The 1,153,433-nt window shown below is 45.3% G+C and overlaps 1 protein-coding gene across 1 annotated transcript; it reads right to left on the reverse strand.

Annotated features, from left to right (window-relative positions):
- Positions 1 to 256,342: 256,342 nt before the first annotated feature.
- On the reverse strand, positions 256,343 to 938,373 carry LOC138516660 (proton channel OTOP1-like). Its single transcript, XM_069631959.1, has 7 exons — positions 937,779 to 938,373; positions 832,273 to 832,669; positions 762,015 to 762,151; positions 588,423 to 588,481; positions 299,984 to 300,114; positions 273,310 to 274,247; positions 256,343 to 256,583 (listed from the first exon to the last, which is right to left on the reverse strand). The coding sequence occupies exons 2-7, from the start codon at positions 832,646 to 832,648 to the stop codon at positions 256,413 to 256,415; spliced, it is 1,812 nt and encodes a 603-aa protein (XP_069488060.1). The 5' UTR covers positions 832,649 to 832,669; positions 937,779 to 938,373; the 3' UTR covers positions 256,343 to 256,412.
- Positions 938,374 to 1,153,433: the final 215,060 nt, after the last annotated feature.

Consider the following 1,153,433-nt stretch of genomic DNA (forward strand, 5'->3'; position numbering starts at 1 on the left):
TTACTGGGATGCGCAGGAACTTTCACACGCGATTGGCCCTGTGCAAGCGGGGTATGTGTGTTACTGGGGTGCGCTGGAACTTTCACACGCGAATTTGCTGTCAGAGCGGGTTACGTGTATCCAGTGTGGTGCGTGGGGAGTCCTACACGTGAATTGGCAGTGTGGGTCCTCCCAGGTGTCCTCTCTACCGCCTCCACGGCCCCTGCAGGCAGCCCACACCACAGGGGACTACCCTGCACCTCTGGACATGTCCCGCAGGCAGCCCGTCCACCATGGCCATGCCCCCCAGCCAGGCCACGTGTCACATTGCACTAGTGATCACCAACTCATGTCCCCCTGCACCCACACCCCCCATCAGTGAGGGACACCTGCCAGCAGGCGCCCACACTTCTCCCCCTGCACCCCCAGCTTCCATCAGTGAGGGGCACCTGCCAGCAGCCCCCACTCATGTCCCACACATGTCCCCTTGCACCCCCACCCCTCATCAGTGAGGGGCACCTGCCAGCAGGCCCCCACTCATGTCCCCCTGCATCCCCACCCCCATCAGTGAGGGGCACTTGCCAGCAGGTCCCCACACATGTCCCCCTGCACCCCCACCCCCCATCAGTGAGGAGAACCTGCCAGCAGGCCCCCACTCATGTCCCACACATGTCCCCTTGCACCCCACCCCCCATCAGTGAGGGACACCTGCCAGAAGGCACCCACACTTCTCCCCTGCACCCCCAGCCCCCATCAGTGAGGGGTACCTGCCAGCAGCCCCCACTCATGTCCCACACATGTCCCCTTGCACCCCCACCCCTCATCAGTGAGGGGCACCTGCCAGCAGGCCCCCACTCATGTCCCCCTGCATCCCCACCCCCATCAGTGAGGGGCACTTGCCAGCAGGTCCCCACACATGTCCCCCTGCACCCCCACCCACCATCAGTGAGGAGAACCTGCCAGCAGGCCCCCACTCATGTCCCACACATGTCCCCTTGCACCCCACCCCCCATCAGTGAGGGGCACCTGCCAGCAGGCCCCCAGACATGTCCCCCTGCACCCCCACCCCCCATTAGTGAGGGGCACCTGCCAACAGGCCCCCACTCATGTCCCACACATGTCCCCCTGCAACCCCACCCCCCATCAGTGAGGGGCACCTGCCAGCGGGCCCCCACACATGTCCCCCTGCATCCCCACCCCCCCATCAGCGAGGGGCACCTGCCAGCAGACCCCCACTCATGCCCCCCCCCACATGAAATAAAGATGCACAATCATGGCCCACTTCTACACCAAAATACCACAGCACGCCACCCCATTACTGAGATGCAATGATTTCCCACACTGACATGCCCATCTCAAGACACAAACCAAAAGTCAACTATGTACATCAACACATGCCCATCACACACACACACTTGTTGGCATTTATTGTGTAAACACACATTACACATGCATTAACCCAATGAGCAAATTCCACACAACTAAAATATGAAAATGTATTATGTACAAAAATAAATCAATAAAATGAAAGCATAACAAAATAGCAAGCATGAAATGAAAAGCACGTGCAAAAGAAGAGTAAATGAAAAGTATAACCAATATAAAGAAATCCAAAAGAAAAATAGTGCAAACTCTCCCTCCACCAACGCAAATCTAAAGGAAACGTTAAAAAAAAATCCATTGATCCATGGTGAAATCAAAAGAAAAAGTTCAAAATAATCCATTGTCCAACTATGTACAATCCATTGTCCAAAAGAAAAATCCATTAATCCATGTACAAAATCAAAATCATTCCAACGTCCAAATATGTACAATCAAATTTCCAAGGGTCCATGAGCCCAACGAAACAAATGAAACCTATCTAATAACCTACCTAACAAAAAAACTATTAACAAAAGTGTGGGGCATAGTCCAAAAGCCCCAAAATAAAGAAAAAAAAGGAAACCTAACACTATAAACTATTTACAATGGCGACGGGCAAGTCCTGCGGCTCACTCAGTGATGTTTTCGGCCAGGGCATCATCGAACTCCATGTCTATTTGCTGGAGGCGGGCCTCTGTTCTGGTCCCGAGGTCTCGCAGGGAGGCACTCATGGCCTGTTCCAACTCCCTGCGAGTCGCCTCGAGGCACTCTGCCCGCTTCAATGCCCAATGCATGGAGAACTCCGCCCTGACCATGGTGAGCCGCGCATCTTCGGCCGGCCACCGCTCTGCACCGATACGCTGGCCCAACCGCAGCCACACGGAAGACACATCCATTCCAGGGTTCTCCTGCCCTCTGGCCGATGCCTGCCCCCCTGATGTCGATGGCCCCGAGCCATCATTGCTCCCACCTAGAGCCTGCTCCTGCTGCTGTCCATGTGTCCTGTCCGATGATGCCTGCACATCCTCCATCAGCTGGTCTCCAGTTGTGGTGTCCACCTCTGCTGGACCGCTGACTCCCGACTGCGCCAGGGATGGGATCTCCACCAAGCTGGCTGTCTTGTTCAGGCCAGGTCCACAGGGGGCCCTGGTGGAATCTGGCCCGGAAGACGGCAGGGAGAACGACTGGCGCATAGTCTCCACAGAGGAGGAGAGGTCCACCAGAGTGCGCGTCACATGTAGGAACCCACCAACCAGGGCCCCTCCCATAGTGCCACATTGCGACGCTGCTGTTCGTGATGGCGTGTGTTCTCCACCCAGGAAGAACGCACGTCATCACGAATGTCACGTGTGCGCAACGCGACACCAATCAGGACGGAGCCCATATGTTCATTGGACCCCTCGTCCGCAGGTAGTGGAGAGGCAGAGGACTTGGCACTCTCCCCTACCTGCGGATGGGCCTGGGACGGGGCATCTCTGCTGGTGCATGGTGGTGCAGTCACAGGGTCAAGGACAGGGACATGCGGGGGCCCCTACGTGGTGACCTGTGCTGCCTCCTGACCCTGGCTCTGGACTGCACCACTTGCACCATTGGTACTACACCCACCAGGCGCCATGTGCGTCTCAGTAGCGGGCTCCTCCTCCTCTGTGGAGACCACCAACCTGGATGTCTCTGTACCGTCTTGCGCCATTGCAAGCCCCTGTGGGGGCTCACCCGGCTCTTCCGCCACAGCCGTAGTGGCAGACGCGGCACCAGCCCCCTCGCTCCTGTATTATGGCAAGTCCTGGGAGGGTGGCTGGGCCTTGTGTCGCCGCCCAGTGGAGGCATCCCCGCCGCTTGGCTCCACAGTGCCGTCTACGCCCTCTTCTTCACTTGATGCTGCGTAGAGGGAGACATAGAACACAAACATCAGGGTACAGTACAATATTCGCCTAGATAGGAAGCAATAACACATGAGTGGCAGTGTCTAACGTCACTTCCATCCTGTCCCTCCACAACACATGGGTGAATGCACGCAACACACATGCATGAACAGGCATGGCGCCTGCAATCAACATCAGCATCCATGTACAAGGGCCTCTATTAATCCAAATGTTGCCTTCAAACTCACATGCATCATGGCTCACACTGATCCCATGCACACACATCACCGGAGGGTCATACATCATGCCTTGTACACCACAGACACATTGGATAGACACAGTGCATACAACGGTGACCTCACTGCATGAGTGAATGTGCACATCATCACGGACATGTGTCGGGAATCCATGGCGTATCAAAGTCACAGACAAACTTCTCAGACACACACACATGTGCACCATACATGTACATGACAGCAGCACCCATCACGTACACCCCCACCATGTGCAAGAACAGACACTGGCATGCTTTCATGTGTGCATCTGCCATACAGCTCCCCATGTTGCATTGGAACTCATGCACCAACCATGTGTTTCGCACATTACTGGTCTCACATGCATGAACAAGATGTCCCTGCACACACACATCCATACATGGCCCATGTCACACATACAGGCAAGTATCAGACTACCAGCACACTACAACATGCCCTGTCTCACACAACAATGCTTGGCCACTTACTGCTCAACTCCAGACGGGTCTTCCTCTGAAGGATCTGGGCGTGGAGCGCTGGGCATACGTGTTCCAGGACCCTCATCTGGATGTCACTCATGCTGACCCGGCCCCCCTCTGCGAGGCGATGGGCCGTGTGGAGGGTCCTGGACCTTAAGTCCTCCCAGCGCTTCTTGACATGCTTGATGTCGTGGGTTGCCACCCCCTCCTCGTTGATGGCAACCACTACGTCGTCCCAGATCCTCTCCCGTCCTTCCTTGTTGGCGCGTGATGTTCCAAAGGGGGCATCATACTGCCCCAGGACATGTTCCACCAGGACACCAACTTCCTTCACACTGAAGCTGGTAGCGCTCTGCCTCTCTGGCTGGGGGTCGCCAGTGGTCTCAGATGGTGTTTGCCCCGACATGGCGACCCCCGAGGCAGGCGTGGGTGGGCAACTGGGTCCTGGGGCTGGGCTGTGGAGCGATGGTATGCCAGTCGGGAGTCTTCTGTTCCAGCAGGGGTGGACAGAGCAACTGGAACTCTGGCTGATGTGCAGGCACCAAATACCAGGGCACATGGGCAGCAGGCAGGCAGCAGCAGATGGCAGGTGGGAGCGTGCTTCGGGCTCTGGGGGGCAGTAATTTGGCCTTCTGGGCAGGAGCGTGGTCTTCCGTGTGTTGTTGCGTGGCCAGCTTGATACGGAGTGATTTGGCACCTGAAAATCTTGCACGTCAGTGTGTAATTTGAGGAAAGGCCCTTTGTACGTAAGCGTGTCAGCGCACGTACGCGGTTTCATTGGACCAAAGGCCCTTAGCGCGTAAGCGCTTCTGTGACGCGCGCAGGCGTTTCCCTCATGACATGGGCATAGTGGTTCAGCACGCGTGAAAAAACTCCGCGTCTGCGTGTGAATGCGTGTAATCCGAGGAAAGGGCCCACGTGCGTAAGTGATGTGATGCGCGCAGGCTTTTCCATCAACCGGGGTGCATGTTCATCGTACACGTCCAAAAACTGCACGTCCAAGTGTCAGCTCGTGTTATTGGAGGAAAGGGCCTTAGCGCGTACACACGTAAGTGACGCTGTACATCTGGGCCGCTTTAAAAGGTTAGTGTAGGACCCCATTTCCTTGTACGTGCTTTTCGTGGAGAGCGAGTGGGTGAATTCTGTACTTCTTGTTGGTTCACACGCGATTACTTCACAGCGTTTCAAGTTCGTACTCCCTGTTACCTCTGACAGCGTTCATTTTTTTTGTTGGGCCTGTTTCCTCAAACAGCGTTCACTTCTTCTTTTGTCCTGTCTCCTCAAACAGCGTACAATTCTTCTTTTGGCAGGGGTGTTGCCAAAGCGCACACTCGTGTTTTATTCACGTTCTTTTTCCAGGCAGACGGTGAGTCGCGCACACATTTACCAACTGTGCTTGCCCAGTGTGTCACGTCCCCCTTCAGAGGTCATTGTAGGCTGCGTGTTTCTGGGTGCCACAGCATAGTGCAGGTTCATTTTTCCACGCACGTGGTCTACGAGGGGTTGTGTGCACGTTACTTTTTGTTTTCGGGGTGCCTGTGCGTTGCGTGATCCGTCATCTTCCCCCAGGGGTCACAGACAGCCTTGCTAGAGCACTAGGATACGAATTCCATCTAGTACCCTACTCCGTTCACCCCCAATTGCCCAGGACAATTGTTTACTGCAACTCCCATACGCACAACAACATCAGTGCCATGGTTGGGAGGCGACCAACCGGTAAGGGAGGCAAAGGTGGCTGACCTCCAAAAGGTGGGTGTGGTGGGCACGGTAGGGGACGTGGCCAGGATTTGCAGGGTGCCCCTAGACCCCTATGTGTGGAGGACCAATCAGGGACACCCATGCTACCCGCCCCCATGGTTGAAGGAAACGTGGCTGACACCATCCCAGCTCAGCCCTTGTTGGACCAGCCCATTGTGGCACCTGACCCGGCACAGGATGACTCCCACACTTCCAGGTCAGCAAGTCTAAGCCACGTGTGCCGGTGCAAGTTGGTGTCACCAGGCCATGTGGATCTGGGGCAGCGATGTCATGTGCTGCCCTAAGTAGGCAGAATGGGGAGGCTGCAGGGGCAGCTGCAGCTCTATCCACACCAGCTCTGAGTCTCACAGCCGGGACATTGTCAGTCGCGCCCATCAAACTGACGTTGCCCCTGCCAACATCACACTTCAGCCATTACCTGCTCCAAGACCTATGGTCATTGTGCCTTCGCACACTCCCAGTACCCAGTCCACCTGCGCTTCTGCCCCTACTGACCAGACCGGCGCAAGCCACTCAGGCTCCGCTCCACCTTTGAAAAAGAGGAAGAAGGGTGCTCTAGCACTACAGGCTGAGACCCCAGACTGGCTACACAGTCCAGCACATCAAGGAAGCCTAGCTGTAATGACGCCGAACTTGATGCACTTGTGACCTATGTGTCGGCACATAGCCGTGAAATGGTGGTGACTGCAGGATGCAAGACCACACCTGGTCAACGTAGGGCACAGTGGCAGACCATCGCGGACCGCATAAGTGCCCTTGGATTTGTGAGGCGCACAGCTGATGATTGCTACAAGCGGTGGAATGACCTGAAACGCAGAGCAAAGAACAAGCTGGCCTCAAATCATGCCGCTACTCTGGTGACTGGCGGTGGGTCTCCACTAGAGGACAACAAACTCACTGAATATGAGTCTGTTGCTGGGACCTTCGTCACAGAGGAACCGATCCAAGGCGTGGGAGAGCTACCTGATTACGGCGCATTGTCCGGTGAGTGCCCATGCATGTGTGTGTAATCCATGTGTATGTTGTTTGGGTGACGGGTTCTGATTGAGTGCCAGGTGAGGGTGTGTACTCCTGAGTGTTATGGGTCACCCATGTGCTTCCTCCAATACATTCACGTGCCTTTGATTTGGGTATGACAGTATCCCTTCTGCCCACAGTAGCCAATTAGCTCCACATTACTGCTGTTGCACTTGACCTATCATCTTGCAACAACATTGTCCTGATTTTTTCTGTGTTCATTCAGGCTGATTGTTTAGATTATCCCATTTTCATATGCTTTTTTCATCCCTAATGCCACATATGTGACATGCTTCTGTCATTGTTTACACCCCACATTGTGCCACTTTAGTTACCTGGTTATGTGAATAATTAAACCATTCAGGGCGAGGGAGTATTGGCCTGCTCAAATTTATTTTTAGGGCCTGTTTGCATGTGGAACGTGATAGTTGTTTCCTGTCATGTTGAAGTGACCAACCATTGATGTGTACATCTGCCTACAATCACTGTCTAATTGTACACTGGATGTGTTGCAGTGTGTGGCACATACATATTTTGCAACACTATTCTGCATTAATCTTCTCATCATGTCCATGTGACATGGATGTGTGACAGTACTCATTCACTGACATATCGCTGTAGTTGTTTAATTTACCATGGCTATGCTACATGACATCTGTGTGTTGGCATGTGTCATGTATGTGTATTGGACATGCCACTCACAGGCTGATGTGTGATGCCAGTGCTACAGGACATGCTGCAAATGTGTTGCTTTTCCATCTTGGTGTCCTCATTGTCTGCCTTTTTGACTCCACTTCAAAATCATTGACAGTGCATGCATGCCAGGGTTATAGTCATGTGGTACATGTGTAAACCATGTACAGGATCTCTGTCTTGTCAGGCCTATGTGTGTGCTATGGTGCTAATGCCTGTTTCCATTTGTTGTATATCATATTTTTGCAGGTGACGACGCACTTGATGCTGGTGATGTTCAGGAGATGGTGCAGACCCAGGAGGATTCTCAGCCACGACCAGGCACCAGTGGGGGACGTGGTGTGGTGGTGGGTGAAAACACTTTGGTACTGCAGACCATACTGTCGAGGGGTGCCTCTGGGTGCAGCTCCCCAGACCTCTATTCAGGTGCTGAGTCGGATGATGAGACTTATGTGCTGTCGCAGGTCAGTGTTTCTGGCTGGGATTCTGTTCTGTCCAACCCACCTGCACCAGGGGTAGAACCTTCTATGGGGATGTCAGTGTTGGTAGGTCCGCCTTTGGCGGTTACAGATGCAGAGTCACACTCCACAGCATCTGATCCTGTTCCTGGGCCAGCAGATCAGAGGGGGAATGCAGTCCTGCAGCCTCAGGCAGTGCCGGCACAGCAAGGCGCAGATCGCCTTGCCCCAAACAGGCAATACCGCATGGGAACAATCCATGTATGGTATGGCAACCCAACAGGCAGCATCAGTTGAGATGATGGCTCAAGCAATGGAGAGGGTGCCCACTTCCATTATCACCCCTGAAAGGCAGATGGAGCAACAACATCAGGCAACAGACTCCATTTGCCAATCACACAGGGAAGACATGTTGGTGTCCAACAGGGACCGACAGGCGGCACTGGAGACTCTGCGTGAATCCATATAAATAGAGTCACAGGGCCACAGGGAAGCCCTGAGGGTGGAACTCCATAACCTCAGGCAGAGTCTGCTTGAACTTGAGGCTTCCCGAAATGTTAGGGCAGAACAGCAGCGGGAGCAGCTCACACGTTCGCTCTCAGCTGAGCTGCAGGCAACACGTGAGGAGATCCGGGCATCCCGCGAGGGCATGCGTGCAGAAGTGCAGGCAACCCGTGATGTGCTGCATGGGGATCTCCACACTTTAATCCTCCAGAATCAGGCCTTCCAGACCCGCATGCTTACAGCCATGGAGGACCATACCAGGGCTTTGCGTGGGCTGCCTCCCATAGTGCCACCACCTCCTGATGTAGCAGCAGAGGGTGAAGAGAGCGATAGCAGTTCTCCCACAATGGCATAGCCGTGCAGGCCATGAGCCCATGGAGGTATTTTTTTTTTCCGCAACATCCACGCAGGTGGGTGTTGGTGTGCACCCTGTCCTCGAACCTCCTGGGTGCCCCTCCCTGGCCCCCACATGGCCATTTATTTATTTATTTATTTATTTTTAACAGTGTGTTGCCTTGTGTGGCTCCCGTGGGCATCCACTGTATTGTGGCTGGGCACATGCAGGCTTGTCCTGAGTTTGGGTTAGATGCTTGGGTTTGTGACACACACACCCCTCCTGCTTCCTGTTTCCATGGGCTTGCAAAGGGTGTGACCAAGTGACAGTGACATACACAGTGACATTGTGCTCCCATGAGCTGTGTGGGCAGTCTGTAGTCAATACTGTGTGTACATCCCTAGTGGGTATTGTTGTTATTGTTGTTGTATTGTACACTGCATGGTGTATTGATATGTGCTTGTGCATCCATGTCTTCCTCCTAATTTGCAGGTTCCTTCCTCATGTCTTCACAAGGCCGTCTCCTTTGCAGATGGAGTTCATGTTGTATGCAGTACACTGACACATTTGCGTGGCAGCAACACTCTACAGTTGGAAGGGGTCGATGTGCTGGCTTATTCAGGTTGTAAGATTAACACTACTTTGACTTAGTACTGTCATGTTTTTGCAATGTTTCATGGTGTGTTGCTGTATTTTGTTGGTGGTAAGTATTTGTTCATGTGTGCTGTTTGTTATTGATTACTGGGAGCATATGTCTGTGGGCAGTTTCCATTTGGGACAGTGCACTTTGTGACACTTGTGTCAGGTCTTGTGCATTGCTTTGTTTGCTTTCACATTGCATGACATGCCATGGTCTGTTGGGTGGCGGAGCTGGGGAGGGGTTGGGTGACATGACGCTATTTCCATGTTGTATTTTGCAAGGGGGTAGTCACTCATGCGGCATAAATGTGTGTTTTTTTTGTGACACAGCATTGGTTGTCTTTCGGCAGGTAGGGAGGCACACAATGTAACAATTCCAGGTGACCAATCTCAGGCTGGTATGGTTGTGACAGTTGACTGTCCCTTATGTCATCATCATTGATTGTCAGCTGGTATGTGCCAGGGCTGTGTGCACTCCACAGGGGTGTGATTTTAGGTGAATTAATTGGCCACCAGCTGCGTACGTGCTGCCTCACCACATGCCCTTTCCCCTCCCATGCGCAGCGGCCGTGCTTGTGGTTGGGGATGTGGGGGCACCATCATGTCCACCGGCAGGCCCCGGTGTGTTGCAACGTTGTGCAGGACACATGCTGCCACTATGATCCTGCACACTACTGGGGGCGCGTATAGCAGCTGCCCACCAGAGCGGTCAAGGGAGCGAAAGCATGACTTGAGCACTCCGAATGTGCGCTCCACTATGCCCCGGGTTGCAATATGGGCTGTGTTGTATCTTACCTCGGGTGGTGTGGTGGGGTTCCGAATTGGTGTCATCATGTTTGGTGCTCAGTGGGTAGGCACTGTCTCCTGGGGAGGTGATGGTGGGTATCATTAGTGGGGTTGTGACATTACTCAGTATCTGACATGCATGCATGTGCAGGGGCATTTATACTCACCAAGCAGCCATGTATCGCCATGCCGCCCAGCTTCTAAGTCTCGGTTTAGGGTTGACATTCTGTAAATGAAACTGTCATGGGTGGACCCTGGATAGTTGGCATATACTGAGGTGATGATTCCCTTGGCATCACATACTACCTGCACGTTGATGGAATGCCATTGCTTGCGGTTTCTGTAGTGGGAGGACGTAGAGCCACATGGGTGCAGTCAATGGCACCTAGCACTTTGGGGAAGTGTGCCACCCCGTAAAAATCCTGGATGACAGCCTGCCTTTCTGCAGGTGTTCTGGGCAGGTATATGTGCCTGGGGACTGATGGGCGTGCAGTCATGATGGCCAACACCTGGTGCAGGCAGCGTGCCTGTGTGGCCTGTGAGACCCCCCCCCACTATGGCAGTTGTCCACTGAAATGAACCAGTGGCCAAGAAGTGCAGTACATTGAGCACCTTTTCGAAGGGGCTCAGTGCTTGGGAGCACAGGGTGGGTGATGTGAGGTCATCCTCCCACTCACTCACGAGGTCGAGTATTATGTGAGGTGGAAACCTGTACCTCCCATACACCTGGTCATCAGGCATCCCAAAAAGGCTGGTTCTGGGTGTAAAAATTCTGGGCCTGACTATCCTCCTCCTCCTCCTGCGGTATCCCACGACCACTGCTGCGAGGAACGGTATATTCATCTTGGCGTCTGAGCTTGTTTGTTTTTTGCACGCACTTTTATGCTGCGCGGGTCCACGCACGCCTGCTTCCTGCTGGCATACGTGTTTCCGGATTAGGGTGTCTTTTTTGGCGCACGCATTAGCCCCATTCAATTCTATGAATACGTGTTGTAGGCGCGCGTGTGGGCGTTCCGCGCATTTGCCTCCTGTACTTCCCCCGTGACACCCACATTTTCATGCGTTGTTCCCCATTCCACGTGTTACACCCCGTGTTACGCCTACTTTTGTTGTGTGCGCTTCGCTATGTGTGCTTTCGCTGTGCGCGTAGCGCACGCTGTTCGAAGACGTGTGCGCCAGCATGCGCCACGCAGGATTTTAGCGCATATCCATGGATTTACATCCGCACGGACTTCCATGAATCACTGTGCGCGGGTTTACCTATGATTTTCGCACTTGTGCTGCGATTCGCACGCTTTCGCACGCTTGCGCGGGAATTTTCAGCGCACGTTAATTCCATGAATTGGCCTCTTAATGCTGAGTACTTTGCGTTGTCATTTCGCTGTTACGTAGAGGTTTATGAGGCGTTTTATAGCACTACTAAGGGACTTAGCAATTCAAACTGTATTAATAGTGGGGAAGGGCAGAGGAGGGAGTATGGACATGCTGATATGTTTTGTAGAGTAATAGTAGTCATTTTATTTTAAAGGTTCTTTTTCAATTAAGGTGGCCAATTTGGAACAGTGTTTTGTGTTTGCAGTCATCTGAAAAGGGAACAAGTGTCTTTTTGATTTAATTCATGGTGGTATATTTCTTTTATTTTTAGGAGGTGTACTCACTTTAGTATATATCTTGTCAGGACAAAAAAAAAAGAAAATGATCTGCACACAGGAAAATTCCCAGGGTGCAAATAACTATTATACTTGTACTGATGAGCAGATACAGGCTTTTCTGTTCTGCAGCTTTGAGAGAGTGCCTTGTCTTGCTTGTCTTTAGAAATCCTCGGTTGGATGGCCCTTAAAGTGCATCTCCACCTTTAAGCCTGGGCTTCAAACTTATATTTTATATTGAAAATATAAAGAAAACAATGTCTGAAGGTAATAATTAAGAACATTTTAACTGTGCTTTTTGTAAGATGCCATCAAGAAAAGAACAACAATGAGCTATAAGAAAGGGGCGTCTGCAGGGAAGTAGCATTAAACAGTATAATTAGACACACATCCTGTAGATAATGGACAATTTCTGGTGTTGAGGATAGTTTATGTTGAAGTTGAAATAAGGGATATGCCAATACAAAGTTTTGCTGGAACCGATAATGTTTTTATTGAAAGTAAAACAAAGACAAGCTGGTGAATGTGCTATCAATTTGAAACTGAGGAATAAGGGTTTATATAGGAGAATGTATCACCCCGAGTTTTTACGAATCTTTGGAGAAGCCTGAAACCAAAATCTAGATATGTGGTAAAATGTTTTTTGCAAAAGAAAAAAGTACAAGTAATCAGTAAGAAAGCTTTTGCTATCAAAAGAAAGTTGTTCATATTTGTATTAAATAAACTTAAGAAATTGCTTAAGGTGACTACACCATTCTATACAAATATACAAACAGTTCATGTCCTTACACATGACAACTTTAGTGACATCTTTGGTGGAGAGCGGAAACACACTTCTCAAACTGAAAGATTTTTTAATGAGGAGAGTTACATTCAAGGAAAGAATGTTCCATTGATGAGAGTGGACGTAGCTATGAAGTCCGAAATGGTGTGATTTCTAAAAAAGAAGAAGTGTAATAATACAGAAATGGATACTGTAGATCAGTCAAAAGTTAAATGAAAGAAGGATTGTGAGGATCGGGGGGGGGGTCATTGCAAGTTCGGCGGTATGGTGCCAACAGTGCAAATATTAAAAGACAAAATATAGAAAACATCTGAATACAGCTAGCTACCTAGAGCCAGTCTGATGTGTTTCACTAAAACATTGTTGCAAAAAAGTAAAAGTCCAATACACATGATGGCTACTCTAACCTATCAAACACATATATTGTAGGCGGATCATTTTCGAAACGTCCTAAACCAATTTAATAAGCAACTTAATGAGCAAAAAGCATGTGCTCCAAACTCTCATCTCAGAACAGGTTATCATGCCATGTGCTTTCGGTAGAGGAGTGCCTGCTACCTTTTTTGAAATACTATAACATACTGTTACTACAGCGTCCTTGGAAACCCAGAATGTTTCGTTCTAATACCATTAACATGAATCTACTAGAATGTCATCAGGTGACCCTTTGTTGTATAAAAAAGTCTGCACAATCGTCAGATACAGTACTCTGCTTCAACAAGCAGACGACTGAAACAGATTCTCAAGTGTTCTGTTCAATACTAGAAGGAAGAGACAATACAAAATGAATAAATACCCTATAGGGGGCTCACCGTGAAAGTAATCCATTGTTGCAAAACACAGTCCGGTCAAAGTGTCTTATAAGTAGACTGCAATCTGTGGGGATGACACATGGGAAGTGAATTAGGGAAACCAGTGTTCCTGACTCAAATGTCCATTAGTCATTCAGAATTCGGGACACTCATGTATAAACCCGTCTCACTCTGAGTGAAATTCTACACGTGGGGAATGTTGTATTCAACTACAGTATGGACACCACATGTGTCAATGGTCACAGGTTATTAAAACAGCAATGGCAGATATGGCTGAGTGAAGATGTAATCAAATTCTCATAAACAAACCTGCATGGTTAATTCGCTCCGTTTTCAGCAGTCTAAACATGTAGCAGTCTTACACTACCTTTCCAATGTTAATCTCTTACCAACTGGATTAGCTAATCCCTGTAACAAAATACTCATATGGTGTGCTTACCTAACAGCCTTGCACCTTTATGTATGTACAACGCCACCGCTTGTGCTTATTTTCACGGGCTGAGTCCACCACACGCATGGTGCTGCTTTTTTATTATGCGATCAGCAAAGGTTGTGACTCAAATAGAGACAAGACTGCAGGCGATGAAAGTAACAAACTTTCAATGTTCATGGCCCTTTAATGGAAAAGTGCTCCATGCAAAGTTACCAACAACTGAACTTGCCACATTTCAAGCGTTGCACTCACCTAACTCGATCTCAGCCTGGTATTATTTACGAGCGACGTGAAACCTCACACTGAATGGAACCTGATTGTAACGTTACATGCCGTGTTGGAAACAGTGTTTATATAGGATAGTCACATGGACTGTGTAGAAACGCAGTCCTTTTACTATTTCGCATTCTGAAAAACAATGTGCTGTTACTCGATGCCATCTTAATATTGTGTCTACAAAAAATCATTTAAATACAAACAGATCAAACTGTCCATCAGAAACGGCTGTGTGGAAGCTGAAATAGGGTTTTATAATAATCAAAATATTCTACAATAATAAGTAACGTCCTCCAAACACTTTTAATAGCTACTTGTCAGAAGACCATCTTTGTTAAAAATATTTATATATGACTATGAAAGCCACTTGTTTCTGTCATATGCCTTGTCGCAATGCTGTGCACTACCAAGTCTACACCAAACTGCATGAATAATTAAAGATTCTGCCAGTCCACCATTTTGTTAAGACCAACTTCTGCAGAATTACATAAGAAGATCAACCACTGTTCGTTAGTACATAATCTCTTAGTAGCTAATTCTTCATTATGGGATGTCGAAATTTGCAATAACACCGCCCATTTCAATGTGTCACTCGAATGTTCCATTGAGATAAAATGATTTACAGGGGGGGCTGTAATGACCCTGTTCTTTATGCAACTTCTGTGCTCCGATATTCTTGACTTGATTTTCCTTTCAGCCATACCAATACACAACTTTGCACCTGGCACCATGCCACATAGACCACCATACTCAAGTTGCAATTAGTAATTTGTTGCTGTGTTCAAGGTTTAGCAAGACCTTAATTTATCTCTGATTCTGCTTATGAAGCTGCAATGAATACACATCGCACACCAGGCACGCCCCAACACTTTCAGAAGACCCCACATTTATATAATACTTTTTTGTAGTCAAACACTTCGAAAGACGTCATTCTTTGCCAGAAGATACATTAAATTTGCTCCTCACTTAAACACACATAGAGGGGGCTACAGGGAGCAATCGCCACCCATTAAAATGTGCCAATTCTTCTTAATGATCTTATTAATCTGATTAGAGAGTGAGGTGAGCGTGCTCACAAATACAATTCCTCCACTGTCTTTTGTTTTCTTTTGGTATCCAAGGAGAGCTTCACGATTATTATTAATAGACCTCTTCAGGGCTCTCTCCACAATAGCTTTTTGGTTTTTCCTGGTTCTCAATTTATGACTCAGGAGGTTTGCTTATGACTGGAATGTCTCCTTCAACGAAATATTCCATTTAAGGCGTAGAAATTGCCCAAAGGGGAGATTTTCCCTAGTGAGGCAGGGATGACAACTGTCAAACATTAATAGTGAGTTTAGATCAGTAGGTTTGTGGAATGGTTTGACCAGTAAGATATTTTTTGTCATATTCATCCAAATTGTCACATCCAAAAAAATCACATCAAAACTACTGTGGAATGAAGTAAATTTCAAAAATGTATTCTGATGGTTGATCGGGTCCATATATTCCAAAAAAAGATGTTTCATTACCGTCCCAGTTGATCAGTATATCATCTATATAGAGCCTCCACAGACCTATGTTGGTAAAATAGGGGTTGGATGCGCTATATATTGTCTTCAGTTCAAACGCCTTCACATAGAGATTAGCTGCTGAAGGTGCAACTAATGACCCCATTGCAGTTCCATGGGTTTGATGGTAAAGTTTTCCATTAAAACTGAAATAGTTCTCAGTTAAGGCTAATTACGCACACAATAAAACAACAGTTTGGTGTTGTGCCTTCTGTTATTTTAGATAGCAACACTTCCTTCACCACAGCCAAAGTAGCATCCTGTGGTATGCAGGTATACAGGGGCACAATATCCAAACTGATCGAAAGTTGTGTTGTATGATCAAAAGATGTTTCTTCAATGAAATTAATTACCTCCGTAGTGTACTAGACAAATGAGAACATGTCAGTGACAAATGGTTTAAGATAATGGTCAGCATATTTAGACAATGGTTCGAGTAAAGAGCCTGTCCCAGACACAATCAAATGGCCCAGAGGGTTGATCAATGACTTGTGAATTTTCAGAAGAATGTAACATTTCGGTACTGCTGGATTAATAGAAATTAAGAAATCATGATCCTGTTGGCATGATCCTGACCTTATTCTGGATAAGAGTACAGAGACGTTGAGTAGGATCTACAAAAATGTCTTTATAAAATTAGGTATCCTCCAACTGTCGATTGCATTCATTAATGTACGCTTGTCGATTCAGTATGACGATAGCCCCACCTTTATACGCTTTACGTTGTATCACATCTTGATTGTTAGACAGACTTTTCACTGCACCACATGCTAAATTACTTAGATTTTGAAATGGTTTCTTGGAGTCCAGCTCTTCCAATTGATGTAAATCATTCCAAACCCTTTTAGCAAACACTATGGCTTCCGGAGAATAGCTTGTGGTGGGAGTACTAAACGAGGAACGGTTACGCAAACGCTCTCATTTTGTTGTTGGTCATATTCCTTATGGTAAAAAAACTGTTGTAAATTGATCTTACGCAGCAGTTGCTCAATCTGTACTCGACTTCTGAATTTGTCATAATTCACAGTAGGGACGAAATCCAATCCTTTATTCAACACAGCCACTTCCTTGCAGTTAGGTGTGTAAATTGACAAATTAACTAATAGGTGTGGTGGTTGTGCGTCTGCCTCTGCGCATAATTCCAGTTGTCTGGTGGACTCATTGCTCTACAAAAGACTGCTGTTGTTAAGGCGGAAGAAGGCCCAGACTACCTTGATTACTGGAGGTCATATTACATCTATTCCATGAGTTGCGACCATTACCTCTCTGGTTGCGTCCCGATTCCTAAATCCTCTTGGCCCTCGTTCGTTAGTTGGTAAGACCATCGTTGCTTGAACTACCTGAACTATAAGAGGTATTCCCGAATCTTACCGTTCTTTGTCTGTTGGGCATCCCTTGTTGATTAGTACAAGGATTGTACCCATCTCAGGTGTACCTAAATGCCTTTTCATGTGAAAACTGTAGAAGGTCTTTTTTCATTCTCATAATACGATCTTTGGTACAGAAGACCGTAAATCCCGTACTTTCTTTTGTAATTTCTTCCAATCCTTTTTTATAGGTTTTTAATGGGATGAGTTTTTTTTATATCTTCTTCTATTTTATCGAGGTCACCAGAGATCTTAATTGTTATGTCTTGTGCGGTGTCTATAATAAGAATTACCCTGTCCCGGACGCATTTGTTTGCTATATAACTCCACTGGATTACAAAATCTTTGTTATTCAGGAACAAAGGCGGCTTGTTACGTACCAGTAGGCCCTATATATGAGTGCCTGATCGAATATATTCAATCATAATGGAACAATGCAACTCCGTCTGCATTACCCTTTTTTTAATTGCAATAACTCTTCCCAGTTGCTTAAATTCGAAACCAGGGATCCTTCTCCTTCATCTGGTGTACCTAAATGCTTTTTCATTTGAAAACTGTAGAAGGTCTTTTTTCATTCTCATAATACGATCTTTGGTACAGAAGACCTTAAATCCCGTAATTTCTTTCGTAATTTCTTGCAATTCTTTTTTATAGGTTTTTAATGGGATGAGTTTTTTATATCTTCTTCTATTTTGTAAAGGTCACCAGAGATCTTAATTGTTTTGTCTTGTGCGGTGTCTATAATAAGAATGACCGTGTCCCGGCCATAATGGAACCATGCAACTCTGTCCGCATTACCCTTTTGTCATTGCAATAACTCTTCCCAGTTGCATAAATTCGAAACCAGGGAGCCTTCTCCTTCATCTGGTGTACCTAAATGCCTTTTCATGTGAAAACTGTAGAAGGTCTTTTTTCATTCTCATAATACGATCTTTGGTACAGAAGACCTTAAATCCCGTAATTTATTTTGTAATTTCTTCCAATCCTTTTTTTTTATTTCTTATTCTATTTTGTTGAGGTCACCAGAGATCTTAATTGTTATGTCTTGTGCGGTGTCTATAATAAGAACGCCCCTGTCTCGGCCGCATTTGTTCGCTATATAACTCCACTGGATTACAAAATCTTTGTATTCAGGAACAAAGGTGGCTCGTTATGTACCACTAGGCCCTATAGATGAGTGCCTGATCGAATATATTCAATCATAATGGAACCATACAACGCCGTCCGCATTACCCTTTTTTTAATTGCAATAACTCTTCACAGTTGCTTAAATTCAAAACCAGGGAATCTTCTCCTTCATCTGAAAAAAATGAGGCTCTTGCCAGCAACTCTGATACGTATTTATCATCGTAACTCTTAGCCCTTTCAGTATTCATTTTGAATAACCAATAGAGCAATTTGTTCCCAGTGAGTAGTCAAACTCAATAGCACAGACTGCAGCGTCAAAGGAGTGACAAAAACACACTCCATCTCCACCTGACGTGTATATCTCCCACAGATAACTCTTTAACCTATTTTGTCTTGCGGGTATAAACTGCGCAATCAACCATAATACCAAAGAAAGACACAGAGAAGTTAATGGCTGCAGAGTTCACCCCCAAAATGTTTTTAGTGTGAACTAGAAGACTAAAGAACCCAACTGCCTTTGTACTGTCACTTCTTGACCCGAACAGTTAACACAAATCATTCATCAAATATAAGATGTGTCAACTACATCGAAAAACATATAAGTAGACAATTATTACATTTTATTCTCAAGCTTTTACAAATAGATTAAAACCATATAAAAATATGTAATTGCATTAATATCGCAAAAAAGTGACACGTGCAGTACAATACCAAAAGTGCAAATATTATAAAGACAAAATACAGAATAAATCTGAATGCAGCGAGCTACCTAGAGCCAGTCTGCTGTGCTTCACTAAAACATTGTTGGAAAACAGTAGAAGGCCAAAACAAATGATGACTACTCTAAGCTATCAAATACATATATCTGTAGGCGGATCCTTTTCAAAAAGTCCTAAACCAACTTAATAAGCTACTATAACACACTGTTAGATATTACAGCATCCTTGGCAACCCAACATGTTTCGTTCTGATACCATTAACATGAATCCACTAGAACTTCATCAGGGGACCCAACATTGTAAAAAAAAGTCTGCACAATCTTAAGATACAGTACTTTGCTTCAACAAGCAGACAACTGAAACAGATTCTCAAGTGTTCTGTTCAATACTAGAAAAGACAATACAAAACAAACAGCTCTCATTAGTGCTGTTATTGTTCAAATGCCAACCACTATAAGAAATAAAAATTGCTGAGCCAATTATTCAAATCGATGTTTTGCTATAGAGGAAGTAGAAATTACAATGGAACAAAGTAAAGTTGCGGATGTGAATTGCGATGAAATGGTTAGTAAACTTAATATAGACCAAAAAGAAGTTCACAAAAAAATTAAGGATATATTCTTACATGGTTTACTGCATGACAAGTGTGAATGCTCTTGTGTGCAATACAAACCTGTTTTGTTGTATGTTAGTGGACGCCCAGGAACATGTAAATCTTTTTTAATTAATGCAATGAGAGCTGTGATCCAAAATGTAACAGATTCCTCTTTGTCATGTATTGTAACTGCTCCAACAGGTTTAGTAGCATTTAATGTAGGAGGTGTTACCTTACATCGCCTGTTAAATGTTACCAGTGGAGCATGACAACAAACTAGAATATCTGAAACTTGTATCAAGTGCCGGACAAGTAGGAAACATTCTTAGGAAATATAATGCCTTGATTGTAGATGAAGTAAGTATGGTGTCCAACTTGATGCTAGCTTTCATTCACTTGTGAATGCAAGAGGTTTTGAAGACTGACTACAACATTTTGTTTGAAGATAAACATGTACTTGTTTTTGGAGACTTGTTACAATTAACTCATGTAAAACGAAAACCAGTTTTTTTAATGCTCCAATCGAAGGATGCTGAAAAATGTATAAGAAGTATTGGTCATTCTAGCCTTTGGAATTGTTTTGAATTCCAGGAACCTACCATTAATATGAGGCAATGTGGAGACTTGGGACCTCATCACAAGTTGGGCGGTATAACCGCTGGGTTACCGCCCACGCTAATAGCATTACTGTCAACCGCTAAGTGCTAATTGCGCCCAAAAATGGGAATTTTTCTGGCGTGTTTGGACAGACCCTTAAATGATATGATAGGTTACTTATAACGTGCTTAATACCCAGAGGTTTCTAAGCGTGGATCCTGGATCAAACCTGTGGTGCTCCATGTCATCTTGCTTCCAAGGCAAGCACGTTGCCCCTGAGCTATCATCCCGAGACAAGCTTTACTGCCGCAATTTAAGGGCTACCGCCCAACTGGTGATGAGGCCGTTAGAGTATGCAGCAATGCTTAATCAGATTTGTATAGGTGTTCTTGAGGAAAATGTGAAGGCAGTCTTAAAGGGAAGACTGATTTCCAACATGTTTCATGTAGATTTCAGTCCGTCTGATGTCATGTTGACTCTTAAGGAAAGAAACATTTGTTGTGTTGCTTCGATGTGCACACTTGCAGAGTGTAACAAGTTTAAATCTACAATGTTACTTTCAGAGAAGCACAATATTGTAGAGATAAAATCATGTGATGTTTTAGATGGTCATGTTATGCCTTTAGAGTTAGATAAGAGCAAAGGCTCAATTTGGTCAACTAGAGAATTCAATTTATAAAACTGTAGAGATAAGAGAAAATGCTCAATTTGGTCAACTAGAGAATTCAATTTATAAAACTGTAGGTCTGGAAGGAGTTCTAAAACTGTGCATCAATGCACGAGTAATGTCAAAGTCGAATTTGAATGTAGAAATTGGTTTACTCAATGGAGCAATGGGAAGAGTGATTGCATTTCACAGGTTTCCTCACAGTACAAGTATTGAACATGTTGAAGTTAAGTTTGATTGTGTTGGAGGAACTCACTTGATTTCTTGGAGCTCTGCACGTTTCTGCTTATGCAATGTCTATTCATAAATCACATGGGTTGACGTTAGAAGCAGCACTTATTGACATTGGTCAGACAGTGCTTAAAGAAGGAATGTCACATGTAACCTTGTAACCTTGTCGCGTGTGAAAAATGTAGGTTTATATTTAATAAACTTTGATGAAAGCAAAGTGACAGCTGACAGTTCTTGCATTGAAGAATATAAAAAGTCAGTGAATGCATATTCAAATGAAATCAGTCCTTGTAAGAGTGAAAAACAATTGAATTTAATGTAGTTGGGGAGTCGTTCAACTGTAACATACTGTCATTGCAGCTTTAGTAATGAAACAGCATTTTAATGTTATGGTAATGTAATGTACGTTGTTTCAAATAACACCATTGATGCAAGAAATAGCTTCAACAGCAGAGAAGCAGCTATGTGTTGAACTTTCATTTCTTAAAATGTCTGTAGATGAAAATCCATACAGTTCACATTCGGCAATGTCAATCCGAAATGTAGTAGCTGTTGCAAGTGGAAATTAAAAATGTTCTAAAAATACACATGAGGATAGTCAAGAATTTTCAATGAATGTCTTTGAAATATTAGTGAAAGAAACTGTTAATGTAGTAATGTAGATCAGTATGTTGGAAGCATATGTGTCCAAAATGTAAGAAAGAGTATTCTATTCCAGATCTTAGTGAAATATGTGTGTATCTGCATGTGACGGATCACAAAAGTGTAATCTCTTCTGATCTTGTAACTAAAGCATTCCATGACATGCAATAGATTGACTGTGATTGTAATTTACAATCAAAACTGCAAAATCTAGTTTTTACTAAGTATGTATTGATTATGGTTCAAAGATACAATGTAGATGGAAGGAAAACTAACACAGCAATAATAATTTTTGTAAAGAGCCAAGTTTATGTTAGTAAGAACACATTTAAAACACATGCAATTATTTTTCATGAAGGGGCACCAATTGAATCAGGACACTTCACGACATGGGTGCATACAGAAGTGGACTGACTTGTGTGTAATGCCTCTATAGTCACACACCAAGCTAGATTGCCAAAGGGGTTAAAGAATGCTTACTTAATGTTGTTAGAAGCAAAGTTTTGAAATATATGTGTCATATTCTTTGTGAATATAAATATGAAAAATACAAATTTGAAATAGAAAAATAGCTGTATAAGTGATTTATGTAAAGTAGGACATGGTTTGCTAATAGGAAGTTTTTTTTTTTAAATAGTACAAAATAAATGTATATGTAGTATTGTGAAGACTATATCATTTAGAAGAGAAAATAGCATTCTGCAATCTTCTACTTCGGTTTTATTGTATAAAACACTGTGGGCACCATTACGACCCTGGCGGAAGACCATGGTGCTGTTAGCACCATGGTCCATGCCGGTAAGTTACCGACTCCGCCATGGAGAAAGGGGGAATTATCACCCCATTACAAGGTTGGCGGGGCGGTAATTCCCCCTTCCTCCATGGCCCTTCCCCATTCCCATTTTTGCCCCATAGGGCTCAATGGGAATGGGGAAGGCGCTAAGTATGTTGCCGCAAATTGCGGTACCGTAATTAGCACCAAGGTCCCTTTGCGGGTCCCTACTTTAACGACTGGTCTACACCAGCCGTTAAGGTCGGGTCCCGCAAAGGGACCTCGTAATTAGGCGCTAATAGGTTAACGGTGCCGCAGCCTTTTACGGCGCCGTTAACCCATTAGCGCCTGGGTCGTAATGAGGCCCTGTACATTTTAATTTATACAAGTGTTCCCTATAGGCGCAAGGTTATAAAAATGGTTCCATGTATATTATTTTGGGTGTGAGGGAGTGTAGAAGCTGATGACTGTTTACATATGAAACAAGTAAACAATAGGTTGTAGATACAAAAACATATAGTGCAATTGAAATACAAAATTATAAAAATTTACTGAAAATGTAACTTTGTTAATTGTATAAATATGTTAGAAAAGTCGGACAATCTATTCAATTATTAAACTGTGCACATTGTTTCATTTTACATGGTAGGTTTAAGATAATTGTGGTTATCTTCTATGGTGTGCAGGTGGCCAGAAGAATTTTGAGTGATGTGATTTGTAATGTCATCAGTGTTCTCATACAACATGTAATTAGTGATGTCATCAGTGATGTGATCTGTGATATCATCATTGTAGTCATAGGCTGCGCAACAGGGGGCACAAAGTTAAAGGGGCTTTAGCTGAATTTCAGGGGTTTTGTTGTATTACGTTCTCACCTTAACGGCCCTGCAACTAAAGATTTGTCCTTGAATTTCTAGGGTTTTGTTACAAGGTAATGCTCACCTTAACTTCCCTGCAACTAAAGTTTTTTTTCCTTGAATATATTTATATATATATATATAAGAAGATTGATGCTTTTCCTCACAAGTATAGCCTGAGTGCCGTTGCGCCCAGGATTGGTTTCCAGTCCTTTTCTTTTCTCATATATATATATATATATATATATATATATATATATATATATATATATATATATATATATATATATATATATATATATATATGTATCCACTGATAAAAACCTATGACATTCACTGAAAAAACTTTGTTAATGGGACGTTATGGTTAAGTTTCTCTAACAAAAACCTATACATTGTTAAAGGGACTTTATGGTTACAAGTAAAACCAAAACCTATGAAATTCACCAGTTATGGTAAGCTAAGCAACCAAAACTCGCGCCACCACTGTGCACTGCTAAGACTAACACTGATGACATCACATATTAAATTAATTTCAATAAACAGTCCCTACAAGCGGTTGAGTTTATAATGTTGGAAACAAGATGTTAGTGGTGATTGGGAGAACTATCATGAACTACTTAATGTATTAAAGAATGTACTCATGTAAACAAATCATTATATTCTAGTATTGTTGTTAGAAGAGGACAGTATCACATGACCACGAACGTGGCATGTTGACGTGTTCACAAATGTCTGATGTAATCGCTGACTTTCCGGACAGTGTCACGTGATCACACGTGCGCATGCGGCTACACAAACAGTTTGGAACTGTACTTTCATCTGATCGAGGAGCTTTCAAACTCAACATTTACCACTGCACAGCTCCTAAACCTAGTCTCACTCATTATCCATTAACAATCTCGCACAGAGCACATACTTTTAAGAATATTAACAAAACTGCTATTCATCTTAAAAATTGCATTACCAATTGGCACCCCTTCTCCCAAGAGCCATCACCACCAGCTGGAGGACCATCACAACAAAAAAAGGGCAGTACTTCAAAAGACAATGAAGAGGACCAAAAAGATGAGGTAGAGGAAGTATCTACCTCTACACCCAGAGAGAATCATGGGGGTGGCAGTTCTTTACCACTGTTGGGAATCTACCTAAGGCTAAAGCTACCAAAGTGAAATTCACTGGGTAAAACATTGTACCCAGTTGTGGACTACCTGGACAGTGCTCCTACGGGACCACCTCAATGCGCCACCACACCAAATCCAACCACTGAAATACTCAGAAAGGTTTTTCTTTTCTTAGCAAGTAGTGGGCTGTCTTCCTCCACCTCATCTATTGTCAGGATTAGTCAGGCGAGTACAACGGCAGCGAATATGACAAGGGAAATATGCACTAAATCACACAGTGAATAGCCTCGAATTAAACTACATGCACACAGGAACCAAGACTCATGTATGCTAAAACCCAGGAGTGCAAATATGTGTGACAACAAAACCAATATATGAAAAGGGATGTGGGGTAAGCACCTGACCGCGAGGAAAGTCGGCAAGCGCCTTACCCCCAATTGCTGTTGCAGGTACTGACAGCGCTAAACTCAGGTAGAGGGCAAGCAATGACAGGATCTGTGAACTAACACTCTTGATGGTATTAAATAAGGGAACTAAAAAAACAGTACTCACAAGGACGAGATAAACCTCTTGAATGTCAGCAAGCCCACGAACCCTGTTGATCCAACTGGGACCCAGAAAAGCTATAACAGCAATGGGAGGATAACTAAATACCTAAGTTGGAATAGTGATTACAGAATGGTGAGGAAAACATAGGCATTCACACAGGAGCTAGCTACAACAGCACACCACACCTAATAATCAAATGGGAAATAAATGCAGAAGTGCAATGGAAAACATGGAATGGATCCCAATAGAAAGTAAGGATCAGGAGCAGGGAAAAACGAAATAACCAAGGCAAACTTCCCCCACTCCTCCAAGGAAAAGACAGGAAGCTAATCTAAGAGGAAGGCTAAGGCATAAAGGTTTACAGCAGCAAAGGACAAAGTCAAAGAAATATTGAACACAGACAAACTGGGCTGCATCTAAAAGGGGAAAGCACTGAGAAATTCTGCCTGCAAACAGAGGAAGACCAAAAAGGGAATCTAGGGAGCAGAAATCAATTTAGCACATGAATCCGAAATCCAGGGTGGAGGAACAAGAAACAGGAACTAGGAACTAGGCACATAAGCTAGGAACAAGGAACAAGGGACTAGTCACAACAGGAACACTGCAACGATGACCAGCGCTGGACTGAAGCAAACTGAGGCTTTTAAAGCTGCTTAACGAGCACACCCATCAGGTGTGCCGCCTGCTGCACCTGCAGCCACAGGTGTTGCCTATCCTCCACCCAACCTTGTCCTGCAAGGGAGGAGGTGAAGCAGTGAGCCAGGCATTCTGGGAAGCATAGTCATTTGATCAAAGTAGCATGCTGGCTGCCAAAAACCTGGAATGGATCCGGAAGGGAAGTAACTTGGAAAATAAAGTTTTAGCGCTCCCAATTCATCACAGCACTGTAGCATAAGGTTCGGAGTAAAAATCCAGTAGGTAATAAACCCCAACTCATGCCCCCAAGTGGTGGGAACGGGAGCGAAGGGAGCGAATCTTGACAGTATACCCCCTCCCACGGCCGTCTTCTGGTGCCCGCCACCCGCACGAGACATCTTCTTTCCATGATGGGAGTGCTTTTTCTTTGGAGGTGGCACTGATGGAAATGGTGGCCTGTGGGCAAAGGCAGATGGACTGGAATGCATAGAATCAGGTTGCAGTCTAGAAGAGTCATAGGCAGGTGTCTGGTGAGGAAGATACTCATGGGTCGAAGAAAGGCATGAAGGACTTGCAGGATCTGAAGCTGAGTTGGAAGGCCCAGGAAACTCAGTCACTGGGAGTGGACACTTATACGTCTTTGAGGAGGGAGGCAGGCTAGTGCAACATGCATTGGACAATGGTAGAAGTTCTGTTAGCCTTTCTGCCGAGAGCGGACATGCGGGAGGTGAGGAAATTGCAGGCTTCAGGAAATGTTTATGTTCAGCCATTAGAGAAGGTGGCGGCTGAGGTAGAGGTTCGGATTTTCTTCTGTCATCCATCTGGGAAAAGGCTTGTGGTTGAAAGTGACTAAGGTTTGACTGCACATGTTCTACGCCTTGGAGGCCTGAAAGTCCAATGGGTTGTACGAGGCTGGTACTCCTGGTGACAGTCGTGTAGCCACTTGGTTGCACGTGGGATACAACAGCAAGGACGTTTGGCATACTGATAGGAGTGATAGACGCAGTACTTGGTACTTCAGGCACACTCGGAGAAGGAGCAATAACAGACACATTTTGAACTGCAGCAGTCATTCCCTTCCTTTGGCTACTAGCACCCAACTGGTGCTTCTTGGCGGAATTCTGTTGCACAAGTCCTGTAGGTAATACGCCGGTCTGCACCACCCCCTGTGCACACCCAGGTGAGTGGTTCTGACCCATCACTTGGTCCAGCTTGATGACCCTGAAGCGGGAGCTGGCAAAAGTCTCAAACTCTGATGCTGCATATTTAGGAGGCTCTGATGCTAAAGTGAAGCAGTTGGGGGAATTGTCTTGTGTAAAAGGCAGGCATTCTGATGATTCCCCTGAAGCATAAGAAAGGCAGGCTAGACGTTCATCGGCAGTAAATGGTTGGGATTCAGGAGGAATCGCTGGAGCAGAAGAAAATACAGCAGGATCTGATGGTGTAGACAGGTATACCTCTGATATTGGCAGCGAGGCTAAGCAGGATACAGGCGTCTCATGAACTGAAGGCAAATAATCAGTATACTCCGGGACTGAAGACATGCACTTATGATGGACTACCGGAGGCTCTATGGCTGAAGGATGATCTGTAGGATGAGTCACTGTAGCTGAAGACAGGCAGGCCAGAGGAAACCTTGAGGCTGAAGGCATGCAAGCTGGAGCAATCTCGGTTGCTGAATACAAACATGTCCATGTCTTTGGGACTGGCTCTTGAGTAAATGGCAGACATGGCAGCGGTTCATTGATTGAAGACACGTGTGCCAAAGATGACTGCAGGCCTGTGGATTGGATCATAGAAGAGTCAATGGTTGTAGGAGGACAGACAGAAGTCTCAGAAGTTGACAGACACATTGGTGGCTCAGGAATGGAAGGCACCTTTAGGGCCGTAGACTCCTTGGCACCAGTAACCAAAGACTGAGCTGTACCCTTGCAGTCCCTTTCTTTAGTGGGTGACACAGAGTCTCTTTCTTTGTAGAAGTCAAAATCAACCAGTGGAATCACCATAGTAAAGTCTCTGTTAATCAGGATTTCGTCAATTGTCCATTCCTCTGTTTTAGCTTCTGAAAGAGGCAGATTAACAATCAACAGTTCAGTAATCGCCTGCCGGGTTTTTGGTTCTGTATACTGTGGAATGAGTCCATCAGAACATGAAATCTGTACTGTCTCTGACTGTTCGTAGTGATCAGAATTGGCAGAAGGAAGAGTGAACCCAGAGGTAATTTCGTTTTCCACATCAGCTTGAACATCTACTTCAGTCTCAGCAGCTGTATTAAGAGCAGGGCCTAAGCCTACTGTAGTGACTGATTCTGTGTATGCCACCATTGTGGATTGTGTTTGGAAATCAGAAGCTTGCATGTGTTCTAGCTCAGAATTATGACAAACTGCTACACAGGAAATTTTAGGTAAATGAGTGGCTTGTAAATCTTCAGCTAACTGCAATCCCTGACAAACAGCAGAACAATTGTTAGAAACTGTGCCCAGATTAAGCGCTGTGCTAGAAGAAAGACTTTCACTCCCAATAGATCTAACATATTGACAAATATCATGGTTTACCAAAGTCTCTGCACTCGGGGGCTGAACAGTGTTCACTTCATCAACATCAACGGATAAAGTCTGAGGTGTATTCAGTAAAGAGTGCAAGGTCTTATTCTCCTCTTGTAAAGAAATGAATTCTTGTCTTAACTCCTCAAGCTTAGCTCTTAGCATGCCCTGCATTAACTCTACATCACTATCAGTAGGCACAGGGGGAGGCATAGTGGCATCAGGGCTGGATCCTGCACCAGCAATCTGGATGTGCACCGATTGTACATTGTCCTCTACTGCTTGCAGGTTCTGTGATTTATACTTTCTCTTACCAACTTGGTCTGTGTTTCCCTTAAACAAACTATTGACATTAGACCTCTTGGCATTAGGGACTACAGTATGTACTTGTGCAAAGGAGTATGCTTTAGACTGAGGGTAGAAAACAGAAGTTATGCAAGGAACCCCTCCATTCTTTATGTTTGTACCATGAAACTGTTCAATCTGAGGTGAAGCACAACTGGAATCATGGGGTTCAACAACAGAGGTACTCTTGTATAATAAGTCTAACAGTGTGTTGTTTTCTGCGGCTAAGGCTTGTGCTGACATAGAAACTGGATCAAAATAAAAGACAGAACTAGGATCAGGCAATGTAGGATGTGCCCTCCTGTGGGAAAAATACTTTGCACGTAAATGCCCATTCGTGACAAGGAGTTCATTTAAGTCAGGACTAGTGATTTGATTGTCACAGGTAAATGTAGGGGAAGCTTTCTGTACAAACTTGTTAGAGGCCTTGCTGCCTTTCTTTCTTAAACTTGCCATATTCAATGGGAATTTTGGGCTGGTCATTCTGTCAGGATTAGTCAGGCGAGTACAAAGGCAGCGAATATGGCAAGGGAAATGTGCACTAAATCACACAGTGAATAGCCTCGAATTAAACTACGTGCACACAGGAACCAAGACTCATGTATGCTAAAACCCAGGAGTGCAAATAGAGTGTGACAACAAAACCAATATATGAAAAGGGATGTGGGGTAAGCACCTGACCGCGAGGAAAGTCGGCAAGCGCCTTACCCCCAATTGCTGTTGCAGGTACTGACAGCGCTAAACTCAGGTAGAGGGCAAGCAATGACAGGATCTGTGAACTAACACTCTTGATGGTATTAAATAAGGGAACTAAAAAAACAGTACTCACAAGGACGAGATAAACCTCTTGAATGTCAGCAAGGCCACGAACCCTGTTGATCCAACTGGGACCCAGAAAAGCTATAACAGCAATGGGAGGATAACTAAATACCTAAGTTGGAATAGTGATTAAAGAATGGTGAGGAAAACATAGGCATTCACACAGGAGCTAGCTACAACAGCACACCACACCTAATAATCAAATGGGAAATAAATGCAGAAGTGCAATGGAAAACATGGAATGGATCCCAATAGAAAGTAAGGATCAGGAGCAGGGAAAAACGAAATAACCAAGGCAAACTTCCCCCACTCCTCCAAGGAAAAGACAGGAAGCTAATCTAAGAGGAAGGCTAAGGCATAAAGGTTTACAGCAGCAAAGGACAAAGTCAAAGAAATATAGAACACAGACAAACTGGGCTGCATCTAAAAGGGGAAAGCACTGAGAAATGCTGCCTGCAAACAGAGGAAGACCAAAAAGGGAATCTAGGGAGCAGAAATCAATTTAGCACATGAATCCGAAATACAGGGTGGAGGAACAAGAAACAGGAACTAGGAACTAGGCACATAAGCTAGGAACAAGGAACAAGGGACTATTCACAACAGGAACACTGCAACGATGACCAGCGCTGGACTGAAGCAAACTGAGGCTTTTAAAGCTGCTTAACGAGCACACCCATCAGGTGTGCCGCCTGCTGCACCTGCAGCCACAGGTATTGCCTATCCTCCACCCAACCTTGTCCTGCAAGGGAGGAGGTGAAGCAGTGAGCCAGGCATTCTGGGAAGCATAGTCATTTGATAAAAGTAGCATGCTGGCTGCCAAAAACCTGGAATGGATCTGGAAGGGAAGTAACTTGGAAAATAAGGTTTTAACGCTCCCAATTCATCACAGCACTGTAGCATAAGGTTCGGAGGAAAAATCCAGTAGGTAATAAACCCCAACTCATGCCCCCAAGTGGTGGGAACGGGAGCGAAGGGAGCGAATCGTGACATCTATCTCAACCAATATTGTAATAACACAGCCTACTGCTGTGGGACACACATACCCACCAGCTACCTTGCAAGTGATAAAAGAGGCTGGTGATCCATATCTTTCAAAGACAACAGTAATCTCTTTCAAATACTTTAATGACTACTGGATGGATATACCCCAAACCAGTCAAGAAATGTAAGTCAATGCTTTGTGTCCAAGTTGTTTTTTTTTGGTCCAAATCTGGTCCCACCAGTTTCCGTGCTACAACTGTTCAGAAAATGAACAGTTTGGGGGGCAGGGAGAGGTCTTGATAAACGTTTTGTTTAGAGAATTTCATCCACATCCATCAAGCACGTCAAGGGTTATTAGCAATATAATTTTCAGAAACAATTGCTACTTTTTCATTTCTGAAAATCCTGTGAGCCTCTCTGCTGCAATCCACCATGGGAGAAATCACTATAATTTTGGGAGAAGGGGGCGCTCCCTTCTCCATCAAATTTTTTTTCTTTTTTTTCCCCAAAATATATTTATTGGTTTTAGTACAAACATTGCATCAGGTGTTAGCGAGTGCATAAAGAGCACTGCGAGCAGCGACTTTGAGCTTCAAGATACAAGTAGTAAAACAGCAAAACAAAACAACAGTAATAACAGGTCAGGGGACAGGTCCGGGGGAAGGGCAAACGATTAATTTGGCCCTGGTGGGCTGTGATGGGTTACAAGTGGGCGGGAGGGGATCCATGAAAGTATATTAGGCGCTGGGTCATGAGTGGGTGGCAGCGAATGTCAGATTGTCCGGGGCTTGATGTATTATTCCTGGGTTTAATCACCAACGGGGTCTTGGGCCAGTATGGACCTCTGCTACTGCATTGACCCTTCTGTATTTATTAGGTATTGTCCATCCAGCGCAAAGAGGGGGGTTGACGTGCCAACCCTGGGAAATTCTTGGTGTAGTCCAAAAAGGGAGCCCATGTTAGGGAGAATTTGTCTCTGTTTCCGAATCGGAGGGCAGTTATCTTTTCAGCTGCAATTATGTCCCAACATTTTGCCCACCACATCTGTACTGCTGGGCCCTCTGGGTTTTTCCACAGCCTAGCTATGGAGATTTTCGCGGCCGTCAATAGGTGGGAGCATAACTCTGTGCCCGGAGAGGGGGAATTTGCCCTCCCCGCTTGATCCCAATAAAGCGATGCCCGGGTCCCATGGGATGGAGAGACCTGTGATTTGCTTGATGTGATCCAGCACTGATTTCCAGAATTGGATAGATTTGGGACATGACCAAAACAGGTGGAAGAGTGTGCCTTTGTCTGGGCATCCTCTCCAGCAAGCCGAGGGGATCGAGGGGTTGCATTTATTTAGTGTCTCTGGGGTTCGATACCACCTGAAGCATACCTTGAATGCTCCCTCCTTGTTGGACACGCACTTCGAGCTTCTGTTTGCTCTTGTCCAGATGTGGTTCCACTCCTCCAGCTCGATTGGCCTCCCGATGTCATTTTCCCATTTCAGCATGTATGGTTCTTTGCGGGATGGGTCTGATCTGTCCATGAGCTTGTAGAGGGTGGAGATTCTGCCCTTTGGAGGGGAGCCTGTGAGGGTGAGTTCCAGGGCTGTAAGGGCCCTAGTTCCGAGACGCTTCATCTCTCTGTTCGAAAGCCAGTGGCGGAGCTGGGTGTATCTGAAAATTTCGCTCTCCGGCACGTCGAACTTTGCCTTACAGGCCTCGAAGTCTAGAGGGCTTCCTTCCTCGTAAAAATCATGTATCTTCTCCAGCCCTCCAGCTTTCCATCTCCTGAAGTCACTGGGGATGCAGCCTGGGGTGAATTCTGGGTTTCCCCAGACCGGGGTGAGTGGGCCCGTCGTGCCGCGGACACTCCATAGTCGCGCTGCTCTCCTCCAGCTTTTAACTGTGTTTTCGGTTGCCGACAGAAGACCCATTCCCTTGTTTGCGTTGGGGTCCTTCAGGTGTGGCAATGAGGATATAGGGACTGGGCTCCAGGCCTCCTCCAGCTCCAGCCAGCAGGGCTTGGAGGCGGCGGGGAGCCAGGCGAACGCCGGTGAGAGCTGAGCGGCCAGAGCATATCTTGCAACGTCGGGTGCTCCCAGTCCCCCTGTCTCCCGACCCCGGATCATGATCTATCGCGGGATGCGCGGCTGTTTCCCTTCCCAGATAAAGCTCATGATGTTCTTTTGTAACTTCTGGATCTCTTGCTTCGGGATTGGAGTGGGTATGGCCGCACACTGGTACAGGAGTCTAGGTATGAGGTTCATCTTTACGGCCGTGGTTCTTCCCAACCAGGAGATCTCCTGTTTTTGCCAGCGTGAGAGATCGGAATTGAGCTCTTTCAGGAGTGCCGGGAAGTTGGCTTTGTATAGTCTGCTTAAAGCGGAGGGGAGCTGGACCCCTAGATACGGGAGGTTCTTTCTGGCCCAGGGGATCTGATATTCTCTCTCCAGGTCCGATAGTAGCTGGCTGGGAAGGTTGATGCTTAGAGCTGTGGACTTGGTGAGGTTGACCTTAAACCCCGAGGCTTCCCCGAAGTCTAGTAGTTCTTTCCACAGGGCTTTCATGGAGTCCTCTGGCTTGGTTAAGGTGAGGAGGACGTCGTCGGCGTACAGGGCGGCTTTATATGTTTGGGACTTGACCGCCAGACCCTGGATCCCTGCATTGTGGCAAACCCTGATCGCGAATGGCTCCATGGAGAGGGCGAAAACCAGGGGGGACAGGGGACATCCCTGCCTAGTGCCTCTTGAGATTTTGATCGGGTCGGACTTGGCTCCATTCATTCTGAGGCTGGTGGATGGGTGTTGGTAGTTTGCTAGTGTCCATTTTATGAAGTTTGGGCCGAAGCCAAAGTGTGTAAGTGAGTTTTGCTCCATCAAATATTTTAAAAAACGACTTGATGCAATAACCCTAGACTGCCCCCTGGAAATTGAGTCAATGCTTTGTGCCCTCCACTACACTACAATGTGGCTTACTGTTACAATCTTTTATAACATATGGGGCTTGACCTTCTCTTTATAACTGAGACCTGGCTAAGAGATACTTCTGGTCCGGCTATTGTTCAATCACTCCCAGAAAACTATGCTCTAGTCCATGAGGATCGTGTAGCCCACCACCCTGGTGGTGGCGTGACACTCATCCACAAAAATAACTACAGAGTTCTGAGTCTAGTTCCTAAACATTCTCTAATAATGGAATGTATTTTAACCTGCATTTCTATATCTTCTACCTTGACTCTTACAGTGTTGCTAGTCTACCGACCCCCAGGGCCAGACACTGCATTTTATACTGAACTCCCAGCATTTGTTCTCGAGCTGCTAGTAAAATACCCTGACTTAATCACCATTGGGAACTTTAACCTGCCCATTAATCAGGCGACAGCCAAATCAGTGTCTAATTTTACAGTGCTGATGGCTGACTTAGGCCTCCTTCAGGGCGTCAATTCTCCCACTCACAAAGGTGGCAATATATTGGATATTATTTTCTCCACTCCCGCCTATAATGACATCTCCATTCCTATCCCTTTAATATGGTCAGACCACCTTATGGTACCCTTCTCTATCCCACTCAAGATTCTCCTCCCGACTGCTGTGAAGCCTGATATTTGCAAACGCAGTTGGACTGGCATATCCAAAACTACTTTGATTACCTCACTGAAAATGCATTGCAGCACAGCAGAGATCTGCTCTCTGATTACACTGGAAGCCGCCTTCTACGCTACTGCAGATGCTTTAGCTACGTATACGATGTGTAAACAACACAATCGGCCACCTAAACCTTGGTTCTCACAAGAATTTAGGGAAAGCAAACTTTGCTGCCGGCCAGCAGAAAGAAAGTTGCATGTATGCTACTCCCCTAAACTTAAATCTCTCTTTCGGAGCACTCTCGCTGCTTATCATAGTGATATTGTGAACGCCAAAAGAACCTACTTTGGGCAGACATCAGAAAGGGCCATTAAGACACCTTAAGCCCTATTCGATCTAGTCCAAACCCTTTCTACCCCTAAAATAGGACATACTACTGTCCCGCCTTCACAGGAGCTATGTGACTGCATTTCCACTTTCTTTCTGACTAAGATTACGACTATTCGGGATAACATAAAAATTGAGGCTATGACAGCCACGACTGTCATGGCTCCTGTTAAATTCCAGACTACTGTAGGGCCTTGGTCCACTTTTCCCCTTTTTTTCCAACTCAGATGTTTTATTAGTTATCCAGAAATTGAAATATGCCTCCCCTGCTGATGCCATACCCCTGGCCCTCAGCTGTAAACGTTTCATTCACTACAGGAGTGTTCCTGAGTTCCCTCAAGCACGCCCTATTGATTGCTCTGCTGAAAAAGCCTTCTCTTGACCCAGAAGTGCTGGCCAAGTATCGTCCCATTTCACTCGTGACATTTTTGCTGAAGGTTCTGGAAGCACTGGTATCGCCCCTTCTCTCTGCCTTTCTGGAAATGTCCCAGTTCCTTGACCTGTTTAAGTCTGGTTTTCAACCTGGTAGAGGCACTGAATCTGTTTTGAATTCAGCGATGCATGACCAGATGCATCTGGTGGACCATGGCGGTGTCGGAGCAGTCCTACTATTAAATCTCTCGGCTGCGTTTGACACCCTCGACCACTCTCTCCACATCTCTCGGCTTGCTGAGGCCAGTATCTCGACTGGTTTACAGCTTTCCTGGCAGATCACTCACAATCTGTCTCTCTCTCACCTTTCCGCTCGGCCCCTACACCCCTCTCATGTGGAGTTCCTCAGGGATCAGCACTGTCTCCTATCCTATTCAACATTTATATAAGATATCTCCTGCGCCTCATCGAGGCTCATGGGTTACGGTTCTACTCATACGCCAGTGATACCCAGATTTTGGTCAGTTTGATCTGACAAAATCTGAAACGGCCACCTGGTTAAAAATCTGTCTGGAGGAACTGGGGACATGGATGACACTCAATTGGCTAACGTTGAATGGTAGTAAAACCGAAGTACTAGTTGTAGGGACTTCCACTACTTACCTGTTGTGGACATCAAAGTTTTGGCCCACCTCCCTTGGCCCTCTCCGTACACCCGTTCTGTCAGTCAGGAACCTTGGAGTGCGGTTTTCGGCCACTCTGACCATGGATGAACAGGTCAAAGCAGTGTGTAAATTGGGCCACTTCAAACTTCGGGTCCTCCGGAAGGTTCTTCCTTTCATTCCCACTGCTAATCAAGTCCCGGTGTTTACTGCTCTGGTCCTTAGCATTTTGGACTACTGCAATTCTCTGAATCTGGCTCAGCCCGGCTACCTAAGTAGCCGCCTGCAGTTGCTCCAAAACACTGCCGCAAGAGCCATCATTCACCCGCCATTTGTAACCCATATGACCCCACCATTGAGGCAACTGCACTGGCTCCATGTCGCCCATCGGATCATGTTTAAGTCTATGTACATAGTGCATAGAGTATTTTATGGCGTAGGCGCAGAGTTCCTGCAAGCAAAATTCCACTGCTACCTGTCTACTCATTCTCTCCGATTGCAAGCAGCCCTGCTGATGGCATTGCCTCGATTTAAGTTATCCCGTAAGGGTGGATGTGCCTTTTCGGTTGCTCCCACTAAGGAATGGAACCATCTTCCTCGGCCTCTGCGGGAGACCGTTGACCACATTGCTTTCCGTCGGAAGCTGAAAACTCTGCTTTTTTTTAGTTGAACTGTTGAATATCTTTCCTCACCTCTCCAGCGCCATGATGCCTTCGGGTGGACGTATGCTTAACAAATAGTGATAACATAACACAACATAACATAGCATAACAAAGTTGTTTCGTATCTGGTCAAATTCCTTTCAGTGGTTTTAGCTGTGCGCTCCAGAAATATTTTAAACTAGGTTTTTTTTGTTTTCTTGGTAACTTCTTTATTTTTTGACTGTCCTTTCCCAAAATGTTCAGTCTGAGGGGACCGATAAGTACAATTTGGTTTGCAGAATCTCAGCCAAATCCATCATATGGGTCAAAGGGTATTAGCAATAAAATGTTTGGGTTTCCTATGCTACTTGATACTCAATTTAACTATAGTGCTGTGACTGGCCTCACTTTAATTTATATTGAAATATATCAGTCTTATATGAAGATCGTGTTATGCATGGCTTATATGCTTAAAGCATCTGTGGAATCAAAACAAAGTTTTATGAAAACATGCATCTGCACCACTCATGCAGCTGTGGCACACTGTTTTCTTTAAAAATCATGTATTTCACTTTTTTTATCCAATGCCCACAAAGGGTTTATTAACAATAAAACAGAAATGACTTCCTAAATTCACTTGAGCTACTTCTCTTCCCCCAACTACCATATATTGTGATTACCACATGGTATTATTCCTAACATTTTCAAGCATTTTTTGGGGGGGTCCAGTGCTTAGAAAATTTTAGATCTTTGTTTGTTTGTTTGTTTGTTTGTTTGTTTATTTATTTATATTGCGCACCAGACCCAGGGGTATTCGGGCGCGAACGCAGAAAGACGGTTGTTCAGCTTAGGTTACATGTTACACATAAACAGGGAGTACAGCTACGGTTTCAATGCTGTAGACATGTAGTGTCAAAAAATCATAGAAATATGTACAGTAAATTTGAGATGATCTAAATGATAGTAGGGCAAAGTTAAGCATCATGATCTTTTAGCCATTTGATCAGATTGGATCTGAATTGCTGGTAAGGGAGATCTTCCCTTAGAGCATTTGGAAGGGAGTTCCACAATTGTGCCGCTTTAACAGCGAAGCTACTCCCGCCAGATTTAGTAAGTTTAAATCTGGGTACTAACAAAAGGTTAGAGTTAGATTTTCCTAAGGGGCGAGAGGCTGGTTGTCTCTTGAATCTGTCTATGAGATATTGCGGGGCTGCATGGTTTAGGCATTTGTGTGTAAGGGAGGCTGTTTTGAGGAGGATTTTGTTTTTAGTGGAAAGCCAGTTGGTGGATCTCCTAAGGTCTGATATGTGGGCGTTTTTAGGGAAGTTTAAAGCAGCTCTCAGGTCATTATTTTGCAGTGTCTGAATTTTAGCAGTGATATATTTATTGCTGCCTATGTAGAGGGCGTTGCAGTAATCTAGTTTCGACAGGATTAATGCTCTTGCTAGAATGGCGCAGTTGGTAGGTGAGAGGAAGGGCTTGGCTGCTCTAATTAGCTTGCAGGTATAGGAAGTGGCTGAGGCCATGGAATTCACTTGTTTACCAAAGGTAATCGTGGAGTCTATATAAAAACCGAGGGTTTTAACTACTTTGGCTACAGTAATAATGTTATTGTCAATTATGAAGGAGTCATAGTTGGGGCCCAGTTTTTTGATGTTGGAAGAAGTGCCTAGAATGAGGAGTTCAGTTTTGTCATCATTCAGGCATAGACCGTGGGCAGCCATCCATGCCTGGATGATGAGGTAGACTCTATTCACAAACTCCAAATCCTTGTCATAATCTCCCATCAGCGGGATGAGGATCTTTGTATCGTCTGCATGGTTAGTGTAGGTAATACCAAGACCGTCTAGATCATCGGAAAGGGGCTTTGTGAAAATATTATAGAGGGTGGGAGATACGCAAGATCCTTGGGGTACGCCACAAGTAATGGATGCGGGGTCAGCAGCTGCTAGGGGAGAGAAGACTCACATTGTCCTGTTATCTAAGAAAGACTGGATCCATGCGACTGCTTCCTGGGAGAAGCAGGCTGCCGAGACCAGATGATTGCATAGTATTGCATGGTCTACCAGATCGAATGCGGCAGAGAGGTCAAGGAGTAGAAAGAGTGAAGTTGTGCCTTTATCTCTTAGTGTGTCTATTTGTGCCTTGACGTCTAGGAGTGCCATGCTGTGGTCTGAAGCCGGACTGTCGGACTCCTAGGAGGTGGTTTAGTTCCAGGTGGTGCTGAATTTGTTGGTAGGCAACTTTGTCTAGGATTTTCAATAGGAACGGCACACTGGTTATAGGGCGGTAATTTGTTGGGATGGAGGGGTCCAAAGTTTGTTTTTTGATGAGGGGGAGGACCCAGGAATGTTTCAGGTTGCTGGGTATGGTGCCTGATGCGAAAGAGGCGTTTATAAGTTTGGTAATGAAAGGTGAGAGTTCGCAGGCAGCGTCTTTTATGATTTGGGCTGGGCATGGGTCGCCCTGGCAATTAGAGGGTTTGAGGGTGAGGATGACTTTCTTGACTTCTTTGGTGGAGACTTTGCAAAAGTAGAATGGCGGGGTGTCCAGTGGTTTCAGAGTCGGTAATGGATTTGTGGTAGCCTTGGAGGGGGGCCTATGTTGACAGTGTTTGGGGCAGTTATGGATGCTTTTTGTTATTGATCTTCGCCTGAAGCATGGTTATCTTATTGGCAAGGGCATTTTGTATGCCTGTGCACCAGTTCTTGTCCTTGAGGCAGGAGTCGGGAGCTTGGGTGGGGGATTCTACTTCCTTCAGGATGGCAAATAATTCTTTTGTGTTGGATTTGGCTTGGGTGATACGGGTGTTGTAGGAGGTTTGTTTCGCTAGGATGATTTCTTTTTTGTAGAGGGTGGCTAATTTCTTCAGGTTGTTTTTGTTGGTGTCTGAGGGGTCTGATCTCCAAGTTTTTTCGCTTAAGCGTTTCTTTTGTCTGATGTCTTTCAGTAAGGGTGTGAACCAGGTATTTAGGTGTTGGCGGGGTTTGCTCTTCCTAATTTTCAGTGGTGCGGTAGTGTCCAGAGAGGCAAGCATCACTTTGTTGTATTTTTCTACCATGGAGGCTGGGTCAGACTGATCTGAAATGGAATTTATGGTGGGGAGAATAAGGGGGATAAGAATTTCAGGGGTAATATTTTTTTTGTTTCTAGTAGGTGCAGTGGGGGCTAGGGTGCTGTTGTTCATAGGTGTGGTGGCTTCTAAGGTAAAGGATACCATGTGGTGGTCGGACCAAAGCTGAGGCATTATAGAGGTGATAGTAGTAGGGCAGTCATGCTCAGCCATCCAATCGAGGGTCCTTCCTTTGATATGTGTGGGATCTGTAATCTTTTGGGAGAATCCTAATTCCTCCAGGGTGTTGTTAATTTGTAGGGCATTGGTGTCTCGTGGGTCATTAAATCCAAGGTTGAAGTCGCCTAGGATGAGGCTTTGAGTAGAGTTTTTTAAATTGTCAGATAATAGATTTGTGAGGTCTTCCTCAAAGGAGCCTATGGGGCATGGGGGATGATATATCAGGTGGATGGTGATAGTTTGATTATTGGCAATAGTGAGTTTAGCTGTGAGGGATTCGTAGGAATGGGTTTTATGGGGTGAGGAGAGTCTAAGGGTTAGGTTGTTTTTGACAATTATAGCCAGGCTGCCACCTCTAGAAGTGGAACGATCCATGCGTATAAGAGTGTAGTTGTCTGGGATGGCTAGCATAATGGCTGGTCCTGCTGTGGGATGGAGCCAGGATTCCGTGATGGCCAAGAGATCCAAGTTCTCATTTTGGATTGTGTCCGCTATTTCGGTGGCATGGGCTACCATAGAGCGGGAGTTTAATAAGGCGCCTTTTATTCCAGGTGGGGCGGGTGGGGGAGAGGGCGGTTGGGCTTTATGTTGGCATTTAGGGGAAGGGAAGTCTCTAAAGATTCGACTGTTGAGTTGTAGTCGTTGTTGGCCAGTGTTGACTATATGTAGTGGATTGTTGGTGGTTAGCAGGGTGTGCTTGTTGTGATTAGAGGCAGGTTGGGTGTTGGCTAAAGGGTCATAAATTCTTGGGAGTCTGGCGCATAGTCTAAGGTTTCGCTGTTGGAGGCTGCATGGTTTAATAGCCATGTTGGGTTGCTCCTGGGGTACGTTACCATGAAGTAGCTGATTCTGTGGTTGAACTAGGTTCATGTTGTGAAGGGTGGTCAAATGGAGGATGGTTCTGAGTAGAACTGTGTAGAGTAGTGGTAGATACATAATAGTGGGCTAGTGTAGGTCGGGCAAACTAAGCGCACATTACTGAAACAGGCACGCTAGATGCAGGTTTGCTTGGTGCAGGGAGCAGGCAAGAGTGGGTGGACTAGTGGATAGATACAGGCACTAGCAAGCCAGTTACTAAAATAGGCAGAGGTGAGTGTGATAGCACGTATGTATGCGATTGAGCAAAAGGGGTTCGCCTAGATTCAGAGTTCACGCAACGGTTAAAGATGCTAGTGAAAGCAGGTACAGTTGAGCAAAGGGTTCACCTATGTTTAGAGTTCACGCTAAGCTAGAGGAGGCATATACAAGCAGGGTTCACCTAGATTCAGATTACACACTAGGACTAAAAATGCATGTGAAAACAGGGTTCACCTAGATTCCAAAAATGCATGTGCAAACAGGGTTCACCTAGATTCCAAATTCTAGATAGGGCTAAAATGCATGTGCAAACAAGGTTCACCTAGATTCAAAATTCAAATTAGGGCTAAAATGCATGTGCAAACAGGGTTCACCTAGTTTCAAAATTCAAGATAGGGCTAAAATGCATGTGCAAACAGGGCCCACCTCGATTCAAAATTCAAATTAGGGCTAAAATGCATGTGCAAACAGGGTTCACCTAGATTCAAAATTCAAGATAGGGCTAAAATGCATGTGCAAACAAGGTTCACCTAGATTCAAAATACAAATTAGGGCTAAAATGCATGTGCAAACAGGGTTCACCTAGATTCAAAATTCAAGATAGGGCTAAAATGCTTGTGCAAACAAGGTTCACCTAGATTCAAAATTCAAATTAGGGCTAAAATGCATGTGCAAACAGGGTTCACCTAGATTCAAAATTGAAGATAGGGCTAAAATGCATCTGCAAACAAGGTTCACCTAGATTCAAAATTCAAATTAGGGCTAAAATGCATGTGCAAACAGGGTTCACCTAGATTCAAAATTCAAGATAGGGCTAAAATGCTTGTGCAAACAGGGCCCACCTAGATTTAAAATTCAAATTAGGGCTAAAATGCATGTGCAAACAGGGTTCTCCTAGATTCAAAATTCAAGATAGGGCTAAAATGCATGTGCAAACAAGGGTCACCAGATTCAAAATTCAAGATAGGGCTAAAATGCATGCGCAAACAGGGTTCACCTAGATTCAAAATTCAAGATAGGGCTAAAATGCATGTGCAAACAAGATTCACCTAGATTCAAAATTCAAGATAGGGCTAAAATGCATGCGCAAACAAGGTTCACCTAGATTAAAAAATCAAATTAGGGCTAAAATGCATGTGCAAACAGGGTTCACCTAGGTTCAAAATTCAAGATAGGGCTAAAATGCTTGTGCAAACAAGGTTCACCTAGATTCAAAATTCAAATTAGGGCTAAAATGCATGTGCAAACAGGGTTCACCTAAATTCAAAATTCAAGATAGGGCTAAAATGCATGTGCAAACAAGATTCACCTAGATTCAAAATTCAAGATAGGGCTAAAATGCATGTGCAAACAGGGTTCACCTAGATTCAAATTTCAAGATAGGGCTAAAATGCATGTGCAAACAAGGTTCACCTAGATTCAAAATTCAAATTAGGGCTAAAATGCATGTGCAAACAGGGTTCACCTAGATTCAAAATTCAAGATAGGGCTAAAATGCTTGTGCAAACAGGGCCCACCTAGATTCAAAATTCAAATTAGGGCTAAAATGCATGTGCAAACAGGGTTCTCCTAGATTCAAAATTCAAGATAGGGCTAAAATGCTTGTGCAAACAGGGCCCACCTAGATTCAAAATTCAAATTAGGGCTAAAATGCATGTGCAAACAGGGTTCTCCTAGATTCAAAATTCAAGATAGGGCTAAAATGCATGTGCAAACAAGGGTCACCAGATTCAAAATTCAAGATAGGGCTAACATGCATGTGCAAACAGGGTTCACCTAGATTCAAAATTCAAGATAGGGCTAAAATGCATGTGCAAACAAGGGTCACCAGATTCACAATTCAAGATAGGGCTAAAATGCATGTGCAAACAGGGTTCACCTAGATTCAAAATTCAAGATAGGGCTAAAATGCATGTGCAAACAAGGGTCACCAGATTCAAAATTCAAGATAGGGCTAAAATGCATGCGCAAACAGGGTTCACCTAGATTCAAAATTCAAGATAGGGCTAAAATGCATGTGCAAACAAGATTCACCTAGATTCAAAATTCAAGATAGGGCTAAAATGCATGTGCAAACAAGGTTCACCTAGATTCAAAAATCAAATCTGGGCTAAAATGCATGTGCAAACAGGGTTCACCTAGATTCAAAATTCAAGATAGGGCTAAAATGCTTGTGCAAACAAGGTTCACCTAGATTCAAAATTCAAATTAGGGCTAAAATGCATGTGCAAACAGGGTTCACCTAGATTCAAAATTCAAGATAGGGCTAAAATGCATGTGCAAACAAGATTCACCTAGATTCAAAATTCAAGATAGGGCTAAAATGCATGTGCAAACAGGGTTCACCTAGATTCAAAATTCAAGATAGGGCTAAAATGCTTGTGCAAACAGGGCCCACCTAGATTCAAAATTCAAATTAGGGCTAAAATGCATGTGCAAACAGGGTTCTCCTAGATTCAAAATTCAAGATAGGGCTAAAATGCATGTGCAAACAAGGGTCACCAGATTCAAAATTCAAGATAGGGCTAAAATGCATGTGCAAACAGGGTTCACCTAGATTCAAAATTCAAGATAGGGCTAAAATGCATGTGCAAACAAGATTCACCTAGATTCAAAATTCAAGATAGGGCTAAAATGCATGTGCAAACAAGGTTCACCTAGATTCAAAAATCAAAATAGGGCTAAAATGCATGTGCAAACAAGGTCCACCTAGATTCAAAATTCAAAATAGGGCTAAAATGCATGTGCAAACAGAGGTTCAGAGTCAGAGTTAGCACTAGGTATGGAGGTGCATGTGAATACAAGTACAATAAAGTAGAGGGTTCACCAATGTTTAGGGTTCACACTAAGCTAGAAGCTAGAAGTGGCATATGCAATCAGATATAGTTAAGCAAAGGGAGTCAACTGGGTTCTTAAAATCGCTGTCCAAGCAAAATGACATAGGCGCAGATTGAGATATATTAGGTCACATAGATTCACAAATGTGAATGGCTGAAAGGTGGTGATTGCCAAAGCGGAGGCGAAGGTCACTAGCTCCGAAGTTCCCAGTGAGGCCAGAAAGTGGCATGTACAGGCATCAATTGTTTGATACTGTAGGTAGTTTGCAAATCTTATAGATTAGACAATGATAGTCATATGGGATAGGGTTTCCTGCGGATGGCGGTTAGCACGCGTTAGGCAGTGCGGGCATTAACCTGGAGATAGGCTAAATTGCGGGGGAGTAGCTCGGTAGAAGCATCTCTTCAACAGTAGGAGGGTCGGGAGAGGCGGCGCTTCAGGACTTAAGGCATGTGTAGAACATAGAAGGGTCTAGATAGCGCTGGCTGGGAGAAAGTATGTGTCGCTTACCATATTTAGAGGCAAGTGGTTCCACAGCTCCCCGGGTACGATGGAAGAGGGGCCAAGATGCAGGGGTTCTGGCCTTGGCCTCGGGCCATTATCGGACAGGCTCTGGGCAGGGCAGCCTTGTTAGGCAGCCTTAGTAGGTGGGCCGGCGTTCGCCTGCCGGCATAGGTGAATGGCCACAAGTAGGAGCAGTTGGCCAATCACGATGCATGCAGCTAGGGTAGGAAGCTCTCATTCATTTGCAATTTCCCCAGGCGGCCATCTTAGAGTAGCCTCCACCTCGTGGGGGTTAATGTCAGCGTGGATGTAAAAATGCAATTAAGGCAGTTAAATATCACTGCTGGTGTTGGCGTTACCTCCGCGCAACTTCGGACAAATTCTTGCTTCTGGCCCAATATTTTGATCTACTCGAGGTAGATGGGCTCTGAAATTGTTGTTCTATGGCATAATTCTTCCTCTACAAATTAATGTATTCCACTTTTCTCACCAATCCTCCTAACTTTGAAATCCCTTTCATACCAGATTAACACACATTATAGGTGAATTTAGTTGACAAACATTCTCAAGTGCTCAAGTGTATGCTTCTGCAGTCATATCCAGAGGATGTGAATCATATAGTTTATCCACCTGGGAGTATCCTGAGTTTTCTTAGTAAGAGACAAACTTCCCATAGTTGCAGCCATTTCTATGGTTTATCAAAGCCCAATATTTCTACTAAACTGTCCCATATGGTCTGGTAGGTTGTCTGTCCTTTTTCATTAATCCTGCTGTGCCGACTGAAAGACTTCTATATGTAAGGGTGTAATTTATTACACCCTAGTTTACCTCTCACACTTGACTGGCTGTTATCGATGACGAATGCCTCCAGGTCTTCTCTTCGCAAACATTCCTATAGTGGAGCTGGTATCGGTACTGGGATGGGTTGGACATCAGTGGTTTATATTTATATGAGGACTGCTCACTAACAAGTCATCATTTGACCAGGTTGTTTTCGGAGGAATATTATCCATGGGATTGTCATTTCCCTGCTTCTGATTTCACAGATTCCATAGATCAAGTGATACAGAGGTCAACACCTTTGCAGGATAAAAGAGGTCATCCGTCCCTTGGTCAGACTGATACCTTGGGCTTTCCTCACATTCAGATGTTTTCTGGACATTTTGTAGTGGCTGTCAGAAGGTTTAGGTCTTACTACCCTCGACAAGACATGAAAGCTCTGCCTCTAGAGAATAAAGGACCATACTGAGTCCTGTCCAAGTCTTGTGATGATGTGAGACCCACGTCTGGATCAGTTATGCAGGAAGACTGCTTGCAAGCATCTTCTAAATTCATACCCTTGGATACCCTTCTCTCCTTCTTTGAAGGTGGTGAACCACATTCAAAGTACAAGCAGTGGACGGGGAAGTTTTTAGCAGTAATTCATGAATCCCAGAATGGTTGTTCCTAGCCCTAGTGTTGGATTAACTTTTGAGAGGTCTCATCTCCCGTAACTCCACTTCCGATGTAACATTAAAGTATCTTGGCTGCATTGAGGGATGCTTGGATACTGTATTAATCCTAGATCTCAATATCTAACTAAGCGTTGAAAGAGATCCATTTTAATTGACCATGGGAAATAAAAGTAGTAATTTCTGCACCATGTGTCTGATCCGGAAACCAGATAAACATTTGTATTCACCAGAAAAGCATGACTACCATGCAAACTAAAATTATATATTCAAATGTATGAATTATGCATTTTCATATGTTGTTAATAACTCTGTTATGCATGCCGTAAAAACACATAAATGGATGTCTATGGATTCATAATATTCTTACAAATTTGACTATATCATCCTTATCAATGACAAATGCTCATGCAAGGAATCATTGGAAAAGTGAACATTCTGATCTAATTTGATTACACATTCCTGTGGGAAGGCAAACTCATAACTAATATAATGTCAACGTATGCAAATAAATTCAAGGGATTTGTTGCCCCAAGTGCAAGAAGATGTATACACATTTTTTTAAATCAATTATATCATTCTATTATAAATGCAAAGCAAACCATATGTATCAAGTTACTTTATGGGTCCATATATAATAAACTGTTTACACAATGAAATGTGGTACTTTTGGTTATTTACCCAGTGAGCTTATTTGCTTGTACATTCACAGTTGTTATTGTCCACCCCCCCAAAAATGATTTCCTGTGTTTTAATCTTGATTAACACAGATTTAGTGAAGCTCTGATATGTGTATAATCCATTGTCTATTGTCTGCTCTTAAATCTCTTACATATAGTTCATTCCACATAGGTTTTTGCATACCTCAAATATATTTCCTGGTTGTTTTTTCAGCGGACGGTGTCTGAGGTAAGATTTCACATGTCTTTTAAACCTCACTGTTTATTTTTTGGAACCTGCTGATAAAAACAATGTACTGACTCATCTCTTTATTCCTAGCTACATTTGTGTCTGTCTCCTATAAAAATTGCAATACCATTTGGTATCCTATTATAGATTTAATATTACTCTCTCACCTATTTAGAAGTAGCAGTGCAACACCAGTTTCGAAGACTCAGACTTCCAGTGTTCCCTCTTATTGTTTGTATCAGTATGTTATTGTGATCCATAAAGGAAAGTAAAAGTACACATACCAATCCTAGATATATTTCTTCTGTAAGAATTTCAATCTTACATTTTTCTTGCTATCCAAAAAAATCAATGAAAGTGCCTGTCCTAAATATATGTAGGTTATATTGTAGAATGCTGCGGTATAGTTCCCAGGATGCTTCTGACAACTGTTAGCACTAGACATTATCCTCTCCAACAATTTAAAGAAAGGACTGATTTGTGTAATCTTTGTATCTGCAATATTGGCAGCCATATTATAGAATGAGTGTCTATGCCTAGCTTAGTGCATGGATGGATACCCACACACATTTTCAGAATCCTGATTTTGTATATAGATTTTGTAGTATCATTTCTGTGTGTGTGTTTACTTAGACCATTCTTTATTTTATAATTTGGTTACATATTGAAACGTTCACATAACATATTCATCAGCATTTCATGATTAAAATGTCTTTACAGAATCAGAATAAGAACAATTTGACATACATTCTCATATCTATTAAAACAATCTGTCCCCTCATCATAAAAGATATGGCATTGAAACACCTAATCCATAACACAACTATTAGTTCCTGATTATCACCAAGCAATATAAACAAAATATCATTATTGCAATGGATATTGCTAAAGAGTCACCTTTCATTATTCAAACCCCTAAGCTGTTTGACAACACATAGCTTAATGAATGAACACATCTTCCTAAATAGTTCATTCTCAACTCACACAATGCACTACAATACAAGGTTAAGTGCTTAAGAGTTGTCTTCTTCAGCAAATGGCATTATTTACATGTTCTTTTTTTATCTGGGATACCAATCCTTGCCCCAAAACTTCAAGAGTTAATAAGCAATTGGTCCTGCATTTTAAAAAGAACATGCAACATTTCTTTGAGTGTGATTTAACCAGGTAAGGTAGAGGTTTAACTAAATTCACAGACACCAGGCAATAAACCTCATAAATCTTATACTTTTGTAGCAAATACCAACTAATAATTCTATCAAAATTCTCCATTCTCCTTTTGAATGATAACAGTCTGTCTCAGTAATGATTGCAGCTTCTTTTAAATACTCATCACAGGATGACATAAATTCCAAGACAAACTAATTTTCAATATGTCGGTAAATTTCTGTGAGGGCATTATGTAAAAAGGTTCCCTGATCCATCTTTATTTTGGAATGCAATCAGAGTTTCTTACATTTGTACACATGCCACCAGGAAAACAAAACCATCTCCCAACATATCGCTGTAAGAGGCACTGAGTTCCATAATCCCAGAACTGACCTAGAAACACTTCCATTGCCCCTTTATGGACAGAGGCAGTCATTCTAAGCCATATGTTAATTTAGGAAATTGCTTTCCATTTGTAAAAATGTAAAAGGGATAGAAGAGAAAAATTACAGAGTTTTGTATGAATCCATTTCATTTGAGCCATGATTGCTTGCAGTTTTGCGAACACTCTAGCTTTAAGTTAAATGGTATTGTATTGAGAAAGAATAGCCCAGATAAAGCAGCGTTGAAACTTCTGGGATAACTGTCCCATCAATATACCAATAATGGTTCCTACATTTTCTTTGCTTATTAAATGCAAGAATCCAAGGCTTCTATTGATTAATAGCTAACATGTTTTCCTTGGCGTATTTTCTAACTGTATCTATGGATCTCTGCAGACCTAATTGGTAGTATACTTTTTAAGAGCTGCTGTTGTTTGAATCTTATTTATAATCTAAAATGTGTGTTTTGAAGCAGTACACATTACAGTTGTGCTCTCGCAATTGTCTTTTCTAACGTACCATCATTGCCTATTCCCCAATTAACTTAACATTGCTTCTTCTTTATAGTTCTCTCATTACATTTGAAAGAAATCAATATCTCTCAAGTGTGGCTCTGTGGACATTACTTCCATAATGGTTTATGATTTTGAAAACTCATTAAGGTGTCATATTAACCACCTCATAAGTAAAAGAGCACAGTGTAATGCCGAACATTAGTAACATTTGATAAATCTAGTCTTGCATTCATCATTCACTATTTTACATGTGTTAGGCACATTTTCATAAGAGGGAATCATCTTTGTCTGGTCCATAGATAGTTGCATGGAAGTGAATAGTTTTACTAGCATCCAGTTATCGTGAAATGTTTTTGGGAATATCATTTTTGTGACTTCTTCCATGGGCTCTACCCCTGCTCCCTCTTTGGAAGCCAGGAACCTCTGAGACATCTTTGACTATTCTCTCTCCCCTTCCTCCCTCATACTCAGGACATTGCCAAGAAGTCCCACTTTCAGCTTTTCCTTATGCAAGGAATTCTAACTTTTCTCACTTTCCCCCAGATTCTCAATGTTCCCAGGGCCCTGGTTCTCTCTAGGCTTGACTATTGCAGTAGCCTCCTCTTTAATCTATCTTTGTCCACTGTGCAACACCCCCAGCTAATCCAGAATAGGGCAGCAAGACTTATCCTTGGCCTCAAGCCCAGGAATCGCATCTCTCCTGCCCTACAAAGTCTTCACCGGCTCCTGATCACATCACGGATTAAATTCATAGCCCTCTACATCATCCTCAAGGCTTTCTGGGGCTGGGGACCACTCTACACGCAACTCTTTCTGACCCTCTAGGCACCTGCATTCCACTGGCACCTACCCCTTACGTGTGAAGTGGTTTGGTAAACAGAGAGCAGTTGGTTGATCAGTTTCCTCGGACCTCCCTCTTTACCTCTTCCTTCACTTCGTCTGTCCCCTACTAAAAACACTAAAGCTTAACTGCTGTGCAGAGCCCTTATGCATCCTCGGGCCTTGACTTTCCACATGTTATCATCACAGCTGTTGTCTATCCTCTGCACCTGCTTTAGCTCACCCTCCATGACTGGGGGTTGCAATTACCTGTCTTCATAGCACTTCACCTGCTGCCCTCCATACGCATCACAGCCCCTATCCGATACCCCTCTCCCCTCTGCACTTGTATGTTCTGAACACTCACAGGGCATAGTAGGTTTGTCCTTCCCTCCACTTTGCCTCTTCTTACTTTGTATTTATTTTAACATTGTTACATTGTATTTCATACCGTGTATCCACCCTGTTGCCCTGTGGCTGCTTTGACACAGTATTTGCTTCCTGTATAAGTGCCTAACAAGTGAACAAAAAATTAATAAATAAACACATTATATTTCATTTTTGTTAATTCTTCAGATTCTATATCTTCCATTTTTAAATTAAAATGTTTCATGATATGATATGATATGGCACGTATAATGCTCCTATACACAAGTGTTTCAAGACGTGAAACACTTGTGTATAGGCGCAAGTGTTTTGCACATCTTCTAATGAGATGCTGCATCTTCTAATGAGATGCAAGTTGCTTATATTTCCTTTTTAATCTTCATTGCTCTGAAGTGTTCTTATGGTACTTCCAATGTATATATTTTCTTACATATACATTTAATTGTGTATATTAAAAATGTGTACTACAACTGATAATGTCTCCAACATTCAATACAGTACCACTTTCATCCTCAAAGCGTGCATTATTGTTGTATTCATATGTGCACAATCTGCAGTTGCCACACCTAAAAAGCCTTTCTTTGGCTTACTAAGCTAACTTCTGATTATTGTTCTTTCTGATCTTCTAGGAGTTAACTTGGTGACTATACATTCTGTCTTTGTGTAAACTAATCTTTTTTTAAAAATTTAAGTAACATTGTAGTTTTTCATCTATCTATAACATTTTAATGTTTTTGTAATGAAAATGTATTTTCTTTATTTTTCTTGAATTCATTTTAGCTGTCTTTATCATATTTTGTTTCTACGCTCTTGCTTTAAATCTTTTAATCAGAATTCTACAATGATCTTTATATACTTCACTGCTTCTACAATGTCTTTGTTTGGCTCTTATATATTGTCCCACTTGTATGCTCTTACAGTGTCTCCTTTCTTCATAGCTTGGGGTCATTAGAAGAATATTTGCCTCTTTGAGTTTCCGATATACACTTGTTTCAATTGTATTATTTCTGATTATAATCTTAAGGTTTAGAAAAAAAAATGCATATTTTCTTCCATGTGTGTTTGAGTTCAGACATCCCCAAAATCCAGTAATTATGTTTACTTCCTCCCCATTATCATCTACATACACGATCATTTCACAATGTTGTTAGTATTATTTTTAGGTATCTGTGTTTCTTCAAGAAACCCCATAAACAAGTGTAAATTGTTACCCCATTGCAGCTACTAAAAAATATTATATTATTGAAGGTAAACATGTTCATATTTAGAATGAGGACTAAGATATGTTATAAAATAATTTTTCCAAGACGAACAATGCTGATTTTTTATTGTAGAACATTTCTATTGTTGTCAGTGCAGAATAATGTTTATTTGATTTATAAGTGACTTACCATTGAACGACACCAACTGGTATTTAAGGTTTTGTTTAATCACCATTGGGTTTAGGAATATGTCTATACATTGTGATGTGTGCGCTAATATAGAGCGTATTCTTTAAACTAATGTTCAGGCTGATGGCAGCCAATAAAAGCTTCATAAAATGTAGGCAAAACATAAATAAATGGAGTAATGGACTCATATTTTAATCTGATTATTAAATGAGCAGACTAAGAAGGAAACAGACTATCTCAAAATAAGCATGTATCATTTATTGTTTTTCGGAAAACAGATTAACAAACAGTTAATACTCAGTAAATTGTTTCTATTACCTGGGGGAGTACAACAATACTTGTATGAATATAAACATATGACCCTTTGGTTAGTAATTGATTTCAGGATATTTAAACTACAAATAATGTACATGTTCTTCATTATGTATTTGAAATTATGAATAACTAAGGTGTATTATATGTGTATTTATTATATTGAACACATATGAGTGGAGTGTTGTGAGGGTGAACTTCATTCCCTGAGAATGGTGAGATATGTAATCTCTTCCTTCCCTGCATTCTAAAAAGAAACTGAATTCCAAAACCAAAGCTTTTAAAGCCATTTGCAAACAATTGAAAATCACAAAAGATATGAGATTGCATTGCTGCCCAAGCTATTAACCAATTGTCATGGTAATCGGGCCAAGGACGCAAACATTAAAGGGCCACAAACACAGGGGCCTTTGGCACCAGGCTCATGAATAAAAGAAAGCAAGAACATATTATTTTGGACAAGAATGCTTTTATTTGGGACATAACACCTAATTTTGGGTGGGAACTTCTATCACTAAAGCAGCCCCACGTGTACTCTTGGATGTGGCTGCTGATGCTACAGGGTTGCCTTGCACATGCTGACTCTCTAGGAGTGGCAGTGTGTGGCAGGCAAGCCAGGTCTAGTGGGAGTGCCCACAATCACAGCTATATAAGCTGCTCCAATCCACGAGGCAGATGCTTCGCGTTATTCTGCACTTCCATGCAGCGAAACACTCACCGTCGCCTGGGATTAATTTACCTTTGGAAATCTTGCTTCCTGCTTTCATATTTACCACATGGGGAACCTGCTCTCACCTGTGCGCATCTTTGTTGATCCTGACATTCTTCTTCAAATCTTCCGGAACGCTGACATCTTTATCTTGGCACCGCAGCTCATCTTCAGATCTTCTGGGATGCTGAAATCCTCATCTTAACACCGCAGCATGACTCGCTTTGCACGCGACAGCAGCACCTGCAAATAAAACAAAAGGGAAGGTGAGACATTTAAAAGACATTGGCCCTGATTCATGGATTATTTGTGCCAAAATAAACGGGATTTGTGTGCCATTCTGCCCGCAAATCCCCATTTATTAAACAGGGATTCGCGGTCAGAATGGCGCACGAATCCCGTTAGTTTTGGCGCAATAATCCATGAATTAGGGCAATTCAGTTTAAGGTTGCGCTACCACTGACCCTTGCGCTTTGCCTTAAATCATCACTCACCTGTTGTCAGACATTGCAGTTTCATCCATCTTCCTCCTGGCTGCGCTCCGTGCCTCCACAGCTGCTATTGGCCCGCATTTCCATCTATTAGGAAGAAAGCAGAAGAGAAAACGTTATTCAGGAATTAACAGCAATATTGAGAGCAATAATACCAAGACAGAAAATGAGAAGAGGCAAAGAGAAAACAGAAAGTGAAAGAGACAAGAGGAGAAGCATAGTCGCAGCTGGACTGGACTATTACTTACCAGGGATAAGTGAAGGAACTAGGTCCGATCGATGAGTGCCCCTGCCAGAAGTAGCAGGATGGAGAATTTACCATCCATAATTAACAGGTGAGCCCTATGGGCCGGTACATGCCCACAGAAATCGCACCTTGGGTAGAAGCGTTTGAGAGGTACAAATGCCACCAATCAGTGCACTCACGTTTTCTCATATCCAGGCAGGAGTAGTGTCACCAATTGCCGCCAATCACGGCTTATGCGCAGCGGGAAAGACTTGACGGGGGTCATCCAACTCCTGGGAGGGCTGCAACTGTGCCCCAACGCCTCCGCAGAGACCAGGTGAGCGTAACAGAACGCAAAGACTCTATGACTCTCTACCTGGGCGGTCCTGTCAAGAGAGAACTGATGACTTAGCAAGACAGAGGCTACAGGCACAAGCAGAGCAGATTCCCTTGCCGGGAATAGCCCATTCTTCCATGCCACAACAATCAACACCGGTTCAGGTGGTCCTTCCAGGAGCAGTGCCTCTAGCCCCGCCTGAATGCTTTGCTGGTGATCCAAACAAGTTTGCCATATTCATGAACCAATGTCACCTTCATTTCTTATGCAAACCAGGAGCCTTTCCTAAAGATCAAGCCAAAGTTGCATTCATACTCTCATATCTAGGAGGCAATGCGGTGGACTGGTCAATACCATTGATAACTCAAGATGATCCTTTGGTTCAGAACTTTGGGGATTTTCCGCGTGAGATGGAGAAATTGTTTGCCCGACATATGCAAGGCCAAGCTCTGGACAACAAATTGTTGTGACTCAGACAGGGGAATCAAGATCTATTAACCTACATTGCAAACTTCAATCGTCTCATAGCCCAGACCAACTGGCCAGAAGAAAAGAGAACTACGCTCTTTTATCGAGGGCTATGTGGAGAACTTAAGGATGTGTTGGCTCAAGTTGTGAACCCACCTGAGGGGTGTGCGTACTACATAGACCTGACAGTGCAACTCGATCATAGGTTGCAGAATAGGAAAATGGATCAAGCCAGAACAGAGGGAAGGTCAGTTTATGTGCGACCCCATGAGAGCCAGGCTAAACCACACGAACAGTCGCAACCAATGCACATTGGTGGTTTACGGAGGCCTCTTACCAAGGTGGAAAGAGAGAAAAGAAGGCAGAAACAGCTCTGCTTATATTGTGGTAAAGCAGGTCACTTCCTTCGTGAATGTCCGGTAAAACCACCCAAGAAATAGATGGAGCAACGGACAAAAACGACAAAGAAGTACAGAACTCGGGAAACTCCAATGCTCGGCAAGCGTAGGGGTCCACTTGTTGAGCGATGAAAAGGAATCTGTGCAGATCTCACATCTAGTCCTTCTGGTACTTTTGGTGAATCATAAGCAACCGTCAAAGATACATGCCTTGGAGACACACATTGACAGTGGAGCTGTGGGAAACTACATTGACCAAGATCTGGCTATCTGAATAGGCCTTTCTCTCCAACAAAAGCAGAAATCAGGAAATGTCACTGCAGTGGATGGTTCCCAGCTATCATCCGGCCCAGTGACACAATACACATAGAAAGTCAAGCTTCTGTTGCAGGACGGGCATCAAGAAAACATGACCTTTGATCTCATTGGTGCTCCTCAATTCCAGAGGATATTGGGAATGACTTGGCTGGAGACCCATAATCCTAGGATCGACTGGCGAAAGTGAGTTCTGACCTTTCCTCAAGACTGTGCCGACACCTGTTACAACAAAGACGCCATCAATCTGAAACCAAAGAAAGGAATCGTGCTAGGCCTCAGTGGCTCTTTACGACATGAATACTGGGATTACCAGGATGTCTTAAAAGAGCAAGGCAACGTTTGACCCTACGATTGCCAAATAGACCTCGTACCCAGAGACCAAATTCCTTGTAGCCGAATTTACGCTCTAACAAAGCAGGAAAACCAATATCTTAGAACTTACATGGATCAGTATCTGGAAAACGGTTTTATCCATCCATCCAAATCTCCTGCTTCTTCGCCCCTCTTTTTCGTGCCTAAAAGGAGGGGGAAATAAGAACCTGTATTGACTACAGAGCAATCAATCAGATCACAGTAAAAAACCGATACCCCTTGCCACTTACACCAGAACTCCGGGATCAGGTGAAACACGCTCAGATTTACACAAAGCTGGATTTACAATGGGCCTACCATCGTGTGACGGTCAAAAAAGGAGACGAGTGGAAGACAGCCTTTCACACGAAGTATGGCCTCTTCGAATACCAGGTCATGCCCTTCTTTATGAATGACGTGCTCCATGAACTATTGGACGTTTGCGCATTTGTCTACATAGATGACATTCTCATCTACTCAAATTCCGAGGAAGAACATGTTAGTCATGTCTGGGCAGTCCCAGATAAGCTTTGATACCACCAGTTGTATGCCAAGCTGGAAAAATGTTTCCTCCATGTGACCGAGGTCGAGTTTCTCTGTTTCATGCTCACACTACAAGGCGTACATATGGACACACGAAAGGTGGACTCAATCCACCAATGGCCCTCACCAACATCCATGAAGGGAGTACAAAGCGTGCTCGGATTGGCTAATTTCTATCGTCGATTTATACCCTGGTTCTCACAAAACGTACACCCAATTACTTCCCTGCTGAAAAAGAACAAGAAATTCCATTGGTCAACTGAAGAAGCCTTTCGGAAGCTGAAACTAGCATTTACCACATCACCAGTTCTTCGAAATCCTCGACCAGACCTGCCATACATGGTTGAAACAGATGCTTCAAACGTAGCCATGGTTACAATGGGAGCAGTATTGTCCCAACCCGGACCTGGAAACAGGACAGTTACATCCCGTCGCATTCTGGTCCCACAAGTTTTCAGAGGCTTTTACAACATCCTATCCCATGGCCATCATTCCCAAAGAATGAATCCAAACTAAGATTGCCGCCACCACATGTGTAGATGACTTAAAAATCAGTTTGCAATCCCAGATGAATCAGTCAATGCAGCAGGAATGGCTTTTAAAGGGAGACCGGTACACCATCAAAAACAATCTACCATATTTTCAAGGACGCTTATATATCCAGGACAAGAAACTGCTAAATCAAATCATCACGAACTATCACGATTCATTAGTGGCGGGACATCCAGGAATAGCCAAAACTCAGGCTAAGATAAAGCAAAACTACTGGTGGCCAACTTGTAGAAAAGACATTGCCCAGTTTATTGCAACCTGTGGTGTCTGCGCACAACACAAGTCTCACAAAAAAACCCCTGCTGGCTTACTACATCCCTTGATGGTACCGCCAGCACCTTTGCATACTCTGTCAATGGACTTTATCACAGCTCTTCCTCCCTGCAATGGTTACAACACCATCTTAGTCATTATGGATTTATTCTCCAAAATGGCCCATTTCATTCCTCTGAGGCACTCCCAACTGCATTGACTCTTGCTACTGTGTTTTTAGAACAAATTATCCAGTTGCATGGATCGTGGAACTCAATTTGTCTCCGCCTTTTGGAGAAGGTGTTGTACAATTGCCAAAATTGACCTCAGGTTGTCCACAAGCCATCACCCTCAAACTGATAGGCAGACCGAACAAACTAATCAGACGTTAGAGCAATATTTAAGTTGTATGTTACAGCACTTTGAGGACTCCTGGAAAATATACTGTGGTTAGCTGAGTATGCATACAAGAACTATGTTCACATGAGTACTGGACAAACCCCATTCTATACTGTGCACGGAAGACATCCGCTGACATTAGTGTTTGATCCAGTCGATACTTTGGAAATGCCATTGATGAAAACCTTGCATAAAACCATCACTCAGTCTCTTGAGGAAGCGACTGAACAAGAACTGTTTGCTGACTGACACCGAAAAGAAACTCCTGATTACCAGATTTGGGATAAAGTTTGGTTAGCATCCAGATATATACTGTTGAAAGGACCAAGGCCCTTCCGCCCCAGATATTTGGGTCCCTATACTATCAAAGCAATAATCAATCCTGCCACCATGAAATTGGAGTTACCGTCGCACATGAAGATTCACCCAGTATTTCATGTCTCTCTCCTCAAACAAATGAAACCAAATACACGGATTAGCACTCCACCAGAGCCAGAATTACTAGATGGGGAACCAGAGAATGAAGTTAAATCCATCCTAGACTCCAAGGTGGTTCGCTTCAAATTGTACTACCTTATAGACTGGAAAGGGTACGGACCTCAAGACTGAACATAGGAACCCAGTGAACATGTTCGTGCTCCATGATTAATCAGGCAGTTCCATCGCAATAATCCCACCAAACCAGGACCGGGAGGAGGACCACCCTTGAGAAGGGCCTTTAGGGGGAGTGCTGTCATGTCATCGGGCCAAGGACGCAAACATTGAAGGGCCACATACACAGAGGGCCCGGATGGACACAGTCCTAGTGCCTTCTTTGGCGCCAGGCTCATGAATAAAAGAAAGCAAGAACATTTTATTTGGGAAAAGAGTGATTTTATTTGGGACATAGCACCTCATTTCGTGTGCATGGTGCATTTAACATGGGAACTTCCATCACTAAATTAATCTGAGAAACCCCAACCTTGCTTTGAAGGAAATGACAATTGGTAACAGTTGAAGGATGGGGAAAAAAATGATCCAGTGACAAAGGACTGCCATTTGTTTCCAAAGACTATTTAATAAATAAACTTTAAAGACTTTTATCTCTGCAGCAAAACTTTGTAAAAATGTGGAATTTTTGCAGTGTAAAAGTGATTTTTTGGACTATCTTTTAAGACATGGTAGAATTCACTGACACCTTGGGGACAGAAATGGCAAATTAAGGCAGATTACAAGAAAAGCATCCATGTTACAAATACTAATTTTTGTACATACACCCCTTATGATAATACACACCCATGTAGAAAGTTATAGAATTTTGAGTAATATAAATCCCATTGAAAAGCACGAACAGGAGGGCAAAACAAGGTCTCACAGACTGGAGGATTGGACTGCAATGTGCTGTGCAAAATATGTAAACTGTGTATATAATTTGCAAAGAGATTGCAATTGCATAAATGTATGTTTGTGGCAAAATCAGATTTTAGTTAAAGTAACTGTGGGAAGTTTATGGACATTGTAAAACTCACCTCATAAATCTGACATCATTTTCCTGAAATTCAACTAGGTGAGAGCGAGGCAGAGATTATCATCCTTGTCCAATCCCGTTGTTAGAGGCATGTTTAGTTAAGCCTGCCCCAGTCCTATACTTTGATAATGTCACTAGGCATTATAAATAAGTGTCCCTGACAAGACTCTAGACACTCACACTCTTCCTGATGTTCCAGATTTCAGATCCCAACTACAAGGCAAAAACATTGCTGACCCTACTCCAGGGCCCACTGAAAAACCCAAGCATTGCTGATCCTGCTCCAGCAAGGCCTCAATTCTGAAACCCCACTAAAATCTCCAAATAAACAAAGGGGAAAGCTGTGGTGTTTTTGGGAAGCATCCTGATACCCCTAACTGCATGTATCCTGCCATCCCGCCATCCAGCTGACGTGTAGTATCCAGTGACCATAATTGCCATCCCAGTCCAGTGCCTTTCGATGACCAGAACTGCCCAGCTGTTTGCCAGACGCGCTGCCGTGTAGTGACCAGAACCATTGATGGTCCAAGATCCCAAACTAAAAGTGGACTGTAAGTATCTCCACCCCATCTAAACCCATAGCCTACCTTGTCTTTGTCCTTTTCCCACGTCTAAGTCATCCAATCCTTACCCTGCTAACTTGTTTTCTTGCAACCCTGCCCTTGATATCTAGTGCTAGCGCCATCTCTTTAGTCATTTTGTCTTGGGTAATCCTAAGCCATTAGTCCTATTTCCAGTGATCAGACTGGTTCCGCCAGGGTTGGGTGCTGGGGTGAGAGGGTTGAACTCGTGAATCAACCCTGGAGCTTACTGTTTCCCTCTTTGGTGGCCAAGCCTGAATACTCTAGTGTAAAATAAAACTGTAATTGTCGGAATAGCTTTTTTTTCCTTTATCACTGCGTCATTTTACTAAAAGAGCACCTTTTTATATTTTACATAACTTACCCAATTTACCAGCTAGAGACTTACTTTCACTTCTATATTGTACTGTTTGGTTAATTTCAGGCGGGAATTGCAAAATTGCAAAGTTTCAAAAGTGTCATTATGCTGCAATCTGTTTTAAACCTTTCTCTAATTTTCGAATTGTATGCTCTTGGTAATCGATTCTTTGTGATTGTTGGTGTCTTTGCATTGTTGCTCTAGTGAGGAATTGTATTTGCTTCAAGGTTTTTAACACACATTCATTATTTATTGGTCCATTTCCGAGTTTCATTTCATAACATTGCAAGGGGTTTAAAATGTGTTTTTCTCTTTTATTTCGGGAGGGAAGGTCAGATTTGGATTCCGATTCTTGCCTATTATTCCTGATTACCTGCAGTGTCTTTCTATCCCTTCAGAATTCAATTATTTGGGGGCTAAGGGAACATTGCAGGGGGAAATTCTAACTTGGGTGCTATCTTTCCTAAACCAAAAAGTGCTCATATTCCGCTATGCTGTGTCTACGTTCCGCCAGCAGTTTAAACCTGTGCATTGCTCACATTCTCATTGTAATTATCACCCCATTGGTGATTTCTGCCCCATATTAAAAGTGTATGATTACTTTTGAATTTAAAATAAATAAATAAATATTGTATTTTATCAACCAGCCTGGTTCCTGGTCCATTGTGACCCGGGATATTTGAAAAGGGGGTGTGATATGAGTGGTGTACCATCTCAATATTGTATCGATATAAAAGGATCAGCATTTCAGTCGTGCGCTGCATACTAGGCCGAGACCAAGGTGTGTGTTGTCTTATTGAAATCCCTAACAAATTTGGGGGCTCATGCCGGGGATTGAGTTTGGTTGCCACCTGTGACTGTCTAACACAGCAGACTAACCTACAAGGTACTAATACTTTGTGTGGTAGGAATATTGGGTTACAATGTACAAACGCCTCCCCAAAACAAATACTTTAAGTACCAGGCGTGTTTCTAAAAGTAAAACTAAAATCAATCCCAATATAGACAGAAAAGCAATAGAATACAGTTTACCCTTACATAAATAAATAAATTAATAAAGAAAGAACATGTCCAAAATTACCGTAGTATAAATTAATATGGCTAGGGAGCACCTTCTGCACACGCTATTTGTCAGAGGTGAGTGGCTAGAACAGGATGAAAAAGCCTGGCTACAAGAAATAACATAACAGGTCACTGCTCATGAACCTGGACACGTGGCAGGACAGTGTCCTATTGCACCAAGCTCTGAGTGAATTATATATGACCCCAAAAATGAAAGAGGAGCAAATCAAAATTGCCAGAATCACAGCCTACATGTATCTCCACATGGGAGTGATGCGGGAAAGGCATGAGTAAAACACGACTCTTGTGCAGAATCAAGTTGAACTGTTAAATAAAATCCAGACTGATCTAGATTTAGCAGAACGAAAGTTACAGAAGAGCCAAGACAAGAGTTCAAGGTAGAATCTGGAAATTATATCATAAAATTAAAAGAAGATTTGGCTCGCCAACAGCAAAATAATGCAGATCAAGAGGCCTAATTAGACGCAGTAAGACTAGAGTGTCAGGAAAAGGTTGATTCTCTAGAAGAGAGTCAACAGAAGCTGACTCAACAATTAACCTATAACAGGGTCTGCGCAGAGCAGATAGTTACCCTACAAGACCAGAGAGAGCAATTGAAAGAGGAAAATAATAAGTTAATTTTGAGTGACCTCCACTCTCAAACGGAATTTGAGGAAGAGCGCCAGAAATTCAATACCATCAGGAAACAAAGGTATGACCTGGCTGAACAGAGAGGCATCCTAAGTCAGGAGAGAGATGCCCTGGGTCAGGAAATAAGAAAATTTAAAATAGAGTTACATGGAAGTGAGTTAGCCCTCCAGAAACTAAATGACCTCAAAACAGAATATGGGAATCTACTGGAGCATGCCAGATGGGTAGAAAGTGCTCTGGAAGAGAACACCTAGATCAAAGATGCAAAAACTCAGGAAGTGAGTCTCCTGCAACAGAAATTGTCTCATTATTCCCAAACCATACAGGAAGCGCAGAAAGACAATGAGGCCCTCTGTGAAAAGAATGATGGGCTCCACAAACAAGTGGTCATGCAAGAGCGGTTCATAGAGGCCAGTAAAGCCTTGATAGCTGAGCAAAAGGCTGAGATCTTTGCTTATTATCAAGAATTAGTGGCTGAGAAGGAGAAACTAGCGAGGTTAGAGGAAGAGGGTGCTAGAGTTAATCCTAACTGGAGGCACCCCAAACAGTTAGAGAGGGACAGGGTAACCCCTGATCATAGAATAAGGACCTCTGCACTAAGGGACTCAAACCCATTTAATACTGTGAACACTGTCAACTTTGTGTCTACAAGTTCACATGAGCCAGAAATCATGAGGCCGGCAGAATTCAATAGGTTTAGCCTGATGGAACTGACAGATCAGCACCCCCTAGACATTGATGGACGAGCGTCCCTGTATAGATATTCAAACATTAAGGCTGATGTCTCTGACAAGGAAGTCTCCTATGAGGGGAGGGTCAGGGAATTAGATCCACAGAAATACTACCTTCCAAGGGACCTGTTGGTTCAATTTGATGAAAAACCCAATGAAATGAGGCCCGAAAAGAGGATCCTGAAGACATCTACCCAATTAGGGGAGTGGGGGAATACTCTGCCAACCCTGAGAGCAGGGAGGAGTCAGAAGACTACTCGCCTGTGCCCCACAGGAGTGGAGAAACTAGGCCCCACCATTCTGCAAGCCTCTCTCAAGCTCACAGAATCCGGGAGAGCCTAGATGATCATGAAGGGACCTCAACTAGTAGTGCCTCTGAGTCTGAGGGTGAGTGGACTCGGGTGACTAAGCCAAAGAAGGCAAACAAACTCAAGAGAGTTATGACAAAAGACCACATTAGGCAGATTAAAATGTAAAACGGACCTTCTCCCCTGAGTACTCCCATCTTGAAACACTTTTCCGCCCACAGAAACCCCCAGGAGGCTCACAAAGTGCCCTACAATCTGCAGAGCAGGGAAGATCAGGCCCCACGGGAATTTGTGCAAGAGCTCAAAAGCACCTTTTCACAAAACACTAGGAGGGCGCTCCCGGAGAGCAGGGAGTTTGTAACCACTTACTTTCATGTACTCCACAAGTATACCATGACCCAGCTGGTGAGGGAATTCCATGACAAAAGATCTCTGGACTGGGTCATAGAGCAGGCGACCTGCATTTATGAGGTCCAAAAACCTGCAGAAAATAAAAATCTGCACAAGAACCCCAAACCAGCCAACACCCCAGCTGCTGCTAAGGTGGCGGAGGTCAAGGTTACCCCCATTTTAGACGTAGAGATGGGGGAGCCTAAAAATATACCTGCCCCAAATCAGCAAAATCAAAGACCCAGAAGGCCTTCAGGCCAATTGCAAACAGGTGGCAGTCAGGGAGGTAATCCCACTAATCGGACCTCTAACTCCCCTGATTATATCAGCCCCTGATACAAGGGCAACCGACCAATCCTGGGGTATGTATGGACTTCCCAAGCCCAAAGGGGGATCCAATCTAGTGAGTTCTGCCCTGAGAAAACTTCCCTCCTAACTTCCCCCAGGAGGGCAGTAATTCCACAAATGCTGGGTTAAGTTTCCTCCCCCGATACTCACAAAACCCCAACCTGCAGGAAAACCCTCCTTTCATTTCCCGATTTCAGGAACCCAGACAACCCAATCCGGGAAAGGAGAGGCCGAAGGTGGAGGGTTAGTAAAATTCACAATATCCAGGGTACTACGGTAGAAGGGATAGTTACCATTCCCTTGATCCACCTAGGGTTGACCAGAGACTCCCGTACCAGCCGGAACGGGTCTCCCAACTTGAGCGCCAGGTCCAGAACCTAACCCAGGATCTGGGTTGCATGTTGGGGGCTCAACAGAACCCTCAGATACACACGGCAGCTCAAAACCCCACAAACCAAGGGTCTGGTACCCCAGAACAATGACGGGGCGAGAACCCTGCCAACTCACCAGTTCCAGAGGAGGAGGCACGGTGGAAGGGAGGTGTAAGTCCCTAGAGGAAGCTTCCTTCCTCACTTGTGAAAAGCCCCTGGATACCCAGGAACTGGAACAAAAATATCCTGCCCCCGAGAATCTGCAACTCAAGGAACAGAGGGTGGGTAGAAGAAATAAAGAACTCAAAAAGGCCCATTTTGTTGAGGAAGTTAGTGTCCTCCATTTTGAAGGGGAAGAATCCTTAGAGGATTCTGGGAAAAAGATCTTCTCCTTCAGGGATGGGGGAACTCCTCACAAAGAAAAATGGGTCTCAAGGGATTTAAAAGAAGACTGGGTGTATGTGGGGACTGAGTCAGAATTGGCCATCCTTGAATCCCAGAAGGAGCATTCAGGAAACCCAATAGTAACAGAGGGATCCCAAACCTCACAAAGTATTCTGGTGTTTGCCTCCAAGAAGAGGAGGGGGCAGCCCAGAGTCAGAAAAAGAGGATTCCCAAACTTCCCAAACCAATTCTATTGACTGCCTCCTAGAAAGGGGGGCAGCCCAGAACCAGTTAAAGGGGAGCTCGAAACTCCTCAAATATCAGACTGTAAAATTTTGCTTTCAGATTCCCAAACTCCAACACAGAATTATGCCCAAACTACCCCTGTTTCGGAATCCAACATAAAGAAATTGACCACCCAGCTTGCCCAGAATGCCCATTACCTTTGCCCATTGGAGGAGAAAGAAGGTAGATTCTACGCCTCCGTCCAAGTGCAAGGGCAATGTGCAATTCCAGCACTGGTGGACACTGGATCCCAAGCTACTCTTCTGTCAAAAAGGGCATTTGAACAGCTAAATTCAGGAAGGGGGGAGATACCAGATCCCTCTTACCCCTCTTCCTGGACAACTCCAAAACTTCGATGGGAATGAAATTCCTGTCGAGGGGACTGCAGATATGGAAATAAAAATTGGGTGGCATAAGGTGAAACACCCTGTCATAGTTGTGACTCCCAAGGGCACACCCTGTCTACTGGGGAATGACATCCCGCATAGGTTGTCCCCCCTAATAAACTGTGTGAACAAGGTCATCTGGACTCAGACTAACAGGCCAATAAAATTGAAACAGAGAGTCAACCATGTTAGTTTAAATGGCACATGCCACAGGGTTGAACAAAAACCTGATCATATTGAGTTTCATTTTCAGAACAATCAAATACCTGACATGACAGTAATTGCTATAGGACAACAAACTGGTGATGGGAACTCCTCTCCATTCCTGAAAATCAACCTTCCTTCCAGTCTTAAGTGTCATTTCACACTGGAAGGAAATACTTTGAAATTCTATACCAATTCACAATCTGAAAATCCCAATCCCATAGCCAAAAGTGATGAGAAACCATCTCAAAGTTTAGTTGACATTCAGACAATTAGAGAACAGTTGTTCCTCCCTATTCAGTTAAATGAGGGGAAGAAGTCTGTTCTCTCCTGAGTGTGCGTGAACAATGGTAAGAGCTTCATCAACAAAGCCACGTTCAGGCAGCTCCCAAAAGATCCAGCCATTCCCACATTTAAATTGACCGATAAGTGGGAAATGGGCCTGGAAACTCCCAATTCCAAACATCTGCTGCCTAGCAGGTGTATGCTCAAAATCTCTATAGGGAAAAAAAGCATAGTACATATTTGTTGGGCTGTGCGAGATGTCCCTGCTGCAATCTATTTAGACAGTGACATTCTCAATTGTTTTGCCATTAACTTGGACCTGATACATTACAAAGCCTGGTGCCGATCAGGGGGTAATCCCATGGACTTTGATGATTCAGAAAAAGCATTTCGGGCAGCCCAATTGCTGCCGTATGCAGTTGAAATTCAAATTGGAGAGGAGCTCACCATCCCTGGACAGACCTGACTATTCCCACTTGAATTAAAAATTAAAAGAGGACAGCATTAATTTGGATCTGATAAATTACAAAACCTGGTCCCGACTAGGGGGTAATCCCATAGACTTTGATTATTCAGAAAAAGCATTTTGGTCTGCCCAACTGCTGCTGTATGCAGTTGAAGTTCAAATTGGAGAGGAGGTCACCATCCCAGGATGGACTTGACTCCAGTCCTTCCTAGCAAAATCACACAATGAAAGTCTTCTCCCCCTCAGCATCCGCTGACCCTATACAAACGTCATGCGGCGTACCACAGGGATCCTGCATCTCACCTACTATTTATAACATTTTTACTAAGCCCCTATTCAACAAGTTGGACATATTATGTGTCACCTACACAAATTATGCAGATGACACCCAGATCCTCATTCCCCTTTCGGGCAACTTTCTCAAGGATTCGGCTCTGGTAAACAGGATATACCTCCTAATTCAGGCATGGATGGCATCCCATGGCCTCTGCCTGAATGACGATACAACTGAGATACTGATCCTAGGCTCAGAGATGAACCTAAAAAAACGTAGCCCTAGTTATGCCTCATTCAATATTGACTGCAATTCTATCAAGGTGATGCCTGTATTGAAAACGTTAGGCTTCTACCTTGATTCCACACTAACCTTTAAGAAACAAGTCAACTCACTAGCATCCTCCACCATCTACACCTGTGAGCTTATCTGGGCCTGCAGACCCTTTCTATCTGAAACCAACTGTATTACCGTGGCTAACGTACTTAAAATGTCTCGACTGGATTATTGTAATGCCTTGTACTCAGGTGCTAACAAATATATCACAGATAATATCCAAAGGCTGCAAAACAATACCCTACAAGCCACCCTAAATATCCCCAATAGAGAGCACATTGCTAAATTCAGAAGAAATGCCCATTGGTTAAATATAAAGGATAGAATCCTGCTCAAAACAGCTTCACTCACATCTAAGTGTCTGAACAATATAGCACCACCATATCTTTCAGAAAGAATAATCAGGAGAACCTCTACACAACCAACTAGATCTGCTAATGCCCATCTCCTAGAGATTCCAAGATTCAAGCTAGCCGGTCGAAAAAGCTATATCATGGAATGCACTACCTATAGACATTAGAAATGAACAACCTTATCCTAAATTCAAATGAAACATACTGAACTGGTTACGTACTAAAGACTGCTAACAATCGCCTCACCTCTCTAGCACTGCTCCAGATATCTACCTACCTATCTCTGCCCACATGATTGTATTACACATATGTAACTATTGCACCACGCCCTCAATGTAACCTGCAAGTGGTAGCAAGTTATCATTCTATGCCTGTACCCACTGCATTGGTTGTAACTAAGCTTTAAGTATACTTTTCCTGTTTCCGCCCAGCTACCTAAGGGTTTGGTGCGCATTACCAAATAAATAAACAAACAAACAAACAAACAAACAAACAAACAAACAAACAAACTATTTCCACTTGAATTAAAAATTAAAAGAGTACAAAAACTGAAAAATCCTGATGCATATGTACACCTCGATGCCCATCTCCAACAGCAGGGGTTGGGGTTAAACCCAACACCATTAGTCAATGTAGAACACAATACCATTCCAATATTGATGGATAACAGCGACCTTAGGAGTGTCACTCTGGGCGCAGGCACCATTATTGGAATGGCGGTTGATGACCAACATTTTTCCATGGATCTAGGTTATGAACTGATAGGACCAATCCCCAAAAACTGTTTTGACAGTGATAGTGACAATGACTTACCACCAGACAGGATCTTCACCCGGCAAGGGGGGAATTTCCTGGTGTACTCTTCCTGCCCTTACAGTGAGGAAGAGGTGACCTGTGACACCAAGCAGGAAGAGGTGATCTTCCAGGTCCACAATGACAGCCTCGCCTACCTGAAACCCTCTGTCTAAGTCAACACTCTAACCAGGGACCTCTCCATCCAGCTGGAGGTGGCCGCTGAGATAGCAAAACTGGAAGTCTTTCCAGGCTTCAGGCAAATGGTTGAAGAGCAAGTCAACCTAGCTGATGCCTGTGAGACTCCGGGACAAAAGCAAAAGTTGAAACTGGTTTTCTTATATTTGCAAGATCTCTTTGCGGTGGACTCGTATGACTGTGGTCTGACCGAAATCGATACAACAACAATATCCACAGACCCTGGAATGACTCCAGTGTTTGTGAAGCAATATCGCTTGTCTCTCGCATCCATGGAGTCCCTGACGGAAATCATCAAAAACCTTGAGTCCTGTGGGACAATTGGTCCTGTCCCCAGCACCTTTAATAATCTGGTGCTGGGGATTTTAAAACCGAACGGACAGTGGAGACTATGTGCTGACCTTAGGGAGATAAATAAATGGGTCCACATGTCCCGGGGGCCTCACCCCTACATTGGCCCAGATCCAGGTGTCAAAGGTATACACTGCCATTGACCTGACCAATGAGTACTGGACTGTGCCTGTCAGTAGGGAGGACCAATACAAGCTGGCCTTTACCTTCGGGGGGCAGCAGTACACCTGGACCCGGACTCCCTTCATCAACTCCGGCAACAAATTCAACATCTTCCTACATAAGGCCATGCCTGACTTGGGTGAAATGGATAACGTGGCCTATGTGGATTTTGTCCTGATAAAAAGCTCAACTGTGGAGAAACACATAGCGGAAATTCGTTATGTTCTGACACATTTGCGGGTTGCCGGAGCAAAACTATCCTTCCAAAAGGCACAGTGGTACAGAACCCGTGTCAACTTCTTGGGGCATGAGATAACTCCTGAGGGTCTCTGTCCCCAGGAAAAGAAAGTTGAAGCACTCCTAAAATTAAAAGACCCTGCAACTCTGCGTGAGCTAAGAAATCTCCTTGGACTGACTTATTACAGTAGGAAGTTCATTGAGGATTACGCAGAGGTCACAAGACCCCTGATCCACCTGTTGAAGGGGGGGTCAAGTGGGAGTGGGGTCCGGAAGAAGCTGAGGCAGTAAAGCAACTCAAAAGAAGCCTCTCACAAGCTTTTTGTTTAGCGTACCCTGTCAAAAACAAGGAGTTCTTCTTGGAGACAGTGTTCACGAATACATGCTTGACAGCATTATTATATCTAAAGGATGACAAGGTCAATAAAGTCATCTCCTATGCAAGCAAGATTTTATCCTCTGTGGAAGAAAAATTCAATGATTGTGAGAAGGCACTCCTGCAACAGAGTGGGCATTGAATAATTACCGCCCTTTTGTCCAGGGGGAACACAACATAGTGGAGACTCCACAACATCTTTTGCAATACCTCCAAAGTGACAGAATCTGGGCCTGAAATATGAGTAATTCCAGAATTACTTCCTGGATTCTGTCAATGCAAGGCTTTCCTGTGGAGGTCAGATATGGCCAAAACAAGAAGAGTCCCCTCGCGCAAGTTCTGGCTGACTTGCATGATTGTGCCAGAGAAAACTGTCTTGAGGACGAAAGTCTTAATACCCAGGACAGCATGGAGGCGTACCTGAATTCCCTGCACAAAGTCTTGAAGAAGACAAGTGCGAGGGAAAGCCCACAGTTTATGTGGACGGGTGCTCCAACCATGTTGACAACAACGGGGAAAAGGAACTGGTGGAGGGCGTTGGGAATGCCTGGGTAAATGATTCCCCGCAGCCCTCTGGTGGGTACAAAATCAGTTCCCGTACTAGTCAGGTGGAAGAGTTGGTGGCAGTTCATCAGGCCGTCCTCACTGCCTTCCAATATCAACTCCACGAACTGGTCATAATCACTGATTCAGATTATGTCCGGAACGGGTTTGTGGAGCACCTGGTTAATTGGAAAAACAGAGGCATGCTATGTGCTAACAATAACCCGCTTAAACATGGCAAGCCTATCCAAAATATTGATGATCTGGTCACCTCTAGTGGGATGACCATCCATTGGAAGAAGATCAAGGGTCATTCCAGAATAGAGGGACCAGACAAAACTGGAAATGACCTAGCAGATCTGTTGGCCAAAACCAGAGCCATCCAGGGGGATCTCCTTGAGATCGAGTCCCTGTTGGGGGGAATCCAGGTCACTGCTATCACTAGGTCCCAGACAAATGCTCACAATGAACTCTCAACTGCCCGGTGGAGTAAGGATGCTGATTTAATCATGGCACAAAAAGGGAATCCGATTATTGGTACATTTTATCACCACATTGAGCACCCTGAGAACTTTACCCTGACGGATACCAATTACATTGGGAAAGAGGACCTCAGGGTTTTGATAAAATGTCCAAAAATGTTCCGAATCCAAGACGGTTTGTTAGTGAGGAGATCCATATCTGGCTGTGAATAGAGGGTGGTCCCTACCTCATTCCAAAGCTTGATGCTAAGTCATGCCCATGGTGCGGCCATAGCTGGTCATCAGGGGTTTCCCACTACTTTAGAAATCTTGCGAGAGGTTGCATACTGGTCACACATGGGGCAGGACCTCGACAAATACTTAAAGGGGTTCTTTGTGTGTGCACAATTTTAGCCAACACCACTCACACACCGTGCTCCCCTCCGGAAGAGGGGAATGACACTGCCTTGGTCAGATTTACAAGTAGATTTCATTGGGTCCGTGATACGCTCCTCTAGGGGGAACAGTACATATTAACAGTAACATGCTTGTTTACCAAATGGGTGGAATGTCTCCCGGCCCCAAACTGATCAGCTGCCCTGATGATCAATCACATCTTCTCACTTTTTGGCCTACCCCAAAGGATTGAGTCAGACCGAGGTAGTCACTTCACCAGCAAAGTGATGACAAAGATGTGTGAGATACTTGGGGTAAAAAGGAAACTACATACTGCATAGTGGCTCTCCTCTAGTGGTGGAGTTGAGAGGTACAATAAAACAATTGTGAGCATCCTAAAAGTTAAGGAAGATTCTGGACCAAGTTGGGACTTGCGCTTAGCACTTGTCCTGATGACCATCAGATCTACACCTTCTTCGGCAACAAAGATGTCTCCATTTGAGCTGATGACTGGACGAAGGAGGTTACTACCTCAGCATCTGCTCTATAGAACACAGGAGCGGACACTGATAAACGCCTCCACAACTCATGAGTATGTTGAGAATCTAAGAAAACACCTTCAACATGCTTTTGCATACGCTGAGAGGAATCTAGAAAGATCAGCAGAAGACATGAAGACTCAGTATGATCTAAAAACAACCAAAAAGGAATACCAAGTAGGAGACAGGGTCTACTTGTATAATTTCCAAAGGAACCAGACAAAAGAGTGCAAGTCATTGCCTAGCTGGCGAGGACCTTTTGTAGATAAAATCTCCCCTGTCGCCTACAGAATCTGCATCTCTAAAGGCGAATTAACAGAAGAGAAATGGGTCCATATTAATCAGCTAAAGAGTTGTCACCTTAGACACACTTTGCAACAAATTGAGGAGCCCAGAGAGAATCAAATAGAGGAGACATCTGAAACATGAGACTAAGAAAAACAAGAACCAGAAGGGAACAGATAGGGTTTGGTATAATTATGTAACAGGGAGTATTTTTCTTCAATATCAATTGTTATCATTGAATGCCTGCGTATCCCACTGCTGTCAACCTGATTGGAGGGCAGTTAGTGGGAAATGGTAGTAACCGGTTTGTGTTCTCTTTCATAGTTTTGTACTGGTTGCACCGTCACTACACAGGGGACCTGGAAAGAAGAAACCCAAGGAAATCTGGGGTTGTCGCTCAACACAAGAAAGGAAGATCCAAGAGAAAGCTGGGGGTATCGTTCCACATTGCAACCAGAGGCAGCGAGAGGAGCGTGATGTACCACTCTCGGATGGATGAAGGACTCATACCTGACCGATCCTCCTTTGTCACATTGAGGAATCCCACTTATCCTACTCTCCCTCGATTGGAAGCTCAGAAGAAGTTGGGGGGGATATGTGGGATATATTGATCCACAGCATTTCACCATATCACCAATATGCCTGTCTGCAGAAAACAGTAACAGGGTAATTCGTAGAATTTAGTGCACAAGTGGCGCACGCGGCTGGCACACAGTGTGCGCGTGCGGCAGTCTGCACCAGCCACGTGCGCCAAAACCCATTTCAGCGCACAGCGTATTCATGGATTTCAATATCCATAAGCAGCCGTGGCGCAGAGCGGCGCAGCGACCCTGCAGCAGCGCCAGTTATGCCCCCAACCCCGCCCCCTGTGCCATGACCAGCACACAAATCCAGTACATGGCGCAAGGCCAGTGGACCAGCATACAGCCCCCCAACCACTAAAACGTGTGTAAAACTCCCCACGCACCCCTCAGAATACACGTAACCCGCTTGCGCCAGGTAAATAGCATAGAAAAATCACCCCCCCTGTGGCATGGGCTGCCTGTGGGGCATGCCCAGGGTGGATGGGGTGCCTGCGTGTATTTGGGGGGGTGCGCGTGAAGTATCACACGCAATAGGCCTTGTACGAGTGGGGTACGTGTATGCTGGGGGTGCGCGTGGAGTTTCACATGCGTTTTCACTGCCGCAGGAGGGGTACGTGTATTGTGGTGGTGCGCGGGACGTTTTACACGCGATATGCCTAGTGTGAGCGGGGTATGTGTATTCTGAGGGGTGCGCAGGGATTTTTACATGCGTTTTCACTGCCGCAGGGGGGTTACATGTATTCTGGTGGTGCGCTGTACGTTTTACACGTGATAGGCCTTGTGCGAGCGGGGTACGTGTATTCTGAGGGGTGCATGGGGAGTATTACACACATTTTCCCTGCCGCGGGAGTGGTAAGTGTATTCTGGGGGTGCGCGGTATGTTTTACACGCAAAGGCCTTGTGCGAGCAGGGTACCTGCATTCTGATTGGTGCGCGGGGAGTTTTACACATGTTTTCGCTGCCGTGGGAGGGGTACGTATATTCTCGGGGTGCGCGGGACGTGTTACACGCGATAGGCCTAGTGCGAGCGGCGTATGTGTATTCTGAGTGGTGTGCGGGGAGTTTTACACGTGTTTCCACTGCCGCGGGAGGGGTACATGTATTCTGGGGGTGCGTGGGACATGTTACACGTGATAGGCCTAGAGCGAGCGTGGTACATGTACTTCAGGGGTGCGCGTGAAGTATCACACGTGATAGGCCTAGTGCGAGCGGGGTACGTGTATTCTGAGGGATGTGCAGGAGTTTCACATGCGTTTTCGGTGCCGCGGGAGGGGTAGGTGTATTCTGGGGGTGCGCGGGACATTTTACATGCAATAGGCCTAGTGCGAGCGGGGTACGTGTATTCTGAGGGGTGCGCAGGGAGTTTTACACTAGTTTTCACTGCCGCAGGAGGGGTACGTGTATTCTGGGGGTGTGCGGGATGTGTTACACACGATAGGCCTAGTGCGAGCAGGGTACGTGTATTTCAGGGGTGCGCGTGAAGTATCAAACGCGATAGGCCTAGTGTGAGCGGGGTACGTGTATTCTGAGGGGTGCGCAGGGAGTTTCACACGCGTTTTCGCTGCCGCAGGAGGGGTACATGTATTGTGGGGTGCGCAGGATTTTTTACATGCGGTAGGCCTAGTGTGAGCGGGGTACGTGTATTCTGAGGGGTGCACAGAGAGTTTTACATGCGTTTGTGCTGCCGCGGGAGGCGTACGTGAATTCTCGGGGTGCGCGGGAAGTTTTACACGTGTTTTCGCTGCCGCGGGAGGGGTATGTGTATTCCTGGGGTGCCCCAACGCGAATTGGCAGTGTGTGTCTTCCCAGGTGTGCCCTCTCCCCCCTCCCCAGGCCCTGCAGGCAGCCCACAAAACAGGGGACTACCCTGCACCCCTAGCCATGCCCCGCAGTCAGCCCATCCACCCTGGCCATGCCCCCCAGCCAGCCCACATGTCACCATGCACAAGTGAGCACCGACACATGTCCCCCTCCACCCCCACCCACCCAGCAGTGACAGGCACCTGCCAGCAGGCCCCAACTCATGTCCCCCCACCCACTCACCCACCCAGCAGTGACAGGCACCTGCCAGCAGGCCCCAACTCATGTCCCCCACCCACTCAGCCACCCAGCAGTGACAGGCACCTGTCAGCAGGCCCCGACTCATGTCCCTGCACCCCCACCCACCCACCCAGCAGTAACAGGCACCTGCTAGCAGGCCCTGCTCATGTCCCCCACCCACTCACCCACCCAGCAGTAACAGGCACCTGCCAGCAGGAAACGACTCATGTCCCCCCACCCACTCACCCACCCAGCAGTGACAGGCACCTGCCAGCAGGTCCCGACTCATGTCCCCCCATGCACTCACCCACCCAGCAGTGACAGGCACCTGCCAGCAGGCCCTGTCTCATGTCCCCCCACCCACTCACCCACCCAGCAGTGACAGGCACCTGCCAGCAGGCCTCGACTCATGCCCCTGCACCCCCACCCACCCAGCAGTGACAGGCACCTGCCAGCAGGCCCCGCTCATGTCCCCCCACCCATTCACCCACCCAGCAGTGACAGGCACCTGCCAGCAGCCCTGAATCATGTCCCCCCACCCACTCACCCACCCAGCAGTGAGAGGCACCTGCCAGAAGGCCCTGACCCATGTCCCCCCACCCACTCACCCACCCAGCAGTGACAGGCACCTGCCAGCAGGCACTGACTCATGTCCCCCCACCCACTCACCCACCCAGCAGTGACAGGCACCTGCCAGCAGGCCTCGACTCATGTCCCTGCACCCCCACCCACCCAGCAGTGACAGGCACCTGCCAGCAGGCCCCGACTCATGTCCCCCCACCCACTCACCCACCCAGCAGTGACAGGCACCTGCCAGCAGGCCTCGACTCATGTCCCTGCACCCCCACCCACCCAGCAGTGACAGGCACCTGCCAGCAGGCCCTGACTCATGTCCCCCCACCCACTCACCCACCCAGCAGTGACAGGCACCTGCCAGCATGCCTCGACTCATGTCACTGCACCCCTACCCACCCAGCAGTGACAGGCACCTGCCAGCAGGCCCCGCTCATGTCCCTCCACCCATTCACCCACCCAGCAGTGACAGGCACCTGCCAGCAGCCCTGACTCATGTCCCCCCACCCACTCACCCACCCAGCAGTGAGAGGCACCTGCCAGCAGGCCCTGACTCATGTCCCCCACCCACTCACCCACCCAGCAGTGACAGGCACCTACCAGCAGGCCCCGACTCATATCCCGCCACCCACTCACCCACCAAGCAGTGACAGGCACCTGCCAGCAGGCCCCAACTCATGTCCCCCCAACACGTCATGACGATCCACAATCATGGGCCTCATGGCCACCCAAATCACACCCCACGCCACCCCAGTCCAAACACACAAACAGGTATTACATCCACCCCACATTGAAATCCCCATCACATGATACATCCCAAATGGCAAGTGTGCACATCAACACATTTCCGTCACACACACACACAATGGGTGCATGTGATAGAGAAAACACACATCGTGACATGCATAAAACCAAAGAGAGAATACCACACATTGAAGTATGAAATAAAAAAGTATTAAACACAAAAGCAAGGGAATGAAATGAAACACAGAATAATGGAAATAATGAAGAAAAAGCTGCATGTCCAAAATATAAAATAAAAATGTGTGAAAGCAGAATCCAATTCAATCCAAAAGCACATGGGTCCAAAGTGTCTTTCCGTCAAAACAAATCCAAAGTGAAAAAACAAGACAAAACCATTGATCCATGAAAAAAAAAGAAGTTAAATCCAGTGTTAAACTATATACAAAGTACAAATCCAGGGTCCATGAGCACAACCATTGAAAGGAAACCTACAAAAAACCCTACCTATATACAAAAAGGTGGGGCATTGTCCAAGCGCCCCAAAATAAATAAAAACAGAAAGGAAACCTAACACTAACTAACTATATACAATGGCGGCGGGCAAGTCCTACGGCTCACTCTGTGATGTCCCGGGCCAGGGCATCATCCAACTCCATGTCGATGTCCCGGAGGCGGGCCTCTCCCCTGACCCCGAGGTCTCACAGGGATGCAGTCATGGCCTGTTCCAACTCCCTGCGAGTTGCATCGAGGCACTCAGCACGCCTCAAAACCCTGTGCATGGAGAACTCCGCCCTGACCATGGTGAGCCTTGCCTCTTCCACCCGCCGCCGCTCCGCATGTATCCGCTGGCCCAACCGCTGCCACACGGAAGACACTCCCATTCCAGGGTCCTCCTGCCCTCCGGACGATGCCTGCCACACTGATGTAGATGGGCCAGAGCCATCACCGCTCCCACCTTGAGCCTGCTGCTGCTGTCCATGTGCCCTGCCCGATGATGCCGGTACATCCTCCATCTGCTGGTCTCCAGTTGGTGGGGTGTCCACCCCTGCTGGACCTCCGACTCCCGACTGTGGCAGGGATGTGATCCCCACCAAGCTGGCTGCGTTGGTCGGGCCAGGTCCCCCTGGGGCCCTGGTGGAATCTGGGCCGGATGACGGCAGGGAGAACTACTGGCGCATAGTCTGCACAGAGGAAGAGAGGGCCGTCAAAGTGCTCGACACATGTAGGAACCTTCCGACCAGGGCCCCTCCCAACTGCGCCATGTTGCCACGCAGCTCTTTGTGATGGCGTGCGTGGTCCAACAGGAAGCACGCACGTCATCATGAATGACACACGTGCGCAATGCGACACCAATCAGGACGGACCCCATACGGACATGGGTCTCCTCGTCTGCAGGTAGTGGAGTGCCAGATGATGTGGACCTCCACCCTACCTGTGGATGGGCCTGGGACGGGGCATCCCTGCTGGTGCATGGTGGTGCTGTCACAGGGTCAGGGACAGTGACATGCACAGGCCCCTCCGCAGCGACCTCTGCTGCCTCCTGCCCCTGGCCCTGGACTGCATCACTTGCACCAGTGGAACCACCCCCACCAGGCCCCATGTGTGGCTCAGTGGAGGCCTCCTCCTCCTCTGTGTAGACCACCAACCTGGATGGCTCTGCACCATCTTCTGCCATCACAGGCCCCTGTGGAGGCTCACCCGGCCCTTCCACTGCAGCCGTAGTGGCAGACGCAGCACCAGTCCCCTCACTCCCGGATGATGGTAATTCCTGGGAGGGTGGCTGGGCCTTGCGTCACCGGCCGGTGGAGGCATCCCCGCCACTTTGCTCCACAGCGCCTTCTCCGCCCTCTTCTTCACTTGATGCTGTGTAGAGGGAGACATAGAACACAAGCATCAGGGTACTGTACAATAGTCCCCTTGACAGGAACCAATAGCACATGAGTGGTACTGTCAAACGTCACTTCCATCCTGTCCCTCCACAACACATGGGTCAATGCAGGCAACACACATGCAGAAACAGGCACGGCGCATGCAATCAACATTAGCATCCATGTACAAGGGCCTCTATTGACATAAATGTTGTCTTCAAACTCACATGCATCATGGGTCACACTGATCCCATGCACACACATCACCGGAGGGTCATGCATCTGGCCTCGTACACCACAGACACAGTGGATACAAGGATGACTAGACTGCGTCAGTGAATCAACACATCATCACGGACATGTGTCATGCATCCATGGCGTTTAAAGGTCACACACACGCTACTCAGACACACAGACATGTACACCATACATGTCCATTACAGCAGCACCCATCTCTCACACCCCATCCATGTCCAAGAATAGAGACAGGCATGCCTTCATGTGTGCATTCCGCATGCTGCTCCCCATGTTGCATTGGAACACATGCACCATCCATGTGGTTCACGCATGACTGGTCTCACATGCAGCACCATGATGTCCCTGCACACACACATCCATACATGGCCTATGTCACACATACAAGCAAGTAGCTGACTACCAGCACACTGCAACATGCCCTGTTTCACACAGCAATGCATGGCCACTTACCGCTCAACTCCAGACGGGTCTGCCTCTGAAGGATCTGGACGTGGAGTGCTGGGCTAATGTGTTCCATCTGGATGTTGGTCAGGCTGACCTGGCACCCCTCTGTATCCTCTGCCTTCAAGAGGCACCGGGCCTTGCTGAGGGTCCTGGACCTGAAGTCCTCCCAGCGCTTCCGGACGTGTTTGATGTCGCGGGTTTCCACCCCCTCTGTGTTGATGGCAACCACTTCATCCTCCCAGATCCTCTCCCGTCCTTCCTTGTCGGTGCGCGATGGTGTGAAGAGGGCATCATAATGCCCCAGAACTTACTCCACCAGGATATCAACTTCCTTATCGCTGAAGCTGGTAGCCCTGTGCCTCTCTGGCTGGGGGTCGCCAATGGTCTCGGATGGTGTTTGCCCCGACATGGCAACCCCCGAGGCAGGTGTGGGTGGGCAACTGGGTCCTGGGGCTGGGCTGTGGAGCGATGGTATACCAGTTGGAAGTGTTCTGTTCCAGCAGGGGTGGACACAACAACTGGACCCCTGCAGATGGCTGACGTGCAGGCACCAAATAGCAGGGCACGTGGGCAGCAGGCAGGCAGAAGCAGATGGCAGGTGGGAGCGTGCTCGGGGTTCTGAGGGGCAGGAAAATGGCCTTCTGGGCAGGAGCGTGGTCTTTTGTGTTTTGTCGCGTGGCCAGCTTGATACGGAGTGATTTGGCACGTAAAAAACTGCACGTCAGCAATTCGAGGAAAGGCCCTTAGCACGTAAGTGCATCTGTGACATTACGCACATGGGCGTTTCCCTCGTGACGGGTGCATAGTGATTTAGTACGTGAAATACCAGCACGTCCGCATGTTAATGCATGTTATCCGAGGAAAGGGCCTAAGCACGATAGTGACGTGACATGCGCGGGCGTTTCCGTCCAGTTAAAGGTCAGCAGGGCCAGCATTTCGCTGTACGTGCCTTTCGTGGAGACCGACGTGTGTGTTGCTACTTCGTGTTGTATCGTGCGCCATCACAACTTCACAGCGGATCAAGGACGTATCTCTTATTTTGGCGTGGGTATTGGCTACACGTGTTTTTCATTATCACGCTAGTCTGACGGTGAGTCGCGCACGCTATTTTTCACACTGCAGGTGCACCTGTGTATCGCGTACCCGTTTTCGAGGTCATAGTAGCCTGCATGTCCCACGTGTATGTGTTTTTCATGTCCCTGGGTGCCACCGCGTACTGTGGGCTGTTAATTCCCGCCAAGTGGGCTACCAGGGGTTGCGTGCACGGTTTTACTGCAGTTTTGAGGTGCCTGAGCGTTGCGTGACCCGTCACTTCATCACCGGGGTCACATACAGCCTGGCATGTGCAGGGGTGCTGTTAACATCTTGTATCCCATCCCCTTCACCCCAATTGCCCAGGACAATTGCTGTGTACACCTCCCATTGGCACTACTCCATCTGTGCCGGCACTACTCCATCTGTGCTATGGCGAAAGGTGAGGGGCGCCTCAGCTGGGCATACTCCACATGGTGGGCATGGCCAGGGACGTGGCCGGGGTGACATGGGAGTAGGCGGACTCCAGGGTGTCCAGGGTGGCTGCAGAGGGGTAAGAGACAGGGGTGCAGCAGCTCGGCACGATGTTGTGCCACATGTTGGTGCAGTCATGCCATCACCTCCGGCAGCTCCAGAAGATGTCGTTCATGCATCTGACACTGGATCCCATGTGACCCGGCAGTCCGTTTCATCGACTGCCACGGGCCCAAGGGTAGTGGTAGCTGAAGGTGCAGCTGTGGATACCACCAACCAGGCTCAGGGTCTGCCAGCACAGGCTGCATTGGCACTTGAAGAGTCCATGGCAGTATCCCAGGTCATCAGGAGGCACATCGTAGGTGCACACAGGGCTTCTCTGACCGAGGAACGTGTCCCTGGGGCAGCAATGTCATCTGCTGCCCCGACCAGCCGGGTGTTGGCAAGTGCAGGGGCAGATGGAGCCGCCAACACCCCGGTTGTGAGTCTACCAACCAGGACAGTCCCGGTCAATGACCCTGGCACAGAGGATGTTGCTGCGCAGGGTCCATTCCAGGGCACCCAGCAGCCACTGATGCAAGTCAGGGCCTCACTCCATGTTCCATGTTCCACCTGCCACTCCCTCGGCTCATTCCACCAGCGCCACTGCCCATACTGATCAGGGCGGCATTTGCCAGCCAGGGTCCGGACCAGCATCCAAGAGGAGGAAGGTTGCACCTGCAGTACAGGCTGGGACCCCAGACACAGCTACAGCCTCCGGCACGTTGAGGAAGAAGCCTTTCTGCAATCAGGAACTGGACATCCTCGTGGGCTACGTGCGGGTCCACAACCGTGACATGGTAGTGGGGCCGAATTTTCAAACTACGGCTGCCCATCGTGATACCCACTGGAAGCAAGTTGCGGAACATGTGAGTGCATTCGGCCATGAGATGCGCACGGTGCAAGAGTGCAGAAAGTGTTGGAATGACCTCAAATGCAGCACTAAGGTGAAGCGTGCCTCAAATTACAACATGACTCTGGTGACTGGAGGTGGGCCAGCACCTGAGGAGGAAGACCTCACTCCGCATGAGACACCAGAATTGGTCGAAGGAGTGGGAGAGATGCAGGACTTTGATGCCCAGTCCAGTGAGTGTTGTGTTGTGCATGACTGGCACTACATGTCATGTGTACATGGTTCTCATGTGCAAGTCATGCAATGCTTCACTGATGCATGCCTGCTGTGCAGGATGGTGGACATGTAGAGCAGACAGGGACTGTCCTCATCACCACACTTGGACCCTACTCACATGCTAGTCACCCGAATGCCCCTCCAGTCCATGTTCCAGCTCACTGGCCCTTCTGAATGTAGCCTGGGGTGTCCTTCCTCTCAGCACTGGGACTATGTCATTGCATGACTGACGTGCATGTGTCCTCTGCCTACATGCGGGTACTCCACGTAGGCATGCTCCCTTGCCCCTCCACCCCTCTTGCACCCCAATTTCACCATTGCACTGGTGTGCATCATTTTGCCGTGATGCAATGCCCTGTTCAAGCCTCCTGTGTACATGTAAACTTCCACCAAGCAACCGGCCAGACACATGTAGTGGGGTACATCCTCTGTCCTTCATGCAGGCTGTCTCACTTGGACTGTGCAGATGGCAGATGCTCCGCAGGGCCATGAGTGCCCATTCATGCTCCATGTGCATTCCATGCATGCTCTATGTGTCCTTGACTGGATGATCATTGTAGTACATGTCCAGGGTGACCTACATTTCATGGCATTTCATCAGCATTCCCATGCCCACTCTGGCTCAGTCCTGCGTCCCACACATGTTTAGGGTGTGACAGTCTGTTTGGGGCACATGCCTTACCCTGTTTCAGGCCCACTGACTCTGTCGTCCAACTGGTGTAGTGTCTTCTGCACACATGGGTGTACTACTCATCGTTCATCATGTGTCCTGCTCACTGTCCCATCATCTTCTGCTGTGTTGTCAGTTGACTCAGATGATGCAATTGATGCTAGTCAACACTGTCTGCCAATACACAGGTCTCTGGTCATCCTTTTGATACCATGCAAGCCATCTCTGCATTTCCACTTAGGGGCAGGGGTGGTTTGCTTGTAGCCATGCAACCCATTGCATGCACATTGCACATGATGCCTGAACTTGCCCTTGTACTGCCTTCACATATATTGATGCACATCATGATGCACTTGTTCATGTAGATAGTGGGTGATGCACACATGTATTTCACTGCATCAACCCACTTCTGAGCTGTGTTACACCGTTCTACATGCCTACACACTGATGCCATGACAATGTGACCTTGCATGCATGGCAGGTTCTCAGTTGTGTCTGACATGTATGCTTGATGTGTTGGCTGTCTGTGTGATGTCTATGTGTGTGTGTGTTATGTGCTTCTGACATGTGTACTGATGTTATTTTTCTCCACTTTTCAGATGATGACGCAAGCCAGAGGATGGTGTTGTCATGCCAGGCACAGGGTTGTTATCACAACAGCAACCCGGCACAAGTGGGGGTTGTGGGGTGGTAGACCACGAGAACCCACATGTGTTACAGACCATCTTGTCTATGGCTGGCAATGAGTCCAGCCCAGATGACCACTCTGACGTCCATGTCGAGTTGGATGTGCATCAGGTCCATTTGTCAGGGGTGAGTGATTCTGATGTGGATGCTCCTCTGTCCGCGACATCTGCACTGAGGGGCCAGATGGTGGTGGGACCTCTGCCTGTGGTGGATCGGGACACAGGGTCACCCTCCACACCAGTCACTGATGTGCCTGGGACATCACGTCGACGAGGGAATGTAGTCCTGCAGCCGCAGGAGTTGCCGACCCGACAAGGACAGCCGGTCCTTGGGACCCGCAGGTGTCAAGCCCAGCAACGCAGAGGCTGCGCGCCACAAAAGTTAACTGAGTGGGAGCAAGACATGACTGCCAATTCAGAACGGCAGGGGGCAGCAATGGAAAACATTCCTGTGAGCATGGAGCGTGTGGCCCAATCCGTGCTCCTCACTGCTAGGCAGGTGCTTCTCCAGCAGCGGGCGGCACAGTCCACGGCCCACTTGCTCAGGCTAGGCATGGCGGCCTCAGACAGGGCATGCCAGGCTGAAAGGTTGTCTTTGCAAAAAGCAATTGATGCTCGCGCAGAGGCACACATGGAGGCCCTGAGGGCTGAGTAGGAGCCTCTCAGATCCACACTGGGTGTCCTCTTGATGTCCCAGAGGGTGCGGTAAGAGGAGAGGTTTGAGCAGCTTGAGCGTACCATCTCGGCTGAGCTCCGTGCTTGCCGGGAGGTGCATCAGTTGTCCAGCCAGGCCACACAGGAAGAACTCTGTGTTACACGTGTTACCTTGCAAGAGGAAGCACGTGTATCACGGGAGGTTCTGCATGCTGACCTATGTGTAATCGCCACATAGAACCAGACTCACCCCTCCGGCAGACTTGCAGCCAACGCGGGGCAAGCTGCGCTTAGGTGTGGCTGGGCTCCTGTACCACGTCAACCTTTTGAGGAAGAGGCTGACTCGGACGACTAGATATCTCCCACACAGGTCGGGCTGTGAAGGTGTTGAGCCCATGGAGTTTTTTTTTTTGTCTCAACATCATCGCATGTGGGTGTTGAGGTGCACCCTTAACCACCCACTCCTGGTTGCCTCCCCCCCGGGTCATATGTGGTCATTTTTGATTTTTGATTTTAGTTTAGTTAGTTAATATTGACTATTTGATAGGTATTTTAATTAGGTTATGTAGGTTGTTCATTGTTAGTTTAATTAGTTAATATAGTTTAATATTGTTTGTCTATTGTGCATTCATGTGAAGGTGTGGTGCTTTGTGGCTTTTGAAAGCATCCACTGTCTGTTCCAGCTGGGCCCTTCAAGCTTGTCTCATGTTTGCAGCTTGGGGTCCTGACTCACATAGGCCACTCCTGCTTCCCTTTTCCATGGGCTTGCTAGGATGGTTCGGTGTAACAAACATTTACACAAGGGCTTTGGACTTTCGTCATAACTGTGGCCTGTCTGCTGCTGTACTACTTGTGTTAACACCCTTAGTGGGGATTTGTAGCGTTTTATCCACCCCCATATCTGTAATCAATGTGGGTGAATACGTGATTGACTTCTCCATTAACTGATGTGGATTGTGATGTATGTTATTTTCTTGCCTGTATATGTGCTTGATGCCCTTCATGCTGCAGACAGTTTCCTGCACCTTTGGCCTGTCAAAGTCACACTGATGGTGGGAGGTGTTTGGATGTAGGTCTGTAACCTGGCCCAGTGACAACCCGCATGAATACACACACACAGGGAACGTTTGAGCCTTATTAATATCTTTTATGCTCTTTTTGAAGGAAAATGAGCCTCCACACTACCTTTGCCAGCAGACACATGGATGAGTAATCCTGATGACTGGCCACTTTCGGTGGTGCAGATGTGTGCATGTGTGCGCAAGCAGAAGCACAGGGCTTGTGCTCAGACGTCCGACAAAAGCAGACATGTTTCCAGGAGCTCCAGGTAAGGTGAGCAGAACAAGGGCCCACATCGCAGCCAACCTTCCACCAGGTCACTTGCACATGGGGAGCTTTGCCAGGCATTGTTGGAGAAGTGCACAGTACAGCTGACATGTGTTGAGGGCCAAATGCAAAGTGGCTTTACAAGTTGTCAGGGGCACACACAGGGGCCATCGAACATATCCTCGAGTACCCCCTGCTCCATTGAAGCAGAGTTATTAGGGCAGTAGCGTTCCTAGCCAGAAACTGATACAGCGCACAGGGACACCCTGCGAGGCACAAAACTCGTGTGCAGTGCATATCATTTGCATGTGCAAATTGCCACCTGCACTACCTATTGAAATCCGCGGCTGCCAGTACACAACTTGTACTGAAGTTGTACCTTGCTATACGCCTGTAGCAGCTCACCCAGGGACCATTGTATCATGTGTGATTCTAGACAGATTGGTCTTCCATTTCTCGCACGCCCACATGCGGCTGCCTTACTGCATTGACAGTGTATGAACCATGAGGGGGCCAAGCTAACGTGTGGGTACAAAGCAGCAGACAGGAGTGTTTGTTTGTGGAGGAGTCACTTACGTTGGGGCATGGATGGTGTTGTGTGTGTGTGTGTGTGTGTGTTGTTAACACACATTCAGATGAGTAACTCATGCTGTCTTTGCAGCATTGAACTGCTCCTGTTACCACACCTGAGAGTGTGCAGGCAGGAGGCCAGCACTCACATCAGAGATAAGTCTCTCTTTGGCTTGTTTTTGACTCATTTGGTACAATGTGCATGATGAACATGTTTTCTCAGATTGAGTATGTGTTATTGTGAATATTATTTTGTTGTATTTTGACTACTTTCCCTTGCCAAACCGACTCCCCTCTCCTGCCCCTCTTTCCAGTTATCCTGTATACCAATGCCTGTCCAATGCCTGTCCAAACAACATATCCCTGACCCACCTTCCCCGCCGGGGTCTCAGAGTCCTGTGTAAGTTTGACCTTGCAGGCGCACAGACCACGGAGGGGGTGGTTGGTTTGTGCCACTCCTGCGCCTGGACACCGGAGCAGTGACACTACCCATCAGTTGTTGCATCCTCATTGTATGTTATGTACCGTAAATGATACCCATCCTGTAGGACCATTGTTCAACTGTGCTACCTTGGTTGTTCTATCATTGTGCTTGTACATGTGCTTTGACATTTCCTGCTACTTCAAGTCATCTACTGGAGACTCTTCCTGGGTTTTTTGGTGCCTACAGGCCTTTTCCATGGTTTGTGGGTTTGGCTCCTTGGAGTTCTCTGCTATTTGGTATTTTTACCAGTCAAGGTGGCCTCTGAGGGGGCTGGACCCAATTTACACGCAAGCTGGAACATGGAGACCAAGGGGTAGGGTGACCCTGTAGCCAGGTAGACTTGAAGGAAGAAGGCTACATACCCCAGACACAGGTGTTCAGAAGGTCACGGTGATGTGCAAATGAGGGAGGGCCTTTTGTGGTTGGACAGTTGGCTTGGGCTACAGTGTTTTGCGCACTCTGACATTGTAATTGTCGGGTACTATGTACATGATGTGTTGTGCTGGTCAATGCCTGTTCCTGTGTTGTCTTTACTTTTCAGGTGTCAGGGGATTGGTGTGGTTTGACATGCTGGGGTGTTCACATGGGCAATGTTCAATTGTGATGTGTACAGGACACTGAGGGTCACTTTATTTCACATGCATTTATTGAGTGCATGTCCCTTATGACACACACAGTTGTACAATGATCCACCACACGTAAAACCACCCTTCCATAGGCACAGGTGCACACAGATTGCATTTTCGGGCCCGCTGTGTCCCTGCAGCACATGATCTATTACCATTTGGGTATCCTGTACATGCGTCATTTGGTTATTGATTTTATTTGTCATTTTCATGCTCAAGGTGTATCTGCAACACAATGGTTGCTCAATGTGCTGTGTGCTGAGCAGTGTGTTGCAGGAGACACACACCGCACACAGGTTCGGGAGTAGGGGTTTTGACATGCCCAATGTGCATGTGAACAGGCATTCAGTGTTGTGTTCATGCTACGACTGGTGGAAAGAATTTGTGTCTGACTTTGTATGTGTGGGAGGTTGTTGGTCAATCATTTAATCTGATTCCATGTCAGGCATCATTGTCTCATTCCAGTTTTCATTTATGACATGTCACTTTGTATCTTATTGGTCATGTGTTGGCCTTTTGCTATTGCATGTCATGTCATGGTGTGGCAGACAAGGGTGATGTGGGTTGGGAGGGTTTGGGTGACATACCAGGGATTGTGATGGCCTGTTTTGTGGGGGGGGTGTGATACACACCTTGCATGTGTTCCTTCTGGTCACACAGGATTGGTTATGTTTAAGTAGCTAGGGATGCACACAATGTAGCACTTCCGTGGCAACAGTCTCAGGGTGGTAAGGTTGTGACAGCTGACTGTCTCTTTGTCATCATAGATTGTCACCTGGTATGTGCCAGGCCTGTATGCACTCCACAGAGGTGGGAGTTTAGGTGAAAAATGTGGCCACAAGCTGGGTCCGGGCTGCCTCGCCACGTGCCCTCCCCCTCCCATGGGCAGCACCTGTGCCTGTGGTTGGGGATGTGGGGGCACCACCATGTCCACCGGTATGTCTCGCCATGTTGCAACTTTTTGCAGGACACATGCTGCCACAGTGATCCTGCACACTATTGGCGGTGCATATAGTAGCTGGCCGCTAGAGCGGTCAAGGGAGCGGAAGCGTGACTTGAGCACTCCGAATGTGCGCTCCACTATGCCCCTGGTAGCAATATGGTCAGCGTTGTATCTTACCTGGGGTGGTGCGGTGGGGTTCCGGATTGGCGTCATCATGCGGGTGCTCAGAGGGTAGACACTGTCCCCTGGGGAGATGATAATGGTTGTGATTATTGGGGTTTGTGTATTTGGCTATATGTGACATGAATGCATGTGCACAGGCACTTCTACTCACCTAGGAGCCATGTGTCGCCATGCTGCACATCTTCCAGGGCCTGGCTCAGGGCGGATATTCTGTATATGAAACTGTCATGGATAGAGCCAGGGTAGTTTGCATAGACAGAGGTGATGATTCCCTTTGCATCGCATACGACCTGCATGTTGATGGAATGCCAGTGCTTGCGGTTTAGATAGATGTGCTCAGTGGCACTAGGTGGACGTAGGGCCACATGGGTGCAATCTATGGCACCGAGCACTTTGGGGAAGTGTGCCACTATGTAAAAGTCCTGGACCATGGTCTGCCTTTCTGCGGGTGTTCTGGGCATGTATATGTGCCTGCGGACTGAGGGGCATGCAGTGATGATTACCAACACCTGGTGTAGGCAGGGTGACTGCGTGGCCTGTGAGACTCCCCCACTATGGCAGTTGTCCACTGAAATTACCCAGTGGCCAAAAAATGCAGGTCATTGAACACCTTCTCCAAGGGGCTCAATGCTTGGGAGCACAGGGTGGGTGATGTAAGGTCATCTTCCCACTCCCTGACCAGGTCTAGGATGATACGGGGTGGAAACCTATACCTGCCATAGACCTGGTCATCAGGCATCCCAAAAAGGCTAGTCTGGGAAAAAACAATGTGGGGGGCCCTGGCTATTCTCCTCCTCCTGTGGTGTCCCATGATCAGTGCTGCAACAAATGGGGCATTCATCGTAGCTGGATATACGTGTTTGTTGTTTGCGTGCACTTTTATACTGTGCTTGGGACGCTTCCGCCTGCCTTCATTTGGCGGACGTGTTAATGCCCATGCACCTCTTTTGGCGTGCGCGGGTTTCCCGTATTCGATTCCTTGAATACGTGTTGTTCGCGTGCGTGTGGGCGTTCCGTGTATTTCCCTGCAGTACTTTCCCAGTTATGCCTTCTTTTACACACGTTGTTCCCCATCCCGCATGTTACGCCCCGTGTCCTGCCCCCTTTTTGGTGTGTGCGCCGACATTGTGCGCTTTCCCTGTGCGCGTCACGCACAGCGTTCGGTATGTTGCAATGACGTGCTGGAGGTGGATGCATATTTCGGACACTTTTATTTTCATTTGCTCTACTTCTCTGTCACTTTCTACGGACTTGCTTTTTGGTAGGCATTCTTTGGAGTCTGTTGAAAAAAAAAAAAGGTATGGGTGGGCTGTTCTGCAATGTATGTGTGCTGTGTGCATGAGTGTCTGAGTATGATGGTAAGGATGTATGTGGTGATGTGTGACTGTGCATTGGGCAGCTACAACTAGTTGGGAAGGCTATTTTTGTATTTGTGTGTTACTATACTGGGGTTCAGATGGCAATACAAAGTATGCAGCTGGTGAGGGGAAGCACTAATACTAAATCTAATGGTACAGGGTGAATACACTTGTTTGTTCTACAATACTAGAAATCTAGTGTGTTTGAGTAACAGTTAAAACATTATGGTAGTATTGCACTTATTTTTTTGTATGGAAAGAGTAGATTTATTCTAAATTCTTGTTCGTACTTCAGATGCTGCTGCTTTTCCGAGTGCTTTTTAGAGTGCTCTTCACTGTAATTGTAAAATAAAGAGGTTAGTAAATATGTGTGTTTATAGCACTGTTTATAGCACTGTTGTTAATGTAGACATAGATTTTTCTGTTTTTGCAGTATTAGTGTTTTCTGATAACTGAGCATTGTATGTACATGCACTTTGCTTTCCCTATGCGCATCCTGTATATTTTACTTAGAATCTGTTAGTTGAACATGCTTTACAAATGAGTATAATAGTAAGTGTACAGGTTTCTTAAGGCTTTGTTATTGGATGTTAGGTAGATAGAAGAAATAATCATATGCTTTTTTTGCTATTTTTCCAGGGTAAATGGCAGAAATTGTGCAAAGAAATCATGCAATGTATGCATTTGTGAAGGTGTGGAAAATAAAGCATAAGGATTTGATGTAGAGACAGTGGTGTTGTTTCAGTTGGGAGACTTTCTAATGATATTTTCTATCTGTGTGCTTGAATAAAGATGCATGTACTCATCCTGGCTGTATGTCATTTTATGATACACCTCAAAGCCTTTTTTTTACAATTATACTATTATTTCTCTCATTGTTTAATATGAAATGACACTTTTTTAGATAGTTATGTGGGTAAACAAAAATGTGGAGAGCAGACAGGTTTGCAAGTGGCACTTAATGATAGCATATGGGAGAAATAAAAGTAAGTTTATTTTACAGGTTATACAGGATAAGTGGCAGTTACCTTGTTTTTATGCATTCATACAAGAGCCGTACATGTAATGTGCAGAAAATATTCATACCTGTAGTTCGTGTTCATGCATATGGATGTGGATGAATCTGCAAGTAGAAATCTTGGGGAGTTTTATAGTAGCCAATGAGGCCAATGAGTAGCCAATGAGGAAATGGTGCAGAGAGTGAAGTGAAAAGGGTAGAAGGGCTGCTCCATTTTTACAGCTGTCCACGGACGGGTCGTGCCACATACAGGACTTCTCTACATATCTGGAATGGAAATAGGACTGTAGGGATCAGCCAATCAGGTGTTGAGGATGTGGCTTGTATTGAAAGAGTCTGTGTGTAGTGAAGATGGCAGCGGTGGAGAAAGTCAGGGTGTTGGTGGTTGGAGATATGTTTGTGCATGGTTTGGAGCAGTAGGGTAAATGCAGGAATGTGGCAATCAATTTTGATATTAAAAGAGTGGGGGTGGTGTGGAGCACTGTGCCTGGTTTCAATGTAAAGGCAATTGTACAAGTTTGTGAAGATATGGCCAGGGTGAACAGTCCACCTGTGGTTGTTTTGCACGGTGGTGCTTTGCATTTGGGCTATGTCAGTGCCACTACTTTGTTGAAAGATTTAGAAAACTTGTTTGAGACAGTAATTAAATTACTTCCAAATGCTAAGGTATTTTTTTCAGGTTTGGTACCTAGGGCAATATGGGACAATTGTTCTGTTTTTTGTCCTCAGCAAAATATTGCTAGGTGTGTAATTAACCAGGGCCGGTTTGCTTTTATGCTTAGAGCTGGCATGTTCTTTTGTAATAATGACAACATTGACTCTGCTAATGTTGATTATTCTAAAGAAGATGGTATGTGTTTATCTTTTTTGGGAAATGCTATGCTGTTTTGGAATGTAAGGATTGCTTTGGAGAAGTTAATATGAAGGTTTTTGGAGGAAAATAAGGAAAAAAAACAAACAAATACAAAATAAAAGGTGTTTCTGAAGCATCTTAAAAAAAGGCTCTTTTCATAGCCAACCTCAAAGGGGAAATGGGGCACACTATTAAAATATTCATTACTCACTCTCAGGTTTTTCGATTTGTCTGCGGACACTGCGGTTGTCCGCGGACGGCACATATTACATACAGGGATTTTGGGGTTGAGAGGCATGCAAATGAGACTGAGCAGAGCAAGGGATTGGTCAATAAGGTTTACTGGGTGTGATGTGTAAGGAAAGAGTTTGTCAGAAAGTCTTTTTCCTTAGAGAAAAGCAGATAGCTATGGCTGTGTGTTTCAGAAAACAGATTATTTGGATTTTGGGAGACTCATGGATAAATTGGTTGGAGCTGCATGCAGATCATTGTGGAGTGGCTGCACATCTTGGATTCCCTCATGTGGAAGTGAACTGGCATGGAGTACGTGGAATGAAGTGGTTGGATTTGGTACCTCTTTGTGCTACTTTGGTGACACAGTGTCATCCAGACATTATTATTATCATTCATTGTGGTTTGAACAGTTTAGGACATGTCTCTGGAATCTCTTTGCAATTTACAATGAAAGAAGGACTTGGAAAGATCATGGACATGTTTCCAAATTCCCGAGTAATTTTTTTTCGTATTGCGCAAAGACAATTGTGACTGCGTTCTTCTTCATTTGGTCCACAAATGGAGAAAGTGAGGTGCAATGTCAATAAGGCTGTTTGTGCCTTTCTGAGAGATGTTGTTATGCCCTCTTTTTACAATGAAAATATTAAGTTTTGTAGCACACTCATTTTTCGCAGAGATGGAGCACATCTTGCTTATGCTGACAATCAGATTTTTCGGCAAAATATACAAAATGCATTGGGACCCTTTTTGGAATTATACCACTCCATTTTGCAGTAGGTGTTGACCATGTGTAGTTTTCAAAACACAAAAAAACACCACAAAATGGCTCTTTACAGATCACCACTTCCTCCCAGAGAAAAGTGCAATGGTTCTGATAAGGCAGCACCCCAAAAATGTAAATGTCTGCGGAATGTCCGCAGACTTTTTAAATAATGCACAGGACCCTGCACCATTTGTTTGGCTCTTCTATTTTTAGACTGTGAAAGGTGGCTCTCAAAAGCACTCCGAAGGTTCTCCCCCCTGCAGAGTACTGCGTCGCAGTACATGCACAATGTTGTGACCCTCGAATGGTAAGGATCAACAGCATCATGAATGGCCTGCGAGGCAGCTGGAGTGATGCGCTGTCCCACAGGAATGTCTCTTGTGGTGGCAGGAGCGGAAACAAAGGATGCGGCAGGGGAACTCAACCTACTACGTTTATTGCAAGGTACAACTTTACGAATAGCCCCACAGTGGAATGACTTTAGGTGTCACTTCATTGATGTAGTACCATAGCTATACGAACCAGGCTTGCCATGACTCAGCACCATCTTGCACTGAGTGCAGATCACCTTGTTTGCATATGCTTTTGGCACTCTATCAAGAGTGGTAAATAACCACCACACCCAAGACTCACAATGAGTGCTAGTAGTAGGGACTTCCACTACCTCATCCTCTTCACTCCTGTTCCCCTCTGCAGGCCCTTGGGGATGTGGTGGTGGTGGAGGGGGTGGGAGGTGCTGATGAAGCCGAAGTAGCCATGGTTGCCATCTGGAGAACAGTAGGCAGAAGTCACCAGCAATGCAGGCAATGCAGGTCAGGAGCAATGCTCTGTCAGGTAGCCAGAAGCACAATGAGGATCATCTCTGGGGTGTGGCCTTTTATAAGGGTGCAGGTGCACACTCCGCAGACACCCGTGCTGTTCGCGGACACATCAGACAGCAAGAAAGGGCTCAAAAGTTGCGAAAAGTATGCAGATCGCCAGGGACATTGTTTGGGACATGTGCAATGGTGAACTTTTACTGGAAAATACTTTGGATTGCTAAAATAAACCACTTTTTACACGTTCATGGGCCCGGACGCTGTCCGCGAACAAGGACACACACTCAGCATGGGTGCGGTCACATGATGATGTCGCAGACACGTTCGCAAATGGGACAGCTGTCAGTAGGACAGCAAATGCTCAAAGTTTGTTGTGCGTATGCGTGCGAGTGTTCTACCAACAGTGTTCCTGTCCCCAAACTAATTAAAAGTGCGACACACATGCGGCGGGCAGTTACAGACAGGCGCGATGTTCGTAGGATCCCGGAGTGTGATGCGCATGCACGCAGGTTTTCTACGGACAGTGTTCAAGTCCCTGAATAAAATAAATGTGCGTCAGAACTTTGCGGACAGACGGATGGGATATGTGTTCTATGGACATATTCATTCTGGTTGCGGACATTGCGAACAGGGGGATATTCTTAGGACATCTTAATTTGAATAGTTGCGGAGGATTTAGTGTCCTGAGGACACCCCATTTTTAACTAGCAACAGTGCGAACAGGTATAGTGTCCTTAGGACACCCCCTTTTCGGTTTGTTGTGGACAGACGGACATCTTTTGTGTCCTAAGGACACCCTCATTTTGATTGCAAACAGTACAAACAGTTATAGTGTCCTTAGGACACCCCCATTTTGGTTTATTGCGGACATGCGTATATCTTTTGTGTCCTTAGGACAGCCCCGTTTTGGTTAATTATGGACGTCCCGGACACCCGCTCTGTCCGTGGATACGCTATCTGCCTTCTTAAAAAAAGTAAGACAAAGAGGAATATTCTAACAAGACACTTAAAATTGTATTATTGTATAACAGTTTAAAAATTACGAGAGCGATGGGGAAGCAGAAACTGAAACAAATACAGGGGAATTAGGGGTTTGGACATGATGGATGGTAGGGGAGGAAGGGATGGAAGTCTCATCGTAACGTTTTTCTTGCTGGGGAGGGTTTGGGGATAGTTGGATGAGACATGGAGAGGGGGAACAGGTAAATGTGGGACAATGATATTATTTTTAGTGTCTGTATGGTCTGTTACAAAATAAAATGTGTTAAGTACACATAAAGTAATGGTTAGTAATTGGTTTATATGGAGAAATGTTGTGTCTACCATTAGTATCACTGTCTTCACTCATTTCATCACGTGGGAAATGTTCTTCCAGCCATTCCAAAGTACTGGACATTTCTGTGTAAAAAAAATAAATATTATTTTTAGTGTACCTAATAGAGAAAGTTTATTAATACATAAAATAAATGTAGTGTACTTACAATGACATTTGTGATGTCATCTTTGATGTCCTGGGTGTTAGTCTTAGCAGTGCACAGTGGTGGCGCAAGTTATGGTCGCTTAGCTTACCATAACTTGCGAATTTCAGGAGTTTTCGGTTTTACTTGGAACCATAACGTCCCTTTAACAAAGTTTTTTCACTGAATTACATAGGTTTTTAGTAGCGCAACTTAACCATGACGTCCCTTTAGCAAAGTTTTTTCACTGAATTACATAGGTTTTTAGTAGCGCAACATAACCATAACGTCCCTCTAACAGAGTTTTTTCACTGAATTACATAGATTTTTAGTACCACAACTTAACCATGATGTCCCTTTAACAAAGTTTTTTTACTGAATTTCATAGGTTTTTAGTAGTGTAACTTAACCGTAATGTCCCTTTAAGTTTTTTTACTGAATATATATATATATATATATATATATATATATATATATATATATATATATATATATTAAAAATCCGTATTGTTTTCAGTAAAAATGATTTGTTAAAAATGTTTTTCGTTAATAACTATTCTGTAATATCACTGGATTCCTGTAAAATGCTAATATGAAGAATGGATAAAACATGAACCCAGAGCTTTAAATGGGCAAGGGCCAGCAGGGGCTGAGCCCCGACAGGCTCGGCTCCAAAATCTCGTTTTGAGACAGGGCCCTGCCGGTGCTCACTAATCTCCCATGGCAGCCCCTGCCACCACAAGAAAAGGATTAATTTCCAGAGCCTGAAACTCTCTCTCGTGTGCGAGAGTGTCATGCTTCAGAAAAAAATGCCTTTCATCCATAATGGTGGCGCTGCACCAGTAAGCATCCCTTCAAGCAAGAGTTGCCCGTGGTCCGGCGCCATCATAATACAGAGGAATGTGAGGCCGTTGGAAGCAGAGACCTTATTTTCTAAATCCTGAAGCTATCTCGCATTCGTGGGAGGTTCAGTCTTTCGGAAAAAGGCCTCTGCTTCCAGCGGCCTCACCCTTTCAGCCTTAATAGTGCCTCTGCCACTCCCCAGCTGTCGAGGGGCAGCGCCACCATTAAGGCTGAATAGGCGAGGCACTGTCCCCTGCCAGGCAAACCTATAGAAAATAAATGCAGGGGTTTCAGTAGCCCATTGAACCGGGGCTCGTTGGCGGCGTGGCCTAACGGGCCAGCAGGCGACCCCCGTCGTTAGGCCACGCACCCTTCATGGGCCCCAGCACTTAAGGCACCGCATTAACCTGTTGGCTGCTTTCCTGTTTTCACCTAACACGTCATCCCATTTCACAGACTGCAACGTAGAGCCCTACTGCTCGCCCCTATGCATGAAGGCTTGGTTTCGGATGCACTATAAGTGCCTTAGAAAAAGATGTATACGGTCTTGAAACCTAGCAGACAGAAATATGGATGTGTCTAATAAAGGCACCATCTCTGCAAGCTCCTGTGGTTGTTTTTCCTTTTACCATTGGGCTATCAGGACACAAACACGCTGACACCATTGCATTAGAGAACAGATAGGGAGGAATGGCATATGCTATTAGATGCCCAGGTACTGGCACCATTTCCCACCTGCTGCCATCAATGACCAGCTAATACCACTACGGTTTTGCCTGGCTGGCAAGTGCCTTTTCCATACCTTCACAAAAGCTCCACCTGTTGCCATTGCTAATGCTGGTTTTAAACTATGCTTCATATGTAAGTTTGGCTTTTCTTTTCAAAGTGGTACCTCACAAACTGCTGGCATTCACATCACACCAAGCTGGTCTTGTGTAGGCACAACACACTTTCTGGAGATGTTATCATACGCATACACTACACAGTGACGCAGATACCGATATTATGAAAATGAAACCGGTAAAATGCAAATGTATTAGTGACTGTAAAGACCGCGGTGCTCTTTTTCATCCCCTTGCTTCTGCGGCCATCTCACTTTCCTCGACTTCATCGTGAAAAGTTATCCGGTGCCATCCTGTGGATATTTTTGGTACTACATCTCTACATTATTTTCATTATGTTAGAGAGCCGAAATATGTTCGATGGTGGTGTATGCTATATCTTACTTCTCTGCAACAATCAAATATATATGATTTCAACATACATTATCTCTTCACACGAAAAAAGACAAACTGCATTTTGTGCAGAACTGACAATGGTCGACGCGTATTTTAAAGTAGAGATAAAGCAATGTTGAGAGTGCTCTTTAAAGTATAGTCCATGGGTTGCGGCTCTATTTAACAACACTTCCGTTAAGATAAAGTAGACGGTGACAGGTTAACATCATAATCTTTCTGGCTTGTAGTAGTAGTAAACATGATGCACTCATTCTCCTTTTTCCTAAGTGACATTGATGATAATAATAATAATGCCGATAATAATAATGATAATAATACAGATAATAACTATAGCAGCAATAACAATAATATAAGTAATAGTGCAAAAAACGATATTACACACACAAATAACGTGTTATATTCTACCGTGGTTTTGGTTGTTCATGTTGCTGTGACTGGCAGGTGTTACTCGTATACATTTCAATGATGCACAAAGCAGCGCCATGACGCATCGCGGGAATTGCAGGGGCCAATGAAGATCCCTAGCGTACAGAGATACTTTACCTGCAGGAGACAATAGCTCTGGTTGGCTAGCTGAGGTTGGAGTGAAGAGATAGAGTGCTTAAGGTCCTGAATGTATTTACTAGATAGCATTAAAAGGTTAAGGATAGACATATGATGAAGCAAACAAGAAATTGCCACCACCATCAGGAAACTCAGCCACCAGTTCAGCAGGCTATACGTTGGTGATGCCCCTTTCCTTTTACCTATTTGCCTTACGGCTGTTGATGCTCCATCACCCTGCTAATATAAATAACCATCTGCAGATCCTCTGTGTGGCAGGTGTCCCTAGACTAAAATCACACTGCACGTGTCAACAGGTGTGACCAATCTTAAAACGGGTCCACCTGACTCCGCAGCACTGAGCTATCCTCTCTCCAAGATGGTGGAAGGCTTCTGCTTTAGTCACATTATTAGAGTGTATTTGAAACAATTGTGGCCAGCGGTACTTTACTCTCAAAATGACGGCCTTAGACTGACGTATCCCATACATACGGCTGATATAGATCTCATTGGAATCCAGGGCACTTCCAGCAAAAGCCACACCCATTATATTAAAAAAAAAGGCAGAGGAATGTCTTGACAAGAATCCTACAGGCAAGGAACAAACATTGTCATACTTTGCCAACCGAAACCTGGCCACCCTCTTTGTCATCATTTCTTCATATCAAGGTAAGGACTTCCCCAAAATGTTTGCGGACACTTATGCTTCCATTATACTCTGAAAAAAGAGGTGTTGGTTTCGAAGGGAAACAAGCTTTTCCAGAAATTGGTTTATTGTTAACTGGTTATAGCCATTCCCTAAATAAAAAGAAAACACTATAATCATTTCCTAGGAATTACTTGTAGAATTGCTGTTTGCATTTTGTTATTATCCCTGTGAGGATTTTAAAGAAACTATTGACAGACCTTCAGTCCCTGACCATAGAAAAGACATCATCCCCTCGAGTACACCTTAAGCAAATCTTTGTTTTTCAGAAAAAGTGAACTCATAAGTCCCAGGAAAATAGTACTGTTTCTCACAAAGCCAGGGCCATGAGAACGTGTCACATATGACATGGCTCCTCTTTACACTCAAAGGGGAAGTTCTCGTAGGGATTGTATTGGCCCAATGGATAGGGCATATATCGATCAGAATTAGAGCAGTAAATCAGATCACCCTCCCCTCAAGTTGACATCACTGACACTCCAAAGTGTTGAGAAACCACGCTTGCCCCCTGGTTGGATGGTTGCTGAGAAACACTGCTCATGCCAACGGGACAGCAAATGGGCATACTTTGGTGGGTCGATCGTCCTAGAAGATACTAATCATTGTTCTGTTCATGATGGCTAAATTCCATTTCTGTTTGAAGAACCCATTGATGGGCAGATGATTGCCATGACATATGCACATCTTGATGACGTAACTTTGTAAATTTGAGAAATGGAAAATATATTTACTACCTATTGGCAAAATAAGTAACACATTTCGGTAAGAAATGACTCATTTTAAGAAAATTGTCTGTCTTTCCGTCAATTTCAATATCAATGTGGCACATAGTTTCTCATCGAGCACACATTTGCATAAATAATATTGCAATACCGTCAATTTTGCCTACATGGTTTGTACTTTCCATTTCAGCATTGCAAAATGAAGGTCATCCTTGTTCAACAGGACTTATGAATTTAAACTGGATTTACATCCATTCAGTTTCTTTCAATTGCATCTTATCTTTTCTTTGATGTTACTTGCTACATTTTATCCTTGCAATTTTTACTACGACGGATTCAGGGACAAATTACAAAGCAACTCTGTATTGTGTGCGCAAATTTGCAAGGTGAAGCTAGGTTTCATTTTCAGCTTTAACATAGAATAGCAAAATATTATGTTTCTATTACAATTGTACGCTCTACAGGAAAAAATATGAACACATGTGTACTCTCCAAAATCAAATAATATTTAGTTTTAATGTTACTTTAAATATACACATTCTTAATCAAACCAAGTGTCAGTATTATTATTTTATCAAACAAGACTAAATGCGCATGTGGTGCAGTTCTGGTTTTACATCTGCTCAGCCACTTTTGCAATCCAAATATAGTATTCATTGTTTTCACTGACAAATTAATTTGAATAAAATGTATAAAACAAAACTTTTTTAAAACCCAATTGAAAAAGTGTCCTATACTAACAACTAGAATTCAGTAAGATGTCTACTGTGCTTTGAATAAAATAGTAATGGTTCACAATATACCCCTACCCAGGCATCAGGTTGCATGCAGACACCATCTCTATAGAAAAAGCCAGCATCCAACAGGAGGACAATGCACTTACGTGCTGACACCAAGGCACCAACAGGTGCAGAGTACTGTCTTTCTGCTCTAGCTGTTATGTTATGTTAGTTTATATTGCATTTGTATAGCGCCAACAGCCATTGGTATGGCCTCGAAGCACTGTGCGGTTAAACGACCTTTGGAGGACCGTAGTCCAAGATGTGAAATGTGAAGGAAGGATTTATTAACTGAATCTGTGCATTATTTGCCTGCACAAAATTAGGTAGCAAGTGCCTTGATCCCTTATAGCAGCCCATATATATCAGATGAGAGGATGGATACCATAACAGATTGTCAGGGGAGTGGGGGAGTCAGAACACTGATTATGTGAACAGCTGGACCAAATGTTTTCTTGGGACTCAACTGTATTCTATTGGTGCTGGCAATGTGTCTTTGGTTGAGTGAAGTCGAGCAGTTTTTATTGAAGATGTATGGATGTGGTTGGGCTGTGCCCCAGGCAAGAAAGAGCTATGTTCCATTGTGATGGAGTGCTTCTCTGTCCAGTGAAGGAAGACTGACAAAAAGTGTCATAAGGACTTGCAGAGGTTATCATAAGGCCTGTCTGAGAAGCCTTCCTTGTGGAGCCATGTCCCCCCTTGTTAACACCTAATGTGCCCCTGCATTCCTGTCAAAGTTGGGTAATAGTTTGCCCAGGAGATGCTCTAAATCTGTGAGGATGGTGAATGGAAGAGCCATGTCTGGAGAACATTCCTGAAGGCGAGGTGATACTCAAGCTGTGGGACTCAACGGAGCAACTGCAGGTGTGGAAAAGCCATACAGCAGCAAATTCAATAGTGAGACCCACACCATGGAACCTAAGGGAAGATGATACGTGTATGGCAGTGCAAACAACAACAACATTCAATTCTGAGACCCGAACCCTGGATCCTAGGTGAGGAAAATGCAATTATGGCAGAACAACAACAAAAATTAAAATGTGAGACACACACCTAGGTTGAGATTCAGGGGAGCAATCTAGCTGTGGAAGCCATTCCGGAAATGCAAGTGTGTCAAGCACAGACATTGTCTTTTGGGGGTTTGCATTCTTGATGATAGTTTTGTAGGATGCCAGGTGTAGGGTTTGTGCTCTGGGTGGTGGGGAGGCAGGATGTGAGCAAGGGCCTTTATGCTGTGATTCCTGGCAGTGTTGGCTCATTTGAGTTTGTACCTTTGGGGCTTTACCCCTATGTATTGTGACTCTACCAACCATATAATGGCATTATTGTTGTATATGAGGCTGGACTTGTCATATTATAGCAGGCTACATATTACATACGATGAAAGACACATGCTTCAAACATACAGAGAGACAGACAGACATACAGACATAGGTTTTGTGTGGCATGTTTAGGGGGAGACTGGTCTCTCGAGTAACAGAGTTCATATAAAAAGAGGAAAGATCACCAGACATATGGATAGAGATAAAGACAGATGCATAGAGAGTGATGGATAGATAAAGATGTAGAAATAGATATATGCATTGAGCTAGATGTATGCAGACAAATGGATAGAGGGCTATAGAGTGATGAATAAATGTAACTGATAGATAGCGATCAATCAATGGATTGATATATGTGAAAAGAGATACATAGTTACATTTGCAGGAATCTATGGATAGAGAGCCATAGAGACATGTATATATGTATAAGTGTGTAATCAAGCAACCAGAAGGCCAAGAAACGTGTCACATTTGTGTGTCTCCTGTCTTGTTGCCAGGGTAATGTATATATTCTACATAATAACATTCCACGTTTCTTTATTTTTGAAAATTCTATGTATAAAGGTAAGTGCCAGGGGAATGCAGAGAGTGCAAGGGAATGAAGGTGCACATGCTAAGTGTGAGGACAGGGCTGGATGGACTTAATAGGGGTGCAGGCCCAGCCACGCTAGTGCAGGGGCAGAAGGCCCATAGGGCACGTGTAGGTAAAGAGGGAGGAGGGTCAGGGGAGACTGAAGTGCTGGGGGAGACTGGGTGAGGAAGGCCTGGTCCCTGTATTAATCAGAAGGAGCCAGGCAGCCAATTAATGCAGCAGAAGGGGACTTTTAGCAGGGGAGGGGGAGAGGGAAGGAAGAAGAGTAAAGGCGGTTCTTGAGAAGCTTATGGAACTTGGGGAGATCTGGCTCAATTCTCAGAGGGGTAGGGAGGCCATTTCAAAGGGAGGCTCCAGCAGAGGAGAGAGATCTACCCCCCAATATCTGCTTCGAAAAGTGTCTGATCCGTCCATACATCTTTTGGTTGGTTCTGCTTGTCATTATTTATGATAGCTTTGTCAATGCTTTTTTTAAAGTTCTTGTTCAATGGTGACTTCATTCCACAATACATTTCATATCATGTTCAATATGATCCCAATCCATGTGATTTTATGATTATTATAGGAAACACTTTCAAAATATATTCAAGTAGCACACACTCAATCACACCTACCTTAATTGTGATGTGAGCATGATGTAGAGTTTCTTATTTAGTGTAGTTGTTATGGAGGTTACAGAAGCTTGGTTTTCCATCATATATTGCAGGATACTGTACTAGCCCCCCATGCCTAATGTTTAAAGTTGACCATTGCGTATGTGGTATAAGATTTACATATTTATGTATATATATTTCAATATGGGAAACAGATCTTTGTCAGTTATATAGACATACATTATGAAAACTAAAGAACAAATAAAAGTCACATCTTTCACCTGTGTGACTCTTATGATTCTAATGTTGCAGTGATGTCCTTATCATGTATGTGCATTTTCTCGTTGTCCACCTCCAAAATGAAGAATCACAATTAAAAAAAACAAAAGAAATTGCACCCACATTTTTATTTTTTATTTTATTTATTTTTACCTTTATAGAAGCACACATAGCCCATGGGCATCCAGGCACTGGGTACAGACAAGATGCATTTGGTCAGTCAGTGCAGTATGAGTTAGTTAAACAGGTGTGTCTTGAGCTTGTTTCTTAACAGAGGATAGGAGGGTTAAGTTCGAAGGGAGTGTAGTAGATTGTTACAGAGGTTGGCTGCCACCACTGGGAAGCTGGAACCCCTGGCACATTCATGTCTGAATCTTGGCCTGACCAAGCAGTGGTTATGGGTGGATGTCAGGGGTCTGGTGGGTGTGCATATGATGATTCCTTGAGCTAAGTAGGTAGGGGCATTGTTTGACAGGCAGTGATGAGTAATTGAGTGGATTTTTTATTTGATTATATCCCAGACAAGGAGGCAATGGACAGATCTCCTAGCTTCAGAGATATGGTCGTACTTATTCAGGTGCAAGGCAGCACAGAGAGCATTGTTTTGGATCACTTAGAGCCTGTTTAAGTTTTTTTGTTGAGGTGCCGCAAAGCAAGGAATAGCAATAGTCCAGCTTTGATCCCACAAGAATGCAGAAACAGTGAGTGGATTGTCTGAAGAAGGAAAGGTTTGCTGGCTCAGATTAGCTTCATGGCGTAGGCTGATGTGAAGGTTATGTTGGTAATTTGACAAGACAATATTGAGTGATGCATTGAGGTGGATGCCCAATGTTTTCAACAAGGAGGAGACAGGGATTTTGTGGCCATCGATGTTCAAGAAGAGGAATGTTGGTTCAAGTTTTGCTGGGTGGGATGGTGTACCAACTAGAAGGAGTTCTGTTTTTTCATCATTCAGACAGAGACTGTGTAAGGCCATCCAGGTTTAGATCAGTTCATAAATGCTGTTCACCTTATTGGACTCCTGTGCATGGGCTCCCGAGATGGGGATGAGGATGTGTGTGTCATCTGCCTAGTTTGTGGAAGGGATTCCTAGTGAGTCAAGATGGTAAATAGCAATTTTGTTTAGCTATTGTAGAGGGTGGGGGAAACACAGGAACCTTGCAGGACTCTGTAGGAGTTGGGAGTGGGGTGGGCAGTTGCATCGCCTGCAAAGACTCTGGAGGTTCTGCTGTCAAGGAAGGAGGAAATCCAACTGGCAGCTTCAGAGATGAACCATACAAATGAGGTCAGGTGGTGGCATAGGATCTTAAGGTCGACAAGGCCGAAGGACGCCGATAGGCTAAGGAGCAAGAGGAGGGACAACTTTCCTGCATCATTAGCATCATCCAGTTGATATTTAAGGTCAAGGAAGGCAGTTTCCATTCCATGTCTCGAGCGTAAGTCTGACTGGTGGGGACTGAGAATGTGGTGTGTTTCATGGAATTCTTGAATTTGGGTGTAGTCATCTCTATGATTTGCAGAAAGAGAAAGAAGGGAACTGTGGTTATAGGCCTGTAGTTGGTGTCGATGGTTGGGTCTAGTGAGGGGGGTGATCCAGGACTCTTTTAGATAGAGTGCGACAGTTCCTGAGGCAAAGTAGAAGTTGATGATGGCAGTGATGAGTCGGAGAGGGGGATCTATGCATTCTTTTATCAGGGCAGCTGGGCACATGTCCCCATTGCAACAAGACAGTTTGATACCTTTCATGATGGTGGCCAGGTTGGGCTCGTATATAGGTTTACATTTGAAGAGTTGGGAGTAGGCAGGCATGATGGCCTGGGTGTAGTCGGGCTGATTAACAGCAGAGATAGCTGATTTGGAGTTGATTTTGCCTTGCAGTTGTGTGATTTTACTGATGAGGGCATCCTGGGTTCTATGTTACGCTCGCCTGGTATCCACAGGGACACCACCCAGCCGGGTTACTTGCTGGTATGCTTCACAGCTTTGCCCTGATGTGGTCTGCGGGGAAGGTTCTGCCTGAAAATACAGGAGGACTGTGTTCAAGACTGACCGACTGGGGTAAGTATCCTCCCTCCACACCCGTATTCTTTCAGTCCCTCTGGCGCCCTCGCCTCACCTTGTGGTAGAATTAGGTGTGCTTTCCGTCCTGCCTTCTTTTTAGGGGCGCGTTGTCTTTCATGGGCGAGTGTGGTCCAGTTACTTCACTGACGCCGACCCGTTTGGTATTGTTCAGGTAGGTCTTATTGCTGTTCTTTAGTTTTGTTGCTATCCTGAATGCCTTTCTTTGTTTAAAATGTCTCCTTTTTCTCGCTTAGGTATATGGAGCATTAGTGCAGCTAACTGGCTTGGTTGAGCCCCGCTGGTAAATGATGGCGCATTAAGAGCGCTATGATGCGGTAAGTAAGCGCTATGCGCAGCGCTGCAAAGTCTTGCCTTTGCTAACCTGTGTTTTCCTTCCTTGTAGGTCGCGGTGTTCTTCAGTGCGAGTGGAATGTCCGGAGTGGTGCCAGCCAAGAGGCGACCAGCCAGGTAAGCCTTTTGAGTAGTTCGTAATTTGTAAATGTCTCTACAGCTTTCATTAATGTTGCCTCTATCTTCCTCTTTCAGGTCGTTCTGTCCGGGAGGCGTGCAGATTCAAGGAAGCTGTTCTCAGTAGCTGCAAGTGTTTAAAGATGAAGACTGCAGGTAAGATGCTGCTGCTAATGATGTTCCTTTTGTCTCAATGCAGGTTCTGCTTCTCCGAGGTTCGAAGGAATAGCTGGACACGGTGAGCGTCACGTTGCAAGCTGCAAAGTAACACAAATCATGTTCTGCAGTCAGGGTGTGGTTTATATAGCTCAGGAAAAGTACTACCAGGGAAAGTAGTTCCTGGCCTGCCACACCCAAAACACTAGACCACATAGCTTGGTTCTTAGAGAACCAAGCTATGTGGATGCCTCCATGTTGGCTGACAATACAATAAAGTAGTTCCCAAGCACATTGTTGTTCATGGTGTATGAGCCTGGTGCCATAGGTGCGAGGACTGGCCCCATGAGGGCTTTTGAAGAGGATGCCAGGGGCCCGAGTCCGGACTCCACCTGGCTAATGGGTTTGCCAGAGGGGGTTTTGGGCGACGGTCGTGACATTCTACTACACCAGATGTTATCTTTCTATACGATCATGGGGGGTGTAATGGGAGATTCCAGTTCACGAAGAATGGTGAGCAGTTCTCGGGAGCTTGAGATGGCCTCTGCAATCCTTTTGTTGTAGGAAATTGCTTTGGTCACATGGATGGATTGTTTGTATCTCAAGGACTGCTTGTTTTGCACATAGCACTTGAAGCTTTGCAGTGAACCAGGAGTTATTGTGCCTTGCGTTTTTAATTTTACACTGTTTGAAAGGTGCAAGGTACCTGACAGCATTAGCTAAAATGGAATGATAGTGTCCCACCAGATTGTTGGTGTCAGTGTGAGTGGGTACCTGGGGGTTAAGCAGGGGGAGAAGACAGTTCATGGGTTAGGTTTGCTGGAGCTGCGTGCTAGGGTTGGAGGTAATAGGGTGAGAGTTTTAGTAGGTTTATTTGGGATGGGCACAGAGAAGGTTATTATGTGGTGGTCAGTCCATGGGCATGGTACTTTAGGGTGGATAGAAATATTGCAATTGTATTCCAGTTGCCAGTCTAAGGTATGACCATCTGAGTTGGTCAGGTTGAGGATACGTTGGGTGTAGCCAAGGGCACATTTGGCTTTGGCAAGGGTTTAGGGGTCATTTTTGCCCAGATTAAAGTAAACCAGGATGATGAGTTGAGTGATGGATTTGAGGTTGGCCGAAATTAATTGTGTGAGGTCATCTTCGAAAGTGGCGGAAGATCCTGGGGTTCGGTAGATTAATTGAATATAGATGGTAGAGTTGGGCAAGAAATTGAGTTTGACAGATGGATTTGCAATGCGGGATACAGGTGGTCATGATAGAGCGGAGTGGGATGGAATTTCTTTTAGATAATGGTGATTCCACCTCCCTTGCTAGTGGTCCTTTCTTCTCGGAGGATGGCAAAATGTTGCATTTTAATGATAAATATACTTTGCAATGATTTACCCTAAATATTACAGCAACAAAACATTTCCATTTTCATTTATTTATATAAGTTTAAAAAATAAAATATAAGATAAAATATGTTAAAGAATGTCATAAAAATTCACATTTAATAAGTAAAATAGACTCACATTTATGTAATGGAGATGCATTAAAAAAACATTTTTATCAAATAATTACTGTTGAACTTTTTAAAACGTACATTTTATATGATTGCAGTTTTTGAAAAAATAAACATTGAAATCCATATATGACGGATTATTAAAGACCACACCACTTTAAATCTTGAATTCAACTTTCCAACAATTTCAACTTTTGGAGGATGAACCACATTAGCAATGTACTTTGACATTGACTGACCCCAGAAAACCTAATCTGTTGTCGGTCCGTGCGTATGTATAGCCAGCACAGTCAATGTCAGATCTTTTACAAAGTCAAATTCTGCTCTAATATTTGCTTAGCCACCCATTTCTTTTTTCTTTTTGTAAATGCCATGGTATAGGCCATGGTGTAACAAAGGCCATGGTGTAACGAAGAATGCCAAAATCACTTCCTGTCTTTGCTTGTTCCCTACCAACGTTCTCATTGTGAGCAAGTACAGCCAGCCTTGTTGTAGCTTCCATACCATCTATTCTAAAATTCATCTTTTTAGGCCTGTACTTTAGGTACATATTATGGAAACCCTACAAATTCCGTTAGACCCTGCAAATCTCTGGTAAATATTTTGTCACACACATTCTTTTGTAGGGCTATGTGAGGAGGGTACCCTTGCACCAAACACCTTTTCTTAAATTCATGCTCTTCACTCAAAGGTGTACACTTATAAACATGCTTGTTATCCTCCCTTGAATGTTAGTTAGAACTTTGATGGAGAATTGACCACGACTTTTCATCTATAAACTGGACTGAACCCCAGCAAAGATGGTTGCTGATGTACTATGACCATTTTAACATTTCTTATGACCCCCTCTTTTTACCAGCAGGTGTCATTTTTTGGGATATTAATTTTGCGATGTGCCATACAACAAATTGATGCTTTGTGTGCAGAAACTGCACTCGCATGACCTTTGCTAATCCAAGTGCCTCTCAGTGGCTATAATTTGTGATTGCAATCCCCTTGATTGCAGATGTTCAATGGATTTATTAGTTTAGTTTAGTTTAGTTTAGTTTATTCATTTGTATTGCGCACCAGACCCGAGGGTATGAGGGCGCATGAGCAGCAAGGTGATTCAAAGCTTGGTTACAGGATGCTTATATTTTACATTACATAATTATACTTTACATTACATAATTACAGTGTGACGATGAAGGAACATGTGTACAGTTTGGCAGGAGAGAATGCAGTAGATGTATTTAAAGAATTACAAATATATACAAGTTTAGTATTACAAATTTACAGATTCTCTTAAAGCATGCAACGCGGAGAGCAGCCGTGTGGTGTTAGAGGTGTTAGTGGTTCGTGCTCTTTAACCAATGGATGTAGTTGCGTCTAAAAAGTGAGTAAGGTTGGGGAGTTCTGAGCGATGGTGGCAGGGAGTTCCAGTGTTGGGGTGCTTTCACCTGGAAGCTGTTGCCACCCATTTTAGTGCATTTAAACCTGGGGACGGTGAGCAGATTAGCATTGGAGGTTCTGGTGGGTCTGATGGGGCTGTGTTTGCATATTCTGTCTGCCAGATAGCGTGGGGCAGCATTATTCAGGCATTTGTGGGTGAGCGATGCTACTTTAAGCAGGATTTTGTCTGTTGTGCTGAGCCAGTTATGGGATTTCCTGATATTGGAAATGTGTTCCCTCCTGGGAATATTGAGTGCTGCCCTAAGGGCGTTGTTTTGCAGCGTCTGAATTTTGTTGGTGATTTGTTTGGTGGCTCCTATGTAGAGGGCGTTACAATAGTCCAGTTTGGATAATACCAATGCTCTGGCACGTGTAGTGCAGCTGTGGGTGGAGAGGAAGGGTTTGGCTGCTCTTATGAGCTTACATGTGTAGGCCGTAGAGGATGCCATCGAGCTAACCTGTTTGTGGAAGGTTAGGGAGGAGTCGAGGTATATTCCTAGGGTTTTTACTTCTTTCGAAACCTTGATTAGGTTCCCATCTATGATGAAGTTGGCATAATTGTGGTCGAGTTTGGTTAGGTTGGACGTAGAACCAAGGATGATGAGTTCAGTTTTGTCATCATTCAGGCATAGACTGTGCAAAGCCATCCATGCCTGGATGATGAGATACACCCTGTTCACCAAGGCCAAATCCTGGTTGTAATCTCCCGTCAACGGGATGAGGATCTGTGTATCATCGGCGTAGTTAGTGTAGGTGATACCCAGGCCGTCTAGATCATCAAACAGGGGCTTTGTGAACACGTTGTACAGAGTGGGGGAGACGCACGAGCCCTGTGGGACTCCACATGTAATGGGGATGGGTTCGGCGGCGGCAGAGGAGGAGAAGACTCGCATGGATCTGTTGTTGAGGAATGACTCAATCCAACTGATGGCTTCTTGTGAAAAGTGGGCAGCTGAGTCTAAATGATTACATAGGATTTTATGGTCAACTAGGTCAAACGCCGCAGAGAGGTCTAGCAGGAGTAGTAATGCAGTTTTCCCGTTATCTCTAAGGTCGTCTATTTGGGCTTTCAGATCTATCAGGGCTGTTTCAGTTCCATGTTGGGGTCTGAAGCCGGATTGTCTTATTCCTAGAAGGTGGTTTGTTTCAAGATACTTTTGAATTTGTTGGTATGCTGTCTTGTCTAGTATCTTGAGCAGGAATGGGACGGTGGTAATCGGTCTGTAGTTGGTTGGGATGGACGGGTCAAGGGAGGGTTTTTTGAGGAGAGGGAGGACCCAGGACTCTTTAAGGTTACTGGGGACTGTTCCTGAGGAAAAAGAGGCATTGATGAGTCTGGTGATGAATGGCGAGAGGTCTTGTGCCGCGTCTTTAATGATTTGTGGGGGGCAGAGGTCACCTTTGCAGTTGGAGGGTTTAAGGCCAAGAATTAATTTTTCTACTTCGAGGGAAGAGACTTTGGAAAAGCTGAAGCGAGCAGAGTTAGGTGTGTGGTGTGAGGGTGGAGGGCTCGAGTGGGCGTTGATGGGGTTGGTGAGATTGGTGAGGGAGTCTTTCTTGTTTTTAATTTTTGTTTGAAGTCCAGTGACTTTGTTGTTTAGTGCATTTTGGACACTGGTGCACCATTGTTTGTTTTTAACGCAAGTATCTGGGATTGTTACCGGGGTTTCCAATTCTTTCAGGATAGTAAATAATTCTCTGGAGCTGGAGTTGGATTGGGAGATTCTCAGGTTATAGGATTCTTGTTTGGCCGCTATGATTTCTTTTTTATAGTTGGCCGTTATTTTGTTAAGCAATAGTTTGTTGTGGTCAGTCGGAGATTGTCTCCAGACTTGTTCCAGTTTACTCTTTTCCAATCTAAGGGTTTTAAGATGGCTGGAGAACCATTGGTTGAGGTGCTTTTTTGGTTTGGATTTTCTAAGTTTCAATGGTGCAATGGCGTCTAAGGCTATGTGCATGGTGTTGTTATAGCCTTCTACGAGGTCATAGGGATTAGAGTCTTGGAGTTGGCTTAGTGTAGGAAGAATGAGTGGGATCAGTTTTTCTACTGTGATATTTTTTTTGCTTCTCGTGTGGATGGCTGGGGCTAGTGCCATGTTGGTTGTAGGGCTTGAGGCCTCAAGTGAGAAGGAGAAGAGGTGGTGGTCGGTCCAGGATTGGGGAGTGTTGTTAGTGATCGATACGGCACAGTTATAGTCTGCTATCCAATCAAGGGTTCTCCCTTTGTTATGGGTGGGGCTGGTTACTTTTTGTGTGAAGCCTAGTTCAGACAGGGTGTTGCTGATGAGAGTGGCTTGATTGTCTTTGGGGTCTTTGTAGCCTAAATTGAAGTCTCCTAAGAGAAGGCATTGTGAGGAGTTTTTTAGGTTGTCGGTAAGGATGGCATTGAGGTCTTCCTCGAAAGATCCCGGGGGTCCGGGCGGTCTGTATAGTAAGTGAATGGATATTGTTTGGGAGTTAGCGATGGGTAGTTTGGCTGTAAGTGATTCACATGATGGGTGGTGTGTGGCGGAGTTGAGTCTGATGTTAAGGTGGGTCTTGGCAATGATGGCCAAACCACCGCCTTTAGCTTCAGTTCTGTCCGCTCGGATGATGGTGTAGTCAGTGGGGATGGTTAGCGAAAGGGCTGGGCCTGCGGCTGCATGAAGCCAGGACTCTGTTATGGCTAGGAAGTCTAGTTCTTCAGCTAAAATGAGATCAGCGATGTCCGTGGCATGGGCAATCATGGAGCGTGCGTTGATGAGGGCACCTTTTATAGGTAGGGTTTTGGCTTTGGCAGGGGTGGGGGTGGTAGCTGTGATGAGCGCTCTATTGTTGGTTGTAGTGGAGTTGACGGGTTTAGGTTCGTTTTTTTTTAGCGTAAGGTTAGCGCAGGAGCTGATGGATGTTCGGTGTGTGAGTATGGATTGTGTGGAGTCCCTGGCTCTAGGCTCGTGTATTTTTGGAAGTCTGGATCGTAATCTGGTCAGCCTGTCCGAAAGGCATGGGGGAGCGAGTAGGGTAAGCATGATTGTGGTGCTGGGCTCTGTGAGGGTGGGTGATGCGGTGCCTTGGCTGGTCAAGTTAAGGGGTGAGCTGGGCAGGCATGCGGAATTGGTGATGTGGAGAATGGTTCTCAGTAGTATAGAGTAAAGGCCTGGGAGGAACATTGTGTGAGGGGGGTAAGGTGCAGTGTGTGTCCTGTCTAGGGTCGAAATCTAGCAGTGGACAGTGCGGCCTGCTTGGAGTAGCCGAATACTACCTAATCCATGTAGTGCAATGTTGCAGATTGGCATCTGACTCAGGTACAGGTAAGCAAAGTGGTCATAGTAAGCGTTTGTCAATTAGCACAGCATTAGGTTTAGAATTGCGCCAGTGTACCAATTAACATCTTGGATCAGAGTAGCATGTATTCAGAATAGCGCCTGGAATGGGAATAGCACCTAGGTTCAGAGTAACACTTAGTTCAAGATAACACCTAGAATCAGAATAACCCCTAACTTCAGAATAGCACATAGAGCAGATTAAGCACAACATTGAGTTTAGTGGATATAAAAGTATGTTGAGCGGGGACACATTGGGCTGCAGGTCAACAGATCTAGAGGCAGTTGGTGAGCAGATCAGCAGAACAGAGCAGATGGTCACAATGCGGTTAAAAATGGCAGCTAGAATTGCATAGGGTAGCCGAGCAGCAGTGAGGCACAGTGCAGTTATATGTGACAGGGATGATTAGCGACACAGTAGTCTAAATACGACTGAGCACCTATGTACTGGAAGTGGCAGCAACTTTGGGCACAGATACAGCATGCAATAAGGCCTGAGTGCACGAGAGTGGCAATAAGTAGCTTGTGGTAACAAAGCCTTTTCCAGAGTCTAGGCAGTTCAATTTAAATGCGAAGTGGCGTTTACCGTTCAGGTTGGTCTGGAATCCGGCAGGGGGTCCGGGCAAACGGCGAGGAAGGCTGGGACAGGTGAAGACAGGTATTGGCCTTATTATCCTGGGCCTTGCTGGGAGTGGGCCGGCTTCGCCTACCGGCTGGCGATAGGCTGCTTAAGGTGGCTCAATGGCCAATCGGATGCGAGGACAGTCGGATGTGCTCAGTTAGGCACTGGGGTTCCTTGAGACATGGCGAGCGGCCATCTTGGAAGTGTAAAAACCTTGTGGTGGCTAATGGTGGCAGGGGCAAACACAGCAGCTGTTGGCATCAAGTTTAAAACATGCAGGCTGAGTAGATATTCTTGCAGGTCGGCGGATCACTGGTGCAATTAGCAGCAAGAAAAAACGAATCTCGCACGGAATAATGATTCTTACCCGAATTCGAGGGCAATTCAGGATGGATCCAGGAAAGGGAGACCACTGCTCCTGCAGGGTCCGGGGGAGCTCCTGCTCCTCTGGTGAAGGAGGGGGTCTGCTCCACGGCTGGGAACAATATTTCTCTATGGCAACAGAGGATGTACATTCTGACACTTGCACCAAAACAGAACAGATTATTTTGTGTGTGTCCATGTCCTGGAAGTGGAAAGTGCAGTGTGTGTCGCTCTGTCCATCACCAGCAAGCATGTCCCTTTTGCCTGTGAGAGCATTGTATATGGATTCCAGAATATTCACGGGGAAAAAGAACTGTCACTGATATTTCTAGTATGCAGTTTTAGCAAGGATCTCAAGTCCTACAAATGTCCAGACACTTTATATTGATATTTTACTAAATGTTGAACCACGTTGAGCCACTGAACAACAGAGTCTCAGGAGAATAGCTTAGGGGCAACGCTCTCGCCTTGGAAGCAAGAAAACGCGGAGCAACACAGGTTCGATCCCCGGGTCTGTGCTGAGAAACCTCTGGGTTAAGCGCGTTATAAATGACCAATCATAATCACAATCAGAGCAGAAGAACAAAGTACCTTCCTAGCTGATTTTCCAAGAATGGGTTGTCTGGACCAAAAAAAAGTGTGATGGTCGTGCACACAGCCCCCCTTGAGCTTCCGGTTGGTGCCTTTGACTGTTCATGTAAACTTCACCAATGGCTCCCACAAATCCTCCTTCATATCATACAGTCAAAGGTAATCCTTTGTATAGTCCATAGCAGACAGCTGTCAAATATAACTTATGTTGGTATCCTCAATAGCCAATCGTCCTTCGGTATAGTGGTTTGAAATTCTACGGTGGTGGATAAGTCTTCTGCACTAACCCTGGTGAAGTCAGGGTGATGCATATAGTAGTTGATTCATTCTGAAAATGCCTCTGTGAGTACCAATTTCGGTTGGGTGATATTGTATGTAAATATGTGCTCTGTAAAGCGCTTTGGATTAAGGCACTATATAAATAACACATCATTATCATTATCATTTCAATCTGTGATATTTCAGGATTTTCAGAATGTATTGGGGAAACAGGGAACATTATGTCTTTCTTTGAGTAATTTTTTTTGAAGCCGTGGATTGGCTGAGAAGATTATCAAGGAAGCATCTTCTGTGTTGTCGGGCAGTTCCGGTGGAGGTTGTGTGCTGTAACAATGATCCATGGCTCGCTGTAGATATTCAGTTCAAATTCAGGCCACTGCACATCGGCATCCCGATTCTGAACCTTGGGATGAGCATTTGCAACCTCAAAAATTAGTTGTTCTTAAGTTACATCGTTTTGGCAAGCAACATCCATTGTTAGTGGTGTGTTCAGAGTATTCCTGCTCGTCTTCTTCCTAAACCCCTAATTCCTTTAAAAATAAGAATTATTTCTTTCACACTTACAGATCATATACATATCAACCTTATAGTCTAATACCAATTAAAGAAATATCAAATCATTACTTTTCAAAAAATGCAAAAGCCTGGATCATAGTTACCCTTGTTTACGGAGTGCATTTTTAAACTGTTAATCTTGATGTGCCTAGTTCATGCCCATCTGTTACAGAACATTCACAAAAAGTGTAAACAACCGCACATCTCTTCAGTGGCAAGAAACATAAATACAATTACAACAAGTACCCTATTTCACTTTGAAAAACACTTTATTAACACCAAACATATGATGTATTATAATGTTGATTTTCATTTCTTGCACTTTAGGTCTCCATCAACAGTATATTAATACATGCATAGAACATTTGTGGTATAAAAGATTCCATGTAATCATCTACAATCATATTGTGTGTAATGGAATACTGGCAATGTTCATGAATGACACTACTACATTGATGATAGCATGTATTTATATTTTTTTGACAATGTTATTACTTGCTTACAAATTATCCTTTATGTTATTACTTGTAAACAAAATATCATTAATCACCAATCTTTAATATAATTCAACAAATTATCACATGTCATATCTCATCCGCCTGACCGTTTGCAATAGAAGAAGCGTATGTTGCTGAAGTTCTAGCATCTTCCTGTGTATATACATATGTAAATAGATAATCATTAGCAATTATCAATTTGTTTAAAAGTTGAACTTGACCGTATACATCTATGGCCTAGTCACAAATACATTTAGAATTGAAAAAAAAGAAATTGAAGGGGAAGTGAGCTTAATGTTGATTCCAGAATAGTTATCGATGATGAGGACTGTTATTTTATTCAATTTATATATCAATAGCAAAGGTCAATAAAAAAGATATATTAGTCATACAAAATAGACAATGTAATACACTATACATCAGTTTATCTGCATTTCATTAGGGCTCACCATTTCGATATTTGTGGTGTCTGTCATTTCCTTTGATGTAACGGTCTGGACTACTACCAGTGTTATCTACAAATGACAGACATTGGGGGTTATTACCAGGTGGGCGGTAAGGGATACTGGGCAACGGTAAGGAGATCGGTGCCGGTAATCCCTTACCGCCCTATTCCAAGGTCCCTTGGCGGGGACTGTAAGGAAGGTGTGGTCTGACCACACGTCCCTTACGGGTCCTGCTAAGGGACCAGGGCGCTAATAATGGGCTTGCAAGTCGCGAGCCCGTTATCAGCACCTGTTACGCTCACCTGATATCCACGGGGACGCCTGTATGCCCTGGTTGCTGGATTTCCCCCAGATACACTCAATTCGGGATGATGTCTTCTATGGCAGGTGGGCCTGAAAACACAGGAGGACTGGGCTTAGGTTCAGATTTTGTTTCCTCCCACCAGCCCCTTGGACTCGAGCTGAAGGCCCCCCCTCCTCACCTTGTTATGATGTCTGGCGTGCTCTCTGTCCTGCTTTCTGCGCAGGGGCATGTAGTTTCTACGGGTTGAAGTGACTGAGTTAACTTCACTGATGCCAACCCATTCAAGTGTCTTTAAAGAGGTAAGTTCGATTATAGTAGTCTTTAAGGGCCTTTGCTTTCTTGCAGGCTATTAATGTCTTTCCCTGATTGTTTCCCCCTTAGGTATGCGGAGGTTCGCTGGGTGCGCTGCTTGGGCTCGGCTCCTGCCGGGATTTATGGACGAGGAGTGTATGAAGAAAGGTAGGCTCAGCGCGAAGTGCGACGCGCTAATGTCTTTTTGGGCTAACCTGTATTCTTTATTACTTTTCAGGTTACAATGGTCTTTCAGGGCGTGCAGTGATTTCCAGAGCGGAACCGGCCAAAATATGCCCAGCCAGGTGAGGAGATTTTGGTTACGGCTGAGCTTGCCGTGAGTAACCTGTTTAACGTTGTCCCTTTTTCTCTCCTCCCCAGGTGCTTCATTTGGGTGCGAGCGCGATGTCCTGAAGATGCTGCCAATGGGATGGAAGACCACAAGCAGCTGGGATCGAAGGATGGAAGACTGCAGGTAAGCTGGAACTGCTAACAATGTTCTTTTGTCTCCTCTGCAGGTCCGCGATTCCAGGAACGCCGGGTGCTGGTCTCTGAACACGGTGAGCGTTACGCTGCTGGCTGCAGAATAATGCGAAGCACGTTCTTTAGCTTGGGTGTGGTTTATATAGCCTACCCTGTAAAGTAGTCCAGGTAAAGTAGTCCAGGCTACCACACCCTAAAACACTGCACCGCACAGTCTGGTTCTTAGGGACTAGACTGTGTGGGTGCCTCCATGTTGGCTGCAGGCCTCCATATGAAAAGTAGTCCCTTCAAGTCCCATTTCAAATATGAGCCTGATGCCAAGGGCGCCAGGACTGACTCCAGGAGAGTCTCCGTTGATAATGCAAGGCCCTTGGGGCCCCAAATGAACCCCAAGCCCTAACCCTACCTGGCATGTGACCATGCCAGTGGGGTTCTGGGTCACGAGTTGTGACAGCGTCCTCCCATTCCCATTGAGCCCTATGGGGGCTCAAATGGGAATAGGGAATGGCATGTTCAATGGGGACTTACCGGTTCCGCCAGGGTCGGACTACACCGGTAAGTCCCCATTGAACTACACCGGTGCCGGACTCGTTATTGGTGGCAGTCATGGTGCAAATTGCGCCATGACTACCACCAATCTCAGAATGAGGCCCATTGTAATCATTACATTTGAAAAATAAATTTACAGATACTGCTATTGAAGTTTTTAGAAAGGCTCTCATTGCCGTGAACTTTATGGATATCACAAAAGTAGGTATTTATTCAATGACAAAGTCAAAATGTAAATACATGTGTAAATTGTAACATAATAGAAAAGTTGACAATAGAACATGTATACCAATATTACAAAAAAAAAAAATTATTTTCATCCCATTTCCTATTGGCACCCAATTTCGTGTGATGTGATATTTTTTTCTAACTATACATATACACAAAATTGTATACATAAACATACAATTATCATTTGTGTTCACTACTTATCTGACTCAGTGTGTGTTGAAATACAGTTGGAACATCATCGCTTATGCACCAAGACTATGGAACTTCCTCCCCGTCAGCATCAGACTCACCCCCACACTCCTACAATTCAGAAAAAAACTCAAGACCCACCTCTTCCAGGAGTCTCTCCTTCTTAACACCAAGGCCATCACATCACCCCCATGCCACCTGACTCTCTAGATGCTGCCTGCCCCTCTTCTCCCTCCCACCCTGTACAGCTGAACCCTCCTGAGTGCCGCTCTGTATCCTACCCACCTCTGTATATCTGTTCTGTTACCTCTGCTCTGTTATGCATCTGTACTGTTGTATACCTCTGTAAAGCGCTGCGTTGCTTCTTGAAGCTAGGTCTGTGCTCAACAAATACAATAATAGCAATAATAATAATAATAATAATAATAATTGGGAAGTAATTTGTGAGTGAGTCTTGGGCAAAGCTTTTTAGTGCAATTTGATGGTTCGTAGATATCTTCTGAGAAGTGAAAGCTGCAAACACGGAATCAGGTGCCCCTCACATTCTTCGAGTCATCCTTGGCTCTGTTGTCAATCTTGCATACTGGAAATACACAATCAACCAACCATGTCTGTATGAATGACATATCCTTGGGGAAAATGTGCATAACTGTACCAGGACTATTATCATGGCTGATAATAGGGCACCCAAAAACAATACATTAAGGCATTGTTTTATGATCAGGAATACCTAGTAAAATAAATTAAATATATAAAAATTATTAAAGTATGTCAGTGATTAATTCACCAATACAGAACATGCAAAGACAAAGCTCCTTAGAGGTTGGTAACTGCCATGTAACCTAGTTTGACCCGCCAGGCTAACCACCAACTTATATGTGAATAGTCTGTCACACGAAGAAACGTATTACTGGTACATTCATCATCCATTGTGCCTCCAAAAGAAAAGAGGGATGACAAAACATTAGATATCCAAAAAAGACCACATGGCAGCTGACAAAGTAAGTGTGGTCTGGGTGGGGAGTACAGCAATCACTGTATTCCAAAAGTCCTGCCACACTTCTTACCTACATAACATAGCATACCAAAATTAGCCAGCTAGTAAATATTATTTCTATCACTGCTGTGTACCAAACCTTAGGTGGTTTTATTTTACTGTTGTGTCCCACACGTAGGCGTTCTCCCTCTATCCAGATATCTCAAATCTAGGTGTTTTGCATTTACTGTTGTACCTCCAATTTAGGAGTTCACCCTCTGGCCAGGTGTAGTTTAGCTGTGCGTCACGCTCAGAGTGAAATAGTGAAATGTGAACATAAACCATGCATCACACTTAGATAGAATTGTGAAGTTTAGTATGAGTCACACGTAGAGTGAAATGTCAAGATTGACCATGCGTCACACTTGGATAGAGCTGTGAAGTTTAGCCAGGCACCAAACTTAGAGTGAAATGTGAAGATTAAACATGCGTTAGACTTAGATAGAATTGCGAAGATTAAACCATGCGTCAAAACTAGAGTGAAATGTCAAGATTAACCATGCATCAGACTTAGAATTATGGAGATTAGTCATTTGTCACCACAGATAGGACCCGTGCTCCAGATAAGATTTTGGAAGTGGGAGTATGTTACACCCTGTTTTTTAAAGGTGGGAGTAAAATAATTTTTTAGGGAGTAAAAATGTAAGTCCAGTTCCAGTGGGAGTATTTTATAAGAAACAAAAAATATGTTTTAACTGGAAACTGGAAAACTTTTGGTAATAATAATTTCATTGCACCTGGTTATTTATACACATTAAAATATATATGTTTACTTTGTAGAGGAGCAGCTGAATGGCTCCTCAGGAACAGGAAGTCCCGCCCTCATTCTTCCTATATACTGTAAACCAGAAGTTGCGAGATGCACGACGCCAGTGATGGTGCCTATTCCACGGAGAGCCTTCGAGAAAAGCTATCAATTGAGAAGACCCTATATGATGTACCCTGTAGAGATGACAATGTCTTGGAGGAGATCCCCAAAGGAAAATGAAGATGAGAGAAAGAGAGGCTGGTGACGTCACAGGAAATGAGCGTGATGCACTGAGAAAAGTGGTTGAAGAAGAAGATGCATAGACCTCATAGATTCTGATGATGAAGTAAAGAATCAAGTAAACGGAGTGAAGATTGCACGTGTGAAGAGCACTGCCGAAAATGCAAGTCGTTTTATAACTGTACAGATGCAGCAACGCAAGTAGACTAAGTGATCTTAAAGGCTAGCTATATGCAGTGAATAGACTGCAGGCAGTGCTCCCACTATATAAAATTCTGGACATACGAGGTCACATATTTAGCAAGTTCAAACCCAGAGAGATTGAAGGATTACTAGCTCTGTCTGTGTCAAAGCAGAGAAGTAGCTGAAGATCGCAAACTAAAGAGATGAAGCTGCCTGGCCTGGCTTCAAAAGCTGAAGCAGCCAAGAACTGGTTATCTATTCGTAAAGGCAGTAATTGTGGGAAGCTGAACCAAGGTACAGAGAAAGAACACCATGGTTGCCAAGTTTCTTCATTTAAGACAAATTAATGCTATAATACGGGCTGATTCACGGTCTCCTGTCACGTGAGTCAAGGATGGAAATAGGAGTTGGGCATGCAGACCTGAATTGCGATAAGAATATGCCTATACTCCAGTGTATTCTGATATTATGATATCAAGGACAACTTCAAAGACAATCTGAATGGCAGAAGGCATGAGCAATGAGAGATGTTGGGCTAATTGGGTGAGAAGACAGGGTCATGTCCACACACTGACACCTGGAGTACCATCTTACGGGCTGCTAGTGAGAAAAATGTTCCAGAAGGGTACAAGCATGCCAACAAATTATAGAGGGCCATATAACAATGGGCCTTATAGTTTGAGAGCCAATGACATTCCATGTATCTAGTAACTGTTGAGGATGACTTGCACTAGGGGTGGGCATAATTTGTCCACCTGGCTGTAGAGACCCAATAACAACCCGATCCCTTATAAAAAGTATGCTCAGATGTTCCCTTTAGTCCAACCACAACTCTCCGTAGGTTTTCATAGTTTGCCACATTGTATGACGTCACAAATGACACATTTTTGCTATAAAAGAATTGTTGTTTAAGAAATTCATAGAGAGAATGCTGTGCGACGTCTGTTGATGTCCGTTGTAACTCCCTGTTTTAGACAATTAAAAATAAAACTGTCAGCAGAGACTTTTTGCCAACTTCCTGAGTCAGTCTTATTATTTGGTGTAATAGTTATTCTGCATCCCATCCTGAGTATGACGTGTTACTGACATAAGGAGACCCCCTGGGTTCAATTTCTTCTGCTCAAGCAGTTATAACAGTAGCTTCTTCCTGTGGTACTATGTGCACTACAGGTCCAAACATATCCATAGAGCTGTGTGATTGAAAACAGGGGCACAACGTCCCACGTGTCTGTTACCCATTTTTTGTTGGGAGTATTTTTACTACCCATTTTTATTTTTGGGAGTATTTGCCTATTTTTTGGGAGGAAACATAGCCGATCCACCCCTTATCTGTAGGGCTGGATAGGACAGTGTAGATTAGCTACATAGAAGAATTTAGCGAGTTGCTAAAGCACTAACATTGTGGATCTACATTCTCAAACACACCACCCAAACACTATACACGCCCATTGCGCTAGCCAACCGATATCCAAAAAGACACCCAGGCCAAGCAAAACACACTTACAACAAACACATCCGGACACTGGACTTTACCCTTACAGACACAACAAGCCAGTGCACACAACCTCTAACACCTGCACATCTACACGTAAAACTCATACAGAGCCCATGGCTACAAGTGAGAACTGCCTTTGATAAGGGTGGATGGTGTATAAGGATGAAGTGAGCGGAAGAACCCAAGGCCTCGTGAATGGTCACATTCATATATTTAGTTTCAGTGGTGGTATGTTTATTGATTCCTGTCCAGAGGTACAAGCTGGTACTCATAAGTAATAGTAAGTATACACCAGGACACCGGTCCCCACCACCCAGGGTGGCTCTTTAGCTGTAACTGACACTAGTGCAACCTGTGTCATAAAATGCTTCCCAAAGGTTCCATCCTTGCCAGCCAGGTTCCATGCTTGACATAACAAGAAGGGATCTCACAGACGTGGCCTCATCACAAGTTTTTCGGAGCGCTAAAATGCGGTGGTAACGCTATTACCACTGCATTTACCGCTCCACTGAATCCCCTGTTCTGGCACATTCACCTCCAGCTCTGAGCTGGAGGTGAATGCACTGGCATCAAGGCCATTTTCATCGCTATTAGTGGCGGCCCTCGCCCCCCGCATCTCCATTGGGTCCAATAGTCACTAGCCACAGCACAAAGGTTTCCTATTTTAATGTTTGTAGATGATGCTGCACTTTTATCCTTGACTTCAGTTGGTTAAAAAAAAACAATTGTTAGCATTTGAGTCGTGCTGTGATGCAAACTGGCTATATCAATGTAAAAAAAAGAAATCTATGGTTTTAGGAAAAGTGGAACCAAAGGAAACCACAAACTAAATCTAATACTTAGCCTGTTCAACAAGTCAGTGAATATGACATTTTAGGTGTCAGCTTCACAGAAAATTGCAAATTGTCTTTCCCGGTTGCTAAGGGTGATGTTAACCATACTCAGTATAGGAGAGCTATTGCTAAGTTTACCTGTGATTATAGCAATGTGGCAGGTTGACTCTGCCCAGGTTAGGCAGGCAGCTCTGTACATGGAGCTATTATGGGGAAGAACCAACTGTAATCAAACAATAACCATTGAAATCAAATTTGTGAAAATCTGTTAGGTCTCACCATAAATCCCCCTACCATTCCAGTATTCGTAGAGGTGGATCTTCGCAGAATTGGACTGATCTACAAGTCAAAACCGCTACTATTACATTAGAGTCTGATCTGTCCCAGGCTTAACTAATTACAGATTGGCCCCGGAAGACATTTTATCACAGGAGGGTGGTTGATCTTTACCTTGGCTAAAATACATGGAGGAATCTTTCACTCTGATTGGACATAATGAATGCTGGACTGAATCCCGGTAAATTAACTGAAGTTTTAAACCACTGATCAAGAATGCCCTTATGCAAGATGAAGTACGCTGAATTTCTTTAGACATTGAAAACAATGAGGGCGCAACAAGACAGTGGGAGATGAAGCAAAGCCTTGGTTATGAACGGTACCTGGATGCTGTAATACCCACATTTTCAAGGGTGTTGTACCTCAAGGTATGCTTCGGCATATTATCGCTTGCTGAATTATTACATAAATGGAAGAGCGAATCTTCCAACAAATGTCCCTCCTGAGAGAATGAAATTGAGAATGTGAGGCATTTTCAGACTGATCATGTCGTCCAAACGGGTGGAGGAGTGGCACTCATGTTTAAAAATCTCCTCAACTGCCACATTGTCACTCACTCTAGCCCTGATGATTGTGAAACACTTCTTGTGAAGAAATTAATGCAAGCATTTCCCTGAGTGTTCTGGTTATATACAAACCTCCTAGGGGCAGTTTGAGGAACAGTTTCTCGACCTCCTCAAACTCATCACCAAGGCTGAGACTCTGGTAATTATCCTTGCAGACTTGTACCTATGGGCCGAAGACCCACCTGATAAACAAGCCGTCTCCCTTCTTAAGGCTCTTGACAGTATCAGCTACTCACAATGGATCAATCGCTCCACACATAGTGGAGGACATACATTGGATTGGGCATGTTGTCCCTTTTGGACATCATAGTCTCCCCATGTGCCTGATCTGACCATCATTTAGTTAATGTCCATGTACACCTCCCAGTGCCACCAGACTGTACTCTTTGCATAGATCTGAAAATAAATCCAGATGTTTCAAAAACATTACACCCGCCAAATTCTCTGCAATGGTGGCATCCAGGCTGCAGCCTTTTGATAACTTTATCGACTCATCCTACCTGGTGACACATCTACTGGACACCATTAACCTCGCCATCAAACCTTGGGCTCCTATGAAAGCTAAAAAGATTCTATCTTAGACCCACAAGAATACGTGGTATAATGATGGTGATGGTATCATTTCACTCAAATGGAACAAAAGCTTGCTAGAATGAGAGTATAAACAGAGTGTGAACGATTTTAAAACAGCTATCACTAAAGCCAAGTCAACCTACCTTAACACCAGAATTGTGAATGCTCACTCAAGTTCAAGCAAACTATTAAAAATTCTGTCTGAATTTAAGAATCTACCAGCCTCGAACCAGGTGCTCACCAGAGAATATGTTTGCTGTCAGGCTATTTATTATGAATTTTCTGCCAAAATTCTTGGCCACGGGTAGACTATCTGTGACATGCAAGAGCATTCTGTGCGGCATAGAGGGCCTCATCACGAGTTGGATGGTAACGCCAGTGCTAATAGCGCTGGCGCTATCTGCCCTGCCGCCAAACCCACCGGCGCTATTAGCGCTGGATCACGGGTTTGGCGGAAATGGAAATCCCCATTCCCCATTGAGCCCATTCAGGAATGCCCCATTACCCATTGGGCTCAACGGGGAAATTTCGCGCTCTTACCGCCGGCAGATTTCCTGCCGGCGGTATGAGTGCAAAATTTCAGCGGATTTCCCCCCAGCTAAGAGCTGGGGGAAATCAGCCGAAGCCATGATCGGCGGACCCTTAAATGCGGTGGTAATAGCGCTACTGCCGCATTTAAGGGTTACCGCCAGACTCGTGATGAGGCCCAGAGTGCCTTCTTCCTTAGTCCAGAATAATCTCCACCTCCAGACAAATAACATTACTTTAAACTTTACCCACTGCTCTGAGATGGAAATTCACAAAATTATCCTTGCTTTGAAACCTACATCTTGTCTGGGAGACAGTTGCCCAGTTGATATTCTCATAGGCTCCCTTGAGCTCCATATACCCTGGATTACCAAATTAATCAACCTGTCCTTTAGGGAAGGTATGGTTCCATCTTCCCATAAAGAGGCCTGGATTATGCCACTGCTTAAGAAAATCACTCTAGACCCAGCAATGGCCAATAACTATCAGGCCATCAGAAACATGCCCTTCCTTCTTAATATTCTAGACCAGTTACCCTATTTAAAGCTGCAGGGCCACATCAAAGAACAGAGTATCCTGTGGGCTCGCCAATCGGGCCTTAGAGTTCTGCACACGACTTAAACTGCTATGCTGGATTTTAAATCCACCTTGGCCAGCACAGTGGATTGCAGACATCCAGCCCTCCTGATGTTATTAGAACTCGATGCAGCATCTGGTTGATCACTCCCTGTTGTTCACCAGACTAAGGGACCAGGCATTTTGTTCAGACCAGGCTGCTCAATGGATTTCATCCTTTCTTGGGCTATGCATCGCCAGAGTGTCAGTGGGTGAGGCCAGTTCATCATCCACCACTGAAACCTACGGTGTTTCACAGGGTACTTGCATTGTCCCATACGCTCTTCAACATCTACATCAGGCCTCTGCTTAGTCTTTTGGACCACTTCAGTGTACAGTATACAAACTATGCAGACGACACTCAGGTCATCCTCGAGCTTACCAAAGCTACACTCAGGTCTCCGATGCTATCAATAAGGTGGACAATGTTGTACAGATCTGGATGACTGACAGATCTTTAGCCCTAAATAGAGATAAAACAGAGCTTCTTATTGTAGCCTCTGGCCCGTGACTGAAGGAACTTGATCCAGCCTATAGTAGCTTCAGTATTGCTGGAAATTCCATCAATGTCTCCAAGAGTGTGAAGACATTCAGTGTCTTCCTAGATCCCAAACTCACCATGAAAACCCATGTTGCACACATTCGCTCCTCATGCGGCTACACTACAAAGCTTCTGAATCACATTCAACCTTTCATCTTTGCCAGTAACTGCTTGCTTCTCGCCACTGCATTAGTGAATTCAAGGCTGAATTATTGTAACAGCCTGCTGGCACGTACCTCGAAAAAAATGTACACTCGCTGCAGGTGTCTCCCAAAACTGTGCGGTTCGCACCGTTTATGCTCTGTCAAGGCGGAATGATATTTCGATGCCCTGAAGGGAGCTTATGGCTTCCTATGGGGCATCGCATCACTCATAAGATCCTGACTTTGGGTCTCATCACTGCATTTAAGGGTCTGTCCAATCTCGAGTTGGGCGTCAAGTTTGGAGTTTTACCTCCAGCTTTTTGCTGGAGGTAAAAATCCAGCTTTCCGCCCGTTTCAGCACTATTATTGCTGGTGCTATTACTGCCAGCGGTAATAGCGCCCCCAACCCCATTGGGTCCAGTGGACCCAATGGGGAATGAGAATTTACCGCTGCCCCACTACTCGCGAACCGGCGCTAATAGCGCCAGACCGAGTAGCAGTAATGCTATTTGCGTTGCCGGTTTCCAGTTGGTATTACCACTGGAATATCACCAAGACTCTGTTAGAGCCCTTTGTCCTATAAATGCTGGAATGACACAAGCCCAAAATGCCTTAATTTAAGGATCGGATTAAGGTAAACAAACCAGGACACCAACTGTGCTTCCACAATCCAGATACAAGCTTCTTAGGTTTGGCGGCACAACCTTTGATGTCCTTGCTCTTCTGGCATGGAATGCCCTTCCAGGACCGATAAGTTCAGCAGAAAAACTTGCTCTCTTAAAAAAATGTTCGAGGCATCATCTCTTCGATCTTAAACGTATCTGAACAGTCAGTTCTTGTTCTACTCCCTTACCCCAGCTGTGACTCTTGTACGTTCTATTTCTGTTCTTTGTGTCCTTTATGTTCTTTGTGTGCTCTGAGGCCCATGGGCATTTGGTACTTAATAAAAACGGAATAATAATAATAATAATAATAATAATAATAATAATAATAATAATTATTATTATTTTCTGTTACAAAGGCCCCACTACTTGGAAATCAGGAAAAGGTTGTCAGAGAGTTGTCAGAACCGTTCAACAAGCACTAGCATTGTGTGTAATCTCAAATGATGATCTGGAAATCGGTTATAAACTACCTGACCTGGACATGGAGAAGAAGACTGTGTTGTATTAATTGACATTTACTGCCTGATTCACAGAACGTTTTGCTATGGGATTTCGCTATTATAAAATATGTCTGTGAATCAGGCCTTTAATTTTTGCACACACCTGAAGGGATGATTGCGTTGTATTAACTGCTATTGTTTATTTCCACAAACCTGAGCTTGATGTATTAATGGAATATAGCTTCACCCGGGTCTAAAGTACTTTGGGCCCTTTTAATTGCTAATAACGGTATCTTGCACTTTTTGAGCTTGGTGATTTTAGAAGTCTCATTCTAATGTGTTTATTCTTGACTTTAGGTTATTTTGATAGCAATGTGTGATGCACTTTATTATGATGCTAATATTTTTAATCTTGTGGATAAGTGCATGGTGTTTCACTTGTGTATATATTTGTTATATTACAATGTATTATAGGATTGATTTTTTTGTGATTATGGAATGCTTGTGACATTGCTTTTATGGTCTAAAGACCAAAATAAAGCTTTAGTGAATCAAATTGAATCGTTATCTCTATGGGTTTCTCTCAAACCGGCTAAAGATGTCTGTGACTGTAACACAATGACTTGCTGGATTATAAGGATGAGTATTGGCTACACCACCTGCTCAGCCCTAACACTTCTACAATCCAACAGTGATCCCAATCATAAAGGAAAACCAGCACGTACAACAGATATAATGCCTTGTCCATTTATGTTAACATGGCACAGGGAAGGCAATACTCTCAGAAGAGGTTTGAATGTGATTCAGTAGCATCCCAAACAGCAAAGTGAATACAGTCAAAAAGAAAAAAGAGTTATCCAATCAAGGTTTCAAAGGCCTGGAAGACCCTCTCTTTTATAGGCAAAGGTTCATAGGTGTTTGGAGTAAAGCAAGCATTATTTAAGGGTTCCTATCCCTTTTCGTGAGACAAGTGGTCTTTGTCTGCTTGCATCATATCCAAAGTGCTTTGTGCTAAAGGAAGTGGAGGGGACAGGAAGGAAAAAGCCACACAGAGAGAAACCGGATGCTGGAGTCCCCCTTGATCTATGCTGTCTACATTAACCACAACCACTTTCCTTGTCCAAAGCATCAAAGGCCCATTGGTATGCCTCACCCTGGTGTGAGGCTAGTCCTTGTGTGTAGGGCAGGCGCTTTGCCTCCTGTTTTCCAGGACAGCTGCTGCTGAGGGGCTGCCTTCTTAAGCAGAGGTGACACTTGACCTCACAAAGGATCAGAAGAGAGGCAGTGCCCGCTGGCTCCTGGCCTGCTTGATGCAAAGACAATCTAGGGAGAATACACATAGCCTGATCATAGCTGGGCTGGGCCCACAGGCCTGACATTAGTATGGTACCAATTTGATGTGGCTTTAATAATTATGAGAGTTACTAGCCACCATAGCGGTATGTCTTATATTTAAAGTGTACAACTGCCACCAGGATAGTAATTCTCATAGCTATGTGGTCTGGCAACAGAGGTGCACATCTTAAATGCAGCCCTGCACTAAACTAACTGAAGCTCTCACTACAGCTGTCAAGAGTGCACCTGTGACCTCTGAACCTGTTCTGTGCCACTGTAGAGCAGAAGCTGCATATCACGATACTGATTTAGTAGGGCAAAGGAATATATTATGCTCTTTGCATGGAGTTTGATGGAAGGAGGGCCTGGTCAGTAGGCTACCCTTTCTAAGACAGAATTACCGGGATCATTTTAATATTAGGCAAAATCAAAACAGCTAGGTCTTCTTCTCCCCTGTCAGATGGCAATCCTTCACAGTGACTTTCTACATATGTATGTATTTGGGCATATGTCCTTATGCTTCCTTCACAGAATTAGCTATGACTGTTCCCCTATTCATTTTAGACAGGGTTTCTATGTCAACCTTTGATTATCATCCACTTCGCATCTGTGTAAGCACTTGCCTCTTGGCTTCTTCTCCTTGTCCCACTGAATGTCTGTGTGGTTCCCCATAGCTCACTCTGTCACAGTGCCCTTTTAACGTCAATGAATACACTTTACAGAAGATCTAGATGTATGGACAGTTGAGATGATGGTTGTTATTCTTATCAATAAAAGTACTTTTGGCTAATGCATATCAATGGTGACAGTGTCCCTAATAATTTTGAGTGATGGTTTGTGATCACCGACGGATTGGCATAATGTGATAGAAGGTTTGGTGATGACTGGTGATGCCTGAGTAGGATTAATGGAATTGAGGGAGAGGGTAGGGTGATGGATTATGGTACTTTATGAATCTTGATGGAGTACGAGGAGTGGATTGAGTAAAAGAATCAGGATTCGCCCACCCTCACGTTGATCCCCTTCTACCAATAGTGACAGTGTCCCGAATAATATTGAGTGATGGATTGTGATCCCAGATGGATTGACAGAATCTGATAGGAGGTTTGATGATGAATGGTGATGCCTGAGTGGGATTAATGGCATTGAGAGAGAGGATAGGGCGATGGAGTATGTGACTTTATGAGTCTTGATGGAGTATGGAGAGTGATTGAGTAAAAGCATCTGCTTTGGGTCACCCTCACGTTGATCCCCTTCTGAATATATGGCTGAGTCTCAAGTGATCCAGACATGCATTGATACATTTTTTAGGGAAACTGTGGCACTATGGAAAAGAAGAAGCAAGGGGATCAGACGATTTATCATCCTGCTTCCATCGGCATGTAATCCAAGGGCTATGTGAAAGGGAGAGGATACACTTCCACTACAACACTACTGGCATGCTCCAAGACCCAGTCTCCACAGCAATGGCCAACTGCGGTGGTGAACATGGGTGCCTAGCTTCACGATAAAGAATCAGATGTGACACCAAAGGCTACCATACCAGGCCTGACACCTGCCACCACCACCCAAACTCAAAAAAAGCTACCTGCAACACCTCAGACTGCCATGAGGTTTATGACGAATAACAGTATAGCTTTTCTCTTTTAGAACAATTGCTCCAACAAGGGGGAGTTGCCAAAAGAAGTGAGATACATTGGATACTACAGTTTTCAAAGGGAATCCCAGGTATTACACATCTCAGAACCTGATTATTCTCAGTTTCTCTCTCCATTCACAGGAAGTGGCTGTCTGAGAGACTAACAAGAAAAAATCACAACAAACGTGTAATATGTAAAAAAGGGCTTGATTATTTCAACCTTTAGGCAAGGGGGAAACAAATGGTTCATCTAATCAATCAAGAAGAGACCATAAAAAAATGAAAACTTAACCATTAAAACACGAGCAAGGAAATAGTGTGTAGAAAACCACACATTATTACTATGCGTGTGTATCGCCTTTTTTATTTGTATTTTTTTTAATTCAATTTTATTGTTTTTTATGAATATACATCACAAAATAATTACAAGCAAGGAAAAACAGTACAGAGTTGGAGAATCTTTCAGTTAACATTTAGCTGAAATTTACATTCAATAGAACAACTTTGAATTGCAAGTTTTTCAACGTGACTTTTCCCACCTCCCACCCTCCACCCCCACTGAGTCAAACATTTTGCATAAGAGACATGTGTGAATAAATCTATAGACAGCCGCGGTTTGGCCTTCAGGTATCTCACTTGGTGGGGGGAATCTTTTTTCACTTTTCTTCCTTTCCGTTCGGTTTGCATGTAATACATTGTCCTACAATATACATGTTGATCCACGTTGGGTCATAAAGCGGGATAATCTCCCGTGGGCATTTTCACGTATCACCTTTATACACCTGGCATATGTTTGTTTATGAAGTCCACCCATGTCACCTCGCAACAGAGGGCTCTCCCATGTAGGGATGCTGTTATTTACTCCATGATGCATATATTTTTGATGCTACATTAACCCATTCATTCATACTCGGACAATGCTGGACTTCCATTTCATTGATAATAGGGCACGGGCTGCCAGAAGCAGCTGAGGAGCCAGGCCCCTGATCCTTATCCATTCACCCTCACACCTTTCAAAACCGAACAAAATAAGATAGGGGTCCACAATTCTGTGGACACGTCCAGGTCTTTAATCCAGCCCAACACTTAATTCCAGTAAACCAGAATCTGGGGGCACCCCCACCACATATGCCAATAATCAGCAATTTCGCCACATGTACGCCAGCATCGTGAACTTGATGATTGGAACATTTTAGAGAGCCATGTGGCTCGTACTGCCAACGATGCAGTAATTTAATACTGTGTAGTTTACATTGACTCGATAGGGATGTTTGTGTGGCCGCTCTACAGATCCGCTTCCAGATGGATGATTCAATGTGTTCGCAAAGATCCCTTTCCCATTTATTTCTGAGTGGTTCAGTAGTTCCCTTCCCCCATCTACCAGTTCTTTGTACATGGCGGATATCAAGCCTTTCATCTCTGTCCTAGAGTTCAATAACATTTCAAAGGGGGTTCGGTCTCTCTGTAGTTTATCTTTCCACTCTGTTCTTGTTAGGGAGCCCTTTATCTGCAGGAAATGGAACGAGGATAAGGTGCCTATATTCAGGGTCGCTTCTAACTCCGGGAGTGTAATGAAGGAGTCACTCTTCAATAGTTGGCCCACCCTCTCAAGACCTCTCTATAGTCAATCTTTTTATTGCAATTTGATTTCCATGATTGAAATCTCTCAATGTTGGGGATGTGTTCTCCAATACCTGGGGACCAAAGGTGGCTCAGTGGGGATGGCCATGTGGAGATTTTCAGCATCCTTGCACACTCCCTCCAGATTTCCCATATGGTCCACAATATCGGGTGATGTTTAAATCTTTTTAAGAGCACATTTTTTGGTGCCCACAACCATTCTGAAACAGTCGCTGGGGACAGGTAACGGTTATCCATGGCAATCCATTGGGGTTCTTTGTGATTCCGTAGGTGAGGTATTAGGACCCGTAGTTGAGCTGCTTCATAATATTTCTTAAGGTCTGGGAGACCTACCCCGCCCTTGTATTTTGGTAAAGTCAAGGTATCATATGCTAGTCTCGCTTTTTTCCCCTGCCAGAGGAACCTTACGAAAGCTCTCTTGATTTCATGGAAGAAGGTGCCCAACATCTTTATAAGGAGCATTTGGAAGGGGTACAGGAACCGAGGGAGACAGACCATTTTCATTGCATTAAGTCGTTGAACTAGGATATTGTCAATTTGTCCCACTTAGTAAGGTCTGCATGGAACCTCTGGAGGAGTGGAGGGAAGTTGGCTTCATACAGTTCTTCTATTTTTTCTTGTGATTTGTATACCTAGATATTTTGATTTGGAGTGTTCAATCGTGAGACCCAGTGGGAAGAGTTTAGCCTCATTAATCTCTGCTGAGCCCTGTTAAGGGAACAAGATACATTTTGCTTTATTAATCTTAAAGCCAGAGAGTACGCCATAATAATGGAGGAGGTGAATGGCTCTGGGAGCTATATGAAGCAGTACGTCATCGGCATACATTGCCATCTTGTACTCAATGGCACCCTTCTCTCAACTTTTGAGTCAAGGGCTCCATAGAAAGGGCAACAAGAATAGCAGAGAGAGGGCACCCCTGCCTAGTGCCCCGTCCCAGTTTGAACCATCTTGAATACTGACCGTTGACAAATATGCATGCTTTGGGAGATGTGTACACCGCCTGTATTCCCCTTCTGAACCTTGAGCCTATTCCCACTTTTTGTAGAACAGCCATTAAAAAGCCCCATTCTACCATATGAAAGGCCTTTTCCGCATCAATTGACAGTAGGACCGGGTCGTTAGACATGTTTTGGGATTCGTGGATAAGATGTAGAGTCTTTCTCATTGTGTCAGCCCCTTGGCTCCCGAGTATGAAGCCCACCTGGTCAGAATGGATGAGTTGTGACATGAGCGTCTCTAATCTGGAGGCTAACACCTGAGTATACATTTTGGCGTCTAGGTTGCGCAAGGATATGGGCCGATGCGATCCGTATTTTCTGGGGTCTCTACCATCTTTGGGGATTACAGTAATCAGAGCTTGGACAAAGGAGTCTGGGGACCTTCCTGACTCTAAGATCTCGTTGAAGAGTTCAGCCATGAACAGTACAAGGTGAGCACTGTAGGTTTTAAAAAATCCAGCAGTCTAGCCATCTTCTCCTGGGGATTTTCCTATAGTCAATCTTTTTATTGCAATTTGATTTCCTGTTTGGTTATGGGGGAGTCTAAGAGCTGTGAGTCTGCGCTTGATATCTTTGACATGTTGATCAAGGACATGTAAGTTTCTGTGTTTTGTAGGTTCACGTCTGTCTCCGAGTTGTTGTTTGATAAAAAGAGGCAAAGGCCTCCGGGATGGAGAGCATGATGGTGGCAGGGGCAGGTCCTTCCCCGTCTATTTCCAGCACTTTACGCTCTGCCCTTTGTTCCCGGAGCCTGGCAGCTAACAGAACATCAGCTTTGTCACCCTTTTCATAGAACTTCTGCTTCAGGAGCTGCAGCCTGAACACCGTTTGATCATGCTCGAGGAGCCTAAGTTCCTCGCGCTTCTCTTTCGCCTCATTGATTTTTTCAGGGTCGACTCTGTGATCTCTTCTGACTACTTCATCTAATTGGGAAATCTTCATCCTGAGTCTGTTCTCAATTAGTTTCCTTTCTCTCTTATGAGAACACCTCTCCAAGTCGCCTTTCCCGCTTCCAACACTACTTGTTTGGTGACTTTTCCTGTGTTGTTTAACTTAGAGTATTCGCTGATCTCTGTCTCCATCTCCATCTTAAAGACAGGGTCCTTCCAGAGGGCCTCATTGTATCGCCATTTACCCCCTGTGACTGGTAAGTCCTCCCATTGGGTGTCAGCCACGACCATATCGTGATCCGACCATGTGACCGGGGTGATCTCAGATCGTGTTGTGATGTTGTAGAGGTCTTTGGAAAAGTATATATAGTCAATCCAAGTAAAGGTGTTATGTGGGGTAGAGTAAAAGGTGTAACCCCTTTAATTTTGGTGCTTCTCCCTCCAAGCATTAACCATACCATACACGTCCATTATGTTAGCAAATTCGCTACGCTCCTCCTTGGCTCGATCTGTTACCTATGGGTTTCCCGACCTCCTGTCCATGGTAGGATCTGGCCAAAGGTTAAAGTCCCCTCCTAGAATGATATGCTCTGAGGCCTCAAACATTATTTTGGGAATTGTTTTAGCAAGAAACCGAACGTGCCCTGTATTGGGGAATTATATAGTAGCAATTGTCACATTTGCCTCTCCGATGAGGCCTGTCACCATAAGGGCCCGACCATCAACATCAGACCATGTTTTAGTAACCATGAACACTATATTCTTCCCAATGAGCATCCCCGCACCTCCTCTTTTCAATGGCCCAGAGCACCCGAAACTCTGTACCCATATGCTTCCCAAGGATTTGTCGTTCTTCCCCTTTCACATATTTAGTCTCCTGCAGTAGGAGAATTTCAATCTTTGCCCTGGAAAATTCTCTGGCCACTAGGGATCAATTACTTGGTGAATTAAGACCCTTAACATTTATTGTTCCCACTCTAAGGGAGTCCTTTCCCTTTGAATTAAAACTTTCCACCATTATGTATCATTGGGATAATAAGGCCTATCAGCCACAACCACCTTGTCTTATGTTCATCATCTCACCATTCCCATCCCCTTTTCCCCTCTCCTTCCTCTCACCCACCCTCCTCTTGCCCGGTTGATGGTGTCCGATTGAGCTCAGTGAAAAGTACTGGCCCTTCATCAGACCACCAGTGGGGACTGTTACCTCATGGTCCCTTTCATAAAGAAAACCACATTGTCAATTGAGCCCCCGAAGCTTCCTCCCTCAAGTCACCTTTCTTGCTCATAGGAAAACAAAATCTACTAGGTTAATAACGTGTCCAAACTTTTGTAATAAGAAAATCTTAAGGATACTGAGTTTGACCAGGTTAGTTGTCTCCCTCTGGTGAATTATTGCCTCTTCAATACTTTCTCAAGCCCTTCACCTGCTTTCTCCTGGGGCCTTGGATGTGCCATCTCCTTCCCTCTTGTCTGGGTTCTTCGTGATCACCTTCATCCCCACGAGGTTTGGTTTGGTCAGTTCAGCGGTGCCTGTTTTGATTCCCTTCTCCGATCTCAGGCATATCTTTGTTCCTCCATGTTCAAAGGAGAGAGAGAATAGACCCATCTATATCTTATGTCTTGTTCTTTCAGGCATTTTGTGAGGGGGCTACACATGCACCTTAGGGACAGGGTTAGAGAAGATAGGTCCTGATAAATCACTATCTGTGCACCTCCAAGAGTGATTGCACCCCCACACCTCGCCTTTTCAAGTACCCTAGTCTTGTCCCGATAATGATGAAAATGGGTAAGGACCGATCTTGGGCAACCGGGGGCGCCTCCGGCTCAGTGAATCTGTTTGGTTTTGGGCTCGTCGATGGCATCGTCAGCGACTAGAAGCATTTTTCTGAGGTCACTCTCGGTTTCTCCTTCTTGTTCCGGGATCCCGAAAAAGCGCAGATTGTTCCGTCTTTCCCAGTTTTCCAAATAATACATTTTGAGTTTAAAGTCCTCCTCACGCTGCTCCAGGTCGGCTATCCTGTGTTCAAATTGTGCCTCAAGAGTATCTATTGATGCCTGGCAGTTCTCCACTTCATCAAGCCTTTCTTCAATGTTGTCCAGGCGCTGTGTAATCTTGTCTATCTTCCCGCCTATGTTGGCCCCCATGTTCTTTATTTCGCTAAGGAGGGCAGCGATGTCCCCTTTGGTGCCTACTGAGTCCGTTGCTGAGGCCTCCATGATCAAGGTGTTACTGTACTCAGCAGCAGAAGGGAGGGGAAAGTAGGCAAACTTGGCTAGCTTTGATTTTATGTCCATATAAACGGAGGTAATCTCCTCTCTGTGCCTTTTATTGTGCTGTCTTGTGGCACGGGTTGTCTCACATCTTATGACAAAAAAGTCAGACAGGGGCTGTGAGTTTTCAATCACAAGGGAGCGGTAGGCACACTCTGTTTACTTCCCCTGAAGGGGTTGACGGGAGATCCTCTAGATATTTCCAAAATTCTGGGGTCTGCAGAGGGTTTCCCGTTTCCAACGACAAGAGAGCAGTACAGCTTAGCAGCCGAAGGAGGGCACACGCCCCGATTTCGGGGGTCCAAACCATCGGGGGAGGAGAAGCACCACTCAAATCAAGTGTGGATGGGGAAATTTGTTGCAGTGGGGCCTTGATAGGATGTTGGTGTTAAGGCAGACTAGCCCCAAACAGATACTTATTTCTGTGATGCTGAAACAGTTCCGTCTAATCCACCTGTGACGATGGCCCCTCCTAGGCGGTGACCTCGCAGAGGGGGGGTGGCTCCTCTGTGGGTCGGAGTGTTTGTGCACCGTTCTGTGTCAGACCTCTGTTTGTTTCGTATGACTTGTAGGAAGGACCCCTTCTCTTCAGGGTCAGTGTGGGTATGAGGGTGAGAGAGTGTTGCCGTCGAGTAATTCCAAGATGATTCCAGGAATGTGTTTTTAATGCAAGAGTTCAAACGTGTCATTTGCCTTCCCATTCCGCTACACTCCCTTTCCCTGCTCTTAAATTTGATATACCCGCTCTGAGTAATGATAGTCATGCAGACTTGTATTGCAGTGGGAGGTGTTGTGTGGAGGACCACTGTTCTTGGCGTTCCAACCGGTCCAGGACGAAAGATCTATATGAGTGTGCTTCTGACGCGGCTTTTAATGTATTAGCCCGTAGTCTCTAGTCTCTTTCTTCCTTCACATATGCAGAAAGCCTCGGAGCGTTTTTCAGTGGTAAGGGACAGGGGAGCCGACTTATGAATTTCCCGGGGGGGGGCTCAAATACAGGAAGTGACATCACTGGCCATGACCGAAAATGTGCATATTGTCGCCAACTTGGTGCAACGGCGCGCAGGGGTGGGGTCGCGCGCAGCGCAGAACAGTGGAAACATTGGCTAGCATGTACTGCATATACTAAAGTCAAGAAAGAAGGAGATTTAAGCCTTCAAGTTGCATTCCAGTAAGCTATCACTGCCCCTACTCCACCCCTCTATAATCATCCAGGTTGTAGTAGCCATGTGGGTGCATGAGCTCTGCATGTATGCAGTCTCTTGGAGCATTTGAAAGCAGAACGCTCCTCTCTTGGTTCAGTCTATCCCTCCCCTGTTGCTTTCATCCTCCCTCTTGTGCACCCGCTCTTACCCTTAACCTCAGAGCTATGAGACTGCTCTACCACTGTGCGAGTGCTGTACAACCAACATAACCAGCCTAACATGATATAAACACACTTGATTGGCCACTCCATTCCCGTGCCTCCTGTTACCAACATCATTCACCTTTATACACAGTCTGTCCTGGACTGCCACTCATGGCACAGGCGGCTAGTCGTTTTGACCAGTGTTACTGAATGAATGTTCTCAAGTTGCATCACATTTGACACAAGGCAAGGTGGGTGAACCGGGAACAAGGGTGGAGCCGGGCTGGACGGGGGCACAAACCCTCCTGCCCCCCTGTATTCCACCACTGCATTAATCTCCTGCCCCCCTGTATTCCACCACTGCATTAGTCTCCTGCCCCCTGTATTCCACCACTGCATTAGTCGGCCATTGTGCCTCTGAATTTTCTTGCATGCAATTCAATGAATCTTGTAACAGTTACTTGTCCTTTTATATTTCTACATCAACAATGTTTAAATACGTTAACGCAATACACATCTAATGCAGGTCACCATTGAAGGGCACTTGCTAGTCATGAGGTGACAGCCTAGGTCTGTGCACTTGAGGCTGTACTGAGGACCCCCCCCCTTCCCCCAGCCAAACGCCTGCGCTACTGCCAAAAATAGCGGAATCGGTTGTGCTGCAACGAACGACGCTGCTGCTCCGTCTATGGCCAACGTTTGTGGTGCGTTTGCCTATTTGGACCCTTTCATAGCTCCTCCATCTCTTCGTATTGATCACAATTTGCATATGCGGATTGCCTGCATATTTGTCTCAACGCCTGCAGACGGGAGATGCCTTACGTACAAAGTGTACTCCTTAAGACTACATTCAGAACATGAGGATGCAGAGAAAACCAGCAGAATAGCCTTTTCCCTGATTGTCCCTGCATCCTCGGATTTAAGAATGAGGGAATTTACTCGCAGGTTAACTCTGGGTACAAGCTCAATCCAGGAAGTTAGTCCATCCTTGGAGCTCTCATTTCTGGGGCAGGTAATGTAACTGGTGCACACCAGGGGCGCCGTGTACGGGGGGGTTCGGGGGCCCAAGCCCCCCCCCGCCCGGCAAAATCAACAAACATTCCCGCCCACCCCCTAACCATGGCAACAAAATAAAAAGAAAATCACTTACCTGCGGCTGCCGTTTTCCGAACGTTCTGCTCTCTCTGCTTCTCTGGATGGAAACGTCTGCTAATGCTGCCGCTGCCGCTCCTGCTTTAAACATGGGCGAACCGGAAGCAAAACACAGAAGCTTCCGGTTCGCCCCTAAGCGATCCCCTCCAGGACCATACACCAATAGGAGTCCTAGAGGGGAGGGCTTAATCCGACATTCTCGCGCTTTTACCCGGGCCAGATTGAAGTGCTGCAGTATCGATGGAAAGGGCCATCGATACTGCATCACTTCTCTCCGGCCCGGGGGGGCTCAGCCCCCACTCGATTTTGCCGGGGGGGGGCTCGGGCCCCGGAGCCCCCCGTACTCGGCACCCCTGGTAAGGGATGAGTGAAGCCAGGTGCAGTGTGCATGGAGCAGCCCCTTACAACTTGACCTCTTGCTGGGTTCTGAGCACATGCCACACGTGTCAGGCGTGACCATAGGGCACCTTTGTTGTAAGACCCGCTGGGTTCCGATGTGGGTCGTGTGCCAATTAGGGAAGCCAGACACCTGTAGCAGGTGTGGGCCGCGGGAGGTTCACATGTGTTACATAGTCCGTTCCAGCTCGCTTGCTGGGTCGCTCCCTCTCCGGGTGCTGTTGGTCCCCAAGCACACAGGGCTACTTAGACCGTTTTGGGGCGCTTTGTGACTGGGCAGCCAGCCTAGGAAGCGAGAATGGGGTATTGGTCGTTCCCTGCGTAGCGCTTCGCCATCCTACCTTGTCCTGCTGAGCCCGGATCAGGCGCTGCATGTCCGCAGGTCCGCTGTCCACCTGCGAAGTGGGGTTCGGCAGAGGCACGTCTTGGGGAATCCTCTCACGTGGTGTGTAGAAGGATGTTGGGTCGCCCGTTGTGACTGGGCAGATGGTGTGTGCCTAAATTAGCAACACCTGGGGACCGAAGGCGTTGGTGTGGGCATCATTTACAGGGCAGGCGGGTGTCTCAGTTTCCATGTGAGACCGGGTTCAGTAATAGGCCTCCTGCTAATGACCAAGCCTTTTTTATTAGTTGTCGGAGGGGTATGAGGCCCGCAGCGAGAGGCAGTGGTATGCTGTTGGCGAACGTGCGCCGTTCCGTGGTTCTCTGGTATTTGGGTTTTTTAATCATGCATCGAAAGATTTGATAACACAGCCTTCCAAAAACCCTTTGCACAGCAGCATCACATGAGAGAAGTTTTAATCTGCATCACAGCAATATTATTTAGCAACAATAGATGGAAAATGTCTTTTAATAAATCAAAATGGAATCCACCTCACAGTGAATATTATTTAGCAACATGCATGGATAATTCTCTTTCTTTATTTTACGACCAACAAAAACATCCCATTATTGCAAAACAAATGGACGCAGGAATGTCCCTTCACATGAACATGTTGTTGTTTTTTAAATGAGAACTTTTTTTTACTTTGAACACAAGATAATATAATTGTCAGAAAACACAGACATAAACGTACATATTGTGTAAAACGGGGCGAACGCTGAAACATTTAACTTAATCAATGTTTCAAAATGTTCTTCTTATGTCCTTGGGTAAAAGTTAGCTATTATCCTGCACTTTCGGGAAAGCAGACATTCGTCACAGAATATAAGGCTCCTGATTCTGATTAAAATCGGGATGATTAATATGTTTGCTGACCCATGCTATAAGGGGTATTTATTCTTCTGCAGGGGGGGATCAGCACGTTCATGATGGGGGCACCACCAGCCCAAACTTATCTCGTTCCACACGGTCAAATATGACCTATTCTGAGCCTCAGAATCTATGTGGGAAATGATTTTCAATGTCAAACAGATATAAAAAATAGGCCTAATAGAAAGAATTTAAAACAGAAAAAAAATGATAGTTCCCACGGGGTTGTTTTAAATGTTAAATTAGATCACAGTTCTTGTGCGTATTTAGTGTATAAATATGATCTTAGAAGTATTTTATTTTAGGCTTTGCGTTGTATAAGCTTTTATTAAAACATGAATGGGAACTGATTAAGATGAGAATAATGTACTAGAAATTATATTTGAAAAAGTGGTATTTCAACTAAAACAAAAAAATAAACAAATAAAAATTATATGACCTATTCTGAGCCAAATTAAAACGGGTTCATTTTTGCTGACATGAATACATACATACGCCATTAGTGATGCCTATTTACCAAGCAGAAACATAGCGCCTCTGCACTGTCCCCCAGTGTCTGGAACTCTGGAGCCCTTCAGAACTGTTCAGGAGGTGTGTGACCCAATCCAAACTCTCACCAGCAACCGGTGGATTTGCAATCACCAGAAAGAAAATGTTTTAAAACCTTATCTAAAGTTCTGCCATTCCTGTACATTAATGTCAATCCTATTTGTTAAAAACACCATTTGTTAGGCTACTTCATCCGGGCCACAAATTCATCACATATCACATGACACCCTTTTCTCCTGCTTCCTGCAAGCTTCACCCTGTTAGGACAATGGATCGGGAACGGAGCAATAAAGGTGGGACACTTGCCAGCACTCATCCTTATTTGGAGGCTGGAAAAGTGAATATGTCATTGCTGTCTTCCTCATGTCCAATTGTTTTGTTTTTTCTGTCATGCCTCATCCTTTTTCTAAAATCATAAATCCATTAAGTGGAATGGAGATCCTCTCTTACCACCTGTGTTAAGCTGGAAGTTCATTGGGTGTCCCGTTGAGTATTCTCCTTAGCATCACGTCCTCCATGATTGTGCATGACTCTCGTAGGGTGGGCAACTCCTGCCCTTTTTTCTAGAGCGCCATCCTTGACTCGAATGGTGTGGAAGAGTCATGGTACAAGGCTTCTTCACTAATGGTGGCTCTCATAGGTAGGACCGGGATTGAGCCTCAACTGCGCAGAGGGCATTCTTACTCGTGGGCCGTGCGCGGCCCCCAACTCCTGAGCAGTCGGCGGCTGCTGAGCACCTGATTTGTTCACACTTTTTTGTGTATCACAAAAGCCTGCATGCACATCAATGCTCTTTTTATAAATGTTTCTCAAAACATTCTGTTAATCTACTTGAAGCACTCTTCCCAATCCTGCAACTCCATCACAAACCTATTAGTAATGTTAGTTCCCTAATTCACATCTGCAGTCACATTTAAGTCAGCCCCTTGTATTAATGGATAATGAGCCTGCGGCTACCATGGTTAGTATTTCATATTTGGTTTGAATCAGGTTTCAAACTCAAATGCAAATGGATGTCCTGGTTAATTCCACACAAAGAGGATAAGCACAAGGTGAAAACCTAACCTTTGACATGCCGGTTACCATACCTTATTACTCACAGAATAACTATTCTATGTCCAATTGTAAGGCTGCCAATTGTGGCATTTCTGAAAGTTGATGTTCTATTTTTAGGGAATTGTAATGCCCTAATTGTCAGCTCCTGGAAGTTTGCCTTTTCCAAAGTCAACCTTATATTATGGAGTTTTTTATTGGGGTTACCACCATCTCCCTCTTTGATGTCCTACATTACACTTTCCCTTGATTAACTCCCCTCTTCGTCCCCAGTTACTTTGTGAACCTATAGCTACAGATTTGCGCAGGACATGTTGTACTAGTACTCAGCAAACCTAATATGAAAACTAAATGTGTGTGGCTGGTCAAAATGTTGCCATTACAAGCATTCTATGATGGCATGAAAAGATTGTGTAAATCATTGTTGTTTACTTGATTTTGTTTGGTTACAGTTGTAGACAAGGATGTCCAATTATCGCTTATTTTCCTCAGGACGTTGTTGGTCATTTTGGAGCTTCTTGGCATTTATGCGGCGCCACCATAATACTGCTACTTATTATTGAAGTTCCAAGTACGGACTAGAGACATGCGGTTTGACTTTGCATGCAGATCCAAGTGTGACTATATATAATGCATACATTGATAAATGGGATCAGATTTTTGGACAGATTTGAAGGGCATATAGATCATAGTAAGCACATGAATTACGAAATAGTGACATTGTGGTAGATATTTTGCAGGGACAGCGATTAATGAACCGGGCAGGACTGATGTATGAATGAAGAAGATTAACTTTATTTGTCTTCATAATTTATTATAGTGTCTGTCTCCGAAATTACTGGACTTTGCCCTTCTCTCCTTCATTTCTCATGAATATGCCCAGATGTATTCTTCTTTGTCTTCTAGATGGAGCTGGGGAAACCAGGACAACTAGGCAAATACTGCACATGGTGCATGGTTTTACTCCTACTTCCCTGCATGGTTTTCCTAGTCCTCCACCTTTATGAACACATGTTCCTGTCCTCTTGTGTTTCACAGATTCGCTAGCGTGACAATTTCTGTATATGTACCCCTACACCAGTATACATATTTCACTCTGTCCACTCCCTGCTTGTGCCATGTGCCCCCATTCCTCAAAGGGTTGTGTGTGGTACCCCTTGCTGGTACTTCACGAGGGTTTTGAAGTGTGTGGGGGAACGCAATCTCCTTGTAGGAGTCCATAGTGTTCTGCATTTTAAATGCCCTCACCTTAGTGTCTGATCCCATGGGCAGCCAACAGTGTGTATGTGTTCCTCCCTAGGATTCTCATTTCTCCCTGCTGGAGGTCAATGATGCCCGTGTTTCATCACAGACTGGAGCTGCCTCCAGAATGGCTGCTGGAATATGGGATACATCAACATCACGACTAGGCCCCTCATCTTCAGAAGCAGACGAAGACCCTCTATCTGTGTGATGGGACAAGAGATCCTCGTGATTCCCCCAGGAAGCCTGCTGCCAGTCATCTCATCATCCTTTGAGATATTCAGATGGGGCGTGGCTCCTGCTTACACATTGGACAATACTCATCTAACTCATCCAAATACGTCTGATGGTACTTTTATGCATATATAAGTATTTAGGAGTCATGGACAGATAGCCAAAATATATTAAGATACTTATGAAGAAATTGACTTTAAACATTTCAAATCGCTTTATTAAGGGAAAATACGTTTGGACCCAAGCTTGCTTCAAGACCTGGGTTAAATATAGGTATCATAGAACTTAAAATCCCTCACGTCATTTGGTCAGCCAAAGGCATTTGGAACTAGGATTTTACAGTTAAAGAACACAGCTGAATACATTTAATTCCAGTAAAGGAATACCTGTAATTTTCCTTTAGGGTCCCTTAGAAAGCAAAATGAATTACCCAAATTAGCCCCCGGACCCAATTGCAGAATATGAGTTCGAACATATTATATGTCATAAAGATCAGAGGTCCTTAGGGGATGAAACGCATACCAGCCACTCTCCCGGTCACGCCTCATGCCCTGACCCCCTAACACCACCATCCCCATCATACAGTCTACCACCAGCACTATCACCAATCTCCCCAAGATTGGACCACCCTACACCTGCCCTCGGCAGCAATCTAGTCATCCCTTACAACTTTGCCAATATTGCTAGCCATTCCCTCACGAACACGTTGAGTACAACTTGACCTGTAACGAGCCCCCATGCACATCCCATTTACAGTCACACCCTGGGAAGACTTTCACCTTCCATACCATACGCACCTAAATGCTCTTCTAATTTGAAGCTGCATAACTTCACACTCCAAGGGAGACCAAGTTGTAAAGACAAGCCATGCCTAGCACGGGCAAATGGGTAATCCATTCCACTTACCAGGCAGTCAGTGCGTTTAGTCAGACTTTGGCCTCTCCAGACTACCCAACACATTGGGCCTCATTACGACCCAGGCGTTAAGTTACCGCCTGGGCCGTGACTTTACCACCTGTAAGAGGATTCAATTCAGCACTACAGCTAAGTTAACGCCTAGTCTAGAATACTGAATGAAAACCCTTATTGATATATCTTTAGGTCCAGTTCATGCGTTCTGGATGACTACCCCTGTATAACACCCCTCTCTTGGAATCGCCCTGACCCCACTGAGCCAAGAAGTAGTTCTGTTTTGCAAGTTTAAAAGGTTTATTTGATAATTTAAAATAGATATATATATCACGCTTTATAATAAATTAATAATTGAATAGCACACTTAATCTGATATGATAAAGATCAACAACGGAGAATCTGGCACTAGCACACTTCTTATAATCACTAATGAGTTGACATGAAATGGATAAGGTAGCACACGGGTAAATAGGAACAAAAGTATAATGTGGTAGAGGATGCTTTATGTAAGCTCAGGTGGATGCAATATTCAATGAATGCAGTACAGAAAATACTCAATATGATTTCAACCAAACAATGTAATCACTTTTCTCTGGCAATCCCCTCCCCCCCTTGATGCAAGGCAAGGAAATGGAAGGAAACACACAGTTCTCAGAAATGCAATCAAATGTGATTCAGTTCACCCCGGCAAGCTTAGACTACAGAAGTTTGAAAACACAGGCCCAAATTGCTTTGATATGTGCTGGCAATGAATTGAAAAGTATGCTAAAATACTTTTAATTCCCTTTCAGAGGTTCAGGGTGATTGGTATCTAGTTAATATTAGTCCAGGCTCACACTAGCAATGATGCAGGGATAGTTAGCAGGTTAAACGAATTTCTGGCAATGGAAGGCAAGCAGCAGCAGCTTTACACGTGAAGAAATTTGCAAATCGCGGTAAAATTTGCGGATGCGCCGAGCGCTATTACAGAGGAACCACAAGGACTATCTCTCTCGTCCTGCTGGGTACTCACACTATATTCTTGAATTAAATGGGCCTCATCACGGATCTGGTCAGGGTTTTAAACTGGACTCTGGTCTGGTCTGGCCTCTGCACTTCACAGTGATCTGGGTCAGCTCTCTCTGCTGGTCTGGGTCTCTCTGGGTACAGCACTGCTTTCTCTCTCTGGTCTGGTCTCTAGTTTGGCTTTCTGGAGGTTTGATGGAGGTAAAGTATGGATTTTTCCGGCAGAGCTTCCAGCGGCAGATGGATTTTGAAGGTCCCTATCTGTCCTGTCTGTCTGCTTTTATGTGTTTTTAGAGTGGGGGTGTATGCAGCATCACCAGCCCCTATCCCTCTCCACTTGCCATTGGTCAAGCTTTCATTTCTCACTTGATTGGCGAAGGAGCTGTGAGTTAGAGTGATGTCATCCATTTATGATCTCTTGAAACAACTCCCCTATCATCTGTGCACCCAAATCTATATATGATCAAAATCCATATTTCACAGTTACACAGTTGTTTGAAATTACACATACATGGTGTGGCTGAATTTAGCCATGTCTCTGTCCAAATCTGCTCTTTCTAGGAGCTTGCATTCAAAAATGGCAACTTCTAGCACTTTTTCATGTGCTGAACAACATTGGATCTTCATTAAATTTTATACAACTGTTCCTCACATATCTACCCACATACCAATGCATTTTCGTTTGTCTAGCTGAAACAGGGAGTCTGTAATATTAATAAACAATGGGGTTTTGCCCCAGAACATCACACAAATTGGAGTTTGGGCTTGAATTAAAGGTACATTTTTTAAATTAAAGCTCTCAAAGTTATACATTTCTGTCATTTGATTACAAAGAGTTATCAGTGTTTTTGTAAAATATATATTTTTCTTTCAATTCAGTTCTCAGAGTGTTGGAGTCCTCCAAGACTTGGGTGGGTCAGTCCTCTGGGCAGGCAGGGCTTTGTTGACATTAAACAGTCAAAATCAACATATTCCTTTCAGAGGAAAGGGGCCATTGTGTGGTCTCTGGGAGGCTCCCAGCCAGTCTGCCTTCTATCAATCAAGAGGTCATGTGAGATTCTAACTCCTGGTGTGAAGCTCTGGAGGTGAGAGGGTTTCCCAGGCTTCAGGCCTCTGGGAACAGCATGTGGCTAATTTTTAATTAAAATGCAGCCTTTGAAGTCAGCTAAGTCAAATCCCTTTGTCAGCTACTGCACTCAGTTCTCCTGTCAGAGTTTAGACCGCCAGCGCCCCCTTGAGGATTTTGTTGGTACTGCATGCAATTTTGGGATTTTCTTGGATTAATGCATTCTAAACAGGAATGGTTCTTACATGGTAGTAAATCCTTGCTTAACATTGTTTTGATGGGGCTCCTTACAGTAAAATGGTTATGTGGAACCCCACAAAAGGGTTGAATCTTTAAAGTGGTCCAATGAGTCACGATTTCAGCAACTTTTTGACATCAGTAACAGTGGATTTTGTTAACAAAGACCTTTCTTTACACTGGTGGGTGGCAAGTTAGGTAACCATTTTGGTGTGCGCACAACTGCGCAGCTCTCCTGGATTCTGGGATGAAATGATGGGCGGCGACAGCGCATCCCCATCTTTACGCACTCCAATGATTTATTTTTGTTCTGGGGTAAAATGATGGGCAGCGACAGCTTAATCCCCATATTTACCCCGTCTAATGATTCCACATGGGTCAAAACCCTCCACAAACCCCCCCGCCCGACTGCGCTTTGACTTGAGTCGAGGGGGAGTCGGTTGCAAGGGAGGTTTTGAACCCTGGCGCTGGTATGTCCACATTATCTTCTTCCAATTCTGTAGATGGCACAGTTCAGCATCTTCCTCTCCATCCGGTCAGATCGATCAGTTCTCCTCGCCGGTCCTGATGGGAAGATTGGGCGGTACCCCGGGCCCGTTGCGTCTCTGCTCCCGGTCTCCGGATCGTCCTCCTTGGCCCGTCTCCCGGTTTTCTTTCTCCTAGGACGACAAAGGAAGAGCGGCAATACCTACTCATAGACGTCTTTCCACCACTGTTGAGATAGTGGGGCGGCATATGCATTTCATCATAACGAAACATTACATTCTTATTTTGATAAAAAACAGTATAACTAAGAGACAGTTTCATGCAATCACAATATTTTAGAGACTAGATGTGGTATGTTTTATGATTGGAACAGAATTAGTCTGAGACAGTACCCGCTAGGATTCCAGAGGATTCCTCCAGTTGTTGCAGAGTGTGCCTGGGATGGCAACATTTCAACTGGTTTATGTGGACCCACTTGTCTTCCCCCTCTGCCGAAGGACCTTTGGGGATGTAGATTTTGTAGGCCACAGGGGAGATCTTGTCGATGATCTCAAAGGGTCCTTTCCATGTAGGCAAAAATTTGCGCTGCTTGGCCTGGTTCCTTTGGAAGTTGTATAGATAGACCCGGTCTCCCACCTGATATTCCTTCCTGGAAGTTTTCAGGTCATAATGGGTCTTCATGCTATCAGCTGATCTTTCTAGATTCCGCTGAGCATAAGCAAAAGCATGTTGGAGGTGTTTCCTTAAATTCTCCACATACTCATGAGTAGTGGAGGCATTTATCAGTGTCTGCTCTTGGGTCCTGTAGAGCAAATGCTGAGGAAGCACCATCTTGCGCCCAGTCATCAACTCAAATGGTGACATTTTGGTTGCAGATGAAGGGGTAGATCTGATAGCCATTAGGACCAGAGGTAATCGGATATCCCAACTTGGCCCAGAATCTGCCACAAACTTCTTTAATATGCTCACAATTGTCCGGTTATATCTCTCTACTGCCCCAGAAGAAGCTGGCCGATAAGCAATATGCAACTTCCTTTTGACCCCCAGTATCTCCCACATCTTTGTCATTACTTCACTGGTGAAGTGGCTACCTCTGTCTGACTCAATCCTTTGAGGTAGACCAAAACGGGAAAAGATGTGGTTAATCATCAAAGCAGCTGCAGTTTCTGCCTTGCAATTTGGGGCTGGGAGACATTCCACCCACTTGGTAAACAAGCATGTCACAGTCAACATGTACTTATTCCCCCTAGCCGAGCGAATCACAGGGCCTACAAAGTCGATTTGTAAATCTGACCATGGCAGTGTCATCCCCCTCTTTTGGAGAGGCGCACGGTGCGTGAGGGATGATGGCTGAAATTGTGCACACACAAGACAACCCTTCAAATATTGGTTGAGGTCCTGGCCCATGTGTGGCCAGTATGCAACCTCTCTTAAGATTTCCAATGTTGTGCGAAACCCCCTATGACCGGCGGTGGCCGCATCATGGGCGTGACTTAACATCAGGCTTCGGAATGAGGTAGGAACCACCCACTGATCGTGGCCAGCTTTGGATTTCCTTACCAGCAAACCGTCTTGGATCCGGAACATTTTTGGACATTTCATCAACACTCTTAGGTCCTCTTTCCCAATGTAATCGGTATCCGTCAGGGGAAAGTTCTCAGGGTCCTCAAGGTGCTGGTAAAATTTACCAATAATTGGATCCCCCTTCTGAGCGGTAATCAAATCAGCATCAGGGGTCTCCTTACTCCATTGTGCAATTGAAAGGTCGTTGTGAGCATTTGTCTGGGACCTAGTGATGGCAGTGACCTGGATTTCCCCCAACAGGGACTCAATCTCAATTAGATCCCCTTGGATGGCCCCGGTTTTGGCCAGCTGATCAGCTAAGTCATTTCCAGTTTTGTCTGGTCCCTCTACTTTGGAATGACCCTTGATCTTCTTCCAATAGATGGTCATCCCATTCGATGTGACCAGATCATCAATGTTTTGGATCAACTTCCCATGTTTCAAGGGTTTGTTGTTAGCACATAACATGCCTCTGGTTTTCCAATTAACCAGGTGCTCCACAAACCCGTTCCGTACATAATCCGAATCTGTGATTATGACCAGTTCGTGGAGTTGATGCTGGACAGCAGTGAGGATGGCCTGATGCACAGCCATCAATTCTGCCACCTGACTACTTCGGGGACCAATTTTGTATCCAGCGGAGGGTTCTGGGGACTCATTCACCCATGCATTCCCTACGCCAGCCACCAGTTCTTTCTCCCCGTTGTTGTCAACATGGTAAGAGCATCCATCCACATACACAGTGGGCATTCCCTCACACTTGTCTTCTTCAAAGACTTTGTGTGGGGAATTAAGGTATGCCTCCATGTTGTCCTTGATTTTTAGACTTTCGTCCTCGAGACAGTTTTCTCTGGCACAATCATGCAAGTCAGCCAGACCTTGCGCGAGGGGACTCTTCTTGTTTTGGCCATATCTGACCTCCACAGGAAAGCCTTGCATTGACAGAATCCAGGAAGTAATTCGGGAATTACTCACATTTCCGGCCCGGATTCTGTCACTTTGGAGATATTGCAGAGGCTGGTGTGGAGTCTCCACTATAATGTGTTCCCCCTGGATAAACGGGCGGTAATTCTTCAATGCCCACACCGTCGCCAGGAGTGCCTTCTCACAATCGTTGAATTTTTCCTCCACAGAGGATAAAGTTTTGCTCGCATAGGAGATTACTTTATTGACCTTGTCATGCTTTTGGTATAATACTGCCGTCAAGCACGTATTAGAGAACCCCGTCTCCAGGAAGAACTCCTTGTTTCTGACAGGGTAAGCTAGGCAAGGCGCTTGTGAGAGGCTTCTCTTGAGTTGTTTTACTGCCTCGGCTTGTTCTGGACCCCATTCCCACTTGACCCCCCCCTTCAGGAGATGAATCAGGGGTCTGGTGATCTCTGCGTAGCCCTCAATGAACTTTCTGCTGTAATTAGTCAGTCCAAGGAGGCTCCTTAGTTCCCGCAGAGTTGTGGGGTCTTTCAGTTTCTGAAGTGCTTCCACTTTCTTTTCTTGGGGACAGAGGCCCTGAGGAGTAATCTCATGCCCCAAGAAATTAACACGGGTTCTACACCACTGTGCTTTCTGAAAGGAAAGTTTTGCTCCGGCGGCCCTCAACTGCGTCAGAACATAACGGATCTCCGCTATGTGTTCCTCCACAGATGAACTTTTGATGAGGACATCATCTACATAAGCCAGGTTACCCCTCGCACCCAGGTCGGGCATGGCCTTGTGTAGAAAAATGTTGAATTCATTGCCGGAGTTGAGGTATCCGAAGGGAGTCCGGGTCCATGTGTACTGCTGGCCCCCAAAGGTAAAAGCCAGCTTGTATTGGTCCTCCCTACTGACAGGCACGGTCCAGTATCCATTGGTCAGGTCTATTGCAGTGAATACCTGTGACCCCTGGATCTGGGCCAGCCCTTGGTCAATGTAGGGCAGAGGCCATCGGGAAGTATGGACCCGTTTGTTGAGCTCCCTGAGGTCGGCACAGAGTTTCCACTGGCCGTTTGGCTTCAATATTCCCAGCACCGGATTATTGAAGGTGCTGTGGACTGGACGGATTATTCCCCGGGACTCCAGGTTCTTAATTATTTCAGTAAGGGACTCCATTGATGCGAGAGGCAAGCGATATTGCTTCACAAACACAGGAGTCATGCCAGGGTCCGTGGGGATTGTTGTTGTGTGGATGTCAGTGCGACCACAGTCATATGAGTCTACCGCAAAGAGATCTTGGAAATCCAAGAAAACTTGTTTCAACTTTTGCTTTTGTTCCAGAGTCACACAGGCATCAGCTAGGTTGACTCTCTCTTCCACCATCTGCCTGAAGCCTGGAAAGACTTCTGGTTTGGCTATTTCAGCGGCCTCCTCCAGCTGGGTGGAGAAGTCCCTGGTCAGAGTGCTGATTTGGACTGGAGGCTTCAGGTGGGAAAGGCAGCCCTCATGGACCTGGAAAATCACCTCATCCCTCCTGAAGTCACAAGTCACATCTTCCTCACCATAGGGGCAGGAAGTGTACACCAGGAAGTTCCCCCCATGCCGGGTAAAGATCCTGTCTGGTGTTGTATTGTCATCCCTGTCACTGTCAAAACAGTCCTTAGGGATTGGTCCTAACAGTTCATTTCTAAGATCAATGGAGAAATGTCGGTCATCAACCGCCATTCCAATAATGGTGCCTGCGGCTAGAGTAATACTCCTTAAGTCGCTGTTTTCCACCTCTATTGGAATAGTGTCATGTTCTATGTTGACTAATGGAGTTGGGTTTACCCCCAACCCTTGCTGTTGGAGAGAAGCATTTAGATGTATGTAAGCATCAGGGTTTTTCAACTCTTGTCCCATTTTAACTTTCACTTCCAGGGAGAATTGTCGGGTCCTTTCTGGGATGGTGACTTCCTCTTTAACCTGAATTTCAACTGCATAAGGTAGCAATTGAGCTGACCTAAATGCTTTTTCTGGATCATCAAAGCCCATGGGATTATCCGCTAATCGGGACCAAGCTTTGAAGTTTATTAGGTCCAAACTAATGGCAAAGCGATTGAGAATGTCACTGCCTAAGTAAAAGGCGGCAGGGACGTCTCGCACGACCCAACAATTGTGGACTATGCTCTTGTTGCCAATGGAGATTTTGAGCATACACCTGCTTGGCAGGAGATGTTTGGAATTAGGTGCTTCCAGGTCCATTTCCCATTTGTCTATCAGTTTGAAGGTGGGAATGGCTGGATCTTTTGGGAGTTGGCGAAACATGGCTTCGCTGATGAAGCTCTTACCATTGTTCACGCACACTCGAGCGAGAACAGAGTCCTTCCCATCATTTAACTGAACAGGGATGAACAACTGCTCTCCAATTTGCTGAATATCAGCCAGGCTTTGAGCTGATTTCACATCTTTCTGGACTATAGGAGTGGGAGTTTCAGATTGTGGATTAGTATAGAATTTCAGAGTGTTTCCTTCCAGCGTGGAATACCACTTTAGACTGGAAGGAAGGTTGATTTTCAGAAATAGAGAGGACCCCCCATCACCAGTCTGTTGTCCTACTGCTATTACTGTCACGTCTGGAATCTGGTTGTTCTGGAAGTGAAATTCTACTTGGTCAGATTTTTGTTCAACCATGTGGCAGGTGCCGTTTAAACTAACATGGTTGACACTCTGTTTTAATTTTATTGGTCGGCTAGTCTGGGTCCAGAGGACCTTGTTTACGCAATCTATTAGGGGTGACAACCTTCTCAGGAGGTCATTCCCTAGTAAACAAGGGGTGCCCTCTGGGGTCACTACTATGACCGGGTGTTTCAACTTATATCGCCCAATTTTAATGTCCAAGTCTGCAGTCCCCTCAACGGGGATTTCCTTCCCGTCAAAGTTCTGTAGTTGTCCCGGAAGAGAGGTGAGAGGAATTTGGTAATTCTCTCCCCTTCCTGCATTCAGTTCGTCAAAGGCCCTTCTGGACAGAAGGGTAGCTTGAGATCCAGTGTCCACCAGTGCCGAGATTGTACCCTGCCCCTGTACTTGTACCGGGGCATAATATCTTCCCTCCTTCTCCTCAAGGGGGCACAGGTAATGTACATTTTTGGACAACTGGTGGGCTAATTTTCTGGTTTTGGACATCGCTAGCGAAGAGATTTGGGCAGCATTCTGTGGAGAGCCTTGGGAATCTGAAAGAAAAATCTGGCAACTGGAGATCAGAGCCATTGTGGGTTCCCCTGGCTCCGGTTCTGGGCCGCCCCCCCCTTTTTGGAGGCAGTCACCAGGATGGGTTTGAACCAGGGGATTTTCTTGCGGTTGGTTCTGGGATGAGATGGTGGGCGGCGGTAGCTCAGTCTCCACATCTCCCCAGTCTGGATTTGCATCCCTAGGGACCCATTTTTCTTTGGGAGGAGTTCCCCCCTCTCTGAAGGAGAAGATCCTTTTCCCAGGATCCTCTGAGGATCCCTCTCCCTCAAATTGGAAGATCTGTACCTCCTCCTCAAACTGAGTCTGTTTGGGTCTTTTGTTTCTCCTACCCCCCCTCTGCTCCTTAGGAGGCAGACTTTCAGGGGCAAGAGATTTTGTTTCCGGTTCCTGGGTTTCCAGGGGCTGTTTACAAGTGAGGAAGGAAGCTTCCTCCAAGGCTTTACACCCCCCTTCCCTTTGTGCCTCCTCCCTGGGAACCGGTGAGTTATCGGGGTGCTGCCCCCGTCATTGTTCTGGAGCACCAGGTCCAGAGTTGGGTGCGTTCTGCGCCGGCACGGCCATCTGAGGGTTCTGCTGAGCCCTCAGTATGTGACCCAGATCCCGCGCCATGTTTTGAACCTGGCGCTCTAACTGGGAAACCCGCTCAGGCTGATACGGGGCCCTGTTTTCTCCCCTGGGCTGATCCCGGGAAGGGTAGCTGTCCCTTCTTGGGTAGTACCCCTGGTTGGGAAGATTTGGGTACCCCTCCACCCTTGGCCTCCCCTCTCCCGGATTCAGTGGTCTGGGCTCGGGGAATTGGGGAAAGAAGGATGGATGATTTTGGGGTTGGAAGTCGGGTGGATATCTGGGGAAAAAGTTCTGCCCAGGGTTTGGTAAATTTCTGCCCTCCTGTGGGAAGTTTGGAGGGAAGTTCCCTGGGTTAGGTGCTTGGCTGGATCCCCCCCCTGGGCTGGAGGAGTCCACACATAACCCAGGATGGGTCGATTTCCCTTGTAGCGAGGACTTACATAGTCAGGAGAGCGAGGGACCCCATTTGTGGGGCTGCCTCCCTGGCTCCCTGTCTGTGACTGGCCCGAGGACCTTCTGGGCCTAGCATTATTAGGTGCAGGTAGGTTTTTAGGCCCCCCCATCTCCAAATCCAAAACGGGGGTGACCTTTACCTCTGCCACCTTGGCAGCAGCAGGGGTGCTGTTGGCTTTGGGGTTTTTCTGGGCATTGCTTTTATTTTCTATGGGCTTCTGCACCTCATAGATCCGGGTAGCCTGTTCAATGACCCAGTCTAAAGATCTTTTCTCATGAAAATCCCTCACGAGCTGGGTCATGATATATTTGGGCAAGGCATGGAAAAACGTATTTATAAACTCTCTACTATCTGTGCGCACCCTTCTTGTGGTCTGTGCAAAAGCACGCTTTAACTCCTGCACAAATTCTTGTGGGGCCTGATCCTCCCCACATTGCAAATTGTAGGCTGCCTTGCGAGCCTCTTGAGGATTTCTGTGAACAGAAAAATGTTTCAGGATGGCCGCCTTATAGGTGGACCATCTTAAATGATTTTGGTCCTCCAGCCCCGCAAAGAAACTGGAGTATTCCGGGGAGAAGGTCCACTTTACATATTGAATGCAGCTTTGGCTGTCCTTCAAATGGAAAGTCTCCATCATTTGTTCAAACAACTCTAAGTGCTCCCAAACAGAATACTTAGCGTTCTTATGGTAAGGCGTGATGATGCTCCTGATCGCCTTAATCTGCTTTAAGGGGTCCTTAAGCAAGGCCCTTTTTGCCTTATTGGCCTTTTTGGTTCGGGTAACCCTTGTCCATTCTTCCTCGGACTCAGAGGCACTGCTCCCAGAGGTTCCCGTCTGTTCTTCCAGGTTTTCCCGGATTCTGCGAGCCTGGGAATGGCTGGCAGAATGTGGGGACCTGGTCTCCTGTGTCCTGCGCAGTTCAGAGGAGTCTTCAGATTCCTCCTTGCTGCCAGGATTTGATGGGTACCCCCTCCACTGACCTAACTGGGCAGAGGTTTTCAGGATGCCCTTAATGGGCCTACTCTCCTGGGGTTCCCCATTGAACTGTACTGTACTTGGGTGCCCATACCCGGATGCCCACCCCTCCATTCCTGAGTGGTACTGGCCTATGAGCCCCATACTCTTAGCTGGATAGTAATCTGCCATCCCTGTGGCCCTGTGCTCATGTGCGCCAGGGGACATGGGGGTGGTAGAGTCCAGGGACTGGGGAAGATGAAGGCCCCTGGTGTTAGGGCTCCTGCGGTTATGGTCAGGAGTCTCTCTTTCCCAGCGGACCTCATCTCTATCCGCCCCTGCTCCCTGTTGCAATGCAAGAGCCTGCATTTGTGCTTTCAGTTCCTCTGTTAAGGCCTTACTCGACTCTATCAGTCTCTCCTGCATCGCTACCTGTTGTTGGAGCCTATCATTGTGTTGACAGAGGGCCTCATTTTCCCTCTGTGCTTCCTGGGTGGTCCTGGAGAACTGGGCCAGTCTTTGCTGCAGGAGGGTTACCTCCTGAGCTGTGTCCCTATTGGCCTGCTCCTTTCTTGCTAGAGCATCTTCCACCCTTCTGGTGTGCTCTACCAAGTTCTGGTGTTCTTTTTGGAGGTCACCCAGTCCCTGGCGGGCCAGGTGATTTTCTTCCATTTTTCTTTTTAAATGGCAGACTTCCTGGCCTAAGGCGTCTCTTTCCTGACTAAGAGCCTGCATTTGTGCCGCCAGGTCGTCCCTCTGCCTTTGAAAGGCACCAGCTTTCTGGCGTTCCTGATCAAACTCTGCCTGGGTATCCAGATCTTTCAGAATTAGTTTGTTGCTCTCTACCTTCACTCTATCCAGATGACTTTGCAGGGTGGCTACCTGCTCCGTGCATGCCCTGTTAAAGTCTAATTGTTGCTCCAGCTTTTTCTGGCTCTGCAGTAAGGAGTCCAAACTGTCTTGGTGCTCCTTCTGCAGGGCCAGAAATCTAGTATCCTGTTCTACCTTTTCCTGTTGCAGCACATCCATATCCTTCTTTATTTTAATGATGTGCTGCCTACTATCATCTTCTGACTCCTGGCTCCTCTGCAGCCTCTGCTCAGAAGAGACCAGGTCAGATTGGGCCTTCTCTAACACCGTCTGTTGCCTATTTGCCAGATTTTGGCTTTCAGCACATCTATCCTGCATGTCTCCCATATATAGGTACAGGTATGCTGCTATCCTGGCAATCTTATTGTGTTCCTCTTTGGCTTTAGGAGCCATATATAGTTCGCTCAGGGTCACATGTAATGGACCCTGATCTCTATATATATCTGACACTGTTTCAGTGACCTGTTGTGTGATTGCCTGCAACCACGCATCCTGGCCCTGTTCGGTCCATTCACCTCTCACAAATAGCTTATGCAAGAGGTGCTCTCTGGCCATTTTCATGTCTACTAAGGTCGTCATTCTAGAGATTGGTCTCTGTCCTGACTTACAGAAGTTTGTATTTTATTTTTGCAGAACAGAACTTTTCTTGGAGTGTCCCTTTTGAGGAATGCTTCACAGCGTAATGCAGCGTGGTGATCCGACCGGATGTATGTATCCCGTCAGTTAGCACACTGTATTAAGCTGCACAAGTGGTAAATCTAACCCAACGTCTCGGCTCGAGCCCCCAATTTGTAAGAGGATTCAATTCAGTACTACAGCTAAGTTAACGCCTAGTCTAGAATACTGAATGAAAACCCTTATTGATATATCTTTAGGTCCAGTTCATGCGTTCTGGATGACTACCCCTGTATAACACCCCTCTCTTGGAATCCCCCTGACCCCACTGAGCCAAGAAGTAGTTCTGTTTTGCAAGTTTAAAAGGTTTATTTGATAATTTAAAATAGATATATATATCACGCTTTATAATAAATTAATAATTGAATAGCACACTTAATCTGATATGATAAAGATCAACAACGGAGAATCTGGCACTAGCACACTTCTTATAATCACTAATGAGTTGACATGAAATGGATAAGGTAGCACACGGGTAAATAGGAACAAAAGTATAATGTGGTAGAGGATGCTTTATGTAAGCTCAGGTGGATGCAATATTCAATGAATGCAGTACAGAAAATACTCAATATGATTTCAACCAAACAATGTAATCACTTTTCTCTGGCAATCCCCTCCCCCCCTTGATGCAAGGCAAGGAAATGGAAGGAAACACACAGTTCTCAGAAATGCAATCAAATGTGATTCAGTTCACCCCGGCAAGCTTAGACTACAGAAGTTTGAAAACACAGGCCCAAATTGCTTTGATATGTGCTGGCAATGAATTGAAAAGTATGCTAAAATACTTTTAATTCCCTTTCAGAGGTTCAGGGTGATTGGTATCTAGTTAATATTAGTCCAGGCTCACACTAGCAATGATGCAGGGATAGTTAGCAGGTTAAACGAATTTCTGGCAATGGAAGGCAAGCAGCAGCAGCTTTACACGTGAAGAAATTTGCAAATCGCGGTAAAATTCGCGGATGCGCCGAGCGCTATTACAGAGGAACCACAAGGACTATCTCTCTCGTTTTGGGGTCCTAGGAAAGCCTAGGATCTCAGCTTCCAAATAAAAGTTACTGCAAGTCTCTAGCACAAACGGTTGCGGAGATATGAGCGATTGAATAAAGGTCGTTTTTCAGATTTGAAATTTTAAACGCACACTTTTTCAGCTTTAAAAATGATGGCAGGATAACACAATTGCTAAGCTGCAGTTCTACTTAGGTTAAAAATGGATTGAATTATATTAATTTAAACTAAAAGCTTGGTTCTACACAGTCCTGCTGGGTACTCACACTATATTCTTGAATTAAATGGGCCTCATCACGGATCTGGTCAGGGTTTTAAACTGGACTCTGGTCTGGTCTGGTCTGGCCTCTGCACTTCACAGTGATCTGGGTCAGCTCTCTCTGCTGGTCTGGGTCTCTCTGGGTACAGCACTGCTTTCTCTCTCTGGTCTGGTCTCTAGTTTGGCTTTCTGGAGGTTTGATGGAGGTAAAGTATGGATTTTTCCGCAGAGCTTCCAGCGGCAGATGGATTTTGAAGGTCCCTATCTGTCCTGTCTGTCTGCTTTTATGTGTTTTTAGAGTGGGGTTGTATGCAGCATCACCAGCCCCTATCCCTCTCCACTTGCCATTGGTCAAGCTTTCATTTCTCACTTGATTGGCGAAGGAGCTGTGAGTTAGAGTGATGTCATCCATTTATGATCTCTTGAAACAACTCCCCTATCATCTGTGCACCCAAATCTATATATGATCAAAATCCATATTTCACAGTTACACAGTTGTTTGAAATTACACATACATGGTGTGGCTGAATTTAGCCATGTCTCTGTCCAAATCTGCTCTTTCTAGGAGCTTGCATTCAAAAATGGCAACTTCTAGCACTTTTTCATGTGCTGAACAACATTGGATCTTCATTAAATTTTATACAACTGTTCCTCACATATCTACCCACATACCAATGCATTTTCGTTTGTCTAGCTGAAACAGGGAGTCTGTAATATTAATAAACAATGGGGTTTTGCCCCAGAACATCACACAAATTGGAGTTTGGGCTTGAATTAAAGGTACATTTTTTAAATTAAAGCTCTCAAAGTTATACATTTCTGTCATTTGATTACAAAGAGTTATCAGTGTTTTTGTAAAATATATATTTTTCTTTCAATTCAGTTCTCAGAGTGTTGGAGTCCGCCTCCAAGACTTGGGTGGGTCAGTCCTCTGGGCAGGCAGGGCTTTGTTGACATTAAACAGTCAAAATCAACATATTCCTTTCAGAGGAAAGGGGCCATTGTGTGGTCTCTGGGAGGCTCCCAGCCAGTCTGCCTTCTATCAATCAAGAGGTCATGTGAGATTCTAACTCCTGGTGTGAAGCTCTGGAGGTGAGAGGGTTTCCCAGGCTTCAGGCCTCTGGGAACAGCATGTGGCTAATTTTTAATTAAAATGCAGCCTTTGAAGTCAGCTAAGTCAAATCCCTTTGTCAGCTACTGCACTCAGTTCTCCTGTCAGAGTTTAGACCGCCAGCGCCCCATTGAGGATTTTGTTGGTACTGCATGCAATTTTGGGATTTTCTTGGATTAATGCATTCTAAACAGGAATGGTTCTTACATGGTAGTAAATCCTTGCTTAACATTGTTTTGATGGGGCTCCTTACAGTAAAATGGTTATGTGGAACCCCACAAAAGGGTTGAATCTTTAAAGTGGTCCAATGAGTCACGATTTCAGCAACTTTTTGACATCAGTAACAGTGGATTTTGTTAACAAAGACCTTTCTTTACACTGGTGGGTGGCAAGTTAGGTAACCATTTTGGTGTGCGCACAACTGCGCAGCTCTCCTGGATTCTGGGATGAAATGATGGGCGGCGACAGCGCATCCCCATCTTTACGCACTCCAATGATTTATTTTTGTTCTGGGGTAAAATGATGGGCAGCGACAGCTTAATCCCCATATTTACCCCGTCTAATGATTCCACATGGGTCAAAACCCTCCACACACCATGGCGTAAACTACGTTTACGCCATGGTGGTTGGCGGACTTATCGCCCCATTCCGACCTTGGTGGGGCGGTAAGTCCCCAATCCCCATTTACCCTTCCCCATTCCCATTTTTGCCCCATAGGGCATAATGGGAGTGGGGAAGGCGTTAATTACACCACCGTAAATTACGGTGGCGTAATTAACTCCATGGTCCCTTAGCGCCATGGATTTTAACACCTGCTAAAAGCAGGTGTTAAAAGCTCCATGGGGCTAAGGGACCTCGTAATCAGGCGGTAAGGGTGGGCGCTGTTTACGCTGCCGTAAACCCCTTACCGCCTGGGTCGTAATGAGGCCCATTGCCACATCCCCCAACCTCATGCTAACACCTGCAGCACGAAACTCTTACACCTTCACATGTGTACCAGAATGCACACAACGGCACTGCCTATACCAATGCACCTTAGAAACAAACGACTGAGAGCATGCACCAAGTTTCTAAAGAATAATCCCTCTCCAAACCACTTAGCACAGCCCAACAGCTCTAATGTGCACAATAACTCCACTACCTCCAAAGCAAATCCACTAAGCTCACTAAAGCTGCCCTCTACCTCCAAACAGTAGATGCAATCAAACTGCTCATTATTTCCAAACCAGCTGAAGTCAACACCAGTGACTCCACAAAGGAGATCACCACAAAGCACTGCCATCTTGACAAGTTAGCCTCCCAAGTACCTCACCCCCTGAACAACACCTCCAGCAGTCGACCAACTGCTCCCAAACAGCATACCACTACAAAACCCCCCCCTTAACTGCGCATTCATCATTGCCAGATACATCCAAGCCGACCCGCTATACATCCATGACCTCATCACCTCCAACAACCTGGACCTATGTTAGACAGAAACCTGTGCAGTTCCCTCTGGGACCACTGCAAAAGATTTAAGACTACAGGTGTTTGGCAGTAAACCCACTTGGTAGCAGTCTGTACCACCCAGATTTACCTGGTAGCTGTGGCTGAGCAGTCAGACTTCCCTCAAGAAGAGTTAGGCAGTCTACAGAGCATACATAATAGGTACAGAGGCACAGTAGTACAAGCAAACACTGACCAGAGCTAGGTGTAAAAGTATATAATTATTTATTTAAAAGACACACTCATAAATTACACTAGCACAGAAAAGGTAAGTAAGTCAAAACACAGTCACTATTACTTATATGTACATCCCTAGTTATTTGTTGGACAAGTCTAAGTTAACACCACTTATTTCCAAACAGAGGTGAGCGCTTAACGTTAGATGGCACTCCAACAAGTTAGTTAAAAAGGGAGGGAAAAGGCAAAAGTAATAACATTAGCAAGGCAAAACACTTTTCAGAGATTCACAGTGAGTTTAGAAAGGCAGTCTATTGAGGAGCAAGGAAGTTCGGTTGCCAGGCCCACTCTATGGAAAGCCAAGCGAAATAATGCCCAAGATCACACAATGTCACAAGTCTTTACCGGTGAGTAGAAAAGGTTTTACCAAGTTTAGAAAAGTTTAGTTAGGGTGCCCCAGGCTTACCCAGGGTCGAGAGCTGAGGGCTAAATCTACCCCATACAATCGGTGGCAAGGGAAGCCGGGCTGATCACGGTACCTTTAAAATGGAAAGGATCCTCCAGCGGTGGCAGTTGTTCCTGGTAGTGAGTGCAAGTTGCGGCGTCGTCCAGAGGAGGAGAAGATCTCGTCGTGGGGGAAGGCTGAAGGTCGTTGCACTACCAGGGAAGAAACCAGCCGTGGAGTTTTTCTGGTTAAAAGGATGTTACCCCTCTTTCGCGGTTGAGGTAAAAAGTGGTATCCCGGTTGCCGGGGTGCTTGGCACAGGCAAGGCGGCCAAGAGATGCTTCAGGGCGGCGAAAAGAAGGCAGAAACTGGTTGTCCCCACCAGTCAAGGGAAGAAGACTCTCCGGCAGGGAGATCTCCTCTGTCGTTGGGAAAAGTGGTGAGACGCTTCCGCAGGGCTCCACCGGTGGTGTCGTCTTGGCAGGTCGGCTCGGCTTCTCCCTCTTCGGCTTCTTAGGTCCTGTGGCGACTTCTGAAGAACCAGTCCCAAAAACCCTGCTTTTATGCAGCAAACCCCCATTCATACAGCCTAGCTGTCACTCAAACATGCTAAGTGGTGAGCGGGGTGGCTCACCACTTGGGCCAATCACACCAGAGTGCGACATGAGTTGATAAGGCAACTCAGTCCAGGGTGCCTAAACCCCCTCCCACACCCCCTGTGGTACCCAGACAGAACGGCACCACTTTGGAGGGCTTCTGTGCAGAAGCCCGCCAAAAGTGGAACAAAGGCTCGACTCGGGTTCAGGGTTACTGAAGTGAACCCAGACGCCATTTTGGCAGTGAGTTCTGGCAAAAAATCCCAACAGGTGAATTTATATTAAATAAATAAACCGGCGGTATCCTTAACATTGCACCAAAAAGTGGTGCATTAAAATCAATGGTAAATCCCATTGGGAAATATTCCGGTGGAATATTTCCGTGGTATCCACTGCCACCAGCCAGAAACTCGGCGAGGGGGGACGGGACAGTACCCCCTCGACAACAAACCCAGGGGCAATCTAATTGCCCCTACCAGTACTTCCACAGTATGATGGTTTGTACTGGTTAAGTTCCTAAATTAAGACTAGTAAAGTCAATGGGAACTTTACAGACCCAGGGAGACAGTAGTCAGTCCCAGGGTGTGGAGTCTATGTTTGGGGGTCTCTATGACACCCCTGTGTTACTGCACTGAGGGTGCTGTGTAACACACATTCAAAAACCAATGATAGCCTATGGGGAAAAAAATACCCCATAGCCCATAAGCACATAGCAAGTCACAGAAACACTCTCAAGTCATGCCCAAGAGTGAGGGTAAAAGAGTCTCACTCTTGGCAGGAGAAAAAAATAAACCCCAGAAATCCAGCAAAGCTGCTGGGGGACTCACTAGGTTAGGAAATTCAGCCTAAACAGAGAATTCTCCCTAACACTCGCCCCCCCCCAGACTAAGGGACAGGAGGATTTAATCCACTCCTGGATGAACCTCATACCTCTAGTCAATGACATGCATCCTAGAGAGACCATCAGCATTTTGATGGTGACACCCTGACCTGTGCTCAATGGTGAAATCAAACCCCTGGAGGCAGATTGACCATCTCAATAGTTTTGGATTTTCCCCTTTCATTTGCATTAACCATCTCAAGGGTTGGTGGTCAGTCTGAATGACAAAAGTAGAACCATACAAGTATGGCCTAAACTTCTTCAGTGATCACACAATAGCAACGCATTCTCTTTCTATTGTTGCCCACCTTGTTTCAGGATCCTTCAGTTTTCTACTGATGAAGCAAATGGGGTGTTCCCTACCCTTCTCATCCAGTTGGCTAAGAACTGCACCTATACCTACATTGGAAGCATCAGTTTGTACGATGAAAGTTTGGTGGTAGTCAGGAGCTCGGAGTACTGGAGCTTGGCAAAGAGCTTTCTTCAGGTTTTCAAAGGCCTGATTGCATTCCTCATTCCATTTGACCTTCTTAGGGAATTTTGGACAGGATATCATATTCAGAGGAGAAGCTATGGTCCCATAGTTCTCAATGAAATTCCTGTAATACCCAGTGAGGCCTAAGAAGGCTCTCACCTCGGTCTGAGTAGTCGGTGTTGTCCAATTTTGCACAGCTTCAATCTTGCTGAGCAAAGGCCTTATCTCTCCACCTCCTACCTCATGTCCAAAGTAGACCACTTTACTCTGTCCAATTTGGCATTTGCTCGCCTTTATGGTCTGATTGGCCTGCTCAAGAGCCTGCAAAACATGTCCTAAGTGGTTCACATGGTCCTCCCAGGACTGGCTGAAGACTGCAATGTCATCCAAGTATGCCATGCAGAAGTCCTCCATCCCAGCTAGAACTTGGTTCACCATCCTTTGGAATGTTGCAGGTGCATTTTTTAGTCCAAAAGGCATAACCTTGATTTGGTATAGGCCAACTGGGGTAGAAAAATGCAGTTTTCTCCTTGGCATGGTCTGTCAGGGCTATTTGCCAATAGCCTGACGTAAGGTCCAGTGTGCTGAGGTACTTGGCTGCACCAAGTTTATCCACCAACTCATCTGTCCTTGGCAAAGGGTGGGCATCAGTCTTGGTGACTGCATTAAGAGCTCTATAGTCCACACAGAATCTCAACTCTTTGGATCCTGCCTTTGGTACTAACACCACTGGGCTAGACCATGGACTAGTAGAGGGCTCTATTACCCTGAGATCAAGCATCTTCTTGACCTCACCTTTGATGTGGGTTCTGACATGTTCTGACATTCTGTATCCTCTGCTTTTGACTGGCAGACAGTCACCAGTGAGTATATCATGCTGTCCCCAAGGGGTCAAGCCTGGTGAAAGTGAGAACAGGGGGGCAAACTGATTTAACATAGCTTTGCACTCCTCCTGTTGCTCAGGGGTCAGATCTGAAGAGAGATTAACTCCTTCAACCTTTTTGTCCAAAGGTAAGCCTCTCAGGAGGTCAGGTAGAGCTTCACTCTCCTCCTCCTTTTCTGATGAAGCTAGAAGCAATGCTCCTACTTCTGGTCTAGAGACATAGGCTTTGAGGTGGTTGGTGTGGAAGACTCTGGGAGCTTCCATGGGTTTGCCCAGATCCACCAGATAGTTGACCTCTCCAAGTTATTCCACAAGCATGAAGGGTCCCATCCATTTGTCTTGCAAGGCCCTCTGCCTTGCTGGAAGCATAACTAGAACTAGCTGGTCTTGAGTAAACTCAACCATGTTAGCCTTCTGATCATGCCAATGTTTGATCAGAGCTTGTCCAGCTTTCAAGTTGTCACTTGCTTCTGCCATCATGTGTGACATTCTGCTTCAGAGACCTATCACATAGCCAGTCACTCTGACTGGCTTGGGGGAAGGAGCACTCTCCAACCTCTCCTTAATCAGGGCCAAGGGGCCTCTGACTGGATGGCCATAGAGAAGTTCAAAGGGAGACTAACCTACTCCCTCCTGAGGGACTTCTCTATAAGCAAAGAGAAGGCATGGCAGTAGAAGGTCCCACTTCTTTTTAAGGGGTTCCTCTAAAGGAACTAGAGGAATGCCATCCCTAGTTCCCAAGATGAAGCAGATCATCATGCTCTTCATGGTTCTGTTAAACCTTTCTACCAATCCGTTTGTCTGGGGTGGTATGCGGTTGAGAACTTGTAGGTAACTCTGCAGGTTTTCCACATGGCTTTCATGTAGTGGGACATAAAATTTGACCCCCTGTCAGAGATCACCTCCTTAGGAAACCCAACCCTGGTAAAAATACCAAGGAGGGCCTTAGCTACAGCCGGAGCTGTAACAGTCCTCATAGGAATTGCCTCAGGGTACCTAGTAGCATGGTCTACTACAACAAGGATAAACCTGTTGCCTGAGGAGGTTGGGGGATCAAGGGGACCAGCAATGTCAATCCCTACCCATCCAAATGGGACTCCCAAAACTGGGAGAGGCACTAAAGGTGCCACATTCTTGGAACCAACCTTACCAGAAGTCTGGCAGGTATGGCAGCTCCTGCAATATCTATCTACTTCACCCCCCATCTTTGGCCAATAAAAGTAGAGAGAAAGCCTTTCCTTGGTCTTCTTGAAACTCAAGTGACCAGCAAAAGGAATCTCGTGGGCTAGTTGCAAGAACTGTTGTCTGTTCTCTTGGGGCACTACCAGGCGTTGGTAGGCTCCAGGTTCAGATCCAGTTGGTTCACTGTAGAAGAGGCCATCTTCCCAGTGTAACCTATACTTCCCAGGCTCTTGCCCATCAGCCTGAGAAGCTGCCTGTTGGCGAAGGCCCTCCAGAGTTGGACATTCTCTTTGTCCCTTACGAAAAGCTGACCTGCTGGGTCCACCTTCTGCCAGTAAAGACTGCAGCTCAGGATGGTCAGCCAGGTCCAGGTCTCCAATAAGTTCTGGACCCCCTACTAGCTCTTCTTTAGAGTCTAGTTCAACCAGACAGGGTTGTACCTCCCTCTCAGCCTCAGCTGGAGGTGGAGTTATAGGTGTAACTTTGGACAACCTCGGTGAAGTCCGTGTTGGAAGCACTGGAGTGCTTGCTGTAGGTTTTTTTCTAGGAGTCTTGGGTTGCCCCTTTGCTCCTGATCTGGTAGTTACTGCGGTAAGTTGCTCCAGTGGAAGAGGAGTGATTTCTGTCATCATTTCCTGAGATAAACCTCGCAGGGTTTTCTCCCTTGCAGGTTCTGTGAGCTCCTGTAACCTTTTACTAGGAGGTCTGGGGCTGTGTGACACAACTCCAAGAGCTTTCAGGTCATTACCCAACAGAACCCTTCCCGGTACTTCACATTGTATACTGACAGGTATCTTCACAGCCATATCATTACACTGGATGAGAACTGGTAACTGGGGACACATCTGCACAGGCCCTCCAGCTAACTTGGCGAGGCATTTGGGTGCCTTAGCAACATCCTCTGCCTTGAAAAATGATTCATCCACCACAGTTATGCTGGCCGCAGTGTCCCTGATGGCAGGAGTCTCCTGACCATTCACGTGGACACTGTCCTTATAATACTCTTTAGTATTATCTGGGATAGAATTATAGACATCTAAATTCTGTTGTTCCCACAACCCCAGAGAGACTAAAGAAACACTGGCTGAGACTCCAGTGGGTTCATCAGCCAGTAGTAGAAAGTTTCCACTTGCCATAGGGACTTCCTCCTCTGGAGCGAAGGCTAAGGAGACAAGCTGGACCCCTGAAGGTTTACCCTTACATCTGGGATCTCCTTTCACATGGTCAGTAGCCTTACAAACATAACAGGATCCAAAGGCCCTTTGGAATGGAGGCTTGTTCTGACCTCCTTCTGGTTTGGCACCAGAAGGTATACTACTCTGCTGTGGTTTCCCAGGTGGCTTACCCTTATGGTGTGGTTTGGGGCCCTCTTTGGAATTGGAATTATTAGAATTCTCTTTGGAGTCTTTCTTAGGCTGCCTCCCCTCATCCTTCTTCTGAGTTACCCCAGAATCCTTGTGAGTAGCCCTGTTGGCAACTCACAAGTCAGCAGCCTTAGCTAGCTTTCTAGGGTCTAATTCCCGAGAATCAGCCAAGCGCTGTCTGCGCTCAGGAGAGCAGGCATCACAAATTGACTCCATCATTACAAGATTTCTCATTCCTTCATAAGTGTTCACTTTGTAACCCTTAATCCATCCCTCTAAGTTTTTCAACCCTTCACACACCCAGGTAGCCCAAGGGGTACCATCATGCTTTTTGAGGCTCCTAAACCTCTTAAGATACTGGGAAGGGGTCTTCCCAAACCTAGCTATCAAAGCTAGTTTCACACATTCATACTCTTTCCTATCCTCCTCCCCCAACTCCATTACTGCATCAGTCGCAACAGGGGGAAGCCTAGAGAACAACCAGGTGAGTAACTCATTACCTGTGATGTTCTGGAGCCCATGATTATACTCAAACATAGACAACCAATCCAACACATCCAACTTAGGCTCATACATACCAATCAATTCTTTAGGCATCCGGGGTCTTTTAGGACTGGAACTTCTAGAGGAGCCAGAGAGAGAAGCATTCTCAACAGACAATTTCTTCATTTCTAGCTCATACTTGAGCTCCATTTCTCTTAGCCTTAGTTCTTTGTCAGTTTGAGCATTAAGTTTCTTGTACTCTAATTCAAGTTTCATTTTCTCCAGTTCATAGTACTGAGGACCAAATGTGGGACCTGGCAAAGGCCCAGTAGGTACAGCTGGTAGAGCAGACAGAGGCCTAGAGGGAACATCTACAATAGTTTCATCCTCCTCTTCTGGTTCTGACCCAAGATCATCAATACTTTGTTCAATATCAATATCATTGCTGTTCTCTACATTTGCTGGAGTGGTAGGTTCGTCTGAACCATCATCCAGACTTTGGTTTTCTAACAACCTTTCTATTAGCTCCATTTTCTTTCCTTTAGTCATGAGATTCTTATGCTTACAGAGAAGTCTTAAACAATCAGCAGTTTTTGTAGCAAGGGACTCTTGACTATAACTTTCCATACCAGACAGGTTAGAAAATGACTTTTTCTTTTTGTGCTTAAGCTTTGTGGTTAGTTGCACTAAGGTATCTCAAAAGTACACTAAAGTGTATGCTCAATACAAATCCCACCGCTGTACACCAGTGTTAGACAGAAACCTGTGCAGTTCCCTCTGGGACCACTGCAAAAGATTTAAGACTACAGGTGTTTGGCAGTAAACCCACTTGGTAGCAGTCTGTACCACCCAGGTTTACCTGGTAGCTGTGGCTGAGCAGTCAGACTTCCTTCAAGAAGAGTTAGGCAGTATACAGAGCATACATAATAGATACAGAGGCACAGTAGTACAAGCAAACACTGACCAGAGCTAGGTGTAAAAGTATATAATTATTTATTTAAAAGACACACTCATAAATTACACTAGCACAGAAAAGGTAAGTAAGTCAAAACACAGTCACTATTACTTATATGTACATCCCTAGTTATTTGTTGGACAAGTCTAAGTTAACACCACTTATTTCCAAACAGAGGTGAGCGCTTAACGTTAGATGGCACTCCAACAAGTTAGTTAAAAAGGGAGGGAAAAGGCAAAAGTAATAACATTAGCAAGGCAAAACACTTTTCAGAGATTCACAGTGAGTTTAGAAAGGCAGTCTATTGAGGAGCAAGGAAGTTCGGTTGCTAGGCCCACTCTATGGAAAGCCAGGCGAAAAGATGCCCAAGATCACACAATGTCACAAGTCTTTACCGGTGAGTAGAAAAGGTTTTACCAAGTTTAGAAAAATTTAGTTAGGGTGTCCCAGGCTTACCCAGGGTCGATAGCCGAGGGCTAAATCTACCCCGTACAATCAGTGGCAAGGGAAGCCGGGCTGAACACGGTACCTTTAAAATGGAAAGGATCCTCCAGCGGTGGCAGTTGTTCCTGGTAGTGGGTGCAAGTCGCGGCGTCGTCCAGAGGAGGAGAAGATCTCTTTGTGGAGGAAGGCTGAAGGTCGTTGCACTACCAGGGAAGAAACCAGCCGTGGAGTTTTTCTGATTAAAAAGATGTTACCCCTCTTTCGCGGTTGAGGTAAAAAGTGGTATCCCGGTTGCCGGGGTGCTTGGCACAGGCAAGGCGGCCACGAGATGCTTCAGGGCGGCAAAAAGAAGGCAGAAACTGGTTGTCCCCACCAGTCAAGGGAAGAAGACTCTCCGGCAGGGAGATCTCCTCTGTCGTTGGGAAAAGTGGTGAGACGGTTCCGCAGGGCTCCACCGGTGGTGTCGTCTTGGCAGGTCAGCTCGGCTTCTCCCTCTTCGGCTTCTTAGGTCCTGTGGCGACTTCTGAAGAACCAGTCCCAAAAACCCTGCTTTTATGCAGCAAACCCCCATTCATATAGCCTAGCTGTCACTCAAACATGCTAAGTGGTGAGCGGGGTGGCTCACCACTTGGGCCAATCACACCAGAGTGCGACATGAGTTGATAAGGCAACTCAGTCCAGGGTGCCTAAACCCCCTCCCACACCCCCTGTGGTACCCAGACAGAATGGCACCACTTTGGAGGGCTTCTGTGCAGAAGCCCGCCAAAAGTGGAACAAAGGCTCGACTCGGGTTCAGAGTTACTGAAGTGAACCTAGACGCCATTTTGGCGGCGAGTTCTGGCAAAAAATCCCAACCGGTGAATTTATATTAAATAAATAAACCGGCGGTATCTTTAACATTGCACCAAAAAGTGGTGCATTAAAATCAATGGGAAATCCCATTGGGAAATATTCCGGTGGAATATTTCCATGGTATCCACTGCCACCAGCCATAAACTCGGCGAGGGGGGACGGGACAGTACCCCCTCGACAACAAACCCAGGGGCAATCTAATTGCCCCTACCAGTACTTCCACAGTATGATGGTTTGTACTGGTTAAGTTCCTAAATTAAGACTAGTAAAGTCAATGGGGACTTTACAGACCCAGGGAGACAGTAGTCAGTCCCAGGGTGTGGAGTCTATGTTTGGGGGTCTCTATGACACCCCTGTGTTACTGCACTGAGGGTGCTGTGTAACACACATTCAAAAACCAATGATAGCCTATGGGGAAAAAAATACCCCCATAGCCCATAAGCACATAGCAAGTCACAGAAACACTCTCAAGTCATGCCCAAGAGTGAGGGTAAAAGAGTCTCACTCTTGGCAGGAGAAAAAAATAAACCCCAAAAATCCAGCAAAGCTGCTGGGGGACTCACTAGGTTAGGAAATCCAGCCTAAACAGAGAATTCTCCCTAACAACCTATTAGCTGTCTCAGAAACTTGTCTCCAGACCACCTCAGGCCCAGCATTGTCTGTTGACATGCCCCAATCATTCAACATCCTCAGATGCGACAGACTCAGCTCCAGAGGGGGTAGCGTAGCACTGATAGCCAGAGAAATTCTCCCAATTAGGCAAACCAACACCACTCTGACTGCTAGTTGTGACATACTCTCAGCTAAACTATCCCTCTCCCCTAACACAACCATCACTCTACACATTGTCTACCACCCACCTGGTCCTCTACTCTCTTTCAAATACTTGTTGCACACACTCAACACCAATATCAAACCTACCTCCAAAATTATCCTCCTTGGAGATCTCAATTCCAGCCAACTTGACCCTGAAGACCCTAATGCTACCTCAGTAGCTAACTTTCTCACTGCCCTGAGATTCACACACCACATCATGTCATCCACTGACGCCAAATCCTGCACACTAGATTGGATTGCGTACCTCAATTGCCAAATCATCATCCTCGCCAATCCACTCTGCCCTTGGTCAGACCACCACATTATCTCCTTCACCATCACCACTACACCCCCTGCCGCACAAATCACCCAAACCTTCCCACCTCCATCAGGGGTCAAGTCCTAAAAATTAAATTGGGGGGACTAATCAACAAATGCAATGGAATGTGACATTGCCACAAATCAGCACATCAAGGTGAAATATGCACATTTAATTAAATTGGCTTTGCATAACCACCCAAATTGCACAGGACGAATGGCATTTGCCTTTCATAAAAACAACAATCGCCCAAAATACCCAGAGAGGACTTTTTCTTCTGATAGTGTTTACGAAAACGTTAAAAGATGTGCATGTTTTATACTCCAAGAACTGATACAAATGTTTTCCTTGGGACTTGCAGTACGGAAATGAGAGGTTTTACCTTTAATTGTTTGTTATTTTTCATCAGGTTTTGTAGTGCACGGGTGATTTATCCGGCCTACAAACCTGACGACTGTAGTTCGATCCCTGTGGTCAGCATTAATGCATAAATCCAAAGAGGACATTCAATGTTTCTCATTTTAGCATGCGAGGACTGAGTCCACCCTCTGGAAAAAGTGGCTGGACCTGTCCCCCCGTGTGTTCCCTCGACTTGAGCCCTGCACGTACTATCGCACATAGCAAGTGCTACCTTACCAAAGCATGTACACTGCTCTTGCTCAAACCTCTCTTTTTGGACATGCCACCACTCACAGATCCCAACTTCCTAGCAGACCTATACTCGGAAACCATGCTGCGAGCGGTTAACACTATTTCCCCCCTAGCACCTCGCCAAACGAAGCTGACCACACATCTAAACTCTAGGTTCGCTTCTGACCTTGCTGCCCATTGCACCAATAAGCACACAGCAGAAGCCACATGGAAAAGGTCACCATCAGACACCCACAAACAGCAATTTGTCACCTCTGCCAAGTCCTACAAATGCGCCATTCTACTGGCCAAATCTACCTCTTACAACACCAGGATAACCAATGCTAAATCCAACACACAACAAATCAGCATAAGTACTGCCCAACTATGTTCCCTCCTCAATCAGGCCGCCACTACAGAATCTGACTACCCACCATTCCACTTCAACCCAGTCTCCCAAATAGAGGTTGCTTCCATTGTGAAAGGCTTGAAACCATGCAGATGCAAAGGTGACATCTGCCCAGCAGCTCTGGGCAAGGATTGCACCAACGTCTTGAGCCCCTTCATCACCCCATTCATTAATGCCTCCTTTGCCTCCTGCACAGTCCTCACCTCCATACAGGAAGCCTGGGTACTTCCTCTCCTAAAGAAGCCCACTCGTGACACATCTATCCCCACCAACTATTGTCCTATTACAACAGTCCCCTTCTTTTTCAAAACCTAGACCAAGCTACCTACACTCAAATACAACAGTATCTAGAACTATACCAAACATTAGCCTTGATAAAGACCCAGAGGGGTCGAAAACACGTGTCAGCTGACAAAACAAATAACCATGGAATTAAACATTCAAGCTGAGTATAATAAAACAAAATATCAAGCATATTTAATGATTTTAAGTGCAATGTAAACCGGACAAATACAATTGTTTATAGTTAAAAACAAGGTAGTCATAATCACCACAAACATTTGAACATTAAACATCTATTTCCACTATCTTTAAAGTTGCTTTACAGTGTTCAGTCTACAACATTGGCTGATGAAAAATTAAAGATGTTTGTACCTTACGGACAAAAGAGTCAGATATAGACCAGGAAGAGTTCTTAGAACATTGCAAGCATACCATAAACTCTTCCTAATATGACCTCCAATTGTTCTGTTTAAGATCATTCACATTCGTGGGTAGAATATATTCACAACACCATCCACAATGCAATTCAGATTATGGAGGATTCACGTTTCCCCTGGTTCCGAAAGGTCTTGAAGCATGTTCCTTATAGAGAGCGTGTGGAACAATACAGTACTTGTCATCAACATTTGTTATATAGCCCAACACACAACGCACACTTCAATGCTACACGCATGTATTTATTTTTCCCTTTGTTGATAAGCCTAAAGACAAACTACTATTCCCGTGGTTGACAGTAGTTGCAAACCTTACTTCCCATGTGCACGGTTTTGGTCATGCTCAACATGTTGCATTACCACCGTCCTGCATCACAGGTGCTGAATGCCATCCCTAGTTCCCAAGATGAAGCAGATCACATGGTAGCATTTGGTGTGTACACATGTACTAGTTACATTATCATGATATTGGTGGTATAGAGGCTAAAACACTTAACTTAGATCAAAAAACGACATGCTAGCTGGAATCAAGCATCTGCTTCACTGCCTTTTTAGTGTCCTAAAATGCCGAGTAAAGACCTGCATCTAAAACAAAATACTAACAATAATCATATCAGTTGTTCAAAGTATGTACTTAAACAAAGGGCCTGCCAAATACAGAGTAGCAGTACAGCAAGGCCTGCCACAGAGGAACAGATTCTAACCACGCTACAGACGGGGACCACTGGAGAGTCAGCAATTGTTTTTCGATTTGATATTTTATTTTTGTGAAGCAATCAGTCTCAGGGCTTTTGTAGTCAAGTGGATATTTTGCTGCATGTGCGTTGGATAACTTGAGGTAGGGAGTAAAGTGGCAAGGGTTTAGAAACCCTAGTTGACCATTGCAAAACAGTAGCACATCTTTAGTTTCTACAATGTAAGCACCCAACAGATTTTTTAAACGTTTCACATGTGATTTATTTAGGTCTACACCTCCAATAATTAGCTTGCCGGAGAAATGAAATCTCAGGCTGTGCTAGTGTTTGTGTGTTGGGACTATGAGCCGCAAACTGCACCCAAGCCCAAGGCCGGTTATTCAACAAAATTGTCTGAGCTACTGATTGATTAAAATGTGTGCTACTGGATGAGTGATTGAAATGTGTGTTACTGTTAGTACAAAGTATATCATTTTTTAAAATTATTTTTATTTGTATTTATCAAATGTATTGATTTTACAAAAGAAAGTTTCTGTTTCTGAGTTTGCCTTGCAGAATTTGAAGTGCTTCCATATTTCTGTTGTGTCAGTAGGTCGCTACTCAGCTTTTTTCTTTTCTTTTTTCTGACACAGCAGGTTGGATTTCTGTTTTGAGGCATTCTGCCAGGGCTGCTTCCAGAATCTTTGCTGTTGTGACTGTCCGGCTGTTTTTTTTTCCACTTAGTAGTCGATTCCACCAAGTTTCTTCTTCACGCAGAGAGAATGGGTTGAGGAGAGGGTTTAAATATGCTTTCCTTAGGACTAAAGTTTTCGGGCATTTTGTCAGCAGGTGTCGGACTGATTCAGTTTTGGAAATCTCCTTACAGAGTCTGCAAACAGGGTGTTTGATAGTCGCCTTAGTGCTCGGATTTCGTTAGTTGGAAGTAGATTTAACCTTGCCCTTATGATTGTTTGTCTTAGTCTTTTGTTAGGGAACCTTTTAATGACTAATTCGATGTTGTTTAATTTTTTGCTTTGTCGTGGTAGGTGGGCGAGAAGTTTCTTGCAATCTGACTTGTCTTGTGTTTCTATCCAATCATATTCGTCCATCTTTTTCTTGATTTTCATTGGATTTTGAAATAAGTCCTCCTTGGTGCAGCTGATTTGCTCCAGTTTTTTTTTCCTTACTGCCCAGGCTGATAGCATTTTGCACTCGTCCTTTTGTATTTCTTGATTTATCAGCTTGTATTGTGGCACAGCGTCTGGGATAGGTACTTTTCTGTTTAGTGACATTTCCTTTGAATCTACTTTTGCTTTTAGTGATAGGAGTCCTAGTTCTCTCCTTATTGCCGGAATAGCCATTCATTTTAGAAGTTGCATCACTTCACGCCAGAAGTATCCCACCAACTTTGCCCAGAAGGCTGATGGTATTGTAAGAAAGGCTTTGCTTCCATATCTCAAAGATTGTACCACTTTGGCCTTGTAGAACTTTATCACTGGGATCAATGAAAAGCTCCCAAACCTTCTCTCCAGAGCTCGTGCCTGAGCAGTAAGTTTCTGGGTTTTTTCCCGTAGGTGGCATTGCATTTTTGCCTCGTTACCCGTGCTGTCGATCATCAATCCTAAGCATCTAATATCTTTGTCAACTTTTTGATGTTATCGAGATTCCAACGATGCGTTTCTTTTCTTGCTGTTGCTTTCAAGGATCATAATCTTGTTTTTTTCTATGTTTATCTCAAGGTTGTTTTTCAAGATGTAGCTGTCCTGGTTGTTCAATTGGCGTTGCAACCCTGATCAGGGTTTGATCCAGAAGGATGATATCATCTGCATAGAGAAGCCTTGGAACCATGGTTTCTCCTATTTTCGGTGGTAAAGTTCTGAGCTCCTTGCCTGAGTCTTTATAGTCTCTGAGGAAGGCTGTAAATAAAGCAGGTGCTAGAGGGCACCCTTGCTTTACACCTCTGTGTATTGCGATTTCGTCTGAAAGGGCACTGTTTTGGTTCAGCTTCACTCTCATTGTCGTTTCCGAATGGAGCGCTTTGATGGGTTCTAGGATTTGATTTGGGCAGATCCATGATTCCAAAGTATATCATTTCCATCTTAACCAAAGAGACACTCGATTAGTTTGTGGTTTGTATAGTGGTTAGGATATCCACAGCAGTGTGCATTTGATAGTTAGATAAACACTGCTTGACTTAAATGAGTGATGCTGTTGTATTGAAAATCTGAGGGGGTAAAAGTTATCGCCATGCAGCTGAATTTTAGATTGCTATCATTTGAGGTATTTAGGCTACACATACTTTTGTGGTGTAATTAGCAATGGCTAGCCACATATGAGGCCATGGGGAATTGTCCCTCAAAAACTGGCTTAGGTAATGAATCACTTGAATGTTTGCTGTTGTTTCAAAATAGACTGGTCAAATGCTTCTAGATAACCAAAAGTCCTAGTTTTTCATTTGAAGTACTCTCTCTCCTACGCCCTCCTCTTCTTGCACTTTACTTTCATCACAAAGGATCCTATGTTGTTATTACCACTCCATTTCCCTACTCAATGGTTGTATTTACTGGTTTGATCTGCAATACATCCACCGTTTGCACTCCTTCTCCTCCACTCTATGACAGAGATAACATGCTGGTTGTCACTTTACCAGCTCAGTGATATCATTGAATGGCACCACTATCTCCATGACAAGGGCCTGCACTAGGAGGTGCTGCAGAGGTGCTAGCGAGAAAAATAAACACACAGTATGTTGATCTCAGAGATCCTCTGTGACGAAGTCCTGGCCTCTCCGCCGCTGTATGGGGAAAGGATGCTCTTGATGCAAAGATGCCATGGCGCAGAGCTGGGGGGTTACCACATGTGCTACACTAGAACATCTGGCCCCCTAGGAGATACACAAAGTCTGCTAGAAAGCAGTAGTGTGGATGTGTACTCTAAAAACCCTTTAACACAGGTTTAGTGGTACAGACATATTCTGCATTCTAACCCAGTAAAATGCTATTTACCTCCAGAGGCAGGGCTGCGGTTTACCAAACAAGTTTGCTCACACAGATGCCCCTGCAAGGCAGCATCAAGCATGCAGGTCCTTCAAAGACGCTTGGTGCTCCAATGCATGTTTGAAGCAGAACATATTTTGACAGGGTGGACCTGTTTTTTAAGCCACAGTTCAGATGATGGGCAAACTCCATATTCCCCAGTCAGAGCTATCTGGAGTAAAACATGTATATATCCTGAAATCAGCCAATCCCGCAGCACTAACAACAAATCGTACAGAGATGCAAACCTTAAGGGAAGCCCATTCCAAGGGAAAGGGAGATGGGCGTATATATGGAGGCCCCAGCACTGCAGTGGTATCAGAGCTTGGGGAAACAAGACAAGTTTGATGAAGGCTGGAGAAAAGGGATATAGAGGAGCAGAGGGGTTTGGAGGTGGCAGAGGGAGTAGAGGAGCAGGAGGAGGAAGGATTAAGAGATGGAAGTGATTAGAGGAGCAGCAGGTGGGAGTAGGATCTGATAAGTGGATCATGATTGAAGGTGTAGCGAGTTCGGAGGTGGGAAGGAGAGGTTTTAGGAGGATGGAGAGGAGGTGCTGGAGACCAAAGATAAGGGGCCTCATTCTGGGTTTGGAGCTAACCATGGAGTAATTAGCTCCATGGTTGCTTCTGAAACCGTCCCAAATCCGGCATGGTGAATGGAGTAATTACCGGTCCATTCCAGGGTTGGAGGGACCAGTAATTCCCCATTCACCTTTTGCCCTTCCCCATTCCCATTTCTGCCCCATAGGGCTCAATGGGAATGGGGAAGGAGGTAATTACGGCACCATAAATTACGGTACCGTAATTACCTCCGAGGTACCTTTGCGGGTCCCGTACTTAACTCCTGCTAAAAGCAGGAGGTAAGGAAGGACCCGCAAAGGGAACTCAGAATACAGAGGTAAGGGATTACCGGAATCGGCACCCTTAGCGGTGCCGGTAATCCCTTACCTCCAACCTCGTAATGACCCCCAAGGAGTTGGAAGAGAGAATGCAATGAAGTGTGGAGAGAGAAACTCAGACCCCATGTAAACAGGATGTATGAAAGAGGAAGCATGGGGTATTTGCATGTGCAAGAGCATCAAGGTGGGAAACAACGTGACTAAGGAAGGAACTTATGATGAGTCAATGAATAGAAGAGTGAGAGTGAGTGGCGGACTATAGTTCCAGAGCATCTGGCCTGTACTGAGTCAGGAGTGGAATCCATCATTGTGCCAGTCAGTAAACTATAGAGGACAATTTGATGCATGAGTAGAGGAACGATGATGATAAGAGACCAAAGACTGTGAGTGATGCCGGTGAACAACTCAGAGACACCTTTTCCTTGAGAGACATTTTCATCAGTTATGGAGAAGAGATATTTGAATTCTGCAATTGGCATTATGACACTTGCTCGCCTTTGTTTTAACCACTAATATATATTTGTTTAAACTTGAGAACGTGCAGCATCTTTGTGGATACTACTCGGTTTTGTGACACCTTGCCAAGGAGAAAACACAATACACAGCATTGTTCACCCATATCAAACGCTTCTAATGCCAATAGAACATGTACTACACCCTCACAATTGCAAATGCAATGTACACAACACATAATACTGTACTCCCATATCACAATATTCCAATGCCAATACAATATGAATGAGACTCACACAATTGGGATGAACACAATACACTGTACCTAATTTGAAAGTTGTTTAAGGGCAATGGCGAATTTAACATTTTGAAATTAGGGAAGTAACGTGAAAGTGCCACCACAGTGACTTATCCTTGCCAATAAAGAGGACTATCCTTTCCTTTAAGGGGGTTATCACCCTTTCCCTTCTGAAGTTTTATTTTCCTTTTTTCCTCTTTATGGAATGTTTCTCATGCCCCAGCACAGCTTAGTGCATGAAAGTGAGGCGCTTGTGACACCTGCCTATTGTAGACATTGGTGATCTCCATGCCATTAACAGACAGAGACTTGCCACTGGAGCCAGCAGTAGTGACGGCACTTCCAGATCCATTGTCATGTTAACATGTGCAATATGTGCACACTCCTACTTTTTTTGCTTGAAGAGCCGCCATGCTATGGAAGGCATCGCCTGGATGATGTCAATGCACATTCTGAAGCGAACATATTGCTGTATACTAGGGATGACATGGAGTGCACAGTAGCTTTGATTGCCCGAATACTGATGCTCTGGCCATTCAGTCTTTTTTGAAGGAGGGATGAGAGGAGCTTTTAGTTAGCAAAGAATGTACCCATATTGCTGCTGTTGCCTGTCCAGTGACAGCTGCATAGAGGAGGGGGAGGGTTCACCAAAAAAGACAGCAAGCCAGGACTCCCTCCTCTGGTTGAATTTGCTGTGCACAGCTACAGTGAACCGGATAGCCAGGAAGGTTAGACCCTGCTTGGGTTTTAAGGAGTGCACCTTTTATTTGTCGTTTTGCTCCGCTGCTGTTATCTTCCCGGGGCAGTGCAGGACCCTCCAGTCTTCCTCCTACTTGTGAGTCCGACAGTCACTTCAGGAACCGTGATCCTGCAGGACCTGCCAGGAATGTCTGCCTCAGCTACAGTATTCTTCTGCTCTAAAGGTACTGTGCTAACCCGGTTGTTCATTTTGTCCAGCTGCGGTGAAAGTGTGTGAAATCTTTTGCCAATCCGAGGGCTTATCTCTTTAAAGTAACTTTTCATCCGACCAACTTCGTTCTGAACTCTTGGCAAATACTTAACCGCAAACTACTCTGAACTGTGTGATCCTCTGCAAAGACTTTGGTCCATTGACTTTGGCCCTGGCCTCTTGATTTGATTTCCTCACTATAGTCCCTTTTTCTAAATTGCCCTGTTTACTTACTTGTTGGTGCTGCTCAACTTCTGTCTAACTTTTTCTTTCCCTCCCTTTTAAATAACTGGAGTGCCATTTTGCTCACACTTCATTTTGAGCCTAACTTGTCCAGAAACTATTGGGTGTGGAGTAGTGTATTAGAATTGAGATTTTTCAAATCTTGATAATAGTGAAATGTTTAATAACTGATGTGTAAATAAATGTATATTCTTTTACTCAGAAACCTCGAGTCAGTGTTTGTTTGAACAATAGCAATTGCTGTCCTTTGTGTAACTATTGATACTGCTCACTTTACTCTTGAGATAAGTCTGGCTGCTCAGCCATCACTACCACTTTACTGTGTAGTACAGGCTTGTACCAAAGGTGAACTTGTACTGTCACTTGTAGTCCTAATTGTGTGTGGTGTTCCCAAAGGGTACTGCACATAATTCTGCCTAACAGTTGGTCATACAGGAGGGATAGGCATTGGCAGTGGCTAAAAAAATGAGCTACTTTAGGTCAGCCAGTTCCCCTTGACTAGCAACGCCCTGCCTGACACAGAGATATGGCCTGCACTAGGATGAAGCCATGTCTATGTCCTGGAAGGTTTCAAGAGTTGCGTGTACCATAACATACATCCGTGTGAAAGAAACATTTAGAAGAAGAAAAATAAATGCTCATCTGACAACAGTGAATTACTGTTAAACATGTCATTGTGGTGGCAGAAACTGATGCACAACCACTGGTCAGAGATAGTGGTGCCCATACAAGGGAAAAAAAACATTGCTGATAAGAATTGAACCAGCATTTACTGGTTTGATTAGGTTTTTAGTAAATCAGATGGAATTTACACGTAGTTTTTTGCAAAGCGTGAGGTCTGGAATCACTTAGGAGTTTAGTGAATCCTTTCGAGGCCTATCTTTAAAATATAAACGCCAAATATATGGCAGGCATCATTTTCAACATAAAATGGCTTTTTAGTGAATTGTCCCATTCATTCTTTAAAAAAAAAAACGTATGAAAGCTAGTAAGAGTGAAAATAACCAGCAATTCCCTTAATCCAAGCATTTACTGTCAGATACAAGGTAACCTCTCAAAAGGTCAACTCATTTAATATCAAAAAGCGAGTGCGAGGCAACCCACTCCGCCTCAAACAATCAGTAGAACCTTAAAACACATATATTCCCGTTACAGTACTTTAAACAATGTAATGGACGCAATTGTAACATTTTGTTCAGGATTGTTAATGTCAAACACTACTGGCGGCGACACTTGTACTGCTGAGTAGGACAAGAAACAATCTCAAGGTCACTGCACAATGCTGAAGGGACACGCACTCTTGTGTGTGTTTTTAAACAATATATTGATCAGCTTTCCCCTTGGTTCATAATGCACACTGTTCATCAAATTGACAATGCCTAGAAGAATCTGTATTAATCATAAGATGGAAAGATACCTCTTGCTATAGGGCCATCTTGAAAACATATTCTTAGAACAAATAATGCCATTTATATCATGAGGAAACCAATGTACCATTTTACTGAAAATAATTGCCTGTCTTGAAAATGATCAGTGTTTGTCCCGGCAGGATAATTAGTCAGGGATAGAATGTTTGTCAATATTTAAGCGTATACTATTAATCACCTCTGTCACTTGAGCTTCTCCTTCTCGATGCAGTTTAGCATTGTTTTGAAAAATAGTATGCCAGGGCAGGTCATGTTGAACTTCAGTACCAATGCATGTCCTCCTTATCTCAGGATATAAGGTCCTTCGACAGGTGACTTCCCACCGGGGTGAGTGACGTATAGGCACCCCAGCACCCCGGTAAGCACAGAACCTACCCATGCTGCCTGATTTTATGAAGTTAATACTCTCATTAGTACATAGATATCTGCCACCCGATGCCGCCTGCACTGCTATGTTGATGTGTTTAATCCTGTGGCAGGCATAGAATATGGCACGAAGATGAAACTCTTAGAAATAGAAAAAATGTCACAACACCTAGGAGCACGCTGTGGAAAGGAAGGTGGAGGTCCCAGCTGAGATTTTGGAGGACACTCGCCCACGAAATGGTGGCTGCAGTCGGCATGGCACTGCCAGCCATTGAGGGGTTGGCAGAATCCATAACATTCCAAATTCGGCTCTTGAAGGTGTCCACAAAGGTAATGGCACAGGGAATCCAGCTGCTACCAGGGACAGTGGTGTTAGGCAGACACTGATTCAATCCCAATAGGTGGACGGTGGCGTCCCACATCAACCACATGCAAAAGCACCTGGCTTTAAGCTGGCAGGAAAGCCTGGTAACTCCATCCATGTGGCACAAGCATCACATTGATCCTTATGATCTATCAGAGGATCTACTTTTCAGTTCTTGATGAAGATGCTGGCAAGGTATCTATAGATCCCACAAGGCGTTCAGGTAAGTTACCCACACACTATCACTATTTAGTCTAGATTTAAAACGTAGAAACTCCAGCAGAAACTTCACTAATAGGAACTATTAGGCACTGCACCTTTTATCTACGACAAAGAAGCCTAGAATACCAATGGTTCTTCCCTCCACGATTACCAGTCCATGCTGAACTACTCAGAAATTCTTAGTCGGAACAAATGCACTCTGTCTGTCACATTAAAGTAGACACATCTCTTCCCAACCCCTCATATGCATGCCTATCCCCAGGTAGGTAACACATATCCCTGGAACCAACCATCAAGGAATTTGCTATCCAGGAATGCATGTCAGATTTGATAAACTGCTTCTGGTAAAGGAGCCATATTAACAGCACAGCAGGGAAACCCTTGGCAGTGTTCAGGAATTGTGTAATTGAATTACTGGCTGCATGTTCATTTGTGAGAAGATTTAGCACACACAACCTTGTTTCACCGAAGGGTCATTCCAAACGTTTAAACCTTGACAATTTGCTTCTCTAGTCATTTCTGCAATTTCATTTAGATATATTAGTTACACTACGTTTCAAAGCTTTTACCATCTCGAGTTTTAGGGGCTGATTCATGGAATTATTTGTGCCAAAAAACGGGGATTTGTGCGCTATTCTGCCCGCAAATCCCTGTTTAAAAATGGGGTTTTGAAGGCAGAATGGCGCACAAATCCCAATTTTTCGGCGCAAAATAATTCCATGGATCATCCCCTTAGTGTCTTCAAACAAGTGACATTTAGACAGGAACTGCAGACTGTGTATCTATTTAATATGTGTGCTCGATTTAACAAAATGGAAGCATTTGTGCTTTCTTCAATAACCAAATATTAAAATGTTTCACCTCGCAAAGCCATTCATCTTTCATTAAACCTTTTATTACAAGTGCAATATTGTCATTTCAGTGCTAAGGGTGTATATTTTAGTGCTGAATTAAAGAAAAAGTCCCGGCCACGTTTTGCATACATCCCAAGGCGTCAGCGTCACATCTGGTGTTACAGAAACAGTAGATGCCCTCCCCGAAAGATTATACATATCAGATTGTCGCGCCTCTAAACACGTGTGTATAGGCGCGTTATGAAGGCTATATCATATCATAATGTTTGGTTGAACCTTTTGAGACTCAACATCATTAAACAACACCAGCCGGGCCTCAAGGCACTGCTTTTCCTCACAAAATAATTCTTCCCATGAACAAGCAGCAGAGCACACACAAAAGGTGTCCTGGAGACGGGAGCCCTAGTGGAAATATCTGCACCCCAGTCCCTCCTGGGGAACATACCAAAAAGGGACACAACATGAAGGTATTACTTCAATAGAGCCCGCAGGATGCCAGTCAAGCTAGATGCATTTCTCCTAAACGCCTCAGTACACATTTGTGTGTGTACTTGAGATAGTTTATTAGGCTGCCAATCAGGGTAGGTGGCTGCCAAAAATATAAATTTGTGTGCAGGGTAACCCACCTCCTCTGTATAAATAGGTAAAACCCCACCAGTATAGTGAGTTCAGTGTGCAGAAACCAGCCTGTAAGAACATTGAGAGCTGGGACATCTCTGTGGATCCCTGAACATCGGGACTACTTATGCCTGATGCACAAAATGGCATAACTCTGCCTCTCCATGCTGTTGAATCGTGGCTCATGCCTTTACCTTCCATCTGGCAGCCTTTGCTGGAACATGTGTGCCTGCAGCCTTCTGGTGTTTCTCGGAACTCACCTGTTAAGAAGGAATTTCAGAACCTACTCTGGTGATGGGGTCTGAGAAGTTAACACAATGGACCAAACAGTTTTACACTAAATTCTAACCAAATTCTCAATTGTAGAGTGGTAGAGCAGTAAGGCTTGGTCCCTGGAGGAGGTAGGCTTGATACAAAGTACAATGGAGCTAGAGTGGTAAGTAATAAAGGTTCACTCGAGTGAATACAAAAGTACTCCAATAGGTTGCACTAAGTTAAACACGTATTAACACTCAGTCGGGGTCAATAATACAATATGTTAACATGGTTATAGGTTTGAGGGATCGAAATGCAATAGGGTCGAGTCAAAAGGACTGAAAAAAAACTTCGAAAATATATTTAAAAAAAGGCATTCAACCTTTTTTTTCGGTCCTTTTGACTCGACCCTATTGTATTCGATCCTTTTGTTTTAGATCCTTTGACTGGACGCCATACACATCCCTTGAATTATTTCCAAATCAGCTGACATCATCCCACTTCTTTACCCCCAGCATTCTTCCCCTCACTCTTATCTACCTAATTCAATTCTGTTCAAGCAATCAGCACATACAATCAGGATTGGTATCTCAGGTTTGTGGGTAGTGTTGGGATGCACGTGCAGACCACTCCCCCCCAGACAATTTAGATTGTGAAAAATATATTAAAATATGGAAATGGGTATGGGACTGTGCAAGGATCAGGGGTATGTGTTATGGGTGGGGACAACTGGCGGGAGAGGGACAATATATAGGAGGAAGATAATCAGTAGTGTTACAGTTTAGTTATGAAGGACGTAGTATGCATACACACACAATACTTACCACTGTCATGGGTTTTGACCCATGTTGAATCAATAGACTGGGTAGATGTGGGGATGAGCTGTCGCCGCCCATTATTCTATCCCAGAACAATCTAAATCAATAGACTGGGTGGATGTGGGGATGAGCTATCGCCGCCCACATTCACGCCAGAATAGGAGAACTGCGCAGTTGGCACGAGACCACTCCAAAGATACAACCTTCTTGTGGGGAATTCATTTTCTTAATCCCAAAAATGGTTGCATTACCAGTACTCACCACTATCAGAAAGCCGGCGTTTTAAAACCACCAGACTTTTGTGTAAAACTGAACAAATGAAACAAAACCAGACCAAGGAAAGACTTGCTAAGAGGTGGATACAATGTAAAACTATATTCTGAAATGACTTGAAGAAGTAATTATTTAATGTACATGTAAAAATTGTCAGTTTGATTTGAATGTAGAAAACTGGGAACAAAAAGTGACCTTTAGCTGAAACCTGGCTTAATGAAACTGAATTCTGCCTGACAACTACCCCCGACAGGAGTTGATACTGGATCAACAGTTGTGTTCCCAGGCCTGGCTGCCAGGCCTGGCTGCATCCTGAGATCACATGGCCCTGTTGATTAGATTAGGGGTGGAGCAGCTGGGGACTACAGGGAGTTGAACAAAGGCCTGTCCTGGACTCAGGCAAATTTTATATTGGGGGGCCGTAAAGTGGCTTCCTCTTAGGGGAAACTGGGAGGGGCAGTGCCTCTGCTAGCAGCTGAGCTTGGGGGAAGTGGATAAACCAGTTATTTCACCTTGTGATGTGGGAAGCCACACCCCTTTTTGACCAGGGCATAATTTTAAAAATATAGATGACTCAAAGTGCGGACTTGTCAGAATTATATAAGTAATATCATTATTTTTGTGATTTTTCTGTGAACATTTCGAGATGCGTTAGGACCCTGTGGTGTATTCTGGGGGGTTGCTAGCGGAAAATAGGGTCTCACTCCAAATGTCTGCCTGTTAAAAATCTGACACTTCATCAATTAATGTCCATACTCCTTGCGCACATGTGTGTAAATTTGGGTAAATGTCCGATATTGCAAAACCAGTTAAAAAGCGCAAAATGTTGTCATTTTTTAATGCAAGCCCCCAGGAAGTTCAGAGGCGGGCAAGCATGGACCATAAGGAATATATAATGTGCACATGTAATTTCAACAAATTGTATATCTGGGAAGGATGTATTTGAATCAAATATAGATTTGTGGGCAAACTGACCAGGGTAGGATCCTCTGACCCATAAAACCTACATCACTCTGACTCACATTTCCATCCCCCAATCATGGGAGAGGGGAGAATTGGGCCAATGACAAGTAGAGAGGGGCAGGCTTAGCTAGGCCCAGGCACACACCCATTTTCAAAACACATAAACAGAGACTGCTGGGACAGGTAGAGACATTCAAATCCAGTTGCTGCGGAGTGTTTTGCCGGACCACACAACATCCAGAAGATACCGGTTCCAGACTGACTGCAGCTACATACTCCAGAACCTAGAACTTATACTTTAGAACCTAAATCAGAGGCCTAAAACCACAAGCTGAGTTCTCTGCAGCAGGCCTCAAATCATTGCAAGCTACTCACAGCCGGGCGAGCTGCTTGAATCCCTTGCCAAGAACTTTTGCCAGGACCAGCGCAGAGATCCAGGAGCCGTGCAGAGACCGCTGTATCCGGACAGACCAGACCAGAGATCCAGAGTGACCCAGACCGCTGTGAGCAGAACCAGAGAGCTGTCCCGGATCACTGTGAAGTGCCAAGACCAGAACCGGAGTCCAGTCCAAAACCTGACCAGATCCGTGGCGAGGCCTATTTCAAATTTATATTGTGAGTACCTAGCAGAACTGTGCAGAACCAATCTCTTAGTTAAAATAATCTAATCCAAACTATTTTAACCTAAGTAGAACAGCCTCCTAGAAATCGTGTCATCTGTCATTTGTGAAGCTGCACAACTGTCACCTGTCAATTCTGAAGCTGCAACCTGTCACCTGTCATTTTGAGTTTACTTTAAATCCGAAAAACTACCTTTATTTAATCGTCCGTATCTCTGGAACCGTCTGGGATAGGAACGACATTTAACTTTCCTCTGAAAGCTTAGAATCTCAGCTTTCCAACGAACCTAGAACTGACTACTTATACATGTGCCGTAATCCTTTCCTTGCTAAAAATTTGTTTGCCTCTTAATCACCATCTCTGAATCATTGCTAAAGTGAGCCTGAACTCATCCCAAGTATCTCTCACTCACCCTGAACCTCCTAAAGGGAATTAAAAGCATTTTCAGCATATTTCTCACTTCATTGCCACCACATTCAAAGCACTTGGGCCTGTGTTTTAAAACTCATACCGGTTTTCTCTAAGCTTGCTGGTGGGGGAACTGAATTTCGTATTGTATTTGATTGCATTCCTGAGAACTCTGTGCTCCTCTTTCCATCTACTTCCATGTCTTACATTGCATAGGGGAGGGGGGTGAATTGCCAGAGAAAAAGTGATTATATTATCTTTTGCTAAAATCATCTGAAGTATTTCTGTACTGCATTTTATTCTTCATTGCTTTTCCCTTGAAATCATAAAAGTATTTTTGCGACTTGATCCATCCTATACTAACTCCTCATTGATTATAAAGAAGTGTGCTAGTGTCAGATTACCCATTGTTGATTAACATTATATTTATAAGGGCGATATTGATTATTAATTTATTATCAAAGCGTGGTATCTATATTTTGTCTTATTTCTCAAATAAACCTTTTAAACTTGCAAAACAGAACTACTTCTTGGCTCAGTGGGGTCAGGGGGATTCTAAGAGAGGGGTGTTATATAGGGGTAGTCATCCAGAACTCATGAACTGGACATAAAGATATATCAATAAGGGTTTCCATTCAGTATCCCAGACTAGGCATTGACTTAGCTGTAGTGTTGAATTGAATCTTCTTACACCACCTGAACTAACATTGTGTTTATGAGTAGGCTGAATCCTTGCAGGCCATGTTTTCAATGAGACACACAACAACAAGGCTTTATCCCTCAACACAGCATTTCATCCCGATTCCCAGGCATGGCGAAAGGAACCCGCTCATACCCCCACAACAGTTAGGCCATTGAACTAATTAGGAAGGAATGTGTGCAGCCAAAGTAGTGAAGGGCTTCAGCCTAGCACCAAGGTCATATTCCTGGGAGTGAAGGCAGAGGTCTTGGGAGGCCAAAACATGAACTAAGATTTAAGAATCTAGCGCCCCCCAGAACAATGGCCACTCTATTTGAACTACCAGATGTGCAGGGAAATGGGCTCTATATCCTTCGTGAACTGGATTGATTGGTGGGACACTAGGTTTACTCTTGGGAAGGGGAGCTGGTAAAGGGGAAGTGGAGAACGCCATGATATATGTTGTGTGCCATGGAGGGCAAACAATGATGCCTATACAGTGGGGAGGGCATGATGGTGCCACCAAGGTGTCTGGGATGAGAAATGGGCCGCTATGATCACAAGGACCAGACTGACCTTGAAGTTACCCACTGAGTTCACATTGATAACCAGGTGTTTGTCACGTGACTAAGATTGAAGGTAGGGTGGTGCTAGCCGATGTCAAATAATTGTACGAGGATAATCCCACGTGTGGTGAAAAGGAGTAGGAAGATAACAGAACCAATTGGAGGATGGGCTATATTTAATTATGTCACAGTTTATTATACGGCACGCGCCAGCCAGGGAAATACTTCCCCTACAATGAATGTGGCGCACAATAAAATGCTTTTTATTTTTAGTATACTATGGATTCTTTTTGAGTAGGCCTGCACCAGTCTCACACCCAACCTCCAGCAGCACCACTTGTCGTAATGGACTAGGAACCAGGCCGGTGTGTATTAATAGGATATTTTATTAATGTATTATTCAATGTAAATGAGGGTAATCAAAATACAACAGCCACGAAAATTGTGGCAACACAAATGCAAAATCCTATCTATAGCGACCAGGTTGATATAGACTGTTACACTTGCTTTTTATTTAATGACAAAACAGGAAAACAACAATTCGACACAAAGTGTTAGCACCTACAGTTAAGCACTCCCTCCTGCAACACTAACCCCCAAACATCAATTGGACTTGATTCCTTTGAATGGAAGGCAGTGGCAAGGAGGGGAAATATAGGGGGGAAATTGGTTTTGGGGTGCAGCCCACCACCAGAAGATGGGAATCCAGCAAAGAAAGGTAAAACCTATTTTTGGAGCAAAATGAAAGACTGGGGTTTTTATTATTTCTCACAACTGCTAGGGGACAGAATAGAAGAAAAGCCGTACTGCTTACACTTAAGGGACAGGCACAGTTTTAGAGAATAGTAATCAGTATACCAAAGAAAATAGAAATAGAGTAAGAAAATCCTTTTTTGGGAGAAAGCAAATGCAAAGGGCAAATACAGTGTTAAATGGAAATGTGTTTACTCTGAGGCTTATAATGACAGGTACGCCCTGGGATAGGGGTTTAGCTCACAAAACTAAAATTGGTTTTGATTCAGGATGACAGATGCAAAGAGGAATGATACTGGCAAATGAAAATTTGCTTAGCAGGGCTTAATTTAAACACAGGGACAAATTCAGTTTTCAGCTCACAAGGGTATAGATTCTTTTGTCCAACACTGTAATGACTATAACAATTAACCAAAACACTGGGAAAAATATTGGTAGTTTTGAACTCCACCAATCCCAATCTAGTGAAATTCAATGGGGGAATTAATTGATTAACTTACAAACATACTAAGGATTTACACAGACAAATGAGGGTTTTTTCAATGAGGATATGCTAATATACACAGGCAAACAAAAGATTCATCCATGGTGAGATGACTGAACTACACTGCCAATTGGGGTTTTCAGTGGGGACCTATTGGATGCACTGCTACAAAATGAAGGGCTTATGCAATTTAGTGCTGGGTTTATGGCTACTTACATAGCAAGCCTTTGTTTAAGTTTCAGGAAAGCCAGCTGCTTCTCGGGACACTCTGGGCAGATAGGGCAGGGGGTCTAGTCACTCCACTCTCAAAAATGGTAAAATTCAGCAGCCTTCTCCCATCCTCCTTTTCCTGTCTTCCCCGGTTGTGTGTCTGTCATGAGTCCTAGTAAAGTCCCCCTTATATATCAGAAATTACATCACTAATTTTACTAGGGGAAGTACCCTGCCATAATCCCTGCCTCTAGGATTGGACAGTTACCCCCTCCCTCTCCCCCAGTCAGGATTGGCTTAGGGGTTTTGGAGCAACATCTGTCTTTTCCCATTTATCACCATCTTTTGTTCTCCTTTCAAATTTTTATCAAAAACTAGTTATGTATCATAACATCAAAATTGTACTAGCAACTGCCAGACAAAACATATATTCTGTTTTAGCTGATCATGGGGAATTAGATAAGCCGACCGCGACATCCATACTATGTAGCATGGCCATGTGTCATCACATTTGTGTCATTTTCATAAAATGTAAAGCAGTTATGAATATGTAATTTATCAAGCATATTCCTCATTTCATTATCCACCTTTTCACTAACTCTCAGATATGTCACAGATATGTCACATGTTCAGATCAGCCTGAAACTTAGTGTAACTGGCCATTACAGTTCCCAGAGTCCCAGGTAGATGCATTTTATACTCCCAAAACTGCATGGAAATTACATGAAAAATGGCATAAAATCGAAATCAATCCTCAGTCCGATTGCTGCACAATTTGCCTAAAAATGAATAGTCTTTTATATTAATGATGAGTGTTTATGTCAGCAAATGAGATGGCTGCCTCATCCCCCACAGCCATCTGTTCAGTTGGGTCAGCCTGTGACCCAAGATTTTCATGAGTCTTCTTTGAAGTTAGTGTGGGCTCTTGAAATGGGTGCAACATTGATTCACACTTTTTAGTCATGATTCAGCCACAGATGGGATTCTTTTGCAGTCCCTGCTTTCCAGTCAGTAAGTCTGTAGAATAGGGAATTTGGAAGCCTTCAGCAGCATCATATTTTATTGTGGGGTTATTAGATGGGAGGTGTGACCTCCAGCTGGAGTGGGGCTTTTCATTGTGACATTTTTGCACCCAGCCAGAACAGGTTTTTCCTGATGAAATTGTCTCTTCAAATGTCATTGGGGTTTTGTGGGTGAACATATATACATTGCTTTGGTTAACCGACACACTCTGTTCTGCTTTCCTGACATTTTCCTGTGAGCAGTGATATCTTTTTCCATTGTAGCTTTTTAAAGCCATCTTTATTTTGCAAACACATGTGGAGGCCTTTTTTGTTTCCAAAGTTTAAAAATCCTGTTTTCTATGTCACAGATTTCCTTGATTCCTCCTTCTTTTGTGTATTAAACTGTTGCTTGCCCATTGATAATGATAGGTAGGCCCCTTTGAGTTTACACGAACCATAAAAGAAAAAGCCAAGCCGTTATTGTTGCAATGTTTAACTTCCTGTCATTCATGTGACAGGGAAAGCAAAATCCAGCCCATTTTTGGTTGCAGTGTTTAAATGGCTGTGATTCATGTGAAAGGGACTTCTGCTTGGGGCCTTTAAATGCACCCCACAATTATTAGCATGCATATAGGCGGCAGTCAATGAGCGTGGGGGATTAACACTGTATATCGAGTGCCTCATAAGTGACGTTTAGTGTTTATAATCAGAATTATTTATGGAAGACGGCAGAGAGTGCTTCAGCAGTGGATTCGTAATATCCTGTTGACGTTTTCTTTTGTAATCAAAATAAAAGCTTGTGTCTTTCTCGAAAAAGAGTGCACCCAGCCTTTTTCCCTAGCGGATTGTATTTTCTCAGTCTGATCGTTGGGCATTGCCCCGCATTTCTGTTGACCCCAACTTGATCCCAAAGACGAGGGATTCCTGGCCGCACATCTGGAGAGGCCGCGCCAACCTGTACGACCAGCCCCCCTTGCGCACAACGTTTGAGAGGTTTACAGGAGCCGTATTATCAGAATTCCTGTATATTCTTTGGAGCGGGGCACTGTCCCTGGATTGTGCAGGCTGTTGACGGGACCCCATGATGGAGGACTTCAGGTGAACACGTAGACATAAGTGCACCCCCATTTGAAGAAAGATAAGGGAGGTATGAGGGGGGTGTTTAAGTGTTGGGCAGTGTAAAGGAGAGTGGGTATGTATGGGTGACAAGGAGAATTTGGGTTGACGAAGTAGAGAACCACATGGTGTTGTGTATAGTTTTGTTACAGTTTCTTATATTATGGTTTGTTGAGTAACAGGACCCTTTCCTTAGGTAATAGATGAGAAGACAGCACTGTATAATGGAATAAAAAAGGATATGAATAGAGGCTCTATATATTTAGTGAATCTGGGACCTCTCCGTCCGGTATATAGGGGTGGCATGAGAACAAAAGAGTAGTTGTGGCAGAGGCCCTTAGTGCATGGGATCTCCTCACCCAATAAAGACGGTGTGTTGGAATGAAAAAGTAGAGTTTAATGTGATTTTATTGTTTGTGATGAGGTGAGTACTGGTCGATGTAGGTTTGAATAGCTAGAACCAATTTTTCTGAGCATGCCACTCGTTGTGTAACATTGTCCGCATCTCCAACAATCCTTAACACCTCTTCTATTCTTGCTTTAAAATTAGACCATCTGTCAACAAGTTGTTGAAGATTATGCTTTGTAACTTCCTAAAAGTCTTACATGCTTTTAATTCAAACTAAATGGCATTCATATTGGCCTCCATCAACATTTGAGCGAGAGGAAGAAAGTCACTTTTAGATTCCTTCAGATAAGAGGCTACCAAGGAAGAGGATTCCATGTTCCCAGAGCCTTTTACTGAGCCTTTCAGAGCAGTGATTTCAAACAATACCTCTTGCTCGACTATTAGCAAATCAGGTCTTACTATTGTAGATCAATTAAAAATATATCTTTATTGTTTTCCTTGTCTGCATGTATAGCCAATGTTCCAGGCCAAATTAAAAGAAATTATGGCAACTAATATTCATTCAAAGGATCAGACCTTTATGCCGATTAAATAGAACCTTTCATATCCTATCTGCAGAGCAGATATTACTGTTGTAGTTTTTCAGCTACCATATATATGCCGAACTCCAGACAAGTAACAAAATAAATTGTGGCCACCAATAGTCTTTCACACTGTTACACGCTTATGTCAATTAAAAGTACTTTTTCCCTCTCCCCTCGAGGATAATATATATTTTGACCCATATTGTGAAGAAATCCAGACTCCACCGAGATGACCGCTGCAATGTCTGATGTATAGCCCAGCAGCTGACAGGAGACACAGCAGTGCCTGTCACGGGACTGCCTTTGATATGTCCGATGACCCTGCAATCTCCACAATGGTAGAATTGGAGTCTAAACCCACCGGTTGACACTGCCAGCCACTCTGCAGCCACTTGAGCAGTACAGAAGTCAAAATATCAACAATAATATCTCCATTTGAGGAATTGTCATCTGGCAAGGGTGACAAGACCTGGCTTTTTTTATTTTTAGTGCCTAAAAAGATGTGAGTGATTCCTTCTCCAAATGGTAATTTACTAGCCAGATACCCCTTTGTCCCAACTCCATGACAAAAGTATAGTGCACTTGTGCCCTGCTGCATCAGTAGCCTGATCCACAGCACTCGCTCTGCTTGTGGCACAGAGCAAGTTCAAAGGTCACAAGATGCCCGCTCGACCGCAGTGGTGGCAGCAAAGTCACTACAGCACAGAGGCGGCATTTAAGATATTTCCCTTGTACCCAAACTATAACAAACATGAGTACCCTGTGGTGGTGGCAGGGTTATCTCTACGAATAAGCTATGCTTGAGTTTAGGCACAGTGCATGGCGATACTCATGATTGTCCAGAATGTCCAATGCTGCCACCCGGCAGGACAGAAACCCAGAAGAGGTAACGATGGTGGAACTAGGATAGGCAGGAGAGCTCTGGACAATGGAAGAAGCCTTCCACCAACTTGTTTCTCGCTGTGTCTTGTTCCCTTTCCTGTCACATCCATGTCCCCTGGAGCAAAGCACTTTGGGTGCGAGATTACAAGGGCAAAGTCCACTCCCGCCAGACCAGGCTAGCTTTGCACCAATCACCAGTGGACTTATTCCCTTAAAATGAGTCTCACACCCCTTCAACATAATACCTTCAGTTCCTCAAAGATCCTTTATGCTGAAGAGACTATCTAGGGACTCTCACCTGGACTTCTGCTGTGACTGTTGCACTGTCCAAGGCACTCCACAAGAATTGAAGAAGGAGCCATCCAAGGCAGAAGGAAGTTCTGTCCCCAACCATTCCACTTACTGCTTGAGAGAGCATGCGCAAAGGAATCCTAGGAGGATATGTTTTTGCGGGGCCGGGGCAGGTAGTGGATGGGAATGGCCATAGGAATCAGCATTGCCATAGAAAGTCAATGGGAGGTTTGTTAACCAAAAACACACTCAATCTTTGAGTCTTTCCTCACGCCATCTCCCTCATAGCTCTACTGTAAATCCAAACAAAAAAAATGGTCATCAATAATTGCTAATGGCAGAAGCAGAACTAGCAGTGTGTCCCTAATTGCCTTTAAATCTGTAACAATTTAATACAAACTTCTTTAGCACCTATGTGCAACCCTTACACTGCAAACTCACACCCTTAGGAGGGCTGTGAAATGTACACGAATGTTTTAAATGTGGGTCATGTATCACCCAGATGTCTACATTAATGAAAGAACAAAACAACAACTACATACACTAAATGTGACAGCATTAATGTCATTTGTGCACTGCTTTGTCTGGACATTCTGACCTACAAAGGACTGACTACCAGGAAACATTGCAATTTGTGTATCTACGAAGCGATCATACAAGCTACATTGGCCCAACACTTGGAATCAGCACAACACACCACCAACGATGTCAGGTGTTGTTTATTTGGAAGAATACAGGTCTCCAGACGCAGATGCCTAATGAAGATAAAGCAAATGCTAAATTGCCCAGAGGCAGAGTTTTCCCTCTGAAACTCGACTTGCTCCCATAGTAGGCTTCCTGTCTCCTCTCTGGTAGTGGGGTGCATCAAGAGCCAGGATACCTGCTGTGTAGATTAGTCTAGTGCCAGGCATCATATCCCCAGGAAAGTACTGGGCATCATTTTCTAATGATCACATTCATGTTCTATAGACATAATGCAATGATATAGAATGTATTTTCTGCCCATAAAAGGCTGCTTCTCTCTTCTCAGAAAATTGCCTAGTGGCCTCTGGGAGGAGGATGTGCTGCACTACTGATTTTCTAACTTAACATGCACTAGAAGCCATTGTGTACTGGGTATAATGAATTAATGAATCTTTTATAACATGCTCAATACCGGAGATCAGTCTCTAAGCACGGGACTGGAATTCGGAACCTGTGTTTGTTTGTTGTTTGTTTCTTTATTTATTTCTAATGCGCACCAGAGCCAGGGGTAACAGGGCGCAACAGTAAGAAAATGTGAGGCTTACATAGTTACAAGAAGGGTCACAGTAAGGCAAATATAGTTACAAGTATAGCCACAATAAGACATAAATAATTACAGATAAGGTCACAATAAGGCATAGGATATATATACACTTGTAAAAGTTAAGCAGGTTATATACAGGTAGGACATCAAAGCAAATGATGCAATGTAATAGGGCTGGGTAGGGACAGCCTCTGTGCAGGTAATGCAGGGGAACAATCTAGTGGGCAGTAGAATTGAGAAAGTTGACATAATTACTTCTGAAGTGTAAGTAAGGTTGATCTACTCTGAGCCAGTGAGGCAGGGAGTTCCACAGTTTGGATGCCTTCACTGGAAAGCTATTACCGCCAATCTTAGTGAGTCTGAATCTCTCTACCATAAGCAATTTACGTTGCTGGCTCTCATGGGTCTGATAGACGTTCTTCTATGTAATCTGTCTACAAGGTTGCTAGGGCAGCATTGTTTAGTGCTTTGTGGGTTAGAGAGGCCGTTTTTAGCAGAATTTTATTATGGGTGGATAGCCACTTGTATTGGTGTCTAATTGCAGAGATGTGTTCTCCTTTCTTCATGTCTAGTGCAGCTCTTAAGGCGATATTTTGGAGTGTTTGTAGTCTCTGGATAATGACTTTATTAGCGCCGCTATATAAAGCATTAGAGTAATCTAGCCTAGAGAGTATTAATGCTCTAGCCAGGATCATACAACTGTCCTTAGAGAAGAATGGTTTATCAGCCCTGATAAGCATACAGGTGTAGGCAGTGGTGGAGGCACTTGTTTGTCGAAGGTCATAGTTGTGTCAAGGTAAAAGCCAAGGGTCTTTACCTCCTTGGCTACCCTAATGATGTTTCCATCGATAGTGAATGAAGAATATTCATGGCCTAGTTTCTTCAGGTTAGGGTATGTACACAGAATAATCAACTCTGTCTTATCATCATTCAGGCATAGACCGTGGGTGGCCATCCATGCCTGGATGATGAAATATACTCTATTCACCAATGCTGAGCCCTTATCATAATCCCCAGAAAGTGGGAGGAGAATCTGAGTTTCATCTGCATAGCTAGTGTAGGTGATACCCAGAAGGTCCAGATCATCGAACAAAGGCTTGGTAAATATATTATATAGTGTAGGGGAGACACAAGAGTCCTGGGGTACACCACAGGTGATAGGGACAGGGTCCACTGCTGCCGATGGGGAGAAGACCCTCATAGTTCTATCACTCAGGAATGATTCGATCCATCTGATGGCCTCTGAAGAAAAGTGAGCTGCTGAATCCAAATGACTACAGAGGACCTTATGATCCACACGGTCGAACGCAGCTGAGAGATCTAGCAGTAGGAGGAGGGTTGTTTTGCCATGATCTCTCAACTCATCAACCTGTGTTTGTTTTTAAGTCGATAAGGGCAGTTTCTGTCCCATGTAATGGTCGAAAACCAGAATGTCTTGCTCCCAGGAGCTTATGCAGTTCAAGGTATTTTTGAATCTGGGTGTACGCTACCTTGTCAAGTATTTTGAGTAAAAATGGTACGGTTGTGATGGGACGGTAATTGTAGGAAAAAGTGGGTCTAAGGTTTGCTTCTTTAGGAGTGGCAGTACCCAGGATTGTTTCAGGTTAGCAGGAATAGTGCCAGATGAGAAAGAGGCATTGATCAATTTAGATATGAGAGGTGTGAGATCTCTTGCAGCATCTTTTATAATGTTGCTCTGCGTTGTCCTGCTTGACTACACTTGCTCAATATGCCCTCTTTGCTCCCTGTGAGTCCCCTGCACTTACCCAATTTGTCCATGGTACCCCTCTGAACCCCCTGGTCTGAGGAAGAGATACGACAGAGAGTAAAGGGTATCCAGGAAAGTAGAGGAGGAAGAGCGCAATATAGGATGGCAGAATGGAGAAGTGCAAGATGTAGGACAGGTATCCAATGAGGGGAGTGAAGAGCAGCAAGAAGAGGAGAAAAAGAGAAGGGACAGAAAGAGGAGAAGGGAGTAGGATAAAAGAAGGAAATGCAAATGCAGAGGGGTGTGACAGGAATCTCCAGATTCTCCATCAAATAAAGCAGAATGGAAAGACCTCACAAAACACCTGAAAGTATAATAGGGCTAATAGCAGAAGAGCCAACATGGCTTGCTATCAGATACCCAAAAGAAATTGTGAATCCATGTTTACCAACCCCATTTGTATGACTTTTCATACCGACTATACATATATATGATTGGTAAAAAAGTAACTAAATTAGGAAAAAAGGAAAACAAAGGGTGCAAAAAAAGGAGAAGGGGAGTGGGGGCAGGGAAGTAGTAGAGGTGCAAATGTTTCCCCCATAATGAAAAATGTTGTCAAAATGGAAGTTCTCCCATTTTTCACATTTTTCAGGAGTCACAGAAAAGGGCAATTTACACTCCTGGCATACAGCCGAGTCCAGCGCTGAGAAAGGGAGATCAAGCCTAAGAATCCAGGGCTTAAACAATTGCTAAAGAGATTGACGTGAATTTCTGACTGGTCCAAAGAGCCAAGAAAGATTTGTGGATTTCTAACAACCATAGAGCCTCTGAGCGACTGATTACATTAAAGAAAAGAGGCAGACCTGTTTAAGAAGGAATACAAGGGCCGAGGGCAATGGTTCAAAGAAGTGTCATTAACTTGTACCCCCTTGAGAGCCCTACACCGTGGGCTCAGTTAAACCTCATTCTATGGCTAGTTTTGTACATATTAAACACATGGTATAATTATATCCTTGCTTCTAGTTGTTTGTAGATCACTGGGTTGTGGCATTACCCAATTACCAAAATGTAGTTAGGAAATTGTCAGGATTCTGTCCATCATGAGGCATCTGTCAACATGAGCCAAATCATCCTTCATATCAAACATATATTTCAAAACGAAATTAAATGTATACAAGTGGCAGTATGATCTGATGGTCATGGAGGCACAGGTTGGTGTTCTTTTTCAAATGAGCAGTGCATTCAGTAATGTTGCAAAAGCAAGGCATGTTACGTGTACACCTCTTTTTAACAATACAAACTATTTCTGTGCTCACACAAGGTGGTGGAGTGGCATGGTGTGGAATTGACCTCTCCTCCAGGCTGTACTCCTCCATCTTGTGTGAGACGAGGGTTCCATAGGAATCCATTAATGAAGACCCTCTACACATGAATCTTTGTGTCTATGTTTTTAGAAAGGGAAGAGCAAAATTCTTAAAAATTGAAGAGGGAAGGTGATTTTGCGTAATTTTCCTCTTCAGTTTTACACCACGCTTTGTAAATGTGTAAAATTGCATGCAAGGTGTCCAACAGCATCTAAGTGCAAATGTCTGTGCTCACCTGCATGCGATTGGCAGTTTTCTTAAGATTACCTCCTCCTTATGATTAGGAGTTTCTCTTCCTTATTTTACTGCTTTAATGGGTTCATTACAGTCCCACAATGTCTTTAAAACAGTTTCTTAGCTTCTCTTATTTGTTAAATTTTCTACATGGGCCAGCATATTTGTATCGCTCTTGATCTCTCTGGTTTGTGGGGTGGGGCTGAACATAAAAGGGAAAATTAGATCAGGGATATGACCTTACTGGAATCAATAAATAAAATCAATATCTTCTGGGACTAGGTAGGTAACAGTTCCTTGACCTACTTGGCATTTGAAGAACTCGATAGTGAAGCCAGAATTCTGCATGGAGTTAAGCGCCTGCTTCAGTGGTTGAATTTACCCTATTTTAGCATGGTTTTCTATAAATGTCCCTAAGCCTGTAATGCATAGAGTTGACACCAACGTCGAGAATGCTTTAACCTCCATGTCTCAATTTCAGTAGTTCTTTAGAATCATTACAATTAATCAATTAATCAATGAGTCAAACATATTAACCCCATCAGAGCACGTGAATTGTGGAGACCTGATTCTTCATGTTGCTTCAAGTCATCTATCTAATTTGTCTGTGTGTTTGTGGTGGGATTTGTGTGTTTGTGGATGTGTGGCTTGACGAAGCATTATTCCTTATACAATTCCACGCTGTTTCACCAATCTGCACCAAATGTTGCATAGTTACCTCTTTGGACCCTCCGGACAATACTGGCAACATGACATTTGGATACCCCCCACATTTCCCTGGATTTCAGCAACAGTCAAAATGTGTTGGTGGGTTTGTGGCATAGCAAAGCATTGTTCCTTATACAATTGTACACCGTTTCAGCAATGTACACCAAATTGTGCATAGTTACCTGTTAGGACCCTCCAGACATTACTGGCTAAATGGACACCCCACCCCTTTCCCTAGTTTTCAGCAAAAGGTGTTGGTGTGTTTGTGGCCCCAAAACTGGGGAGGGAAACAACACATTTCTGAGAAGCAAATGGACCTGAGAGGCGAAGGTGAAGGCAGGTAGCATTCCAGAAGTTTACACATTTTTGCTGCATCAGGTGAAATTACGTTTCCAGAGGATCTTTGCAAGATGGCACCTTCCGACAAAGTGGTAAACCATGTTCACCGGGAAGGTAAACAAACATTTTTGTTTATAAACAAGCTTTACAATGCCGTAAACCATGTTCACAAGGAAGGGAAACAAAAATTTTTGGTGTATCAGGTGGAATTCCTTTTCCAGAGGATTTTTGCGAGATGTTGCCTGCCGACGAAGCCGTAAACCATGTTCATCAGGAAGGCAACCAAATATTTTGTTTCTCAACCGCTCCCGACACGAGGAACAAAATTCGACATCAAGAATGCATGGTTTGCAAGATGTTTGCACTGCAATGAACCGCAACAAATGCAGCATGCCAGGGTGAGGTGGAACAGCGACCTAAAGGATCATTCATTTTCAACAATTACTGAGCGTGTTATCATATCTGTCTACAGAACCTGTTCGGAAAAGGGATACTTCGGCTAGTTCAACATAAATCCAAGCTTTTCATTGAGCAAATTCCACACGTTTGACCGTATGCATTTATAAAGTTATGTTTTTGTGCATTCTGAGCTTTTATAGTACATAGAAAAAAGGTTTCAGGAAATACCCCTTATTCAGGTAGAGTGGAACTTGAAGGAAAATAAGAAAATAAAGCTGTTTTAGCCAAGTGAAAAGTGGCTCACAAACATGAAGCAGCTAACTCAGTGGGACTATGTACCATTAGCACCCGGTAGTGTGTGCCGTGGGTCCACACAGCCCGTCAGTCAGCTCGGAAGGTGGGCTACACCGCATGGTATTATTGCATTTCAAACCTCCTCAGAAGTGGGATCTTCTTGTTTTTGTACATGCTTACAGTACATTTGTGAAATGAAAGCTTCTGCCCCCACAGAAAGAGGAAAAGTGTGGTGTCACGATTTTCTGTAATGCATGCATTCTAATGATGATAGTAGAAAAAATCTTAATGTAAACAGAAAGAAAGCACGTGTTTAAACACCCTGCTTAGACTCAGGTTTTACAAACAACATTCATTATCATTTAATACAAAGAGCCTCTGGGTCTTCAGAATGAAAGACCCAGAACATGTATCTTTCCCCTAAGCACTTCTCAGGGTCAAACATAGGAATTTTAGCTGGAATGTGTTCATCACTGCTGTGTGGGAGATAAGCAACACATGACAAAAATCTCTCACAACCAGTGATTTCACATGGCAGACTTATGATCAATGATGAAAATTTGTGTAGGTTTTATTTCCCCAACATAACATAATCCTCAAGGTCAGATTATGCTGTAAACTGACATTGGGCTTCATTACGACCCTGGCGGTAGCCGTGCCCTTATTAAGGGCACGGCTGCCGCCGGTAATGATTTTTTACCGGGTCCCAGAAAAGGGCAATAACCGGGTCATGCTGACCTTGGCGGACCAGGTAATTGCCCTTTTGTGGGACCTGGTAAAAATGTATCCCCATTCCCATTGAGCCCCATAGGGCTCAATGGGAATGGGGAGGATGCTAACAAGGGGCCTGTTAATGACGGGCCCATTGTTAGCATACAGGTCTGCTAGCCGGACCCGCTAAGGACGCCTGGTCTGACCATTCCTCGTAATAGGGCAGCCCGTAATGAACAGTGCCGTTCCGTACTGGCACCATTCATTACCGGACTGCCAGGGTCCTAATGAGGCCCATTGTGTTATACATGTGGTGCGTTGAGACAGCTTTATAAATGTGCCTGACTGCGAATGAGCCAGTCACTATCATTTAATCGCATTAATATAATAATACAATTTAGCATTTATATAGCGCTACAAACCCTCAGGCATCTGAGCGCTGCTTTATTACCTACGATGTGTGGTGCTCTTTTATCAACCTGGGAAGGATGAAAGGCTGAGTTTGGCCCTACCGCAATTCAAACCTGTGTCAGCAGACTCTGCACAGATGTCAAAGTGAGCACTCTACTCGCTGTGCTATCGGACCGGCATTATTGCATGCTAAGGATATGAGGCAGACGCATGCCTTTCTTAGCTGTGCCAAGGAACTATTGTACAAACTTGGGAGAAATTAAATCAGCTTTTACCAGAATGATGGAAAACTTGTGTTAGAGCAAATATGCACACAATGGTTCCCGAGCAGTGATGGGACACGAATTGTCATCTGTTTGAGGTATGTGCCTTTTTTCAAGAGAATATGTTTAATTTTTTGTACGTAATGGTCTGTAAGTATGCACAAAAACAAGGTGATCCCACTTCTGAGGAGACTCGGTTTGCGACCAAATGCTCTAAATGACCCTTTCTGTTGCAAATAAGAGAAGTTCACACGTTGTTAACACATCGTAAAATGTACTCCTTTTTTGGCACCAAATGTTTAATGAATTTAAATAGAAATAGAGGGATATCTTTTTCCCTATTTGAGTGCATCTGGGCTTGCTGTGTAGCAATACACAGCTTTGGATTCTTTCGGTTTGCGACCATACCATGAGGTCTAGCCCATCTTCCGAGCTTGTTGATTTGCTGGATGGACCCATGGCACTCCCTGCAGTGAGCATCCCTGTTGTATGAATGTATTGAGCAGGCTCGGACTGGCATATAGGGCAATACGCTCATGGATGACCTTCTTGGATGACATTAACTCTATCCTAACCAATAACCTTAAAGGTTCCTCACAAGTACTTCTTCTTGGAGATTTAAATATGGGCTTCAATGACCAAGCAGACCAACTGGCCACAAACACAGCTAACACTCTATCAGAACTTGAATTCACCCAAAGAAGTAACACTGCTACCCATGAGAAAGGCAGAATTATTGATTGGGTGGCAGACCACAATTGCCAGGCCAACATCCTTTCCATCTCTCCTTTAGCCTGGATGGACCATCACCTCGTGTCCTTCTTGCTCTCCACCAATAAAACTTCCACCGACTACTGCCCTTAGGGCCCCACCTACACTAACCAGAAATAAAAAGAGTATCACCGCCGATAGGCTCATACCGTTACTTCTACCCTCTCTCAATTCTCTCCATGATAACACTGGCCCGGGGAGTTTGGTTGAAGAATATAATAAAATCATGTCTACTTCCTTGGACCAGACCCCCCGCCAAACTAAGACCAAGCAAGCAGAAAACTCATCTGAACCATTGCTTTACACCCTTCTTTAAAAACTTAAGACAACAAAAAAGAAACTGCGAGGCTACATGGATAAAACATCCCTCTGTAGGTAATAAACTCAAACTTACCAAACTGTCCTCCCTCTATAAAAAAGAAATATGCTTAGCAAAATGAACTTCCTTTGACACACGCATATCCAATGTCAAATATAACATGAAGGAACTATTCACCATTCTTAAAGAAATAGAGACTCCAATAGCACCTCCCGACACCTGCACAAAAGATAAAAAATGGTGTGAGGACATCCAATTTGGCGTAGCCAACAAAATAGCCACGTTACAAAATAAAATCGCAAGCAAAAGAACTGGCCTAAATAACCCCCTTTCCCCCAAAACAACTGATAAGGCTAGTAGAGACGAATCTACGTGTTTCAACTTCACCAAAGTCTGCATCCTTGAAGTGGAAAAAATTATTCTGTCCCTTAAACCATCGAATTGTCAGGGAGACTTATGCCCTGCACAGCTTATCAAGGATGCTGCCCGGGATCTATATCCATTCATCACCAAACTAATTTACGCATCCTTCACCACGGGCATTATTCACAATCACCTTAAACAATCATGGGTACTCCCACTCCTAAAAAACCTACCCTCGACCCTTCCACACCTACCAATTATAGACCTATTACCACTGTGCCTTTCCTCCTAAAAACCTTAGATAAGGTAGCATACATTCAAATTCAAAAACATTTGGAACAACAACATCTGCTAGGAGCTAGACAATCAGGTTTCCGTCCCCAGCACGGTACAGAAACTGCTCTTATCGATTTGAAGACCAAAATTGATGAGATCAAAGACAGCGGGAAATCAGCACCACTTCTCCTCCTAGATCTCTATGCTGCCTTCAATGTAGTTGACCACATCATCCTCTGTAACCATCTAAATACAGCAGCACATTTCTCTGATGAAGCTGTGACCTGGACCCGCTCCTTCTTAAACAGCAGAACAATGAGGGTTTTCTCGCCACTAGCTGCCGCAGACCCCATACCCATTACCTGCGGTGTGCCTCAGGGATCATGTGTCTCACCCACACTCTACAAAATTTTCACCAAGCCCCTCTTCAATGATTTGGATCATCTCGGTATCACCTACACTAACTATGCAGATGATACCTAGATCCTCCTCCCGCTTTCTGGGGATTATGAAGAGGATTTGGCCTTGGTGAACAGAGTGTATATTATCATCCAGACATGAATGGCCACACATGGTCTATGCCTGAATGATGATAAAACTGAACTCATTTTCCTGGGCACTCAGCCTAATTTAAAAAAATTGGGCCCAAATATTCACCATTCATAATTGATGGCAACACCATAAAAGTTGTGCACGAGGTAAAAAAAAGAACTTGGTTTCTACCTTGTCTCTCACCTCTCATTTACCAAACAGGTCAATTCCTTAGCATCCTCCACAGCCTACACATGCAAACTGATACACACTGGCAAGAAATACCTCTCTGATAGCAATTGCATGACCACAGCTAGAGCCTTCATCCTTTCACGCCTGGACTACTGCAATGCCCTCTACCTAGGTTCACCCAAAGCCACCATTAAAAGAATCAAAATTTTACAAAAATAATGCCCTTAGAGCGGCCTTAGGTATGTCCAGAAGAGACAAAAATCTTCTTATCATACCTAGCTTCAAACGCTCCACCATTGGAGGTAACATCTGCCCGGTGAAAGCGTCTAAATTATGGAACTCTCTGCCTCCTAGCCTAAAACTAGACCAAACTTACCATAAGTTTAGAGCCAACACCATTATATGGTTAAAATCCAATAACCAGCACTCCCAAATTTGATTATTTTTATAACAACAATAGCCTGTAACTAACCCTTCTCCAAACTGCTGTGTACATTTCTCATGTGTCTATACTTTTACCCCACTGCACACTTTCCCTGTACTTCTGCCTTCTCTGTATATATTGTTTGTAAATATGACCTTCAATGTATATAACTTTTCATTTTTAATTGTATGGATCTTCGTTATTTCTGTGTAACCAAGCTTCGCATATACTTCTGACTGCTGCGCCCTGCTACCCCTGGGTATGAGGCGCATTATAAATATAAAGTGGGTCACTTTTTGGGCCCATTTCACTCTGCCACTAGAAGTTTTCACCAGTGCTGCTGAATAAATATTCTTTAAAATACACAATTTCCATACAATTGGGACACTTTTTCTTTGGTGCCCGAAACAATTGTATGGCCCAGTCCGACCCTGGTATTGAGTGATTGCAAATGCATCATCATCCGTGCACTCTCAGGGCCTAAATGGTAAAGGAACAAGAAGACTTTGACTAAAAGCCATGCTCTGTTAAAGAAGGAATGTGCACACTGACATCAAAGCCTCGAATGTTGCATGTCCCCGATTTACCAACTGAACACGACCATAGTGACCATCAGTAATGCCGGGCAGTCAATGAGAGGGCATTGCCCTTGCGAATATCTAATTTTGAATTAAAAAAAAAAAGTACAAATATGGCACTTAGTGTCTTTAACAGCTACTGCACAAGTCATTCATATATAAACTCGGAATGTCCTGGGGTCAGATTATCAAAGATGAGCATAAAAGCATGGCAAATGAATGTAGCACCAGTTTATCTGCTTTGTTAATAGAGAATGGTGCCTCAATGTTATCTAAAATGTTTTCACCTGTGGAAAATTGAAGCAGGTATTTATATTTACTATGTGTGTTGCATAAAAGGAAAAGAAATGCAGTGTGTACATTTCTTTGTATATTATGAAGCAGACATAGTACAAAAAGGAGCCTGATTCAAACGTTTTTAGATAAAATGGGTTGTGACCAAATGTGTTTGCTCTTTTTTGAATTATGAAAGCATTTGCTCACTTTTTACTACCAGTGTAAATGTTAGATATTCTGACCCCTGGATGGCAGTACCACATTTCTGATTTACTGACGACACAAGGACACTTCCATTTATCAGGAAAGTGGCAGACAGTTTAGAAATGCTCTCAGTGACACTGTTGCCACGTTCCCCCACAAGGACAGATAATATCAGATTTTGCAGCTAGAAAGAATGATATGTCAGCTTTCCACACTGTTTTTACAAACAGCTCAGAAACAGGCCCTACGTAGGTGAATGTAGAGCAGAGATGACTTCATACATGGGGGGTATCTGAAGCCTGAAGCCGGTAAGATGGCTCAGCTGGTTAAGCGTTTTTTTACTGTGAAGTATGTTTGATCTGCAGGATGAGGGTTCAAATCCCCGCATGGTCAATTCAACTATTCATCCTTCTGAGATTGATAAAGTGACTGCACATTTTGTTTGGGTAATAATGATGTATGTAAATATGTGCTCTGTAAAGTGCGTTGGAACAAAGTGCTATGTAAATACCAAATTATAAAAGGATGAAGCCAATAGAAGAGGGCAGCGGTCTGTGGATTTATTCTAAAGTGTGCACTTAAATTGATGCTGGTATTAATGTTCAAAAAATATATTAAAATATTGGAATGATACATCATGTACTTAATAATGGGCTCATTGGAATTTAGACGCGAGTTGACTTCTAATGAGGTATCCAGATATCAGCCTCGAGCCTACCTGCTCACAGAACTCTTCGTTGACTGTCAATGCCTTTACAACATAACGTAGATGGCGCTATGTTCCATATATGCTGTTGTTAAAAATCTGTCATAGAGATGCTGGCAATGTTGTGTTCAAATGAAATGCCTTTATTATATAAATGCAACTTGAATCCAATCTGAAGACGCTGAAAGTATTATTGCGTCGTTGAGTGGTGTTTTTTGTTTTTTAAACCAATTCAACGAAATAGAGCAGACATCTCCACCTACTGGAATATTTGTGTATATGCTGTTAACGTGCATTGAAACTAAAATAATATTTCAGCTCAGAAGTGATGAAGATTCAAGTTGAAATATGAAATCTGTCGAATCTTTGTTGAAATATAAGTCTATGCTAATAACTTTTATTTTGTGAGATGATGACATTTGTGTAGTTTTGCAAACTTTACAAAAACGGTGTGTCTGGTAATCCTTTCAGAAACTGTGCTGTAATAGAAGAGGTGCAGTTGTAAATCAGTGCCGGGTCAATGAGAAGATTGACTGATCCGAGACATGGGATCCGACAGTATAAACATTATCAAATGGAAAATAGACAGTGTTGCAACGGGATTTCCTTAGCTGTGTCTTTGGCAATCCCCTCCGTGTGTATCATTTATTTGATTAAGTTTTAAGTGTTAGGGTGTCAGAGCAGTTTGCCCCTTGCGTGTTGGGAAAATTATCAGAAGTTTCTTTAATTTTGAATTTCATACAATGCGTCGTTTTTCCATTTATTCTACAGTTAATAATAACTGTAACACGCAGCATTATTGACTCAACAAGTCTCAATTTCAATGGTTCGTTAGATTCACTACAGAGTCCAGCAGAGGGCCTTATTCACAGAGTGTCTTCCTATGGGATCGCACCACTATCAAACGCGTCTGTGAATTAGGCCAAAAGTCTCTCGGACTCAATGTCAAAGAAGTACCACCACCTGCTCCGTGTTGCTATCAAAATTCGATGGCAGAGTTTTCTTGATTGTTACAATGTTTATTCCCTAAACCACATTTACCTCATGCACTCTCTCACTTGTTAACATGGCATTGCCACTTGCAACAATGTTTAATTTTTTTTGCCAATGTCCCTCCTCCCCTAAAGTGTTATGATTGCCACTGTATGCTAACCTTGGAATTGGAATTGAAGCAGATTCTCCCTTGTAGCATTGTTCTTACCACCCTCTCCTGAACAGATATAATCACTTCTATATTGCTAAAGATAACGCTTTACCTTTCATCAGCTTATCTCTCAATAAAGTGTCCCAATTCCTTTTCCTGCCTCTGGTTTCTGCTCCCAACGTCTCTCTTGCTTCTGCCAATTCAGGTACTCATGGTACGCATGGTCTCCACGCCGGTTCCATTTCGCATCTGACCGTGCTCTTATTGCTCTGCTAGCCTAAGATCGACTCATTGGCCTCACCTCCTGTGGTGCAGCTCTCATGCTCAACTCAGCTCTGCTGCTCCACTGGAAGTTCACCTTTGATCTCTCTGTTGGGCTCCTTATATCCTGCTCTGACGTACTCTGCTTTAGATCTTAGGCTAGTGCATCCTTGGTGGCCCAGCGTACACAGTGCATCTTGCCTTTATTCTTTCCCTTTACTCTACAGCTGTGGTTTGTCATTGCCCGTCCCTGCCACAAGGCTGACACCAGTTGTTTTTTCTTGTCCTCACTGCTACCATGGCATATGGCAGCTGACTGGTCCTACAACAAGCCTCGTGCTTCAGCATCATGGTGGTTCCCTGCCAGTAAAGGCCTGGAACTCTACCCAAACTATGCTTACTCCATCTCCCCTCCTCTCACTTACTGTGCCCCTTTTCGGTATGCGTAAAGTTTGTCCCTTGGGAGGGGGAAGGAAAGGCAAACTCATGCAGAAAAGACATTCAGGTCACTTTGTCACACACACACCCTTTATTTTCAGCCCCACAACTTGAGTGGAAACTCAATTAGGCGCTTATACCCACTTCACTAAACCGTAGGTATGTTGAAGGGTCACAAAGCCAAGAAGAAGAATTAAAGATCTAGCCAAGAAGAAGAAATAAGGACAACATCAGCTCTGTTGCTACTGTACTTGCTGATTTCTGCAACCACTCCTTTTCTAGTGGATCTTTGCCCTCCTCCCTCAAGCACTCCCTGACGTGCCTCCTTCTAAAAAAAACCTTCAGCAGACCCCTCTTGCCCAGCCAACTACCAACCTATTTCTGTCACCCCCTTTCAAAGCAAACTCCTGGAGAAGTTGGCAGTCCCTCAATTTAGCTCACACACTGAATTCGTTGGTGGTCTACATGACCATCAATCTGGATTCCGAAAATCCGGAGGCATGAAAACTGCTCTTTTGAGCATGTGTGAAGAATCGCTCACATCTCTGGATTCTAACTTTCCAGCTGTCCTCATCCTACGTGATCTCTCCACTGCCTTTGACACATTCAACCACTCCATCCACATAAAATGGCTCCATGATACCCGGGGTATCTCGGAGCGGGCAGTGGACTGGCTGACCTCCTTCCATAGTGACCATTTGTCCCAGGTTATTCTGGGCACCCTCCCCTCCCCTGTCTCTTTCTCCACCTGTGGTGTTCCCCAGGGCTCCAACCTCTCCCCCTGGCTCTTTAACACTTACCTTGCTCCACTTGCACTCCTCGTTTCCAACTGCTCCCCTAACTACCAATGCTAGGCTGATGACACACAACTCTTCTTCAATCTTCCCGCTGACCCTCTTACTTCTTCCATCATCGCGGACTGCCTTTCTGTCATCTAGTCCTGGTGCACTTCCAACAATCTCGGTCTCAATGTCAGTAAGACTGAAATCCTTCCTATTGGGAGCCCTGATCCAACTTTCTTCTACTCGCTCTGGTCATCCTCTAAGGGCTCTCCCTTCTCCTTCATCTGAAGCCAGCAATCTGGGAGTCATCTTCGACTCCTCTCTCTCGTTCCTCCCTCACATTCAGGACATTTCCAAGAAGTCCCACTTTCAACTCTTCCTTCTCAAATGAATTATCCCTCATCTCATTTTCCCCAGAAGCTCAATTTCACTAGAGATCTGGTTCTTTCTAGGCCAGACTACTGCAATAGCCTTCTCTTGAATCTACCTTCTTCCTCCCTATGACCCCACCAGCTAATTCAGAATAGGGCAGCAAAACTTATCCTTGTCCTCAAGCCTAGGGACAACATCTCTCCTGCCATAAAAATTCTTCACTGGCTCACAGTTGCTGCAAGGATCAATTTGAAATCCCTCTGCATCATCCATAAGGCTGTCTGTGGCCTGGGATCTGCAACTTGCTCTTACTAAATACTCTCCCTCTAGACCTCTGCATTCCTCTGGTATCAACCCCCTGTGTGTCAAGCGTTTCGCTAAACAGAGGGCCGGTGGCCACCCCTATCCTCATCTGGCTCCCTCTTATGGAACACCACCCTCTTCGTCTTGAGCCAGATCTCCTCAAATTCCAAAAGCTCTTCAAGACTGTTCTTTTCTCCTCCTCCTTCCCTTCTTCCCCCATCTACTAATCCCACAGTTGTTGAGTTTGGTGATGTTAGGCAGAAACCTGTGCAGTTCCCTCTGGGACCACTGCAAAAGATTTAAGACTACAGGTGTTTGGCAGTAAACCATCTTGGTAGCAGTCTGTACCACACAGATTCACTTGGTAGCTGTGGCTGAGCAGTCAGACTTCCCTCAAGAAGAGTTAGGCAGTGTACAGAGTATTCACAATAGGTCAAGAGAACACAATGGAACAAGTAAACACTGACCAGGGCTTGGTGTAAAAGAGATATAATTATTTATTTAAAACCACATCTAGAAAAACACACAGGCAAAAATAGTAAGCAATTCATAAACACAGTCAGTAAAAGATATACACTCCCTGAAAAGATTATTAGACAAGTCTTAAGTAAAGCCCCACTTATTTTCAGACAGCGGTGAGCGCTTAACGTAGATGGCACTCTAATAATTTGTTTTAAAAAGGGAGAGAAAAGCAGAGAATAAATTGAAACAGATCCCAACACTTTTTCATGAACACAACAAGAGAGGAAGGCAAAGTAACACCGTGAATTCAGAATCAGTAGGCCGGATCCGCTTTAAGAGGATCAAAAACAAAATGTGTCCAAGGTCACACGGTTGCAGTGCACAAAGTCTTGTAACGGTTCAAAAAGGAGTTGGACCAAAGAAAGGGACTAGTTAGAGGGTCAAGGCGGCCAGCCCAGTCCAGAAGCTTAAGGGGTTATTATTACCTTGTAGCAATCTTTAGAAAGGGAGGCCTGGCGGACACGGTACCTTAAAGTGGTGAGAATACTCCAGCGGGGGCAGTTGTTCCTGGCAGTGGATGCAAGTCAGTGCTTCATACGGGGGAAGAGAAGATCTCGTCAGGGAGGAAGACAGGAGTCCGTTGCATTGCCAGGGAAGAAACCAGCCACAGAGTTTCTCAGGTACAAGGAGCGGTCCGTTGATTCGCGGTCTAGTGGTAAGTGGCTGTCCGGCTGCCGGGGTGCTTGCCATGGGCAATTCGACCACAGACTTGTCTGGGGTGCGAAGAGAAGAAGGTAGACTGGTTGTGCCCACCAGTCAGGAGAAGAAGCCTCTCCAGCCGGGAGATCTTCTCTGTCGTCGGGAAGTGGTGAGTCGGTTCCGCAGGGCTCCACCGGTGGTGTCGTCGTGGTAGGTTGGCTCAGCTTCTCCCTCATTGGATTCTCAGGTCCTGTGGCGACTTCTGAAGTTCCAGCCCCCAAAGCCCTGCTTTTATGCAGCATACCACCATTCAGTCAGCCTAGCTGCCAATCAAACATGCTAAGTGGTTTTCCGGCACTTGGGCCAATCACACAGGAGTGCGATTTGAGTTACCAAGGTAACTCAGTCCAGGGTGCCTAAACCCCCTCCCACAAACCCTGTGGTACCCCGACAGAGTGGCACCACTTTTGGAGGCTTCTCTGGAAAAAGTGGAACAAAGGGCTCGACTTGGGTTGGAGTCAGAGAAGAGAACACAAATGCCATTTTAGAATTGAGTCCTGGCAAAAAATACCAACCAGCAAATTAATATTAATTAAATAAACCGGCGTTAAGTTCAAGGCTATCAGAATTAAATAATTAAAGTTGGTAGCCTCGAACAATGGGAAAATCCCATAGGGAAATATTTGTGGTCGAATATAAAAAGTAGTTTCCACTGCCACCAGCCAAAACTCGATCAGGGGGGACGGAGACTTGCCCCCTCGACTAACAGACCCCGGGGCAATCGAATTGCCCCGACCAGTACGTCCACAATATGATGGTTTGTACTGGTTTCTGTTAATAATTTGGGACTAGTAAAGCCAATGGTGACTTTACATGCCCTGGGAGACAGTAGTCAGAATGGTGGGGGGTCACTATGACACCCCTGTGTTACTGCACTGTGGGTGCTGTGTAATACACATAGTAAAAACACATGAGACCCTATGGAGTAAAGGACCCCATAGCCCATAAAACACATTAACAGTCAAAGGAACACCATAAATCATGTCCAAGAGTGGGAAAAAAAGAGTCTCACTCTTGGCAGGAGAAAAAAAACAAACTGCAGAAATCCAGCAAAGCTGCTGGGGGACTCACTAGGTTAGGAAATTCAGCCTAAAGAGAGAATTCTCCGTAACAGGTGACAAGGGACTTTCTGTGTCCTTGGGGCCCTGGCTTCCCACAACCATTCGCCTTCAGCCTCCGCCGCCCACAGCACTTGCATTGGCACCCACTGACCTATGCCACTGTAGGCCTGCACTTACCTATTTATTTTCAGCTGACAGCTCCCTAGGACTTCCTACAATGGGCACTTACATCGCTGCTCACTCACTCCTTTTTCACCTCTACTCTCTACGCACTTACACACTCTGAATGCTCACAAGGCCTAGTAGGCCTGTCTTATCTTCCTGTGTATTCATAGTTTTCAATCCCTTGTTCCCTTCCAGTTGCCCTGTGGGTGCTTTGAAACACAATTTACTTGTATAAGCGCCTAACAAATGCACAATAAATAAATAAATAAATAAATAAATAAATAAAGATCTAAAAATCCTGGCCATTGTGTCAATTTGTCAGGATAGCCAAACTAGTGGTGTATGATAGGATATCATGTTATCTATCCTACAATAAACACATGATAAGTGTTCTAGTTTGTCAAGGAGTGTTTGCTGTATCACAAGGACAGCCCCTTCAATGGCCTGTCACTGTGCATTGCGAGATAAAGAAAACAATATTTCAATTCCTGTTTGATGAATAGAAATGCTAGTGGGGGCAAAAGTAGTTCATACTGCTGCTATTACACTTTAAATAAAATAGCATGACAGGGTCAGGAAAGAACCTGTGATGACATGTACATTTCCGAGACTTTGTTTTTTGCACATTTTGAAACGTCCCAAATGCACCGTTTGTGGATTTAGGGTGTTCTTTACATTGGCCGAAAAGTGTATTTGAATGTGTTAATCTACAATGTGCTCCATCTGGTGTCGTTTGTGGATTGGGCTGCTCCTGTGTTTTGGCGCATGTGATGAGAATCTGTCCCATAGACATGGCTGCAATTACAGTTGTTACCATGGATTCCTGGTTTTGATTTTCTTTCATTACTAATGTTTGCAAGAATTCAAAGGATTTCGTGACCTGTTCGATTTAATGTATTTTCAAGCACTGTACAACTGTAGGTACAACATGGTTTGTGAATGTCTTTTTTCGACCAGACACATTTCCCAGAAGAAGCACTAGGCACAAAACAATTGTCAGGAAGGATGTTGCTGATGTTGGTCACTTTCATTATGTTATTATACTGATATCACATATTTATTGTGGCAATAAGCCCCGAGACGGCGGGCTACCGGAATTGGCCCGTCGTCGAGGGTTTATTGCCATTAGTACCCTGGCCCGTTAGACCGGGGTACTAATTCCATTTTATTCTGTTCCAAAACGCTGCCACGTTTCGGAATAGAAAAAAATAAGTCAAATAAAATGGCCGCCGGGAAAGGAAAAGCGTAGTCCGTTTTCCCTTTCCATGGCGGCCATCGGGAGCGGACGCGCTGGGATTGCCCCGTTTCAAGCCTACTCATTGGCTAAGGGCCGCCACGCCCCCCGCCTGGACCAAACAAAGACACGTACATGCGTCCATGCCAGGTACTAATGAGGAATATACCATTGAAGATATCTGTGGAAAGTCTTTTTGGTTAAGAATTTGTCATTGAACCTCAAATCTTTTTGCTTGCGCAGACTACAATAGATCAGGTTTTCCACATCCAAACATGTGTAGAAATGGCGGTCTTCTCTTCATAGAGAAAGTGTAGTGGTACCTGTCAATATATCTTCATGATGTCTAAGACGGGAATGCATTTTGAGTGGCTGATGACAGAAAATGTAGAACGGCTCTTTCCCGGCACAGTCTGGCTATGTAGAATAAGGTCCATGATGACAGTGCTCAGCCAAGAGGCAAGCAAAAGGACACCGTCTGACTGACCCCACTGTACGCCAGCGGGTAATGGGGGTGGCATTTGCTGAAAGGAAAGTGGACGGACTGTCATGTCATGGTAGTGACTGCGGACAGTGAGAAGTTGTCCTATGGGCTGGCTTTATGGAAGCATCACACCAAAGACAATTCGGCATCAAGACTGACAAAACACTCTCCTGAGACGATACCACTACTTGCTTTGCGGCACTGCTAAAATGAGGGCAATACCACTTAACAACTGGAGCCTGGGCAGTATTTGCAGCACCTTTGCACACTGTTACAATTGTGCAAATGTTCACCAGCCTCAGCAGGAACCAGCATTCCCTCTGACTAAGCCCCTCAAATGACCAGGCTGCTATCTTTGAAATGGAAGAGCTTTAATAAACTATGTCGCTCACAAGGGGTGGTGCTATTGAATAGTTCAACTGTCACTTTCTCTTTAAACTCTCACTATTCTCCTGCCACTTTCCACACCGGCACCAGCACAAAGAGGATCTGTGCCTTTCCAATAAAACTTCTTATTTTAAATGGCGATTCACATATTAGAATTTCCGTAAATATGTTTAGGCATGATTCACAAAGCTTTGCACTGGAGCAAATCCTGAGATGCCTTTGCGATTCACAACTCTGACCGTCCCCTGCTGCCATTTCCCGACTCTCAAAGCATAAACTAAAGAAAACCTTTAGATGCCTGGAGCATCTTTGCAAATCTTTGTAAATTAGGCAATTTCTTATTTTATTACCGAATGTATCATCCATCCCACCCTACTTCTTACCCACTACAGCCCAAAGAGAGCTACAATACCTCACATATCCCCCCCGATTTTTGGCTGGATTTTCGATTTGGTTCACACATTTTTCGTGCCGAGGGTGGTTTTAATCTTTTTTGTTAACATATTTTTCTAAAAAGGCATAGAAGAAGGTTCAGAAGAAAACAATATGAGTCCTTGCAAAAAACATATTCACAACACTTACCTTTGTTTTTCGAAAGTGTCCTGTAATATTGCTCTGCTCCGTTGTTTATTTGCTCTTTCGCAACTATTTATCAACTGGAACGCTGGAAGAGATTGTCCCCACATTCATAAGTAGTTCATTTGTGATTATTGGCCCTAATACGGGTCCTTTCGTCGCAGGAGTCAAAACTGGAACCATTGAACAATATTCTCAGAAGCTGCTCTTTTGAATACTTGTACGATTTGTCGCAGAGGTTTGATGATTCTTCATTTTTCTCCCCCTTGAATAAGGATAAGACTTTTTGAATAAAAGGGTACACAAGGGTGGCTTATCAGGAACTATTGTCCCAAAACTGAACCAAGGGGTCTGGGCTTCTAAACAGTGCCTTACTTTGGTTCTTGGGTGGTTCAACATCATCAAACCAGGCTTCTAGGCACTATCCCTGCAGGTGAAATCAGGTTCCAAGGGAAGCGCCACATCCAAGCCGAGTATAAGGCCCTGTTTGCCCCCATTTTGGCCAGTGTTTGCCCATTCTGCGGTGGAGAGGGCAGGAGCCCCCGCCAGCTGCCCTGCTGCCCATCTATATGACTCGACGCCTTTGAGACACCAGCCGTGGACTCGCTGACCATCTACTCGACATCTCGATACGCCAGCAGACCAGCGTTCATTCGGTGAGGCAATCCTCACCTCAGCCATGCCTGGGCACTTTTTGATCCCATTTGCATCAAATACCACCTCATAGTGGCACAAATCATCCCGGAACTACACCGCGCTGACTTGCTCATCTCTACAAAATGTCAGGCGCGATGCGCCACCAAAACAAGGCCCTGTTTCGTTTAGTTGCTAAGCAATGACAGTAATATTGGCACTAACATCAGGCAGCAGGCGGAAGAGCCAGCCACGTCCAGTGCCAGTATAAGGCCCTGTTTGCCCCCTGTTCACCACCGGGCGTCACAAGCAAAGCTACTTCATACTGGTTTAGTACAGCGACCCTACTGGAACCCTTACGTTGCCCTCCACTGTTCACCGGGTCTACCTGCAACAGCAAAGTTCACGTGAGTAATATTTGCACTGCACTGGAAGTCTTTTTAAAATCCAGTCCCAATCTGTTGGTGCACCCCGTGTGAGCTAACTCACCGTCAGAGCCTACGAAGCCACTGTTATCTTGCACAGTCCCGACCTACCTGCCCGCTTTATACTCAGACCCAATGTAACAGCCCGTACCGTCTCTTTGATACATGTCTTCTCCCCACTCCGACTCAAACTTATAGTCGCCAGAGGTCTCGCCTACAACATTGCACGGCATGTTCCCTTACATTGACTCTTTTCCATCACCTCGATGTGCCTATGATGTTAGCGATACAACCCACTAATAAAGCACTTTGAATCCCTGATGTTCATGCTGTTCTCGCAATAGCAACCATTAACCATTTTTAAGGTGCTGCACACTACCTATGACTGCATATGATCAATCCATGTGTTTGCATTCGTTTTCCTCTTTACTGTGCTATAGCATCGTGATTCATGAGCATATGCTTAGTCTCTGTCTCTATCAACGTACAGTTAGGCACGCAATATTCATATCTACTGCCCACACGGCAATTTATTGCACATGCCATTGTTAGCCTGTCTGATGGACCTTCACTGCGCTTGTTGACACTGTAGAGCACTATTTTGCAGCTAGCGTAGGTGCTATCACTCGTTCATTAGTACTGTATATGCTCCAAATACGGCCTGCATTCCGTTCCTGCCACTCATTACAACCTCCAGCAATAAGCCCTCTGGCATCAACCATTACACAATACACCCAAAATACAGCATCTCACTGTAGGCCCATCAGACACACACAAATCTCCCCTGCCACACTTGAGCCACTATTCCTTAACCTTACCCACCTCTACTTTGTACTTACGTAATACCAACCATCTTTGCACCATGCCTTCCTCCAATCCATATCTGAACTCACCTGCCTTATGGCTGGAACACTTCGCCACAAAGCCCACACCTAATCAACGAAGCACGCTCCACCTTAGGAACTCCAGACTAGGTTCTAGATTCTGCCATAAAACACAACACTCACACCTCCATACTAATACCAAACTCCACTGTCCAGGGTAATCCTACAGCATTATCTGTGCTTACCCACACCACACCTTCAAACTTTAAAGATGCCCCTATTCTCCTCTAACACTGCTAAAGACACTATGGTCAAAGCGGCCCTAGTGAACGCCAGCTTCCTCTTAGCTCATGCGCTTGACATTGCCGACTTTATTGTCACCCAAGACCTCGACTTCCTTGCCATTACCGAAACGTGGCTACACGCTGCAGCTGGACCTTCCTTGTCCTTGGCCAGCCCAGATAACTATGCCATCATTAGATGCGGCAGGAACTCCAAACACGCTAAAAGTGGTGGTTTTGTCTTTATCTTTAAAAGATCCCTTGAACTCAGGCCCATTCCTAACCAGCAGATTCCTTCAGCTGAATTACTATCTGTTAAATTGCAGATATCACTGTTAGGGAGAATTCTCTGTTTAGGCTGAATTTCCCTACCTAGTGAGTCCCCCAGCAGCTTTGCTGGATTTCTGGGGTTTAATTTTTTTCTCCTGCCAAGAGTGAGACTCTTTTACCCTCACTCTTGGACATGTTGAAGTGTGTTTTCTTGGTTAAACCTTGTGTTGAATGGGCTATGGGGTCTCTTACTCCATAGGGCCTCATGTATTTTTGTGATGTGGGTCACACAGCACCCTCTGTGCCGTGACCCAGGGGTGTCCTAGGGACTCCCCAACATAGACTCCATACCCTGGGACTGACTACTGTCTCCCAGGGCATGTAAAGTCACCAAAGACTTTGCTAGTCTTGAATCCTGAACAGAACCAGTACAAACCATCATATTGTGGACGTACTGGCTGGGGCAATTCGATTGCCCCAGGGTCTGTTAGTCGAGGGGGCACGTCTCCGTCCCCCCTGATCGAGTTTTGGCTGGTGGCAGTGGAAACTACTTTTTATATTCAACCGCGAATATTTCCCTATGGGATTTCCCATTGTTTTAGGCTAACACATTTAATTAATTATTTACGGTAGCCTTAAACATACCGCCGGTTTATATATTTATTTTTATAACTCCGGTTGGGACTTTTTGCCAAAACTTGATTCTAAAATGGCGTTGGTGTTCGCCTCTGTAACTCTGACCCAAAGTGGAGCCCTTTGTTCCACTTTTGGCGGGCTTCTCCACAGAAGCCCTCCAAAGTGGTGCCACTCTGTCTGGGGTACTTAGGAGGGGTGGAGGGGGATTTAGGCACCCTGGACTGAGTTACCTTGGTAACTCAAGTCGCACTCCGTCCTGATTGGCCCAAGTGGTGAGCCGCCCGGCTCACCACTTAGCATGTTTGAGTGACAGCTAGGCTGGGTGAATGGGGGTTTGCTGCATAAAAGCAGGGCTTTGGGGACTGGGACTTCAGAAGTCGCCACAGGACCAAGAATCCGACGAGGGAAGAGCTGAGCCGACCTGCTTCGACGACACCACCCGGTGGAGCCCTGCTGAACCGTCTCACCACTTTTTCCCGACGACCGAGGAGAACTCTTAACGGAGTGGCTCCTTCCCTTGACTGGTGGGGACAACCAGTTTTCGCCTTCTTTCCGTTCTTTGAGGTATCTCGTGGCCGCCTTGCCTGTGCCAAGCACCCCGGCAACCGGAATACCACACTTTACCCCCATACCGCGAAAGTCGGTACCAACCCTTTAACCGGAGGACTCCGCGGCTGGTTTCTTCCCGGGCAGTGCAACGACCCTCTTCTTCTGCTCTTCAGCGAGAACTTCTTCTCCCCTGACCGACGTCGAGCCCTGCTGCCACTGCCTGGAACAACTGCCACCGCTGGAGGATCCTTTCCGCTTAAGGTACTGTGTTCTGCCTGGCTTCCCTTGCTACCGACTGTACGGGGTAGATTTAGTCCCCGGCTTTCGAACCTGGGAGTGCCTGGGACACTTTGGCTAAACTTTCTGAGCCACTCTAACCTCTTTTTGACTCTTTGCAAGACTTTGAATCTCTAACTAACAGTGTGATCTTGGGCACATTTTCGCTCCGGCTACTCTAAGAGTGGGCCCTGCCTAGTGACTTTTGCTCACCTGTGACTTTATTCTTCTTTAAGCCTATTGCAAGTGCTCTGGACCTTAGAGTGGTGTGTCTAACCCATTTCTGCTTTTTCTCTCCCTTTCTTGGAAACTACTAGAGTGTCATCTAACGTTAAGCACTCACCTCTGTTTTAATTAAGTGGTGTTTACTTAGAGTTGTCTAGATAGGAGAAAGGATTGAATCTACTTTCATTATAACTGTGTTGAAGTGCTTTTACTATATTTTTGCTAGAGTGTTTTTAACTTATGTGTATTTTAAATAAATAACTATATACTTTTGAAACCAAGCTCTGGTCAGTGTTTGCTTGTGCTATTGTGTTTTGGTACATATTGTGTATACTTTACATACTGCCTAACTCTTCTTGAGAGAAGTCTGCCTGCTCAGCCACAGCTACCAGGTAAATCTGGGTGGTACAGACTGCTACCAAAGGGGTTTACTGCTCTACCTGTAGTCTTAAATCTTTTGCAGTGTTCCCCAAGGGAACTGCACAGGTTTCTGCCTAACACTGGTGTACAGCGGTGGGATTTGTATTGAGTATACATTTTATTGTGCTTTAGATACCTTAGTGCAACTAACCACAAAGCTTAGCACTGAAAAAGTAAAACCTCTAACATGTCAGTTATAGAAAGCTATAGTCAAGAGTCCCTTGCAGCCAAAACTGCTGATTGTTTAAGAGTGCTCTGTAAACATAAGGATCTCCTGACTAAGGGCAAGAAAATGGAGCTGATTGAAAGATTGTTAGCTAACCAAAGTCTGGGTGATGGTTCAGAGGAACCTACCACTCCAGCAACTGTAGATGACAGTGTTGAAGTTAACATGGAACAAAATGTTGATGTTTCTGAGGAAGAGTCAGAAGAGGAGGGTGAGGCTGTTGTAACTGTCCCCCCTAGGCCTCTGCCTGCTCTACCTGCTGTGCCTACTGGACCTTTACCAGGTCCCACATTTAGTCCTCAGTACTTTGAACTAGAGAAAATGAAGCTAGAATTGGAGTATAAGAAACTGAATGCTCAAACTGACAAAGAACTAAGGCTAAGGGAAATGGAGCTCAAGTATGACTTAGAAATGAAGAAATTATCTGTTGAGAATGTTTCTCTCTCTGGCTCCTCTAGAAGTTCCAGTCCTAAAAGACCCCGGATGCCTAAAGAATTGGTTGGTATGTATGAGCCTAAGTTGGATGTGTTGGATTGGTTGTCTCTGTTTGAATATAATCATGGGCTCCAGAACATCACAGGAAATGACTTACTCACCTGGTTGTTCTCTAGGCTTCCCCCTGTTGCAACTGATGTGGTAATGGAGATGGGGGAGGAGGATAGGAAGGACTATGAATGTGTGAAACTAGCTTTGATAGCTAGGTTTGGGAAGACCCCTTCCCAGTATCTTAAGAGGTTTAGGAGCCTCAAAAAGCATGATGGTACCCCTTGGGCTACCTGGGTGAATGAATGTTTGAAAAACTTAGAGGGATGGATTAAGGGTTACAAGGTGAACACTTATGAAGGTATGAAGAATTTGTTTATGTTGGAGACTATTTATGATGCCTGCTCTCCTGAGCTCAGACAACACTTGGCTGATTCCAGGGAATTAGATTCCCGGAAGCTAGCTAAGGCTGCTGACTTGTGGGTTGCCAACAGGGCCACTCACAAGGATTCTGGGGTAACTCAGAAGAAGGATGGGGAAAAACAGTCTAAGAAGGACTCCAAAGAGAATTCTAATACTACAAATTCCAAAGAGGGCCCCAAACAAAACTATAAGGGTAAGCCACAAGGGAAACCAAATCAGGCTAGTGTACCTTCTGGTCCCAGACCAGAAGGAGGTCAGAACAAGCCTCCATTCCAGCGAGCCTTTGGCTCATGCTTTGTTTGTAAGGCTACTGACCATGTGAAAGGAGATCCCAGATGTAAGGGTAAACCTTCAGGGGTCCAGCTTGCCTCCTTAGCCTTCGCTCCAGAAGAGGAAGTACCCATGGCAAGTGGAAACTTTCTATTACTAGCTGATGAACCCACTGGAGTCTCAGCTAGTGTTTCTTTAGTCTCTCTGGGGTTGTGGGAGCAACAGAATTTAGATGTCTATAACTCTATCCCAGATAATACTAAAGAGTATTATAAGGACAGTGTCCAGGTGAATGGTCAGGAGACTCCTGCCATTAGGGACACTGGAGCCAGCATAACTGTGGTGGATGAATCATTTTTCAAGGCAGAGGATGTTGCTAAGGCACCCAAATGCCTCACCAAGTTAGCTGGTGGGCCTGTGCAGATGTGTCCCCAGTTACCAGTTCTCATCCAATGTAATGATATGGCTGTAAAAATACCTGTCAGTGTACAATGTGAAGTGCCAGGTAGGGTTCTGTTGGGTAATGACCTCAAAGCTCTTGGAGTTGTATCTCATACCCCCAGACCTCCTAGCAAAAGGTTTCAGGAACTCACAAAACCTGCAAGGGAGAAAACCCTGAGAGGGTTATCTCAGGAGATGATGACAGAAATCACTCCTCTACCACTGGAGCAACTTACTGCAGTAACTACCAGATCAGGAGCAAAGGGGCAACCCAAGACTCCTAGGAAAAAGCCAGCAGCAAGCACTCCAGTGCTTCCAACAAGGACTTCCCCTAGGTTGTCCAAAGTTACACCTGTAACTCCACCTCCAGCTGAGGCTGAGAGGGAGGTACAACCCTGTGTGGTTGAGCTAGACTCTGAGGAAGAGCTAGAAGGAGGCCCCAACCTTATTGGAGATTTGGACCCTGAGGACCATCCTGAGCTGCAGTCTTTACTGGCAGAAGGTGGGCCTAGCAGGGCAGCTTTTCGTAAGGGGCAAAGAGAATGTCCAACTCTGGAGGGTCTCCGCCACCAGGCAGCTTCTCAAGCTGATGGGCAAGAGCCTGGGAAGTATAGGTTGCACTGGGAAGATGGCCTCTTCTACAGTGAACCCACTGAGTCTGAACCTGGAGACTACAAACGCCTTGTAGTCCCACAGGAAAACAGACAACAGTTCTTACAACTAGCCCATGAGATACCTTTGGCTGGCCACTTGAGTTTCAAGAAGACCAAGGAAAGGCTCTCACTCTACTTTTATTGGCCAAAGATGGGGGCCGAAGTAGATAGATATTGTAAGAGCTGCCATACCTGCCAGACTTCTGGTAAGGTTGGTTCCAAGAATGTGGCACCTTTAGTGCCTCTCCCAGTTGTGGGAGTCCCATTTGAGAGGGTAGGGATTGACATTGTTGGTCCCCTTGATCCTCCAACCTCCTCAGGCAACAGGTTTATCCTTGTTGTAGTAGACCATGCTACTAGGTACCCGGAGGCCATTCCTATGAGGACTGTTACAGCTCCGGCTGTGGCTAAGGCCCTCCTTGGTATTTTTACCAGGGTTGGGTTTCCTAAGGAGGTAATCTCTGACAGGGGGTCAAACTTTATGTCCCACTACATGAAGGCCATGTGGAAAACCTGTGGAGTTACCTACAAGTTCTCAACCGCCTACCACCCTCAGACAAACGGGTTGGTTGAAAGGTTTAACAGAACCATGAAGAGCATGATAGGTGCTTTGGAAGAACCCCTTAAGAAAAAGTGGGACCTTCTACTGCCATGCCTTCTCTTTGCTTATAGAGAAGTCCCTCAGGAGGGAGTAGGTTATTCTCCCTTTGAGCTTCTCTATGGCCATCCAGTCAGAGGTCCATTGGCCCTGATTAAGGAGGGGTTGGAAGGTGCTCCTCCCCTCAAGCCAGTCAGAGTGACTGACTATGTGATAGGTCTCCGGAGGAGAATGTCACACATGATGGCAGAAGCAAGTGACAACTTGAAAGCTGGTCAAGCCCTGGTCAAACATTGGCACGACCAGAAGGCTAACATGGTTGAGTTTACTCAAGACCAGCTAGTTCTAGTTATGCTCCCAACAAGGCAGAGGGCCTTGCAAGACAAATGGATGGGACCCTTCAAGGTTGTGGGAAAACTTGGAGAGGTCAACTATCTGGTGGATCTGGGCAGACCCAGGGAAGCTCCTAGAGTCTTCCACACCAACCGACTAAAAGCCTACATCTCCAGACCTGATGTAGGAGCCTTGCTCCTAGCTTCAGCTGCAGAGGAGGAAGAGAGTGAATCTCTCCCTGATCTCCTCAGAGGTGTACCTTTAGATGAAAAAGTTGAAGGAGTCAATCTCTCTTCAGACCTGACACCTGAGCAACAAGAGGAGTGCAAATCTATGTTAAATCAGTTTGCCTCCCTGTTCTCACTGTCACCAGGCTTGACCCCTTGGGGCCAGCATGAGATACTCACTGGTGACTGTCTGCCAGTCAAAAGCAGAGGATACAGAATGTCAGAACATATCAGAGCCCACATCAAAGGAGAGGTCAAGAAGATGCTTGATCTCGGGGTAATAGAACCCTCTACTAGTCCATGGTCTAGCCCAGTTGTGTTAGTACCAAAGGCAGGATCCAAAGACTTGAGATTCTGTGTGGACTATAGAGCTCTAAATGCAGTCACCAAGACTGATGCCCACCCTTTGCCCAGGACAGATGAGTTGGTGGATAAACTTGGTGCAGCCAAGTACCTCAGCACATTTGACCTGACGTCAGGCTATTGGCAAATAGCCCTGACAGACCATGCCAAGGAGAAAACTGCATTTTCAACCCCAGTTGGCTTGTACCAGTTTAAGGTCATGCCTTTTGGACTGAAAAATGCACCTGCCACATTCCAAAGGATGGTGAACCAAGTTCTGGCTGGGATGGAAGATTTCTGCATGGCATACTTGGATGACATTGCAGTCTTCAGCCACTCCTGGGAAGAACATGTGAACCACCTAGGACATGTGTTGCAGGCTCTGAAACAGGCCCATTTGACAATCAAAGCCAGTAAGTGCCAGATTGGTCAAAGTAAAGTGGTCTACCTTGGACATGAGGTAGGAGGTGGAGAAATAAGGCCTTTGCCCAGCAAGATTGAAGCTGTGCAAAATTGGACAACACCAACTACTCAAACCCAAGTGAGAGCTTTTCTAGGCCTCACTGGGTATTACAGGAATTTCATTGAGAACTATGGGACCATAGCTTCTCCACTGAATGTAATCTCCTCTCCCAAATTCCCTAAAAAGGTAAAATGGAATGAGGAGTGCAATCAGGCCTTTGAAAAACTGAAGAGAGCTCTTTGCCAGGCTCCAGTATTGAGAGCTCCTGACTACCACCAACCTTTCATTGTACAAACTGATGCTTCCAATGTAGGTATAGGTGCAGTTCTAAGCCAACTGGATGAGAAGGGTAGGGAGCACCCCATTTGCTTCATCAGTAGGAAACTGAAGGATCCTGAGACAAGGTGGGCAACTATCGAAAGAGAATGCTTTGCTATTGTGTGGGCACTGAAGAAGTTTAGGCCATACTTGTATGGTTCTACTTTTGTTATTCAGACTGACCACCAACCCTTGAGATGGTTAATGCAAATGAAAGGGGAAAATCCAAAACTATTGAGATGGTCAATCTGCCTGCAAGGGTTTGATTTCACCATTGAGCACAGGTCAGGGTGTCACCATCAAAATGCTGATGGACTCTCTAGGATGTATATCATCGACTAGAGGTATGAGGTTCATCCAGGAGTGGATTAAATCCTCCTGTCCCTTAGTCTGGGGGGGGCGAGTGTTAGGGAGAATTCTCTGTTTAGGCTGAATTTCCCTACCTAGTGAGTCCCCCAGCAGCTTTGCTGGATTTCTGGGGTTTAATTTTTTTCTCCTGCCAAGAGTGAGACTCTTTTACCCTCACTCTTGGACATGTTGAAGTGTGTTTTCTTGGTTAAACCTTGTGTTGAATGGGCTATGGGGTCTCTTACTCCATAGGGCCTCATGTATTTTTGTGATGTGGGTCACACAGCACCCTCTGTGCCGTGACCCAGGGGTGTCCTAGGGACTCCCCAACATAGACTCCATACCCTGGGACTGACTACTGTCTCCCAGGGCATGTAAAGTCACCAAAGACTTTGCTAGTCTTGAATCCTGAACAGAACCAGTACAAACCATCATATTGTGGACGTACTGGCTGGGGCAATTCGATTGCCCCAGGGTCTGTTAGTCGAGGGGGCACGTCTCCGTCCCCCCTGATCGAGTTTTGGCTGGTGGCAGTGGAAACTACTTTTTATATTCAACCGCGAATATTTCCCTATGGGATTTCCCATTGTTTTAGGCTAACACATTTAATTAATTATTTACGGTAGCCTTAAACATACCGCCGGTTTATATATTTATTTTTATAACTCCGGTTGGGACTTTTTGCCAAAACTTGATTCTAAAATGGCGTTGGTGTTCGCCTCTGTAACTCTGACCCAAAGTGGAGCCCTTTGTTCCACTTTTGGCGGGCTTCTCCACAGAAGCCCTCCAAAGTGGTGCCACTCTGTCTGGGGTACTTAGGAGGGGTGGAGGGGGATTTAGGCACCCTGGACTGAGTTACCTTGGTAACTCAAGTCGCACTCCGTCCTGATTGGCCCAAGTGGTGAGCCGCCCGGCTCACCACTTAGCATGTTTGAGTGACAGCTAGGCTGGGTGAATGGGGGTTTGCTGCATAAAAGCAGGGCTTTGGGGACTGGGACTTCAGAAGTCGCCACAGGACCAAGAATCCGACGAGGGAAGAGCTGAGCCGACCTGCTTCGACGACACCACCCGGTGGAGCCCTGCTGAACCGTCTCACCACTTTTTCCCGACGACCGAGGAGAACTCTTAACGGAGTGGCTCCTTCCCTTGACTGGTGGGGACAACCAGTTTTCGCCTTCTTTCCGTTCTTTGAGGTATCTCGTGGCCGCCTTGCCTGTGCCAAGCACCCCGGCAACCGGAATACCACACTTTACCCCCATACCGCGAAAGTCGGTACCAACCCTTTAACCGGAGGACTCCGCGGCTGGTTTCTTCCCGGGCAGTGCAACGACCCTCTTCTTCTGCTCTTCAGCGAGAACTTCTTCTCCCCTGACCGACGTCGAGCCCTGCTGCCACTGCCTGGAACAACTGCCACCGCTGGAGGATCCTTTCCGCTTAAGGTACTGTGTTCTGCCTGGCTTCCCTTGCTACCGACTGTACGGGGTAGATTTAGTCCCCGGCTTTCGAACCTGGGAGTGCCTGGGACACTTTGGCTAAACTTTCTGAGCCACTCTAACCTCTTTTTGACTCTTTGCAAGACTTTGAATCTCTAACTAACAGTGTGATCTTGGGCACATTTTCGCTCCGGCTACTCTAAGAGTGGGCCCTGCCTAGTGACTTTTGCTCACCTGTGACTTTATTCTTCTTTAAGCCTATTGCAAGTGCTCTGGACCTTAGAGTGGTGTGTCTAACCCATTTCTGCTTTTTCTCTCCCTTTCTTGGAAACTACTAGAGTGTCATCTAACGTTAAGCACTCACCTCTGTTTTAATTAAGTGGTGTTTACTTAGAGTTGTCTAGATAGGAGAAAGGATTGAATCTACTTTCATTATAACTGTGTTGAAGTGCTTTTACTATATTTTTGCTAGAGTGTTTTTAACTTATGTGTATTTTAAATAAATAACTATATACTTTTGAAACCAAGCTCTGGTCAGTGTTTGCTTGTGCTATTGTGTTTTGGTACATATTGTGTATACTTTACATACTGCCTAACTCTTCTTGAGAGAAGTCTGCCTGCTCAGCCACAGCTACCAGGTAAATCTGGGTGGTACAGACTGCTACCAAAGGGGTTTACTGCTCTACCTGTAGTCTTAAATCTTTTGCAGTGTTCCCCAAGGGAACTGCACAGGTTTCTGCCTAACAATCACCTAATCAAATGGCCACAATGCATCTTATCTACCGGGCGCCAGGTCCTATCACCACCTTTTCTGATGACATTACATCCCTCTTTGCAGCCAATACCAAACCTAACTCCCAAATTATACTACTGGGAGACCTCAATCTTGGATTCCAAGACCCAAACGACTCCAAAGCCTCTGATCTTGCCATTACCTTATCAGAACTAAGGTTCACCATCATATTCATGCACCTACCCATATCAAAGGTAGAACTCTTGATTGGCTCTCTGACCTGAATGTAGCATCAACACTTTGTCTATCACACCTTGTATGTGGTCAGATCATCACAAAATTACCTTCTCCATTAAATCCTTCCATCAAAGTCCCAAACAAAATATTGCCCCATGCAGTACCCGAAATAAGAGGATATTACAAAAGAGAAACTGCTCGCCCTTATCCTTCCCCTCCTTAATAATAAACTATCAGCATCCTGCTCTGACCCTACGGTATTGGTAGATGCCTACAAGCAAACCAGCCAAAAAGCACTAAACACCACAGCCCCACTGAAACTGCGGAAACCTAAACCCTGTGCTCATTTTAATTTGTGGTTCATACCACACCTGAGGGACCTATGAAAAGCAAAAAGAAACGCTGAGGCACGCTGGAAAAGTCTTCCTACGGATGTCAATAAAAGCTCCCTGATCTTAGCCTGTTCCAACTACAAAGAAGCGATATTTAGTGCAAAATAAACTCATCCTTCAGGCTGAATCTAACACTAAAGAGCTCTTCAAGATACTAAAGGAACTTGAATCTCCCATAGCCCTGCTTGACAATTGCAACTCAGACACCGCCTGGTGTACTAATATCCAAAAAGCGCTCCTTGATAAAATCTTCACACTCCAAAGTAACATCAACACCAAAAAATGCAGCCTTCTCTCCAACTAGTTACCCAACTTCCTCACCTACAAAATCCCACCTACCACACGCTCCTTCAAACCCTTCTGCTTCTCACCTCTCTTCATCTCTGAAGTGGAAAACATTATCAAAAAACTTAAACCTTTGAATTGTCAAGGTGATTCATGCCCCACCCCATCATCAAGGAAGCTGCCCACGACCTGGCCCCCTTCATGACCACCTTTATCAATGCCTCCTTCAAATCCAGCACTGTCTCTTACAACCTCAAGGATGCGTGGGTTATCTCGCTCATTAAAAAATGTACCTTTAGATCCTAGAAACCCATCTAATTACAGACCTATTACCACAGTACCCTTTTTACTGAAAATCTTGGACCGCGCTGCCTATTTACAAATCCAGGACTACTTAGAATCCACTACACTCATTTGCCTCCAACAATCTGGATTCCGACATAGGCATGGAACAGAAACTGCCTTTATAGACTTAAAATCACAAATCGAAGACCTCAATGATAAGGGTAAGATGGCCCTCCTACTTTTGCTAGACCTATCGGCAGCATTTGATTTGGTCAACCACCAAATTCTCTGCCACCACTTCAAAACTGCGGTTCATTTTTCTGATGATGCTACCTCCTGGATCAGATCCTTTCTGGCTAACAGAACTATGTGGGTCTTCTCCCCTTCCGCATCAGCTGACCCTTCTCCAGTCCAATATGGGGTCTCACACACATTGTATAATGTCTTCACAAAGCCACTCTTTGATATTCTCGACTGTCTGGGTGTCACCTACACTAAATATGCTGATGACACCCAGACACTCATCCCTATCACTGGTGACTACGCGACTGATTCGAAAGCCCTTAACAATGCTTATCTAGTTATCCAGGCTTGGATGGCACATCAGGGCTTTGTTTAAATGATGAAAAACTGAGTTACTCATCCTAGGCTCCCACCCCAGACTCAATAAACTGGACCCGTCCTTCAAATCATTTATCATCGACAGCAATGCAATCAAGGTATCCAATGATACCAAAACGCTAGGGATTTATCTTAAATTCAACCTTATCCCTGAAGAGACAAACCAACGCGGTGGCATCAGCCTCTTCCTATACATGCAAACTTATTACCGCATGCAGGCCCTTCCTCACGGCTGCCAATTGCATTATCTTGGCCAGAACTCGCATCATGGCTAAAATCGACTACTGCAATGCCCTTTATCTAGGGACCAGTCAAAGAAACATTAACAAGCTACAGGTAACGCAGAACAATGCAATAAGGGCGGCTCTCAACATCCCTAGGAAACTCCACATCTCTGACACGAGACACAGCTTACTCTGGCTCCCTGTCTTTCACAGAATATCCCTCAAAACCCTTGCACTCACCCACAAGTGCCAGTCCTATCTGGCTCCTGCTTACCTGCCTAACCGCTTCTCCCCCCACTCCCCTTCCCACCCTCTGAGATCTGCTCAAGCCACCACTTCAAATTGTCAAGGTGATTCATGCCCCACCCCACCATCAAGGAAGCTGCCCACGACCTGGCCCCCTTCATGACCACCTGTATCAATGATTTAAGCTGCAAAAAGCCGGTGGGTCTAGCTTCCCAGTCCTCGCTGCCAACTTATGGAACACACTTCCCAACCCACTCAGAGCTGAACTGTCTTATCACTCTTTCAAGAGTAAAGCCAAAACCTGGCTCTCTGCACAGGACCATGCCCTTACATGCACCTAACTCAACCTCACACTGTGCGCCTATTATCGTCCCCAACTTGTCCATTTGTAATAGGACCTATACCTATAAATTTGCATCACCTTCGGTATCTTAATGTATAACTATATATGTAATCTGTGTATATGCTGCTCACCTACTCTGTAATTAATTCTTGTAACTGTTTAACCCATTAATATCCAGTTGGTACTGTATATTATTCCTGCCTGTGCCCCTGTATACCTGTAAATATTAGTCTGTATATATGGTGACTCTCAACAGCCTGTATTATGTGTCTGTAACTATGTACATATAAGAAATGCACCCAGATGCCTCTGGGCCAGGTGCGCAATACAAATAAACTAAATACAAATACAAATACCACAGGTCCAGTGTAGTTTAGAAGGCTTTGAACATGGTCAAATCAATTTGAGGATGGTTGAAAGAAATAAAACAGAAGTCAAGGCTGCTCTAAGCTACTCCCGGTGCTGTGGGTCCCACTCCAGGGGCTCAAGGACAAGTTGAGTCTGTCTGAATCTTTACTGCCAATACAGGAAGCTTGGGTAGCAATTGTAGAAGTTCCTTCACCTTCAGTGAAGAGTCTGGTACCATTGTAGATGGCTGAGTGCTAGGCCTTGGTCCAATCCGGAACCACCCCTTTGGTCAATGAGGATGTTTAGGGGACAGAAGGGTGAGGACCAAACCTTCCCCCGGCCATGGCCCCTCTAATGAACTAACCAAGGTTCCATGGACCAGCTCTGTCACTTTGTTGGGCCCTGTAGATGGTGGCATTGATTTGCATATTAATCAAAGAGTAACTCAAACAGGCCCACAAGAGGCCTGGCTGCAGAGGCTAACACAGGAGACAGGAAACCCCAAGAACCTTTCATATGCACTGTGTCAATCGATTGACAGTGAACTGTCATGTCTGGGGAAATAGTGCTTACAGAAGTTTTCCCCACAGGGGGGGCCCATTCATAAGGTACGAGTATGTGGTTTGCAGGAGCCCGACAGTCTGGTCTTTCTGCAGCTTCAAGGGAGATCTGCTGCTTTAATCAGGAACCACAGAGACCTCCATTAACTAGTGAGACCCTTAGATCCACAAAAGACAGGAAAATGGGTGGGACTAAGTACTACATGTTTCACCCTTTAACCTTTTATGATGCAGAGCTTTCTTGTTATGGCCTACCACATACATGAGATTGATGATGGGGACCCATGATTGGTTCTCTAAGGTAGGCTTACCCTACACCAATCCCTATCGTCCATTTGGCTTTAAAAGAGGGCTTAGAACCTCTTTTGGCAGATCATCTGAAGGCCTCCCCAGAAGCAGAAGGAAGAACTCATCATTGGAGCCTGGGTGTAGGTACAGTCTGCCTTCTATCTTCTGGCAGTGAGGAGGGCCAGGACCTCCGAGATGGATGCAAGATCACTCAGCTAAACATCTCCCAGGGAAGAGAGGGAGATATGAAATCCTGAGGACCCTCCAGCAGTTCCAGAACTGGTACTCAGCCAGCACAAATCATGCCCTGCTAAGCTCTGCAGCAAGCTACACCTGCCCTTCAATGGCACAGGATATGTTCAAATAATAATGTTTTGCCCCAAAAGGCTGGTGGGATGGAAAACTGTAAGAATAAGTCATACCTGATTTTGGTATGGTTGTGAGGAATTCGACCATCCGCACGGTGGGTGTGCGCTCAGCTGCCCTTTTTCGAAATTTTAAATGGAATTGAATGATGGTAGATCAGCCTCCGTAAAATGTGCGCGGTTAATCCGCATACATCATACTATGCTCTCCGCACAACTTACGCATAGACCTGTGTATTTTAGGTGGACACAGCCTACAGCCCCCTTTTTTATATTTATTTGGGATATGACAGGATCACCCAAATAACTGTAATCATTAAAAAGCTTGGGCTACCCCACCTTCACCAGATGGTAGTAATGATTGATCAAATAGACCACTGTTGTGTAAAATGAAAGGGAGCAAACAGGTTTTACTCCAACCCATGTTGCAACATGATTTGTTCAAGGTAATGAAACGTGTTTAGCAACTTCTCTCTGCCAGCCAAAGAGGGAGTAGAGAAAATAGGGCTTGCTTCAAATTTAGGTAGGACCATGTTGCATAACACCTTGAGCTAAGGTAAGAAAAGTGCACAAAGCTTGAGTTTGAATTGTTTTTGCTCGTTTAGGAACACACATAAGTTACTCCGATGTTCTACTGTGAAAGATGGTACTTTGAGTCAAAGGGCCTCATTACGACCCTGGCGGAAAGTTACCGCCAGGGCCGTGACTTTACCGCCATGGTGCTAACTACGTTAACACCATGGCGGTAAGGGGATTTACCGCCCCATTCCGACCTTGGCGGGGCGGTAAATCCCCAATCCCCATTTACCCTTCCCCATTCCCATTTTTGCCCCATAGGGCATAATGGGAGTGGGGAAGGCGTTAATTACGCCACCGTAAATTACGGTGGCGTAATTAACACCAAGTTCCCTTACCGCCATGGATTTTTACACCCGCTAAAAGCAGGTGTAAAATCCGCCATGGCGGAAAGGGAACTCGTGATTGGCGGTAAGGGGTCGGCGCAGCTAACGATGGCGCTAACCCCTTACCGCCAGGGTCGTAATGAGGCCCAAAGTATGTTCCTTGTTATGTCACATATCAAAAGAACAAAATCAGGCTGCTTCCTTTAGCTACCCTAGTATGTGATGAATGTGGTACTGATTAGAGTACATCTCATTTGCTCCATTCCTCATTACATAAGCAGCGGATCTCATGTGACCTGCATTTGCTCCATTTCTAGCACTGGTGGCAATGTTAAATAATCAGACCCCTAGAGTATTTAATGTGCCTTTACTAGACCTAGCCAGATGATACCCATATCATATGGAGAATTAACAGCAACAGTGATGCCCCTGCAAACAATCTTTGCAACTGATTGGGAGATGGTGGTGCATCTCTACAAGAACAATATATAAACCTCAGTGATGTGAAGACAGCGAAGTTGGTGTTGTGAGGAAGTCAAGATCTTTCAACAGCTGACTTCTGACCTTTGAGTGAGTGCTCTGTTGCCATTCCACTAGACCACAAGAACAGCCTGTGCTCATTCTTGGAAAAACATCTCAATGCATCGGTGCAGTATGTAAGACCTGGTTATAAGTTTTTCCACGCACGGATTAACCAATAGTTACTTCTGCAGTCATTGCATCATGGTAAGACTATGGAAATAGTATTTTATTCTCTCCTCCAAATATCTTAATATCTTGTAAATCATTTTCAGACAATATAGAACTGTATGGGCAGATCACACCTGTTCAAATTAAATGTGTCATTGCCATAAGGATAATAGCGATATTGCCCTCAAAGCATTTTACATCGTCCATAAGTGCATTTATGGAACTGGATTTGGCTGGAGTTTCATATTGAAAAAATGCAAACCTTATATCCCAGTAATTCATCTCAGCTTCCTCTACTTTGTAATCAGGTGGTGGAGCATTTCCATCCCCTCAACCTTATTCATCTTTTTCAGTTTGGGTCCAGAAGGGTGTCGACTTGGGGCTAGCGGACATGATATCACACAACCAGCCCTACAGATAAGAGGCACATCTGGGCTTTGTATGCAGTAAAGCCTTATGAATAGTCAACTTTTCACTTTTGTAGCACTTCGTTGAGAAATCACTGCCTATTTCATCCACTAGATGGCGATAGAGCATTTCTTTAGCACATGCCAACGTGTATAAAGATTGCGATGCTGTCAAGTTTATTGTGATCTCGCAATATGCAGGGAAGGAGTAGGGCCTTGAAACTCAAATCTATTTATATTTACACAACACTGCACAGTACAATTCGTCACACAATCCTTTCATTTACAGCTAATCACACAGTGCTGTAAGTCTTGTCAGAGGCAGGCCAATAGTCAGACAGGCCGGTCAGTCCTCACAAGTCCTTACAAGTGTAAAACAATCCAGGCCATGCAGATGCTAGAAAATCATTAATGGCCATACAAGAGGTTGTTGCTTTGTTGGCCAGGATTGGTCCAGGAGGGTTCTCTTTTGCTACAGCTGAGCAGATAGGAATAACGATTTGCTGCTACCCGTAACGTCAAGCAGCCATCTCCTCACTACATGTTCACGTTCCATGTCATTTCATCGCGGGATGAAATTTCGCTGGGTTTTTTCTTTTCTCTGTGGCAATTTGAATGAAAAAGCTCATCTAATTTGTATTTTTTATTTTGGAGGGGACCCCCCCCCCCTCCAGCCCTCCATTCCCTTTCATTTTTTATCTATTCCCGTCTACCCTCCCAGAGAAAAATCTAATTACATGCCGCAATGAAAGGGTGTCGTACCATGTGCAGCTAGCCATCAGGGCATCGGCATCTCTGCCATACACTGTGAAACATTCAGAGGTGCATCCTGGGACTGACACACGGAGCAGGAACACCAGGATACACGGTAAGTATAAAAAGGAACTTCTTTATCCAGGTTACAGAGATAAGATAAGAAGTTAGGGAGAACAGCATTCTAATTCACCTTTAATTATATACTAGGTGCAGTCAGCCAGGATGTTACACACCTCCCTTCTTTACACCCAGGTGAAACACAATGCTACACACCTCCCTTCTTGCCACAAAGGTGAAACACAACAAACCTTCTCATACCACACCTCACACAACAGAAACATCTAATAACACCACTACAACTCAAATAGCTTATGCCAACAAACCCGAGACACAACACTTCAATCTCAAGCAACAGCAATTTATTAAACACATTTTATCCGACATGCCACTGTTAAATCTCAAACATACTACACACAAGCACTATCTTTCCCTCTAGGGACAACCACACAACCTTTTCAAACAGCACAAATAAGAATGACTCCTTTTACTGGATCTGCCACACCCAGTCTCAAAGCCGCCCCTTTGTGCACCAATCTGTAATCATGCAAAATACCTGACCTCGGCCTTACTGCACAGCCCATTACAAACTAACTCACAACAATGATTCTGTGTCTTGTTCTACTGTTGCAAAGTAACTTACACCAACATTCTGTTTCAAGATCACCCATGGTCTCCACTAAAAGAAGACAAGAAAAGCATGGAAAAGAAACAAACAACACAAAGAGAGCACATGAAACATGGAACAGGGATGTAAGAAAACAGCCCGTCCTCCATCACACAAGCAAGGAGTAATTAGTGAAAATTCCCCTCATTCACATACGATACACACAAACAAGAAGCAATTTCGCATGAAAGATAGGAAAACCAAGTAATGTCTCTTGTTTTGCACACATGCATTCTCCTTTATGCATCATACCACTAGTATTTTCATCAATGTATCTCATTCATATAATCGTCCCTAATTCCTGGGGCGGAAGTATAACTCAGGGGCAACGGATTTAACTTAGAAGCAAGACAACACTGAGTCCCGATCCGGCGCTTAGAAACCACTTGTTGGTATTAAGTGCCTTATGAACAACTAAAATGACTAATCTCAATTTGCTCATAACTTCTCTGTATGGTCTTATTGCTGCTTCAGCAACTTCGACACTTTGTGCACGAAGTAAACATGTCTGCACCCTTAATGACAGAAGTATGACTGTCACTCCTCATATATACACCTGGTGCACCTCATGCTCTCATACAGTACACCGTAAGCGCAACAATCTGCACCATTAGTAACAGCATATTATAGTCATCATCTGAACTGAGTGTGCCAATAACTAACAGCAGAACAATCCGCACCATTAGTAACAGCATATTATAGTCATCATCTGAACTGCGTGTGCCGATAACTAACAGCAGAACAATCCACACCATTAGTAACAGCATATTATAGTCATCATCTGAACTGAGTGTGCCGATAACTAACAGCAGAACAATCCGCACCATTAGTAACAGCATATTATAGTCATCATCTGAAATGAGTGTGCCGATAACTAACAGCAGAACAATCCGCACCATTAGTAACAGCATATTATAGTCATCATCTGAACTGAGTGTGCCGATAACTAACAGCAGAAAAATCTGCACCATTAGTAACTGCATATTATAGTCATCATCTGAACTGAGTGTGCCGATAACTAAGAGCAGAACAATCTGCACCATTAGTAACAGCATATTATAGTCATCATCTGAACTGAGTGTGCTGATAACTAACAGCGGAACAATCTGCACCATTAGTAACAGCATATTATAGTCATCATCTGAACTGAGTGTGCCGGTAACTAACAGCAGAACAATCTGCACCATTAGTAACAGCATATTATAGTCATCATCTGAACTGAGTGTGCCGATAACTAACAGCAGAAGAATCTGCACCATTAGTAACAGCATATTATAGTCATCATCTGAACTGAGTGTGCCGATAACTAACAGCAGAACAATCCGCACCATTAGTAACAGCATATTATAGTCATCATCTGAACTGAGTGTGCCGATAACTAACAGCAGAACAATCCGCACCATTAGTAACAGCATATTATAGTCATCATCTGAACTGCGTGTGCCGATAACTAACAGCAGAACAATCCACACCATTAGTAACAGCATATTATAGTCATCATCTGAACTGAGTGTGCCGATAACTAACAGCAGAACAATCCGCACCATTAGTAACAGCATATTATAGTCATCATCTGAACTGAGTGTGCCGATAACTAACAGCAGAACAATCCGCACCATTAGTAACAGCATATTATAGTCATCATCTGAACTGAGTGTGCCGATAACTAACAGCAGAAAAATCTGCACCATTAGTAACTGCATATTATAGTCATCATCTGAACTGAGTGTGCCGATAACTAAGAGCAGAACAATCTGCACCATTAGTAACAGCATATTATAGTCATCATCTGAACTGAGTGTGCCGATAACTAACAGCGGAACAATCTGCACCATTAGTAACAGCATATTATAGTCATCATCTGAACTGAGTGTGCCGATAACTAACAGCAGAACAATCTGCACCATTAGTAACAGCACATTATAGTCATCATCTGAACTGAGTGTGCCGATAACTAACAGCAGAAGAATCTGCACCATTAGTAACAGCATATTATAGTCATCATCTGAACTGAGTGTGCCGATAACTAACAGCAGAACAATCTGCACCATTAGTAACAGCATATTATAGTCATCATCTGAACTGAGTGTGCCGATACCATTAGTAACAGCATATTATAGTCATCATCTGAACTGAGTGTGCCAATAACTAACAGCAGAACAATCCACACCATTAGTAACAGCATATTATAGTCATCATCTGAACTGAGTGTGCCACTCACTAACAGCAGAAGAATCTGCACCATTAGTAACAGCATATTATAGTCATCATCTGAACTGAGTGTGCCAATAACTAACAGCAGAAGAATCTGCACCATTAGTAACAGCATATTATAGTCATCATCTGAACTGAGCGTGCCACTCACTAACAGCAGAACAATCTGCACCTTAGTGCCAGACTACAATACTCTTACCTTGCACTTATAGAATGTAGTGAACTTTTTACGCAAATAATTAATTCGTATTTTCAGTGGCACTGGAAAGAGCTAAGAATGCTTGGACCCTTACCTTCATCCGCACATGTTCAGCAACTTCGTCTGCACTGTGGATTAGTTCATCTAATCTACAGTAACTTGTTTGCCAATCAGTGGCAATCAGGAACACTTTTCCACATTGTTACACTTAAACCTTTATACTCAAACTCATACAGCTTGACAGTACATTTTACCTCTTGTCATATCCAAATAAAAAAACCTTACAAGCTCATGTGCACTCTCACATACAGTATAGGTGAACCACCTGCATCTACATTTAAAAAGTTAGTTAGGATGGTAGTACCAAGGATGGCAGTGATCAGTTACCTCCCTTAGTACTTAACGTTGCCAAAAAGCAGTGTTGATCAGACACTTCTACCCTTAGGCAACACACGTAGAATTACATCTTACCCTTTTAACATTGCAATTGAAATCCTTCCTCTCTAATCTTGCACATGTAAAGTTGCATTGATTACAACCTACAATTATTTTTTTTACACTTAAAAAGTTATCGTCTTATTATTTTGCCTGTACAACTATCACGTCTAGAGAGTTAGTATGTACTTTCCTGTGGTACAAATGAGGACATGTAAATAATGCACTCACTATACTCATCCATCCATACCATGTTCCTTTGAACTTATCAAACACACCGTAAAGTACCTCATGTAAATCTATGCAACGTTCTTTTGAACGCATTCAAGCTGCAAAGAAAAATTTATTAATTTCAGGTACAATTCCTTTGAACCCATTTAATTAAAATCAAAATCAAAATCCATTTATAAATGCAAGTCTTGTAGAGATATGAATTTTAATCTCCATCATGACCCACCACACTTTACGACTTTTTAAAAGTATCTCATGAGAGCGACACAATCTTTGTGGCGTATATTAAAGTCGCTTGCAAATAAAACGTTATGTTCTCAGCGCTGCTCTATGCCCTGCTGCGACAGCGAAAGCAGATAATAGAACTCCATGTACACTACCTGCCGCCACTGTCCTAAATAAACACAACTCCCTGCTCTTGTTGCAGCGTCTTGAAAAACGCATTTTCATTACAGTGTTAAAACTAAGGCTGCCGCGTTCACTTTACTGCTGACAGCTTGCTTTAACTTTTCATCTGTGTCGCAGCCATTCAAAGTATCTCATTGTTTCTTCAACCTTTCATTCGGGCTGCAGCCAATAAAAGTACCTAATTGTTTCTTCACTGAATGCTCACCACTTCCCTGTGCGTCCTCACGCCCAACAAACGCTTGAAGTAGGATGACAAGTTCTTTTCTTTAAAAACCAGGACATGTCATAGAAAAATAAGTAGGACTAAAGTAAATACAAATAAAACGTTAGTCCTACTTCTATGTTGCTGGCCTGTTAAAGGGGGCGGGGAGGGGGGTGCTCACCAGCACACTCCTCTCATTGGAGGAAAGCGCCTGGGAGGGTAAATGGGAGGAAATGGGTGCGTGAAAAGCATTTCACGTCCCCATTCGCGCAGGAAGAGTTGTGCCGGGACCCGATTTCGGGATTTCGAAATCAGGTCCCAGAAAAACCCAGACAGTGTTCATACAATGAAAAATCTTCTGGGACCCCGGGACGGTGGGGGATTTCCTCGGACTGTCCCGGGAAAACCTGCACGTCTGGTCACCCTACCTTGATGGACCTTTCTTTTGAACACGATGGTCTCTGATGAGACGATGGTCTATGAGGAGACAAACATGGCGCCGGTACCTTCTGCATTCTAGCAAACAGCAAAGCAGGAACTTGGGAAACCACCAACCACGAGACATAGGTGACCTCACTAAACCCTTTTTGGCCCCAAACTAGCTCCAAATAAGCCCCAAAAGGTCCGCTCCAATGACCTCAAGCAGCTATCTACTGCCGGATGAGGCAGATCTTCATGTTACGTGCTTCATTTCTTCTTGAGCACACCGACACACCACCTTCTCAGTACACTCTATTGGCCACAGAGCACCCGTTTTTCCAAACAGCACATATGTTATCTCCACCTCTGGGTTGCTGCCACTGTCTTCAGGAGTCCGGGCAATCTTGTAAACCCTGGCTGTGTTCCAGGACTATTTCTCCATCTGATTATAACGAGGACTCGTTGAAACTTCACACGGCTCTACACTACTCAGCAGCTTCTCCAGTTGTGCCACAATAGAAAATTCACACGGCTCTACACTACTGATTAGCTTCTCCAGTTGTGCCACAATATTCCTGGGTAACAGCTGCTCTCCCCCTCTTCTGGATTCTCTTTAAAGATCAACCCTCTGCCAGTGAAATGTTCAAAGACGCATGGAGCAGGAACACCAGTACACATATAAAAAGAACTTCTTTATTCATGTTGCCAAGAAAAGATAAGAAGTTAGGCAGGAGAGCACAGTTATACGTCTATTCAGTTCCAGCTCCTAACCTGAAGTCCTTTCCAAGGAACTTCACTGAAATCTGGGGCTTCTCAGATTCCACATTCCAATCCACCTGTGCAGTCAGTCAGGATGTTACACACCTACCTTCTTTACATCAAGCAGAAACACAACTCAGGATGTTACACACTGCTCTGCCGGGGCAGAGTCTTGTGGATTCGGCCAGTCTGGCAATGGCTTCCCTGTGCTCTGACAATTTCTCCTTGAACTCTTGCAGAGATCAAAACAGTCCCCCCTCCTTGCTGCAGCAAAATGGTTTACACATCCATCATTTCACTATGGATTATATCAAATGCTTTGTGACAACTAGTATAACACCTCTTTTCTGCTAACTGCAAAAGAACAGAATGATTGCCGTAAAACATGTGCTTTACACTCTTAAATGAAAGTTAAGGTGCCAGTGTAGCACCATTCCACCTCTTCTAAACCTTTTCCCGCAAAACACGTTCAACTATCCCGTGGCTTCAAGTATTCATTCAAGCTGCAGCTCTGAGCTGTTGACTGTTTTTTCTTGTGACAGCACCACCTTGAAATATGTGGTACAGCCAAAATAAGTCAACACTGAGCTCAGACAGAGTCTGAGAAGCTGCAGGAAGTCTTTAAATAACTGTTTGCCACACCTTTGGGGATGGATAGCACACACCATGGGCCTCATTACGAGTTCGGCGGTAGCCATGCCGCTATTGGTGGCATGGCTGCCGCCGAAATCGAGTCCGTGTCCTCGGAATGAGGACTTACCGGGCCATTCCTAGTTCTGAAGGCCCAGTAATTCCTCCCTCCAAGGACCCGGACACAGTCCTTCCCCATTCCCATTTCAGCCCCCATAGGGCTGAATGGGAATGGGAGAGGGAGCAAACAACGGGCCATTACGAGATTGCCCGTTGTTTGCTCCCTCTTCCCCTCGCGGGACCCGCTCTGCACGTCTGGTAAAACCAGACGGCAGAACGGGTCCCGCGAGGGGAACTCGTAATTAGGCGGTACCGGGTTGACGGAACCGGCACCTTTACCGGTGCCGTTAACCCCGTACCGCCCGACTCGTAATGAGGGCCCATGTCTTGGTTTTCCCAATGACAGTGATGTGTAGATGTGTGCTAGTCACCTGGCTGCAGTAGTCACTTTTAGTCTCAGAAAAGGGCGTTTCAATGCACAGATAACTGCACACACAAGTGAACTATCATAGACACAATTTCTCTTGAGCGGATAGGCCCTAATGTTAATATCATTCACGGAATAACCATAGACTTGTTCATACATTTACAGTTTGAGTCACCATATTAATTGTGCATATAACGTATTGCATATTGATTAATGCTTTCTGCCCAGCATTTATGTGAACCCTCATGGTCAATGGATATTTGTCAAAGTGCAGATAGCAGCTGCTGAGGTGCTGGAGGGGTACTGTAAAGGGCTGCAGCGCTTCACTTAAAGGATGTGAGCACTGGAAGCACCAATGTGGCAAAGGACGGAGAGCAGAGCTCAGCGCATTACATATGGAGAGTCCCCTGTCATTGTAATACTAGTCTTGCTTGCACTTTCTTTAGGAAGCAACGTATTTTGAAGGGACTCAGCAACTCCTTTTTAGAGTGAAAATGAGGGTCAGTTTTGAGGCAAAGCACTGAAAAAAGGGAATGTTGCATTAGAAAGTAGGCGAATGCTGGCAATGAGCTCTGAAAAAGAACTGGTTGTAAGGAAGGAACTTTGAAACTGGGCAAAGCAGATGGTCACACTGAAGAATCAAGGGACACAGAAAAGGGAGAATGGGCAGAATGTGAGGCAGAGAGTGGGGCTGGTAGGGCCCTGTAAGAGATGAAAGGGTGGCACTGTGATGAAGGAGTAACATTCAAAGGGGATAGGAAGTGAAGCAATGTGAGCATTGTTCCCGGCCTCCCAGCTGTAATGATGGAACGCAGATATTAATATATGTCCCATATTGAGCTTCATGTTCAAGTGAATTGGACTCAGCCCTGCAGATAAGGGGTGTATCGGCCACTTTCACTCCCTAAAAATAGGCAAATACTCCCCAAAAATAAAAAATGGGGAGTAAAAATACTGCCACCAAAAAATAGAAAATAGACACATAGAGCCATGTGCCCCTGATTTCACTCATGTAGCTCCATGAGTATATGTGGACCAGTAGTTCACGCACTACCACCGGAAAAAAAACGACTATTATAATTGTATCTTTTAATATGCATGAATAACTAGCTGCAAATAAATATTTATTACAAAAAACATATCCGTTTTCCAGTAAAAACATTTTTACACCCATTAGGAAATGGAGATGCCTTTTTACTCCCTAAAAAATAATTTCACTCCTAACTTTAAAAAATATGGAGTCAAATACTCCTACTTCCAATCTTATCTGGAAAACTGCACACAACTCTTGACCACTCATTGGCATCACATCAATTGGCATCACATAATATTTAAACACAATAACAGGACAATTTAAGTTTATTTATTTATTGAAAATGTGTGTCAAAACATATCAAAGACAGTGATTGAGAATAAGCCTAAACATACTGATGAACAACTAGGACATTCACTAGGCATGCTTACCTTTAATAGACTCCATGTGTTTATTTTTATTTATTTTAAATTGAATATAGCACACACCTAGGATGTCAACAAATACATTTAAAATGACATTAACAAGTACATCATCAAATAATTAAAATCACAAAAGTATCAAATAAAAACAGAAAACAAAGTGAAATAAAACAAGAAGGGTCAGCACTAATACACATCAGACTATGGCAATCTGAAGACATGTACTTTAAGTGTCCACCAAAATGTAAACATATCAGGCTAACAGAGAGTGGAAGAAAGCTTCATAATTCCATAGCTGCAGCTGAGATAAAGTGATTTGAAAATATGGAGGAATGGACTAAGAATTTCCAAAAAAGGATATTGCAACTACAGGTAATACATGAACCATGGGGTTCGTCGTTCTGTCTAATAGCCCAATCCCTTCAGGCAAGTTCCTTGAAAATGATCCAGCACATGCTCAAGTGAATTCTAAAGTACAGTGGGACATAGAGAGATTGAAGCAGAACAGGTGTGGTATTCTCAAATTGTTGGGGACCAGTAAAATGAGTGAAGAATTGTTTTTAAATGAGAAAGTGAAGATGAAGGAAGCTCAGACAAACCTGCATTATTGCCACCTAGCCTGGACAAAACCAGGGTTTGTATGGCGGTTAGAAAGCATCAGAAATACAAATATTGTACCTTGTTTTAAAAGATTACGTTAGAAATAACAGAATTCAAAAACAGCAGATATATGAGAATGAAAGTTAAGTGAAACATCAATCATTAATCAATCAATCAATCAATCAATCATCAATCATCAATCATCAAACCATGATATTTAGTGGAATAAAATAAAGTAGAAGAAATGGCAAGAGAAGAAACGAATGTTTTAGGGCTCAATGGTGGATTGAATTATCAACAATGAAGAGTAAAGACACTTTTAGAGGAACTGAGTTCCAAGAAACAGCCATCCAAATATCACTTGCACAGACACAGGGCCTCATTACGACCCTGGAGGTAACCATGGCGCTAGTAGCGCCATGGTTGCCTCCAAAACCTTACCGATTCCGCCATGGTGAATGGAGCAATTACCGCCCCATTCCAAGGTTGGCGGGGGCAGTAATTCCCCATTCACCATGGCCCTTCCCCATAGGGCTCAAAGGGAAAGGGGAAGGCGGTAATAACGGTACCGCAAATTGCGGTAACGTTATTACCTCTAAAGTCCCATTGCGGGTCCCCTCCTTAACGGCTGATTTTACCAGCCGTTAAGGGAGGACCCGCAAAGGGACCTCGTATTAGGGCGGTAATGGATTACCGGTACTGGTGCCCTTACCGGTACCGGTAATCCCTTACCGCCCAGGTCGTAATGAGGCCCACAGTGTCTGCCAATGATGTCAATGGAAGATAGAGTTGGGTGTCTTCAGCAATGTGGTGAATCAAGATCCTGAAGCCTATCACCACATCCACCACTTGGGCGAAATAGATACTACTTAACATCCACCTTACAGGCATAGAACTAGATATGGAGGATGCCATCTGTGTGAATTGAATGCTTCCAGACAAGAAGAATGGAAACCACTCCAAGTTATTTCTTGTTGTTACCCTCCTCATTAATATTCAGACTGGTTAAAATCATTGTTTACAAAGGTTGTCCAACGGGCTTGCTGCTACCCCCAGTTAACCCTAAGAGTTCCCCATTTATATTCCTTCTCCATCAGCTTAATTTCTGACCATTCACATGGTGGCTCCCCTGTTGGACCCATTCTGGGGGTCTGGACCAAGCCCCAAGTGACTGTAATGGGAGCTATTCAAGCACCTAAAACAACACTTGCATAATATTACATGTCCACTGGTTCCAAAATAATGCATATATAGCGTTTAATAACATCAGAGTCGACATACACCCAAGACAGGATAAAGAAAATGTGATTTCACTCTGGGAAATATAAAAAGATTTTAAAAAATAGAATGTAATATACCATGGTATTCGGCGTGCAGCAGTGGGTTAGGGATAAATGGCAATAACTAAATGTGGTCAAGCTAAAATATAATGCTATTATAGTCAATGAGGTATTTATAATGGGAGTCAAGGGGTATAGATAAGGAAGAAAGATTTGTTCCCAGCGAGTTCCGGACCTTCTGGAGTTATTGAAGCGGGCCATCCCCTCTTTCAATACCTTGTTCCCAGTTTGAAGTAATTAACAGGCAATGGATTGTTTATTTTGTCTCCCGTGATGAGAGGAAAGTGACTAAGACAATGAGACATGTTCATTTAATTACCTCCTAGTTTCTTTGTTTCTAGCCATTCATAGGTTGGTTGATTTACAAAGTCCATACTTCTGCCAAGGCTCTGGAAATATATTAGATGTAGGTATAACTGGGGCAATCAGAGAGCTGTGCTGCTTATCAAATATTTTTACTTCTGGGGTCGTTTTTTTTCGTGCTCCCTTAATAAGATGAGCTGCAGCATTGTGGACTGCTTTTAGGGGAGCCACGTGAGCAGCTGGGAGCCCTGTCGGAGAGGATTGCCCCCATCGATGTGCAAGACCACGAGGGCCTGCACTATGGTCTGGAAGTCCTGTGACCGGATGAATGGTTTGATTTTTCGAAGGGTAGAGATTCTGAGCCAGGCTATTTGGGCCTTCTTGACAATGTATTTATGGAAGGACAGGCTGCTGTCAATTGTGAAGCTGAAGGATATTTTCTGAGTCTGAGAGTTGTGGATCAAATCCTTCTAGGTGCATATAATTGAGCCATTGTTGGACAAGTTGTTTTTTAGTGGGCGGACCAATGAGGATGAGTTTCGTCTTCAATGGGTTTAGTTTGAGGTAGACAGCCGGCATTCAGGACTGGATAATGACTTGGTAATTGCTGAGACTAATGATGTCCAGCACGCTATTTACTCTAATGTACAACTGAGTATCGTCTGCGTATATATGGACGGCTACATTGGGACCTTTGAGGAGAGTGCCCAAAGGCTCCATGTATAGGTTAAAAAGGATGAGACCAGTTTTGGGGGTGTCCAAGAATGATTCTTCTGCGAGTGAGGCATTGATGATGCTGAGGAGCACATTGAGCGCTGGGCTCATCAATTGTTTAATGATGTAGGACGGACTTATATCGTCAGAGTAAGAAGTAGGTTTGAGGGAGGCAATCATTTTAGGGAAAGAGAGGAGAGAATTTGGTGCAAATGGGCAGTGTGCACGCTGGGGCTCAGCGGATGCTAATGCTGCAAGAGGTTGATTCGTTGGGGTCTTGAATTTTGTATATTTTTTCAATAAAAAATTTGTTGATTCCATCGCGTTTTTCCAGAGTTGCTGGTGCCTCCGGGTCGGGTGAGAGTTTGTTACAATTCTTTACTACTTAAAATATGGCTTTGCTCCTGTTGAAGGCTGCCACAATTGTGGTGGAGTACGTAACAGCTCTGGCCTCAGTTTTTAGAAACCTACAGTTTGCATAGAGAGATTTGAGGTTGGGGAGGTCTGCCGAGTTATGGTTTTTTGCTACTATTTCTCTAGTGCTCTGATTGAGTGTTTGTTGGAGGTTAGCTCAGTGGTGTACCATGGGGCATGAGGTTTGGTCCTTGGCTGACTGGATTTTAGGGGGGCATGAGTGTCCACTAGCTTCATAGCAGAGTTGCTGAAAATCGTTCACCTGTGGGATGTGATTCTTACTTCTCATGGTGCTGTACTGAAGGTTATATCACATTCTTTGCCTTGTAGACTACTTTCCCTTTAATGAGAACAGTCAATTTCCAAGGTCATCGGGTATTAATGGAAATTGGATTGCTTTATTGCGCATTTAGCTAAATAATAACTTGAGCACATATAAAAATCATTGAAAGAAAAAAAAAATGATATCAATTCACCTCATGCCATTTTTCCCATTCTGCCTTCCATACATGAAACGTAGCCCTGGTGAGAACCAGGGAAGTTGCTTTGTGTAGGATATTCCAAAATGGATCAGTTACGATGGAGTCTATTTTATATGTGAACTTTACATATATCCTCAGATACACTTGTTCTAGGGCGGGACCCATAGTCAAAATATGACGATCCGTTTCAATGTCCCCTTCACAGATTCAACAGTCTTTGATCTCTTGGAATCTTCTGCCAATCACCGCAATATACCAATGTGGGTAGTAGATTAAAATGTAAATAGATTATAAATCTTACCAAGCCAGGATCATGGGGCTTCGTGACATAAAAGGCCACTGAGTCAAGTGTAACAATTTGCGTGGAATATTGTCTATAACATTTCTTCAGTGCAAGCCTATCCATGGTGCATGCTCTATCCCAGGCTCTTGTCTTTATTTGTAGGACTTGTTCTGCATTTGGCAGATCACAAACAAAATCCAATGACATAGCCAGCAAGGTCAGGAGATAATTTACTGAGAGCTCCAATTCTTGAATAAAAATGGTGCTCTTATGGTCTGAGGTACTGGAGGCCAAAATATTACATAATTTGTCAGCGTCTCAAGTCACTGTAGTTAGCCTGAGATAGCGGATAGTACGCTGAACAAGGCAAATAGAAGAACGTGACTGTATGACAATTTCCAACCTTAATGCTTTGATAGGTAGGGATAGCAGCAAATTCATCAAAGAGTGCAATATTTTGGCTTCTAACCCATCAAGCCATTTCATCAGACTCCAGGGGAGTACCTGTAGGCCATAAAGTATAGAAGGAAAAAGATTAGCATGATAAATAGTCAAAAGGCCCTCCAGGTTATTTCCCCCTTTGTGACTGACGTATCGCTTGTTGGCGAGCCATTTCTTCCATGTATTAGTAGTTACATTGGCCTTTATATAAGAGAGCGATCACTTCAACTTCAGGGGTAATCCCAGGTACACGTATCCATCTACAACTTCAAGTGGCTCATTACCCAGATTCCAGTCAAATCTCCTTTTATTTGGTAGAAGGCATCCCATGCACATTACTTTTGTTATGTGCTCCCCTTGTGTGGTATAATGGGAACACTTTTACCGGGTCACACCACAGCCTTTATGCTGCAAGGTTTTGTAAAAACAACAATTTTTCGGCAACCATATTACTGCATACCCTGTGGTATGGACTCCCTGCCTCTTTCAAACTTGAGTCGGACCACCTGAAGTTTCGGAAGCAGCTCAAGACCTTGCTTTTCTCCTTTGCTTTCTCTCTCTCTCTCTCTCTCTCTCTCTCTCTGCCCTGCTGACCTACCTGTCTAGTGCTCTGACTGGTTGCTTGGCTACCCTCTGAATCCCACTGGCTAACAGGCTCCTCCATGATCAGTCTCCCCTGCACTGCCTCTGGGCCTACCCTTCACTTAGGAGCTGTAAGTGTAGCCCTACCATGCCCTGTCTCCTCGCACTTAGCCAGAGCCGCGCTGCCCTGGCTGCCCTTACTCAGAGCAATGCTGCCCATATTGCACTTCCCCTGTCCCTCTCCCTGGCACTCCCCCATCTCCCTTCCCCTTGCACTTTGAGTTGTCGCACTTGAATGATCTGAATAACACAAGACCTAGTGAGATTGTTTGTATTGTCCTCCTTCTGTCTTCCCTTCCCAGTCCTGTTGTAGCTAGAAACACTAGTGTACAGGTGCGTCATAAATGACATGTCATATCTTTTCATATCGTATCTCTATTCTTACACCACTTGTCCTTGTCACAGTATGCAAAACTAATCTAGGTCAGTACCCCAAATATGTCTTCTTTGTCACAGTACCCAATGGCACACCACGGACTTTGCCTCAATGACGAAAAAACTGTGTTGATTATCCTTGGTACTCAAGCTAAACTAAAAAAACTAAATACTGCCTTCAAATCATTTTCTATTGATGGCAACTCCATCCCTGTCTCTAATAATACTAAAACCCTCGGTATCTATCTAGATGCCACATTATCCTTCACCAAACAAACTAATGCAGTAGCGTCCTCAGCAGCCTACACATGTAAACTTAATACTGCATGTAGGCTGTTCATCTCTGTTCCCAACTGCATTACGCTTGCTAGAACGCTAGTCTTGTCCGAAGTAGATTACTGTAATTCCCTCTACCTAGGCACTAGCCGCAAAAATATTCTCAAACTACAAGTAACTCAAAATAACGCCATTAGAGCAGACCTCAACATCCCTAAGAAGTCTCATATCTCTGAGACCAGACGTAACCTACACTGGCTCCCAATAGAGCATAGAATTTCCCTTAAAGTGCTTGCCCTTACCCACAAAGCTAGGGCGAACATCGCACCATCCTACATCTCCAACCAACTTACCCCACACACATCTACAAGACCACTTAGAACAGCTCAAATTAACACTATGGCTATACCAAGATTCAAACTCCATAACTCGGGAGGAGTTAGTTTCCCTGTACAAGCCTCTAAGCTATGGAACACACTACCTGTTCCAATCAGGTCTGTCACCTCATTCAACGTATTTAAACGCAACACCAAACGGCGGCTTCATGACCTGGACACATTGTCAGCTTAACTCCCTAGAGCATGTATTTACTGCTTTACATACTGTAATTATTATTACTATCTATCTCACCCGTGTCCACCGCCGCAATTGTAACATGTTTGCTTACTACTGTACTACCTTGTATATAGTTACTTATAACCACAACGATTTGCAACTGTTGACGACTGCTTGATATTGTAACTGTATTCTCTGTAACATTGTAAAAAACGTACGCTCTCGTTAGCCCCTGGGCCTGGTTGCGCTTTATAAATAAACCAAATACAACTACAAATACAAACAGTAATCCATGCCTTTACCCCAAAACCTGTCTTCCTTATTTCAGTACCCAATAGTCATCCATGCCATTACCCCCACATCCCTTTTCCTCTTCCCAGTACCCCAATAGTAATCCATATCATTACCCCACATCCCTTTTCAATCCTATTATCCTATAGTAAACCATGTCATTGCCCCCACTCCTCTTTTCCGCACCCCAGTACCCAATAGTAATCCATGTCATTACCCAAATATCCCTCTTCCTTGTCCCAGTACCCAATTGTAATTGATGCCATTACCCCACATCACTAAACCTCATCCCAGTACCCAATAGTAATCCATGCAAATGCCCACACATCCCTCTTCCTATTCCCGGTACCCACTAGTAATCCACGGCATTACTCCCACATCCCTCTTCATTGTCCCAGTACCCACTAGTAATCCATGGTATTACCCCATATCCCTCGTCCTTGTCCCAATACCCATTAGTGATCCATGTCATTACCACCACATCTGTCGTTCTTGTGTCAGTGCCCAAAGGTTATCAGTGTCATTGCCAACAAATCCTTCTTCCTCATCCTAGTAACCCAATAGTAATCTAGTAAAGTAAAGACGCTAGGTGTCTACTCCCACCCTTTGTATGATCAGGCAGGTCATCAGTGCCATCACGTCCGCCTCAGCCCCCACTACCAAACTTATCAACGCAGTGAAACCATACCTATCTAACTGTCTATCCATAGCAAGAGCCACCATTGGCGCAAAACTAGACTATAGCAATGCCTTCCTAGCAGGCACATCCACAAAAAACCTTAACCGACTCAAGTCACACAAAACAATTCCCTCAGAGCTGCCCTTAGCCTTCCCAAAAGGAAACACATCTCCCGTGCCAGACAGGAAACTCACTAGCTTCCAGGTCAAGAGCGCATCATTTTTAATATCCTCACTCTCACCTACAAATGTCTTAACCTCACAGCACCTTCATACCTGGCAGAGACTTTAACCAAATCCATCTCAACACGCCCCACCAGGTCTTATTACGCCAAATTGTAAGGTAGTTATTACTTGCTATAGAAAAAAGTGCTACATTTATTTTGCGGTACCGTTATTGGCTCTGATTTCCCTTAACGGGTCCTGTCCATAACGCCTGGTAAAACCAGGAGTTAAAGGAGGGACCCACTAAGGGAACTCTTAGTAGGGTGGTAAGGGATTACCGGCAGTGGTTTCCTTACCGGTTCCCGGTATCCCTTACCGCCCCACTCTGAATGAGGCCCTGTGTCTTTTAGGAGGCCCTCCATGACAGACACGTGAGCTCTTTTGGTCCAATTCATTGGTCTGAAACTTGATTGAATACTGCCCAGGCATCCTTTGCTCTCAAACTAGATTGCAATTATGCTCTGCCAATTTCTTAAGCACCTTGGTGATGCGGGGAAGAGTTGGGGTTTGAAATGCGAGATGCATGGTTGCAGGCAGTCCAGAAATTAAGAATACTGAACATTGAACTGTTACTGAAGCCAAAGGTGGTATATTCTTTCACATGAGTAGGTTTGATGGTAGGAGTGCTTTTGGATGGATTATCTATGACGCTGATGACTAAGAGTGCATTGATGATAAGGACGCATTTAGTGGTAACATGATTAAAGGACTCAAAGGTTTTCTAGGGTAAAGTCATAATGAAAAGATGATTAAATAGAGAGGGAGCAATCATTGAAAATCTGCACCTTCTTTCAGAGAGTGTTTTACCAGAGTATGGTGGAGTACTCGAGGGTGAAAGCATCAAAGGAGATACACTTCCGGCCTGACTTAAGCAGGGGATTATTGGCAGCAGCTCTTGAATTGATGAGACAAATGTGAAGTGTCTGAGGGCAGAGATTTGCAGTTATATAAGGAGTTTCAGGTAGTGGAGGGCATGACAATGTGACCACTGTTGAGTGAGTTCAGGGATCTTACAATACAGGGCGTTTGCTGTTTCCAACTCTCATATCGCAGCCACAGGCATCGAAACACACACCAAGACAACGCTCTCACGCACGTAACAAACAACCTCAACACTGTACTCCCCCTAAATGAATACATCAAACCACTGCACACGATTATACTTACACCCTAACCTGTACACGATTCACACTCCCAACATAAACAGTAGTACACAACGAGGCATCGGTTACAACAAGCTGGGCCACAAAAACTACTTGCACACAAGATAACGCACACAGGGGCCAGTTTCTTCTCGATTTTTACCGATCCTATCATCCTATCCTCACTAACACATCCCACCGTCTTTTCTTGCAGAGCTACATGAGCACCCGAAGACTGCCCTTGGATGGTAGCGATACGTGGTATAAATCAACATAACATAACATATGGTGCTAGCGCTTATTGTGCCTGGCTGGGAAAATCTCTTAGCGTTTGTGAGTTATAGTGAATAGACACAGACAAATGAATGCTAAGAGAAGACAGAGTTAATCCAACATACCACTTGTAGAGATCAAATGCAAGAGAAAAATAGGTTGCTAGCCATGTACACTAGAGAACTTAACTCTGGTCAGTATCCAAGGGACTGGTGTTAAGTGTGCTTCAACTTGTGTATATTGTACATAGGATCTTTTGTAGATAGTTAGGTGGAGCATATTGTGAGTGCCACATCTATCAAGCACAACATTCTTCGAATTTACTGTACGCTTCAAGATATGGTCAAAGGTTTATCAATTTGCCCAGGCAGCCTGAATGTTGTTATTGTATCGGGAGGATAGCTCATGTGCAATGTGCTCACCTTGGAAGCAAGACGACACGGAGCAACACGGGTTCAATCCCCAGGTCCGAGCTTAAAAACCTATGGGTATTAAGCACGTGATAAATAACCTATCATATCATATAATATCATTGTTGCTCGGGTGATGGCATCCCTGCCCAGAATTCCAACAAAGGATATAAAGAACCCAGCCCAAGGAGTTACTGGCAATTGCCAGGGTCATTAGTGCAGAGAGGCCTTTTAACATTGTACTGTTACCTGGCTGGCTTTGCGTCTTCCTGGACCTAACAGATTTGGTGACAAGCTTGATGAACCCAGAGGCCCTCCTGCCTTTAGTTTGGATTGCTGGTCTCGTCTTAAGGCCTGTAATCCCTCCTCCCACAGCCTAGCATGCTTTGTCTGGGTGAGGGCACTGGTTGGAGCATCGACTGTGGGGGCAGCTGTCCCTGCTGCATTGCTGCTGTCGGTCTGTATGAAAGAGCTTTGCCCTGCACTGTCTGTTGCACACCGAACTATGTTGCTTCGCTGCAAGTGTGCTGTGCCATCTTGAGGCCATGCGCATGATGGAGTAATCAGTAAACATGTAGGTAGTGCGAAAAAAGATCAGTGAGCAAGAGCACAAGGTCGGGAAAGGGTCTTCCACAGGATTGTTACAAGCGTGAGCAGATCTGCCCCCGTGCTTCGTGGAACAACCTGATGCGGCTTTCCATCTACGGATCTACGTAGTCGCCGATGCATCCTCAGGCATAAAGGAAAGGACCAACATGCGGGTGGCATCACGCCTGTATTTGTTTACTTTCGGTTTTGCTGGTGATTATCTCTCCACATAGTGATTCCTCGTCCCAGTCCTTACGGTGACTTGGATTTCCATGGATTTTCTTCTATCTTCATCCAAATGGTTATAAATCCGTGAGTAAGGATCACTAGGTTACCTGCTCAATTCCTTCCTGCACCAGGAGAACCAACTGTCAAGTGGAATGCTTGGAAGGACGACATTTGGGATTATGTGCTTTGGCGATTCATGGAACTAGTTACAGTATTGAAGGGCGAAATGCCTTTCTGATACACTCATTGGGTCATAAGGGCAGGCACATTTTTAAAAGTCTTCTGGATCTACAGCCCACAGTATCAGGAGCTGGAGAAGGTGAGAATGTGCTTAACCCATACGAGGTGATACTTAAGAGGATGGATGTGCACTTTGAGAACAGGGTAAGTTTCATTTTGCAGAGATGTTTCTTCTCTACTAGAGACCAGGCATTCGAAGAATCAATAGGAGATTTTGTGACTGCTCTCAGGGAACAGGCGAATAAATGCAATTTTGGAGAGACATACAATGAGAGAATGAGGGACCAGTTTATGCTGACGGTTAAGGAAAACCAAATAAAGGAAGAAATATGGGTGAAAAGGAACCACACTTTAGGGGAGATGTTCAACAAGTCAAAAAGAATTGAACATATGTTGTCATATGTGAAATAGTAAGAGCAGATCAGTTACTGCGTTGAGACTCGAAGACATAAGAAGATTGCTTTTGCAGCAAAAAAAGGTGGGGGTATGAAAAAACAACTGGCTAGGCGTGATGCTCCGGGTGAGAATAAATATTGCACACACAAGAACATTCCCAGTCCAAATGTTGAAAAATGTTATCAGTGTGGGAGCATTTCTCAGCTTTCCAATAATATAGAATGTCCAGGTCCTAAAGGGACATGTGGGAAATGTGACAGAGGAGGACATGTTTCTAGGTACTGCCATCGTTTTAAGCGTAGAGGTGTCAGAGGAATTGCTGATCTGCAAAAGTGTGAGGTGGTAGAAGATTATCACTCAGAAGAAGAAGATGTGGGCAAATGCGGGTCAGTGAGTGAGATGGGTCCTGCAAGATGTGCAGACAGGAAGACTCATGGTGTGATTGTCGTGAATGGTGTTGAAGTGCGTATGTTAATCGACTCGGGTTCAGATTACACTATCATCAACGAGAAGTGTGTCCAAATAAATTAGTCTCATGCCACCAAACATTATGGCAAGTGCCTATAAGGGTTCTCATATTTACATCACAGGGTGTTTTGTGGCCACACTGGAGTGGCGAGATAGACAAACTAAGGCTACAATTTATGTTCAGAAAAGGGAGGGTGCCTACTGGGGTGGTACCAACAATCAGACATGAACATATTGTTGATCCAGGTTTCCTGGAAGCATTTCGATCATAATGAGCAGGAGTGGTGATAAACCTGAGGATAGATTTGGCAAAGATTTCAGTGAATGCCTGGACTGCCGAAAAGGTTATGTACAAAGGATAAGGTTTAAGGAGGGGACGAACACTGTAGTATTGAAACACAGATGTGTACCTTTGACATTGAGGGAGGACGTCTCAAAGGAACTCAAAAGACTGGTATGTGAAGATATAATTCAACCTGTGGTAGCATCAGAGTGGTGTGCCCCTGTGGTCGTTATATTAAAAGGAAGTAGAGCGGTTCTAGTATGTGTACACCTTTGAGCCCTTAACAAATGTGTGGTGGTATACCAATTTCCACCACCACATATTGGGGAATTGCTAGGTGTCACAGCAGGAGCAAGGATATTATCAACACTTGATATTGCCTCAGTTTATCAACAGGTGGCCCTACACCCCGCATTCTTCATTACACATGAGGGACATCTTAGATTTAACAGAATGCTGTTCAGCCTAGGTTCCGCTGTGGCATACCTTTAGAGAGTAATGAACTCTATTTTGGGAGGAATAAAGATAATTGCCTTCTCTCAAGAAGACATTTTGGTCACAAGCACTGATGAGGTGGATCATGATAACAAGCTAAGCATTGTATTTAGGAGGTTGAGAGAAGTGGGCTTAACATTACAAAAAGCCAAATGTAAAGTCAGTGTACGGGAAATAGATTACTTGGGTCACAAACTAACTGGAGAAGGAGTACATTCCAAAGAGAGTTTAGTCAAGGCGATCCAAGGGGTAGAAGCTCCCAAGAATAGAAAAGGTGTACTTTTATTTATTATGTAAAGATTATATAGAATTTCTCTGATTGTTATGGTAACATCAGTTTTCTATTCAAAAAAGGATGTGGTTTTTGAGTGAAAAGGAGTTTGTGAAAATCTAAGAGGGGATTTCAAAGGCACCCACGCTGCCATGTTTTGACACCAACAAGTAAGTGTGTATTATGATGGATGCCAGTGCCACAGGGTTGGGGGCTATATTGCTACAGAGGGGTGGAGGTATTGAGAGGATAGTCTCCTTTGCATCAAGGGTACTGAGAGAAGCATAACCGCACAATTCCATTATTGAGAAAGAGGCATTAGTTGTGCTGTGAGCAATAAACAAATTCAAAGCTTTGACATGGGGCAGGAATTGTGAGGTCTTAAGTGATCACAAATCATTGGTTGCTGCATTCACATCAAAGGGGCTGGATTGCATATCCAGAAGGATTGCAAAATGGGTGACATCTCTGCATGGCCATGAATTTGAGGTAATGTATGTACTGGGCAATTAGAATATCATTGCAGAATATCTTTGCTGATTATCATTGCAGATTAAACATCACTGTGGCAGGAACAGAGGAGGCTGAGTCTTCTCATGAAGTATTTGTGGTAATGAGGGAGCTATATCAAGAGAGGAATGGGAAACAATAAATAGAGCAGATGAAGAATTACAGAAAGTGAGGGACTATGTTGAATCTAACTGGTATGACTGGAATAAGGAAATTGCCCTAGATTTGTTTTATCTTGTCAAAGATAATGTAAGTGTAGAAGGTGGGCTTTTATTCCATGGAGGATGTATTGTCCCACCTTCAGGTGTGAGGAAAGGATTATTGGAAGAAGCATATGGTGGATGTCATGTTATTGTAAGAACCAAGGGACAGTACAGGTCAGACTGCTGTTGGCCAAATTTAGATTATGTGGTGGAGGGCATAGTTAAAAACTGTAGTTAATGTATGGCCTCTGAGAAGTGCTCACGACCCAAGTGCAACCTCAACGGCCCTCTGGTGTTTGCCACTTTACCATGGGAGTTTGTAGCATTGGACATATGGGGGCCAATGACAAGGAAATTTGTAGAGAATCTCCTTTTTGTTCTCATGGATTATACTCGAAGTCGGTTGAGTTCAAGCCAGTGAAAGTAGTAGACACTATGGCTGCAGTAGAGTTCTTGGAGGAAGTGTTTCAACAAGAAGGGATTCTGAGTAAAATGTTGATGGACAAAGGGGATCAGGTTACTTCAAGTATAATAAAGGAATTTCTAAAAACATTGCTATTGAGCATCACAGAACTTTGTTGTTCCACCCATCCACAAGTGGGCTCGTCAAGAGATTGTACAGGACGTTGATGCAGAGCATCACAATAGCTGTGTGAGGGAGCAATGATTGGGCGGAGAACATAAGGAGGATGGTTTATGTGTACAGAATGTCACCACATTCCAACACAGGGCTAATAACCTTTAATGTTTTGAGAACAAGAAAAGTATCTACCTGTGTGTGTACCCTATGGTTGGGAAGGATGACATTTATTACGTGGGATAAAGATGTCTTGGAAAAGTGTGTGATTGGTAATATTTTGAAAATGAAGGTGAGGTATAATTGTGAGAAGAAAGCACGCCTTACCAGGTGGAAGAAGTTGAGTGCATGTGGATTTGTAGGTTCTGTAGTGTGTTAAAATGAGAGAATACATTTAAGGGGCCATTGGGGGTGAGTAGAGTGTTCAGGGATGCTGTTCAACTGGAAGATGGTAAGGAGTGGAACAAGATCATGATTGCCAGAAGGGTTGAAGATGGTAAGGAGAGTGGTACAGGGCATCAGTATGTGACACAGCGAAATCTTGTATTAAGAATATAGGTGTGTTAGGTGTGTTTCAACTTGTGTATGTCTTACATAGGTTTTATATTTTGTATATAGTTAAGTGTAGCATCTTGTCAGTGCAGCATCTTTCAAGCACAGCATCTTTTGAATGTAATGCATACTCCAGATTATAGAAAGATGTTTATCAAGTTGCCCAGGCAGACTGGAATGTTGCAGAGGTTGCTGAGGTGATGAAATCCTTGTCCAGAGTTCCAACTAAGGGTATAAAGGAACCAGTCCATGGAGTTACAAGCAGTTGTCAGGGACGTTACTGCAGGGTGACTTCTTAACATTGCACTTAAATACAATGGCAGAACTGTTAACTGGCTTTGCGTCTTCCTGGACCTAACAACTGTCCTGTCCTGCAGAATTGGCAGAAAATGACCTGAGACCTGGCATACTACAAAAGCACAAGTTGGACCGTCACTCGAATTGTTCAGATAGTGGTTTTGGATAGTAAATTAAGACGCAGAGCAAACAAATTTACATTATAATCTAATGGAAGTAAAGATTTTGGAGGCACCCTTTACCTGCTCCTACCACCCCTCTCCCTTACTCTCTCTTGACTATGTTTCTTATCAACTTCCTTCCCTCTCCTGATACTCCTACTAGCACCTCCCTGGCTCTTCTGCCACTCCCTGTCTCTGCCACCTCTCTGGCCCCTCACTCCTCCTCTCTGGTTACTATCTCACCTTCTGGTACCTACTCTGCTCACTCTTGGAACCCTCTATCACTTCCGCTGGGTGTACCTCAAGCCTGTACCCCACTCCAGAAGATTTTAAAATGTGGCAACCTGCTCCACGTTGCTACTCTCGACTCTCACTTTGCTGTCAAACACTCCTCTGACATCTGCCACCTCCTCTGAGAACTTGACCTGGATGTCCTCACACTCATTGAGACATGGTTCACAGCCAGCTCTGTCACACGTTTTGACACTCTCCTCCCTGATGGCTAAAAGATGCTCTCTGAGCCCATAACCAACTGACCTGTAGGTTGAGTAGCCCTGATATTTCAAGAGTAGGTCCCTGCTTCTGTCATTCCTGCGCAAGCTTACTCCTCCTTTGATTGCCTTGTCTGCAGGCTTTCTATCTCTCTTGGCCTCTCTCTGTCTGTGGCCACCATCTACAGGCTTACTGGCCAGGTTGACCTCTTCCTCTCAGAGTGGGCTGACCTCTCCTCCTCTGTCCTTGCTTCTACATCTCAACTCCTCCTCCTCCTCAGAGACCTCAACATCCACCTGGATGCTTCTAATCCCTCCTCTGGGCTCTTACGCTCTTACGCAACCTCTGTGACACTCTCTCTCTCTTTCCATTCTACCCTCTGGTCCAACACACTCTGCCAGACACACCTTGGATGTTCTCATCTCCACAGACATCCCCCTCTCTAACCCTCTCACCTCTCTTCTCTCTTGGACTGATGCCTTTCTGATTTCCTCTCACCTGTCCCTCAGACAAAACCCGCTGCAGCACTGTCACCTACCTACTCGGTCATACGGCCCATTACACGTGTTTCAGTGGATGCCTTTGCCTCTACTTTCTCTGCTCCTCCTACTCCTACATCTGACTAACACGGTTCACAGCCCTCGCTATACTGCTTATTTCTATTTTATTTATTTATTTAATTTATTGTTTGCTTGTTTGGCGCTTATACAATAAGTATATACTGTTTCAAAGCACCCACAGGGCAGGGAGGGAGCGAGGGTGGGAAATACATTACAACATTACAACACAACATTTAAGAACAAAGGGGGAAGAGGGAGCATGACAAACCTACTAGGCCTTGTGAGTATTGTGAGAACTTTAATATCAAAAGAGGAAACCCGGTAGAAAACTGTACAAACAAGTTGGCAGTGTCTACTCTGTCTAAATCCGGGTGGATCAATAACAAAATATAATAGAAGACAGTCTCTCTGGATTGAAAACAGAGACGTGAGAATATGACATACTAATCCAAATGGAGTTTGGTGCTCAACAGGTTGTCCTAGATGTACTCTGTTGTTCTTGAATTTGTTTTAGCTCAGCATGTACTGCCTATTACGTAATCCTATGTTTTTTTGATACGTTTTGTATTGTGAATTTAATCATGTTTTTTAACCTTTGAGATTTATTTTTAAAAATGATGTTGTAATTTTTTAGATGTGGCTGGTCCCTCCTTACTTATAGATGTTTTGACTCTAGTACCTGTATCGCTAGCTCTGTCTGCTATTATATTTTGAGTATTGTGAGAAACCTGAAGGTGTCTCCTTAGCTAGTCCCCGAAGATCTGTCATCCAGGTGGCCAGGACATGGCCATCGGTATTGGATCCAGTTCCTGGGGTGGACAGTGGGGGAGGATCCCATGGATGGGGGGTCCTCTGGGATTGGGAGTGGGGAACCGATGGCTGAGAGGCAGCATCCCCCTTCTTCCAACACCTTTTCCCCATCCTACCACGTAGGACATTCAAAACCACTGCCCCACCCCCTTTTCCGACACAAACAATTTTGCATGACACACAAGAGAACAGACTAACACCAGAGCTGTTTACCTTACATGTCCCAATACAACGGTCAGGCAAAGTCAGGCAATTGATCAGAAAAACACACACACCTGATGGCCCTTTCCCTTCCCCTCAGGGATAAAAGGTGGAGCAAGAGCATACAGTATGAGGAAGGCAGACCGCACGACAAGACAGCTATCCAGTCCTGCCAGTTCTAAAGGAGGAGAAATGAGGCAAACATCAAGACGCTGGAGAGGAGAGACACATCCTTGCCCTTTTCAGCAAAACCCTGCGTAAACTCAGTAGAAGGAATCATAAGACTGAGGACAAAAGCCCAAGTGTGTTGCAGCAGAAGTCAATCGTACACACAGCATATCGACGCTGATAAACCGAAGCGAGGGAGACTCCTGCTACATCTGAGTAAAACAACAATTACCAAAAGGCCATAGGAGAGCCGCAAGATAGGTCAAACTGGTCATACAGGAGGTCAAGCAAAATCCCCATACAGCTGAAAGCTTTTGACCTAAGAACTATAAAGAAAGCAAGAGAAGTGAATCCCGTAAACATTGAAAGTAAATATGAATGTGAAGTTGACAAGAGTGATGCTGACGAGAAGGGGACAAAGTGCAAAGTCCCAAGAAACACACACCGCAGGTTCGAATCCCAGCAGGGCCAAACTCAGCCTTTCATCCTTCTGAGGTCGATAAATGAGCACCACACACTGTGGGTAATAATAAGCAGCGCTCAGATACCTGAGGGTACGTGGCGCTATATAAATGCAAAATTATTATTATTATATCTTGACTTCTGCTCGAGCTTTACCCCACAATAAGATATTGATATTGTGTGTGTGTCTGTATGTATGGGACTTGCATTACACACATATCTTTGCTACTTTCACCCTCTAAAACTAAGCCCAATCCCCCTTTTCATGTCCTACCACTGCCTCCATGCAGACTGGCTTTTCATGCACAATGTGTTATCGATCCATTCTCACATTCCTGTCCCTCGGCTTTATATCCACAGACTGCCACTCTGTTCTGGCTAATAGATCACACAGCACTCGCCCATGACACTCTTCACTCTGAAGCAACTCTCAAACTCTATGGCCCTACTCTACCACCCTTCAGGGATTCAACATTTGGGCTTTCAGACTGCTGGCACCCTTCCATCTAACCTCCCTACTAGTGCACCAGAAAATCAAAAACATTGACACCATCCATTGCCTTAAAACGGCAATAAAATGATATCACCTTAAAATGAATGGTGCTTCTTTGCAGTCATCCAGAATCACTGCTTCCCTCTGACTCTATAACTAGATCCCACTTTACTGAAGTGTGTCTGGCAGATACACATGCAAAAGCATACAGGTAGTGGCCTAAGAGCAGATCAAACGAATGAGTTGCATTCTATAGGCGCGGAAGTAAGGATCCAGAATGTAGTTTACCTTGTAGTGGCAGTCAATTCTAATTAAACATCCAGCAAAAAAACCTAACTGGAGAGAAAGGGAGAAGAGATCTTGCTTGAAGACACCCAGAAGTAGTAATAATTAGCAATTCTGCAGAGGACTCGGCGTGGATAAGGACAGTACAAGCTGAGCAGTCTCTTCGAATAGTAAGCTGAGAGAGTGGACCATAAGTGATGGATACACTTCTCAGTGGGGTGAATTGACTGCATTTCGTACATTCTTCACCATTCAGTGCATGGGTGCAACAACCATGACTAAAGGTTTTCTGTCTAATAAAGCATCTCGTGTGTGAGGGGGCAAATGTATGGTCTGCAACGTTAGTTCGCCAGATGTTGTGGACTACAACTCCTATCAGCTCTAGTCAGCAAAGCCAATGGTGAGGGTTCATGGGAGATGTTGTTCAAAACATATGTAGAGCGGCATGTCGCAGACCTGTGTAAGTTGCATGTGATTCTATCAAGGCACCACCCAAGTTATGGAAATACAACTTCTGATTCCTTTGCGGTGTTATGTGGGTACGATGGCCAATGCCGACCTTTACTTAAGTGGTGAAGCGGGTCTTTTTGACTCACACGCGAGTGCATTGCAGCCCATGCCCCCTTTGATAAAACAGGTAACGTGTTCTTAACTGCCAGGAAGGGAATGTGGATTACATACCTTTGCCAGACATGGTATTATTAACATGAGTGCCAGGATTCCTCCTCAAACCCACCTGCCCTTCAAATCAAGCAGCATAGCAGAATGGGGAAAACACATTGGGCCTCATTACACGGTAGGCGGTGAGCCATGGCGCTATTAGCGCCATGGCTCATGCCGGTAAAATACCGGCACCACCTTGGCGGAAAGGGGATTTACCGCCCCATTCCAAGGTTGGAGGGGCGGTAAATCCCCTTTCCGCCATTGCCCTTCCCCATTCCCATTTCTGCCCCATAGGGCTCTATGGAAATGGGGAAGGCGCTAATTACGGCACCGCAATTTTGCGGTGCCGTAATTAGCTCTGAGGTCCCTTAGCGGGTTGGATTTTAACGCCTGCAAGAAGCAGGCGTTAAATCCTCCAACCCGCAAAGGGACCTCGTAGTACGGCGGTAAGGGTTAACGGTCACCGTTGCCATTAACGGTGACCGTTAACCCTTACCGCCGTCCGTGTAATGAGGCCCCTTGATTTGCAAATACAAAAGGCCCTGCAGGCAGACATTATCACGCATCCATCCAAAGGAGAATGTGAAATACATGGTAATTGTTCAGTTATAGCGGCAAGTGAAAGTAGAGGTTCCAACCGATTTTTGAGTAATTAATGGCATCCTACAATATCCACCTGTTACTAAGTCAGTCATGCATGTGTTGCATGCATTGCCTTCCAGAATAGAGGGATAGGACATTTTGTATCTTTTGGGGAACAGGATGACAGGCACAATTTAAACAAAAAGGAAAACAGGGTTCAGTGGTGCTCCTCCACACAGCGGCTTTTGTAGTACGTCGTTATTTTGTTGCATTATGCAACAGCAAAGGCTCCTATGTGGGGTAGCTGCATTCCTCTAACACTAACCAATGTGACAAAGTAGAAAGACAAGTTACATTTCATTACAATGTTATGTCTGTGCCATTGTGGTGCCTTTATTTACGACACATGTTCGTACTATTCATAGTGCTTCCTCAATTCAAGGTATAAGTCTACGATAAAGCACCAGTGTGATCAATTGGTCTTCATGAAGAGGGTTCTGAAGTGCAGTTGTGCAGCATGCGTGAAAATCATGACACGAACAAAGGCAACAGAACAACAAAAATCTAGCCGTTTAAGCGACTATTTTACTCTGTGAATTCTCACCAATTTCTCCCCTTATTAGTTTTGGCTATTGGGTGCCGCTAAAGCACCACAAATAAGCTAAAACTATTGCATACAGCTAGAGAGAAATGGCATATGAGGAGGGACAAAAAACTTGTAAATGTTGTTTGGTTCAACCACTTCCTGCCCCTCCCTACCCAAAACAAACCCTCATACGATCTCTTTGAGCTATCTTTTTTTGTGCCTAACCATCCAAATGTGTACTTGAATTGCCTGTCGGTGTTTTTATAAAAGCAGTGTTCTGAGGGTTCATATCTTAATTAACCCTAAACAGCTACTAGTGTAATAGAAATGTCTTAACCAAGTCTGTCTTCAGCCACTCGATTTATACGTAATAATTGTGCCTTCACACAGACGTCCTGTAAAAAAAGAAAAGCATTAGCAAAGCCAGCAGTTTTTGCTTGTGTAGTAATACTCATTTGCCTGCCAATGCTATTATATGCCCAGGTACTCACGCCATTTATGGCAGCACCTGGAAAATGCCTTTCCCACTTTCCCATGCCTAGACAAAAGCTAAAACTGCTGTCATTGCCAATGTCATTGCCAATGCTTGTTTTCCAGTACCGGAGATATGAACTTCACAAAAAAAGTGAAAGTGTGAGAATCAACGAGTGTTATGATTACTACCTTGACTAAGTGAATGTTGCTAACTTTGAAAAGTTATGCATGCCCAGCTTAGCGAGTGAAGCTTTCCTGCTAATACCTGTGAGCATCCTGAAGCTAATAGGTTTGGCGGCCATTTTCTTCCGTCTCAGTGTCTTTCTATTGGGTAATAGTAACACAAGATATTCAGCATTATGAAGTATACACTGTACTAGCATGTGCTATAATACACATATTGTGAAAAATAGCAACAGTAATTAGAAAAGCTTTGAATGGAAAGCACGTATTTCCTCCGTTTCTCATAGTGCACACAATATTACGTCAACAAAACAACGAAACAATTCAATGCTTGCCTGTTCATTTGACACAGGTTACTGTCTAAAGTTATATGGTTATTGCGCTTCACTTATATGAAACATATCTGTAGATCCCTTACTCACATCATATATGTTTTACAAATACATTTGCTAGAAACCTACATTAAATTAGAATCCTATTTGTTTTAATCGTGAAAAGCAACAGTACCATCTTGTCCTTGACTAATCCATGACATAATCAATATGAAAACCTGCAATAAGGAGCATTTAGCATCTCCAACAAACAATCTGGATTCTATAACATGTGCTACTCAGGGGCCAATTTACCATCCACATCATCAATTTATTTTGTAATTGGAAATTGCTTAAAGAAGGAGTTTTGTATATGTTGATTATATTTTTATATACACATCAAAAAGAGAGTAAACCGAATGCATGCGATAGAAAATTGAAAATGGAAGTGCAATATCTATCAGAATGATCCAAGGTCTAAATCCGAAAACTGTTTCTTCTAATCCATTGTCATACTGTGGACGGCATCCAAAGGCTGGCGGTATCCAAAGCTGAAGGGAAATAAGAAATCACATTAGTTAGCACGGACATTGAGTAAGACGCTGTTAGCACAATACGTTACTAAGGGCAATAGGTTGCTATGCAACTTGCTTTACACCATGAAAAATGTCCATCAAGCTGTAAACAGACGATACATAAGCACAACTAGACTGGATACCTTTCCATCAGGCTGTAAACATAAGCACACTTAGACTGGCTACCTTTCCATCAGGCTGTAAACAGAAGATACTAAGCACAACTAGACTGGCTACCTTTCCATCAGGCTGTAAACAGCACATCTAGACTGGCTACCTTTCCATCAGGCTGTAAACAGAAGATACGTAAGCACATCTAGACTGGCTATCTTTCCATCAGGCTGTAAACAGAAGATACGTAAGCACATCTAGACTGGCTACCTTTCCATCAGGCTGTAAACAGAAGATACGTAAGCACATCTAGACTGGCTACCTTTCCATCAGGCTGTAAACAGAAGATACGTAAGCACATCTAGACGGGGCTACCTTTCCATAAAGCTGTGAACAGAAGATACATAAGCACAACTAGACTGGCTACCTTTGGGAAGAGGAATTCATGAATATGTCACTGCTCGTCACTGGCAAATCATTTGATGTTTTTAGTGATCCCCTAAAAAAATACAGCCATTAAATGTAATCTTCTACCTACATGCAAATAATTCTGGGATCTTCTCCTCACTTCCAAGTAACTAGCAATACATGGTGTGTTTGTGCCTCTATCTCACTAGTATTCTGTGCGTCCCCAGCACAGGCAGTAGTAGTGACAAAAAGATCGCATTTCCTATTTCAATGTTCTACTTCTCCGCAACTAATGCAAGGTTTAATGTGCTCCCTCTCACTTAACTAAATCCTATTTTCATGTTCTACCCTCCCTCAACTAAGTACTCAATCCCTTAACGAAGGCCTCTTCCCACAATTTATCCAGAAACCTCCTCTCTCTGCCTCTGCCTACAGGCCTGATCCTGAATTCCAGCCACACATTCTCTGTCTATGTTATTTTAGCCTGTCAACAAACCCTGGATAGAGTATAGGCAAGCGCGGTTCTACTGGAATGCGCACGGTTGAGTTGATCTGAAATGTTGCCAAATAAGGTTTCCCAGTCTTATTGCATATAGAAGACTATACATATCAATGGTGACCATTTAAAAGAATCATGAAGTCTTATTATGACTTCCTTCTGCCTTTTTTTAGCCATCAAACTGTGTAAATTCAGCTAATACCGCACTCGTGTTGTCTCAGCCTTCAATACCCCAAGGGACGTATTCTGGGTCTCGCAGGAAAACAGTAAACCGTCGGCTTCAGATAGTAATATAGAAAAAAGCAAAATCCCAGTGCCACATTTCTTTATGTCTTTCCCTCATAGGCTGCCACAAGGAAAGAAGAAAGGAATTGGCTTCATCTTCTGCCCCTACAATGCAAGTTTCCTTTAGTACTTGATTCATGACACATTATCTCTCTCAACAGCTAAGACATGCAGTGGTTAAAACACTTCTAAACACGCCGTCTTTGAATCCTTAGATCTCGGTCCATCTTTTGCTCAATCACTAAACTCTCAGTTCCGATAAACCAATTTCAAGGCACACACAGCAGCGCATATTACATGTGGTGGAGTGCTGTGGCAAAGTCTTTGCAGCAGTGCAAGTGAAAACTAGGTCCACACACCCTCCACGAGGTGATCTGCTCCCCACTGTTTACTGCCTTTACTGCCCTGGTTACTTTTCGATCCCTTGCCGCCACATTGCCCGCCCTCCCATGTTGTTAGCTCACTTCTCCCTTGTTTGTCTGCTACCCTCACATTATTCTCCCCCTATGATTCTAAAACGCTATTTTGCTTCCTGAAGTGAGGGCCACACTTAATAAATAAAATAAATAAAAATAATAATAATAATATTACTAATAATAAGGATAATAACAATTAGCATTTGCCTTAGACCCCCCCAAAAAGTATTCGTTCAATGCAATTTTGCATCATGTCAATGAGCTAGGACAAGGTCAATATTGCCCTGAGGCAAAAATACATTGACAGAATACTTTTTTACACAAGGGCAATGTTTACTTCAGTGTTAATTGCAATTGCACAGGTTCAGAATCTGCGTGGCCCACGCGAGACAGTGTTTAGACAGGTTAGGGTTAAAGTGTTGGCGCTGCTAGTTTTTGGATGACCTGCTTAGGGAGTGCACATATTATTTGATCACGATCAGCATTGATACTTCCAGGTTATGTATTCACCGGTTATATATGAGAGTCAATGCCCTCATGTGTTTGAAATTCTTTTTATGTGATTGCCCCAACAACATGGCCCAGCAAGTATCCCCATTTTTGATGAATTTGTTAAGATCTCCATCCACCTAATGGCTGTCTTCGGTTTTAGTTTTCTGACAGCACTTACATTATATTATGGTTGAGTGGCCATCCCTGGGACAGGCAGGTCAATCAGGGATTCATAACAATGCACCGATTTCCTTCCCCTGATTTTTGGATATAATATTGCACTGACCGTTTTTGTCTGATTTGACTGTTTTGCATTAATTATGTCTATTCCCTGAATCCACAGGACCTTTTGTGTTTATATCTCAAAAGTAAATCTTGTACTTGGTATCGTACACGGAAACACCCTGTGCACACACTGATTACCCTCCACACCCAATGTTTTTGTTTCAGCGCACCCCCATCCTTCCAGTTTTACCCCTTCCTTTCCATTGCACCCCTACCTCTTGCATACCTGTCCTTCCTCACACATGTGCATCTCCCTATGCTCTATTTCTCTGATTAATGGCTGTTATCTTCTATCTTGCTTTATTGTTCCTAACTCTGGCACACACATCTCCTGTGTTAACTTCTGCCTGACTTCTGTAGGGATACAGGTTCAGATCACTGCGCCTCCCAAATGATTTAGATTTTGAAAACTATATTAAGCTGCAGAGAAAGCTTCCAGGACGGTATAGGGGGAGGGGGAATCTATAGGTGGAAGTAGTTGACGGGGAACACATGTAATTTAGCAGCTTAAGTAGGTGAATACTAAGCATACTTTGCAATAGTGTCATTTATAATACATTGCTTGTGGGTGTCAGTCATACCATGAACTAGGGGTGTAGTCGAGAGCAGGCATGAATCCTCGCAGGGCGTGTTAGGTACACAGAACAACGAGGTCTCATCTTTCGTTTGATTATCACATTACAATCCCCAGGCGCGGCAAGGGACATGCCCACATAATCACATATAATTGTATCAAGTCAGGCCTTTAAACAATTAGGAAGGCACGTTAGAAGCTGAATGGGAGACGGGCTGCAACCTAGTACAAAGGACACGCTGATGGGAGCCAGGCAGAGGTCTCAAGCTGCCAAAACAGCCTGTGATTTAGGACACAATCACCACCCCCCCAAGAATGGTCATTCAATTTGAACTGGCAGATGTACAGGAATAGTGCTTTAAATCCTTCATGAATTTGATGAATTAGTGGTACGCCAGGTCTATCCCCTGGGAGGGACAGCTGATACAGGAAGAGCTGAGAACAACAAGGTACGTGATTTGTGCCAGGGAGAGCAAAGGGCAATGCCAAGTTATAAGATTATGACAGGGAGGCACGATGGGGTGCCTACGTGTCTGGAATGAGAAACAAGTTGCCTAGTTTGCAAGGACAAGACTGACCTCAAAGTTATCTGCTGAGTTAATGTTGATGACCAGATGCATATCACGTGGTTAGAAGTTAAGGTAGGATGTTGCCTTTTTAAGTTAACCAATTAGCAAGCAGCATTCTCATGTAAAGAATTTGTCACCCACGTGTGGAACAGACGGCAGAGAAGACGCCATCACCAATCGGCACAGGGCCATATGTGATTATTAGTATGTGTATTGGTGGTATCCAAAGAGGGTGGGGTATTAATATTGTATAACGAGTGTGTCATCAATGACGGTCTTTGTGTTTATAAGTGGCCTCCATTTTGAGGGGGAGAGAGAGCTACATGGCAGTGGACTTATAATACCATTGTCACCATTGTCCTTTTTGTATACAAAATAAAGCTCTTGCTCTTCTCGATAAAGGGTGCACTAGCTGTTATCCCTAGCGGGTTGTTTTTTCTATGTCTGATTTTCAAGGAGTTACCCTACACTCTCCATGCGGGCACCCACCGAATGCTTTTAAGGCACCTTATTATTTTTTCATTACACACACATATCCAGTTTTGTTCCTGCTACTGAGCATCTTATGTGGATGTTATCAAGGAGAGTGTCTTCAGTTGGTCAATTTAAGATAGTTGACATTAATCATGTAATCTTTCAATGGTTAAGGGCTAGTATGTTATTTCTGAATTCCTATGTGAAATCGCTTTAGGCTCTTCCTACTTCCACAGTTAAGTGGTTAAGCATGAGTTAAGTTTATATAGTTCAATACAACAAAACCCATGAAATTAAGGGAAAGCATGTTACTTGATGTGACCTTAAGGTGACGGTTTAAAGCAACACAACTCTTAAAATCTGACAAGTGTTGGAAGCTAGGCCGCCTTAATCAGGCCCCACCACTGTCCAGCCAATGAAAAACACTGATACCATCACAGATAACATGACAGATTTTATCACTTATGACACTTTTTACATCATCAATAGAAAAACTAGAAACTGGAACACCCTGATGACATTACAGAAGACATCAGATAGTATGTCACAGGAAAATTCCGGTAAGAATGAATATTTTTCTTGTGCATTTTCAAGATGTATGACAAACATATTGTATAGTTGTATGTGTACTGCATGCTAACCAAAATAAATTGGGCCTCATCACGAGTTGGGAGGTATTTCAGGGGATTTACTGCCGGAATACCACCCACTTGGTCTGGCAATATTACCGCTGGATTACAAGTGGCAGTGGCAGTTTAAGTCCTCATAGGACTCAATGCAGTGTTTTCGGTGTAATTACTGTGGCAGTAATTGCACCATGGCAATTGCAGCGAAAAAGGATGGAAAGTCGGCGGATTTACCTCCGGCACATAGCTGAAGGTGTATCCTCCAACTTTATGTCAAACTCATAGTTGGGCAGTGCAGTAATACGACGGTAATGCTATTACTGCCACAATTTTACCACACCACCAACTCGTGATTACGCCCTTTAATATACCTATGGCCCCATTTCGGAAGTAATGTGGTCACTGGAGCTGGCCACAGGCAAGGCCCAGTGGCTCCTATGGGTGACTTTATGGGCAGGATGGCTAGTGTCCATCACCACAGGCCACATCAGTGGCCCACAGACACAGTCTGGGGAAAAAGTGACCACTCGATCTGGCCTCAGGCCTGGCCCAATTGCGAGTTTCTGTGGCTTGGCAGGGAATGGGGCATGGCCGCCCTGGGCAGGCTGGCTAGTGGTCATAGCAATAGGCCATGGCCAGTGGTGCACACATCCACCGAAGGAGTGAAGTGGCAACTGGGTCTGGCCACAGGCCATGCTGAGTGGCTACTTTGCGTGGCTTGGCAGGGCCAAGCATGCCCTTTGGTCCTGACCCATGAAAGCAGGCAACATGCCATGGCTGTTATCCATTTGGTCTAGTTACCATTGATGTCATTGATGATGTAATACGTTATGTCATGTGTTACATCACCTGTAATGTCATTTGTGATCATCAGCCATCATGTGGTTATCAGTGTGTTCATGGGCTTTATTAATTGGGGGTCTCAGAGTTAAGGTGTTGTAGCCTACATCACTCGACAACTATCAAAGATTTTGTTGCATTAAACCACCACAATAACACCACTTTGCTAATGTGTTTTCACTGAATTTCAAGGGATTTGTTGCACAGAACTGTTTCAACTTAACTTTCTTGTAACTAAAGTGTTTTCACTAGATGGCTAGATAGATGGATAGATATATAGTTCAGTGTGAATGCCTAACACTGAAGAGAAGAAGAGCTTCCAAACTCAGGCGCAAGAGCCCATTCTATTGATATTCCAATGTTTTTTGTTAACGAGTTTCTAACCTCATGAAGAAAAATATTCCTTGAAACTATTTTGAAATATTTTCTGGTTTGCAGGCCCTTGTTGTTTCCACAAGCATTCTGTTCAATGTATTTTTTTCTGTAATGTCTGTGTCATTCTCTAAACCTTTTATTATGAAGACAAGACTCTGTGTTCTTTTATTTTATTGGTTCATGCTGGGCCAACTTCCTGGACTTTAACCTTTTTTTCCTTTTTACTGACATCAATGTAGAGTAAAGGACTTCACGAGAGTTCTGGCCAAAATCTTGCAAGATTGAAAACACGATATGTGAAGCGGGCTTCCCACTTCATTACTTTACGAACGCGATGAGTCTGAGAGAAGGAAGGCAGTCCAAGGCTCATCCTGCAGCCTTCTTGCCAAAGACCCACTCCACTACCTTACATGCAGGTGAACCCAGCAGAGACTCAATATATATATTCAATGAAAAATTTTTTTTGAAGGGACGCTATTCTTAAATTGCACTAATAAACACCTATGAAATTCAATGAAAAAACTTGGTTAGCGGGACGTTATGGTTAAGTCGCACTAATAAAAACCTTTTAAATTCACTGAAAAAACTTTGTTAAAGGGACGTTATGGTTGTGTTGGAATAACTTATGAAATTAAAAAAAAAAAAACTTTGTTAAAGGGGTGTTATGGTGTCAAGTAAAATCGAAAAGCCCCAGAAATTCACCAGTTATGGTAAGCTAAACAACCACAACTCACGCCACCACCGTGTGCTGCTAAGACTAACCCCCAGGACATCAAAGATGACATCACAAATGTCATTATGACATCACTGATTACATCACATATCTGGGACACTTGTTTTTGTTTATTGACATATATAGGCTAGGTGTTTTTTTTTTACTGGCAGTCAGAATAATAAAATTGAAAAAGGTGCTATATATCTAGACGTTAGCCTTGTCATATGTTCTTTAATTACTTTCCTTAGGGTTTTGTCTCAGCTCACGGTGCACATACATAGGGAAATGAGCAGGCCTCAAACACACAATTCATTTGTATACATGAAGATAAACTTTAATGTCATTAACATTTTCTGATGATGCAGTTTCTTTCTTCTTTAGTAGTATTTTTTTTTAAACGACCAAAAAGTAGGTCTAAAAAAATGAGTGAAATCTATGTCCGCTGCGCGGACACACTTCCCTGTTCGCTCCGCGGACAGGACACCGATTGATAAATCGGCTTGCGTCATGTCCGCGGACATGCGATGTGTTAGCTGATTGGATGAAGAGTCTGAAGAGTGTGAAGTGCCTCAGATTTTTGGAAAAGCCCGCCATCTTGGATTCGCAGACAGCGGCCGGTGTCTGCGAACATCGCGGTAAAAACATATAAAAAACACAACATTGCATTTGTCAAACCTATCAAATAATTTCTGGGGAGGTGAGGGGTGATGTGGATGGGATGGGATATGGCTGCAAGAAGCAAAAAAAGGTGTTTTTTGCCGCAAAAGTCTGCGAACAGTTGAGATGTTCGCGAACAGTCCTGAAAAGTTTGCGGACACCTCAGCATTACAGGGTTGGTGAAATGCATTTCTTGGAAGGCTTATAACTTTGGCACAACTTAATGGAACTACATGGAATTATGCATGTATATTTCTGAGCCGATTCTGAGTGGTTATGCAAAGTTTGGTGGGATTCTGTCATGAGGGGGCAAAATTAGAGGGGGGTCCCAAAATAATGTAAAGGCTTATGAATGAGGTGCCATTTGACAAATATACACTTAATTTAGGAAACCGATAATACATTTAGATATGAATGTTTTTGCGAAGTTTGGCGGGATTTTGTGAAGAGGGGCAAAATTAGAGGGGTGGATCTCAAAATAATTTAAAGGCTTATAAATGAGGTGCCATTTGATGAATCTACATTTCATTTGGCAAACTGATAATAGATCTAGATATACATGTCTTTGCGAAGTTTGGTGGGATAGACATGATGGGAAAAAACTTTGTTCACGCCTGCAGCCCAAACTGCTGGACGGATTTTCACTAAATTTGCGGCAGGAGCGGTGGCTTGTTCCCGAAAGCGTGCTTTTGTTAATTTGGTGTGCATTTCGTACAGTAGTTTTTTTTTTAAACGACCTAAACATAAGGCAAAAAAATGTGTGATATCTATGTCCAGAAAAATTCACTGACTTTTGCGTGGTCCGCGGACATCGGGACGCAGCCACTGATTGGATGGTGAGAAAACGTGAAATGCATCGGTTTACCTGAAACGCCCGCCATCTTGGATTCACAGACTTTTTGGGAGACTGCGGACAGCGCAGTGAAAAACATATAAAAAAAGCAGCATTGCACTTGTCAAACTCAACAAACAATCTCTGGGGATGTGGGTGGATGAGAATTCTATTGGATATGGCCATAAGCATTCAAAAAACAGGTTGTTTCACCCCCGAAAGTCTGCAAACACTGTGGATGTCCTGGGGCAGTCCTGTGGTGTTCGCGGACACTTCAGATGTCCTAGGACATCTGTACCTAACACATCTGTACCTATTTCTGCATTACAGGGTTGGGGAAAAGCAGTTTTTTTATGGTTTATAACTTTTGCACCACTCAATGAAATTTCATGTAATTTTGCAATTTTATTTTAGAACTAATCCTGAATGGTTTTGCTAAATTCTTTGGATTCTGTCAAGAGGGGGCAAAATTAGAGGGGGAGGGTCCCAAAATATTGTAAAGGCATATACTTGTGGCATCATTTGACGAATCTGCACAACATTTGGCAAAACGATGTTGGATCTAAATATAAATGGTTTTCTAAAGTTTGGTGGGATTTTCTCAAGAGGGGTGAAAATAGAGGGGGGGTCTCAACATTTTTTGATGGCTTGTAACTTTGTTGCTATTTGACGAATGTGGACAAAAGTTTTGAGAAAGATTATAGACCTAACCTTCATTGTTTGTGTAAAGACTGAACGGATATTATCAAGTGGGGGCTAAGTTATATGACTATTGTATGTACATACATTTTGACACTTGTTAAAAAATAAAACATGGACGGATTTCGAGCAAACTCGTGAGGAGCATTGGCTAGGACATTAAAGCATGGTTTTGCAAATGTGCCCGTGTTTTATTTTTTGACAAGTCTAATAATGTAGGTACAAAAAATAGTCATATACCTTTGGTGACTGAGGTATAGCCTGTGGGGGTGGGCAGTAGCCAGATTGTTTGGGTCATGGCATAAGGTTATGACAGAGACAATCTGGCTACTGGCCATGACTGCTAGGGACGAAAAATGGTGTTAAAGTGGCTATGTCTACCTGGGACCGGCTACGTGGTAAAGTTATTCGAAAGTAGGATATGTTTGAAAGCGAAAAAAAGTGTTTGTAGTAATATGTTCATAGGGTTTTGCAGGCTGCCATGGCAAGGGAAGAGGGGCTGTGTACGGAGCCCGACCTTCTCTTTCCATGTTGGCTGTCTTGGAAAAGGATTTTCCTTCCTACAGCGGGACGCCTGTGGCCTGTGGCGTCCCGCTGTTGGAAGAATAATCCTTTCTTCTTACAACGGGAGCACTCCTTATTTATTTATTTATATATTTATTTATCATCTTTGATGTCCTGGGTGTTGGCCTTACCAGTGCACAGTGGTGGCACGAGTTATGGTTGCTTAGCTTGCCATAACTGGCAAATTTCAGGGGTTTTTCGATATTACTTGTAACCATAACGTCCCTTTAACAAAGTTGTTTTCATTGAATGTATATATAACTAATGTACTTTATGCTGAGATTGCACTTAATGGTGTGAAACCAATGCTGTGTGTACCTAGTGATTAAACAAGCACTACCATAACCTCCTGCCTGCGTGTGATCAGACCACGACAATCAGGTTTGTTAAAATACACCATATAGCTGTTTCCTCTTCTTTTTCATAATTTGTAAGCATTTTAATTTTTCACATGTTGTCTCTCTTATCTCGTGAATGTTTTTCTTTCATCTTTCAACTTTGTTCCCCATTTTTGATTTTGGCCATTAGTTGGTGCTAGCCACCTACATGCTGAAAGTATGGACATAGGGATTAAAGATACGAGATGCATGACACGTGAGGAGAGTCAAACAGGGTGCTGGTGTTGTTTGGTAATGTGCCCACCCAGAGGATGCCCATTGCCTTAGCATTGCAATCCCCACCCCTGACCTCCCATCCTAACCACACCCATTGGCATCTCTTTTGCTTCATTTTATGTTCTCAATAATATTGGATGCTGTCCTTTTTGCTCTCAAGATGGTGGATGCTTTAATGTAATGCTGTTTGGCTGCTTTTTGCATAATATTTAAAGGTCATTTGTTGCAGTTTTTGTCCGCTTGTTTTAAGAAATGTGTGCACATGATTGGAAATGTTGACACAGTAGCTAAGCACTTTGCACCTTGCCGTCCACAGAGCATCCTCTGAAAGGGGTGTTGGCAGCCTTTGAAAGAACTGCAATTATAACAGGTCGTTAAAAGGATGCCAGCAGCACAATTACTCATTCACTGTTAGTCCCATTAAGAGGATCTTTATCTGCCAGCTAAGAAGGATGCAAAAGAGAAATGGATAAGCCTCCAACGATTTTATTAAAGAGAAAAAGATATGTCATTACACTCTTAGCTATAGCAGCAACACATTACTTTTTCCAAGCTGGAATGGTTGTAAACTGTGGCCTAAGGTATGTATACAAAGTGACTCTATACAAACCTGTATGGCTCCAATACAAAAAAAACGTTGTTGTAGGTCAGCATAATATTCTATAAATAGATATATATTCAAGGAAAAAACTTTAGTTGCAAGGATGTTAAGGTGAGATCTTAATGCAACAAAACTCTGAAAATGCAGCTAAAGCCACCTTAACCTTGCACCCCCTGCTGCGCAGCCTATGCCCACAGTGATGACATCACAAATCACATCACTGATGACATCACTAATTACATTACAAGAGTAACTGGCATTAAGCATGGCCTTCAGCCATGGTCAGTATGCATGGCCAAATATATTTTAAAACATGAATGGGTAGTAGCAATGGCCTTCAGCTATGGACAGTGGTCACAACCTTCATCCATATGCACTAAAAGGCTACCAACCTTATATGTTGGCATTTACTAGTGAATGCAGCTTTCTACCAGATTGGGCACATGCCATGGATTTTAGCACTATACTGTATATATTTGGTAGCCTCTTTGTACAGATGCCAACATGCCCCAGTCTTACTTTCTTTCCCTCAGGCCATGTTGGGGTAGGATTATTTTCCAACCTTCATTTTTGAGTACTTGACAACGCAGGGCAATGCTCAATTTCTAGGCCAATAAACTCTTAATGAGTGCAATGCCAGAAGCATAATTACACCATTGTTTTAGTCCCATTGGGAGTGCTCTCAGTTGCTTATGTTTAAGAATTTGGCAGTGATGGATGGTACCTTCCACCTGAAAGACCCCTTACAGAATGTTCCCTAGTCAATAGGGGTTCCATCAAGTGTGAAATACCCAAACATGCAATAGAAGAGAAAGCTCCATGTAAAACGTTAGACACAACGTCTTTGACTGACATACAAAAATATGTATTGCTTTGCATTAGTTGACAATGTTCTTAACATCTTGCACAGCACCATGCTGGAGAGGTACCATTAATCCAAGTGGAATAACTAAACGTGTGGTTTTATAAAAAAAAAGATTTTTCGGGCTTGTATTATTTTGTATTCTGGAACTTCTGCTTTATCATTCAGCATGTGGCTAATGAAGCTAAAACAATATTCTTTTGGCTGAACATGTTTCTCTAGGAATGTAAATATTGTAAGGCTGTCTTCATTTGAGATATGTATTTTGTAAGAAAATGATCAGAGGTCTCACGTTTCCTTTGGCCACCTGTGACATCATGCGGTCCTGGTTTTGCCCTATGGATTCTGGGGCTTACAATTCTTTCTAAACGATTTGACATTCAGCTAAAAAAACTAAAAGGCAGAGAATTCCAGGCAAAAACAGGAGTGGGTGGCTTTCTCACGTATGGCTATCTGAAACTTGCGAGCACTCCTTTAGTAGACAGTATTATTTTAGGTCTTGCAATCCGAAATGTAAATATTTGGATCAAATGAAGTTTAGACGGTTTGTGTTCAATTGCCTAAACTGCAGAGTGTTAAAATTCCAGCTTCACTGTTTAAACACATTGTGTGATCCTGGGCATATAATGAAAGCACTTGTTGTAGAGAGGCCGGTTTCAGCAGACATCATTAACTTTTTTGCCATTTTGCTGCCAGTCACCAAAGTGCCCATAGTACTGCCCCACAGGAGAATGAGTGGAACTCTTTGTCAAGCCCTGTTATTCTAATTCGTGTATGGCACACAGTCTACCATGTTCACGTTTAAGGATACACAAGAGGTGCGGTATGGGGCTAATTTAGCAGGACAAATTTGTCTTATTGTGTTGGTGTATCAGTGTTGGGCTAGTGTGCTTTATATGGAACTTTATTGTAGACACGTGTCTTTGGGTTGTGTGTGTTTCATTGTGTAATTTATGCTGTTTTTGAGTAGGTGTCCTTTTTAGAGATGTGTTGTTAATTAGGGTGGGATGTAGAATGATTTGCAGGTGGTTACTAATACCATACCTTGCACAACAGACTACATAATAACAACCATTTTCAATTTGGCATCACAGTTGGTCACATTTATTTGCTTACATCCATGATGATTGTATGCCTTGTTATGTCGTATTGTCTAATGTTAGGCTAAGAGTTGCTAAATCAGGTGACATTGTGCCATGGAAAACATTTAGGTCCTACAGTTTCAAGTTAGTTTCACAGAAGCTCCCTTTTGACTGCCCACTGGCTCCTCAAAGACACTCCAACTATAATACTGCAGTCAGAAGATGCTAGTTCGGTCCCAGTTTTAACTGTACATTGTGGTACTTGTAGTTCAAGATTTATAATGGGGAAATCTGGGACTAGAAGCCCCAGAATGCAAAGTTAAAAAAAGGACTGAACTAGCATCTCCCGAATGGAATGGGTCCGTGCTGGAATGTATAGCACTGCTCAGTCTTACATGGGATTATGGTACAGTCCATCACCAACTTTCAAGTGACAAAGCCAACCACAAACCCACAACGCAAGCTCCAGAGAGATGATGGACCAGTGAAGCAACTCACAAGGGAACCAATGGCCTGACAATTGATGAACGAGATGAGCGAAGGGCCAAAGGACAGTGACCCTCCAAGGGTCAGAAGGGTGAGTGACCGGAGAAAGGTGACTCACAAGGGGGTTAATGATCAGAGGAGTGATGGACCAGAGGAGAAACTCACAAGTGGGCCCATGTCATGCGTGACATCGTGAGCTAGACCAGGACTTTCCCTTTGCATGCTGTTACTTTTAGGTCCATACATATAGTGGGAAGCACAAAATGCCAGCCCAGTATAAGCAACAGTGATAAAGAATGATCCTTGTCACCAGCGCACAGTGAGTCCAAAATAAGCTGAAAAAGTAGCCTCACAAAACGTTCCCATGACAGCACCAATACAGGCGCCATTCTATCAAAAGCAGCTCAAGCATTCCCTAACGATGCAAGTCCTTGGACTTATAATGCTAAAATGTGTGAGTACCTAAGCAAATGTTGGTAATAGCTGACAAATGCACATGTAGTGCATATAAAAAAGTCAATATTATTGACTTTGCATATGCTTAGTAAAATGTAATTTCAATGTATTAATTCTAATTTATTCTACATGGTATTGAATTAGTCTTTTTAAATGTATTTAGTACTAAAGGGCATGGATTTGCTGCCCTCTGGTGGCAGATACTGTATTAGCGCTTGTTTCTTAATTCATTGCACTATATACACGACGTTTTTCCTCAAAACATGTGCATGTGTTCATTAAATCTGATGTCTGACATTTTTTTAATCAGAATGGCATAATTCTCAGCATCCCAAGGATTTAGGGATTGGGCTAAAAATGGTATCTAGCCACACCAGATTTATCAATGTTGCACTTTGGAGGATGCATTTAAAAATAAATATCTATATTCTCTAAGGGGCAGATTCATGGAATTGTTTGCGCAGATAATAGACTACTTGTGCCCGATCGGCACGTGCAACTCTGTTTGTGGATTCTTGGAATCAAATGCGCTCGACTTTTCCTGGACCTGCGTGGATTGTCACACCTGTGCGAGCTGTCGAGGGCCTTTGCAAGAGACTCCGAGCAGTCGGTGGCCGTGGCCTGCACAGAGGGCGGGAAATAAGGCTGAACACCAGAAATGAGGACTAACTTGCAAAGAAGTGGGCATTCCAAGGGACAGCCTGCAGGCAGTCCCTCTCACGCCCACTATTGTGCAGCAAGAGACGTATTCATGGAATCGATCACTTAACGTTTCGGCTGGGAAATACCCATGCAAGTCCTTCATAGGATCCGCCAGCCGACTACTTGCGTGTAGGATTTTCAGCACGCAGGTGGGATTGCATGTCGTATTTCGCGGGGTGTACTCAATCGGCATTCCGGTGAATTTTAGGGGTGCGTGTACGTGTGTTGCGGGGTGCAAGAAGGTTTACGTGGGTTCGGACTCACATTTCCCAAGTTATTGCTGAGTTAGGATTTTGGGGGACCGTGCAAAGATAGCTGACCTGGCAGTTTACTGCTTCGCATGTGGCCGTGTCAGGGACGTACAAGCCAGGACTTGCGAATACAGTTACTTTGCGTGAGCAACCCATGAATACGTGCTGCGCGCAGATTTACTTAATCGCACAGTGGCATTTTCGGCACGCGGCACTTGCGCAATTTCTGTGAAGAATTCCCTGAATCAGCCCCTAAACATCTTCAGGTATGTGCAGTATAGAAGGGTTAATACTTGTTTGGTATCAGTGAGAGATATCTATAAAAGAAGCATGATACAGGACATTGGGAAAACCTAAAGTATGAATACAATTGCAATGAAAAACAAATACATTTTTCTTCATAAACTAGGTAAAGTTGCGGTAGATATAGATATGTAGAAATGCCGTAAGTACATATTAAAACCCATGCACCCATCTACTAGCTATTAGACATTTGGAATATTCACTTTCACCCTAAGCCCTGGTTTAGACTAGTCCTACAAGCAATCTATAGGCTGAATATTACACACAGGGTTGTTCGGTGTGCGTTTTCATCATGTGAAGACTATAGGGATCTGTGTCGGTGCACCCCCACAAGGGACCCTTTATTATTGCAAATGAGATCTGTTTTTGGATGCAGATACATACCGCATACATATGTGCCTGCAGGGTGCCCGATGTATAGTGGTACAATCACCAGCTCTTACCTCGCTGCATCCCAGAGCATCGCCAGTCATTTGGGAATGGGAGTTCTGAGGTCCCTGTGAGATGCTGCTTACAGAGAATACAGAGGGACAGCTGGATCTGAAACCCACGCACAGCACTTGCTACCGGCTGGTAATGAGTTGGACTCGCAATCTATTCAACCTGAATGTGTCATGTCACTCCAAGAACATGTTCCGGTCCTCCAGACAGTCTTGGGGGGCCACTAAAGATTCAACATCCAGCCGCTTTCCAGAGACCGGTACCCTCAATTTACATGGAATTCCTTCATGTCCTTCTAGTGCCATGACACATTCAGGTCATCTGGACTAAAGTCAATATATTGTGCAATCAAATAAATAAATAATGGTATTGTAGCATAAAGCCTACTGGCAATCACTGAGTTTGTTATGAATCCAACTGATTACCAGACAGTTACAACTGCTCTGTGGGAATTTCATGATTGATCCTAAAACAGGTTTCTAAATGAGTTGTCATTTGTTATATAGAGGACAAGAGTACAGGTCATATGTGCTTGAGACATATACATCTGCCCAACTTTCAAACACGATGAGAAGCTCTGGGGTAGCATAGCTCTTAGCAGGACATCTGCTCTGGCCGGATACGTGATATGGCACGCCCGCCCCTATGTATGATGGGAAAAATTCCCTGAGAGGGCCACTCTACAATTATGCCTCAACATTCATAATCAGCAAGCTGTACGTCCCTGGGTACGTTAGGAAAGCTTCTCACATGTCATGCCATGTCCTGCAGTGGCATGCATACGGCTTGCAGGGGCTGTACGCATGACGTAAGATGCACTACAGCTTGCGTTACTTTTTCATACATTCCTTCTGCTTGCAAGAGCGGTCATTAGTGGTGTTATTACTAATCAATTAATAGCAATGAACCGAAAATGCCAGCTGACGCCATGTTTGAAATTAACTCTCAGCTCTGTGAGTTATCCATTCACCTATCATAATAGCAAACACATAATGGCAACCCTGATGCATGGAAAGGACCTAATTCCACAGCCCCTCCAGTACTTCTGATGTCCATGCCCAGTCTATTTCCAATGAGAACCCTCAAAATGAATGACACCCTCCTCACAGAATGGGCTGACATCTTCAAAAGCTCGTTTGCAATTACAGAAGTGATTTGGAATTTCAGGAGAGACGTGGGATTGCAGGAGAGATGTGGGATTACAGGAGAGATGTGGGATTACAGATGTGATTTGGAATTACAGGAGAGACTTGGGATAACAGGAGGGGTCCTCTTCTGAAATGCCGATGTGGGCAATTTTCCAAAAAACAGAATAAAGCACCCTGGCACACGTAGCATAAATAGGGACAATGAGCCCCTGCTTTGGCATTGCCTAGCACACGTTCTACATACATTTGAGGAAGAGTTCCTTCCTACACTTTTAGTACAGTGTGTGGATTTAAAAGGAAACATTGTTTTGCTTGGAGGATATGAACGCTCTTACCGAAATGTTACACAGGAACAAAAACACAGTAATGGTCCTCAGAATTCTTCTTCTCACGCTGAGTGCTTTCAAGTTCGTTGCATTAGTTTGAGGATCACAGGCAGGAGGACCAAAGAAATTATTTTTCTCATTCTTGACATCTGCAAGGACAGCGTTGATGTCTTCATATGGAATCTTGGGAATGCCCATGTCGGGAAGCTTCTCGTTGTCAGCTGTGAAGGGCTCACTATATAACAGCTCAAATGGTGGATCAGGGAAGAAAGGACTCTCACATGGCAAAGTTGACACACGTCCCTCCTTCTGCGTGTCCTCCTCTCTTGCCTTTTCCTCTACATAGTGTATACACTCAATGATAAAGAGGTTCTGAACGTATTTCTCAATGATCACCAGGATGGAGTAAGGCAGGTTATACCACGTGTAGACTGGATGGGAGTCTGCATAGATGATGGCCAGAATGGACCCCCAGGACATAAGCCAAGACCCACATGCAGAGCCAACTAAAAGCTCTACATCCAGTTTCAATGCAGGACTTTTCACATCACTCGGTATTCTGGTTTTGATCCAGGATGCGAGCAGGCCAATGGTTGTAGCCAGACACATTGCCATCAGTAGCGCTGCACAGTACAAATAGTACACGGCAAGCGCTATTTCACTGTTGCGTTTTGATTTTCCAATGAAAAGAAGGTAGAACACTGTTACCGCTATTGTGGCAACCAGGACACATAGCCCCAAAGCGTTGCCTATCGATGTTCCACTTAAATCAATCTTTGATTTCTCATGACGATATCTCATTGTGCTTCCAATATTTTTCCATAAGACATAGAGCATTGCTGATGACATAATATGATATTCGATGTTGAATGGATACAAGTAGTATATCGCTTTGCCAAATGTTCTGCAGACATCTGTGGTACAGTTGCATGCCGGTAAAGAGGTCTCTAAACCAAAAGAAGAAAAGAAAAAAACAGCACTGAATACACTTTGGTACGATTGCAGCAGGCATTCTTATTTCATTAGCAAAATTACATGGAGGACAGGAATCAAAGCAGTCCTTAGATGTTGCCTCAAAGTGTCCTAATTGCAAGCACCTGTGGGCCTAGTTCGTCTGCAGTCAGTTTCTGCTGTAGAATCACCTGCAAAACACCTGAGGGTAAGGTAGTTCCACTGCCTGTCTACTCGGCCCTAGTCAGCCAAGCCCAAGCCCTGACATTTCTCCTCATGAACAAAATCACAGCCTACACGATTGCTGCAGTTTTGTTCCATCAACATAGAAGTTAATAGGAACCTAAAATAAACCCTGAATTTTCTTTTGACTAGTTAAGCCTCTTGCTTTCCGAATTTGACACTCTGAACCTTTAGTTCTTCTTGTTCTTTCAAACAATTTCTAGTCATTATGTTCTGACTTTTTTTGGGAATAACCTTTCATGGATATAAGGAGCATTATTCTCATCATGTTATTGAACGAAAGGATGTATGCATACTGATATGCCCCTTTTTAATCAGAAGAGGCATGCCCACCGCATTATTTTCTCTGAATTCTAGTACATCCATTCTTGGACATCTACCGGCAAATGTACAACTACAGCCACCAGCCTGTCAAGCGAAAATTGCTCTGGCCAACCATGCCCTGCTTGCAATGAGGCATGTTGGCATCTTCTGGTTTTGCAGACGATGGAGACACCTCGTTCCTGTCTGGATTACTTTACCCTCCCAAGGTCCTTGGTGTTAACTCGGCTTTGGTGGCAGTAGAATTGAGAAATGTGATATAGGAATATTAGAACATGCCAGTGTACCACATCAGGCCTCTAACAAGTTCTTGCCTCTTTGCATAGCACTCGGGAATCCCTACAAGTGTGTGTCCATGTGTGTGTGGGTGTGTGTACTCAATATAGATTGGTACACATTATAGTTTTCTATGTTCTTGGTCAGCACTGAATTGCAGGGCTTCTTCCATGTCCCGGTTGTAGATTCTGGCAGTCTGCTCAGCATAAAACAGGTAGAATTCCACCATGTGTACATGGACCGGCATAGATTTGCAATCGCTGCTCAAATACCTAACGTGGCAGCCTTTGCTTCCAAATACAGTCACACAGATTGCTCAAGGTTCCTGCTGGCACAGGAAATCCATGTAAATGAGAGCATTTGCCGTGTTCAGCAAAAGAAGACATTCTGGGCCCAATTCATGGAATTTATAGAGCAGTGCAAAGTGACTTTGCAATGATGCAAAGTGACCTAGCACTGCCGACAAACACCCTGATTCACAGAGTGGTACAAAGTGTATTTTTGCAGTGCAAAGTGACTTTGCACTGACTTTGCACTGGTGCAAAACTTTGCACCCTAAAAATACAATTTGCACTGCTCTGTGAATCAGTGTGTTTGCTGGCAGTGTAAAGTCACTTTGCACCAGTGCAAAGTTATTTTGCACTGTGCTAACAATTCCATGAATCAGGCCCTCTGGGACTAGATGTTTTCTGGTGCAGTGGAAGGTGAGGGCATAGAAAAAGTTACCTTTATATTCACCATTGAAGCACACTTAACATCTCACTATGTTACGGCATATAACCACTGGTAAAGCAACTACTAGGACAGGCTGGAGACTCAGACAAAAGACACCTGTTCAATTCCAACACTCAAGCTATTGAGTACCTGATTATTTTCCACAAAGAAGGCATGTGCGAATAAGTGACATGTCTTTATAGCGAAGTAATTTATAACGAAAACCCACATATCGAATATTTTATCTTGAAAACTTTTATAGGGCGTGCATTTTTTTTGCAGGGGTTCCCCGTCAAAAACCCTGTTTCACACCCCTAAAAACCCATTTAACCATTTACCCGACCCTAAATACATTCACTATAAAGGTTTTCAAGATAAAATATTCGATATATGGGCATTCGATATACAGGATTCGATATAAACACTGTATACCGTGTGAATAATGGAGCCAATGCTCTGCCCTCCAATCAATGGCTGTGCACTAAGAAAGGCGCACCAGGGCATAGTCTAATTAATTTCCTGCAACTCAAAATCAACTGGAGTCCTCAGAATGTATGAGGGCAAATACTAGGTATATTTTGCACAACAGCCATATTATTGTTCATGCTTTTCTCATCTTGGACTTTGCAAATTATATTTCCTTTTCAACCATATAAGGCCAGATAATCGAAATGTTGCTCTTGTGCCAAAACATGAGTTAATAAATGGTTTTAGCACCAAATATGCTGCTGAAAGGACATGGAATGAAGCAAACAGGTTTAGCCACAATCCATATTATCTAAAAATGGTATTATAAGAGCAGACATGATGCATTTTGTTGTATTTACTTTATTTGCTGGCCTACATGAAAAGTAATGTAGTGAACACGTGATGTTATGTTATTCAGAAAACATAGTACAAACAACAGTGTGATTCGTGTTTGCCCTAGTGTAAACACTTTTAGATAATACAGATTGAGACAGACCAGTGCAAATGTTGGATAGTCTAGCCCCTCATTTTAGACACCTATGGCCAACTCACATAAATGTTGCCTTTGCGCAAGAAAAAGTCCACATTAATTTAGGATCGGTATTGCTGCTTGTGTAGTAGAGAATTCAGCAAACAGGTTTCGCTCCTATATGTATCATCTAAAAAAAATAAATCCATTGCGAGAGCAATGAAGCAGTTTCGTTTTTACTTTGTATGCTCCATGGCATACAAATAACTTTAGTGAACACATTTCTTTACATTATACGCAGCAAAGCATCACGCTAAAAATAGCCTGGTGCATTTTTGACGAGGTGTACACGTTTTTAGATCATACGGATTGAGACCAAACCTGTATGCTCGGTTCTGTGCTCGCTATGCAGGTGCTGCTGCTAAGTGTATTTGCTCCATTTCTAGCACTGGTGTTTATGTTGGATAATCCGGCCTGTACTGTTAAAGCAATAAACAGCATGGCTCGTTTAGCAAGTCGCAGCCTAGGGACGTTTTAGAGCTATCCTTGTGTAGACCATGGAGCTTCTGGCTAAATCAAAAAACAGGCCACCTTACAAGAGCTTGCAAGCAAGCCAAGAACATACTATCTCCCCTTTCGGCACTCTACTGATGAGTTTATTCTGCTGCACATGTATTTAACTTGGTAGAGAGCGCGAGTGCTGACGTGTCTTCACATTAGTTCTCTTTGCTTGAGAACCTGATACGTCTCCACACGTGGCAGAGCTAGGCCAGAGACTCGCTGCAAGGCTGCTGTAAAAGTGTTATATATGGTCGTGTGCATCATTTAATGTTATACATTGTAGTTAAACAATTTACTGTTTCAGTTCATCATCATGTTCTGTTTTAAAATGCGTAACTGTTAACTGCCAACATAAACATGTTTGGGTATTGGCTACTGTAGTGGCAAACTGTATTAGTAAACATGGTATGGCATGTGCAACAGTTTGCATGTATATTTGTTGGTATGTTTCCAGGTTAGCATCATAAAAGGCTGTGTGGTTCCAGGGAAACATAGAATCACACAGGTTCTAGGCCAATATGTATATAAGTGGGGATGAGAAGTTCAGTAGAACAGCTGTCAACTGTGCTGGAGGGCCTCTATATAAGAATATATGCGTTTGGAACTTATCTGTTTCCTGTGTATCCTTTAAAGATACTTCAGAATAGCGACAAGCTACTTTGGGGTCCAGTGTCTGATTGCTGATTCTCCGTGCTGCCTTTGCTTCTGCTGTACCATGACTCCTGCATAGTTCACTTTTACTCACTGTCGTGTCCCTGCCAGTAGCATTTTAATTAATCAGCTGCCACAGTCTCTTCCTTCTTTTTGGAAGCTAATTCAGTTATGAGCACCAGAGTCCTTCCAGAAGGAAAGGATCTTGCATATCATTGCAGTCACCAGATAGCTATCTCTACGCTCTCAGACTGATTACCGCAAGGTCGCCGTTGGATGCCCTGGCAGTTACACCTTCCGTATAACTCCAACCTCTATATATAAGTATATAGTGCACTCTTCCGCAAACGCCATCCTCAAACTTATGTTAAGGATTTCAATTAGGCAATACACCCGGGTCTCGCCTAGCAGGCAATGCGCAAATGAAATAGTTATTTATTGTGTCTATAGGTTCAATATTCTGAGTGATATACCACTCATATCACACCCTTCTCAAAATACCCCCCCAGGTCTCTGTAAGAGGATTCAATTCAACACTACAGCTAAGTCAATGCCTAGTCTGGGATACTGAATGGAAACCCTTATTGATATATCTTTATGTCCAGTTCATGCGTTCTGGATGAAAACCCCTATATAACACCCCTCTCTTTGAATAACCCTGACCCCACTGAGCCAAGAAGTAGTTCTGTTTTGCAAGTTAAAAGGTTTATTTGATAATTTAAACAATAGATATATATATCACACTGTAGAATAAATTAATAATTGAATATCACACTTAATCTGATCAGTAATCCATAATGGAAAGTCTGGCACTAGCACACCTCTTTATAATCAATGATGAGTGGTTATAGGATGAATAAGATAGCAACAATACTTTTATGGTTTCAAATGGATGCAAGGTGGAATGAAAATGCAGTACAGAAAATACTCAATATGCGTTCAACAAAACAATGTAATCACTTTTCTCTGGCAATCCCCTCCCCCCTTTATGCAATGCAAGGAAATGGAAGGAAGCACACAGTTCTCAGAAATGCAATCAAATGTAATTCAGTTCACCCCAGCAAGCTTAGATTACAGATCGGAGTTTTAAACACAGGCCCAAAATGCTTTTATATGTGCTGGCAATGAAGTGAAAAATATACTAAAATGCTTTTAATTCCCTCTAGGAGGTTCAGGGTGAGTGAAATCAAGTTAATATTAGTCCAGGCTCACTTTAGCAAGGACCTAGGGTGTAACTAGCAGGTTAAACGAATTTTTGGCAACTGAAAGCAAGAAAACTGCTGTTTTCACACGTTGAGAAATTTGCAAATCGCGGTAAATTCGCGAGTGCGTTTTCCGCGATTGCGGCAAAACTATAGGGGTAGGAATGCGGTTCTAGGTTCGTAGGAAAGCCACGATTCACAGCTTTCAGAGGAAAGTTACTGCAAGTCTCTAAGACAAACGGTCACGGAGATATGAGCGATATGGTAAAGGTCGTTTTTCAGATTTGAAATGTTAAAGTTCAAAAAGACAAGTGACAGCTAGCAACTAGAAAATGAGAGGTGACAGTTAGGAGGCAGTTCTACTTAGATTAAAATAGATTGAATTATATTATTTTAACTAAGAGATTGGTTCTGCACAGTTCTGCTATGTACTCACAATATATTTAGAAATAGAATGGGCCTCGCCACGGATCTGGTCAGGTTTTAGACTGGACTCTGGTCTCTGCACTTCACAGTGATCTGGGTCAGCTCTCTCTGGTTCTGCTAACAGCGGTCTGGTCTGGGTCTGCTCTGCTGGTGGATAGATGGAAGTCTCTATGTTAGCGCTCTGAAGGTTGATGGAGGTAAAGTATGGATTTTCCCGGCAGATCTTCCAGCTGCAAATGGATTTGAAGGTCCCTATCTGTCCTGTCTGTCTGCTTTTATCTGTTTTTAAAATGGGTGTGTGTGCAGCATCACTAGACCCTACCCCTCTCCACTTGCCATTGGCCACTTCATCCGCTTCCACTTGATTGGGGGAATGAAATGAAGTGTCATCATGATGAGGTCTGTTTATGGTACAGAGAACCCACCCCTGTCAACTTACACACAATCTATATTTTGATCCAAAAGGCATATTTGCACAGGTACACATTTGTTTAAAATGACATACACACATCACATATCACAGGAGATATACCCTGTCCAAATCCGCTCTTCCTGGGGGCTTGCATTCAGAAATGGCAATATTTGCACCTTTTTAGTGGTTTTGCAACATCAGATTTTTCTTCCAACTTCATACAGATGTACACAGCCTGTCCATACTTATACCAATGAATTTTCATTTGTCTAACTTAAACACAGTGTCTGTAATATTAACAATTAGCAGGGTTTTGCCCCAGAACATCACACAAACTGGAGTTTGGGCTTGAATTGAAGGTACATTTTTTAAATTAAGGCTCTCAAAGTTATACATTTCTGTCATTTGATTACAAAGAGTTATCAGTGTTTTTGTAAAATATATATTTTTCTTTCAATTCACTTCTCAGAGTGTTGGAGTCCGCCTCCAAGACTTGGGTGGGTCAGTCACATGTGTCCTCTGGCAGGCAGGCCTTTGTTGACAGTAAACAGTCAAAATCAACATATTCCTTTCAGAGGAAAGGGGCCATTGTGTGGTCTCTGGGAAGCTGAGATCAGGAGGCCAGGGAGCCACTTTGCATTTAATTAACAGAACCCTGTGATTTCCTGGCTTCTTGTGTTGAGTTCTGAAGTGTCAAGAGTTCTCAGGACAGGCAACCCCTTTGAACTTTTAATTAAATAAGACCCCTTTCTTTGCACTAGACAGTTTTGCAAGACAGCTCTCCTGTCAGAGTTTAGACCGCTAGCGCCGCCTTGAGGATTTTGTTGGTACTGCATGCAATTTTGGGATCTTTCTTGGATTAATGCATTCTAAACAGGAATGGTTCTTACATGGTCGTAAATCCTTGCTTAACATTGTTTTCATGGGGCTCCTTACAGTAAAATGGTTATGTGGAACCCCACAAAAGGGTTGAATCTTTAAAGTGGTCCAATGAGTCACGATTTCAGCAACTTTTTGACATCAGTAACAGTGGATTTTGTTAACAAAGACCTTTCTTTACACTAGTGGGTGGCAAGTTAGGTAACCATTTTGGTGTGCGCACAACTGCGCAGCTCTCCTGGATTCTGGGATGAAATGATGGGCGGCGACAGCGCATCCCCATCTTTACCCACTCCAATGATTTATTTTTGTTCTGGGGTAAAGTGATGGGCAGCTACAGCTTAATCCCCACATTTACCCCGTCTAATGATTCCACATGGGTCAAAACCCTCCACATCTCAGTGGACCAGGAATCAGGCTGGTTGGTAAAGGTAAATATTTATTTATTTATTTAAAATTCAAATCACACATAAGTTTTCATATATATATATGGGGCAGCAATCACCAATGTGGTGACAAAACAATTCAGAAAGTAAGTAAGGCAATTGAATTCACGTATCGCAATAGAGAATAGAAAACACAGGAAAAAGAGCAGTTTTGACCTGTGAAAAGATAGCGCTTAGGTTAAGGTTTCCCCCTGCAAAGTTCTTAATTCACAAATGAGCAATTCTACATAGATGCAAGTAAGCAGCAGGTATTCAGGAATGTAGAACAGAGTACAGTGTTTGAATATAATCTTCCCCTCCCAAAACGTTTTTGGAACTCTTACAGTTTTTAAAATGACAGTTGAAAATGGCTTTGTGAAACAATGAAAAGTGTGCAAAAATCCTTAAACTGATATCAATTCCTATGGGAGCAACACTAAACAGTTTCTAACAAACATAAGCTACAAGATGAGCAACAGAACACACTTTAAATCAGAATGGAAGTTAATAAACACTTTGAATGGGAAAAGACACGTGTAAAACTTTTGCAAAAATGCAAATTTGCACCTAAATTTCACTATGCAATGTTTATTAAGAATGGAGCAAATATACTGTCTCGCAATGCGGTTTCTGCTTGTGGATTTAGCTACAGGTCTTATCTCTAGCTATAACATTGAAGAAGTTATTGAAGTTTTAATGAGACACATTTTTTAAACTAATCGAACAGAGAAAAACAGACATTCGGTTTTAATTTGACAGATTGGTTTTATTTAACTATATTAATAACTAAGAAAAAGAGAATGCCCCGTGAATCTCCACAGTTACGCAGGCCAATTGTAACCCTTCACATGGCGGATACTCTTAATCCAAATGCCTAATGGCCTATGGTCTAATGAAACAATTGAGAGAAATTCAACACTAACACTAGGGATTACAAAACAGGGTTGCAAGAATGGTTCTGACAATACTAGAGGTTCTTAAGTTAAAGAGAGAATGGGTTATAGATTGGGATAGGAGAAGGCAAATATACTATGTGTCACTAGGATTCCTGTTGATACTTACAGCCCACTGTAAATTCAGATTGGCCCGTCAGGTTCTGGTCATCACGGATTAGGTCTACAGGCAGCAGGGCACCTCTGGCAGAATTGAATCAGCTGGCGGCTCTGGTCAATTGGACTGCACCTCAGGTTGGATTGGATTGGCCCTTCTGGTCTCTGGACACTGTAGTTCAGCGGGATGGCGAGTTTCAGCAGGCAACCATGAATGGTAGCAAGCCAAACTGGATCAGAATTATTTCCCATAAGTTCTTTTGGGATGGTTTCAGGATTTGGATCTAGCTGAAAATAATTCAGCAATTGCTGGGCCTTGGTTTTGCAAAGTAGTCTGGAATCAGCTGCAAGATGAAAAGTTCTGGAACAGGATGAAGGAGTCAGGATCAGAGCATCACACGGAAATCAGGATGTAGTCAGGAATCAGTGTGTGTGTGTGTGGTGAAGCCTTCCTGCTAGCAGTAGAGTGTCAACCTGAAGTCAATCTTTCCCAGGCTGGGCACTGTCAAGTCAGAATTAATGATTTAATTCCTAACTGGGTTTTGACTTTAAGATTCACCTAAATCTTTCATTTAAAATATATAAATGAACACAGTTTATAGGGGATTTTGACATTTACAGAATTAAGCCTTTTACAAACATGCTTTTAAACAGGTGATTTTGCACTTCATCATGGAAAAAGCACATTTAAACGGAATCCTTTACATCAGATTTTCCCCTGTAGCATACACATTTTATTCAGCACCAGTTCTTCTCTTAAGTGCTGAGATTTGTTTGCAGTCTGGAAGTATTCAGCCTTTGCTCAGAGTTCTCTCTGCACAGCTGACATTGTTGCATGTGTTGCCATTTTTAGTCGCATTTTTCCTGTGGAACTGAAAGAAATGCTGCTGCACTGTCTTTTTCATGATATACATTTCTTAACTGCAGTCAGTCAGTAAGGCCCGGCTTCTCTGGCCACACTGGATGATCTGTAATTCTTTTAATTTCAATGGTTCACTGGAAAATGAATGGATCTAGCACCAAAACAGCACTTTGAAGGTTGCAAAGCTGCATTTTAAAAGGCATTTTTGCTTTTTAGTCCAATTATGTGGCCTTGCTTCATATTAAGTGTAACAGCACCCACTGGCATGCTCCTGCACCGAGTTCTGTTTCCCCCCCCACTTTGACTGTGTGTGGCAGGGGTGTGCAGCCTTTTGTAATTGTGACCCACACGCAGTTTTGCAGAGTTTTGCTTGCAGCGGGGTTAGCACATCCACTTTTGGCGGTTTCTTTCCCCATTGGTAAAGGGGTGCATTGGGGCAAATCGGCATGGGTAAAAATATCCCACACTGTTTACCAATGCTACCATGCAATCAATGTAAATCTGTTGTTCATGCTTCAATCATGTGTCAGAGCTTCTCTGAGCATTTTGGTGGATATTGATTTTGGAACTGTGTTGTTTTCCTCCACTGCAGACACAGTGTTCCCTCGACTTGCAGTGCATATAGAGATATCTAAGTGGTTTGCAGATAAACAGCCATGATACTAACACACAGCACTGTCTTTTCAATAACCACAAGTGGTCTCCTAAATTCAGACACATTTCACAATACACAATTGTATTATGTTATTGTTTATACATATCTGATAATATCTCATTAAATCTTTCTTTTTAGTCAAAGAGAAATTATCCCATTGTTGTAAGTATAGGCTTCTACAATGTAATATGTCTGGTTATGGACACTCCTATGAGTGGGAAACTGATATTCACTGGATGATCTATTGTTTGTCAAGAGAAGTATCTACTCAATTCAAAATTTTGAAAATGAAGTGCGAATCATGCATTATCAGCTACCCAGAACTAGAACAGATGTGATGGTTTTAGCTACTCACAGAAACCCAGCCTGAGATTGCAAATATCATAAGCGTTCGAATAGGATTGATTTCCAACTCATATTTCCTTCACCTTTCTTAGGATGCCACTTAATTGCATGCATCACAAGTTACAAATTTAACAGGTTTATGGCCCTGAGTGAAGCAATAATCATTAATTCAGAGAAAGGGTAAATACTTTCTAGGTATTCTCTGTGTCCATGGGCTATAATGCTATTTTTATGTTTTATTTTTTATTTTTTATTTTTATTGGTCCTTTATGGTTTGTACAATTAAAACCTTTTACCAATTTGTTAATGTCCTTCTTACATTTACCATCTCAGACATGTAAAAATGTAAGAGGAATAAAAATCATAGCAAAGCAGTATCTTTCCATGAGAAATCCCTATTGGGAAACCATCAATTTCAGCTGAATTTCATCCAGACTCTCGAAAATTAGTCTCAGGAGCTTTACTAGTGCGATTGTCAGGCTAATTGGGTCACCTCTCAGCAGTTCTAGCCACCATTCAGCATATGTTCTATCGGCATAGTTCTTAGTAAATTCTCCAAGCAGTAAACTTCTTTTCTCTTTTAGCTTTTGGCAGAACATTACACGATATTTCAGGTCTTCTTCCACATCCGGCTCCTCACACCAGCGACAACCTATGCTCTTTTGTTCATTTCCCCATCCTTTTTTTATTGCCCCATTGGGAATAGATTCAGTTGAAAGCGGAGGAACTGATCTCTATAAGACCAGTTAGGAAATTGTTCCAAATATCATGGTAGTGTTTTAAGTTTTCGACTGTCTGCAAAGTGTTTTCCATATCCCTTTAAGAGGTATCTTGGCACTCGTGTGACATCCCAATCAGCTCTATATAGTTTGATCTTTATTTTGTCAGGGTTTCCCATTAAAGTTTCTTCGGATTCATCTAAATCCCAAAGTATGTCTATAGATATCTGTTTCCATTCTTTAACAGTCTCTTCACCTTTCTTGCCCATTGCATTATATATTGTTTTGAACGCTCTTTCATTTGGGTAAATGTAAAGTGCAAGAGATTTCCATATAACAATGCCTTTTAGTGCTGTCAAACCCAGTTCCATCCTCGAGGCTTGTATAGGTGTGCTTAATGGGACCCTCAACACATTCTTCCAGAATGCTCCGTCGATTACAGACCGATTTTCATGTTTAAACTTAAGTACTGCTTCTGCCCCATGCGTCAAAATTGGTACTACTTTTAGTCTGTAAAACTCAATCAGAGGTTTTAATGTGAATCCACAATATTGTTTAAGTAATATTTTGCCTTGATTCGCTAAGTTCTTTGCTTTAGGTTTCAGGGATATAAGGCGATGTTCATCTGTTCATGAAGTGTTTATCACCACACCAAAGTATGTGAACTATTGTACTTGGGGAATCTGACTCCCTTCAAGCTGCCATGTGTTATATAAGGCGATGTTCATCTGTTCATGAAGTGTTTATCACCACACCAAAGTATGTGAACTATTGTACTTGGGGAATCTGACTCCCTTCAAGCTGCCATGTGTTGTTTCTTTTTCTCTTCTTAATAATGTTTTCACCGAAAACCATAATGTGTGATTTCTGGGGGTTAATCTTTAGACCATTAGTGACAGTGGGCCTCATTCCGAGTACGGCGCTAACCAATGGCGCTATTAACGCCTTGGTTGACGCCGTACCCGGACCGGCAGCGCCTTGGTGGATGGCGGAATTACCGCCCCATTCCAAGGTTGGCGGGGCGGTAATTCCCCAATCCCCATTTACCCTTCCCCATTCCCATTCTTGCCCCATAGGGCATAATGGGAGTGGGGAAGGCGTTAATTACGCCACCGTAAATTACGGTGGCGTAATTAACATCAAGGTCCCTTAGCGCCATGGTTTTTAACACCTGCTAAAAGCAGGTGTTAAAACCTCCATGGCGCAAAGGGAACTCGGAGTATGGCGGTAAGGGATTACCGCCACTGCTCTCGTTAGCGGTGGCCGCTATCCCTTACCGCCATACTCGGAATGAGGCCCAGTGTATTTATGAATTGCCTCCAGTTGCCTCTGAAGGCTATCAGGTGTTTGGTCTAATATGACAATTTCATCTGCATAAGTAATCTTGTTATTCTTTTTTTTGGTATTAAAGGCCAGTATGGCTAAAATAACTAAACCTGTTGCACTACAATAATTCAAACATTAATTAATTACAAATATAAATGTGATACATCATTTCATTACATGTATTGGTGTCCTTATATACAAGTAATACACTTTAAATCCATTTCATTTAAATCAATTACAACAAAGAAAGAAACGCTTCTTAGATGTAATATCACATATCGTTTAAATAAGAGGTAGAGAGTTTCTTTAAATTCGCACACCTCATAATCAAAACCAAGATTATGCAAATTCTTGTTTTAATAATTAAAGTCCTAAATCATGAATTGTTTGGATTTTCCCCTTGTTTCGTTATTTCCTTCCATACCTGTGGGGCAGCGATGGTAATGACTAACGATTCCGCTCCACGTCATTCAGCACTGACCATGAGGCTAGTTCTCATTTTTGTGCACCTAACAGCATGAGTGCTGCATACAAACAAATATGGTATTATTCAAACACAGATGATTTTTTTTTAAAAGATAGCTAAATTAGGGAGAAGGAATTCACCTTATGATTTAACATTTACAAAAGTATCGCCAAGAATCAGATGAGGACTCTGAAAGGTTTGTGAACATACAGCAGACCAGAAGCTGAGCAGTGGCGGAGACTCACACACCCAAGCAATGGAGGAATTTGGGACCCAGAAGAACGAGAACACGGGATCACACATGCAGGCATTTGGAAAAGGTGATGTGTGTGACGATGCTATCATGATCCTTGGAAATACAAAGTATTGCTTGCATTCCCGGGAAAGAGCTGGGCCAACACACAGCGATATTCTACTGAGGATGCTAATAAGAAACAGACATTTTCAATAATAATCAGGATCAATTAACCTTTTGGTGCAGAGGCTAATATTACAACAATGCATTAGTTATATCAAGTGGGCAGATATTACATTTCCTAGATATGTTGATAATCACAAGTCTCTGTCTCATATTCAACCACAGGAGTTTTTTCCGTCAAATCCATGGAACGAGTATGGGGGCAACTTTTGCCACCGATCTAGCAAATTTGTACATGGATTATTACGAAAGCATGTCTATATACCATACCAACAATCCATTTAAAGAACATATAGGACAGTGGTATCAGTATATAGATGATGTCTTTATGGCGTGGAAAGGTGACATCGCCATTTTGCAAGATTTTTTAACGTGGCTTAACAACTAGAATGCGTACGTAAAGTTTACCATGGCTTGGGACCTCTCTTCAATTCCTTTTCTCGACCTACCAATTCGTAAATCTAAGAGTGGCCTTTTGTCTACAAGTTTGTTTCGCAAGCCCACCGATAAAAATACCCTCCTTTAATTTAACAGTTTTCATCCGTTGGCATTGCGGGAAAATCTCCCAATAGGACAATTCCTGCATATTAGGAGAAATTGTTCGGACATTTCAGATTATGTGAAAGAAGGAAAAGATCTGAAAGAAAGGCTCAAAATAAGAGGCTATCCAAAAAAAATAGTGCATGCTGCTTTTAAGCGAGTGAGACACTCGAATAGAGGTAGATGTTTACATCCGGAACCTAAGGTACAACAAGAGAAAATTACATGCGTGACAACGTTCAGCCCCATCAGTAATAAACTCAGAAGAAGTATAAAAAAGAACTGGCATATCTTACAAACCCCTGACTTCGAACCCAATACACCATGTTTCGCCTTTAACAGACCAAAGAATGTCAGAGATTTGGTAGTCCACACTTATCCGAAAAAAGAGGTGATACCCGATAAAACTAGTCTGTGGCATCTTCCGCCGGTCATTGGCCATTTTAAATGTGGCAGATGTGTGACTTGTCCATTAACAAGTAATTTAAAATCAATTGACCTTAACGGAAAGGACTGGGTTTTCCGTACTTTTTCTAATTGTGGATCATCATGGGTTATTTACGGAATAAAATGCCCATGTAATTTGATCTATATAGGTTAGACCAAAAGATGCATAAAACAATGCATTTGTGAACACAAATCATGTTTGAAGAATAAGGTAGCCAAAAAACCCCTAGTTGCGCATTATGAACTTAAAAAACATAAGTACACAGATATTTTTTGGTTTGTTTTACAAACCATCCCTGCAACTGAAAGAGGGGGAAATAGAGAAATGCTTCTGAGTTTAAGTGAACAGCGGTGGATTTATTCTCTCAATACAGGCACCATGGGGTTAAACACAGCTGTGGAATGGAACTCCCTTATCATGCTGTTATGAGGTAGTGTATTGATCTGGTGTACCTCCCACAAAGATTAATATAATGGAGTTTTCCTATGTTTCACGTGTGGAGCCTTTAAGCACAACAAATCTTTCTTAGGCTCTATAAAATCAAAATAGTGTGAATTATTATGTGATACCTCTAGTAAACATAACATCAAAGGTTCAATCTCTATATCACATCGTTACAGACAGCATCTGTTCACATGGCGGAATGATGCATGTGAACAAGAACTCTGCCTCTTTAATCAGCGGCTAGCTTGCTCACATGTCTGATCATATGACCGCTGAGTGAGGGTCAAAAAAGCGAAGCAGGCACTTGAGTGCGAGAAACGCAACCTTTTGGATGCTGTTTCCCGTGTTGGCGCAGAGGAGTTTGCATATATGAGGTAAGCCGCTTCTAGATTTGGAATGAGTTAGATGTCCTTCGCGGAGCTCTGGCTGGCGTTGAGATACATTTGTAACCCTTAGTTTCACCACCGGTTGGGAGGGAGACTGGGAGATAACCGCGGTGCTCCTGTAATGAGAAGACTCGCTAAGTCACTTCCAAAAATAGCTGACGTTCCTCGATTTGAAGCAGAGTACTTGATGGCTGCATTTCTTCAATATGTTGCTATGAGCGACTATGTGGCAATGAGTTTGTTTCTCCTTTTAAAGCAGAATATATTAAAAAGCCCTGGTTTTCACAATACTGCAGGCAATCGCTTAAGAGGTTACCCTGAGACGTGATAAGTGTGGCGTTTCGAAGGGCAAGTGAATGCACCATCGGGTTCCCAATTCACAACGTTGGAGAACAAGTCCCGTAACACAGACTCAAGTGAGTGATTGATTACGGACGACTGCACTAATAATGAATAACAAAAAACTTTTTTTTTAAATAAAGATGCTTGTAAATAACCTGTTTTGTGATAACTATAACAGACGGTATAATTTTGTGATAATTTTGTGATCTGGGGGACAGGGACCAAGCATTGATGTCAGTAATATTGCTGCACTGTGGTAATCTGTAAATAATTGAGATTAAGTAACCATTTTTAAAAACAACCATGAACTCGGTTGAAAAAAAAGGAATTTAACGACATGTCGTCAATTGAGTTAAACGATGTAATAAGGAAATCTATTTCCTTATTGGATACAGGGTCCTAATATAGGTTGGGTGCTGTGAATGAACAGGGGTTGGCCTGCGAATACCCGGCTCAAAGAAATAAGAATATAAGAAAATATGACCTGTCACGGCTATGATTGAGCCGGTTTTGGAGCTCATGTCCATCCAGGATGTAAGTTAAGGCTTGGTGGTATATATTGTCTGGTGTGCCCTATTTTATGGGGTATAAACATTATATGCTGTTTAGAAAGATGGTAAACAGAAATCCCATTGTTGATAAAAATGTTTTGGAATGAACTTGTGATTACTAGAAGTATAATGTATGTGATAGAATCTATGTATTTATGTAACTAGAGAACCATTGTCGCTCACAACTGTGTATGTTTGTTTTTAGATTGTGCTAACCTGTTGGGGTATATGAAAGAGGTTTTCCATCTGCTCTAAAAGAAATTGTCTGTCCTGAAGAAGGCCGAAAAATCATTGGGTGTAGAGACACTAGAGATAGTGCCTTAATCTCCAGAAGGGCCGAAACATGTCGACATTTGGCAACCGACTCACTAAATATTGAAGTCATGTATCCTTATACTGCTTAAGTGAATTAAGTCAGTTTATTTATCTAACTAACTAACCCCGTACAGATGATACTGTTTTTAAGAATGGACTAAGCTGATCATGCAGTGATTAATTGTAATTTACATTTGTATGCTCTGTTTTTCTCCCTGTTTTAATTTTTCTAAATTTGTCTTAACAATAAATGTATAATGGACTCATTTATCAATGATGATGTTCAGTGTGTGTTTGAGTATATATAAGCAATGTGGTTTTTCTCGTGTTAATAGCATGTGGCACTCCGCCGTATTTGGCAATTCCAAACCAAAATGTGTTTTTGATATATGTGATTGTTTTTACCGAATGGGAAGGTACTAACTAACACGACATTATATATCACCAGCACAGCCTGTTTTGACAATGAGTGGGGTAGTCAGGAGTCTCATTTCTGAATATTGTATTGAACTGTGTTCTCCCGTTCCGAGACTCTGACCCCCCGTTAACAAAAATTGAGGGAGATTACCTTTTTAGAGGTAACTCATATTCAACCACAGACATATTTATAGTTTTACGCTTTGCATACTGAAGTTAAAAAATGTAAATTTTAAAAATGTCCATGAATTACATCAGTCTCCTAATATCAGGCGAGACTGCATTATAAAGCAGTTGTGCAACACATGCATTGTCCCTCTTCCTCATCCTATTCCTCTAGCCAATGAGCTTAAACCCAACCCAGAGAAAGCAAATCGCTTGAATGGAAACACAAACGAGTTCCTTCCTAATAAGTAGCCCAGCCCCTCCTGCAACTCCTACTGCTTGCTCTGCCTTTATGTGGTAAGTCTGCTTTCCCACTGCCTCTCAGGAAGGCCAGGGCTATGGGAAAATGTAAGTGATTTGGGCAGAGTCCCTAATTTAATCAACAGTGTTTTCTATGATGCCTCCTCATCGGTACAGATGATACCCTGCTGTAATGGGCCCTTCCACTTGTGTAATGCATCTCACAACATTCTTATGGCCGCTCAGTCAGCAGGTCCACCGCATTCAACTTTTTGCAGTTTTTTCTCATGCTATGTCTGCAGTGTGCATTCAGGATTGAAACCCAGACTTTCAAAGAGAACCTGGTACTTGGAATATCCTGGCACTAGTGGATTGTGTGCCTCACAGGGTCGGGACACAGTCAGTATTCGCATCTCAGATGGGACCTCAGATAAAGATTAATCATGGAAAATGTGAGGATAACCAGGTAGGGGACATCAAACACATGATGGGCCTTGTGTCTGGATCTAAAAACCCGACTGTAAGTGTCAGAGAACTCTTAAGATATAACAGGGACTTTTTGGCAACAATGCAACTTAAATTCCCTTTGTCATAGTCCTGACAGCTAGAAAACAGCCAGAAAATTGTTTATGTTTAACTGATTAGAGCATGAACGCCAATGTGTTATGAACCACCTCGCCTGGTCTAAACTGGAAAGCATGGTCGATGAGGCCAACATGTACACCCTGCCATGAGAGTCCTATATTGTTAACTGTGTCTGTGATGAAAGGGCTTCTGCTGTGCAGGAGTAAAAGGATAAGTAGCGGCTAAACTACCTACTCAGCCCTTAAACCTCTGTAAACCAATCATAAAGGTAAACCAGGCAGAGAGATATATACCTCCTTCCACCTTTGTGGTAACCTGGCCCGAGGGAAGGCTATACTCTTATAAGGGGTGTCAATGTGAGACAGCAGCACCCCAAACAGCAATAATATACAAGTTCAAAAATAAAATAATGTCCAATCAAAGTTCTATAATAATATGTATTTTAATTAAATAAAATTCAATTATACAACCTACTATTAAAAACACTATAAAAACTACCCCTGCAAAAGAATACTGAAAATGCACAATAAATATGTGTAGGCACTCTGGATTCTAGGGAGCAAAAAGGAGCCAATTGTAATAATGTTTAACTGAAAGTATATGTTTTTGAAGAAAAATGTGTAGTAGGACCTTAACCAGTCAATAGAGCATTACAATGAACACAGGCTATTAATAGAACATGATTCCAATTCGACAGGGTTTCAAGATGCTGTAAATGCATGTCCAATTGGTTTTGAGTGTGATGAACCATGTTGATTCAAGGTGGTGAGTCTGCATCGAGCAGTGCTCCATGCAGATAGACGGTCTCATGAAGTGAGGCATGTTGATGGATCACCAGGAGTTATTCGACTATCGAATATGATTTGAAATGATGAACACTGCTGGTTTTGGTCAATGAGTGACCCAATGATCCAGAGGTTTGAGTTGAGCGGCATTGTGAGGTCCTGGCAATTGAATATGGTAGTTCGAAGTCTTCTGCATGGGACACTGGAGCTCTTGACAGGTGACAAGGCTCTTCTGGGGAAATGTGGCATTGAACCGGCAGGATGATGCAGCAACAGTGGCGTGAAATATGAAGGTGAGTGCCAAAGCCAGCATGATAGTTCCTGGATGTTAGAAAGATAATTTGAGTGCAGTTCTAGTTGGCTTGAGTGATGAAAACAGGAGACCTGGATTCTTTGGCCCTCTGAAAGTTGTGAATTCCACTGCACGGTGCAATAGGGCAAGGTGTGTTTTCTCTACCTTATAACACCTCTGGTAGAGGGCTTTGGAAAGGACCGGTCTCCCAAGAGAGCCTACATGAATTATTCCTGATGTTCTTGAAGCTCTAAATGTGAATTAAAGAAGGAGTGTGAGGACCCTCTTTTATAGGCAAAAGGCCAAGGTCCAATCTGCATCCGTGAAACTTTTGACCCCTTCCTCCGGAGATGGAGAAACTCTTCCTCAAACCCACTTCTGCTCTCGGACTGCCCTAACTCTTCCCCTTCTATGGACTCAGAATCCAAGGCCCTCTGCTGTGCAAATCCTTAGTGTGATGCAAAATTTTGATATGGAATTGCCTGTTTGAAGCCACACTCCCACGAGATATCATGTGATGAGATACTTCCCCCTACAGGGAGGAGTCACATTCCTCCCAGAGAGTCAACAGAGACAGGCGTCTTGTCTTTTGTCCAATTCACTGAAATGCAATTGGGTACCCGGAACCCACATTTCCTTTCATAGCTGTTCTGAGATCATAGGGTTGACACTAGTATGCTACAAATCAGATATGGCTTTTAATAATAAGTAATTATTATTTATACCATCACCCACCATGGCAAAACCTAGGTATGGCTTGCATTTTCAGAATACCCTGCCACCAGGCAACAGCTTACCAAAATTATGTTTGTTTTGAGATTGAGATATAGACTTAAATGCAACCTCTGCACTGTGGCACTTGACTGTTAAAGCAGTTGCAAAACAGGAAACATGTGACCTCTCAGGCTTCTCTGTCATTGGAGAGCAGGAGCTGCAGATCAGGATACTGATGCAGCAGGGCATAAGAGTACTCTATGCTTTGGGCATGGTGTTAAATGAAAGAGGAACTGGTTAGAAAACCATACTTTCACCATGTAATCATACTAAAAAGCAAAGAACCTGTGGTTTTTACACCCTTGCAACATGGCAATCATTCACAGCTTCCGAATGATTTACCTAATGGCGTCGCCTCTTGGTTAGAGCCATAGTTTCCACCATGTTTAAGGATTCCCGGATAAATGGACTACTCCGTGTCAAATAATAATAATAATTTAGCATTTATATAGCGCCACAAACCCTCAGGCATCTGAGCGCTGCTTATTTCCCACGGTGTGTGGTGCTCATTTATCGACCTCGGAAGGATGAAAGGCTGAGTTTGGCCCTGCCGGGATTCGAACCTGCGTTAGCAGGCTCTGCACGGATGTCAAAACGAGCACTCTACTCGCTGTGCCACTTGACCGGCACAGTAAAAATCGCTGTGCTCAAGCAAGAAAAGTTTGTGTGTAGTAGTAATCAATCTATGGTATTCTTGTGATCATCTAATTGCTTGTGATATCCTTATTGATTACAGGTCTAGGACCCACCCATATTATGCTTGATAGGGGACGGTTTAAAGTCCTTGCCAAGAAAGATGCTCTCTTGGGCTGGGAGAACACACTGTGATTATAGGAATGTGAATGATAGGTCCAAGAATCTCTGTTTTGGGAGACTGGCCGGTGAAGTCTGAAACTTACACAAAGGAAACAACGGAAACGGTGCCCTACATAACATTTCTGAATAATCCTTATGATGCAGAATCTGAAAAATGAGGATTATTAGATGCCCTGGAAACTGTGAAAGGGGCATCCCTATGACGTTCTTCAAAAGGAATTACCTATGCTGCGGAAGAGTTCACAGAGCATCAGGGCACAAGTGAAATGATACACCTGGTCCTTCCCATGGCCCCTTGCGTTTCACAGCCCTTTCTAAGGGAAGGTGAAAAGCCCCACAGGCAGATACTGTACTTAAGAGCAACATTTGCACATATAACTCTTTATCATAAGCCAGAATTGTCGACACCCCAACACAGTCCTGTCTACATAAAGTCATATAATTTATGGATCATGATAATCCTTCAGAATATAACACAAGGTTTCATTCCAGTAAATCCAGTTAGTACACTCTACATTGAACGCCTGAACTACTAAATCAGTTGATTTCTTTCATTTAGATTTTTTGTATTTACAGTGTCAAGAGGCCTGCTTCAAATGCCCTACTGCTCAGGGTGTGATGGAAATGTGTGTACAGTAGGTATTAAAACATGAACCGCTTAGTAGGGAGATCAACATTATTCCAAGGAACCGGCTGAGGCCTAAATTACTGTTACACTGTTAAAAAAAGTTAACGTGTAGTCCAGGAAGTGTAAGTGTAGGGCTGTGAGCATTTCTCGGGGGCAATATGTTTGCAAGACAACTCAGAGCAGCACAGGTTCGAATCATGGTCCCACGCATAGAGACCGGTCTCCGGTATATGAAGGAATTACTAAGAGATGTTTGACAGTCATTCAGTGTATAGTAGATTCTCCTATTTCCCTATACTATCTTCACAATCCCAGATACTGCATTTATTTTGGACAATGCCTGTAATGGATTAGTTTCTGGGTTGGATGGTACCGTTAATCTGGGAGGATGAACTAGTTGGTGAACCCCTACTCTTTAGAGCTGTGCAGGAGACAGCAGCAGTTTCTTTAACATTGCTGCTCACCCCATGCTCCACTCTCCCATTTGTTTGCACCAGAAATAATTATGCCAAGGGAGGCCAGCACGGAATTGAGCTGGGACAGTCCTTTTATCCTTCTTAATTGTGCAGTCAGTGAACTCACAAGGACCTGTAAATTAACAAGAAACAAAAGGGAAGGGTACTGTAGTGTGTATGACTATGCACAAAATGCACATGGTGTTAGACTCACAATACTACTTCACAGTAAAGAGTAGTCTACAGTAAAGTGCATGCACATTCTACTGTATACTGTACTTTGCTCTAAAGCTTATTGCAGCGCTTCCTCATTCTGATGCGTCATTCTCTTATTTTGTGGGTGCGCTTCTCCCCATGTTGTTCTGAATAACAGACCACATGAGCAAAATCCCAACAATGCAAGCTAAATTGCTGGATTTATTAATGGTATAGCATGTTCCAAAATGCTCTTTGAACTTTGCTCTCATGTCTGGGCAGATAATTGTAGGTATTTTGCAGCACAGGAAAATGGAGAGTACAGCAGGGGAAGTGTCACACATGTTGCACTGCTCAAAGAGTAAACATGCAATATTCTTCATAATGGGATCCTTTAAACGGTTAAGATAAGAAGGAGAAAGATAGATCACAATGCCCTCAAAACACTCGAGTTTGTTTCATAGAGTACGATCTTGAGTACAGAATCAACGATCTGTGCATTAATCAGGGCTTCCACGATAGACAGACACCACCTATCTGAAAAGTTGAGAACAGCTTGGAAGAGGCAAAAGGCAGTACTGAACTCTCAAGCCCGCTTTATGAAGTTAACACAAGATTCCATGTCAGTGGCATACAGTATTAAAATAGCATTAGAAGTCAGAGGGAAAGTGGGAAAAGAGGGGAAAATAAAAACAAAAACATACACAGCTCTCATGACTCAGCCCTTTGCCATGTCATGAATTCAAATCTAGCCACAACATATGCTGTGAATAGAAACCAATGCAAGGGTACTGTGCACCTGAAAGACATCATTATATTCCTCTTTTCATGGGGCATGTAGTCCAAAAATAAATCAAATAAGAGAAAAAACTGTAGGATATTCCTACCCTTTCAGGACAGTAGTGAGCATGAGAGCATAGTGTCTCATTTTTAATATCACATTGAGAAAGAAAATAGGTACTGGAAAGGCATTCTATTTCATGAGACTGTGTAGTGAGACTTAATGAGGTAATTGATTACTCAGTGAGTGTTTATGCTTCTGAGAATATTTATTGCTCTTGAATGGACACAGGGGTAATGATAGCTGCATATTCATGTATAACATTTTGCACATTCAGTATGCTATGTGTAGTTACAATACTAGTGGCAATGTTTATTTATAAGTCATTTCTCATAATACACAGAATTACACTATACATGAGAATGTAAGAGCATGCATTGAGTGCATTACTGTTAATCAAGTCAGACACATTTCAGCATGTGCATTATGAGTGGGGCATCTATTTATTGCATATTGTATATGGCACATTTCTTAATTAGAAAAGGATTAGTAGAAGCTTTGCGCAGAGGGCCATCAAAAAATATATATGTGACATTAGTAAATCAGTCATATGCGGATGAGTAAGTGTATCTACCCACTGCAGGGGTTTGCTGTCTATTCTCTCTTCAGATGGATGATGAGAGAAATATGCTTTTCTCTACCATGATTCCTACCACAGCTCCTACTCGGAGGGGCCCGGGGTGGGGTCTGGGACACTCCCCTAGGTGTGGAGGAAGGACTCTTTGAGGTAGGTGGAGGTGATAAGAATCATATCAACAGACACTGGGCCTGATTCACAGAGCATTTTCCTATTGGATTACACCATTATAAAATACTTCTGTGAATTAGGCCCACTGTCTTTTGTACCACCCACCTTCCTGAAACTCCCACGCTTCCTCCCTCAAAATACATACACTCTCTTATGAGCTACTCCAATGGATTCTCTGCTCTTCCACTCAGGTGTTAACTGATATCACATGACTCGTTCACTCACTGCAAAAGTCGGACACTGACTGGTGCACCAACTGCCTCCCTGAATCTCTGCTGCTTCCTCCCTCAAAATGCATGCAGCCATGAATCGTTTATTAGCGCCCCTGAAGGATTATTTGCTCCTTCTCCCAGGTGTCACCCAATGGCAAAGGTCGCATCCACTCACTTCAATAGATGGACACGGACTGTTGTATCACCCACCACACTGAATCTCTGCTGCTTCTTGGCTGAAAAATCACCTGAGCGAGAGTCTTGCAATAGCTGCTCTGGAGGGTTATACGCTCCTCCTCCTGCTGCCAACTGATGCCACATGTCTCGTCTACTCACTGCAAGGGACACACACTGCCTGGTGTACCCCTCGTCCCTCAATCTCTGCTACTTCCCCTCTCAAAAGTCAAAAGAGTCCTACACTAGCTTCCCTCATGCATTCGATTGGTATATATAAATGCAAGTTACTTTCCGAGATTCCCGCCATCTAACTCAAACCAGAGTGTACTTGTGGTCTTTACTCACTTCACATTATGAATGTATGACTCAGAGCTGTGCAAACAAACCTCATTAGAAATCTAGCTATCTTGGTCCACGCCTCGTCCTACCCTTTTTCCTACTGAACCATTCTAGCACCTCTCCAGTGTATTAACCCTTCCCTAAATTCCCTAAGCATACTTCCAGCTAGGAACTCTTGCCTCTCTGAAAGCTGCCTAAGACTGAGAACGATCCCCATTCATCTGTGCCCGGTTAGAGGCAATGTGGTTGAACTATGATGATCTTCTTACAAATAACGTCACTCAACATTTAGATGACTGGTGGTTTTAGAAAATAGGTTTTCTTTCTTTAAGTTGCTTCCCTTAGGCATATTTTCTGAACTACATTCACCGTTGGTCCTTAGGTCCCCACAGAAACTACATTATCCTGCTGAGCACTGCAGGCATAAAAGACTCTGTGCCTGATTTACAAAAGTGCTTTTCAATGGGAAAGCCCAATTGTAAAATACTTTGTAAAAAAGGCTCTCTGTGTTTTCCATGCTTGGTGCTTTTATCTGCATGATTTTTAACTTGTAGGCAGTCTGCACTTTCATTGTGGATTATGAGTATTTTATTATTTCCGCTCTGATTCCGTACTATTTAAGCAATAGAACCCTCACGTCGAGGGCATTACCTGAGACGGTAATGCCCCCGACGTGAGGGTTCTATTGCTATTAGTACCCCGGCCTGCAAAAATTGCGTGACCGAGGAACTAAAAAAATGGCCGCCGCTGTGTTCCCAGCGCATCCGCTCCCAAAAAAGGATCAAAGATAAGGTGAGTGGGGTTGGGAGGGCGGGAGTGGGAGGGGGAGAAAAAAAAAACGTACCTGCATCCCCGGCGGGGGACGAGGGAGCCTCCAGCCGTGTGGCTTCGAGTCTCCACACGGCTGTAGGCTTTCCTCGTCCCCGCCTGGGACGCAGGAACAAGAAGGTAAGTGGGGGGGGGAGGGAAGGTAGGGAGGGAGGGGATTTAGAAAAAGAAAATCCTTACCCGAGTCCCCGGCGGGGGCGAAGGCAGCCTCTCAGCCGCGGGGAGGCTCGGAGCGGGGATGGCCCCGCTTCGAGCCTCCTCATTGGCTGAGGGGCTGCCACGCCCCCCGCTGGGAAAAAAGGCCGTGGAATCCCGATGAAGGGATTCCCGGCCGGGAAGGGACCTGGCGAGAGCCAATCAGAATGGCTCTTGCCTTCTGATTGTCTCTCGCCGGGTTACTAATACATTTTAGCTAACTTCAAGGCACGCTTAATGTTTTTTTTTTACCTTTAGCCACTTGTATGTATATGCGGCACATATATGTATATGCGGCACTAAATGATGTGCCCTGAAACGATTTGTGCGGGTGTGCAAGGAAATCACTGGGTAGCCAGATGAAAGTCTTCCAATGGCAAATTTAGAATAATGGAAATAACATGGATGCGGATCGTTTATCTTCAGTGCATCAAAGCTGTCAGTTGGACACTTTCTCTAACACTACTGAACATGACTAATACCGTTTCTACTTAACTGAAGCACTAAGAGTAACATGTATGTAACTGCGAACTGATGCCTTAGGGTTTGGTGCGCTATATAAATGCAAAAATAAATAAATAAATACATAAACTAGTTCTAGGAGCTATCATTTCAACTTTTTTTTACAGCACTTTAACATTTGTAGTAAATACTGGCACGTTTACTCGTGTTATGCTTAAAAGCATTGTGGGGCGAAATACATCACCTTGTCTTAAGCATGTGTAGGCATAGTAATCAAGGGCAGCTGCACAAGCCATTCCACGGGCCAAGATCTACCTGTGAAACTGATGTCTCGGCTATACTGGGAGTGTCCCATCAGATTTCTCAAAATGGAATGTGTTGATCGATGCTATCACCAGTAGTTAACGTGTCACGGCATTGGGCCTAATTCATAGAAGTGTTTTATAATGGCGCAATTCCATAGGAAAACGTTCTGTAGATCAGGGTGATTGACTTCACCCATTCCTGAATCCGTCAATATATGCATTGGATTTCAGCAGCATCTTCAAGCTATCACAGGGCAGAAATATTCAAAGAGTCGGAAGATTCACAAACATAGATCCTCTAAGTACATCAGTCTCTCAATGTTTAATATTCAAGTCATGCGTTTTTGGTGCTGAACTTACCGAATGTCATGTTTTCGAATCCAAGTGTGGAGAGTCTATCCATGTGCTCCACAAGCTGGTGCTTCGACTCTGTGAATACCTCGCTGGCCCAGAGCAGCAAATTTGTGAATACAGAATGAATTAATCCAAACCTAAAATGAAAAGTGCAATTAGTATGTAGTTGATGAGGGCAGTGTTGTTTGAACTAGGAGTTTGAGATAGGGTTTGGTAAACAGAGGAGTACTGAGGCAGACTGAAGCCAATAATAATAAATACACGATGTCAAGAGAATTAAATGCACACCCATTTGTGTGATCATTGGAAGACAATCTCCATCCACAATACATTTGTATCATTATTGCACCTATCGGGGACATGCAGCAGTGCCACTTTCGCTGCTGTAGAACAAGGAATGATGTCCCAAAATCATGGATGAAGTAGAGGAAGAGCACACAGAGATAGCTATGTGCATGGACACAGTGGCATGCAGTGGACCAAGGGCAAACAGGAGCTTGCGTGCGCAGATACCCAGTGCCATGTACCTGCTCCCATTTGCCAGTCTGCTGGTTCTCCCCGCTAAGATCTAGCCTATAGTCTAAATGATAATACACTCCTCTTACACACCCTTCATGGATATCCCTCCCCTATGAGACTGACAGCACTGTGCCACAAAGGGACGTGTGTTGATACGGTGCGGCGCACCGCCAGGTGGCACATCTGCATCAAAAATCAGTATCAGAATGCTGAGACTGCGGTCATTATTTGGAGATATTGATGTATTCCAAGAAATTGGATTGACTAAAAGGCACTGTCATCATTTCATGCAACATGCCAAATCCTATTGATTTTGAGTAAGGCAATTCAATAACGACGTGCATATTCAATTTACTGTATTAATCGGGTTTAGTTTATTTCATCCTCATTCATTGCCATTAACCATACATCGAAAGCCTAAGCCCAGCCTTAAAATGTGATTCTCCATATTGCTTGATTTTAAGCGAACATGACTTCCAAGCAAATTCCTATAAGGTAATCACATGCAGGAACATGCTCATTGATGAGATCTGCGCGCAACCTGCAGGGAGGTGAAACAATGTGGGCTCCTTACAAGTACCTTCAAAGCTAGAAGAAATAATGGCAATTAAGTAAGTACTGCGAATAACTTTCATTAGTGGGCAAAACTATTGTAGCAAGCACTATGCACAACAAAAAGTGTTTTATTATTATTATTATTGTTGTTATTATTAATATGAATAGTGAAATAATAATAATAATAATAATAATAATAATAATAATAATAATAATAATAATAGATACAGTACCCCCCACCTACATCCTCTTCTTAAACACTTCTCTCTGATGCAAGAGATCTTACATGTATAACCATGATGATGCATTGGGAAGGTGACTATGGACAGGCCCAGAAACAAGGGCATCAGGCCATTGAAATCAGATATGGCCAGCCAAGTATGCCTAACTTGGGAGTTTATAATGCTTCTAACCACATTTACATACAAAACAAACCTGACAAAACAAACAAATTTTAGCCTACAGCTTTTATAGTATGTTGGTTGTACAAACTTCTACTCACTAAGTCACCTAAGATAACTGTTCTCAAATTTGCAAAGACATCCTTATTAAATACTTGTAAGTCTTGCAAATGCTTCACCTCCTCCTTACATGAATATGAGAGGCACCAGGGACCAGTTTGTGAATTCTTCTTACCCCAAGGTGTCAAAATTAAACCAGCTTTTACTTGGTCACAACTAGTCAATACTCAGAAGAATTGCAAGGTTGCAAGAAGCATGAAAATTTAGTAGGGCAACCAGTTTCTGCCACAATAGAAAGTTTCAGCAACTTTACAATTCTGCCCCAAATCTCCTCAAATACCTGATCAATAATGGATGAGGAAAGACCTGTGGATCTTTATATTTCATAACTTCTAAATAAGTGACTGAATCTGTGATATGATCCTTGTATCAGGAGCATTCCAAATGAAGCTTTGATTTCTAGATACAACAATGCAGTATCCATACACAAGGCCAAACTATTTCTGCACCTGTGGGCACACTCCATACACCACCAAATCTTCGGTGTATCGTCAGCTCTCGATTTATTGTCTGAAGATGGCCCAGGCCCTCAATTCCTTATATTTTGGATATTCTTCATGACTGTGTGCCTGCCTAAAGTTGTCTTGTTTATGTTTATTTTGTACATTATAACAACACGAACACAATAACAGTAAAAGCAATTGCAAGATATGAGTCAAACCATCAATACAGCAACTAGAACAATTTACCAGCAGAGATAAATGAGGGAGAAAAAAAAAAGGGTGGCGTGGGGAAAAGGAAGTGAGATAAGGTGAAGGTGAGAGAGGGGGAGAGGGGACAAAGAAGAGACAAGGTAGAGGTAGAGAGGTAAGATGAGGAGGATAAAAGACGGGTGGGGGGAGGGAAGGGCGGGGGAGGATAGAGTATCAGGGAGGGGAGTGGAGAAGAAGAGATTTTAAGGAGACACGAAAGGAGGAATAGGTGGGGATGGAATGGATAGAGAGGGGAAGGGAGTTCTAGTGGAAGGGAGCAAGGAGCTGAAAGGAGTGAAAACGAGAGGAGGCACATGGGGACGGGGAAACAAGGAGAAGGAAGTGATCTGCAGATCTGAGGGAATGGGAGGGAGTGTAGAATGAGATGAGATTGGAGAGATAAGGGGGAGCAAGTTCATGGATTCATATATTCAATATCTTTCTACTGATGGTGATAGCGAGTGGTTTATGGCAGATGGATCTTCTTGTATCTAGTATTTGACTAACATCTTGCTGGAGTTGATTTCTTGGGGTTCATGATAGGCTGTCCTAACCACATGGGTCGCTCCTTTACTTCTTTTGAGTTTTCTGGGAAAAGCTCCTTGTGTGGTTCCAACTTGCACTGGCCAGATTTCATTATGAATGATAGGAAGTCCAGTGGAGGATATGATGAAATGGTGTGTAGCTACCTGCACAGCTTCAGGCTGAGAGGAATTTCAGTTTGCTTAGGTGGAAGCCCCATTTGGTAATCATGTGGACTTGATAATTTGTTAGGTCAAAGCTCTGTTCAAATTATAGATCAACACTCTTTTGCCAACTGGAAATGTTTTAGTGACTAAACAGAGGGTATGCACCAAATGGTTGTCCTGGTAGGGGTCAAGTGGTTTGCTTTAGGAAAATGTCTTTAAACAGACTGACATGACATAAATCAGAGCAACAGAATGGAGAATGAAGATGTATAATATAAAGACTTGTCGAGTGCCCGTTTGCCTTCAGGGGATTATTTGTTTAGATAATGTGTCTATGCGGGTCTAGACAGCTGAGGGGAGAAATCAGGGTCCTAGTTTAATCAAGCATCCACGTACCCCTTTCTCCAAGTCAGATTCAAGTCTTTTCATATGGTGCTTGTTTAACTGCTTTGCAGAGGATATTTTGGAACTGAATGAGCACTATTCCATATGGTATCGAGCATTAATATGTTCACAGTCAGTATGGCCACAGATTATACCATCCTGGCAGAAACAGTCACAGCACTAACTTTGTTATTACAGGCATCTCGAGATTTAGCATGCTTCTGGCTTATGCGTGTACGTTTGCAGATTTTCTCCCTGAGCAAGATATGCCTATCAATCACTCTGCTAATCTCAATGGGCCCATCACTTGCAACCAGCACTATCCCAATTCCAAAGCTCCTTCCATGTGGCAAAAGGTGAAGCCAGCGAAACAGTGATGGATGAGGTTAAATCATGCGCTCACTCTCACGTTCCCACTATGCTGTTTTGTGAACTTTCTACTCTCCCTCTAAAACAATGAAGGGGAAAGGGCTCTGCTCACCAGACAAAAGTGACTCTCAGCAGCAAACTGACTGCCTAGCGATCCTCCTTCGCCACCTATGGATGCCGCAGACTTCAGGTATCAGAAAAGGCACTGGCACCTATGGAAATGCATGGGTCAAACTACAGATGTTAAGTAATGTGAACTAGTTTCAGTATATTTTTCTGTGCTCTTCTGTATGTTTAATGTGAATGAAGTCTTTGCCATTTTCAATTACGCATAACATTGATGATAACACATGTCCTTGCAGGTCTCTAATAAACATGATTTAAGGCTCAGTCGCATCTTCGCACATTCCCCTGTATCATATATTTTGGGGTTAGCGCTATTACTTCTTGGTATTTTTTTTATTATGGTGGTATTTGGTGGTATTTTATAATCCTTGGTAATATGTTGTGGTAACCTTTAATTTTTATAGTGGTGAGACTAATTTCAGCATACTGCCTAATATTATTTTTTTACCAGTGTCACTAACAACAAACAAAATACTGGACTTGATACACACTGGATACATCGCTCATGCCCTCTTATGGTACCTTATGTACAATACCACACTATGCACTTTTGGCTGAGTTCCAACAATTGTAAAGCATGCAATTGAAATACAGCACATTCATCCAACAGCTCAAGGTAGCTACTTTACTTTCATTTAGTTCTTACCACACATCTGTCTCCCTACACATGTCAAATGAAATGGACTGAATGCAGAATACATGTAATGATACTAAGTTACTTTGAGTCTGGGTTTTTGTAATATCGTAAAATAGAAATATGCAAGTTACACAGAATGACACTTATTCCCACATTGTATTTCACAGTGCAATAGCTTTCCACGCTTTATCTGTGCAGAGTTCTTGGCATTGTGAAATTTGGAAAGAGAATACAATTTTTAAAAACACTGTACGACTTTGAGAAAAATAAACACAGGAGTACATGCATGTTAAAAATAGACAGCACCTAAAATGAAGTGTATTACTTAACATAGACTACCTGATCTCATTCCTAACAGCAGCCCCTCACTTAACTTCATATTCACCTAGATTTGTTGGCAGTATTTCTGATTTATTTCAGCATGGAAATCTTTCCCAATCTTTCCGCCTGCCTCGCAGAGGCCAACCCAGATAAAGACAGCTTCAGCATCAGACAGCTTGCCATCATTGCATTCAGTCTGTCTAGCCAGCCCTCTTCTGCCCCTTCGTCTCCAGTGCCCAAAGATGAATGAATGCTAGTCTTTCTCAAAACCATTTTTGACAAAACCCTTTGTCACTCAAGGAAAACACCACCCCTAGAGCAGATCATTCCACTGAAATGGCACGTGATCGCCTTGCTGGAGAGCAAAAGACACATCTTTCTTGTGCTTCCTGCCCTAATACAATGCCCTGTTTTCTGTAGAATTGATCTTCCATTTTTCTAGTTTATCACCCAGAGCAGATTAAGCCTGCAAGTTTAAATTCCCATTTCTAGAGCATCATGCATTTTCCCAATCTGCATTTAGCTTATTTCATCATGGACTAATTTGTACTAAATGCTATTAAGGGATTCAGTTACATGTTAGCTGTGGTTGGATTACATTAGTATGTTAATTTATCTTAGTATATATTAAGTGCAGCTCAGTTCATTGAAATATCTTCCTATAGCAAAGTGCAATTTCAATCATGTACTCTGTGCATTGACATCTATTTAATTCTGCCTGAGACTCGCACTCTTGAGTCAAGTAATGAGTTTCACGCCCTGGCCCCAGTTGCAGTTCAAACCCACGCTAACATATGCGTGCTGAAACAATGAACCTAACTGTTAAAATCCAGAGCCCCTACTCCTACAATCATGCAGGGGCCAGCAGCCTTTGGCTCTCAGATGTTTAGACCACAACTCTCATCAGCCCTGTCCATCAAAGTAAATGCTGAGTGATAATGGGTGTCAAAATTCAAAGCCAAATGTCGCAGACCAAATATATATCATAAGCTAATAATCTAAGAAGAGGATAAGAGACACAGAGCTCACTGATTAAGTGGCCATTTTCTAGGCAGCCAGCAACTCCACCTAAAGATTGCTGTATTGTATGCTGGGTTTTATGTATATGCAAACCTACTTGTGGCACAACAAATCACCCTTACGATAGGGGGATGGATTGGTATGGTTTCAATGTATGACTACAATTACAAAAACAGACTTTTAAAGGTACATTTTAAAGGTCATGGAGAGAAGGAATGAACAGGGTTACAGACATGGGATACAGGTTAGGGAGGTACAAGTGGACCCATTCTTCTGATTTGTTGGTGGATCTACAGCCATGCTACTGCTTATGCTATGTTCCTATGAGTTCACGTGATTTGACCTTTCTAACTGTACTGTGGAGGACCCAGGTCTGTGTCAGAAGATCTCTCATTTACATACTTCTAATACGAGAGAAGAAACCCAACGTGAATTCCCAAGCGAAGAAAACATTAGGCAAATCCTACCACTTTCTTTCACCATGTTCTATGCTAATTCCTTAGACCTTAAAGGCGGCAAGTCATTAAGCTATACCTCCCTCATGTTCCCGCCGCTTTCAACACTAGTGTTTACCTGCTTCATAAGGCATCTATACTTTTTCTGTTTTTCTCTACAGGTTTCCACAATTCCGATTATAATCACTAAATTTGGTTATCAACATATTTAAGTAGTATGGTTCCATGTGTTTTTATCGTGGACACTTTACATGTTGGCATTTTAATTGTATTGTTTTCACTGAATTTATTTTGAATGGGGGGTTTCACACAAACCCAACTCTACTACCTTACCCTGCCACCCATCACCCCAAACCTCTACCACTAACACACAACATATGTATATTTTCCCAAACAATTCTGCAAAAATGGCTGCAGTGAAAAATAGACAATTAAAATGCCAACATGTAAAGGGCCCATGATGAAAACATGATTAGTGCAGTAGTATATCACAATGAAAAAATAAACACCCAACAAAGAAGCACTTTCTATATTGGCGGATGCAGTGTATAAACTAATATGTCCCCAAATGGTATCCTAAAGTAGTAGCTATCAGCCTGAAAGGGCTGGATGGGCAGGCCCCGCGCTTATATTAAATTAAATTAAATTAAATTAGTATATCAGCACATGCCTCAACGGGTGTGCATTTATGCAACAAACACAGCTGGAAACAATGGAAAACACTGCTAGCATTGCCACTCCAGGCAGTCCTTACACCATGAAGACATGCCTCATAGATCAGAATGGGCCACAAAAGCATTGGCACCCAGTGTGGCTGTGTGATTCCTTGTTTGTTGATTTATAATGCGCCGAAGCCCGCAGGCATCAGGGCACACACTGACACAAATGATAACATGTCAAAGACAGGACAATCAATGGAGCAATATCATCAGTACACAGTTTAGTTAAAGAGCTCAGTTTAAAAAAAATGTCCAGACCAACAGTAAATTAGGTTCCTGTCATAGGTTCAATGGCAGCGAGTTCCAGATGGATGCTGCCAACAATGGGAATGATCGACCTTTGCCTGTTGACCGTCTGGTTCTAGGGCAATGGAGCAGGTTCGCATTGTTAGACCAAAGGCCCCTCATGGGCTCGTATCGAACTGGAATTAGTAGGTGGGAGCTTTACAATGCAGACATTCGTGATTTAAAATTGCTATTTTAATCTGTACTCGAACAACCACCTGGAACCAGTGCAAACTCTCTGGGGTGCAGCTTTAGCTATCTGAATGGGATTGTTTTATATCTCTTGGAGTCTGTAATTGTAATTGGTTATTTATAACGTGCTTAATAATGCTTAATACCCAGAGGTTTCTGAGCGCAGACCTGGCAATCGAACCTGTGTTGCTCCACGTTGTCTTGTTTGCAAGACGTGTGCATTGCCCTTGAGCTATCCTCCTGAGACTGCATGTGAAGGCAACCTTTATCTACGCCCACCAGGAGTGTGTTAGAATAGTCGATTCTGGGCAAGATGATCGTATGCGCCAAAGTTGTATTATTTTTCTCTGTGACAAAAGGTTTAACTTGCCTAAGTAGTCTAAGATGGTATTGACATGTTTTGACAAACATAGCTGGTATGAACAGCAGCACCGAAAGAGGATTCCAGGTAAACACAAAGCGTATTTACTTGTTTGAGTGTTGAGATGACACAGTCCTCAATCGTAAAATTAGCACATCTAGGGACCAATTTAGCTCTGGACTGTGTTGAACCAAAAATTAAGATTTACGTCTCAGAGCTAATTAGGCAAAACTAATGGGTGGAGATCCAGTGTTTGATGGTCTCCTAGATATGCATAGATTTAGTAGCATCCATCTCGTAAACACAAGCTCAAGCAGCAGTTGTGTGTCATCTGCGTAACTGGCAAATTCCACAGCCATCTCAGTAAAGAGGTCATAAAGTGGGTTTTATATCAATATTAAATAACACTGGCGAACCCAAAGCACCCTTAGGATCTCCGCACAGGGTATGGGATGAGTCTGAAGTAGCCTCACCCCATTGGATCATAGCCCTCTGGTTATTTAAGAAGCAGCGGGTCCATCGTACCACATTACTTGAACAGTAACCCACAGACGCAAGAGTGTTTAAGAGATGGTCATGATCTAAAAGGTCAAAGGCTGCCAACAGACCTAACAATATCAACAGCCCACTTTTTCTCTTATCCATGATGTCAAGCATGTGCGTCTGTAGGTCTAACAGTGCGCTCTCGGTACTATCGCTGGAGCGTAAGCCCGACTGTCAGATATGCAACTTTGCTATGGAGTCTAAATGTCCTTGCAGTTGGGCAGCTGCAATTGTATCTATTATTTTGAGTAACAAGTATGCGTTAGTGATAGGACTGAGATTTGCTGTTTCTCTAGGGTTAAGCCCTACCTTTTTGTTTATCAACAGGGTGACTGTCATTGCTTTTATGGAGTCGGGAATGCAGCCATAGTTGAAGGAGGCATTAACAGACCTTTCAAAGAAATGTGAGAACATTTTCTTTTTCTCCAACACTTTTGGATGGGATGACATCTCCAAAACAGGAAGTTGGATGCATTTCGTCCAAGGCTCTTTCCATTTCAGCCAGCGTATTAGGCCTAGATGTATAAACCGGTGAGTTGAGGTTTGGCTGTAAATCCTGACTGTGCCATAGTAGATCAGGAGACATGCCACCCACCATGGTGTCAGGAAACGCATCTAGATATTTATTTTTAATGTTTTCCTGTGCTGTGCTATTGTGATTTTATCAGCAAGTGCTTGCTGAGTCTGAGTATATTCTAGGTTAGTTGGCTTAAAAAGCTATGCCTTTGCCTGTGCCCTTGGTTTTTCAATCATCCTTAGTATTTCAAAGAGTTTTGTCGAGTAGTTACCAGCATTATGTATCTGATCATTACATTAATCTCGCTTAGCTTCATAAGTAGATAGCTCATATAACCTTTGATGTTTCCATGCGATTTTAAGAGCTTCTGACTTGTTTTTCTGGCATCTGTGTTCAGACTGTCTCCTTTACTTTTTAAGGCTTCTGAGACTGGGCATAAAACAGGCATTATGCTGGATACCATCCCAGATAGTTTTATTTTTAAGGGAGCACAACAATCCAGCATACAAGTCAAGAGCATTCTGTATGCAAAAGCTAATATGCATGGGGCATGAAGATCTGAGGTGGACCCTAACAATTTATGTACACATTTCCAAATGTCTTGCATGCAGACTGTCTTAAAGTTTCGACTGACAACGCTCTTGATGGGTTTCACATGCTTTTTCGGGTTGTCCTGAAGCACCATTTGAAACTCAACCTAAGAGTGGCTGGACCATCTACCTGGTCTGGTAATGGCAATGTTAATCTCGAGATTTCATGAGGTGACCCAATCCAAGATATATGGATGTAGGTTCACTCAATGTTGTTAAGATTCTGTACCAGTGTTATGGCATCCTTATCGGAAGTGTTACCACGCCAACGATTCATATCCCCTAACACCAGAGTAGCACAGTTAGGTTTGTGTAAAGGTCTTAACAGTTGTGTGATATTTTCATTAAAGTTAGTCATGTCCTCTGGGGGTCGATAAAGAACAATGGGCCTCATTCTAGGTCGGCCGGTCTGGTAAAAAAGGCAGGCATTCTAGGATACCAACTCTTTACTGGACCAGCCGACTACGGCTTTGTCAGTGGGGCATCTGGCTTACCTGCAGTAAGCCAGGTGCCCTACCTGCAAAAGAAACATCATAATGACTGCAAATCAGCTCTTGGAGTCCTATGGGACTGCATGAAGGATTTACACCGTCACTCCGGCACTTGGAAACGTTATCTACATTTGCCAGTATCCTGGTGTCTCTACAGCCAGGATACCAGCAAAGTTAGAAAGAAGCCCAATTACATTAACACAGCTGTTGTGAGAAGGATTGAACTACCCAGAGATGTACCAGATATACCCTCCTTAACATCAATATGGGAAATTTCACTGACAAGTATATGTGGAAAAGATGCTGCCGGACCCTGACAATCGGGCCAAGGTATGTTTGTAAGCAAGTGTGTGGTTGAGGGGAGAGAAGTGCTCAGCGGTCGAAGTGTACGAAAAGAAGTAGTGGAACTATGTTCCCTACTGGCCTGCACCCACTCCCCACAAACCCCATCGCCAGACCCCATTGCTGCGCCCCCTCCCGTGCACAATAAAAAACCCAAAACACATGCGCCTGCTCTTTAAGTAAACGTCCTGTGCAGTGCACTGAAAATGCAAGTTTCAACTTCTCCTACACTTTTATTTTAAAGCAAAACCGTTCTGGAACGTTTTATTTTTAAAATAAAAGTATAGGAACAGTGAAACGTAAATAAAAGAAGTAGAGGAGGACCGCTCCTGACCGCTCCCACCCATTTTGACCACTGGAAGTGCTGAAGGCTAACTCACAGCATGGAGCAGGGCAAAGAACCTCTCTGTACTGTGAGCCAGCGACAGCCTCAGCTAAGGCCAGCTGCTCAGTAGCAGCCGAGAGACTCCACGTAGAGCCAGCGACAGCCTCAGCTAAGGCCAGCTGCTCAGTAGCAGCCGAGAGACTCCACGTAGAGCCAGCGACAGCCTCAGCTAAGGCCAGCTGCTCAGTAGCAGCCGAGAGACTCCACGTAGCAGTGTTCCTCGGCTGTAACTCTGTCAAAGCAGGAGACCTGTCTAATCGTCTAGGGTCTAGAGCCAATTTAGCGTGAAAGTACCTACATAATATGCCCATCCGGGCGCATTGCTGTGCTGCTAAGAGCAGACCGAGTCCTGTGTGGTGTCCCATGGCAGAGTGTGACAAGAAACAGAGAGACTCTTTGACTGTTTACATTGATTGCACATGCATAATCCATTTTATTTTTGTTTCTAGTCCTTACCATAGATTGAGTGATTTGCTTATTTTTCATCGATTAATGTATAAAACATGCGTATAATGACGTTTGCATTATTGTAAATCTGAAGTGTTTTCCTCTTCCCACAAATGTTAATTGCAGCTTATCAATTTAAATATTGTTTTATATTATATTGAGCTATGTAGTTCTGTATTCTGGATTTAATTAGCTAAAATGGCTGTAATTTTCATAAAAGTGCATGGGAACTGCATTCATGGGCCTGCCAATGTTAGCACTTAAGTGCTGTTGGATCTACTGCATGCACTTTTATGCATGTACAAAGCGTTGTATTAACGTGAACAGAAAAACAAGGCTGAATTGCCTTTACTCTACAAGTTTACTCTCTGCTCTTGCAAGAAAAGTAAACACTGCCTGCAAATTACACTTCACAGTCAGCGATTACTAATGGATTCATATGGAAACTTCCTGCTCTTTAGCAGGTGCAAATGCAAAGAGGATTCCATTGGAATTCCTTGGTTTTATGCGTGCATGAAAATCTCATACAAGACGAGGCAGGAAAGCAAAGCTGAGATGTAAACTATCATGCCTCTTCTATGGCTTGGAAATGCACTAAAATGGGCTGGAGTGCAAAATGGAAGCATAAAAGCAAAATACCTCTTGCTTTTAAGCTATCATTTTGCACACCGCATTGTGCAAAACACCTCATAATGTGGCCTAACTGCAATCACTAACTGCGTCACACCTGTGCAAACAATCAGAATCTGGATATCATTGAAATACATATGGAATAAGAAGCTAAAGTGTAGAGGAGCATCTAAATGCCTCTGCCGGAAGTCCCATCCCCACCATGTAAGCATGAAATTGTGCCATGCTTGATGCCAGCAGTTGTGAGCATTCCTCGACGAATATTCGAGAAAAGGTATCCACTAAGAAAACCCTATCTGATGTATCCCTGAAGAGATGACAATCTGAGGGAGGAGCTTCCTGAAGTAATATTAAAATGAATTAAAGAGAAGCTGGTGATGTCAAAAGAGACGAGCTTGATGCACTGAGAAGACTGGCTGAAGAAGAGAATGTATAGATCTTATAGAATTGATGACAAAGTAAAGAATTGAGTAAACTTTAATATGCGAAAAGAAGATTTCACGTGTGAAGAGTACTGCAGAAAATGCAAGTCGTTCAATAACTGTACAGATGCTGTAATGCAAGTAGATCAAGTAATCTGGGATGCTGGCTATGAGTAGTGAATAAACTGCAGTCGAAGCCACCATTATATAGAAACTGGACATCAGTGTCATAACTTCAGTAATCTTAAACCATGAGGAGAAGAGTCGAGAGATGTGTCGCACCAAAGAATTAGCCGAGATCATGGATGAGTCTGGAAGGGCCGGTTGTCCTGGTGTCATGGCTGAAGCAGCCAAGGCTGGTTATCTATTCCTGAAGGCTGTGAACGTGAAATGCTGAATCATCCCTTGTTAAGGTGCAAGGAAAGAACACTGTGGGTGCCAAGTCTTATTTATTTAAGACAATTAAAGACTGCAAAATGGACCAAATCATAGTCTCATGTCACGTGAGCCAAGGATGAAAATAGAAATTGAACATGGAGTTCCAGAATAACGATAGTGCGTGCTTGTACTCTCTTATATTCCAAGAGACAAGGATACTTTACAAGGCCAAGTTCAAAGACAATCTTCATGGTAGAAGGCATGGGTGATAAGAGATGTTGGGCTAATTGGGTGGGGAGGTACAGTCAACTCCACCTCCTGGCACCTGGGGTATGAGCATACATGCTGCTAGTGAGCCGAATGTTCCAGATGCCAACCAATTGTAGAGGGCCATATAATGAAGGGTCTTATACTCTGAGAGCCACTACTATACCGTGTACCTAATAGTGATGAAGAAGGCTTGCACTAGAGGTGGGCATAAGTTGTCCACATGATAGTAGATGTCCAATCATACCCTGCCCCCTGAAAGTATACTTAGATGTTCCCCTTGAGCCTATCACAATCCCCCATAGGTTCTCTTTTTTACAAGGTAGTATGACGTCAAGTATGATTCATTTTTACTATATAAATGTGATTTCTTTGTATGATGCTCCGAGAGCTCATGCAAGGTCCGTTGATGTCCATTGTAACTCCCTGTTTTAGACAATTGATAATAAAACAGAAACCTTTGCCATCATACTGAGTTGGTTCTGTTACTTGGTGTAAGAGTTACTCTGCTTCCCATCCACTGAATGACACGCTACCCAAAGGGCCTTATATTCAAAAGAATAAAATCAAGGTTGCTACAATGAGGACATAAATAACTGCTAAAATAGCACAAGAGAACAAAAGGGGAAGGACACAAATCTGACTTCTATTAAAAGAATTTCAGCCAATTGAGAAGGCAGATTTGCATTTCTTTTTAAAGTATGCCAGCCAATCCAGAAAACTGACGTCTATTGGGATAATTTCAGCCAATGCAAAAAGCTGACTTCTCTGGTATTGAAAATATTTCTGCTAATCCAGCACCCGTCCCCAAAGCTGATCTTTCATTGCACGGCACAAGTTCCTAGAGTTCTGCAGTGGTGTATGCGGCTGAAAGTTCTCAACGCTATAAAGGTTTCATCAAAAGTAAGGATCATGACTGATCCTGTCCATACTATTTTATTTTTTTATATTATTCATTTATTTTATATGTTGGGTTTTTATAATGCCCCTATAGACAATGTGTTTCAAGGTGTAACAATACAAGGAGGGGGAACACGGATGACAAAACAAAAAGGGTCCTAGTAGGTCTTGTGACATTTGGATCGTGCAAGCACTGTACACAGAAGCGCAGGGGAGACGGGTGCGGGAAGTGCCAGAGGGTTAAGCTAGGGCCAGGGGAGGTCAGGTGGTCAGAGCCCAGGGTGATGAGAGTGCAGGTTTAGAAGGTCCATGTGCTAAGTGTGAAGAATGGGGCTGGAAGGGCTCAGGGGGTGTAGACCCAGCCAGGCTGGTGCAGGGGTTTGGAGCCTAGAAAGGCAAGTGCAGGTGGGGTAGGGGATCAGAGAAGACCAAGTGCAGGGTGAGACTGGTCAGGGCGGGCCGGGTTCCCTGTAAGAATGTGAAGGAGTGAAGGAACTAGGGAGCCAGTCAAGAGGCAGAGGGGAAACATTAGCAGGGGCAAGGCAGAGGAAAGCAGGAAGAGAAAAGGAGGGTCTCAAGAAGATTCCGGAACTTAAGGAGATCCAGCTCAAGTCTGAGAGGGGCAGGGAAGCCATTCCATAGGGAGACACCTCCGGTGGAGAGACATCTACCCCTCACTCTCTGCTTGGAGGAGTGGCTGATCTGCAGAGCGTAGGAGCTAGAAGATCAAAGAGCTCTAGCAGGGAGGTATTTAGGGAGAAAGAGTTGGATGTAGAGGGGTCTTAGACCCCAATAAGCCTTGTGGATGATGTAGAGGGTTTTTAACTTGACCCTTGCAGCAACCGTGAGCCAGTGGAGAGAATTTAGGGCTGGAGAGATATGGTCCCTGGGCTTGAGGTGAAGGATGCGTTTTGCAGTCCTATTCTGGATTAGTTGAAGGGGCAATGGGAGGAGTTAGGCAGGTTGAGGAAGAGGCTGTTGAAGTAGTCCAGCCTGGACAGGACCCGAGCTCTGCAGACATTGGCCCTCATTACGACCCTGGCGGAAAGGGGAAAACGATGGCGGAAATGCAATACCGCCATCGAATAGCGCTCGGTGCGACTATGACCCGTCACCGCAAAGTACGAAGCCATTAGCGACACCGTAGTGAACGCCAACGCTAACTGCACTAAGCACGCGCGCGCGCACCATGCCAAACCGCAAACACCACCATGGTGCAACGGTACGCCAATTCCGACCCTAGCGGACATGTACCTAACGCCATCAGGCATGGCGGAATGGACCATTCCGCCATGGCGAGAAGTACGGCATCGCGAATCAACCGTAAACGGCCCCACTGAGTGCCTGTACACCGCTCCCTGCCCACAAAGTACAACTCCCTGTAGGTGCAATGAAGTCACAATGCAACCATTGAAATGTACAAAGCACCCATGCATGCCAACGAACAAAAGAAACACAAGAGGGGCCAATGGGAGCTGCAGGGCACAGATGGCACGAATACAGAAGCCATCCCAATGGACATGACCACTGTTCCCCCCCCCCGAAACGCACGCAAACACAGGCACCTGTGACCAGCAACATTCCGAAAATCACATCATTCCACCAGTCCACCTGGCTGACCGCCATCTGTCACACAAAACCCAATCCCCCGCCCCTGAGCATGACAACATCCAAACTGTCATATAGGCAGCCCCCATCCCTGACCTCACGGGCTCAGTAGGCAAACGCGCCCAGCACAGTACCACGCAACTAAACCCCGAAGCAGGAACCCAATGCAGATCTCCTCACAATACATCGCCCCACATATAGGCACATGCCACATCACTTGCAAAGAAAAACGCTACACGGCCCAAATCAGAATAGAAATTTAATGCACAACAAAATCACCAAGCCCATACAGCCATCAGGCCATGAACTCCAAAACACATTTCACCATTGTGGGCTGCATCCGCAAGAAATGACCAGCCACTACTTGTGTGACGCCCTGTCCCATCATGGTACACAGAGCCACAATCACGTACGAAAAGGCAAAAAGGAAGCGCACACAACCGCAGGGCCGTCCCAATGGGGAGGCACTAGTCCAGCTGAAAGGCCGAAATGTTGCTCCGAGCCACCAGTACTGCGTAAGGGCATGTGGGCCACTGGCGATCGTCCCATAAGATCGTAATGCTGCTCCACCGATTAACACGAAGCAGCAGGTGTCTGGAGTAAAATCCATCTGCAGGAGTGGCATACAGATGGCAGTGGCAAAAGGGGAGGAGATACCTGTCAACCAAAAGAAAAGAACAAGAACAGAATGGCCATCAGAACTACATTCGAACAACTCACTTCAATGAGCACACGAAATCCACAGCCATATGCATGCCAGCCCACTCCAAAGGATCATCAACACCCCAAAGCCACTTGCGACTCATAACCATCTATACCTAGGTGTAAACACCATCACGAACGAGTGTACCTGTGCATGCGTCTGCCAAAACAGAATCCATCAGATGGGAATGTTAACGTGCATGGACACAAGTGTCTGAGGGCGCGTCGAGACAGGGAGGGCTCAACAAGGCCAGATAGACGATGGTCCCACTATGGCAGCCCTGCATCACATAGCGTAGGGGAGGCGGATAGATCCCAAGAAGCCCTGTACATGGCAAACTCTGCACCAAATCACCTGCCCATGCATCCATTCATCATTCCCTCATCCCGGGATCAAAACGCCTGAATAATTACTCACATGACATTAGAAACGTCCATTGAGTCTGTGCGTAATGCAGCCTGCTACATCCACAGTGCCCCAGCCCGTAAATCCAGTGTTGTGAAGTAACATGTATTTGGGAATGGCCGGCCTCATCGCCCACGTAGCTATTGCGCATCCCAAACTATTCATATCAATCATTGCTCCCTCGCCATGGGCCCTGTCTCAAGGACATAGAACAATAGAACGTTATATTTGCAGTCAGACCTGTGGGCATCTCCTCGCCGCTAGCTGGAAACCGAAAGCGCCGCCCTTCGAATTCCTCATTTGCAACATCACGTCGAAAAGGCATCTCTGGCCGTTTGAAATCACTAATTATTCCATCGAGTGCGGCTGTGTGTGAAAATGGCAACTGCCTTCACCCACAAATGGGACGCCCCGCCCGTCGTTGCAACTCGGTACAGTGATGCATGAGGGCCCACCGTTACTCGAGTACTATGTTCCACTGACCCTTCACAAGTCCGTTCGCGACTGCACAGATAGTATGGGAAACAATGGGACCACAGCAGAATGAACATATCAACCAATCTTACACGCCCATCGGGTACAAATACATGATTGCAATAGCAAGATACCATTACCCGAATTGCAGCGTAGTGCGCGGGACGTGCTCGGCCAAAGGGGAGAGCCGTTTGCACAGGTGGAATCAATCACCACAGGTGGAGGCCATACAGCCTGAAAACACATAAATTGCACAGCCAGTCTCCTCCCACAACCACAGCGAAATGCTACCGGCTGGACTCGCGATGTTGGCCCTGGGGGACCTGATAGCACTGCAAGTGCTCCGACTCCAAGAAGAAGACGAACAACAACTACAACCAGCCGCACGGAGGAGACGCAGGAGGAGGAGGAGGCCAAGGCAGGGCCAGCAAGGCCCAGCAGCACAGCCACTACCACCACGCAGGCAGCCCGCAATCCCACGCCTCCGAGCACATCCGTTCAACCTCACTGATGAGCAGATCCACACCCTCTACCGTCTGGACCGGGACACCATAGCCGCCATTGTGGACATGACACAGGCTGACCTAGTCAGCATGATAGATAGCCCAACCGCAATCCCACCCCTACTGAAGGTGGTGTCTGTACTCCACTTCCTGGCCACAGGCACCTACCAGCACACAGTCGGACAGTTGCATGGCATATCACAGCCACTGTTTTCACGGACACTATTCCAAGTGCTCGATGCCCTCCTGCAGCACGCAGACGACTACATCTCCCTACCACGCTCGGAGCAGGAAATTACGAACACAAAAGTGGGATTCCATGCACTTGCCGGCATACCGGGTTGCATTGGTGCCATCGACTGCACCCATGTTGAATTGGTCGTCCCACATGCCATGGAGGCCCAGTACCGCAACCGAAAACAATTTCATTCCCTGAATGTACAAATGGTGTGTGACTCCAACAGGATCATTACGCATTGTTGTGCCCGATTCCCTGGATCAACCCATGATTCCATGGTCTTGAGGAACTCTACCATACCACGCTACATGGAGCGACACGCAGGGAACAGATCCTGGCTACTCGGTGAGTCTCATTGCATGCATGATGATGTGGGGTATGTGATTTGGCAATGTACTGGCAGGAAGGGGGGGGGGTGTGCGTACGTATCAATGGCATTCCACATCCTACGTTTATCGTCCACATACAGGTGATGCTGGATATCCACTGAAGAGATGGCTCCTCACACCAGTCCGGAACCCACGGGACCAGCATGAGGAGGACTACAACCATGCCCACTCACGTACCCGTGTAGTCATAGAACAGGCATTCGGCCTACTGAAGACTCGTTTCCGCTGCCTCAGCAGGTCTGGCGGGGCACTCCTGTACCGCCATGAGAAGGTTGCAAAGATGGTCATGGCATGTGTCATGCTCCACAACATGTGCGTACGTAGAAATGTGCCCATGCCCCCTGACGCTGAACTGCAAGCACCGGATGATGGTCATGATGAGGGTGGGGATGTGGCAGCACCTCAAGGAGTCTGCGAGGCACCGGAGGGCCGTGACATCCGTCAGCATCTCATTGATGTATGCTTCTAGCACTCACGCCTGGGGGCTGATACATGGACACGGGACTCGTGGCACTGCGTGTGTCTGGGACATGCACAATATGGACTGTACGCCTATGATGGCCTAGTACACAAAGATCAATGTCCACACATCTCATTGGGTGATCGTGCACTTTTTATGGCATATGTGATATCATGTTGAACACCCTATCGACCCGCCACCCAAGTGAGCCCAACACACCCCCTCCACCCTCCTACCTCCCACCCGAACACCAGTGTCCAAAGATGCTCATTGTCAGTGGCCTGTCGCTATTGCAAGCCCCCTCTGCAGGTATCAGGGGCACCCCTGCCTGTGGAGCGCAGGTTCCTCCCTGATCTACGTTGGGGGCTGCCCTGGACGGAACTTGCAACGGATGATGTGTCTGCCTGCTCACGTCCATGCATGTCCCTAAGGGTTTGCGAGAGCTCAGTGAGCACACGGCGCACTGCGGCAAGTTCGGCACATACGTCTTTGGACGTCGCATGCAGTTCCCCCCTCAGGCTCTCGGTGCTTCTCTCCATTTGGACTCTCAGGCTCTCGGTGCTACTCTCCATTTGGACTCTCAGGCTCTCGGTGCTACTCTCAATTTGTGCCCTTAGCGTCTCTGTACCTCTCTCCATTTCTGCCCTAAGTGTCTCTGTTGATGTTTCTATGTCTGCCTTGGTGCCCCCACATTCATCGGCATGGTCCTTGAGGAGTGTGGCCATTTGCTGCTGTTGGACGATTAACTTGTCGAGGGACTGTTGCCTCTGCTGGGCCATGCCCATTTGCGGGGGTGTCACAGAGGGGCTGTTGTCCTCATGTTGCCTTGCCACAGGGCTTGGGGGGGATGGCCAGTCGTCGTCTTGTGGCTGCACCTGCGTGGTATCCTCATGTTGTACGGGATGGGACAGACAGGGGGATTGGGACAGGTCATGGATGGATCTGACCTCGACATCCCCGTCTTCTGTGTCCGAGCATGCTGCCATCAATGGGGTGTCACCTATGGTGCTGCTGCCACCAGAGGCAGTGCCTTCTGTGGCATCCATTGGGGGGACCTGTGGTGGTGGTGTTGTGGCCATGCTGGCTGCTGGGGTGCCTGTTGATGTTCCCTCCTCTGTGCTACCACCTGATTTGTGCTGCTGCCGTGTCTTGATGCGTGCAGCTGAGGTGGAGGGTCTCTGGCCGTTGGTCTTGGCCCTCTTTGCAGGTGTGCTGGTAGGGGTGTCCTGTGGCTCGTCGTTTGGATCGGACCCTGTGGTGGAGTAAAGGAGGGCGAGGGTTATTGATGGGTCTGTGGGAATTGGAATGGCATTGTATCACATGCTTTGGGGTGGTACCTGAGGGTGATTTGGGTCGGGGCCTTGGAGGTGCTTTGATTTGTGTGTGGAGTGAGGGTGCAGTTGTTTGGCAGCCTGCAGTTTGGGTGTGCCTGCTGCACGTGTAGTGCGTGTATTAGGGGTTTTTAATTATTTATGTATTAATTGTGGGTTTTAACGTGCGCTATCAGGCCGATGTGTGTGGACGTTATCCTGGACATGTGTTTCTGTTGCACTATGTGGACGCATGGTGCTTCACATGGATGGACTGTGTGGCTTGTTATATCTGGCCCACCTACCTGAATCTTCGGATGTCTGCACTCCTTTCTCCATCCCTCCGACTCCCTCAATGCTCTCCATTCCGATGGTGGAGGCACAGATTTCTTCCCAGGGGGTCAACTTGATGGGTGATTCAGGACCTCCCCCGGTGGCTGTGGCAATGTTGCGGTTGGCAGAGAGTATGCTGCGGACGCGTATCCGCAGGTCGTCCCATCGCTTGCGGCATTGCTGTGGGGTGCGGGGTGCGGTCCCCACCGCACTTACCCGCTGTGCCACCAGAGCCCATATGGCCTTCTTGTTTGCAAGTGCCGTCCTGGTCATTTGCGTGGAGAAGACCACGGCAGCATTCTCCTGGAGGGTCTCTGTTAGCACGGTGAGTTCCTCACGGGAGAAGTGGACCTGCCGCTTGCGGTCGCACGCTTTCTTCGCTGCTTTTCCAGGGTAGTGTTTTTAGTGGTTGTGTGGTTTTAGTGTATTTATAGGTGTACGCCGGGATGTTTCCCGTTCCGGGCCCGTGTTTTAACTTCCGTTTCCGTATATTTCCGGCCACCGTACTTTCCGGGAGGCGCACACTGCGGTGACCGCTAAGAGGGGTGGCGGTATTGCACCTGGGGCCCCGTACGGCGGCGGTGTGGGCCGTTTTGGGGTCTTTTCCGCCATCGCGGACTTTGCACTTCCGCCATGCCGTGGTGCTCGTGCCCGATGGGTCGGAATGGGCCGCACTTTGCTCCTTCGTGCAATGGCGGAAACGCTATTTACGCTGTGGCGCTCCGGTCAGTCGATTTCCGCAAGGGTCGTAATGAGGGCCATTGAGTTTCTAGGGGAAGGCACATTCCTTTAATGAGGTGCAGCTGAAAGTAGACCTTCTTGGCAAGGTCCATGATGTGAGGAGAGAAGGAGAGAGAGGAGGAGAAGATGACACCAAGATTTATTGCCACACAGGAGGGGAGGGGACCAATGGAGGGTGGCCAGAGTGTAGGAGGTGAGGAGGGAGCTGGGGTCCCAATGAGAAGGATTTCAGTCTTACTGGCATTAAGGCAGAGATTGATAGCAGTGCACCATGCCTAAATAACAGACAGTCAGATAGTTAGGGAAGAGAGAGAAAGAGGAGAAGACAAAGGAGGGAAGCTTGAAGGAGAATTATGTATTGTCTGCATAACAGTGGAAGTTAGGAGAGAAGGCAGAGATCAAATGGGCTAGGAAGTCAAGGTAGATGTTGAAAAGCCAAGCCAAGAGAATAAAGCCATAAGGGACACCACAGGTGAAGAGTGAGATGTAGGAGAGAAAGGTTCCCTGTTGAACCTGGGAAGGTTGTTGAGAGAGCAAGGAGATCAGCCAGTCCAGAGCCAGGTCTGTGATGCCAAGGGTATCACTGTTAGGGAGGATTCTCAAACATGTGCTAATTCCCTCTACCTTGGAGACCCTCAGCACCTTTGTTGGATTTTGAGGACTTGGTCTTTTTAACCTGGAGAGAGTGAGACCCTTTTTCCCACTCTCTCATGTATTTTATGTGATGTTATACACTGTTTCTTTTTGGTTATGGGGTCTAACCAACTCCATAGACATCATTGTTTACAATTGTGTCACAAAGCACCTTCAGTGCAGTGACACAGGGAAGTGTCTCAGATTTCCCATGGTTTAAATACCTTCTCTGGGAACAACTACTGTTTCAGAGAACAGTGGAGTGAAATTTACTTCACTTAGTCCTGTACATTTCTAGACCCAGCACACCCTATCTTACAGTAGAGTGCTGGAGGGTTTACTTAGTGTCTCCTATGTCTAGTTACTCATGTAACAGTCAAATGTTACCCTTTCCTCTCAGAATGGCTGGTGGCATTGGTTTTATAATGAACTACCATGAATTACCCCCAACGTGAACTGTTTGTAGCTCCGGTAACGTTAAATCGCAGGAGGCATGTTTTGTTAAAATGGGTCCCGGCCTCCTTTTTTTGCCATTTATTTGTGGAAAGGTCCTGCTTGAGTTTTTCTCTGCGCGCCAAGCCAGGTTTGGTCTCTTTGTTCATTCACCTTTGGCAGGCTTCAGGAGTGAAACCCGCCTCTGGCTCCAGAGTGGCAGGGGTAGGCAGGAAATGAGATAGGTGCACGAAACTCCCTGTGCTTAGTCTCCTAGGAGATCCAAATGCACTATGTGGTGATTGGCTGGCTGACTGTCTGGCAAGGACAGCCACATTGCTGGGTGAATGGCAGCAAGCCTAGAATGAATGGGAGAGAACTGAATGAAAGGCGAGTCTCTTGGCTTGGGAGGCAGAGTCAACCACTGGATGAAGTACCTGAAGAAGAGCTTGAAGAGGATGGCTCCTGCAACTCATAGACCATTGGTTTGGCCGGTGAAGCCCTGATGCAGGTCTGAATGGACAAGTTTGCATCGACAGAGAAGCCCTGCAAAGGACGACTTCTCCCTTTGAGTTGGTAGGACCAATCAACTCCCAAGTAAGCCACCTGGACACCCATCTTGGAGCTGGTTGAATTTCCTCAGAGTTGCTGCAGGCTGTGAGAGGGACACCAGATTGTGTGCGTTGCTTGTAAGCTGGCCTAAAGCTTTTGGAAGATCCTCCAGACTCCCACAAAGCAGGACTGACCAAGCCTGACCCCCCTCAGTTGAGAGCGGGACCTCAGATTTGAGGAAAGTCCACCTTGACAGCCAGGAACCACGCTTTTTGCTAATTGCTGTACCGCTGGGTGCTGAAATGCGAAACAGCCACTGAAAGTAAAGTTTGCCGGTTTCCAGCTTTGATGGTGCCAGTACAGTGCAGGAGTCCCCCGACATCCTCCCTCTTGTCCCCAGGACTGAGGCCAAGGAAAAGTGAGATCTGCAGAGCTGTACAGGAACAGAAGTCTTCAGCTGCATCTTTTTCTTCTTTACTAAGGTACTGTAAAAACTAGCCTAGGAGAACTTACCTCTTACTGTGGAAGAGCTTGTAACTTATGCAATTCACAAGTCTAATTAGCTTGTGGCCCTACATTTGATTATTCTTGTTCTCAAAGACTCCTAAGAACTTGTACAACGACTTTTCCATTTACTTACCTGAAATGATGCATCCTACACAAAGACTTTGGCCTATTGACTTTGGCTTAGCCTATTGAATTGAATGACTCTTCTCTTGCTGTCTGAACATATTTGCCCTGCTTATGACTATTTGTATTTCTAATAACTTTTACCTTTTACTTACTTTTTAAAGAGTATTCTGTATGCCAACAGTAAGGTATTAATGTCCCCAGCACCCTTGTTACTGAAGTCACCTGTGGGTGTAGGTTGTGTCTGTGGGCCATCCCAAAAGGGCTTTGTCTGATCCAGAAACTCAGAGTGTACAGTATTGAAGTATATTTGTGCGTTACTATTCTATTGCTCCCTTCTGAAGAAGGCTTTATAACTGACTGATTAATAAATTATTAATTGTTTATGCAAGAAACCTTGAGGGTAAGTGTTTATTTGAATACCTGTTACTGAATCTTTATGTAACTCGACTACAGCTACCATTTCCCCTCTTGAGATAAGCCTGGCTGCTCAACACACTACCGAAACTGTGTAGTACAAGCTGATACCAAAGGTTAGGTTGCTGATACATGTAGTCATAGTTGTTTGTAGTGTTTACAGAGGGTACTGCATACAAACTTTGCCTAACAATCACATAGCCAATTTAGAAGGGTGGCATGATTGACAATATCAAAGGCAGAGGAAAGGTCAAGAAGGATGAGAACAGAAGGAGAGTTGCAATCGAGATTAGAGAGCAAGTCTTCATGGGTGTTTAGGAGTGCAGTTTCCGTGCCTCTGGCAGCTCTGAAGCCAGAGTCTTGGTAGTGGAGACAACCAACACATTCAGTGTGGTGAATAAGCTTGTAGATGGCCAGGTTCTCCAAGAATTTGCCCATGTAGGGGGTAACGGAGATAGCTTGGTAGTAAGCCAGACAGGAACAGTTGGCAGAAGGCTTTTTGAGGAGTGCACAAGGGAGTGCTTAAGGAGTGGCGGGAAAGATCCAGTGGCAAATTAGTGATTGCAGAAATCAGCCAAGGCAGTAGCAAGGGAGACAATGCTGTTATTGATAGTTCTGGAGACGCAGGGGAACACCTGTTTGGATGAGACTTTCATAGAGCGGACTTGTCTAGAAACCTCATCAGTTGATATGGGAGAGAAAGAGGAGAGTAGAAGGGAAGGGGGCAGGGGAGAGCAAGGGACGCTCAAGGAGAGGTGAGGGAGACGGGTGTGATGTAGAGGAGAGTGAGGACAGGATGTCCTGAGTTTTAATAATGAAATGAGAGGCCAGGGAAGTGCTGAGGGGCAGGGAATGCAGAGGGGAAATGGAGACTGCAGTAAGATAGGCGAATTCCTTGCAGATTTTGAAAAGTTCAGCCGTGTTGTTAGTGGCCCCTGATTTGTGGGCTTGGATTAAGGCAGATGGAATGTCTGTATTGTCAGAGGATGTGCTCGAAGCCTGCCACTTCTACTCAGCTGCTCTGCACTTGTGTTTCAGAGAGGCCAGGTCAAAGTCATACCAGGAGTTGCACTGCCCAGAGTGTCAGAAATGGAGATTTGAAGGTTAGTAAGGGCTGTGTCAGAGTGAGAGTCAGTGGCAGGAGTAGGAGGGGGAGTGAAGTTAGTGGCAAAAAGCAGCAACTGACACATGCTTCATAGGTGGAATGATGGAGAAGGACACTGGCAGTCTGGGTGGGGGCTTACCTGGGGGAACCAGGAGGTCCAGGTGAGAGCACAGGAGAGATTGATCAGACAAGGAGAGAGGAGTAATGAGAAGGTTGGAGATGGGTATGTCTGCAGAGATGAGAGCATCCAAGGTGTGTCCGACTGAGTGCGATGGAACAGAGGGAAGAATGGAAAGGTAAAAAGTGTCACATAGGTTGGGGAAGAGTCCAGAGACCACGTCAGGGCAGTCTATATGAATATTGAAGTCTCTGAGGAGGAGAAGATTGAAAGTGGAGGCCAGGAATAAAGAGGCGAGGTCAACACACACTGAGAAGAAGAGGTAGACCTGGCCCGGGGGCTGGAGATGGTGGCCAGAGTTAGAGAGAGGACAGGAGAGACACCATGCCAGCAGGCAAGGAATTAAAAGAGGAATAGGCCTGAGTGGGTATGATAGTAGCAGGGAGCCACTCAGGGCCACTACGCTTCTGGACAGGTTAGGCCTGGGATTAAAGAGTTTCAAAACGTGTCACAGAGCCGACCATGAACCACATCTCGGTAAGATTGAGGACATCAAGCGTGAGGTCTTCAAGGAGGTGGCAGATGGCAAAGAAGTGTTTGACAGCAGAGCTAGTGTTGAGGGAAGCTAAGTGGAGCAGGTTGCCACTTCTGACGAACTTCCGAGGAGGGGTACTGGAGTGTGGTACAACGAGAAAGAGGATGCTTGTAAAGGTTTGCCTGGAAGAAGCGTTGATATAGCTGTCAGCGATGGAAAGGCCTGGATTGGTGACTGGGTGATCCTTCCTGAACTTTTTCCTTCCAGACGTAGACAGAGGTATAGGATAGGTGATAGAATAGCAGTTAGAGAAGATAGGGGACATTTAGAGCACCACAGAGGGAGAGCGTAGACAGAAGGATGGGGAAGAGAGGGAGAAACTGCAGTGCATGACATCAAACTACACCAACAATCTAGAATCAAGTTTGTCCAGGAAAGTTACATCATACAGCAGAAGAGCAAGACACCTAGAAACATGTTATCTGGGCAGAGGGAAAATCCTAGATAGAGGGATAGAGGGAAAAGCCTAATTTTTAAACAGCAACAGACATTGCAACAACACACATATTTGACTATCCTAGAAAGAGGGGAAAAGTCTAATTTTCAAACACAACAGCAATTGCAACAACAGACTGATTCGGCTTTTCTAGATGGGGGAAAAAAGCCCCAATGGCTAATTATGACAATTCACCTAATGCCAGATATGGATAACTTTTAAGAGATTGACCTGAATTACAATATCGACAGTCCACGTGAACAGTGCATTTAGTAGTATCTTCTAAAATCTAAAAAAAACAGCAATGCTTGAATTACAAAACATTTTCCCTACTTGAGTGTTCCTTTTGTGTACACAAGGCCAGATGCAGGGCATTGTCCAAATGAGGCAGATCTTATACAGCCTCATTCCTGGCCTGCTGTGTCCAGAATTTGCATGCTCCTTTTGCATTGCCTTATATCACTAAGCAGCCTGTGCGCAAGAAACAGTAACCTGGCTGCACTGGCTCCTGTGCGCACCAGGACCTCAAAACTGCTTTTGGCAGCAACAACAGAAAAATGGCTGAACCATTTTGCCTCACACACTTCGGGCAAAATGGAACCAGCGGAAACCCTGGAAAATATGCCAGTGTGTTCTGAAACATATATGAAATCAAGTGAAAAGGAAAGCCTACCATTGCTGCAAAAGCCAAAATCCCCTTCAAAATGAAACCGTTTTCACCCTTTCAAAATGCTGCTTTTATGACAATTTCATCTCTCATTCTGAAACCATAGTGAGTAAAAAGGCCCAGTTAAAACCAACTCTGAGAGAAATCAAAAGCAAGTTCATTTTCACTTGAACGGTCAAGGAGAATTGTATCTATACTTTAAGAGTCCTGCTGAAAGGAAAATGACTAAAGCTGCCAAGCCAGTGGCAATCTGAGGAGCGGCAAACCGAATTAAAGAAAGAAATGATAGCAGTTTTTGACACATGTAGAAAAATTGGCTGTCCTGACTGAAGAGAAAAAATGACCTGTTTAAAACTCAATTGTTAATAAAAGCCTGCTTACTTAGCAATGTAAAGGAGATATGTTAGTGGTGACAATACACACATAGGATGTCTTCTGTCATAGGTTGGTTTAATTCAAGACAAAGTTAGAAATTAAACATTTTAAAACACATAGGCTGCAGCTGCAAGCTCGAAAAAACACCTGTAATTCCAGTTGCCAGCTATGAAACTCCTCCTAGGAAGGGAGATACACCCTAAATCCAGGACACATAGGTGCCAAGTACCAGATTGAAAAACATTGAATAGGATAGGACAATGACAGTTCACATGCTCATCAGACAATCGTCTTTGCTCCAGGCTGGGACAATAGCAGTCTAACCTGTCAAGTGTGAAAGGGCAGTAAAACCTTCAATTAAGAATGGAAACCCTCTTGCCTGGAAGGAATTGACAGCTGCTTGCAGTTGAAGGAAGGAAAAAAGAAACAGGATCAAGTAACAAAGGGACTGCCTTTTGGTGCCAGAAACTATGTTACAAAGAAACTTTAAAGACTCTTATTTCTGTAGCAAGAATTAGCAGAAATGTAAAAGTTGGCAGTGTTAAATCTGGAAGTGGGGGCTGTATTTTGAAACTTGGTAGAATGTATTGACACACTCTGGACAGAAACAGTGATATATGTTGAATGACAAGAAAAATATTAATATTGCAGACCTACAGTTTTGTACATACACCCCTGGGGATCATTTGTGGATAAGATTGTGGAATTTTAGGCCAAATATTTAAAGTCTGATTCAAGGAATTATTTGCGCATAAAATTCAGATTTGCGCGCCATTCTGCCCCAAAATCCCCATACCTCAAAACAGGGATTTTCGGGCAGAATGGCGCGCAAATCTGCGTTTTACGCACAGATAATTCCATGAATCAGGCTGATGATGTTTAAAATTACCAAAATGTGTCAGAAAGGCGAAACAAGGTCTCACAGACTGGAGGTTTGGACTCTGTGCTGCACATCATATATAACCTGTGGGTATAGATTGCCAAGATATTGTAAGTGTAAAACTGTATGTTTTTGGCAAAATTAGATTTTCAGCAATGTAAATGTGGGAGTTTCTGGCCATTGTAAACCTCACCTCATAAACCTGACATCATTCCCTTAGAAATCCAAACAGCAGAGAGCCAGGCAGAGATTATTACCCTTGCCCAATCCCATTGTTAGGGGCGTGTGTAGTAAAACATGACCCTGTCATATACTGTGATGATGTCATCTGGCATTATGAATAAGAGCTCCTGAAAACACACTAGACACACACTGATTCCTGATTCCTACGCCAATGTCCTGTTCCTGTCTGTTCCTGTCTTCATCTTGCATCTATCCATCTAAACTCCAGATCCCAACCACAAGGCTAAGTAATTGCTGATCCTGCTTCAGCTAGGCCTCAATTCTAAAATAATCCCCATAACCAAGGGAAGCGCCGTGGTGTTTTGGGGAAGCATCCTGAATGTACCTGGCTTGCTGCCACTCACTGCATGCTGCTGCTATTCTCCTATGCTGATGCTCTATAGTATCCATTAACCAGAATTGCCAGTCCAGACAAATTATCCTTCGGTATCCCGTCCCAAACCAGCTGATTCTGTCCCGCTGAGTTTTTCCGGCTGTCCTGTGTTAGACGAGATCTGTGTGGTGATCGAGAGCGCTGACTGTCCAAAATCAAAACTAAACGTGGACTGTGAGTATCAATAGGAACCATAGAAAATAATAGTCTATCTTGCCTTTCCTTGTTCTTAGTTCCTATCTCTAAGTCATCATATGCTTATCGTGATAACTGGACTATTGTGAAAATCATTCTTGCTACCCTGCTTTGATTCCTTGCGCTAGCGCCAATATATTTAATAATTTTGTCTTGTGAAATCCTAAGCCCTTAGTCCTCCCTCCACTGATCAGAGTGGGTCTGCCAGGGCGGGTGCGGACGTGCTAGTGAAAAAAACAAAGAAATATCGAGGCTGAGTACCACAAATGAAATACACCAATCACAGGCTGAAAAGATACACGTATCTTTTATTACTGTACACTTTACAAAGAAAAACAGATAGCTAACTGGCCCCAACACCTCACCGTGTGTACCAGACGGCACAGTGAGGAGAATGAGGTACTGGACATCTAAACACTGGCATTTTTATACATTTCCTACAATATTGTCCAGCCTCTCTTCACGTTAATAATTCTTGTCCAGAGTTTGTGCCTAGCTCATATGACAGATTTTACAATATTATGCAAAGGATTACATGAATTTACATTTCCATGAACATACAATGGTGGTATAGGTTCTCGGATCTGTGGTGAGCCTTGTTTCAAGAACCTCTTACAATGTAGTTCAGCTAAAACATACAATCGTTGTTTACTCTTCATTGTTTCACTGTTTATACAAGGATGAGGCTTGTGAGCACAGACAACACTCGAATAGCAGTTCATATGAAGCACAAGGTTTCTTTGCTTTGCTTAAACAGTCAGCTCACAGACAACCTAAACATTAACAGAACTCTAAGGACAGTTAGCTAGTCTTGCAAGACGAAAACACAGACCACCATTTTAGAATATGGAACACAAGTAAAAATCAAAATGGCGGACGAATATTAAAATGGCGGCGAAGTAGAAACTCAAAAATCTGAGCTTTTGCAACACAGTTTTCCATGTAATGTGATTGGGCTTAGGCCAGTATTAAATATAAGGAGGCACTATATAATTACGGTTTAACAAACACTCCTTCTGGCCTAAGCCAATAGCTTACTAAATATATTTGCTTTACTCGTAACTCCACGTTTCAATGTCCGTACATCCTGAATCACATTCATCAGATATATTGATCGCCATTAGATCCTTGACAGTAAAATCCTCCATTACAAATCTTTAGTCATCTTTTTGGGTGCAAGTATTTTCGGCCCTAATGTACCTACATTTTGCACACAACATCCCCCTAACATCGAACATATGGCAGGAAGACATTATATGCAACAACAACAAAACAATAGAATAACAAGGACTATCACGAAAAAACCGAGAAGAGTTTCCATAGTTTCCATCCCCAAGACCGCAAAAAGTCCCAAAACCAACCACTAAGATCCCAATTTCCCTTGGGAACATGTACTTCTGCATATTTTGTATTGCCTTAAATATGGTAGGGGAGGAATCAGGTACGAAAACGCAGCAAGCAGATCCCACTAATTTACATACTCTACGACGCTCAGCCAATATGACATCTAACACCATCCGGTTCTGTAGAGCTACTAATCTAATTGCTTTCTGTTCTGAAGTCATATTGTAGAGAATTTCAGTGGTCCGGTTGATGGTTTTCTCCAATACTCTTACCAATCTCCTAATATCCTCGAAATTCATGATCTGTCCACAAAATGGCACAAAGGATTTTGCTACATCACCCATGACCTGTGAAGGAGTATCACCGTTCTCGTCCCGCCTTGGACGAGCTCTAGAGACCTCAGTGGTGCAAGCTATGAATACCCCTGGTAGCAAGATACTAAAATAACAAGTACCCTGCCAATCTCTAGGTAACCAAGGATAAGCTTCATTACCGCATATGAAATAAACAGGATCACCTACATACAAAGGTCTGTCCTCACTTGTCAAATTCGCAATATTGGTACAACCCTCAAAAGTACCCATTGACTGAGAGCCATTCCTTTGTATGCAGAAGGAAACAGAGTGGGGCTGTGATTAATAGTGTACGAATGAGGTGTGGCATCCCGGTTGCCTACGGAAGCCATCTTGAAAGAAATTAATGATTGGAAATGTCTAGAAAGTCTATCAGAAGGCCTTATAGAAGCAACGTTAGGTTTGCTCGTATTTGCAAAAAGAGAACATCCCAGAGGCATCAGGACTCACCTTTCAAACTCGTTCAAATTAGTCCCATTGAAATTCCCTGAGATGCTATCATTCAAACGACCAAAGAATAGTGCCCTTAGAGAGGCGTAGCATGCAGTAGTTAAAGTCAAAGGATGAATATACCAGCCCAACCCTTTTTCGCCGTGTTGTGGCAAATGCGAACATATCCAGCAATTAGTCCTATTCAGAATTGCATGGGTCGCATTCATAATTAACAAAAGTGTATTGTTGTGGTAACTCTGTCTGTGTTGGGAATCCCTAGGAGATAGAGTGTGCAGATGCACGAGAGGAGAAGACGTAGTAGGAACACTCTCAGTGGGTATCAAAGTTTAAAGTGGATGTACCCCCTCAATATACCAAAACCCTAAAGCAATGATTATTGTTAAACCAATTAACAAATTCAAGAGAAAACACTAAGTCCTCAAGGACCATGAATATTTATGTTCAATGACTTTGTTAGCCCCTCAATCAATCGGTTGCTTCATACGAGTAGGAGTAGCGACAGGCATTGATCTTCAAACGTTTGTTTTGGAGGTTTTCGGCGACTGACTCCTTAAGTTTTTTCTTTGGTGATCTCCTGACCATGTGATGTATCTTGATTGAAGTTAGCTTTGCCGGTCCCAGCCACTTACTTATGTTTCAATGAGAGAGTGGCAAAGGACTAGCTCAACAGTCGTTTCCCATGGGCACAGCCGTGCTGTGCTGTAAGTCTAGTGCCTTGGATGCAGATCATACCTTAAGACTACAGGCACTGCGTGATCTGCGAACAGAGTGTTGTTGCTTCCTGATGGAAGTGATGACACAGAGGAAAGATTTCTCAACGGTACAAAAAGATCCGAAGAAGAATTCAAAGACAAAACAGCCATATCCCCAGGCCTCACTGGCTCAGGAAGTATCTCTGAAACACCCTTGATGTTGATCAAGACAGATTGATCACCAGAAACAGAACAAGTGGTTTCCTCCTTTTCTTGTTCGTCGAGTGGCAAACGAAAAGGTACTTTCTTGGTGTGTGTCGCGTGGAATCAATGTCTCATGCCTGCTACTCGTACAGCAGTTTGTGTGGCCAACAGGAGCTGGACCGCTCCTCTCAAGCGCGGTGTGACACTGGATGCTCTCTCAAACGACTTTCTTAGCACCAAATCCCCAGGTCAAATTCTATTACCTGGCCCCTCGTATTTAACAGTGAGGGCTTCTCACACCTGTTGGTAAATCAAATACAAATTTTGAGTTAACTGGTCACAGTATTCAGCAAGAAGCAAATGCTCCACATCTTTCAATGCTCTGTGTTTCAGCAGATTCCAAATGTTAGCTTGTCTCCCCATTACTATTTCATATGGGGAGAGTCCAGTTCTAGTCTGTGAGGTCATCCGCATAGACAGTAGAGCTGTAGGTAAGGCGTCTGGCCATTTCAAATTACTGCTGGCAAAGACTTTCGCAAGCTTGTTCTTCAAGATACCATTTTGGCGTTCTACAAGTCCAGCACTCTGAGTGTGTCTAGCCAAATGGAACCGTTTATCGATCTGTAAACCCATGCATACTTGCAAGATTACAGCAGCGATAAAATGTGGACATTATCCGACCAGATGATCCTCGGAAACCCAAAACTAGGAAAATATTCCTAAAAGCATGGTTTTCGCCGTTGACATTGCTGTGGCATCTTTCACAGGGAAGGCTTCAACCCACTTGCTAAAGGCACAAATCACTACTAAGACATATTTGTAGTTATAGCAGTGCTCCATCTCGATGAAGTCATAATGAATCACCTCAAAATTCATAAAGGTGGGACCAAATCTACCCCTCGGTGTCATTGTACCCTTCCCCACATTATGCTGTAAGCATACCATACAACTTTGAACAAAACACTCTGCAGTCTTTGAAATATTTACATTTACCCAGAGGGGTTCTAACAATTTACACATTTTCATAGCACATATGTGAGTAGGACCATGAGCCATTGTAACCATGGCGGTGACATATGCATCGGGTAGCATCCATCTTTTCCTTTACTGTCCTCCCAAAAACCTTTCTCATCCAAACTTGTTAAACCCTCAGCCCAGTTTTTAAGTTCTTTTGGCATGGCATCAGCTTGAATATTCTTTATCCAGTCAATCCCTTCATCTACTGTACAGATATTTGTAGTTTCTTTCCTGACATACATTTATGAGTATAAATCAGTAGTGGTCCGTTTAGCTATCCTGTCAGCAAAATCGTTTCCTCTCCCTACATCAACTACTACCTTTTGATGTGCGGCGCACTTCATGATTGCTAGTTGAGTAGGAAGCGCAAGTGCTGAGAGTAGCTGAAATATCAAAGTGCCATGTTGGATTTTTGTTCCGAGTGAGGTCTAGAAACCTTGTTCTGCCCATAGTCTACCGAAGTTGTGAACCACCCCAAAGGCATACTGGCTATCTGTAAATATGTGTAACGCTCACCTGATTCTCGCAGAGGCGCCGGTCTTGACTGGGCGACTACCGTATCTTCAAAGGTGATGTGTAGCACCCGGTTGGCTCTTTGGGCTGGACCTCTGTGCACTGTATGCCTGACGTGTAGAGTAAGATGTCTGCAGATAGAAAATATGGGGTTAATGAACTGGGGTTATTGGGGTGTCCCTATCTCTTTCCTCTTCTCCTCTCCTGTAGACCCCAAAGGTTAACGCTCTCACCTTAGGTAAGTGAATGCCGAGCTCTCCATCTGCCTCGGGGCAGGGTGCTGTAGCCAGTTTCTTCACTGGATAGGTAGCGCAGGCCTCTTGACTTCAGAGGACTGCTGTCCGTCGTTTACTGCACGAACGGTAAGTTTCGAGTCATCCAAATGTCTTTTTAAAGTCTTTAGTATTGATGTCTCTTGTTTTGCAGGTTTCCGGCGATGGCGGATGACGGGCTGAAGTGAGTTGAAGATGGAGCCCGTGTGATGAATAGAAGCGCCTGGAAGCACGTGAGTAAGCGCTTGTTGCCTGCTTCACGATGCACTCTAACTGTCTTTTTATTTTGCAGGTACGAGTTCGGAGCGGCTGCAGGGTGCCGGAATACCCACTGGATTAGATGTGGAAAGGAGTAATGGCACGTGAGTATTAAAGTTCCCCAATGTCTTTAAACGCACCTTGTTTTGTCTTTCAGATGCGGATGCAGCGCCGAAGGCCTCCGGAGCGTGCAAAGAGTTGGTAAGCCTTTGCCTTTCCGATGCCGGAATGCTAACCTGTTCTTTCTTGTCTTTATAGGTGTTGCTGAAGACTGGATTCTGGATGGTAAGCCTTTGCCTTTCAGATGCCGGAATGCTAACCTGTTCTTTCTTGTCTTTATAGGTGTTGCTGAAGACTGGATTCAGGATGGTAAGCCTTTTTCCTTAGGCCCAGGACTGGATGCAGAAGACACGATGAGCGTCCTGCTGCAGAGAGTGCAGAATAACGCAAAGCAAGATTCATCCACTGGGTGTGGTTTAAATAGCCTCCTGTAGTGCTTAGGTGTCTCCTTCCACAGCCACGCCTAAGTAAGAAAAGAGTTCCTGGTAAGAAAAGAGTTCCTGCCTTCCAGAAGAGTTCCAGTGTTCTAAATCTAGGGAGTGGCTCCAGCCCCACCCAACAGGAAAAGTAGTTCCAAACAGAAGAGGATCAGAGGCTCAACTGGCAGGCAAGTAAGCAGCATGGTCTGCTGCAGGTAAGTCCACCCAAGCATTATGAGCCCGGCGATTCCAGCGCTGGGACTGGGCATATTTATGAGCCTGGTGCCACTTGCGCCAGGACTGGGTCCAAAAGGTCCCAATTGGGACTGGTTGGCACTCGGAACCTGGGTTATGGATCTGCTTCCAAGGGAGTTGGGAAAACCCTGACCTTTTGGAAGCAGAGATCATGACAATATGTACTCTAAGCCCTTCGGTAAGTTCACAATCTTGAGTTGATAATCTCTGTGGCCTGGGCAGAGTTATGCGAAATTCTCTTGGTTTCCACATTCGTGCTTAGTGTAGTGATGGCCTAAGCAATAGTAGATGTACCATCCGGAAAGTTTGAAGCAGGAGCCATCACAAAACAGCTCCCCTTGCGGATCATTCAGAGGTGTATCATTTAAATCAATCCTGCCTTTGGTTTCTTGTTCTGTGGTATAGAGGCAGTCATGTGACATTTCGTCAATGCAAGCAATATCTTGCGGAAGAGGTAACAATTCAGCCGTATTCAATACACAACACCTCTTAATTTGGATATGTGGTGCAAATAGGATTAGTTCATATCTCATTAATCGTGCGGAAGTAAGGTGTTGCGTTTGTGTTCTGTTTAGTAGAGTGTCTACAGAGTGGGGTACCATTATGGTTAAAGTGTGACCTAAAACCATATCCTCACTTTGTTTCACAGACGCAGCAGCAGCAGTGACAGTGCTCAGACATATCGGCAAAGCGCATGCAACAGGATCAAGTGCGGAGGAAAAATAACTGCACAGTCTATTCTTCCCCCCATGTTCCTGCGTTAACACAGCCAAAGCACATCCATCACATTCATGCACATACAACACAAAGGCCTTATCATAATTTGGTGTGCCCGAAACTGGTGCTGAACACAGTGAAGTCTTGAGCAGATCAAAAGAATTCTGGTGTTACAAGTTCCACGGTAGTGGCAAAGAAATGCCCTTCTTTGTCAATGCTAACATTGGTTTTATCACTAGTCAAAAGTTTGGGATCCACTGTCTACAGTAAGAAGTCATTACTATCAAGGCTCTAACTTCTTTCTGTGTATTTGGGACAGACATGCTAGAAATGCTTTTAATCCATTCAGGTGTCAATCTTCTTGCCTGCTTCTGTCGACAATACTGAAACTTCTGTAATGACACCTTAAGCCCATGTTCTGCTAGATGAATAAGCAATAACCCAGTACCCTCTTTGCAAGCACTTTCTGAGTCTGCAGCTAAGAGAAGGTTGTCAACGTCCTGCAACAATGTACAAGTGGAAGGCAACTCAAGTGTGTCAAGCTGCTTTTTCAAAGCCCTACTATAAATGCTTGGACTCTCTGTGTACCCTTGTGGTGCATGGGTAAATGTAAACAAGTGTCCCCCTAGGGTGAATGCGAATAAATATTTACTATCCAGGTGTATGGGAATGCTAAAGAAGGCATTCTTAACATCCTCCACACTGAAATGAGTAGCAGAAGCTGGGATCATTGTTAATATCATAGTTACATCAGCGACAATTGGAAATTTTGCCGCAACAACCTTATTGATAGCGCATAAATCGATAATGAAATGAAAAAGAATTGCATTATCCCCTTTCTTCTACACTGGTAAAATCGGGCTATTGCACAAACTTCCTGCAATCTCTTCAATCACTCCACGATGTACAAAATCGGAAACTAGACTCTTCAACACTTGCTCAGCATCAACTGAAATCTTACATTGTGGGATACATGGCAACTTAACTCCTGGTTTCGAAACAATTTTAACAGGCTCAATTTGCAAAACACCAACATCATTGTCGTCAACTGCCTATAAAAACGTTGGAACTTTATTAAATTCAGGCGGCAAAGGTCTAGTAAAAAACTTTGAGATAAAAGATCGCTGGTGTGAAATCGTCAAACGTATTCCATCCGAAGAACAATGAACTACTGCATTTAATTCCTTCAACAGATTCAACCCCAACAAATTCTCTCCACAGTTCGTTGTCAGAAGAAATGGACAGTAACCCGTAAATGGCCCCAGTGAAATCGGTACCGGCAGAGAAACCGGACTAACCACTGGAGTACCAGAAAACCCTACAGAAACTTTATTCTGCCCTGACAGTGGAATGTCTGGAACCCGCAAATGATCAATGGAACACTTCTGTGCTCCTTTATCTATCAAAAATAGATGCTTTCTATTCCCCACCATCAATTCAATCTAGGGAACTCTCGGATTAACGGGAATAGGTGTCGGTTCCAGACCCTGCTTCGGGCTGTCCTAACGACCCAATATATCATCAAAGACAAGATCTTCAGAAAGATAGGCAGTTGAAGGATTATCGAAAATATTTCTGCTATCTGTACTAGGTTGGTGATTATCTTGCGAGAATGAGTGTGGATTTTGAGTGAACTGGCTTCTACCATGACACCATATGTGTTATTCGATCTCTGCTGAAGGATCTGGCATTGTGCTCTCCAATGACCCTCTTTTTCTGCAATAAGCACATTGGTTCACGTGTACAGGACCCAACTGTGCATTACTTTGTGGAACAAACTGACCTCGAATGTATGTATTCCCACCTCTAGTCCCTCTAACTATCTGTTGCAATATTACTTTTTTCAGTTCTCCCTTTTTCTTTTCAATCCCCTCTTTTTAATTATTGACCCTATTTTCATAATATTGAGCCATATGCAATACTTCAGACTGCGATTTAGCTTGCCAAGCAGTCTCAGAAGTCATGATATCCATGCACAAATGTATCCACAAACAATCTTTTCCTTGACTCGGTACTTAAATCTTGTCCACTAAAATCTGAAAATACTTGTTCGGACCGATTAAAAAATTTGGTAGCACCTTCATATTTTCCTTGTGTACAAGCAGTGAGTTTGTCCCAAATAATCCTTCTCTCGGGAACCACAGTTTTTAATTTTGCTACTATTCTGTCTGGCAAAGTCAGTATCACTTATGGTGGTTTCTCACCAGCTCTTCTTTCTCCATCTATCCTCACCAAGTTAACCCATGTGTCACCCAATCCTGCTTGATCATCTACAGTCCTAATTTGTTTCCATAAATCAGCAAGTAGGATCACAGTGAACAACAAGTCTATATCACCCAAAGTGAAAACTGACAAATGCAAGACAGATTCTATTTCTTTGTGAAACCCCGTCTGATTTTTCCTAATGTCCAGAATTGACTGTCTGATAGTGTTCACTTCCGGTCTAGAAAACGGGACGTGAACAAATTGTGATACATAGTGAGCTTCAATATCGATGGCTGCTGCACCTGTTGCGACATTAGTTGGAATCTCATCTTTAGGAACGAATGTCGGAGGAACCTCCCTCATAGGCAATTGAGTAGTAGGTGGCGTTTGTTAAGCAATAAAGCAAGTCAAGCGCTAAAGTGGTAGAAACAGTATCGGGCGCAAAGGCTCTCTTATAAATAATCACCAATTCTGCGGGACAACAAATCTTTTTCTTTATACACTCATTCTGCAGATATTCTACCATTACCTGTAATACTTTCCTCTGCATTTCTGGAGTATACTGACTATACGTATCATATACTTCTATGGGCGATATCGACACATCCGTAATCCATCTAAGCGCATCCCTTGTGCAAATTCGTGTTTCTTCACTCATTCACTTACATGGAGGAAGGAACTGTTTCTGCACATGCAAAGCGTCCAAACTATCACCATCTATTTCATCATCCTGTAACCATTCTAACTCCCTTCTTAACTCAAAAACCCTCTCAACATGCTCTTTTACTTTCTCTGCAGAATCCCTTCAATAGGCTAAAACATTAAAATCCCTAAACCCTTGTGGGACATCTATGTCCGTCAATTTATTCCACATTACAGCCAAATGTATTCCCATCCGTTCAATAAAGACATTCTGTTTGGGAATTCTTACTAGATTAAGAAGTGTAGCTAAAACAGTTGATTTTTCACCTTTCTCTATACATTGTTTTTCCCATGGATACAATTCTCTCTTCTTATCATTAGAAACTGTAATTCGAGTCGCTACTTTTGATTCAGTACTCACCCCTTCATCAGTTACAAGCGGAGCATAACCACTTGGGAAAGAGAGAGTAGATAGATCTGTACAAAAGGTAGTGGAGACACTACCGCTGGTAACAAAGACGGAATTACTGGAACAGTAATAATTGGTAGATGTAGAGGTACAGGTGGAGGAACAACAATAGGAAGAGGAGCAATAACTGGCAGCGGAGGAGCAATGGGAAGAACAGGAACTGCTACAAGAGCAGCTGCGACAGCGGGAAGAGGTAAGAAAACAGGAATAGGTAAATAAGGGGGTGGTACAGTGGTACCAAGCCTATGTTCATTTAAGAGTTTATTAATCAGTTCATCTGAGGAAAGAAAATCTTTAGATGTATATATTTTCTGTATACCAAGTTGAAAAGCCCTATCCATGTTTCTACAGACTCTGACTGTTTTTGCTGATCATATAATAATGATTTTTCTGAATTTTACATATGACGATGTGTATGCTTCTCTTTTCAAATTCTGAATTACATCAAATGCTGCAGGTCTAGCTTTTTTCTTTAACAATATAGTTTCTAAATACTCTATTCGGGCAATCTCAAAGCTACCACTGACTGGCCACTGAAAGTTGGAAGCATGTTTAGTTTGTCTGTGCCAAATATCTTTGAATACTATACTACCAATGCCATACTTACAGTACATAGTACATTCCGGCGACCCCTCCTGTGGTGCTGGACAGCCAAATTCCAAAGATTGTCAATCACTGCGGAATAACACCCTGAAACAGGCAGACCATTTCCCATGCATGTCAGATTACTGGTGTTACCTGGCGTCATCTGTGCTCTCGAGTACAGATCTGCAATCAAATATCAGGATACTTAAAAATCGGGGCACGACTCACCTGATTAGGACTAAGGAAGTCCGATTGGATTACAAAGGACAAAGGACCCGTGCGGTTGGTGATTTTGGCAAATCTGCCTTTCTCGATATTTAGACCCTTGTCAAGATGCCGCCTCGGACTGCGTGCTCACCGTCCAGGGATTGGATTGTGCAGTATTGTTGACGTATCACATCTAATCCAAAAGGGGCCCCCTATGTCTCACCGTCCGATCCTGGTCCGATAGCCGCGTCTTTCCTTCAACGAATAGCAGTTCATATGAAGCACAAAGTTTCTTTGCTTTGCTTAAACAGTCGGCTCGCAGCAACCTAAACTTTAACAGAACTCAAAGGTCGGTTGGTTCGACTTGCAAGACGTAAACACAGACCACCATTTTAATATGGAACACAAGTGAAAATCAAAATGCCGGCAAAGTAGAAATGGAGAATTATAGCTTTTGCAACACGGTTTTCCATGTAACGCGATTGGGTTTAAGCCAATATTAAATATAAGGAGGCACTATATAATTACGGTTTAACACTAGGGTTGATTCCGCTGATCTACCCCGGAGCTTACTGTGTCTCAATCACCTATACTGAATGCCCTAGCGTAGAGTAAAACTGTCCTTGTCAAAATTGATTTCTGTTCCTTTTTCGTTCCTTCATTTTTCTCAAAAACGCACCTCACAACTCTTGCCTAACTCAGTCAATTCAACAGCTAGAGACCTCATTTCACTTTCGTATTATACCTTGGATCCATAGCTACACCCCTACCCAAAAACCGCATCCAGATTTACAATATTTTATCAGTTTTTATTAAAAACCGTTTTGGTAATTTCAGGCGGGATTTGCAAAAGTGTGTAATTTTACAACGTGTCATTTTGGTTATAAACGGTTTTCAATCTTCCATTCAATTTCGAATTGTATGCTGTTGCTCAATCCATTGCTTGTGATTGCTATTATCTTTCCAGTGTTGCTCCAGTAAAGAATTGTTTTTGTTTCAAGAGTTTTAGACACATTCATTATTTATCCATCCATTTCCGAGTGTCATTTTAGCATTGCCAGGGTTTAAATCCGTTTTTATTTCTTGTTTGGGGAGGGAAAGCAGATTTCCATTCTGTTTCTTATTTGTCATTCCTGATTACCTTCTGATTCTGCTCATCCACTTAAAATTGATTATTTGTGGGTGCAGGGAACATTGCAGGGGGACATTCTAACCTCAGTGCTATTTTACCTAAAATCAAAAATGCTCCTAATCCCTGGTATTTTGTAGTTGTGTTAATAGAAGGTTAAACTAAGTGCATTGCTTAAATTCCTTTTGTTCGTATCACACCATTGGTGATTGCTGCCCCTTATTAAAAATTGTATGATTTTTTTAAAATTTTAAAATACATAAATAAATAAATGTATATTTTATCAACAACCAGCTTGGTTCATGGTCCATTGTGACCTGGGGTATTTGAAAAGGGGATGTGATATGAGTGGTGTATTATCTCAATATAGAATCTAATATATCACACATAAGCATTTCAATTACGCGCTGCATACTGGGTGGAGACTAAGGTGTGTCGCCTGATTGAAATCTTTAACAAACTATGCCTCAGAAATAAGTCCAGAAAAATCAATGCTGTAAGGCCTGTCAGATGCCTCACAAGCCCACACAGGCGTGCCGTCGTTCTGCATACACGTGCCCTTTGTTAATAAGGTGGCCTGCATGTAGTAACTGTGGGTCACAGAAATGTGATGTCCAGTTAGATTGTATTGTGCTTGTAGCAGGTTTAAAGTAATGCTGTGATGTATTAAATATGAGTCGGCTGATTGAAGACCAATTGCCAATTAGTGTTAAGTCCTAACATTGTATCTTAATGGTGACAGAGGGTTACCTAGAATTAGTTAGTAAAGGTTTTCAATTTAGCAAGGGTTCTCATTTGTTAATTGATTCCCACAAACGTTTTAAAGTAAATACACTTTGCTAGAATAAGTTAAAGGACCCGATTTGTGGAACTTTTAGTGCGGTGAAAAGTTACTTTGCACTGCCAACCACCACCCTGACACACAGAGAGGTGGAAAGTGTATTTTCCATGAATCGAAGCTTTCTCTTATCCTATGGGGGTAAAAAGTGGTGCAAAGTCACTTTGCACTTCAAAAATCACTTTACACCACTCTCTGAATCAGGGTGTTCGTCAGCAGGGCAAAGTCCTTTAGCACCAGTGCAAAGTCACTTTGTACAGCATTAAAAGTTCCATTAATTGGGACCAAAATGTACAAAGGAAATATAATTTCAAACTGGAAACTGATAAATAATTTTGTTAAAGTACCAAGTAACTGTGTGCCATCACTTATGATGGTTTGCACCATTTACCTTTTCAGCTCACATTCCAATGCTGTGTAGCTCTGATCTGGAGGTGAAATTGCACTGTGGCTTCTAGGTGGGTCTCTGTAGCTGGGAACCCTATAGGGGCCCTTTAAATCAGTAACACGTCATACTCAGGAAGTTGGCAAAAAGTCTCCCTGACTGTTTTAATATCAATTGCCTAAAACAGGAAGTTACATCAGACATCAACAGACGTCACACAGTATTATCTCAACACATTTCATAAAAAATATACTTTTATTGAAAAACTTGTCATATGTGATGTCATACTACGTGGCAAACTAAGAAAACCTATGGGGGTTGTGATTGGCTTGAAGGGAACATCTAAATATACCTTCTTTAAAGGAATATGGTTGTGATTGGGTCTCTACAGTAAGGGGCACAACTTATGCCCACCCCTAGTGCAAAGCATCTTCAATAGTTACTAGACACATGGTACAGCATTGGCTATCAAATTATAAGGCCCTTCATTATGTGGACCTCTACAATTGGTTGGCATGCTTGTACCCTTCTGGAACATTCGGCTCACTAGCAGCATGTAAGCTGGTACCTCAGGTGCAAGTCGGTGGCAGTGACCATGTCTCCCCACCCAATTAGCCCAACATCTTTCATCGCTCATGCCATCAGCCATTCAGATTGTGTTTTGAACTTGTCCTTTCAAAGTATCAGTGCTCCTGAGAATAAAAGGGAGTATAGACACATTCCAATCGCAGTTCAGGTCTGTACGCCCAGCTCCTATTTCCATCCTTGACTCACGTGACAGGAGAATGCATTTAGGCAGCGTTTAATTGTCTTGAATTAATCAACTCGGCACTCATGGTGTTCTTTCTTGCACCTTAACAAGAGCTGGTTCTTGGTTGTTCCATCCTTTGATAACAGGCCAACCAGCTATTTCAGGCCTTTCCTCGATCTTCAGCTGTTTTCTTACTGCGACACAGCTTTGAAATCCTTCTTTCTTCATGGGTCTGAGCTTACTAAATGTGTGACACTGATGTCCAGATTCTATATAATGGCGGCACCGCCTACAGTCTATTCACTACATATAGCTAGCCTTTAAGATCACTTATTTTACTTGCGTTGCTGCATCTGTACAGTTATAAAACGGCTTGCATTTTCGGCAGTGCTCTTCACACGTGCAATCTTCATTCCGCATATGAAAGTTTACTCAATTCTTTACTTCATCATCAGATTCTACAAGGTCTTATGCATCTTCTTCTTTGACGATTCTTCTCAGTGCATCACACTCATTTCTCGTGACATCACTAGCCTCGTTTCCGCTCATCTTCATATTCCTTCGGGATCTCCTCCAAGAGATTGTCATCTCTACAGGGGACATCATATAGGGTCTTCTCAATTGATAGCTTTTCTCAAAGTCTCTCCATGGAATAGGCACCATCACTAGTGTCGTGCATGTCGCGGTGGCCGGTTTCCAACATATAGGAAGAATGGGGGCGGGACTTCCTGCAGAGGCATTTAGCTGCTCCTCTGCAGCTGAAATAGTTGATTGTACTCCATGATGCTGGGAAGAGCATGTACATGCATGTTTTGTCATTTTTGTGTTTGAGGAAAAGCAGTTTATATGATCATTCTGGTATCATAATGCTTCAATAATTTAATGTATTCTGAACGCAGTAACCTAAACTGTCAGTGTTGTGCAGCAAAGTTTAAAACACATAACAATATTGTTAATAAAAGTCGATGTCCACTGATCATATACATTGTGTGAAGGATATTGCTTTTTAAACTCATGTGCACCAGATCAAAGATGGCTGTATATCTTGTGGGTTAAGTGCTCTCCTCTGACATAGTGTAAGCCTGCATTCACGCATTCAACTCCCCAAATGCCAACTCAGCCATTCATGTTTCCGTGGTGAATGAATACAAGTACTATTAAATTGAGTGCTAGTGGCAGCCATTGTTACAACAAAATCCTGCACAAAATCAACAACTCGTCAGATTTTTGGTCCTTTTCCTGCTGCTCATATTACCCTTTGTTTGGCCACACATAATGACTTGCCATTAAAGAAAGGGTCCATTTTAACACTTCATGTATTGGTTTTCGTGACCTGAGTATTAACCTAGTTATCTTTTTTCCTAAAATCGGTCCTAACTGTCCTGTAAGGTGTCATGGTTTCTCCCATCTGGCTTGTCTCTCAAAGCTCAGGTTCCATTGCAGATGTGGTGAGGGGGTGGTCTTTCTCTGTACTGGCTCCTACTTTTTGGAATTCCCATCCTCCCACCATGCACCTGTTCTACGCCCTATCTTGCTTTCCATTGGACACTTAAGATGTGGCCCTTCCCAGCAGCCCTCCATTTCTAGACAGCTATATTGTATCCATCACTCTAAAGCACTCTAAAGCCAAGAAACCACATAGGGCTGATTAATAGAAAACATGCAAAAATCCTGTAAATCTGCTAGCGCCGAAATCGACTTTGCGTGTCCCTGCTCACAAACATTATTTGCACACTTCACGTAGGGCAAAACAAGCCGATGCACAAATAAATTTGATTTGCCAATGGAATGTCCACAACATGCCCCATGGAAAGCAAATCCAGCCATATATTCCTACGTTTGCGCAGTCTTCATACGCAACATCATGCATCCCAGCAATACTTGGGCCCATCCCCCTGTAACCAATGCAGCACCCGGGTGACACTGCATAGGGTCTCCGTAACTCCTAACTGCACCCTGACAATATGTGTACCATTTGCGATCCCTCCTTACTTTTGCGCGTTGCTTCCAATGCAATTGGTACTTTGCGCGTCCTTTGATGTGGGGTTAAGATTGCGAGATTTGTGAGCTTCTTCATCTGACATGACGTGGCATGGTCAGATCCATGAATACGCTTGTGTTTGCTCATTGCTGGGCGTACAATTTCTTTGTTTAGGCCATCCCTCGACACACCAGCGTAAGTCCTTGTTCTTCCTCATGCTGCGTAAAGAATGGGGAATATGTATGTTCCGTACCTTTCTTATGTCCTTGCGTAGGCCCATCCCACACTTTGCGTAGAGTGTCACACAGAGCACCGGACTGCACACAAAGATGTGACAGACCTGTTCAAAGGCCCTGCAAGGTCCTGACACTGTACGCAAAGACAGGTCCATGAATCGATGTAAGGGTGTTTGCGCGCTGAAAGGCGCACAAAGTCACTTTTCATCATGCAATACCTTCTCTGAATGAGGCCTATTGTGGTGTATGTGCACTCAATACATAGAAATAGAAGAATCCATCATGAAGCACTACATGAAAATATGATATCATTATAAGGCGCTGACATGGCACAATATGAATTTCAATGAACAGTATATACAATTCTGTATGTGTGTCTTCTATAAGCAAAACATTCACGCTTTTGCAATTCATTGTAAGTGGTGGTGTTGGTCATAAAAAGGGCGGATTATACCATTTTAAACTGTATTGTGTGTACAGAGCTGAAGACAATCGGACCATGTTACAGGGGCATTGCATCAATGTAGTGCAAAAAACATTCTTTCAAAGTATTTTTTGATTTAGGGCAAAGGACTAGGACTAGGGCAAACTTTGCGCTGGCAAAAAAATGCAATGCAATAATAGAGATATAATAGAAACTTTTCCCCAGTCAACTAAAATTAGCTTTCTTGTTTGATGTTTTCATATGAGCTGTTCTCTGTTCTTGTTTTTTTTTTTGTTTTTGGTTATGTGTTTGTCGCATTTGCGCATGTTTGACCATGGGCATAAGACAACATATTAAAAAGAAACATTAACAAAACATAAGTACTATGTCCCCATGTCCCTACTGCTGGCCTGATTTATAAAAGCAGTTTACAATGGCGCAAACCCATTAAAAAAAACATTTTGTAAATCAGATCCATATTCTTTCAATGCATTTTTGGTAATAACTGGGAAATTTGCCCTGCTCCACAAATGCAGTGAGATAATGGGCCTCATTAGGACCCTGGCGGAGAGGGTTTTACGCCAGCGTAGTGCATGGCGTACCTCTCCGCCATACTACGAGTTCCCGTAGCGCCATGGCGGCCTTTTCCGCCTGGTTTTACCAGGCGGAGAAAACCATGGCGCTACGGGACCTCGTTGTTAATTACGCCACCGTATTTTACGGTGGCGTAATTAACTCCTTCCCCACTCCCATTATACCCTATGGGGCAAAAATGGGAATGGGGAAGGGCAGAATGGGGATTGGGGATTTACCGCTCCGCCGAGGTCGGAATGGGGCGGTAAATCCGCCAACCCCCATGGCGCTATCGGCGGCTTTCCGCCATGCTTCGCGGTGCATTTAGCACCGCGAAATCCGCCTGGGTCCTAATGAGGCCCAATGTGTTTCTTGCACTAGTCCATTTTTTGCCTTAATGCTAATTTCACTTGCACCAGTGCAAATGTTTTGTAATACCACCAATATTTCAGCCAATCTGCACTACTGCAAATTGCCCTAGTCCACTCAACATAATTTTGTACCAGAATAATGTTTGCCTCGTCCCCTTTGCTCTGGTGAAAAACGATGCAAAAGAATATTTTTCTTTCACCAGGCTAATTGCACGTGCAAAGGTGCATAGCTTCTGGAATATCACCCAATTGTGTGTACATTGCCCTGGACATGTATAGAAAAAAGCCCACAAATTGCAGAACTACTTTCAATGTAATCCTGTCATTATCAAATTAAGTCCATGCACGCAACGCTTCCGCTTTAAAGAAACCCTGTTTGAATGCATGAAGGCAGCTGTCCTATGAACGGGCGTGTCTGCAACAATCGTGTTCACTTTGGGAACATGGCATCGGCCATCTTTTACTCCAAGAATTGAGAGGCTCCCATTCTAAGGCGCGATTGTTACCTTTTCATGTGAAAATTCCGGTGCATTCGATTTCTATGGCGTGGTATTGAATACGGGATGCATTGCTTTGTTCAAGGGTGAGCTGTTTATTATTCCGCCTGGGTCACGTGCGCCACGGGCCCTTCCTCAGGTTTCATTTTAATTGCCATTCATGAGTATTATTTTTCAGATGTTTTTCATTTTGTCGGCGATTTTTCATACATTTTTGGGGAGACCTGGAAAGCACTGAGAGGTTTTAATGCATGCAATCTCTTGCATGCTTAGAAACAATAAGCATTACTGCGTCACAGGAGAGCTACACATTCTAAACTGCGGCTGGATTTGCAAAGCAATAGGTGTGAAGCCATCCGAGGATGCTTAATTTGTGTCAGTGGGACATGAGATCAGTGGCATCTATGGGCAGTTTGAAAAGAAGAAAGTGCGTTGACTTTTTTGATATCACAGCAGCCCTATTGGTAGAGGTGCTACGAGTCCAACATGCTAGCCAGAAAAAGTGCACCTACACGCCCACATCCCTTCCTACCGTTCCCCACGGCTCCCTGCCTGACGTAAACATCTAAATATTGACAAAGTGAATCATGCAACTACTATGGCTAGCACTAGTCACAAATCCTGAGTTGATACTTGTTGCATCAAGAGATATTTGATGGCCATCCTGCATAGAGTTGGCCACTGCTCCATTTTGCTGCGCCATTGAATCAAAGGCTTGTTATCTATTTTCCGCTGCACGCAACCTGCTTGATCATTTCACGGCTTTTCATCTTGATATTCTACCCTGCACTTGCGTGATCTGAATGACACTTGGCCTAGTAGGATCGTTGTATCTGTCCTCCATCTGTTCCCCCTTGCTTGCCTCGTTGCGCCGTGAAACACTTGTGTATAGCAGTGCTGCAGATGCCACGTCATATCACATATCATGTCATATGCCCCGTTTGGTGTGCCTCAACACTTAATGCTACTAAGCCTTTTCAAATTAGGTTCCGTGATTTTGAATGAAGCTGTGAAGCTGCTGTTTTATAAAAGGAAGACCGACTTGAACTTGTGTTTTCTTGTGCACTTTGTCTTTCACTACTTCACTACTTGGAGTGTGGTGGCAGTGGTGTGGATGGTGGTCATTTTAATGTGACTCCTGTGCGAGGAGGGGGAAGAAGAGGATATTTCCCAGGATCCTTTCCTGGAATGTTGAATGTGAGAAATCTCCATCCCATGTGCTGCATTTTGGTCCAAGACTATGGCCCTCATTCTGAGTTTGGAGGTAGCCATGGCGCTATTTGCGCCATGGCTGCCTCCAATACCGGGTCTGGCACCGGTCTGGTTGAATGGGGATTTACCAGGTCATTCCAACCCTGGAGGACCCGGTAAGTCCCCATTCAACCAACCATTCCCCATTCCGATTTGAGCCCCCATTGGGCTTAATGGGAATGGGGAAGGCGCTAATAACAGGCCCACGAATAGCCGGCCCGTTATTAGCGTGCTGGTCTGACCACACGTCCTTTACGGTTCCCGCCAAGGGACCTCAGAATTGGGCAGTAAGGGATTACCGGCACCGGTCTCCTTACTGGTGCCCGGTATCCCCTACCGCCCAACTCATAATGACTCCCCATGTCCTCTATTTATTCATTTCACTCCCTGAACGTGGCAACAAAGTGCACAGTCCTACCTTTGACATGGGTTTAAATGTATGGCACAGATAAACTCCTCAGAGGCAACAATATCTTTGTTGATCATGGCGTTGGCTTGTATGTAATTAAAGTAGCACACCACGCTGCAGCCTGCTTCAAAACAGGTTCCCTTCAAATTCAACCACATCTCTTCAACACAGCTCACGCTTCACTGGCTTCTCCTCCCTGCCAGGATCATATTGAAAAATGCATGTCCCAAACGAAACACCATCATACACCACACCTCTGGAGGCTCTTGCGCCTCACGTAGCAAAACTATGAAAAGGTTGGAGTCACAGCTAGAGACTTGCAAGCGGTCCTTCTCCTGCTATGGCCTGATCATCTGGAAATAAATACCGGAAGAGGCTCAAAATGTCCCGACCATCCTCTAGTTCCGCAAAAAATGCTAACAATGTGGCTCTTTCATCAATACCTGCCAGAGGAATAAAAATCCCCCTGTCGCCCTCCTCCAACAGTACTGCGTTACTGTATAAAATGCCAAGCCCATTCATGTTGTAAAGCACTCTGTTGCTCTTGAGCTAGGTTTGTGCTGTAAGCAATATAATAAAATAAAATAAATGTGCTGTTAGGCACTTCCAAAGTTTCAAAATCATTGTCATCTCCTGTTTCTCCCTCATTACACAGTCTTTTAACATTGCTGGCAGCCCGTGTAGTGTATTGAAAAGGTGCTACATGAGAGCCAGTTGCCTAGCAGCCAATGACATACTGATTTACATGTGTGCTGCAACACATACATGTTGATAGCTTTGTACTGTTCAAATAGACATTGAAGCATATACAGCATTGAATTACATCAGGTGGAAACATCCTGCATGTGGCTGAGCTAGGGAAGGTATTGTACACAGGTTCCTTCCACAAATAAGGCTTGCTCACCTGTACATTCGGGACTTGTATCAAGGTTTGCGTATAGCATGTCAGCATGGGTACAGGTGTGGCCAGGTAAGTACATCTCCATCTCACTCCCAACCACCATCCTCAAAATGTTCTCCACTGTCTGGAATCTTCCCTAAAAGAACACTCCAACCTGAAAGGATAGACTCCCACACTGAAAGAATAAATATTATTATGCCATATAAGCTAATTAATATATAACCCTACCCCCCATTTACTTCATTTAGGTTTGATAATGGTATAATCGATCTTGGTGGTCACCTACCATCTTTTCTACTGGTGCACTTTTGGTGCACTTGAGTCAGCCTTACATCCTTTTCTTACTTTCTGATTTGTCCTCCACTACCCAATTGCTTCTTGTTTCACTCCACAAAACAGCCATTTCCCATCCATGCAGAGAACACCAATGTGTGGGGCTTCCTCCTCCTGAGTACCTCAAATGAGACCCACCTCATTGTGGCATGACGAGCCAGCCTGTATTAATACACCATTTTCTCCATAACCTCCGTCAACTTTCGCTTGCATTCACTGCCATCCTCCTAGCCTGCATAAGCATGCAGTTAAACCTCTCTGCTGTCCATTGTTCTATGGGTGATTATATCTGGTTGATAACTTCCATTAGGGTGCCAACCACCTCCATGGCCTCATCCCAGTCTTCCCTACTAACTATTTCTCCACACACCTGAAACACTTATTGCTCTCCCTCATCCAATGTATCTCCTGCTTCTGGCTCTTGACTCACCACTGATGCCCGGGACAAATAATCTGCAATACCATTTGTTTTTCATGACCCATGTTTTACTGAACAGTCATGACCGTGAAATGGGTTCACCGACCTCATAATCCTGTGCAAGATTCCCTCCAGTCCCTTGGTGGCCGTGAAGACTCCCACTACTATAGTGTTGGTCGGTCTTTATGAGAAATGTATGTCCTTAAAGGAACATACAAACGCTGAGCACTTCATTTTCTATCCCATGGTATTTGAATTCCGCCACCCTCAACGTGTGGGATGCAAATGCAACACTCTGTGTAAGCACCTTTTTTTACAGCAGCATCACCCCAAGCTCCATCTCTCCGGCATCTTAAATGACTCACATCTCACAGTCAGTATCAAATTGGGCCAATGCAGGGGCACCTACTATATCTTGTTTTGCATTCTCAAATTTAACATGCACCAAATCAACGAAACTCCACTTGTTTCTTACTAATGTGGCGTATGCTCTTACACCTGTCTGTAAAGTGATTTATACATTTGGAGTAATACGCCACAAGTCACCCCACAAGTCCTAAAAATGACATCACTTCTTCCCGATCCTTGGGTCTGGCCAAATTTAGTATGACAATCACCAATTCCTGTTTAGCTTACTCCAGCCTCACTCAGCCTCACTCAGTGTGTTACTTTATGGATTGTAAGCGATATTCAATCAACACTACAGCTAAGTCAATGACTAGTCTGGGATGCTGAGGAAAACCCTTATTGATGTATTTTTATGTCCAGTTCAGTACTGTGGATGGCAACCCTTGTATAACACCCCCCTCTTAGAATCCCCCTGACCCCACTGAGCCAAGAAGTAGGTTTGTTTTGCAAATTAAAAGGTTTATTTGAAAAATTAAACAATATATATGTGTCACACTTTTATAACAAATTAATATCTGATAGTACACTTAGACACAATGGGTAATGTTACAGTGGTACACTTGATTACTTAGGAGTAGTATAGAGGATGAGGTAGCTGAAATGCTTTATGGTTTCAAGGAAATGCAAGGTGGAATAAATGCAGTACAGAAAATAAACTGATATGGTTTCACAAGAGATAATATGTTCACTTTTCCCCTGGTGGCCATACACCCCCCCTATATGCAATACAAGGAGATGGAAGTAACACACACAGTCTTCAGGAATACAATCAAATACAATACGGAACTCAGTTCCCCCCCAGCAAGCTTAGAGGAAACAGGTAGAAGTTTGAAACACAGGCCCAAAATGCTTTTAAATGTGATGGCAATGGATGGGAAAATGTGCTAACTGATTTTAATTCCCTCTAGAGATTCAGGGTGAGTGAGAGATGCTTGTTGGTATTAGTTCAGGCTCACTTTAGCAATGCTCTATGAGTTATTACAAGGTTGCAAATGGATTTTTAACAAAGGAAAGAATGGAGCTGCTATTTTGACAAGTGGAGAAATTGAGCCAAAATCGCAAATCGCGGTAAATTTCGCGAGTGCGTAAATCGCGATTGCGGAAAAAGTATAGGGAGTAGGAAGTCGGTTCTAGGTTCATTGGAAAACCTAGAATCACAGCTTTTAAATTTCGTTCCTAGCCCAAACGGTTCCAGAGATACGGACGATTTAATAAAGGTAGATTTTCGGATTTAAAGTAAAACTCAAAATGACAGGTGACAGTTTGCAGCTTTAGAACGACAGATGACAGCTTGCAGCTTTAGAATGACAGATGACAAGATTACTAGGAGGCAGTTCTACTTAGGTTAAAATAGTTTAGATTAGATTATTTTAACTAAGAGATTGGTTCTGCACAGTTCTGCTAGGTACTCACAATATAAATTTGAACTAGGCCTCATCACGGCTCTGGTCAACACGTCCGGCGGCGGTTCTGTCTGCTCGGCGGGTCGATCAGGCACCGGTTCTGCTCACAGCGATCTGGATCTCTGGTTCTGCTCACAGCGGTCTGGGTCAGCTCTGCTCTGCTGGTCTAGCCTCTGCTTTCCGGTCCGGATCAAGTGGATTCTGGATGTAACACTGCTTTCTGGGTACTGGCAAAAGTTCTTGGCAAAAGAATTCAGACAGCTCGCCTGGCTGTGGAATAGTTTTCAAATGATTTTAAGGATGCTGAGGCCTGCTGAGAAGAGTTCTCAGTTTGTGCGTTTAGGCCCTTGCTTTAAGTTCTGAAGTAAAGTTCTGGTCTTTGGAGATTGATGGATGTGAAGTCTGGAGTCTCCCGGCAGAGCTTCCTGCAGAAAATGGAATTCAATGTCTCTACCTGTCCCAGCAGTCTCTTTTTATGTGTTTTGGAAGTGGGTGTGTGCGTGGCATAACTGAGCCTGCCCCTCTCTACTTGTCATTGGCCCAATTCTCCCCTCTCCCATGATTGGGGGAAGGAAATGGATTGTCATCATGATGAGGTCTGTTTATGGGTCAGAGGATCCTCTTCTGGTCAATTTGCCCACAAATCTATATTTGATTCAAATACATATTTCCCAGATACACAAGTGGTTGACATTACATGTACCCATTATATATTCCTTATGGTCCATGCTTGTCCGCCTCTGATCTTCCTGAGGGCTTGCATTAAAAAATGACAACATTTTGCGCTTTTTGACTGGTTTACCAATATCGGACATTTACCAAAAGTTACACACATGTGCGCAAGGAGTATGGACATTAATTGATGAAGTGTCAGATTTTTAACATGCAGACATTTGGAGTAAGACCCTATTTTCCGCTAGCAACCCCCCAGCATACACCACAGGGTCCTAACACCTCTTAAAACCTGCACAGAAAAATCACAAGAATAATGATATTACTTATACAGAAGCTTCCCCCATGTGCTTTGGAACCTAAACCATGATATATATTCTTTTTGGGAACACTTGGAGCTCTATGAGCAAATGATGGAGACTTTCCATCTGAAGGACAGCAGTAGCTGCATCCAGTACGTCAAATGGACCATCTCACCAGAATACTCCAGTTTCTTTGCAGGGCTGGAGGATGAAAACCATTCAAGGTGGTCCACATACAGGGCGGCCATCTTGAAAAAAAATTCTGTGCACAGAAATCCTCAAGAGGCTCGTAAGGCAGCCTACAATTTGCAATGTGGGGAGGATCAGGCCCCACAAGAGTTTGTGCAAGAATTAAAGCGTGCTTTTGCGCAGACCACCAGAAGGGTGCGCACGGATAGCAGAGAATTTATCAATACGTTTTTCCATGCCTTACCCAAATACATAATGACCCAGCTCGTGAGAGATTTTCAAAACCTGCCTGCGCCAAATAATTCACAGCCCAGAAGGCCCCCGGGCCAGTCACAGACAGGGAGTCGAGGAGGTAGTCCCACAAAGGGGGTCCCTCGCTCCCCTGATTATGTAAGTCCCCGCTACAAGGGAAACCGACCCATCCTGGGTTATGTGTGGACTCCTCCAGCCCAAGGGGGGGATCCAGCTCGGGTGGCTCCCAGAGGCACTTCTCCTCCCACTTCTCCCAAGAGGAAGCCACTTTACGCCCCCCCCCCAATATAACATTTGCCTGAGTCCAGGACAAGGCTTTGTGCAACCTCCTGTCGGTGCCCCTCCCCTAATCTAATCAGAGAGGTGTCAACTCCTTTTGGTGGGGAAGCAGGATGCAGCTAGGCCTGGGAAGAGTGGCTGAGCAGGTTTCTCCTGTCGGGGGTAGTTGTCAGGCAGAATTCAGCTAAATGTCACTTTAGTTCCCAGTTTAAATCAAACTTACAATTTTTACCTATACATTAAATAATTACTTCCTTCAAGTCATTTCAGAATATAGTTTTACATTGTATGCACCTCTTAGCAAGTCTTTCCTTGGTCTGGTTTGGGTTCCTCTGTTCAGTTTTACACAAAAGTCTGGTGGTTTTAAAACACCGGCTTTCTGATAGTGGTGAGTACCGGTATTGCAACCATTTTTGGGATTAAGAAAATGAATTCCCCACAGTTCTGAGTTGCTTTTTGGCAATCAGCATTGCCATTCCAAATGGTTTCAGGCTACTGTGTGTGTAGCCCAATGGTGGTTTTAGGCAGTGCCCTCCTGATAGGCAGAGGCTGGATATGTTATGCTAAACACCTTTGCCACCTCAGCCAAACATAGCATCTTCCCTATGTTGGTGAGAGGAAACCTGTCCACTGCCACGTTCCAATGAACTGCCCTAAGATGCACATATACTGTAAGATACACCAGGGTCTCTGATACATACGAAGAGCAGGAATAATTACATTAAGAACCCACAATTCTTCGTATTAAAGCTAAATCATTCTCAAAACAAGAACAAAATGAGTAAAATGTATCTATCTAGTCACCCCTTTGGCAATTAGCCTGCTATATTGGAATGAAATGTCCAGCACTTTGAGTCCAGAAAGTGTTATTTATGTATACAGAACCAAAATGACACATAATTAAACAATAAGAATTCATTACACGCACACAAAAACAAAAAATGCCAAAGGAGGTACTCCCTTTTGAATCGATTATCACTAAAGGCATTTCAGACATCCTCTATACTAAACACTATGATAAATTTAATTTAGCAAAAACTGAATATTTGGCACTGCACAAATTGAAATAAGAACTGTCTAGTATCATTAAGACCGAAGAGGTATAGTTATTCAATCTGCATCAGATTATGGTTAGGAAGTATTGAGACAATTAACCAATGGGACACATTATGTAACTCTTCGGAAACACCCGACCCCAGAACTTGCTATTAAGATTTGGAGGATTACTGACCCAGCTTATCAAGATGGAATCTTGAACTCACATGAATATTCATTCTTAAATCCCTAATTTCCGAGTGTGACTGTACTCTACTTGCTACCAAAAATGCAAAAATTACTGGATACGCCACCCGGCCGACACATTGTGGGAACATGCAGTTCATTATTGGAATTGTTTTCAAAATACATAGATTTTTTCATTAGACCATTATGCATGTAAGGTATTTCATATCTCAAAGATTCTGGGGACTTGATCAATCTAGTTGAAAATGTCACATTTGATGATAGTAAAGATTGATTAGTAACCTTGGACATCACATCCCTTTACACAAACAGTCCACAGAATGAGGCCATTTCAGCCAACGCAGCTTGTCTAGATCTGCGTGAGGCCCCACATCAGGTGCCCACTAAGTTCATTATCGATTTGACAATTATTGCTCTGACAGAGATTTTATAAATGTCAAAGGCATCTTCTATAAAATATTCCATGGCACCTCAATGGTTGCCACATTCGCTTCCAGTCTAGCACATTTGTTTGTAGATGACTTTGAAGATACGTATATCTGGTCTGCTGAAAACCCCTTTAGTACGTCGATCAAACTATATTGACGTTACATTGATGACATTCTTATAATTTGGCAGAATGATGAATCTACTCGATCTAATTTTGTGACATGGATACATTCATTACATCCTATACTGAGATTCACAATGACCTTAAGTCATATTGAAATTTCTTTCTTAGGCTTGCTAATATGTTCAGTTAAAGGACATCTCAAAGTGACTCTGTTCCACAAGGATACAGACAGGAATACTACACTACATTACACAAGCCAGCATCCTGTGAATCTTAAAATAAAGGTTCCTTTCATTCAGTTTCTAAGGGTTCAGAGAAATTGTGCCACATTGCATTAATTCTATCATCAAGCTTCCATTATGGAAAAACACTGTTTATAACGTGGGTACACAAAAACACGACTGAATAGATCTATAAAAAAGATTCAATTTCTTCCTAGAGAAAAGCTTCTGGAACAAAACAAAAAAAGTGTCCACTCTATGACTAGGGTGTGTTTCCACTTTCTGCTATGTCAGCAATATGCTATACAATTTAGTATGGCACAATTGCCACATTCTGCAAACATACGATGATGAACTAACAAAACCACTGTTAGCCTTTAAAAAAGGCAAGAATTTAAGATACAAAGACACAAAAAGATACTACTACAGACAAGCGTTCACTTTTGAATCTGCCTCCTGTATAAGGACACCTTAGGTGTGGAACATGTTCGGTTGGTCTATCTGCACTCCAGACTACTAATTTTCAAGCCCAGGCACAGATTTGGCTTTTTACTTCAAGTTACTAATTGCGAAAGGACTAATGTTAATTATGTGATCATTTGTCATTGTGAAAAACACCATGTGGGTAAGACAAAAGGACTGGTCCATGTACGTATACATGATCACAAATCCCTCATACGCAACCAGGTCATCACAGCACCACTACTTTCACATTTTGTGGCACTTGCACATTCTCGAGATGAATTCCAGTGGTGTGCATTGGAGACCGTAGTCATCAACAACAGAGGTGATTCCGTTGATGATTTTGTATCCAGACGTGAGCAAAACTGGATATATCTGAGCAAACATACATTCATGGTCTTAATGACCAGATGGAGTGGAACAGACAGTTATAACATTTCTGAATGATTTGACTGCATTTGTTTTCCCGTAGAGTGCAGTTATTTGGGTGGAGACTTTTATAATCTAAGGTTGAAAATATTTGTAGTTTGTTAATTAAATATCATGTAGATAGCTTCTTATTGGACTCAGGCTGTACATATTTCATAAGACTATCATTAAGATTAACATCACTGCATGCATTACTGCATGCATTACTACGGCATGGAGTTTGCTGAATGAGAATCTGTTTTAGTTATGGTACCCTCCATTTTTACTAATAGAGATCAATTATTCAGTATTTGACATTTTGTTAACATTTCATGTCTAGTAACGTATTTTTCACATCCACGTATTAATATATGGAGCTGGTTCAACTTGCTTGACATGTAGCATGGTCGACCTTTCATTTGTGCAAATTAATGGGGTCCATCAGTATGGTGCACTGTGAAAATGTTTAGCATGCCAATTGCATCTGGTAAAATAATGCATGTATGTTTTCACGTGTTTTTCAGTGGAACACATATTTGCCCGTTTCTAAGTGAATTTGCACTGCTTAAAAGTGCCGCTGCACTGCCGACACAAACGAAATAGTGCAAAGTCCGGGCAAAGTCATTTTGTACTGCAAAAAGGACTATGTGCTGACCTTACCTGGATTTTGGACGGTACCATGAATCAAGTTTTGAGTCGGCAGTGCAAAGTCACTTTTCAGCAGTGCAAATTCACTTTGAACCAAGCAACTATTCCATGAATCAGGCCCTTAGTCACCAATCTGTATTTTAATCATATTTTTCCATTTTACGGCTAGATTCATTGAATTATATTCAGATGGTAGACATCTATGACCAGAGTAGAATTTCCAGCCTTAAATGCCTACTATTTGAGTATGTTTACGATTGTAGTTTGAATGTGCATGTTCGAAAATGGCCACTCCTTTTAAATACGGCCAAGCTTTCAATCCAACCCATCGTTAGTTTCTAGCTAAATAGAGTGACATTACTGCACTCCAGAGATGTGTGGGACAATCTACTGGTCATGTCCATGTTTTTGTTGACATTTTTACTCTTTAGCCAGCAGTCCCATTAATCTTGGGCCAGCATTCTTTAAACTCTATGTTCATTCGCTTTTATTTCAGTGCCCACAGCTCAGTGTTTCCTGCTTGTATGAATTCGAATTTGTCATTTGCACGTATGTATGACCACTCTAAAGATTTCTCCTCTGCATTTGCCTTCAGCCAGAATGCTTTATTAGTAAACTGTAGAAGGGTAATTTAATCCCCTTGTTTTTACAGGACGGCAATATGTTGCCCAAGTAACGTATTTCTGTTACAGTTCTGGCTAATTAAAGATGGTGCTGTGCAGGTACATATAATGATATAAGTAAAAAGTAAAAAAAACTTTGTTAACGGGATGTTATGGTTAAGTTGCTCTACTAAAAACCTGTGAAATTCAGTAAAAAAAACGTTGTTAACGGGACGTTATGGTTCCAAGTAAAACCGAAAAACCCTTGAAATTCGCCAGTTATGGTAGGCTAAGCAACCATAACTCGTGCTACCACTGTGCACTGCTAACACTAACGAGCCCCACGCCAGCTCGGGGGAGTCTTTGAATGGCTCCCCCGAGCTGGCATAGTGGGGGCAGGCACCTCATTGTTGGTCAATGCGTCCGCGGCAGCGGAGCACATTTAGGAACAATCGGGTGCTAATGCGCCCTATTAATAGAATTATCTCCCTAGCCACAGCCCCTGTTAACCAGGGGCGCGCAGGGAGGGGGGGGGCACCAATTCGCCCAGGGCACTGCTGCCCTTAAGGCCGGCCGAGCACATGACCATATATCAGCGCAGAGCACGGTGACATGTCCGAGAATCCATACACACTTAACAATAAGATATATCCCGCAGTGTGGAAGTACATTTTTTTACTGATGTAGGAACTGCCACCTTGAACATTTCCCTTGCACAGCTCCAACACCTATTCGTAGTGAGCCATTAACGATGTAGCACACAGTACATACTTTTAGCAAAAATACTATTTATCTAAAAACGACATGAGCTAAGGCCATCCCTCCTCCCCAAGATACTGCAGCACTGCTGTAACGAAGGAGCATGAGAAACACTGCCCCTACCCTAGAAAGAACACAGGCACAACATTTTCCCCGGTCCCCCTATCCCCTCATATTACTGTTTGGTGCCTCTTTGCTCATTTCCGTCCACAACTTTCTTTCTTAGCTGTCCTTCCAAAATAAAAGCCATACGTAAACAAATTGAATGTTCCTGTAAGAACCACCTTTCACAGTTTAAGAATAGTAAAAAATAAATTGCATACAAAACAAAATCCTTTTCCAACATGGCCACCATAGAAAGGAAAGGCGGTTGTTCCATACATGGATCCTCTTCGCTTTCCATGGCAGCCTGCAAATAGCACAAAGTAAACGCTGTTAACATATTAACACCAGCACGTTTTTCCTCCCTTTCAAATGTATCGTAATGGCAAATAACTTTACCACAAAGCCAGTCCAGGTGGCATGGCCACTGTAATCCTATGTTTTCTCCCTTCTGGTCATGACCAGTAGCCACATTGTGCGGATCATGACCTTATACCATGACCCCGACATTCTGCCCAGTCCCCATGGCTGCAGCCTACCCCTCAGTCAATAAACGTATACCGTGACATTTTTTAACCACATTACGAAACTTGTGTAATACGAAAACACTCCCACATCTCGTCACATAACCAACCCTAGTGATATTCAACACCTTTCTGGATGACGTTCCTCTCTGGCATAGCCAAATGCACCCATAAGCACCTACGTGCCGTGACGCAGAACATGCAAAGGAACACACAGCGACGTAGAACATAGCACGTTACATTTTAAAATAAATAAACTGTTTTTTAAAGGAAAACATTAACAATTTTAGAATTTGTAAAGTACTTTTATTTCACAATAAACTGTCCGAGACCATCAGACTATTCCCATTTTCAAAGTAATAGTAACTTTGTTTGTTCCATCGCCATCAAAAATGTTAATCGTGAGCCACACGTTGATCTTTTCACATACACAAAGTATTCGCTTTCGATAAAGCAAACACTTCAGTCGCACAGTGATTTCCAAGACGTCGGCATGAACTTTGGACTACACCACCATAAAAGATGTTATGTTACTCCTAATGGCTACTCCAGCGTATGGACAAATGGGCCGGCCTGGTCGTCCCACAATATAGTCACGGTTAGACAGCCGGTCACGAGTACATGCATTTGGCATCCAAAGAACCCATCACTTGGCATCTGGAATCCATGGCAATCACAGTACGGCAGAATGTATCTGTTTGGAAATTGTAACACAAAATACGTATCAATACTCAACCTTTAGCAAACAATTGCAAAAAAGACAAGAAGAACGTGGAAAGTGTTGCACAAATCGATAATCGATGTGGTCATACATGACATTTTAAAGAAATAATAGCGTTGCACATGGGTGACCCTAATGATAGCCTACAAACGGTGAGAATCTGCATTCTCCATAACGTTAAAAAAAAATTGACAGCTACACAGAAAGATAGTACCTCGGTTATAATGCCAAAATTACTGTTCTAGTAATAACAAATTAAAACTTGTTCCAGTGTAGAGTCGTCAAAAGTAAATTTACACGCTATTTACCGTCTCCATTGTTTTCGTTATAACCCAGACAGCGAGGTACTTGCAGCAAAGAATCTTCTTCAACCGATATTACATGTCTTTTACAAACGTTTTGTATACATAACCTTATCAAATGGTATTTTTCCCAAACTTGCACTCCCTGCATTCTTACTGAATGTTTCCCTTTCGCTCAAGGTCAAAAAACAATTGACCCTTATGGGTTTCAGTTGGATGTGTGGGCCTACTGAGTTCACAACCACAAAAGCAAAGCAAAGGACCTTCGCTCAGAATGCAAACACATTCTGACTTTTCAACAACATTCCTCAACGCATTCATGAGAAGTGGTACTGCCATACACTTGCAAACCCGCTCTTTCCATCATACACTGCAAGTGGCTCCCTCAGATTTCAAACTGTACAGCGCTATTTACCATATGACTTAGATGACAAGAAAACACCACTTTCTGTCTTCCTGCTCAACATCCCATCCCAGCCTCATTAACCCTCACCTTCCGATACAATATTTCATAAGTTTAACAAGTGCATTGTTGTGTTGTTTTATATGTGTTACCTGCGATGTCTGCGTACACTAAAACACGAATAAAACATGGCGGGCGCAGCGACAGAATCTGACGCACTTCACGCCGTTCAACACCCAATCAGTGAATGCACTACATGTCCGCGAACATGACGCTACAGATTAGCCAATCGGTATCTTGTCCGCGGGGCGAACAGGGAAGTGTGTCCACGGAGTGGACATAGATATCACTAATTTTTGGTCATTTTAAAGAAAAGTACTGCACAGATTGGCACCAAATTTACAAAAGCACGCTTTCGGGACCAAGCTCCTGCTGCAAATTTGGTGAAAATCCATCCAGCCGTTTGGACTGTAGACATGTGCAAACTTTTTCCCCCATTCAGTCTATGGGAAAAAAAGATGTGTTGGGACCCCCCATAACCTTTCCCCCCCTGGACCAAACATCATCAAACTTTGCAAAATTCAGAGTGGCCCATATACTTTTTCTGCAAAGTTTGGTGAGGATTTGTCCAGGGGGAGCGGAGTTATAAGCCACCCAAAAAGGGCTCTTCCTATGGAAACAGCAACTTAACCATAACTGGCCGTGTAACAACATGCTGTTCAGAAATGGCATGTCCTGTTTCGGATTTTGACAGGTTTTTTTGCTACTTTTCAGTGCTCATTATATTGGTCCTGATGAAGACGTGGCCCAACTAGAACTACATCTAACAACATTGGCTGCGTTGTCAGTGGAGTGGGCCAGTGTCATTCTAGAGCAGATTGCTGAATGATTTTGAGTTCCCTTTCCATATGCTCTAGCTCTATACATTTCTTTACTTGAAATTTGAGATTACATCCAACTAGTTGGCCATTTGATCCCATACAGTTGCACCATCCCAGTGATTGCACAGCGGTACGGGTCATTCTTTTCCCTGCTATCAACATTTACATTATTCACTGTCTGCCCTATATATCTTGTGATGCATTTTTGAACTTTATAGAGTGGCATTTATACCATTTTAATTGTTATTAAACCACAATGCCACCTCTGCTGTCTGCAGGTTAAGTGATCTGATATAACCAGAGTGAAAAAGGACTTGCTGAGTGTCACACATCTGGTGTGATATTCACTAATTTGTATGCACTCTTCTGCATGCCAGCAAGCCAAGCAAAATATCACACATGTTTGGACCTGAGAGGAGCTGCAGCTGATTTTACTTTTCTCTGTGTTATTTTGTTGTTGGAAGTCTCTCTTCCCTTTCCATTGAAAGACGATCTTGCCGGCCTGTGAACACTCTATAAGCCCAAAGGAGTGTGGGCAGAGTGTGTTTGGACCTGAGAGGAGCTGCAGCTGATTTTACGTTTGTCTGTGTTATTTTGGTGTTGGAAGTCTCTCTTCCCTTTCCATTGAAAGACTATGTTGCCGGCCTGTGAACACTCTATAAGGTCATAGCCCTACGCGGAGCATGAGCGGAGTGTGGGCAGAGTGTGTTTGGACCTGGAAGGAGCTGCAGCTGATTTGACTTTTGTCTGTGTTATGTTGCTGTTGGAAGTCTCTCTTCCCTTTCCATTGAAAGACGATCTTGCCGGCCTATAAGCCCATAGCCCCACACGGAGTAAGAGTGGAGTTGGGAAGAGTGTGTTTGGCTGTGTTCGGCTGTGAAGAGTTAAGCGCCTTTTCCTCTTGTTAATAGAGATGCCTTTTAAAGCGGCCCCAACAATGAGGCATTATAATTTACGCAAGGGGAAGATGTATGGTAAAAACTCTAGCTATCAGCGAGAGAATAAAGACGCACTTAGTAAATTGGATAAATTGAGTGTGTCTCTTCACACATGAATATGGACCCTGAGCCGCCTCGCTTAGCTAAATCTTCACACTCAATCTCATCTGCCCAAATTACAGACTTTTTTAAAATTGATAATGCATCTTTAAAATATGTTGATACACTAGGTCCTCTACCCTCTGGTAAAGAAACTGTTACCCTGAGCTCAGATTTACCTCCACGGTGTTTGACTGTTCATCCGCCCAACTTAGGTTCAATGGAAATTCCCTCCCCGCGACCTATGCCAGATGTCATTGATGACAATTCATTATTAGAACTTTGTTACCGCTTGTGCGGAACTAATAGGGAAACTGCTGAGGTTGAAGTTGCAATGGCTGAACATATGTGTGATAAATCATTAGCACCTACACTTAATGTCACTGCTGAAAACAATCACCACTCTCCCCGACTGTCTAGCACTCCGTCCCTGTTTCCGTTATCGGGTATCTCAAGCTACCAGCTTCCGCACCAAAATGAACGAGTGGAAATAATTGATATATCCGATGGATGTGCGAAGGAACAGTTAAAACAAAAGTGCAAATGAAAATAACTTTTTCCCTAACATTGGCCTTCTTCACTTTGCTCTTAAAAGCTTAATTAAACTCACGGATCAAACTTATTACCAAACACAAAAAAATTGTTTACTGCTCGAATCTCTAGTGCAGTCAAAAATGGAAGCCGGCCAAGCACTGATAAGAAATTTGATTCAAAAACCCACAGTGGAAATGGCTACCGTACCTGCTCCTACTGCCTTGCCTATACCAAGTATAGAACCTACCAACTCTTACAACACATCAGAGTCCCTTAATATACATCCTCCACGTAAACAAAGAAAACAGCTAGCCAGACTTGGTAAACACAAAGTGATGTTACCAATTGCTGAACACTGTGTTGATGAAACATCGGATAATGATCATTTGCCCTTGAATTCTACTATTGCAATAAAGATGAATAATAAAATTAGAACAAAACGTTTTCGCAAACGTGAAAACAGAAAGAAGAAAGGGCAATTGGTCCAACACAGCACTTTATCCAGCTGGTTAATTTCTGAAGGTCATTCAGAGACAGAGGAACTCAAAGTTAAGAAAGATTATGACTCCAATGACACCTTGACAGATGAAGCTGAGGCATGTGACCACCCTGACACATCAAAGTCAATTATTAGTAATTCTGTGGTGAGGCAGTTGACTAGTCAACAGAAGAACTAAAAATGAATCAAGAGCTACTTAACAAGAGTAGTCATTATTAGCGAGCGGCCAGATAAGTGTACTAAACATCCCCTGAATAGAATGAGCATACTTGAAATATTTACCAAGATCCCTGCCCTTATACTTAAGTCTTGTGACTTTGAATTTGTGCTGCCAGCTAAGTGCCAGTTTGGCACAGCTTCTAGACTTCATTGTATACTTTCTGCAACTGCATCATTTATTCGCACACAGGAGGATTCCATACACTTTCTTGGGTATGAACTGAATATTCCATTTCCTGAAATATTGATGTCCAATTCATGTGTACATTGTAGAACGGCGAACCGAAACAAAAATCTCATACTGGCCCAGTGAAGGACATGGAAAATCAAGCAGGCTGGAAATGGCTAAATAATCAGTTGGGAAAACTTGAAGGTCCTGAAGCATGAGTTTTGGAAGCAATATCATAGAATAAAAGAGACCACGATCATCTATTGAGAACTGGTGGTTCCCTTGGATCATTGGTTAAAATTCCTATATTCCTGCTCCAGGAACTATGGCTCATGTATGATTTTTGTATAGACTCCCACCATATCTTTCAGCATCATGGAAAAAATGGATTTAAAGGGTACCCCTATGGTGGCCTTATAACTGCAGTTTCCCATGATTTCTATGCTAATTAATTTTCTACAGTAACTGGCAATGAATGGGTGCTAGCTGTTGAAGTTAAGGCTAAAATGGGCAGAAATACTTCAAACATGTTATTTGCTAACATTTATGATGCTCCGTCCTCAGCTTGGATGAATACTGTCCACGGCAGCCTTGATGAACTTTTAACCAGTTTGCTGATGATTAGTGGAAATGAGATAGTTATAATTGGGGGCGACCTAAATGCGTATTGTGGGACCTCGACAATGAAGATAACCTTTAATAATATTTCTCAAACTAATGTTATGTATAAAAGCAAGCGCAATGACAGAGGGCGTTCTTGGTCTAATTTCTTCCTAGATTGGGAAATATGGCCATTGAAAGGCAGGACCATAAGTGATACTCCAGGAAAATGTACCTGGTCTAGCGGCAATAAGTCTGCAACATTAGATTATTGGTGTGGTAATATTCCTGCTCTCTCCTGTATCAGCGATTTTGAAGTATGTACCTCTGTCTACAGTGATCATGTCCCTGTTAAACTTAAACGTAATCATTCCACCTCCAGCCTTTCTGACTGTGGTCCTACTAACCTTAGTATATCTAATTCCGGTACTTGTATAAAATAGAATGGTGAATGATTAGAAAGTTAAACAAAAGAATTTGATTGTCGCTTTCTATCAATGACTTACTTAATAGTAATGATATTGAACAAATTATCAACCAATGGACCACAGAACTAGCAGTTGCACCTGGGCTCCCCATTATAGCTAATGAGAAACATTGTCACACTATGTATGACAGAGACCTGGTGTCAGTGAGGCGTCTTCATCACTGTGAATTGCGAGCATTAAGAGGTTACCTAATTGTTGGGATGAATATCTGCCCCGAAAGGAAAAATTAACTAATGCATATAGTGGTTGGTGCAAATGTAACCGTAAAGGTAAACTGAATATGAAATGGCAAACACTGATTAATACCATGTAAAAGGGCAACTTCAGTTCAAATTGTAAACCTGGAAATAAGATTAAGTCGAATGATTTGTCTCAGCCACTTAATGCAATTGGTGAATATATGTGGGCTGATTTCTTGGCTGAGACTATGTTTGATGCTGCTATTCTTGAACCAAGTTTGAATTCTAAGGGACCTTGGCACCTTAAATTTAATAGAAAAGACATTGTGTGCATCATTGTTAAACTTAATAACTCTAGGGCCCCTGGCTCAAACGGCCTTGTTTCCTGTGTAGTAAAAAATGACCCCATCACCTGGTCTAATATTTTAATAGCGCTATATAAAAAGGTATGACAGGAAAAGTCTATCCCTGACTCCTGGTCCAAGTCTATATTGATACCCATGTATAAACCAGGCTCGCGTCAACTACCGATAAATTATCGTATTTTATCGACACTTGACATTACAAGTAAAATCTTTGCCTCAATTGTGCTGCCACAGTTGCAATCTTGGGCTGATGCCAACCAAATTCTCAGAATTTTGGGGCAGTTAGATACCTGTTAGCGTATTCTAACTGTTTATTGCTCTTTTCATTTTAGTGGTATTCATTTATCTGTTTGCTTGTTGCAGAATCTTGGGGCAGTTAGATACATATTGGCGTATTCTAACTGTTTATAGTTTTGAAATTGAAGTTTTGTTAATGTTTATGCACAGATTACCTATTAAATTTTGGTTTTATGAATATTAAATAAGAGTTAACAAGATTTGCTGGTAATCTTTGTTTGAGAGTAATGGTAGTATCATTACATTCAAACCATCCACATTTCTTTGTTATATATGCAGTGTAGTGATCTTGCATTGGTTGTGGTTCCTGCATGGTAGATTATTCCGATTGTTTTGAAGGTTTTCTTACCAAGTGATACTTGACCATGTGTGAATCCTGTCAGCTTGCAGTTGTTTTTGGTACCATCTGCATTGTAACGTAAAAGCATTACTATTACATATTTATTATGTGTCTGTATTTGTATGGTGGAATGATTATCTGAATTGCAGGTGGTACATAATCTGCCATGGTGTGAATTTTGTACAAGTTGCTGAAATTGAATGGATTCACAGTTAGGTATGGATACATACACAAAGCGTTCATTAGGGACTTGTTCCTGTGCCACATGGCTGCAGAGAGTGCATGTTTCCACATGTATGAAATCTGATTTCATTTATAGGTATGTTTTTGTTTCCAGTACTTGTAGTAAGTACATTAGAAATGTTTGTGGATCTTCTTGTGAGATAATAGTGATTTTGACCATTCCAGCATAGAAGTCCAATTCCTGCCTTATTCCAGAAACACTGTGGGGGTAATTCATAGAATTCAGCGCACAAGTGGCGCACGTGGCTGGCGCACAGTGTGCAGTGGGGCAGTCTGCACCAGCTGTGTGCACCAAAATCCATTTCCGCGCACAGCGTATTCATGGATTTTAACATCCATAACCAGCCGTGGCGCAGAGTGGCGCAGCGACCCTGCAGCAGCGCCACTTATGCCCCCAACCCCTCCCCGTGCGCCATGAACAGCGCACAAATCCCGTACATGGCGCACAGGCCAGTGGATCAGCATACAGCCCCCCAACCACAAAAACATCCGTAAAAATCCCTGTGCACCCCTCTGAATACACGTACCCTGTTGCGTGGGAAGTGTTACACGCGATTGGCCCTGTGCGAGTGGGGTACGTGTATTTCAGGGGTGTGCGGGAAGTTTGCGAGCGGGGTACGTGTATTTCGGGGCTGCGCGGGAAGTTTCACACACGATTGGCCCTGTGCGAGCGGGGTACGTGTATTTAGGGGGTGCGTGAGAAGTTTCACACACAATTGGCCTTGTGAGAGCGGGGTACGTGTATTTCGGGGGTGCGCGGGAAGTTTCACACGCGATTGGCTCTGTGCGAGCGGGTACGTGTATTTCGGGGGTGTGCGGGAAGTTTCACACGCGATTGGCTCTGTGCGAGCGGGTACGTGTATTTCAGGGGTGCGCAGGAAGTTTGCGAGCAGGGTACGTGTATTTTGGGGGTGCGTGGGAGGTTTGTGAGTGGGGTACGTGTATTTCAGGGGTGCGTGGGAAGTTTCACACGTGATTGGCCCTGTGCGAGCGGGGTACATGTATTTTGGGGATGCGCGGGAAGTTTTACACGCGATTGGCCCTGTGTGAGCTGGTTACGTGTATTTCGGGGGTGCACGGGAAGTTTGCAAGCAGGGTACGTGTATTTCGGGGGTGCACGGGAAGTTTGCGAGCAGTGTACGTGTATTTCGGGGGTGCATGGGAAGTTTCACACAAGTTTGGCCCTTTGCGAGCGGGGTACGTGTATTTCGGGGGTGCGCGGGAAGTTTCACATGCAATTGGCCCTGTGCGAGCGGGGTACGTGTATTTCAGGGGTGGGCGGGAAGTTTCAAACATGATTGGCCCTGTGCGAGCGGGGTACGTGTATATCAGGGGTGCGCAGTAAGTGTCACACGCGACTGGCCCTGTGCATGTGGGGTATGTGTATTTTGGGGGTGCGCGGGAAGTTTGCGAGTGGGGTATGTGTATTTCAGGGGTGCGTGGGAAGTTTGCGAGCGGGGTACGTGTATTTTGGGGGTGCGTGGGAAGTTTCACATGCGATTGGCCCTGTGCAAGCGGGATACGTGTATTTCGGGGGTGCGCGGGAAGTTCTCCATGCGATTGGCCTTGGACGAGTGGGGTATGTGTATTTCTGGGGTGCGTTGGAAGTTTGCGAGCGGGGTACGTGTATTTCAGGGGTGCGCAGGAAGTTTTACACGCGATTGGCCCTTTGCGAGCGGGGTACATGTATTTCGGGGGTGCACAGGGAGTTTCACATGCAATAGGCCTGGGGCGAGCGGGGTACGTGTATTCCTGGGGTGCGCAGGAACTGTCTCATGTGAATTCACTTGCAGAGCGGTGTATGTGTATCCAGTGGGGTGCACGGGGTGTTACACATGTGAATTGCCAGTGTGGGTCCTCCCAGGTGTGCCCTCGACCCCCACCCACCCAGCATTGAGGTGCACCTGCCAGCAGGCCCCGACTCATGTCCCTCAGCACCCCCCACCCACCCAGCATTGAGGGGCACCTGCCAGCAGGCCCCGACTCATGTCCCTCAGCACCCCCACCTACCCAGCATTGAGGGGCACCTGCTAGCAGGCCCCGACTCATGTCCCTCAGCACCCCCACCCACCTAGCATTGAGAGGCACCTGCCAGCAGGCCCCAACTCATGTCCCTCAGCACCCCCCACCCACCCAGCATTGAGGGGCACCTGCCAGCAGGCCCCGACTCATGTCCCTCAGCACCCCCACCTACCCAGCATTGAGGGGCACCTGCCAGCAGCCCCGACTTATGTCCCTCAGCACCCCCACCCACCCAGCATTGAGGGGCACCTGCCAGCAAGCCCTGACACATGTCTCTCAGCACCCCCACCCACCCAGCATTGAGGGGCACCTGCCAGCAGGCCCCGTCACATGTCCCTCAGCACACCCAACCACCCAGCATTGAGGGGCACCTGGCAGCAGGCCCCGACACATGTCCCTCAGCACCCCCACCCACCCAGCATTGAGGGGCACCTGCCAGGAGGCCCCAACTCATGTCCCCCCCAACACGCCATAAAGATGCACAATCATGGGCCTCATGTGCACCAAAATCCCACAGCACGCCACCCCAGTCTTGACAGGCAATCAAGTCCCCAATCCACCCCACACTGAAATTGCTATTCCATGACACAAACCGAAAGTCAACTATATACATCAAAACATGTTCCTCACACACACACACACTGGGTGCAAGTGATTGTCTAAATCCACTTTTTCACATGCAGTAACCCAGTGAGCGAATAGCACACATGGAAGTAAGAAAAAAAAATGTATTATGAACACAATGAATGAAATGAAATGAAAGCATAAAACATGTTTGAAATGATGACATGAAATGTATGTCCGAAACAGAATAAAAAAACATATGAAGAACCAATCCAAAGTGATGAAAAAAAAAACATGTGTCCAATCTCACGGTCCACCAAATGAAATCCAAAGGAAACGTAAATTGAAAAATCCATTGATCCATCGTGATAAATAAAATAAAATCCTCACATGATCCACTGTTCAGCTATGTACACCGAGTTCATCCAGGGTCTATCAGCCCAACGACAGAAATTAAACCTATCCAAAAAACTACCTAAGAAAAGAACTATATACAAAGGAAAACGAAAATTAAACCTAACACTAAAAACTATATACAATGGCGGCAGGCTAGTCTGACGGCTCACTTTCCGATTTCCCGTGCCAGGGCATCAACAAACTCCTGCTCAATGCCATTGCCCGAGGGTTCGCAGGGACGATGCCATGTTGACCTCCATCTACCTGCGATTTGCCTCGAGGCACTCGGCCCGCCTCAGTGCCCTCCGCATGGAGTTCTCCGCCCTGACCATTGTGAGCCGTGCCTCTTCCGCATCTATGGCCTGGCCCAACCGCTGCCACACTGAAGACACTTCCAATCCTGGGTCCTCCTGCCCTCTGGCCGATGCCTGCCCCTCGGAGGTTGAAGGCCCCGAGCCATCATGGCTCCCACCGTGTTGCTGCTGCTGCTGTGCCTGTGCCCTGGATCTTGCTGCCTGTACGTCCTCCTCCGGCTGGGGTGCAGTTGTTGTGGTGGCCACCCCTGCTGGATGTCCGACTCCCGACTGTGGCAGGCATGCGTCCTCCACCAGGCTGGCCGCTGGGCCAGAGGCAGCTCCACAGAGTACCTAGGTGATACATGGGTGGTAAGATGGCATGGAGGACGACTGGCGCATAGGGGGTTCAGGTGAGGAGGGGGTCGGAATAAGGTCCAGCCTACAGAGAGGTGGGGAATCCAGCCCTGGTGACCCGTCCCAGTAGGTCAACGCGATCAACAAGTCATCCGAGATGACTTACAGTGTCTTCACGAAAACACTGCAGGTCACCTCGCATTCCCCGTTGACACAACGCTATCCCAGCCAGGACAGGCTCAACCCGGTCCCGGATTGTCACGACAGCAGGGAGAGGAAGGCCAGTTGTTGTGCGCTCATCCCCTCCCTGAAAATGGGTCTGGACGTAGGCATCCCTGCTGGTGCGGGATGATGCAGTCACAGGATCGGGGACAGGGTTACACACAAGCACCTCTGTGGCAGCCTGTGCTGCCTCCTGTCCCTGCCCCTGCACTGCACCACAAGCACCAGTGGAATCCCCACCTCCAGACCCTGTGTGTGTCAGACAAGGCGTCACACTCCCCAACGCACATGTCATTATAACTCACACACATGAGCAAATGAACAGGAATATCGCACCAGGCAGCACCATCCATACACATACAACAGCACGAGCAACCGAAGGTGAGCTTGACGTCACATGCAACACGGGGAGTGCATAACACATGCACACACGCCACCAGACTGACATGCATCTGTGTATCTCCACCACTGCAGTGACAATGTCACCATCCATGTCACATCTGGCAATCAGCCTCCTACATGTCAGTGTCACATGCATCACAGTTGCACACTTGTCACATACACACACGTGCACATGTACACAGTGCAGATACATGCAGCAGGAACCTACATCCATGTGTGACACCACAACCATGCCACAGTACATACACATAATTTTCACATGTGTGCACCCACACATGCATTTGCCCATCATGCTTGCCAACACATACACCATTGATGTGTTTCACACATGAGAGGAATCACATGTGGCTGGTTCACGTCCCTGTACATACGCATCCATACATGGCCCTACAAAGACATATGTTGAACCTGCACACTCCTGGCACACCACAACATGCACAGCGTGTAATCAGTAGGCATGCACACTTACTGCTCGACTCCAGACGGGTCTGCCTCTCAAGGACCTGGACGTGGAGCGCTGGGTGTATACGTTCCAGGACCCTCATTTCGATGGTGGTAAGGCGGACCCAGCACCCCTTGCCATCCGCTGGCTTCAAGAGGCGCTGGGCCTTGCTGAGGGTCCTGGACCTGAAGTCCTCCCAGCGCTTCCGGACGTGTTGAATGTCGCGGACTGCCATCACCTCCGCGTTGATGGCAGTCACGATGTCCATCCAGATCCTCTTCCGTCCTTCATTGTCGGCGCACAAACTTCCAAAGAGGGCATCATACTGACCCAGGACATGCTCCACTAGGACACCAACTTCACTCGCAATGAAGCTGGTGGCCCTCTGCCTCTCTGGCTGGGTGTTGCCAGTGGTGCCAGATGGTGTGGACATGGCAACCCCAGAGACAAGTGTGGGTGGGCAACTGGGTCCTGGAGCTGGGCTGTGGAGCGATGGTAACCCAGTCAGGAGTCTTCAGTTCCAGCAGGGGTGGTCACAGCAACTGCACCCCTGGCTGACGTGCAGGCACCAAATAGCAGGGCACGTGGGCGGCAGGCAGCAGCAGATGACGGGTGGGATCGTTCTCGGTGCTCTGGGGGGCAGGAATATGCCCTTCTGGGCAGGAGCGTGGTCTTCCATGTGTTGTTGCGTGGCCAGCTTGATACAGAGTGATTTGGCACCTGAAAAAATTGCATGTCAGCGTGAAATTCGAGGAAAGGCCCTTAGCGCATAACCGCATCTGTGACATTACGCGCGCGGGCGTTTCCAACAACACGGGTGCATTGTGGATCAGCACGTGAAAAAACCACATGTCCGTGTGGGAATGTTTGTAATTCGAGGAAAGGGCCTAAGCGCGTAAGTGACGTGACGCGCGTGGGTGTTTCCCTCTGCACGGGTTAAAGGTGAGCGGGGCCAGCAGTTTGCTGTACGTGCCTTTCGTGGAGACCGACGTGTGTGTTGCTACTTCGTGTTGTTTTGCGCGCCATCACTACTTCACAGCGGATCAAGGAGGTATCTCTTCTTTTGGTGGGAGTATTGGTTACGTGTGTTTTTCATCATCGTGCTAGTCTGACGGCGAGTCGCGTGCTATTTTTCCCACTTCGGGTGCCCCTGTGTATCGCACCCGTTTTCGAGGTCATAGTAGCCTACGTGTCCCACGTGTACGCATTTTTGGTGTTACTGGGTGCCACCGCGTACTGCGGGAGGTTAATTCCACGCACGTAGGCTGCAGGGGTTGCGTGCACGGTTTTACTGGAGTTTTGGGGTGCCTGAGCGTTGCGTGACCCGTCACTACATCACCGGGGTCACATACAGCCTTGCAGGTGCAGGGGTGCTGTTAACATCTTGCATCCCACCCCCTTCTCCCCAATTGCCCAGGACAATTGTGGTGTACTCCTCCCATTGGCGCTCCTCCATCTGTGTCGGCACTACTCCATCTGTGCCATGGTTGGGAGGCCACCAAGGGTGAGGGATGCCTCAGCTGGGTGTCCTCCTTGTGGCGGGGGTTGTCAGGGACGTGGCCGGCGTGACCAGGGAGTAGGGGGACTCCAGGGTATCCAGGGTGGCCGCAGAGGGGGAAGAGGCAGGGGTGCGCCACTTGTGCACGATGCTGTGCCATGTGTCGGCGCAGTCACGCCACCACCCCCTGTGGTTCCGGAAGATGCAGCTTCTGCATCTGGCACTGGCGCTCGTGTAACCCGGCAGTCCATTTCATCGACTGCCACGGGCGCAGGGGTAGTGGTAGCTGCAGGTGCAGCTGTGGACACCACCACCCAGGCTCAGGGTCTGCCAGCGCAGGCTGCGTTGGCACTTGAAGAGTCCTTGGAAGATTTCCAACAGGGCAGGAGGGAAACCGTAGGTGCACGCAGGGCTGCTCTGACTGAGACACGTGTCCCTGGGGCAGTAATGTCATCTGCTGATTCTGCATGTAGCCAGGGGTGACCTTACTCTCAGCCCTGGGACTATGTCATAGCATGACTGACGTGCATGTGTCCTCTGCCTGCATGCGGGTACTCCATGTAGGCATGCTGCCTTGCCCCTCCACCCCCCTTCTGCACCCCAATTCCACCTTTGCACTGGTCTGCTTCAATTTTGCCATTGAGTACTTGCCTGTTCATGCGTCCTGTGTACATGCTAACTTCCACCAGCCAATCTGCCAGACATATGCTGTTGGGTACATCCTTTGTACTTCATGCAGGGTGTCTCACTTGGACTGTGCAGAGGTCAGATGCCCCGCAGGGACATGAGTGCCCATTCATGCTCCATGTGGATTCCGTGCATGCCCCTATGTGTCCCTTCTGGATTATCATTGTAGTACGTGTCCGGGGTGACCAACATTGCATGGCATTTCACCAGCCTTCCCATGGCCACTGTGGCTCTGTCCTGCGTCGCACACATGTTCGGGATGTGACAGTCTGTGTTTGTCACAGGCCTCAGCCTATTTCATGGCCAATAACTCTGTCCAACTGGTGTAGTGTCTTCGTCACACGTGGGTGTACTCCAGAGGTTTCATCATGTGTCCTGCTTACTGTCCCATCATCATCTGCTGTGTTGTCACTTGACTAACATGATGCAATTGATGCTAGTCAACACTGTCTGTCAATACACAGGTCTATGGTCATCCTTTTGATACCATGCAAGGCATCCCTGCATTTGCACTTGGGGAAGGGGTGGTTTGCTTGTAGCCATGCTACCCATTGAATGCACATTGCACGTGATGCCTGAAGTTGACCTTGCACTGCCTTTACATTTTCGGATACACATCATGAAGTACTTGTACATGTAGATAGTGAGTAACGTGCAAATTTGCTGCACTGCATCGACCCACTTCTGAGCGATACAACACCATTCTACATGCCTAATCACAGAAGCAATGTCAAGTTGACCCAGCATGCATGGCAGGTTCTCTTTTGTGTGTGACATGTCTGCTTGATGTGTTTGGTGCCTGTGTGATGTCTATGTGTGTGTGTGTTGTGTGCTTCTAACATGTGTAGTGACCTTTTTTCTCTCTACTTTTCAGATGACGCACTGGCGCTCGTGTAACCCGGCAGTCCATTTCATCGACTGCCACGGGCGCGGGTGTAGTGGTAGCTGCAGGTGCAGCTGTGGACACCACCACCCAGGCTCAGGGTCTGCCAGCGCAGGCTGCGTTGGCACTTGAAGAGTCCTTGGAAGATTTCCAACAGGGCAGGAGGGAAACCGTAGGTGCACGCAGGGCTGCTCTGACTGAGACACGTGTCCCTGGGGCAGTAATGTCATCTGCTGCCCCGACCAGCCAGGTGTTGGCAAGTGCAGGGGCAGATGCAGCCAACAACACCCCGGTTGTGAGTCTTCCAACCAGGACAGTTGCGGTCAATGACCCTGGCACAGCGGATGTTGCTGCACAGGGCCCATTAGAGGGCACCCAGCTGCCACTGACGCAAGTGAGGCCTTTGGTCGTCCCTCCACCTGCCACTCCCTTGGCTCAATCCACCAGTGCCACTGGCCATACTGATCAGGGCGGCATTTGCCAGCCAGGGTCTGCGCCACAATCCAAGGGGAGGAAGGTTGCACCTGCAGCACAGGCTGGGACCCCACACACAGCAACGACCTCCTGCATGTTGAGGAAGAAGCCTTTCTGTAACCAGGAACTGGACTTCCTCATGGACTACGTGGGGGACCACAGCCGTGACATGCTAGTGGGGCCTAATTGTCAGACTACGGCTGCCCACCGTGATACCCACTGGAAGCAAGTTGCGGAACATGTGAGTGCATTCGGCCATGAGGTGCGCACGGGGCAAGAGTGCAAAAAGCGTTGGAATGACCTCAAACGCAGCGCTAAGGCTAAGCGTGCCTCAAATTACAACTTGACTCTGGTGACTGGCAGTGGGCCTGCACCTGAGGAGGAAGACCTCACTCTGCACGAGTCACTCGTTGCAGAGTTCATACCACCTGAATCGGTCGGAGTGGGAGAGATGCCGGACTTTGATGTCCAGTCCAGTGAGTGTTTCTGCGTGTTTGTTGAGGACATGTGTGTTTTACTCGTATGATGTGTTGTCCAGCACTGCCACTACATGTCATGTGTACATGGTTCTGATGTGCAAAGTAATGCAATGCTTCACTGATGCATAGCTGCTCTGCAGGATGGTGGACATGTGGAGCGGACGGGGACTGTCTGCATCACCACTATTGCACCCTACTCACATCAGATGCTGGTCACCAGAATGCCCCTCCGGTCCATGTTCCAGATCACTGGCCCTTCTGCATGTAGCCTGGGGTGACCTTACTCTCAGCCCTGGCACTATGTCATAGCATGACTGACGTGCATGTGTCCTCTGCCTGCATGCGGGTACTCCATGTAGGCATGCTGCCTTGCCCCTCCACCCCCCTTCTGCACCCCAATTCCACCTTTGCACTGGTCTGCTTCAATTTTGCCATTGAGTACTTGCCTGTTCATGCGTCCTGTGTACATGCTAACTTCCACCAGCCAATCTGCCAGACATATGCTGTTGGGTACATCCTTTGTACTTCATGCAGGGTGTCTCACTTGGACTGTGCAGAGGTCAGATGCCCCGCAGGGACATGAGTGCCCATTCATGCTCCATGTGGATTCCGTGCATGCCCCTATGTGTCCCTTCTGGATTATCATTGTAGTACGTGTCCGGGGTGACCTACATTGCATGGCATTTCACCAGCCTTCCCATGGCCACTGTGGCTCTGTCCTGCGTCGCACACATGTTCGGGATGTGACAGTCTGTGTTTGTCACAGGCCTCAGCCTATTTCATGGCCAATAACTCTGTCCAACTGGTGTAGTGTCTTCGTCACACGTGGGTGTACTCCAGAGGTTTCATCATGTGTCTTGCTTACTGTCCCATCATCATCTGCTGTGTTGTCACTTGACTAACATGATGCAATTGATGCTAGTCAACACTGTCTGTCAATACACAGGTCTATGGTCATCCTTTTGATACCATGCAAGGCATCCCTGCATTTGCACTTGGGGAAGGGGTGGTGTGCTTGTAGCCATGCTACCCATTGAATGCACATTGCACGTGATGCCTGAAGTTGACCCTGCACTGCCTTCACATTTTTGGATACACATCATGAAGTACTTGTACATGTAGATAGTGAGTAACGTGCAAATTTGCTGCACTGCATCGACCCACTTCTGAGCGATACAACACCATTCTACATGCCTAATCACAGAAGCAATGTCAAGTTGACCCAGCATGCATGGCAGGTTCTCTTTTGTGTGTGACATGTCTGCTTGATGTGTTTGGTGCCTGTGTGATGTCTATGTGTGTGTGTGTTGTGTGCTTCTAACATGTGTAGTGACCTTTTTTCTCTCTACTTTTCAGATGATGACGCAATGGAGCCAGAGGATGGTGTTGTCATGCCAGGCACAGGGTTGTTATCACTACAGAAACCCGGCACAAGTGGGGGTCGTGGGGTGGTAGGCCATGAAAACCCACATGTGCTACAGCCCATCTTGTCTCTGGCTGGCAATGAGTCCAGCCCTGATGACCACTCTGACGTCCATGTCTAGTTGGATGTGCATCAGGTCAATATGTCAGGGGTGAGTGTTTCTGATGTGGGCACTCCTCTGTCTGCGACACCTTCAATGAGGGGTCAGACAGTGTTGGAACCTCCACCTGTGGTGGATCGGGACGCAGGGTCACCCTCCACACCAGTCACTGATGTGCCTGGGCCATCACGTTCACGGGGGCATGTAGTCGTGCAGCCGTGGGCAGTGCCAACACAACGAGGACACCCGTTCCTTGGGTCCCACAGGTGTCAAGCCCAGCAACGCGGTCGCCGTGCACAACCGCAGTATACTGAGTGGGAGGAAGACATGACTGACAATTCTGAATGCCAGGGGGCAGCATCGCTGTGAGCATGGAGCGTGTGGCCCAATCCATGCTCCCCCCTGCTAGGCAGGTGCTTCTCCAGCAGCAGGCGGCACGGTCCACAGCCCGCTCGCTCAGGCTGGGCATGGCGGCCTCAGACAGGGCATGCCAGGCTGAAATGTTGTCACTGCGTGAAGCAATTGCTGCTCACACAGAGGCACACATGGAGGCCCTGAGGGAGAAGTATGCTTCCCTCAGATCCACTCTGCGTATCCTTCTGATGTCCCAGAGGGAGCGGTAAGAGGAGAGGTTTGCACAGCTTGAGCGTAGCATATCGGCTGAGCTACATGTTTGCCAGGAGGTGCATCAGTTGTCCAGCCAGGCCTTGCAGGAGGAACTCCGTGTTACACGTGATATCTTGCAAGAGGAAGCACACATATCATGTGAGGTTCTGCATGCAGACCTATGTGTCATCGCCGCACAGAACCAGGCTCACCCGTTTGGCAGACTTGCTGCCGACGAGGGGCAAGCTGCGGCTCGGCGTGGTCAGACTCCTGTGACACGTCCTCCCTCCTTTCCAGGAAGAGCCATACTCGGACAACGAGGTATCTCCCACATAGGTCGGGCTGTGCAGGCTTTGAGCCTATGGAGGTTTTTTTTTCCTCAACATCATCGCCTGTGGGATTTGAGCAGCACCCTGTACCTAGCACCTCCTGGCCGCCTCTCCCCACCCCCCGGGTCATATGTGGCCATTTTTGATTTTTCTTTTAGTTTAGTTAGTTAAGTTTCTATTTGATAATTAGTTTAATTAGCTAATGTAGGTTTTTGATAGTTAGTGTAATTAGTTAATATAGTTTAAAATTGCTTGTCTGTTGTGCTTTCATGTGACGGTGTGGTGCTTTGTGGCTTTTGAAAGCATCCACTGTCTGTTCCAGCTGGTCCCTTCAAGCTTGTCTCGTGTATGTGTTTGCAGCTTGGGGTCCTGACTCACATATGCCACTCCTGCTTCCCTTATCCATGGGCTTGCAAGGATGGTTCGGTGTAAGAGCCTATTACACAAGACCTTTGGACTGTCATATCTGTGGCATGTCTGCTGCTGTACTCCTTGTGTTGGCATCCCTATTGGGGATTATAGGGGTGATTTTGACCACTGTTCTTCCTATGCTAGATGGGTGGTTTCATGATTCATGTGTGCATTAATTGCTATACATTGTGTAGTGTGTTTCTTATCTTTATTGTACATGTGCTTCATGCAATTCATGCTGTAGACAGTGGCTGAGACAATTTGGCTGGGAAAGTTGCACTGATGGAGTGATTTCAGATGTACGTCTCTGACATGGTCCACTCATGACATGAGGAGAAACACAAAGGGAAATTTCATGCATTAATCATGTGTTTTCTGCCCTTTCTGCAGGGGGATGAGCCTCCAGACCACCTTTCCCAGCAGATATGGCCCATTGGATGTCTGGAAACTGGCCACGTTCGGTGGTGCAGACATGCACATATGTGTGCAGGCAGAGCCACAGGGATTGCGCTCATACATCATACAGAAGTTGACGTGTTTCAAGGAACTCCAGGCAAGGTGAGCAGCACAAGGGGGCCACACCGCAGCCAACCGTCCACCAGGACTAAGTAGCACCACTGATGGTGAGCTTGGACAGATATTGGTATTCGAGCGCACAGTACAGCTAGGGTTTCTTGTTTTAGGGGTTTCTTTTTTTTTACTTCCGGGGGTGTTTTTCCAGTGTTTTCAAAAAAATTCTGAATCTGTGTTTATCAGTGTTTTCCCATTTGCCCTTTTCAAAAAATCGCGGACAACTGTTTTTCCAGGTGTAAACACAGAAATTTTATTTTATTGCTTCATTGAATGCAAATGTAGGGTAATCTCTCAATGTGAGATGTTCTAAACAATTTCTAGATTGACCGTAAGAGGGAGCATTTCTCTCCCCACACCAGTGAGTGACACTTAGGACCTAATGACATTCTTACAGGCCATGAACAGTAAGGATGTGAAATTAACTATCGTACTCGGTCTGGCGACATTTCAGATAGTGCAAGAGCTAAGATATAGATAAGGAAGGGAGGGGGAGAGTGGGAAGGAAATGGAAACAGACAGGGGACTACCGATTTAGGGCTGGCAACATTTCTGGTAGAGCTGGAGAAAACAAAAGGTGAGGGAGAGTGGTGGAGAAAGGGAAGGGAGGAACAAAACAAGAGACTATCGTACTAGGCCTGACAACATTTCAGATAGTGCTGGAGGGCGGGGGGTATACCCTCACACACCACCTTGTAAGTCTATGCAATACCTGTATCCAAGATGTAACTAGGCATGCTTTGCTCTGTGACCAGCTATGACTACATGACTATATTATCATGACTACCACCATGCAAGTCCTACCCAAAACCTAAGAACGAGCTAAAATCGTTGACTTTGTCAGTACTTGCTTTTTACAGGACTTTTGCTTCGAGGAACAGATGTGGGGGAAAGCCACACTTAAGACATTTTCATTTTACCAGTAAAACATTTACAAACGCAATTAAGCCATTAACTCGCAACAGACTACTAAGTAATAATAGTGGCTTGATGTTACGGTTTGATAGAGAAAGCTCTAAGACATACCAGGATGGTGGGCATTGAGTGGGGAAGGGCAGGTAATGGGTGGTAAGGACAATAGGGTTTAGTTTAGCAGTAGACAGTCAATGGGTGGGGAAATAACCAGGGGGCACCAGAGGCAGTAACAGTCCTGCCCCGTTCTGGTCCTCTGCCACGGCCTTGTTTTTTTATTTATTTGGACAATGTTTTTTGGGTCAACATTGCGGAAATAAATGATTAATCGGGTCCACGGACCCGAAGAACATTGTCCAAATAAATTTAAAAAACAAGGCCGTGGCTGAGGCCTGTAACTGCCGCTGGGCACCAGTGGCAGTAACCGCCCTCCCCACATCCCGCTCCTCTGCTGGTGGGGGAGCTACTCGGGGGCCAAGGGCATGACTTGCCTCTGGCCACGGCACAGTTTATTTATTAATTTGGACAACGTTTGTCGGAACATTGTCCAAATAAAAAAATAAATCAGGCTGTGGCGAAGGCCTGTAACTTAGGGTGACCAGATTTCCAAAAAGAAAACCGGGACAACCACAACATAAAAGAGGGACTACCAGTTTGCAGCCCACCAATGATCACACCACCCCCAACACGTCCCCATAACCACCACCCAATCATATTTCCAGCTCTTCTCCTTTTTATGAACTGTATATGATCTTATTTGTGCAGTTTTGTCTCTGAATCTTGGAATGTTACTTCAAAACAAGCGTTTGCTATAACTCGGTCATATTACATGGCCTGCTGTACAATTATTTCCAAGCCAGTCTCTGTAGCACAGTTAGTAAGTGTTGTGGCGTGCACCTGAAAGGTTGGGGGTTCGAGCCAATCCTCCAACTCCAACATTGTGAAAAATAATTCTAATAATTTTAATTTCCATAGTCACCCAACCATGCAAACCCCCGACGGTAAAATGAAAAAAAACTCCCGGGTCGCGGGATGGAGGGCGATTTCCCTGGGAAAACCAGGACGTCTGGTCACCCTACTGTAACTGCCTCTGGTGCCCCCTTTCAGGGGGCACCAGAGGCAGTAACAGTCCTGCCCCTGTCCTGCTTCTCAGCCACGGCCGTGTTTATTTGGACAACGTTTTTCGGGTCCGTGGACCCGATTAATTTATTTATTTCTGCAGTGATGGTCCCCACCAACATTGCGGAAATAAATAAATTAATCGGGTCCACGGACCCGAAGAACATTGTCCAAATAAATAAAAAAACACGGCCGTGGCAAAGGCCACTGCCTCTGGTGCCCCCTTGGGCACCAGAGACAGTAACAGTCCTGCCCCGTCCTGCTTCTCGGCCACGGCCGTGTTTATTTATTTATTTGGACAACTTTCTTCGGGTCCGTGGACCAGATTAATTTATTTATTTCTGCAATGTTGGTCCCCACCAACATTGCGGAAATAAATAAATTAATCGGGTCCACGGACCCGAAGAACATTGTCCAAATAAATAAAAAAACATGGCCGTGGCGAAGGCCACTGCCTCTGCTGCCCCCTTGCAGGGGGCACCAGAGGCAGTAACAGTCCTGCCCCGTCCGGCTTCTCGGCCACGGCTGTGTTTTTTTATTTATTTGGACACTGTTCTTCGGGTTCGTGGACCAGATTAATTTATTTATTTCTGCAATGTTGGTCCCCACCAACATTGCGGAAATAAGTAAATTAATCGGGTCCACGGACCCGAAGAACATTGTCCAAATAAATAAAAAAACACGGCTGTGGCGAAGGCCTGTAACTGCCTCTGGGCACCAGAGGCAGTAACAGTCCTGCCCCCGTCCTGCTTCTCGGCCACGGCCGTGTTTATTTATTTATTTGGACAACGTTCTTCGCGTCCGTGGACCTGATTAATTTATATATTTCTGCAACGTTGGTCCCCACCAACATTGCAGAAAACATTCATATCCAGGATATGATTTACCGGGGTTTATCGGAGTCCCCCTAGTAATAAATAAATAATAACGGGGAAATAGATATCGGGGAAAATCGATAATCACTGAAAACCGGACTCCCTATGTACAGCTAAGATGCGTTGGTGGAGTAATGGGTAGTTGATGGGAAAGTTGTCAGGGGCACCAGCAGGGGCAGTGGCACATATCCTCTGGTCCAACATGGTCCATAGAGGCAGTTGTATTAGCCATGTAGCGTTCCAAGACAGAGAATGAAGCAGCTTACAGGGACAGACAGCGAGGGACAGACTCGTATGCAGTGCATTTCATTTCCAGGTTTGAATTGCCACATGTACTACTTTATTTAGGTTATGCTGGAACACGACTTGTACTGAAGTCGTACCTTGCTAAATGCTTCTGGATGCTTACCCATGGAACATTGGATGATGTGTGAATCTTGACACATTGGTCTTACATTTGCCACGCACCCACTGGCGCATTACTTACTGCATTGACTGTGTATGAACCATCACCGGGGGAATCTTACGTATGGGTACGAAGCACCACACCAGATAGTTTGTAGAGTATCTTGTTACTTTGGGGCGTGCATGGTGGTGTGTGTGTGTGTTATGGCACACACAGATTAGTGACTCTGGCTCTCTTTGCAGCATTGAACTGCTCATGTTACCGGACCTGAGAGTGCGCAGGCAGGAGGCCAGCACTCACCCCAGAGATAAGTTTCTCTTTGACTTACATTTGAGTAATTTGGTACTATGTGCATGATGTACTCGTTTGGCCTGATTGTGTATGTGTTAATGTGATTATTATGTTTTTGTACATTCCCTACTTTCCCTTGTCAATCCTACTCCCCTCTCCTGCCTCTCATTCTGGTTATCCAGTATACCACCTGTCCCGACTGCATATCCCTGACCCTCCTTCCCCACCAGGGTCTGAGATGCCTGTGTGAGTTTGACCTTGCAGGCACCCAGACCACGGTGGGGGTGGTTGGTTCATGCCACTCCTGCGCCTGTACATGGGAGCTGTGACAGTACACATCATTTCGTGGTGCATCATTCGATATTATGTACCGCACATGGTACACATCCTGTTGTGACATTGTTTTACTGTGCTACCTTGGTTGTCCCATCATTGTGCTAGTACTTGGGCTTTGTGACGTACTTCTACTTCAAGTCATATACTGGAGGCTCTTCTGGTTTGTTTTGCTGCCTGCAGGCTTTTTGCTTGGCTTCTGTGTTGGCCTGCTTTGAGTTCTCTTTCATTTGGTGTTTTTGCAAGTCAAGGTGGCCTCTGAGGGTGCTGGACACTTTTTACACGCAAGGTGGAAAATGGAGACAAAGGGGAAGGATGATCCTGTGGCCAGGTGAACTTCAAGGATGAAGGCTACATACCCCATGTGCAGTTGTTCAGTGGGTCATATGTGAGGGAGGGGTATTTTGTTGTTGGACAGCTGCCTTGCCCCACAGTGTGATGGGCATCCTGACCTTGTAATTGTGGTATCCTATGTACATGATGTATTCTGCTGATCAATGGCTGTTCATGTGGTGTGTTTACCTTTCAGGTGTGAGGGTAGAGTTGTGGTTGGAAATGCTGGGGTGTACACATGGGCAATGTTCACATGTGATGAGGACACTGATGGTTACTTGATTGCACATGCATGTATTGAGTGCATGTCCCTACTGACACACACACTCGCACTGTGATCCACAACATGTACAACCACCCTTCCATGTCCACATGTGCACACAGTTAGCCTTCTGGGGACCACTGTGTCCCTGCAGCACATGATCTATGACCATTTGTGGATCCTGTACATGCGTGATTTGTTTTTTTGTTTAGTTTGTTATTTTCATCTGATGCTCAGGGTGTGCATCACACACAATGACTGGTCACTATGTTGTGTGCTGAGCAGTGTGTTGCAGGAGATGGACACAGCACACATATTATGCAGTGTTTATTTTGACATGCACAATGTGCATGTGAACAGGCATTAATTGTTATGTTCCAACTACAACTGTTGGGATGCATTTGGATATGACTTATTTTGGGTGGGAGGTTGTTGGTCAGTCATTTCATCTGATTCCATGTCAGGCATCATTGTCTGATGTCACTTTATATTTTTCACATGTCAATGTGTACATTATTGGTACTGTGTTGGTGTTTTGCTATTGTGGGGGCACCGCCATGTCCACCGGTACGCCCTGCCGTGTTGCAACATTGTGCAGGACACATGCTACCACAATGATCCTGCACACTACTGGGGGTGCATAGAGTAGCTGCGCACCAGAGCGGTCAGGGGAGCGGAAGCGTGACTTCAGCATTCCGAATGTGCACTCCACTATGGCCCTGGTTGCAATATGGGCCGCGTTGTATCTTACCTGGGGTGGTGTGGTGGGGTTCCGGATTGGCATCATCATGTGGTTGCTCAGAGGGTAGGCACTGTCCCCTGGAGAGGTGATAATGGTTGTGATTATTGGGGTTTGTGTATTTGTCTGTGTGTGACATGCATGCATGTGCACGGGCATTTGTACTCACCTAGGAGCCATGTGTCACCATGCTGCCCAGCTTCCAGGGCCTGGCTCTTGGCGGACATTCTGTATATGAAACTGTCATGGGTGGAGCCAGTGTAGTTTGCATAGACAGAGGTGATGATTCCCTTGGCATCGCATACCACCTGTACATTGATGGAATGCCAGTGCTTGCGGTTTTGGTAGATGTGCTCAGTGGCTCTAGGTGGATGTAGGGCCACATGGGTACATGTCTTTGAAAAGAAGGAAGCGGGCTGTCGAGCGTCCTATCTTTTTAACTTCTGATAGTTTGTCAAAGAGAATAATGACAAACTGAATGTTGTTGTCATGTGGGTTTGTTTGAAAGCCAACAACTGCACCAAGTGCTCCATTAACTACTTCTTGCTCCACGTCAAGGTTAAGTTTAAGCATTACTCTACAGTTTAAAGATAATTGCAATATTGTTTTCCAAACCAACTGTATTGGAGATAGAGTTTTCTAAGATATTTAGTCTTGCTGTGTCTTGTTGGCACATGGGTAGTGTATTGCCATGTACGTCCAGTTTGTCTGTGGAGCTAATTTCAATTATTGGTTGCATTTCTTTTTTTTAGCATTGTTTCAATGAATTTGGAACAGCTTGCAAGAGTTGGCATTAGGACATACAATTAACATGTGTGTGTGCTAATTGTTCCATGACATCAGTGGCATATCAGTTATGCCCATAGAGTGCATGGATGTGCATGGTTTTTAATATTGATTGTGCTTCTTTAGACAGTACACCAACTCTAATACTTTTTAAAATGTTTGCGTATGTGAGGTCTGCAGACTGGCGCATGTTTTCAGTTAATTCTCTGTAGGTTCAGCTTTCACTGGTGTTAATTGAAGAAGATCTTCAAAAACAATAATGTGTTTTCCTCCAAAGAGCTCTTCGTAGTCTGTTTTGAGGACCTCTTGTAATCTGAGGAGAATCAAAGCCAACATTAGATTGGAGCCCATGCTCACCTCATCTATTAGTAGCATTTTCATTTATTTGAAAACTCTGCATAGCTCCATTGCAGCTTCTGTAGATGATTTGTAATAGTCAAATTTGTTTTGGTGTTCTACTGGAAGGAATAGTTATCAGTGTAAATTGACACTGCCTATGTTGTAGGCAGCTAAACCTGTGGGGGCAGTTACAACAGCTGACAGTTTGTGGTTTGTCAATTGTTGGAGGAGCTTGCTGATGATTTTGATTAAGAATGTTTTGCCTGAATCAGCTTGACTACTGACATATAGCAGTATAGGTTTGTAGTCTTGGCAGGAACAGATATTATTATTATGTTATACATCTAGTTCAATTTGTTTTGTTATTTCTTGGAAAATGCTACGCTGCTCATTGTTCAGTTGTGATTTTAGTACAGTGAAGTCTTCCGCAGATTGTTCATACTGACTCATGGTGTTTTCTACTTTAGTCATGGCTAATTCTGCCTCATTTGCTATTAGTGGCTGTCCAAGTAGTTCTTGGCTTCCTAATACAGAAGGTTGACTACGTTGGGAGTGTACTCATCTAGTTGGGCCTGGAGTTCTTCTTCGTGTTGCTGTTCATTGTGCAACATTGTTTTGTATTGTGTAAAGTTAACATCTTCTTCTTTTCTCCATGGTTTAAAAAGTTGTAGCAGAGACATGTAATACTGTTCTTTATGTTGAGGAGTTTTAATGACAATTTGATATGATTTATTAAGCTTTGTTTGGTAAGTTTCACTAAGCTGCCTTCACAATTTGCCACGCTGTATCTACCTTTGTTTTCATCTGGTTTTATATTATTTTTGTATGTGAAGTTTTGGTCTACGTGGTATAGACACATGGTTTCCAAAGTGGTAATCCTGTTTGGGTAGTATGTGTCTAGTAAATTGTTTTTCAAAATGTCTTGGCTGTTGCAATCATTTCTGGCTATTGGTTCTATGTCCTCATATGATTTGAGAACTCTTTTTCTACATTTAGCAGGACCAAGACTTAGCCATACTATATTTTCTGATTTTCCATATAAGGTAGCACTAGTTAAATGGTCTTCAGCTTCATAGCAGCCACATGCTCTATGAGAGAGGATTTTTATGCCTCAGCTGTACAATTGCTGTGACAGTGTTTTGTCAGTTTATATGTCATCCCAGAGGTCTTGAAGCTCTGTTTTTTTCTGATTTGGTTAAGTGGGCTGTGACATATCGCCCAACTGCAGTGGAATTGTCTGCAATGTACTGCACATCTATGTTTGCATTCCAAAGGAAGGCAATGATTGCATTTTAATCATTGATATATTTTGATTCTTCTGTTCTTTTTATGTAACATGTGTTCTTAAGTGATTTACCTTTCACACTATGGCACTATGGGGGTCATTACGGGTATGGCGGTAGGGGCTTAACGGCACCGTTAAGGATGGCAGTGCCGTTAAGACCCTACCACCATATTCTGAGGTCCCTTAGCGGGTCCCAGCAGGAACCGCTGGTCTGACCAGCCGTTCTTTGTGGGACCCGTTAAGGGACCTTGGAGCTAATAAAGGGCCTGTTATTAGCGCCTTCCCCATTCCCATTGAGCCCTGTGGGGGTGCAAATTGGAATGGGGAATGGTTTACTGAATGGGGACTTACCGGGTCCGCATAGGTCAGAATGTCCCGGTATGTCCCCATTCAGTGACACCGGACCCGGGTTTGGAGGCAGCCATGGTGCTAATAATGGCTAATAGCACCATGGCTACCTCCAAACCTGTAATGACCCCCAATGTCTAACTGAAGACATGAAGTTGTTTACTTGACCTGTTGTTGTAACTAGTTTAGGGAAACCAAAGCAGAATTTGGTGTAGTATTTTCCTTTGTTTTTATATTAGTGATTACAATATTTCCCACATTTGTGTCTTTGAAATTGTAAAATATGTGCATGAATATCACTATGTGTTGTTTGTGAAGGAATTTTTGGATGAACTGCAAAACAGTGGCATCACTGTCCTGACCAAATTTAGGAGCATCTTTGATACATAAAAACATGTGGATGTGTGGTGCTCCTCTGGCTTAGTATTCTTTTCTCCAAAAGTTTTGTACTTAACTGACGGGAGGAACAGTTTTATTACAAATAAAGTGTAACATAGCAATGAAGGGATAATGAAAATATCTTGATACATTTACAGGATCTAGAGAGCAGTGTTCTCCTGGTGTTTTTATATCTATGTTTGTTTAGTTTTTGTTTGCTATGCATAGGAAATCGTATAAATCTTCCCATGCATATTCTGCACAACTGAATGTAACAAACCAAGTGGGTGGGCCAAGGTTTGTTATCATACAGCGCACATCTCTGTGGCGTTAGAACCAGTATTCTTTTGTACCACGCATGTTTGCTAAAAGATTTTAATACTTGACTGTAAAACCTCATCTTTTTGTAGTAATTGCATAGCAATGGATGTGCAACTCCGTAGCATAGAGTTGCTATTTCCCTTTCAAAGAGAAGGTGGAATATGTATTCCACAATTTGTCTGAATCTGGGCTCATCAGAATACATTTGCAAAGAGCGATATTCTGATGCTGTTATTTGTGTGGGTTTATCATTGTACCTTCCTCCTATTCTAGTAGGAAAGAGTAGAGCAAAGGCACATGTTTCTATACTTTTTCCCATATGCTGATTGGAGATCCTTTGGCTTGTCGCATTTGGTACGTTTCCAGTGCATCATCTATGGTGTCTTTAGAGTGTAATGGATGAATTGAATAATGGTCTAAAATATTGGATTCTGTAGCATGATCTAGAAGTTGAAATTTACCAGTTTCTGGTGACACTTGAATTATTTCAATGGTTTCTCTCAGGTTGTCTTCAATATTAATTTCTTTGTAGTATTCATTGTTGTCTTTTTGATATTGCATTGCTTGTCTAACTTTATGTAAGTCCACAAGTTGTTACCACATTTGTTTGTCTTTTGTAGGAACACTATTTATTAAGACAATTACAGATTGATCTATTGGACATTGCACTCCCAGAGTGTGTACATTTTTTTTGAGATCTAATGGCAAATAAACTACTTTGCCACGAATGTCTTTCAATAATTGAGAGGGAGGTAATTTTGCTGTTTTTGGTTGAAGGCATGTTATTTCTTGAAAAGGGTGCACTGTTTGAATTGTGATGCTCTCATATAAATGTACTTCTTGCAGGGGTTTTGGTAGTGGGAATAATTCCAAGTTATTTGTGATAGCACATGAAGGTGTTTGGTTGTTGTCAAGTTTTGCAGTGCAGTAATTGCAAAGTATTAAGGGGTCAATAATTTCGTATTTGTTTTCTGCTATGAGGTAGAGAGCTAATTGGAACCTTTTGGAATATTCTTTGTCTTCTATTTTGTATGTTATGTCTACAGTTTTTGTGCTACTTTTATAAAAGTCGTGGGGAAACACACACACACATGGTTTGGTACTTCAGCGGATGTACTTTTAAACTTTAGTGTTTCTTTTTTGTATGAGTGTAATAGAAGATTGCTATTTGTACAGTAGTTGCTAGTTTGTTGTAAAGCTATTGCATTTTGTAAGTGGCTTTCATTTCCAAAATATTTTGTAAAGCTATTGCAATTTGAAAGTGGCTTTCACTTCCAAAATATTTTCTCTGGATGTGCTCTATTTCTTTGAGTAGTTGTTTGTCTGTACCATATAGAAGACTGTTATTTAAATTGGCTAGTGCTAAGGCAGGACTTTTAGCATAGTACAGTTTATGGACCTGATTTCTTATAGTTGAATGATGTGCTGATATCATTTTGATATGATGGAAGGTACTTTTGCAAATAGGTCCTGAAATGCAGGCTAATGAATGTCCTTGTAGTCCTGTGTATGTGCGCACTGGATAGGCATCCATACTTTGTAGTTGTTCCATTTTGAATTTGTCTTTGCTTTTTACATACTGATTGAGAAACTGGCGTAAAGATTTGAAAGATTGGCCATTTGTAGATTGGACGTTTTGGTTCAGTAGAATGGAGAGGTGATACTGAGTATTCTGGGGTATTTTTGTGAGCAGCGTTTCTTGTTCCATAATGGTATTATTAAGTTTTTCATACCCTCGTCCCCTGCTATGTATGGAAATTGGGTTTGTTTGATTTTGTTTGTATGCTTCTTCATTAAAATATGGTCCTGTGCTGGTGGTGTGACTCCATTCACCTCCACAGATGTTTAAGAAGTTGTTTTTGTTGATAATGCATTTATTGAGAAGTCTTTTTTGTAGTTTAGTAGTTAGTTTTGTTAGTGGTTTCATTAGGTTTAAAACTAAAATAAATAACTTCTTTGAGAGCTTCTAGCATGATTTCTCTCCCGTTTTTATAAGGTTCTGAAGGACTCTGTGGCGGAACATTTATTGTAAAACACATTTATTTTTGGTATGGGTTCTTGCTCCCACATCAAGATTTACAGGTGCACTGTTAGCAGTGGTGGTATCACTTTCTATTTCGTTTTACATTTTGAAAGAGGAGGCAAAGATTCTGTACTGGAAGCTTGTTTTGTTTCGCTTAATGACTATATTAGCTGTTTTGTTTGAACTTTTGTACACATTCTGCTAGAGATGGATCCTTATTTTGGACACTTTTATTTTGATTTGCTCTACTTCTGAGTTGCTTTCTACAGAGTTGCTTTTTGGTAGGCATTCTTTGGGGTCTGTTGGCAAAAAAAGAAAGTATGGGTTGGGCAGTTGTGCGGTTTATGTGTGCTTTGTGCATGAGCCTATGAGTATAATGGTAAGGATGTATATGGAGGTGTGTGATGGTGCAATGGGCAGCTATATCAAGTTGGGAAGCCTATTCATGTATTTGTATATTACTATAGTGGGGTTCAGATGACAATACAAAGTATGCAGCTGGTGAGGGGAAGAACTAATACTAAATCTAATGGTATAGGGTTAATACACTTGTTTGTTCCACAATACTAGTATTCTAGTGTGTTTGACCAACAGTTAGAACATTATGGTAGTATTGCACTTACCTTTTTGTATTGAAAGAGTAGGTTTCTTCAAAATTCTCATTCGTACTTCAGATGCTGCTGCTTTTCAGGAGAGTGCTATTCACTGTAATTGTGAAAGAAAGAAGTTCATAAATATGTGTGTTCATAGCACTGTTAATGTAGATATTGTTTTTTTGCAGTTTTAGTGTTTTCTGATAACTGAGCATTGTATGAACATGCATTTTCCTTTCCCTATGTGCAGCTTGTATATTTTACTTAGAATATGTTCGTTGAATATGCTTTATACATGAGTATAATAGTAGGTGTACAGAGCACACTTGGCTTCTTAAGGCTGTGTTATTGGATGTTAAGAGATGTAAGAAATAATCATATGCTTTTATTGCTATTTTAACAGGGTAAATGGCAGGAACTGTACAGAAAAGCATGCAATGTGTGCATTTGTGAAGGTGTGGGAAGAAAAGCAGAAGGATTTGATGTAGAGGCGGTGTTGTTTCAGCTGGGAGCCTTTGTAATGATATTGTCTATCTGTGTGTATGAATAAAGATGCATGTACTCATCCTGGCTGTGTTTCATTTTATAATACACTACAGAGCCTTTTCCACAATTATGGTGTTAGTTCTCTCATCTTTTAATATGAAATGACACTTTTTTAGATAGCTGTGTGTGTAAACAAAAATTTGGAGAGCAGCCAGGTTGCAAGTGACACTTGATCTTAGCAGATGGGAGAAATGACAGTACGTTTATTTTACAGGTTATACAGGGTAAGTGGCAGTTACTCTGTTTACATGCATTCATACAAGCGCTGTACATGTACTGTGCAGAACATATTCATACCTGTAGTTTGTGTTCATGCATGTGGATGTGCATGTATATGCAAGTAGAAATCTTGGGAAGTTGTATAGTATTTGTTGCTGTAGGTCCTTTGCAGTCACAGCTCAAGTGGACTGAGAGTGATCAATAGTACATATAAAGTGCTGATCTGTCATGATGGAGGTAGATGTATAGTTCTTACATGTGATTGGTGGATGGTTGTGTGACTGCTTAACAGTAGCCAATGAGGGAATGGTGCAGAGAGTGAAGTGGAAAGGGTAGAAGGACTTCCCCATTATTACGCGCTACACGGACACCGCAGATATCCGCGGACAGAGCGTGCCACCTTTGGGACTTCTCAACATATCTGGCAAGGAAAGAGGACTGCAGGGATCAGCCAATCAGGTTTTGAGGTTGTGGTTTGTTTTGAAAGAGGCTTTGTGTAGTGAAGATGGCAGAGGTGGAGAAAGTTAGGGTGTTGGTGCTCAGAGATAGGTTTGTTGATAGTTTGGAGCAGTATGCTAAATGTAGGAATGTGGCAAAGAATTTTGATGCAAAAGGAGTGGAGGTGGTGTGGAGTACATGTGGCTGGTTTTGATTTGTAGGCAATGTTGGAAGTTTGTCAGGATATGGCTAGGTTCAATAGTCCAGATGTAGTTGTCCTGCACTGTGGTGCTGTGCATTTGGGCTATGCCAGTGCCCTTACTTTGTTGCAAGATCTGCAAAACTTGGTTGAGGCAGTCATGAAAGTCCTTCCAAATGCCAACGTTATTTTTTCTGCTTTGTTACCTAGGACAGTATGGGACAAAAGTTCTGTTTTTTGTCCTCAACAAATGTTGCTAGATGTTTAATTAACAAAGGAATGTTTGCTTTTATGATTAGAGCTGGGATGTTCTTTTGTAATAATGAATCTGAATCTGGTAATGTTGTTTACTTTAAAGCAGATGGCATTTCTTTATCTTTCATGGTAAATGCCATGCTGTTTTGGAGTATAAGGATTGCTTTGGAAATGCTAATGTAAAGATATATGGAGGGAAATAAGAAAAAAAATACAAAATAAAAGGTGTTTCTGAAGCATCTTCCAAAAAAAAAAAAAAGGCTCTTTTCAGAGCTAACCTCAAAGGGGAAATGGGGTACAGTTTTTAAATGTTCTTTCCCCACTCTCAGATTTACGATGCAACCTTTCTGCTCCATTGATCTTTGAACATATTGGATATACTGTGGGCATCTTGTGAATTGCTGAAGCTGACTCCGCCCATTTTACCCACAATCCTACTAAAAGGGCCGAGCGCATGATTCAGGGAAGGCGCTTTTGAAGTCGCTGATATGGTGCGATCTTTCTCCTCCGTGGATCTTTGAACGTATTGGATATACTGTGGACACCTTGTGAATTGCTGAAGTATGCTACCTGATATAAGGACAAAGCAGACTTCTATTTATATATTATTGGATTGACCAATACGAACATATATTTTAAATATATCACTCCTTTTTGTCTTTTCTTAGGCTGACTCTGCCCACTTTACCCATAATCCTACTAAAAGGGCTGAGCGCACACTTCTGCGCTTCAAGGAAGTCACTGTTACGCTGTTAAGATGATTTAGCTGACAGCGTAAAGCGATCTTCTTTCATCTACCCTGTATTAGATTGTTTTTTATTTTTATTTTTAACATTGGGTTCTTTTGTGCTCTAGAAACAATCTTTGGTGTTAAAGAGCATTTTATTGTCAGCATTTTATTGTCATGGAAAGCTGCTGGATACACCTTAAAAACTGGTTAATGGTGACGTGGGCATCTGTCCAACTTAAAGCTTCACCCCTGAATTCGTCCCCAATTATAGCACTTAAAAGGAACATTTGTGGACAACCGCCAAACCCCTCCGAAAAAAAAGAACTGCTACTGGTGACATTTGTGAGTTTTATCCACAACACATTCATATTGATTCTCTTCCTGATATAAATAGCAGTATTATTGTACCTAACTACACACCTGTAATTAATGATATATGTGATCATAGATCAGTTGTACAAGTATCAAACTTAACTATTTCTGATACACAGATTATGGCGATTGCTTCGAATGCCTTGATTGATGCACCTGTTGTAGATTTCACTATGCAAGGGTCTGGAAATACCAAACAAGCAAGTCCGTCTGTATGCTCTAGTCCATTAAGCGTTAATAGATACCTCCTTCTATGACAATAATGTCTCAGCCATTAGTATATGCCAAAATGATGAAAAAATCATAGAGATACCACCCAGTAATGATGAAAGGGTACAATTTCTACAAAAACTGTAATTTCCAGCTGATACGTTCTCACATGCGGCTGAGATAAGTTTATTTCAATCGGCAAGTTTGTTCAATCATTCCAGCGACACCTTAGCTGAGAGCCCCACATCATTTGCTCGCCCGAAACCGAGAAAAAAACTAGATGTCTGCTCTCATCATTTCTCATCTGTGTTAAAAGACATGTCAAATAAACACAATTCCCTATTGGAAATTACCCTTAAAGCAATGAGTACAACAATCATGACTCTGGTTAAATTATTTGAATCTCTTGATATAAGAATTACGCAACAAACACAGAAAATTGACAAGATTGTTGAATGGATGAATGATTGTGATAAGAAACAAAATGTTAAATTCAAACGAGATAGTGTTGTTGCTGACCAAATTGGACAAAAGGCTCTACCCATCCTTAGCGATGACACACAACCTCCTGAATTAAATACCCAGGTTCATAATTGTCCGTTTCCAGCCATTGAAAAAATTATTGGTCTTCAAAGTCTAATGAGTCCTGTTAAGTCGGGCATGGTATAAAATCTGTTTGACATTCATCTAGAAACGAATGACAAAGACTCTGTCAAAAATGTCATAACCAATAACCTGTCGAAAAAAATGAAGAATCAAAAATTTCGAAACACAATAGTAGTGTGAATGTCAAACAGTTTGTACAAAGCTTGACATCAGTTTAAAACTCAAATTTGAATATAAGGAAAGTCATTTAGAATAAATACAAATATTTAAATAAAAAAGAACATCTGAACAAAAATGCTAACGATTATGCTCCTCTAAATGTGATTATTACGATGATTGAGTCCCCTTCGGCCATAAAAGACAGTGGGCCTCATTCCGAGGTTGGTGATAGTCATGGCGCTATTAGCGCCATGACTAGCACAATTACCGGTACTGTGTCCGCCCTGGTTCAATGGGTACTTACCGGTCTTGTCCGACCTTTGCGGGACCGGTAAGTCCCCATTGAAAATGTCAATCCCCATTCCCATTTGAGCCCCCATAGGGCTAAAACCAGGCGTTAAGGAAGGACCCGCGAAGGGACCTCAGAATAGGGCGCAAAGGGATTACCAGCACCGGTGTCATTACCGGTTCCCGGTATCCCTTTGGCCCGGATCGTAATGACCCCCGGTGAACCTAAAATTAACCAATCTGCTTCTGTTCCTGTAGTAAATTGTAATCCAATCCACATAGGCTGTTTGTATATTGGGAAAAAGCCTACTGAACTGTTAGCAAAAATGCCTTCTGCCATGCAATGTCCAAAAGAGAAAAAATCTATTACTTTAAAAGAGAACAAATCTCTTTTCTCTGATGAAATCCTGAAAGAGGTTCAGGCTGAAATTCAAAGAACATTGGAAGATTACAAACACCTTAAACAGTCAACTTCAACTTCCTGCACTTCGAAGTCTACTTTACCCCTCTATGAGGATGTACAACCGGTGTTAACAATAGTGCTCCCAAGTGAATCGTCTAGACATTCAGATTGTACACCACAATGTGCCTCTCTTATATACCCAAAACCATCAAGAGTGGAGATGTTTCCACATCCTACTAAGGGAGATGATATGAAACACGATATCATAGGAAATACACAGACGAATATTAGAGCTGCAATTCATCATGCAATGGATGAATACTTAAAAAAAAGAGCTTGCTGCTAAAGAGAATGACACAAAGATGGCCAATGTGAGTATGCTTCCAAAAGAATATGCAACACTTTGCCTCTTTATGCACCTGAACAAAAGAAGCTTGTGCAAAAGAAACAACAAATGCCATTCAATAAATTGTCAAGACACATGCTCAACCAAAATAATAACCATCGATTTATATTGAAATGCTGTGCTGCTCCATTGGAGGCATATGATCTGTGTTGAGCTAGTATCCTGGCAATTTTTGAAGATATACCAGACTTGAGTGATATCACTTCTAATGACATTACTCAGGTTGAATTACTAAATGATTCAAATCTCTCTGTGGTCAGACTGTGGCTGAGCTCAAATGTGGTGCATAACATTCTATGGCAAGCCAGAATTTCACTATTTGCACTGGGTTTCATTCTCCCTATTGACCCTACAATTTATGAAAATCAAAATGATTAAGGGGCTGGGTTAACTTCCACATCCCAAATCCAACAGCCCCACATCATTTGCTCGCCCGAAACCGAGAAAAAAACTAGATGTCTGCTCTCATCATTTCTCATCTGTGTTAAAAGACATGTCAAATAAACACAATTCCCTATTGGAAATTACCCTTAAAGCAATGAGTACAACAATCATGACTCTGGTTAAATTATTTGAATCTCTTGATATAAGAATTACGCAACAAACACAGAAAATTGACAAGATTGTTGAATGGATGAATGATTGTGATAAGAAACAAAATGTTAAATTCAAACGAGATAGTGTTGTTGCTGACCAAATTGGACAAAAGGCTCTACCCATCCTTAGCGATGACACACAACCTCCTGAATTAAATACCCAGGTTCATAATTGTCCGTTTCCAGCCATTGAAAAAATTATTGGTCTTCAAAGTTGTCAGGAGGAGTCTAATGAGTCCTGTTAAGTCGGGCATGGTATAAAATCTGTTTGACATTCATCTAGAAACGAATGACAAAGACTCTGTCAAAAATGTCATAACCAATAACCTGTCGAAAAAAATGAAGAATCAAAAATTTCGAAACACAATAGTAGTGTGAATGTCAAACAGTTTGTACAAAGCTTGACATCAGTTTAAAACTCAAATTTGAATATAAGGAAAGTCATTTAGAATAAATACAAATATTTAAATAAAAAAGAACATCTGAACAAAAATGCTAACGATTATGCTCCTCTAAATGTGATTATTACGATGATTGAGTCCCCTTCGGCCATAAAAGACAGTGGGCCTCATTCCGAGGTTGGTGATAGTCATGGCGCTATTAGCGCCATGACTAGCACAATTACCGGTACTGTGTCCGCCCTGGTTCAATGGGTACTTACCGGTCTTGTCCGACCTTTGCGGGACCGGTAAGTCCCCATTGAAAATGTCAATCCCCATTCCCATTTGAGCCCCCATAGGGCTAAAACCAGGCGTTAAGGAAGGACCCGCGAAGGGACCTCAGAATAGGGCGCAAAGGGATTACCGGCACCGGTGTCATTACCGGTTCCCGGTATCCCTTTGGCCCGGATCGTAATGACCCCCGGTGAACCTAAAATTAACCAATCTGCTTCTGTTCCTGTAGTAAATTGTAATCCAATCCACATAGGCTGTTTGTATATTGGGAAAAAGCCTACTGAACTGTTAGCAAAAATGCCTTCTGCCATGCAATGTCCAAAAGAGAAAAAATCTATTACTTTAAAAGAGAACAAATCTCTTTTCTCTGATGAAATCCTGAAAGAGGTTCAGGCTGAAATTCAAAGAACATTGGAAGATTACAAACACCTTAAACAGTCAACTTCAACTTCCTGCACTTCGAAGTCTACTTTACCCCTCTATGAGGATGTACAACCGGTGTTAACAATAGTGCTCCCAAGTGAATCGTCTAGACATTCAGATTGTACACCACAATGTGCCTCTCTTATATACCCAAAACCATCAAGAGTGGAGATGTTTCCACATCCTACTAAGGGAGATGATATGAAACACGATATCATAGGAAATACACAGACGAATATTAGAGCTGCAATTCATCATGCAATGGATGAATACTTAAAAAAAAGAGCTTGCTGCTAAAGAGAATGACACAAAGATGGCCAATGTGAGTATGCTTCCAAAAGAATATGCAACACTTTGCCTCTTTATGCACCTGAACAAAAGAAGCTTGTGCAAAAGAAACAACAAATGCCATTCAATAAATTGTCAAGACACATGCTCAACCAAAATAATAACCATCGATTTATATTGAAATGCTGTGCTGCTCCATTGGAGGCATATGATCTGTGTTGAGCTAGTATCCTGGCAATTTTTGAAGATATACCAGACTTGAGTGATATCACTTCTAATGACATTACTCAGGTTGAATTACTAAATGATTCAAATCTCTCTGTGGTCAGACTGTGGCTGAGCTCAAATGTGGTGCATAACATTCTATGGCAAGCCAGAATTTCACTATTTGCACTGGGTTTCATTCTCCCTATTGACCCTACAATTTATGAAAATCAAAATGATTAAGGGGCTGGGTTAACTTCCACATCCCAAATCCAACAGCCGAAATTATATAATGTTAATGATAAACGTAATTCCAAGACATTATGTCAAAGAAGTCCCCAGACAAATTACAAAGATACAATAAACACACGTTATGCCTCACAACTACCTTTAGAGACTAAAACCATAGAATTTTCAGTCATAAATTGGAATACCTGTGGCCATTGTCATCTGTTGAAAGACTCTTTGCAGTTACTAACATATAACATCATAGCGCTCCAAGAAACCTGGTTCACTACAGCGCCTGTTTGGAACGGATATGAAATTTTTCTGTCCCCCGCAATTAAGGGAACCAAAGGTAGACCAGTATCTGGGCTAATGGTAGCTGTTAGCATTGACTCTGGCTTCAGAATGTTCCCATGGGCCCAACCAAACCCTTTCTTACAAATGGTTAAAATAACTTTTTGTGGTAACATAATGGTCCTAATAAATGTATATCGAAACCCCATGGGATTGGCTGATAACATTTTCTTTTTTTCAGTGAGCTAGATAAATTGCTAAAACTTATACTCCAATCACCTGAGGTTACTAATATCTTCGTTAGTGGGGTTTTGAACCTTAATTGGTTGGCAAAGACATTGAAAAACCAAAACAATGTGTGTGTTAAATGGGAAAAAATTATGAAATCTTGTAATCTACTGATGCTAAATGGTTCGATTAAAAGTGATATCCCGCCCCAGTACACCTGGCAGAGAGGCATGAATACCTCTATTATTGACTGCATGTATGCTGACACTACCACATTTAGTCTAGTGACTAAATTTGAAGTAGTGCATTGCTCCAATAGCGATCATGAAATGCTTACTGAACATTGTTGCTAATTTGGAAGAATTTAAAATCCAAAGCTCAATCTGGAACTTGGAGCAAATGCAGATTTTGGAAGAAGATGTATCATATTTTATCAACGCATCTATTAAATCTAGGGCTCCAGGACCTGACAGACTTAGTAACTTTGACCTTAAACAACATCCCCAGATATGGGCTAAGATCTTGCACACCATTTTCATCCAGGTACTCAAAACTAACGTCATTTCCGATTCCTGGCGAAGATCGGTAATAATACCAATCTTCAAAAAGGGCGATCGTGCCAGTCCATCCAACTATAGGCTGATAGCCCTTTTGGATGTACCAGGCAATATTTTTGCCCGTTTAATAGTGTGAGACCTTAATTAATGGATTATTAACCATTCATACGTAACCCTTGTCAAACCGGATTTCTTGCTGGATTGGGAACCTCAGTCAATTTACTAATCTTGACATCTATCATCAAACACCACCAGGCTAACAATCAAGCATTATATATGGTATTTGTGGACCTACGAGCAGCATTTGACTTAGTCTCACGCAAACTGTTGTTTGACATGAGACAACTGCCCGATCCATATAATTACACTCATTCATGCTCTTCACACCAACACTAGTATTCGAGTGAGATTAAATCTGGAGGGTACCCTATCCTCATCGATTAAAACCTATAGAGGATTACGACAAGGTTGCATTTTAGCTGCAGCATTATTCAGTTATTTTATTGCAGATATGTGCAAAACATTTGGCGAAATTCAATCATACGCCCCAAAGTTAGATCATAAAAAAAACACAGTCTCTTCTTTATGCAGAAGATCCAGTTTTGATATCGAAGACACCTGTCGGGTTACAAAAATTTCATGATGCACTCTCGGACTATTTTGATAAAAATTTACTAACAATTAACTTAGGGAAAACTAAAGTAATGATATGCAATTTGACTACTAAAAACAACTGTAGAAATTTCAAATGGTCAATTCAAGGGAAGCAGCTGGAATGTGTTGAAGAATATACATATCTGGGTGTTGTTATTTCTGGCATTACGAATATAGCGCAAATGACAAACTGGAAGACAAAGTTAAATACAATGATCTCCAAAGCACTTGTAATCCAGGCAAAATTTGGAAAATTTTTCATCATCCCGGCATTAACTTTCTTTAGACAAAAAACAACTCCATTCCTATTATATGGATCAGAAAGCATACCAGTTATATAAGAACTGATATGGGGAAAATTTGAAGCCAAATTTTGTAGACATATCCTTCGTCTCCCAGGTTGTACTCCTATTGCACTTATTCGTAATGAGCTCGGACTGATATCATCGTTAATGCTCGATATTTATGGCAAATAATAAACCTGTTCCGGAAATGCCTTTTAGCATATGATTCAGATATGTTATTAGGGTCCTTATCTCGTTATCTTTTGCAATCCAAAGATGTTTTTGCGGAAAAGTGGCACCATGAAGTAATAAATGCCTTGGATTATGCAGATGCATCAATCGAGGATCTGTTACAAAACCTGATACATGTTAAAACAAAGTTATTCCAATGGGATTGGGTAAGAAACAGATCTAATTGCCTGCGATACCAGGACTTTGATGGAACCGTCTTCATTCACAAGAATATAGTCTCCCTGAATGTTATATGATCGAATCTCCATCGATGCGTCACAGGTCTGACTTCTTGAGAATAAGACTGAATCTATGGCCGACATAAGAAGTTCTAACAAAATGTAACATTATTTTACTGCAAGAAAACTTCTGCCGACTATGTAAAAATGAAGGTCAAGTAGAGTCATTGAGACACATACTGGTAGAATGTCAAGCTTTATGTAAAGAAAGATTACTCTATCTAAAACCTCCTCTAAAAGAACATAGTGATTTTATCACACATACTCTGTGGATGATGATTATGTCTGAGCTGTCTTTACCTTTGAGAATTAGTACCATTTGATTCCTAAGAAATATACCAGTGTTAAATATCCATACAGAAAGGAACTGTTATGATGTATACATTTTTATTTACTTATTTATTTTAAGCAAAGTGTCAATAAGCGCAACAAATTGTATGTATAATTGCTAATGTTAAAGACAAAATATACAAATGAATAGGTCCAATGAAGCTAAGCTCATAGCAAATACTCCCCAAAAAAGTTTAGTCAACCTCTGCATATACAAAGAAGGGATCACTCTTCAGTATAGTATTGTAGAGATAAATCTCACTTTTTTATATATTAACGCTGTGTGAATCAGAGTAAAAATCAACAATTCAGAAAAAGACATCAAAATGGTTTGCTGACACAGAATAACAGAAAACAAAATACATTCAACACACACTATACCAAAACATTTTGGAATAAACTCCAAAATAGTGTGTGTGTAACAAAAACCCAAAGATAATTAGGATTTATCAAGAGATTCACATAATATCGTTTGCATATTCAAAAAGACATTATAAAAACATGTAGAACCATTGTAAAGAACACAAAGATAATTCTGCTTGTGTAATCAGAATAAATCTGCTGTAGGTTAAGGGAGTGGTGAGTCTACACCAGGTGTTTCAGCTGTTTTTCGGTGGGCTAGGTGTGCCTCATCTTTAACATGGCCTTCATCAGGATGGAGTTCTGTGTAGAGTGACGTCTATGCTATGAGTAAATTAATTTCACAGGCACAGTGCTAGAGATGCGTGCGCAGCAAGGGTTCGTCTCTGTATAATCCTCTCAATGGAGGTATCTAAGTCGAAAATAACCAGGTCCAGCGTGGTGTCACAGCGAACAACCGCAGTTTGTACAGCTCTGCAAGTGGCAGAGTGCGCAGCCTCTACGCAGTGATGTACGTGCTGGCCCTCCTCTGCTGCTGAGTCAGACGAGAGCTCGGGGGCCTGGCTACAAAGCGTTAGTAACGTTGTTCGCTGTGACACCACCCTGGACCTGGTTTTTTCGACGTAGATATCTCTTGATAAATCCTAATTATCTTTGGGTTTTTGGACGTATTCATTTGTATATTTTCTCTTTAACTAACCCTCCTGGGTAGAATAGGTTCCATACCAGGAGCCCAACCTATTGTTTCTAATTGCTAATGTTGACATTTCATGTTGGAATGTTCATTTTTCTTATGTTGATTCTTTTTTGTCCCTTAACCTTCTCTTTCCTTTTATGTTATATTGTATATGTATTATAAATAGAAATTGTAAAGTTGACTAGTTTCAGCTAAAACTATTTTAAAAAAAAATGTTCTTTCCCCGCTCTCAGATTTTATGATTTGTCCGCAGACACTGCGGATTTTGTGGTTGAGAGGTATGCAGATGAGACTTAGCAGAGTAAGGGATTGGTCAATAAAGTTTATTGGGTGTGATGTGTAAGGAGAGAGTTTGTCAGAAAGTATGTTTCCTGAGAGGAGAGCACATAGCTATGGCTGTGTGTTTCAGAAAGCAGATTGTTTGGATTTTAGGAGATTTGTGGATAAATTGGTTGGAGGTGCATACAGATCGCTGTGGAGTGGCTGCACATCTTGAATTCCCTCATGTGGAAGTGCACTGGCATGGAGTGCGTGGAATGAAGTGGCTGGATTTGGTACCTCTATGTGCTACTTTGATGACACAGCATCATCTAGATATTATTATTATTATTCATTGTGGAGGAAACAGTTTAGGGCATGTGTCTGGAATCTCTTTGCAATTTGCAATGAAAGAAGGACTTGGGAAAGTCATGGGCATGTATCCAAACTTGAGAGTAATTTTTTCCTGCATTGCACAGAGACAAATGTGGCTGCATTCTTCTTCATTTGGTCCACACATGGAGAAAGCGAGGCGCGATGTCAATAAAGCTGTTTCTGCTTTTTTGAGAGATGTTGGCATGACCTCTTGAGAATGAAAATATTTTGTAGGAAACATATTTTTAGCAGTGATGGAGTACACCTTTTTTGGAATTACAGCAATCCATTTTGCAGTAGGTGTTGACCATTTGAAAACACAAAAAAACACCACAAAAAGGCTCTTTTCAGAGCCACCACTTCCTCCCTGAGAAAAGTGCAATGGTTTTGACAGGGCGGCACTGTACAGATTTTAGATATCCGCGGACTGTCCGCAGACTTCTAAAAATGCACAGAGCCCTGCAGCATTTCATTGACACTTCTATTTTTGAACAGTGTAAGGAGGTTCTGAAAAGAGCCTTTTTTTGTTTTTTGTTCTTTTATATTACACACGGAAAGGAGGGGAAAGTTGGGTAAGGAAGGGACACCAACCACAGGGATTAGAAAGGGCAGGTGTAGAGGAAGATGCAGGGTGGGCCTTATTCAGGTAGTGGGAAGTCCTTCTCATGCTCCTTGACTGCAGTCTCGAAAGCACTTTGAAGGGTCTGCCCCCTGCAGAGTACTGAGTCGCAGTACATATACAATACTTTGACCCTCGAAAGGTAAGGGTCAACAGCATCACGTATGGCCTGTGAGGCAGGTGGAGGGATGCGCTGTCCCACAGGAGTGTCTCTTGTGGTGGCAGGAGCGGAAACGGAGGATGCTGCATGGGAACCCAACCCACTACGTTTATTGCAAAGTACAACCTTACGAATAGCCCCACCGTGGAACGACCTTAGGTGTCGGTTCATTGATTTAGTACAAACCAGACTTGCCACAACTCAGCACCATCTTGCACTGAATGCAGCACACCTTGTTCGCCCAGGCTTTTGGTACTCCATCAAGAGTGGCCACATAACCTCCACACCCAGGATTCACAATGAGTGCTAGTAGTAGGGACTTCCACCGCCTCATCCTCTTCACCCTCTTCATCACTCTACTCTGCATCCTCATGCCTGTTCCACTCTGCAGGCCCTTGGCGATGTGGTGGTGGTGGAGGGGGTGGGGGTGGTGCTGCAGCAGGAACAGCCATTGATGGATGCCATTTTCAAAGTTCCTAGGAACCAGCAAGAACTCAGGACTTGAGGAACAGAAAAGTGCAATCCAGCAGTGTGGAGAAGTGTCTCTCGTGGAAGTCCAAAAACAGGGTGAGGAGCAGCTCTGGGGTGTGGCCTTTTATAGGGGTGCAGGTGCACACTCCATGGTACCCGTGCTGTCTGCGAACACTTCAAACACTAAGAAAGGGCTCAAAAAGTTTCAAAAAGTATGTAGATCCCTAGGGACATTGTCTGGGACATGTGCAAGAGTGAATTTTTACCAGAAAATAACTTGAGTTGCTCAGAAAAGCACGTTTTAAATGTTCAGGGGCCCGGACAGTGTTTGTGAACAAGGACCCACGCCCAGTGTTGGTGCGGTCACATGATGACATCGTAGACACGTTCGCGAATGGGATGGCTGTCCGTAGGACACCAAAAATGCGGGGTCTGTTGAGAGCGTGCGTGCGAGTGTTCTACGGACAGTTTTCCTGTCCCCGTACTAATTAAAAGTGCCACACACATGCGGCGGCCAGTTTTGCACAGGTGCGATGTTCGTAGGACCCAAGAATGTGATACGCATGCGCGCGGATGTCCTATGGACAGTGTTCAGGTCCCTGAACAAATGAAAAGTGCGTCATACATTTGCAGTGCTTCGTGTTCTACGGAAATATTCATTCTGGTTGCGGACAATGCGAATGGGGAGAATGTTCTTAGGACACGTTAATTTGCATAGTTGCAGACATGCAGATGCCTTTAGTGTTCTGCAGACACCCCCATTTTGCCTACGGACAGTGCGAACATGTATAGTGTTCTTAGGACACCCCCATTTTCGTTAATTACGGACAGGCGGACATCTTTTGTCTTCTAAAGACACCTCCATCTTGATTGCGAACATTGCAAACAGGTATAGTGTCCTTAGGACACCCCCATTTTGGTTAATTACGGATATCCGGGACACCCGCGCTGTCCAGGGTCACCCGAACTGCCTTTTTTAAAGAAATAAGCCACAGAGAAATATACTAAAAACACACTTAATATTTTAATATTGTATAAAAGTATAAAAATTACGAAAGAGAGGGGGAAGCAGAAACTGAAACAAATACAGGGGAGTTAGGGGGTTGGACATGATGGATGGTAGGTGATGAAGGAATGGAAGTCTCATCATAACGTTTTTCTTGCTGGGGAGGTTTTGGGGATAGTTGGCTGGGACATGGAGAGGGGGAACAGTGTTAGGCAGGATTATATGCAGTACCCCACACACAATTAAGACTATAAGTGACAGTACTAATTCACCTTTGGTACAAACCTGTACTACACAATAAAGCGGTAGCAATGGCTGAGCAGCCAGACTTATCTCAAGAGCAAGTGAGCAGTATCAAATAGTTACACAAAGGACAGCAATTACTATGATTCAAACAAACATTGTCTCAAGGTTTCTGAGTAAAAGAATATACATGCATTTACACATCAGTTCTAAAACATTTTCTTAAAGTAGAGTAGTTGAAAAATCACACTGTTAATACACCACACCACTCCCAATAGATTTTGGACAAGTTAAGCTCAAAATGAAGTAAGAGTAAAATGGCACTCCAATAATTTAAAAAGGGAGGGAAAGACAAAGTTAGGTAAAAATTGAGCAGTACCAACAGGTAAGTAAGCAGAGCAATCTAGAAAGAGGAACTACAGTGATAGAATCAAAACAAAAGGGCTTAGGGCCGAAGTCAATAGGACAAAAGTATTTCCTCAAGATCACACAGTTCAGGGTAGTTTGCGGATAAGTCTTTGCCAAGATTTCCGATGAAGTTGGTCAGCAGAAAGGTTAGTTGAAAGAGAAGAGAAGGACAAGTCCTCTGATTGGTGAAAGGTTTCACACACCTTCACCGCGGCTGAACAAAACGAACAACGGGATTGGCAAAGTACCTTTAAATGGAGAAGAAGCTGTAGCTGTGGCGGACATTCCTGGCAGGTCCTGCAGGCTCATGGTTCCTGAAGCCACTGTCAGACTGACATGAAGTAAGAAGACTGGAAGGTCCTGCACTGCCCAGGGAAGAAACCAGCAGCAGAGCGAAATGGCAAATAAAAGGTGCGCTCCTTAAAACCCAAGCAGGGTCCAATCTTCCTGGCTATCCGGTTCACTGTAGCTCTTTACAGAAAATTCGACCAGAGGAGGAAGACCTGGCTTGCAGTTTGGGAGAACTGGTTGGTCCCACCAGCTGAAGCGAAGAAGATTCTTGGAAGATATTCTCTTTCATTGGAGTCTGAAGATTCGGACCTGCAGCAGGGCTTCACTGGGCGGTTCAATCGTGGTAGGGGTCCTCTTCTGTCAGCTCCTTTTCGGTTCTCTCATTCCAGTTGTGACTCTGCCTTTCCAGCCCCAGAGCCCTGCTTTTTATGCAGTTTTCCCCTGTTCACACAGCCTGGCTGTCAATCACACAGCAGGGTGGCTGTCCCGCCAGCACAGTCACCTAGTAAATCAAACAGGAGTGCGACTTGGATTATCAAGGGAACCCATGGCAGGGGTCCTAAAACCCCTCCCTTACATCCTGCCTACCGAGACTTTCCCGCGAAAGGACGGTGAACAAAGGAACCAAACCTGGTTTGGCGCGCAGAGAAAAACACGAGAAAGACATTTTCAAAAAGAAATGGTGAATAAACCCAGCCAGAGCCAAATTAAAACAAATATGGTCCCGCAGATTTAAATTCGAGGCAACCAAGATAGCCTAGAACAATACCAAGTTTATTTAAGAGAACTGCGGTAGGAAAAATAGTGTAGTTACCACTGCCACCAGCCAAGACTTGATGAAAAGGGAGCGAAACAATGCTCCAAGAGAAACAGACAAAAAGGGATTAATATTAACCCTTTCCAGTACTCTATGTAAGATAGTTTGTACTGGGTCTGTGGTTTTTATAGAGATTATGGGCCTCATTACAACTTTGGCAGTAGCCATGCCACTATTGGCGGCGTGGCTGCCTCCAAAACCGGGTTCGGGTCCGGGTCCCCTGAATGGGGAATTACCGGGCCATTCAGAGTTTAGAGGGCCCGCTAATTCCTCCCTCAGGCAACCCGGGCTCGGACCTTCCCCATTCCCATTCGATCCCCCATAGGGCTCAATGGGAATGGGTGCAGGGAGCTAACAACGGGCCGATTATGATTGGCCCTTTGTTAGCTCCCTGGTCCCCTCGCGGGACATGGTAAATACACCTGGTTTTACCAGGTGTCCTTACCGGGTCCCGCGAGGGGACCTCGTAATCAGGCGGAATGGGTTTAACGGGTCTGCATCCATTTGCGGCACCCGTTAACCCATTCTGCCAGGGTCGTAATGAGACCCAATGAAAGTTAAAGTTAACTTTACATGTTCTGGGAGACAGTAGTCAGTCCCAGAAAATTGAGTCTGAGTTGGGATGTCTAAAAGACAACCCTGTGTCACTGCACTGAAAGTGCTGTGTAACAAACAGTAAACATATGATGCCTGTGGAGTAGGTGAGGCTCCACACAAGAAAATGTTAAACACACACAGCAAAACACATGTAAGAGTGGGGAAAAAGGTTCACACTCATACCAGGTGAAAAAAATAAATCCTTGAAATCCAGCAAAGCTGCTGAGGGACTCAGTAGGTAAGGGAAATTAGCCATTTTGGAGATTTCTCCCTAACACACATGTACATGTGCGGACAATGATATTCATTTTTTCTTTGTTATTGTCCTCTACAAAGTGTCTTAAAATAATGACATTTTTCATGAACATATCAATTTTTAGTTTCAATCACTGCAGAGGATTTTCTAATGTCTCTCTTGGTATATTATGTTTAGTTTCTGTATGGTCTGTTAAAAAAAAATGTTAAGTACACATAAAGTAATGGTTATTAATTGTCTTATACAGAGAAATGTTGTGTCTACCATTAGTATCACTATCTTCACTCATTTCATACCATGAGAAATGTTCTTCCAGCCATTCCAAAGTACTGGACATTTCTGTTTAAAAAAAAAAATAGTTTTAGTGTACCTAATACAGAAAGTTTATAAATATATCAAATAAATGTAGTGTACTTACTAGTTTCTTGGTAAGTTTTGCTGTTACTGTTGTGAAGGTGTGCTGTTGCTTTTTGCTGTGCAGTTTCTGTGAAGTAATTATGTTGGAGGCATATGTATTTTGTTTTGGTATCATTCTGTTGCATATGCTATTTAAATGGACGGTTGATGTCTGACATGTACAGTTTCCACTTCTTATTTATTATTAGATGTAATGTGTTTATGTGCAGCTTTTTGAAGTTGTTCAGTGTTTCTATTGCATGATACAACAATGTAAGATACCCCCTGAATTTTTTGATATTATTGATGTTGGCCGAGTCCGTCCGCGACATGCGCATAGTCCGCAGACATTAGAACCACTAGCACAGGTAGGGGGTTCAGTATGTTTTATGTTATATGTATATAAACTAAGGGCATCCTAGTAAACATTTATCAAATTTACATTATTTATATATCTATTTTCAGTGAAAAATCGTTGTTACAGGAACATTATGGTTAAGTTGGGCTACTAAAAACCTATGAAATTCTGTAAAAAAACTTTGTTAAAGGGATGTTATGATTAAGTTGCGCTACTAAAAACCTATGAAATTCAGTGAAAAAAACGTTAAAGAGACGTTATGGTTAAGTTATGCTACTAAAAACCTATCATATTTAGTGAAAAAGCGTTGTAGCGCAACTTAACCATAACGTCCCTTTAACATCGTTTTTTTACTGAATGTATATATATATTGCACTCAAAAATGGCAACCAAAAAGCTCTTTTGACTTTATTTTATATTAAGTGCTTCTTTTCTGTGATCCATCGTGCATGAGCTCTCCAAAACCCTTCCTGCACTTACCTCTTTCAGACGAATTGCAGATTCAGGAAGAGAAAATGACAATAGAAGCTGTTTAGATTCCGTACCCTTCAGCACTAATGTAGAGTGCACAGCACAACCTGTATGCAGTATGCAACATTTCTTGACTTAATTGCAATTTTCCCCTGGATGGGACTCCCATGTTGTGGTCATAAGTCATATTCAGACTTGCTTGGGTGCATGTTGGTTAAGGCAGATTTCCTTTTATGTGTAATGTTTCTCCCAGTCGTATACCCCCTACTTTTTGCTTTTGTCTGACCATCCTACCCTGACTTTAACCAGTGGCATCCAGCCTTATGCTGTACTCTGCTAGGCTTTTGATCATTTCGTTAAGGGAAAACTGACATACCCTGAGGACTGTCAGTACTGGGAAACTGTGTTTCCCTTAGTCTTTCACTTTATCATTCTTGGTAACTTTTTATATCAGTGTACAATGTACCTTCCAGTACAATGTGCTGGGTCTCTTTTTCATTTTTAAGGGCCTAGGCAGCCTCAAAGGATTTTTGGTGAATGTACAAGTGTGCCCATGATGGAGCTGGTGGCAGCTGTTACTTTTAAAACATTTTTGATTCTTTTCAATGGTCCTAACTGTGTTTAATGCCCTTGACCCAGGACAGTGGCCAGGACCTAAAATGACCATGCTGCAAAGTCATTTGTTCTGTCCTTTGGCCATTTTGTCCCTTCACCTTCCCCACGTCAAGCAGACCCTGAAAATTCCTTATTTGGTCATGCAAGGTCCTACGCAAACTGAAGCTTTCGTGGGCTTCTGCATGCCTTGTGAGTGTGCGCCCAGGATGTGAGCTACACTGTCTAGTTCCAATACGCATCCTGGGTTCCAGGATGTCTGGTGTGTTGGGATGACTGCGACCACCATGGTCCGTAATTGGTCCACATCTGGGATGGTTGAATGTGAGCAGATGTCCCATTGGATACCCTTCATTTTGACGCCAAACAAATTTTCGATAAGAGAAGCCACCGTACACCCATCCCAGGTCGATCTTCAGAGTTCACACCAAACTTAGTAAAGGAGCCAAGTATCCTGAACTGAAGAAACAGATCTGTGGAACCATGGGTGACTCGCTGGAAGGTTTGGCACCCTGATCCTGCTGTTGTCCCATTGGAGCTCCTTTTTGTCATCGATCATAGAAGGCCAGCAAGGGCGATTTGACCTGTTGGAGTAGTGGGGTGAACTACTCTCGACACCTCCTGCTTAACAAGCCCCTTCAGAAGTATTCCTGTGAACAGTGAACTGACCAGCTCCTATAGGACCCTTGCTTTTGAATCACCGCCATCTCGAGTTTCAACTTGAGACTTCGAAACCAAGCCTACACATCACCTGTGTCACCCCGCTGTGGTGACAAGCTTCGTAAATGCCTTGCTGATGTGTCCCCCTTTGCCTTAAGATAATCTGCAGTGGAACTGGCCCGATACCTTCCCCAGAAGCGGAGGAAAGCCACTGTCCTGCCACGGACTGAGGTCCCAGAATGCGGCCACTGACAGTCAAAGAGACGTACAACTGCTGGACTGGAACATGCGAGCGAACTGGACTTTACTGGTGAAGTTTGGCTCAGACTGTGTTGAGGGTCGGTCAGTACTTGTAACACTTACCGGTGGCCCCTGGTGAATCCATAGACTTTTACTTGTGAGTGTCCCACAAGGGTCACTCACTTTTGATAGGGAAGCCTGTGCTACCATCCTATTCCCGAATCCTGGAAATTGCTCTGCCTCTTTGTGGAGACCCTCTTTGAATAGTGGAACCTTATTCTTCATCCCTCACCCACCTTCCTAGGGACTGGATCCTTGAAGAATTGCCTAAAGTATATTTGCACTGTCTGATCCTCTTCTGTTACAGGTTGCGATCTATACTAGCTTAATATTGCTTTATAATAAGAGTTACTGTATAGATTTTCCCTAGTATTTGCTTGTGTTAGAATTGTTAATGATTACTGTGGTTTCATCTTGTGTTTGACTTAAAAGGCCTTTAATAAATGTATATGTATGTTTGATATATACAACTGACTGAGAGTAATATGTGGTGTTATTTACTGTGTGTGTGCTCATTGTGGACCTTTGATCACCCTCACCCCTCCTGAGACATAGTCTTGACTGCCGCCGATGCTACCTTAATTGGTCTGGCTTGTCCAGAAGGTTACCCTGTACCATGCTCATCCCAGCGCAATCAGCCATTAACCTATTAATCTACAACAGAAAATAAGTCACTCTCCTCACACTGTGAGTTGACAGGAGAACATTTGTAAAGTGACATCATGCATACAGCCTCACAGGAGTGCCCACCACACTCCACCTCCAGGCGCTCACCCAAGTTTTTGATTTTTTGATACATGAAAATGAATAATGGGAGATCAACCTCGGAGGACTGATATGGTCCCGCAGATTTAAATTCGAGGCAACCAAGATAGCCTAGAACAATACCAAGTTTATTTAAGAGAACTGCGGTAGGAAAAATAGTGTAGTTACCACTGCCACCAGCCAAGACTTGATGAAAAGGGAGCGAAACAATGCTCCAAGAGAAACAGACAAAAAGGGATTAATATTAACCCTTTCCAGTACTCTATGTAAGATAGTTTGTACTGGGTCTGTGGTTTTTATAGAGATTATGGGCCTCATTACAACTTTGGCAGTAGCCATGCCACTATTGGCGGCGTGGCTGCCTCCAAAACCGGGTTCGGGTCCGGGTCCCCTGAATGGGGAATTACCGGGCCATTCAGAGTTTAGAGGGCCCGCTAATTCCTCCCTCAGGCAACCCGGCTCGGACCTTCCCCATTCCCATTCGATCCCCCATAGGGCTCAATGGGAATGGGTGCAGGGAGCTAACAACGGGCCGATTATGATTGGCCCTTTGTTAGCTCCCTGGTCCCCTCGCGGGACATGGTAAATACACCTGGTTTTACCAGGTGTCCTTACCGGGTCCCGCGAGGGGACCTCGTAATCAGGCGGAATGGGTTTAACGGGTCTGCATCCATTTGCGGCACCCGTTAACCCATTCTGCCAGGGTCGTAATGAGACCCAATGAAAGTTAAAGTTAACTTTACATGTTCTGGGAGACAGTAGTCAGTCCCAGAAAATTGAGTCTGAGTTGGGATGTCTAAAAGACAACCCTGTGTCACTGCACTGAAAGTGCTGTGTAACAAACAGTAAACATATGATGCCTGTGGAGTAGGTGAGGCTCCACACAAGAAAATGTTAAACACACACAGCAAAACACATGTAAGAGTGGGGAAAAAGGTTCACACTCATACCAGGTGAAAAAAATAAATCCTTGAAATCCAGCAAAGCTGCTGAGGGACTCAGTAGGTAAGGGAAATTAGCCATTTTGGAGATTTCTCCCTAACACACATGTACATGTGCGGACAATGATATTCATTTTTTCTTTGTTATTGTCCTCTACAAAGTGTCTTAAAATAATGACATTTTTCATGAACATATCAATTTTTAGTTTCAATCACTGCAGAGGATTTTCTAATGTCTCTCTTGGTATATTATGTTTAGTTTCTGTATGGTCTGTTAAAAAAAAATGTTAAGTACACATAAAGTAATGGTTATTAATTGTCTTATACAGAGAAATGTTGTGTCTACCATTAGTATCACTATCTTCACTCATTTCATACCATGAGAAATGTTCTTCCAGCCATTCCAAAGTACTGGACATTTCTGTTTAAAAAAAAAAATAGTTTTAGTGTACCTAATACAGAAAGTTTATAAATATATCAAATAAATGTAGTGTACTTACTAGTTTCTTGGTAAGTTTTGCTGTTACTGTTGTGAAGGTGTGCTGTTGCTTTTTGCTGTGCAGTTTCTGTGAAGTAATTATGTTGGAGGCATATGTATTTTGTTTTGGTATCATTCTGTTGCATATGCTATTTAAATGGACGGTTGATGTCTGACATGTACAGTTTCCACTTCTTATTTATTATTAGATGTAATGTGTTTATGTGCAGCTTTTTGAAGTTGTTCAGTGTTTCTATTGCATGATACAACAATGTAAGATACCCCCTGAATTTTTTGATATTATTGATGTTGGCCGAGTCCGTCCGCGACATGCGCATAGTCCGCAGACATTAGAACCACTAGCACAGGTAGGGGGTTCAGTATGTTTTATGTTATATGTATATAAACTAAGGGCATCCTAGTAAACATTTATCAAATTTACATTATTTATATATCTATTTTCAGTGAAAAATCGTTGTTACAGGAACATTATGGTTAAGTTGGGCTACTAAAAACCTATGAAATTCTGTAAAAAAACTTTGTTAAAGGGATGTTATGATTAAGTTGCGCTACTAAAAACCTATGAAATTCAGTGAAAAAAACGTTAAAGAGACGTTATGGTTAAGTTATGCTACTAAAAACCTATCATATTTAGTGAAAAAGCGTTGTAGCGCAACTTAACCATAACGTCCCTTTAACATCGTTTTTTTACTGAATGTATATATATATTGCACTCAAAAATGGCAACCAAAAAGCTCTTTTGACTTTATTTTATATTAAGTGCTTCTTTTCTGTGATCCATCGTGCATGAGCTCTCCAAAACCCTTCCTGCACTTACCTCTTTCAGACGAATTGCAGATTCAGGAAGAGAAAATGACAATAGAAGCTGTTTAGATTCCGTACCCTTCAGCACTAATGTAGAGTGCACAGCACAACCTGTATGCAGTATGCAACATTTCTTGACTTAATTGCAATTTTCCCCTGGATGGGACTCCCATGTTGTGGTCATAAGTCATATTCAGACTTGCTTGGGTGCATGTTGGTTAAGGCAGATTTCCTTTTATGTGTAATGTTTCTCCCAGTCGTATACCCCCTACTTTTTGCTTTTGTCTGACCATCCTACCCTGACTTTAACCAGTGGCATCCAGCCTTATGCTGTACTCTGCTAGGCTTTTGATCATTTCGTTAAGGGAAAACTGACATACCCTGAGGACTGTCAGTACTGGGAAACTGTGTTTCCCTTAGTCTTTCACTTTATCATTCTTGGTAACTTTTTATATCAGTGTACAATGTACCTTCCAGTACAATGTGCTGGGTCTCTTTTTCATTTTTAAGGGCCTAGGCAGCCTCAAAGGATTTTTGGTGAATGTACAAGTGTGCCCATGATGGAGCTGGTGGCAGCTGTTACTTTTAAAACATTTTTGATTCTTTTCAATGGTCCTAACTGTGTTTAATGCCCTTGACCCAGGACAGTGGCCAGGACCTAAAATGACCATGCTGCAAAGTCATTTGTTCTGTCCTTTGGCCATTTTGTCCCTTCACCTTCCCCACGTCAAGCAGACCCTGAAAATTCCTTATTTGGTCATGCAAGGTCCTACGCAAACTGAAGCTTTCGTGGGCTTCTGCATGCCTTGTGAGTGTGCGCCCAGGATGTGAGCTACACTGTCTAGTTCCAATACGCATCCTGGGTTCCAGGATGTCTGGTGTGTTGGGATGACTGCGACCACCATGGTCCGTAATTGGTCCACATCTGGGATGGTTGAATGTGAGCAGATGTCCCATTGGATACCCTTCATTTTGACGCCAAACAAATTTTCGATAAGAGAAGCCACCGTACACCCATCCCAGGTCGATCTTCAGAGTTCACACCAAACTTAGTAAAGGAGCCAAGTATCCTGAACTGAAGAAACAGATCTGTGGAACCATGGGTGACTCGCTGGAAGGTTTGGCACCCTGATCCTGCTGTTGTCCCATTGGAGCTCCTTTTTGTCATCGATCATAGAAGGCCAGCAAGGGCGATTTGACCTGTTGGAGTAGTGGGGTGAACTACTCTCGACACCTCCTGCTTAACAAGCCCCTTCAGAAGTATTCCTGTGAACAGTGAACTGACCAGCTCCTATAGGACCCTTGCTTTTGAATCACCGCCATCTCGAGTTTCAACTTGAGACTTCGAAACCAAGCCTACACATCACCTGTGTCACCCCGCTGTGGTGACAAGCTTCGTAAATGCCTTGCTGATGTGTCCCCCTTTGCCTTAAGATAATCTGCAGTGGAACTGGCCCGATACCTTCCCCAGAAGCGGAGGAAAGCCACTGTCCTGCCACGGACTGAGGTCCCAGAATGCGGCCACTGACAGTCAAAGAGACGTACAACTGCTGGACTGGAACATGCGAGCGAACTGGACTTTACTGGTGAAGTTTGGCTCAGACTGTGTTGAGGGTCGGTCAGTACTTGTAACACTTACCGGTGGCCCCTGGTGAATCCATAGACTTTTACTTGTGAGTGTCCCACAAGGGTCACTCACTTTTGATAGGGAAGCCTGTGCTACCATCCTATTCCCGAATCCTGGAAATTGCTCTGCCTCTTTGTGGAGACCCTCTTTGAATAGTGGAACCTTATTCTTCATCCCTCACCCACCTTCCTAGGGACTGGATCCTTGAAGAATTGCCTAAAGTATATTTGCACTGTCTGATCCTCTTCTGTTACAGGTTGCGATCTATACTAGCTTAATATTGCTTTATAATAAGAGTTACTGTATAGATTTTCCCTAGTATTTGCTTGTGTTAGAATTGTTAATGATTACTGTGGTTTCATCTTGTGTTTGACTTAAAAGGCCTTTAATAAATGTATATGTATGTTTGATATATACAACTGACTGAGAGTAATATGTGGTGTTATTTACTGTGTGTGTGCTCATTGTGGACCTTTGATCACCCTCACCCCTCCTGAGACATAGTCTTGACTGCCGCCGATGCTACCTTAATTGGTCTGGCTTGTCCAGAAGGTTACCCTGTACCATGCTCATCCCAGCGCAATCAGCCATTAACCTATTAATCTACAACAGAAAATAAGTCACTCTCCTCACACTGTGAGTTGACAGGAGAACATTTGTAAAGTGACATCATGCATACAGCCTCACAGGAGTGCCCACCACACTCCACCTCCAGGCGCTCACCCAAGTTTTTGATTTTTTGATACATGAAAATGAATAATGGGAGATCAACCTCGGAGGACTGAGAGAGGCCATTCCGCACAGAGTCCATCTGCTTGCTACACAGACCACATAGTCACATGTATTCTGGGAAGAAACAGCCTACAGATGCTGTCTTACCCTGTCATATTCAGCTGAAATGTGACCGCCCCGGGTACATCAAAGCATCTCAAGAAGGGGGAAAGCACATCTTCCTCCAGCATGGGCAACCTAATTTAAATATCAAAAGCCTCATGGAACTGCTTTCCTTTTGTCTTATCCGGCTGGTGGCAGTGCATACTAACGAGATCATTGAAGTAAGCCTGAAGGAGCTTGGTTGCCAGATAGACAACAGGAAAGGCGGGGCAAACAACCCTTTGGTATGCAATGTGTAAACTTGAAGCTAGTTCCCACCTCTCTGTATGAAAGGCAGTGAATGGCCTGTCTGGGTCCAGCAGTGACTGCAGGTGTCCTTGCTGAGCGGACCCCTTTCATAGGGAAGAAGTATGTGATTTGGGAGAGAAAATAAGTCTGCTCTCTCCACACACTTCAAGGTAAACCCTGCACTTTTCTCAAGAGTCACAGAGGGCTCAGTTAACCAGAGAGACACTTTGATCTGCAACAGACAGGAAGAGCGGTGGTACTTGGGTATGCATTGTCACCGCTTGTCTGTCCTGTTGCAGAGCACTCCAGTCCTGACTTCATGCATAACAGGAGATTGTTGGTGGGGACCCGGGATTGGTCCATTAAGGTAGGCTTAGCCTGCACCAATCAGTGGGGCCCATTTGGCATTAAAAGGGGGCTGAACCCATCACTTAGCAGATCATTCAATGACTTCAACAGGAGTAAGAAGAAGGACTAATTTGGACCCGAGCTGAAGGCAGAGTCTACCTAACATCTTCCACCAGTGAAGGAAAGCAAGGAGTTCCAAGAGGGAAGCAAGATCGCATCAGAAGTATGCTTTGAAGAATGCTGTTTTGCTGTGGGTGCCGTACCTATGCTGTTTGATGGTGAGCCATCAAGAATGAAGGAAATGCAAGAAGCCACCTGAAACTAGGACTTATTATTGTTGGAGAAAGTGAAACGAACACGAGAAACCACACACACTGGGAGGGCTACAAAATACAAGGGCCACAATCATCAGAAGTACCCTTTAAAGTATGCTGTTTTGCTGCGGGTGCAGTCCCTCTGATGTTTCATGGAGCAGCATCAGGAATGATGGAAATGCAAGAGGCTGCCTGAAACTAAGACTTATTATTGTTGGGTGAGACTGTGCTGGAGATACAAGGACTTTAATAAATATTATGGACTGGACTTGAAAAAGGTTTTAACCTTTATTTCATCATCGTATTCATTTTAGAGAAAGTGAAACATACACGGGAAACCAAGCCCACTGAGAGGGCTACTTAATACAGGCGACGCGCAAATCAGTGCGCGCCCATCAGAAGTACGCTTTGAGGTATGCTGTTTGCTGTTCTGCTGGGCGTTGGGTGTTGGGGGAGATATACTTATTAAGTATCAAATGTTAAATATATTGACTATTTGAGCAGCATGTCATAGCGCTATACTGCTGGTCAGAAATGGGTCTCTATTTTAGGAGCTCATCAAGGTTTGTAAAAACAGTAAGTATGTAGCCTAGTTTTGAAATGAATAAAAAACCATGAGCAGCCGTAAAGAAATGTTGGTTGTTCCTCTGGTTTTTACCAAGAGGAGGAAAACACTGGCAAGAGCATTAGCTTCGCCTGTCCCATTATCTCTGGAAACGTAATCTGAGTTGGAGGAAAGAGATTGTGAGGAGGTGGCAGGCGAGTGAAATGAAGCCCTAATGCCAGAAGCCTTAAAGGATCTAGACGGGTGGCTGGGCCCGAGAAGGGGGGGTGTACCCCAGAAGGGAGGGTCCCAGAAAAGAAGGAGGAGTGCCAGGTCACTCCCAATCATTGTATGAAGAAGAGGTTGAGCAAAATGTAGTGGGGGGTTGAAAAGGCTATACAGGCTTAAGAGGAGGAGGGGGAGCCGAGCCCAATGATTACTCATTTTTGGACATCCCGCCTATTTTCTCAAGGAGGAAATTACACTGCAGGCCACGACAGAACATCTGAAAGAGTAGGGAACAGAAGATGTGGAAGAGGAGGAGCCACAGAGCTAATAATTGGGAACCAAGATCTGAACATGATACCAGATACACTCTTGGAAATGAAAACATTGGTAAAGAGTGAATAAAGTTCACATACTGTTTGCTTAAAAGAGATCATTAGTAGTCTCTTGATAAGAGATCAGAGTAGAAATACCAGTGGGATTAGAATAGAAGGTATTGTGATACAGGACCCATTTGTGAAGAAGTAACAAGAAACAGGTACAGAATCAGCGGACGAAGTACGGGATGGGAGTAGGGGTAAGGAAGGGGAAGTGATTGTTGTTCTATCAGATGTACAGATGTTATTATTATTATTATTATTATTATTATTATTATTATTATTATTATTATTATTATTATTATTTTATTTTTTTGATGTTTTAGTTTGGTTACAAACTTTTCCATCAGTGTCTTTAGGATACGATGTGTGAAAAAATTGGAGAAAAGTTAAGAGAAAAGTTAAGAGAAAAGTTAAGAGAAGATAAAAAAAAAAGATTAATCTTGAGGTGTGATTCAGGCGCTTCTTCTATTGAGTTCCAGTATGCTGGAGAGGAACAGAGAGATTGTGTATATATATTTGTTGTTTTTTTTCCACTGAGTATGGCAGCCCATCTTTCTTCTGTATTCATTTGTTGGGCTGAAAGGTCAAAAAAGTTACCAAATTGCTTGCGTTGCGATGCAAGTGACTGACATTCTATGACCAAGTGGAATATGGTTTCCGGTATTGTTTCAGCGTTGCAGAATCGGCAGTAGTTTTGTGATCCGACAATCTGCGTTGTTATTGCAAGATGAGAGTTTGTTGGAAAAATGTTCAGACAGATTCTTAGAAATGTTGATCTGATGGTTTGGTCTGGAAATAATATAAGATACAATGGTGGTTCATGTATTTTTCTGTTGTCTGTATTACATTGAAGGGTCTGTTTGTAGGTATTTTTCATTTCAATGGTTTTTATCCAATCGTTCTGTGGAAGTTTGGTTTTGCCATGTTGTGGGCGCATGATTAGGAGTTCTTCAGATATCTCTTCATTTTCCATTTCTTTAATGATAGCTTTTTTCCATGTTTGTAGCACTGTGTTGTTAAAGGTGTTTGGCTGAGTTTTCAAAATTTTGATTTCAGGAGTTTTCGCGTCAGAGAGGATTTTTCGGTAGATGTCAAGTCTTTTCCAACGTACAATAGATGTAATGGATTGGGTTGCAAGTTCGTATCGTATTCTCGGCATTGGGTACGACTGTGGAAGGTGGAGAATCTTACACCAAAAGGTTGCCTCGAATTTCATCCAGTTTACTTTTTCGGTGGTCATCATTGCTTCTGTTCCGTAACTTATTATAGGAATGTATTTCAGTCTGTAATAGGCGATGATCGGTCTGAATGAAAATTTTCCGTATTTCCTGTGGAGTATGCATCCTTGACGTGCCAGTGTTGGCGACTTTTGTTCTACTTTGTCCAGCCATTGTTCTTCAGTCTTGGATTGGTTAATTAGTATGCCAAGGTATTTGAATGTTGTCACATTTTCTAGTCGGGTTCCACTGATGTTGAATTCTGGTTGATGTGTTGATTTTGGTTGTGGTTTGGTTAAAGTTATTGGCCCTCATTACGAGTTTGGCGGTAACCATGCCGCTATTGGCGGCATGGCTGCTGCCGAAATCCTGTCCGGGTCTGGGTCCTCGGAATGAGGACTTACCGGGCCATTCCAAGTTCGGAAGGCCCGGTAATTCCTCCCTCCAAGGACCCAGACATGGTCCTTCCCTATTCCCATTTCAGCCCCCATAGGGCTGAATGGGAATGGGAGAGGGAGCGAACAACGGGCCATTACGAGATGGCCCGTTGTTTGCTCCCTCTACCCCTCGCGGGACCCGGTAAGCATGCCTGGTTTTCCCAGGCGTGCTTACCGTGTCCCGCGAGGGGAACTCGTAATGCGGCGGTACGGAGTGAACGGCGCCGGCACCTTTTATGGCGCAGTTCACTCCGTACCGCCAGGATCGTAATGAGGGCCATTGTCTTTGTTTTTGAAATGTTGCTTGTTAGCTCATTGTTGTTCATGTGGCTGCTCAGTGATGTCAAGGCGACTTGTAGTCCAGCGGAGGTCATATCAAGCAGGATGATATCATCGGCGTATGCCATAACGGGGACAGGTGTTGAATTTATTTTCGGGGGATTAGTTTGATTAGTGTTCAGGTGTTGTTCGATGTCTGATGTGAACAAATTGAGGATTATTATTATTATTATTATTATTATTATTATTATTATTATTATTATTATTATTATTATTATTATTATTATTATTATTACAAGGATTATTACAAGGAGATGTGATGCTAGATCTGGAAGTGGGAAGCCACTTATATTAGTGACTTCCATCCCCAGCCTAAGTTGCCTAGGCCTCATTACATTAGCCAACATGTGGGGCATGAAAGCATCTGGGAGGTGTAGAAAGAAGGTCGCTCTTCAGAGTCGCATTAGAAGGGGGAGACTGTCAAGGAGAATGTAAACCTAGGAAGGGGGAAATTGAAAAGAAGGATATTCTGATATTGTGCAAACAGGAGGTAGGTTTTGTGGACATGGTGATGGACGAGGGGGAAAGAGTGGTTGAGGAGGCCTATAATGAAGGGACCTGCACTATCCAAATCTGAAGTGAGAAGTTTAGAGAGAAAAATACTGGAAGAGAATAAGAATAAGAATGTAGTTGAACAAAAGGATGTCGTGAAAAATAATTCAGAATGTGTTAACCCAGAAAAGAGTGGGGAGCAAAGGAAAGAAAGGACTGACTTCAAGGGATTACACCTGGGCAGTATGGCATAGGAGAGTTAGATTGTAGGAAGCAAAACCACTACAGAACAGGAGAAGAGAACATGAAAGTGCAAGCAGCAAAGTTATGAAAACCTAAATAGCCAGAGACCCCCAATCTTATTTTGAATTATTTATTGGATGAAGGGGGGCCCGACTCATTGCATAGGATGGGAATACTTGTACTTTTTGATGAGATCCCTGCATTACGCCTGATTACATCTACAGCCATCCAACTGGTTGATTTTATTCACCTTCAATGTTCAATTTTGTAAGGTTTTTCATACATTATAGTGAAAGAAACACTCAGTTTGCAGAAATGTGGGCATGACATAGCAATATTTTAAAATTATATGTACACTCAGCAGGATTCCAGGTGGAGGGAACATTTGGAAAGCGTGGGGAGGGTGAGAGAGAAGGAAGCCGTTTTGAGCTAAGGAGTATCGAGTGGCAAGGGTCCTAATTGGCGATGGTTGGCGTTAACACTAAAAGAGTCGATTGCTCAATTGAAGTCACTAAGCCAGCCACTTTAGAAGAAGAGCCACTTTTAATTTCCTCACCTGGAATACCAGGGGGTATAGTCACCTTCTAAACAACATAAAAGTATGTGAGATGATAAAAGAACATGATATATAGTATTCTTACAAGAAACCCGGGCTATTAATCTTGGATGGCTTTGAGGTTACTAATATTTGTGCTCAGCAGGGGTTGACAGGAAGGTCAAAGGGAGGTGTTGCAGTTGCAATTAAAAAGGGGAGAGAATTACAGAAATTCCATGAATGCAGGATTATGGATAATTTCCTGGGGATTGGGGTAGAGGTAAATGGGGACAATTTGACAACTCAGATACTACTAATTGATGTTTACTGGACATCAGATCTTAATTGGGAAACTGCAAGTGTGAAATTGAGTAAAAGGATTGAGGAGTGGAGCTTAAACCACCTAAGGATGGGGGTTAATCCTTGCATTGGATCTAAACGCTAATTGCAATCTACAAAGGATGGATATTCTGAATTATTTTATGGAGGATCATGGATAGGTGCCGAAACAAAAGAATAAAATAATCCAAGGGGGTGTGTGGTTAACCTTTGCGGAAAGCTGGGGTTAAATACTTTTGCATAATGATTCTCCCACATGGGAGGCAAGGGGCCTAACATATCAAATAGATTATGTATTTTTGTCAACAAATCTGTTTCCCAAGGTACTGGGTCACAAGGTTACATTTGCAGAATTTAGTGAACTCGCGCAAATGAGCATACAGTCGAAATGGATTTTTCAGAAGGTAGAACAAAATGTTAATTTGAGTAAGCTGGTAGTGAATACTAGTGGGAACAGATTGAGATGGACCGCAAAGAACATGAGTCAATTCAACACTTCAATGATGCTAGAATTTAATTCAACCCCTCTTGAAGAAAAAACATCTAAGTACTCTGTCCAGGGTTTTCCCGTATACTTAGTATAAGTGCATTACGGGGTCCAAAAATGAGGGTTCACAAAAGACAGACATGTTTTCAATCTTGAGGTTAAATAAAGGAAAGCCAAACTGCACAGAGAGATCACAGCCATTCAGAGGGTTTGGGGTAATGGTGAAGGAAACGGACAGAAGGTTTGATTATTGAAACAAGGTTGCAAGAACTGGCTTAAGTTTGAACGTGCAAAATGACACCAAATTGATGGAGAAAGAATGCTTGAAAGTATGAATGGAAAGAACGCTAGAGCTTTTTGGGAATTAGTAAACAAATCAGAGGAAAATCCACACATATTGGTAACTAGTGCTCTTTCTGAGGAGGTATGGTTGCCGTATTTTGAGGATATACACAAACTGACCTTCCAGAATTCAAGGAAAAAAAATGATTCCCTCCTACAGTTGGAAATAAGTACCTCAGTCGGTAATATAGCAGCGAAGATTTTGAGAGCCAATCCATCAAGGTCAGGAGGCCAAATAAACTAACTAATACCATTTTGAAACAAAGTGTGGGATTGTGGGCTAAAATTCTTCACATTAAATTTGATAATATCCTTGAATTGCAAGACATACAAGAAACATGGAAAATTTCTTACATGGTGTCTATATTTAAGAAAGGATCTAGATTGCTACCAACTAATTATAGATCTATTGTGATAATGAATGTGGACTCCAAAATCTTTGCTGCTATTGTGTTGGATCATATAGAGGAATGGAGTAGGGAGAACCATATCCTTGATTACAGACAAATTGGGTTTTGAAGGAGTATGGGCACAGACTGCGGAGATTAAAATTGAGTTGTTTGCAGGGACAGGCCTGATCATCAAACAACTCTGCTGTATTTATAGCTTCAATGGACCTTTGTAAGGCTTTTGACACTGTAAATATGAATTTATTGTGGAGGAAGTTGGATCAGTTTGGAATGCCAAAGGGGTTACTGAGCATTATAATGTATCTACACAGAGACTCCAAAATTAAAATAAGATTAAACTCGGAGGGCTTGTTATCCAGGATATGTAGTATATGGCAGGGTTGCATCCTAGGTCCCACATTGTATAATTTGTATGTGGCAGATGTAGGGGTTTCATTGGATAATGAATTGTTGGTTTCCCCACACATGGGTGCATTCAAAATAAACTGGGGGCCCATGCTGATGATTTTATTTTGGTGGATAATACACCTTGAGGTCTGCAAAGATTGATCTCTGCTTTTGGTGAGTACATGAATTCCATAGATCTTGAAATAAACTCTTCCAAAATAGTCATAATGATGGTTGCAAAAGGCCAAGACAAAAAATCATGGAAGTTCCATTGGCATTGTGATGACAGTGGACTGGCTTTAAAAGTTAGCATGCAATATTTGAAGTATCCCATTGGGGCAAGATACAAAAAAGTCTTCTTTAAAAGTTATTTAAAACTGTGAATTACTAGACAAATGCGGCAAACAGATATGAAGTACGGGAAATTTGCGCTTATGCCATGTAGGGAATATCATACATGTAAAGTAGTAACCTGCATATGTTATGGTTTGGAATTCCTAGCAAGAGGAAAGAAGTCTGAAATCAAGGTAATTGAAAGTACATATGGAGGTCTGTGCTTTACTACTTGCCCAAATGTGTTTCAATAAGACACAAGCTGGGTCTACAGTTAATTGCCAGTATTATATCATGGAGTAAAATTGTCATTACTAAGAACATGTGAATCCTCTCCGTAATCGTTTAGAATTGACAAAGGACAGCGGTAGACATTGTAAAAATGGGTTAGAGACGGAATCGCAGTTCCACTTACTACTGCTTTGCCCAGCTTTACTTAGTATGCGGATAAAATGTTTCAAAGGATTCGTAAAAAAGGAATGGATTCAGCAATCACAGTTCTAGTTAACCTTATTACATGGATATTCAATGGGCCTCGTTACGAGTTTGGAGGTAGCCATGCCCTTAATAAGGGCATTGCTGCCCCCAAACTCTGGACTGGTTTCGGGTTCCCTGAATTAGAAATACCGGACCATTCCGACCTTGGAGGGCCCGGTATTTCCCCATTCAAGGAACCTAGACCCAGACCATCTCCATTCCCATTCGAGCCCCCATAGGGCTCAAAGGGAATGGGGAGCATGCAAACAATGGGCACGTTAATAACATGCCCGTTGTTTGCAGCCTGGTCGCCTCGCGGGATCCGTTAAGGATGCCTTGTTTTTCCAGGCATCCTTACCGGGTCCCGCGAGGAGACCTCATAATAGGGCGGTAGGGGGTTAATGGCTCCGGCACCTTTACTGGTGCTGTTAACCCCTTACTGCCCACCTCGTAATAAGGCCCTATGTCACTAAAGTGAAGAGTGTTATCATTCTAAAAAAGTGTTTGCAATATAGATGGAAACCTGAAAATATTAGGATTCAATATTCATTTGTATAGCATAATCTTGAGCTAAAATTGTGATACTTGTGCAAACTAATGATGATGATGTTTTGAATGTAGTAGATGATGGAATGAGAATAACAGGTATAGGAATATTATGGAAATTATTAGAGATTTGGGTTGTTATGTGTATATTTTAAAAATGGTAACGTGAATATGGTGTTTCATTAGTCATTTTAAATGGACTTGTATGATACATTTTGTTTGTCTTTTTTATAAAGGTTTGTATAAAGCAAAAACAAATAATAATAAAAGACATTTAAAAAAGAACTCCAGACAGCACACAGTGTGCCCTGCTAGGTTCTGCTAGCAAGCTTAATAGGTGGGAAGTGCTGGAGAGTCTCTGGACAAAAAGACAAAAGGACAAGGCCATTGCCTGCAAACACTGCCCTGAGCTTTGGACCATCCACCTTGAAAGGATGACACAAGCCCTGTGAAGAAGTTAGGAGGAGTGCCACACAAGCATCAACAAGTGTCCATCTTTAAAGGGCATTTTCAAGACAGTCGAGTCCTTGAACCCCATCCAGCTGCACCGCTGACTGTTGTCATGCGCAGTGAGAAGAGCCGTGCAAGCCGCCTCGACCAGCGTTCCAGATCAGCCAAACTGCAAAAAGACAAAAATTCTTGGCTCTGAGCTGTCGTGCCAGCTGGCAGCCATCCGTCCAGCCTCTTCAGTAGCCATGTGGCAATTACTGCTTTGTATTTTGGCCTTGTGTCTGCTCTTTGGTCTTAAGAACTTTTAAGGAGTATGGGCACGGTGGAGATCCATGCCTAGGTGTGAAAGTCTCACACTTCCAGCCTGCCTTGCCACGTGCTTGGACACTGTGAAATCGGCTTTTCTGTGTATCTTTTTGTATATTTGATTTAATTATACCAGTCCTCCGCCATCTGTGGCTTATCTTGACCTTTCTGAACAGAATCTTCTGTTCTTTTCTCCTTAATTGTATCCAATATCAGCCTTTTCCAGCCAGACAAGACCTCAGCTTCTTGGCATGATCATCCTCAGCTGGGTTTCGTTCTGCCTTGATTCTCGATTTTCTTAATGTGACACACTCCTTTTGAGGCCTTTAGTAACTTTTTGTTCAATTCTGCTCATGTGCGTAGTGGGATTATACTTATACATAAAGTGCATGTGAGGTATACATTTGCACATTTTGGCGCTTGCCACAATCTATTTACTATTAAGCATAAGCAAGCTTCACAATTTCTTTGCTTCTTGCGGTTACTTGCATCTGTACACGTTTAAACTGACTGAATATCTTCATCATGTATGTGGAATGAGTTTCTTCATTTTAACATCAACTTCTTCATCACAGGCTCAAAAACTGTCAATGATCCATGGTTTCCCGTCTCTTGTCAGCATTCTCAAGTCATTATATCTTCTATATGTCCGTCAGTATGATATCTCATGATGTCACCATTCATCTTCCTTGATTATCTTCTTGGCTTCTTCAGATACTCCATTCTGACAACTGTCATTTTGTCTCGACTGTGAATATGGCTTTCTCAATGGATACCTTACTGTCCATGTTTTCTTAGGTGTCGGTACTTCAATAGGTGCTGTTATTCTGATAAGTACAGGGCAGAGTCCATGTGCTGCAATCTGCTGGTTTATTTGTTCATCATATGTCACATATTTTAATGTGAAAGTACCGTGTACTAAGAGGGGGGCAACTGGAGTGGGGGCGATATTTGACACTTCTTCTTCACTCCCCCCTCTGGTTGATTCATCAACCACTCTCGCTTCTTTCTTTGTATCTACTTTTACTTCATCCTAATGATCCAGACATTTTGGTCTGAAGAAATGCTTCTTTGGGGTCCATATGTTTATGACTCCCTTCAAGCATCCTGCTGTTCTTACATGCTCATCATTGTGTCATGTCATCAGTTGACATTTTCCACTTGGGCTGCAATAGATCCATCTTCCCACTTATTTTCTATCATTTCTGGGATACAGAAACTTTGTTCCTTCTGTTTTATAAATGTTGGCCTTCGCAAAGTCTCTTATTTATTTTATTTCTTCATCAGTCAGGTCCTTGGGTTTCCATCCTGATTCAACATCAATCATAATCTTCACCCCTAGGGCTTTCCTTGCAGTCTCATTGTGAGATTATTAGCTTGATCACACAGAATCCAAGTAATATCATCACCAACAGGGCTCCCAAAAACTTGAATGTATCTGCTATCCATTGTGGAACCCATGAAAACACCTCTCCAAACCAACTGTCATCGTCAACTTCATCAATCATCTAATTCTGTTGTTTTGTCAGCATGCCTATGACTTCTGTTAAGGTTCCATTCTCATCATCGTGTGAAGGTGTAAATGTGCAACATGATTCTCCGATTTTTGCACAAACACCTCCATCCATAGCTGTGATCATGTCTAAGACATATCTGTTCTGGACTGTCATCAGTCGGATTGCTCTCAACTTTTCTCTGATTGCATTGAATCCTTTTATGGTCATGTTGATGGTCTGCAGTAACTTCCATCTGGTTATCTGCAAACATTTAGTATTTGGTTCAACCTAAATTCTTGGCATCAGTATTGTCATGAACACCAATGAGGTCAGGCTGAACAACCTATGTTCATATGGGATTGCATCAAAGGCTTCTATCGATTTGGCAGAGAAGTCATTTTCTCTCTTCATTCGGCTTATCAGTTCCATAGATCTCTTCTTTCTCAGGTGAACATTTGTTTTCGGGAAATTGTCAATATTCAGATCACTTTTTGGAATCACCAATGCTGGTACATGGACGTTCACCAATGTACATATACCTCTCAATTCTTTGGCAATCTGATATATGTTTTGGCACCACATGCGCAATAGTGATGCGTGATCACCGCAGTTCCATGCATTATTCCTGTTGCATCGAATATTCGTCCACAGTTCTGATTCTCTCCCATGTTTCTTGTACCATTGTTTCTGAAGCATAGCTTGGAAGTATCCAATGGCACTATCTGCAAGGATCCTCCTCTGTCTTTGACCCATGTTAGTAGTCTTGCAAGCTTAGGCCACAATGGCTTGCATATCATTTGTGCATTTTCAATTGTTTCTTTGTGGTATCCGATGATCATCCATGCTCTGCAGATCACCACTCCTTTCTCCCATCTGCCTGGCGACAATACTGTTACCCAGATTTGCATTTGTCCTCTGTTCTTCCATCTGCGTCTTCTGTAGTTTTTCCTTTGATGCCCAGTTTTTCATTTGCTTCTCTTCTGATCTCTGCTCCTTTTACTCCAGGCGTCTCGTATCGTATCAAAGTATTCTTAGTTTTGCCATTATTTCTCGTTTTTATGTCTTGGATATATTAATGTTCATTTGGATCAGTTGCTTCCATCGCCCATTTGAGTGAAGCATCACTTCCCATAAACTGACCTCTGGTCGTGCACATTGCTATATGTGACAACAGTGTGCTGTCTTAACACTATTTCAACAGCTACGAAGATTTTTGACTTCCCCATGCTATGCGGTAGGAGTGCACAAACGAAACATTCTTCATCTGAAGTTTGCCTTCCAAGTTCCTTCATATGTTGGTACCATATGTTGTTTCCCAAATATGCTGTGCTATCCAGGTAATCATTCAGTTTGTTAATGTCTTCTTGTGTGCTCCTTCTGGCTCTAATTCTTTTGATAGAGCTTCGACAAGTATATCACGTAATAATTCTGCATAGCTTCTTCTTGCTGGAGGATTTTCAGGCATCTTCATCACTGATCTGGTCATTTTCATCTGTGTTATTTCAGTAGGAGAAAGTGCAATAAGTTTCATCTTTTCAACATACAAATCTGGCATGAAAATGTTTCTCTGAATTTCTGCTTGTGTCTTCCCAGGCACTATCCTGATATCATGTCTCACAGGAACAGGTGTGCTTGCAGGTGTCATCTTTGTTTGTTCACTCTCTACAGCCTTTTGACTTTTTAAAAGTTCAGCTTTCTTCTTTTGCCTCTCAACTTCTTTCGGCGTAAAACATCTCATCGTTGTTTGTCCAGGCTTTCCCCATTCTCTGAAATGTGATTCTGAAATCATTGATACTGGGACAGTTGTGGTTTCACTCACTCTCTGTGTAGGTGTAACTTTCATCAATATCTTATTTAATTTGCTTTGCCGACCCTGTCTCCTGCATTTCAACTCATTTGTTAACACAAGCGTTGTATGTTTATTATTGCTTACCACATCCAACACAAGCCCAGTCACTCGATCATTCTTTATATGAACAGGAATGACTATGTAAGGTCTGGGCACATTTGTAGGTCTCATGCTCACATCTTAAGTGAATGCATGGGGGTCTGAACACTTTGTGCACCTATATAAAACGCAGTTCTAATTGTTAATGACAACAGTATGATAATGAATACAATGCAGGTATAAATTATACCCCTTTAGGTGAGTTTACAGCATTTTGTCCTGGGGCAATATGAATGTCTCTCCTCATGGGGGAGAATGATGCTGCTGTTCTGGCTTCCCATATTAATCTTCTAAGGAATCAAAAATTGGTTCTTTAATACATTTTTATCATCATCACTTCTTCTAGACTCTGCTGTCTATGCTTGTAGATCAATAGTGCGGGACCAATTGTCCTCTTGATCCGAATAATAGACTGTCTCTTGTTTTTGGAAACAGTTCTTTTCCCATAAATGAAAGGTCCAAATGAAGCAAAGGTTCTGTAAGTCTTATCCTGCATACTCCAGGTAGACTAGTTCCCACTCAATGCCTCGAATCTGCTTCACTCAAGATGTCATGTAGCTTCCTTGTCAGCATGAATAAAAGTGAAGAGTTTGACAATACCTTTACAATCTGTCCCTCGAATGAAAGTTTCTATACTCTTCTGTGATTTTGATGGTGATCAGAAAGTGCAACCTGTATCATGATACTGTGCAAAAGCATACTCAGATGCGTAGTGTTAGCTGGGTCTCGGATAAACGTAAGGACGTCCACATTGGCATGTCTCCCCACAAGTTCTGGAAAGTCTTCGATTAATTGAAGGAACACTGCATTTGCCAGTCTACGATTCTCTCGAGATAGGGACATTTGTCTTGTCCTCGCTGTATTTCGGAAGTAAAATAAACTGTTCTGTGATCACTGTGAGCAGCCTCTTTATCATCTTTTCGTTCTCAGGATCTTGAAGAAACTCTGTTATGCTTGTGAATCTTCCCACCAACGACGGGTAGGACCTTAATACCAATTTGAAATTGATCAGTATGGCTTTGGTGAGGTCACTATTGCGTTACACCATAAGTAAGTCCAAACAAAGATTCTGTGTCGAAGGACTCAGGATACTGTATTCTTTTCCAGTTTATATATCCTCGATCAAAATTTGGCATAGCTTTTCTTATAAAGGCTTCAGTGTGCCTCAGTCCAAAGTCAACAGCTATTTGTGGCTTATGGACGTAGTTCTCTTTATTTCTCCCTGCAACTAGGATACAGAGAGTGTTCATATTTGCATCCCTTTTCCCTTATTTTGCTCAAAGAAAATGTCCAGAACTAAGCCACAACCTAACACAAAGGTTCCTTGCTTGTCACTTGACTGGTCATGTGTCCTTTTTCCTTGTCATAGATCTCGTCTGCACATGCTGTAGTTCTTCCTTGTTGTCTGTAGTCTCTTCGCGGTGGGGTGCAGGCAGAGGGGTCTCTCCGATATATGGTTTGATATCTCCAAGGAAGATCCAAACTCTTCTTCCCTGTAACTTGACTGCAGATGGTGGAATATCCTCCACTATAAACGGGCCATGGAACCTTGGCTCGTCCCACCTTTTCCTTGTGTGATTCTGAACTAAGACAGTGTCCCCAGGGAATAGTTGTGGTATACGTAATTCTGGAACCTTATCTGTTGCAACATCTCCTTCTGTGTTCTGTACTGCCCTACACCCTTCTTGTTGTCGCTGCAGCTGTCCTGAAATTACAGAAAAACTGGAAGTCATACAGTTCAGGTAGTTTTGCATTTCCAATCCTAACACTTCTCCTGTTGGCTGAGCATCACATCTAGCTCTATTTCGAGGTGTTAAAGGTGTCCGCATCCTTCTGCTTGTCATGATTTCGTCTGGCGTAAGATGGTGATCAGAACCAGGCTGATTTCTGAGTGCATTCAATGCCAGTGGAAGGCAGTGCAACCATTCCGTCTTCAGAGTAAGCTTCAACTTGGCTATCCTTTCTTTTACCAGCCATTGAGCTTCTTGCATATGTCATTCGCTTTCGGATGATATTCTAAAGAAAAATTGTGCTTTAAGACCAAGCATCAAGTTGATCTGTTCAAATACTGCATTAACAAAATGAGGACCGTTATCTGACCTCATCAATTCACACACTCCCCATATGGGAAACACCTCCCTCACCAGGAATTTGGTCGCACAGGTATAGTCTGGGTGTGTACATGGACCTGCTTCTATCCATCTAGAGAGTGGACACAACACAACAATGAAGTACCTGTTCCCGTTACATACTTGAATAATATCAACATAATTGACATGCAAGTGCTGAAAAGGACCATTAGGCCTTGGGATGACTCCCCTGATCACACGCAGTGTATGCCCAGCTGTGAATTTCTGACAGATTATGCAATTTATCATAAAAAATGCAACATGTTCTGACAACAATTGTTGCTGCTAGATTATCTCTTGCTATGTGTGCTAAATAGTGTAACTGCTCCAGTCCTATCTTCAATAAGGCTATAGGCATCACTGGTTTACCAGTGCTGGCTTATCACCACAAAGCCTCGGAGGGGTTTAAAGAACACCCTCTTCGCTTCCAAAGGTTATTTTCTTCCTGCAGTGCCTCTCCTTAACTGAGTTTTTGACATATTGCTATAGCCTTCTGGCTCACTTCCTACAACAATCATTTTCTCATACACATCAGACACTTCCACATTCATCATTATGTTGTCTTTGGTTGCCACAAGTTTGGCTCCAGTTTCTGCTGCTTGATTTCCATGTGAGATAAAATCTGTCCCTTTCGTGTTGGCTGCGCACTTCACGACTGCTATGCCCACTGGGAGTTGTAGTGCCTTGATGAGTCTGTCAAATAAGGCTGCATGCTGCGCTGGCATGCTGTCCGCTCGTAGGTAGCCCCTCCTTTTCCAGCGTGCTAACCCTGCGATTACTGTTGACGTACCATGGGCAGAGTCACTATATACCGTTACTTCCTGGTCTGCGTGATTCTGGAGCGCGAGTATCAGCGCCAATAATTCTGCAGCCTGCGCTGAATGAGAGGGTATACTTGGTCTGATAAGTACTTGAAATTCCACATTTGCATGTGCTTCATTGCAGTGGCACCTGTATATCTCTGTCCATAATTTTGATTGATCCTAGAAGAACCGTCAATGAAGACGATTTCTCCTTCTGCCAATGCATGTTATTTTACTCTGGGGATCTTGTCATAGAATTCTTCATAGTTCACACAGAGAATTGGCTCTCCTTCAGTGACTGGCACTGCTATAAACATAGCTGTGTTCACTATTCTGCATCAAACTATTTTAATCGTTGGGTTTGATATGACCACCTCATAAGCAGAAGCTCTTTGTGATGTCAATGGGCCTTTCGGCTTCTCTAAAATAGCAAATAATGCGCGCTCGACGCCCCCATTACAACGGTTGTAGCTTTCTCTATGGCAAACGTGGCAGCATCCAAACTTTGTTCGCACGAGAAGTGACCTCTCATCACTGGATCTAAAATCTCACTGTGGTATGCCAGGGGCTTGTGCGTTGTCTTCTGTGTGAGGACTGCTGTCATAACAGTGCTACCCACGTGTGAAAACAGGTCGAATTCCTCTAGATAATTGGGAATCCCTAAGACTGGTGCCATGCAAATGGCCTTTTTCAGTTAATCAAACCCTTCCTCCATGGTCTTAGTCCACACAGTTTTTTCTTTCGTTGCCTGTGCTTTCTTTAAGGCTTGCAATAAGGGCCTGGTATAAGAGCTGTAGTCAAAGACCCATGCCCTGACTTAATGACATAATCCTAGAAAACTCTGCATTTGTTTGATCATGTGTGGCTTTGTTGTTTTCGAAATAGCTTCAGCTCTTGCAGGGGTGACCTTTTTCCCTTCATGTGAAATCAACTGGCCTATGTACAACACTTCTTAATATCCTTTTTCAGCAAGTATAATCAATAGCTGAATGGAATTGCGTCTTCACTCTTCCTCTTTTGTGCTGCCAATCAGAATGTCATCCACATATTGCAAGACAACACTCTCTAATGCAATATTGCTTAAATCCATCTGCAGGACCCTATTGAAAATTAAAGGGGACTCACAATCCCTTGAGGCAGTCTTGTACTTTTCAGGCGAACTTGTCTGAACGTAAATGATGTCAAATCTGCTGAATCTTTGTGCAATGGGATTGAGAAAAACACATTCTTCAAGTCAATCACTGTGAAATACCGTGCCTCTACAGTTATGTTACATAGAATTGTAGATGGGTTAGGGACTAGAGGGAACACGGCCTCTACTATCTGGTTTATCGGGCAAAGATCTTGTATTAGCAAGAAACAAAGATTAGGTGAAAACCCAATCATACAGCCGCTCTCTGGAATCCCATACTGGGTTCTATATTAATTGTAATTTCACTATGTATAGTGCCTTCGATCCAATTCTTGAAAAAATACAAAAGTCAAATATATAGTGATTTTTCAATGTTGAAAATTATTTTATAGAAAGAAGTGACTAGTAGCCACCAAAATTGTTCTTCATGAGGAAGAGATTGCCATAAATCACTCTATCTGAAGACTTATTTTTGTGCCAATGCATTTCGGAATATAACAAATTCCTTCATCAGGGCAAGTCTAAAACAATAAACATATAACATTCACATACAATTGTGCCAACCATCCCAAGATTAATATCCAATATAGAATAATTCCCATATTAGAAACAACGTAGGTATATGAACAGTCATCATCCAAATAGTTGAAAAAATATGAAGGTAAACACATACCCGACAATGTAATGAGCCGGATCAGAAGGCAGGTCAAAAGATATAAAATAAGAAACAAATCAGTACAAAGACAAGTAAAGTTGACATATAACAAAATGGAGGGAATCGGGTCCATTACCTGATGTAGGTGAGTAATGGCGAAATCTATGTTTCAGAGGTCCGGCTGCTCCACCGTGTACGGCGAGCAGGTGCTGTGAATGGTGAAGTGAATATATATAAAGGACCTTTCCAAAGTGTAGCTAAACGCTAAATAGAAATAAACAGGCGTTGGGTATGTGTTTACCTTCATATTTTTTCAACTATTTGGATGATGACTGTTGATGACTGTTCATATACCTACGTTGTTTCTAATATGGGAATTATTCTATATTGGATATTAATCTTGGGATGGTTGGCACAATTGTATGTGAATGTTATATGTTTATTGTTTTAGACTTGCCCTGATGAAGGAATTTGTTATATTCCGAAATGCATTGGCACAAAAATAAGTCTTCAGATAGAGTGATTTATGGCAATCTCTTCCTCACGAAGAACAATTTTGGTGGCTACTACTCACTTCTTTCTATAAAATAATTTTCAACATTGAAAAATCACTATATATTTGACTTTTGTATTTTTTCAAGAATTGGATCGAAGGAACTATACATAGTGAAATTACAATTAATATAGAACCCAGTATGGGATTCCAGAGAGCGGCTGTATGATTGGGTTTTCACCTAATCTTTGTTTCTTGCTGTATTTTTTGGGTTTGGGTGTCTCCAGGCCTTTTTCAGCCAGCTCCTGCATAGAGGATCTAACTTCCTAACAAAGACTTATCACACTAAAAACCTTTGATAACGCCAGAAGGACTCGATACCCCTGTGGTGCCCACTCAAATTTGCTTCCTGCAAAGATCTTGTATTAGCCTAGAAGACCACCCCTTTCATTTTTTCATCGAATAAAGCGTATTATTACATGACGATTCTGACGTCACTAAGATGCCCTGATCCATCATGGCAGAAATTGTCTTAAAAATCCCTTCATCTGCCTCCCTAGACATGGAATACTGTCATGCTTTTGGTAAGATTGCTCCTCGTTTCAATGTAATCTTCACTTCTCTGACTCTTTTCAATAAGCCTACGTCATACGGGCCTGTAGTCCATACTGAGAAAGGCCCCTTTGTGTTGTTGTCATCAAAATATTGGGGACGTTTTTGTGGCAGCATCATTCTCTGAGGCACCTCTCTTTTAATCAATTCTATCCAATAAATAAGATTTACCTCAAAAGTCATCTCATCCTCACCTATTCGTTCTTCAAATAGAATGTCTTCAGTGACGTCGGTCAATCTGTAACCTTCCCCAATGGCAATAACTGCACACCATTGTCTGCCTTCATCATCACATCCATCAAGCAAAGCCATTTCACCTCGCACTATGACTTCTTGTATTGCTAGGGGAAATACTTGTCCCTTTTCCTCATGCATAGGTATTCTTGGTCTGAACAGAAACTCATCTAGTGTTTTCATTATTCTGTCTGCAAGGCCTGGTAGCCCTGATATTAATATGCACACTCCATATGCAAATATCTCATGTTCCAATGGAATGGTTCATAGTGATTGCATCGACAGTCAAAGAAGCTACAAACCATACCATTGACAACAAAGCATCTAAAAAAAACATCAAATGCTTTTTTTATGGGGGGTCCCCTCCAACTCCCCTTTTTAATGGTTTAAAACAAATATTTCTAAATTAAATGTTTTTTTCAATGCTTTTTTTTCAATGGTATGGTTTGTCGATGCTTTGTTTTAGATGCAATGACCAGATACTAATGGACTAGCTCTCATGACCATTCATCCTGCATATGCTCTGATCATTTTGCACACGTTTAATTAATGCATTCCTGGAGTTGAACATACTATTCCCTTCTCCGTGAATGAGATTGTCATATTTTATTTTGTCATCAAATCTCGTCCCAATATATTTACAGGAGTCTGGGCCTCATTACGAGGTGGTAGCAAAGTGATACCGGGCACCGTTAAGGACATGGGTGCCGGTAATCCCTTTGCACCCTATTCCGAGGTCCCTTAGCGGGTCCCTTCCTTAATGCCTGGTTTTACCAGGTGTTAGGGACGGGGCCCTTTAAGGGACTTCAGAGCTAATAACGGTACCGCATTAGCGCCTTCCCCCTTCCCATTGAGCCCTATCGGGGCTGAAATGGGAATGTGGAATGGCTTTTTCAAAGGGGACTTATCGGTCCCGCAAAGGTCAGAATAGACTGGTAAGTTCCCATTGAATGAGGGCGGACTCGCTATTAGCACCTTGGTCCATGCCGGTAAAATACTGGCACCGCCTTGGAGGAAAGGGGAATTACCACCTTAATCCAAGGTTGGTGGGCGGTAATTCCTCCTTCCCCCATTGCCCTTCCCCATTCCCATTTTTGCCCCATAGGGCATAATGGGAATGGGGAAGGTGCTAATTACGGCACCGCAAATTGTGGTACCGTAATTAGCTCCCTGGACCCTTTGCGGGTTGGTTTTTAACGCCTGCAAAAAGCAGGCGTTAAATTCTCCAACCCGCAAAGGGACCTCGTAGTAAGGCGGTAAGGGTTTACCGGTACCGGTAAAATACTGGTACCGGTAAACCCTTACCGCCTACCGTGTAATGAGGCCCTAAGTCTCAAGAGGGGTGGGGGTGACTGAAAGACCTCAATGAGCACACAAAGCAAACACACTTACAAATTACTCCGGACAGGTGCTATATTAAAAATATAGACACATTTATTACAAGGCCTTTGTAACAAAGAATCACAATAATAATAAAGTAAACCAATACATCACAATCAACACAATATATGTGCAAGACCAGAGGGGTCTAACAGATTAAAAGGCACAAAATGTGTAGACCACCTAGATGGGGAGGAAAACAGACAGCGCAAGTAATCTTTAGACCCAATTCCACATCAAGAATACACCTAGCTAAGAGGCAGTCCAAGCCGTACGAAGAGAGGAGCCTTATGCTCAATAGTACATGCACGTGCTGGTGCCAATGGACAAAATAGGGTCTCTTAAAGGGTCACTAGCAGCTCAGGAAGGTGGATAAGATCGATGAAGAACGAGTCCCCACTATTCAAGCAGGACCTCCACTTGAGGGCAGAGGCAGGTTGAGAGTGCGGGATGGAGTTGCTATTTCGCAATAGCTGAGGAAAGGAAAGGGGTGCTACGGGGCACCGGTTGGGGTATGGACTACTCCCCGATGCAGGCAGACCCAGACTTCGTCAGTACAGTCCACTTCACTGGCAGGTTCGAATGCGACAATCTGGATGTCTCGACACTGTGGCATTTCAACGGTACAGCGGGGATTCCCAATCGGGACAGGGGCGATTTCTCTGCTCGGGGTGGAGGAATCAGCCCAATTCCACTGCAGCAGGCTTCAGGGTCAAGGGGGTCACAAGTGCAGAGAACTTGCACAGGTCGTTGCCACAGCAGGGCAACACGGTAACCACTTTTACTCTGGTCCGGGCGCACTCGTCTCACTTCAGACCTGGGAATGCCAAGTGTACGAAATTCGGTGTCAAGGTGCCGTGGACACAGAGCAAGCAGAATACCAAGTTTCGAGGCTTCCTCGAAACCGCGGCGGTAACAGAGCAAACATCCCACATAAGCTGGTCAGCCCACTGGTTGGCCCAGGGACACTTCTGAAGAGGCTTACTTGCAAGGTTTGATGAAGGTGCCGAGAATAGTTGGTCCCACTATTCCTATTGGTCGAACGCGGTAAGTGCAGATAACATGGCAAGAAAGGGTTAAAAACATAAGAAATCGATAGCTGCCACCAGTCCGGTCCATGACACATCTGCACAGTTCATAAAAAGTCCATTGAGAGTTTCTAGGGCTTTTGGAATGACTAGAGACCCAAGGGTGCGGTAAAGTAAGTTACATTGCACTCTTGTTACATGTTGCACAAAAGCTGCAACATGAGGAAAAGACTAAGGGAAATGAAGTCTCGCAGTACTGACTGTCTTAAGGGCATGTCAGTTTCCCCATAAGAAGTGAGCGAAAACCCAGAGGAGTGCGGCTGAGGGCTGCGCTTCTCTGGCAAAGGTTAGATCAGGGTGTAAAACAGCAGCAAAAAGTTTGGGGGTTGACACATGGAGGGAAAATTACATTCTATTATGAAAACTTTACTAACATGCACCATCCCTTGACTTCTGCACATACGTGCTAGATGCCCTGTCATCTCACACATCCGACACATTGGCAGTGGTCTGATTATTTGCCCATTTCGCATATTCTGACGTTTTTGAAAGCCTCCCTGATAATTTTGCCATCTCCTTCCTCAGAAGCCTCTTCCTCTCTGGTTGAACCCATTATTGCTTTCATCGAACTGCCTTTGTTTATTGACCTACTGTGTATTTTCGATCCATCTGTGCTAGTCATCATTGCCTCCTCAAGGGCATACTTTCATAATATTTTTGCTGCACTAATTTAGCCTCTTCGCCCTTTCTTACAGCATCCTTTTTACGATTCTTCTCTTGCAGCAACTTGTTATAATGTACAATGGACAGTCGTATTTCTGACCATGGTTTAGCTTCGATTCCTACCAGTTCCTTGAGCTGCTTCTGCACCTGTTCTGGCAGCCCTTGGCATAATATATGGTAAAACATTGGTATAGATTTCCCCCAAGATTCACACGTTTCCAGCACCCATGCATCTTGGAAATGCTGAATATAAAGCAACAGATCATCTCCCTCCTTCATCTTGCGTGTCATTGTAGCTCCCATCTGAGAAGTGTCCGGGTATAGCACTTAAAGCGCTTCCCATGACGCAGTTCTGCAATTGTTAAACAGCACTCCGTTGTGTGCAGTATTAACTGTGGTCACACCAGGGTATGCGAATAACAAGGGGGGTCCTGGGAGACTCTCTGCCAGACGTGAGTACTGGTTAAAAGAGCCTTACCCAGAGTCTTTAGCTCACTATCTTTCACAGAGAAGATATATCCCAAACATATCAGTCTTTGTCCTGCCCAGGGGCAGTCCAGCACCACAATGCTATGCAATTCTCCTCTGAACAAGAGTACCAACAGCAACTCCAGACACGTGTTTCGGTCTGGTTGAACCTCATCAGTAGGGTGTAGCTGTGCCTCTTTAAGAGCAGCGAGCAAGGGGTCCACGTCTGGATTCGCCTGGTAACTTAGGGTGAGACCTTAGGGCCTCATTACACGGTAGGCGGTAACCATGGCGCTATCAGCGCCATGGTTGCTGCCGGTATTTTACCGTGTCCGCCTTGGTGGATGGCGAAATTACCGCCCTACTCCAAGGTGAGCGGGGGCGGTAATTCCCCATTCACCAAGGCACTTCCCCATTCCCATTTTTGCCTCCATAGGGCATAATGGGAATGGGGAAGGCACTAGTTACGGTACCGCAAATTGCGGTACCGTATTTAGCACCAAGGTCCCTTTGCGGCACCCTACTTTAACGGCTGGTAAAACCAGCTGTTAAGGTCGGGTCCCGCAAAGGGAATGCGTAGTAAGGCGGTAAGGGTTTACCGGTACCGGTGCCCTTACTGGTACCGGTAAACCCTTACCGCCTACCGTGTAATGAGGCCCTTAGTCTTTTTTACTCACTGTTTGCATGTTTTTCATCTACGGACACTCAGGATCACTGACTTTGTTACCGCCTCTCTGTGCTGCTCGTCCAATCCGCTACTCGTAGATGTGGGAGGGGTTTTTGGGAGAAAGCAAAGGTCCTGTCACACCTAACCTGCAGGGATTTTAATTAATCTAACCACTTTCTATGGGGAGCTTCTCGATCTATCAGCAGGATGACAAAGGACTTGCGATATTGCTGAGGACCCGAAGTTACTTATGTCGTCGGCCGATGAGTATCTTATCGAATCAAACCATCAATCTCTGCTACCAAGTGAACTGGATGATCTCTCAAACAACCCTTTAAGATGAGTAGTAGTACCCTTGAGATAGATGGGGATTCATACTTATGCATCAAATAACTATGACAACGCAATAGTTTGGCAAAGGGAATCTGTTTAATGAAAAACGGGGAGTACAACAAACATCAGCAACCACTCAATCGCCTCGCTCTCTTCACTTTTAGAAAAAACACAGTATTTATAGCAATAATTCATCATTGCTGACATCATTCTACGTGGCAATTCGTAAAACCTAACATGCAACGTAATTGGTTATGGGAAGGTAACTATAACATAGATACTATATCTGTATGTGGTAACGGGAGAGGGGATTGGATAATCAATGTCAGGTTGGGCAACTAAGCCCTCCCTTCAAAATGGCCACTTTGAACATCATTAAAAATATGATGTCCCATTGGCTCTATTCACTATAGGACCCTAGATTACATGGTCCACTTGGATTGGGTTGGCATCAAGCCTACTCATACATTTCCATCTACGTCCAGCAGCACGCAGAAAGAACATCCAGGTGCAGAGGAGCTTGCCTTCACCCCAGCTCCCCACCAATTATGTTACAATCAATCATCACATCAAGTAGGCATGTGTCAATTACTGCTTTGTATTTTGTCCTTGAGTCTGCTCTGTGGTCTTGAGAACTTTTAAGGAGTATGGGCATGGCCGAGATCCATGCATAGGTGTGAAAGTCTCACTCTTCCAGTTAGCCTTGTCACATGACTGGACACTGTGGAATCGGCTTTTCCCTTTGTCTTGTTGTATATTTGATTTAATTCTGCCAGTCCTGTGAGATCTGTGGCTTATCTTGACCTTTCTGAACAGGATCTTCTGTTCTTTTCTCCTTAATTGTTTTCAATGTCAGCATTTTCCAGCCAGATAATACCTCAGTTTCTTGGCCTGATCATCCTCAGCTGGGTTTCGTTCTGCCTAGATTCTCGATTTTCTTAATGTGACACACTTCTTTTGAGGCCTTTATTAACCTTTTGTTCAATTCTGCTCATATGCTTAGTGGGATTATACTTATACATAAAGTGCTTTTGAGGTAAATATTTGTACATATTGGCACTTGCCGCAATCTATTTACTATTAAGCATAAGCAAGCGTCACAATTTCTTTGCTTCTTGCGGTTACTTGCATCTGTACACGTTTAAACTGACTGAATATCTTCATCATGTATGTGGCATGAGTTTCTTCATTTTAACATCTACTTCTTCATCGCGGGCTCAAAACTGTCATTCATCCATGGTCTCCCGTCTCTTGTCAGAATTCTCAGATCTTATATCTTTTATATGTGCGTCAGTACGATATCTTATGATGTCACCATTCATCTTCCTTCATTATCTTTTTGTCTTCTTCGGATACTCCATTCTGACAACCGTCATTTTGTCTCGACTGTGAATATGGCTTTCTTAATGGAGAACTTATTGTCCATGTTTTCTTAGGTGTCGGTACTTCAATAGGTGCTGTTATTCTGATAGGTTCTGGGCAGAGCCCATGTACTGCTCTCGGCTGGTTTATCTGCTCATCATACGTCACATATTTTGGTGTGAAGGTACCGGGTGCTAAGAGGGGGGGGGAACTGGAGCGGGGGCGATACTTGACACTTCCTCTTCACAACTATAGGGCCTGATTCACAAAAGCGTGCCACAATTCCATAGGAAAACGCTCTGTGAATCATGTCCACCTATCTGTTGTTGTCTCATGAATGGTGTTCATGGCACACTCTACAAATGCTTGCCAAATTGCTGATTGTCGAAAAGGTTTTTGGTGAGTTACAGGCACTACAATTCTGGAATGATATGTGCAGCTGGGTAAGTGCAATTTTGGACAAACCGCTTGGAGAAATTCTTGGAATCCTTCATTGTTCACCAAAGTATAGCGCAAAATATAATGGTAGATGGAAAAATACAATCTTGCTCTTTCTGAAAGACTTTGAAATAAAATGTCTAGATGTATAAGCGCCTTACAAATGCACTATAAATAAATAAATAGATACATTTTATTGATGGCCAACAGATATCCTCACAAGAGGTCACATGTAATCACACTGTGCCTGTGGCAGGCAATGCCTTTCTTGCATTTTCATGGAAAGGCGCTCCATCCTTCCAGCCCCTGCAGTCTCCAGCTCTGATCTGTCAGGCAGAGAAACTAATCTTGCGTGTTCATTCTGGCACGAGGAAGGGATCTGCAGTTTACTTGTTCATGCAGCTCAGAGGCAGTTTATGGAATCTAATAAAGTCCCCAGTCTTTCGCCTCTCGGGATGCCCTCGTCAGTTCTAGAAGAAGACATCTGGTGGAACAGATTACTGTCAGGGGAAAATCCTAAATGGACTAATACAACAGCAAAACCTTTGACTATCGTCCTCGGCAAAATAAGTGCCCATGGAAATGAAAGTATGGCAGGGTCTTTTTAACACATGATCCCCTACCTTTCTCATGAAAACACTTCGGAGTTCAATTCGTCCTTGTAAAAATCACAAGTTGATTATATACAAGTAATTAAAAAATAACAAAAATAATAATAATGAAGTCCCCAGCAGTGTTTCTTCTGCTTTAATTATCACCCTCCTTTCCCCAGGAACGTTATTCAGCATTTAGAATGTTCTCCTATTGTAATCGATTCCTTAAATGTTCTGCTTGTTTGTTTCCAAGAGCTCCAGTTACCCAGCTCATACTTAACCGCAAGGTTGGAAGATGACTGAGGAAAACCACATGATTGTCTATTTGCTCCTTGTGATCATAGCACATTCCTACCATATGTTTCTATTATTCTGAGTAAACAGGATTCCTGTGAGCCCTCCCTCCCACGTTGTGCCTCACTGGGAATGATGTCAGTACTATCAAGCGACTCATTTTGCAATGTTTGCCTCTTACAATACGGCTTAGTTCCAACTCTCCTAACGTCCATTCTTCCCTGTTTGTTCCGTCCAACGCTTGATGTTTCAGCTGGTGCACAGATACTGCTTTTGAATTGCATGTTACGTCCACACTAATTCACCAAATAGAAGAACAAAGATAGTCACTGAAAGGCATTCAAGGGTACAAGTTCTACTGAAACAAGTTGCAAGACTTGGTTTATTTGGGGGCATTGGACTATACCTGACCAACAGAACAGGTAAGTAACTTTTTTCGACTGTTATAAAAAATATTTTAAATGCAACAAAAAATACCAGTATACAATAATAGAACATCCAAGAATGATATGCAGTTTCACCCTTACAAGTTCAGTCTATGTCCCTAAATCTCATATTAAACTAGCTGGATCCAGTACAATGTCATTGGATTAGAAACCTTTGGAATTGTGCTGTGCATTATCTAAAATCCCCCTAATAATTACAGTTTGCATATGTCAGCATGTACAGCATGAGACTTTAATTGTGATCCCTGCCTTACGGTGCTCACACTGTGTTCAATTATATACATACAGCTTTCAATTATCTGTACCGGGCAAGAATTCTTAGTAAATTCCCAACCGGCACACCCCCTATTTGGAGAGAGAACTGCTTTAGGTGCAATCATCTCATTTCTTAACTGTCGGTGCATCTATTTGTAGTGCGGGATTGATCACAAAGTCATTTTTGTTTGATATTGTGTATAGGGGTTTGAAAACAAAAGGAAACGTGCTGCTTCCTTGTCAATCCATCTTAGTTCAGAAACGAGATGCTGATGAGTGAAAACAAGCTCACTAGGGTTGGAGTTCCTGACTTGAGTCTCTACAATTTATCAATGTCTATACTGTATAGCACCAATGTTTATTATTTTTTCAAAACAGGGGGGGTCTGGGAAACTCTCTACCAGCACGAACACAGGCCATTGACTTGTTCTTGGGTGGATGGACCCTGGGAGAGTCTCAACCAAGTCTTTAGCTCACTGTTCATTTCACAGTGAAGAAATGTCCCGCATATCAGTCTTTTTCCTGCCCAGGGGCATTCCAGCACCAAAATGCCAGGCAATTCTCCTCTGAGCAAGAGTACCACAGCAATCCCATACACGTGTTTCAACCTAGTTGGGCATTATCAGTGAGGTGAAGCTGTGCCTCACTAAGAGCAGCGAGCAAGGGGTCCACGACTGGATTCCCCTGGTAACGTAGGGTGAGACCCAAAGTTACTTGGTATGCAAAACAGAGGGGGGATTGGGAAACTATATACTAGCACGTACACAGCTCATTGACATGTTCTTGGGAGGATGGCCCCAGGGAGAGTCTCAACCAAGTCTTTGGCTCACTATTCTTTTGACAGAGAAGAAATGTCCCGCATATCAGACTTTGTCCTGCCCAGGGGCAGTCCAGCACCGAAATGCTAGGCAATTCTCCTTTGAACAAGAGTACCATAGCAACCCCATACACTTGTTTCAACCTAGTTGGGCATCATCAGTGAGGTGAAGCTGTGCCTCACTAAGAGCAGTGAGCAAGGGGACAATGTCTGGATTCCCCTGGTAACTTAGGGCGAGACCCAAAGTTACTTGGTATGCAAAACAGAGAGGGGTCTGGGAAACTCTCTACCAACACAAAAACAGCCCATTGACTTGTTCTTGGGTGGATGGCCCCCGGGAGAGTCTCAACCAAGTCTTTAGTTCACTGGTGTTTTCGCAGAGAAGAAATGCCCCCTCATATCAGTCTTTGTCCTGCCCAGTGGCTGTCCAGCACCAAAATAATAGGCAATTCTCCTCTGAACAAGAGTACCACAGCAACCCCATACACGTGTTTCAGCCTAGTTGGGCATCATCAGTGAGGTGAAGCTGTGCCTCTTTAAGAGCAGCGAGCAAGGGGTCCACGTCTGGATTCGCCTGGTAACTTAGGGTGAGACCCAAAGTTACTTGGTATGCAAAACAGAGGGGGGACTGGGATACTATCTACCAGCATGTACACAGCCCATTGACATGTTCTTGGGTGGATGGCCCCTGGGAGAGTCTCAACCAAGTCTTTAGCTCACTGTTCTTTTCACAGAGAAGAAATGCCCCCGCAGATCAGTCTTTGTCCTGCCCAGGGGCAGTCCAGCACCGAAATGCTAGGCAATTCTCCTCTGAACCAGAGTACTGATCTAGATTTAGCAGAACAAAGATTACAGAAGAGCCGAGAGTTTGAGGCAGAGTCTGGAGATTACATTAAAAAGCTGAAAGAGGATTTGATTCTCCATCAGCAAAATAATGCAGATCAAGAGGCCCAATTAGACGTAGTAAGACTAGAGTGTCAGGAAAAGGCTGACTCTCTAGAAGAGAGTCAACAGAAGCTGACTCAACAATTAACCTATAACAGGGTTTGCGCAGAGCAGATAGTTACCCTATAAAACCAGATAGAGAAATTGAAAGAGGAAAATAATAAGTTAATTGTGAGAGACCTCCAGTCTCAAACAGAATTTGATGAAGAGCGCCAGAAATTCAATATCATCAGGAAACAAAGGGATGACCTGGCTGAACAGAGAGGCACCCTAAATCAGGAGAAAGACGCCCTAGGCCAGGAAATAAGCAAATTAAAAACAGAGTTACAGGGAAGTAACTTAGCCCTCCAGAAACTCAATGAACTCAAAGCAGAGCACGGGAATCTACTGGAGCATGCCAGGTGGGTAGATGGTGCCCTGGAAGTGAACACCCAGACCAAAGATGCACAAACCCAGGAGGTGAGACTCCTTTAACCGGAATTGTCTCATCATTCCCAAACCATACAGGAAGCGCAGAGAGACAAAGAGGCCCTCTGTGAAAAGAATGACGGGCTCCACAAAAAAGTGGCAGCACAAGAGCGGGTCATAGAGGCCAGTAAAGCCTTGATAGCTGAGCAAAAGGCTAAGATCTTAGCTTACTATCAAGAAGTAGGAGCTGAGAAGGAGAAACTAGCAAGATTGGAGAAAAAGGGTGCTAGATTTAATCCTAACTGGGGGGACCCTGAATAGGTAGAGAGGGACAGTGCAACCCCTGATCATAGCATAAGGACCTCCACACTAAGGGACTCAACCCCATTTAATACTGTGAACATTGCCAACTTCATGTCTACCAGTTCACATGAGCCAGAAACGATGGGGCTGGCAGAATTCAATAGGTTTAGCATGATGAAACTAACAGATCAGCGCACCCCCAGAAATAGATGGACGGGCGCCCTGTATAGATATTCAAACATTAAGGCTGATGTCTCTGACAAGGAAGCCTCCTATGAGGGGAGGGTCAGGGAATTAGATCCACAGAAATATTACTTTCCAAGGGACCAGTTGGTCCAGTTTGATGCAAAATCCAATGAAATGAGGCCCAAAAAGAGCATCCTGAAGATCTCTACCTAATTAGGGCAGTGGGGGAATACTCTGTGAACCCTGGTAGTAGGGAGGAGTCAGAAGACTACGCTCCGAGCACCACAGGGAGAGAGAAACTAGGCCCCACTATTCTACGAGCCCCTCTCAAGCTCATAGAATCCGGGAGGGCCTAGATGATCATGAGGGGACCTCAAGTAGTAGCGCCTCTGAGTCTGAAGACGAGTGGACTCGGGTGACTAAGCCAAAAAAGGCAAACAAACTCAGGTGACTTATGACCAAAGACACCATTAGGCAGATTAAGACCCTTAGGAGTGTCATAACCCCATACCATAAAAATGCTAAATATTCTGTTTGGGAACACTTGGAACCCTATGAGCAGATGATAGACACTTTTCATATTAAGGACAACCAGAATTGCATAGAGTATGTAAAATGTATATTCTCCCCTGTGTACTACAGTTTCTTTGCTGGACGGTTGACCAGAACCATTCAAGATGGTCCACCTACAGCACGGCCATCTTGAAACACTTTTCAGCCCACAGAAACTCCCAAGAGGCTCTCAAGGCAGCCTACAATCTGCAGTGCGGGGAAGATCAGGTCCCATGAGAATTTGTGCATGAGCTCAACCGCACTTTTGCACAAACCACTAGGAGGGTCCACACGGATAGCAGGGAGTTTTTAACTACCTTCTTTCATGCACTCCTCAGGTATATTATGACCCAGCTGGTGAGGGACTTCCACGAGAAAAGATCTCTGGACTGGGTCATAGAGCAGGCGACCCGCATTTATGAGGTCCAAAAACCAGCAGAAAATAAAAATCTGAGCAAAAACCCCAAACCAGCCAACATCCCTGCTGCTGCTAAGGTGGCGAAGGTGAAGATTGCCCCCATTTTAGACCTAGAAATGGGGTGGGGGGCTAAAAATATAGCTGCACAAAGTCAGCAAAATCAAAGACCCAGAAGGCCCTGAGGCCAATCACAAACAGGTGGCAGTCAGGGAGGTAATTCCACCAATGTTACCCCTAACTTCCCTTATTATATCAGCCCCTGATACAAGGGCAACAGAACAATCCTGGGGTACGTATGGACTCCCCCAGCCCAAGGGGCGTCCAATCAGGTAAGTACTGCACTGGAAACTTCCCTCCTAACTTCCCCCAGGAGGATAGTAATTCCCCAAATGCTGGGTTAAGTTTCTTCCCCCGATACTCACAAAACCCCAACCTGCAGGGCAACCCTCCTTTCATTCCTCGATTTCAGAAACCCAGACAACCCAATCCAGGAGAGGGGATGCCAAGGGTGGAGGGTTACAAAAATTCACCACATCCAGGGTAGTACGGAAGAAGGGATAGTTACCCTTCCCGTGATTCACCTAGGGTTGACCAGAGACCCCCGTACCAGCCGGAATGGGTGTCCCAACTGGAGTACCAGGTCCAAAACCTTACCCAGGATCTGGGTTGCATGTTGAGGGCTCAACAGAACGCTCAGATAAACATGTCTTCTCAGAACCCCACAAACCAAGGGTCTGATACCCCAGAACAATGATGGGCGAGAACCCTGACAACTCTGGTTCCAGAGGAGGAGGTGTGGTGTTCGAGCTAAAAAACATGGCGCTGGTGCGCAGTGCATTCTGGGGGAACTCAGAGCCATAATGGATATTTATCCATGCCTCAGTGGAAAGCTGCACTTGCTTTGCGAAACAACATGTTTTCAACGTTATTCGCTGATGGGTTTGGAATGCAGGCCTTCTCAGCCAAGGACACGGCGCTGGGAAAGCTAGGATCCGCAGGTGCCGGCTGGTACCTGATAACGAAGTTTGTTTTGGTCTCTGATGCTTGCGCCAAGGTTTTGAGATGAGTTATGGAATTGTTTTCCGGGGCGCTTAGGAGAGGGAAGCGCTCTGCTCCTTGAGGTTACTGTCGGTTGACCCAGCTGGCAATCAACGGTCACCCATCAATGCGCAAGCGCATTTGCCAGAAGGTTCGAGAAGGTGCCACCCCTTGTTGAGGAGGGCATATATGCGGAAGCCCTCAACGGTCAGACGGGACATGCACAAAGACCTCAGTCGGAGGGGGGACGCCCTGGTCCGATATACCTGTGGGCTGTTGTGCTCTTGGCCTGGCTGTTGTCGGGGTCTTTCAGCCGCTTCTGGCGAGATGAGGTTTTGTCAAGTTACGCCCATGGTGATGCATTCCTGCTAATTTCCTATGATTTATCTGATTTATGCTTGTATTGTTTATATGCCTAACTACAAATAAATAGCCGTATAAGTGCTACTTACTCTCTAAGCGTGCGTGTGGTTGTAAGTCATTGCGTTGTCTACCTGCGTTCAAAGTATTGGCTCTGCGGCTGCGCTGGTGATAAATTACTGTCCGTGCACTATTGGCGAGCAATACATGTTTTGGCTCTGCGGCTGTACTGGTGATAAATTACTGTCCGTGCATTTGGAGAGCAATACATCTTTGGCGACGAGGATGGGATGGTTTGTGATGAATTGTTCCAACCATTAAAGAATCCGGTTGAACGCAGATAGGTTTTGCTTACATTGCGAGCGAAAGGTTGTTTTCATTTGGCAGAGAGTGCTGGACGGTGTTAATCTGTTCTGTGTGTGTGTGCGTGTCTGCGCAAGTGACTGCGGTGTGGAAAGAAATATTTATATATATATACAGAGGCTTTGTACATTACTGCAGTGATGAATAGTTTGTTCAAGAAAAAGGGAGTTCTCGCTGGCGGTGAATGTCCCGATGTAATGATTCCAGGGTGGGCGAAAAGCCTATATGATAAGTTGGCTCAGTTATGGGCATGTGGGGCAGGGCTGTGTGAAACATGGGATGGTGAGGTGGGAGACGCTGATCCGTCAGAAGTAATGTCTTGTTTACAACAGATTTCAGTAGAGAGGGGAAAGGAATGTGCCGCGCTAGGCAGGCGGGGTTGGGTTCTCCTGCATGCCTACCGAAAGATGCATCAGAAAAATGTGGAAATGAAGGATAATATTTTGCGATTGGAAAAAGAGTTAGCTGCTGAGAAACAGATTGCATTAATGCAGCAAATTCAGATGAAACTTTTCAAAGACAAAGCTGACAAATATCAGGCTGTGGCTGAAAGGGCAGCAGTCAGAGTAGCCCGATATAAGTATAGGAAAAGACGGGGAGGGGTCAACCAAAGAAAAGTGGCAGCGGTAATCGCTACTGCAGATGTAAATTGGGATCCCGATAAATGGGATGGAGACATCTTTGACTCAACAAGCCCAGAGAGTAGCTCGGCAAATGAGTCAGATTCCCATGCAGAAATTAATCAAAAGGCAGTGGCAGCAAAGCCGATCAGAAGACGCCGTGCTGGGCCCCACCCGCAGGACCCTGGAGGCGGTGTTGTAGATTTAACCACGCTGGAAGATTACACTCAGCAGGAGGTTGGAGAGATCATCACTCGTTTGAGGCAAAAGTCAGGGGAACCTTTATTGACATGGATGGTGAGAATGCTAGACGGGGGAGCTGCAGGGTTGTTCGTAGATGCTGCAGACTCGCCGCGCTTTTTGCCTTTGTCCAGTGATGCTAGTGTACAGGAGGTCCTAAGGGCAGGGCCGCCCCCTGATGAGACTGGCCAGCCTCCACAAATGTCTTTGTTGAATTTAGCAGCCCAAGCATGTAACCGCAAGTACCCCATTACCACAGATTGGCCTAGTGAGGAAACAAAGTGGTATACTTTGAAAGAGGCGATTCAAAAGGTTAGAGAGCATGCTATGAAAGAGGCAATTCATATAGATGCTCCAGGACACATGGGGGCCGTGTCGCTCTCAGTTTCAACTAGAAACATGGTGATCAGAACTGCACCGCCCGCATACAAAAGTGTCATTATGACTTTGCTCGTAGGTATGACGGGCAAACCCACAGATGAAGTAGTGGATGCCATTCGGCAACTGGCAGATTTAGGGGAGTGGGATAAGAGTGACAACAGGCCACGGGAGAGAGAGGGGCGTAGCAAGAGAAGAACTGAAGGCAGGAGGCAAGATAGCAGAGACTCCCGAATGTCCAGAAAAGACATGTTTTTGGCCCTGTTAAAAGATGGTGTGCCACGGGAAGAAATTGATGGCATTGAAACCAGGGTCATGTACGAACTATACAGAAAGAGAGGGCTTGCAGCCAAGGAGCGCTACAAACAGGTTAAGAAACAGGTAGTGACTAAACCAGAGGGGGACACCACCCCTTCTGCCCCTCCTGAGGAAGAACAGGAGGAGGGGTCTATGGGGACACCTTCCCCGTACCAACCGACATATGCTGATTTGAGGAAGGTGGTGAGTGCGATGCTAAAGGCAGAGTCAGGTTACACTCATTCAAAATTTGACTAGGGTTATGGCCAAGCTCCGGCAGCGTCTGCTCGCATAAAGGTGGATAGGCGGCCCCATGTTAATGTCAAGATTTTTTGGGGACCAGGAAATACGCAAGGGGTGCGAGCATTGATAGACACCGGGGCGGAGGCCTCTCTGATTCACGGGAATCCGACACGATTCAAAGGCAGACACTTTACTATTACAGGACTAGGGGGGAAGGAGACCCCCGCAGTACAAACTGAAGTGGAAATGAAAATAGGCAGTTTGGCTAGGCAGAAATACCAAGTGTTGATTGTCCCGATACCTGAGTACATAATTGGCTTTGACATTCTGGAAGGGTTGACTTTAGGACTTGGAGGTAAAACATACCAGTTTGGGGTGAGTGCATTAATTTGTACACCCATTACAGTAGGCAAATTGAAGATGCCCCCAGTATATGTGCCTGTGGCGACCAAGCGGGTAGCAATGAAGCAATACCGCATTCCTGGGGGGCAAAAGGAAATTTCAGACACCATCAAGGAGTATGTAGAGGCGGGGGTGTTACGACCTATCACTACCGCCTGGAATAACCCCCTCTGGCCCATCAAAAAAGGGGATGGGTCTTGGAGGATGACGGTGGATTACCGCGAGTTGAATAAACACACTCCTCCCTTGGTGCCTGCAGTCCCAGATGCCATTACCTTGATTGAAAATGTCCAAAAGTTTGAGGGGACTTGGTATGCAGTGATAGATTTAGCCAATGCATTTTTCTCTGTGCCAATTGCTGAAGAGTGTCAAGAGCAGTTTGCATTTTCTTGGAGCGGGCGTCAGTACACCTTCACAAGGTTACCTATGGGGTACATACATAGCCCGACCATCTGTCACCGGCTGGTGGCAGAGCACTTAGACAAGATACCGTGTAAACCGGACATACAAATCTCTCACTACATTGATGATATCTTGATTCAGGGCAAGGAGGAGTGCAGTGTGCAAAACCAGTTAGAAGTCATTATGGAAGGATTGAAGAAGGAAGGGTGGGAGATTAACCCGAACAAAATTCAAGGCCCAGCTGAGACAGTGACATTTCTAGGAATTCAGTGGCATAATGGGCATCGAGAAATGGTGCCGAAGGCCCGACAGAAAATACTTGAGTTTACCACGCCAATGAATAAAAAGCAAACTCAACAGTTCATAGGGCTGTTTGGGTTCTGGAGACAGCACATTCCCCATTTAGGGCAGATACTGGCCCCCCTTTACAAAGTGACACGAAAGAAATATGAGTTTCAGTGGGGGGAAGAGCAGCAGAAAGCATTTGAGTTGGCAAAAGACACCGTGCAGCAGGTGCTCGATCTATGGCCATTGAAGGAAGGCGAAGTGGAATTGAATGTGTCTGTACAAGACAATTATGCTAACTGGAGTGTGTGGCAGAAACAGGACAGGAAACGTGTGCCATTGGGGTTTTGGAGTCGTAAGTTGCCCGATGCTGGTAACTCATACACTCCATTTGAAAAGCAGCTGCTGGCATGTTACTGGGCCCTGGTTGATACTGAGCAAATGACGGTGGGCCATGATGTATTGATGAGGCCAGAGATACCGATTATGCAATGGGTGTTGAGTTCTCCTAAAACACACAGAATAGGACATGCCCAGGAAGCCAGCATAATTAAATGGAAATGGTACATTCAGGACCGAGCCAAATCAGGAAAGGGTGGGGTTGCAAAGTTACACGAGCAAGTAGCAAACATACCGCCCTCGGATTACATACCACCGGAAGTGTCCGAGAACCACGAGTCTCCCGTGAAATGGGGAGTACCATATGGTGATTTGACCGTAGAGCAGACAGAGCATGCCTGGTTTGCTGATGGCTCAGCCCGATATGTGGGAACAGAGCGATACTGGAAAGCGGTGTCATATAATCCCAAGACAAAAAAGATTTTGACGACGTCAGGGAAAGGGAAGAGCAGTCAGTTTGCAGAGCTTTACGCAGTTTACCAAGCCTTGAAACAAGAGACCCCTGGTCGATGTCATTTGTACACAGATTCATGGTCAGTGGCGAATGGGCTGGCGGTGTGGCTGCCAACCTGGCAAAAGAATGGGTGGAAGATTCATTCGAAAGAGTTGTGGGGAAAAGAATTGTGGCAAGATATTTCAGAAATGTTATCACAAAGTGAAGTCACGGTGTATCATGTGGATGCGCATTGTGCGACAGATTTATTAGAACGTTGGTTTAATTCTGTTGCAGATGAACACACCAAGATTTCATCTGTGGATGCGGAGCCTCAGGAAGACGATTTGGAGGGTTTGGCCAAGTGGGCTCACCAGAAATGTGGGCACCTTGGAGAAAAGGCTACTATCAGGTGGGCACAAGCTCGAGGAATTAGTATTCCTTTAGAGGTAGTGAAAACAGTCATCTTGCAATGTCCGGTGTGCCAACACCAACAGCATAGGCCTATCCCTCAGATTGTTCACGGCACGTTGCGAAGAGGAAAGTTACCAGGTCAAATTTGGCAGATCGATTTTATCGGTCCTCTGCCAATCAGCAAAGGTTGTCAGTATGCATGCACTATTGTGGATACTTACTCTGGATACATGATGGTTTTGCCATGCAAGCGTGCCACACAACTGAATACCATTAAGTTGCTAGATCAGATCACGTTGCATTACGGAGTGCCTTTGCAAATTCAAAGTGACAACGGGTCACACTTCAAAGGCAAATTAATTCAGGACTATTGTCAGGAGAAGAGTATAGAGTGGCTTTACCACGTGCCCTATCACCCGGAAGCGGCAGGGTTAATTGAAAGAATGAATGGGTTGTTGAAGGAACAGCTACGTAAGTCTGGAGATGGCAGTTTGGCAGGTTGGCGTGATCGCGTGTTTGATGCGGTGCAAGTGTTGAATAATAGACCGGTGAACAATCATGAGACTCCATTGTTGCAACTAATGACTCCTGCTTTACAGATTCAACCGAACATAGTTAGAGAGACTCTATTGTACTGGGAGATTACCCCGGGCTCTTTAGCTCCCTATCGGGCGACTCCCGAGTCAGCAGGGGTAGACTTGCATTCTCATGAAGAAATCAGATTAGACCCGAGAGGGATTGTTGTGATTGAAACAGGGATTGGGGTACAAATTCCTCCAGAGCATATGGGATGGATTGCCCCCAGATCTGGACTAGCATTGAAGGGAGTTCAAGTGCTGGGAGGGGTCATTGATGCTGATTACCAAGGCGAGATCAAAGTCATCTTGATGAATAGTGGGGACCAGGTGTTACCGATTCATAAGGGTGATAGAGTGGCTCAGTTAATTATCATTCCTGTTAAGTTGTCCATGATTAAAAAGGGGGAGCCTCCCACAGTGTTAACTACCTGTGGGGATCGTGGTTTTGGCTCTTCAGACAGTATGATACCGGGTGCAAAGGTGTGGGTCGAAAGGCCAAGTGGTCCACCCGTGCCCGCAGATGTTATTGCATCAGGCAAAGACCAGATAGTTTTAGTAATGGAACCTGGTAAAGACAAATGGCAGTATGTGCCCGCAGACAAATGTTACCTAAGGGAGTGATTTTCAACACTGATATCTCTTTTCTGGGTTTGCCTTGTAGATCCTGTGTCTGGCTGGTGTGATTGTGGGACTAAATGGACTCCATTTGGGAGAGTCAAACGGCATGATGCTCCGGATAAAAAATGCCATGTCTGTGCCAACGATCAATGGGAGACCGATGATGAGGAGCAATGATGTCCGAAAGCAACTCGATACCGATGGCAAAAAGCCAGCCAGACCAACGACATGGATTCATGGAAGGCGACAAACACGTCAGGTGCAAGTCCAAACAACATCGATGCCAGCTATGCAAGAGGCGTCTTTAGGACGGCGAAAATATTCCCCGATGATTACCCAAACGGAGAATATGTGGACGTACCTGGCACAACAAGTACTCAACATTACGCACTTTTGCTTAACCGATGTGCCCAATGCTGAAGCTTTACTAACTACGTGTTTAGTTGCAGTGCCGACGCCAGTTCCGGTTCTAAAGCACATTTTTGGCGTCACACACAATGATTCGTTAGTTCAAGATTCCGATATCAGACAATCTTTTTCCGTCTATGAGTACTGCAGGTTTTGCAAGGAAACGGATCGCAAATGGAGAAATTTGACACGTACTATAACCTACAATATAACTCAAGGCGATGTGTGCTACTTTATGACCTGCGATGCTAAAGAAATTGGCAAATGCCAACAGCTAAATTTAACCAAACAGAAAAATCAAACTGTGTTTGAGAAGCGGTTGTGTTCACGAGTTCCAAGCACATGTACCAGTGTGAATAATACTATGTCTTGCAATCATACCGTAATAGCTGCCAGTCATCTAAATCATGTGAAACTTCCAACAGGATGGCTCTTTTCATGTGGTAACATCACATACACTTACATTCCAGCTAACATTTCTGGAGGTCCGTGTGCCTTAACTCGATTAGGACTAATGATGTTTCCTTTACACCCAGCAATATTTCGAAACAAAAGATCAACTTTTGAATCTGTGGGTCTATCCCCCGATTGTGATTCACATGTGCATTTGCTATCAGAAGCTGAAGTTCTAGCATTAACCCTTTCGTTAGTAGGAGTTTGGGGTTTATCTGCTGGGGGGCACAAGTCTTTGATCAAATTAGCATGTTTAGTAGTAAAAGGACTCAATCATACTTCTCAAGCTTTAGAAGAGTTACTCCTTGACAGCAAAGTTATTAGAAAAGCTACTTTGCAAAACAGAGCTGCTGTTGATTACTTATTGCTGAAGCATAATTTAGGCTGTAACGCAGTTGAAGGTATGTGTTGTTTCAATTTAAGTGACCATTCCCGATCCATTGAAAGTCATATTAGAGGTTTGAGGGATCTCATTTCTCAAGTGTCCCAAGAGCAAACTGGGAATTGGTGGGATTGGTTATTTTCATGGATTCCCGATATTGGAGGTACACTGCGTTATGCTTTTGCTTGCATTTGTATTATATTAGCTATCATAATAGCTTGTTGTTGTTGTATTCAATGTATTCCCAACTTGGTTTTAATATTTCGGCGGTTTCAAAGACCGCCTCCTTTGCCACTGGGCTATGGAAGGTAAATATCCAAGGGTGGATTGTGGTGTTCGAGCTAAAAAACATGGCGCTGGTGCGCAGTGCATTCTGGGGGAACTCAGAGCCATAATGGATATTTATCCATGCCTCAGTGGAAAGCTGCACTTGCTTTGCGAAACAACATGTTTTCAACGTTATTCGCTGATGGGTTTGGAATGCAGGCCTTCTCAGCCAAGGACACGGCGCTGGGAAAGCTAGGATCCGCAGGTGCCGGCTGGTACCTGATAACGAAGTTTGTTTTGGTCTGTGATGCTTGCGCCAAGGTTTTGAGATGAGTTATGGAATTGTTTTCCGGGGCGCTTAGGAGAGGGAAGCGCTCTGCTCTTTGAGGTTACTGTCGGTTGACCCAGCTGGCAATCAACGGTCACCCATCAATGCGCAAGCGCATTTGCCAGAAGGTTCGAGAAGGTGCCACCCCTTGTTGAGGAGGGCATATATGCGGAAGCCCTCAACGGTCAGACGGGACATGCACAAAGACCTCAGTCGGAGGGGGGACGCCCTGGTCCGATATACCTGTGGGCTGTTGTGCTCTTGGCCTGGCTGTTGTCGGGGTCTTTCAGTCGCTTCTGGCGAGATGAGGTTTTGTCAAGTTACGCCCATGGTGATGTATTCCTGCTAATTTCCTATGATTTATCTGATTTATGCTTGTATTGTTTATATGCCTAACTACAAATAAATAGCCGTATAAGTGCTACTTACTCTCTAAGCGTGCGTGTGGTTGTAAGTCATTGCGTTGTCTACCTGCGTTCAAAGTATTGGCTCTGCGGCTGCGCTGGTGATAAATTACTGTCCGTGCACTATTGGCGAGCAATACATGTTTTGGCTCTGCGGCTGTACTGGTGATAAATTACTGTCCGTGCATTTGGAGAGCAATACAGGAGGCACAGGGGCAAGGCGGGTGTAAAGCCCTAGAGGAGGCTTCCGTTTTTACTAGTGAAAAGCCCCCGGACACCCAGGAACCGGAACAAAAATCTCTGTGCCCCCGAAAATCTGCAACCCGAGGAGCAAAGGGTGGGTAGGAGAAATAAAGAACTCAAATAGACCCATTTTGCGGATGAAGTTAGTGTCCTCCAATTTGAAGGGGAAGAATCCTTAGTGGATTCTGGGAAAAAGATCTTCTTCTTCAGGGATGGGGGGACTCCTCCCAAAGAAAAATGGGTGCCAAGGGATTTAAATGAAGACTGGGTGAATGTGGGGACTGAGTCAGAATCGTCCATCTTTGGATCCCAGAATGAGCACCCAGGAAAGCCAATAGTAACAGAGGGAAACCCAAACCTCACAAACCAATTCTGTTAACTCCCTCCAAAAAGAGGGGGGCAGCCCAGAATCAGAAAAAGGAGAGCCCGAAACTCCCCAAATATCAAAAGGTCAAATTTTTCTTTCAGATCCCCAAACTTCCACACAGGATTATGCCCACACTACCCCTGTGTTGGATTCAAAAATAAGGAAATTGACCACCCAACTTGCCCAAAGTGCACATTATCTTTGCTCCTGGAGGAGAAGGAGAGTAAATTTTATGCCCCTGTCCAAGTGCATGGGCAATGTGCATTTCCGGAGCTGGTGGACACTGGATCCCAAGCCACTATTCTGTCAAAAAGGGCCTTTGATCAGCTAAATTCAGGAAGGGGGGAGAGATACCAGATCCCTCTCACCCCTCTTCCTGGACAACTCCAAAACTTTGATGGGAATGACATTTCTGCCAAGGGGAATGCGGATTTGGAAATTAAATTGGGCGACATAAGGTGAAACACCCGGTCATAGTCGTGACTCCAGAGGGAACAACCTGTCTACTGGGGAATGACATCCTACGCAGGTTGTCCATCCTAATAGACTGTGTGAACAATGTCCTCTGGACTCAGACTGGCAGGCCAATAAAATTGAAACAGAGTGTCAACCATGTTAGTTTAAATGGCACATGCCACATGGTTGAACAAAAACCTGATCATATTGAGTTTCATTTCCAGAATAATCAAATGCCTGACGTGACAGGAATTGCTGTAGGACAACAAACTGGTGATGGGAACTCCTCTCCATTCCTGAAAATCAACCTTCCTTCCAGTTTCAAGTGGCATTCCACACTGGAAGGGAATACGTTGAAATTCTATGCCAATTCAGAATCTGAAAATCCCTATCCCGTAGCCAAAAGTGATGAGGAACCAGATCAAAGTTTAGCTGACATTCAGAAATTTAGAGATCAGTTATCCATCCCTACTCACTGTTTGCATGTTTTTCATCTACCGACACTCAGGATCACCAACTTTGTTACGGCCTCTCCGTACTGCTCGTCCGATCCGCTACTTGTAGATGTGGGAAGGATTTTTGGGAGAAGCAAAGGTCCCATTGCACCTAACCTACAGGGTTTTCAGTTAATCTAACCACTTTCTACGGGGAGCTTCTCGTTCTATCAGCCGAATGGCAAAGGACTTGTGATATTGCCGAAGACCCAAAGTTACTTATGTCGACGGCCGATGGGTATCTTATCTAATCAAACCATCAATGTCTGCTACCAAGTGAACTGGATGATCTCTCAAACAGCCCTTTAATATGAGTAGCAGAACCCTTGAGATAGATGGGGATGCAGATTCCTACTTATGCATCAAATAACTATGACAACGCAATAGTTTGGCAGAGGGAATCCGTTTACTGACAAGTTCATAAAACGGGGAGTACAACGAACATCAGAAACTGCTCGATCTTCTCGCTCTCTTCACTTTTAGAAAAAACACAGTATTTATAGCAATAATTCATCATTGCTGACATCATTCTACGTGGCATTTCGTAAAAACCTAACATGCAACGTGATTGCTTATAGGAAGGTAACGTTAACATAGGTACTATATCTGTATGTAGTAACGGGGAGAGGGGATTGGATAATCAATGTCAGGTTGGGCAACTAAGCCCTCCCTTCAAAATGGCCACTATGAACGTCATTAAAAGTACGATGTCCCATTGGCTCTACTCACTATAGGACCCTAGATTACATGGTCCACTATTACTGGGTTGGCATCAACCCTACTCATACGTTTCCATCTACGTCTAGCAGCACACAGAAAGAACATCCAGGTGCAGAGGAGCTCGCCTTCACCCCAGCTCCCCACCAATTATGTTACAATCAATCATCACATCAGTAGCCATGTGTCAATTACTGCTTTGTATTTTGGCATTGAGTCTGCTCTGTGGTCTTGAGAACTTTTAAGGAGTATGGTAATGGCAGGGATCCATGCATAGGTGTGAAAGTCTCACTCTTCCCGTCGGCCTTTTCACATGACTGGACAAAGTGAAATCGGCTTTTCTCTGTGTTTTTTTGTATATTTGATTTAATTCTAGCAGTCCTGCGCCATCTGTGGCTTAACAGGAACTTTCTGAACAGGATCTTCTGTTCTTTTCTCCTTAATTGTTTTCAATGTCGGCACTTTCCAGCCAGATAATACTTCAGCTTCTTGGCATGATCATCCTCAGCTGTGTATCATTCTGTCTTGATTCTCGATTTTCTTACTGCGACACACTCCTTTTGAGGCCTTTAGTAAGCTTTTGTTCAATTCTGCTCATGTGCTTAGTGCGATTATACTTATACATAAAGTTCTTTTGAGGTAAATATTTTTACATATTGGCACTTGCCGCAATCTATTTACTAACAAGCATAAGCAAGCATCACAATTTCTTTGCTACTTACGGTTACTTGCATCTGCACACGTTTAAACTGACTGAATATCTTCATCATGTATGTGGCATGAGTTTCTTCATTTTAACATCTACCGCTTCATCGCGGGCTCAAAAATGTCATTCATCCATGGTCTCCCATCTCTTGTCACCATTTTCAGGTCATTATATCTTCTATATGTGCATCAGTACATATCTTATGACATCACCATTCAACTTCCTTCATTATCTTCTTGGCTTCTTCGGTTACTCCATTCTGAAAACCGTAATTTTGTCTCGACTGTGAATATGGCTTTCTCAATGGAGACCTTACTGTCTATGTTTTCTTAGGTGTTGGTGCTTCAATTGGTACTGTTATACTGATAGGTACTGGGCAGAGCCCATGTGCTGCTTTCTGCTGGTTTATCTGTTCATCATACGACACATATTTTCGTGTGAACGTACCGGGTCCTAAGAGGGGGGAACTGTAGCGGGGGCGATACTTGACACTTCCTCTCCACACATATAGGGACCTGATTCACAGAAGCATTTTATAACGCCACAATTTAATAGGAAAACGCTCTGTGAATCATGTCCACCTATCTGTTGTTGTCTCATGAATGGTGTGCATGGCACACTCTACAAATGCTTGCCAAATTGCTGATTGTCGAAAAGGTTTTTGGTGAGTTACAGGCACTACAATTCTGGAAAGATATGTGCAGCTGGATAAGTGCAATTGTGGCGAAACAACTTGGAGAAATTATTGCAATCCTTCATTGTTCACCAAAGAATAGCACAAAATATAATGGCAGATGGAAAAATAAAATCTTGTTCTTTCTAAAAGGCCTTGAAACAAAATATCTAGATGTATAAGCACCTTACAAATGCACTATAAATAAATAAATAAATACATACATTCTATTGATGGCCAACAGATATCCTCACAAGTCACATGTAATCACACTGTGCCTGTGGCAGGCAATGCCTTTCTTGCATTTTCATGGAATGGCGCTCCATCCTTCCAGCCCCTGCACTCTCCAGCTCTGAAATGTCAGACAGAGAAACTAATCTTGCGTGTTCATTCTGGCACGAGGAAGGGATCTGCAGTTTACTTGTTCACGCAGCTCAGAGGCAGTTTATGGAATCTACTAAAGTCCCCAGCAGTGTTTCCTCTGCTTTAATTATCACCCTCCTTTCCCCAGGAACGTTATTCAGCATTTAGAATGTTCTCCTATTGTAATCGATTCCTTAAATGTTCTGCTTGTTTGTTTCCAAGAAGCTCCAGTTACCCAGCTCATACTTAAGCGCAAGGTCGGAAGATGACAAAGGAAAAACACATGATTGTCTGTTTGCTCCTTGTGATCATAGCACATTCCTAAAATATGTTTCTATTATTCTGAGTAAACAGGATTCCTGTGAGCCCTCCCTCCCACGTTGTGACTCACTGGGGATGATGTCAGTAGTAGCAAGCGACTTATGTTGCAATGTTTGCCTCATACAATCCTGCTTAGTTCCAACTCTCATAACTTGTATGCTTCCCTCTTTGTTCCGTCCAACGCTTGATGTTTCAGCCGGTGCTCAGATACTGCTCTTGAATTGCATGTTACGTCCACACTAATTCACCAAATACAAGAACAAAGATAGTCATTGAAAGGCATTCAAGTGTACCAGTTCTACTGAAAACGTTGCAAGGCTTGGTTTATTTGGACATTGGATTATACCTGACCAACAGAACAGGTAAGTAACTTTTTTCGACTGTTAAAGATATTTTAAATACAACAGAAAATACCAGTATACAATAATAGAACATCCAAGAATTATATGCAGTTCCACCCTTACAAAATCTCATATTAAACTAACTGGATCTAGTACGACGTCATTGGATTAAAAACCTAATTGAGCTGTGCATTATCTCAAATTCCCCTAATAATTACAGTTTGCATATGTCAGCATGTACAGCATGAGACTTTAATTGTGATCCCTGCCTTACGGTGTTCACACTGGGTTCAATTATATACATACAGCCTTTAATTATCTGTACCGGGCACGAATTCTTAGTAAATTCCCAAAGGGCACACCCCTGATTTGGAGAGAGAACTGCTTTAGGTGCAATTATCTCATTTCTTAACTGTCGGTGCATCTATTTGTAGTGTGGGATTGATCACAAAGTCATTTTTGTTTGATATTGTGTATAGGGCTTTGAAAACAAAAGGAAACTTGCTGCTTCCTTGTCGATCCATCTTAGTTCAGAAACAAGATGCTGATGAGTGAAAACGAGCTCATTAGGGTTGCAGTTCCTGACTTAAGTCTCTACAATTTATCAATGTCTATACTGTATAGAACCAATGTTTATTATTTTTTTCAAAACAGGGGGAGGGTCTGGGAAACGCTCTACCTGCACAAACACAGCCCATTGACTTGTTCTTGGGTGGATGGACCCTGGGAGAGTCTCAACCAAGTCTTTAGCTCACTGTTCTTTTCACAGTGAAGAAATGTCCCCGCATATCAGTCTTTGTCATGCCCAGGGGCAGTCCAGCACCAAAATGCGAGGCAATTCTCCTCTGAACAAGTGTACCACAGCAAAACCATACACGTGTTTCAACCTAGTTGGGCATTATCAGTGAGGTGAAGCTGTGCCTCTCTAAGAGCAGTGAGCAAAGGGTCCACGTCTGGATTCCCCTGGTAACTTAGGGCGAGACCCAAAGTTACTTGGTATGCAAAACAGGGGGGTCTGGGAAACTCTCTACCAGCACAAACACAGCCCATTGACTTGTTCTTGGGTATATGGCCCCTGGGAGAGTCTCAACCAAGTCTTAAGCTCACTGTTCTTTTCACAGAGAAGAAATGTCCCCTAATTTCAGTCATTGTCCTGCCCAGGGGCAGTCCAGCACTGAAATGCTAGGCAATTCTCCTATGAACAAGAGTACCACAGCAACCCCATACACGTGTTTCAGCCTAGTTGGGCATCATTAGTGAGGTGAAGCTGTGCCTGTCTAAGAGCAGTGAGCAAGGGGTCCACGTCTTGATTCCCTTGGTAACTTAGGGTGAGACCCAAAGTTACATAGTATGAAAAACAGAGGGGGCGCTGGGAAACTCTCTACCAGCACAAACTCAGCCCATTGACTTGTTCTTGGGTGGATGGCCCCTGGGAGAGTCTCAACCAAGTATTTAGCTCAATGTTCTTTTCACAGAGAAGAAATGTCCCTGCATATCAGTCGTTGTCCTGCCCAGGGGCAGTCCAACACCGAAATGCTAGGCAATTCTTCTCTGAACAAGAGTACCACAGCAAGCCCATTATTAAATAAAATCAAATCCAGACTGATGTAGATTTAGCCGAACAAAAATTACAGAAGAGCCGAGGGTTTGGTGTTTACATTAAAAAGCTGAAAGAGGACTGATTCTCCAACAGCAAAATAATGCAGATCAAGAGGCCCAATTAGACGCAGTAAGACTATAGTGTCAGGAAAAGGCTGACTCTCTAGAAGAGAGTCAACAGAAGCTGACTCAACAATTTACCTATAACAGGGTTTGCACAGAGCAGATAGTTACCCTACAAGACCAGATAGAGAAATTGAAAGAGGAAAATAATAAGTTAATTGTGAGAGACCTCCAGTCTCAAACAGAATTTGATGAAGAGAGCCAGAAATTCAATATCATCAGGAAACAAAGGGATGACCTGGCTGAACAGAGAGGCACCCTAAATCAGGAGAAAGACGCCCTAGGCCAGGAAATAAGCAAATTAAAAACAGAGTTACAGGGAAGTAACTTAGCCCTCCAGAAACTCAATGAACTCAAAGCAGAGCACGGGAATCTACTGGAGCATGCCAGGTGGGTAGATGGTGCCCTGGAAGTGAACACCCAGACCAAAGATGCACAAACCCAGGAGGTGAGACTCCTTTAACAGGAATTGTCTCATCATTCCCAAACCATACAGGAAGCGCAGAGAGACAAAGAGGCCCTCTGTGAAAAGAATGACGGGCTCCACAAAAAAGTGGCAGCACAAGAGCGGGTCATAGAGGCCAGTAAAGCCTTGATAGCTGAGCAAAAGGCTAAGATCTTAGCTTACAATCAAGAAGTAGGAGCTGAGAAGGAGAAACTAGCAAAATTAGAGAAAGAGGGTGCTAGATTTAATCCTAACTGGAGGGACCCTGAACAGGTAGAGAGGGACAAGGCAACCCCTGATCATAGCATAAGGATCTCCATACTAAGGGACGCCAACCCATTTAATACTGTGAACACTGCCAACTTCATGTCTACTGGTTCACATGAGCCAGAAACCATGGGGCCGGCAGAATTCAATAGGTTTAGCATGATGGAACTAACAGATCATCGCCCCCTAGAAATTAATGGACGGGCGTCCCTGTATAGATATTCAAACATTAAGGCTGATATCTCTGACAAGGAAGCCTCCTATGAGGGAAGGGCCAGGGAATTAGATCCACAGAAATATTACTTTCCAAGGGACCAGTTGTTCTCAATGAAATGAGGCCCAAAAAGAGCATCTCTCAAGCTCATAGAATCCGGGATGACCTAGATGATCATGAGGGGACCTCAAGTAATAGCACCTCTGAGTCTGGGGATGAGTGGACTTGCGTGAGTAAGCCAAAAAAGGCAAACAAACTCAGGCGAGTTATGACCAAAGACCCCATTAGGCAGATTAAGGCCCTTAGGAGTGTCATAACCCCATACCATAAAAATGCAATTCTGTTTGGGAAAACTTGGAACTCTATGAGCAGATGATGGACACTTTTCATATGAAAGACAACCAGAATTGCATAGAGTATGTAAAATGGACATTCTCCCCTGAGTACTCCAGTTTCTTTGCTGGATGGGAGGATGGGAACCATTCAAGATGGTCCACGTACAGGGCGGCCATCTTGAAACACTTTTCCGCCAACAGAAACTCCCAAGAGGCTCTCAAGGCGGCCTACAATCTGCAGTGCAGGGAAGATCAGGCCCCACGAGAATTTGTGCAGGAACTCAAACGCGCTTTTGCAAAAACCACTAGGAGGGCGCACACGGGTAGCAGGGAGTTTGTAACTACCTTCTTTCATGCAATACCCAAGGATATTATGACCCAGCTGGTGAGGGACTTCCACAAAAAAAAGATCTCTGGACTGGGTCATAGAGCAGTTGACCCGCATTTATGAGGTCCAAAAACCAGCAGAAAATACAAATCTGAATAAAAACCCCAAACCAGCCAACACCCCTGCTGCTGCTAAGGTGGCCGAGTTAAAGGTTGTCCCCATTTTAGACCTAGAAATGGGGGGGCCTAGAAATATACCTGCACAAAGTCAACAAAATCAAAGACCCAGAAGGCCTTGAGGCCAATTACAACAGGTGGCAGTCAGCCAGGTAATCTCACCAATTTGACCCCTAACTGCCCTGATTATACCAATACAAGGGCAATAGAGCAATCCAGTGGTACGTATGGACTCCCCCAGCCCAAGGGGGGGGGGTCCAATCAGGTAACTACTGCCCCAGAAACTTCCCTCCTAACTTCGCCCAGGAGGATAGTAATTCCCCAAATGCTGGGTTAAGTTTCTTCCCCCAGATACTCACAAAACACCAACCTGCCGGACAGCCCTGCTTTCATATCCCGATTTCAGGAACCCAGACAACCCAATCCGGGAGAGGGGATGCCAAAGGTGGAGGGTTACCAAAATTCACCACATACAGGGTACTATGGGAGAACGGATAGTTACCCTTCCCGTGATTCACCTAGGGTAGACTAGAGACCCCTGTACCAGCTAGAATGGGTGTCCAAACTGGAGCGCCAGGTCCAAAACCTTACCCAGGATCTGGGTCGCATGTTGAGGGCTCAACAGAACCCTCAGATAAACATGGCAGCTCAGAACCCCACAAACCAAGGGTCTGGTACCCCAGAATAATGACTGGCGAGAACCCTGACAACTCACCGGTTCCATAGGAGGAGGCACGGGGGCAAGGCTGGTGTAAAGCCCGGTAGGAAGCTTCCTTCATTACTCGTGAAAAGCCCCTGGACACCCAGGAACCGGAACAAAAATCTCATGCCCCTGAAAATCTGCAACCAAAGGAACAGAGGATGTTTAGGAGAAATAAAGAACTCAAATTGACCCATTTTGTGGAGGAAGTTAGTGTCCTCCAATTTGAAGGGAAAAAATCCTTAGTGGATTCTGGGAAAAAGATCTTCTCCTTCAGGGATGGGGGGACTCCTCCCAAAGAAAGATGGGTCCCAAGGGATTTAAATGAAGACTGGGTGGATGTGGGGACTGAGTCAGAATCGTCCATCATTGAACCCCAGAATGAGCACCCAGGAAACCCAGTAGTAACAGAGGGAAACCTGAATCTCACAAACCAATTCTGTTGACTGCCTCCAAAAAGGGGTGGAGGTAGCCCAGAATCAGAAAAAGGGGGATCCTGAACCTCACAACCCAATTCTGTTAACTCCCTCCAAAAAGAGGGGGGCAGCCCAGAATCAGAAAAGGGGGAGCCCGAAACTCCCCAAATATCCAAAGGTCAAATTTTTCTTTCAGATCCCCAAACTCCCACACAGAATTACGCCCAAACTACCCCTGTGTCGGATTCAAAAATAAGGAAATTGACCACCCAACTTGCCCAAAATGCACATTATCTTTGCTCCTGGAGGAGAAGGAGGGTAGATTTTATGCCCCGGTCCAAGTGCATGGGCAATGTGCATTTCCGGCTCTGGTGGACACTGGATCCCAAGCCACTATTCTGTCAAAAAGGGCCTTTGATCAGCTAAATTCAGGAAGGGGGAAGAGATATCAGATCCCTCTCACCCCTCTTCCTGGACAACTCCAAAACTTTGATGGGAATGAAATTTCTGTCAAGGGGAATGCGGATTTGGAAATTAAATTGGGCGACATAAGGTGAAACACCCGGTCATAGTCGTGACTCCAGAGGGAACAACCTGTCTACTGGGGAATGACATCCTACGCAGGTTGTCCCCCCTAATAGACTGTGTGAACAATATCCTCTGGACTCAGACTAGCAGGCCAATAAAATTGAAACAGAGTGTCAACCATGTTAGTTTAAATGGCACATGCCACATGGTTGAACAAAAAACTGATCATATTGAGTTTCATTTCCAGAATAATCAAATACCTGACGTGACAGTAATTGTAGTAGGGCAACAAACTGGTGATGGGAACTCCACTCCATTCCTGAAAATGAACCTTCCTTCCAGTTTCAAGTGTCATTCCACACTGGAAGGGAATACGTTGAAATTCTATACCAATTCACAATCTGAACATCCCAACCCCATAGCCAAAAGTGATGAGAAACCAGCTCAAAGTTTAGCTGACATTCAGAAAATTAGAGAACAGTTATTCATCCTGATTTAGTTAAATGAGGGGAAGGAATCTGTTCTCGCCCGAGTGTGCGTGAACAATGGTAAGAGCTTCATCAGCGAAGCCATGTTCCGACAGCTCCCAAAAGATCTACCCATTCCCACATGTAAATTGATCGATAAGTGGGAAATGGGTCTGTAAACTCCTAATTCCAAACATCTCCTGCCTAGAAGGTGTATGCTCAAAATTTGTATAGGAAACAAAAGCATAGTACATAATTTTTGGGTCTTGCGAGATTTCCCTGCTGCATTCTATTTAGGCAGTGACATTGTAAACCGTTTTGCCATTAATTTGGATCTGATAAATTACAAAGCCTGTTCCCGACTAGTGGGTATTCCCATGGACTTCTGTCAGCCCAATTGCTGACGTGTGCAGTTGAGGTTCAAATTGGAGAGGAGGTCACAATCCCAGGATGGACACGACTATTCCCACTTTAATTAAAAATTAAAAGAGGGTAGAAACTGCAAAATCCAGAACAATATGTACACCTCAATGCCCATCTCCAACAGCAGGGGTTGGGAATAAACCCAATACTATTAGTCAATATAGAGCACAACACTATTCCAATATTGATGGATAACAGCGACCTAAGGAGTATCACCCTGGGAGCAGGCACCATTATTGGAATGGTGGTTGATGACTGACATTTATTCATGGATCTAGGTAATGAACTTTTAGGACCAATCCCCAATGACTGTACTGACAATGATAGTGACAATGAATTACCACTAGACAGGATCTTCACCCGGCAAGGGGGGAATTTCCTTGTGTATTCTTCCTGCCCTTATGGTGAGGAAGAGTTGACCTGTGACATCGGGCAGGATGAGGTGATCTTGCAGGTCCACAATGACAGCCTTGCCTACCTGAAAAACTCTGTCAAGGTCAATACTCCACCCAGTTGGAGGAGGCAGCTGAGATAGAAAAACTACAAGTCTTTCCAGGCTTCAGGCAGATGGTTGAAGAGTGAGTCAATTTAGCTGATGCCTGTGAGACTCCGGAGCAAAAACAAAAGTTGAAACAGGTTTTCTTAGATTTTCACGATCTCTTTGCGGTGGACTTGTATGACTGCGGTCACACGGAAATCCATACAACAAAAATTCCCACGGACCCTGGAACGACTCCAGTGTTTGCGAAGCAATACCGCTTGCCTCTCGCATCCATGGAGTCCATGACGGAACTCATCAAAAACCTTGAGTCCCATGGGATATTTTGTCCAGTCCACAGCACCTTAAATAATCTGGGGATTTTAAAACCGAATGGCCAGTGGAGACTCTGTGCTTACCTAAGGGAGCTGAATAAATGGGTCCACATGTCCCGATGGCCTCTCCCCTACATCGACCAAGGGCTGGCCCAGATCCAGGGGTCAAAGGTATACACTGCCATTGACCTGACCAATTGGTCCTGGACCGTGCCTGTCACTAGGGAGGACCAATACAAGCTGGCCTTTACCTTCGGGGGGCAGCAGTACACGTGGACCCGGACTCCCTTCGGATACATCAACTCCGCCAACAAATTCAACATCTTCTTACATAAGGCCATGCCCGACTTGGGTGAAAGGGGTAGCCTGGCCTAAGTGGATGATGTCCTGATAAAAAGCTCAACTGTAGAGGAACAAATAGCAGAAATCTGTTATGTTCTGACACAGTTGAGGGTTGCCGGAGCAAAACTATCCTTCCAAAAGGCACAGTGGTGCAGAACCCGTGACTCCTGAGGGTCTCTAACCCCAAGAGAAGAAAGTGGAAGCGCTCCTAAAACTTAAAGTCCCCATAACTCTGCATGAGCTAAGAAGCCTACTTGGACTGACTAATTACAGTAGGAAGTTCCTTGAGGGTTATGCAGAGATCACAAGACCCCTGATCCATCTGTTGAAGGGGGGTTCAAGTGGGAGTGGGGTCCAGAACAAGCTGAGGCAGTAAAGCAACTCAAAAGAAGCCTCTCACAAGCACCTTGTCTAGCTTACCCTGTCAAAAACAAGGAGTTCTTCTTGGAGACACACATGGTTGACAGCAGTATTGTATCAAAAGCATGACTAGATCAATAAAGTCATCTCCTATGCAAGCAAGACTTTATCCTCTCTGGAGGAAAATGTCAACGATTGTGAGAAGGCATTCCTGGCAACGGTGTGGGCACTGAAAAATTACCGCCCGTTCATCCAGGGGGAACACATCATAGTGGACACTCCCCACCAGCCTTTGAAATACCTCCAAAGTGACAGAATCCGGACCGGAAATGTGAGTAATTCCAGAATTACTTCATGGATTCTGTCAATGCAAGGCTTTTTTGTGGAGGTCAGATATGGCCAAAACAAGAAGAGTCCCCTCGCGCAAGGTCTGGCTGACTTGCATGATTGTGCCAGAGAAAACTGTCTCGAGGACGAAAGTCTTAAAACCCAGGACAACATGGAGGCGTACCTGAATTCCCTACACAATCTATGAAGAAGACAAGTGCGAAGGAATGCCCACCATTTATGTGGACGGGTGCGCCTACCATGTTGACAACACCAGGAAACAGGAACTGGTGGCCGGCGTTGGGAATGCCTGGGTGAATGAGGCCCCCAAACCCTCCGCTGGGTACATAATCGGTCCCAGTAGTAGTCAGGTGGCGGAGTTGATGGCAGTTCTTCAAGCCATCCTCACTGCCATCCAACACCAACTTCACAAACTGGTCATAATCACTGATTCAGATTATGTCCCGAACAGGTTTGTGGAGCACCTGGTTAATTGGAAAACCAGAGGCATGCTATGTGCTAACAATAAACCGCTGAAACATGGCAAGCTTATAAAAAATATTGATGATCTGATCACCTCTAGTGGGATGACCATCTATTCGAAGAAGATCAAGGGTCATTCCAGAATAGCGGGACCAGACAAAACTGGAAATGACTTACCCGATCAGCTGGCCAAATTCCTGTTGGGGGATATTCCAGGTCACTGCTATCACTAGGTTCCAGACAAATGCTTACAATGAACTCTCTAGTGCCCAATGGAGTAAGGAGACACCAGTTGCTGATTTAATCACGGCACAAAAAGGGGATCTGATTATTGGTAAACACATTGAGGACCCTGTGAACTTTCCCCTGATGGATATTGATTCAGAAAGAGGACCTCAGAGTGTTGATGAAATGTCCAAAAATGTTCTAAATCCAAGACGGTTTGTTCATAAGGAGATCCATATCTGGCTGTGACCAGTGGGTGGTTCCTACCTCATTCCGAAGCCTGATCCTAAGTCACGCCCATGATGCGGCCACAGCTGGTCATCGAGGGTTTCACACTACTTTAGAAATCTTGCTAGAGGTTGCAACTGTCTCGGGAGGATAGCTCAGCGGCAACGTGCTCGCCTTGGAAGCAAGACGACATGGAGCAACACAGGTTCTATCCCTGGGTCTGCGCTTAGAAACCTCTAGGCATTAAGCACGTTATCAATAACCTATCATATCATATCATATTGGCCACACATGGGGCTGGACCTCGACAAATACTTGAAGGGGTGTCTTGTGTGTGCACAATTTCAGCCAACATCACTCCCACATCGATCTCCCCTCCAGAAGAGGGGGATGACACTGCCTTGGTAAGATTTACAAGTAGATTGCATCAGGCCCGTGATTCGCTCCTCTAGGGGAACAAGTACATGTTAACCGTAACATGCTTGTTTACCAAATGGGTGGAATGTCTCCCGGGCCGTCTCCCGGGCCCAAATTGCAAGGCAGAAACAGCAGCTGCCCTGATGATCAATCACATCTTCTCGCTTTTTGACCTACCCCAAAGGATTGAGTCAGACAGAGGTAGTCACTTCACCAGTGAAGTGATGACAATGATGTGGGAGATACTTAGGGTAAAAAGGAAACTTCACATTGCATACCGAAGTCCTCTAGTGGTGGAGTTGAGAGGTACAATAAAACCATTGTGAGCACTCTAAAAAAATGTGTGGCAGAATCTTGGCCAAATTGGGACATCCTATTGCCACTGGTCCTGATAGCCATCAGATCTACACCTTCTTCTGCAACCAAGATGTCTCCACGTGAGCTGATGACGGGACGAAGGATGGTGCTACCTCAGCATCTGCTCTATAGAACAAAAGAGCAGACACTTATCAATGCCTCCACAACTCATGAGTATCTTGAGAATGGAAGAAAACACCTTCAACATGCTTTTGTGTACGCTCAGCAGAATCTTGAAACATCTGCAGAGGGGATGAAGACTCAATATGATCTGAAAACAACCAAATAGGAATACTAAGTACCAACTACTTGTACAATTTCCAGACGAACTAGACCAAATAGTGCATCTTTTTGCCTTGCTGGTGAGGACCTTTTGAAATTGTAGAAAAAATCTCACCTGTCGCCTACAGAATTAGCATCCCCAAATGCAAATTGGCAGAAGAGAAATAGGTCCATATTAATCAGCTAAAGAGTTGTCATGCTAGGCATACTTTGCAACAAATTGAGGAACCAAGAGAGAATGAAATAGAGGAGACATCTGAAACATGAGAATAAGAAAAATAAGAACCAGAAGGGAATGGATAGAGTTTTGGTATAATTATGTAACAGGGAGTATTTTTCTTTATTAGCAATTGTCATTATTGAAACTGCATATCCCACTGCTGTCAAGGACTCATACTTGACTGATCCTGCTTTGTCTCATGAAGAAATCCCACTTGCCCAACTCTCCCTTGACTTGGAAGTTCAGAAGGAGTCGGGGGGATGTGTGGGATATATTGACCCACTCAACAGCATTTCCCCGCATCATCAAGTTGCATTTGTGCAAGAAACAGAAACCTGGCTGTGCTGGCTCCTGTGCGCACCAGAACCTCAAAACTGTGTTTTGACAGCAACTAAAAGATGGCTGCACATTCCTGCCTAGCCCACTTCAGGCAGGATGGAACCAGGGGACACACTGAAGGATCGTGCCAGTGTGTTCTGAAACAGAAATGGAATGAAGTGGAAAGTCAGCACTGCTTTGCTGAAAACCCAAAATTCCCCTTCAAAATGAAACTTTTCACCCTTTAAAAATGCTGCTTGACGCTAATTCCATGTGTTCATTCTGAGACCACTGTAATTAAAAAGGCCCTGCCATGCCCAGGATATTTCACTGTGCTTCACCAAAACCAGGCATAATTCCTGAGTGACAGGCCCAGTCAAACGAACTCTGAGAGAAATCAATAAGCAACTTCACTTGAACTCGCACAGGAACACATGTTTATTTCTTTCCAAAAGTATCCAGGCTCAGCAGTTCAAAGATACTTTAACTCTCTGAGCCAGGTCAGTGTCAATGTATCTATGCTTCAGATAAAATTCCTGCATTCAAGGAAATGACTATAGCTGCAAAGACAGTGTGGGCAGCTGCCAAACCAAATTTAAAGAAAAAAATGCAAGCAGTTTTCAACATGTGCAAAAATGGACTTTGCTGACTGAAAAAAAATATCCTGTTTAAAAATAAATTGTTGAATGAAAGCCTGCTTACTTAGCAATGTAAAGGGGCTTTGTTGCTGGTGAAAATAAATACATGGGCTATTTTCTTTCACAGGTTTGTTTGAAACCCAAAATAAGAATATAAAGAGTTTAAACCACATGGGCTGCCTTTGCAAGCTCTAAAAAAAGAGTTATTCCAGTTGTCAGCCCTTAACCCCACCCTGCCCCCCTGAGGAAGGGAATCACACCATAAACTCTCAGCAGAGACTATCAACCCACTGATAATTACAGGGTGGGACAGAATCTAGTCTACAGAAACCCACTGACAATGGGACTCCCAGGGCAAGGAAGTTGGAAGTGATGAGAAACCCCAACCTTCCCTTGAAGGAAATGACAGTGACAATGGACTGCCTTTTGGTTCCAATGACTATTTTATAAATAAACTTTAAAGACTTTTATCTCTGCAGCAGGAATTAGTAAAAATGTAAATAGTTTGCAGTTTTAAATACAATTTTATGGGCTTTCTTTTAAGACTTAATAGAATTCATTGACACCTTGGGAACAGAGATGGGAGAATATGGCAGATTACGAGAAAAGCATTTATGTTGCCAAGGCAAATGTTTGTACATTCATCCCTTATGATAATCCACACCCATGTATAAAGTTCTAGAATTTTGAGTAATATAAATTTCATTGAAAAGCACAAAAAACTGGTAGAGGGACAAAACCGGGTATCACGGACTGGAGGATTGGACTGCAATATGCTGCAAAAACTATGTATCCTGTGTATATATTTTGCTAAGAGATTGCAATTGAGTAAATGTATGTGTGTGGCAAAATCCAATTTTAGTTATAGTAACTATGGGAGCTATTTGGACATTGTAAAACTCACACCATAAAACTGACATAAATTTCTTGAAATCCAACCAACTGAGAGCGAGGCAGAGACTATCACCCTTGTTCACTCTTGTTGTTAGAGGATGGTTTAGTTAAGCCTGCCCCAGTCATATACTGTGATGATGTCATTAGGCATTATAAATAAGAGTCCCTGACAAGACTCTGTATACACATCCATAAACACTCTTCCTGATTCTCCTACGCAAGCGTTCTGTTCCTGTTCCATCCATCCAGACGCCAGATCCCAACTACAAGGCCAAAGCATTGCTTATCCTACTCCAGGGCCCACTGCAAAACCCAAGCATTGCTGATCCTGCTCCAGCAAGGCCTAAATTCTGAAAAACACTAAATCCCCAATTAACCAAAGTGGAAAGCTGTGGTGTTTTTCGGAAGCATTCTGATCCCACTGCATCCAGAGGTACCTGTGTAATCCAGCTGATCTGTAGTATCCAGTGACCAGAAATGTCAGTCCAGAAGTGCTACCCAGCGACCAGAACTACCCAGCTGTTTGCCAGGTGCCCTGCTTTGTAATGACCAGAACTGTTGACTGTCCAAAATTCAAAAACAAAAAAGTGGACTTTGCGTATCAATTGCCACCCCTCCTAAACCCATAGCCTATCTTGTCTGTGCCCATATCCCACTCTCTAAGTCATCCTATCCTTATCCTGATACCTTGTTCAAACTGTCACAATCATTCTTGCAATCCTGACCTCGATTTCTAGTGTTAGCGCCACGTTTCTCTTCATTTTTGTCTTGCATAGATCTTAAGTCATTAGCTATATTGTTTCTAAATAAATTAATTTCCCCTTAAGAACAGTGGTGCACTGCATGAAAGGTTACAACTGCAGCGTAGCTTTTGAGATTCACGGGTGTCATTCCTCTTTTCTTACCATTAAATCTAGTTTAAGTGAGATATGCCTTTAATTAAAATAAAAAATGTTTAAATTATATCTTTATTGCGTTTCAGTAGCATACATTAACTCCCTCAAAGAACCTTCCACCCTCAACCATCCCTGCCCTCGCCCCTCCCCCTAAGACCCTTCAGGTGACCCATGGCAGTTCACATGCAGTTATTCTCTTTCTTTCAACTATTTACATTTGGGGGTTCCATCCCTCCATCTCCCTTATAACATGTCTAGAATCCTAATGTTGTGAGGACACCTTTGAATCATAAATTCACTCTTCAGGTAAGCGAGACACTGCTCCAATCTGATCGGAAAGCCTCGTGGTTACCTTGTAATTTATGCCCTTCAAATTTTAAAGCTGATTCCTCTTTTCACTACTCTATTTTCCTAAAAACGAACCTTACTCTACCTTCCATATCTTTCTCAATTTCCCAGCTAGAGACCTAATTACACTTTCATATGATACCTGTGATTTATAGCTACACCCCAACCAAAAAACTCTACAAATCAGTGTATTTCACCCATTTTTATTAAAAATCATTTGGTTAATTTCAGGCAGGAATTGCAAAGTTTGCTATGTTTCCAAAGTGTCGTTTTGCTTCAATCTGTGTTAACCATGCCACTCATTTTCGAACTGTATGCTTTTTGATAATCCATTCTTTGTGATTGTTAGTGTATTTGCATTGAGGCTTTAGTAAGGAATTATATTTGCTTCAAGGTTTTTCACACACATTAATGATTTAATTGTCCATTTCCGAGTGTCATTTTATAACATTGCAAGGGATTTAAAATCCGCTTTTTCTCTCTAATTCTGGGAGGGAAGGTCAGATTTGAATTCTGCTTCCTATTTGTCATTCCTGATCACCTGCTGCTTCTGTTTATCCACTTAGAATTGATTATTTGTGGGTTGACACGGGGAAATTCTAACTTAAGTGCTATCTTACCTAAACCAAAAGTGCTCCTATTCTGCTGTACAGTGTACATGTTCCAATAGTAAGTTAAACCCAGTGCATTGCTCACATTAACATTGTAATTATTACCCCATTGGTGATTGCTGCCTCATAATAAAAGTGTATGATTTCTTTTGAATTTTGAAATAAATATTGTATTTTACCAGCCAGCCTGGTTCATGGTCCATTGTGACCTGGGGTATTTGAAATGGGTGTGTGATATGAGGGTTGCACCATCTCAATATTGAATCAATATAAAAGATAAGCATTTCAGTCGTGCTCTGCAGACTAGGCCAAGACCAGGGTGTGTGTCGCCTGATTGAAATCCTTAACAATCCCGTTTAGACTACGGCAATTTATTGTTGCTCGGGGCCTCCAAGCAGTGTTTAGAGAGATGCCAGATCATGCAGAACAACATGGTATGCGCCATCAAAAGAATAAATAAGGGAGATCACGTGTCTGATGGAAGGAGAGCTCTGCACTGGCTCAGGATAGAAGAGAGGATTCTCTTCAAATCGCTGATGCTGGTGCACAGGTGCCTACATGACTCGGCCCGGCCTACCTTAAGAAACAGTTTGTAAGATGCATACCAAACCGGTCTTTGTGGTCAGAAGCCCAGAGCAGGATTCAAGTGCCCACTTTCAATCGAGTCTTGGGAGCGGGCAGAGCCTTCCCGGTACGGGCAACTCAGCATTGGAATAGTCTGCCGGACCTTCCACGCTTGGAACCGAATTACAGAACCTTTAGGAAGCACCTTAAAACCCATTTGTTTAAAAAAAGCCTTCTTTGAATATTCATGATCATGATATAACCCAGATGTCCCTGTCCTAGTTACATGTTTTATGGTAAGCGCCCTGATGCCTGTGGGCTGTCAGCACTATATAAGCATATATAAAATAAAATAATACATTTATAGCAACCAACTAGTGGAGTCCTGCACAGGTTACGTAAGGATAGCAACCCTGATGTCATGTTCTGATAGGTGTTCACACTATACATTGTAACTGTTGTGTAGGTTACAAAGATTTCAGTCCCTATTGTCTTCCAATCTTTGCACCTTTCTGCTGGAACTATCAACACGTTCTAGTGCTAGCTCCACAAACAATTTAACAAAAACATACACATTACACATTTCACAATCAACATATAAACACATTGCATTGGCTTTGAAAGTACTTGTTCAGGGAGACCAGTCGGGAAATTGAAGCTTGATTTAGTGCTCTAACTGCATGGACGCGAACGCTTTCATTAAATACAAATGTTGAGGGACATAATTATAATTCAAATTACATATATTGAGTTATGGTGGAGGTAAGGTGGGCCTACCTAATATATAGATCCAATGATAAGTATTCACCTTTTCCAACAAATACAAAGTTATTTGTTTAATCTCAGTATTGTAGTGACACGATTGCTGAGTGGGGTATACAATGTAGCCAACATGTGTTTCACTTAATCCTATCGTTTTCCAAGGATGTACTTAATCATGAACAACTCATTTACAATAGGAGATTATTCAAAATTCTCATATCAACTAGGTTCAATTGTAAGAAGTTTTTTAAGAAGTTTTATCCAAATCAGTAACCAGTCACAGGCACAAGAGTCATACCTCTCAAAGTTAGATGGTATGCTATCCTACCCATAAAATATTCTAAATTACAAAAATATAGCACACAAATGTACCATAAAAACAACCTGAACTTTTTTCTAATTAAAATTATTAAAACCATTTACAGTTAACTTTAAATGCATGATCCTACACAGTCCCATCCCTCTAAGTTGCATTTTCATCTTTAGTATTCTGCTAATTGTCCTCTACTTCTCATAAGAGTTCATAATTCATCAAATACAAATTAAAAATGTAATACAATATCCTTGCAGTTTCAAATCACATTAATATATCAGTCTCAATGCAATAGCATCTCTCTTCAACAATATCACAACAAAATGAGTTTGTAGCAAGTCTACATGTTATACATGTTAAGCACATTCTACCATTTTAACATTCTATATCACAGAGTGTTCTACACAAATAAATCAGAGATTTGACCATGTTGGGACAACTGAAAATTCAACACACTGTGTGTTACAGGGGGACCTCTCCTATCCTGATATAACTTCCATTATTGGTAATTGATGTACACATCATTTTGACAACATCTGTATTCATTTAAAAGGAAATGATGTCCATTAAGTTGATAGTCTCTGTGATGTGGATAGCACTTTCAGAAATTCTCTCGCACAGCATTTATTTTTTTCAAATCCGTAATGAAGTCTAAGAATCCCATAGCAAATGAAATGTCCTTTTTCGATTGTGAGGATGTGATTTTTCATGTAGTTGTATATCAGCTATTCCAACCTATGAATTTGTGTATGTCTTAATATAGTTACTGTCTGGCTCGCTAAGCACTAGTTTAATTCATTCATGGATGTCATTTAAGTGAATGCTTACTGACTTCAAGACAAGAATGGGTGGTGGAGGATAGGGCTGATGAGAAAGGCCAGATCTTCCCTCTTAGGTCAGGATGCTCCAAGGACCTCCCCGTTGCTCTCTTTGCTCTGCCTGCCTGGTATGTTCAACAATCCCGCCTCCCAGGACATTCAAGAACTCCAGTAGTAGCCCAGTAGTATAGAACTCTCGAAAGCTGGCACCAATAGACAAGCCAGAAAAGTTTTTGGGAAACATGTGAGCCTACAGCACCATGGAGGAGGTGCAAACTCCTTAGGACTCTAGCCTACAAGGAATGAGAGGGCTCCAAACCCCCAAGAGCCACCAACACTGGAGCCAAGGAGGTGATGTAACCCCCCAGGAGTGCTGAGGACTGAAACTTCAATGCCGGGGCATGGTGGTCACATCTAGCAGATAGGACCTCTAGCTGGAGAAACCTGTCATGACTCTTTAGTTGTCTTCCGTAGAAAGTCCCTAACATACTCAGTGAGAAAACTTTGTGTTCATGACATCCTTCTTTGTCTCTGTGGTCTGATTTGTGATTCATGTTATTATGTTTAACAAGACCACCACCTAAATATCACTTTCTAAAATGAACAACTGAACTCAAATCAGGCCTCAAGCATAAATACATTCAAAAAATTAACAGAACATTGGAAGAAGTGTTCAAATGAATGTGTGCTTGTGCATATTTCAAAACAGGCTACATGTGTGCATGTATTTAGCTACAAGCAATTGTATGTTATACAGCATTGACATAACTTGTAAGTGTGGTTTGAATACTATTGTGATATGAATATTATATTTATGACAACTTTGTTATGCCTTGTCATGCATTTTCATGCCTTGCTATGCCAATATATTTTGCTATATGCTGATTCAAGACTATTTGCACCCCTCACCAACCTAGTCATTGAGATATATGCTAACCTACTCACACATAGCACCCTCCAAACAAACATGACACAACAGAACACTACACCACTACAACCAACTTAAATTCAGCCACCTTGGCATATACGAGTTCCCATAAAACATAAATGTCTCTATGATCAAAACACACAGCACCTAGAAACATATCTGTTAGGGAGAATTCTCATAAATGTGCTAATTCCCTTCACCTTAGAGACCATCAGCAACTTTGCTGAATTTTGAGGATTTGGTTTTTTTACCTGGAAAGAGTGCAAGTCCTTTTTCCCCACTCTTTTATGTATTTTGATGTGTGTTTGACACAGGGATGTCTTTTAGACTTCCCAAAGGTTAAATACCTTCTCTGGGATAAACTACTATTTCCCAGAGAATGTAAAGTGAAATTGACTTTACTAGTCTTTCCAATTTCCTAGACCCAGCACACACCATCTTACAATGGAGGGCTGGAGGGGTTACGTAGTTTTCCCTGTGTCTAAATACTCATGTAGCAGTCAAATGCTACCTTTTCCTATTGAAAAGGCTGGTGGCAGTGGTTTTACAACAAACTACCATGATTTTTCCCCGTAGCTAAAAATCACGTGAGCCATGTTTTTCAAGATGGTGCCTTAAGCCCCTTTCTTTAAACAAGTCCCAGTCTTCTTTTTTCGCCATTTCTTTTTGGAAAGGTCCTTCCAGTGTTTGTCTCTACGCGCCAAACCAGGTTTGGTTTCTTTTTTCGTGTGCCTTTGGCGGGCTTTAGGACTGAAGACTGCCTCTGGCATCTGAGTGTCTAGGGTTGGCAGGAAGTGAGGGAGGTGCCCAAAACACCCTGTGCTTAGTCTCCTAGGTGACCCAAATGCACTCTGGCATGATTGGCTGGCTGACTGACCAGCAAGAACAGCCACCCTGCTGGGTGAGTGACAGCTAGGCTGGAATGAAAGGGAAAAAACTGTTTAAAAGGCAAGTCTCTTGGACTGGAAAGCAAAGTTCACCACTGGAACGAAAGCACCGAAGATGAGCAGGAAGAGGACGGCTGCTGCAACTCCTGGACCGCTAGTTTGCCCGGTGAAGCCCTGCTTCAGGTCCGAATTGCCACACTCCATTCGACAGAAAAGCTCCTTCAAGGACGGCTTCTTCCTTTGAGTTGGTGGGACCAATCAACTCATAAGACACCTGGATACCATTGTCAAGGCTGGTTAGGATTAACAAGGGAGAGGGACACCAGTTTGTGTTCTTGAATCTACAGCTACTGGAACTGAAGTGACTCCATCTTGTTTGCTTTCTTCAATGATCCCGTACAGTGCAAGAGTCCCCCAACATCCTACCTCTTGTCCCCCCGACTGAGGCCCAGGAACAGCGAGATCTGCAGAAACAGCCAGGAACCAATGACTTCAGCAGCATTTGTTTCTTCATACAAAGGTACTGTGCCAACCCGATTGAGAGAACGACACTCTCGCGGTGAAAGTTTGTGAAACTTTCCCAATTTACAGGCCTAATCAGCTTGTGACCCAACAAATGATACTTTTTTGCCTAAACTACGTCTGTGAACTTTTGCAAAGACTTTACCGTTTGATACCAGAACTGCTCTTTCCTATCCAGAACACTAGCACATTGACATCACCCTGGCCTATTGACTTGAATTGAACTCCTCTGGTAAAGTGAAACTATTTGCACTGTCTAATAAGTTTATGTCATCTATTCTACTTACTTTTGTCCCTTTTGCTTCTAAGTAACTGAACTGCCATTTTGCTCCTATTTCAGGGGCTCTAAAACCGTCTCAAAATCTTAGAGTTTTGTAGTGAAGTGTATCGGTATATAATATTAAGTTATCTTTTACTAGTGAAATGTTTTCTAAATGATTGTGTAATAAATTAATAAGTGTTTTACAAAGAAACCTTGAGTATAAGAGGCCGATTCATGGAATTAATGTGCGCTGAAAATTCCAGCGCAAGCGTGCAAAACCGTGCGAATCGCAGTGCAAGTGCGAAAATCGCAGTGCAAGTGCGAAAATCGCAGCAAAACCCTCGCACATCGATTCACGGAAGTCCATGCGCGAGTAAAATCTGGGATGTGCGCTGAAAATCTGCATGGCGCACGCCGGCGCACAGGTCATCTAATGGCGTGCGCTACGGCCACAGCGAAAGCGCACATAGCACGGCGCACATAACATAAGTAGGCGTAACACGGGGCGTGACACGCGGAATGGGGAACAACGCGTGAAAATGTGGTCGTCACAGGGGAAGTACAGGAGGCAAGTGCGCGGAACGCCCACACGCTCGCCAACAACATGTATTCATGGAATCGAATAGGGCAAACCAGTGCACGGATGAAGTCGCGCGCAGGCCTAAACACGTCCGCCACACAAAGGCAGGCGGTAGCGTCCCTGCGCATTAAAAAAATGTGCGCCAAAATGTGCGCTAACAAAAAGCACGTATATACAGCTCTGATGATTGTCCCACACTATGGCCCTCTAGGACAAATGAAGGCAAAGGGGTACGCGACAAACACGAACACCCGCTGTGTTAAAAATAGCTTGTGCGTGTATTTCGGGGGTGCGTGGGAAGTTTCACACGCGATTGACCTTGGGCGAGTGGGGTGCGTATAAATCTGGGGTTTGCGGGAAGTTTCACACGTGATAGGCCCTGTGTGAGTGGGGTGCGTGTATTCCTGGTGTTCGCGTAAAGTTTCAAACGCGATTGGCCTGGGTACGTGCAAATCTCGGGTTCGCGGGAACTCTCACACATGATAGGCCCTGTGTGAGTGGGGTGCGTGTATTCCTGGGGTTCGCGTGAAGTTTCACACGCGATTGTCCTGGGTACGTGTAAATCTGGGGTGAGTGGGAAGTTTCACATGCGACAGGCCCTGTGCGAGTGGGGTACGTGAATATCTGGAGTGCAGGGGAGTCCTACACGTGAATTGACAGTGTGGGTCCTCCCAGGTGTTCCCTCTACACCCTCCACAGCCCCTGCAGGCAGCCCACACCACAGGGGACTACCCTGCACCCCTGGTCATGTCCCGCAGGCAGCCCATCCACCATGGGCATGCCCCCCAGGCAAGCCACATGTCATCTTGCACTACTGATCCCCAACGCATGACCCCCTTCACCCCCACCCCCCAGCAGTGCAGGGCACCTGCCAGCAGGCCCCCACTCATGTCCCCTTTCACCCCCACCCCCAGCACTGAGGGGCACCTGCCAGCAGACCCCCACTCATGTCCCCCAGCAAAACCACCCCCCAGCACTGAGGGGAACCTGTCAGCAGGCCCCCACTCATGTCCCCTTGCACACCCCCTCCCGCACTGAGCGGCACCTGCCAGCAGGCCCCCACTCATGTCCCCTTGCACACCCACCCCCCAGCACTGAGGGGCACCTGCCAGCAGGCCCCCACTCATGTCCCACTCATGTCCCCTTGCACCCCCACCCCACAGCAGTGCAGGGCACCTGCTAGCAGGCCCCCACTCATGTTCCCTTGCACCCCCACCCCCCAGTACTGAGGGGCACCTGCCAGCAGGCCCCCACTCATGTCCCCTTCCACCCCCACCCCACAGCAGTGCAGGGCACCTGCCAGCAGGCCCCCACTCATGTCCCTTTGCACCCCCACCCCCCAGCAGTGCAGGGCACCTGTCAGCAGGCCCCCACACATGTCCCCTTGCACACCCACCCCCCAGCACTGAGGGGCACCTGCCAGCAGGCCCCCACTCATGTCCCCTTGCACCCCCACCCACCAGCACTGAGCGGCACCTGCCAGCAGGCCCCCACTCATGTCCCCTTGCACACCCACCCCCCAGCACTGAGGGGCACCTGCCAGCAGGCCACCACTCATGCCCCACTCATGTCCCCTTGCACCCCCACCCCCCAGCAGTGCAGGGCACCTGCCAGCAGGCCCCCACTCATGTCCCTTTGCACCCCTACCCCCCAGCAGTGCAGGGCACCTGCCAGTAGGCCCCCACTCATGTCCCCTTGCACACCCACCCCCCAGCACTGAGGGGCACCTGCCAGCAGGCCCCCACTCATGTCCCCTTGCACCCCCACCCACCAGCAGTGCAGGGCACCTGCCAGCAGGCCCCCACTCATGTCCCCTTGCACACCCACCCCCCAGCACTAAGGGGCACCTGCCAGCAGGCCCCCACTCATGTCCCCTTGCACCCCCACCCCCCAGCAGTGCAGGGCACCTGCCAGCAGGCCCCCATTCATGTCCCCTTGCACCCCCACCCACCAGCACTGAGGGGCACCTGCCAGCAGGCCCCCACTCATGTCCCACTCATGTCCCCTTGCACCCCCGAGCAGTGCAGGGCACCTTCCAGTAGGCCCCCACGCATGTCCCCTTCCACCCCCACCCCACAGCAGTGCAGGGCACCTGCCAGCAGGCCCCCAATCATGTCCCCTTGCACACCCACCCCCCAGCACTGAGGGGCACCTGCCAGCAGGCCCCCACTCATGTCCCCTTGCACCCCCACCCACCAGCAATGCAGGGTACCTGCCAGCAGGCCCCCACTCATGTCCCCTTGCACACCCACCCCCTATCACTGAGGGGCACCTGCCAGCAGGACCCCACTCATGTCCCCTTGCACCCCCACCCCCCAGCACTGAGGGGCACCTGCCAGCAGGACCCCACTCATGTCCCCTTGCACCCCCACCCCCCAGCAGTGCTGGGCACCTGCCAGCAGGCCCCCACTCATGTCCCCTTGCACCCCCACCCCACAGCAGTGCAGGGCACCTGCCAGCAGGCCCCCAATCATGTCCCTTTGCACCCCCACCCCCCAGCAGTGCAGGGCACATGCCAGCAGGCCCCGACTCATGTCCCGTTGCACACCCACCCCCAGCACTGAGGGCACCTACCAGCAGACCCCCACTCATGTCCCATTGCACCCCCACCCACCAGCAGTGCAGGGCACCTGCCAGCAGGCCCCCACTCATGTCCCCTTGCACACCCACCCCCCAGCACTGAGGGGCACCTGCCAGCAGGCCCCCACTCATGTCCCCTTGCACCCCCACCCCCCAGCAGTGAAGGGCACCTGCCAGCAGGCCCCCACTCATGTCCCCTTCCACCCCCACCCCCAGCACTGAGGGGCACCTGCCAGCAGGCCTCACTCATGTCCCACTCATGTCCCCTTGCACCCCCACCCCCCAGCAGTGGAGGGCACCTGCCAGCAGGCCCCCACTCATGTCCTCTTGCACCCCCACCCCGCAGCAGTGCAGGACACCTGCCAGCAGGCCCCCACTCATGTCCCCTTGCACCCCCACCCCCCAGCAGTGCAGGGCACCTGCCAGCAGGCCCCCACTCATGTCCCACTCATGTCCCCTTGCACCCCCACACCCCAGCAGTGCAGGGCACCTGCCAGCAGGCCCCGACTCATGTCCCCTTGCACACCCACCCCCCAGCACTGAGGGGCACCTGCCAGCCGGCCCCCACTCATGTCCCACTCATGTCCCCTTGCATCCCCACCCCCCAGCTGTGCAGGGCACCTGCCAGCAGGCCCCCACTCATGTCCCACTCATGTCCCCTTGCACCCCCACACCCCAGCAGTGCAGGGCACCTGCCAGCAGGCCCCCACTCATGTCCCCTTGCACACCCACCCCCCAGCACTGAGGGGCACCTGCCAGCAGGCCCCACTCATGTCCCACTCATGTCCCCTTGCACCCCCACCCCCCAGCAGTGCAGGGCACCTTCCAGCAGGCACCCACTCATGTCCCACTCATGTCCCCTTGTACCCCCATCCCCCAGCAGTGCAGGGCACCTGCCAGCAGGCCCCCAAGCATGTCCCCTTGCACCCCCACCCCCCAGCACTGAGGGGCACCTGCCAGCAGGACCCCACTCATGTCCCCTTGCACCCCCACCCCCAGCAGTACAGGGCACCTGCTAGCAGGCCCCCACTCATGTCCCCCAGCACCCCCACCCCCCAGCACTGAGGGGCACCTGACAGCAGGCCCCCACTCATGTCCCCTTCCACCCCCACCCCCCAGCACTGAGGGGCACCTGCCAGCAGGCCCCCACTCATGTCCCACTCTTGTCCCCTTGCACCCCCACCTGCCAGCACGTCCCCACTCATGTCCCCTTTCACCCCCACCCCCAGCACTGAGGGGCACCTGCCAGCAGACCCCCACTCATGTCCCCCAGCAAAACCACCACCCAGCACTGAGGGGAACCTGTCAGCAGGCCCCCACTCATGTCCCCTTGCACACCCCCTCCCGCACTGAGCAGCACCTGCCAGCAGGCCCCCACTCATGTCCCCTTGCACACCCACCCCCCAGCACTGAGGGGCACCTGCCAGCAGGCCCCCACTCATGTCCTACTCATGTCCCCTTGCACCCCCACCCCACAGCAGTGCAGGGCACCTGTCAGCAGGCCCCCACACATGTCCCCTTGCACACCCACCCCCCAGCACTGAGGGGCACCTGCCAGCAGGCCCCCACTCATGTCCCCTTGCACCCCCACCCACCAGCACTGAGCGGCACCTGCCAGCAGGCCCCCACTCATGTCCCCTTGCACACCCACCCCCCAGCACTGAGGGGCACCTGCCAGCAGGCCACCACTCATGCCCCACTCATGTCCCCTTGCACCCCCACCCCACAGCAGTGCAGGGCACCTGCTAGCAGGCCCCCACTCATGTTCCCTTGCACCCCCAGCCCCCAGTACTGAGGGGCACCTGCCAGCAGGCCCCCACTCATGTCCCCTTCCACCCCCACCCCACAGCAGTGCAGGGCACCTGCCAGCAGGCCCCACTCATGTCCCTTTGCACCCCCACCCCCCAGCAGTGCAGGGCACCTGCCAGCAGGCCCCCACTCATGTCCCCTTGCACCCCCACCCCACAGCAGTGCTGGGCACCTGCCAGCAGGCCCCCACTCATGTCCTTTTGCACCCCTACCCCCCAGCAGTGCAGGGCACCTGCCAGTAGGCCCCCACTCATGTCCCCTTGCACACCCACCCCCCAGCACTGAGGGGCACCTGCCAGCAGGCCCCCACTCATGTCCCCTTGCACCCCCACCCACCAGCAGTGCAGGGCACCTGCCAGCAGGCCCCCACTCATGTCCCCTTGCACACCCACCCCCCAGCACTAAGGGGCACCTGCCAGCAGGCCCCCACTCATGTCCCCTTGCACCCCCACCCCCCAGCAGTGCAGGGCACCTGCCAGCAGGCCCCCATTCATGTCCCCTTGCACCCCCACCCACCAGCACTGAGGGGCACCTGCCAGCAGGCCCCCACTCATGTCCCACTCATGTCCCCTTGCACCCCCGAGCAGTGCAGGGCACCTTCCACTAGGCCCCCACGCATGTCCCCTTCCACCCCCACCCCACAGCAGTGCAGGGCACCTGCCAGCAGGCCCCAATCATGTCCCCTTGCACACCCACCCCCCAGCACTGAGGGGCACCTGCCAGCAGGCCCCCACTCATGTCCCCTTGCACCCCCACCCACCAGCAGTGCAGGGTACCTGCCAGCAGGCCCCCACTCATGTCCCCTTGCACACCCACCCCCTATCACTGAGGGGCACCTGCCAGCAGGACCCCACTCATGTCCCCTTGCACACCCACCCCCCAGCACTGAGGGGCACCTGCCAGAAGGACCCCACTCATGTCCCACTCATGTCCCCTTGCACCCCCACCCCCCAGCAGTGCTGGGCACCTGCCAGCAGGCCCCCACTCATGTCCCCTTGCACCCCCACCCCACAGCAGTGCAGGGCACCTGCCAGCAGGCCCCCACTCATGTCCCTTTGCACCCCCACCCCCCAGCAGTGCAGGGCACATGCCAGCAGGCCCCCACTCATGTCCCGTTGCACACCCACCCCCAGCACTGAGGGCACCTACCAGCAGACCCCCACTCATGTCCCATTGCACCCCCACCCACCAGCAGTGCAGGGCACCTGCCAGCAGGCCCCCACTCATGTCCCCTTGCACACCCACCCCCCAGCACTGAGGGGCACCTGCCAGCAGGCCCCCACTCATGTCCCACTCATGTCCCCTTGCACCCCCACCCCCCAGCAGTGAAGGGCACCTGCCAGCAGGCCCCCACTCATGTCCCCTTCCACCCCCACCCCCAGCACTGAGGGGCACCTGCCAGCAGGCCTCACTCATGTCCCACTCATGTCCCCTTGCACCCCCACCCCCCAGCAGTGGAGGGCACCTGCCAGCAGGCCCCCACTCATGTCCTCTTGCACCCCCACCCCGCAGCAGTGCAGGACACCTGCCAGCAGGCCCCCACTCATGTCCCCTTGCACCCCCACCCCCCAGCAGTGCAGGGCACCTGCCAGCAGGCCCCCACTCATGTCCCACTCATGTCCCCTTGCACCCCCACACCCCAGCAGTGCAGGGCACCTGCCAGCAGGCCCCGACTCATGTCCCCTTGCACACCCACCCCCCAGCACTGAGGGGCACCTGCCAGCCGGCCCCACTCATGTCCCACTCATGTCCCCTTGCATCCCCACCCCCCAGCTGTGCAGGGCACCTGCCAGCAGGCCCCCACTCATGTCCCACTCATGTCCCCTTGCACCCCCACACCCCAGCAGTGCAGGGCACCTGCCAGCAGGCCCCCACTCATGTCCCCTTGCACACCCACCCCCCAGCACTGAGGGGCACCTGCCAGCAGGCCCCACTCATGTCCCACTCATGTCCCCTTGCACCCCCACCCCCCAGCAGTGCAGGGCACCTTCCAGCAGGCACCCACTCATGTCCCACTCATGTCCCCTTGTACCCCCATCCCCCAGCAGTGCAGGGCACCTGCCAGCAGGCCCCCAAGCATGTCCCCTTGCACCCCCAGCCCCCAGCACTGAGGGGCACCTGCCAGCAGGACCCCACTCATGTCCCCTTGCACCCCCACCCCCAGCAGTACAGGGCACCTGCTAGCAGGCCCCCACTCATGTCCCCCAGCACCCCCACCCCCCAGCACTGAGGGGCACCTGACAGCAGGCCCCCACTCATGTCCCCTTCCACCCCCACCCCCCAGCACTGAGGGGCACCTGCCAGCAGGCCCCCACTCATGTCCAACTCTTGTCCCCTTGCACCCCCACCTGCCAGCACGTCCCTACTTATGTCCCCTTTCACCCCCACCCCCAGCACTGAGGGGCACCTGCCAGCAGACCCCCACTCATGTCCCACTCATGTCCCCTTGCACCCCCACCCCCCAGCAGTGCTGGGCACCTGCCAGCAGGCCCCCACTCATGTCCCCTTGCACCCCCACCCCACAGCAGTGCAGGGCACCTGCCAGCAGGCCCCCACTCATGTCCCTTTGCACCCCCACCCCCCAGCAGGGCAGGGCACATGCCAGCAGGCCCCCACTCATGTCCCGTTGCACACCCACCCCCAGCACTGAGGGCACCTACCAGCAGACCCCCACTCATGTCCCATTGCACCCCCACCCACCAGCAGTGCAGGGCACCTGCCAGCAGGCCCCCACTCATGTCCCCTTGCACACCCACCCCCCAGCACTGAGGGGCACCTGCCAGCAGGCCCCCACTCATGTCCCCTTGCACCCCCACCCCCCAGCAGTGAAGGGCACCTGCCAGCAGGCCCCCACTCATGTCCCCTTCCACCCCCACCCCCAGCACTGAGGGGCACCTGCCAGCAGGCCTCACTCATGTCCCACTCATGTCCCCTTGCACCCCCACCCCCCAGCAGTGGAGGGCACCTGCCAGCAGGCCCCCACTCATGTCCTCTTGCACCCCCACCCCGCAGCAGTGCAGGACACCTGCCAGCAGGCCCCCACTCATGTCCCCTTGCACCCCCACCCCCCAGCAGTGCAGGGCACCTGCCAGCAGGCCCCCACTCATGTCCCACTCATGTCCCCTTGCACCCCCACACCCCAGCAGTGCAGGGCACCTGCCAGCAGGCCCCGACTCATGTCCCCTTGCACACCCACCCCCCAGCACTGAGGGGCACCTGCCAGCCGGCCCCCACTCATGTCCCACTCATGTCCCCTTGCATCCCCACCCCCCAGCTGTGCAGGGCACCTGCCAGCAGGCCCCCACTCATGTCCCACTCATGTCCCCTTGCACCCCCACACCCCAGCAGTGCAGGGCACCTGCCAGCAGGCCCCCACTCATGTCCCCTTGCACACCCACCCCCCAGCACTGAGGGGCACCTGCCAGCAGGCCCCACTCATGTCCCACTCATGTCCCCTTGCACCCCCACCCCCCAGCAGTGCAGGGCACCTTCCAGCAGGCACCCACTCATGTCCCACTCATGTCCCCTTGTACCCCCATCCCCCAGCAGTGCAGGGCACCTGCCAGCAGGCCCCCAAGCATGTCCCCTTGCACCCCCACCCCCCAGCACTGAGGGGCACCTGCCAGCAGGACCCCACTCATGTCCCCTTGCACCCCCACCCCCAGCAGTACAGGGCACCTGCTAGCAGGCCCCCACTCATGTCCCCCAGCACCCCCACCCCCCAGCACTGAGGGGCACCTGACAGCAGGCCCCCACTCATGTCCCCTTCCACCCCCACCCCCCAGCACTGAGGGGCACCTGCCAGCAGGCCCCCACTCATGTCCCACTCTTGTCCCCTTGCACCCCCACCTGCCAGCACGTCCCCACTCATGTCCCCTTTCACCCCCACCCCCAGCACTGAGGGGCACCTGCCAGCAGACCCCCACTCATGTCCCCCAGCAAAACCACCACCCAGCACTGAGGGGAACCTGTCAGCAGGCCCCCACTCATGTCCCCTTGCACACCCCCTCCCGCACTGAGCAGCACCTGCCAGCAGGCCCCCACTCATGTCCCCTTGCACACCCACCCCCCAGCACTGAGGGGCACCTGCCAGCAGGCCCCCACTCATGTCCTACTCATGTCCCCTTGCACCCCCACCCCACAGCAGTGCAGGGCACCTGTCAGCAGGCCCCCACACATGTCCCCTTGCACACCCACCCCCCAGCACTGAGGGGCACCTGCCAGCAGGCCCCCACTCATGTCCCCTTGCACCCCCACCCACCAGCACTGAGCGGCACCTGCCAGCAGGCCCCCACTCATGTCCCCTTGCACACCCACCCCCCAGCACTGAGGGGCACCTGCCAGCAGGCCACCACTCATGCCCCACTCATGTCCCCTTGCACCCCCACCCCACAGCAGTGCAGGGCACCTGCTAGCAGGCCCCCACTCATGTTCCCTTGCACCCCCAGCCCCCAGTACTGAGGGGCACCTGCCAGCAGGCCCCCACTCATGTCCCCTTCCACCCCCACCCCACAGCAGTGCAGGGCACCTGCCAGCAGGCCCCACTCATGTCCCTTTGCACCCCCACCCCCCAGCAGTGCAGGGCACCTGCCAGCAGGCCCCCACTCATGTCCCCTTGCACCCCCACCCCACAGCAGTGCTGGGCACCTGCCAGCAGGCCCCCACTCATGTCCTTTTGCACCCCTACCCCCCAGCAGTGCAGGGCACCTGCCAGTAGGCCCCCACTCATGTCCCCTTGCACACCCACCCCCCAGCACTGAGGGGCACCTGCCAGCAGGCCCCCACTCATGTCCCCTTGCACCCCCACCCACCAGCAGTGCAGGGCACCTGCCAGCAGGCCCCCACTCATGTCCCCTTGCACACCCACCCCCCAGCACTAAGGGGCACCTGCCAGCAGGCCCCCACTCATGTCCCCTTGCACCCCCACCCCCCAGCAGTGCAGGGCACCTGCCAGCAGGCCCCCATTCATGTCCCCTTGCACCCCCACCCACCAGCACTGAGGGGCACCTGCCAGCAGGCCCCCACTCATGTCCCACTCATGTCCCCTTGCACCCCCGAGCAGTGCAGGGCACCTTCCACTAGGCCCCCACGCATGTCCCCTTCCACCCCCACCCCACAGCAGTGCAGGGCACCTGCCAGCAGGCCCCAATCATGTCCCCTTGCACACCCACCCCCCAGCACTGAGGGGCACCTGCCAGCAGGCCCCCACTCATGTCCCCTTGCACCCCCACCCACCAGCAGTGCAGGGTACCTGCCAGCAGGCCCCCACTCATGTCCCCTTGCACACCCACCCCCTATCACTGAGGGGCACCTGCCAGCAGGACCCCACTCATGTCCCCTTGCACACCCACCCCCCAGCACTGAGGGGCACCTGCCAGAAGGACCCCACTCATGTCCCACTCATGTCCCCTTGCACCCCCACCCCCCAGCAGTGCTGGGCACCTGCCAGCAGGCCCCCACTCATGTCCCCTTGCACCCCCACCCCACAGCAGTGCAGGGCACCTGCCAGCAGGCCCCCACTCATGTCCCTTTGCACCCCCACCCCCCAGCAGTGCAGGGCACATGCCAGCAGGCCCCCACTCATGTCCCGTTGCACACCCACCCCCAGCACTGAGGGCACCTACCAGCAGACCCCCACTCATGTCCCATTGCACCCCCACCCACCAGCAGTGCAGGGCACCTGCCAGCAGGCCCCCACTCATGTCCCCTTGCACACCCACCCCCCAGCACTGAGGGGCACCTGCCAGCAGGCCCCCACTCATGTCCCACTCATGTCCCCTTGCACCCCCACCCCCCAGCAGTGAAGGGCACCTGCCAGCAGGCCCCCACTCATGTCCCCTTCCACCCCCACCCCCAGCACTGAGGGGCACCTGCCAGCAGGCCTCACTCATGTCCCACTCATGTCCCCTTGCACCCCCACCCCCCAGCAGTGGAGGGCACCTGCCAGCAGGCCCCCACTCATGTCCTCTTGCACCCCCACCCCGCAGCAGTGCAGGACACCTGCCAGCAGGCCCCCACTCATGTCCCCTTGCACCCCCACCCCCCAGCAGTGCAGGGCACCTGCCAGCAGGCCCCCACTCATGTCCCACTCATGTCCCCTTGCACCCCCACACCCCAGCAGTGCAGGGCACCTGCCAGCAGGCCCCGACTCATGTCCCCTTGCACACCCACCCCCCAGCACTGAGGGGCACCTGCCAGCCGGCCCCACTCATGTCCCACTCATGTCCCCTTGCATCCCCACCCCCCAGCTGTGCAGGGCACCTGCCAGCAGGCCCCCACTCATGTCCCACTCATGTCCCCTTGCACCCCCACACCCCAGCAGTGCAGGGCACCTGCCAGCAGGCCCCCACTCATGTCCCCTTGCACACCCACCCCCCAGCACTGAGGGGCACCTGCCAGCAGGCCCCACTCATGTCCCACTCATGTCCCCTTGCACCCCCACCCCCCAGCAGTGCAGGGCACCTTCCAGCAGGCACCCACTCATGTCCCACTCATGTCCCCTTGTACCCCCATCCCCCAGCAGTGCAGGGCACCTGCCAGCAGGCCCCCAAGCATGTCCCCTTGCACCCCCAGCCCCCAGCACTGAGGGGCACCTGCCAGCAGGACCCCACTCATGTCCCCTTGCACCCCCACCCCCAGCAGTACAGGGCACCTGCTAGCAGGCCCCCACTCATGTCCCCCAGCACCCCCACCCCCCAGCACTGAGGGGCACCTGACAGCAGGCCCCCACTCATGTCCCCTTCCACCCCCACCCCCCAGCACTGAGGGGCACCTGCCAGCAGGCCCCCACTCATGTCCAACTCTTGTCCCCTTGCACCCCCACCTGCCAGCACGTCCCTACTTATGTCCCCTTTCACCCCCACCCCCAGCACTGAGGGGCACCTGCCAGCAGACCCCCACTCATGTCCCACTCATGTCCCCTTGCACCCCCACCCCCCAGCAGTGCTGGGCACCTGCCAGCAGGCCCCCACTCATGTCCCCTTGCACCCCCACCCCACAGCAGTGCAGGGCACCTGCCAGCAGGCCCCCACTCATGTCCCTTTGCACCCCCACCCCCCAGCAGGGCAGGGCACATGCCAGCAGGCCCCCACTCATGTCCTGTTGCACACCCACCCCCAGCACTGAGGGGCACCTACCAGCAGACCCCCACTCATGTCCCATTGCACCCCCACCCACCAGCAGTGCAGGGCACCTGCCAGCAGGCCCCCACTCATGTCCCCTTGCACACCCACCCCCCAGCACTGAGGGGCACCTGCCAGCAGGCCCCCACTCATGTCCCACTCATGTCCCCTTGCACCCCCACCCTCCAGCAGTGCAGGGCACCTGCCAGCAGGCCCCCACTCATGTCCCCTTCCACCCCCACCCCCAGCACTGAGGGGCACCTGCCAGCAGGCCTCACTCATGTCCCACTCATGTCCCCTTGCACCCCCAACCCCCAGCAGTGGAGGGCACCTGCCAGCAGGCCCCCACTCATGTCCCCTTGCACCCCCACCCCCCCCAGCAGTGCAGGGCACCTGCCAGCAGGCCCCCACTCATGTCCCACTCATGTCCCCTTGCACCCCCACGCCCCAGCAGTGCAGGGCACCTGCCAGCAGGCCCCGACTCATGTCCCCTTGCACACCCACCCCCCAGCACTGAGTGGCACCTGCCAGCCGGCCCCCACTCATGTCCCACTCATGTCCCCTTGCATCCCCACCCCCCAGCTGTGCAGGGCACCTGCCAGCAGGCCCACACTCATGTCCCACTCATGTCCCCTTGCACCCCCACACCCCAGCAGTGCAGGGCACCTGCCAGCAGGCCCCCACTCATGTCCCCTTGCACACCCACCCCCCAGCACTGAGGGGCACCTGCCAGCAGGCCCCACTCATGTCCCACTCATGTCCCCTTGCACCCCCACCCCCCAGCAGTGCAGGGCACCTTCCAGCAGGCCCCCACTCATGTCCCACTCATGTCCCCTTGTACCCCCATCCCCCAGCAGTGCAGGGCACCTGCCAGCAGGCCCCCACGCTTGTCCCCTTGCACCCCCACCCCCCAGCACTGAGGGGCACCTGCCAGCAGGACCCCACTCATGTCCCATTGCACCCCCACCCCCCAGCAGTGCAGGGCACCTGCCAGCAGCCCCCCACTCATGTCCCCTTGCACCCCCACCCCCAGCAGTACAGGGCACCTGCTAGCAGGCCCCCACTCATGTCCCCCAGCACCCCCACCCCCCAGCACTGAGGGGCACCTGACAGCAGGCCACCACTCATGTCCCCTTCCACCCCCACCTCCCCAGCACTGAGGGGCACCTGCCAGCAGGCCCCCACTCATGTCCCACTCTTGTCCCCTTGCACCCCCACCTGCCAGCACGTCCCCACTCATGTCCCCTTGCACCCCCACCCCCCAGCAGTGCAGGGCACCTGCCAGCAGGCCCCCACTCATGTCCCACTCATGTCCCCTTGCACCCCCACCCCCCAGCAGTGCAGGGCACCTGTCAGCAGGCCCCCACTCATGTCCCACTCATGTCCCCTTGCACCCCCACCCCCCAGCAGTGCAGAGCACCTGCCAGCAGGCCCCCATTCGTGTCCCCTTGCACACCCACCCCCCAGCACTGAGGGGCACCTGCCAGCAGGCCCCCACTCATGTCCCCTTGCACCCCCACCCCCAGCAGTGCAGGGCACCTGCCAACAGGCCCCCACTCATGTCCCACTCATGTCCCCTTCCACCCCCAACCCCCAGCTGTGCAGGGCACCTGCCAGCAGGCCCCCACTCATGTCCCACTCATGTCCCCTTGCACCTCCACCCCCAGCAGTGCAGGCCCCCACTCGTGTCCCCTTGCACACCCACCCCCCAGCACTGAGGGGCACCTGCCAGCAGGCCCCCACTCATGTCCCACTCATGTCCCCTTGCCCCCCCACCCCCCAGCAGTGCAGGGCACCTGCTAGCAGGCCCCCACTCATGTCCCACTCATGTGCCCTTCCACCCCCACCCCCAGCAGTGCAGGGCACCTGCCAGCAGGCCCCCACTCGAGTCCCCTTGCACACCCACCCCCAGCACTGAGGGGCACCTGCCAGCAGGCGCCCACTGATGTCCCACTCATGTCCCCTTGCACCCCTACCCCCCAGCAGTGCAGGGCACCTGCCAGCAGGCCCCCACTCATGTCCCACTCATGTCCCCTTGGACCCCCACCACCCAGCAGTGCAGGGCACCTGCCAGCAGGCCCCCACTCGTGTCCCCTTGCACCCCCACCCCCATAGCAGTGAAATGGCGATCTCATGACACAAACCAAAAGTCAACTATGTACATCAACACATGTCTGCCACACGAAGGCAGGCGTTAGGGTCCCTGCGCATTAAAAAAATGTGCGCTAACAAAAAGCCTGTATATACAGCTCTGATGAATGTCCCATACTGTGGCCCTCTAGGACAAATGACGTGCAAAGGGGTACGCGACAAACACGGACACCCACTGTGTCAAACATAGCGTGTATTTCGGGGGTGCGCGGGAAGTTTCACACGCGATTGTGCCTGGGCGAGCGGGGTAGGTGTACTTCAGGGGCTCGCGGAAAGTTTTACACATGATTGTGCCTGGGCGAGCGGGGGACGTGTACTTCAGGGGCTCGCGGGAAGTTTTACATGCGATTGGGCCTGGGCGAGCGGGGTACGTGTATTACTGTGGTGGGCGGGGAAGTACAGGAGGCAAATGCGCGGAACGCCCATACGCACGCGCCAAAAAAGATGCACTAATCCGGAAACACGTACGCCAGCAGGAAGCATGCGTACGTGGACCCGTGCAGCATAAAAGTGCGCGCAAACAACAAGCAAGCTCAGATGCCAGGATGAACATACCGTTCCTAGCAGCAGTGGTCGTGGGATATTGCAGGAGGAGGAGGAGGATAGTCAGGCCCAGAATTTTCACACCCAGAACCAGCCTTTTTGTCATGCCTGATGACCAGGTGTATGGGAGGTACGGGTTTCCAACTCACATAATACTCGACCTGGTCAGTGAGTGGGAGGATGACCTCATATCACCCACCCTCTGCTCCCAAGCACTCAGCCCCCTGGAGAAGGTCCTCAATGTACTGCACTTTTTGGCCACTGGATCATTTCAGCGGACAAGTGCCATAGTGGGGGGGGGTGTCACAGGCCACGCAGTCACGCTGCCTACACCAGGTCTTGGCCATCATGACTGCACGCCCATCAGTCCGCAGGCACATATACCTGCCCAGAACACCTGCAGAAAGGCAGGCTGCCGTCCAGGATTTCTACGGGGTGGCACAATTCCCCAAAGTCCTAGGTGCCATTGATTGCACCCATGTGGCTCTACGGTCCCCAGGGCATCAGAGCACATCTATAGAAACCGCAAGCACTGGCATTCCATCAACGTCCAGGTAGTATGTGATGCCAAGGGAATCATCACCTCAGTATATGCCAACAATCCAGGGTCCACCCTCGACAGTTTCATTTACAGAATGTCAACCCTAAACCGGGTCCTAGAAGATGGGTGGCATGGCGATACATGGCTGCTTGGTGAGTATAAATGCCACAGCACATGCATGCATGCCAGATACTGAGTAATGTCACAACCCTACTAATGATACCCATCACCACCTCCCCAGGGGACAGTGCCTACCCTCTGAGCACCCACATGATGACGCCAATTCGGAACCCCACCACACTACCCGAGGTAAGATACAACACAGCCCATATTGCAACCGGGGGCATAGTGGAGCGCACATTCGGAGTGCTCAAGCACGCTTTCGCTCCCTTGACCGTTCTGGTGGGGAGCTGTTATATGCTCCCCCAGTAGTGTGCAGGATCATAGTGGCAGCATGTGTCCTGCACAATGTTGCAACATGCCGGGGCCTGCCGGTGGACATGGTGGTGTCCCCACATCCCCAACCACATGCACGCCCGCTGCGCATGGGAGGGGAAAGGGCATGGGGTGAGGCAGCCCGAACGCAGCTGGTGGCTAATAACTTCACTTAGAATCACACCCCTGTGGAGTGCACACAGCCCTGCCACATACCAGCTGACAATCGATGATGACACAAGGGACAGTCAACTGTCACAACCATACAAGCCTGAGATTGGTCACCTGGAAGTATCACAATGTGTGCATCCCTACCTACAGAAACACCACCAATGCTGTGTCATCAAAAGACACATATGCTGCTAAATGCATTACCCCTTGCAAAATACAACATGAGAACAGTGCCATGTCACCCAACCCCTCCCCAGCACCACCACCCAACACACCATGGCATGTCATGCTATGTGAGAGCAAACAAAGCAATCCCGAAAACCTGACACAAGTGTCACAAAGTACAGTGTCCCTGTACTGGCCACACACAATATGCTCCCAGTAATGTTGAACTAACAACACACATGACCAAATACTTACCAACAATACAATGCAGCTGCACAAGCTCAAACATAACTAAAACATGACAGTACTAAGTTAAATTAGTCGTAGTCTTACAACCTGAATATGCCACCACATCGCCCCCTTCCAACTGTAGTCTTGCAGGCTTCAAAACTTGTCTGTGTACTGCATACAACATGAACTCCATCTCCAAAGTAGACGGCCTTGTGAAGACATGAGGAATGAACCTGCAAATTCAGAGGGAGACATGGAAGCAGAAGCATACATAATTCCAACATGCAGTGTACAATACAACAACAATATACACAAGGAATGTCTACACAGTATTGAATACAGACTGCCCACACAGCTCATGGGAGCCCAACATCACTGTGTACATCACTGTCACTTGGTCACACCCTTTGCAAGCCCATGGAAATGGGAAGCAGGATGGTGTGTGTCTCACGAACCCAATCTTCAAACCCAAACTCAGGACAAGCCTGCATGTGCCCAGCCAGAATACAGTGGATGCCCACGGGAGCCACACAAGGCAACAAACTGTTAAAAAATAATAAAAAATAAAAAATAAAAAAATAAAAAAATAAAAAATGGCCATGTGGGGGCCAGTAGGGGGAGGCCACCCAGGAGGTCCGAGAACAGGGTGCGCACCAACAGCAAAAAAAAAAACACCTCCATGGGCTCATGGCCTGCATGGCTATGCCAATGTGGGAGAACTACTGCTGTCGCTCTCATTACCCTCTGCTGCTGCCACAGGAGGTGGTGGTGCTATGGGAGGCAGCCCACGCAAAGCCCTGGTATGGTCCTCCATGGCAGCAAGCATGCGGGTGTGGAAGGTCTCGTTCTAGAGGATTATAGTGCGGAGATCCCCATGCAGCACCTGATGTGATGCCCGGATCTTCTCCCGAGTTGCCTGCATCTCAGCTGACAGCGAACGTGTGAGCCGCTCCAGCTGCTGTTCTGTCCTCAAGTTAATGGAAGTCTCAAGGTCAACAAGAATCTCCCTGAGGTGATGGAGTTCTACCCTCAGGGCTTCCCTGTGGCCCTGGGACTCTATTGATATCGATTGGCGTAGAGTCTCCAGTGCCGCCCGTCTGTCCCTGTTGGATGCCAACATGTCCACCCTGTGTGATTGGCAAATGGAGTCTGTTGCCTGCTGTAGTTGCTCCATCTGCCTTTCAGGGGGGACAATGGAAGTGGCCACCCTCTCCATTGCTTGAGCCATCATCTCAACTGATGCTGCCTGTTGGGTTGCCATACCGTACATGGATTGTTCCCATGGGGTATTGTCTGGTGGCGTACGACCACCACGTCGGCGGGCACCACACCTGTTTGGGGCAAGACGATCTGCGCCTTGCTGTGCCGGCACTGCCTGAGGCTGCAGGACTGCATTCCCCCTCTGATCTGCTGGCCCAGGAACAGGATCAGATGTTGTGGAGTGTGACCCTGCACCCGTAACCGCCAAAGGCTGACTAACCAACACTGACATCCCCATAGAGGGTTATACCCCTGGTGCAGGTGGGTTGGACAGAACAGAACCCCTCCAGAAACACTTACCGGCGACGCCACATAGGTCTCATCATCCGAATCAACACCTGAATAGAGGTCTGGGGAGGTGCACCCAGAGACACCCCTGGACAGAATCGTCTGCAGCAAGAGTGGGTTCTCACCCACCACCACACCAGGTCCCCCACTGGTGGCCGGTTGTGCCTCAGGTTCCTCCTGGGTCTGCACCATCTCCTCAACCTCAACAGCATCAAGTGCGTCATCCCCTGCAAAAACATGAAAGACAAAAAATGGAAACAGGCATTAGCACCATAGCACACAAATAGGCCTGACAAGCTTCAGAACCAGTACATGATTTGCACATGTCCCACATGACTACAACCCTCCCATGCATGCACTGTCACAGAGTTGGAAGGGGAGGCAAAAGTCTATCACTGATGACACCAAGATGGAAGAGCAACACATCTGCTGCATGCTGGGTAGCACTGCCATCACACATTGGCCTGTGAGTGGCATGTCCTATACACATAAATGACACATGCCAACAGATGGCATGTACCATAGCCATGGTACATTCCACAAGTACATCCATATGTCAGTGAATGAGTACTGTCACCCATCCATGTGAGATGGACATGAAGAGATGAAAAATGCCACATAGTGTGAAAAGATATGCCATGTGCCACACACTGCAACACATCCAGTGTACAAAAATACAGTGATTGCAGGGCCATGTACACATCAATGGTTGTGCACTTCAACATGACAGGAAACAACTAGCATGTTCCACATTCAAACAGGCCCAAAAACATCATGTGATCAGGACAATACTCATTCAGCCTGAATGGTCAAATCATTCAACTACCAAGGTGACACATGTGGGCCAATGTGGGGTTCTTCAATGACAGAAGCATGTCACATATGTCATAATAGGGCTGAGGAATGTGTTGCAAAAGTGGGAGAATTGAAACAATCAGCCTGAAAGAACACTGCAAAATACAAAAAATGTTGTTGCATGATGCCACCTCAAGGGCAACTGCCGTAATGTTGCGCTAAATTACTATTCTGTGGGCAGAAGGGATAGTGTCACACCCAAATTCAAGGCCGCAGAATGTTTTGGATGAAGCACATGGGTGACCCATACTACTCAGTCACACACACCCTCATCTGCCACTCAATCAGAACCCGTCACCCAAACAACATACACATGCATTACACACACACGCATGGGCACTCATCGGACAATGGCCCTCATTACGACCCTGGCGGAAAGTGACTGACCGGACCGCCACAGCGTAAATAGCGTTTCCGCCATTGCACGAAGGAGCAAAGTGCGGCCCATTCCGACCCATCGGGCACGAGCACCACGCCATGGCGGAAGTGCAAAGTCCGCGATGGCGGAAATGACCCCAAAACGGCCCACACCGCCGCCGTACGGCGCCCTAGGTGCAATACCGCCACCCCTCTTAGCGGTCACCGCAGTGTGCGCCTACCGGAAAGTACGGTGACCGGAAATATACGGAAACGGAAGTTAAAACATGGCCCCGGAACGGGAAACATCCCGCCGTACACCTATAAAACCACTAAAACCACACAACCACTAAAATCACTACCCTGAAACACACCCCAACCCGTCATCCACCCTAGCGAAACCAAGAAAAATGGGAAAAGTAGCGAAGAAAGCGTGCGACCGCAAGCGGCAGGTCCACTTCTCCCGTGAGGAACTCACCGTGCTAACAGAGACCCTCCAGGAGAATGCTGCCGTCGTCTTCTCCACGCAAATGACCAGAACGGCACTTGCAAACAAGAAGGCCATATGGGCTCTGGTGGCACAGCGGGTAAGTGCGGTGGGGACCGCACCCCGCACCCCACAGCAATGCCGCAAGCGATGGGACGACCTGCGGATACGCGTCCGCAGCATACTCTCTGCCAACCGCAACATTGCCACAGCCACCGGGGGAGGCCCTGAATCACCCATCAAGTTGACCCCCTGGGAAGAAATCTGTGCCTCCACCATCGGAATGGAGAGCATAGAGGGAGTCGGAGGGATGGAGAAAGGAGTGCAGACATCCGAAGATTCAGGTAGGTGGGCCAAATAAAACAATGCCAAATCCACACAGTCCATCCATGTGAAGTACCATGCGTCCACATAGTGCAACAGAAACACATGTCCAGGAGAACGTCCACACACATCGGCCTGATAGCGCACGTTAAAACCCACAATAAATACATAAATAATTAAAAACCCCTAAAACACGCACTACACGTGCAGCAGGCACACCCTAACTGCAGGCTGCCAAACAACTGCACCCTCACTCCACACACAAATGAAAGCACCTCCAAGGCCCCGACCCAAATCACCCTCAGGTACCACTCCAATGCATGTGATACAATGCCATTCCAATTCCCACAGACCCATCAATAACCCTCGCCCTCCTTTACTCCACCACAGGGTCCGATCCAAACGACGAGCTTCAGGACACCCCTACCAGCACACCTGCAAAGAGGGCCAAGACCAACGGCCAGAGACCCTCCACCTCAGCTGCACGCATCAAGACACGGCAGCAGCACAAATCAGGTGGCAGCACAGAGGAGGGAACATCAACAGGCACCCCAGCAGCCAGCATGCCCACAACACCACCACCACAGGTCCCCCCAATGGATGCCACAGAAGGCACTGCCTCTGGTGGCAGCAGCACCATAGGTGACACCCCATTGATGGCAGCATGCTCGGACACCGAAGACGGGGATGTCGAAGTCAGATCCATCCATGACCTGTCCCAATCCCCCTGTCTGTCCCATCCCGTACAACATGAGGATACCACGCAGGGGCACCCACAAGACGACGACTGGCCATCCCCCACAAGCCCTGTGGCAAGGCAACATGAGGACAACAGCCCCTCTGTGACACCCCCGCAAATGGCCATGGCCCAGCAGAGGCAACAGTCCCTCGACCAGTTAATTGTGCAACAGCAGCAAATGGCCACGCTCCTCAAGGACCATGCCGATGAATGTGGGGGCACTAAGGCAGACATAGAAACATCAACTGAGACACTTAGGGCAGAAATGGAGAGAGGTACAGAGACGCTAAGGGCACAAATGGAGAGTAGCACCGAGAGCCTGAGAGTCCAAATGGAGAGAAGCACCGAGAGCCTGAGGGGGGAACTGCATGCGATGTCCAAAGACGTATGTGCCGAACTTGCCGCAGTGCGCCGTGTGCTCACTGAGCTCTCGCAAACCCTTAGGGACATGCATGGACGTGAGCAGGCAGACACATCATCCGTTGCAAGTTCCGTCCAGGGCAGCCCCCAACGTAGATCTGGGAGGAACCTGCGCTCCACAGGCAGGGGTGCCCCTGATACCCGCAGAGGGGGCTTGCAATAGCGACTGCCCACTGACAATGAGCATCTTTGGACACTGGTGTTCGGGGGGGAGGTAGGAGGGTGGAGGGGGTGTGTTGGGCTCACTTGGGTGGCGGGTCGATAGGGTGTTCAACATGATATCACATATGCCATAAACAGTGCACGATCAACCATTGAGATGTGTGGACATTGATCTTTGTGTACTAGGCCATCATAGGCGTACAGTCCATATTGTGCATGTCCCAGACACACACAGTGCCACGAGTCCCGTGTCCATGTATCAGCCACCAGGCGTGAGTGCTAGAAGCATGCATCAATGAGATGCTGACGAATGTCACGGGCCTCCGGTGCCTCGCAGACTCCATGAGGTGCTGCCACATCCCCACCCTCATCATGACCATCATCAGGTGCTTGCAGTTCTGCGTCAGGGGGCATGGGCACATTTCTACGTACGCACATGTTGTGGAGCATGACACATGCCATGACCATCTTTGCAACCTTCTCATGGCGGTACAGGAGTGCCCCGCCAGACCTGCTGAGGCAGCGGAAACGAGTCTTCAGTAGGCCGAATGCCTGTTCGATGACTACACGGGTACGTGAGTGGGCATGGTTGTAGTCCTCCTCATGCTGGTCCCGTGGGTTCCGGACTGGTGTGAGGAGCCATCTCTTCAGGGGATATCCAGCATCACCTGTATGTGGACGAGAAACGCATGATGTGGAATGCCATTGCTACGTACGCACACCCCCCCCCTTCCTGCCAGGTCATTGCCAAATCACATACCCCACATAATCATGCATGTAATGAGACTCACCGAGTAGCCAGGATCTGTTCCCTGCGTGTCGCTCCATGTAGCGTGGTATTGTAGAGTTCCTCAAGACCATAGAATCATGGGTTGATCCAGGGAATCGGGCACAACAATGTGTAATGATCCTGTTGGAGTCACACACCATTTGTACATTCAGGGAATGAAATTGTTTTCGGTTGCGGTACTGGGCCTCCATGGCATGTGGGACGACCAATTCAACATGGGTGCAGTCGATGGCACCAAAGCAACCCGGTATGCCGGCAAGTGCATGGAATCCCACTTTTGTGTTGGTAATTTCCTGCTCCGAGCGTGGTAGAGAGATGTAGTCGTCTGCGTGCTGCAGGAGGGCATCGAGCACTTGCAATAGTGTCCGTGAGAACAGTGGCTGAGAAATGCCATGCAACTGTCCGACTGTGTGCTGGTAGGTGCCTGTGGCCAGGAAGTGGAGTACAGACACCACCTTCAGTAGGGGTGGGATGGCGGTTGGGCTATCTATCATGCTGACAAGGTCAGCCTGTGTCATGTCCACAATGGCGGCTATGGTGTCCCGGTCCAGACGGTAGAGGGTGTGGATCTGCTCATCAGTGAGGTTGAACGGATGTGCTCGGAGGCGTGGGATTGCGGGCTGCCTGCGTGGTGGTAGTGGCTGTGCTGGCGGCCCTTGCTGGCCCTGCCTTGGCCTCCTCCTCCTCCTGCGTCTCCTCCGTGCGGCCGGTTGTAGTTGGTGTTCGTCTTCTTCTTGGAGTTGGAGTACTTGCAGTGCTATCAGGTCCCCCAGGGCCAACATCGCGAGTCCTGCCGGTAGCATTTCGGTGTGGTTGTGGGAGGAGACTGGCTGTGCAATTTATGTGTTTTCAGGCTGTATGGCCTCCACCTGTGGTGATTAATTCCACCTGTGCAAACTGCTCTCCCCTTTGGCCGGGCACGTCCCGCGCACAACGCTGCAATTCGGGGAATGGCATCTTGCTATTGCAATCATGTATTTGTACCCGATGGCCGTGTAAGATTGGTTGATATGTTCATTCTGCTGTGGTCCCATTGTTTCCCATACTATCTGTGCAGTCGCGAACAGACTTGTGAAGGGTCAGTGGAACGTAGTACTCGAGTAACGGTGGGCCCTCATGCATCACTGTACCGAGTTGCAACGACGGGCGGGGCGTCCCATTTGTGGGTGAAGGCAGTTGCCATTTTCACACACAGCCGCACTCGATGGAATAATTAGTGATTTCAAACGGCCACAGATGCCTTTTCGACGTGATGTTGCAAATGAGGAATTCGAAGGGCGGCGCTTTCGGTTTCCAGCTAGCGGCGAAGAGATGCCCACAGGTCTGACTGCAAATATAACGTTCTATTGTTCAATGTCCTTGAGACAGGGGCCATGGCGAGGAAGCAATGATTGATATGAATAGTTTGGGATGCGCAATAGCTACGTGGGCGATGAGGCCGGCCGTTCCCAAATACATGTTACTTCACGACACTGGAATTACGGGCTGGGGCACTGTGGATTTTGCAGGCTGCATAACGCACAGACTCAATGGATGTTTCTAATGTTATGTGAGTAATTATTCAGGCGTTTTGATCCCGGGATGAGGGAATGATGAATGGATGCATGGGCAGGTGATTTGATACAGAGTTTGCCATGTACAGGGCTTCTTGGGATCTATCCGCCTCCCCTACGCTATGTGATGCAGGGCTGCCATAGTGGGACCATCGTCTATCTGGCCTTGTTGAGCCCTCCCTGTCTCGACGCGCCCTCAGACACTTGTGTCCATGCACGTTAACATTCCCATCTGATGGATTCTGTTTTGACAGACGCATGCACAGGTACACTCGTTTGTGATGGTGTTTGCACCTCGATATAGATGGTTATGAGTCGCAAGTGGTTTTGGGGTGGTGATGATCCTTTGGAGTGGGCTAGCATGCATATGGCTGTGGATTTAGTGTGATCATTGAAGTGAGTTGTTCGAATGTAGTTCTGATGGCCATTCTGTTCTTTTTCTTTTCTTTTGGTTGACAGGTATCTCCTCCCCTTTTGCCACTGCCATCTGTATGCCACTCCTGCAGATGGGTTTTACTCCCGACACCTGCTGCTTCGTGTTAATCAGTGGAGCAGCATTACGATCTTATGGGACGATCGCCAATGGCCCACATGCCCTTACGCAGTACTGGTGGCTCGGAGCAACATTTCGGCCTTTCAGCTGGACTAGTGCCTCCCCATTGGGACGGCCCTGCGGTTCTGTGCGCTTCCATGTTGCCTTTTCGTACGTGAATGTGGCTCTGTGTACCATGAGGGAACAGGGCGTCACACAAGTAGTGGCTGGTCATTTCTTGCGGATGCAGCCCACAATGGTGAAAAGTGTTTTGGAGTTCATGGCCTGATGGCTGTATGGGCTTGGTGATTTTGATGTGCATTAAATTTCTATTCTGATTTGGCCCGTGTAGCGTTTTTCTTTGCAAGTGATGTGGCATATGCCTATTTGGGGGGCGATGTATTGTGAGGAGATCTGCATTGGGTTCCAGCTTCGGAGTTTAGTTGCGTGGTACTGTACTGGGCGCGTTTGCCTACGAAGCCCGTGAGGTCAGGGATGGGGGCTGCCAATATGACAGTTTGAATGTTGTCATGCTCAGGGGCGGGGGATTGGGTTTTGTGTGACAGATGCCGGTCAGCCAGGTGGACTGGTGGAATGATGTGATTCTCGGAATATTGCTGGTCACAGGTGCCTGTGTTTGCGTGCGTTTCTTGGTGGGGGACTGTGGTCATGTCCATTGGGATGGCTTCTGTATTCGTGCCATCTGTGCCCTGCAGCTCCCATTGGCCCCTGTTGTGTTTCTTTTGTTCGTTGGCATGCATGGGTGACTTGTACATTTCAATGGTTGCATTGTGACTTCATTGCACCTACGGGGAGTTGTACTTTGTGGGCAGGGAGCGGTGTACAGGCACTCAGTGGGGCCGTTTACGGTTGATTCGCGATGCCGTACTTCTCACCATGGCGGAATGGTACATTCCGCCATGCTTGATGGCGTTAGGTACATGTCCGCTAGGGTCGGAATTGGCGTACCCTTGCGCCATGGTGGTGTTTGCGGTTTGGCATGGCGCGCGCGCGCGTGCTTGGTGCAGTTAGCGTTGGCGTTCACTACGGTGTCGCTAATGGCTTCGTACTTTGCGGTGACGGGTCATAGTCGCACCGAGCGCTATTCGATGGCGGTATTGCATTTCCGCCATCGTTTTCCGAATTCCGCAAGGGTCGTAATGAGGGCCAATGTGTCATAATCGGGTAGTTCTCTCACACCTTGGATCTGTTCCTCTGTGACGAAGGTCCCAGCAACAGACTCATGTTGTCCTCTTGTGGAGACCCACCGCCAGTCACCAGAGTAGCGGCATTACTTGAGGCGAGCTTGTTCTTTGCTCTGCGTTTCAGGTCGTTCCACCGCTTGTAGCAATCATCAGCTGAGCGCCTCACAAATCCAAGTGCACTTATGTGGTTGGTGATGGTCTGCCAGTGTGCCTTACGTTGACCAGGTGTGGTCTTGGACCCTGTAGTCACCACCATTTCGTGGCTACGTTGCAACACATAGCTCACCAGTGCATCAAGTTCCGAATCATTGAAGCAAGGCTTCCTTGAGGTACCGGAGTGTGTAGCCATACCTGGGGTCTCAGCCTGTCGTGCCAGAGCACCCTTCTTCCTCTTTTTAGAAGGTGGAGCGGAGCCAGAGTGGCTAACACTGCTCTGGTCAGTAGGGGCAGAATCACTGGTGGACTGGGTTGTTGGAGTGTGCGAATGCTAATTGACCATAGGACTTGGTGCAGGCATTGTCTGAAATGTGATGTTGGCAGGGGGAACATCAGTATGATGGACCAGGGCCGGCACTGTCCTGGCTGGGAGAGTCAGAGCTGGGGCGAATGGAGCTGCAGCTGCCCCTGCAGCCTCACCACCCTGCATACTTGGGGCAGCAGATGACATAGCTGCCCATTATCCACGTGGCTTGGTGACAACTTGCACCGCCACACGTGGCTTAGACTTGCTGACCTGGTAGTCAGCCAGGGAGTCATCCTGTGCGAGGTCAGGTGCCACAATGGGCTGGTCCAACAAGGGCTGAGCTGGGATGGTCTCAGCCATGTTTCCCACAACCATGGTGGGGGGTCATGGGTGTCCCTGATTGGTCCTCCACACATGGGGGTATAGGGGCACCCTGCAAATCCCGTCACGTCCCCTACCGCGCCCACCACGTCCACCTTTTGAAGGTCGGCCACCTTTGCCTCCCTTACCGCTTGGTCGCCTCCCAACCATGGCACTGACGTTGTTGTGCGTATGGGAGGAGCAGTAAACTATTGTCCTGGGCTATTGGGGGTCAAAGGGGTAGGGTACTAGATGGAATTCGTACCCTAGTGCTCTAACAAGGCTGTCTGTGACCCCTGGGGGAAGATGACGGGTCACGCAACGCACAGGCAGCCCAAAAACAAAAATAAATGTGCACGCAACCCCTCGTAGACCACGTGCGTGGAAAAATGAAATCGCGTACGTGGGCTGACGCGCTTACGCGCTGAGGGCCTTTCCTCGAATTACACGCTGACGTGCAAGATTTTCACGTGCCAAATCACTCCTTATCAAGCTGGCCACGCGTTCACACACGGAAGACCACGTTCCTGCCCAGAAGGCCGAATTACTGCCCCCCAGAGCCCCGAGCACGCTCCCACCTGCCATCTGCTGCTTCCTGATTGCCTGCTGACCACGTGCCCTGCCATTTGCTGCCTGCACATCAGCCAGGGGTGCTGTTGCTGTGACCACCCCTGCTGGAACCGAAGACTCCTGACTGGGATTCCATCGCTCCACAGCCCAGCCCCAGGACCCAGGACCCAGTTGCCCACCCACTCCTGCCTCTGGGGTTGCCATGTCCAGCATTACACCATCTGGCGGCACTGGCAACCCCCAGCCAGAGAGGCAGAGGGCCACCAGCTTCACTGCCACCGAAGTTGGAGTCCTGGTGGAGCAAGTCCTGGGGCAGTATGATGCCCTCTTCGGAAGGTCGCTCGCCGACAAGGAAGGACGGACCAGGATCTGGATGGACATCGTGACTGCCATCAACACGGAGGGGGTGACAGTCCACGAATTCCATCATGTCAAGAAGCGCTGGGAGGACTTCAGGTCCAGGACCCTCAACAAGGCCCGCAGCCTTTTGAAGGCAGCGGATGCTAAGGGGCACCGGGGCCACCTGTCGGAAGACCAAATGAGGGTCCTGGAACGCGTATGCCCAGCGCTCCACGTCCAGGTCCTTGAGAGGCACACCCGTCTGGAGTCGAGCGGTAAGTGTACATGCATACTGATTGGAAGCTGTGCATGTGGTGGTGTGCCAGTAGTGTGCAGGTTGCACATGTGGTTTTTTAGGGCCATGTATGGATGTGTATGTACAGGGCTGTGAGGATGACACATGCGATTCCTTTCATGTGTGAGACACATGGATGGTGTATTTGTGGGTAAGCATGCAGGCCAAATGCAGATGTGTGAGCACACATATTGAATGACTGTGTATGTCAGTTGTCAAGGTTGTGGTGTCACACATGGATGTTGGTTCCAGCTGCATGTATCTGCACTGTGTACATGTGCATGTATGTGTATCTGACAAGTGTGCAACTGTCATGTAACATGGATGCATGTGAGACTGATATGTAGAAGACTGATTGCCAGATGTGACATGGATGCCGATCTCATCACTGCAACACTTGGTGGAGGTGTACACATGCATGTAAGTGTGGTGGCGTGTGTGCATGTCTAGTGCACTCCCTGTGTCTCATGTGATGTCTGGCTCACCTTTGCCTGCTCATGCTGTTGTATGTGTATGGATGGTGCTGGCTGTTGCGATATGGCTGTGGAATAGCTCATGTGTGTGATTTGAAATCACATGCGTGTTGGGGATTGTGATGCCATGTCTGAAGTTTGACAATGACACTCGTGTGCAACTGTCATGTGTGTATGAGTCCATTGTACAGTGCCCTGATGCCTGTGTCCTATCTCTCCCTGTCTGCAGCGTCGACTGATGAAGAGGGCGGAGAGGGTGCTGTGGAGCACAGCGGCAGGGATCGCACCGCCAGCCGGAGACGCAAGGCCCGGCTCCCCTCCCAGGTTGTCATCTCGTCGGGGAGTGAGGAGTCCGGTGCCGTGTCCCAGGTCGCAGCTGCTGAGGGGAGGTCCAAGAGGCGGAGGTCGGAGTTGGACTCCTCGGCAGCAGAAGGGGCAGCTGAGACCCCACAGGGCCCGACGGAGGAAGATGGCACAGAGTCATCCAGGTTGGGTGGGGGGTTTGGTGGAGGAGGAGGCCGTGCAAGGGACAGAGACGGGGTCTGGAGGTGGGGATTCCACTGGTGCTAGTGGTGCAGTGCAGAGGCAGGGACAGGAGGCAGCACAGGCCGCCGCGGAGGTGCCTCTGTATAATCCTGTCCCCGATCCTGTGACTGCATCATCTTGCACCAGCATGGATACCTATGTCCAGACCCATTTTCAGGCAGGGGATGAGCTTACGACAACTGGCCTTCCTCTGCCTGCGGACGTGGCTATACGGAACCGGGTTGAGCCTGTCCTGGGTGGTGTGGCGTTGCGTCAACGGGCCATGCGAGGCGAAATGCAGTCTTTTCATGGGGAGACTGCATGTCGTCTCGAATGGCTCATTGACCACGTCGACCTACTGGGACAGGTCACCAGGGCCGGATTCCTCCATTTGCTGGGCCTTGTTCCGACCCCCGTCTCAACTGAACCCCCTATGCGCCAGTCGTACTCCGTGCCATCTTCCCACCCATGTGTCACCTGGGTGCCCTGTGGAGCTGCCTCTGACCCTGCGGCCAGGCTGGTGAAGGACACATCCCTGCCACAGTCGGGAGTCGGACGTCCAGCAGGGGTGGCCACCTCAACAACTGCACCCCAGCCGGAGGAGGATGTGCAGGCAGCAAGAGCCAGGGCATGGGCAGAGGCACAGCAGCAGCAGCAACAAGGTGGGAGCCATGATGGCTCGGGGCCTTCGTCATCGGAGGGGCAGGCATCGGCCAGAGGGCAGGAGGACCCAGGATGGGAAGTGTCTTCCGTGTGGCAGCGGTTAGGCCATGCCATAAATGTGGAGCGGCAGCGGGCAGAAGAGGCAATTTCGCAGGGAGTTGGAGGAGAACCTTTTGTCGTCCCTGCGAACCCTCGGGTCATGGAAGAGGACCGCCTCCGGGACATTGAGCAGGAGTTCGATGAGGCCCTGGCCCGGGACATCCAAAAGTGAGCCGTCGGACTAGCCCGCTGCCCTTGTAAATAGTTAGATAGTGTTAGGTTTCCTTTGGTTTTTTCTTTATTTTGGTTGTGCTTGGACAATGCACCACGTTTCTGTATATAGTTTTTCATTAGGTAGTATTTTTGATAGGTTTCATTTCTTCAGTTGGGATCATGGACCCTGGATTGTTCATCTGTATATAGTTCACTATTGGATTCATCTCTTTTTTTTGGATTTCCCCATGGAGCAATGGTTTTCACTTTTGTTTTTCCCTTGGATTTGCTTTGTTGGACTGTGACTTTGGACACCTTTCCTTTGGATCATGATTTCTTGTTTTTCATTATTTTACGGACATGCAGCTTTTCTTTATTTATTCCCATTGTTGGTTGTTTGATTTTAATTCCATTCATGTTGCTTTTAATACATTTTTTTCTTCATACTTCGATGTGTGGTATTATCTCATTGGTTTCATGCATGTCATGATATGGGTTTTCACATTCACTTGCAACCATTGTGTGTGTGTGATGGACATGTGTTAATTTACATACTTGCCATTGGGTTGTATCATGTAATTGCCTTTTCTATGTGGGTGGATGCAATACTTGGTTGGGTCTTTGGGCTGGGGAGGCTGGTCATAAGGGCCATGATTGAGGATCGTCATGACCTGGGTGCAGGGGGACATGAGTGGGGGTATGCTGGCAGGTGCCCCTGACTGCTGGGGGGTGGGGGTGGTGGGGGACATGTGTGGGGGCCTGCAGGCAGGTGCCCCTGACTGCTGGGGGGTTGGGGTGCACAGGGACATGTGTGGGGGCCTGCTGGCAGGTGCCCCTGACTGCTGGGGGGTGGGGGTACAGGGGGACATGTGTGGGACATGTGTGGGGGCCTGATGGCAGGTGCCCCTGACTGCTGGGGGTGGGGGTGCTGGGGGCATGAATGGGGGCCTGCTGGCAGGTGCCCTGCACTGCTGGGGGGGTGGGGGTGCAAGGGGACATGAGTGGGGGCCTGCTGGCAGGTGCCCTGCACTGCTGGGGGGTGGGGGTGCAAGGGGACATGAGTGGGACCTGAGTGGGTGCCTGTTGGCAGGTACCCCTGACTGCTGGGGGGTGGGGGTGCAAGGGGACATGAGTGGGACATGAGTGGGGGCCTGCTGGCAGGTGCCCCTCAGTGCTGGGGGGTGGGGGTGCTGGGAGACATGAGTGGGGGCCTGCTGGCAGGTGCCCTGCACTGCTGGGGGGTGGGGGTGCAAGGGGACATAAGTGGGGGCCTGCTGGCAGGTGCCCCTCACTGCTGGTGGGTGGGGGTGCAGGGGGACATGTGTGGGACATGTGTGGGGGCCTGCTGTCAGGTGCCCCTGACTGCTGGGGGGTGGGGGTGCAAGGGGACATGAGTTGGGGCCTGCTGGCAGGTGCCCCTCACTGCTGGTGGGTGGGGGTGCAGGGGGACATGTGTGGGACATGTGTGGGGGCCTGCTGGCAGGTGCCCCTGACTGCTGGGGGGTGGGGGTGCTGTGGGCATGAATGGGGGCCTGCTGGCAGGTGCCCTGCACTGCTGGGGGGTGGGGGTGCTGGGAGACATGAGTTGGTGATCATATTGCAACGTGACATGTGGCTTGGCTGGGGGGCATGCCCATGGTGGATATGCTGCCTGCGGGACATGACCAGGGATGCGGGGTAGTTCCCTGTGATGTGGGCTGCCTGCAGGGGCCGTGGAGGGGGTAGAGGGGACACCTGGGAGAACCCACACTGCCAATTCACGTGTAGGACTCCCCGCGCACCCCAGAAATATGCGTTCCCCGCTCTGACAGCAAAACCGCATGTGAAACTTCATGCGCAACCCGGTAATACACGTACCCTACTCCAATCGCGTGTGAAACTTCCCGCGCACCCCTGAAATACACGTACCCAGGCCAATCGCGTGTGAAACTTCCCGCGCACCCCTGAAATACACGTACCCAGGCCAATCGCGTTTGAAACTTCCCGCGCAACCCGGAAATACACGTACCCAGGCCAATCGCGTGTGAAACTTCCCAGCACCCTTGAAATACACGTACCAAGCCCAATCGCGTGTGAAACTTCCCGCGCACCCCCGAAATACACGTAACCAGCCCAATCGCGTGTGAAACTTCCTGCGCACCCCTGAAATACACGTACCCAGGCCAATCGCGTGTGAAACTTCCCGCGCACCCCTGAAATACATGTACACAGGCCAATCGCATTTGAAACTTCCCGCGCACCCCTGAAATACACGTACCCAGGCCATTTGCGTGTGAAACTTTCCGCGCACCCCTGAAATACACGTACCCAGCCCAACCGCGTGTGAAACTTCCCGCGCACCCCCATAATACACGTACCCCACTCGCACAGGCCCTTTCGCGTGTGAAACTTCCCACGAACCCCGTAATACACATACCCTGCTGAAATCGCATGTGAAACTTCCCGCGAACCCCAGTAATACACGTACCCCACTAGCACAGGCCCTTTCGCGTGTGAAACTTCACGCGCACCCCAGTAATACACATTCCACGCTTGGCGTTTGCTGTTTGGCAGCCCTGTAAACTGGTCCAGGGTTAGCGCAGCCCTTTGCGCTGAATTAGGAATTTTAATGGCTTTTCCTTGCACAAGGGCGTTCTTGGGGGCGTAACTGGCACTGCTGCAGGGTCGCTGCGCCACTCTGCACCACGGCTGGTTTTGGAGGCTAAAATCCATGAATACGCTGTGCGCAGAAATCGATTTTAGCGCACGCGGCTGGCGCAGACCACTTTTGTGCGAAATTCTATGAATTACCCTGTAAGTGTCTACTTGGACCACTGTGATTGAAAGTCCTCTGCGTAACTACATTTACTGCTCACATTCACTCTTGAGATAGGCCTGGCTGCTCAGCTCGCTACCAAAAACTGTGTGGTACAGACTTATACCAAAGGTTGGCTTTGCTTACACCTGTAGTCCTAATTGGATGTGGTGGTCCCAGAGGGTACTGCATGCAATTCTGCGTAACAATCCACACGCAAAGCTCAGAACTTTTCAATTCTGCCTACATCAGTGCAACAACTAAGCTTTCTTGCATTTTAACCCTCTTACTGGGCTCGACTGGTTTATAGGGCAATAGGGCAATGCCCGAAGTGCCATCCATAATTCTAGGATGGGCCAGATTTTTTCAACAGAATGGACCACTGTTTTGAGAGGGGGACCAGTTTTATAAGCTACTTGACCAATTTTACCCAAAGTTATTAAGCACATATGTTTTCTAATGAATTATTTGCAACATATTTTACCAAAAACACACATCTGGATAGCACTCGAACAGGATAGTAATGAGTCCTGCAGAGTCCTTTGTGTCCTAGAGAGCTGCATTTTCCCCTGGTTGTGAAGGGGTTAACAGGACCTGGAACGCCGTGAAAAGACGTGAGGAGATGGTGCTCAGACTTCAAAAGGACCCGGAAGCACAGAGCGCGCAGAGTCCTGCAGAGTCCTTTGTGTCCTGGAGAGCTGCATTTTCCCCTGGTTGTGAAGGGGTTAACAGGACCTGGAATGCCATGAAACAACGTGAGGAGGTGGTGCTCAGACTTCAAAAGGACCCGGAAGCGCGGAGCGCATGGAGTCCTGCAAAGTCCTTTGTGTCCTTTGTGCTCCGGTGAGCAGAGGTAGCAGCCTGCAGGCATCAAGCGTCTTTTTTGAGGACTCCTGGATTTATTGGGCTTTGCAGAGTTGTTGCAGAGGCGGCGGTGAGGTGCGGCATGGACCGTGTGCTATTAAGGCCCACTATGGTACTGTAAGGTACTGTAAGGTACTGTAAGCAGCCGGTTGTCTCTGTGGGGCTCATATCGCTCATACTACCATACTGAACCAACACAGGGTGGCGGGGGAGTGTGAGTCTCAGGCAGCTCCTTAAGCTGCCGGGCGTTCCACGCCCTCTGTGCTTATTGTGTCCTCTGTCCTCTGTGCTTTATGCTCTGTATCCGCTGTGGAACTGACATTGAGCCCATTATGTGGCGATTTTTGGGGGTTGCGAAGAAGTTTCTTCTCCCTCTCTGCTTGGAGTTTGTAGCCGGGGGGCTGTGAGCTAATTCTCTCCCCCCACCCTCTTAATTCAGTCCCACTCTGTTATATGTTTACTTTCTGGTTTTGCCCAGTTAAAATTATGTGTATTTTGATTTGCACTGTGTTTTTAATTGTTTTATACTGTTTTAAACTGTTTTAAGTGGGGCCATTAGGTTTTTTAGGTGTTTTTATTTAGTTTTTGCTAGTCAAGAGCAAGATTTTGTACATAGTGGATACATATTACATAGAGTTCTACTTTATGCCTTTTGGCCGCTTCCTCTGTTGCCTTTTGCATAAATAGAGTGGCAAAACTTCTACTCTGTATTATATACTGGTATATGTTGTTAGGGAGAATTCTCTGTTTAGGCTGAATTTCCTAACCTAGTGAGTCCCCCAGCAGCTTTGCTGGATTTCTGGAGTTTGTTTTTTCCATCCTGCCAAGAGTGAGACTCTTTTTCTCCCACTCTTGGACATGAATGTGTGTAATTCCTTTGAATGTCGATGTGTTCTATGGGCTATGGGGTCTTTTACTCCATAGGGTCTCATATGTTTTGCTATGTGTGTTACACTGCACCCTCCGAGCCGTAGCACTGGGGCGTCCAAGCGGACCTCCATCATAAACTCCATACCCGGGGACTGACTACTGTCTCCCCGGGCATGTAAAGTCACCATTGGCTTTACTAGACCTAAATTTACTAACAGATCTAGTACCAACCATCCTATTGTGGACGTACTAGTAGGGGTAATTCGATTACTCCTAGGTCTGTTATTTGAGGGGGCACTGTCCCGTCCCCCCTCGTCGAGTTTTGGCTGGTGGCAGTGGAAACTACTTGTTATATTCGACCCCGAATATAACCCTATGGGATTCTTCCCATTGTTGGAGATTGATACTTTTTCTCGTTAATCTGTAACATACCACCGGTTTACTTATCTTAAATAAGTCTATCAGATGGTATTTTCTGCCAGAACTCGGTTTTTAAAATGGCGTCTGTGTTCGTCTCTGTGACTCCTAAACCAAAGGTCGAGCCCTTTGTTCCACTTTTGGCGGGCTTCTGTACAGAGACCCTCCAAAGTGGTGCCATTCTGTCTGGGTTACCACAGGAGTGTGGGAGGGGGTTTAGGCACCCTGGACTGAGTTGCCTTGCCAACTCCAGTCGCACTCTGGTGTGATTGGCCCAAGTGGTGAGCCACCCCGCTCACCACTTAGCGTGTTTTGATTGACAGCTAGGCTGAATGAATGGGGGTTTTCTGCATAAAAGCAGGGCTTTTGGGACTGGATCTTCAGAAGTCGCCACAGGACCTAAGAATCCGACGAGGGTAAAGTTGAGCCGACCTGCAACGACGACACCTCCGGTGGAGCCCTGCTGAACCGACTCACCACTTCCCGACGATAGAGGAGATCTCCCTGCCGGAGAGTCTCTTCCCCTGACTGGTGGGAACAACCAGTCCCCTTTTGCTTTTTCTTCGCTCCAGGACGCAGTGGTCGAATTGCCCGTGCAGAGCACCCCAGCAACCAGATAGCCACTACCCCTGTACCACGACCAAAAGGTGGTGCCTTGTGATGGAGCACTCCGCGGCTGGTCTCTTCCCGGGTGGCGCACCAGACTTCACTTTTCTTCGACGACGAGATCATCTCTACTCTTGGCAAAGACCCGACGTGCATCCACCACCAGGAACAACTGCCCCCGCCGGAGCTGTCTCTCGACAAACAAGGTACCGTGTCCGCCTGGCTTCCCTTTCTGCCGGATAGAGTGAGGTGTCTTAATCCTCGCCTTTCCATTGGGTCACCTCCAAGCTTTCTTTAACTTGCTGTTCTGAACTGGTTCAATCTTTCCATAACAATTTGCGATAAAGACTCGAAACGCATTTCCACTGAGACACTTTTTGGGACATATCGCCTTGCCTCTCTCCGAGTGGGCCTGGCCTCTGAACTTTGTGATCTGCAGTAGACCCTGCCTTACTTGCCTTGCATTTGTTCGTAAAGTATTGGTGCCGAGTTGATTTCATAACCTGCCTTATTTTTCTCTCCCGACCTAACGAATACTAGAGTGCCATCTAGGTTAAAGCATACACCTCTGTCTGCAAATAAGTGATGCCGGTGAACCTAGACTTGTCGAACTATTGTTAGGGGGATTGATCTTTTTCTTCGCATAAGTAATTGTGATTGAGGTTGTTTGCCGTATTAGTGCCAGAGTGTTTTCCATAGATGTGTTGTTATAAATAAATACCTTTATATCTTTACACCGAAGCCTTGTTCCGTGTTTTCTTGTTTTACTGTGTAGATTGCCCTATTTTTTATACTCCACATACTGCCTAACTCTTCTTGAGGGAAGTCTGACTGCTCAGCCACAGCTACCAAGTGAATCTGTGTGGTACAGACTGCTACCAAGTGGGTTTACTGCCAAACACCTGTAGTCCTAAATCTTTTGCAGTGGTCCCAGAGAATTGCACAGGTTTCCGCCTAACATATGTATTGGCGCTTAAAGTCGCACTTTGATACACAATTGTTTTAGGCTTATCAAAACTTGGACCATGGGGAAAAGAAAAGCCGGGGATGAGGATACCCCAGGGGGAGTGGGATGCACAGAAAAATGTTAAAACCTCCAAAGGTGGTAAACCCCCCGTATAACCTCACTTGATTCATACATGGATGTAATGGCTAATAAGATTGTTAGCTGCATGAATGCTGCTGAGCTCGCCTCTGGAGAGGTAGTCCCTCTGTTAGAGGGACAAATTAAAGGTATTACTGGAGATGTTGGTACTGGCCCTTTGCTCTTTGAGTTGAGGACGGGGAATGGGGCAGGGGTCACTGAGGGTCAGGGGATAGTAAGTGGGCAGTTACAGAATCTCGCCCTGCCACCAATGTTGGGTATCGCAAGGGCCAGTAGCCCAATCCATGTGGACCATGACAGTTTGGTCTTGGATTCCTCGTCAACCTGTGAGGGGGATAAAGTGTGGCTGGAATCCTTATTAGATGACAAGCTAAAACCCCTTCAGTCGATTCTGAAATCCCTACGGGGACTGAAGGACAGGGTTCTTAATACTTTAGCAATCATGGATGATTCCATTAGAGCAATCTCCTTGAAACTGTGTGATTTGGCTAAAAACAGGGTGGAAGGGGTGGCTTTCGTTGGGCCTTGTGCTCTGTGTGTGTCTTTAAAGGGTGGACACTCCTCTAGTTGTGACCTAATTGTGGAAGAGCAAAGCATGCAACCATCTGCTGCTATTGCAGTGGATGTGAACAAAGGGTCAACTGTTCAAATTGTGGAGAGTGGGCCCCCACAGGACATTGTAATTGAGAAGACAGCTTTCCCACAAGGGCAAGGGGATCAGTCAATTTTAAATCTTCCTCCAGAAGCGGTTCCGTATGTGGGGATTATTACCGGTTTGCCTGGGTTACCCAAAGGCAGTTTAGAATCAACCCTTTCCCTGATTAATAAGTTATCGCATTGGTTTAATTCTAATTTGATGGGGAAGAAGATAGATCCTGCCATCATCCGCATGGCTAGAAGAGTGGGCTAGGGTGGTACTAGGCCTAAATATTTGCCAGGAGACTGGGTAGTGGTGACCTTTTCTGGCTCTATACTGGCAAATCATCTTCTCAACTCCAACCTAGCACGAGGCCTTAAGCCCAATAGTAACAGACTTATAAGTAAACTCCTCCCTCTGGACTACTTCTATTTGAGGGTCGAGGGGCAGGTGGTATGGGGTAAATACAATGGTAATAGGGTAGGAGGGGGACGGGTGGGGAAAGGTAGTTTTGCAGTCCGTTCGGTATCGAACATTGATTCAGCAGGTGGCTGGAACAGGATCCCCACAAAGAGAGGGCTCACCACTGATAGGGAAAAGGACCCTTTGGCTCCATTGGCCTTGGCTAACCAATTTGAGGTCCTAACCTCTTTTGAGCATCTATATTGACAGTTGGATGCCCTAGGGTGTCAAGAAACTCAGGTGTCTAGTGTGGGAGAGCAGCTGACAGTCCTCACTCGAACCTCACTGTGGAAACTGCATTTTTGTGCCATTTGAACGTTCGTTTGCAGCTGCCATTATCATCACTGTCATCACAGCATTGTGAGCCGTAGGGGGCTCTTGCTGTGCACCGGCCGCTTCCTGGAGGAGGCGGAGCCCACTTGCGCTCACGTGACCAATCACGTGACTTCCTGGTCTACAAAGCGCAGACCCAACCGCCCGAGCGGCGAGTGCTGCTGTCCTGTGGAAACTGCATTTTTGTGGCATTTGAACGTTTGTTTGCAGCTGCCATTATCATCACTGTCATCACAGCATTGCGAGCCGTAGGGGGCTCTTGCTGTGCACTGGCCGCTTCCTGGAGGAAGCAGAGCCCACTTGCGCTCACGTGACCAATTACGTGACTTCCTGGTCTACAAAGCGCAGACCCAACCGCCCGACGGGGAGTGCTGCTGCGCTGTGGAAACTGCATTTTTGTGGCATTTGAACGTTCGTTTGCAGCTGCCATTATCATCACTGTCATCACAGCATTGCGAGCCGTAGGGGGCTCTTGCTGTGCACCGGCCGCTTCCTGGAGGAGGCGGAGCCCACTTGCGCTCATGTGACCAATCACGTGACTTCCTGGTCTACAAAGCGCAGACCCAACCGCCCGAGCGGCGTTAAACCCGACAGGGGTAAAGGCCTTGGGCTGTTGAGCGGCTGTTTGGCGCTAGTGGCGCACAATTCTGGGAGACTGCGGAGGAATCACCTCTTTGATCCCTTCAGAGCGCCTCTTTACTCTGCGAAGTCACGCCCAGCCTTAGCTTGTGTTTACTCATGGATAACACTGCTTGGCAGCAAGTCCAGTCTGGCCAAATCGACCTCTGATTAATCCCTGAGTGTGCCTGCGTTGCTGCTTATCAGCACGGACAATGGAACTGCCGCAAGGCGACTCAGTGGCATCACAACCTGGCATCGGAGCACATACTAGAAATCGTCTACTACAGCTGCGGAGGCAGCACTCCAAACCAGGAAAAACCAAGGTAAGCGATTTATGCATTAATGTTGATGCGTCACCGTTGCACGGAGAAACCTCGCCCGCAAATGCTAATGTTCCCGCAACTATGGAGACAGTCACCTTGCTTCCGGTCAGGTCTGTTAAGCTGACTTGTACCAAAACCGCTACTACAACCTCGCTTGACGAGCCAGTGTCTGGCAAGTTTATTACAGACTCCTTAGATATTGCAGTTACGCCGGAGGCCGCCGTATCTACCCACCAACTTAATATAAACACCTCGTCCCAATCACCTTTGAAGCCAACTACTGAACAAAGCCAAATCTCTGAACTTCTACCAACAGGAGACTCCGAACACTTAACGTGTCCAGAAGCAAATCACTCCCATCTAACTTCAGATGATTTTGTGAGTAATAGCGTGCAGTTGCCTCCACCTACTGTATATCTAGATGCCTCGGAAACATTTTCGTTTGACATCACGGATGCTGACCTGCTGGCAATGCGGTCGCCGTCCATTGGAATGTTCAACTCACTTGCATTACAAACAAGTTCCAATCATTCTGTGCAACAAGGTGACACCAAAACACAGGAAAGATCGAAAGCTCCAAAACTAATTGTTACAACGCTAGACACACATGATGCTAAATTACAGTCGTGCGCTGCAGAATCAAAATCACTGCCCTCCTCATACAATAATGTCGTAAACTTAGGCGCCAGTGTGCAAGATCAAATGAGGCCTCCAGCATTAGATAAAAAGGAGAATCCAGAGTCCACCCAGAGGCCTCCTATGACATCCAACGTATGCACTCCAATAAACGATGACGTTGTCGCACGCGAAGCACGACTGACTGCCCGCCTAAAAGCTGTCTTTAACCTTATGCGCGAACGTCTAAATGACAGCTTCATCAACAAACATGACAAGGGAGGATTATCTGCTTGAAAAGCGAGCACGCGGCTCAAAGCAATAAACCATCCACCAGATAAAGCTGCTACTTTGCATGATCCAGCTGCTACAGTAAGTGTGTTCAACCTTGATTTGCTTGAAGATTCTCAGAAAATGAGTCCCTGCAAATCGAGCACGGAACAGTACAATCCTGATGAAACCGAACCAGGTCATGTCGAACATAACCCGGCTGAAAGAAGATCTTCTCAGGCAAGTGCAAGCTTTTCAGTGGACAATCCCAACACCATGAAAGGGAACATCTCCATTGCAGCAGGGATTCAGATTCATAGTAATGTCTTCGCAGCAACATCAATTGCTCTAATGCCGTTTATGAAACTATATGAGGCATTAAATGACACAGTGCGAGATCAAAACTCGATGTTGTCACTGATGAATCACAAATTGACCTCAATAGAAAAATGCAACAAACACTTAAGCAGTCGCCTAGATTCGGAAGCTGCTGCCACATACCAATGGAACTCCCGTATAAATGAAATAACAAAACGAGAGGCCCATGAAAAAGTAGACCTTGCCGAAGCACTCGTAGAATGTCCAAAGTGGATCAGGCACAATGTTGCTGTACAGCCGCGAGGACTCACGACGACAGTGCCCTGCACTTGCAACCAACATAACTCTGACTTGGCCACGACAACACCACACAATCTTCGAATTCACTATCTTTTGTTACCATTCAATGCAACTGAGTTAAAAGTAGCTGAAGATGAGATCATTGGTACGAAACTCAATAGTGCGATCAATAAAAACATGGAACATGCGACTGCTCTGACTTCTGAGGTAACGATGTCCACTGATGTAAGAACAAGAGTGAGTTCCTCTCCACACACTGACGTTCAAACTAATTCAATGGCAAATATCGAGGTATGCCTCGAACAATCCGGCACATCGTCTAAGGACGAGAAGTCAAGGTCACAGACTGCTCCTCCAATTAGAGAAACAACATCCGAGAAAAAAATCTCCTTTGACATATTTTCTGGCACAGCAAAATCAATAAAACCTAAAGATTCTATAGCAATGTTAAAAGCAAAACAAGTAAAAATTGTGAAAACAACGAAGAAGGGACCAGCATTAAAGCGCCCACGAACAAATGATGCTAAAAAATTCATAATAAATGTGTCCACGCCTCCGCGCATCGAAGTAAAAAAAATACTATCAGTGTCCAATCAGCCGGAACAGCAAATAACCAATAAATAACAAGTAGACAATGATGCAGGTAACTTGAGGAGGCTCCAAAACGCGGGCGAGATGATATTAGTCCATCTGTCGACCTGTCTACAAACAACTCTATCAACTTGTGCGACTTATCCACATATTCAGTTGAGGATGATGAAGAACCTGATGCCGAATCGCATGGAATGGCTGACTTGACAACGAAAGCTGTTGATTGTACAAAACAATCCCCTACTAACAAGTCTGTGCTGAACGCACGTTACCCATTAGGACCAACTAGATCACGGACATTGCGACGTGAAAATGAACAACACGTTTCTAATAAAGACAGGTCAGATTCACGAAGCGGATGCCATGTAGCACCTAAAAACTCTGTCCTGACACTCAACCCCAAATTCACGAACGCACAAATGAAAAATCATAAGAATCAAAACAACCAAGTCAGACCGGTGTAGCATGTCTCTGGGAAAGGAAGGCCGTGCAAACTTGAACTTGAATACATCTTGGAGGATAAAAATGAAGTAAACTTGAACAGAGCTAATGTCATGAGACAGCTGCATAATGTACCTGCACTTCGAAACATCCGATCAGATGACATTGGAATAGTGGAATACAAAACCGAGTCAAGATCCGATTGGGTAATTCTGCATATGCGGTCTAAGACTGTAGCAAGACCACTATTAGATGCAAAAGACGACCTGTTGTTCTTCGGTTTCAATTTAACAGTCTCAGAAGAAGACCATCCTTCTCGCGACCTGATAAATGGAGATTGTTTTAACTCAACATCCAACAATGCCAAAAGAGAAATGTTGAGGAAACAACTCACACAACGGTCAACGCTCTCAAATGAGACAAATAGCCAAAGGAGAAATGCATTGGATGATGCAGAGTCGAGATGCATGTCCCAACTACTGACTTCATGGAATACACGAGGCTTTGTACATTTGTTCCGTGAAGGAAAATCACAGGACACACAAAGCATGTTTATCTGTCTCCAGGAGACTTGGCTCCGGAAGACCCCTTTATGCGACGGCTACACAACTTACTTAAATGCTGCCGGTAAAAACCAAACCGGATGTCCCTTCTCTGGCCTACTATCAATGATAAAAAACTCCTCAGGCTGGGAAGTGATTAAAATTCAAAATCCTAACCTATTCGTACAGGCCATTACTCTGCAATCATCAGCTTATGATCTGCGGGGAAATCTACACAAACAACACCTTCTCCTAATAAAAACGTATTGGAACCCTGCGATGATTTCAGATGCTGAATATCTGGCGTCTGTAACTGTGCAAATAGATGATTGCTATGCCTTATTCGACAAGCCATTTATTTTGATCTGCGGTGACTTAAATTTCAACTGGTTCGACAATACTAAAGAATGTCGTCCAAATGTAACATATCAAATTCCTACGGAAGTTTCTGATTGTGGCACTAAGTGGGCGTATGAATTAACAACACGCAATTGATCAATGATAAATGGATGTACCAGAGGCGATATTCCTGCAGCCGCAACGTGGCACCGAGGAGATATAAAGAAAACATTAGATTATATCTGGGTCTCTGAAAGTTTACATGTCCTTATTTCAGATCTACATGTAAAAAAATCTACAACAAGTAACCACGATGCCCTCATTTTATCATGGCTGACCCCGCACAATATAAGCAATGCAAGTTCCACCGTGCAACTAGATATTAACAACACTCGTCTCCAGATAAATAGTAAGCAGATTGATAAACTGACAATGGAATTTATTCATTCATGCTCCCTCAGGGTACATATAGAATATGTGGCTCTATTAAAACAGTACCCCAGCACAAATAAGAGCACGCCCAGAGACTTTACCCATCCATTTAGCCCGGAGGTACATGAAGCAAAAAAATCATTATCGAAAGATCTGAAAATACTAAGAAAAGCTGGCGGAAACAATCTAATGCTGCTAATAACAAAGAGGCGCCAACGCTATCGAAACTGGCTTAAGTCTTTTAACATCATACGTGACCAAGAACAAGCCGAATTAATGCTCCGCTTACTGATCCAAAAAGATAGCTCAAATATATGGAAAATAATAAATAATGGCCACTTAAATCAAACCAACACCTTAGCGAACAGAGTGAACGCAGCTACTTGGGTGAAACACTACAATGCGGTATTCAACAACAACCACGACGACCCTCTTCCAAATTCTATACCGGAAGAATGTAAATGGGACATCATTGAATCCTCTGCTGAAATCGAAAAAGCAATTAAAAAATTAAAGTCTTCTCATGCTGCAGGCCCTGACGGGATCTCCTATATTATGCTAAAAGCAAATAAGGAAAACTGGGTGAAATTTATCAAAGTCCTATTCGTTCAAATTGCCCAAACATCAAAGATCCCTGACTCATGGACTAATGCGATTGTCGTTCCGGTGTTCAAAAGAGGTAACCGTGACGACCCAGCAAATTATCGGCCCATTGCATTGCTAGATACTATGGGCAAGATATTTGCCACTTTTCTGCAAAGAAAAATCTCGCGATGGGCAGAAAACAAGATGATCCTTAACGTGAGACAAACTGTGTTTACACAAGGAGTTAGCGTGGAACTCAATTTGTTATTATTAAATCTGGTTAAATTAGATGCAATAAAACACAAAAAAAGATTGTTTTTGGCATTCATCGACCTAAAACAAGCTTTTGATAGCATCAATCGGAAGCTCCTGTGGCAGAAAATGAAGAACTGGTGCTGCCCTAATGAGTTACTATCCCCGCTGATGGCACTCCACGCTAATACTAGCATTCGTGTGCGCCTAAACACAGCAGGTGAACTATCAGAGAATATAAAAACTATAAGAGGTGTAAAACAAGGTTGCCCTCTTGCAGCCCTGCTGTTTAAACTCTTTATATCCGACTTACCTGAGGAACTCGCACAAACACAGTGTTTTCCTCCAAAAATAAATGGAACTCATGTAAGCCATGTAATCTGTGCAGATGACATTGTGCTGCTTGACAGCACGGAAATAGGTTTACAAATATTATTGTCAGCCTTACAGATCTATCTAATGGAAAACCACCTAACCATAAATGTGAAAAAATCTCAAGTGATGGCTTTAGGACTTAAAACCAAATCGAAAAAAACGATTTTCAATTGGAAACTAGATAATGAGTCGTTGACCAAAACTGACGCAACTCGATATTTGGGGGTTTCCTTTAATACCTTGATCAGAGAATGGACTTGGACCAATGATGTCCAATGTCGTATGCAAATGTTTGCTTTGCAAGGACGAAAACTGCATACAAACTATGGAAAATTTTCCCTCCAACCATTAATGACCTTCTACCTCCAAAAAGTGATCCCGGTGGTATGCTTTGGCAGTGAATCAGGGTGGAATATCAGTGCAAGTTTTTGGGCTCAATTAGAAGGTTGTTTTTGGCGCAAGGCTCTCCATCTTCCACAATGCGTCTCAATGGTGGCTCTGAGGCATGAACTGGGTCTCGTATCTTTACACACTACCGTACTATGGAAATCTTTAGCACTTCTAAGGAAAATGCAAATATCTCCAGCTTCAAAAGCCTATCTCATTCTAGCAAACAAAAATCATGACACAACTGCCTCACTGATAAATAGTTGGGAGGAGAAATTACTAGCCATTCTGAATGAGGCGGACATAAAAATGTCCTTGGTCATTAAGTTATCACAACTGGCAAAAGAAAAATTCAAACAATGGAAGTGGATCACAAATGCTGGACAACGCACTGCATTAGCTTCGGCAGTAGACTTAGGCTTAAGCTCGCAGAAATTGGATGAACTGCCAAAGTATCTGGCCAAATTTCCTTCTAATTACCATCGGTATCAATTTTTAAGATTACGTCTCAATCTCTACAATACAAAAGAGCGGCTGATGAAAATAAAAGATCCCACGACAAAGAACGACATATGCTGCTTCTGTCAAAAAGAGACTGAATCAACCAAACACCTGATAATCGAATGTCCACAAATCTCTACGCAACGCTCACTACACCTAGAACGATATGCACCGTTAAATGGTAACATGGTTGAATGGTGGAGCCATCTGATTATGGGGACTAATGTACTGCTAACCTGCGGTGTAATTAACTTTATGGATACGATATTACCAGCACCGTCAAAAACATAAGAACCACAATTGGCATAGCCCCAAAATCTGCGAAAACTTAACCCAAGTCTGTACTAATCATAGATGCGAAATGTTGAAGGACTTGGGTTTTGGGGAATTGGAATGGAAATGACAAAACGTTTGTTTTCTTTTACAAAACTAAAAGTCAAATAAAAAATTAAAAAAAAAAGAAATTAAAATGAGGTGGTTCTACTACAGGAAACCTAGGCACTGGATACCCGCTAATTATATGGTTTTATCTCCTTTGGAATTCTGGCTAAGAAAAAACAGAGGGGTAGATGTTTTGGGGGTTTGTGCATTCTGATAAAATCCTCATTAGCTTGTGGAATTAAGGTAATTAACACTGGCATGGATTTTCTGCAGGTGGTTTTCTTATCTACAGTAAAGGGGGAATCGCTTGGCATATTAACTTCTACAACAGTCCACACATTTCAGAGGTGGACAGATTAGTAAAAGTTAAGGAGTTTATAGAAGACCTAGCGTCCAAAGGAAGCCATAAAAACGTACAGTATTTTTGGGGTGGCGACTTTAACCTTAAAATGGGAATGGGAGGGGTTAATGATGCTCTAGATTCCCTGGAGGATCTGTCTGTGAAAATCCTGGTCCCTTGGATGAGAGAGTCTGCTCTAAGGGCCTACAACTGAGTTCATGGCTGATGGAATGGGGTTTACACACTGTCAATGGTCGCCTAGCCCCTGATATTCCAGGCGAGGTGACCTTTAACAACCATCTGGGCTCCTCAACAATTGATTATTTTTGTATTTCTACGCGCTTGTGGGATTATACAGTAAGCTTTGAGGTGATCCCGGATGTGCATAGCGATCATCACCCCATTTGTTTGTCACTTAAGGGCCTGTTGGGGACGTTGGTCTACATGGTTACTGCACCCTGTCCAATGAGAGGAGTGGCCAATGGCTCTAGAAGAATCAAATGGGAGACTATTCAAGAGGAGGTGTTGCACTGCAAATCAATTGAGTCCCTCCTGGTGGACATACTGTGGGATAGCTTACCCTCAAGGGCAATTGTTGATAAATCTGTGGAATTGATGGCTACTCTAACTAAAAAATTCACGATAGCAGTCAAGGCTAAGGGGAGAGCACAGCAGAAGGGGTGGTTTTATGAGGCCTGCAAAGGGGCGAAGAGAGCCCTGTTGCTGATACTTAAGGATCCAACCTCAAGTAGAAGCGCTATTACCCAGGCTAGATCTCTTTACAAGTTAGAGCTAAGGAGAAGAAAACAGGTAGTTGAAGGAGCGGCTTGGGAGGGATTCTTGAATGCTGCCAATAGAAGGGACCAGAAGGCCTTCTGGGAATTTGTGAAGGGTGGTCCGGTTGGGGGTTGTTCTAGTATTGTAGTGGGACTCACGTGGAGGAAGGGGCCTGGTTGTAACATTTTGGTTGTTTGTTTGGGACAGCGAATGCTGAGGGATGAGTAGATTTGGCCGTGTCATGTTTACAATTTGAAGTGGAGGAGGTGAAAAAGGCCATCAACCTTCAAGCCCACAATCGGGCACCTGGCCCGGATATGATTCCTTCAGATCTGTTCCAGGATCCCGTGGATATGTGGGCCCCACTCTTAACGGTGGCGTTCAAGGCCTGTATGCAATCTGGAAAATACCCTCCTTCATGGAAAAGGGCTATCATCTTCCCAATTTTTAAAAAGGGGGATCAGACTAGCCCCTGTGCCTACAGACCAATATCTTTGTTAGATTCATCGTTCAAAATCTTTGGAAGAATCTTGCTGGCATGCATTGAATCTTGGTTAGCGGAACAATCACTCATTTGAGACATCCAGTTTGGTTTCCGCCCTGGAGTTGGCACGATTGAGCAGAGTCTCAATCTATATCTGTTAGTGGCCAACTCAGTATTTTGTAGGGGGGCGGCAGTATGCCTAGCGTTCATGGACCTGAGCACGGCCTTTGATAAGGTGGACAGGGCAAAGCTTTGGGCCGTGCTTGGGTCCCTGGGCTGCCCGGGGGACAATCCAAGGGTGCTGGTGGACATACACACGGACAATGAGTCATGTGTGTGCAGTGGTCTGGGGGGGCGCTGCACGGCTTGCTTCAGGGTTGGGTGTGGTGTGCGGCAGGGCTGTGTGTTGGCCCCTATTTGTTTCTGCCTTAACATCAATGGCCTTTCAATGGATCTCATTAATATTCTGGCTGATTTTTTGGTCTTGGGGGGTCGGGCCTTCCTAGTGCTAGGCTATGCGAAGATACAGTTCTGTTAGCCCAAACCCCGAGAGCTCTACAGTCCCTGATTAATGCATATACAACCTTGATGGGTGAGTTGGGGCTAAAAATCAATATCAAAAAATCGCCAGTGATGGTGTGTGTAAGCAGAAAACGGTCTGCAGCAATGATTTGTGCCCTGGAAGTTATTCCCAGGGTTAAGATTTTCGACTACCTGGGGATATTTTTCTCGAAAGCACTAACGGGTAAGACGCATTTTACGCTTCATGTCAAGCCCCTGAAAGTGATCTCCAAGAGTTATTTTTCTGAAACCTTGGCAGTCACAATATATGGTGCCCCTCTTTGGGGTTTTCAGAGGGCTGACAACATCCAAATCAAGGAGAACACATTTATCAGGAGACTGTTGCGGCTTCCGAACTCCACGGCTTGTATTGCAATCCATAGAGAATTGGGATTGGAGTTTTGGGAGGACCAATGGGCGCAGTCTCTGACCTCATTTTGGGTCCGGTTGTGGTCAAACGAATTTGCCTCCCTCTGTTACTTCATTATTCGGTCTGTGTTGGGAAGGGTCAGGTGGCAAAGAATTCCATGGCTTGACTACATTGCTAGGGCACTTGGGGAGGTCAATCTCAGTGATCTGTTCCTGTCAGCTGCATTAGTAACTAAGGCAGAGGGGATAAGCCACAAATCTGCGTTGAGGGAGGCAGTTGTAAGGAAAGGAATACTTTTAGAGTACAGCAATAAATCTGGCCAATTTCATACCATGATTAGCAGGCCTTCTGTGATCCAAACTTATTTAACCTGGAGCCCCCACTAAAAAGACTGTTGGCTAATAACCAGGGCGTGGTTTGACTATCTCCTTTTACAAGGGTGCCAGCTAATTGGAAAGGGTTCTCGGACTCTGCTAGCTGTCCAGTGTGTGGACACCAGCACGAAGATCTGCCTCACGTATTGTTTTTCTGCACTGGTTATATAGGGATACGTAGATCTACCCTGTTACCGGCCCTAAAGAAGACAGAGATTCACCAGTACAAAGTGGCACTCGCATTTCTCCTGAGTGCTGACTCTGTTTTTTATGGTCTTGGCCCTGCTCTCCTTTTTAAGGAGAGCTCTGTACTTTAGGAAGGGGTTGATGAGGCTCCGGGGAGCCGGTGGCTCATAATGCAATGGAGGACTGAAGGAGGCATTGTGTTTAAAGTGACTTAATCCTTGGATTAGTGGTGTTGCAATATCCATCAATATTACCCTACTGCGCCCTGTTTTAAAGTATGTTTGTTACGGTCTTGCACATGATTTTAAGGAATTGTTTATCCATTGTGAATGTTTTCTTTGGATGTATGTAATGTTGTTTCTGTGTTTGATGGATTTTTTTGCATCCGAATAAACTTATTTGACTGACTGACCGACTAATTATGATGTGTGATTGGGGGCCACTTTTTCATTAGTGCCTGTACATATTTTAGGCCCTAGTCCGACCCTGGCTCTCACCCCATTAACCTAGCCCACCCACTCTCTTTAAATCAGTCAGAGCACCTGGAAACCATGCAAATGGCAAAGGAGGATAGTACTCAGTCTATTCTGAATAGTAATGAATTGTGATGTGCGATTGTGGGCCACTGGAGTATTGTAGGCCCCAGTCTGACCCCAGCTCTCACCCAATTGACCTAGCCTACTCCCTTTTTTTCATATCTGTCAGAGCACCTAGAAATCATGCAAATGACAAAGAAGCGTGGTATAAATCCCATTAACATAACATAACATAACATAACATAACTTAATCACCGGTGTGTCGGCATTGGAAATTCACCTGCTTAAGTGCTCTTTGGTTCCATGTGAAAATGTGCTTCTTATGATCTTTTTGTGAATTAGTTCTGCCCTCCCTCCATCAAATGTACTGTGCTACAGTACAAATGACAGTACAAATACAAATACAAAATAAAAAATGCCAAGCCCAAATGCTGGCACGGTTCCTTATTAAAGTGCTCAGCTATTCTTGAACTAGGTTGGTGCTATACGCAATGAAATAGAAATAAAATAAGGTCTCCCTAATTAAGTTCTTTTAGTCCAGTCCATTTTTCATCATTCTTCATTATCTCCTTATCACCACAAATATCACTCATCTATCTTTGTGGTCCAGGGATGAAAATCGGTTTCTAAACCATCAATCAGCCCCACACCTCTAGTACACCAGAAGGTATCCAAACAGATTAGAAACACAACTAAATTATAAATCTCCTTTTCCAATTTTGGTAACGTGGATGGAACAGCTGGCTCATCTCCGCAAGGTCGTGGATCGTTGGTTAGTTGCAACACAGCGATAATACACTTATTACCCAATAATTAAAGGGTCTGTCTAGTCAAGGTTGTATAAAAATATCTACTTTATTATTATTTCAACAGAGAGTTCTAGCACACTACAAAATACATCCCACACTGTAAAGGAACACAGAGGACAGACAGTTTCACAAAGGAAAGGGATGCACTCTGGATACTGACCGGAGGGTAGTCGATAAAGGAATCAGTCTTAAATGTTCAAGTTTATTTGGTTTCAGCATCTAGGGAGTAAGGGGTCATAAATGTCACTGTGGCCTTTCAGAGAAGGACCAGGGAGACAGAACCACAATGTACCTGGTGCTCGAGATGATCTTAGTGATCAACAGCATCAAGTTAGTTCCAGGATGCTTTGAAACCCCTGCGACAGAGTTCAAGATGGGAGACAGCTGCGGGTATCAGGCAGCAGCCAGTTCGGCAAGCAAAGCTGGCCTACATGGTGGCTTGGGGTCAAGAATCGTTGTCTCTGTGCTGGTTGGCAGATCTGGAACGCTGGTCGAGATGACTCAGACAGCTTTAGTGACTGCAGCATGACAACAGTCAGTAGTGCAGCCGGTCGGGGTTAGAGGGCTTGACTACCTTGGTAATGTCCTTAAAAGATGGACGCTGGTTGATGCTTATTGTGGCACTCCTCCTAGCTTCTTCACAGGACTTGTGTCATACTTTAAGGTGGATAGCCCAAAGCTGAGGAGAGGGTTTGCAGGCAACGGCCTTGTCGTTTGTTCATAGACTCTCTGGCACTTCCCACCTACAAAGTTTGCTAGCAGAATCTAGCAGGACACACTGTGTGCTGGCTGGTTTCCAGTTCTGGAGTTGCTGGATGGGTCCTCTGAGTCCAGTCTCTCCCTCTGTTCCCTGGGAGATGTTTAGGGGAGGGATCTTGCTTCCCTCTTGGAAATCCTGGCTTCCTTCACTGGTGGAAGATGTAAGGTAGACTGCACCTTCAGCCAGGGTCCAATGCTGAGTTCTTTCTTGATTCTTAATATCCTTGTCATTCTACTCTTGGCAATTGTGAAATGCGTACCTCCCATTGGACTATAGCTAGCCTAACACAAATTAAGACAGCGAACCAAGACTCTGTGGTTTCGCTTTTAAGCATGTTCTTCATCCCCCAAGACTGACTAGTACGAGATTCTCATTTTCTGATGATGGTTCAGACTCTACAGTGATACTTCTCTTTCACAATTGCCAAGAGTAGACTGACAAGGATATTAAGAACCATGCAGAAGTAACATTTTTTGCATGGTGTACCACGTATAAACAACAGTCAGGAAGTATACACGAACAGTGCCAGAGTCATCAACTAGAATTGACAAAAGCATAAGGACCGAAGAATAAAGATCCTTCTTTCATCCCTTGTGAAACTGATAGAAATTTATGAAGAGGAGAATTCACCTACTAAAAATCGAACTCTTGAAATATTGGGGAGTCCAAATAGAGTAGTTGTACTCTCTATGGGTATTCATTCCAAACGCTCCTCGTTTCTGCTCGTCTTTGACTCATCTTTTTTACAATTACTAAGTGGGTTGGAAAACGAAGTAATTTCTAAACATCCTATAAGGAGTTGGTATAAATATTACATCTAGATTGTTCCCCCTGTCCTGAAGATGGCTACACTAGCAAAGACAGACAATTTGGTGATTTTGCCTGATCTCGTATTTTGCCTATAGCCGAAACATATGTCGAGCATCACTGCAGCTTGAGTTTCTCAAAAAGCTTTCAATTTGACAGAGTGTTGTCTTTTGAAAAATATTGCTCTGCTCTTTTGAAATGAAATACTTTTTTCATGCAAAATACACTTGTACAAATCTCACGTGTTTTTATACAATTGTGAAAAATGTTTTAAGTTAACATGGTACACTGAGGCTAATAATTTGCTTTAACCTTTCAAAAAGAAGTGTGTCACACGATTGTTACTATAATAAATATAGAGTGTTTTACAAAACGATGTGGTTTATTAAAGTTTGAATTTTATAATTGATTTGGCTACACTTGATATAACTATCCAGAAAATGGGTGTGTCTAAATATTTGTTGTCTTGTCATGGCCATGATATATTTCTCTGTGAAACATAGGGTATTGTTGGATCCTTGTGTGTTATTATGACATTGATCTGTGAAGCTGCACGTTCCTTAAAAATACGAAGTCAAAAGACTGGGTAATTGCCTTTCATGTTTTTTCTTTTTCCATACATCTGACCCTGGAAGGCTTTCCCCTAAAAAACGGGGTCCACCCAATTTTGTATACCTTTCTTTGTGCTACTACAGGCATTTGGGAAGCAGTGGGGAAGCTGGAGGGGCCAGGACAAATTCTGGATGCATCAAAGGCAGCACTACTTTATAAGGATTGCATGCTACCATCATTCATCTGCAATCTGTTATGATGCAATGAGGGAGAGGGCGATGCATGCATGTGTGTGTAGAGAGATGATGATGAGTCTGGGGAGGCTTTTTCCAGCAAAAGGAATGCCCATGTTTGAAGAGAGAGAAGCTTGTGTGTGGGTTATTTGCCTTCTATTTGTGGGGCACCCATGGGGTGTGGGGCCGCATTGAGGCATAATTGGATAAAGTAGCACTCTCACTGCTGCACACAGTCTGCATGTGTCTGAATAAACAAGCAATAATGTCTTAATTTGTATGAAAGTCAATCTGATCGCACAAATCCTTACAGTGTTAATCACACACAATGCATGTCTCCAGGAGATCCAGGAGAGTCTGGTATGAGTCCAAATCTTTTTCTCATAACATGAAGTCCGTGCCACCTTCAGCCAACACGATTTCTATGCCAATTGGACGTTGTTCCAATAATGCAAGGGTAAAGTGTCTGATTGTCAAAGAACCTTTACAATTGAGAACAAAAGCAGTGCAATGCAATACAATTGTACATAATAGTTACAAAGCTTACAATACGTATGCTCTGCCAACATCACTTAGCCCCGGGTATTCATAGTCTTGTGTTCACTGGGAAATTATTGCCCTGCTGGCTTGGATCGTCAGCAGACATCTAGGCACCGGTTCATTAACACTGGCGATCCAACTGGAGGGATTCTGGACAGGTCACAATGCCCTCCTGAAGCAAAAGCTCTGTTCAACCATATATCCTAAATCGCAAGCATCAGCAAAGGATTGTGTTATGTTTAAATTCCAATCCTACCAGGACTGGCACAATGACTGGTCTCTTTGAAAGGTGAGTGGAAACATATATAGGATGGTCCTTGGTGGTTTGACATTTTCACTTCTAGATCTCATTAGAGCATAAGTTCCAGGCAAAAACTCCCCCTGATCTTTGCTTTGTCCAAGGTCCACATTGGTATTAGTCTTTCAAGGACTATAGGATGCGCTTCTTGTCATAGAAGAAGTTTCTCTTCTACAAAGGGGAGAACAATACGGTACATGCCCGTGTCAATTGGGAAACAACGAGGTAAACATCCTCACTCTTCTATTGTTTTTAGGATTTGATTTTGGTCCCAAGTGAAGAAGGCTGCTTTAGTTAGGGATATAATAGAGACAATCTTAATTGGAATTGTATCCCACTGATTAGACTTTTGAGTTCTATAGAGAAAGCACTTTCTTTAAATTAATGGGATAGTTAATTGTTTTATATGGTGCAGGAAGGGAAAAAAACAGGAGACACATTCCCTGCCTACACCCCAATACCCTGAAGCCTCCTCCCCATCCATCAACATCCAACTCACCCCCTCACTCTTACAGTTCAGAAAAAAGCTCCTCCCCATACACCATCCACTCCCCATCATATCTGAGGCTGGGTGATCTAGCCCCACTGCTTCCTCCCCTAGTTACTTGCAGATCCATTGTGACAATTGCCCTCCCTCTCCTTGTTCATCCCCCTATGATTTTAAAGTGCTCTGTTGCTTCCCAAAGTTAGGTTAGTGCTCAATACATACCTTAATAATAATAATAATAATAATAATAATAATAATAATAATAATAATATATCTGAATTCAACAAAAGGCACATTTTCTTTTTTATTTTGCACTTAATGCCTGAGTCTAGCCTCTAAGGACAGAACTTGGTATTGAGCTCATGCTGCTCAACATTATCTTGCTTGCAAGGAAAGCCCATTGCCCTTGAGCTATCCTCCAAGCCACTGATTACTGAAATACTCATGAAATACTCATGAATAAGGTCTTATCATGGTTCTTCTCATAAAGAAATAAAACGTTTGTATCCTTCCCAGTGGCTACAGCTGATGCCACTCATTTTTCTTTACTTTTCCTTACCATGTTTTAAGGGATCAACTTTGCATGGCAGTGGTATTGGAAGCCCTTATGTCCGAGGGTGACTTCTACTTCCTTGTGTGTGCACTCATGTTTCTCTTTTGAGTTATTTATGCTTCATGAATTTCCTGTTCCTGCAAGATGTTCAAAGGGACACTTATTGCTAAAATATTAAGAGGACACTATCAGAGCAGTCAACAACCAGCAACGTCCGAAAGAAAATTAAGAAAGATGCGGGAAGTTGGTGCAACCATTACTGCTCTCTATTACATTTCCTGGCCTTTGAATGTACTTCCACCTAACCATCTGACTTAGCATACTCTGTCTCTGTGCAAGGCTCTCCCCTTAGCGGTAAGGTGTATTTTGTGTTTGTGTGTCCTTTCTCTATGTCCCTTTCATTTTCTGCCACCCTTTATCAGGGGTTTCTGTTGTGGTGTGAACTGTGTCCCACTTGGCTCTCTCCCACCTCCTAGGTCCCATTCATGTATGGTTACTGTTGTGCTGTGAATTGTGTTTATTTGGCTCTCTCCCACCCTCTAGGTCCCCATCCATCTGTGTTACTGTTGTACAGTAAACTGTGCCTAGCTGGGGGTACTGTTTTCTACTGTTGTGTTTTCTACTGTGGTGTGTCACCTGTCTGCTCCACCTGCGTGCTCCATTCTGTGTGACCCCCTCCCCCTTTGCGTATCCTGCACTGTGCAGCACTGGGCTGTGCATCTCTCCATTCTCTCCCTTACTCCCTCCCTCCTCCTACTTTCTGCCTTGCATCCACCTATGGTGCTCTGTTTCTCACATCTTCCCACTTCTTGTCTAACAGTTAAGTAACATAGGATCTCCTATCCTATCCCTTTCACTAAGTCTGGTAGGAAGAAGTGCAAGATGGACATCCTGGTCTAGAACCCAGGCCTCCCTATTGCTGATACCTACATCAGTGCTTCCTCCAGACAGACTCTCACTGACATCCTCATTGTTGTTCCCTCCCCAGACCTATGGACCCCTCATATGGTCTTGGCTCTCTCTCCTATCTTTTCCTCTCTCATTAATGGTGGCACTCGGTGGGATGCCCTCTTGGCCTCCATACACTCCTCCAAGTTCATCATTAATGTCTATTTGAATGGCATTGTCTTGGTCCAGGGCCCTCAGCCCAATCTTCTCCTTTTTGATAGGCTTTACCTGCATCTTATAAAATTCCTTCCTTCTCCTACTACTCCTCCTAGCACCTCTCAGGCTCCTCTGCCACCTCCTTCTTCCTCCACCTCTCTGGCGCCTTCCTCCTCCTCCCTAACTACTACGCCACCTCCTGCTACAACCTCTGCCCACTCTCAGGCCCCTCCACCTCCTCCGCTGGGTGTACCTCTAGGGGGTACCCCACCCCAGAAGTCTTTTAAATATGGCAATTTGCTTCATGTCGCTACTCTAAACTCTCACTCTGCTGTCAAGCACTCCTCTGACATCTGCCACCTCCATGAAGACCTTGACCTGGATGTCCTTGCTCTCACTGAGAGATGGTTCACGGCCAGCTCTATCATGAGTTTTGACACTCTCGTCCCTGATGGCTACAAGGTCCTTACCAACTCAGAACCAACGAACCTGGAGGTGAAGTGCCCTGATCTTTCCAGAGTCAGTCCCTGCTTCTGTCATTCCTACGCAGGCCTACTCCTCCTTTGAATGCCTTGTCAACAGGCTCTCTATCTCTATTGGCATCTCTCTGACTGTGGCCACCATCTATAGGCCACCTGGCCAAGTCATCCTCTTCCCCTCAGAGTGGGCTGACCTCTCCTCTTCTCTCCTTCTCACAACGTATCCTCCTTGGAGACCTCAACATCCAACCTCTGCAACTCTCTTTCTCTTTCCATTCCACACTCTTGGCCGACACACTCTGCCGGTCACACTCTGGATGTTCACATCTCTTCAGATATCACCCTCGCTATCCCTCTCACCACTCCTCTCTTTTGGACTGACCACTTTCTGCTCTACTCTCACATGAAACTCTCTGTCTCTCAGGCTAAGCCTACCCAAGCACTGCCAACTACCTTTTCAGTCATTCCACCAATGAAGTGTGTGTCAGTGGTGGCCTTTGTCACTATTTTCTCTGCTCCTCCTATGCCTGTGGCTGACTCGCACTCTGACACAACCCTCTCTAACCTTCATCTTTCCATCTCCAACACTCTGGATGGAGCTCCTTGCCCCTGTCATGAGAATCCATCTGAAAGCCTACCTCGAAGTGCAACTCTTGGTATGACTCCAACCTCACTGCCCTGAAACGCAAGTGGCTGAGAGGGAGTGGAGGGCTTCGGGCACATCCTCTGACAAACTAAGCTGCCACCCGATCCAAAGTCAATACAAACTTTCTGTCCTGTCCAAGTACAGAGTTCACATCAAAACCCACTTCTCTGCCGCCTCTATCAACATGGCCAAACTCTTTAAAATCGCAATGAGCTGGCCAATACTTCTGCAGTTTCCATCTCTCCTGATCCCTTCTCGGCCCTCTGCACGGCTCTGGCTTCTCACTTCACCACTATAACTCAGGACATCCTGTCCTCTCTCTCCTCTACTTCTCCCTCTACCTCTCTCACCCCCTTTGGCCGCCTCTCCCTCTTCCCCACCTTTCTCCTCTTTTTCTCTAACAATATCTGACGGTGTTTCTAAACAAGTACGATCTATGAAAGTGTCATCCAAATAGGTGCTTTCCTGCTCCTCCAGAACCATCAAGGATCACATTTACACACTCGCTCCAGCCTGGGGCGATTTTTGCAATCACTCTGTCACCACTGGATCCTTCCCCTCTCTCCACAAGCACTCCCTTGTGCACCCCCTCCTTAAAAAGCCTTCTGCCGATCCTACCTGTACAGCAAACTATCGTCCGATCTCTATCACTTATTTCCTCTACAACCTCTTGGAAAAGCTGTCCATCTCCCAGCTTGGACTCCACACTGAATATGTTGGTTATCTCCATGACCATCAGTCTGGCTTCAGAGCTGCCATAGGCTCAGAAACTGCTCTTCTGAACACCTCTGAAGATCTGCTCACTAATCTTGACTCTAACTTCCTTCTGTCCTCATCCCCCTTGACCTTTCCTCTGCTTTTGACATGGTCAATCACGCCATCCTGCTCAAACGACTCTGTGAGAACCTGGATATCATGGATCAGACCTTGGAGTGGTTAACCTCCTTCCTCCTGCACAGACCCTGCCAGGTCCAACTTGGGTCCTTTCTCTCCACCACCCAGGGCTATATCCTCTCACCCTGGCTCTTCAATGTCTGCTTGGCCCTTTGGTCTAACTGATGTCTACTTCTGCTCTAACTTTCAGTGTTATGAGGATGACACTCAGCTCTCTTTCAGGCTCCCCTCAGCCTACTCTTCTCTCTCGCCAATTCCTGACTATCAGTGATTCAGGATTGGTGCACCTCCAATGATCTCTGCCTTAATATCAGTAAGATGAAAATCCTACTCATTGGCACCCCAGTTCCCACTTTCCCTCTCTCACTCTGGCTTCTATCCATGAGCTCTCTTCATGTGCCTTCATGTGAGGCAAATAACATTGGTGTCATCTTCAACTCCACTCCTTCTCTCCACATCACAGACCTTGCCAAGAAGTCCCGCTACCAGCTGCACCTCCTCAGAGGTATTCTTCCTTTTCTCACATTCACCAGAGGCTCACTGTTTCTAAAGTCCTGGTTCTCCCTAGACTGGACTATGGCAAAGCCTCTTTCTCAATCTGTCTTCCTCTACTCTTCTCCCTCTGCAACTAATCCAGAACAGAATTGCAAGACATGTCCTTGTTAAATGAACCCGTTTTACTTTGCCTTGCAGAGAAATTAAATTACATGAGGGAAGCTAAATGGGAAAGGATACTGTAAAATGCCTAGAAACACAACTTTACATTTGGGGAAGAAAAGCTACAAAATTATAGGTATATTTAACTCTCGGTATTTTCTTTTCTTTACAAAAAGTTCTTCAACAGGCTAGCTGAGGCAGGCATTCCTGTTAGACCAGTTTGGCTTAAAGGCCAAATTTCTCACTGCCCCATGATTTTGATACTGCAAGGGCAGGGGTCCTGTTCTATGGACTGTTAGGTGTGATAATTACAGGGTGTCTCAGACTACATGGAAGAGATGCTCCCAAAAAAAAGGAGGAAGCCAACCCATGTGTTTGCCTCAGAAGTGTGAAATTCTCTGCATTCAAATTGAAGGACTTCAAAGGAGAAGCCATGGCAACCTCTGTACATGGTTGACCAGTGAAAGACATTTGGATGGGGGGTTGGAAAGACTGCACGCTTTTGGGAACAAAGCCAGTCCATTTGATTTAAGAGACTTTTTATATTAAGACATGTATTTCAGTAATCTGAAAATGCAGTAATCTGAAATTATCATGCTTTTTAATGTAATTTGTGCACAATTAAAATGAGACTATGTGGGTTATCCTAGCATGTGTGGGACGTTAATGGCATTAAGATGAAATTCTGAGGAAAGCGTATATGACACAGATGTAAAATTTTATGGAAATATGCCCGACATTGATAGACTTGTGTATAGCCATTTGTAGATTTTTAGGGGAAATGTTTTCCATAGAAATGGCGAAATATTGCCAGAAGGACAAAACAGCATCACAAAAACTTGGGATTTGGAATGGCATATACCTTGTAAATTATGGGTTCTGCCCATCTGATTTTCGGGAGGCTAACAATTATAAATATAAAGGTATTGGTTCATAACTGATTTTGGCAAAAGTAACTGTGGTATAACAAAGCACATCATAAAACATACACCCTAAAACTGATGTCACTTCCCTGGGTCCAATCTGCTTACAGGGAGGCGGCGACATCCACAGCCTGATTTATCCTATTTTAGAGGTATGTCCCGGTTATTTCCTCCCACATAGTAAAAATCCTCTGATGTCATCCTGCCCATATAAGGAAGAGGCATGGGGAGATGCAGGAAATTCAAAAATCCAACCTCCAAAATCCAGAGATCCAGACATTCAACATTCACCCTACACAACTCCAGACTCCAGAGCCAGGACAGAGGTAGCCTATCCAGGCAGCACCTCCCATCCAGGGAAAAACTCTTATCCAGGCAGAACATCCTATCCAGGCAGAACCACTATCCAGAATTAAACTGTTATGAAGATGCGACGGAGGCAGGTAAGTTTGAAATATAGGTTTATTAAGATTATAAATAAGAAAAGAAGACCCCACATCTCATGGGCTCCCTTCCCTTCAGCTCTCTCCTCCAACTGACAAACCTCAAACTGTAACAGGGAACCTGCACCAACATTCCATGACATCATAATGCTCTTTCACACTAGTGGTTTCTTGCATTACTCTTTCATATGGGAAGACTCTTCCCCTAAGGAGAAGCAACATAACACATCTTCCCCCTTTTCTTTTTTTTTTTTTTTTTTTTTTTTTATACATCATCAGATCATTTCACATTTCATAAAATTGGTTTAAAACAAACTGCCATGAATGGCTCAGTTACCATCCCCAGGTTCCTTTCCTGGGTATTGCCCTCACATGACTCTCACATGTGGCCTCTCCTCACAGAGGCAACTCTATCTTTATTCCACACTTGCCCACCGGCAACTCGCACTGCCCCTTTCATGACTGCCACCACTCTGACAGGATCCGAATAAAGAGGCTCACTTTTCCTCCTTATCACTACTCTCTTTATCCTGACCCAGTCACCACACTCCACACGTAACTCCTTCTTTCCTCTCCTCAAGTTCTCACGTTTGACCCAATCTGATTTCTTCCTCACTAATGATCTTCTCACTTCGTCCACAACAAGATCGGTCTCCCTACACCTTCCTAGCCATGGCGGACAAGCCATAGAGTATGGCTTCCTTCCCCTCATGAGCTCAAACGGGCATAGACCAGTTGTGGAATGTGGTGCCATCCTCAAAGCCCACATCCTATTCTGTATCAAAGCTACCTTATCTAAACCACATTCCTCTCCCATACGCACACTCTCCATCACACACCTATTCATTCTCTCAACTACACCATTTGACTCGGGATGGTACAATGAATTTCTTTTGTGACCAACTCCACACTTCCTCAAGTAGTTAGAGAATCTTTCTCCAATAAACTGGGACCATTGTCGGTCAATACGGTCTCAGGCAAACCCTCACTTGCAAAAATCTCCTGTAGAACCTTTATCATACACTCACCCGTGATGTCCCTCACTATCTTAAAATCTACCCATCTGGAAAATAGATCCACCACCAAAACAATATACTTACCACAGGCATAACCAAGTTCCACGGGACCAAGTATGTCCATGGCAATATCACACCATATCCTGGACGGAAGACCGACGTCCACTAATGGTTGTTTTCTGGCCACCACTCCCTTTCCACTCTTAACACAAAACTGGCAATTTGCCAAACAATTTTCCACCTCCTTGTCAAAACCCGGCCACCAATAATCTTCTCTTAATACTCCTTTGGTCTTGGTAATCCCTATATGACCGCTATGTGCTAGATCAACCACTTTCTTCCTTAAACCTATCGGGACCACTGCCCTACCCCATCTGAACAAAATATTATCACTAACGGATAATTCATCCTTCACCTCCCAATATGGCTTCATTTCTTCCACCAATTCTACCTTATTGGGCCAAGCTGTAGATTCAACATATGTGATCACCCTCCTTATGATATCATCTCTTTCCACTTCGTCCAACCACTCCTGCTTGGACACAATACCGTCAGTGCTGACAAACACTAACTCCATTTCCTCACTCTCCATACTTCCAGGTCCTGCCACCCTTATTCTTGATAAACTGTCAGCCAAAACATTCTCCCTACCTGGTATGACCTCCATCCTAAAACAATGTGTTTGCATCCTGGTAACCCAGCCTGCCACTCTCCGAGAGACTTTGTCAAGACCTTTATTTTCAAAAATTGCTTTTAAGGGTTTATGATCCATTCATATCACAAACTCCACTCCCCACACAAAATTTCTGAATCGTTCCACAGCCCAAAAACATGCCAGAGCCTCCTTTTCTAATACAGAATATCTTAACTCCGCTCCCTTGAGACCCCTCGAGGCATGGGCGATTACCTCTTCAGAACCATCTTCTTGCTTCTGGGATAACACAGCTCCCAGTCCGCTCTCACTCGCATCTACTGTGATTATGGTTGGCTTCCTCGTGTCAAAGCATCCTAATGGACTGGCCATATCTATTTCTTCCTTTATCCTGTTAAACTCCATGTCACACTGGCTATTCCATACGAAATCGGCACCCTTCTTAAGAATCTTTCTCATCTCCTGTACTTTGTCAGCATAGTTTATCACAAATTTGTGGTAAAATTCCGTCATCCCTAGAAAAGAGCATAGCTCATTCTTGTTTTTCGGTTTCTCAATACTCTTAATAGTATTCACCATGTCTTCCTTGGGCTTAACTACATCCCCGGACACTTCATGCCCTAGATAATCCACTTTCGTCACCGCAAACATACACTTCTCACCTCTCAAAGTAATACCTCTCTCCTCAAATATCCTCAAAACCTTCTGTAGGTTCCTGTCATGTTCTTCCATTGTAACACCACTCACCAACACATCATCCTGAAAACAGAACACTCCCTTAAATCCCTTCAACAAACGATCCATGATCTTCTGAAATACAGATGAAGCAGACGCCAGCCCAAACGGCATCCTCCTAAATTGAAAAACACCTTCATGCGTCACAAAGGCTGTAAGTTTCCTACATGCCTCTACCAATTCGACCTGATGATAAGCTGACGTCATGTCTAACTTAGAGAAATATCTTCCTCCACCCACCATAGTCAATAGTTCACCCATGTTTGGCAGCGGGTGTCTGTCTACCAACACACACTTATTCAATTCGCGCATATCAACACACAACCTTATGTCTCCTGAACTTTTCTTTACAATCACCACTGGGGATACCCATTCAACCCCCCCAGCTCTCTCAATCACACCTGACTCCAATAGCTTCTGTAGTTCCTTTTTCACATTTTCCCTCAAAGCAAGAGGCACCGGCCTGAGTTTCGCCACGACAGGTATACTGCCCCTTTTTAATGTTATTTGGTGTTGAAACCTTCTTATCTTTCCCAACTTCTCATTGAATACTTTCCCAAAATCCGACATATACCTGTTGTGACTCACAGACACTTCGGAGATTTGCAGTACTTGCTCTGGGTGATTGGGATCGAGTCTGATCCCTAAATTCTTTTGTTCTCTCCATCCTAACAAAGATTGCCCCTTCCTATAACATACACTTTGCCATCACAACTGCGTCCCTTAAATTCAAATCTACTCCATACATAACCCAATAAATCAATCCGATCTTGGTTGTACCCTACTGGTTTTATGTCGGGCTCTAACAACTCAGATACTACCCCTTTCATTTCGCACTCAAAGGCAACCCTGGATATTAAAGTTATCTTCGACCCTGAATCAGCCATCATTGATACCTTACGCCCATTCACTGTCACCACAGCATAGGGCCGTTCACAATCATCGGGGTCTCCACCATTAGTAACAACATTAACAGTATTCACGATAACATTTTGTAATGGCAGCACAACTTCATCTTCAGATGATCTCCCATCTTCCTCCTCATTCACATACAGGACTCTCCGTTGGCCTGACTGTCCACATTGATAGTTCTTGCAGCATGATGCTAAATGCCCTCTCCTTTTGCATTTTGAGCACGTACTCTTTCGCCCTGGACAAACAACCGAGGATGCAAAGTGTGTTGCACTGGCACACCGATAACATAGCCTTTTCGTCCTTCCTATCTTCTTTTTTTTTTTTTTCTGCATCGACTCTTCATTCTTCCTCTCTTTGGGATTGCTCCTCCCTGACAATCTGTTCTTTCCTCTCTTTTTATTCCCCTCGGCCACAGACAATACCTCCGGCTTATTCTCTTTGGGCTCCCCTCCTTCAGATTTGGAGAGTTTGGCCACACATGCCAAGGAATGCTCCACACGTTTCGCCAAATCCAATACTTCATCTAAACTTGGCTCATCCTTTAGCCACAATTCCTCTCTTATCTTATTCGACCGACAATGTGTCATGAACTGATCACGAATATGTTCATCGAAATTTCCTTGAAACTTGCATGTAAGAGCCAGATGACGCAACGCAGTCACATAATCCTCAACAGATTCGCTCTGGGCTTGTGTGCGCATCCGGAAATTGTACCTCTCCAAAATCGTGCTCCTCTTTGGATTAAAATGCTCTCACCAATGCGGACTCAAACTCATTTAATTCATCCCCACTTCCGTCATTCGCAAGTTGGGGTAGAGTTTCAAAAATTCTCTGGCCCTCGAAGCCCAAAAAATGCAACAGCAATGCTACCTTCCTCTCGCTGGAATAGGCCGTTCCGCCAGCTGCTTTCATGTAGTGCATAAAACCCTTGCGCCATTGTAGCCAGGCGATCCTCGCCGTGCCTGGGGCAGGCATAAAAATGGGGGGACCAGATATCCCTGGTAAAGCTGCCATGTCCGCTGCCAGCTAAAATGTCTCTTGGCGTGCGCGTGTTCTAATTTCCCAGCACCAGGTACCACTTGGGCTCTGTTGACTTTAGGCACTTTAAATGTCCTTCACAATACTTCCTTGACTGCTCAATAGTCCACGCACCGTCAGGCCCCTTATTACCTTCAGTTCCCCTAAAGGCGTTTCTCCTTAATACCTTTAGTTACCCCCTTGATGCCTTGACATAAAACGGCGTTGTGCGGGAAACTGACACCTTCTTAAAGTTAGGGCTGCCCCTCTATTAAGTAGATTACGGTAATACGCTGTTTACTTCTCCCTCTGTTGAGTGGAATACGGTACTCTCGTTGAGAGTCCGCTCCCCACAGCTTCCATTAAAATGACGGTGCCCGGCAACACCTTGGGCCTACCTAAACAAGTTCGGAAGGGTGACCCCAGAGGAGCGCTGGAATAGCCAAGACACACTTACTTTAGTCACGTTGGCGGAGTGCAGAGCACGCAGACCTGCTCGGTGGCCACTCGACGCTACCAGAGGGCGGAGCGGCCAACACGCAGGCTTCCGCACGGGGCCGCTCAACGCTGCGTGAGAGCGGAGCAGCCCTCCCAGTCCTGCTCTTCATACGCCGGGTAAGCTTCTTCACGGCGGCCCCTGCGCGAGAGGAAGCGCTCGCAGGTCCCGCTAGTGTCCACCGCTTAACACGTCAGCCGGTCATACTGTTTCAAACAGAGCAGCCAGCGAACGGCACAGGTCCTCTTCGCGCTTGTCGTGTGAACAGCGTTCCCCTCCGGAGCCGCACACAGGAACCAAGGATGGGTTGGCCTTAAGGCGCTGCACCGACACATGCAGGGCGATCTTGGAGAGCAAGGGAGACCAGTTCATAGGAGCTTGCTAAATGCAGGACTCGTTGGATCAGGCGTACTTCAGCTGGGGTCTTCTCTTTACCTGCCTTCCATGGCATTTCATCCCATCCTCGTCGCCATTCTTATGAAGATGCGACGGAGGCAGGTAAGTTTGAAATATAGGTTTATTAAGATTATAAATAAGAAAAGAAGACCCCACATCTCATGGGCTCCCTTCCCTTCAGCTCTCTCCTCCAACTGACAAACCTCAAACTATAACAGGGAACCTGCACCAACATTCCATGACATCATAATGCTCTTTCACACTAGTGGTTTCTTGCATTACTCTTTCATATGGGAAGACTCTTCCCCTAAGGAGAAGCAACATAACATAAACCCTACAAAAATCACAATAATTCAGGGAGATAGGGGGAAAGGCTGCTTACCCTTTGAGAGAATCCAGTGACCAGACCTGCCTTTGTCCATCTGATGCACCCCGCTGTCCACTGTGACCAGAACCCGGTTGCCCCACTGTTCCCTTAAAGCAGAGGCTTGCTGCTGCGCAATGACTAGATGTTTGTCCCGCTATCCAGAGATTCGGTTAGGTGGCCAAACTACCCAACTTAAGTGCTTTTTGTAAGTATTACTCTTCCTAGTAACCAAAAAGCTGCAAAGACCGCTCTGTTACCTTGCATTATGTCCAACCCTATAAAAATCCTATAAGTACCCTAGTAACATCTTAAATTGTCAGAATTCTGTGTATATCCTGTCCTTAGAAGAATCTGTGTTAGTCACTATGTATTAGCACAATTCTTTGTAACTCCCTATTACTATTTTAAATAAATAAATACATTTCCTAAATAGAGGTGTGAATAAGTTAACCCTGCAAATTAACCTCATTGTGTATTGTGTCTTTCTTTAAATATATAGCCACTAAAATATAGTTGCAGCAGAATCAATCCATTTTCTAACAAAACCGAGTTTGCCTATGAAAGTGTTTACCGTTTAAAAATCCGATTTTTCCTTCCCTATAAAGAATGCCATACTGTCACCGATCCAGAATCACCCTTTCACTTTATTATCATACCTATTATGTGCCTTGGTACCGGATCAGTAAAACACATTTTTGATTCTGTCTGTTTAGCTCATTTCTGAAGCTGTTCGATTGTTTTAAACCTGTGAAAACCAAGAAATTGCAATGTTGCCACGTGTGAGTCTTGCTACAGGGATTTGTCTTGCCAAAGTCGTTTTTCTCACTTGTATGTATGTTTAGGCCCTTGCCTTGTAGCTTGTAGGTTTTCTTGCTTCTTTAATACAGCCACACCAATTCTTGTCTTATTCAGTCAACCGCACATGTAAAGTAACTATTCAATGAATTCTGAGTGCCATTTTGCTCATTTTTCTACTGGGTACAATCCGATTTTGGCCTCCCATTCAGTGGTGGTAGGTAGGATTTCCAAACCCATTTTTGCCTAGTATACCTGACTCCTTGCTTCTCCTCTCGAAAAAGCTTGGTTAACAGAGGTTTGAGGGAGTGTTGCAGGGGGGATGCATAACAGTGGTACCATTTAAAAGTATTATCAAAAGTGACCCTGCTTTCATTAATTTTTGCCTTGATGTGTCTGATGTTAGAAAGTTAAATTATGTGTATCCTATCATTTTGCTATGTAATTATCACCACACTGGTGATTGCTGCCTTATATTGAATCTGTTTGATTTTCATTTGAATTTAAAAATAAATAAATATTTCATTATTACACACCGGCCTGGTTAATGGTCCATTGCAACACAAAGTGTACGTCAAGGGGGGCGTGAGATGGGTTGGCTACCTTCTCAAAAATAGAATCTGAATGTAATAAACTTAAAAGCCTTTTTATTGTGCGCCTCATCCCTGGCCAGTAGAAAGAGTCCTGGTCTAGAGTGTTCCGTATCTTTAAATCCGTGACACTATCCTCTGAGTCTACTGGTTACCAGGCATCTCCATGATCAGTCCCCTGCCTCCTTGCACTTACACAGAGCTGCGATGCCATGGCCACACTTAGTTGTTTGGGAGAATTCTCTGTTTAGGCTGAATTTCCTAACCTAGTGAATCCCCCAGCAGCTTTACTGGATTTCTGGAGTTTGTTTTTTTCCATCCTGCCAAGAGTGAGACTCTTTTCTCCCACTCTTGGACATGAATGTGGTTAATTCCTTTAAATGTCAATGTGTTTTATGGGCTATGGGGTCTTTTACTCCATAGGGTCTCATATGTTTTGCTATGTGTGTTACACCGCACCCTCCGTGCCGTAAGACCGGGGCGTCCTGGAGGAGCCCCACCATAGACTCCATACCCGGGGAGAGTCTTCTTCCCCTGACTGGTGGGCACAACCAGTCCCTTTGCTTTTTCTTCGCTTCCAGGGTGTAGTGGTCAAATTGCCCGTGCTGAGCACCCCGGCAACCAGATAGCCACTAGCCCATACCGCAACCAAAAGGTGGTGCCTTGTGACGGAGCACTCCGCGGCTGGTCTCTTCCCTGGTGGTGCAACGATCTTCAACTTTCCTTCGACGACGAGATCATCTCTTCTCTTGGCAAAGCCCCGACTTGCATCCACCACCAGGAACAACTGCCCCCGCCGGAGCTGTCTCTCCACATACAAGGTACGGTGTCCGCCTGGCTTCCCTCGTGACCGGTAGCGTGAGGTGTCTTAATCCTCACCTCTCCATTGGGTCGTCTCCAAGCTTTCTTAACTCTCTGTTCTGAACTGGTCCAATCTTTCTATAACAATTTGCGACACAGACTCGAAGTGCATTTCCACTGTGATACTTTTTGGAACATATCGCCTTGCCTCTATACGAGTGGGCCTGGCCTCTGAACTTTGCGATCTACAGTAGACCCTGCCTTACTTGCCTTGCATTTGTTCATAAAAGTGTTGGTACCGAGTTGATTTCATACCCTGCCTTTTCTCTCCCATCCTAACGAATATTAGAGTGCCATCTAGGTTAAAGCATTCACCTCTGTCTGCAAATAAGTGGTGCCGTTGAACCTAGACTTGTCGAACTATTGTTAGGGGGATTGATTTACTTATAGTAATTGTAATTGAAGTTGTTTGCCGTATTAGTGCCAGAGTGTTTTCCATAGATGTGTTGTTATAAATAAATACCTATATATCTTTACACCCAAGATCTGTTCCGTGTTTGCTTGTTTCACTGTGTAAATTGCCCTATTTTGTATACTCCACATACTGCCTAACTTTTCTTGAGAGAGGTCTGACTGCTCAGCCACAGCTACCAGGTGAATCTGTGTGGTACAGACAGCTACCAAGTGGGTTTACTGCCAACACCTGTAAGCCTAAATCTTTTGCAGTGGTCCCAGAGGGAACTGCACAGGTTTTCCGCTTAACACTGGTGTACAGCGGTGGGATTTGTATCGAGTATACAGTTTAGAGTGCTTTTCAACACTTTAGGATAACTAACCACAAAGCTAAGCACTAAAAAGCAACTTTCAAAAACATGTCTACTATGGAAGTTTACAGTCAAGAGTCCTTGTCAGGTGAAAATACTGAGAGTTTGAGAGCTCTCTGTAGACAAGAGAATCTTTCTGTAAGAGGCAAGAAAGTAGAACTGATCGCGAGATTGCTGGAAAACCAAAGTTTGGGTACTGGTTCAGAGGAACCAACTTCCCCAGCAAATGTAGATAACAGTAATGGTGTTGGTCTAAATCAAAGTTCTGATGATAGTGATGAAGAGGCCGAAGAGGAAGGAGAGGCTAATGAAACTGTCTCCCTGGCCCCTCTGTCTGCCTTACCAGCTGTACCTACTGGGCCTATAACAAGTCTCAAACTAAGTCCTCAAGGCCTCGAACTAGAAAAAATGAAAATAGACTTCGAATTCAGAAGGATTACTGCTCAAACTGAACAGAAGCACCAAGAAATGCAACAAATTCTTAGGCTCTGAGAAGGAATTAATTGGTATGTATGAACCGAAGTTGGATGTGTTGGATTGGCTGAGTTTGTTTGAGTACAATCATGGGCTCCAGAACATCACAGGTAACGAGTTGCTTACCTAGTTGTTCTCTAGGCTCCCCCCCTGTTGCAACTGATGTGGTAATGGAGTTGGGGGAGGAGGATAGGAAAGAGTACGAAAGTGTGAAACTAGCTTTGATAGCTAGATTTGGGAAGACCCCTTCCCAGTATCTTAAGAGGTTTAGAACCCTCAAAAAGCATCATGGTACCCCTTGGGCTACCTGGGCGAGTGAAGGGTTGAAAGACTTAGAGGGATGGATTAAGGGTTACAAAGTGAACACTTATGAGGGTATGAAGAATCTTTTTATGTTGCAGTCTATTTATGATGCCTGTTCTCCTGAGCTCAGACAGCACTTGGCTGATTCGAAGGAATTGGATTCTAGGAAGCTAGCTAAGGCTGCTGAATTGTGGGTTGCCAACCGGGCTACTCATAAGGATTCTGGGGCAACTCAGAAAAAGTATGAGGGAAAACAGCCTAAGAAAGACTCAAAAGAGAATTTGAATAACTCAAATTCCAAAGAGGGCCCCAAACAAAACCAGAAGGGTAAGCCACAAGGAAAACTGCAGCCGAATAGTGTGCCTTCTGGTGTCAAACTGGAAGGAGGCCAGAACAAGCCGCCATTCCAGAAAGCATTTAGTAAATGCTTTGTTTGTGGCTCGACTGACCATGTGAAAGGAGATCCCAGATGTAAGGGTAAACCTTCAGGGGTCCAGCTTGTCTCCTTAGCCTTCGCTCCAGAGGAGGAAGTCCAAAAGGCAAGTGGAAACTTTCTACTGCTGGCTGATGAACCCATTGAAGTCTCAGCCAGTGTTTCTTTAGTGTCTCTGGGGTTGTGGGAACAACAGAATTTAGACGTCTATAATTCTATCCCCGATAATACTAAAGAGTATTATAAGGACAGTGTCCAGGTGAATGGTCAGGAGACTCCTGCCATTAGGGACACTGGGGCCAGCATAACTGTGTTGGATAAATCGTTTTTTCAGGCTGAGCATGTTGCTAAGGCACCCAAACGCCTCACCAAGTTAGCTCGAGGGCCTGTGCAGATGCTTCCCCAATTACCAGTTCTCATCCAGTGTAACGACATGACTGTGAAGATACCTGTCAGCATACAGAGTGAGGTACCAGGACGCGTTCTGTTGGGTAATGATTTGAAAACTCTCGGAGTTGTGTCGCATACCCCCAGACCTCCTAGTAAAAGGTTACAGGAGCTAACCTGACCTGCAAGGGAGAGAACCGTGCGAGGGACTCTCCAGGAGATGATGAAGAAAGAAATCACTCCTGCTCCACTGGAATTGTCAGCTGCTGTCTCCAAGAAATCAGAAGCGAAAGGGAAACCTAAGACTTCTATACCGAAACCAGCAGCCAGCATTTCAGTGCAGCCAACAAGGACTTCCCCGCGGTTGTCCCAAGTTACACCCGTAACTCCACCTCCAGCTGAGAGGGAGGTACAACCCTGTGTGGTAGAATTAGACTCTGAAGAAGAGCTAATGGAAGGCCAGGAACTCATTGGAGATCTGGATCCTGTTGACCATCCTGAGCTGCAGTCGTTACTGGCAGAAGGTGGACCCAACAGGGCAGACTTCAGTAAGGGACAGAGGGAATGTCCAACTCTGGAAGGTCTTTGCCACCAGGCAGAAGCTCAGGCTGAAGGGCAAGAGCCTGGGAAATACAGGTTGCACTGGGAAGATGGCCTCTTCTACAGTGAACCGACCGAGTCTGCACCTGGAGACTACAAACGACTTGTAGTACCCCAAGAGAACAGACCACAGTTCTTGCAGTTAGCCCACAAAATTCCTTTGGCTGGTCGCTTGAGTTTCAAGAAGACTAAGGAAAGGCTATCTCTCTACTTTTATTGGCCAAAGATGGGGGCCGAAGTAGAAAAACACTGCAGGAGTTGCCACACCTGCCAGACCTCTGGTAAGTTGGCGCCAAGAATGTGGCACCTTTAGTGCCTCTCCCAGTTGTGGGAGTCCCATTTGAGAGAGTAGGGATTGACATTGTTGGTCCCCTTGATCCTCCAACTTCCTGAGGCAACAGGTTTATACTTGTTGTAGTAGACCATGCTACTAGGTATCCTGAGGCAATTCCTATGAGGACTGTTACAGCTCCGGCTGTGGCTAAGGCCCTCCTTGGTATTTTTACCAGGGTCGGGTTTCCTAAGGAAGTAATCTCTGACAGGGGGTCACACTTTATGTCCCACTACATGAAAGCCATGTGGAAAACCTGTGGAGTTACTTACAAGTTCTCAACAGCTTACCATCCACAAACCAATGGGTTGGTAGAACGGTTCAACCGAACCATGAGAAGCATGATAGGTGCTTTAGAAGAACCCCTTAAACGAAAGTGGGACCTTCTACTGCCATGCCTTCTCTTTGCTTATAGAGAAGTCCCTCAGGAGGGAGTAGGTTATTCTCCCTTCGAGCTCCTCTATGGTCATCCCGTCAGAGGTCCATTGGCCCTGATTAAGGAGGAGTTGGAGAGTGCTCCTTCCCCCAAGCCAGTCAGAGTGACTGACTATGTGATAGGTCTCCGGAGGAGAATGTCGCACATGATGACAGAAGCAAGCGATAACTTGAAAGCTGGAAAAGCATTGGTCAAGCACTGGCATGATCAAAAGGCTAACATGGTTGAGTTCACTCAAGACCAGCTAGTTCTCGTTATGATCCCAACAAGGCAGAGAGCCTTGCAAGACAAATGGATGGGATCCTTCAGAGTTGTGGGTAAACTCAGAGAGGTCAACTATCTGGTGGACTTGGGTAATCCCAAGGAGGCTCCAACAGTCTTCCACACCAACCGACTCAAAGCGTATGTCTCGAGACCTGATGTAGGAGCGTTGCTTCTAGCATCATCAGAGGAATAAGAAGAGAGTGAAGCTCTTCCTGATCTCCTCAGAGGCTTACCTTTAGACGAAAAAAATTGAAAGAGTCAATCTCTCTTCAAATCTGACACCTGAGCAACAAGAAGAGTGCAATTCTATGTTGAATCAGTTTGCCTCTCTGTTCTCACTTTCACCAGGCTTGACCCCTTGGGGCCAGCATGAAATACTCACTGGTGACTGTCTGCCAGTCAAAAGCAGAGGATACCGAATGTCAGAAAACGTACAAACCCACATGAAAGGTGAGGTCAGCAAGATCCTTGATCTCAGGGTAATAAAGCCCTCTACTAGTCCATGGTCTAGCCCAGTTGTGTTAGTACTAAAGGCCGGATCTAAAGAACTTAGATTCTGCATGGATTATAGAGCTCTTAATGCAGTCACCAAGACTGATGCCCACCCTTTGCCAAGAACAGATGAGTTGGTGGATAAACTTGGTGCCGCCAAGTTCCTCAGCACATTTGACTTGACGTCAGGCTATTGGCAAATAGCCCTGACAGACCATGCCAAGGAGAAACTGCATTTTCCACCCCCGTTGGCTTATACCAGTTTAAGGTAATGCCTTTCGGATTGAAAAATGCACCTGCTACATTTCAACGGATGGTAAACCAGGTTCTGAACGGGATAGAGGACTTCTGCATGGCATACTTGGATAACATAGCAGTGTTCAGCAATTCCTGGGAAGAACATGTAACCCACCTAAGAGATGTTTTGCAGGCTCTTGGACGAGCCAATCTGACCATAAAGGCGAGTAAATGCCAAATTGGACAGAGTAAGGTAGTCTATCTTGGACATGAGGTAGGAGGTGGAGAAATAAGGCCTTTGCTCAGTAAGATTGAAGCTGTGCAAAATTGGACAACACCTACTACTCAGACCCAGGTGAGAGCCTTCTTAGGCCTCACTGGGTATTACAGGAATTTCATTGAGAACTATGGGACCATAGCTTCTCCACTGAATGTCATCTCCTCGTCCAAATTTCCTAAAAAGGTTAGATGGAACGAGGAGTACAATCAGGCTTTTGAAAACCTGAAAAAGGCTCTTTGCCAAGCACCAGTACTCAGAGCTCCTGATTACCGCCAAACTTTCATTGTGCAGACAGATGCTTCAAATGTAGGAATAGGTGCCGTACTCAGTCAACTGGATGGGAAAGGTAGGGAGCACCCTGTTTGCTTCATCAGCCGCAAGCTGAAGGATCCTGAAACAAGGTGGGCAATCGAAAGAGAGTGCTTTGCTACTGTGTGGGCTCTGAAGAAGTTTAGGCCATACTTGTACGGTTCTACTTTTTTCATTCAGACTGACCACCAACCCTTGAGATGGTTAATGCAAATGAAAGGGGAAAACCCAAAACTACTGAGATGGTCGATCTGCCTGCAAGGGTTTGATTTTACCATTGAGCACAGGTCAGGATGTCACCACCAAAATGCTGATGGTCTCTCTAGGATGTATGTCATCGACTAGAGGTATGAGATTCATCCAGGAGTGGATTAAATCCTCATGTCCCTTAGTCTGGGGGGGCGAGTGTTAGGGAGAATTCTCTGTGTAGGCTGAATTTCCTAACCTAGTGAGTCCCCCAGCAGCTTTGCTGGATTTCTGGAGTTTGTTTTTTTCCATCCTGCCAAGAGTGAGACTCTTTTCTCCCACTCTTGGACATGAATGTGGTTAATTCCTTTAAATGCCAATGTGTTCTATGGGCTATGGGGACTTTTACTCCATAGGGTCTCATATGTTTTGCCATGTGTGTTACACCACACCCTCCGTGCCGTAACACCGGGGCGTCCTAGAGGACCCACACCATAGAATCCATACCCGGGGACTGACTACTGTCTCCCTGGGCATGTAAAGTCACCATTGGCTTTACTAGACCTAAATTTACTAACAGAACTAGTACAAACCATCCTATTGTGGACGTACTGGTAGGGGTAATTTGATTACCCCTGGGTCTGTTATTCGAGGGGGCTCTGTCCCGTCCCCCCTCGTCGAGTTTTGGCTGGTGGCAGTGGAAACTACTTGTCATATTCGACCCCGAATATAACTCTATGGGATTCATCCCATTGTTGGAGGTTGATACTTTTTCTCGTTAATCTCTAACATACCACCGGTTTATTTGTCTTAAACAAATCTATCGGTTGGTATTTTCTGCCAGAACATCGTTTTTTAAAAATGGTGTCTGTGTTCGTCTCTGTGACTCCTAAACCAAAGGTTGAGCCCTTTGTTCCACTTTTGGCGGGCTTCTGCACAGAAGCCCTCCAAAGTGGTGCCATTCTGTCTGGGTGTCCGCCTGGCTTCCCTCGTGACGGGTAGCGTGAGGTGTCTTAATCCACGCCTCTCCATTGGGTCGTCTCCAAGCTTTCTTAACTTTCTGTTCTGAACTGGTCCAATCTTTCTATAACAATTTGCGACACAGACTCGAAGTGCATTTCCACTGTGATACTTTTTGGAACAAATCGACTTGCCTCTCTCCGAGTGGGCCTGGCCTCTGAACTTTGCGATCTACAGTAGACCCTGCATTACTTGCCTTGCATGTGTTCGTAAAAGTGTTGGTACCGAGTTGATTTCATACCCTGCCTTTTCTCTCCCATCCTAACGAATATTAGAGTGCCAACTAGGTTAAAGCATTCACCTCTGTCTGCAAATAAGTGGTGCCGTTGAACCTAGACTTGTCGAACTATTGTTAGGGGGATTGATTTACTTATAGTAATTGTAATTGAAGTTGTTTGCCGTATTAGTGCCAGAGTGTTTTCCATAGATGTGTTGTTATAAATAAATACCTATATATCTTTACACCCAAGCTCTGTTCTGTGTTTGCTTGTTCTACTGTGTAAATTGCCCTGTTTTGTATACTCCACATACTGCCTAACTTTTCTTGAGAGAGGTCTGACTACTCAGCCACAGCTACCAGGTGAATCTGTGTGGTACAGACAGCTACCAAGTGGGTTTACTGCCAACACCTGTAAGCCTAAATCTTTTGCAGTGGTCCCAGAGGGAACTGCACAGGTTTTCCGCTTAACATTAGTCGGAGCAATACTGCCCTGTGTTCTATGGGCTATGGGGTCTTTTACTCCATAGGGTCTCATATGTTTTGCTATGTGTGTTACACCACACCCTCCGTGCCGTAACACCGGGGCGTCCTAGAGGACCCACACCATAGACTCCATACCCGGGGACTGACTACTGTCTCCCTGGGCATGTAAAGTCACCATTGGCTTTACTAGACCTAGATTTACTAACAGAACTAGTACAAACTAGTGCCACTTGCCTCTCCTGACACTCTCACTCCTCCCTCCCCCCTGGCACTTAACGTTGCAGCATTTATGCGATCTGAATGACACAAGGCCTAGCAAGATTGTTTGTCTTGTCTTCCATCTGTCTTCCCTCACTTGACTTGTCACTCCTAGAAACCCTTGTGTACAGGCGCACTACAAATGACATATCATATATCATATCATATCATGGCCCTTCTGACACATTCGTTAGTTCGTTTTTATGTCCTCATGTATGTGTAGCTATCTAGATTAAACCTTAGCTCACACAGCAGGGCCACTTCAAAAGAAATGCTTACAGCGGCGCAATGATCAGATAGACCCGTTTGCCCACATCCCCTGGAGTGCATTCCCCTACTTGTTCCCCCCCACTTACCTTTACGGTGGCACACTTCTGTGTGTGTCGCCTACTCCCCACTATCCCTGTGGTGTCAGTTCCTCCCACTTACGTGGGCCGGAGCTAACATAGTAGGGTGCTTTTTTTTTTACTCTCTTTTTCTCTGCTTACCAATGTGGGAAGCGGGGAACACCGCCACAACCCCCAACTCCCGTTACTGTACCCAAGTAGAGCAGGGGACACCCCTGATCTGTTTGGGCACAGTAATGTGAGTCAGCAAAAGGAAATGTACCAAAGTCACCGTAACTGCTTACGTGTCGACATTACGCAGTTACTTGATTGACATTTTGGTACATTTTCCTTTTAATGGGTAGTAACTTCAACTTGTAGTAAAACAGTTTTTTCTATTGTATAAATGTATCATATTTCTACACAAGTATATTTATATAGATTGTTTTACTTATTTTAAATATGTACTGCGTGAAAAAAGAATAGGTAAAGCATTAAATTAAGTCATATACGAATTATTGCTCCCGCTCCTACTCTGTGCATCTGTGCTAAAGTCCCTAGAATTAGCCTTCAGCTGCGTTAAGCAGTAGGGCAAACACTTTTCTTTATTTTTTGGCTGCCATTTTGACTTTCAAGCTTTCTCCATCTGGAAGAATCATGAGCCATTGTTTTGGCATTCAAACATGGCATGGCACGACTGCCCAAAGGATACCACTGCTGGGTGTGGGAAGTTGACCCCAAGCAGACCGGTCCATGATGGAATTAGTCAGTATGCATTTGCAGGTCATAGTGTCTTGCCTGATTCTCTCAAGTGTATTAGTCCAGAGATATGGCAAATACTGTCCAACCTTTCTAGTAGTGTTCTGCAGTGACCCACTCAATGGGCACTTGTTGGATTGAAATACAATTATAGTTCCTGCTGCTTCCCCGCCACTTATGAGTACTAGACTACTGACAAGTACTTAAGTGAGCACTTGCTCAACCAAGAATCGATTGGCATTCCACATTTTGATTGAATCTGCTTACTAGACATTTTATTTATAGTGAAACGACCATTGGTGTGTAATGCATGCTTCCCATATTTGGGCAATTGAATTCCACCTAATAACAATGTTTTCATGAAAAATGACTTCAATGGTGAATGCCGTACACAATGGGGTTCATTCATTTTAAAACATATGTTAATTGCATGCCAAGGATCAGCAACGCTTGCACATACGTGTCGCTGGCCCCTTGAAAGCAAGTCGGAGGGCAAAGGGAACTAGCAAACCGAGGCAAAATCCCTTTACTCTTTATTTTCGCATTCCTTTTTGCAAAAAAAGTAAATGTTGACTGCAAACCACGCTCTGCAGAGAGTGTTTACTAGTGGAATCCTATGTAATCCCCCTGCTCATTTGCATGTACTAATGTGGGGTGGATTCCAAAGGAATTCATTTATTTTACGCTTGCTTCAAGGTCTTATGTAGGCTGTTTTGTTCCAAGACAGAGGAGGAAACTTCGCTGTGTGCCCCTTCTCCAACTTGGAAGAGGCCAGCAAAGGTCTGGAGCAGTAAAGCAAGGTGTAAATGCATTACAACTTGCATGTACGCCTTGCTTTACTGCTCGCCCAATGTAAAATGACCCACCCCTGTGCTTCCAGGCGATCTGCCAAATTTATTTCACTGACCTATCATCCTCCTTACCTACAATCTGTGTAAATAGCCATGTCCTTTCAATTACTATTTCTCCATAATATTTTAAGATTACTTTAGCATTTGGGCTGAAGCCCTGCACTTATCGTCTACTAAAGCTTTCTTGGAAAGCATGGCAATTTTCCCTCTTTTAAAGGGGCTCAAAGTCATAGGGCCTAATTACGAGGTTGGAGGCAGCCATGGAGCTATTAGCTCCATGGCTGCCTCCAAAACCCTTCTGACTCCGCCCTGGTGAATGGAGCAATTACCGGTCCATTCCGAGGTCAGAGAGACCGGTAATTCCCCATTCACCAGGGCCATTCCCCATTCCCATTGAGCCCCCATAGGGCTCAATGGGAATGGGGAAGGCGCTAATAACGGAACCGCAAATTGCGGTACCGTTATTAGCTCTAGAGTCCCTTTGCGGGTCCCGTCCTTAATGCCTGCAAAAACCAGGCGTTATGGAGGGACCCGCAAAGGGAACTCATAGTAGGGCAGTAAGGGATTACCGGCACCGGTGCCCTTACCGGTGCGGGTCATCCATTACCTCCCACCTCATAATGAGGCCCATTGCATATTATAATGGTCATGTCCAGATCTACGCCACAGCTCACAGGAGGATGACCTGACGGTGTTCACACCTGTTCTGACTAGATTGCCATATAATTCTACTTTTCGTTCTCTCCCAGATCACCCCCAACAAAACGGCACCTCAGACGGATTGTCCAGTTCAGAAACACCCTTGTGGAACAGAAAACATGTTACTTGTTTTTACAGTCTCCTATGCATGCCAGCTTACAAGGGTCTGGAGGTGCAGTTACGAGCAGTTACGAGCCAGCAGTCATACAGAACTATCACAATTATGTAAGGGCACACAAGCCAATGGGGTCTTTGCTGGCTGCACTACGGCTCTAAGTATCTTCTCCCGTCTATCCATGACACATCGTGAGACCTTGACACAGCCAAGCAAAACATTGCAAAACGGTTTCCAATGGTTTTCATGGCTTTCAAGGACACGATGAATGCGGGACTGAATTACAACCAGTTTAGATAAGTAATTAACTGTTCACCAATGGAATTAAAGTTCTGATCATCCTAAAAAGAGCAATTGTTACTATACTTTTAAAAAAACAAAACACAGGCACAGCCCACAGATTTATCCAATTATCAGCCAATATCGACTCTTCCAAGAGCACCCAGTTTCAATGCAACTCTTCACTTCCTTTTACAGTGGCTAAAAGTGGTATCTCCTGGCACTATCACCATGTTGTCCAATATCTATCTTTAATTTGCTTAGTTTGTTTGACAGCCATTCGTTCAGTAATAAAGAGCTTTTGTTAAAACTGAATGTTTCTTCGGGTACATCTCAAACCAATTTCATGAATTTGCTCTTGAGTATTGATTCCTGGATATCATAGACTCTTAAGTAAATTATCCTAAAGAAGACGTTTCTAGTTCTTGGTGCTCCTGGCTCAACGTACACATCTGAGATTGGGTTTCTGATATTTTATCTGCCTTTTGCTCCCTTTCACCACTTATTGTTGAACTAGTAATATTTGGTCTGAACAGCCCCTGTAACCTGTTCCACACAAAGATAGTTGAGGCAGCAGTGTTTATTTTCTGCCCAGAATGTGGCTATGAAACCCCTTCCCAGAAGTGATTAGAACATTTCATATTCTGGTAAATGGTAAATTCCATCTTTTCCTGTGTATGATGCGAGGTTATTATAATGTAACTGATAATAGCAAGAAGCTACCAGTGGCATATGTGCTCTTCAGGAGGAACCCTTCACATAACATGATGTAGCACATTATATTCTTCTAATTACTTGTGTAAGCAGCAATAAAAAGTATGGCACATCTTAGGTGTTGTTACAAAAGGGAATTTTAACACAAATTGCAGCAAGGTTACGCTGTAAATTATAGTCAAAGTGGGGCCGTTTTTGACCAAAGTTGGCCTATTTCAGTTTGATAGGTCACCTTACTGTGCAGCTGGTAGTTTTGACCAGTTATAATCAACAAATATGACATCATTACGGTCATGCCGGTCCGGTAACAATGGTCCCAGTACGCCTACTGGCACAGTTGTTACCAGACAGGCACACTCCGAGTCTGCAGATGGCTGCCGTGCCGCCCTCCAGGCCTGACCTGGCGGGTGGGACGGCACCCACCCGCAGACTTTCCTGGAAGCACCAGCACCGTTATTAATGGTGCCAGTGTTTCCATCATCCCCATTCTCATTGAGTCCTACTGGACTCAAATGGGAATGGGGATTCAAATTTTTGTCGCCTGACTTCCAGGAACACCAGGGTCGTAATCCCTGGTTGTTTCCATGGAGTCAGGCACCGGAAAAATGCATGAGTCCGGCGGCAGCCTGACGGATTCGTAATAAGGCCCATAGTCTTTACAAGCAGTGCTGGACTGGCATACAGGGAACTCTGGAGATTTCCCATTAGGCCGCTGCACCATATGCCTCTTATATGAAGAATTTTTTATAAAGCATCTAGTATGTGGTCCTCCCTCTAAACAAACATTATATGACACTTTATTTTGTATGTTTGTCTATTTTGTAATCCCTAGTATAGAAGGACAAATGTGCTTTGAAATTCACTATTTGGATCCGTTATTCCAAATATAATTTTATGACATCCTTTCCAGGACCACATTTTACCCAGTCTGCCCCTGTGTGCAACACATTTTACCAAATACTCCCCCTTGGATGTTACTCAAACAGTTGATCACAAAATTAATACATTGTAAGTGTCCCCGTTGACCTACAAGGTGAACATTAGGTGGATGGGTAACTTGGTGGTGACACCAGATGATAGTGCCTGTTTCGCCCTCTTCACTGTATCTCCCCAACTCCCTCCCCTTCCTGCAGGAGGGCAGTGTCATAGGAGGAAAGGGAGGGCCTGAGAGAACCCTCTTTGATCAAGTGTGCAAAACGTCACACAGCCTCTATAGCAGCCAAAGCTTTGTTTGGTTAACCAGGAGCTAGCAGGTGCGACCGGCTCCACAATTCCCCCATCTCAACCAATGTGTCAGCCCATCAGGCAACCCCCTTCCTCTGTTGATTTCCCTGCACGTGAGGTGGAGGGCTTGGGGAGTTGCCTGTTGGGAGTAAAGGGGGTAGTGTGTGTGACGTCGTCAGCCCTCGGCCTGTGCGCGGGGGCTGGCAAAATGTTAGCAGGCCGCGCGGCCTGGTGCGCAGCTCCAGCGGGAGCGAAATGAAGATACACCCACACAGGTTGCTGGTCGGCCCCGGAACTGCCTCCCGAACGCGGGGGCGGGGCTTTTATTTAGGACGCCCTGCGTCACCGCGTAGCGGGACGCAGGGCGGAACTCAACATTCCTCCTTTATTATAAAACAAACGAAAACATCACACTAACTGCCAAACAACGGCAAAGTCCAACATAAGCTTCCAGTCCTCAACACGCAGCCACCCTGCCATGGGGTTCATGGCACCCGTTACCACACATAGTCACTTAGCTTGGCTGGCGGTCTCGTCGTTGTTCTCAGCCGGTATCGCCCTTCGCAGGGGCCACTCCCCCTTGCTTCATGCTCTGGTTCGTTTTCGCTGTTCAGGTCCTCGAGGCCGGGTGCATCCACCGGCTCCCAGGTTCCATCCCCCGCTCCTTTCTCCTCAGGGATGGCCTCCGGCTCTTCTTCGCTGGGAGGAGTGTCCTCGCCTTCCCGATGGCCCTCCTTATCGGTCCATAGGGTACGGGGTATGGCCTTGAACCATGACGCATTTCTAGTCACTTGGCGGCGTCCTCGTGTCACAGTTACCATGGTTCCATGCCGGTTGCTGACGGTCCATGGAAGTTCTTCGTACCTGGTGTCAAGTTTTGACTTGGAGGGGTTTCGTAGCATGATGACCTGGTCACCCACTTGATGATGGGACGGCCTCGCTCTCCGCTTGCCGCTCATGTGTGCGTTAGCATCCCCTTCTCCTTCTTTCTGTGCGTTCCTCGTTGACCGCGTCCGGGGTTCTGCTAGGGTGATGCGGGATCGAAGATCTAATGACGGTGCCGAACATGAGGTCCGCTGGCGGTATGCCGGTTGAGCTGTGGGGCGTGACCCGGTAGTTCCGGAGGAACCGGAAGAGGTCAACCTTCCAGGGGCTGGCGTTAGCCTTGGACACCCTGAGCACCTTGTTGATAGTTCTCATAAACCGTTCTACGTCCCCATTTGCCTGGGGGTGTCTTGGAGTGATGTGATGATATTTAACATTGAGTTCCTGTAGATACTTTTTGAAATCCTCTCCCGTAAACGGTGGCCCATTGTCGCTTTTGATTGAGATGGGTAGCCCGTGAGTTGCGAACATTTTCTCTAGGGCCGGAATGACCACTTCAGCTGCTGTAGATTCAACTACCTCAACTTCCGGGTATCGGGAGTGATCATCGACGGCCACCAACAGGTGGAGGCCCTCCCTTAGCTTGCAAAAGTCAATGCTGATGGCCTCCCAGCGAGAGCGGCCCCGTTCAGCTGATATGATGGGTTCCGGGTCTGGCGGGGCCCCCGTTATCTGACAGGATAGGCACGTGCTAACGAGTGTCTCGACCCGCTCCTCGATCTGGGGAAACCATACCCGGTGCCGAATGCGGGCTTTCGTCCTTACCAGTCCTTGGTGTCCTTCATGCGCTAGGGCCACTATCCTGTCTTGTAGTTTGAGAGGGATTACGATGCGGTTTCCTCGTAGTATTAGTCCACCTTCCGTGATTGACAAGTCTTGTCATACTGTGAATATGCCGGACAAAAACCCTTTTGCGTCCGCTGTTCTGTTGTGCGTGTATCTCATGAAGGTCTTCCAGTCACCGGACAGGATGGCATCTTTCACCAAGTCACAACACGGGTCCTTGTGCGTTTCCGCCTCGATTTCCTCGATGCTCACCGCCTTGGGCCTCATTGCGCGCACCACTTGGCATATGTGTTCCTCCGTCTCTGCAGCTACTTGGATCTCTTGTTGAGTGGCCTCTCGCGGATGCCTGGAGAGAAAGTCCGCCGGGTTTCCGCTGCCCGGTTGGTAGATGAGATCAAAGTCATATTGCTGGAGGTGCAATAACCACTTGGTGATCCGTGCCGGAGGGTGTGCTGATGTTCCCATGAAAATGGGTAGTAGGGGCTTGTGGTCCGTGATCGTCGTGAAATGACGCCCATATAAGTAGAGGTGAAAATGCCGGCACCCCCACAGCACGGCGATGGCCTCCTTTTCGATGTGTGAGTACCTTTGTTCGGTCTCTGTGAGGGCTCTCGATGCATATGCTATCGGTCTCTTCTCCCCTACCTTCGTGACTTGCATTAGGATGGCTCCGAGCCCCACAGGGCTGGCATCCACGAACAGTTCTGTGGGCAGCTCGGTGCTATAGTAGGCCATCTTGGTGTCGGCGGAGAGAGAGTCCTTGATGCTTTCGAACGAGTCCTGGCATTTCTGCCCCCACTCCCACTTGACGTTGGCCTTGGTGAGTTCCCGCAGCGGCTCAGATAGTGTGGCCAGGTTTCGGATGAACCTCCCGCAGTAGGTGGCCATGCCTAAGAAACTGCGCACTTCTGTGGGGGTCATCGGTGGGCTTGCCGCCTGAATGTCTGCGACCTTCTGCGGGTCAGGGGAGATGCCTGTGCTGCCAAACTTGTACCCGAAGAAGGTGATCTCCGACTTGAGGAACTCGCACTTTTCCCGGTGTATTGTGAGCCCAACTTCTTGTAGTCGGCCCAGTAAAGCGTGAAGCCTCTTGATGTGTGTTTCTTTGTCGGGGGCGTGAATCAGAATATCATCGCTCACGTTGAGGACACCAGGGATGCCCCGGAAGACCTCTTGGATGGTTTGCTGGAATACCTCCGCAGCAGACGATATTCCGAAACTTAGGCGCTTGTATCTCCGCAGCCCCAAATGCGTTGAGAACGTTGTAATGTAGCGAGAGTCTCTGTGGAGTTTGAGTTGATGATACCCCGCCTTGAGATCAATCTTTGAGAATATGCTTGATCCTGTGAGGTCAGCCACGATCTCGTCGATTGTTGGGGTTATGTGGCGTTCTCTTTTAATGGCAGTGTTGGGGAGACGCATGTCTATGCAGATCCGCACCTTTCCAGGCTGCTTAGGCTTCCGTGTCACCACCATTGGGGAGACCCACGGTGTGGGCCCTGTGACCTCCTCAATGATGCCCGCTTCTTCCAGTGCCTTGAGTTCCTGCTCCACTTGTTCTCTCATGTGGAATGGCGTTCTTCGGTGCCTGACGGCTTTCGGCTGCACAGTTTCATCAATATGAAGTTTGATGGTTTTGCCTTTTAGACAGCCTATTCCCTCTTGCAAGTCAGGGTATTGGCTCAGCATCTGCTCCACTTCCTTGTCTTCGTTGACATGGCAGATGAATTGGACCACTCCCAAGTCCTCTGCTGCGTCCCCACTCAGGAGGCTCTCAACACCTGCCTTCACGACATAGACCTTGGACCATAGTCTGTTTTTTCCGTGTTCCAGCGTAGTGCGGAACCTGCCAATCACCGGCAGGGGCTTTCGACAGCCGTATGCATACAACAGAGTGTCTGTGCTTTTCAGCTCTGGTGGAGGACTTAGAGTCAGGAAGATGCTTTCGGGCATGACGTTCACCGAAGCGCCTGTGTCGATGGTCATGAGAATGCACTGGTTTTGGATGGTGACCATGCATTTGCGCCTTCGGACGGCTTTTCTTCGAGGTCCTCGGCCTTGGCACAGTGCAGACACCAGGTATACCTTCCTTCCTTTTCTCTCGATGTCCTTGGAGGGGTCCTGCTGCATCGCCGAGACATCATCCCCTTCATCCTCCGTGGAAGAGCTGGCCACTGCGATCCTTCTGGCACTGGCTTGCTTCTTTTTCTTGGTCGCGACCTTCTCCGGCTGGTTTTGCAGGGGCTGTATGGGGGTGTCCGCTGATCGGCATACCTTCGCGTAATGGTCCTTCCGGCCACATGCTCCACATGTGGTGCCTTGAGCAGGACAGTTGCGACGGCCATGTCGTGGGCCACCGCACCAGCCACACTCTGTGGGTCCCGGAATGCGCGGTTGCCACCTGTTTTGGCCATACCCGCCACTGTTGTCGTCTCTCGAGGATTGTTTGTTGGTGATAGGTGCCACCATAGCTGTGTTGAGAGCAGGTTGCAGCCTGTGTAGCGTGGCCTCCATGTTGGCCGCTCTGGTGTGTGCCAGTTCCCTCTGACATCCTAGTTCGAGGATCCGCTGTAGGGGAATACCCCTTTCGCTAAGTATCAGGCGCCTTAATTTTTCCGAATGTATCCCGTTGATGATTTGCCTCCTGATCTCCCTCTCCACGTTCGTGAATTCGCAGGACATGGCCAACTTTCTCAGACGGGTGTGGCACGCATCAAGGGTTTCCTCCGCTGCCTGTAAGGTGGTGCAAAAGAGAAACGTCTCATAGTCTGGGTTTAGTTGAGGGAGAAAATGATCGGTGAGGGCATCTTTCGCGCTTCGGTATCCATCCTGGCCATCATCAACGTTCAGGGAATTGAAGATGCGCAGTACCTCGTCACCCACGCTGAGTAGTAGGTGGGCCTTCAGTTTCCTGGGCGCCGTAACCTCTTTGCACTCCATCGCCATCTCGAACTTCTGAATCCACAGCTGCCATCTGGGTCCGCATGATGATGGATCCGTGAATGGGTCGAACGGCTGGACCAGTGTCGACGAAGTACCTTGCGTGCGAGGTGGAGGTGGCGTCATGGACAGGTTTGCCGCAATTCTGGATGGCGTGGAGGGCCCAGGCGTGGATGTGCCGGCCGCCATGTTGTCGTGGACCTGATCCGTGTTGTCGTGAGTTCATCCAACGGCCACCAACGCCGCGATGCTGGGCCTACCTTGGAGGTGCAGCCGTACCCAGGCGCCGTGTTGCAGATCAGGGCCTGGTGCTCCCGTTACACTGTGATGCTGCCCTCTGGTGTTGGATGTCAGATGCCACCTGGTTCTCCAGTGTCCAGAGGGAAAAGCTGTGGTCTTGGTGGCAGAGAGCATGAATGGAGGAGAGAAAAAAAAAAAATTTTTTTTTTTTTTGGGGTGGGGGTCACGTGTGTGATTGCACCCCCACCGGGTGTCCAAAAATTTCGCCGCGATGGCTGTGTGGCATTAGGGTGCCTTCAAAGCACCGAGCCTGTCGTGGAGTTCCTCTCGCCTCGTCGCCATTGTTACGTCGTCAGCCCTCGGCCTGTACGCGGGGGCTGGCAGAATGTTAGCAGGCCGCGCGGCCTGGTGCGCAGCTCCAGCGGGAGCGAAATGAAGATACACCCACACAGGTTGCTGGTCGGCCCCGGAACTGCCTCCCGAACGCGGGGGCGGGGCTTTCATTTAGGACGCCCTGCGTCACCGCGTAGCGGGACGCAGGGCGGAACTCAACAGTGTGAAGGCAGAGGCATTTTTTATGGGTTACAACGAATTAGAAACATTAGAGCGAAGGTAAGAACTTGTATGGAAGCAGCAGTGGGCTGGACAAATCCATTTTGGACAGTGGGCCAGGCACAAAGCTTCAGCTTCAATTTACGGCCCCAGTTTTAAAGTAGACAGCTACCACGATTATTCATCGAGGCCAGTTGCTTGTACTAGGTGACGCCACTAAGCTTTGGACATTTCAAATACAGGCAGAGCAATCAATTGCCTCCTTATCCAAAGTGGTGCTTCCCTGGTGCGAGTCAGGCCTCAAGGCATACGAGCAGCCAATTGTCACCAAATAAAATAAAAACCGTGTCCCACGGAGCTCCGATTTTGGCATGTTCACTGCACTCTGTAGTCTGTTAGTATGGCAAAGAGGTGCCCAACAGTATGCAGCTATGTTCTGGACCTATTTGGTTTTCTACCTTGTTCTGTAACTGGCAATTCTTGTACTTTTGTACAGGTTTCATTCAGCAAGGGGGCAGTGCGCTAACCACAGAAGTGCCAAATTTATTAGCGTGGTTGCAATTTTAGGCAAAGAACAGCATGTATGAAACCCAGTATCAATATCAAAGGATTAGATGGGTTCAGCAATCGAAATAGCGATTACCATGTAAGATTAAGGTTGTGGCCTAAAATGGAGCACTGCGCTTGATGCTCTGTGACATGAGCAGGGATGACCAATTAGCAAGCACCATCCAAACTATGTGTTGTATTCCAGCAGGTTCGGGATTCACATCCAGCGCCCACTGATTGGGTGGCGGGCAGCACTGAGGAATAACAAAACCCAGGTACCTCGCAAATAGAGTAGGAATTGGTTAAAATGTATGCCAGTCTGTGTCCACCTAAAAAGGTTGCCTATTTGCCACAACATGGGGCAACGCCTGCCAGGATCTCGATTAGTAAAGGTGCATGGAGCCATGCAAATGTATTTTCCCAACTAGAATCAGAGCGAGGTCAGCCTAATCTAGGAAACGCCAGAAGGAAGAAGAACGAAATCTCAATAGGTTAGTAAATGTGCACTGAACTTCCAGTGCACAAAATGAACAAAGCCAGGGACTGCAGTAGGGACGTCTGCCATAGACTTAGGTTCGGAGTCTAGAAGCACTGTTATCAATTGGGTCTCCAGCAGTAACTGTGTGCATTCAGTACAATCGATTGCAGTCAACTAGCTTTTCAGGCAATGGGGAACTACATCTTTTATTTGGTACTTTTAGGAAGGACTGTTTTTTTAAGGATTTAGGGAAGTCTACAGAACACTTTTGGCTGGTGGATGTTGCACACTAAAGCCGATTGGTTGGCATTGCCAACCACATACTTTTATATCGTATGATTTAACAGCATTGATCAACTTTTTGCTGCGGGATTGCACCATTCAACAGTGAGAAAGGAAGTTGGCCGGTAGGCGAACACAAGGATAATAGTAGTTTTATCCGTTCAAAGGGTCGACTCCAGTTTACCACAACCGGGCAGATTGGCCATGGGCTAACATATAAGAGCAAACCAGGAGAAGAGTGTTAATGGTAGCATTCTACTACTGGGTGGTGGTTCACGAGGTGCCGAGTATACCTGTTGGCTGCCATAGCGTGAATGCCCTACGCTGGCATGTTTGAGGGATCAGGGTCATTTTGCAGAACAATATAGAGGGGAACAGATAAACAAACAAATCATTTGTGTCAGTCCCTCAAGGGGATTAGAACAAACAAAGGAAAACTCAAGTTCTGAAAGCCCCATTGACTGTCACTTTTTTACAGGTCCCAGCACAATGACAGGATGGCCGGCACAGACGGAACCCACCAACCCGTTTTGGACAGATTTCGCAGCCCTAGTGCAGGGAAAGGAGTGGGCGGCAAGAATGATGGTGTCACCTTTCACACAAAGCAGCCCCTTCTCTAGATCATGAACTTACAGCAAGGCCAGAGGACACGCCCGCAGCAGCAAGGCCAGCCCCAACAAAAGAACAGCAAACAGCAGGAAAAGACCAGCCAGAGGCAAGGGCCGGCAGTGGCAATAAGAAGTTAAAATGTAGCACGAGGTCACCAACACACCAACACTAACTCACTCGCTCCCTATACGGAACCTGCAATGACATCAGTGCCAACAGCACATTCATTTATCCAAGGGGCACCACCCAATTTAAGTATTAATGGCCAGGCAGAGAAGGAGCCCACGGCTGGCTCTATTCTTCAAGAAGCCCCAACCAATGTCACTGCTAGTGCACTTGCTGGGCACGGCGTCACGGTTGGGTCCATCAGTTCTCAGCTTGGTGAGTTAATGAGCGTATTATTGAGTGCAATAACCAGACTATCCAAGTTGGCTGGGGACAAGGACCTCAGTCGGAGCAGGCAGAACGGGTCAGTGGATGGACCGAAATACAGCAAAGTGGCACCTAAGGACCTGTTCCCTTTCGTAGCTTGGGGAGGACAAACAGAGGCACACACAAGTGAGGAAAACAAAATGGTTGAGTCACAAACTGGATCACTTGGGAACTCGCAAATTGACTCTCAAGGAAATCAATGCTATCATGGCAAAAACCACTAGTAGCAAATGAGAGAATCTGGAAAAGGGAATGTATTGATATTTTTTGTTTGTTAGTACATGGCAGAGTGGGGGTTGAGACACAACAACGATGTCTGCAAAGGAGGAGGTAAGGAAGGCAGAAGAGTTAGTCCAGAGCAAAACATTGATAACTGGTTGGAGGCTTTTGCAAGCCTCTCAACCATTATAAAAGAAAAACACCCAGAGCATGGACAAGCATCGGTTTAGTACAGGGAAACCATACACTAGGAATTGAAACGAAACGGGGGAATGGGCTCATTAGCTTACGACCAAGAGTTTAAGCAAAAGATGGAGTTCCACTCTTACATATCATGGGATCAGAGATATTGTGAGTCATGGGACCTCATTACAAGGTTGGCGGTAAGGCAAAAACGATGCCGGTATGGTAATACCGGCATCGGTTACCGCTCCGGTGTATTCTGACCCGACAACTCGGTATTAGCAGCACCCTAAATAACGGCACCGCTAATAGCGGCATGGGCGCGTCCACGCGCCCCTTTGGGGAGCAAATACTGGCATGCCGGTAATAGGGGGACATCCCAACCCACGCGGACATGCAAATACCGGCATCGTGAAGCCGGTAATCACAGGCTGTACGATGCCGGCCATACAGGCATCGCGGACCACCCGCAAACAGCAATCAGGAAACAAGCCAACTGCCACAGGTACACACAATCCCTACAGGTGGAGGCAATGGAGGCTGGGCCAGTATAAAATGAGCACACCCAACACCACACCCCTTCCAACACCAAAATGCCACTACTAGCTGTTGCAATCATGGCGCTGGAGGACATGCCAGTACTGCTACAACTACAGCAACAACACCAACTACAACAACAACTACAGCAGCAACAACAGTCAGCACAGAGGAGACGCAGGAGGAGAAGGAGGGTGAGACAGGCCCAGCAAATACCACCAGGGCAGCCAGCAGTGCCTCGTAGGCAGCCACCAATCCCTCGCACCAGACCCAGCCCATTCAACCTAACCCCTGAGCAGATCCACACCCTGTACCGGTTGGACCGGGACACCATCACCACCATAGTGGACATGATACACAACGACATAGGCAGCCTCATAGAAATATGGACTGCCATCCCCCCGCTACTAAAGGTGGTGTCCGTGCTCCACTTCCTGGCCACAGGCACATATCAACACACAGTGGGGCAGCTGTATGGCATTTCCCAACCACTTTTTTCACGCATGTTGAACCAAGTGCTGGATGCCCTCCTGAAGCACGCAAGCACCCACATATCCCTACCATAGACTGGCCAGGAGATAGCCGACACCAAAGTAGGCTTCCATGCACTGGCACGACGCATGCCCAATTGTGTTGGTGCCCTGGACTGCACCCATGTTGAATTGGTAGTCCCACATGCCACCGAGGGGGTGTACCTCAATCGCAAGCAATACCACTCCATCAATGTGCAGATGGCATGTGACTCCAGCAAGATCATCACACATTGCTGCGCCCGATATCCCAGATCAACACATGATGCCATGGTACTGCGCAACTCCACCCTACCCTGTCACATGGAGCTACATGCTGGACCACATGACTGGCTGCTTGGTGAGTTGCACAACTGGGCCATGTCAGTGCTCTGGGGTACTGATGTGAAGGGATGCATTCTCCACCTGGTTGAGAAAGGGGTGGGGGGTTGCATACCCCACCTTGGGTGGCAATTGTCGGTGATTGGAGAATGCATGCAGAGCTAAACACTCCAGACCTGAACCTCACAAATGGAACATGACACATTACTGGCACAAATTAAACAAATAATGCATATTGATGACAACAAGTAAGAGGTATAACCAGGCGGCCACCATGGTGATGGCAAGCAATGCATGACTGTACAGGGTGGCAACTGGGCCAATGTGGCTAGTGTGACCATGCATAGAACTAACTGCTTGAATGGGAGGCTAAACATTGTCGTACTACCTCAGTACAACCACCTCAGCATGCATGATTACACTCTGCATCATCTTTATATGCCATCCAGACTAACACACCTCATAACAGTTAAGAATGCATCTAGGTGACAATTTTGCATACGTACAGGGACATGTGCATGTCCACACTAAATTGCCGCCGCCATGACTGTACTTCCTGAAGGTGCCATCTCAGAGTGACACACACCTATTTGTATTTGCTTGCAGGTAACAGAGGATATCCCTTGAGGCCGTGGCAACTTATCCCTGTGCGGAACCCGCAGAACAGCCATGAAGAGGAGTACATTCGTGTGCACACCCGCACCCGTGTTGTGATAGAGCAGACCTTTGGCCTGTTGAAGGCGCGTTTCCGCTGCCTAAGCAGGTCTGGTGGGGCACTCCTATATAGGCCTGAGAAGGTGGCAAAGATCACCATGGCTTGTGTCATGCTGCACAACATGTGCGTCCGGAGAAATGTACCACTGCCACCTGATATTGACATGCATGCCCCGGGTGAGGATGATGAGGATGGAGAAGGAGGTGAAGTAGCCCCCCTGCTAGTACATGATGCATGGGATGGCCCTGCAGTATGCCAAGCACAGATTCACGAATACTCCTGACCCACAGGGACTATGAAAGACATGTGTCAGTCAGGCACTGGGCCAATGTGGACATGCACACAGGGAATGTTGGGAGTTGGGCACTGAACACCGTAACACATTAAATGGATGCACACAAAAATAACAATGTCCAGCCATGGATTTTTCTTATCACAATGTGTGTATTATTCACAACAGCAAAAATGTGCCCACTCCCCCCTCCCTAACCCCACCAACAAACTCCAAAACCCCCCTGACAAACTCCAAAACCCCCCAACAAACTCCAAACCCTCCCGACAAACTCCAAACCCCCCAACCAACACCAATAACCCCAATAGACTCCACAAGATGCACCCCTTCACCCCCAACCTTGTGGCCCACTCTCATTGTCCGCCCACACTACTTCCAGGACTTCTTCCTGTCTGGAGGTGGCATTTCAGTGTGCCTTGCACTCCTATGTGTCTGGCGCACTGGGCTGGTGGGGACAGATGAAGCTGGCGTGGAGGTAGTAGGTGAGTCGCTGGCAGGTTCCACACCTCCTGCAAGCCATGGCCGCTGCATATGGAGCAGCATTGAAGTCAGCACCTGTGTCACCGCCCCAGGCAGTCCCTCATTAGCCGAGCCGATGCATTAACAGCGGCTGTGTTGGCTGCGATGGCCTCCGTGGTCCCGCAATTGCTGTGGCAATACCCCACCTGATTTCCTCCCCGTCCGCTATGTACTGGCGGAGTAGGTCTAACATGGCCTCCTGTCGGGCCTCCACCGTCGACAATCGTGTCTCCAGGGTTTTGGAGGGGGCTGGAGTGGTGAGTTGTGCAGTCACGTGGATGGCATTTTTGGGACTGTACTCATCAGAGGTGGGTAGGTCACAGTCACGGAGGCAGGGATCAGCTTCACTGCAGGTGGGTGACTGCAGGTGTTGGGGCGAGGGGGTGGGCACGGGGCTCGGGGTGGCCGGGCATGTCACCTCGGTGTCTCCCCCAGGCTCTACACTGGCATCAAGTTCTTCCCCAGTGGAGGCGGGTGCTTCCAGGGACTCCCCTTCGACAGGTGTGGGTGTGGCCTGCTGGGTCAGTAGTGTGTCAGGCACACTGGCAGCAGGTGTTGCTGGCTGTGTCCCAGCTTGCACAGGCACACTGGCAGTGGCTGTGGCGTGCTTGCCTCCAGCAGAGGTGGTGGTGGTGGTGGCAGCCCTCTTCTTAGGGTGTGAGGTGGATGCCCTCGCGGTGGTCTCCTGGATTGCTTCTTCCTCATCGGTGCCTGTGGGGTAGAAGAGATGCAGGGCATCAGTGATGGTGTGACATGGCAGAGGCATTCATGTCTTACAGGTGTGTCACGCAGGGTATTCAGAGGGGGCATGTTAGCATTCACTGCATGGCAGGTGGCATGCCGTTGATATGGGGTTTGTGTGTTGGGTTGCATGGGCACGGTCCTGGTATGTTGCCAATGTGTAGGTTATGGGCTTGGCACTCAGCAAGCATTTCTGTGTGGCAGGGTTTGGGCCGCAAACTTGACTTGGATATGTTGATGTGGGTGTAGGGACATGCATTGCCTTGCCTAGTCTCACATCCATGTCACTAGTGCTAAGTCATGTTTTGCCCTACAGGGATGTGTAAGGTCACTCACCTCTTTCTGTGGATGATGCCGCACCCATCTCCATCTCTCCGAATCCCTCTATTGACTCAGGATCAATAAAAGTGCTGCGAGTCTCCTCCCAGGGCATCAGCATGGCAGGTGAATGTGGACCCCCGCCTGTCTCCATGGCCGCCCTCCTGTTGCTCGATAGGATGTTTCGTACCCTCAAGCGGAGGTCGTCCACCTCTTGCGGCACTCACGCACGGTGCGTGGGGTGGTCCCCACAGCCGACACCTTCCGGGCAACCTCCTGCCAGATTTCCTTTCTCCTCATCTGGGCTTCTCGCTTCATATCATTGCTTTTCATTATGGCTGCATGTGCAGCCAGAGTGTCAGCAAGCATATTGAGCTCAGCGTCTGAAAAACGCTTCTTCCGCTGCCGGGTGGTCGTCTTCCGGGTGGCCTTGGACATCTTCAGGGTTTTCCAACACTGCACGACACGAAAAAGACTGGTGGTTAGGGAGGATGGCAATGGATTGTGTATTTAAAGATGGCCGTCGGCCCATTTCCCGTTCCTGCACGATGACGTAATTTCCAGGTCCGGTTATGCGAACCCGGTATTAGGATGGTGGTATTACTGGGCCGGTATTTAGGGGGTTGTTTTGAGGCGGTGAAGGTATCAGCGGGTCCCCTGATGCCGCTATCGGGGGGGTTGGAGGGCCTTTAGCGTCATGCCGGTATTACCATTACCGGCATGGGGGTTCGCGCGTGCTCGCACACTCGTAATCACCTGCTATTAGCGGGTTCATATGAGCACGGAACTGCTCTTACCGGCATGCCGGTAATGAACCTGTTTTTACCGGGCTACTCGTAATGAGGCCCATGGTGTGAATTCATCGGAGGAGCAAGGAACAACCTACCTGTTACACTTCCCAGCTACACCAACAAGCCCGAGTGGAGATACCCACAATGGGGGACAGAACGGTTTTGTTGGTTCCAGAAGGAAAAGCCGCAGCCCTTTTTTTGAGTGACAAAGCGAGGGCAGGGGCCTCACTGCCTGCATACCCACAACAACTGTGTGTCGCTTTCTACAAAGAGGAAGCATGCTCCTGGGGACACTCATGCAAGTTAAGTCATGTTTGTTCCATATGCGGCACAGGGCATTCAGCAACATTGTGCACCAAAGGGCAAATCAAGGGAAAACCCAGTGGGTCAGTGCCTAAACAGCCATTTAGAGCAAACACTCTGCAAAGGCCCAAAGCTATCAAACAGAAATACAATGATTTAGCGAACTCACTGCAAAGGACCTTCACCAATAAACATGCATGCATTGATTCATTGGCCAAATAAGCACCCCAAGGTTAAGGAAAGTGATTTGTTGGTTCAAGGTTTTAGGGATGGCTTTAGAATCCCCATACAAAGGGCCGCAACACAAAGAAATGCTAGAAACTTGAAGTCAGCAATAGAATTGGCCACAGTTGTATCTGAAAAAATGTAGAAAGAAAGATGTAGTGAACTGATATTCACGTGCTTAAATTGGCTGATATTTAAATATCACTTGTTACTCTTATGAAATCATTTGTTCAATTGCTTTTTATGTTGGATTTACCTTTTGTTCTCCTTCCATCTTCACGAGCTAGATCCAAGTTCCATTGAGCTTGTGAGGATGGAATATTTACGACGGCAGTTTGTTTATTGTTGAAGATGGTGGGCCAGTTACGATTAAACTCACCGGAAGATCTTTCTCCGTTGTACCGCCTCTTCTTTTACAAAAGGCTACGGGAAAGCATGTGTGGCCCTTACAAGTCGCCGCCACTCGACTACTTCATTATATCACCCCCGGGAGTGGTACCTAAAAAGGAACAAGGGAAATATAGGCTGATACATGACCTTTCTTACCCTAAAGGACACTTGCTGGTTATGTGAGGGCCACTGTTCAGTGTCATACACCTCTTTTGAGGAAGCAGAAGAGCTAGTAAGAAATTAAGGGTAGGATGGACTCATTGCGAAAGGAGACATTGAATCAGCATTCAGGGTCCTGCCGGTCCACCCCGAAGGCTTCCATTTGGTTGGGTTACAGTTTGATGGTGACATCAGTTATGACAGATGTATGCCGATGGTTTGTTCAGAATGATGCTCATACGTTGAAACAATTCATTGTTTCTTGGAGTGGGGGGTACGAGAGATCGAACTGGTGGACGACAAGATCCATTATTTGGACTATTTCCTTTTTGTGTGAGGAAAGGACATTGATAAATGTCAAACTGGCTTGGCTGCTTTCGTGTCAATGGCAGCTTCACTTGGTGTACCTCTTGCCCCTGACAAGACCCAAGGTCCCGTCCAAAATCTTGACATTTCTGGGCATCGAAATTGACATTTTGCAGGGTATTTGTAGGCTACCACCCTACAAAGTTGAGGCATTCGCCCAAGATATTCGGTTTGTCCTAGATAAAGAAAAGGCCACACTGAGGGCCACCCTGGGCCTCATTACGACCCTGGCGGTAAGGGGTTTACGCCAGCGTTAGCTGCGCCGACCCCTTACCGCCAATTACGAGGTCCCTTAGCGCCATGGCGCTTTTAACACCTGCTTTTAGCAGGTGTTAAAATCCATGGCGCTAAGGGACCATGGAGTTAATTACGCCACCGTAATTTACGGTGGCGTAATTAACGCCTTCCCCACTCCCATTATGCCCTATGGGGCAAAAATGGAAATGGGGAAGGGTAAATGGGGATTGGGGACTTACCGCCCCGCCAACCTCGGAATGGGGCGGTAAGTCCGCCAACCACCATGGCGTAAACGTAGTTTACGCCATGGTGGTAAAGTCACGGCCCAGGCGGTAACTTACCGCCTGGGTCGTAATGGGACTCTTAGGTGAACTCAACTTTGCAGCTCGCATCATACCCGCAGGTTGGGTGTTCGTCAGGAGATTGGCAAAGGCTACAGCTGGCACAACAGAGAAACATCACTGTATCCATTACATGGCAGGGCTTAAAGAGAACTTGCAATCGTGGCTGAATTTCCTCACTAGGTTTAATGGGACTTTGCTGTGGCAATCGCCACGGATCACCCACAGAGAAGTGCAACTTTTCATGGATGCTGCCAGACAGGGGCGTTGCTAGGAGGGGGCTTAGGGGGCTATAGCCCCTGAATCTCAGGAGCTACAGCCAAAAGACTAGCTGGCCCCCAGTCCCAACAGTTCCAACATCAGCTTAGCCCCGGGTCTTTTCCAGATCTAGCAACTCCCCTGCTGCCAGAGGCACAGGTTTTGGAGTTATCCTTGAACCTGCATGCTGTACTGCACCATGGCCCAACTCATGTCAGAGACAGGATCACTTACCGAACATGATGTTCCCGGAACTGTTTCCTGTCCTAGTGGCTTTACACCTATGGCCCAAGACTTTCAACAACAGGAAGGTGTTATTTTGGTCCAGAAACATGTCTGTCATGCAGGCCATCAACTCCCAATCTGCAAGTTGTCACACAACGCTAGGTTTCCTAAGGGAGCTAGTGACAGTTTTTTTGTATGAAAATGTGATGATTAGAGCAAGACACATTGCTGGTGTCAAAAATTTGGCAGCTAATGGTCTTTCTCATTTTCAGGTGACAAGGTTTTTTACCTCAAGCATACCCGGTGATGACTCCTTTGCGGAACAAGCTGTGGAACTTGGTGCAGTGGACCCAAGGATCTGAGCATTAGCAGAGCTATCACTTGCCCTGGTAACTTGCCATGGTACATTTTGGGAAGTTACACTCTCGCCAGGGGCGGCTACTGTCTTAAATATGGGTGAGCAGGGCAAATCCAAATCATGGACGTTGGCTCGCATAGATGCAGTTGCCTTCTGCACAAAATTGTAAGGAGGTGTTGACGACACAATGGACTTTCTCATCAGGGCAGCATTGAAAGGCTTGGCCAGGGTGGAACCGCAGCAAAGGGATCACAGGGCCCAATAGATTTTTGCACATTGAAGTTGCTATTGGACAGACTACAGGCTATTTGCAGCTCACTGTTCGAGACTTTGCCGTTTGCCAAAGCCTTCCACACTGCCTTTTTTGGAGATTTAAGGGTCAGTGAGCTGTGCGCCAAATCTAAGGGGATGATAGCCAGAGAGCACTCATGTGGAGGGATGTAAGCGTTAGTGGCAACCATGCGAGCATTACTGTCAGGTGCTCCAAGAATGGCCAGGAGGGGAAACGGAAAACGTTGCAGATAGCTCCACCGAGTGACAGCCAATATTGCCAGGGGTTGAAGTTAGTTCCATGCATGCAGATCAGGACTACAGGAGCTGGCTACTTCTTCACTCACATAGACATGCAACCCCTCACACTCTTCCAATTTCAGAAGGTACTCAATTTGGCCTTATCAGCAGCTGGGTTACAGACAAAGGAATACACATCACATTCATTTAGAATAGGGGTTGCTATGATAGCCTCCACCGGTGGGTTATCTGCACAGAACATACAGAGAATTGGCCGACTGAGCTCTGTTAGATACACAACATTCTGTTGTACGCCACAACATTATCCGCAACCCTGCAACACTATGACCATGGATGGGTTTCCATTGGGTATCATCACACCTATATAACTTTGAACATTCTAGAGTAAATAGCCAGATGTTTCGAGATAACATACATCTGTGTGTAATTGCAGTTAATTCTTTCTCGGTATGGTATTCACCACAGTCGAGAAATTGGCAGTGTGCAATGATGGTATTAAACAGATATGTGGCAGAAATGGTGGTTGTCCTTTTCATTTCTCCTCAGAAAACATGCACATCTGGGTGATTGGACACTCTTACATTGTTATAGGGGCACAGAAAACTGATAAGGGAGCCGGGGGAAAATCTCTCGGTTTAAAGTGATCTGACATCACATGGGCTGGATCATTCGGCATGAAATGGGATTCACTGTTGTGCACTGTTGAGAAAAGGTTATTGTGGGATCCTGCCCCACCTCCAAGTACTCGCAGTCCATCTAGGGGGCAACAAGCTCACTGAACCTGGCAGAGGGCTCCTGCTACATAAGATTAAGATCACCTTAATGGCAATGACCACCCTAATGTGGAATACAGAAATAATACGGTCAGAAATAATACATTGGGCTGCCTGTAAGAGAGCAACAAGAAATTACAAGGAATGTGATTGACCGTTTAGTGAAAACGGCTACAGTCAAGAGTCACAGGGCCGATAACAATTGATAGTGTATGCAATGTGTTAACTACAATCATGCTGGAGACAGCAATATTTTGGTTCACCTAAAATCTACAGAAAATCTATTTTTGCAAGATCTTGCTACCTGTGACTGCAGATTTTAGCTATGCTATATGATGTTCTTGTGGTACTTCTTATGTGGGGCAATCTACTAGAGCATGCACATTATGAAAAAATAAACATAGATCAAACATTCAGACAAATAATCTGAATTCTTCAGTTGCGAGGCATTATAACAAATATCAAACTTCACAGATTTGGTTTCAAATCTTGGAAGCTGTATCATCCACGGGACCGATTGAAGAAGTACAAAGCAAGTCGGACCGTTGGGAATCTGTCCTGCCTGGTAGAGTGAGTCAGGACTGTAAACTACTATCTTACCTATGTTGAAATGCATAACATCTAAGGATTTTTTTAAATTAACTACCACATGGATGTTTTGCTATCTGTGATAGGCATATGTTTTATGGATGCTGTTATTTTATAAGCCTATGTTACAATTTTCTTTAATAACCCTTTTCAGTGTATTCCTCCCTTGTTGCGTCCTTTTCCTTAGTCTTCGTAATTGTTTTTATTTTATCTGGTTTCTACTTTGTTTGGATTCATTATTGTCAACCACATTTAGCTTTCTATAGGTTTACATTTGAGTCCCTTTTTGTTTTTTATTTTCTGATGCAATGTCACTGTGGTCAGATATGTGATTGTCAACACTTTGACCTGTCTCCTTTTCACCTGTTCCTTGCCACACTTGCAGACTTCTTTCTCCTAAGAAATCGTGTCCTGTTAGGTTCACTGGGCTCTTTCCTCTTTCAATTATATTTAAAACTAGACACATAAAATACATTTATTGTTTATCAGTTTTTTCTTTGGCAGCTTTATTGTTTGCAGTTTGTTTCTCTTGCTGTTCTATTGAAACATCAAACTGCATACGACAGGTTCATGTATCTGAATATTTCAAATTCTGTTTTTGTTTTCATTTCTTATTTTAGATTATTTGTTTTTATATCAGACTAAAGATTCAGATTATTCCAATTCAGGAAACGGGTTCTTTGTTCAAAACATGTACTATTCATGTGTGTATACATTTTGTATATTTACCAGGATGGACCATCATTACATTATCTTCGTTTTTTGTGTTTTTTGTGTTTTGTTTTGACAGAGCATGTCTTGATGATGGACTCCTGTCCAAAATACACTGCCCATCATCCAGTCTGTTTCCTCTTTGTTTACAATGCATTTTATGCAAATTAAAAGGTGTTGCCACAGGATTGTTTATGCTGAACATTTTTTATGCATTTCCTTGTGAAGATTGTACTAGATTGCTGTGCTTATTTATTCACTTGGGGAGTGTGTGGGACCAATAAAGGTGTTCCTAGGTCTCCTTTTTATTTGATTGGTTGCCTACTGTGCAATCGGCGGCACTTCACTGCAGTGATCTGTGACATTCATTGTAATTCAAGGCTGCTCGTTCCCATTTCCCCCTCTTTTTGAAACTTCTCAACTAAGACATTTAAACAAAAAGCCACACTTGATCAGTCAACCACCAACTTCACCGACTGCAGCTCATACCCTTGTCCACAGGTTTCAAGGTAGGCACAGGGTCCAGTGGGATAGGTGGCCACTAGGGCCTAACGCGGCCTGTCTCAAGTAGATCTAGATAACATGACCTAGCTGGCTGTATGTCATCAGGAAATTTCGAGCAACATGGAAAAAGAGAGAGAGAAGAGAGAGAGAGAGAGAGAGAGAGAGAGAGAGAGAGAGAGAGAGAGAGAGGAACCAAAAATAATAGATCAATGACACAATCTGGTTTGTCTAGCTCAGTAAAGTCCGTTATTGAATAACAGTAACAGTAACTCACTCGAAATAGTTTATTGTACTGGACTCCTGACATTTTAAAAGGTATATTTCCATTGGAAGTCTGCTGCTGTTCATCAATTATGAATGTTTTAACACATATATGCTAGTAGCTTTGGTACTTTAACATCGACTCTGACTTCCTCATCCAAATGACTATGGTCGCCTGTGCCAGGGCCCATTGTTAGCACCCAGGTCCACATGGAAAGAGAACGTCTTGACACTCCGTCAATAATTATGAAACAAAATGCCAGAGGTTGTACCCCTGAACACTCTTTGAATTATAGCGATTCAAAGATAAAACGCTGGCCTTCAACAAAGAGAAGGAACTGGCCTCAAGTCTTAATAGCCCCGAGTCACCTGGCATATGAGCAGCATGCAAGAGATAATCCTGCAGTAGAAAGTGCATCACGCTCCCCAAGAACCCAAGGTTTCATTAAAGTGTGTATGCAGTCTTTGATCCTCCTGGTATGGGATCAGACTCCAAACTTCCAGTAAGCTCCAGGCATCCGCATAGCAACAACAAGTGACATCCAGCAAGGGACATTTGTCATCCTCACCCTCCTGGACTTAACTACCCAAGCTCCCACCTGCAAGCTGCTGAGCATATTTATTCGTTTGCTTGCAAGGAATTACTTTTGATTTGCAGCTACAAACCAAATGGAGGCTGCGAGCTGCAAGCGCTCCTCTTCCCTTCTGCAATGTTGCCAAACGGATGCGTTCAAGATGCCCTGCGCGCTGATACGCTGCAGTGCGCGTTTTGAGTTGTTTGTGGGTATGCATTTCTGGCTTCCAGCTTCAGGTATGCTCCCTATTCTAGGGTGCATGTCCTCTCTGCTTCTGCAGTGTGTCCAAATTGCCACTCACGGGCTGTCACATAATCCGTACAACATCAATTTGAGGGTTGACTACTAGGAATTCAAATGCATTAATCTTCCTTTTTTTAACTTCAGCTAATAGATGGTGTGAGCAACACCTCTATGAGCCAAACTGAATGGCACTGAGTGTGGGGAAGGCAGGATGGCATTTGGTGTGAGCACATGCATGTCATTGCATGACATGCGTTGACCTTTCAGTGTTCACTCTTTCAGTTGACAATCTTTCCATAAAAGTGTGACAAAAGTGTGATAAAAATGGTCATGCCCACTGTGGGTGACCACGCTATGCTTCAGAATCTTCAAAAAAAGTGTTAGACATTTTCAAAATAATGATTATTCAGCTCTTCTAAAATTATGTTGAAACTCCCGGAGGGGAGGGAACCATCCCCGAATTCTTTAAGCATGTATTTCCTTTTTCTAAAGGAACATTTAGGTGACAATGGCTACAGAAGAAATACGGTCTCTATCAGGAATGGGGGTGCCCTGTAAAAATACGAAAAAAAAGTGCAGAGCCTGCATTAGCCTTCCCTCAATTGCGAGCAAATCTAAATGAATGTTTAGGGTCCTACAGGGGAGAGACGGCCCCACAAGTCTGTAGTTATGTTTTCATGTTTTATGCAATGGCTACCAGAAACCCTTGAACAGAGTTACAATAGCATGTCTAACATAACCAGCACAGTTCCTTATAACATGAAGAACATATCATGCAGGGGCCTTCCTTCCCCTTCAGGAAAATCAACATAACTCTTGAGGTGCTGATAAACATTAGCCATCTCAGGTGTCTGGTTCAAAGTGACACAAGATTACTCATTTGTTCTAGCGAATTGCGGAAACAATTGTTACAGAAGAGAGGGATAGAGGGAATGGGGGTTCTGAACTGAACTGAAAATAATTGGAAGGCCTAGCAACGTAGAATGCCATCACATGAAACACTGCAAATCACTCAAATCTCTTTCCCCAAACTCCTCTGCCTTCTGCCCAATGAGAAGTTCCCATGTAATATTTGATACAATCATCAGCATTGTAAGTAGCACGTTGGGTGATTGGATTTCCATTCCCCAGCTATGCAGGGATTTCACATTGGCCTATTTTGGGCTATTTCGCATGGACATTTGGGCTATTTGTGGCCTACTTCGAAGGCAGATCTGTTTTGTGTCCTCCTCAGGATGCCTTTCACATGTCCAGTCTCTCTACCCCACTCTCTCTACCCCCAGCTACCCCACCACCACTCGTTTTACCCCCACTCACTCCAATCCTACTCTCTCTGCACCCACCCACACCACTTCATTATGTGTGCTGGATGGGTTTTGTCTGGGCTATTTTAGGTTACCTTTGACAAGTCTTCCTAAGGATGCTTCGTTTTTTTTGTTTTTTGCCCCCAACCAACTACCATCAAACCCCCACCTTTCACTCTCGTTAATCCCACCAATTCACCCACTGTTACCCACCGTCCCTACCCTCTCACCCTACCATCTCCCTCTCTACACCCAATTCACACCCTCTATACCCTCACCATCCCAATCCCCACTCCCTCTACTCTCACACACCCATCCTATCCCCACCCTGTCTACCAATAGCCTATCCCTCTCTAATCCCACTCATCCACCCTACCTTAGCTCTCTCTAACCCCACTCTCATTAGCCCACCCACTCTACCCCTACTCTCCCTACCTCCACCATCCCAACCTACCACCTCTCTCACCCAACCCTACCCCCAGTCTCTCTACCCTTAACCTGTCTACCCCCAGCTACTCACCCTACCCTCACTATCACTACCCCACACTCCTTAGCCTCACCCACCCTACCTGCACCTTCTCTTCCCAAACCCAACCACCCTCTCTACTCTACCCCACTCTCTCTACCCCATAAACCAATCCTACTGCCAATCGCTCTCCCCCACCCACTGTATCCCAACTATCTCTATCCATCCACCCTAACCCCACTCTCTCAACCCCCAGCCAATCTCCACTCTCATTACCCCACCTATCAACCTAGACCCATTGTCTCTACATAAATCAACTCTCTACCCACACCCACCCACCCTACCTCCACTCTCTCTATCCCCACCTATCCACCTTACATCCACTCTCTCTACACTCACTCTACTCCACCCAACCACTCTACCCCCACTATCTCTAAACCCACCCACCCTACACCCACTCACATTACACCCACCCACCCTACCTGCACATCTCTATCCCCACCCAATCAACCTACCCCTTCTCTCTCTACCCCACCCACCCATCCTACCTCTAATCGCCATACCAACCTCTACTCCCTCTACCTCCATTATCTCTACCCCCACCCACCTTAACTGCATGCTCTTCAACCCCACTCTCTGTACCCCCACCCATCCTCCCCCACTCTCTCTACCCGCACCAACCCTAACCCCACTCTCTCTAGCCCGAGCCACTCACTGTTCCTTCACTCTCTCTACCCTCATTCTTTCCACCGACAGCAACCCGCCCTACTACCACTCACTACCACCACCCAACCACCCTACCACTACTCTCTCTATCAACACCCACCCACCCTTCTCCACTCTCTACCCCCACTCTCCTTATCCCGACCCACCCTACCTGCAGTCTATATACCCCCACCCAATCACCCTATCCCAACTATCTCTAACCCCACCCACCCATCCTACCTCCACTCTCTCTAACAACCTCCACTCCTTCTATCTCCATTATCTCTACCCCCAACCACCCTAACTCTGTGCTCTCTAAACCCACTCTCTGTACCAACACCCACACCCTTTCCTGACTCTCTCTACCCGCACCCACTCTACCTCCACTCTCCCTACACCCACTCTCTCTACCAACACCCACCCTACCACCACTCTCTAACACCACCCAACTACTCTACTGCCACTCTCTCTAACGTCACACAGCCAGCCTACCGGGACTCGCTCTACCCACACCCACACACCGTACTTTCACACTCTCTACCACCACCCATCCACCAAACCTCCACTCTCTCTCTTACCCCCCTCTCTCTATGCCCACCATACTTGCCCACTCTCTACTCGCACCCACCAGCCCTACCTCCACTCTCACAGACCCACTCTATCTCCACTCTCTCAACCCCCACTCTCTTTACCCCCACTCACCCTACCTGCAACCAATCACCCCTCCCCCTCTCTCCACCCCATCCACCCTACCTAGCTCCACGCTATCTACATGCCTTCACTCCCTCTATCTCCATTATCTATACCCCCACGTACCCTAACTCTATGCTCTCTAACCTCATCAACTCTTCCCCCACTCTCTCTATTCCACCAACCAACCCATCCTAACCCCACTCTCTCTACCGCCACCCACCCATCCTACCTTCACTCTCTCTACCCCTACCCACCTGCCCTAATTCCACTGACTCTCTAATACTTCCCACCCACCCTACTTCCACTGACTCTACCCCACTCTCTGTCTACCAACAACCACATTCCCTACCACCACTCTCTACCAACACCCACCCTCCCTACCCCCACTCTCTCTTACCCCGCCCACCCTAATCCACTCCCTCTACCCCCACCCACACACCCTTTTTTATTCTCTCTACTGACACCCACCCACTAAACCTCCACTCCCTCTAACCCCCCTCTCTACCATCACCCACTGGCCCTACCTCCCCTCTACCTACCCCTACCGACCTACCCTACCTCAACTGTCCCTATCCCCACTACCTACCCTACCCCCTATTCTCTCTAACACCACCCACCAACCCTGCCACCACACTCTATACCCCCACCCACCCTAGCCAAACTCTCTCTCCCCCACCCACCCTACACCCACTCGCTCTACCACAACCCACCAAACTCTCTCTACAAAACACACACCCATTTTCTCTAATCACATCCACCCTACCCCACTCCCTCCACACCCATACACCCACCCTACCACAACCCTCTATACCCACACCTACCCTACACCCACTCTCTACCCCCAAATAGCCACTCTAACTCAAATCCATCTACCTTCACCACCCCACCCTACCCCCATTGTCTCTAGCCCCACCTGCCTACTCTACCCTGACTCACTATACCACCACCCACCCACTCTACCTGCACATTCTCTCTCTACCCCACCCACAACCCTACCTCCACACTGTCTACTGCCACTAACCCAACCAAACTCCATTCTCTGTAACCCCACTCATCCTACCTCAACTTTCACTCCTCTGCCCACTCACCATACCTCCACTCTCTCTACTGAACACCCACCCTACCAACAGCTATCCAACCCCACCCACCCAATGTACGCCTACTCTCTACACCCAACCACCCTACACTCACTCTATCTTTCACCAACCAGGCTAGACCCATCCATCCTACCCCCACCCTTTCCACCCCAACCACCCTAACCCCATTCTCTGTACCCCATTCACCCTCCCCCACTCTATCTACAAAACTCACCCACCCGACCCCTACTCTCTCTAGTCAACCACCCACCGACCACCATTATCTCTACCCCTTCCACCCTACCCCCACTCTCACTATCGCCACCTGCCTACCCTACCCCAATCTCTCTATCCCACCAAACCTCCCCCATTCTACCTACCCCCACCCACCATACACCACTGTCTCTACCCCCACCCACCACCCTATCAACACTCCCTCTACTGCTTCCACCCACCCTACCACAACTCTTTATACACCCACCCACCCTACCATAACTCCCTCAACCCCAACCCACCCTACACCCACTCTCTCTACCTCAACCTACCCATGTTACCCCTACTCTCTCTACCCCCAAACCTCACCCATTCTCTATACCCACACCCTCCCTACCCCCACTCGCTATACCCCAATCCACCCAATTCCCTCTACAAACCTCCAACCCCATTCTCTGTACAGGCATCCACCCAACCCCCACTCTCTCTACCCCAAACCCCACTCTCTCTACCCCACCCACCCTACTTACCCCCACTCTCTACCAACGCCCACCTTACTGCCACACTGTATTCCTCCACCCACCCTACCACCACTCTCTCTACCCCCACTTTCTCTACCAATACCCACCCACCCTACCCCCACTTTCTTTACCCCAAGCCACCATACTGTGAGAATGGGTGTTTTGTACCCTAACATGACAGGTTTGGGAATCACATCACTTCTTAAGACTTGGAAGGAGCTACTGAGCTATTATATCAAAGACGGTGATTCTTGTATGGCATATTTGAGGTAGATCCTTGGATCTCACTTAGACTTTGGGACATCCCAGGGTTCCTTTGATCACACAGCAGGGGGTTATCCCTGGGCTTTTACACTTTGAAAACAGGGAGTGGATACAAGAGACATATCGAATGAAGCTGCTTATAAAATGTGTGTTTCTATATGTTCTTTTCCACAGAGAGTCAAAAGAGGCATACAGCAAACAAGCTGAAGAACATGCCACAATACAGGACCTAATAATGTGGAATATGAAACCTAGTTGTAAATGACAACAGGTTAAGTCATAATTGGGAAGAGAACAAAGCAATATAAATGATCGCAGTAGGTGAACCAAATGTCAGTATAGTGTAAACGTGCAAAAGCATGATAAAAAGAAACTCCATAGACTGTGGGGCTCCTAGTAGCCCAGGGAAGTAGCCTCAGAAAAATCAAAACAGAAAAGAAACAGGCGACTGAAGATTTTAGATATCAGAGATAGGTAGAGGACTGCATTAAGCACCTGAAGAAGTTCCTTAGCTTCAAACTCAAAGATCGAGGAATGAAACATGTTGGACACTTTTATAGACACCAGATTTACAAAATAGTTCTGTTAATTAAATGCAAGATTTGCACAAGGGAGGTTGAAATGAAAAGTAAGCACTTTAACATGCAGACACTTTATATTCTACATTGCACTTAGGATTGGTTTTATAATATGGTTTTAAATGTACAGTTGTTTTTAGAAATATGTGTTGATATCGGAATTGCTGAATCATAATAGAAAATGTCTTAATAAATGAATATTAAATACATGTAATTGGATCAACATGTTGTGAATGAACTGGGTGAAATTGAAATTTCAGTTTTACTATATCCTAGCAGTCCAGGAGGGTTCTTCGGACTATCAAAGTAGATCCTTGTATGACATATTCACAGGACTATCCAGCAGAAGATGCAGATATAACAGTGACCTCTGGTGACCTTGTCAATATGGTATATGGAACTTTTGCTTGTATTTAGAATATATACTAAGCGCTCTGTCCACCGAACTTCGAATCCAGGCAGCACAGTGATATCCTTTTTTTTTTGTTTGTTCATGCAGCCAGAGCGACCATTTATTCTGCATGCACCCCTCTGCAATACTGGGCAGGCAGCATCAGGATCGAAATCTTCCGTTACTGAAGTCCTGGTGCGCAAAGTGTGTGCAGCTTTGGCCCCGGCACCACAACTGCAGCAAGCCCCTAGGTTATCTGGCAACCCCAAAAATATTATAGAACATATCAATATCTGGACCATACAAAAGAAATGGAAGGCTTTTTAAAAACCATTTTCGGAGGAAGAAAAAGTGAACATCCTTTTTATATATTATTTGTCTTCAAGTAATGGCAATATTACCAAATGTTACCATGTGTGATGTGAGAATACATGATATGCTAGAACATTAATAATGTTGATATAACTGTAAGGCATTACACGTGGTTATAACCCTGCTGTGGAAAAGCATAGGTGCTCAAGATACGAGCATCTGCCATTCAAATCACTCTAATTGCTCCACTCATTTTCTAAACTACAGTTGTGCCACAGCACCCTCTTAAGTGGTTTTAGCGGCATATGTCCTTCCAACATTCATTGTGTTTCTTCCAATCCAAACATGATTTTAAATATTATGTCAACGCATAGCGTTGATTATTAGTGAATAATTTGTGATTTAGTGTACTTGACATTAATGCGGATTGATTCTTTAAAATTGGTCAACAACCTAATGTCCTATGTCCACGCCCGCTCCAAAGTTATAAACACAAATACCTAGCCAACCAAAAACACCCTCCTTAAAAACAAGAATATAAATCATGAGCAACCCTCCTATCAGATATAGAAACCAAATACTACTTCATCAACAACAGTCCTTAAATTACAAGCCCTAAGTACTGGCACAAGGTATTGTCCCTTAAGCCTTTCAGAATAGGACACAAAATAGAAAGTATGGCAGGTCTTTCTATGTAGTAGCATCATAAAAGTAGATTGGTGAGATGTGAGGGTATCTGTTGTGATACCAGTTATAATTTATTGTAGCCAGCTGTAAATGGTACACTCTTAAATTCAACAAAATGCCGCTCCTATGGGCTTCATAAGACTAACTGGAACAGTGATGTACAGATTTTTGATGGAAGAATTCAAGGCACTGTCCAGTCATATTTACTGACACCACCAAGGCGCAACCAATTGGACAGTTTTTGTGAAAGTCCTTGGGGGTGAAAAATGTATTGACATTTTCCTCAAATTAACCAAAGAAAAGTATCTCAAATAAATAGAGAGCAAATATATTAAAAAAACAAATGAAGACATCAATTCCTATAACCACAGATAGAATCTCTAAATTAACCAAATGCATATATTTAAAATGAACAGTGCATATCTTCAGAAACAATTGAAGTTAACAATTTCATGATCAGAGATAATTTATATCACTGAATCAACTGGAAAATCTTGTATATTAATCACAAAGTAAAATACAACTGTCTGATACTGATCGGGTCATTTTGTACGTTCAGGAATCTTGAAAACCTACCTCAAGAAAGGAACATATAAATATGATTAATTATATTTTCTTGAAAACAGATGTTCACAAAAATGACTGCTTACTTTCTGCTTTTTAGGGAAAATGTTTATCTTTTTCATAATTTTGTGAACTCACAATGCACGATGCATCTGTACCTTGCGTCGTACATGCAAAGATTGCCACTCCCAAGAGCTACTCAAATGGTTTTGCAAATGGCTGAGCCTCTCACCAATCATTTTCTACACACAACAGGTAGCAGGTGCAACACTGCAACTAATGTATTCATTCTTTGGTGCCAGACTCCCACCAATACATGCTTTTTGCCTGCACTGAGTGGTCCAATCAGCAATCAAGAGAGAGAGTGGATTTGCTTGAGTCAGAATACCCGGCTCTTCCTCACCATCTATAACACTCCACCACCACCCCCACAATCCGCCAAGAGAGAACAGTAAGAATGTTTCAACGCTTTGAACATCAACAGAACACATCCGGCACTGCCAGGTGAACAGCAGAACGGAACTCACATTATAAGTTTGAAAACTTCAATATCAAGAATCTTCATTAAGCCCAAATCCCATTTCATCCATCAATCATACAGCTCATCTGTCCATCTCCTAGAACCTCCACACAACGCACACTGACTACTACCATGCTGTCCAACTTTTCAAAACAATTAAGGATGAGAATTACATCAGGAAGAGGGTGATTTATTTTCCCCTATGGTTTGCATAGGCACAACTTTACATTTCAGTAAGCAACTTTAAAAAAATGTAATTACATAAATATTTTCGAGTAAAGAATAGGGAGTCTTCCATGAAAAGTGGGTGAGTTGGTCGGTATGGCCACCACACACACAACAGCTTCACGCCTAGTACATTGGTATTTTTCTGTATTTCTATTGATTTGAAGAACAGGAATGTCAATTGTAAACAGAAATGACTTACAATGACACATGTATAGATGGCGGAAGCTTGCCCACAACGTGTGCCCATACAATTGCATAAAGACGAGTACAAGGAGTGAGCCAGTTTATGATTGTGTAAAAAAATAGGAATATACTAGGAACAAACCAAACCAAACAGAAACAAAATGTATGTAAGAAAACAGGTGACTTCCAGTAGCATTAAACTAACGGGCAAATTATTCAAACTAAATGCACAAAATTACATTATTAAGCGTCACTGGAGACAGTTGTGGGATCAGGTAGAGAGGATGGGGGACAGAGCAGAGGGAGCAAGTAAGTGAAGTTTAAGCCGAGCTTTGAAGAGATCTATAGTTAGGCTGGCTTTGATTGTTTTGGGTAGTGGATTCCAGTGGTGCGGGGCGAGTATGGTGAAAGAGTGGAAGTTAGAGGAGGCACAGGGAGGGTACAGGACTGTGAGGTTGATTGCATAGGAGGGTAGGAGGACACGAGATGATGCGTAATCTGAGATACAGACAGATACTGAGGAGCAAGACCATTGATAGCTTTATGGACTAGGAGAAGGAACTTCAAAAGAGAGCGGATGTGAATGGAGAGCCAACTGGCATGTTGTCAGTAGGTAGAAGTGGGTGTAGGGGGGAACCTGAGTAGGTTGTAGGGAGTGCGGGTAGCAAAGTTGAGGACTTTGTCAAAAGGGAGGAAGGAGTAGAGAGGAAGGTCAAGCCGTAGGTTTAAGCAGTAGTCTAGTTTGCTGAGCACAAGAGTACAGATAAGAGTTTTTGTATAGAGTGGTTAGTAAGAAAAGGAAGAATTTTCCAAATATTGAGGAGGTTTATACGAGCAGCAGAGCCAGTGATAGTGAAGAATTGTTGCGTTTGCAGGTTTCCATCAAAGAGGACTCAAAATCATGAGCCTTGGATGAGGGAACAAGAAGGTCAGATAAAAGAGGGGAGGGTAGGGATGGCTTTGGAAGCTGTGAGAAAGATGAATTGCAATGAAACAGTTTGTAATTTGTTCCACGATGATGAGGTGAAGGAGGGAAGAGAGAAAAATGTTAGAGTGTCATTAGCAAAAAGGTGAAAGTCAAAATCAAAGTATGAGATACATCTTCCTGTGGCAGAGGTATACAGGGTGAAGAGGCATGGTCCAAGGACTCATCCTTGGGGGAGACCAACGTGGAGAGGGGTGGGCTCAGAGATCTGCGAGATCCAGAATATTTTAAAAGATCAACCGTACAGGTACGAGGCAAATCAGGTAAGAGCAGATTTGTGAAACCCAATATACTGGAGAATGAGGAGCAGAGAAGAGTGGAATACAGTATCAAAAGCAGCAGAACGGTACAAAACTATAGTTTAGAAGAAAGTTTGGAGTGGTGAGCATTTGACAGAATGTTGGAAACATGCATGAATGCAGTCTTGGTAGAGTGTTTACTATGGAAACCAGATTGAATTTGATTTCCAAGGCCATTATACTGAAGGTACTTAGTGATCCAGTCGAAGATCAACCGCTCAAGGACTTTTGAATAATTGGGAAATAGTGAAGCTGGGCGATAGTTTGCTGAGACGTTTGAGGCAGCAGAGGGGTTCTTCAATAGGGGTAAGACAATTGCAGATTTGAAGCAGTCAGGGAAGAGTTCAGTGGAGTGAGATACAGCAAGTGATTGAGACTACGTTTGTTACCATTTGGAGAACAAAAGAGTCGATATGAACGCAAGATGGGTTGGCATTGCAGATTATGGGTGCTAGTTCCCTAGAGGTGGTAGGGGGAAAGTAGTGGAATGTAAAATAGGTAGAGGGAGAGGTGGTTAGAGAAGGAGGATTGGGGAGGGAGCTAGAGAAGGTATGTGAGAATGTTACACATTTTAGAGATTTTGAGGAAAAGTAGTGAGAAAAGTCATTAGCAGAAAGGGAGGGGGTGATGAATATTGGCTTGCGAGCTTTGAGAAAAGATTGGGGTAGATGAGCGTTTGTGGGGTGATTGCAAAGAGAGGAGATTAGTTTTGTGAAAAAGGAGGATTTGGCAGGCTAGGATTAGGGAAGGTGTCTGTAATTTGCATCAGCATCATAGGTTTGTGCATGTTTGTTTTGAGGGTCTGGATTTCAAAGGTGACCCAAGGCTGAGGATGGGGATGGGAAGGTGTGAATGTGCGAGCAGGATAATGTTAGTCAACTGAAGTAGTGCATAGTGAAAGTCAGAGAAAGCACAGTCAATGGTTAAATGGAGCGAAGAAAAGATAAAGGAGAGAGGTCCTCACATCATCAAGGTGAAGGGCAAAAGAATCCTGCCTGAATTTTATATTAGTTATTGAAGACAGGAAATGAGGAGTGCAAGTTGGAGGGGCCAAGATTGTGAGAGGGAACAATGGAGTGATCTGAAAGAGAAGGGTCAATAGAAAGGTCGAAAGAAGAGAGAGACTCAGAGAGAAAGACAAGGTCAAGAGAGTTCCCCTCCAGAGTGGGTGGGCTGGTCGTGGAGGGAGTAGAGGGAATGATCACATAGGAGGGATTCAAGTTCAATGAAGTTGGCTACTGAGGGCTTGGGAAGGTTAAAGTCCCCCAGTAGGACAATGGGGATGCTGGTAGGAAGTGACTCATAGAGAAGGGTCAGTTCAGGGAAGACAGGGGTGTCTCCTTCACAAAGCAAATAGAACTGTAATGCCACTCAGGACTTGGCTACTTCATGCCTGCACCCATCAACACTTCAGGTTTCACATCTAACACTGCAAGCCTTCCTTTTTTCTTGCAGAGCCACTACCAACAGGTTCACCAAAATGGGCGAGATGTGCTGTACACAATCATTTTACATAGGGTGCCCTTTCAAATATACCTGTCATGCTCCTCCACTCTGAGGGTCCCTACATGTTGGGGCACCATTCTGAAAAAGTATCTGTGGCCTGAAAATACATGTGAGTGTCACATAAGCAGTTTAAATAATCAGGGCCATGAGGTTTGCAAGCTTTAGGTGCACAGAAAACATTTGAAATTCATGAGCATACTGAGAGAACCTCATAGAGATTATGAAAAAAACAAATGTTTATTAAAGTCCCAGAATTCATAATAAAGTTATATGCTTATGGACCTTTTGGTATCCTGTACTGACCCATCACCCCTGTCCAGGTTTGAGTTTAAGAATTGCAAAGTGTAATGTAGCAGCAAATATTTACTTTCGAGCAACGCTCTTTTCAATTTGGATCTGGATGTTGTGATCAAGACAACAAAAAATACTACTAATTTGATAAATAAACATTATCTTAAAAGCCGACTTTGTACCTTTACCTTTCAAGTGTTTTAAATGACTGGATGATGTCCTTCGAGTGAAACCATAGAAATATTACCTATAATGGAAATAAATGCAAAGACAATTTAGAAATAGACAATGATTATAATTGATACAACATATCACTGTAGCCATAAACTATATTCTTCTCAGTAGCCCACAGTTACAATATCAAACATATCACTGTGGGAAGAATGAATATATTCAACATTTTTTATATGATCTCTAAATATAAAAATACAAGTATGACTTCATTTAATTCATAAGTAACAGGTAATGGTTGTTGCTGAGGACCGAGCTTAGTTTCTGATCAATAACTTTATTGGGCATGTGTTAATGCTTTCACTTTCAAAATATTATCCAAGAAAGTTTAGACCTTAACAAGAGGCCATTTTGACAATACTATTGCACTCAGCAGATATGTTTATCTATTATAGATCAGGCTGTCAACAGGAAGAATGATTCTTAATGGTAAACCGGGACAAACGTATTCAGATAAACTCTGAACGATTTCAATATCAATTCGGTCAGGTTGAACTTTCTAGTACTACTTTTTGGATTCAAGCCAGATTGCATAAGCAAATTCAGCCTTTAAGTTTATATCATTCCTATGGTTTATAGTGATATTTTCGAATTCAATAATTTCGAATGCATTAATTTCGAATCAATAATGTCGAGAAAAAAATGTCGATTTTTTTAAAAAACTTTTTTTAAATGGGGGGCTAATGGGGAGTTTCCCCCGAAATCCCTGTTTTTTTTATTTAATAACGCTTTTTTTACTAGCCAAACCCAAAAAAATATAAAATAAAAAAAAAAATATTCAACATTTTGTTTTCGACATTTTTTTTTTCGAAATTAATGCCTTCGAAATTATCGATTCGACATTTTAACTGCACATCCATTCCTACACATTTGGATTTCATGATCAGTCTTGTAGGCAGAGGAAGCAGGGTGGTGGCTGCTTCTCTATGTTAAAGGTAGATAGGGAAGGGGTTTTACCCTGAGTTCGTTTAGGGTAGAGGGAGAGGATGAGATATAGCGAGAGATGCAGAATTAGGATAGGTTGTTTAATTCATTTAATGCACACACTGGCCTATACACACCTGATGCTTACTGGCAGAAGATTGCATTCACTAGCTGCAGCTGAGTGTGCAACACACATGACATCTTCTTGTAACTAAAGACGAGAGAATCTCAGTGATCGCCTTGCACACATTTTAAGCTACTAGTATTATGGGGGAGAAAATCACAGAGTTTGTTTGAGGCAGAAGGCAACATGTCATTGCTATAGGTGATTGTGCAAGACATGTGCCATCTAGTTGTGACAAGGGAAGATAGGATCCCACAGGCCATATCACATGACATACACCCATGTTACATTGGTTTAAAATGACAAGTTGTAGAAATGGGAAACATTCTGAGTGAGTTGGTGGCATACTAACACACATAATGGTTGTTACTGAGTGTGCAACCTACTTGACGTCTTGTATTGGCTAGAGAGGACAAGTGACCATCTTAAATACAACCTGTATGTAAAGTCGAAACAAGACAGCGGGCTGCCAAATATATGTGGTAAATTGAAGGCACCGGTCTCACAATCAGCACATTTTGCCACAAGTCACTCGGAAGTACAAGATCAAATAGAGCAAGCAAAGGTATCAAAGTCTTATCAGGTAGCAGAGGAGGAGCAGATTCAGGAACCTGTTTCTGGGGCAGAAAAGAGGGAGGTGCAAATTGTTGTACTGAAGGACTAGGAGAAGTGACACATAGGCCCTCGTTAGGAGTGGGCTGGTCCGGAAATAAGATGCCGGTAACGCTGTTACTGGCACCTTTTCCGGACCGGCTCACTTTGAGTCTGAAGGTAGGGGCTGTGAACTACCAGCAGGCCTGATCTGGACCCTTACTAACGGTGCCAGTGTTTCAATGTTCCCATTCCAGTGGAGTCCTATGGGACTCACGGCAATGGGAACTTACTGTTCCACGGCTGCCCATAGTATCCTGGTATTATCAGGATATCAGGTGGTGGAAACGGTAAGCCGAGTTCCGGCAACCTCATAGTGTAGAGGAACTGAGCATGGGAAGTTCCTTGTCCCCAATGTGCAGAAAACAATGTGTGGGGACGTGCTACAAAACTCCACTATTTATATATTGTTGTTTTTTCAGGAAGTACTACATAGGCATAGATTACCAAGTACACTTGGGTACTTTGAATTTCGAAGAAATGTCTGGGGCCTCCTAAGGGGACCTCCCTCCATTATTTATGTGATATACTCTAATACTTTAGTACCTTTCACAACTGTTTAGTTACGAAAGGGTAATAAACTAATAAAGAAGCAATCTTTGAAAACATATTAGTAGTGTAGAAGTTTTCTACAGAAATTCTTTTATACGATTGACATGAAGTGCTCTTCTCCTCAAATAACCATAAACATTGTTTTAATTCAATAAAGCAAACTCATATTTCCCTTGCACTTGTGCGATCTCACTGTCACCTGGCCTAGTAAGAATGTTTTCTCTGTCTTCTCTCTGTTCCCCCTCCCTTGCCTCGTCACGCTTTGAAACACTTGTGTATAGGCGCATTGTAAATGCAATATCAAATCATATATTGTGTTAACTCTGGAATATCAACTAATAGATTTTCAGTTTGTTCCAATTTGAAGAACCAAATGTTCTAAGTTCCTTGTCCCCATCATCACCCACGTTCCTTGTTGAGTCTGAGAGGAATGGTGATGATGAGTGAGATAAGAATAATTACACATTTGAGCCAGACTGAAATATATGTTTCTGGATACCCCTGATACCATCTTAGCAGATCTGAAACAGTAAAACATCAGTGTTGGCCAACCACATTACCAACACTGCCTCCAGGACCTTCATGAACAGATGAGCGTACGTGTTAGCCCACCATGAAAATTCAAAATGTGGAATTTCTTCATAGAAGACAAAGACTTACAACATCTTGCCATATTCAATTGCTACATAAAAAACTATGTGCATTGGAGAAGGCCTGGACTAAATTCAGTACCACATCTTTGAGATCCAATGAACTCCCCCTACACCGGAAACGACCAGATGTGAGATGACACCCGGCAGATTGTAGCCTTGAACCGTTGCTGTCACAGAAGATCAAACCCAACCCAAGCTGCTGGTGTGGATTACAGCCGCCACTATTTTCTGTAACTTGTGGCGAGACAACCCTCGACTTTTATCAGAGCCCGCAGCATTGTACTAGAAGCTAGCAGCAGCTTTGAGACAGCGTTTCACAGGCATCGGTTTGAATGAGCAGATGGTTTTGATGCTGAGAAAGCGGCGAGGGTTAAACTGCATTTGCCCTACAGTCAGTGTCTATGAGTACTTCAACTAATTAAGGAGAAGACAGACAGACTACCAGACCACTGACCCCCAATCTGATTGGTGGCTATATCTATGATGGTGTGATTTCTCTGTGGATTTAAATGCCCAGATAACACACTCTTCTTTGTCAATGAAAGTTGAATGAATCGTTGGGGACATTTTGCTATTCTTTCGGCAAAGAAAAGGTGGAATTACTGGACCAGTGTTCAAGACTTCATACAACACTGTTCCAGTCTTTAAAAACCAGCGCAATGGTGGTGTTTTTTGTAGACACACGATACAGTGCTCCTTTCTTAATAGAAGGTCCCTGATGAATTTCCAGACAGTAATCTGCAAATTGAACAGGAAAGAAACATGTTGGATGATAGAATACTTTCATGAATCATAGTGAGTGGAATGATTTGAGCATGAATGATATGGTTGGTGTTAGTTTTTAGACTCATTGAGTGTCTGCACAGCACATGACACTTTATCAAGACTAGTGGCAGAAAAAAAGTTTCTGCACGTGTTTATTACAAACTATCTGTTCCATTGTACTGTTATTCTTTTAACTATTGAACTGCATGGAGTTGAAGAAAGGTGCATGGCTTGTTTTTTCCTCCTGTTTTTGTGTGGTAAAAAATAAAATATGTATTTTGTATGATAGAAACCAGTCTGGTGTACTTATTTTGCCAGTTGTGGGAACCGTTCCTCTTAAAACAGAGTTTTCTTCACCCACAAACGTTTTGTTGTCTGTTGGTAAAGGTTCATAAACCTGTTTGAGGGCCGTTTGCGGGTTAGTTCCCTTTTGCCTTATGTGGTAGTTGACAATAAGATATGACACCATGCACAGTACTGCAATAAACCTACAAGACCTGAAGTGCAGTGCTCGAAATAACAGCATTCAATAAGCTGAGCATCACTAGTCAATTAATTCTCCCCAGAATTTCTTTTTTCTGTGGCATTGTATAGGCTTCATAGCCCCTGTTTTGCTTCTCCAGATCACCCTTTGCCTCATGTAAGTGTGAGGCAGTCTTAAAGGCATGGTCTAGTAAAATTTTTTATTGTCCCTATGGGTCGGCCATGTTTTTTTAAGCCTAAGTGGCTCGATTTTAGAAAACTTTCCTATGGACCTTACCTGAGTTTTTGTCCATTAAACGGACGCGATAACAAGCACCAGGGAGCCGCCATTTTCTGATAATCCTATCTTTTCCCTGATCACCTGGCTGACCTGCTTTTATGGCACTAAATCAATTCCCCCGCCCCTGAGCCTGTCATCAGCAGACTCGTACCGCCCATTTCCCAACGCCAAAGCACGTCTCGTGTCAACATCCGCTGCGCTTCAGCTAATGACGTGTCGCCATGGAAATGGCAGGACGCCTCTTTCCTCAATAAGTATAAACAGACCGTTTCACAACACACAGCAGCAGATTTTCGATTCCATTCCTCTCTCTGTGTTACTTTGAGTATTCTGTGACTCGTTTCAGTGCTCTGGTCAGCTACCTTCGCCGCTTGTAGCCCGTGTGAACAGATACCAGTACCACCGCTATAAATTATTTTAGTTTGTTTAACACACAATGGCTACAATAATGCCCTACATGTACGAGCCCGAGTATACCGAGGAGGAACTACTGGAAAGGGAAGCATGCGAAAACGATGGGTATTCGGACGGCAGTTGGCAGGACGAATCAACAGATGAAGAGCCTGGGCCTAGTCGAATGGACGGCGTCTCCACCTGGTGCACATGCAATCGGTGCAAGCTAATGCCAACTGAGGACGAGAACTGCTGCTGCCGAGAAAACTCAGGATGCCTGGCCTACATTTCGGAAGGCGAGCCACGACCGCAATGCATCACCAAGCTGCCAGACCTCAGGGCAGCCTGCCTCACACGGGCCGTGTTGAGAATAATGATGGTGCTTATGCACCAACTTCGAGCAACTGTTCGTCCTCGTAATCCGAGTAACGAGTAAGTATACTCTGCTTGTCATGCTACTCCTATTTCATGTTCTTCTACTATATCCAAAATTACATCTACATATCATTGTAACGCATGTAAGTCGTTCAATTGTGTGCATTGTCTAGATAGAATTTGTCCGTGTAAAATGCCATTAGTTACAAGAATTGTCATTGACAACAAACGTTTATTAAACTTATCTTGGTCATTTAAAAACAGTTTGTTTCATTCCTTTTCACAGGTGGTACAGGCTGGTGGCCTATCGTTCCTTTACATGGTGGCTTCACGGGAGGCTTGGACACCGCGTTCGAAGAGTGATACCCGCCTGTGCCGTTCGTGTCATTAGAGAAATGTTCCCGAGTGACAGCGGTCAGTACAGGGGATTTTCTCTCGCTGTGCTGCAACCTGACCTGTATAATCTTTAAAGTCTTGTATTTTTGTGTCATGAAAATAAGATACAAAATAAAACACCACATATATTTTAACAACGCTTGTCTCGATTTTTTAAATGAATCAAGTGTGTCTCCATTTAAGGATGGACGTCAGACATCTGTGCTCCGAATGGGTGAAGGTCTGGTCGCTGTGAAGCAGGGTGGTCACTATCTATCTAAGCTAACATAACATATTCTCGATAATGCATGCACTAAATAACACTTGTTCAAAGTCTTTCAGTAGGTTATGTCTCTATAAAAGTCACACATATATCTATACTAACAATTACCATTGGATTATACAGGCCTTAGGGTCTTGACCACTATAATACACCGGTTGAAGTGTGGGTCTGTGCTCACAAGAATCTCTGGTATGTGGCATTTGTTATTGATAAGCAACGATATACTATCATTGATATTAAGGCGATATACTGTATATTGATATAAAGGCGGTTCGCGCCGGTGGATGCGCGCTGGCATGGGGGGCTGTCAGGGGCGCGAAAGGCCAAGGTGCCAAACTACATGTACACTTCATAAGGTGTCCCACGCCAAGGGGCCATCGGTCACATGGCCTCCTCAGACCCTGTGTCCCCAGCCAGGCCTCCCCTTGAAGCAGGCCGCCCCCTGCTATCCACATAAGTGTGTCTCCATTCAGCAGTCTTCCTGTGCCTTATCTGCACGCCCTAGGGCCATCCATCCCACCCCCCTGTATCAAAGGCGGTTCGTGCCGGTGGATGCGCGCTGGCATGGGGGGCTGTGACGGGCGCAAACGGCCAAGGTGCCAAACTACATGTACACTTCAAAAGGTGTCCCACGCCAAGGGGCCATTGTTCACATGGTCTCCTCAGACCCCGTGTTTCCAGGCAGGCCTCCCCTGAGGCAGGCCGCCCCCCTGCAATCCACATAAGTGTGTCTCCATTCAGCAGTCTTCCTGTGCCTTATCTGCACGCCCCAGGGCCATCCATCCCACCCCCCTGTATCAAAGGCGGTTCGCGCCGGTGGATGCGCGCTGGCATGGGGGGCTGTGACGGGCGCAAACGGCCAAGGTGCCAAACTACATGTACACTTCAAAAGGTGTCCCACGCCAAGGGGCCATTGTTCACATGGTCTCCTCAGACCCTGTGTTTCCAGGCAGGCCTCCCCTGAGGGAGGCCGCCCCCCTGCAATCCACATAAGTGTGTCTCCATTCAGCAGTCTTCCTGTGCCTTATCTGCACGCCCCAGGCCCATCCATCCCACCCCCCTGTATCAAAGGTGGTTCGCGCCGGTGGATGCCCACTGGCATGGGGGGCTGTCATGGGCGCGGAAGGCCAAGATGCCAAACTACATGTACACTTCAAAAGGTGGCCCAGGGGCCATGGGTCACATGGCCTCCTCAGACCCCGTGTCTCCAGCCAGGCCTCCCCTTGAAGCAGGCCGTCCATCTAAGACCACGACATACATATGTCATTCATTCACAAACACACCCCTGTTTCTAATACTTTATAAACCACTTGATATGTCTCATGAGAACATCTTTGTGCTTTGCAAGTCAACTCCTGAACGTGTTACCTGGCAACCACTGAGATCTACGCTAATCTGCTCGTCGTCGTGCTATCCGTGAACGTCTGTGACCGCTTAGAGCAAACCCATCAGTGTGCTACCCGTGGTCACCCACCTATTCTCCTGCAACATACTGCTCTGCTTGCTGAATCCAACTGTTTGTTGGTCAAGGTAAGGCCATGTATCCTAGTCATATTTCGCAGATTTTTAAATTTCTATTTACGAGTTGAGTACACAATAGTGCTAGGTTCATTGGTCTCATTGATATTGACTTGAGTTTCCATTGCTATGCTATCAATAGATCTATTTATTTTCATCTGTGTCTATTGTCATCGAATTGCACCCTTCGGGGGTCCAGTCTATAATGTAAGCATGCTTCCTTCTCGTGCAATACAGAACATCCAAGGGATGAGTCACATGTTCAGTTTTTAGTCACATCAATTATACATTTCTGCAACTTATGCAAATACTAAGCCGCACATAATGAACTGGTATAGTTCCTGCGACCAAAACAAACCTTGCATTGATCATTGTATGATTCATTTACTTTTGTATCAAATCTTTATTCTTGAAGATTGTATAATAATGTCGATATTTACTTTTCAGATTTATCAACAATGCCTGCCTGTTCGATTAGCGGTTGCCCTTCGAAGACCCATGCTAAATCTGAAGGCACTACAATGCATGTATTCCCGAAAACTGTTGATCGAATAAGAGAATGGGTCAGACATTGCGGATATCCACTGGATGAGCTGGAAAGTAGAGTCCAACAAGTCTTACAGGACAAGAGGGGTGATCGATACCAAATCTGCAGCCGGCACTTTTCCTTGGACATGTACACAACTTCTTGGGTAACAAAGAAGAATAAACGGCGAACGACACGGAAATTGCGCGAAAAAGCTATTCCCACTCTATTCGTCCACATTCCGCCACCGGTGAGTCAAGTGTCCGGATTTAGCTTTAGGCCTTGCGGTAGTGTGTAGGTAGCCGAATGGATTAATTGATAGTGTAGGTGTTCTATCCCTTGTAATAATTTCGATATTGATATGAGTGTATAGTTTTTTGAATAATGACATTTATCAATATATTCTTTTTCGATTTCATAACCGACAAACGCAATGTATATATATATGGGGACAGGGAACTGTGCTGTATTGAGCATTTTTCAAGTATTCTGTCGGCTTACATGGCTATTTTTAATATTGGCATTTCATTATCAATCATTAATTGACCTTTACTACTTCTTGACTATCCCTTCAATCTGAAGCAAGAACATTCTACATCCTTGACGTGGTCGCAGTTATCAACCACTTCTAGCGCGTATCAGGTAATCTTACTAGGCTAATCCGCTACATACTTGTTTTATGCATGTCAAGTAATAGTTTTATTCTATCGTGTAATTACTTTACCAAATGTTTGGTTACTGCTTTCCAATTGATATACAACTTAGTTATCGTCCACTGGTGTTTGTTTTCAGTTCTCATAGTGTTATCCATACTAATGCAAGTACTGTCTTTCAGGGAGATGCTGAAGCGTCCGCCACATCGACAACATTTCTAGATGTTCTTCAACAGCAGGAGGTATGGATACTGACAGCTCCATCGAGCGTCATCATCAGAGCTGGAATTCTTGTCGTTTGATTGTTCTACACAATGTTTCATTCGTGGTTAGCCATTGATATGTACCTGTGCTGTCGACCCCAGGTGTGTGTTATGTTTTCACAATTGTAATCCTCATTAATGCAAGTACTATGTTTCAGGCAGTTGATGGAGCGTCAACCCCTGCACTTGATGCAGAGCCTGACATTCAAGTATACGAATCGGCGCAACAGCTTTCGGAAGTGCGCACTACATTTGCAACATCCATAGATATTCTTCAGCAGCACGAGGTATGGATAATGACAGCTCCATCATGCGTGATCATATAACGTGATTCCATTTGCTATACTTTCTTCCCTATTAACGCAAGTGCTGTGTTTCAGGGAGACGATGAAGCTTCCACCACAATCACAACATCTCATTTAGATGATGCAGATGTAAAGGAATCGTTGAAATAAGTCGATGAAATGTGATCATATTTGGATTTTCCTTGATTCTTTTGGACAATGCATCATTTGTGGTTATCTCTTTACATGTACCTGTGCCGTTGACCCCAAGTGTGTGTTGTGTTTCCAATATTGAAAAGCATACTAATGCAGGTACTGTGTTTCAGGGAGATGCGGATGCCTCCTCTTCAATACAACCATTCATGGCAGTCCATGCAGAGCCAGAGGTATGGATACTGACAGTTCCATCGAAATAGATCATCACTGGTCGAATACTTGTCGTTTGATTGTTGCACACAATGTTTAAATCGTGTTTGGCTTTTCAGATGCACCTGTGTGTTCGTCCTCACGTGTGTTTTATGCTAACAATATTTTGATACATAGTAATGAAAGTACTATGTTTCAGGGAGACGATGGAGCCTCATTCCGTGCTGTCTATGTGGATACAGAAAATATAGTCGTTGCAGCGCAAGAGGAAGGGAGGACATGCGGAAACGAATCGGAGCTACAGCGTGCAGATGTTGAAGTTCGAGTCAAAAAAGTTGCATAGAAAAAAAACAAAAAAAGGTTAGTTACAAACAGTTCATAACTTTAAAAAAATGTTTGTGCTGGAGACTATTTTATGTTTTTTTTCCAGTCAATTCTACTACACTCCATCTTGTGTTTAAACTGAACATCCCTTTTCCAATCTCTCCTCCAGTTACCCGTGGGTGTCAGAACTATACACACACAGACAGTGAAGCGAATGAGAGATGTGGCTTGCCAGACCGTGTACACTATGGAGGAACTATTAATTGAGGCGAGGCGTGTTCAGGCTCGGGATGCTCATGTCCAATGGCCAGAACATGAATTAATTGTGTTTGGAGACTACAGCAAAGTTGCATTGGACCATAGCTACAGTGCGACCGCACCACCACAAGAAGATGTTATTGAATGTATTGAAGATAGCTCTGAAGTGGGTGCAGATCAATTTACACAATCTACACCCGCCAAAAATTTGCCACCAAAAAACCTGTCGACATTGTTGTGTTCTCCCATCAATGTTGAAGTAATAGATGTTGAAATGACAGAGAATGAACCAGCCGCAGCATCCATAGACGCATCAGAACTTGATATCAGCGATATTACTTTCCAATGTGTTGAAATCTCCACAACGTCAAAGGCCGAAACAACGTTGACGCAGGATGACAGTCTAATGAAAGAGAGCAAATACATTGTATTCGACAGTTGTTTGATGGAAATTATAAGTATGCTGAAATGTGTGCATTCCATTAGAGGGAAAGTATGTGGGAAGCCATTGATTAATGTGACTCGTCAAATAAAAGGCAGTTACGTCAAAATAAATGCCGCCTGTAGATTAAATCTTAGGTTCTCATGGTCTGCACAACCGATGCTGGGGAAACTGCCAGCAGGCAATCTACTGTGTGCAGCTGCATCACTTTTTAGTGGCTCCAGTTTTAGAAAGTTAGAGGCTTTCTTTCAGTTTGTGGGACTCCATTTCATTTCTAAAGCGCTGTACTACATATACCAACGTGATTATCTGTTTCCAGCCATTAGTGATGCTTGGAAAATTGAACAATTTTCTCTAGCAAGTACATTCGAAGGCAAACGATTCAGGCTAGCCGGCGATGGACAGTGCGACAGCCCTGGATTTTCTGCCAAGTACTGCACCTACCACTTTCAGGACATGGATAGTAAGAAAATTGTGAGTTCGGTGGTCGTGCAGGAGCACAATGTACATCCTCAGTGGCCATGGAGAAACTAGGTTTTATAAAATCAGTGGAATATCTACAATCGAGGGGAATCCACATTGACCTCATAGCCACGGATAGACACGTTTCAATTGTCAAGACAATGAGAGAGCAGTTCCCACATATTAAACATCAATTTGACGTATGGCATCTTGCTAAATCAATCAATAAGAAAATCTTGGCTGCAGGGAAAAAAAAAGGTTTTGAAAGTATTTTGCAGTGGTCACATTCTATCACCCACCATCTTTGGTGGAGCTCAAAAACTTGTGAGGGGTCAGTGGAAATACTACTTGAAAAATGGCGGTCACTGATGCACCACTGTACCAACGTACACCGCTGGACAGCCAATGAACATTTCCACCAATGTGAACATGGCCCTTTGTCCCCAGAGGAGGCACGGAAGAAGAAGTGGTTGATTCCATCTTCACCGACACACAAAGCCATTGAGAAGATTGTTTTCGACAAAACTCTATCAAGAGATTTGAGAGGACTGACAGAATTCTGTCACACAGGAGATTTGGAGGTGTTCCACAATAAGTGCCTAAAGTACAGGCCAAAGCGCTTGCATTATAGCTTTCGGGGCATGAAACATCGCACTCTACTAGCGGTCTTGGCCCATAACAGCAATGTCGGACGTGAACAATCTAGGACTAGGGGTAAAGTAAGGATGCCTCGCTACACTAAGGTGTTTTCAAAACGAAGTAAGCAATGGGTGATCAAACCAGTCTATGATGAAATGCAGTTCGACTTTGTGAAAGGCCTTATTGTTGCTGTGTTAGAGAAGCACAGATATGGAATTTTGGACGTTTCTGTGCAGAGCAGTGATCCATTGCCACTGAACATTGCGACTGTGCCATGCCCACCCAAAGCACAGCTGATTGTGAAGTACAAATCCCGGTTTAAATAATTGCAATACGATTGTCTTTTTGTAAATAAATGTTATTGTACAGTGTACCTGTAAACCTAACCCCTACCTTCACCATCATGGGTGGCGAACAAGCTGGGTGTCATCTTTGAATTCTCTCTATTCACCTCACAGATGTGTATGTATATATTTTTCTCATGTCTCATCTCATGTAAATGTAAATGCTGCGCACTGTTATTGGAGGGGAGGCTTGCGTATTGCAAATAATAAAACAAACAAACAAACAATAAATCTCACTTTTAACTCAACTCCTGTGGTACTTTATACTTTCCCTGACCTTCCGCCAAAAATAAAATCTCTCAATTTGGGCTGCAAAGCTCGCAGACAACGGGGACAAAATTGGGGCACTTAGAATGCGCCAGCCAAGCGGGCCGTGGCATTTGGGAGAGAAGCCAGTTCGCATTTGCACATTGAGGCGCACTACATAGACGGATTCTAAACTTCAAGTTCTCACAGATGCCTTTACTATGTGATGTTGCAAATAAAGAATGCCAAGGACAGCGCCCAGATGAGGCCCACAAGTCGCACTGGAAGTATAAGGGTCTATTGTTTTTTGACCTTGAGACAGGGACCATGCCGAAAGAACTACATTTGAAGGGAGTGCGCAATAAGGTAAGAGACGATAAGGCAGAAAATTCAGAAACTAGACCGAGTTTCATTTTAGGTCAGTATACGAAAAATCGTTGTCAAGAGCACGGTCAGTTTTACAGACTGCATTACGAAGAGACACAATGGAAATTTAAAATTTAATGTAAGTAAATCTTTACACGCTTTTATACCAGAATGAAGATTTAATGAATGGATGCATGAATAAATGAATGAATGAAGAGCTAGGAAAAGCAAGTAAAACTGTTCGTAGTGGGCACATGGGCATGCAGGTCCACTGGTCTCACCGATCTCGGTCCTCGGCCCAGCCACTTTTCCCTGCACTGCCTACCTGCACTATGGGACTGTCTCTGTATCCTTCAGCCCCTTCTCCCGGCATTTACCTTGCACTTGCCACCAGCTGGCCCTATTTTTTAATTTGTATTCAACTAACCATGTACAGCCCTTCCCCATGCGCGATCAGAAAGACACCTGGCCTAGTAGGATCGTTGTCTGTCTGCCCTTGTTCCCCACCTGCCTCGTCACGCCTAGAAACACTTGAGTATAGCCGCGTTACAAATGCCATATCATATATCATATCATTCCTCACGCATGTAGACTAACTGTCGTTTATCATTGTGTGTTGGACTCGATTTATCTCGTTACTTTTCGCATTTTAGAGACGAACATACTCCATTGAACTATCCTTGCAAGCAAATAGTTGCTGATCGGCCGTAATAAATAAAATGAGTAATATTAATGAAGTTCGGCTAGCGAGACTAATTATAATTTTTTTGTTTTCATAACAGTTATTTGAACCCATTCTGCCACTGCCATCTGTTTGAGACACCGGCAGATGGATTCTTCAGCAGACATCTGCAGCTTCGTGTCAACAACTGGAGCATGATCACCATATTATGGGACGATCGCCAAGGGCCCACATGCCCTTACGCTGTACTAATGGCTAGAAGCAACATAACAACCTTTAGGCTGGACTAGTGCCTAGTTGATGATGAGCCTTGCGGTTCACCGTGCTTCCAAAGTGATTCTTTTTACGAAAATGAACACCCTGTGTACCATAAAGGAACAGCGCGTGACTCAAGATGAAACGGAATAGTTATTGCGGATACAGATAAAAGAAAATAAATGGCTTCCGAAGTTCATATGGCAATTGCTGAATATTCTCTAAACATTTAATGTCAAATAAATGTACTTTACCAAATGTACCGTGTTGCTGTTTCATTTTAAAGTACAGTTTCATATTCCGAATTGTGGCGCGCTGTGTTGTGAGTTGATCTGTGTTGGTTTCCGGGTTCTGTGTGGAGTCGCGCAGAAGACGACTGGGCGCATTTGCCTACGCAGCACAGTAACGTCACGGGGAGAGGCGGGGAATATGAATGTTTTGATAATGTCAGGCTCAGGGGCAGGGGAATTGATTTAGTGCTGCAAAAGCAGGTCAGCCAGGGCGATCGGGGAAAAGATAGGATTATCAGAAAATGGCGGCTCCCTGGTGCTTGTTTTCGCGTGCGTTTTATGGACGAAAACTCGGGTAAGGTCCATAGGAAAGTTTTCTAAAATCGAGCCACTTAGGCTTAAAAAAACATGGCCGACCCATAGGGACAATAAACATTTTTACTAGACCATGCCTTTAAGTGCCAGGCTATTATTGAAATCTATGCAAAAAGGATGAGTATACTCGTCCTTGGCACTTACAGGGACAATATTATCATAGGTTGCATAGCTGCACTTGCTCAACACTAACCTAGCAGTAACTTTGTCTATAGACTGCTTGGATGACTGGTGGCATTTGTACATAGTGCTCTTTTATCATCCGAAATGGACATCTCGCCAACACATCTTACCACTTTTGTACCCCCCATTGCATGCCCAATACAGCCTTGTGAGATGTCCATCATTTCACCACTTGGTGTCTTAGGAAGACTCCTTATCATTCAACAGGGATCGAGGAAGCTACAACTGTGGCAGAGGATGGGTGTGATATAAAAATACTTTCAGGCACAAAGGTGTTCAGGTGCCCATCATTATTGTTGCACTGGTATGCCTGTAGATAGGACACAAGCCTGAGAGGCCCTCAATCTACTGAAGGCAGGCACTGTTGGTTCAATGCCCCATTGCCAATTAAGAACATTATATTTTTACTGGATACTGCATAAAGTCATGAAACACAGTTGTTTTTATCTACATATTTGCTGAAACAGATATAATATCATAGCTCCTTTCCAGAGTATTTGTCAAGTGATAAACACAATGAAACGCTGAGTCAGACAGGGAGTTAGTAGTCAATGTATGTGAACAGGCTAGACCTACATTATTGTTGCACCTGTTCTAAAGGTTTTTCTAAGAGAATGTATTTTTATACAATATCTAACCCTTCGCCAGCTAGACGAAAGTGAGTGTCATCCACACAAATAGAAAAAATACAAAATAACCTAATGTACCCCTATATCTAACTCATAATATATTCACCAATTCACTGATTCTACGAATGGAAAATGTAATAGCGCACATTGGGGAACAACCCAGGAAATGGACACAGTAGTGGGCCTCATTACGACCCTGGCGGTAAGTGAAAAACGATGGCGGTAAATGGTTACCGCCATCGTTTTCCGCCAGGTCCGATCATGACTCCTGACCGTAAACTACGATGCCAATAGCGGCATCGTAGTTAACGCTGCCGCTAACTGCGCTAAGGGTGCGCGCACGCGACCGCCCACACCGTACTTAGCGCCATGGCGGAAAGGTACGCAAATGCCGACCCAAGCGGACATGCACCTAACGCCATCACCGAGGCCGCTAAGTACCTTACCGCCATGGTGCAAATAACGCCATCGCGAACCAACCGTAAAGGGCCAATTCAAGTGAATGCAGCTGCCACAGGTGCACAGAAACAGCACAGGTGAAGGCAATACAGACTCAGGGGAGTACAAAAAGAGCACACCCCACCCCTACCCACACCCAGTCACACTCCACAATGATGGCAATACGACTAGCAATGTTGGGGCTGGAGGACCTGATAGCAATGCATGTGCTACTACAACAGCAACAACAACAACAACAACAGGCAGCACAGAGGAGACGCAGGAGGAGAAGGAGGGCAAGGCAGGCCCAGCAAGCCCCACCAGCACAGCCAGTGCCACCACGCAGGCAGCCCCCAATCCCACGCATCAGAGCCAATCCAAACAACCTCACTGCTGAGCAGATCCACACCCTGTACCGTTTGGACCGGGACACCATCACCGCCATCGTAGACATGACACACGACGACATCGTCAGCATGATAGAAAGTCCAACCGCCATCCCCCCCCTACTGAAGGTAGTGGCTGTACTCCACTTCCTGGCCACAGGCACCTACCAGCACACAGTGGGGCACCTGCATGGCATTTCACAACCATTATTCTCACGAACACTCATCCAAGTGCTCGATGCCCTCCTCAAGCACACAGACGACCACATCTCATTACCACGGACTGCCCAGGAGATTGCAAACACCAAAGTGGGTTTCCATGCACTAGCCAGCATACCCGGTTGCATTGGTGCCATCGACTGCACCCATGTGGAATTGGTGGTTCCACGTGCCATGGAGGTACCGTACCGCAACCGGAAACAGTTCCACTCTATCAACGTGCAAATGGTCTGTGACTCCAACAAGATCATCAGACATTGTTGTGCCCGATTCCCCGGATCAACCCATGATTCAATGGTCCTGAGGAACTCCACAATACCACGCTACATGGAGCGACATGCAGGCCCAAGATCCTGGCTACTCGGTGAGTGCAATGTCATGGAAGTGGGCATGGGAATGACGTACCAGTGCATACTCCACCTGGCAGAAAGGGGGGGGGGAAGATGCATACTCCACCTGGCAGAAAGGGGGGGGGGGAGATGCATACTCCACCTGGCAGAAAGGGGGGGGGAAGATGCATACTCCACCTGGCAGAAAGGGGGGGGGGGAAGATGCATACTCCACCTGGCTGTGAGTAACACAGAGAACGGATACAGAGGAAGGGCACTCACAATGCACAAAACCCCTCTGCATACATAGGGTGATGGCATGCAAAACAGGCCATGGCAGCAATGAGCATATACTGGTTGCATAGTGTGAATCAATTAGTGCATGTAGAAGTGAGCCAAGGTAACAGTTCCATGCCAGCCATGGTGGAACATCATGTTCCTGATCAGACAACATGACTGACACATACATTCTCGCCTACATACAGGTGATGCAGCCTATCCCCTGAAGAGGTGGCTCCTCACGCCAGTCCGGAACCCGCAGAACCAGCACGAGGAGGACTTCAACCGTGCACATACACGTACTCGTGTGGTCATAGAGCAGACATTCGGCCTCCTGAAGGCACGGTTCCGAAGCCTCAGCAGGTCTGGTGGGGCACTCCTGTATGGCCATGAGAAGGTGGCAAAGATCGTCATGGCATGTGTCATGCTGCACAATATGTGCGTCAGACGGAATGTGCCCCTGCCCCCTGACGCAGAACTGCAACCACCTGACGATGAGGATGAGGAGGGTGCAGATGGGGCGCCACCACATGGAGGAGGCGATGCACAGGAGGGGCGTGCCATGCGCCAAAGTATCATCGACCACTGCTTCTAGCACACACGGCTGGTGTTTATCGCATGGAGACTGCACTTGGGGCACTGTGTGTCTCTGGGACATGCACACTGTGGACTGTACACCAATAAAGCACACATACGCAATGAAAATGTCCACACATTTCTTTTTTTGAAAGAAAAAAGTGTATTGGAACTATGAACTGTCGTGTCACACCCCCTCCCACCTCCCCCCTGCACACCCCAACACACCCCCTCCCACCTCCCACCTCCCCCCTGCACACCCCAACACACCCCCTCCCACCTCCCACCTCCCCCCTGCACACCCCAACACACCCCCTCCCACCTCCCACCTCCCCCCTGCACACCCCAACACACCCCCTCCCACCTCCCACCTCCCCCCTGCACACCCCAACACACCCCCTCCCACCTCCCACCTCCCCCCTGCACACCCCAACACACCCCATGTAGCTGTCAACAGATGCCTGTGACCGTGTCCACAGGCCGTCACAAGCCCCCTCTCCCGGCCCCCGGGGCACCCCTGGCTGTGGAGCGCAGGTTGCGTCCAGAACGGCGCACGGGGCTGCTCTGCGCAGAACTGGCAGTGGAGGATGTCCCTGGCTGCCCCTGTGCATGCAGCTCCTGTCGTGTGTGGGTGAGGTCAGTGACCGCACGACGCAAGCCCGCAAGTTCGGCACAGATGTCCCTGGACATGGCCTGCATGGCATCCCTCAGGGTGGCAGTGCTCTGCGCCACTTCCGCCCTTAGTGTCTCCGTGGCCTGTTCAATGCTGAACCTAGCCCCCACACATTCCGCGGCATGCTCATCCAGCATTGCGGACAGTTGATGCTGCCGCTGAGTGATGTCCTCGAGGGACGGCTGGCCGTGCTGGCCCATGGCCAGTGCAGGTGGAGTGATGGAGGGGCTGGTCCCCTCCTGTGGAGTGTGGACAGGGCATGGGGTGGAAGGCCACTCCTCTGCCTCAGTGTGCCCCTGTGTGTCGCCCTCATGGGGGCTGGCGTCTGAGAAACAGGGGGAATGTAGTTGGTCAGTGGGGCTTCTGACCTCCTGCTCCATGTCCGAGTCAGAACATGCAGCTGTTGCAGCTGTCTCCCCGATGTTGCTGCTGGCCGCTGACCCCCTGCCTTCTGTGGCAGGCAATGTCGGTGGAGGTGGAGCAGCTGCTGCTGGCCTGCTGCCAACAGGGGTGCTTGCCGGTGGGACCTCCGGTATGCCTGCAGTGGGACCTGCTTGTCGTGGGGTCTGCCTCACTGCAGCTGAGGTTGAGGGTGCAGGGAGGTTGTCGTTGGACTTCGCTCTCTTCGGCGCAGGGGTGTCCTGGTCCTCTGGGTGTGATTCTGTGCCTGTGGTGGAGCAAAGGTGGGAGGGCGTTATTGATGGGTCTACGGACTTCTGAATGACAATGGTTGACATTATTTTGGCCAGTGGATGAGGCAGATTTCAGGCACTGCCATGCAGGTTGTCTCCTTTTGGTGTGGTATGTGGATGCAGGTATGCGGGTGTCAGCAGTGTATGCAGGGTGGTGCTCGCATGTGGCTATGGGCAGTATTGATTTGTGTTGCATTTACACTCTAGGGCAACCTTGTGCCACACATGATTGGACTGCTGTGACTATGGCATGTCTTGTATGAGGCACCTACCTTCATCGCCTGATGTCGGGGCTCCCCTTTCCATCCCTCCAACGCCTTCGATGGATTCCATGCCGATGGTGGTAGCACAGATCTCCTCCCACGGTTGGAGTTTCAGGGGGGATTCCGACCCTCCACCGGTTCCCTGGGCAAGGTTGCGGTTTGCCGAGATGACGGCTCTGACCCGTATGCGCAGGTCATCCCAGCGCTTCCGGCACTGCTGTGGGGTGCGGGGTACGGTCCCCACCGCGCTGACGCGCTCAGCCACCAGGGCCCAGATGGCCTTCTTCTTCCCGATTGCTGTCCTGGTCATTTCAGGGGAGAATACAACACCTGCGTTGTCCTGCAGGGTCTCCGCTAGCATGCAGAGTTCCTCCCGGCTGAATCGCTCCTGGCGCTGGCGGTCACATGCCTTTTTCACGGATTTTGGCATTTTCGGGAACTTGGATGGGTGGGTGTTTGGTTGGGACAGGTGTCAGGGTTGGGTCTGGTGTTGTTTGGTAGGATGGCGATGGATTGTGTTTTTAAAGATGGCCGACGGGCTGCTTCCCGTTCCGGCGCGATGACGCTATTTCCGGTTTGGCCTTTTACGGCCGCCGCTAATTACGGCCGCCGCTAATTACGGCCGCCGCTAATTACGGTGGCCGTAAATTACGGTGGCCGCTACTTATGCTGGCGGAAGGGCACCTTGCTCGCTTAGCGATGCCGGTAGGGGCCTTTTCCGCCATGGCGTTAATTGCATTACCGCCATGGCGTAATGCTCGTGCGCGATGGGTCGTGATGTGGCGCTCTTTACGCCATCGTCCCACGGCGTAAACGCTCATTACGCCATGGCGGTAATGACGGGCGATTACCGCCAGGGTCGTAATGAGGCCAGAGCAGCAAGTTACCCTAGGCAGACTAAAGCCTATCAGCATGTGTTTGTGCTTCCAACATCAGTAGGTCTAACGCGTACCTCATTAGTAGCTGCACACGTTACAGCATTCAGTGCGTGCCATGAGCAACCAGAGCATCATTTGTTTTGAATCCTGCTCTCTTCTTTTGTGCACCTATATACTGGCCGTCCCCACATAGCGTTATGTCAAGCAGTTTTTATTCTAAAATGTTTTTTTTCATGCAGATATACATCCAAGATTCCATTCAAGCAAACCATAGTCATTAAAACACCTGAGTTGGGCGGCACATTGGTAATCTAGGAAAACTGGCTGTTTTTGCATATTGCCATGCACTATTATCTGTTGCATTCCCTTCCTAAGCACTGACCAAAGTAAATGTGCAGTCCTACAATAGTTTTGGGGATAAATGGAAGCCCCACTCTGCCATTCGCAAGGAACCCACTCTGCCCTACAGCCAGATGTGGGGCAGTGCAACTTTTAAAAATCCTTGTTCACCTTAAGCTACTAGTTCCTGCCCTCACCTACCTGTTCACACCAGACAGAGAGCTACACATGTGGGGCATCGAAGGTGCTATCTAAGGTACCTGCCACCCAATTACAGTACACTCCCTTCCCTGACGAATGTGAACTAATGCCCTCCAGGTGACCCACTCCCATAGCACAGTGGAACTTCAAACAGAAGAAAGTAAGGGGTTTGCATGAAAGCATTCCTGTTAACAAGCCTATGTGCATATAGCCTATGTGCATATAGCACTTAGAACCAAGAGAGGAATTTCCAAATGCCACTATACTGTCAGTCAAATCTAAACACAATATGTGCAAAGACCCAATCTGTACACACCACCAATCTCTTAACGGAGACCAACACGTTTTACAACAGAAGGCTCATGCACCAGGAACAGCACAGCCTTGTTCACAGACCAGAATTGGCATGTCTTGTGGTTGCCATGGAAAGTGGACACGACTCCAGGAAGTGAAAATAACCAAAAACGAAATCCCAGTACCTCAAAAAAAAGAACAACGTTCTCTTCAGTGAGCAAGCACATGGTGCCAGCCACATGTTGCATGATGGTAACTACACACATGTGCAGGGTCATAGTTAGGTAGCACTACATGGTGCCAGCACCATGTTACATGGCGGCAACTAAACAAATGAACAGAGTCATAGTCAGGTGAAATATATGGAGCCAATCGCTATTAAATATTGGCAATCTTCATGCTAATACAAGGTCAGGACTCGACATAAACCAGCAACAAAGCCAGCGCCATATTACAAGGTGGCATGTAAGTACCGATATATGGTTTTGATCAACAGGCAATAGCATGGTGTCAATGAAAATGATGAAGGGCGGCAGCTGCACACATACATGGAGTCAGTCCATGGGGACGCACTAAGCGACAACTCTCGATTAGTTGGGGGGGTTGGGGTTCATGCAAACAGCCATGCGACCATGGGGAGCGAGTGGCAGACATTCACACACACTGGCGACGATGGGGAGGGGTGGAAGGCATTCGCACATACTGGCGACCATGGGGCAGGGGTGGCAGCCATTCACACACACTGGCGACCATGGGCAGGGGTGGCAGGCATCCACACACACTGGCAACCATGGGGAGGGGTGGCAGGCATTCACACACACTGGCGACCATGGGGAGGGGTGGCAGGCAAACAGGGCGCACAGTGTACCGTAGTGCACAGGGGTAGTCAGGGCCAGGAGTGGGCCTTGTGAGGAGGGCCGGCCAAGCCTGACGGCCTCCTCATTGGCCCAGATGCAGTGGCCTAGGACCAATCCAAGACCCCCATCAGCCCAAGAGAAGGCACACCGGAGCACAGAAAACAGAACCACCATCTTAGAATAGCCGAGCCTCGTGGTGCAGGAGAGGCCAACCCATGAGTAACACACACAGCAGACCAGAAATTCTGCTTTAAAGTTGACAAATAGGATGAGGCAGATGAATCAAGTCTCATAGAGCATTTTAGCAGATTTCGAAAAGTTAGTTGTGGTGCCATCATGCGCCAGTACTCATGGAGCTGGGATAGCATCAAGTGTCTCTGCCTCCTATGTCGCAATACGATTCTCAAGGTTTCATCTCACATAGCAGAGACACACATACATGTTTTCTAGGGTGATCTCTAGCCCCTGGTAATATGGCATAACTTTGTCCATTACTACAGTTCTAATGCAATACTCAAAGACTCAAAAGAAGCAACACCACAAATGTTCATGGGATCTCATTGATGCAGTCATCGCCAGTCAGTCCCAAGAGATGTTATCCTATATCTCAACCGGGTAGATAATCCAAATGCCAAAACATTGACACAAACTATGAATAATCTGGGTTTAAAACCCTTGATAAACAAGTTTACACACAACAATGGGCATGATATGATATGATATGATATGGTATTTGTAACGCGCCTATACACAAGTGCCCTTGACATCATCTACTTATTTGAGCTAGACATCATTTGAGCTAGACCTCAAACAGATCTCAAATGTGGAGCTGTCATTGTCTGATCAGCACCTGCTAATAAATGAATGTGAGATCCACAACCATTACATAAATACTCTAACAAAAAAGGACAACCAAAGCCATCATATCCTAATTAGACAAATTAACTAAGTCAACAAACAAAATTTTGGATAAAATTCCAAACTGTCCAAGCATGACAATAATGCTGAAAACAACCCCTCCCTCTTAGTAGAAAAACTGTACATATAATTCAGTAAGACGCCAGACATTATTGCACCAAAGAAACAGAAAAGAATAAAACCCCTAACCAAAATCAATGACAAATGGTCTGATGACAAACTGGTCACCCTTGAAAGGAAAGGCAACAATATGGAACACACATGGAGAAAATAAAAGTGACTCAATTTCAATCTGGCATAGACAATTCATAGCAGGGGTTGCCATAGGAACATTTTAAGAACAATAACAAACATTGTATCAAAATTGTATCTCTTTGGCAAAACTAAAGCCTTTTTTTCAAAATGCGTAATTAACTTATTCGTCCACAACAAAACAGTATTCAGCCAAAATCCTCAGGGCAACAGGGCAACACTCGTATTGTGGTGTTTCTGGTTAGAATTGCCAAAAGTCAAACAAACATTGGTCACCAAAAAAGATCAGATGGAGCAGCCACCATAAATTGGGGGCTATCCAGCTATGTTTATGGAATTCAACTCCATTATAACTGAAGAGCTGATTACTATTAACTAAGAACTTAAACACCTCAGCTGAGCAATATGATCCATTCACGGCTGCCATGATCAATGGAAACATAAATGACCTGTTGGAACCACTGATGCATCACTAACCTCAGGCAGTATTACATCATTAAGGCTGTCACAATAACACCTCTCCTAAGAATGTGCGCCTGTAGGTACAGAGATACCCAAACTACAGACCCATATCTAACATTCCTTCCATTGCTACCATACTGGAACATATAGTTATCATCCTGCTGTTCCTCCACATTGAGGAGATCCTGTTAATGAATAAAAAAACAATCTGGTTTACACTCAAATAGAAATGTGGGAACAGGTCTCCTTTTCATGAAAGAGGAAATCCTGAATGTACTTGACAAAAATACACCAAAATCCATAGCATTTCTTGATCTACCTATCATACAGTCAACCATCAGAAATGTATATGAATAAATGTTCAGATAGGAATAGTTGGTAGTGTTTTGAAGTAGATCACCCAGAACTTTAACAATAACAGCCTGAGGGTAAAAATGGGACACCATTGTTCCTTGAGATCTGGTGTTTCCCATGGCTCCATTGTATCTTTGTGGCTATTCAATGTTTATATTAAACCCCTAGCAGACATTATCAAACTCTTTTCACATGTTTCCCAATTATAAACAGGTGATTCCAATGTACTGTTGAACCTGGTTCGTGATTAAAAAAAACAATCAGCATACAATTAACCTAAAGAAAATCGTTTTTTCCACCATACATAATAATCTGTGCCTTAACACCTCTAAACAGATCCCAACACTGGTAACAGTACCTTTCAAATAGCCACCCATCATGAGTCAGACATCCAAAGATAAGGTAAGGAACATTGGGACAAGGTAAGAAACGTTGGTATAATTTTCAATACCAAACTTTCACTACAACTACAAATAGACTTGCCATAAGAAAACATACCTCAAGCTCCATATCCTTGTTGGAATTGTCCCCTTTTTGTTATGGAAATTACATTAAACATTGAGGTGAGCAGAACCCTTGTCCTCTCTCACGTACACTAAACAAAAAACAAAACTGAAACATATTCAAAATTAACCAGTTAGACTTATTGTAGTACTAAAGCTATGGGACCAGATCACACAGAGCAAGCCTAAAAATCCTGAAATGGATCCCTGTTGCAAATAGAACACCACACACAACTTTCCAAATGCTCCCTAAAATTTCCATAAATAACTGAATTCTTACATGAACAAATAACAAAGATAAATACTAGTTAACAACCTAACTACACCCAGGTTCAAAAGACTGAAACACGGTTGGAGATCCCACACAGTATTAAGTCAGAAAATCCAGAACTAACGACCCACAACTCTGTAAACAGAATGTACCCTCAAGCAGTTCAAAGGAGTGTGGAGATCTGGCTCCATGAACAGAAGATCAAACTCAGCTATGGCCACTTCTGCCACATGCCCACATTTATCCATTACCTGATCATCTTGATTTTGTCTGCCTTGGCCCTGTGAAAGACTATCATTTTGAGTTCGGAGGGGCAATAAAAAAGTGATGGTTATTGCGTTACCGCCTCTTTATTGTTGTCATGGAATAACTGCCATTCTTACTGCACTGCCGAATTCAGAGTTTAGAGGAATAGTTGAAGATTTACCTCCAGCAAAGAGCTGGAGGTAAATCCGCCACTTTTCCACCAAAATTCTGCAGAATTACTGTGGTAGAATTACTGTTCACAGTATTTTTCCCAAAACCCCATGGAGATCTATGGACTCCGCCCTACCACCACTTGTAATCCTGTGGTATTTCCAACTGTAACCGATTTTGGTGGTCATTCAGGGGAATGTTCACCAAATACTGTGAAATTCGAATTGAGTCTCTCTTATTGCTATGCCGATTGTTTTATGTTTGTTGTAATATGAGTAACCTGCAAACATGAGGATGTTTGTAACCAATGGTGCCTTAGCAAGAGCATCAATCACACTATGTAACCCAACTCTAATCTCAGATCTCTAATACTCGCTATAGCTAAGCAGACTGCGTGTGTGTTTAACCTCATCCTATGTTTCCTTGTATATATGATATGTTACACTTTTATATTCTACTCAATGTCTTGTGTTATTTTTCATAGGCACTTTAAAGCAGCACCACCCCTGTGAGTTAGCACATTAAAATTCTCAAAAAAAAGAAATAACCAAATAAACCTAGAGCACTTCCACAAACCTAAAACCTAATTTCAATTTTAAGGTCTCCATCAGAGTTTCTCTCACTAGTCTAACTAGAGACTGTAGAAAATAATTACCTGCAGCCACTAGATCTATAACCGGAGAAAACCCCATATTGATCCATGCAGAGCTGCTGGCAAGGCCCTTGCTATGTAGATGTCCAAGTGGAATATCTAGTGACATCACTTATATCCCCAGCATTCCTAGAGAGGAAAACAGTGCTTTTAACACCTGCTTGTGTCAAGAACATGCTGCTGTAAATCTCACCCCTATATAGCCTAATCCTTTTACCACCATGTACGCGTCTCCTACTACTAGGGACTTCCTCACTGTCTCTTTGCCACACACCATACCTTTGTCTTTGTAACATTGATAATAAGTGTATCAGAAGCAGGAAACAGTATGGGCTTTATACAGAAACAGAGAAATAGAAACACATGCAAGCAGTGGCAAATGCAGCCGGCGCGCACCGATGGGAAATGCACGGATACCAGGAACAAAAAGCACATGTTAAAATGATTTCATTTCAGGATAACATTCCATTTGATTGAATTTGCACCAAACGTAATAACTAATATACATTAACAAACTAACTCAATGAATCCCATTTAGCAAACTGAATGCCATATCCTTAACATGGGCCCTCATTACAAGGTGGGCGCAAAGGGATACCAGGCTGGCAATCCCTTTGCGCCCTATTCCGAGGTCCCTTTGTGGGTCCTTCCCTTAATGCCTGGTAGGCTTTAAGGACGGGACCCGCAAAGGGATACCGGGGTCAATAACGGTACCGCAATTTGCCTTCCCACTTCCCATTTGAGCCCTATGTGGGCTCAAATGGGAATGGGGAAAGGCTTTACAAATGGGGACTTACCGGTCCCGCCTAGGTCGGACTGGACCGGTAAGTCCCCATACCACCAAGTCAGTGGCGGTACCGATATTGGTGCTAGTCATGGCGCTGATAGCGCCATGACTAGCACCAACCTCGGAATGAGGGCCATGGAGTGCAAAATTAGTTTACACGGAAAGAAAGGTTCTGAATCCAAATTTGAAATGCACGTGGTTCTGTTCAATGAGTTTTTTAAAACGTGCAGCATAGCAGGTGCTGCAAATATGAAATATGCACTGCTAAAAAAGGCCACTGTGTTTGCGCAGGAAGCGAAAGGAAGAAGATGTTACATTTGTAGTTTAGCAGGACAGTCATTTCAATGGGAAAAACACTGAGCAGGATGATGTGGGCATGAGCTAGGCGGGAGGTAGTTCCTTTTGAGTGGCAGCGAGAGGTCATAAAAGGAACTGTGAGTGCATGTGCTAGGCAGATATTGAGGAACCTCCTGGAGGTAACAGGCAGAAACCTTTCTGAATGCTGAACTGGCAGGCAGAGTCCAGTGCTGGCAGGTGTAGGGAAAGATAATGCATTGATTTCATAGGGACAGTAAACTGGAATTTCAATGGAGGCAGTGGAATGAATGCAAAGATAGCAAATTGAAGTGTTGCATGTGCCATGTTATAGTGAATTCGCCAGCTGTCATTTTGCGCTGAATAAACTAACCCCTAATATAATTAACTAACAACTTCATATTAAATAAGCTTTTCCCAGTGATTAATTAATGTGCCCTTTAATATTGCAGTGCAAAATGGATCAGACAGCAAATTCTGTTTTCCGTTCAGTAGAAGTAAAACGTGCGTGCAAAATGCATGGGCTGTCTTTTCCATTCAAAAGGGCATTGTGTGCTGCAGGAAGCAAAATGGATATAAGTAGGCTCAGAAGCTGGGTGGAGAGAGACAAATGCCAGAATTCTAGAAGGGAGATGGGTTGACAGGAGACATCAGAAAAAAGGCAGGATAAGTAAAGGTTGGCAAGCTTATGGTATAAATCTAGCTAGAAGATGTGGTGGAGATTCAGTCATCGTTTTCGCGGAGAGAAGAGATGAAGTGCAGCCGACAGCTGTGCTCTGCATGGAGGGCATAGCTAAGATGTACAGTGAGAGCGAGCAAGATACCAAACAGCAATTTGAAGGGTCGAAGCGAGGTCGCTGGCTTTTCACTGTACTGCCAAAAGCTGCAACATTTGCAACATTCCGTTTGCAGATAAGACGATTGAGAGAGGTGCGCCTTCTGCACAGAAATTCTACAAATTAAGAGTAAGTATGGGAACTTTGAGGAGCATGCAAATGAGAGCATGTGTGTTTCCCGTCAGTTAGGCAGTCAGGTTAAATGGTTATTTTTAACAAAGTGGTTGTTTGTTTTTCTTTCGCATGTGTAATGGGGACTCTCTGAAGGGTAATGAAGGGAAAAGTTTACATGTTTTGTGCAGGTGTATTATATCTTTTCTCTTAGATTAGCACCCTCTGTAACAGCATGGATTTTCAAGGTCTTAGTAAGATAAATTCATGTTTTTCACTATGAACAACGATGATAAGTATCTATTGTAACTGGTTTTATCATGTAGACAGGGGGGAAATCAAAAAGCTGAGACCACCAGCGCTTGCACAGACGCAATATAGGTTAGTTGCAGGCCGCGGGTGATTCATAGTGTGGGTGTATTGCCCTACACTCCACAGTATAAGAGACATTTTAGATGAGATTATGCAATCACACTGCACCAAACATGATCATTTTAATGCACAACTGTGCATCTTTTAATTATTTGCAAGATCAGCCTGACACGTGTTTCGAGACTTGGCTCTTCTTCTAAGGCTGAGACAAATGAAATTACAAAGTTTTGAACATATATTAATAACAATCATAGACCGTTAATAACAATCCAATGAAGGATCATCTCAGGAGGATAGTTTAGGGGCAACATGCTCGCTTTGGAAGCAAGGTGACACAGAGGAACACAGGTTCGATCCCCGGGTCCGCGCTAAGAAACCTCTGGGTATTAATCGTGTTATAAATAACATATCATATCATATAATACCAGAGACAACAAACACAATGTTCATCAAGGTGTGTCATAAGCAAGAGATACCCGTATATGCACAACCATTTGCTAAATAAATCAATGATCCAAAATACAATTGTATTTAGATGGAGATTGTAACAAGCATATAACAACGAACAGTAAAAACATAGAATGGCTCATCAGTCACCACCACCACTAGTCGACCACAGCCAAAGGATGGTCACACAGCGATCTCCACCTCCTATGAATCAAGAGTTCAGAAACAACTCAAATAGAAATCAATCTCCTGAGAGATACCAGAACAGATCCAACCAGGGTGAATGTAACCAGTACCAGCCTAGGCCGCAACGAGAAGGTTCCAGGGAAATTGACAGATTTCAATGCCTTGAGGCCCAAGTTAAAATGCTGTCTGAGCAAATAGGAAAACTCTGTTCAACTCAAAAGCAGCCACAAAGTGAGGGTGCGGAATGTCAAAGGAGTTATCTTGTGTGCTCTTACAATAAGTGACTATTTAATAGCCCCTGCAATGATACAAGTACAGAATCCCATAAACCAGTTTTGTATAACGGTCCTGAATGGTATCTAGTCAAACCATCGAAAACCATTCCATCTAATTCTTTACCATCGAATTATAAGCAACGAAAAGCATTTCCATCGAAATGCCTTTCCATTGGCTAAAATTTGATGGTAATTTCGAAATTATTTTTATTTACACTAGGGTTAGATTAGGAGTTAGGGTTAGGGTTGGAGCTAGGGTTAGAGTTGGGGCTAAGGTTAGATTAAGGGTTAGATTAGGGTTAGGGTTGGGGCTAGGGTTAGATTAAGGGTTAGATTAAGGGTTTTGCTTGGGGCTAGGGTTAGGGTTAGGGTTGGGTCTAAGGTTAGGGTTTGGGCTAGGGTTAGATTAAGGGTTAGATTAAGGGTTAGATTAAGAGTTAGGTTAGGGTTAGGGGTTAGGTTTCAGGTTAGGGTTAGATTAAGGGTTAGATTAGGGTTAGGGTTAGGGTTAAGGGGGGGTGGGCATGGGGGTTGGAGGTTTGAGGGGGGAACCCACCCAATATAAAAAAAAACATCAAAACTTCACAAGGAGCTGGCCAGTGCCGACATGTCATCACTGGACAGCTCCATGTAACATTTTAATGTAGAAAATAAACACATCTAAATGCTATCTTTTACATTTAAAAGAACATATCCATTTGATGGAAAAGTTGCAATGGATATGTACTTTTAATATAAAACATAGAATTTCTATGCTTTTATTTTCGATGCATCTTTTTCGATGCATTGTCATTTCGATGCATCTTTTTCGATGCAATGACCATAAACCGTCCTGAATTGCTTGCTGATTCAAATGTGAAAATATCCACCAATGAAAGTGAAATAAACATTTCACACCCAAACAAAAACGGAGTGTGGTTCAATTTGGAGTTGTTCCAGACTATCGACGTGTGTGCAAATGAAAAACAGAAAGGAGGAAATAAACAAGGAAATCCAAAAGAGCAGAGAGACAGATTGAAAAAGGACATCATATGCTATGATAAAACACATTACAAAGGGTAGGATTCTCTACCAACCTCAGTGCCTTGGCTTTTGGGGAATGATATCACTGCCCTTTCCTGTCAACCACACCATCGACACCTCATTGTGTAAATCGCACAGTTCCATTTCCATGACCACCATCCTTAAAAGGGCCGGATGTGGCACGTGCACGTTCCCACCTACAGTGAGTGTCAGGCCCCAGTAAAGCAGGGACACTCTTTTTTCCCTTTCCACTCCAGCCGTACATGCAAGGCACTAGCCCCTCACCACAGAAAACACACCATAGTACATGCTATGCTTAAATGCTCATGTCATGTGCACTGCACTCCCATCTGCAATTGAGCCTGCCAGCTTCACCCTGGGCACATATTTGCATGCATGGCTGCATAACATTGCATTGGGTGTGCTGAACGGTATTCAGGAGGCTGTGTACATTAGTCATAGTTTACATGTGTGCTGCTGAGCACAGACTTTCATGCTGCAATATCTTAAAGCACTCCCAAAAGCAAGGGGCTTCTAAGGTCCAAAACAAAGAAAATGCACATGGTGGCATGTGGCTCTCTATTGTTCAACAAGGGCAATGATGAACAGCATATGCTAATGTACGCATACCAGCTCACTTCTGCTGATCTACAAAGTCTACCATGTCCTCCAAAACAATTGTGTAAAATCACCAACTTCAAATGCATGCAGACACCATAGTACATGCTATGTTTAAATGCTCATGCCATGTGCACTGCATCCCAAGCTGCAATTGAGCCTGCTAGCTTTTACCCTGGGCACATATTTGCATGCATTGCTGCGTAATATTCCGCTGGGTGTGCTGAACGGTATGTAGGAGGCCGTGTACATTAGCCATAGTTTACATGTGTGCTGCTGAGCACGTCCTTCATGCTACAATATCTTAAAAAACTCCCTAAAGCAAGGGGCTTATGAGGGGTAAACCATATGAAATGCACATGGTTGCATGAGGCTCCCTTTTGGGCAACAGGGGCAATTATGTACACCATATGCTAATTTATGCATAGAAGCTCACTTCTGCTGGTCTACCAAGTCTAAAATGTCTCCCACAACCATTGTGTAAAAGTCACCAACTTAAAATCCATGCAGAGTGACAACTGCATGGCAGCATTATGTTGTGGTGGCTGTGATGAATGCCTAGGCTGTGGGGTGGAGGTGTGGTGAATGGTATCTAGGAGGCTGTGTACATTGGCCACATTTTACATGTGTGCTGCTGAGCACGTCCTTTCATGCTGCAATATCTTACAGCACTTCCTAAAGCAAGGGTCTTATAAGGGCCTAATCATTGCAAACGCAAATGGTGATATGTAGCTCCCTATTGTGCAATAAGGGCAATGATGTGCACTGTATACTAAAGAACACATAGCAGCTCACTTCTGCTGCTCTACCAAGTCTACAATGTCCTCCACATCCATTGAGTAAAAGTCACCAACCTGACATGCATGCAGACTGACAAGTGCATGACTGCATTAGATTGTGGTGGCTGTGATGATGACCTAGGCTGTTAGGTACATGGCCTACAGCCTTTGGCCATGCGCCCAACAGTCTAGGCCTTGCCCACATCCACCACAACATAACAAAGCCATGCAGGCGAACATGTAGGCATGTGCCACAATTCAGAACGGCAACATAGGAACCAGCACTTCAACCCAACCTCTGCACCGTAAAGCCAGAATGCAAGCACACATGTTCCACTTACCGTAATGCACACACATACCACAGTGTTTGGCACCGCTACCCACTTCCATTCAGAAACCATTGTAATAATACCAACCAACCAACATAATCTTCACAACATTGGTCCTGCTCTCCACACTCTACTTTGTGCTTACAAGCAATACTGCATATTGCATATTGCATATTGCACTGCAACACTTACTAATCTGCACAATGCGCACTATGCAAGCACATATAAGAATATAAGCACCAGTTGCGCCATACCCTCTTCAATATGTACACTATTCCATTAGTGCACCCAGTGGACACACTACAAAAGCATCTGGTGGCTGGTCACAGCAGCATCTCCACCCATACACCGACAAATGTAGAATGCTCTATCAATCACCACACCCATGCAACCAACAATGTGTGCAATGCAGCAAAACCACATGAACAAAGCGACAATGTGGCACCGACTTTCAACCAGTGGACATACCTTTTCAACCAGTGGACATACTTTTCTGTGCAAGGGCTGCACCCAGGCATCAAAGGGGCTACAGACTTACCACACACAGCACACCATAGTACAGCCTCTCTGTAAATGTTCATGTCTCTTGGAATGCACTCCCCTTCTGCAAATGTGCCTGCCACCATTAATCACAGAAAGACATTGCCGCTGCAGCTGGCATGCCATAACGAAGGCTGCCTGCAATGACCAAACAAGATTGTTTCCTGTTGAGGTACCCGCAAATTGGCGTAGTATGCACAGATACCGCTAGCACACCACTGTCTTCTTCTAATGAGATATATCACTTCAAGCACTCCTCACATCCCCACCCTTTCCATCCCTTCTTTGCATCACCAGATGCCGTTTTCAAGTATGTTTTTCAAGCCCTTACGCTGCCGCATTTTCCTCTGATACAAAATGCAGCTGTTATGGCAAACTTTTGGCACAAATCACGTCACGGACACTGCGTTGCGATCAAATTCTTGACTGCACGGTGAACAGGGAAATGGGACGTCGGAGCAGAGCCAGATATGACAAAATTTAGTGGGCACACTGCTACGTACAAGAGGACCAGCCATGCACACAATGGCTTAGAGCCTTGGCACACACACCGCAACACTATCCTCTGTTACACCACGGCAGCGTTTCCCAAAAACTTTGATGCACTGCACGCTTCCCTCCAGCCAACCACCGGCTGCGTCCAATGTTCGTCGACATCACGGCGTACTGGAAGCCAATGACACTTCGGTCACGGCGCGAACAGGGAAATGGGTCAGTCACGTCATGAATAACATTTGTGATGTCACCTTTGATGTCATGGGTTTTAGTCCTTGCAGTGCACAGGGATAGCACGAGTTATGTTTGCTTAGCTTACAATAACTGGCGAATTTCTGTTTTTTTTTGGTTTTACATGTAACCATGACGTCCCTGTAACAACATATGTCCATTGAATTAATTGCATAGGTTTTTACTAGTGAAACATAACCATAATGTCCCTTTAACAATGTTGTCAGTGAATTTCATTGGTTTTTAGCAGGATACCCTTAGTTTGTAAAGAAGATCTGTGCAAAATAGTGCAACTGCTGGCACCATGTTAATGTGGACAACAGTAGCGGACTATGCCTCTGTTTGTGGAGATCGTGTGGCATCCAACCTGCTGAGGAAGGCAAGTGCTCTCTTACATAGTGGTACCAATCACCAAATGCAACGAACATAGACAAACAGTACCATGTGCAAGAATTGCCAGGGAAAATAGAGTAGGTTTGCAAATTGTGGACTTATGAAGCAAACACGACAAAGGCATAGGGAGTACACCATAAAGGAATGCATCAACAACAGATGTGACGTCTGCCTTTGCCAATCTTACTGCACTGCTACTGTGAAGGGCAACAAACAACGAATGGCAAGAGTAACGACTGGAAAGTGCTAAAACATGAACATCATTAAATGTGGTAAGGACCCTAAACTTTGTCTAATAATTGCACAGGTGCAGCTGTATGCAATAATACAGAAGCATAACGTGTCTTGTTGTAATACAGCAATGGCAAGCACCTTACAGGGGCAGGAAGAACATTTCCCTCATGACGCAATAACTTTCTATAGTAACCCCATTGGTACGTACAGTGCTATGAACTGTAAATTATGTAATATACATTGCTGCATGTACACCAAACACATTCTCTTTTCAGTAAGAGAACATAGTGGAAAGGAAAGCAAAGCAGCACAAGCAGCAACCCTTCCACAACACCATACGGGCATAGGAAAGGAAAGAAACTCAGCATGGAAGGCAAAGTGGAGAAATTGATGAACAATTGTGCCACCTGAAAGGTTGCGTACAAGGATATGTTGTGGACAAAATGACACAGCACTAGCAAACCTGCATGTGTACTCCTTCCCCATGTCAGAGCCTGCCATTCCCTCAAAAACAGTTTCATAGGAGATGTTACGGTAATACATCAATCTCTTCCTCCCCTCCCAACCAAGTTGTTCAAATCCCCATTTCCCCACAATAAATACTTCTGCTACCCCTTTCTTTCCAAATGGGGTGTGCGCATGTGTACAAGAAAACGGTAATAATGAGAATGTTGCTGAGTTTTTGTGTGGTATTCTTTTTGACCTGAAATGTGGTTCTGACTCAGCGGCACACAGTCCTCATTGCAAGGACCGCAAGTAAGTTAAAGGTAGGTGACCTACGGGCACTGCAGCTGTCCAGCTTATCCACAATGACAATTGAGGTATCTGTACACTGTCAGCAGGCTCTGAATGTCCACATGTTCTCCGCCACCTATCAATGCATGTGGGACCGGATGTTTCCGCGTAGTACAAGTACACACATGTGTATCTGTTCCTCTGTGTCCTGGTAACATCACCACTGTGCAGCATATGCGAAGGAACGTTAATTAGGTTGGGGCGTCCACCTAAATCCTATAGGTAGCTATACAGATAAACATCCCACCTGCTGTACCCTATAAATAGCCAGAGTCTCTCTAAATGGTTGGTGCATGTGTGGCACACTTTTAGTCACTAGAGAAGAGGCAACGGTGTGCATAGGACACCCATGCACATGCGCACAATGTATTCCGCCCAAAACGTGTCCAGTGGACACCCGTCCCAAAGGAGAACAGTGGCAATGTCACCATTCGACTGCACCCACGCTTTACGTGAGCCCTTATTTCGGGAACAGGAGCCGGACCCTCGAACAGTGGGAAAGTGCAAGGTTGAGGAATGTACGGAGTGTTTTCCGGAAAGCACATGCTGACAAACACACCACAATGTGCCGTTGCACATATATGTATGTATTGGAATAATGTAGGCCTGCTTTCTGGGTGAAAGTTGTCTGCAGCAACCCTAAAAAAGGGCACACCCGAGAGGTGCTGTGCAATCTGTTTGCAGCTTTTCAGAACAGAGTAACAGACCCCATAGGTTTGTCCTGTAAGTAATGGTGCACCAAATCTGCTGTGCTACAGTGCGTCTGCAACTAATAGCAACCATGTCAGTCCAGCTGAGAACGCACAATAATGGAGAAAATTATGAACTGACCTTGCTGTGACCCACACCCACAGCTGCGATAGTCCCCATTGTCCCAATCTCATGGGTAGCTAGAGGCAAAGGGGAGTATGTGCATGTGCGTTTCCCCATGGGCGGCGAGGGCCATGTCCCAATGAAGCAGAAACATTCCTTCTTCCCTTTCCAGTTTCTTCTTTGCAGCACGCCGTCATTGTGTACTGTTAAAAAGTTCCACACGCTTCCACCAATGACATTGAAGAGCTCTCCATGTAACAGTATCAGTTCTGTACAACAGTCCCTTGCGTGCACACCCCGCCCAGAAACATTATTGCGCAATCCCTGTGGGTCCACAGTCCCATTTCCATCGCCGTCATCCTGAAAATCCCTGGATGTGCCTTTCGTGCTGCGTGCGAGCATAGGGGAATAACTTGAAACCAGGGTAGGGGGAGTTTGTTGTAAGGGGCAGCTCTGAAAAGAGCTTTTTAAATTTTCTTTTCAATGCTTCTAGAGGAACACCTTTTTTCACTTTTTATTTGATTTTGTGTTTTGTTTTGCAGACATTGTTGCAGTAAACTCTTCACCTCATCTTGTAGACGGGCAAAGGAAACAGCATTACCAGTGGGTGACAAAGAAATGCCATTTGCTTCAAAACATTCTGCATTTCCACAACTAATGAGGTCATTGTTGCAGAAGAACATCCCAGCAGCGGACAAAAAAGTATACATGCTTCTGTTGATGAGACACCTTCCTGCCTCTGGTTCGGAAACAACTTCCAGGAGCAATGCCCAATACTCTTCGTGGTGTTGTAGATGAGAAAAGCACCTTGGCAGTGGGATAAAGCCTCTTCATTAGATTTAGCAACCTCTTCAGTCGACAGAAGAAGCCTAAACAAAACATGTAACCCATATGCATGCCACCGTAGTGGATGACGATAACATTGGCTCTAGCTAAAGTGGGCAGGTCTTTGCAAAGTGCATCCATGGCAGCGAAACTGTGCTCGTAGACACCGTTCCACAATGCGATCACTCCTTCCAACCAGAAATTGCCATCAAAGTTTCTTTCCAGGGCATACTTGTGCAGATCTAGTAGAAAGGCATCACCTATAGGCAACACAATGGGTTTCGCCATGTCAGCCAGCCTCACTACGCAGAGTATAATGTACAGCAGTTTGACCGCCCCTTCCTGTGAACCACACCCACAGTACGTGATTGGATAATCCCAAAAGTCCATTGGACAGCAATGTAGGAAGCACAGATTGTGGCACGTGCGGTGCCCAAAAGTACCGCAAAAGCCGCACCCCAGTACAGCAGGATAAGTCCTTCTTCCCTTTCCACTACCTTTTGTCCAGCACAACCTCACTGGGTACAGGTAAATGGGCACACACGATTCCACCAATGCCATCCAAGACATTACCATCTAACATGTCAGTTCTGCACAACACTTCATAGGTACCATTACAAATTCAGCCTGCTAATGTACTGTCACTGGACAGCACGTCCAGTAGAAAGCTCAGTTAAATATTGCAAGATTTGTGCATCCGCATTCATCCACTTGCACACCCATCACCACAAAATGGAGGTACAGAAACTTTGTCTGCACTATGTGCATGACTGTGTTATAAGTGCCTCTGCACACAGTATCTTCCACTGAGCGCCCATTACGTTCTTTAAAAGCATACTGATTTTTTTTCCCATCCCTTACCATGAAGTGGCACTTCATTGATATGTGCTTGCAAAGTTCTGTTGGGTATTTTGTGTAGATTTGGGGCCTAGCGGTATTTTCTTACCGCCAAAAATAAAAGTAATTCAGCAATAATCACTCCTTGCATTCAGATTGGGTTTGGTATTATAGTAATATAGTGGATATGCATTATTTCAGTACACAGGTATATTTAGCTGGTATACATTTGGTTGGTGGTATTTTTTTTGGTGAGCATGATTCCTTCGTTTTATTTGTGGCCCCAATATCCATAACCCCTTATTTTTGTTTAGATTGTTCGTGTGATCACTAGAGAGACCTCAGGCCTACATTTCAGAAACACCACATTTTCCTATGGAGTGCCACCTAGGGCTGTTATCACTGATTTATCTACAACAGCGAACTAACATGTGGTATTATCACCAATTTATTTACATTAGTGAACTATTCCAGAGGCCTCTCTCTCTGCTGACTCATGTACCTCCAGCAGGCTATTTCATTATGTCCCATTCAGAAGCCACACGCACATATACGCTGAGTGGAATCGTGCACACAGCTATTTTACTGCCAAGTCTTATTTTTAGCTACCTTATTCTTTCTGTTGTTTTATCTACATGAAAAATGACAAATGCACTGCCTAAAAATCTTCCCCAGATTACCAGTGCTATAATGATAGATGTACTAAGAAAAGAGAAAAACAAAAACACACTACACGTCTGCTTTCATATATTTCTGTGTATTATAAACAATTGCATTTCAACACCATCTTACCCCTTTTACAGAAATAAATGGAAATTGCACAACAGCAGAGATATTCACTTTACATTATCTGTAACAAAATGAAAAGAAATACGGCAAGAGAACATTCAATTTGCAACATTACAGTATGTTAATTAAACTCAGGAATTCCCTCTTCTACTCTGCCAGAATAGATTTCTCACACACACACACACCGCCCCCTCACTCTGCAGGATAATTACCGGCAAATTGTAGCTTGTTCAGCACGCGAAGTCTCCGGCCTTGTCGCTTTCTTGAAATGGCTCAGGGCTCCCTCTTAAAGCACCCCAGCGAGGACATGCAGTTCTGATCTGCAATCTCTCAAGCCGGTGCTTATTGACTGGAATCTCCAGTCTGTGCAGCAGTGCACTGGGACCTGCTTCTCAATCAGGAAACTCCCCAGCCACTCCAGCCAAGTCTTCACCCAAGCTATGCAAAATGTCCACTAACTGTCTCCTTCCCCGAGATTCTACTGGAAAGTTCTGTTACAACCCCTAAGGTGACATGCACCCAATAAGATTCTATCATGTCATATCCTCCTTCTCTAAACAATGGCTTACTTTTACAGCAAGCAACTGTAACAAAACTGATTTCCTGCTTATTCGAGTTTTGTTTCCTGAGCAAGGACCGTGAAAAGCACAGAGAAAATAGAGAAAAATCTGGATGCACATTTAAAATGAGACAGTCTTTTCTACCTCATTTTGCACTGAAGAACGCATTATGATGTTATTTAATTATTATTAGTGATTAGTATTTGTTAGGTGTATTAGTTCATTAATTATCTAATGTGTCTCCTGCAACAGAGGCATTTCAGGCGAGAAAAGAGAAAAAAAAATTGCTTTTAAATGAGAAAATGGTTTGTTTTTGACATGTGTATTCTGTCTCCATTTACATGTCCATATGTTACACTGGCAACACATTGCTTGAAACAATTGCATCATAGCAATACCTTGATCCCATGCAGTGGCGCTGCACTCCAAAAACACGCTAAATAATCCTGCAGTTCTCATTTACCCATATCATACAGTGTAAAATCGACACAGGAACTGCCTGCTTTCCTTCTGACAATGCTACGAAAAGTTTACCCACTAACCCATCTCTTATATAAATCGTAAAAAAGGCCATCAATAGCAGCATTGAATGTATCGTACCAAGTAAAAGCAACTTTCCAAAGGATCACTGCCTGCACAGCTGTACTTCTGCATAGGCTGCACTATTGCAAAGGGCTCTTTATATCTGGATAGGGGTTTGGGTCTGTAGTACTGTCTCAGAAAACAAAAGGTTTTTTTTGTCCTTTTTATGTTCTGTATGTGCTTGCATACACATTTTTTTTATCTCTTTCCATGAGTTTCAGTTTGCTTCTCCTCCTGACATTTCTATGAACTGAACGTCAACGCTTCTCTTACAGTCCTACAGGACTGGATGCAACGCTATGTGCAGAGTGGCAAACATAACAGCATTGCAAATGAAGGTAAAAAAAATGCCATGTCCTTGGAACTAATGCAAATCTTGCTTGTTAATGCTGTCATAGTCGGTGCAGAACATCCCAGCACTGCACATAAAGTCAAAAATGCTTCTGTTTATGAAACACCTCCCAAACTCCGGCTGTGAGCAAATTACACCGGCATGGTCCCATGCACCTCTTGGCGGTATGGAGGAGAAGATCACCTTGACAGTGGGAAAAATCTGCATCACTGCTGTCATCAGCTTCTTGAGGTGATGGGGCACATGTGGGCATGACATGTACCCCAAATTTAGTGCTCCATAATGCACGACCACAACATCTACACTACCGACAGAGGCCACACATGTACAAAGGAGAACCATGGCTCTGAAACCCCACTCATATACTGTGCCCCAAAAAGCCTCCACTCCTTCCAACTGAAAGTTATTATCAAAGCCTCTTTCCAAAGCATACCTGTGCAGATCTTGCACAAAGGTATCACCCACAATGAGCACTCTGCGTACTGAAGTGGGAGAATGGGGCAAAAGACTCCCCCCAATCCCCTCGCGCCCCTGGCCTAGAGGATCGCGACCCCGACACCCGCCATGAGATGAATTTGCCTATTTACCAGACGACCAAATACCCTGGTACAGGAACATACGGGTGTGCCCACCAGCCTGCCCACCAGCCTGCCCTGCTCAAGCCGACACCTGCGGCATGGATGAACTCGACTGAACCATTCAACAGTAAATAAACACATCGTTAGAGATGCCATGACGACATAGCCAACGGTCAGAACACCCGTGCAACCATGCACACTGGACACTCCCACACCAATCCACACGAAGAACACATTCAGTGCTATGACGTAGGTGACGGACACACCCACTGACGCGCATCTTTATTATTTTTCACATAGGTTTTTCAAAATGCAGAAACGCAAGACGCACAAAGCACTCATCTAAAATGCTTGCTGACGCATCTCCTAACCCATGCATTGTGATGAAAAATGCAACGAAGACATGATACTGGATATGAAGCAATATGATACCGTAACTTAAAGTGCCGTGCATTAAACATCCCCACCTATGCACCAGGCCCAAGTAGGCCGCAAGCAAGAGCCCCCACGAACATTGAACGAACAAGAGTACAATTGCTGACCCTGCAGAATGAGCCCAGCGAGAACCGACAGCCAAGGGGGCAATGTTGCAACTCGCATGCCACAAGCAGAAGCCAAGGTCACACCTGCAAACTAAGCCAGACACACAGTGGAAAATACAACATTAAATGTGCAGAATTCTGCCTCAACCACGGTCTCTCCTCACGTGACCAAGCCGAACCTGACAGGGTGCCAGACCCAGGAGGGAGAAGTAGCCTATGTCCCACGTTTGAGACACAGGCTGCAACAATGAAATGACCCAATGGACACCTACAGCGGTGGGAATAGTCTGCTCTCAAGCATATGAGCAAATCCACGCATTGTCTGCATAAACACATAGTTACATATTGTTGCAAATGACAGGTACACCGCGAGCTGGGAACAACGATGGTCCCAGGCTGGGGAGCTCGCGAGTGGACCAATCAGAACATGAGGCACTCATCACTGACGCCATTAACATTAGCCAATCATAATGGGGGTTTTCGTGTAACAATTTTCATGTATCTAATAGAAGGGACAACTCAAGTATACCACCTGACTGACCCTTAACCACTAACAGCGTTCTCTATACGTATGCTATACTAACCCTACCACTCGAGGAACTAATCCAGAGTGGCGATAGGTTTTTCGCTAACTTTCCCAGGTGACGCAAGTAGCGCGTCATACTGAGGCAAAAGGGGCCTGCGAGCCCCACGAATTTCGAGAGCCAGGACAGACGCGTACGATCCTAGACCCATCCCTGCCATTGTTCAATAAACAGCAGAACCACCTTGCTTCTTGTGTGTGCCTCATACTAATTTTTGGGATACGCGGGAGGAGTTGGGGCCTCCTAGCCCGGAGGTCCGCGGACGGCCCAGCCGACCCCGGGAGAATTCCCCCCGACAAGTTGGAGGCACCGCTGAGATCTGTTTAAGATCTGCTTTTTATTTTATTTTTCAGAGTGCTCTCGTTGCGAGGAGGCCCGGCGGCGCGGCCCCCTCTGCCGCTGCCCCCTTTTTGAGGACTACAGGACCATCGCGGAACTGCGAGAAGACTGGACAGCGCAATCCGGATATTGGCCTTCGGGAGCCGGTTGAGAAGTATCCCGCCCGCGGTTGGCGAGTGTCCAGACGTGGTCCAGACGAGGGGAGGTGGCGAGCCGCTTGGAGGGGTGCACGCAGTCGAGCGGCCCGCATCAAGAGAACTTGGTGAGTATGCCACGCCCAACAAGAAATGTGAGATTGTGAGGGAGGGGGGAGGAATAGAATACGGGAGGTGGGAGGTGTTACAAAGGTGGGCGGCGAAGGTTTGATAAATTAGTGTTGACGGTGAAGTGAATGGTAGCTGGACAAGTGTGAGAGCAGTCCGCTACGTTACGAGGAAGGAGGGGGCGGAGCACAAAAACATCACGTGTGGCCGCTCGTAGACACTGATTGGCCTAGGTCGCGACCACCTGTAAGGGTGTGTGTGTGTGTGTGCGGTTTCCTACGAATTGGTAATTATTGATCAATGAGTAGATGAGGATCCCTATTGATCGAGCAGAAAACTCGATAGATAGATGACGTTTCCCTGTAGGCGGTAGCTAGCTGGTTGCCTAATACGGAAGATAATTGGCTGGTTAAACCCCCCTGTCGAGGGACGTATCACACGCGAGGCGACGCAGCGTGCGCAGTCTGATTATATTGTTGATTACCTTGTTCCAAGCGTGACAAGAGGACAGCTGTGGGGTTAACGGGGATAGATTGCAAACTTATTTCAACCTTTTAAAACATGTAAAGAACTTACCGGTAGTTTTGGAAGAGGTCGGTGACGTCACCAGTAGGGCTTTCATAGGATATCTCGAGCACAAGGAGAGTGGTGGGGAAGAGAATAATGGTAAGGGAGTGGAGACGGAGATAAACGGTAACGATTAGATCGGGGCAAGGTGAAGAGAGGGACGTGGCCGCGCACGGAGAACGCCGGCCACAACAAGTGAAGAAAGAGGAGGAGGGGTGAAATAAAGTGGGACGGCTGTATAATAACGTCACACAGGGCACGCAGCCGCAGGGGGCTACGTGCGCCTCGGCCGTATGGGGCCGTAACGGTGTTAGGGGAAGGAAGAAAAGAGAGAAAAGAATATATAAATGCAAATGCTATATTTTACTATTTTCTTTTAGCGGACAATAGCAAGTCCCCAAAATTACGGGGGCCAGGTAAAACATCTGAAATTGTATAGCATTCATTATTAGCAAGATAACCGCTACCATATAGAGGGAGGATAACAAATCAGTGCTACTATGTCATACGGGACAGGATTGGGAGGGTGGGGGAACACCCTCACTACCCCGCTACAGCATATATGTAAAACACTGTCACCCCATAGGGAGAAACTTATCAAATACTGCATAGAATGGACACAGGGGACGAACAACAAAATGACGACACCATGGCCGCCTAATGGCAGTTTCGACCCATATATCCAACACTCACTATTAACCCATCTGCATAACACATACAAGGGGAAGAAGTTGACACACCACGTGCAGGTGTTTAACTTATGGAGAATGTTCCAGGGGTCCCGACCAGGACCAAATGGAATGTTCACTGTGGAGGAAACAAAGGAGGCGAAGAAGGTTAAGGAGGAAGAACAGAATGGGGACAAAGAGAGTGAAGGCACACAGTGCACAGGGAAAGGACAAGAGGGAGGAGAAAAGAGTAGCAACCTAAACGAAAAAGAAATAAAAAAGGAACAGGGCGACAACATGTCCCTAGCGAAGGTAGTGAAAAAAGAGGAAGGGGGGTTATATCCTTTAACGGAACTACGAGAAATAGTGAGAGAACAATTAAGGGCGGCTGAGGGGTACTCGAACCCGGCATACAGCCCACCACCATATACAGCTACAGGTGGCTACACGGGAGGGGAACAGACAAGTACGGCGGGGTCAACTTATACGAAGATGCCCGCAGGGGAGGGGAAGACTAGCGAAGAACAAATTGCAGCAATAGGACATGATGAGTGGGTAGCTGCACAGGTATTATTAAAATTACGAGGTTCATTAACAGGAGAAGAGAAGGAGGTAGTAAGGAAAATGGACGAGGATAATGAGAGAAAGAGCGAGATGAAAGGGGAAGGGGGAAAAGAAAGGAGGAAGAGCTGTTACGAGAAAAAGAAGAGATTTTGGAGGAACGATTAGCAGAATTAAGGAATGAGCAAAATGCCCTGATCAAGCAGCTTGAGAGGGAGGAAAAAGAGAGAGCACGGGAAAGGAAAGAAAGTAAGAATGAGTTGGAAAAAATGAGGGAACGAACTGAAGAACGAAAGAGAGAAGCTGAACGGGTAAAGGCAGTAGCAGAAAGGGTATCTCGAGCAGCACAGCACGACAAGAAAAGAGAGGAAGAAGAGAAAGAAAAAGAAATGGAAATATGGAAGAGGAAAATACTATCAGAAACGACCAAGAAATATGAAGAAGGGAGGATGATAGAGAGCATGTTAGAGCGGGAAAGAGAGAGATGGGAAAGGAAGAGAGAAGAGGAAAGGATATTGGAAAAGATGAGCAGTGAAGTAATGGAGGAATTAATAAAGAAAAGAGAGGAAATCGGTAGAGAGATAGTGGAGAAAAAAGAAGGGGAAAGAGAAGATAGGAGAGGGGAGAGTGAAGTAAGGAGATATGTACACAGAAGTAGCAACAACATCAGCACAAAGGGGCGCAATTGGTAAGGAAGAACCGGGAGGAACGGATTTAATAGATTTAAAAACAGTAACGATTAGGGGGAAAAAGACAGATTGGGGGTTGTCGCTCCTGGATGACTTTTGTAGCGAGGAAGAAGAAGGAATGGAAAAGGAAGGAAGAAATAGGGAAAGGGAAAGCTTAGATAAATTGTACATCACCCGGACTAACAGAGAATCACCATGGGCCTGCAGAAGAAAGGAAGAACTGGGGGGGAGGGAGGGGGAAGAGCAAGGAATGGCGGGAAGGCACACACGTGCAGCTACACCCTCATCATCCCGTCCAACATGCTCCACCACCCCACACTCATCTTGTGCAACATGCCCACCTACACCCGCACCCGCCCCTCACGAACACACACCCTACGCAGGCAGGCTTAGAGATCTCCCTGGACGCAGGCAGGAAGAACGAATACACACGCCCACATTAAATAAAGGAAATGATAAAAGAAGGGGAAGAGATGGAGGAGAAACAGTTACGAGCAGGGGAAATATGGACACAACAGACGATGTAGATGACACGGAAGAAGAGGAGGGGTATAAGGACTCGACTCTGGGGAACCCAGGGGGTCAGACAGGACACAACCTAATGCCACTTTTGGAGAGGGGAGGGGTTAGACCACAATACGTCCCTTGGAAGCATGCAGACAAGGAAAATATAAAGTGCAGGCTCCCATCATTAAGTGGAGGTGCGGGGAAATGGATATATGAAATGGAAAAACACACCGCAGGACAGAAACTGGCAGAAGGAGATGTAAAGGGCCTCCTAATATCAATATTGGGGGATGCAGCAGATGACATCTGGAAGAGAGCAGGCTTCCCCGGGGTCACAATAACAAACACATCACACGACGGGGCGCCATTCGCAAACTGCAGACATGCATTATGGCAAGCATTGAGGGTACAATACCCAGACACATCAGACATAGGAGCGATTACATCTCGCAAGATGCGTGAGAACGAAGATCCTGTTGATTATATCCAGGAAATTCAAGAGAAGTGGCGTATGGAAACTAGAGAGCAATGGGACAAAACACCAGCAATATTCTATCATATACTAATACAAGGGCTCCCAGAAGCAGTGCAGAAACAATTGAAGAAAGTAGTGGGGATGGAAGCAAAAGCATGGCCAGAAATACAACTGACGATAGTACATCATTGTAGGACATGGCAAGAAAAGATGAAACAAAAGGAAGAGGATAGAAAAGCGGAAGAGGCTAAATTGGTGCAGAAAAAACTTACTAAATACACGATGGAAGGTGCACTAATAACTACACCTACAACAATGACACCAAACCACACGCAAGTAGTGGCCGCACAAGATCCCTCCCAAATACAATCACCACAGATTGTAGCACAACAGCTGCCACCACCCCCACCATACACGACTAACATGGGAGGAGGATACTCAACATCAGGAGCTGGATATTATAATTACAACAGGGGAAGGGGAGGAATGATGAGGGGGAGGGGATACGGCTATAACACACAACAGCAAGGGGGAGGATTCAGAAGTTTCTACCCCACTGGGCAACCAGTATACCAGGACAATTCAGGGAGTTTCCCATGGCAGACCAGGGAACCACCGGTATGTTGGATTTGTGGATTATTGGGACACATGTCACGCACATGTAGAATGAGACCCGGCACACCAGCATGGGGAGAACAGGGACAACAAGGGCCTACAAGGGAACAGCAGGGCCACCAACAACAGCAGGCACTGCAGCCGGGAAATGTGCAGCAACAACTAGTAACACAACAACAGCCACAGACATATTCACTACCACATGACAGGTAGCGATGACACAACAACCTCAAGTGCAGCCAGTACAGCAACCCGCTCAAATTCAAAACCATAAAGTAACCTCTACCAATACACAGCTACAGCAAACACAACTGGGAAGGGTGACGGTCCTGGGACACAACCCTTACACAGGAAGTGGTCAATCATTATACCCACAATAGGACAGCCCACAGACAGCCTTGGTGTGTCCCATCCTGTCGGTAACACCTAATAGTGCGGAGGAACCACGCATAGAGGTAACGATAGGTGACAAAAAATTATCATTTCTTGTTGACACCGGGGCAACCCTGTCTTGCATAAGGGACGGTAAATTTAAGATGTCAGGTGAGGCCATGAACACCCAAGGATTCTCTGGGGCAAGGGGGTTGGTTCCCTTTACTGATAACATCCCCTTATCGATAGGGGATTATGACATGTCCGTCCCGCTTTTATATTCAAGGGACTCACCAGTAAACATACTCTGGAGAGACATAATGAGCAGGTTGAATATGACAATCTCCTTCACGGAGGACGGCATAATTTGTTCCACTCCTGGAATACACATGCTCACTGCACGGCAAATTATGCAAGCATACTGTGGACAGACAGTGATTAGGGCTGAGCCAGTAGATGGCGAACTGTTCCAGTACGGAACAGACATGGCATTTGCATGGATGCCAAGAATAGAAGGAAAGATCTGGAGGAGGCCAACAGCCTATCTGTTTAGACCAGAAACACCAGCCAATGAACCAGAAGGAAAAGTGATTTCAGTGAGCATGGAGAGCATTATAGCGACTGCTGATTACATCGCAGTACATGCCCAAGACAGGGAAGGAAGAGCATGGAGGGCAGTGATAGCACTAGCTGAGGGATGCAGGCGCACCCAGGTGTCAGATGAGGAGCTCTTTTCAGAAGAAAAGGAAGAGGGTGAAATGGTATTTATGATGAGTGTAGATATATGGCTAAGAGTGACATACAAACAAGTGGCACAGAAAATTGCAATGGCACTTGAAGCACCCACATCCACCCCAGGTCCCTTTTTTGAGGAGGATATGGCAAAAGTTCCAACATCATTGTGGACTACTAGTCCCTATGACGTGGGGTGTATAAAAAGTATCGGGGGAGTAAGAATAAAATTGAAAAAAGGTGCAATACTCCCTAGAGTGAAGCAATACCCACTATCAAAAGAGGCAGATGAGGGCATATATGAAACAATAACGGCCCTTATAAATAATGGCATATTGGTACCATCAGAATCACCATGTAACACAGCCGTATATCCAGTGCACAAAGCTAAAGGAGGGTCTTGGTGTTTCATCCAGGACCTCAGGCCCTTGAACAACATAGTGGAAGCAGAATACCCCATAGCAGCAAACCCGGCCACAATATTGTGTGGAATTCCAGCAGAGGCATCACGATTTACAGTGATTGACCTCAAAAATGCCTTTTTCTCAATACCCCTGCATCCAGATTCACAAGATCTGACAAGCTTCACGTACAGAAACACAAAATGGAAGCACACCATATTGCCACAAGGGTACTGCGAGTCACCCTCAATTTTCAACAGAGTAATACAGATGGACTTGGGAAACATTGAATTGGAAAGTACAGTGTTGCAATATGTTGACGACATAATAATTTGCAGCACAAGCGAAAAAAGATGCAGGGAGGACTCATTGAAGATGCTGACAATATTGGCTGAAAAGGGTTACAAGGTAGACAAAGAAAAGTTACAGTACTGTCAGGAACAGGTATTATACATTGGTCAGCTGATATCCCAACACGGAAGAAAGATTGCACTACAAAGAGCACAGGCTATATCAAAAACGCCATTGCCACAAACAGTGAGGGAGCTGCAGCAGTTCCTGGGATTGTGCAACTACTGTAGAGCATGGGTATTTGATTACAGCTCATACATAGGACCCCTACTTGAAGCATTGAGAGAAGCTAACAAAGGGGAGAAAAAATTGGGGTGGACAATGGAAATGAAAGAGGCCTTTGACGAATTGAAACACGCAATATCAACTGCTCCGGTACTGGCCACCCCAGATTATGAACGACGATTCTTTATATTTGCACATTGCGACTCAGCAGTAATGAAAGCAGTGTTGGCTCAAAAAACAAGTATGGGATACAAGCCAGTAGCATTTTACAGCGGTCACTTGGATCCTGTTATGTTAGGTCATTTCCCTTGCGAACAAGGCCTCTCCGCAACTGCCTTCGGGGTAGAGAAATCATCATCTATTACAATGGGGTGCCCGCCCACACTATTTGTGGAGCATGCACTATTTGCAATATTGAACAAGCCTAAGTCCACACTAACCACGCAGAGGGCGTCAGGTTATGAGATCATCTTATCTAGACCAGAATTATCCATTGTTAGATGCAGCACAGTTAATACTGCAAGGTTTATAGCGGAAGTTATTGAGGAAGGCGACTATGCACATGATTGTACGCAGACTACTGAAATGTACTCATGTACTAGAAAAGTTGAAGAGGATCCGCTAAATGGAGGAGAGCTCTTGTTCATTGATGGGTCATCAACAATAGACCAGAGTGATGGGATAAGGAGAACTGGGGCAGCAGTTGTAAAAATGACAGAGGAATTGGTGTGTGTGGCGGTGAAATGTGTACAGTTACCACAGCATTATTCTGCTCAAGCAGCAGAATTAGTTGCACTGATCTTGGCGTTGAAAGAAAGCTTTGACAAAAGAGTAACTATATATTCTGATAGCACATATGTCACGTCTACTGTCCACTCGGGATTGACAAAATGGCAGAGAAGAGGGTTTAGGAGAGCTGACGGCACCCCAGTGCAACATGCTCTCTTATTAGCTGAGTTAATTGAAGTAATAAATGATCCCCAAGAACTAGCTTTGGTCAAATGTCTCGCACACACTAATGGAGAAGATCATATCTCAAAAGGGAATGCAGCAGCAGACGCACATGCGATGTATGCTGCTTATTTTGGTGAGATATGGAACCCCCCAGAGTCAGAGAGAGGGAGAGGGAGGGGGATAGCTAAAGAGATGTTGATGAAAGAAGGGTACACTCATCTCCCAGCAACACAGATAATGGAGTTACAAGCGGCTGCACCAATGGCAGAAAAAGAAATATGGGTAAAAAAAGGATGTACAATGTCGCCAACTGATGCACTATGGCGTCAGGGTAACACTGGAAAGATGGTAATGCCATTGGCACTATTGAACACCACCCTGAGCAACTCCATCACCCAGCTCATACAGGCAAGGAAGTTATTGCAGCACGAATTAGGGAAGACTGGTTCTGCCCCGAGTTAAATTCCCATGTGACAAATTTTATCAGCAATTGTCTCACATGTCAACAGTTTACGGCCGGTCACATGCTGCAAGTGATAAAAGGTACTATACCCCGGCCAGAGGGACCCTTTCTGCACATCCATATTGATTACGTTGATATGATCAACGTATGTCAAGGAAATAGGTATATGATTGTAGTGGTATGCCCATTCTCCAGGTGGATTGAGGCAGGACCCTGCTCACATCCAGATGCATTCAGAGCAGCTAAATTTCTAGTGAGGGAGGTTTTCCCCAGGTGGGGAGTGTGCGAGGTACTGCGGTCGGATAACGGCCCGCATTTCGCTAATGAAATGTTCCAGCACATCACATCCTTACTGAACATCAAGCATAAATTTGCGTGTGCATATCACCCGCAGGCCAACGGTATATGCGAACGCCTGAATGGCCTATTGAAGGAGGCAATTGCAAAGATACAGCAAACAACAAAGAAGAGTTGGTTGTATTGCCTTCCGCTAGCTCTATTTGAGCTAAGGAATAGACCTGGCTCCGACCACCACCTCACTCCTCACGAGGTGGTGACCGGACGTCAAATGCGCCTTCCTCTAACGCCAACATCAAGAGCATTCACAGACTATGAAAACACTGCAACTGTTCTTGGTGATGAAATGTACCAATATGTGTCTTCTTTGATTACTAGTGTAGTGTTTGTGTCTCAACAGCTCGAGCGCACGCGGGTCGGGTCTAAGAGTTATCAACAAGAAGAAGCGGAGAAAGAATTGGAAAAGGAAAAACTGTGCAAAATTGCTAAAGGTGACCACGTGCTACTCCGCAATTTCAATAGAAAGTGGAACAGCCCACGCTTCACCGGTCCCCACCTGGTAGAGGAGGTATCTACGAGAGCAGTAAAGTTGCAGGATAAGCGTGCTTGGAATCACCTACATGACGTGAAGATCTGCAAACTCCAGACCCGCCCTAGCGTCACCGACAGGGCCATTGGAAGAACAGCGACAGCGTCACCCACGGAGAAAGAGACGTCTACCACAGCTGACGACCTCAGTGTCTCCATACCCTGCCACCCCCCAGAATCCCCAGAGACAAATACTGAAATAGAAACTGGTAATTTGCATACCGCCCACCCCATGGTCACACGATCAAAGAGTAAAGAGACTTCCGCCAGTTGAGCCATAAACCCCCGGCCCACTACAACAAAGACAAGCCACCACCCAATTGAAGGACATTGTTTTGCACATATACACATGTAAACACTTGTATGTTTTCTTTTTCTTTCTCGCACATGCAGGTACCGTGTATTATTGTATTGCTAAGAAAATAGATAACTAACAGCGTACATTGCCCAGGAGTAGATGCTACCCTCAGACGATAATTACCCTGAAGCCCTATCACACCAATTTGTATATCACATAAAAAGGCCAAAGTACCTAAAAAGAAGGAGGATACGTGTTTACTACACCGCATTTATCTTGGTCATAGAACAATCAATGCCCCATCTTCACCAACACTTACCTGCCCTAAGAGACAGATCGCTTAGATTGGCGTGGGAACAGCTCTTCACCTGGGCACTGAACGACTACCTAATAGGGAGGGCTTGATAACGACAACTAACAATAATAACAAGCGTATTGAGAATTTTCAGGCGGGCAACTTTAACTTCGCAAGAATAAGCTGCCGGACTGCAGCAAGGTAAGAGCAAATGCCGGTGAGACTAGCTTTTGTAATAAAAAATGATAGGGGTTTTGATGATCACTGGTTTTTTGGCTGCCTCTGTATGGCAGAAAAGTTATGCTATCAATATTTTGGCTGCACCCAAACCTAATGTACCCCCACCCACGGCTGCAACAGGTGTTACGTCAGGTGGTACTAGCAACCCTTCACATAAGGGAAATAGAGTTAAACGCAGCACATACTCAGATAATAAAGGCATTGATAATTACATAACAGATTCAGCACACGTCTCGAACAACATGTGGTACCATCACATGACCCAAATAGGTAAGCAGACAACAGAAGACAGCTGCTATGTCTGCTTATTGATCCCATACGCCATGAGCGCTTCTCGAACATTCGTTGCCACAGAAATAGATGAAAAGACAGCACGATGTATAATATACCTGGCACTATTCCAAACGAGAGGGCGATTTCAAGGGACGGTGGTGAGACTGGTGTGGAAAACGCGAGACACATATCCATACGAAAACAACTTCCTCAAGTCTTATTTGAGTTACCACAAGCGCAGTTTGCATGCTGAAGCATTCAGATACATGACAAGTGGTCCTGAAAAGGGAGAAACGAAGAAAGTAACACTACAATACCTACCATGTGACTGGTACGCCACTGAAGTTCCTGGTACACAAGGATGTTGGGAAAGACCACTGGTAACAATAACAGGGAAGGTGTACATGAACAACAAATGGGACATAGGAGTGGTTGGCAGCAACATGGTAACAAGAGAAAATATTACCTCTATTGATGAACACAATAACAGATGTTGGGCGATTTGGGGCAAGTACGTACCCATGCTGACATGGATGGAGAAGGATGAAGACCCAATGAGCATACTGCCGCTGTCTGCACCTAAGCTATGCTACCAACATAGAGGAGAAGTGGACGTGGGATACAACACCAACTGTGCCAGCGTGTTAGAGCTACCAGAGGGGGGATCAGGAACAGCAGTATTAATGGACCACTACTGGGCCTGCGGAAACAAGGCATACCACACACTGCCCCCTCTGTGGAACGGTATATGCACAATGGTACACATTAATGTACCATCACTAGTGGTGCCCCAGAAACATGTGAACATGGCGGACTTCCCTAAAATGGATGAAGGAAACAAGAGGAAGAAGAGGTCTGTACAATCTCAGAGGGGGTCAGACAACGAAAACAACAACAACAATAATGTCCTGAATAGAAAAAAGAGACAAGGAGAACCTCTGACAGGAAATTACCTATGGGGAAGGTCGGAAACAGCACTCACTTCAATCCCACCAGAACACAGACTATTCAGCAGAGCAGCAATGTTTTTCTCGTCAATAATACATCCGGGACTACAAGCTTACGCAAACGCAAAATGGCTCCAGATAACCCGATGGGAGCTGATGATGACAATTAATTCTACAGTAAATGGATTCAACGCAATAAAAGAGGAACTGCGAGCAGTGAGGATGGTAGCACTACAGAACAGGTACGTATTAGATCTCCTTACAGCAATGGAAGGAGGAGTTTGCGCAAAGATAGGACAATCATGCTGCACATTTATTCCTGCTAACAATGCTGACAATGGTACACTCACCGAAGCAGTATCACAACTGGCCCAGATGCACTCCAAAATGATGGAAGAAAGTAAAGGAGTGAAGAAGGATGACAGCTGGTTTTCATTGTTATGGTCATGGATGCCATCATGGCTGTCGGACGGACTGAAGATTATAGTTGGATGTTTAATACTGGTTGGAGCTGCACTGATCATAATAAGGTTCTGGAAAGCCCGGAAAGCATGCACTACAGACGAAATGATCGAAATGGTTGGTATGCACCCCTTGATGCCGACTGATGATGGCCAGCACACAGACACAATAATAAAAGAAAGAGAAAAACTGCGCAAACAGATCATCACCAACCACCTGGACCCGCCATCCGTGAAGCTCGAAAACCCAAGAAACCCGAGGAGCTACATCGGGAAATGGGTATACTGCACACCTGGAGGGAGCTGTGTGTATATGTATTGGTCATTTGAAGACCATGTCAACCACTATGGACACCTGGGGGGAGTAACTAAAATATGGAGAGTAAGAGGAGATAAGGAAAAATATATGTTTGTGGTCGACAAGTCGACCAGAAGGGGGACTGAAGTGGGAGAATGGGACAAAAGACTCCCCCCAATCCCCTCGCGCCCCTGGCCTAGAGGATCGCGACCCCGACACCCGCCACGAGATGAATTTGCCTATTTACCAGACGACCAAATACCCTGGTACAGGAACATACGGATGTGCCCACCAGCCTGCCCACCAGCCTGCCCTGCTCAAGCCGACACCTGCGGCATGGATGAACTCGACTGAACCATTCAACAGTAAATAAACACATTGTTAGAGATGCCATGACGACCTAGCCAACGGTCAGAACACCCGTGCAACCATGCACACTGGACACTCCCACACCAATCCACACGAAGAACATATTCAGTGCTATGACGTAGGTGACAGACACACCCACTGACGTGCATCTTTATTATTTTTCACATAGGTTTTTCAAAATGCAGAAACGCAAGACGCACAAAGCACTCATCTAAAATGCTTGCTGACGCTTCTCCTAACCCATGCATTGTGATGAAAAATGCAACGAAGACATGATACTGGATATGAAGCAATATGATACCGTACCTTAAAGTGCCGTGCATTAAACATCCCCACCTATGCACCAGGCCCAAGTAGGCCGCAAGCAAGAGCCTCCACGAACATTGAACGAACAAGAGTACAATTGCTGACCCTGCAGAATGAGCCCAGCGAGAACCGACAGCCAAGGGGGCAATGTTGCAACTCGCATGCCACAAGCCGAAGCCAAGGTCACACCTGCAAACTAAGCCAGACACACAGTGGAAAATACAACATTAAATGTGCAGAATTCTGCCTCAACCACGGTCTCTCCTCACGTGACCAAGCCGAACCTGACAGGGTGCCAGACCCAGGAGGGAGAAGTCGCCTAGGTCCCACGTTTGAGACACAGGCTGCAACAATGAAATGACCCAATGGACACCTACAGCGGTGGGAATAGTCTGCTCTCAAGCATATGAGCAAATCCACGCATTGTCTGCATAAATACATAGTTACATATTGTTGCAAATGACAGGTACACCGCGAGCTGGGAACAACGATGGTCCCAGGCTGGGGGGCTCGCGAGTGGACCAATCAGAACATGGGGCACTCATCACTGACGCCATTAACATTAGCCAATCATCAGGGGTCTTCGTGTAACAATTTTCATGTTTCTAATAGAAGGGACAACCCAAGTATACCACCTCACTGACCCTTAACCACTAACAGCGTTCTCTATACGTATGCTATACTAACCCTACCACTCGAGGAACCAATCCAGAGTGGCGATAGGTTTTTTGCTAACTTTCCCAGGTGACGCAAGTAGCGCGTCATACTGAGGCAAAAGGGGCCTGCAAGCCCCACGAATTTCGAGAGTCAGGACGGACGCGTACGATCCTAGACCCATCCTTGCCGTTGTTCAATAAACAGCAGAACCACCTTGCTTCTTGTGTGTACCTCATACTCATTTTTGGGATACGCGGGAGGAGTTGGGGCCTCCCAGCCCGGAGGTACGCGGACGGCCCAGCCGACCCCGGGAGAATTCCCCCCGACAGTCTGTCCATCTCTGACACCCACACTGCATCGAGGTTTGGGGAAATATATCACTGCCCCTTCCTGTAAACCACACCCTCGACAACTGATTGGATAACCCCCACAGTTCCATTTGCAAAGGCACCATGCTCAGAAGGGCAGATTGGAGCACATGCGCCTTCCCAGCTACAGCGAGGGCCGCACCCCAGTAAAGCACAGGCACTCCTTATTCTGTTTCGACTATTGTATATGCAACACTCCCGCATTAGGTAGTATTCAATAGTCGCACACGCATGTACCGTTCACATCCAAGACCACTGAATCGAACACTATCATTTCTGCACTGCACTACAGACGTACCTTTACACACTCACAGTACAAGTCTTTTGTCATGTGAAAGCATCTCCAAGTAAAAGCTCTCCAAACCGATGCACACTTTCAGCATCCACATTCACCCAGAGCAGTACCCAGCACCACGAACTGCAGGTAGCCATAGTTTCTTTCCTCCCAGCACTCCACCATCTCCAATGATAAAATACTTCAAAGTGCAGTACAGTAGTTGCAATGCAATGCACACTACTCATTCACATACACTATGCAGTTGAACTCTATGCACTGGAAAACACACACTTTCTCACCACAGCACTCGGTGGACACACTGCAAAACTGTTCACTCCATAAGTTCCTACCATGCACTGGAAAATGTACCATTTGCGATCAATGAGCACACCCATGGAATCAACAATGCATGCACAACTCACAAACCACACACGGAACGCAACAATCTGAGGAATAGTTGCAAGCAACCCTCATAGCTGTTCATGTAAGGCTTCCAGCCATGCATCCAAGAGGAGAGGCCCTCACCACACACAGCACACCCTAGTGCATGCCACGTTGTAATCTCATGTCATGTGTAATACATTCCCGAACTGCAATAGTGCCTGCCACCTTTCACCCTGGCCACATCTTTGCATGCATGGCTCCATGACGTTGCGTTGGCTGTGCTGAACATTATGTGAGAGTCTCTTACATTGTCCATATTGCAACTTTCCAATGCTGCTGACTTCCTTTCATGGCGCAATATGTTAAAACACTTCCTCAATCAAGGGTGTTGTAAAGGCCATCCCATAGCAAATGGAAATGCTAACATATGGCCCCCTAATGTGCAACACGTGCAATGACCTACACCATGTGCTCGTGAATGCATAGCACCTCACTTTTATTGTTCCACCAAGTGTAAAATGCTCTCCGCACCCATTATTCAAAGGTCACCATCCTCGGAGAGCTGCAGAGCCAACTCTGCATGGCTGCAGTATGGTGTGCTGGCTGTCATCAAAGGAAAGGCTCTTGGGTGCATGAGCAATGGCCTACGGCCCTTGGCCATGTACCCAATAGTGTAGGCCTTACCTACACCCAGCACAACATAATGGCCTCATGAAGGGGAACATTTGACATATACCACAATCTACAAACGTAACATATGATGGGTGGTGCAAAGGGCAACTCATGCTAAACGCAAATAGCGCCATGTGCCTCCCTAATGTCCAAGGTGGTGGCATAAAGTACACCATACCGTACCGGATGCATATTAGGTCACTTGTGCTGTTCTACTACGTCTACAAGGTCCTGCAGAACCATTTTTTGAACGTCACCACCATCAGACACATGCATACTTAAAACTACATGTCTGCATTTTGGTGGCATGCTATGGTGCAGGCCTAGGCTCTTTGGTGCCTGCCCTACAGGCTATGGCCTTTTGCCATACACCCAACAGTGTAGGCCTTGGCCACACCCAGCACAACATAACAGAGTCATGCATGTGAACAAGTGGCCAGGTACATACAGTTCACCGCTAGCCACTTTTAAACATCCACTACTTCACCACTGCACCCACAGGACACACTAGAGGAGTTGTCACTCCATCAGGTCCATGCATGTACTACACTGTGTAAGAATTGCAACCAATCCCCACAACCATGAAAGCAACATTTTATGCAATGATCACAAACCGCACACCAAATTCAACATTGCAAAACCTACTTCACCCCAGAGCACATATTTGGCGGTGCAAGGTGGCCACCCATTCATTGAAGGGGCTACGACCTTAGCACATGCAATACACCATACTGCAGTGTACGTTTCAAGTTTCATGTGGTCTTCATTGTACTCCCCTTCTGCCATTGCTCTACAATCACTGACCGCTAGGGCCTCACCACACACAGCTCACCATACTACAACCCATGTTTTCCTTCTCATGCAATGTGTAATGCACTCCCCATCTGCAATTGTGCCTGCCAACTTTCACCCTGCCCACACCTTTACATGCATGGCTCCATGACGTTGTGTTGCCTGTGCTGAACAGTATGTGAGTGACTGTTTACATTGTCCATATTGTAACTTTCTGATGCTGATGACTTCCTTTCATGGCACAATGTGTTCAAACACTTTCTCATGCAAGGGTCTTATAAGGGCCTAACCATAGCAAATGCAAATGGTGACATGTGGCCCCCTATTGTGCAACAGGAGCAATGATGAACACCATATGCTAATGTACGCATAGCAGCTCACTTCTGCTGTTATAGGCCTAGGCTACACTCACCACAACATAACAGAGCCATGTAGGCGACCATGTACGCATTTCCCAGAAATCACAAAGGCAACATATGCACAAGCACTTCCACCCAATTGCCGCACCATAAAGCAGTGAGGCAAGGACACGTGTTCCACCTACCTTAATGTAGAAACATATTGCTGTGTTTGGCACCGCTACCCACTTCCAATCACAAATCATTATAAGCATTCCAACCAAACAAGACAATCTTCACAACATTGAACCTACTCCCAACACTCTAGTATGTGCATAGAACCAATGGTATGTAGTACACTGCAACACTTACTAATCTGCGCAATGCACACTACGCAAGCACATATAAGGACTAGTTGCACTGGGACCTCTTCCATGTGTACACTATTCCTTGAGTGCACCCAGTGGTCACACTGCACAATTGGTCACTGCACCATCTCCACCCATACGCACCATCTCCACCCATACAACGACAATTGTAGGTTGTTCTACCAATCACCACACCCATGCAACCAACATTGTGTGCACTGCAGCCAAACCGCACACAATAGGCAACAATGCGGCACCTACTTTCAACCAGTGGACATACCTTTTCAACCAGTGGACATAGTTGTCTTTGCTATGGCTGCAGTCATTCATTGCAGGGGCTACACACTTACCTCACACTGCACACCATAATACATACTATGTTTAAATCCTCATGTCTCGTGGAATGCACTCCCGTTCTGCAAATGTGCATGCCACCACTCATCACAGAAAGACATTGCCGCTGCAGCTTGCATGCCATAACAAAGGCTGCCTGCAATGACCACACAAATTGTTGCCTGTTAAGGTACCCGTGCATTGGCGGAGCATACACGGATAGCGCTGGCAGACCACTGTTTTCTTGTAATGAGATATATCACATGAAGCACTTCTCACTCCTGCACCATTTCCATCCCGTCCTTCCACCACCAGATTCTGTACACTATGTTTTTCAGACTCTTTCGCCACTGCATTATCCTCTGATACAACATACTGCCATCATGGAACACTTTTGACACACATCCCGTCACTGCACACTGCAGTGCAATCAAAACTTTGACCGCACAGCAAACAGGGAAATGGGACGTCAGAGCAGAGGCAGATATGACTCATTTTAGTGTGCACACTACTACATACAAGAGGCCCAGCCATGCACACAATGGCTTACAGCCTTGCCACACACACCACAACACTATCCTCCGATACACCATGGCAGCGTTTCCCAAAACCTTTGATGCACAGCACGCTTGCTGACCACGGCGTACTGCAGGCCAATGAGACTTTGGTCCGCGGAGTGAACAGGGCAATGGATCCGCGGAGCAGACGCAGATATCTCTAATTTTGTGGGAAGAACATTTCAGTTCTTTGCAACAAAAGTACTGGTCGTATTTCCACAGAAAATCATGCTTTCTGACCCAACCCCCCGCTCCTCCTGCAAATTTGGGCAAAATCTGTCCAGCTGTTCGGCCTGTAGCCATGCGCAAAGTGTTTCCCCATTCAGTCGATGGAAAAATGTTGGACCCCCTGTATAACTTTGCCCCCCCTGCACGAAACCTCACCCAACTTGGTGAAAAAATTCAAAGCCGGCCATATACTTTTTTGCAAAGTTTGGCGACGATTCCTCCAGGGGGAGCGAAGTTATAAGCCGCTGAAAAAGTGGTCTTCCTATGAGTTTAGCAACTTAACTATAACTACACGGCCGCTACCATGGGCCGTGTAATAACATTTTCATTATTATTCATGTTTTTGTTCTTTTTCGGTTTGTTTTCCTCCCAGATTCTTTTTTAGCACACATAGTTCTGACCCTTACCCCATTCCTTATATACATTTCATTAAGATTTTGTTTAGAATTCGATGTGCATCACTGTGTATATTTGTCAAAGCCATAATATGAGCCGCACCACTTTGGTTCCCCTGTCTTAAATTTCAATACCTAATCTCCCCTCCCAAGCAAAACTTTATGCTCTTTAGTGGGTGTGCCTGCCAGTTTTTTCTATCCTCATTTGGAGGAACCAAGCCGTAGAGCTGCAGTATACCCATGCAATGCTACTTTTTTTATAGCTCATTATATCAAGCGCAGGTATGTTGTTTCGTAAAGCAGTAGGTGTAACTTTCACAAACGTATATATGCATGCAAGTTTATAAATCTCCGATATAGGAAAAACGGAGTCTGCCTTGCTCGAATTTGGTACTGTGATCTGGCTTGTGAACAGACATTTCTGTAAGGAGTGCTGAGCACACTGAGCTATCTTCTGAAAAATGGAGGCACTCAAGTTTTTCAATATGCATTTCAATGTTCCCGATTTTACATAATCAATTCATTGCCCACTCCGCAGAAGTAAACAGACAAACTGGGCCAGATTATAAAAAATGTATGCAAATGAAAAAAGAACAGAGGATGTGAATTTTTCATTAGCGCTCATGTCAGTAACGTGCGGGTCACATTATTCTCAAAGGCGACCTGCACATTTCAGGGGTGGCTAACAGCTCAAAGACGAGCTGGCCAGTGCCCCGTAAGTACGTTCACAGCAGTAATGTATTACAGGCTCTCAGCACTCACATGGGTGTTTGGAGAGTGACTGGGCCCTTAAAGCACATGCCGGTCTGAAATGTTTTAAAACAATTAAAATATATTGCTCTCTGTTTAAAGGATAGAAATGCATCAGGGAGAGTAATGGTTCACACTGCTGCTCTTCCACTTCAATTAAAATGCATGAAAGGTTAATAAATAAACCTATTGTGTATTGTTCTTCCCATACACCTAGTCCAAACAGCTGCAAAGGAAGGACTTTTACGATATTCAAGGAGCATCCTGTTTTATTGGGGATGTGTATTGAAATTGAAAATGAGTGAAGAAAGTGAAACAGGCCACGCGCACATTCAGAGGTCCTTTGTGGATTTGGGCACACCTTTTTTGCACACATGATGACATGTGCTACCAAATTTCATCCTTGTGCTAAAACAAGGTTTGAGAATCTGGCCCACAGTGTGTGTACAGTGAACACAGAAAGCTTTACATGATGTATTTGATCAGAACAGAATGTTCTTGTGAACAACATTCAGGCAGCAGGTTTAAAGCTTCAGCTGCGCACCATAAGGCATCCCAGCATATCGAGTAAAAGAGGGGAACTGTATTTTTTTGAATGAGGAAACCAAGTGGTAGTCCCCAAAGGTGGGGGCCTTGAGAACGTCCCACTTTTTCCCTGCCATGTAGATGTCTCCTGTGTACTGCACAGCCCACAGAAGCCAGAGCACCACAGATTCATGGGAGCGGTTCTGGGGAAGGGAGCCATTTGACTATGGTGCTTGTGATGGTGTCACCCGTGCCTGGGGCCGCCCCGTACTAGCATCTGCACGCATGCACACTCAGACAACAATGAACACACGACAGTTCGTTCCAAGGCCCCGGCGGCATCTGCAGCACGGACCGTCTTTATTTCAAATGCGCCTGCGTGGCCATAACGAGGCTCGCGCATGCCACACCCAGTTAAAGACGTAACATCCCTTTTTTCTTTAAACAAAATAGTGCAAAAACTCATACCTTGAACAGGCTTAAATGACAAACATTAACTTTTCTTAACAGTAGTTTATTGGCCTTGGGCAGTCACCTGTTCAGTCTCCTGAGTCCAGGACGTAGTCCTTGAGCTGAACAGGTAAGTTGCATCCTTGTCGCGCAGGATACTGCCGCTCCACTCTCGGACTTGGTGGCGGGGTCCCGACTGCCCGCGGTGGATCCATGGATGGGTCCTCATCAGGGAGCTCAGCACTGTTCTCGAGTCGTGAGGGCCCCACCGGCTCAGCATCTCCGGGTCGGATGTCGATCTTCTTGAAAAATGATTAGTTGCGGGTGATAGTTCCTCTTTCACTCGCCGTGGTAATCATGGACCCTTTGACATGGGTGACAGCCCATGGTTGTGGCTCATAAGGCAAAGACAGCTTTCCTTCGGGCCTGCGGTTGCGTACCAGCACTGAGTCTCCCACCACTATCTCCTAGTCTTGCAGCCTTTTCCTTCCACTCTCCTTCTCGTTGTGGGCCTCACGCTCTTTTCTCACTCTGTCATTGTCTATAACCCCCAGCTCACGCCCTCCCACTTCCGGGAGGAGCCCTCTCGGACATCGCCCAAACAGCGCCTCTGATGGGGCTACTCCGGTGGACTGGTGAGGGATTGTCCTGTACTCTCTGAGAAACTCAAAAAGATTCCCCCTCAGTTCCCCTCCACTGTTTGCTGCGATGCGAAACACCTTGTTGAGTGTTCTCATCAGGCTTTCGACTTCTCCATTCACCCAGGGCCAGAGTGGCGACACCTTCCGGTGCTGTATACCCCTTTCTCTCAGATACTGCCCAAATTGGTGTCCAGTAAATGCTGGTCCATTGTCCGAGTAGAGAACTTCCGGAAGGCCATGCGTGGCAAACATTTTTTCTAACGCCAGGATAGTATGGTCACTGGCCGTTGAATCCACGAGCTCCACCTCCGGATATCTCGACCACTGGTCCACTACCACTAAGAAGTACATGCCTCTTCCGGTCGACCCAAAGTCAGCATGGACCGTACCCCATGGCTTCTCACTCCGCTCCATGGAGTTGATCGGTGGCGCTCTTCCAGGGGACTTGCTGAGTGGCACAGCAAACATCCTTTCACGTGTGCCTCAACAGGGCCCTCTGGATCTGGAAACCATACTTTTGGTCGCAGTCTCACCTTCATTTTTGCCACACCCTGGTGTCCAGTGTGGGCCAGCTCCAGGACTTGAGCCCTCAGCGACCGTGGTACAGTAATTTGCCTCCCTCTTAGCAGCAAACCATCCTCAGAGATGGAGAGTTCATCACAAATTTTCCATAGTGCCTGGAGGTCCCTCTGGGCTCTGTTCTCCCTCCTTGTGTTGTTCTGTAGGATATCTCTCCATTCCCCACTCCCAATCGCCGCTTGGATGATCTGGAAAACCTTGTCGTTCACCGATTCCTGTGCCACAACCTTTCTGTCCAGCGCCACCGGCATGGCACACACCACAATGTTGTGGATGAATTCTTGGCACTCCACCACTTCCCCATGTCCATCTTCCCTTTCCTTGTTGGGGTGGCGGGACAGGCAGTCTGCCGGATTGTTCGTCCCCGGGCGGTATACCAATTTGACCCCATATTCGATAAGGGCGAGCATCCACCGCTCTATCCGGGGAGGCGGCTTTGAAGAAGCGCCCGTTAGGATGGGCAGAAGTGGCTTGCGATCCGTTATAACAGTCACGGGTTTCCCCAAAATGTACAACCTAAAGTGTCTGCAGCCCCACAGGATAGCTAGGGCCTCCCTCTCAATCTGAGAGTAGCGTCTCTCCGTCTCCGTGATTGCTTTGCTCGCATATGCAATGGGTAGCAATTCGCCTCTCGCATCCGCATGCATTAGGACTGCCCCCAGACCCACCGGGCTCGCTTCCACCACCATCTTGGATTCGGCCGTGGGGTCAAAATACACCACCGTGTCCTGGTCGAACAGCGCCCTCTTTATTGCCAGAAATGCCTCTTGTTCTCTTTTGTCCCACATCCAGGCAGCGTCGTTCTTTGTCAGGGTCCGGACGGGTTCAGAGAGGGATGCCAGCCCCTTGATTAATTGACCGCAATAATTAACCATCCCCAGAAAACTGTGGACTTCCGTTGGCGACTGGGGGGTGGCAGCCTTGCCGATATCCCTGACTTTATCTGGGTCTGGGGACACCCCGTTCTCGTTAAACACGAAACCAAAGAACCCAATACGGTCCTTGAAGAACTCGCATTTCTCACGATGTAAAGTGAGGCCAAGGTCTTTCAGTCTCTGCAGGGTTGCCTCCAAACGTTTCATGTGCTCTGCATGCGATGTGGCGAAGACCAAAATATCGTCACACATATTTTTCACTCCCTTGAGGCCTGCCAGAGCGACCCTAATGGCATTTTGAAAGACCTTGCAGCAGAGGATATCCCGAAGCTAAGATGCTTGAATTGGTACAGACCCTTGTGTGTGGTAAAGGTGGTAATGTACCTCGAGTCTGTGTGCAGCTCCAGGTGGTGGTATCCTGCCCTCAGATCCAGCTTGGAGAATATCCTGGCACCGTGCAGTTCACCGATAATGTCATCTAGCGTGGGTGTCAGGTGGCATTCACGCTTAATGGCTGCATTGGGCAACCGCATGTCCAGGCAGATGTGTACCTTGCCCGGTTGTTTGGGCTTCGGTGCCACAACTATCGGCGAGACCCATGAAGTCGGCCCCTCCACCCTTTCAATGGTGTCCATGCTCATAAGTGCTTTGAGCTCATCTTCGACCTGGGAACGAAGGTGGAACGGAATGCGTCGGTGCTTCAGCGCTATCGGGCGAATGGTTTCGTCTATATGCAGTCGCACTGGCTCTGCTTTCAGTCTGCCAATCCCTTGGAAGGTATCCACAAACCTCTCCAAAAGTGAAGTGATGTCCCTTGGTAGACCTCAAGCACAAAATGAACAAGTTCCAACGCTTCCAAGGCCACACAACTCAACGGGGACCGTGGGCTGACATCTGTGACAAAAAACCTTGCTTTAATCGCCTTGTCTCCTCAAGATACGGGAGCCACAAACACCCCGTTTATGGGCAAGGGAGTGTCACCCCCGAACGTGAACATTTTGGCCCTTGACTTGTCTTGAGGAGGAGGACCTGGGATGGCCTCATAATGTTCAGTGGCCAGCACACACACCGAGGCCCCAGTGTCAATTAGCACCTGTGTAGGAACACCTTGAATGTCCACAACGCACGTCGGTTGTCTGCATTTCTTGGTCCCGATTGCCAAATCCGAGATGAAGAAGACTTCTTAATCCTCCTCCTCCTCTTCTGTGATGTTGAGCCTCTGGGTGTCCTGCTCCACTGCAGCAAGATTGCATTGTCTCCTAAACCCACCGCTTAGCCTGGCTGGCCCTCCCTGTGTGGCAACCGGGGCAGCAGCTCTACACATCCTGGCATAGTGCCCTGGCGTGTTGCATCTCCCGCAGACCCTTGATTTAGCTGGACAGTCTTCTGAATGTGGTAAGTCAGACCCACAATATTGACAAATGGCCGAACCACCTTGCAGTGTTGTTGGTTCCTGTCTCTTCTGGCTCCACCTCGGTTTTGCCTGAGCTTGTCTCCCTATGGCAAAAGCGTCCTCATGCTTGCCTGGGCTATGGCAGCATCCATCTTGGCTCCTCTACTTTCGGCCAGTTCGTACACCCTTCCACTGTCTAATATCTGTGCTAGAGACTTGCCCAGCTCCCTCAGGACCTGTGTCCGCAGCTTACCTGAGCTGCAACCTTGAATTAGTTGATGGCGGACCATTACTTCCGTGTCCGTCCATCTGCACGTGGTGGCTAGCTGTCTTAAGCGTGCACAAAATTGATCCAATGATTCATCCTCATGCTGCTTTTCTCCACACATTACAAACCTGTCAAAGTCAATGTTGGATAAAGGAATAAAATGGTCCTTAAGTGCAGTTTTGACAGCATCGTAAGTCACCACCGGTAAGGTGAAGGATTCATAAATGCGCAATACTTCTGTCCCCGCTGAGTATAGCAGTGTCGCCACTTTGGCACCATCTTCCGTTTCCCCAGTGGCCGCAAAAACATATCAAGTTTTTTGATCCCTAAAAGTCATCTTGTGCCCAGTTTTAAGGGTGGGCCTGAAATTCTTGCATTGGTTGTATGGAGCCATGCTGCCTTCTCACCACACTCGCCGCCGCAGGAGCTTCTCCATCGCTGTCCGCCATCTTCACAGGTCACACAGGCACCTCAATCCGTATTAGAGGCCGCAAACCTGGCTAAATCGGATTCGCCGTACCAAAACTCTTGGGGTGAGATGCTGTGATGATGTGCTGTGGCTTCTTCTCTCCCACAACCTGTACAGGCCAAAGGGCAGTCCCCTTTTTTGGGAGAATTGCAGAGTGTCCAAAAATTGAGGAGATGTTCACCTCAGTATTTAGGCAGCGCACGAGCACCCTTGCGGGCTGCAACTACCGTCGATACCAAAAACAAAATGGCCGCCATCACACGTGTGAGTTTCGTAATACAAGAGAAGATGAAATACCCATGGCGACACGTTTGTACGTGCCGAGCGTTTCTGTCCCCGTGTCCCGCCTCGTCGCCAATGTGATGGTGTCCCCCGTGCCTCGGGCCGCCCCGTACTAGCATGCGCACGCATGCACACTCAGACAACAGTGAACACACGTCCGTTCGTTCTAATGTCCCGGTGGAATCTGCCGCACGGACCGTCTTTATTTCAAACGCGCATGCGTGGCCATAACGAGGCTCGCACATGCGCACACCCAGTTAAAGACATAATAGTGCTGGCAGGAGCAGATGGGCAGAAGGGCTGCAGGGAGAAGAAAAAATAAGCTGTAGAGGGAGCTGGAGTAGTGCAGTGAGACAGGGAGCAATGGGAGAATGCATGCTGCCCAGCAATGAAGGGCAGAACAATTCCTGGCAGCTATCAAAAATTATGAGGGGGTAATTGGTATCAGCACTGCACCAGTGTGCACACCCTAGCGATCCAGAATGCTGCACTGTCTGTAGCATAGACAGCAAACCCCTATTGTCAATTTTAAGTAATTGGACTAGTAACTTCAGTGCCTTCAGTATAGAAAGCTTACACCTATTTAAAAACTATGGGCATTTAGCAAGTTAATTGTGACTTTTACTCACTGTAAGACTTCCTTGTCACGTGTCAGGCGACAGGGAGTTGTGGGGAGAATGGTGAGGGGCAGGAGGTGGGAATCGGGAGGTGGGAGGAAGTAGATAGTTCTAGAAGAGAGTTGGCAGAATAAAGCCATGTAGTCTGATCCTCTCTTATCTGTCTACTTTCTCGTGTGGCAGAGTGAGAGAGACTGTGTGGGTGGTATACACGCATTTCGACGACCTATTTTTGGTCGTGGTACTTTTCATCGCCAGATTGTACATCGCCAGAAACCCCGTTTTTTTATTTTTTTACTTTGGGGGGTGTTTTGTTGGGGTTGAGTATTATTATAATAGTAAGGGGGGTATTATCATAATAGTAAGGGGGGGTATTATCATAATAGTAAGGGGGGGTATGGGTGGGAACCCCACCTGAATAAAAAAAAAAAAAAAAAACAGGGTTTCTGGCGATGTAAAATCCAGCGATGAAAAGTACCACGTGCAAAAATAGGTCGGCGAAATCAAGTAGAACCGTTTGGGTGCCCCATGAGGGTCAACGCTGCCTATGTAAGACACACGCCAGTCTGGCAACAAAGTAAAGCAAGGTGAAGCAGCCTACACCGTGGCACGCCGCATAACACACCACACATTTCCTGCAGAGTATAAGCGGGAAAGACAAGACCAGTCTGGCAACAAACACGCAGCTGCAAACAGCGCATATGGAGAGCTGGAGGAAAAGAGCACGTGTCATAACACACGCTGCCCCACCATCAACAGTTACAAATTCTTCCCGCCCACAGTCTCATCAGGCCCTGAATTAGCCAGCTGGCAGCAAATATCTCCAAGATCAGTGATAACAAAGTTGGGGGGCACTGTCCTCACAACCACAGGGAGTGGGGACCCACCCAACCACACTGAGCATACACACGAGGGAAGGGCGAGTGCAGCCAAGACAAGAGATGTCGGGGGGCGATGACCTCACAGTACCCCTCACACTTGCAGCGACCCTCCCCACAAGAATGCAAGACAGCCTCATCACGCAGTTACACACACACTTTGACCTAACCGAATCCAGGAGCCTCTGGCCACATTGGAAGAGGTGGACCAGAGACGTTGAAGTATGCATCAAGGCAATTGGACCTGTTGATGAGAATAAAAAGCACAGCCTCCTCAAACTGTCCATCGGGCCCAACATCAGGGACATCATTGATGTACTCCCAGATGCCACAAAGGACACATACACAAATCTAAAAGAGACTGTAACAGACTATTTTACTCCACACACAAATCTGGACTACGAGAGGCACGTGTTCCACATGACCAAACAAGTGAAAGGAGAGTCCATGGATGCCTTCATTATGAGGCTAAGAGTGAAAATGAAACATTGGTATTTCAATAACTGCTGAAACATCGAAGCATTGAGGTCACAAGTCATCATAGGTTGTGATAGTGTGGATTTCAGGAAAATACTATTGCAGAAGCAATGCACCCTGGAAGAAATACTATGCCTAGCCTGCTCAGACGCAGCTCTGGCCTAGGCCTAGGCAAAATCAAGATAACCCATGGCAAGAGCGAAAGCATCAATAAACTAGACACGGCACCCAGGGGCAACAGCGAACGATTCTGTTACAAATGCAGCTACAAGTTCCCGCATGAGGGCCCATGCCCTGCCATCGACCAACAGCCTGTGGGAGCGATAATCACTTCAAAGCGGTATGCCGCATGTACCGAAGTCAGATGCAAGGAGAAGGGAAACAATCCTCTCGAAGGGACGACAAGCACAAATCCCTCCCACATCATCCAGCCAAATGTTTGAGCCGTCCACCCAAAGAGGAAAAGTCAGAGAGAAGATCACATGACAGAATGCCAAGTGATTGGTGGGATAGCAAACAAACACCGACAAGACCTAGAAGACGACCAAGATGTTATGTACGCTACCTAGTTGAGTAGTATCAATCAAACAGCAAGTCAAGTGCATCCTCTGGAGAGGAAACACGGAGGAGAGACAAACATCGACAGGAACAAGAAAGAAGGGATACTTGTACGCGCTAGGCAACCCAACAGCAAAGGAACACAGCCCAACCCTAATCCTTCATGTAAATCAGACACCCGCTGAGTTCCTAAATGACATGGGTGCAACCACCAACGTCATCAGTGAAGAAGTTTACGACAGTTTACCGAAAGCCCCACGGCTCAAACCTGCCAAATTTCACATCTACCCTTACGGATTAAAGACACAGCTGCATTGCAAAGGGTACTTTACAGCGTCATACTCCTACAAAGGACAGTCGAAAGAAATCCCCATGCAGGTACTCGAGGCCGCCACAGGGAGCGGGTGCATTTTAAGCTATAAAGCAGCAATTGACATGGGCCTGATCCATGTACTATACAGACTGATGGTCCACAAATATCTGGACCCAACAGCAAAAAATGAGCAACTCTTCCCAGCTCTATTGAAGGATCTGGGGAAATTAAAGAGATGCCAAATAGACCTGCACATAGACCCAAAAATTCCCCCATTGGCTCAACACTATTGGGGGATGCCGATCAACGCACAGAGATAAGTTGAAGAAGAACTCCTAAAACTCCTCGAAGCAGACATAATCAAACCAGCGGATGGACCCACCCTGAGGTTATCCTCCATAGTCCCTGTGCCAAAGAGGGACTCAACAAACATACGCCTATGTATGAACATGCGCAGGCCAAATGAAGCCATTCTCTGGGAACCACACCAAGCACCACGCATCACAAATATGGTGCACTTGTTAAATGGCACAACTACATTCTCCAAACTAGATCTCAACAAGGGATATCATCAATTAGAACTCAGTAAATACTCAAGATACATCATCACATTCACCACTCATTCAGGACTGTATAGATATAAGAGGCTCAGCTTTCGAGTCTCATCGGCAGCAGAGATATTCCAATCAGAAATTCACAATGTAATAAAGCATATACCTAATTGACTGAATTACTCCGACGACATACTGGTGTTTGGGCCAGGCCAGGAACAGCACGATAATACACTCGAGAGGGTCTGCATGGCCCTAGAGGATGCCCACCTCGCATTAAACAAGGGCAAATGTGAGTTCAGGAAACAAACCCTCCGATTTTCTGGTCACGTATTCTCATCAGAGGGCATGTCACCGGACCCTGAAAAAGTGTTGGTGCTGAAAGAGGTTGAGCCGCTGAAAAACGTGTCGGATCTCTGGTCATTCCTCTGGCTTTCCAGCTATTGCACGCACTATATGCAAGATTTCGCCTCTGTCAGCGAGCCACTCAGAGCTATCACAAAACTGAACACAGACTTCACGTGGATGGAGGAGTGCCAGTGAGCTTTTCAAGCGATAAAGCAATGCATATCAGACGCCAAGAAGACGGAACAAGCTCAATCGCAGGCGGAGAAGGAGGCACTGGCCATATTATGGGCCTACAAGCACTTCCAACTTTTCTTGTATGGCAAATCATTTACGGTGGTAACAGATCACCAGGCACTGCTATTCCTTTATGGAAATCCACAGGCCAAGATGCATTATTGCACATTAACCAGGAAAGGGACACAACCCGGCGGATTTCCTGTCGTGGCATCCATGCAAAGAACCTCAAAACTCTCACTCCATAGCAGATCAATACATCCACTACATAGTGCAAGGCACCACTCCGAAAGGGATTGACCATCACCAAATTGCACAAGAAACAGAGAACGATTAGTGTCTGCAGGTCATTCTTCGAGGCATAGAAACAGGACACTGGAAACAGGCTAAACAGGCAGGGGAGAACACCTGCGCAGAAATGAAACAAGACATTACGTGCCTGATGGGTGCCAAGGACGAGCTAAGCAAGACAACCGAAGGACTAAAAAAAAATCAAACTACTAATTTCCCGTGCACTACACCAGAGGGTGCTAGATTTAGCGCATGAACGCCACCGAGGCATAGCATCAACAAAATGAATGCCCATACACCTGCCCAGAACCTTTGTCCATAACAGAATTACTGTAAAAACCATGGGATGAAATCGCTGGCGACTTCTTCGGCCCGCTGGAAGGAGGTGAGCATATTCTCATTGCTGTAGATGAATACTCTTGCTTCCCTGATCTACAAATAGTGCCCTCGACCTCCGCCTATCACATCATCCCCACCCTTGACAGAATGTTCACTGCATACGGAATACCACACATCCTAAAGTCAGACAATGGTCCCCCTTTCACTGGACAGGACTTCAAAGCATTTTCCGAATATATGGGCTTCACTCATCGCCGCATCACACCACTGTGGCCGCAAGCAAGCAGCACAGTGGAACGCTCCATGAGCAATGCGAAGAGAAGCATACAGATCGCCAGACTGACGGGAGAACTGGTAGGGAAATGGCTCTACCAATTATTATGAGACTATCGAAAATACCCCACACAGCACCACGGGGAAGACACCCTCTCAAGTGATGTTCTGCCGTAACATAAGGACCCATTTGCCCCACATGACCAACCCTGAGGAACATTACAAAGAAGATGCCAAAATGCGAGAGCAAGACTCCAGACGCAAGGAGCAAATGAAGAAACAAGCAGATGGAGACAGGAGAGCTAGGCCAAGTAACCAGGAACCAGGAGACACCATCATAGTGCGTCAACCACAAGGAAGGAAAGAGATGGCTGCATTTGACAAAGAGCCTCTGACGGTGACGCAAGTAAAAGGCTCCTGCATCACAGCAGAGGGCGCAACGAAAAGTAACACCCGAAATTCATCCCATTTTAGACGCATGCCAGGCATCATCCCGGACATTGCCCTTGAGGCAGATGACGCCACCGCAGGGTGGTACTCTTCCTATGAAGGGGATGGGGAGGACTCTTGCAATGAGAGGCCTCCTCCGGGTCTGAAGCCAAAAATGATCCTGAACCTGTAAGACTTATGAACAGACTGCAGCAAGCTCGCTATCGGCCTCAACGATTGATTGAGGTAATGAACTAGAGACATTATTGTGTTTAGTACGGACAGGGATGTGATGTTTACACACTGTAAGACCCCCTTGTCACGTGTCAGGGGTCAGGGAGTTGCGGGAAGGAGAGGGGCGGGAGGTGGGAGGAAGTAGACAGTTCTAGAAGAGAGTTGGAAGAATAAAGATGTGTAGTCTAATCCTCTCTTGTCCGTCTCCTTTGTCATGTGTGGCAGAGTGAGAGATACTCTGTGGGCGCCCCATGAGAGGCAACGTAGTACAACTTTACTTTAGTTTTATAAATATTTGTTGTTTCTGCATATTATTCATGACATCTTATTACCAGTGGTTACTCCATTGGTAAAAAAAGCCAGGGTACGACCCTTGAAATTACAGCAACCTGAGACCAATCACTGTACCATTTTTGCTCAAGATCATCGATAAAGTAGCAACCAGGCAGTTACAGGATCATTTGGAGATGAATAGGGTACTCCATGGCAAACAATCAGGTTTCAGAGCATATCATGGCACTGAAAGTGCCTTGTTGGACCTCCAGACAGGGATGCTGGACATTATGGATAACAGCAAGTCAGGGCTGCTGATGCTTTTAGTTTTATCAGCAGCCTTCGACTTGGTGAACCACAATCTCCAACTAAAAAGGCTTGAGGAAGTGGGACATTGCTCAGAGACAGTTATTCAATGGTTTAACTCATTCCTTGGTAAGAGGATGCAGAAAGTCCACTGGGGAGAGGAAAGCTCTGAACCAGAATATATAAAGTATGGCGTTCCTCAGGAGGCCTGTTTGTCCTCTGCATTGTTTAATGTGTTTTGTTGCCCGTTATGCGATCGCATAGACGAGCTGGGCATCCGCTTTACCAACTATGCGGATGACACCCAACTCCTCATGGAATTAAGTGGGTATTACAGTAAAGACGCAGAGGAGATCTCCCACATGTATAAGTCTTCTGTCAATGAGCATAGAAGAGGCCTACATTGGTTAGCCATTGATGAGAGGATCGCTTTTAAGGTTAATACCATCACCCATAAATGCTTGTACGGCGCATCCCCGGTTTATCTTCACGACAGCATCCACTTGAAGTATTCTGCATGGACTACCAGATCAAGCAACGCAATGCTTCTCAGGTGTCCCCATGCTAAAAGAGCTAGGGGTAATGGTTGCACGTTTCCTGCAGCGATGTGGAATAAACTGCCAGTATAATTGAGAGTGCATATTTTCAGGAAGTGTTTAAAGATGATTCTGCTCAAATAGATAGCTCTCTTCTCTATGATCTGTTTGCACTAGCAAATCTTTTTGCACCCTGAGGCCCGCGGGCTCCGGCGCATTATAAAAAGATCAAATAAAAATAAATAAATAAAGGTATTTGTGAATGCATTATTCTTTTTTTATTGTGCGTTTAGTTTACAAAAACAAACCTTGCACAACAATAAGAAAAGTTAAAATCTTTGGCAACTAAAACTGCGGGTGTCGATTTCTCCTAGGTGAATCTCTGAATAGTATCAATATCGCACCGAGCTAGGGAGGTGCCGACACCTGCTCGAAAACCTACCTGATTGCATTTTAAAATGTCATTGTAAGTTGCCTATGCTTGTAACTCCCTTAATATTAGAGAGGCAAAGCTCTTCAAATCTGCATCTAGCAGAGCGATCGGTCCCAGTTCCCCTTCTTATGTATGGGGACATTATGGGCCAATCTCCAAGTCACTTGCAAGTCACTGGCTTCTGTTGCAGAATGGCTTTAAGCTTTTAACTGCGGAGGAGGTACCTCGTCCTCTGCACTATGTTTCCAGTGCTGCACTGCTTACCTTTGGGGGGACGGATCACCCTCCCTTGCTGCTCCTTTTATCCCTTCCATCCCCAGGCAATGAAGGGGAGGACATCCCCTTCCGTGACTATAGGTTGGGAGGGCTTGCCATGATGACGTCAGCGCACGCTAGGTGCGCCGACGTCATCAGGAAATGAAATTTACATGCTGAAGCTGAAATTTGGCCAAGTGAGGGCTTGTTGGAAAGGGGAGACTCTCCCCTTTCCACAGCTACCTGACAGAAGCAGATTGCTGTTCGAGGATCGTTTGATCCTCAACCAGAAATCCCCACTCGACCACCAGGGAATTGATTTTGGGGGTGGCCCCAAGCCAAGCATGGCCCGACCAAACAAACAAAAAAAGGAGCACAATGTTTTGCCTTCTTTGGGGGCAGATGGGTGCTATTTTCCACCTATATGCCCCAGAGGAGGGCAACATAAACATATTTGGGGCAGACTCAGAAACATTAGGTGGTTGACTCATGCCTGTGGGTCAGCCCCCCTCAACAGATCCTTTCTGCTTCCCTGGGGGCGGGGGGTCTAGCTCCATTTTGACACCCCTGGGAAGCAGAAAGGAGCACTAGACAAGCATGGAATTGATCTTTGGGGTGACCCCCCAGGTCAACATGTCCCCCACCCCCAAAAAAGCCACAAATATCGCACAATGTTGTTTTGCCTTCTTTGGGGAGATATGGGTGCTGTTTTGCCCCCATTTACCCCCGAGGAAGGCAAAGCAACATTTCACTACATTGATAGTGGCACACTTGGTGGAATCGGGGGACTGGCCCTGTCCCTGGGGGCCAGCCCTCTCAGGAATCCCTCCACAGAGGGACACATCCTTACTGCTTCACTGGGGGGGGATTAAGAGTCTGGCCAAATGTATCCACCCATGGGAAACAGAAATGAGCACTAGGCCATCAAGGAAAGGATGTTGTGGGTGGGGGCTGTTAGACTGCTGCCCGTCGCAGCATTGCCAGCCATCCTGGAATTCTGAATGAGCAACGTTACAGCTTTTCCCTCCAGGGAGGGCAGGAGCCCTGCCGGGTCACCCCATAACCCTGGATGGACCATGGGTTGGTCGACACACTTGCAAGGCAGACGCCCAAGGCCAGGGGCAGTGGCCCTGGCCTTCCTAGATGTCTGGCTGGGCTGTGTTACAACTCTTCCCTCCTGGTAAGTATTGGACCCTGCCGGGGCTCCCTGGACTGTTGCAGGACTTGGGGTCAGTCAACCAACATGGGAGACAGGCACCCAAGCTCAGCGGCAGTACCCCGGCCATCCTGGAACTCTGGCCATGCCGAGTTATAGCTTTTCCCTCCTCGGAGGGACGGGGACCCTGCTGAGTCGTTCGATGACCGCTGCTGAGCTGGGGGGCAGGGGAATGCTGTAACGCAGGCCAGCCAGAGCTCTGGGACAACCAGGGCCATTGCCTCCAGGTTTGGGCGCCTGTCTCCCTTTTTGGCCGACAGTCCCCAAATCCAGCGGCGGTCCCAGTGAACCCCGACAGGATCCTATCCCTTCCTGGCGGGAAAGGGTGTGACTCAGGCAAGGCAGGGCTCCTGGACAGCCGGGGGTGCTACCTCTGGGCTTGGATGCTTGTCTCCCTTGTGGGTCGACTGTCCCCAAGTCCAGCAGTGGTCCCAGTGAACCCCCAGCAGGATCCTGTTCTTTCCCAGAGGGAAAAGCTGTAATTCAGCCCAGCCAGTGCCGTAGGACGGTCGGGTGATGGCCACGGCATTGGGGCGCCTGTCTCCCTTATTGGTCGACCGTCCCCAAATTCAGTAGCGGTCCCAGGGAGCCGCAGCAGGGTCCCCGTGCCTCCTCGACGGGAAGAGCTTTAACACAGTGTAGCCACAGTTCTAGGGTGGTCCGGTGACGGACCCAGCCTTGAGCACCCGTCTCCCTTGTTGTTTGAGAGTCCCCAAGTTCTTTGGTGGTCCCAGTGTGCCCCATCAGAGTCCCCATTCCTCCTCGGAGAGAAGAGCTGTAACACAACTAAGACAGAGTTCCAGGATGGTCAGGGATGATGGTCCCGGCCTTGGGTGCCTGTCTCCCTTGTTGACCGTCCCCAAGTCCAGCGGCGGTATGAGGGATCCCCGGCAGGGTCCCCATCTCTCCCTGGAGGGAAAACCTGTAACGCAGGCCAGTCAGAACTCCAGGATGGTCAGGTGTCGTGTGTCTGACATTCGGCACCTGTCTCCCATGTTGATTGACCATCCCCAAGGTCAGAGGTGATCCCGAGGAGCCCCGGCAGTGTCCCCATCCCTGCCCAGAGGGAAAAGTCTAACGCAGGGCAACCAGAGCACCAGGACAGACGGGGGCGATGTCCCTGTCCTTTGGTGCCTGTCGCCCATGTTGGTCAGCTCAATTTCAGTGCTTGTTCCAAGGAACCCCTACTGGGTCCCCATCCCTCCCTGGAGGGAAAACCTGTAACGCAAGGCAGCTGAACTCCACGATGGTCAGGAGTGATTTCCCCAGCCTTTGGCACCTGTCTCCCATGTTGGGCGACCATCCCAAGTTCAGCTGCAGACCCCGGGAGCCCAAGCAGGGTCCTCATTCCTCCCTGGAGGGAAAACCTGTAACGCAAGGCAGCCAGAACTCCAGGATGCTCGGGGGTGCTGCCTCCCCGCTTGGGCGTCTATCTCTATTGTTGGTCAACCGTCCCCAAGTTCAGCGGCAGTCCCAGGGAGCTCCGGCAGGGTCCCCGTCCCTCCCTGGAGGGAAAACCTGTAACACAGGGCAGCCAGATCTCCAGGATGTTCAGGGGTGATGCCACCAGCCTTTGGCACCTGTCTCACAAGTTGGGAGCCCACCCCAAGTTCAGCAGCTGTCCTACGTGTCCCTGGCAGGGTCCCCATCCCTCCTTGGAGGCAAAAAATGTAATGCAGGGCAGCCAGAACACCTGGATGTTTGTGGGAGATGCCCCCAGGCTTTGCTGCCGGTCTCCCATGTTGGGCGACCATCCCCAAGTTCAGCAGCAATCCCAGTGAGCCCAGGCAAGGTGCCCATCACTTCCTGGAGGGTAAAGCTGTAACTCAGGCCAGCCAGATCACCGGGGCGGCCACGGGTGCTGCCTCCGGGCTGTGTACCTGTTTCCCTTGTTGGTGGACTGTTGCCAAGTTCAGCAGTGGTCCGAGGGAGCCTTGGCAGGGTTCTGGCTGCACTGCGGTAGAGCTTTTCTGTACAGGGATTATGTGGACCCTCTTGGGGCGGCCTAGGACTGCGGCTGGGCTTGGGGATGGAAATCCCACATGGGCGATAGGCGCCCCAAGGCCAGGTGCAAATCTCCTGCCTGTCCTGGACTTCTGGCTGGGCTGCGTTAGAGATTTTCCCTGCTGAAAAGGATGCAGACACTGCCCGGGCTCCCTGGGAACACTGCTGAGCTTGGGCACGGTCAATCGCCATGAGAGAAAAGTGCCCAAGACAACTGGCAGCACCCCCGGCATTCCTGGAGCTCTGGCTGCACTGCCTTACAGCAATTCCCTCTGGGGGAAGGATGTGGACCACACCATGGTTCCCTCGGACCGCCGCTGGGCTTGGGGACAGTCAACCCACATGGGAGACAGGTACCCAAGGCCAGGGGCAGCACCCACATCCGTCCTGGACTTCTGACTCGGCTCAGTTACAACTTTACCTTCAGTGATGGAAGAGGACCTTGTCTGTGCTCCCTGGGACCGCCGCTGGACTTGGAGACAGTATACCCTTTTTTTGCCAGGTAAGTGCACCCAGATATTGGAGGTACCATTTTCATTAGGACACCAGTAGGAATGTGGGAAGGTAGGACATGTGTTGTTGCCGGCATGTTTCAGTGGTTTCCTGGTGGTGGCAAATGTCTGAAAATTGTGTTTTTTTCTGACATTTTGGAATTTGACGGCCCTTTTGGGTAATACATTTTAGGGCTATTGGCACAACTTAGACCTCTTTGGATTCTCACCGCTGTATTCTTTTCAGAAATGCAAATGGTTCCCTGTTTGCATGGTGACTGCGACACCCAAGGCCGAAATCTCTGGGTTGTCTACAAGACCAAATACAGTAGAAATTTGGTATTTGCAAGCCCTTAGGTGTACCAGTGGTTTAGCCTTTTCCCTTTGCCAGATAAGTGTGTCCACACATGTGAGGTATTGTTGACGTCGGGACACCTGTGGGAACGTGGGAAGTTATGATATGTGCTGTTGCTGGCATGTTTCAATGGTTTCCTGGTGGCAAATGTCTGAAATTCTTGTTTTTTCCCCTACATTTTTGAATTTGCCAGGACTTGCTGGTAATACATTCTAGGGCGATTTGACAAAGTCAGACCTTGTTGGATTCCAACGGGTGTCTTCTTTTCAGAAATGCATGGGATTCCCAGGTTTCCTTAGTGGCTGCGACACCCCAAGCCCAAATCTGTGGGTTGTCAACAAAGTCTAATCCAGTCTTCCCCATGGTGTTTGATGTTCCAGTGGTTTCGCTTTTTTGCTTTGCGCCCAGGCAGGTGCACCCACAGATGTGAGATACTGTTTACATTGGGACACCTATGGGAAGAATGTAAGGTTGGACATTTGTAGTTGCCGGCGTGTTTCTGTGGTTTCCTTGTGGCAACTGTCTGAAAATTTTGTTTTTTCCCTAAATTGTGGAATTTACCGGGCCTTGTGGGTAACAAATTCTAGGGCGATTCGTGAAAGTCAAATCTCTTTGGAATCCCACGGGTGTCTTCTTTTTATAACTGCATGGGGTTTTCTGTTTTCCTTGGTGGATGCGATATCGCAGCCCAAAATCTGTGGGTTGTCCATGAGATGAATATCCTAAAAATGTCCTCTTCCCAGGACCTTTGGGATGCCAGTAGTTTAGCCTTTTCTCTTTGCACCCAGGTAAGTGTACCGACACATGGGAGGTACCGTTTTTGTTGGGACCCCTATGGAAATGTGAGAAGGTAGGAAATATGTTGTTGTCTGCGTGGTTCAGTGGTTTCCTGGTGGCAAATGTCTGAAAATTTAGTTTTTTCCCAAAGGTTTGGAATTTGCCGAGCCTTGTGGATAGTAGATTCGAGGGCGATTCGCACAAGTCAGACCTCTTTGGATTCCCGCAGGTGTCTTCTTTTCAGAAATGCATAAGGTTCACCATTTTCGTTGGTGGCTGAAACACCCCAATCCCAAATCTGTAGGCTGTCCACAAAGCCAAATTCAGTCTTACCCAGGGCGTTTGATGTACTAATGGTTTCACCTTTTCCCTTTGCGCCCAGGTAGGTGCACCCACACATGTGAGGTACCGTTTTTGTTGGGACACCTGTGGGAATGTGGAAAGGTAGAACATTTGCTGTTTACTCTTGGTTTTGATAACGTTTTCATACATTTGCTACTGCAGTTTGTTACGCAACCCTTTTGTTTCCCAAATGTAACCTACATTTAGTCGCTGCTTTATGCTCTGTACACTTTTGTAACCTGCACAAGTAACCTATCTTTCAAAAGGTCATCCTGTGCTCTTTCAAAAAATGTATGCTTGCCATTTCTCACCACATTTTTTGTCCTTATTTCAAAATGCTAAGTAAGTCTGTTTAAGCCATCAGCATAAAAATCCTGTGTACAATGGCTCCGTTTTTGGTTTGTGGTAATGCTTGTTTTGTGAAACATTATGAAAAATGTGTAATTTACTAACTAGAAGATTCGGGAGAATGTACAAGTTCATTGCTCTTCTCAATATTCAAAGAAGCCATTACCTGACAGGTCTAAAAATGTCCAGCACATACCTTTTTTTCTGTCATTTTTTCAATTGTTTCCCAAACTACGGGAATTTAACCTACATAGTTTTTGACTGAGCTGCGCAAATGACCCCTTCCTAAACTTGGAATTTTGTCTACTTTTCATAAATGTTGTATTTCTTTCTGTCTTCCCATCCAGCTTTCCTACCTCTTCTATTTCGTCCACGCATGTCCTATTGGAAAAATGGGAAAAATCGCCTTCCTCACAAAAAACTGATGGTAACCTTATAAAAATAGTTTTCTTTGGTTTCTTGGTTTCCACTCAACCTGTTCTTGAGAGCTTGAAAAATAGCAAAATCATTTATTGGCATTTTCTGAAAAAACCCAAAATGTGCTCTCTTTTTTGTTATTTTCTCTCACCCCCATACAGCAAGCAAGGATTCCTTGACACCGTAATGACCGCCTACATGTGGGAAGTAAAGGGGCCAAATTTGGCCGAGATATCTCATGTAACAAAAAAAGTTACAAGGGATTGAATGACGACATACCGAAATCTCCAAAAAAGGACTGGGAAAACCCTCAGCAGTTAAGGGGTTAAAAATATCATACCTTTGTGCACATTTTAGGATTAGCCTTGAAAACGAAATTTCGCAACACATTGGGGCTCTGGATTTACTACTCGTTTTAATCAAAGATTCAATGTCTTCTAAGCTAAACAAAAGAACCATTCCCAAACTGCAGGCTCCAGGAAATTATTATTCTTAGAAACTGGAGCCACGTATAGTCTCCATTAAATTATCCACGATATTTACAACTTTCCAATAATTTACATCTGATTTGTTTGTAAAACATGCAAGCATAATTTGATGGTGGATTGACCTTACATTGATTTTATGTTTTTGCTATGCTTTTCTTTGAAGTTCTGACTCAGTGTCCGAAACTATGAACCTCTTACAAATCAATCCCATAGTCTGTTTTAGAGATTTTTTGGATTCCTGTATCTCCTTGTTAAAATACCATGGTCTTGTTTGACATTGGTTTTTTTTTTGTATAGATTAAGGAGTTTTTTATAAATATAAAATTTGGAAATATCATAGGGGTACAAATTCCTGATCCAAAACTATCACTTTGGGAGTCCATTAGATTACTAATGTGATTATTATACTCACGGATAATGCGAGAGGACAATATAGGTCTGTGTTTTGCTCTAGAGAACATGGGCCTCATTACGAGCTGGGCGGTAAGGGTTAACGGGCACCGGTAAGGACACTGGTGCCGGTAAACCCTTACCGCCCTATTCCGAGGTCCATTAGCGGATCCCGCTATGGGCGCCTGGTTCTACCAGCGGGAGCCACTAAGGGGCCAGCGGGCCCGTTATTAGCTCCATCCCCATTCCCATTGAGCAATATGCAGGCTCGAATGGGAATAGTGAATGGTTATCAGAATGGGGACTTACCGGGTCCTCCAAGGTTGGAATGATCCGGTAAATCCCCATTTCGAGAACCCGGACCCGGAATGCAGTAAGGGGGTAGCCATGGTGCTAACAGCACCATGGCTACCTGCTACCTCGTAATGAGGCCCCATAACTTCACAGGGGCTACAGAAGTCTTTGACTGTATAATGTCCCTAAATTTAGCTCATAAGTGATGATGGTCACTGGGTGCACTGTTTCAAATTTCAAAATGAATTAAATCCCACCAAAGTTCTTCAGAAGTGACAATAAAATCAATCTGAGATGACTGGTTGTTGTAGTACCAAGTGAAAAGGTATTTCCAGCACACCCATACCACCATGCAAAACAAACACATTCCAGTTTAAAAAAAATGTCTCCACATTTTTATATGCCACGACTGCTTGCTTGTTTGACTCACTTGTGCAATAGAATCTAACCCAGGAGTGTAAAACAAATGTCCTAAATTCCCTGCACAATCAGTATTAAAATCACCTGCCTAAATTATATTACAAACATTCGCCTCAAAAACCCAAGACAACAAAATCTCTGCCAATTTGTCGAAAAATGATTCTAGTCCAACCTCTAAGTAATTACAATACCGACTAATCACTAATATGTTTTCCCACTTTCTCTGATCGAATTCCAAACATAGGCATCTTGAACCCAAGCTGAACGAGCTGCCACTAGTAAGCCCCCCTTAGGTCTTGTGAGAGGCGCTTGTGAGAGGCTTCTTTTGCGTTGTCTTACTGCCTCCGCTTGTTCTGGACCCCACTCCCACTTGACCACCCCTTCAACAGATGGATCAGGGGTCTTGTGATCTCTGCGTAATCCTCAATGAACTTTCTGCTGTAATTAGTCAGTCCAAGGAGACTCCTTAGCTCACGCAGAGTTATGGGGCCTTTTAGTTTCAGGAACGCTTCTACTTTCTTTTCCTGGGGACAGAGTCCCTTAGGAGTTATTTCATGTCCCAAGAAATTGACAAGGGTCCTGCACCACTGTGCCTTTTGGAAAGATAGTTTTGCTCCGGCAGCCCTCAACTGTGTCAGAACATAACGGATGTCAGCTATGTGTTCCTCCACAGTTGAGATTTTGATCAGAACATCATCTACATAGGCCAGGTTTGTTTGTTTGTTTGTTTGTTTGTTTTATTCACTTATAATGCGCACCAAACCCGAAGGTAGCCGGGCGCAGCAGTACAGAAAATGCGAAGCTTAGGTTGCAGGGTGGGGTCATGGGAATACATACACTGTATAAATACAAAATACAAATAATAGAATGCAAAATATCACAGGAAGGCAGCAGTTGCGGTTTACATGCCGAATAGATACAAAATATGATCAAGAGAGTCTATGTACAAGAGAGTGGGACCATAAAGATCATGATGAAGTGTATGTTCTAGGATGGGGTGAAGGATAAGTGGGCGCCAATAGGCTATTCATTGGCAGTCCTTAGCAAATTGATGTAGTTGATTCTGAATTTAAGGAAGGGCTGTGCCTCGCGTAGAGGATTAGGCAATGAGTTCCATAATTGAGCTGCTTGCACCGGGAAGCTACTACCCCCCGCCTTAGATAACCTGAATCTAGGAATGATGAGGCTGTTGGCATTTGCAGTTCTGGCAGGGCGCGAGTGATTTCTTTTTGTGAGTTTATTGCGGAGATAGCTTGGTGCTGCATTGTTCAAGGCTTTATGAACCAGGGATGCTACTTTGAGGTAGATTTTGTTTTGGGAGGATAACCAGTTGTTTAGACGTCTGATGTTTGAAATATGTGATCTTTTGGGTACACCAAGGGCGGCTCGTAGGGCATTGTTTTGAAGAATTTGAAGTCGGTGGGTAATGGATTTGTTTGCTCCGATGTAGAGGGCATTACAATAATCAATCCTCGAAAGGATTAATGCTCTTGCTAGGATAAGGTAATTGTTATCGGAGAGAAAATGCTTGCCTGCTCTAATGAGCTTACATGTGTAGGCGGTGGCAGATGCCAAAGACTTCACCTGCTTATCAAAAGAGAGGGTGGCATCCAGATAGAAGCCAAGTGTCTTAACATCTTTGGAAACCTTGATAATGTTCCCGTCAATTTCAAATGAGGTATAGTCCTGACTGAGTTTCTTCATGTTAGAATGTGTCCCTAGGATGAGCAACTCTGTTTTGTCATCGTTCAGGCATAGACCGTGGGTTGCCATCCATGCCTGGACGATGATATACACCCTATTCACCAATGCCAAATCCTTGTTGTAGTTCCCGGAAAGTGGGAGGAGAATCTGGGTATCATCTGCATAGTTGGTGTAGGTGATACCAAGATGGTCCAGATCATCAAAAAGGGGCTTAGTGAATATGTTGTAGAGAGTCGGGGAGACGCATGAGCCCTGAGGGACTCCACATCGGATGGGGATTGGGTCCGCCGCTGCCGAAGGGGAGAACACCCTCATGGTCCTATCACTGAGGAAGGATTCAATCCAAGATATGGCCTCCTTGGAAAAGTGTGCAGCAGAGTCTAAATGGCTGCAAAGTACTCCATGGTCTACAAGGTTGAAAGCCGCCGAGAGGTCCAGCAACAAGAGGAGAGCCATTTTACCTTTATCTCTTATTTCATCTATTTGTGCCTTTAGGTCGATCAGGGCAGTCTCTGTACCGTGTTGTGGACGGAATCCTGATTGGCGCTCTCCTAAGAGTTTATGTTGTTCCAGGAAACTTTGGATTTGATTGTAGGCGATCTTATCCAAGATTTTGAGCAGGAAGGGGACTGTTGTAATGGGGCGGTAGTTTGTGGGTATAAGAGGGTCTAGCGTTTGCTTTTTAAGCAATGGTAGTACCCAGGATTGTTTTAAATTGGTGGGTACCGTGCCGGACGTGAAAGAAGAGTTGACAAGTTTGGCAATAAACGGGGAGAGATCTCTAGCTGCGTCTTTTATAAGCTGGGCAGGGCAAGAATCACCCTGGCAGTTAGACGGCTTAAGAGAGAGGATGACTTTCTCCACATCGAGAATCGATGTTTTGGAAAACATGAACCGTGTGGCTATGTCCTGGGTCTTTGGGATAGGGTCTGTAGTGAGGTTGTTAGGCTTGGACTGATGAGTAAGGGAAGCTTTCTTTTTAGTTATTTTCGTTTGGAGTAGAGAGATTTTATTGGATAAGGCTAGCTGAATGTTGGAGCACCAGGTTTTGTCTTTGGTGCATGTATCCGGGATGGGGATGGGTGACTCTAGTTCTTTGAGGATGGAGAATAGTTCCCTCATGCTTGAATTGGTGTTGGAGATCCGCTTATTAAAGGAGTTCTGTTTGGCCAGATAGATTTCTTTTTTATATTGGGAGGAGATTTCTGTTAGTTTCATTTTATGGTCTACTGAAGGGGTGAGCCTCCATGCTGTTTCGCAGCTCCTCTTAAGTAGTCGCAAATCCTTTAGTTCGGGGGTAAACCATTTATTTAGGTGAGATTTGGGTTTACTTTTTCTGAGTTTCAAGGGTGCGATGTTGTCAAGGGTAGTTAGCATGATTTTGTTGTACTCGTTGACTAGTGTTTCTGGGTCTAGATGATCTGCTAATCCGTTAAGTGTAGGTAGAATGGCCGGGATCACTTTGTCTCTGGTGATGCTCTTTTTGTTTCTTGTTGGGCAAGGCGGGGCCATGATGGAGGCTGGTGGAGGTGGTCTGGAGGTAGATAGTTCAAATGACAGGAAGAAGTGGTCTGTCCAAGGTTGAGGGATAATAGCTTTGATGTTGGCAGTGCAATTATAGTCTACTAGCCAATCAAGGATTCTTCCCTTATTATGTGTAGGTTCAAGAGTTTTTTGCATCATGCCCAAATTTGAGAGGGCATTGGCAATGATGGTAGCATTTTTATCTGAAGGGTCATTGAAGCCCAGATTGAAGTCCCCTAGGGCAAGTAGTTGTGAAGAGGTTTTAAGGTTGTTGGAGAGTGAATTATGGAGATCCTCCTCGAAGGTCCCTAAGGGACCAGGTGGTCTGTAGATGAGGTGGATCGTCAAAGTTTGGGAGCTAGCTAGTGGAAGTTTGATAGTAAGTGATTCACATGAGTCAGTTGCTATTGTAGGTGAGGTTCTCATATCTAAGCTAGTCTTTGCGATGATGGCAATGCCACCGCCGCGCGTGTTGGTTCTATCTTGTCTGAATATCGTAAAGTCATCTGGGATGGCTAGGGAGAGTAGGGGTCCTGCTGCGTTGTGCAGCCAGGATTCGGTGATGGCGATGAAGTCCAGATTGTTGAGCACTATCAGATTACCCCTTTTTCCCAAGTCGGGCATGGCCTTATGCAATAAGGTATTACATTTGTTGCCAGAGTTTATGTATCTGAAGGGAGTCCGGGTCCAAATGTACTGCTACCCTCCCTACTGAGAGGTACAGTCCAGTACCCATTGGTCAGGTCAATGGCAGTGTATACCTTTGAGCCCTAGATCTGGGCCAGCCCTTGGTCAATGTAGGGAAGAGGCCATTGGGAAGTGTGGACCCGTTTGTTTAGCTCCCTTAGGTCAGCACAGAGTCTCCATCAGATTAGTGAAGGTGCTGTGGACTGGATGAATTATCCCACGAGACTCAAGGTTTTTAATTATTTCTGTGAGGGACTCCATGGATGCGAGAGGCAAGCAGTATTGCTTCAAAAACACTGCAGTCATGCCAGGGTCTGTGGGAATTGTTGTATGGATTTTAGTGCGACCATAGTCATATGAGTCCACCTCAAAGAGATCCTGAAAATCTAAGAAAACGTTTCAATTTTTGCTTTTGCTCCAGAGTCTCACAGGCATCAGCTAGGTTAACTCTTTATTCAACCATCTGTCTGAAGCCCGAAAAGACTTCTGGTTTGGCTATCTCAGTGGCCTCTTCCAGCTGGGTGAAGAAGTCCCTGGTTACAATGCTAACTTGGACTGACGGCTTCAGGGGGGGAAGGTAGTCCTGGTGGACTTGAAAGATCACCTCATCCCTCCTGAAGTCACAGGTCACCTCTTCCTTACCAAAAGGGCAGGAAGAGTACACAAGGAAATTCCCCCCATGCCGGGTGAAGATCCAGTCTTGTGTTGTGTCATTGTCGCTATCACTGTCAAAACAGTCATTGGGGATGTGTCCGATCAGTTCATTACCTAAATCTGTGGAAAAATGACGGTCATCAACCGCCATTCCAATAATGGTGCCTGCACCCAGAGTGATACTCCTAAGGTCACTGTTATCCACCACTATTGGAATGGTGTTGTGTTCTGTATTGACTAGTGGTGTTGGGTTTAACCCCAACCCTTGCTGTTGGAAATGGGCATTGAGGTGAACATGTGCGTCAGGATTTTGCAATTTCTGTCGTCTTTTAATTTTTACTTTAAGTGGGAATAGTTGGGACCGTTATGGGATGGTGACTTCCTCTCCAATCTGAACTTCAACTGCATATGGTAGCAGTTGAGCTGACAAAATGCTTTCTCTGGATCATCAAAGTCCATGGGATTACCCGCTAATCGTGACCAGGCTTTGACGTTTATTAGGCCCAAACAAATTGCAAAGTGATTGAGAATGTCACTACCTAAATAAAATGCGGCTGGAACGTCTCGCACAAACCAACAATTATGGACTATGCTCTTGTTGCCTATGGAAACTTTGAGCATACACCTGCTAGGCAGGAATTGTTTGGAATTGGGTGTTTCCAGGTCCATTTCCCATTGGTCTATCAATTATGGGAATGGCTGGGAGTTTTCGGAACATGGCTTCGCTGATGAAGCTCTTACCATTGTTCAAGCACACTCGGGTGAGAACAGAGTCCTTCCCCTCATTTGACTGAATAGGGATAAACAACGGTTCTCCAATCTTCAGAATGTCAGCCAAGCTTGGAGCTGGTTTCTCATCATTTTGGATTATAGAAGTGGGATTTTCTGATTGTGAATTGATATACAATTTCAGAGTATTTCCTTCCAGTGTGGAATGCCACTTGAGACTGGAAGGAAGGCTGACTTGTAGAAATAGAGAGGAATTGCCATCACCAGTTTATTGTCCTACTGCAATAACTGTCACATCAGGGGTTTGTTGTTCTGAAAATGGAATTCAATGTGATCCTGTTTTTGTTCAACCATGTGGCATGTGCCATTTAGACTAACATGGTTGACGCTATGGTTTACTTTTATTGGTCGGTTAGTCTGGGTCCAGAGGAGGGCCTTGTTTACACAATCTATTAGGGGAGACAATCTACGCAGGATATCATTCCCCAGTAAACATGGTGGGCCCTCCGGAGTTACAACTATGACCGGGTGTTTCGCCTTGTGTTGCCCAATTTTCATTTCTAAATCTGCAGTCCCCTCGACAGGAATTTCATTCCCATCGAAGTTCTGAGGTTGTCCAGGAAGAGGGGTGAGAGGGATCTGGTATCTCTCCCCTCTTCCTGAATTCAGCTGATCAAAAGCCATCTTTGACAGAAGGGTGGCTTGGGATCCAGTGTCCACCAGTGCCAAAAATGTACATTGCCCTTGTATTTGGACCGGGGCATACAATCTTCCCTCCTTCTCCTCAAGGGGGCAAAGATAATGTGCATTTTGTGCCAGTTGGTGGTTTAATTTCTTGACTCTTGATTCTGAAACAGGGGTAGATTGGCCCAGATTTGGTGTAGGCGCTTGGGAATCTGTAAGAAAAATATGGCAGTTGGATATTGAGGGAGTTTTGGGCTCCCTTGGTTCTGATTTTTGGCTGCCCCCCCTTTTTGGAGGCAGTCCCCAGAATAAGTTTGGGCAAGGGGATTTTCTGGCTTGTCATTCTGGGGTTCAATGATGGGTGGTTCTAACTCAGTCCCCACATTTACATAGTCTTGATTAGGATCCCTCAGGACCCATTTTTCTTTGGAAGGAGTTCCCTCATCCCTGAAGGAGAAGATCCTTTTCCCAGAGTCCTCTGAGGACCCATCTCCTTCAAATTGGAGGACACTAACCTCCTCCACAAAATGGGTCTTTTTAGGACCTTTATTTCTCCTACTCGTCCTCTTTTCCTTAGGTTGGAGACTTTTGTGGGCAGGAGATTTTGGTTTCGGTTCCTGGGTTTCCAGGGGCTTTTCACAAGTGGGGAAGGAAGCTTCCTCTAAGGCTTTACATCCCCCTTCACCCTGTACCTCCTTCCTTGGAACCGGCGGCTTGTCGGGGTTCTTTCCCCGTCATTGCTCTGGAGTAAGAGACCATTGATTTGTGGAGTTCTGAGCCGCATGCTCATCTGAGGTTTCTGATGAGCCCTCAACATGCAACCCAGATCTAGTGACAAGTTCTGGACCTGGCGCTCCAGTTGGGACACCCGCTCTGGCTGGTACGGGGGTCTCTGGTCCATCCTAGGTGGATCACGGGAAGGGTAACTGTCCCTTCTCCCATAACACCCTTGGTTGGGATAGTTCTGGTAACCCTCCACCCTTGGCCTCCCCTCTCCTGGATTGGGCTGTCTGGGCTCAGCAAAGTGGAGAATGAAAGGAGGGTTGTTTTGGGGGTTAAAGTTCGGCAGGTACTGGGGAAAGTAGCTCAATCCGGCATTTGGGTGATTACTGCCCTCCTGGGGAAAGTTAGGAGGGAAGTTTCCTGGGTTGGTAGCTACCTGGTTGGATCCCGCCCTTGGGCTGGGGGAGTCCACACATACCCCAGGATGGGTCTGGTGCTCTTGTAACGGGGGCTGATATAATCAGGGGAGTTAGGGATCCCATTTGTGGGATTACCTCCCTGACTACCTGTTTGGGATTGACCCGAGGGCCTTCTGGTTATTTGGTTAGAAGAGGGATTCTGTACAGGAATATTTTTAGGCCCCCCATCTCCAGATCTAAAATGGGGGCAACCTTCACTTCCGCCACCCTAGCAGCAGCAGGTGTGTTGTCTGGTTTGGGGTTTTTATTTGTATTATTATTCTCTACCGGTTTCTGCACTTCATAAATATGAGTGGTCTGTTCAATGACCCAGTCTATCTCTTCTCATGAAAGTCCCTCACCAGCTGGGTCATGATGTATTTAGGAAGTGCATGAAAGAAGGTATTAATGAACTCCCTACTGTCTGTGCACACCCTCCTGGTGGTCTGCACAAAGGCATGTTTTAGTTCTTGCACAAATTCTTGCGAGGGCTGATCTTCCCCACACTGCAGATTGTAGGCCGCCTTGCGGGCCTCTTGGGGCTTCCATGTATAGAAACATGTTTTAAGATGGCTGCCCTATAGGTGGAACATCTTTAGTTGTAGTATTCATAATGTGTCAACAACCGCTATCATGCCTGTACCCTGTAACTAGGTTATTGCACGTAACAACGCCTCAATGCCCCTGGGCTGCTTGCGCGCTATATAAATATAAATAAATAAATAGTGGTTCTGATCCTCCAGCCCCGCAAAGAAGCTGGAGTATTCAGGGGAAAATGTCCACTTGACATATTGGATGCAACTCTGGCTATCTTTCAGATGGAAAGTATCCATCATTTGCTCGTATAACTCAAGGTGCTCCCAGACTGAATACTTGACATTTTTGTGTTAGGGAGTTATGACGCACCTAATGACCTTGATCTGTTTCAGGGGATCTTTTAGTAGAGCCCTCTTAATTTTGTTGGCCTTTTTAGCCTTATTCACCCGAGTCCACTCATCCTCTGACTCAGAGGCACTGCTACAGGAGGTGGCTACCTGATCCTCTAGGCTCTCCCTGATTCTGCGAGCTTGAGAATGGCTGGCACAATGTTGGGGCCTAGTTTCTTGATGCCTGGGGTGCTCAGAAGAGTCCTCTGACTCTCCCCTGCTCCCAGGATTGGCTGAGTAACCCCTCTCCCCCCCACTGCCCTGTCTGGGAAGAGGGGTTTTAGATACTCTTTGTGGGCCTGCTTTCCTGTAGTTCCCCACTAACTTTTACAGACTGATCCTTTGGTAGGATGTATTTTTGAGTATCCAATTCCCTGATTCTCCCCTCACAGGAGTCTTCCTGATCAGAGAGGCTAGCCCTAACATTTGGGAATCTGTACAGAGATGCCTGCCCATCCATTTCTGGGAGGCGCTGATCTGTCAGTCCCATGCTTCCATTCTACCAGCCCCGTGGCCCTTGGTTCATATGAGCCAGTCGGCATGAAGGCGGCAGAGTTCATTGTACTGAAGGGGTTAGAGTCCCTAATGTTATGTTCAGGGTTTCTCTGTCCTTTCCTACCTCTTCTCTTTCAGCCCTATTCCCTGGTGACATGCCAAAATCATTTTTGCTCTTCTATTAAGGCATTACTGGTCTCAATGATTTGCTCGTGTATGGCTATCTGTTTGTGGAGCCTCTCATTCTTTTCACAGAGAACCTCATTGTCTCTCTGTGCTTCCTGCCTGGTTTGGAAATACTGGGCAATTTCTGCTACAGGAGACTCACCTCCTGAGTTTTGTCATTTTTGGTCTGGGTGTTCTTTTCCAGATCATCATCCACCCGCTGGTGTGCTCTAGTAGCTTCTCATATTCAGTTTTAACCTCACTAAGCTCCTGGAGGTCCAGCTTTCTTTCCTCTAACTTAGTTTTTAATTGGCTGGCTTCCAAGCCTAAGGCGTCCCTCTCCTTACTTAGAGTGCCCCTCTGATTAGCCAAGTCACCCTTCTGTATTTTGAATGCATGGGATTTCTGGTGCTCCTCATCAAATTCTGTTTGTGATTCTAAATCTTTAAGAATTAATTTATTGTTTTCCTCTTTTAATTTGTCTATTCGGTCTTGCAGGATAACTACCTGTTCTGTGCAGACTCTGTTAAAAGTTAATTGTTGTGCCAGCTTTTGTGGACTCTGCTGTAAAGAGTCAACCCTTTCCTGACACTCCTTTTGCAGTGTCTGTACTTGGGTATCTGCCTCTGCCTTCTCTTGCTGTAAGAGAGACAGATTTCCCTTTTGTTTTGTCAAGTACTGCCTAGCTTCTGTCTCTGATTCTTGGCTCTTCTGGAGCCTTTGCTCTGCAGAGTCCAGATTAGTTTGGATTTTCTGTAGTGTTTCGACTTGCTTCTCTGCCAGATTTATGTTTTCTGCATGCTTTTCCTGTATGATTCTTATGTGGAGGTACAGGTAGGCCGCTATTTTGGCAATTTTACACTGCTCCTCTTTTATTTTCGGGGCCATATACAGTTCACTTGGCACTTGGTGTAATGGGCCCTTGTCCTGCCATATATATAGGTCTATGGCAGTGACCTGTTCTTTGATTTCTTGTACCCAGGTCTGCTCATTCTGTTCTGGCCACTCACCCCTGCCAAAGAGTTTGTTCAGGAATGTGTTCCCTAGCAATATTAATCTCTACTGGGATCGCCATTTGGAAATATCAATTTCCTTTTGACTTATTTTAGGGTTAATTTACTTTAACAAACAGGCCCAATTTTTTGAGTATTTATTTTGAGAGGTGCTTGTACAGTGTAGCACAGTACACCAACCCAGCAAGGTGTCTGTACCCTGCAGGCTAGTATGCTGTGTTAGACTGTCATGGGTGGTATCTCGAATTCAGAATCACGGCACGAGCCCCCAAAATCTGTTAAGGATTTCAATCAGACACACACCCGGGTCTCGCCTAGCATGTAGTGCACAATGAAATACTTATTTATTTGTGTCTAAAAGTTCAATATTCTGAATGATATACCACTCATATAACACCCTTCTCAAAATACCCCCAGGGCACACTGGACAAGGAATCAGTTTGAAGAGGTACATATTTATTTATTTATTTAATATTCAAATCGCACATATATTTTTATATATATATATATTCAGTGAAAAACTTTGTTAAAGGGACGTTATGGTTAAGTTGCGCTGCTAAAAACCTTTCAAATTCAGTGAAAAAACTTTGTTAAAGGGACGTTATGGTTCCAAGTAAAAACGAAAAACCCTTGGTAAGCTAAGCAACCATAACTCGCGCCACCACCGTGCACTGCTAAGCCTAACACCCAGGACATCAAAGATGACATCACAAATGCCATTGATGACATCACTGATGACATCACATGTTTGACTCCCCCTTTTTTCCTTTCCTGACATATCTAGGCCGCATGATTTTCTTCAGTAACAGTCAGGAACTAAAAATTGTAAATGTACTATATTCGTAGACTTATCCTTCAAGTATGTTCTTACAATAATTCCCTTATGGTCCAGTCATATCATATGAAACATATACATAGGGGAAGACACAACCTTGAAAGACAGCAATCCTTTTTGTGCATTAAAATTATCAGTAGATTTATCAGCACTTTCTGATAGTTTTGATGTTTTTTTATTACTGTACTTTCCCTGTATATACTCATATTTTTATATGTTGTACTCACACTATTTTCCTTAGGGTCCAGACACATCATGTGATATATATAGATAGGGTAAGTAACAGCTTTAAAACAGAGCAATCATTTCTCTGCATAAAGGTAATCAGTATATATTCATATTTGTATGTGCTGTTGTCTCTTTGTGATTTGTCTATAATAATGCAATTATGTAGTAAGTGGGTTTTATTACCTACTTATCACAAGTTTCACTGTACGCAAAACTGTAATATGAAAACAGTTATCATTTCACTATTCAACATGGCAAGCTTATGAATATTGCACCTCCATCGTGTATGCTGCACACAATGCCTATGTTTTTAGATGAGTACCTTAGTATACTGGATGGAACTTCATAATAGAATGCTATTTATATCAATGCATTGCTTAATGAACTGATTAGCACTTGATATTTATTCCAATAATCTTTGACACTTTTTTTATTAACATTACACTAAGAATCCCTTGTACAGACTTTTCATGAAAGGTAAATGCACATGTGATGTCATCAGTGATGTCATCAATGACATTTGGATGTCATCTTTGATGTCCTGGGTGTTAGGCTTAGCAGTGCACGGTGGTGGCGCGAGTTATGGTTGCTTAGCTTACCATAACTGGCAAATTTCAAGGGTTTTTCGGTTTTACTTGGAACCATAATGTCCCTTTAACAAAGTTTTTTCACTGAATTTGAAAGGTTTTTAGCAGCGCAACTTAACCATAACGTCCCTTTAACAAAGTTTGTTCACTGAATTTCATTGGTTTTTAGCAGCGCAACTTAACCATATCGCCCCTTTAACAAAGTTTTTTCACTAAATTTCATAGGTTTTTAGCAGCGCAACTTAACCATAACGTCCCTTTAACAAGTTTTTTCACTGAATTTCTTAGGTTTTTAGTAGTGCAGCTTAACCATAACGTCCATTTAACAACGTTTTTTCACTGAATTTCATAGGTTTTTAGTAGTTCAACTTAACAATAATGACTTTGACTTTATATACATGTCATATGGAACTGATTGAATCTCTTCTACTGTACTTGATGTCCGTGAACTCATTTAATGTTCGCGGACATGTTCGAAGAACATTACCACTACCTAAAAACTCTGGGGGGGTATGTTTGATTGTTATATCATAACATAGGAACATTTAACAAATTCAAAAATGAGCACACAAACACATTATATGTACTAATACATAAGAAATGTAACCCATGTATACAACACACTAACCATTCATTTAAATGCACTATGTTCTAAAATGGAATATACCACAAGAAGATAAATTGGCTTCCAACATAATTACCTCCCAAACACGACAGAACTGAGAACAAGAGCAGATCCACTGAGTACATAGGACACATCTTACCTGAAATAGTAAGTGTACTTAATTTTATTCATATATTTATAAACTTTCTGTATTAGATAAAAAAATATATTATTTTCTTTTTTTCTTACAGATATCTCTAGTACTCTGGAATGGTTAGAGGAGCATTTCCCACATGAAGAAATGTCACAAGATAGTGAAACTAATGGTAAACAATTTATAATATAAACCATTTCATTATTATTATTTTGTATACATTTAACATATATATATTTTTTTTGTACAGGGCATACCAAAATAGAAAATACTTCAGAAAAACCTGTTATGGATAACACTTTTCACAGTATAGAAGAAAAAATGGATTTATTGTTGACAAATTTTAATAATTTCAAAACTTTTGTGGAAGATCATTTTAAACCAAAAACCTTGTACCATTGCCCCACATGTACTTGTCCCTTCTCACCATATCCCAGTCAATTATCCCAAACCCTCTCCAAAACCCAAAATGTTTTGATGAGACTTCCATCCCTTCTCCACCTAATAACAATCATGTTGAAACCCCTAATTCTCCTGTTTTTGTTTCTGTTTCTGCCTCACCTTCTCTGTCATAAATTATTAATATATGTTAAATAAAGTTGAATTTTTATATTGTGTTGTAAATAGTTTTTTTTTTTTATTTTTTTAAAACAATGTAGGTGTCCGCGGACAGTGCAGGTGTTCTGAAATGTTCGTAAATAAACGAAAATGGAGGTGTCCTGAAGAACACTATACCTGTTTGTACTGTTTGCTAGCAAATTCAAACTGTTCTAAGAACACACGCGGTGTCCTGAAATGTTGGTAAAAAAAAAAATGAAAATGTTCTAAGAACACTATATCTGTCCGTAGTGTTCGCTATCAAGGTTAAACTGTTCTAAGAACACAATTGGTGTCCTGAAATGTTCGTACGTAAACAAAAATTGAGGTGTCCAGAAGAACACTATACCTGTTCGTAGTGTTCGCTAGCAAGATGAAACTATTCTAAGAACACACGTAGTGTCCTGAATTGTTCGTAATTAAACAAAAATGGAGGTGTCTTAAAGAACACTATACCTGTCCGTACTGTTCGCTAGAAAGTTGAAACTGTTCTAAGAACACAATTGGTGTCCTGAAGTGTTCGTAGATAAACAAAATTGGACGTGTCCTGAAGAACACGATATCTGTCCTTACTGTTCGCTAGCAAGTTTAAACTGTTCTAAGAACACACGCAGTGTCCTGAAATGTTCGTTTCACGTGTGACGCATTTTTAATTACTTCAGGACCCGAACAGTGTCCGTAGAACATCAACGCGCATGCGCTAACCAATCTCTGTGCATTTGGTGTCCTGCGGACATGTGCTTCCTTCGTGGACTTGTTCGTGAATGGATCATATGACCACGCCCACGCTGATCATGTGTTCTGAATGCGGACACTGTTCGTGTCCCCGAACAATTTAAAAGTACATTTTCAATTAATCCATAATATTTTTCAATAAAATCTCACCAGGACACAAGTCCCACATAGTAATCCTGAGTTTCTACATACCTTTTGAAACTTTCCAAACTTTTTTTTGTGTTCGATCTGACCGCAGACAGCGCGCATGTCAGCGGACCGCGCACAAGCACCCCTATAAAAGACCACGCCCTAGAGCTTATTCTCATTGTGTTTCTGGCTATTCTTCAGAACACAGCGATTTTTGCTGCCACCTGCAGATTACACCATTATCGAGATGGTATCCCTGGCTGCTGAACTGCCACCTGGTGCTGCACCTGCTTCAGCACCACCCCCACCCCCTCCACCACCACCACCTCCCCAAGGGCCTGAAGAGGGGAACATGAGTGAGTATGCAGAGGAGGAAGAAGAGGATGATGAGAATGAGGCAGAGGAAATCCCTACTACCCGCACTAGGCATGAGTCTTGGGTGTGGCGGTTATTTACCATTTATGGGAATGGTCCTAAGGCTCGTGCGAACCATGTTACCTGCAATGAGTGCAAAATGATACTCAGTCGCGGGAAGCACGGTAAGTACAGCTTTGAGACCACTACTATGAAGCAACACCTGAGGTCATTTCACTCGGGGGCTATTCGCCGGGTTGTACTTTGCGAAGAACGTAGCAGGTTGATTTCCTCTACTTCATCCTCTGTTTCTGATCCTGTCACCACAAGGACCACCTCTGTGGGACAGCGTCTTCCTCAAGCTGCCTCACAGGCCATACAGAATGCTGATGACCCTTACCTTTCGAGGGTCAGAGTTGTATGTATGTACTGTGACACAGTACTCTGCAGGGGGGAGCGACTTCGTAGTGCTTTTGAGACTATTGTCTCAGAGCACAAGAAGATCTGCTCACTACCCAAATAAAACCCACTCTACATTTTCCTCTCTCAGCTCGCCCTTTCTTATCCCTGTGGTTGGTGTCCTCCCCACTACCTTCCTTTCCCCTCCTCTCCTAGTGTGTCGTGTATAAAAAAAAAAAAATACAAAATATCAAAAATAAAAAAAATAAGGCTGTTTTCAGAGCCGCCTTTCACATTCAAAAAATAGAAGTGAAAATAAATGAAGCAGGGTCCTTTGTATTTTTTAGAAGTCCGCGGACAGCTCGCGAACATTTAAAAAATTGGGTTGCTACCCTATCACAAACATTGCAATTTACTCTGGGAGGAAGTGGTGGCTCTGAAAAGAGCCTTTGGGAGGTGTTTGTATGTCAAAAATTATAAATGCTTAACACCTACTTCAAAATGGATGTTGTAATTCCAAAAAAGGTCGCAATGCATTTTGTACATTTCTCAGAAAAATCTGATTGCCACCATAAGTAAGATGGACTCCATCTCTGCGAAAAAAATGTGTGCTACAAAACAGAATATTTTCATTGTGAAAAGAAGACATGCCAAAATCTTTTAGAAAGGCACAAACAGCTTTATTAACATTGCGCCTTGCTTTTTCCATTTGTGGACCAAATGAAGAAGAACGAAGCCACATTTGTCTCTGCGCAATCCGTGAAAATATCACTTGAGAATTAGGAAACATGTCCATAACCTTCCGAAGTCCTTCTTTCATATGAAATTGTAAATAAATTCCAGTCACATGTCCTAAACTGTTCCCTCCACAATGAATTACAATTATGTCTGGATGTTGCTCTGTCTCCAAAGTAGCACAGAGAGGTAGCAAGTCCAACCACTTCATTCCACGAACTCCATGCCAGTGTACTTCCACATGTGGGAATCCAAGATCTACAGCTACTCCACAGCTTTCTGCATGCACCTTCAACCAATATATCCCTGAATCTCCCAAAATCCATACAATCTTTTTCCTAAAACACACAGACATAGCTATCTGTTGTTCTCTGAGCAAAAACAGCATATGAGAAACTCTCTTCTGGCACAACACACCCACTAAACTTTCCTGACCAATCCATTTCAGTACTCATTTGCATGACTTCTGAACCCAAAAATCCCCGGATGTAACTCCCGATGTCCGTGAACTACTGCCATGTCCGTGGACATATCGTAACATGAACAGCCTTTCTACCATTTCCACTTCACTCTCTCTGCCATTTCCTCATTGGATGTAGCTAAGAAGTCACATGACCATGCACCAATCACATTCAAGACCTCTACATCTAACTGCATCATCATAGATCAGCACTGCAAATGTACTGTGAATCTCTCTGAGTACAAGTGTCATATCATTGGCAAGCACCATCTACCAGAAATACTGTACAAGTCTCCAAGATTTCTACTTGCAGCTCCATGCATATCCATATGCATGAAGACAGACTTCAGGTATGCATATTTTCTGTACAGTAGATGAACACATTTTCAAACAGACTTTTAGCTCGTGTAATTCAATTCCTAAAATCAACTATCACTTATAAACCTTTATACTATTTACTTTCTTTATACACACACACTCAAATCATGTTAAACTAACATTTTTTAAATGAAATATATAGACTACATATATTCAAACAAAATTGCATGCAAGCACAATCTATGTTTAAATCTTTAAAATAAATACTTATACAATTTCATGTGTTTGTTTTTATTTATTTATTAACTTAATTACTTTAATTTAGACATGACATTGAGGCGCTATTACCTAGAACAGCTTAGTTACAGAAATAGTGGTATTCACTGGTATATTATACATTTCACAAGACATAGTAAAGATATTTTTTTTGCTACAGTTAGTCATTCAATACAATTTGTTCATTAAGAACATATCATATGTACTGAACTGATGCAATGTATCTTATGTAAATAAATTAGTTTAATGGTTTTAAAGAAGGCGCTGAGGATTTCAATTAAAAAAATCAATATCTAAATTAAAAATAGCGCTATATACAAACAAAGTTACTCATTTGAAGCTTTCACAATTGCAGTGAAGACCAGTCTCCTGAAAAGAAGCAGCCGAATTCGAAGAACAAAGAAGAACTAAGAAGTTACCTGTTAATTTAAGAAAAAAAGTAAGTAGAATATCACCATAATATTTGTATTATTACTCAAACATACTGTAAAGTGAATACAAGCTATTTCTGTGCCTAAAAATAGAGATTGTGTACCATTTTGTCCAAAAATCTCCATGTCTTAAACAGCGATTTACAGCCAGAATGGCCCACAAATTCCTATTTTTGGACACACAAATTACCCAACTGAACCGCTACAATTTTCATATTATAGAACAAACAACTGTTTTAATTGTATACATTAGATTTACTATTTGTACTTTTCCACACCACTAGCTTACTTTTTTTTGTCATCTGAACCCCAGTTTAGTAACACATAAATTCAAGAATACCTATCCCTACTAGTTGTTGTTCCCAATGCACAATCACACACCATTACATACATCTTTATCATCTTACTCAAACACTCATGCACACAGCACACATACATTGCAGAACACCCCAACCCATACCTTCTTTATTTTTTTCAACAGACCCTAAAGAATGCCTACCAAAAGTCAAATCCGTAGAAAGCAACGCAGAAGTAGAGCAAATGAAAATAAAAGTGTCCAACATAAGCATCCATCTCTAGCAGAATTTATAAAAAAAGTTGAAACAAAACAGCTAATACAGTCATTTAGTGAAACACAAGAAGTTTCAAGTACAAAAACTTTGCCTCCTCTATCAAAATGTAAAACAAACCAAAAAACAATTAACAGAAAATCAGCTATCACTACAGATAAAACTACTTCTTTAAATTTTAATATAGTGCAAAGTAAGCATACCAAGAAAAGTATTTTAGCCAAAATGTACCGTCACAAAGTCCTTCAAAATCTTATAAAAACAGGAGAGAAATCAGGTTCAATGCTTAAAACCTATCGTAGGAAATTAATCTTACAAGCGTTGATGGACAGTGCAATTCTTCTCAAAAGAAAGTTATTTATTTTACTGTTAAACAAAATGAAACCTATACCAAAACTAATAACTAAATTACAAAAAAGACTTCTCAATAAGCAAAATGTCAACAGAAAGAACTTCTTAAGTATCTGCGGAGGTGAATGGAATCAAACTACGAGCACAGAACCATGATTAATGAAGAAGCGTACAAACAAAAGCAAATACAATTGCCATACATAGCAGTGGTCGAGGTTGTGAAAAAGTGAATAATACCATAATGGAACAAGAAGTACTCCTTACAAAAATATGCCCTGAAAACTTAGAATTACCCCTCCATTCAACTGAATCAGAACGTCGAGTGTGCAAACGGCCATGCACGTCAATGTGCAATATTCCCAAAGAATGTTTCAAATCTTTACGCCAATTCCTGAATAAATATGTAAAGAGCAAAGACAAAATCCAAATTAAATTACTGCAAAATATGGATACCTGTCCAGTGCGCAAGTACACAGGACTACAAGGACATTCATTGGCCTGCATTACAGGACCTGCTTGTAAAACCACTTTCCATGATATCAAAAGGATATCAACACATCATTCAACTATAAGAAATCTAGTCTATGAACTGTACTATGCTAAAAGTCATGCTTTAGCACTAGAACATTTAAAGAACATCCTTCTACATGGTACAGCAAAAGACCTACTTGAAGAAATTGACTATATCCAGAAAAAATATTTTGGAAGTGAAAGCCATTTACAGAATGAAATAGCTTTAAACCAATTAAGCAACAATTCTACACATGGCAACCTTTTGCTAAACACATACAAAAAACGAAATACTAAAATTTAAAAGTACATCAGCTGAAGTACCAAACCATGTATGTGTATGTTGCCGTAGAACTTTTTATAAAAGTAACACAAAAACTGTAGACCTATCATACAAAATAGAAGACAATGAAGATTCTAAATGGTTTGAATTAGCTCTCTACCTTGTAGCAGAAAACAAATACGAAATAACTGAGCCCTTAATACTTTGCAGTTACTGCACTACAAAACTTGACAACAACCAAATTCCTTCACGTGCTATCACAAATCATTTGGAATTATACCCAGTACCAAAACCCCTACAACAACTTAATGTATATGAGAGCATCATAATTCAAACAGTACACCCATTTCAAGCAATAATACGCCTTCAACCAAAAACAGCAAAATTACTTCCCTCTGAATTGGTAAGAGGCATTTGTGGAAAAGTAGTTTATTTACCATTAGATCTAAAAGACAATGTGCATACTCTAGGAGTGCAACGTCCAATGCAGCAATCTTTAATTATATTAGTAAATGGAGTACCTACAAAAGACAAAAAAAATATCAACAGCTGGTAGATTTACATAAAGTTAATCAAGCCTTCCAATATCTTAAAGAGAATAATGAATATTACAAAGAAATTAATATTGAAGAAAACTTGAAAGATACAACTGAAATAATTCAAGAAACACAAGAAGCTAGTCAATTTGAGCTACTATATCCTGCTACAATATCCAATACTTTAGACCATTATACAATTCATCCTTTGCACTCTAATGACACCATAGAAGATGTACTGGAAACGTACCAAATGCGTCAAACAAAAGGATCGCCAATCAGCATATGGGAAAAAAGTATAGAAGCACCTACTTTTCCTCTACCCTTTCCTACTGGCAAAGGAGGAAGGTATGATGATAGACCTATTCAAATATCAGCTTCAGAATACCGCTATTTACGGATGTATTCTGAAAATCCCAGATTTAGACAAAATGTGGAATACATATTCCACCTACTCTTTGAAAGTGAACTAGCTACTTTATGTTATGAAGTTGCACACATATTAAAATCAGGATCACACTTTCAAAATATGACAGCTACACATTTATTAGAAAAAGTGCAACAAAAGGATGAGGTTTTACAATCAAATATTACAAATCTATTAGCAAATATGCGTGGTACTAAAGAGTACTCGGTTCGACGTCATGGAGATGTACGTTGTATGATCAGAAACCTTGGCCCACCCACTTGGTTTGTTACATTAAGTTGTGCAGAATATGCATGGGAAGATTCACATGATTTCCTATGCATATCAAATAAAAACAAAACAAACATAGATATACTAACACCTGGAGAACTTTGTTCTTTGGATCCTGTTAATGTTTCAAGATATTTTCACCATCGCTTTATTGCTATGCTACATTTTATTTGTAATAAAACTGTTCCTCCTCTTGGAGAAGTGCAACACTTCTTTTGGAGAAAAGAATACCAAGCCAGAGGAGCACCACATATCCACATGCTTTTATGGATTAAAGATGCTCCTAAATTTGGTCAAGACAGTGATGCCACTGTTTTATAGTTTATTGAAAAATATGTCACTTGTGAAATTCCATCAGAAGCCACAAACAGTGATCTTCATGCACAAATTTTACAATTTCAAAGACACAAATGTGGAAAATATTGTCGTCGCAAATAAAAAAATCAAAGGGAAATATTACACTAAATGCCGATTTGGTTTCCCTAGACCAGTTACAAATACAGGTCAAGTGAACAACCTCATGTCTTCAGTTAGACATAATGTTAAAGGTAAGTCACCTAAAAATACATATTACATAAAAAGAATGATGAAGAAAAATATATCAATGATTATAATGCAATCATTGCCCACTTATGGAATGCAAACATAGATATGCAGTACATTGCAGACGATTCTACTGCAGTTGCACGATATGTCACAGCATAATTAACTAAAGCAGAAAAGACAGAGCTCCAAGACCTCTGGAATGACCTGTCATCAGATAAAACAGTGTCTCAGAAATTATACAGCTTGGGCATAAAAATGCTCACCCATAGAGAATGTGAATCATATGAAGCAGCTGATCGTTTAACTGGTACTGCACTGTATGGTAAATCTGAAAATATAGTATGGCTAAGTCTTGGTCCAGCTAAATCTAGAAAAAGAGTTCTAAAATCATATGAAGATATAGAAACAATAGCCAAACGTGATCCCAACAGCCAAGACATTTTAAAAAGAAATGTATTGGACACATACTACCCAAGCAGAAGTAATACTTTGGAAAACATGTGTCTATACCACATAGACCAAAACTACACATACAAAAATAATATGAAACCTGATGAAAAAAAAGGTAAATATAGAGTGACAAACTGTGAAGGCAGCTTAGTTAAACTCACTAAACCAAATGTAATTAATCATATCAAATTGTCATTAAAGACTCCTCAACATAAAGAAGTATATTACATGTCCCTGTTACAGCTCTTCAAACCATGGAGAAAAGAAGAACAAATACTAGATACTTATAACTCATGTGAGGATGCTTTCAAAGAAAATGAAAGCACTATAACTGATGTAAACTTTACACAGTACAAAACAATGTTGCACAATGAACAGCAACACGAAGAAGAACTCCAAGCCCAACTAGATAAGGACACTTCTGACAGTAGTCAACCTTCTGTAACAGGAAGCCAAGAACCACTGGGAGAACCACTAATAATAAATGAGGCAGAATTAGCTATGATAGAAGTAGAAAACACCATGTGTCAGTATGAAGATAAAGAAGACTTAACTATACTACAATCAAAACTAAACAATGAGCAACGTAGCATTTTTCAAGAAGTAACAAAACAAATTGCACATGGTGTAAAACATGAAAATAAAGAATGTTCCTGCCATAATTATAAACCTATACTACTGTACGTCAGTGGTGAAGCTGGTTCTGGCAAAACATTCCTAATCAAAATCATTAGTAAGTTCCTTCAACAATTGACAAACAACAAACTGCCTACAACATAGGTGGTGTTACATTACACCGATTACTACTATTACCAGTAGAACACCAGAACAAATTAGACTATTACAAACTTTCTGCAGAAGCTGCAATGGAACTACGCAGAGTATTGAAACAAATGAAAATTCTACTAATAGATGAAGTGAGCATGGTCTCCAATCTGATGTTAGCTTTGATTCACCTCAGATTACAAGAAGTACTCAAAACAGACTATGAAGAGCTCTTTGCAGGAAAACACATTATTGTTTTTGGAGATCTGCTTCAATTAACACCAGTAAAAGGTGAGCCTATTTTTAAAACATTAGGCCACAAACTCTGCCGTAAAACAGTTGGCAGCATTGGAAATGTCAGCCTTTGGCAACATTTCCAATACAGAGAATGAACAGAAAACATGCGGCAATCTGCAGATCTCACTTATGCCAACATTTTTAAAAGTATCAGAGTTGGTATACTTTCTAAAGAAGCAGAAGCAATATTGAAAACCCGGCACATTAATGCACTTTATGGTGATAATGCATGAGCTACAGATGTTATGGAACAATTAGTCCACAAAAATGTCAATTGTATGGCCTTAATGTCAACTCTTGCAAGCTGTTTCAAATTCAATAAGAAATGCAACCAATCATGGATATTAGCGCCACAGACAAACTAGATGTACATGGTATGACACTACCCATGTGTGACCAAGCCACAGCAAGACTAAATAGTTTAGAAAAATCAATCTCAAACACAGCAGGCTTAGAAAAGATATTAAAATTATCCTTAAATTGCAGAGTAATGCTTAAACGTAACCTTGACGTGGACCAAGGACTAGTTGGGTACAGTTGTTGGCTTTCAAACATACCCACGCGACAACAAAATTCAGTTTGCCAATATACTCTTTGACAAACTTTCAGAAGTAAAAAGGATAGGAATGCTCAACAGCTAGATTCCTTCTCTTCAAAGATATGTATGTACGCAGAGAACAATGATCTCTAACTCTTGCATACGCAGTCACGATTCATAAATCACAAGGTCTTACCCTAGGCAAAGCAATGATAGATATTGGTAACACAGTCCTTAAAGAAGGCATGAGCTACGTAGCACTATCACGCTTACGTACACTTGACTGTCTATTTCTAATCAACTTTGATGCAAGTAAAATAAACTCTGATATTCCTTGCATTTTAGAATATAATAGACTTCGCTCACTATACACCCCCCACCTAAACACATATTCTGTTTCACAAAAAGTAAAATGTTATAAAAGAAAAATAAATCAAACAGAAATGCAACAGGATGTCACTGCAAATCCTCCGAAGAGAGTAAAAGAAACTAATACTTCATCAAGTACCATAAGCAAAAAAGAATCAATTAGGGAAAGTAAACCAGGTACTTCTTTAAAGAAGGAAGACAAACTCCAAAAAAGCAGTTAGATACAGAACTAGCTGGACCATTTAAATTCTCAAATATAGTTGCTGTAAGTTGCTACGCAAATGTAGCAATGAATATTCTATTTCAATTACCACCAATTGTTGACAACATTTACTTACACAGTACAGACCCATTGTGTTTGCAAATGTTAGTACTTCACAGAAATGCAGCAAACAATCCTGACAACACGTATAGTGTTTATGGAATAAGACAACAATTGGACTACTGTGCTGGAATGGTGAAATTCACTATAAACTCACAGGATGATCCACACAAATTTCTAATGTACTTACTACAAGTACTGGAAAACAAAAACATACCTATAAATGAAATCTTTCAGATTTCATAAATGTGGAAACATACATGCACACTCTGCAACAATGTGACACAAGAAGAAATCCCCAATGAACGCTTCATATATATATATCAATACCAAATTGTGAATCCATTCCATTTCAGCGACTTGTACAAAATGCAAACCATGGTAGATTATGCTCTACCTGCAATTCAGATAATCGCTCCACGTTAGTAATACAAACACATAGTAAATACATAATACTAATGCTTCTACGTTACAATGCAGATGGTACCAAAAACAACTGCTAGCTGACTGGATTCACACATGGTCAAATATCACTTGGTAAGAAAACCTTCACAACAATAGGTATAATCTACCACGCAGGAGCCACAACCAATTCAGGGCACTACACTGCATATATAAAAAAGAAATGTGGATGGTTTGAATGTAATGATAGTACCATTACTCTAAAGCAGAGATTACCAGCAAATCTTACAAACGCTTATTTGATGTTCTTAAAACCAAAATTTGATAACTAAACTGTATTTAAACCCTAAGTAAACTTGTGTTTAAAAAATATAAACTGTTAAAATACTCCAAAAGCTATCTAACTGCTCAAAGATTCTACAACAACTAATCAGATAAATGAATACCACTAAATTAGACCAAAAAATACACAGTTAGAATACGCCAATTGGTATCTAACTGTCCCAAAATTTAACAATATCCAAATAGGTAAATCAATACCACTAAAATATATAAAAAAAATAGACAGTTAGAATACGCCAATTGGCATCTAACTGCTCCAAAATTTTATAATATCCAAACAAATAAATAATATGTTAAAGCTCCAAAAAAATGCAACAAGCCAAAGTATAAAGCATTAGCCAGAATCAACAAGTGAACACTGAAAACAAACAAACAAATAAACTGTGGCAAAACAGAAAAAGGTTTTTTTTTAATCCAACATGGATTTTTCTTTCTCCCACAGACCCAATGATTTTAGCAACAAATACAGAAACTGAGCAAATTGCACAGTACTCTGATTTGTAATCTACTAAATATGAGGGTCCAAAAAATAAAAAGTATGTTGATTATACAATGTAATAAGTCATTACAAAATACTAATACTAACATGCTATTTTCTTTTATCACAGAAATTAACAAGAAATACATGTACTCTGGTTATTAGACCAAACAGTAAGTATATAATAATAAGGAGAACCATAGCAACATATCACATCCATAGTATCTAATACCTTTGTTCCTTATACATTTGTTTTTCACCCAAAGTAATAAGCAAATATGAATGTGATATGCTGCAGTGGTTGTGGCCAGGGCATAGAGTCTTGGGTGCATGGCCAAATGGCCGAATGGCCATGCACCTAAGACTCTATGCCCTGGCCACAACCACCCCAGCATATCACATCCATAGAGTCAAACATTTCAACTATTGTCTATGGAAACTTTTAATGTCAGCGGACATTATGAGTGTTCTTAGAACACTTTCAACTTGCCAGCAAACAATACGGACAGCGTTTTTAGGACACCCCCTACGAACATTTCAGAACAACGCGATATTTCTTAGAACACTTGACAATGAACAATACGGACAGTGTCCTCAGAACACCCCCATTTTGTTTATTTGCGAACATTTCAGGACACCGTGAGTGTTCGAAGAACACATTCAACTTGCCATCGAACAATACGAACAGCATCTTCAGGACACCCCCTACGAACATTTCAGAACAACGCGAGAGCTCTTAGAATCCAAAATGACGGGCACTACCGAAAATCTGACGTGCTTCACGCTCCATGCCGTCCAATCAGCGAACACGTCGCATGTCCGCGGACATCATGCAAGCCGATTGGCCAATCAGGACACTGTCCGCGGAGAGAACAGGGAAGTGTGTCCACGGACCGAACACAGATATCACAATTTTTTTTTTACCTACTTTTTGGTCATTTAAAAAAAAACTACTGGGTGGATCTTCACCAAATTTGCAAAAGCACGCTTTTGGGACCAAGCCGCTGCTCCTGGTCCAAATTTGGTGAAAATCCATCCAGCGGTATGGGCTGTAGACGCGAGTAAAAAATGTTTCCCATTCAGTCTATGGGAAAAAAAAAAGTTTTGGGACCCCCCTATAACTTTGCCCCCCTGGACGAATCCTCAAAAAACTTTGCAAAAAATTCAGAGTGACCCAAATAAATTTTTTTGCAAAGTTTTGTTTATTTTCAAACATTTCAGGACACTGCGAGTGTTCTTAGAAGCGTCTTCAGAACACCACCATCTTGTTTATTTGCGAACATTTCAGGAAACCGCAAGTGTTCTCAGAACACATTCAACTTGACAGAGAACAATATGGACAGCGTCCTCAGGACACCCCCACTTTGTTTATTTGCGAACATTTCAGAACACCGCGAGAGTTCTTAGAACACATTCAACTTGCCAGCCACAACCCCCCATTCATATTTGCGAACATTTCAGGACACAGCGAGTGTTCAACAACGTCTTCAGAACACCCCCATTTTGTGTATTTGCGAACATTTCAGGACACCGCGAGTGTTCTTAGAACACATTCAACTTGACAGAGAACAATACGGACAGCGTCCTCAGGACACCCCCTACGAACATTCCCCGGACACCACGAGTGTTCTTAGAAACGTCTTCAGAACACCCCCATTTTGTTTATTTGCGAACATTTCAGGACACCGCGAATGTTCTTAGAACACATTCAACTTGCCAGCCACAACCCCCCATTCATATTTGCGAACATTTCAGGACAGAGCGAGTGTTTGACAACGTCTTCAGAACACCCCCATTTTGTGTATTTGCAAACATTTCAGGACAACGCGAGTGTTCTTAGAACACATTCAACTTGACAGAGAACAATACGGACAGCGTCCTCAGGAGACCCCCATTTTGTTTATTTGCGAACATTTCAGGACACTGCGAGTGTTCTTAGAACACTTTCAACGTGATAGAGAACAATATGGACAGCGTCCTCAGAACACCCCCATTTTGTTTATTTGCAAACATTTCAGGACACTGCGAGTGTTCTTAGAACACATTCAACTTGACAGAGAACAATACGGACAGCGTCCTCAGGAGACCCCCATTTTGTTTATTTGCGAACATTTCAGGACACAGCGAGTGTTCGTAGAACACATTCAACGTGATAGAGAACAATATGGACAGCGTCCTCAGAACACCCCCATTTTGTTTATTTGCGAACATTTCAGGACACCGCAAGTGTTCTTAGAACACATTGAACTTGCTAGCTACAACCCCCCATTCATATTTGCGAACATTTCAGGACACAGCGAGTGTTCGACAACGTCTTAAGAACAACCCCATTTTGTGTGTTTGGGAACATTTCAGGACACCGCAAGTGTTCTTAGAACACATTCAACTTGACAGAGAACAATACGGACAGCGTCCTCAGGACACCCCCTACGAACATTCCCCGGACACGCGAGTGTTCTTAGAAACGTCTTCAGAACACCCCCATTTTATTTATTTGCGAACATTTCAGGACACTGCAAGTGTTCTTAGAACACATTCAACTTGCCAGCCACAACCCCCCATTCATATTTGCGAACATTTCAGGACACAGCGAGTGTTCGACAACGTCTGCAGAACATCCCCATTTTGTGAATTTGCGAACATTTCAGGACACTGCGAGTGTTCTCAGAACACATTCAACTTGACAGAGAACAATACAGACAGCGTCCTCAGGACACCCCCTACCAAGATTCCCCAACACCGCGAGTGTTCTTAGAAACGTATTCAGAACACTCCAGTTTTGTTTATTTGTGAACATTTCAGGACACCGCAAGTGTTCTTAGAACACATTCAACGTGAGAGAGAACAATACGGACAGCGTCCTCAGAACACCCCCATTTTGTTTATTTGCGAACATTTCAGGATACCGCGAGTGTTCTTAGAAGCGTCTACAGAACACCACCATCTTGTTTATTTGCGAGCATTTCAGGACACCGCAAGTGTTCTTAGAACACATTCAACTTGACAGAGAACAATACACACAGCATCCTCAGGACACCTCATTTTGTTTATTTGCGAACATTTCAGGACACCGCGAGTGTTCTTAGAACACATTCAACTTGCCAGCCACAACCCCCATTCATATTTGCGAACATTTCACGACACAGCAAGTGTTCGACAACGTCGTCAGAACACCCCCATTTTGTGTATTTGCGAACATTTCAGGACACCACGAGTGTTCTTAGAACACATTCAACTTGACAGAGTACAATACGGACAGCGTCCTCAGGACACCCCCATTTTGTTTATTTGTGAACATTTCAGGACACCACGAGTGTTCGACAACGTCTTCAGAACACCCCCATTTTGTGTATTCGCGAACATTTCAGGACACCGCGAGTGTTCTTAGAACACATTCAACTTCACAATGAACAATACGGACAGCGTCCCCAGGACACCCCCATTTTGTTTATTTACGAACATTTCAGGACACCGCAAGTGTTCTTAGAACAGTTTCAGCTTGCTTGCGAACAAAACGGACACATATTGAGTCCTCAGAACACCCCCCATTCAGTTTATTTAGAACATTTCACAACACCCGTGATGTCTGCAGACAAATCGAACACAAAAAGAACATCTAACACATAAAAAACACAACTTTCATCCTATCTCATGCACTCCCACCCTCCACAAACACTCCTACATACCAACACACTCTACTAAATACACATTTTGAACAAAGTTTCACTGCGCTGTCCGCGGACGTCCACGAATCCAAAATGACGGGCACTACCGAAAATCTGACGCGCTTCACGCTCTATGCCGTCCAATCAGAGAACACGTCGCATGTCCGCGGATATCACGCAAGCCGATTGGCCAATCAGGACACTGTCCGCGGAGCGAACAGGGAAGTGTGTCCACGGACAGAACACAGATATCACTAATTTTTTTATCTACTTTTTGGTCATTTAAAAAAAAACTACTGGACGGATTTTCACCAAATTTGCAAAAGCACGCTTTCGGGACCAAGCCGCTGCTCCTGGTCCAAATTTCGTGAAAATCCATCCAGCGGTTTGGGCTGTAGATGAGAGTAAAAAATGTTTCCCATTCAGTCTATGGGAAAAAAAAAAGTTTTGGGACCCCCCTATAACTTTGCCCCCCTGGACGAATCCTCACCAAACTTTGCAAAAAAATTCAGAGTGACCCAAATACATTTTTTTGCAAAGTTTGGTGAGGATTCGTCTAGGGAGAGCAAAGTTATAAGCCGCCCAAAAAGTGCTCTTCCTATGGAAACACCAACTTAACCATAACTACATGGCCACCACTGTGGCCAAAGGTTATGGTTAGGTTGCTGTTTTCATAGGAAGAGCCCTTTTTGGGTGGCTTATAACTTCGCTCTCCCTGGACGAATCCTCACCGAATTCAGAGTGACCCATATACTTTTTTTTGCAAAGTTTGGTGAGGTTTGGTCCAGGGGGGGGCAAAGTTATAGGGGGGTTCCCAAAACTTCTTTTTTTCCCATAGACTCAATGGGGAAAAAACTTTGCTCATGCCTACAGGATAAACCGCTGGACGGATTTTCTCCAAATTTGGTGAAAATACGTCCAGTAGTTTTTTTTAAAATGACCAAAAAGTAGGTCACAAGAAATTAGTGATATCTATGTTTGGTCCCGGGACACACTTCCCTGTTCGCTCCGCGGACAGTGTCCTGATTGGCCAAACGGCTTGCGTCATGTCCCCGGACATGCAACGTGTTCGCTGATTGGACGGTGAAGAGCGTAAAGCGCGTCAGATTTTCGGGAACGCCCGCCATCTTGGATTCGCTGACGTCCGCGGACAGCGCAGTGAAACTTGGTGGAAAAAATACTATTTAGTAGAGTGTGTTGGTGTGTAAAAGTGTTTGGGGAGGGTGGGGGAGTAAGAGATGGGTTAAATGTTGTATTTATTTAGGTGGTAGACCCCCCTGTTGTGTTTGCTTTGTCCGCGGACAAAGCAGATGTTCTGAAATGTTCTAAATAAATGAAATGGGGGTGTTCGGAGGACACTACGCCTGCACGTATTGTTCGCAAGCAAGCTGAAAGTGTTCTAAGAACACTTGCAGTCTCCTGAAATGTTCGAAAAAAATAAACAAAATGGGTGTGTTCTGAGGACGGTAAACCTGTCCGTTTTGTTCGCAGGCAAGTTGAATCTGTTCTAAGAACACATCATGTGTGTGACCCCCCTGTTGTGTTCGCTTTGTCCGTGGACAACGCGGATGTTCTGAAATGTTCTAAATAAACTAAATGGGGGTGTTCTGAGGAAATTACGCCTATACGTATTGTTCGCAACCAAGCTGAAAGTGTTCTACGAACACTTGCGGTGTCCTGAAATGTTCGAAAATAAATGAAATGGGTATGTTCTGAGGACGGTAAGCCTGTCCGTTTTGTTCACAGGCAAATTGAAACTGTTCTAATAACACATGCAGTTTCATGAAATGTTCGTCAATGGACGAAATGGGGGTGTCCTGAAGACGCTGTCCGTATTATCCGCTGGCAAGATGAAAGTGTTCTTAGAACACATTATGTGTCCTTGGATGTTTGTAAGTAAACAAAATGGTGGTGTCCTGAGGACACTATGCCTGTCCATACTGTTCGTAGGCAAGTTGAAAATGTTCTAAGAACACTCATCATGTCCGCAGACATTAAAAGTGCCAATATGGCATAGTTAAAATGTTTGACTCTATGGGTGTGATATGCTGCGGTGGTTGTGGCCAGGGCATAGAGTCTTGGGATCATGGCCATATGGCCATGCACCCAACACTCTATGCCCTGGCCACAACCACCGCAGCATATCACACCCATAGTGGCTTATAACTTTGGGATCCAAGAACAAATTTATAAGCAACAAAGTTATAAGCCACTATGGGTGTTATATGCTGTGGTGGTTGTGGGCAGGGCCTATAGTCTTGGGTGCATGGACAAGACAAAATTTATAAGCACCAAAGTTATACGTCACTATGGGTGTGATTTGCTGTGAAGGTTGTACTTATTATAAAATACTTACTGTTTGGTTTAGTAACTGGAGTACATGTATTTCTTGTTTATTTCTGTGATAAAAGAAAAGATCATGTTAGTATTGGTATTTTGTAACGACTTATAACATTGAATAATCAACATTTTTCTTTTTTTTACCCTCATATTTAGTAGATTAAAAGCCAGTGTAATGTGCTATTTGCTCAGTTTCTGTGTTTGTTGCTAAAATCATTGGGTCTGTGGGAGAAAAAAAATCCAAGTTTGATTTAAAAAAAAAACCTTTTTTTGTTATGCTACAGTCTATTTGTTTGTTTGTTTTCAGTATTCACTTGTTTCTGGCTAATGCTCTATACATTGGCTTGTTGCAGATTTCTGGAGCAGTTAGATACCTGTTGACATATTCTAACAGTCTATTTTTTGTTATAATGAAGTGGTATTGATTTATCTGTTTGGATATTGTAAAATTTTGGGGTACTTAGATACCAGTTGGCATATTCTAACTGTCTATTTTTTGTTATGATGTAGTGGTATTGATTTATCTGTTTGGTTATTGAAAATATTGGGGTAGTTAGATACCAGTTGGCATATTCTAACTGCTTATTGTTTGATATAATTTAGTGGTATTCATTTATCTGTTTAGTAGTTGTAGAATCTTGGGGCAGTTAGATACCTGTTGGTATATTCTAACAGTCTATTTTGTGTTATAATGAAGTGGTATTGATTTATCTGTTTTGGATATTGTAAAATCTTGGGGCAGTTAGATACCAGTTGGCGTATTCTAATTATCTATTTTTAGATATAATTTAGTAGTATTCATTTATATGTTTAGTTGTTTTTGGTACCATCTGCATTGTAACCTAGAAGCATTAGTATTACGTATTTACTATGTGTTTGTATTAGTAAGGTGGAGCTATTATCCGAATTGCAGGTAGTACATAATCTACCATGGTATGCATTTTGGACAAGTTGCTGAAATGGAACGGATTCACAATTAGGTATTGATACATACACAAAGCGCTCATTGGGGATTTGTTTTTGTGTCACATTGTTGCACATTGTTCATGTTTCCACATGTATGAAATCTGGAAGATTTCATTTATAGGTATGTTTTTGTTTTCCAATACTTGTAGTAAGTACATTAGAAATTATTGTGGATCTTCCTGTGAGTTTATAGTGAATTTCACCATTCCAGCACAGTGGTCCAATTGTTGCCTTATTCCATAAACACTATACATGTTGTCAGGATTGTTTGTAGCGTTTCTATGAAGTACTAACATTTGCCAACACAATTGGTCTGTACTGTGTAAGTAAATGTTGTCAACAATTGGTGGTAATTGAAATAGAATATTCATTGCTACATTTGCGTAGCAACTTACACCAATTACATTTGAAAGTTTAAATGGACCAGGTAGTTCTGTATCTGAGTGCTTTTTTTGGAGTTTGTCTTCCTTCTTTGAAGAAGTACCTGGTTTACTTTCCCTAATAGGTTCTTTTTTGATTGTGGTACTTGATGAAGTATTAGTTTCTTTTAATCTCTTTGGAGGATTTGCAGTGACATCCTGTTGCATTTCTGTTTGATTTAGTTTTCTTTTAGAACATTTTAATTTGTGTGGAATAGGATATGTTTTTAGATGGGGGTGTATAGTGAACAAAGTCTATTGTATTCTGAAATGCAAGGAATATCAGCGTTTACTTTACTTGCATCCAAGTTGATTAGAAATAGACCGTCAAGTGTACTTAAGCGTGATAGTGCTGCGTAGCTCATGCCTTCTTTAAAGACTGTGTTACCAATGTTTATCAATGCTTTGTCTAGGGTAAGACCTTGTGATTTATGAATGGTGACTATATACAAGAGTTAGATAAAATTGTTCTCTGCGTACAAACATGTCTTTGAAGAGAAGGTATCGAGCTGTTGAGCGTCCTATCCTTTTCACTTCTGAAAGTTTGTAAAAGAGAATATTGACAAACTGAATGTTGTTGTCACGTGGGTATGTATGAAAGCCAACAACTGTACCCAGTGCTCCATTAACCAGTTCAAGAGTTGTAGCAGGGACATGTAATATAGTTCTTTATGTTGAGGAGTCTTTAATGACAATTTGATATGATTCATTCAATATGGTTTGGTGAGTTTTACTAAGCTGCCTTCACAATTTGTCACTCTGTATTTACCTTTTTTTTCATCGGGTTTTATATTATTTTTGTATGTGAAGTGTTGGGCTATGTGATATAGAGACATGGTTTCCAAAGTGCTACTTCTGTTTGGGTAGTATGTGTCCAGTAAATTGTTTTTTAAAATGTCTTGGCTGTTGGGATCATGTTTGGCTATTGTTTCTATATCTTCGTATGATTTTAGAACTCTTTTTCTAGATTTAGCAGAACCAAGCCTTAGCCATACTATATTTTCAGATTTTCCATACAAAGCAGTACCAGTTAAACATCTGCTGCTTCATAGGAGCCACATTCTCTATGGGAGAGCATTTTTATGCCCAAGCTGTATAATTTCTGAGACAGTGTTTTGTCTGATGACAGGTCATTCCAGAGGTCTTGGAGCTCTGTTTTTTCTGCTTTGGTTAAGTGTGCTGTAACATATTGTGCAACTGCAGTGGAATTGTCTGCAATGTACTGCACATCTATGTTTGCATTCCATAAGTGGGCAATGATTGCATTGTAATCATTGATATATTTTTCTACTTCTGTTCTTTTTATGGAATATGTATTTTTAGGTGATTTACCTTTAACACTATGTCTAACTGAAGACATGAAGTCATTCACTTGACATGTTTTTGTAACCGATCTAGGGAAACCAAAACGGCATTTGGTGTAGTATTTCCTTTTGTTTTTGTATTTGCGACGACAATATTTGCCACATTTGTGTCTTTGAAATAGTAAAATTTGTGCATGAAGATCACTATTTGTTGCTTCTGATGGAATTTCACAAGTGACATATTTTTCAATAAACTGTAACACAGTGGCGTCATTGTCTTGACCAAATTTAGGAGCATCTTTAATCCATAAAAGCATGTGGATATGTGGTGCTCCTCTGGCTTGGTATTCTTTTCTCCAAAAGAAGTGTTGCACTTTGCAGAGGGGAGGAACAGTTTTATTACAAATAAAGTTTAGCATAGCAATGAAGCGATGGTGAAAATATCTTGAAACATTAACAGGATCTAGAGAACAAAGTTCTCCAGGTGTTAGTATATCTATGTTTGTTTTGTTTTTGTTTGATATGCGTAGGAAATCATGTAAATCTTCCCATGCACATTCTGCACAACTTAATGTAACAAACCAAGTGGGTGGGCCAAAGATTCTTATCATACAACGTACATCTCCATGACGTCGAAACCAGTACTCTTTTGTACCACGCATGTTTGCTAATAGATTGGTAATATTTGATTGTAAAACCTCATCTTTTTGTTGCACTTTTTGTAATAATTGTGTAGCTGACATATTTTGAAAGTGGGATCCTGATTTTAATGTGTGTGCAACTCCATAACATAAAGTTGCTAGTTCACTTTCAAAGAGTAGGTGGAATATGTATTCCGCATTTTGTCTAAATTTGTGATCTTCAGAATACATCCGTAACAAGCAGTATTCTGATGCTGTTATTTGAATAGGTCTATCATCGTACCGTCTTCCTTTGCCAGTAGGAAGGAGTAGAGGAAAAGCATGTGCTTCTATACTTTTTTCCCATATGCTGATTGGTGATCCTTTTGTTTGATGCATTTGGTACGTTTCTAGTGCATCTTCTACGGTGTCATTAGAGTGCAATGGATGAATTGTATAATGGTCTAAAGTATTGGATATTGTATCAGGATCTAGGATCTCAAATTGACCAGCTTCTTTTGTCTCTTGAATTATTTCAGTGGTATCCTTCAAGTTTTCTTCAATATTAATTTCATTTTAGTATTCATTATTGTCTTTTAGATATTGCAAGGCTTGTCTACCTTTATGTAAATCTACCAGTTGTTGCCAATTCTTTTTGTCTTTTGTAGGTACACCATTTACTCAAATAATTAAAGATTGCTCCATGGGACGTTGCATTCCTAGAGTGTGCACATTTTGTTTTAGATCTAATGGTAAATACACTACTTTTCCACAAATACCTTTCACTAATTCAGAGGGAGGTAATTTTGCTGTTTTTGGTTGAAGGCGTATTATTGCTTGAAAGGGGTGTACTGTTTGAATTATGATGCTCTCATAAAAAATTGAGTTGTTGTAGGGGTTTTGGTAGTGGAAATAATTCCAAATTATTTGTGATAGCACGTGAAGGAGTTTGGTTGTTGTCAAGTTTTGTAGAGCAGTAACTGCAAAGTATTAAGGGATCAGTTATTTCGTATTTGTTTTCTACTATAAGGTAGAAAGCTAATTCAAACCATTTAGAATCTTCATTGTCTTCTATTTTGTATGTTAGGTCTACAGTTTTTGTGTTACTTTTATAAAAAGTTCTACGCCAACATACACACACATGGTTTGGTACTTCAGCAGATGTACTTTCAAATTTCAGTATTTCTTTTTTGTATGTGTGTAGTAGAAGGTTGCCATACATAGAATTGTTGCTAATTTGCTTTAAAGCTATTTTATTTTGTAAGTGGCTTTCACTTCCAAAATATTTTTTCTGGATATAGTCGATTTCTTCAAGTAGGTCTTTTGCTGTACCATGTAGAAGAATGTTATTTAAATTGGCTAGTGCTAAAGCAGGACTTTTAGCATAATACAGTTTATAGACTAGATTTCTTATAGTTGAATGATGTGTTGATATCATTTTGATATAATGGAAGGTGGTTTTGCAAGTTGGTCCTGAAATGCAGGCCAATGCATGTCCTTTTAGTCCTGTGTACTTGCACACTGGACAGGTATCCATATTTTGCAGTAGTTTAATTTTGATTTTGTCTTTGCCTTTCACATATTGATTGAGGAATTGGCGTAAAGACTTGAAAGATTTTGGGAATGTTACACATTGACGTGCATGGCCATTTGTATACTAGACGTTCTGATTCTGTTGAATGAAGAGGTAATTCTAGGTTTTCTAGGGATATTTTTGTAAGCAGTATTTCTTGTTCCATTATGGTATTATTAACTTTTTCATAACCTCTTCCACTGCTATGTATGTCAATTATATTTGTTTGCTTTTCTTTGTATGCTTCTTCATGAAAATATAGTTCTGTGCTTGTAGTGTGACTCCACTAACCTCCACAGATACTTAAGAAGTTATTTCTGTTGACATTTCGTTTATTGAGAAGTCTTTTTTGTAATTTAGTCATTAGTTTTGTTTAACACTAAAATAAATAATTTTCTTTTGAGAAGGATTGCACTGTCTATCAACCCTTCTAAGATTAATTTCCTACGATAGGTTTTAAGGGTTGTGCCTGATTTCTCTCCTGTTTTAATAAGATTTTGAAGGACTCGGTGATGGAACATTTTTGCTAAAATACTTTTTTTGGTATGCTTACTTTGCACTATATTAAGATTTATAGGAACAGTTTTATCTGTAGTGGTAGCTGAATTTTTGTTAATTGTTTTCTGGTTCCTTTTACATTTTGATAGAGGAGGCAAAGTTTCTGTACTTGAAGCTTGTTTTGTTTCGCTAAATGACTTTATTAGTTGTTTTGTTTGAACTTTTACAAATTCTGCTAGAGATGGATGCTTATTTTGGACACTTCTATTTTCATTTGCTCTGCTTCTGTGGTGCTTTCTACGGACTTGATTTTGGGTAGGCATTCTTTAGGGTCTGTTGAAAAAAATAAAGAAGGTATGGGTTGGGGTGTTCTTCAATGTATGTGTGCTGTGTGCATGAGTGTCTGAGTAAGATGATAAAGAAGTATGTGATGGTGTGTGATTATGCATTGGGCATTTATGTGATACTAAACTGGGCAGTAGACAATAAGCTAGTGGTGTGGAGAAGTACAAATAGTAAATCTGTGCCGAAAAATAGGAATTTGTGTGCCATTCTGCTTGTAAATCTCTGTTTAAGAAATGGGGATTTGTGGACAGAATGGTGCACAATCTCTCTTTTAGGGGCAGAAATAGCATGAATTAACCTTACAGTGTGTATGAGTAATTCTACAAATATTATGGTGGTATTCAACTTACTTTTTTTCTGAAATGAACAGGTTTCTTCTTAGTTGCTCTTGTACTTCAAATTTGGCTGCTTCTTTTCAGGAGAATGGTCTTCACTGCAATTGTAAAGGAAACAAATTAATAATTTTGTTTGTATATAGCACAGTTTTTAATTTAGACATAGATTTTTTTAATTGACATTGACCGTCAGCGCCTTCTGCAAAACCATGAAAACTATCTTATTCACATAAGATGCATCGCACCAGTTGAATACATATCATATGTTCTTAATGCATAAACTGTATTGTAATGACTAAGTGTACCAACCAAAATATCAGTTCTATGCCTTGTGGAATTCATAATGTACCACTGAATGCCACTATTCCTGTAACTAAGCTCTTGCAAGTAACAGGGACTCAATGCCCATGGGCTGCTTGCAAGCTATATAAATATAAATAAATAAAAAAATAATCAAATAAATAAATAAATAAATAAATACATGTTCATGTTTTTGTACAAGTATTGTTGTTTGATATTTGAACATACTGTGTGCATGCAATTTTGTTAGAGTATGTTAACTCTTTATATTGTACTTTGAATATGTTAGCTCAACATGCTTTGCAAATGTGTGTGTAAAAAGAAATTAAATAGCAGATAGGTTTGGAAGTGAAAGTTGAGTATAGGAGATGGAAAAAATGACAGTAAATTCATTGTATAGATTATACAAGATAAAAGTCAGTTAATCTGTTAATATGAATCTATAAGAATTGTACATGTATTATACAGAAAATATGCATACCTGTAGTTTGTGTTCATGCATATGGATATCCATGCAGCTGCAAGTAGAAATCTTGGAGACTTGTACAGTATTTCTTGTAGAAGGTGCTTTTCCAATGATATGACACTTGTACTCCGAGAGATTAACCGTACATTTGAAGTGCTTATCTATGATGATGCAGTTAGATGTAGAGGTCTTGGATGTGATTGGTGGATGGTTGTGTGACTTCTTAGCTATATCCAATGAGGGAATAGCACAGAAAGTGAAATTAAAATGGTAGAAGGACTGTCCATGTTACAATATGTCCGCGGACATGGCGTTAGTCCGCGGACATCGCGTGTTACATCCGGGGATTTTGGGGTGGGGAGGCATGCAAATGAGAATGAGCAGACCAAGGGATTGGTCAGTAAAGTCTAGTGGGTGTGTTGTGCCAGGAGAGAGTTTCTCAGATACTCTTTTTGCTGAGAGAAGAACAGATAGCTATGGCTGTGTGTTTCAGAAAACAGATTGTTTGGATTTTGGGAGACTCGTGGATACATTGGTTGAAGGTGCATGTGAAGTAGCTGTAGATCTTGGATTCCCACATGTGGAAGTGCACTGGCATGGAGTACGTGGAATGAAGTGGTTGGACTAGCTACCTCTCTGTGCTACTTTGGAGACAGAGCAACATCCAGACCTAATTGTAATTCATTGTGGAGGGAACAGTTTAGGACATGTGTCTGGAATTTCTTTGCAATTTGCAATGAAAGAAGGACTTGGCAAGGTCATGGACATGTTTCCAAATCCTCAAGTAATTTTCTCACGGATTGCGCAGAGACAAATGTGGCTTCATTCTTCTTCATTTGGTCCACAAATGGAGAAAGCAAGGCGCAATGTCAATAAGGCTGTTTGTGCCTTTCTAAGAGATGTTGGCATGTCCTCTTTTCACAATGAAAATATTATGTTTCGTAGCACATACATTTTTCGCAGAGATGGTGTCCATATTACTTATGCTAGCAATCAGATTTTTCTGAGAAATGTACAAAATGCATTGCAACCTTTTTTTGAATTACAGCATCCATTTTGTAGTAGGTGTTGAGCATTTCAAATTTTTCAAACACAAACAAACACCACCAAAAGGCTCTTTTCAGAGCTACCACTTCCTCTCAGACAAAACTGCAATGGTTATGATAGGGCTGCACCCCAAAATTTTAGATGTTCGCTGACTGTCCGCGGACTTCTATAAAATACACAGGGCCCTGCTTCATTTATTTTCGCTTATATTTTTAAACTGTGAAAGGCGGCTCTGAAAAGAGCCTTTTTTATTTTTGTTATTTTATATTTTTTTGTTTTTTTTTATACATGACACACTAGGAGAGGAGGGGAAAGGAGGGTAAGGGGGGACACCAACCACGGGGATAAGAAAGGGCGGGTGGAGAGAGGAAGATGTAGAGTCGGTTTTACTTGGGTAGTGAGCAGATCTTCTCGTGCTCTGAGACCAGAGCCTCAAAAGCACTTCAAAGTCTCTCCCCCCTGCAGAGTACTGCGTCGCAGTACATACACACAACTGTGACCCTCGAAAGGTAAGGGTCATCAGTATTGCGTATGGCCTGTGAGGCAGTTTGAGGAATACGCTGTCCCACAGGAGTGTTCCTTGTGGTGACAGGATCGGAAACGGAGGATGAAGTAGAGGAAGTAAACCTACTACGCTCCTCGCAAGGTACAACCTTGCGAATGGCCCCAGTGTGGAATGACTTTAGGTGTTGCTTCATGGTAGTTGTCCCAAAGCTGTATGAATCAGGCCTCCCGCTACTGAGTACCATTTTGCACTCTTTGCAGGTGACTCAGTTTGCACGCGCCTTAGGAACATTACCATGAATGGTAAATAACCGCCACACCCAAGACTCACGCTGAGTGCTGGTAGTAGGGAGTTCCTCTACCTCATTCTCGTCATCCTCTTCATCCTCCTCTGCATTCTCACTCCTGTTCCCCTCTTCAGGCCCTTGGGGAGGTGGTGGTGGTGTAGGGGGTGGGGGTGGTGCTGAGGCAGATGTAGCAGCAGGTGGCAGTACTGCAGCCATGGATGCCATCAGGTTTCAGATTAAAATCTGGAAAGTTGGCTGGAAAATGCACCGTGTTCTGTAAGATAGCCAGAAACACAATGAGAATGACCTCTAGGATGTGGCCTTTTACAGGGGTGCGTGTGCGCGGTTCGCAGACATGCGCGCTGTCCGCGGACAGATCGAACACCAAAAAAAGTTTGAAAAGTCCCAAAAAGTGTGTAGAAACTCAGGATTACTATGTGGGACTTGTGCTATGGTGAGGTATTATTGAAAAATATTGTGGATTGCTTGAAAAGGTAGTTTTAAATTGTTCGGGGACATAAACAGTGTTCGCAGTCAGAACACATGCAAAGCGTGGGTGCGGTCATATGATCACTTCCCGAACATGTCCGCGAAGGGAGTGGGTGTCCGCAGGACATCAAATGCACTGAAACTTTTTTTGCGCATGCGCGTTGGTGTTCTACAGACACTTTTCGGGTCCTGAAACGAATTAAAAGTGCGTCACAAGTGAAACCAACAATTACAGACAGGCATTTGTTCTTAGAACAGATTTAACTCACTTGGGAACAATTCGGACAGGCATAGAATCCTCAGGACACCCAATTTGGTTTATTTGTGAACATCCCGGGACACTTGATGTGTTCTTAGAACAGTTTGAACATGCTTACGAACAGCACAAACAGGTCTACCATCCTCAGGACACCCCCATTTTGTTTATTGATGAACATTTCAGGACACTGTGTGTGTTCTTAGGACAGTTTCAGCTTGCCTCCGAACAATACGGACAAGTATATCGTCCTTAGGACACCCCTATTTAGTTTATTTACGAACATTTCAGGATACTGCCAGTGTTCTTAGAACAGTTTCAACTTGCCTGCGATCAATACGGACAGGTCTAGCGTCCTCAGGACACCTCCATTTTGTTTATTGATGAACATTTCAGGACACCGCATGTGGTAGTTTGATTGCGAACATTCAGAACACCAGCTCTGTTCTAAGAACAGTTTCAACTTGCATGCAAACATTACGGACAGATATAGGGCCTCATTACACAGTAGGCGGTGAGCCATGGCGCTATTAGCTATTAGCGCCATGGCTCATGCCGGTAAAATACCGGCACCGCCTTGGCGGAAAGGGGATTTACCGCCCCATTCCAAGGTTGGAGGGGCGGTAAATCCCCCTTCCGCCATTGCCCTTCCCCATTCCCATTTCTGCCCCATAGGGCTCAATGGGAATGGGGAAGGTGCTAATTACGGCACCGCAATTTTGCGGTGCCGTAATTAGCTCCGAGGTCCCTTAGCGGGTTGGATTTTAACGCCTGCAAAAAGCAGGCGTTAAATCCCCCAACCCGCAAAGGGACCTCGTAGTAAGGCGGTAAGGATTTACCGGTACCGGTATTTTACCGGTACCAGTAAATCCCTACCGCCATCCGTGTAATGAGGCCCATGGTGTCCTTAGGACGCTCTTATTTTCATTTCTTTATGGACATTCCGGACACCCGCGCTGTCCGCGGGCACCTGAAATGCTTTTTAAAAAATAGACAAGAAATGAATTAGGACACAATATAATAATTTTACTTTATTTTATATGGATGTTAAATTTATGACAGAGAAGGTGAGGCGGAAACTGAAACAAAAACCGGAGAATTGGGGGTTTCAATAGGATTTATATAAGGTGAAGAAGGGATGGAAGTCTCATCAAAACGTTTTGGTTCATGGAGAGGGTTTGACTGTGTCAAGGGTTTTGACCCATGTTGAATCAATAGACTGGGTAGATGTGGGGATGAGCTGTCGTCGCCCATTATTCTATCCCAGAACAAACTAAATCAATAGACTGGGTGGATGTGGGGATGAGCTATCGCCGCCCACATTCACGCCAGAATAGGAGAACTGCGCCGTTGGCACGAGACCACTCCAAAGATACAACCTTCTTGTGGGGGGTTCCACATCACCACTCTACTGTAAGGATGCCATCAAAACAATGTTAAGCAAGGGTCCTATACTATCAAGCAAAAGACCACTCTATTGAAATGCAGTAATTCAAGACAACTCAAAAATGGATGCAATACCGACAAATTCCCCAAGGTGGCGGTAGCGGTCTAAACTCTGACAGGGAAACTGTATTTAGGAGTTGCAAGAGGGGCAGGGACTTCAAAGCTTGTTGGTTAATTGGAAACCTTAGCCACCTGCTGTTCCCAGAGGCAAAGAGGCTGAGAAACCTTAACACCTCAGAGATTCCCACCCCAGGAGGCAGGATATCACATGACCCTGTTGATTGATTGAGGAGAGACTTCCAGGCAGCCTGCTGGAGCCCACACAAAAGGCTCTTTCTGTTGAATGGGGTATGTTAATTTTGAGTGTTTCCTCTCAACAGCCCTCTGCCAGCAAGGAGAGACATGTGATCACTGACCCACCCAGACTCCTGGAGGCGGACCCAAACACTTGGGGGGTTGAATTGCAACAAATATATATTTTATAGAAACAGTGATAATTTATTGTAGCCAAATGACAGGAATGTACAACTTTGAGAGTCTTAGTTTGAAAAATGCCCTCACGATTTGAGTCCAAACTCCAATTTGTACCATGTTCTGGGGCAAAACCCCGCTAATTATGATTATTGTAGACAATGTGTTTAGGCTAGAGACATGGAAAGTTACTGGGATATATGTGGAAGGGAAATGTACCTTTGTATAATTTTTGTGAAAAACCAATGTTGCAAAACCCACTAAAATCGAAAATAAGTTGCCATTTTTGAATGCAAGCTCCTAGAAACGCCAGAGTCGGGACAGGGGCTATCTTTAGTAATATATGATGTGTTTATGTGATGTCAAACAACTGTGTACCTGGGAAATATGTATTTGGATCAGAAATAGATTTGTGTGCAATTTGACAAGGGGAGGTTCCTCTGACCATAAAACCTACAGCATCACTCTGATAATCCATTTCCTTCCCCCAATCCAATCATGGGAGAGGGGAGAATTGGGCCAATGACAAGTAGAGAGGGGCAGGCTTAGCTAGGCCCAGGCACACACCCATTTTCAAAACACATAAAAAGAGACTGCTGGGAGAGGTAGAGAGATTCAATTCCATTTGCAGCGGAGCATGCTGACCGACGACTTCACATCCAGAGATCCAGACTTCAAATCCATCAACCTCCAGAACCTGTAGCAGAAATTAACTCCAGAATGAATTTGTAGCAGAGAGGCCTGAATCCACCAGCTGAATCCTCTTCAGCAGGCCTCAAAACCAACCAAACTATTCAACAGCCGGGCGAACTGTTTGAATTTTTGCCAAGAATTTTTGCAAGAACCTGTAGAAGTATCCAGAAAGCAGTGCTGTATCCGGAACCCGAGAGAACCACAAACCAGATCGTTGTGAGCAGATCCGGTGCTTGACAGACCCAGAGAGCAGACCTGACCCAGATAGCCGGGACTTCAGAACCACCCGCCGGAAGTCCCGTCCAACCTGACCAGACCGTGACGAGGCCTATTTCAAATTGATATTGTGAGTACCTAGCAGAACTGTGCAGAACCTATCTCTTAGTTAAAATAATCTAATCCAAACTATTTTAACCCTTGTATTGCATTATAAAGTGTGATTTGTTGGGATTCTTGAAGACTGTGTGCTCTCCTTCCATTTCTTGTATTGCATAGGGGGGGAGTGAATTGTCAAAAGAAAAAGTGATCATATTACCTTTTGCTAAAATCATAACAAGTTATTTCTGCACTGCATTTTATTTCACCTTGCATTTCCTTGAACCATATAAAGCATTCTTTCCCACCTTATTCTTCTGTTCCTATTCATAAGTTACCTCTTGCTGACTACTGCTCATATTCATAAGTGTAATATCCATTATCAATTTATTTAAAGAAGTGTGATATATATATATATATATATATATATATTGTTTAAATTTTCAAATAATTCTTTTAATTTGCAAAACAAACCTACTTCTTGGCTCAGTGGGGTCAGGGGGATTCTAAGAGGGCGGTGTTATACAAGGGTTGTCATCCAAAGTACTGAACTGGATATAAAAATACATCAATAAGGGTTTTCCTCAGCATCCCAGACTAGGCATTGACTTAGCTGTAGTGTTGATTGAATATCGCTTACAACTGGGATATGGTGAGGGGGGACAGGTACATGTGGGACAATGGTATGTAGTTGTTTGTTTCAAGTGATCCTCCACAAATATTTTTAAATTGTTAAAATTTGCCCTGGTAGGTCAATTTTTTCTTCTATGTGCTGAAGGGTCTTATCTAATACTTCTTTGTCTTTAGTATTTTCAATTTTTTTATGGTCTGCACAAAAAAATAAATGTATATGTTCAATGTATATAAAATAATATTTATTAATTGGTTTATATAGTAAAGTGTCTACCATTAGGTTCACTATCTTCAGACATTTCCTCACATGGGAAATGCTCGTCTAACTACTTCAGAGTACTAGACATTTCTGTGAGAAAAAAACATAATATCACTTTTTTTGTATCTAAAACAGAAAGTTTACAAATATATGCGTAAAATGCAGTACACTTACTATCTTCTGGTAAGGTGTGTTCTTACTGGTCTGTAGATCTGCTGTTGCTCTTAGTTGTGGAGTTTCTGTGAGGTAATCATGTTGGAAGACTATCTTCTTTTGGTATATTCCATTTTAGAACATATTGTATTTAAATTAATGGTTAATGTGTTATATATATGGGTTACACTTCTTATTTATTACTACATATAATGTGTTTGTGTGCTGGTTTGTGAATTTGTAAAATGTTCATATGTTATGATATAACAATTAAACATACCCCCCAGACTTTTTGGGTAGTGGTGCTGTTGTCCGCATATGTCCGCGGACATTAGAAGAGTTCGCGGACATCAAATTCAGTAGAGGGGGTTCAGTATGTTCTATGTTACTTGCACATAAAGTCAGAGATATTATTGTTAAATTGTGCTACTAAAAACCTATGAAATTCAGTAAAAAACGTTGTTAAAGGGAGATTATGGTTAAGTTGCGCTACTAAAAACCTATGAAATTCAGTAAAAAAACGTTGTTAAAGGGACATTATGGTTAAATTGCGCTACTAAAAACCTATGAAATTCAGTATAAAAACTTTCTTAAAGGGACATTATGGTTAAGTTGCGCTACTAAAAACCTATGAAATTCAGTAAAAAAACGTTGTTAAAGCGACGTTGTGGTTCCAAGTAGAACCGAAAAACCCTTGAAACTCGCCAGTTATGGTAAGGTAAGCAACCATAACTCGCGCCACCACCGTGCACTGCTAAGACTAACAGCCACGACATCAAAGTTGACATCACAAATGTCACCATCACAAGTTTTTTTACTGAATATATATATATATACATATATATATATGGGGCAGCAATCACAGAGGAGTGACAATACAATTCAAAATATAAGTTAAACAATTTTAATTCACTTATAATAATGCAGAATGTAAAACACAGGAAAAAGAACAGTTTTGGTTTGTGAACAGATAGCGTTTAGATTCATATTTCCCCCTGCAAAGTACTTAAGGTACAAATTAACATTCCTACGTAGATGTCAGTAATCAGCAGGTCAGGTATTCAGGAATGAAAGACAATGGGCCTCATGACGAGTTCGGCGGTAATGCAGCGGTTTTCCCATTGAGTGTTATTAGCGCTAACGCCAAGCATCCCGGCGGATAGTCCGCCAGATCACGAGTTTGCGTGCACGCGCACAGGGACATGGCGGTAGCACAAATAGCGCTCGACGTAAAAAAGGGGCAAGAACCCATATATTCAGCGCACCGTGCGCTTCCGCCATGCCGCGCTAGTAGCACACACCATAAACGCACGATATTAGCGCGCAGGAAACCCGTCACCGCCGGAATGGGAAACAAAGCAGCAGCCATTTTGGAAATCTCAATCCATCGGATATCACAGCCCCTGCAAGCCATCCACCCATAGGAAGAGTGAATTATGTCACAGGAGCGCACTAGGGGCAAGTCAGCCCTGGACAGGGTTAGGAAATCAAAATTCAGTGACCGGGAGCTGGCCGTACTGGTGGAGGAGGCAGAGATCCACCATGATGAACTACAGCAGCGCAGGGCAAGCGGGCAGCGTCGTGCATAGATCTGGCGGAACATCAGCCACAGGGTGACTGCAATGGGGCCCGTGCCCTGGGATGTCGAGGACTGTCGCAAGCACCTCAATGACTTGTGTGTCAGAGTACGCGGCATACTCTCACAGCACAGGAGTGCAAGCAGGGGATCTGGAGGAGGGCCACCACCACCACCACCCAAACCCACACCCTGGGACAAGATGACTGCCCTAATCAACATGGGCACCATAGAGGGAATAGGTGGAGTGGAGGCTGGCACTGGTATCCAGCCGACTGCAGGTGAGTCCCACCCCAAATGCATGCATCTGAAAGGATTACACATGCAGACCCTGAGTCAATGGATGTGCATGGAATGTGTGTGAGGCACTGCAGGCACCCATATCTGAGCCCTTGAACCACTGAACCGTAGTGCCCCCTAGACTCCCCTGTGCGTGCACTGCATCAATACAAGGGGCAGGGGACAGACATCCATTGCCATGGGACAGCTACATAGAGTGTGAGTGTGCATGAATAAACCCCCAGGACCATGTGCATGGTGCATCCCCATCCCGCATGTGATGATGGCACACAAACATTTCTGTGCAGTGTTCCTCTACACTCACGCATTCCACCAATCACTACATGGGGATTGAACAAAATGCAAGTGCCATGCATAATCGTTACTGCCTACAATCCCACTTGATGGCATGAACTGCTTGATACTAATGTAGGCTACCCTGAACTCAATCCACACCCTATGTACCCCACAGGCACACAGCAATCTTCATGGGATGACGATGATGGTGAGGAGGCCACTCAATCACAGCACCCGATTCAGCGTACTTCGACCAGCACCACCACCCCGCAAAGGGGCCACCCGGAAGCAAACCGATGCCGGACCAATCCACATCACCACACCGCAGCCCAACCACACCGCTGCAGCACCCACATGGCCGCAGGGTGTCAGCGCAAGCCATCATGCACACTTCTGATGCAGAGGGAGTCACCTGTGGGTCAGAGCCCGATGGGGACAGACACCTCCAGCTGCGCCTCAGGCAGGACAGTTGCATTCCCCCAGAAGCAGTGATGCCGAAAGGATGGGCATACGACAGCAGAGCCCAGGGCCAGTCACACAGGGAGCACAGACCCCACGTGTTCATGTGCGTCGTGTCCACACGCCAGAGCCTGATGTAGACACACCATCATATGGCACCCCAGAAGATCGGCACTCAGACCACAGCAGCCCCATCCAAGCTGCCAACATGTCCCCATGGAGACCCCCAGCAGCGCACAACTGCCAGGCCGGTACCTGCTGCACCAGGGGTACCATTCGTCATGGGAGCAGCTGTGATGGGACGTCTGGATGTAATTGAGGTCAAACAGGCAAACGTTGAGTCCATGGCCAAAGTGCACAGCCGGCCAAGGCCATCAGCGCGTCCATACGGCATGGCTGCAAGTACATTGCCCGAGACAACGCGTGCACACGGAGAGTGGTGGAGCAATGCACCTCAGCCCTGACAGGTTTTGGCCAAAGGGTATGGGAGTTGTGCGAGGCAGTATCTGCACTAGCTGAGCAGACAAGAGAATTGAACAACCTTCTCTGTCAGCATCTGCAGGTCACCGGGTCAGTCCCATCAACCTCCACTACATCCACGGAGGGATCCCTTGAGCTTTCACCAAGGCGCCGTTCATTGCACCACCTGAGATCCCGCACACCAGAGGGACCAGGACATGGAAAGTGCCTGCAACCATCATAGATGGACATGGCATTGTTGTGAGTGCCCTGAGGACATGCACCTATCTACATTGTTGTGGGGAGTTAACTGGGGGGGGAGGGATTGTGTGGTGGGTGTTCACTGGTGGCATGGGGGATTGTGTGCTGGGTGTTCACTGTGGGAAGGGGGATTGTGCGCTGGATGTTCACTGGGGGAGAGGGGATTGTGTGCTGGGTGTTCACTGGGGGAGGTGGGGGGATTGACAATCTTTAAATGAATCACGTTTAATACATACAATGCATGGACAGTTGTGATTGTGATTAAGTGCTCTTTAATGTCCAAGTGACAAGTGCAAAATGTAGCCATCACCTGTATCAAAAATAATTCTCAATCAAGCCCCTCCCTCACCCCATTCATGTGTGCATGTGCAACACCTTCTGGCACATCATCATCTTCACTCCCATCCTCAGGTGGCTGCACATGAGCATCGGGGGGCAGTGGCACATTCCTGCGACAGCAAATGTTGTGCAGCATGGCACATCGAAGTACCATTTTTCCAACCTTTTCAGGTGCATACATCAATGCCCCTCCCGTACGGTCTATGCACCGGAAGCGTGCCTTCAGCAGGCCGAATGCCCTCTCCACGCAGATGCATGTACGTCCATGGGCAATGTTGTATGCCCGCTCAGCTGCAGTGTGTGGATGGCGCACCGGGGTTATGAGCCATGTGTACTGGGGATATCCAGAATCACCTGCAGGGGAGAGAATGCAGGTATGAGGACAAAGTAGGTTCAGTGGGTGCACAAGGCTCAGTCATCAGTGACATTGTCAGCAGGATCAACATTGTGTTGAAGAGGTCATGCTATCTCATTGCAATGTTGCCATCCACCCTTTGACTTCCAGGACATGCATGGTGTGAGGTTGCCATACAGCATTGTTTCTATGTATATGTGAGTTGTTATGTGCATCACACTCATTTATTACATGTGACCTACTTATCATTTGGTCTCTTGCATTGTGGAGCGTGCTCTGCTAGGGGCAGTATTGAATCAATGGAGTACTTACAACTTGCAACGCCTCTGTTTCTAAATGTAACAGTCCCTTGACACTGGAGGATGGGACCCTTCTATCTGCTTGTGCATGCGACATGTGGTTAGCCCATGTGTCATTGGCATTCCCTTTGGCTGCTGTTGCATTTGCTGGTTGGCACTATTATGTACAGTTCTCCAGGCATGTGATGGCCAATCAGGGGTCAGTGTTTCAGGGATGTACATTGTAGTTAATCAGACTAGTTTTGTGTAGTGCTTTTGTGGATGTGCCTACTTTCATGTAACATCGGCATGACTGTCGGGTGGCCATGGTGGGACGTCTGTGCTGTGTCAGGGTGGGAAGCTATACTGCAACACACACAGGAGGCTTTGTGGTAGTAGGGCTTCCATATGTGACCGTGCTGCCACATGTCTTTGCCATCCAGACTGGGTGTGTTCTGCTGTGTTGGACATGTCTAAGGATTCTCGTGCAAGGTACATGCATGGGAGTGTTGCAGTGCTGGTGCTGCTTATTGGCATGCAGGGGTTTCACTTGTATGACCAGCTCCATGAGATGTAATTCAACATGCATTACGGACTATATTTGTACTCATCCAGCACCAATGTGTTTTGGCCTCAGTGCCTTTCCATGTACGCTGGCAGGGTACTGTTGCGCAGGACCATGGAGTCGTGGGTGGATCCTGGGTAGCGGGCACAGCAGTGGCTGAAGGTGAGGTCAGGGCTACATGTCATCTGCACTTCAGGAATGGTAATTTTTCCGGTTTCTGTAGACTGCCTCATGTGCCTGGGGTGGTACGAGTGCTACATGTGTGCAGTCCAGGGCTGCTATAACATTCGGAACTTGGGCAATGGCATGGAATTGACCCTTCAGCTGGTTCACCTGTGCCTGTGTGGCTGGCAATGCAATGTGCTCATTGACATGGATCTACAGTGCATCCAGCACCTGTCCAAGCATGGGACTGAAGGTGGACTGGGCCATGCCATGCATCATGGCAATGGTGTGTTGGTAGCTGCTAGTCCCTAGGAATTGCAGCACGGACACAAGTTTCACAAGCGGGAGCACTGCTGTGCTGTTGGCTATACGGCTGCCGATGTCATCCTGGATTGTGTCCAGCAACTGGGTGATGTTGCCCTGTCCAGCCTATATTCGGTCACCAACTGGCCATCAGTCAGGGCCCAGGGTGTTGGCCTGACCCTGGAGATGGCTGGCCGCCTTGCTGGTGCTGCTCTACTCCTCCTTCTCCTCATCCCCACCACCCACTGCGCTCCCAGGGCCCTGGCCTGGTTGGCTGGCTTCTGTAGCTCCAGGCGCAGCAGGTAGATGTCCACATCAAGACTCCCGGCTCCAAATGGCAGCATGGTGTTTGGAAGTGTTTGTTGTGCATGGGTGGGTCCTTTGTAGGCCTATGATTTGCATTGGTTTCATCTGGGCCCTTATTGCTGTCTCCTCCCTGCTCAAGCTGGTGTAATGGTGTTGGGGAGGGTGTGTTGTGCATGGGTTGGTCCTTTGTAGGCCTCTGATTTGCATTGGTTTCACCTGGGCCCTTATTGCTGTCTCCTCCCTGCTCCTGCTGGTGTAATGGTATTGGGGAGGGTGCATTGTGCATGGGCGGGTACATTGTAGGCCTCTGATTTGCATTTGTTTCACCTGGGCCCTTATTGCTGTCTCCTCCCTGCTCCTGCTGGTGTAAATGTGTTGGGGAGGGTGTGTTGTGCATGGGTGGGTCCTTCGTAGGCCTCTGATTTGCATTGGTTTCACCTGGGCCCTTATTGCTGTCTCCTCCCTGCTCCTGTTGGTGTAATGGTGTTGGGAAGGGTGTGTTGTGCATGGGTAGGTCCTTTGTAGGCCTCTGATTTGCATTGGTTTCACCTGGGCCCTTATTGCTGTGCCCTGTGTTCTTTTACCTCCAGCATTTTGCTAGGGTTATTTTCAGCGGATTATCTGCCGCTTTTCTGGCACTAATAGCGCCTACGCCACACTCATGACTGCTATGTTTTAGCGCGAAAAGATACTGGCGCTTTTACAGTCAACGCTTTTACAGCCAGATGTACTTGCGCCGGCTGTAATGGTGCCGGTGGTATTTGTATTCTTGATCCGACGGACCCTTAAATCCGGCACTGATAGCGTTACCGCCGGATTTAAGGGTAACCGCAAAACTAGTGATGAGGCCCAATGTCTAGAGTTTAAATGCAATCTTCCCTCCCCAAACAAAAGGGAAAACTGTTTTTGAAAATGACACTTTTAAACTGACAGGTGAAAATGGCTTTGTGAAATAATGCAAAAGGGTGCAAAAATGCTTAAATGGAGAAAGATTCTTAGGAAAGCAACACTAAACAGGTCCTAACAAACATGAGCTACAAGATAAACAACAGTACGCACTTTAGATCACGATGGGAGTTTTCAAAACACTTTGGATGGAAAAAAGACACGTGTAAACTTTTGAAAACTGCAAATTCATGGCAAAATATCACTATGCGATTTTTAAACAAAATGGGTCAAATACTGCGATGGTTGTGGGTGTAGCTAAGGGTCTTAGGTATCAGTGAGAGTTGAGATTTTGTTTCTAGCTATAAAATTGAAGAAGCTATGGAGGTTTTAATGAGAGGCGTTTTTGCAAAATAGGTGCAAAAATGAAAACAGAAATTCGGTTTTAAAAATGACAGGTTGGTTTCATTACACTATATTAATGACAAAGAAAAAGAGAATGCTGCCCATGAATCTCCACATTTATGTGGCCAGAGTAACCCTTCACGTGGTGGATACTCTGTTTCTTTCTGGGATTACTTTAGTTACTCAAAATCACTAATGACTTATGGTTATGTAACACAGATGAGAGAAAATCAGCGCGAGAATGTTTCTGACAATATTAGGGTTCTAAAATTAAAGATGGGATGGATTGAGATTGGGATAAGACAATGCAAATATATTATGGGTCACTGTTCTTGCTGTTGATACTTACAGCCCCTTGTGATCAAAATTGGACCATCAAAATTCTGGTCATTGGATCAGGTCAGGTCTACCAGCAGCAGGGCACCTCTGGCGGGATTGGATCAGCAGTGTGGTCCTGGTCAATTATGGAATGCACCTCAGACTGGATTTGGATGGGCCCTTCTGGTCACTGGACACGGTAGATAGCTGGATGGATGTTTCAGCAGGCAAGCCTTAATGGTAGCAAACCGGACTGAATCAGAATTAAATCCGCTCAAGTTTGGCAGGGTTGAATTTGGGTCTCGCTAGAAAGAGTTCAGCAATGCTAAAGTCTGGATTGTGCAAGAAATCTGGAGTCAGCTGCAAGGTGAAGAGTTCTGGACAAGATGAAGAAGTCAGGAAAAAAGCGCGGCACGGAAATCTGGATGTGTTCATGAAGCAGTGTGTCCTATGTGTGGTGAAGTTCCTATATTTATCATACCCAGTGACATCACTAAGTTTTTGGTGTGGCAGAATTTCAAAACACACCCCCACGGCTGTGAGTGGCCACAGGCACTTGCCTTGTTCAGGTTGGCAGTCAGAAAAGAGCTGTCATCTTTATGATGAGATTTAGGAACTCCCACATTGATTTTGACCAACACTTTACTTTTGCACAAATGTACATTTCTAAAATGATATCCCCTAATAAAATCAGACACATACATTATATATTTGATGGGTTATCTCCACTTGCAATCCTCATCTATGTGAAAGCTGTATTTGTCATTCTATAGAATTTTATCAATTTTAATCATAACAATTTATACTAATCATTTCTAATTCGGTACACATCTGAGCGATAATCACAGGAACAAGAATATACAATCTTAGACTTGTAGCATCAAGATTTTTGCTACAATCAGGTTTTTCCTGTAACTTTGGTCCATTAGGTGGTATAGGGTTCATCAATATCTTCAAAACAAAAGCCTAAAATTAGGTTAACATCTACCAATTTTTAGATTTATCCTTCTTCAAGTTACACAGTTAAAGAGTTTCAAACGTAACCACAACTAAAGATTTAAACACCAAAAGTTCCTTGTGACAGAGTTTTATTTTTCTTTTTCTCTCCTTTCAACAAACAACAGCTGTCAGGTCCCTTTGGTCAGGGTGGAGGGTCGAGGGAAGTATCCTGCCCCTTCCTAGCAGAGGTCAATGCTCAGCCTGTCCTTTGGTCTTGGCTCAGCCAAAAGACGAATGTCTAATGAAGTCTATTGTGCTCAATATGTGAAAACCTCCAGCACCCATCAGCCTTCCTGTGGCAGGGGAGTGTCAAAGTGAAGTGTCAAATTTTTCCAGGTTGGCCACTGTCCAATCAGAATTAAGCAGTTACTTAACTCCAATAATTGGTTGCTTTAAAATTCACAATAAAGTCTTTTCTTTAACACATATAGAAATAAACACAGTTTATAAGGGATTTGGACATTTAAAAGAATTAAGCCCTTCACAAACATGCTTTAAAAAGGCGAATTTTGCAATTTCTTCAGGAAAAAGAAACACATTTAAACTGGGTTTCACATCTTAATTTCTCATGCAGCTGTCAGGCAGTGAGGCCGGTTTTCTCTGACTGCACTGGATGATCGGTGGTTCCAGCACACTTTTCATTTCAATAGTTCACCTGGAAAAGGACTCAAATTAGCACCAAAACAGCACTTTGAAGGTTGCAATTGATTAGGAAAGCTGGATTTTAAAGGCATTTGCAGATTTTTCCCCCTTCTGTGGCCTTGTTTCATGTGACAGGTGACAGCACCCACTGGCATTCTCCAGCAGGGAGTTCTGTTTGGACATCAACTTTGCCTGTGTGTGGCAGGGGTGTGCAGCCTTTTATGATTTATGAACCATGCACAGTTTTGCAGACTTGGCATGCACAGGGGTTAGCGCCTCAATTCTTGGCTGTTTTCTTTCCCCATTGTCAAAGGAGTGTAGTGTGGCGCATTGGCATGGGTAAAAATATCCCACAGGCTCATCCAGCTCTTGACCCAACGGCTTCATTTGGCAAACTCTTGTTACTTGGTTGTCACAGTTCTTAGGATTGGAGCGCATGGAGGACTTGAAGATTGGGCTGACAAAAGGTTGCCTACTTCTAGAAAAAGAATTAGGCTTGGACAAGCCATTGCTGAATTTTGAATCAGGCAAGTTTAATGTTCTAATACATTTTGATGAGGAGCGCTGATTCATTTTCCAGTTGTTTTAATTTTTCATTTTCTCCAGTTGTCAATCTGGAGTTCTGTAATTATTCTTTTTTCTGGTACTTCCTCCCGCCAGTTTAACTCTAACAGACAGGGACTGGGTCGTCCTCAATAAATATGTTAGAGCCTAATCTTGCAAATTCCTCAAGGAATTTCTGAGAGGGGGGGCAAGTCACAATCATAGGAATAATTATTTATTTCAGTCAAGGGAGTGTCGCAGGCAGGTGGATGAGGATTAAATGCAATTAGGGGACTTGACCTACACCAGGGCGCTGGGCACACAAACAGACTTGTGCCACCAAAGAGACCAAATCATTGCTTTGAATGTCAGTTAATTGAGTACAGTGGATTTCAACTTCCTCTCTAATTAGTTCAAAAACACTTACTAAAGTGTTCAGTACAAAGTTAAGTCTGCTGATTCATTAGGCTTGTTATTAACTGGGGGGGTTGATCAGTGCAGGAGTTGCCGACAAAGAATCCCCAATATTATTTCCTAGATCTGCCTCCGGGCCCGAGCACTCGGTAGCAATATGCAAATCACAGTAAGTAGAAGTCACAAACCCCACTGCTGGAGGGATTGAAAGCCTGATAGGAGCTTCTTTAACCAATGGAGAGCCAGTTGGTAAGTCAAAGGAAACACACCCTCACTGGCCCTCCATCTGCACTGAAAAACGTCAGTTATCTTTTTTTTAATGTTAGTGTATGTCAGCATTTATTCCCGAGTTGCGACAGCGGGGGACAATGTCTACCTGATCCCGAACGGTGAGTGACGCCATCCCTCAAAACTGGGGACACAGATGCAGTTGGGAGCTGATTATATGGAAGACAAGGCTTATCAATTTCTTACATAGGCAAAGTGTCCCCCATAGCGGCGGGGGATATAGTGATGAGTCAGAAGAGATATTGAAAGCACATTCACCAAACTATGTTCGACTTCCTGTAATGTCTTGCTGCCTTCCCCTGCTGTTCAACTGCCCGTAACTATGCTTATCCGTGCTTCGCTTGCATGATAAGCGGGAGACTTTTTGTCTAAAATGCCACACCTCCAACAATCAGTGGCACGTTTTTCAATTCAGCCCAAAATAAAGGTGCTTTCTTGATGAGAGCTTGCCCACAACTGCGCTTATCTGCGCTTCCGAGTTTGCAAATTTGACAGATCATTTTGGTATCCATTCAAATTGTTTTATGCCAAATGTTGGTTGCCCCTAGTCTCCATATGTTTCGCTCTCAGTGGGCTTCTTCAAGGCCGACTTGTACTTGTTCAAAGGGAAGCACTGTAATCATAACATTATTAATTGAAAAAAAACATGGGAACAGAAAATGAAAAAATAATATATAAAATCAAGTTACACAATTTCTGACTGATAGTCTGGGAAAACACAAACATTCTAAAATTGTGCTAATGGAGGATGTACATAATGCCATTAATTTTATATGAAGCGGAGTGGAATTAAATGAGAATTAATGTGAGCAGCATTAGCTCAAAAACATCTGAAAACAGCTATGAAAAGGGGACCTAAAGAAATGTGGATAAACGTTTATTCCTCCCCCTCTATTTCCTCGTGAGCACTTTCTTAATGCACTTTTCTTCATTTTGATGTAGATCCTGCTTTTTTTTTAATGGGTGTTCCCTCCTCTAGCCCACATCCCCATGAATACCCGCCTACCCCATGACACTACACACACACTAAAATCGGCCACAATAAAATAGACAAAGTAACATTGTTGTGTGTGAAGAAAGTGCATGCCAGAAAAAGAATTGCAAAAAACAAAGGTGATGCTAGAAAATGGAGGCATTTATGCATGGCTGATTGGGTTATAATTTCCAGTTTATGTTTTTATTTATGCATTGGGTATTTGTAATGTGTCTATACACAAGGTGTTTCAAGGTGCAACAAGACAGGAGGGGGGATGAAAAAACAGGGCTTGTGACATTCGGATTGTATGAGTGCAGTAACAAGGGGTGCGGGGACAGGGTAGGGGGAAGTGCCATTCAGGGCGGAAGGGCCTGTAGTTTAAGCAAGTGCCAGGGGAGGCCAATGGACAGTGCCAGGGGAGTGCAGAGAGTGCAGGGGAATGAATGTCCACATGCTAAGTGTGAGGGACTGGGCTGGAAGGGCTCGAGGGGTGCAGACACAGCCAGGCTAGTGCAGGGGGGGCACAGGGTAAGTGCAGGTTTGTGGGGGCAGGGGAGACCAAGTGCAGGGGTAGACTGGTTGAGTAGGGTCTGGGTCCCTGTACAAATCTTAAGGAACCAGGCAGCCAGTCAAAGAGGCAGAGGGGGACGTTAGCAGCGGATGGAGAGAGGGGAGGAGGAAGAGAAAAGGAGGGTTTTGAGAAGCTTCCGGAACTTAAGGAGAGGGGCAGGGAAGCCATTCCAGATGGAGGCTCCTGCACAGGATAGAGATTTATCTGCCGCTCTCTGCTTGGGAAAGCGTCTGATCTGCAGAGAGTTGGAGCTACAAGACCAAAAGGCTATAGTAGTGAGGTATTTAAGGAGAGTTGGATGTAGCGGGGTCCCAGCCCCCAGAAACTCTTGTGGATGATGCAGAGGGTCTTGAACTTGATCCTCGCAGCAACTGGGAGCCGGTGGAGAGATTTTAGGGCTGGATAGATGATGTCTGAAGTATAAGTTTTACAGTCCTATTCTGGATTAGTTGAAGGGGCAAAGGGAGGAGTTAGGCAGATTGAGGTAGAGGCTGTTGCAGTAGTCCAGCCTCGAGAGGACCAGAGCGCTCGAGAGATTGAGTTTCTGGGGGAAAGTGGGCTTTAATGGCAAGGGCTGTGATGTGAGGAGAGAAGGAGAGACAGAAGTCGAAGATGACAGCAAAGTTTTTTATCTCACAGGAGGCCGGCCAGAGTGTAGGAGGGAACTGGGGGTCCCAAACAGAAGGATCTCAGAGTTACTGGCATTTAGGCAGAGATTGTTGGCACTTCACCATGCCTGAATAGCAGACAGACGGTCAGGAATGAGAGAGGAGGAGGAGACAGAGGAGGGAAGTTTGAAAGAGGGCTGCGTGTCGTCGGCATAACACTGAAATTTAGGAGGGAAGGCAGAGAACAAATGGGTTGGAGGGGTAAGGTAGATGTTGAAAATCCAAGGCGAGAGCATAGAGCCCTGAGGGACACCACAGGTGGAGAGTGAAATGGAGGAGAGAAAGGGGCCCAGTTGAACCTGGGAACACTGGTCAGGAAGGAAGGAGGTCAACCAGTCCAGAGCCAGGTCCGTGATGGCAAGGGTGGCATGATTAACCATATCAAAGGAATAGGAAAGGTCAAGAATGATGAGAATGGAAGGAGAGTTGGAATTGATATTAGAGAGCAAGTCTTCACAGGTGTTCAGGAGAGCAGTTTCCGTACCTCTGGCAGCTTTGAAGCCAGACTGGTGGTCGTGGAGACAACCAAAAGATTCAGTGTGGTGTATAAGCTGTATAAGCCGAACAATGGCCAGCTTCTCCAAGAGTTTGCCCAGGAAGGGGGTAATAGAGATAGGGCGGTTGTTACCGGAGCAGGAGGGGTCAGCAGAAGAATTTTTAAGGGGAGTGCTTGAGGAGTAAGGGGAAGGATACAGTGGAAAATGAGTGATTGCATAAATCTGCCAAGGCTGGAGCAAGGGAGACAAAGTTGTCATTGATAGTTCTGGAGAAGCAGGGGAGCTCGAGTTTGGATGAGACTTTCCATTGAGCAGACTTGTCTAGAGACCTCATCAGGAGATATGGGAGAGTAGGAGGGAAGGAGAGAGGGGGCCAAGGAAGGCCTGAGACTGGGTGAGGGACAAGAGAGTGGTGTAGGAGAGAATGAAAACAGGATGTCCTGAGTGTTAGCAGTGAAGTGAGAGGCTAGTGCAGTTCAGAGAGCGAGGAAAGGCAGAGGAGAAATGGAGACTGCAGTAGGATTGGCGAGGTGGTCTCAGAGAACGCGAGCCTGGATATAGGCCCTCTTCTTGGAGCTGATGGAAAGTCTGTATTGCCTTTGGAGCAGGTGGCAGGCCAGTTTGTCAGAGGATGTGCTCGAAGTTAAACAAATGAACACAGCAGGCTGGACAAGCACAGCACAAATAAAGCAACATTACGGCAGAAAAGTCACATTTACGTCGCAGAGTTAGAAATGACCATCAGACGCAGAGTTAGAAAAGACCATCAGACCGACAGAAAGAGAGGCGAGAGACTCAGAGGGATCGATGAAAGAGACAAAGGGAGCGATGACAAAGAGGGCGGGAAAAAGAGATGGAGGACATTGCACAAGTGACGCAGAACACGTAATGAGAGCTGCAGTAATGGGAGTCCTGCTACTGAAGCCACGAAGAGAATGGAGAAAAGAGTTATTCTAATTAAAAAGAGAACACAGATAATATTAGCAGTCGGAAAGACATCCCTTCGCTGTTTTCAGAAGCTGTGAGCAAAATCCTCCAAACTGAACATGTTGTAGGAGTCCTAACGGTACTGCTTGCGAGCAGAGCGACACATTTTCCCAGGCGTGCGCCCAACAGCTCTTAACCCGAAGCCGAGAAGTGGAAAGAGAAGCACACATCCAACAATTGTGCCGTTCGCTTATTGTTCGATTTGAACAAATAGGATTATTTTTAGTAAATCTGGTCATGCAGCACATTGTTTGGTATATGTTTACCGGGCCCATGTAACAAAATATAGAGCTCCCGCCATCTCAAGCTCTCAGTAATAAAACCTTCGGTCATGAGAATAGACGTTCTTCAAGCAATAGAATGTTCCCTTTACAATTCTATATAATGGCAGCATCATGCTTTCATGCTGAGAGCATTCAGCAGCCAGCCTGTTCCTTTCCAGCGAAACCCAATCCCTCCTTCAGAAACTCTGAGCGCCATTGTGCGGCCTACAAGGCAGCGCCACATCGCAGGACGGGAACTCCTGGGAGCTATTTCCCGATATAAAAATCAATTGACGGATCATTTTAGGGGCAAGAAGACTCCCGTTTAACTCTTTCCCTTATTAAGAATATCAACATCACAAAACCACAGTACTATGAAAGCTCCACTGACTCAGCCACTGAGTTCACGCCACTGTGTTTCTGGCAGAAACTCTGCATATCCAGTATTCGGCCTGTGCACTTTATTATATGCTAGCGTCATGGGCCCTTTGCGCCATTAACAAAAGGAAGCAGAAGCTGCTGGTCCTTCGTTGCTCCATCTCCGCTTTGACCAGCACTGCAGGTGCGCATTTCCTGACACTGAAAGAGTGGCTCCCGCAACACTTACACTGATGCTGCGGGTGCACAAGCATTCCTTCTCAAGGCGAAAGGCACACCAAGGGCAGTTTCTAGACAAAACGGTGCCCTAGGCAAACAACAGAAATGCACCCCGCTCATGCATTTGCTGCCACTCACTAGACGCAACTGTGCATCTGACACACACGCACTGCCCTCCACAATGCTCAAGATCAGTGTGCACCTCTTGTCCCAGGTGCAAACCCGACAGCAGGTAGAGCCTACACAGTTACAGGCCCAACGCGATTACCACAGTCCGTTTAGCTGCATATGATCAACATGTGGTGTGTGGTGCAGGATGATATGTTATTGGCCGGAGCATATTCTGATAAGTGTTTAACCAACCAGATACCGCTTTGCATAGATGATTTAGTGTTTTGTAAGTAAATTCCATCGATGGGTCAAGTGCCACATCAGTGGACCTCAAAATATGACAAGGTCCCCAGAAAATCTAACTGTATATCAAGAGGCCGAGTAGGGAGGGATGTTTCACTCCTTTAGGTTTGCAAGCACAGTGAAGGCAGAATATCTATAGTAAAAGGGAAACGACGCTTTACCATATCATTGCTTCCCAAACTGCCATTTCGGCATGGTGTGCAAAGCTCACTGCTCCCCCAAAGTGGAGGGATCTCATGTTTTTCCAGGCAATATTTGAGAATGACAGCCAGTCCTCCTTTTTTCTTGGAATGTTGTTAATTGTAGTTTTTCTTCAGTTCAAATGGAGACAAATGTGTAAATCCTAAACTTCAAAGCAAACATACTATTGGACTGTATGGCTATCTCAAGCATGGCCTGGTGAAACTAGAGATCTCTGGGTGGCGGTGTACATATTTCTGATGCTGCCTTCTTGCACTTCTGGTGTTCATCTGTGCGCTGAAAAGGCTGGAAGGAAAGGCCGGCAGAAATGCTTGACTTTTGATATCAGCAGGAACAGGGCAACTGTGTGACAACTTCGGAAGTGTTTAGACCCATAGGCCTATCTTGCTGTGAACATTGGAGAGAGAGTGAATAAGAAATAGATTATTTGCTGATCAGAGGTATAGTGTAGACAATGAAGATTACTCCTGCTATTTCTGCAGGAAGTCTTGATTCTATTAAAGACCAGGAGGCAAGCATTATACTTCAACATCTATTCATTTACTCCTCAGCTGTTTCAACAGAACATAAGAAAAAGCTGAAACAGACCTTCCTCATCCCTTTTCGTTCTTATAAACTACAAATCCCACTGACTCAGTAGTCCTGTTATGGTCAGTCCAGCGTATGACACCCTTCCTGTTCCTGACTCCTCTTCTTTGCATGCTCTCAACTGCATCCCTTGAACTTTCAGCAATGTACAACCAACTGGGCGAACAAATCCATCTTTTGCAGACTCAACTTTGCTGCTTCACGCTTGTGCTATTCAGCTTCTTCCAGGCTTCACTGCCTACCATTCCCCCTCACTCAAATATTCTTCTGGTCTTCCCCTAAGGACCATACAAACAACAATATTAGGGTGGAGTCCTTGTATTGTTGCTCAGCTATCGCAAATGTGATACACTGTAAACAGTACATGAAAGGGTGGGAAATTAATGCTCGTCTCCTAGTCTTTCATGGAATCAAGAGTCCCTGCGCAGATAGCAGGGGTAATCTTCATTCTGCGTCTAGACTGGAGGCGAGCATTATGCTTGTTCAAAGCTTCCCCAATACAGCTGTGGCCAACCCTTCAATTGGCGCGAAATATAACTCTTTAAAATTATAATCGCTAGCCCAATCAGCTGCTTGCATAATATCCCGCAGAGACACCCCTGCTGTGAATGCTCTGGATGCCACTGCACCTCTCGCTGAATGTGCTCGGTACTCTCGCAAATCTATACCTGCGAGCTGCATCACCTCTCTCACCCATCTAGCTATGGTGCCTGTTGCTAACACCTGGAATGGCTTCCTGCACGGTATCAACAACTGTGTATTACCGGCTGCCCTACACTCTGCTGTCCTGCTTTCCTATTCCTTAATACATCTTGCCAAACACCATTTGGTGTTGCTTGGGAAATAGAGATATTGCACGGTAGCGGACCCTGTCTTGGTCCTTCTAACTATTGAAAAGTTCACTCCCTCTGGACCAAATGTTTTCCTGAGTATTTCGAGAGCCTTGACATCCGCTACTGTCTTGGAGGACACTAAACATAATAGCATTGCCAATTTGCCAGACAACTGTTTCAGCGACAGATATCTGTCTGCCGGCCAACTCGCTAGTAATCGTAGGACCACTGTAACGTCCCCAAATTGGTTGTATCTCGGTTCCGGGGGGTGCTTTATATCGAGCTCCTTTTATGAGTCTGGTTACTGCCGGATTTTCCCCTGCTGGGACCCCATCGACCGGAAGGTGGCCTGCTGAAATAGCCAACGTATACACTCCGATGGTCTGAAATGCTTTACCATCTTGCAAAAGGTGGGCTAGAAAATCGAAGATCGCAACTACAGGAGCAGAAATGGGATGAACATTTCTCCCTCTGCAAGAGCTCGACCACTTCGCCCAAACCGCGTTGTAGCTCATCCTACTGGATGGGGACCAAGATTCCGCAATGAACTCTGCAGCTTGCGTCAAAATGCCTGACAGCACCTAGTGTCTCCTGATATCCTGCGCACTATCAGCAGGAGAGTCGCTCTCACTCTCAGAGGATGAAATTACCTAACTGGGTTCGTGAGCAGCTGCTCTCCGTCTGGGAGGACTCGCAGAATGTCTACTGACAGTTCCATAAGCGCTGGAAACTATACTTGCGACTTCCATATCGGCGCTATCATAATCAACTCTGCTTTCTCTCACCAGCGCTTCGCTAGGGCTCTGTTGAACATTACAAAGGGAGGAAAAACATAATGCAGCTCTCATGCCCACGCTTGGGAAATGCGTCCGTGCCCTGGGCAGGCGGATCCAACCTCAGGCTGAAGTAGCTGGGCATCTGCACATTGAGTCAAGTCGTGAACAGTTCGGTGTGGACTGGCCCCCACAGCTGATTCAGCTGCCGAAAGACTTCCGTGCTCAGTCTCCAATCGCTGGAGTCCGTTAGATAGAGAGAGTTCCAGTCGGCTACTACATTGAGGGCCCCTGGGAGATATTCTGCCGTCACTGACGTCCCTGATTGAAGGCAGAAATTCCAAATATTTGTTGCTAGCTCTGCTAGCTACCTGTATCTTGTCCCCCTTATATGGTTTATGTACCGGACCGCTGATATATTGTCCATCTTAAGCAGGACACATGAACTCACTCTCCCTTTCGTGAATGCCTTGATGACGAAGAAGCCTACTAGAAGCTCCAAAGAGTTTATATGAAGGCAGAGTTCCTCTCCGCTCCATTTCCCTCTGGTCTCTAGAGACCCGCATCTTGCTCCCCTGCTCACTCGGCTGGTGTCCGATTCTATAACTAGATCTGGTCAATCTCTGAATATGGCACATCCATTCCAGGCAACCAAATTCTTCAACCACCATTCTAGTTCTGTGATCGATTCCTGATCCAAGGGAATTAACTGATGACACTTCAGACCTTGCTGCAAGTGCCTGATCTTTAGCCTCTGTAGAGCTCGCATCTTGCTCCCCTGCTCACTCGGCTGGTGTCCGATTCTATAACTAGATCTGGTCAATCTCTGAATATGGCACATCCATTCCAGGCATCCAAATTCTTCAACCACCATTCTAGTTCTGTGATGGATTCCTGATCCAAGGGAATTAACTGATGACACTTCAAACCTTGCTGCAAGTGCCCTATCTTTAGCCTCTGTAGAGCTCGACAGTGTAGGGGACCTGGAAAGATAGCTTGAATTTATGATGCCAGCATCCCCACTATCCTCGCTAGCACTCCAACCAATATTCTCGGCTTGCCTAGGCAGTCCCTGATCTCCTTCTTGATGTCCCTGATTTTTTGGGCTGGCAACTCTACAGTTGCTTTCCTGGTGTCTAGAATGAAACCCAGGAAGTCAAATCTTTGTTCCAGCGTAGTGTCCGATTTCTCCACCCTCACTAGAAATCCTAGCGATGAGAGGAGATCTCGCACCCATGTGGTCTGATATACCAGCACCTCTCGATCCTCTGCCAGAAGAAGTAGGTTGTCTAGGTATACGATCATCCGGATGCCCTTCTCCTGGATCGCTGCTAATGGTCTCATCAGCTTGGTAAAAGCCCAAAGCACTGAGGCTAGCCCGAAGGGCATTGTTCTGAATTGCCATAATCAGCTGTTCCAGTGAAAAGCCAGTAAAGTCCTGAATTCTGCTTGCATCGGCACCGCAAGGTATGCGTCCTTCAAGTCTATTCTTGTTAGCCAGTCCCCTTCTCTTAGAGAGTCCCTCAGCTGGTGTATCCCTTCCATCTTGAAGTGCCGGTATTCAATCCAGAGGTTCAATTCTCACTTATTGCTTACGAACCTTGGAGTGGATCTGCACCTCTCTGTGGCTCTTTTCAACTCTAGTTGGCTAAGCTCGCGATCTAGACTCTCCTACTTTGATTGCGCTAGACGTGTCTGCTGGGGCCATTACTCTTGGACGGGCTCCTGTATAAATTCCAGCTGCAGACCTCTGACGGTTTGCAAAACCCATGTATCGCTGGAAAGCGTGTGCCAGTTTCCCCAGAAAATCTCTGTCCCCCCCCATAGGAGGTTATTTCGTGGCTCTCACCTGGGGTAAAGCTTTGGCCTCGGCTGGCTCCTCTTCCTCTGCGACCCCTCGGAAATCGTCCTCTGGCCGGAAAGAAAGAATCCTGCTGCTTATTTTCCCAGTACTGGTCTCTGGAATTGTGGGTTTTTCTACTCTGTGGAAATGACCGGCTCTCGACCCCCGTAGTGGCCGGTCCCAGCAAAAACTCTGCCCTGGAAGATTTTGCGTATTGACGCTTGTGTTTTTTCCACAGATATATAGGTACCCACAAACCTGCCCATCTCTTTGCCAAAGGTCTCCCCAAAGAGGAGACCTTGCGCTGCTTCCCCGGCTTCGTAGTAAGCCAGATCACTTAACGGCGTCTATCTTAAGCAGTAGGCCTCTCCTCCTCTCAGAGGAGATGGTGCAGTTTGCGTTACCTAATAGATAGACTGCTTTCCCTGCCCGATTTGCTAGGGCTTCTGGGTTGATCTATTCCCGCTCTCTCCGATGGATCCATTACCTTGGCCAGCGGCCCAGAGATATCCAGCACCTTCTTCTGGCCACTCCTCCACGACCTGTGTATTACTTTTCACGGTCTTTGCTAGTCTTTGAAACAAACGCTAGCATTTTTGGGTCCAATTCTACCGTCTCCGCCACTTTGCATGGAAGGTCTGGCTGTGGGCATTCTGCCCGCAAACACTGTCTCACTTCCTTGTCAAGAGCTTTTCTGAGTCTCAGGGGAGGGCTGCCAATCAGAGGACCTGGGGTTTCTAATGCTGTCTTGGACAAACATGTCCATCACCTCCTGTAGCTTCTTGTCTAGATGCTTCTCCTTGCGAGCTTTCTTGCCTCTGCTGGGTCTTTCCCACCCTTTCACTGTCTTTTCTTCATCCTCTTGGGAGGACAAATTGCCTTCTGCCGGCTCTTCTTCCGAGCCAGGGTCATCTGTGCCCAAATTGTCTTCCCCTCGGGAGGGGGTGGTGAGGCTTGACTCTGCCGACCTCTGCATGAAGGCCTCTCTCAGCTGCAGTCCTCTACTTGAGAGCTCTGAGGACGTTCTGCTGTCTCTCTGGTGCTTTCTCAGGGCTGGCTTAGCAAAGATTCTAGGGTCTCCAGCCTGTCTTGTAAGGGTTTCACCCCTTACACCACAGCATCGATCAACAAGCTTCCCAGCACTTCTTTAAAACTGGAGGCGAGGGCCAGCAATTGCTCTTCCTCGCTCCACTCAAACTCTGGCATGGTACTGAGTGTTGTGTGCCTGGTACCTGTACTAGGTGTCTTGGGCACGCCCACTGCTGCGTGGATTCAGATGTCTTGGTATTCTAGCCAATATTCTGTAATACCAGAAAATTATTATATTTTTTTTTTAATTCTTATTGTGGCCAGCACCTGTATCAGCTCTTATTTATTGTGTGTGCCCGTTCTCCCCTTTCCTGGGCTGTCTGGGCTGTGTTGCATTTTTCTGTAGGCTTCTTGAGTTGCTCAACTGAGTGTATGGATCATTTGGTCCCTCGTGGCTGTCCTCTGCGATCACAGTTGTCTGTAATCGTTATGGAATTAATCGTGATGTCTGTTCGAGGTATTAAGTATTCACTGTCGGGTCCTGCTTCTAATATCACCGTGCTCACACTGTCATCACGTCACTAATGTGACTGTGGACTGCGGCGCTTCAGCTCCACCTCTCTGTTGGAGGGGGTCGAAGCGCTCCTCACGCTCTTGACTCCAACCCACAAAGGCAGGCCGTAATGCCACCGACGGTCGCGAGGGAGTGCAAACCCCAAGGTATACCGGGTATGCTGCACGGGACTCGCCTGCCTCAGTCCAATCTCCCACATGTGGCTAGGAGTCTTCCTGACTACACGCTCCAATGCGCTGCACAGTTTCACATACAGCTAGCTTGTGTTCAAGTAAGTCCCTCGGTCGCTGTTATCTGCGACTTTGTACAACTTATAAAACTTCTAAACCTGTTATTATTATCCCTGCTTATGTGCTCTAAAACTACTTTGCTCTCTGTCTATTTTATATAATTTGAAAATCGCTTAGAGATTATACATTGATCAGTGTAGAGATTAAAGGTACTTATCCGCTGAAGAGCAGTAAAAGAAGAGGAGGAGTCCAGGACAGGACGGGTGCCATAAACTGGACTGACCATAACAGGACTACAGAGACAGTGTGATTTGTAGTTTATAAGAAAGAAAAGCCATGAGGAAGGTCTTTTTCATTTTTTCTTATGTTTTGTTGAAATTGCTGAGGAGTAAATAAATAGAAGTTGAAGCATAATGCTCGCCTCCAGTCTTGACATAGAATTAAACGTTTTTTTCTCCCTGTGAACTGTTGAGCCCGGAGATCACAGCATGCACTTTCTTTCTTTCTGTATACATTACAGACACTCTTCCAACCTGCCCAGTCCACCAGACAGTTCAGCCAGTATGCTACCCGTTTTTGCAGTGTCACTGCACATCAAAGGAGCATATGGGGCACAGATTCACACCTGCTTCTTTTGTGCTCCTCCTTCTCTGCGACCTGGACAGCGGCCCACTTGGCCGGTTCCTAGAAAAGGATCTGGGCACACAAAGTGGGAATTCAACCTGTCACAGCACCTTCATCGATGGCAGGATTTGGCTGGCAAAGGGCAACATTGGAGGAATTCTCTGCAAGTGCACTACCTTCCCGGCACTCAGGAAGAGGATGAACGCAAAGATTAGGGATTCCTTCACTTGTGTGGTGCACCCCCACAGGAAAATGAGGGAATTACCCTTTGTCAATGAACGTCCACAAGTTGGCTGGTGCATATTTGGTACTTTTAATTGTTTACTACATAATGATCTTATAATTAGAATACAAGCATTGAGTTAACTTGTTATTTATGTATTGGTGTGTTATACCAAGTCACATAGAATAGAATAGACATGTAAATAGGTGCACTACTACAGAATGAATCACCTCAAAGCGCCTCATAATGCTCCAAAGCGAAAGGGAAATTGTGCTGATGAGGACTGAGAAATAAGACAAGCATAGGGTATATTTCCTTTTGCATGTATGGTCACCCACTCCAGGAAACAGGCCCCTATAGCAAGACCAAAGACATCCAATGCAAAACAAGCAGAGCATAGGCTTTCTGACACTCAGTGAGAGTTCATTTTTTATGTCAAAATATGTATTTATTTAAAGAAAGTCGACAAAGATTATTAACAAACAAAACTAATATTGCAATACTTGCTAAATGCAAGTCAAAGTTATGTTATATGGTATGTCTGATGGCCATTCTATTAGCATCAAAAATACATAGTTCAAATTGTTCACATAATCATCCACAGTCAGTCACGTCATAGCCTACGTTCACTCGTGTGCACAAAAATAGTGATATAGGGTGAAAAAATCCAGTGATACAATATAAAGACATACTTGTAAAGAGAAACAAGTCATTAAAACAGCACATGGGCTGGGAATTTCATACCACAATATAGGACCTGTGTTTTTTGTCTCACATAGATATCATGATCAGCAATACAGTCATTTCTGATTGTTTTTAGAAAAAGCAAAACAAATCAATCAGGCAGTTCATATTGTTACTAATATATTTGCATTTTTATAATAGAATTTGATGCCTTCTGGGCCAATTAGAATAAATAATCTTTTATAGCGTGCTTTAAACCAGATACCGGTCTCTAAGCACACAACCAGGATTCAATCCTGTGTTGCTCTCCATTGTTTGGCTTCCAAGACAAACGCCTTGCCCCTGAGCTATTCTCCCAGCCGCACAGCACTTCTAGGGCTAGAACATCCCTTAGTGTGTGTCCATGGAAGATCATTGGTTGACATTTGTGTTAATATGAAAGTTCAGGCATGCAACCAGTGCTTTAAGTTGAGGAGGGACTCTAATGCATTGTGATGCAATATTTGGGGGCAGGGCCCGAAAACGGTGTCCAAAGAGGAGGGCCTTTGTAATTAAAGAAGCAAACTAATCGAGCTGATCGAGTTTACATAGGTGCAATGAAAGGGAAAACATCCTGCTTTAAAAGATGTATTTACACATGGTTAATGTAGGTAAACGTTTTGACCAAAATAAATATATTAAAGGATAGTTCCGGGACTTTTTTTTTATTGTCCCTACGGTTCGGCCATGTGTTTTTAAGCATAACTCGGTAGATCGTAGAAAACTTTCCTATGGACCTTACCCGACTTTTCGTCCATTATCGCACTCGAAATCAGCCGCCATTTTCTGATAATCCTATTATTTCCCCCCATCACCCTGGCTCAACTGCTTTTGCGGCACTAAATCAAATCCCCCGCCCCAGAGCCTGACATCAGCAGACGCGTACCGCCCATTTCCCAACGCCAAAGCACGTTTCATGTCAACAATCGCTGCGCTTCAGCTAATGAAGTGTCGCCATGGAAATGGCAGGACGCCTCTTTCCTCAATAAGTATAAACACACCGTTTCACAACACACAGCAGCAGATTTTCGATTCCATTACTCTCTCTGTTTTACTTTGAATATTCTGTGACTCGTTTCTGTGCTCTGGTCAGCTACCTTCGCCGCTTCTAGGCCTTGTGAACACCTGTACCATCTCTGTAAATTATTTTACTTTCTTTACCACACAATGGCTACAATAATGCCGTATATGTACGAGCCCGAGTACACCGAGGAAGAACTACTGGAAAGGCAAGCACGCGAAAACGATGGGGATTCGGACGGCAGTTGGGAGGACCAGTCAACGGATGAAGAGCCTGGACCATGTCGCATGGACGGCGTCTCCACCTGGTGCACGTGCAATCGGAGCGAGCTAATGCCAACTGAGGAGGAGAACTGCTGCTGCCGTGAAAATTCCGGGTGCTTGGCCTACATTTCGGAAGGCGAGCCAAGTCCGCAATGCATCACCGAGCTGCCAGAGTTCAGGGAAGCCTGCCTCTCACGGACCGTGTTGAGGATGATGATGGTGCTTATGCACGAACTTCGTGGCACTGTTCGTCCGCGTAATCCGAGTAACGAGTAAGTATACTCTGGTTGTGATGTCAGTGATGCCACTACTATTTCATGGTCGTCTCCCACATATAAAATTACATCTACATATCATTCGAATGCATGCAAATTGGTTCCATATTGTACATTTTCTAGATAGAATTTTTTTCAAAGCAGAATGACATTTGTTACCTGAATCGACAGTGATAAGAAAGTTTTGTCATTTTAATACAGTTTGCATCTTTCTTTTTCACAGGTGGTACAGGCTGGTGGCCTATCGTTGCTTCGCTTGGTGGCTTCACGGGAGGCTCGGACACCGCGTTCGGAGAGTAATACCTGCCTGTGCGGTACTTGCCATTAGACAACATTTCCCCAGCGACAGTGGACAATACTGCTGATTTTCCCTGGATGTGCTGCAACCGGAACTTTACAATGTGTAATGTTTATTATTTATGTTCAATTGAAATTAAGATCTAAAATAAAACCCAACATATATTTTAACAATGGATGTTTTGATTTTTTAAATGAATCTAGTGTGTCTCCATTGAATAGTCTTCCTGTGCCTTGTCTTGTCACACCACATGTCTCCGGCCAGCATCCTCCCTCACGCTGGCCGCCCACCTTCAATCCACATAACCGTTGAACCCATATGCAGCAGACATACATATGTTATTTTGCGGGTTGGCATCAAGCCTAGGCATCCAGGGTCTCCAGGGTGAACTGCACCCATATATTCTCCTGGGACGGTGAGGTATTTATAAACTCACCCCCCTGCCTTCCATGTACTAGATCCTGCAGCCTGCCTCTTACATGCAGTTAGATGGCCTCTCCTTGGTGAGGCCCTGCGGCAAACGAGTCTTGTCTGCACGACCACCGCCCCAATCCACCCCCCTGCCCTATCAAAGGCAGTTCGCACCGGGGTACTTGTGCTGGCAAGTGGAGCTGTCAGGGAGCGATAAAGGCCAAGAGGTGCCAAAGACCATGTACACTTCAAAGTGGTCTATAGAGCATGGGTTGTTGTTCCCATGTCTACCTCCAGACCCCGTGTCTCCTGCCAAGCATCCCCCCTCACGCTGGACGGCCCCCTGCAATCCACATAATGCCACGACATATACACGTCATTCATTCACAAACACACCCCTATTTCGAATTCTTTATAACCCACTTCATATTTCGAATGAGAACTTCTTTGCGCTTTGCTAGTCAACCCGTGAAGGTGCTGGTTATCTGCTCTTCGTCTCTGTGAACTTCCGTGACCACTTCGAGGAAACTCGTCAGTTTGCAACCTGTGAACTGCTCCCTGTTCTACGACAAGAAACTACTCTGATCCCGGAATCTAACTGTTTGTTCGTCAAGGTAAGGCCATGTACCATAATCATTTTGCGTCCAATTTCTTTTCGTTCAAGACAGTACATGCAAGGAACTAGTCACATGTTCTGAGTTTAGTCAAATTATTTTTCTATTTTTTTTAAAGTTATTCAAATACTTATCCGCATGTGAATAACGTGTATAGTTCCAAGAACCAAAACGAACCTTGCATTGAACCTTTTATGTGTCATTTAATTTTCTAACACATTGGTATTCATAGAGAATTGTTGATCTTTACTTTTCAGAACATTCCACAATGCCTGCCTGTTCCATTGGCGGTTGCCCTTCGAAGACCCATAATAAATCTGAAGGTACTATAATGCATGTTTTCCCTAAGACAATAGATCAGATAAGAGAATGGGTCCGAGATTGCGGATATCCACCGTCTGAGCTTGAAAGTAGAGTCCTAGAAGTCTTTGCGGACAAGAGGGGTGATCGATACCGCATCTGCAGCAGGCACTTTAGCTCAGACATGTACTCCACATCATTGCTAATAAAGAAGAACACAACGCGAGCGAGGCGAAAATTGCTCTCAACCGCTATTCCCACTCTATTCGTCCACATCCCTCCACTGGTGAGTCAAGTTTACGTATTTATCTCTCGGCCTTGCGGTAGTGTGTAGCATTAGCTAACAATAATTTGCCCATTTATGTATCCACTCAATATGAAGGCGGAAGATTCTCCATCCGTGTCGTTATTGCAGTCATCAGCCACTTCAAGCGCCTATCGGGTAATCTTACTTGGCTATTCTGCCACTGACTTGTTTTAGGCATGTAAATCAATAGTTTTAATTTATCGTGTAATTATTTTACCTAATGGTACACCCTTGTACTCGTCCTCTAGTCTTTGTTTTCAGTTATAATTATTGTTATCCAAAATAATGCAAGTACTGTCTTTCAGGGAGATGCTGAGGAGTCCAACGTATTGACGACAACCGTTGATGTCACTCAGATGCTCGAGGTACGTTTCCGGACAGTTCCATCGATGGAGATCATCAGATCTTGCATTCTTGTAGCATGATTGTTACACACAATGTTTCTTTCGTTTTTAGCCATTGATATGTCCTTCTGTCGTCGCCCTCCTATGTGTCTTCTTTTTTCAATATTGTGTTCATTACTAATGAAAGTCCTATGTTTCAGGGAGTCGATGGAGCATTATTCCAAGAAGAAGGGGGAGCATGCAGTTACGGGTCGGCGCAACAGCTTGCAGAAGTGTGCACCGCAGTTACATCGTCCCTTGATGTTCTTATGCATTTCGAGGTATGGATACTGACAGTTCGATCAAGCGAGATCATATGACGTGATTACATCCGCTATACTTCCTTCTTTATTAACGCAAGTACTATGTTTCAGGGAGATGACGGAGCTTCTTCTACAAGAACATCACCCCTAGTAGTTGATGCAGATCTCTGGGTGGTGACACTTCCAACGATCGAGCAAATCGAATCATATTTACATATCCATTATTTATTTTAGACAACTGATCATTTGTGCAGGTCTATTTAGATGAGCCGTTGACGCCTGCACAAAGTTTATGTTCTTTTTAACAAAATAGAAAACCATACTAATGCAATTACTGTGTTTCAGGGAGTTACTGAAGCATCATCTTCAATAATATCATCAATGGAAGTCTATGAGGAGCCCGAGGTATGGATCTTGACAGTTCCATCTATTTAGATCAACAATGCGTGAATAATTGTCGTTTGAATGTTCTACACAAAGCGTTCATTCGTGTTTTGCAATTGAGATGTACGTGGGTATTGGTCCCCAAGTACATTTTGTGTTTTCAATATTATTATACATACTAATGAAAGTTCTATGTTTCAGGGAGTCGATGGAGCGTCAGTGCGTGATGGATGTGCTTATCATGAAAATATAGTCGTTGCAGCGCAAGAGGAAGTGGAGACATGCACACACGAGTCGGAGCAACAGCGTCCTGATGTTGAAGTTCGAGGCAAGAAAGTTTCAAAGAAAAGAAAGCAAAAGAAGGTTAGTGTCCTGGTCACTATATTATGTTGTTTTTCACTGTTAATAGTTCAATACTGTAAGTTGTGTTTAAACTGAACATCCCTTTTCCAATCTGTCCTCTAGTTGCGAGTGGGTGTACGAACTAGATCTACACAGACAGTGAAGCGAACGAGAGATGTTGCTTGTCAAACCTTTTGGCAGGGACTTGAGACTGGAGATGCATCGTGCCAATGGGAAGAATATGAAGTGATTGACAACGGAGCTATACCACATCCAGCCATCGATAGTGAATGTCCTCGTGGTAGTTCGGATGCAGTCGGAGATCAATTCACAGAATCCACACCCGCAAAAACTAAGACCGCGAGAAAGTTGAAGAAATTGTTTTATTCACCCATCGCCGGAGAAGGAACAGATGTTGCAATGGAAGAGAATGAAGTGGACGACAATGAAACACCATCAATATCACTGAACATAGCGGAAGACGATATCAGAGATTCTACCTTTCATGTGAGTGACATGTCCTCAACGTTACAGGCCGAACCAGCTGGGATGCAGAGTGACAGTATAAGGAAAGAGGCCAAATTCATTGTATTCGATAGTTGTTTGATTGATATTATTATTCGGATGAAATGTGGGCATTCGGTTGGTGGGGAAGTATGTGGGGAGCCATTGATTAATGTGACTCGTGCAATTCGAGGCACTAACCTTAAAATACATGCCACCTGTACAAAATATCATCCTTTCTCATGGTCTGCACAACCCATGCTGGGGCAACTGCCAGCAGGCAATCTACTTTGTGCAGCGGCTGCACTTTTTAGTGGTTCAAGTTTTAAAAAGTTAGAGTCTTTCTTTCAGTTTGTAGGAATCCATTTCATTGTGAAAACTCAGTTCTACAAATACCAAACCGATTATCTATTTCCAGCCATTAGCGAAGCTTGGAGAATGGAAAAAATGTCTATTGATAGTACATTCGCGGGCAAACGGTTCAGGCTAGCCGGTGATGGACAGTGCGACAGCCCGGGATTTTCAGCCAAGTATTGCACCTACCACTTTCAGGACATGGAAAGTAAGAAAATTGGGAGTTCGGTGGTCGTGCAGGTGTCACAAAGCACATCCTCAGTGGCCATGGAGAAAGTTGGCTTTGTAGCATCATTGCAAGAACTACAATCGCGGGGAATGGTGATCGACCTGATAGCCACGGACAGACACGTTTCAATTGCCAAGACAATGAGAGAAGAGTACAAAAATATAAATCACCAATTTGACGTTTGGCATCTTGCAAAAACAATCAATAAAAAAATGTCGGCTGCAGGTAAAAAAAAAGATATGCAAGGTATTTCACAGTGGTCCAAGTCAATCAGCAACCATCTTTGGTGGAGCTCAAAAACATGTGGAGGGTTGTTGGAAATTCTACTGGAAAAATGGCGGTCAGTAATGCTACACTGTATCAACGTTCACCACTGGACCACAAACCAACATTTCCACAATTGTGAACATGGCCATTTGTCCACAGAGGAGGCACGGAAGAAGAAGTGGTTGATTCCTTCATCACCCACTCACAAAGCCATTGAAAAGATTGTATTTGATAAAACTATAACAAGAGATTTGAGGGGACTCACGGAATTCTGCCACACAGGAGATTTGGAGGTGTTCCACAATATGTGCCTAAAGTACAGGCCAAAACGATTGCATTTTGGCATGGAGGGCATGATAAATCGGACTCTTCTAGCGGTCTTGGCACATAACCATAATGTTGGCCGTCAACAAAGTAGGACGACTGGAACTTTAGGGACGCTTCGCTACAATAAGGCCTTCACTAAAAGAAGTAAACAATGGGTGATCAAACCAGTGTTTGAGGATATGCAATATGAGTTTATTGAGAGACTTATTGTTGATGTCCTAGATAGGCACATACATGGAGTTGTGAACGAACCTGTGCAGGGGACAACTGCATTGCCACCCAACATTGCCTCTGTTCCATGTCCACCTAAAGCAGAGCTCATTGAGAAATACACATCACGGTTTAAATGATTGTAATTTGATTGTCTGTTCTCTCGAGTCTCCTCATGTCGCAGGCCCATTGAATATGTGTAGCTATGTATTGTGTAAATAAAAGTGATTGCTCAGTGTACATGCAATGTGTCTCTCCACCCTTGCCCCTCCCTTCGCCGTGCAGTTGTGCGAACCACCCGGGTGTCACCTGTGACTTTGCTCTGGAGTCTCCTCATGTCGCAGGCCCATTGAATATGTGTAGCTATGTATTGTGTAAATAAAAGTGATTGCTCAGTGTACATGCAATGTGTCTATCCAACCTTGTTCATTTGCGCATTAAATTAAACCAAACAGTAATATAAATCATTTTTCAAAAAATATAGAATGTCTCCGTATTTATGGTTCTCTGGGGCTGCAAATGCATGCAGACAAAATGCAAAGATGGAGTGTAAATTTCAAGTCCTGTGAGATGGCCTTACACTGAATGTAGCTAACTAGGAATGTGTGCTCGTTCAAAGTGAAGGTCAGCTGCTTTGATTTTTTGCTCGAGTGCCGGAATGGCCCACGACTCAGTATAAGGTTCTATTGTTATTTGACCTTGACAGGCCGGGACCATCCCGAAAGACTTCTTTTTGGGGGTGTGGTGCAATAACGTAAGAAACGATAATGAATAAAATTTCAGAAACGATAGCCATTTAATGTTCGTTCATTAGAAGAAATAACGTCGGCATAGAAGGAGTGGTATTTCGGGGCTGCCCTACGCACAGACACAATGGAAAATGCAAATATAATGTAAGTAACTCTTTAGATGAGTTTATACCGCAATTTAATTACTATACAGTAGCTTTAAAGACGGGTTAAGTTGTACTTGTTCGTTCTATGTGGCATATTGTTCTGTACCGCGCACCATCTCCTTTTACGGAAGCACCTCAAAACCTTCCTCTTTGCTTCTGCTTTCTCTCTCCCTCTCCCCTGCTACAACTGGTCCACTGTCTGTGACCTCGGTCCTGGGCCCTTCCACTCTCCACCTGCACTGCCTCCCTGTCAACCCCTGCACTGGGGGACTGTCTCAGTATCCTACAGCCCCCCCTTGACGTATAATACCCAGTTGCACTGTCCTAGCTATGAAATAATTTCCCGACCTAATATATAAAATGAATAATTTTAATAAAAGTCTGATGGTGAGACTAATTTCATTTTTTATGTTTTTCAAACAGGTACATCATTCATTATTGTATGTGTCACGAGTACCAGACACCGGCGGATGGCTTCTTTAACCGCCAGTTGCTTCTCCGCGTGAACAACGTTACCACCCTGACCATTTTATGGGACGATCGCCAAGTACAAGTATGCCCTTACGCGGTACTAACGGCTAGATGCAACATACAGACCGTTGTGGTGGCCTAGTGCCTCGTTGTTGGAACAGCCATGCGATTATCAGTGCGACCGAAGAGCTTATTTTATCGTAAACCAACACCCTGTGTACTGTACACGAACATCGCTTGCCTCAAGACGAACTATTTTGGATCGAGAGCAAAGAAAAATGCAAATCGCTGAATATTCTCTAAACATTTGATGTCCAATAAATGTACTTTGCCAAATGTACAATCTTGCCGTTTGCTTTTAAACCACAGTTTCATATTCCGAATTGTGGCGCTGTATTGTGAGATGATCTAATACCCTGTGTACAGCAAAGGAACATCGCGTGCCTCAAAACGAACTTTTTGGAACGTGAGCAAATAAAAATGAAAATCGCTGAATATTCTCAAAACATTTGATGTCAAATAAATGTACTTTACCAAATTTACAATCTTGCGGTTTGATTTAAAAGTACAGTTTCATATTCCGAATTGTGGCGCGCTGTGTTGTGAGCTAATCTGTGTTGATTTCCGGGTTCTGTGTGGAGTCGCGTAGAAGACGCCTGGGCGCGTTTGCCTACGCAGCACAGTCACGTCACGGATAGAGGCGGGGAATATGAATGTTTTGATAAAGTCTGTTTCAGGGGCGGGGGATTTGATTTAGTGCCGCAAAAGCAGGTGAGCCAGGGCGATGGGGGGAAATGATAGGATTATCAGAAAATGGCGGCTGATTTCGAGTGCGATAATGGACGAAAAGTCGGGTAAGGTCCATAGGAAAGTTTTCTATGATCTACCGAGTTATGCTTAAAAACACATGGCCGAACCATAGGGACAATAAAAAAAAAGTCCCGGAACTATCCTTTAAAATATGAAACAGAACATCAAATCAAAAAGGTTCAGTAAACCATGCAATCCCACAGTTCTTCTGAAAGAAATCCTGTATCCATATATACTCATTGAAGGCATCCTAAAGATAATATTTTAATTCAATATGTGGCAAAAAACAAACAATATGTTCTCTTATAATTTTCCTTTCCTCTTTGAAAAGTACATCATTTCACATTTCTTTAATGGATGTTGCGATTCTAAACATTACAGAAGGTGACATCTACTAGCAAAAAAAAATTGCCACTCATATTTTTAAAGACATTTTGTGAGGGAGGTCAGAACGGAGAGCCCTGTTAAAGCCCTGGTTCAAGGACAATATATAGTGACTGCCAGGGCTGAGCCCTGGGTAGAACTGGCCCACTTAAAGCCCTGCAGCCAGCACTCTTTAGTTCTGGAGATCTGAAGATCAGAGATGCAGGTCTGTTATGGGAATTTAGAATGAGTCACTAATTGTGGCTAATTGAGAAGCCATGGTTTCATCCAGATAACTTGAATCAATTTAATTGTTACAAGTGTGTGTCAGTACGAGTTAAGAGGGGAATCCGAACTGCGTGGCCTTATTTCTTCCCCATTCTATATTGTCTGGCTCTCCACCAGTAAACAACCAACTGGATTTCCCTCCCCCCACTTCAAAATGAGCCACATTGTGTTTAGGGTATGCAGGAAAGAGCCTCTGAACAGCTACCTATCTGCCCCCACAGTCACATTCCACTCACACTGAAATACATCACAAATATGTCATTAAAAAGTTGCTCCTTTTAAGCAGTACTTTAAATAAAATATTTCAGGACATGACATCTCATGATGTTGCCGTTGATGCATTTTTGCAGTATTGGTGTAACACAATGCAAGTCATCAAAAACCTCACATCTTTTAATATGAAATGACTCGTACAGACATTATAAATAGATTGTTGCCACAGGCGTTCACTATTATAGTGAACAATTGGCTTTCAAGATCAGAGCACTGAAGAGTCACATTGTCTCTTCTCGTTGAAATATAATACGATTCCTGGGAAACCCTTGTAAGGTTGCAGGGCATAACAACAGCACACAAGGCCACCTTTCATCTGTGTAATGATGATCTTGAAAACCCCAGTTTAAGCAGGAATGATAGGCCGGGAAATCACAGACTCAATAATGGAAATAGTCAAAGTAAATGACAAAACCTGCTTTATTAACAATCCACATAAAGCAGGGACAGAATACAAGAAATACAACCTTGAAGCTCTCACCCTTTCTCAGGCAGAAAAATGGGTTACAAGTTAGAATTACCTCATAACTGACGTAATAGTACAATCTTGATTACAAAAACCTATGGGGTACAGGAATTGATCAAGGGAATTGTATACATATAGAAGTTATAGAGGTTAGTCTCTTCATTGGTTATATCCTATCGAATGACTCCACCTGAGATTACCTTTAAATTGATAACTGTGAATACATGTCATTTCTTTATTACTTCATTGGTTAATGCAACATCTACTGGGTGGCACAGCATTAAGAGTTTCTATTGGTTGGCATCTTACTTACCAATCTTGAGTGATTGACAGGTCTTCAACACATGAGCCAAAAATGGGAGTAGGGGAGAGAAGCCTAGGAACTGCTTTCCTTTCAATTAAATTAAATAAGATACTATCCCTTATTCCTAGGCTGCGAGCAAGAGTAACCCCTTCATAGTCAACCTTGCCAAGTGCCTTGGTTCTGAGAATATGTGGGGAGTCAAAGCAGGTGCTTGTCTATGTCTGGCCCTAATGAATAGACCCTGTTGTGGAATTATGGGTCACATGTGAGAGGACCATGTTCTGAATTATTTCACCCTGCATTTATTAAGATTTTATCTAATATGAACGCTAGTGTTATTACTTTTCTAACCATTAGGGACTTAGTTGATCCGTTCCTTATGAAGTTGTTAGCTTATAATTTATTGGCACTTGGCATTTAAACTCTGTTTTTTTATTTTATTAATCTGAGAGCAATATGTCTGGTGCCTTGAGAATTATTATCTTGAGTTCCTTCCTGAAAAATCTTTGCACTCCCTAATGTCTACACAACCGTTTGTGCAACTACCGTCTGTGCTCTTCATGGATCTGTATTTCAGTGAATTCAACAGTTTGAGTTTCTATGAAGTCTCAAAGTGTTTATTCATTTTAATGTGTGCTGCAACTTCCATTTGAGCAAAGATGGCTACCTTTCACTGTTGCTCTTCTATGTTAGTAAGCTATATAACTAATATTCACTGACAAAAACATTGTTAAAGGAACGTTATGGTTAAGTTGCAAAAGCAAAAGCCTACGTAATTGTATTGAAAAACGTTCTTACAGGATTGTTATGGTTACAGGTAAAACTGGAAAAAAATGAAATTTCACAGTTATGGTAAGCTAAGCAACCATAACTCGTGCCACCAGTGTGCACAGCAAGGAGTAACACCCATGACATCAAAGATGCCATCACAAATCTCATTCATGACATCACTGATGACATCACATGTGCATTTAGTTTTAATAGGAAGCCACCACAAGGGATTGTTATTGTAATGGTGGCATAAAACTATCAAAGATTATTGCAGGAACTATCATGAGAGAAGTAGGTAATGGTTGAATGCATTGCTATACATATCATTGCATTGCACACCTACACCTATTGTTACTCATTATGCATTAACAATATAGTACACAGTGCATACTTGGAAGATTTGTAGCAAACCTGCTGTTTATCTTAAAAATGCCATCTACTATTGCCATCCCTCCTCCCCAAGAGCAACCACCACCAGCAGTTGGACGACCTTCAAAAAAAAAATACAGTACTCCCAAAGACAATGAAGAGGACCAAGAGGATGAGGTACAGGAAATGCCTACCTGTATCACCCACAGAGAATCATGGGCATGGCAGTTGTCTACCATTGTTGGGAATGTAGCAAAGGTTAAAGCTGCCAAAGTGACATGCACTGAGTGAAACTTTGTACTCAGTCGCAGACTTCCCAAACAGTTCTCCTAAATGACTAAGTCCATGTGTGCCACACCAATCCAATGAGTCCAATGCTCTCAGAAAAGTTGTTCCTTTATTAGGAAGTAGGAGCCTATCCTTCCCCACCTCATCTTCACCAACCAATACTGTAACCACGCAGCCTACCTCTGTGGGACATTAAATCCCACCACCCACTTTGCAAGCAATAAAAGAGACTCTTGATTTATATTTCTTGAATACAACAGTCCTCTGTATATACTAGAAGACAACATTGTGCAGAGGGAAGCAATTCAGAATTTCTTTTGAAGTGGTAATCAAGGAGCATGCGAAACGCTGTACCCCTCCCTTAGAAGTGACACATGTACTACATCTTCCCTGCCCCTCCATATTAGTGCTCGGTGCCTCTTTCCTCTTTTCCCTACCCACCTTTCGTATTAAAGTCTCCTGCCAAAAAAGGAAATATATCAAAAAAAAGAAAAGAAATGTTCCTTTAGGAACCACCTTCAACAGTTAAAATCTAGAATTAAAAATTAACCTATAGACTCATCTCTTTACATTTCTCAGTAAAGTAGATAGACTCAATAATATTTTCCAACATTTCCATTAGCATTTTGTGCTACGCTAATGGAGATGGAGATAATGTGGCGTTGATCCCCCGTTGCAGGGACTGAAACAGTAGATACCAGCCCGGCAGCCCAATTCATCTTCCCAAGGGAATCAAGGGTGGATAACGAGGTCTGCGGGCCATTACCCCCCATTCCAGCCCCTGCAATATGAGTAGAAGCCCATTAGCACCGCTGGTTCCCTAAAGCCGGAACCCGTGGTGCTAAAGAAAAAGGATTATCCAAGATGGCCACCATGGAAAGGGAAAGCGAGGTTCCATACAGGGACCCTGTTCACTCCCCATGGCAGGCTGCAGAAGGCAAAGAGAGAACTGTATGATCATATTACCACAAGCACATTCTTCTTCCCTTTCAAACCTATGCCATTGTTGAATAACTTTACCAAAAAGCCAGTCCCAGGTGGACATGGCCACTTGACCCCCATGAAAGTCCCTCGTGATCATAACCAGTAGGCAGATTATCCGGATCATGACCTGATTCCATCACCCAGACAATGTGGCCACTGCGCATGGGCACGAGGTACACCTCAGTCACAAAAGGTATGTCACTTTTGTTTGTACCTACATTATTACACTTGTGAAGAAATGAAACACAGCCACATTTTCAACAGCATGCTTTAAGGTCTTTCCCAATGCTCCTTAAACAAGTTTGGTGTAAATGGACCCATGTTTTATTTTTTGAAACTGTCAAATGTATGCACTTACAATAGTCATATAACCTAGCCCCCACTGGTCAAAATCAATTCACACTTCACAAAACCATTTCAATGTACATGTAAGATTTTTTTGCAAACGTTTCTGTACAGTTGCCAAATGGCACCACATGTGTAAGCCTTTACAATATTGTGGCACCCCCCGCCCCTAATTTTGCCCCCATTGAGTAAACCTCACTAAACCTTTCAAAAGAAAATCACAGTGGGATATATATTATTTATGCAAAGTTTGGTGAGGGTTCGTTCAGGGGGAGCGAAATTATAAGACGCCCAAAAAGTGCTCTTCATATGAGTTCAGCAACTGAACCATTACTACATGGGCGCTACCACGGGCCATAATATATCAGTGATGGCATCAATGAGATTTGGAATGGCATCTTTCATGTCATGAGTTTTAGTCCTTGCAGTGCACACTGGTGGCGCACGTTGTGCTTTCTTACTCTACCATAATTGCCGAATTCCAGGGGGTGTTTCAGTATAACCTGTAACCATAACGCCCCTGTAACAACTTTTTTCCATACAAGCACATAGGTTTTTACTAGTGCAACTTAACAGTAACGTCCCTGTTACAATGTTTTTTGCTAGTCAATTCCATATGTTTTAGAAGTGCATGGTAAGCATAACATAGTTTGCGCATAGTCCATTTACAAATGATGCTACCTTTGCAGTACCGCACCTTCGCCATAACGTCCCTGTAGGAATATTTTTTGTGCCTCCTTTTCATATAAAGATTGTTACAGACTGTGAAGGAAGGCAGGGTGACGCGCATTTTATACCCTCCACACAATTGTGTACTAAATGGAAGGAACCGTGGTGCTGTGGAAAACACTGCAGTGACATCTGGTAGAAATTGGTGGCTGTTCAAACAGATGGTTGTGCGTGTTGCAGTGCATTTACAGGACCGCGAGTTTGCAACAGGAACCACAAACATTATTGCCGTACTTGCAAAAAGCATAGCAAAGCAATGTGTACAGAGCGTACAGATTTCGGAAATGCAGTAATATCACCTGGAATGCTACTTATGGGAAAAAAAAACTGTGCTGTGAAAGCATACATTCCCATTTGAACAGTATGGCAATTGCACAAGTTGTAGAAAGGCAGAAATACACTTCTTCACCATGTACCGCAGTTTCTCCCTTTCCGAACCACATAAAACATAACGTGCCTACATGAGTGTCTGCATATTGGGATACAAAATTACAGTGGAGTTTGCAAACATAACCATTACCTGGCCTACTGCCTTCCACAGCAGAAAGGCCGGTGAAAATCATGTTACATAGTATGCATTTGTCCCTCCACAATGAACAACAATAATGTCGTTGGGATGGGGCATCACCAAAGTTTCACACACACAAACCAAAAGCTATCACTTCAGTGTACATGCTCCAGACGCATACACAACCACATTATGAACTGTACACATAACTCCCACTGGACTCTGATTTCCATTCACTGTCAAGTAATGTATGTGTGATTCTCCCACAAAGCATATCCTGTGGCTGGTACAACACACACCCAAAAGCTCACCATCTGGATTTAGGTCGACAAATGTATCGTATACCTCAGTCTGTGCTTGCAGTCCACACCCTAAAAGATTGCTGGCCAATCGTGTGTCCTCCACAGTCCAAAATATGAGATGGCCATGTGCAAAAGGGGCGTATTTTACATGTACAACCCTGCAACTGTTACAATGACAGTGGACCTTAGCAGGTGTGTGCACGTGGGAGTAGGCGAAGAAGTGTCAACCAGGGTACGGAATGTACTTTGTAGTGGTGGCTCTTAAAAAGGGCATTTTTATTCTGTAAAATACCTTGCACAGTAACAACTTGTTTGCAGGCTTTTAGAATTGTTTTTATTTGTTTCACAGCGCCTCACATTCTTACAGTAGTGTCTTGAGTGCAGCTTGCAGATTGGAAAACCAAATGTCATTGCCACTGGGCAACAATGCAATGCCATTTACATTGAGAAGCTGCACATATCGATAACCAATGTTGTCATTGTCACAGGAGTACATACCAGCAGCACACAAAAAGTTGCGTTTGCTTCTGTTGATAAGACGCCTTCCCACCTCTGGCTGCCAACAATATGCATTGTAATAGTTACAAGTTGGATTTGGTGGTATACATGAGAAAAGCACCTTCGCGGTGGCAAACATGCGCTGCACTTTGTTCATCATCTTTTTCAGTTGACGGTACACACTTGCACAAGCTATGGAACCCACAAGCAAAGCTCCAAAGTGCACTACCACAACTTGTACAGCACCTAGAGTGGCCACTTGACCACATTCTGCAGGCAAATGGTCGAAAGTACAGACCGGGACACCGCACCACAAAACCTCCACTTCGTCCAAATTCAAATTCCCATTAAGTCCTCTTTCGACGGCATACTGGAGCAGATCGAAAGTGATCACCCACTATAAAAACTGTCCATCTCGCCAGCTTCGCCAGCTGCACTACACAAAGTAATGAAAGAAAATATAGATGCCCTTTCCTGTGACGCACACTCTATCCACCTGATTGGTAAATTGCAACAATTGCAATCGCATTCCCATTGGCCAGCATGTTCAGAAGTGCACAATTTAGAACATGCACCTCACAAAGTACTGTGTGAGCCGCGCCCCAGTCAATCATCAACAGTCCCTCGTCCCTTTCCAATATCCTTATCCCACCACACCATTATTACATATTGCTGAACACTCACACAGATCCAACAATGCCCTCCAAGACTTCAGTATCCTATAGTGTCAGTCCTCCACAAGACTTCATTTCGACCGTTACAAAATCAGCCTGCACGTGAGCTGTTATTCAAAAGCACGCCCAGTGGAACGTTCATTGAAATATTCCAGGATTATACATGCACATTCATCCACATAAGCACCATGACCACAAAAGAAAGGTATCAACATTTTTTGGCAGTATGTGCACAACTCTGTTATAAGTGCTGTGGTGCATGATGTGTGCCTCTAAGCATCCAGTACAAATTGCCCAAGCATACTGACATTCTTCCCATCTGCTATCGTGAAGTGGCAATTAATTGGTATGTGCTAGCAACGTTCTCACTTAACCATTTCATACACTACATTAGTGAAACAGGAACTCTATTGTTTCCATCCCACAATGGTACAAAAATTGATCCCTACTAACCCACCAACTACATAGCTCGTACAAAGAAATCACTAAATGTACTACTGAATGTATGTTTGCAACGTACAGTCACTTACCCAAAAGGTCAGTGTCTGCAGGGCTTCACTTCACTGTTGCCACAGGTACTTTTTAAATCTGGCAATTTCCACTTGGACCCGTCAGCTAATCATCCGTAAAAGGAGTGCACAATTTCACCTCAATGGCAGGAATCAAATCTCTGGTGGAGTACAATGTCTGCTATAGATCCCAGTGGCTGCAAACAATACAATGAAAGTCCTGTGCATTACGCAGAAGAACGTCTGGTCCCTGGCACCACAATAGCTTGCACTCTCATTTCCTACTTATCAGCTTGCTCCACCTCCTCCCTCATCCGCCTCCTACTCCCTCCGGATCAGTACCTTCTACACACAACCATATGGTGGTAGATGTCTTTCTTTTGCTGGGGCCTCCCTGTGCAACAGGCTGTCTCTGTCTATAGACCTTCAGGAGAAAGATCGTGAGCTTTCAAAAGTACCCGAAAACCTTTCCACGTGCTTCTTCTTTTTCGCCTCCTCTACCCTGTTCACTTCCTGACTGAAAAGTATTGTGCACTTCTTTCCTACCCACCCTATCATCTGTGGCCCAGCCCACCTCCCTCCCTACATTTCTCCCATGCACTCACCTTCTGCCAACCCCCGCACTTTGGGAAGTGTTCTCTACAACCCTCACACTCCATGCACCAACTGATGTGTACACTTATACTTACACTTGTAACCACCGGTCATTGGGTCATACATTTGTATTTTGTATTGTTCTCATGTACTGCACTTTGGCCTCACCCTTCCCATTCACTTGCACACTGTCAATGTCAGCTGGCCTACAGGAAAAAATGTGTCTGTGTAGCTTCCGGTCTGCCTCCCTTTACTCAGTGCGCCTTTGCACAAATGGCACAAAATACCATAGTGCATGATATGATAGAATGCACACACTGCATACGTAACAACATGATGCCTGCCACGTAGCTTTAAGCACCACAATAAGGTCTTGCCCTTGTAATGCCTGCACTGCAAATGTCGGAAAAGTGATCCCAACAGAAGCACCAAGGAATATATAATAGCAACGGTAAGCAACTGCCTGCCGTGCATGCACACAAACAGTATGCATGCCCCTTACCTTGCACACGGGCACTATAGCCTCCTACATTGACCTTCTGTCAGTGTTTGGGTACACACTACAACCAGCAACCACATTGCCCACTGGCCAACTGTCATCGTGAAAACAGCCGGATGTGCCATGTATACTGCTCAAAATTCCACAGCATGCCCAGCAGTACCGTGCAAGAAAGCAGAGGGGAAGTTCAAGGGTTCTTTGGGTGTGGTGGGTGGACTGGGGGAGAAAGGGGTTGGGGAGAAATGTATCACAGCGGTGGGAAGTGTGTATTTAGGAATGTCTCTAAAGTCACTACTTTTTTTTATTTTTTTCTGTCGTGGGTTTCTTATCTATGTGGATTCATACATTCCTCTTCTTCTTTTTCTTTCTTTTGCTCACTGTCTGTTTGCTTCTCCTCCAGACATTTTTCTCGACTTTAGATTAACGCTTTTCTTACATATCTACAGGATTCTCTCCAACGCATCTCCAACGCATCGTGCAGAGTGGCAAACGCAACAGCATTCTCAATTGAAGTAAAATGTACTGTATTGTGTCACTGCCAAACTACCCACATTAGGTTTCTAACACTGGCCTACTGCAACCAATATGCAGGCATTGCACTATGCATGCCCCACCCTGTACCGGATGCACACCCACACTATCATGACTGTGGTGGGTATGCTAAAGCCCTACGCTCTTCAGTCCATGGCGTACAGTGTACTGCCTTCACCCATGCACCCAATACTGTAATCCTTCCACAGACCTAGGCAAATTAATTCACCCATCCATGTCATCATGTCCCCAACTTCCGCATTCCATCCGTACAGCACATCTCCCACGCTTCCACCAACGTATGTCCTGTGCAATTAATTCCCCTTCTAAAAATGACCTGCCACCACTCATGGCGGAAAGAGGTCAGCGCAAACAGCTTGCAGCAGAAGCTATCAGGCCGTTACAGCACCTGCCTCCAATCATTCATCACACAAAGTACTCGCCTGTCTAGTTACCCGCAACTTGACATAGTACATGCCAAAACTGCAAGCACTCACCTCCATCTTCTTCCACCTACCTATGTCTGTCATATGAACCGCTTTTCACTCCCCCACCCATCTCCTCCCTTATTGCCGCCAACACATTCCATTCGGTACATTTTGCAGACCCTGCCACCACCGCACTATCCTTCGATAGACCATGGCAATTTTTCCCAAAAATGTTAATGCACACCATGCTTTGCTCCAGCCAAACAGCGGGCGTGTCCAAAGTTTTCTGACACCACGCCATACCGCGACCCAATCCCACTTCTGTCTGCGGAGCAAACAGGGAAATCGGTCTGCGGAGCGGACCCAGATATCACTAATTTTTTGGGACGTACATTTCAGTTGTATACAACAAAATTACTGGTCAGTCTATGGTAAAAACAAAATGTGAGACCCCCCCCCATAACTTTGCCTCCCTGCACGAAACCTCACCCAACTTGGTGATATAATTCAGAGCTGGCCATAGCCGTGTAATTTCATGTTGCATTTCTTGTGTTATTTTCACCTTTAACACCTGTAACGCCTTTCCCCGTAACACTTTGCTGTGTTTTGTTCTTCATTTCTTTATGGTTGCAAGCAATATTCTTCATGTATAAATACAAGTTTGACCTAGTGTCTGCATTTCTGCATGGATAGTGCATATTTACTTTGTGTCTAGTGCATGTGCGTGTGTCAGTTCAGTTAGCAGTAAATTTGCTTAGTCTTGCCATCTTTAGTTATATCAGTTCCATTTCTTCCTGTTTGTGTTTGCGATAAGGCCGGTATGGTTGTCTTAGTGCATAACGTTTGTCACCATTTCGATAGGAGGTTGGAGGAGGGGAGTAACTATGGATGAAGTATATATCTGCCTGTCAACAGATGTGTTGTTTTGGCATCATAAAGAAGCATCCAAAATGTTCCATGATAACAATTCAATTAACTGTTCTATCCAAAACCCAGAAGCAAACTACTTGAGGACAGAATGAAGATTAGGGTGGGAGCTCAACTGCTGAGTTCTACAAAGATTCCACTGACAATTGACTGTAAACACATTTTCTTCAAAGACGTCTGCTTTCTAAGGCACATACAGACAATGCTAATGTCTACTGGCATCCTGCTCTTTGTGATCTGCGAATAAGGCCTTTTTGACTAAAGGCACGAAAGCTGCATCTCACAATCCAGACAGGTTAGGGCTTGATGCACAGAGCGTTTCTCAATGGGATTGCACCATTATAAAACACTTCTTTGAATCAGGCCCTTTGGGAGCAAGTGGTTCTATGCGGAAATTGTGATCAAATGCTACAAATATTATAATAGATAAATGGTCAGATGTTCAAACCTGTACTTTCGGCATTATTTATCGGGGTAATGGTAGTGACAGATTATGAACAGTAATCATTGTTACTCTTAGTTCACCTGACTCATCACATTCCTTACTATGTGAAAGTGATATGACTACACAGTCCACCTGACTCATCACATTCCTTACTATGTGAAAGTGATATGACTACACAGACATTTTACAAATACATATTACATGTAATTTCACCCTAATTCCTAAATGACATGTAGACCCTATCCTCCTTCACCTCAATTTTTGTTTTTCTTCATAACAAGACCTCTAGTATAAGTCAGGGTGCGTAGGAAGGATCATAAGAAATGTGACAGGTCAGGAGGACTAAAGATACTGATGATTAGTATACATAATCTGACATTGCCCGACGCCTCCCATTCCTTGCACATTCTTTACCATGTGACACCTTTGCAAGCAGTACCAAATGCCACAGCCAGTCTAACAAACTTTACAAGGAACATGACTACTCAGATATGCTTCTAGCTAGTGTAATTTATTAGCATTCATGCTAGGTTTCAGCGTGAACTAGCGTCAGGGATATTGGATATGAACTCAGAGGGTAGAGACCCATAATGCCCCCAAACGTGTTAGGGGAGACACAGGTTGAAGCATTGCAGATGTGTGTGTACCACCATTTCTGAGATGAAAGATATAGTTCTGTAATCAAAATGACTCCTATCTCCCTGATCCATCTGGAAGAGGTGATAGTACTGAAGGCAGTGTTTCCTAGGTTGTGAGCCTAATTTCTGCCTCACTCATTTGGTCAAATGGGGGTTCTTTCAGTTGTCTGGGGAGCAGCAGAATGTCTCAAGAAGTTGCAACCATTTTTTACACAACTGTTGAATATTAAGCTTCTAAATGACCAGGACACAAAGGTTTCCAACTCCAGCAAAGGGGAAACTCGTTATGGACCACTGGCCTTTGTTGGTGTAAACTATCATGCCCAGCTTCAAGTCCTATGACATGAATTCAAGAATTTGGATGTATTGCCAGAATCTAGAATAATACTCTCCTTGAACACCAGATGGAGAAGTACTTCCAAACAAACTTAATGTAGATGAATGCCTCTAGACTGGCCACTTCTAAAGAGATTTGCAACTACCATAACACCTACAGTGCACACTCCATGCTGTTAAGCAGAGGCATTTGATTGTCGGAAGAGAAAAGGTTGGAGACCACGACTGGCAGGGTTCCATCAGAAGATGTTGAGGCAGGGCCAGTATTAAACCCCATCCCACGTGACTGGCATCTGTCGTAATGTAGTGTAATGTAATTTGTCATTTGTATAGCACTTTTATCCCATCAGTATGTGCTGTAGGTGAATGCCCTCGGGGGACCGTAGTCCAAGGTTTGGGAAAAATTATCTGGAGTATAGAATGTGTGTGTGCATTTTAGCCAATGCGAAGTTGGGTAAGGGTGGCCAGGACCCTACTAGCTACCCATATCGACCTGTCAAGTGGATGGGTGCTTTGAAGTTGACAGGAGAATATGCAAGAGTGGTAGACTCATTATGTGTCCAGCTAGACAGAATGGTGTCATGTGGGATTAGCTGCATTCTAATGCCAGAGGTGTTGTGCGGCGTGCGGGGTGTCATTGGGAATGGTGTATGAATAAATATGTGTGCGAGTGGGTGGCCTTGCCTTCTGCGATCTTCCAAAAGCATGTGATATGTAGCCATGTGCTCCGGTGGGCTTCTTGGTTTCGCAGATGTGTCATAGACTCTATCCTGTGGTCTGCTGGAGATTACTAGAATATTCTTACCGTCATTCAGTGATTACATAGAAGTTCTTTCATGAGTAACATCAGAAGTTCTGGATCCAATGGTACCTCTGTTAACACATTGAGTAGATTCATCCATTTGTATTGTCTTGAAGACAGGGACCAGTGGACTAAGAGAAACCACAGAAAGGGTTACAAAAGGGCCCTCAGTCATTGGACAGTGTTGGGGGCAGCTGACATGCCCCCCTGAATGGGTAATAATTTCTGAATGGATGCCATAGATACTAAGAGGTTGGATTTCACATGCATTTAATGGGTTTCTGCTGTGGCAATTGGGAGGAAAGCCTTTACCCAATCAATCCTGAACAGGACTCCAAAGAACTCTAAAGTCAATATCTGGATCAGAGATGATTTGTTGATGTTTCCCTTGTATCCATGGTGCTGTAGGACTTGGCACACACTCATGCAATGATGACAGCATATCTCGTCTGATGGGGCTTGAATTAACAATCATCTAAGGGTGGTTAGGCTCATATGCTCTCTAAATGGTGGAGAACAATAGTCAAGGACAAAAGCTTTGTAGACGCTGTAGCAACTAAAGTGTGTCCAAATGGTAGAACCCGGAGGTAATTAATGTTATACTCTTATACAGAATTGGGGTATTTTTTTATAGGCTGCAAGTGTCAGGAGCTATAAGTATATGTTTTTCATATGGATGGATGTAAATCAATTTTAAGTATTGAGGTAGGCAATAACATGTTGAGCAATCAGCATTTTGTGGGCAAGAAACCGCCAAAGACTTGGTGAATACCTTTTCACCAGAAAAGAACTGTAAAACAATGTCGTCCTGCTGATTTCCTGCTGGTAGTTTGATGATTTTTATGGTTTATGCAGGTTTGTCCGTATGTCAGTAACACCTAGGGTGAGTCCAGCCTGTTGCAAAGGCCGTAGCAAAGATGAACACTGACGTCTTCATTTCTTTTTTGCAATGAGAGCAATGCATCAATAATAAAACGGCAGTTCCTTCTATTGACAGGTATAGAGCACTTGCATGTTTTGGAGGGCAATCGGGTGGATATGATATATTTTAACCTTCTCAATTACATCTTTTTAAATTATCTGTTGGCAACTTTGGGCCTAATTTTAAGAAGCAATGAGCAAAGACTTATGAACAGCTTTATGTCATATAACCATTAACAATGAAGGTAAATGTGACCTTTGACTTTTCATTATCATTAGTATTGTAATTGTATCTGTAACAGTTTTTTTGTGAAGCTCTTATACACAAGTGAAGTGCTTCAAAGCTCTTCAAGGTGGGAAGGGAACAAGGGAAAAACAGTAGTCATTCTTAGGCCTTGCAGTTTCCGAATGATATAACAAGATTATCTAACAGAAATGTACCAGTATACTAGGCCAGCAGCATTTCTACTAGTGCAGTGAATGACAGGAGGGAAGGAGTGAAGGGAGGGGGAGAGGGGAAGAGAAAACAATCAATAGGCTGCCGTGCTAGGCCTAACAAAATGCCAGATTGTACAAGTGCATGACAAGGAGTGTGGAGAGAAGGATGAGGAAAAGGGGGAAGGGCATACAGTACAATATACTACCGTGCTAGGCCGTGATAGGTCATCATCAATAATGCTCCTATACACAAGTGTTTCAGGCGCAACCAAGCTAGGGACGGAAGACAAAGGGAGGACATGACAAACAATATTGCGAGGCCTACTGCATTCAAGGTTGTGCGCGTGCGCAGACAGGACGTGCAAGGATGGGAATGGGGAGCAAGTGCGCGACCAGTCCTTCAGGGGCCTGGGTTAAGTGCAGAAGAGTTGGCATCTCACATGGTACGTATTCCGATTGCAGAAGTGTGAGGCAGATTGCAGAGGCCCGGAGATAAGTGTAGGACTGGCGGGGGAGCCTGGGACCTTTGTGGCTCTGGAGGTGCCAGGCGACCAGTCAGCGAGACAGAGCAGAGTTACGGAGGAAAGTAGGAGAGTGGAGAAAGAGTGTTAGCAGGGGAGAGGGAGGGAGAAAGAGGAACAGAGAGGAATGTCTTCAGGAGTTTCTGGAACTTGAGGAGGTCCGGCTCAAGACGGAAAGAGGCAGGGAGGGTGTTCCAGAGGGAGGCACCTGCAGAGGATAAAGTTCTACCCCCAAACCTCTGGAGAAACGGCTCACCCACAGAGAGTTGGAAGAGGCCGAGTGGAGGGCTCTAGAAGGGGAGTATATAGGGAGAGAGTGTTGTAGGTAGTGCAGGACCCGGCCCCAGTTGGCCTTGTGGACTATGCAGAGGGACTTAAACTTGATCCTTGCCGCCACCGGGAGACAGTGGAGAGGTTTCAACGCCAGAGAGATGCAGCCCCTGGGCTTGAGGCCAAGGATAAGTCTTGTGGTTCTTTTCTGGATAAGTTGAAGAGGTCAGATAGTAGAAGTAGGAAGATTGAGAAAGATACTGTTGCAGTAGTCCAGTCTAGAGAGAACCAGGGCTCTGGGGATGGTGAGCCTCTGGGGGGAAAGTGAGAAAAGGTAGAATACCTCTGAGGAGGTGCAGCTGGTAGTGGGACTTTTTAGAGATGTCCGAGATGTGAGATAAGACAGAGAGAGTGGAGTCAAAGATGACTCCCAGATATTTTGCCTCACTGGTGGGTGAAGGCTCCGGACCCAGGGAGGCCGGCCACAGTGCAAGTGGGAAAGTGGGAGCAGGGGTCCCAATGAGGATGATCTCTGTCTTGCTGGCATTAAGGCAGAGATCATTAGCAGCACACCAGAACTGAATTGCGGACAGACAGTCAGGGATGAGCGAGGGGAGGAAGAGGGTAGCATGAAAGAGTGCCCATCCGAGTAACAGCGCCTATTGAGGTACCGACACCTAAGAAAACCTGGACAGTAAGGTACCCATTGAGAAAGCCATATCTACAGGCAAGACAAAATGATGTTTGCCAGAATGGAATACCCGAAGAAGCCAAGAAGATATTAAAGAAAGACAAATGGTGACGTCATAAGAAATAGGACGGATGCAGATATAGAAGATATAATGACCTGAGTGACATGTTGAGACAAAGGTGAAGCAGTTGATGTCAAGACACAGAAACTTATGCCATATGCACAATGAAGATATTCAGTTCGTTTAAACGTGTACCGATGCAAGAAACCGCAATAAGCAAAGAAAACGTTAAGCTTGCTTATGTTCCATAGCAAATAGATTGCAGCAAGTGCCAACTATACATATATGTACCTCAAAAAGCACTTTATAGATGACTGTAAATCCACTACGCACATAAGCAGAATTGAACAAAGGTTACTAAAGGTCTCAAGAGTAGAGTGTTGCAGCAAACAAATCGAGAATTAAGATGGAGAGAAACCCAGCTGAAGGTAATCATGCCAAGAAGCCAAGGTCGTAAAGGCTGGAATAGGCCTACAGTGGATACAATTAAAGAGAAAAAGAACAGAGTATCCTGTTCAGAAAGGTCAAGTTAAGCCACAAATAGTAGAAGACTGGCAGAATTAAATCAAATACACGAAATTACACAGAGAAGAGGTTGATTTCACGGTGTCCGAATCATGTGACAAGGCAGTCAGGAAGGGATGAGACTATCACACCTACGCATGGATCCCTGCCATACCCATACTCCTTAACTTTCTCAGACCAAGAAGCAGACGTGAGGCCAAACTACAAGGAAGTAATTGACACATGACCACTGAGGTGAGGATTGATTGTAACATAATTGGAGGGAATCTGGGGTGCAGACAAACTCACTGCACTTGGCTGGTTGTTCTGCATGCTGCTAGATGTAAGTGGAAAAGTTTGAGTGGGGTTGATGCCAACCCAATCATAGTGAACCATGTAATCTAGGGTCCTATAGTGAGTAGAAGGGCTTAGTTGGCCCACCTCACATTGATTATCCATTCCCCTCTCCCCGTTACCACATACAGTTATAGTACCTATGTTAAAGTTACCTTCTTATAACCAATCACGTTGCATGTTAGGTTTTTAAGATTGTGTGTCAGTGATGATGAGTTTTTGATATAAATACTGTGTTTTTTTCTGAAATGAAGTGGAGTTTAAGCGAGAAGGAAGATGGAGCGGTTGCTGATGTTCATTGAACTTCCCGGTTTTTGTACTTGTCATTAAACAGACTCCCCTTGCCAAACTATTGAGTTATCATAGTTATTTGGTGCAAGAGTACTAATCTGCATCCCCATCTATCATGAGGGTGCTTCTACTCATCTTAAAGGGGTGTTTGGAGACCCCCAGTTAAATGGGCCGGCTGAGGTCCATCCAGTTCACTTGGTAGCAGAGATTAGATGGTTAGATTAGATAAGACATCCATTTGCCGTCGACATAAGTAACTTCAGGTCCTCAGCAATATCACAAGTCCTTTGCCATCGGGATAAAAAAACGAGAAGCTCCCCGTAGATAGTGGTTAGTTTAATTTAAAACCCTTCAGGTTAGATTTGAAGGGACCTTTGCTTTCCCCCAAGAACCGCTTCCCACCCTTCCCACTTCTACGAGCAGCTGATCGAACAAGCGGCACGGAAAGGCGGTAACGAAGGCGGTGATCTCGAGTGTCCGGAGAGGAAAAACATGTGAACAGTGAATGAAAAAGACTGAATGCTTTGGCAAAGGTTGCATGCCTTAAAAATGTAAAGGGAAGGTAACGGAGGGAGGTGGGACAAAAATAACATATGAGTAAGAGCATAATGTATATATAAGGGGAAAATATTGACTCAAGGATGGCTGAGAAATATAGAGAGATACCGGGAGTGGCCGAGATAGAGTATACGCCCAAGCTCCTAGGTTTCAAAGAGCGCTAGAAGAAGCCTTCATTTAAAGTCTTGAATTGATAGGATGACGTAGACAACCAGATTGATTATAGACGAGCTGAAAGAAATGGGCTTAAATTCCATGTCGGAATACAAATTAGGGCAGGATGCATCTGAGGAAGCAGATGGCTTGACATTTGTGTGGCCAACCTGAGTCTGTCAGTCTGTTTTATGTGTTTGGTAAATCTATGACATCATAAGGTAAAAAGTTTCCACTCTCAAATACATTCTTTGCTTAGTGCAAAGCCTGACAGGTTTACTATCTTTTTTGGCCGTAAATGTTATTTTTGCTATGAAGGTAGTTTATGGATCCTGAACTTTAGGGATTTCACCTGAACACTTTTGATAATGTTCTCCCAGAATGAAATCTGAAGGTCGAACTGTAACCTCTGGAGGTAAGGATGCAGGACTGTGCATAAACAGAAACAGAGGAACTTGAATATTAAAGTTCTTCAGTCTTCACTGGCATAACCATGTCATGTCAGAACTGCGCAGACTCTACTGGCTCCCAGTGGCACATTGAGTTAAGTTCAAGGTGCTATGTCTAGTCCACCATGCCTTTAATGACCAAGGCTCTATTTGCAGCAAATGCTTTGCCACTATGTGCCGCTCAGCCGCCCCGCTTCTCCTTGGTCTTTTGTATTTTAGTGCCTAGACTCCGCCGAGCTATGTTAGGTGGGCAAGCCTTTTCTGTTGCAACTGCACAAATAGGGAACAAGCTTCCTTTCAATCTTCAAAATACTACAGCTCATCAGGCCTTTCGACGCCATCTCAAAACCTTTCTATTACAGTAATCCTGAATTTTCAATGTTTTTTTGTTATGGATCTCCATAGCACCATGATGCCCCTTGGTGTAAGCTGTACTATATAAGACTGTTTAACATAACATATATATTCAAAATCTAATAATGTCATCTGGATTTTGATGGGCTGGATACAAGCACTGAATGTTCACTGAAGAACCTTTAACATATCGTAAGCATAGCAAAGGATAGGGTTGCCCTACAATTACCTCTGGCATTCTTGCCCATGACTACTATCTTACTCGTCCCTTCCCTTCAAACTATTTGAGGAGACCATCAGGCATCTTATTCTTCCTGAATATTCTGTGTTGTGTAACACACTGATGTCCAGGATAAATAAACTCTCAAGCTTAAATTGGCGATAAAAATAAATACACATTTTATATGCAAACCTAACAGTTCATCACTAGAGCTATAGATAATAGAGAAATGGTCAGAAAATGCATTAGGTAATGTTAGTTCATAAGTATGAAAAAACAGATGCTGGGAAAATCTTTTGGCAAAAAGGTGGTCATAAAATAGGTTTAGACAGTGGCACAAACTTACCTGTACAATAGTGTGAATGGCATGTGTGACTGGGAAAACACCTTCGGCAACAGACAAACAGTCTGAATACCCTAAGAAGTATCCAAGTTTCAAAGCATCCAGAATTAAGGAAATTCCAGCAAATGATGCTATTCCACCTAAATATAAAAAATAACATATTTAGCATTATGATACCAATGAGCAACTATACAATGTCTCATCAAAACAAGGTACCCTCTAAAGGTGAACTCCAACAGGGTCCATAGTAAGACCGCACTATATTACAACATAATTGACAATCATAATTGTCTATACTAGCTAAATAAATCTCAATGCATGTTTCTACTGATATGAAATATAGGGTGATTTTGTACAAATAGAAACTGTCATGGTTGAATTCTGGTTAACATTCTGAACAAGCTTTTGATTTTTTTTTGATTGACGCAGTGAAAGAGTAAAAAGGGAAATGGTAATTCACTTGCTGCCCACTATGATTCTGGAATAATCGAACTGTATCATTCAAGTTGACCCACGGCCTCATGCACTTTAAAAGGCACTGACTACTGGATAATTAACCAGCCCGCGCTGACCTCTTTTCTCCTGGTACCCCCTCCTCCTCAACCTGCGGCACCCATCCCCTTTTTGTACAACATCCCACTGCCAATGTTCAAACACATTGGCAATTGGTTAACATTAGTTGCCTATGCCAATTTGCCTGACCTGCCCATTCTGTACTTTGCCTGGTAATAGCAGACAGTGAATGTCGATCTCTGAATAGGGAGTGTGTGTGTGTGTGTGTGTGTGTGTGTGTGATTACGTGGTGTCAAAAAAAGAAGGAAAATGTTGCCTTTATAGAGTGACAACCTTCAGGGACGGTCACTAGTCTAAGGATCCCGCTCCTGCCTTCAGTCTCGAGCCAGTGAGGTACTGTGGGCTGACCCAGACAGCCCACAGAAAAAGTGTCAGACAATGAATATGATGAGTGTAGAAAAGACACAGTATGTATGATTCTACCAATCCTAAATGGTCTAAAGGTGGGTGGTGGCACACATTTCTCCTGATTGGCTGTCAAGATTGCAACAGTGAAATTTATATTAATCGGTTTTGTGTTTTGTTATTGCTCCATGAAGGCACTTTTGGGCTGGCAAAATGATACCCATTTTGTCCCCCATTGATCGTAGGATTAGAACACACATAGCATTTCTCGCAAGGCATATAAGCAAAGGAGATAAAGAAACATGTCATAGCAATTCACACCTGAGGAAGAATATAGAGAATGTTCTCACCTCTAAAAAGTATTTGATTCCCAAATCTGTAAGCCGTAAAGTCCCTCAATTGAGAGCATGAACTCACACCTTGAATGACCAGATAGAAGGCCACAAGGTAAACATGACTTTTGCATTGGAAAAAATATGTTATTTTTTATTTTGTATTTATTGTCATTTGATTTAAATTTAAACCTTACACAAGCTATCACGCGTATTGCAAATCATCTTACAGACAACTAGACAACTACTACACAAATTCAGGATCCAATTACATCATTCAATTAAAATTTCACATATACATTTTCAATTATTATTTGTCTGAAGTAGTTTATAAAGACCAACTAAAATCAAGTGCAATACTACCACCTTCCATCATTCTGGACCAAAGCAATTCACTAGCTTTGTCAAATCGTTAAAATAAAGAAGGACATAAGTGCAATTGCCTAATTGGACCTGTTTTGCAACAGTAAAGAGTAACATGTTTGAGTGTTTTCAAAAGATCAGTACTCATACACAACCTACAGACCCCAGCTGCTTTATTAAGTCAAAATCTAGGATCAACATACTCAAAGGTCGGACGTTGGCTCAACTTAACCTATTATAAGTGTAGGGAACCACATAACATGGAAAAAGTAAATGTATTTCGACAGCTTATTCCTGGCAAATTTAGAGCACATAGTGAATAAAGTATATTTGCCTAGTTGATCAATTGTTGTACCCCAGTCAAATGTTTACAGCTTTTTCTTGATTTTGTTTGGATTTCTGACCAGTTTGTCTAGGTCAGACTATACTGTGTACAAAAATGCAGACACATTTTCACTCTTATTCATCTCTACCTCTCTACCTCTCTCTCTGCCACTAATACTACTGTTACACCCTTCATATCTGATCACTCAATTTTTTCCACAACCATTTCCTTTCCACCCTCTGACCTTTCCTCACCACTTGCTTCAGCTGCTACTAAAAGGAAATTTAAACCTTCTGCCTTTCCCTATGACCTACAGATCTCACTCTCCTCCTTCAAAACCCATACCTCTTCCAACACTTCCTTCTCCAGTTCAAATCCCTACTAGATGACTAATTCCCCTCTCAATTCCCACTGCTTACTTTCAATCCTAAGTCTCAGCATCCTCAAACATGGGTCACCCTATTTATATGCTCGGTCTGCACAGACAAACTTTGGCTGCTGTGCTAATGGAAGCACACCCACTCGCATGAGGACCTGCAACTCTACCTGTCTGCTTTTGTTCACGTTCTCAATTCCACTCTTGAGAGAGCAAAAAGGGAATTCTACCTAACCCTCATTGACTCTCCATCCAACCATCCATGTCGGCTACAGGGCATTCTAAACTCATTCCTCCTAAATCTATGACGATCAACTTCTCTCTCAGAGCTAATGACCTAGCTACATAGTTTGTTGCAAACATTTAAAAAATCAAAGACTCTCTCCTGACCTTCCTCACACTTCCTCCTACATTGTACTCTCTGCCTACTTTACCACCATCATTTGTCTCTATCTCCCAGTTTCATCACACTAACACTGATGAAGTGGTATCTCTATTGCTGAAGGCTAACCCCTGTTGTGCCCCATAAAACCCTCTTGGTCCTCAGCCAGTGAAGCCGAGTACCCCTATAGTGGCCTCTCACCTCACTGAACTCTTCAACCTGTCCTTCGACTCTGTTGGCTTTCCCTCTGTTTTCAAAACAGTCATGGTCATCCCTATCCTAAAAAAGCAAGGTGCTGGCCCAAACCTACCGGCTAACTTTTGCCCTGGGTCTCTCCTTCTGCAATACTCTAAAGTGCTTGAAAGGGTTGTGTTCAATGTTCTTACCAATTTCTGAGACATCCAAAACCTTCAAGACTCCCTAAAACCAACCTTCCGCCCCTGTCACGCCATGGAAACTGCTCTTCTGAATGTGTCCAACTTCATCACCTCTGATAAGCACTCAAACCTATCCTCTATCCTAATTCTCTTTGACCTGTCTGCTCCTTTGACACTGTCGATCACTCCGATCTCCTTTATACTAACTTGCTTCTTGGGATTCGCGATCAAACCTTTGCCTGGATTGAATGCTACATTGCACCTCACCACTTCTATGTCTCTTGGAGCAACATTACCTCTCAACACACTCCTATAAGGCTCTGTCTTGGTTCTGCTCCTCTTTACACTCTACACTTCTGTTCTTGGAGCACTAATCTACTCTTTTGGGTTCTTTTACCAACTCTTTGTGGATGAAACCCAGATCTTATTCTCTTTTCCTGAACTCTCCTCTTATCTCTCTATATCAAAATTTCCAACAGTCTTTCTGCCATTACATATTGGATGGCTTTGCACTCTCTGATTTTCAACTCTACCAAAACAGAGGTACTCTTCTTCCCTGCCAAAAGTTCTCTCTCATCTCTTCTTCTGCCTATGCAGTTCCCACCTGACACTCTCCCCTACTCTTTTTCAGATCGGAACTTTGGCATCATCTATGACCCTATGCACACCTTCTCTACTTTCGTCTCCAAAACTGGAACAGCCGCTCGCCTCAACCTCCTAAATATTAGGAAAATCTGACACCTCCTTCCTTTCAACACTGCCAAGCATCTCTTAACCACTTGTGTCTTCTCTGAACTGGACTACTGTGCCTGGAGGCAATTGCAGGCCTGGCGAGGGAGCCTGAGACCTGTGAGGTGCTGGAGGTGCACCAGGCGACCAATCAGCTAACTGAGCAGGGGGGATGAGAAAGGAAGGAGTGAAACTAGCAGAAAAAGGGGGGTTAGTGTTACGCTCACCTGGTATCCACAGGGATACCACTCAGCCCTGGTTGGTTGCTGGAACCTTCTCCCCGATTTCCGAATGGTTTCTTCGGAGGAAGTCTAGCCTGAAAACACAGGAGGGCTGGGTTCAAGACTGACCGACTCAGGTAAAGTATCCTCCCACCACCCCTTTGGCTTCAACCCTTAGGCCCTCTCCTCACCTTACTGTGGTATTAGGTGTGCTCTAGGTCCTGCTTTCTTAGCAGGGTGCATAGTCTTCAGTGGGCGTGGGTGACCGAGATACTTCACTTGCGCATGCCCATTCAAGTGTCTTTAAGGTAGGTCCTATTGCAGCAGTTTTTGTATAGCGCTGTTTGTTCTTACCTGCCTTTCTTTTGTAATTAATAATGTCCTTTCCTTCTCCCTAGGTGTGTGGGAGATTCGGCATGGCGTGCTGGTTGGTTTGAGCACCGCCGGCAAATGATGGCGCGAGATGTGCGCTGCAATGCGGTAAGTAATGCGCTATGCACTGCGCTGCTTTGTCTTGCCTCTGCTAACCTGTGTCTCCTCTCTTCCTTACAGGTCGTTCTGTCCTTCTCCAGCGGGTGTGGAACTCCGGAACAATGCTGGCCGGGTGGTGACAAGTCAGGTAAACGTTGTGTGATGTTCGTGGCTTAAGCAATGCCAGAGTATGCCTTAACTAATGTTGTCTTTCTCCTTTTCCTTTTCAGATCGCTTCGTTCCGATAGGTATGCGGAGCCCAGAAGAAGCTTTTTACTGGAGAGCAGATGAAAGGATGGAGATTGCAGGTAAAAATCTATTAATGATGTTCCTTTTGTCTCCTCTGCAGGCTCGTTGCTCTGAGGCTCGCAGGTATCACAGGACACGGTGAGCATTAAGTTGCAGTCTGCAAAGTAACGAGAAGCATGCTCTGTTGCTTGGGTGTGGTTTAAATAGCCTCCCAGCAAAGTAGTCCAGGTAAAGTAGTCCCAGGCCACCACACCCAAAACACTATACTGCATCGCTTAGTACATAGGAATCAAGCTATGCAAATGCCTCCATGTTAACTGCAGGCCCAATGAAAAGTAGTCTCCCTTCAAACATGTTCTCCACAATGAATATGATCCTGGTGCCAGAGGCGCTGGGACTGACTCCAAGAAAGTCTTTGGAGAGGATGCAAGGTCTCCAAGGCTTTAATGGAGCCCCAAACCCTGACCTTACCTGGCACGTGGACTTGCCAGTATGGGTCTGGGGTAAGGGTCGTGACAATTAGCAGGGGAGAAGAAAAGAGAAAGAGGAAGAGAAGAGGACATTTGTGAGGAGTTTCAGGAATGTGAGGAGGTCTAACTCAAGATGAAGAGAGGTAGGGAGGCTATTCCAGAGGGAGGAAACTTCAGAGTATAGGGATCTACCCTTAAAATGTCTGTTTGGAGAAATGGCTCACCCGCAGAGAGTTGGAGGAGGCCAAGTGAAGGGCTCTAGATGGAGAGTATGTGGGAAGCGAGCATTGTAGATAGTAAGGGCCCAGGCCCCAGAAAGCCTTGTGGACTATTCAGAGGGTCTTGAACTTGATCCTTGCAGTTACGGGGAGGCAGTGGAGAGATTTCAGTGCAGGAGAGATGCAGTCCGTGGGCTTGAGGCTAAGGACAATTCTCACGGTTCTGTTCTGGATAAGTTGAAGACGTCAGCGAGTCAAATGTCAAAGAGGAAAGCTGTTACTCATCTTCCTATTTGATTGCTTGTAATTACACTGAGTTTTTTGGCCCTTGGAACGTGGATCTGTTACTGAATGGGATTACACCAGAATAACTACAAATAACCATACATACTCAAGAAGATGGCAAGTTGCTGTTTTATTAGCAATTTGTCCAAAATAGGGAGTTCACAATGAACATCAACGGACGTACGTGGAAATCTAGCAGAGATTTCTTCAAAGACGGGCCTGCCCGTCGGCTCGATTTTGCGTGCAAGTTTATTTCCATCAGCCACTCTCCAGAGGAAACTCCACGATCTTTCAGCTAACTGCAGAGGAAGCCTGATCATTTGATACTCTGAAGCCAAACTAGTTTAGATCGAAACCATCTGGACTGCTATCACATGAGTTTATGGCCCTTGGAATGTGCATCTAATACTGGATGGGATTACACCAGAATAACTCTGAGTCCAAATAACCAGACAAACTCAAGAAGGTGGCAAGCTGCTGTTTTATTAGCAATGTATGTAAAACAGGGAGTTTGCAATGAACATCAACGCACGAACGCTCCTTCTCTGCGATTTCCACATAAAAAACAATGAGATACTCTCTTTGTGCATCATAATGATGTCACACTACGTGGCGATAATGAAAAACCTATCAAGGGTCAGGATTGGTTAAGGGACACATCTAGATATACAATCATATAGGAGCTAGGTTTGTTATTGGCTGTTCAATATCAGGTGGACAACTCATGACTACCTCTTCACACGTGTCATTTAAGAAAAATCAATTACACAGTGTTTTATTGGGTTCTCAAGGTATAAGGTCTTTTGTTATATGGACTAATAAAATTGGTTTGGCATGTTTGTTCCATGTCTGGAACAGTCGTTCAATTAGCAGCACATAAGCCAAGACCCAGGTGCAAGTAGATAGGACATGAGCTGCCCTACCACCCAATTAGCCTATCACCTCTCATCACCCATACCTTCTGCCATGAAATTCTCGACGTGCGTAACCTTGCAGAGTATTCTTGTCCTCAGAATGCAACAGGAGTGAGGGCTCTCGCTATCGTGTCTGGAACTCCAAGTTCAAGCCTTTTTTCCATCCTAGACTCATGTAACAAGAGGCCACGATTCTGTTCATTCTGCAAGCTTTTAAATGTTTTAAATTAATGAAGACTTGGCATTATTTGTGCTCTTTCTTGCACCTTAACGTGAGAAGATTCATCCTCTCCAAACACATGTTCCTCTTCAGCATGGATAGCTGACCTCGACTTTTTAGTTCTTGACTTCTGGACAGGCAGCCTCCCAAAAAAGCTCCAAAAACCTGCTATTCTACTGCGACACAGCCTTTCATTTTATCTCCATGGTTGTTTGGCTTAATTATTTCATGATACCAATGTCCAGTTTCTGTACACAGGCTGCTCCGCCTGCATTCTATTCACTGCTTGTAGCTAGCCTATTCAATGACTTGATCTATATTGCGTTTCAATGTATGTACATTTATTAAACTTCTGATGTTTGCAGCACATTCTAACGTGTAATCTTCTTCTTTTGCACTTTTAAGGTTCACTTGATTCTTTACCTTGTCATTTCTCCTTTAGGATCCATACATCGTCTTCATTCAGTATTTCAGGACTTTGTGCACTTTTTATTATGATGTCATCAGTTCATTTTCTTAGCTCTTTCTCATATTCCTTCAGGTAGTACCTCCTGCAGGCTGTCACAAACTCGAGAGTACATTCGATATGGTTGTCTTAATGAATACTGTCTTCCAAATACTTACTGCGGTATTGATACACTAGCTGGTGTTAGACAAGACACAATCTCATGTCTCCAATACAGGGGAGGTGGGGGGGCTAGAGGGGTAGGATATCCTGCAGATATGTTCGTCTTCTCCTCTAAAACACATGTTCTTGCAGTTTTGTATTTCTATTGCACACGTTAACTAATTTTATCATACTGGCAAAAGGAGGGCCTTATTCTGCCACATCAGGTTTCACCCAGCTGCTGTATCTAACTGAATCATTGATAGTGACTCACTGTCTAACAGGGTTGTCAAGCTCTAGGTATTGAGGGCCAAAAACCTGACAGGTTTTCAGGATATTCTTTATTAATATTTGTGAGAAATAATATACATAGATTTAGAATCATTGTATGCAAATGTATCTCATCACTATTAATGAGGGGTATCTGGAAAATCCAACATGATTCGGCCCTCGAGGATTGGAATTGGACAACCCTGAATGGATAGGTCCAGCCTCCATTTCATCTCTACTTACCAATTGATGATAGACTAGCCTTCCAGAATAGTGGTCTGGGCAACTTAGAATGTTCATGCCAAGTTTATTAAGCTTTGGCAGTTGGACACTGTCTCTTTTTACGGGAGCGTTCTGCTGGCATCTATTAAAACATCTACTCAATATAACACTACCAAATGCAGCAAACAGTCCCAATTTACGGAGGGGTATAATAGTTTTTTTTAGAATGCTGTAAATCATTACATTGGCGTTTCAGATATGCTTCTAATAAAAGGGCAGATACATGTATAAATATATTTAACATTATTCTAGGACAGTGTCTCAAATTTAGAAAATCAGACTGAGTAGCAGACGGCCTAGAGCAGGTTTTATGACATGTATTATGAGCAGGTTTTATGACATTTTGGTATGCCACAGCAAAGCAATCGATTATTTATAATCGCTGGTAGAAAAAAGCAATAGCCAAACTTACAAAAGAGGTGTCTCAATGTAATTCAAATGTCCATGTTGAAACAGAATCATCTATATTCCTCATGATTCAACGATCAAAACAGCAGAAGCATTTCAAGCAGAAAAAGCAATCTTCAGGGCCGTATTAGATGGAGAAACAGTGCATATGAATTAGGTGAACAGCAATACTAAAACAAGGATATGACCGATAATTCTTAGTCTACATACAAAGTATAGACAAAATACATATGTCAAATGTTTACATTTGTGAATGTGATGCAATCATCGAAGATGGATCATAGGGGAGTTACCATATGTGACTTATTGCCGCTCGCTGATATGGATTCTTAATCGGTTTATTTTAACAAGCAGAAGAATTTTGAAAGTTAATTCAAGGAACTATACATTCTAATTCAACAGCATTATAAAATGCATACTTGCTATACATAGATAAATGCTATCTAGTATTCTTCAAAGGACACACATAAACTCCACCAGAATTGGAAGAATTGGTGCTTATACACTGCATTTATAGCAACTTTTAGCAAGGGTGGATGGATAGCCATCCAATGGATCTTGTGGGATGAGACAAATTAAAATCAACATTCGGTATTCCTATGACAAGCTGTAGGACTCTCCAGCAGTCACAAATCAAGCCTGAAACCTCTCACAAGATTCAACATGCATTTCATGGATCGGAAACCTTTCGGAATTCCTAATTGCCCCACAAACATTCAGCAGGCTAATCAGAACAGCATTTATGTGTATAAATTTCAAATTTCATTCTGTTAGTCTCATTCTAATTTTTATTGGGGTTGTTTTGTGAAGTGCCTCAAGACTCCATCTTGAGAAACCTTTTGTGAATCCATTTGATTTCAATTAATTACTCTCTTTGTCTTCCTTTTCGTCCATCCACGCCAAAAAAAGAAAAAAACAATACATTGGGCCTCATTACGAGTTTGGAGGTAGCCATGCCATTCTTACTGGCATGGCTACCCCCATACCGGGTACCGGGTACCGGGTCCGGGTTCCAGGAATAGGGAATTACCAGGCCATTCCTACCTTGGAGGACCTGATAATTCGCTTTCCCAGGACCCGGATCCGGTACATCCCCATTCCCATTTCAGCCCCCATAGGGCTCAAGGAATGGAAGGATGCTAACAAAGGCCCGTTAATGATGGGCCCGCTGTTAGCATCCTGGTCTGCTAGCGGGTCCCGCTAAGGACGCGTGGTTTCACCAGACGATCTTAGCGAGACCCGCTGAAGACCTCATAATGAGGCGGCCCGTAATGAACAGTGCCGGTCCCATACAGGCACTGTTCATTACTGGTCCGCACTTGTTGTCATGAGGCCCAATGTGTTAACCCTTTGTAAAGCCCTTTGTTATTGTTTCTTTGAATCTCTTTCCCTAAACTTCCCTTCCATCCAACCCAAAAAAGAAGCCCTTTGTGAAACCTGTTATTTTTTTATACCAATAACTTACACCACCCTAAAATAGAAAAAGTGAAACCCACTTAGAAAGCTTATAGGAGAAACCCTTCATCATCAACATCTTTCCCTTAATAACCCTCCACAATTGTTACACTCTCTTTGGGATCATTGCATTTTCAGTGAGAAGGTGGGTCAGCAGCTGTGGGTGTAACTGAAAGAGGAAGACATGGAGGGTGTGCAGGAGGTTGAGCACAAGCAGACAGAAATGAAAAGGCTGCAGAAGAGGAACATTACATTGGAGGTGAGGGGCAACAGGAATTGAAAGAGGAGGAGGCAAACAATTAAGGGCAGCAGGATTGGCAACAGGCTGAGGGGTTTTAGGAGGTCGTACATAAGTAGGCAGAGACTGAGTTGCATTAACACAATGATGATGGGGAGCAAATGGTACATGATGTAGTGTAACAATGGGAGGCAAGTGCAAGCACGAGGCGGTGGGTGAGGGAGAAGAGGACATGGAGGATGAGGAAGGGGGGAAAGAAGAGGCGGTGTGGCACGTATAGGTGGAGAGAGAGTGGGAGGTGACAGAGATTATACTGGTTGCTCTTGTCCTGTGTCAAGGTAAGGACACATAAGAGTACTGCCCCAACTCCTTCAAGTGGGTGTGGCATTATTTCAACTTCCCTGAGGGCAAAGTAGGGGCAGATTAGCATGCAGTTCTGTACAAGAGTGAGCATTACTCACTGTGCCCCAGGGCACCAATGTATAATATGGAGATCTGCCAATCTGACCAGCAAAGTAACCTCCTCCAATGGCGCAGCAGAAACATCTTTCATCACTTCTGGAGATGCAGGTAATTCCCCACAATGACATAGATCCCAGCGGTGTGCCAAAAAGGCAGCTGAGACAATGGCTGAGGCATCCAAACTGTGTTGCCTTGGTTGGCTCCTGCACTGCTGTGGTGGAAGGTGGATTGTGCCATACAGGAGCAGGCAGTGTGATCGTCTGTCCTGTGACTTAAGAACAACAGTGCTTATTATACTCCACCAACAGCAGAAGTAAATCACTAGAGCTCACAATTTCACAAACACAAGCCCCACTAACACCTCAATTTAACCTTTTGGTTTATGACTTGCAGAAGGCATCTATTCTTCAACATTGGAACAATGTATTGGCTATGGCTAGGTGACTTGCCCTAGTCATCCTCAATGTAGTGCTGCTTCATTTTATGAATGCTAATTGTTCAACATGGAGCACTGCCAGGCTTTACCAGTTGCCAGATGCATTTTCCCCAGCAGCATAAAAAACTCAATCAGTTGGTACGTTGGCACGGACCCAGTTCAGCCATTCTATGTCAGCTCTCAGAAGAGGTGCTGGCCAGAATACCGCTTATTTGACCAGTGCTGAAGTGGACCGTCAGCCAAACTCATGAGATCTGTGAAGTCAATATTCATCCACCATCTGAGCTGCTGAAGTCCGCAGTATGTTGCTGTAGACCTGACCATTGAGGATGCTGTATTAATTGTATTAATTGGGTATTGTATATCACCAGGTTTCCATCTCCATCCCATCACTACAGTCATTGGGGTTCATGGAATCTGGGTCAGGTGGTATGGCAAGAAGAATATCCTTGATTATGAAGAGAACAATTATTCTGACACTCTGTTCGTGGTGTTTTGAGTCCAGAGGCTGTACATTTTCTTTCTTTACCCATTCCATTTGTGCAGCTTTGCACATCTGAATTATGGCTCTTTCTGCCGTGGGTCCTCAGAATTCTTGCGCTGATAAAAAATAGCCACATTAATCTTGGAACATGGGTCAAGAAATTATACCAGATAGTATTAAGTGATATCCTTCATTGAGTGGAACCGCTCACAATGCTGAGAACACATCCGTCACCTTGCCAGCCAAGTTAGAGAACCTTATCATGTTAGATAGGTTGAGTTCAAACAGCCGCCCAAGTGGTAGAATCTTACTGAGTATTTCACTGTGCCAGCCAAAATGCAGTGTGGCATCTTCAATAGGCCATACCGCAAATCAGACAGCAACTGCCATTATCCTGGTTCAAATAATGTCCATTCTAAAGTGTGACTATGACTGATCCCATAATCAGTAATGGTATTACATTCTTCACTTGGCTGGTGATAAAGGTGCAAACTACAATTCCAGTTGGTGGCAATTGTAGTCTTGCTGTGGAGTGCAGAACAGTGTAGATTACATGCAATTGGTGCAGCCATTTTCTTACAATGTAGGCCTGGGTGAAGTGTGAACTGATCTCTAGGGATAAGGGAATCATACTCTTCAACATCTGGCCATTGTCGATGAGCTGTGTCACTACAAGGCGAAGGACATGCACACATCAAAGAGCATGCATGTTCTTGTAAATTCGTGTGTCAGCAAGCATATTCGAGCCCAGCTGTAGAGCCCTGGTCTTAGCTACTGTGCCACCACCTCCTGCACCTTTTCCAGGTGTCAGCTCCCCAGTATTCTATGCCTTTAAATCCTCACATACACAAAAGAATCCTGGTTCTGGACTGCATGCTCTTTCTTTCCTACAGGTTTACTTAAGGATTCAGTCCCACTCAGCTGGTAGTGATATGCACCTATTGTGCAGTCACATCCATTTAGTCAATGCTCTGTCCAGGGTCCACATTAGGGGAGTGGAATTCCTGGCCCTCCTCAGACTGACCTAGTGCCTCCCTCCCTACATAAATGTGAAAAGTAAAGTCAATTAGGAACATCCCAGCAGTGATCATCTGTAACCATCAACGTCAGTATTTTAACAAAAGCATATACCAAGAGGTTGATAGACAGCATTACTGTCAGGCTAGGGGTTAGGCACTTAGTGATAGTTTCACTGTAGGGTGTCTAAATGGGGTTTGGCATGCAGACTAGTGCTGGGGGGAGGGTTACAGTTATATACTCATGTGTTCATACCAACAGGTGCATGGTGTTTTTACTTGTGGAACAGTGAGATGTGGTACCAAAGTTGTTCCCAGACTTCCCCCAGAAAACAGCTTTCTTGAACACAGTGCATGAGGAAATATATTGATCTATGCTGTGCTGGAAAAAATCTACACTTTAGAAATTCGTTTACGTCTGCTACTAGATGTGGCCTACTATACTTACTGTGAAGGTGGTGGTGGTGAGGGTGCATGTGGTCTGACAACCACATGATCCAATTGTACACTTCCAGATCTTACGGACTGATTTTGAAATAGAATGTATTCATCTGGTTGAGTAGCTTCTTCTTTCCCTTCCATCACTGTAGCTGTGTCCTTGCCCTCCCCTGGCGTCAGCGTTTTCCAAAATAATGTGTGGCTTCTGCCTGTACTCCCAATGTCCTAATCGTTATCTAATGGTTCATCATTACCTTCCTCAGACTCACCAATGTATTGGGTACATAGCACACACTTACAGTATGTTGCTCCTCTACATTGCATGCTGTCTGTCTGTATGTTGACAAGCCTTACACATTGGGCCGCTTATTTTAACCCACAAGCAAGCCTCCTTATGTATACTTATAGCGCCTCGTTGCCTAGAGGGCTGCAGTGCGCTTTACAAGTCCAAAAATAAATAAATCATTATCCACAACACTGTGTATTGTTTGTCCACACTCGGCATAATCCTCTTTGTGCTATGACTCGGGGCTCATCGTGCACCTCTGCACTGTGTGTTGTTTATCCCCCCCCCACATCAGTAGAGGAAGTGGACTGAACCCCCTCCAACTTCTCAGACCGCTGTACGTTAGCATCTCTTTGGCAGTAACTTATGCTGAATGCCGCATTGATGAATTCAGTTTGCCACTCACAATTTTGGGATCCCTGGCTCTAGATCTGTGTCTCCTCCTGCCACTTTCAACTTTAAGTGCTTGAGACTTACAGGCCGATTCATGGAATAATTAGCGCGGCGCAAGTGGCCAAAAACGTTCGATTCGCAGTGGAATAGCGAAAATCGCAGTGGAATAGCAAAAATCGCAGTGGAATAGCGAAAATCGCACGAAAAGCAGCGCACATCGATTCATGGAAGGCCGTGCGCGAGAAAACCATTGGACGTGCGATAAGAAAGTGCGCGGCGCACGTTGGCGCACAGGCCATCTAACGGCATGCGCCAGGTCACAGCGAAAATCGCACAGTCCACAGCGAAAATCGCACATAGCGCGGCGCACGCAACAAAAGTAGGCGGAACACGGGGCGTAACACTCGGAATGGGGAACAACTTGCCAAAATGTGGGCGTCACGGGGGAAGCACAGGGTAAAAGTGCGCAGAACGCCCACACGCTCGCCTACAACACGTATTCATGGAATAGAATAGGTCAAAAAAGCGCACGCTCAAACCAGCGCACAGGCACAAACACGACCGCCACAAGAAAGCAGGCGGTAGCGTCTCAGCGGCTGTAAGAAATGTGCGCCAAAAGGTGCGCCAACAAATAGCACCCATATACTGCCATGATGAATGTCCTATACTGTGGCCCTCCAGGACAAATGACGTGCAAAGGGGTACCCACAAACACGGACACGCTGACAAAAAATACGTGTGCGCGGGAAGTCTCACACGCGATTTGGCCGGGTACGTGGATTTCAGGGGTGCGCGGGAAGGTCCACACGCGAATAGGCTGGGCGCGTGTATTTCAGGGGTGCGCGGGAAGTTCCACACGCGAATAGCCTGGGCGCGTGTATTTCAGGGGTGCGCAGGAATTTCCACACGCGAATAGGCTGGGCGCGTGTATTACAGGGGTGCGCGGGAAGTCCCACACGCGATTACAGCAGGGTACGTGTATTTCAGGGGTGCGCAGGAATTTCCACACGCGAATAGCCTGGGCGCGTGTATTTCAGGGGTGCGCGGGAAGTCCCACACGCGATTACAGCAGGGTACGTGTATTTCAGGGGTGCGCGGGAAGTTCCACACGCGAATAGGCTGGGCGCGTGTATTTCAGGGGTGCGCGGGAAGTTCCACACGCGAATAGCCTGGGCGCGTGTATTTCAGGGGTGCGCGGGAATTTCCACACGCGAATAGGCTGGGCGCGTGCATTACAGGGGTGCGCGGGAAGTCCCACACGCGATTACAGCAGGGTACATGTATTTCAGGGGTGCGCGGGAATTTCCACACGCGAATAGCCTGGGCGCGTGTATTTCAGGGGTGCGCGGGAATTATCACACGCGATTTGGCTTGGTACGTGTATTACAGGGGTGCGTGCGAAGTTACACACGCGATTAGGCTGGGTGGGTCCTGTCACCCTCGACGGCCCCTGCAGGCAGCCCACAAAACAGGGGACTACCCTGCACACCTGCTCATGTCTCCCACCACCCCCACCCCCCCAGTCACCAGGGGCACCCTCCACCAGGCCCCCACTCATGTCTCCCACCACCCCCACCCCCCAGCAGTGCAGGGGCAGGCTCCACCAGGCCCCCACCCATGCCTCCCACCACCCCCACCCCCCCGCCACCAGGGGCACCCTCCACCAGGCCCCCACTCATGTCTCCCACCACCCCCACCCCCCAGCAGTGCAGGGACAGCCTCCACCAGGCCCACACTCATGTCTCCCACCACCCCCACCCCCCCGCCACCAGGGGCACCCTCCACCAGGCCCCCACTCATGTCACCCACCACCCCCACCCCCCCAGTCACCAGGGGCACCCTCCACCAGGCCCCCACTCATGTCACCCACCACCCCCACCCCCCAGCAGTGCAGGGGCAGCCTCCACCAGGCCCACACTCATGTCTCCCACCACCCCCACCCCCCCGCCACCAGGGGCACCCTCCACCAGGCCCCCACTCATGTCACCCACCACCCCCACCCCCCGCCACCAGGGGCACCCTCCACCAGGCCCCCACTCATGTCACCCACCACCCCCACCCCCCCAGTCACCAGGGGCACCCTCCACCAGGCCCCCACTCATGTCACCCACCACCCCCACCCCCCAGCAGTGCAGGGGCAGGCTCCACCAGGCCCCCACCCATGCCTCCCACCACCCCCACCCCCCCGCCACCAGGGGCACCCTCCACCAGGCCCCCACTCATGTCTCCCACCACCCCCACCCCCCAGCAGTGCAGGGGCAGCCTCCACCAGGCCCACACTCATGTCTCCCACCACCCCCACCCCCCCGCCACCAGGGGCACCCTCCACCAGGCCCCCACTCATGTCACCCACCACCCCCACCCCCCCGCCACCAGGGGCACCCTCCACCAGGCCCCCACTCATGTCACCCACCACCCCCACCCCCCCAGTCACCAGGGGCACCCTCCACCAGGCCCCCACTCATGTCACCCACCACCCCCACCCCCCCGCCACCAGGGGCACCCTCCACCAGGCCCCCACTCATGTCACCCACCAGCCCCACCCCCCCAGTCACCAGGGGCACCCTCCACCAGGCCCCCACTCATGTCACCCACCACCCCCACCCCCCCAGTCACCAGGGGCACCCTCCACCAGGCCCCCAACCATGTCTCCCACCACCCCCACCCCCCAGCAGTGCAGGGGCAGCCTCCACCAGGCCCACACTCATGTCTCCCACCACCCCCACCCCCCCAGTCACCAGGGGCACCCTCCACCAGGCCCCCAACCATGTCTCCCACCACCCCCACCCCCCACCATCCAGGGGCACCCTCCACCAGGCCCCCACTCATGTCTCCCACCACCCCCACCCCCCAGCAGTGCAGGGGCAGCCTCCACCAGGCCCCCACCCATGTCTCCCACCACCCCCACCCCCCAGCAGTGCAGGGGCAGGCTCCACCAGGCCTCCACCCATGCCTCCCACCACCCCCACCCCCCCGCCACCAGGGGCACCCTCCACCAGGCCCCCACTCATGTCTCCCACCACCCCCACCCCCCAGCAGTGCAGGGGCAGCCTCCACCAGGCCCACACTCATGTCTCCCACCACCCCCACCCCCCAGCACTGTGGGGAACCTGCCAGCAGGCCCCCACACATGTCCCCCTGGCCCCAGGTCCTGACGATACACAATCATGGCAGTAATGGCCAGCATACCCAGCACAAACACCCAGGCAAGGATTGCATCCACCCACATAGTGAATGCAATCACATGACACAACCCCAATGCCAAGTATGCAAAAGAACACATGTCCGTCACACACACATACACAATGGGTGCAAGTGAATGTCAAAACCCATATCATGACATGTAACAAACCAATGAGAAAATAACACAAGTGTAAGAAAATATAAAAAATGTATTAAATACCAAAAATAAGTGAAATTTTCAAACATACAACGATGTGGCTAAGTAAATAAATGGTCCATGTCCGAGAACAAAAGTGATAAACAAAAAAACAAAGGAAAAAAAAATTAAAATGAATTTGTCCAAAGCAATATCATGTAATAGGAAATTAATGAAAAACTATTACGTCATGGTGGAAACAATAAGAAATTATAAAAATGTATCTCCCAAAAAAACAAACTATATACAGGAATGTTCCAGGGTCCATGAGCCCAACACCAAAAATGAAACCTACCACTAACTAATGAAAAATATATGTACAAAAAAGTGGCCATTGTCCGATCGGTCCAAAATAATAAAAATAAATAAAGGAAACCTGGCACTAACTAACTAAATAACTATATACAAAGGCAGCGGGCAAGTCCTGCGGCTCACTTGGTGATGTTGCTGGCCAGGGCATCATCGAACTCCATGTCGATGTCCTGGAGGCGGGACTCTGTCCTGGCCCCGAGGTCTCGCAGGGACAACCCCATGTCCACCTCAAACTCCCTGCGAGCTTCCTCGAGGCACTCAGCCCGCCTCAATGCCCGACGCATGGAGAACTCCGCCCTGACCATGGCGAGCCGCTCCTCTTCCGCCCGCTGCCGCTCCGCACCTATCCGCTGGCCAAACTCCTCCCACACGGAACACACCACCATCCCAGGGTTGCCCTGCCCTCCGGCCGATGCCTGCCCCTCTGATCTTGATGGCCCCGAGCCATGATGCCTCCCACGTCGAGCCCGCTGCTGCCTCCGACGCCACTGCCTCTGCCAGCACGACGGCATCCAGGCTGATGGAAACCACCGACGCCGTCGTGCACGTGCCCTGCCCGATGATGCTGTCACATCTTCCATCTGCTGGGGTCCACTTGCTGTGTTGTCCACCCCTGCTGGACCTCCGACTCCCAACTGTGGCAGGGATGGGATCCCCACCGAGCTGGCTGCATTGGTCGGGGCAGGTCCACAGGGGGCCCTGGTGGCATCTGGGCCGGAAGACGGCAAGGAGAACGACCGGTGGATAGCCTGCACAGAGGAGGAGAGGGGCGTCAGATTGGCCAACACATGCAGGAAACCCCCGAACATGGCCGATCCCAATTGGGCCACGTCGGCACAGTGCACTTCGTGATGACATGCGTGCTCCTCCCGGGAAGCACGCACGTCATCACGAATCACAGCCGTGCGCATCGCGACCCCAATCAGGACCTTCTCCACGCGGCCAGGGGTTACCACGTCCGCAGGTGGAGGGGAGTCAGGTGACATGGACATCCCCTCTACCTGCGGACGGGCCTGGGACGGGGCATCCCTGCTGGTGCATGGTGGTGCACTCACAGGGTCAGGGACAGTGACATGCACAGGCCCCTCCACGGTGACCTGTGCTGCCTCCTGCCCCTGGCCCTGGACTGCACCACTTGCACCAGCAGGGATGCTCCCACCAGGCCCCATGTGTGCACCAGTGTCGGCCTCCTCCTCCTCTGTGCAAACCACCAACCTGGATGGCTCCTCACCGTCTCCCGCCGTAGCAGGCCCCTGTGGGGGCTCACCCACCCCTTCCGCTGCAGCCGTGGGGGCATCCCCGCCGCCTTGCTCCACAGCGCCGTCTCCGCCCTCTTCTTCACTAGCCGCTGCGTAGAGGGAGACAAAGGACACAAGCATCAGGCTACTGTACAATGGTCCCCTAGACAGGAAGCAATAGCAGATGAGCACCACTGTCAAAGTACACTTCCATCATGTCCCTCCACAACACATGGGTCAGTCCAGGCAAAACACACACAGTAACAGGCATGGTGCATGCCATGGACATTTCCATGCATGTCCAATGGACTCTAGAAACATTCAATGATATGTAACTCACATGCATCATGGCTCATGCATATCACATGCACACACTTCACCTCAGTCACATCCATCTGGCCCCAAACACACCGAACACAGGCGAAACAAGGGTAAGTTGGGTGCGTCACTGAATCTGTGCATTGTCACACACATGTGTCATGCATCCATGGCATGCACAAGTCACAGACACGCAGGTCAGGCACACAGACATGGCTACCATATATGTACCTGGCATCAGCACCCATCCTTCACCCCCATCCATGTCCAGGTACAGAGACTGGCATGCTCTCATGTCCAAAATCTGCATAGGGCTCCCCATGCCGCATTTCAACACATGCAACAACCATGTGGGTCACACATCACTGGTCGCACATGCATTACCATGATGTCCCTGCACACATACATGCATACATGGCCCATGGCACACATACAGGCAAGTATCATAGAACCAGCACACCGCAACATGCCCTGTCTCACACAGTAATGCTTGGACACATACCGCTCAACTCCAGACGGGCCTCCCTCTCAAGGACCTGGGCGTGGAGCGCTGGGCGTACGCGTTCCAGGACCCTCTTCTGGATGGAACTCATGCGGCCCCGGCCACCCTCCACGAGGCGCCGGGCCTTCACAAGGGTCCTGGACCTCAAGTCCTCCCAGCGCTTCTTGATCTTCTGGACGTTGCGGGTTGCCACCCCCTCCGCGTTGATGGCAACCACACAGTCGGCCCAGATCCTCTCCCATCCTTCCTTGCTGGCGCGGGACGATCCAAAGAGGGCATCATACTGCCCCAGGACATGCTCCACCAGGACACCAACTTCGGTGGCAGTGAAGCTGGTGCCCCTCTGCCCCTCTGGCCTGGGGTTGCCACTGGTGCCAGATGTGGAAGTGCCCGACATGGCAACCCCAGAGGCAGGTGTGGGTGGGCAACTGGGTCCTGGGGCTGGGCTGTGGAGCGATGTAATCCCAGTTGGGAGTCTTCAGTTCCAGCAGGGGGGGACACAGCAACTGGACCCCTGCAGATGGCTGATGTGCAGGCACCAAATGGCAGGGCACGGTGGCAGCAGGCAGGCAGGCAGGCAGGCAGCAGCAGATAGCACGTGGGAGGCTGCTCGGGGCACTGGGGGGCAGTAACTTGGCCTTCTGGGCAGGAGCGTGGTGTTCCGTGTGTTTTCGGGTGGCCAGCTTGATACGGAGTGATTTGGCACGTGAAAATCCTGCACGTCAGCGTGAAATCCGAGGAAAGGCCCTTAGCGCGTAAGCGCGTCAGCACGCATACGCGATTCTATTGGACCAGAGTCCCTCAGCGCGTAAGCGCGTCTGACGTGACCCGCACGGGCGTTCCCCACTCAGCACGTGATGACGGAACACACGTGGAAATACTGCACGTCAGAGTGTCATCGCGTGATTGGCCTATGTACGTGTATTTCATTGCGTGTAATTGGACAAAAGTGCGCGTACACGCGATTGGCCTATGTACGTGTATTTAATGGGTGCGCGGCCACTTACACACGCAAGTACGTCAGCGAACCTGTATCCCGTGGTGCGTGTGAATTTCCACACGCTATTGGACTGGGAACTGGATTCCAGGGGTGTGCGGGTCACACGCTGTATCCCGTGGTGCGTGTGAATTTCCACACGCTATTGGACTGGGAACTGGATTCCAGGGGTGCGCGGGTCACACGCTCGCCTAGAACACGCGCAAAGCATAAAATTGCGGACTTTAACAATAACAAGCTCAGACGCCAGGATGAACATACCGTTCCTAGCAGCAGTGGCAGTGGGCTACCAAAGGAGGAGGAGGAGGATAGTCAGGGCCAGAATATTCACACCCAGAACCAGCCTTTTCGGGATGCCTGATGACCAGGTGTATGGGAGGTACAGGTTTCCACCACAAATCATACTGGACCTGGTGACTGAGTGGGAGGATGACCTCACATCACCCACCCTGTGCTCCCAAGCACTCAGCCCCCTGGAGAAGGTCCTCAATGTACTGCACTTCTTAGCCACTGGATCATTTCAGCGGACAAGTGCCATAGTGGGTGGGGTGTCACAGGCCACCCAGTCACGCTGCCTACACCAGGTCTTGAACATCATGACTGCACGCCCATCAGTCCGCAGGCACATATACCTGCCCAGAACACCTGCAGAAAGGCATGCTGCCGCCCTGGATTTTTACGGAGTGGCACGATTCCCCAAAGTGCTAGGTGCCATCGACTGCACCCATGTGGCTCTACGTCCCCCCAGGGCATCAGAGCACATCTATAGGAACCGCAAGCACTGGCATTCCATCAACGTGCAGGTAGTATGTAATGCCAAGGGAATCATCACCTCAGTATATGCCAACTATCCCGGGTCCACCCACGACAGCTTCATTTACCGAATGTCCACCCTATGCCGGGACATAGATGCTGGGCGGCATGGCGATACATGGCTGCTTGGTGAGTATGTATGCCACTGCACATGCATGCATGTTGGATACTGAGCAAGGTCACAACCCCACCAATGATACCAATCACCACCTCCACAGGGGACAGTGCCTACCCTCTCAGCCCCCACATGATGACGCCAATTCGGAACCCCACCACGCCACCCCAGGTAAGATATAACACAGCCCACATTACAACCAGGGGCATAGTGGAGCGCACATTCGGAGTGCTAAAGTCACGCTTTCGCTCCCTTGACCGTTCTGGCGGGCAGCTGTTATACGCTCCCCCAGTAGTGTGCAGGATCATAGTGGCAGCATGTGTCCTGCACAACGTTGCAACACGCCGGGGCCTGGCCGTGGACATGGTGGTGGCCCCACATCCCCAACCACATGCACAGCCGCTGCGCATGGGAGGGGAAAGGGCACGGGGGGAGGCAGCCCGTACACAGCTAGTGGCTAATTACTTCACATAGAAATCTCACCCCTGTGGAGTGCACACTGCCCTGGCACATTCCATCTGACAATCAATGATGACTCAACCTGACACTGATCCTGAATGTCTGGAGAATGAACCGGGAATACCATGTCAGCCTGAGATTGTTCACCTGGAAGTGTCACAATGTGTGCATCCCTACCCACACAGACACCACCAATGCAGTTTTGTGAAGTTACACATTGAAGCAGCTAAAATGAATACCCACTTGCAAAATGCAACAAGAGGACAGTGCCATGTCAGCCAACCCAACCCCAGCACCGCCACACGACACACCGTGCCATGTCATGCTAATTGCAGGTAAACAAAGTAATCCCCACAACATGACATCAGTCTCACTATGTACAGTGGCACTATTAGAAACCTGCAACACCTGAAATGCTCACAGCAATGCCGGACCAACAACATACTTGAGCACGTAGTACCATTAACATGACATCACAAATGTTACATATTGGTAGTCTCACCACCTGGAAATGCCTGCACTCCCACCACTACCAACTGTGCAGTGTTGTCGCCATGTAGAGTTGTAGGTGCACTGCTGCCAACATGGTCCCCATCTCCAGACTAGAGGTCCTTGTGTGGACATGAGGAAGGGACCTGCAAATTGGGAGGTAGACACAGAAGAAGAGTTACACATCAATGCAACATGCAGTGTACAACACAACAGCAATATGCACTATGAATGTATACACAGTATTGACTACAGACTGGCCACACAGCTCATGGGAGTCCAACGTCACTGTGTAATTCACTGTCACTTGGGCACACCCTTTGCAAGCCCATGGAAACGGGAAGCAGGAGGGGTGTGTGTGACTCAAACCCAAGCATCTGAACCAAATACATTACAAGCCTGCATGTGCCCAGCCACAATGCAGCGTATGCCCACAGGAACCACGGAAGCCAACAGATCGAAGCCAACAGATCGAAGCCAACACATCGAAGCCAACAGATCGAAGCCAACAGATCGAAGCCAACAGATCGTCCCAAAAAAATTGGGAATAAAAGAAATCAAAATAAAAATAAAAATAAGAAACAATCAAAAATGGCCATTGATGGGCCCGGGGGGGTTGGGGAGGCCACCCAGGAGGTCCGAGGACAGGATGCACACCAGAACCCACCTGCGTGGATCCTGGGAAGATAAAACACCTCCATGGGCTCATGGCCCACACGGCTACCCTATTGTGGGAGTATCACTGCTGTCGCTATTATCACCCTGTGCAGCTGCATCCGGAGGTGGTTGCACTATGGGAGGCAGCCCACGCAAGGCCCTAGTCTGCTCCTCCATGGCTGCAAGCATGCGGGTGTGGTAGGTCTGGTTCTGGAGGATGAGTGTGCGGAGGTCCCCATGCAACAACTCACGGGATGCCCGGACCTCCGCCCTCGTTGCCTGCATCTCAGCTGAGAGCGTACGGGTGAGATGCTCCAGCTGCTGTTCTGTCCTTTGGTGTGTTGAAGCCTCAAGCTCAACAAGAGTCGTCCTGAGGTGTAGGAGCTCCTGCCTCAGGGCTTCCCTGTGGCCCTGGGACTCAATGGAGATGGCCTCCTGCAGAGTCGCCAGTGCCGCCCGCCTGTCCCTGTTGGACCCCAACATGTCCTCCCTGTGTGACTGGCAGATGGAGTCGGTTGCCTGCTCTAGTCGCTCCATCAGCCTTTCTGGGGGGACAATGGAAGTGGCCACCCTATCCATGGCCTGAGCCATCATCTCGGATGATGCAGCCTGTTGGGTAGCCATACCGTAAATGGATTGCTCCCATGCGGTATTGCCGGGTGGCGTACGGCCACCACGTCGGTGGGCACCACACCTGTCTGGGGCAAGGCGAACTGCGCCTTGCTGTGCCGGCACTGCCTGAGGCTGCAGGACTGCATTCCCCCTCTGATCTGCTGGCCCTGGAACAGGATCAGATGTCGCGGAGTGTGACCCTGCATCCGTAACCACCGAAGGCGTAGCTGCCAACACTGACATCCCCATGGAGGGTACTGACCCTGGTGCAGGTGGGTGAGACAGAACAGAATCCCTCCCTGGAACACTCACCTGCGACGGCACGTAGGTCTCATCCGAATCAACACCTGAGTACAGCTCGGGGGAGGTGCAGCCAGAGACACCCCTTGAGAGCACGACCTGCAGCACTTGTGGGTTCTCCCCCACCACCACACCACGTCCCTCACTGGTGGTTGGTCGGCCCTGGGACACCTCCTGGGTCTGCACCATCTCCACAACCCCAGCAGTATCAGGTGCGTCTTCCCCTGCAAAGACATGAAAACAAAGAAATGGAAACAGGCATTAGCACCATGGCACACATTGAGGGCTGAGAAGCAAGAGAACCAGTACTTGATTGACACATGTCCCACATGACTAAAACCCTCCCATGCATGCACCCTCACTGCGTATGAAGTGCAGGCAAATGGCACACACTGATGACACCAAGATGGAAGATGAACACATTTTCTGCATGCTGCCTGGCAGTGGCATCACACATTGGCCTGTGATTGGCAGGTGAAACACACATGCCATCACACAGATGGCATGTACCATTGCTATTGAGTGAAGATGGAGAGGAGGGCAGCACCTATTCATTCAGTCCAGTTCCCGCATGTAATAGCTTTTCTAATTCTAACAGGTCAGATTTTTCACCTGGAGCTGCCAGTCTGAAATGGTCAAATTGCACAGGGACATGTGTGTACAAATGATATCCAGGTAACAAAGTCACTCCACTTTACCATACCCATGTCAGACATGTGACTAGTGGACAGCGACATGCCTAGTGAAACTGGTGGAATGCAAACAAACTGACTGAATGAACAGTGAAAAAGAAGCAAATATGTTGTGTCAAGGTGACACTTCAAGGGCAACTGGCGTGCAGTTGTGCTAGATGTCTACTGTTGGCAGAAGGGATACTGCTATGGCCAAATGCAGCTGCGCAGGAAGGATTGCATGAAGCACATGGCTGACCCATATGACTCAGGCGCACATACTCTCACCTGGCACCCGAACAGAAGCCCTCACACACACACCATGCACATGGATGACACACACATGCATGTGCACTCACCGGACAATGCCTCGTAATCAGCCAGATCTCCCACGCCTTGGATCTGTTCCTCCGTGACGTAGGTCCCAGCGACTGACTCATGTGGAGTGAGTTCCATGTCTACTACTGGAGACCCACCTCCAGTCACTAGAGTTGCGGCATGACTTGAGGCCAGCTTACTCTTTGCCCTGCGCTTTAGGTCATTCCAGCGCTTATAGCAATCATTGGCTGTGCGCCTCACGATTCCAAGGGCACTTACGATGTCCGCAACGGTCTGCCAGTGTGCCTGGCGTTGTGCAGGTGTGGTCTTGGATCCTGCAACAATGACCATCTCGTTGTCATGTCCGGACACATACTCGACAAGTGCATTCAGTTCGTCATCCGTGAAGCTGGGCTTCCTGGACGGGCCGGACTGTGTAGCCGTGTCTGGGGCATCAGCCTGTGCCGGACGAGCACTCTTCCTCTTCCGCTTGGAAGGTGGTGGTGATCCTGAGTGTCCTGCGCCGCTCTGGACACTAGGGGCAGGAGCCCTGGTGGACTCTGTATCAGGAGTGTGGGATTGCACACTCAGCATGGGAGTTGGTGCAGGCATTGGCTCTAGTGTGATGGTGTCAGGGGGAATGTCAGCAGCATGGACTAGGACCGACACTGTCCTGGCTGGGTGTGTGAGGGCTGGGGTGGATGGAGCCGCAGCTGCCCCTGCAGCCTCTCCGCCCTGCCTCCTTGGTGCAGCAGATGACCTTGCTGCCCCAGATCCACGTGGCATGATGGCATCAACGTGCACCAGCGCACGTGTCGTAGCCCTGCTGACCTGGAAGTCAGCCATGGAGTCAGCCAGGTCTGGTGCCACAATGGGCTGGTCCAACAAGGGCTGAGCATGGATGGTGTCAGCCACTTCAGCCTCAACGGGAGGGGGGGAGGAGGGGAGGGGGGGATGATGGGTGCCCTTGACTGGTCCTCCACACATGGGGGGACAGGCTCACCCTGCAAGTTACGACCACGTCCCCTACCGGATCCACCACGGCCACCACTTGTGGCTCTTCCACCTTTGCCACCCTTACGGAATCCTCGCCTCCCAGCCATGGCACTGATATTAATGTGCGTATGGGAGTGGCTGTAGACAATTGTCCTGGGCAATTGGGGGTCAAAGGGGTTGGGTACCAGATGGTAATTGTACCCTAGTGCTCTAGCACGGCTGATTGTAACCCCTGGGGAAAGATGACGGGTCACGCAACGCACAGGAGGCCCAAAAAAGGGAGATGACGTGCACGCAACCCCTCCTAGACCACGTGTGCAGAAAGAAAAACCTGCACTACGCTGTGGCACCCAGTAACACAAGAATGAACGTATGCGTGTCACACGCAGCCTAGAATGACCTCTGAAGGGGTAGGCTACACACGGGGCAAGCACAGAAGTTGGATACGTGCGTGACTCACCGTCTGCCAGGTAAAAGAGCGTGAAAAATGAGCGCGTTTGGCTGGCTAAACCCCCGCCAAAAGAAGATGTGTACGCTGTCTGAGAAGACAGGACAACAGTAGAAGGGGACACTGTTTGAGGGAACAGGCCCAGGTAAACCAGTAAAAGAGAAAAAAGAGAAAAAGCTGTCAGAGGTAACAGGGAATACGAACTGGAAACGCTGTGAAGTAAATCGCGTGTGAAACGACAAGAAGTACAGAATTCACCCACTCGCTCTCCACGAAAAGCACGTACAAGGAAATGGTGTTCTACATGTACCTTATATACAGGCCCACACGTACAGCGTCACTTACGCGGCGTGTACGTTCACCAATCACACGCTTTGTCACTCCTGCGTGTAGATCCATTTTCACCAATCACACGCTTTGTCACTTCTGCGTGTAGATCCATTTTCACCAATCACACGCTTTGTCACTTCTGCGTGTAGATCCATTTTCACCAATCACACGCTTTGTCACTTCTACGTGTAGATCCATTTTCACCAATCACACGCTTTGACACTGGGACGTGTCACGCAACAATTTCCTGCACGTGCAGGTGACTATAGGCGCGCATATGCTGTTGACGGGTTTACGCGCTAAGGGCCTTTGCTGACGTGTGGGATTTCACTCCCTATCAGGCTGTCCACGCGTTCACACACGAGAGACCACGCTCCTGGCCAGGAGGCCAAATTACTGCCCCCCAGAGCCCTGAGCACGCTCCCACCTGCCATCTGCTGCTGCCTGACTGCCTGCTGGCCACGTGCCCCACAGTGCTGGTGGGTGGGGGTGTTGGGAGACATGGGTGGGGGCCTGGTGGAGGGTGCCCCTGCACTGGTGGGGGTGGTGGGAGACATGGGTGGGGGCCTGGTGGAGAGTGCCCCTGGTGGCGGGGGGGTGGGGGTGGTGGGAGACATGGGTGGGGGCCTGGTGGAGGCTGCCCCTGCACTGCTGGGGTTTGGGGGTGGTGGGAGGCATGGGTGGGGGCCTGGTGGAGGCTGCCCCTGCACTGCTGGGGGTTGGGGGTGGTGGGAGGCATGGGTGGGGGCCTGGTGGAGGCTGCCCCTGGTGGCGGGGGGTGGGGGTGGTGGGAGACATGGGTGGGGGCCTGGTGGAGGCTGCCCCTGCACTGCTGGGGGTTGGGGGTGGTGGGAGGCATGGGTGGGGGCCTGGTGGAGGCTGCCCCTGCACTGCTGGGGGTTGGGGGTGGTGGGAGGCATGGGTGGGGGCCTGGTGGAGGCTGCCCCTGGTGGCGGGAGGGTGGGGGTGGTGGGAGACATGGGTGGGGGCCTGGTGGAGGCTGCCCCTGGTGGCGGGGGGGTGGGGGTGGTGGGAGACATGGGTGGGGGCCTGGTGGAGGCTGCCCGTGCACTGCTGGGGGTTGGGGGTGGTGGGAGACATGGGTGGGGGCCTGGTGGAGGGTGCCCCTGGTGGCGGGGGGGTGGGGGTGGTGGGAGACATGGGTGGGGGCCTGTTGGAGGCTGCCCCTGCACTGCTGGGGGTTGGGGGTGGTGGGAGGCATGGGTGGGGGCCTGGTGGAGGCTGCCCCTGCACTGCTGGGGGTTGGGGGTGGTGGGAGGCATGTGTGGGGGCCTGGTGGAGGCTGCCCCTGGTGGCGGGGGGGTGGGGGTGGTGGGAGACATGGGTGGGGGCCTGGTGGAGGCTGCCCCTGCACTGCTGGGGGTTGGGGGTGGTGGGAGGCATGGGTGGGGGCCTGGTGGAGGCTGCCCCTGCACTGCTGGGGGTTGGGGGTGGTGGGAGGCATGGGTGGGGGCCTGGTGGAGGCTGCCCCTGGTGGCGGGAGGGTGGGGGTGGTGGGAGACATGGGTGGGGGCCTGGTGGAGGCTGCCCCTGGTGGCGGGAGGGTGGGGGTGGTGGGAGACATGAGTGGGGGCCTGGTGGAGGCTGCCCCTGCACTGCTGGGGGGTGGGGGTGCAGGGGGACATGAGCAGGTGTGCAGGGTAGTCCCCTGTTTTGTAGGCTGCCTGCAGGGGCCGTGGAGGGTGTACAGGAAACACCTGTGAGGACCCACCCAGCCTAATCGCGTGTGACTTCCCACGCACCCCTGTAATACACGTACCCAGCCAAATCGCGTGTGATGATTCCCACGCACCCCTGTAATACACGTACCCAGCCAAATCGCGTGTGATAATTCCTGCGCACCCCTGTAATACACGTACCTGGCCAAATCGCATCCCTGTAATACACGTACCCAGCCGAATCGTGTGTAAAACTTCCCGTGTACCCCTGTAATACACGTACACAGCCAAATCGCATGTGATAATTCCCGCGTACCCCTGTGATACACGTGCCCTGGCTAATCGCGTGTGAAACTTCCCGCCTACCCCTGTAATACACGTACCCTGGCCAATCTCGTGTTAAACTTCCCGCGTACCCCTGTAATACACGTACCCTGGCTGATCGCATGTAAAACTTCCCGCATACCCCTGTAATACACGTACCCTGGCCAATCGCGTGTTAAACTTCCCGCGTACCCCTGTAATACACGTACCCTGGCTAATCGCGTGTTAAACTTCCCGCGTACCCCTGTAATACACGTACCCTGGCTAATCGCATGTTAAACTTCCCGCATACCCCTGTAATACACGTACCCTGGCCAATCGCGTGTTAAACTTCCCGCGTACCCCTGTAATACACGTACCCTGGCCAATCGCGTGTTAAACTTCCCGCGTACCCCTGTAATACACGTACCCTGGCTAATCGCATGTTAAACTTCCCGCATGCCCCTGTAATACACGTACCCTGGCCAATCGCGTGTTAAACTTCCCGCGTACCCCTGTAATACACGTACCCTGGCTAATCGCGTGTTAAACTTCCTGCATACCCCTGTAATACACGTACCCTGGCCAATCGCGTGTTAAACTTCCCGCGTACCCCTGTAATACACGTACCCTGGCTAATCGCGTGTTAAACTTCCCGCGTACCCCTGTAATACACGTACCCTGGCCAATCGCGTGTTAAACTTCCCGCGTACCCCTGTAATACACGTACCCTGGCTAATCGCGTGTATAACTTCACGCGTACCCCTGATATGCACGTTACCCGCTTTGCGTTCCTTGTTTGGCAGCCCTGTAAACTGGTCCAGGGTTAGCGCAGCCCTTTGCGATGATTTAGCGATTTTGATGGCTTTTCCTTGCGCGAGGGCGTTCTTGGGGGCGTTACTGGCGCTGCTGCAGGGTCGCTGCGATACTCTGCGTCACGGCTGGTTTGGGAGCCTAAAATCCATGAATACGCTGTGCGCGGAAATCGGTTTTAGCGCACGTGCCTGGCGCAGTCAATCGCACGCGGACACTCTGCGCCAGCCGCTTGCGACACTTTTCTGCGAAATTCTATGAATTACCCTGTAAGTTGGCTATATTGTTATCTTGTCCTGCCTCCAAAGCACTATAAGACTTTTTTTTATACAAGCAACACGTATGTGGACTGCACCAAAAAATTGTGATTCTGGTTTCAGCTTTTCATCTTCATTGACAAGAGATTTCTAAGATTTAATTGATAAAAAGAAATTGAATATATTTCAACCAAAGCAATACGTATGTGGAATGCCCACAAAAGACAACACTCTCATTTACAACTATTGAATGCACTCTCTTGACTACAAAGATGTCTGAAAATTTTCATTAGCAAAATTATCTGTAAAACCTTTATACCGAGGAATAAACCCTGGTGACATCCCACAGATAGAGATTACACTCAGTTATAGCTACTAAATGAACTTGCTTGCCTAAATGTTTGCTTGCCTAAAATGTTTCTTAAACTTTCTTTGACAAAAAAGTTAATTGGCAATATCATTTTTAAGACTTTACATTGGCCAAAGGATTTCTATTGCTTTTTTATGCAAGCAACAGATATATGTATTGGCCACAAAAGACAACATACTCAATACTGACAATGAATGTAATCTCAAGCCTCATAAGAATTCTAAGGCTTTTCTACTAAAGCAATATGTATTGCACTGACCACACAGAGCCAACACACTTAGTTACATCCACGGAATGCACTCCCTTACCTACAAATATTTCTAAGACATTTTGGTGGCAAACATTTTCTAAGACCTTTCTATGCAATCAGCAATATGTTGTCCAGCCACAAAAAGACTGCACACTTAGAAATACTGAATGCAATTTCCTGCTGGCCTCTGCCACACAATTCTGTAGTCCTTTTCCCCTCTGTCTGACAAGCAGTGGCAAGTGTGTTTATGTAATGCAAAGTAAATAGCAGGCACAACAATTGGGCTATAAATTTAGTCTGCGCTAATAGCGTGCCCCGGTTGAATTTAGAAGTGTGCCAAATATCCTCTGTGTGTAAAGTTGCATTTAGAAGTGTGCCTAATAGCGTGCCCTGGTTGAATTTAGAAGTGTGCCTAATAGCGTGCCCTGGTTGAATTTAGAAGTGTGCCTAATATCCACTCTGGGTAAAGTTGAATTTAGAACTGTACCTAATACCCTTATCTGTGTAAAGTTGAATTTAAAAGTGCGTCTAATACTGTGCCCAACTTGAATCTAGAACTCTGCCTAATAGCCTCTCTGTGTAGAGTTGATTTTAGAAGTGTGCCTAATAGCATGCCCTGCTTGAATTTAGAAGTGTGCCTAATAGCGTGCCCTTGTTGAATTTAGAAGTGTGCCTAATAGCGTGTCATGATGCCCGCTCCCGGGGAGCCGGTTCAAGCCCTGCGTCCCCGAAAGCGGACATCCAGTCCCCAAGGAAGGACCCAGCAACCCCATATAGGGGCCCTTTGGACAGTGTCCTGGCGCCTATGGCGCCAGGCTCATAAAAGACATCAGTCCTGGCGCCATAGGCGCCAGGCTCATTATGGGAGTGCTTGGGTGCACTTACCTGATGCAGACCATGCTGCAGGATCCCGACTTCCTTGAGGCCTGAAAGGAACTATTTTACCTGTGGGACTAATTTACCATCCGGGCGTGGTCAGGGAAGGATACATACCTGATTGGAGGAAGGATACATACCTGGAACTTCTTCCAAGGCTATTTAAACCCCACCCGAACAGCCACACGTGCTTCGCGTTGTTCTGCATCTAGCAGCTGGACGCTCACCGTGTCTGCTCCTGCATCCTGACTTCTGCCACGCCTGCCAGCATCCTGGATCACCTGCAAAGGAAGAGAAGAAGAGAACAGAAGAAGGAAAAGTCCTTACCTGCTAAATCCGCATCCCGGAGACATCTCGCCGACAATCCTGAAAAGAAAGACTTTTATTTAAAAGCTCATCGCGTCGATCGCTGCAGCGCCGCATTCCACTCACCTTTACAGGGCGCCTCCATGTTCAGCAGCGATCATCCGGAATCGCAGTCACGCCCCAGCGCCTAGGGAGAAAAAGACAAGAACAAAAGGTGAGAGAGAGAAGGGAATAAGGAAAGCTAAATCTCCACGTTAAAACTTACCTGTTGATTCATTCTCTCTTCATTTCGGGTCCGCGCCACATCCTGGCATTTCCGGACCCCGGCCCCTAAGGGGAAAAAGAGACATCAGCGTTAATGAGCGAATGAAAAGACATTACCAAAAACGCTCATTAAAGACTTACCTGATTTCTACAAGGATTTCACCTCTCATCTCGGGTCGGTGCCTGTTCCCCGGCATTCCATACCCCGGCCCCTATGGGGAAAAAGACACTAGCATTAGTACATTAATGCATGGACACAAGGGGAACCTCTTATCAAAAAACTTACCTGGAAGCAAGGCAAGTTTGGTTCTCACCAATCCGAAAATCCAGTGAAGTAACTGGATACCAACGCGCCCCTGCATCAGAAGCAGGATGGAGAGCTCGTCCTTCCAGACCCTAAGGTGAGACGCTACGAGGAATCACAGAAGGGTTTTGAGGAGGGTGAGAGGGGAGAGTGGGAGGCCGATTGCATTACCCCGCAGACAGTTAATCCCCTATTTTCGCCTACAGAAGGATACTTCTGCGAGCCAGACAAGCCAGATTTGGGGGCCCGGTCCAGTCCGTCTTCCGAACCCTGCGCATCACCTGAGAAGAGGTCACAGCAGCGCGAACCAGGCCAGCGCCTCCGTGGGAGTCAGGTGAGCGTTACAGAGCGTGCCCTGGTTGAATTTTGAAACGTGCCTAATAGCATGCACTGGTTGAATTTAGAAGTGTGCCTAATAGCGTGCCCTGGTTGAATTTAGAAGTGCGTCTAATACTGTGCCCAACTTGAATCTAGAACTCTGCCTAATAGCCTCTCTGTGTAGAGTTGATTTTAGAAGTGTGCCTAATAGCATGCCCTGGTTGAATTTAGAAGTGTGCCTAATAGCGTGCCCTGGTTGAATTTAGAAGTGCGCCTAATAGCGTGCTCTGGTTGAATTTAGATGTGTGCCTAATAGCGTGCCCTGGTTGAATTTTGAAGTGTGCCTAATATCATCTATGTGTGCCTAATAGCATGCCCTGGTTGAACCTAGAACTCTGTCTAATAGCCTCTCTGTGTAAAGTTGAATTTACAAGTGCGCCTAATTGCGTGCTGGACAGCAATCACTGCCTGCAGTATCATTTAATTAGTACCATACCCGAGAGAAGCACAAAGTTTAGTCTGCGTCGCATCCAGATAGAAATGTGATTGTTAGCATATGCCACACTTAGATGAAATTTCAGAAATATGATCGCTAGCATACGTGATTCTTAGCCGCACCACACTTAGAATTCTGAACTTTAGCTCGTGTTACACCTAGACAGAAATGTGACTCTTAGCATGTGCCACACTTAGAATTCTGAACCTAGCTTGCGTCGCATCTAGACAGAGATGTGACTCTTAGCATGTGCCACACTTAGAATTCTGAACTTTAGCTCGTGTTACACCTAGATAGAAATGTGACTGTTAGCATATGCCACACTAGTATGGAGTTCTGAACTTTAGTGCACTTAGAAGTTGAATTTAGAAGTGAAAAGCAAAAAGTTTAATTTAAAAGTGTACCCAACAGCCTCGATGTGAATCTAGAAGGTGCCCAATAGCCTCTTTGTGAAAGTGAATTTAGAAGTGCGGTTAGAAGATGAATTTAGAAGTGTGCCCAATAGCCTCTCTGTCAAAAGTTGAATTTAGAAGTGTGTTTAGAAGATGAATTAAGTGTACCCAATAGCCTCTCTGTGAAAAGTTGAATTTAAAAGTGTCCCCAATAGCCTCTTTGTGAAAGTTGAATTTAGAAGTGTGTTTAGAAGATGAATTTAGTAGTGTGCCCAATAGCCTCTCTGTGAAAAGTTGAATCTAGAAGTGCGTTTAGAAGATGAATTAAGAAGTGTGCCCAATAGCCTCTCTATGAAAAGTTGAATTTAGAAGTGCGTTTAGAAGATGAATTAAGAAGTAAGCCCAATAGCCTACCTGTGAAAAGCTGAATTTAGAAGTGCGTTTAGAAGCTGAATTTAAAAGTGTACCCGATAGCCTCGCAGTGAACCTAGAAGGTGCACAATAGCCTATCTGTGAAAAGTAGAATTTAGAAGTGTCCCCAATAGCCTCTTTGTGAAAGTTGAATTTAGAAGTGCGTTTAGAAGATGAATTTAGTAGTGTGCCCAATAGGCTCTCTGTGAAAAGTTGAATTTAGAAGTGTGCCCAATAGCCTCTCTGTGAAAAGTTGAATTTAGAAGTGCGTCAATAGCCTCTTTGTGAAAGTTGAATTTAGAAGTGCGTTTAGAAGATGAATTTAGAAGTGTACCCAATAGCCTCGCAGTGAATCTAGAAGGTGCCCAATAGCCTATCTGTGAAAAGTTGAATTTAGAAGTGTGCCCAATAACCTCTCTGTGAAAAGTCGAATTTAGAAGTGCGTTTAGAAGATGAATTTAGAAGTGTGCCCAATAGCCTCTCTGTGGAAAGTTGAATTTAGAAGTGTGTTTAGAAGATGAATTTAGAAGTGTGCCCAATAGCCTCTATGTGAAAAGTTGATTTTAAAAGTGTACCCAACACACTCCACGCTTACTCTCTTCTTTACACCACCACTCAAATAGAACACAGCGATACTATGACACCATTCGGTATAGCTGTTCTCATACCAACATCTGCCTCATACTCCCCATCACTCTAACTAAACACTGCTGGTTACACACCCCCCAGCCAGGCGTTCTCCTCAGGCCTAACGCAGCCACGATCGGTCTGGATAATTCCTGCCAGAACGAACACATACTATTGACCTCTCAACCACCACACGATTGCCACACCAGCTGCACACATATCTGGTGCTCACACGCACCTTTGACTCTCTCTACTCTCTCTACTGACTCGAACTTCGGTTCCCAAGGGCGTTCAACCTACCAGCGCCTTCAGACCATACCAATGGTATATAAGGCGCTATGTAAGTGCAAAGTAACATAAGATAACATAACATATCATTATATTTCTGCCTATCCCATAACTAATTCTTATTTATTTTTTCTACCCCCCGTTAACTAAATCCTCTCAGGTTTCTGTATATCCACACTAAATTGTATGATGTCTACCTACCCCTCAAAGCCTATTCCTCACTGCTGTGCAATCTCTTACCTCTGTTTAAACAAGAATTCAAACCTCACAACCCTATTCATGCTATTTAGCATATATCATGCAACTCGGTCTTCTTGAATCTCTCACAAACCTCTGAAATGTCAGTTTCAGGGACAAGGACCACATTTCAGGGGATTTGGTTTACAGTTGATCAATTACACCCAACTTAGCTTCTATGCTCTGAATTTGTTTCAAAGATATAAACAAATAACATATAAAGTTTCAGCTCTTTACAGTTGTAGATTTTGAAAAAACTATGATTAAAGGCCTCAACGTGTCCAATAGCCGAGTATTATGATCACATTGTTATAATGATATCCTTGCTGAAAATATTATGTAAGTGTACATATTAATTCTGGATGGAGCTTGTTAAATCTCACCAGAAGGACCCTTGACTGGTGAAATTCATCAAGTGTAAAACAGGTCTTTGGCATAGTTTAACCCCAGGTGAAACTCAAATCAGTTTTCTGGGGCGTTCGCATTGGATCTTGCTTCACTGAGAAACATCAGATCTCTTGTTGAATCGCAGGGTTATTTGCTGAGGGCACTCAGGTAATCAAAGTGTAATCATGCTCACTCATCAAGTTTGTTCAGTCAATCGGAGTCCTCAAATCTCCTAAAGTAGGTTTGAGGCTCTATAAAAGGACCAACACACTTCCTTTTACTTTGTATGTTTTGCTATTCTGTAAGTGAAGATGCTTCACAAGACAGGCTCAGTCTAGAAGAGACTGTGGTGCATTTTGATAATTTTGAAAATTAGTAACAAGGTGTCTGCTATGTGCAGTTTGTGCTATTTGAAGAGCTGTTGTTGTCAATTTTGTTGTACCCCTTTGTCAGGTTAGTACTTTTTTCACCATACCTTTCCTCTTGTTCCATTTCCCATTGGTTTCCCCTCATAAAACCTACCAATGCAAAACATGTTCTGTCCATGTTCCTCTCCCTAAATAAACAAATAAACAGAAAAAGAATACAGAAAGGTTGTTTACCATTTCCCTGTTTCCCTTTGCCTTTATTGTTGCCTTTGTGTCATTTCCCCAATTGTAGTTTCACTCCCCCATTTTTGCGGATCCATTACAAAATGGGATTTGCCAAAAGGATTATTTTCCCGCTATGGAACTCACCCAATTCTGTCTCCTTGGTGAACACCACTGAATCCCCCATCCCTTTCCTTTAAGCCTCATCACTTGCAAAATCTTGGGATAGCCCTAATAAGTGTCACCTCAGCCTTCCTGAAACCCCTCAGCTTCATAATCAGCTTCCCCATCAACACACTCTGCCCACTTACCTCACCTCCTCCACTTCTGGCCCACCCCATCCTGTCCCCTTTACTTGTCATGTATTCTGTAGAAGATGTTTTGCACTGGATTGATTATGTGTGAAATATTCTCTTCCGAATGCATAGCAAGGGATGGCGGTTTATCATTCTTGTTAATGTAGTGCTGTGCCTTGTTTTGTTCCTTTGCTGTAGGGAATTACATGTGTGTGATGCTAGCGAGGGAAGAAGAAGGATGAGTATCTTTGTTTCTCCTTGCAGAAGGAGGAGAATCCCTCATGATTGTTGTGGAGGGTGGGTGGTTCAAGAGGTCACAGCATGTTCCACATGTAGCAGTGGGGGTGATTGCTGCAAGTACCCCAGAGGAGGATGGCTCCTGTCTGTGTGTATGATCTTTTAGAGGAGGAACTGAACTCCACACAGCAAGGCGCAGGTGCAGAAGTAGAGGATATCCTTGGTAATGAGCATAATTCTGGGGAAGAGCCTTACGAGGAAGTCCAGCCTGTGGAGGCTACCTGAGGTGGAGCGCTTTGAAACAGGTGCTTACCAGCATTGGTCTTGGGCTTTTATGCGATAGCACAGTGCTGTTGGGGAATGGAGAGTGGGATTTTCTTTCATCTGGCAGGTTTTGTTGATGGAACCATGTTTTAGTGGTTTGCAGAACTAGAGGATAGTCTCTAGGTATCTGAGTTACAGATTGTCGGGGAGTGTCAGGAGAAGGACTGCTTGCCAGTATTCTCTTTATGGCCTACAATAGACTCCAACATGTTCATGATTTGGCTATGTGAGACACAAGAGCTTCCAGAGGTATGCAGATGTGTCATGAAGTATGTTGGTGTTCCGCTTAAGACTGCTTTGTAAGTGATCCATTCAGAATGTAATATGATCCTGTTGGGGAGGGGTATCCAGTGAAGTTCAAGCAATGAAGTAGAGATATGATGGAATTTGCGGGCACTTGTAATAAGGTGGGCTGCAGCATGGTGGGATGCCATGAAGAACGTCAAGTGCATGGCTGGAAGCCCATTAAGGAGGGTCTTTCTCTCACCGATGTGTGAGATCAATAGGGCTTTGACCACTGTTTAAAAGTTAATTGGGTGGATGAAGAGTTTCCTTTCATGCAGCATGGAACTCTGTAGTTGAACAGTTTGTACCTTTTTGGATTTGTGCTTTTGGAAATAAAGTCTAATATCAAGAAAGAAGCTCAAGGATTTGACTTAGATGCACAGCTGTGGGGTGAATCCTTCCAGGCACATGTAATTCAACCATTTCTGCACATGTTGTTTGGCAAGGTATCGATGAGGATGAATTAGGTCTTGGTGGTACTCATTTCATTTAACATCCATGCTTGGATGGTGGCAAGGTATTTGCAGAAGGGAGGAATGGCCTGGGAGCCACAAGTGCCAAGGATGAGTGTTATCATCCTTTTTGCATAGACTTGCATAATAGCCTGGCATTAAGGGGTTAAAGAGCAGCTGAGTGTTGTCAGTGTACAGATGAATTGCAAAGTTGGAGTCATTTAGGAGAGTTCCCAAGGGTTCCATATATAGCTTGAAGATGATTGGTAAGAAGGGGAAAATGTTGGTGATCCCAAACGTGACTCTTAGACAGTTGGACATGAATCTGCAAGGACCTGGCCAATCCTGCTGCAGTCTTTACCTCTCCTGTCCCTTCCCAGGCCCTCTGCAAGGCACTGGCTTCTCACTTCATCTCTAAAACTCAGGACATCCTGTCCTCACTCTCCTCCTAAACCCCCCCCTCCCTCGACTTCCTGCTCTCCCTCTAGTCTTTCTGCAGCCACCTCTCCTCCCTCCTGCTCTGCCTTTCCCCTTTTCTCCGCAGGCAAGGTTTCTGACAAGTCCAATCTATGAAAGTCTCGTCGAAACAGGTTCACCCCAGTTCCTCCAGAACTATCAATGACCACATCGTCTCTCTGGCTCCTACCCTGGCTGATTTGTGTAATCACTCCTTCGCCACTGGAGTCTTCCCATCCCCCTGAAGCATTCCCTTATGTACCCTCTTCCTAAGAAACCCTATGCTGACACCTCGTGCCCAGCTAACTATCACCCAATCAGGTCAGTCCTGGCAGGCGAAAAGGCACCCGCCTGCAGAACTTGAAACATTCCGGTCCAGTAACAACGGTGCCGGTAGCTTACCGGCACCGTTGTAACCAGACCAATATACTCATAATGAAGCCCTTAATGTATTTTCTTGCTTAGAACAATTACTCAAAATAACACCTTCTTATAATTAGCCCTGAAACTGACAGCAATTTAGCATCCTATCTTTTGTCCTAGGCGGGCCTGGCCAGCAGCCCGAGAGAAAGGCTTAACATGTAGAACATGAAATAACAGACTCACAGAGAACTCCAAAACTAGCACGGAGAGGTGGAACATCCCCATCCCCTATTGACGCTGGTAATTATAACCTAATTGTTGGTGAAGACAAGATTGGCAACCAATGTGGCAGGGTCAGTGGAGGAGGGGCCGATAACTAGATCTTGGCCACAATCCCGCCACAGAGGCTCTTGTCCCCATTGCTCGCTGCATACAAGAAGTGGTGCAGAGGATGACAAAGCCACTGTGCACAACCAGCTTGAGGGAGAACTACCCGCTCTGAACCATGGTGATACATGGAGCACAGTAATGGGTGCTGATGTACCACTGGGCATGAGCCGTGTGAGCTGCAAGGATGAGGGGGGAAGAGTGCCTGGCAGAGCAGAGGAAAGGAAATACGGATTTGATCGCCTTCCATTAGCTCCTTTGAAGCACCAATATTTGAAAATAAAAGGAACAAACTAGACATATCACTCCCACTAATTACTGCAGTTTACCTCCTGCAGCGGTATTGGAAGGGGCAAAGAGACAGTTGCACGCATAGAAATAAATTGTCTTCCAGAACAAGGACTGTTCACATTCAATACCCCGACAGTACTCTTAGTCAGCAATATTCCATGTGATCTGCCCCAGTGAACATGACAGCAGGGAAAGACCTATTTCAAAGTAAAAAGAAAGGGGAGAATAATAGTGGGAAATCACAACAGGCAGAATCAGCTATGCCTGAGTTTCCCCCCACAAGTTGGCAGAACAACATTATCAAGATCCCCTGAGACTTTGCAGAGATCAAACAATCCACTTCAGTGGTCTAGCAAAGAATGCTGTATATGCAGAATGAAATAAAAAGTCTGACTAGGAAATTAAGTCACATGGAGTTAGATCCCTCATTTCCGAATCAGTATGCGCCACTACATCCAACAAAGTGACCTTCCTGAATCACCTCAACAGAGTACTGTTAGACGCAGCGAGCACACCAACAGTGCCCGGCAGAGACTTGAACCTGGCAATTGGCCCCTTTCTAGACAGAACTGAAAAACCAGACCTAAACCGCAACAAGGTAAGGGAGATTCTGATGGACCTAATGCGAGACAGTAACCACCCATAACCATGGTGGCGGATCAATCCGGAAATATAGAGAATATACATTTGCCTGCTATGTCTTTGGACCTCTATTAAGAATAGACCACTTCCTCATCTTTTCAGCCCCACATTAAAACATGCTAAATAATGGTGTCAGGAATATCAGAACACTACCCAGATCACTCCCCTCTGCAATTCAGCTTCTCCTAACATCTCAAAAGCCCATACAAAACAAATGGTGAATGAACACAAGACTTTATAAGGACCCACGTAAAAAAGAGCTGCTACAACAAAACCTGCAAGACTTCCACGCAGTGGTCGAAGTGCACAAAAAGAAGTAGTGTTACTATGTTCTCTGCTGGCCTGTCTCTGCTCCCCACAAAACCCTTCACCATGCCCCCTCTCATGTGCCATACACACCCCTAAACAAATGTGCCTGCTGTTCAAGGGAACATTCAGTGCAGTGCACAGAAGTTCAAGTTTCTACTCCTTCAAAGACATTTATGTTCAAACAAAACCATTTGGGTATGGTTTCTTTTTAAAATAAAAGTATAGGAACAGTAAAACTTAATTTTAAAAAGTAGAGGAGCACGGCTCCCAAACGCTCCCGCCCACTTCGACCACTGCTTCCACGACATAAAAACTGCATCTTTTGCAAATACAGACACCCTATGGCCATCCTGCAAAGCTTATATAAGAGGGATGATGATCCAACAAGCCTCCTTGCATACAAAACAGTATGCAAAATGGCTTGCCGAGATAGCAAAGGAAATCCAAACCCTAACATGAGAGTATACCAAGGGTCCATCCGAAAACTTAAAGAAACCAACTAGGGCCAAACACAACCTAAACACCCTTTACACAAAGAAAGTGGAATACTTGTTATTCTGGCTCAGACAAAGACACTACAAATATGGTGAAAAGGCAAGTAGACTACTACTGCACCAACTACGCTAAAGAGTACAAGCAATGGGCATTCACCTCCTCAAAAACAGCAAAGGAGAATCAATTGTCAACCCAGAGCAAACAACTAAAGAGTTCAAGCAGTTTTACTAAAACATATATACCTCTGAAACAACACTGGCTTCAGAAGTTAACATGAGAGGCTTTCTAGACCGCCCCACCTTACCACAGTTGTCAAACACTGATCGATAGGGACATCACAGGATGTATCTGGGAAAGGCTTAAACAAGACTAACCATTGAAAAGCTGCACTCCTGCACCCGCTGTGGTGGCCTGCAACTCCTGAATCCAGAGATATACTTCCTAGCATCCCAACGTTTGCAAATAATACACCACACATGAATACCAACAACCCCCCAGAGTGGGTGGAAATAGAAAGACATCAACTAAAAGAAAAGAGCAGAAATGGGGGAATCTATCACTCTACAGCATTAAAATTCAAGCACCACACCCTAAACATCAATGCACTAGTATGAGAGAAGATCCAAAGTTTCATTGAAATATCATCTTTCCTACATAAGGAGGTTCCAATTTGGCACAAAAATGGCATCAATGTCGACGAGGGAATGATTTGCTTGTAATAATGTAGTACTCAACATCATTGAGAGTGCCCCAATAGCGTCACTGTGCTGAATCTTGCATCTAGATTGTGTCCCCAACATCACTGAGAGTGCCTAATAGCGTCACTGTGCTGAATCTTGCTTTTAGATTATGTGCCCTAATAGAGTCACTGGGCCTCATTAGGACCCAGGCGGATTTCGCGGTGCTAAATGCACCGCGAAGCACGGCGGAAAGCCGTCGATAGCGCCATGGGGGTTGGCGGATTTACCGCCCCATTCCGACCTCGGCGGAGCGGTAAATCCCCAATCCCCATTCTGCCCTTCCCCATTCCCATTCTTGCCCCATAGGGTATAATGGGAGTGGGGAAGGAGTTAATTACGCCACCGTAAAATACGGTGGCGTAATTAACAACGAGGTCCCGTAGCGCCATGGTTTTCTCCGCCTGGTAAAACCAGGCGGAGAAAACCTCCATGGCGCTAAGGGAACTCGTAGTACGGCGGACGGGTCCGCAGCGATTAGCGCTGGCGGAAACCCACTCCGCCTGGGTCCTAATGAGGCCCACTGTGTTAAAATTTGAATTTAGAAAGTGTGCCCAACAACATTGAGTGTGCAGTAATAGCGTCGCTGTGTTAAACTTTGAATTAGAAAGTGTGCTCAACAACATTGAGTGTGCCCTAATATGGTCACTGTGCTAAAGTTTGAATTTAGAAAGTCTACCGAACAACACTTTGTGTGCCCTAATAGCGTCACTGTGCTGAGTCTGGCATCTAGATTGTGTGCCCTAATATAGTCATGTTAGGGAGAATCACACGCAGTACCCTTTGGGAATACTACACACAATTAAAACTACAATTGTCAGTACAATTTCACCTTTGGTACAAGCCTGTACTACACAGTAATGTGGTAGGAGCGGCTGAGCAGCCAGACTTATCTCAAGAGTAAAGGGAGCAGTACAAGAGGTTACACAAAGGACCAGCAATCACAGTGATTCAAAAAAACACTTACTGAAGGTTTCTTGGTAATAGAATATACATTTATTTACACAGTCATTTGGAAAACATTCCACTAGCAAAAGCAGCTAAATATCACACCCTAATACACTACAATACACAACCAATCAGTTTCTGAACAAGTTCAGCTCCCCTGAAGTGGGAGCAAAATGGAACTTCAGTTACTTTCAAAAGGGGTACAAAGACAAGGTTAAGAATCAAAAGCACAAATACTTTCAGAGGAAGGTCAAAAATGTTCAGTTCACTACACCCAGCAATTCAATTCAATAGGCCTGGGCCAAAGTCAATGGTTCACAGTCTTGGATAGGATAGCACAGTTCTGGAAGTAAACGTATAAGTCTTTGCACGGTTTGTAGAAGTATTTGGTCAGACGAAAAGTTAGATGTCGGTTTAGGGGAGGAAAAGCCTTCGAAGTTGGGAAAGTTTCAAAAACATTCACCGCGGCAGAAAGGATTTCCTGACCGCGTTTGCACAGTACCTTTAAAATTAAGAAGAGCTGTAGCTGAGGCAGATGTTCCTGGCAGTTCCTGCAGATCCCGCTGTTCCTGAGCTTCAGCCGTGGGGACAAGAAGAGGGACATCGGGAGGTTCCTGCACTGCCCAGGGAAGAGGCCACAAGATTAGCAAAATGTCGGTTAAAGTTTTGAGTGCCTTAAAGACCATGAAATGGTATCCTTCCCACTGGCTATCTGGTTTTCAACAGCACTCTGAAGAAAAGTCGACCAGAAATGCACGTTGTCCAGGCAGCTTATGAGTTGGTTGTACCCACCAAACTCAAGGGAATAGGTTAACCTTGAAGGGATTCTCTGTTGATGTAGTTTCAGGGAATTTGGACCTGCAGCAGGCCTTCACCGGTGGACCAGGAGTTGCAGCAGTCTTCTTCCTTCAGCTCGTCTTTGGTTCTTTCATTCCAGTGGTCGACTCTGCTTTCCAAGTCCCAGAGGCCTGCTTTTAAACAGTTTTCCCCCATTCATTCCAGCCTGGCTGTCACTCACACTGCAGGGTGGCTGTCCTTGCCAGACAGCCAGCCGGCCAATCATGCCAGAGCGCATTCAGGTCTCCTAGGAGACTAAGCACAGGGAGTTTCGGACACCTCCCTCACATCCAGTCCACCCCAGACACTCAGGCGTCAGAGGAGGGCTTCAGCGCTGGAGTCCGGCAAAGGCCAACATTAAAAAGGGACCAAACCTGGTTTGCCGTGCAGAGTCAAACACAAGAACGACCTTTCCTAAAAGAAGCGACGAAAAAAGTCGACGGGAGTCTGTTTTTACAGATAGGTCTTGGCCGCCATATTGAAAAACAGGGCTGACCTGATTTTTAGCTACAGGTGTTCGCAGTTGGGAAAAATCATGGTAGTTTTTGAAAAACCACTTCCACCAGCCATTTAAAGTAGAAAAGGGTAACATTTGACTGTTACATGAGTGTTTAGACTCAGGGGATACTAGGCAACCCCTGCAGCACTCTATAGGAAGATAGTGTGTGTTGTGTCAGTAAATATAAAAAGACTAGTACAGTCAATTTAACTTTGCATGCTCTGAGAGACAGTAGTCAGTCCCGCAGAACGTGTTTAAACCTTGGAGAGTCTGAAAGACACCCCTGTGCCACTGCACTGAAATTGCTGTGTGACACACAAGATGATGCCTATGGAGTTGTTTTAAAAATCCATAACCAAAGAACACAAAAGTAAAACACACATCAAAATACATGAAAGAGTGGGAAAAAAGGCTCACACTCTTTCCAGATAAAAATGAAAATCCTAGAAATCCAGCAAAGTTGCTGGGGTTCTCAAAAGGTAAGGGAAATTAGCACATTCTTGAGAATTCTCCCTAACACCGATCCCCCCCCAGACTAAGGGACAGGAGGATTTAATCCACTCCTGGATGAATCTCCTTACTCCAGTCAGTCAAACATCCTGGAGAGACCATCAGCATTTTGGGGGTGACATCCAGACCTGTGTAAAATGGTAAAATCAAACCCTTGCAGGCTGATTTACCATCTTAGCAGTTTAGGGTTTTCCCCTTTCATTTGCATCAACCATCTCAAGGGTTGGTGGTCTATCTGTATCACAAAAGTAGATCCATACAATTATGTTCTAAACTTCTTCAGTGACCACACAATAGCAAAGCACTCACGTTAAATGGTTGCCCACTTTTTCTCAGGTTCCTTCAGCTTCTTGCTGATGAAGCAAATGGGGTGCTCCCTACTTTTCTCATCCAGCTGACTCAGAACTGCACCTATACCTGTATTTGAAGCATCTGTATGCACAATGAAGGTTTGGTTATAGTCACAAACTCTTAGGACTGGAGCTTGACAAAGGGCTTTCCTTTGGCCTTCAAATGCTTGAGTGCACTTCTCATTCCACTTGACCTTTTTAGGAAATGTGGGTGATGAGACCACATTCAAGGGAGAAGCTATGTGAAAAAATGTGAGGATACATGTAGCTTTTAGGTAAGCTTTATTTAAGTGAGCCTACCTCCGCTCAGCTCCACCAACTGTAAAAAATTGAAACCCTGCATTCCAGTTCCACGAGATAAACACAATGAGAACACACAGCTCGTGGAACTGGAACACGGAGATACTTATAGTTCCTTACATATCTTCCCCTTTGTAAAGGCTGGTAGGGGGTGTCTGTACTTCTGCTCTCTATATGGTAGAAGAGAGGCACAGAAGACCCCAGCCAAGATTCTCTATTACGGTAGCAATGGACGAGCAATCAAGGCCTAGCTTCTCAGGAGGTGATGCAGGCTGGTTCTTAAGTACAGTGTAGTCCCCAAGCCCCCACAAAGGAATGTCCACACACTGTATTGGTTAGAGCACAGTCTTTATATAATCAATATTCAAGGTTATGTACACTTATCATAATAACTCACTTTGTACTTAGGAAAATCAACAATGGCAAATATATACAATTCTAAAGTGGTACCACCCTTTGTATTAGATCTCATTAAAGTGCATCAACAATACTGTAACAATGTCACACAGATCAATAGGGTGAAACCAGCAATAGAGAGAGGAGAGAAAATAAGATGGTTGAGCAATAGCCAGAATACTGGCCCCCTACCACTAGACACAGTTCTGTGTGGAGATCCCCCCACCTGGGCAACCTGTAAAATAAAGATATAGCACAAGCCCAGTCCATATATTGTTCTGTAAATCTTATTCCCTCCTATAATGTTTTTACCCCCCCAATGTACCTGGTGGAGTCGAGTTCTTCGAAGAGGCGTCGACAGATCCTTCTTGAGCGACCCCCTTTCAAGCGGGAGTCACGGATCGTCGAGAGGCGTCGAGAAGTGCGAGGAACTCGGCGTTCGGCGGTGGGGAATCGACGGCCCTTCTTGAATGCCTTCCCTTTCAAGCGGGAGACACGGGGCGTCGAACGTCCGTCGACAAACAGGGTAGAACGGCGTCGATGAGGCGGCAGCTTCGTCCGAGCGGTGCTCGTCGGCGTCGGAGCGTCGGCGTCCTGCAAGGCAGAGGCGTGCGGGGCACCTCGGTGACAATAGTTCTGGACCGCAAAGATTGTGGAGGCAGAGGCCCAGCAAGGGCGTCGAGTCGTTCGAGTCTTTGTGGTCTTCGGGTGGCGGGAAACCCACTGGCAGGTTTCTCCTCGGCGCGTTGGTCATCCACGACTTTCTCCGGCAGGATAAAGCGGTCGACGGTGCGGACGAGGTAGTCCTTCGATTCGAATGTTCTTAGGCAAGGAGCGGACGGCTCCGGTCGTCGGCGGCACGGCGTCAAGTGGTTCCCACGGCTGGGCAACACAACTTCGACGGGCCTCCAGCGGTTACACAGACCTGCGAACCCTGGTCGACGGCAATGGACTTCGACGGCGGCGATGTCCGGGTGCTTCACTTCGATCTCCTCGGCGGTCCCGTCTCGGGTCGGCAGCCTTTCGAAGGTCTGACTTCCAGGGCGCTTCGGCGAAGATGTAGCGGTGCTCGATGATCCCTCGGAGCACGGGAAGAGGGCGCCTTACCAGGTCCTCTCTCGGGTCAGTCCTCGACGAATTCGGCAGCTTTCAGATCGGTCGAAGCAAGTGCAACAGCAAGTCTTCTTCTTCCAGCTGGGCGTCGAGGATCAGCAGTTCCAGTTACTCTTAGAGTGGAGACTCAGCTTCTGAACTCTTCTGAACGCTTCTGAACGCTTCTGAACTCTTCTGAATGCTTCTGAACTCTTCTGAACGCTTCTGAACGCTTCTGAACGCTTCTGAACAATTACCAGTGGTGAGAGGTCCCCAGATATACTATTCTGTCTCTCATCCACACTGCTGGCATACACTCAGCAGCCAATCATACAGAGGGGCATTCATGCAGTCAGTCAGCCAATCAGGCACACAGTGCATTCAGGCCACACTCCTCCCTTTCAGACACTCACAACAAGGAATGTGGATTGGGACAAGTACCCAGCCATTCAACACTACACACTGCATTCAGGCCAGTTCCGGGCAGGGCTGTCTCAGTCTTTGTCTCTCATGCCAGAAACCAGACAACCACAACAAGGAGTGTATATTGGTCACACACTCCATTCACCCAGGTCCCACCCACAGGAGGTACCCACAACATACAGTCACTGGGAAGGCTCCAGTCAGTCTAGCTGGGCCTTCACAACAACACCATATATGGAACTTGCACCCAACAGCCAGTCAGGGGGAAGGGACAGAGTCAGGGCTTCCCAGGACTTTGGGAAAACAAGGTAACAGGCAATAGAAAGCAAGAGGCCACAGGGGCCATCTTGTTTCCTATCAGGAATCAACTGACTCCAATGGCAGGGCCTGGGTATCCCAAAATGGAGGACACCCAGAGCACCTATCAAATTCAGCATGGAGCTGCCACCAGCCCATACCCTGCTCTGTGGGCCACCCACAGGTGCCCAAAAACATACACTAGGGGCACAGGGTTGTACCCCTACCCATGGGTGCCATAAGGGTATCCCATGGGTCTGTTCACCAAACCAAAAGAGAGAGCTGCACTGCCAGGAGTCCCACATGGACTCCTGGGCAGAAAACATGACAGAACACACGATAAAAAGCAGTAAGGGACAAGGATTCAGAGGCCCTGTCCCTCTGATGCATTTCCAGCATCACAGTCGCCCCCCCCCCAGACTGAGGTGGAGGGTGTCTAATCTCCCACGGGATAGACACCCTCATCCAGACGGTCAACATACCTTCTGGAAAGGCCATCTGCATTATCGTGACTCTTCCCTGGTCTGTGCTCTATGGTGAAGTCTAGCCTTTGCAGGCTAATGGACCACCTGAGCAATTTCGGATTCTCCCCCTTCATCTGCATAAGCCACTTCAGGGGCTTATGATCTGTTTGGACCTTGAAGGTAGACCCCGTAAGGTAGGGCCTAAAACGCCTAAGGCTCCAAACTATACTAAAACACTCCTTTTCAACAGTAGCCCACCTGAGTTCTCTACCCTTGAGTTGTCTACTGATGAATATGATTGGATGTTCTCTCCCTTTGTCATCTAACTGGGACAAGACAGCTCCAATTCCGGTGTCGCAGGCATCCGTCTGGACGATAAAGGGTCGGCTGTAGTCAGGCGCACACAACACAGGTGCCCTACACAGACTTTCTTTCAAGCCATCAAAGGCCCTCTGACAGTCTCCGGTCCAATTAACCTTCCTAGGCTGTTTGGGTGAAGTTAGAGCTGTCAGGGGTGCAGCTATGGTTCCATAGTCTGCCATGAAATTGCGATAGTACCCAGTGAGGCCTAAAAAGGCTCTCACCTGGGTTTGAGTAGTGGGAGTCTCCCAGTTCTGTACATCCTGTACTTTACTGGAGAGAGGTTGGATTTGACCCCCTCCTACCTCATGACCAAGATAGGTAACTTTCCCCTGAGCTATCTGGCACTTGGTGGCCTTGATAGTGAGGTTAGCCCTTTTCAAGGCCTGCAACACCTTATCCAGATGTGTCAAATGCTCTTCCCAGGTGGAACTGTAGACGGCAATGTCGTCTAAGTAAGCCACACAAAAGGCTTCCAGCCCACTGAGCGCGTGGTTGACCAATCTCTGGAAGGTGGCAGGGGCATTCTTCAACCCAAAAGGCATGACCCTAAACTGATAGAGTCCCTCAGGTGTTGAGAAGGCCGTCTTTTCCTTGGCATGGTCCGTCAGAGCTATTTGCCAATAGCCTGAGGTAAGGTCAAAGGTGCTCACAAATTTGGGAGCACCTATGGTGTCCACGAGCTCATCAGCCCTGGGCAATGGGTGCGCATCAGTTTTGGTGACGGCATTGACTCCTCGGTAGTCCACACAGAACCTCCAATCCTTGGTACCCGCCTGGGAACTTGCCTTGGGGACAAGGACCACTGGACTGGACCAGGGACTGGTTGAGGGTTCAATAACACCCAGATCCAACATCTTGGCGACCCCAGCCTGGATGTGGTTCTTGACGGTATCTGACATACGGTAGCACCTGCTTTTGACAGGCACACTGTCACCAGTGTCAATTTTATGCCTACACCACGGTGTAAGGCCTGGCGTCAGTGAAAACAGAGAGGCATACTGTTGGAGCAAAGCCCTGCAGGCCCTCTGTTGCTCTGTTGTCAAATCCGGAGAGAGATGTACTCCCTCCACTGAGCCATCCTGAGGGTCGCTGTGCAGCAAATCAGGAAGGGGCTCACTCTCATCCTCTTCTTTCCCTGAAGCTAGCAAGAGACATGAGACTTCTGCTCGCCGGTGGAAAGGCTTGAGCCTGTTGACATGGAATACCTGAGGGGCTACCCCAGAGGCTCCCATGTCACCGAGAAAATTGACTTCGCCCATCTTGGAGATGATCCTGAAGGGTCCAGTCCACTTGTCTGCCAAAGATCTAGGCTTGGTAGGCTCCATCACAAGGATTTCCTGTCCCGAAGTCCAATCCACTTGCGAGGCTTTAAGGTCATGCCAGTACTTATTCAATTCCTGGCTGGCCTTGAGATTTGCTGTCGCCTGACCCATCATCTGTGTCATCCTCCGTCTGAGGCCTAACACATAGTCCCCCACTTGCTTGGCGGGACCGGGAGGGGTGGCTTCCAAGCCTTCTCGGATCAAGGCGAGGGGCCCCCTCACGGGATGTCCAAAGAGTAACTCAAAGGGGCTGAAACCAACACCCTCTTGAGGTACCTCTCTGTAAGCAAACAGCAGGCATGGCAAGAGGAGATCCCATTTCCTCCTTAGGGGTTCTTCCAAAGCCCCTAGCATGCCCTTGAGAGTTTTATTAAATCTCTCAACCAGACCATTGGTCTGGGGGTGGTAAGAGGTGGAGAACTTGTAGGTTACCCCGCACTCTTTCCACATGGTTTTCATGTAACTAGACATGAAGTTGGATCCTCTGTCAGAGACAACCTCCTTGTGGAATCCAACACGGGTGAAAATGCCCAGGAGAGCCCTGGCAACCACCTTGGCAGTAACAGTCTGAAGGGGTATTGCCTCAGGGTACCTGGTGGCATGATCTACCAAGACCAGGATGAACCGATGTCCACCTGAAGTGGGAGGGTCAAGGGGACCGACGATGTCGATGCCCACCCTCTCAAATGGTGTGCCAACCACTGGCAATGGCTGCAGTGGGGCAATGACCTTGCCTCCAGTCTTGCCAGACAACTGACAAGTTGGGCAGGTCCTGCAGTGGGACTCCACCTCTACGGCCATCCGTGGCCAGTAGAAATGGGCAGAGAGCCTCTGCTTAGTCTTCTTGGTCCCAAGATGACCAGCCAAGGGCACCTCATGCGCCAACTGCAGTAGGAAGGGCCTGTAAACCTGGGGTACCACCAACCTCTTGAGGGCACCAGGTTCAGGCTTAGTGGGCTCACTAACAAGGAGCTCACCCTCCCAATAAATCCGGAATGTCCTAGGCACTTCTCCTTGTGCCTGGGACAGGGCCTGTTTCCTCAGTCCCTCGAGAGAGTGGCACTCTCTCTGTCCCTTACAGAAGTCTGCCCGGGAGTGTCCCCCTTCAGCTAACAAGCATTGAAGGTCGGAATGATCCTCCGGGTTGAGAACCTCTTCCACAGGAGAGTCTTCGGTCTCTTCTCCCACAGGAGTTGAGTTTGGGTTTTCCACTGGACCCAGCCCATCCGGAGCATGGATCCCGATGGGTGCTGTCGGAACCGCAGGAAGAGAAGGTGTTCTCTCCACAGAGGTGGCCTTCTTGGTCTTCCTTCTTCTTGCCTTAGGCCTCGCCTTTGGCTCGGGTACCTGACCCACAGCCAGATCCGGTGTCACCTGTGACCTAGTGACTGCAGCAGCAGTCATGGGAAGACCATCCGAGATCAACCCTAACTCTACTAGATCATTTCCTAACAGAATGTTAGCAGGGACATTGTCCTGAACCAGGACAGGAAGCTTTGCTGTCTTGTCTCCAATCATGAGTGTGACTAAGGCTACAGGCGATAATTTGGGAGGCCCACCAGCTAACCTGGTGGTTCTCAGAGGAGCACCTACATAGTCCTCTGGCTTGAGCAGGGTCCTGTCCACCACTGTCATGCTTGCCCCAGTGTCTCTCAAACCAGTAGAAGGCTGGCCATTCAAGAGGACACTTCTCAAAAACCTACGGGTGTTCTGTGGGATAGTCGCCAGTACTTCTGCATACTGGTCCCAGGCCCCAAGGGACACTAAGGAAATCTCTACCGGAGCACCCAGCTGTAAAGACTGGTAGGGGGTGTCTGTACTTCTGCTCTCTATATGGTAGAAGAGAGGCACAGAAGACCCCAGCCAAGATTCTCTATTACGGTAGCAATGGACGAGCAATCAAGGCCTAGCTTCTCAGGAGGTGATGCAGGCTGGTTCTTAAGTACAGTGTAGTCCCCAAGCCCCCACAAAGGAATGTCCACACACTGTATTGGTTAGAACACAGTCTTTATATAATCAATATTCAAGGTTATGTACACTTATCATAATAACTCACTTTGTACTTAGGAAAATCAACAATGGCAAATATATACAATTCTAAAGTGGTACCACCCTTTGTATTAGATCTCATTAAAGTGCATCAACAATACTGTAACAATGTCACACAGATCAATAGGGTGAAACCAGCAATAGAGAGAGGAGAGAAAATAAGATGGTTGAGCAATAGCCAGAATACTGGCCCCCTACCACTAGACACAGTTCTGTGTGGAGATCCCCCCACCTGGGCAACCTGTAAAATAAAGATATAGCACAAGCCCAGTCCATATATTGTTCTGTAAATCTTATTCCCTCCTATAATGTTTTTACCCCCCCAATGTACCTGGTGGAGTCGAGTTCTTCGAAGAGGCGTCGACAGATCCTTCTTGAGCGACCCCCTTTCAAGCGGGAGTCACGGATCGTCGAGAGGCGTCGAGAAGTGCGAGGAACTCGGCGTTCGGCGGTGGGGAATCGACGGCCCTTCTTGAATGCCTTCCCTTTCAAGCGGGAGACACGGGGCGTCGAACGTCCGTCGACAAACAGGGTAGAACGGCGTCGATGAGGCGGCAGCTTCGTCCGAGCGGTGCTCGTCGGCGTCGGAGCGTCGGCGTCCAGCAAGGCAGAGGCGTGCGGGGCACCTCGGTGACAATAGTTCTGGACCGCAAAGATTGTGGAGGCAGAGGCCCAGCAAGGGCGTCGAGTCGTTCGAGTCTTTGTGGTCTTCGGGTGGCGGGAAACCCACTGGCAGGTTTCTCCTCGGCGCGTTGGTCGTCCACGACTTTCTCCGGCAGGATAAAGCGGTCGACGGTGCGGACGAGGGAGTCCTTCGATTCGAATGTTCTTAGGCAAGGAGCGGACGGCTCCGGTCGTCGGCGGCACGGCGTCAAGTGGTTCCCACGGCTGGGCAACACAACTTCGACGGGCCTCCAGCGGTTACACAGACCTGCGAACCCTGGTCGACGGCAATGGACTTCGACGGCGGCGATGTCCGGGTGCTTCACTTCGATCTCCTCGGCGGTCCCGGCTTCAGACCACGACATGGAACCAAAACCACTCTGGCCTTAATCTGGGACGATCTTAAGATCACTGCGGACTCTGCAGGATGCGCTACTCTAATCCTCGTGGACCTCTCTGCCGCCTTCGACACAATTAAACACTCAATTCCACTTGACCTCCTCCACTCCCTAGGAATCTGTGGAAACTCTCTCAAATGGAGAGCCTCCTTCCTCAACAACAGGAAACAAATGACCCTCCTCTCCACCTTCACTTCCATTGCCCGACCAGTCAATACAGGAGTACCACAAACAGCATACCTATCAGCCCTCCTGTTCAACCTCTATATGTCCATTCTCCCTGGAATAATTCGCCCGCACAATATCCGGTGCTATAACTATGCCAATGACATCCAAATAGTAATCTTAAAACTCCTCAACTCTGACTCCAACTCTCAGCCCGACCTGGCAGCCTGCCTCCTTGATATTGATCGTTGGATGACTACAAACTACCTGCTCCTAAACCCCACTAAAACGGAAATCACGGTATGTGGCAACACCAAGATTCTTCCCACACTTTACCTTAGCCCACATCAATGCGCAATACAGCCACCAACTTGGCCACAGGAAAAAAACCTTGGATGCACTCTCGACTCTGACCTAAAACTCTCTCACCAAATCAACAACGTATCTAAGTCTTGTCATAACCACCTCAAAATTCTTAGGTGCATTTTTCCCTACCTCTGCTTTCCTAACAGACTTGCCGCCATTCAATCCATTGTAATATCGAAACTGGACTACGCTAACTCCCTCTATCTCAGAGTCCAGGCATACAACCTCGTAAAATTACAAAGAGACCACACCTCACCAGCTCTCAGCACTCTCCACTGCCACAAAGGGCCACTTTCAAAACCCTATGCATCACACACCGAGCAGTGCACAAAACTGTCCCGCTACACCTGCAAGACAAGCTTAAACCATACCACCCACCGCACACTCTAAGATCAAGCTCCGCCCTCCTCTTAGTGATACCAAACACCAGCTCAGTCTGGATAGGAGGATCCTCGTTCTCAGCCTTGGCCCCACTCTATGAAACTCACTTCCACCCCACATCTGACTCACCGAAGACTACTTGTGATTCCACAAACTACTAAAAATGTGGCTCTTCCCATAACACCAATGACCGCCAAAGATGTGTATCCATCGTTCGAATAGAGTCGAAGGAAGAAGTAAACAGGGATAATAAAAGAGTAAATGGAGTGGATGAAACAGACTGAATGACTAAAACGGATTGAGTGACTAAAACAGATAGACTGAATGGAACGTATGGAGTGGATGAAGCGGATGGAGCGGAAGGAGTGGATGGAACAGATGGAGTGGAAGGAACGGATGACCCTGATGGACCGGATGCAGTGGATCGAAAGGTTGGAGTGGAAGGAACAGTTGAAGTGGAAGGAACAGTTGAAGTGAAAGGAACGGTTGGAGTGGACGGATTACATGGAGTGGACGGATCGGATGGATTGGACGGAACGCATGGAGAGGACGGAACGAATGGAGAGGACGGAACGCCTGGAGAGGACAGAATGCATGGAAAGGACGGAACGCATGGAGAGGACAGAACGCATTGAGTGGATGGAACGGACGGAACTGACAGAACGGATGTTGCAGATGGTGTGGATGTCACGGAGGGTATAGATGTTGCGGATGCTGCGCATGTCACAGAAGTTACAAATGTGCGGAAGCTATGGTTGGTGCGAAGCTACAGATGGTGCGGAAGCTACGGATGATGCGGATACCACGGATGGTGCAGATGCCACGGATGTTGCAGATATCACGGATGCTATGGATGTTGCGGATGCTATGGATGGTGCGGATGCTATGGATGGTGTGGGTGCTATGGATGGTGTGGATGCTATGGATGGTGTGAATGCTGTGGATGGTGCGGATGCTGTGGATGGTACAGATGCTGTGGCTGGTGCAGATGCTGTGGATGGTACGGATGCTGTTGATGGTGCAGATGCTGCGGATGGTGCAGATGCTGCAGATGGTGCAGATGCTGCAGATGGTGCGGATGCTGTGGATGGTGCAGATGCCATGGATGGCGCGGATGCTATGGATGGCATGGATGCTATGTATGTCGCGGATGCTGTGGATGGCGCAGATGCTGCAGATGGCGCGGATGGTGTGGATGTTACGGATGATATATATTTGTTTGCCACTTTATACAACCCCACTGTCACGTGCATGGTCTCAGGCGCTTATACTGTTGACCACCATATCTCACCACCACGCTTACTCTCTTCTATACACCATCAGTCAACCTGAACACAGCTATACCCCTGATAATTCGGCCGAGCTGTTCACATACGAACATGACCCACGAACACCTCATCACCCTAATAAAACACAGCTAGCTGAAGCACATTCCTGCTAGCATAGCAACACAGCCAGAACCCAGTCTGGGTGTCCACCCACCAGACTGAATACCTCCAACTGACTTCCTCAGCACCACACCTATCGCTAAGAAGCAGCTATCATCCAACAGCTACACACATATTTGGTGCACCCACGCACCATACAATACACTCTCTCTCTACTGAGCTGAACTACGGTTCCAGAGGGTATTCAACCTACCAGCGCTTTGAGGTCATACCAATGATACATAAGGCGCTATATAAATGCCAAGTAACATATCGTAACATAACTAGGGGATAGGGCATAACAAACACACCATGCCTGTTGCTACCCTTTAAAACCCTACAGGAGCTATATAGGCTGCCACATGCATAACATTGGTAATACATACAATTCAAACACTTCCTGCAGGGAGGACAGTGGAATCAGCGAAGCATAGACCCACCTTCTTCCCCCTTATCCTTGTTATTAAGAAGCAATGAGGTGAGAACGTCAGTATTTTCTGCGCTAACTGACACATAGCTCTCCAAAGGCATAAGCACTACACTAAGAAGATACGGAGAAGAACGCTTTCTGCTACATGTAGCGCAAAAGCAATGGGAAAGCATGTTAGCTATACAAACAACATATATACAAGAGGCTACAATGAAGTTAACAAAATTCAAATCATACATGACTGATATTGGACTAACTGAAGGAGAGACGCCTAACCGTGACAGACACATGTTGGAGCTGCAGAGACGAAGGAACAGATCCCAACCACATAATCTGGGAATGCGGTAAATGTAATCCTTTCTGGGCCTGGATATGGTCCACAATATACACATGTTTAAACTCCCATATAGCTGGGCATGCACATCCGAGGATTTTGTATAATTTCAGTCCTGCCAATACACTGAACAAACAAGAGAAGAGATAGTTGAGTACAACAATACTAACGGCCAACTCTGTATCATACGTCTATAGAAGAAAACAGAAATATCTGCGTACTCAATATGAATACGTGTCCTTGCCACGATGGCTACCTACGAGAGGGTCATCTATAGGCTCAACGACTGAGGGCACACCTTCCTAAAGACCTAGTACCCCTTCCTTTGCTCGCTACCAGACAGATAATGTTGTCTACCTCTCAACATAGAGGGCAATCGTGTGCTCCCATCCCAACACAAGCCCGTGCTTCAACAAATGACTGATCACCCGAATAGTTCATGAACTAAACTGACCAAATACCCTGTCCTTTCTGTCTTCTCTCACTTTTCTTCTCCATGTCCCGTGAATAACTTGCTGTTGTTCATCGAATTCCCCCCACCCTATGCAGAAAGAAGGTACAGTCTAATTCCCTTGGCAGGAGAGTAAAGGAGGATTTCTCCCATTTACCCCTCCCCTGTTTGTCATTAGTGTAAAATGAATTGCATGCTTTCATCAATATTGGTCTTCCTCTCTATGTTTTTATATGGATTTGCCTAAATAAAAATATGATTGAAAAAAATAATGTAACAACCTATCCAGATCAAAGCAATCAGAGGTGCGCAAGTACAGGAGGAGATTTGCAATGGAGATTGCCATAACAAGCAGTGGCAATTATTGCACTGTTATTTTTAGACTATCGTGCCTGATTTCTGCTGATGTAGACTATTCAAGCACACATCACTGAAATTAGCTGTTTCATGGAGAATGGAAGTATACAAGACCCGAGCTTGTGAGCGGTTCCGTGTTGAACTTGAGACGCCACATCACCACAGGCTTTGCCCCTGCCATAGTAATGTGTGGACATAGTGGAAAGGTTGCATTTATTTATTTGAAAATCAAAACTACTTCACCGAGATATACTGTACAAAGGACAGATTGATTGCTGTAATAATCGTATTGCCAGGTGATTTACAAGGTCATATTTTAACCGGCTAGTGGCCGCAAAAAGAGATGGGAACCGTACATGGTGAGAGCACAAGGCAGACTTGAAATGCATCTTAAGTGTTAACATATATTCACAGAAACTCAATCTAAGCGCAATGGCGCTTAGTGATGATTGGGAGGGGGAAGATAGCAATATAGGTTCCTAAGACTCTCTCCTGACAGGACAGGCTATAATTAATGGCAATACCGAAGCCAGTCGCTCTTGTCATGTTCTTAATTTCCGGTGGTAGGGAGTTCTAATGGTGGGAAGTTAGGAGAGTACATGAGTGAAACTGCATGTTTTGTGTTGGTTGCTTCTGTGTCCAGCGCTATCAGAATGGCAGTGTCCGTGGTACTCATGTTATCACTTCAGAGGGATGAAAGGCTGCATTCTCCCTGCCAGCATTCAAACCAATAATTGGCCAGTTGCACAGATGTCTGTAGCAGGTCTGTTACCCCATTTGCCTACCATACAAGGGTATTGGCACTTGCATGCTCATTTCTATCCTTAGGAAAATGTGTGGTGATTTGAAGGCAGTCTGAAGGCTACTCAAGACAACTTGATCTTCATACCACTTTCAGAAGACTGTTCTAGGAGCCCATAAACTTGTTGGCCATTAATAATGCACTCATGTATCTGTTGTTCCGTACCACTTACCATATAACATTTTTACTACACATATTCGCTTTTTGATATGCTACTTTAGATTCCAATTGGCGTTTTGAACTAATTAAACACCATCATGTCAAGCGCATGGAACTAAAGTATTCCTGGATCAATTTAGAGACATGCAGAGTGGGCCCAGTATCCACTGAGGACTAAAGCTGAAGGCAGAATAAAGTCAACAGCAGAACTCAGAGTTACAAACAGCAGAGCAAGCACATACACCAGGAGAAGAACATTTCAGAAACCATAAGCAACAAAAGCACTGCAAATGAACTAAATCCTGTCACAGCTTAAATATAGAGTGCTATATGGGCTGATTCCGGAATGATGGCTGAGCCGGTAGCAGCTTGAGCTTTGACCTCCTGCCTCCCTGATCTTTATAAAATACACATTTTAATGAATATCAAAAAGAAGATAGATTTGCAAGAGAATCTCACCCCCCCCCCACCCCCCAAAAACAACAAAGCTGATATGGAGGGAGCACCCAGCACCCAAGATATGTATTCTCTGCTTCTGAAGGTGACGCAAGATGTAGGTGAGATGAAGTCCTCTTTGGCTGACTTGAATGTTAAAGTATCTAATCTGGAGGGAAGGGTTAGCCAGGTAGAAAAGGAGCCTGCTTGTCTTTCAACAGAGATTGCTGGTAGCTATTGAGGGGACAATGATTTAAGGAAAGGTCTGGCAGCTTTGAAAGCTATGAACCTGGTTCTGGATTTGAAATCAAGGATGCAGAATCTCAGACTCATGGGTTTACCTGAGAATACAGCTGGGGATGGTCAACTGGGAGATTTTTTACAACAGGTTTTGTCTGGGATTTATGGCCAGGATGTTCTACGTGCAGGAGATTTTGACTATGCTTTCAGAGTTGGAAACCCTGTTGGCACTAGACCAAGACACATTTTAAAGGAAAATGCATTGAAGGCTGCCCGTGAGAACTGTTTCCATGAGAAGGGTCGAGCTTTTAATAACAATGCACAAATTGCAATATTCCCAGATTTCCAAAAGGAACTAGTGGAAAAGAGGAAGCTTTCACAGAGGCAAAGAAGTTAGCAAAGGAAAATAAAAACTTGAAGACAACACTAGGTAAACCAGCAATTTTACAACTTTTTTTTGCTAAGTGGTGCCAAAGGGTGTTAGGACCACAGGGGATCCTGAAGGGGCAAAAAAGCTGGATTAATAATCATGGGGCTGAAGGCAATTAAATAAGACCCAATGATTTCATGCAGTTTACTTGATTTATGTAAATGAGTTTGGATTGTCTTTAGTGTTTGAGGGATGTGCATTATGTTTGCAGATGAATAGGCTTGGTTGAGGTATAATTGTGTTGGGGCAGTTATAATTATATTACACTTAACTTGTAGGTGATTTGGTTGTTCAAATTAGAAATTGCAGTTTATGAATTTTTATTTAAATTGATCTTGGCGTTCGTTCCCCACGACACGCACATTCCAAGATGAGGAATTGAAGGGAAGGAGAACATGCATTATGCTGCTTGAGGTGCTTTACTCTAATGTGGGCTCTGGTTCGTAAACATGGAGACGCCCTGCAGGGTGGCTGCTATTCGTACTAACTGTCATGAGACAGAGGAGCATTCCTACTTATAGGTGAGCCCCTCCATGGATGTGGCAGAGGGATGGAAATAGGCTTGGTCTCACAGGCGAAAATCTATATTGCTGCAGGGCGGGTTCTGGCATGGAGTGGTGTGGTGCAGTATCGAAGGCAATTTGGGAGGCTGCCGCACTCCATGCTCCGATTTCATGAGGGGGGGGCATGGATTCTCATAGGCTCCTGCTACAGAAAATAGAAATATCCCCCAGGTCACATAGATATCAAAGGACAGCATTGCTACCCCTCAGGTTACAGGATGTCACTGGTTCCTGCCCCAGACAGAATACGATGGTCAGATTATACAAATGTACCAAGCGCAGGCAGCTGTAAGAGGATTCAATTCAACACTACAGCTAAGTCAATGCCTAGTCTGGGATACTGAATGGAAACCCTTATTGATATATCTTTATGTCCAGTTCATGAGTTCTGGATGACTACCCCTATATAACACCCCTCTCTTAGAATCCCCCTGACTCCACTGAGCCAAGAAGTAGTTCTGTTTTGCAAGTTTAAAAGGTTTATTTGAGAAATAAAACAAAATATATATATCACACTTTATAATAAATTAATATCTGATAGTACACTTAGACATATGATGTTGATCAACAATGGGTAATCTGGCACTAGCACACTTTTTTATAATCAATGAGAAGTGGGTGTAGGATGGATAAAGTAGCAAAAATACTTTTATGATTTCAAGGGAAAAGCAATGGCGAATAAAATGCAGTACAGAAATACTTGATATGATTTTAGCAAAAGATAAGATAATCACTTTTTCTCTGGCAATTCACCCCCCTCCCCTATGCAATGTAAGAAATGGAAGGAGATGGAAAGAGGAGCACACAGTTCTCAGGAATGCAACCAAATACAATATGAAATTCAGTTCCCCCTCAGCAAGCTTAGAGGAAACAGGTAGAAGTTTGAAACACAGGCCCAAAATGCTTTGAATGTGATGACAATGAAGTGAGAAATGTGCTAAAAATGCTTTTAATTCCCTTTAGGAGGTTCAGGGTGAGTGAGAGATACTTGGGATGAGCTCAGGCTCACTTTAGCAATGATTCAGGGATGGTCATTAAGAGACAAACAAATTTTTAGCAAAGGAAAGCAAAAAGCTGCTATCTTTTTACAGGTAAAGAAATCAGGCCAAATCGCAAATCGCGGCAAAATTCGCGAGTGCGTGAATCGCGATTATGGCAAAAGTATAAGGAGTCGGTTTTAGGTTCGTTGGAAAGCTTAGATTCTAAGCTTTCAGATGAACGTTAAATTTCGTTCCTAGCCCAAACGGTTCCAGAGATACGGATGATTAAATAAAGGTAGATTTTCAGATTTAAAGTAAAATTCAAAATGACAGGTGACAGCTTGCAGCTGCAGAATTGACAGGTGACAGTTGTGCAGCTTTAAAAATGACAGATGATACGATTTCTAGGAGGCAGTTCTACTTAGGTTAAAATAGTTTGGATTAGATTATTTTAACTAAGAGATTGGTTCTGCACAGTTCTGCTAGGTACTCACAATATAAATTTGAAATAGGCCTCGCCACGGATCTGGTCAGGTTTTGGACTGGACTCCGGTTCTGGTCTCAGCACTTCACAGTGATCTGGGTCAGCTCTCTGGTTCTGCTCACAGCGGTCTGGGTCCCTCTGGATCTCTGGTCTGGTCTCTGGCAATTGTTCTTGGCAAAAGAATTCAAACACCTCGCCCGTGTGTGGAATAGTTCGCAAATGATTTTAAGGTTGCTGAGGCCTGCTGAGAAGAGTTCTCAGTTTGTGGGTTTAGTCCCTTGCTTTAAGTTCTGAAGTAAAGTTCTGGTCTTTGGAGATTGATGGATTTGAAGTCTCGATCTCTGGATGTGAAGTCGTTGGTCAGCATGCTCCGCAGCAAATGGAATTGAATGTCTCTACCTGTCCCAGCAGTCTCTTTTTATGTGTTTTGGAAAGTGGGTGTGTGCGTTGGTCATAACTAAACCTGCCCCTCTCACTTGTCATTGGCCCAATTCTGCCCTCTCCCATGATTGGGGGAAGGAAATGTGAGTCAGAGTGATGCTGTTGGTTTTATGGTCAGAGGAACCTCCCCTTGTCAGATTTCACACAAATCTATTTCTGACCCAAATACATATTTATCTATGCACCATTTTTGGCAACTCCTTTTGGCAAGGGGAAGAGTGGCTGAGCAGGTTTCAACTCCTGTCGGGGGTAGTTGTCAGGCAGAATCCAGTTTCATTAAGCCAGGTTTCAGCTAAATGTCACTTTTTGTTCCCAGTTTAAATCACTTACAATTTTTACATATACATTAAATAATTACTTCCTTCAAGTCATTTCAGAATATAGTTTTACATTGTATCCACCTCTTAGCAAGTCTTTCCTTGGTCTGGTTTTGTTTCATTTGTTCAGTTTTACACAAAAGTCTGGTGGTTTTAAAACGCCGGCTTTCTGATACTGGTGAGTACTGGTAATGCAACCATTTTTGGGATTAAGAAAATGAATTCCCCACAGTTCTGAGTTGCTTTTTTGGCAATCAGCATTGCCATTCCCAATGGTTTCAGGCTACTGTGTGTGTAGCCCAATGGTGGTTTTAGGCAGTGCCCTCCTGTGCTCACAACATAGGCAAAAATGGGTGGCAGCCTATTCTTCATGTTTTCCCTGTGCACTCTCTGGGGAGTTCTGGCCATCATGATGTTTTCCATGCCAGTACTGCACAGTTTTATTGTAGGGCTTGGATGCATGGGTAAAAACATCCCACACAGCAAAGCACCTGGAAGGTTCCAACTGCAGAGCTAGGTCTAGGTTCGCGATTTTACAGGCTCAGAGAGCAGAGGTGTCCCATTGGCTCCCTGAGGAGCGGGTTCTAATGAACTATAATGTTTCATTTAATGCCCTTTCTGTTGGCGTGTTCTGGCGCAGGAAGCCTTTCAGCACCTAATGACAGGGTTAGCGCTTCACAGGGACTGCACAGAAGGGAACCCGTGGAGTTCTGCGTGTTCCATGTTGTGCCGGCAGAGAGGGCACGCCATAGGGGAGGAGCGGATCGAGATGCACCAGCATGCAAGATATACTGGGAGCCCATTCCTGGGAGGGCTGTACGACCTATGGGCATGCAGTGGCACACTTAAACAAAAGGAGTTTATTGAATGTGGATGCAGCAGAAGTCTTTAAAACAACATTAAAATCCAGCTGCCCATTATTTTTGCCAGACATACACAATATTATTATATCAAATGTTATGTAATGCGTTTTTAAGAATAAATAGACATTGACACCCCCCCACCACTCTTACAGGGTTGCATTCTTTGGTTAGGGGCAGTAACAATATGGGGGAAACAGAATATGTTTTGATAATATTCCCTTTTTAATTATCTGCAACTCAGATTAAGGTGGCGACACATTGCCTTTGCTGCACAGTGCAAACACACAACTATCACAATCGAAGCCGTGATTGTTCTCTCTCTGGCTGTTAAGACCTTTGCAGGAGATAATAATAGTTTGTAGATTCAGACAAATATTTTCTAGATGGAAATTATTTCAATTGCAGAGAAAGGTGGAGTATACTTTTAAGGGTGTGCTCCCTCCAAATTGCAAATTTACTATTAAATGGGCTTTAGGTCATAGTGCTGGGAATGGGGTATATAGGTATCACGCTGTCCAATAAGGGATGGTTGGGAATAATGAAGGAAACAGGTTGAAGGATTTACACATTTTTTAGATTATAAAAGCAGATGATGTACAAATAAATATATAATTTAGACAATATGAAGTTAGTATATTATTAATAGGGCAGAAAGGATAGAACATTTAATTAATTAGATGTTAGGCAATAAGAAAGCAAGTGGGGTTCTGGTCTGGTTATAAGTAATGATGATGGATACCGGGAGGGGATTTGCAATTTGCTTGCATTCTATTTGGTGTTTTTTTTTTAGTACCACATTGTTTATGGGGAATTGGGGAGAATTTGAAGCAAAAGGCAGTTCCGACAATTAATTGTACAGACTCTATAAATGTGACATGGAATGTAAATTGAATAAATAATCCAATAAAGAGGAAAATTGTACTTTCACACTTAAGATACTTAAAAGCTGGCATTTCTATGTTACAGGAGACTCATGTAACTGACAAAGAGGCAGGAAAGATGAGTAGAGGTTGGGTTGGTCAAGTTATCCACTCCTCTTTCTTGACAAATTCAAGAGGAGTTATAATCCTGGTCAGGAAAAACTTTCCAGGAACAATAATAAACTCAAATGCAGGTAAGGAAGGGCAGATGATATCAGTGTCCGTACGTGTTCAGGAAATGGTTATGACAATTTGTAACGTTTATGCACCAAATGTAAATAGTAGACAATTTTTGAGCAAAGTTGGATGGCATCTGCTTGATACAGTAGGTAAAAAAATCTCCTTGTTGGGGTGACTTCACTATGGTACTGGACCCTATTCTTGACCAGAATAGCCATATACTGAGAGATGGCAGGAAGATGGACAGGGAAGCATTGGAATAGATCATACAGGACTATTGGATGTGTGGAGATTAGAACACCCCACCAGAAGGGAATATAGTTTCCTTTCAGGGGTGCATGATATATACTCAAGAATAGACAACATCTTGACCTTATGGCTAGAGACACAGAATTTTAAGAGCTGCAAAATTAAAAGTATTGCTGTCACAGATCGCGCTCCCATTAGGATGTGTCTAGCTCTAGATTATTCATCAAATAAAACACATAATTGGAGAATGAATACTACAATATTGAATGATGATGAAATGTGGGAGGCTTTGGTGAAGGAGACAGAAGAGTACATTACATTGAATTTGAATGGAGAAGTGGAAATTGACACAGTGTGGGAGAGATTCAAGTGCCTCATGAGAGGGGTGCTTATGAGGCTTTCTGGAATTATGAGTAAAGAAAAGGACAACTAATTGGTGGCTCTGTGTGCATCTGTAAAGGAATTGGAAAAAGATGTGATGTGTTTTTCTGATGAGAGGAAAAAATGGAAGTACTTGAAAATGAAGTATGATTTGAATAAGAACCGAAGTGAAAAGGCAGGATGCACCCCTTTTAAGGCAACATGTACCTATTATGAGGGTGGAGAGTGTTGACTGTTGGCTCATCGTTTGTGGTTCATCGCTGAGAGCTGACAGCAGAGTGATCTGTGCGATAGTAAAGGGAGTAGGTGGTGTGACTTATGACCAGCAAGTATTAATGAAGAACTTAGAGGCTTTTATGAAAAACATTACAGCGAGACCCAGACAGTTGATCCAGCTCAGATTGTCAATATCTTGGTGAGTTAGTCTTACTAGGCTAAAATGAGTTTGGAAAGTAACATGACAGTATTTGAGATTAGGAAAGGGATACGTGACTTCAATGTAGGATGGTGTCCAGGTCCTGAAGGACTGCCTGCAATATTTTACAGAGCAATGCCTGAAGAGGTTCTAAATTTACTCAGGGATACTTTTACTCATGTAAGGACAAGGATAGGTCACCACCCATACTTGGGCATGCCACAATATCATTACTCCTGAAACCAGGGAGGCCTCCTCTGGATCCTGACGAATCAGTATAATGAACTCTGATTGTAGAATACTTTCTAAGATACTGGCGGGCATATTGGAGAGGGTGTTGCCGAAACTGGTCCAAATGAAGCAAGTTTTACAAAAGGGAGAGTTTTGTCACCAAATATGTGGAACCATTTGAAAGATATCATCAGGCTTCCACTGCATGACACTTCCTACAATTTATATCTTCTAATTTGAATGATTGGGCCGTTGCTGAAGCAAGCATTGAGGCCCGCTAAATCCTTCGGCAGTCCTATCAACCACAAACAAAGATTGGAGTGAGAGGTCTGCATCAACTGAGTTTCTGGGATCAACCTAGAGGGACATGGCCACAACCATAGATATGGTTCCGGGCCTAATGGGTTCTTCTTCAATATGGTTGACTCCTGCAGTCAAAATTGAAAAAAAACAATGTTTTGGTTTGATTGGTTTCTGGCAGGGGCAAGGAAGACTGATGACCTATTTGAAGCAGGAAAATGGCTTTCATTTTGAGATCTGAGAGCAAAATTTGGTCTGCATGAATGCACTTCTGGGTATTATCAGAATCAAAGAGGTGCAGTGAATTTGTCAGCACTTGAGTCCTCAGCTCTAATGGTTTCCATAAAGAACATAGGAGACCAAGACCATATGGCATCCAAGATATATAATCTCCTGAGTGGAAAATCAGGAGGGAATAATAAGCTCTTGAACTCCTGGTCGCATTGCCTACAAGACAAAATTACAAAGCCGCGTTGAGAAGCACTGTGTAAAAACATTCCACAAATGTCCTTGAACATTGGTGAAAGAGCGCAAACAAGTTAAATTACTGGAAGAGAGGGTTGTCTCCTGGATATCTGTCCTGTGGGGATCAGTGTCTCCTGTCTGGAGCCACACAGACCATTATCGCGGAGCAGCACACAGGGCCCAACAGGAGCTACTGATCCCCACAGGACAGACAGACAATATATTCCGGACCAGGACCCCACAGGGGGCTTAAGACCATTTACAATAGCCTTGATGAAGACCCACGGGTCGATCCAGAGGAGACTGACAACAAAGGGACACAATTTGCCCCACAAATGTACCTAACATGTACGAATCCAATGTTCATAAACCACACAACAAATGGCACAAATAAAAAGCAAGACTGAATCGCAAAAACCAATGTGTTGGAAACTCTTAATTGAAAAACAGAAGCCAGATATCCAGAAGACAACCCTCTCTTCCTTTACTTTTAAAACAACATTGGGGTACCGGCTAAACCCCTACTACTCCTGTGAGCTTGCAACAGAAGAACCCTACTTTTTGAGTTCACCAAATAACAGGGCTCAGCACAGGTTGTTCGCTAACCTAGAGCCAACCACGTTTCCTTAAGGTAAATTACTGAACAGAGTATTTTGGACACCGGAGCATATGCACAAGCAAGGTTTGAGTACAACAGACGCATGCTGGGGATTTGGTCATTCACGAGGTTCAGTTGAACATATGCTTTGGGACTGCTACTGAATGAGAGCATTTTGGAAAGGAATTACCGATGTGTTGAATAAAGTACTGAGTGAAGAGAGGGAGTTTAACTTTGAAACTTTGATTCTGGGTGAAAATACTGATCTAGAGGAACTGCTGTATCACCACGTAACCTGAATTTTGAAGGGTTCTTTGGTTGCAAAAAGGATAATCCTACATAATTGGAAATCGGTTGTATTCCCCACAACAGAATCATGGTTGGAGGAAATGTTTTTAATATGTAATATTGAAAGAGTTGTAATGTTTCTGCAGAAGAAGGAGAGACTATTTGATAAAGTATAGGGTAGTTTTCTGAGTTTGGAATCAGGTTAAACTGGTAAAGATAGAGAAGAGATGGTGATATGACGGAATCTGGATGTTAAGATAAATATATTTGAATCATTTCATGAATTTACGCTAATGCTCATTGAATGACATGTGTATTTACAAATTGACACTATATGTGGACTGGTTTTTCCCCTTTTGGTTTGGGGTGGTTTTCTTTTTGTTCTATTTCTTTATTTATTTATTTATTTCCTTTCTTTACATTCTCATGTCCTCTCTCCTTCAATCAACCGTCTCTGTTTCATTTCATATTTATGGGGGGAGAAATACTGCTATTCAATGTACAGCATTTGTTAAGGATGTATTCATTGACATGATTTCAGATATCTATTTGTACTGAGGTAATTTGAATAAACTAGTTAAAAAAAGAAAAAAAAAAGAATCCAATGCAGCAAAAAAACATTTACCATATATTCTGTTTTTAAATCTGGGATCCCAAATTAAACAAAACATATATTGATGTGTGTGCCAGACCTTAGCCTATATGGTTAAAAGAAAATAATTAAAAGTGGATAAAACTTTAAAGGAAATAAAATATATAGAGAGTTCTGAAGAACAATGGAAAACAATTGAGTGCATGATTTCAGCAAACATCTTGAACAATATAAGGATAACTCGCAATATATTTAAGAGTTTTTAAAAACGGGAAAACAATGTTTCCATGTCAGACAGGGGAGATGGACTATATAAAACAACTGACAATGTTGTGGGGTCGAGAGATAGCCCAACACGAGAGAGAAAAAAAAGCTATTACTCCACAGCATTCATCTTAAAAACACTACTTTACCGGTTTAGTTGTCTACTGAGCCCTTTGTAATCATTCTAAAGCATTTCACACACACACATAATCACAGTGCAGCCAAATAAATGGGGATAGATTGAAGAAGCATCTAGCTAGATAATCACAAACTGGTTTAAATCATGTGGAAATATTGAATCCATGAACTTTACAAAAATATACGGGGCATTGGTTAACCCAAAATGCATTACACAATACTAAATGTGGAAATGGTTTTCTAAATGTGGGTGTCTTTATTTATTTATGTATTCATTTATTTATGGCAAAACCTATTAAGCTTTTTGCACTACATTTTAATATACAAACAATCCTTTAAAACACTATTATACATTTACATCATCAGCCTTAGAAAAAGAGTTAACCTAAATATTATTAAATAATTCCTATATATATATATAACCTATTTTTGATATTCATACGTGCACTGCCCTCATGCAATGCCAATGGTAACAACCTTTCAGACATCTATCACGTGCCCTCTCCTGTTAACTGCTTCACTACTTTTTTCCAAATGTGGTATGCTGCTGTAATGGCAAGTTACTCAGCTGAATATTTTGTCGTCCAGAATTGATCCGAACCAAGACTAAAAGGAGAGCTCAGTAATCTCCCATAACCTACTGAGTATAGTTCGGACAGTCGATGGCAACTAGTCAATATATGTCTGGCGGTGTCAAGACATTCTACACAAATGCGACATTGTCTTTCTGAAATAGGGGTGCTCCTCCAGGCTCCACTATATTCCAGCACTGGCAAGATGTTAAATTATAAGTATAGGATAACGCGCCTCATGTCTGAGCTACATCCTTTTGTGAGATAACTGCAATGCCAATTGGCAATAAAGCTTTGCATGATATACTGGGAGTATCTCCTTTTGGTTGGTAATCTAGATAATGTGTGCAAACCATCCCAGACCCACATCTCCTCCTTAAATTTAATGAGGAAAGAGTCTGCTTCATTCTCACATGTTATGGTCAGTCCTGATGCATTGAGGTGTTCCATACAGTTATTCAATAGATCTCTGCATGCATGGTGGCCAAGTTTAACTCGTTCGTGCTCAGCTGCAAGGCCCAGAGGTGAATGATTATTTTCAGTTGCCCATGCTTTTTTGGCAACAATTTACATCTTGCTATTTTCCACTTTATCCAGTATTCTTATGTGGCGATCAGGTAGCACCTCTAATCCGTACATTATCCCTGCTATAACACCCTTCTTGTATCGAATCTCCTCCTTTTGTATTGAGACATCTCTTGATTACCTGCTACTTCCTAATGGTCTTTTGTGGTAGGGCGTCCATATAAAATGAAAGGGATGGTCTGCTCTTAATTGGTACCCCCAGGTAAATGTACATATCATCCATTTCCAATGCTTCATTTCCCAAATACCACGCAGAGTTATTTTTGCTGCCCATCTTTAGGCATGAGTTTAGTTTAGTTCTGCTTGATCCTTAACTTATTCACTGTATCATCAGCATACGAGAGCCAAATAATGCTCTCGCTGCCGAGTTTAGGCAGAAAGTTGCGACAGGCCTGCAGCACTGCATCATATCAGCGACATACAAGTTAAATAGCAGGGGTGACAGCCAATACGTACCACTGCTTGAGCACTATGTTGGTAAGAAAGGTTAGGATTGTATGTCCTTCCTGAGATAGGAACACAGCTACGCTAGTGTTGTTGTAGAATAATTTAACGAAGTGTAATAAAAGTGCATAGCCCCCCCCCCCCCCGATTGCTCTAATTTATGCCATAATAATGGCTGTGATATCCAGTCAGACGCCACTTTGAGGTCTTCCATTAGATCTTATATGCAAAAGATGACAAGCTATATGATGAGCACATTTAGTGAACATTCTTGTGCCTCATGTTGACTGCAGTATATTACTTATCAAGGGGACTTGGTAGTCACCCATCACTTTTATATTATACCAGACCCTAGGATTTACACCGGGGCATAATGTAAATGCCTTCCTTATTTCATAAATTATCAAAGCACCAGCCAATAATGCAGGTAAAACGTAAAATGTCCAAATGTGCATGTGTTCCTGCAGATATGCTTTATCCGTTGCTTTCTCATCCTCAGAAAAAGTAATCAGATGGACAAATAGAACAATTTATCCAGATCCTCTATTTATTACACAGTCATCATGGCGATGAGCGCGAAGAGTCTGATCAATTTGTTTGTGAAAAACATCCATGCTGCTACTAAGTGACCTGACATATTCTCAGCTAAGATTTACTTTCTTATTCCCCATTCTCCAGATCCCTTTGCTAGACAATCAATTTGTTTCACAAAACACAATTGACATGAGTAGTCTGTTGCTCTAGCCACAGAATTACTAACACAAAAGGTACCTTAAAAGGGAAAATCAAACAAAACGCTGAAACCCAAAACAGGCACCTGCCAGCAAGGTTTGAGTAGCCTTGAGGTCAGAGGCCACCACAGCTGCATCACCAGCACGGCATTGACAGTATCTACCTGTGCTTTGTAGAGACTAGAACCCCTAAATGCGTATGTATACCATGTATCACCCAAATACAGAGAGAACATTCAAAATCCAATACAGAGGAGAAATACCTGAACCATTACAAAAAAATCCATCCAACGGAATTATCATACTTTCTATTGGTTAGTTAGTTTTGCTACCCCACTCCCCTACACAGTCTTGATAAAATGGGTGGTCTTGATTTCCAAAGCTGCAAATCGTGTATTGTGCGATCCTGAATGACATTTCACTTATGTCTACAATAAAGACATACACAAAACCACTTCCAATGTGATAGTTGTGCATATCTTGAGGACATCATCACTATTAGGAAAATGGTGCCCTGGGGAACTCAACTTGCGATGTCCATAATTAGATACTGCATGTCGAGGGGTTTCATGACCAATGCAAAGAAACCAGAGTGTAGAATGGCGACTATAGCTAAAATAAATGAACCATCTGTTTAATACAACTAGGGATTGGGAACCTGGAGAAGCCAAAAAAGGTATTGCAGTGTTTGAAAGAAAGCACACAGTCAACATCTGTCCACCGACACCAGTCAAATAACATATCTGAGTGCCAAATGTGTGGGTGTGTGTATGTTTCCTGCAATCTCAGAGATCAAAAATACTGATGATGGTAAAATACAGCTGCCCATTGTTTTAGCCAAACATACACAATAGAATTATATCAAAGGTTATGTAATGCGTTTTAGAGTAAATTAAGTAAATTAGAGTAAATAGACATTGACAGCCCCCCACCAGTCCTACAGGGTTGCATTTTTTGGTTAGGGGCAGTTGATTGTCCATTAATGGAGTAAGGGGTCTTGGGACACCCTAAAAATCAGATGAAAGCCCACAAAACGTATGAGCTGGAGCAGCTAATTTATAGTCTATGTTATTGAGTGGAACAGCAGTAAGGCCGGCATGGCCATCACTGCAAACAGGGACATTGCATTCTAGAGCATCCACTGCACTGCTTGTAAAATTAAGAGCATAACATCAATTGTGTGCTAACCTATCTTGCTTGGTACACTCAATTACCTGCACTAGGTACACTCTCTGATTATAAACCTTGAACATATAATTCTTTAAAACACACGTCCAGGATTCTGATCTGCAAACAATAGTGACATGTTCATAAATATGCCCTTATTATAAAAGTGGTAATTATTGCTTACATCTTATCCAGCGTGCTCCTGCGTGGAAATCCTTTTCATTGTGGTATTGTGCCTGTCTTTTACTTATCAGTATGTACCAGAGCATCCAGAGGAGCTGAAGAAGCATTAGTACGATCAAATAGCACATAATGTCCCTTTTTGTTGGTCTGTTGATATTTAGTGAGCCAGCAAACATCAGGAACAGTCCAGCCAGAAAGATATTGATGCCATACTGACTGCTCACAACTTCAGAGCTTTTCTGTGGATAGTTTTTCCTAATGTTGAAATTAAGGTTTTTCTCTTGACTGTTCTTTTCCTGATAAGATGTTGAGAATTCACTCTTTACAGAGACAGTATCCTGCGATGAGGCATTATCTTTTGCCATGTCGCCCGACATCCTTTATGTTTCCTTGAGTGTCTGAAATAAAGAGTTGAGATAAAATAATAATTTAAAGATGTCTTTTCTTTTGCTTTTCTGCTCATTATTACAATCTGGAAATGATTTCAATGACCTGGATACTAAAGGAAATTGTGAAATAAGCTGCCAACATACAAAGTGTCCAGTTCACAAAAAACAGTTCCTAAAGAGGTGTTCACAATATCAACACAAAATGAATGTGAACCTAAATGAGGGAATTACATAGTCAGTCAGTGGCTATCCGGAAAACGGACTGTGATTAGCACTTGCCAGCACCTGAATGCTTCACAAGTAGCCAGTAGGAACTAAATGTCACCCACAACACACCTCTCAACACTTTAACAAGGAATTTCGACCACGAAGCGAGGTAACAATAAACGATTTGGCTGTAGAACATTTCACAGAGGCGCTTCATCATTTTAGAAAAACTGAACAAAATCCAAGTTATTATACCTTTTATTGGAATAACTGAGATGGTGCAATCATGTCAGTAAAAAGGGAATAACAGATAGATTACATGCAGTGGAATAACCAGAGAGCCAAGTCACCCTGGGAGTGTCCAGCCCCCATGGTCCGCCCTCTGTGACAAGTGGACATAGTATTCAGTACTGGACAATGCAAACACAACCACAGTTACTGGGGCCCAAAGCACACTGAACAGAGACACAGCAGCCACTGAACATGGCCTCTAGTCATTCAACGAGCAATGTAAAACAAACACAGACGTCACCAAGCATGGATGGTTGCCCTGACAGTGGATACTGTGCTGAGAGCAATACTCCTGCAATCATAAACATACCTACACTGAGTTTGGTCGGTTAGGTATTGAGCACTGAACATATTCCCATTTTCAATCATTTGAAATCACCCACAGTGCTATCTGGGCATTATCTATGGCGGAAGTATAACGCACGCTCCACCCACGCCATGGCTTCTGGCGACTCTGGGTCAAAATAAACAAACCCTAGTCTCCAAAGGATATGACCTCCAGTCATAACTGGAGGACATTTTGCCCAAATCCCTGTGCATAACATTTCTTCAAAGAAAGCCTATGAGGGCATAGTCTGCAACCATGCCCTATAGATTCTGTGCCATGGGATGTCCTTCAGCCATGATTCAGGCACAGTGAACCTACTTTCCAACTTCTCGTCTGAGTTCAAAACCAATCTAGAATTAGTGGTTTTTGCACTACAGTTGCGCAAACGCTCCTTATGGGAAATATGTTCATTTGCCCTCATCCATAAATTCCACCAGAGTGAGACTGTTCTATAATAATCAAATCAGGCAGGTTATGTTTTCAAACATGTGTCATGCAGGTCTGTCCAAGGGGCACCAAAATGTCATTCTCAGTTTATCAGGATATTTCCATGGCCCCTGCTCACAGGTTTACAGACCCCGGTTCAGGTTTGCAAATTCAGAGACACAGTGTTCATTATTTTATTCTTGAAAAAATCCAAATCCACCATGTTAGGACGCGCACTACCACTACCCATGGTCAGAACGTGCCCTATAGGCAGGTTATATGGTCATTTCAAACATTCTTTTAGCACAGCCAGGAACACAATTTTCAGCCAACCTTCAGAGATTCACTTTTCTCAATTCGAATTAGTTGGGTCTGTAGGTAGTCCGAGGGTAGGACATTTATCGATTCCTTTGTTTTTTTATTTTGCACACTTGTTAGTTTCTTGCTGACAAATGTTTACCAAATCTAATAAGGATCTCTAGTTGGACTAAATGCCAGTATTTCACAGCCATACAGGCTAAATTAATCAGCTGTTTTTGGTGTCGGTGAAACTGAAATGTGCCATAGGTGTTTGCATGGAAAACGTAACTTGGAGCTTTAATCCCTACCAATAGAAATTCAAGAAACTTTTCAAAACAATTGGGAGTGGATACTTACTGTATTGGTCAGTTAAGTTGCAACAGTACAACGCAACAACAATCTTGAAAACTTTAATTGTAGTCACGTTAAGGTGATGGTTTAAAGAAACAAAAACCCCAATGTTCAGCAAGTGTTGGAACCTACGGCACCCTAACGTTAAGCCCTCCATTGCACAGCCCAGGAAGACACTGATGACATTACATATGACATCAGCAATGTGGCATGCTTTGCACTCTTACCGAATTACAATTTTTTTTTTGCATTGATTTGTTTTCGCTTAACTTTCTCTTAACTAAAGGTATTGTAACTGAATTTCAAGGATTTGGTTATGCTAGATCCCACCACACCTGTAGCTGTAATAGACCATGATTCACTGGCTATTATGCCCCCTCTTAAGTTCTTGTGAGATTTCCTTGTGGGAAATCTTGTGGGGAAACTATTTGTGGTGATCCCAATCCACCCAGAAGGCAACATAATGCACATCCCTACCCCAAACACTGTTTCCAACACCATGCTGCCACTAGCCAGTGTGAGCTGGGACAGGCAGCTGCTCATACTGCGTCTGGAAGTAGAGAGGCTGGACAACCAGGCCAGGGCACAGGGAGTACAGGGGAGGCTTGGGGAGTAGAGGAGGAGACCCCAGGCAAGGCATGCACCGATCCCCAGAGTTAGGCCTTCACCCAAGAGGCGTAGACAGGGTAGGGCCTGAGCAGGCAAGGCCCACTCAAAATCTCTAAATGCCCACTCAGCAGCACTGTGTGAGCATTTACACATGTTAATGTCAGTGTGGTGGGCCCAACTTCATTAGCTTCAGGCCCCGCTAGTTAGAAAATCCTGCTACACCTCTGCCTCACACTGGACCCTCACCGACAGCCAGTTAATCACCTTTTACTGCCTCAACAGTGACACCATAACAGAGCTTCTCACCACAATACAAGACAATATAGGGAGCAGGATCCACATCCGAACAGCAGTGCCCCCACTGCTGAAGCCAGTGTCTGTCCTACAAAGCCTTGGAACTAGCACCTGCCAGCACTCAGTGGCCATGATGCACAGCATGGCATAGCCCACAATCTGTGCAGTGTTGGACCAAGTGCTTGAAGCCCTCTGCGGCAAGTGCAATGCCACATCTCACTGCCTGCCACCCCAGCCCACGTAATTGCCATGTAGGCACAGTACTATGCTTTTTCCCAAATGCCAAATGTGATTGCTGCCCTGGACTGTACCCATGTCGCATTGGTGGCCCCCAGGTTCACAAAGCAGTGTATGGTAACCACAAGCACTGCCACTCCCTGGATGTGCTGGTGACCTGCAACACCAAACTGTACACCACCAACTGCTGTGCCTGCTACCCTGTTTCCCCCACACTGCCATGGTCGTAGGGAACAGCACACTGTCAGGGTACCACTGCCAGGGTACATGGAGAGGCACAGAGGACAACAGAGTGTGTGAGTAGAAAAGCCACCACACATGCGCTGTGAAGCACATGCCCGAATGGGGGGGGGTAACTATACAAAGGATGGCATGTAAAATCCGTACTTAACCATCTCCCGCACCAACGTCACAATACAGGCCACAGAGCATGCACATGTCAGAATTACCTGCATGGAGAAGCTGATTTACACATACAGAAGCAACTATAAACAACAACATGATTACAGGTAACACAATGCAACATGCACTTATCGAAGCAATGCTGACAAATGACCACATTGCCTCACACAAAAACCTGTCCGTACTGCAGCCATGCACCCATGTGCGCCGAGCCCATAATGGCGATCCAGTGGCGCCAGATGCTCAGGGAGGGCCCATGGGAAACCGAGCATGCCACATGCACAGTGGAAATACACTGCCACATGACATCCACCATGTCAGCTGCACATGCCACTGACATACAGCTTACATAACATGTGCTGCAAGGGAACAAGGTGCATGTGAAGCAGAAACAATCCATGACAAGAGTGACACAGCATGCACAGACATAGAATCGACACATGAATTGAAATGAAGGCCTATTTGTTTGAACAAGATGTCCATTGCCCTGATATTGTGTAGGTCCACCCCCAAACCTTACACCGTGACTGATGCCTGTGCCTCCCCTATGCAGGTGATTCCAAATACTCAGACCTGCCCTGGCTAATGACCCCTGTGCATGATCCACAAACACAGCAGGATAATGCCTACAACCGCACTCACAGCAGGAATTGTGTGTGCATCGAGCATACCTTCAGCCTCCTAAAAGCATGTTTCCGTTGCCACAACAGTACCGGTGGAGCCCGATGTACATTCCAGAGAAAGGGGGTTAAATTGTGCTTGTATGTGCCATGCTGAACAATATCTGCTGGAAGAGGAATATTCCGCTACCTTCTGAAGTGGACATGCCACCCCCAGAGGATGAGGATGCAGTGCCAGAGAGAACGTGAGGGATGGGAGATTCGCCCGCCAGGGACTGATAGACCATTTCTTCTGACACTTCCACATGGCACAAGCCATGCACTACTGTGTGGCGCTCACCTCTATCACTGAACATGAAAATGACACAATCAGGAATATCCACACATTGATGAAGTTTAACGGTTTTAAAGTTACAAAGTGCCCTAACTATCCCCCCTCCGACCACCAACTTCCCAGCACACTCTCCCCCTCATACCTCCAACCACCAACTCCCCAGCACACTCTGCCCCTTCCACCTCCCACCATCAACTTGCAAGCACACTATCCCTCTCCAACCCCCCACCGCCAACTCCCCAGCACACTATCCCACACCCACCTCCCACCATCAACTCCCCAGCACACTATTCCCCATCCCACCTCCCAGCACCAACTCTGCAGCCCACTATCCCCCTCCCACCACCAACTCACCATCACACTATCCCTTCTCCCACCTCCCACCACCAACTCCCCAGCCCACTATCCCCCTTCCACCACCCACCACCAACTCCCAAGCATAGCCATTCATGCCAATTATTGTCTCAGTGTTCATTGCAACTGTGGCATCTTTTCCCCCCTGCCAGCTGCAGGAGATCTTGGGTGCTGAAGGCGCTGTGACTGATGCCTCGGTGTGCCCTGCTGTGACTCCTCTGTCGTATTGGTAGAAGTGGAAGGGATGGAACCTGGCCATTGGGTCTGTTGGCGTTGCACCTCCACGCTCTGGCGATGGCCTCTGCCAGTGCAGAGAAATGTTTGGTCATCTCCCTGACCCTCTGGGCATATAGTGTCATGGTGGCCATACTGGCAGTTGTCTCGGCCCGGTTCTTTGCGATGGGACGGACAATCCTGCAGGTGGCTCCTTGAATGCTGTCCTGTATGGCATGCAAGTGTTCGGAGTGCATGTGCCCTATCGCCTCCATCTCTCGGTCTCCGCTCCATCTCATCAAGCCTCTGCAGCACTGTGCTGCTTTTTGGTGTGTGCCGTATGAGAGGGGGACTGTGCAGTGGTCTGGGGATGTGGTCAGGGTAGTCATAGGATGGGGTGTGAGTACGTTTTTGGCAGCAAGACTTTTCTGGGGAGTGAGCACTCTGCTGGCGATGAGGGCTTTCGGTTGTTGGACTACACTGACAGCAATGAGAGCTTTCATTTTTGGGTTACGGTGCCGGCGGTGAAGGCGTAAAGGGGTCTGTGGCCCTTCTGCATGTGGTGACAGCAGGCTGGTGTCCCCCTGTGTTTCCACAGTCACCCGACCTGGAGGTGTGGCCTACGTGTAAGACCCTCCAACTGTGGAAGTGGGCTTTGTAGTGGTTCCGGTGGGCTCTGGGGTGGGTGTCGGCCTGGCCCTGCTGGGTTGCATTGTCTCACAGTGGGACATCCACCTTGGCATAGGCTGTCTGTGCCTTTGCGTGGTGGTGGTGTCAGACCTTGTGGGCCTCGATGCACCCTCCGAGATGGGCCTGCCCCTTTGTCTTCCTCAGATGCCTCGGGTGATACATGTGTGCCCGTAGAGGACATAGGAAATGTTGTCAGATATGGTTCCCCCACATGTGTTGGCATGCAATGCACTTTTGCTATGGTACAAAGTGGGACCCTACACATTTGGACAGATGGGCATGGTTGATCAGGGGTGGTTGCATTTGGGTCCAGCATCATGGGGATGGTTGCAGCAATGAGTGTATGACACATTGCCAGTTAGCCTTTGGCCTTGTTAGGCAGAATCATGTGCAGTACCCTTTCGGAACACCACATACAATTAAGACTACAAGTGTAAGTACAAAATTCACCTTTGGTACAAGCCTGTACTACACAAAGTGGTAGCGATGGCTGAGCAGCTAGACTTATCTCAAGAGTAAAGTGAGCAGTATCAGAAGTTACACAAAGGACAGCAATTGCTATGGTTCAAGCAAACACTGACTCAAGGTTTATGAGTAAAAGAATATACATTTATTTACACCATCATTACCCAATGAATTCTGGACAAGTTAAGCTCAAAATGAAGTGTGAGCAAAATGGCACGCCAGCAATTTTAAAAAGGGAGGGAAAGATAAGCTTCGCTTCGGTTCTCTCGATCCAGTGGCGACTCTGCCTTCCAAGTCCCAGAGACCTGCTTTTTATTCGGTTTTCCCCCATTCACACATCCTGGCTGTCAATCACACAGCAGGGTGGCTGTCCTGGCAGGACAGTCAACTAGCCAATCAAACAAGAGTGCAACTTGGGTCTCCAAGGAGACCCTCTGCAGGGGGCCTAAAACCCCTCCCTCACATCCTGTCCACCCAGACTCTCAGGCACCTAAGGAGGGCTTTGGTGCAGAAGCCCGCTAAAGGACAGCGAACAAAGGAACCATCCCTGGTTTGGTGCGTAGAATAAAACACGCGAAAGACCTTTACAAAAAGAAATGGTGAATAAACCCAGCCAGAACCAAATACAATTAAATGTGGTCCAGCGGATTAAAGTTTGAGGCTACTAACATAGCCTAAAACAGAACCAAGGCTATTTTCATAGTCCGCGGTAGGAATAAAATGGTAGATACCACTGCCACCAGCCAAGTCTTAAAGAAAGGGGAACAAAATAATGTTCCATGAGAGACAGACAAAAAGGGGAAACTATTAACCCTTTCCAGTACTCTATTGAAGATAGTTTGTACTGGGTCTGTAGATTTAAAAAGACTAATAAAGTCAATAGCAACTTTACATGTTCCGGGAGACAGTAGTCAGTCCCAGAAAATGGAGTTTAAAGTGGGAAGTCTGAAAAATACAACCCTGTGTCACTGCACTAAAGGTGCTGTGTGACACACAGTAAAATGATGATGTCTATGGAGTAGGTGAGACTCCACAGTCTATGAACACAAAAATGTAAAACACACAGCAAAACACATGTAAGAGTGGGAAAACAGGCTCACACTCTTACCAGGTGAAAAAAATAAATCCTACAAATCCAGCAAAGCTGTTGTGGGACTCAGTATGTAAGGGAAATTAGCCCTTCTGGAGAATTCTCCCTAACAGGCCTGTGTGTGTGGGGGTCAGGATGTCTGTGCTGGAGCAGCGAATGTTTGGCATGCAGGCTTGTGTTACTTCATGCACCCACATCCCCTTCCTGGGTGGCTCTTAGCTTGTGGGTATGGGTGTGGTAGTTTACTCCATGGCAATGGCAGTTTTTAGGAGAGCATGTTCATCAAGTGCTGTGAACAGTGCAGTGTTGTATGATGCTAAAATAACTTTGGGGGTGGAATTACTCAGGGCAGGTTTAAGGGAGGTTAGGATGGAGGGGGTCAGAAGCTCGACTGTGAGCTTACGGGTGTGTCTCGCAGTGATGCGAGGAGGATCACTGATAGTAAGAGCGATGTTGGTGGTGGTGGTAATAGTGAATCAGATCAAGGTATTATCTGACCAAGTAAGGGGTATAGTGGAGGATACTTGGAGGGGAGTGTTGCAAGGGAGTATCCAATCAAGTCTTCCTCCTTTTTCGTGGGTGGGCGAGAGGACCAGTTGGTTGAAGTTCATCTCTTCAAGGGTGGCTGCAAGGGCCGAGGCCTTGTGGTCGGTGGGGTCTTTATAGCCTAGCTTGAAATCTCCTAAAATAATTAATTTGGTATTGGGTTTGAGGAGTGGGGTGATGAGGAGGGGTGCCGATTTCTGGCGTTCTGGTGTGCGAAGATTGGCGGTAGAGGAGAAGTATACTGATGATGGCTTGGGTGGAAGATTTAAGTTTGGCCAGTAGGATTTCATAGCCTGGTTGATATTGCAGGGAGGAGTCTCTAATGGGGAGGGAGGATTTGTAGATGAAGGCAACTGCTCTGCGAGGCTGTCTTTGTGGTCCACTCATAGGATGGGGTATCCGATGGGTAAGGCGAGAGTGAGGAGGAGTCCGGCTGCTTCATGTAGCCAGGTCTCAGATACGGCTAGTAGATCTAGATTGTTTGCTTGTAAGAGGTTGTGGATATTGAATGCATGAGCGCAGATGGAGCCTGCATTGATCAGCACACAAGTGAAGGTTTTCGGGGGAGAGGGTGTGGGGAGGGTGTGAGCAGGCGAAGGGGGGAGGGATGGCAAAAGTGCTGGGGGGGAGAAAGTTGGGGCTTTTGGGCCAGTTGTGTTTCGTTTCTTGGAGGAGGGGAGAATTGGGGATTCTGGAGCAGAGTCTGTGTAATCAGACTGGGCCTAGGCAGGGGATATGGAGTTCCAGAGGGGAGCTGAGGGTGGAAGAGGGTTTGGTCTCTAGTTGGCAGTGCAGGCTCTGGAACCTGGAGCAAAGCCTGTATAGTCTGGTTGAGCCATGAAAAGGTGCATTGTGTACAGGGTATTTAGCAGCTGCGGGCCGGTAGTGTGAGGGTTTGGGGTGTGTGATTGGTGAGGAGGACTGGTTAGAAAGGGTTCTTTTGCTGTTTTGTAGCATAGGGGCACTTATTCAGTTGAGGTCTGGTAGCCCTGGGGAGGGTGCAGGGGGCTAAAATAGTGTACGTGATGTTACCAGATTGAGGTGGGGATGCAGTGATCCTTGAGGAAGGAAGAAAGGTGGGTAGGCTGGGTGTTCTTGTGAGTCTGAAGTTGTTGGGAGAGTGGTTGGTGGTGGGTTGAAGAGAAGTGTAATTTGGAATGGCAAGGTCAACAGGGGGAAGTCAACAGGGGGCTAGGGGTAAGGCAGGTTCAAGAAATCCATTTGGGGCAGGAACAGTAATACAACGGTCAGTGTTGTGATTAATGTTGTACACTACAGTGGCCACAGCGTGCACAAAGGTGAATTGGATGTCCATGAGGTTGTGGGGGTAAAAGGCGGGTATGTAAGGCATGGCATGCTAAGTAGTATATAAAACAGCAGCTATAGTGGGTAATGTAATTTCAATGAAGCAGGGCACAACCTCTGGGTTGCAGGCATCATCATAGGTTACAGTAGGCACAGATTGCATGGAACTCATTTGCAAGCAGGCAAAGTTGTTGGCAACATCTAGGTTGCAGGCAACATCATAGGTAACCGTAGGCACACATTGCATGGAACACATTTGCAAGCAGGCAAGTCGTTGACAACATTTAGGTTGCAGGCATCATCATGGTTACAGTAGGCAAAGATTGTGCAGAACATATTTGCAAGCAGGCAAAGTCATTGGTGAGGGAGAGAGGTGAGTGGCTGATGGAGGGAGCATAGCCAGATCCTGAGAGGTGAGGTATTTGAGCTCGTAGGCCCGAGGTGAAGTGTGTTGGTATTGCACAATGGGTTACATTGAGACACCCAGATGGACTCAGCAGGTCTTCAGGTAGAGAACAAGTCATGGGTGGAATGGTGGTGGCGGATGGAGCTGGACTGGGCCGGGAAAGGTTAAAGAGGGGGTAGGAAGGAAGTAGGTTTTGGCAATGTGCTAATGGGTGATGAAAAGCAAATCAGAGCGTGTGAGGGTTCGGAGGAGGGAAGGCAGCAAAGAGGGTAGCGCGTGTCACCATAAAGGACACCGAGGTAGATCGGGGTATTTCAAGTATCTTACCTCTGGTGTAACGAGGGAGAAGGAGGGCTTACACATCATACCTGGCAGCAGTGATGTGGGGGCAAATACTTTCAGGCAGTGACTCGATGTCGAAGTGGCATCCACAGCAGCCTCAGGCAGACAGGGAACGACAGGGGCCTTAAACCCGGGCCTTTGATCCGAACCCGACTTTGCCTCACGACTCAGCCGGGACTAGGCATTTGCTGTGGGGAGAGGCCAATCACAGTGCTCAGTGCTGTTCAGTGACACTCCAGGCATCTCGGTTAGGCAGTGCGAGTAGGTAAACGTGGTGGCCATATTTAGAGTGGTTTCTAAGCCACTGTTATCCATAATAGTGGGGCAAAGGTGCGTTTTTTGTGCCTTGATTGTGGGAATCACATCCTTCATGTCTGGCTGCCCAGCTGCAAATAACTCCTCCACCCAGTCCACCAACCTATCTACCCCCAAAATGAATATCTGGCAACATATGTTGTAGAAGCACTATTGCATCATCACAAAACAACAAAACTACACACATTTGTCAGTTATGATTAGTAAGGCAACCTCAACTCTGCCTCCACGCTGAACTTCAATTGTCATCTCACGTAGTTCTCATTAACAGGGATATTCAGCACTTGAAAATAATATTTACATTCCATTTGAGATTTACTTTGTGGTGTTCTTTAAATCAAATAAAACGTGACTATAACTGGGGTACTGCTCTTTTTCTTAAGCTCTTGTCTGTTCCTCATGCCGTGTGGCAACTGTGGGTGCATGCATGTCATTTGGCACATCATGTGGCATCATGAGAAGCGCATACTGGTAGCTTTAGCAGTTTTTCATCTGAAATGGTATGGTTTGCATGACAGCTGGTTAACTATAGCCCACTTAATATGGGTTTCTTGTGACCCCCAACCAAGATGGGCACCTGTAAATGAGCTCTCCCACAATCCTCAAGATATCCTGGGCTTTAATCCTTTTATTTGACACCTTTTTGACACCTGAAAGGGGGTATACCTTAACTACACCCCTGGGAACTAGGTACATACCATCCTGGAGCCTGGGTGCAGCTGGACTGCTGTCTGCTGAAAGAGTAAAGGCCATTGCATCCTGAGAGCGGAGAGGCGCTGCAGGCTCGTTGCACCAGGATCACGCCAGCCTGGTGATGGGCCGTTTCTGCTTTGCTCTTCCCCGCATTGATCCACAGCAGGCGGCTGGGGACAGGTGAGATCAGAAGAGATTCTAGCCTGTCGAGATGTCTGCCTGGGGGTCAAACTCCAGCCCACAACCATTGTACACGGGAAAAGCTTTGGCCATTTCTTTGTTCACTCCCCTGTCTATGATTCTGGAGGGGCCAAAGTCTTGCCACAGGGCTCCTCTTTCACGACTGCCAGCATAGTGAGCTGGATCCTCAGCCATGAGTGTGGCTGCGTGTGAGGTCCCTGCAGATGGGATCCGTGCGGGAGGGCTGGAGGAGTCTTTTGACCAGAAACTAATGATCCCCTGGGGAGAGTCCACAGGAACAAAGGGGTTGCCTTGGGCCTCCAAGCAGAGCACTGCTGTTGGGATCCAGGAGTCTCCTTGAATTTGCATTGATGTACTGGGGCCAGAGTGTGTGAATACCTCCGGCAGTGTTCCGCTGATGTTGATATTGCAGGGAGGAGGCTCTAATGGGGAGGGTGCACATGCAGTGTTGTGGGAAGAATTTACGTGTGTGATTAGAGTGACATGCATATCTAAGGAATCTGGTATACTCTGGACCATTAGATGTGAACAGGAGGGTCTGGAAAATTCACTTAGACGTCTGTAGGGTGATGTAACGAAGTCTGATGATCTGGCGACACAAGCTGCTCTACTTGCAGCATTGCCACGATTCAGGGAGATTGTTATGAGGGAGACTAAATTCTTCAGTAGACAGGTGAATGCTAGACATTATGGGGTGGCTCACAGACCAAGGAAAACATTGGCATGGGTAGCTCAGGCTGAGAGGCCTAAAACAAGTATGTACTCTCTGAGGGACACAGTTGGGAAAGTGCATACTTCAGACCGTGATTGTTTTTCTGAATTTGTGAAATATCATGCCCAGATCTATACCTCACTGTCTGGGATGTCAACACAACAAAATGATCAATATTTAGATAGAGTTTCCCTGTACTGGTTCTATTCAGATTAAACAGAGGTACGGGAGATCTGCTCCGCAATAACAGAACTACCAGGAGGGAAATCCCCTGGACCAGATGGTCTTTCGGTAGACATTTATAATGCCTAAGCCGAGTCCTTGGCACCCCATCTTCTGAAGGTATACTAGCACACGATAGATAGTGGACAACTGCCACACTCTACAAGGGAGGCAGTGATTACCCTGCTTTTGAAGCCAGCTAAGGACCTGTTGAACTGCTCTGCTTCTATGTCGATTTCGCTCATTATTATGGATAATAAAATCCTGGTTAAGCTTTCGGCCAGTAGTTTAGCACCATACATGGCTAGAGCAGTGGTTGAAGTGGGCGGAATCTGTTGGGAGCGGTGCTCCTCTACTCTTCTTAATTAAGGCATACTTTTCCTATACTTTTATTTGAAAAATAAACCATCCCTGAATGGGTTTGTATTAAAATAAAAGTGTAGGAAGACGTTGCCAACTGAATGTTGCCTTAAACAGCAGTCGCATGTGTTTGTGGGTTTGAATTGTGAGTGGGAGGGGGCGTGGCAATGGGATTTGTGAGGAGCGGGGGCAGGCCAGTAGGGAACATAGGTCCACTACTTGTTTTCGTACACTTCGACCACTGGGCTAGAGGTGCACTAGCCTACTAGCCCGGTTTCATACCCAGTAGGTCCTCATCATATGGTCGACGTAGTATTCAGTCTTATGCAGGTCTTTGATTCAGAGCTGCCAGGGGTCGCAGGCCTTCTAGACGCTGAGAAGGCTTTCATGATGTCAGTGCTTTGCAGGATAGCGGTGGGGGATCTTTTCCTTTCCATTGTGTTGCTGTTATACATGTGCCCAAAGGCTAGAATACTTGTTAATGACTGCCTCGCTGAGAGATTTCTTATGGGGCATCGCACAAGACAGGGATGCCCACCCCCCCTTGTTGTTTAGACTTACCATAGAACCACTATCAATTATAATTAGGGAGCATCATATACACCGAGGTATTCAATTGTACGCGCACAAACTAGTCATCTCACTTTATGCAGACAACATGATACTTTTTATTAAACATGCGAGGGACAATGTGGGTTCGGTTATGCGGGATATCGCAGAATTTGGCCGATGCTCTGGCCTTCGGATCAGTACCACAAAGTTGGTCCTTTTCCCACTAACAGATCAAGCTATGCAGTGACCCATTGATTTGGGATTCTAGTGGCATCCTATGAAAACTAGGTACCTTCCAGTGGTACTGGCCAGGCAACCCGAGATACAGGCAGGAGAACTAAAGTAAGGTGATCAATGAGGTCCAGAATGCTGTCCTTCATTGGAACAATGTGTCATTGTTAGTATACGGATGAATCACCCTTATTATAATGCTTCTACTTCTGGAATTACTCTGTCTCTTTCTGCATATTCCACTGACCCCACCAAATGCTTTTTTTAAGTGCCTGAAAAGTGTCCTGACAGAGTTTATCTGGTCTGGTAAAAGAGCCTGGGTTAACTGGCTGTAGTGGCCAGGAATTGGTACACAAAGCATTTGTAGTTCTAAGTTTGAATTCCATTTCATTATAGTTTACTAAATTGCATTTGTTTGTAGTTTATCTGATTTTGGAAGCAGATGGCATTCATATTTTAACGTGTCGCTATCAATGCTACATTAGTTCTAACTGTGAGGTGCTTGCACTGCAAAGGCAATTAACTGTTCATGTTATATGTGGGTAGTGCTCCCACTGATGCCATGCTATTCCTGGTTTGTGAGGAGAGCTTGGATCACTTAGCCCCTGCTGGGAAAGTTCTGTGTGAGGGGAATTCGGACTGCTAAGCCCATACTGTTTCCATTCATTGCGAGTGTAGCTTGCTTTTCTGACACACTTAATTTACCTGTTCAGCGTAGGTGTGCTTGCACTGCTCCATCCCATGCAGTTTCTTCTCTGTGACTACTGCTGTGATCGACTTCTCTGTTGTAATCTTGTACTGTTGAGACCCATGACATTTCTGTTAGATGTGAGGAATGAATGATCTATCGCGGTCCATGGCATCCCTTTTCTATATTAGGAGAGGAGTGTCCACACCTGAATCCCTTGTTGCACCTGCTCTAATGACACATTCCTTATCTATGTGGGTATCTTCTACCCTTGCATAACTTGCCCCATTCCACTCCACCTGGTCTACATGCTGGAAGCTTGCATTGCTGTTGCCCTGGTTTGCCTTTTCTGTTTGTGTGAGGGAAGCCTGATTGGCTTCTACTCAGGATGACCTGTTCTTTGTGACCGAAAAGATAAAATGTTTATTCTCCTCTTGAACCTATTTTATGTGTGATGGGGAAGCTCAGAGTGTTCGTGCTCATCTGTTCCATTTGCAAGAGGGTGTGTGTGCTACTGCACCTTGTGCTGTATAAGTTAATTCTAAGAGAAACCTGCTTTTCTGTCATGAGGTGGGCTGCTGCCGCATAATGATTTCCATACTGTTTTAACTCTTAGGATGAGTCAGCTGGATTCTCACATAAGTTTTACTCACTTATGGAGGACACAACTCATTTTTAGTCCTTTGAAATCACATTTACTCTCAAAGTTTAAAGTTCTCCCATCTCAAAATCTTATCTGGAGCCCGGCGGCAAGTACATTTTCTTTCCTACTGGTACTCACCTAACCCTGATGGACACATGCCCAGATTGAGAGAGCAATAGCAGCACCTTCACCACTTAGGGCAGCTATCCTGAGGGGTACACACGCCAGAGCTGGAGTAGTTGATTTGGTGACATGTACTTGTTCATCCTGCGTTAAGCTGGGGGATAAAATGGGTGAAGCTCTGCTATAGTCCCCACATCTTTGTATCACTCATATCCCAGTACTGCACCTGTGAAAAGCTCTACATTTAATGCATGTGGAGGCTTAATTTGTTCAAAATATCTTACTTGTTCCCTGATAATTCATAATTTGGACAGGTTCAAAGACCTAGGGGTTGAATCTGGGTTGGACATTTCTTAATACTTCCGCATGCAGAATACTATAAGTGGGCTTTTTGAATCATAACCCACTCAGCTACAAACCTCCAAATTGCTGCATGAAATCATGGGGATAAATGGATAAATATATATGAGATTTCAGGACAAATCCAGTGGCTGGTCAGAGACTGCAGTTTGGGAGGGTTCACTGCAACAACCTATACCAGATGTATGGAGATACTGTTGTGCTCAGACCAGTTACATCTCTATAAAGAGTCGCTTCAGATTGTTGCACTTCAAGTATATACATCAGATAAATTATACCCCTGTGCTACTGCATACATTTTACCCAGATGCTTCAGAGGCTTGTCAGAGGAACGGTCACTCTCTGGGATCCTTTTTTACATTTGGCTTGCAAATGTAATGTGATAGCAGCCTTCTGGAACAGTGGGGGTCAATACGAGGTAGGCGGTAAGGGGATAACGGCACCGGTAAAGGTGCCGGAGCCGTCAACCCCTTACCGCCTCATCACGAGTTCTGCTCGCGGGACCCGCTAAGGATGCCTGGTTTTACAAGGCATCCTTAGTGGGTCTTGCAAGCAGACCAGGGTGGACTGTAATGACATGGAAGAGGATTATAGGAGCATAGGACCAGTCTCTTTGTGTCCCAGGAACATCTGGGGTCCCTCTCAGAACTATATCCTATGGGGTACCACAAGGGGCTTGTACTTCTCCGTGTTTCTATAATATCTTTACTGCCCCATTGTTTGCTATGCTAGGTCATGAGAACGTAATATTCACTAACTACGCGGATGACACGCAATGTGTCATCGCGTTATCTGGCTCACATGACTTGGATGAACAGGCCATTCAAAAAGTCTTCACTATTATTGAAACCTGGACGGTTATCAATAAGTTAGCACTTAATTAAGTAACATGTAAACAAATCCAAAACTGAACTTCTCGTTATTGGATCTTCACATATATTGAAAAAACGTGGACTTAGTTATGATAGCTTTCAGTTAGGAGACAAAACTATCATCCCGCTAAAAGAAGTGAAAATGCTTGGTGTTACTATTGACCAGAGATTATCTATGAAGCATCACGTGAGCAGCTTGGCCTCATCGTGTGCCTATTATATAAAATTGTTGGCACACAAAAGACCTTATATTTCCCAAGCAAATGCAGAGACTATTGCTAGAGTTATAATAGGACTGGATAAATCTGATCACAACAAACTTCAAGTATGCCAAAATGGCGCTGTTAGAGTTGTCATGAAACTCAAGCATAGAGACCACATTACACCAGCCAGACGGGCTCTACACTGGCTTCCAGTGGACTCTAGAATCCTGTTCAGAACCCTGACGATTATACAAAAATCTCTACAGGGTAAAATGCTGGATTATTTACAACAGCTCCTACCAGGGGCGTTGCTAGGGGGGGGCTAAGGGGGCTATAGCCCCTGATCTTTTGGTTGTAGCCCCGGATAGAATCTCAGGAGCTACAGCCAAAAGACTAGCTAGCCCCCAGTCCCAACTGTTCCGACATCAGCTTAGCCCCGGGTCTTTTCCAGACCTAGCAACTCCCCTGGCTCCTACCTACAATAACTAACGTAAGAACCCTGAGATCTAATACCCAGCACCTTCTATTTGTTCCAAAATGACGCACTGTAAAGGTGGCCAACTCAACCTTCTTCGCTATTGGGCCCACAGTATGGAATGCTCTTCCCTTTGAGCTGAGAACCACTGAATCGCTTGAGATTTTTTTCAAAAAGATGAAGCCTATCTTTTTAATTAATCTTGTTTTTACCTTGTCAGTGATTTTTTATTCATCTTAACCTGACTTCTTTGCCTTCGGCTTTTTTACAAGTTAATTGTAATGTTTTCTGTCTTGTGGCGCCCTCATGCCTTCGGGTCTATGGCTGCGCTATACAAATAAAAACATAACAAAATAATAATAATAATTTATTGTGATGTAGTCCAAATATTTGAACTTTACACAAAATCATTTCAGAATTCCAGATTAAGAAAATCAATAGACACATCTTTCATAATTATAGAGAATTACAAAATACTTCATAGCTCTTCACACTGAAGAGAACCTAAAATTACATATATAAAATAAGAGTATCTCTAATTAAAAATAAGCAAATGTGCATACAAACTAATGCGTAGCTCAAAGCAGTGTCAAAGCATGCTGTATAAATAGATACCGACAGCTGCAAAACAGGGTCCATAGCAGTATAGTCGATTCAGCAATACTAAGTTAAATTGATAGCAGTAATTTTGTAACCTGTGTCCACACTGTAAAAAGGGCAAGTTGGGATGATATTGCATATGTATTGAGACAGTAAACCCAAAAAGAGTCTCCAACAACACTCTCATATCTATGCACCAATCTTCCCAACAAGTTCATATATAATGGGCCCAATTTAGGGAAAGAGGTAAGAACATGTCTACCAGTTTCCAGGGTGTTTGGTCTTTTACAAATACGACAAGACCTGTCACTTGAAGCTAAACCCTGATAAACACCCGTGATAGCGAGGACCTGCAGTTGGTTTGTTCGCAGCCTTAACAGGAAGTCTCTCACTGCCGGATCAGGGCAGAGTAATAAATAAGGCTGTGTTCTCCTGTATCTGTGTATTACATTACACACAGCCTCATACCCTTTCAGCCTTTCAAGATAGGAGTAATTTTCACACCAATCCCAGTGATTTAGTTTACGCACGAATGATTTTTTCAGATGGATTTTCTTTTGTACAAGATTTTAAATAGAAAACTCCCCGAGCACGCAAGGCCATGCCCCTCAAAGTGGTTAGACCTAGCTCAAGCCTCAGGAACTGCATGGAGCAAGACGGCCCCAAACCAAACACTGCTTGCCAATACTGTCCCTCTAGGATATTAAGCCAGTTTAGGTCCTGCATAGCCAACGCTTCTAGGCTATAGAGTATAGCTGGGACAAAGCACTGCTGGTATAACTTTATAGTACCCACCAAGCTAAAACCTGCATTCCCTCTTGAGAATTTACAGGCCTGCAGTGTCAATAATTTGGCTCATCTTTTTTTGCAGGCAATTATCCTGTTATTATTTTGGAGATGTGTCGAACCCCAAGCACAAATAAGGATAGGAGTCAGCAAACTCTATCAGGCCCAAACTAGATTCAATACCCAGCCTAGTGGGGCCCTTTCTGCTAATCAGCATTATCTTTGTCTTCCTTAAATTGATAGCCAGGCCCAGCTCGGAGGAATACTGTGAAAGTTCCTCCAGCATACTCTTGATGCCCGATAATGTTCTGTCGAACAGTATCAGGTCATCTGCATAGAGCATACCTGTTATTGGAATAGTCCCCAATTTAGGGGGGGGACAGTTTGACTTTAATCCTATACGTTGGAGTAAGTCAGAGATGTAAAGATGATATAGCGTGGGTGCCGCTACACATCCCTGCTTTACTCCCATGTTCATACTAATGGGTTCAGTCACTGCACCTTTGTTGTTAAGTCTAACCTTAGCACTGTTAACGCTATGCAATGCTTTTAGAATCTGAACTAACCAGCTGGGACAATTAAGGCTAGTCAGCTTAGACCAAAGTTTCTCTCTTATTACCTGGTCAAACACGCTAGTGAAGTCTACAAATACCATATATAAAGTAGCTTCTTTGTTACTCAGTGTGGTATTTATCAATGAATCCACCACTCTGATGTTATAAGTGGTGCTGGCACCAGGTCTAAATCCTGTCTGGGCAAGATGAAGAACTTGTTCTGCAACTACCCAGGTCTCCAGCTCTCTAAGTACCAGTGTTGCAAAAACCTTGCCCGTGTCGTCCAACATGGATAAAAGTCGGTAATTGGTTACCTCCCTACGGTCTCCTTTCTTATGGACCTGGATTAACACCGATCTTTGCCATGTCGAAGGCACAGTGCAAGATAGGCAAATCCAGGCAAAGAGAGTCCGGAGAATCTGGGCCCAATTATCTGGATCTTTTTTCAGGACAGAATTTGCCAAACCATTCGGACCAGGTGCATTAGACCTTGAATTTATAATGGCTTGTTTTACACTTTTAAAATTCATAGGAAGTGGCCATGGTTCTACATATCCAGTATTACAATGAGAGAGGGTATTAGGATTATAGAAGTTACTCTTAACATATTGTACCCACTGATCAGAGGAGATTGAATTTATTATTTTCTGAGACAGATCACCTCCAGACCCAGTGAGAGTTTGCCAAATTTTACGTGTATCTCTACTACTAAGGATCCGGATGAATTTTTCCCATTTCCCTCTTTGTTGTGATTTTCGGTAATGGCAAAGCCAGATATGGTACTGTCGTTTAGAGAACTTTATGCTAACGGCTATCTCATGAGGATTACTCCTGGGATTGCCTTCCCCTCTACAAGCCCTAAGTTCACGTCTCAATTGGCGTTTACGGTCCCAGATGTTTATGTCAAATACCTGTCTACTATTACTCCCCCAATTTATCGTAGGAGCTGTTTTCCCCCAGGCAAGCATCAGAATCAATCCCCCTATCCGATCTTCAATAGCCTCAGGGTTTTTGCCTCATAGGAGTTGCTTTATACAACAGCTCTTAGGGAAGAAAAAAATAAAAATAAAAATGTGCTTAGCAGATATGCTGAGACACACTCTAGATATGTCTCTACGGCATATCATGTGGAGGTGGAATGAGAAATCCCCCACTATCAGAATTTTTTAGACACACATTATTGCCGAGGGCAGTGACTGTGCTGTGTGTATGTCATAGGTAACTGGTGCAACCTTTGATCCTTCTAGCTGCTCCCTTTTGCAAAGCTGTAGCTCATAACTGTTGCAGGAGCGGTTTTGTTTGGCGTATGTTAGCCTTTCTAAATGAGCTGCTGTTGTTGGCTGTCATTATGTTGATTATATGAAAATAATAAAAAGATGTTTAAAAAAAACGATAGCTGACTTAAAAACAGTGTGTCAATGATATGCTTTTAAAGATATACACTAAAATACCAGCATTGCTTAGTGGGCATGGCATGCTGCTTTGAATAATGGGCTCTTTGCCTGTGCATGTCGTCTTACAATGCCCAGGGCAATTTCAAGCCACCTATTGCATCTATTCTACATGGGCATTGGCCATGAACAATCTAGGGTTGTTCCAGGGAATGGCCATTAGCATTGCCCCATGCTCCTCTAAGTGTCCCAATGCCCCTACTTGCCATAGCCTGTTGGCATATCTATCACCCACTTTGTCCAGGGCATGGCCTTAAAATATGTCTCAGGCACGTCTTCACCATTAATTGTGTTTACTGGGGCTAGAGAATGGCCTGCTAAAATGTTACAAGTGCCACTCAGATTGGCAAGGCATTAGCCTTGCGCAGAGGGCCCTGTGCCAAAGACATGACCTTCAGCTTTGTCCTGGACTCATTCAAGAATGCCAATGAGTCCATTGAGTAGGACCCCCAGCTGTGCCAAGCCATCACTTGATCAAGGCATGGACTTTGACCAGGCCTTGGTACATCCTAGCCACCCATTGTGTCTACTGTCTAGCATGATAACATCCATGCATTCTCTACTCCATAGCCATGATTACATGTGTGTTCATTCATCATGTACAGGATCATCCTGGACACCCAATGTGTCCAATTGGAATGTTCCTGAGCTATTCACATTGGACACAGTCTGCCAGTATGGCTGACAGCCATGCACACGCTTACCCTTGAACCTAGATACCTTGTAGCCATGCCCACTGGAAAGTTTGATCATATCCTGGTCTTTAGCCCAGCCCCAGGCTTGTAAATCCACCCGCTGTTGCTGCTGGGCATTGTTGCAGTCATGTGCAGTGGGAATTTTGTCAGGTCATGGCTTTTGCTTTAGGCACCCCTAAGCCACCCACGGTTGTCACTCTGCATAGAATGCTGGCTTTGACCATACATTTGTAACCGCAAGCCACCAGATGTAATTACTGTGAATGACAATGAACCAGACAAAGTGAACACCAAGCAAAGCTACTGTCCAGGCCCTATGGCCACATTGGGTGGCTTGGTGGCGCCCTTGTACTAAACATCCAGGGCTTGAGGATCAGTGATTGTCTTTGCTTCAATAAGTAGAAAACGGAAAGCATGCAATTTGTCACCACCATTACTCCTACTCTTTCTTTTTCCTGGCCCTCCTCCTAGCAACCTATGCCATCCCTCTCCAGCATCGTGAAACATTTTACCATATTTTGTGACGGGCTACTATGTTTCGTGCAGCACCTCTATGAGATCGGAAAACAATCAAATTTTGAACTTCTCATTTTCAGGTTCATACTCCCACTTCTGAACATGGCACAAAGATACAAGATGGCTGCTGTCATGATCACATCTCACAAGTTTTACTTTGGCCTTTCCAACTTCAGCTGATTCCGAATATGGTAGATGAACTGGTCGTGCATCTGAGAGCCCATGACCACACGAGAGCCCATGACCACACGAGAGCCCATGACCACACGAGAGCCTATGACCATACAGGCTCTCGTTACTCTGCATTCGCTCCTAGAAACAGCTCAAGTGGAATGCAAAAGCCTTGGCAACAGACACAGAGCTTTGTGGAAATCGGGGCTAAGATGCCTCACTGCTAAGGCTAACATGTATGCACCATCCTCCAGTCAGTTGCTTGGTGACCAGTGCAGGAATAAAAGACCTGCAGGGGACGCTCTGACTTTCCCCAAGAATTAAGCTCAGAGGACAGCATATTTTGCTAAAAAGATATTCCTAATATCTTGCCCTTCATACAACACATCCTCGTTTTCTCTTGAAATGCTTTCCCTTCCAAATACCCTTCCTGGCACTCCCGGCGGTCATGCGCAGTGAGAACTTTGAAGGGGGAAAAGGTGTTCAGCCCTGTCCCTGCCCCATTACCGTGTGTTGCCCTCCCCCAGGAACAATCGTGCAGCCCAATAGGTCCCTAAGGCAAGGCAGGTGGCCATGCCCCCGTGCACATTGTGTTGGGGGTAGGGCCTTCTTCCCTGCCTAAAAACCTGCCTGCCACCAAATAGGCCCATTGCAAATTGCCTTAGTCAATTTCACCTGGCTACTCTGACCATGGGATTCCTTTTGCCTGCCCTGATAACACCAGACCCACCTGATAGGTCTACTTAGCATTGCTGGCATCTGTGTTCAGGGGCTACTTTGACCAGGGCATGGCAATGAAGGGATCACTTATCTGTGGCCCCTGAGGCTATGGCATGGTCTTTTGCCATGTCCTTGGCGCATGAATGCCCCCCATGAATGCCCCCTGAAGTGGTCATGGGCCACTGTGCCCCCGGAAAAAGGCCACTGGCCTCGCCCTACAGCCATTATTTGTGCCGCTACTCTCCTGCTCAAAGTAGGGTGCCCAGGGCAGGGTTGAAACTCTCCCGGCGGCACTTCGGGGGCTTGGGAGTGTAGATTCAGGTCCAAAGTAAACGCAATAGTTTAAGAGGGAATGCAGGGAAGCGAGCAAGGCTCTGCCATGGTAACAATGGCCAACATTCCTCAGCATTGGGCATGCTTAGCGTGTATGCAAGATGTGATACTGTAGAGTAACACAAAGAAAATGAAGTTGAATAAAAACAACTTCTCGAAGGGATGTTCTGGTAGCAGTTCTAAACTACACAACCCAAAAGTTCACCAGGTATAAGTTCTAAAACAATCTCAGCACGGTCAACACAATGTTAAAATAAAACATAACACAGCCACTGTCATGAACTGTTCATGATACCACATTTGCCAACACAAGTAAAATCAAAACATCAGCGCTTCTTACAGGACATGAGCAACGACAAAGAGCTAAGGCAGCTGAGGTTAAAGAGACGTACACCAAACTAGTTAGGGTGATTTCGAATTTGATGTGATGGGACGAACAAACAAACAGGAAAAAACAGCAGAAAAACTAATTCGAAAACCGTCAGCATAATCTCCCAATTATATCTACTATAAGCATTAACATCAGAGAAATGTGCATACCCCGGCCACTGCCCTCCTAATGCTACCATTACTCGGGCGCTGTTATGCACTACTCATGATGCCCACCATGCAATACATATAACATGCTCCATCCTACAGTTCCCACAAGACAAAGCTGGTAGGAAAAAAAACGGTAGTATTCCACAATGGTTACTGTCAATGGGCCACTGTCCAGGCTTAAACAATGTTTTGGGGTGGATGGGAAATTATTGCTTTAGGTTGGTGGTATCTGAGTTATGGTAAAATATTTCCCGCAGAACTGGCGTTAATGTCCCTTTTTAATACAAGTATTCTCGCTGTATTTCTGTGTCTGCCATGGACCACTGTAGTTAGTATGAGAGCTTCAGTTCAATGGTCGAAGTGTTCGAAAAGAAGTAGTGGAACTATGTTCCCTGCTGGCCTGCACGCACTCCCCACAAACCTCATTATCAGGTCGCCTCCCACACACAATACACACCATCAAACACTTGCACCTGCTGCTTAAGTGAACGTTCAGTGCAGTGCACTGAAAGTTCAAGTTTCAACTTCTTCCTACACTTTTATTTTAAAATGAAACCATTCCGGAACAGTTTCTTTTTAAAATAAAAGTATAGGAGCTTTAAAAGGTAATTTTAAAAAGTAGAGGAGCACCGCTCCCGACCAGTTGGATTTGTTTCTCTCCAGCTGTTTATGAGCTCTGCCTTTGCCGTTATTGTTTCACGTTGCACTGTTTGATCTGGATTACGCAGCACCACGAACAGGCTTGTACAGAGCTCACTTTAAGTGCATGCTGTTGCCATGGAGGAGCGATAGGGGGACGTGCATAAATAAGAAGGAACGTTGTGTTCCTCATTGACCTCTTTACCACTTACGACTCCACACATATGTTCCTACTTTATGGAATTCTACTCTATGAGAATGTGCTTGCAGTGTTTTTATTTCATGCACTTTAAACTCACAATGAATTAGTCAGTTTCGTGGTTATAGAACCTGATCTAATTTAACTCAGATCCCTATTTCTCCCCTTCTCTACCTCTTAACCCATCTTTCCCCACCCACTCTTCTATAAACGTCCACCTCTTGGCGCTGGCACTTATGTACCAATCCCAGCTCTCTCCCTGAAAATGGGGATGGTTTCTTACAAAATAAGCTTGTGAAAGCCTTCAACTTCAGGGTCGTGCTTCAGTACATCTCAATACAGGCATGCAACCACACGCCTCATGTAACTAATATTGCCATCCCAGTAAAGCTTTGCTTCAAAACCAGCTAGACCTCCTGAAACTTTAACTTAGGCTGCTCAGTAATTATTCAAAGTTAAGAATCCCACTATAAAAACATACTCCCATACTATGGGAAGGTTATAGGGGCAAGGAGGTGAACGGGTGAATAAAACAGCCAGGAAAGGACTAAGAAGGGTAGCGCACCATGAGCAGGGCTCAAGTCGAGGGTACACTCGGGGGACAGAGTCCACCCACTTTATTCAGAGGGTGGACTCAGTCCCCCCCAGCTAAAATGAGAAACATTGAATGTCCTCTTTCAATTTATGGATTAAAGACGACCTCAAGGATCAAACCGCAGTCTCAGGTTTGTAGGCTGAGCACTTCACCACTGCACTATATAACCTGATGATAAACAACAAACAACTAAAGGTGAAATTTCTCATTTTGGTACTGCAAGTCCCAGGGAAAACATTTGTATTGGTCCTGAGAGTTTAAAACATGCACACCTTTTAACGTTTTCAAAAACACTATTAGAAGAAAATATCCTCTCTTAGTTTGTGTGTGTCAGGATTTAATGAAAGCCGAATCCAATTCGCTTTGTGCAATGTGGGTGGTTATGCAAAGTCAATTTAATGAAATGTGCATATTTCACCTTGATATGCTAATTTCTGGTGACGTCGCATCCCATTGTGTATGTTGATGAGTCCCCCACTTGAATTTTTAGGACTTGACCCCTGACAATGAGGGAGCCAAGAAGAGTACGAGCAGCATGAGAGGCTGGCATGAGTGGTTAGGGGATGGGAGAGGAAGAGTAGGGAGGAAAGAAGGAGGGAGTGAAATAGTGTCAAAGAGAGGGGAAAAAGGGAGTGAGGAATGAAGATTGGCCTGGCATAGCGGTGAGGGGGGTCAAGGAGTGGAAGAATGGGGGTAGATGAGATGGGTGAGGCGGGAAATAAGGGGAAGCAAGACGGGCAATGTGGAAGGAAAGTAAGTGCAAAGGCATCATGGCAGGCAGGGGAGACAGGGAAATTGTAGGGTTTGATGAGGGGGGAGGGCGCAGAATGGAGGATACAAGAATAAAGGAGAGCAGAGGAGAAAGGAAGCACAAGAATAGTGAGGCTGAAAGGAAAATGCTGGAGAATGGCGAGAAAAGAAATAGTGGAGGGGTAGGCGTGAATATTGGAGGAGAGGAGGAAGAAACAGAGAAGTATGAAAAGGTGCACAGGGAAGATGTAGCTAAGAAACAATGAGACAATACTGGTACAGGAGTTTCAATACTACAATTAATCACAGTAAGATGGATACTGGTGCAAGGGAACACCAGCGCAGAGTCATGGTGATGGGGAGGTGAGGGCGAACTTGACATTGTTGCAAAGAAGCATTTTCCTTAGCCAAGCCTCCTTTCACCTAGTTGTATTCATTTAATTATTGAGCTTCTATTAGGCGCCTATACAACTGAATGGTGTTTCCAGGTGCCACAAGACAAAATGGGGAGAGAGTAAGGTGCATAAATTAACAGTGGCAAAAACAGTAAATACACAATTCCCACAACACGAGTGGGGAGGGAGCAAAGGGGCAACTCAAGAGTGACAAAAAACAATAAACGTACAATCGTGGTCCTACTAGGCTTTGTGACATTCAGATGTGCAAGTGCTATGAAGAGAAGTGCAGGAGATACGGAAGGGAGGGGGGTGGGAGGATCGCACGTTATGGGCAAGTGCTGGTGGGAGCCCAGGAGGGTAGTGCAAGGGTAGCCAGAGTGGAGGCCAATGGCAAGTGCTAGGGCAGAAGAGTCCCAGGGGTGGGATGCCAGGCAGGGGACCCACAGGGGCAGTGCTGAGGGGAAGAGCATGCTGGTGGTGACAAGGAGGAGGGCCTGGTAACCTGTGAGATTTATGAAGGACTCAGCCGCTTGTCTAAGCGGCAGAGGGGTGATGAGCAGGGATCAAGGAAAGAGGGAAAGGGGTAGAGAACAGAAGAGTTTTAAGAAGTTTCTGGATCTTATGGAGGTCTGGCTCAAGTCTGAGGGGGCAGGGAGGCTGTTCCAAATAGAGGCACCAGCCGAGGAGAGAGACCTGCCCCCTATCCTCTGCTTGGAGAAGCGTTTCACAAGCAGAGAGTTGGAGTTAAAGGAGTGGCAGGCTCTAGCAGGGAAGTATGTATGGAGGGAAAGTTGGAGATAGCTTGGTCCCAGGCCCCAGAAAGCCTTGTGGATGATGCAGAGGGTCTTGAATTTGATACTTGCAGAAACCGGGAGCCAGTAGTTGCCTAGGTGAGTATCCTGCACTCAGATTGTTTTCGGTGGCAGGATGGCTGACCACATGGTCTCACTCAAGTCATTGGCCTCCTCAATGGTGGAAGGAGGGTTAAGGAAGGCCTTGTCTCCTCCCCTTAAAAGGAAGATGGCCCTAATGGTGTGCATTTCTAAAGATGTCTAGGTTGTGTGGTATGTGGTTGATCTCAGGCCCAAAGCCAGTCACAGGGGGTCAGGTCCTCAGAAGAGTGCTCCCACATTTTTCACCATATCCGTGCCACCTGAGGGCTATTTTGTTGTAGTCCAGCAAATCTTATTTTCCAGGCCACATTCCCAAAGTGGGGGATGCTCAGCTGAGTCTCAAGCCAACAAAGTCTTGGCAGTAGAAGGAGGAGGGTCAGGGCAAGCCTGGTCTCAACCCCTGATGAAGAAGTCAGACATGGGGATTTTGTGGGAGTGAGAGCTATCAAGTATGAAGATGCCCAGGATGTGGGTTGGAGGATTTTTTCATCCCTGAAGACAGCCACTGCAGGTTGGGTTATTGGATTAGTGCACCCACAGTTCTGTCCCCATCGGTTTTGCAAGAGGGCTCTTTTATTGTAGCCATCCATATGATCAAGTTTCCCTTAAAAAAGCCCATTGATTTTCATATTCAAAACGTTCCTAAAGGTTTTGGTTGTGGCACGAAACAACAGAAATAAACATACAATAAATCCAACATCGGATCACGCCCTGGGCCTCACCAAGCCACAAAAGAAGCTAATAACCGTGTACTGCCCAAAACATTCGTTTTTGATTTTAGTGTTGAAAAATACGTTAAAGCTTAATGTTGGCATTCCTAAAGTATGCAGAATTTACATTTGTACAGGTACTAACCTGAACTTAAAAAGATAAACATTTCCCACTGAAATGTGTGTCTAAAAAAACATAATACAATGTTATGGAGCAGAAATCATGCTTTTGAGCTAATTTGCCTGCCCATTACGCATTGCTCAGTGGCTCTGAACTGGGGGTGAACTTACAGGGGTGACTACAGTGTGTCACTCTGGCACATGGGAAGCTTAGTTTAAATGGCCTTCTCTCACATTTCAGCTTGCAGTGGATTTACACAATTTTGTTTAAACCCACCATAAAATTGATGGTATTTGCTAATCATACCTCAATCACAAGGATGTCAATCTATATTGTTAATGTTACTGTTAATGTTAAAGGTATTTGTAACGTCAACCGTGACCACTGCTGTTATCCCCAGGCGCTCTAGTGGATTTGAAAAGGAGGGTGTCAAGATGGGGGAGGGTAGTTCTTGGGCAGTGAGTGGGTTAGTAGGGTGTAGTGGGAATAGGAAAGTGAGAGTTGTGATGTCCTGTTGGCCACTTAGGTTCGGTTTGCACCGTTCGCTGAGATTAAATGTGGTTTTCGATTGGTGCCTGAATTCCCATGTGCTGTTGTGGCGAGTTATGTCTTGTTAGTCTGTTGCTGCAATGTGGTGAAGTGCGTTCTGATTGCATTGCTTATGGGTCTTGACCTGGTGGTAAATGTCTATGGGTGGGTACTTTGTAGCACTGTGGCCAGTATGGCTTAGCTGAAATGGCTTATCTATATAATAATATATAATGTCAGTCAAAACAAATCTTAAATCGATGTTATGGTAGCATCCCAAGAAGAAAAAAATCATGATATTATGGGATATAGTAATTCCCCGGGAAAATTAGATCTTCTATGTTTACATTTGTTATGGGTCCTTTTTTGTGTTGACCCTTACATGAAATGTACACTAGCATGGAATGGTACAAATCTCATCTGATAGGCCACATTTAATTTCTGTTAAAAATATTATTGCTTTGATGGACTAATGGTGGAGGCAATCAGTTACTCCTCACCGTTAAGCACTCATTACATAGGTAATATATGTAGCCATCTTGGAATAGTGTAACACACCATATTCTCATACCACATTCAACCCTTGAATAGAAGAGCACTTTTTCATCATTTCAATGTGGGATGACTCAGACACGTGTCCCATTAAAGGCCATTTAACATTAAAATCATCACTATAAACAGATAAATGCTGATTCTATGCCTACAGAAAAGTCAACATTGTTGGCTTTGTCAATGGGTGTTCTTGTTGGTTTTTCCTTTTCATGTATTGTAACCTCATTGAAGTAATAGTAATAATAGTGAAGCTATGCGATTCAACCCATATTTTCAAACAAACAAATTCACATCAGCACATGGGGAAAAAAACATTGTTAGTACACCACTTTCATACTGTCGCTGGTAGGCTTTTAAACATGCTTTGTGTGCTTCTTTCCGAGGAATTGATTCTCTTCATTTGGTAATACTGCTTTTTGCACACAAGCAATCCTTTAAAAAGTATTCTAATTCTAAGATTTGCCCACAGACAGACTGCTAAGGGAAAACCTAAAATAGAATTTTAATTATTTACCTTGTGACCTAAAGGTATATGATGTCAAACTAACGTGAAACTACGAGACATGCATTTATAAATAATTGAGTCTGTTAATGAGTCATACTTAAGGAAGCCAAGGACAGAAAAAGCTTTTAAACTCCTTGGAGGGTAATGAGAATTTACTGTTGGTGATTTCAGAATTCCATTATTTGCAGATACAGTTACGCCACCCTGTTAGGAAATATTTTCTTTTTTCACCTTTCCCTCCATAGATTTCTATGTTACCCCTTCTCTTTTTGCTTGTTTTGTACCCTGTGCTAACTTTGTTGAGGTCAGTAATGCTTCTGCTTCACTTCACTTGCCTGTTTTGCTCATTCGTAATGGGAAACTGGCTAGGCTCTAAGACTGTCAATACTGAGAGACTATGGGGGTCATTACGAGTTTCCCGGCCGCCGGTAATTCTGGCAGGATTCCGGGAAACAGACCTACCGGCGCCTGACATCCTGGTATCACAGAGGTATTCCAGGAGCCTGCAACAGTGGTAAATCCCCATTCCACAGAGTCCCATAGGACTCCATGAAGTTTGTTGCTGGTATTTCCCACAAAGGTAATACCAGTGCGGGAATACCAGCTGTCTTTTGCCGGTGTGGGCCTGATTAACCTCCAGCTCATGGCTGGAGGTAAATCAGGTAGCACACACTGGCAAACGTGTAGTTTGCCGGTCTGGGAAAAGTGCTGATCACAAAATGACCAACACTTTTACCGGAGCTTTTCCCGGACCGGCAAACATATAATAGCCCCCTATGTCTCTCTTCATGAATTTCTGTGATTTTACAATTGCACACATCACCTTACAGTGAAGTGCAGTTAGAATACTTTGGAACCTTATATATTTTTGTTTTATCATGGCTTTTTGGTTACTTTTCAAAATCTGCCAAAGACAAGCCAGTGACATCTGTAATATTTTAATTGTTTGTATGTTATTTTATTTGCGCACTTTTCCATTTACCATGAATGGCTATTATAGGTGGCAAGCATACTAAGAGGTCTTTGCCACAAGGTTTTTCATTTGTTTCACATTGTCCTTTGGGCTTCTTCCTGCTTTGCCAGCGCAGGAAATGCTGCATGTGGAAATCTGCTTTCATGGGCTAAGGTGCTAAGGGGCTTTGTATGTGTGAGTCAGAGGAAGGGGCTGGTACTATCTTGTTCCAATACTCACCCTCTGGGGCCTGAACATCTGTTTCTGGGCAGATGTGATGGACAGTGGTTGTCCATGCTTGAACAACCCCCAGCTGTTTTAATGGTGCAGATCCTTACGATTTGTGGGCTCGGGCTTGCCCCCAGCATGAATCTTGGATAAAAGCAGTTCTCCTGCAACTGTGCATCATATCACAGTTGGAGCAAAGACTTCTACGAAGAAGAGCAGCCCACTGATGATCCGAAGACGACCTCTGAAGATGACCAGCATCGACTCCAGTGTTGTCCCCGCAAAACACTACAGCTCTGCCTCATCTCAGCAAGACCTTTGTTCGTGATTTGACCCCTAGACCAGTGGGAATATCCAGTCTTGAACCATGCTCTAGGATACATTCCTGCTGAGCCTTTGGAAGTGTCCCTAGACCAACTGGTGGACTGATCAGCTCTCTCCTGGGCTACCTCTCTGAAGTCATCGTCATTCCGAGCAGAGCCTTGGAACCTTTGCTCTTGCCAGAAGTCACTGGCTCCTGCAGTTTCAACCATCTCACTGCAAGGGAGGCTGTGCTGGACCTGCTTCTGTGTTTGCCACAGTATGATCACCTGTCACTGCATGGCCATGGTGACTCTCTTTGTAAAACACCCTTTCAATCCTATGAGGTGTCCTAAGGGCGTCTACAGTGCAGAAGTCTTCATCTTTAATTGTGTTGGGTATTCTACTGGAAGCTGACAGGCACTGAGTCATGTGCATCCCGACCACCCAAAACAAAATCTTGCAGCCAAAAGTGACCACTGCTCCCCTGACCCATGAGCCTTTCTCAACCAGACCAAGCTCAGTAGCTTGTGTCCCCAATGAATTCCGTAACACCTACAGTGGTCTCTGTAAGAATCAGAGTCAGGGGTATAAGTGTATATACCTGTTGTTGGCCCGTACTCCATAGGGTTGCACTGGGCATGAGTTCCTGACCCTAACTCTCTCTGACCTGACCTTTGGTGGTGGAACCTGGGTTAAGGTTCCCTCCCTAGGCCTATCTTAGTGTGCTAGATAGAGTAAGTATTTACCTGAACTTTACTGAGAATTTGTCAATAATCACCACAAAACACATCATTCTTGAAGAAATGTATACTTTGGAACTGGTGTTTTTTGGGCACAAGGCCCCAAACTATCAGAGGGTTCAACTTGATAAGATTGATGGAAGCTGTTCTTGTGTTAATTCTAAAAGTTCTGCTTATTTTCCTTGCATCTGACTATGCACTTGTATTGTACTGGTAATTGATTCACATCCAATTCTATTCTTCCTAATGGTGAATGTGTGTATGTATATTTTCTAAGGATTTCTATGACAATACTTATATGAGATTTCTGTATGGTTAATGTTTAATTAAAGGACTAATACATAATTGTATTTTGATATGCTTACTGTCTAACTGGAATTACTGGTGTTGTTCTTTGGGGACTACTTAGTCCACACAGAACAAAACCAGCCCTAGACCACTCACACCTTTCATAAAAATAAGCCTTACCTTCTCAGCTATCTTACCTTGATTGGGTTTTGGCTCTCATGTCTTCCCTGGTTACCATAATCATAGTGGTATCCAAAATCCTCCCACCAGGGCTGATTTTGGTGATGTATCTTAACACACCTTTTCAGGTTTTTGAAGTGGTGAATATTTAGGAACATCATGCTTGAGGAGCATTGCATGTCTCTACAAAAATGCTTTGCAATTGATCTCATCTTTAAAATCCAAGTGATAAAATAACCCTGATACTTTAGCATAGAAGAGTCTGTATTAGCATCCTGACTAGAACGCTGGAATCCTGACAGCCAATCAGGAATAACAGCTTCTGGGCAATTTTCGCCAGCGTAGCCTTGGATCCTGATGCCTGTCAGGATTCCAACATTCATCCTGGCACTCACGACTCCCTGCTCACCCGCAGCTTCAGTTGTGTAACCATTGTGTGGCATTGTCCGTACTTGGTGGCTGCTTATTTGTCTCCTTACTGATCCGGTAGGTTCGCCTTCTCCCTGGCACCCCCTGCCGTTACTCCTCCATGCCGTGGAAATGTAGTTTGTTCTTCATTTCCACAGCATGGAGGCGGAGCCAAGGACAAGGCTTATGCACCAGGGTTAACGTCACCACCAGACACCTAGCGCAAGTAGTAGTAGGATTATTGCCTTCAGCTTAGAAATACAAACAATTATGAGCCGTATTGTCAAGCAGCCGTGGGCAACTATATGAAAAATTGGAGCATAATGTACAGCAAATTGAATTCTAATCTCTAATGAATACTTTAACGATGTTCACAACAATACATACAACTGTTCCTGAAAGGAAGCAAACTAACCAAATGTATATCATTTCGGGTTAACTGTATGGCGACAAGTGAGGTGAAATTTATTTTGATGTGACATGAGCAATTGCAGATTGTGTCATACAATGCTCATTTGAAAAAATGTAAACCTATCATTATTTAGTGTAATAATACCAACAATCTGCAACTTTCACATATGTATTTGTTAATGACCATGCTGTAAAAAAAAGGTTTTGTCAAAGAATCAGGTAGAAAGGAAAATGTCTTTGATTATAGCAACGTTTGCTTTTTTGGAAACAAATACATGATTTATTAAATGGAATCAACGTATAATGTACGAATGTGAAGATGTTTTATTGAATGCTATTACTCGTATGATATTGTATGATATCTAAATGTTATCCAAGAAGAATGTTTATATATATTGCATTATAGTGTAAAAGGTTTTGAAATAAACCAAAAATGCATTTTATATACAATACAACACATTCCAGACATTTTAGCATGCAGCAATCTGTGATATATTTAACCACATTGTATAATATGCAGTACTTACTTGCAGACACATGGGCTTTGTTTTAATTGTACTGTTTCCATTTTGTCTTGCTCTCCCTCTTCGGATATATATGTTCACGTACTAAGTAGGCCTAACCTTGATAAAGTGTTTCATAGGAAAGCATGTGTCGCTTTCTATGGTGATAATGGAATTTCAGATGTTAACATCACAAATACATTTTGCTCAAGCATCGAGACTTCCGCATGGTTTGGTTTGAACATTAAATCCACCTAATTACAAGGACAGGTCTAAAGCATGATCAAAAACCGAATAATGATGCATTTTTTTTCTTATAGTCCTTACATGCAATGTAAACAGACCACAAGCTTGTTGTAAGCTTTGTAACATAAATGCGAATAGCCTCCAAGAATGTTCAGTGGTACTTCTCCCAGAGTATGGGTAGTGGCCATGTCATGTGCGCCTCCATGCCATACATTGCACTGCCTCGGCATATTAAACAACCATGCCTATTGGACACTGTTCCCAGGGCAGGGTCTTCAGCAACGCCCAGCCTCCTCCTAGAGTTCCAATTCACCAAATGGGCATGGTCTTCAGCAATATCCAGTGGGCTATTTACCCACACCATGGCATTCTGTATTTGTGCATTTAATTCTACTTCATCCCCAAATATTGCAATGATAACCAAATACATTCTAATAATGTTTTAGAACAATTTTGTTTAGAACCAATGCTCTTTAATCAGAACTATTTTGCATTGTGGTTGTTATTTCCTGCCTCCATCAGCAGCCCTTGAAAGGAAACACATTACACTCATCATGCTACATAAAGGTAGCTCCAATGATGACTTCCTCACAATATACAATGTTTAAGCTTCAACATCCCACAAATTACTTCCATTTTCACTAATAAGTATCTAAGAGCAAAACATCGTTCCTATGGGATAGTCTTTGATGCGATATATAAGACATCAGAAACCCTAATGCAAATGGATTTTAATAGCCATCCTCACTTCATGAAGACGTAGCTTATGGAGTACCCCACAGAACTGGCTTGTCTCTTAATTACAGGCTTCAAAGGTCATTTGTGTGGTCATATAACCAAATGTACAGTTGTGCATCTGCATATGTGCATTCCTCCTACATTTAGTGGGAACGTTCTGCACAATTATGGGTGTAAAGGGTGATGGCCGTCCACATCTACTTGTATCAGTGCAGCAGGTGTGCCCTCTATCCAGCTAAATGCTGCCCTGCCCTGATCCTCAACCATGCGCCTCTGCTGCTGTCATTCCACAATCGTGGAAAGCAAACATATATCTTCTTAGCTTTACAGCTCCATACATCCTTTCTCATGGGATAAGCAGCACCGGCACCAGCCGTTGCTCAATTACCGTTTAATTCTGAACTTGAATGCACTACCTTAGGATATCACAACTGTTTTTGTTTACTACTATCATTTTTTATTGTAAGTATTTATTTTACGGATTTAGAATACCTGTCATATCGAATTACAATATATTTGTTTTTCCTGGGTGTTTTATTCAGTGTTTTTAAGAGGATTTTTGTGTGGGCACATATTACAGGTACTTGCATCGTCTGTAGCCAAAACAATGGTAAAAGAGAGAAGAGAAGGGGTGTTGGGAAGCAGGATATATGCTTTGCATGCGAGCTGGAAAATGTTTTTGTTAGGGCTGTTACACTACAAGTGGGCCTTCTGAGGGAACATGCCCCTCTGCAACCTGTTGCCTATGCACCTCGTGGTTGTTTAAAAAACCTGGTAAAATAGTAAACATTGATGGATGAAGGCCAGAGCCTGTCTGTGCCCCTCTTCTCCTCATACATCTGTTGTAGTGGGAGGGCAGGAGCCCTTCTGCACCCCATGCTGCCAGCTTCAGGAGAAGCTTGTCGTCCTGTACCTCGTCGCCGAAGGAGTACAGGGTAATCCAAGCGCCTGCCTGTACAACAGCATTGCTACTGCACTATCTGCACGTGGAATTTGCCTTGCTGGCACATAACCACCCATCCGATCTACTATCAGCTTCTAATTTTCTTCGTTTGCCGTGAACCTACACGCAGAGTGCATTTGAGATGGCCGCCACTCTCCAGTTTTTACACATTGCCTAGCAACGCCTTCGTTGAAGCTTTGTGACCCGATTGGCCACAGCAGGCTATTTGCCGGGCCCAGAAGCACTAGAAGGCGCAAGCAAGCACCTCCCTCAGAAGGCCCACCTCAAAAGGCTGTACCCTGTCTGTGCCCCTCTTCTCCTCATACATCTACTGCAGTGGGAGGGCAGGAGCCCTTCTGCACCACATGCTGCCAGCTTCAGGTGAAACTTGTCATCCTGCACCACCTCGCCAAATGAGTACAGGGTAAATCAAGTGCCTGTCTGTAGAACTGCATTACTGCTGCACTATCTGCCCGTGGCATCAGCCTTGCTGGCACATAACCACCCATCTGATCGACTATTAGCTTCTAGTTTTCTTTGTTTGCCATGAACCGACATGCAGAGTGCATTTAAGATGGCCGCCGCTCTCCAGTGTTAACACGTTGCCTAGCAATGCCTTTGTTGAAGCTCTGCAACCCGATTGGCCACAGCACGCTATTTGCCGGGCCCAGACGCACCAGAAGGCGCAAGCCGGCACCTCCCTCAGAAGGCCCACCTCAAAAGGCTTTAGCCTGTCTGTGCCCCTCTTCTCCTCATCCATCTGCTGCAGTGGGAGGACAGGAGCCCTTCTGCACCGCATGCTGCCAGCTTCAGGAGAAGCTTGTCGTCCTGTACCTCCTCGCCGAAGGAGTACAGGGTAATCCAAGCGCCTGCCTGTACAACAGCATTGCTACTGCACTATCTGCCCGTGGCATCAGCCTTGCTGGCACATAACCACCCATCCGATCGACTATTAGCTTCTAATTTTCTTCGTTTGCCGTGCACCTACACGCAGAGTGCATTTGAGATGGCCGCCGCTCTCCACTTTTTACACATTGCCTAGCAATGCCTTTGTTGAAGCTCTGTAACCCGATTGGCCACAGCAGGCTATTTGCCGGGCCCAGAAGCACCGGAAGGTGCAAGCCCGCACCTCCCTCAGAAGGCCCACTTCAAAAGGCGGATCCTGTCTGTGCCCCTCTTCTCCACATCCATCCGCTGCAGTGGGTGGGCAGGAGCCCTTCTCCACCACATGCTGCCAGCTTCAGGAGAAGCTTGTCGTCCTGTTCTGCCTCGCTGAAGGAGTACAGGGTAATCCAAGTGCCTGCCTGTACAACAGAATTGCTGCTGCACTATCTGCTTGTTGCATCAGCCTTGCTGGCACATAACCACACATCCGATCGACTATCAGCTCCTAATTTTCTTCATTTGCCATGAACCTACACTCAGAGAGCATTTAAGATGGCCACCGCTCTCCAGTGTTTACACGTTGCCTAGCGATGCCTTCATTGAAGCTTTGTGATCCGATTGGCCACAGCAGGCTATTTGCCGGGCCCAGACGCACCAGAAGGCGCAAGCCGGCACCTCCCTCAGAAGGCCCACCTCAAAAGGCTTTAGCCTGTCTGTGCCCCTCTTCTCCTCATCCATCTGCTGCAGTGGGAGGACAGGAGCCCTTCTGCACCGCATTCTGCCAGCTTCAGGAGAAGTCTGTCATCCTGCACCGCCTCGCTGAAGGAGTACATGGTAAGCCAAGTGCCTGCCTGTAAAACACCATTGCTGCTGCACTATCTGCCCATGGCATCAGCCTTGCTGGCACATAACCACCCATCCGATCGACTATCTGGTTCAAATTGTCTTTGTTTGCTATGAACCGACATGCAGAGTGCATTTAAGATGGCCGCCACTCTCCGATGGTTATACGTTGCCTAGCAATGCCTTTGTTGAAGCTCCGCAACACGATTGGCCACAGCAGGCAATTTGACGGGCCCAGAAGCAGCGGAAGGTGCAAGCCCACACCTCCCTCAGTAGGCCCACCTCAAAAGGCTGGAGCCTGTCTGTGCCCCTCTTCTCCTCATCCATCTGCTGCAGTGGGCGGGCAGGAGCCCTTCTGCACCCTTATGCACTTCAGGAGAAGCTCGTCATCCTGCAGCGCCTTGCTGAAGGAGTACAGGGTAAACCAAGTGCCTGCCTGTACAACAGCATTGCTGCTGCACTATCTGCTCGTGGCATCAGCCCTGTTGCACATAGCCACCCATCCGATCGACTATCAGCTTCTAATTTTCTTTGTTTGCCATGAACTGACACGTGGAGTGCATTTAAAATGAATGCCGCTCTCCAGTGTTTACACGTTTCCTAGTAACTGTTTTGTTGAAGCTCCGCGACCCGATTGGCCACAGCTGGCTATTTGCCAGGCCCAGAAGCACCGGAAGGCAAAAGCCAGCACCTCCCTCAGAAGGCCCACCTCAAAAGGCCAGAGCCTGTCTGTGCCTGTCCGGGCCTCATGCAGCCACACTGTTACAAGCACCTGCCACACTTACTGCCTATACAACAGACTCCCAGGGTAAGCAACTTCCCCCCTCACTATTGTATTATGAACTGGGTCTACCACTGCATATCCGCCAACCCTATGACTTGCCTCTCCAACCTTCCGTGACCTAACATTGAACTTCCACATGTACCCACGCCTTGCTAAATCTGTCAGGCTCACAGCTGTTCAGCCACGCTTCCACTGGCTCTGACAATCTAGCCAGCTTGCTGCTCACCATCGTGTGCGAATACCATATGTCGCATTTGGCCCATCCGATGTGTGCATCACATGTCAGCCACTGCACCTTGATTAGTGATCTTACACGGCCCATGCTGTCTCTTCCTGTTACAGTCTATTGGCCTCATTACAACCTTGGTGCTAAGTGCACCAACTTTACCACCATGGTGTAAACTCTGTTTACACCATGGTGGATGGCGGATTTACCGCCCCATTCCAAGGTGAGTGGGGCGGTAAATCCCCATTTCCCATTTTCCCTTCCCCATTCCCATTTTTGCCCCATAGGGCATAATGGGAGTGGGGAAGGCGCTAATTACGCCGCCGTAAATTACGGCGGCGTAATTAGCACCATGGCAGGTTAGCGCCATGGATTTTAATGCCTGCTAAAAGCAGGCGTTAAAATCAGAATCAGGCGTTAAGGGTTAACGGTGGCGTTAACCCTTAACGCCTGAGTTGTAATGAGGCCCTATGTATTTGCCTAGCCACTTGTGTGAACCCAACTTTATGGTGTGCAGACTCTAATTATCTGCTTTCTCCTGCAATGCATTCTGACCACTTTACATGTTTATTTTGTATATGCTACTTTATGACTGAAGTACATGACTGTTTTATTTAGGTTGTACCACGCATCTGACCAGGCTCGGTACCTAACTTAATATATTATGTGCTGAGCTTAACTGTCTGCATCACTTTTGTAGTGCACTGTACACTTCTGTCTTCAGTCCTTCTGCACCTGCTGGCCCCATTAGTATTTCAATTGATTGCATTCCTCTCTCGCTGTATTACAATCAGACTATGGGCCTCATTACGACCCTGGCGGTAAGGGGTTAGCGCCAGCGTTAGCTGCGCCGACCCCTTACCGCCAATCACGAGTTCCCTTTCCGCCATGGCGGATTTTACACCTGCTTCTAGCGGGTGTAAAAAACCATGGCGGTAAGGGAACTTGATGTTAATTACGCCACAGTAATTTACGGTGGCGTAATTAACGCCTTCCCCACTCCCATTATGCCCTATGGGGCAAAAATGGGAATGGGGAAGGGTAAATGGGGATTGGGGACTTACCGCCCCGCCGACCTCGGAATGGGGCGGTAAGTCCGCCAACCACCATGGCGTAAACGTAGTTTACGCCATGGTGGTAAAGTCACGGCCCAGGCGGTAACTTACCGCCTGGGTCGTAATGAGGCCCTATGTTACCGACTTGATTCTTTGAATGCTACCTTGACTGAAGTATAGTCCTGCCCAAACTTGTTACCCCATACATCCTACTTATCTCAACTGATTGCATTTTTATTGTATTACAATTAGCCCACACTACCTGCCTGGTTCATTGTATGCTATCTTTTTCCGAACTACATGCATGCCCAATTTCATATCATGTGACTGTCCAGCCTCCTATGATAATCTAATTGTACACTGCGCCTGCCCACACCTAGGTTTATTCTTCTGCAGTCTGTCACACAGGACTATCAAGCCTAAGATAACTTGCAGCTGACTCACCAAGCTCTCCTAGCTCTTACCTCCTCCAGTGATTTCACTAAACTTAGTCGCATACCTCCGTCATCAAACTATTATATGATGTGATATGGCATTTATAACGCGCCTATACACAAGTGTTTCAAGGCGCGACGAGGCAAGGCAGGGGAAACAGAGGGAAGACAGGGACAGTGATCCTGCTAGGCCAGGTGATATTGAGATCGCGCAAGTGCAGGGGAGGGTGAAGGGGGAAAGTGTGGGGGGGAAAAGCTGGGGCAGTGCAGTGCATAGGATAACAGTAAAATAAATAAGACAATAAATAATAAATAAAGTGCGGCCATCTGGTGGCAAGTGCTGGGGTATGTGCAGACATCAGGTGTCAAGTGCTAGTAGGGGCTGTAGGGATACAGAAGCAGTCCCAGAGTCCAAGGGATGCCAGGGGGCAGTGCAGGTGTGCAGCTGGTGGGGAGGAGACCTGGGCCCGAGATCAGAGGGTAGCCGGGTAAACCAGTGCAGTTTCAGATTCAACCAGGAGATCAGCAGGAGAGAGGAGAAGAGAAAGTAGAAGCAAAGAGGAAGGTCTTGAGGTGCTTCGGAACCGTAGATGGTTCTCCTCAAGTTTCAGAGAGGCAGGGAGGCTGTTCCAGAGGGAGCCCCCAGCAGAAGAAAGAGATCTACCACCAACTCGCTGCTTGGAGAAGCAACTAACCCTGAGGGAGTTTGAGGCGGATGAGCGAAGAGCCAGAGAAGGAAGATATTTAGGAAGAGAGAGTTGTAGGTATTGAGGCCCCAGGCCTCAGAAGGTCTCGTAGACAATGCAGAGGGTTTTCAACTTAATCCTCGCCACCACTGGGATCCAGTGCAGAGATTTCAGTCCTGGAGAGATACGATCCCTAGGCTTGAGTTGCAGAGGGCAGAGAGTAGAGGCAGGCAGATTTAGAAAGAGGCTGCTGCAATAGGCCAGTCTAGAGAGAACCAGACCTCTGGAGACAGTGAGCTTCTGGGGGAAGGAGAGGAAAGGAAGAAAACCTCTGAGACATCAGAGATGTGAGGAGAGAAGGAAAGTGTGGCGTTGAAGATGACCCGAGGTTTTTAGCCTCACATGTGGGAGAAGGGCGAGGGCCATAGAGTGACAGGAAAGGAGGGCGCAGGGGTGTCAATTAGAAGAAGCTCAGTCTTACTGGCATTTAAGCAGAGATCGTTGGCAGCACACCACTCCTGGATGGCGGACAGACAGAGATGAGAGAGGGAGACGAGATTGCAGAAGGGAGTCTGAAAATGAGCTGGGTGTCATCCGCCTAGCACTGAAAGTTGGGGCAGAGAAAGGCAATGCGGTGGGCAAGAAGTGCCAGGTATTGGTTGAACAGCCAGGGAGAGAGGTTAAACCCCTGGTAAACACCACAGGTAGAGTTAGAGATAGAGATAGAGGAGGTTGGTTAGCAAGGGAGGAGGTCAGCCAAGCCAAGGCCTGATCGGTGATACCCAGGTTATCACGGAGACGGTTGAGCAGGATGGCATGGTTGACCTGTCAAAGGCAGAAGAGAGGATGAGGACACATGGGGTGTTGGAATCAACGTTAGAGAGCAGGTCTTCACAGATGTTCAGGAGAGCAGTTTCCATGCTTCTAGCAGCTCTGAAGCCAGACTGATGGTCATGGAGACAACCAACAGATTCAGAGTGAAGATTAAGCTGGGAGATGGCCAGCTTTTCCAGGTGTTTGCCTAGAAAAGGAGTGATTGAGATAGGATGATAGTTAGCTGGGCAGGAAGGGCCAGCTGAGGCTTTCATAAGAAGAGGGTTCACAAGGGAATGCTTCAGCGGGAGGGGAAGAATGTATTTCATACATTTCACTACCTACAGCTACTACTCTGCATGGTGTTTCAGCCCAATCACACATATAAAAACATGCCCAACATCATCAGCATCACACTGACTATATGTAGCATACTCCCATCATCAAACAGCATCCTTCCAACATCTTTTCCGCCCTACATTCACCCAGTATCTAACACTACACCACATATCACAACTACATAGCATAACCCCTACCTAGACTCTCCGGCCCTTTGGCTCCAACAATTTGCAATTAAACATACACCCAATATACCCTGCCCACTGAAATATAGGAATGATAGATTGGATACCAGATTCCCACATACCACAACAGCATCTAAAACACACACTCTAAACAACCTCAGACTAACAAAATCACACCAGCGGACCCCAAGAATCTAACCATGAAAGGCAATTCACTTTGAGAAATCATCACACCAGCCAACACCAAGCATAGTCGCGACAAGACCATCCCTCCTATTAAGGGCACCATAATAAATGCCAGGTCACTCCCAGCCCACACACTGCATATAGCAGACTACATCTCGTGTCAAGATTTGGATTCTCTAGATATTACAGCGACTTGGCTACATGCCGCAGCTGGACCTACTCTCTCTCTTGCCATCCCTAATGAGTATTCTATTATTAGAATACAGAGACTCCAATCAAACCATAGGTGGGGGTGTTGCCTTCATCTCTAAAACCTCCCTAGGCCTTAGACCTTTATTGGGCCAAACTTTCTCAGCAGCAGAACTACTGTCTGTCAAGCTCCCTGTCTCAGCCACCCAAACACTCACCATGCATCTTATTTAGAGGCCACCAGGGCCAGTATCGGCCTTCGAAGAAGACATCACCAACTTCCTTTCAGTGAAAACCAAGCTAAGCTCCCAGATCATTTTATTGGGCATCCTCAACACCAAGGAAACCAAAGACTTAGATATCGCCAATACAATAACGGATCTGGGTTTCATCCATCATATATCCGAACCCACACACATTAAAGGTAGGACGCTTGACTGGTTGGCTGATCTCAACTGCAACATCAAATGATCCCATTCACCACCAAACACAATAATCAGTGATCTAAGCAGAATCTCTCGCCCCCGACACGCACAAGGAACAACAGGGACATAAAATTAGAAAAACAACTTCCACTTATTCTACCTATCTTCAACAACCGCACTGAATCAGGCACAGACCCCACTGCGTTAGTGGACATCTATAACCAAACCCTCTTTAAGGCCATTAACCCTATCACCCCACTTAAACTACGCAAACCTAAACCCTGTGCACATCTCAACTCATGGTTCACGCTTCACCTCAGAATCCTACGTAAGAAAAAAAGAAATGCTGAGGCCCTCTGGAAGAGCCTCTCCACTGATACTAATAATGACAACCTTATATTAGCATCTCTTAACTATAAAGAGGCAATCCTACAGGCCAAAAAAGATGCTTCCAACAACCGGATTATCCAAGCTAAGTGGAGTACCAAAGAACTCTTTAACATACTGAAAGAATTGGAATCCCTGTCTACTCCCCCGGACACCTGTGCCAAAGATATCACACGGTGCTCAAATATTCAAAAAGCACTCGTAGGTAAAATCACCATGCTCCAAGAAAAAATGAAATCCCAAAAAACGTGTCTCTCTCTCTCTCATGCCACCAGAAACAACTTCTCAAGATCCATATCAACTCACAAGAAAGATATTCAATTTCTCCATGCTCTCAACTGAAGACGTAGAAAACATAATACGCAAACTGAAACCATCTAACTGCCAGGGAGATACTTGCCCAGCCCCCATAATTGACGAGGCATCCAAAGAATTGTCTCCTTTCATCACCTCCATTATTAATGCCTCCTTTAATACAAGTGCAGTCCCCAACAATCTAAAATATGCTTGGGTTCTCCCATTACTCAGGAAACCCTCATTAGACTCCAGTATCCCTACTAATTATAGGCCCATTACAACAGTCTCCTTTCTCTTAGAGATCCTGCATAGAGCAGCCTACCTGCAAATCCAGACGCACTTACTAACAAGCTCTTCGGCCTTAGGCAATCAGGCTTTAGACCCAGGCATGGGACGGAGACTGCATTGCTTGATCTAAAAACACAAATAGAAGAAATTAAAGATAATGGCAAACTCTCCCTCCTCCTACTGCTTGACTTATCGGCCGCATTTCACTTGGTCAATCACCAAATCCTATGCAACCACCTTGTTTTAGCAGCACACTTTTCCGAAAAAGCTACCACCTGGGTCCAATCATTCTTGGAGAACAGATCAATGAGGGTCTTCTCGCCAACAGTTTCTGCCGAACCGGCTCCAGTCACTTGTGGAGTCCCCCAAAGCTCTTCACTACAGCTGCCTCCACCTACAAATCTGCTATCTTAAACGCCAAAAAATAAATCTATAATACAAGACTATTCAATGCTAAATCAGGCACAAAAGAACTATTCTCTATTCTAAGAGAACTTGAATCACCATTACCACCCACAGAGGAATGTACTAAAGACAAAGCCTGGTGTAATAATATCCAGCTTGCCCTCTCTAACAAAATTGCCCTGCTACAAGCCAAGATCGAAAACAAAAAAGCCAACCTTGCCACTAAAGACAACCTCAATAGTAAAAAAGACTTCACCCCTCCCAACTGTCCACCTTTTCACTTCTCCCCCGTCACTGAGGAAGAAGTAATTAAGATAATTGGAAGCCTTAAACCATCCAATTGTAAGGGTGACTTGTGCCCCGCTTCCGTCATCAAGGACAGAGCTAAAGACGTAGCTCCTCTCATCACCGCCCTGATCAATTCCTCCTTCAATAATTCAGTGGTCCCCAACAACCTTAAAGAAGCGTGGGTCCTCCCCCTTCTCAAAAAAAAACTAACCTAGACCCTAATATCTCCACTAATTATAGACATATCACAACGGTCCCTTTTCTCCTCAAAATATTAGACAGAGTAGCCTACCCCCAAATACAACAACATTTGGAAGAAAATAACCTCCTGGGCCTGCGACAATCCGGCTTTAGACCTAGGCATGGGACAGAAACCGCCCTCCTTGATCTAAAAATCCAAATGGATGAAGCCAAAGACAAGGGCAATCTGGCCATTTTGCTCCTGTTGGATCTTTCAGCTGCCTTCGATCTGGTGGACCACCAGATCCTTACCCAACACCTCTCTTCGGCTGCCGCATTCTCCCAGAATGCCACCAATTGGATTCAGTCATTTCTGGCTGATAGGTCGACTATGGTCTTCACCCCATCAACGACGGCTGACACTATACCAATCCAATGTGGAGTCCCCCAAGGCTCCTGCATATCGCCCACACTTTACAACATCTTCACTAAGCTTCTCTTTGACCCCCTTGACGATCTGGGTGTCAGCTACACCAATTACGCAGAGGACACTCAGGTCCTCATCACACTCACTGGCTGCTATGAAGAAGATGTTGCAAAGCTTAATGAAATGTACCTAGAAATGCAAGCCTAGATGGCCACGCATAGTCTTTGCCTCAATGACGATAAGACGGAACTACTTATCGTAGGATGCCAGGCACGCCTCAATAAATTGGATTCCAGGTACCAATCCTTCAACATTGATGGCAACATTATTAAAGTTTCCGAAGAGGTCAAAACACTAGGTGTGTACCTCAACTCCCCTCTATCACTGAAAAAACAAATAAATGCCACCATTTCTTCTACCACCTATACTAATAAACTTAACAATGCCTGCAGACCTTTTCTATCCTCCTCCATTTGTCTCACCTTAGCCAGAGCACTGATATTGTCTAAATTAGACTATTGTAGCACACTCTTCCTGGGCTCCCCAACAGAAAATGTGAACAGACTCCAGATTCTACAAAATAACGCCTTAAAATGCACTCTTAACCTCCCGCGTAAAGCTCACATCTCCACGGCCAGTAAAGAAGCCCATTGGCTACCCATCCATGACAGAATTAAGTTAAGAACCCTTGTCATTACACACAAGTGCCTGTCACTGACTGCCCCACGCTACCTATCTGACAAATTCTCCATACACAGCACTTCCAGACCAACCATAACTCCCTATATGCACCAATTAAAGATTCCCAAATTCAATCTAAAAACTGCAGGAGGCTCCAGCTTCCCTGTTCTTGCTGCTCAAAGCTGGAATACACTCCCTCTCGCTATCAGATCGGAAGCTTCCTTCTGGCCATTTAGAGATATGGTGAAATCCTGGCTCTCTACCTAATATATTGCCACTCACTACACACTTGCCTGCCTCCACCCATTACTACCGTATGACTTAACCTTATCCTGAAACGGACCACCTTGTAACCCGGTCCTTACGCGCTATTGCATATACGACTCTCGCTGTACATTTCTTTGTAATCTTGAATGTATGTAACCATGTGTGTTTCGCGCAACGATATGTAACTATGTTGTCCACATGATTCTGCGCCCAGCTACCCGAGGGTTCAGCCGCGCTCTATAAATAAACAAACTAAACTAAACTAAACATTGCGCCAACCCCCTGTAATGTGTTTTATGAAGCCTCTTTTTCGATAACCTTGACCATTTGGGAGTCACCTACACAAATTATGACGATGACTCCCAAATTCTCATCCCCATCACTGGCAATCACTCAGTTGACTCCAACGCACTCAATGACATCTACCTGGTCATACAGGCCTGGATGACACAACACGGGCTCTGTCTTAATGACGAAAAGGCAGAGCTACTCCTTCTCAGTTCACAAAACCGTCTCATCAAGCTAGATGCTAGTTTTGACTCCTTCATCATTGATGGTAACCCCATCAAGGTTTCGAAAGACGTAAAAACTCTTGGCATTTACACATTACCTATCCCACTCAGACCCGAACCTTCCTATCACTCCTTCAGAAGCAAAGTCAAAAGTTGGCTTCCATCACAAGAACCCTAGTCTGCATACCTTAGATGCCTCTGACTGGTACATGCTGAATCCTTTGTGCATCGCGGATTCCTGTTCATTGTATAAATGTCTAATGCTTAATTGACCTGTACACACGCCGATTGTAAATCCTGTGTAATTATGTTATTAATGTTTAATGTATATAAGCAACCAAATGTATATAAGTAACCTTGTATTGCAAATATTTAACTTGGTGACCCTAAGATATGCGCCCAGATGCCTAAGGGCTTGGCACACTTTACAAATAAACAAAATACAAATACAAAATAATGTAATCATGTGCATACGCTAGATGACATGAATATAGGTAACCTTCGTGCAGATACAGCATTTTTCAAGATGGAGATGACACCATCTTAGAACAAACCGAAAATTCGGAAACAATATTACAATGTAGCATACATGTCTAGTAATTATATTTCGAACCTTAAACATGTATGCGGGTTAAGGTGTACATTATTAGATACAAAAATCGACATGTAAAAAGACTTTTGCTTTTACTGTGACTTACACATTTTTAATTTATCGCTTCTCCATGAAATAATGTGACTACATTAGATCACAAATGTTTGTATTTAATGTATTCTTGAGCCATATTTAAGTAACCTTTGTGAATATACAGTACATGTGTGAGTTTGATGTCGCCATATTGGAACGTACTGCACATTCTACATTAATACTTACATATTCCCTAATATACCTGAAACTCAGGACATTCTGACCTCTCTCTCGTCCTCCCCCTCCTCCACTCCCCTCCCTCTCCAAAAGAAATCCGAAGAAAGATGTATGAGAACACAATCATGCTGCAACTACCAACACTGCAGCGACTTCATAAAGGTCAGTAAGATTACACACCCACACTCTTGGAACATGTGATGCTATGAATGTGATATATGCCCTGAGATGATTGTGTGGGTACTACAATGCTGGCATGACAACGAGGAAGGCCAAAACTCGATGCACCGAACATAAGTCCAATATAAGAACTAAAAACCTGAAATCACCAGTGGCGTCACACTTCATAGAGGCCAGACACAGCATAGCACAAATTAAATTTGTGATTTTGGAACAGTTCACAGCACACCACAGGGGCGAGGACATCCATAGGAGACTACTACAGAGGGAGGTGGCATGGATTGAACAATTGGACTCACCATGAGGGGAATGAACTGTGACTTAGATCTGATGTGTTTTGTTTAGACTGTGAGCATGTACTCCTGAGAGCGATATCACTCTTTTGGTCTCTGAAGAATTCTTACAATAGCACAGGACAGGTTGTGCTAATGAGCACTTGTTGTAATAACACACTTTACATCAGTAGGAACGTTTACACTATATCCAATAGAAAGTGAACAGGCTGGTCCAGTGAGTTGAAAGTAATCAGATGCTAACGGTTCTTTGTTACCTCCAAACCTTGTTACTCAGTTAAGAAACATGTCACTCAGAGTAATGGAATTCAACAGAGTCTCGATCAGATGCATTCCAGCTAGACAGGTTCTTCTATCCAATTGAATTTAGTTTATTTGATGTGTGGAGGGGGAGGGCAGTTAACTGGTTTAATGCCCCAGTGTGTAAAACTGCCTGCGCTAAGGAGGCACACACAGACATCCTCACGCATGATTGAATGGTGTTACCATGGCGGCCATCACTAGTAATGTGGCTGTGGGACACCTGACTGGTGATACCGGTCTCCTGCATCACAGTCGCCATTTGCAGTAAACACTGGTAACTGACCCACTCTAGATTGACGAGGCTGTTGATAACGGCGAGTGATCCTTGAGTAAAGCGCATGGTCTCGTGTTTGCCCGAGTATGAGAGCACTCAGCGGTCGAATAAATAGTGGGCACTCTTGATAGATATGGTTCAGATGGACAAAAGCAGGGAACACGATCCTCTCAGCAATACAGTTGATAATGGAGTTACAGTACTGATAGATTTAGCGACATTAACCTTGTCACCTGGGGACTCAATGAAAGAGATGTTGGTTTACCTTGACAGCCTCATTCACAGCAACATACAAGTGAGACGATTTGAATAACAAGAACATACCTGGCAAGCTAGATCTGAGAGAAGCTTGGTGAGTGAATTGGGTAATTTTGTTTCGATTTGAACAGCAGATCATGACTGATGCACCTTGAAACAAATCTATATGTAGCCATGGTTATGTGAGTAATGCACACATTTCCATTGACAGGACAGACCGACTCACGACGGCGAGTAGAGGTTAGTTACGTTTTACAATCTTGTTGTTCTATGATCCACAGATATATATGACCCTTGTTCCCTACATAATTTCAGGTCAACATATGAACAATAAGAGACTAGAATTGGTTCATGAAGGACAGCTCAAAGCCCTGAAGATGGATATGGTGCAATATTCGAAACGCATTGGCTAACCTATACAATGATTTGAGTTGACTCCAGTAGACTTTTTATATGTGAATGATAATAATGTGAATATTGAAAACACTTGTATTGGAATTTTGACCTTTGTGTTAATGGTCTAAGTAAACGAGTAGCTTTAATTCCTTTTACCCGCATTGCCCACGGTTCTTGGGCAACACTGTAATTACAAATTAGGATTCATCACTTTGTTTTTTGAAAGTTTATTTTATTACAATGTGTTATGTATGAATCTCAGTATTGAAAGTATTTTGATTTATAAAGGTCTAGAAGGACATTGTCCGACAAGAGTGCACATGGGTAACCTGTGGGCAACTGCAGGCTCTCCTCTTTTTTTCCCTTGGCCTCTCTCCCACCCCCACCCACTCTCTCCCCCTTAAGTCCTATCACAATGGATGAGGTCACTAGAGTAGCCCGCTCTATGAAGATCTCATCCAAACAGGTATCTACCTGTTCATTCAGAACCATCAAGCACAATATCTCCTCCCTCGAACCCGCTCTTGCTGACTTTACAACCACTCTGTAGCCTACAGCTCTTTCCCTTCTTCTCTCAATTACTATCTTGTGCACCGCTTATAAAAAATCCATTGGCCGACCCGTTGTGTCGGGCCAACTACCGCCCTATCTCTACTACACCCTTTCTTGGAAAACTCCTGGAGAAGTCGGTCTTCCCCCAACTGACCCACCACACTGAGTTCATTGGTTATTTACATGAACATCAATCTGGATTCTGAGCATCCAGAGGCGCAGAAACTGCTCTCCTGAAGACCCGTGAAGAATAGCTTGCAAATCTTGACTCTAACTCTCCTGCTGTCCTCATCCTCCTGGACCGCTCATTTGCCTTTGACACAGTCAACCACTCTAACGTCATAAAGCGCCTCCAAGATACCCTTGGTATCTCAGACCGGGCACTGGATTGGTTGTCTTCCTTCCTCACTTACCGCCCCTCCCAGGTGATCCTGGGCTCTTTGTCATCCTCCACCTCCCTCTCAACTTGTGGTGTTCCCCAGGGCTCTATCCTCTCACCTTGGCTTTTCCACATTTAACTTGCTCCTCTTACTCACCTGATCTCCGTCATCTCTCCTCACATGTAGTGTTACGCAAATGACACTGAACTCTTGTTCAAGCTCCCCTCCTCTTCTTCTTCTACCCACTCCATCATCTATGACTTCCTGTCTGCTATCCAGTCATGGTGCACCTCCAATGACCTCTGTGTTAGTGCCAGTAATACTGAGATTCTTCCTATCGGAACACCCGTTCCCCGTTTCGCCCTGCACTCTAGCCACCTTCTATGGGCTCTCCTCCTTTTCCCTCCACTGAAGCCAGAAACCTTCAGGTCATCTACGACACTTCTCTCTCCTTCACTCCTCACATCTTGGACCTTGCCAAGAAGGCCCACTTTCAACTTTACCTCCTCAGAGGCATTCTCTCTTTCCTCACCTTTCCCCAGAAACTCAATGTCTCTAGAGCCCCGGTGCTCTCCCGGCTGGACTACTGCAACAGCCTCTTCCTTAACCTACTTCTTTCTTACCTCTGCCCTCAACTAATCCAGAATAGGGCTGCAAGACTTATCCTGGGCTACAAGCCCAGGACCGTATCTCTCCAGCCCTAATATCTCTCCCCTGGTACCCGGGTCTTGCAAGAATCAAACTCAACACCCTCTGCATCATCTATAAGGCTGCCTGGGGCCTGGGACTGCACTACCTGCAGCTCTCTCTTACTAAACACCCTCCTTCAAGATCCCTTCGATCCTCTTGCTTCAACTCTTTGCTTATGAAACAGTTCTCCAAGCAGAGAGATGAGGCAGATCTCTCTCCTCGGCTGGTTCCCTACTCTGGCAGAGTCTCCCTCTCTCTTTCCATCTTGAATCGGATCTCCTCAAGTTCCTCAACCAAAAGAACACTTTTCTCCTCCTCCTTCCCTCTCTCCCTCCCGCACTAACCACCCCCACAGTCACTGAGATCAGCCGCCTGGTCCCTCAAGAGTCCAATAGGGTTCTGGCCATCTGCCCAATCACCACCTGTATCTGCCCCCGCCATTGCCATGGGCCTACACATTCCTGGGTGTTGTCGCAGGTTGGCGCTTACATGGTGGGTGGTTGACCTCCCCTTTTACTTGTGACGTCTCCACCCTTGCACTTACATGTTGCCTCGGTAACTGGTACCTTTGGCATTTCCCCTGTGGGGGACCCTCCATCACTTAACCTTTGCCCCTTTCCCTTTCTCTGTCCTTGCTCGCTCTGAATGTCACAAGGCCTAGTAGGACTGCTGTTGTTATATGATTTATTATTTGTCTTTTTATTGATTACTTGTTCCCTTGCTCCCTTTCCCTTTTGCCTTGTGGCTCTTTGAAACACTGCCTTGCTGCGTAAGAGCCTTATAAATGCTGAATAAAATAAAATAAAACAAAAGAAATTAAATGTCCTATATATCGTACGTAATTGTCATTGTTTTAAGTGTGCTTAATTTAAGATTTGCACACTATTATATTAAGAATATACACATAAATAACTCTTCCAGAAGTCTTTTTTCTATGTTGATTCATAATTCAATATATTTCTCCATCCGGGCTACGGCAAGCAATCACTGTACAAAGATGTGAGTATTGGGCGCAGTTAGGGATAGCTGTGCTGCAGATCGGGTCCCAGTATATGCCATCAGAAAGAGAGATGGCTGAAGAAATAAAACAACGTATGAAGAAATCCGGGAAAAGATCCTGCCAATCAAGGGGAGGGAGGGTCCAGGCAGCAGACAACCAGTGTAGGTGAGTGAACATCCTTTCCCTGCCCAAGTCCTCCCATGTTATTCAATCTGAAAGTAGTCAAAACATTTAATTTGGGGTTTGTATGGGTGATGGCAAATTTCCTAAGCAGTCCGGCCTTCCCACTTGTATCCGTCTTGGCGCAATGCACAATACTGCTGGCTGAGGGCCGTTATCTAAAACTGGCATTGTATTGAATCAACCAGCTTTCAATCTGCAATGTTTTGACAGTAGGAAAAAGGCGGATAAAATGCATACAGCTTCATATAGCAAACATTTGTTCACCACTGTTCACTATAGTGTTTGTAAGTTTGTTACTCCCTTGTGCAGGTGGCACTCCCCTTAGACTGCACAAAGATACTTTGGCAGCATAGGAGGTATCTCAGGCACTGTGCCTGTTCATTTCATGCTCTCTTCACTGAGACTGCCAACTGGGTGTGTCCATTGTAAAGTTGGAGTTGGACTTGGGTGGCAGATATGCTCCTCGAGCTGGCTCTGGTCATCTTGGCGGGATTCTGTGCACTTACTGATTCAGATTTCCTGGTGGGTAGGAGTAGCAGGTTGCACCCTGGCCTATCGGAGATGGATTTAAATATACACACCATTTGAAGGAGGGGCTGGAAAGCACCATTGTGATGAGAATAATTTGATACAATATGATATGGCATTTATAACGTGCCTATACACACGTGTTTCAAGGCGCGACGAGGCAAGGGAGGGGGAACAGAGGGATGACAGACAACGATCCTATTAGGCCAGGTGTCATTCAGATCGCGCAAGTGCATGGGAAGGGGAAGTGGGAAAGTGCAGAGGGACTGGGGAGGGACAGTGCAGTACGTGGGATAACAGAATAAATATCAATAAGTAAAGTACGGCTAGCTGGTGACAAGTGCAAGGGTAAGTGCAGACATCAGGTGTAAAGTGCTGGTAGTGGGACTGTAGGGATACAGAAACAGTCCCCAAGTGCAGGAATTGCCAGGAAGGCAGTGCAGGTGTGGAACAGGCAGCGGAGGGGACCTAGGCCCGAGAACAGAGGGTGGCCAGGTAGCCAGTGCAGTATCAGTTAGAGCCAGGAGTCATCAGGGGAGAGGAAGAGAAAAAGCAGAAGCAAAGAGAAAGGTTTTGAGGTGCTTCCGGAACTGGAGATGATTCTCCTCAAGTTTCAGGGAGGCAGGCAGGCTGTTCCAGAGGGAGGCCCCAGCCCAAGAAAGAGATCTACGGCAACTTGTTGCTTGGAGAAGCGACTGACCCTAAGGGAGTTGGAGGCGGATGAACAAAGAGCTCGAGAAGGAAGATATTTAGGAAGAGAGAGCTGAAGGTATAGAGGCCCAGGCCCCAAAAGGCCTTGTGGATATTGCAGAGTGTTTTGAACTTAATTCTTGCAGCCACTGGGAGCCAATGGAGAGATTTCAGTCAGAGATTTGGTGGCAGTTTTGTTAGGGAGACCAGGCGGCGGGCGATCCTCTGCAAGCTTGGTGCATATACATGAAAGGATCTTACACCGGTGGAATCTTTCACTGGGTTGCACTAGAGCTTCATTGATAATTAGTATTGAACATGGAAATGATGTACTTTGAGAGGCCACCACCCTTCGTGGCATACATTGAGCGATGGGGGTGAGACTATAGGTGAGGTCATGACAGTAAAGGGCTAGACTAACTTAGGACTGCCCCCCATCCTCTTAGCAACCTGACAGTACATATAGTCACACTCAAAGTCACCCTCACTCACTCTAAGCCTAACCCTCACACTCACTGAAATTGTGTAACCTTGAACAACACTCACCATCACATATGTCATGATATGTCAAGCCATGGCATAGCATTACTGATAAGATTGCCATTCCCTATAAGCTTCCAGTCTGACATGCAGTTATCTCACACTTTAATATTGCCAGTAAGCTCCCAGGTTGGTATATTAGTTAGCTTGATATTCCCAGTTACTTTGGCATTCCCAGTAAGATCCCAGTTAAACATTTCTACTATCCTTCAAATTTCAAGTAATCTACCAGTCTGGCATTCCCAGTTCATTCCCCGTTCACATTCCCATTGAGGTTCATGCTCCCAGTTTACACATTCCCAGTCCATTGGGCAGATGAAACTAATTATGCAAATCAAACTGAAAAGACACTAAGCATATCGCTAAGCCTTAGAGAATGTAATTGCAAGCAATATGACGAGGATGCGCCCCCATCACTCTGAGCAAAGCTTCTCCAAGTCCTTGGGACAAAATATGTACAGTCACAAAATGTGGCAACAGCTTTGCTGCTGACGCCCAAAATACGCTATAGAAACGTATTAGGAAAAGAGCATGTGTGCTGTTTCACCGACCACATCTCAAACGATAGACTAAAGGTATGAGAACAGTTGATGTGCACTTACACATATTTTCCCTATGTTGCATTATCTTTTTTTGTTTAAACGTAAGAAACATCGTGATAAGCTGCCGTGCGCATAGTCATTGGCCCTCATTACGACCCTGGCGGAGAGGGGTTTACGCCAGCGTAATGCATGGCGTACCTCTCCGCCAGACTACGACATTCCGTAGCGCCATGGAGATTTTTACGCCTGCTTTTTGCAGGCGGAAAAATCCATGGCGCTACGGGACTTGTTGTTAATTACGCCACCGTAATTTACGGTGGCGTAATTAACGCCTTCCCCACTCCCATTATACCCTATGGGGCAAAAATGGGAATGGGGAAGGGTAAATGGGGATTGGGGACTTACCGCCCCGCCAACCTCGGAATGGGGCGGTAAATCCGCCAACCCCCATGGCGGTGTTGGCAGCTCTGCGCCATGGTCCATGGTGCAAATTGCACCATGGACCTCCGCCAGGGTCGTAATGAGGGCCATTGTTTAATAAAGCTGGCCATCTTGTTCAGCGAGACTATTAATCATATAACCTGCAGCTATACCCTAATTAAAACATTTCAGCAAATAGAATATCATTATTCAAAGGCAGGCCTTACTCAATAGGTAATGCACATTTAGGTCTGAAAGTTCTGATGTAGGTGAAAAGCACATAGTGCTGCCGCCTACTGCTCTACATTGTGTTTGTTAGAATCTTTCATGCAATAAGGGAGTCAACACGTCATAGAATCCTGTGCCATTACCTCTGCTTACCTAGAATGTCTCATCGCACTTCATTCTCCTACACAATCCACTGCTACGCTCAGCAGTCCCAGACTTACTATTCTAGGATGTTTTTATACAGTCCCCGCAGACCCTGACAAAGCTTCCATGCTACAAGGATACACTTCAGCACTTCTGGAATCTATCACAGAGGCACCAGATCACAATTTACCAGTGAACATGTTAAGTACTTTAAATCCTCACATAAATACTCGTTTCTAATACTGGCACTATATTCGTTGCCCCCAAAAAATCACCACCCTTTCTTTCTGATCTCCTTTGGTTGGGTCTATATGCAGCCAATCCCCTACAATGCCCTTCTAATTGTATCCTCATCATCTTTCACCCAACAGCATCTGATCATCTAAATCAATACCCACTTTTCCATCCACTACCTCCTTTCTCTTTTTTCTTTTCCTTCACAGTGTGTGGAAATGATCCAGAGAGCAGGCAGACAAATGAAAAAGATACATTGCTTTCTAAGATATGTACTGCATTTTTCCCTATAAATGTAAAGTGAAATACACTGCAAATGACAAACACACGGTCTTTGCCATTCTTGTCTTCAGTATTGTAGCTATTGTATCATGATTGAATTATGGGTTTTATAAATTAATTGTTAGTGGCGCCTCACCTACTGCTCTACTATAGCCTTTAAACAGAGGGAGGGGCCATTATCACTTCAAAATGACCCGCCACCAAGTTATGACCTGTGGTGAAGACGAGGGCCATACGTTCGGGAAAGGTCATTATACCAAGCGAAAATGACTGCTACTCCTACAGAGGTCTATACAACTATTAGGACACGGTGCTAGAAGCAAATCATGCTTTGGTGGTTTGGTGGCGTAGTCAATTTAGTTTAATAATGCAAAAGTAAATTGACAAACCAATTAAATTAAATATGGGTTGATTTTATGGTATATAAACAACAAGGTTCTCTTCATTATCATTTCAATTGCAAACTTGGTTCAACTGGGGAGGCTTTAACATGAGAATGCATTAGGGACAATGTAAAAATACATTTTCTAGTTATGAGAAAGTTAAATCATTTTGACATGTTTTAGCTTTCTCTTGCTTATGTGTTGCATTGAAAAAAAGAGTGCCACCCAGAGAGCAAGTGTGTTGTTGAAAGACATTGTGCCTGGAAATTGCATTATTGTTTCTCTGCTTTTGAAATCAGAATGTTCAGAATGCAGTCATTATCAGTAGTTATTGACTGTACTCTGAACATTCCGATTGGCTTAAAGTATGGCACTAACAAACTCCATGTGCTAAAAATAGTTATTATTCCCTAGTTTTTATGTTTTTTTTTCTATTTCTTTATTTTTTTAAGTTTTATTTTAGTACATTGTATTAATACGTTCCATTTTTAGTTCAGGCTATTTGGTGTCACCTACGACACCTATAAACCGAAACTATTGCATTGGAGTACAGCTAGTGAGGAATGGCGTATGACGAGGAACACAGAGGAATGACATATGAGGATGGACACACAGCCTGTAGGTGTTGTTTGGTTTTGTGGCCACGTATTGCCTGCCAATGGCCATGCTAATCCCAATGGCCATTCACACCCATTCCTGCCTCTGCCCAACCAAAACCCCTCCCCTGGGAACTCATTGAGCCCGCTTTAATTTGCATTCAAAGTGTTTGCCATTGTTTCCTCAAAGTAGTATTCTGAGAGTCAGTGACTTACCTGGAGTTGCAAAAACGCTATTTGTGTAGTAAAAAACGTCAACCAGCCTCCCTTCAGCCATTTGATTTATAAGCACTCTGCGTGTCCTTCACTGAAAATGAAAGCAACCTTTCACCTAGAGCCTGTAGATTTTTAGATTTTATGTTAATAGGTACTACAGTGAGCTGCAACTGGCATCTCAATCACGTTCCGAATTACTAGCACAACGAGCTGGTCTACCAAGTACCACACTTTATGTTCATTCATCTTCTTGTTGGGCACTGGCACAGTGCTTAGAAGCCCGTTTTGATTTAGGCAGCTTGTTAAAAATGCCATGGCCAACCACACAATACAGCACTACATAGTTAAAAGAAGACAGTTAATGCACTACAAGAACAATACCGAAATCAGTAAAAAAGTTGAGCTACCATCAAGATCACCTTTAAGGAAGAATCGACTGGAGCATAGATGATGGCGTATCAGTGGCATCCTTCATCTGTCATCCCTCTCTGTCACGCGCCACTCATTAGAGCAAGTTGATTCTGTCTCTCTCAGCAGGAGCAGAGTAATTCCGCCTGGAACGCTACTAAGAACCGAGATGTCGCCCTTATGTTCCAGATTGCATTCAGAAAGCAACATTGAGGGAGCTGTTTATTTATATAGAAACTCGCAGCCGTGCACACCACGTGTAAATGCACCTGCTGCAGCTGCACGAGCCCGTGTTTAACCTATAAGCCACAGGTGTAAATCCTGGTAGGGCTGGCTCCGTCTGTCTTCTTTCCTACTGCAGCAGCTACGTGGTACATGCTGCAAAACAAGTTCTCTTTAGATGATGATTTCAGCCATAAAAGTTAGCTCTAAAATGGTCCAACTCTTGTAAAAGAAAAGGCATGAACGTCATTTAGGAGTGGCCAAGGGTCTCCCTTGCTACCCGTGTGGTCTCCCTTGGAACCCCCCCAAAAAAAATCTTTTTATTTGTTTTAAATTGTGCCTGGTGGGCTGTCGCCAGCAGAATGGGGCTCTTTGTTTCTGGAGTGGCTGGTTTTCTTACGGCTATAGGGGTAAGATAGCCCAGTTGGTTGAGCACTCACTGCTGCAGTATGTGTGTGATCTGCAGGTTGCAGGTTTGACTCCCGGCAAGGTCAACTAAGCTTTTCATCCTGCTGAGGTTGATAAATGAGCACTAAGAGAGGTTGGGTGATATTGTATGTATATTTGTTCTATATGAAGTGCTTAAGCCTAAGTGCTTTACAATAACACATCATTATCATTTGGCCTTGGGTGTCTGCTTGTATTCACAGTAATTGGTAATATGGGCCTATGCGCACTGATATTATACCATACATATGGTGATCCGTTCTTGTATGAAATGGATATCACTTTACAGTGATATCATAACCATATATTTCGTAGTGTACTTAGAAACATATGTGATTCAACTTCCTATTTTGTCAAGGGGTGAAAGGTCGTCTTCCATCGCTTCCTGTGATGTCACTTTGGTGTAGGGTCAAATTACATGACTTCTGGTGATGTCATCAGAGGTCAAGGGTCATGTGATGTCACTTCCACTACCCCTGGCATTTTTGTGAAATGACGTCGCCGAGAAAAGGGAGTGCAGAAGATATAATGCCAATGAGCTGCTTACAGAGAAAAGCAGACTGTGTGATTGCAATCAAGGCTTCGATTTTTACAACACAGAGGGTAAGATTGAGCCCGAATCAGCAAAGTGTTTTAGCCATTATTTCCAGAATCTTCGAAGCTGCTTTGCTGGTGGGTCCATCCCCTAATTAATCAAACTGAACTGAATCGACCCATAATGGCAATGGAGCCTCTAAACGAAGTGGGGGCTAACTTTTTAAAACTCGATGTCTTTCTAAATTTCGAAATATGTGTTTATTTTTCAGGCACCGCCAGAAACGTTAGCACAGTCAAGACAATATAGTACTCGCTTTAATGGAGAATTCAAATATTCTCTGACAAAAAACATATTATCAACTCATGATTTTATCTTTGAGATCTGTGTTTTAGAGCTTATTTTTGTATTTGTATAATATTTATGAGTAGCAAAGCGCTGGGGAGTGAAATTGTTCCCTGGACTGCCTCGTACGAGCCAGAACAAATGTAGGGTTTTTTTTTTCTCTAGCTGAGAACTTTTAAATTAAAAATAATGCCCCAAATGAGTCCATTTACAGAACAAATGTCAGGAAATGTGGGTAAAAACCCATAGAATTTCCGACCGCACACAAGAGCATTTTTTAAACAATTCCATGCTGGCTTTGCCCAAAGAAAAACAGAAGACCCTGCCTCAACGATATACACCAGCATTGTACCTGTAATACAAATGTTCATGTTCATTGCGAATTTGAAACCAAAGAACAACATGAGGGTTGCATAAATAGAGGCCAGTCTTGCCCCGTTTATCAGTTTGGGCTATCAGGTGGAGATTGCGATACCAATGAGCCAAAACTATTGCATTAGAGTACAGACAGGGAGGAATGGCATCAGAGGTGGGACACACAGCTTGTAAGTGATGTTTGGTTATGTGCCCAACCGTTGACTGCCCATGGCCATGTTAATCGCTACGGCCATTCCCACCCAGTTCATGCTACACACCACCCAAAACACCAACTCATGGGAACTCTTTGAGCTTGCTTTAAACAAGCCTTACCATCAAACGATATGCTCTAAGTGCCTGCCAGCGTTTTCTTTCAAAGCATTCTTCTGAGGGCTAATGACTTAATTGGAGCTGTAAACCTGTTACTAGTATGATAAAAATGTATCTACCGGGTTTGTCTCCACTTATAAGCACTATGCATGTTAATAGCACTATGGAAGTGCCTGGCAACTGCTTAGCCATGCCTACTCAAAAGCCCACACTGTTGGCATTACTAATGCTTGTTATTATTATTATTATTATTATTATTATTATTATTATTATTATTATTGAGTGTGAACCTAGGTGTGCTGCGGTGTGGTGGACTGATTTGAGCAGAACCAGGTGAGCAGCCGGGAGACCCATCAGGAGATTGTTTTCCCCATCAATTTGCAAGACCACAGAGGCCCGGACTACAGTCAGTGAATCATCTGGGCAGGATGAGAGCTTAATTTATCAAAGGTGGGAGGTTTGGATCCAGGCCCTGTGGGTCTTCTTGGCTTTGTGTTTCAGGAAGGAAGCAATACTGTTGATGGTGAAGTCTAAGGATTTTTCTGAATCCAAGAGTTGGAAATCAAATCCATTTAGATGCATATCATTGAACCACTGGAGGGGTTAAGTTTGACGTAGTCAGTCAACATCTAGGATTGGATGGCTAGGTTATCACGAAGATGGCTGATGACCTGTGTAGGGGAGGACAGGCCTTAAAGGCCCCCCTCTCCTGCATCATTCTCCCCAGGTGAGGACCATGGCTCGCCGAGCGTCCCCCCATGCCACCCGGGCCCAGGTGGAGGAGGGCTTGCCCGCCGATGACATTGCCCCCACATATCCATCATACACTCACACTAACGTTTAGATAGGCCTAGAAGCCTTCTTGCCCAGCAAAGAAGGCGTGAGTTCAGCGCGCTGTAGCGCGGCCCCCACCTTTGGAGGGCTTTCCAAGTATCCCTGCCGCCGTAGCCCTGGTAGATCCGCTGCGAGCGCGTTCCCATGAGAAAGTCGGGTATGAGCTAACCCGAGATGCTAACACTGTAACATTTTATCGTTCACAATGTAATATTGCACCCCGCATGACCTGGTCCGCGAGGCCGGGGTGACGGGGGAAAAAGCTGAAGCATCACTATCTGAAGAAAGTAGAAAATAATTCAAGTATTGGTATTAACGAACTACCTCTGTTTAAACATATTCTGTAAACTGTGAATCAACCATAAAGATGTAACGTTATATGATGTCACCCCAGGTCTGGACTAATGCTGCTATAACTACAGAGAAAGATGTCGACAAAACGTATAACCTTTATCTGTATAAGTGTTCTCTCAATTTTATGTAGAAACCTGAACTCGTATATGTTTTCTTAATCACCCCAAGCGGCGAGTATCAATCTCTGTAGGCCATAACCTAGAACTACCTCATGTAACGTCTAATGTACATAAAATAATCAAATACTGTAGTGAATATAATGTTAGGTAACGAAAAGGTACTCAGACTGAATATATTAACGAAATGTTTAATGAACTCGAAGTATATATGTATGGTATAGTAGTTTAAAGAAGACAAAGGATATAAAAGTTTTGTATTCAAAATTAGGCAACACACGAGGAAAATACCTTTTGTGAATATATGCAAGGCCATTCTCCCTCCCGCCCTACGAAGCCTGCCAAGTAGAAAAAAGCTAAGGCCTGTGCCGTGCTCCCCCACCTCCCCCGGCCAAGCTGGAACTACTTCAGAGAGTCAGAGGCCCCAACACAGCATCCAAGGCCACCGGCCGCCACCTGCGTTATTTACAGCACGATAATAAACTTACATTTGAATCCACTGATCTACCAGCACCCTCTCGTAAATCCCACAATCCCCCAGACCACCCCAAGGAGACCCCCGACAATGGGACAAGACACAGAGCCCCCTTCATAGTAGCTTCTAACGTAGTAATAAAACATGTACCACCCGGCACAAGCCCCCCAGAGCCCAGCCCCTCGACCTGAAATACCAGACGTCAGAACACCGGTAAATCCAACAGATGACCACCAGACCCCTCACAAGGTGCATTCCTCCTGTGTTGTATTGATTGAAAGATTTACTGTAGAAGTTAGATATGGGGTTTTAAGTAACTGCAATGTGCATGATCTAGGGCACCTAAGTCAGGGAAGGCATTCATCTTTGTCACAGGCTGCCCCAGCGTACCAACACCGCCCGGATGACCTCGAGCCGGCCTGCCAGGCCCAACCCAACCCACGAGGCTGACCAGTGACGACATCTCACCCGGACCAACCATGCTGCAGCAACACCTATAGTTAGTCGACGCCACCCAATCCCAATTAACTTGTGCCCCCTATAGTGTGTAGGTTCTGATGACGTTTTTTGTATTAGAAATACGCCTGCCTTTGCGATTGTCAGGCAGAGCGCTCTCGGAGGTTGCAGAGTTCTTTGCATGCCATATTCTTTGGATAAACTCCCACTTATGCTCACCCGCACTCTGTCTTGGCCTTATTCCCATTACGGGAGTGTCCATTATTGTCTCCCATTGCGGGGAGGATCGTGCTAACTTGGGGGCGCTTCCACTCAGTGGTGACCCCGATAGCGTGATACTTCCAAATTTATTTTTCCTGAACTCCTTTTAACGACCCCCTTTTGGCACGAGAATCTCCGGTCAGAAAGGGAAACGCACGGTGGGCCGGCTCCGGGAAGCTACCCGCCAACGGCGACCGGTACGCTTAGAAGTGCGCACTCAAACTAGATGGGGTACGGGATCCCGGTTGCAAAATCCCCTTTGAGTACCGCTCGCCGGAGCCGGGGCTGACTGTTGAGCAGAAAGGCAACACCGCCTGGACGGACCCAGTTTCGGAGACTATCGGTTCAAGACGGGCACGTGAGTACCGAGTGCGAGCGATCATAAAGGGGGAGGGAGGGGAACTTGTGAATAGGAGAACGTGGGCAGGTAGGGGAGAGAATTACGGGAGTCTACTAAAGACAGGTCTTAAAACTTTCTTTATCTTTTCTTTGCATATGGCCATTAGGAGTAAGAAGTAAGTGAAGAGGTAGAAGTGACGGAAACCTAGCTCCGAGAGGGGGTGGAAGGCGGCGCCGCATAGTACTATCTAAACTAGTACTGGGAATATATGAAGAAGTAAAAAATAAGTTATTGGTGTCTGGCAAAGGGAGACACTTAGGATACTGTTAGTGATTGCTACTCTTTCTATTTCTTTTTTCCAGTCCACGGGGCAAGGGGTGAACGCGAAAAGGGTATAAGGTAAACATACTTGTAGAAGAACTATAAAATAGGGAGCACTTTTTTAGGAGTGGGATTAAGTAGTGGCACGTACAGACGTGAACACAGTAACCTTAGCAGAAAAACAGGGACAGCTGGCCAGGGAGGAAAGGGAGGAAAAAAGAAGAGGTGTGAGTGGGAAAGTATTGTGAGGGGTGCGCGCACCGTGCGAGTAGTGGAGACGAACGGTTGACCGCGAGGGGGTGCTAGAGAGTGTTGGCCATAACTAGTAGTTGATTGGTTGTAAGTGAAATTACATGAGAGTGTATGGGAATGGGAAGGGGATGAGTTGTGGTGAGTAAGAAAGGATTTGTGCAGTGAATAACTTTGGGTGATATCGTTGAGACGTCCGCTCTTGTCTGTGCCATAAAGATATAGATACATATATCTACACCTAACTAAAAGTAAAGGAGGTGGACACGGTCGTTGCTAGTGATTTAGAATATGGGGGCAGAAACTCCCTTGTCGCATATTTGTAATAGCTTACCGGGGTACGCGGAACGAATAAATAAATATCACGACCAATGGGTAACTGAATTGAAAGGGGAGGGATTGCCCCAGATTTGGCCCGAGGGGGGATCTTTTGACAAAAGCGTTCTTGATATGGTGCGAACATGCATTCGCCTCAAGTATAAGGGAAAACAATGGCAAAACAGGAAGGAGATATTAGACCTCTGGAGATTGTTTGAGGAAGTACCCCCACCCAAAGATCCGGCACCAAATGTCGATCTGCCGCCCACAACAGACAACCCACTCATGATTCCAAGAGGGGAAAAGGACCAGTTAAATACAGAACAACCTACGGAGGTGATTAGCTTGTACCCAATATTGAACAAACCAGCCCCCGCAGCAGGATATATAGCGACCCTACTTATGTGCCTCCCCCCACAACTGTTACACCACAGAGACCAACAGCCCCCCCGCCATACGAAAGCACTAGAGAGCGCGCCCAGGGAAGCACACAGAGGGTGAATATAGAAAAGCTAACGAGTGACTTAGAGTCGAGGCTTTCTGTGGAAAGGGATGAACTCTCAAGAATAAAAGACATATGTGAGCGCACAGCGTGCGCCCCTACACAATCAGGACGCACGTCTAGAGCGTCAAGCGAAAGTAGACAAATTGAGGAAGGATGGAAAAAGGGGGAAATACTGTTCAGAATTGAGGAAGAGCCGACACGAATAATAGAGGTAGGAGCAGTAGAAGGGAGCATTGGTGATGTATCACGAGAGAGAGGGATCAGAGAGGACTTGTTATGTGATGTCAGAGGAGGGTTGGATGAGAGTGATAGGTTGAGTATGGCAGTAGGAGGGGAAAGCGAGGAGGTGGACGGTGCATGTTCGCTAGGGACTATAGATGATGAATGGATGGGACGATTAAGAAATAGAGTGGGGAAGATGGCGTCATTGGAGTCAGCAGCGACTAAGGTAGGGGAGGGTGCAACTGCAAAAGGGAAGTTACAACTTCCGTTGATACACAGAGGGGGGGGGAGACCAAACTATATACCGTGGGCCCAGATGGACAAGGCTAATTTAATGAAATTATTGCCCCCGTTGTCAGGAGGGGCGAGCAAGTGGATATATGCATTTGAGAAACATACCGCCGGCATACCGTTGGCAGTAGGCGATGTGAAAAGCCTACTAGTATCCGCAGTAGGAGATCAAGCGGACAGAGTATGGGCTAAGGCTGGTTTCCCAGGCGTGGCGTTGAATTGTGATCGCCATGACGGGGCTTCTTTTAATACAGTGCGAGCAAGGGTGTGGGACGCACTGCGGGAGACGTTCCCAGATACCCCTGATTTACAGTCAGTAATGCAATGTACAATGAATGACGGGGAGGATGCTATGGATTACATTCTCCGGGTGCAGGAGAGCGGAAACGGGCACGCCCTGGCATCAGTCAACGTCTCTGTTTTACTTTATCATCAAGAGAGGGCTCCCAAAAGAGGTGCAGAAGGCACTCGACAAAATAGCAGGGGGTTGAGGCGAAGGGGTGGCCGGAGATCCAAAGCATAATAGTGCACCATTGCAAAAGAATAAAAGAAAGAGAGAGGGAAGTAGCACAGAAAAGGTTGGCAGACGAAGCGAAGTTGGTACAGTCAAAGTTAGTGAAGGTTGCAGCAGCGGTAGCCGGACTCCCACTCATGAGGGAGGGAGACGAAGGAGAGGAGGGGCAGATAGCAATACAAGGGAGAATAGCAGCTAATTGGGCCGGACAAGGCCAGCGACAGTGGAACGAACAAGAGCAGAACGGAGGTCTGGCGTGGCAAGAGTGGGCCCCAAGAGGGGGAAGAGATGGGTACAGGGGCCGAAGAGGAGGACAAGGGTATGGAGGAATGGGAGGAAATGGGTGGCAGGGTCCCAGAGGTCCACAGGGGAGCTGCTGGAATTGTGGGAGATGGGGGCATTACTTAAGGGAGTGCAGGAGCAGACAAAACAACGGGTTCCAGGAGACAGAGCAGTACGGTCACCCCCACCCAGGAAGCCCATACGGCCTCCCCATGGGACAATACCAGCAACCAGAAAATGCAGGGCAAAGAAGTAACGCACAACTACACGGACATCAGTACAGAACACAAAACCACCCACAGAATAATGACAATATGCAATACACGCCAGGTAACACTTTCGCCACAGTAGCTAATGGAGCGCCTGCCCCCGCACCTTATAGCGAGGTGTCGGTAGTTTCGGGGAACATTTTTGATCAAGGGGGGGCAATGAGATACCCCGCATAGGACAGCCCACAGAGAACACTTGCGTGTCCAGTACTATCTACGACCCACAATGCATCAGAGGAACCATTGATAGGAGCGCAGATAGGAGACAAGCAATTCATATTCATGGTGGATTCGGGAGCGGAGAAATCATGTATTAGAGAGGGCCGGTTCCCGTTATCTAATAGAACGTTAGAGACGCAGGGGTTCTCTGGGGCTGTAATTGAAGTTCCTTACACAGAGGCATTGGATGTTGACAGTGGGGGGTAAAACAGTGAAAGCACCCTTACTGTACTATGAACGCTCTCCCATTAATTTGCTGGGGAGGGATCTCTTAAGCAAACTAAATATGACAATATCATTCACAGGAAGCGGTATCGTATGTTCAACACCAGGCATATGTCCCCTCCGCGTACTAGCAGTAATACACGGCCACACAATCATGCAAGAGATCAGAGGGTTACCAAGAAACGAGGAGATGTTTGTTGAGGGCATGAGAACATTGGCTCTCATAGTACCAGAACTAAAAAGGACGGATTGGAGGATCCCAGCCGAATTCCTTTTCCGCCCCATAGTGAGCCCCGACACTGCTCCCGGGTCAGTGCTATCATTGGATTTACACGCAGTACACGTGTCAGCAAACAGAATATGTGTGATTGGAGTTGACATGGAAGGATGTGAGTGGCGGACAGTACTGTGTACAAATGCAAATATCCCACTGCGGGAGCTATCGGACGAGGAGCTATTTTCTGACACTGAGACAGATGGCGAAATAGTGATGGAACTAGCAATGCCGTGCGACATTGTAGTTACAGCGAGAAAAACTAAAGTTGAATTAATGGCAGTAGTAGGAGCACCACATACATTTTTTGATGATGACATGAGGTTAGTACCCACTAACATATGGACAAATGGCCCCCATGATGTGGGGTTATTACATGGGGTTCAGCCTGTGGTAATAAAACTGAAACAGGGAGCAATTCTACCCCGGGTAAAACAATATCCATTGTCACGCGAAGCAGAAGAAGGGATCAGAGAGACAATAGATGCACTGCTAGCGCAAGGAATAATAGTGCCCTCAAACTCCCCATGTAACACATGCATTTACCCGATTAAAAAGGCGAAGGGAGGTTCCTGGAGGATGAAACAAGATTTACGCCCACTCAATGATGTGATTCAGAAGGAGTTCCCTCTAGTGCCGAACCCGGCGACAATACTATGCAATATTCCAAAAACAGCGTCCCACTTCACGGTCATTGACTTGAAAAATGCATTTTTCTCGATTCCCTTAGCAGAAGAGAGCAGGTACTTAACAGCGTTTACACTAGGGGGGAGGAGGTTCGAACATTGCAGACTACCGCAAGGATATTGCGAGAGCCCAAGCATATTCAACAGGATACTACATGAAGATCTGGGGAATTTGCCTGTAGAAAGCACGGTGATTCAGTACGTTGATGATTTATTGGTTTGTGCACAAACTGAGGAGGAGTGTAGAAAGGACTCAATAACACTCCTGACATTATTGGCCAATAAAGGGTACAAGGTGGACAAGGGGAAGTTACAATACTGTCTGACAGAGGTCCTATACTTGGGACAGCTGATATCAAAGGATGGTAAGCGGATCATACCAGACAGGGCACAGGCGATTAGAGCAGTTGGGGAGCCCAAAACAGTAAAAGAGATGCAGAAATTTCTGGGTATGTGCAACTACTGCCGTGCATGGATATTGGATTATGCAGCATACACAAGGCCCTTATTACAGGCACTAAAAGAGGCCCAGCAGGTAAACAAACACATAGAATGGACAGAAGAAATGAACACATCATTTAACTCACTGAAAGAGCTGATATCAAGCGCTCCAGTACTGGCGAATCCAGATTATGGGCGCGAATTCTTCTTATTTTCACACTGCAAAGGAACACTGATGACAGCAGTGCTGACACAAAAAACATCGTTAGGGCACAAGCCACTGGCTTACTATAGTGGCACCCTAGACGCAGTAATGCAAGGCCATTTCGCGTGCGAGCAATCCCTAGCTGCAGCTGCGTTCGCTATTGAGAAAAGTGCCACGATAGTAATGGGCTGTTCTGTGACACTTTTTGTGGAACACTCACTCTTTGCAATATTAGAGCGATCAAAGAGCACATTGACAACACAACGCGCCACAGCATATGAAATAATATTGTCCAGCGCAAACATCCATATAGTGAGATGTAAAACAGTGAACCCAGCCACATTCATCACAGAGGCGTGCATTATAGAAGACATGCAGAACCACAACTGCGCAACGTACACAGGTGACGAAGGTCAGGACCAGGTGGTTTTTGAGAATGCCCTGAACGAGGGAGAGGTGTATTTCGTGGACGGGTCAGCATCAATAGACATGGAGACAGGAGAGAAACATGTGGGTATGGCAGTTGTACGATTAGAGGAAGATGAATACGAGACACTAGTGCAACACCGCCTCCCATCACACTATTCAGCCCAAGCAGCAGAACTAATAGCGCTAATAGAAGCATTGCATGCCGCCAAGGGGTGCGCAGTGACAATATATACAGACTCAGCATACATGACAACAACAGTACACGGCGGGCTGGCACGGTGGGGGCGGAGAGGGTTTCGACGAGCAGATGGAACACCGGTTCAGCATGCAGAATTATTGAAAGAACTGATTGAGGCCCTGCAAGACCCCACGGCAGTAGCCATCGTAAAATGCCAAGCCCACACCACAAATACAGATTTTATATCTTTGGGGAACGCGGCAGCAGACGCCGCTGCCAAAGAAGCTTCATATTTGCAGAAAGGTGAAGTAGGAGAGTACATATTGCACCACACAACAAGCCAAGAGGTCCCCACAGGATACAACATGATGCCCACACAGGAAATAATAGAGCTGCAAGAGGGAGCTAGTGCAGAAGAAAAATTGCTGTGGACTAAGAGGGGATGCAGCAAATCGCCGACTGATTTATTGTGGCGACAAGAAAGTTCAGGAAAAGCGGTGATGCCAGTTACATTGTTAGAAATAGCGTTTCAACAACTACACTTCCCCGCACATAACGCAAAACAACACATAATGGCGGAAATACAAGAAGATTGGTTTGCACCTTGCCTCCAGGAACACATAACAAGGTTGGCATTGGAATGCACAACATGTCAAATTTATAACTCAGGTATGACATTGCGCACACTAAGAGGTACGATACCAAAACCAAATGGCCCATTCAGAGAGCTCCACATTGATTATGTAGACATGGGAGAAAGATGTAATGGGGCTCGCTACATGATTGTGGTTGTATGTCCATTTTCGAGGTGGGTGGAGGCAGGTCCCTGTGCGCGCCCTGATGCGAAGGGCGCCGCAAAGTTCCTAGTGCGGGAAGTATTCCCGCGCTGGGGAATTTGCGAAGTCATTCGCTCAGACAACGGCACACATTTTGTCAATGAACTATTCAAAGAAGTGACTACGTTATTGGGAATAAAGCACAAATTATGTTCGATTTATCATCCTCAAAGTAATGGCGTAGTGGTAAAGATGAACGGCCTGTTAAAAGGCAGATTGTCAAAATTATGTTTTTCCCTCAAAAAGACCTGGATGTACTGCCTACCTCTGGCCCTGTTCGAATTGCGCAATCAGCCAAGTAAAGACCACCATTTGTCCCCGCATGAGATCGTCACGGGAAGGAGAATGAACACAACACATTCACCTCTCCGTGAACGTTCTGATGCACACAGAAGCGCAGCGGTATTGGGAGAGAAGTTCACAGAGTACTTGAAAAAACTGACACGGGCAGCGCGCATAATAGCGAAGCAACTAGCCCCCCCCTCTACAAGAGAGGAGGGGAATACAACAGAATTAGTAACACTGCCTGACAAACCATTACAGCTAATGCCCGGTGACTTTATATATGTCAGAAGTTTTGTGCGAAGGTGGAATGCGCCACGTTTCCATGGCCCTTATGAGGTAGTGTTTTGCACGCCCACGGCAGTGAAGGTGAAGGGCCTAAAATACTGGGTGCATTTGACAGACGTGCGCAGAGCCTATAGCGCCGTGGAAGGTGAGGCGCAGGACGAGGCACAGGCAACAGCGGACAGTGGAGTTGTGCAGAATGAGTGAAGGTGATTTTCTGTATGTGCAGCGATTGACAATGAATGCAACTGATGACATGGCATTCGTACGAAAAAAAAAAAAAAAAAAAAAGAATATATTTTTGCTCTTTTAATTGAATGTTTTTTTGTTCTCTCATTTTTTGAAATTTCTCTTTCTTTTGAAGAAGTTTTTTCTATATAATATACAATGATCTAAAAGTATTGATTGTAAATACCCGTGTCTGTGGAAACAAACCCTTCCCCCACCCACGTCCATGTTTTATGAAAAAAAAAAAAAAAAAAAAAAGAGCTTCCAACGTTGGAAATGTTTACATGCCTGTACTTAATGCACTTTTGTATCTCAAACAGGAATTACCATGGCATCTAATGGGCAGCCTGCAACTAATAGATTTGTTAGAATTAAAGAAATGTTAATAGATAGACTTACATATTCATATGAATGTGGATTGTCAATTTGTGTTATTGTGTTCTTCCTATCAATGTTTTGCCTGGTAACATATTGGTTTATAGCGTTCATCTCTATCGAGATGACCGAGGGGGGAGGGGGGAGTAACGTCACCCGAGCTCCTGGGAGCAATGCAACCACAAGTGTAAATTTTAAAGAAGGTGATTTTCTGGTGTGGGATGGATCACACTTTGTATGGGGTTATTACACTGAACCACCAACTGTCGCCCTGTCAGATTCAGGAGGTATACAAACAGAAATGGAAAATAACACAATGTCCATACCTGAACTATATAACAGCCCCAACACCCTCCCCACCCCATCAGAAGAAAGTGACTTGTTGTTTATTGAGGAAGATGGGAATATTATAACTATTAAAGAACATAAGGAAACATATCAGAAATTTGACAAGGGGGGTGGGAAGGAGGAAGGGGGGCCCATTTTTTCTTCTATCAAAAACAGCAGACGTAGGAGAAGCAAGGATAGTAGGTGGAGAAGAGAGACAAGCAGGAGGGGGTATGATGAGTACTATGGGTTAGGCTTAGACAAAATGGAAGATCCTCGGCACCCCCACCAAGCAAATAAATGGTATGCTGATATGAGTGCCACAGCCAAACAAACGACAAATGAGAGCTGTTATGTCTGCCCGCTCATTCCCCATGCATCAGGCACACCTAAAGTGTTGTTGCCCAGAGAATTGCCCATTGTAGATGCCCAGTGTCTCCTTCATCTCACGCTATGCCGTATAAAAAACACCTTCCAGGCACACGACGTCACTTTCAAGATTATACAGACTGAAAAAACGTGCTACCCAAAAGCAGCTGGAGTGGTATGTCTCAAAGAACCATTTTTTGCGATACAAGGGACACTGTTTTCTGAAAACAAATGGAAAGATGAAGAAGTACTGTGCAAAGTGGAAGCACTGAGAGGTGTCCAACCAGCCAGACTGCGATGGATGGAAGAAACATGCACACCAGTATGGAAGGAGCACATTTCCAAACTGACATGGGTAACAGCAATGGAAAAACCCTTCAAGCTACAAAGTGAGATCAAGAACGAACTATGTTTTAAGGGAGAAGGAAAAGTGGCAATAGGGACGAATAAAAACTGCAACAAAACCCTCACCATCCCAGAGATGAGAAAAGGAACAGCCGCATTGATGGACACATACTGGGTATGTGGGAACCAGGCCTACTTGCACCTTCCCCAGGCATGGAGCGGCAGCTGCTCGATGGCCACTCTGCACTCGGCCCTAATGGTGATTCCAGAAAGCCACGTTGACGAAAATAAAAGGATGCCAGGGAACATGCACCAGGGTGTGGTTCCTCCCACTGCAAAATCACACCTCTATGTCCTGTCCTCCGGAGAGAAGGGAGAAGAGCTATCACGGAACAGACGGGCATCAAATTACATATCTCAAGCTTCGTCTGATTTATTGGCACAGATCCCAGACAGGTACCGGCTGTTCAGCTCTGTAGAAACATTCTTTGCCTCGCTAATTTCAAGTGTCCAAGCAAGGGCAAATGCAAAATGGCTCCAGATAACACGGTGGGAACTGATTCAGTTAGCCAATGACACTGAAGAAGGGTTTAACATAATAAAAGTAGAACTGCGAGCTCTACGCCTGATGACCATGCAGAACAGGTATGTTCTGGACCTACTGACAGCGATTGACGGAGGTGTTTGCCGAAAAATAGGAAGTGCCTGCTGCACTTTCGTACCTTCTGAAGACGCGGAAAATGGTTCCTTATCCCACGTGATCGAAGCAGTACATAATCTGGGAGAGAAGATGAAGATGGAAGGTGGAGCAGAAGCCAGCACGTGGTTCGACAATATCTTCTCCTGGGTTCCCTCTTGGCTTGGAATAACAATGAAATTTCTGGTACCAGCTGTGGTGTTCCTCCTCGTGGCGTTCTGCCTGTGCCAGTTGGGCCTCCGATGTTGTGCAAATGCGGTCCCTAACGGCGCAATGATGGTGGTGACAATGGGCAACTCTGGTGGTACAATGAGGGCAACACAAGAAGTATATGTGCAGACAGGGATAGATAACACCCCCCAGTACCGGTTAGTGCCTATGTACCGTGACAAGGACATAGTAGACAAGCTATGGCATACCACTATCAAGGAGCCCCGAAACGTGGAATTAGAATGGTACACAGAGGTCTGGGTAGATTTGGAGGAAAGTGGTGACTGTATATATTTAACGTGCACACCAGACGAATATGCTAGAAGAGGAGAGAGCTTAAGGGGGGTGTGTAGGGCATGGATGCCCATCAAGGGAACACCTGCATGGGATGACGCGATAGTAGAGGAACAAGAGTGCAGAAGGTTGGAAGACCTGAAGAATTCGTTACTTTAGTAACGAAAGGGGGGAAATGTAGGGGAGGACAGGCCTTAAAGGCCCCCCTCTCCTGCATCATTCTCCCCAGGTGAGGACCATGGCTCGCCGAGCGTCCCCCCATGCCACCCGGGCCCAGGTGGAGGAGGGCTTGCCTGCCGATGACATTGCCCCCACATATCCATCATACACTCACACTAACGTTTAGATAGGCCTAGAAGCCTTCTTGCCCAGCAAAGATGGCGTGAGTTCAGCGCGCTGTAGCGCGGCCCCCACCTTTGGAGGGCTTTCCAAGTATCCCTGCCGCCGTAGCCCTGGTAGATCTGCTGCGAGCGCGTTCCCATGAGAAAGTCGGGTATGAGCTAACCCGAGATGCTAACACTGTAACATTTTATCGTTCACAATGTAATATTGCACCCCGCATGACCTGGTCCGCGAGGCCGGGGTGACGGGGAAAAAGCTGAAGCATCACTATCTGAAGAAAGTAGAAAATAATTCAAGTATTGGTATTAACGAACTACCTCTGTTTAAACATATTCTGTAAACTGTGAATCAACCATAAAGATGTAACGTTATATGATGTCACCCCAGGTCTGGACTAATGCTGCTATAACTACAGAGAAAGATGTCGACAAAACGTATAACCTTTATCTGTATAAGTGTTCTCTCAATTTTATGTAGAAACCTGAACTCGTATATGTTTTCTTAATCACCCCAAGCGGCGAGTATCAATCTCTGTAGGCCATAACCTAGAACTACCTCATGTAACGTCTAATGTACATAAAATAATCAAATACTGTAGTGAATATAATGTTAGGTAACGAAAAGGTACTCAGACTGAATATATTAACGAAATGTTTAATGAACTCGAAGTATATATGTATGGTATAGTAGTTTAAAGAAGACAAAGGATATAAAAGTTTTGTATTCAAAATTAGGCAACACACGAGGAAAATACCTTTTGTGAATATATGCAAGGCCATTCTCCCTCCCGCCCTACGAAGCCTGCCAAGTAGAAAAAAGCTAAGGCCTGTGCCGTGCTCCCCCACCTCCCCCGGCCAAGCTGGAACTACTTCAGAGAGTCAGAGGCCCCAACACAGCATCCAAGGCCACCGGCCGCCACCTGCGTTATTTACAGCACGATAATAAACTTACGTTTGAATCCACTGATCTACCAGCACCCTCTCGTAAATCCCACAATCCCCCAGACCACCCCAAGGAGACCCCCGACAATGGGACAAGACACAGAGCCCCCTTCATAGTAGCTTCTAACGTAGTAATAAAACATGTACCACACGGCACAAGCCCCCCAGAGCCCAGCCCCTCGACCTGAAATACCAGACGTCAGAACACCGGTAAATCCAACAGATGACCACCAGACCCCTCACAAGGTGCATTCCTCCTGTGTTGTATTGATTGAAAGATTTACTGTAGAAGTTAGATATGGGGTTTTAAGTAACTGCAATGTGCATGATCTAGGGCACCTAAGTCAGGGAAGGCATTCATCTTTGTCACAGGCTGCCCCAGCGTACCAACACCGCCTGGATGACCTCGAGCCGGCCTGCCAGGCCCAACCCAACCCACGAGGCTGACCAGTGACGACATCTCACCCGGACCAACCATGCTGCAGCAACACCTATAGTTAGTCGACGCCACCCAATCCCAATTAACTTGTGCCCCCTATAGTGTGTAGGTTCTGATGACGTTTTTTGTATTAGAAATATGCCTGCCTTTGCGATTGTCAGGCAGAGCGCTCTCGGAGGTTGCAGAGTTCTTTGCATGCCATATTCTTTGGATAAACTCCCACTTATGCTCACCCGCACTCTGTCTTGGCCTTATTCCCATTACGGGAGTGTCCATTATTGTCTCCCATTGCGGGGAGGATCGTGCTAACTTGGGGGCGCTTCCACTCACCTGTGGGCTTTTTACTATTATCTATAACTGAGTATCACCCCCGAATTGGTGGATGACTATGTTAGGATCTTTTATGGGGCTGCCCAGACGAACGTGTAAAGGATTAAAGAGGTTCATTGAGACCAATACTGAGGGTGTCCTGTTCAGAGAGGGAGGTATTAATGATGCTGGAAAGTCTGTTGAGCACCAGACCCATCAATTGTTTAATGATGGAAGCTGGGGTACAATCGCCAGAGTAGGCAGTAGATTTGAGGATGGTGAGCATTTTTAGGTGGTCTAGGGGAAGAGAGGAGAGAATTTGGTTGAGAGGGGAAAGGTGTATGTTGAGGTCAGGGCAGTGGCTCAGCCTGAGGGAGGTTGGTTTGAATAGAGTTTGCCTATTTGTCAATGGAAAAGTTGCTTATTCTAGCCCATTTTTTTCTGAGTTGCTGGCGTCTCGTGGGCGGTGAGTGCTTTGCACAATGCTTTACTACTTCAAAGAGGGATTTTCTAATGTTAGAGGCTGGCATGATGGTGGTGGAATAGAAGGCAATTGTCTTGCTCTGTCTCCGAATCGTACAGTTAGCATAGAGAGATTTGAAGTTGGAGAGACCTTTGGGATTACTATTTTTGTGCCACCCTTGCTCTAAGGTTTTGATTGAACATTTGTTGGAGACAAGCACAGGGTTGTTCCAAGGGAGAGGAGGGTTTCGTCTTAGCATGGCAGTTTTTTTAGCAGAACATGTGTGTCCAACAGTTTAATAGAAGAGTTGTTGAATATTTTTAGGAGGACAAACGCTTTCCCTTTGACAGGGAAGTCTGCGAAGTTTGCTTGTAGCTCATTCACTGGGATGATTTGAATGAATGGTGCATAGTGATGGGGCATTTAGCCTCAACTTTGTGGGCCGTGGTATAGTCGGTGATCAACAGTGGGATGGCAGTGTTCTCAGACCAGTCAAGTGGGATATAATCTGAGCAGGTGACAGAGTATGATGCAAAGACTATGTTTTAGGGAGGTGCCTTTGCTGTATTTGGGGGAGAGCACAATTTGCTTAAGGTCCATGAATCTGGTCACTGCAAATAGAGTGCTTTGAGTGTGGTTGTCGACATGCGACTTGGTGATATTCAAAACTCCAAGAAAGATGTTATTAGTGTGTGCCAATCTGGCAGAGGAGGGTACGTTGGAGATGTCCCAATGAAACAGTCACTCATGTGTGGTGGTCTGTGGATGAGGAGGAAAACAATGGATTCCTTTTGTGATACAGGGGAACAGAAGGAGTTATTCAAACAAACATGTTCTGGGGACAATGGATCATGGTCAATTGCTCCTGAAGATGATTGCTGCTCTATCTCCTGCACTTCTGGGCTGGTCGGCATATTGGATGTAGTAGCTGGGGGATAGGAGGATTTTGGAACTTGGGGGCTGTATAGGGTGAACCATGTTTCAGTATTAAATAGGGTATCAAGGTTGTATGATGTGAGGTTGGCAATCCCGGCAGCATGAAAGACTGCTGTGCTGAGTGAGCATTGATCAGCATGATGGAGAGAGTGTGCGCATGATACGTGAGTGTTGGATCGAGCAAGGGGGATATTGATGAGGTTCACTAGCGTAACTTGCAGGGTCTGCTCCCTGTACTTGACCATTCATACCATAACAACAATGGGAATTGATTGTGTAGTGAGAAAGCCCATGGTGATGTATTTTGGTGAGCAGTTGTGTAGCAACTACTTTGTTGGTGAAATGCTGATAGTAGATCTGTCCTTTGGCCCTATAAGGCCAAACAGGGACAAACAGGCAGTGCCCTTTACCATGAACATCCTTCATTAAGGATGCCTGGTGTGGAGGGCACCTAGGATGGTCAATTAAGTAGTTGTTTCCAGGAAGACAGGAATAATATTGGAAGCTGGGAAGAATCCTAAGAGCTGGTAGGGGCATGGTCTGGGGGAGACTGGTGACTCAGCTCAGTGTCAGAGCCCTAAATTCCACTCAGGGTGTGTGGAGTTAGGGGTGCAGCCACAGGAAGTCAGGAAGTATCATCAAAGGTGGGAATGTGGGAGGAATCCAGGAAGGCTGAAAGAATCCTGAGAGCATGAAGTGGCAATGACAGGGGGCCTGCTGCTCCCAGAATGTCTGGGGAATGAAGGAGGCAGTAGGCCAGGAGAAGAACCTTGTATTCCTACTAAAGTGGGTGGGGCCACAGGAAGACAAGAAGAATCTTGGAAGGTGGGAAGAATCCAGGAAGGCAACAAGAATCATGACCTTCTGTCTCCTTCTCCAGCTTCTTCTGCATTTTTTGCTAGCCATCCCCAAATAAGATCCACCCCCAGAATGTCAAAGTATTCTACCACATGGCCTACCTCTTATGGGGTCGTGGGCACAGCCTTCCAGCCTATTTGCCTTACCTAAAATCTCAGGTATGTCTCTCTATGAAGCTGGAGTGGGGATTGGCTGATGCATCCCGCACCTGGGCATGGCTTATATTTCTGATGTTGGAATTACTGTTACTAGTACCTCTCCAAGGAGGTGCTCTCTCTGACGGATGCTGGTGTTGGAATTACTGTTACTAGTTCCTCTCCAAGGACGTGCTCTCGCTGACGGATGGAGTTTCCAATCTTAGTTCAGGCTCCATTCTTTCTCCTGTAGATTAATATAGTGTTTTCATACCTGCTGACCAATGGTTGATTAGTGTTCAGACACTGCTGTTATGGGGTAACACTGCTCTATTTATCTTAAAGGGACAGGAGCTTTTAAGGTGAAAATGTGGCATGCCCCTACTTACTATGCATTACACGGGAGGGGAGCCATGTAACCTTCCATGTACCACTCGTGGATTTTGCCACACTATGCACAGTATAACTATACACATGTCCACTATGTTACATATGCACAGTACTTAAAACTATTTCTGTTGTGACCACTGACTTTACCTTTATAGCAACCTACAATAAGTGGAAACTGTGCTTGTTTAAAAGAGAACTCACCATTACTTTGAGAAGCAAAAATCACACTTGCAGATGTAATTCTGTCACACCCACCAAATTATGAGCTGAGATGACATGGATAATTACAGAAATGGGTACACAGTCAGTATGCTATGGGGTACTTAGCTATCAATTACTCTATGATGTACGTTTAGAGTACACAATGCCAAACACATCCCATGTGATCTCAACTCATAATAAGTTGGCATTTTAAAAATAAGAGTTATCGAAAATATCATCACCACCATGCGCAGAATGATGCCCACACGGGTTCAAAATACCAACCGGTTTCAGTGGATTTGGATTCACTCACCGCTTTCTTCAGGACTATCCTCTGGCTAATATAGGCCAAGGGCTAATCATGCATATAACAGACACTTTTCTTAATTGTTGTCTTGTGCTCCTTCTTATGCTTAATGGAGGCCGTCACTATTTGAATTTTTGGACTTCGAATTCTTCTACAGAATGGAAACTATCAATAATGTATCCGTCTATTAATACTGTCTATTCGTACTCGTATGGGAGCGACACGAAAAGAGGGTGGCTTACCTCTCTTGGTGTGAGATCAGAGGTGATGTGTCATTCCTCTTCGGTTCTTAATTTTGTGTGAATCATTTATCCCTTCAGGTGTATCAATGCCGTTGTGGCAAAAAATATGTGGGCATGGCCAGGCAACTGTTAAGACCACGCAACTGGTAAGAATAAGAATCTGTGAACACAGATCTAACATCAGACGTAAGAGAATCACAGCTCCACTGGTTGAACATTATGTATGATCTGACCTGATACGACCTGCACCCCTGCCCCCCATTGCGAGTTGCCAGTAAGGTATGTGACGTACGAGGAGCAGCTGAACCAACAAAGGGCTGCAATGGGCCCCTGCCCTGTGTACATTAGAAGATCAATACCTATTGAAATGCCCATAACCAGGCAACCCTGGGCAGCACGGTACCCAATCAGACAACCACACCTGCCATTGGTACGAAACGACGAGTATTTACAGACTGTCCACGAGGAAACCCCGGAGGCCTTAATGGAAGGCCAATGGAAATAGACTAAGGGCCTGGGCAGCCCCGAGAACAACCAGAAGTGGCTACTGAAAGCTATTCATGCCAGTACCGACAACTGTGAGGATAATTGTAATGGATGAAGGGGAAAAACACTGTGAAAAACGTATGAGAATGGTGCCATGAGACAAGATGGAAGCAACCGCCTTATTGAACGTGTGTAAATAAGCTTCAAAAACAAGATGCTAAGTAATCGAGTCTGCTTGCAATGCTTAGTAGAAGTTAGAGCGGCAAGCGCCGACTGTGTACATCTACCTCAATACAGCACAATGTACACGTGCAACTCCATTTTGTATAAACAGAAGTACTCCCAGGTGGCCAAGGCCTGACTGGCCAAGTTTCATATCCAGGCCCAAGCTGAGGAAAAGAGCGGGATCGAAACTTAACAAAGGATCGCTCATGCCGGGGAAATCGAGGTCAACCAGAGAAGGGGAGGTGAGCATGAGCACACGAGGCTCCAACTTCAGAGCATGCCAGTCCGCCCGTGAAGGTCAAGATACGAGAGGCCCATGCAGGCGGCCAAGCGCATACAGAATTAAATGCACAAAAGGTTGGAAACTGAAGCAGATTCACGGTGGACCAACACGTGACCAGACAGGCGCGAAGATGTACCACCGCCTGATGTCATCCAGAAACAGAGGGTGCCATAACTTTTCCTGATAAGAGACTACAGATCCGAGGCCATACCCAGCCAACTAATTGACACATAGCCGTAAACCACTGATTGATGGAAGGGAGGCAGGGTGAATCTTGGGACACCAGGCACCAGGGTGTCTGTTCTGCATGCTACTAATTAAAGTGGAGATTTATGTTTAGGGGTGTAACTTGCCCAATCACAATGGACCATGTAATCTAGGGTACTATAGAGACGGTAACTAATGAGACGTTGTACTTGTAGTGACGTCAATCACGTGTGGTGTAGAGGGATGGGCATAGACACCCTCCCAATAAGAGTTATCCAATCTGTATGCTTTATTTTCATATACAGATATAACACTTATGCTTAAGTTACCTTTCCCAACCAATTATATTGCATGATGGTTTTTTATAGAAGTGTACGTCAATGATGACAGAATTTGCCGATAAAAGAGGCTGTTTGACTGAAGTTCGAGGAAGTCGGGGCGAGACAGGTGTTCGTGATGCTGCTGATATCCATATGCTGATGTATGTATTATTAAACGGACTTCCCTTTGCCAACTTACTGAGTCCCTAGTATTGATTTGTGCTTGAGTATGTAATTCCTGCACCCTGTCCTCACAAGGTGCAGCTATCTTGTATTAAAAGTTTTTGGGGGTTGAGTACTGACCAATGGGCCCGTCAGTAATTTCCTCCCCCCGAGAACACTTGCTAGCGTGAGGATGGTTTCGGCCATCGATTATTGATAATCGATTAATATAGTTATAAGACACCTTTAAACCGACGGCACAAAGTAACTCTTGGCCTCCGGTTACATAGCAAGTCCTTTCGCTATTCCGGCTGAGTAGGCCAAGAAGCTTCCCATGGACAGTGATAGTGTATTTACTCCCAAAAAAAAAATCTGCAGTGGGTCTGAAGGACCCCGCTTTTCCAAGCATAACCCTTTTCATTCCCATGGGAAGCGGATCGGACGAAAACCATAAAGCGGGAAGAGGAAGGGACGGTGATCCCGGCCAGAGAGGAAAAGAGACGATCGGTGAGTGATACAACGAAACTCGTTACCTTGGCAAATGACTTATAGGCATTAGAGCAAGTGGGGGCAAGGTAATGGAGGGTGGCGGAGAAAGATAAAATAGTTAGAGGTAAAGAAGACCGTGTATACATATAGTGGGTTAATGACTCGAGTATAAAAGGAAGACAGATATAGCGGAATACCAGGGGGGCACCTGAGCTAAAACGTAATAGAATACCAGGGGGGTACATGGCAAAGGTAAAAACATAAAAGGAATACCGAGGGGACACCTCAGAATAAAAACTGTAAGGGATACCGGGGGGCACCCGAGAGAAAACTGTAAATTCTCCTTGTACCTGCGCTTAAAAGAGTGGTCAGAAGGAACTTGAACCCAGAGCCCACAGAGAGGGGGACGCTAGGCTATGATGACGTTTAAAGACATCATAAAGGGGTAGTTCAAATCCCATGGCGGGGTAATAATTAGAAGGCAGGTATACATTGGCCAGCTGGTGTCTGTCTAGTCTGTCAAGCGTCTGTCCTACATGTTCTGTGTATGCTGAATGTGGAAGTATTGTGATATTTAAAGGCATGGTCTAGTAAAAAATGTTATTGTCCCTACGGGTCGGCCATGTTTTTTTAAGCCTAAGTGGCTCGATTTTAGAAAACTTCCCTATGGACCTTACCCGAGTTTTCGTCCATTAAACGCACGCGAAAACAGGTACCAGGGAGCCGCCATTTTCTGATAATCCTATCACTTGCCGCATCGCCCTGGCTGACCTGCTTCTGCGGCACTAAAACAATTCCCCCGCTCCTGAGCCTGTCAACAGCAGACTCGTACCGCCCATTTCCCAACGCCAAAGCACGTCTTGTGTGAACATTCGCTGCGCTTCAGCTAATGACGTGTCGCCATGGAAATGGCAGGACGCCTCTTTCCTCAATAAGTATAAACAGACCTTTTCACAACACACAGCAGCAGATTTTCGATTCCATTCCTCTCTCTGTGTTACTTAGAGTATTTTGTGACTCGTTTATGTGCTCTGGTCAGCTACCTTCGCCGCTTGTAGCCCGTGTGAACACCTGTACCATCTCGGTAAATTATTTTACTTTGTTTACCACACAATGGCTACAATAATGCCCTACATGTACGAGCCCGAGTATACCGAGGAGGAACTACTGGAAAGGGAAGCACGCGAAAACGATGGGGATTCGGACAGCAGTTGGCAGGACAAATCAATAGATGAAGAGCCTGGGCCTAGTCGCATGGGCGGCGTCTCCACCTGGTGCACATGCAATCGGTGCGAGCTAATGCCAACCGAGGAGGAGAACTGCTGCTGCTGAGAAAACTCGGGATGCCTGGCCTACATTTCGGAAGGTGAGCCACAACATCAATGCATCACTGAGCTGCCAGACTTCAGGGCAGCCTGCCTCACACGGGCTGTGTTGAGAATAATGATGGTGCTTATGCACGAACTTCGCGCAACTGTTCGTCCTCGTAATCTGAGTAACGAGTAAGTATACTCTGCTTGTCATGCCCCTCCTATTTCATGGTCTTCTACTCTATCCAAAACTATATATTCATATCATAGTAACGCATGAAAGTCGTTCAATAGTGTGCATTGTCTAGATAGCATTTGTCCGTGCAGAATGCCATTAGTTACAAGAATTGTCATTGACAACAAACGTTTATTAAACCTATCTTGGTCATTTAAAAACAGTTTGTTTCATTCCTTTTCACAGGTGGTACAGGCTGGTGGCCTATCGTTCCTTTACATGGTGGCTCCACGGGAGGCTTGGACATCGCGTTCGAAGAGTGATACCCGCCTGTGCCGTTCGTGCCATAAGAGAAATGTTCCCGAGTGACAGCGGTCAGTACAGGGGATTTTCTCTCGCTGTGCTGCAACCTGACCTGTATAATCTTTAAAGTCTTGTATTTTTGTGTCATGAAAATAAGACACAAAATAAAACACCACATATATTTTAACAACGGTTGTTTCGATTTTTTTAAATGAATCAAGTGTGTCTCCATTCAAGGATGGACGTCAGACATCTGTGCTCTGAATGGGTGAAGGTCTGGTCGCTGTGAAGCAGGGTGGTCACTATCTAAGCTAACATAAAATATTCTCGATAATGCATGCACTAAATAACACTTGTTTAAAGTCTTTCAGTAGGTTATGTCTCTATAAAAGTCACACATATAGCTATACTAACAATTAACATTGGATTATACAGGCCTTAGGTTGAGGGTCTTGACCACTATAATACACCGGTTGAAGTGTGGGTCTGTGCTCACAAGAATCTCTGGTATGTGGCATTTGTTATTGATAAGCAATGATATACTGCAGTAGGGGTCTAATGTTAATTGGGGATCTGCTAGGTGGGCATCATGTCGTGGTCAGTGGTCTGACACTTGAAGAGAATACCTTGCAGGTACACAGGGTCACAATGGCAGAAAGTTTCCACTGGCGAGGGTGCGTGGGCAAGGACACGTTTATGGAGATGAACGAGTGATGTGCTTAGTTCAGGATGGTTCACATGCAGGACAGTGATCTCAGAGGAAGAGTCATGCTCAGTGGTCCCATCTATGCGATTGTCAACCAAAGTTATCACATAAGGGCAAGGGGTGAACCCACTACTGAAGGCACTTGGTCCGAGTTTCTACTTAGAAGTAAAGCATGAGAGGGGCCATCGAGAGGGGCCTGATGGCCCCTCGTTCCCACACACTTATCTGCATGCCCACCGGCCCATCCATCCACCCCCCCATCAAAGGCAGTTCGCACCTGTGGATGAGCGCTGGTATATGGGGCTGTCTGGGGCGCCAACGGCCAAGGTGCCAAACAACATGTACACTTCAAAAGGTATCTTACGCCCAGGGGCCATTGTTCACATGGCCTCCTCAGACCCCGTGTCCCCAGGCAGGCCTCCCCTGAGGCAGGCTGCCCCCCTGCAATCCATATAAGTGTGTCTCCATTCAGCAGTCTGCCTGTGCCTTATCTGCATGCCCCAGGCCCATCCAGCCCACCCCCCTCTATCAAAGGCGGTTCGCGCCAGTGGATGCGCGCTGTCAGGGGCGCGAAAGGCCAAGGTGCCAAACTACATGTACACTTCAAAAGGTATCCCACGCCAAGGGGCCATCGGTCACATGGCCTCCTCAGACCCTGTGTCTCCAGGCAGGCCTCCCCTGAGGCAGGCCGCCCCCCTGCAATCCACATAAGTGTGTCTCCATTCAGCAGTCTTCCTGTGACTTATCTGCACGCCCCAGGCTTATGCAGCCCACCCCCTCTATCAAAGGCGGTTCGCGCCAGTGGATGCGCGCTGTCAGGGGCGCGAAAGGCCAAGGTGCCAAACTACATCTACACTTCAAAAGGTATCCCACGCCAATGGGCCATCGGTCACATGGCCTCCTCAGACCCCGTGTCTCCAGCCAGTCCTCCACTTGAAGCAGGCCGCCCCCCTAATACCACGACATACACACGTCATTCATTCACAAACACAGCCCTATTTCTAATACTTTATAAACCACTTGATATGTCTCATGAGAACATCTTTGTGCTTTGCAAGTCAACTCCTGAACGTGCTACCTGGCAACCACTGAGATCTACGCTAATCTGCTCGTCGTCGTGCTATCCGTGAACTTCTGTGACCGCTTAGAGCAAACCCATCAGTGTGCTACCTGTGGCCACCCACCTATTCTCCTGCAACATACTGCTCTGCTTGCTGAATCCAACTGTTTGTTGGTCAAGGTAAGGCCATGTATCCTAGTCATATTTCGCAGATTTTTAAATTTCTATCTATTTGCGAGTAGAGTACACAATAGTGCTATGATCATTGGTCTCATTGCTATTGACTTGAACATCCAAGACAGAACATCCAAGGGACGAGTCATATGTTCAGATTTTAGTCACATCATTTATACATTTCTGCAACTTATGCAAATACTAAGCCGCACATAATGAACTGGTATAGTTCCTGCGACCAAAACAAACCTTGCATTGATCATTGTATGATTCATTTACTTTTGTATCAAATCTTTATTCTTGAAGATTGTATAATAATGACGATATTTACTTTTCAGATTTATCAACAATGCCTGCCTGTTTGATTAGAGGTTGCCCTTCGAAGACCTATGCGAAATCTGAAGGCACTTCAATGCATGTATTCCCGAAAACTGTTGATCGAATAAGAGAATGGGTCAGACATTGCGGATATCCACTGGATGAGCAGGAAAGTAGAGTCCAACAAGTCTTACAGGACAAGAGGGGTGATTGATACCGCATCTGCAGCTGGCACTTTTCCTTGGACATGTACACAACATCTTGGGTAACAAAGAAGAATAAACGGCGAACGACACGGAAATTGCTCGAAAACGCTATTCCCACTCTATTCGTCCACATTCCGCCACCGGTGAGTCAAGTGTCCGGATTTAGCTTTAGGCATTGCGGTAGTGTGTAGATAGCTGAATGGATTAATTGATATTGTAGGTGTTCTATCCCTTGTAATAATTTCGATATTGATATGAGTGTATAGTTTTTTGAATAATGACATTTATCAATATATTCTTTTTCGATTTCATAAACCACAAACGCAATGTATATATATGGGAACAGGGAACTGTGCTGTATTGAGCATTTTTCAAGTATTCTGTCACCTTACATGGCTATTTTTAATATTGGCATTTCATTATCAATCATTAATTTACCTTTACAACTTCTTGACTATCCCTTGGATCTGAAGCAAGAACATTCTACATCCTTGACGTGGTCGCAGTTATCAACCACTTCTAGCGCGTATCAGGTAATCTTACTAGGCTAATCCACTACAGATTGTTTTATGCATGTCAAGTAATAGTTTTATTCTATCGTGTAATTATTTTACCGAATGTTTGGTTAGTGCTTTCCAATTGATATACACCTTAGTTATCGTCCACTTGTGTTTGTTTTCAGTTATAATTAGTGTTATCCATACTAATGCAAGTACTGTCTTTCAGGGAGATGCTGAAGCGTCCGCCACATCTACAACATTTCTAGATGTTCTTCACCAGCAGGAGGTATGGATACTGACAGCTCCATCGAGTGTCATGATCGGAGCTGGAATTCTTGTTGTTCGATTGTTCTACACAATGTTTCATTCGTGGTTAGCCGTTGATATGTACCTGTGCTGTCGACCCCAGGTGTGTGTTATGTTTTCACTATTGTAATCCTCACTAATGCAAGTACTATGTTCCAGGCAGTTGATGGAGCGTCAACCCCTGCACTTGATGCAGAGCCTGACAATCAAGTAATTCCAGGGGAAGTGGAAGCGGGACCATGCATATACAAATCTGCGCAACAGCTTTCGGAAGTGCGCACTACATTTGCAACATCCATAGATATTCTTCAGCAGCACGAGGTATGGATACTGACAGCTCCATCATGCGTGATCATATAACGTGATTCCATTTGTTATACTTTCTTCCCTATTAACGCAAGTGCTGTGTTTCAGGGAGACGACAGAGCTTCCACTACAATCACAACATCCAACATCCCATTTAGATGATGCAGATGTAAATAAATCGGAGAAATAAGTCAATGAAATGTGATCATATTTAGATTTTCCTTGATTCTTTTAGACAATGCATCATTTGTGGTTATCTCTTTATATGTACCTGTGCGTTCGACCCCAAGTGTGTGTTATGTTTTGAAAACCATACTAATGCAAGTACTGTGTTTCAGGGAGACGACGGAGCTTCCACTACAATCACAACATCCCATTTTGATGATGCAGATGTAAAGGAATCGGAGAAATAAGTCGATGAAATCCGCATACTTATATGTTCCTTGATTGTTTTAGACAATGCATCATTTGTGGTTATCTCTTTATATGTACCTGTGCCGTCGACCACAAGTGTGTGTTATGTTTCCAATATTGAAAACCATACTAATGCAAGTACTGTGTTTCAGGGAGATGCGGATGCCTCCTCTCCAATACAACCATTCATGGCAGTCCATGCAGAGCCAGAGGTATGGATACTGACAGCTCCATCGAAATAGATCATCACTGGTCGAATACTTGTCGTTTGATTGTTGCACACAATGTTTAAATCGTGTTTGGCTATTGAGATGTACCTGTGTGTTCGTCCTCACGTGTGTTTTATGCTAACAATATTTTGATACATAGTAATGAAAGTACTATGTTTCAGGGAGACGATGGATCCTCATTCCGTGCTGTCTATGCGGATACAGAAAATATAGTCGTTGCAGCGCAAGAGGAAGGGAGGCCATGCGGAAACGAATCGGAGCTACAGCGTGCAGATGTTGAAGGTCGAGTCAAAAAAGTTGCAAAGATAAAAAAACAAAAAAAGGTTAGTTACAAACAGTTCATAACTTTAAAAAAATGTTTGTGCTGGGGACTATTTTATGTTTTTTTCCAGTCAATTGGACTACACTTTATCTTGTGTTTAAACTGAACATCCCTTTTCCAATCTCTCCTCCAGTTACCCGTGGGTGTCAGAACTATACATACACAGACAGTGAAGCGAATGAGAGATGTTGCTTGCCAGACCATGTACACTATGGAGGAACTATTAATTGAGGCGAGGCGTGTTCAGGCTCGAGATGCTCATGTCCAATGGCCAGAACATGAATGAACTGTGTTTGGAGAATACAGCAAAGTTGCATTGGACCCTTGCTACAGTGCGACCGCACCACCACAAGAAGATGTTATTGAATGTATTGAAGATAGCTCTGAAGTAGTTGCAGATCAATTCATACAATCTACACCCGACAAAAATTTGCCACCCAAAAACCTGTCGACATTGTTGTGTTCTCCCATCAATGTTGAAGTAATAGATGTCGAAATGACAGAGAATGAACCAGCCGCAGCATCCATAGACGCATCAGAACTTGATATCAGCGATATTACTTTCCAATGTGTTGAAACCTCTGCAACGTCACAGGCTGAAACAACGTTGACGCAGGATGACAGTCTAATGAAAGAGAGCAAATACATTGTATTCGACACTTGTTTGATGGAAATTATAATTATGCTGAAATGTGTGCATTCCATTAGAGGGAAAGTATGTGGGAAGCCATTGATTAATGTGACTTGTGAAATAAAAGGCAGTAACGTCAAAATAAATGCCGCCTGTAGATTAAATCATAGGTTCTCATGGTCTGCACAAACGATGCTGGGGAAAATGCCAGCAGGCAATCTACTGTGTGCAGCTGCATCACTTTTTAGTGGCTCCAGTTTCAGAAAGTTAGAGGCTTTCTTTCAGTTTGTGGGACTCCATTTCATTTCTAAATCGCTGTACTACATATACCAGCGTGATTATCTGTTTCCGGCCATTAGTGATGCTTGGAAAATTGAACAATTGTCTCTAGTAAGTACATATGAAGGGAAACGTTTCAGGCTAGCCGGCGATGGACAGTGCGACAGCCCTGGATTTTCTGCCAAGTACTGCACCTACCACTTTCAGGACATGGATAGTAAGAAAATTGTGAGTTCGGTGGTCGTGCAGGTAACACAATGTACATCCTCAGTGGCCATGGAGAAACTAGGATTTATAAAATCAGTGGAATATCTACAATCAAGGGGAATGCACATCGACCTCATAGCCACGGACAGACATGTTTCAATTGCCAAGACAATGAGAGAGCAGTTCCCACATATTAATCATCAATTTGACGTATGGCATCTTGCTAAATCAATCAGTAAGAAAATCTCGGCTGCAGGAAAAAAAAAAGGTTTTGAAAGTATTTTGCAGTGGTCCCATTCTATCACCAACCATCTTTGGTGGAGCTCCAAAACTTGTGAAGGGTCAGTGGAAATACTGCTTGAAAAATGGCGCCACTGTACCAACGTTCACCGCTGGACAGAAAATCAACATTTCCACCAATGTGAACATGGCCCTTTGTCTCCAGAGGAGGCACGGAAGAAAAAGTGGTTGATTCCATCTTCACCGACACACAAAGCCATTGAGAAGATTGAGAAGATTGTTTTCGACAAAACTCTATCAAGAGATTTGAGAGGACTGACAGAATTCTGTCACACAGGAGATTTGGAGGTGTTCCACAATATGTGCCTAAAGTACAGGCCAAAGCGCTTGCATTTTAGCTTTCGGGGCATGAAACATCGCACTCTACTAGCAGTCTTGGCCCATAACAGCAATGTCGGACGTGAACAATCTAGGACTAGGGGTAAAGTAAGGATGCCTCGCTACACTAAGGTGTTTTCAAAACGAAATAAGCAATGGGTGATCAAACCAGTCTATGATGAAATGCAGTTCGACTTTGTGAAAGGCCTTATTGTTGCTGTATTAGAGAAGCACAGATATGGAATTTTGGACGTGTCTATGCAGAGCAGTGATCCATTGCCACCGAACATTGCAACTGTGCCATGCCCACCCGAAGCACAGCTGGTTGTGAAGTACAAATCCCGGTTTAAATAATTGCAATACAATTGTCTTTTTGTAAATAAATTTTATTATACAGTGTACCTGTAACCCCAACCCCTACCTTCACCATCATGGGTGGCGAACAAGCTGGTTGTCATCTTTGAATTCCTTCTATTCACCTCATATATGTGTATGTATATATTTTTCTCATGTCTCATCTCATGTAAATGTAAATGCTGCGCACTGTTGCGCACTGTTAACGGAGGGGAGGCTTGCGTATTGCAAATAATGAAACAAACAAACAAACAATAAATCTCATTTTTAACTCAACTCCTGTGGTACTTTATACGTTCCCTGACCTTCCGCCAAAAATTAAATGTCTCCATTTGGGCTGCAAAGCTCGCAGACAATGGGGACAAAATTGGGGGCCTTAGAACGGACCAAGCGGGCCGTGGCATTTGGGAGAGAAGCCAGTTCGCATTTGCACATTGAGGCGCACTACATAGAGGGATTCTAAACTTCAAGTTCTTACAGATGCCTTTACTATGTGATGCTGCAAATAAAGAATGCGAAGGACAGCAGCTTTGATTTTCAGCTCACGCCCAGAAGAGGCCCACAAGTCGCACTGGAAGTATAAGGTTCTATTGTTTTTTGACCTTGAGACAGGGACCATGCCGAAAGAACTACATTTGAAGGGGGTGCGCAATAACGTAAGAGACGATAAGGCAGAAAATTCAGAAACTAGACCGAGTTTCATCTTAGTTCAGTATATGAAAAATCGTTTTCAAGAGCACGGTCCGTTTTCCAGACTGCATTACGAAGAGACACAATGGAAATTTCAAATATAATGTGAGTAAATCTTTAGACGCTTTTATACCGGAATGAAGATTTAATGAATGGATGCATGAATAAATGAATGAATGAAGAGCAAGGAAAAGCAAGGAAAACGTGTTTGTAGTGGGCACATGGGCATGCAGGTCCACTGGTCTCACCGATCTCGGTCCTTGGCCCAGCCACTTTTCTCTGCACTGCCTACCTGCACTACGGGACTGTCTCTGTATCCTTCAGCCCCTTCTCCCAGCAATTAACTTGCATTTGCCACCAGCTGGCCCTATTATTTATCTTGTATTCGACTAACCATGTACAGCACTTTTACCCCCCTGCCCCCTCACCCATGCACGATCAGAAAGACACCTGGCCTAGTAGGATCGTTGTCTGTCTGCCCTTGTTCCCCAACTGCCTCGTCGCGCCTTGAAACACTTGTGTATAGGCGCATTACAAATGCCATATCATATATCATATCATTCCACACGCATGTAGACTAACTGTCGTTTATCATTGTGTGTTGGTGTCGATTTATTTCGTTACTTTTCGCATTGATTTTAGAGCCGAACATACTCCATTGAACTATCCTTGCAAGCAAATAGTTTCTGATCGGCTGTAATAAATAAATTGAGTAATATTAATGAAGATCGGCTGCCGAGACTAATTATAATTTTTTTGTTTTCATAACAGGTATTTGCTCCCCTTCAGCTACTGTGATCGGTTTGAGACACAGGCAGACGGTTTCTTCGTGAGACACCTGCAGCTTCGCGTGAACAACTGGAGCACACTGACAATTTTATGGGACGATCGCCAAGGGCCCACATGCCCTTACGCTGTACTAGTGGCTAGAAGCAACATATCAACCTTTACGATAGAAAAGTGCCTAGTTGATGGAACAGTTTGCGGTTCACTGTGCTTCCAAAGTGCTTCTTTTAACGAAAAGCAACACCCTGTGTACCAATGCGGATACAGATAAAAGAAAATAAATGGCTTTCGGAGTTCATATGGCAATTGCTGAATATTCTCTAAACATTTAATGTCATATAAATGTACTTTACCAAATGTACCGTGTTGCTGTTTGATTTTAAAGTACAGTTTCATATTCTGAATTGTGGCGCGCTGTGTTGTGAGATGGTCTGTGTTGGTTTCCGGGTTCTGTGTGAAGTTGCGTAGAAGACGACTGGGCGCGTTTGCCTACGCAGCACAGTAACGTTACGGAGAGAGGCGGGGAATATGAATGTTTGGATAATGTCAGGCTCAGGGGCGGGGGAATTGATTCAGAAGCAGGTCAGCCAGGGCGATGCGGCAAGGTGTAGGATTATCACAAAATGGCGGCACCCTACTGCCTGTTTTCGCGTGCGTTTAATGGACGAAAACTCGGGTAAGGTCCATAGGAAAGTTTTCTAAAATCAAGCCACTTAGGCTTAAAAAAACATGGCCGACCCATAGGTACAATAACATTTTTTACTAGACCATGCCTTTAATGATGGCAATGCATTTTGGTTTTCGCGATTCTGTAAATGAGAGGGAATCTCCACTGAATTGATGTGTCTCGAGTAAAACTGTTGGAGTAAAAAGTTTGCGGAAAAAGTTGGATTGGAGCTTGCGTATGTGGTGCTCGCTCATAATAGTGTAAAAATTGAAACACTGTGTGATTATTGTTGGTGAAAAAATTAAGAATGGAAGAAGTTACCCCACTTGCACACTTGTGCAAGCAATTGCCAAAACATGCAGCAAAGCTGAAGAAATACAGCCAGGAGTGGGTTAAGGGCACCGCAAATAAAATGTTTATGCCGTGGCCCCAGAATGGATCATTGTCTAAGGCTGTTTTACAGCACATGACCATGTTCCTACATGCCACATATAGCGGGAAGAAACTCGAGAAACGCCTTGCCGTTCTCAAGCTTTCGAAAATGTTTGAACAAGTAAAGGAAGAAGAACCTCCCGCAGACTGGATATTAAATGTATGTACTGAGTGGGGTGAGACGCCTACCCCGTCATCTTCCCCGCCGGAACCAGTTGTTGAGGGAAGTAAGTTGGAAGGCCTTTACCCACTACGAGAACTTAAGGCAGCCACAGATTATAGCAACCCTGCATATGAGTCACCTGCGTGTAGCAGTGACAAGACGAAAGAGAAGGGACATGATATTGACTCGGCCTCCAAGATCCTGTGGGACAAAGAGAGGCGAGATAAGGAAAGGAAGGACCAAGCACAAACGAGTGCACCTCTCAATAGAGAGAGAGAGGGAAAGAAGCAGAAAGGAACCGATGAAGTAACATTTTCAAAGGACGAATGGATGGGAGGGCAGATACTATTGAAATTAGATGGAAAAGGAAGTGATGGCGCAAGGCCGAATGAACGGTCTGTTGAGGCGAAAAGTAAGGGAAAGAAGAAAGAAATGGCTATGAGAGACGAGAGGGCAAGAAAAAAGGATAGGTTGAGGCGAGACCAACTATATCGCGAAGAGCAGAGTATAACGCTCCGTCACACGCGATATGCAGCCCATGAAATGTGCAGGCAGAACATGCTAAAGTTGGAGGAAGAAAGGAGGGTGCACGAAAGGAAAGTGAAGAAGAGAGAAGATAAGGAAAGTAGAAGGGCAAAAGAACGTAGAAACGAATGGATGAGGGAAGTAGATAAGGCTAGAGAGGAGGCGAAGAAGCGAAGAGAAACAGATGAGGAAGCAGAGCGTAAGCGCAGGCAAAGGGGGCGAGATTTTGAATATTTGCAGCGGGAAGTGAAAAAACCCAATCCTGTTGTAGACTGGGAAGAAATAGAAGAGTTCTTTCCAGCAAGTGATGCAGTACCAGGTACAAGCAGGACAATTATTGATGATGACTTTGACACCAGAAGCACCAGAATCTCCCAAGAGGGAAGGGAAGATGAGCGCTTAGAGAGCACTCAGTTATATTACACTGAGGATGTCACCCAAAGTAGTGGGAGTAGGGGACGTTCCCTAGATAGACTCGAAGTCGAGCAGAACGAAGATGACACAAGAAGCTGTGTGAACTGGGAGTATTCAGGGTCTTACTCCGAAGGGGAAACGGAAGAAACTGTGTATGACGAAGGGAGATGGTGCGAAAAGCAGCACCCAGGGAACCAAGAGGTATGATGGTCAGATGCTAGAGGGTCCACAAGTAGGACACAGTAGTCCGCTGGACAGTCCAGCCGACACAAAGAGACACCCCACAGTCAGAGGGGGGCATCAGCCCCTGCCTATGCAGACAGACTAAGAGCATTACCAGGCAGGCGGCAAGGCGGAAACGCCACCCTGGCAAAAGACCAGAAAGATAGAGAAGACTGTGCATTCCAATTCCCACTGCTAGAGAAAGGGGGAGTAAGACCACAATATATTCCATGGCCACACATGGACCTAGAGAATCTCAAAAATAAGCTTCCAATGTTGACATCGGGAGATGGGAAGTGGATACATGAGTTAGAGAAAATGACAGGGGTGTCATCCTAGCCATAGGGGACATCAAGGGTCTCCTTATTGCTATACTCGGAAAAAGAGCAGACGCTCTGTGGAAAAGGGCAGGCTACCCAAGGGTAACCATTAACAACACAACCCATGATGGAGCCCCGTTTAATATTTGTAGAGCCGCAGTGTAGAAAGCGCTGCGAACGCTATACCCTGACACATCAGACATGGGAGCCATTATGACTCGGAAAATGAAGGAGTCGGAGGATCCATTGCTTTATATCCAGAATTTTCAAGACGCGTGGGTGCTTGAAACGCATGAGTCTTGGACAAAATCTATCCCTGTATTCTATCATATATTGTGCCAAGGGTTACCAGAACCGGTGCAAAAACAACTAAAATAATTGGTAGGAATAGAAGCTAAACCGTGGGCCAAAATCCAGTTGACAATTGCCCATTATTGTAGGCTGTTGCAAGAAAAGAATCGAAAGAAAGAGGCAACGTATAAGGGAGAAGAGGTGAAGCTAGTGCAAAGGAAGCTCTCGAAGTATGCGCTTGAGGGAGCCATGCTAACAAGCCCAGCTGATTCCAGTGCACAATGTGCCACTAACCCGCCGCAGAACAATCAGGGCAACGCGAGATATTATCCGAGAGGAAGAGGATTCGGAGGAAGAAGATGGCAGGGTAATCAGGGAGGCTTTAGAGGTAACCAAAGAGGTTTTCACAATGTTCAAGGTGGTATCCAGAGTGCACCAATGGGCAGTCCAGCTATGCCAGATGGACAGATGGCCCGACCACCACCAGTGTGTTGGCTGTGTGGAGTGACAGGACATGTGGCACGCATGTGCAGAAGCCAAGGCATGTGGCAGAACAATCAAGGGATGGGGGCAGGCACGGTGAATCAACCGGCTACCCCACAACAGGGCAATGCACAAACCTATACCATGCAGCAGCAGGCAGCTGGCTTGTAGCAAGGTGCACAGCAAGTGGTCCAACCACTGAACATGGGGAATGTACCACAGGGACAACCCCAGCAGGCACTGCCGCAAGTGGCTCAGGGCACTAATTCCGGTGGGGGAAACCCACAGGCATACAGTGGACCGAACCTATATATCAAATAGGACCGCTCACAGGGATCTCTGATGTGCTCTATCCTATCGATGACACCAGACCCTAATAGGGAATCGAGGGTAAATGTCACCATAGGGGGAAAAGAGTATTCCTACTTAGTTGACACAGTTGCGACGCGTTCATGCATAAGAGAAGGCAAATTTCCCTTGTCCGGCGAGGCAATAGACACACAGAGTTTCACTGGAGCTCATAGTAGAGTTCCCTTTACAGAAACTCTCCCGGTCTCAGTGGGAGAGCATGAAATGAATGTGCCTTTACTGTACTCCCGTCAGTCCCCAGTAAAAATCATGGGTCGAGATCTAATAACAAAGCTGAATATGTCAATCTCATTTACTGAGGATGGCATAGTATGCTCCACGCCAGGAATGCATTATTCCAACGTATGCAAAATGATCAGAGCATACTCGGGACGTGCAGCTATGAGAGCTTTACCGCTGGAGCCAGAGGTCTTCGAATATGGCGTGCAAGTGCTTATGGCGGGATTGCCGGGCCTCGCAGGCAAAACTATGAGGACCCCTGACGAGTTTCTTTTTAGACCAAGGATACCCATGCATGAAGAAGAGGGACAAATATTTCCTTTGGAGATACAGTTTTCCGCAGTAAATGGGAAGGTGGTTTTAGTAGAAGGATACAATGATGAAGGAAGGCAATGGTTCGCTGTTATCGCCATTGAAGAAGGGTATCAAGTGACTGACGTCACAGATGATGATCTGTTCGAAGAGAACCATGACTTAGAGGAGACACGGGTGGAAGTAAGTCTCATATTCTGGGTCAAAATGGTCAAATGAGAAGTGCCACAGCGAATGATGCTAATGATAGCACAACCAGAATACTTTGAGGAGGACATGGCCCAGGTGCCAGTCACAGTATGGACAAAAGGCCCGTATGACGTAGGACTCCTGAAGAGGGCAGGAGAGGTGAAGATTAAACTCAAGCCTGGAGCGATTTTACCAAAAGCACGACAATACCCAATGTCCAGAGAAGCGGATGAGGGGATTGCAAAGACAATCTCTGCCATGATGGAACAGGGCATTCTGGTAACATCAGAATCACCTTGTAACACAGTGATCTATCCTGTCAAGAAATCAAAGGGAGGATCTTGGCGTTTAATCAAGGATTTACGAGCATTGAATGACATAGTCGAAGCCGAGTTCTCTCTAGTCCCTAATCCATCCACCATTTTGTGCAACATACCCACGGAGGCAAAATATTTCATGGTAATCGATTTGAAGAATCCATTTTTCTTGATTCCATTGAACCGTGACTCACAAGACCTGACGTCATTTACTTTCAGACAAATGCGCCTGAAAAGTACAAGGCTGCCACAGGGGTATTGTGAATCTCCATCCATTTTTAACAGAGTCCTGCAAATGGACCTAAGCAACATTGCGGTAGACAGTGTTGTATTGCAGTATGTAGATGACATTCTGATCTGCAGCAACACTGAAGAGCAATGCCGACATGACTCTGTTCAGCTATTGACCATATTAGCTAAGAAGAGATACAAGGTGGACAAGTTGCAGTACTGCCAACAGGAGGTGTTATACATAGGGCAACTAATCTCACATGAGGGGAAAAAGGTAACACCAGAAAGGTCTGAAGCTATCATGAACATGGCTAAGCCACTCATGGTAAAACAAATGCAGAGCTTCTTAGGCCTATGCAATTATGTCAGAGCATGGGTCTTCGATTACAGCTCATACACCACGCCCTTGCTCCAGGCCTTATAGAAAGCCCAGGCAACAGAAGGAAAAATTGAATGGACTGAAGAAATGGAAAAGGGGTTTGCAGAGCTAAAGGGGGCAATTTGTAAGGCCCCAGTTCTCGGGATCCCCAATTATGCAGGGGAATTCTATCTCTTCTCTTATACCGATGGCAATTTTATGACGGCAGTGCTCGCCCAGCGATCATCGCTGGGGTATAAGCCCCTGGCGTACTACAGTGGGAGCTTGGACCCGGTCATGAGGGGCCACTTCCCATGCGAACCTAATTTGGAAGCGGCTGCGTTTGCCATCGAGAAAGCGCCATCCATTGTGATGGGATGCTCCATAACATTATATGTTGAGCACTCATTATTTGCCATATTGGAGAAGCCAAAAGGCACCTTGACTTCACAGAGAGCATCCGCATATGAGGTGATTATCTCAAATCCATTGATCAAAATAGTGCGATACAAAACTGTGAACCCTGCTATGTTTATTGCTGAGCCAGTCACAAGGGAGAACCCGTGCATGACTGTGCCAACTATGAAGAGTTTTATGATGAAATTCCCAGAGTAAGAGAGAATGCTCTGCCAGGCGGAGAGGTCGTCTTCATTGACGGGTCATCGAGAATCGACCAAGAAGACGAGCAACGGTATACAGGCGTGGCCGTGATCAAACACATGGCAAATGGAGAGTTTGCCATCGAGAAAGTGTCAACCATTGTGATGGGATGCTCCATGACATTATATGTTGAGCACTCATTATTTGCCATATTGGAGAAGCCAAAAGGCACCTTGACTTCACAGAGAGCATCCGCATATGAGGTGATTATCTCAAATCCATTGATCAAAATAGTGCGATGCAAAACTGTGAACCTTGCTATGCTTATTGTTGAGGCAGTCACAAGGGAGAACCTGTGCATGACTGCGCCAGTTCCAAGTACTTGTCAGTGCACGAATACCATCCCACTATTCGGCACACGCTGCAGAACTAGTGGCATTGATACTCACCATTGAGAATCACGCAGACCAGGAAGTAACAGTGTACAGTGACTCCACCTATGTGACGTCCACCGTGCACGCAGGCCTGGCATGATGGAAAAGGAGGGGCTACCTCCGAGCGGACGGCACGCCAGCGCAACATGCAGCCTTGTTGGACAGGCTGATAAAAGCACTACAGCTCCCAGTGTGCATAGTGGTCGTCAAGTGCACCGCTCACACCAAGGGAACATATTTCGTGTCACGTGGAAACCATGAAGCGGACACGAAGCAAAGCGCATGGCATCCAAGGGTGAGACAATCATGGACGTGGAGGTGGCACGTACCCATGAACGAATGATGATAGCCCGAGCCACTCCAGAAGCCTATAGCAATATGGGGCAGCCACAGTTAATGGAACTCCAGGGGGAGGCACCTCAGGATGAGAAGAATTTATGGAAGCGTCAAGGGTGTTCCTTAAACCCCTCTGATGGGTTATGGAGGCAGGACAGCACTGGTAAACCAGTAATGCCTGTTACCCTTCTAAAGGTAGTGTTAGAACAGCTCCACTACCCTTTCCATATGTCAAAAGAAAATCTTGCGGCAACGCTCTCAGAAGACTGGTTCACGCCGAATCTAGCGGAGCATGTTGCATTCTTTATGGTCAATTGCATAATTTGCCAGCAATTCACCTCTGGGCACACATTGAAGGTGATGAGAGGAATCATTCTCAGACCTGAAGGGCCTTTCCAGCACCTGCATATCTACTATGTCGATATGACTCAGGTTTGTAATGGGAACAGGTACTTAATTGTCGTGGTGTGTCCATTCTCTAGATGGATAGAAGCAGGGCCCTGTACACACCCTGACACTGCCTGTGCTGCAGAATTCCTGGTGAGGGAGGTTTTCCCCAGGTGGGGGGGTGTGAGGTTATGAGGGCAGACAACGGGCCCCATTTTGTAAACTCAGTATTTGAGCAGATTAGCTTGTTGCTTGGTATAAAGCACAAGTTCTCGTCGGCGTATCACCCAGAAGGAAATTGCATATGCGAACGGCTCAACGGCCTGTTGAAAGAAAGGATAGCCAAATTGAAGCTCACATTAAAGAAGGGATGGCTGCACTGCCTACCACTGGCATTATATGCGCTACGGAACCAGCCAGGCTCCGACCATCACCTCACACCGCACAAAATTATCACTGGTAGAAGAATGAGAACCCCTTTTACCCCCCGAGATAGGGCTAGATGTGATGCCCAGCCTGCTAGGGAGGTTCTGGGAGAAGAAATGAAGAATTACCTTGACTGCCTTACCTCTAGTACATCTGTCATTTCAGGCCAGCTGCAGCGACGGCGTAAAGGGAACAGCACATCACAAACCGAAAACAGACGGTGCTGAGACAGGCGCAGCACATACACTTTGAGTGCCACTCCTCTTCCCTGGTGACAGCGTTTTGGTGAGGAACTTTACGAGGAAGAAATGGGACGAACCACGATTTAATGGCCCTTTCATTGTAGAGGACTGCACCCCGTCCGCTGTCAAGCTACAAGGAAGAAGAGCCTGGATCTTCCTGAATGACGTCAAGCCCTTTATAGGATAAGGCACTCCTACTGCATCTACTGCCGAGGAATCCGCAGACAACGGAGAAGAACCTCAGCACGTGCAGACAAGATCTATGGCAAGGAAGAAGGACGCATGAGCAGACAAGTTACAAGAGTGGAAAAAAAATATAAAAGTGAGACTTTCAAAACAAGACAGTTCTTCAAACCAAGTGAAAGGTGAACAAGGGACAATTAAATGAACATTCAATGTAGCCACCAAAGAACTTTTGTGAAAATCTTATCCACACTGAACCTTTTCTATAGGCATAAAAAGACAATAAGAAGCAAGCAAACACCCTGTGCAGCCAAAGGTGCAGGGTAAATGAAGAAAAACACGTATTCATATCAGCAAAAGCATTAAGCTCATGAACATTTAAAAGCGACGCAAAGCATTGAAGAACCTAAGACTCTGGTAAGCAACAGAACCGGACATTCCTGAGAATTGAAACTGTTATTCTGAAGGACCCAGCATAAAGATTTTGTTCGCGATCATATGGTTCATCCCAGCAGAAGCCTCACGTGGGATGTGCTAACCTACTTCCAACTGGTGGTACTGTCATACCCGTCACTCATAGGGAGAGAAACAAGTGTCACTGAATACATTCAAGACCCAGAAAACGAGAAGGTAATCAGGCAAATATTGACTGTCATCGCAGAGGTCTTTGCCGAGTTGCCTGAGCATAGTGATTCAAAGACCAATGCTCCCGCCTCAAGCAGTCATTGACGAAGTTACCTACACGTTATTCTTTCGAATCATTGAGGAGTGCCCAGAACTTGTCGGGAGGATCACAGATACACTGACATTCATCAGAGATCCCCAAAACAATAATTTTCTAAACCAGATATGGAGTAAACTAAATAACGTGGTAGCCATCCACGCAGCAGGCAAGTGCAAAGACTGCTCAAAGCAAAAGCAAGGCATGTGATTGAGACCCTGCAAATTGAATAAATGTCCCTGTCCCCTGAGGACAGCCTACTAGCCCACAATGTCCTCTTCGGCTTAGTAAATGACTTTCCGGAAATGGTAGGGAGACCTGCCGAGGTTGACACCCTCACCTTCCTCAGAGACCCTGCCAACGCGAGAAAGATAGGAACACTCTTCTATAGTATACAGCTACAAATGGAACTGTCCAGCTTTCAGAGGGAGTTTCTGAGAGAATTCCAGTGAAACTATCCGGTGAGGGACAGATCGAGGAGGTAAAAACAGATCGCACTGCATGGAAGACCTGTATGGAGCCAAAGAGACAGATCAAATGTCGTTAACACCCGAAGACAGCAGAATTGCCTTCACAGTCTTCTTTCACCTCATTGAGAACTTTCCAGAACTAGTGGGTAGACCCATCACTGTCGATGTGCCCACTTTTCTTAATGATCCAGCAAAGAATGCCCAACTTAACAGGCTCCTAAGAGCAATTGCATCACAATTAAGAAGCAATTATGGACATCCGCTGCTGAGGCGAGCCTTAGAAAGGAGAGATCCAAGATAAAACCCTTTAGAAGCCCCAGCCAAAGACACAGTTCTTCATGCTTCCAACGTAGAACGAATCGAAAGGGGATAACTACATCTTGAACTTATTTTCCTATTTTTCTTATTTTTCTCTGTTTTTCATCATCATCCCGCAGTGGAGTAAATGGGGGAGAGAGAGACTTTGCAGCAACTCGACCTCGAAGAACCAAGCGAAAGGAGCAGAGCAACGAACTTCACTGCCGTGTTTACTTTTTTCAACCTTTTTCTTATTTTTTCCTACCTTCTCATATGTTCACTTTTGTTTTTATTTTTGGTGTTATTTTTTCAATGGTTTATCTATGCATGATGTGCAGCGAAGCCACCCTTTTATGGTGTCACTGCAAACAAATTCCTGCATGTCCTCAGGGCCAAGACGAATTGGGAAGGTGCCCTGGGAATGCATTATATACACAAATGCAAGAAGAAGGTGATGTGCAAAAAACGGTAGTCTAAAATTATTCCATAGTCTAGCAAAGGATCGGTACTCCATAACGAAAGACTTCCGTCATCACCCGCAAGAGGGGGGACATTAAGCTGCACCCGTCACTTTAGTGTTTGCTGAACTTTTAAGTAACGAAATCAAGATAAGAGAAGAAATAAACTATTGACTATCGACTTGTTCGAGATGGGGGCCCAAAACAGTACTTTAGTTGTGCCACCAGTGGATGGGTGCCCCCGCGTTCCTGGAAGGAGGTGCTGCAAACTGTCCTTCAACGCAAATTTATGTATATGTATAATGATTATTGTAGTATTTTTGTCGTTAACTGCATTTTTTATTGGTGCACGAAGCATCCCAATGTCCGTGCATCCACCAGGTAATGAGCGTCTGGGCCCAACAAAGGCACCCAGACCTTATATTGTCATCCCTGTTCCAAGAAAAATGATTTACAGTTAAATGTAATTAGCAGCAATACGTACAAACTTGAAGTAATGAATGGTGAGAAAAGCTGGAGACAGGGTCAGCACGGAATGAATTACAACATAGCACTTTCCACAGCACGCACTCACACACTGAGTGCACACGAGCAAAGGCAAATGTCAATGGCTGTGAGACCCCAGGCCGAACCGACAGAAAACAAAAAGATACCTGTGAAACGAACAGCTCCAGAGAACAGAGAACCAAGCGAGCAACAAGACAGAGATGGCATGACAAAATCCCTCAAGAGAACAGAGGAAACCACAAAAGAACTCCTGGGGAACACACATGTGGTAGTCAAGTATGTGTTTCCGCTCATACAAAGAGCAAAGAAGCTACACGAAGAGCTGAGCAAGAAAACTGCAGCAACTGTGATAACGTGCACACCTGCTCCAACACCAAAAGTAACTACCGAACCCACGACACCGCCACGTGTTGGAAGGATGACTTGGCAATGGTGATGGGAGGAGGTCTACAAGAGAATGCATGAGGGAAGGAAAAGAAATGCAAGACCTCCCCTAATTACTGCAGGGCAGGAAATGGAACCTGCCTCACCGAGGATAATACCTGAGAAGCTTCCTGAGCGGAAAAGCAGCACAGACGCATTCAAAGACATAGTGATAGCTAATTACAGGAAAACATTGAGAATCAAGAGAAGCCCATATGAAGCCGACAATTAACTTAATGACTATTTGGACAGCACAGCCCATCTTGGAAACAATATCTGGTACCAACACATGAAGGAAGTTGGAAGAAGACCTTCAGAAGGAGAATGTTTCGTCTGTGCACTCCTGCCATACAGCATGGGAAAGTCCAAGATCTTCGTGGCTGTAGAAGAAGATGTCCCCAGAGCACACTGTATGTCACACATAGCTATGTGCAACATCAGAGGACAATTAATGGGAAGAGATGCCTCATTGATATGGGCCAATGAAAAGGACTACCCTGATGAAGACGGGGTTGTCCAGGACATCAAAACAAGAAACAGGGCGCACACCAAGAATCACGTTATTAGATATGAAAACCCTGACGTCAAAGAATCAGGAATAAGGTGGGAAATAAACTCAAGACTGAACGTCCAAGGGAAAACGGCAGAAGGAGCTCAAATATGGAAAAACCGAGGACAAATGCAGATCTGGGGATCAGTAGTTTCCCCTAACGGATGGGAGGAAGGAGTCGTAATGTGCAGAGTTTGGATGGTCCTTGGAGCCTGCAAGGAAGCAGTAGAAAACTCACAGAGGTTATGTAAACCTCTATGGCGAAGTTGGTGAAGCTGTTAACATGGGTCGAAGGCAGGGAGGGGCCCTGCAAATAGTACCGTTGGAGAACCCGAAACTGTGCTTCAGAAGTAATGGCACAAGGAAAATGGGGGAAAATCAAAACTGTCGACGAATATATGAGGCACCAGGAATGGCACAAGGACCCGCAGTCCTGATGGACCGCTATTGGGCGTGTGGATCCAAAGCATACATGAGACTGCCAAGAAATTGGGGGGGCATATGTACATTGGTCACTGTCCATGTTCCTGCACTGGTGATTCCAAAAAATGATCTGAGTCTGGACAGCTTCCCGAAAGCAGATTCTCATCTGAGAAGGAGGAGATCCGCAGAGCTGATATCCAGAATGAAGAGAGAAAACTCCTTTTCTGCCAAATCAGAAGAAGCATTCTATGCGGTTCCATACGAACACAGGCTGTTCAGTCTCACTTCAACAGTATTCACCACAATGCTCCTGCCACACATCCAAATTGGAGTGAATGCTAAATGGTTGCAGATAACCAGATGGGAGTTACTGCAGACCATCAACACCACAATAAAAGGATTCAATGCGATCAAAGAAGAGCTGAGAGTGGTTAGACTGATGACCCTCCAGAACAGATATGTGCTTGACATGATCACAGCAATGGATGGGGGTGTTTGTGCAAAAATCGGAGAATCATGTTGCACATTTACACCATCGCATGATGAGGAAAATGGAACCCTCACAGAGGCCATAAGCATATTGACTACCTTAAAAAAACCAGATGACTGATGAAACGGATGAAGTGGATGATGACGGTTGGTTTGGAAACCTATTCTCATGGGTCCCGCAATGGAAAGCGGATATATTCAAGTTCTTGGGAGCCTTGCTAGCAATGGTGCTGCTAAGATTCTGTGTTATCAAGATAATCATCACACAGTGCCAGAAAACTGCAAAGAAGGCCATTGGGATGATAATTATGGTTGATGTCGAACCAGGCTGGAAGCCCAGAGACCTGACAGATGAGGAGATAAAGGACTTCGTGAAGGCCAGTGAATTTGCACCAGAGGGAACAAAATTCACTTATCCCAAGAAACGAAGAAGGTATGAAGGCAAATGGATTTACTGCAGTCTAAATGGACAATGTCAATTGATAACCTGGAACAAGGATGAGCATGTGAAAACAGCAGGAAGCTTGAAAGGGGTGATACAGATATGGACACCAAAATTGCATACTTTCACGCCATCTTGTGTAAACCCAGGAGACGATGAGCAAGAAGCTGAGGAATCAAAGAAATTGAATATAAAGGAGGAAGTAGGAGTGGTCGATGAACCGACCAGGGGGAGGGAGGGAGTGTAGAGGAGGTCCCAGACACGACCTGCACCCCTGCCCCCCATTGCGAGCTGCCAGTAAGGTACTCGCCAAGGTATGTGACGTACGAGGAGCAGCTGAACCAAAAAAGGGCTGCAATGGGCCCCTGCCCTGTGTACATTAGAAGATCAATACCTATTGAAATGCCCATAACCAGGCAACCCTGGGCAGCACGGTACCCAATCAGACAACCGTACCTGCCATTGGTACGAAACAACAAGTATTTACAGACTGTCCACGAGGAAACCCCGGAGGCCTTAATGGAAGGCAAATGGAAACAGACTAAGGACCTGGGCAGCCCCGAGAACAACCAGAAGTGGCTACTGAAAGCTATGCATGCCAGTGCCGACAACTGCAAGGATAATTGTAATGGACGAAGGGGAAAGACACTGTGAAAAACGTATGAGAATGGTGCAATGAGACAAGATGGAAGCAACCGCCTTATTGAACATGTGTAAATAAGCTTGAAACGCAAGATGCTAAGTAATAGAGTCTGCTTGCAGTGCTTAGTAGAAGTTAGAGCGGCAAGCGCTGACTGTATACATCTACCTCAATACAGCACAATGTACACGTGCAACTCCATTTTGTATAAACAGAAGTACTTGCAGGCGGCCAAGGCCTGACTGGCCAAGTTTCATATCCAGGCCCAAGCTGAGGAAAAGAGCGGGATCGAAACTTCACAAAGGATGGCTCATGCCGGGGAAATCGAGGTCAACCAGAGAAAGGGAGGTGAGCATGAGCTCATGAGGCTCCACCTTCAGAGCTTTCCAGCCCGCCGTGAAGGTCAGGATACGAGAGGCCCATGCAGTTGGCCAAGCGCATACAGAATTAAATGCACAAAATGTTGGAAACTGAAGCAGATTCACGGTGGACCAACACATGACCAGACAGGCGTGAAGATGTACCACCACCTGATATCATCCAAAACCAGAGGGTGCCATAACTTTTCCTGGTAAGAGACTACAGATCCGAGGCCATACCCAGCCAACTAATTGACACATGGCCCTAAACCACTGATTGATGGAAGGGAGACAGGGTGAATCTTGGGACACCAGGCACCAGAGTGTCTATTCTGCATGCTGCTAATTAAAGTGGAGATTTATGTTTAGGGGTGTAACTTGCCCAATCACAATGGACCATGTAATCTAGGGTCCTATGGAGACTGTAACCAATGTGACGTCGTACTTGTAGTGACGTCAATCACGTGTGGTGTAGAGGGATGGGCATAGATGCCCTCCCGATAAGAGTTATCCAATCTGTATGCTTTATTTTCATATACAGATATAACACCTATGCTTAAGTTACCTTTCCCAACCAATTATATTGCATGATGGTTTTTTATAGAAGTGTACGTCAATGATGACGGAATTTGCCAATAAAAGAGGCTGTGTGACTGAAGTTCCAGGAAGTCAGGGCGAGACGATGCTGCTGATAACCATAAGCTGATGTATGTATTATTAAACGGACTTCCCTTTGCCAACTTACTGAGTCCCTAGTATTGATTTGTGCTGGAGTATGCAAGTCCTGCACCCTGTCTTCACACGGTGCAGCTATCTTGTATTACAAGTTTTTGGGGGTTGTGTACTGGCCAATGGGCCCGTCAGTAATTTCCTCCCCCCGAGAACAGTAGCGAGAGAGGATAGGACGAGATCTCTCTACTATCCCCCAACCCTAGCAGGCGATGCACCAGCGCACCACTAGGGGCGAGAACACTCACTTGAGGGATAAAGAGACTTTCTGTAGGGACAGTGAATTATGTGTAGGGAATCAAGGTTTAGGAATAATTTGCAACACATTTCTTCTGTCTTTGTTGTGTTATAACGATGTCTGGGTCGAGACAGGATTGCTAAACCATTGACTTCAGTTGTGATTTACTATCAAAATACCAACCCACATACAAAAAAAATTTGCCATTGGTTAGTGGCAATACGTTGACTTTGCTGAACCAGTGAATTTCGATTATTTGGTCTATGTATGCTAGTTAATATTACAAAGGAGCCTGCCTTTTAATAATGTAATATTATTCCTAACACCCTTCAGAAATGTTTACTTTCCTAGTAACCTAACTTGTACAAACAACAGTGTTTGATTAAATAATGGCACATTATTTATTTTATGGTTGTTATAAAACAGTTTAAAAAAAAAAAGATCCACACCAAAAACAATATAACTCAATAAAATGTTGTAAACACTGCGTGTAGACTGCGTAGTTGAACCATCTGCATATTTGTCATCCTTACTGGAAGAAGGAAATGGAACACTGCACTGCACGCCCCCTGAGCTGTGGAGTGTGCTAGGTGTAAAGGCAGGCTTAACGGAGACCTTTCCGTTTCTGAAGCACACAAATCGAAAGTCCATCAGGTTCTCACACCGTTTTGAAACTGGAGAAAAAACGAAAACCCCTTTTTTGCTAGAAATTGAAGGGCGGCTGGCTCTAATAAAGGGCACACATCATTAGCACATTGCCGTGAGCTGTCCTGGTATTCAGGAGAAGCAAAATGATACCCCAGGTACCAGCGGGATTATGAACTTCCAAAGGGAAAATTGCAGCGTTTTTATTTCATTTAACTTATTTTTCCTAGAGCTAATTTTGTGATGTTCGGCTTGAATAGAAATCTTTCTAATTTTATCAGGAACATTTGTGTCTGAAAACATGTGAAGTTTCGACGAACCTACATAGGGCCCGATTCATGGAATTTTTAGCATGGTGCAAAGTGACTTTGCACTGCCAACAGACACCCTGATTCACAGAGCAATGCAAATTGTATTTCTGTAGTGTAAAGGCACTTTGCACCACTTTTGCACCAGTGCAAAGATATGTTGCACTGACAAACACTTTGCACCGCTCTGTGAATCAAGGTGGCTGTTGGCAGTGCAAAGTGACCTTGCACCCAGTGCCAAGTGACTTTGTACCGCGTTAAAAAAAAGTGCCATGAATCAGTCCCTTAGTCTCATGTCGTCCTCTTTCTACTTCAATTATAGCTCTACCTGCTATAATCTGGAAGTACAAACGCATTTTCGGTTACAAGTTGGGGAGGAGGTGTGATCTAGTATCCTGCAGCCCAACGGCTACAGCATGTGACAAATTATTTCAAAATTCTGGACAATTCTCATAAACTCCCTCTGACAAAATAGCTGTAGTATAAGTACGTAACATGAAAACAGCCCAATGGCGTATTCCTTACCTGTCATAACATTTTATTTTCCTAGTCTGGACTCAACCGCCCCCAAGCTCCATTCTTTTCTAAGTGCTGCACCTCATTCTGTCAGCAACATCCCATACTGTACGCACAGCTGTTGTACAATATAGGCAATCTACCGTAGTTCATGAACCCAAACTACAGCATAAACAATAGCCTTACCCGAGTTAGGAAGACTTTGCAGTCCAGCAGTCCCTGCAGCGGCAATGCTTCCTTATCCGAGCCGCTTAGCGATCATGTCCAGTGTGTCTGCCCTGCAAGCAATTAGTGACTTGAACCTTTTTGATACAGAGAATTGGCATGAGCACGTCAGCGGATAGGATTTCCCTGGCAGTGACCTGATATTGTAGTTGTGTGAAAGAAGGTGTTTTACAATTGCTATTACTCCCAGCTCCTAGGCAACAAGCCCCTTGGGACGACGCAGGTAGTTTAAAGGGAACACAAAAATGTCTTTCCTGGCAGGAATCGGAAGGCTGGTCAATTGTTTCTGTTCCTCACAGATAAATCAGGCGCGCAGTAGAACAGAGAACGATGTAATTCAAAACCATACAGCAACACACAAAACACCTGTATTTAGCGTCTTTCATGCACTACTTCCCTGAAAGGTCTCGGGTGCACATCCGAAGGGCTGCGTCAACGCGCCCATCATATGAGATGGGAATATTCGAGAGAATGCCATTTCCTCTGTAACTCTGTCTCTGATGAACAAGAAGTGAAACAATGAAAACCGACAGTAGAGAGGGAATGTTGCTGAAAGGCTGTGAGAAGGAGCTTCACTTAAGGCGTGTAGCCAGGGAATATATAGTAGTTGGCCAACTCTCCGTAATACATGAGTTATGAAATTACTAGCAGTTGAAGTGCACTTGTTCTTTCGAGCAAACAATATGCATAGCCACTGTATATTTGTTAAAGGGATATATGACTCCAGAGCGTGGGAAAGTGAATGCGTGAAACCCATGTTGGCAGGTACATCGTGACATAATTGCAAGTGAATTAATCACTTAGAAGCACTTTCATGAATTTGAGTTGATGTAAGGGTAGTTTATTTCATTGCAGCCACTGGAAGCCACAACGCGGCGTTGCCTCTTGCCTATCCTTCTACACATCTTTATGCTACTAATGGCCCGATACACCTCTTGCAAGGGTAACACGGTTTAGTTCCCTATAAAAGGATAAAGCACCAAAAAAGAACTCTGCTGCTGCAGAATGTTCTGCCAAATTCTGCATGAGCCGCACATTATAAAGGTACACAGCGTCATCAGAAACCTGCGCGGCTGTTTGGTGAGACCCTACACATAGCACATTATGAAGGTACACAGCGTCATCAGGGACATCAGTACATACAGTAGAAACCTGCGCGGCTGGTTGGTGAGACCCTACACATAGCACATTATGAAGGTACACAGCGTCATCAGGGACATCAGTACATACAGTAGAAACCTGCGCGGCTGGTTGGTGAGACCCTACACATAGCACATTATGAAGGTACACAGAGTCATCAGTGACATCAATAGATACAGTAGAAACCTGCGCGGCTGGTTGGTGAGACCCTACAAATAGCACATTATGAAGGTACACAGAGTCATCAGTAACATCAGTACATACAGTAGCAACCTGCGCTCTGGTTGGTGAGACCCTACACACAGCACATTATGAAGGTACACAGAGTCATCAGTGACATCAGTAGATACAGTAGAAACCTGCGTGGCTGCTTGGTGAGACCCTACACACAGCAAATTATGAAGGTACACAGAGTCATCAGTGACATCAGTACATACAGTAGAAACCTGCGTGGCTGGTTGGTGAGACCCTACACACAGCACATTATGAAGGTACACAGAGTCATCAGTGACATCAGTAGATACAGTAGAAACCTGCACGGCTGGTTGGTGAGACCCTACACATAGCACATTATGAAGGTACACAGAGTCATCAGGGACATCAGTGCATACAGTAGAAACCTGCACGGCTGGTTGGTGAGACCCTACACATAACACATTATGAAGGTACACAGTGTCATCAGGGACATCAGTGCATACAGTAGAAACCTCCACGGCTGGTTGGTGAGACCCTAAACATAGGTCAACTGCTCCATGGGGGATACCAGGTCATTGGCCCCAGCCCCATCCATCCATGTTTTCCCACGTGGGGGATGCTGCATTTGTCATCAGTTGCAAGCACAGTGATAGACAATTATTTTGCAAGGTAAACAACACTTCTCTATCTATGTAGCAGTGCACCTGGTACAAACAGAAAGGGGAACAGGGGGGAAAGTCAAGGTCAATCTAACTCACATACTTTAGTCGCTCCCAGGAAGGGCGGCACCTCTCCAAGGTCTTCCACCCTCGTTCTGGGCTATAATTTCATCTATTGCTGTACCTTGCAGCACAACTAACGTGACTTTCAAGTGAAGGAAGGAAGGCCTTGCTTTATGATCGTTTAGATCGATCCGGAGTTTATGATCTGTGGTTTAGCGCTGGCTGGTACATTGGATTTCAGAGGTCCTAATGCAAAGGCTTTGGGTGCTATAACTTAGAATTGAGAATGGTGGGGGTCAGAGGCCAATGCCCTCGTTCTCGTGGGATTATATCAGAGAAAGACGCTCAGCCCTCCTCCTATGGCCTTGCAGGGTACATTCGTCCCAGGGTGCAAAGGTTGGCAACATTTTAGGGCAAAGAAGGGTTTATGGATCTGTGTAGCTCTGGCCATTCACATCAGTGCCTGGGATCCATCCTATTCCCTTGCTCATGCTCACTGCCTAGGCCTGGGATGCTAACTGCTGCGCTGCATTTAAGCTTTGTGCTCCAAAATGGCAAATATCTATGATGGCGGCTATTCTCGAATGTGTACTGCACCAATAAAGCATGCAATCATTTATTTGAGTAGAAGCCGTTAAGTTCACAGCCCTCCCCTCCCTGGTTTCTTACATTACCAGTGCCAGCCTTTTCCTTAATCTGAAGTGCCGAGGGGCGTGGGAAGATCGTGCCCCCTTGGTCCAGAAGGCAAGGGAAGGGAGTACGCTGAGGTCTGGGCAGTGGCTCAGGCTGACGTAGGTTGATTTGAATAGTTTGTCTATTTTTTCAATGAAAAAGCTGCTAATTCCGGCACATTTTTCCTGAGTTGCTGGCATCTCATGGGAGGTTGAGAGCTTTGCACAATTCTTCACTACTTCAAAGAGGGATTTGCTCATGTTAGGGGCTGGCATGATGGTGGCGGAGTAGTAGGAGCTTTGTTGCTCTGTGTCAGAATCCTACAGTCAGCACAGGGAGATTTGATGTTGGAGAGACCTCTGGGATTACTATGTTTGTGCCACCTTTTCTCTAGGGTTTTGACTGAACATTTGTTGGAGGCAAGCACAGGGATGTTCCAAAGGGGCGGATGGTTTGGTCTTAGCATGGCAGTTTTTTTAGCAGAACATGTGTGTCCACCAGTTTAATAGAAGAGTTGTTGAATATTTCTAGGAGGACAGACGCTTTTCCTGTTATAGGGAAGTCTGCGAAGTTTGCTTCTAGTTCATTGACTGGGATGGCTTGAATGAGTGGTGCATAATGATGGGGCATTTAGCCTCAACTTTGTGGGCCGTGGTATAGTCGGTTATTGACAGTGGGATGGCAGTGTTCTCAGACCAGTCAAGTGGGATAGGGCCTGAGCAGGTGGCAGGGTATGATGCAAACTATGTCTAAGAAGTTGTGTGTGGAGGAGAGCATAAGCCCGGAGTCGCGAAAAGGGCGAAAAGGGCGGAGGCAAAGTCTGTTGGGAGTCTGTGGAGTCTGTGGAGCTGTGACCCCTGTGCCATTCCTGTGCTTAACCTGCGTGTGCCCGTGGCGCAGGCTGAGAGACTGGGAGTGAGGCGAGCTACATCTATATACCACGGAGTGTATTGGACTAGGGCTCTGGCCCTTTAAACCACCGCATCTCAGCTTCTTGTTGTGAAGAGACCAATCACGTGACTGATCACGTGACCTGACCAGCTGGATTAAAGGCCGGCCGCGTCACCCTTGCGGCGATAAGCCCGGAGTCGCGAAAAGGGCGGAGGCAAAGTCTGTTGGGAGTCTGTGGAGTCTGTGGAGCTGTGACCCCTGTGCCATTCCTGTGCTTAACCTGCGTGTGCCCGTGGCGCAGGCTGAGAGACTGGGAGTGAGGCGAGCTACATCTATATACCACGGAGTGGATTGGACTAGGGCTCTGGCCCTTTAAACCACTGCATCTCAGCTTCTTGTTGTGAAGAGACGAATCACGTGACTGATCATGTGACCTGACCAGCTGGATTAAAGGCCGGCCGCGTCACCCTTGCGGCGATAAGCCCGGAGTCGCGAAAAGGGCGGAGGCAAAGTCTGTTGGGAGTCTGTTTGGAGCTGTGGGGCTGCTCGTGGCTGGAGGCAATAGGAGGCTAGGATGAGTCCCACCTCACCAAAGGAGAAGATGAACCCACTACATATCCCAAGATGCGAATTAGGAGTGGAGTGCGAGGTGGGCGTGCACTTGAAAATGGACAGGTCCAATTGTCTGGAAGGTAAGAAATTAAATGAAAAGAAGGGTTCGGGAGGGGCCGAAGACGGGGTCCCCGAAAAGGAAGAAGTAGGGATTATGATTCCCTCTGACCTAATTCCCCACGAGAATACGGAGGAAGGTAGGGTCTCCACGCTGCCTCTATACCCTCCACCTCCCAACACTCATGAGGCGGTTTCCACACATTTGCCAGCTGACATGTCTCTGCCACAGGCGACTGGGCAGTGTCCAAGTGGGAGAAAAGGAGGCATGCTGGAGGGGAAATCGAAAAGGGTGAGGAGACACTCGAAGGCCCTGATGAGAGACCCGACGCAGTCCAAAATAAAATGGCCTACCGCTAAGAGAGATGAGACCTCGTGGTTCGCGAGGAAAGCTGAATCAATTTTGGGGCAGTTGGAAAAAGAAGGGGGGAAAGTGGGAAATCAGGGGCCCTTACTCAGGAGTGCCCTGAAGAGCACCACTGGAATTGGATCTACGAACTACATTGAAAAGGAGGGAGTATGCGAAGGGGGAGTCCATTCTTTTGACACCCATATAGGGGTAAAAGAGGTGGAACATCTGGTCAACGAAGGGACAATACCATGCATGGTGAGAGATGTTGAAAAGGCAGGAGCTACCCTAAATACTAATTTAGCAAAGGAGGCGGAACCAAGCCCTCCAATAGAGGAAATAACATCGGAAGCCAGAGCAGAGATGACTGAAGAGCCGCCGATGGAACAGGATGCGGAGACAAATTGCAAAGGCCTGAAGGATATAAGGCAAAAAATACAGTTGGGGGAGGTGGAGGGAGAGAACAAGGTGGCTGATCAACATACCGAAAACGCAGCTAATTTGCAAAAAGCAGTTGAGGAAACTTTAGAAAAAGATAACACCTTGACCTCGCCTGCAACAGACGACAATCCTCCTGAGCAAACCCAGATACCAAATCAAAAAATGGAAATCATAGTGGAAATGCACTCAACTCCTAGACAAATCTCAATCGGCAAGATACAAATTACAACAAAAACAACGGCAATCATGGATGAGTCATTAGAAGAAATAACATCGATACATGACGCTTTTTATAACGATGATATCGCTGCAACTCCAAACGCGGCCTTATATGATCGTCTACATCAACTTCTTAAAAGCAAGATGGATGAATCTTTAGATACAAATATAATAACTGACAAAATGTCTGAAGAGAAAAACGTAAGTGGAGGAGTCGAAACGACGCAAGAAATACAGACAGGATCAGGTAAGGAGGATAATTCCAAGAGATATGAATCGGAAGACCAAATAAAAACAAAGTCCATATCAATGGAAAGTGGAAAAGGTGGTAAAAGGAAGCAAGGAAAGAAATCCCAGAAACAACAGTATTGCAAATTACTGATTAACCCACCTAAATTCAAAGGCAAAAAAAAAAAGTCAGCCTATAAATCGACCTTGCTGAATCTAACAAAGGCAGACTGTATAAAAAGCTACTTTGGCCTTAAAGAACTCAAGGAAAAGTATATAGAAGAAGAAATATCTGACGCAGATCTACTAAATAGTGTGCTACAGACGGAAGACTGTGACACCACGCCAGTCACAGAGAGAGAGGATACAAGAGGGCAAGAAGTGAAGGAAGTTAATAATGCGCAGGTTAGATGGCATTTTAAGAAGCCGGCCGTTAGACACAGTCTACTCAGTGAAAAAGCGATCCTATCCACCACGCCTTCATCACAAATGAAGGAGATCGAGACCCTTAGGCCTGAAACATCAGCTATCAGCACTCAGACCACTCTGTTTTTAACAGAACCAATGGCAATAAAAAAAGTGTCAGTTACAACACAGGCAACAGCTTTAACGCAAGACGCAAATTCTGGGAATATAGAGAAAGCTGGGATACAAACTGAATTTAATCTTAGCAAAAATGACGAAATGGGCGGAACAGCTAGAAACCCAAACAGAAACACAAGATCGCCACAATCGAAAACGTTGGCAGAAAACAAAACATCATTCACTAGTAGAAGAGGTAGTGAAGAACCCTCATCTTTAAATAGCGACCCAACACAAAAAACAGACTTAATGTCAATAATGTCGACTCTAACCATAGCGCTAGCACCCTTCACAAAGCTATACAAGGCTTTAAACGATACAGCAAGGGACCAGACTTCTTTGATCGCCCTCATGAACACGAAATTAACATATCTGGAAGGATATGTAACAGCAAAAGACAGGCTACTGAAAATACATGAAGATGGGCTGATAGAGAAAGATAACGGAGGAATTTCACCGACGAACTTAGATCTGGAGAAGAAGAAAGTGATAGAAGGTGGGAAAAAAGTGTCCTCAAAAGAACCAAATGGAAACACCAAAATAGTAAGAAAGGAGACCCAAGACGGGTTGGAAATAAAGAACAAGCAGACAAAACAACAGAAAGAAAAAGTGGTTATAACCCAAAAGGGGAAAGAGAAAGAGGCAGGAAATAAAACAAATTTCACATTTGGAATATTCACAAATCAAAAATCAATTGTGAACAGTCCAAAATTATTAACAAGTACAGTGAACGATAATAGCCAGTCTAAACAAACAAGAAAGAAAACGTGCACGGAAAAAAAAGCCACTAAGACAATAAATAAAATTATTACTAACTGTAGTCAACCACTTGACGAGACAATAGATTCAGGAACTGATATAAGTGAATGGAGTGTATACACAGTGGACGAATACGAAACAGAAAATAACGCATCTCCAAGATTTAAAAGAAAAGCAGTCATACTGGACCTCTCTAACATGGAAATGGAACCAAAGAAGAAGGTTCGTATCATAGGAGAGAATGAAAAATCGGGAGAGGCTGAGAAGGTTGCAAATAATAAAAAAGAAAATCAAGACAAGAGGCTGTTTACAATAGGGAAAGGAAATTTAACCCTAGAGGAAAGCAAACGGACACAGAAATGTTCAGCAGGCCAGAAAGAAGCTCAAAGAAAGAAATCCGACCAGAAGAAGGAAATAAGGGTTACTCCACCTAGAAACAAACCCAGGAACACCATGGGTAGAAATTTCTCTCCGACAAACCGGAAATCAAGGTGTAGTAATGATCTGAGGCAAAACACACCAAATAAAGAACAAACCGACAAACCATACTCGTCTAGAATACAAAGCTCATGTATCTTTCGATTGGAACGGAAAAAAAGGTCTAAAGACAATCTAATTCTAAACAGAAATACAATTATCGACCTATTCAAACAGATTCCAAGATTACGATGCGTCGAAAATCGAGATTTATAGATGGTAGAACCTTGTGAAACTGGGAGAAAAGATTGCTCATATCTACATATTAAGTCAGAAGTTATCAAAACGATGCTTGAGAACGAAACAGCAAACTTTGATATCCTGGGATATGACCTAAGGAAATCACGGATTAAGACGTCAAGACAAGAGGATGAGACAAAAGATACTCCTCGTAAAAACATCGGAAATACTCGATGGGGAAACCTAAAAGGAAGGGAAAGGACGGGTGATGTCGAACAAAATCAAAAACACCCAGTGAAGGAGAAAAAAGAAAAAGAAAACCAACATGGATTAAGAGGAAGTAAAGACTCGGCCCATAAGAGTAGCCATGGAGCGGAAAATATTGTGAGGAGATCACCGCCAAACTGGTCATGGAAAGTGTCGGACACATATATAAAAAAACTCAATTAGCAACCAGAAAACCTGATCGGGATTCCTCAGGTTGATCAACTGGTAAAAGAATGTTCCTTATTGACACGGAGAAACTTTTTCATAGAAATGGCCTCTTGGAACACACGAGGGTTCAGTCACCTAACTGTAAAGAGTGACGTGAATCTGGGGCAATGGGATATACTATGTCTACAGGAGACATGGTTAACACAGAAACCAGAAATGGATGGATATTCTACATTCGCTATACCTGCAAAACAGGGCCTAAAAGGCCATCCCACTGCTGGCTTACTTACAGCAATAAGATCAGGTATTGGATTGGAGGTGATAGAACAAAAAAATACTTACGATCAATCCCAAGTTTTAATAATATCCTGGAAATATATAGACAGTAGTAGTAGAGAAAAGGAAGAGCGCATACTACTAATTAACACGTACTGGAACCCAGAGTCGAGCAAGGACGAGCTGTATCTGGAAAATCTTATAAATATTCTAGATGAAAATGCGGAAAACCAAACGTGTAATCACACTATAATCACAGGGGATTTCAATGCTATATGCAAGAACATTGGAAACCAACGACCACATTTATCAAAATCTGCGCCAATCTTGAAAAGAGGTGAACAACTCGAAAGAATATTGAGTTCAAGAGACCTGCACAACCTGCATTGGGTACGATCAGATAAAAACCTGATGATCCCTTCTTGGCAAAGAATGGAACAATCAGGGACACTAGACCACACATTTGTGTCCAAGGAGCTGCTGGGAACAATAGTCAGTTTTGCGATAGTAAGGACTCAAAATAGTGATCACAATTTACAGCATATAAGGTGGGCGAACTCACAGAAACCCCAACAGCTCTTCAACCAAGAAATAGATGTGAACATCAAGGAATCCAGGTTAAAATTGACGGAGAACGCAATAAAGCAGATTTCTGAACAATACTCCAGGATAATGGATGGGGAAGTTAATACAAAAAAAAAGAAGTCAGAGAAGACGATGGATTATACTCTTCTGTTAAATAAATACATGAAGACGACAAACAAAACCAAAAAGATCTCAATGAATCATCTTCATGCCTATAACCAGGAACTAGTTACAAGAAGAAGAACTGTACGAAAACTAAAGCGGATGGCGATCAGATCCGCTACACAAGAGGCGCATGAAAGTTGGAAGAGCGCCAATAGGAACTATAAATCCTGGATAATTCAAAAAAGGCACTCCCTTTACCAGGCAGATTCGGAGTTAATGTTAAAAACATTATGTGGGAAAAAATCAAGAGACTTTTGGACCCTTATAAAGGGAACTATGACGTCATCTACTACCGCCCTACAAAACTGTGTAGGAGAAGGGAGCTGGATCTCCCACTTCTCCAACCTATATGCACCACTGCCCGATATAGAGAGTGCCTGCCTCCGAAAAAGGAAAAAGGGGACTGACTTGCCGTGGGGGATCACAACAAAGGAAGAAGATATCCTGGCAAAAATCAAAAAACTTAACAACTCAAGGGCCCCGGGGCCGGATGGGATCACAAATTGTGACCTAAAACAACACCAAGAAATATGGGCTCCCTTGATCAGTAACATCTTTAAAACCTGCAACCAGGAGCAAAATATACCAGCTTCATGGAGAAAAGCGATAGTGGTTCCAATCTTTAAACGTGGAAATCGAGAAGATCCATGCCACTACCGCCCAATATCCTTGTTGGATGTCATCGGGAAAATATACGGCGGCCTCGCCTTGGAAGCATTTCAAACGTGGCTCAAAGCCAAAAATGGGGGAGACCCATTTCAGACAGGATTTGTAAAAAATGCAGGAACATCGATCAATATACTGACGCTAACAACAATCAAGGCCAAGGCTATGCAGACCGGTCAACCCGTATACATGGCATTCGTTGACCTGGTACAGGCGTTTGACCAGGTCAACAGGGACAAACTATGGGAAAAGCTGGCCGCAATGAAATGCCCTCCAGCTATTATGGGCCCGATTCAAACATTGTACCAGGACACATCTATCAAAGTAAGGCTTGGGCAAGATGGTCTATTGTCGAGGGAAATTCCAACTTCCAGGGGGGTGAAACAAGGCTGCCCCCTGGCCCCTGCTTTATTTAACGCATACATCGCTGACTATGCTGAACACGAGAAGGCAATAAGATGCTTCCCTCCTGTTATTGGGGGTGAAAAAATATCGCTCTTGTTATATGCAGACGATATTATTTTGATAGATAACACGCCGATAGGTCTGCAAAGACAGTTGACGAATCTGATCATATATCTAAAGCAGAATAACCTAAAGCTAAATCCAGAAAAAAACAAAATAATGGCCTGGGAAGGCAAGAAAAAGAAGAACCAAAGCAAGCAGAACTGGTTTGCGGAGGGGTTAAAACTGGAAAAAGTAAAAGGCTTCAAATATCTGGGAGTCATGATGTCAATCAACGAGTCAGAAATAACAATGCAAAATCTGCTATGGACAAAGATAAAAACGTTAACAACACAAGCAAGGATGATTGACAAAAAATATGGGAAATTTTCATTATTGGCAGTCATCAACTTCTATAAGGCAAAGGTGGTCCCTGCAATCCTCTATGGAGCGGATGCAATGTTCCTAATACCTGACACACTGTGGATTAAACTAGAGAGCTATTTCTGGAAGAAAGTGCTTAATCTGGCACAATCTACACCTATGCCATTGTTAAGGAGAGAGCTATGTCTCGTGTCACTAAAAGCGATCCAGGAGAGAAACATGCTAATGCTATATCTAAAACTCCAACTGAAGAATAAACTAAAACCTTTGGAGTTGGTGAAAAACGAGATGACAATGAACAAGATTCGGGCACTAAAAGATTGGAAGTTGAGAAATACGAAGCTACTGAAAGATCTAGATGTCGTGGAAGAGACACTTGAAACAAACCCAGTCAAGATATCAAAAAAACTATTTGAAGCAGATTGGATTAGGACAGAGGACATAGCGCGATCATATAAGCTGACGAAAGATTTCCCAACGGCCCCGAAAAAACTATATGATACAAGAGGTTATCTGAAAAAGTTCCCGGATAAAAGGCTGGCTAGAACATATTTGAGATTTCGATTAAATCAACTACATACTAACGAAATCCTATCTATAAGGAAATTGTCATCAGATAATAAATGTAGATACTGCAAATCAGAGGAGATAGTAGAAACTAGCCGACATCTTCTACTCAAATGTGAAGGTACCAATACATCGAGAGCAGCTTATATAGGAAAAATAATGCAATCGTTTTCCACACTGACAGAGGATGGCTGGTGGCAAGCCTTTAACGAAGGAGAAAATAACAAAAATGTGATTGCAGTGGCCTCCTTCTTTGAAAACCTTAGGCTAACAACTAAGTAAAAGTAATAGGAGGAACTTCCAGGGGAATAAAAAGAATTCCATCGAAGTGAAAGACTTCAAGTGTGAAAATGTGTGAGTACACGAAGAGACTTAAAGGATTAAATAAATAAATAATGGAAGGAAGCTTGATAACAGAAATTGGTTAAAGATCTTGAGAACAACTAGAACTACGCAAAGAATCCAACAAGTCAGGCAGCGAAATAAACATTATGGGTCAAAATGGAGGACAAGGAAGGGACTTTCTTTTCGTGCCTTCTTTTGGATCACTTAAGGCTGAAAGGGACCACTTTGGAATCTATGGAAACATTGGACTTTTTTCTTTTTTTTTTTTATTTTACCTTTGAAAAAATTGTTTGTACAATTAAATCAAATAAAAAAAAAAAATAATAAAAAAATAAAGTTCCACTGATCTGGTCACTGCAAATAGTGCCCTTGGACAGTTAGCCGGTCAAATAGCACAGCAAGCTAAGCACTCGCCCCTGATATCTGTGTGCCGCCTGCTGTGCAGCCTGCTGGGTCAACTCATCCTTTAATCCTTCTGAGGTTGATAAAATGAGAACCACTCTGTGGGATAATAATGTCTTCTGTTATTTTAGCGCTATGAGACCTATGGGTGTGAAGCACTGTATAGGAAATACATTATTATTATTGGAGTGTGGTTGTTGATGTCAGATTTGCCGATATTTAAAACTCCAAGAAAAATGTTATTAGTGTGCGCTAATTTGGCAGAGGAGTGTAAATTGGAGATGTCCCACTAAAACAGTCACTCATGTGTGGCGGTCTGTAGATGAGGTGGAAGATAATGGATTCCTTTTTGATACAGGGAACCTGCAGGAGTTATTCGAACACACATGTTCTGGGAGAAGGGACAGTGGATCATGGTCAATCGCTCCTGAGGATTATTGCCACTCTGTCTCCTGCACTTTTGAGTTGGTCGGCATGTTGGATGCAGTAGCTGAGGGGATAGGAGGATTTCGGAAAGCTGGGGGCTGGATAGGGTAAACCATGTTTCAATATTAAATAGGGTGTAAAGGTTGTATGATATGAGGTTAGCGATCTCTGCAGGTTAACAGACTGCTGAGCTGAGCGAGCATTGATCAGCATAATGGAGAGAGCGTGCACATAATCCGTGAGTGTTGGATTGGGTAAAGGGGATATTGATGAGGTTCACTAGTGTAGCTTGCAGGGGATTCTCCGGGTACTTGGTTACTCAAACCCTAACAACAATAGGGATTAATTGTGTAGGGAGAAGACTCATGGTGATGCCTTTTGATGAGCAGTTGTGTAGCAACTACTTTGTTGGTGAAATGCTGATAGCATATCTGGGCTTTAGGGATTACTGTGAAATGACCAAAAAAATGACCTGCTGAGAAATGACCTAATCGATTTTATAAAAAATGTTTATTATGCAGAGAGAGTACCCCGGAAAACCCCTCCCACCACTTCCCCTGCCTTAACCTATACCCTTACCCCACCCCATCTATCTTTTATTTAAAAAAATAATAATAAAACCATAACGAATTTGGATTATAAAAACAGGTGCAAAAAGGCAGTCCCCTTTACCATGAACATCCTTCATTAAGGATGCCTGGTGTGGAGCGCACCTAGGGTCGTCAATAAAGTAGTTGTTTCCAGGAAGACAGGAAGAATATTGGAAGCTGGGAAGAATCCTGAGAGCCGGTAGGGGCATGGTCTGGGGACTGGCTGCTCAGCTCAGTGTCAGAGCCCTAAATTCCACTCAGGGTGTGTGGAGTTAGGGCTGCAGGCACAGGAAGTCAAGAATTATCATTGAAGGTGGAAATATGAGAAGACCTCAGGAAGGCTGGAAGAATCCTGAGAGGGAGTGATGCCAGGGGACCTGCTGCTCTGAGATTGTCTGGACAATGAAAGAGACAGTAGGCCAGGAGCAAAGCCTTCTATTACTACTAAGGGCCTAATTCACAGAAGTGTTTTATAATGGCAAAACCTCATTGGAAAACGATCTGTGAATAAGGCCCTAAGGTGGGTGGAGTTGGGAGTGTAGCCACAGGAAGTCAGGAAGAATCCTGGAAGGTGGGAAGAATCCTGACCTTTTGTCTCCATGTCCAGCTCTTTCTGCACTTTTTGCAAGCCGTCCCCAAATAATCTCCACCCCCAGAATGACACAGTATTCTACCACAAGCCCTACCTCTTATGGAGTCTTCACCACAACCCTCTATCCCCATTCCCTTGCCTAGGACAACTCAGGTATGTCCCTCTATGCAGCTGGGGTGGGGTTTGGCTGATGTTCCCGCACCTGGGAATGGCTTATATTTATGATGTTGGACTTACTATTACTAGTTCCTCTCCAAGGGAGGTGCTCTCTGACTGCCACACCCTGGCCCTCAGCATCGACCCCTTAGTCAAACTAGTTTTAGGTCTATGAGTGTGGAGTCCTTTTGAGGGACTTCTTGACTGTTTGAGTTTGCAGTCTTAGTTTAGGCTCCATTCTTTCTCCTGTAGATTAATATAGTGTTTTCATACCTGTATAATAGTTGATCAGTGTTCAGGCACTGTTGTCATAGGGGAACACCACTCCTCTGATTCTCTTAAAGGGACAGGAGCTTTTAAGGTGAAAATGTGACAAGCCCCTACTTCCCATGCATCACATGGAAGGGGAGCCATGGGAACCTCCATGAACCACTACTGGATTTTGCCACACTATGCAAAGCAGAAGTATACAAATATCCACTATATGAATGACAGTGATTATGTTACATATTCACAGTACTTAAAACTATGTCTGTAGTAACCACTGACTTTATCTACCAGAAGTGGAAAGTGTGCTTGTTTAAAAGCACACCATTCCCTTAAGTGAAATCATGTCATGATTCCTGCCCCTCATGTCCCCTCATGTCCCCAGCTCTCCAAGATGTCAGGCTGGAGACAGGCCATGATCACCTACATGGCCCTCAAGGGCCTCTCCATCCCTTCAAAGACCCACTTGGAGTCAGACTTGGCACTTGTGGCACCAATCTCACTCACTCCCATGGGATAACATTGGGGATTGGACTTGTAGTGCATTGATGGGGACAAGATGGATGCCCCCACATATTTCGGTTCCCAGAACTGCATGCACAGTCTAGTCTTTAGGGTGTGGTTCAGCCCAGAGACCCCCGGGATACCCATAGACTATTTAAGACACGTCCAGGCTGAGAAACATGCTTTGTGTTTTCTGCACCTGCATCGTGACACTCACCGTGTTCGGATCGGTCTCCAGTAGGCCTGCATCTTTCTTCTGCGCACAGCTCCTGCAAGAATAAGAACACCGTTAGGAACAGCCTTACCTTGCGGCGCTTCTGCCCATCATTCATTGCTTCTTCTGTTCTGCATGCATCTTCAGCGGTGTCATTCCCATCCTGGCATGCCGCTTCCTAAGGAAAAGGGAAAAGAACAGAAAAAAGGCATTAGTAAGCATTCAGCAAATCTTCGCTTATTTTTAAAGACTGTACGAGCTTCAAACGCTTACCTGAATCCCAGCCGCTCTGAGGGAACTCTGTCTCTGGAACTTCTCACCCATCTGCAAGAGGGAAAAGACACTCCACGTTAGCGTGGAAACATCTAGAGGCGCCGCATACCGCGCTTACTCACCGCATTTCTTCTTCATAACCGGCATCCACGCTGAAAACGTCGCGCCACCTAAAAGACACAGAAAAAGAACTCAGTTCAATACAAATACGAAAGGGTCGCATCGCGCATCGCGCATCGCGCTTTCACTCACCTTCAGTGCTACTCATCTCAGCAGCATGTCGCCATCCTTGGACGCCGGCCATTATCTAAGGAAAGAAAGGAACGAAGTTAGACAACTGTTCAAAAGACTCATTATACTTATCTGTCGGACTCTTGCCAGTGAAGTAACTAGGCAGCAACGAGCCTGCATCAATCAACGCGCCCCTGCACTGAAAGCAGGATGGAGAGCACACTTTCCAAGAAAACAAGGTGAGCTGTGGATCAAAGGGAAGGGTTGGACCCCGGGTAAGAAGGGGTTCAAGCACACAGAGAGAATAGGGAGTTAATCTCTACCAATCCTGTGTTTCAGGCCCAGTCTCCAGTCGAGTAGACTCCAGGGAAGGGTTTGAGGTCGTAAGAGGTCAGAACAGGCTGAGTGACATCCCATGGATACCAGGTGAGCGTTGCAAATCACCATTACTTTGAGTTGCAAAATTCACAGGTGCAGATGTCATTCTGTCACACCCACCTAATTATGAGCTGAGATGACATGGATATTTACAGAAATGGGTACACAGTGTGGGATGTTTTTACCCATGCATTCAAGCCCTACCATAAAACTGTGCAGTACTGGCTTGGAAAACATCATGATGGCCAGAACTCCCCAGAGAGTGCACAGGGAAAACATGAAGAATAGGCTGCCACCCATTTTTGCCTATGTTGTGAGCACAGGAGGGCACTGCCTAAAACCACCATTGGGCCACACACATAGTAGCCTGAAAACATTGGGAATGGCGATGCTGATTGCCAAAAATCAATTCAGAACTCTGGGGAATTCATTTTCTTAATCCCAAAAACGGTTGCATTACCAGTACTCACCACTATCAGAAAGCCGGCGTTTTAAAACCACCAGACTTTTGTGTAAAACTGAACAAATGAAACAAAACCAGACCAAGGAAGGACTTGCTAAGAGGTGGATACAATGTAAAACTATATTCTGAAATGACTTGAAGGAAGTAATTATTTACTGTATAGGTAAAAATTGTCAGTTTGATTTGAATGTAGAAAACTGGGAACAAAAAGTGACATTTAGTTGAAACCTGGCTTAATGAAACTGAATTCTGCCTGACAACTACCCCCGACAGGAGTTGAAACTGGATCAACAGCCACTCTTCCCAGGCCTAGCTGCATCCTGCTGCCCCTTGCCAAAAGGAGTTCACCTCTCTGATTAGATTAGGGGTGGAGCACCTGGGAACTGGAAGGGACAGAACAATGCAACTTCCTTGACTCAGGCAAATGTTATATTGGGGGCGTCGTAAAATAGCTTCCTCTTGGGAGAAACTGGGGGGCAGCTGTGCCTCTGTGAACAAGCTGGCTTGGGGGAAGTGGATAAACCAGTTATTCCACCCTGTGATGTGGGAAGCCACACCCCTTTTTGACCAGGGCATAATTTTAAAAAGATAGATAACTCATAGTGCGCACTTGTCAGAATTATATAAGTAATATCATTATTTTTGTGATTTTTTGGTGCACATTTTAAGAGGCGTTAGGACCCTGTGGTGTATTCTGGGGGGTTGCTAGCGGAAAATAGGGTCTCACTCCAAATGTATGCATGTTAAAAATCTGACACTTTATCATCTGTAACCCATATCCCTGGTGCACATTTGTGTAAAATCTGGAAAGGTTTAGAGGTTGTTATCTGGATGAAAAGGGGAGAATTCTGTCATCAGTGGACATGACATCGTACAAAGACAGGGATCGGATGGTTTGGTGCTACAGAAAATATGTTAACTGGACCTATAATATTAGAAAAATGGTACATAGATAAATATGTATTTGGGTCAGAAATAGATTTGTGTGCAATCTGACAAGGGGAGGTTCCTCTGACCATAAAACCTACAGCATCACTCTGACTCACATTTCCTTCCCCCATTCAAGGGAGAGGAGGAATTGTCCAATGATAAGTGAGAGGGGCAGGTTTAGTTATGACCAACGCACACACCCACTTTCCAAAACACATAAAAAGAGTCTGCTGGGACAGGTAGAGACATTCAATTCCATTTGCTGCGGAGCATGCTGACCGACGACACCACATCCAGAGATCCAGACTTCAAATCCATCAATCTCCATAACCTGTAGCAGTAATTAACTCCAGAATTTGTATCAGAGAGGCCTGAATCCACCAGCTGAATCCTCTTCAACAGGCCTCACAACTAACCAAACTATTCAAAAGCCGGGCGAGCTGTTTGAAGTTTTGCCGAGAATTTTTGCAAGAACCTGTAGCAGTACCCAGAAAGCTGTGTTACATCCAGAATCCAGAGAGGCTAGACCAGCAGAGCAGAGCTGACCCAGATCGCTGTGAGCAGAACCGGTGCCTGATTGACCCGTCGAGCAGACAGAACCGCAGCCGGACGTGTTGACCAGATCCGTGATGAGGCCTATTTCAAATTGATATTGTGAGTACCTAGCAGAACTGTGTAGAACCAATCCCTTAGTTAAAATAATCTAATCCAAACTATTTTAACCTAAGTAGAACAGCCTCCTAGAAATAGTGTCATCCGTCATTTTTAAAGCTGCACAACTGTCACCTGTCAACTCTGCAGCTGCAAGCTGTCACCTGTCATTTTGAGTTTTACTTTAAATCCGAAAATCTTCCTTCCTACTCCTTATACTTTTACCGCACTTGCGAAATTTACCGCGATTTGCGATTTTGGCTCAATTTCTCCACTTGTCAAAATAGCAGCTCCATTCTTTCTTTTGTTAAAATCCGTTTGCAACTTGGTAATAACTCATAGAGCATTGCTAAAGTGAGCCTGAACTAATACCAACACGCATCTCCCACTCACCCTGAATCTCTAGAGGGAATTAAAATCAGTTGGCACATTTTCCCATCCATTGCTATCACATTTAAAAAGCATTTTGGGCCTGTGTTTCAAACTCCTACCTGTTTCCTCTAAGCTTGCTGGGGGGGAACTGAATTTCGTATTGGATTTGATTGCATTCCTGAGAACTGTGTGCTCCTCTTCCCATCTCCTTCCATTTCTTACATTGCATGGGGGGGGGGTGAATTGCCAGAGAAAAAGTGATTATCTTATCTTTTGTAAAATCATATCAAGTATTTCTGTACTGCATTTTAATCCTCATTGCTTTTCCCTTGAAACCATAAGTATTTTTGCTACTTTATCCATCCTATACTAACTCCTCATTGATTGTAAAGAAGTGTGCTAGTGCCAGATTACCCATTGTTGATCAACATCATATGTCTAAGTGTACTATCAGATATTAATTTATTATAAAAGTGTGATATATATATATTGTTTAAGTTTTCAAATAAACCTTTTAATTTGCAAAACAAACCTACTTCTTGGCTCAGTGGGGTCAGGGGGATTCTAAGAGGGGTGTGTCATACAAGGGTTGTCATCCAGAGTACTGAACTGGATATAAAAATATATCAATAAGGGTTTTCCTCAGCATCCCAGACTAGGCATTGACTTAGCTGTAGTGTTGATTGAATATCGATTACAACAAACAGTCTGCTATGGAGTACATAGATATGAATTACTCTATGTTGTACGTTGAGAGAACACAAAGTCCAAAACATCCTAAGTGATCTCAACTCATAATTAAATGGCATTTTAAACGTAAGAGTTATCTAATCTATCATTACCAACATGCACATAACGATACCCACAGTGGTTCAAAATATCAAAGCAAATTTCTTTTAATTTTTTTATTTGGCTTAAGAAAAACATTGACAAAAAGCAAAAACACATCAAATCAATACATGTTATCATAGAAAAAAGGGAAGAAAATAAAAACATCAGCATCATAAACATAGAAATAGTTCTGTTCTAGATGGAGTGAATAAAACAGAAACAGTTGTCAATAGTCAATAGTAAATCACATTAATTTAACATGAAATTCAAATGAGTCAGTTATATAAGCCACGGTAGACTTACATTAAATTCATACTCTTAATGAAAGCAGCCACTGCTAGGCCTTACGAGACATAGTGAATATTTAGGCATCTCATCCATAAAATGTAATCTTCCTATGTTCAATCAGGACATTACAGTATATCATCAGATGCTTAGTTGTTTCGGTTAATATATTACTAATTCTACAACCACTATTCATTTGAGTAATAGCATTGTTTCAGAGCAAAATGTCCTTTGTTCAGAGCATGTTTCAACAAAACCTTAGGAGGATTGTTCTATAAAAATGAATTGGAAACTGTCAACGAGAATGACAACCTCCCCTGTCTTTTATGTTCTTGAGACAAATGTTTCATAGATTGGTTGGAATATAACATTTCAGTCGTAGTTACCCAGTCTTGGTCGAACAGAGCCCTTTTGACTTTAGTCAGGTTTTCCATTAGTATATATTTGTCCATAGACATTTCAGACAGTATTGCTTCACATTTCTGACCAAATCGGACTAAGAACAGTGAGTTCCTTGGAGTGCTCGCTGCTCTCTTAAGTGCTAGTCCCATAACCGCAAATAAGGAATCAGTGCTAGGAGAAATCGATTTAGAAAGCAAAAGTAGCATGCGCCAATGAACTGGTGCTCTTAGTGAGGTAATTCGCAGCTCAAATCTAACATGCCACAGCTTGGCCTCAATGAGCTCCAGTAGTTTAAATATAGTCTCATATAGTTCAAGGCTATAAGTAAGTTTCAGAACAATTTTCTCCTCATAGAATATAAGTGTGTGTTTAAGGGAAAAATCACCCAGATTTTCAATCTATTTTAATATTGTGATTCTGGAGCAGGGATGCTTTATGTAACAAAATCTCAGAAATGTTCTTCAGGCCTGGTTGTGCACTAAAATGAAAGCCCAGGTAGGTGAAAATAGGAGTTGTCTTAATCACTGTGTGTTCCACCTTCCAAGATTGTCTGCTTTATTTTTCGCCTTCAAAATAGCCAATATCCTAGTTTTAATAGGGTTAATTAGAAGCCCATTCTTTTTGGCATATTTAGAGAAGCTATTAAGGAGTCTTTGAAAACCAACTTAGAGTTATCAAGTAACAAAAAGTCATCAGCAAAGGCCAACAATGATACTTAACATACATCGACTCTAGGTGTGATTAGACTCGCTTCTGCAAGAGAGTCGACCATGTCAGACAAATATTGGTTGAAAAGCCAGTGGGCTAAGACACAACCCTGTCTTAGACCGCCATAGGAGAGCAGCCTACTATACAAGTCTCCTTCTTTATTTAGTCAAATCCGGATACCAGAATTTTCATAGAGAGCCATCACAAGGTGCAGAAGGTCATTCGGCAATCCCCAGCCGGCTAGTTTAGCCCACATACTATTATGATCAACTCGGTCAAAAGCTGCAGAGAGGACATTTGAGGCCAAGTAAGTACACCCTACAGAGTCATACCAGGCCGTTTCTTGGAGAGATTTCACAATTAGGCCATTGATGTTTGTAGATTGTCCTTTACGGAAACCGGTCTGAAATGTATTTAGCCTATGCGTAGATGCAGCCCATTTCTCCAAATGGATTAGCAATTGTGAGGCAAAGATCTTACAATCAGCATCTGTTAAAGCAATAGGACGATCGTTTTCTGGCTCTGAATTGCTGCCTCTCTTAAATATTGGTCTGATATGAGCAGTGCTCCAGAAATCTGGCAAAGCTGCAGTGTTAAGGATGCTCCCAAATTGCAAGAATAACACATTTGTCCAATTAAACAGGCTTGCCTTAAAGTTATTATTACAGAGGCCATTTGGGCCCGGTGCTCGAGACTCCTTACATTTTTTTCAATACGGTTTGAATAACTTTAATCTCTAGTTCAGGCACCCAGATGTTATCAAATTGAACGTCCCTAAGGGACAAGTCATTGGGCCTCATTACAGGTCTGACGGTAACTCTGCCAGTGCTAACTGTGGGTTGCCGATGGACCCGTAATATTTTACCGGCGCCTGACTTCCCTGTGCCACCGGCTCATTACCAGTCTGGCGGCCCGGAAAGTCAGGCACCGACAAATTGTAAGTCCCCATTCCCATAGGGTGTGAGGACACAGAAGCACCGGCACCATTAGCGATGGTAAAGGCGGTTCAGTGAACAGTCTGCCTACCATGGCTGGAGTGCCCGCAGGGCCAGACCTGTGGGGCACATGGCAGGCAACTTAGAGTTTTGCCAACCTGGAAACAAGGGTGCCAGTGAGCTTACCGGCATCCTTGTTTCCGGACCAAACTTACAATGAAGCCCATTGTCAGTAGTCTTAGGTGCAGTTGCGTACAAGTCCCAAAAGAACTTAATCCATAGATGTTCAGGGACTGTATTTAATAAGAAGTTGTAAGAGCTGCATCTTGATTATTCACATTGGGTTTAATCAATATTCAGAGCATGCTTACAGCATCGAACTGTATCATATAAGCTCTGCTTGACCTACAAAAACTCTTGTATTTTTGTTTTCTTTTCTTAATTCTACTGATTTTGTCGTCAAGTCCATGGATAAAGCCTTCATTTTCCTAATCGATTGCCTCATATTAGCTTTAAATATGGCCAACTCTTTGTTGTAAATATGCATTGTTTTTGAGGATTTCATAAGTCGAAATGTATGATTTGATCTAACTTGATTAACCATTTCCAACATGAAGTCATCAAAGTGATTCATGTTGAAGACCTCCATTTTCGACTCTAGCAAAGTGGATCGCATAATAGAATGCACATCCTGGTTTAGAATTGCAATATTAGGCTCAGACCATCGAATGGCTTTTCCTGCAGTGGTATTTCTTAAATGTGGCAGTCTAACTCGCTCCCTGGTAGTAATTAAAATGTTAAATTCAGTATTTAAAATACCATGGTCACTCCGAACATTCCTAAAAACAGTGAAAGAAGTACAGCATTTCAACAAACAGACATCAACAAAAATGTAATCCAAGATTGAAGAACTGTCACCTCTGAACCATGTTTGCAGATTGGTTTCTTTACCAAAATCTATCCCGTTTAATGCATAAAGCCCACATGCCTCTAAGGGCATGCACCAGCTCCTGCACGATTGGGATTTAAGGTTATCAGGGAACACATCAGAATGCATTTCAAAAAGATCTTTTCACAGATCCTGTAAGGAGCAGTTCGGATTGAGATCCCCTGCTACAATGACCCTGCCTTTGGGGTTACTAGTTGACCAAGATTGAAAGAAGTCGGCAATAACCGCTAGGAAGAATTGAAGTTCATCAACCCTCTTGTGCCAATACACATTAAGTGGTAGGAATTTAAACTGAAAATCCTCTGATGTTAACAATATTGCCATAACCCCAAAGGGGAGGTCAGGAAAGGTTACAACTGTTATTCCCAGAGATGAATCAACAGCAATTAAGAACCCTCCAGATGCTCTACCCCCTGCTAGGTCTGACTGCTTGTTTAAACACCTGGAAACCATCCAGCAAAGGGGTCTCAATCAGCCAAGTCTCTTGTAGCAAAATACAATTTGTTTCTTTGAACACAAACATAGCATCAGGATTGTTAAACAAATGGTGGCTCCCCTTAGTGTTACATGATTTAAAACTCAACCAAGCGCTCTCTTCTCAAGCGAGTCAACTCTTTGACAGCTATGGATCTGCTTTTCTCTACAGTGTTGATGTGAGTGAGGACCAATCTACATTATTACCATTAGCAGGATCTTTACAATTTACAACTGATTTTACACTATGGCGTGTTGGGTGGACCAATATCCAGAGACCAATACCTTGCCCCCCTGTACACCCTCCCTCCTGCAAGTTAACATAGCTGACATTGAAACCAAGAGCTTTCAAACTTTGCTTTTCAGAGTATTCAGCTCTTTCACCAAGTTGGAATTCAAATATATGAGCTTTCGGGGTGGCATCTATCAAGAAATGCAACATGATCTATGTCAGAGGATGTTAATAATCACAAGGCTGGCATTTTGGCAAAGATCAACAGGATTTTTTTCCTGTTTAGGCATACCTGGACCAAATAGACGAGTTACCTCCAGTTTAAACTCACTTTTGGCTGCTCGCGTTTCTTTCCTGGTTCCCACCTGGTTTCTACTGATAGAGCACCTCTGGTCATCATGTTCCCTTGCCTGTCGAAGTATGCTATACGGTTTGGATTTTGCCTGTTCCAATCCGTCCAAACTCTCACTTGGCCAGTGTTGTAATTTGGACATGTGTAATCTCCCCAGATGTTGCCCCACCCCATTGCCACTGTCGGGTACAGATTAGATGATAGATGTCCCATTGAACTTTTATTGGTGTCATTAAATTTACTGAAGCTCTCAACACCCCCAACACCAAGGTTAGGTGGCTGTTGCGATCCATCTGGACAACAAAATGTGTTCAGAAGATTCTCCTTTTTATTAGATAGAAGTCGAGTTATAGTGTTAATATCCAGCTGTGCTGGATGACAAGCAGCTCCAACAGTTGCATAGTTAAAAATAGCTGGAAATTGATCATAGTTCCTGGTGTTGTTAGTGATCCTATGGATTATGGTGTCCTCTTTCACTTCAGTTGGTATTTTGACCTGAACCAATGAGTTTTTCTATGGTCTTGGTTACATTGATAGGCGAAAATGAGTTTGGACAACCTGTGTAGAGGGATTCGAAGCCGCTAGGTCACACATAGTTCCAATGTTTGACCTGAGAGAAAATGTAGATAAAGAGGTGTTAAGATCGATTTGAAGAGGATCAGAGGCTGTCTGGGTGGAAAAGTCCAACGTAGGTGGTTTGAGTTGGTGTCACCGGGGTTCTACATTCTTCAAGCAGCAGAGACATGACAGATGGCAGGGAGATCTTGTGAGCTTCTCCCTTGGCATCAAGTCTCAGTGCACTTACACTTTGCATATTTTTCTGGGAGGTCAAAGTTCTTTTACTGCCGATTTTAGCCATTTTTGCCTTAGTCAATTTATTAGATGTGCAAGTTAGACAAGGCAAAGTTGTCATCCCAACAGCCTCATTCTGATTAGTCGATTGTAAGGGAAGAGTCAATTTCCTGGTTAGGTCACTTGCATTGCATACTCTATTTATGAGGTGCGGTGTCAGTGATCCTTCGTTAGATTTATAATGCTGGGCGGCTTCTGCAGCCGGGGTGTAGACTGAGACAATTTCCACAGAGCAGTAGGCAATCTCGATGGAATGTAGACAATCAACACATTTTCCCTTAGTGGGTTTACACCCCTCTCCAATATTAGCCAAGAGATCCAAAATTGATTGTAACTGCCGAGTGCCTAGAGTGTCGAGTTTGACATTGAGCTTTGATAACTTTAAGGTATTGGCTTTCAGCTCGTTCCATCTTTTATCGTATAGAGCCACAAAGGAACTCAGAACCATATTGAGCACTGAGACAGTTGCGTTGGTTGAGCAAATCTCTCATCAACTTCTCGTAAAGTGTGGTGCATTGCGGCATCCCTAGAGAGCTCTGCAGCTTCAATTGATGACTCAGTCCTGATTTGAGCATGGCCATCCGGTTCGTTGGTTATTGAGTAATTGTTGATAATGTTAGTTAATTCGGTAGGCGATCCCGGGTGGGAGGCATCGCATGTTTGATAAATTACGCTGCCAATGATACAGTCTGAAGCTGAGCCCGAGTATAGATTATTTTCCATGGCCAGGTCAGCAAATTCGATTATGCTAGGATCGGTAAGGTCTTTTATCCTAGCTGTGGCGCTCTGTTCCCTCATTAAGAAATAATCCAGCATTGCAATTCCTTTAACTGGAGCCACACATTTGATTTCAGTGCTAGCTCCTATAGATCTATCAAAGTATTTGTCTGTAATTCTGTGGCCAGCAATTAGTGAGAAAGTAGTTGTAAGAGGATTCAATTCAACACTACAGCTAAGTCAATGCCTAGTCTGGGATACTGAATGGAAACCCTTATTGATATATCTTTACGTCCAGTTCATGCTTTCTGGATGACTACCCCTATATAACACCCCTCTCTTGGAATCCCCCTGACCCCACTGAGCCACGAAGTAGTTCTGTTTTGCAAGTTTAAACGGTTTATTTGATAATTTAAACAATATATATATATATCACACTTTATAATAATTTAATAATTGAATATCACACTTAATCTGAGCAGTAATCAATAATGGATAGTCCGGCACTAGCACACTTCTTTATAATCAATGATGAGTGGTTATAGGATGGATACGATAGCAACAATACTTTTATGGTTTCAAATGGATGCAATGTGGAATGAAATGCAGTACAGAAAATAACTTGATAGGATTTCAGCAAAAGACAATGTAATCACTTTCTTGCACAATTCACCCCCCTTTTATGCACTGTTAGGAGATGAAGATGACACTGTTCTTAGGAATGCAATCAAATAGAATTCAATTCAATTCCCCCCCATCAGCTTATACAACAGATATGAGTTTTGAAACACAGGCAAAATGCTTTGAATATGGTGACAATGCAGTGAAGTGAGAAATATGCTGAAAATGGTTTTAATTCCCTTTAGGAGGTTCAGGGAGAGTGAAGGCTCACTTTAGCAAGGATCTAGGAGTAACTAGCAGGTTAAACGAATTTTTGGCAAAGGAAAGCAATGAAGCTGCTGTTTTCACGCGTGGCTGGATTTTTAACCAGATTGCAAATCGCGGTAAAATTTGCGAGTGCGAGAATCATGATTACGGCAAAAGTATGAGGAGTAGGAAGTCGGTTCTAGGCTTGAAAAGCTGAGATTCTAAGCTTCCAGAGGAAAGTTAAACCAAGTTCCTAGCCCAAACGGTCCCAGAGATACGGACTAATAAATAAAGGTAGTTTTTCGGATTTGAAATTTTAAAAGTTCAAAGCGACAGGTTACAGCTTGCAGCTAGAAAATGACAAGTGACAGCTTTGCAAATGACAGGTGACAGTTAGGAGGCAGTTCTGGTTAGATTAAAATAGATTGAATTATATTATTTTAACTAAGAGATTGGTTCTGCACAGTTCTGCTAGGTACTCACAATATAATTTTAAAAGGACTGAGCCTCGCCACGGATCTGGTCAACAGGTTTTCTTCACTCGCCACGGACGGTTTCTGCGCACAGCGTCTGGGTCAGCTCTACTCTGCTGGTCTGGTCTGGGTCTCTGGTTCTGATCAGGTCTGTGGGTCCGGATACAGCGGTCTCCGGTTCAGCTGGTCTCTCTCTGGATACAACACTGCTCTCTGGCAAATGGCAAGAGTTCTTGCAAAGAATTCAAACAGCTTGCCTGGCTGTGAATAGTGGCAATGATTTGAGGCCTGCTAAAGAGGGATTTAGCTTGTAGTTGACCTCTCTGCTACAAATTCTGAAGTAAAGTCTTGGTCTCTGAAGGTGGATAGATTGAAGTCCTTATCTGTCCTGACTGTCTGCTTTTATGTGTTTTGAAAGTGGGTGGAGAGGCTAGCTTTCTAGGCCCTACCCCTCTCCACTTGTCATTGGCCACTTCCTCCTCTTCCCCTTGATTGGGGGAATGAAATGAAGTGTCATCATGATGAGGTCTGTTTATGATACAGAGAACCCACCCCTGTCAACTTTACACACAATCTATATTTGACCTAAAGACATATTTCATAGATACACAGTGGTTTGAAATTACATGCACCCATCACATTTACTGATGGTAGCCCCTGTTCCAATTCTGTCGTTTCTAGGAGCTTGGGTTCAAAAATGGCAACATATTTTACTTTTTGGTCGGGTTACCAATATTGGATTTGTCCCCGCATTTACACAAATGTTCGCAAAGCATGTGGGCATTAGGTGGTGGAGTGTCAGATTTTTAACATACATACATTTAGAGTAATATCCTCTTTTCCGCTAAAAACCCCCCTGAACATACCACCGGGTCCTAACACGTCTTCAAATGTGCACTGAAAAATCACAAGAATAATGATATCACTTATAAAAGTTTCACAAGTCCGCTCTATGAATGATCCATCTTTTGAGATTTATGTTCTGGCCCCAAAGGGGTGTGGTTTCCCAGGTCACATGGTGTAGAAACCAGTTTATCCAGTTTCTGCCAAGCTCAGAGACCCTGCCCCTCCCAGCTTCTGCCAAGAGGAAGCTATTTTACGGTCCCCCTAATAAACCATCTGCCTGGGCCCTGGAAGGCCCATTGTTCAAGACGAAGCCATTTATGGCCTCCCCCCAATAAACCCTCTGCCTGTGCCCAGGACAGTCCTTTGTTCACCTCCCTGTAGCTGCTCCACCCCTAATCTAATCAGAGAGGTGACAACTCCTTTTGGCAAGGGGAAGAGTGGCTGAGCAGGTTTTAACTCATGTGGGGGTAGATGTCAAGCAGAATTCAGTTTCCTTAAGCCAGGTTTCAGATAAAATGTCATTTGTAGTTACCCAGTTTTCTGCATTCAAATAAACTAACAATTTTTACACATGCAGCTAGAATGCTGATTCTAAGTTTAAAACTATGACATTTAAGCAATTGTAACCTATGTGACACTCAAAAGTAGGTCACTCATTTCTTTTAAACATTTAGATTTTTAGTGTCTTTCAGTCCAAATTTACTTAAACTGCTGAAATCCACAGCTCAGCCAGTTTTGCTATGAACATTATTTTAGGCTCATCCTCTTTCCAGATTTTGTATGCCCACAAGACTTTATTCTGTCAAATGTCTGCTGGTGTTCAGTGAGATTGTTGGATATTCTGCAATGTTTGAAATGGGCATTCTGAGCTTGCCTTCAGAGAAACAAAGGGTGATTTTTAAAGTGCTTTCTAGCAAACAGGCACTGCTGTTTTTCTCTTTGGCACCCCATTTCACTCATGGCTCTTCGGACCCAGCACACCCGCACCGGGGGGTGGCAAGTCAGGCGACCATTTTGGTGTGCGCACAAACTGCGCGGTTTTCATAGATTCTGGCGCACATGTGGGCTTTTTCGGCCATCTTGGATTTCCTAAGCCCACAGCACCAAATGTTGTAGCATAATAGTCCAAACGTGGGTCAGAACACCCAAGAAACCCCCCCGCCCGACTGCACTTGGATTGAGTCGAGGGGATGTCGGGTGCTAAGGATGTTGACCCACGTGCTGGGAGGTCCGCATCATCTTCTTCCAATTCTGCAGATGACAAAGTTCAGCATCCTTTCCTCCATCAGGGGTGGATCAGTCGGTTCTCCTCGCGGGTCCTGATGGGAGTATTGGGCGGTACACTGGGCCCCTTGCGTCTCTGCTCCCGGTCTCCGGATCGTCCTCCTTGGCCAGTCTCCAGGTTTTCTTTCTCCTAGGACGACAAAGGAAGAGCGGCAATACCTATTCATGGACATTTCTCCCCCACCATTGATATAGTGGGGTGGCATATATATTTTAGAACTCAACAGATATGAAAATGCACATTTTTTTTAAATTAAGAGACAGGAACACATAAACTTGAGAAACACAGAATTTGATAGGCTATAGGTAGGATCTTTTAGGGTTGGAATTGAATTACTCTGGAGCGGTACCCTCTGGGATTACCGAGGACTCCTCAAGTTGCTGCAAAGTGTGCATGGGATGGCAACACTTCAACTGGTTTATGTGAACCCACTTGTCTTCCCCCTCTGCCAAACCGCCTTTGGGGATGCGGATTTTGTAGGCTACAGGGGAGATCTTGTCTATAATCTCATAGGGTCCCTTCCATGTAGGCAAAATTTTTCGCTGCTTGGCCTGGTTCCTTTGGAAATTGTATAGATAGACCCGGTCCCCAACCTGATATTCCTTCCTGGAAGTGTTCAGGTCATAGTGGGTCTTCATACTCTCAGCTGATCTTTCTAGATTCCGCTGAGCATAGGCAAAAGCATGCTGAAGGTGTTTCCTTAAATTCTCCACATACTCATGAGTTGTGGAGGCATTTATCAACGTCTGCTCTTGGGTTCTGTAGAGCAAATGCTGAGGAAGCACCATCTTGTGTCCAGTCATCAACTGAAATGGTGACATTTTGGTTGCAGATGAAGGGGTAGATCTGATGGCCATTAGGACCAGAGGTAATCGGATATCCCAACTTGGCCCAGAATCTGCCACAAACTTCTTTAATATGCTCACAATGGTTTGGTTGTATCTCTCCACTGCTCCAGAAGAAGCTGGCCTGTAAGCAATGTGTAACTTTCTCTTGACCCCCAGTATCTCCCACATCTTTGTCATTACTTCACTGGTGAAGTGGCTACCTCTGTCTGACTCAATCCTTTGGTGTAGACCAAAACGGGAAAAGATGTGGTTAATCATCAGGGCAGCTGCTGTTTCTGCCTTGCAAATTGGGGCTGGGAGACATTCCACCCACTTGGTAAACAAGCATGTCACAGTCAACATGTACTTATTTCCTCTAGACGAGCGAATCACAGGGCCTACGAAGTCAATTTGTAAATCTGACCATGGCAGTGTCATCCCCCTCTTTTGGAGAGGCGCCCGGTGTGTGAGGGATGTTGGCTGAAATTGTGCACACACAAGACAACCCTTCAAGTATTGGTTGAGGTCCTGGCCCATGTGTGGCCAGTATGCAACCTCTCTTAAGATTTCCAGTGTTGTGTGAAACCCCCTATGACCGGCGGTGGCCGCATCATGGGCGTGACTTAACATCAGGCTTCTGAATGAGGTAGGAACCACCCACTGATCGTGGCCAGCTTTGGATTTCCTTACCAACAAACCGTCTTGGATCCGGAACATTTTTGGACATTTTATCAACACTCTAAGGTCCTCTTTCCCATTGTAATCGGTATCCGTCAGGGGAAAGTTCTCAGGGTCCTCAATGTGTTGGTAAAATTTACCAATAATTGGATCCCCCTTCTGAGCGGTAATCAAATCAGCATCAGGGGTCTCCTAGCTCCATTGGGCAGTTGACAGATCATTGTGAGCATTTGTCTGGGACCTAGTGATAGCAGTGACCTGGATTTCCCCCCACAGGGACTCTATTTCTATTAGATCCCCTTGGATGGCCCCGGTTTTGGCCAGCTGATCAGCTAAGTCATGTCCAGTTTTGTCTGGTCCCTCTACTTTGGAATGACCCTTGATCTTTTTCCAATAGATGGTCATCTCATTCGAGGTGACCAGATCATCAATGTTTTGGATCAACTTCCCATGTTTCAAGGGTTTGTTATTAGCACATAACATGCCTCTGGTTTTCCAATTAACCAGGTTCTCCACGAACCCGTTCCGTACATAATCCGAATCTGTGATTATGACCAGTTCGTGGAGTTGATGCTGGACAGCAGTGAGGATGGCCTGATGCACAGCCATCAATTCTGCCACCTGACTACTTCGGGGACCAATTTTGTATCCAGCAGAGGGTTCTGGGAACTCCTTCACCCATGCATTCCCTACGCCAGCCACCAGTTCTTTTTCCCCGTCGTTGTCAACATGGTACGAGCATCCATCCACATAGACAGTGGGCATTCCCTCACACTTGTCCTCTTCAAAGACTTTGTGTGGGGAATTAAGGTATGCCTCCGTGTTGTCCTTGATTTTTAGACTTTCGTCCTCGAGACAGTTTTCTCTGGCACAATCATGCAAGTCAGCCAGACCTTGCGCGAGGGGACTCTTCTTGTTTTGGCCATATCTGACCTCCACAGGAAAGCCTTGCATTGACAGAATCCAGGAAGTAATTCGGGAATTACTCACATTTCCGGCCCGGATTCTGTCACTTTGGAGATATTGCAGAGGCTGGTGTGGAGTCTCCACTATGATGTGTTCCCCATGGATAAACGGGCGGTAATTCTTCAATGCCCACACCGTTGCCAGGAGTGCCTTCTCACAATCGTTGAATTTTTCCTCCACAGAGGATAAAGTTTTGCTCGCATAGGAGATTACTTTATTGACCTTGTCATGCTTTTGGTATAATACTGCCGTCAAGCACGTATTAGAGAACCCCGTCTCCAGGAAGAACTCCTTGTTTCTGACAGGGTAAGCTAGGCAAGGCGCTTGTGAGAGGCTTCTCTTGAGTTGTTTTACCGCCTCGGCTTGTTCTGGACCCAATTCCCACTTGACCCCCCCCTTCAGGAGATGAATCAGGGGTCTGGTGATCTCTGCGTATCCCTCAATGAACTTTCTGCTGTAATTAGTCAGTCCAAGGAGGCTCCTTAGTTCCCGCAGAGTTGCGGGGTCTTTCAGTTTCTGAAGTGCTTCTACTTTCTTTTCCTGGGGACAGAGACCCTGAGGAGTAATCTCATGCCCCAAGAAATTAACACGGGTTCTACACCACTGTGCTTTCTGAAAGGAAAGTTTTGCTCCGGTGGCCCTCAACCGGGTCAGAACATAACGGATCTCCGCTATGTGTTCCTCCACAAATGAACTTTTGATGAGGACATCCTCTACATAAGCCAGGTTGCCCCTCGCACCCAGGTCGGGCATGGCCTTATGTAGGAAAATGTTGAATTCATTGCCGGAGTTGAGGTATCCGAAGGGAGACCGGGTCCATGTATACTGCTGGCCCCCAAAGGTAAAAGCCAGCTTGTATTGGTCATCCCTACTGACCGGCACGGTCCAGTATCCATTGGTCAGGTCTATTGCAGTGAATACCTGTGACCCCTGGATCTGGGCCAGCCCTTGGTCAATGTAGGGCAGAGGCCATCGGGAAGTATGGACCCGTTTGTTGAGCTCCCTGAGGTCGGCACAGAGTCTCCACTGGTCGTTTGGCTTCAATATTCCCAGCACCGGATTATTGAAGGTGCTGTGTATTGGACGAATTATTCCCCGGGACTCAAGGTTCTTAATTATTTCAGTAAGGGACTCCATGGATGCGAGAGGCAAACGATATTGCTTCACAGACACTGGAGTCATGCCAGGGTCCATGGGGATTGTTGTTGTGTGGATGTCGGTGCAACCACAGTCATATGAGTCTACCGCAAAGAGATCTTGGAAATCCAAGAAAACTTGTTTCAACTTTTGCTTTTGTTCCAGAGTCAAACAGGCATCAGCTAGGTTGACTCTCTCTTCCACCATCTGCCTGAAGCCTGGAAAGACTTCTGGTTTGGCTATTTCAGCGGCCTCCTCCAGCTGGGTGAAGAAGTCCCTGGTCAGAATGCTGATTTGGACTGGGGGCTTCAGGTGGGAAAGGCAGCCCTCATGGACCTCGAAAATCACCTCAACCCTCCTGAAGTCACAAGTCACATCTTCGTTACCATAAGGGCAAGAAGTGTACACCAGGAAGTTCCCCCCATGGCGGGTAAAAATCCTGTCTGGTGTTGTATTGTCCTCACTGTCACTGTCAAAACAGTCCTTGGGGATTGGTCCTAACAGTTCATTTCCTAAATCGATGGAAAAATGTCGGTCATCAACCGCCATTCCAATAATGGTGCCTGCGGCTAGAGTAATACTCTTTAAGTCGCTGTTATCCACCTCTGTTAGAATGGTGTCATGTTCTATGTTGACTAATGGAGTTGGGTTTACCCCCAACCCTTGCTATTGGAGAGAAGCGTTTAGATGTATGTAAGCATCAGGGTTTTTCAAATGTTGTCCTCTTTTAACTTTCACTTCCAGGGAGAATTGTCGGGTCCTTTCTGGGATGGTGACTTCCTCTTTGATCTGAATTTCAACTGCATAAGGTAGCAATTGAGCTGACCTAAATGCTTTTTCTGGATCATCAAAGCCCATGGGATTATCCGCTAATCGGGACCAAGCTTTGAAGTTTATTAGGTCCAAACTAATGGCAAAGCGATTGAGAATGTCACTGCCTAAGTAAAAGGCGGCAGAGACGTCTCGCACGACCCAACAATTATGGACTATGCTCTTGTTGCCAATGGAGATTTTGAGCATACACCTGCTTGGCAGGAGCTGTTTGGAATTAGGTGCTTCCAGGTCCATTTCCCACTTGTCTATCAGTTTGTATGTGGGAATGGCTGGATCTTTTGGGAGTTGGCGGAACATGGCTTCGCTGATGAAGCTCTTACCGTTGTTCACACACACTCGAGCGAGAACAGAGTCCTTCCCATCATTTAACTGGACAGGGATGAACTACTGCTCTCCAATTTGCTGAATGTCAGCCAGGCTCTGAGCTGATTTCACATCTTTCTGGACTATAGGAGTGGGAGTTTCTGATTGTGGATTAGTAAAGAATTTCAGGGTGTTTCCTTCCAGTGTGGAATGCCACCTTAAACTGGAAGGAAGGTTGATTTTCAGAAATAGAGAGGACCCCCCATCACCAGTCTGTTGTCCTACTGCTATTTCTGTCACGTCTGGAATTTGGTTGTTCTGGAAGTGAAATTCTACTTGGTCAGATTTTTGTTCAACCATGTGGCAGGTGCCGTTTAAACTAACCTGGTTGACACTCTGTTTTAATTTTATGGGTCGGCTAGTCTGGGTCCAGAGGACCTTGTTTACGCAATCTATTAGGGGTGACAACCTTCTCAAGAGGTCATTCCCTAGTAAACAAGGGGTGCCCTCTGGAGTCACAACCATGACCGGGTGTTTCAACTTGTGTCGCCCAATTTTAATGTCCAAATCTGCCGTCCCCTCGACGGGAATTTCCTTCCCGTCAAAGTTCTGGAGTTGTCCAGGAAGTGAGGTGAGAGGAATTTGGTAATTCCTTCCCCTTCCTGCATTCAGTTCATCAAAGGCCCTTCTGGACAGAAGGGTAGCTTGAGATCCCGTGTCCACCAGCGCTGAAATCGTACCCTGCCCCTGTACTTGTACCGGGGCATAATATCTTCCCTCCTTCTCCTCATGGGGGCACAGATAATGCACATTTTTGGACAACTGGTGGGCTAACTTTCTGGTTTTGGACATTGCTAGCGAAGAGATTTGGGCAGAATTCTGTGGAGAGCCTTGGGAATCTGAAAGAAAAAGTTGGCAACTGGAGATCAGAGCCATTGTGGGTTCCCCTGGTTCCGGTTCTGGGCCGCCCCCCCCTTTTTGGAGGCAGTCACCAGGATGGGTTTGAACCAGGGGATTTTGGTATTGTGGGTTCTGTGATGAGATGATGGGCGGCGGTAGCTCAGTCTCCATATCTCCCCAGTCTGAATTGGCATCCCTTGGGACCCATTTTTCTTTGGGAGGAGTTTCCCCATCTCTGAAGGAGAAGATCCTTTTTCCAGGATCCTCTGAGGATCCCTCTCCCTCAAATTGGAAGGCCTGAACCTCCGACACAAAGTGGGTCTGTTTGGGTCCTTTGTTTCTCCTACCTCCTCTCTGCTCCTTGGGTGGCAGACTTTCAGGGGTAGGAGATTTTGTTTCCGGTTCCTGGTTTTGCAGGGGCTGTTTACAAGTTGGGAAGGAAGCTTCCTCCAAGGTTTAACACCCCCCTTCCCCTTGTGCCTCCTCCCTGGGAGCCGGTTTGTTATCGGGGTGCTGCCCCCGTCATTGTTCTGGAGCACCAGGTCCAGAGTTTGGGGCATTCTGCGGTGGCACGCTCATCTGAGGGTTCTGTTGAGCCCTCAGTATGTGACCCAGATCCCGTGCCATATTTTGGACCTGGCGCTCTAACTGGGAAACCCACTCAGGCTGATACGGGGCCCTATTTTCTCCCCTGGGCTGATCCCGGGAAGGGTAGCTATCCCTTCTCTGGTAGTACCCCTGGTTGGGAATATTTTGGTACCCCTCCACCCTTGGCCTCCCCTCTCCCGGATTAGGTTGTCTGGGCTCAGGGAATTGGGGAAAGAAGGATGGATGATTTTGGGGCTGGAAATTGGGTGGATACCTGGTGAAAAAGTTCTGCCCAGGATTTGGAGAATTTCTGTCCTCCTGGGGGAAGTTAGGAGGGAAGTTCCCCGGGTCAGGTGCTTGGCTGGATCCCCCCCCTTGGGCTGGAGGAGTCCACACATAACCCAGGATTGGTCTGTTTCCCTTGTAACGGGGACTTACATAGTCAGGAGAGCGAGGGACCTCATTTGTGGGACTACCTCTTTCACTACCTGTCTGTGACTGGCGAGAGGACCTTCTGGGCCTAGCATTATTAGGTGCAGGTAGGTTTTTAGGCCCCCCCATCTGCAAATCCAAAACGGGGGTGACCTTTACCTCTGCCACCTTGGCAGCAGCAGGGGTGCTGTTGGTTTTGGGATTTTTCTGGGTATTGCTTTTATTTTCTATGGGCTTCTGCACCTCATAGATCCGGGTAGCCTGTTCAATGACCCAGTCTAAAGATCTTTTCTCATGAAAATCTCTCACGAGCTGGGTCATTATATATTTGGGCAAGGCATGGAAAAATGTTTTGACAAATTCTCTGCTGTCTGTGCGCACCCTTCTGGTGGTCTGCGCAAAGGCACGTTTCAGTTCTTGCACGAATTCTTGTGGGGCCTGATCCTCCCCACATTGCAAATTGTAGGCTGCCTTGCGAGCCTCTTGAGGATTTCTGTGAACAGAAAAATGTTTCAAGATGGCCGCCTTATAGGTGGACCATCTTAAATGATTTTGGTCCTCCAGCCCCGCAAAGAAACTGGAGTATTCTGGGGAGAATGTCCATTTGACGTACTGGATGCAGCTACTGCTGTCCTTCAAATGGAAAGTCTCCATCATTTGCTCATAGAGCTCCAAGTGTTCCCAAACAGACTACTTGGCGTTCTTATGATAAGGCGTGATGACACTCCTGATTGCCTTAATCTGTTTCAATGGGTCCTTAAGCAAGGCCCTTTTTGCCTTATTGGCCTTTTTGGTTCGGGTAACCCTTGTCCATTCATCCTCTGACTCAGAGGCACTGCTCCCAGAGGTTCCTGTCTGATCTTCCAGGATTTCCCGGATTCTGCGAGCCTGGGAATGGCTGGCAGAATGTGGGGACCTGGTCTCCTGTGTCCTGCGCCGTTCAGAGGAGTCTTCAGATTCCTCCTTGCTGCCAGGATTTGATGGGTACCCCCCCACTGACCTAACTGGGTAGAAGTTTTCAGGATGCCCTTAATGGGCCTATTCTCCTGGGGTTCCCCACTAAATTGCACTGTGCTTGGGTGCCCATACCCGGATGCCCGCCCATCCATTTCTGGGAGGTACTGGCCTATGAGCCCCATGCTTCTGGCTGGATAGTAATCTGCCATCCCTGTGGCCCGGTGCTCATGTGCGCCAGGGGACAGGGGGGTGGCAGAGTCCAGGGACTGAGAGAGATAAATGCCTCTGGTACTAGGGCTCCTGAGGTTATGCTCAGGAGTTTCCCTTTCCCAGCGAACCTGGTCTCTATCCGCCCCTGCTCCCTGTTGCAATGCAAGAGCCTGCGCCTTCAGTTCCTCAGTTAAGGCCTTACTAGACTCTATCAGTCTCTCCTGCATCGCTATCTGTTGTTGGAGCCTATCATTGTGCTGGCAGAGAGCCTCATTCTCTCTCTGCGTTTCCTGATTGGTCCTGGAGCACTGGGCCAGTCTTTGCTGCAGGAGGGTTACCTCCTGAGCTGTGTCCCTATTGGCCTGCTCCTTTTTTGCCAGAGCATCCTCCACCTTCCTGGTGTGCTCTAACAAGTTCTGGTGTTCTTTTTGGAGGTCACCCAGTCCCTGGAGGGCCAGGTGATTTTCTTCCATTTTCCTTTTTAAGTGGCAGACTTCCTGGCCTAAGGTAACCCTTTCCTGACTAAGAGCCTGCATCTGCGCCGCCAGGTCGTCCCTTTGCCTTTGGAAGGCACCAGTTTTCTGGCGCACCTGGTCAAACTCTGCCTGGGTATCCAGGTTTTTCAAAATCAGTTTATTGCTCTCTGCCTTCTCCCTATCTAGGTGGCTTTGCAGGGTGACTACCTGCTCAGCACATGCCCTATTGAAGTCTAACTGTTGCTCCAGCTTTTTCTGGCTCTGCAGTAAGGAGTCCAAACCTTCTTGGTACTCCTTCTGCAAGGCCAGAAATCTGGTATCCTGGTCCGCCTTTTCCTGTTGCAGCACATCCATATCCTCCTTTATTTTAGTGATGTACCGTCTGCTGTCATTTTCTGACTCCTGGCTCCTGAGCAGCCTCTGCTCAGAAGAGTCCAGATCAGATTGGGCCTTCTGTAATGCCAGCAGTTGCCTACTCGCCAGATCTTGGCCTTCAGCACATTTGTCCTGCATGGCTCCCATATGTAAATATAAATATGCCGCTACCCTGGCAATCTTGTGGTGCTCATCCTTGGCCTTCGGGGCCATGTATAGTTCACTCAGGGCCACATGTAGGGGACCCTGATCTCCCCATTTATCTGACCCTGTTTCAGTGACCTGTTGCGCGATTGCCTGCAACCAGACCGTTTGGTCCTGATGAGTCCACTCACCTCTCACAAATAGCTTATGTAAGAAGTGTTCTCTGGCTATTTTCATATCTACCAAGGTCGTCATTCTAGAGATTGGTCTCTGTCCTGACTTACAGAAGTTTGTATTTTATTTTTGCAAAACAGACCTTTTCCTTAGAGCGTTCCTTTGAGGAGTGCTTTACAGCGTAACACAGCGTGGTGATCCGACCGGATATGTGTATGTGGTCAGCTGGCACGCTGTATTAATCTGCACAAGTGATAGATCTAACCCAAACATCCCGGACGAGCCCCCAATTTGTAAGATGATTCAATTCAACACTACAGCTAAGTCAATGCCTAGTCTGGGATACTGAATGGAAACCCTTATTGATATATCTTTACATCCAGTTCATGCGTTCTGGATGACTACCCCTATATAACACCCCTCTCTTGGAATCCCCCTGACCCCACTGAGCCACGAAGTAGTTCTGTTTTGCAAGTTTAAACGGTTTATTTGATAATTTAAACAATATATATTTATATCACAATTTATAATAAATTAATAATTGAATATCACACTTAATCTGAGCAGTAATCAATAATGGATAGTCCGGCACTAGCACACTTCTTTATAATCAATGATGAGTGGTTATAGGATGGATACGATAGCAACAATACTTTTATGGTTTCAAATGGATGCAATGTGGAATGAAATGCAGTACAGAAAATAACTTGATAGGATTTCAGCAAAAGACAATGTAATCACTTTCTTGGACAATTCACCCCCCCTTTTATGCACTGTAAGGAGATGAAGATGACACAGTTCTTAGGAATGCAATCAAATAGAATTCAGTTCAATTCCCCCCCATCAGCTTATACAACAGATAAGAGTTTTGAAACACAGGCAAAATGCTTTGAATATGGTGACAATGCAGTGAGAAATATGCTGAAAATGGTTTTAATTCCCTTTAGGAGGTTCAGGGTGAGTGAAATATACTTGGGATGAGTTCAGGCTCACTTTAGCAAGGATCTAGGAGTAACTAGCAGGTTAAACGAATTTTTGGCAAAGGAAAGCAATGAAGCTGCTGTTTTCACACGTGGCTGGATTTTTAACCAAATTGCAAATCGCGGTAAAATTCGCGAGTGCGAGAATCGTGATTACGGCGAAAGTATGAGGAGTAGGAAGTCAGTTCTAGGCTTGTTGAAAAGAAGCTGAGATTCTAAGCTTCCAGAGGAAAGTTAAACCAAGTTCCTAGCTCAAACGGTTCCAGAGATACGGACGATTAAATAAAGGTAGTTTTTCGGATTTGAAATTTTAAAAGTTCAAAGCGACAGGTTACAGCTTGCAGCTAGAAAATGACAAGTGACAGCTTTGCAAATGACAGGTGACAGTTAGGAGGCAGTTCTGGTTAGATTAAAATAGATTGAATTATATTATTTTAACTAAGAGATTGGTTCTGCACAGTTCTGCTAGGTACTCACAATATAATTTTAAAAGGAATGAGCCTCGCCACGGATCTGGTCAACAGGTTTTCTTCACTCGCCATGGATGGTTTCTGCGCACAGCGTCTGGGTCAGCTCTACTCTGCTGGTCTGGTCTGGGTCTCTGGTTCTGAACAGGTCTGTGGGTCCGGATACAGCGGTCTCCGGTTCAGCTGGTCTCTCGCTGGATACAACACTGCTCTCTGGCAAATGGCAAGAGTTCTTGCAAAGAATTCAAACAGCTCACCTGGCTGTGAATAGTGGCAATGATTTGAGGCCTGCTAAAGAGGGATTTAGCTTGTAGTTGACCTCTCTGCTACAAATTCTGAAGTAAAGTCTTGGTCTCTGAAGGTGGATAGATTGAAGTCTCTATGTTGGCTCTCTGGAGGTTGATGGAGGTAAAGTATGGATTTTCCCGGCAGAGCGTCCCGCAGCAGATGGAATAGCCTGTCCTTATCTGTCCTGACTGTCTGCTTTTATGTGTTTTGAAAGTGGGTGTAGAGGCTAGCTTTCTAGGCCCTACCCCTCTCCACTTGCCATTGGCCACTTCCTCCTCTTCCCCTTGATTGGGGGAATGAAATGAAGTGTCATCATGATGAGGTCTGTTTATGATACAGAGAACCCACCCCTGTCAACTTTACACACAATCTATATTTGACCTAAAGACATATTTCATAGATACACAGTGGTTTGAAATTACATGCACCCATCACATTTACTGATGGTAGCCCCTGTTCCAATTCTGTCGTTTCTAGGAGCTTGGGTTCAAAAATGGCAACATATTTCACTTTTTGGTCGGGTTACCAATATTGGATTTGTCCCCGCATTTACACAAATGTTCGCAAAGCATGTGGGCATTAGGTGGTGGAGTGTCAGATTTTTAACATACATACATTTAGAGTAATATCCTCTTTTCCGCTAAAAACCCCCCGAACATACCACCGGGTCCTAACACGTCTTCAAATGTGCACAGAAAAATCACAAGAATAATGATATCACTTATACAATTTTCACAAGTCCGCTCTATGAATGATCCATCTTTTTAGATTTATGTTCTGGCCCCAAAGGGGTGTGGTTTCCCAGGTCACATGGTGTAGAAACCAGTTATCCAGTTTCTGCCAAGCTCAGAGACCCTGCCCCTCCCAGCTTCTGCCAAGAGGAAGCTATTTTACGGTCCCCCTAATAAACCATCTGCCTGGGCCCTGGAAGGCCCATTGTTCAAGAGGAAGCCATTTATGGCCTCCCCCCAATAAACCCTCTGCCTGGGCCCAGGACAGGCCTTTGTTCAACTCCCTGTAGCTGCTCCACCCCTAATCTAATCAGAGAGGTGACAACTCCTTTTGGCAAGGGGAAGAGTGGCTGAGCAGGTTTTAACTCATGTGGGGGTAGATGTCAAGCAGAATTCAGTTTCCTTAAGCCAGGTTTCAGATAAAATGTCATTTCTAGTTACCCAGTTTTCTGCATTCAAATAAACTAACAATTTTTACACATGCAGCTAGAATGCTGATTCTAAGTTTAAAACTATGACATTGAAACAATTGAAACCTATCTGACACTCAAAAGTAGGTCACTCATTTCTTTTAAACATTTAGATTTTTAGTGTCTTTCAGTCCAAATTTACTTAAACTGCTGAAATCCACAGCTCAGCCAGTTTTGCTATGAACATTATTTTAGGCACATCCTCTTTCCAGATTTTGTATGCCCACAAGACTTTATTCTGTCAAATGTCTGCTGGTGTTCAGTGAGATTGTTGGATATTCTGCAATGTTTGAAATGGGCATTCTGAGCTTGCCTTCAGAGAAACAAAGGGTGATTTTTAAAGTGCTTTCTAGCGAACAGGCACTGCTGTTTTTCTCTTTGGCACCCCATTTCACTCATGGCTCTTCGGACCCAGCACACCCGCACCGGGGGTTGGCAAGTCAGGAGACCATTTTGGTGTGCGCACAAACTGCGCGGTTTTCATAGATTCTGGCGCACATGTGGGCTTTTTCGGCCATCTTGGATTTCCTAAGCCCACAGCACCAAATGTTGTAGCATAATAGTCCAAACGTGGGTCAGAACACCCAACATAGTATATGGTCTCAGGGTATTGAGGTTTGGGCCTGACTTCTTCAAACTGAATTAGATCCCAGAGCTTTTAACTCTCGGATTTGTGACTTCCTAATTTATCAGATTCCCCTGATCGAAGCTTGTTGCAGGGTGGTGATGTTTTCTGCTGAAATAAGGATTAGGGCAGTCACCGACAGCTCCTCCTGAAGATTAGGTGGAAGAGTAAGTTTGGCCGGCAAGGGGGTCTCTTCGAACACGTGGGTATTCATTGCTACCATTGCACTGAGGAACTGTTAGTTTCAACTGGTCTTCCTGGGTGGATTGACTTCTGAGTGCCGGTGTCATAGTAACAGTGAGTGGCTTGAAATGGGGGCTGGCACAGCACACAACGTGTCAGCTATCAAGGGTACCTAGATCAAAGGGAGAGTTCCCTATAGTCTCTAGACCACTATGTATGGAAAGGTCCCCAAAACAGTTGGTTGCACTCAACAGAGGCGTGGGAGCGAACAGCAGCATTAAATGCTGACGTCGAACTCCTGAGTGCCTCAGCCCACGGACTGCAGACTGGCCACTTGCCAGTCCACTTCACGGCCTGATTTGAGGGGGAAGCCGAGGTTGTAGCAGCGTTGTAGAGGCGGACATCTGTAGGTAGTATCAAGGGTGACAAGGCCAGCAAACACAGCAAGCACTGCAAACTGGCCACTTCTCAGTCCACTTCCCAAACCACATTAGAAAATCTACCAGAGGTTTGTTGCCTGTGCTGAACCTGTGAATTTCGATTATTTGGTCTAAGTATGCAAGTTAATATCACAAAGAGATTGTGACTTTTAGTATTTAACTTTAATCAAAACACCCTTCCACAAAGTTTACTTTCCTGTTACCTAAGTTGTACAAACAACAGTGTTTTCTGAAATAATGGCGTTTGATTTCTTTTTGTATCGTAGCTTTAAAACAGTTTAAAAAGAAAAATCCAAACCGAAAAAAACATAAATCAATAAAATGTTGTAAACCCTCCGTAGATGACCCATCTGCATATTTGTCATCCTTATTGGAAAAAGGAAGGGGAACACTGCACTGCATGCCCCCTGAGCTGTGGCGTATGCTAGGTGTAAAGGCTGGTTTAACTGGAGACGTTTCCGTTTCCGTTTCTGAAGTACATACATCTGAAGAGGACACCTAGGGGGAATGCGCAAGCATTTCCCCCCGGGGTGATTTTGGGCGCTGCACTGGCCAGCAAGCTGGCCTGCACATAGAGTGCTGGGGGGTAGTATAAAGAGGGGCAGGGAAGGTTCAAGAGCAAGCGACAGTTAAAACAAGTGTTTGTCCTGATCGCCTGGTCACGAGCCTTCCCTGCTTTGGGCCATTTCATTGTGGGCGGAAAGAGTAGGTAGGGTCAGGGCCGGTGGTGAAGAGAGAGGGTGCTTTTGGTTGGGTGGGGGATTATTAAAAAAAAACTAAATTTTCTTTTTATTATATATTAGGGTAAGAGCCATAACAGCGGTTTTAAGGAGTGCTGTACATAGAGCCCACCGAGGCCTTACCGTTTGGTGCTAAGCCGGTCGTGCGATTTGCCCAGTTCTTGGGAAAATAAAAGGTTCTTTCGGGGTCGGATCCGCACCGGCTGGTCAGGTTCCTTTGTGGGATTGCCTGCTGTGGGATGGGGTTCGTTAAGGGGCTTCGGCATGTAGGGGGAGTAACAGAGAAGTTGTTGGCAGTGCGGGCCTCCCGGGTCCGGATCCTCACTAAGTGTGGGAAAGGGATTAAAGTGCAGTGCTCTCATCCTGACACCAGGGGGCAGTGAAGAGCTCTTAAAGGAGCTGCACTGATTTTTCAGGCAAGTTTGTGTGCGAAACAATGTAAATCTGCACGTAGGTTGCAGGGGTTTTCGTGTCACACATAGAGTATAGCTGCTCTGTGGGCGCTCATACAGGGCTGGAAAGCAGCTTGGGGAACATATACATACAAAAAATAATAATAAAATAAGTAAAATACATTTCTTTGTTACAGGAGTTATTTAGAGATTGCTGGGGACACTTCTCCTAGCCAGTTGCCAGTTTGTCAGGATCATGTTCCATCTATAGGGGGGACAGTGCCTGCATGACAAGGGTAGATATTTAATTTGGAGAGTATATTTAAAGTTATATATCGGAAGCCTGGTATTTGAGTTCAACAAATATATTACGGGTCAGGTCCTGCAAGGGGACATTAATTGAGACTCGGGAGCCAGTCAGTTTTGGGGTGCGGCAGGGAGCAGGGTCATTACACTTCACTTTTTTTTGGATCGTGGCAGGATGGCAGGACAGGGCTCTGGATTTAGGGGCTTGGTGGACACCCAGGCATTGCGGGAGGCTCTGAGTATCATTAGCAGGGCAACCTAAGCGCATATGGAAGGGGCAGTGGGGGAAGTTATGGGGAAAAGGGGACCGGTGAGGGAAGACCACAGTGCAGAGCAGCATCGGATGGGGCCCTCGCTGCAGTGGTGGCTTGTAACCCATCAGCAGGCTGGGGGGTATGGGACAAAGGGGTCTGAAGGAGCAGGGGGAGGTACCTAGGAGAGCATCCAGGAGTGGGGGAGAGGTAGGTGAAGGGTAGGGCACTGGGTCAGGAGCGAAAAGTATGGGGGAGATAGCTGGTGGAGTGGGGCCAGATGTGGGCATGAAGCAGAGTAGGGGCAAGGTTAGGTGTGGCGCGGATCCAAGAAGGGAGGCTGTCCGGAGGGGCAGAAGGGGAACATACCTGCAAAAGAGTGCAGGCAGGAGAAGGAAGGAGCGATCCCTGTTGATTAGTGAGGAAAGGGGAACATGCAGAACGACCTCCCTGCTTAGGAGGGCATTCCTCAGAGGGCATAGCACTGCCCCGTGGTTCCTGAGGAAGTGGTAGGAGAGGGCTTGACAATGGCCCCTCCGGAAGGATGCAGATAGCAGACTAGAGGGTGCAGCACAGCCCCTAACACGAATGATCAAAAGGTAGAGGAGAGAATCCCTCGCCCATGAACAGAGGAGCAGGTGGAGGTCGGCACAGCCCCACCAAGAACACATCAAAGGAGCGGCGGGGCAGACATCCTGGGCTCACCCGAAGAGGAGTTGCCCGGCCCGAGCGGTTGCTCGCAACAACATTGGTATTTCATTGGGGGTGATGAATGGAAGGAGGAGAATGTTGGACAATGGGAGGATGTAGAGCAAAATGGCTTACGGGGGAGGGAAAGTGGGACAGGGGGTTTAAGTTTGAAGGGGAAGGTCAGGTTGAGTGGGGCAGAAATGCAAGAGGGGCGGGTAAATTGGTTAGGGGAGTCTGCTGATGTTTTTTGTCCCCGCAGCAGGAGCCCGATGAGAAAAGAGATGAGGAGTGTCGGAGTGGAGGCCAGGATGCCACGGCTAGGTGACGGTGGGGCAGAAAGAGGTGAGCGGGAACAGCAGTGGTCCGCTCCTTGGCAGAGGTCGGCATTAGAGGGTAGACATGCAGGAAGGGAGCTGGGGCACAAGGGATAGGTGGGGAAACAGGGTTTCAGACCACGGGGCCTTGGTGAGGGAGAAGAGTGTATCCTTGGTGGAAGTACAAACTGACAAGGTGGAGGAGCCCTTGGCTCCAGAAGCATTTCAGGTTTCTAAGGAGAAGGCTGCGGAAGGTACACTCCTTGGCAGAGGTCGGCATTAGAGGGTAGACATGCAGGAAGGGAGCTGGGGCACAGGGGATAGGTGGGGAAACAGGGTTTCAGACCACGGGGGCCTTGGTGAGGGAGAAGAGTGTATCCTTGGTGGAAGTACAAACTGACAAGGTGGAGGAGCCCTTGGCTCCAGAAGCATTTCAGGTTTCTAAGGAGAAGGCTGCGGAAGGTACAGGGAAGGAAAAAAAGATGCCTTATATGGGTATTACTAGCCACTGGGTGTGCATTTGATGGGAACAACAAAAGAAAAGATATGGGCTGGGGAGTTTGTGGATATTTTTAAGCTCCTGCACAGGGAGGTGAGAGCGAAAGAAGGGTCTAAGGAAGAGGAGAGGGAGTTGGCCACAAGGCCAAAGGTGCCGGTCATGATTGACAATTGGACGTCAGATTTTATTATATGTGCGAGTATTTATTGAGAGAAGTTTCAAGAGAGGTGTGTAGCATTATTGAAATACATGGATGTAATAAGGAAGGCGTTTACGAATTATGGTGGTTTCGCATAGATGAGGTATGATGAAGAGTTTAGGGCAAGGATGGCAGAGGATAGCGAAGCAGTGTGGGGAGATATTGACATGGATCTCTGGCTTCAATAGATGGCGCCTATGCGGCCAGCACCAACGCTGCATACGCCGAGCGGTCTGCCTGTGCGTTACCAGCCCTTTCATGGTTGCCCTGCCTTGGAGGGGGCAGGGGAAGGAGGCAGGGGGCAGCCCTCAACAGCCTGGTTGGCTTTAAATAAAGAAGGCTGCACAAGGACAGTGTGCAAAGTTAAGCAGAAGATTTGCAGGCCGGCATCCGGTTACGCAATGTTTCCAATCAGGGGACAGAGGCAGTGGGTGGGGAACAGAGCAAGGAGTGGGGGCGTAAGGCCCATACTCCAGTTAAAATTGTAGTTCTGGAGGCGTGACTTCAATGTCCAAAGTATATGGTCAAAGCCTTGCCTAGGGGCGGGGCATTTTCAGGTACATGGTTGGGCGTCTAGCTAGGTTGGTGCAGCAGTTAACGTACCGGCTGGTTTGTGTAGGCTGGGCATTAGCGGGACAATCTTCAGTGGAGCGGGCAGAGAACAGGAGGGTCGGAGTGTGTGGAGGTCACCAGACATTAATGCATGAATGGGGAATGCTGGGGCAGTAGGACATTAATGAAGATCCAGTGGGGGGGTTGATCTTTATAGGGAAGGAGTTGAATGCTGGGGGATGGGCCCTCACGCTTGCTGCACAACACGGTGAGCAGGTTGGTAGGGTTGTTTCAGAGGGTGAAAGCAGCCCTGAAAATAATACTGACAGGAATACAGAGGTTAAAGGGGTATATCAATTTTGAGTCTGGTAGTGGCCCGATTCAGAATTTGGTAGAAGACATGGCGTGGGCTATGGTGGGAGCTAAGTACCCACATCACAAGGTGAGATTGGCAGGAGCGGTCAGGGAGGATGGCAAGTTTGGCTAGGATTATTGGAAAAATCTACAGGGGGCAAAAAGGGGTTATATCGGAGATTTGTGTACTCGGGTGAAGGAGCAGAAGAAGCGCGGCACACAAGGTGATAAGTCGGCAGAAATGCTACGTGAAGGTGCCAGATATGCAGTGAACGGCATGGACGGGGCTGCACGTTTGGCCCCTGGTGCAGAGGGGGGAACAGCAAAGAAAGGGAAATGCATGGACGGGGGTGCATGCTGGCCCCTGGTGCAGTAAAGTGGAACAGCGTTGAGATGGAACTGCATGCATAGGGGTGCACGGAGGGCCCCTAGTGCAGTGGGGAGGTTTGGGCAACGGAAAACAGGAGGGGAACAGGATAACAGGGGATGCAGTTATCAGAATAAGGGGATAAAAGATCTGCAGAGAGAAGACAGACCAGAAAGTAAAGGGCTTTTGGGTGCTTCTGGATGGCGGTAGCAAGGATTTGTGAGAAGGGTGGGTCTTTCAGCACAAGGAATGGTCGGCAATGTTGCAACACAGGTCTTGCGGGGGCAGGAAGAGGGCTTTGGTGGCCATGGGGGAAAGAGCAGAGGTTTTTGGAAACCCAGTCATTCCAGATAAGGGGCGGCAGTGGAAGGCAGCAGGTTGGGGCTAGCTGAAAAGGAGGTGATAAGGCTGGGGCGCTGGAGTTTGGCAAAAGGGAAGGGGTATATCAGAGAGTTTGGGAAAGGGGACAAGTAGGAGTGTAGACACGAACGGTGGGGTCTTAGCAGTGGCAGAGAGAAACTCATAACAATTTTTCTTTTGCAGATGTGGCACAGAGGAGCGGTGAGTAGCTGCAGATATGGGGCCTCATTACGACCCCGGCAGTAAGTGAATAACGATGCCAGTAAAGGATTACCAGCATTGCTTACCGCTCCGGCCGATTAGGACCTGATAAACCGCTATTAGCGGCACCGTAATTAACGGTGCCGTTAAAAGCGCCAAGTGCGCGGGCACACGACCACACATGCCGCAAATACCGGCATGGCGCAAACAGGGGATCATCACAAGTCAGGCGGACATGCAAATAACGACCTACTGAAGCCTGGAAAATACCTTACCGGCATGGAGCTAATTCCGCCATCGCGGACCATCCGTAAACGGCCATGTGCAGTGTTCCCAACTGCCACAGGTGCACACAATCAGCACAGGTGGAGGCAATACAGACTGGGCCAGCATAAAAGGAGCACACCCCACCCCTTCCCACACCCAGTCACACTCCACAATGATTCCAATACTACTAGCAATGCTGGGGCTGGAGGACATGATTGCAGTGGAAGTGCTACTACAACAACAACAACAACAACAACAACAGGCAGCACAGAGGAGACGCAGGAGGAGAAGGAGGGCAAGGCAGGGCCAGCATGCCCCACCAGTGCAGCCAGTGGCACCACGCAGGCAGCCCCCAATCCCTCGCATCAGAGCCAGTCCATTCAACCTCACCACTGAGCAGATCCACACCCTGTACCGTCTGGACTGGGACACCATCACCACCATTGTGAACATGATACATGACGACATTGTCAGCCTGATTGAAACATGCACCACCATCCCACCCCTACCGAAGGTAATGTCTGTGCTCCACATCCTGGCCACAGGCACCTACCAGCACACAGTGGGGCACATGCATGGCATTTCACAACCATTATTCTCACGTACGCTGAACCAAGTGCTTGATGCCCTCCTCAAGCACACAGACGACTACATTTCCTTCCCACGGTCTGCCCAGGAGATCTCAAACACCAAAGTTGGTTTCCAGTCACTGGCTGGCATCCCTGGTTGCATTGGCGCCATCGACTTCACCCATGTGGAATTGGTGGTCCCACATGCCGTGGAGGTAGAGTACCGCAACCGTAAACTATACCACTCAATCAACGTGCAAATGGTATGTGACTCAAACAAGATCATCACACATTGTTGTGCCCGATTCCCCGGATCAACCCATGATTCCCATGGTCCTGCGGAACTCCACGATACCACGCTACATGGAGCGACATGCAGGGCAGAGATCCTGGCTTCTCAGTGAGTCGCATGTTAGGCCCATGGAAATGTGATCTGGGTAGGTGATTGGGGTAGAGATGCATACTTCACCTGGCTGAGATGGGGGGGGAGATGCATACTTCACCTGGCTGATATGGGGGGGGTGATGCATACTTCACCTGGCTGAGATGGGGGGGTGAGATGCATACTTCGCCTGGCTGAGATGGAGGGGTATGCATACTTCAACTGGCTGAGATGGGGGGGAGATGCATACTTCACCTGGCTGTGAGTGCCTGAGGGAATGGACCATGCTCATACCCCAAAGCAGCCCAGACTGGACCTGACACCTGACCACATAATGCAAGATGTAAGCAGCCCTACCATGTAAATGATGCAGTGTCACAACCATTCCACAGCCATCTGCATGTGCACTGTATCAAATCAGACCGCATCCCCCTCAACACAATGCAGCACAAGCAATTACTATGGCCAATACACAGCACCAAATACCATCAACTGAAAGGACAGTCCCCCATTATTGCGTACAAAGGAGTCACATGAGGGTCAAATACATCAATACACCACTACACTGACACAGAGGTCCAACTGAATTACATGTCACCATTTGTTGTGCATAGTGAGATCATCATGAGGCTGACATCAACGGTGCCAGGATGAAAGCACACAAATTACTGGACATCAGCCAGATCATAGAAACAACCGCCGTGGAATAACACAGTGCATGAGCACTCACAAGGAACTGGACCCCCCTGCACCCACTAGTTGATGGCACACACACCAGTCCATAAGAGGAATACACACATAGCAGTCACATTGTGTGTCTAAATTCATGAATGGAAATGTGGTTGAAATGAATAAATAAATGCATGACATGGTGTCAATGAATGAGGTCCCATATGATGTGATGACTTACACATACATTGTTGCCCACATGCAGGTGATGCAGGCTATCCCTTGAAGAGGTGGCTCCTTACCCCAGTCCGGAATCCACAGAACAGGCACGAGGAGGACTATAATCATGCACATACACATACCCGTGTGGTGATTGAGCAGACATTTGGCCTCTTGAAGGCACATTTTTGCTGCCTCAGTAGGTCTGGTGGGGCACTCTGGTACCGCCATGAGAAGGTGGCAAAGATCGTCATGGCATGTGTCATGCTACACAATATGTGCATCAGACGGAATGTGCCCCTGCCCCCTGACGCGGAACTGCAACCACCTGACGATGAGGATGAGGAGGGTGGGGATGGGGCAGCACCTCAGGGAGGCAGCGATGCACAGGAGGGACGTGACATGTGTCAGACTCTGATCAACCAATGTTTCTAGCACACATGGACGGGGAGTGTGACATGGAGATGGCGCTTGGGGCACTGGGTGTGTCAGGGACATGGATACTGTAGACTGTTCACCAATAAAGCACACGTACGCAATAAGCAATGTCCACCCATGTGAATTATGAGTTACCAAAATGTGTATTGAAAAATTATGACAAAGTGAACAAGCCCTCCACCCCACACACCCTCTTCCCCCTCCCCCCTCAACTCCCCCACACACCCTCTCCCCCCTCCCCCTCAAATCCCCCACACACCCTCTCCCCCTCCCCCCCAACTCCCCCACACACCCTCTCCCCCCTGCCCCCTCAACTCCCCCACACATGGTGTGCAGTAGCGTGTACCAGTGGTCGCATGGCTGTGCTTACTGGCCTCCCCCTCTTCCAGCACCAGGTGCCCCCCTGTCCGATCTGCGCAGGTTCCTGCCAGACCTCCGAACGGGGCTGGTCCTGGTTGAACTAGCAGTTGATGATGTACCCTGTTGTTCAGGAAACTGTGGTGGACGCCTTGCCTGCATTGCTGCCACCATCTCAGAGAGGATGTGCCGCACTGCTGACAATTCGGCACAAATGTCCTTTGAGGATGACTCAATAGCTGATTTCAAAGATGCAGCACATTCCCGGATGTCATCCCTTACACTCCCACATTCAGTTATGTGCTGCGTCAACAGGTCAGTGAGCTCCAGCTGGCCCCTCTGAATGTCCTGGATCCCCTCTTGGGTGGTTGGGGCTGCGGTGGATCTTTGAGGGGTTTCCAAAATACTAAGTTCCTCGGGCACAGTTGGCGTGAGGCTGGGAGTTGCAGGCCATGAATGATCCGGAGACAACCCGTGCATGCTGGTGTCGCACATGCTGCATGGGGACAGTTGTGGGGAATGCAGGGGGGCTGTGGCGGGAGTTGCAACATGCAGCTGATCCTCTTCTTCATCATCAGAGACTGCTGCTGTGGCAGCTGTCTCACCCACTGTGCTGCTTGCAGCCGATGCAGTCCCTTCTGCCTCAGCCACTTGGGTGCTGGTGCTTGTTGTGGGTGCTGTAGTGGGGGCCGTAGAGCACCTTGGTGCTGTGGCCTGTGGTGTTGGCTTGGTCTTCCGATGTGGTGCCGTTTGGCCTATGCCCCTTGAAGTGGAGGGGCAGTGTTGTCCCTCCTCGGCCCTGGCCTTGTTACGTGGGGTGCCATCTTCCTACCTGCTGTCCTCATCACCACTGTCTGATTGCGTGCCTCTGGGGGACCAATAGAGGGAGAGGGTTAATGATAGGTCTACAGGCATCGGGCATGCATTGGGGTGGCTGCATCCATATGGAATGGCAGATGATTGACATTGGGGGAGTGACATCCGGGTTTCTTGCCTTTTGGGTGGGTGATGCATGGAGGCGTCTGGCCTTACACATATGGGGTGCATTCAGCATGTGGACAAGGTGATGCTCTGCACTGCCTGTAGGCAGTCTTGTACTCATGTGTCTGGTGGACGCTGCTCTACATCATTGCACTGTAAGTTCAGGTGGACATCATCGTGGTGGTGTTAGCATTGTATCATTTGGGACACCTACCTGGATCGGCCGATGAAGGTGCTGCTGTCATGATGCCTACTCCCGGAGAACCAGTCCAGGACCAGCGTCCCCAGAAGCAGACATCATGTTCCCGGAGAAAAGGCCAGCAACCCCTAGTAGGGGCCCTTTGGACACTGTCCTGACGCCTTTGGCGCCAGGCTCATTTTGGACCTCAGTCCTGGCACCATAGGTGCCAGGCTCATAAAGGGAGTGTTTAAGTGAACTTACCTGATGCAGACCGTGCTGCCAGATCAAGACCTCTTTGAGGCCTGAAAGGGACTATTTTAACTGTGGGGCTATTTTGCCACTCGGGCGTGGCTGGGGAAGAATATGTACCTGGAACTACTTTGGGGGCTATTTAAGCCACGCCCAGACAGCAGCTCACGCTTCGCGCTGTTCTGCACCTAGCAGCTGGACGCTCACCGTGTCTGCTCCTGCATCCTGACTCCAGCCACGCCCGCCTATATCCTGGTACACCTGAAAGGAAAGAAGAGAAGGGAAAAGGTGAACAGAAGAACATTACCTGCTTCTACCCGGAGTCCGGAGTCATCACGCCGGCGATCCTAAAGTCAGACATTTATTTTAAAGACGCATCGCGTTGCTCGCTGCAGCGCCGCGTTCCCCTCACCTGTTCACGAGGCATCTCCGTGCTCCTTAGTGACCATCTACACGATCCGCCGCATACCTGCGCCTAAGGGGGAAGAGAAGAACAAAAGGTGAGCAAAAGGAACATATTGAGGAAAGCCAGATTTTCGCCATAAGACTTACCTGATTATTGTTGGGAGAATCTTTCCTCATCTCGGGTCGGCGCCGCTTCTTCGGCAGTACCGTACCCCGGCCCCTATGGGGAAAAAAGACACACGCATTAGTGGGTGAATATAAGGACATTAAAGGAACCACCCATCATAAACTCACCGGAGTTTACCTTCGGCGAATTGTTTCCTCTACGCAAAATCTTCACTCAGCACCTGTGATAAAAGGGATAAGAGACGGACTACTGAGTATAAAGGCAAATAGAAAAGGAGGCCAACTCTTGAACTTTTACAACAGTATACTTACGGCACCTTGCCAGGAAAGTCAAGAAGCTTGGATCCTCACCAATCCGAACACCAGTGAAGTAACTGGATATAATCGCACCCCTGCACCAGAAGCAGGATGGAGAGCTCGTCCTTTCAAACCTTAAGGTGAGAGTTAACGGGGAATTTCGGAGGTGGTCTGAGGAGAGTGAAAGAGGGAAGTGGGAGGCCGACGCGGTACTCCACAGGTAGTTAATCCCCTTTCTCCATCTGCAGAAGGATTCTCCTGCGAGTCAGACAAGCAAGATTTGGGGGTCCTGTCCAGTCGGTCTTCCGAGTTCTGTGCATCACCTTAGAAGAGGCCGCAGCAGTCCAGACCTGGTCAGCGTCTCCGTGGGAGTCAGGTGAGCGTTACAGCTCCTCGCTCCCTGTCCCCGACTCCGTGAATTGACACTGACCCTATGGTGGTGGCGCATATCTCTTCCCACGGTTGTAATTTGATGGGGGACTCTGCACCTCCACCTGTCGCCATACCCATGTTGTGGTTTGCGGAGAGTATGCTGCGTACGCGTAAACGCAGGCCATCCCAGTGCTTACGGCATTCTTTTGGTGTGCGGGGTGTGGTGCCAACAGCACTGACTTTCTGGCTGACCTCCGCCCAAATCTGCTTTTTGTGCTGCAGTGCTGGACGGGACATCTCGTTTGAGAAGACCTCATCTGCATGCTCCTGCAGTGTCTCAGCTAGCATTGTCAGCTCCTCTCTGGAGAAGCGCTCCTTGCGCTGGCGATCTCCCAGTTTCTTCACAGCTTTTGGCATGGCATGGTTAAATGCAAAAGGTAGTGGTGGAGGTGTGTAAGAGTTCCGGGGGTCAGATGACTTCTGGTTGTGGTGGATGGCAATGGATTGTGTTTTTAAACATGGCCGCCTTGCTCTTTCCCGTTCCTGTGCGATGACGCTACTTCTGGTTCCGCTTACTAACTAATGCCGAAGGCTTGGATGTCGGAGGAGCTATTTCCACTTCAGACGGTTCCAGAAAGGGTTTTTTTTCGCGGTTTTACAGCATGGCGGTGAGGTCCTTACCGGCATGGCGCAAAGCTTGTGCCCGTGAACTCGTAATGGGCCGCATTTAGCGGTCTATTGCCCGCACAGACAGGGTAATTGCGCCATGCCGGTAATGACCGGTACTTAGCGCCTGGGTCGTAATGAGGGCCATGGAGTGGTGGACATTCAATTGGAAAAAGAAGGGAAAGAGGTGGAAAATAGGATTTTTGGGACACATCTGGGATTGCAGCTATAACATTGCCCTTGAGATCGTCGGGGGTAGGGGAGCCTAGGTGGGACCGATGGCTGCCCACGTTAGCAGGATTGATGGAGCGCCATGGGTTTCCGGAGGGAATAAGTGTGCATGCAAGAGGTAATGACCTATTGAGACACAGGAGTATCATTGTTAAGGAAAATGGAAAGGGACCTTAGCTGGTTAGGGGAGATGTGGCCATGGGTAAGGCTGGTCTGGACAAAGTTATTGCCAAGGGCAGTATGGAGGGGTGCAGTGAATGAAGGGGCAGTGGAAATGACAAGGAAGAAGATTTACAGGGAGATGGGGAAGTCTTGTAGTAATTTGGGGGGATAAGCGCTGGAGCATCGGGAAATAATTTATGAGGAGCTTTCAGTTTTCCAGGAGGACCAAGGGCATCTTTCGCCATATGGAAACAGTTATTACCTAGCGGACATGAGGTTCACGGTGGAAGACATAATAAACGTTTGGAAATAGAGCAAACCCCATTGTGCTTCCCCCACTCTTTGGAGGAGGGGTGGGGGAAGCACAATGGGGTACTAGCGTGGGAAAGGAAGGGGGTGGTGCTGGTTGCACGAATAGGCTACCCCGGGGGTACAAAGAGGGGAAGAGCTATTGAAGAAGGAGGGGCATGGCCTCGAGGATAAGGTGGGAGAAAGCGGGAATGAAGGTTTAGAGGATTTTAAGGCGATGGAAGGGACCAAGGGATAGGAAGGGAGGAATTTGAAAGGCTTTCATTATTCAATTGTGGGGGAATGGAAATTGTTTATTTAATTGTTTGGCAATTTGTTAAAACAGATATGTTAGTCTGTGTATTCTTGTACAGTAAGCCCAAACAAAGTTCATCAGGTTCTCACACCCTTTTGAAACTGGATAAAACACGAAAAGCAATTTTGTTAATAGAAATTGAATGGCTGGCTCGAATAAAGTGCACAAATCTTTAGCACAGAATCGTGGGCTTTCCTGCTATTCAGAAGCAAAATTATACCCGAAATAACGGCAGTACAGGTGAACCTCTAAATGAAAAATCGCAGCATATTTTTTAACTTCTTTTGCCTAGAGATAATTTTGTGTTATTCGGCGTGAATAGGATTTTTTGTAATTTTATCAGGAACATTTGAATCTGAAAAAATTGAAAGTTTCGACAAACCTACATAGGGTCCGATTCATGGAACTTTTAGCGTGGTACAAAGTGAGTTTTGAGCAGACACCCTGATTCACAGAGCAGTGCAAACTGCATTGTTGTAGTGCAGATTGACTTTGCAACACTTTAGCACCAGTGCAAAGTCACCTTGCACTGCACAAATACACTTTGCACCTCTCTGTGAATCAGGGTGTCTGCTGTCAGTGCAAAGTCACTTTGTACCAGTGCAAAGTCACTTTGCAACGCGCTAAAAGTTCCATGAATCATTCCCTTAGTCTCATATCATCCTCTTTCTACTTCAATTATAGCTCTACCTGCTTTAAACTGGACGTACAATCGCATTTAGTGGGGAGGATGGGTGGAATCTAGTATCCTGCCTGAGGCTACAGCATGTGATTAAATATTTCAAATTCTGGGCAATTCTCAGGCAATTCTGGCAATTCTCTTGAACTACTGCTGACAAAATATGTAAGTAGCTGTAGCATAAATACGTAAAATAAAAACAGCACAATGACATATTCCTACCTGTCATAACATTCTATTTTCCTAGTCTGGACTCAACCGGCCCCAAGCTCCATCTCTTTCTAAGTGTTGCACCTCATTCTGCAACACCCACTAAGGAGCTTGTCAGCAATATCCCATACTGTAAGCACACCTGCTGTGCAATCAAATATAGTCAATCTACTGTAGTTCATGAAGCCAAACTATAGCATAAACAATAGTCGTCGTGCAGTTTGTGTGCTGTTGCCCCTTTAAGGGCACATGCACGCGGTAAGGTGATGTTGCAATCAGTCGCGTGCATTATAAATAAACGGGCCGTTCCCGCATCAGAGCGAACGGGGAGCCCGAAACAAGAACAGCTGCGTGTGCGTGTGTGTAGGTGGGAGGGGGTTCACAGCACTCCGGGTGGAACCTGAAGGATGTAACAGTGGCGACGACGCATGGGATGGTCTACCCGGGTACGGCAGTGAGGAAAGTGAAATTACGTTCCATTTCTTGATTGCAAATTTCACTGTTCTAATGCTGCGTAGAGGACAAGGACCACATGTTTTGGCCACCATTTTCGATCGCATGCTCGGGATGGTCGAGGCTCTTTGTTAGAGTGCCTGTGCGCCATCCGGGCTTAATTTTTGGACATTCTATTAGCAGACAGCTGATACGGCACACAATGTGCCTTTGAAGTCATTTTCTTTGTATTTGACGTTGAGTATGAGGTGAGGAGCTTGGGGAGGTCTGAAGTTCTTTTGTCTGTCTTTGCCTGGGCCCTATCCTGCTCAATCTTTGGAGCCACTGGAGTGGCTAGAAGTCCCTTGGCAGTGACATCTCGCCCATCTGCGCATTGCTGTTGGTGGTCCATGCCTGGTGCCCCATTGTTCATTGTTTGGACACTTTCTGAGGTGCATGGAAGGATGCACGAGACTACGAGGTGTGTGGTGGTATTAGGCATTAGAAGTCATCTGAAGATCACCAGTGGTGGAGGTTCTTGTTGCATACTTCCACTGTGTATGCCATGACATCGCTGTTTCAAGGACCTTGTCTCACTCATCGTCTGATGACAGGGTGGTGAGTTGCGGCCCCATCCACACATAGTGAGGTGCCTGTGCGCTTGCCATCAGGAATCAGGACCAGGTAGCACCTCCAGCCCCCCAGGCTCTGCCACAACAACTAGGGCCTCAGGCCCCAGAACACCAGTCACTGATTGGAATGAAGCCACCAGGGGCACTACAACTGATGCCCGAGTTTGATATCTCATGTGCCCATCCAGTCTGGGACCTTGGGCCTCACTTCTAGTTTTGAGGTAGGACTCAGTTCAGGGTCCGGGTTCCCTTAATGGGGAATTACCAGGCCATTCCAACTTTGGAGGGCCCGGTATTTCCCCATTCAGGGAACCCGGACCCGGACAATCCCCATTCCCATTTCAGACCCCATGGTTTGACCACACGTCCAGAGCGGGTCCCGCTAGGGAACCTCGTAATAGGGCGGAATGGGTTTAACGGCACCGTCACCTTTACCCGCGCTGTTAAGCCCATTCCGACAGGGTCGTAAGGAGGCCCCGTGTAGGAAGATGTGGATCGATCGACTGGACATGTACTTCAGGGCCATGATGGAGACCAGTGATGACTGTAGGGTGGCAACGCTTCTGTATTCTGCTGGCCATGTGGTGCATGAGGTCTTCAGGTCCTTGCAACCCCCAAACACCTCCTATGATGCACCGAAGGCTGCTTTGCAGGAATATTTCCTGCCACTTGCTAACATGGACTATGAACGCTTTGTCATGGGCTCTGCTCGACAAAAAGATGATGAGACGTTGGACACTTTTTACGGCAAGCTGCATCGGCTAACCTTGCCGTGTGCATGGGACAATCCTGATGCGATGATCCGCAACCAGCTAATCCAGGAGTGTACATCAGGCAAGCTACGCAGACAGGTGCTGCATGAATCCGCAATCTCACTACCTCGCATCTTGGAACTGAGTCGCTGTCAGGAAGTGTCAGAGGTGAGAGCGTCTAGAATGGAGGCGGGGTGCACCCAGGGAGATCGGAGGAGGTGTGTGCAGTTGGCCATGGCCAGGGTGGAAGAGCTAGATGTCCAGGGGGGAACCTGCGGGATCGGGGTACTAGGACAATGGACTCTTGTATGAAGTGTGGATACGATCTTCCACACCCTGCGGAGTGCCCTGCGATGGGAAAATTCTGTGGCCGCTGTGGTGCGTCAGATCATTATGCTGCCAGTCGTGTTCCCAAAGAGGCATGTCAGAGCAGGATTCTTCCCGCAACTATGCCCGCCCAACGTGGCCCAAGTGGATCAAGGGGAAGACAGTGCCCCTCCAGAGGACGAAGACGAAGATGAGGAGGAGAATGTATCCTTCGTATCCAGTGTGGGTGTTCTGCGCTCCAAAAACAGGAGACAGCCGAGGTGCGTGGTGAGGGTGAACGAGTCATCGGTTATGGTGCTGGTTGACACAGGTGCTTCAGTGAACGTAATGGGCCGAGAACACCACGATGCCATGGAATGTCCACCGAGGCTGGTCACCCTTTGAACCACGCATCTTCACTTTTGGTGGGGCACAGCCAATCGCATTGGATGGTGTGTTTGTGGCCAATGTGGGACATGGTGAAGCATCAATCAGAGCCTGCTTCTATGTGAAGACGGTCAGCAGTAACACCCTGCTGAGCTGTGCGGCGGTGGAGGTGTTGGGCATTTTCAGTTTTGAGTACTCTGTGTATGTGAAGGATGGACAGGAGCTGCTGGCAAAGTACTGTTGTCTGTTTGAGGGCATTAGGAGCATGGCAGGTGAACCGGTAAGGCTCCACATAGATGAATCCATTCAGCCAATTGCACTGAAGCATTGCTGGGTCCCGTTCCGCCTCAGGGACTTGGTTGATAAAGAGCTGGACAACCTTGTCAAACTGGACATCAACGAGGTGGAGCGCCCGACACTTTGGGTCTCCCCGATTGTCATTGCCAGGAAACCGAAGCAGCAAGACTCAGTAAAAATATGTGCGGACATGCGGCTTCCGAATAAAGACATCAAACGCGAGCGCCACCTGACACCCACCATAGATGACATAATCACTGAGTTGCAAGGGGCCAGTTTCTTCTCAAAGCTGGACTTGAGGGCTGTTTACCATCAGTTGATGTTACACCCTGAATCGCGGTATATTACCATGTTTACCACTCATCGTGGCCTCTGCCACTACAATCGCCTGAGCTTCGGGGTATCAGTGGTGGCAGAAGTCTTCCAGAACATTATCCGGGGGGCCCTAGCTGATCTGGCTGGAGTAATGAACATCAGTGATGATATCCTGGTGTTTGCTGGATCGGAGGCAGAACATCTTCACCGGCTTGCCAAGACTTTTGAGCGGCTTCAATCTCTGGGTCTAACATTACACCGGGACAATGGTTAGTTACTGAGAAATTGAGTTCTTTGGCTTTGTCTTTAAAGAAGGGGGCATGTCACCTGATTCTAGGAAGGTTAAGGACATTGTTGAGGCTCGACCTCCAGAGAGCGACTCAGAAGTTTGCAGTTTTCTGGGGATGGTCACATATTTTGGCCGGTTCATCAGGAACCTGGCGTCCCGATCCAAGCCGCTGCGAACCCTGACAAAGAAAGATGTCACCTGGAAGTGAGGGCCGCTGGAGCAAGCTGCATTTGAGGACATTAAGAGGCCCCTGGCAGCAGAGGACATAATGGCTTTCTTTGATCCGTCACTCCAAACTGAGATCGTGGTGGATGCCAGCCCATTTGGATTGGGGGCTGTGCTCACTCAGGTCGATGCAAAATCGGAGATCTGCCCTGTCGCGTATGCCAGTAAAGCCCTTTTGGAGATGGAGCAGCGGGACTCTCAGATCGAGCAGGAGGCACTGGCAGTCCTGTGGGGCTGTTGCCACTTCCGGCTGTATGTACTTGGGAGGCCAGTAATGGTGGTCAATGATCACAAGCCACTGTTGCCCAAACTTTCTTGGTTGTCCTCCAAGCCACCGTCAATGATCGAGCAGTGGATGCTGGCCCTGCTGGAGTAGGTGTATTCCTAGTGTACCGGCCCGGCAACAGGAATGCAGCTGACTACCTCTGAAGGCATCCGAGGGGGAAACCCAAAACGCTGCAGGACCTCAGTGCGGAGGAGGCAGATGAGCATGTCCGGCTGGTGGTGGAGGTGGCCACACCTAATTTGGTGCAGATTTCAGAACTGGAACAAGCGGCTGTGGAGGATGAGTGCTTTGGCATCCTCAAGGCAGCCCTCCAGTATGACTTGTGGAGGTCCGTGTTGGACACGTTGGTGTGATGCTGGAAATGCATCGGAGGGACAGGGCCTCCGTATCCTTGTCCTATACTGCTTTTCATCGTGTGTTCTGTCGTGTTTTCCGCGCAGGAGTTCATGTGGGACTCCTGGTGGTGCAGCTCTCTTTCTTTTGTTTTGGTGAACGGACCCGTGGGATACCCTTATGGCACCCATGGGTGGGGGTACAAACCTGTGCCCCTAGTGTATGTTTTTGGGCACCTGTGGGTGGCCCACAGAGCAGGGTATGGGCTGGTGGCAGCTCCATGCTGAATTTGACAGGTGCGCGGAGTATCCTCCATTTTGGGATATCCCGGCCCTGCCATTGGGATCAGTTTATCCCTGATGGAAAACAAGATGGCCCGGTGGCCTCTTGCTTTCTATTAATCATTACCTTGTTTTCCCAAAGTCCTGGGTAGCCCTGACTCTGTCCCTTCCCCCTGGCTGGCTGTTGGATGGAAGTGCCATATATGGTGTTGTTGTGAAGGCCCAGTCAGACTAGCTGGAGCCTTCCCGTTGATGTATGTTGTGGGTACCTCCTGTGGGTGGGACCTGAGTGAATAGAGTGTGTGACGAATATGCATTCTGTGTTGTGGGTGTCTAGTATCTGGTGGTTGACACAATGACTGAGACAACCCTGCTCGAAACCGGTATGAATGCAGCTTGGAGTGTTGAATGGCTCGGTACTTGTCCCAATACACATAACTTGTTGAGAGTGTCTGGAGAGAAGTGAATGGCCTGAATACCTTGTGTGCCTGATTGGCTGCCTGCCTGCATGAATGCCCGTAGTCGTGATTGGATGCTTGAGTGTGACCCAGCGGAATGAATGGTAGATCAACAGTATATCTGGGGACCTATCACTGCTAGGAATCGTGTTCAGAAGCTGAAGTCCAGTACGACGAGTAACTGGATTAACTGACGCTTGACCTTGAAGCCCCACTGGACGAGAAGAAGTGCTTTTGCTCTCCTTCACAATCTGAAAGCTGCTGTGTTTCCAAGGACTGACCCAACGAGGACCTGGTAAGGCGCCCTCTTCCCGAGCTACGAGGGACCATCGTGCACAGCTGATCTTTGCCAACGCTCCCTGGTAGATAGACCTTCGACAGGCTGCCGACCCGATACGGGGACTGCTGCGGAACTCCAAGGAGAAGCACCCGGACTGTTGTCTGCCACTGTGGACGACCGCCGTCGCTGACCGGAGCCACCGTGCTCCCGTTTGCCTAAGAACTTCCATTGATCATTGGACGCTCTCGTCTACATTGCCACCCGCTTGTCTCCCGCTGGAGAAGGCCCGACCGTCGACGCGCTGAGGAGCATCCACCGGTGGGTTTCCCGCCACCTACAGTCCGCAGAGACGCCGACGACTCGACGCCCTTGCTGGGCCACAGTTCTTCATCATCTCTTTGCGGTCCAGAACTATTGTCACTGAGGTGCCTCGCACGCCTCTTCCTTGCAGGACGCCAACGCTCTGTTGTCGACGAGCACCGCTAGGAATGAAGCTGCCACTTCCCGGCCATTGTTCACCCTGTTCACCGTCAGACGTTTGACGGCCCGTGACTCCTGCTTTAAAGGGAGGGCACTCAAGAAGGGCTGTCGATTCCCCGACACCGAACGCCAAGTTCCCCGACACCTCTCGACGATCCGTGGCTCCCGCCTGAAAGGGAGGCACTCAAGAAGGATCGGTCGGTGCATCGTCGGAGAACTCTACTCCACCAGGTACATTGGGGGGGTAAAACCTTAATAGGAAGAAGTAAGACTATCGAACAATATATGGACTGGGCTTGTGCTATATATCTTTATTTACAGGTTGCCCAGGTGGGGGGATCTCCACACAGAACTGTGCCTAGCGGTAGGGGTCAGTATTCTGCCTATTGTTTCAACCATCTTATGTTCCTGCCTATCTCTATTGCTGGTTTACTTGTTATTGATCTGTGTGACATTTTAACTGTACAGTTGATGCACTTTAATGAGATTTGATAACATTAGTGGTACCACTCTAGACGTGTATATATCTATCATCATTGACTTCCAAGTACAAAGTGCGTTATTGTGATCGTGTATATATCTTTGAATATTAATTATATGAAGACTGTGTTTTCAGTAATACAGTGTGTGGACATTCCTTTGTGGGGGTTCGGGGAACACACTATACTTAAGAACCAGCCCACATCACCTCCTGAGAAGCTAGGCCTTGATTGCTCGTCCATTGCTACCTTATAGAGAATCTTGGCTGGGGTCTTCTGTGCCTCTCCTCTACCATATAGAGAGCAGAAGTACAGACACCCCCTACCAGTCTTTACACTGGTGGCAGTGGTGGGATGCTTATGGTTTTAAGAATCAGTGTATAACCGTGCCACTTACAAAATATCTGCACATTTATTCGATTAAGGTTTGGGTGTGTGCAAAATAACTGCATTACAAGCAATGGAGTCTATTGCAAATGGTAAATTGACTCGGATGAGCTTAGAGGCTCTCCAGAGTGCTTGTGAAGCCAGGAAGTTAGACTTTGTGGATAAGTCTAGGGCTGAGCTGATAGCTGCCCTGGTGGATTACCAGACCGATGGTGAAACTCTTGATGAGGGGGGTAATGCAACCAATGAGGACTCTGCCCCTGGGGTTTCCCCTGAATCTGTTTCTGGGAAAGCCGCCATTCCTGCTGCCTCTGTTCCGAACCCCAGCAATACCTTGGAACTTGAGTTATTAAGGATGAAATTAGCCTTTGAATATCGCAATTTGGAAATAGATGCTGAGCTTAAGAAAGAGGAGCTGGCGCAACAAGTGGAACTCAAGAATAGGGATCTTGAACTCAAAGACAAGGACACTGAATGTCAGAGAATCCAGCTAGAGAAAGCTCGAGTGGAGTCTTCAGCAAAACCCAGTGAGAGTGTCAGGTCCCCAGCCACTAAATTTATGAAGGATTTGGTTGGTGTGTTTTCGGAGGGTTCTGATATCCTCCAATGGATTGAAGCGTTTGAAATGGCTTGTGCAATTCATGATGTTGACAAAAGAGATTGGGCTAAGTGTTTGCTAATCAGAGTGCCTCAAACTGGATATGACTTCATTCTGAAGCTGAGTGTGGAAGAACGGGGTCAGTATGAGTGTATGAAATCTGCTTTGATTGCCAAGTTTGGCAAGACACCTACCCAATACCTTAAAAGGTTCAGGGATTTTAAGAAAAGAGAGAATGTGTCTTGGGTCGACTGGGTGAGTGCTGCGCACATAAATATGATGGGGTGGATCGACGGTTACAAGGTGAAAACTTTTATTGAATTGTCCCACCTGTTGTTTTTTGAGCATTTTTCTGAAGCCTGTTCACCGGAGCTGCGTCAATATGTTGCTGACCAGAACATTTTGGATCCCTTTAAGCTGGCTAGGTTGGCTGACAAGTGGCTCTCCCACCGGGTGTCCCCTAAGGACTCCAGTTGGAAGGACAAGGACAAAGAAAAGGGGGCCTCTCAGAAAGCTGAGGAGTCCCAAAAGCAGTAACAGTCGAATAAACCTAAACCCTCCTCTCCTAAAACCCAAAAATCTAGTGGGGATAAGCCATCTGTGGGTGGGAATAAGAGTAGTGGTCCACCTGCTGCAAAGCAGGCTCCCGGTGGTTCCAGTACCGTACCCCGCACTCCTAGCACTTGTTGGGACTGTGGGGCTCTGGATCACAAAAGGGGTGACTCCAAGTGTAAAGGTAAGGCACTCGGAGTACAGGCTGTCAGCCTGACCTACCCTTACTCCATGTCTGAGGTGGAGGCCACGGCCCTCCCCTCCTCTACCGGGATCACTTTTGTTGTGCCCGTAGAGATTTCCTTAGTGTCCCTTGGGGCCTGGGACCAGTACGCGGAGGTACTGGCGACTATCCCACAGAACACCGGTAGATTTTTGAGAAGTGTCCTCCTGAATGGCCAGCCTTCTACTGGTTTGAGAGACACAGGGGCAAGCATGACAGTGGTGGACAGGACCCTGCTCAAGCCAGAGGACTATGTAGATGCTCCTCTGAGAACCACCAGGTTAGCTGGTGGGCCTCCCAAATTATCGCCTGTAGCCCGAGTCACACTCGTAATTGGAGACAAGACAGCAAAGCTTCCTGTCCTGGTTCAGGACAACGTCCCCGCTAACATTCTGTTAGGTAACGATCTAGTCGAGATGCGATTGATCACGGATGGTCTTCCCATGACTGCTGCTGCGGTCACTAAGTCACAGGTGACACCGGGTCTGGCTGTGAGTCAGGTACCCAAGCCGAAGGCGCGGCCTAAGGCACGACGAAGGAATAGCAAGAAGGCCACCTCTGTGGAGGGAGCCCCTTCTCTTCCTGCTGTTCCTACAGCACCCATTGGGATCCATCCGCCGGACAGGCTGGGTCCAGTGGTAAACCCTGTCTCAACTCCTGTCGGAGAAGGGCCAGAAGACTCTCCTGTGGGAGAGGTTCTCAACCCGGAGGATCATCCCGAACTTCAATGCTTGTTAGCTGAAAGGGGACCCTCCCAGGCAGACTTCTGTAAAGGACAGAGAGAGTGTCCCTCTCTCGAGGGTCTGAGGAAACAGGCCCTGTCCCAGGCACAAGGCAAAGTGCCTAGGACTTTCCGGATTTATTGGAAGGGTGAGCTCCTTGTTAGTGAGCCCACTAAGCCTGAACCTGGTGCCCTCAAGAGGTTGGTGGTACCCCAGGTTCACAGGCCCTTCCTACTGCAGTTGGCGCATGAGCTGCCCTTGGTTGGTCATCTTGGTACCAAGAAGACTAAGCAGAGGCTCTCTGCCCATTTCTACTGGCCTCGGATGGGAGTAGAAGTGGAGTCCCACTGCAGGACCTGCCCAACTTGTCAGTTGTCTGGCAAGACTGGAGGCAGTGTCATTGCCCCACTGCAGCCACTGCCAGTGGTTGGCACACCGTTTGAGAGGGTGAGCATCGACATCGTCAGTCCCCTTGACCCTCCCACGTCAGGTGGACATCGGTTCATCCTGGTTTTGGTAGATCATGCCACCAGGTACACTGAGGCTATACCCCTTCGGACTGTTACTGCCAAGGTGGTTGCCCGGGCCCTCCTGGGCATTTTCACCCGAGTTGAATTCCCCAAGGAGGTTGTCTCTGACCGGGGATCCAACTTCATGTCTAGTTACATGAAAACCATGTGGAAACAGTGCGGGGTAACCTACAAGTTCTCCACTTCTTACCACCCCCAGACCAATGGTCTGGTTGAGAGTTTTAACAAAACTCTCAAGGGCATGCTAGGTGCTTTGGAAGAGCCCCTAAGGAGGAAATGGGATCTCCTCCTGCCATGCCTGCTGTTTGCTTACAGAGAGGTACCTCAAGAGGGTGTTGGTTTCAGCCCCTTTGAGTTGCTCTTTGGACATCCCGTAAGGGGGCCCCTCGCCTTGATCAGAGAAGGCTTGGAAGCCGCCCCTCCCGGTCCCGCCAAGCAAGTGGGGGAATATGTGTTAGGCCTCAGACGGAGGATGACACAGATGATGGGACAAGCAACGGCGAAGCTCAAGGCCAGCCAGGAATTGAACAAATACTGGCATGACCTTAAAGCATCGCAAGTGGAGTGGACTCCGGGACAGGAGGTCCTCGTGATGGAGCCTACCCAGCCTCGGGCATTGGCAGATAAATGAACTGGACCCTTCCGGATAGTCTCCAAGATGGGCGAGGTCAATTATCTGGTTGACATGGGAATCCCAGGGGTAGCCCCTCAGGTATTCCATGTTAATAGGCACAAGCCGTTCCACAGGCGAGCAGAAGTCTCATGTCTCTTGCTGGCTTCAGAGCAAGAAGAGGATGAGAGTGAGCCCCTTCCTGATTTGCTGCATAGCAACCCTCAGGATGGCTCAGTGAAGGGGGTGCAGCTCTCTCCAGATTTGACAACCGAGCAGCAGAGGGCCTGCAGGACTTTGCTCCAGCAGTATGCCTCTCTGTTTTCGCTGACGCCAGGCCTTACACCGTGGTGTAAGCACGAGATTGACAATGGTGACAGCATGACTGTCAAGATCAGGAGCTACCGAATGTCAGATGCGGTTAAGAACCACATCCAGACTGAGGTCACCAAGATGTTGGATCTGGGTTTTATTGAACCCTCAACTAGTCCCTGTTCCAGTCCGGTAGTCCTTGTCCCCAAGGCAAGTTCCCAGGCCGGTACCAAGGATTGGAGGTTCTGTGTGGACTACCGAGGAGTCAATGCTGTCACCAAAACTGACGCGCACCCACTGCCCCGGGCTGATGAGCTCGTGGACACCATAGGTGCTGCCAAATTTGTGAGCACCTTTGACCTCACCTCAGGCTATTGGAAAATAGCTCTGACGGACCATGTCAAGGAAAATACGGCGTTCTCCACCCCAGAGGGACTCTACCAGTTTAGGGTCATGCCTTTTGGGTTAAAGAATGCCCCTGCCACTTTTCAGAGATTGGTCAATCATGCTCTCAGTGGGCTGGAAGTCTTTTGTGTGGCTTATTTAGACGACATTGCCGTCTACAGTTCCACTTGGGAAGAGCACTTGACACATCTGGGTAGGGTGTTGCAGGCCTTAAAAAGGGCTAACCTCACTATCAAGGCCACCAAGTGCCAGATAGCTCAGGGGAAAGTCACGTATCTTGGTCATGAGGTAGGGGGGGGTCAAATCCAACCTCTCCCCAGTGAGGTACAGGATGTACAGGACTGGGAGACTCCCACTACTCAAACCCAGGTGAGTGCCTTTTTGGGTCTCACTGGGTACTATCGCAATTTCATGGCGGACTATGGAACCATAGCTGCACCACTGACAGCTCTGACTTCACCCAAGCAGCCTAGGAAGGTCAATTGGACTGAAGACTGTCAGAGGGCCTTTAAAGGTTTGAAAGAAAGTCTGTGTCGGGCACCCGTGTTGTGTGCGCCTGACTACAGCCGACCCTTTATCGTACAGACGGATGCCTGTGACACCGGAATTGGAGCTGTCTTGTCCCAGTTAGATGACAAAGGGAGAGAACATCCTATCATATTCATCAGTAGACAACTCAAGGGTAGAGAACTTAGGTGGGCTACTGTTGAAAAGGAGTGTTTTAGTATAGTTTGGAGCCTTAGGCATTTTAGGTCCTACCTTACGGGGTCTACCTTCAAAGTCCAAACAGATCATAAGCCCCTAAAGTGGCTTATGCAGATGAAGGGTGAGAATCCGAAACTGCTCAGGTGCTCCATTAGCCTGCAAGGGCTAGACTTCACCATAGAGCACAGACCAGGGAAGAGTCACGATAATGCAGATGGCTTTTCCAGAAGAAAATCCCGTGGGAGATTAGGCACCCTCCACCTCAGTCTGGGGGGGCGACTGTGATGCTGGAAATGCATCGGAGGGACAGGGCCTCCGTATCCTTGTCCTTTACTGCTTTTCATTGTGTGTTCTGTCGTGTTTTCCGCGCAGGAGTTCATGTGGGACTCCTGGCAGTGCAGCTCTCTTTCTTTTGGTTTGGTGAACGGACCCGTGGGATACCCTTATGGCACCCATGGGTGGGGGTACAACCCTGTGCCCCGAGTGTATGTTTTCGGGCACCTGTGGGTGTCCCACAGAGCAGGGTATGGGCTGGTGGCAGCTCCATGCTGAATTTGACAGGTGCGCGGAGTATCCTCCATTTTGGGATACCCCGGCCCTGCCATTGGGATCAGTTGATCCCTGATGGAAAACAAGATGGCCCCGGTGGCCTCTTGCTTTCTATTACCCATTACCTTGTTTTCCCAAAGTCCTGGGAAGCCCTGACTCTGTCCCTTCCCCCTGACTGGCTGTTGGATGGAAGTGCCATATATGGTGTTGTTGTGAAGGCCCAGTCAGACTAGCTGGAGCCTTCCCGGTGATGTATGTTGTGGGTACCTCCTGTGAGTGGGACCTGGGTGAACAGAGTGTGTGATGAATATGCATTCTGTGTTGTGGGTGTCTAGTATCTGGTGGTTGACACAATGACTGAGACAACCCTGCCCGAAACGGGTATTAATGCAGCTTGGAGTGTTGAATGGCTCGGTACTTGTCCCAATACACATAACTTGTTGTGAGTGTCTGGAGAGAAGTGAATGGCCTGAATACCTTGTGTGCCTGATTGGCTGACTGCCTGCATGAATGCCCGTAGTCGTGATTGGATGCTTGAGTGTGACCCAGCGGAATGAATGGGAGATCAACAGTGTATCTGGGGACCTCTCACTGCTAGGAATCGTGTTCAGAAGCTAAAGTCCACTACGACGGGTAACTGGATTAACTGATGCTTGACCTTGAAGCCCCACTGGATGAGAAGAAGTGCTGTTGCTCTCCTTCACAATCTGAAAGCTGCTGTGTTTCCAAGGACTGACCCAGAGAGGACCTGGTAAGGCGCCCTCTTCCTGAGCTACGAGGGACCATCATGCACAGCTGATCTTTGCCAACGCTCCCTGGTAGACAGACCTTCGACAGGCTGCCGACCCGATACGGGGACTGCTGCGGAACTCCAAGGAGAAGCACCCGGACTGTTGTCCGCCACTGTCGACGACCGCCGTCGCCGACCGGAGCCACTGTGCTCCCGTTTGCCTAAGAACTTTCATTGATCATTGGACGCTCTCGTCTGCATCGCCACCCGCTTGTCTCCCGCTGGAGAAGGCCCGACCGTCGACGTGCCGAGGAGCATCCACCGGTGGGTTTCCCACCACCTACAGATCGCAGAGACGCCGATGACTCGACGCCCTTGCTGGGCCACAGTTCTTCATCATCTCTTTGTGGTCCAGAACTATTGTCACCGAGGTGCCTCGCACGCTTCTTCCTTGCAGGACGCCAACGCTTTGTCGTTGACGAGCACCGCTAGGAACGAAGCTGCCACTTCCCGGCCATAGTTCACCCTGTTCACCGTCGGACGTTAGACGACCCGTGACTCCTGCCTTAAAGGGAGGGCACTCAAGTAGGGCCGTTGATTCCCTGACACCGAACGCCAAGTTCCCCGACACCTCTCGACGATCCGTGGCTTCCGCCTGAAAGGGAGGCACTCAAGAAGGATTGGTCGGTGCATCGTCGGAGAACTCCACTCCACCAGGTACAATCGGGGGGTAAAACCTTAATAGGAAGAAGTAAGACTATTGAACAATATATGGACTGGGCTTGTGCTATATATCTTTATTTACAGGTTGCCCAGGTAGGGGGATCTCCACATAGAAATGTGCCTAGCGGTAGGGGTCAGTATTCTGCCTATTGATCTGTTTGACATTTTAACCGTACAGTTGATGCACTTTAATGAGACTTGATAACATTAGTGGTACCACTCTAGACGTCTATATATCTATCATTATTGACTTCCAAGTACAAAGTGCGTTATTGTGATCGTGTACATACCTTTGTATATTAATTATATAAAGACTGTGTTTTCAGTAATACAGTGTGTGGACATTCCTTTGTGGGGGTTCAGGGAACACACTGTACTTAAGAACCAGCCCGCATCACCTCCTGAGAAGCTAGGCCTTGATTGCTCGTCCATTGCTACCTTAAAGAGAATCTTGGCTGGGGTCTTCTGTGCCTCTCCTCTACCATATAGAGAGCAGAAGTACAGACTCCCCCTACCGGTCTTTACAGTTGGCGATAAGGACTCAGGAGGCCAAGGCGACGCTGGAACAACTATGGAGAGTCAGGGATGAGCTGGCATTCTCTGAGGGTGGTCTACTGCTCCGCGGTGACCGAATTGTGGTCCCCCAGGTTAAGATCTCGCAGGTGAGTGAACTGGCACACCAAGGTCATCAGGGCACCACCAAAACAAAGGCCTGGCTGTGCCAAAAGGTGTGGTTCACGGACCTGGAAAAGTGGGCGGAAGAGTTTGTAGCGGTCTGTGTATGGTGCCAGGTGGCATCACCAACACAGAGGGAACTTATAATAGAAAACATGCAGTGGGGCACCATGCCCTGGGAAGTGGTCCATGCACACTTTGGATCAACACGACGGGACACATGTTCTGGTGCTCGTGGACGAGTGGTCAAGATAACCAGAAGTGGAGTCTGTTGAATCAGTGCCATTTCAGAATGTTGCTCTCACAGTTGAGAAGATCTTTGCGACCCATGGACTGCCTCATGTGCTGTGCTCAGAAAATGGGATGCTGTTCCACGGCAAGAGTTTCGCCCACATGATGGAGGAGTATGGGGTCCACCATCGGAATATCACGCTTCTGTGGCTAAGGGCGAATGGTGAGGCGGAACGCCTGATGAGGACTTTGAATAAGTCTTTTGAATTGCTCAGGGCCAGGGTCAAAGTCTACCGCGGTCCTCTATAAGTTCCTCCGGGAATATCAGGATACCCTGCATACATCCACAGGGGAGGCGCCGGCTGAGGCAATGTTCAGGCGTTGCTGAGAGGCCTATTACCGGAAATGGGCGGCATGAACACTCTGTCATCAACGATGAGCAGCTGGAAAAGGATAAGAAAGCAAGGACTGAGCATGAACATGTCCGAAAAGGACTTCGCCCCCAACAGTTTATTTCAGGTGATGAGGTGTTGGTCAGGAATTGACATCCACATGGGAAGCTGTCTCCGACCTACGAAACTAGTGAGTCCCTTGGACGTAGTGGCAGTGCAAGGATCCATAGTGACGGCATCCGATGGAGCTGCCTCTGTAACATGCAATGCCAGTTTCTTTAAAAGACTGGGAGAAGCCAGGCCTGAAGCAATGCAGAGAAGGGACATGACTGAGGTGCCGGACAAGGGCGGTGGCCTGGTCCACCCACCATGCTCCCAGCTCAAGCGTGTTCAGGTGAGGAGGGCCCGTTCCGGAAGGCGGGCTGGAGGTATCCCCGGATGGTCGGGGGGGAAGCCTGCCCACCTAAGTGACCGTATTCTGGACCCCTGAACTGGTAGGAACACCCTGTGCACTGAATGTGACATGCAGGAACGGGTTAGATGTGATTAAAGGTGATGGAACATAGAAAACGGGGAAGAACATGAGAAAAAGTGAGCGTTATGAGCGACAGCCTGCAGGCTGTCCCTTGCACACCCACAATTGCTCCAAATGACATGTATTCATGGAATGACTCGCACAGCCGCTCAGCATAGAAATCGCCACCCAAATCCCTCGATCTCTATACCACCTGAGGGCAGGCGTAAAGACACTTGCACATAGGAATTGTAACACAGTGGTGGGTTTGCATGTCAGGTTTAGGGGTGCGTGTACGCAACCATGGTCTTGATCCAACTTAGGGGTGTGCGTATGTAGTGTAGCATGGTGCAGGAACTGTTTACAGGGGTTGGCAGGCAGATTTTCAAACTTTGAACCGAGTTACACATTTTCAGATGCATGTTGTCAGGGTGCCAGCAACAGTTACGGGTGACCCGGCGCAGGGTCCTCGAGATGCAGACCTGCTTGCAGGGGACCCCACGCACTGTTTGAGGGGTACGTGTATTCGTGCTCTGGGAGCATGCAAAGGTAGCTGGTCTGGCTGTTTATGATTTGTGTGGGGGCATGTCAGGGTCTTTCCGAGCACAACTTGTGAATACGGTTACTTTGCGCAGTGAATTCCATGAAAACTTGGGGCGTGCATTTTTTATTCTGCATGCAGGTTCGTGCAGTGTTGTTCTTGGCACGCGACATTTGCGGGAGAAATTAGCACTTTTACCTGAATCGGACCCATTGTCACTGCATGTTTGTCAGAGTGATATATGTCTTCAGGCCGTGGGAAAGTGGATGCATGAAACACATGTTGGAGGTACAGCCAAGTATTTGGCTACCAGGATTTTACTCAGGTTGTCATATTTCCAGTGCAGACCCTGACCCACAAGACCACAAGCACTTGTTTCATATTGGGATTGTGTTTACCAGGGAATATTTTGCGACAGATTGCTGGGTTTAGAAGGTAAGCACCTTTTATACTTTGACAGCATATTTATTGTAACATTTCCTGTCTCAGGATATTTTTCCGGTGCTCATTACTTTTTAAAGTCCAAAGCTATTTTGTCTTGCGCCCCTTCGTCTAAGGAGTAGGTCTATTGAACCACATTTCTACATTTCACTTTAAGATATATGTTCACTTACTGTGCATATATTAATGGTGCCAGCTTTTGATTTTCATATGGGGGTGGGTAGCTGGGTGTATGTTATTTTAACCGTTGGTCACTTATTCCCTTTTGCATGCTACTTAAATTTGGTTAGTTGGGGTTGTGAGATTTATCACAACAGTCACCAAGAGACTGGCTATAGAACAAGGGGCTTAACTATGTGTGATCCTTGGCAAATAATGTAATCACAAAGGGCATTAACTAAACACATTGGGAGTTCTCAAACCCTGCCATCTTTTATACATAATAAAAAAATGTGATATTTTCACAGCTACAGTGACTTTAAGGGTGAAAAATCACTGGTGAACTGGGTCACCCTTTCATGCAGTAACCAGAACTGACCCTGCATAATTTCAAAGCGAGGAAAAGGACACCCCCCTCAGGCCATAGTGCCTAATAACTGAGACAAAGTTAGAAAACCACAGCAGCATGGCCTGGCATGGCAGGGCACAAGTAAAGGACACGTGTGGGTGAAGAGCGTTACTTTTTTTTCAGACGGCGGACGCAGCACTTCCCAGTGCCAGTGCTTACCCAAAAGACCACAAGCACTTGCTTTGTATTGGGATTTTGTTTACCAGGGAATATTTCACTACAGATTGCTGGGTTTAAAAGGTGAGCACCTTTTATACTTCCCCAGCTTATTTATTGGAACATTTCCTCTTTCTGGTTATTTTTCTCATGTTTGTTACTCTTTTGAAAAGTCCATTGCTGATTTGTCTTGCGCAGCTTCTTCTAAGGGGCAGGTCAAAATGACTACATATGTATATTTCACTTTAAGATATATGTTCACTTACTGTGTGTATATTCATGGGTGCCAGCTCTTGATTTTTGCTATCGGTGCAGAAATCACCAGGGCTTATTCTTGTTTTTCTTGCAGCCGGTCATTTGTTTCCTGGCTCTGTGCTGATTCAATTAGGTTAGTTGGGGTTGTGCGATGTATCAGAACAGTCACCAAGAGACCGGCCATAAAACTAGAGGCTCGGAGCACGCTGCTTATTCTAAGTGTGTAGTCCATTGCAAATAATTTTATCTAACTGCACTTTGCCTAAAAACATTGTGAGTCCTCAAAGTCTGCAATCTTTTATACATAACAATACCACTGTCAAAACGTCTTTGAGTGATGGGTTGCAAGTGTTTTAAAATATGGAGTGCCCGTCTGGTAGCGTTTTAAATTGGTGATGTGGCAGGATTGTTATGCTATGCTATGTCTGCAGGATTGCTATGCTATGTTATGCAGGAATATTATTAGGCTATGGGATGCTACTTTAGGCTCCCCCAAATAGTTAAGCCTTATACCCTCCCTGTCATCTCCCTCTGCCTCCCTCTACCCCCTGCCTCCCTCTGCACACAGAATCCAGGAGTGGCCCAACCCCCTTCTCTTCCGCTCACTCAGATGAGTCTTCTGCTGACTCTCTACAAGTATAAAACTAGTTCCATATATGGGAGATAATAGAAGGGGTTCTGTGAATGCTGCTTATTCATAACACAACACAATGTCCCTGCAGGGCTACATCACTAGGTCACAAGTAAGATGTCGACAGTTCTTGGCAATGTCACTGCAGGGCTACGTCACAAGGTCACAAGTAAGATGTCGACAGTTCTTGGCAATGTCACTGCAATATTGTGCCAAGTGACACCCCCATTGTGAAAGTACTGAAACATATTAGTGTTTGACTATGATATTCTATATAAACTGGCACTCTAGGGTGGCGGCCCTAGAGAGAGTGCTCTGTTTGCCAAACTGCCTGAGCACTTGCATGCTGTGTTCCCTGCTGATCCCTCTGTATGCCGTGTATTTGAGATCTAATACAGGAAGCATGATTTACCATCAGTCTGTCTCTCGCCCTGTATTTGCATATATTACTTATTGTCTGCAAGCTGAGGCCGGCTCTTGGGAAGAGGGGTGCTCTTGGCCACGACAATGGACAGTGGGCATGGCCAAAGGCCATGCCCACTGACCATGACCGAAGACCATACTAGTGGTTTGGAAGCGTTCTACAAATCTATGGAATAACAAAACTTTAGTTTCAGGGACATTGGTGAGAACTTAATGCAACAAAACCCCGAAATTCAGCTAAAGCTATCATAATGTCTCACCCCTTTTGGGCAACATATGACCACAATGATGACATCACAGGTCACAGTAAAGAGGCATGGAGGATGTCAACCGTGTACAATGTGGCACTGAGGGATGCTAAGGTGGTAGTGAGGTCTTCCATAGTTAGTGTCTTGAAAGTTGTCCAGGTAGTTGTTGTTTTGTTAGATGGGATGTGTAATGTGCTGTTAGTTGTGGCACTGGTGTCTTTGTGTTGGCGGATCATGTTGATTTTGTTGATGAATAAAGAGTTGATGGCAGTGGATTTTTTGATGGAGTGTTCTACAGTAGGGCGGAACAGGGGATTGATGCAAAGCTTAATGGCTTTAAAGAGGGCTCTGTTTTCATTGTTGGCCTTGGCGGTGGTGTTTTGGGAGTAGGTGGTCTTCACAGTGTTGATCGGTCACCTGCATGTGGCACAGAGTTCCTTGAGCAGGGCGAGGTTGGGTGTGCGGCAGGAGTTTTGACAGTATCTCAATACTCAACTTAACTATAGTACGGAAGTCACTGCACTATAATATAAATATACACAGCAACATTTGTTTTACTATCACTGCATAAGCACGATTAACCCGCACCTATAAACACAACACACACTATATTTTCAATATGAAATAAATACCTTCTGTGGGTGGCTCTTATAAGACATGTGTTAGTATTTCTAAATTATACCCCAAAAAATCCTGTGAGAACCGTTCTCCTTCTCCAATTACACTACTGCATTGCTTCAAAGAATTAAAAACCATTTACCTGTGCTCTTCCCTTAGATGGTTTATTAATGTTCTTTTAACAAAAAGAAAATATCCTGTGTTGCCAGTAATAAATATCTCTTCACAGCCTGAACGCATTCCTCTTTTTTTTAAAAATACGCTAAGGTGATGTCATAAAATAAGAAAAATGTAGATAGTCAATGATTTCGATAAAGCTGACCAATGTCTTCCACATCACTAATAGTCCCATTCCCAACAGTATATATTCCTCCATAATCTTCTGGACAATCAGATTCATCACTTGACAACCCAGTGAATGAGTTGTCAGAATCAGTTTCTGAGATTGTATCTATTATTCCACCTTAACATATTTCATAAACATCCACCAATAATGTGTATGCACTCCTCAACACCAAATCTGCTAATAACACATCTCTCCCTGAAGAGAATATAAAAAAGTACTACCTTCGAATACCATAACTTCTTGCAAAATGTACCTTGTATCAACCAATCACACATTGTTTACAAACTCATAATCTCATTGATCTAAACATTTCACCTTTACCTGTATAGTTCCAGTATATGCAGATAGAACCTTATTGCTGCGGCCATCTTAAAATTGTTATAGCTGAGGGAATGGAAACGTGGCAAAATAAACAATGTCCTATTGGCCGGTCCATAAGCGCAGCTATGATAGACATGGTGTAACTTTGCCGACCTGAAACATAGTTTAAAATGACATATCTCAAAACACACATGACAGCTATTGGCTGACAGTGTAACCGTGACTACTTCGGTTGTAGTTTAACGGCGGCTAAACTGCCGACTTGAAACAAAGTTTAAAATGACATATCCCAAGCAAACCAAGGCCACACCACAATCAAACATTTCCAACTAATTTAAATTGGTAAAAATAGCATTTTCCCTTTTTCGTCTGTGTTTTGTTGTTGGTTTCCCCGGGCCATAACCACAACTATGAAAGACACAGTATCATCGGATGGCAAGGTAACCATGGCTATAACCAAACCATTAAAGCTGTGGCTACCAGAGTGCACCAAAAACACACAATGTTTATTGGTCATCCCATAACCATGGCTATGACAGCACCTACACAGCTGCACGTGTGATAACCACGGTTACCAGGATGGGATTTCACCCGTAGATGTCGTTTTCCCGGGGCTACTGGGACATTTTGTAACAAAACTTACAGCAGCATTTTTTAGTTGCACATCCATAGGCCACACCACAACTTTCTGGGCCTTTAAAACAGTGAGAACAGTCAAAATCATGCATTTTTAGGTCCTTTTGACCTGTAACCACAGTTATGAAACCATACCCACAACTTGAATGTGATGACGCCTACCACGGCAAACTTGTATGATTGTCTAATTTTTCAAACCATTTTTCCCATCCATTTTAACTTTCCCTTACTCCTAAACCTCTTTCCCTTGTCTTGTCAGGTGTAAGTATTGTAGTATTGTATATTCTTTATTTTAGTGTTTTGTTTTCTTTTTTTTTACTTTTTATTTTAGGTGGCATTGTGTTTTTGTTCAATCTTTTTTTTTACTGTATACATTTTCCTCCATGCCCTACATACACCATCATGTCAGGACACAGCAGACAGGGGAGTTGCTAGATCTGGAAAAGACCCGGGGCTAAGCTGATGTCGGAACTGTTGGGACTGGGGGCTAGCTAGTCTTTTGGCTGTAGCTCCTGAGATTCTATCCGGGGCTACAACCAAAAGATCAGGGGCTATAGCCCTCTTAGCCCCCCCCAGCAACGCCCCTGACAGCAGATAAAGCAGCACTGACGACATACAGGAGGTCATTGTTCCTCCTCAAGACAATGATGTTGTCTGGATCGCCTCTGCCTCAACTTCTCGCCACAATGAGGCATGACGCATAATGATGACCTCCAGCAGCTGGAGGTCATTCCCGGTGCCAGAGCACCACAGCATGAAGGTGTGAGGTGGATGAGCCCTTTCGGCAGGCCCACTACAAGCAGCAGGTGAAGATCTGTAGCCCCGAAGCAGCACAACGTGTCAGCAGTGTTGCATCCACCTCCTCACCTGCAGCACCATCAGCTCCGGCCATATCATATCCAGCGACATCCGGTGCCAGAGCTGCAGCACCGTGCACCAGCAGGGCAATGGCAGCCGTAACACTGTTGGCCCAAGTTGCTGTCATTCGACCAGCGGTAAACCTGAGCGAGTGCATGAACGTGTGCCTTGTGTGCTACAACAGGATTCCCCCTGGAGGTGCCACCATAAATGAGTGGGCAGTTGCTGTTTCAAACCACCAGTAACACTGCCAACACTATGCTTTTTTTTCTTTTTAAGTGGCGATTTTTCTCCCTTTTTAAAAAAAAAAAAACAAGAAATTAAGAAAAAGAAAATGAATCCCCAAAAATGTATGTTCCCTTTTTTTACCCCTTGTTATATGTTCCACCCCTAATGCACTTCCCTTCCAAGTTCCCCTTTACTCCTTCCACCCAAAAAGGTTCTTGTCAGAACCACCCTAGTAACACAAAATTGAAAAAAGAACACATACTGTATAAATGGACTAATAAACGTTATATAAAACATTTTATATATTATGTCTCAGTAGAACCCTATGTATGTCCTTATTTTTTCAAAACAGTGGTTAGAGAAAATGCCCCAACATGCACCAATTAATAACCAAGGTTATTTGATGGAAACGGCACATGTGCACTTTTCATCTTTTGAACACTTGAACTGTCTGCCAATGCACCCAGCGACCCTCCCTACACCCAAACACACTGTGCTCCCTTCCTCATCATGCCCCGCCACCACTGAAGTGAAGGATGTCCAGGGACACAGGCACATTTTCTGTAAGCATTTATTTCCATAAATGAAGGCGCTGCCATCCAAAATGGATCTGATAGCTGAACAGGTTGCTTCCTTATATAGACACTGATATGCTCTTACCGTGGTACATGAATGGCAGCAACATAAACAAATACAAGTGTGTTTGTGGCATTTGGCCATAACATGTTTATGAATGCTGTTATCTGTTACCAAAACATGTTCGTTTACTGCAGTTGCTTACCAGTTTCTCTAAAGATGCATTTCTCACAACTGGCGTTTATCTCCCTATTAGATAATAATAATAGCATGTATCGCAAGATTTAATACAATAAAATACAGATAATCACCATGAGTATCTGAACCTTTTAATCAGATACATATATACCAACCACCTGTTAACATACATTCAAACTTTTCTATGATGCACTTACGTTATTCCATATATTTAATGTTATAACATATAACGTGCTGATATTGCTGCGGTTATAGACACAGTTATAGCCCTGGTTATCATAAATTCCTTTGTGGCAATCTAATTCTTTACTGCATCCTAGACTCCACAATTTCCCTCTCTCTACCTCTACTTGATGCCATTTCATCTTTTTTTTAACTTCCAAAGGACTTTTTTCAAGGTCCTCTTTATGGCTAACCCCGGTTATAGCTGCATATTGCTGTTTATAGGCGTGGTTTATCAGTGCGGCCATAGCCGCGCTTATTGTAAATCCATTCATGGCCATCTCATTATCTCCTGCATTCTATACTGTGCTCTTTCACATGGTGTCCTCATTCCCCTTCCCCACCTCAAGCCTGATCCCAGTTCATCCTTTGTTCCTCCTCCGAATGGCATTTATTGTACTTCTTGTTTTCAGCTCACCACGGTTATAACTGTAGTACGTAGCTATCATTTTGTGAGAAGTCGGCACCCCCTTCTCTGTCAAATAGTTTATCAACTTGTTTAACTAATCTTCCTCAAAATTCCCAGTCTGGGATGAGGGAGGCGAGACAAACGTTGCATTTTCAAAATATCAGCTAAATCATTCATGCCAGTCAAAAGTTATTAGCAATTCCATTTTCGGGTTTTCTATGGATCTTGATACTCACCTTAACTATAGTGCAGAGGACGCACTATAATATAAATATAATGAGATGAATGATATATGAATTGAGATGCAAAATATAGGCTGAGAATTAGTCTTCGAAACAGGGAAAGACTCTTGTTAGGGAGAATTCTCAGAAATGTGCTAATTCCTCTGTACCTTAGAGACCACCAGCAACTTTGCTGAATTTTGAGGACTTGATTTTTTACATGAAGAGAGTGAGACCCTTTTTTCCCACTCTCTCGTGTATTTTAATGTGATTTTTGAACTCTGTGTTTCTTTTGGTTGTGGAGTCATCTTTTACGTTGGGTCACACAGCACCTTCGGTGCAGTGGCACAGGGAAGTCTTTCAGATTTCCCAAAGATTTAAATAGCTTTTCTTGGATAAACTACTGTTTCCAAGAGTATTAAAATGAAATTGACTTTACTTACAATTGTAACTTTCTAGACCCAGCACAAGCTATCTTACAATAGGGTGCTGGAGGGGTTACTTAGTATCCCCTTTATCTAGCTTCTCATGTAACATTTTTTATGTTACCCTTTCCTCACTGAATGGCTGGTGGCAGTGGTTTAACCACCGTGCTGTGCATTTACCGCAGGCTTTTCATTGCCCCAGTTTCTGAGCCTACATTTCGTACCAAAGCTGACAGATAACGGGCATCCGTGGTCAGGTGCGGCACCTGATTGGCCATCGCTCCGCATTGGAGATCCCCAGTGGGCATCTATGCAATGTATTCCATGCCAAGTGTGCAAATACAATCAAGTAATGTGTCCAACCAAATTGTAGTTACATTTTCTCAAGACTGCTTGTTTGACAGACATTTGAAGAAGAGTGGTATGGATTTAAAACACAGAGGGGCTCTCAATGTAATGGCCCTCCTCTGTACTCATCTGAACCTTGCAGTTACTTTTTTTTTATATATGTCCTTATGCATGTGAGAATCGACACTGTGAATGCTGTAATAACAAGAGCATTTATTTGAATTATAGATTAAATTGACCCACACGTATCAAATGGCGCAATTGTTATTGCAGGCACAAGGACACAGAGCAAGATGTATTATTTTCAGGAAATTCCAATTACATTAAATTAAATAAAAGAGCGCAGTCTGGTTTTCCCGTGGGCCGGATTAAAAACTGTAATTCTAGTTGCCTCGCAACACACATGGATTAGAGTTTCTTTTATTTTTTCTTGTAATGTAGTCTAAGTTATTATTACACTATTTTTTTTTTGTCAGACTTGATTTAACAAACGTTTTAGCCTGCCACGTCTGCGTAACTGATCACTGATTTAAAGACATTCTAGGTTGTCATTCACTCCTGATTATACCTGGTTTACATAATCCAGGAGTTAAAATAGTCAGAAAAGTGATTGCATTTCTTAAGCATAAATAACTAAAGGAAGCAATAAGGAAAGTTTTCTCCTAAACGTGATTAGCAAACTATCAAAAAACAGCAAGGATTAGATGCATTGCCTATTTGGCACACAGTGACGGGAGGATTGGACACTGGGAGCAGCGTCTTCCTATGGCCTTTTATTGGCACCCTGTAAGGAACCATTGTGATCTGTTTTAAGTGAGCATTAATAAGCATGGCTATCCCTTTTATATGTGCAGCACACCTATGTTATTATAGCTTTTTAGACCCAAAGAAAAGGAGGTCACAGACTTTGAGGGCTCGACAACCGAATTAAAAGGGCAAGTACTGCGAGATTTTGAATGGGGTCTGAGGGCCCATGTGAACCAGGACATCCTTTTCTTTGGGTCAGACTTTTTGTGCCAAAGCAGCTTGCGGGATTGTCAGGCTATGTTTCTAACACATGAATGAGACTCAGAGCCAATACGTAGGTTGTGGATTACAACGGTAATCCTTTCTTTTAATTTTTCAAACGTTTTCTTTCTCTTTCATAGATTAAAAAAAAGGATACGTCTTTTCTTGAACGGGTAGCACTTCAGCAGGAACAAATGGCCGCTCTAAGTTCAGGCCGGAGTCTGGGATGTATGTTTTCCACTTCTTTTCTTTTGAACTCTTCAAGACTTTGACTTAATGTCTCTTCTCTTTCAGTTCTCTCTCTCTTCTTGTTTCTTAAGGCCTTCTCTCAGTGAACCGCCACTGTCTCTTTCTCTGTTCGCTTTCTTAATTCCCTTGTGGATTCAGACCTCTGGTTGGCAAAGGTCTCTTAACTGCTGCCAGCGTTAAGTATTTTGAAATGTCCCTTTACATGTACTCTTTTGCTGAAATCTTCCTGTACTAGCCCCCCCTAAGCTGAACAGTTGAGAGTTTCTCTTTCACTACTTTCACTTGTCAGAGCTTGGTCTTCAGGTATGGTTGCTTTTGCCTCTTACGGCGTTCTCTACAATTCTTCCCTCTCACTCTCTTTCTGACCGGTAACTCTCTCGCCCTTTACTTGGCTTTGCTTGACTTTGCCTTGTCTCCGTAACGTTGGGTCAGATATGTGCCAACTTTCGTTCAGTCCTTATCTCCCCTTCGCTGTCGCACTGTCTCTTTTAACTTTTAACCTTAATACTGGCGCAACGGCGCTCATTTCTTATCTTCAAACTAGCTTGGAGATCTCACTCGTCATCCGTGAGATCATCTCTAAAATGCGCAACGGCGCTAACTTTAACAGCCCTCCTGCGGCAACAGATGCCCGAATCCTCTCTCTTCCTCGCGTTGGACCCAGCAATCTCTCTCTCTGTCCTTCTCTCTCTCCCTCTCACCTCCGTCAGTTTCGTACCTTGGAAATTGGTAATCCAAGCCCCGACAGCCTGCAGTTACTTTGTCTTGGCTCCTCGTGAATCACTTCGTCAGTTTCTCCTTTCGGGGTCAGCCAGCTATGAGAGCCGCGAAGCAACGACTCTGCAGTCCTTGGAGGTTCGTCTCGTCAATTTCAGCTTCTGTTGTCAGCCGGCTTTGTATGCCGCGAAACAACGTCTGTGCCGCTCGCTGGGAATCGCCTCGTCAATTTCATTTACACTTTTCTTTTCTCCATCTCTTCTCCCCTTCACTCCGTCGACGACTTTCTTAACCGCCCTTTCTTCAGTAAGCCCCCGTCAACACCTCGTCCTCCGCATTCTCCTCCTCACGAGCCATCTCCTAGGCAACCCAAAACAGAGTATAAACATTAGAGGAAAGACCATACATCGGTGGCTTCCTGGTCTTCCTGAATGCCTAATGTCTATGTTTTACTACTCATTGATTCTGACGGAGTCTCACTCCGTCACAGGGATCCAATCATCGGTCAGCTGGAAGAGAGATCTGCTGTGGAGTTGTGACCATGCAGCAACAGTGTAAAAATACTGGCTTTTTAACATTGTATTTATAATAAAATAAAGCAGCTAATCCAGCACCAGGAGGGTGGTCTGCTAGTGGTCTTATTTGTTTTATTTATTGTGCATTTGTAAGGCACTCATACATCCCGTAAATTGTGTTTCAAAGCGCCTTTCCTTAAACTCCATACCTATAGCATAGTGTGCACGTGTGGCCTGTGCGTCAGCATCCTTAACTGCAGTGCCTGAACTCCAGGGGCACTGAGCAGATTCAGAGGTCACAGGTTCCATGTTTCACAGGTATTGTAATAGAAAAGCCACTGCAGCGCAAGGTTGTATTTAAGACTCTCCCTCTGTTCCAATACCATAACAATTATTATCAAATATTGTCTGGTGGCAGGATAATGTGGAAATAAAAGCCATACCTAGGTTTTGCTTTGATGCCTGAAGTTTCACATAATTATTAAAGATACATCCGATTTGTAGTATTCCAGTGTCAACCCTAGGAGCTCAGACCAGCTGTGAGGATGGGGATTCCAAGTACCTGACTGCCCTATTACAGTGATTGGAACAAAAAGCAGGATGCCTGCCTCTGTTAACACTCTAAGGGGTTAGGAAAATCCTCCCTGCCTGGCTCAGTAGCTCACAACAGGAGATCTCCTGGGATTTTTGCTTCAAAGAGGCAATGCCATATGAACTTCTCACACTAGGCTTTGAACACCAGAGAACCTTTGAACCTGCAGGCTGAGAAAGGGATGGTTTTATGACTGTCTGGAAGCACACGTAAGCTTAAGGAAATGTTTCTCCAACTTTATTCTCTGTGATCTATCCTCCCCTCCATGTCTCCTCCATTTCCTGTGGAACAAGACACCCTGAGTATGATATCAGGAGACAATATTCAAAAGGACAGGGATGGACCCTTTTATCCAATCCCCTGTAGACTTTTACCTGTAAAGGAAGGGGTCCTCCCACTCCGTAAATGATGAACTTTTGCACCTTCAAGGGTATCATGAAGAATTCGTTTTTTACCATCTTGGAAGGGCAGTCATCTCCAAAGCCCTCTGCCAGAGGTGAAGACAGGACTTCCAAGACAGATGAAAGCTCTGCTCCCTAAACAACTCCAGTGCAGATTTGGGTGACTCTTCTAATGATGAAGGCCTACCAATCTACTAGAAAAACTTCCTAGGCTGGGAGAGTAGAGCCTGAAAAGGTCTTACCTTGCCCGTGAGACCCTACAGTGTGACACGCAACTTAAATCACTTTGAACCACATTCAAACCATGGTTGCTGCTTTCAGACCTCCCAGACCTACGGTGCTGCCTTTGGCAATCACCTTTGAACTTCAAACCGCTATTGCAGCATCACCAAACTGGCTCAATGCCACATTGCCCCAGAAAGCCTCATCACCTCTCTGTCTCGAGCACCAGCGCACTGTGCGGAACACTTTGAACCATTGCATTGAACCATTACATCGAATCACCAAGACATTGCATCGCAGCTCGACTCGAACCTCTGGCTCATCAGTTGACGAATCAACCTGATCACGTGGTAAAAATCTTTTCATCCATGCTTGATCTTCCAACTGCTCCTGGCGAGCCATCAAACTGAATAGCTTGATGCCACCCCGAAGCACACAGAGCCCCTCTCAACCGACTCGATGACGAATCACAGCCTGGGATGAGCACGAAATGGTGCACTCTAATCCGATTCAGCCTGCATCTACAGCACATTAAAGCCTAGTTCCCTGTAGAACCACTGAAGAACTGGAATCAGATATTATTAGGAGCACCTGTCCCATTGATCCATTTTTGGGTCCCTTGCGACTGGTTTCTTCAAGAATCTCATTAATTCTTGCCTTTGTCCTCCCTGTGAAAGTATCCAGAGTGCCTACACGCATTTGTTATGTATTTTCTGTCTTTTTATAGTGTTTTTAAAAATTAGTAGCATTTATTTGTTTAATGAAAGTATTCATATGTTTATAGAACCTTGATTGGACATTCTTTTATTTTGGAACATGTTTGCTATTGTTGTTTGGGTTGCTACTGTACAATGTTCAGATGCATGTTCAGATACCAGCCCCTCCCAAATGATTTAGACTGTGGAAAATAAACTAATACACAGGAAATGTACATTAGCGGGTACAGGGGAGGGTGGAATCCCATGGGTATAGGTGAATAGTGCTGGGCATGTTCATTGTAGGAACTGACATAGATTTAAGGTAAACTAAGAACAGATTTATAGAGTGTTAGGTAGATACATTGCATGCACACACCACACATTGCCCAAATCACTGTTCAATGGCAAGAAACATAGAAGTGTCACCATATGCGAAGTTAGGCTTGGGCTCACGCAGGTTGTGTTGGAGAACACAGAACAATGAGGCCTTGTGCTAGAATATTCCAACCCCACCCCAGGCGAGGCAGGGAACATGAACATAAACACACAAATGTATCCTGTTAGAGTTTTGCAAAATTAGAAAGGAATGTGAGCACCCTAATACGGGTAGGGCTGTGGCCAGTTTTGAAGGACAAACCCATGGGAGCTAGGGCAGAGGTCATAAGCTACCAAAACACAAGTCAAGGTTTAGGACACCAGTGTCACCCGGGATACTGACCATCACATTTTAACTAACAAATGTCTGTGAGTAAACCACTTAAATCCTTTACAAATTAGACTGATTAGTGGGACTTGCCGGAGAACGAGGCCTGCCCCACTGGGAGGAGCAGACGATAAGGGGGGATCAGAGGACAACTTGCCAATGATAATAACCAGTTAGAAAAAAGGGTGATGCCAATGCATTTAAGATTGCAATGGGGAGTCATGGTGGGGGTGCCTGTGTGTCTGGGATGAGAAAAGAGTTGCTTTATTAGCAAGGACCATACTGACCTCAAAGTTTTCCACTGAGCTCATGTTGATGGCCAGGAGCACATCACATGATTAGGCCTTATGGCAGGGAAGTGCTTTCAGTAACCAATCACCTAACAGCGAAAGTTGAAGAGATCGCAACCTAGGTGTGAAAAAGTTGAAGGCGAAGATGATGTGGCCAATGTACTGGGAGTTCATATGTAATCAGTAGTATTTATATAGCCAGCAGCTAATGAGGGATGCGGATGAACACTGTATATCGTGTGCATCATAGATTGCGATTTTTGTAGTTATAACATACTGTTTGCTTTGAAGAAGAGAGAGAGAGCTCTGTGGCAGTGGATTTATAGTAGCCTGTCACCATTTCCTTTTTGTATACAAATAAATCTCTTGTTCTTCTCACAAAAGGATGCACCGAACCATCTTCCCTAGAGGGTTGCCATCTACTGTCTCTTTTTTTTGGTTTATCGTACAAAATTGGTGACCCCGACGTGATCACAGACTCCCCCACAAGTACGGAGGGTTCCTGGCTGCTCATCCGGTGAGACCGCGCCCACCTGCAGCGACCAGTCCCTTTGTGTGTACCTTGGAGAGGTTTACAGGAGCCGTGTAATCAGAATTTTTGCTTGTTCTTTGGAGTGGGGCGATGTCACCGGATTGTGCATGCCATTGATGGGACACTGTGATGGAGGATTTCGGGAGAGCACTTAGATGTAAGTGCAGCTTTTGCAGAGAAAAACTAGAGTGGAAATGGTGGGAAGTGTGAGTGTTTAAGGGTGTGAGGAATGGTGCGCGTGTAGTGAGCGAGGAATGGGTGGAAAGTGTGAAAGACCATGTGGCATTTTATATAGATTGGTTTGGTTATAATATAGAGGATTGTGGTATAACGGGAACTTTCCTATTTCAAGGGAAGAAGACAGCGCTGTGTAACGGAGGAAAAAGTATGGATAGAGGCTCTGTATATTTAGTGCACCTTGGATCTCTACGCCCGGTGTAGGGAGGGTGTGAGAACAAGAAGTAGTTGTGGTAGAAGCCCCATTCAAACATGGGATCTCCCCACCTGATATATGGGAGGTGTGGGAATGGAAAAGTAATTTTTATTGTGATTTTATTGTTGTTTGTTCTATTGTAACAATGAGAGACAACGTAGGGCATGATTTTTTTTGTGTGAGAGGAGGTTTGTGAGTGGTATGAGGACATATGTGAGAAGAGTGTGGGCAAGGTTGGGCATTGGTAGTGGGAGGGAATAAGGGGTAACGGGTGAGTACAGCCCTGCTAGTTTGAGGTGTGATTAGCCAGAATGTTGTATAAGTGTGCTAGAGTGGTGGCTATGATGGAGCCAGGAACCCCATTGGATTATTTGTGTAAAGTTCCTCCTTTGTATCGAGAAAATATTCTTAAATATCATAATGAATGTCTAGCGGAAACCAAAGGGGGGATGGATAAGCCAAGGCTAGAACAGGGAACAAATAGCAAATATATTTTGAGCCAAATGTATATATATTTAGCAGCCAGATACAGAGGAAAAAAGTAAAAAAACAGAACAGAAATGTTAGAGTTGTGGAACATGGTGCAACACTTGGAAGATATTCCTATCGATCCCCCTAAGATGCTGAATGGGCCGGCCATAACTTGTGTTCCGACCACTACCACACCCACCTCCCGAGCACTCCTGTATCCCCGGCCCCAGTGTCACCCGTAGATGCAGGCCTCTTTAATTAGGGTATTACCCCACACATGCTGCATCATGATACAGAAACCCTGCTTACGTCCCTTTGCTCGCTACTGCTCCCTCAGCCCCCATAACGGCCCATTATCAGAACCACCCCAACCCTATAGTGTCTGCAGCAGTGAGAGCTATATCACAAGAAGAAACAGATAGAAAACAACAGAAGGAGTTGAAAGAAGCACTGACAAGGGTGGGGGAAGAGCAAGCAAGGTTAAAGTTAGATAGGAGAGATAGACAGCAAGTGCCTGTTGGGACTGAAGAATGGAAAGAGGGAACCATGTTGCTTAGAATGTACATTGTTGCAATTGAGGATGTGCACATAGCGAAAGAGAGGGAGGAGAGAAGGAGAAGGGGAGCAGATTATTTGGATTATGGGACTGTAGGGTCCTATGACTGGTCACGCCCAGCGGACAAGGAGTGGGAAATGGTGGATGAGTTGGAAGATGAAGAGCAGCCTGCAATTTCACCATGGGTTGAGAGTTTGTAGGGACCAAGGTTAAGAAACAGGTGCAGGTGTATGGCAGTAGCGAAAAGATTGCTGGTGCTGAAGAAGAAAGTGACCAAGACAATGGGGGTGCAGTTCCCATTATAACATAAGGGTACTGGTAGGGACCAGTACATAAGATGCGCCCACATGGACACAAATTATCTAATAAAGGTGCTCCCGTCTCTCAAAGCTGGAGTGTGCAAACTTTATAAAAAAGACGTCAGGTACTAACTTATCCACAGGAGTCTTGAAGAGTTTGCATGTTGCAATATTGGCGGTTCCGGCAGATGACATTTGAGTCAAGGCAGAGTACCCAGGGGTAAAGTTAGGGGATGATAGTCATGATGGAGCACATTTTAATGACATTAAGCCCCAAGTGTGGGAGGTGCTGCGATGTACATACCCAGACTCACCAGATCTCCAATCAATAATGCAGCGGAAAATGCGGGATAATGGAGACCCTGCTCAATGTATATTGCAAATTCAGGACATGTGGAGGGCAGAAACATGAACTTCATGGGACCGGGAGATTCCATTCTTTTATTTTGTAGTGAAAAGAGGACTCCTGAAGGAAGTACAGAAGACTCTTGATAAGATAAGATAGTGAGGATTGAAGCTTTGGGCTGGTAGGTAATACAGTCTATCATTGTACATCGCTGCAAATGATTAAAAGAGATAGAGAAAGAAATGGCTCAGCAGACACACATAGAGGAAGCGAAACTGGTGCAGAAGAAACCAGTCAAAGTTGCATTGGAAGAGCAGGTAATGGTGGTAAAGACAGAAGGGCAGGTAGAGCCCAGAGTGGTCCAGACAGACCTATGAGCAGCACCTGGTTGGGGAGGTGAATACGATTGGAACTGTGGGTACCAGCCTCACTATCAAGGAGGGTTGCCAGGGGGGTTTCAATGAGGAAGAGGGGGGTATTCAGAGGCCATGGGAAGACAAGGTATATTTTGAGGAATGGGGTCATGGGGAGGAGGAGCGGGTCAGTGCTGGTACATGTGAGAGGATGGGTCACATTTCGTGAGAATGCAGAAGTAGACAAGTAATTACTTACCTGCAGCAGCAGGTGACCCATACCCTCAGGGAGGTCTGACCCGTGCCCCAGCCCTATGTACAAGCACCCCTGGTAGTCCCATACAGAGCACCACTGCCCACAGCTTTGCCTGCTCCCCCACTGTTGTTTCCGCAGCTGCCAGCCCCAGGTTATGGTGGTGTACCAACATATACAGTATTACTGAGGCTGCAGCAGGGCCCCCAAGTGCAGAATAGTAATGCAGCACCCTATGGCACAGTGACACACTATCAATAGGCCACTGTCATTGGAGGGAACCCATTCATTTCCCAGGAACAAACACATACCCTGATTAGGGCAAACCACAGGGATACTTATCGTGCCCAGTTCTATCGGTCACTGCCAACCCAGAAGAGGAACCCTTGGTGGGTGTGTAGATAGGCAACAAACCATTCATTTTCATGGTCAATACAGTTGCCACACAGTTGTGTATTAGTGTCAGAGCTTGCTTCTTCCAGGCGCAGAGGCAGCACAAAAGCAGCTAAAACGCCTCCCTCCCCTTTAGTTCGCAGTACCTGGAGATAGACAGCACAGGCAACCTTAACCCTTCGGGGAAAGAGGGTTAGGGTCCGTTGGTTGGATAGGTAAGGAAGTTAGGAACACCGGAAAGGGGTTTAGGTAGAGGTTCTGGATGGGAAGGGGGAATGTCAGGGTCACATGCTCCTCGGCTCCTGTTCCATGAATTCGCCGCCCATGCACTCCTGCTCTCACCACTCACTCCTTCACTGAATGCTTGAATTCACCTCGGGCTTTTGTACTGGAGCCCCTCACCATGACATCACATGTAAACATACATTAACTTAGGTACAGCTTAGATAAGCCCCACATTGCAGCATGCGGGATTCCAAACCTGCATTACTTCATGCAGCATCTATAGCAATTGCCCAACTTCCCACCCAAACCTGCATTCACTTCATGCAGCACCAATGGGAATTGCCCCAAAGCAATAATGTACTTAGCTTCGGTTTCTGCCTGAGTCCACGGCTTTTCTGGCCTTTTCGTGTTGATTGGCCACGAACTGTCTCCAGGATTTCCAGTCCAGTCTCTCTGCAAGAGCAAAATTAGAGTCAATACCAGTGCGCGCTGTGCGCGTGATTGGTTAGTGGCTTTTGGGTACTCTGCACGGCGAGAATCGCCGCTCCGGAGTCATGCGACTATACTTTTGGTCACATTAAAGCATGCGGGCATAGTTAGTTCGAGTCTCATGCGTGGTTAGGGACGTTATAACTCTTAGTGTTCCCTTCAAGAGTTTTGCGCTCCCGGCTCGCTGTGGGCTGGTGGGTTTCTGAGCCGCTTCTACTACGTGGCCCACCCTCGGGTATTACTGGCGAGATGCGCAAGGTAAGTATTTGTACTTATCTCAGACTTGTACGCAGGGCCTGGGGTTTGCAGGCGTCGGGCGGGATCGCCCCGCGTAAGCTTGCCTCCGGAGCTCCTGTGAACACGTCTTTCCAGGACGCCAGTCAGGATTGCGAGCGGCTCCCCAAGGACGAGGCTCGCGCATGCGCGCCGATGCGGGCGTGGTCGGGGGCGTGGCAATCTTCCCCCGAGCAGGCCCAAGCGGCGAGCGGCCTGCTGGGAAATGCAGTTCCCGGGCTGTTCTCCATCCCTGGACCACGGTCCTACAAAAAGGGTGGAGAACACGCCTGGAGTATTGGTAGAGTGCTTTCTGGTTGCTTGTCGGCCCCCCAGGCTGACCATAAGGGCATTTGCCCCCAGACCTGCCCCAGCCCTGACAGTACTCCCCCTCCCTCCAGCAGGCCCTGGTTTATGAGGGTGCCGCAGATGAAACTGGCAGAGGAGTCGAGGAGCACGGACATTTTCTGCGGGCTCCCAAGATCTTTCCTCGGGACCATACCCCACCCAATCCACCAAATAACGTAGTTTCTTGTGTCGAATACTAGAGTCCAGGATAGTATTGACCTCAAACTCGGGGTGGCCGTCTACCATAATGGGTGGAGGTTTTCTAGTTTTCATGAAGGCAGGGGCTGGTTTCACCAAGGCAATATGGAACACTGGGTGTATCTTCATGTGCGGGGGAAGTGTCAACTTGACAGCCACAGAACCAACCAGCGCCTCAATTGGAAACGGCCCTATGAAGCAAGGGATGAATTTGCGTGACCCTTGTAGATGAATGTTTCGTGTAGAGAGCCATACCTTATCCCCGACGTGGTACAGGGGACCGGTTCGACTTTTCTTGCCAGCGTGATGCTTGTAGGCTTGCTTGGCTGCAACCAGATTGCGTTGGACAGCTTGCCAGATTTCTTTTAGCCTTTTCTGCTTTTCCACTACTGCTGGCACTTCGGGTATGTTGTCTTGGGGCACTGGTTGAAAACGAGGGTGGTAACCATACAGGCTGTAGAATGGTGTTGTTTTAGTAGAGGAATGCACTGCATTATTGTATGCGAGTTCGGCGAGCCAGATGACGTCCGCCCAGTCATTCTCTTTTCCTTGGGTGAGACATCTAAGGTATTGCTCTAGAGTCTGATTCAGTCTCTCCGTCTGACCATCAGTTTCCGGGTGATAGCCAGTGGACAAACGTACGTCAATCCCAACTGATTTGCAGAACGCTTGCCAGAACCTTGATGTAAATTGCGGTCCTCGGTCTGAGACGATGCCGTATGGTAATCCATGCAGACAAATTACATGTTGTGAAAACAGGGTGGCCAGTGTGCTTGCTGATGGGGATCCTTTGCAGGGTATGAAGTGAGCCATCTTGGTAAGATAGTCTACCACAACAAAAACTGCCGTAAATCCTTTACTCTGGGGTAGTTCAACTATCAAATCCATCAACACTGTATGCCATGGGGTAGGAGGCGTAGGTAATGGTTGTAGGGGTCCAGTTGGCTTTTGGTGATCGGATTTGTTTCTGAGACACACTTCACATGCGGTTATATATTGCTGGACGTCCTTACAAATGGTTGGCCACCAAAAATGACGTTTAACCAGTTCTATGGTCTTTGCAGTTCCAGGATGGCCTACAAACGGGGAGTCGTGGCACCATTGTATTGCTTGTTGACGTAGTGGTGCTGTAGGTAGAAATAATGTGGTTTTGTAGAACGGTAGTCCTTCTTTCACCGACTGGTCTCCCCCTTGCATTTCCCATTGAGCCAGTTGCTGAGCAGACATGGCTGCCCTAATATTGTCAAACATAGAATCCACAGTTACACTCCCAATGACGCGATCCGGATCCACCATAGGTCTGGGCTCTTCTTTTCCTGTCTCAGATGAGTCGAAGCTTGGTTCGGGGTATCTTGAAAGTATATCTGCTTTTCGATTTTCTGCTCCTGGACGGTAAGTTATCACGAAATCATATTCCGAGAACTGCATCACCCATCTGAGTTGCCTGGGACTGAGGGCTCTGGCTGATTTTAAGAACTGTAAATTACGGTGGTTGCTGTAAATTGTCACAGTATGTTGGGCCCCCAAAAGATAGTGACGCCACTCATCGAACGCTGTTTTTACTGCCAACAGTTCCTTGTCGGCTATGGCGTAATTTTGCTCCGCTGGTAGTAACATCCGTGAGTAGTAGGCGACTGGATGTAATTGCCCGTTTTCGTCCCTCTGTGACAAGATCGCCCCCACTGCATAGCTAGAGGCGTCGGTCTCGATGACATATGGTTTGGTCGGGTCTGGGTGCTTCAGTACTGGAGCGGTGACAAACGCTCTCTTTAGAGCCTCAAACCCCGCCGCAGCATTCTCATCCCACGAGAATGGGACACCTTTCCGTAGAAGCCTGGTAATGGGTTGCACCTTTTTCGCGAAGCCATCTATGAAGCGACGGTAAAAGTTAGCAAAGCCAAGAACAGATTGGATGTCTTTGACTGATTTCGGGGGAGGCCAGTCTATGATGGACTGCACTTTTTTCTTGTCCATAGTGACCTCCTGTGGTGACAGAATGAACCCAAGGAACTCGACTGTAGTCTGATGGAACTCACATTTCTCGATCTTAGCATATAGATGATGTTCAGGTAGCCTTTGTAGTACCGCTCGGACGTGTTTTCGATGTTCTTCCAAGTTCTGAGAGTAAATCAAGATGTCATCGATGTAGACTATGGTGAACACGTCCAGATACCCACGCAGAACTTTGTCCAGGAAATGCTGGAATGCTGCTGGAGCATTGCACAACCCAAACGGCATGAACTGATATTTATAGAGGCCAAACTTGGTCCGAAAGGCTGTCTTCCATTCATCCCCTTTGCGAACTCTCACTAGATGGTAGGCCCCCCTGAGGTCCAATTTGGTATAAATGGTAGATCCACGTACCTGGTCCAACAGCACAGGTATCAGGGGCAAGGGGTAACGATTCTTGATGGTTATTTTGTTTATTGCCCTGTAGTCTATGCAAGTTCTTAGGTCTCCGGTCTTTTTGGGGATGAAGAATAGGGGGGAAGAAACCGGGGATGTGGAGTGCCTGATGAAACCGTTGACCAAGTTGGATTCTATATAGTCTTTCAAATACCTGTTTTCGGCTTCGGTGAGGGCGTATATCCGACTGCAGGGTAGCACAGCACCTGCCTCAAGGTCAATCCGGCAATCAAAGGGCCGGTGCAGGGGCAAGGTTTCGGCTGCTGCCTTGCTAAAAACATCCCTGTACCCCTCGTACTCTGCTGGCAAACCTACGACCACACTGCTTCCCACGTAATGGGTCAAAGGCTTTGATGGGGTTATTTGACAGTGTGTTTGACAATAACTGGAGTTGAACTGGACTGTGCCGGCATTCCAGTCGACGATTGGATTGGATTGGATTAGATTGTGGAGCCTCAACCAAGTGAGCCCCAGGATGAAGCCAAACTGTAGAGCTGCGATGACGTCAAAACGGAGGACTTCCTGATGTATTGTACTGTATTCCAACAACAAAGGTATTGTCTGCTGAGTGACTGGCCCAGAGACTAAAGGCGAACCGTCTACTGATTTCACTTCTTCAGGAACTGTCTTCGTATTTACCGGGAGGCCCAACCTCTTTGCCACCTGCACATCTACAAAGTTTCCTGTGGCGCCGGAATCTACCATCAAGGTCACCAGAACACATTTTCCCTGCCAATGCAGACATCCTTCTAAGGTCACATGGGTTATCAGATTTGTGTGCACGTTTGCCAACATGTGTGGGGTGTATTTCGTTTCGCTCGCTCCTGCCACCCTCATGGGCGAGCTAGCGCGTTTCCCGACGCCCCCCCTTGGGTGGTTTGTTGGGACATTCCCGTACGAAATGGCCAGCTTTTCTGCAATATAGACATAATTTGTCCTTTCTCCTCTTCTCCCTTTCTTCCTTGGAAAGAGGTCCCCGAATGGAACCTATTTGCATGGGTTCATCAGCCCCCTTGTCTGACACCCGGATGGGCTTCTGTTGGTCCAATCTCACCATCGGTTTGTTTTCCCAACAACGTCGATCCTGTCACCGGTCATTCTGTCTCTGATCTAATCGAAGAACGAGATCGATCATAGTTGAGCAATCTTCAGGCTGGGGGTCCACCTGAGCTACCAGATCCTTGAGCTCCTCCCTAAGACCCTGATAGAACAAAGCCATCCTTTTCTCCTGTGGCCAATCCGTGTCCATAGCCAGTCGATTAAATGTGGTAACGTAAGTGACTAGATCTTTGTTTCTTTGTCTTAGAGTTATCAACTCCTTATCCTTAAGCAATGAAGCGGCCCTACGGTTGAATATCCTACCAAACTCCTCTAGGAAGGTTTCCCAGCTGTAGAGCAAGGCATCATCCTTGCGGACTAGCGGCGTGGCCCATGAAGCGGCATCCCCGGTGAGATAGAAAATCACGAATGCCGTACGAGCCTGAGCTGTCCGGAACACAACAAGTTTAGTTAAAAAATGCAATTGACACTGCATAATGAACTGATTAAAGTTCTGAGGGTCTCCATGATATCGTTCCGGAGCTGCCAAGGGTAGTGATGGTTCAGTAGCTACCTGTACCTGGACCGGGACTGGTGGGGGGGCTCTGGGTAAGGGAGTGGCCTGGGCCTGGTTTTGCACCGTTAAGGTATGTACCTGCCCTGCCAGGGTCTGATAATCCTGCCTAGTTGCCGCCAGCTCCGCCTTTAGTTCTTGGAGTAGCGTTACCACGTCCGCCATGGTTGTGCTGCCTGGGCGCCTAAACAATACTTGGGCTCGCAATTCTGTCAAACGCAGCTAAAACGCCTCCCTCCCCTTTAGTTTGCAGTACCTGGAGATAGACAGCACAGGCAACCTTAACCCTTCGGGGAAAGAGGGTTAGGATCCGTTGGTTGGATAGGTAAGGAAGTTAGGAACACCGGAAAGGGGTTTAGGTAGAGGTTCTGGATGGGAAGGGGGAATGTCAGGGTCACATGCTCCTCGGCTCCTGTTCCATGAATTCGCCGCCCATGCACTCCTGCTCTCACCACTCACTCCTTCACTGAATGCTTGAATTCACCTCGGGCTTTTGTACTGGAGCCCCTCACCATGACATCACATGTAAACATACATTAACTTAGGTACAGCTTAGATAAGCCCCACATTGCAGCATGCGGGATTCCAAACCTGCATTACTTCATGCAGCATCTATAGCAATTGCCCAACTTCCCACCCAAACCTGCATTCACTTCATGCAGCACCAATGGGAATTGCCCCAAAGCAATAATGTACTTAGCTTCGGTTTCTGCCTGAGTCCACGGCTTTTCTGGCCTTTTCGTGTTGATTGGCCACGAACTGTCTCCAGGATTTCCAGTCCAGTCTCTCTGCAAGAGCAAAATTAGAGTCAATACCAGTGCGCGCTGTGCGCGTGATTGGTTAGTGGCTTTTGGGTACTCTGCACGGCGAGAATCGCCGCTCCGGAGTCATGCGACTATACTTTTGGTCACATTAAAGGATGCGGGCATAGTTAGTTCGAGTCTCATGCGTGGTTAGGGACGTTATAACTCTTAGTGTTCCCTTCAAGAGTTTTGCGCTCCCGGCTCGCTGTGGGCTGGTGGGTTTCTGAGCCGCTTCTACTACGTGGCCCACCCTCGGGTATTACTGGCGAGATGCGCAAGGTAAGTATTTGTACTTATCTCAGACTTGTACGCAGGGCCTGGGGTTTGCAGGCGTCGGGCGGGATCGCCCCGCGTAAGCTTGCCTCCGGAGCTCCTGTGAACACGTCTTTCCAGGACGCCAGTCAGGATTGCGAGCGGCTCCCCAAGGGCGAGGCTCGCGCATGCGCGCCGATGCGGGCGTGGTCGGGGGCGTGGCAATCTTCCCCCGAGCAGGCCCAAGCGGCGAGCGGCCTGCTGGGAAATGCAGTTCCCGGGCTGTTCTCCATCCCTGGACCACGGTCCTACAAAAAGGGTGGAGAACACGCCTGGAGTATTGGTAGAGTGCTTTCTGGTTGCTTGTCGGCCCCCCAGGCTGACCATAAGGGCATTTGCCCCCAGACCTGCCCCAGCCCTGACAGTACTCCCCCTCCCTCCAGCAGGCCCTGGTTTATGAGGGTGCCGCAGATGAAACTGGCAGAGGAGTCGAGGAGCACGGACATTTTCTGCGGGCTCCCAAGATCTTTCCTCGGGACCATACCCCACCCAATCCACCAAATAACGTAGTTTCTTGTGTCGAATACTAGAGTCCAGGATAGTATTGACCTCAAACTCGGGGTGGCCGTCTACCATAATGGGTGGAGGTTTTCTAGTTTTCATGAAGGCAGGGGCTGGTTTCACCAAGGCAATATGGAACACTGGGTGTATCTTCATGTGCGGGGGAAGTGTCAACTTGACAGCCACAGAACCAACCAGCGCCTCAATTGGAAACGGCCCTATGAAGCAAGGGATGAATTTGCGTGACCCTTGTAGATGAATGTTTCGTGTAGAGAGCCATACCTTATCCCCGACGTGGTACAGGGGACCGGTTCGACTTTTCTTGCCAGCGTGATGCTTGTAGGCTTGCTTGGCTGCAACCAGATTGCGTTGGACAGCTTGCCAGATTTCTTTTAGCCTTTTCTGCTTTTCCACTACTGCTGGCACTTCGGGTATGTTGTCTTGGGGCACTGGTTGAAAACGAGGGTGGTAACCATACAGGCTGTAGAATGGTGTTGTTTTAGTAGAGGAATGCACTGCATTATTGTATGCGAGTTCGGCGAGCCAGATGACGTCCGCCCAGTCATTCTCTTTTCCTTGGGTGAGACATCTAAGGTATTGCTCTAGAGTCTGATTCAGTCTCTCCGTCTGACCATCAGTTTCCGGGTGATAGCCAGTGGACAAACGTACGTCAATCCCAACTGATTTGCAGAACGCTTGCCAGAACCTTGATGTAAATTGCGGTCCTCGGTCTGAGACGATGCCGTATGGTAATCCATGCAGACAAATTACATGTTGTGAAAACAGGGTGGCCAGTGTGCTTGCTGATGGGGATCCTTTGCAGGGTATGAAGTGAGCCATCTTGGTAAGATAGTCTACCACAACAAAAACTGCCGTAAATCCTTTACTCTGGGGTAGTTCAACTATCAAATCTATCAACACTGTATGCCATGGGGTAGGAGGCGTAGGTAATGGTTGTAGGGGTCCAGTTGGCTTTTGGTGATCGGATTTGTTTCTGAGACACACTTCACATGCGGTTATATATTGCTGGACGTCCTTACAAATGGTTGGCCACCAAAAATGACGTTTAACCAGTTCTATGGTCTTTGCTGTTCCAGGATGGCCTACAAACGGGGAGTCGTGGCACCATTGTATTGCTTATTGACGTAGTGGTGCTGTAGGTAGAAATAATGTGGTTTTGTAGAACGGTAGTCCTTCTTTCACCGACTGGTCTCCGCCTTGCATTTCCCATTGAGCCAGTTGCTGAGCAGACATGGCTGCCCTAATATTGTCAAACATAGAATCCACAGTTACACTCCCAATGACGCGATCCGGATCCACCATAGGTCTGGGCTCTTCTTTTCCTGTCTCAGATGAGTCGAAGCTTGGTTCGGGGTATCTTGAAAGTATATCTGCTTTTTGATTTTCTGCTCCTGGACGGTAAGTTATCACGAAATCATATTCCGAGAACTGCATCACCCATCTGAGTTGCCTGGGACTGAGGGCTCTGGCTGATTTTAAGAACTGTAAATTACGGTGGTTGCTGTAAATTGTCACAGTATGTTGGGCCCCCAAAAGATAGTGACGCCACTCATCGAACGCTGTTTTTACTGCCAACAGTTCCTTGTCGGCTATGGCGTAATTTTGCTCCGCTGGTAGTAACATCCGTGAGTAGTAGGCGACTGGATGTAATTGCCCGTTTTCGTCCCTCTGTGACAAGATCGCCCCCACTGCATAGCTAGAGGCGTCGGTCTCGATGACATATGGTTTGGTCGGGTCTGGGTGCTTCAGTACTGGAGCGGTGACAAACGCTCTCTTTAGAGCCTCAAACCCCGCCGCAGCATTCTCATCCCACGAGAATGGGACACCTTTCCGTAGAAGCCTGGTAATGGGTTGCACCTTTTTCGCGAAGCCATCTATGAAGCGACGGTAAAAGTTAGCAAAGCCAAGAACAGATTGGATGTCTTTGACTGATTTCGGGGGAGGCCAGTCTATGATGGACTGCACTTTTTTCTTGTCCATAGTGACCTCCTGTGGTGACAGAATGAACCCAAGGAACTCGACTGTAGTCTGATGGAACTCACATTTCTCGATCTTAGCATATAGATGATGTTCAGGTAGCCTTTGTAGTACCGCTCGGACGTGTTTTCGATGTTCTTCCAAGTTCTGAGAGTAAATCAAGATGTCATCGATGTAGACTATGGTGAACACGTCCAGATACCCACGCAGAACTTTGTCCAGGAAATGCTGGAATGCTGCTGGAGCATTGCACAACCCAAACGGCATGAACTGATATTTATAGAGGCCAAACTTGGTCCGAAAGGCTGTCTTCCATTCATCCCCTTTGCGAACTCTCACTAGATGGTAGGCCCCCCTGAGGTCCAATTTGGTATAAATGGTAGATCCACGTACCTGGTCCAACAGCACAGGTATCAGGGGCAAGGGGTAACGATTCTTGATGGTTATTTTGTTTATTGCCCTGTAGTCTATGCAAGTTCTTAGGTCTCCGGTCTTTTTGGGGATGAAGAATAGGGGGGAAGAAACCGGGGATGTGGAGTGCCTGATGATACCGTTGGCCAAGTTGGATTCTATGTAGTCTTTCAAATACCTGTTTTCGGCTTCGGTGAGGGCGTATATCCGACTGCAGGGTAGCACAGCACCTGCCTCAAGGTCAATCCGGCAATCAAAGGGCCGGTGCAGGGGCAAGGTTTCGGCTGCTGCCTTGCTAAAAACATCCCTGTACCCCTCGTACTCTGCTGGCAAACCTACGACCACACTGCTTCCCACGTAATGGGTCAAAGGCTTTGATGGGGTTATTTGACAGTGTGTTTGACAATAACTGGAGTTGAACTGGACTGTGCCGGCATTCCAGTCGACGATTGGATTGGATTGGATTAGATTGTGGAGCCTCAACCAAGTGAGCCCCAGGATGAAGCCAAACTGTAGAGCTGCGATGACGTCAAAACGGAGGACTTCCTGATGTATTGTACTGCATTCCAACAACAAAGGTATTGTCTGCTGAGTGACTGGCCCAGAGACTAAAGGCGAACCGTCTACTGATTTCACTTCTTCAGGAACTGTCTTCGTATTTACCGGGAGGCCCAACCTCTTGGCCACCTGCACATCTACAAAGTTTCCTGTGGCGCCGGAATCTACCATCAAGGTCACCAGAACACATTTTCCCTGCCAATGCAGACATCCTTCTAAGGTCACATGGGTTATCAGATTTGTGTGCACGTTTGCCAACATGTGTGGGGTGTATTTCGTTTCGCTCGCTCCTGCCACCCTCATGGGCGAGCTAGCGCGTTTCCCGACGCCCCCCCTTGGGTGGTTTGTTGGGACATTCCCGTACGAAATGGCCAGCTTTTCTGCAATATAGACATAATTTGTCCTTTCTCCTCTTCTCCCTTTCTTCCTTGGAAAGAGGTCCCCGAATGGAACCTATTTGCATGGGTTCATCAGCCCCCTTGTCTGACACCCGGATGGGCTTCTGTTGGTCCAATCTCACCATCGGTTTGTTTTCCCAACAACGTCGATCCTGTCACCGGTCATTCTGTCTCTGATCTAATCGAAGAACGAGATCGATCATAGTTGAGCAATCTTCAGGCTGGGGGTCCACCTGAGCTACCAGATCCTTGAGCTCCTCCCTAAGACCCTGATAGAACAAAGCCATCCTTTTCTCCTGTGGCCAATCCGTGTCCATAGCCAGTCGATTAAATGTGGTAACGTAAGTGACTAGATCTTTGTTTCTTTGTCTTAGAGTTATCAACTCCTTATCCTTAAGCAATGAAGCGGCCCTACGGTTGAATATCCTACCAAACTCCTCTAGGAAGGTTTCCCAGCTGTAGAGCAAGGCATCATCCTTGCGGACTAGCGGCGTGGCCCATGAAGCGGCATCCCCGGTGAGATAGAAAATCACGAATGCCGTACGAGCCTGAGCTGTCCGGAACACAACAAGTTTAGTTAAAAAATGCAATTGACACTGCATAATGAACTGATTAAAGTTCTGAGGGTCTCCATGATATCGTTCCGGAGCTGCCAAGGGTAGTGATGGTTCAGTAGCTACCTGTACCTGGACCGGGACTGGTGGGGGGGCTCTGGGTAAGGGAGTGGCCTGGGCCTGGTTTTGCACCGTTAAGGTATGTACCTGCCCTGCCAGGGTCTGATAATCCTGCCTAGTTGCCGCCAGCTCCGCCTTTAGTTCTTGGAGTAGCGTTACCACGTCCGCCATGGTTGTGCTGCCTGGGCGCCTAAACAATACTTGGGCTCGCAATTCTGTCAAACGCAGCTAAAACACCTCCCTCCCCGTTAGGTCGCAGTACCTGGAGATAGACAGCACATGCAACCTTGACCCTTCGGGGAAAGATGGTTAGGGTGCGTTGGTTGGATAGGTAAGGAAGTTAGGAACACCGGAAAGGGGTTTAGGTAGAGGTTCTGGATGGGAAGGGGGAATGTCAGGGTCACATGCTCCTCGGCTCCTGTTCCATGAATTCGCCGCCCATGCGCTCCTGCTCTCACCACTCACTCCTTCACTGAATGCTTGAATTCACCTCGGGCTTTTGTACTGGAGCCCCTCACCAGGACATCACATGTAAACATACATTAACTTAGGTACAGCTTAGATAAGCCCCACATTGCAGCATGCGGGATTCCAAACCTGCATTACTTCATGCAGCATCTATAGCAATTGCCCAACTTCCCACCCAAACCTGCATTCACTTCATGCAGCACCAATGGGAATTGCCCCAAAGCAATAATGTACTTAGCTTCGGTTTCTGCCTGAGTCCACGGCTTTTCTGGCCTTTTCGTGTTGATTGGCCACAAACTGTCTCCAGGATTTCCAGTCCAGTCTCTCTGCAAGAGCAAAATTAGAGTCAGTACCTGTGCGCGCTGTGCGCGTGATTGGTTAGTGGCTTTTGGGTACTCTGCACGGCGAGAATCGCCGCTCCGGAGTCATGCGACTATACTTTTGGTCACATTAAAGCATGCAGGCATTGTTAGTTCGAGTCTCATGCATGGTTAGGGACGTTATAACTCTTAGCGTTCCCTTCAAGAGTTTTGCGCTCCCGGCTCGCTGTGGGCTGGTGGGTTTCTGAGCCGCTTCTACTACGTGGCCCACCCTCGGGTATTACTGGCGAGATGTGCAAGGTAAGTATTTGTACTTATCTCAGACTTGTACGCGGGGCCTGGGGTTTGCAGGCGTCGGGCAGGATCGCCCCGCGTAAGCTTGCCACCGGAGCTCCTGTGAACACGTCTTTCCAGGACGCCGGTCAGGATTGCGAGTGGCTCCCCACGGGCGCGGTTCGCGCATGCGCGCCGATGCGGGCACGGTCGGGGGCGTGGCAATCTTCCCCGAGCAGGCCCAAGCGGCGAGCGGCCTGCTGGGAAATGCAGTTCCCGGGCTGTTCTCCATCCCTGGACCACGGTCCTACAAAAAGGGTGGAGAACACGCCTGGAGTACTTGGTAGAGTGCTTTCTGGTTGCTTGTCTGCCCCCCAGGCTGACCATAAGGGCATTTGCCCCCAGACCTGCCCCAGCCCTGACAATTAGTGAGGGAGAAATCCCTTTGTCAGGTGAGGTAATGGACATGCAGGGCTTCTGTGGAGCAGTATATTTAGTTCTGTTTACATAAGAACTACCCATTAAAATAGGAGAGAGGGTGAAATGGGCACCATTGTTGTTTTACCCCCCAAACCCCAACAATCTGTTAGGTAGGGATATCCTAAGTAAGCTCAATAGGGCCATCCCATTTACTGAGAGGGCAGTGGTGTGTTCAACACCCAGTATTTCTTACGTGAGGGTTATGCTGATTATACATGCACTAGAAAATGAGGCATTGGTGAGAGGAATTCCAGTAGCCCCTGATTTGTTTTTCTATGTGATTACTGTGCTCCTATGTGCAGTCCCGCAGATGTCCAACCAGTACTGATTAATGCCCTATGAATTTTTGTTCAGACCAACCAGCCCCAAGAACTTGTTGCAGAAACTATTATCATGCTTGATATAGAAGGAGTGATGGTGCTGAAGGAAAGGATTGTGTTAATAGCCACATACATTGATTGGGGAGAGTGGTGTCCCTAGCAGGCATAACGGATGATGATCTTTTTGAGAACAAGGACAATGATGGGGAGAAAATAATATTGTAAGTATGTGTGCCCTCTGAGATAATGATAAAGTATCGGCATGTCCCATGTCCCATGGTATTGGTAGGGAGTGCCTTTTTGCCTGCTCACGAGGACCTATCTCAGGTACCTGACACATTGTGGACATGTAGGACTTTTGCTGAGTGTTGCACCAATACACATCACAATGAAGCTAGGTGCAGTATTACCTAGAGATAAACACTACCCCCATCTTAAGCAGTGGAAAAGGGATATATGGCACCATTATGGCTTTCCTACACCATGGCATCATAGTTCAATGGAAAACCTCATGCAATATAGCTATTTTCCTGTGAAAAAATCAAAGAGGGCACGTTGGGGAATGAGTCAGGATTTATATCCTCTTAACGATGTAGTGCATGCAGCGTTTCCTGTGGTCCCTAACCCTGCCATGATATTGTGTAACATACCCACTGCAGCCACACACTTCACTGTCGCAGATCTCAGGAATGCCTTTTTTTCATTCCCACTGCATGCAGATTCTCAATACCTCACTGTGTTTATGTTTTCCGGAGGTCTTTCCAACACACAAGGCTTATTATGGCATACTGCCTACATGGTGCCTATCCATAAAAAGTGAGATACAACCAAACCCAGTAATTATAGGTGTATATGTCTGCTGGACACATTGAGCACAATGTGTGCTTCTGTCCTCTTAAAGGATATCGAACAGTGGGACTCTGAGGGGAAGATTCTTTCTAAGTTCCAAGTGTGATTTAGGAGGAAAATGGGTACATTGATGAATGGGATGAAATCAGGCTCTGGGGAAAAGGGGCAGGGCTATGTATATCGCAAATATAGACCACGCTAAAACCTTTTGATAGGGTGTTATGAGTTTTGCTGTGGGTAAAACTAAAGAATTGTAATATTCCAGAAGGGTTTCTAAAATGAATAATGCTTTTACACACAGACACCAAAATTCCAGTGAAACTCACTCGAGAAGGAGAGTTATTTTAGCTGGTTGTTACAGACATTGGGTTTTGCCAGGGCTGTGCAATGGCTCTGGTCCTTTTCAATTTATACATTGTGGATATTCAAGAGCTGTTGAACAAGATCAGTTCTTTTCATGTATTAATCAATCATCTTCACATAAATTGGCTGGCATACACTGATGATTTGCTTTTTTTAACCACTGTCCTATTGGTCTTCACAGGAAATGATCAGCATTCACAGTTTATGCAATATAAAACGTATTTGTAAACTCAAGTAAATCAAAAATATTCATATTTTCTAGATCAAAGAACCCTACAATGAAGCATTGGTCCTTGGCAGAAGGTAGGATGAAAGTGGTTAAACAACTAGCCTACTTAGGTTTTATATTTGGGAACAAGTAAGCTGTAAAGAAATTTGAAGATAATTATAGAATAAAGATGAAACTGTTAACATCACAATTAAAGCAAATATACTACAGATTTCCTAAATGTACATTGTTCCTCATAATTAAATATTAAAACATGAAAATTATTCAGACTTTCATGTACGGCATGGAATTATGTCATAAGAATTTTGGGAACAGATGCAATAAAGCGGAAGGTATGATGTGGAAAAAGGTGTCCGTTTTATCTATATCAGTTCTCAGTTAAACAATAAGATTTGAATTGGGGCTTACAACGGTAGATGCAATTTGGCAATGGAGAAGACAGAAAAAATACTTGATCCTGTTGATAATTCCTTTTTTGAGGATCTAAGAACAATTATATTGGGCAAAACCAGTTCCAGCTATGCATATGTTTGGGGTTCTAATAATGCAGTCCTTTCGAGTTTTAATGTAGGCATTGGCTACCATAGTATGCAACCCTAAAGCCTTGAAAAAGAAACTGTATGAGTGGGATTGGATCCACACTGAAGAAGTATTGAGTACCTACCCTCTATTTAGTGAATTGTTCACAATTCCTCGATCCCAGCAAGTTTTGTATCCTGTACTTGAGGTTCAGACTAAACCTAGTGCCCACTACAGAAGTCTTAGGTCCTTGTCTCCAACAAAAAAGGGAATTGTGGTATTGTAGATATTGTAAAAGCCCATTACTTGATTACTTGTTGTAGGGAAAATTACATCCTCCAAAGTTCATATTTTGTACATATCTACTCAGATCTTGAGGTGAGTCTCATGTGGTATAGATTCTTGGGGGATATCAAATCTCTGATTTAGCATTATGTAGATTCTTATCTTTAGGAAATTTTGGAATCAAGTCAATAGGGCATTTTAATTGTTTCCTGTTTTCATGAAATGTGATTTTGTATGGAAGAATTAATTGCTATCTATTTTCTTTTTCCTTTTAATTGTATTCTTGTGAAAGGTTTGTATAACAAAAACTATAACACAACAATAAAAAATAAAAAAAGAATAATGTCTCATGAACTGGAATTTCTAGGGCATTTCGGAACATGCTTGGCATATGATGACAGCAAGAGGACAGTTGAGGCTGCACATCACCTATTACAGTGGCATATCCTGTTGTTTCGGACTGCATCTCCCATCTGCCTTACACAGCATAGTCAATTGTGAGGAATCATGGGAGCCATATGCCAAAACATCAGATCAGCCTGAGCCTGCAGACCCTTGTTTTTTTTTTTTGATAGTTTATTTATATAGCACCTATACACAATGGGCCTCATTACGAGGTTGGAGGCAGCCCTGCCGGTAAGAGCGGCAAGGCTACCTCCATACCGGCATGAAAGTCTGGCACCCGCGAATGGACAATTACCGGGGTATTCCGAGCCCGCCGGACCCGGTAATTGCCCCTTCGCGGGTGCCGGTGCCGGTAGATCCCCATTTTTTTATTTATTTATTGTATTTAGTTACAAAACCTTTACAAAAGAATTCTGTATACACAATCTAATACATTTCTCTTTACAATTACTCTAAAATACACAAAACATAGATTTAAAAACAAAAAAAGCAATATGCACACGTAAATTAATCCAAAACATTCTTGCATCATATACCTCTTATACCAAAGACAACTCCTCATAGATCATTAATATCCTTCAACTTGGAGTCAATGTTTGTTAGGATCAATAGTAATCTTAAAGTGAGCTTAGTACTTTCACCCAGCATACATCTCTGCCATAATGCTTCACGAGACAGATTAGAGTTGGAGATCATATAATTCCCAAACCTCGACTGTCGCAAATCTTCAAAATATTCGCAATAGACAACTAAATGTTTAAGAGTCTTGAGAATGAACACATCCTTACAAAATCGGCAAGAGCCATTGTTAGATTCTTTATAACAAATGCCCCATTTACACAAACGTTCACTGGTGTGAAAAAGATTGAGTTTAAATCGTAGATATGTATTACGACCCGAAGCAGAAGGAAATTGCATGATATAACCAGGTCAGTCACCCCATTTTCTTCTAAACTGGGCAAACTCATAGTAGGATCGGTAGGACCCAATTCTATCTGCCTGGCAACTCCAATAATATAAATACAATTTTTGTTTACAGCTAGGTAAACATAATAATAGATCTTCCTTCAAAATACCAAGAAGAGCCATTAAATCATTCATTTTTTCAGCATATTTGGTTAAAGATCTCATACAACCCTTAAGAAGATGTTCGTTCAGGTCTTCGTAAAGAGAGTTACCAGGAGGATCCAGAATTTTTGCATAATTGTTCAGAAGTCTCCAGTTCCGTTTAGCAGATAAAGGAAGAATACCTAGTTCATGACGAACTATATCATTTGGAACGGATGCAGGAAGCCCTAAAACACTTTTCCAAATTCCTCCTTGAAGTGTGTCTAAGATGTCATCTATTTCGTAAATACACATATCTAATATATAAAGTAAAGATGGTTCAACTTTTAGGAGGTAAAATTGAAGAACGGGCAAGAGAGAGAAACCACAGTATTTTCCCAGGATTATTCTCATTTGAGAAACTAGGGGTTTAATTTTCTCACACATTTTATCTTTCTACCAGATCTTTGAAAAAGAGTTCGATAGAGGATACCCCAAATATTTGATTTCTTGGATAATGGCAACCCGAGTACCTTCCATGAACCATGTGTATGAACAACTCTTTTTGTGACCATCCTTAAATATCAGAATTCCTGATTTGGAATGATTGATTTTCAAATTAGGAGCATTGGCATAACAGATGAAAGCATTTAGTTTATGCTGTAAGCCGAATGGTGTTTTGTCGAAAATAAGGATGTCATCAGCAAAACCAATATAGTTCAATCTAGTTCGATCAATTAGAATAGGATAGATAATTTCCTTTACCCAACATTCCTCTATGTCACATGTATACAAATTGAACAGTACGGCTGCCAGAGTACATCCATGTTTCAACCCAATTTTAGATGGAATTTTGTCAGTTAACATACCTTCCTTATTAAGGCGCAATCTGTAAGTGGTATCAGTGTGAAGTAAGCGTATTAGCGCTATCAGATATACCGGGAAGCCCATCACCTTCATGTTCAACCACAGATGATCCCTTAGCACAGTATCAAATGCTGAGCTCAAATCAAGAGCTGCCATATAAACTGCACCCGAATGATTATGTTTGGAATTCCACTCAATATGTGCAATTAGTGTAGCATTTAGAGAGCATCCCATTTGCCGACGAAATCCAGTCTGGAATTTTGAGAGAATGGCATTAGTTTTCATGAAGACTTGAAGTTCTTCAAGAATTAGTTGACAGAATACCTTAGAAGATGCATCAGTTAACGTGATAGTGCTAAAATTACCAGGGTCGTCAATGGGGTCTTTTTTATATATAGGGATAACATTTGCAGAGCACCATGATCTCGGAATTTCTTGGGAAGAAAATACTGCATCAAATTTATTTTTCAAGATCAATGCCCAGAATTGGATATCCGATCTATAAAGGCAGGCTGGAATACCATCGGGTCCCATAGCCCTAGAAGAATTTGATTTCTTAATTGCCCATGAAATATCTTCTATGCTCCAAGGAGAGCGCAGAGGTATTATATTCTGAATCACAATTTTAGGATTGTTTTGGAAAAAATCAGGTAACTCGTATTTCAACCTGAAGTAGTTGGCCCACTGATCAGCTGAGATAGTATTTTCTTTCAACCCTTCATTATTGCCATTAATCAGTCTTAATAAGGGCCAAATTTTACGTGTGTCACTTTTCAGAATGTGATATATAATAATCATCATTATGATTGTCTTTCAAATAGAGTTGTATTTTTAGATTTTTGACGGCAGTTTTATGTGTCGCAAGAATGGTCTTTTTCAGAGGATAATATTGTATTTGTTCAAGAGACAACCTAGTTAGTCGTCGTAATTTATAATTCCTAATCTTCTTTAATTTGAAGATTTCAGTATTGAATGTATGTAAATGATGTTTTATATCCAGTGCAGGTTTTCTGTGCTTTAACATTTCTAACAGATGGAATTCAATCTTCTTAGAGATAATTTGATCAACACATGCAGTATCAAGAGGGGAATCAGTCAATAATAAATTCAAACCAGAATGAACTCTAAATCGCTCAGTTAACTGATGGCATACGGATGGGTTCCATCTGACAGATAGGCCCACTCGATCATTCTCAACCAATTTTAGAGAAGACGTTGGAGTAAAACCCCAACCCTCTAATTTTAATTCAATAGAGATAGCATTATGATCACCAAATACCAAGTTGTTAATGTTCACAGTGTCAGATAAAAGGCAAAGATTAGAAGATTTGAAGAAGTGGTCAATATGAGAATGCAGACCTCCCCTAGACCAGGTATGTGAGAAATCCACCGTTCCAGTGGGAATTACCTGGATATCCCAGTTAAGAAAAAACTCCACCCATTTTCTCCCATTCTTAGCCGAGCTGGAGGCTATATGGAATTGTTGACCCGGGCCTTGATTGTGCATTAAACAAGAGGAGTTGAAGTCACCCCCTACCACCACACCAACCTCATCATGAAGTATAAAGACACCTTCAAGAATGGAATCCAGGATGTCAATAATATTATTAAACATTATTGTCGATCTATTCCAATAGATACACATAAAGATGAGGTATTTGTCCTGTGAAGATAAAAGGGGATAATTCTATGGCTATTACATTATCATCCTTATAAACAAGTTTCGTTCGAGATTTATAGGCATTGTTTACTAGGATGGCTAACCCCCCGAGGATCTACCCTTTTCTCCTCTAGTTGCAGGTTGTGAGTAACAGACAAAACCTTCGACAGTCAGATGAGAAACATGCATTGTTTCCTGAAGTAGGATTATAGCAGGAAATTCACTTTCATCAATGGAGTCCCACCATCTATTAAAGTTAGCAAGCCCACAGCTATTCCGTGACAGACATTCAAATAATTGTTTGTGATGAACAGGGCTAGGATGGCACCGACGACAAAGTCGCAGGCGTTGATTGCGGGAATGTATTTAAACCAAATAGTGCAGCAGCCATTGCTATTATCTGTTTGACCAGATCACCACTGATTTGAGGAGGCTGAGATTGCATCGTGTTTTGGTCAATGGTGACTGTGGGAGCAATGGGCTTGTCCAAAAAGATTCTTGCCTCAGAGTCAGAGTGGATCAAGAAAGGGGTCAATCCAATAAAGACACAATTTTCTTTTTGTTCCCACACAAGTTTCATGATTAGTCTGGAGTAGAAACCACATGTCATCCTGTTATTATATCTGTTAGTTAATCTTACCCAATCAATATCATCGGATACTATAGTTCTCAAGCAGGGTATTGTGTGAAAAGCTTTTAACAGGGACAAGCGATTAAGGTTTAGTTTGACATTAATATTGGGATCACTTTCCCATCCAAGTATGTAGAGTGGATCATGGATAGAATCAAATTCGTTGTGGACCACTTTTTGGCTCATATTAGAACTGCCAGCCACATTAGATTCCGCCAATTCTGTTGATGTCATATTAACATTGATGTGTGAATCTTCAATGTCAACAGGCTTTATGTTGGTGTTGGTGGCCCTTGGTGCAGTAACTTTACTTTTCACTTTACTCGAGGAAGTTTGTTTATGACTCATGGGATAGAACTGAGAGAGAGACGTTCGCGATCCCCCCGCCCCCGGGGTGTCTGAGGGGTTAAGGCTAGGTGGCAAGTTCGGATGGCAGTCAATCCTCCCCCCGTTCCTTTTTACATTGGCATTTACATTATTACTCTTTTTTTTGCCTCCATTTGTTTTCTCTTTGTTTTTACCAGGGGGATTGATATCTAGTAATACCTTAGATTCATCATCCAATTGTGATAGATTAATCACCGCCTCATTCTAGAATATAACAGGCATTACTTTTGATTGCGCAGTTTGTTGGTAAAGATGCCACGCTTGAGGAACTAAGTGGCGTTTCATTGGCATTTGATGCTGCTTTTGGCATTTGACGGTAGCAGCTGGACATGAGGCTGCACATTACATGTACTAGCATTCCATTTGCATGAGGCATTCATTGTCATTCTTTTGTATGCTTCAGGCTGGACATCATCCATGGTAAACATACTACACATATAACGAACTATGTGGTGTTTATTGATCACGTGAGGCTGCACAATGTTTTTTTAATTTTGTAAAACTTGCGAATCACCCTAAGTAACCAGCGGTAATCCAGTATTGGACACCTTGCTCACTGTGCCTTAGAGAGGCTCAGCTTCACCTCACTGAGGAGGCCCAACAAGGTCGAAACACGTGTCTGGGGTTGCTGATAGTTCTCTTGTTCAGAGGAGCATTACCTAGCATTTCAGTGCTGTACTGCCCCTGTCGGTGAGACCACATTAATATGCAATTGTTTGTTTGTCTTCTGTGAAAGGTGCAGTGAGCTAAAGCATCATTGTAGACCCTCCTGAGTGCGTTGTAGACCCTCCTGAGTGGAAGAGAATCCATTGAACAGAGTATTTGACCCGCTCATTCTCAGTAGAGGAGCGCCCACACTCCATTGTAATTAAGGAGAGGGTGGGGCTGGACGTATAGGTGGATGAGTTTTACAGATGACCCGGCGTTAAAAACAACCTAGAATATTTTTAAAATGATTATATTAAAATATACCTTTCAAATGATAACCTCTGCATCTTTATTTTTAACTCCCCTCATTGCATCTCGTATATGCAGCACTTCACTTGAATCCCATGCATTCTACAGTGAGTGTGCCTACCCAGGTCTTATAGTATGTGACAGCCCTCTATGAATCACTGTGTGTGGCTGTCTGCTTAAGCGTCACGTGAAGGACATCTAGAAATTGGAGTGCTATGGTCGTACCTTCCACTGCTCACAGTTGTCAGTAGGAGTCTCGTCTGGGTGGTCGGCATTGGTGTGTCCCGCTGTTCTACTTTTACTCGTGACTAAATATTAATGAAGGTCTATCCTTATCACGAGGAGTACGTCCGTCAGTCCACATAAAAGCAATAACTTTCTAAATTATAATACTGATTTAGTAGAAATCCTTCTACAGAGAAATGTGTGATTTCCTTACTGGTTATATTTTTGAGACACTGGCAGATCTATTCAGATATATTTCATAATTAAGAACAATTATGACATATTAATTGATGTTAGGTTGTTGGGCAGCTTCGCATTTTCTAGGAAAACAAAACATTGTTCTTTTTGTTCTCTTGATTTATATTGTTATTTTTCTCAGGACTTCCGGGATCAGTTTCTGTAAGTGTTCCTCCTGGCCTTACATTTTGATAAGGCCTTAGATCGCCATCTACAGGCTCATTGTTTGAATTGCAGGGTTTCTTGAAAGATACAGAAGTAACATAAGTATTGTATTTATTAATATACAGGAGAAACAATGTTATTTTGATCACAAAAGTGCTTACAATAGATAAGAAAGTAGGTGTAAGCACTGCTACCTTATTGATTCCAGGAATGCATTTATTATTAGACACCCTGTGAATAATTATGCAGAACTACGGAGTGAATTCTCTTATTGGAGGGTGTAGAAATACTAAGACCAGTGTGGCAGGATGTTTCTATTTCAGTCAGGGAATTAATAAGGGCGGGTACTCGCAAATCTAGGCTGGTGAGGCTCGTGACATGGCTATTACCATTCTTCAATCTGCGAAGCGGTTCTTAGAAATGGCCTCCCAGGTTCGCTTTAGTCCCTTTCCTTTTTCCTTTTCTTTTGACGCTTTTCTCACCCCTTTCACTATATTGATTTCAGGCACACGCTCATGTTTGTTTTTTCCTCAGTTTGTTTCTGTATTTCTATCTCTTGGTGGTTTTGCTGTTTTACTCAAGGGCTCCTGGGCTAATTCTTATGCCTACTCTATTTTTTTAATGTCCCTTTTCTTACCCACACCCTCTCTACTTCTATGTATGTATAATACCTGCGCATGTCTCTCTGCCATGTACAACTCTCTCAAAAAACTGCCCATAGTCTCCCGACTGCACACTGTCCCACTATTTTATGATCTTGCTGTGCGTCAACCCTAACCAATTTATCTCTCTCTTGCCACATCTCACAATTCCTCCTCTCTTTCTCTTACTCTTGAAAAGTGTCACTCTTACACCTCACTCCGTAAGCCTCTCAACTCTCCCTCAGAAACCCATACTGTTCTAATGTCACACACTCTCTATTTCTCACTATCTGTGACTCTCTATTTGTCAGGAAATGACTAGTGCTCTACAGGAGTATGTGCATGAGTATTGTCTGAAACTCCTACTCAGCCCCTACTACTACTAAAACAGACGTGATCCCAATTACAAAGGTGAAACAGACTCATTCAGACAGGTATACCTCCTCCACCTCTTTTTGTAACGTGGGCCGAGGGCAGGCTAGACCAGTGCTTTAAGTGGGGTAAGAAATTGAGGGGCGGCCCTGGTTTGGGGGCGTGGCTTCCATTGTGGGAGTGGCCTAAAAGTGCACAAATCATAGTAAGGTGCGCAAACAAATATATAAATGTATTTGAGCATTTATATATTTGTTTGCGTACTACTATGGTTTGTGACTTTTCAAGCCTTCTTTTATATACATAGCAATGTTACATATTTCTATGTTTATAAAAGGTGGCTTGTAAGTGCACAAAGCATAGTAAATTACGCACACTTGTGTGCTTACCTTACTATGGTCTGTGTACTTTTCAAGCTGCCTTTTATAAACATAGACATTTGTAACATATGTCTATGTTTATAAAAGACGGCTTGAAAAGTAGGCATCTTTTATAAAGCGTTGAGGACGGACAAAACCCAAGGTGGCTTTGTCCGTCGACAAAGCTTTATAAAAGATGCCTTGAATTGTGTACGATTCAAGCAGTCTGTTATAAACATAGAAATATTTCTACGTTTATAAAAGATGGCTTAAACGTACACAGTTGAAGGCATCTTTTATAAAGCCTTGCCAAAGGAGAAAGGCGCCTCGAGCTCAGTGATCTCTGCTCTGAGCAGAGATCACAGACCCTGAGGCGTCTTTCACCCTCTGCGAACCCGCGGGCTCCGTGATTTAATCTGCATATTTGATCATGGAGCCCGCGGGTTCGCTGAGAGTCAGTGACCTGGCGAGGGAAAACTAAAGGACTCTAGCTTCCTCTGATGGCCCCTCAGATGAGGGGTCATCAGAGAAAGTTACAGTGACTGACGGAAGTGCCAGCCAGGCACAGCAACGGTGTGCCTGGCTGGCACTTCTGTCAGCTTGCCTGACGTTAAAGTGGTGGGCGCATCTCCCGTCGCGGCTGCGGCCGCGGCGGGATAATGCGTCCTGCCATGGCGTGATGAGGCCGGGGGGCCCCGGCAGGGCCCCGGCTCAGCACCACTTTTTAGAGACTGCCGGGGCCCGGCCCCGGCAGGCCCCGGCCCACTTAAAGCACTGGGCTAGACTGTTAAGGAGGGGAGGGAATTGATATAGATGCAACACATGCAACAATAGTATGGTGATGCTAATATAAACATGTCCAACCAAGGATCTACAAAAATAGGAACTTTTCTAAACACTACCAATGTGCACAAGTAATTAACAACACACAATACCCACCCCTGTAAAGGAAACACCCAAATTGCAGAGCAAAGGGGGCACTCTGATTAAAGACAGGGATGCAGGCAATTGATTTGAGCAGCAAAAATACTTGAAAGTGTCTTGACAAGGCAAGAAGTGGTGGGCCTTATAATTCACAATAGCCCTTTAAGGCAGTCTAGGGAGACAGTATGTAGTATCTGGAGTATTGGTCTGCTCTGGGTGCACACTGTGCAGACAGTAGACAGTAGATTGTAGTGATGTCACTTAGAACCTGATGGGACAACAAGGTTCCAATTGTTACAGTTGAGATCTTCTGGATGGGAGAGCTTACTGAGATGATGGGCCTCATTCCGAGTATGACGGTAAGGGATAGCGGCCACCGGTAACGAGACCGGTGGCGGTGATCCCTTACCGCCATACTCCGAGTTCCCTTTGCGCCCTCGCCCTTAACGCCTGCTTTGAGCAGGTGTTAAAGTCGAGGGCGCAAAGGGGCCTCCAAGCCAATAACGGTGACCGTAATGAACGGTCACCGTTATTTGCATCTTCCCCATTCCCATTGAGCCCTATGGGGGCTCATTTGGGAATGGGGAAGAACCTTGGTGAATGGGGAATTACCGCCCCGCCAACCTTGGAATGGGGCGGTAATTCCGCCATTCACCAAGGCGCTGCCGGTCCGGGTACGGCGTCAACCAAGGCGTTAATAGCGCCATTGGTTAGCGCCATACTCGGAATGAGGCCCAATGTGTTATACCTAGCTCCTGTCTCATTTAACCAAGCTTACCCTGCACTGCAACTCACAATAAAGCTTCCTACTTTTATATATATATATATATATATATATATATATATATATATATATATATATATATATATATATATATATATATATATATATATATATATATATATATACATATACATATATATATATATGCATCCGGTCTCCTACTTGCTTTCTGATGCTTCTCCAGTGCCTTGGATACTACAAGTGGCGATGAGGATGGGATCAGAAGGTGTTTGCAGATCCCCATCATGAGAGAGATTAAATGGGGAGAGCCTGCTGATCCCTTATATGATGAAGGACCCACTGGAGAATGCTGCTGGTTCCATTGATGAAGATTGTGGCTGTGATCCGTGATGCATCCAGGAGAAATCAAGCCAATCAAGCCGTGTGTACTGAGCCAGCCAGCAGCCCATGAATCAAGCTCCCATAATTATCCTGCACAAGGTATAAATCCTGCAATGAGTTTGGCAGGCAGCCAAGACGCAGTGTTTGACGAGGAATGTGCTGATTTCCTGTGACTAAAGTACTGTGGGGGCTGCGTTGGTATTATTGGGGCGTTACAGCGCATGAAAACTGCAGATGATTAAGGGAAGTGATATACTGCCCATAGGTTGTGCAAGGACTTTTATTGTGTAGCTCACTGCCTGTTGTTAGCGTAACTGAGGCTTTCTGAGATGTAAATGGGGTGCCAGAGTTACCGTTAATACGGTCATCATTTTGGCTCCTGGTCTGGACAGTATACTGCCTGTGATGATAATGAAGACGCCAAGGAAATCTGGGGCATATTGGTGAGGATTTGAACACTAGGATCATGAGCGTTCTTGTTTGTTCCAGTGAAGAACCTTGTTTCGTGTGATTGCACATTAGAGTATTTGAGGAATGGCCCTAGTAACATGGCCGATGTCATGACGTGAGTGTGAATGTCCACAAGAGGCTTTGGGTGAGCCTAAGTATTTGTTACACTCGTTCCGTGAGGATGCATTTGATTAAGGATTTTTTGCCGCATCGGCGGCGAAATGAAAGAAGTCAATTTAAAAGGATTAAACTTTTTGTCCGGATTGGAAGATGATTCACAGCGTGCCGCGTGATGTGTTGGGAATGAGCTCACGGGCAGCAGTTCCAGCTGGTATTGTGTTTGATGTTGGCTGGCTGATTTGACAGGTACTGTGTTAGTATTGCTGCAGCTTATGTGAGCAAAGTGAAGGATTTACTTTACCATGAATCTGCCGGCAGTTATTTATAATGCAACATGGGAGGGTGGCACTAGCAATGCTTTCCTCGTTGATAAATAAAAGGGAAATGTTACATTTTTTTGTTTGCATGCCCCCTATATTCTACGTGCAATTCATGGACTTCAGTGTTTTTACACAAGGTGAACCGTATTTCTTAATAGAATGCTGATGTTCAAGTGCAGGTCATTTTTATTTTAATTGACGCATTTGAATATATGTATACATTGTCCTGCTCTTGCGTTTTAGGAAGGTTATTGTTAATGCATTCACTATTTCTGCAATGCGTATTATGTTACATATTTATTTGAGATATTACTTACAGGGATCTATATTGTCCTTGCTTTAGCAGTATGGTTTCTGCACTGATATTGACATTTTGTTGGCTGCATTTTTGATGTGAGTGGATGTTGTGCATGTTTGGTGTATCTGGCTGGGAATTTGCACAGTGAATTTGATGTTTGTATGTGAGGTGCATGTATGTTATATTCACAAAAATAATACCAAAATAAATATCACAAAAATAAAATCACCAAAATAATTTTTTATTCAGTGTTTAACAATTTTACAGGATTTGCAGGGTAACATTTTGGACTGCACCTATGGACATGATGATCCATTCATCTGTTTTATGAAATGTTATTTTGCTCTATTGTTTAGTATTTAAAGAGCAATGATGATGATGATGTTATTACATAATATAGTAATGTCATGGGCATGTTCATGTTTTCAATTTTACTGACGCTGCATCGTTCAGTTGTCAAGTGGTATATGAGTCTGTATGTGAGCAGATGTGAAGTATGCCTGGAATACTTATAATGAGTAGTGACAGCGCATGCTTGGTATAAAGTGCAGTAGTGTCATGAAGTGTTTTATTGAGCCGTATGCGAATGGGTTATAAATGATGACTAATTGTCCGTATGTTTGAATGGCCCATTTGTAGGATATGTTAATGCACGGGTTTGGGCGTATCATTGAGCATGCTATGAACGCAGTGATATTGCATATTATTATTACTTTCCTGAACCAGTACAATTTTGGTCATATTTTTTTGCAAGGTTGAATGCATTTATTGTTTGTTTGAAACCTGTTTGCAGTTGGATGAACATCCTGATCAGTTGCCTGTTGCGGTGTTCCTTTTCACGCACTGTTTTCTTTTTCAGTTGTGTTGTTTACATATGATCTTTATCTTGTTAGTACCTTTTCTATGTTTCCCACTTTTATGTGTTTTTCTTCGAGGCAGTGGGAGTGTGTGTGATGGTAAAAATGGAGGATGCCAATGATGGGTGTTTCTTTGGAGAGAATAGTGGTGTGATAGGTTGTGGTTGTGATGTGGTCGGATGTGCTGATGTATAGTTGATGGTTTATCTGGATGTTAGTGTTTTCTGTTGGGTGTGTGAGTACGCGGATGTGCTGTGGGTCTGGCAGACCCCAGTCTTCATGTGGCAATGATTGTTTGCGCTTGCAGGTGGCAGCTGCGAGGTCCGGTGGTGGCAGACCCGGGCAGGTGGTGAATATGTGCATTTGGTGGCATTGGATGTTAGATTTGTGAATGTGGTATACGCTTGGAGAGTTGTGAATGTGGTTTGGTTGTTTTATGGTAGATAAGGTTGATCCTATGGTTGTTTCAGAGTGCCTGTTTTGCAGTTCCTGTTTGTGTATTCCATTCCGAAGAAAGGGAGATGTGTAGTATCTGGAGTATTGGTCTGCTCTGGGTGCACACTGTGCAGACAGTAGATAGTAGTGATGTCACTTAGAACCTGATGGGACAACAAGGTTCCAATTGTTACAGTTGAGATCTTCAGGATGGGAGAGCTTACTGAGAGGATGTGTCATACCTAGCTCCTGTCTCATTTAACCAAGCTTACCCTGCAAAGTACAATATAACTTCCTTCTTTTTTATATATATGCCTCCAGTCTCCTACCTGTTTCCTGGTGCTTCTCCAGTGCCTTGGATACTACACAATACAATTGCAAATACCTTTATTGTTTGCCTTACATGCTCAACAGTTTCAAGCCAGGTTTCTTAGAGCTTTTTTGCAGACGAGCTGAGGTCAAAACAGTCGAGTCATTTTGGTCTAGTGGTGAGTTGTCATCAAGAAGACTTTGAGACAGGGATGCCTATTGATAGAGGCAGCACTCAAGACAGCTTGAGTTAATGGTTCCAAACAAATCAAGTCAGTGATTGAGTCAGGTTGAAACAATGTGTCTGTAGGGTCAAGTCAGCGTTTGAGACGGATGAGCCCATGGCTTCCAGTTGGTCGTGATGACTTTCAGATTGGATTGGGACAATGCGTCTGTTGGGTTGAGTCAGCACTCATGATGCTGCAAGTCAGATTCGTCCACATTGGAAAGCCAGTGGTCTAGTCACAGTGGCAATGTGCTTCACTGGTGTTCAGTCAGTGTAAAGACAACTAAAAGAAGCAGGTAAGTGGGTTAAAGTTCTTGAAGTGGCAAAAGCTGCACCACAGGTCCTGTAGTAACTCAGTCGAGCAAGCGTGATCACTTCTAAGGTGGTAAACATGGTTCTGAGCTGATCTGGCACTTCTTAATTTCTGGGTGGCCCCATCCTGGTTCAACAGATACAATTTGAGTTCTGTGTTCTGGACTTCCATGTCAGGAAGAAGATCTGTAATCTAAAGGGGGTCCTTCACCTCTGTGAGTAGGATTCTTGGTTCCGCTGCACTGGTAGCAGAAAAGCATTGGTCCACATAAGTGTCACCACAAAACTGCCACTGAGGTGGGCAGGGAGAAGAGCTTTCATTTTCCTTGGAAACTTTTGTCTTCACCGCTACAGCAGAGGACTTTGGAATATACTATTTCCCCAACAGATTTTCAGGTGAATCCTCTTCATCTAGAAATCCAAAGAAGAATCAATTAAGGCAGTGTTTCCCCCCTTGTAAACGCAAACTGCTACTGTGAATTGGTCCAAATTCAAATATGCCTGTATTCAGGGATCCAATCAAGGCTGCTGTAACAAACGTCATTTTTAATTCTGATGTCATGCTCAGAGTGATTTATCTGCAGGAAGTGGGGTGTGAGCAGGAATTGTAGGGAACCCTAGCATAATCCAAAATGGTGGTTTCTCACCCTTAGCCTAAACCGCTCTTCCTGCTACTCTATATCTAACCTCAACCCACATCTGCCTACTGCAAAATGACTCCAGTGATCAGCATTATGGTATGAAAGTGGCTTTGTGATGTCAGGACTGTCCTTGAAGCAATGGTTTCTATGATACATCCCAGGCAGATTCTCTGTGCCCTGAAGGAATGTGTTGACTTCCTCCGGTGACATCACAAGAACAGTTTCCTGGGGTAGGGTACCAAATAGTTGTTGTGGAGACAATATGCCAGAGAGCTAATACACACAAGCTCTGCCTTGAGTGGTGCACTCATCAGCAAGCTGACAACAATATGACATCTAAATGCTGTGGCCGTATAACTGTTTGATTCCAGTAGCTACCATGCCATAAACAAACACGTCTTATTTTTCAAGTTTAATGTTCCACCTTGGTGATGAGGGTACAACATTATGTTTTGAATCAGGGGTGTGGAAGATTAATAAGCCACGACCGAATGTTGAAACATTGTGTTCCAATTGCAGTAAGGAATGCACATGTTACCTTTAAACATGCTGTGCTGCCACTACAGTGCTGGCAGTTTCTGGAGTTGATGCTGGGATGGATCATTATGAAAGTGGTGTCTGATTAGCAGACCTCCCTTTTGGTAACAGAATGAACACCATCAATATATTTCAACAAAAAAAAGTCAGGCTATCTCACCTTCACCAGATGACATTCTGTTACTCTATAGGCCTCATTACGAGGCTGGCGGTCCCGTAATGAACGGTGCCTGTATGGGACCGGCACTGTTCATTATGGGCTGCCTGATTACGAGGTCCCCTAGCGAGACCCGGAACAGACATCCCGTTATTAGCTCCATCCCCATTCCCATTGAGCCCTATGGGTCTCAAATGGGAATGGGGAATGGTTCTGTGCATGAGGAATTACTGGGTCCTCCAAGGTCAGATCGACCCGGTAATTCCTCATTCACAGACCCCGGTATTGGAGCCCGGTATGGAGGCAGCCATGGCGCAAATAGCACCATGGCTACCTCCATACTTGTAATGAGGCTCAATATCTCTATTTGCTTCCCTCTCTGTTTGTCTTTCTCATTATTTGACTCACTGCCTTTTTTAATTTCTTATCTCTCTATTTGACTTCTGTATATGTGTCTACCTTGTCAAGGTCCTTGTCAAGGTCCATCTCTATTTGTCTCATTCTACGTGTCTTCCTGCATGTGTTCCCCTTTCTATTTGTGTCACTCTGTCTCACTCTCAATTTTGATAAATTACCATTTGTCTCATCCTCCATTTATCTCACTCTCTTGTTTAGTCAGTATTTCTTTAATTGACTCTGTTTGTCATTGTTCCATTCTGTGTTTGCCTTTCTATGTGACACATTGGGCCTCATTACGACCCAGGCGGTAAGTTACCGCCTGGGTCGTACCTTTACCACCATGGCGTAAACTACGTTTACGCCATGGTGGTTGGCGGACTTACTGCCCCATTCCGAGGTTGGCGGGGCAGTAAGTCCCCAATCCCCATTTACCCTTCCCCATTTCCATTTTTGCCCCATAGGGCATAATGGGAGTGGGGAAGGCGTTAATTACGCCACCGTAAATTACGGTGGCGTAATTAACATCAAGGTCCCTTAGCGCCATGGATTTTAACACCTGCTTAAAGCAGGTGTTAAAACCTCCATGGCGCTAAGGGACCTCGGAATCAGGCGGTAAGGGTCGGCGCTGTTTACGCCGCCATAAACCCCTTACCGCCTGAGTCGTAATGAGGCCCATTCTCTATTAAGACTCCTTTTGTATGTGCCCCCCCTATTTTCCTTTGAATTGAGCCGTTCTTTATAGGTGCATCCTTCTGCACCTCTTTGATCCTATCACTCTATTTGTCTTTCGTGAACTTCTGGTTCTTTAGTATTGTGCATGCAATGGATGAGGTTCACAGAATAACTCTGAGTCCAAATAATCGAACCAAATCAGGAAGATGGCAAAAGTTGCTGTTTTATTAAGAATTATCTAAAACAGGGAGGTTACAACGGACATCAACGAACGTTCGTTCAGCTCTCAACAAATTTGACATTAAAAAAATCCTTATATGCAACAAATACATCAGCAGTGAGGTCATACTACGTTGCAAATAAGAAATATCTACAAGGGATTGTGGTATGTTCAAGGGGAGCATCTAAGTATACTTCCTGTAAGGGCTGGGATTGTGATCGGCTGTCTACTGTCATCTGGACAATTTATTCCTACCTCTAAAACATGTCATCTTCAACACTATTAAGTACAAGGTATATCATTGGCTCTCAACCTATAAATCCCTTCATTATACAGCCCTCTACAATTGGTTAGCACGCTTGTGCCATGTCTGGAACATTCGGTTCACTCAGCAGCACAAAAGCTCATTCTCAGGTGTCAGGAGGTGGACTTGACTTTACCGGCCACCCAATTAGCCCACCATCTCTCATCACCTATGCCTTCTGCCATGCATATTGTCTTTGAACTTGGTCTTGCAAAGTATCCTTGTCTGTGCGAATATATGGGAGTACCAGCTTTCACTATCGGTGTTCTACTACTCCAAGCTCAACTCTCTTTCCATACTCAGCTCACGTGACAGAAGACCATGATTCTGGTCTATTCTGCAGCATGTAAATGTGTTAAATGAATACAACTTGGGACTGTTTGTGTCCTTTCCTTGTCCCTCGGTACGGGATGATTCATCCTTCTAATATTTATTGCTTTCAAGAATAGATAACCAACCTTGGCTACTTCTGTTTTGATGCCAGGCCACACAGCCCTGCCAGGCTCTTCCATGATCTCAGTTTATTCTTACTGCCACATAATTCTCAGCCTTTCCTTTCCATGGGTTGCAGCTTACTAAAATTCATGACACTGATTTCCAGCGTCTATACAATGGCTGCTTCGCCTGCAGTCTATTCACCACGTATAGACAGCTTCCATGATCACTTAGTCTACTTGCTTTTCAGCATCTGTACAATCTTTTAACGGCTGCATTTCATTAGCACTTCGCTTACATGCAATCTTCTTTTCTGCATATGAAAGTTTACTCGATTCTCAACTTCATCATCAGTTTCCACAAGATCCATACATTCTATTCAGCCAGTATTCTAAGTGCGTCACGCTCGTCTCTTGTGACATCACTAGCTTCTCTTTCTCTCTTTTACATATTCCTTCAAGGAGTTCCTCCCTCAGATAGTCATCTCTCAGAGGATACCTTTTCTAAAACACTCACTGTGGAATTGGCACAAGTGCTGGTGTCAAACAAGGCACAGTATCTGACTTCCAACATATAGGAAGCAGGGGGGCAGGATTTCCTGCATTGGGATGCAGTTGTTCCTCTACATTCCCCCCTCTGGTTGAGGCATCTATGAGCTCTTCAATATTCTCTACATCCTGGTATTTTCTCTTGAAGAAATGCTTCTTCAGAGTCCAAATCTTCATCACCCCCCCTCAGCATGCCAGATGATTTAACATATTCATCCACACTCCAGGTCATGTAGTTGCACTGTTCATTTGCATTACAATAGACCCATTGTCCCACGTACCTCTTGTGATTCTTGGGATATAGGAACTTAGTTCCTTCAGGTGCTACAATGCTAGCCTCTATATATTTTCTGACATCTTTATCTGTCAATTCCCTGGGTCCAAACCCTGATTCGATATCGATCATGATCTTCATTCCTACCGCCTTCTTTGCTGTCCTCTTACATTGTGCAACTATTATCCTAATCACACAGAATACAAACATCACCATGACCAACATTGCTCCAAGGATCTTAAATATGTTTTCCACCCACTGCGGAATCCATGAGTATATGGAGGCAAACCAACTGTCATCCATAATGTCCTCAGTCTCGCCTTCCATCTTGTTAAGCAAATTTGTTAACAAAGTTATGCCCTCTGTCAAGGTCCCATTCCCGTCATCATGAGATGGTGTGAATGTGCAACATGAAGGCGCAAATTTGGCGCAAACTCTTCCTTTCATCGCTATGATCATGTCAAGGACATATCTGTTCTGCAGGGTCATCAGTCGTATGACTTTCAGCTCTTCTTTGAAAGCATTGAATCCCTTTATGGTGGTATTAATCGTCTGCAGGAGCTCCCATCTAGTGATATACAACCATTTGGCACTTGCCATTGTTTGGATGCCAGTCATATAGATAATCGTGAAGATTGAAGCAGTCTTGCTTAACAACCTGTGTTCATATGGAATGGCATCATATGCTTTTACAGATTTGGCTGAGAAGTAATTCTCTAATTCTCTCTTCTCGTCCGATTGAGAAATTCAAGCGATCTTCTCTTTCTCAAATGGGCATCTGCTTTTGGAAATTCTCCAATGTTCATGTCACTCTGAGGAATTGCTAATGCTGGAACATTGATAAGCACCAAGGAGCACGCTCCTCCCCAATCTTTGGGTAGCTTCATTTAGGTTCTAGACCCACAATCCCAATATCGATCCATCAGGACACAAGCCCATGACATCAAACACCCATCATTTACTCTCTGTACTCTCTGTACCTGCAAAGGACATCACCACTTCTTCCCATCCCTCTTGAATTTGCTCCCAGCATCCAGGCAAACCAGCTATTTCTGTCACATCAGGGCAATTCATTCTCTCCATCGCTCCAATGACCACCTCAGCATGTCCTGTTGCAGGATACACAAGCATCTTGCCCTTCCATCCGGGTTCCTTTTCCATCTGTGTGTTCTTGAATATAGTCGTCCTGGTATGGAAACAACCATTTCGATCTCCATCGCAAAGTGGCCCAACTGCCTTGAAATTTTCCTCTGGTCATGCATGCTGCAAGATGGCTGAGGCACCTAGCAACTTGCTCTGGAACTTCCCTGGCAATAAAAGTTTGCACTGTATCCATGACAAAGGGTATGAGAGATCAAACATAGCAACCCTCCTTAGATGTACTTTTCCCCACCTTTCTGACATGCTGATACCACATGTTATTCCTTCTGCATTAACTAAAAAGGTATTTATCCCCTCAATATCTTCTTCTGCATTTCTCCTATGTTTCTCAAAAGGTGTGTAACACTCATGAAGCAAATGAAAGGAGATCACTTATTAGGGAGAGCCATAGGGACCTCTCCCTCAACAGAATTACTAACATGATAAAGAGTGTGAAAGATGAGGAAGAGAAAGATAGAGAACAATCATGCAAGCATATATTAGCCATCTTTCGCGCCACCCTACTACTGATTGCACATCTTCTTCACCCTGAACCGTGCCACTTTCCTCTTTAATAATTTTTAATACAATTCAGCAACATTATTTTATACTTGTAACTGCAAAATCTGCTCCATAATGGCAATGAGGAGCCTCCTTATCACGGGGCCATTTTTAGGATTCTGTAAGAAAGTGCGAACATCAACAATTCTTCTTACAAGAGCAGGGTAAGCTCGGAGTATAAACACAAAGACAGCGTTGATGAACGTCACTCTCAGTAAGCACCATATGATTAACTGCACAGAACAAGTATTCTCCACAAAATTAATCTGAATACTGATCTTGTTTCCAATTTCGAATCAACAACTGATGTTTAGGCATGACACTGACACTTCAATGTGTATTCTAAAGTTAATTTTCAACCTACTGAAATTTGCTGCAAGTCTTTTCACTAACTGCTAAGGTATCTATAAGGAGGGTCCATTTGAATTTCAGTCCAAAATAAATCTGTATTATCCACTGAAGTTGATTTATCGTCTTTCTTCTTCGTCATTGATCAAGTCTGCACGCACTGAAATTCTTTTCTTGTCTTGCTTCTAGATCAGCAAAGGTGGGTGGGCAGACCCCACCTTTGTAGGGAGTTATATTCTCAATGCAAAAGGGACCATTACAATGTGGCTCATGCCACTTTCTAGTAAAATGTATAATTGCACTTGACTTGATCTGAAATGAGAGAGATGCTAGCGGTCATACATGTCAAATAATCATGCATTTCATCACCTTTTAGCTACACTCTGTGCATCACTTCTACTTCTAGATGGAAGTATAAGGGGCGTTTTCATATGCCACCCTGTCACTAGTTCATGAGGGATGAGGTGATGGTCTGATCCTGGCTGATTCCGAAGAGCATACAAGGCTAAACATAGGCAATACAGCCATCTCTTCTCCAAATTCATTTTAATCTTGGCAATTCTTTCTTTAAGGAGGCCATTGAGTCCCTCAAATATTCCGTTTGTTTGCGGTTGATAAGCAGAATAAACCATATGTTTAATCTTGAATAGAAGCCCTATTTGTTCAAATAGCTCATTAATAAAATGTGGCCCATTGCCGGATCTCAGCACTTCACACTCATCTTGGGAAGGCTTTGTGCACAAGACACATCACTGCGCAAGTGGCATCAGGGTGTGTACACGGGCCTGCCTCAATCCACTTGAAAAAGGGACACACCACCACTAATAGATACCCATATCCATTACACACCTATAGCATATCGACATAATCGATATGTAAATGCTGAAACAGACCGTTCAGTTGAGGTATCACCCCCTCTAATCGTCCTCAGTGTATGCCCAGCAGTAAACTGTTGACACACAATGTAGTTCCCCAGCAATAATGTAACATGTTCCAACAAATTCAGAATGAACCAATCCTCTGCAATCGTAGCAGAAAGACTCTCTCTAGTTACATGTGCAGGGTAATGCAGCTGTTCAAGCGCAACCTTCAATGATATGATATTTTATTTATAGCGTGCCTATACACAGGTGTTTCAATGTGCAACGAGGCAGGGGAGGGAAATGTGGGACAAGACAACAAGTGCAGGAGAGAGGGAAGGGGAAAAGTGCCAGGGGAAGGGGACGAGGAGCAAGTGCAAGACATGGGATCAAACATTGAAAATAGGAAGTGCAGCCAGCGGGTGACAGAGCAGGGTTCATTGCAGAAAACAAGTGTTAAATAAGTACAGGTAGGGGAGATGTAGCATTGCAGATACAGCCCCAAGTGCCGGGTTGCCAGGAGACAGTGCAGGTGTGCATCTGGGGGGCAGGGACCTGGGCCCATGGTTCAGAGGGTAGCCACGTAACACGTGCAGTGTCAGACAGGAGATCATCAAGGTAGCAGAGAGAGAAGGCAGAAGCAAAGAGGAACGTCTTGAGCTGCATCCGGAACCAGAGATGGTTCTGCTCAAGTTTCAGAGAGGCGGGGAGGCTGTGCCAAAGGGAGGCGCCAGCCGAAGAGAAAGATATGCCCCCAACTCGTTGCTTGGAAAAGTGACTTACTCTAAAGGAGTTGGAGGTGGAGGAGCAGAGAGCTTGAGTAGGAAGATACTTCAGAAGAGAAAGTTGGAGATATTTTGGCCCCAGGCCCCAGAAAGCCTTGCGGATAATGCAAAGTGTCATGAACGTGATCCTTGCAGCCACTTTGAGCCAGTGGAGAGATTTCAGTGCTGGAGAGATACGATCCCTGGGCTTGAGGCCAAGGGTAAACATTGCAGCCCAGTTCTGGATGACTTGCAGAGGATGGAGAGTAGAGGCAGTCAGATTTAAAAAATAGGCTGTTACTGTAGTCAAGCCTAGAGAGAACCAGAGCTCTAGATACAGTGAATTTCTGTGGGAAGGAGAGGAAAGGAAGAATACTAATAACTCTACTGGCATCACCGGCTTTCCAGTGCTAGCTTGTCGCCATAATGCTTGTTTGGGGGATAAAGAACAGCCCCTTCACTTCCACAATTCCTGCTCTTCCTGCGGCACATTTCCTTGAATCTCCATTAGTTAAGTTGTAAATAATTTATTAAACCCATCTTGCACTTTCATGGTTGTGACTACCTTTTCTTTAACATTCTCAGTATCAAAACTCAAAAATATTTGGGGAATATGCAAACCCCTTGGCTTCTTCGTCTGCGGCTTCATTCTCGCAAGAGATAAAGTCTGTTTGCTTAGTGTGTGCTGCACATTTTAAGACTACTATGGTTACTGGGAGATGTAGTGCCTTAATAAGCCTATCCAAAAAGGATGCCTGCTTCACTGGAGTGACATCTGCACTGAGGTAGCCGCTCCTTCCAATGTGCTAACCCTGCATGTACAGTTGACGTCACGTAGGCAGAGCCACTGTACATCATCTCTTCCTGCCCTTCATGTTTCTCGAGCACGACAATGAGCGCTACCAATTCTGCCGCATGCGCTGAAAAGTGAGACAGTAGCCTTGGACTTGCTATAACTTTTAAATCTCCATTTAATCTATGTCACACTACTCCTGCTCCTGAATGCCTTTCCCCACTAGTCTGATCAATTTTCAAAGAACCATCAATAAAAGGAATTGGCCCTCCTGCTAAACCATTCTCCTTCACATGGGGTATATCATCATAAAATTCAACATAACTAGTATTGGCTCATCTATAAAGGTAGCAGGATTCACTATTTTGCATCTTACAATTTTAATTGCTGGCTTCAAAATCATAACCTCATGTGCTGCAGCTCTTTGGGATATCAATATGCCCTTGGGTTTCTCTAAAATGGCAAACAGAACATGCTCCATGAAAAGAGTCATAGAGCAGCCCATAACAATATTTATAGACATCTCAATGGTCATCAACTGAACAGAATCTTTTCTGCATTCATTTTCTGTGGCGCTCCAAATTAAAATGTCATCTACATATTGTTTCAGTATACTCTGAAGATCAATATTGCTTAAATCCATCTGTAGGACTCTAATAAAAATTGATGGGGACTCACAGTACCCCCGGGACAAACAAGTATGTATCAGTCGGGTTTGGCAAAATATCAATGACTTCAATTCTTGTGAGTCCTTGTGCAACGGGATCGAGAAAAACGCATTTTTCAAATCGATCACTGTGAAATATCAAGCTTCCACTGGGATACTGCACAGTATCATCGCCAGATTAGGAATTTAAGGAAACTCTGCATCTACAATCTGGTTCATCGGTCTCATATCTTGTATACATCTCCAGACCCTCCTTTAGATTTTTTTATCAGATACACCGCAGTATTATACAACGATTCTGATGGCACCAGAATTCCTTGTTTCAGCAGTGCCTAGTCTGGAATATACCCTCATCAGTTTCTCGAGACATGGGTACTGCTTTGCTTGAAGTAAAAGTGCTCCTGGCTTGAACTTTATTTTAACCTCCCCTATTCTCTTCAATAAACCTATGTCATATAGGCCTGTGGTCCAAAGGACACTCAAAACCATCTCCTAGTCTTCCTGAAAAAATGCTGGATGTTGCTACATTATCACCATTCGATGTGGGACTTCCCTTTTCTCGATTCTGATACAGTATGTAATGCTCATGAAGAATACCACTTCATTGTACGTTTGGTCTTCTCTGAACATGTCATCATCAGTGATGACAGTCAATCTATAGCCTTCCGTTATAGCTATTACTGTCCTTCATGGTCTACCCTCATCATTTACTCGCTCAAGCATGGCTATTTACATTCATACTATGACTGCTTCCAATTCTATAGGGATAGTATGTCCGCCCTCTTTGTCCATATGTATCTGTGGTCTAAACAAGAACTTGTCAGGTATCTGCAGATTCTTTCCCACTAAGGCAGGCAGCCATGTCAGTAGAATGCTCACTCCATACAGAAACATTTCTGAATCTACTGGACGGCCTTGCAGAGCCACTTACCCTGTACACGCCAGTATACATTCTCCTACATTTAAATTGTGTATTCCTGGAGTGGAGCACACTATCCCTTGATCAGTGAATGAAATCATCATTTTATGATTTGTCATTAAATCTCTTCCCAAAATATTAACCAGCGTCTGTCTTGAATATAACTAAGGAACAGACATGTCACACTCTCCTATAGAGACTGGTAATTCATTAGTAAAAGGAACTCAACTCATAGCTCCAGAGAACCCTTGAGCATACATGGCAATTCCCGGCATTAGATATTTTCCCTCTCGTATACATGAACGAGTAGCTCCAGTGTCTATAGAAAAGAAAGAGATGTGCCTCCTATTGTGACATTGACCCTTTGTTCCACTTGGGGGTCTGGTGTCACAGAGAGTACTGAACACATCCAGTCACCCTTTGAGATGTCCTATTGTGGGTACCTGCCCATCCCCGTCCTTGTGGAAGGATTCCCTCCTACCACAGTGACACCTCCTATTCTGGGTGTCAGTACTTGTCCTGTGTTTGCATACTGCTCTGACTGCATGGGGGCTTGTTGCAACTGCCTTTGTGGCGGATTCATTGGCACTCATTCTTGCTGTTGCACCTGCTGCACTCGCTGCATTTGTGTCTGATACAATGTCTGATCTTGGGTGCACCCTTCTCTAGTCTGTGTACTATATGATGGAGGATAAGCTGTCCCCCTATTGAAAATTGGCCGTTCAATGCATTCCCTTGGCTCCCACATACACGTGCAATGTGCCCTGTCATCCCACAAGTCCACAATACTCAGGGTACCTGTCTGACAAGCCCTCCTTCAGTACTCTGATTCCCATTCTGTGTACCTTGAAACCCACCTTGATTATTTTGAAATCCGCCTCTTCCTCTATAGCCTATACCTCTGGTTTATAGCACACGCCCATATCAACCTTGGTCCATCGGGTGCAAATTACTCATCTGTGATGTACCCATTGCTTCCACCATTCCCAATCCGTCTTCGCTTGTCAATACCACCCATTCTATGGCAAATATTGACCGTTTTTTTGGAACTAACTTGGCTTCCTCAATTTTCCTATTCTCATCTTCCTTCTTATTTTTCTCCTGCAATAGCCAAAAATGGTGTACTATTGTCAACTGTATCTCAGCCCAAGGCTTCGATTACATCCAAACGTGTTTCTTCATCTGTCTCTGTACTTTGTCAGGCAACCCTTGACATAAAATGTGGTAAAATAATGCCACTGTCTTTCCCCACAGCTATCGAGTATCATGTTGCCATTTCTCCTGAATATCCTGAATGTAAGCAATAGGGTCTTCATCTTCCTTCATCTTGTGTGTCATAATTGCACCCATATCTTCTTTCAAATATACATTGCGGAATTGGCAAAAGTTGGTTTCAAGCATGACACAACCTTGGGCAACTTCACGTAGGCCCTGGGCCCACAAACCCAATATCGATCCATCAGGATAGCTGTCCCTGCTCCCATTCTGGAAATGTCAACTGTAGTTTTGCAGTCCATTTCACAACCATTGGACCTGATTCATCTTCTTCCCATGTCAGCAGCTTGGCATGCTTGACCCATGACTATAAACATCCATTGTCAGTCTGTGTACCTCTTGTACATATTCTGACTTTATTAGTTGAGCTGCAAAGGACATTACTCCATCTTCCCATCATTTCTTGGACTTCACTCGTCCATAGACTATGACTTGAGTTTGTTCCAAACATCCAGGTGATCCTGTTTTTACTGTTATGTCAGCGCATTCCATTCTCTTCTTGTCTCTCATTACTATCTCTTCCGTCTGTCTGCAGGATACACAAGCATCTTGCCTTCCCATCCGGGTTGCTACTCCATTTGTGAAGTCTTGATATAATCATCTTGAAACAGAACCGACCATTTTGACCTCCTTCACAAAGTGGCCCAACTTCCTTGGAATTGTCCTCTGGTCATGCATGCTGCAAGGTGAACAAGACATCTGGCATAATGCTATGGGACTTCTCTTGAAATGAAAGATGGCACTGTATTCATGGCATAAGGTATGAGAGCACAGACGTAGCAACTCCCCTTAGATGTTCTCTCTCCCATCTTTCTCATGTGCTGATACTACATGTTATTACCCAAATATGCTGCATTGTCTAAATAGGTATTTATCCCATCACATTCTTCCTCTGCATTTCTCCTATATCTCCCATATGCAAGGTTTGTGTACTGCCTACAGAGTGAATCAAAGGTAGTTCTCACAGTAGGGAGAGCCATAGGGATCTCCCCATGACCAGAAGTACCCACATGACAGACACTGTGAAACAAGAGAAACAGAAAGACAAAAAGAATAATTGTATAGGCATATACTGTGCAGAAAACCATAGACAACCACCTGTCACGCAAGCCTGGGATTAGTTTTACTTGTTCACTTCCCAGAATTGTGTCATTTTCAACATGCCTCATTTTCACTACTATCATTTGAAGCAAAACTCTTTTATACCTGTAATTGCAGTATCATCTCTATTGTTGCTATGAAAAGCCTTCTAAATACAGGGCTATTTTTAGGATCCTGTAAAAAAGTGTGAACATCAAAGTCTCTTCTGACAAGAGCAGGATAAGCTTGAAGGATAAATACAAAAACAGCTAACACAAACCAATGCACATCGCTATCTTAGAGAACCATGAGTTAGCCAAACAAATATTCAGTGAGAAAGGACTCTGGATAATGCTCTCATTTCCAATTTCTAATGAAGAACTGACGGTTGGGCATAACTTCAATACGCTAATGAAATTCTTAAGTCCAATTTTCAAAATATTCCTGTGACTCGCAGCAAGGGTTTGCACTCCTGCTGAAATATCTATAAGTCCAAATGCAAATCTGCATTAGCAGCTCGTCACTTTTTCATCCTTATTCTTTGTCATCGATCGAGTCTGCACACGCTGAAATAGTTCTTCTTGTCTTGCTTCTGAATCAGCACCAGTGGGAGGGTAGGTCTGAACTTTATAGGCTTTCCCGTCATTCAAGTGAAGTCACGCTTGCCTGTCTTGGACCTTCATGGCTGAGGGGATTATATCTTTAACACAAAAGGGGCCAACAAAATGGGGCTCATGCCACATTTGTGGGAAATTTCTCACAAGTACAGCATCACAAATAAATAACCTGGGTGCCAATAATAGTTCTGGTGATCTGTTTGCTGAATGGTCTTCATCTGTGTTCTGAGACCGCCCCCCCAGTGCTTGACTTGATCTGAAATAAGCAAGATGGTAGAGGTCATATTTGTCAAATATTCATGCAATTCCTTTTCTAACATTTTGGCTACACTCTGGGCATCACTTCTACTTCTAGACGGAGATGCGAGAGGCGTTCTCATTCGCCTCCCTTTCACTAACTCATGAGGGGTGAGGTGATGGTCTGAACTAGGCTGTTTTCGAAAGGCATATAAAGCTAGGGGCAGGCAGTATAGCCATCCCTTCTTCAATGTCAATTTGGTCTTTGAAATCCTTTCTTTAAGGAAGCTGTTGAGTCTCTCACATATCCTGTTCGCGTGCAGGTGATAAGCATAAGAAAACTTGTGCTTAATGTTCAATAGGAGTCCTATCTGTTCATAGGAGCCCTATCTGTTCAAACACCTTGTTAACAAAATGTGGCCCATCATCTAATCTCAGCACTTCACACACACCTATTTTGGGAAGACTTCTCGTACTTAAAACTTTGCTGCACAAGTGGCATCAGGCTGTGTACACGGTCCTGCCTCATTTAACCTGGAGAAGAGACACACCACCACTAATAGATACCTATATCCATTACATACGTGCAGCATATCAACATAATCAATATGTAAATGCTGAAATGGACCATTCTGTCAAGGTATTACTCCTCTAATTGTTCTCAGTGTATGCCCAGCAGTAAAACATTTGACATACGATGCAATTGACTATAACCCAACTCACCAACAAGGAGACGCCCAGCAGCCCTGCAGCCTCAGGCACAGAATTCAAATTTACTACAGCTACAGCTACATCCAAGGTGGCTGCCACCATGACTAGGTGTCCACCAGGCTTCCAGGCTGCCCTGGACCTGCAGCACATTGATTGGGCCAATTCCAAATTTGAAGGAGACAACCCCCTGTGCCCGCAGTTGAAGACGGTCTCCACTGAAGGCCTATACTCATGGCCTCTTTCTTCAGTCTCAGCCACGTTGACCACAAAGTTAGCCATGCTTCTCAACAGGTACAGTTCTGCCCTAACATTGACACTTGGGCAGAGACCCAAATAGACTATTATACCACCTAATGTATGTATTATACAAGATTAAGCTGTCTGATGTAAATGGTGCTGAAACACGGCCCGAGAATAATGATTGTACTGTGCTACAAAGTATCCCAACCTTTACTGCTTGCCCTGTTGAATGTACAAATCCATGGACTACATTTACTACTGTTCAAAAGTCTTGCACAGCATTCTTTCCTGAAGTTCATGACCAGAATAAATATATTGTCTCCATTGTTACATTGCATACAGATTTACCCTGCCATCCTGTTGTTTCCCTGCATCCACCCACGCACCTCCTCTGTGCAGCATTGGCGCATGACATGGACACTGTGAAACTTCTGTGTAAAGACTCCAAAGCGATATATGCGGCTAGCGCTGCCTTACAGTGCTCTCAAAGTTATGCCCACCACTTCCTGCAATGCTCGGATTAACAATCCGCTTTGTATTCCCGCCTTAGACTACACATTCTTCACTGACCAAAAAGCTCCTGATTATGCTACACAAACTCCGGCACTAACGGCTGTGTGTTTTGCTGCTGCGGAAAGCAGGAAAACTCAGCCACATAACAGTTTCTCTGTCCCTCACATGATGCACCCTACAATCTCTCTGCCTTCGAAATGATATGTATGGATACGCAGCCACATTTCTATCCCACAGCGGACCCCCAGCATCTTCCTGCAGCCAGCACCAGGTAACGAAGCACGGCCTGCTCCATTGCATCACCATGCATGCTCCTCCACTGGAAGCACTGACACATGATTGCAAGCACACTCTGATGATGCACAAGCTACAGCAAATGAACAAAGCCTACTACTTACATGCCGATTGTCTACCCCACTATTGCAGGTTAACCACACACCCCCTCGCACTACGTGTCAGTCTAGCAATCAGCCAAATATAAATAATACCTGCTCACAGTTCCCGTCTCACCAACTACAATACCCGGGATGCTCACTGCATGCGCTTGCCCTCCCTCCCATACTAATGCCTAACGTATCTAAGGCCATCCCCCTAAGGCTCTCTCAGCGCCCAACAGCACCCAAATCCCCACCCCATTCCACTCCTAGCAGAAGTCACAGGCTGAAGAACAAACAGCTCTTACAACAACAGACCCGATCATATTGCTCCTATATTTGGCCTGAGCGCAAAGGGATTCTTTGCGCACAACTCCTGAAACCCCTTTCATCCACAATTCCCCACCCGACACAGATTCTTTTGCCAACTTCTGCGCTGATTGCGCACAGGAATCAGAGACCCTGCTCCCGTTTACTTTGCACTCCATCCACAACTGCACCTCCAAAGCTGCAAATAAGGAATTCCTCTCTTCGCACATGCACACGTTTCACCATATACTGCCCTCAATCCACTTCCAACTTCCAAGAGCCAGCCCTGCAGAAAATGAATGAAAGCATTGTACTACCCATTCTGCAAAATGCAAAGCAGACTTAGTACATCTGATCCCTACACACCCCGGTAAAACTCTCCAATTGCCACAAAAAGCAGATAATGAACACTCTAAACATGCTAAACTTCATTCCTCTAATAGCTGCCGGGAGGACGCCCCTAAACTATATCTAGCCACTTCACTCCCTCTCTTCATCTCACTACCCCAACTCATTGACACCCACAGAAACCTTAATTCACTGACAAACATAACTAAGGATGCACCTCCACCAGCAACCTGCCAGCACACACTTCCCCTATCAAGACAACAGACACCCAAGTCACCTCCACACATAGCCACTCCCCACATAACACTAGCTCTGGCCCTCGCACCCCCAGTATAGTCACTCTCCCCCTCCTGACTTGTGCCCTCATCAACGCATGCTCATTGCCAGCCCATGCCCTTGAGATTCATGACCTTATCACGAAACATGACCTTGACACCCTAGCCATCACCGAAAACCTGGTTACATGACGCATGTGGCCCAGCACTATCCCTAACCATGCCTACTGGTTATACTATCTTCAGGAACAACAGACCCTCTTCCAGAGGAGGTGGTGTTGCTTTGATTTCCAGAGATGAACTCCCCCTAAAACAGTGCAACACATCCATCGAAGGTAATTCTGACCTCCTAACCCTCAAATTCACTTCTTCACACACCTGCACCATCTCCATACCCCTTATCTACCGGCCACCTTGACCTACTCAAAACTTCCAGTCAAGCCTGCTTCATACTCTCCAGGATAATCCTAAATCTCCTCTAAAATCCTCCTGTTAGGGGACTTCAATTTAGGTCTACTTGACCCTACTGACCCGCAAAATACATCTCTATCCAATGCCCTTGATACTCTAGGCTTCTGCCAGTGTAACACCAAGCCCACCCATTGCAAAGATCGCACCTTAGACTGGATTGCCGACCACAATTACCAGGTCACCTCCAGCACTACGACCACTACATCATCCACTTCTCTATCCCACAACCCACCAAAACAAATACCATACCTAACCCACTACCGCCAGCCTTGACAAGAAGCACTCGGAAGCTCACCAGAGAAACCATCCTGGTTTTGCTAAACACCCCCACCCCCAAGCCCCCTTTCGAAGCCAACCCCAAATGAATAGTGGGCATCTACACTTCCACCCTCTCCGATGCAGTGAATATCATAGCCCCACTAGCCTATTACAAAACAAAAAAAAGTCAGACACTTAAACTCTTGGTTTACTCCCAACCTACTAGAAACGACAAGCCCAGCTAAAATGGCTAAAGGACCCAACCAACGCTCACAAAAATGACTTCAGCATATTAGCTAGACGCTGTATATCCACCACCGCAGAAGCGAAATCTCACTCCTTAAACTCGAGAATCAGCAACGCAAATTCTGATGTAAAAGAAATGTTCCCGTTTTTCAGAGAACTCGAATCTCCTGCCCCACCTCCCACGTGGCTTGCCAAAGATGCTTCCTGGTGTTCAGATATCCAGGCAGCATTACTAGGTAAAATCGATACCCTCAATGCAAAAATTCTCTTACAACAAACCCTATTCAACACCTACCCGATAGACGCTAACATTAGCTGCACCACTCCCCCCTCACACCTTCCTCCATACTGTTTAACTTCAGAGATCTCTCTGAAAGTGAAGTCCTTAAATTTATTAAAAAAAAAGCCTAAAGGCCTCCTAAAGCAAAGGCGACATCTACACGGATACTATCATCAAAGACTGCAAAGACGTGCTAGCCCCAGTCATCACAGCCTTCATAAATGCATCTTTCGCTGAGAGCACCATCCCAGTCAGCCTCAAAGAAGCTTGGGTCCTCCCTCTCCTAAAGAAAACCACCATTGACCCTGCAAATCCCGCTAATTATCGGCCAATCACCACAGTCCCATTCCTACTAAAAAATCTTACACTGCGCAGCCTACCTGCAGGTTCAGCACTTCATGGTAGACAACCAAATTCTAGGGATGCGCCAATCTGGCTTCCGCCCAGGCCATGTGACTCAATCTGCACTGCTCAACTTAAATAATCAACTTGATGAGATCAGAAATGAATGAAAGTTTTCCTTGCTCCTCCTCATCCATCTATTGTCAGCTGTATCTCAGCCTATGGCTTTGCTTCAATTCCCACTAATTTTTTCAACTGTCTCTGTACTGGCTCAGGCAACCCATAATGTAAAATAATGCCAAGGTTTTTTTCCCATGGCTCCCTTGTTTCAAGTTGCCAGTGCGGCATGGCTGCCTCCAAACTCGTCCAAACTCCGGCCTGGTGAATGGAGTAATTACCAGTCTATTCCGAGGTCGGAGGGACCGGTTATTCCCCATTCACCAGGGCCATTCCCCATTCCCATTTGAGCCCCCATAGGGCTCATTGGGAAGGGGGAAGGCGGCAATAATGATACCTTAAATTACGGTAGCGTTATTGACCCCGGAGTCCCTTTGCGGGTCCCGTCCTTATTGCCTGCTAAAAGCAGGCGCTAAGGAAGGACCTGTAAAGGGAACTCGTAGTAGGGCGGTAAGGGTTTAACGGCACCGGTCTCGTTACCAGTGACCGTTAACCCTTACCGTCCTAGTTGGAATGAGGCCCATAGACTCTATATTCAATATTCATCATGCGTGAAGTCATATTGTGTGGTAAATAAGAGAAACCTACGAGGGGTTGTAAAACGTTCAAGGGGAACATCTAAGTATACTTTCTATAAGGGGTTGGGTTGTGATTGAATATTTACTGTTAGGTGGTCAAATTATGGCCACCCCTAGAGCAGGTCATCTTCAGAACTTATTAAATATACGGTATATCATTGACTTTCAAACTAGAAGGCCATTCGTTATATGGCCCTCTACAATTGGTTTGCATTCTTGTTCTTCTGGAACATTCAGCTCCTTATCAGCACGTAAGCAAAACCCCAGGTGCCAGGAGATAGACTGGACTCTACTTCCCCACCCAATTAGCTCATCGTCTCTCATCACCCATGCCTTCTGCCATGCAGATTGCCTTTGAACTTGACCTTTCAAAAGTATCCTTGTCTCTGGGAAAATAGTGTGAGCCTGCTTCTGGAAACTCTATTTCTATCCTTGGCTCATGTGACAGGAGACGTCGATTTGGTCCATTTTGCAGCATTTAATTGTCTGAAATGAATAAAACTTGGCAGGCATGGTGTTCTTCCTTTGCACCTTAACAAGGGATGATTCAGCATCTCACATGCTCCATCTTCAACAATAGATAACCAGTCTTGGCTGCTTCAGCCTTGACACCCGGCCAGACAGCCCTTCCAGATTTGTCAACGTTCTCAGCTAATTCTTTGCTGCAACACAGTTTTGGCTCTTCTCCATGGGTTTAAGTTTACTAAAATTGTGATACCAATGTCCAGCTTCTATATAATGGCGGCTTCGCCTGCAGTCTATATACTACTATATCCAGCTTCTAAGATTTCTTGATCTTCTTGCGTTACAGCATCTGTACAGTTATTGAACGGTTTGCATTTTGTGCAGTGCTCTTCACATGTGCAATCTTCTCTTCACATATGAAAGTTTACTTGATTCTTAACTTCATCAGCCAGACTTCTCAGTGTGTCACGTTACCTTTCATGACGCCACCTTCTCCTCTTTCTCTCAGTTTCATATTCCTTCGGGGAGCTCCTCACTCGGATTTTTGTCTCTTCTGGGATACATCAGATAGGGTTTTCTCAAAGGATACCGTCTTTCGAATACATGTCGTGGAATTGGCAAAACTGATGGTTTCAAGCATGACACAACCTTAGGCTTGCAACATATAGATGAGAGGGGGGCAGGACTTCCTGTAGAGGCAATTAGATCATCCTCTACAATAACACTATGCAACAAACGTTACAATTCATTCATACAACCAGACCCATCATGAAACACATGCAATACAAAAAGTATCTCAGAAAATTCTAAAAATCCTATATCGATTTACTTAAAATATGCCAAACTGTAATATAATTAATAAACATAATTATAAGTAACTTTGATCCCCATAAGTGGTGCGTATGCTTTACTTAAGCCAATTGTCATTGACAAATCCCTATGAGACCCAATCATCAAGTTTATACACCAGAAACTGGAGGTAGTTAGATACAACAAAAACTACATCTAGGGCCTCATTACAAGTTGTGCAGGATGTGTTTAACGACACTGGTAATGGTGCTGGCGCCGTTAAACACATTCCGCACTATTACGAGGTTCCCTCGTGGGACCCGATGTGGACGTCTGGTTTATCCAGACGTCCATAGCGGGTCCCGCGAGGGAACCAGGGAGCTAACAAAAGGCCCTCTTGTAATGGGCACGTTGTTAGCTCCCTTCCCTTTCCCATTGTGCCCCATGGGGGATCGAATGGGAATGGGGAAGGTCCAGGTTCCCTGAATGGGGAAATACCGGGTACTCCATATTCGGAATGGCCCGGTATTTCCCCAATCAGGGAACCCGACACCGTTTTGGAGGCAGCCATGGCACCAATCGTGCCCTGGATACCTCCAATGTCCTAAGGATATCAGTGGCATAGAAGATGTGTTATGGTTTTCAAACTGACCTTGCCCCTCAGCCATTAGTATGTTATGTTCCACATTTTGAGGATTGCATGTTGGGCTAACAGGATCATTGAGCTGGCCTACCATGGATGCCCTACAATGTCCTGCTGCTGCTAAGGCGCTAGTGCTATCATCCAGCTGTTTCCTTAATGTAGAAACTACCTGCTCCACATATTGAAAAGAACTTCTGATATCAGGTTCCCCCAGTTTACATTTACACTAGGGCTTCTAAGTTTTCACCAAAGCCAACATTGTTTTATAGTTCTGTTTTTTATAGGAATGTTTACATGTTTTTTCTGTTCTTTTTCACTGGATTTGGGGTCTTTCAGACTCTAATGGGGCCTGAACATATGACTGATGTTTATTTGCATACATCGGCTGTGTCATCTGCAGTGATGATGCTAGCATTGAGGTAATTTTGACTGTTATCAGAGTCCATCTGATGATTATCATACACCCCCCCTGCATCATTAGCACTGCTCTTCTGAATTTCATCATCATGATCAATGCAGGCATTCATGTCATTTACAATGTCGATACTGATGGCCCCAACATTTTGAATATCAGTGGGGGTGACATGTGTGTTATTACACACATAATTTGACATTTTTACACAGTTCTTTTCAGTTTCAACATCGTGATCGTTATGCATGCTTATGTGTTTAGTGCTTGTACTCAGTTCATCGACAAATTTGCCAGAGGCATTTGGCAGAAATTGTAAGCCATTTCACAAACCTCCTGAGTGGACATATTAATACAGGGTTGTAGCTCATCAGTCTTCAGCGCACCCAATGCTGCATCTATACAATGAAACTACACACTCGTCCTCCCACAGCCTGATGATTTTATAATGAGGGAAATCAGGCTCATACCAGTAAACAGCTCCTATATGTGCTGGTTATCGCCCTGGGGTCTGATTGTGTTGTTGGTTGGGTTAATTGGGAAATCGACAACAGTATTGGTAATCCAAAACTTGCAATCAGGGGCAAAACTGCTTTTGATAGTCTCCTCATCCCCTTGTTTATCTAGGGGAGACCGAAGATTTTGTGTGTATGGACCCAGACTTTGGAATAGTCTTCCTTGGGATATCAAGACAAAAGAATCTCTCCCCCAGTTCCGCAAGCTCTGAAAATGTATTTATTTAAATATTCCTCAGGGATTTTTTATGAGCAAAAGTCTAAAAAGCTGGTTTGAGATTGCACTTTCTCTTTTTTAACACCTGCACCTAGATCCAATGAGGTTTGTTAGTGTCAGATATATAAATACCTCAATCAATCATAATTTGATCTTCTCAGGTACCTATATTATTTTCTAATACCTGGTACACTTTGCTCAGTGAAGACTGTGTTTAAGCATCATCATTGTCTATGATTACCACAGATTGGGCTGTGTCATCTCTCTGTCAAACATGAGTGGGTGCCACCCGGCTATAGCAGTCATCTGTTCTCGCTATAGCCTGAATACCAGGTGCATTGGCATAGGCCATAGCAATTCCGTTTGACAGTTTAACACCCCCTGTCCCACTGCTAGGCAATTGACTATTTATTTTATGACTCAATCGTGTCCCTTTAAACCAGGCCCCTACTTCTACAACATGTTAATTTGTAACATTGTTCTGTTCTGGGTCTTGAGGCTTTTGACTTTTGTGAGAGTGGGCAGTTAGGCAGCTTTTTTTCTAGACAGCCTAGTTTGTTTTTCAGCTCCAGTCTTTCCTGAGGTTGTTGAATGCTCTTGAATGCTCTTGATGTATCTTTTTAAGCCCATGCGATCCACCATCAGGCATGATGGCACAGTCATTGTAAGCTGTCCCAGCTCCATTCCCATACAACCAGTAGTGATTTGCACATGTAAGGGAACTGTTGATCTACACAGATTTTATATTATGATCTTAGAACACCGGTCAGTGCTTGCAATAAAAATGCTGTAGGGGGCCCAGTTTCAAGGAGTGTTGATGAAGCAAGGTTGCACCCTGCAGTGGCCCCATGATGCACATCTGTCCCCATTGAAAACGCCCTCTGATCTGTTGTATGGGGCCGGTTCTAAGGCCCCTTGATGAAACAAGGTTGAATCCTGCAATGCCCCCACGATGCATATCAGTGCCCATTGAAAAGTCCCTCTGAGCTGTTGTATGGGGCCAGTTCCAAGGCTCCTTGATGAAACAAGGTTGAATCTTGCAGTGCCCCCATGATGCAGATCAGTCCCCATTGAAAAGGCTCTCTAATCTGCTGTAGTGGACCCGGATCCAATGCCCCTTGATAAAACACACTTGTTCCCTGCAGCTTCCCCATGATGCAGATCAGTCCCCATTGAAAGGACCCTCTGATCTGTTGTAGGGGGCCACTTTATTTATTTATTTATTTATGTATTTATTTATATTGCACCAGAAGCAAGCCCTAATCAGGGCACTAAAAAGACAAGAACAAAGACATACAGACAAACAAAAAAGGCGAAGAAAATTTGGATTTAAAATACACACTCAACAGGTCAATAAAACACTTGTCTTTAAAAGATTAAAACAGTGAATATCTTCAAACTGAGTGCTTTGAATATGAAAAATAAGCAGATATGCAGTAAAAGCATAACAAAACAGTTTGAATACAACTAATATGGGCTAACTCCCTCTGTACCCTAATCATGCCTGCCAGAAAGACTAACCTTGTTACTCTACTATACTGTATGATAATGTCATTTTGTTAATATGTACTCATGTCATCCTTGGTATTGTTTCGCGAAATCTTGATTAGAATTTGTACCTGTAACAGTGCCTCAATGCCCTCGGGTTGTATGCCGCTATATAAATGAAATACATAAATAAATAAATCATAACACAAGGCATGACTTCTGGCTATATTTTCATGACCGTGCAGCGCTGTTTATGAAACCCATTGTAACTTTTTAAAGAGTAGAAGAGTGTTTGGATTTTTAAACACGCTCTAAACTTGTCTATATAAACTTAAAATAACTATAGACTCTTTCCTAATGCCTTAAGACATGGCATGTGGCTATTTTTAATTAATATTCTCTTACCCGTACATATAATAGAGCTGTCCAGTATAGACATATTGCTTGTGTTTTGCGATTATGTCCAGTAATGTGTGCAGCTCTCAAGCCTTCTCTGTACATGTGCACCAATGCTGCGTCATGCCCAGTGGTCGAAGGCTCTGAAGGCTTGTTATCTCTTCACAGACCCCAACCCAGCTGCTACCTCCCAATGGCATTAGCAATGCCTAAAGAGACACAGAAGGTTTGGATTTTAAAAATACGATCACAGTATGGCAATAAAACAGTTGCCTTTAAATGTTTTAAATAGCTACAGACTAGAAAACATATTAGGGTGTCATGCACTGCTGCACGCTGGCATTTGGTACCTGTCAATCAGAATACAAAAGTGCAGTCTTGATTCTGCGTTTATAGGCCAAGAGGTGTGTCAGAGTTATTACTGTTGGTTTCCAAGCAACAGTAGCTAGTAACCAGATTCACATGCACAGGGTTTGACTAGAGGAATCTTTGCATGTGACCTGGAGAGCGAGATCGATGTCAGGCATGGAACAGAGACCGCCTGCAGATGCCTCTTTTGTAAGGGTCCAGGTTCAATGCTGCCAAGGGGGGGCACACATATCAGTTGTACAAGTAACGTGGTGGCATAAAGGCATGTGGTGGTTGACATCGGGAGTGGGGACGTCATTGAGTATGTCACAGGTAGTATAAGATGCAGTTTTGTAAGACACAGGAGCTGGCGCAGGACAAGGAGTTCCACAGGGGAACGACATGGAAGTGGTATCATTTGTTTGGTGAGGGGTTAGGTGGCGCAGCGTGGGCATAGAGGTGGAGTACAATGGGTCTTAGTGGGTAACATAGTAGGGGTCCTTTGAGCAATATCTAAACAGTAGAGAAGCCATCTTTTATAGGACCTCATTTGGGAAAGCATTTTTGCAGACAGCTCATAATAAAAGCCTGCAGGTTTTTGTGACAGCAGTGGTTATATTTTGAATATTCAGCAGAAATGTTGCAAGACTTATGTTTTAAGCTAGTAACCAGATTCACATGCACAGGGTTTGACTAGAGGAATCTTTGCATGTGACCTGGAGAGCGAGATCGATGTCAGGCATGAAACAGAGACTGCCTACAGATGCCTCTTTTGTAAGGGTCCAGGTTCAATGCTTTCAAGGGGGGCACACATTGGGTATCCTTTGTATTGAGTGCATATTATTGGTTGTTTGCAATAGTGACTGGTTTTGTCTCTGTTGATGAATTGTGTTTTATTATATTGTCCTGTAGGGATTTTAAAAGGTTTACTATTAATGTATTAATGCATTATTTTAATGACCTTAATATACAATGTTGATACATTGATGACTCAAATTGTTTGATCCTGCACATATCAGTTTTGCTTCATTGAGCTTTATTCTAGCGACATTCATAACTAGATATTTATAAAGATGTAGACCTCTCCCCCATTCTGCACATCAGTTTGGGACACAATTTACACTGAGAGACAGAAAATGCCAAGGGCAGCGTATGCAGTTTTGGTTTCTGGGTTCAAGGAATTACACCTCCACTAGACTGCACCTATATAAGACATCAGAAACTGGCTCTGTCCCAGCCCCACATGCCTGTCAAAGGCACCACGCTAGCGCAATCTCATCCAATGCCCCTACTGTCAAGTCTGCCTTTTAGTGAACCCGAACATACATTTAAAATATATAGCAAACTTGTGGACAGCATGCTGATTGGACAGGTGAGACATTTCCACTGAGTCTGACCAAACACTTGTGCATAGGCGCGTTACAAATGTCTTATCATATCATATCATATCAATCATGTACCTCGCAGAGATCAGCAAGGACACTTTACAATGTTGCACCCTAGGGACATCAGAACCTTTCCCCCCTGATTGACTCCCTGTCGCAAGCCCCTCATCCCGTACCCTAGACCTCTGGCCACCCCAGCTCCCTTCTTACTCCTTGCTGGCAAGTATACTCTAAAAAACTGTACCACACCATGGCTGGATTTTAATTAACTGTATTTGATTTCTATTCATAATAATAAGTTCTTTTTTATGTAGCGCTTTAATCTAAAGCACTTTACATAGGACACAACAAAATAAATGACTATTACTACCCAATCAAAATTGGCGGAGTTGGTTTTGCTGAGGTTTGAACCTGCAACCTGCAGATCAAACATAGATCACAGCAACAAGCTGGCTCAGTGGGTTAAATGCTTGTTGCTGTGATCTATGTTTGATCTGCAGGTTGCAGGTTCAAACCTCAGCAAAACCAACTCCGCCAATTTTGATTGGGTAGTAATAGTCATTTATTTTGTTGTGTCCTATGTAAAGTGCTTTAGATTAAATTGCTACATAAAAAACAACTTATTATTATGAATAGAAATCAAATACAGTTAATTAAAATCCAGCCATGGTGTGGTACAGTTTTTTAGAGTATACTTGCCAGCAAGGAGTAAGAAGGGAGCTGGGGTGGCCATAGGTCTGGGGTACGGGATGAGGGGCTTGCGACAGGGAGTCAATCAGGGAGGAAAGGTTCTCATGTCCCTAGGGTGCAACATTGTAAAGTGTCCTTGCTGATCTCCGCGAGGTACATGATTGATATGATATAATAAGACATTTGTAACGCGCCTATGCACAAGTGTTTGGTCAGACTCAGTGGAAATGTCTCACCTGTCCAATCAGCATGCAGCAGTTTATCCATGTGTAGTTTAGGTAGTGTCAAACAATTGCAAATAGGTGTGTTTTGATGGATCAGCACAATCACATAATTGTAGGGTGGTGTGAGAACGTTCTTTACGTCACAAGGGATGTTAATGTGATTTTGTCACAAGAAATGTTTTACCCAATAAGTGCTAAGTATAGTAAAGCTTGCTATACATGCCCTAAAAATGTAACTAAAATGCTGTTAGATAATTGTTTTATTTGTGTCAAAAATGTCTAGCCGCAGTGGACGGCTTTGAGAGCTCATTTCATTCAGTTCACTTCCACGGGGCCGTCTGAACCATGCCTCCTAGCTGTTTGGGTCCAGTACATTTGCGTTACCTATGGCTGGGTGTACACTCCTTTTTTATTGCTTTTTTGTTCCTTGGGATTACCTTTTGTAGGAAGTCCCCTGGTACATTGTGGAGGCCACAGCGAGATCTTCTGTACCCTCAGTGAGCAGAGGCTATTATTGCTGCACTCCTGGAGGCACGGGTCAGGCAATCTGAGACCAATTCGAATTGCACTAATGAGGAGGCACTGCAGACGCTGAGTTTGAAAAGGTCTGCCTAGTCCCGAGAGCCGCCCATGCTCAATGCAAGGTGCAGGCTGTGGGGGATGACTTTGCTTTGAGAGGACTCAAAGATCTTTAGAGCATGTGAGTGTACCATTTGCAGGAACACACAGCGCTGTACAAGCGCACGCACAGCAGGGGGTTTTATTGTGTATAGGATGCATGCGACAGGGGGGAGGATAATTGGCCGTGGTAGTCATAGACATTTGTTTCAACCCTCCGATAGTGGCAGGCACATCTATAGTAGAATCAATGATTGTGTAGATGGTGGCAGACTTCCATTACATAGATTGGTGCGCAGTGCAAGCAATTGTATAGTTGCATCATTCTTTTTGATGGGGATTGAGAGAAGAGAGTATTGAGGTAAGCGCTGATTAATGTTAGGGAGATCGCACAATAGATTAGAAATATTGTTGTATATTTTGGTATATTGTCGTATATTTTGTTGGACGAGGTGGAAGGGCCTGCAGGAGAGTGTTGCTGTAAATGGTAGTGCTTAGTGATTTTGTAAACAATTTGGTGGCCTGAGGAGGACGGGCCAGGTAGTTGTATAAAAAGATAGACTAGTTGATAAACAGAATTGTGTGGGCTTGTTGAGAGGTCCCTTAAGTTTTTGTTTGGAATAATTGTGTGCGCCTGTATGGGTCTGTAGAGAGGGCCATTGAGTTTTGTTTTGTGTGGTTGAGGTTGGGAGTGAAGGTGTGGATGTGGAGAGAGATAGAGTGGGTATGAAGTAAGTGGGGTGGGTAGTGTGTGTTTGGGTAATGGTTATATTTTTAACAATTTGCCAACGTGTACAAGTCAAGCAATTGTGATTGTGAGCTTTGTTATATAAGTTGGGAGGAGCGCTAAATTGCACGAGGAAGGAGGGGGGCACTCTTGACTGTGGTAAGTGAGTTAGAGTGGATAAAAGGGGGAACAATGGGCTTTGTTGGGATTATGGGCACACCCTTGGACCCTCTTTGTATTAAATTGCCCCAATATGGAGATACAAAATTAAAAATATAATTTTCAATGGGTGCAAGAAACAGCAATGTAGCATTCCCGACAATAGTCTGGAGGAGGAATGTTCAATAGTGACACAATAGAAAGCATGTCTTCATATTTATTGACAACATATAAAGGCGCCAAATTGAAGAGTAGGCAAAACATTCTAGGCCTAGGGAAGCTGTATGAAGAGAAAAAAGAGGAACCCACCAAAGATGTAGAGAAAGGTAGTGACACAACGTTGCCGCCCACTGCCGCCCACTGCCCCGCCCCCTCCTTATGGGCTATAACCTACACTGAAGCTCGCAGCAGCGTACTTGAACCCATGATGGTTCTCCACAAGGAAGGACAAGACAGAAATAGGGAAGGAAACACCGGAAGATAGAACCACTATTATGGAGGGAACATCAGCAAGTACTTAGATGACATAGAAAATCAGTGCGCTGTTATAATTAGAAACCGAATCCAAGGCAGCAGAGGATAAGCTAGAGAGGGAGGTCTGAGAAAAGAGGAGGAGCAAGGGTCAGGTGGAACACCCAGTTTCTGTATGTCTGGTAAAATAATGTTCAAATTAGATGAAAAAACATCGGAGGAAGATGAGGGCTTTGTGGGGTCCGAAGTTGACCCCAAGGAGACCAAAAAGGTAAGCGGAGCAAGGTCGGACAAAGGGAGGATATGTGATGAAGGGGACTTAGACTAGGACAGAGAGCAGGAAAGGGAGGAAGAGAGAAGGTGAAGGTGACAGAAAAGGAAACAGAAAGGGATAGAGATTGGGGGAGCAGTAGTGACTGGCCACAGATACTCAGAACCAGGACGGGAAAAATAGCGTTGGACAGTGCTGCAAAGGGAAGGGCTGCCCTAACGCTCGTACACAACTGCACCTGCTACAGAAGGGGAGGAGAGGTGCATTATATACCATGGCACAGCATGGACATAGACTATTTGATGTATAGCGTATCATCCCTTGCAGCACGAGCAGTCAAATGGATCTATAATCTTGAGAAAGAGACAGCAAGGATCACCCTGGTGATTAGCAATATGAAGAGCCTATTCACAGCTTTGTTGGGCAAGCGAGGGGACAAAATATGAGAACAAGCAAAATATAATGGAGTTGAATTGAGCAGTAACATTCACAACAGTGTGCCCTTCAATTACTGCTGCCCACATGTGTGGAAAGTATTGAGGACTATGTACCCCGATTTATCAGACATGCATGTCATTTTGGCATTCAAAAATGAAACCTTACAATGGCCCTGCAGAATATATACAACAGATACAGGAGATGTGGACGTTTGAGGCATGACAAATGTGGGACGTGAACATACCAATATTTTATTACATATTACTGTGTGACCTTCACTCGGATGTGCAAACATTGTTAGGAAGGGTGGTTGGGATTGAGGTGAAGGGGTGGCCGAGATACATTCCCACATTGTAGTTTTGTAAGAGGAAACCGGAAAGAGAGAAAGACATGGCAGATAATGCAGTGAAGGCAGAGGAGAAATTGGTGCAAAAGAAATTAGCAAACATATCTATGGAAGAGGCAGCTGGAAGCAGCCCTCACCCAACAAGGGGGGTTACCTGCATGGTGCGTGCCACAGGGAGGAGTGTACCCACAGCAAGGAAGAGGGTCCCAGCCGCAAGGAGGGTACCTCCAACAGGGGTCGTACCAGCCACAAGTGTACTATCAACAGGGGGAATACTACCCAGAGATAGGATATTACCAACAGGGCAGGGGCTACTCACAGAGAGGGAGTGAGTACAGATATGGAGTAGTGGACCCATATTTGGCAGGCCATATTTTGTATGTGGGCAGATGGAACAATTTGCACGGGTGTGCTCATGTACAGAAGCAGATGAACATTTCCTTTATAGAGCCCATGCCCTCCACTCTGTTGTATTGTATGAACAGCAAGAAGACTGTGTATGACACCTGGCATCATCCCAATACCACATCAGAGATATGAGTGATGTTATGTGCTCAGACAACCATATCGTGTGTACCCTCAAACTGATCTGGAAGCCATACGCCTGCAGGCACCACTGGACATAGAAAAACTATAAGCAAAGTCTGAGCGAGCAAAAGTGATGCCACTGAGGAGAGAAGATACGTGGATGCACTGAAATCAATGTATGGATATCTAAAGACCTAAGATTTGACTGAAGTAACAAACCATACACATAAGGGAAACCATATACACTACGAAGATGAGTGATAAGAGATGTAATAGATGTATATACGCAGACATGCAAGGTAGATAAGATATATAGAAGCTTGCTAAAGTACGAAATATAACGCAAGTAAAGCAGCCATGTTAAGAAAATGAACGTTGGCATTGTATATTAGTAAGCAAGAATCATTAAGAAGGGAAACTAAGGCTGCAGTGCTGACAGGCACTGGAATACAAATGTGTGCAAGAACAAAGGATATCTGTTTGACTCAGAATCAAGGATGCTACAGCAAGAGTAACTACATGGTTCGAAAGGAGTCAAAGAGGATAAGGTCTGTATGTAGGACATATTTCTCTTAGATCAGTTAAAAGGACTGAAGAGTTGCAAGTGCCAAGTATTGTACAATTAAAGATGCATAAAGCATATGAAGGATGGGGTAACAAAGTCTCCAGAGGCCAAGGAGAGTAATAGCACCCACTATCATTGAATCAAATAGCACTAAATAGAATTGTCGAATGGACAAAACAGAATGGCATCCTCACATGTGGTACAGGTCCAGAAGACAATGCCTATTCATAAAGCTCCAGGGGAAGATAGCAATGTACCTTCATTCCCTAAGTTCTGAGGAAGAGAGCATTCAGCAAGGTCAACTACAAAGAAAAAGTCTTGGCTTAGAACCTAACACATGAGAGATGGTAAGTTAATTAGCCAAGAAAGGCAGTTATCTGATGTTTTTTCCTTGCACCTGGGTTTCGTTGTTTACCTGCTGCTAACGAGCCGAATGTCCAAGGTTGATAAGAGACTTCCAACCAATCATGAGGCTTTAGGTGATGGTGGATTATACATTGTTGCAAGGGCCTATTCGCTGCTGTTGTTAGGCTATTATCTGTATTTTAGATAGAGGTGAATCAAGGTGTGCCTACCAGATAAGGGGCATCCAACGATAATGCTAACATTTATGTAAACTATATGTATACATTTCCCGTAACCAATCCCTTCACCCAGTAGGTTTTCACTGTTAGCCACGTAGGAATAAAGCCTTTTGTGCAACCAAAATGCATTGAGAGTGTGTTAAGCGACAATTAATTTTGCTTGCCGTTTTTCTGTACTTTATTGAATTGATAAAAAAGCAGTATTTTGCCATCTTCCTTGAGATTGTCCGGTTATTTGGGCCTGAGATAATTTATTTTGTTAATTCCATTCGGCACTTGGAACGCTCCAGGTGTTCTTGCACATTTGATAGCAGAGGATGGTTCAGATCCAGACTCTTGGGTTCTTAATGTCTTCCACCATCAGCCGGAAGACTGCAGAATTAACTGTGGAGAATGGAAAAACCACATGTCTAAATTGAGAAGGTCGTCAGGTCCCTCTTTGAAGAAATTACTTTCCGGTCCCGACGGGCACCCCATGGACTGAAGTCGAAGTGGTCGATTGGGGAAGAGTTGATACTGAAGGGCTCTAACTGAACAACGGACGTAAGCAGAACATCGAAAGTGGCAAATAAAAGCAGAGGGATTATATTGCATGTGTAAATATATATATATAGTGGGGACACGTAATGGGATTTGTTTAAGCAGAGATATAACTTGATACCTATTCTCAATGAGATGAAAGGCAATGCATCATACTCCGAAATGGAGTATAAAGATAAGGGATTCCTGCAGCAAGGCTAAGGAAGAATGTGTTCCACACTCCAAAATGTGGTAAAATGGAGATGAGATACTTTTACTAGGCAGGTAAAAAAGACGATTGTGGAAATTGTTGTGCACATTTTTTGGGGATTATGAAAATGATAGTGTGAGGATTTGAGTTGTTTTAAAAAGACACATGCTTTTATTAGTTGTAATAATTTAGGTTGTAGGTTAGAAATATAGAACAATAGTAATAATTGTGCTGTTTATCAGACCGTAAAAACAAGCAATTGGCGCCAATCATAGGAGGGTAGCAGTTAAGAAAAATATACCAAGATAATATTCTTAAGATTTTCAATAATAAAACAGCAGGATAGTGAGAATCGATAGAATTGTAACAAAGAAATAAAGAGAATATTATTGTGCAAGCTTGGACATTTTTGGGAGAATATTTTTGACAAATGACAGCGATAGATAGTGCTTGCCTGAATTGATTGTTGTGGTATATGAACTATTGTCAACAAAGGAAATAATAACATTGATATAACATTAATTTAATTAACAGCAGAATAAAAGATCCGGTAAGTATTGACAGTTAAAAGTGACTTATCATAATGGGAGACACTCCCGTTATACACTTCTACAAAACATTACCGAGGTTGACACACAAGATTAGGAAATATCATGCTGAATAGGTAGAAAGGCATGGCTGACAAAATGTTCATGCCCTAAACTCACGAAGGTTCCCTAGCAAGAACAGTATTTCAACACATGACAACATATTTACATGCTGCATACACAGGGAAAAGGTTACAACAAAGCCTAGCTATTTTGGAGCTATGGAAAATGTACCAGGGTGATAAAGAGGACCCACCTGAGAAGGAGTTGATGCTTAATCAGCATGAAGGGAAGCGCACAGCGCCCTCAGCTCCACTTTCTCCCTCTGAAAATCATAGTATGACTAATTAGAAAAAGGGATTTTCTCCTCTAAAGAAGTTAAAAGCAGCAGTGGGTTATATAAATCTGACATATGCAACCCCTACTTCCAGCAGTGAAGATAGTACAGAAGAAAGAAGATTAAAGAACGCAAATATATGTCAGTACGTGATGAACATGAGGAGCCTAATGAAAGAAGGGACCGGCTGATAGAGATAGAAGAAGAGACCTAGAGACAAAAAGGAGAGAACGATAGAGTCAGCAGAAAGAAAATGGCACAGAATGAGTGGATCGGAGGGCAAGTATTACTCAAATTAGACGGAAAGGGTATTGATGATGTTAAGGAAAGACGGGAACGGAAAAGAAAGGAAAAGGAAGATGAGAAGGAAAAATATAGGAAGCCAGAGGAAGAACAAAAATGGTATGAAGAGTAGAAAAAGAAGAAAGAGAGAAAAGATTGGGAGAATAAATATGAGGAAATAGAAGCACAGAGATAAGGGAATGAAGGTTACAGAGAAGAAGGAAAGAGGAAGAGAAGAGGGAAATGAGGAGTAGACAACAAAGGGAGGATACAACAGATCACATTGTTAATAGATGTGTAATACCAGTTGAAGAACGAGAAATATGGGAGGAAGAAAGAAGGCCACAACAGCCCTGCATGGAGCTTCATGGCAAATCTAGAATACCGACATGGGTCGGTGAGCATGAGGCAGAATGCATGGGGAAGACGATTGGGGAACTATATAGACAGATGAGGAAAATGTATGATTAAAAGACTAGAGCGAGGTACAGCGGATTACATAATGATGGACAAGCATAGAAGGCTGTCCATAAACAGACTAGATCTTGATGATGGGGAAAGGGATAACAGCCGTGCCAGTTGGGGTTTTATGATGGCAGATGAAGGAAGGGAGGAAACAAGAGAACGCGAAGAAAGGTTGCATGGTCAGATTTAGGAGAACCAGAAGGAAGAACACCAGAACCTCTGCCATTGTAAGGAAAAAGGGTTGAAAAACAGCCCCTCAACAGTATCCCCGTGCAAAAAGGGCTACATATCCCATGATTCCATGAGAATTCAGTTGTCCGGTGTGTACACAGGCTTGCACGTGCTATTTAAGTCCTCCTCGGCCCATGCTGCCTGCTGGTGATTGTTACTGTGGCAGGCATGGACTGGAGGAGAGCAGGTGTGCAGAATTCGAAGAGAAGCGTGAGTCAGGACCCAGGCCCATGCGGTTAGGTGCTAGCCCCAGGAAGACTATGTCGCTCATATGACGAACGGAGCAGGTCACATTGGTGTGTTCTGTCCAATGCAGGATAAGACTTTGTTTGGGGTTGTGCCGATGTGCCCCCCAGGCCTCAGTTAAGTGCAACGGGGAGTGTGGGGGTGTAGAGGGTGTATCCAGATATTTATTGAGTGTGACTCACACAGTGTGTTTGTTCCTTGTGCACCACCCATCAGCACCTGTGAGGAGTTACAACATGTGCATTGAGTGTGACAAGTGTGTTACGCAGAAATATGCATCACAAATTCATGCTGGGCACACTGCAGAAGGCAGAATCCTAGCGTGCAGAACTTTGGAAAATTGCTGGCAGATTTAATGAGGGAAGTGAGGGACGCTAACGTTGTTTGTGGCTGCTTGCTCGTGTCCTAATCCATGTGTTGCTAAAGGTTGCTCATGTTAAGGGAATTTCTATGAAAGTAACCTCCATCAGGTGACATGGCAGGGGGGTCTGGACTGTTCAATGTGGATACAATGTTATTGCATGATATATATCTGTTGCTTGTGTTTTTGTTATTTCCATATTGTATGCTATTACAGTTATCAGTAGACTACTGATAACCCATTATGTGCTTATGTCTGTTGCTGGCTCAAGGGGTGAACAGGTGTGGGAGACAGAGGTTTTGAGAGCTATGCCGTAATCAAGAAGGTTGTTAGCCTACTGTCAGGAGTTGGTAGGAGGTTTGTCCTATTCAAGTTCATGTGTATGATCTAGCAGGTTTTCTTTTCCCAATGTTCCCCATACCTATCCAATTCAAGAACCCTAAACCTCTTTCTGGTGATCCAAACACCCACTACCTAGCTAACACCTCTCCCTAACTCTCTTCCCTGCATTGGCTGCCTCGAGGTTACCTGTCTATGGTAAAATCAGGAGCCTGTGCCAACCAAGTGGGAGGGGTCAACTACATTTAGCTTCTGTGACTAGGAAGGAGTTGTGTGATAATCCAGGGGTGTGACAGCCATATCCTGAATGATCACAAGGTCGGCCGCATAGGCTTTCAAGATAGAGAGGGAGTTTGCTGAGATGCTGGTTGTTCGGGATTCTGGAGCGGAGGACAGAAGTAAGGATCACTTGCAGGTAAGCGAATACTAACAGTGTTCTTGTTCTTGCAGGTAGTTGGGCCAGGGATACAGATGAGGATTCCAACAGACCGTGGTGAGCGTCCCGCTGCAACAGCAGAGTAACACGAAGCATGTTCCCCAGCTTGGGCATGGCTTATATAGCCTGCAGGTATCCCAGGTGCCCCCAGGCCTGACCACACCTAAAATGCTAGACCTTAGAGCTCAGTTCTGGAACTGAGCTATGCGGGGGCATCCATGTTGTGTAAAGGCTATTGTAAGTCCCAGTTCTCTGACTTCCTATATGAGCCTGGCGCAAAAGGTGCCAGGACTGACTCCAGGAGAGTCTTGGGGAACATGATGGGGCCCTTTAGGCCATGATGGAAGACGGTGGTGCAGCCCAGATGGCCTGTCTGACAAGGCCAGGGGCAGGGGTCATGACAATAATGTAAGGCCGAGTGCCATGTTTCCTTAAGGTGTTAGCTGAGCTCTATAAGTGAGATTAACATAACATAACAACATAACACTTCTCATGTGTACAGGCACTTGCCACAGCAGCATTCACCACTGAGAGTTTAGTGACAATAACTGTGGGCTGTGCAGTCATGCTCTCTGTGAAACATTTGCTTTTTGCGATTCTGGAAAAATCAAAGTCCACACTGACAACTCTGAGAGCTTCTGGGTATGAGGTGATATTGTCGTATCCATCAATTGCTTTAGTGTAGTGTCGGGTTGTAATTCGAGCAACATTCATAGCACAGCCAGCAGAGGTGGCAGAGTACGTGCACGATTGTGGTTCATACATGGACAAACTCGGGGTGACCCTGTAATTCAGAAAGAGCATATATAAGGAAGAGAGATGCTCTTCGTTGACAGGTCATCAACGGTTGATTCAAGCATGGACTGTTGACATACCTATGTGGCGTTGGTTGCCATCATGAATGGAGAATATAAGGTGTGCGCTCAGATGAGGTTGCCACTGCACTGTTCATCACAGTTGGGTGAGTTGACAGCTCTGATAATGGCCAAAGACATGTCGCAAGGACATGCAGTCAACATATTTTCAGATTCCGCCCACTTCACAGCCACAGTGCACTTGGGATTGGCACAATGGAAAAGGCAATGGCTCCCCAAGCAACATGCAGAATTATTGTCCTGATTAATGAACGTACTGCACCTCACAGCAGAATTGGTAGTAGTAAAATGCGCTGCTCATACAAAAAGCACAGAGTTGATATTGAGAGGCAATTAAAGGGCCTAATCTACAGCAAAAGTAGCAGCATATTTGCCACTATACACAGCACTGTTTCTGCACTTTAAAAAGGATCAAACGTCCTTGAAGGCATTGCTGCAAAGGCAGTACCCCACACTTGCAGAGCCATTCAATGCATTTTCTATTGTTGAAGTGATAGAGTTACAAGGAGTGGTACCCAGCAGGGGCAGGAATTGGGAAAAAAGGGGGTAGTTCACTGCCACCCACGGATTTGGTGTGGAGAGAAAACAGCAGAAGGAAACCAGTGATAAGCCAGGATCAGCTTAAAACAGCACTGGCCCAGTGGAATTACCCAGCACATGTCTCAAAGGATCATGTTGCTGCAGGGATTGACCATTAGTTTACAGGAACTGATTGCTTGACATGCCAGGGGTGCACAGTCAGTCACGCATTGAAAGCTGTGAAAGCAACATTGCCATGCCGGAGGGGCCCTTTCACCATGTGCATACCACTATGTTGATATGCAGGATAGGTGCAGCTCTTATAGGTACATGATCATTGTTGCATATCCTTTTTCACATTGGCTTGAGGCTGGCCCATGTGACATAATGATGCAAAATGCACAAGCACATTTTTAGTATGATAAGTATTCCCCAGGTGAGGAGTATACAAAGTGTTGATGTATTACAACGGGCAGCACCTTTTCAATTATCTTTTTTTAGGAGAAAACCTCCTTATTGGGCATCAAGCACAAACTGTGTTCTGCATACCATCTCGAAGCCAATGGACTAGTTGAGCGCTTCAATGGCCTGCTTAGAGAGTGCATTGCCAAGTTGCCAGACACACTTGACAAAAACTGGCTCTATTGTTTGCCTCTCACTATGTTTGCACTAGGCAATTCCCCATGCGTCATTTGGACTCTGCATGAAATTGACATAGGCAGGAGAATGTATGCGTCTCTCATTCCTGCACATACAATTCTAGATGCTAATAGTGCTGCACAGCTTTGGGGAGAAAAATTCAAGATGTACTTAAATGAGCTCACAAAATATTTTTCAAGCCAGATCCAACCACCTCATGGCAGGCCTGCTGACCTGTTATAAAGTACACTCCATCAGCACAAGAAACTGAGAATTTTGTAGCACATCCTCCCCTTTATCATAGTCACAATGTTTTGATTCAGTTCTTCACAAGGTCCTGTAAGGAGCCATGATTCACCTGACCTTACAATGTGACATACTGCACCCCAACAGCAGTGAAGGTGGCTGAAAGGCATCCATGGATTCATCTTATAGATTTCTGCCAGGACAAGTTCAGTGTGCCCCCTGCAGGAGATGAAAGAGGGGCTGACTGATGGGAAGTATTGTCCAGTTCATTATGACATTCTTACCTTCATTTCATCTTCATAGAAGACCAGTGAGCGGCCCAAAGGAGTTGAAGCAGGTTGCAGCAGGTTGAAGTAGCAACAACGAAGAAGGTATTGTATTAGCTATATTTTTGTAGTGTTATATTTTTGTGTTCATTTTAATTTTTGTTTTTAGTTGGCAGGGGACAGTTTGTCCCTAGCAGAAGTAATAATGATGGAGTGCACAAAAAAAGATGGTATTCGGGGCAGACACGTCACTGCGTCTGGCAATGTATGATAAGACATATGAAAACAGGGGGCTAAAGAGGTCCAATGACATATGTTATGTGTGCTCTCTCATTCCACAGGTTACACGGATGTCCAAGCTCTTTCTCCATCAAGAGGTATCAGTTAAAGAGGCGGCCAGTTTGATGCATTTGGCGTTGTGCAAAACAAGGGGTCTGTTCCAAGGATATACAGTTACTGTCCACTGGATAGTTGAGGGGGAAGAAGTGTATGCTGAAAATGATATGAAACATATAAAAATGGTGAATGTAGAGGCCACATAATATTAGAATAGGGAACAAAGGGAGTGAGAAAATGGCCATATTTGTTTCCAACCCACAGCAGATTAGTGTATTCCAATGCCACAGGGCACAGTGCACAGTGGTGCAATACTAGACCATTAATACATATTTAGGGGTCAGTTTTCCATGATCGAGGATGGGAGAGGGGAATGCTGCAATGTTGGATGTACTGGTAGGGTGTGATGACAATGTGCAGGGGCAAATAACAATGTTGAAAAAAAGCTGAACGATAGCTGTCGAATAATATGGAACAACGATGCCCAGGCTTTGACATAGATAGGTGAAAATAAAAAACTTTATACATAAACTCGCACACTTTTCTTTATGTTTTAGATGCACCGGCTTTATATATTTGGGGACCAACAACTGTTTCCAAAAGGTGATGATGCTGCTGTACTGAGGAACAGGACTGCAGCTGTTATGGACTTCTGGTGGGCATGTGGGACCCAGGCATATGCCCAGCAGCTTCCTCCAGATTGGGGTGGAATGGGCTCCCTCATCACACTGCACAGCACAGCCCTTGTGGTGCCCCACACAGCGATAATTCAATTTGCTGATCATCCTGCACTTTTGATTAAAGATTTACATACTAACAACATATTGAGAAGGAGAGCGCACATGTGAGCAGTCAGATCTTTGAACTTGAACAGATTTCAGAGGGACAGCAATTACTGGTCCTAAAAGTCATACAATAGATTGGGGCCATTTCATCAGAGTTTCGCCTCTTCAGCAAGGCGTCTACATTTTTCTCATCTCTTTTGCTCCCATGGGTCAAAACTGAAGTGGTTAAAAATAGCCCATTATGAAATATTGCAGTAGGCAATTTTGACAAAGAAAGAATTTAATGCTGTGAGAGAGGAGCTAAGGACTGTAAGGTTGGTTGTGCTTCAAAACCATACATTTTAGATTTTTTGGTAGCAATGAAGGGAGGGTGTGTGCAAGAAGATAGGCAACCGCTGCTGTACATTTGTGTCTGCAAACGATACAGCCAATGGAACTTTGTCAGAGGCTATCGAAGAGCTGCACACAGTCAACAAAACGATGGTAATAGAAACAAGCATAGCAACACCTGACAAATGCCTTTGCAGAGTTTTTTCCTGCATCCCCATGTGGTTGTCTAAAATAGGTAATCCTCATTTGGGTACTCATCTCCTTTGTGCATGTTAACTAGGGCTATGGATTTTTAAGGGAAGTAGTGGTGGGGGGACATATATGTTGCACCTGAATGTTGATGGGGCAAGGGAAGCAACATCCTGCATACGATACATGCAAACACAAACAAAAATACCTGAATATGGTCCCCCGGAATGTTTACAATGCCATCCCTGGATATATATAACAATTAGGCCTTTTGGATAGATTGTTGGGATGAGGAAGAGGCTTGTTTGATATTGGATATCTCCCCAGAAGATTAGGAGGCACAAGAGGGGAGCCTGCGCATGGTAACAAGTTAATGGAACCCAAAGGAAAAGAGCAGGGATCTATTGGCATAAGGTCTGTTGTAAGGGTGCAGGTTCAATGCTGCCAAGGAACACGCATTTAATCAGTTGTGCAAGTAACATGGTGGCATAAAAGTCACATGGTGGTTGACATAGTGAGTGTTGCCATCATTGAACATTGTGCAGATAGTGTAAGATACAGTTTGTTAAGACACAGGAGTTGGCGCAGCACAAGGAGTCCCATAGAGGAACGAAATGGAGGGGGTGTAATTTGTTTAGTGAGGGGCAGCTGGTGCAGAGCAGGCATAGGGGTGGGGGTGCAAGAAGTCTTAGGGGGTAATATTGTAGGGGCCTTTTCAGCAATATGTGAACAGTAGAGAACCCATCTTTTGTAGACCCATATTAGGGAAAGCATTTTCACAGACAGCTCATAATAAAAGGCTGAAGGCTTTTGTGACAGCAGTGTTTATTTTTTGGATAGTTAGCAGAACCGGTGTGCAGAAATGTTGCAAGACTGAAGATTTCCGGGAGATTGCATTCCGATTTAAATCACTCCATAAGATATTTTCGATGCCAACAAGCTAGGCAATCAAAGACAGTTAATTAAAAGCCAGCCACGGTGTGGTACACTTCTATTGGAGTATACTTTCCAGCAAGGCAGGAGTGGGAGCCTGGAGGGCCAGAGCACTGGGGTGGCAGTTGTGGGGCGTGCAACAGGGAGACAATAAAAGGGGAGAGAGTATGGTGTCCCTAGGGTGAAACATTGTAAAATGCCTTCGCTGATCTCCGATGATTGGGCAGACTCCGAGAGATTGACTTGCCCCTTGCCATCTCAAGATACCCTGTGCAATTAGTATCAGCAGGTTATCCATTCGTATTTAGGCAGTGCCAACCTATGGCAAATAAGTGTGTTTTGACAGATCAGCAAAATCATGTAATTGTGGGGTGATGTGGTAAGGTTTGTGACATCACAAGCGGTGTTAATGTGATTTAGTTCCGAGAAATGTGTTATCCAATAAGGGGCAAGTTTAGTATAGCTTGCTATAGGGGTCTTTGATGTAATTCCACCAATGAGCTCCAGTGACATGCCCTAAAAATGTAGCTAAAATGTTGTATGATAATTTTCCAATTTGTGCATTAAAAGGTCCAGCCACAGTGGGCTGTGTCAAGAGCTCATTTAATGCAATTCATTTCCACTGGGCTGTCTGAAGCATGTCTCCCAGCTGTTTGAGTTCAATACATTTGCATTTCTTCTTGCTTGTTATATGCTCCTTTTTTTAAATTACTTTTTTTCATTCCTTGGGATTACTTCTTGGCAGATGCCCCCTGGTACACCCCTGTTCCCTCTAAATTGCTGACACAGCGGGTATATTCTCCAGGCTCCCCAAAAAGGTAAGGAGTGTTGAAAACCACAAGCATGTGTGGCTGACTGGGGTGGGCGCATGACACTCTGCCCTCCTCCATGAAAGGATGGTGCCCTGGATTTCCACGGATGGAGCCCATAGAAGAAACAGAGCAGTCGAGGGGCATGCGCATGAGAAACATGCTCCCAAGTGTGATCACAAAACGCATAGCCCTTCCAATGAACCAAATACTGTAAATGGCCTTCGATAGAGTGAGCATTGCAGATTGTTTCTAACTCAAACAATGGTTCCCCATCAACAAGCATAGGTGCAGGCCAGAGCTTGGTTAGACAAGCATGTTCTGAAATACAGGGTTTGAGCAGCGACACATTGAAGACGGAATGGATGCACCAAGAAAGTCTGAAGGGATAATTGAAAGGCCTCAGGAGAGACCTTCTGAACAATGTGGAAAGAAATCCACATAACAAAGAGCCTGTTTCCATAGACAGTTCCGTAAAATAAGTTTCATGGTACTCAGCTATACTTTATCCCCAACATTGTGGGTGGGAGCTGGTATTCTTTTCCGATTAGCATTTTCCTCTTGAGTGAGCTTCTTCTGTTCCAGGATAGCCAGCTTGTTGTTATGAAGTTTATTTAAGACATTGACCAAAACCTGAGCAGGTGGCTGATGTTATAGGCATAAGGCTGCATCACGAGTTGGGCGGTAACGCCGGCGCTATTAGTGCCGGCGTTAATAGCCCTACCGTCAAACCCCCCAGCGCTAATAGCGCAGCATCACGGGTTTGGCGGAACGGGTGTTGCCCATTCCCCACTGAGCCCATTCGGGAATTCCCCATTCCCCATTGGGCTCAATGGGGAATTTTTGCGCTCTTAAGAGCGTGAATTTTCAGCAGATTTCCCCCCAGCTCAGAGCTGGGGAGAAATCCGCCGAAGCCCTGATTTGGCGGACCCTTAAATCCGGCGGTAATAGCGCTACTTCCAGATTTAAGGGTTACAGCCAAACTCGTGATGAGGCCCATAGTCTGGAGTTTAGGATGTTGATGACCATAATTGAAAAAGTAGGGACTGCAACAGATAGCAGAATGCATGGTGAAATTATATGAATCCTCAAAGGTATCTAGGTAGTCCACCCAGTTGTATTGAAGAGCATTGCCATAACACCATAGATATGTTTCCAATGTTTGATTTGTCCGCTCATTTGTCCATTGGTTTGTGAGTGATATCCCAAACCTAGGGCTCTTTGAATCTCCAAAGATTGACACAAGGCAATCGAGAAGAGGGTCGCAAATTGATGACCTCTATCGGATATCAGCTTCTCTGGAAGTCCTTGCAACTGGTATAGGTTGTGTAGGAAGGAAGCTGTGGACTGTGAAGCTGCATGTACTGAAGAAAAAAGTGAAACATTTTGCTAAAGCATTCGATTATCACCATGATAGTGAGGAAGAATAACCCTAACCCATGGGCAATGCGTTTGTCTTGGAAGCAAGACAACCAAGCGCAACACTGGTTTGAATCCTGATCCTGTGCTTAGAAACCACTTACTGGTATTAAGCGTGTTATAAAAGAACATTTTATAATTATACTAATTGTAATTATACTTGTATATCCCAGTGCAGGGGGAAGCTCCACTATGTAATACATAGCAACAGTGTGCCTTGGCAAGGGAGGTACTTCAAGGGATTTTGACAGTCCAACTGGCTTGGCACGATGGACCTTGGTCATGGCACACACTGGACAAGCCACCACATACTCTTTAACTTGGGTGTGTATGGTAGGCAACCAAAACTGTCTGGTAAATTAGTCCAAAGTTGCCTTTTGCCTACGATGGTCCACAATCTTGAAATCATGACATCATTGTAACAGAATGTATGGAATAAATTCAGTACGCACAAATATCTTTTTCTGAAAAAACTCCAACCCTTCTCGCACTTGAACACAATGTGTGGTCAACAAATCAGGTATCTTTGGGGTCTTTGGTCACTTCTTGTTGTATTTGATCTAGAAAAGTCTGGAATGCTGAAAGAAAAGTGCTTGTCAGTTATCGCAGAGGTTTCAAAGGTACAAGATAAGGCATTTAACCTGAGATTCTGGGAGCCTGGGAAGCAGTTGACAACAAAGTATTCACTCTGCAAAGAATAGAGCCCAGCTGTATAATGGCTAAAGTACGACAGTTTCTGTAAGTTACTGTAGGTTTCTATGATTGGTGCATACCACTACTGGAGGCTGCCCCCATAGTAGGTGATGATTCCACTCAACAAAACTCTCTTTGATGGCAATTAATTCTTTCTATATTATGGCGCAGTTCTGTTCACTTGTAGACAATTGCTGAGAGAAATAGGCCAGAGGCTTTTCCGCTTCAGTAGTCTCATTCCATTGCAGCAATAATGCACTGATGCTGGAAGTGGAAGCATTGTTCTCAACCACAAAGGACCATGTATCATCGGGGTGCTGTAATCTGGTAGCTTTAAGGAACTCCTTTGTTAGGGCTTGAAAGACCTTTTCAGCTCTAGCATCCCAAGAAAAGTTTAAATTTTTCTACAAGAGAGGGGTGATGTCAGTCATTAGTCCAGGAATAAAATGGTGATAAAAATTAGTGAAACGCAAAAAAATTGCTGGACAGACATTACATTGTGAGGACTAGGCCAATCCTTCACTGCTTTTACCTTTTTAGGTATGAATTACGTCGTCTCCATTTATGTAGCCCAAAAAATTCAATACTGGTTCTGTGGAACTCACATTTTCATTCTTTGGCATAGAGATTGTGTTCTAGCATTCTTTGAAGCACTTCAGTCACATGGGCTCCGTGCTGTATTAAATTGGGTGAAAATGTCAAGAAGTGATCCAGATAGACCCAAATTGAAATTCCAAGCAGATCTGAAAAAATGGCATCCATAAATCTCTGAAAGATCGTTGGGGCATTAAATAAGCCAAAGGGCATTACCCTACATTCAAAGTTCCCCAAGGGTGCCTTAAAGGTGGTCTTCCATTCATCCCCTAGCTTGATACAAATGATATGGTAGGCTCCACGTAAATCAACCTTGGAAAAAATGGTGGCATTACGGAGTGATTCCAAGATATCCCTTATACGGGTAGGGGGATAACGATCCTTGATGCTAATGTTGTTAAGTAGGCCGTAGTCAACACAGGAATCTAGGGTGCCTTCTTTTTTAGGTATGTAAAACAAGGGAGCCCCGACAGGAACAGTGAATGGTCAATGTACCTTTTCTCAAGGCAATACTGGAGATATTTGCAGTAAGATCTGGGACTTGTTGTGTACTTCATATCCAACGATAATGCCACTAGTTTCCCCCTGGCTTGGCGGAGCAGACAGTAAACCCACTAAGAAAATGGCTGGCGTCCCCACAATACAGATACAGGCCTCATTACGAGTTTGGAGGTAGCCATGGTGCTATTAGCGCCATGGTTGCCTCCAAAATCGTTTCTGGATCCGGGTGCTGTGAATGAGGAATTACCGGGTCATTCCAATGTTGGAGGACCCGGTAATTCCTCATTCTCAAAACCAATCCCCATTCCCACTTGAGCCCCTGTAGGGCCCAATGTGAATGGGGATGGAGCTAATAACGGGCCCGTTAATAACGTGTAACAATGTGTAACAGGCACGTTATGAGCTCCTTGGTTCCCTTGCGGGATCCGCAAAGGACGTCTGGTCTGACCAGACATTCTGTGCGGGTCCCGCAAGGGAACCTCGTAATAGGGCAGAAGGGGTTAACTGGCATCGGCAACATTACCGTTGCCAGTAACCCATTCCGCCAGCCTCATAATGAGGCCCACAGTCTATTCATCCTATATTGTTTGCGCTCTGACTCAGATAATAGACCTTGTATAGCCCGAGTTGAATAGGTTCAGCCTCTGAGGTACAAAATGGAGTTGGTTCCAATGATGGTGTCCGAAAACAGTTTTGAAGTTGTTGACTCTCATGGCATCACCTCTCAGTCAGTCTTTTAGACAACCGATAATCAATCTAATAAGCTGGACAATCAGGGTTTGCAATGTGTACGCTTCCAGTGCATGGAGCATCCTTTTATTTCTCAAGTAACCCACGTTTAAACAGAGTTTTTTGGGATCTATCAGGCCAATTTTCTGTGGTGGCTACTTGCCAAAAGCCACTTAGAAACAGGATGATATCTTGTGTTCCCTGTTTAATATCTGGTATACGGTTTTTGACAGCTGCCATAAGGTTTGGAGACTGGAGGGTTTCCATAAAACCTTTTTCAAACCCAGCAAATGGGGTTTCTTGCAGCAACAAAAGAGGAAGACCAAACTAGAGCGTTTCCTGTACGGCAGGTTGATGTGAACCCAATCCTGGCTTTTTCACTTGAAAAATGCATTGGCCAGAACATAAATTGAATCCTGCAGTGATTACAAAATTCTGTCAAGGAACGAGGATCCCCATCATATTTTGTTGTACCAGGACTACCTACGGTGGTTTCAACATTTGCGGCTGTGACTTGTTGAGCCAGTGTATCTCCTAACACCTTATTCTCTGGCTTCAAAATGACTACCTCTGTCCGCAACGCCCTCTATTCGTCACGTAATTCTTATAAAGACTCCATAGCAATGGGGGATCAGGCGAAAGGCGTCTCAATCTGTCATGCACTGCTGCACGCTGGCTCTTGGCACCTGTTATCCAGTCATGATGGGTTGAAAGTGGCACCAGGATGTTGTAAAGCGGTAAGGATATACAGAATTCATGGAGAAACGTTGCCCAGAAAGACAGCTTTATGTCCCTCTGCCATGACTGGCACAGGTCGAGAGCCCCATGAATCTTGCCATGCACCACAAGGAGATGCCCTGGTAAAAGGCGGTGCAAGGACAGTGCAAAGCACTGGTGGACCCGGGCCACCAATAATAGCAGGTAGTAAAAAAGGCCAACAAGAAGAATAAAGAGAGTGCATCTTGAGGTAAAAGGCGGAGAAAGACAGGACAAGGCAAGGTCAGAAATGGTATACAAAGGGCCTCATTCTAAGTCGGCTGGTCTTGTAAAAAAGTTACACTATTCATGGATATTGCCACTTTACTGGACCAGCTGACTATGGGTTTGCCAGTGGGGCACCTGAGTTACCTCGAGCTGGAGGTAAAGCAGGTGCCCTACTGGTAAAAAGCCATCATTAAGGGGAGGAATACAGGAGGAGAACAAGGCAAACAATCTTACTAGGCCTTGTGACATTCAGATTGTGCAAGTGAAAGAACGAGAAATGCCAGTGGGGTGCAAAGGTGAGGGAAAGGGAAACAGGGCAGCAATCCTCTGGGTAAGTGCCAGGGAGCAAGGGACTGAAGAGGTTACAGTGGCAGCCCCTACGTGCATGGTAGGCCCAAAGGCAGTGTAGGGGAGACAGATCAGGAAAGAGTCTGTTACCCAGTATGTCTCTGAGGGTAGCCAAGCAACCAGTCGGTGCAGCAGACAGGTCAGTCAGGAAGGTCAGAAGGAAAGGGAGATAGAGAAAGCAGAGGAGAAAAGGAAAGTTTGAAGCTGCTTCCGGAACTTCAGATGGTCTCCCTCAAGTCTGAGAGGGGCAGGGAGGCCATTCAAGATGGAGGGACCAGAGGAGGAGAGAGATATACCCCCCACTCTCTGCCCGGAGAAGTGTTTGGCCCTTAGAAGCTGCAGCAACATGGTCTTGAATGTGACTCTCGTCTTAGACAGGACATAGGAGGTCATTACGACCTTGGAGGTAGCCATGCCGCTATTTGTGGCATGACTACCCCCATTCCGGGTACCGGTTCCTGGTTCCCGAATGAGGAATTACCAGGCCATTCCGACCTTGGAGGGCCTGGTATTTCCCCATTCAGGGAAGCTAACCCCAGTACTTCCCCATCCCCAATTGAGCCCCCATAGGGCTCAATGGGAATGGCGAGCATGCTAACAACAGGCCCATTAATGGCGCACCCGTTGTTAGCATGCTCGCCCACTCGCGGGTCCCGCTAAGGATGCCTGGTTTTACCAGGCACCCTTACCGGGTCCCGTGAGCGGACCTCGTAATGAGGCGATAGGGGTTTAACGGGACCAGCAGCTCTACCAACCCAGTTAAACCCCTACCGCCAGGGTTGTAATGACCCCCATAGTGTTTGTATTGCCAGTTTGTCAGATGATGGGCCCAAAGCCATCCACTTCCTCTCAGCCACCCTGCACTTGCGTTTTGGGACAGGGAGGTGAGAGCCATACCAAGAGTTGCGCTTGTAGGTAGCCTTCAGCTGGATTCTCATAACAGGGGCAAGGACGTCCATGGTGTTGGAGATAAATAGGTAGATAGATAGATAGATAGATAGATAGATAGATAGATAGATAGATAGATAGATAGATAGATAGATAGATAGATACATGCATATTAGAGAGTGCTGTGTCAAAGTGTGAGTCAGCTGCATGAGTAGGAGGGGCAGAGAAAGTAGAGGCAAAGGCATCCAATGACACAAGCTTCATGGGACGAATTACCTCAAAGGTAGGTGGCAGTGCTGGGGTGGGCTTTGCCTTAGGGATAGTGGGTTTCAGGTGAGGGGAAAGTAGAAAGTGGTCAGTCCAAGAGAGAGGAGTGGTTAGAGGGTTAGAGAGGGGGATGTCTGTGGAGATGAAAACATCCAAAGTATGTCCAGCAGAGTGTGTTGGACCAGTGGGCAGAATAGAAAGAGAAAGCATGCTGCTGAGGTTGTGGAAAAGCCTGGAGGAGGAATTAGAAGCATCCATGTGGATGTTGAAGTCTCAGAGGAGGAGAAGTTGAGAGGTAGAGGCAATGAGAGAAGAGGAGAGGTCAGCCCACTCTGAGAGGAAGAGGGCAACCTGGCTGGGTGGCCTGTAGATTGTGGCCTCAGGAGGGCAGGAAACATACAGAGCCTGCAGACCAGGCATTCAAAGGAGGAGTAGGCCTGTGTCCTACTCCTCCTTAGTTGCTCCCTGCTTCAGGAAGGTCTGAAGCAGGGAGCAACTCAGGAAAGACCAGAGCTACTCCACCTCTGGGTTGGTTTGTTCTGGTCTCAGAGAGGATCTTGTAGTCATCATGGAGGAGAGTGTCAAACCATGTCTCAGTGAGAGCGAGGACAACCAGTTCAAAATCTTCAGAGAGGTGACAGATGGCAAAGAAGTGTTTGACAGCAGAGCGAGAATTGAGAATAGCGACATGGAGCAGGTTACCACATTTGAAAGACTTTTGGGGTGGGGTACAGGCTTGAGTTGCACCCAGGGGAAATGAGAGGTGGGCCCAAGAGTAGGCAGAGGAGCCAGCGAGGTCCTATGAAGAATAGCAGAAGAAGTTAAGAAGTTGCAGGAGATGCCTATCAAGCAGGAGGAGATTGGGCTGAATCCCTGGACCAAGACGGTACCATTCAGACAGACATTAATGATGACCTTGGAGGGGTAGAAACTCCTGAGTGAGTGCCACCATTAATGGGAGAGGAAGAGATAGGAGAGAGAGCTGAGGCCATGTGAGGGGTCCATAGGTCTGGTGATGGAAAGACCAAGAGGATGTCAGTGAGAGTCTATCTGGAGGAAGCACTCATGTAGGTATCAGCAATAGGGAGGCCTGGGTTGGAGACTAGGATGTTCCTCTTGAACTTCTTCCTTCCAGACTTAGTGAGCAGGATAGCATAGGAGATAGAGTAGCAGTTAGAGAAGGTGGTAGAATTGGAAAGCACCATAGAGGGTGCGAGGAAAGGAGGAGGAAGTGAAAGAGAGAGAGAGATGCACAGCCCCCACCCAATGCATGAAACACAAGGGGGGAGAGGGGTAACACTAGGGGTCACAGCAAGGGAGCAGACATGTGGCAAACAACAGTGAAACAGTAACTACAACAGTGCAGCATACATCACAGTGGGAGAAGTGGGAGACAGCATATTGGAGCACTGATTCACAGGGCAACAGTAACACAGTAGAAAGGGAACTAGAATAGGGAGAAAGCGACAAGGGGAACAGATTCACAGTGCAATGGAAACCACAGTAGAGGAGACCAAGAAGTGGGAGAAAAGCCTACAGGGGCACAGTTTCCCAGAACAACATTGACACAATAGAAGGGGACCTAGACGTGGGAGAGAGCCTAAAGGGACAGGGATTCACAGTGCAACATAAATCGTGCATTGCTCTGCCATAGAATGGCTGTTTTACCTCTACATGTGCTCAGCAGAGGTCCTGTCCTGCGCTCGTGTCTTGCACTCATATAAGGCATTGCACTTCAAACTCATTGTGCTGTCTCATGCAACCCTCTGCTGACCCGCCACTTAAGCTGCACCTCTACCCTTCAAAATCTAAAGACCTCGGGGGTAATTCATGAAATATTTGCACCAAAAAAAATGGGATTTGTGCGCCATTCTGCCCGCAAATCCCTGTTTAACAAATGGGGATTTGCGGGCAGAATGGCACACAAATCCCGTTTTTTTCAGCGCAAATAATCCATGAATTACCCCCCTCATGTTCTGTTGATTACAGTAACATCTACAAAAGCCCTTACATGAACCTATATCCAGTGTTGTTATACTCTAAATACAGTTAGACGCATGCATTTATAGACAGCTAACCTCTTTACCAACAGTTATAAAAGCTATATATATCTATAAAGAGTATTGATCTGTAAATACATAAATACAGTGGTACGATGTTCTATGAAGTCTGCAAAAATATGTTTAACATTCTGATATAACATCCTGAAAGGAATGGCCACTCAGAAGGCCCTCAATAACATTTTTGCACTGTGTATCATCACCGCCACTAGCATGCATGTATTTATCCATCACAGCCAAAATGTTGTGCAAGTATTAAGAGCCCATAGCCATTCCAGACTCTACCCTGTTTTTCGGTTATATATGGTTTAGTAACATCTGCTATTTTCAAGACCCATTTCCACATACAAATAATGGGATTTTAAAATAATGATATGATACTAGCTGTTCCCGACGTAACATATGTCGTTCTAGCATATCTTAAAGGTAAATATTGGTTGGAAATTCATAGGGTCACTTCTGTCCCCCTTCTTACATATCAGAATTACCACTGATCACTTCCAGGAAGGGGATGCTGGTCCCTGTGACTTATTAATGTTCTGGAAAAGGCTAACCCTATCAGGTGAAATGAGCGGTATATGCAGTATAAGAACCGTATCCAAGTTCCATCAATCACACAGACCTTTATGATGTGTAGATGTGTAATTGTCAATCTTGTTCCACTGCAAACTCCCTGTGATGGCATAAGATTGCTTAGTAGCATAATTACAGCACCTACTTTCAGTTTTAGTTTTTGAGGAGGCATTGGTCCTACAGCATTTCGCTCTTTTACGACTGAATTATTGAGCTGGTAATTAACTGTTCATTGACACTAGAACCACTGAGTCCTGTGTGAAGAGAAGTGGGGGTAGAAAGAATTAAGTTGAAAATATTCAAAAGTTGGAAGGTGAATGTGACCGCATAGAACGGTGCTCATTCTTTTTGTTGAAATGATTGCTGTTGTTGAAGTGGGTGCACTTTGTAATTTGGACAACAGAGGGCAACATAACACTGATAAATTACATCAGCTGAGTATGGAAACATACCTAAGCATGTGTATATGCTGTTATATTCCTTTCTTTTGATCCCTATATGTAGTTTGTACATATGTGCTGACTGTTTCAGTTTGTTTGCATCTTGTTCTGTACTTATTTTGAAGGAGACCTCCGCTTGAATTTTTATTTCCGACCTGGGAACACAGACTATACAGGGGAGAAATAAAGTGTTCAGATACAGACCCTCTAGCCTGGAAGTGCTCTGCACATTGTGAAAGTGGTTATTTGTCATAAGGTATTCGACGGGTAGACAGTTTCTATAAATACAAATGTAAATGCATGCTCATAACCCCACACTTGAACAAGCAGGCAAACGCCACTTCTGAAGACAGTGCATGCAGTGCTTTCTGCAGCTCCCTTTGCTGTGTTTTGACCCCGGGGAAATTTTACACACGTTATGTTATGTTGATTTATACCATGCACCGCTACCACCCAAGGCAATCTCCAGGTGCTCACGTGGCTCTGCTAGAAAGAGGACAGGGTTGATTAGTGAGGGAAGAGCGATAGGATAGGTCCAGAACCAAGAGAAACTGGCACCTATGTGTGTAGGCTTGCAGGTGGTTGGTTGCATGCACTGGCTGTTTGTATCCGTACGGGTAAGGTCCAATGCCTGGACTGTTTTCTATGTGACTATTTGTTATGTTGGGGGTGTCTGTGTTTTATGTGAAGATTGGCCTGTATTAAGGTTGTGCCGACTGGCTTGTTATGTCGGTCTGGGTGAGGTCCAGGTCCAGTGTCCGGGTGTGCTTGTTGAAAGCGTGTGCTATTTGTGTTGGGCGTGGGTTAGTGTATAGGTTGGCTAGCCGAGTGGGCGTGTATAGTATTTGGGTGGTGTGTTGCAGGAAGCTGGAGCGGGGTGGTTGGTATATTGGCTATTCTCTAAATTGTTCTATGTGGCTAATCTACACAATTATATCTAATGTGACGCACAACTAATCTTCACAATTCTCTATAGTGATGTGCATGGTTCATTTCACAATGTATCTAAGTGTGACACATGGTTAATCTACACAATTCTATATAACTGTGACGTTTGGCTAAACTTTACAATCTATCTATTGTGACATGTGGCTAAAAGTGATGTAAGGCTAATCTTCACAAAAGTATCTAGAGGTGCTGTATGACTGATCTTCACAATTCTACCTAAAAGTGCCGCATGGCTAAACTTCACAAGCTATCTAAGTGTAACACGCGGCTAACATTCACAATTATATTGAAGTGAGATGCGTAGCTGGACCTCGCAGTTGCTAAATGCAGAATATGGATAACTGACACATAAAGGAGCATACTTTGTTTTTATCGTGCCTTGATATTTGAAGAAAAACAGCGTGCTGTATCAGTGAACAAACACAGTTCTAAGGTTTTTAGTAGCTGTTTGCTAGATGCACCTTGCCCTGAAAGGAGAGTGCTGGCACTCCCTTTGTGTCCCTCTGGAACTTGATCAGCAACTGTAGCACCGGAAAATTACTTTGTATGCAGTCTCTTCAGGGAAAAGGTTGAGGAGGGCAGCCATTAGGAACAAAAGTGTTGCATCTACTCATAGGGCTTCTGAAACGTACTCTCTGCAGAAACATTAAATACTTCTTCCCAGAACCGCACAAGATTATAGGATCAATGATACCTCAGGGAAACACTTGGGGAAATTATCATCAGTGAATGCGTTTCAATTTCCCAGGAAAGTCTAAGGTTCGTGTTTTAGCTGCAGGCATATAACTATGCTGTCTTTAAATGTAACACATATTCGGTCAGGCACGACTAAAGATGTGTGGGGGCCCATTTCAACATTATTGTTGCGCCCTCCGTGCTTAGAGCGGAAAAAAGTCTGAGGCATGCATGTGCTGCATACATTATAATGGATGCCAAGTATTACAGCCAGAGTTAATAGATGCCGATTATCATGAGACGGCCAGCCAACAGAAAGGTGAAACACTAAAGGCACACTGAAACGCTATAAATCCTTGTTTGTCAAGAGGATTATACCTATTTATATCAAATCCATTGGGGTTCTTAGCAAATTTATATACAATTCATATAAAATGCATGCAACATTTTTGGGGGTTCCAAATGTACTGGGGTTCCATTATATTTGACGGGGATTGGATAAATCGCTAACACTTTTTTATATTACATTCTATGGGATTCTTATCAAATATATATGAAATTCATATAAAATATATTTAAAACAATGTTTTATTAAAATGGCTATAATTATTTTTTGGGGTCATCAAATTCATTTTGGGTCAATTACATTTATATGGCTTCAAATACAGCTCTATGAAATGTTATAAACAATACAAGGGGTTCTTATCACATTTATATAAAAATGTATACAACATATTTTGGGGGTCATTACATATATATGGGTTCAATCAAATGCATATGGGTTCAGGAGCATGTTAAAGGGGTGCGCCACCTGTCAACTGAAGCGCTTGATGAAAGTTATCCCCCCTTACTACTGGTGTGCTTCTTGGTTTCTACTCCCAGGCCACTGTCCTGTGGAGTTGATGTCCCAGGGAGAAGGGAGTTACCTACCCTTACAAAGGAACAAAGGGAATCACCCCATCAGGCTACCCTCCTGCCAGTAGGGCAGAGTCCTGCCTGTCTGGGGGAATACACATAATCCTCCAGGGCTGAACTGGGACCAGAGGGCTTACACATGTGCAATATCAATGTAATGTGCCTGGCCTCCATATTCTGACGCAAGAAGGGCTTATACTGACAGTTGTTTGTGCTACCAGGACAGGATATCCAGGGCTATGCAGTTTTTGGGACAGGGGTGCATTTTTTAAAAGCAGCCCCTGTGCTGCAGATACTTGGGTGTCACTGCAGCTATCACAAGGGCACCTGTGCCCTCTGAATCTGGTCTGTGCCACTGGTAGAACAGTTGCTGCGAATCAGGATACTGATGCAGCAGGGCACTAGTACACACTATGGGCCTCATTATACGGTATGCGGTAAGGGTTTACCGGTACCGGTAAGGGCACCGGTACCGGTAAACACTTACCGCCTTACTATGATGTCCCTTCGCCGGACCCGACCTCAACGGCTGGTTTTACCAGCCGTTAAGGAACGGGCCCGCAAAGGGACCTTGGTGCTAATTACAGTACCGCAATTTGTGGTACCGTAATTACCTCCTTCCCCCATTCCCATTGAGCCCTATGGGGACAAAAATGGGAATGGGCAAGTGCCATGGTGAATGGGGAATTACCGGCCCCGTTCACCTTGGAGTAGGCCGGGAATTCCACCATCCACCAAGGTGGACACGGTAAAATACCGGCAGCAACCATGGCGCTAATAGCGCCATGATTACCGCATACCGTGTAATGAGGCCCTATGATTTTGACATGGAGCTTATGACAGGGGAATCGGACTAGCAGATTTCCCTTTCCAAAATGGAATTACCTGCATCATTTTGGTACTTAATAAAAAAGCCATGGCTTTCACTCCCTTGTCAGATGGCAATTTATAAAACACTGTAAGAACTCACTTGTCTTGGCTTTGTCAAATAAGGACAGTATTGCCAACCACTCTAAGAATGCATTTCTCTTGTCTTTGCCCAATTATACCAGTACTGTAAGAACACACATGAACTGGTCAATACGGTCAGTACTGGTAAGCACACAGCAGGTCAGGGGTCAGTAATATCCATTCTCACCTCCCTCCCCCTGCTTTGGAGTAAATCCAGAGTTGGGATCAGTATTCTACACCTTTCACCAGGCTGAAATAGAAAGAGAGAGTGAGGGGTAAAGAGGCCTTCATTGTACCTTCGTTGCCAAAATGTCGAGAGCACATATAGGAGAATGAAGGCTGTAATGTCAGGCGGGTTTGCTAAATGCCTCTCACAGGGATGTACATGAGCCTCAGAACTGATAGCCTCAGAACCTGGCCTATGCAGAGCCCTGTAGAAGGCATTAGGAAAACCATCAGTATGTGTATTTGCAAAAAATCCATATATTTGTATATGTTTGCAAGGGCAAAGACTACCTTTGCTGTATGGAGTGAGTGAAAGGCATTCAAAATTACTTTACAGCCTAACAACCACACAAGGAGTGTATGTAATAACATCAGCTGATTTATTTGCATAACATGCGTCATTCTTTGAAACAGATTTGCAGAATGCTGTAATGCATAATTAGGTTACATCTGTAGTTCAACAAAACAAACACGTGTTGTGCCAAACAAGAAGTCATCATAGAAATACAGACAGCTTTTTTGTGTGGAGCTGTTTGAGGTGTTGGCTGGATATACAGATAAATGCTTCGAAACCAGGGGTGTTGCTAGGTCTGGAAAAGACCCGGGGCTACGCTAATGTCAGTATTCGGGGCTAGATAGCCTTTTGGTTGTAGCCCCTGAGCTTCTATCTGGGGCTACAACCAAAAGACCCGGGGCTATAGCCCCCTCAGGCAACCCCCTAGCAACTCCTCTGTTCGAAACATAGAAACAGTATGCGTGATAGCAGCCCAGAATGAGAACCGGCTATGGTCTTTGGCTCCACAGGCACACTTACATGTGACACTTGTGTCCTCCTCCGTGCAAAGGTGTAAGGCCTCTCATACCATGTTCTTGCTCCGTTACCAGTACATTCCTCTAGCATTCAGTCTGCATCGAGCACCATAATGCTTCTTGCAAAAGGTATGCAATTCATGGAAGAAGGAAGAATGACATGGATGGTGAGTGGTATTGCCAAACAGGTTCCGGCCTCCTGACCGAGTGGATTTCCATAGCATAACGGGCCCCTTGGCTGTGCAAACATTGATCCTCCTCTCAGACATATATTGAGCTAGTGTCAACACAACAGACTGAGTTCACATCACCATGTCTGCTGTGATGATCACATACAACCTCATTCCGAGTTTGGCGATGCTGTATATTTTTGACAGTAATTTTGTTACTGCCACATTTTTGTCAGTAACAGAATTACTGCCAGATTTACTGCACCACTAAATTCTAACTTTGGGGGTGACATTAGAGGATTTACCTTCAGCATGTTTCTCTCGGTGAATTCTCCCTTCACTTCCAAAAAAATGTATCTGGAAAAGTGTGAGCCTTTTTTCCCACTCTTTGATGTATTTTGATGTGTATTTTACTGTTGTGTTTTTTGGATATGGAGTTTTAGACAACTCCATAGGCATCATCATTTTCGTGTGTCACACAGCACCTTCAGTGCAGTTACACAAGGATGTCTTTTAGACTTCCCAAGGTTTAAATACCTTCTCTGGGACTGACTACTGTCTCCCAGTGAATGTAAGGTTGAATTGACTTTGCTAGTCTTTTTAAATTGCTAGATCCAGCACACACTGCCTTACAGCAGAGTGTTGGAGGGAATACCTAGTGTTCCCTATACCTAGAAAACTCATGTAGCCCTCAAAAGCTACCCTTTCCTCTCAGAATGGCTGGTGGCAGTGGTATTACCATGATTTCCCTGACCGTAACCCATTTAAATGCTCTGGTATCTAAAATCCACCAGAGCCATGTTTTTCAAGATGGCGTCTGAGCCCCCTCCGTAAAAACAGGTTCCGATCGACTTTTGTTGCCAAGTATTTTTGGAAAGGTCCTAGTGTTTGTCTCTGTGCGCCAAACCAGGTTTGGTCCCTTTGCTCATTTGCCTTTGGCGGGCTTCTGTACTTAAGCCCCTCTCTGGCACCTGAGTGTCTGGGGTGGACAGGATGTGAGGGAGGTGCCCAAAACTCCCTGTGCTTAGGCTCCTGGGAGACCTGAATGCACTCTGGCGTGATTGGTTGGCTGACTGTCCAGCAAGGACAGCCAGCATGCTGGGTGAGTGACAGCTAGGCTGGAATGAATGGGAGAAAACTGTTTAAAAGCAGGTCTCTGGGACTTGGAAGGCAGAGTCGACCACTGGAATGAAAGAACCAAAGACGAGCTGAAGGAAGACGAATGCTGCAACTCCTGGCCCGTTGGTTTGCCCGGTGAAGCCCTGCTGCAGGTCCAAATTGCCTGAAATTCTCTCGACAGAGAAGCCGTTTAAGGACGATTTCTTCCTTTGAGCTGGTGGCAACAACCAACTCGCAAGCCACCTGGAAACCATCTCCATACTGGTCTTCAGAGTGCTGTTGAAAACCGGATAGCCAGTGAGAAGGATACCTGATTGTGGAATTTAAGGCACTCACACCTTAAAGTGACATTTTTCCAAGCTTGTGGATCCTTCCCCGTGCAGTGCAAGAACCTCCCGACGTCCTCCGTCTTGTCTCCACAACTGAGACTCAGGAACAGCGAGATCTGCAGGAACTGCCAGGAACAACTGCCTCATCTATAGCTTTTCTTCACTCAAAAGGTACTGTGCAAGTGCGGTAGAGAAATCCTCTTTGCGGTGGTGAAAGTTTGCGAAACTTTCCCAACATTGGAGTCTTGTTCGCTCCTAACCCAACAAATAACTTTTTTTACATGCAAGCTACTTCTAAGAACATTGGCAAAGACTTAACCGTTTACTATCAGAACTGTGCTGTCCTATCCAACACACTGATCTATTGACTTTGGGCCAGACGCATTGTATTGAACTGCCTCTTGTAGTGAACTGAAACTGTTTGCCCTGCCTAGGAAAAGTAACTGTATTTGATTCTGATAACCTTTGTGTTTCTACCCCTTTTAAAGTTACTGAAGTGCCATTTTGCTCCCACTTGAGGGGAGCCTAACTTGTTCAGAAACATATTGGTTTGGTACTTTAGTGTATTATGGGGTGATATTGAGTTGCATATTCTAGTAGAATGTTTTCTAACTAAATGTGCAAATAAATTAATATTGTTTTACCAAGAAACCATTGTGATTGCACATCCTTTGTTTAACCCCTTGTACTGCTCAGATACCTCTTGAGATAAGCTTGGCAGCTCAGTCCTGCTACCACTAAACTATGTAGTACAGACTTATCCCAAAGGTGCGATTGTGCTTACACCTGTAATCTTAATTGTGTGGAGTGTTCCCAAAGGGTACTGCATGTAATTCTGCATAACAACGTGGCACAAGCAAAGAGGCCAATGCATGGGAAAAGATGGATTAGATTGAAGGATAATACCAGCAGCAAAGAGGAAGAACATGGTAAATGATGGCAGACATCCATCAGTTATGAATGGGGAGGAGGCGGACCAAATCAAAGAAATACTTTTGCAACAAAGGAGGGTTAGAAAGTGAATCTGTTGGGGTGGTCAAGGAGGGTACCCATAATTACAAGACAGTCATGTTGTGCACACCATACTGATGATGGGGGATGGCAGTGAACTGGGGCATTGTTGCAAATCCATATGAATCGAATGGAGTTAACTATGGATGGGATATGTTACTTTTAGTGTTACCTTTGTTTAGAATGTATACATATTAGATCTTCCTGTATGTAGAAAGATACAATATTAAAACTGCAAATGCAACACAAACACAATCCACACAAATGAGTGCCTTGCTCCACGGTTAGCTGTTGCACATGAATTCTAAATAGCAGGGACATTCTTGACAGAAAGAAGAATGAGTTATCTAGTAGGAAGCTCATCGAACAAACAGGACAAGGTTTACAGTCCAGCAAGGGAACAGATGTTATCTCGCCCTTTGAATGAAAATCTTTAGAGGGGGTTAGTCATTTCTTTGGTGGTAATAAACCTGAGTGTTTTTTAAGGTCATCAGAGATTGTATGTGGCTGCATAAAGTTAAAGGTCTTTTAGAGGTGTCAGGAGTCTGGGGAATTGAGATTGCAATCAGTAATTCAAAGAAAATCTTGTTTATGCAGACCTTCCTCTATTTTCCAAAATACATAAGCGGATCATGTGCAATCACACTTAAAGTTAAAGGCCATAGGTCTGTTATTGCAAGCAATGAATTATGTTTTTAATACCACTGTTTAACCATTTACTGCTGTCATGACCTACTACTGAGAAATCCCAAGAAGAGGTGTGTTTTAATATGATCTGAAGGTAATCAAGATAAGACTGGCCAATGGAAATGTAAGAATTGTGAAAAGATGGGATCTCTTGGAAGAGGTTTTGACTCCTCCTTAGCTAATTATAAGATAGTATCACAAGTTATCTGTGTTCACCCAATGCATCATTAACACTTACTGTTCCCAGTGAAGCCCTTGGAATGGGGTGTCTATGGCTCAGATTAATTGTCTTTTTCTGTGTAGTGCCCCCCCACCGTCCCCTTCTTTACTCCTGCCATGGTTGGCTGCTCCCCTGTATGCCGTGCTGAATTAACAACTTTGAAACATTCCCCACTTCTTTCGATCGATACTTCTTCTGCCCCTTTCATCCAATCCTCTTTTATTTGAACACCCACACCATTGTCACCCTGGCCATGTCCCATTCTTCTTCCTACCCGTCCAGTGTTGCACAAAAATCAAGATCTTTGTTCCATCAGGTGAATATTCTCCCCAAAAGGCTTCAAAATTTTCCAAATATGGCGGAGTACTGTGTAATTGTTTGCACATCATCCTCTGGCTCATTCATGTCGGGGTGTTCCTCATCTAATACCTCCCTGTGCTCAATTTTCTGCATGCCATAATGTCATTATATATTTGTTCTTTTTCTTTGGCATTTACACCAACCGATGATCAGACCGATGATCAGACGCTGATGCAGGTGATGAGGCTCATGAGCACAGGGAGAGTTATCTGAAATGCTGCTACCAGCCAGTTGGGAGCCCAAGTGAATAACTATTTCAGCCAAGTTGTCTCTGCTACCATTCACTCATGTATTTTTTCTTATTTCTTCTACTGTGTCTGTGATTGTTCCATTTGAAGCATCATTACTGGGTGTGCGATACAGCATGTATTCCATATCTTGTAGCGCACCCGCCCTCCATTGCAATCATGAGTTCCCAAAAAATCTCGTAGTTCTTCATGTACCGCGTTGAGTCCCTTTTCGGTTGCATTTGCCATTTGGAGCAGTTTGTATCTGGTTTTCTGGATCTATTTTGCATTTGCTGCAGCTTGCATCCCAGTAAGCAGGAGAGAAGTAAAGAAGACAGATGCTGAGCTGAATAATTTCAGATGGTGTAGGATGCTCTCCAGGCTCTTGGTAGATCCTGTGGCAATGTTGTAGCTGCTGGCCCTTTTCTACCTTGTCACCTTGTGTATGTTTCCTTATATTTCTGATGATGCTTTCTCTTCATACGTGAACAGTTAATTGAGCAGTATTAAGTCTATGTGGGGCACAACTTAAGGTAGGATTATGGAGTGTTAACAATGCTCACACCGCCTTCAAGTCTGGTGGTAGCTGGGTGCATGCTCTTGTTCCACACGCCCACCAAGTGTCCATCATAGCTGCGCCGCCCTTTTATAATGCTGCAATGTCCATCTTCCTCCTTCAACCAATATTCATCCCCAGTGTTACTGTTTCATTTGCTCTGAAACACAGAGTACTGTGTGAGTGGTTTTATATTTTCTAGATTTTTTTCGTTGTTGCACGTTAATGCATGTACATAACTATTCCAGATGTCCTTACGTCTTGTATTCATTTTCTTAAACACCTTTTCTTCAAAACCCACAAAGCCCTAGGTGCAGCACTGTGCCATTCCTCTTTCCCACCTCCCATCGTGCAATACCGAATCCTGGATTTGCATCAAGGGTCTGGTGTGGCACCATGGAATGTCATTCCCTGTGGAGGTCTTACAGTATCCTCGTCTATGGGCAGCAAGCACCTGTTTTCCCTTGTGTAACCCCTCTGTTGCATATTCCAGGACTATATGCGTGTTCTTCTCCTCCTGGACCATGCTTTCCAGCTGTATAAAGTTATCCTTGTACACCTCTGCAGCCTCATCTATCCACTTTACTTCCTCTGGATGCCCCTGGAATATCCCTGAATGTCCTGCACAAGGCTATATTTTCCAGACACTCTCCCTCATCTGATAAGAACTGCTTTGGCGATCCTTTGAGGTGTGGGATGAGCGAGCACACATGTAATATTGGTGCTCCCCATCCCACCTTCTTCATTTCTTGATACCATACATTTTCAGAGGTCAGAGCAACTCCTTCTCCTGCTACTTTATAAAAATCTATTGGGGTAGTTATACTTCACTTAGTGCACGTCCCCCTATCACCACCTGCTGATGGGCCTGCTTTAACCTCGTGTGCTAAATACCAGAAAAGAAGGAGACAGAGAACAAAGATGCAAAACAATACAACACTTTTTACTTTTATCCCACTCTTCTCGTTATTCCTTCCCCCTCTTCCTTTGCCTTGTCCATCTTCTATTTCTATTGTCAGTATTATGTAACACCTTATTATAGTTCAAAATAATATTATAATTTCAGTAATACTTACTGTCAAGTTATTCCTTCTCTTCCCAATGTGCTGCTGGTATCTTGCTGAACATCAGCGTGATGAATCCATGCACAACGTTCTTTTATTTTCACTGCTGTAGGTGTTCAGTAGATTACCTCAAATTGACCACAAAATTGAGGCTCTTTCCACTTTCTCACTGCTTTTTGAGTGAATATCTCGTCCCCAGGATAGAGAGGCTTTGTTTGTAGAAATTCTTGAGGCTCTCATGCACTCACTTCAATGTTTGTTGGCTCACATGTAGAGGGCTGGACCTGTTGGGAGATGTAGCGAAGCACATTGGTCATCTCACTTAAGTAGTCTTTCATTTCATTCCAAAGTATTTTTGCTCTAGGGTTGGCATCCAAAATTAAACGTGAAGGAGGGGCAGATTCATGCATTTGCCTTCCCATCTCAATTTCATGCAGAGCCAAGTGATGATCCACAGAAGGAGAATTTTGAAGGGCAAAGAGTCCAAGGGAGGCAACAAAGCCAATTTCTGTTGCATAGTATTTGCTAGTTTAGCCAAGCACTCTTTTAGTAAGCCATTCATTCTTTCCACAACTCTGTTCACCTGCGGCCGGTAAATTGTGCAATGTTGTGTTTGAGTCCCAGGAGAGGTGTTATCGCATCAAGAAGTTTGTTGGTGAAGTGCTGGCCTATATTGGACCCATTTCATCACATACACCCCATCTTGGAAACATTTCCCTCACCAAAAAATTTACAAAAGATTTTACATCATTCTTTGCACAGGGTCCTGCCTCAAGCCAACATGAAAATCGACAGACTACTACAATTGGGTACCTGTAAGAGGTGCCTCTTTCCTGCATATTCGGCCACAGCAGTGTTTCCCGAACAGTTTTTAGAGTGTGGACAGGCAAACTGTTTGCAAACCATACAATTTCCCATGAACTCATTCACTTGCTCATGCATGTTTGGAACATATCATCCTTCATTCAGCCCGACAGTTATACTATCTTTTGACTTATTGCTACGGAAATGAAGCTGTTCTAATGCTACATTTTAGAGTTATTTGGGTATCGCAGGTTTCGCAGTGCTATTCTGCCACCAAATCCATTCTGTGGTGACCGCGAACATTCCCTTTTGTCCACATATCATGTTCCTACTTTGGCACCTCTCCTTGTAATGCTATCATGTGTGCTATGGGGATTATGTTAAAGTTGTCCTCCTTTTCTTTCTCCCCACTTTTCTTCTTCTATGCGGCAAGTAGGGGCACCTTTTCCCCTTCTCCGGGTTATTTCACAACTCCCACTTCCTCTGGTAAGTAAGCTGCTGCTTTTGCTGTTCTGTCTGCCATTTTGTTCCCCATTGGATATCCTGTCTTATTTTCCTGTGTGCCGGCTAATTTTGTTATTGCTACCTCTGGGGAGCCGTCACTTCTTATGAACACCCTCTCCCTCCGTGCCAGTCCTAAATGGATAGTGGATGTGACATAGGCAGAGAATATATTTGCTTCATGCCCTGTCCTGTTAAATTAGTATTCCGGCCTCTTTGGAAGGCACTACTTTGACATTATTGAATTTTACCTTGCACAGCATTTGCACTCCTGGTTCCCCTGTCCAGAACCCTCTTCCTTTTTTTCCTCTCCCATCCCTGCCTCCCAGCCCAGCCTGTCTCCTAATTGGGTCTGTTGCCCTTGGTTGCCTCTATTGAGCAAAGCTACCAAAGGAGCTGAGGATCCGGCACGCATTTCCACCTATGACCTCCTCATGAGCCCATCTGCCCTACTAAATTCGTTTTTTGGCCTGTTTGGAAGGCACTGCTTTTATATTTGTGAAATTCGCCTTGTGCTGCATTTGCACTCCTGGTTTCCCTATCCAGAACCCTCTTCCTTGTTTCTCTCTTCGATCCCCACCTCCCAGCCAACCCCCATTGCCTGATTGGTCCTGGTGCCCTTGGTTGCCTCCATTGAGCAAAGCTACAGACGGAGCGGGGGACCTAGCGCAGAATTTCCACCTGCGGCCTCCTCTTGAGCCCATCTACCCTGGTAAATTAGTGTTTTGGCCTGTTTCTAAGGTACTGCTTTTAAATGTATGAATTTTGCCCTGTGTAGAGTTAGCACTCCTGATTTCCATGTCCAGAACCATCTTCCTGGTTACCCTCTCCAATCCCTGCCTCCCAACCCGCCCCCGTCACCTCATTGGTTCTGTTGCCCTTGGTTGCCTCTATTGAGCAAAGCTACTGGTGGAACTGAGGACCCGCCATGCATTTCCACCTGCGACCCCCTCTTGTGCCCATCTGCTCTGGTAAATTAGTATTTTGTCCTGTTTGGAAGGCACTGCTTCTAAAATTGTGAATTTCACTGTTCGCAGCATTTGCACTCCTCGTTTCCCTCTCCCATCCTTGCCTCCTGGCCCACCTCTATGTCTGATTCGGCCTGGTACCCCTTTAAACCTGGCAGCACTTTTGACCCTGAGACAAATGGCAGCTCCTGAAGAAGCAGTTCCAGATCGTGTTGGCCCGTGTTAGCATGAGGAGCTGGCAGCCATCAAACTACAGCGACAGATAAGGTCAGCGAGGTATGGACAGAGAGACCAGCAATCACTGTTCCCCATTAGGCTGTCCTACCCTATCTCATCTTTTTCTTTTCCTTTCTCTAATACCATTTAGCCTGATTTTGTAAGTTAGCCATATGTCACATGTAGCCTAATTGTGTAAGTTAACCATATTATGTAAGTTAGCCTGATTGTGTAACTTAGCCATATGTCACATTTAGCCTGATTGTGTAAGTTAGTCTGATTGAGTAAGTTAGTCATATGTCACATTTAGCCTGATTGTGTAAGTTAGCCTGATTGCGAGTGTTAGCCTGAGTGTGCATGTTAGCCATATGTCCATTTAGTCTGATTGTGTCAAATAGCCAGACCTCATATTTAGCCTGACTTTTTTGCAAGATTGTGCCAGATTGAAAGACCCATTTAGGCATTGTCTCCCATTATCCAGGTGTCTCAAACCTACGTACTACTGTATTTAACTGTTGAAAGACCCATTTAGGCATTTCTCCCAATATCCAGGTGGCCCAAACCTAGGTGTTAATGTATTTGACTGTTCAAAGACCCATTTAGGCAATTCCCATATTATCCAGGCGTCCCAAATTGAGGAGCTACTGTATTTTACTTTTGAAAGACCTATTTAGGTGTTTCTCCCATTATCCAGGTGTCCCTAACCTAGGTGCTACTGTATTTGACTTTTGAAAGACCCATTTAGGTGTTTCTCCTACCATCCAGGCGTCCCAAACCTAGGTGCTACTGTATTTGACTTTTGAAAGACCCATTTAGATGTTTCTCCAATTATCCAAGTGTCCCAACCCTGGGTGCTAAAGTATTTGATTGTTGAAAGACCCATTTAGGCATTTCTCATATTATCCAGGCATCCCAAACCTAGGTGCTACTGTATTTGACTGTTGAAAGACCCATGGAGGTATTTCTCCCATTATCCAGGCGTCCCAAACCTAGGTGCTACTTTATTTGACTTTTGAAAGACCCATTCAGGTGTTTCTCTCATTATCCAGGTGACCCAAGCCTAGGTGCTACTATATTTGAGTATTGAAAACCCATTTAGGTGTTTGTTCCTGTTAAGGGGAATTCTCATAAATGTGCCAATTCCTCACACCTTAGAGCCCTCCAGCTCTTTTGCTAAACTTTGGGACTTTGAACTTGTTAATTCAATGTGTTTTCTGTGTTTGTTTCTTTTGATTATGGAGTTTAAACAACTCCATAGGCATCATCTTTTCCTTTAAAAGAGCCAAAGCAGGTGGTGCCAGCTTCCAACACCTAGCGCCCAAGAACTGGAACGCCCTCCCCACTGCTCTCAGAAATGAAAAATCATATACTGTCTTCCGCAAAATGTGGAAAACCAATCTGTTCAAATGACCTGTCTATGCTCAAACGGCCTGTATGCATGTGTACCAATTCAATGTTCCACTGTAACCAAGGAACGTGCACCTTTGTCTATCCCTGAAATGTTGACCAAGTGTTGTATGTCTTAAATTGCAATCTCTAAAGCCTTCTGTAACAAGCGCCACAATGCCCCATGCCCGTTGTGTGCTATATAAATAAAAAATAATAAGAATTGAATAAATTAAATTTGTGTCACAAAGCACCCACAGTGCAGTGACACATGGAATCCTTTTAGGCTGGCCCAAGGTTTAAATACATTCTTTGTGATAAACTACTGTTCCCAGAGACAGTAAAGTGAAATTGACTTTACTTGTCTTTTCAAATTCCTAGACCCAGCACAACTTATCTTACTATAGAGTGCAGGAGGGGTTACCAAGTATCCCCTATGTCTATAAACTCATGTAGCAGTCAAATGCTACTCTTTACTCTCGGAATGACAGGTGGGAGTGGTTTTACAATGAGTTACCATGATTTTTCCAGACCACGAACACCGGTAAATCGCGGGAGCCATGTTTTTCAAGATGGCATATGAGCCTCCTTTGTTTATATAGGTCCCAGCCTTCTTTTTTCACCATTTCCTTTTGGAAAGGTCCTTTCAGAGTTTGTCTCTGCGAGCCAAACCAGGTTTGGTCCCTTTGTTCCTACGCCTATGGCGGGCTTCAGGACTGAAGACCACCTCTGCGCCCGAGTATCTGTTGTGGACAGGAAGTGAGGAAGGTGCCCAAAACTCCCTGTGCTTAGTCTCCTAGGAGGCCCAAATGCACTCTGGCGTGATTGGCTGGCTGACTGTCCGGCAAGGTCAGCTACCCTGCTGGGTGAGTGGCAGCTGGCTGGAATGAATGGGAGAAAACTAGTTAAAAGGCGAGTCTTTTAGCTTGGAAAGCAGAGTTGACCACTGGAATTAAAGAACTGAAGACGAGCTGGAAGAAGATGCTGCTGCAACTCCTGAACTGTTGGTTTGCCCGGTGAAACCCTCCTGCAGGTCCGAATCACCAAGTTCATCTCGACAGAGAAGCCCTTCATGGACGACTTCTCCTTTTTTGTTGGTGGGACCAATCAACCCATAAGCCACCTGGATAGCATTCTCGGAGCTGGTTGTATTTTCCTCAGAGTGCTACAGGAAACCGAATAGCCAGAGAGAAGGACACCAGTTTGTGTGCTTGACTACAGCTATCGGAATTTGAAGATTTGCATTTGCCAGCTTTTTTGACCAGTCCCAGTGCAGTGCAGGAATCCCCCGACATCCTCCCTCTTGTCCCCACGACTGAGACTCAGGAACAGCGAAATCTGCAGGAACTGCCAGGAACAGACATCTTTAGCTGCATTTTTTTCTTCATTGTAAGATACTGTGAAAACCCGACCGAGAGAATTTACTAAGGGACCAAACCTGGTTTGGCGCACAGAGACAAACTCTAGAAGGACCTTTCCAAAAGGTAATGGTGAAAAAAGAAGATCGGGACCCGTTCAAACAAAGGAGGATCAGACGCCATCTTGAAAAACATGGCTCCCGTGATTTAACGCTACCTGTGTTCGCGGTCGGGAAAAACATGTCAGTTTGTTGTAAAACCACTGCCACCAGCCATTTTGAGAGGAAAGGGTAGCATTTGACTGCTACATGAATTTCTAGACATAGGGAGTACTAGGTAATCCCTCCAGCACTCTATAGTATGATAGGTTGTGCTGGGTCTAGGAATTTGAAGACTAGTAAAGTCAATTTCACTTTACCTTCTCTGGGAAACAGTAGTTTATCCCAGAGAAGGTATTTAAACCTTGGGATAGCCTAAAAGTCTTCCCTGTGTCACTGCACTGAGGGTGCTGTGTGACACAAATGAAAAGATGATGCCTATTGAGTTGTTTAAACTCCATAATCAAAAAGGAAACACACACAGAAAACACATTGGGGGTCATTATGAGGTTGGAGGTAATGGCAAACTGCTGCTGGTAAGGGATTAGCAGCACTGCATACCGCTCCGGGCAGTTAAGACTCAACAACCCGGTATTAGCTCCACCGCAGATACCGTGCTCCCACGTACCGGCATACGCACGCGCACGCGGCCCTTCACTCCGGCAATACTCGGATGGTGGTAACAGGAGGACATCACAAGTCATGCGGACATGCAAATACCAGCATCGTGAAGGCGGTAATAAGGGATAAAGGGAGGCCGGCATCACTGGCATCGCGACTCACCCACAAACAGCAATCTGCTGTGTTCCCAACTGCCACAGGTACACACAATCAGCACAGGTGGAGGCAATGGAGTCTTGCCCAGCACAAAAGGAGCACACCCACACACCATACCCCTTCCCACACCAAAATGATCCCACTTGCAGTTGTGATACTGGGCCTGGAGGACATGCTTGTACAGCTACGTCATGAACAACAACTACAACAGGAACAACAGAGGAGACGCAGGAGGGTGAGACAGGCCCAGCAAGTTCCACCAGTGCAGCCAGTGTTACCACGCAGACAGCCACAAATCCCTCGCATCAGAGCCAATCCCTTCAACTTAACTCCTGTGCAGATCCACACCCTATACTGCCTGGATTGGGACACAATCACCACCATAGTCAACATGATACACAACAACATCGTCAGCCTGATTGACATCTGCACCACCACCCCCCCTCTACTGAAGGTGGTGTCTGTTACTCACTTCCTGGCCACAGGCACCTACCAGCACACAGTAGGGCAGATGCATGGCATATCACAACCAATATTTTCACGCACGCTGAACCAAGTGCTTGATGCCCTCCTGAAGCACTCAAGCAACCACATATCCCTACAACGGACCTCCCAGGAGATCTCCAACACCAAAACTTCCTTCTATGCACTGGCAGGCATGCCAAATTGCATCGGTGCCCTCGACTGCACCCATGTGGAATTGGTGGTTCCACATGCCATGGAGGTGGTGTACCGCAATCGTAAGCTATACCACTCCATTAATGTGTAGATGGTATGTGACTCCACCAATGTCATCACACATTGTTGTGTCTGATATCCCGGATCAACCCATGATTCAATGGTCCTGCGGAACTCCCCGATACCATGCTAAATGGAGCGACATGCTGGACGACGTGCCTGACTGCTCGGTAAGTTGCATGACAGTGTAATGGGGGGCAGAGATGCATACTCCACCAGGGTGAGATTGGGGGGGGTGACTGGACAATGCCCATGCTGCAATACACTGCACCCCAAAGCATCCCAAACTGAAAATGACACCAGAAACCCATATGAAAGACGTAAGCTGCACAACAATGCCAGACTTGCAACCAGACCACATCCTTCAACGCGTACACGGCACATCATCAGACCATACCATCAGCAATACAATTCAGCAACATACTGTGATTATGCATAACGAAAATGACTGCAGAACAGCACAACACTGGACATGCATCCATGAGTGTGCACAAACAAATCAAACCAAGGGAATACACTATTGTCAATGGCCCACCACCACAAAAGCGCAGCATTCCACCATGCAAATTTCAAGCGGTGAATGGCAGATCATGATGAGACTAGTAGCAACGGTGCCAGGATCAATGCATTCGATTCAGTACACATCACATAGATGATTGCAATTACTGTGTTAGGCAACCACAGTGCATGAAAACGAACAGGGAAGTGACACCATGCATCATCTGGACGATGCAACCCATACCTGTAGACCATGGGATAGCACACATTGTTGCAAGTTAAAAATGTTTGCATACATCCAGGGACATGTGCATGTGAAAAACAAATATCTGCAGGCATGTGAGTGATAAGTACAGGTGTCATTCCAGGAAATGATTTGCACATACCTTATTTTGCACCCATGTAGGTGATGCTGGCTATCCCTTGAAGCCGTGGCTCCTGACCCCTGTCCGGAACCTGCAGAACAGGCATGAAGAGGACTACAATTGTGCACATACCCGTACCCGTGTGGTGATCGAGCAGACCTTTGGCCTGTTAAAGGCACGGTTTTGCTGCCTCAGCAGGTCAGGTGGGGCACTCCTGTACAGGCATGAGAAGATGGCCAAGATCATCATGGCATGTGCCATGCTGCACAACATGTGCATCCGACGGAATGTGTTTCTGCCCCCTGACATTGAACAGCAACCACCAGGTGGGGATGAAGATGAGGAAGAAGATGGGGTTGCACATCATCCAGGTGGCGATGCACAGGAGGGACGTGCTGTGCGCCAGTCTGTGATAGACCAATATTCCTAAGACACATGGATGCAGAGGATGCCATGGAGGTGAGACTCAGGGCACTGGGTGTGGGAGTACATGGACACTGTGCACTGTAAACCAATAAAGTACACATACACAGTAATATATGTCCATTCATGTGATTTTTAGGTACACAATGGTGTATTCAACAAGAAGTATGTACAAAGTGCTCTGACCCCCCACCCCACACACTGCTTCCCCCCACCCCCAAACTCCCCCACACACCCTCTCCCCATCACCCTCCCCACACAACCCCCCACACACCCTCTCCCCCTCCCCCTCCTCCCACCACTCCCCCACACACCCTCTCCCCCCTTCGCTTCCCCACAACTCCCCCACAAACCCTCTTCCCCTCCCCTCCCCCACAACTCCCCCACACACCCTCTCGCCCTCCACCTCCCCCCACAACTCCCCCACATATGGTGTACAATCGAATGCTGCAGGAGTCTGCATCAATTGCCATATTCAGGCTGCCCCTGCTATTCTTGGCCTCTTCCCGCCTCTGGTGATGGCATGTCTGAGCACTGCAAGGTGCGCACAGACCTGCGCAGGGGGCTGGTCTGTAAATAGGTTGAAGAGGAGCCTACGCCCGCTTGCTCCAGTCTTGGTGCAGGACGATGTGCCTCCAAGGCATCCGCAATTCGGCTAAGGACCTGCCTCACTGCCGACAATTCCTCGTAATTGCGAGTTGTGCTCGCCTCAATGGCCACTTTCATGGCCGATATCTTGTCCCGGCCTCCTGCCTTGTCAGGGCACCATCAGATACATACTGTCTGACTAGACCTGTCAGCTCATCCTGGCACTGCTCTGTCAGTGCCATTCGCTGCTCCCCATCCTGGACACCAGTGGAGGTGGATGCTGCATGTGGCAAGGGTCCCAATTCATGCGGGTCCTCTTTGGGGCTCCAGCTCTCTGGCCCTGCCTCCACTCCAGACTGCTCCTGTGTGCTGCCATTGGGCGTGTTGAATGGGCTGAGCTGGGGTGGTGGCCGGGGGATGGGTGTGCCATGTTGGTCTTATGACACGTCCTCCACAGGGACACACACCTGGACTTGGCTCTGTACCTCGTTGTCACTCTGGGATGCCGTGGCAGCTGCCTCCCTGACAGAGCTGTTGGCAGCAGACAGGGCCTCATCTGTCACTGGCTCCTGTGCAGTGGATACAGCTGCTGTGGGCACTGTTGCTGTGGCAGTGTCCCCTTGTCGCCCCAGTGCCTTTGCATCCTGTGGTGCCTTCATCTTCTGTGGCAGATGTGCCTTGTCTGGGCCTTTTGACATAGAAGGCCTGTTGCCATCTTCCATGCCCCTGGCCTTCTTCTTGGGAGTCTTGGCCTGCGCTGCAGAGTCCTGGCCCTCGCTGTCAGAATCTGAGCCTATGGGGGACCGAGAGAGGGACGGCATGAGTGATGGTTCTACATGTTGTGACATACAGGTTGATTGCTATATGGGGGATCATACAGGCATACGTCTGGTTCACACATTTATGAGGTGGTGTATGCTGTGTGACATGCCTTACTGTCGTGGAATGCGCTCAGTGTGACATGCCGTTTGCATGCTTGTGGGGTGTGTGTCAGGTATGGCTTTGAGATTCTGCATGCATGTGGATGTGATGGTGCTGGGGACAGCATATAGGCAGGGATGTGTACATGTGTGTGTGATGGCCCATGCATTGGCTCATTTCAGTGTCACATTGGCGGGCCATCATCATGCTGTGCATTACAATGGTTTATGTGGACACTCACCTCCATCTGCCGAAGACGACGCTCCCCGCTCCATTTCTCCCACTCCCTCAATGGCCTCCATCTCTATGATGCTTGTGCAGGTTTCTTCCCAGCGTGTCAGCTTAATTGGGGATTTGGGTCCGCCACCTGTTGCCAGGCCCTGGCTCCAGTTCACAGACAGGATATTGCGGACACGTAGGCGCAGGTGGTCCAAATGCTTCTTGACATCCTTGACGGTGCGGTGGTGGTACTAACCGCACTGACCTTTTGTGCCACTTTGACTCCCAGATTTCCTTCTTCTTAACGTGGGCAGGTCGCCTGAGTTCGGCGGAAAAAATAGCATCCCCATTCTCAGCCAGGCTATCAGCAAGTATGTTCAGCTCCTCAGTCAATCGCTCCTTTCGCTGGTGTGCTGTGCCTTTTTTAAGAGCCTTGGGCATGGTACTGATGTGGTGAAAGGAGTTGTAGCTGCTGGTGTATTGATGCAGGTCCTGTGCATCGAGGATTGCAATGGATTGTGTTTTTCAAGATGGCCGCCGTTGCATTTCCCGTTCTGGCATGACAACGCTACTTCTGCTTCCGGTATTGCCGTACCGGGTATTTGTGGTAGGCGGAGGAGGTGTAAGCACTTTGTGTGATGCCGCTAAGGGGGAATTTGGGTTGTTACCGGCATGGCGGTACAATCTTACCAGCATGACGGTAAGCACGAGCACCACAAACTCGTAATGACCCCCATTGAATTAAAAAGTTCAAAGTTTCAAAGTTTTGCAAAAGAGCTGCAGGACTCCAGGTTGGGAGGAATTGGCACATTTATGAGAATTCTCCCTAATAAGGTGCTACTATATTTGACTGTTGAAGGACCCATTTAGGCGCTTCTCCCATTATCCAGGTGTCCCAAACTTAGGTGCTACTGTATTTGACTGTTGAAAGACCCATTTAGGTGTTTGTCCCATTATTCAGGCATCCCAAACCTAGGTGCTACTGTATTTGCCTATTGAAAGACCCATTTATGCGTTTCTCCCATTATCTAGGTGTCCAAGACCTAGGTGGTACTGTATTTCACTGTTGAAAGACCCATTTATGCGTTTCTCCCATTATCTAGGTGTCCAAGACCTAGGTGGTACTGTATTTCACCGTTGAAAGACCCATTTAGGCATTTCTCCCATTATTCAGGTGTCCTAAATCTAGGTGCTACTCTATTTGCATGTTGAAAGACGCATTTAGGGGTTTCTCACATCATCCAGGTGTCCCAACCCTAGGTGCTACTGTATTTGACTGTTGAAAGACCCATTTAGGTGTTTGTCCCATTATCCAGGCATCCCAAACCTAGGTGCTACTGTATTTGCCTGTTGAAAGACCCATGTATGCGTTTCTCCCATTATCCAGGTGTCCCAGACCTAGGTGGTACTGTATTTCACTGTTGAAAGACCCATTTAGGCGTTTCTCCCATTACCCAGGTGTCCTAAATCTAGGTGCTACTGTATTTGACTGTTTAAAGACCCATTTAGGTGTTTCTCACATCATCCAGGTGTCCAAAACCTAGATGCTACTGTATTTGACTGTTGAAAGACCTATGTAGGCATTTCATCCATTATGCAGTTGTCCCAAACCTGGGTGCTACTGTATTTGACTGTTGAAAGACCTATTTTCACCCATTTTGCAGCAGTCCCAAACTGAGGTGCTACTGTATTTGACTTTTGAAAGACCCATTTAGGCATTTCTCCCATTATCCATGTGTCCTTAATCTAGGTGCTACTGTATTTGACTGTTGAAAGACCCATTTAGGTGTTTCTCACATCATCCAGGTGTCCCAACCTAGGTGCTACTGTATTTGACTGTTGAAAGACCCATTTAGGTGTTTGTCCCATTATCCAGGCATCCCAAACCTAGGTGCTATTGTATTTGCTTGTTGAAAGACCCATGTATGCGTGTCTCCCATTATCCAGGTGTCCCAGACCTAGGTGGTACTGTATTTCACTGTTGAAAGACCCATTTAGGTGTTTATTCCATTATCCAGGTGTCCAAAATCTAGGTGCTACTGTGTTTGACTGTTGAAAGACCCATTTAGGTGCTTCTCACATCATCCAGGTGTCCCAACCCTAGGTGCTACTGTATTTGACTGTTGAAAGACCTATGTAGGCATTTCACCCATTATGCAGTTGTCCCAAACCTAGGTGCTACTGTACTTGACTGTTGAAAGACCTATTTTCACCCATTTTGCAGCAGTCCTAAACTGAGGTGCTACTGTATTTGATTGTTGAAAGACCCATTTAGGCGTTTCACCCATTATCCAGGTGACCCAAACCTAGGTGCTACTGTAATTCACTGTTGAAAGACCCATTTAGGTGTTTCGCCCATTATCCAGGTGTCCCAAACCTAATTGCTGCTGTATTTTACTGTTGAAAAGCCCATTTAGGTGTTTCTCCCACTATCCAGGCGTCTCAAACCTAGGTGCTACTGTATTTGACTGTTGTAAGACCCATTTAGGCATTTCCTCCAAATATCCAGGTGGCACAAACCTAGGTGCTACTGTATTTGACTGTTGAAAGAACTGTTTTCACCCATTTTGCAGCAGTCCTAAACTGAGGTGCTACTCTATTTGATTGTTGAAAGACCCATTTAGGCGCTTCACCCATTATCCAGGTGACCCAAACCTAGGTGCTACTGTAATTCACTGTTGCTAGACCCATTTAGGTGTTTCGCCCATTATCCAGGTGTTCCAAACCTAATTGCTGCTGTATCTGACTGTTGAAAAGCCCATTTAGGTGTTTCTCCCATTATCCAGGCATCTCAAACCTAGGTGCTACTGTATTTGACTGTTGTAAGACCCAATTAGGCATTTCTCCAAATATCCATGTGGCCCAAACCTAGGTGCTACTGTATTTGACTGTTGAAAGACCTATTTAAGCGTTTCTCACATTATCCAGGCCTTCCAAACCTACATGCTACTGTATTTGACTGTTGAAAGACCAATGTAGGCGTTTCTCCCATTATCATCGCGTCCCAAACCTTGGTGCTACTGTAGTTGACTATTGGCAGACCCATTTAGGCATTTCTCCCATTATCCAAGTGTCCCATACCTAGTGTGAAAGCAAAAAGAAGATATCAAGGCTGAGTACCCCAAAAGGAAATACACCAAACGTGGTTCAAATGATACACAGATCTTTATTCTACAACTGAACAGTTTCAAAGGACAAAGCAACAGATAGCTATCAGGTCCTCAGTACAGCACAGCAAATACCAGCCCTGTTCGGTGTGCATCAGTGAATGGGACTGCACATCAGAATAGTCGCACCTTTTATACAATACAAAACATGATGTCCAACCCACTTGTAAGTTAATGAATCTCGGATCTAGGGTTTGTGCCGAGTTTGCTCCTAATTTATGCATCTGTACATTTAGGGGTTATCCTTAATACATTCGCCAACAAGTTACAATAGCAACAGTGTGTCTTTGGATTTCATATTGAGCCTTCGTACACATTTATACAATATAGTTAAACAAATGTTCACATTTGATGCTCGAACAGTATTGCGCACAATATATGTTCATGGATTAGCTTGGTTGGTACAGGTAATCCTCTATACACAGGTCAACAAAGGATAAGGTCTCAGTACATGACCCTAACATTTGGCCTGCGGGCAGTTTACACATTAACTTGTACACAGAGGTCAAGACGGCCATGTTACATTCAAAACAACATTGTCCACCATCTTAGACCACAGGGTGACTTTAGAGTGAGAATCTAAAATGGCGGATGAACCTAAAATGGCGGCGAACACAGATCTAAGGTAAGGACCTTGCAACGCGGATTCCATCGCAGAGTGACTTGGCCTAGGCCAATATATATACATATGATCTAGAGGGTATAATATGATTTCCCGTTCGACAAACCCTCCTTTTGGCCTATGCCAAGAGCTAAACTACTTCTAATCACTTTACGAATAACTCCACATCTCAAGGTCCATACACCCTGAATCACCATCGGAGATGTCTATTGCCATTAGATCAGTTACTAAAATTTCTTTCAACACATATTCATTGGAGTCCTTATCTGGGGCATATACCTTGCGTCCTAATGTACCCATCGCCTGTGCGCAACACCCCCCTAGCATCGAACACATACCAGGAAGACATTGTATACAACAACAAAGAAACAACAGAATTCCCAAAATGATCAGCAAGATCCAAAAGTACCTTCCAACCCCAAGATCGCAAGAAGTCCCAGAACCAAGCGCTAAGATCCCAGTTTCCCTCGAGAACATGCACTTCTGAATTTAGGACATGCAGATTCTGTATTGCCTTGAAGATAGTTGGGGAGGAATCTGGCACGAAAACACAGCAAGCGGACCCCACTAATTTACATACCCCTCCACATTCAGTCAGGATGACATCTAATGCCATCCGGTTCTGAAGTGCTACTAACCTTATTGCTTTCTGTTCTAAAGTCATATTATAGAGTATGTCAGTGGTCCGGTTGATGGTTCTCTCCAGTACTTTCGCTAGTCTCCTGATATCCTCGGAGTTCATTATTTGTCCCCAAAATGGCACAAAGGATTTCGCTACGTCTCCCTGAACTTGTGCTGGAGTGTCACCATTCTCGTCCCGCCATGGATGAGACTTTGAAAACTCTACAGTACTGGCTATGAATACCCCGGGTAACAGGATCCCTAAATAACAAGTTCCCTGCCAATACCTGGGTAACCATGGAAATGCTACATTACCGCAAACAAAGTAGACAGGTTCACCTACATACAAAGGTCTGTCTTCCCCAGTCAAATTCGCAACGTTGGCACAACCTTTAAAATCACCCATTGACTGAGTACCATTCTTCTGTATGTAGAAAGAAACTGACTCGGGGCTATGGTTAACAGTGTAGGAAGGAGGCGTGGCATCCTTATTGCCTCTAGGAGCCATTTTAAATTAAATCAAAGATTGAAAAGGATGAGACAGTCTATCAGAAAGCCTAATAGAAGCAACATTAGGCTTACTCCTATTCGCAAAGAGCGAGTATCCCAGGGGAGTTAGAACACGTTTTTCAAACTGATTCAAATTAGTCCCATCAAAGTTCCCTGAGATGTTATCATTCCAGCGACCAAAGAATAGTGTTCTAAGAGAAGCATAGCATGCAGTTGTCAAAGGTAAAGGATGAATATACCAACCTAGCCCCTTATCCCCGCGTTGCGGTAAATATGAACAGACGCAACAGTTGGACTTATTAAGGATGGCATGTGTAGCATTCATGATGAGTAATAATGTGTTGTTATGATATCTCTGTCTATGCTGACAGTCTCTAGGAGATAGAGTGTGCAGATGCACGAAAAGAGTAGAAACAGTAGGTACATTTTCAGTCGGCAACAAATTCTCAAGCGGATGTACTTCTTCTAGATACCAGAAGCCTAAAACAATGACTATTATGAAACCAATTAACATTATCACCAAACAGCAGTACATTTTCGGGGCCCACATAGTTAAATGTTCATTTCCGTAACTGGTCACACAGTCTTTTCCCTTTTCCATACGCGCGGAAGAGGTTGCAGGCATTGTAGTCTTCAAATGAAAAACACCAATGTTTTTAGCTGGCGACCTCCAGGCCGAGCGTCTTCTTAGTCCTTTCACAAACCCTAACCAACAGAATCCCCTTTTCAAACAATTAATCGGGCCAAAAAGCAAGCCCTTGATGACTTTCTTCTTCTCCGAGCGCACAGCCGCAGCGTGCCGTAAGTCTATTTCCTTGGACTCAGATCGTACCTTGTGATCCCTCTTACTGATTGATTCGTGAACAACGTGTCGTCACTTTCCACTGTAAGCGGTGAATGAACGGAAGTAAGATTAGATGCACAATTGGGGATCGCCTCTGGCAACAAAATGGTTTGAGAGTGTGGAGGTGGAATGGCTGTTTTCCCAGACCTCACAGGATCAGGGAGAATTTCTGACACACTTTCGATGCTAGTTACTGCTTCGGGATCGTTGGTTGCAGTACTGATGAGGGGTTCTGCTTCTTCTGTATCATATGGCACTGGGTGTGGAATGTTCTTGGTATGTGTCACTTGGATCCAATTTTTCCGGCCTGACACCGGCACCGCCGTCTGAGTGACCAGTAGGACCTGGAAGGGGCCCGGTCAACGAGGTGCAAGGCAAGACGATCGGTCGAAGGACTTTACGAGGACCCACTCCCCAGGTCGTATGCTGTGACCGGGGCCCTCGCATCGTACAGGTAAAGCCTCTCGCACCTGGTGATAAATCAAATACAAGTTTTTAGTCAACTGGCTACAGCAATCTGAAAGAAGTACATTTTCAACATTTCTCAAGGAAAGACATTTTGGAATGTTCCAGATATTAGCAGGCCTAGCCATTACCACCTCAAAAGGAGAGAGCCCAGTCTTAGTTTGAGGGGTTGTACGCATTGATAACAACACGATCGGTAAGGCGTCCGGCCATTTTAGTTTGGTGCCGGCACCCGTCTTAGCAAGCTTGTTTTTGATGATGCCGTTGTGTCTTTTCACTAATCCGGCACTCTGAGCGGGTCTGGCCGAATGGAACTGTTTATTGATATGTATTCCCGCGCATATCTGCAGAATTACAGCAACGATAAAATGTGGACCATTGTCCAACCAGATGACTCTTGGTAGCCCGAACCTTGGGAAGTACTCCTGTATCTGTTTATCTTTGCAGTAGTCATGGCTGTAGCGTCTTTAACAGGAAAAGCCTCAACCCATTTGCTGAAAGCACAGATGACAACTACCACATACTTTAGATTATTACACCGTTCCATCTCAATAAAATCAAAGTGTATAACCTCAAAAGGGACAGAAGGTGGACCAAAGGTTCCCTTAGGAGTTGACGTGCCCTTTCCCGCATTATGCTGTAGACAGATCATACATTCTTGGACAAAGCGTTCAGCTACCTTAGAGATTTTGTCGTTTAACCATACTTTTTCCAACATTTATGTGATTTTGCGTGCACATAAATGTGTGGGACCATGGGCCATAACAACCATCATCATAATGTACGCATCGGGAAGTAGCCATTTCCCTTCAACTCTGTCAACCCAACACCCATCATCGTCAAGTTTCCCCAAGCCCTCAGCCCATTTATTAGACTCTTCTAATGTGGCATCGGCTTGGATATCCCTTACGGAATCAATAACCTCATCCATAGTACAGGCCTTTGTGGCCTCCCTTGAAGTGTACATATCTGAAGAGAGATCAGTGGCAGTCTGTTTAGCTATCTGATCAGCGAAAGCGTTCCCTTTTCCTACATCATCTACAATCTTCTGATGCGCTGCGCATTTTACGATAGCCAGCTGCGTAGGGAGTACAAGCGCTGAGAGTAGCCGTACTATCAGGGAGCCATGCTGGATCTTTGTACCATGTGAAGTTAAGAACTCTCTTTCTGACCAAAGTCTCCCAAAGTTGTGAACCACCCCAAAGGCATACTGACTATCAGTGCATATATTCAGCCCTTCGGAAAGTTTGCAAGCTTGGGTCAAAGCTATAATCTCTGCGGCCTGCGCAGAGTTATGCATTAGTCTCTTGGTTTCCACGACCGTGCTCAATGTAGTGATTGCATAAGCAGCTGTTGATGTACCATCCAGAAGTTTGAAGCAGGAGCCATCGCAAAACAGCTCCGCTTGTGGACTATTCAAAGGAGTATCATTTAGATCAATTCTACCCTTTGTCTCTTGTTCGGTAGTGTAAAGGCAGTCATGTGACTCTTCGTCACAGTAAGCAGTACTTGCGGGAAAGGTAAGAGATCGGCCGGATTAAGAACACAATGCCTCTTAATTTGTATGTGTGGTGCTAAGAAGATCAATTCATATCTTGTCAACCGTGCGGAAGTGAGGTGTTGCGTTTGAGTTCTGTTCAGTAGAACATCTACAGAGTGAGTTACCATAAGGGTGAAAGCATGGCCTATGACCTTTCCCTCACTCTATTTTACAGACACAGCAGCAGCGACAGCTTGCAAACATCTTGGCAAAGTTCATGCGACAGGATCAAGGGCGGAAGAAAAGTAACTGCATGGCCTTTTCTTCCCTCCATGTTCCTGAGTTAATAAAGCCAAAGCACATCCATCACATTCATGCACAAACAACACAAAGACCTTTTCATAATTTGGTGTGCCCAAAACCGGTGCCGAGTACAATGCAGTCTTGAGCAAATCAAATGCACGCTGGTGCTCCATGTTCCACGGCAATGGCAAAGAAATGCCCTTCTTCGTCAGAGCCAACATCGTCTTAATTGTTAATGAAAAGTCGGGGATCCACTGCCTACAGTAAGAAGCCATTCCTATCAAGGCTCTGACTTCCTTCTGTGTATTTGGGACAGACATGCTAGAAATGAGTTTTATTCGTTCAGGCGTCAATCTTCTTCCCTCCTTTGACAGGAGATATCCTAAATAGGTGACCTCCTGACAACAATATTGACATTTTTTAAGCGAAGCTTTATGTCCATGTTTAGCCAGGTGAATAAGCAACAACACAGTGCCCTCCTTACAAGCGCTCTCTGAGTCAGCGGCTAACAACAAGTCATCAACATATTGAAGCAGTGTACAAGTAGAGGGCAACTGAAGGGTATCGAGCTGTTCTTCCAAAGCCCTACTGTAGATGCTAGGACTTTCTGTGTAACCCTGTGGTGCACGGGTAAATATGAATTAGCGTCCCCCCAAGGTGAACGCGAACAAATATCTACTGTCCTTGTATATAGGAATACTAAAGCCCAACAACTGAAGGAAGAGGAACAGCAGGAGGAACAATAGGAGCAGCAGGAGGAGCAGGAGGAGGAATAACAGCAGGAAGAGGCAAACCAGCAGGAAGAGGAACGTACGGAGACTGTTTATCTTGGTCATATAACAACGCTTTTTCGGCGTTCGTCTTATGACGGCGCGCATGTTTTTCTCTACTCTTAAACTGCTGTAAAGCTTCTTTCTTCCAATTCTGTAATTCATCAAATGCTGCAGGTCTAGCCTTTTTCTTTAATAAAATGGATTCTAAGTATTCAATATGAGGAATTTCAAAACTACCATTGATTGGCCACTGAAGTTCGGAAGCATGTCTAGTTTGTCTCTGCCAAATATCATTAAACACTATACTACCAATGCCTTGCTGATAGTACATAGTACAAGCCGGCGACCCCTCCTGTGGCGGCGGACGGCTAAATTCCAAAGATTGTCTGTCCTTGCGGAATAATGCCCTGAAGACAGACAATTTCCCAGGCATATCAGAATACTGGTGTTACCTGGTCAGTAATTGCACTTGCAAGTGTAATACGCCAAAATAAATTATCAGGATACTTAAGAATTGTTTCACGACTCACCTGATCAAGCCTAAGGAGGCCCGATCGGATTTCAAAGTTTTTCTAAGAAATGTTACCTCGTGTTTGGTGATTTCGGCAAATTTGGCCGCCTCGATAAGTGGACCCTCGTCAAGATGCTGATTCGGACCGCGTGTTCACCGTCCATGGGATCAGGCCGTGCAGCGCTGCTGAGGTATCACTTCTCATTCAGGAAAGGGGCCCCTTTCACATCGTCCGATCCCGGTCCGATAGCCGTGCCAACCTTCAACGAGATGGCATCAATCTTGAGGGTCCCTATTCGGGTGCCATCTATGAAAGCAAAAAGAAGATATCGAGGCTGAGTACCCCAAAAGGAAATACACCAAACGCGGGTTCAAAAGATACACAGATCTTTAGTCAACAACTGAACAGTTTCAAAGGACAAAGCAACAGATAGCTATCAGGCCCTCAGTACAACACAGCGAATACCAGCCCTGTTCGGTGTGTTCAGTGAGTGGGACTGTACATCAGAATAGTCACACCTTTTATACAACACAAAACATGATGTCCAACCCACTTGTAAGTTAAAGAATCTCCGATCTAGGGTTTGTGCCGAGTTCGCTCCTAATTTATGCATCTGTACATTTAGGGGTTATCCTTAATACATTCGCCAACAAGTTACAATAGCAACAATGTGTCTTTGGATTTCATATTGAGCCTTCATACACATTTATACAATATAGTTAAACAAGTGTTCACATTTGATGCTCGAACAGTATTGTGCACGATATATGTTCATGGATTAGCTTCGTTGGTACAGGTAATCCTCTATACACAGGTCAACGAAGGACAAGGTCTCAGTACATGACCCTAACATGTGGCCTGCGGGCAGTTTACACATTAACTTGTACACAGAGGTCAAGACGGCCATGTTACATTCAAAACAACACTGTCCACCATCTTAGAACACAGGGTGACTTTAGAGTGAGAATCTAAAATGGCGGATGAACCTAAAATGGCGGCTAACACAGATCTAAGGTCAGGACATTTCAAAGCAGATTCCTTCGCAGAGCGACTTGGCCTAGGCCAATATATATACATGCGATCTAGAGGGTATAATATGATTTCCCGTTCGACACTAGGTGCTACTGTATTTTACTTTTGAAGGACCCATTTAGGTGTTTCTCCCATTATCCAGGTGTCCCAAACCGAGGTGCTACTGTATTTGACTGTTGATAGACCCATTTAGGTGTTTGTTCCCACTATCCAGATGACCCTTATCTTGGTGCTACTGTATTTAACTGCTATAATGTTGAAACTACCCATGTAGGCATTTCTCCAAATATCCAGGTGGCACAAATCAAGGAGCTACTGTATTTAACTGTTCTAGTTTTTTTTACCCCCATTTTGACCTTTCACCGCCTTTCACAAGCCTAGGTTCCACTGTACTTCACCACCTACAAATCTAGGTTCTACTGTTTTTGGTCGCTACTGCTATATCCCAATTAGGTGTCTCTCCCACCACCCAGCTGTCACAAATCCAGGTGCCACTGCATTCAACTATTCACTGTTGTCACTCCCACGTCCCTAAATCCAGATGCTAAAACCTCTTAATTTCTACTGTAGTACCCCTCGGTAGGCGCTCCTCCTTCCCCTCCAATGAGGTATTGTAAACCTGCCCGACTGCCCAGACCATGTGCCCTAGGCCGGGTAAGTACACATATTTAGTGTAATATCCCAGACACATAATCTGATGTACCCATCCCACAACATAGACAACATGCCACACACTGGACAAATCAGACCAGCACACTGGTGCACCGGTAGGCCTGATGAGACCCACCACAGACGAGATCAGCCACCACCATCACGCAGCCCATCATCCCAACACTGCACCACATCAACATGCACCCCTTGCAACTCACCTATCCCCCAGCCTCGCCAGTCGATACCCCCTCGTCCCAACCTGCTACGCCCCCATTTAAATCCTGCTCCGCTCAATTAAGAGCAGCAAGATGGAGAGAGGGAGAAGAGAACATTGAACATACCATACCTCCCGGCAACCCATATTAAATAAAACTTGCACACCACCCCCGCCACTTCCCACTCACCCAGCTACTCACATCTTTTCCAAACAACATAGCATCTACATCTCACACTTCCCCAGTCTAAGTGCAGCAAGAGAAACTCTGGCCAAAACCCCAAGTTCCACAGCCCCTTCCACTCTCACCCACATCCCTTGGGCTCTCCAAAAGCTAAGGAAAGGCCCGGACCAAGGCCACCTCATGCCCCTCCTAGCATCACCCATTCTCCAGCCTAGATTGCAAACCCTGCCACCACATTATAGGACCCAAACCTCTCCACCCAGTCCTAGCCCTGTTCCCTTCATCTCCCATCCCCACTGTTCCACATACTCCACACTGCACCTCACCCTGCATCGCCCACCTCTTTGCCCCCTTCACTCCAGCTCCCTATACCCCTCACAATCACACCCACCCAGCACCTAGAAGGACACCCCACCAAATATCCTGGATACTCTTCAATGCCAGGTCAGTCTCCAAAAATAAACGCCACATCTTTGACCTCATCACAGAAGAAAACCCAGACATGCTTTTCATCACTGAGACCTGGTTTGCTGATGAGTACCAGCCCATCGCACACAAGGCGATCCACCCGGTTACAACCTTATTGTCAGGAAGAGATTGTGAAGGGGTATAGGACTTGTATACAGAGGTCAAGACGGCCATGTTACATTCAAAACAACACTGTCCACCATCTTAGAACACAGGGTGACAAGGAGCATCCATACTACACAAATACCAATTCCCACTAATAATTAAGGAAACCTCAACCAACACCACAGACTACGAATCCCTCATGGAGAAATTGATACTCTCACCCTCCACCTCACACAGCTTCTTACGCATCTACAGACCCCCTGGCTGCAACAAAAACTTCCCAGACACACTTTGTGAAGCACTGGCAGCCAACATCAATCTCCATCCAGCACTTACCATCTTCTGGGATTTCACCATCTGGTTCGACTCACCCTCAAACCCTATGACCCAATCACTCACAGACAATGTAGAATCACTCAACCTGACACAATACATCTCCACACCCACCCACACTGGAAGTCACACCTTCGATGCGATCTTCAATGCTACAAACATATATTCCTTGCCCCCTATCATGGACTGATCACTCAGCAGTTCACTTCTCCATACCACTGACCACAGCGGATGGTGGCCAAGACCATGCATGACTACCACCAATACCACTCACATCAGCCCTCTATGGAATAAAGTTGTACTCACCCCAGATCTAGCAAACTCCCTCCTCAACTCTCTCCCTACACTTTCCCCTAATCAAAATCTGCGATCTCTGGCTTTCAAATACCCTTACACCCCTCACTCCTACGAAACGGACCTCTCCGAGATCAGGAACCACACCCAGTTGTTTCACTGCCAACCTCAGATCACTAAATACCCTCAAGCACCGTCTGGAAAGGACCTGGAGAACCACCCCTAGGGCCCAGAACAAAACCCCCCAGCAAGAACTACCAGAGCATACAGACTGGAAATCAGAAAAACAAAGAACACATTCTATGGGAACAGAATCCGAAACACTCAAAACCCAAGCAAGTAACTACATAATTTCATATCCGAATTCAACTCTTCGGCCTGCTCCAGCACCCCCCACCCATCACCCAAGCCCAATGTAACACCTTATCATTACACATCCACAATTTCGCTATTGACAGACACTCCACCATTATCTCTAAACTGGAACACATGCCCTGGCCCCCTACCCGCCCACAGGCTGACCTTCAGCAAAACACCCCTCGATACAAACTTTCAACTCTTTCTCTTCCATATCACATCAGGAGTTCCTCTCGCTCCTAGCACAAAGCTGCCGATCAGGCTCTAATGAGGACCCCTGCCTGCCCACACTCCTCAAAAACAACCTAGCCTCAACCTGTGCAGGCAATATCGTACGTTCAATCCTCAACCACTCACTTACATCAGGATCCTTCCTGGAAGTCCTAAAACCGTCCTACATCAAACTAATCCTTAAAAAACCTACACTCGACCCACTCCTGACGCCGAACTACTGGCCAATATCCAGCACACACTTCATGGCCAAACTAATGGACCAGACAGTATACCAGCAGCTTGGCCTATTCACTAAAGCCAACAACCTGCTAGACCCTGTGCAATTGGGCTTCAGGCAGCTCCTCCCTAGTGCCATCTGGGATGACCTAAAAAGTTCAGCTGATGCAGAAGGCTGCACTGTTCACATCCTCCTTGACCTCTCCGCACTACGAATGAAAACCACAGCCTCTCATGGATCTCCATTTTCATCTCTAATAGCTCACAAATGCTGCAACTCCATCCGTTCACCTCCACTTCATACCCAGTAAGAAAAGGGGTCCCACAAGGAGCATCCATATCTCCCCTAATCTTCAACCTCAATCTCTACCTACAACCGCCAGCCCGCAATCTTCTACTCCCACAATATTACTTGCTATAACTACGCATACGACACCCAGATTATCCTGAAAATCCCAAAATCGCCAGGCTCCGACAGTCCGGACCTGTCATCATGGATATTGGATCACAACCAACCACCTCATCCTCAACCCTGGGAAAACTGAAATCAAATCCTAGTTTGTGGGAAAACAGCGCTCCTTCCTCAACCAATTCCATGGCTGCAATTCCTAGGACCTGCACTGCCAACTTCCAACTTAGTGAAAAACCTTGGATGCACATTGGACACAGACTTATCCCTCTCACAACACACAACCTCCATATCTAAAACCTGTTTCTTGCATCTATGGATTCTCAGGCATATTTTCCTTACCTCACCTATCCTCACCACTTCTCAGCCATCAACTTCATCCTCCTCTCCCGTTTAGTCAATGCAAACTGCCTTTACCAAGGTGCAACTGCTCATTAATCTACCTCCCAGAGAACACATCAGCCCCACACTAAAAGTCCTCCATTGACTCTCAATTGGTTGACGCACTACCTTTAAAGGAATAGTTTGGTCAAAATGTTTAATTGTCCCTACGTGTCGGCCATGTGTTTTCAAGCCTAAGTCGCTCGATTTTAGAAAAATTTCCTATGGACCTTACCCGGGTTTTCGTCCATTAAACACACGCGAAAACAGGCACCAGGGCGCTGCCATTTTGTGATAATCCTATCACTTGCCCCATCGCCCTGGCTGACCTGCTTTTGCGGCACTAAATCATATCCCCCGCCTCTGAGCCTGTCATCAGCAGATGTGTACCGCCCATTTCACAACGCCAAAGCACGTCTCGTGTCAACAATCGCTACGCTTCAGCTAATGACGTGTCGCCATGGAAATGGCAAAACGCCTCTTTCCTCAATAAGTATAAACAGACCGTTTCACAACACACAGCAGCAGATTTTCGATTCCATTCCTCTCTCTGTGTTACTTTGAGTATTCTGTGACTCGTTTCTGTGCTCTGGTCAGCTATCTTTGCCGCTTGTAGCCCGTGTGAACACCGGTACCATCGCTATAAATTATTTTAGTTTGTTTACCACACAATGGCTACAATAATGCCCTACATGTACAAGCCCGAGTATACCGAGGAGGAACTACTGGAAAGGGAAACACGCGAAAACGATGGGGCTTTGACGGCAGTTGGCAGGACGAATCAACGGATGAAGACACTGGACCTAGTCGCATGGACGGTGTTTCCACCTGGTGCACATGCAATCGGTGCAAGCTAATGCCAACCGAGGAGGAGAACTGCTGCTGCTGTGAAAACTCGGGATGCGTGGCCTACATTTCGGAAGGCGAGCCACGACCGCAATGCATCACCGAGCTGCCAGACTTCAGGGCAACCTGCCTCACACGGTCCGTGTTGAGGATAATGATGGTGCTTATGCACGAACTTCACGCAACTGTTCATCCTCGTAATCCGAGTAACGAGTAAGTATAATCTGCTTGTGATGCCACTACTATTTCATGGTCGTCTCCTATATCCAAAATTACATCTACATATCATTGTAATGCATGAAAGTCGTTCAATAGTGTGCAGTGTCTAGATAGCATTTGTCCGAGCAGAATGCCATTAGTTACAAGAATTGTCATTGACAACAAACGTTTAATCAACTTATCTTGGTCATTTAAAAACAGTTTGTATCATTATTTTTCACAGGTGGTACCGGCTGGTGGCCTATCGTTCCTTTACATGGTGGCTTCACGGGAGGCTTGGACACCGCATTCGAAGAGTAATATCCGCCTGTGCCGTTCGTGCCATAAGAGAAACTTTCCTGAGTGACACCGGTCAGTACAGGGGATTTTCCCTCACTGTGCTGCAACCTGACCTGTACAATGTGTAAAGTTTTGTATTTTTGTGCCATCAAAAAAAGAAACAAAATAAAACACCACATATATTTTAACAACGGTTGTTTTGATTTTTTAAATGAATCAAGTGTGTCTCCATTCAGCAGTCTTCCTGTGCCTTATCTGCACACCTCAGACCCATCCATCCCACCCCCCTCTATCAAAGGAAGTTCGCGCCAGTGGATGCGCGCTGCCATGGGGGGCTGTCAGGGGCGCGAACGGCTAAGGTGCCAAACAGCATGTACACTTCAAAAGGTATCCCACGCCAAGGGCCCATCGCTCACATGGCCTCCTCAGACTCCGTGTGTCCGGCCAGGACCCCCCCCTCACGCTGGCCAGCCCCCGGCACCACATAATACCACGACATACACACGTCATTCATTCAAAAACACACCCCTGTTTGTAATACTTTATAAACCACTTGATATGTCTCATGAGAACATCTTTGTGCTTTGCAAGGCAACTCCTGAACGTGCTACCTGAGAACCACTGAGATCCATGCTAATCTGCTCGTCGTCGTGCTATCCATGAACTTATGTGACCACTTCGTGCAAACTCGTCAGTGCGCTACCTGTGGCCATCTACCTGTTCTCCTGCAACATACTGCTCGGCTTGCTGAATCCAACTGTTTTTTGGTCAAGGTAAGGCCATGTATCCTAGTTATATTTCGCTGATTTTTAAATTTCTATCTATTTGCGAGTAGAGTACTCAATAGTGCTATGTTCATTGGTCTCATTGATATTGACTTGAGTTTCCATTGTTATGCTATCAATAGATCTATTTATTTTCATCTGTGTCAATTGTCATCGAATTGCATCCTTCGGGGGTCCAGTCTATAATGTAAGCATGTTTCCTTCTTGTGCAAGACAGAACATTCAAGGGACGAGTCACATGTTCAGAGTTTAGTCACATCATTTATAAATGTCTGCAATTTATGCAAATGCTAAGCCGCACATGATGAACTGGTATAGTTCCTGCGACCAAAACAAACCTTGCATTGAACATTGTATGATTCATTTACTTTTTGTATCACATTTTTAGTCATCAAGATTGTATAATAATGTCGATATTTACTTTTCAGAATTTTCAACAATGCCTGCCTGTTCGATTAGCGGTTGCCCTTCGAAGACCCATGCTAAATCTGAAAGCACTACAATGCATGTATTCCCGAAAACTGTTGATCGAATAAGAGAATGGGTCAGACATTGCGGATATCCACTGGATGAGCTGGAAAGTAGAGTCCAACAAGTCTTAGAGGACAAGAGGGGTGATCGATACCACATCTGCAGCCGGCACTTTTCCTCGAACATGTACACAACATCTTGGGTAACAAAGAAGAATAAACGGCGAACGACTCAAAAATTGCTCACAAAAGCTATTCCCACTGTATTCGTCCACATTCTGCCACTGGTGAGACAAGCGTCCGGATTTAGCTTTAGGCCTTGCTGTAGTATGTAGGTAGCCAAATGGATTCATTGAAATTTTAGGTGTTGTGTCCCTTGTAATATTTTCGACATTGATATGAGTGTATAGCTTTTTGAATAATGACATTTATCAATATATTCTTTTTTGATTTCATAACCCACAAACGAAATCTATATATGGGCACAGGGAACTGTGCTATATTGCGCATTTTCAATAGCATTACTCTCAAGTATTCTGTCTCCTTACATGGCAATTTTTAATATTGGCATTTCATTATCAATCAATAATTTTCCTTTACAACTGCTTGGCTATCCCTTGAATCTGAAGCAAGAACATTCTACATCCGTGACTCGTCAAAAACAAGGCAGTAACGTCAAAATACATGCCGCCTGTAGATTTAATCATGCGTTCTCATGGTCTGCACAACCGATGCTGGGGAAGCTGCCAGCAGGCAATCTACTGTGTGCAGCTGCCTCACTTTTTAGTGGATCCAGTTTTAGGAAGTTAGAGTCTTTCTTTCAGTTTGTGGGACTCCATTTCATTTCTAAAATTCAGTACTACAAATCCGGCCATTAGTGATGCTTGGAAAATTGAACAGGTGTCTCTAGCAAGTACATTCGAAGGGAAACGATTCAGGCTAGCCAGCGATGGACAGTGCGACAGCCCTGGATTTTCTGCCAAGTACTGCACTCACCACTTTCAGGACATGGATAGTAAGAAAATTGTTAGTTCGGTGGTCGTGCAGGTGTCCCAATGTAAATCCTCAGTGGCCATGGAGAAACTAGGATTTATAAAATTATTGTAATAACTACAATCAAGGGGAATGCACATCAACCTCATAGCCATGGACAGACACGTTTCAATTGCCAAGACAATGAGAGAGCCGTTCCCACATATTAAACATCAATTTGACGTATGGCATCTTGCTAAATCAATCAATAAGAAAATCTTGGCTGCAGGAAAAAAAAAGGTTTTGAAAGTATTTCACAGTGGTCCCAGTCTATCAGTAACCATCTTTGGTGTAGCTCCAAAACTTGTGAAGGGTCAGTGGAAATCCTACTTGAAAAATGGCGGTCACTGATGCACCACTGTACCAACGTTCACCTCTGGACAGAAAACCAACATTTCCACCAATGTGAACATGGCCCTTTGTCCGCAGAGGAGGCATGGAAGAAGACGTGGTTGATTGCATCTTCACCTACACACAAATCCATTGAGAAGATTGTTTTCGATAAAACTCTATCAAGAGATTTGAGGGGACTGACAGAATTCTGTCACACGGGAGAATCGGAGGTGTTCCACAATATGTGCCTAAAGTACAGGCCAAAGTGATTGCATTTCAGCTTACAGGGCATGAAATATAGGACTCTACTAGCGGTCTTGGCCCATAACGAGAATGTGGGCCGTGAACAGTCTAGGACTACAGGAAATGTAGGGATGCCTCGCTACACTACGACCTTTGGAAAAAGAACTAAGAAATGGGGGGTAAAACCAGTATATGAGGAAATGGCGTTAGACTTTGTTTAAGGCCTTATTGTTAGGGTACTAGAGAAGCACAGTGCCACCAAACATTGCCACTGTGCCATGTCCACCCAAAGCAGAGCTTGTTGAGAAGTTCAAATCCCGGTTTAAATAAATCATTGTAATCTGATTGTCTTTTTGAAAATAATGTTACTGTACAGTGTGCATACAAAGTATGCTAACCCTAAACCCTCCATTCACCATCCTCGGTGGCGAACAACATGGGTGTCATCTTTGACTTCTCTCTCTATTCACCTCATATAGCTGACCTTGTGAATATGTGTATGGATATATTTGGATATATTTTTGTTGCTGTAACTAAGTTTCGCAATCTCATGTAAATGCTGCGCACTATTTGCGTATTGCAAATAATAAAACAAATAAACAATGAATCTCACTTTCAACTCAACTCCTCGGGTACTTTATACTTTCCCTGACCTTCCCCCAAAAAGTCAATGTCTCCATAGTTATGGTTCTCTAAGGCTGCAAAGCTCGCGGACAACGAGGACAACATTGGGGGCCTTAGAACATGCCAAGCGAGGCATTGCAGATGGGAGAGAAGCCAGTTCGCATTTGCACATTGAGGCCTAGTACAAACATGGAGTCGAAAATTCAAGTTCTCACAGATGGCTTTACACGGAATGTTGCAAAGTAAGAATGTACGCTCATGCAGAGTGAAGGTCAGCGGCTTTGATTTTATGCTCGCGGGCTGAAGAGGCCCGAGAATCGCACTGGCAGTATAAGGTTCTATTGGTTTTTGACCTTGAGAGACAGGGACCATGCCGAAAGGACTTCATTTAAAGGAGGTGGGCAATAACGTAGGAGACGAGAAGGCTGAAAATTCTGAAACTAGACCGAGTTTCATGTTAGTTCAGTATATGAAAAATCGTTGTCAAGAGCACGGTCCGTTTTCCAGACTGCATTACGAAGAGACACAATGGAAATTTCAAATATAATGTGAGTAAATCTTTAGACGCTTTTATACCGGAATGAAGATTTAATGAATGGATGCATGAATAAATGAATGAATGAAGAGCAAGGAAAAGCAAGGAAAACGTGTTTGTAGTGAACACAGTGGAATTTACGGACTGCATTACGCAGAGATACAATGGAAATGGCAAATATAATGTAAGTAACTCTTTAGACGCTTTTATACCGGAATGAATGAATGAATGAATAGCAAGTACAACATCTGTGGAATCGTCTTTCTACCGGGCACATGGGCATGCATGTGCCCATTCGACACGCATGTAGACAGTCGTTTCTCAGTGGTTCAATGGTAAAAAAAAACATTTGTTTGTGTGTTTCCCTCGATTTATTTAGTTAGTTTTCGCATTGCTTTTAGAGCCGAACATACTCCATTGCACTATCCTCGCAAGCAAATAGTTTCAGCTCGCCCGTAATAAATAAAATGAATAATAGTAATAAAGATCGGCTGGTGAGACTAATTTCAATTTTTATTTTTTCTAAACAGGTACATCCTACCATATTGCCACTGCCACCTATTCCAGACCCCGGCAGATGGCTTCTTCAACCGCCAGATGCAGCTTCGTGTAAACAACTGCACTACATTGACCATTTTATGGGACAATCGCCAAGGAGCCATATGCCTTTATGCGGTACTATCGGCTAGAAGCAACATATCAAGCTTTACGGTGGCCTAGTGCCTAGTTGGTGGAACAGCCTTGCGGTTCACCGTGCGTCCAAAGTGCTTCTTTTAACGAAAACCAACACCCTGTGTACCATAAAGGAACAGCGCGTGACTCACGATAAACATTTACGGATTTGCGGATCGAGAGAAAAGAAAAGAAATTCCATTCCGATTTAATATGCCAATTGCTGAATATTCTCTAAACATTTAATGTCAAACAAATGTACTTTACCAAATGTACCGTATTGCTGTTTCATTTTAATGTACATTTTCATATTCCGAATTGTGGCGCAATGTGTTGTGAGTTGATCTGTGTTGGTTTCCGGGTTCTGTGTAAAGTCGCGTAGAAGACGGCTGGGTGCGTTTGCCTACGCAGCACAGTAACGTCATGGAGAGAGGCGGGGAATAAGAATGTTTTGATAATGTCAGGCTCAGGAGCGGGGGATATGATTTAGTGCCGCAAAAGCAGGTCAGCCAGGGCGATGCGGCAAGTGATAGGATTATCACAAAATGGCAGCGCCCTGGTGGCTGTTTTCACATGCGTTTAATGGACGAAAACTCGGGTAAGGTCCATAGGAAATTTTTCTAAAATCGAGCGACTAAGGCTTGAAAACACATGGCCGACACGTAGGGACAATAAAACATTTTGACCAAACCATTCCTTTAAAGCCATGTCCAACACCCACCGGGCCATGCACAACACTGGCCCGTATTTCCATCAAGACAAAATCCAGCGCTATCACCTCTCAAGGAGTCTCAGATCTCACACAGCATATCGCCTAGTGGTTCCACTTCACAACTCCTTCTGGCTGGGCGGATTCTCATTCTCCATCCAAGCGGCAATCATCTGGAACTCCCTACCCCTACACATTTGCACTTTTGAAAATCACCTGAAATTCAGACAGGCCCTCAAACCTGTCTTTTTCCAGCATCCTCTTGAACCCCCCTCTCTAAACTATATCGCTGAACCCAAACACAACAACATTCCAATCCACTAATTACAGCATATAATAGAGGAGAAAATGGTTGTTTCTTTGATTTAAGGTTTTTTTTGTCTTTTTTAGGGGGAATGGTAGACTTGGAGTGTGGGTGTGAAATGAGTTAAGGTTGTGAGATTTGGAAACGTTGATGTTTTTTAGATACAGCGGTTGAACTGTTCTGTGTTGAAAGTCCTTTCTTTTTTACCAAGTTTGTTATTTTAGATGTGAGACAGGGTACCTTCCCCTGCACGCTCAGTGTGAAGTTTGTCCTGATACTCTTTAGTTTGTTTTTCTGCTTTTGGAGCCATCACCTGAAGGTGGGGTGGTATCTATGGATAGGTCCACCCGTAGATACCTTTCCAAAGTAGGTCTTGACATTATTTTGCATTTGCCGCATGGGCGGAGTCCCTCGCCTCGATTTTCTTGGTTAGTCAAAGAAGTGAAGGGAAACTTCCTGTACTCAGGAACAGATGGTTTTTCAAGTAGTGAAAATCATACTAGTAATGAAGTGCTGTAGTTGAAAGCATTGTGCCCCTCCTATGCTCGAGTGGTGGGGATAGCTCGGAAATATTAGACAGCAAGTGTTTTTCATAAAATGCTGTCTGCTGTGTATGATTCAGAAATAAAAATGGAGTAAATAGTGAGGGAATTGTTGTATAGGCGAATACAGTGAATAAGTGTGAAATGCGACTAGGGAATTGGGTAAGGGGGAAAAAGGAGCTCTTGGGTGAAAACATGTTCATGCTGCAGATTCCTCTTGGTATCGGATTTCTGTGAAACTATTTTTTGATAAATTGGGTTGGAATATGGAGACTCTGTTGAATAGGCTATAATGTGAACATTTTAAAATATTATAGGGAATGGTTGTGGGAGAGTAAGGGGAAAATTGTACATTCCTGGCCTATTGACGGATCCTATCATACAGGGATATTGGAGAACCTGCATACCTTTTTAACCACAAAGCACAAGGGCTCGAAGTTAGAAAAGCGGTTAAACATCTTGGAATTATGAAGGTTGTATGAAAAAGCATGAAGGGCCATAATGTTGAATTTTTGGGGGAAGGGACAAAAAAGGAGGGTGCAGGAATTTCTTCTCTGTATGGGTGCTATCCTTTATTGCCCACAGAGGGGTATAGAGACTGTGCGTTTGTACCACGATTTTCCACAGCAGCTGCTCAAGTGGTTGCAAGATGGACATTGGTAACGCCTCAATCAGTTACAATTTCTAAGAACTGTGATTTTGAGGAAAGTGGAAGGGTAACTGCTTCAATGGATAGGGCTGCAGAGAGGTTGAAAAGGGAGAGTGGAAATGGGCTAATTCCCCCAACTGCTAGGTTAGCAGATATATTAAGGATGGAGGAGCAACAAAAAGTGAGTCTGATAGTTAGAAGAGCAGAGGAAGGATTGAAAATGAGTGAGAAAGAAGAGGATAGGCTGCGAAGAGTGGCAGATGCGCAAGAACGGGAAAAGATGATGGAAGCGCTATGACTAGCGAAGGAAGAGGTAACGCTGTTATGGTGGCAGAGAGATGAAGAGCGGGAGGAAGTGAGAAGACAGGTAAGGGACTTAGAAGGAGAAAGGTGGAGACATGGGCAGGTTCTTTTTAGATTGGACAAGTCGGTTATCAGAATGGTTGAAGTGGACATGGAGAGAACAGGGATGCTGCCATGGGTAAAGAGGCTGAGCAAGGAGGACAGGATATGGCACCCTATGGTAGTGCTGATTATGCTTCTGTGCCTATAGAAACTTTAGTGGATGTAGTAGCCAGAATATATGATAGAAAAGAAGAGGAATGGGACTGTCGAGCAAGGAGTGCAGCGTCTAGGTACCCTACCTCCCACTGCAGTAGCAGATATAGGAAGCACACCATAGAGTCATAGGACATGCCACAGTATTTGCATGGCTGGAGTAAATGGTAGGTGAGAGATGCAGAAGCACCATAAATACAGGTATAACTCAGTTTCCATTGCTGCAGAAGGGTCTGGAAATGGTGTGTTATGTCCTTTGTTCATCTATGGATCAGAATAACTTGATGAAGACACTCCCCTCACTTACTACAGGGGCAGGGATGTGGATTTAGGCATTGGAGAAGCATACTGTTGGTGACATGTTGGCCATAGGGGACATGAAGAGTTTATTCACGGTCAGAAGATCTTCGGAAAAGTTAGGGGTATCCGAGAGTTCAGTTGGATACAAATACTCATGATGGAGCAGCTTTTGATAATCTTAGAGCACAGGTATGGGGGCCCTTGCGGATTATGTATCCTGATACACCTGACATCAAATCGATTTTAGCTAAGTAAATTAAATTGGATGATGATCCTGCAGTTCCATGTGTTAATATCCCCGCAAAAATGTTGCCATAAAAAATATCGCCATATTTTTGCAGCGGTATTAAGGTATGAAACCTGCGGGGGACACCCCTGCAAACACCACATTATTTTTAAAGGAGCAGGGAAACCCCCGCTCCCAAAACCCCCAAAAATTACTCCCCCAAAAAAATATCACCTATGGCCATTCCAGACGACCATATATACAGCGATATTTTTGGTGGGGATAATATGTAGTGATACTGATCCTGCCTCACACATTAGGTTAATTCAGGAGATTTGGAGGGCAGACATTGGAGAAGTATGGGACAAGAATTTGGCAATTTTTTACCACCTGCTGAAGAAGGGACTTCTGAAAGAAGTCCAGCATGATTTAGATAAGATAGTAGGGATGGATGCCAAGAGTTGGCCAGAAATTCAGGCACACATTCAGCATTTTTGCAAGAGATGATAAATGACAGGGAGAATATAGAGCAGGCACAAAAAGCAGAGTCTAAGCTTGTTCAAAAGAAATTGGAAAAGATTAGTTTAAAAGCTGCAGTATTTTCAAATTCTATGGAGGGACAGCAGGAGCAACCGGGACAACAGGGACACATTGAACTTGGTATGACGCATCGTTGTGTGGATGGGTATGATCCTGGTCCAAGGCCAATGAGAGGTTGTCTGAGGAGCAGAAGAGGATTTTCACGGGCAAGTGGGTCATTTGGGGTGGTCGGAGGAATGGGTCCACGGTTTTGATGGGCCAACAGGAAATAATTATGGAGGATTTTATGGGATTCAGTGTTGGTCGTGTAGAAGGTTGGGGCACGTGTCACATGATTGGCGTGAACGGGCACAGTACTTTAACATAGGAGCTCACCAAATTCAGGTTCAACTTTTACATATGCCCCAGGCTCTGTGCAATTGCAGCAGGCACGGGGTGAACAGAACCCAGTGACTCGGGCTGCACAGACCTTCGGGATCCCACCGACCATGCCAGCACTAGCATCAGTGCAGACATGGGAAAAGAATCCTTTACCCCAATGAACAAATGCGCACTACACTGGAGCAAGTGTTTTTGCGGGAAATCCTTTTCCTCTCTTAGGTGCTAATATGTACCAGGACTAGGACAGCCAATAGAGATCTCTGATGTGTCCAGTCCTGTCCATTACCACTGATCCAGAAGAGCAACCCTGGATAGATGTGCAGGTAGGTGGCACATTGTTTTCATTCATGGTTGATACAGGAGTTACGAAATCTTGTATTAAGGGAGGTGAGTTCCCCTTGTCAGGCAAAATGATGGACAAACAGGGATTCTTTGAGGCTGTCCTGTTGGTTCCTTATACTGAAGATCTTGTATCAAGGTGAGAAATCAATATTTATCAGCTCCTTTGTTATATTGTATGGATACCCCACACATAATTTAGGAAGGGACATCCTGAGCAAGTTGCAGATGTCAATTGCCTCACAGAGGTATTTTATGCTCAACCCCATCCAGCAAAGGAAGCAGCATGTTTTCAGACCAATTGTAGCAACAGTGCGATTGGGGGTTCCCGTGCATTCTGCATTGTTTCTCTATGGGGTGATTGTTTTGTTGAGTTGGGTCCCAGGGATCAGAAATTGGGCCTGGCAAGTTTTTATTAAGGCTTGATGTGCCTGAAGTAAAAGTAAGTGCCACTGTTAAAATTCTCTTAGAGACTGTGGTGATTAAGAAGAAAAAAGGTGGTTCTTTCAGGCACCGATGAGGAAGGCAGCGAGTGTTGCACAGTTCTGTACATCAGTATGACCTTAACGCTAAAGGACGTGTCTGACGAGAAATTGTTTAAGACACTGAAGACATAGGAGAGATGGTCTCTGAAATTGGGGTGCCTTGCCCGATAGTGTTAGAGCAAAGGGAAGTATCAAAGTCCATGATTATTGTTAAGAATGCATTGTCATTTTGGAAGGTGAATTTGGGAAAAGTGCTGGACCATTTGTGGACCAGCAATCCTCATAATGTGGGGCTGCTAAAGAGTGTTGGAGCAGTGAGAATAAAATTGAAACCCAGTGCAATATTACCATGGTTTAAGGAGTACCCCATGTTGAATGAAGTGGATCAAGGGATTTATAAGACCATTATGGTGTTGTTAAAGCAAGGCATCATACAACATTCTATGTCTCCATGTAATATGGCTATGTATCCTGCAAAGAAGGAAAAGGTGTCCAGTTGGAAGATGGACCTGGCTTTGTTCCCTTGAATTATATTGTTGGGGTGGAATTTCTGAGGTAACAAATCCAGCCACCATCCTCTGAAACATCCATACTGGGTTGACCCACTTCATGGTAATTGACTTAAAAAAAAGTTGTTCTCTTTGTCCTTACACCCTGATTCTCAGTACCTCACAGTGTTTACTTATCATGGTCATAGTTTCGAACATAAAAGGTTTCCCCACGGGTAGTATGATTTGGGCGTTACTGCCAACCGGTTCAGTGCTATTAGCGCCTGATCAAGGGTTGGGTGGTAACTGTAATTCCCCAATGGGATTTTTTCTGGCACATTTACCTCCAGCTTTGAGATGTGGGTAAATACTGCCTGTCTCACTCATGATAGGGGGACCCTTAAATGTGGCGGCAATAGCGGAACCGCTGCATTTAAGGGTTACCGCCCAACTCGTGATGAGGCTGTGAGTGTTCTCAACAGGGTAGGTCAGATGAATTTGTGGAACTCACATGTGTCCAGTACTGTAATTCAGTACATGGACGATTTATTCATCTGCATCAGTTCAGAGGAACAGTGTTGAGGAGACTCAATAACACTCCTTACCATGCTAGCAGAGAAGGGGTACAAGGTGGACAAATAGAAATTGCAATACTCTCAGACAGAGGTAATTTACATGGGGCTAGTGATATTGCCTGCAGTAATCACGCAAGAAGGACGGTAATGCCAGAGAGTGCCACTGCAGTTCAAAATACACCTCAGCAGTCACAATGAATAAAAGGCAGCAGTTTTTGGGGCTCTGTTGCTATAGTAGATCATGGATTTTTGATTACTCTAAATATGTGGGTCCCTAATTGTAGGATATTAAGGAAGCACAGAAGGTGACAAGTCCAACAGAGTGGTCTGAGAAAATGGGGAAAATTTCAGGAATTCCATGCTGCGATCAGCAATGCTCCAGCCCTGGCAGCCCCAAATTACAAGAAGCATTCTTTCTGTTTTTTCATTCAAAAGGGCAGGTGATGACAGTGGTCCTAACCTAACAAACATCACTAGGCCCCAAACATTTAACATATTACAGTGGACTCCTAGACCCAGTGATGCAGGGACAGGTCCCGAACAAGCTCAGGCAGCAGCAGCTTTTGCATTTCAAAAGTCTTCAACCATTATTATGGGTTGCTCAGTGACATTGTACGTAGAGCATCCAGTCTTTGCGATTCGAGTGAAATCTAAATCCACATCGGTGACTCAGAGAGTGTCAGGGTAAGAAGGTCATTTTATCAAATTAATCAATTCAAAATTAATCAATTCATCCCATGCAATGTCACCTAGTAAATCTCATGACATTTTTAGCAGAGCCGGTGAAGCCTAAGGATATTGTTCATGATAGTATCACATATGAGTGAGAGGAGGAAGAGAGGATGAATGAGTAAATGTGAAAGAGGATGCCCTGGAGGGGGGTGATGTGATTTTTGGTGATGGGTCTTTGACCTTCATCCAAGAGACAGGAGAGAGGCATACAGGTGCAGCTATCATGGGTCTGGTGGATGGAGAGTACCGTTCAGAATGAAGAGACGGTTGCCTTCTCATTACTCTGCAAAAGCAGTGGAAGTGGTGGCACTTATGGAGGCACTAGAAATGTGTAAGGGGAAGGCAGTCACTGTTTATTCTGACTCCGCATACATCACCTCAACCGCTCATTCTGGGTTATCAAGATGACATAGAGAAGGATTTTGGAGGTCTGATGTGTCCCCTGTTCAGCATGCTGTGCTGCTATCCTGGCTTATTGAAGCGTTAACCTTGCCAGCAGAGATAGGTCTAGTGAAGAGAGCTGCCTGTACTAGCCACACTAATTCAATAGATCTCGGAAATGATGCAACAGACAAGGCAGCAAAGGATACAGGGGTATTTTCCTTTCACAGATTCCCAAAAAAAGGAATCTGTCTCCAAAACAAGTACAATTACCAGCCCTGTATACCCCATTCACAGTGTTCCAGATATTAGAAATACAAGGGGAGAAGAACAAGAGCTATGGAAAAGGAGAGGATGTGTTCTCCCACAAACAGATTTGCTTTGGAGACAGGAAGTGATGGGGAAGGTAGTAATGACTAAAGAGATGCTTCTTTTGGGTCTAGAGCAACTGCATCACCCATCACATACTTCTAAGTGATGAATAGCAGAATTTCAGGAGGATTGGTTTATCCTTAACTTACAAGAACAGGTAAGTTTATTTGTTGGAAACAGTAGTGGGCAACCCAGAAGTGCTTGAGGCCGTTGAAAGGGGTCTAGCCCAGGCCCTCTGGTCCATTCAAGGAGTTCCATGTCGATTTTGTGAAACATGATAATGAGGTGCAGTAATTTCAGATATCTTATTGTGGTGGCTTGTCCATTCTCACAGTGGCTTGCAGTTGGTCCCTGCGTACACCCTGATGCTAAATCAGTGGCGAGATTTCTGAAGAAAGAGGTATTTTCAAGGTGGGGAATTTGTGAAATTCTAAAATCTGACAACAGAGCCTACTTCTTTAATGGCTTGTTTGCATAAACCACTTCTCTGCAGGAATAAAGCATTGGTTGTGCTTTGTGTACCACCCGCAGGCCAACAGATTCATGGAGAGGCTTAATGAGCTCCTTAAGGCCCAGTTAGCCAAATTGTGTGCAAAGTTAAATACATCTTTTGTTTGCCTCCCACTAGCTTTATTTTACATACAAAATCCCTTCTCCACTGTAAACCATGTACTTTTGGTTTGTAGCCTGTGTACTTCATGCAGCTCTCTTTTACAGCTAAGGCTTCCCTGGTTGTGGCACCGTTGTCAGACTGCACGCTCCACCCACTACAGGTTGAGCAACCAGGTGCCTTACTTAGTTTGAGCTCTCTGGTCTTTCTTCTGGGGTCTTTGTGGCCCTCCTTGATCAATCTCTTGCCTAGGGGCCACCCCAATCCTATATAGTAGGGTCTCTCTAACCAGCCTGGATGAATCTCCCACCTGGTGGCCACCCCCATGTTTGTTCAACACTTTCTGCTTTATTTCCTTACTTTTCCACCAACTTTGGGAATGTTGCTCCCACTTCGTTTTTCAAACAGCTCCCCCTTTTTGGATATCTATTTTCTTAGGTTTTCAGCACTGCGCACAGCTCCCCTTCATTCACACAAACTCCCTATTCAGCAACAAAGTCTTTCAACATGTACTTCTGCATACGACCACTATGTTACTTTGTATAAGCAGAATCCCTTTTGACAGTTTCACCTGACATGTCTTTCACTATATGCGGTCGAGCGATAAGTTAGTATCTTGCTCAAACACACCAGGCTTTTGCATCGCTTGCCTCTATGATTTTGTTTACTTCCTTTTGATAACAGTGTCCTTGTAGTCTGAGGTCAGGGTATTCACAACTGCCCTTCAGACACTCCTGGGTCTCTGACTCAGCACAGGGGAACGAGCACTTGGCATTCACATAAAAAAGGGGATTAGCACGCCTCCCGGCTCCCTTTTCCAGACCCTTCTCGCAACTAGAGGGGCATGC

This window comes from Ambystoma mexicanum, chromosome 6q, assembly GCF_040938575.1.
Source record: "Ambystoma mexicanum isolate Mex_15411 chromosome 6q, UKY_AmexF1_1, whole genome shotgun sequence".
In the NCBI taxonomy this organism is placed as follows: domain Eukaryota; kingdom Metazoa; phylum Chordata; class Amphibia; order Caudata; family Ambystomatidae; genus Ambystoma; species Ambystoma mexicanum.

Bases quoted from the DNA above. Each gene is read 5' to 3' on its own strand.
- LOC138516660 (XM_069631959.1), bottom strand. From the start codon at position 832,648: ATGTCGGGCGACATGGCAAAAGATAATGCCTCATCGCAGGATACTGTC. The intron at 300,115-588,422 runs GTAAAGGTACAA...TTTTCATTTTAG, and splicing joins TCATTTAAAACACTTGAAAG to GTTTGGATTAATTCATTCTG. The intron at 274,248-299,983 runs GTAAGTTCAGCA...CTTTTGGTTTAG, and splicing joins ATTCGAAAACATGACATTCG to AGACCTCTTTACCGGCATGC.